The sequence below is a fragment of the Excalfactoria chinensis genome, chromosome 10 (genome assembly GCF_039878825.1).
Source record: "Excalfactoria chinensis isolate bCotChi1 chromosome 10, bCotChi1.hap2, whole genome shotgun sequence".
In the NCBI taxonomy this organism is placed as follows: Eukaryota; Metazoa; Chordata; class Aves; order Galliformes; family Phasianidae; genus Excalfactoria; species Excalfactoria chinensis.
The window spans coordinates 1,680,051-2,610,039 of record NC_092834.1 but is presented as its reverse complement, the minus strand read 5'-3'; the positions used below and the strand labels follow the sequence as shown (position 1 = coordinate 2,610,039).

The 929,989-nt window shown below is 44.8% G+C and overlaps 26 protein-coding genes and 6 non-coding genes across 67 annotated transcripts; 13 read left to right on the top strand and 19 right to left on the bottom strand.

Moving 5' to 3' along the window:
* The first annotated feature begins 3,101 nt into the window (after window positions 1-3,101).
* On the top strand, window positions 3,102-27,487 carry PLEKHO2 (pleckstrin homology domain containing O2). Its single transcript, XM_072345602.1, has 6 exons — window positions 3,102-3,451; window positions 6,824-6,976; window positions 13,603-13,719; window positions 20,716-20,820; window positions 23,074-23,172; window positions 25,646-27,487. Exons 1-6 carry the CDS (start codon window positions 3,443-3,445, stop codon window positions 26,879-26,881), a joined length of 1,719 nt encoding a protein of 572 aa, XP_072201703.1. The 5' UTR covers window positions 3,102-3,442; the 3' UTR covers window positions 26,882-27,487.
* Window positions 27,488-43,872: 16,385 nt separating this feature from the next.
* Window positions 43,873-63,114, top strand: ANKDD1A (ankyrin repeat and death domain containing 1A). 3 transcript variants are annotated; one of them, XM_072345675.1, is made up of 15 exons: window positions 43,873-44,007; window positions 46,071-46,174; window positions 46,574-46,672; window positions 47,227-47,325; window positions 47,709-47,813; window positions 48,434-48,532; window positions 48,947-49,045; window positions 50,024-50,122; window positions 50,675-50,773; window positions 51,020-51,118; window positions 52,073-52,171; window positions 53,502-53,597; window positions 54,916-55,117; window positions 55,803-55,934; window positions 62,779-63,114. In XM_072345675.1, exons 2-15 carry the CDS (start codon window positions 46,127-46,129, stop codon window positions 62,964-62,966), a joined length of 1,563 nt encoding a protein of 520 aa, XP_072201776.1. In that variant the 5' UTR covers window positions 43,873-44,007; window positions 46,071-46,126; the 3' UTR covers window positions 62,967-63,114. The 3 variants fall into 3 exon arrangements, with proteins under 3 accessions (XP_072201776.1, XP_072201775.1, XP_072201777.1); XM_072345674.1 differs by having other exon boundaries at window positions 43,986-44,046; XM_072345676.1 differs by lacking the exon at window positions 62,779-63,114 and adding an exon at window positions 56,253-57,126 and having other exon boundaries at window positions 43,986-44,046.
* On the bottom strand, window positions 57,389-66,206 carry SPG21 (SPG21 abhydrolase domain containing, maspardin). Of its 2 annotated transcripts, XM_072345677.1 has the most exons (10): window positions 66,049-66,180; window positions 65,403-65,546; window positions 63,855-63,944; window positions 60,809-60,970; window positions 60,619-60,699; window positions 60,060-60,205; window positions 59,461-59,569; window positions 58,864-58,971; window positions 58,328-58,468; window positions 57,389-58,023 (listed from the first exon to the last, which is right to left on the bottom strand). In XM_072345677.1, the coding sequence occupies exons 3-10, from the start codon at window positions 63,915-63,917 to the stop codon at window positions 57,901-57,903; spliced, it is 933 nt and encodes a 310-aa protein (XP_072201778.1). In that variant the 5' UTR covers window positions 63,918-63,944; window positions 65,403-65,546; window positions 66,049-66,180; the 3' UTR covers window positions 57,389-57,900. The 2 variants fall into 2 exon arrangements, with proteins under 2 accessions (XP_072201778.1, XP_072201779.1); XM_072345678.1 differs by lacking the exon at window positions 65,403-65,546 and having other exon boundaries at window positions 66,049-66,206.
* A 547-nt stretch (window positions 66,207-66,753) lies between these two features.
* On the top strand, window positions 66,754-83,548 carry CLPX (caseinolytic mitochondrial matrix peptidase chaperone subunit X). Of its 2 annotated transcripts, XM_072345816.1 has the most exons (14): window positions 66,754-66,900; window positions 69,454-69,614; window positions 70,745-70,862; window positions 74,533-74,687; window positions 75,393-75,552; window positions 76,692-76,733; window positions 77,204-77,380; window positions 78,057-78,221; window positions 78,513-78,601; window positions 78,775-78,939; window positions 79,707-80,006; window positions 80,289-80,381; window positions 80,596-80,702; window positions 81,703-83,548. In XM_072345816.1, exons 1-14 carry the CDS (start codon window positions 66,831-66,833, stop codon window positions 81,791-81,793), a joined length of 1,893 nt encoding a protein of 630 aa, XP_072201917.1. In that variant the 5' UTR covers window positions 66,754-66,830; the 3' UTR covers window positions 81,794-83,548. The 2 variants fall into 2 exon arrangements, with proteins under 2 accessions (XP_072201917.1, XP_072201918.1); XM_072345817.1 differs by lacking the exon at window positions 76,692-76,733.
* Window positions 83,549-83,906: 358 nt separating this feature from the next.
* LOC140256984 (programmed cell death protein 7-like) lies at window positions 83,907-99,065 on the top strand. Of its 3 annotated transcripts, XM_072345931.1 has the most exons (7): window positions 86,054-86,104; window positions 86,537-86,624; window positions 90,395-90,550; window positions 91,953-92,672; window positions 92,896-93,093; window positions 95,245-95,346; window positions 96,080-99,065. In XM_072345931.1, the coding sequence occupies exons 3-7, from the start codon at window positions 90,419-90,421 to the stop codon at window positions 96,212-96,214; spliced, it is 1,287 nt and encodes a 428-aa protein (XP_072202032.1). In that variant the 5' UTR covers window positions 86,054-86,104; window positions 86,537-86,624; window positions 90,395-90,418; the 3' UTR covers window positions 96,215-99,065. The 3 variants fall into 3 exon arrangements, with proteins under 3 accessions (XP_072202033.1, XP_072202030.1, XP_072202032.1); XM_072345932.1 differs by lacking the exons at window positions 91,953-92,672; window positions 92,896-93,093; window positions 95,245-95,346; window positions 96,080-99,065 and adding exons at window positions 83,907-84,662; window positions 85,420-85,558 and having other exon boundaries at window positions 85,868-86,104; window positions 90,395-90,533; XM_072345929.1 differs by lacking the exons at window positions 90,395-90,550; window positions 91,953-92,672; window positions 92,896-93,093; window positions 95,245-95,346; window positions 96,080-99,065 and adding exons at window positions 83,907-84,662; window positions 85,420-85,558; window positions 86,882-87,027 and having other exon boundaries at window positions 85,868-86,104.
* A 1,177-nt stretch (window positions 99,066-100,242) lies between these two features.
* KBTBD13 (kelch repeat and BTB domain containing 13) lies at window positions 100,243-101,625 on the bottom strand. The gene has a single exon (XM_072345950.1). It carries the CDS (start codon window positions 101,623-101,625, stop codon window positions 100,243-100,245), a length of 1,383 nt encoding a protein of 460 aa, XP_072202051.1.
* Window positions 101,626-102,062: 437 nt separating this feature from the next.
* On the top strand, window positions 102,063-107,152 carry RASL12 (RAS like family 12). Of its 2 annotated transcripts, XM_072345437.1 has the most exons (7): window positions 102,063-102,619; window positions 102,925-103,146; window positions 103,227-103,343; window positions 104,036-104,092; window positions 105,230-105,303; window positions 105,372-105,562; window positions 105,954-107,151. In XM_072345437.1, the coding sequence occupies exons 3-7, from the start codon at window positions 103,235-103,237 to the stop codon at window positions 106,318-106,320; spliced, it is 798 nt and encodes a 265-aa protein (XP_072201538.1). In that variant the 5' UTR covers window positions 102,063-102,619; window positions 102,925-103,146; window positions 103,227-103,234; the 3' UTR covers window positions 106,321-107,151. The 2 variants fall into 2 exon arrangements, with proteins under 2 accessions (XP_072201538.1, XP_072201539.1); XM_072345438.1 differs by lacking the exon at window positions 102,925-103,146 and having other exon boundaries at window positions 102,601-102,619; window positions 105,954-107,152.
* Window positions 107,153-116,361: 9,209 nt separating this feature from the next.
* Window positions 116,362-121,203, top strand: MTFMT (mitochondrial methionyl-tRNA formyltransferase). Of its 2 annotated transcripts, none has more exons than XM_072345538.1 (9): window positions 116,362-116,553; window positions 116,805-117,017; window positions 117,374-117,496; window positions 118,245-118,347; window positions 118,915-118,990; window positions 119,127-119,218; window positions 119,390-119,471; window positions 120,109-120,191; window positions 120,482-121,203. In XM_072345538.1, exons 1-9 carry the CDS (start codon window positions 116,405-116,407, stop codon window positions 120,680-120,682), a joined length of 1,122 nt encoding a protein of 373 aa, XP_072201639.1. In that variant the 5' UTR covers window positions 116,362-116,404; the 3' UTR covers window positions 120,683-121,203. The 2 variants fall into 2 exon arrangements, with proteins under 2 accessions (XP_072201639.1, XP_072201640.1); XM_072345539.1 differs by having other exon boundaries at window positions 119,402-119,471; window positions 120,482-120,821.
* Window positions 121,204-125,191: 3,988 nt separating this feature from the next.
* CILP (cartilage intermediate layer protein) lies at window positions 125,192-135,290 on the bottom strand. Of its 2 annotated transcripts, XM_072345982.1 has the most exons (9): window positions 135,158-135,290; window positions 133,873-133,994; window positions 133,158-133,241; window positions 132,679-132,732; window positions 131,387-131,572; window positions 130,195-130,509; window positions 130,001-130,109; window positions 128,906-129,063; window positions 125,192-128,311 (listed from the first exon to the last, which is right to left on the bottom strand). In XM_072345982.1, exons 2-9 carry the CDS (start codon window positions 133,934-133,936, stop codon window positions 125,970-125,972), a joined length of 3,312 nt encoding a protein of 1,103 aa, XP_072202083.1. In that variant the 5' UTR covers window positions 133,937-133,994; window positions 135,158-135,290; the 3' UTR covers window positions 125,192-125,969. The 2 variants fall into 2 exon arrangements, with proteins under 2 accessions (XP_072202083.1, XP_072202084.1); XM_072345983.1 differs by lacking the exon at window positions 133,158-133,241.
* Window positions 135,291-135,392: 102 nt separating this feature from the next.
* Window positions 135,393-182,064, top strand: LOC140257011 (gonadotropin-releasing hormone II receptor-like). Of its 5 annotated transcripts, none has more exons than XM_072345987.1 (7): window positions 135,393-135,421; window positions 141,907-142,269; window positions 143,137-143,639; window positions 144,079-144,280; window positions 144,387-145,675; window positions 178,935-179,198; window positions 179,787-182,064. In XM_072345987.1, exons 2-5 carry the CDS (start codon window positions 142,257-142,259, stop codon window positions 144,794-144,796), a joined length of 1,128 nt encoding a protein of 375 aa, XP_072202088.1. In that variant the 5' UTR covers window positions 135,393-135,421; window positions 141,907-142,256; the 3' UTR covers window positions 144,797-145,675; window positions 178,935-179,198; window positions 179,787-182,064. The 5 variants fall into 5 exon arrangements, with proteins under 5 accessions (XP_072202088.1, XP_072202087.1, XP_072202090.1 ...); XM_072345986.1 differs by having other exon boundaries at window positions 178,935-179,497; XM_072345989.1 differs by lacking the exon at window positions 179,787-182,064 and having other exon boundaries at window positions 144,387-144,956; window positions 178,935-179,752.
* On the bottom strand, window positions 145,694-154,311 carry PARP16 (poly(ADP-ribose) polymerase family member 16). Its single transcript, XM_072345990.1, has 6 exons — window positions 153,018-154,311; window positions 152,523-152,660; window positions 152,083-152,289; window positions 150,810-150,981; window positions 149,987-150,128; window positions 145,694-149,851 (listed from the first exon to the last, which is right to left on the bottom strand). The coding sequence occupies exons 1-6, from the start codon at window positions 153,198-153,200 to the stop codon at window positions 149,707-149,709; spliced, it is 987 nt and encodes a 328-aa protein (XP_072202091.1). The 5' UTR covers window positions 153,201-154,311; the 3' UTR covers window positions 145,694-149,706.
* Window positions 171,438-254,934, bottom strand: IGDCC3 (immunoglobulin superfamily DCC subclass member 3). The gene is made up of 14 exons (XM_072345984.1): window positions 254,701-254,934; window positions 246,986-247,291; window positions 209,407-209,551; window positions 206,837-206,967; window positions 202,734-202,871; window positions 196,480-196,638; window positions 190,172-190,337; window positions 182,668-182,915; window positions 182,142-182,306; window positions 177,331-177,519; window positions 176,972-177,076; window positions 172,367-172,505; window positions 171,775-171,982; window positions 171,438-171,610 (listed from the first exon to the last, which is right to left on the bottom strand). The coding sequence occupies exons 1-14, from the start codon at window positions 254,765-254,767 to the stop codon at window positions 171,455-171,457; spliced, it is 2,322 nt and encodes a 773-aa protein (XP_072202085.1). The 5' UTR covers window positions 254,768-254,934; the 3' UTR covers window positions 171,438-171,454.
* A 2,772-nt stretch (window positions 254,935-257,706) lies between these two features.
* Window positions 257,707-331,334, bottom strand: IGDCC4 (immunoglobulin superfamily DCC subclass member 4). The gene is made up of 20 exons (XM_072345799.1): window positions 331,102-331,334; window positions 306,075-306,404; window positions 300,966-301,107; window positions 295,955-296,088; window positions 283,563-283,697; window positions 281,047-281,202; window positions 280,101-280,511; window positions 279,405-279,569; window positions 278,228-278,365; window positions 276,698-276,868; window positions 276,216-276,449; window positions 272,192-272,299; window positions 271,254-271,437; window positions 270,847-270,974; window positions 270,274-270,444; window positions 270,006-270,143; window positions 269,419-269,524; window positions 268,750-268,984; window positions 263,173-263,337; window positions 257,707-261,966 (listed from the first exon to the last, which is right to left on the bottom strand). The coding sequence occupies exons 1-20, from the start codon at window positions 331,196-331,198 to the stop codon at window positions 261,436-261,438; spliced, it is 3,879 nt and encodes a 1,292-aa protein (XP_072201900.1). The 5' UTR covers window positions 331,199-331,334; the 3' UTR covers window positions 257,707-261,435.
* An 11,433-nt stretch (window positions 331,335-342,767) lies between these two features.
* On the bottom strand, window positions 342,768-367,039 carry DPP8 (dipeptidyl peptidase 8). 8 transcript variants are annotated; one of them, XR_011904874.1, is made up of 21 exons: window positions 366,478-366,550; window positions 364,339-364,608; window positions 363,700-363,812; window positions 362,624-362,797; window positions 361,544-361,712; window positions 360,188-360,298; window positions 359,718-359,846; window positions 357,864-357,925; window positions 356,773-356,873; window positions 355,564-355,741; window positions 354,701-354,860; window positions 353,236-353,315; window positions 352,891-353,043; window positions 352,118-352,253; window positions 351,306-351,451; window positions 350,905-351,051; window positions 350,238-350,390; window positions 348,184-348,326; window positions 347,357-347,468; window positions 345,454-346,729; window positions 342,768-344,089 (listed from the first exon to the last, which is right to left on the bottom strand). XR_011904874.1 is itself a non-coding variant. In XM_072345783.1 (20 exons), exons 2-20 carry the CDS (start codon window positions 364,595-364,597, stop codon window positions 346,607-346,609), a joined length of 2,649 nt encoding a protein of 882 aa, XP_072201884.1. In that variant the 5' UTR covers window positions 364,598-364,608; window positions 366,478-366,574; the 3' UTR covers window positions 344,139-346,606. The 8 variants fall into 8 exon arrangements, 6 of the variants coding, with proteins under 6 accessions (XP_072201884.1, XP_072201878.1, XP_072201881.1 ...); XM_072345783.1 differs by lacking the exon at window positions 342,768-344,089 and having other exon boundaries at window positions 344,139-346,729; window positions 366,478-366,574; XM_072345777.1 differs by lacking the exons at window positions 342,768-344,089; window positions 366,478-366,550 and adding an exon at window positions 366,962-367,039 and having other exon boundaries at window positions 344,354-346,729.
* Window positions 367,023-375,948, top strand: HACD3 (3-hydroxyacyl-CoA dehydratase 3). The gene is made up of 11 exons (XM_072345787.1): window positions 367,023-367,199; window positions 367,381-367,423; window positions 368,062-368,135; window positions 369,413-369,577; window positions 370,415-370,466; window positions 370,803-370,913; window positions 371,314-371,441; window positions 371,927-372,039; window positions 372,594-372,700; window positions 373,687-373,818; window positions 373,950-375,948. Exons 1-11 carry the CDS (start codon window positions 367,113-367,115, stop codon window positions 374,024-374,026), a joined length of 1,089 nt encoding a protein of 362 aa, XP_072201888.1. The 5' UTR covers window positions 367,023-367,112; the 3' UTR covers window positions 374,027-375,948.
* On the bottom strand, window positions 375,933-386,627 carry INTS14 (integrator complex subunit 14). Of its 2 annotated transcripts, none has more exons than XM_072345784.1 (12): window positions 386,516-386,627; window positions 385,796-386,062; window positions 384,599-384,706; window positions 382,608-382,763; window positions 381,323-381,441; window positions 381,078-381,220; window positions 380,590-380,682; window positions 378,916-379,060; window positions 378,556-378,689; window positions 378,330-378,448; window positions 377,912-377,977; window positions 375,933-376,941 (listed from the first exon to the last, which is right to left on the bottom strand). In XM_072345784.1, exons 2-12 carry the CDS (start codon window positions 386,015-386,017, stop codon window positions 376,690-376,692), a joined length of 1,557 nt encoding a protein of 518 aa, XP_072201885.1. In that variant the 5' UTR covers window positions 386,018-386,062; window positions 386,516-386,627; the 3' UTR covers window positions 375,933-376,689. The 2 variants fall into 2 exon arrangements, with proteins under 2 accessions (XP_072201885.1, XP_072201886.1); XM_072345785.1 differs by having other exon boundaries at window positions 378,916-379,057.
* Window positions 386,628-389,114: 2,487 nt separating this feature from the next.
* On the top strand, window positions 389,115-402,793 carry SLC24A1 (solute carrier family 24 member 1). Its single transcript, XM_072345765.1, has 9 exons — window positions 389,115-390,035; window positions 391,765-391,824; window positions 392,798-392,906; window positions 398,146-398,232; window positions 399,462-399,568; window positions 400,187-400,387; window positions 400,742-400,831; window positions 401,659-401,825; window positions 402,544-402,793. Exons 1-9 carry the CDS (start codon window positions 389,115-389,117, stop codon window positions 402,791-402,793), a joined length of 1,992 nt encoding a protein of 663 aa, XP_072201866.1.
* Window positions 402,794-404,076: 1,283 nt separating this feature from the next.
* Window positions 404,077-463,072, bottom strand: DENND4A (DENN domain containing 4A). Of its 6 annotated transcripts, none has more exons than XM_072345756.1 (35): window positions 463,008-463,072; window positions 459,883-460,026; window positions 453,107-453,318; window positions 446,680-446,774; window positions 435,171-435,500; window positions 434,298-434,547; window positions 432,842-432,911; window positions 431,916-432,085; window positions 431,055-431,296; window positions 430,109-430,175; window positions 428,126-428,184; window positions 427,357-427,501; window positions 426,615-426,790; window positions 425,193-425,290; window positions 424,564-424,782; window positions 424,203-424,348; window positions 421,067-421,200; window positions 420,083-420,218; window positions 419,287-419,493; window positions 419,055-419,183; window positions 418,652-418,796; window positions 417,813-417,932; window positions 417,142-417,282; window positions 415,119-416,206; window positions 414,145-414,355; window positions 413,033-413,127; window positions 411,963-412,138; window positions 411,698-411,844; window positions 411,162-411,372; window positions 410,689-410,943; window positions 410,009-410,126; window positions 409,794-409,820; window positions 409,146-409,308; window positions 408,047-408,111; window positions 404,077-407,825 (listed from the first exon to the last, which is right to left on the bottom strand). In XM_072345756.1, the coding sequence occupies exons 5-35, from the start codon at window positions 435,476-435,478 to the stop codon at window positions 407,689-407,691; spliced, it is 5,655 nt and encodes a 1,884-aa protein (XP_072201857.1). In that variant the 5' UTR covers window positions 435,479-435,500; window positions 446,680-446,774; window positions 453,107-453,318; window positions 459,883-460,026; window positions 463,008-463,072; the 3' UTR covers window positions 404,077-407,688. The 6 variants fall into 6 exon arrangements, with proteins under 6 accessions (XP_072201857.1, XP_072201859.1, XP_072201860.1 ...); XM_072345758.1 differs by lacking the exons at window positions 446,680-446,774; window positions 453,107-453,318; window positions 459,883-460,026; window positions 463,008-463,072 and adding exons at window positions 436,481-436,629; window positions 439,189-439,248; window positions 439,346-439,422; window positions 446,053-446,279; XM_072345759.1 differs by lacking the exons at window positions 446,680-446,774; window positions 453,107-453,318; window positions 459,883-460,026; window positions 463,008-463,072 and adding exons at window positions 436,481-436,629; window positions 439,346-439,422; window positions 446,053-446,279.
* A 679-nt stretch (window positions 463,073-463,751) lies between these two features.
* On the bottom strand, window positions 463,752-463,823 carry TRNAQ-CUG (transfer RNA glutamine (anticodon CUG)). The gene has a single exon. It is a non-coding gene; the product is annotated as a tRNA-Gln (tRNA).
* A 217-nt stretch (window positions 463,824-464,040) lies between these two features.
* On the top strand, window positions 464,041-479,275 carry RAB11A (RAB11A, member RAS oncogene family). The gene is made up of 5 exons (XM_072345762.1): window positions 464,041-464,200; window positions 470,149-470,344; window positions 471,265-471,458; window positions 472,437-472,517; window positions 477,556-479,275. Exons 1-5 carry the CDS (start codon window positions 464,161-464,163, stop codon window positions 477,693-477,695), a joined length of 651 nt encoding a protein of 216 aa, XP_072201863.1. The 5' UTR covers window positions 464,041-464,160; the 3' UTR covers window positions 477,696-479,275.
* Window positions 479,276-481,436: 2,161 nt separating this feature from the next.
* MEGF11 (multiple EGF like domains 11) lies at window positions 481,437-724,833 on the bottom strand. 5 transcript variants are annotated; one of them, XM_072345518.1, is made up of 26 exons: window positions 724,590-724,833; window positions 667,575-667,689; window positions 663,660-663,783; window positions 661,112-661,213; window positions 659,851-659,951; window positions 643,189-643,281; window positions 568,636-568,882; window positions 567,238-567,358; window positions 562,734-562,870; window positions 557,338-557,550; window positions 550,162-550,336; window positions 531,356-531,476; window positions 529,927-530,090; window positions 529,399-529,501; window positions 516,328-516,474; window positions 513,612-513,746; window positions 510,287-510,415; window positions 507,884-508,012; window positions 507,045-507,173; window positions 504,892-505,020; window positions 504,521-504,754; window positions 498,711-498,829; window positions 493,235-493,301; window positions 488,469-488,525; window positions 483,796-484,002; window positions 481,437-483,704 (listed from the first exon to the last, which is right to left on the bottom strand). In XM_072345518.1, exons 3-26 carry the CDS (start codon window positions 663,770-663,772, stop codon window positions 483,544-483,546), a joined length of 3,333 nt encoding a protein of 1,110 aa, XP_072201619.1. In that variant the 5' UTR covers window positions 663,773-663,783; window positions 667,575-667,689; window positions 724,590-724,833; the 3' UTR covers window positions 481,437-483,543. The 5 variants fall into 5 exon arrangements, 4 of the variants coding, with proteins under 4 accessions (XP_072201619.1, XP_072201620.1, XP_072201622.1 ...); XM_072345520.1 differs by lacking the exon at window positions 481,437-483,704 and adding an exon at window positions 484,877-485,059 and having other exon boundaries at window positions 483,878-484,002; XR_011904850.1 differs by lacking the exons at window positions 493,235-493,301; window positions 498,711-498,829 and adding an exon at window positions 484,877-485,059.
* A 15,349-nt stretch (window positions 724,834-740,182) lies between these two features.
* DIS3L (DIS3 like exosome 3'-5' exoribonuclease) lies at window positions 740,183-752,296 on the top strand. Its single transcript, XM_072345744.1, has 17 exons — window positions 740,183-740,393; window positions 741,894-742,047; window positions 742,763-742,891; window positions 743,285-743,420; window positions 743,894-744,070; window positions 744,924-745,002; window positions 745,589-745,768; window positions 746,544-746,713; window positions 747,584-747,745; window positions 748,422-748,669; window positions 748,846-748,938; window positions 749,817-750,350; window positions 750,505-750,659; window positions 750,764-750,939; window positions 751,172-751,317; window positions 751,568-751,742; window positions 751,818-752,296. Exons 1-17 carry the CDS (start codon window positions 740,264-740,266, stop codon window positions 752,139-752,141), a joined length of 3,168 nt encoding a protein of 1,055 aa, XP_072201845.1. The 5' UTR covers window positions 740,183-740,263; the 3' UTR covers window positions 752,142-752,296.
* Window positions 752,281-760,183, bottom strand: TIPIN (TIMELESS interacting protein). Of its 5 annotated transcripts, none has more exons than XM_072345748.1 (8): window positions 759,421-759,581; window positions 758,247-758,407; window positions 757,174-757,267; window positions 756,507-756,582; window positions 755,728-755,850; window positions 755,154-755,217; window positions 753,816-754,004; window positions 752,281-753,490 (listed from the first exon to the last, which is right to left on the bottom strand). In XM_072345748.1, exons 2-8 carry the CDS (start codon window positions 758,377-758,379, stop codon window positions 753,333-753,335), a joined length of 837 nt encoding a protein of 278 aa, XP_072201849.1. In that variant the 5' UTR covers window positions 758,380-758,407; window positions 759,421-759,581; the 3' UTR covers window positions 752,281-753,332. The 5 variants fall into 5 exon arrangements, with proteins under 5 accessions (XP_072201849.1, XP_072201852.1, XP_072201850.1 ...); XM_072345751.1 differs by lacking the exon at window positions 759,421-759,581 and adding an exon at window positions 759,855-760,183 and having other exon boundaries at window positions 752,881-753,490; XM_072345749.1 differs by lacking the exon at window positions 759,421-759,581 and adding an exon at window positions 759,826-760,181 and having other exon boundaries at window positions 752,881-753,490.
* LOC140257050 (small Cajal body-specific RNA 14) lies at window positions 754,728-754,863 on the bottom strand. Its single transcript, XR_011904938.1, has one exon.
* A 126-nt stretch (window positions 760,184-760,309) lies between the features above and the next one.
* MAP2K1 (mitogen-activated protein kinase kinase 1) lies at window positions 760,310-790,850 on the top strand. Of its 2 annotated transcripts, none has more exons than XM_072345746.1 (11): window positions 760,310-760,642; window positions 773,637-773,847; window positions 775,551-775,697; window positions 778,200-778,277; window positions 778,807-778,858; window positions 784,834-784,958; window positions 786,880-787,087; window positions 787,725-787,789; window positions 788,092-788,153; window positions 788,970-789,015; window positions 789,937-790,850. In XM_072345746.1, exons 1-11 carry the CDS (start codon window positions 760,563-760,565, stop codon window positions 790,048-790,050), a joined length of 1,188 nt encoding a protein of 395 aa, XP_072201847.1. In that variant the 5' UTR covers window positions 760,310-760,562; the 3' UTR covers window positions 790,051-790,850. The 2 variants fall into 2 exon arrangements, with proteins under 2 accessions (XP_072201847.1, XP_072201848.1); XM_072345747.1 differs by lacking the exon at window positions 760,310-760,642 and adding an exon at window positions 769,897-770,070.
* Window positions 790,842-793,864, bottom strand: SNAPC5 (small nuclear RNA activating complex polypeptide 5). Its single transcript, XM_072345753.1, has 3 exons — window positions 793,687-793,864; window positions 793,432-793,512; window positions 790,842-793,095 (listed from the first exon to the last, which is right to left on the bottom strand). Exons 1-3 carry the CDS (start codon window positions 793,774-793,776, stop codon window positions 792,985-792,987), a joined length of 282 nt encoding a protein of 93 aa, XP_072201854.1. The 5' UTR covers window positions 793,777-793,864; the 3' UTR covers window positions 790,842-792,984.
* A 639-nt stretch (window positions 793,865-794,503) lies between these two features.
* On the bottom strand, window positions 794,504-799,814 carry RPL4 (ribosomal protein L4). The gene is made up of 10 exons (XM_072345375.1): window positions 799,671-799,814; window positions 798,468-798,639; window positions 797,686-797,792; window positions 797,118-797,256; window positions 796,504-796,628; window positions 795,987-796,116; window positions 795,508-795,664; window positions 795,251-795,334; window positions 794,924-795,044; window positions 794,504-794,832 (listed from the first exon to the last, which is right to left on the bottom strand). Exons 1-10 carry the CDS (start codon window positions 799,671-799,673, stop codon window positions 794,569-794,571), a joined length of 1,302 nt encoding a protein of 433 aa, XP_072201476.1. The 5' UTR covers window positions 799,674-799,814; the 3' UTR covers window positions 794,504-794,568.
* LOC140257051 (small nucleolar RNA SNORD18) lies at window positions 795,842-795,912 on the bottom strand. The gene has a single exon (XR_011904939.1). It is a non-coding gene; the product is annotated as a small nucleolar RNA SNORD18 (small nucleolar RNA).
* On the bottom strand, window positions 797,321-797,420 carry LOC140257053 (small nucleolar RNA SNORD16). The gene has a single exon (XR_011904941.1). It is a non-coding gene; the product is annotated as a small nucleolar RNA SNORD16 (small nucleolar RNA).
* Window positions 797,874-797,945, bottom strand: LOC140257052 (small nucleolar RNA SNORD18). Its single transcript, XR_011904940.1, has one exon. It is a non-coding gene; the product is annotated as a small nucleolar RNA SNORD18 (small nucleolar RNA).
* LOC140257054 (small nucleolar RNA SNORD16) lies at window positions 798,710-798,811 on the bottom strand. Its single transcript, XR_011904942.1, has one exon. It is a non-coding gene; the product is annotated as a small nucleolar RNA SNORD16 (small nucleolar RNA).
* A 334-nt stretch (window positions 799,815-800,148) lies between the features above and the next one.
* On the top strand, window positions 800,149-808,159 carry ZWILCH (zwilch kinetochore protein). Its single transcript, XM_072345537.1, has 18 exons — window positions 800,149-800,245; window positions 800,411-800,462; window positions 800,720-800,815; window positions 800,938-801,056; window positions 801,489-801,685; window positions 802,017-802,096; window positions 802,361-802,516; window positions 802,750-802,821; window positions 803,149-803,242; window positions 804,116-804,171; window positions 804,299-804,401; window positions 805,304-805,383; window positions 805,594-805,750; window positions 806,488-806,516; window positions 806,855-806,991; window positions 807,175-807,270; window positions 807,369-807,487; window positions 807,778-808,159. The coding sequence occupies exons 1-18, from the start codon at window positions 800,190-800,192 to the stop codon at window positions 807,867-807,869; spliced, it is 1,791 nt and encodes a 596-aa protein (XP_072201638.1). The 5' UTR covers window positions 800,149-800,189; the 3' UTR covers window positions 807,870-808,159.
* The last annotated feature ends 121,830 nt before the right edge of the window (window positions 808,160-929,989 follow it).

Sequence of the window (929,989 nt, the reverse complement as noted above, 5' to 3'; positions counted from 1 at the left end):
TGGCTCAGAGACTCCTGGTCTCACCACCACCAAGAACATCACTTTGGGAACCATCAGCACTACAGCTCCACCCCTGCGCGCGTTCACTGCGCAGCTATGGGCACACACAGTGAACCCTACAGCACTCCACATGAAGTTTAGCTTCTAGCTCTGGGTGTAAATCACTCTCTAATCACTTGATCCCAACCTGCTTCCCCAATTGTCATCATACATTGCCACCATTGCATGCCCAGTGTGTGGCTGCCTCAGGATGGTTCCTGCAGGATGCACATAGAACTGCATTCAGCCACCCTGGCACCGCATTCCCAGATGTCCCTTTCCCATCCCAGTGCACTGACTGCACAGCCCTGGCAGCATCTGCAGAGGATTAAAGCCTCCCTAATTTCCAGTCTCCATTTATTCCTGTCCAGTTCCAATCTCATTTGTTCTGGTGCCAACATTGTCTCCCGGAGCACACAGCTCGTCTCCCTTCCTGGTGCTGCCCCTTGATGTATTAATAGCGGGCAGCTCCCTGCCCAGCCTTTGTTCCCTGCGCACATGGCAGAGGGGGATGTGGCTTTTCAGAAGTTCAGGACAAGAAGGCCCATTCAGCAAATCCTTATGCTCAGCGGCACTGCCATGACAAAATATCCCAAATAAGGGCACCAGGGGCTGCTTCCTATCAGACCCAAGCAGAGGATGAGCTTTGTGCCTCTCCTGCAGACTGCTCTCACTCTTCCCATTAGGATGATATTTTTGCAGGAAACGGGGTTTTGGCACCACCTGAATCATTAAATCATGATTAAATCACTAAATCATGGAATCATTACGATCAGAAAAGACCTCTGAGATCACCAGGTCGAACCATACACCCATTGCCTCCATGCCCACTGTCTATCTGCCCCTGTACCATCTCCTGCAGCCCTTGCTGCTGTCAAACCCAGTGTGGGATCTCCTGCTGCTCGCCATGGCCAGGTGCTCCCAGGCTGCCTGCTCCTCCCAGTCCAATTACAACACCCAGTCTCTGCTCTGAGTCTCCTTAGCCAGATTCTAATGAAGGAGGCTGCTCAGTGCCCTGAAGAAGTGTTATTACCATTGGGTGAAGAGGGAAATCAAAGCATGTGACTTGCCAGGGTGTCCAGGTGCTGTAGGCTGGGGATGGGTGGCAGTGTTGCAGCTCTTCCATTGGCCACAGGGATGGGTCACAGTCCCCAGCGCCAGCAATCAATAGGGCTTAGAGCAAAGGGCTGCCTCAGCACCTGAGGTCCTCATTGCATGCCTCACCAACACCAGCTCACTGATGTCACCCCCAGCAGCATTGCCCCACTTTCACCAGTGACCACGCACCAGAGCAGGCAGCACTTCCCTGCTGCAAACCCAACCATGATGCCTGTCCCCAAGCTGCCAGCAAGCTGCAGCATTTGTGCAACAAGCCACCATGTTCTCACTCTGCAAACACCTTCCCTTAATTACTTTCATTCAACAACAGGTCCTCCCGGAGCTGCTGCTCCCTGCGGATGGGGACTGACCTCGCAGCAGCCGATAAACCCCAATGATACAACCCTGGCGTCATGGCTCCCCAGCAGCCGTGTGTCCTCACACGCACAGTGACTGCATGTTAGAAACATTCTGCACTTTTTCTCCCATTAACATTTTCCAGGCGAGAGTCAGAACCGCAGCCTACACCCTATCAGCTGGGCCAGAGGTTTCCCCTCACCCCCCGCAGCCCTGCCAGGAAAATAAAGAATCCAGAACAGCATTTCTGCTGGTTTGGGTCATTTTGAAAGCCTGGCTTCAGCATCATATTATTTTTAACAATAACTCATTCTGTGCTGCACCCAGAACTTTGGGTCCAGCCTCGCAGGGATGAGACACACGGATGCTCACAGCTGCTCGCCAGGTCCATTCCTGCACCAAATCAGCATTTTCTGTGCCTAGTTTTGCTACCAGTGAGGCTGCAGACGGTGTTTACCCAGCAAAGGGATCTCACTGGTGAGACCGGAGCCTCTGCCAAAGCCACAGCCAAGCTGATATGAAGGAGATGCAATCAGGTGTTTCTTCTCATTACTGCTAATTGCTGTTTGCGTGCTCTCAGGAGCTCTGTCTTAGACTGGACCCTGTGCAAAGTGGAGCAAACAGAGATACCTGTGAAAAAGTGTATTTAACCTGGAGATATCAATGCTTTTTTTCTCCTTCTCTTCTCACCCCGCTGAGAACAATGGAGACAAGGCTTGCAGAGGGAGGTAATATCTTTTTTTAGACCGACTGAAATAATTAGGAAAAAAACAGGCAGGCTGCAGGGTACACGAGCCCTTCAGCAGGCCTGAAATAGAAGCAGAAGTCTGTGGAGCTGAATACCAGCAGAGAACAATAGCTGGAGCGTGACTAGTAGTGTTAACCAGTTCTGCCACCGAGGACCACTTTCCAGCTGTTTCCCCTGGGCATTGCCAAAAGCCATCATCCTGAGGACACTGCGCTGCCAGGAGCCAGCACTCCTCCAAGGAATAGTGCCAGCTCACGGAACCCAGGATGTGCACCAGGACTTTGAGAAGCTCAGTGCCCAGATGGTGCCTGATTGGGCATTGCTCCGCACCCTGCACCCCATCCTGCTGCTCCTGGGGCACTGCTGCCCTAAACTGCACCCTACCTGACCCTCATGAGCCACCACTTCCAAGGGTCCCATCCCACCACGGGGGTCTGGCCTGAATGCTGGAGACCACAGCCTGATCCTGGGGGCTGTGGCTGACCCTCAGGGACCTGTTTGACACCACAGTTCTTTGCCCCAGACCAGGGGCTCCAAGCTCACATCCCACCACTGGGTACTCTGTCTCACCCCTACAGTCCAAGTCCCACCTCCGTGGCACGTTTCCCACCTTGCAGACCTTATCCCACCTCCACAGTCCATGTCCCATCCTCCAGACCCTGTCCTACCCCTATGATGTATGTCCCATTCTGTAGACCCTGTCCCATCCCTCTGGTCCATCTCCCACTCTCTAGACACTCCATCCATATGGTCCATATGACATCCTGCAGACCCTGCCCCATATCATGCACCCTTTCCCTTGAGCCCTGGCACCCTATGTGACCCCAGAACCACATCCCAGCCTCCTCACTGACCCCGGTCCCTCCGTTCCGACGTCTCCCACCCCAAACTCGCCGCGGGCGCGGCCTCACGGAGCTGCGGGTCCGGGGCTGGGCCAGGCGGGGGCCGGGCCAGGCGAGGCGGCGGCGGGGCCGGGGCCGGAGGAGGGGGATCCCCGCCTCCCTGGGGCCGCGCTCGCAGCTCCGGAGCTGCCGGAAACCCGGCGCTGCCGCTCGGTTGCTGCTGCTGCTGCTGTTCGGCGTGAAGTTGGTGCGGAAGCAGAGCACGGCCCGGCCCGGAATGTCCCCCTGCCCAGCTGCGGGACGCCGGCGGCGGCGGAGCCCCTGAGCGGGCGGCGAGGAGCGGCGGCCGGTCCCGACCATGGAGCAAGTGAGTACCGGGACGCGTTAGGAGCTCAGCCCCAGGGAGGGGCGTCGTGGCCGGTCCCATATCGGGGGGTTCCTCTGTTGCTGCCTCAGCATCCCCAGATTGTACAACTTGCTGCTCTGTTGGGGTGCTGCGGGAGGGCGAGCAGAGCGGAGCCGCTCTCGTTGGTACGCCGCTCCGGTCACCCCGCGCTGCGTCCTGCTGCGTGCTGCGCTTCCAACGGGCGCGAGCTGGGTGCTGGCCGGGTGCCTGTCAGCGGCCGTCCTTCTCCTCCTCCTCCTCCTCCTCCTTTGGGGAAGGCTGTCGTGCTTTTGCACGTGGAGCTTTTCACGGCCCCGTGATACCACAGATTTGTTGGCAAGTTGAGCAGGTCCTCTCCTCCACGCGTCTGCTCACCCGGTTATTCCTTCTTCCCTTCCACCCTACGAGGTTTTGCTGCTGATGCACTAGGAAGGTGCGGCAGGGCAGGCTGTGGGCTCCGGGACATGCAGCACTGGTAGCTTGGCTTGCTCTCCCCGTGCTTAACTCCCCAAATGTTGTGGTGAGAATAAGGGCTTCTTCCAAAAGGGCCACAACAGCAGAAAGACCAAAAGGCAGCCCAGTGTGGTGGGGACTGAAAGTTGTCATTATCCTCTGGCATCCATGAAATCCATAGCACAAAAGTGCTTCCAGCTGGCGGCTGCATACAGTGGGCGCTGCTGGGTTGGGGCCTGTGTGCCCTTCGTTAGCCACGAGTCCTCCTGGGAGTGGGCACCGGTGCAGCTTCTCGGGTCTCACTTGCACGTGTACGGTGTCTGATATTGCTCTTGCATTGTGGAGATGTGGGAGTGCCAACAACATGTCAGGAGTGAAAGTGGAGGGGTAAGAAAGGAGCTGAGGTCTGGGAACACAACTGGAGATGCATCTGGAGATGCATCCATACTGCAATGTGGGATGGACCCACTGCACCACTTGCTGAGTAAAACACTCCTGTGCAGTATATGCAACTTGTGAAAGCACCGCCATAGTCCAACTGCTGGTTTCTGCTGTTGTCAGAAGATGCAGAAAGTATGTGGTTTTGTGGGCCCCTATAACGCAGGGGAAGGAAGGCAGAAATAACTGCCTAATTGTTAAATGAAAAGCCATCCCACGTCCCTAATTTGACATCTCTGGCGAGCTGTAAAACATGAAGGTAAAGCAGAGTCCAACTCGTGCTGCACTTTTAATGCCACCATGCTATAAATCACACCAATGACTTGTTCTGGCTGTGGGACCAGCGCTGCTGGCTCAGGCAGTGACAGAATAACTCAGTTCTTCCCTTGGTTATGCTGCTCTCTTGGCTGATGTCAGTGGATTTATTCTCATGGGTTTACACCAGCATCAGGCACAAATCCAGCCCGGGAACATCCCGGAATGGCTATCTTTGCATTTCTTGCCTCCAGCAGAAGGAATACCCGCAGAAAGCTGAATTAACAACAACAAATCATCTCTTTGTGCTGCCCTCCAATTTTAGTCATGGAATCACAGGCAGCAAGCATGGAGCGGACACTGAGTCCTGCTCCCAGTGCTCTGCCCTGGCAAACCTCCCCTCGCTGACAGATCGAGGGGCTGCACAAGCCAGAGGCATGGGATGCCAGCACCATGGGAAGCGCTGTGTGGTTGGGAGAGCATCCCATGCATGCGTTCTGCCCCGTGTGTGGGTTGAGGCATCACTCCTGCTACAAACAGAGGGGGTGAGCAGCCGGGCTTCAGGCACAGACGAGGATAATTTGGCCCAGAAGTGGAAATCCTAATGAGATTGTCCTGAGCTGTCAGCTGGTGAATGCCATGAGTGCAAGCATGAGGATAACCTCCAACCAAAGCGGTGACGAGGGTGGGTTGCTTTTTCAGCAGTAGATGTGAAATGCTGCAACTTTATAGTGAATACTTCTATTGTAAAACCACAGAGGAGAGGGTTTTCACCCTGCAGAGCAAAGAGGCCACAGATAGGCTGATTTGCTGTGTGTTTTCAGGCAGCCATTCTGCTGTCGAGAGAAAAAATAAAAATTGATCTGCACAACAAAAAACCCCGACCCATTTAGGAGTAACAGGGAGATGGGTGAGGAGTCACTGCTGGTGCAGCCATGTCCAAGCAGAACTGCTAGGCGTGTGGTCAAAGCTTGTGCCCAGTTACCCAAGCAGGACATCAAAAGGGATGATGCACCAGCAGGTCTGTATTGGTGCAGCAGTTGATGTTTGCTGAAGGAGCAGATCGTAACTGACTGCAACTTCCTGGCAACCTAAAAAGTCAAGCTTAAAAAAAAAACACAGTCCTCCTCATTTCCCGGAAAAGTTGCTGGTGTGCTGCCATCCTGTTGCGGGGTCTTGTCAAACACAGCACAGCACCATGAAACGGCTTCATTCTGCAAAGCACACCAGGGCTGGTGGCCGTTTCCATGTGCTTTACCTTTACCTGAGGCAATCTGGTTGTGTTTTAGACATCGAGCCTCTTCCTGACCTTGCTGGAGGCTGGAATAAGCGCTTGTGCACAGCGGGTTTAATCTGTTTTGCTTCTCATCATGGGTGTAAGTTCTATCTTTAAGGAACAGCTCACCCAAATACTATCCAAGGGTGTGTTTTCTGGGAGTCTGGTGCATGAAAACAGATCTGTTAGTAAGGCTTTCCTCTGGATTTTTGGAACTTGTCTGTACTCACTTGCCCTATCTCCACTCCCTTCTGGCCATGGGAGTGTCTGGCTCTGACTCCTTGCGATGCACATGGGATTTCCTCATGGTAGGAAACATGATGTTTGAGCTACAGACACTGTTTTGTTTTGATTTTTCTCTATCAGCAGTTAGCCAGAACCATTTGAGGATGCTTGGGGTTCTGCCTTGGTCGTGCATCCTTTGTTTTGTGAAAATACTGCTTAGTGCCATTATAGGCAACAGCAGGTCCTGTGTCCCGGGAGGAAAGCCAAAACTGGGGTAACAGTGTGGTTCTGGGAAGGGCTCTGGAGGATTTGGGGTTGGCCTCCTCTTAAGGGTCACGAGTTCTGTGAGGTGTTTTTTGTAAGGGTATTTGGCTCTGCCTGCTCCTGGGAAAGGCTTAGGGCAGCAGCCGTGCCGGATTCTGCGTGCAGGGCAGCAGCCTCAGGGTCCATGCCCACTCCCCAGCTCTGTTCTAGAGGTCTGTGCTGTGGTGCAGGAGCTGCCTGAGCTCACTTCTCCCTTGCAGAAGTGTTCTCTGGAAGATGCCAATCTAGTCCCAGCCTTTCTCCCTGTGAGCTGCTGGGGAGGAACTGCACATGGTGGGTGCTGCAGTCTTTGCTAGGCAGGCTTTGCCAGGAACTATCATTAGATGGATGGAAGGTGCTCTCAATGTAACTTCTCCCTTCTGCTTTTCTTGGTGGCCCTGCAGGATACAAAGGAGGAGGTCTCGGAGAAACCAAAGCTTGCTCCCAGTGCAGAGAAATTTGGCTGGATAAAGAAAAGCAGTGGAGGACTCCTGGGGCTGTGGAAGGATCGCTACATCCAGCTGCGGAAAACACAGCTCGTGGTCTATGAGGATGAGGTATGGTCACAGCTTAACCCCTTTGGGCAGGATCAAGCCCTTGGTGACACAGTCCTATGTTTTGCACTCTTCTTTCCAGCCCATTCCTTTCAGAAGGACTTCTACAGATACTTTCAGGGAGGCCAAATGAAGAAGAGACAGCTGCTGCATTTTAGAGTATATTATGTACCATAAATATTTCAGCCAGTAAATATTTTGACAGTACCATTGTTTAAAAAAAAAAAAATCAAAGAAAGAAAATGGGGGCAGGACATCCTGTGAGAAGGTGAACAGGGTAAGACTTCGGGCAGAAGCAGGATATGTGCTCACAGTTCTTGGCATCTAAAGGCTAAAATTGCCCTCCTGCTGCTGGAGGGCACGACTGGCAGCCCTGCAGCTGTTGGGCACCTCGCAAGCAGCTGCAACCACTGCCTGCCAGGCTGTGCAGGGTCTTGTTTAGCTACAGTGTGCACAGGATGAGGTTGTGAGTGCTTGATTTATCCTTAAACAAGGACACAGTTTGGGTTTGGCTCATCCCTTCCTGTTGAGCAAGCTAGCACTAAGAGAAGGACCTGTGGGAGCCTTATCCTGAACTTCCCTAGATAAGTTGAATGCCTTAAGTTCATGGCTTCATTTAGAGCTGTTTCTAATCCAATGAGAAATAAGTAAGAGCCAAGCCAAATCTGCCCTGTATCTTCATGTGAGAAGAATGAAAAGTGAAATATCCCTGAGTCTGGTGCTCTGTTCCTGGGCTGAAGGGGCTCTGTAAGAGTGGGGTTGGCCTCAGAGGTCCCCAAAGGAATAAACTGGTGGGCAGATCACATAAGCTTCAGCCCAGAGAGGTCTGAGACAGGGGCAGCTGAGGCTAATCCCTGCTGGTATGTATGCCTGTGTGGCACCTGGCATGAGGGAATGGGGCATTCGTGGGCATCAGGATGCTAGAAGACAAAAGCACATCCAGTTTCTGTGCAACACGTCAAGGGAACAGGAATGGGGAAACATGTCAACAGTTGCACTGCTGTGATGGTTTCAGGAACAACAGGACTGACAAAAGAGTTTGGTTCTCTTTTCTAGAAACACAGTATTGCCTAATATGGAAGATTTGTTATGAGCACTTGGTATTACCTTCTGCTCTCCCCACATCCCAAGGCTTTCAGGAGGCGTTTGTTCTTGGTTTTGAAATGTCACAAAGAGTGCAAGAATACTGAAATGAGAAGTCAGCGTCAGGTAATGAGGAGCTTGGAAGACAGGCAGAGTGGTGGGGCTGTGCAGACCTGCAGCTCTTCTGCAGAGATGCAGACTGTCCTGCAAACTGCTGGCTGTCTGCAGATCGCAGCCAAGTGCCCCAGACACCTGTTGACTCCAGCTGAAGCTACAGGAACAAGCAGATTTAAATCTATAAACACGACATGGTTGTTTTTCTTTTTGTTGTTGATTTTTTTTTAAAAGGACTTGCCTTTAAAAACAAGATACACAGAGGTTCTTATTACCGCAAGGGAAAAGGAAGCTTTTAAAGTAAGATTAATTTTCACAGACATTCAGAAGAGGGAAAAATCCTGATCATTTGAAGGGTTATTTTACTATCTCAACAAGGAAAATGGAATTTGTAACAACCAGACATAATGTTTTCTGGTAGCCTGTGGATTGTGGTAACATCCTGTAATAAATTGTATCTGTAAGCTACAGTAGCTACAAGGCCCCATTATTGTAAATAAGGGATCATGTTAATATCTATAGGCTATTAAACTAGCTTACAGTGAAGTCAAATATCTCAGGAGAGGAAATTGCTACAAAATTATCTGGTAGCACAATAGGATAGCATGTGATTGTGCAGACTTACAACAAGGAAACCAAAGGAAATGGCAATTTTCTGTACTCAGGAGGGGTCCTGTTACCGCAGAATTGTAGTTCATGTTTATTACTGTATTTATCTTCCAGTAGTGTGAGTTAAGGCAGTGTTGCTGTCTCTGTCTCACAAGTGGGGAAGTTTCTGAGATGAGAAGTGCCTTGCCCAATGTCAAAGGAGAGTCTGTGGTGCAGTGTGCTCTGGTGGCTTCTATTTCCTGATCGCAATCTGCATTTTTTGGCTCTTAAGAAAAGAGATTTTTAAATGGGATTATTCAGTGCTCGCTGAACTGGAGGTTAACAGCCCTCAAAAAGCAAGGAGATAAAACATTGGCTAACAGAAATATAAGCTAAGTTAGACCAAAGTAGTTACGTGGGAGGGAGGCCAGCTTCCATGTCTGAGGGCAAGTTGAGAGTCTGCTTATTGAAACCCATCCGATTTCCATGAAACGAGCTGGCAACTTGGACATGCTGTCCTTTTATCAGTCCCTGGTGTGTTGGAGCCCTTCCTGAAGAGGTGTTAACATTGCCTTCAGCAGTTGTTCCATATGCAGGCACACTTGTTTATGCAATTGCACAGGGCTGGCAGCTGCACTTGTCTCCATAGTTTGTATGTGCAGAATAACAGGAGAGAAGGCCACAAAAGACGCTGGCAATAACATTTGAAGTACAGCCCAAGCGTAACACAAACACTGTGTTTTAGCATCATCAATAGAAATCTCCTGGAATGTGCCTCTGACCTACCTTGGAAGCAGGTTCCCCATATTGCATCTGTTCATCTGTTTTAAAGCATAGCTACCTCCTGAAGGCAAATTGCAAATGGCTATTGTATTACTTGCAGCAGATGGTGGGTGAAAGCCGTGCATCTCTGTGCTGCAGGTTTCATCCAGCCGATGCAATGTACTCCTTGTTATCTCCTGAGGCTCCATCTACAGCACCCTACAGCTGCATCATGATGTAAACCTAAGACTCAGTTCAGAAAGATATATGTACGAGGTACATATTACATACCCAAATGTCAGGAGAGAAGAACCTATGCAAATACATGCAGCTCAGTGGCGTTCAGATCCCAGGGAAATTACTGATGCATCTCAGTGACAGGCATGTTGCATACAAGCTCACAAAGAACCAAACAGGCAGGTCATTTTATAGGGATGTTTCCTGTCTTCTTGTCTCTGCATATTCTTGCTGGGATAAAAACTAAGCCCGCAGAACTACAGAGGGCATCTGCAGAAGCAGCAGTCCTGTGCAGAGAGGCCAAAAAATCCATGCCATCACTCCACGGATTAGAAGGAGTCAGTCTTTTTGATTTTAACTATTTTAACTTTTTTTTCCCCTGTTTTTGATTCTTCTTCCTTTTTTTTTCTTTTTTTCCCAATGTGTGCCATATGACCAAGCAAGATGTCTGCTAGGAAGTAAAGGTTCCACGAGGCCTTTGGCTTTCTGTGTGATCTCAGCAGTGCAGCTGACGTCTGCATTTCTGCACTGGTAAAGTGGTAGCAATGTATACACAAATGTGATTTGTCAGTATGCTTTGAGATCCTCAGGTGGGGAAGAGGATCATTATTTCAAGCATTCCAGGCATTGTGCAGAGAATGGAGGCTCACGGGCCATTAGTATGTATTGGTGATGCAGACTTTGCTGGAAATTTTATTTTCAGATAAGGAAAAATTTTACCAGTTGTCTTTTCCCTTTTTATCAACATGTCATTCAGGAAATTCCAGCGTTGCCAAGTCTGATTCCTTGGTTAAGCATATGCATTAATATGTATAGGTATTTAGTAATGTTCTCCTTCAGGGCCTGGCATTGAAATGCTTACAAACACATACATGTTTAAGTAGCGGTGTGTGCTCCATGAGTAGCTAATGGTATTGTTTTTCTGCATTAAATTATGAGTGTAGGATTTTCTGTACCAGGATGTTAAGTGTCTTATTGATTGTCCCTTACAGCAAATACAAAAGCAATTTAAAAAACAAGCACCAAAAACTATACAGGGAAGAAGACCTGAAAGGAATTCCCTGTTCCCTGGGCATGTCTGTAGCCATGGGATAGGCGTGGGGATGGGCAGCAGATGCAGCTCCATGGGACACCCTGCAGGCCATGCTTTGCTGGGAGGAGAGACTGCTGAGTGGGGATTCAGGCAGCTCAATTCAGCCTTTGTTTCTTAGTGCAATAGAAAAGAATTGTTTTCACTTCCTTGGGATACTAGAGGCAAAATGCAGCAGATGCTTGTGTCTAAGACCAGTTTGTAGGGGCAGGGCTCTGAAAGCAACCTTGTCTCTGCCTGATGCTGAGCATCCTCCAGGTTGGGTCCCAGGAGGTTGGAGGGACCTGGAGACCTGTGGCAGGGTCAGGCCCTTTGGTTTTTATCCGAGTCACGCAGAACAGACATAAAAGATCTCTTTGTGACCAGGTAGGAACACAGAGGGGCTGGCCACTTGCCAAGGGTAAAACAGAGACAAAAGTCCCATTTTGTCACTGCCTGAACTTCAGTCTTTTCCCTTACCTCATACATGGGGTTTTCTTTTTTTCTCTGGCTGCTCTCTTCCCTGCCTTCCTTGAAGAGGATAACTTGAAAAGTTCCAGTCTCTGAGATGAAGAAGCAAAGTCAAGTCACTGCCCTTGGGAGTCAGGGCCCTGCACGTCCCCATTCTTGCAGCCTTTATTCCCTGAGCAGCCCATAATCCCAAAGCCTCCTGTGGGAAGAGGGGCAGCTGAAGGTCAAAAGACAGCGAAGTGAAGCTGCTCAACCTGCAGAGTCCTCTTTGTCCTCCAGCTTTATCACAGCCCATGGCAGTTCTTAGGATAAGGAGGATGGCTTGCACAGGCTCCGAGGGGAGTTTCCTGTCCGAGAGGCAGGAAGAAAGGCATGGACAAGGGGGGTGGCACAGAGCCACTACGCTCAGCTAGGGGCAGAGTTGCTCTCCAAGGATGCATAGGGGACTCTGTGCAGATCTCTCATCAGTATCCAGCCAAGCCACCTACACTTTCACCCTGAGCTCAGCAAACTTTCCCATAGGAGGCAGTGATCACAGCAGTCGTGTGGCAGCACTGAGATGTGGGTGGTCACCTACCCAAGGCCAGGATGAGATCACTGTCCCCTAGGCATGTATCACTGACCTCACCCTTCTCTCTGATTTGTTGGCTGCTGAAGGGTTATTATTTCCACTCCTCTCCTTTTGCAGTGACATTGCAAAACCAGGCAGCAGGAGCCTTTAAAGGGCTCAGTAATGTCAGCAGGATTTTATCTGTGAGGTTTTAGGTTTGGGCAGATTAATCTCCTCATCCTAATATACCTCTTCCCGGTTCTCTGGTCACATTCACCTACTCAGTGTTAAATGAAATAAACAGTAATGCCATAGCAATAATAAACCTAAATTAGATCCAGACAGCCCTCTGTGGCTCAGAACTTGCTCTGCATCTTCAGATTCGCTCTGCTGTGCCCCCACCTCCAGATCAGTGGGTTAAAAAAACTGAATGCAGCCTGGGTTCTGCACAGTGACTTAAATGTCAAGTGGTAAGCGAAGGAAATTCCCTGCAGCCCACTTCCCTCTGAACTCTCCATTCCCTGCCTCCAGCCACGCAGTAACTTCCTGGCTACGACACATTTCCTCACCCCACACCCCCTTGCTGCTACAGGAATTGCTAAATACAAACTCACACGACTACAAATATGAGCAGAGTCAGGCCTGGGGACGGTCGTGGCTGGAGGTTTTAATTTAGGATGGTAACAGGGAGGTTTGTGAGGCACGCTGACTGAAGCACTTTACTGGCAAGAACTGCTTGGCAATTCTCACTGCTTATTTATGTAATATGTTGCAAAAGGGAATTTTGGTCTGTTCTGAGACATGAATAATATTATCTGCCTGGCGCTACACTGCAATTCCTATTAGGGATGGTGCTCTGCAGCTGAACTGAGCCATGTACCATGTGTGGAATTTTAGTTATGTTATTGGGAGAAATGAGCCAAGTTCAGGGCCGGCAGTCATCGGTGCAGATACACCAGAGATAAATATTCCCCAATGAGACGCTGGCCCTGACAGTTGTGCTGGCTGTACGGGGCTGTGTTTCCAGTCCTAAGCATTCTGACAGCTCAGAGCATGGCTGTGAGAGAAGTGTGTCCCAGTCACGCGTGGCTGCCACCAACCTTGCTCACAGGAGGGCCGGGTTGCCTGGCTCAGCGTGCCAGCAGGGCTCGGCTCAGCGTGCCAGCAGGGCTCAGCTCAGCCCACATCCATCATGGGTTCCTGCAGGGCTGGGGCAGCTGTGATGCCGGCTCTGTCTTCTTCCTTGTGAAAAAGCAGAATAACATTGGCTTCATACATTTGCAGAAAGGTGATTTTGTCTGGTTAAGTGGGAACTTGGGAGGGCTTTGAGATCATGTCAGGAAACCTTATGAAAATGTGGTGTGTTACTTGTTGGACAGATCAGCAAAATCCCCTGCAGCAGGACTGGCAGCCCAGTCCCTTTCTGTAGCTGGGCAAAGTCCTTCTTACCTTGCAGCGGGCTGTGGATCCTTGGAAGGAGCCACCAGACACAGCAGAGGCTGATGTTCTTGTCCACACTGTGTTATTTGCTCAGCCACTGTGGACCACAAATCAGCCCATAGCTTAGAGACCTGCATGCTTTTTTGAGTGTGGGATACCAATGTGATCTGTGGGGGCTTGCTGTCTGCATGCAGATTTATTTTTAAGGCAGAAGAGCTTTTAGACAGAAGCAAAGGGAACACATGAAGAGGTTGATGGTATATGATTGATTTCGGTGCCTCCTATTCATAATAATGTTTCATTCCCTCTCTGCAGGATGAGCAGAAATGCATAGAAACAGTGGAACTGGAGAGTTATGACAAGTGCCAGGAACTGCGTGCACTACTAAAAAAGAAAAACCGTTTCATTTTAATCCGCTCCCCGGGTAAGAAGGTAGGATTGCTTTCTCTTCACCCTCAGTTCTGCTAACTTCAAAACGAGTCCCCAGGCAGCAGACAAAAGGCTGTGAAAGTCACTTGTTTGGCAGTTAGGAGAAATTGCCTGTGTTTGTGAATGGCCTAGGATGGGCACTACTGTCCTGTAGACTTTATTCTTGTGTTGGGGATAGGATCTACCTTTTACTCAATTTACAAGAACACTTTCCTGTTAATATTTTCCTGCTTTATCATTTTATTTCTCCCATTAATCCTTGAGCAGTGGTGTGAGACCATACCCTGCTATCCCCCCATGTGCTCTGGGCGAAGAAGTGTCCCTGCCCCAGCTGTGTGTGCTGTAGCTTTGCTGAAGTTCCAGTGTAGTCAATGATCCCAATCCATGCACTGGGACAGTTCCTGTACTTGGACATACTCATATGAGAATCTCCAAGCAACTGCAAAGTTTCTTGCAGCCAAACAGTTCCTAGAAGAAAATTAATTTTGCAGATTTAATGAAACTTTGCAACCTTAGGTGCCTGTGCAGCACCTAGTTGTACCCAGAACCTAATAACCAGGCTGATGTTGCAAAGGAATTCTATATCCACCTGAGCACAACTGTATGCAAGGAAGCACTTTTTCTTATATATAGGCCAATATATGTTCATAATCACTACACATACTTGAGAGATTTTCTTCATTCCTGCTGACAGTGTATCAGCATCTTTCTGGGCTAGGATGTTTCTGTTGTTGCTCTTAAATAACTCAGTTTGACTTACTTTCTAATTTCAATGTGATTTTATTGGCTTAAAAGATCTTATTAAATTTTTCCATGCAGATCCGAGAGGTTGTTAGGGGACAGAAAACATATTAATTTCCATAAGAATATGAACAGCCAAAAATATCAGCTTGCATGCATTTCCTCATCTCCATTTTGTTTGAATAAATGGAGACTGTTTAGTCCTTGCTGTCATTGCTGCTTATTCTTTCACTTCATTCACTTAGTGTTTATTTGTGTAATGGTGCCTGAAGACCCCAGCTGAGTTCAGAGCATCTTTGTGCTAAACTTCATTCACAACAACAAAACAAGGACAGTCCTCCTGCCCCAAAACATTCACTTGGACTGGGATTGGAGTGGAGAGAGAAGGGGAATGTTTGTTTTGCAAGTAGGCCCGGTCTGCGTCAGGGAGAAAAGTGATATTAAGCACAACACACCAAGGTTATGGTAGACTGGAATTTGAGCCCTCTGCTAGAGAGCTCCTGCTCAGCACTGGATACAGAGCAGTGAGTTTCTCCAGTTTGGCTGGAGGTTTAATGTTTGTTTTGTAACTTCGTTAATCACAAATCATGTCAATTTTAGATCAAAAATGCCTAACCTTGGCAGGCTTGGTGCGTTTTCTAGAGGGAAACGGAACCACAACTGCCCCTGCTGAATGCTTCTGGATACCATGTGTGTGCACACCTACTCCCAGGGAGGCAAATAATAGCATGTGTGAGCAGAGATGGAAGCATAGTAGGAATTATTATTATTATTTGCAAGTATAATACTTAGGCAAAGTGTATAATAGCTGTATGTTTCTGCATGAATCAACAAAGAGTGTGGGATCTGTTTCTAAACCTTTTGTTTCTTATTAGGAGAAAGATATGCCCAAATTCTGCAATTGAAAGGGAAACTTCATCCTTTTGGCATCCTGGCAAGTTTACAGCTCCACTGGTTTTCATGCCAATGACCAAATGGAAACCTAGATAGTGGCCACTTTTTATAAGGCTCTTTTGGTAAAAGGGAAGGCTTTTATAAATGAAAAGTCCCCTGTTTGTAGCTCCCCTCCCACCCTCCTTTTGGCTGGGAATCTGCTGAGGGTGTTGACACACAACATACTTCTGCAGATGTTAGAGCAAACTTCAATTAGGAGGCCAACGTACACAACTGTCCTTCTTCTGTTTTGGAATTGCAGCTGTGGCAATAGATATCTGTTCAACATTTTCCTTTTGGGTGAGTTGCTGCCATCTGCAATGTGCACTGCAGCTTAAAGTCACCCTGTGAAGTGCCTTGCCAGGCCTGTCCATGTTTTACTAGTTTTCTTTGTCCCTTATCCTGAGCACAGCGCTGGGGAATGCAGAAAGCAAGCGAGTAAGCCAGGAAAGGCCATTTCTATTCCGGTGTGCAAATAGAAATGTCACTGTAGAAAGCAGGGACACCAGTTTAACTTTAGGAGAATCCTGGTATTTAAACCTTAAACCAAATACTTGATGGGATGTTTCTGAAGAGCAGAGGACACTTGGAAAGTGCAAACAATAGGGCAGAAACTGTTCAGACCCTTCCCAGAGCCTGAAGGAATTGTGAGCTCAGTGTAGCTCTGCTCGCAGTGCATCAACCAGTTAAAACAACTCTGTAGCTACAGTTGCACCCAACTAAGTTGCCTTGCTAAACACTGCTCTTTGATGGCAGTACCCCGGATTTTGCTTGCCCAAGTCACAAGGATAATATTTTTGTTAAGCCACAACAATATGAACGTGTCACGTGCCTCCACCGGACAGCTTCCTTGTGTGGAACTGAAACAAAGCACTGTTCCCCACACTTTGGTTTGAAGAACCAAAGGAAGTTGGAAGTGTGCAGAAGACCCATTCTGCTTAGAAATCTCAAATGCTTCACTCCAGTCACACCAATTAAATGAAAACTGATGAACACAGAGAGCTGAGCAGAGAATTTGTAAGAAGGGGCAGCAGCCTCGGCTTGGAGACCTTAAATGTACTCATGATGCAAACCGCAGCATAAACCATGTCTCATGTAAGCTGCCTAGAGACTCCAGAGATCGACACAAGTCTGGTATTCAGCAGGTCTGAAAGCCTTCAGCTACCAGGATGAAGAATGGGAAGAAAGAGGGTGGCAGTATGGGAAAGAGTCCACCAGCAAGTGCTGCAGCTTCCCACACGTCCTGCCCTAACACTGCCAGGCACAAACTCAGCACTTGTGGAAATTTCCACTACTTTCTTTCTTTTTCCCCTCAGTCAACTTTGGAGGTACCTGTGGCTCCCTTCAGCAGGGGCCCAGATTGGGAGCTGACTGAGATTGCAGTGAAGCACATTTGCTGGTGCTCTGAGGAGTCTGCTCCAGGGGTCTGCATAGGCTGGAAGTGGCAGAGATGCTGCATTAGTCCCAGGGATGAGGCAGCTCTTGGTTCAGCTGCAGAAAAAAACCCAACGAGAATCCCCTAATTGGTAGTCCCCTCGCTTCCACTTTTCCCTCTGTGATCCAACCTGACAAGGACCCAGATTCAGGAGATGACCTCACATCTAGCAGATAGCCTCTGCTGTACCCTGGGTAGTTACTGACCCAGCTGTGCTCTGGCATCTGCTGGAGGTGACCACCCGGTGACAAAAGCCAGCAGAGAGGATCATGTTCCCACACCGCAGCCAGCAGAACACAAGCAGTTCACAGTCCAGCTTAGCCTACCCTTGCTGGCAGCTGAAGCTTTGCACTGAAATGGCTGACAATATGCAGGTTTCTGTCACTCACCTCTTGACAGACTGCTAGTATCAAGCAGAAAAGCTCAGCAAAGAGCTCGTATTGGTTAATGTCTTAAACTGCAGCTTTTTGGTTCTCCAGGCTTGTCAGATAAATCACTTAGGGCTGGCCCTGGATAATGGGATCAGCATAGCCACGAGGCTGTCCCTGCTTGCAGAAGACTGATGTCTGAGAAGACACAGGGCAGTCAGAGAGATGTGCTCACTGTCGTCACGGGCAGTGACCAGAGTGTGAGCCGCTTTTGTTGCATGACATGCAGCCAGTGATTCAGCAGGAACTGACTGGCTGCACTGTGCTCTGAACTCACTTACAGTAAATTGCGTACACTGTATTCATGGCTCACAATGGTCACTATCACATTAGGTTCAGTCATGACAGCTTTTCCTGGCACACAGGCAGTTGTTTATGTCATGAGTCAGTCTCAGCTGGCTTAGCAGGTAGGAGGGCAGATGGGCTGCCCTGCTTCCTGCCCCCTGGTTTTTGGCTTGGTGTCACTGACTCTACCTAAAATTGCTGCTGGAGATCAGGCCCTGCCTAAAGCTATGTGTCCTCTGATATCTGAATACTCAGATGAATAAAAATAAAGACAAAGTAAATTAATTTGTTCCTTGTCTCACACTAGTCTACAGAACAACGGTGGCAAGCAGAACTGAGAACAGCAACTCTGGCTTGTTCCTCTATTTCCTCAGCTTTATAGTGAGCTTCCATCCCACCATGGGCAAACCTCCTCACCCCAGCGCCTGTGATGGAGGACAAGTGAGGGAGGCAGACAAGCAGTGGACTGCAAGGAAACAATGAGGCTCTGTGTGGCAGCATCCCAAGTGTCAGCCTCAGTGCCCCAGCAGCCTGATTCTTCCTTAGTATCTGTGGATATTATGCTAAAAAGGAAAAAAAAAAAAGTGCTTGTAGAAAGGAAACTGGGTGCACTGTCTCTGTGCTGCTGCCTGTGGAGCATCTCCCCATGCTTTCCCCCCCCCCCGCTGTCTACTGGGTCTGTGATTGGTGGCCACAGTGGTTGGTCAGCATTAAATAGAGCATGCCAGAGGGGCATCTCAGCTTCTCGGTAATGACCAGCAATTCCCCAGGGCCCTCACTCTGCTCTGCTGCGCAGTCGCAAGCTGACACCAGCACTTTGTCACAGTCCCAGCTTTCGGAGGTCAGTGGTTTTTATCCTGAGCCGAGAATAAGGCACAGAAAGTGGCATTAGAAGAGGAAGCTTGAAATGAGGCAGGAATCCTTCCCTTGAACACCATTTACAAAGCTTTCTAAACCCTGGTGCAGAATACCAGGTCTTTGCCAGGCAGTGCCATAGCACAGCTGCTCACAAGTAGAACTTTCTCAGACGCTTTTGTAATCACAACGCTTTGGGGTGAAATCGTTTCCAAACAAAAAAGTTTCTAAGCACACACAAAACCAGGCCTGCTTGGGCTAAAACAAAACCTGGCTGTCACCGTGTTTTGGAGCCTTGCCTTCCTTAGATTCCCTGGTTAACGTGATCCTTCTCCATCCCAGACAAAGAACCCTTTTTCCAGAGTGCTATGGTTCAGGCCCTAACCTTTCTCTGGGCTCTTTGGAAGACATTTGGCCCATCACCTTATGTGCAAACTAACTGAACAAATACACTCTCCCAAAAATGCTTCTTAACTCCCTGCTGGCCATGCTGGTTGCAGAGGTCTTGCACTCTGTTACTGTGTGCAGGTATAAAACCATGGCATTGCAGTGAGCAGTAAATGTGGAGAGGAAGGGCAGTAGGTTCTGGCTAAATAGCCAGAGTGAGTTAAGGAGATAAGGCTTTAGCTTTACAGAATTTGTAATGGTGCCGTATGGGTCAGGAGAGCATCTTTACTGGGAGGCCTAGAGCGTAGGCATGTAAGATTTCAGAAGTTGCTGAAACCCCAAACAGTTGCTGCCTCATTGTACCATAAACAAAAGAGGAAGCTGCTAAGAGCACTATCTTTGTCACTCTCATTTCGTATAGTCTGGATGTTTTGACCCTGTTGTGATTTCAGAAGGTGGGGCCTGATTTACAAAAAGGCTGAGACTACAGCTGGTCTTGAAGGCTGTACAAAGCTGTTGGATGACTGTAGGATGTTAAATACCTGGAAAAAATAATTTAACTGACACCCTACTAGTATTTGGTTTAGGTAAGCTTCTGTGTAACTCAACCCCCCATCTGTAAAACATGGATAATTGTTCTGAAAAGTAATTTGCGAAGCCCTCAGATATTGTAGTAATAAGCAGCAAAGAAGAATCAGCAGAATTGGTAATTCTTTCTTCAGGGCAGGGCTGCAGCACAGCACCGTCAGTATTGACCTGTAAAACACACTATGGGATTGCTCAGTAGGAAGCTCCACCCCTGTCATTAGGGATAGACATGAGGAAATTGTGTAGTGGCTGGGTTAAGATTGCCTAGGCAACTTTGGGATTGTCTGATTTTTTTGAGTGCTTGATTTTGCAGCTTTCATGATCTTTAGCACAAGAGAAATTCTCTGTGCCTATACAGCGCAGATTGCAGCTATTTGGATTCAGTGGAGCTGTCTGGATCCAAGCCAGTCTGCCATAGAGTAACCTGTAATATGAAAATGGTATTTTTCTCACCTGAAGTGTATTTTGGGACAAAACTACACAATACCACACAGCAGAAAAATAAACAGCATCTTATTTATTGTTCCTGCTGGGGTCAGAGATTAAAAATGTTGTGCATAGCCCTGGGATGACCCTGGAGGAAGGCAGAGCTGGTTGAATGGGGGATGGCCATATGATCCATTGCTCCCGTCCTCATTTTTGTGCTATGCTTTTTTACCGTCTGCCTCTTCTATGGCCTAATTGTTCAGTATTCTTAGGAAAGCTGTTCAGACCCCAGAAAATGTATGTCTGTAGTGTCTGCTTTTATTTTTTTCATTTGCAAGCAGAAAAAGATATTGTTACTTTTTTCACTTACACCACTTTTAGCTGCATCCTGTCTATGTGCAGCTGAAGCAGGGTTGCTGCAGCCAAGGTCAGAGCCCTGAATTCCTGTATTGGCTCTGTTCTGTGGAGCCACAGGAACAGGGAAGAAGGCAGAACCTATGGCATGTGGGTTTCCTACTTGCAGCCTGTGGGGAAGTTGGAGATAAAGTAGCTGATAGCATCTGAATTGCCACAAAACAACTTGGACTCTCTGATTTGCTGTGCACAGTTTGACCACTCAATGTACAAACAACTTTCTGCTGCTGTAAGAGCTATTCCATAGATTTCACAGAAGTAAGAAACTCTAAACTTACTACTTTAATTGCAAAAATAGAATGACAGCAGCAAACAGCACAGCATAACAAAACTGTTCACAGGAGCTATGAAGGGGAGTACTTGCCAAAGTGCAGAGGAATCTGTACTTTAAACACAGACTGGAACTGGATGTTATATAAAAACTGAAGGGATACACAGAATGCAGAACGCTGCCTCTCTGTTCTTGACAAGTAATGCTTAGGCAAAATTCTCTCTCCACTCTTGCAGGTTCATGATATCAAATTTCAAGCTCCAACTTTGGAAGAAAAGGAATCATGGATAAAAGCCCTGAATGAGGGCATCAATAGAGGCAAAAACAAAATATTTGATGAGGTAAGTGATGCTGTTTTCAAACTCATGTACTTCTGTGTCATTTCTCATTCACTGCTTATTTAGCTAGCAACAGAACTTGTCTGAGATCCCAGGTTCCCTGTCCTTCCTGAATGCCAGGCACTGCCAAAGGAAAGAAAGCCCATTCACAGCTGGAAGCAAGGCAGGCCAAGCTGCATCCTCACAGGCTAGGAGTTTTTAGTCCCTCCAGTTCCCAGATCAAGAGGCTAGATCATGTAGAGAGGTGTTTGCATCCTTTCTAGTAGGGTTAGAGGTAGGCACAGTAGGATGAGTAGATGGTACAGAGGCATCATCAGTGCTGCAAGATCTAACATCTCACTGAGAGACCCATGGGACACCAGAGCTCACCACAGTCAATGGGAGATGGTCTGATGGCATCACTGGGTTTTGGCAATGGTGTTCTCCCATCCATCCCAGAGGATGCAACTGGCTGCAACTGGAAGGACTTGTCTTCCCCACACTGTCATGATGCCCAGCAACAAGCAGCCTGGAAATTGAGGTATTTGGTTAGGACAGTCTTCAAGACTGGAAAAATCTGCAGTGACTCAGTCCACCAGCTATTCTTGCTGCAGGCTGGAGAGAAGTCCAGTGGAAAGTTACTCCAAGGTTTCTCAACCAATGCATTCTCCCCGCCTTCCTCTCCACTGTCCAGCACCCCCCGGTTCCCCACTCATTCTGGTGTGCAAAGGCAGGGATGAAAACTGCACATCCTCAAGCCTGACTAACTTTTCCCTGCTTCTGGTTACCTTGTAATCAGCTCCTAACTAAAGTGAAGGAGCAGTATGTATTCTTTAGTTGTTTTTGTAGCTAAAAGGAAGTGCACAAAACCACCACTACGGGAATGACATGAAGAATTAGGCAGACTAGGAGACTAAGAAATCAGCAAGATCTGTTTAGCGAAGGAAACCAAAGCTGTGAGTAAAAGTTTTGAGAAAAGAGCTGAGTTCTTTTGGTGGTGCTCAAGAATGCAAACTCTGAGATCTTGGGCTTCGCTTTTATTCAGGACAAGGCAAAAGCTGGAGGAGAGGCTGGAACATGCTCCTCTTTCACCTAGGCAAATCACATCCCACATCAGGTTTTTGATGGTACCTGGAGAGCTTGGACCAAGCAGGGAGCAGCATGTGTAATTACAGGGATCAGCTGTGCGCAGCCTGAGAAGCCATTACAAACCAGAGCAGCAAAGAGCCGAGCAGCCAGGTCTGCTCTCATGTTACAGCGGGTAGGAGATGCGATGTCCTCTAACACAATGCTGCTCAGCCCTTGCTGGAGCCACTGACACAGGCTGAGGGCTGCTTGTAGCAGCAAGGCAGTGGGCAGCAAAGCCCACAGCCCCCTCCCCAGCATGGTGTGGTGAGGTCTGGGGTCACCTCCCTTCCCTTTCACCTGGAGACAATTCTCCTGATGAGGATTGAGGTTCTCAGACAGAGCCAGACTTTAATTCTTGTTCATTCTGCTAAAGATCAGACTCCAGATTTAAAACGTTTCTGCACAGGCTAGGCACAAACTAATGGGTCAGGCCTTCTACTGGCTTGGATTAGCTGTTCTTCAGCCTATTAGACTGCCCAGAGAAGTTGAGGAGTCTTCCTCCTCGGAAGTCTCCTTGCAGATCTTCAGAAGACCCTCTGGGTGGCCCTGCTTGATGGGCAGAGTTTAGAGCAGGTGACCTCCAGAGGTCCGTTCCAACCGTTCTGTGATTCCTCACTGCTCACATGTGGGAGGCAGTGGATTTCTCCTCTGATTCCAGGAAATAAATTTGTTAATTCAGCTACTGTTGCAATTAATCCAGGTCACTGCTCACACCTCCTATTTAGCTTCCTGCAGTCATTAGAGCTGTACAAGGGAAGGTCTATTACAAAGAACTGCTGATACAGTTCACCATCAGGTCACAGTTATTAATGGGCTTTTACCTCTAAGATGGCAACAGCAGTTTTGGAGTTAGTTCAGGCTGCAGTGGGGATAACAAAGCCCTCCTGTGTCCTTCTCTACCTACCTACCTCTACCTACCTACCCTTTTGGTAGAGGGGAGGCTAGTGATTGCAGATCTCTGGGGGCTGGGTGCTTTGATGTAGAGTGCCTTTTAGATAAACACCCACTTTTAGAGAAACATGCACTAAAGATACCTTAAATGTCCATCACACATGCTGTATCCCTTCCTGCGTGACAGTGAGAATTTTATAGATGGATTGTGAGAAATTAATGACCTTCTTCCTTTTTTTGTTTCCCTTCCTTTTAAAGGTGAAAGTAGATGAGAGCCTTTCCTTGGACCATGTAACTCGGGACAGAGTGAAAGTGGCCCATGGTCGCAGGCCGCCCACAAGAAGCCACCTCAAGGAGGTAAGTACGTCCTATGGGGACAGATCCACCTCCCCAGCTGGGACCAGCTGTACCCAAGCACACTGCTTCCTTCCAGCTATAGGCAAACCCTCAGGAAAACCCAGGTGCAGACAGCCCAGAGAAAGCTCATGAGGGAAATGGCTTCCCCTGGGAAACACAGCACCCACACCTCTTTAACTAATCTCCAAGTTAACCCATAGATCTGTAGCTGCTGCGACGTGTTACAATATATTTAGCTTTCCATAACTCATGAGCTGCTTCGCTGTCTGGTAAGAGCCTTTATGGTTTCATTTTAATCAGAAGAGACCGAAGCTGCTATATTTATATGCAAAGAAGTGATGATTTTGTAGCCACAAGTGGTGTAAAGATACAAGAACTGCACAGTCTGTGGGGAGAAGCTTTATTTCTTATTAAACTAACTGGAACAAACAGACAAGCTTTCAGGTTTACAAACCCTTCCTCAGCTCTGAAACAGAATACATTATTCTCCCAGGCAGTTTTATAGACTAGCCTGTCTACCCTTAACTGATTTTCTGGATCTGTCACTTAAAAAAAAAAGGGAAAGAAATAACACTGCAAAATAAACCTGCAGCTCATTTCTGTGGGAGAGGTTCTTATGAATGCTTGATTCCTGTGATTTATGAAAAAGCTTCCACAGACAGATTGATATTTTAGCAGAACATTAATCTAAACCAACGAAGGTTTCTAAATCAAACCTTCTTTCTTCAGACTTCCCAGACTCCGACTTATATGTCTGCACAGCACTCAGATGGCCCTAGTGCAGGAAATGAGATGCCCCAAGATTTTTCACTTTGCATAGAAATGGAGGTAGAGTGTGTCTTCTAGAAGTGTGCAAAGGAATGAATCACAGGTTCCTATCCATCCCTTCAGAAAACAACAGAGCAAAACAAGACAGAAGTTGCATAAGCAATGAAGTGTGGATTCTCTGATGCATAGAATGGATTCAGTAAAGCAGGATGTCCTTCCCTAGGCACTGATAAGCCCTCTCAGCCCCACTCAGCTCCCTATTTTCGTGAGATACCTCAGACATAAATATCTGTAAGTGCTTTCACTTTCAGCCAGATTCAAGAAAAACTGCCTTCCAAATTCAAAAGCAGTAACAAGGAGAGAGAATGGAGCCTGCAAAAAGATGAGTGTGAGAGTTGCTGGCTTGCAGCACTGTGAAAGAAATGAGATGAATGAATATTTTCAGTGCCAAAGCAGGCCAGGTAAGGACAGGTCAGGACGGAACAGCCAGGATGCAGCATGCCTGCCTCTCTCTCTGTTAAGGGCTGGAAAGGCAGAGAAACTTTACCTAAACTCTGCACTGCTGGACTCTGGCTCTAGTTGCACTTTTGTGCAGCATTGGGTTCCCTCACACAGGAACTGTCACTGCATCTCTCCATCCAGTGCACTAAGCTCACATCCTGCAGTGTGTTTACCACATCCACCCTTTTTAGTATATCCCCCTGCTAGAGAAGTTTGCAGGCAGCCTGTGGTTTGCAGGAGGTGTAACCAGCTAGTTTTAGCCCCAGCGTGGCAGCAATGACATCAGCAATGAGAAGGCAATGGTGTTACAATAGAACCTCTGGCCAAGTGATCTCAGTGTATGCCAACAACTTGTTTTGTATGGTCACATGGAAGTGTGACAGTCCCAGAAGCAGAAAGCAGCAGTACTTTGGGTAAGCACACAGTAAATGAGGAGGGTAGAGGGATCCAGCTACTACAGGATAAAGAGCTCAAATCAGACAGAGCTGACTGCCTTGCATTGACAGGAAAAGAGAGAAATAGGAGTGTGGAGCGAGCTTTGAGATGCTCTGCTCAGAGAAAGTATTAAAATAAATTCTATGCTTTGGTCCTAATTTTTGACTGCTTGTGGCTCTTGGGTTTGTTATTCTTGTGCAAGCTGCTGCACCATCAGGCAGGAAATAATTCAGCAGCAAAACCACCCATAGCCTTCACAGAGCATGTTGGGCTGTAGAAAAAGTGGACTAGGCAGAGGGATAGGAGATCTTCATTTGATGCATTCAACATTTGCTGTAGGGTACTTGACTTGACCCTACTTTATTCTTTGTCAGGCAAAATATTTTGGTTTATCACAGCTTATTAAATTTGGGTATTGCAGATTTCTTTGAGTTTCACTTACTAGATAAATGCTGCTGCTGTGAGAGATTATTACAGGGTGATGCGGCATAGAAGCAGCACCAGCTCTATGGATTGCTCTTGTGCTGCAGAAGCAGCTGCTCTTAAGAGCGCTGTTTTTGTTATCAGTCAGATTCTCCTGGCAGTTTCGACAGATGTAAGTATAAATAGGGGGTGGATATGTGAAACAGTAATCCCTCACCTTCCTCTTACAGCTGAAGTTTTATGCTGCAAGTGTTTGTGCCACTGTATCCATAGCAATTCCTTGAAGTTAAAGAATTGAGCAGGGGATCGGTGGAATAGAATTTGATAAAGTTCTCTCATGTTTCAGGCTGCCAAGTCTACATCAGATGGTATACTGCGACTAGATCTGGATATGGTAGACAATGGACCACCAAACTTTGACTCCACTGTCAGCGAAAATGACAATCTGCCACCTCAGAAAGAAACTCCAAAGCCACCCATGCCACCTACAAAACCTTCTGGCACAAAAGAAAACCATGATGCAGAGAGCAGTGTTTCTGATCAGGAACATAAAATGTCCCCTCCATTGCCTCCCGATAAGAAGCTTAAGGAAGGCTTAGCATCAAAGGACAATGCAAATGCTAGCGAAGAGGACTGTGTAAGCAGAGAGGAGAATGTGAAAGAATCCAGTGCAGCAGGTGAGGAGAACAGAGATCAGCTTGTTGAAATCAGCAACAAGGGCACAGCAAAAGCTCCAATTCCTCTTCCTAAGAGCGTGACAGACAAGCTAAAAGTTGCTTGGGACCAACCGGTCCTTGAGCCTAAAAATGGAAAAGACTTGGAATTATCGGGAGATAGTAGCAAAGGCAGCCTTGCTGCAATTGCTACCTCAGATGTTGCAAAACCTCCTGTTCCTCCTCCTAAGGTTCTATCAGAAAAAATGATAGCCACTATGAACTCCGGCCACAGTGACCTGGAAGCTGGGGGCTTGGAAGAACTGAGATCTGGCAGTTCCAAGTCCCCGGTGAATGGCACTGAAGCTGGTGAAGCAGCAGAGTCAGCATCCCAAACAGCTGAAACTGAAGAAGGAAATGGGAGAACCTCAACTGAGAGGGAACAGCAAACTTCAGCAGAACAGAGAGAGAGTTCCTTAGCTACAGAATCAGGCCATGAGAGCGTAAAAGGAACTAGTGAGAAGAAAATATCTGTAGAAACCCCTTCAGCTCTGAAACTTCGCAGTTCTTCTCTGGGAGACTTGTTGTCTGATTCCAAAAGTAAACAGAGAGCACTTCCACGCCAGGGTCTCGCTGAGGATTCCCATTACTGCTTAGCTGAAATGGAGGAGAAAGTTGCTAATGAACGGGAGAAGGCAGAAAAACTTCTGCAGAAGGTTTTACGGGAAGGGTTGGAGCAGGCCCAGGAGGGCAATGGACCCCCAGTGGTGGCAGAGACATTACTCAATGAGGCTGTAGAACAACTTCGACAAGCTACACAAGTCTTGCAAGAAATTAAAAGTCTTGGAGAACTGAAAAAAGAAGCAGCACAGAAACAGAAAGAAAAGCAAAAGGATCTAGTGACTCTTTATAGGAGAAGTGCTCCCTGATGCACTCTACAAAGAGACTTTCAGAATTCAAAGCTAAACTTTTGCCATTAATGATTTGTACTATTGCTAGGCCAGTGTTCAAAAGGCGGTGTTTTGCTGTGCATGCACCATGTTTATGGAACAGAATTGAGCTTTCAGTTATAGCCTCTCTCTCTTTCTTCACGCTGTACATACATACTAGTCCAGCTCTGATCCCTTTAGCACAGCAGAAGGTTACAAGACATTGAACAGTTTGAAAACATGAACACTCCTTATGGACTTGATCCAAAGTCCTTTCCAGTGAATGGATCAGGCCTTAACAATTTCTGATAGTCAAACCAAGTTCAATTTTTGAAAGAAGCAGAATTGTTATTCTAGCAAAAGCCCCTGTCTATCTGAATTTACAAGCAGATACCAGATTATACTGACATGCATCTGGTCTTCCCATTTAATTCATTTAAGGATAAATGTAGTCAGAGAAAACTTTACTTTGTTTATACATTTTCTGGCAAGGTTTCCTGGAGCACCTGGCCCAGTGACATTTGGAATGTAAGGACAAATGGCTTCAGCTTCTCTGAAGACACTCATAAAACTACATTCTCAATTAAAAAGTGACCTCACACAGAGAAAAACAAAGCTGGCCAGCTTCTGACTACAAGAAGTGTGCTCAAATCTAGCACATCTGCATGAAGTCAGTCTTCTGAGTCCAGCTAGGCAGAGCTATAGGTGTACTAAACGCTGTGTAAATGAATGCAAGTCTCAATGCATCACTGCCAGGCAAGTGTTATTTGTTCCTGTTCCATTAATATAGAAACTGAGGCAATGATGCAAAGCAGATTACCCTTGGCCTTTGAAGAAGTGTGTTGTAGCATCACAACACATTTCTTTGTAAGGACCATGCTCATCCGATAACTCTGAATGCCATCAGTGTTGGGAACAATTAGCCAGATGTTGGAGAGTTTGTGTCTAGGAAATGCCTGTCCATAAGAAGCTCGTTTTCTAAGGACATGTGTTCCCTTAGCTTTTGGCTCTGTGCTGTGGGATGTTAACTGACAGGAACATGCACATCAGGCAGCCCGTCTGAATGGGATCCCCCTTCCTATTCAACATGTTTCTACCTGCTGTGTTCTGGCCAGCCTGAGAGCCATGGTTTGGCACAAACATCTGTAATTGGAGTACGGAGGGAAAGGAATTTTGTGTGCACAACTTTGGGCTGGTCCCTGTGGCGTAAGTATATTAAAATAAAAATACACTGCAGCAGAAGGGTCTGAAGAAGGCAGTGCAAGAAGGCTCTGGCGCAACTCCCACAGCTTCCCCACCTGCCGAAAGCAGCCCCAGTTCCCATGGTCTCTAGTGATTAACGTTGTGATAAAATCATGTCTGCGCTGCTGCTGCATAGCACTGTACCTGAGCTGGGTCCTCTCACCTATTCTCTATGGTATTTGCTCTCAGGGGAATCACATGACTCCAAGAAGGGCTTCTCCTTTGCTTAAGGCATGCTGTGGAAGCACAGAAAACGACAATCTTCCCTGACTGGTTTTAGGGAGTGACATGCTACCTTAGCTCTTTCCTCTCATTTGTCAGCACTGCACTCTGCTCTCCCATTTCCATTTCTTCCATTTTCTTTGTATAATTTCCCAGGTTCCACGAGGCTGCAGTGGGCTGCAAACTCCTCCCTTTGCAGCAGCCCAGTAAAGCTTTGCATCTCTTCTTAGCCTCACCAATAAGCTCATGTCTCTGAGCACAGAAATATCATCTTTGGGCTTCCAAATGTCTGATTTTTCACCACCCAGAGCATCTTTTAATTAAAGCAGCCATGGTCATCTGTCCCCCTCTCTTGAGCTGTAGACATCGCATGGGAAAATCACTTGTCATTCTCTCACATGGGAGGTTCTACGTGGCCAAATACTCAGGACTCAGGTGCCACAAAAGCTTTGCTGTGAGACAAAGAGATTCCTGTGTCCTAAGCCCACTGCCAGGCATGCAGCCCAGAGCAAACTCTGGGTCTGTGTAATTTGCTGCTGTAGACTGAATGTGAACTGTGGGTTTCGCTTTCAAATATTCTTAGGACAAGGGCTAATCATACAGAAAATATTCAGTGCCTATCTGCTATCTAAATGTATTTTTCTGCATGTGCACTTTTGTTTACCGAACACTGTGTGGTATGAATGTGAGCTGTCAGAACCCGGTGCGCACTGGAAGTTGAGGGACATCAGCTTCAGAGAGCAGGCAGGCATTTAAAGGATGCAGGTTTGTAACAAGTGATAAACTAGATGCGGAAAAGAAGTTCACACTACCAGGAAGACACACAAACCACGGCACTCTCTTGGTACAGGCTCAAATCCCAAAGTGGAATTCACTCCTAAACTCCAGGATGGGCAAATCAAAGCCTGGAACTAAAAGCCCGTGAGAATGGAAATAGCTTATGGAACAGCTACACCCCCCAAGATATATACAACTGCTTTTGCTCTCACAGGTGTTTCTTGTGGCAGTGTGTTCTGTGGATACCCATCTGGCAAAGTACTGATGAAGATACTGAGACATCCTTAACTGTTACAGCCAAACCTACAGGATGTGCTTATATTTACTGTATATTTTTATATAATACTGAATATTCTAATGAATAAATGTCTGACATTTTACTGAGTACTTGTCACTAGAAATCTTAACAGAACAAACCTCTATTTGTAAGGAAATGAGAATGTTAAATCATTTCACAGGCTACAGCTAATTACTGTTTTTACTGTACTAACAGAACTTACTAGATGGAATCTCCATAGCACCCAGTAACTCTACTGCTGAAAACATTATGTTACAGACTTCTTGTTTTTAACTACTTTTGCTTTGCTCATAGATATTTGCTAAAATACCTAGCTTGTCCATAAGCCTGATTCACACAGGCTTTACAAGAAACAATATCATGTTGCTTCTGCAGTTTTCCCACTTGTTCTCCTCATTCTAGTTCTAAGCTGGGCTTTCCCTAAAGCAGGAGGGTGAGTTACCCTGTAGCTGCCTTCTAGAGTGCTCCTTGCTCCTCTGCAAATGGCAGTGCTGGTCACAGTCAGAGACTGGATCCTGCTCCATTCAGCCTTTGCTCTGAACTCCTGCATCAACTCCTTTTGTCAGTGTACATCATGCACTTTTTTTCCCTCCCCTTAGACTTACACTTCTAATTTCTGACTACGCTAAGATTTCTTTCTAGTGCCTAAAAGCTCTGTGGGCATGAAGTGCTGGGGTGCAATTCTGTGTTTCAGGCTGTGCCACGAGGTTACATTTATGACAGGAAGGAAGTGAGCTTGCAAGCAAGCAAATGTGGATGGCTATCTCAAAAGCAGCCGCTGCATCCAGAAGAAAGGCAGCACTTTGTCTCCTCCTTGCAAAGAGCTTTGAGATTTGGCAATAAACCCCCTTTTAAATATCTGCTGTTTAAGAGCCATTTGTCCTAAGCAGGAGCAAGGAAGAGTCACAGGGTTTGATGCAAAGGAGGGTGTGTTGCACAGGCTATAGTCAGGCTGGGGCCAGATTGCTGCCATGCTAACCACAAGCTGGGAGGAAGGAGAAGCACCAGGGCTGCTGCACCCAATCAATTTCAGTCTCCAGCAAATGTTACACTTGCTCAGAAGTCATCCTCTTGGTGGCAAGCAGCACTGAAGCCTCATTCCTCTTCAAGATTCCAGGAAGACGGGAAGTTGTATTGTAGTGAGTGTTTCTCTTCTGTGAAACTGGGTAGAAACTGGCCAGTGGGTTCAGAAGTTAGAAGGAAGCAGAGAAAAGAGTTAAAGAGTGCTTGCCATTCTATTGCACAGTGTTCTTGGTAAGCTCTGTAAGCCATTGCTGGGAAGGGAGTAGCTCCTTAAAGGAATTTCCAAGACCCTGATTAGTTTATACAGATGTGCTACAGAAAAAGGCAATGTTTTTTTAAGAAAACAGACAATGCATCACATTTAGGTCTTAAACTGTTGTTGGTAAGGAAGGGAAGTGCCTCACAATATGTAAAGTCTATGAAGCATGATTTAAAAAGCCATACAAATGAAAACATACATTGTATAAGCGTATGAAACATCCGCATGGCTGCTTTTCATTCAAGAGAGAGTCATATCTACTGATTAAAGCAGATTGTGTTATTATGTAATCTGAAATAGCGAATGGGGGTCCCATGTTTCACCCAGTGATCCTGCAGAACTTAATAATTTGCATCTAAGAGCAGAAAGAACTCTTCCAGTCCCAGAATGCCAAAGGATTTACTACAGCATTGGCTAGTCTACTGCAATGACTTACTATTCTTGCTATTAAAAAATGCGTTTTATCTTTAAGATGAATCATCAACAGTAAAGCTTTCCAAGATTTCGCCTTCCAGTTTAAGAGTTAGAAAGTTTGCCGGCACGGAGCATACCCACTGTCTTCAAAGAATGGAGATCCCTGTTTTGTTATGCTATGTGGACTCACGTATTTCAGAAAGTCAGTGCTTAATTTGTTCCAGGAAATTTTTGCTCCTCTAGTGCCTTACCTCCTGGCTCTACAACCCATAATATCCCTGTGAAAACTGCTGACGTGATGTTACAAAGCATTAACAATTTCATTCTCAGCAGCAATCCGCTCTCTGAGGGCAATGTGAGGGAATTCAAGTAATGTGTTTTCCATCTCTTCCTCTTCTCAGTGTCAGTGACCCAGTCTGACAAATATCCCTCACAGAGTAGAGGGCAGCTGGCACCTCCTGCTGCTCAGTCTTGGTCCCCTCTCCCTGAGCTACCCATGAGGGCCAGTTCATAGTTTGCAAAACTGAGGCTAAGGAAACAGTGAAGCAATCCTAAATTTGTGCATCTTTACTAGAGATCATCTACAAAGCACTGGTGCTCAATCCTGTAGGTGAAAAGACAATTTCTGTGGAATATTACAGAATCTCATTTGTAGTAGGTTATTATGGGATAGTTGTATATTGCTTACCATATTCATTGTGTAAAGAAAAATCAAGTTGGCTTAATTTGCAGCAATGAGTACTGAACACTTTAGAAAAGTCTTCCAGGCTCAGAGGGGAGGTATTCTGGAATGGGACCTGCAGGAGGACATCCATCACTGGGATCTCTTAAAAGCAGATATGCAAGAAGGGTGGTCCTTTCCTCTTCTTCCTGGAAAGGCAGATTAAACCTTGGCCTGAGGTCCTTTACAGACATATGGTGTCTGCAGAAGGCAGAAGCCAAAGCAGCCAGACTCGGTGGCTAATCAACCCCAGAGGCCATTCACTTCTTTAACCTTGTTTGCTCTCTCACTAGGGATTGTGAGTGACACTTGGAGCTGCAGGATGACAAACAACACAGTGCTTGAGCAATCCCCTGCTGGCCCTGCTCACACCTCCCTCAGCCTGCCCTTCTCTCTCCAGCTTTCTCCTCTTCTGCTCCAGGCTTCAGACCTAATCCCTTAGTTTCTAATCTCATGCCCCCCTTCTCTGCCAGAACAACTCTTTCTTTGAAAGGTTGGTGCTGTGGTGATAGAAGCTCTCCTTAAGTTGCACTGCTGCCTAGAAAACCTCTTTACTCCTCACCTCTGTTGGATCCATGTGACACTTTCCACATCCCCATAGAAGATAAGTTTATGCTTTGTAATATGGGCATTTTTCAAAGTTAGGAAACGACTCAAAATAAGTAATGAAATTAAAATGCTGGGAATCAAAGAACTAGCTGGGTTTTTTATTTTTTATTACTTATTCATTTATTGTAAACTAACACCATTATTAGCAGCTCTTCTAAAGCATCTTCCACTATGAGGACTTTATGGTGTTTTCTGGTGAGACAGTGGAGTTTTCTCAACCAGCAGAATGAGGGGAAAGGCACACAGTTCTGAAGGGCTGGACTCCAAACCCATTTTCCTGCAGCAAATTCTGTTCTTTTATAATTGGTGCAGTAGTGACATTTTGCAGCAAAATTTAGACGACCTGAACAGTGTGACCAGCCAGTGTACTCTTAGAAAGAACAACAAAGCCAACAAAAGCCAATGCTGAGAATTTGTCTTTTGATGATTTTTTGATGAACACTTTGAAGGAACAGGAATGGGACACTAAATCCTGCTTCTTTGCTTAAAGAGCTATTATTCCTAGTCCATACACTGATATGACGTAACTGTGTAAGTACTACAGATAGCTATTAAATCTACCATACTGTTCACTTGATTGAGGAATAAGAACCTGAATTATTTTTGGAGATATTCTGGTAGAAAAGAGAAAGCCATTAGAGAACATAAGTAGAGTTCTCAAGAAGGGGTCAAAAGCAGGAAGGCAGCAGGCTGTGGGAGGGCATACCAAGTAATAGCTCCTGTTCATGGGCAAGGATGTGGCAGACATGCAAAACAAACAGATCCAGACCTTCCTTCCCTTTAAAACGACACATCAAGGCCATACTCAGAAATGAGGATATTTGGAAACTGGTTACTGGCTTCCCCTTATCCCCTCCTGAAGTATCTACTTTCCTCTTGATCTCTAAATGGTTTACAGATGCTTGGTAAAATGTTTAACAATATTAATATTTTCCCCTTTAACTCAAAGAAACTCAAGTCGTTTGGGAGGAAAATTGTTACTCCTTCTCAAAGAAACCTATCTCGCACAGAAAGAAATGCTTCTTAAAGGAGAAATGCCAATCAGTTTTAAGTGGAAGTTGTCACTGTGCAGGAATATCTGTCACTGAAATTGATAAAACACAAGAGGATCTCTGAAAGTCCAGCAGACGTGCAAGCCAGTATGTATGACTCAGGGTCTCGGGTGATGAACTGTACAAACAAAACAGCAAGTTCCTCTGCTATTTCATTCGCAACAAGAATTTCAGTTTTGAAATACTGGCAAAGTGCTCTGCATTTGTTTAGACCACATCACCATAACAGCACGATGCTGCTCAGCATATTGCTCGTATTTGCAAGAAACAGTGGTGAAGGGAAAATGAAGCTCAAAGGAAAAACATGGCTAGATGTCAGAAGGGAGATCACAGTAGATACAGATCTGAACCTATGTTTTCCAGCATCAGTCCCATGCATGTGATCGGTCTTCTTGTCTGAGCCACCAGACCTATGCTCAGCTATCTCTGAACCAATGCTGAATTTTCAGCAGTAGAGGTTGAATTTTCTTGAGCCAGGCAAATGAATTCCATTTGTTTTCAACTGCCAAGAACTAATGAACTTCTGAAAGGTTGTCAGTTCAAACAACAGTCATGTATTTGAATGACAGCACTGCCCTCAGCTTAGCCACACTCCTGCTTCTCTGTCCGAGTTCAAAACCACCCACCTCCAACTGTGAAATCAGGGCCCCGCTGGATTTGCTTACGAGAAATTTCCTGGCAAAACATTTTCAGGGTAAAACAGGGACCCAAACCTGTTAACAGAGAAATGTGTATTTAAAAAAGTGTCCCAGATTTAAAAATGTACCAAAAAAAAAAAAAAAAAAAAAAAAAAAAAAAAAAAAAAAAAAAAAAAAAAGAGAGAGAGAGAGAAAAAAAGGCAAGGCAAGGCAAGGCAAAAGCTTTGCAAAGTTGTGTTTCTAAAGTGGACAGTTTTGGAAACAGTTTCAACCCAGAATCACAGAATAGCCCACGCTGGAAGGGACCCACGGGGACCATCCAGTCCAACGCCCTGCTTAATTTACTTTTTTACTTTTCCCTGAGAATTTTCAAATGTTTGAAACAGATAATTTGACGGATCTCCTGTAACTACTTCATGTCTTCTTATGGAGGTATATAAGTTTTCAAAAAGTTTTATTTTTTGCCTTAATCAAAATGGGGAAAGAGAATTCAAACACCTGGGAAAACTCAGAAGATGGCAAAGCTCTTCCAGTCTTGCTCTGGCCAGACAGAACAGGATTCCTTTGCATTTCAGTCCTCAAAATGGGACACAGGGACCCAGCCTGACTCCTCTGTAACCATGTCCTCCAAGGACCATCACTTCATTCTCAGACAGTCCTCTCACACTATGGACTGCGGTCCATTAGCTTTGGCTCAAGAAAACCTTAGCTGTGTAGGTATGGGATTGGTTTTAAAAGCGTGTCTGCTACTGCTCTGGGAGTGTATCTCACACAATCACAGTACATTTATAGATGTCAAAAGAAGCAGTCCCTAGAACTTCCTGAGAAGTCTGGTCTCATTCCTGGGACGTTTGCATTCAGGAGTGTCATGTTTTTCTGGCAAACAGCTCATTTGGAATTAAACTATTTTCAGTGCTGAACACAAAGATGTAAATTCGGAGGCCTGCAGCCAAAGCCACCATCCCTATAGAACAGACAGAGCACAGACTGTTCTCTACAGCACTGCATGTTCCCACTATGTTTTTTGCAACAGAGTGGAGGGCAAGCTCTGCAGCAGCCCCGTCCCGGTTAGACATCTCCCCTGTGGACTATGAGACATGGCAGTAGAATAGAAGGAATTTTTAGGCCTTCAAATCAGGACCCTTGGAGGACCCCTCCCATTCACCACTGTGAATAAGAGCAAATTAGAATGCAGCCACTGCCTACCCCAGTTTCCTGGCATTTAGCAGACACTTGTGGTGGCTAATTATCACCAGTCTTGTACTACCCAGGGCTCCCTAATCTTCTGACAAACTTCTTAATGGAAGAATACTGTATCTGGGTAGGACTCCACTACCAACACAGTTAAGGCATCTGGGTTTGAAGATGCAGTATCCATAGACTGTTTCTGCACTGATGAGAGAACCAGACCTTCAGTTTTTCCCCACAGTTTCCAGATTCAGCAATCACGAGCAAACAACAGAAGCCAGCAGAGTTTAATTGTATTTTTTTCCAAAACAGTGAGGTGCTCAGCTGCAGAGCACCGTGGATGTAACTCAGCCACATTACGAGATGTCTCTAGCAAGAAGGCACTGGAGCAGGAGGTAATTGAGAGCTGGCTCCCGGAGGGAATTTTCCCTTAAAAGGACAACTACATTGTCATGATGAAACCAGCTTGCTTCCACTGCCTGCAGAGCTTTTTGCAAACACGCCTGCCAGAGCTGGGGGCGGTGGCAATTATTCCAGCAGGCAGCTGGAGCAGCAGGGAAGTGGCTACTGCTCCAAATATTATGGGATCTCTGGCCTGGCTCAGCCATCCTATCCCATGAAGGGCAACCCCAAAGGGTCACTTCAGTGCTACGTAATAAGAGGCCAGCTCCTACCATCTGCTGAGGGAAAAGGGATACTTCAGCTAGGATTGCAACCAAAGCAACCAGCCTCACAAGAAGTGCTTGCACTCAAAATCAGTAATATTTTCAGAGAGGGGCAGGCAGGATGCCAGCTGAAAGCATACCAGAGCTACGCTGGAATTTTTCCGATGAAATATTATTTTCCCCCACCTGAAAATAACAGAAACCCCAGCTTTAAATCTGAAAGTCCATGGAACAATTCTGATCAAAGCTCTTTGGATGGGATCATGGCAAATTAGGAGAGCAGAACTCTGGTGTGGCCCCTCACACAGCAGCAGGCTGCTGATACAGGAAAGCCAGGTCTGGGACCAAGAAGCCCCCTCAGTGACAGGTCTAGATCAGTGCCTCAAACCTCAGTGTCCTACAAAGGCAATAAATTGCCATAACTCCAACACAGCCACTGCTCCAGGCCTGAGCTCCCTCCTTGCCCTCTGCAAAGCCCACCCACCTGGATTCTGCTCTGCGTTCTCCTGTGCAGTGCAGGAAGGGCTGTGCTGTGGTTTTTAGATGGAATGAGGCTGGAATGGGAAAGACTGGTTTAGGCTGAGCTATAGAAGCAGTCATGGGTTCCTACCTCACAACTAAAGCCTCCCTGTGTAGATCTTGGGTGAGATTTTCAAATGTGATTAATGCTCATGCAGTCCCTCTAACATGGAATAACCCACCCTTTATGCAATGAAAGAATGGACAAGGGATCAGAGTTTCCCTGAGTTCTGATCAGCAGACAAAATGCATGCAAGTGAGCAACAAGCAAGTCACACGTGTGCAAACGTACTGTCGTATCACAGGAGGGAGTCAAGGGATGGGACAGAAGCCCAAAGCGGTGACAAGACACATGTGGTTCCAGGCAAACCACTGCCACTGGAAATGCTGAGCACCTTACAAGGCAGACCACCAGCAGCTCACCACAGGCCACAGAAGTCAGTTCAGGGGCTGCAGTAATTCTTCAGCCATTCTGAGATCTGTCTGGTGTTTACTCCACTTGGCAACAGCTCACTGCTACTGCTGTCAAATGTCAGCTTGAAATAGTTCCATTTCAGGAACTCTGTGAGCAGCCATGGAGGACGAGCACTCTTCTTCTTAGCTTTGGGGTAGAAAACTTCACTTCTTAATTAGTCCTTCTCTGCAAAGAGAAGTTTCAACAGAATAAATGTACTGGTGCTGATAAACAGAAACTCGTCCAGAGATACACAGCAGAAAGCTGGAGAATTACAGGTGTCTGCAGGCACAGACCCGTTGCCATTTGGCTTTCCCTTTCTATGAGTAATACCATGAAGATTAAACAAGCTCTACAGCTGAGTCACAGCAAGTGAATGTAAAGTTCATCTCCAGACTGGAAGGACCTGGGCAGGTGGACGAAGAGCCCTGTATATTCTTATGTCCTCGATAAACACAGCGTGGCGAGTCCACAGAACAGTTCAATTACTGCTCCAAGGTCTGAGATGTGCAAGCCTGTCCCAAAGGAAGACTCGGTGGTGGAAACATATGATAAACATATGACAACATCTCCCTTCTGTTTCCTGTACTCTGTACAGATTACTGCTCTCCACAGATAACTCTGTCCCTTCTCTAAGAGAAAGCTGGGGTTTGGGCATTTTTAAAGGTCTGCTGAGATCAGCTACAATGTGAGCCAGCTCATTCTGTATCTGTTCTCATATCACGTGCACCCACTAGACACTCAAGCAATGTGATCTCACATCAGGGTTATTTGTTCTCTCAGTCCTCCTTCTACAAGCGCTCTGCACTGAAACCAGAGACAGGACATTCAGAGTGCTCTCTGCAATCAGGAGTACTCTCTCCATGAACAGAGCAGAGTTAACGCCCAGCTGAGCTCCCCCACCTCTTCTCCACTGATGTCATTATTTTCCATGTTGTTTGTTGTGCCTAGTAGCAAGGATGCTTGTGGAACACAGCAGTCTATGTCAGAGCTTTCTGCACTGATCATCAGCAATTCTAGCAGCAGACTTTAAAGGGAAGCCTGGTGGGCTGCAATAAAATAAAAGCAATCGGGTTGCGATTTGACCTCCACAGATCTCCTGGTAAAGTACACAACTCCAGCTGCTGTCCCAGCCCCCTCTCACTGCCTTTCATTCCAAGACCATGAAATTACTCATTAGTTTTGGAGTGAACTTCCAGTGCACTTGCATGTGGTTGGGGACAGAGACAGATGTTGCGGGTTTTGGAAGAAGATTGCTGAGAGACAGAAATGAAACACTTCCAAAGCTGCACTGTTGCCTCCCAACAGTGTGTTCGCTGACTTCTGCTGCACTCCTTGGCTTAACATGGAGCTAGAAACAAAGGCAATGGTGGCTTCACAGCTCTACGGACTCTTCACTTCCACTTTGATTTTATTATATGCTCAAACATAATACTTTCTGTTTTGCTTAAAATTTCACATTAAGCCTTACTGGATGACATTAGAGAAGCTCAGGGCTGTGCCATTGGCAGTAGGTTCCAGCAATTGAGGTTTATGGTTACAAAGTCCTGTGTTTCAACTGCAATTTTTTTCTGCTAAAAGCAAGGGAGAGATTGCCTTTAAGAGCCAGACAGAGGCCCAGGAACCAGAGGATCCTCTCTTTTACACACGCAGAAAGTGAGAATCAAAGCATGGCCTGCAGGCATATCAGAGAGGGGATTATGATGCAGCATCCAATTATGGTTGAGTTTACAGTACGCAGCCCTCCCCACCTCCCATAACCGAGGGCTCACTATATTTAAACCAGGTAGAGACAGGACAGCAGCTCCATCACACAGCTTCTGTGCTTGTGTTCAGAAAATAGTATTTTCAGCCCTTCTGATCCTTCCCTGCAGTTTTTGCTTTCCTTCACATGCTAAACATTTTAAGAGAACACCAGTCTTACATTCCTGGTCTTGAAAGATCAGGCTGACCTCTGCCTGCAAGGAGTACAGTTCAAAGCAAGGACAGGACTGCTGTGACCTGTGTGAGATTGTCACACCAGTGATCTCCCAGCCTTCTCCCAGGTTGGCCCTGCCTTCCCACCAGGTGCTCAATCACTGGTTCAGGCCGTGACTTAGCATTCTCACTACAACTCTAAGAAGAATAAACTGAGTTGGAAGACACAGTGAAATCATGCCAGTAAACTGTGTGAAAGGCAGAGATCAACAGGAGTGCCTTGGACATCAGGAACAACCCTGCTGACTGTGTTAATTGACTGTAAGCTTCACTTTCAAAGCTACACAGAAGCTTAAGCCCATTTATCTTTTCAAGGGATTTAAAGGCCTATGAGCTTTGGAAAGTGGCACTGACAGGACAGGAAAGTTCAAATCACCAATTGCAACTTCCAGTAGCAGTTAACATGGATTGAACTATCTGTGTCAAGCCCATATGGCATCTTGCCAGGCAAGACTTGCTTAACTGCTCTCTCTGACACTTCCTGGCAGCTTTGAGTCTTTTACTTAAAAACAAACAAACAAACAGCAATTTTTCTAACATGTGATTTCATCCCAAATCCATAATATTGTATCCTTCCTAAGCCCAAAGACAATCATTTTATGGTACAGACTGCTTTCTGAGCTAGGAGAAGCAGCTCTACTGAAACACCTCATTCTGTGTTGTCTGAAAGGCTGCACAGGATAAGCAGAGGCTGGGAAGACGGGAAAAACTGAATTATAGGCTTGTAAGATGGACACTGACAGAAAAAATGAAGCGACAAGCTTGCTCAGATGCCAACTGTGCTTAATCCAGTCATCACACAGCCTGTTTAACTAAATATTTGACTTCAGAACTGGGCCTGAATTATTACTGGCAAAGTTTTCAAGCTCCACAGGTCCATCTAACAAGCTGCTCCTCTGTGGAAGCTTTGCAAGCAGATGAATACAGCCTTTGAGAAAAGAGATGGATCTCTTCTCAAGCTTCCAGCGTGGATTTGTGGAGTCTCCTCAGGTTTCCAGGATTTCTGAAAGCTTTATATGTCTGACTGTGAGAAGCTACAGAAGTGATGTTTGTGAGCATTGCTGGGATGTTCCCAGATTTTTGGCTCTGCATCAGGTCCCAGCAACAGCTAACAAAGAAAGTGGCAAAAATAACCTCGTCTATAGGACTGCTAAAAGCTTAGCCCAGACAGATAACAAATAAGATAAAGCCACACATGAAGACATGTAGACAGAGCGTATTCTGTTCTAATGGGAAATACCTGAAAAGTGCAGTTTGCAAACCTAGACACAAAGGCTGTACAGTTATTCCCTTCCATACCCACAGCAGGGACATAAAGCAGCACAAACATACAATTTCCCACAGCATCACTGGTGGCTTCACAGCACAGTGCCAAGGGAACTCATTAAGGTGCTGCTATGTAGAACCTACAGTGGCCATCTCAGCATATTCTGCCATTTGACACCCAGTCATATAAAGACAGACCATCAACACAGAAGGATGATGGTGGTCGTCTCTTTTCCCACGCAATATTCAATTTCCTGACTGTAGCAGCATATGCCAGAGAAGACAACCCTGCAGGGCTGGAGGTTGTTGTCTGAGCTCCCTGACTGAGAGCAGCTCTAGGGTAGCAGTGGCTTGGTATCTTGGGCTGCAATCAGCTGCAGGCAGGAGGAGTCACCTTCCAGTTTTGCTTCCAAAGGAAGATTATAAATTAAAGTCCAATTTGCTAAACCTTTTGGTAAGCAACTGTTTCTGTGTAAACACATACCGGTTTGTGGGCTGTATTACATGGTTAGCTGCAAATCTTGCTGACTTTAAAATCACTGTGTATACAACTAAACTAGAGGGCAAACAGAGGCACATTTTAACATGGCATGGATTTAAACAACCTGACTCAATTTTTGAAAGCTGGAGGTTGAAAATAATGATTATCCTAAACTAACACATAAAAATTGGGCACAAAACACTATGTCAGGGAGCTTCCATTTTAAGAAAGAAAGAGCGCATAGCCAGCTTAACTAAAATTTTTCTTCAAATGAAATAAAGTCAGAGACTTTAACGCCTTTCTGAAGACAGGGTCAATATCAAGAATATATTGCAAGAAGAATTCAGTATGACATTCAGTATGGTACAACATTAGTGGAAAAATCCAAAAGCTCTTATAGTTCTGTTAGCTAATAAATGGATCGCTAGGCAAGTGTTCAGCATGTTAATAAATCCTTGCAACACTCTGTATTTAGTATCAGCAGAAAGTCTTTACCCCTTCCACACCTGAACACGCACCTATTTTATAAGGAGAGAAGGAACTGCCTACGTTGCTTTCTTTCTGCCCTCTGGAAGCACCCAAACCCGCAGATGCAAACTTGCAGTGCATCTGTGCTACTTCTTTCTGAGGTCAGCATTAAGCAGCAGAAAAGCCACAGATCAATCCTAGCTGATTCAGGTTCTGGGAGAGGTGCAGACAGGGATGGTAGCAGTGACAAGTTAGGTCCAAGCAGCTTTCCATCTCTGAATCTCTTCTAGCCTAGTGAAAGAGTAGCAGGAGCCAGAGGTGCCACCTAGGGCTGGGAGGTTGCTGAGCTGGGCACAGTAGGTACACACAAGCAGGGATTATTCTCTGCCTTATTCAATGCTGTTTCCCCAGCCCTCGGGCAATAGGGTACCCATTGGGGAAGGCTCAGCCCTTCCTGCTGGCTCTGTTCCAATTTGTCTAAAACACTTAAATATTCATGGTGAGAGAGCAAGTCTCTGTCTAGCCGGGTGCACAGACTCCTCTCCAGGGAGACAGGACACCTGCCTTCTACGCTCACTGCCTCATCAAATCATCAATTATTTAAAACAACAGGAAAAAGCAAGAAAAACTCATGCTTGCAGCCTGCTGCTCACAGTACTCTCTGGGGTCCTGCAGAGACCAGGGTTTGCAACTCCCCTCCGGCAGAGGAGAGGATCAAACCTAGCTGTTCACTTTCCTAGGGGAGGATGCTTTACCCACTGAGCTATTGTACAGAAAGGCTTTTCCTTTATCCAGGCAGCCCTTATGTTTGCTTTTCCTGTCACTGAGAGTTTTTGAGTTTTTTGGTTTTGTTTTAATTCAATTGAATAAAAGGAAAGCAAAACCCAAATCCTAAGCTCTGAGACCAGTAGCTAACCATAGACCCTACACAATCTTGTGTTCGCTTTGTGGATTAGGCTCTACCAAGACAATAAACATTCTTCTCCATTTCACAGCTGCAACTGCTGCCAATGGTCCCACAAGACAGCTGCACCAGTGCAGCACTTGGCTGCACAGTCCTCATCAAGGCACCTTTGGCAAGACTGAAACCAATGGATCAGCCCAGCACTTTAGTTACTCTGGTGTGCCTGCATGGGGTGTAGTTGTGCCCACAGACGTTTCTCCTTTAGTAAAGGGTCACTATATCTCCACATCCCTTGGGCCTGCTTCACTGCATCTCAGCACACGTAGGAGCAGCTAAGACCTGCACAAGGATCTCCAGGACAATGGTGTCCCCTGAGCCTGGTCTGAGCCTGAGGATAGCCCCGGCTGCAGCCCTGAGTTCATTGAATAGCACAGCGAATCCTGGCAGGTAAACAGCACTGGCACCCTCGTGTGGTCGCCTCGATGATCTTTGCGTGCTTACAGCCAAAACCGGTCGTCCAGCACATCTAGATGATTCCTCTAGGGATTCCTTCTAAAGAGGAGAGGGGCCCGGGAAAAGCATGAAGTCTGACGAAGCCAGTTGGCATGGTGCAGGCAGGGAATGCAGATCTGATGCTGCAGAGAAAGCAGATCATCAGGGCTAGAAAGAGCCTCACAAGGTCACTTCTATCCCAAAATGGGCCCCTCTGTGATCAGCAACAAGGAAATCCCTGTTATGCAGTCTGCACCCCTTTGCTGTCTTGACCACCAGAAAGCTACATGCAGAAGAAACTGAAGTCCTGCCTACTGAGATTTAAACTCATGCTTCCCAGTCCTGCCCATTCCAGGTTTGCAGAACAGGTTATTCCTTTCTCTCCACAGCATCCTCCTTGAAGATCAACAAAAAACAGCATTTGCTCAAACAAGGCAATATGTCACTCAAGATGTCACCCCGTATTAGAAGCATGACAGAGGGCAAGCAAACACAAGAAAGCATGGAAAGTGTAAGGAGATGTCAGGTAAAACAAAAGCATGTGTTGAGAGCACTTTACAGCATCTGCCCAGGCTCCCGATGCTTTAGAGCAGGGCCAGCAGGCTGGGCTAGGAGCCAAGCAGGCAGCTTTGTCATTCCTGTGTCCTCACACACTCCCTGCTGCTTTGGACCCTGTTTTATCCTGCTTGCCTCAGACCTCCCCAAGATGGATTTGATCCTTCCCCTACCCTGCGTTCAGCCACTATCTGGTTCCTTCCTCCTCCTAGAATTATCAGAAGAATTATCAGAAAGTGAAAGACAAAACTAGATCCTGGTGCTGAAACAGGAGAATTAACTCAAATCACAGGTAAAGAACAGTTTTAACCCCATTCTGCACCTTCTTCTGTGCCTTGGCCACAATGGTGAGGAAATGCCAAACCCTGGACCTTACATTCAGGAGAAAAAAACAACAACAACACAGAAACAACACAACAACCCACTCTGTATTTCCCACAGGAAACCCTCTCCCCTCAAATTGGTGCGGAAACAGAATTAAACCACCCGTAGCACCCTATTAGTGAGGGCACTGAAGCGGAACACCCTGAGGTGAGGGCAGCACCGAGCTGTGGAGCATTGGCACAGAGCCCTGACTGAAACGCCTGGGGTTTGCCCCTTGAAGCCATTCCACAGCGGCCTATTTTAACAAACAAACAAGAGCAAAATTAAAAGAAAACAAACAAACAAACATGGATTGCTGACCCAAGGCCACCTTCCTCTCCCTTTTTACGAGGAAGCGAACTACATAAGAACCACTGGCGAGCCCCTACAGCCGCTTTGCTTTTCAAACGGCGGCCCGGGTGCGGAAACACCGGCGATATTCTATTGATCTTACTTTAAAACAGCAGCGAAAGAGGCGCTCTGCGGCGGTGCGGCCCGCCCATGAGGCGGTGGAGGCTGTGCCCGCCCTCATGAAGGAGGTGAGATGGGGGACGAGCTGGCGGCCGAGGACGAGACGCGTGAGTGGGAGCACGGCGGGACAGCCGTGAGGAGGGGGCTTGGGCGGGAAAGCTGTGAGGAGGGGTCTGGGCGGGAACGGCGCTGTGGAGGCAGTGCAGGCAGTGTCCCTCTCCTCACTATGGCTTTAAGAGCAGTAAGGATCCCCCCTCCTTTATTTACCCCAAATTCTGCATTTCAGCCTCCAGACACCCTGAGTGGTCTCTCAGTGTATTTCAGTGCCTGCATTTCTGCTTCTTTTTTTAATGAAGCCCCTCTTGCATAATAAGCCACCTGCTCGTTGGTGCAATGAGTCGCCTGTGCTGTGTGTGTTCACAGAGGGCATTTCTGCCTCAGAAATTAAGGCATTCGCTTAACTAAGGCTGAAAGTCTCTTGTTGTATGGGACAATGAAACGTTCTGATGCCTCTCTATGGCTTGTGGTTTGTCTCTAGTTGATAGTATCTTCTCAGTAGTAATGAAGTGTCAGGCCTATATGTTTGCAGCCGCATAGAATTAATGGAAGGTGCTCAAAACTACTTGATTTATGTTAGATAATGATAAGGCAGAGGCTTATCCACATCTAGGTCAGCAGTCAAGTGAATAGAATTACGCTTAATTACAGCTGAGGGCCTACCTGACATCATTTGCTTTCCAATGTTCTCAGAGTTAATCAATACAAATGAAATACCCTAACCTGCGCAAAACCATTCCTACATAGTCCAGCATTTCCTTCTTGTCTGTTGGGTCTTTTAGGGGTTGATTTTTGGCTAATGCAGGCAGCCTTGCTGCAGTCTTTAGGCTATGGGAACCAGTGGAGAGTGAAGCTGCTTGGGAGCTGTTTTGCCAGAGCATAAGCAGAACCACTTTGCTGATGCTTGGTGTTTGCAGGGTGGATTTAGATCTGCTATCTAGTATAGCACTTGAAGCTGTGCCTTGTGAGGACCTTTTCTTAGACCGGGGCACCTTTAGTGGCACAGAGCAAAACAGAGAAGATGGTTGTGCTCCCAGAGAGTGACGGGCCTGTTTGATCCTGACATGCTTATAAATAGTAGGTCTGAAAACCAGAATAGGGCAGCAGCAAAAGTGTGTGACTGAAGAATACTACCTGGATTTACATTTGGGTTAAAATACAAGCAGGTTTAGTTGACACAAGCATGTATTCTTGAGCAGGATCCCCATCTATCCTTAAACTGCAGCCTGAGAGATACAGGAAAAAAAGAACAAACAGAAGAGAACAGAGCATCTGTGCCAGCTCTCCAGCAGGATGTGACAGGCTGAGGGTCTGACTCAGTCACTTCTCTAAAGAAGTCTCTAAAACCATTAGGGCAGAGACTGAATCTGACAAAGGCTGGCAGCAGCCTTGCCAAAAGCCTTGAGAGCCTCCCTGTCAGGCTGCAGCAGGCCCAGAGTCACATTGCTCTCATTTCTTGGCAGGAGGGTTTGTTCGATTAAGGAGAAGATTGTTGAGGCAAGGCCCAGCACAGAGAGTAAACAGCTTTAAATTATGCCTCGCTGTGCAGGACAAATGCTGCCATTTGTGTAAATTAATGTGCAGAACTGCCAATGTCTATTAGGAGATACAGTACTGATCGCAGATGGACAGTGGTTGTGTGCTGCCTGGCTGGTTCACAGTGCAGGACAGGAGAACCATGTGTAAGGGCATCCTTGTAGAGCAGCAGGTAGTAAGTGGAATGACAGAAGGAAGAGTTTGTGTCTTCTGCTTGAGTCTTCACATCAGTTCTGGGCTTGGAGGGTACAAGATGTAATGGACCAGAAGGATTTGGGGCTAGAACAAATCCCTACAGACAGCAGATACTGAATTAGGACCTGAAGAGCTCAGAGAAGGGGAGATAGCAGGTAAAGATGAATCCAGCAAACATGCCAGCATCTGTATGGCTGGTATTCTTGCTGAAGGAATCTTTCTGCTGTCTTCGTTCCCTGAGGTCATGAGGGCTGGTGAGCTAATGGGGAAGTTTGTTTGGGCACGCTGCTCTGTTCTCCATGCCAGCACTGTGTCAGTACCAGCTCTTCTGTCTCTGCTGCAGTGCTTCATTCAGAGAAGGAGTTCCATGATGCAGCGAAGCGTAATGACACGGCCAGGATGGAGGAGCTCATCAAGAGAGGGGTCAATATCAAAGCCAAAAACAATGTAAGTCCCAGGTTTTCCTGCCTCCAAGCTGCCGGAAGTGCTGAGTGTGTTTGAGAACTACAGCTCCGTTACGCTGCTCTCCTCATTAGCTGCTCAATTGGCCAAAGCTTTAAAGTACACTGCCCAGTGCCAAATAGAACCTGTGGCAACTGGGCAGTTTCACAGCACACTTGAAAGCCACAGAAATGGCGTGCTGGGCAAACTGTAAAGTTCAAGCACCGACATAGGGTAGTAATTTATGGTTCTGTTTGGAGCCAGTGAGGTCACTGTCTGCAGAGCAAGGAGAGCAAGGCTGCGGCCAAAGAAAACTCTACACAGATTTGGGTCTTCAAGGAGGGTGATAAAAATGCACACATTCTGCATACACCAGCTTTGGCTCTCTCCTTCATTCTCTTCCAGACAGACCGAACCGCCTTGCACTGGGCTGCAGGAGCTGGGAGTGTGGATGCTGTGCGACTGCTCCTGGACCATGATGTGCCGGTGGATGATGAAGACAGTGTATGAAGGCAAAAATCCCTTGCTCATCCTGCAAATGTGTGCACTGCTGGGGGGTGCTGGGCTGGCAAAGGCTGCACCTTAGGTTTGAGTGGATGGCACAAGGCGCTTTGGTACCCAAGAAGCTGTGGCTTCTCTGCAAAGGTGTAGTGGCTTTTTGGAGCTAGCCACATTTTAGGGTGCCTCTGTGCTCTGTCTTCTGGCCTTTTTTTCTGCAAGCAGAGTGACCAGGAAAATGTCTGGGAGGATGCAAGATTTTCTGTATAGCACAGGAATGCTTACATTTTAATTAGCTTCTTGTCATCGTGTTGGTGAGGCTTGTGGAATTGCTGTGACAGCCGTCAAGTTCTCTCTTCCTCATCACAACCAGGCTAATAGACACCACTGACTAGGAGGTGGCAGTTAAGAGACACGTCTCTGCTCAGCTGTTGAGACTGTTGGTGGCAGGAATAATAGTAATTGGGCTAAATGGGAGCTTCATGGACAACTTAGCATTAGAATGGGGGTGGTAGTGGTCTGCAGTTTAGCTGTATGTATTTTTCTTTTCCTCTGCCCAGTTTGGAATGAATGCACTTCTCCTGTCTGCTTGGTTCGGCCACCTCCATGTCCTGCATATCCTCGTCAATGCTGGGGCGAAGATAAACTGTGTTAATAAGGTGAGTCTGATGGGGTGACCTTAGGTGAAGCCATCTTCACTTCCAAGCCTAGATTTATTCCTGAAACAGACATAATCATTGTAGCTATAGGGATGTATAAGGCTTTCTCAACTCAAGTTTCTGCAGCGCTGACATGGAAAGTGTTACAGAACTGGGAAATGGGTTTAGTAAATCAGCAGCCCATGCTTTTTAAAACAACCCTTGGATGGGGAAAGGAGCATGAATATTTTGGTCATAACTTGCCTGTCTGCAGTACATACTAGTACAGCTCTGGAGATACAGGGAGACTTCAGATGAGTCATTGCTAGTGGGAAAAAGTTGTTAAAAGAGACTTCCTCAGTCTTTCAACTTTCTAAACCAACTATTTTTGATCTCCTCTCCAGAATGGCAGAAACCTGCTTCATTGTGCAGCACAGAGAGGACACATCCGGGTGATGGAATTCATCATGGAGGACCTGGAAGATGTGTGTGTGGATCAGACGGACAAGGTGAGAATTCTTTTCACTCATTTATTTCACTAGGAGTGATATTGCTCATTTGAGTTTAGCAAGAATGTTGCCATTTGTTACGACAAAACGAGACTCTATCACTGCATGTTCCAGCAGCGGCTGATCTGTTCCTGAAGACAGAAATGCACTGGAACTGGCACAGATTTTTTTCTGCTCCTTGGCACTCGTGGTTTCTAGAATTATCCCCATTCTAGTCCTTGGAGGCTAAATGAAGCAACATGAGATCTACTTTTCCCCAGAAGAGATTCTGACTTGCTTGATAACTGATGTCTCAGATGTTATTTCTCTATTTTGTGTTATCCTTGGTTGCTATTAGTAGGCTTTTTATTCTCTGTTTTATGAATGTCTCCAGTGTTTTGTGAGACAGTTGTGAACATTGGTCCTGTAATTCTGTTCAGCTTGTGTTGTTAGCTTAACCCAGAGTACAGCAGAATACAAGTTAACAGCAGAATAAAAGAGTACTGTTTTTGAAGTGTGACACTTTTTGCCTGCATGGACACTAACTTTGCTGAGAACGGGGTGCTTGCAGCAGATGATGTGATCTTCTGCTTTCTGAGCCTTGTTGGGCTGTATTTTTTTTTTTCTGCTTTCTTTCAAAGATGGACAGGACAGCATTTCACCTGGCTGCAGAGCATGGCCAGCTGGAGGTGGTGGAGTTCCTAATCCGGCAAGGTTGCTCTCACAGTGCTAAAGACAAGGTATGGACATAAAACCACTCACAAGGGAATGAGGAGTCAGACATGGGATACCAAATAAGGTCAGTGCAGGCAAGTTGTCAGCATTTCTTACTGTGGTTGTGATATGTCAGGACTTTTCTTCCCTGTCCACCTGCAAGCCATTTGCTCCTCAGTCCATTCTGGATTTCTTTCCAGAATTTTGCAGGTAGATACACCAGCAAGCCTGGTGGACTGTACTCCACTTTAAGATGGCTGGGTTTCTTGACTTCATGCTTCTCTTAATACAAGACTGTTTCAGACTGATGCTACTGGTTATTGACTCTTATTCAGTCACTGTAGGGTACACTGCAAAATTATGTTGTATAAGCACTCAGTGTTATGATATATTTATAAGCATATATTTATGTGTGTGTATGAAATGACATTTACTTTCAGGAAAAGGATACAGCATTGCATTTAGCTGCTAAAAATGGACATCTTTCTGTGCTTCAGAAGATTGTAGATGTTGGAGTGGACCTTGATGAAAGGAACTTAGTAAGTATGTTTAATGAAACGAAAATTACATGAGTTTTGCTCTTTCTGTTTCTTGAAGTACTCTCCTGCCCCAGTTGTCAGGCTGAATGATCACTATTGAGAAGATAACTGATTTTTATCTGAAATGTGCATGTTTAAAAGGAGGTCACGCTTGCAGAGTATCAGTGAAAAGCAACATCCTTCTTGGACCAATATCCAATTTTAAAGCATCTCATTTTCTTTCTGTTGTACCTTCTGACCTACCTTATCACTCTGTTATCTCCCTTTTTCTCTCTGACCCTTGTACATTCAAGTGCCTAAATAGTTATTGAATGTGTTTTAAATTCAACTTCAGTGTGCTTTATGGTATTGACTTAGCCACTGAACATATGGCCCTTCTGTTTGAGATCTCTCTTTGATAGACCTGCTTCAGTAAATTCTGTGGTTAGAACACAGTTAATGACTTAGATAGCAAATATTGGCTCAGTTAAGCTAGTATTTATTCCACGGCACACTTCCAATTAAGTTTATCAGCTATTTTTTTTAGTCTTACTTGGTTACAGTCCCTCCAAAGTACATTTGATTGTCACTAAGATCTGAAAGAAAAAGGAAACCAGCAATTTTAATAACTGGTAGCATTTGTCACCCCCAGAATAGCTGTCCTCTCTGCAAGAGCAATAATAAAACCAGATGAATTCTGCTGCTTTCTTGCAAAGGAATGAGCTGCAGCCCTCGGAACAGTGAGAAGCAGTGTGGCCCGTGGGCCAGCTGTTTCCCATGGCATAAGGGCAGCGCAGTACTCTGTTAGTGACGGATAATTGTCTTTGTTATTTTCCTAACAATCACTTGGATGTCTCTGGCCCTCAGAGTTGTTGTTTTAACATGCCATGGATTCGGAAGATATGGTTGAGATCTGCTTATTCTACTAGTTTGTCTTGTCCTTGCTTACAGAAGAGCAATATGTTTCTTTTTTTGCTTCTCTCATCCTGTTTGTTCCAGGAAGGACTTACGTGTTTACACCTGGCTGCTGAGGGAGGTCACAGTGACTGTGTGAAGCTGCTCTTGGAAGCAGGTGCTGATGTTAATGCCCAAACTCAGGTGAGCTCTGTGGAGGTGACTCCTTTTTCAGAAGCTTTCTCTAGTGTGGCCACTGCACCTGCACAGCTTGTGCAACCTTGTTAGTACAGCCAGCAGCTCGTGCAGGGTTAGTTTCAAACTTTTTTGGGGGGAATGGCTATGTGATGTAGTGTAAGCATGGAGAAACACTTTGTGCAATCATTTAAGTCTCTAGAGAGAGCCTCTTGATCTCAGAAACTAGTCCTGCTCTGTAGATTCCTTTGTACTCCTGTTGCTATCATAACAGGATACCTGTAGAAAGGTCTTGGGTTCAGGCCTGCCTTAGGAAAATTGGAGTTGGCAGAAGTAGAGCAGAGAGTGCAGGTGAAAGCCCATGTGGCTTTGTATGAAGAGTTATGTGAAGCTGCTCTGGGATCAGGGAGCTGTGGAAATGGTCTGTGTGGATTTACTAGTTCTGGGGCATGGAGTTCTTGTGGGAAGGAAGCAGGGAGATCTCTGTGAGTAGTCTGTAACAAATGCAGCTTCTGAGATGAGGTGCTGACTAATACCTGTATTTTCTGACGTGCCTCTCAGAAGAAAATGAACTGTCTTCATTATGCAGCGCTGCATGGCTATGAGGAGATAGCCAGGATCCTTGTGGATGCAGGAATCCACACAGACGCTGTTAATCATGTAAGTTCCACTCATTGCTTTCATTCCATACTAGTAGGCAAAGACAACTGGTGAAGCTGTTCAAGAGCACAAAGCAACTTTGTAAAGACCAGTGCTGCTGTAGAGCCTGTGTGTATGGGGTAGTATCCCCAGTACCCCCCCAGTTCCGGTTGCCAGTTGTCTTATTTTGGACATTGTAGGCACAGTGAAGTCTTTTTGATGCCTTGGAGGTGAGTGCTTTCTAAGCACAGGTTCTTTTTTGTACAGCAAAATGCATCAGCGACACACATTGCGGTGCTGCAGAACTTCCCAGCATTGGTGAAGCTCCTCATTGATGCGGAGTGTGACCTTGACATTCCAGATAATGTAAGTCTGCAACTCTTTTTTTTTTTGTTTGTTTGTTTTTACTTGAAATGTGAACCCATTTTGTGGAAGATTTGATCACTTTGGGGACAGGGCTAAAGCGGAGAGCTTTAAAATGGGGAATAGCTGGAAGCATAATTTTGGAAATGTGAAGCCTGTGAAATGAATACTGAGTGCTGCAGTGAGGTGATCTCTTGATAGTACTCACTCACTGTGTGGGCTGTGCTATGTCTATGAGACCTGTGTAGAGAGACATGGTGTAGACTCTCCCCTCTTTGCTGGAATCAGGTGGCTGAAATTTCAGGCCAGAAGGTATTCCCCAAAACGGCTGGGGAAGTTAGCCTGAAGGTAGCTGGTTGTCTTGACTGATTATAATTTTGTGAATGAGGGGCTCTATTAACAAATTTGTAGCTTGTTTGCAGTGTTTTGGTTGATATTCATTCCTGTGGTGATGTTCTCTCCATACAACCGTACAATTGCCATGTTTTGTGTTTGATCTTTAATTTTTTTTCCATTAAATAATTCCAAGGTGCATACAGATCGAAGTGCATACACATTAAACAGACCCTTTGTCCTCAGAACAAAGAATTGGCACAGGTTCCTTCCTTCCTTGCCAAACTATTTGCCTATAGAAAATGTTTAAACAACACAAAATAAGACATGCCTACAAGTGAGCCCCAGGAGATGTATGAAGCTGAAGATGTTCTTTCTTCAGAATTAAATGTCATCAGGGTGGCATCCCAGTGCTAGGACAGGGACAGACCTTGGCTCAGCTTGAGGAACCCAGTGCCAGTTCAAGGTAGGAAAGTGTTTGTGTCTCAGTTGAAAAAGGGTTGGAGAGAAAAAGAAGGCAGAGCTAACACTGTTCTTCCAGTGCTCCTGTCTGGTATTGTTCTATCTTCACAGCCTCATGCTTGTGCCTCTTTGAAATTTATTGCTTTCACCCTTCTTATGCAGAGGCAGCAGACCTCACTTCACATCGCGGCAGAGCATGGCAGACAGGACATCGCTGAGATGATTCTCATTGCTGGAGTGAATCTGAAACTAACAGACAAGGTAAACGTCTCCATGGGTTGAATAAATCTTTGTCATTTTATATTTGTCCTAATTTTCAAGTGCTAGGAATAAAATTAAAATCTGGATGCTTCCAGGCATAAGGACTGGAAACATAACTGAGTAGGTTGTTTTGATGCCTTTTCCAGTAAAGAAGTGACTGGTTCTTAGGAAGATAGAAAACAGTTCACACAATGAGCAAAATTTCCTCTAAAATCTGCTCCAGTTCATGTTACTTCTGCTTGAGATACTGTGTACATTAATATCAAAGGTATAATGGAGGAATGATAAAACAATTCAGGGATCACAGTGTACATTTTAACAGGTTTAAAGTATCTGGCTTGTATAAATTTGGTACCAGTGTCCTGGGTTTTAGCCCCAAAATTTAAAAAGAAAAGGGAATTGTAGAGGAGTCACGTGTGTTGTGTGCAGCCCAAAAGCATTTTAATGTGCCTAGAAAATGCTGAAGAGGTCTTGGGCAGAGGTTAATGTAGTGTCTTTCATTAATATATGGGTTAAAGTGCACAAAAGCAGATCCAAAGCCACCTGGTTGAAACAGCCTTCAGCTGCAATAAACATTTGTCATCTTCCAGCAGTCTGTGGAACCACAGCAAGGCTCGGTGCAGAGAACACTGTCACGCTTTTCTGTGTGAAACTGGGTTTCTGCTCACATCTGAGACTAGAATCCTTCACGTGCCTGATGGCTGGGCTGGCTCACCTTCCTTGGTGCAACTTTCTAATCTTGTGTGTGCTCTCGCATACATATACAACACTCTCCCCACTGCCCAATTGCTTTATCCAAAATTATCTTCATGTAAGGAGTGTAGTTACATTTTCATAGCCCCATCCACTTGTGCTTTTCCCAGGAGTTCATTTTTAATCACACACTGTGAATCCAATAAAGTTAATGAGATTGCGCAAACCACTTTAGCTCTGTGCATCAACAAACCTGCTATGAAAAAGGCTGTAAAATGCCTTGGATTGTAGAGCTGAGCTAATCTGTTGAAGATAGCACCATATTGCATCCTGCACTGAAAGCATCCTGCAATCCACTGTGATTTACAGGATACATTCCCAGATGCTGCTGCCAAACTGACAGTTCTCCCATGGCAGTAGAAAAAATGCTGAAGGTCTTGGAAAATGACTCCACAAGCCTTGCGTGCAATAAGCTGAAGGTAACTCACATCTGAGACATAGTTTACAGGTGGAGAATAATGATCCTTCGTCACAGCTAGGTACATTTCTCAATAGGATCAGCTGCCTGCTGTTAATGACTGCCAGGTGAGCACAGCTAGGTCTTTTCCAGCTCATTTTTTTCCCCTTCTGATTTCAGCAAGGAAAAACATCTCTGGATGTTGCTGCCCGAGGCAATCACATCAACTTGGCAGACATGATTATCAAGGCTGATCGGTTTTACAAATGGGAAAAGGTGAGCAGCTTATACCACCATGCCCTGTGTTTTACAGGGTAGATGTAGTTTTATCGTTTCCACTGAGACTCCACATTACCAACTGTCAAAAGAAAAAGGAATGCAGGACATTCTGTGACAGCCTGACCTCAGCTTCCATTTAAAAGAAAACAAAAGCTCTCAGCATGTCAACCACATCTACTTAAGGCTTTTTATTTTTTGAAAAGCCTCTGTTGTTAGAAACTTCAGGCTGTGGTGAAGTGAACAGGGGTTTTTATTTCTTCTTCCCAGAAGGAGAAACTGAAGCACTGAATAGGTAAATGCTTGGCTTGAGGTCAACATCTGTGACCTTGGGAGTTACAGCAGTTACTCACCTCTTACAAATATCATTTCTTGCAATCTTGAGTGATTGTTTCTTGTTGGAATAACCAAATTCCCTCTCAAACTTCCCCACAGCTGGGGCTGTTCCCTCTGTGTTTCCTAGAGTGGGACTTCAGTGTCTCCTGTGTGCAGGGTACAGCTGCTCAACCTCAGCCCCTGCCTCCAAGTCCCAGATCTGTGCCCAACGCAGTCTGAGCAGAGGGCTTGTTATAAGCACAGCTGAACACCACATTCCTTGCACCTTTGTGGACTTAGTGTATTCTCCACCACCAGGAAAGGCAATACTCTAGAAGGGAAGGAAAAGGAAGCAGAGGCACAGAAGTAATGCTGTGTCAGGCCCTTGCATGGGCTTCCCACATAGCCCTAGGCAAAGTCATTTATCTGGCTAGCAGTCTGACAGGCAAAGGAGTTGAGCACGTGCCTGTGTTCCAGGGGCGCAAGGAAATCTGATTAAATGATTCTTCATACATGTTCCAGTTAAAAGGTACTATGGAAATGCCAATCTATGATTTGCATGGGCTTCCACAGCAAAGTTGCTATTAACTGTATTTGTTAACATGCACGATTAAAGTAGAGTGAAACAAGAATAAAAGAAATGTGCTGCACCAGAATGAGCTCATAGCAACCTGCAGAGATGAGTATGTGGGAGGCAGCAGAATGACAGCTATGTAAAAAGCTTCAGTGATAGCAGGAGGGCATGTGCAGGTTTTGGCTCAGGGAGCACGATGGGGCTGATGTCAGTAATACCAACACAATAGATCATTAATGTCCCAGCTTCACTGAGGTTGTCAGCCTCCACAAGACAGACCTACTGCAGATTGACATGAAAACAAGATACAGTTTCACACTTCAATGCCAGCAGGAAAGCAGCAGGACTCACCAAATTGCATCTTATCCCACAAAAGACTGATAGCAGTCTGCAATATCCCACACTGAAACTCCTGTTCTGGCTTTGCAGGACAACCTGAACAGTGACTCCAACTCCTGGGTGGCAAAGCACTTGACCTTTAAGCAAGATCACAGGGTGGAAACACAGCACATTCGCTCAGTAATGTGGAGGTTAGCTACTAAATACCTCAAACCTGGTGAATGGAAGAAGCTGGCACATTACTGGAAATTCACTGATGCGCACATTAGAGCCATTGAGCAACAATGGACAGGTATAAAGCATTGCCCAACTGTTTTCTGTACTTCATTTGGACTGCATTTCCAGGATAAAGGTCTGCAGTACTACTGAAGCATGAAGAAAGCCACCTGGCTTACTTGAAGCAACCAAGATGTATTTAATGAGTAGGGAGATATCAGTATACTTTTTCCGGGAGTTAGAATCACACAAGCATGGGTGTCAGTTGTCCATTGCTTTGTGTCTGTGAGGTGCTGCCAGATCTGTGAGGCCTTGCTACAGAAATTTGAAAATTCTTTTTCTTTAGGACAGAAAAAGACTTGTTTATCATTATCCTCTCTAGGAAGCTGAATGAAGGCAACAGCAGAGTCCCATTTGGAATTTAACAGATGCCTTAGTAGCACCACGTTCTGGAAACAGATCATTGCCAGTTTGGTGGCCACCCTTGGGAGCCCCTGTACGCTAAGCAAGGAACTAAGCTGTGCTCCTAAGGCTGAAATTCTGTACTGATGTAAAAGGTTGCCTCACAATCCCAAGCTCATCCATTGCTTCCTCCATTACCTTTAATATTAATCTAGCAATCTGACCAAACAGGAGTTAAGCTAAATTGTACTTTACAGCATCAAATCCAAAGAGGAGGGGTGTTCAAACTCAGGAGATCAGAAATCAGCTTCAGTCAGGGTTATGGACTGCAAAGTGCAGTTTCAGTTTCATTTCACCAGGTACTGCAAGCTACAGGGAGCACGGCCACAGGATGTTGCTCATCTGGCTACACGGTGTGATCATGGCAGGAGAAAATCCAGTCAAGGGATTGTATGAAGGTCTTGTGGGCATTGGAAGAAGAGATTTAGCAGGTAACACTTTTGTTTTCCTTCAAATAGTACACACTAAGCACTAGTTGAATTATGTTGCTAATACAGCGTATACAGAGAAAAACATAAGTGAAACCAAGTCACAGGGGCTGGAAGGTACAGTGCCCTGTCCCACCTCACGCCACCATTCAATGTGTCATTTCTCTTCTTGTTATTTGATAAATTAATGCATCCTGCCACAGCTTTATGCCTGCAGCACGAGGACAACCATTAAACATAGATCAAAACATCCTTTAGTAAACATACTGCGTTATCAATACCCGCCCAGACCCTTAATGTTAAGAAAATTCTCTTTTACAGAAAGCATTCGGAAAAAAGCAAATGCAGACCCTGCTTCTCCAAGGAAGTGCACAGTAATGTGATACCCAAAGGGAGAAGAATCACTTGCTATGCTACTTACCAGAAGGCAGCTATAACTTCAGGGTTTGTCATAAAAGTTGGCATCACTGCTGCTACCTTCTTGGTCTGGAACTACAAGGATATCAGCAAATAGTAGCAGTCTAAATGCCTGCTTTATAAAGAATTGGGATTTTATTGGCTATTCCCTATGTTCCAAATACTGTAATAAGATGTAAGTCACAGTATGACAAGTGACACTATTGGGAAATACTGCAGTATTTTACTGTAACTTGCTTGCATCACGATTTTGTATGTAAGTTTTTAGTTGTCAGTTTTATAAATTGGGGAGAATGCCTTTGAGAAACGTTCTTTACGTATCTGTTTTGTGTTTGTTTCTGGTCTAATGCTTTTGTCTTAGATTTGTTCTCAACTTCCCTCTTAGCACGGGAGTTTGTTCAGAAAAGTTGAGGTGACTACATGGTCTGTGTAAGGAAAGGATCATTAACATTCATCGGTGTAACACGTATAATTCAGCTGGGTCACTTCTTTAATCTCTGGGTTGTCACTTGAAAAGCTCAGATGAGCATGGAGTTATCTGCGTTCTAAGAGACAAAGAGTGAAGTTGTTAAGGTAACCTGAAGGTTCATCCAGAGCATTGCTGCATGGATTTTACTGTTTTAACCCAAAGATGTTAGCATTGATTATTTTACACAGTCTCTCCTAAGGACAGTTTTCATAAACCCAGATTTGACCCATCAGCTTTTGTATTTTTAGAGTGTTTCAAGTAGAAAAAATGGCTGTATTTCAATGAATCAGAATGTTACTGTTAAATTTGCGCACTTTGTCTTAGTCAGCCTTTTCTTAAAAAAAAGAATTAAAAAATACACAAAGAAACAAATCCAACAACAAAACAAACCTGCACAATTCTTACTCATTGCTAACCCAGCACAACCCTGTAATTACAACTGTTCAATACAAGAGGCAAATTCAAGCCGAAGGTCCAGCTTTTCTTAACTTCTAAAAGGTACCCATAGAGGTAAACCTAGACTACAGAAAGCAACACTGCTGTTCTCTTGCAATCAGTAGAAGAGGCAATTGCTGAAATTGGAGTTTTATTGAAAACCGTTTTTTAACAGCTAGCAAGAAAGTTAAAAATTTCAAATGGAAACTAACTTGCAACACAACATACGGAGCAAATAAGTGATGGCATCATTGGCACTTAAACAACTTTTAAATCAAATATTCAACAAAAATATATGTCAGCTTATAAGTACACAACCTGCATGTGGCAATATATACAGCTGAATGAAAATATAAAAAGAAATACCGTTCTGTTGAAGAACAGGATAGTGAAGACTTTGGTAGCAAAAAAATGTCTTTGTTTTTAAAACTGTCGTCTTCAAAGATGCTTTCTTGAATTCAAAGACTAAAAATTAAACAGATGCCCTGTTACATTGTTGAGTGCTTATTGTCCGCGAGTAGCTCACTGACTTGATCCTGCTGGAATCACACAGTGATAATCGGCTAACACAAGGAGAAAGGCAGAGTAGGAGCAGGTGATTGTATGCAGGAGGCCCACCAAACTGATTCCTCGTTTTCAATGGCAGTTTCACTGCTCTTCTGGCTCACTGCTGGTATGAAGACTGATCTTTTGGACTTCCAGTTCTTCTGCGCTGACCATAGAGGGATCAATGGCTGCATACCGGGTACCATGGAACTGCAGTAAATGAATCTGTTGGATATAGAAAATAGCAGTGAAACTGGTGTAGATTAAGAGACATTCCTTATGGGTAATTTTTCTGTGAGGATGAAGTTGTTGGCCCGGAATACAAGAGTATAGACAAAGGACTGAGGGAACAGGTAGAAACCAAGCCTCCAAAACCAACCCTCGATAAACCTGCAGCACAGTTCTTTATCAGCAATATGGGAGCGTGAGTAAACAGATCAGGCAGTAAAAGAAAAAAAGCTAGCTCAGAAAAAGTTTCCTGTTGTTTCAGCAACACATCTGTAGATTAGGTTTGAATGCAGACACTCACTTGAATGTATAAATTGACCTCAGCACTCCTGCAGAGATAAGGGAAATTGCCTCCTGTTTTGAGATGAGCTCTTCTGGCATTAGGATAAAGTTTATACATCTCTTCTTTCGCTTCAGTTGAGAGCGCGCTCTGGTCAAACACCTGTGCAACAAGTTACAACAGTTAATTCTGAGTCGAGTCAGATTTTGCTTATTAAATCAAGTTGACAAACCCTGTTTCTAGAAGCAGTTGCCAGCTTGTCCGTGGAACAGTTTTAATGAAACAGAAAACGAGCAAACAAGTTAAGCATCAGTGACTAGAAAGCTAACACTGATAGGTAAACATTTGGGTATTCTGTGCAGTAACAGCCATTAATTCAACACAGAAGAGCCGCTGTCTTATCCAGTCAGTAGAAGAACTATTTAAATACAGAATTAGATGGTGCAAATATTTATTAAGTTGCAAACACAATATCCAGGCCCTGCTTTCCAAGAGGAGAAAATGATGTTTGGAAGAAAAAAAAAAGTATTTAAAAAATTAAGCTGAAATAAACTTACATCCATAATAGTTACAGGGATGTCTCGGATTTTATGAGGTTCCACATAGGAGTTCTGGCAATTGAGGGTAAGTCTCGAGGCAAGCTCACTCTGGCCCAGACTCTCCAGCTTTCAGTAGAGACAAATAGTGATTAATAACATACTTCACTGCAGGAAGTTAATGTAATAGTAACAGCAGAGCCAAAGAGAAGACAGCTCCTTAGTTTTAAAGGGAAACATGACTGCACTTCAGATGAAGATCACAGTTCCAACTTAATATTTCGCTGCATGAGACAAATACTTAAAACGTTTAATTAATTGTTCCTGCCTCTAGAGCATAGCCTGCAGATGGATCTCAGCACTTATTCCCATTTCCATCTCTCTCTTAGCCACCTCTCTTCCAATATACTTAGATAAATGGAACAGTAAGGTAGACAAATCTCAGCACCAGTTAAATTGCAAGGGCTGTTGCATCCAGCACCTGCTGAGAATCCATCCACCGTTCACTTGTGGGTAAGTAAATGAAGAAAGCAGCAGAAATGTCTACAACCTCCCGTCTATTAAGTGAATATCTCACAAAGATTGACATTACAGCCATTGGAGTTCACAGCCACCTACCCTGTCCACCATGAAATCAATCCCATCGGCCATTTCAGGGTCTACAGGACCAGATGCAAAATTCCCAAGGACAATTTTTTTCAGCATAAAAGCAGGCATCAACCAAAAGCTAAAACAGAAACAAGATGTAACAATCAGAATTAAGATGCTTCCTTTCGAGCCCTCCCTTTTCTTGACTTTTGTGCAAGAATTTCAAATGAAATCATGAAGATGCTTCAAGAGCAGAGATGGAAAACCTTGCAGATAGGTGACTGGAATGCTCTGGAAAGCTGCTGCATTGCAAGGGTGTATTTTAAACACGGTGAATAACACTTTCCTCACTCTAACTGGAAATCAAGTAGAATTCTTAAGTTTGACCACATCCTTAAATGATCACAGGAAATAAATACAAGAGGAGCCTGTCCAATTCCACACTCCCAATTGTGGTAACTTCTGTTTCCTTTATAGGATGGTTTTAAAAGTCGCATGTATTCCAGCCCTCACCATTAGGAACGCAGGCTGAAAACAAGTTAGACACACGTCGAACCAGATCAGCGTGGAATTTCATCAGAAAATACATAAATGCCACCAATCTCATTGCTTGTCTCAGTCTTCCTTACCTGTTTGCTGTCCATGTCTGATTGAAGATGGAGGTGTCGCTAAAGGCATTACATAGAATCAGAGACTGAACTCGGGGAGATTTGTGTGTGTATTCAGCAAATTTTTGAGCCAGGAAACCTCCTAGAGAAGCTCCAAAAAGATGAACCTAATTGAAAAAGGAAAACCAAACCAAACAGATCACGTTACATTTGAGAACTAAGTGACCCTTAAGGGCCAGGTTACAAAAGGTTCTTCAAGTTTTACCTTGTCCTTATAGCTCATTTTTAAAGGGGAAAAAAAAAAACAACAGATCAAAAAGACCTTCAATGTAGGTTCTTTGATTTACAGGAAGAGATAAACACCGAAAAAAGGAAGCGTTTCCTGATCACAATTCTAATTTCTGTGTGCTCATCGTGCTTAAGTAAAATGTGAACATTTCACTTTATATTCAATGGTTTTTCCAATCCGAGGTACTTTATGGTGGTATTCTGTACAGCGTGAGTTATGAGGGATAACTTCAGCAGGACCTTCAAGCATTAAGTTTTTATGGCAACTATATATCCATCTCTGGGCACTCACTTTATCCAGCTGAAGGTGGTCTAACAGTTTTCTGAATCCATCACAGAACTCAAGGTGATCCCAGTACACCGGGTACTGCAACTGAAACAACAGACAAGACACAAAAAGCCAGTCTCTAATCATCAGATGTCAACCTCCTGCTACAAAGTTACACCCATTCTCACGTTCAAGGTTTCTAGCTGGTACTCACAGCAATAACTCTGTAACCCCATCCGGTCAGTGCCAAAATTTGCTGGAAAAACACATCTGCAGTTCCACTTACAGGAGGAAGAAATATGAGTGGGCACCGAATGCTCCTAGGTCCTGCATCGTACAGCGACCAGACTTTACTGTCATCATCATCTACTATTATCTGGAAGAAGAGGAGCAGAGAGGGGGTGAGAAACACAGGACTGAAATGAGCTTCTTCAAGCATGTTCCAGCATTGCTACTACAAAATATTTGTCATTCAGTAAATATTACGGTATCCAAGACTCTATCAAATAAGACCAGCTTTTATTTCTCACAACAACTTTCTTCTCTAAGGCTGTTTACTAAGCAATGACAACGCTTCCAAGGATGGAGCTGGAGACAGAACTACGACCAGGCACTGTCAGACCCATTTATACAGTTCCACATGAGGAGAAATATGCTTGGAGCCACTGTGCCACAGCCCAAAAGAGAACCACAGGGCCAGCTCACAGTACCCAGAACAGCAGCCTTAGGCTGGAAGAGCCTGCGCTGCCCCCAGGGTCACATTTTTAACTAGTCACTGACACTCCTATTTACTGGACAAAAGATGTTACAGGTCTGGATGTGTGCGAGTCTACTGAATTAAGCAGCTAACCACAGATTATTGATTTAAAGCAGTTACACCCGATTGCTAGGGATGTACTCAACTCCCAGAGCAGCACTGCACAGCTGACCTGGAAAGAAATAAGCACATGTCAGGAGAGCCCGGAGTCCCTAAGACACAGCTGGCTGAAGCAGATTATCCACCACAAGCTGCTCACAGAGGGCACATAACATGCCAGAAGCAAGAAGTCACAGCAGAAATAGTATCTTCAGAAGTATAGGAATTAGGTAACGATTGTCTGCTCCAGCCTTGCTGAAGCCTGGCTCGCTTTTACAGGGCCTGACCTACCAACAAGCAGTTTTGTGTGTATTTAGCACGCTGGTTTCAACCCTCCTCACCCCAGCAAAAAGCATGCAGCTCATTCCAGATCAGCAGTCACAAATCTAAGGAAAGCCTGCATCGCACAGCAGGAGTTCATCCACGTGTCGAGATTCTGTAATTTTTTGAATAGCACCACAGAAGCATAATTCACTTTCCCATCACAGCAATTAAGCTTCTCAGGGAGTTAGGGAACAGTGTATCACTTTTGCTTGATTAACAAATCTGCTTGTAATAAAGCCGGTATTTCAAGCTCTGGGAACATGTGAGGAATCACATGATACTGCTGTTTTGTGAGATCTCCAAGAGAAACAAAGAAAGATAGATTGCATAGCAGGGCTTCCCAGACCACTGAAGCCATTAAGAAAACACACACACACACACACACACAAAAACCCCCCACCACCCTGCACAAAAGCCCTCCTAAAGCCTCCCAAAATCAACCCTTCACATAACCTCCAGAAATTACAGCTCAGCTGTTATTCTACAGTAACTCTGGAGACATTCAAGGTAGCTGTCAATGGCTACAGCAGAATCTTGAGGAGGACTTCCAGAGGAGGAGCAACACCTTACTTAAGAAAGGAACTGAGGCTCAGAGGTAAAGTTTCTTTCCTCAAACTCAACGGGTTTAAGCTGTTGTATTTGATTTCCAGCCACATCCCAGATACTACTACAGCTCAAGAACAATGCTAAGTGATGTTGGATGGTTAACTGCTGGCTTGGTAGGGCATTAACTTTTTTCAGGTCCGTTGCTGAAGAGCATTTACAGTCAAAAGTCAAAACAGCTGACAGTTAAGGTAAAAAGGGCAAAATCTGTACTTCACTGAAACAAGCGGCAGAACTTCCCTTGAGTTTAGCAGAACCAGAGTGTCCTCTGCTGATGATTTTAAAGAAGGACTGATCTAAAACAGAAAGTGGTGTATATTGAGGAGGAGACCCCCTATACAGTGGTACAGCGTCTGGTCTGATTCAGCCCTAATTTGTACTCCCTTCTTCCTTCATTTTAGGCTTAAGAAGCTGCAGTACCCCCACCAACAGTACAGCAGCCATGACAAGGACCAGTGTGGCTGCAGCTCCCCGTGGACAACCAGACTGTTTATCTGAGCTGAAAAATCAGGTCAGGGCCACTCACCTTGTGGCACTTGTTGACTTTAGGGGCCACAAATCCAAATGCAGGTTCAGAGGAAGAGCTTAAGACTTTGCCTAAGAACATTATTTTCTGCACTGTACTTCCTGTTTCTGACAAGAGCAGAAGGGCAATGGAGCTGTGCATTTCCTGCTGCGTTTGAGAGGAGCATCTTAACATGTTTTCAAACAGTGTTGGCTCTGCTTCTTTAGGGTAACCTGACAGCAGTAACAGGCACTGATCAGGAGTAACAGTGATTGGCCATTCCTTCCTCCACAGTGCACATGCTTTCCTTAAGCCTTTGGGAAGATAATGTAAGCATAAGTACTTCCCACGCCCGCCAGAAACGAGGACTATTTTACTTCTACCTTCTTCATACCCCATATTCATCACTGTAGCATCACTTTACTTTGGAGATGGCTGAATCACTCAAGGGGGAAAGGCAGTCTGAAGGTCACCAGAAACCCTGTTAACAGCAGCTTTGGCTTACACGTGTTCTTATTTCTGAAATCCTGAGCAGCCAGCAGCAGCTGAAGGCAGAACCACGTCATGAGGTTAACGTCTTAGAGAAAGCCAGGCACACTTAAGCATTGTTCCTTAGGTTTGGGGACACAGTCCCTTTACAGTGGCCCAAACGGAACCAACTAGTTGAAAGAAGTAGTGCTGTTCTTGCCTCTTCTGCCAGCACTGCCCTGCAGCCCAAAGAGCTGCCCACATTAAAGAACGGAACCAGCTGGAAGGCAGCAACTGCGAGCTGCTGCGGAAGTGCTTGCCCAGAAGCATGTGAAAAGTAAGAGTGTGCTTTCAGGCACTCCTAAGACATGTGGGGAAACAGTTTGGCTGGATGAGCACAGCCACAACTGTTCTGCATTATCCCAGAGCCAAACTGCTTGAATTCCTGTGCCACAGATTTACAAGGAGAGATGCAGCATGCAAGCTGAGGACTGTGCTACATACCTTTTTAAGAGGAACTGTGCTTCTGAACCAGTTGTAGTCAGGAGAGACTTTAATCTCTCCCATGATGTTTAGGAAAAAACTCGGGTCAGACTGAAACAAAGAAAAACAATGTTTGAAATCAAGAACATGGGTTTCCTTATGCAGCAGGCAAGAGCCGTGCCATGCACACAAGGCATCTGCAGGGAGCCGCTCACAGCAGCATTGCACTGCATCTGACTCGCGCCGTTTCCTCATCCTCACTTGTCATCACAAACCACACAACTGTGCTCCCACGAGGCAGTCACCCAACTGCCTTACTGCACTGCTCCAATTAGGAAATGACAACGCTCTTGTAATGGCACAGTCCCGGTAACAGCTGTAGAGAAAGACAACTGTTGCAGGCTGTAAGGGCCTCATAGAGCTAACAGCACATATTCACTTTGTTTTTAAATGCTCTGAAGAGTCCTGAGGCTTTAAATCTGTCCTTGCAGCAGCTGACTTGTCAGGAGTTACACACAAATATATCCTTAACTAATACAAACTGATTTCAGAATCAGACCCATGGAAAAGTCCACTGATTTACTCTGAAATACGTATTCAATACAACACAAACATGATGGAGTTTCTTACAGTAGATAACTTCTAGATTTATCTTTTTAAACCTGAGACCATTAGCTTCCATTTATACAACTGATGGCATCAGACGGTCCTGAAGCTCATAGACTTCATAGCTTTGCCCTCTTTGAAAGCCAGCTGCCCCAGGAGATGATTTCCATGCAGTCATACACAGCACAACAAAACAAAGCGACTTTGATGGTCATTACCTAACAGCCACCGAATACAAATCAATAGCTTTGGTTTCTTAATTCCCAATAAAATGAGAGCCCGGTATGTTGTGCAAGCCATTCCAATCCATTTCACCTTGCAGAAAAGCTGCCAGTGTGTAGCATTAACGAGCTTTGTGCTACAGCTGGATTAGCAGTTATCTACAATTTCCTCATCTCTCACTCTTCGTTTGCTAGTTCCCATGGACAGAAAGCATGCATTTTCAAAGGGGAAGCACTTTCCGTACCACAAGACCAGACCCATCTCCCCCATCTCGCTGTGTGGTGCACCTCACACACCTAACGGAGGGTTTCAGAGCTACACGGTTTCATTTTGGGGCCCGCATCAACCATTCTGCTACTTGTCAGAGTCTGGCAGCACATCAAACTGCAGTGAAGGTAAGAACAGCTTTTCCAGCAGCCTGCAGAGCAGCACGCTCACATCTTAAGGGGATGCTGGTCATTACTGAAAGGAAACAGCACTTCAACGACTAATTGGCTTGCAGAGCTTGCAGTAATTAGTTTTCCAAAAGCCATTCAGCAAAACACGACGTAGTGGTGGTCAGAGCCTCACAGCTCTGTGCACAGACACAAAGACAACAACTTCCCACAAACAAACGTGCTCACTGCAAACAGCCCCTGCACTCCCACTGCCATCCTTCCTCTGCACCCTTAAGCTGACCTGTGGGCTGTCAGTGGGCAGGATAAAGGAGCAGGCTTGACACAGGCGAGCTCTGCCCTTTACCTTGGCCAGCACAAGCGGTCCAGAGTCCACCTGGATCTCAGCACCGAGGTTTGCAAGGACCTGTCACCGCATGTGGAAGGGAACCGCCGGCCCTGGGCTGCTCTCAGCTCCTTCCTCGCACAGTGCCTCAGTGAGTGCAGTGCCCTGCCAGAAGCGTTTGCTGAAGTCAGTGACCTCGTATCGAAGCAGCCTGTTTTGTTTCCTTTTTTCCCCTTTGACACAGAAATGCATGCAGATGTGTGCCAACGAGGGCTACGTGCAGGCAGAGCTGAGCCGAAGGGCAGGAAACAGCAGCGATTTGGGGCACAAATCTGCAACCTGATGCTGATCGCAACCGATCCCATAGAAACCGGAGCTCCATCTCCAGTAAGAACAGCACCCCGAGGACCGCCAGCCTCAGGAGGGCTCCTCCAAGCACCGCACCAGCAGCCCCGTGTCCGCCTCTTCCCCACGACGAGACCCACGCCATCAGGGCCGCCCTCCCCTCGCCCACCCTCACAGCAGCCGCCCCTCGGCCTCAGCCCCGGGCGAGCTCTCCTCGCACAGCCCCTCAGGCCGCCCCCAACCCACCGGAGCCTAAGAGACCCCGCAGCCCCCCTGAGGAGGGGTCCCCGCCGGTCTCCATGGCGACGCCCCCCACACACACCTGGGCGCAGCGCTGGCGGCTCGGCCCTGCCCGGCTCAGCGGGGCGCGGTGCCGCCTGCACCGCTCTCCTCCGCCGCCGGCCGCTACTTCCGGGTGCTGCCCCGCGCCGACCACGTGACCGCAGAACGGGACGCCATCACTACCGAGGCGGAAGAACAGAAGCGGAGAGGCGGATCACGTGGCCACGCCTCCGGGTCGTGATTGGTCGGCGGGGCTGCGAGGGCTCTTTCGTGGTCGCGCTGCGGGCCTTCAGCGTTTCTCCTTTGTGTCCGTGTCTCAAACAGAGAGAACGCCGTGACAGCGCTGCTGGCTCCACTCCAGCTTTATGGAGTTATTTGCCCTGGATTTAAGACTAAGAAGCAAAAACCCGACGTGGTGCCGTCAGGGCTGCTGGGCACAGAGGGGGTGAATCGCTGCCAGTAGCGAGGAGTCACCGAGTATCCACGTGCGGACGGGAACACGGACCGCCCGCCATCGCCGTGCGGCTGCGGGAGGCCGCACTGCGCAGCCGCACCGTCCGCACTACGCCCGCTCCCTCGCCTCCCACGAGGACTACGCCTCCCAGAAGGCCTTGCGATGAGGCCGCCTCCTGGGCTTAGGCTCCGCTCTCCGCGCGCTACCTGCTGGGAACGGTAGTCCGATAGGGGGGAGGTGTGCGCGGTGACGTCACTAGGCGGCGCCGAGCGGGGGGGGGAGGGGGTGTTTACGCCGCGGGCGGGGCGCGCAGCTCCGCCGCCAGCGAAGGCCTCGTCGGGGGGAGCGGGCCGGGCCGCGGCCGCGCCATGTCCGCCTGCCACAGCTGCGCCGCGGCCGCGCGCCTCTTGGGCTCTACGCTGCCCTCTGCGCGGAGAGGTAACCACCCCAACCGCCCCAAACCACCCCAATTTACCCCAATCCCGCTCCCCTCAGCCCTTCCTTCGCGCTGCCCCGCGGGGCCGGGCCCTTCTCTCCGCGCCGCTGTGGCTCCTGTCAGCGCCTGAGCTCTGTGCTAAGGGAGCCCGGAGCCTGTTTCCCTCGAGGCCCGGAGGTTGCGGGAGTCGGGCTCTCGTTGGCGTAATTCCGTGCTCGGTTGGCAGAAAGCGTGTCCGCTCGTGAGGCCCTTTGCCAGCTCTCTGAGGGGGCCTGCAGCCTTCCTCCGTCCGGGTTGCGTCCTGTGGGGGCTAATAAGGCAGAGGGGTGAGCTCAGTGCTGCACCTACCAACCTTTGTGTGGGACATCTGCCCAACCCACCCAAAACCAGGGGAACAAGGATTCTGAAAACTCTACATTTAACTCAGAGCTGCTGCTTTTCTCTGCGCCTTTCTAAGGAACAAACACTACTTGGGCTTTTTCCCCCCTCAGAACTAAGAATTCAGAGGGTTGTGTACAAGAACAAATAAGACCAGTATGTGTTTGTGGATCAATATTGCACGTCGGCTTACTTGGAGCTTATGAAAGTCTTAACTTGGCACCTGGTGGTGGTTGTGACAGATCACTTTGTGGGGCATCGCTGATGGGTGTGGTGGCAGTGGGTATTAACTTGAGGTTGTTGGGCAGCTCTGGTGGCCTCACCTCCTGTTAGTGTCCCTGTGACAGCTTTGGGTAAAAGGCTCTTACAGGATACTTGAGCCCTAAAAGGTGGTGTTTTGTTCCTCACCTCTCAATTACTGGTTAATAAGTCGTAAAGGAGCCTTCTGTTTTGTCACAGCCTGCTAAACTAGGCAGGTTATGGAGAGGTGCTATTGCTGCTGCTGCAGCTCTTATGTTTGATATGTATTCTGATAACCACAAAATCACCCTGTGCTGCTGCAGGGTGGATGGCTGCCTGGATGCGTTGCGTGCAGCCCAGCGGACTCTGGGTGCAGTCACACAGCTGTGGTGGTGCTGATCCATAGGGCAGAAGCCTGGTGCTTATCAGCTCACTCACTTCTCATGTCACTTCTTAGCCCATCCAGTGTGGACTTTCAGGGCATTTTCTGTGTTATCCAATTCAAATTGGCCACCTTCAGCTCCTGCGTAGTGCTCAGCAGTAGTAAAGTGCTTGGGTCTCCTTATTAGGACTTTGCTCTCTGTAGGCCATCTCTCTCCTTAGAGCAGGAGGTTGTCTGTCCGTATCTTTTCAGCAGGGTACAGCTGCTTGTGAAAGTGAACCAGCATTTGAAGCTTGTTTCTGGTGTGGAACAATCTGTGTGTTCTCATTGCTTGTGCCGTGCTGTAAGTTAAGGTGTTTGTGTTGTGGTGGTTCTCAGCAGGGGAGCTGGAATTGTGTTGGTTCTTTTTATGTTTGCACGTGTACTTATATATGTTTTAAAACAATAAATAAATCCAGAAACGTTCACTTCTTCCAGAGCAAACGAATTGTGCGTCTCTTGCCAGTTTTTCTGGGCAACTTTTTGGGGTTTACATATAAGGAAGGCGGAAGATGAGGGTTGCAGGCTCCTTGTTTGTGCCGAGGTGTTGCAATCGCAGGGATGACATGTGTGGATTCACATCATACCTAGGCATGGAGTGTAACCTTACACGCTGCCTGGTTTCTCAATAGGTTTTTTTTCCCCTTGTTGGCTGTAAGCCACGTCCACAGCGTTAGCATTATGTTTAATATTCACTGTGCCTCTCTGTAAAGGGTCAGCGCGTGCCAGCTGTGACGCTGCCCTTTCAGTTTCCCCTGGAACAGCTCTTTCTGTGTGTCAGACGTTATCTCTGATTCCTGGAAATGACTTCTTAGTGGAGCTGACAGCGAGATCCAAATCCAGACACAAGGCTGGGCCTCTGACACTCCTCTTTGGTAACTGCTGCATAATAAGGGGGGGGTGTTTCAATAGTCTCTTTCTTACTCGGATGGTTTCACAAGAGCTGGATGCTGGTTGTTCCAAGGATCGCATCACACAGGGGATGTTCCCAGTCCTACGGCACAATGGGGCTCTCAGCCCTCTGACATCACAGCACACGGGATTACTTTCAGGTCTTCTTTGGATGATCTGGCAACTTCTTGTGGAGTAAGCTCTAAGGTGGTGAAATGAATTCATTTTGCATAACTGAAACGTGGCTGCTCAGAGTTCTGCTGTTGGTGGCTTCGAGTTCTGTTTAACATAAGTCAGCTTTGGGATTTGGTGACGTCAGGGTTAGAACTGGGGTAATTGAGGTCCAAAATTGAGGTACTTAACGTGTCGGTAAAAGACTGCATTTTGAACAGAGTGTGCCTGTGGAAAACACTGATTTGGTTTGATTTTAATGATTTTCCCTAAAGGGTTGGACAGGAGGATAAAGCAGCGCATTGCAGCAATGCACTTTCAGTGGATATGGGCACAGCCTGCTTTTTAGTCAGACGCTAACAAGGCAGTTCTGTTGTCTTACTGCGATTCTGGCAAGGTTTTCATCACAGTGTAAAATTAACTGCTTTTCTTCTGTGCTTTCATGTGCTGTTAGGTATTACCTGTGGCCGTACACGCATCCCCGTGCTGGGCAAACTTGGGACTTTTGAAACTTGTTCTCTCAGGCGGATTCCTCTAAGAAACTTCTCCGAAACACCTGCATATTTTGCTTCAAAGGATGGCACGGGCAAGGATGGCTCTGGAGAAGGAAGCAAGGTAATGTCAGTACGCAGTGATCACAGCTGTTCTTCCAAAGCCTGCTGCTGCCAAGTGGGCTTTTACAAGTACAGCTTTCAGTGTTCCTTCTCAGCATTGCTTTGGTAGTTGTGTTTAAGTTAACACAAGACAACTTTGTGAAGAGACCTGCTTTATTCTTGTTAATAAATTTCAATCTGTTTTCATCCTGGTCTTTCTCTATAATTATAGTTAATCAACAGCTTCTTCAGATAAATGATTACCTGAGAATAAAATTACTCTTTAGTCAGCAAATAAGATGTTGAGAGATTGAGCGATAACTTTTGCCTTAGCACGGTGTGAAGTCATCTGAGTGACTGTCCAAATGACACAGGTTTGTTCTGAAGGTTCGGATTAAACTTAGTTGAGCAACAAAAAAGGAAATCTGAATTTCTTTCTTAATTTTTTCTTCTTATTTTATGCTTGAGAAAGATTCTGAGAAGTGGACAAGTAAGGCTTCCAAAAGTACAGGAATACCTTAGAAGAGGGGAGAGAGATCTTTGGTGTTTCCTAATATTAATGACTATCAGTTAACATGAAACACCACTGAAAGCATAACAGGGAGGAAGAGCAGCAGGGCTCTGCCTTAGGGGTCAGAAGAGGATTTTTCCAAACAGTTTTTGAGATGCTTGTTTTATAGGCATATCTGCCCTACGGCCATCTGCCAGCATAGGGACGTCTGCCAAGGACACGAGAAGAGATGTGGCATCCGGAACCCTTAGAATAAACACAGTTGTGATAATGAAATGACGCTCTATAAGAATGAGCTGTTTTCTTCTCTGTGGTTAGTATAAACTGTGCTGGAATGTGTTGTTAAAACACAGCGTAGCTTGCTATTATTGTAGTGCCAATCAAGCAGTTCTAATGTAGATCTGGGATGTTTCTGTGGGCGTCCAAAATTGGTGCAACTGGGAAATGCAGATGCTCAAACTCTTCAGGTTGTTTTTGTTGTGTTGCTGAGTTATCAAAACCTTTTAAAAAGCCCTGACAGCAGTTATTTCATTATACAGGAGTTACATTATTCACGTGGCTGGATTCCATAAACACGCTGCCAAGTGCCCGGTGTCACAGCTCTGTTCTTTGGCACTAATTGTCTGCTTATCTCTTTTCAGAAGTCTGTCGGTGAGGGGGGTGGTAAGAAGTCGAGCTCTGGAAGTTCTGGAAAAGGAGGGAACCAGCTGCGCTGCCCCAAGTGTGGAGACCTGTGCACACATGTGGAGACCTTCGTCTGTAAGTGCTGAGGGATAACTTCTGTTAGAAATAGCTGGGGATGAGATTGTGTTCGTGATCCAATGCAGTCCTGATCGTTAAGCTTTACTCTATGTAGAATGTCAATTAATTACACAGTGTGTGTGTGGGGGGGAAAGTTTAGTTTGCCCACGTTGGAGTAAGCGTGTACTGTGATGCATTTGTGTAATTGCCCACGATGTGGAGCAGAATATGATAGTGGAATTTGGACTGCAATTCTGAATATGCTCATTTCTAATAGCTTGTCTACATTTTATGCAGTCAGAGATGCTGTGTAAACAGTACCGCTTTAACTACTAATACTTTTTTTCTGTCCATTTATAGATGTAAATGTTAGTCATGTCTGTCCTTTGCTTACTGAATAATAGGACTAATCCTGAAAGAGCTGAAACCAGAGTGGTTATCTAGCAGAGGGATCAGCATGTGACAGATGGCTTACTAGATTGGGTTTTGTGGCAAAATCCAACTCATCATACATTCTAAATAGGAATCAGGAAAGTCCAAACAGAATCCAAAGTGTATGGGATGCCTGATGTCCAGCAGGAATAACAGCAGCCTTTTCAAGTACAATTCAGATTAAAGTCAGTTATACTGCAGGTTCTGTTGCACTCGAAGATGTTTCTTAGCACTAAGGAGACCGGTCTGGAAAGTAGATGTCAGAAAGCAAATACTTACTGTCACTTGGTGGGGCTCAAGGAGGAAGTATCAAATCACAGTCAGACTTGTGCAGTAAGAAGCTTTCGGACAAGGACAACATAAACTCATTAAACCATTGTTAATGTCATAATGATAATGAGCAGATGTGCTTTTATTCACTGCTGCTCGTGTAAAGCGTGCTGTTTAATTAAGACGATCAGGCAGCATGAATCACAAGCTAGTTCTGTAGTAACAGTGTACTTAAATAAAAGGATCCATCATTGGTAGCCACGTTTTCTTTTCTTTTTAGAAATAATGGGTATCTTTATTTGAATCTGCAGGCAACGAGCCATTGTGAAAGAACCAACACAACTGATGTAACGAGAAATAGAATCCATTGGATATTGTCCTTTAATTTGGAAGTGCTGTTCAGGTGTTAACATGGAGCAGAACAATAGCTGTGTCTCTATGCAGCTGAAATGTAATTTGGTTTATTTTCATTAGCACCAGGAATATCTAAACATGTTTGAAAGCTTTCTTACAAAGAGGATTAATTTCTACTCGAATTATGGGAGAAAATAGGAGCAAGTCTGGTTGTGGGTAGCGGATTGTATCTGCGTCTTACATCCCTGGTGTTCTACTCCGAGACTTCAGGATTGTACAGCCTGTCAAGAAAATCTTGTTAGGAGTTTGAACGGAGCACCGTGATGCCTGATAGGGGACTAGAATGGACTTCCTCCTTCTGAGAGCAGCAGTCTTCAGTTTTCTATTAGTTGTTAACATAAAATCGTCGTCTTCAGTTTTATTTCGTAATTGCTCTCAAGTTTTCTCTGGGTGTGTCTTTTTCTGGCTTAGTCTGTTAATTTGATCACATTGCTTCCAGCCAAACCATAGAATGTGAAGTAGCTGGAAAACCAAAGGGCTAAGTTCTAATTCTTGTAAAAACATTAAAAACGAAGAGGGGAAAAAAATGGTCCAAAATGAACAGTTTTCAAGTTACAATGTAACTTTAAGTTTTCAGACGAACCTTTGATACAGCTTAGCAAAAATGAATTCACCCAATTCTGGTTTGAATTACAGGCTCAGGCCTTATGTACTGAAAGCCAAAAGGAAAACAAGGAATTGCTTTTTCCCAATAACAAACTATTAAGAATGAGACAAGCTGAGAGATGTGCATTCGACTTATTTTCTCAGCAGTTCCTGGACTGCTTTCATTTGCCAAGCTATGCAAAAAGTTCCATGATCAGCGAAACAAGATGTGAGCCCCAGAGGTGGAGTGAAATCCAATAGCTTTAAAGCTGATTGGCCTAAGAAGCCTTAACCAGGCACTGCTTTTGCTGCCTTCAGCTGGTGCCATTATCTCTCATCCTCAAAAGCAAGACTTTCCTGCAACGTACCTCACAGGGTAGAAGCTCCCTGACATCCTTTTAGCTTAGCAGTTTGGTGCCCCTTTGTCTCAGCCCCACAAATGTTTTCAAGATTAACTCTTTTGCTTTGACTTGCTGCACGTATTGTAGAAACCTGGTGATTCTCCTTATGTGGGCTTTGGAAATCTCTGTACAGACGCAGCTTCTGGCACGCTGTGACAGTGTTGCCTGGATCAAAACCAACACTCAACTTGTTGCTGTTTTTATTACCTAACAAGTATTTGCAAATATCTTCATGACAGTGAGATAATTTGACCTGAAAGCTCTTCCTTGTGCTCTTGTGTATTTGCTAACTCACCACATAAAAACATGCCGTATGAAAACAACCAGCAGCATACAAAAGCAACTGTATTTACCAACAGAAAAGTTGCTTGAAGTTTTGTGCTCACTTTTAGGAGACCAGCAGTGCTGGAATGTGGTTTCCCTAGAAAACTACTCAGTTCTGCCACCCAGTAGAACTTCAGTTAGTGCTCACACCAATGCTTGTTTCCCAGTGCTGTGCAGACAATAGGAACTGCCCTCTGCTGCTGTGTTTTGCCAGCTGAGGGCGGCTGCCAAATTAATCTGGGGCCCCCAACACATCAAAGCTGCTCTGTACCTATTGACCCTGTTGGTTCCACCTCAAATAGGAAAGGTCTCTAACCTTCCTATCTGCTGCTTGGAGTAAATGAGGCAAGTGTACTCTGCACAATGAATTTTGCTTTTTTTTCAGTGCATGATGTTTTAAGAGAACATAGAGTTCTTAATGCTTGCTGTTTAGCTTCTTTTTTTTCCCCACCATTCCCATGATCTATAAAGGAGACAAATATTGTTGTGGTTACTGCTTCCTAACCAGGCTGTTAGCATTGCAGAAGGAAGGACAGCAGCCTCGTGGCTCTGCAGACATAAAGGAGAGCAGGGGTATTCTGAGTGAGCATTGGGAGAGAGTATTTTCATGTGGTGCTGTGACTCAATAAGAGTTAATACACATGAACGCATGCGAGTGATTGCGTTCATATCAGGTAGATAACAGGCAGCTGAAATGTTGCCAGCAGAACTTGTCAGCTGTTTTACAGGTTTTCTCTGTGGTATTTATTAACTATTCCACCTGTGATGACGTCTGTATGACGTGCTGGTTTATTAAATGGCCTGTTGGTCTTTTTTACTCAGCTATAAGGTGCATTTAATATTAAAATCAAATGCTGATGCCAGCTCCGTGGAAGGCAAAACCAAGCTATAAATAAGCAGCCAGTGTATTGCTGGAGGCTGCTAGTAAAATCAGCTGTGCCAGACTGTACAAGCCATTTTCTGAAAGCTTTTTATGAGTTCAGAAGTTCAGCCACAAAAGATTTTCCTGTGGTTGTCTTGCTGCATTCACTTTGCTTTTATTTAAATAAATTCACTAGTATCTTTAGCTTAAACCAGCCTTATCATTTTTAATAGAACACGGCAGTATTGTTAAACCTATTTCAGGTTATAAGCTTGTTTTTCTCTATTGCCTGTTTTAGGTTATTTCAAGTCAGTTGTCAGACGCCTGTTGCGTCCCCAGCCTGTCTCTTGTTGGGATGAGAGTAATTTTTCTTACCATTTTGATTCTCTTTTTTCCGCAGCTTCCACCCGTTTTGTGAAGTGTGAGAAGTGTCACCATTTTTTTGTGGTACTGTCAGAGGCAGACACTAAAAAGAGCATCATTAAGGAGCCCGAGTCAGCAGCAGAAGCTGTGAAATTGGCATTCCAGCAGAAGCCGCCTCCTCCACCGAAAAAGGTACGGTTCTTATTGTCACCCCGCTGGTCCTTCGTACTACAGCATGCTGGAATATTTCACTTCTTCATCTGCATTGTGTGTAATGATCTGCTGTGACAGAGCTGCGAAGAATAAAGATGATTCGTTCAAGATTAAACCTCTGAGAGCTTTGTGACCTGGCGGAGCACTGATAAAGAAACAGTAGATCCCATAAGAGGAGTTGAGCTTGGTTGCCTCTGGCTTTGTCTCATGACTGAGATGCAGTACCTTAATTTTCTCCATGTGACCCTGAGATAACCTCAACCCTCTACATACAACCATGGCATCTTTAATTTCCTGCCACGGCCTCGTATTCCACACTCTAATACTGTTAGTTTCTTTCTGTAGCCATGAAACCTTCTGTCTGGCTTCTTGACTGAGAACTATGGCAAGTTCTTGTGTGGCTGCAACCTGTCTACTGCAGCTCCCATGTTATGTCATTTGATTTCCTTGGATAGTGAGGGAGCTCTTACTGCATCTCACACTTCTTAGTGGACTGCAGTGGTTTGCTTAATTATGAAGATTTCAGAGTGTATATCAAAGTCTTACTGCACACACAAAAAAAGCCCTAAAACAACACTCAAGTCTTGAGCATCTTGTAAAGGCTGCCTTTGACACAATGTACTGTTTTTGTTTTCTGTAGTTATTTAGAAATGTTATTAATACTGAGTCATTTTTTCTTTCCAGATTTATAACTACCTCGACAAATACGTTGTTGGTCAGTGTTTTGCCAAGAAGGTGCTTTCGGTTGCTGTGTATAATCATTACAAGAGGATCTACAATAATATCCCAGCCAACCTGAGACAGCAAGCTGAAGTTGAAAAGCAGACTTCTCTAACACCAAGAGGTTTGTGTGATGTTTGGTGTTCTTCTGTTCAAATAAAATTCACCATTTCAGAACCCTGCCTCATATTTTTGACCTTCTAATGGTGGTAGTTGAGCTGCAATCTGTACATATTTGTACATGTGTTTCCCAGAGGAAGGGAAATGTCGAGGCTTCCCAAGATGACCGTTGATAGGCAGTTTCTTATAAAGTAAGCTTACTGAAATTTTCTTCCTAATCACTTTTACTGCTTAATGGCAAATCTGCTGCTTAATCCGCAGGCAGCAATGCAGATCACACAGGCAATATTTTGCATAGTGCATTTGATGAATAGTTGCCTTCCTAAACTTGATTGCTGCTGTTGGCAGCACCTGTTGGCCACCATAGTATTGTTCCATATCTAGCAGGTGGAGTCTGAGCTCCTCTTGGCAGAACTTCTGCTGCCGAGTAAATATGGAGCTGTGTTGATCTAAATTATTTTTAGCAGTAGGATTAAGTGGCTGCCTCTGATTCAAAGTGTACCTTGATTTTTTTTCTTAAGGTGTTTTGTTCTGTATTGCAATGTATGCTAAGAAATCAAATCTTCTTTGTTTCTTGAATTTACTTTAAAAAAAAAGAACAAAAAAAACCCCAACAAACACAGCAATAAACCTTGAACATGCAGGAGAGAACCTTAAAAGCACTGTTTTGTACCTGGCATGTGGAAGTTCCTGATCCTCTGCAGGCAGATTGTTGTGTGCTCCCAGAGAAACTGTCAGAGGTTGATTGTAATTCATGAATGTGCAGCTCATAATACTTTGATTTAATCTTCCATTCTGTCACTCAGATACAAATGTGTGAGTTTAAGAAAGTCTCTTCCAAGCAGAATTGGAATATGGTGCATGTATATGTATTTATATATATATATTCTGCAAGTGCTTCTTAAACAAGAATCCATATAGAGGTCTTAGTGTTAATGTTTTACATAACAAATAGCTTACTACCATTTTAAAAGCATGCAAATTGGGCCTGGGACTAAACTGGATGGTAATAAAAACTAACCTGTGGGGATTTCTTGTTAGAAGTCCTTCATACACCAGTGATAAGTATTCAGAAGAGGGCAAGAGGTAGAGAAGCTATAAGATTTTATAAGTTTTCATTACTGTTTTCATCCTCTCTCTTAGAATTAGAAATCAGAAGACGGGAGGATGAGTACAGATTTACAAGTAAGTGATCTCTCTCCTCATGTCCTCCTCTGCAATATTTACCCTTTGATATTTGTGTAGAATAGTATTTAGTGACCACTGGTTAGAAGTGCTGGGTGAAAATTCTGCTTGCTTTTCCCTACCGTTATTAAATTTAGTTGATTTCATTGAGCATTGTTTGGGGGGAGAAGAGGTGTTTAGGATCTGTCTCTTTGTTTAACTTCATATGGAAAGCAGCAGAGTGCAAGGAGGAATGTTTCTATGTAATATACTGAGCCATTAGAGATTCTCTCCATATATGCACTTAAGCAAAAATATAACTGAAACTCGTGTTTTTGTAGTAATTGCTTCAAGCTTGCTGTGGTCCTGTCTATATTTCTGTACAAACAGATATAACTGTAGATCCACAGATCAAACCAGAAGGCTCTTGTTATGTATTGAAGGTACTGATAGACCCTGCAGTGCTCAAACAGTGCTATTATTCTCTTCAGAACTGCTGCAGATTGCTGGGATTAGTCCACACGGTAATGCTTTAGGAGCATCTATGCAGCAACAAATGAACCAGCAGATACCTCAGGAAAAACGGGGAGGTGAAGTACTGGATTCGCCCAATGATGACATAAAACTTGAAAAAAGTAATATTTTGCTGCTTGGACCAACTGGATCAGGTATACAGCTGCGTGGCTTTATGCGCGTCTTAATCCTTGTTTGCTTTCTTTTATTTTAATGCCTTTTTTTTTATGCTGACTGATTAAAAGATGCAACTTTTGCTACACTGAAACAAAATGCCTCTAAAGTCTGTCTGCTTTTTAGGAGGCAAGTTGAGATGCAGTTAAAGTGATGTTTCACCTCTGGGGGCAGATCAGTTACAGGTGTTAGAATGAAATGGTGTCTGTGTGTTCGTAGGAACTGGGCTGGTACGATAATGTTCTGCAGATTATTTGAGAGAGTGCTCACTAAATAATATGTTAATTCTGTTTCTCTCCAAAGAAGGAGCAGTGGAACTTTGCACTGCACTTTGGGTGTCTGCAAAGGACTACTGATTGATTTAATCTGTAGTCTATTCAAGTACGTGGATTTTGTTTTATGTATTGTGTGATACTTTGTTTGTGGTACAGTATGCATTTCAAGCTGCCTCGATACAGAACTGCTCCTATTCAAGAATACAGCTTGCTTGTGAGCACTGTCTGACATGGGATTTTTTTCTTCTATGAGCATATATGAATATGCTGGTCGCATTTTAAATGTCTAATCATAGTAATGACAATCCTCTGTATAATAGTTGAGTTTGTGTGCTCTGAAGAACTACCTGACAGTTACAAAGTACCGTTTTTATTTCACCAGGTAAAACCTTGCTGGCCCAGACTCTAGCTAAATGCCTGGATGTACCATTTGCTATCTGTGACTGTACTACCTTGACTCAAGCTGGCTATGTCGGTGAAGACATTGAATCTGTCATTGCAAAACTGCTGCAAGATGCCAACTACAATGTGGAAAAAGCTCAGCAAGGTAATGTTCTGTGCTAACCTTACTTAGGTGCTGTGAACTTGCAGATCATCAGCATTTCTGCAAACTGTATTTCTGTGTCATGTACATGGATTTTTCTACTTTCCAATCAGAAATAATAAATATAAAGATCTGCTGATTCTTGTTTTAGCTTTGTTTATGTATTCTGCTCATAGCTTTTTGCAATCTGAAATACAGAAGTAGAACGGATTCTTTAGTTGCTTTCTTCACAGCGTGTAAGTTTTTTGTCTGAAGAAGTAGAATCTTCCTTAAGTCCATTTCCTATCTCTGCAGGAATTGTTTTTCTGGATGAAGTGGATAAGATTGGCAGCGTTCCTGGTATTCATCAGTTACGGGATGTCGGAGGAGAAGGTGTTCAACAAGTACGTGCTTGCATGCAGTGGCTTTACGTTATAAGCAAACTGTTCATCAAGTCTGCTGTGTCAAATAGCATAGATCAGTTCTTTGTTATTAACCCCTTGAAGCTCTCACTTCTTGCCTTCTTGTGTGATGCTGCATGGTGAGTTTTCTTTATTGCTTGTTCTTTCCTCCCCAGGGCCTGTTAAAATTGCTGGAAGGCACAATAGTAAACGTCCCAGAGAAGAATTCTCGTAAACTACGTGGAGAAACAGTGCAGGTTGACACAACAAACATCCTCTTTGTAGCTTCTGGTGCTTTTAATGGCCTGGACAGAATTATCAGCAGGAGGAAAAATGAAAAAGTGAGTGCATCAGGCTGTATTTGAACTGAAAAGTTATTACCTTGATTACTGCTCACAGTGCTGGCTGCCGAAGGTCTTGCTATATTTGTAAATCTTCTAACTTTGTGCGTAGAGCAGCGGTTTTCCATCTGTTACCTGAGGTCAAGGAGGCTTAAGAAAGGTAGCAAAGAGCAAACCTATTGTTAGTAGGCTTAAGGAGCTTGCAGTAGTCTCTGTTTCTACAGGGAGTTTTTTAGCACATGCAGTGAGAAAGGGGTTGAAAACTGTTGATGGAATACCTGCTGGTACAGTTCTTAATCTGTTCTAATACCTTGTGTTTGTTAAAGAACAGAATGAGACGCACATTGCTCTAGCAGAGATAACAGGATTTCATTCAGTGGGAGTGTGATGGGGATGAACCTGAGAAAACCTTTGTGTATCAGTAGAGGTTTGTCTTAAGATCTCTTGAGGTGTCACTTCTTTTTATTAAGAAAAACTTACTCTTATTCAGCCGAGCATCTTAATACCTTACAGTGGCAATCAAGTGTTATAAGGAGTTGATTACGTGCAAGGAGTTGAATTTTAGTAATACTTAGTACTTAATACTTTAGTAATTCTTAATTAAAAAAATACTTAATACTTTAGTAATTCATTCAGCTTAAAGTAACGTGTAATAATTTAATTACTCCTTATCTTTATGGAGCTGGAATGTGATTTAGTTACATGAAGAAAACTATAACAGGCTGATAAGCACATCAAGATTTTATTTTATTTCATTTTATTTGCAGTATTTAGGATTTGGTACACCATCTAATATGGGAAAAGGCAGAAGGGCTGCAGCAGCAGCTGATCTCGCTAATATAAGCGGAGAGTCCAACACGCATGAGGATATTGAAGAAAAGGATCGCTTGCTGCGTCACGTGGAGGCCAGAGATCTCATCGAGTTTGGCATGATTCCTGAGTTTGTGGGACGCTTGCCTGTTGTGGTTCCTCTGCATAGCCTAGATGAGAAAACCCTTGTACGGATTCTTACTGAGCCACGAAACGCTGTGGTTCCCCAGTACCAGGCATTATTCAGCATGGATAAGGTTGGAAAAAAAGCTCATACTGAAGGTTGAATTTAGTAGTTGTCTGCAATTGCTATTCTTGTCTTCTTGTCCCTTCAGCGTTTGTAGCAGCTGTATATAAAGGGACAGTCAGTACTGGTGACTTCCAGGTGAAACATAAGTGTAGTGGAAGTTTTATGTAGCTTAAACATTAACTGTTCTGGGCTGTGACAAGTAAAAGACAAATACTTGCACTGTTTTGCTTAATGTGCTGTTGAATTATAAACAAAATGTTGACTGAAATTGCTCTCTTTCTGTGTGTAGTGCGAACTGAACGTAACTGAGGATGCATTGAAGGCTATAGCCAGACTGGCCCTGGAGAGGAAAACTGGTGCAAGAGGTCTGCGATCTATAATGGTAAGTAAATTAAGTCTCATCTTGTGTAAATGAACCTACCCATACTGGTGTCTGTGGCCCTTATCATGGCAGTTTGCGGTAAATGCCTTGCTTAGAAATGTGTCCATTCAGATTTCTTCCAAGGCCTCTAGCTCTGATCATCACTTACTATGTATACGTAATTTTCTGTAGAGGACACCACACTTAAGTATTTGTTTTCTATGTGTTCTTGTAGGAAAAGCTGTTGCTGGAGCCCATGTTCGAAGTGCCCAATTCTGACATTGTATGCGTGGAAGTGGACAAAGATGTTGTAGAAGGCAAAAAGGAGCCAGGATACATTAGGTAAAGCCATAATGAAGTAACAGGCTAATGGTCTGATGTTTGTCATAGGAACAAGTGCATAAACACAGAGCCATGCACACAACCACAAAGGATCCAATATCTGTATCCTCTACACGGTTGTCTTAGTGCCTATTCTGTCCTAGAAACTTTGGGTTTGTATTGTTTTAGTTTTTAAAAAGAAGCTAAAAAATAAACTTATACATGGAGTTATTTTAAATCTCGTTGTGTGCGTGTGTGTGCCTGGAGAAATAAAGTAACTCATCTGCATCATAAGGTAGCAGTAAAAAACACGAGCTTCTAAATGTGTTTTCTAAATGCAGGGTAGGTTCTGAAGCAGAATTTTTCCTCCTTGTAACCTCTACCACTCCGAGGTACTTCTAATGCAAGCTATGGGCTGCAGCAAGTTTACTCCTCTAAGGGCAACAGAGGAGAAGAGGGTGAAAAAGGTGCATCTGTTGATTGGTTGAGTTCTCATTAAGATAATGAGAGTCATAAAGATGATATTGTGGTAGAGCACTGAAAGCACCGGACAAATCTAGGTTTAAAAAGTAGTAGTTTTAATGAAGAAGTGATGGAATTGAGAGGAGATGGATCAGGTTAAAATAAACAGAGGAATGATAGTCAGGAACTTGAGCTTGTTCCACTGTGATGTGTGCTGTGCTTTTGTCTGTATGCACATCATTTCTCAAAGGAAAGGTTACCGCAACTTGTTTTGCTGGGCACCAGCGCTCATGTTTGCTGAAGATTCAGCATTTACCAATGAAATCAAATAACTGAACTGAACTTATTAGCCTTTTGATTGATGTTCAGTACTGAGCTTGCTTAGTTTAGATCTGCATAGCACCATTTTCAGATCAGAAGGTCTTTAAGCAGATGGAGATCTGAACATCTTTCATCAGGACACTTTGCAGGTGGCAGATTGGCCGCATGGTATGGAAGCTGTCTCCATCTTTTTTCCCCTCCATTTATATAGTGTCTGATCCGTTCATTTCAATTATAGGGCTCCCACTAAAGATTCATCGGAGGAAGAATATGACTCTGGAGTAGAGGAAGACGGCTGGCCTCGACAAGCAGATGCTGCACACCATTAAACTCTGTCAGAATGCTCTCCTGCAAAAAGCGCACTTGGTTATTTCCTTAGGATTTGCCTCTGGCTTCACAAGCTGATACTAACAGCATTGGATCTATCTCGGATACGATACGTGATGAGGAACCTTATTAGATAAATCAGATCATGTCTTTTACTGTAACATCACATTGATTTATTCGATGGACATTGTGTGGACTTGAATGGCATAATGTTCGACTATAAATTGTATACTACATTTGTTCAATTAAAATATATAGCAGATACAGCAACACCTGGATTGCTTTCTCTAAAAACTAAACAGCAATGCAGGTGCTGCCGATAGGGAGATTTTACAGCAATGCTACTCTACAAATGGGAAAACAAGTTTAATAATGAGTTTAATAATGAGTTTAATAACGATCAGCTCCTCATACAACTCACATGGGGGAACGCTTGGGTCAGTGTTAGGTTTCTGCTGGCGTTGGGAGCCAGCAGTGCCGGAGTGACTTGTTACATGGGCTGGGAGGGGAAGCCCTTGCACCAGGACTCTGAAAAGCTTGGGGACAACTGCAGGCAGCGCTGGGAGATGGTGCTAACCATGTACCACTGGTCTGTTAGTTAAATTGGATACTGAATACATCCTGCTGGTCACCTCCCCATTGGGAGAAAGTTTCGGTCACCTTAAGTGCTGCGGATGAAGGTGAAGACAATAATGAGTTCACTTTGCCAGAAGGGTAAATGAAATGAGGAGGGGGGTGGTCAGAGTTTCGGATGCCAAGCTGGCTTAAATTTTTAAATATTAATGTTCTAATATAGTACGTTTTGTTTAACATATTGGAACGATCATGCATCAATTTTTTGGTGCCAGGTATTTGCCCAACCTATCTTATAATGTTAAGAGACGAAAAGTAAGTGTATCATATCTTTGATGTAACGGGGTAGTGAGTGTTCACACGGCAGTGCTTCTTAAGTTATATGCTCGATTGCTGTAGTATTGCATCTTGTGCTTTTGTCTTTGGTTTGTAGGCTCACAGCAAAGCAGGCCTCCTGTTCCACACCCAAACGAATTCAGTCCCTTAGGAAAGTGTTTGTAAAAGCCCAGACGGACCTGTGATGTTTGCAGTTTGTTTCAGGAATTAAAGTTGTCACTTACAACTCGGTTTCGTCCTTCAGATGGATTTAGGTTTTACTGAGCCCTTCTCCTAAAGAGTTTAACTCCTCTCCTTCTTTTCTATGCATCCTGTAGGTGTTTTAGGTAGGGGAGGGTTCTGCACATGCTTGGCCCTTGTTTTCTGTTCGTTTCTGTCATGTAAATTTGAAGTGATAGTTGTGTAATCCTTGCCTTCTTCCATAGGTAGCCGTGTTAGCCAGATGCATCAGGTACAGCGTTAGGATTCCACCTTCTGTCACCATCCACGGCTCGGACAAAGCTGCTTTTAGAGCTGAGGGTGTTTCTAGGAGAGAAGCTCCATCGCCTCTTAGATGGGAATCTGTGGTGAGCTGTAACGTGTCCTCATTTTCCTCTTTGTAGAGTGAGAAATAGAACCGCTTTTAATTCGAGAGTTCTTTAATTCAGATTGGTTTTGTGTTTTGTTTTTTAATGGATTTGAAAAAGCACCATTTGAGGCAGTTCAAACAACTCAGTTTTGGAAGTTGTTTGGGATTATTTGCAATTATTAGAATCAAGAACTGTTTTTAAGGAAACAAATGCTGTTGTAACCGCAGTTTGTACCTCGCTGCTGGCGTTTGAATAAAACCAATGAATCCCGGGAGCTGGAGCCGTGCCGTGTCATCGTCATCCCTGCGGCTATGGATGGACGGGAAAGAAGGGGGATGCCGTCCAGTTGTGCTGGGGGAGGTTCGGGTTGGATGAGCAGGTGAGACACGGGCACAGCCCGCCTCGGTGGGGGTAATTAATTAATTAACTGCTCCTGCGGGTGTGAAGAACAGCGGGCATATGTGGCACGGAGGGATGTGGGCACGGTGTGTGGGTGTTGATGGCTGGACCGGGGGCTGTGGGGCCATGGGAGGCCCTTTTCCCCCCCACCCGCCGCACGGCTGCGAGCGGACGGCGCTGGCCCCGCCCCCACGGCTGGCTCCGCCCCCAGCCCGGTTCCTCCCTGCCGCCAGGTGGCGCTGCCGCAGTCGCCGCCCGCTGTGAGTCCGAGATGGCGCAGCCGCCGCCGCCGTTCTCAGGCCGCTTTGCGCCGCCGCCGCCGTTCGGCGCCTTCCCCCCTCAGGTCCCCGCGCCGTTCCCGCCGCCTCCCGCTCCCTTCCCCGCATCCCGCCCGGCTCTCCCTCCCTTCCTCCTCCCTCCTCCTTCCGAACCCGCTCCGTTCTTCCGCAGTCCCGCCGTCCCGCCGCTCTTCCCCCCGTGGCCTCCGGCCGAGCGGCCGCCGCCCCCGCGGGACCCGGAGGCCGCTGACGACGATGCGGAGCGGCGGAGCGACGAGCGATGGTTGGAGCAGTTCCTGGCCCGGCGCGACCCTCCGGCGCTGCCCCCGCTGCCTCCCGGCGGCGCCAGCCCCGAGCTCGGGCGGCAGCTGGCGGTGCGGGCGCTGCGGGCCGTGAGCCGCCTGGCGGAGCTGTGCCGGGCCCTGCGGAGCCGCGAGGCCGAGGGCCGGGAGCGGGGCTGGGAGCGGGAGCGGGCGGAGGCCGAGGCGCTGCTGGAGGGACTGCGGGACACCGTGCGGCCTCTGAGAGAGCCCGGCTACGTGCGGGAGCTGGGCAGGAAGGCCGAGAAGGCGAGGAAGAGGAGGGAGCGGTTGCAGAGGAGGAAGCGGGAGGCCCGAGCGGCCAAGGAGGAGGAGGCGGCCCGAGCTGCGGAGCGGGAGGCCGAGATCGACCGATGGAGGGCCAAGTGCATCCAGGAGGTGGAGGAGAAGAACCGGGTACGGAAGAGCCGCCTCGGCCCGGTGCTCCGCGGCTCTGCTCAGAGGCTCCAATGGAGCAGCCCACGGCCGTGCCAGCGGCAGAGGATGGATTCCACAGCTGCGTGCTGCGTTAGGGCCCTCATAATAAGGAGGATATAGGGGCAGGTCTGGAATGTTGCCCCACGAGCAGTAGCTGAGTGGTGTAGGTCCATCAGAGAAGAGCTCAGGGGGCACCTCGTTGTTCTCTGTAACTCCTGAGAGGAGGTTGTGCCGAGGTGGGGTCAGCCTCTGCTCCCATTAACAGCGATATCATGAGAGGTGATGGCCTTCAGTTGGGCCAGGGAGGATCCGGTTGGATATTAGGAGACATTTCTATTCAGAAAGAGCAGTGCTGCACCAGCACAAAGTGCCCAGCTGGTGGGGATGCCATCCCTGAAGGAGTTGTGGCACGGAGGGACATGGGCACATGTTCCAAAGCAATAAAATAACAACAGAAACCCACCCAAATTAAGCTCAATGGGAAGTGGTGTTGGCACTGCCATTGGTTGCCAGAGATTCATCTCTGTTGGTCTGCTGGGCCCATTGCTGGGGTGGCAGAGAGCAGCTGATATGCAAAGTGTTGTATGCAGACTGGCGTGCTAATGGGCCGTAACTGCACAGCTGTGAAGTCAGCACTGTTTATGTTTATGTTGTTAGGGGGACTCTGTTTCTGACGGTACCTTTTCGTTCTGGTCTGTGTGGGATAATTCATGCATCCTTTTGCTTTCCTTTGCAGGAGCGGGAGCTTAAGGCTGCTGCAGACAGCGTCTTATCTGAAGTAAGGAAGAAGCAGGCAGACACCAAGAGGATGGTGGACATCCTGGGCTCCTTAGAAAAGCTTCGGAAACTGAGGAAAGAAGCTGCTGCCAAGAAAGGTTACTTAGAATTCTTCTAATGGCGCGCACAGGAAATAACGGGGTGTGGAAGGTGCACTTTGGAGAAGCTGTTTCTTTATTAGTTATTGCCATTATGTTGTTCTGCAAGGATAGCTGTAAGATGCAGAACAGCAGATTGGATGCAGTGACTGTTCCTATGCTTCCAAGCTCTTTCTTACCAGAAGAAAAAACTCCTGTTGAGATAATCGTTAGCTTGTGCCTGTCAGAGATTTTGCCAGCTCTGCTTTTAAGTCTCATAACAGCTCCTTGTGAATCTGAAAGCATGATGTTCGTTCTCCTTCTCTTTAGGCGTTTGTCCACCTCCCTCAGCAGACGAAGCCTTTGAAAATCAGGTGGAAAGTCTCAGAGCGTTGCTCAAAAATCGCACAGAGCTGTATGAAGCTGAGGAAAGAGCGCTGAGGGTGATGTTGGAAGGAGAACAGGAGGAAGAAAGGAAGAGAGAAATGGAAAAGAAAGAGAAGAAGGAAAGGGAAAAGCTCCTACAGCAGAAGCGTGACATTGATTCCAAGCTGTTTGGGGATCCAGGTAAATCCTGCTTGTCAGACTTCACCGTGTTTATTGCTTTCAACTCTTAGGTGTTGGGTTTAAACTACAGGCACAAAAGAGATTGTAGGTTACGCTGAAGTGGGAATAAACAGAATAGATTGAAGACTTCCAGCGTGCAGCAGGTGCTTCGTTCTGATGTTTTGGTTAGTGCAGTCTGTGTGATCTGTAACAATTCAGTGTCCATACATTCCCGTGGTGTAGAGGACGGAGGCAGGGAAAAGTTTTGCTGGTCTGAGCTTCGCTCTGACAGCTTTGGGAAGGGCGAGAATGTGCATAACGTGAAAATAAAAGGTAAGGATTTCAAGTTAAGGCCGGGGAGCAGCAAACTAGTCAGCAAACATGGAACTTCTCAGACAGTGGGATCAAAGGACTCTGGTGTATTAAACAATTTCTATGTCTGTGTTTTAACAGATGAATTTCCTCTCGCCCATCTGCTGCAACCTTTCAGGGAATATTACTTACAAGCTGAGCTTTCTGCAGCAGCTCTAATCCAGATCAGGTAAAAGCACACACAGTCTTTGTTTTGGTGTCTCAAGTGACGAGTATTGTTTGTTAAGTTGCAGTATTACGGTTTGTTAACTTCCATTTTGGCCGTGTGATGAACTATTCCAGTTCCTTCTTTGTCACTTAAATACGGAGCACGGTTTATAGTCTTGTGTCTTGGTTGGTATGAAGAAACATGTTTGTGTGCATGTGATGTTACTGCTGAAGATCTCTTGTGCTGGTTGCACTCTCAGACACCTTTCTGTATTGAAGGCACGAATGGGATCAGTACTTGGTGCCCGCTGATCACCCCGAAGGAAGCTGCATCCCTCCTGGCTGGGTTCTTCCGACTCTCCCCACGAATGACACTTGGGCCACTGCTGTCAGATAACTCCGAAATAAATTGTTTTTGCACTGGAGGAGAGTTTTGTTGTCATTGGTGGTGTCAGTGTGAGAGGATCTAGTGAGGAGGTGGTACCTGGGTCCTGGTTGTGCTCAGGAGTCCCATAGCCAGGGTCTGGAATGCCTTGAAAAGAACTGTGAGGGATGGTTTTGCTTTCTAGCCCTGCAAGGAGATACCTGAGTGACTCCGAGGCTGTTGGCCCTCTCATGGCACAGAGTTACGGTGCTGCTGTGTGTTTTCATTAACAAATCACTGTCTCAATAAAGTAACGTTGCTGACAAGGTGAGCTGTGCCAGGATCCGTGTGCTATTCTTAGTGACTTTATAAGCTGAAATCAAGATGTTGAAATCTCCAGAATTTTGTTGGTGTTTTTTTTGTTTGAAGAGCTCATTAGTAGACGTGTTTTTCTTCTCAAATGAAGCATGTCAAGCATTGCTTTCAAAATAGCTTCGTTGCTTTTTGTGCATGGAAACGAGCTCTTACGAGTTTAAACAGATTCTGAAGTACAAACAAGACATCGATTTGTGAGCTTGATTAAAGCAGCTGCTGACATTTTGACTCCAACGGGGACCACAGCATGGAAAAAATTCCCTCTTGTGTGGAAATAGGTTGGCCGGCCTCGTGAAGAGATAGAAATCTAATAAACCTGCTGGGGAAAAAGGTAATAAAACCTGAAGTCTAAGCTATGGCTCTTGGTTCTGCCTTCAAAGCTGTTTCTCTGTAGGAAGAGATGGTTTGTGTAGCATTTGGTTCAAGTGCAGCTCTGGTAAGTTGGTTTCTGCACAGAACGAGCAGAGAAAATTGGGTTATTTTTGAGACGTTTTTGCTCCAACGGAGGGACTTGTTCTTGTGCTTGGTTCAGATGTGACCCGAGCTACTGGGAGAGCTGTCAGCAAGAGGTTTGTGTGCAGGAAGTGCTCCCTCCTACAAGGTGACAGAGGCTCATGGCTTCAAATCCTTCTGTGTTCAGGACTATTTGTTGGCCCCATCTGGTTTTGGGGCTTTGCTTGTCTACGCAGGTTGCCTTGGCTTCTTTCCAGAGCCGCAGTCATGTTCTCACTTAGCCCTAATGTGTGGGAATAGATGTGATCTTTTCCATTCCTTATCTCTTAGCATCACCGTTGTGTAATTCCTGGAGGAGGCAGCACATGATTGCCTACTCGCAGCTGATAAACTGAGCCCTTAACTCTGGGTTTATGTCAGTAGTTCCTCAGCTGAAGGTTTCTGTTGATTTCTGTTCGAGCATCCAAAGCAGTAATTTGTGATAGAGATGGAGTTTGGCTGCAGAAGTTTGCATTTCTTGCTCCAACCCATCGCACCACAAAATACAGCTCACTATGAAGCCATCTAAAGACAAAGAGTTCTGATGTGCGTGTCCATACGTCCCCCCCTTCCCTGCCATGTCTTTTAGCTTCATGTCAGTCCAAGTCTTTGTAGGTAGATCAGATCCTGGGAGTTTCAGCTGGCAAAATAACATGAGAGCTGTTTCAAAATCAGCACTTTCCATTTAATAAGATAAATGGCCAGGGGATGCTCTGCTTCAGTAGTTAGGCTCTTTATCCCATCAGCGTGTCTGCTGAGACAGACTAACCACTTAAGCTACTATAATCTTGATATTGTCAAAGTCAGACGCTCGTCAGATGCATGGATTTAAAGATTTAAGCAGTGGATAAGAAGGTGGTATAAAAGCAACTGTCCTCCCTGCCATGTGAGAGGAGCTACTTGACTTCATCTAACGGTAAGGATAACTTGATACCATCGGTAAGAATCAATGTGCGCTTTTCTAGTGATGCCTGCCTGAAAATGTTTTATGTTTTGAGTGAGAAAGGATGAAGTCACGGTTGAAGGAAGAGGAATGTTTGGAATCTCAGACACAAAATGAGCGCGTTTGAATACTGACTCTTAAAAACAAAAGCCACGTGTATTCGGATCCAGCCCTAGGATTCAGAGTTGAGCATAACGAGGTATTCCTTGCTGCTCTCCAGATGGATGCGATGAGAAACAACGAAAGCTTTGCTGAAATCTGAAATGATGACATCAACGGGTGTCTCCTGGTCAGCCAGGTGGGGAACCTTGTGGTGGAAGGAGATGGAGTTGGTTATAAGGGGTCATTCCCTGGGCTGTGTTGTGCAGGGCACCCAGAGATGGACAACTCCATGCCAATACAAGGCAGTAGGACCTCAGTATGGCCTTGGTAGTGGACCTGAAGGTATCCCAGCTTTTTGCAAACAAGCCTGGGTCTTTTGGAAACTGCTACAGGTGCTGGACAGCAAAATACGCCCTGCTTTGTGACTGCAGCTGGCACCGATGGGTGCGCACAGCTGCTGGGAGGTGAATTGCTGCAGGAAGGGGCTGTTTATTGCAGGCAGGGGCTGTGAGGTGATGTTAACGGGATGGAGAAAATGGGGACAAGGCAGCTCTGCTGACGTTGCCGTGCGTTTTCTTTGTTGGCACTGACGTGGATGGTAAGCCGGGCAGCAGATGGCCCATGGCACGTTGCACAGTGTGTGTCAGCAGCCGTACATGTGTGGGGCAAAGCTGGTCCAGGGCTGCAGCATGGATTAAGGGATCCTGGTGTCAGCTCAGGGTGGGCGCTGCTGAGCCCTGCTGCGTGTCACCCTTAATTTGCAGGCTAGAGGCGGTTTGTTGCATTCCTTTCCTAAGGTGAGGAGCTGCCTTTCTCAACTTTTCCCATTGTAGACCTTTATTTTCATGCTACACTAATAGGTCGCATACATTCTGCTGCTTATTTTTGCTTTGCGGAGTGTTTATCTATTGCCATAGAGTCCGTGCTTTTCTCAGAGGGGGAAAAAAAAAAAGGTAAAAGCACTTTTGTGTATACAGATGTCCCATAAACTACATATTGCATAGTGAGCATGGCTGGCGGGCACTGCTGTGGGACAAGCAGGCACCAGCTGCAGATTCCAGGAGTCGGAGGAAGACTTGCCATCAGACTTTGCCAGTCAACAAAGGAAACTGTTCTGCACGTTGTCATCGCTGGGACTCGGGACTTAATGCAGCAAGTTGGGGCTTATTTTTCACTGAACTGAGTCATTAAGGCAGATCTCAATGCTACGCGATGGCAGTAATATTTTCCGTTCTGTTCGTTTGAATTCCTTCTCTCCCTGCTATTCCTAATCTAAAAAAACATCACTGCGTTTGAAATGAGATGCTTCTTAAAAGCTCATCTCTCTCAAATGGTTCTTTCAGCATCCCTCGAACACCGCGCTGTGCACCACTGTGATTCTCAGCAATCCCTCCAAAAGATGGCATAAAACAGCTCATTTTTCTCTCCCCCTGCCTGACTTTGCTGCAGTTACTGTGTCACTCCTGTGCAGTTTCCAGTCTTCCCTATTACATTTTTGTTTTCAACCCTCCTTTAGGCAGTGAGCAATCAGGCAGGGACAATGAGCTACCTGGATGGAGTGCCCTTCCGGACGGCCATGAGCCTCGAGGGAGACTCTGTGGGAGAAAACACCTTAATTGAAGCACCAGCCATAGACCTTCCTGACTGCACCGACATCCTCATGAGCACCATGGTGGGTTGGTCTCTTCCAAGTCTGTTTCTGGTAGGATGCTCAAAGGGATGCACTTCTTGGGGAAGGAGAGGGAAGGAAAATCTCTCCTCCACATCGGTGTCCTGTCTGTTGGTTGTTTCCAGTAGGAACGTGAGGCTGTTGTGAGGGTGGGTGAGAGGAAGGTCTTTGGTTGTGGTTGTGTTTTGTTAAACCTGTCCAAGCTTGAGGATGGGATGGAAGGAGGGTTGCAAGATGGTCTTTCTTAGATGGAATGTTTGATTTGTCCTTGGAAAGTGCAAGTTTCAGGCCCTGCTACAGAAAATGGAGCTGCTTGCTTTCTCACCATGACCTGCTGTTCTGCTGAGCAGACTGCAACAGTCTCACCCATAGATGGGGTCAGTGCACTGTGCAGGGAAAATCCCCTTGAGCACGGCCAGGCGTTCCTCTTCCTGTGGCTGGTGGTGCCCCATCACTAAAACATGCTCCATTTTGGAGATGTTTATTTGGGATTCCTCAAAGAAAATGTTTGTGGGTGGGATTCCATGCAGGTGATGGTTTGCAAGTGGAGGTGACACTGAGCTGGGTCTGTCCCTGCTGTCCCACCCCAGGGACTCCGGCTCACTCTGGATGGGGACACATCCATGCATGGTGCTGGAAGCACGCGGTGGTGTCCTCCTTGGGGAGCTTGGTTTGGGTCAGGCACACACAGTAACAGCAGCATTCCCGTGCTGTGAATGTGCCTGCCTGCCAGGAGACCTTGTTTGGAGAGCTCTGGGACACGCATGGCTTGTTTGTTCCCAGAAAGCACTCAGATGTGAGTCAAAAACATGTTCTAAGGATTGTAAGGCAGGCAGTGTGTGACCCCTGTGCTACTTGGGCTGTTCCTCCTCTGCAATCTGCTCTTTCCTCTCAGCAGCAGCCAAACTGACTCAGAACCCTTCCGTGCCTAAAGCACCTCTCAACAGGATTCCAAATACAACCGAAATCAGTAATAATGCTGCAAACGGGTGTTTCCAAGTGAAATCCCATAAGGATAAGGCTGGGACTGTCCAACCCTGCAGCTCTAGTGCCCAATGGCAAAGAGACGTTAGTGATGTAGTATTGTAGGGTCAGAGAACTGGAAAATAATCAGAGTGGGAAGAGACCCACAAGGATGGTTGAGCCCAGCCCCTGTCTCCACGCAACCACTCAAAACCCAAACCCAGTGTCTTGAGAGCGATGTCTCAGTGCTTCGTGAGCTCTGTCAGCTGAGGGCTGTGCCTCCATGAGTCCTCCCCTCAGCCTCCTTTGGGCTGAACAAACCCAGGGCCCTCAGCTGCTCCTCACCTATTTTGCCCCCTGGCCCCTTCCCCATGTTTGTATCTCCCCTTCCACAAGGATGTCAATGCTGATGTTCTCACTTGCTCTTACTGCTCTCCTGCAGCATGACTTCTCACTGGAGCGAAAGGTGCAGTACTGGCTGGAAGCTGCCTCTCAGCACCAAACCTCCCGGCAGCAGCTCCACACCGACGCCATCCCCACGGCCCCACCATGCTGGCTGCTGCTGGTGGACCCCTCCGAGGGCAAGGAGACAGCAGGGAGCAGAGTGAAGGAGGGCGCAGTGCAGCGCAGCATCAGCCTCAACGCTGAGCAGGGCCGGGGAAGAGACTCTGACTCAGAGAGTGAGACTGGGTGCTCAGAGGACGATGAGTGCTGGGAGGACGATGAGTATTCCTCCACCTCCTGGGAAGAAAATGACAGGGAGGAGAACATTCTCCGGAGGAGAAACCAGCATGGCTTGCAGCAGATCCGACCAAAGACGTCACCTGGCTTGTTGGAGCCTCCTTCAGAGAATGGCTACAAGGCCGTGAGCCCAGATCCGGGCAAGCAGAGGAGGTCCATGGTTTTGTTCAACAACATGAAGAACGAGCTGGAAGCAGCCAGAAGGAAGCTGGCTGCGTTGGTGCATCCTTTAAACAGAGCCACAGCTGAAAGCAAAGGGGCTCCCATACCACCAGTGCTCCGCCAGCACTGCCGAAACAACAGGAGCCTCAAGTTCGGGCCAGCAGCAGAGGTGTCTCACACGGGCAGCCTGGTGCCGGCTCCCCCTGCAGCACCCAACGCCTCCATGCCGCCCATCCGCAAGCACAAGCCTACAGTCCCGGTGAGCTGCCTTGTGGTGGGGGAGAGGGCAAAGCACCCGGTCCTGGGCTCCAGCCAGCAGAGCAGAGCCAAAACTGGGCAACGATGCTCAATAAGTGCCAGGGCAATGCTCTCCAATGCCTGCATCACCTGTTGGTTTGGGGACTGACCATTGCACCTGGGCACCGTGGTGGTGGTTCCATCCATCCCCACTGGCCAACACGAGTTTCTGTCTTGTCTTGCAGTCCCTCAGCCCCTACTCGTGCCTGCCCCCGGCACGGCCGCTGGCGTCCCGCAAAGCCAAGCCAGATTCAGCAGCCGACCTGCTGTCAGCTCTGAGCCAGGAGGAGCGTGACCTCATCGAGCCCGTCATCGCCTTGGGCTACCCGGCCCGCAAAGCCATCCTCACCCTTCAGAAGACCGGGAGGCAGAGCCTGGGGCAGGTTGGTGGAGCTGGCACAGCCAAAATGGTGTGGGATGCTTTGGGGGAAGCGTTTTGGTAACAAAATGCATATTTTTACAGTGATGTGAGTGACTCCCTTTTGCTCGTGGTGATCTCCCTTCTTCTGCACTGGGGAAAATGAAGCTATTTTTCTTGCTTTGGTATCAGAGCGGGGTGTTGTGTTGGATCAAATGGCAGCAGTTTTGCTGTAATGCCATCTCAGTGAGTCGCGCTCAGCTTGTCACTGAGCAGTAACAGGCGGGTTCTGCTATCTTCCCCATCTGTTGCATGGAGCACAATGTCCTGCTAGTGCAAATCTTGCCCCCGTATATGGAAATTTTCTGCGCATCATTTTTTCTCGGCTGTTGGGCTCCTGTGACCATTTTCATGGCTCATTCTGTCAGCACAGGACTGTAGGAATATCCCAAGGATGGATTTATCTGGTGTTATTAACAGGCATTATTTTTGGGTCACCGAATGCAACCATAGCAAGGGCTCCCATTCTCCCAATGGGATGATTAATGTGCCGAAATACAGGGTCTGCCTCATATGCCAAAATACAGGGTCTTCTCCACCAGACATTCCCATCTTTCCATTTTATGCCCCATGCTTCCAAGATGAAATGTACGCGCTGCTAGGCCTTACAACTGCTACAAGCATAAAACTACCATATTAGGCTAAGACCTTCCTGGAAAATATGTTTCAAGTTAAAAACGAAGCTGTGGATGCTCTTCATTGCTTGCCAGTGTCACGTAAACTTTCTGCATGTGTCAATGGCAGCTTCAAACATGAAGATTGATTGTGGCACCAGATGGTAGCCAAAAATGGTTCCATTTCTTTATGGTATCAAATAAAGCTGGCAGAGCCCACCTTGGGGAGACAGCAAGCCTTGTAAGCACCCACCTCCCCAAACAGCCAGCACAAGGGGCTGAGAGTGGGGACATCTGCTGCAGGGTAGCAATGTTTTGGGTGTGTAGAAGCTCGCTGCAGCCCTTCATGCCTATTGGATGTTTCCATTGCATTTTTGTGCTGGAAAACCAAGCATTGAGCTTGCTGGCCCTTGACCACGCTCCTTGTAGGGTGAGCAGAATCACCTCCTCCTCCTTCTGCAGTGAACAGTCAGCCCTGTGCTGAACCCGGGAGGTAAGCAGGTCGAAGTACATAAAAACTGGCTTTGTTTAGTCTTGAGGATAGTTTTGGGTTTTTTTTAATGATAAAAATCATGTAGCTGACAGCAGCACGGATTTCGTGCGTGGCTTGAACAGCGTGTCAGATTGCCAAGACTGGCTGTGTTCTGCCTGGAACATGGGGAGTGACTCCTTGTAGCAAAAAATACAGCTATGATCTCGGGTTTTAGTTAGAAAGATAATGAGGAAAATCAAGCCAGGTTCTGAATGCCAACAACCAGAGCATAACTCATGCTTGTGCTAATGAGCCTCTCCTTAGGGCCGACATTTTGTACAGTCCTTGCTCTGCTACAGGAGAGCTGACATTTGAGGGACTGCTTTTGCCCTTGTCGTGTGTTTTATGGTCTTTGCATCCCCTTCCCTGGCTACAGCAGAGCTGAGGAGGGCGGAGGTCTGAGTGCTGGTGGAGCTGGGAGATATGAGTCAGCTTCTCCTCGGATGGGGCAGGCACAGCTTTGCAGAGACCCCCGGGCTGCTCACCATTTCTCCAGGTGGCCATTTTCATATCTCCTTTTTTTTTTTCCACTATGGTATAGCCCATTTATTATGGTCTGTCACGTGTGTTTTTTGGACAGTGAATGATTCTCGTGGTATTCCAAAGAGACCGCTGGGAATTGTGCTGTCAGCACTCCAAGAACAATGAAGAAAGCCAAAAATAACTGTTTACTTTTAGTATTGAGAGCACATAGGCCTCCCCTGGGGATGTGGGGAGTTCGCACGGGTCCTGCGGGGGCCTGGGGCTGGGAACTTCAAAGGGATGTTGGTCTGGATGGGGTTAGAGATCAGCACGCACCTGGCATTTCACCCAGATGGGCTCTGCCAAGTGAGAAAACAACTTGTAGATCCTTGCTTTGTATTCAGACAGTTCAGGTGTTGCTCTGCTCCCATCCTCCCTTCCCGTTATTCCCATTCATCCCATCCATTTGGGATCAGGATGCATTAATCCTCACTGTCCTCTCTTCCAGTTCCTGGGCTACCTCCGTGCCTGTGACCGGCTGCTGAAGCAGGGCTATGAGGAGGGGCAGGTGGAGGAGGCCATGGAAATGTTCCAGTACTCGGAGAAGAAGGTCAGCAGCACAGTGCAGCCTTTTGTGTTTTGTCCATTTCCATCCCCTGCCTCCCAGTGCCTCAACCCACCAGGTCAGACCCATCACTCTGCAAGAAGTGAACCCACACAGGCTGCAAACCGGGCTCAAAGCCTCAGGAGAGCAATGTGTGGCCATAAGGACTTGCAGAGGTCCGACTCACCCCATGCTGTGTGAGCATGACTCTCTGGTGTGGGAATCCCATCCCCAGGCATGCTTCCTGTCTCCCATCCCATAGCAGGACTGTGGTGCTGTCCCATGCTCTGGTCCCCATCAGCAGTCCCACAGTTTGGGCTGGTGTAGGATCCTGCTTGCCCCCAGTACAAGGCTCAGCACTGGGATGGTGCTGCCTTGGTGCAGGATGTGTGAGCTGTGGTGGTGAGACTCACCCTGAGCAATGGGAGAAAGAGGAGCAATGAGTGTCAGGAATTCCCCAATCTGGTGTGACAGTTCCACGGCGCAAACACATGAGTGCATTAAATTTCATGAAGAATAAGTGAAGTTAGAGGCTGACTTTATTAACTAGAGAAAGACAGTGCATAAAGACTGTTATAAGCCAGCACTTGTCCTGGCAGCAGGATCCACGGTGCCCTTCAGCAGTAATACAACCCTATGGGATTATCTGGCCCTGCTGCACAGAGCCTGCTGAAATGCCACGGTGAATGCGTCCTTACAGCCCGGTGGTAACATCGCTCCTTTCTCTCCCTCCTTCCAGGCAGCTGAATTCCTGCACTTGTTAGCTCAGTTCAATGACATGGGCTTCCAGCAAAATGAAATCAAAGAAGTCCTCCTGCTCTGTGGGAACCAGAGGGACAAGGCGCTGGAAGAGCTCATGATGAAGAGGCAGTGAGTGTGGCTGGCACCAAAGGGGAATCTGCACCTCCAGAGCAGGACGCATCCTGCTGCCCATCCCTTCGTGGGCCACGTTTACAAATACAGCCACATGCGGATTCTTACACCATGATATAGATCATCTGACCTGATAGTTTTTACAGAAGCCGAGTGCTTTTTGCAGGCACATTGGTTCTTCCTTTCTCGGGAAGATTCACAGCAGACTTTATGACATTTGAATGTTGTGATGGGAAATGTAGATGTCAGCAGCTCCTCGTGAACTAGAAACTTGAGAAAAATGCACAGCTCAATGAAGGGTACAGAGAGAACATGGGCTGCAGTTGCTCTAAATAGCTGATGTGTGATTTTGACCCAGGACAGTGCAGAATGTCTTACGCAAGGCTCAGGAAACCTGAACAGAGAGCTGGAGGACTGGCTCACCTCTGCCTTGTATTAAGCAAATTCAAAGGGTGCTTCTCTAAATGGTGAAGGCAGTGGCTCGAAACCAGGTGTAGCACAAACACTGAGATCAGGAGAATGTGGGTGCCTGGGGGAGTTCCTGTGCACGGCTAAGTATGGACAGCAGGAGATTCGGATCGCCTTAGGAGACGTTGCTCTTGTTTTGGCAGCAGAGCGATGGATGATGTTCTCACATCGAAGTACATTCTTTCCCTGTCAATTAGCTACAGATGTAATTTATCCGAGTAAAAATGCTTGGAGGGGTTCTTATAAAAACTATTAATGTCTTTTCCTATGAAAATGCCAACTGGCGCGACCTAGCAGAGACAGCTCCTAATTAGTCTGAAAGTATTACCCTTTTCCACGGTGTCCTTCCAAGCCATCTCCTTGCCCAGTGCAGTTCAGCTGAGTTGATGCAGCGTGTTCCTGCTCCACGTCTCTCTGGTCAGCTCCCAAACACTGGCACACAGGTGCAGTTCTCCATGGCTGCCTCCGTCCTTGCCAAGTGCCAGAGTGGCAATGACAATCTGCATCCAGATTTTGGCATGGAATTGACCTTTCCATACCCAAGAGCGAGTGTTTTATACCGGTATTGTGATCGACATCTACCTTGGATGGCCAAGGGAGATATTCTGCTAGGAAAAGGACAGGGAAACTGCGGTCAATGGGGCATGGGGTGGCAGAGTGGATCCAGATCCATCCATTCATGCTGTGCTGTTGTGGGGAGTGGCTTTCTCCTGACTTCCTTGCACCAAATCTGCCAACGTGGGGCAGTCATCCTTCTCCAAAGCACAGTGCTTTCTGAGCCTGCCCGCACAGTGAGCTCCCAGGCTCTTATGGGAGCACCCATCTCTACTTTTCCTGCAGAGTTCTTGCTTCGTTATACAAGCTCTTATTTTTGATATGGCCCTTATAAGGCAAGTCCGTTCTACACGCAGCTTTTTGTTACATTCAGCCTTGCCAAGATGATGTCAACTTCAACAGAAACTTGCAAGAGGCTGAGCCATGATTAGATAGACTGCACCAGCTCTAACTGTGATCTTTGGCAGAGTAGACGCCATTAAGATTGGAAGGGGCAGATAATGGTGTTGTACTCGTGCCAGCAGTGTATAACACTGAGTGCTAAGTCCTGGTGCAGCAGATTTGCAGCACCGTGCCCACTCACTGTGCAAAGGCTGAACAGCTTCTCACTCTGGCTCATGTTATTTTCCCCCGCTTGCAGAGGCATGAACAGCCTCTTTCTGCTTCCCTTTGTGTTACAGTCTGTACCACAGTCTGATGACACAGATGCAGCCACGTTACTCCTCTTTTGGAACATCCATGCCACACTCAACAGCACTTGCCAAGACTGCCAAGTAGAAGTCAAATCTATTTGCTTTGCTGCTGGGCTACGTCATCTCCTTTCAAGCTGGATAATAGGAAAAATTTCTTCTCCAAAAGAGTGGTCAGGTGCTGAAATGGGCTGCCCAGGGAGGTGGTGGAGTCACACCTGGAGGTGTTCAACTTCAATTAGATGTTGTACTGAGCAGCGTGGGTTAGTGGGGAAATATTGATGGTAGGGGGACGGTTGGACTGGATGATCTTGGAGGTCACTTCCAAGCTTAGTGATTGACTCTGTGATTCTAAGACTGGATTTTTCAGTGGTTCTACAGTAAAAATCTGTTCTTGGTGTCATGATCTTTGCCAGCTTGTGAACTGTTGAAAAAACGATATCCAAAGGCAGGGTAGAAGTTGTGCTGCTTGGTGGTTTTGGAGCTGGAAGGAATGGGGGAGGCTGCCAAATCAAATGGCCTTGGGTTAGTTACAGCAGCTCGCCGTAAATACTTGAGTAACAGAATTATTTGAACTTTATATTGATGGAGTCCTTAAGCTGGTTGTTCAACTTAGCATGGTTTGAAACAAGAGTTCTGCTTCCAATTAGGAGAAGACAGCATAAAATGTTAATGGACTTCGTCTGAGAAGGGAGCATGGATTGGACTTGATGGGATTTATGCTCGCAGTGTGCCTGGCGAGTGCTGCCAGCTCCTCTGAATTCCTCTCCGGGTAAGGCATGAGGTTACAACAGCACTAATGGAGGCGGGTGGAAAACAGCCCTGTTGGATGGAGCCAGTGTGGGGCTGCTCCTGAGCATCGCTGCAGGCTGGGGTTGGTGCTGAGGCTGTGGTTGCTACATCCCTGTCCCAAGCACGGGTTGGAGGGCAAATGGGGACAGACACATACAATGTTTTAAATAAGGACATGGACGCAAGCTTGGTTTTCTTGTCTGTTTTGGTTGTTTTTTCCCTTTTCTAATGCACTCTGTTTTGAAAACACTGAGAACTTGGCGAGGGTCAGCAGTGTAAGTATTTCAGGCATCCAGCTGGTATTCCCTTCCCTCCTCATATGAGGAGCACAGCGAGCCTGGTGCATGGGAGCCCAGCCGGGCATTATTTGGGGTCTGATGGGTGCATGGCTGCCGGGTTGAGTCCTCGTCCCCATCTCCCTTGAGGCACAAGCAGCATGAAGCATTTAGGGACACGGTTAGTGGGCATGGTGGGGATGGGCTGATGGTTGGACTTGATGATTTTAGGGGTCTTTTCCAACAGTAATGACTGTGTGGTTTCACAAGGGGAATGAGAGCAGCCATTCTCCAATCACCCCCTGGGCAAAGCCTGGTGCTGGTGCTGAGGACAACCTTCAGCATCATGAGTCCCAGCAGGGCAGCTCATCTGGCTGCAGAGCTCCGTTGACCAAGGAGACCTGGCAGCCTGGCATCTGCACAGTCTGAGTGCAGCCCTTCTGATGCTCTCTCCTTTTATTTTTGCAACTTTGCCATGTCCTAAAAATACCCTCTGGCTCAAATGAGAGCATTTGGGTCTGTTGGGAGCTGGCAGGCAAGCTTAGAGGAGATGGTGGCTGGCTATTGCACTCATGGGCATGATGGATGGTTCCCCGAGAGGCACCTGCTCACTCTGGACCACAGCTCTCTCCTGTGCGGGTTTTTGGAGAGAAACTCCCCGTGGTCTCTGCCCTCCACCCCCTCCTGTGTCCCTTTGTCCCCTCATCCCAGGCGGTGCCTCCCTGGGGAGCTCGGGACTGCCTGGGAACTGCATGAGCAGCTCTGAGCACTGCTGCAGCTGAAAACACTCAGCAGGCAGGAACGGGTCTTGATGTGGGTCCTCCATTAGGGAGATATTTTCATTCAGGAGCAGAAAAGAACACAAGAGAAGAGTAATGAAAAACACGGGGCTTTCTACAGCTTTCCTTTTAATTCCAGGATATAAATTACCATCAGAGCAGAGAGCAGGTTTTATGCTGCACGCCTTCAGAGTGCAGTCCAAATAAATACATCTGCATCTCTCCAGAGCCTATTCTCTGCAGAAGCCACAAAGCCCTGTGTGCCGTGGGCTCGCCCGCAGTGGCACTTTGCACGAGGCTGCTGTGACAGCAGCTCCTGCCTCCCCTTCCCCTATGGCAGGGTGCCGTGTCACCTCTGGGTCCAACGTGGAGTCTCCTTGGCAAGAGGAGGAGAGGCGAGGAGCCCAGGGGAGCCGTGCACAGAGCTGAGGCCACGTGCAAGGAGAGCACCCCGAGGTGGGCTGGGCACAGCTACGTGGCAATGTCATGATTGCGCCGGGGCAGCCGCAGCAGGAAAGTCTGCAGGGAGCCGCTGCGCGGGAAGCCCGCCCGCTCCTTCTTGACCCTCCAGGCCTCCTCCTCCACCGAGTAGAGCTGTGTCAGCATCTTGTTGACAGTGTACACCGTGTCACCCTTGATGGTGGCAGTGAAGAGAGCTCCTTTGCTGTTCATGAACTGCCCGGGCAGAGCTGTCCACTGCCGTGACCTCAGGTTGAAGCAGTCGATGACGCAACGCAAGAAGTCGTCTCCGGGGCCGTTGCGCATGACGTAGAGGTTATCACGGTGGGCCACCATGCAGTGCCCGTAGCTCTGGTGCCTCTTGAGCTCGGTGACGGGAAGCCACGCGTCCTGCCGGCTCTCATACGCATAGATGATGGTGGTGTCCAATGGCTTCCACAAGCAGACAAAGATCTGCCCCATGGCCTGGGCGCAGGGTGCAGCTGAGCTCGGCTGCGGCAGATCAGAGACAAACGTCCAAGTGTTGGATGCCACGTCGTACCTCTCCACAGACTTGAGCGAGATCTTCTCGTACTCCCCACCAATAGCATAAAGGCAGCCCTCATGGCCCACCAGCCGGACATCGTAGCGCAGCTGGTGCGGGCTGGGGAACTCACTCCAGGCATCGGTGTCGGCGTCGTAGCAGAAGCTGCTCTCCACCACCTGCTTGCTGGCCCCGTAGACACCACCCACAATGTAAATCTTGTTGTCCATGGTCGCCATGCCGGCTAGGAACGTGCTGGCGCTCAGCGGCAGGCAGGAGAGCGTCCTCCACGCGTTGCTCTCCTCGTCCAGGTAGCAGATGGTCCTGGACAGGTCCTCCAGGAACTCGAAGGTGGGCGTGTGGGCTCCCACCGCCACGAAGGTGCTGGGCAGCAGGGCCTGCACGTAGCCCAGCAGGTCGGCGGGCAGGCAGCCCAGGTGCTCCTCCAGCTCGGCGTAGCTGTCACGGATGTAGAGCGCGGCGCAATGGAAGAGGTCCAGGAGGCCGAACACGGCGGCGGCGTCGTACAGCAGGAGGCAGTTGTCGGAGTCAATGGAGTGGATGAGGTACTTGGCCAAGGGCTTCACCTGCAGGAAGGCCGCACACTCCACCGCCTGGAAGGTCTCCTCGCCGCCCAGCGCGGGCCGCTCTCCTGCCAGCACGCGCAGCATGGCCAGGAAGCCGGCAGCGCTCAGCCCACCCAGCACAATCTCCTCCTGCGTGCTCTCCCTCATGCCCGAGCGGAACAGGGCACGGAAATACTCGCTGCTCTCCACCAGCAACGCCTTCTCCACTGAGAAGCACTGCTCCTCCACGCGGATCCGCACCCTTCCTGAGAGCCCTACCCGAGCACCTTCGTCCTCCGGGCTCATCCTGCCCAGCTCTGGGGCAGCCCCTTCTTGCCGTGCCCACCCTCGGGTGTCTGCCCTGCGTCCCGGCGGCCGCTCACTTGTAACCTAAATCCCTTCAGCTAAAGATAGCCCGGCTCGTGACCGGCCCCGCGGGCAGCGTGCCCCTTCCACAGGCTCTGTCCCAAAGCACAGCGAGGTTCCCTGGTGGCTGTGGGGCTGTCGGTACCTTGGGGCATCCTCCTTCCCATTTCCTTCCACAGGCCGTGGGCATTGCAGGGTGGGCTGCACGTGGACACCCTCCCTCTTGGGAAGAGTGCAGGGCTGCGTTATTTTTTCTCTATTTTTTCCCTTAGTTTTATGGCTGCGGGGGGGGGAACAAACGCAGATGTCAGCAAATCTCCGTTCCTTCAGCTCAGCCATTGGAAAGGGGTAGAATCCATCCCTGCTATACAGTCAGTAACACGGTGGGTGCTCTGCAGGGACGGTGCTGATGCAGTGCAGCAGTGGGACCCCGATGGTGGCAGCTCCCCAACAGGTCCCTGTGCAGGAGGAGGGCGAAGCTTTGCTGCACCCTGTGCTGGTAAGGAGAGCTTGCCCAGCTCTGTAATGGCTTCAGGAAAGAAGAAAGATTTCTTTTGGATAGCTTTGGAGCACTCTCCACCTGTATCCAAAGGGGGGCTGTAGGGCAGGGGTCTGTTGCCGTCCCCCAAAACTCAGTCCCCAAATGGCCGTCCTTCCTTCCCACGGGGGTTGATCCCGTCCCCATTGGGACAGTTTGCCGGGACAGTCACAGACTATTTTGGGAGGGTTTAAAAATATCCTCCACACTCTCCCGGGCGCTGATACCGCCCGCACCCCGGATTGGGGCCACGCACGGACCGCGGGGGCCGCGTCCAGCCCCATCTGGGTGCCCCATCCCAGCGGCTGCCATCTCCATGACAACGCTGCCTCCAGCTCCCACCTCCTCCCCGGCTTTGGATCCCATCGTGCTGATGGCTCGGGGCGGTCGGCAGCGGTGAGTACTGCCCGTGCTCTGCTCTCCCCATGCGTTTTGGGTGGGAAAAGGGTGGTTTTGTGCTTGCTTGTTTATTTTCTCCCCACTAACCCTGCCGGCAGCAGACGTTATCTGTGCTGAAGTGCATCTTGTATTGAAGGAGCAAGGAAGGCACAGGGAGAGATAGAAGTGCACTGTGCCGGCAGGAGATGCACTGAGCACGCCGTCCTCAGCTGGGGGGGGGGGGGTCCGTGCCCATTCGGGGTTCCCAGCAAGGCACACCGGGATCATCGCAGAAGGCAATGCCAACCGTTGTCCCTCTGCAGATCTGCTGCAGGGGCAGTGCAGGCAAAGGGACGGCTGTAGGGTGGCCGGGGACGCGTGTCCAGTCCGGCCCCGCGCGGCAGCTTGCCTTACAAGGAGTTTGGCTGCGACCCGAGCGGTGAGAGCAGCACTCGCCTCCTCCTGCCTCATTCATTGGGAGCGGCATTGGGGCCGCTGCTCCCCGGCACCGCCGTGACCTCCGCGTGCCCAACAACATCCCAGCGGTAGGTGGGATGCTGCTTTCTCTCTTTCTGCGGTTGGGGGTGGAAATGGGATCCCCCATCGTTGCTTTGCTCTCTCGCAGGACCGAGGATGGCTTCGATGTTTGGCAAACCGCGGGTCAGCACCGAGAAGCCACCGCAGAGTCCCATGGCAGAGTGCAACGTGGCCATCCTGGGGTGCCGGGGGGCTGGAAAGTCAGGTGGGAGCAGCGCTGAGCTGCAGCTGCTGTATGGCTTCTTGGGAGCCGCGGGTGCCTGCACTGCTCCTGCTTCCAGCATTGGCCCCACCGCAGCATCCCTGCCCCGGTGCCGGGCAGCATCCCTGTGACAATGGAGTTTTGTGTGTTAAGGAGAGGAAAAAGTTTCCCTGCGATTATTCCAGAGTCCCCTGAGTCATGTGCACGGCTGTGGCTGCTTTTGCTTGTTTTGCATGAGATTCCCATGGATGTATATTTATACTAATGGCTATTTGTGGACCTTTTGGGTAGCAGCAATGTTTCCGCCTGCGCAGTTTGGGGCTGGGTTCTGTGTGAGTCCTGCGGGGAAGCACACAGGTCCCCAGAAGCGGGTGCCCAAAGGCCATCTCTGTGTCCCATTGGGGAGGGGAAAGCCTCTAAAAATCATCAAATCGTAGATGTTTGACTCAGAATGGCTTTCTTTTTAGTGCACAGAAAACAACATAGCTCTCTAAAAGGCAATCTTGGGAAAAGCCATAGGACAAGTGGACAGGATTTGGGGAAGAAAAGGTGCTTTTGGGTTGGGAAAAGGGGTAGAAGGCAGATGGGAGAGGGGTGAACGGCCCCACTGCTGCCTGCGGGTGGGGTGTGGGGTGATGGGGGGGAAGCAGTGACAGCACGCTGCTCAGTGGGGTGACCATGCCATCCTCCTGCAGCGCTGACTGTGAAGTTTCTCACCAAGAGGTTCATCAGCGAGTATGACCCCAACCTGGGTAAGGTGCTTCTCCCCCCGGTTATTGTACCCCAGCTTTCCCTGCACGTCCCCAATATGCTCCTCTTCCCATCTCCCACACTTCCCATGAGTATGGCATCTAAAGGGAGGGGGGGAACAACACAACAAGACCAAAAAGCAAAGCAATTAAACAAAACCCACCGAATAAACAAACAAACCCAAAAGACACGAGAAACATCAGAAGGGCTGAATTCGACCCAAAACAGCGGTGAGAACAGGCACGTCCCACAGGAAGCAGTGACTCCTCGCATCACCCTGACAGATGTCACCCCCTCTAAGTTGTGCCCCCCCCCCATCCCTCTTTGGGGTGCAGGGCAGGGATGGGGGGTGCTGCACTGTGGGTGTCCCTGGGGACCGTGTGGTGCCGTGGAGTGGCTCTGGGCAGTTTCTTTTCCGCTCTGTTTAAGTAATTAATAACTATTTTCCTGGGCTTGTCTCCAGTCTGCAGTGAAGAGCTGTAAATGATTTATCGGGGACATTCGGGAGATATGGAGCCCGTCCAGGAAGCGGCTCCAGCCCCAAATCGCTTGTAGGAAAGAAGGAAAAATCCTCTCTTCGGTTTCACTCTGCTATCTTCCCATGGCAAAACCTCCCCAAAACGCACCCACCATGAGCAGCCAAGGGAAGGCATCCCCACATGGAGGAGCCCTTGGCTGGCCATGTCTCACTGGGTCGTGGCACTGAGATAAGGGCTGAGCCAGGGGGTGAGGGCCATGCTGGAGCCCATGGTGGGGTTGGAGAGCAATCAGCCTCCACTTACAAAAATGCAGCCGATTCTGGGGATGAATCTCAAGGAGATGAACCCTGTTGGGTTAGGGAGGCTGTGGTTAGGGTGGTTCAGAGCAGGTGGGGGCTCGATTTCTTGCCAAATGGTGACAGGAGGTGGGGAGAACAAATATACCACCCTGCTTTCTGCATGCAGTGGGAGAAAGCAGCTCCCAGCCAGGCCTATCCCCACTGCATCCATCCCAGTCAACGCTGTTGGAAGGAGCACAGTGTGTCCCCCAGCAGATGATACTCTTAACCAGAAGCTGAGCTATTTCCATGGCACCCCAACCGGGCTTTGCCTGGCAATGGGGACACACAACCCATCCTCACAGCCTCCCTTGCCTTGCAGAGGACACCTACACCTCAGAGGAGCTGGTGGACCAGCAGCCCGTGCTGCTGAAGGTGATGGACACGGCTGACCAGGTGAGGGCCGGGCAGCGCCGGTGCCCCATTGGCACAGTATGGTGCTCACCTGCTCCTCTCACCCCCAGGACGGCCCCATCAACTGCGAGCGCTACCTGCACTGGGCCAACGCCTTCCTCGTTGTCTACAGCATTGACGACAGGAGGAGCTTCGAGGGCTGCAGCCGCTACCTGGATGTCCTCGCCCGGCACGCACGGGGCTGCCAGCGCCAGAGCCCTGTGCTGCTGCTGGGCAACAAGCTGGACATGGAGCAGTACAGGTACCCACCGCCCTTCTTTTCACACTGGGAAATGGCCCCCTGCTGATGGGGCGCTGTGCTGGCTTGGAGCCCATTGCTGCTTTTGGTGGGATACCTTGAGGCAGTTATGGGGCCTTGACAGGCTGAGCTTCATCCCACTGGTCTTCAAACTGAATGTGCTGCTGAGACCCCCCCAATGCTCCCAGCATGGATTCAGCCCAGGGCTTTCCCCTCCCTGGCAGAGAATCACAGAATCACTAAGAAAAGAGCTCTCAGATCCCCAACCTACCCCACCAAGCCTACAGCCCATGTCCCCTCTTTGCCAAAACAAGAGGACAGGACCCCTCACCCCTTTCCAATGGGCCAAGTGCACCAAGTGAGATCATGCCGTTTCCCCTTCTGCTCTCCCCAGGCAGGTGACCAAAGCCGAAGGGACGTCCCTGGCCACCAAGTTTGGGTGCCTGTTCTACGAGGTGTCGGCATGCCAGGACTTCGCGGCGGTGCAGCACGTCTTCCACCAGGCCGTGCGGGAGCTGCGGCGCGAGGCAGAGCACAGCCCAGCCCTGCGGCCCCTCTTCATCGCCGAGGAGCAGCCCTGCCTGGCCATGGCCACCCGGCACGGCCTGGCCAGCTGCACCATCAACACTCTGTCTACTGTCAACCTCAAGGAGATCCCATCGGTGGCCCAGGCCAAGCTGGTCACTGTCAAGTCATCGCGGGCTCAGAGCAAGAGAAAAGCACCCACGCTCACCTTGCTAAAAGGCTTCAAGATATTTTGAGGTGCATCCCTCCCCCGTTCTGCAAAGGGCTGGTAGCACCAGGAATGGGGACCTCATCCCACCGACCCCTGCACAGCCCTGCCTGCGTGATGTGTCTGTGGACGTGGGCTCCTCCTGGAGCCAAGAAGCATTGCTGGAGGGCCGCGCTGCGCACGGCTGCTCGGGCATCCATGTGTGAATGGGACCACGCACCAGCAGGCAGATGGGAGCCTGGGGAGCGTGAACCACTCCTTCATCAAACACAGACACAGCTGTGTCTCATGGCTCCCCTCACCAAGCAATAACCAGGAAGGATTTATCCTTTTCCTCCAGATGAGGAAGATGTGGGTAACACCACAGCTGACTACAGGCCGCAGGTGCCCTAAAACTGATCCCAGTGCACTGAAGCGAGTCACACCAACACAACTGGTTTTCTAACCACCTTTTTACAGGACGATGCTCCTTTTGGAGGGTTTTGCAAGCAGAGATGCATCACCGACCAGAATACATTCTTAGAAGCTTTTCCTCAAAGAAACCCTGTTGTCTTTTCCAAACGTCTTAAGTTATTTCACAGCCTCCACATGTGCCCCATGAGGGCTGTGAAGCAGATCCTATTGCGGAGTGCTGTGTGCCATCAGCGGGCTCTGCCCATGCCAGGGTCTCGTGTTCCTTGGGGTGAACGTTCTGCTTCTCCCCCACTGCCGCAGCCATCCGCAGAGTAAGACATCCATGTGCATATTTGTACCTTTATTCATACAGATACGACTAGAGTGAGACACAGAGATTCAATACGGGGTTTTGATCCGAGCACTTTGGAGAATATTTTAATAAAGGTAACTTTTGAAAAGAACAGATGCTTCCCCGCTTTGGTGCCAACGTTTCCATGTCTGGAGGTGAGGGCACACACCCTGGCTGGCTGTGAGCCCCCTCCTCTCCTCCCACCCCAGCAGGCGGCAGCTGAGTGAGGGGGGTAAAGATCAGCCAAACAGGGCTGCAGTGGGGAGGCACAGCTTTGCTCCTGAGGCCAGAGCCACTAATGCTCACACAGCTCTGCTGCTTTCTTTGCTTTTTTTTCTCCTCCAGGTTAAAATGCATTTTTCAACTTTTCAATCTTCGGTTGCTGTGAATTGAGACATTCTGATGGGCTCCTATCTGCCCTAAGGTGGTTTGACACCAGCTGCTACATGGCATCCTCTGCTGTCTCTTTGTACAGAGTGGTGACGGTCCCATCCTTCCACTGAACCAGCACCTCTCCTGATCTCTCATCCTGTGGCAGCGGCTCTGGCTTCTGCTGGCTTCCTGGGCTGCATTCTGGCACTTTTAGCAGGGCTTTCTTGCTTTCCAGCTCAGAATTCTGGGCAGCTTGTGCTGCTTCTTTATACATGTGGATCTTCCTTTTCCTGCAGGGAAGGCATAGAAAGGAACTAAGGAGTGAGCCAGACCCACGTTTGGGGTGTGTGCCTACCCAAGGGGACTGCACACTCCATCTCTCTGCATGCTCAACACTGGGAATGCTTCAGCTGCTTACAGGAAGCCCTGCCAGCTGCACTGTGTCATGTAAGTGGTCTCAAGTGTTTGAGTACACGCAGCCACAGTGTTTACATTTGAAGAACACACAGCGCACCACATCGCTTAAAGCAAGGCAGTGACACCCAGCAAGCCACCATTAAAACGAGAGGATGGCAGGGCAGACCTGCAGCATCTCTATTGCTCTTATTTCAAGATGAAAGCTCTGACGCAGGTGTAAGTTTTCTCACCCTAGAAGGCAGTGAGTTATCCCTCAGCTGCAGGACTGCTGTGCAGTGGGACAGCACAGGGGAATGTAGATGGCTGGGAAGTCCTGCTTGAGTCCCTGAGTGCTCCTGTACTTACAGGAGAGCACCTCACATACACACATTTAATAGCATTTTCCTCCTAACACAGCTCTTGGGCTGCCCAATGCTTTGACAGATGCTTTACTAAGGATTCACAGAGAAGTAAAGTGGCTCGTTCTGAGAGACACATGAGGAGATCAAGGAGCCGTGCAAGGCTTTACAATGACCTGTCCATCCGTTTGAGGTTCCTACTGCACCACCACACCTCCAATGACCCCCAAGTTTTCCTGACTTACCTGTTTCGCGAAATGTTGATGGCCAGAAGGACAAAACCCAAAACTGTGATCACAAGGGAAAGCGCCAGGATGGAGTAATTCCATGCTGATGCTGGGGGAAAACATAAACAGGCAGTGTTGGTGTGCGCGGAGCAGGGTGGCCTGCAGAGCCCAGCCACGTTTCCTCAAGAATCCCATCACCCTGACTGCTACATCTCAGCTGCGGGCTGAGGGCAGAGGTGTTCAGCATCCAGAGCAGAGCCCCCAGCTCTCATTTTTGGGGATAACCTCAGCCAACCCTCCCTCACTGGGCTGGAGGTTTGCAGAATTGGTTCCTGCCTGTCACAGCTCCCCAAACCGTATCACAGCAAAGCCTCGTGCCTTGGCATCAGGCACGTCCCACTTCTTTTGGAGCTGAATGCTGAGGGTTTGTATTTCTGGGATAAACAATCCCCCTCAAATAAATCTCTCAGGCACCTCAATGAGGCAGGAGGGATCACATCCAAGGGCTGTACATTTCTATGTCAACTCTCAACCCCAAAACATCGATAGGACTTACGGTCTTCTCTGCGGAAGAACCACAGCAGCTCCTCCAGCTTTTCTGGCTCCATACCCAGCACAAGGATAGCATCGGTGTGGTCATACATGTCTGTGCTGGTAAGGGCTGCAGGTAAGTAGCTGTACTGTGCTGTTGCGGAGGAAAAGAACAGAAAGCTATGAAGGTCTTTCACTGCAGGCAAAAAACAGCTTTCCCCATGGCTGCCAGGGTTGTTCATGACATCTCTTCTAGCAAACACAATGAAGCTCTGATGCACAACCTCATTTCATATACTCAGAAACTGGGGAGCATCTTTGGCCGGTGCATTTCAGCAGGTCTCAACTGGGGCATCCAGGGCTGGAAAGAGCCCAGGATGCTCACTGCCCTCCCCCATTCCCCACAATGCGTGTGCTCATGGGCAGCACTGACCTGCTTTCTCCTTGCACACACTCCTCTCTGCAGCACTTTGCCACTGAGCCTTGAGACCTCTCACATTATCGAGTGCGACTCCTTTCTTGCTTGCCACCAGGTAGCCCTGGCTGCTGCCCAGAGGAGAGAGCAGTGAATTGGAGCAGTCCCAGCCCGTGAAGCCCACACTATCACAGGGACTTGTCTGCACTCTGTTCTCTTCCACCACAGAGAGACAGCTCTGCGTGCCGTGATTCCTCAAAGAATTTCCTTGCCAAAACCAGTCCTGGAAAACTGATGCTGAATTACAGTCCGACAGCAATAAATCCCCATCCGTTGGGCTGGCTTGTAAACACTGCTTGATTTTAGCATTCTGCAGCAGGAAAGCGTCCGTGTCTGCAAAGAAATCAGAATATAAGTGTGGACACCCACCTGCAATTCGAGTGCATCACCCTCGTGACAGTCAGGTGTCTTCCTTGGTGCAAACGAGGCTGCAATACTGCTGTGAGCAAAGGCCTACGGTGCAACCTTGCCCATGGCTAAGCCTGGCTGCTCATGGCGTATTGTGATGAAAAGATGCCCATGTCCTGGAGATGGGAAGGACTTATTTCCAGACGGTTGAGGTCCCTGCATGTGTGCCTCTGCCATGATACGACACGTGCACACTCAAAGAGGTGCTTGTCCTCAGCCAGCGAGGTGTTTGTATGGCCATGCAACAATGCTGGAAACACTTGTACACATGCCTCCAGCTCCCGTGAGCCTGCCCTGCACACAATGTCATGCTGTATCCCCTGCTGAGCCTGCAGTGGGTGAGTCTGTAACAAGGCACAGCCCTAGCAAATGTAGTCTACTTCACCCACACCGCTGCCCTCTAAGCCAAGACTCTACCTTGCAGCAGGAAAAATGAGATTATCCAGAGTAATTTCATATTTGTCTGCACAGCTGGGTTGGATCACGACTTGGCCAATGTTTCTTCAGTGTGCAGATGCCTGTGAAAGAGAGAAAGGCAAGTGATGAGGGTTCTGACACCAAGAGCCCTGGAAGTTACATGAGTCATTGCGCATAGGGAGTGCAGACAGCGGGCCATCGTGTTTCTCTTCTGGTGTCTACAGAGGATGAGACAAAAGGACAAGTAGAAATGATGATCTTTTAAACAAATCTGTGCTCATAAGGTTATGGAGATGAGGGAGCAGAAGGTTCAGCCTCAAGAGGAATAATAACCTGCTTGCCATTGAGGCAAAGGTATCTCCCATTCATCGGGAAACAGAAAGCTATTCCTTGACCTTTAGTCGCTCATTTGTCAGTGGCATTAATCCAGGTTTTATAGCTGCTTGTCCAATTCAGTTCTTCAGCCTCCCTTAGAGGGCCCTAATCTGAGCAAAAGCCTTTCAGTCTCCCTGGCCCCATCCCTCCCAACCTGACTTTGCCACCTCCCAGTCCATGAGGCAGCCAGGAGCTTGTGCAGTTTTGTCCACACAGCCCATAGAAGCACAGCTTGTGTTCAGCCAGCACTATCACAGAGATGGCCTGGAGACTATTGGCTGCCAAGGGAAGGAATGGAGTCGGAGGCAAGGAAAACTGTCCATTGTAAGTTCTCTTGAGACCAGAAATGTTGAAACTGCTCAGCCCACTGCTCGGCCGCAAGGCAGCGGAGATGCTGTCACTGCTCACTGGCTTTATCCGAATCGTCATCCACTCACAGGTGAATGACACACCGGCCCCATGGGTGATTAATTATTATATGAAGGCTGGACTTAGTGGTTGTCTGATACTCACAACTTCTAATTGCATTTGTAGCATAGCCAGGAGCTGTCTGAAGCTGTTCCCTGGAAGTCACTCAGAAGCACGTTCTACAGCGCCAGTCATGTCAGCAACGCTCCTGCTGACTCCTTGGGCAAGCATTTGTCCTGTCGGTTATAGACCTAATGATTGCTCCTATTTCCACCCCCCAGTCTCAATGTCTTCACAATTCAAAGTCCACAGTTTATAGCCAATCACGCATGCAGGCTTGCTCCTTGCTGCCAGAAAACCTCCTGCTGGCGATGCTTTTAGGACAGGACTATGAAATGTGTCACGTGGGCTTTGATCTGACATTTCAGAATATACAAATAAAACTGCCTGCAGCAGTTGGGATGGCCAATAACTTCGTGGTCCAGGTAAGCTCTAGCTGTTCGCATAGCTCACTCCCCAGAAAGGAGGAAAAGGAGTGCTGGTGTCAATGAACCCAACCTATAAGTCTGCTACACCCTTATAAGAAATGCCACCCGAATGTGTTAAATCTTGCTGTGCAAGGCTTCTGTCTAATCATTTGCTTGAGCAGGAATATTTGACATACTTGTTGCTGATCCTCTCCTGAGGTGTTCCCCAGCTTGAGAGACCCCTCTGAGCAGCTGCACAGCAGGGACACTCCAGAAGACTGCTAAAAGTTGCCTCTTGGGAAGATGGATATTTCCCTTGCATTGGCAGGACAAGCAGGAAAAAGCCTTTAAAGGAAACTCCTGTTATTGTAAGGACCTTTTACATCCACACTGACCAAACTAGTTCGGAAGTTTCATTCACCAGAGCTACAAAACAAAGTGCTCTCAGCTCTGTATCCACGCCAGGGGAGACCTCCCTCAAGACTGTCAATCCTCCACGTGTGGCTGACCAGTGGGATCCAGAACACTGCCTGCACCACCAGTTTACCCAGTAAGAACCAGTGGGCCCCACATCAGGGCTGAACACACTCTGAAGTGTTTGGATCTCCTCCAAAGTCATCTCCTCCACCTTTCCCCTGAGGAGCTGCTTTGCTCCGCTCTCCATGTCCCAGTTTGGATGAGCACTACATCACCAAACAAGGTGATGTCCAAATCCTCAAAACTAGGATTTCTGGAATCCGGTAGCATTTTATGAAAGAAAACAGATCTTGTTCTACATACGCTGCAGAACCACCACGTGCTTTCTATGTTGGTCCTTATCACACCTAACACTTCAGTTGCTTATCAAGCCAGGTACGGCTTTCGCCATGCAAATGACAAGTCCTCAGAGGCTCACTGTAGTGATCTAAGATGGAAACAAAAAACATCTGGAAAGACCATCCCGTTCATCTCCCTGCTCAGTACTCACTGGTCACATCCCAGACTCTGCAGAACAGTCTCCTCTTGTCATCCATCTGCTGGTTGTCTTAACTGATCATGTTAAGCTGTGTTGGTTATTCCAAATATATTACCTAAGCGGGCTGCCCTGTCTTTGGGATTCATGCAGGATATACAGTGTCACACCATGAAGAAACAAACAGATGAGTTTGTATATACAAAGGTACACTGAGAGCTGGGTTCACATAAAGAACACAAGAAAAATGTTTAGTATTTAAAACATCGAGACAAGAAGGCAGACTGTACTATTTTTCAAGCTTTGAAAAGTCAAAAGGTAAAGAGCAAATCTGAGTTACAGTAGATATTTCCCTTTAAGTGCTTTCAGGGCTGTTTATACGCAGGAGTTATCCCAGCCCACCTCTCCCTTGCCATTCAGTCTCTCTTTAAATGAGACACACAGTCTTATCTTAAAATAGAGAATCTTAGCTTTCTAACCAGAATAAATAAACGAACTTTCAAGGAACAAGAGCTGTAAATGAACCCATAGGTGAGAGCACCAGCAATGGCAGTTAACCCCAGCTCACTCACCATGCCTTCAAGCCCCACTGTGTGAAGACCCCCCTGAGCACCGTCAGCTCCTTCCTACAGCGACCAGGTCCTGTCCTCTTGGAGTGCTATGCGCTGTGATTCATTCTGCTTCTGAGTCACCTGTGAAGGGAGTCCAACAGATGAGGTTCGCCCCTGAAAAAACACACCTCTTTAGTGGGGCCGTGCACAGCACAGGGTGAACGACCTTTCCCCAAAGAATGAGCCGTCAGGAACTTGCAGTTTATTTGCTCAGGCTATTGGCATAATCAGTATTAAAAGAGCACGCCGAGTAAATGACGCTGCAATCAGTTACCCTGGGGTTAAAACAAGTGATACTGTTCGTCCTGCCTGGCTCAGCCCTGATTGCATAGAGGAAATGTGTCCTGATAAATCAGATATTAGGCTTTTTTTTGTTGTTTTTTCCCCTCCTTTTTTCTTTTAACCAAATGGTCATTCTGAGGCTCTCAGAGCATCTTACATACCAACTGGTTTTGCAGACAAAGAGATCGTGCCACCCTTGTTTTACAGGTACTGGCGAGTTAGCAAAGTCAGCAGGCTGCTAAGAGGCTGTGCAGCCGGGCAAGGCTGATGTGTAGCATTTCTGTGCCAGCCACATCTGGGGAGGAGGATTCCTTTTCAACACAGCCTCACTGCACTGTGTGACCTATACCCATATGGCACACCAAGCTTTGTGCACACAGCTAGCACTGCTTAGCTAAAGCTTAATGGGCGATGGGCACAGTCTTCATATGCTTGTCCTGTCCTGGGTGTTTTCCAGCCTGGAACAAAGCATCTTTGGCACTGCAGCCCTGTTCCAGAGTGATTAATCTTTTGAATCCCACTCCACATCCGACTGAAAGTTTCCTCTGGCTGCCCCTGTGAAACTTCATCCCTCAGACATGCATCCTCCCCAGAGGGAGATGTTCTGCTGTTCAGTGTCAGCCTGGCAGAGCTCGGGTCAGAGCTCTCACTCAGAACCGTGTTCTCTGGGAAATGAGATCTCCCTGCTGCAGGGGGAGACAGGTCAGGGCAGGATGTCACTCCATGCTGTAAATCATCCTCCTGTTCAAGGTGGATTGTTTAAAAAACGCCATCACACTAGCAGAGTTGTTTCCGCAGCATCCCTGTGAGTCTTTCTGTATGCCATGCAAGGAAAGAGGTGCCCAGCAGCTTCTCTTGCACAGGAGGATGCCCTGCTGTACCGCTTCCAAACCTAACAGCCACAGTAGGGTGGTGTGAGACAGTGAAACCTATCAGCATACCAGGAAAGCTGCTCCTGTTTCAACCCTTGTCCCCCACAAAAAGAGGCAGAATGCAGGCTCATAGCCAAGGTGCCTTTAGGACTTAGCACACCGCACGTGGAAATAAAACCAGTTCCCCTATAGTTACAGCAGGCTCTTGTTCCCAGTAATCCTCCGGGGAGGCACTCAGAAGCAATCTCTTCAGCAGTGAGTGTTTTATTTCATGCTTCCCTTGACAACACTGGCACTCTAATGGGAGATATCTATTTACTTCTTGGAGACTCTTTCAGTGTCTTTGGCAAGGAAGCAAAGTGTAGATAGGACGTTGATTTGTGTTCTGCTTCCTCATTGGATTTGTCTTCACTCCTCTTAAGAAGAGCTCCTCTGACCTTGGTGTTTTAATTTTGCTTATCTTTTTTGAACCCTTCTGTGTCTTTGACCTGAAGTGCCTGGTTACAGAATAACTCAGTGTTCAGGGCTATTATTGTTTTTTTTTTCCATGTAAAAAAAGCAGAGTTCAGAGCAGTGAGAAGGCAAGATTTGCAAGCTGTTCTTTGTGAGCTTTTCTTTTTCTCAAAGCAATCAGGTTGTTGCCTTCATTCTGCTATAAAAACTCAGTTCACATTCATGTACACCATGGGCAAGGCATAAAGTGGACCGTTTGAATTACACGGTTGTGTTAGAGCTGAGGACGGATTACTTGGGAGTAGATATATTGCAGTTAATCTAAGTCCACTTCATGTATTTCAAATGAAACATTAATTATTTCATGAGTACGTCTGGCAAAATCTCAGCGTGGACTTGCAGTATGTCCAGGAGCTTTAACTACTGTGAAAACTGTGAGTAATTCTCCAGGCTTTAAGGCTCTTGATGGGCAGATGCTGAAGCTCTTTACACACTGCAGATGTGCCATTGGCACTGTCAGTGCCAACTGTGCTGGGATCCAACAGCAAGAAACTCACACTGGGTTTGAACTGCCAGCTTCTTGGGCCATTCAGATGTGTGCAGTAAGTTCCTGGCCGTCCTAGAGGCCACAAAGAGGCGGTGATAAATACAGGGATGACCCAGGGAGCTGGCAATCCCCTGCACGACACAGAACGTTGTATTCAGCTTGGTCCATGCAAGAGCAGAACGCTGGTGAGGAGAGCAAGCTTTAGGGGTAAGCTGGCACCGCATCACCAGTCCGTGAGCCTTCCTTCTGTGAGCTGCTCACTCTGCTTCTGGAGACCTTGAATATTCTCAGAATCGGAGATAATTTACATGGTCTGATTACAGACTGCTTCCTCTCCTGTGGAGCCTGATACCAATAAGGGCCTGATAGTATTTTTTGTAATCTCACAGTTATTGTGCAACAACTCGTTGTTCCTTGTTTACCAGCCTCACAGTATTTACGGTCAGATTGCTAGACTGCCTCTTTCCTACATGCTTTCCAAGCAGAAATACTCTGGTTGCTTTAATCTCTTCTTGAACAGGTGCCATTCCTTCATCCTCATTACCCTCTTGTTTATCTTTGTCATGGTTTTTCACTTTGTTCTTTCACCCATTTGTGCTGAGGAGCTGGCTGGAATTGCAGAGAGGCCTAAATATGACCCAGCATGAAAGACAACACTGGGATCTATCGTGATTGAGAGGTATTTTGGATGCAATATGCATTAAATGAAGCTCTGCATGAGTAAACCACCATCCCAAGCGGGGAAAGAATGTTCTCAGCAGAATGATAAAATATTTTTGTTCTTATGTTATGGGAGAAGGCAGTTCTTTAAGTGATTATCCTGACCTCGTGCTTTACAGGAAAACATTCCTTAAACCATCATCACTGCTAGAACAAAGCAGTGCACAGCAGGACACAGCCATCAGCTTCTTGATCACTGCATTGGAGCCAGGGCAAAACAGTGGCTGCGGGGTCAGCACCCCTTCCTACCCCTCACATTATCTTTGCACTGGGTTCGAGCAGCCAATGCAGAGTCAGCAGCTCCAGGGGGGCACACAAACTGACATACAGGCTCCTTTCCCCCCGCCCCCAAAATGGCGGCTCCACCCCAAATGGCGGCTCCGCCCTAAAATGGCGGCCCTGCCCCCAAAATGGCGGCCCTGCCCCGCCTCGCCCCCTTAGGGTGGGGGTGCTGCCCACTCTCTGACGTAATCTCTTTGCGCCGGAAGTGCCGCCATGCGGGGGCGGCTGCTCCGAGCTTGGCGGGAGGGACTGAAGGCGGCGGGCAGCGGAGCGGGGCCTCGGCGGGAGCCGCCATGGCGGGTGTTGTTCTTTGGCACCGACCGCTTCGCTGTTACAACTTTACGCGCCCTGCAGGCCGCCAGGTATTGCTCGGAAGGCCAGACAGCGAGTATTGGGAGGTTGGGCCGGTGTCGGAGTGGGTTTGGGGGACTTCTGGGGGAGGGAAGGGCTCAGGGGTGAGTGTGGGGTTGGGCTGAGAGCCTGGGAGCCGTCTGGAGGACGGGGTGTGGGGAGGAAGGCGGTATAGGAGGGAGCACAATGAGGGTGGGGGGTCAGCAGCCTTTGACTCTACTTCGCTCTGCCTGCAAGAGTTCTCCGTTGTTTCCCACCCCAGGGAGCCCAGCGGGGGCCCGCTTGTGTCCAGGCTGGAGGTGGTGACGCTGCCCTCCCGCCTGCCCATAGAGCTGCCTGTGAAGCGCTGTGCCCGTGAGCTCCAGCTGCCTGTGCATGAATGGCCGCAGACGGGGCCTGCGGGACAGTTTGATGTTGGTGTGGTGGCATCGTTTGGGCGTCTCCTGAGCGAGGACCTTATTCTGCAGTTCCCATAGTAAGTGAATTAACATCTGCTGATGCTTTCTCAGCTAATTGGGCTCTGTTTTGGACTGCCATTGCAGTCAAGGCCTGTAACTTGTAGCTAATTATCTGTTTATCTGAGCCCTTCTCTCATTATAAGGCTCTTTATCACATTGATAGAGATCTATGCGAACATCTGGCATATCCTGTTCCTTTCCTTCCACTTTTGTGTTTGCTGGGAAGTCGAAGATCACATAATGTAATTTTCCTTTAAGTGTGAATTTAAATTCAGAGGTTCTGAGCAGGAAATTCCTGAAGTAGTTCCAGCGTACTGTTGCACACACATTAATGGAAATTTAAGTTACTGTTCCTACTCAAACTTCATTTCAGTGGCATGCTGAATGTCCATCCCAGCTGCCTCCCGCGATGGCGTGGTCCTGCACCAATAGTCCACGCAGTACTTCATGGTGACAAAGTGACCGGGGTAACAGTTATGGAAATAAGGCCAAAGAGGTGTGTTCCCAAAGCAATTCGCTGCTGCTCTGTGTAATCATTAGTTGCTGCTGCTATTGTTGTTTTAATGCTTGTTTAATATTAAAATCTGAAGCACTTAGAATATGAGACTTGCCACAAATTTAATGTGTGTAATTTATACTCTAGGCTGCTGTGATGATGATTTAGTTTTTTTTAATGTTTTAAAAACTAGTCTTTAGTGGTGGAATTATTCTCTAGTCGTGACAGTCAGAATGTTGTATTTTTTTGTATTAATTGCTCCTCAGTAATCTTTAAGCATGTGCTTAACACTGAAATCATTACGTACTACTAAAGAATTGCAGTAATGATCCCAACTGTGTTCTTTAATTTTTAGTTCTATTACAGAGAGCAGACAGATCAAATGGTCAGTGCAGATGGATTGATAGGTTTGGTATGACAGTGCAGAAAAGAACAGGCTTTCAGTCTTCAGAGCTGTTTACAGCCTGCTGTAAGAGAGAGCAAGAAGCTGCTTGACTTGAGAAAAGAGGGATAATCTATTTTAGTTTCAGCAAAAGTTCTGGCTTGGATGGCTTGTGAAGACGCATCATAGCTTGGTCTCTTCTTTGTTAGATGTTTGTCTTGATAACAGAACTCAAGAAAGTACGGAAAATATCCTTCTGAATATTTCAGGTTGTTTCTTCTGAAGTCTTATATTTCTGAACTGTAAATCGTGTTTGTCAAACCAAGGTTTTTTCTCCCATAAGCCTGTATGTTTTCTGCTTTGTAGGTTCGATGTAGGTCCAATTATAAAGCAAGAAGAGTGTCCCATTCCTCCTCGATGTACAACAAAGGAGTTGGAAGTGATATTAGCAGAGATGGGTGCAAACATGGTAAAGTCACGCAAGCTAGTATCACTTCTGATCAGTATCTTGCTTTCAACGTGAGCTATTCTTTGTAATCTTGTTCTGAGTTGGCTACAATTGTTAGGAGGAGAATGATCTGAAATTTAGTGTTGGTGAGCGTTATCTCTTGCTGAGAGGAAAACTTAAGTGGTGTGTGATAAGCTGCTGGTGTTGGTCCCTGTGCGTTGCTATTCTGTTTGTAATCAGTGAAGAACTCACTTGCTTTGTGTGGAAACAGTGCAGCTGCTTCTTTTGTTGAAGAGAATGTTTGCTTGTTGATCTTAAAAATCAGCTTTCAGCCTGTTCTAGGGTTAATATCGTATTGTAGATCATCCAGAAAAGAGTACTTGGTTTTTTTAACTGCGAGAAATGCCTGTGCTGTGTCTGTGTATACGACATGCTCAGAAGGTTTATAGTGACCACGTTCTCTAAACCCTGTGAGAAAGGTTGACTGATGAAAAATGAAGCGCTGCATTTATACGTCTTGGATTTAATCTTCCTTTCAGTAAACGTACTCAGATTTCCCAATGTTCTTTGCTAACATTTATTTTGCAGCTGCTGTCAGTTTTGAGAAACCTGCCTGAAAGCTTGGAGAATAAAAAAGAGCAACCAAAAGAAGGAGGAACATTTGGTAGGTGCCGTTTTTTTTAATAATGCCACTTCATTTTTTCTCTTATCATTTAGGTACCTTTTTCAGTGTGCTCTCCCTGCTTCTGCCTTTGGCTTAAAATCAGCTATTAGTTATTTTCTCTTTTTTTTCCTCCTAGCTCCTAAAATATCTGTAGCTAAGAGTTGCATAAATTGGGAAGAACAAACAGCTGCACAGATAATTCAGCTGCATCGTGCCATAGGAAGCATGGTAAGAGTACATTTTCTAACTCTTTTCTGTCCTCTAGCAGGGGATATCTAGCATAAGGGGAGGGAAAAGGAAAAAACCAAGCAAACAGAAAGCAAACCACAACAACAAATCTAGACAGATGCCTAGAAATCATGAGAATTGTCCCAATGTCTTGTCTGCTTCTGTTTCCAGTTTCCTTTGCAGACGCTTTGGAAGGGCAGTACTGTTAAACTTCTGGATTTTGTGGAAGTGGATAATATCCTTGGTTCTGCTGGTATGTGCTCTTCAGTTCATCTGCTAAGTAAAGTTCTTGTGTGTTTGTAAGCATTGACTTGAAGATTGTACACAGTTGTGCTAAACAGGTACTGCTTTCTGAAACTCTGGTTTAACTAAAGTAGTCTGATGTGCTCAAGTGTGTATTGAATTTCTGTGACCAAAGGTGAGCATGATATGGATTGTAAGGTTGTTCCTGCTTAGTGATGACATTGAGAAAACATCAGGCATAGTTCTGTAAATTCTGATATTTGATGATTTTAATTCTGTAATGAGTTGAGAGATCTCTTTGTAATGCTGTTGCGTCGTGATTTCCCAAGAGCAAAGCTGGATCTGTGTATTATCATTTAAACAATTTTCTGTAGTCGCCTGTGAATCTGAGAGCTTTGCATGCTCTGAGTGCTGTACTGAAGTGTGCAGGGCTTGATGGCTGCTTGTGGGTGAGGTAGGGAGCAGTGTTAGAGAGTGAGTGTTCTGATTCTTTCTTGCTTATTTGAGTAGAATTGAAACATAGAATATGATAAAATATTATTGAGCAAAATAGTAAAACCAAGTAATTATATTTCAGAGACAAAAGCGTTTTAAACTACTTTTGCTAGTTTGCATAAAAATGCAAAACAATCTTGTTTTGCTTCTAGATCAAGTATTAAGTGATCATGGAGCTGTTCCTGGCTCAGTACTCTACCATAAAATGTCCGAAACGCTGATAGCTCGTTGCAAGGTAGGCTTCTGTTTTTGTATTCATTATCCTGAAGATGAGGTTTTCAGTATCTGTGTTACTTAACATCTATCTCAACTGTCCACTGTTATTCACTGACCTAGTTTAGATCAGCATCAGTCTTTTTACTTGATACCTCAAAGAACTTTTTATTTCCAGTAACAGACTTTTCACTTTCAATTGGGAATTCTGACTCATAGCATATTCTTGGTGATACAGAACACGTTTAGTAGCTCAACCTAATATTTAAAACATGGAAGAAGCTTATTGCCATTCTTTGTTTTTTTTCCTAGGAGGGCTGGGTTGGAATCAAAACGGTGGTGTTAAAGAAGAAGCTTACAGCAGTTGACTTCTACAATGGGTATATGCACTCTTGGTTCCAGCAGGACTCGAGAACAGTTCATCAGGAATGCAGGTTTCAAACACTCAAACTTAACACAGTGAAAAAGACTCTGAAAGAGAGGGAAGTATTGTTGCAGGATGTAAAGCGATAGATCTTTTTTTCCACGTGTTAAAATACATCTGTAAGTTAATATAAAATATTTCAATGCCAAACAGTAACACTGAACTTGGTTAAGAGTTTTTCTTCCCAGAATGCATGACGTTGTTGTCAAGCATTCTGTTCTAGTCTTGAATTTCTGATGATGATAATTTCTTTTACCCCATTAAGGAAGAGAATCTCTGCGTACTACACCAAGGGCACTGAATAAATCTGTTTCTGCTGTTGGGTAATAAATCTATTTTAATAGAAAGTTTTCAATTTTTTTTTCTTGGGCTTTCAGTGTAACGTCCTCCAAGCTTAAGCTGTGCTCAGTTGCTTCAAGCTAGAAACATTCCCTTGCTTCTCTGTCATTCATATGTAGTTTCAGTAAAGCAAGACAGAAGCCTGTAATACTTTAGGGAGAGCAACAAAATAAAGACCAGACAGGTGGTAGGAGCTGCTGTAGGATTATTTACTCAATATATTCCTTCTTTTATTCTGGGTGCTGTTGCAATAAAAGCAGTCACTAAAGCTGTTCGGGCCTAGTGAGGCACCGTTCTGTTAGCTTCATACTTACAGCATTTGCACAGAAATTTTGCAAGCTTTAAAGAAAACAGAATTGCAAGCCACATCCTCTTCCACCTGTCCCTTTGGCTCCCCAGGGTTTTCTGACCATTGATGCCTTTTCAAGCAGTTGTGGCAGAATGTTAAAGCTTAAAGTTGTGTGTTGAATGCATGATGCTTACGTCAAGGTGACAGGAACAGGACATGCTTGAGCGTGACTCACTGAATGAGAGCAAAATCTAAAAAAAATGTGTTATATAATGTGGATTCAGACAGTTCTGAAGAAGCATCTGTTAAAGTGGGTGCTGCAGTATTTTTCTTCCACTTCCATTGGTCCAACAATGAATCTGTCTCTGACAGGTTGTCTAGAACATATGATCCTTCAAGAAATCCATGCCTGTGAATGCAAGGCAAAAGCTGCAAGCGACAGTAAGGTAGAAATTGGGCTTCTGTGGAGAATTCCTTTGTCTCTTCTTGCAGCCTCCAGCGTGTAGTTTGTGCTGCAGACTCAGGCTCCTTTGCTTTTCTTGAACCTGTTGTGGCATTGTAGTAGCAAAAAGCTGTGTAGGGATCCCAGAGAAAATCCTCTCAGATTACTTTAGAATTTACCAAAGATGCCATTCTATTCTTCTGCTCTGTTTACGTTATTCAGAGACCAAACCCTTTTGGTTTGAGCATAGCATTCCTAACTGATGTGAGCAAAGCAGTGTTCCTGCTGCGTGGCATTATCACTGATAGCTGGAAGATTGACTTCCAACCAGCAGCGTCTGCATTAAATTTCAGCATCAACGAGAATCCATGAGGCAATTTGCACATCTCCTTCTAACAGCCTTGTGTGAGATCTATTGCTGTTAGTCACTGGAGGTGGTGATTTTGGTTCTGAACATAAGGTAGCAGTTTCCTTGTCTTACAGGAGCTCGAAGAGGCATGCACTCAAACAACCAGTAGGTGGTGCTCGCTGCATCGCTTTTAGGGGAAGAACAAGGTCAGCAGGCAGATCTCGAAACGTCTGGTTCAGGATGTCTTCAGTTATTTCTAATACCAACTAATGTCTGAACTGTGCAGTGGCCAGAGTTCCTAAATCTTTTTTCATGTTAATCTCAAAATCTCTTACAAGAGCTTATAAAAAATCAGACAGTCTGCTGTAGTTTAGCTGTTGGTTGTCCTAGCTTTGAATATGCCCAACTTTCCCCAATTGTTTTATGGAGGAATTATGCTTAATTCATTCTTTTTATGGAGTAAGTCTTTGACGTGCTATTTTTGATGTGGCAGAGAAGCTTTAAAGGGAATTGGAGTTTCCCCAGGCAGCTCTCAGCCAAAATGTTCCTTTGGAAAATTTTCCTTCACCTGACTGTATGGGGATCTAACCCAGAAGGTAATGAAAATCTGATTATTTTTGCAGATCTGGTGAAACAAAAATGGGGCATTCACTGATGAGGTGTGGAATAGCATGTCAGGTTTGACTCTGGAACATAGACCTGGTGATTCAATCCCCAGGACTACTGTTTTGCTCAATCACAGCCACCCTAGCAATTGGAAAGTGATACTAGCAAAATAAAACAGCTGTCCTCTTGGAGAGAGGAAGCACAGCAGAGGTATTCATAGACCCAGCATCCGCTAGGGCTCAGTTCAAGATCACTGAAGCCAAATTACTGGTAGAACTGCAGAGCCTTTGGATACCAGAAGGGCTCTGGTGTTCAACAGGGATGATTTCATCCTGTATTTCAAGTAAATGTTACAGGGAGTGATATTTTCTAGTATGCTGATGACTAGCAGTTGGTTGCATCTGTTCTATGATCAAACCTTACCAGTCCCCCAGCTTCCTAGGAAACCTCATTATTCCTGTTTTCTACTGAATACAAATAAGTAGTGTAGGTGATTAATCACACAAGTACTTTAGGCTTTTAGAGTAGTTGTTTGGGGAAATGAGTGAATAATACAAAGGTTGAGTTTAGATGAGAATATCTCTACTTGTTTTTATCCTCACTGCTGACACTGCTCCCAGCTTCTGGGAGGCACTATGGTTCCTTTCTTAAAAACAAGAGGAGAGATAGGTCATGGGGGTTGGAAACCAGGTGACCTTAATGGAAGCTTCTTTGCCATTAGCCCCAAACCTACGGATGTTTGGGAGCGAGACCTCTTGCTTCAGCCTTCTTCTCAAGGTTGGTGGTCTGAAAGCTAATGCAGAGGGAGGAGCTGAGTCACAGCCTTCCTGCATTCCTGGAGTTGATGTTCTCCTTTGATATGTGGGAGTGTGCTTTAGGTTTCAGGTTGCAGAAGGGATGCTGCAGTACACTGACCATTAACATAGGCGCTCAGGAGCTGGAAAAGAGCATTAATACTGAACTGTAGCATAAAACCACTGTGAAGGGTGAACTTAAGGACCCGCTTTAATTTTTTTCCTACATAAACTTTCTTGATTTATTTGACATGGTGACTTTATCGGTGGTGAAGAAGTGTTAGCTCTGAGTGGTAGTTTTTGGCTTCTTTTCTGTTAATAGTACTTCAGTGCCCATGTTTGAAACCTCTCTGTTCTGCTTTATATGCAGTGTACTCTGTCAGCAGTCTCTTCTCGTGGCTCAAGGACTTAGTGAGTGCAGAGATAAGCTTGTTTCTCCAAGCTGGAGTTAAGCTGCAGTGGGGGACAGTTTGGGGAAACTTGGAGACCTTCGTGCTGTTTCATGGATAGGCAGAATTTCAGGGCTGTCACCACTTCACTGGGTAGGAAATTCTGTTTAGCAGCAAAGTAAGAGCCCTAAGCTCTGCCCTTTGGCTCTGGCAAGCCCCTTAGTAGCACAGGGATGAGATTCTGAGCCCGCTTTCCTCCCTGTAACTCCTGGATTGATCTGGAGAAGTCATTTGTGTTACTTCACTCAAAAGTGATGAAATCAGGGCCAGGATTTGGCTGTCTGTCTGCACAGAGAAGAGACGTTTCTCTGTAAGTCTGCAGTGCAAGCCAAGAGCTCTGTGGGAAGGTCCAAGCTAATGCTCCCTACTGGCTGCCTTGGCCCCAGCTCGTGCCAAGCCCTTGCAGCAGACTAGACACAAAAGAAAACACGCAGTCTAAATTCATTGGTATGAAGAGGTTGTGCCAGAGTATTCCACAGTTCATCTTTTCATGTTTCTCTTTGTTAATTGTCAATTTGCATGATAACAAAGACTATAAAGTTTTGTGTTGTTTTGTTGGTTTTTTTTTTTTAATTATTATTTTTAGAGTAGTTCAGGCTACATTGGCATTTAGTTGTGCACAGCTCTGTGTTTAATGCCAAAGATGCTCTGTGGCAGACCTGAGAACCTGTTCCAGATGTTGCTAAAGGCTGCTGAAAGATTCCCCATACCCTTCATGAGCTCTAGGTAAGACAAAGACCTGTATCAGGACTGTATTCATATCTGTAGGAGAGAGGGAAATGCACAGTGGAGCATGTGTTTCAAGTCAGTTTTCATTGAGGAGTCCTTTTCTTGTGATCTCTGTCAGCAAAGATTTGAGTGCTAGAGACCCGTTGGTTTACCTGCTCCAAAAAAGTTTGTTGTTGGTTATGTTTGGGTGTAAACAAGGGATGTGCTCTGTGCTGGTGAAGGCTCAGATTCTTCTCTATAAGTAGTGGTGCAGGAGCTGTGAGGTTTTGTAGGGTAATGTGTTTGTTGGAGTTGGGTTGCACTCTGACCCCTTCTGTGGCCATCTGTGTTTATGTGTTGCCTAGTTTTTCTGTCATCTCTGAAACACTTGTTCCCAGCCCTTTTCCTCCCCAATCCTCTCACACTCTAGGAACCCTGCTGCTCTCTTCTAGATATCCCTTGCCCTGACCTGCTGTCTGCATCTCCCAACACTTGCTGCCCTCTGTATCTCGTGGATGTGGTTTTGCTTGCAAACTGGAGATTGATTCCCTGATGTCAGCATTCTGTGGCAAAGCCTTGGACTCAAGAGCAGCAGCTACCCCCACCAGATCGCTTTCCCATACCCAGCATCAGTCTCACATTGAAAAGAGAGATTTTGTAGGTTGTTCTTTGGTCAGCTCTACGCATGGTTTATTTATTTGGGCATGTCAATCACAAACGTAATACAGCATTGCCAAAATTACAAAAGGACTTTTTTTTTTTTCCATTTACCCTATTGTAGAGCATTACTTGAGAAGAAAAACCACACAAGAAGCAAGAGAAAGCTTTAAATTTATCCGTGTGGAGCCTACAAATCCACATGGCTTCTCTGTGCCGTCAAGCATGTGAGTTCTTAGAAACGCAGCTGATGGTAGTTTAGCTCGAATACAATCACTCTAAAACAAGCTAGAAATAAATAAAATACTTACATTTCAAGTACAAAACCTTGCAGTTGAATTCAGTATGGGGAAATCAGTTTATTCCTTTGTGTGTTACCAACTACTGTACAGGTACTTGGGCTGGCAAAGTCTGCAGATGCAGAACAGAAAAATATCTTATGTACATGACTTAACTGAACTGTGTGTTTAGTTTTCCCTTTAGGTTGGTTATCGGGCAAAGTTGTTTTATGTCAGATTTTTTTTGACATTTTTAGTAAGGCAGGAGCCCGCTACAAGTCCTGCCTCTCAATTTTTGGCCTTGTATCTTTCCTTTGTGGTGCAATGCAAAAATAAAAGGTGGGGAGGAAGGGAGTATCATGTCTCAAAAATACTGACAAGTACCTGCTTTGAATTAGGCTATTTGCAGGTAGATACTTATTTTTAATCAAATGTGAGTGACTTTACCAAGGCTCCTATGTAGCTCTAGTATGAGGAAGGACGTTGACCTCTCATTTGGATTCTGCTTTGGGTGATCTGACGGCTTCCCACTGGCCTTTGGTACGCAGGGCTCTCCCTTTGTGGTACCCGTATGGACTGCTGGCCTAAGTTCCTCTGGGACTCAAATAAGCTTTGCTCTGCTGCACTCCTCTCCGAACAGGTGAAAGTCAGCGCAACACCGATATCGCTCTTCATGATTCTGGAGGTGCCATCTGATGTGCCATCAAAACACCTACCCAAAGCGATTTCCTTGGCGATCCTTGGGTCCTGGTCAGTGACGGTATAGATGCCATAGTTATGCCCCAGTGGATCAAGGGGTGCCAGCATTGTGTATTCACTGGAATCATTGTTGGTAGCCATGGGGAGGTGGTTCACCAGGTACTCATGGAGCATGCTGTTAACGCTCTCCCGGCGACAGCTGCCTTGTGGGATGACTTTCACAAGCGTGCGGTCCACGCGGTCTTGGTCAAAGAGCATGCCACTACACTTGAACTCTAGGCAGGCTGCTGACACATCCTGCTGCTCAGGATTCCGAATGCTGCGGACATCCCTGATGCCATAGAGCTTGCCAATGGTGCGTGGATGCGTCCCACCCATGTTGCGAGACCTTATGTTCACTTCCTGGGGTCCATTAATTTTGACTTTAATGTAGCAGGCCCTAAATTCCATGGGCTTGGGCCACCATGCCAGGTAGTCATCAGTCCAGCTCATGAGGTCATCTTCACTGAAGGGAACAGTATTGTAGTCGTATCGATCTCCCTCTATCCTGTAAAACCTGAAGTGAGCAGCGCTGTATGGAGCTTCTTCACATTCTCTCAGGTTTTCATAGGCATAAATAGGGCCGTTGTTCTCATCCGCAGAATTTGGACTTGGCTTGGCCATATTGATTCTGAATGCGGTTTTCTTAGTGTTGGGGTCCTCGTGGTCTGTTCTCCTGTAGTTGAGCTTGTTGAGATATGGCTGTGGGACCCCGATAGTGTTAGGATTGAGTTTGGGAGCAGAGGGCACAGCTTCAAGTTCTTCACCCCCCAAGCTCGCCAAAATGTAAGCTGCATAGGCTTCTGGGTTCTGCTCATCGCAGAAGGCTGGCACACAAGCACCATTGGGACCAGTGACCACGCTGTCAAAACGGCCCCATGCTCTGGGGTTGGAGGAGAACCCTGGTTCTGGCTCCGTGTTGATAACAGAAATCACCACCCCCTGGATCTGCTCACTTGGCAGAAATCTCTCACTTCGGTATGCTCGGACTTTGACGTAGCACCGTCTGCTCTCTGGGACATCCAGGTTAAAAAGCCGCCTTTCCTTGATTTCCATGTTCCCAACCAAAAAAGTTCTCTCTTCTCTTCTGCGCCGTCTGCTTTTCTCCAGGTTGAAGTCTCCTTCTTCCTCCCATAAGCCTGTCTCAGGGTTCAGTGACCAAAGCTTCATTTCTTGTAGGTGCTCCGGCATCCTGACCTGAGCTGTGTCCAAGTGGACCTTCACATCCTCTGCATTAAGAGTCTCAGTGCCCTGTTCATCGGTGAAGTCCAGGGAAAACATGCCATATGTGCGGAGCGGGAACACGTCTCCTTCATCATCTACAAAGTTCAGGTCACTTTGTGTCACAGGTGCTGTTGTAAGTTCTCTCGGGTCCAGAAACGTCACGCTGGCTTTCACTTTTCCTCTGTAAGGTTCTCCATTCTTCCTGTAAAACGAATCAGGAGGGATTTCTAATTCAGCGATTGGATCGTCATCTTCCTTTTCTCCCAAAGGAATTACGCTGGTTTCAGTGGATTCCAGTGTAACAGGGGCTTTCTTTCGTAGCAACTTAATGTCATGAAACACAGCACCTCCGTTTTCCTTGAACGGCAAAACTTTTGTTGTGTTCACAAACTTCTGCAGCCGATCAACAAAGGTTAGAACCAGTCTCTCAGTGTCTGGTGGGACGTGGACAGAGAAGGTTCCCTTGTAGCCGGTCATACTCACTCTCTTGTTCCCCATGTAGATGTGGCCAAACCTCAGCGGCTCACCATTATCCACTGCTGTAGCTCTGCCCCGAACTGTTATTTTTGTCTCAGTGCATTTTTTGCAGCCACATTCTACAGCGACTTTAGTGGGGAGCGTGTACCCATCACATGAGATCTCTCTCACTTCCATCTTGGACACCCCGCAGCAGTAGGAGATGTTGTCCTTACAGCGGAGTCCCTTATCCAGCTTCCCAACGCAGGTCTTTGCTGGGCATTTGCCCACGTCGTAGTAGAATGAGTCAGTTGCTTTTTGGAAACAGTCGTGCGGAAGACGAATGAGGTGGCTTTGGGGCTGGGAGCTGCAGGCTGCCTCTTGTTTTCCTGTTGAATAGCATTTCTTAATGAGCAGTGTGAAATAATTGTACAGTCATCTGTATGTGGCCTGAAACCCTCTGAGCTAAACATTGCTCCCAATCAGGGGGAGGCTTTTGCAGCAATAAAACAGATGGTTTGCAGAATTTTGGTTAGCTGGGTTCATCTGGCCTTTGTTACACTGCAGCAGGTGCTCAGCTTTAATTTAAGGCACCCGATTAAGAGCAGTGCTGTTTGCAGGAGTGTCCCAGCTCCTGCTTACCAGCTACATGCTCTGCAGCTGCCTGGCTTCTTGGCTATGAACAGACCTAAACGGGTCCCAGGATTTAAAAAAGAAACAGAAATATTCACACGCTGGGCAGTGATTACAGTGAGAAATGACTGCCCAGCAGATTAAGTTTGGCAGGTCATCTGAAATCCAGAGCTCTAGTTTGTAGCTAGTATCTGGCTGATAACCAGCACACTCAGGCTTATCTGTTAATGGGTGCATAAAATAGCACCCAGATATTTTTCCTGCACCCTTCCTTTCATGCATGTGTTGTAATTTCTGAGCACTTTCTGTACCCCTGCTGTTTGGAGCACATCACACACGTTTTCTCTTACCTATTACAGAAAGCGTGGCAGGCTGGGACTTTGCTGAACCCCCATCACTCACTGCCTTGCAGTAGTACTCTCCTGCCTGCTCTCTGTTCAGGTTCTTCAGAATCAGGTTGTTTTTGTATCTATACATGGAAGGATCCAGCAGGGAGCCATTGTGGTACCTGCCAGGAACAGGCAGATGGTTAATGGGACAGAGACCTGATGGCATGGCTTGGGCAGAGCAGCGCCCAGATGCTGGCTGTGTGGATTTTGCCACACCTCCTGCCTCAGTTACACCACTGATATCATGGAGCAGCCACGTCCCAGGAGCTGCCCTTTCAGAGTTGCGGTCATGCTTAAAAGCATCTCCCCACTGCATTGCATGGGGTGCTAGTCAGGCTGCAAATTCTTGCAGGGGCTTCCCCTAAAACCTATTCCAGACACAGCTGTCAGTCTTGCCTGCCAAGGCTTTTCAGACTCCTATCTGGGTGTTTTTTCCATTAAGTCCCTCTGCAGATTGTATTACTGCACCTGCGAGAAATGCCAGCTCTGCAAACGTGCAGGAAACGATCATTTGTAGCACTGGGTTCTCAGTGTATTTCAGCTTAAAAAAACAACAACCCTGCTTTATGATGATGGAAAGGAGGTACAAATCATGTGTTCAACAAAATCTGTAGAATCACTGGAGTTGGAATGGACCCTTAGAGACCATCTAGTTCAACTCCTTTGCAATGAACATGGACACCTACAGCTCCATTGGGTGCTCAGAGCCCATCCAGCATGACCTTGGGTGTCCCAAGGGATGGGGTACCCACCACCTCTCTGGGCAGCCTGTGCCAGCGTCTTACAGCTGTTACTGTAAACAACTTTTTCCTTATATCCAGTGTAATCCTCCCCTGTTTTAGTTTGAAAGCATTTCCCCTTGTCCTCTCACATCAGACCCTGATGAAGTCTGTCCCCTTCTTCTTATAGCCAGCTTGTACTGATAGCAGCTGTTGCTGCGACCCAGTGCAACACCTTGCCCTTGGCTTTGTTGAGCTTCATGAAGTTCCCCTGGGCCCACTGCTCCAGCTTTCTGCCCTGCTTCCAGGTGGTGTGGGATCAAAGGGAGTTCCTTACCAGAGATAACGATCTGGGGCCGGAGTCCCCACAGCATTGCAGCAGAGTGATACACTCTGCCCCACTCTCCTCGCCTTGTCATCAGGGCTCTTGAAAACGTAGGGTTTGCCTACAGGAGAAAAGATCGCCTCATTACTCTTATTTTTGTTAATTGCTCTTAGAGGTGCTGGGTTTCCCCATCTCTCTAATTCTACCTGATCTTTTCAGCTGCACTTGGAGCGCCAGGTTCTTCCTGTTGGTCTCCGGCACGGTGATGGCTGCGGTTGTGTATTTGGCTTTCTTTACTTTGAGGGTGTTTCTGCCATCGGGACAGACCCCAGGAATCCTAAACGTGCCCTTATTGTCAGCTGTCGTCAACAGCTTGAGATTGTTGGCTTGCAGGTAGACCCGGGCGTTGTCTGCAGGTGAACCATCCTCCAAGGAGACCTTTCCATGCAGGGTCACATCCTCGCACATGCACGCATCGCAGTCGGCATTCACGCGGCCCATGGGGCAGGTGATGTTGCAGCCTGGGGTGAGGCAGGTAGGTCAAAAAGCAGCCTGATGCCCTGCCATGCTCCTAGCACGGCCTCACGCCTGCTTTCCATTTAGATGCAATAAGGCAGATAGTGCATAAGGAATAGATTGTATCCAAAATGTATTTCCAGAGATTATCAGCAGCTGTGTATTAGAAACATGGGGCTGCTGAAGTGCTGAGCCTGGTAATTAGTAGAAAGCAGCCACATGGATGTAATTACAGCTAGCAACTTTTCATTACCGTCCCCAAAGGGCTGAATTTCAGGGAAGCTTGAATCCCGATGTACATGTGAGCTGAACCCTGGTAAAATCACAAATCCAAATGCCTTCAGCTTTGTAGATTCCTGTTACCAAACTATGCCCAAACACCATGGCATTGGTTTGTCTTAAAAGCCGCCTCTCTTATTCAACAGCATCCTAGCTTGTGTAGGACATAGGCTAGGTCCTAATAGCCCAACTGTTGAACAAGCATTATCTGGTGAGTCCAACAAATGGTCTCCCAAAGATTGATTCTGTGACATTTTCTTACCTGTAGCAGTTAATCCTACACATCCCCGTTTCTTTCCATCTACAATCACAAAGCCTCCCCCTACAGCAGCCGTGTGATAATCTATTTATTTGCAGCAATAAATAGAAGAAATCAGAGAAAGCCCTACAACAATTTTCCTGGAGAAAACAGCCTTCAGAATGATTTGTTTAAAAGGGGACTGTAAGAATGATACAGTTAATTACAAGCTGCTGTAACTTCTTTCTGGGGCTGGTTGCAGCTCTCCAAACTCTGGCAAGAAGAAATGTGGTAACAAGGCTGCGAGGGGAGTAAAAAACCTGCGTGGGGGTGAGATCAGGACAGAACCGAGGTTATGTGAGCACCTGAGCAGACGTGTCCGATGCAGAGCCGCCCTTCCTCCATGACTTCGTTACAGTGCACGCCCCAGAGGCGATCCGACAGGCAGGATCGGGTCCGCTTCTGCACACCGGTTTGGCCGCACTTTGCTGAGCACTCGCTCCATTTCGACCACGGAGACAAAAACTTCCTGGGATCTTGCACCACAACAGCTTGAATGACATCACTGGGGTGTCAGTAAGACACACACTCAACGCAGGGCTGCCCCAAAGCAAGCACTTGCTATACAGCTTCTACGTGGCTCGGACTATGAGTTTGTTTTTGGATATTATGCATCACAAACCCAAAGCGCATTGAGGGAGCTGGGAAACAAAGCATGTGAAGGTGCCTGAATGCTTTGGACATCATTCCCTGATTTCAGGACCATTAAGGTAAGCCTGAGGGGCAGAGCGCAGCAGCTCTGCTGCTGATTTGTCAAACAAAGAGGTTTATTGGGAGCTTGGCATGCGGTTGGATGTTCCAAGGAATTCCTTTAAAAGTTACTGGACGTAATTAATTTAAGCTGTTTGAATGGGTGAGATCCACCCCCAGCCTGTGGTTTGGTTTATTTTTAAATGACGACGTTCTAATAATATTTACAAAGATGTGCTGGTGACTACATGCTCTAAAAATGAGATCTCCTGGAAACATGCTTATGCACCACGCCATCTCCCACACCTGTACTTTCACAAGGCTTGCTGTATGCCAGGGCAAGTAATATCTGCCGAGAGGCAGGCAAGGTTATGGCTGAACTGTTGGAATAGCATGTTTTGAAAATGAACCCCTGGCTTCCACAAACGGGTATTAAAAGGGGATTTTGTGGCTGCAATAGACAACTTAAATACAGCAACAGTGCCATGTCAGGTTTGGAGCAAGTGCTTGGCTTAGCTGGGTAGGTTCTTAATCTGTTGGCACATTGACTTCTCCAGTTCAGCATCTCCATTGGTACATAGACTTTATTTAATAATTTGGGGCGACAATGAGGGGATGGAGGAGGAGGTACACTTGGAGACAGTCTCTTTCTAGGAGCACACTCAGAAATGCTGTCTTTGCCCCAAGCATGCGTTCAGTGCGCAACAGATTAAAGTGGGGTGGCCCTTGACAGCCCTGCCTATCAGTGCCTATCAGCTGCTTGAATCTGCAGGGCTGATGATGGTAAGAAAGGCAGAGGGGAGGCCTATGGCTCCAGATAACACCTTGACTGTGGGAAAAGCAGAAAGCGGAGGGTGGGGAGAAGCCAAGGGGTGTGCTGGGGGTGAGGTAGGGATGCAGGACATACTGCGTCTGGCGTTGGTGAAGATCGGATCCAACCGACGGGAGCTGCTCCTTGTACCTGTAGGCAGAGGATGTGTGGTGTGACCCTCCATGAGCTGAGCATGCAGTAGAGGTCTTCTAGACTCACTCCCAGAGGTAAAGACTGAGTTTGTGGCTCATCACAGTGAAAGGCAGACGTCCTGCTTTCTAATGGCCCAAACCTCAGTGTTTTGCAGGGTGTAACCCACAGCACCGCCATCCTCACCCCATGGCCCCAAGGACAAGCTGTGGTCACGCAGCTGACCTTCAGCTTTCCAGGACTGGAGCCAGTGGTGTGTGTCAGCGAGAGCTCCAACCCCATCAGAGGGTGCGAGTTCAGTGCCATTTGTTCCATTGTCTCAATGTCCCATCTACTCCAGTGAACTGATTCAGTTTGAAATTAAGACTGCACAGAATAAAAGATGTCCCAGTGAGGGGAAGCCATCAGGGTGGCACATAACTCACCCTCTAGGCTGAGCATCACTATCGGTCTGAAGGTTTTCTGTCCTATCTGGATCCTGCCAAGGCCTTGTCTCACAAGCCTTTGACCTAGGGGTTCAAGAAATTGGAGATTAAAATAGATTATTATTAATAATATAATTGGATGTGAGTGGTCAGGCATGGTTTGGCTGTGTTCCACGTCCCTCCTGCTGGGATTTCCCCTGGCCCCACTGTGTTTTGGGCTTGCTGCCCTCTGTGCTGGAGCAGCTGTGACCAAAACATCTTTTTATATCTGGAGGTATAAGATGCATCCCCCCCTCTCCCTGCGTGGGGAAGGAACAAATCTGATGTGGGAATGAGCTTAGGTTAACCCATGGAGCTGAGCCCCAGGCTGCTCGATGCAGGGCAGGGGTCTGGAACTTCCCCACCAAGTTCTGACCATTCTGTGCTTATCCCCAGGCTTGTTGCCAGAGCCTTTCGGAGCGAAATTCCTCTATAGCCTCAGAAACAAGTCCAAACAGCCTGCAGGCACCCTGCTCTGCAAAACCCATCCAAGCAAATTGGGCCCTGCTCATCCTGGAGATGGGCACTCTGCCCTCGCCGTGTCCCCTGATTTTATAGAATCATCGAGGTTGGAAATGATCTCCGAGATCATTGAGTCCAACCATCAACCTGTCACCACCATGCCCACTAAGCCATGTCAAAGCTGTGTTAGGGAACACCAGTGTTGGACCTTCACCTGAACTGGCTGTGGCTCCCAGCAGCAGCAGCAGCACCCATCCTCTTGCGGTGACCAGCATCATGTCCAGAGGTAACTGGGAGCTTCCTCAAGGACCTGCAGCTGTCCCACGTCCCCCGGACCTATGGGGACAAACCCAGCTGTGTCAAATCCTGCCTACATGGGATGCTGCTCCCATTGGGCGCCCAACCTGGTTGGTCACCCAACATCACCCCATTCCCATTGCGGAAATCTCCCTCAGGTTCATCCTATTGTGGCAGCTTCTACCCGTATGTCCCCCCCACGGTGGAGGGGCCATATCCTGCTGTTCTTTGCAGTGGCATCCCATCCCAGCTCCAAATCTATTCTGCAGAGGAGCGCTTTGTAATGACATCTCCTTACCGAGCCCTTGTCAGGATAAGTGTTTCTGCAGAGCTTCAGCCCCCGTCCCGGGCTCAGAGCCCCTGGGAAGGGGAAGGCTCACAGGCAAAGCTGGGAGCGTAAAACCCCGCACAGAAGCCAAGCTCTTGCTGTGATTGTCAGTGAGCAGCCAGAAATTGACCTTTTTTTTCCATCATGTAGCCCTGGGGCTTTGAGCATCGGGGTACCCAGTGTCGTGTTGTGCACCACAACACATGAATCTGGGGGATAATTGGGGTATTCAGTGATTCCATGTTGCTGTAGCTGCTCAGTGCCTCAGTTTACCCCAACCCGAGGCTGCAAGCAACAAAACCGCTGCTGCTCGTAACTAACGAACCTCCCCAAGAACGGGTGCTATGGGAATAGGAAATACTTTGATTACAGCCCAGCGAATCCCAGTCAAGCACAAATAACGAGCAACACATGAGCGGGATTTTGTGGGCTTATGGCAGGGTCACGAACTCACAACCAGACAATAACCAGGAGAAATGCATGCAGGCGGAAAGCCCCGTTCACATTCGGGCTATTTTGGGATCCGGCTGCGACTCATCCGGGGTTTCATACGGATGCTGGGACGTGTCCCCCCTCCCCAGGGCTCAGACCCAAAGCGCTGCAGGACGGAGTGCAGGGACAGAGAAGCGTTCCCCCCAAACCCCGCTCTGACCCCGTGCGAAACCCATTTGGTGACGTTGCAGTGGGATGGCTGGGGACACCGAGCAGCCCCGCAGCCTCCCGCACCGCAGCAACAATTCCCACTTCACCCTCAATCACAGCCACTCGTAATTACACCGCCTTAATTACTCAGCGAAGTTATATAACGCGTGCTGCGGAGGAAGGAAAAACTTAGCGTGTTTCTTTAGTATCACGGTTTTTTTTTCCCTCTTACCTACGAAAACCATACAACCCCCAGCGAAGGAGAGTCCCGTCCTCTTGTTCCAGGGAACGCGGGCCGGGAGCAGCCGAAGGGATTTGCGGAGCCGTGCTTTCCCCGGCTCTCAGCGCTGCCTGCGGAGTGCGCGGTTCCCGCAGCCCGAGCGGAGAGCGCTTATATAGCGCGGCGTGAGGCTCCGGGATGGCACCGCGCCATGGGCTGCAGCGGGTCGGGCGGGCGAGGAAAGCGCCGGCGGAATAATCTGTCGGCGAGGAGATGGTAAACACGGGGCTGGGCTGCGGGAGTGGGGCTTTGGGAATGGGGTTGTGGCCAAGTCGGGGGCAATGAGCTGTCGGTGCCATCGGGCTGTGCTGTCGGGGATGCTCTGGGTTCAGTGCCCAAATGAATGGCAGTGGCAGTTCCTATGCGATATCGTACAGGTGCCGCAGCGAGGATGCTCTGGGGTTCTCACCTGGTTGGGATAAGGTGGTGCCCCAAGGGTTCTCCACGTTTGGGGTACACGGAGCTGTCCTGAGGACATGGGACCTGGCTAGATGCTTGGACCCCATGGGGTATCAGGAGAAAGTTCTGCCTCAGAACACAGTGGGCATAGCCCTGAACTGCCAGAGTTCAGGCAGCTCTGTAACACCTCCCAGGAGTAGGGTTTGGAAAGAGCAGTGCTGCACTGATACAGGCTGCCCAAGGAGTGGTGGGGTCACCATCCCCAGAGGTGCTCCAGAACCATGGAGGTTGGTGCTGAGGGATGCAGACAGTGGGCATGGTGGGGGTCTCTTTCAACCTTAGTGATTCTTTGGTTTTTGGGTGGTTCTGTGCGGGTACAGGAGTTGGACTCAATGGTCCCAGTGGGTTATTTCCAACTCGGGATATTCTCTGATCCTATGGAGCAGCACAGAGCTGTAGGGGTAGGATGCTGTCCTCGCTGGGACCCTCCTTGCAAGTCAGTGCACCCACATCTGTTTGAGCCATTGGGACAACCAGCAAAGCCCCCGGTGGGAGACCCCCATAGAACTCTACAAAAGGAGGTTTGGAGCCATGTGCAAGCATGTACACCTGCAAGGCCGTACCTGCTGCAGCATGGCACAACATGGAGTGTGCATTCAGCTATGGACGGGGACAGGACAGGACAGAATAGGACAGGCTGCCCTCTTAGTAATCCCTCCTGGCCCTGCTGCCAGAGGGAGCGGTGCAGGAGGACATTGATCAGTGTCACATAAAAATTAATTGGTGGTGGCCAGTGCTGACTCCCATTTCTGTTTACGAGGGAAAAGAAGAAAACAAGCTGGGATTTGCCAAGAAGTGGTAGAATGTTTATCCAGTAGGCAAGGAGCAGCCAGGTCAGGAGTTGCCTTGGTGTGAGCTTGGGCTGAATGCTCAGGGGGAGGTAGGATGCTGCCTGTGGCCCTGGGGAAGGATGCAGCTCACATGCGTAGATGTGGTGCTTAGGGACATGGTTTAGCAGGTAATATTGGTGGTATGTGGACGTTTGGACAGAGTGATCTTAGAGGTCTTTTCCAACCTTAACGATTCTATGGTTATTTTATCTGCTTATCCATCACTGGCATTTCCCCACACAAAGACAAGGGCTGGAGAGGTTGCATTCCCCTCCCGCCCCACACCATGATGAGCCCTGGGAGGCTCAGCCTGCTCTTACAGACTTTTTCCATGATTTGCTCACCGATGTGTAATTAGAAAACAATAGTGTATTGATGGGAACGCTGCCATGCTGAATGCTTTCCCCCAGCGCAGTGCCAACATGCAGTAGAGTAAGAGGACCATGATACAGGCAGCGGGACCCCACTTCCCTCTCCATGTTCCTTCATAGGACATCACTCTTCTCTTGTGCAAACAAGGGGGAAACATGGCCATGGTGATCACCCAGCTGTCTGTGCTTTCCTGGTCCAATACACCACAGGCACAGTGACTGTCACTGAAATCACAGCACTGCACTGGGGGTCAGTGGGGTTTGCACCCTATGAGGTCCACAAGAGACCAGCGGGGCCGCATTCTGCTCCTCTCTGCCCATGGCACCAGAAGGAGCTGATGCTTTTTTTCCCCTGCTCTGAGTCTCTGGGCTTGCTCCTGTTTACGGAGATTGGAGTGAAAATAACTGATTGATGACTTTGTTCCATCCCGAGCACTTTGGGGAAGGCTGTGTGTTCTCGGAGCTGGGAGCTGGGATTTCACTAAGCGCTTGGCTCCCAGCGGTGCTCCAGTGGTGGCTGTTGCAGAGCTGGAGCTGTTGTTTTTAAATCCTGTTTTGACATCCCAGGACTTGGACCAGCCCTGTTTATGGGCTGGATGAAATTTTGGAGGTGTTGTGGGTCCCTGGACTTAGCACTGAGGTTTGAACCACCACCAGCAAACCTCTCAGCTGCCGCAATATTGTTTCGCTTAAGCCCTCCTCCACCGCTTCATCAGCACAAAAGCAAACTCCAGCTGCCTAAAAGCTTTGGGAAAGAGCCCGAAGAAGGAACTACTGGAGTTTGTTTTTATTGCACGGATGAGGATTTATGGGCTGTGGCTAGGCAAGAAGGAGCAATCTGGTGTTTCCCCCTGGAAGGATTCACTTAGGGGCTGAACCCGTGGTGCAAGCTCCACCTGCAGCATTGATAGAATACAGTCATAGAATTGTTTGTGTTGGAAGGGACCTTTAAAAGTCATCTGGTCTAACTTCTTTTGCAATGACAGGGACATCTTCAGGTCCAGGGGAGGGCCACTAAGATGATCAAAGGGCTGAAGAACCTCTCAAATGAAGAAACTTGGGAGCTGGGCTTATTTAGTTTGGAAAGGAGAAGGCTCAGTGAGGGCAGACCTCATTGTGGCCTTACAGTGCTTGGAAGGAGCTTATAAGAAGGAGGAGGACAATTTTTTTTACGTGGTCTGAAAGTGACAGAATAAGGGGGAATGGCTTTAAACTACTAGAGGGGAGATTTAGGTTAGATGTTAGGAAGAGATTCTTTACTCAGAGGCCAGTGAGGCCTTGGCACTGCTGCCCAGAGAAATGGTGGATGCTCCATCTCTGGAGGTGCTCAAGGCCAGGTTGGATGGGTCCTGGGCATCCTCAGCTGGTGGGGGCACCCAGCCCATGGCAGGGGTTGGGGCAGGGTGAGTTTTGGGGTTCCTTCCCAAATACGATCTATAGCTTGATCGGGTTGCTTGGAGCCCTGAACAGCCTGACCTTGAATGTCTCCAGGGGTGGGACATCCACCCACATCTGGGAAACAGGAGCAGAAAGCACTGCAGAATGGCCACAACACAGTGGTCTTGGGGTCAACAGGGATCCCTAGTATGTCTCTCCTGATGTCATGGCCATCACTGGGCTCACTCTTTCCCCATCATACCTCCAAAGAGGCTAGATAGAGGTTGCTCGAAGAGCACCAGAAAGTCTCAATAGCAAATCCCTTTATAATTGCATTGCTGAGCATGACTCATCTCAACACCACAAGACATGGCCACTGTTTCATAGAGTCATAGGGTCATTAAGGCTGGAAAAGATCACCATGTCCAACCATTGACCCATCACCACCATGCCCACTGAACCACGGCCCTTTCAAGCCCTCTGAGTACTGCATGTCCCAGCCAGCACCTTCCTGTCCCACACCTGTAGTGCAAGTGGTGCCGGATTGGTGCGATCCAGAGGTCAATGCCAGGCAGGGTGCAATGGGACCACACTTGGATGGCTCTGAATGGGGACATTTAACATGCAATGGAAGGGCAGCAGCAGAGCTCCAACCCGCAGCCCTCTGGGTGTTTGGTTTTGCTGCTTGGTGTACAAAGATCATCCAGTGTTGGCTTGAGCGATTAATTAGCCCCGAAGAAATCCGTAATTTATTGCTCTTATTTACAGGCAATTGCTTCAGGCTCGGATGCACTCAGAGCTGGAGGAAGGTGATGGGGTGGTGGCCTTTGTTTCACTCATAATTTTTCCTGCTCCATTTTTCCCATTTTTGATCAGGTCAAGGCAGGGAGGGTGGCAGCTGATTGATGCTGGCAAAGCACTGTCAGGATTTCATGAACTGGAGCATCGAGCCAAGAGCTGCTCTTTGGCAACATCTGGATAACCCTCAGTGCCTTCTGGGAATGGATTTGCAGATGGCAACCCCCGAAAAAGCAGCACCACGTCCTCCCCAGAGGGACAGAGGATGCCATGGTGAGCTCTATGGCTTGGCTCCATCCCGTGGATACAGCTTTTCCTGTAAGAAATGTCAGATTTGGGTCCAAACACCCTGGGGAGCATGAGAGAAAGGAGGGTGTTTGATGCACATGGCCAGCGGGAAGAGGTCAAGAGATGACGAAAGCAGAGAGTAAAAATAGGATGGATGAAAGAGGGCGCGGAAGGCAAGGACAAGGAGAGCCACCAAAACCCATCCAAAACCAAGAGCAAAATTGTTCGCTTCCGTAGGTTAGTCACAATGAAAACATTTGGATTTCATCACTTTTTCCAGCTCAAGAAAAATACCCACGTTGGGCAGCGAGGTCACTGGGCAGGTCACCAAACCCATGTGCTGATGGACTACACCTCCAGGTTTGTTCTAGGGAGACCAATTCACCCCTCTCATCCATGGGGAAGGGTAGGTGTGAGGGGAGAGCATCCTCCTTGTCAGCTTGCGCACCTTCCTCCCATCCTTCCCAGCTCTCTATGGACATCACTAGGAACGACTGACCATATATTGAGCTCAGCAGCACCAGGCTACCAAAATGCAGCCACTGCAATGGGACTGAGCATTGAGAATATGTTTTATCTCAATACTTACAGGCACAACACACTTGAAGAAGGGTCTGAGTGCTGCAGCACCTCAAGCTGAATCCAGAAACAGGGCATTATTGCACAAAGAAACACCCCAAAGAATTCGTAAAGATATCTGGGAACAGCTGCGTACATCCCATTGGGTACAGCCCTCTTGCTCTATGGTTTTGCTGCAGTCATACCTAACGTATATATTGAACCACCCCTTGCAGTGGGTCTCACAGGTGTCCTGCACCCCCCTTGCTGCTTTCTGCTCTGAATATTTCGGCGAACTGAGTGTGATGCACAGCCCCAGTGCTGTTTTTAGCGAGCAGGAGGAGAGCAGGGAGCCACGCACTGTCTGCTATGGGCTTTGGGGAAGAACAGAAGCCATTCCAGGGCTGAGCTCATCTCTAACCCCGGGAAATGACTTCATGGACACTGGTATTTACTCACAAAAACACTGCATGTCAGATGTCCCTGACTAGACTTTCTGTTTCGAGTCCAGTATGAGACAAGAATTTCCTTGGACGAGCAGCTCCGGAGACAATTCAGGGCTTGGAGGAGGAAAAGAAGAACCAGAAGAAAAATGTCTGCATTTGAGAGTCCGAAGGGTGAGGCTTTCTGAGCAAACAGGGATTCATGGGATGTGCAGTGCAAAATGTGCTCCAGCTGCACTTCTGCTGCAGGTGACCCCGTGCTCCTGGTGATCCCAGGACAGCATCCCAGCACAGTGGGAGCTGTATGGGAACTGCCCAGCAGTGCTGCTTGCCGGTCCTGCTGCCCAACTATGTGATGGTTAAACCAGCGCTCAGCAGGCAGCTGACCTTTAGGGAGAGGAGCAGCAGCAGCAACAACAAAAAGAAAACACGGGATATTTATTTTGAAAGGAAAAAAAAAAAAAAAAATGGGGAAAAATAGTCATTTTCACAAGGGACCACACCCTTAATATAAGTCTTATTAGTAATGCATGCCCAGGACATGGCTGCGTGATGGCATGCTGCAAAAATCCTCTCTGAACATGGACCAAACCTTTGTTGTGGCATGAGCGAGGCGGATGGTTCCCAGGAAAAATCCTGTCCCTCTCTGGGGTTGGGAGGACATTTCCAGACAAGGGGCAGCTGGCCAGGAGGGAGGACAAACAGGGAATGCATTCCTGACCCACTATTTAATTGCCTTAGTGCAGGTGCAAAGAGCTAAGTGAAAGGAAAAATCAAGATGTGGGGCTGCATTCCTCTCTGCTTTATCCAGAGGAGAAGGGCTGCTGCCATGAGTGGGCTCCCACCCAGCTTCTGGGTGCTTTCAGTGCTTTTTTATGCCCCAGGAGCAATCTCTCCCCATGGCTATCCATGGGAGTCAGTGCCTTTGGGTGCCTGGGGACAAGCTTCCTCTATCCCAATGGGCTGGCATTTTGGGGGTAGCTTTGCTTTTGTCTTTCCCTTTGGATGCAGAAGTGATGCAGGGTGTAGGATGCTGGATGTGGTCCCATGAAGGCTGTGCGTGCCCTGGATCTCAGAGCTCTGCCACATTCTGCCTTTACCCAAAGCCCCGGATGACTCTGAAACCACAGAGAGGTGAAACAAACACCAACCTTATGGATTTTAAGCCCCCACAAGCTATTTGTCCACTCTGGGACTTTGCGTGATCATAGAATTGTGATAGAATCATTAAGGTTGGAAAGGACTTCTAATATCTTCTAGTCTGCCTGCCACTAAAATGCTGAAATAAACACAAAAAATAATGAGATGGGAATTGGGAAAGCAGAGAGTTATGAGGTTATTTATTAAAGCGACAACGTGACCAGAGTTCCTCTCTGGGTTTAATCCTTCCTTATGGCATTTCCTGGCCGGCACACACCTGAGCTGAACTCACCTTTGGGTTCACACAGACCCAGCCGGTGGTGGAGCATCGCTGGGTGCGCATATGGCCATGTAGGCTGCGAGCTCCCGGTTGTCTGAGCAACAGGATGCTCATCACCAACCCCGGTGGTAATTAACTCATTTCCCTGTATTTATAGAAAACCGATGTGGTGCTGGCACTAGTCCTGGATGGGGCCACGTTTGGCCACAACGCCACAGACAACATCCTGAGCGCTGGCCACTTCTTGCTCTCCATCAGCTCCACTCCCACGGCCGGCTCATTAGGACTAAAAGCAGATCGCTTGCTAAGCCAGGAGGGCAGGGGTGCCCACCTCCAGGTTTGCTGCAGGGGATGTTTGCGTCGGCGTTGCCTTCTCCAGATGCCAGGGGCTGCATACGTCTCTGCTAATAGCAGTGGAGCTGCTGGCGTTGCAGACACACGGATGCTCAGTGCTGGAGCTGTCTGACTTGCTGCAGGGACGGGCAGCATTTCTCCTCGCTTCAGGGCATGTGTGTGTCAGGTAGGTCCCCACCTGCTGGGATAAACCCACACGGACAGCAATGGCTTGGGACTTTGTACTGCTGTTTCTTTTCTCCGCTTGCTTTTTGGGTGCTGGGGAGGGAAGGGATGGATGCAGTGAAAGGACTGAAGGAGGGCATCTGTGTCTGCATTGCTTTGGCGCATTGGGTGGGATGGACAGGTTACCCAGGGGAACAGGTTTGGGTCTCTGCAGCTCTTTTCAAGGTGGGGAACGCGTTAATTGGGTATTGGCGACCAGAGGGCTCTCAGGATGCTCAGAGACCTCCTGGCAGTGGGGAGCGTTAATGCTTGTGTGCATGAGAGTTTGGAGCATTTGTCCTTGAAATGCAAGCCGTCCCCAAGCTGGTTGCATTCGGGAATAAAGGGGCAATTAGATCAATCCAGCTCATCAGCTGGACACGGGAGAACCCAGCACTGTGGATGGAGGCAGACCATTAATCGTTAACTTGCTAATGGGAAGCACTGTGGGGTTTTTTAAAAGGTTGAAATCTACTTGTGAAGGAAGGATGTGCCGTCCCATGGCTGCAGCCGCCGCTCCCCAGCTGCTCCACTGCCTTGCAAAGAGCTAAAAATACATCTGGGCAAGCGATTGCTATAGCTACAGGGGGCTGGGCAAGAGCTGGGGAGAGCACATGGGCAGCCCAAATGAGCATCACATGGATGGGTAGTGGAGAGCTAGGGCTGACTGCTGCCAGACTGCACACCCCACCTTCTCCTGATCTAAGGGTAGATGTTGCACTGAGTGATGTGGTCCAGAGCACTCACAGGCATGGGTTGATGGTTGGACTGGATGATCGTACTGGTCTTTTCGACCTTACTAGTTCTATGATCTCTCTCTAATTACCAGGTGCTTTAATTGAAGCTGGACCGCCCCACCACCCCACCACGGAGGGGGACACCAACACCTCGGCTTCTCGCTGCCCAGAGCACTGGGTCGAGCCCCAGTTCACAAAGGCAGCAAAGGTGCGTGTGGCCATCACGGCCGTCTTCTTCTTGCTGGCAGTGTGCAGCAATACAGCAGTGCTGGGCAGCCTGCTGAGGAAGAGAAGGAAGTGCCACGTGCGGCCACTGATCCTCAGCCTGGTGCTGGCCGACCTGCTGGTGACGGTGGCAGTGATGCCCTTGGATGCAGCATGGAATGTGACAGTGCAGTGGTATGGCGGAGACCTTTCCTGCAAGCTTCTCAACTTCCTCAAGCTCTTTGCCATGTACGCTGCTGCTCTGGTGCTGGTGGTCATCAGCCTGGACCGGCATGCTGCCATCCTCCAGCCCTTTGCCCGTGCTCGACGCCGCAATGGGCTGCTGCTGCGTGCTGCATGGATGGGCAGTGTGCTGCTAGCATTGCCCCAGGTAGGGCTGGGTGACTTCCTTATGGGGTTACCGGGCTGGTTGGGTTAGAGAAGGGCTTTAGCAACAAATCCATCCCAATCCATGACTTCACCATGGCCAGATTGGCTTTGCAACTAGTCCATCCCAGTTCATGGGTTCCACCGTGGCCAGATTGGATTTGCTGTGTTTGGTGCACTGAAGAGTGATTGAGATCCCTTGGTTTGTTCATCCCAGAGACAAGGAGGCTGAGGGGAGGCCTTATGGTGGCCTAGAGCCCCCTCATAGCATCCTCCAGCTTCCTCCCAAGGGGAATGGAGGGGCAGGCAGTGATCTCTCTCTTGTGACAGTGACGTGATCCAAGAGAACAGCATGGAGCTGCATGCATTGGCCCCAAGCACTGCCTGGATGCAGTGTCCTTCCCCAGAGCTTCTCTGAGTTGTGATTTGGTTCTTGATTTCAGCTCTTTCTCTTCCACCTGCACACGGTCCCAGGAGGGAACTTCACACAGTGCGTTACTCACGGCAGCTTCCGAGCACAGTGGGAAGAAACTGTCTACAACATGTTCACCTTCACCACCCTCTATATCACCCCCCTGAGCATCATGATTGTTTGCTACGCCCGAATCATTTGGGAGATCAGTAAGCAACTAAAGATCAACAAAAGTAAGCAGGTCCTTAGGGTTCAGCAGGACTCTGGGATTCCTGCTGGTCGTTACATTCTCCTTGTTCTCTCACACCTCCTGCTGTCCTTTTGACTCTTCCCCAACAGGTCTGGTAAGAAGTCAACGTGACCACATCTCCAAGGCACGCATGAAGACTCTCAAGATGACCATTGTGATTGTTGCCACCTTCATCGTCTGCTGGACTCCGTACTACCTCCTGGGCTTGTGGTACTGGTTCCAGCCAGCCATGATTCAGAGGATGCCCGAGTACATCAACCACAGCTTCTTTCTCTTTGGCTTGCTGCACACATGCACCGACCCCATCATTTACGGACTGTACACCCCCTCGTTTCGGGAGGACGTGCAACTGTGTCTCAGGGGCATTGAAGCAGCCATTACCAGGCATGAGAAACACAAACCCATCTTAGTCTCAGAGAAGACCACCAAGGATGGGGCTGTCAATGGCCGGGTGGCATCGGGTGGCTCCAATGGGACAACCATTAACACAGTCTGTTGAAGAGATGTGCCCAAAAGGAGGCCAGAAGCACGGAGTCAGGGGCTGCTTTGTCTGGGAGGATGATTTTGAAGACAAGTTCACTGACTGACTGTGGTGGTTGTGGGTCTATAGCCAGAAACCATGGGCATTTCTCCTGTCTGTACTCAGAGTGAATCCTCAGGTAGGAGACACACTCCCACCCAGCACAAAGAAGATGCAGTAGAGGGGCTGAGCCTCATTCATTAGAGCCTGACAAGCCTGAGGTCTTGTCCACTCTTCTCCTCGTTATGGCATCCAAAGCAGTTTTGGGGATCATTGCCTGACACCCTTCTCCCTTCAGGTTGCCTCCATAGGGAGGGAGGAGATGCTGTGGGGACGGAAAGGGTCAAGACTGATACAAAGAGCTGCAGTGGGCTGAGATAGGATTGGAAGGGACATAGTGGTGTCTCTTCTCATGAAGGGATGGTATGGATACGACCTTATGTAGCAACAATCTGTGACAGTTAACTAGGAGTATTTGGGGTAACCAAAGGATGAGAACAAGACCTGCTGCTGCTGCCTTTCCCCTCCTGGCACAGGGCTGCAACTGCTGTCTTGCACGTGCTAAGAGAACAAAACCCACTTTTCCTCCTCCCTGCTTCCCCCTTTATCACTTGCTCGTTTGCTTTGTCCTAACACCCACACCTTACTTCTGCCCCCAATCAGAGTGCATGCAGCCAGGTGCAGCTGATGGCCCTGTGCCTCCTAAGGAGGACTGTGATGGGAAACACCTGTGAGTGGAGGGCTCATCAGCTGCTGTGGGTGCCAGCTGGGTGCTGATGGCTTTTAAATGCACAGCACAGAGAGGAGAAGCTGCTAGAAGGGTCAGGGTGGAAGAAGGAAGGAGCTCACTGAGCTTTGGTGAGTAAAGTGGTTTATTTTATTGTATTTTATTTTTACCAATGTGCCAGAAGTTTGTGGAGTTGAAGGTCTTTGTCTTTAGGTGTGTGCTGAAGGTATGAGTTTATTCAGCTCTGTTGTTATCTTCCGTGCAGTTAGGGATGGTTGATTACTTCTTTGCAATGTGCTTATTGTTGTTAAGTGGTGTTCTGTTTTTGAAGGCAGCTCCAGTTGGAGCTAAGTGGAGTTCTTTGCGGTTGCTGGTTGTCTGTTTTTCTGTCGTGTGAAATCCTTGGGCAGCTGAGGTGCTCTGGGTTTGTCAGGAGGCAATTCTCTGAGAGCTTTTGTGACCACTGTAGCTTTGAGTGTGCACGTGGGCTTTGTCAGTATGAATTTATTAATAAGACTCTTGACTTGTTGTGTCTGTGAATGCATGTGGGGAAGCTGAGATCCCCAGAAAAGCAAATACCCTTTGGGAAGCCTGGAGTGATGAGTCCCTGTTGGCAGGAAGGACCTGGACTGGTCTCCCAGTGCCCAGTCCACTAAAACCTAGTGGGGTTTAAACTAAAGGAGTGGTAAGTAGTGTTTGCTGGGCAGCTGCAGTGCATAGGGACAGGTGTTGAGTATTTGCCTTTCCCTATACTAAGTGTTGTCTCTGTTAGCTGTCCAAGGCAGGGAATAAAAAACCAATTGGAGCTGCAGGAGCCATGTCTGGCTAACTGGGACTAATCTAAGCCCTTCAGAAAGCATCCAAACTCCAATGAGATGTGTAATTGCCATTTGGCTTTCCTGGGCTCACTCCACTCAAGGTTAATTACGCAGTGCTAGCAGGGCAGGGATTGCTGGTGCCAGGCTGCCTTGGTTTGACTGGTGCCAGCAGGAGTTTCTTCACAGGTGTTGGAAATAGATTCAGGTGGGGAAGGCAACTTGTTAATCAGACCCTCCTTTAGCAACCCTGTTTGCAGCAGGGGCTTGGAGCTAGATGAACTTCAAGGTCTATTCCAACTTCTGCCATGCTATTATTCTTATTGGTCCTTCTATATGGCTGCAGATCCCTACAGGAAGGAAAACGTGTTGGTTGTTTGGTGAGCCATGAATTAGTGGCCAAGTACCTTTAATCTCTTAAAGACATTCTTCAGTGAATTTCTGCTGAGTGGGAGAAAATGTATCTGGATTTATTCATATTTAAGGCTGCTTGTCCACACTTGTATGGTGTTAGGAGAGCTCAGAGACCTCTAAGAAGTTTTTTCCCTTTTGGGAGGGTTTTGTCACCTTTATGCCCTATAGGTACAGTGGGAGAGCAGGAAGCGTTTTGGCTTTAGGATATGTGTAAGGAATTCTTTCCTATGAGGGTGGTGAGATGTTGGGAGAGGATGTATAGAGAAGCTGTGGCAGCCCCATCCCTGGTAGTGCTCAAGGCCAGGCTGGGTGAGGCTTTCAGCAGCTGGGTCTGTTGGAAACTGTGCCTGCTCATACTGGGGGGGTTAAACTAGATGATCTGAAAGCTCCATTTCAACCCAAACCACTTGGTAATTCTATGAACCGTGGCACAACAGGAAAATTCTTCTCCTTGGGATGCTGGAGAGGACACATACCTCAGTCCTTGGGACGTGGTCCCAGAGATGCTTGTGAGCACTTCATGCATGCTGTGTGTTATTCCCTCTTGCTTCCTTCCCTCCCTTCTCTGGTGCTCAGGGCTGACATTTCGGCAAGCCCAGAGCGTGGGCAAGATGCCCAAAGTGACAGCTTTCATGATAGATGGGAAATGTCACTGGGAGAGTGAGCTGCCAAGCAGTGTCCTGCTCCTCCTCGCCCTGCGTGCTTCTGCTTTCTGTCCTGGTTGCCTGCCTGCATAGAGCTTCAGCTGTGGCATTGAGGGCTATGGCCCAATGGCTGTGCTGGGGAAGGGTTGATGGTTGGACTTGGTGATTCTAACCTACTGCTTCAGACAGTGGTTTTTTTTTTGTTCAGGAAGAAGCTCTGATTTGTTCCCCGTTAGCATTTTTATAGCACTGTGGGTGATCAAAGAGCCACGCAGGTGGCTTAAGAGCTTAACGTGAACCTCAGGTTAGTTCAGAATATTGGTGGTTACTCAGCACAACACTCGCATTAATTCAGCTGACTGCATCTCACCACGTTGGGAAGCACATGCTGAAATCAGCAGGGAGTAGAGAAAACAAGCACGAGAGTTGAGTATTAAGTATTTGCTGGCCCACTAAGGTAGAATGCATTTATTTTCCCATTGCCTTTGAGATCAACAGTCCCAGATGGGGCTCTAGAGTTCTAGAGAACCACCAGGACACCAGCCTGGGAGTCCCTGCCTGCAGCCTGACTCCCCTCTGGGTCTGCTCAAACCTGGGGGTGGAAAAAAGCCACTCTTTGGTACTGCTGGTTTAAAGCCTAATAAAAGCCCAGCCAGACAGTGGTCACTCAGCACTAATTCCTTCTGCTTATCCTTGAGAAATTTCCCTATGCAAAGGGAGTCTTCAAACCATGCTGTTTCTTCCCATCTGTTCCTTCTGCCTGGCTGGTGGGCTCCCAGGTCTGTGCCTTTCCCTGCAGCAAAGCAACCATCCATCAAATAACTGCTGTTTCACCTCCTCCTTTTCCAAAGGGTCTCAGATATCCCATCTGTTCCCAAAGATGCTTCGTTTGCAGGCACACACCGAGGCTCTTACCAACACAGTACACTCCAGACAGTACCAAAGAGCTTTAGGATTTCTGCCTGGCATCCTACCTACCCTAAACCCCATGGCACGTTAAAGATCATGCATTGAGATAGACCAGAAACAAGCAAAAAAAAAACCTCAAACACAATACATGCTTCAAACCTCAAGTTCCTGGACTGAAATATCCAGCTATTGTAGTTGAATCTGTTGTGCAATAAATTGTTGGTTTATGTATGTTTTTAATTGCAAATCAGCGCTATAATTAGCACGTATGTTTCATGGGCTGTGGCAATGCAATGTGCTGTACCAGTGAGCATTATTAATGGACTGTAAAAGGCAATGGGGAATTGGACTATAGCATTCTTGTTTTGCAAGTTATATGGTGAATAAGTAAATTGGTCCTGGCAGTAAAATTAACTGGAATAAACTCCTCCAGCTCCATCCACCAAGGAGAGGGGCTGCTGTAAATGTCCTCAAAATTGAGTTAGGAAACCTGATTGCCAGGCTGTTATTTCTGGCAATTAAGTAACAGAACCACGTTAGAGATCTTTGGGATATTTTGTGAGTAGGGTTGGTAATCATGGACTCCTTTGCTATGGGTAGGTGATGAGGTCTTGTTTTGGTTAGCCCCAACCCTAAAAAGGCTGCCAGGTGGCGGTGCATGAAACACTTCACCCTCTTCCTTCCTGCTGTGGGAAAACAGAAGTGGGAAGCAGCCTGCACAATGCAAAATGCACGTTCAGTATTGATGCTGAAGTGCCCAAGTCTGTCTAGTCTTATGTGCTAACCAAGGCAAGTCGTGGCTGAGAGCACTGATCCCATGTGTGTTTTATGGGGGGGATGTAGTGGCGGCAGCACTTCAGTAGAAGTCATTTAGTTTCTTCCATTTCAGTTGCTGTTTTATTTTATGGGTATTTTTTCTTACAATCATTATGCTTAAATATGAGAATCAATGGTCAAAATCAAAGCCTGCTTTAAATGCGATCCCACCTGCACTGATACATACTAAAACATCACTACAAACAGCTTCTGAGAACAGAGACCCTGTCTGACATACAGGGACAATTCTCCTTTCTCCCTTGTTCAAACATTGCCAGCTCAGCCTGACAGAAAATAATGACAGCAGACTATTTCCATGCTTTGCTTTCATTAATCTTAAGTAACATTCTCCATGGACCCTTAACAATCAGTTCATGCTAAGCTGCACCGTTGTGATCCTTTTCAGCTGTACTGTCTTCGTGAATCACAGAGTATTTCTGCATAGAAATAATAGCTGGAAAGCACCAAGCATCTCTTATTTCCAGAGCTCTGGAACAGACGTAGTGTGTTGGTTGTTTTTAAGGCACGTTGTGAAAATAGCAGTTTATTATCTCAGAGGGCAGTTCATCCCTCCGAGTGAAACATTCTGTGCCAGTAGTAGAGGAAGGCTGGTGACTTGCTGGCCCCAATCACCATTAGCAGCAGCAGGTACAGCATCATTGCTATGGCAAAACGGTGGGTGGAAAACCAGGAGGACTGACCTGAAGGCCTGAAAAGGGAGAAGTGCATGGGTTACATGAGAGATGCAGGTCTCTGCAGCTTGTCTCTGTTGCTCCTTCACAAACAGGGTATGTTTATCTGTCTGTTTCACCACGCTCATCACTCTAGGTGGCTGAGCTCTTACCTCCTGTGCTGCTTCTGTGAATATACCAGCAAGTATTTAACTCGTAGGAGCTGATTGTTTGTGACAACAAAGTATTTCTGTGGCACGTCACCCCCTTCGCTGTTCTTCACTCTTGCTCTTTTTCTGTCTATTTCTTCTGAATCTGCACGGGAAGGAGGAATAAGAGCTCTTCAGGGAACAGAAAAGCCAAACTTCCAAGTGACTATAAACCAAACAAACAACCCTCCCATGCGTGTACACCCACAGGAGTGGGAATGAGATAATCAAAGATCTCAGCATTCCCCAGAATCCTTTAGCATCCAGGAATAGACTGAAAAGTTTGCTTGAGGCTATACCACTCCTAGTCATCCCTGGTATGGGTGGTATTCCAGCACAGACCAGAGTGAGATGGAGGCGGGTCACACACAGTACTGGGGAGCTGCTCATGTTAACAGGGAGAGAAAAACAACACGGAAGGACTGAGCCCTGCAAGCAGAAAGGAGATGGACAACCTGAGCAGAGGCTTCTTTAGATATCTAAGGCAGTTCCTTATTGCTACGTTCTGATGCTCCTATCCCGGCATCAGGGAAGATAAGTTTATTGTAAGAGAATAAATGATGCAGCCAAATTAGTGTCCATCCTTCAAATGTGCATCTAAAGAGAGAACTGCAGTGCTGCTGTGTGTTTGCTGGGGGGGGTCAATCAGAAAAGGAAGCTGCTGAAGAGAACCTATGGGCCCCATATCCTGCATTGTCTATAAGACCTTGTACGTGCCCAGGGCTGAAATGCAAATGGTACTGAATGAGGGCTGAACTGTTTGCAGCTATCACTGCTACAGGCTCACCTTTCTTCTTCACCTGGCACTTGACATCAGGGTGGTCGATGATCTCGCAGACAGCAACACAGCTCAGGATAGAGCCCAACGTGCTTCGCTGCCAACCAAGGCCATGTGGGCTGTAGAGCAGAGCCAGGCTGAGGTCGCTGGTGAGATAGGTGCCTTCACCAAACAGTGATGTCTGAAACAGAACAGAGATGTATCCTAACATCCTGCAGGGCGAGCTATAAACAGCACGCAAGTGTTCTTTACTGTCAGTCTGGCTGCTGTGTTTCTCAGGATGAATTAATGAAGGTTTTTCTACCCACGTTTTGGCCTGGTTCTCTGCACTGGTTTTGGCCTGGTACAACTTCCTGCCCTCTCCCATCCCTTAGATTAGCTGTCTGGCACAGCCCTCGGTGTGGACAGATTCATGCCTTCCCGGATTTGGATTGAGCTCGCCAGTGTAAGCATTTTATATCAACATGACTGCGCTGCTGTCAGGGGCACCGCACTGATTTATTGAGGCTGCCGTCATTCAAATAATCCAGCCTTCACGTACGGACAAGGCTTTAACTCACATTTAAATCCCTGCTTTATAGGACAAGAGGGGAGTGTGTTTCGCTTGTGAATTCCTCTCGAAAAGAACTGTTTCAATAACTCGGAATCAGAGGATTTTCCACGCTGACTGCAGTTATTAAGCCAGTAGATCCGGCATAGCTGAGGAGCCTTGTTCACAAAGGGCATCTGGGGGGGGCGTAAATGTGGTCCAGGTTGATGGGAAGGATACGCAGCTGTTGTGTCAGAGCTGCTTTACAGAGTCCCAGCTCCTTTTCCTGTTCAAATCAGAAGGGCTGCAAAGCCTGTGGGATATTGCCCTTAGCTGGGCCACTTAGAGAGAGATCTATCTGCAAGTGGCACCTGCAGCTACTTGACCTGACCCTGCAGCTGGGGAGGGGGGGGAGAATTCCCTGTGTCCTCTGGGTTGCTGTTTTGTTCTATGCACAGGCATGTTCCAGCTGCAGGCTGCCAGAAAGGCTGCTATTTCCAGAGGCGTTACACCTCCTTACAAAGGAGCAAAGGATAGACACAATTCGTCACGCTGGAGGAAACTATTTCATGCTGCTACCAGTTTTTACCCTTAGGCTGGAGCAGAAGACCAAATGCAACTGTAGGCCAAGGCCTGCACTGAAGTGAAAGCAGGACTAACTTGTCAGCACGCTTTGTGCCCTTAAAGGGCTCTGCATCCAGTGTTACTGGCTGCAGGTGACCAACAAGAGATGGTGCCCATCAGGAGCCTCACCCTGTTCAGATGGCAGTGCAGGCCGTTGTGCAGGATGGAATGGAAGTTCTCCAGGCGGCTGCCGTGGAAGGCGTAGATGAGGTCCTGCTCACCCCTGGTCTCAGCAAACTTGGCATTCATTTGATCACAGTATGTGACCTCAAAGAGGAAATCCGGAGCAGGAACTGCAGCTCCAGACATCCCAGTGAGCTCCTGGATCTTCTCGTACTTGAAAACAGGAACAGGAGTGTCAGTTCAGGGGTTGGGCCATTCACTGCAAATGTTAATGCCTTGTTAATGGCAGCACCCAGCACTGCCAACCATCAGCTACCAGCAGCAGTAACTATTCCTTCCACTCACAAGCAAAGCAATCCTCTGCCTACAGAAGCAACGTGTCAACTGTCAAGCAAAGCTGCCTTAAAAGACAAATTCAAACGGGCTGCTTTGAGTTCAGGCCTCACCTCCTGCTTCCTAATGCTTTGTATCGTGAAGGTCTTAGCTGACAAAATCCAGCTGAACAAATCCCAGGTCCTTTTCTCCGCGCTCGGGACAGCTCTCAGGACTTCCTCCAGGCTGGGCAGCGCCTCGGTATCTGCAAGCTGACAAGGGAGCTCAGCCTCACCGTGATTCAACAGAGCCCTCTAGTGAAAACAACCGAGTATTTCAGCCCAGCGGGCTGCGAGCCGAGAACGGCCGGTGTTTATCGGCAGCGTTTGCGCTGCACACGCAGGGGCAGGCGGAAGGGAAGCGGTCTGCGTGCTGGGCCGCGCTGGGGCAAACACAACGGGCTGGGAGAGCCCAGCGGTCCCAACGTCGTTTCCACGGCAGCATGGAGCAGCTGCATCCCGCTCCGGAGCACCGCGCGCTGTTGTACCACCCTCCCCGCCGCCCGTCCCACGGATGGGACCGTCCCCGCCGCGTGTCGGGGGGCAGCGCGGTGTGTGCGTGCCGCTCACCAACGCCTCGAAGTCCTTGCAGGCGGAGTCGGCGCCGCCGTAGCGGCTCGGGAAGGGCCGGAGCGCCGAGTCCCGCCGGTAGCTCCGCAGCGCGGCGGCGAACAGGCTGCAGCGCAGCTCGGCGCCCAGCGGGTCCCTCCGCACCGCCTCCCGCACCGCCGTTACGGGACACGGCGGCCGCATCGCTCCGACGGAGGGGGAGGGGAGGGGAGGGCAGAACCGCGGCCCTTCCGCCTCGGGGCTGCTGCTCCGCCCTGCGCCGCTTCCCGGCTCCTCCCGCCCCGCGGCGCGTTGCTCACCTGCTGCGGGGCGGCTGTCGGAGCGAACGGAACGGGAGCTGTTGGTTCTAAGGAAGCACAAATTGCTGCTCGGGGCTGCTCCGATGGCTGCATGGGTTTGGGGTCAGCGACCCTTAGGATCTCATCCAGCTTGGGATGTGCTGTGACTGTGAGCGTGGAGACACGCCAGTTCTAAAAGCCGCTTTGGTTTACATCACTCGAGTTGCTGGATGCTTCCATGCTTTTGTCTCTAAATCCAGCCTGTGAGCTCAGTGCTGGCTTTCCCTTCTTACCACACTGGATGTGATTATTGTGTGGGTTTGGGGTGAAATCTGGACTCCCAGACACAGCAGAGCCACACAAACTGTGCACTGATGGAGGTTTGTCTGTGTCACAACTGGTGCACGTAGGGTCACCCAAATGGCTTGAAATTGACCCCAGATAGAGCTAAAGTATTACTGGCATCATAAGGGTTAATGGCAATTCTGAGAGCATTGATCCCAAACCGCTCCCTACCTCTGGGATTTCAAATGGACGGAGCTTCCATTACGGCGAGCTGGGCCGTATTGGGCAATGGGAGCTATTGATGAGATAACAAGTTTGCTGTGTTGAAGCCAGCAGAGAGAGCTATCGGCTCACGTTCATCCGCCATTGGATGAAAGCCTGTCTTACAGAGCAGCCGCTGTGCTGGAGATGAAGTATGGAAAGCTTTTGGTGCTGCTTTTAAGGGAGATGCATCCATGTGTGTCCTATTGCTGCAGGGCTGGTCGGGGTGCTGGCAAGCAGCTGTCTTTCTCTTTGCTTTCTAAGACAAGTGCCCTTCACACCTATTTACCTTTCCCCGTGTTGTTTTTGCTAGCTAGGAAAGCTGCCCTCGGTGCTTTGCTGTGGCTTGGTGCAAAGATGGCTTTGTAAGAGGGTCGCTGCCAGCACAGCGGATTGAATGGCACCGCTGTTCTGCTCCTCGTGAAACCAAAGATCTGATTATTTAACGTAGGCCGTAATAAAAATAGTTTCTGGTGTCGGCGGATGCATTTCAGCATAGAAACGGGGCTTAAATGTCTTCATTTAATTCCAGTGTGTTTAAAATTGATCTCACGGACCGGAAAAGAGATTTTTTTTTTCCCCCCTCCTTAACTAGGGCCTGTGAAGGAAATTAATAGAGGGAAGGGAAAATAGAAATACAATACTACACTCAGTAAAACAAATGCTTATGGCTGAGGGGTTCGTTACCGGCTGGTAAGGCTGGAAAAGCCAGCTGTATGAGGTATGTTTTATGATAGAATTAACCTTGACCCAGGGTTCAAAGAGAAAGGTTAGCTGGAAATAAATCAGTGGTGCGCTCAGGTCACTTCAAAGAGCCTAAAGCTGAGCCTGAAGATTACACGCTGTTTGTGTGTGCGCCGTTGGAAGGGAACATATGGCAAAGATAATGGAAGTCAACTATTTATCTCTCTCTTCCTCCCTCTCGTAGGGTTTAACACCTTTCTGTCCTTTGCCTAGAAGTGCTGCAGGGGATGGTTTGGCTCTTTATTCAGCCTGTGCTGGCTTGGCTCCCTTTTCCCCAGTGCAGTACATGCAGTGTGCAGACAGTGACGTGGTTTAAGATTTACAATGGCCTGGTTTGTTTTTCGCATTGAAGGGGAAATCTGATAATTATCCATTTTAAAGCAATCGCTGGGCAATAGGAAGGAGTCCACTTGCTAAGAGTAAACACAAGCTGCGTCTATCTGAGGGCACCGTGCCTTTGGTAGATCTGCTCCTCATGCTGCTCTTTGATCTGCTGGGCTGGGAAATGAAATCAGTGGGAGGCTGCAGAGCAGCTCACCTCTGGGTCGTGGGCTCCGATGCAAGGCAGGTGAGGAGCCAGCCTGCAGGGCAGCATGGCAGGCAGCAATGGCTGTTCTGGGATGGTGCTGTTAGGGCTGCTCTGCTGGCAAAACACAGCAGCTCCATCAGTCTCTCTTTAGTCCTGCATTGCCAAGCTGCAGTGTGGGGTGATGGTGTTTGTTGCGGGACAGAATCCCTTGTCTGATCACAAGTGTTTGCAGTACAGCAGCACAGCGCTCTTTTGAAGCTTGCCCAGTTTGCCCCTCCAGGCTGCACTTGGCAATGTGGGTTGGCCACCAATGCTCCTCCATGGCTGCTGCTCCTACAGCCAGGGCAAGGAGATGCGGTGGGGGCTCAAGGAGGACCAAAGGCATTGGATGCTGCTGGGGTTTATGCATGGGACCCACGTATCCGTCCTCAGGTGGGATGCTGCCCAGTGGGTTGTTAGAGTTTGGGTAGTGTTACAATCAGAAAGATTAACGCTGTGGAAAGGCAATACAGGAGTAAAACAGCAGAAGGGACTTAACACAGATGGGATGGTGTTACAAAGGGAAAGTGGCCGCCTGTCTCTGAAGAGCTAAGCTCACAAAGAAGCTCCACAAGGAAGGGATCTCCAACCCCAAATCCTTCCCCGCTGGCAGTCAGCCCTTAAATGAGGGCTAGGAGAGGTGCAGCCAGCTTCCACCCCTTCCTGTCCCACAGCCAAATTGCCTTCACCCGTGCCCCCAGGGCTGTCTGGGCCCTTTCCCCAGGGGCTCAGTCAGTGGTTCAGGCTGCAACTCAGCAGTTCCCATACAGGTAGTACGGTTGGGTTGTGGCTGGACTTGATGACCTTGAAGGTCTTTTCCAACCTGTGAACCCCAGGGTGATTTCCTTCATGTACTGCTTTCCAGTAGCCCTGCCCCCAAACCCAAATCTGAGCTGAGAAGGAACGTGGGAGAGAAACAGAAATCAAATGGGAGAAGTGAAAAGCTCAGGGACTCTCAGTGCTGGGGAAAGCCTTTGTGTTCTGTCTTATGGTTCTAAAAATGGGGATTTTGCTGCGCCTCGGCTGTGTTGGATCTGAGAGCTGGTTCTGCTTTCCCTCACATCTGAAGCAACTGCCAAGGTTTATCTTTGTGGGTTTTTGTTGCAGAAAGGGAAACAGGAGTGTGAAAGGTTTGGAAGCCTCACGTAGCTCTGGCCAAAACTATGTTGTCTGCAATAGTGGGTTAGCTGGGCCAAGGCCAAACCTCACTCTGCACCTCTCTCAACACCAGGCTGAAGCAGTGGGGATAGAGCCAAGCCCTTAGAGCCGACCCAGGCTGTCAGATCGGGGACTGTACAGCTGAGAAATGGGTTTCTGTCCCCAGAGGAGCAGGCTGGAGAGGCTCCATTGGAAGCTGAAGTTCTCAGTGCAGGCAGCAGCAGCTTCTTGCAGCACCCTGTCTGGTTCTGTGCTTATTTGTGGCCCTAAAGGACACTTTCCTTGCCCCAAGCAGGATCGTGCCCCTGTGCTGGTTCTGCTTGCCGGATGATGGCAGCAATGCATCTAACCTGGAGGCAGCTGCTCTGCCTGCTCAGAGCATCCCTTACCTTAGCTGCTTCCCACAAGCTTGTGTGAGACAGCCAATGTGCTGCACTGTCATGTATATAACATCATGGGCTGTATTTAGCAGCTGGGCAAAGACATCATCAGGTAGGAGCTGTCTCTTTCTCTTGCCTGGGTTCATCCCGGATTTGGGAACCTCAGCACAGCACTGAGCAGCAGCGTGCTGCAAAGTCTTGATGCTCATACAGGTCCCATCACACCATTCATATCCTTGCAAAGTTCAGGATGAGTTTTTAAAGCATTTTGATGACGTTGCTATTTGGAACAGGACCCCTTTGGTGTGGGGTTGAATCGCTCATAGCTGTGCTGCTGTGAAAGGGCAGGGAAAAAATGGGCCAAGAGGGAAAGAAATGCATGCCCTGTTCTGAAAAGACACCTTTACACCCCCCTGAACCACTAAAGGGAAGAGTGACTGCAAGCCTAAAAGGTGCGTGTGTCCTTCCTTGCCTCTGCCAGATCACTCCATTCCTCCACCAGCTTGAGGAAAACAAGGGAGAAAATCTCATTTTTCAGGAAAAGAAATGAGTTTTTTTTGTGGGTGCTGCATCCATGGGGCACATACGCACCCAAGATCATTCCAACCACCAGCCATCAGCTATTTATTTAAAGAGGTAAATCCTCATCTCGTGTTTTAGCCATCAATCCCCATTAGTTTCCCTCCATGGTTGATTGAATAGTCCATCGGCTGTACTAATAAGCACCCATTAGCTGTCCCACGGAGCTTTCGTTTTATTAGAAACAATTCACGTCAGCCTCAGCCAGATGGAATGCTTTTAGCCCAGTTGTTTTGATTGCATTATTTGGAAGGTGCAATCTGAGCGCCTCGAAGGCCACGGAGGGGCAGGAGCTGTGGGGCCATGGAGGAGCTGTGGGGCCATGAAGGAGCTGCGGGGCCACAGGGAGCTGTAGGGCCATGATGCTTTCCCTCATTTCTTCTTCTTTGGACCAAACAAACTGAGGGACCTCAGCTGCTTCTCCCACCTTTTGCCTTCCGGACCCTTTCCCCCATCTTTGTAGCCCTCTTTTGGATGCCCTCTGATAGTTTTATGTCCTCGTGTTGAGGTGCTTGAGGCAATGCCTTGTTGTGAAGGGATAAGTTTCCTCCAGGGATTTGCAGCAGTTGTTCCCACCACCTCCCCTCTGTCTTCGGGCTTTGGAAAGCCCACATCTCTGGACTCACTGTCAGTGCTTCTCATCCCATTTTGTCCTTCATTCCTCAGAGCACAAGTGCAGAAATCCCCCCTTTTGCAGCGTTTCAGGTCGGGGTAAGCTGATCCCAAGCAGTTTGGTTTGCTGCTCCGCAAGGATTGCTGCAAATCACTGCTCAGCTGCTCTTCATCATGCAGGCCTGGCTTCCATCTACCCGACAGTCCCGCTAAAAGGATAATAATGCTTTAAAAATTAAAGTCAGCCAAACAACTACTTCATAAATTCATGGCCTTGCCCTGATCCTTTCCAGAAGTTTTTCTTTCGGATGGAGCCCATATCAGACCTTGGATTCCTTTCCTTTGGAAATGCTGCTGCTTTTCTCCTTTTAGAGCGTGCTGGGTCACCCGGCTATGCAGAGGGGGTTACCAATTATCTGTCATTATCTCAACACAAACAAGCCTCACTTCAGAATAATCTTGTGATCTCTCCTTCGGAGAACACAGGATAATCTCTCTGTGATATTGTCTCATTGTGGGATTTTTGTCCTTGATGGATAAACCAGTCCTGAAATCCTATTAAGAGCTATTCTGCATCCCTTGAAAACAGACAGACTTGTTGGAGAGGTGAATCCCGAAGAGGCTCTTAGCTTCACCTACCCAATGGGAAGCAGCTCTTTTTTACAGCAGCTGTTTCTATCTGAAGTGCTTCTGGAAGCAATATAGGTATGAACGCAGCTCTGGCTCTGCCATGGGGCTGATGGTCCTCAGCTCTTCAGCTGGTAACCAATGCAGATGAGCTAAGGGCTTGCTCCAGGGCCAGTGGAAGGCAGCACTGGGCAGTAAGGCTGATCTAATGGGTGATACAGCATCTTCTCCATCAGTGGCAGGTCCCCAGGTACTAAGGCCTTGGAACCCTCTGCAGGGTGCGTGGCTCAGAGCTGTGGGTTTCATCCCAGGCTCCTGCCATGCTTTGGTCTTTAATGATAGGAAAGGGCTTTCTTTCTTTTAACCATTGAGGGCTGCCCTTAGACCCAAGGAGATCCTCGGGTGGGCTCTGATTGAACACAACATGCGATTTGCTGCTGGGTCGGGTGCCTGTTGCATCTAAAAGAACTAAAGAATTTCTTTTGGAGTAGTGAATCTGAAACAGCCTTGGCTGGATTCCCACAGCAGGTCCATGGCTTCCCATTGGCGCATAGACATCAACATATAATAATAAATACAGAAGGTGTATTTTTGTCAATCCCTGCTTACTCTTAGAATTTGGGGTCTTTATATCGTGGGGAGATTTATGGCAGTGAAAGAAGAACAAATCCATCGACCACGGGGGGGGGGGGGAAATCTGGAAATTAAAAACAAAAATAAAACCACGTCGATTTGATGGGAAATATTGAGCAAAGTGTAGAAGGGAAAAATCTCATCTTGTAGAAATCTGACAACTCCAGTCAAGTCAAATTGCTTCTCAAGGGATGTCAGTGGGAGGATGGAGCCTACTAAGGGCTGAAATTCATTAAAAAGCAAAAAAAAAAGGGGGAAAGAAAACTGTCTATTTTGCCTTAGATATTCTGTTTTCCTGTGCTGAGGTCCCACCAGTCCTACGCTGCCCACTGGTGCCACCAGCTGCTTCTTGTTGGTGCAAAGAATGGGTTTGATTTTTACCTGTGGGTTTTCCAAAGGGTTTAACCATGGCGTCGTGCTTGTCCTATGGGTGCCAGGGGATGGGGCGGTATCCTGGGCATCACCTTGCCTGGGGATGGGCCAGTCTTCAGAAATAAATCCATCACGGGGGCAGAGAGTAGATGGGGATGCTGAAGGTATAAAGGACAAATTATAAAGGCTGGGTTAAAATATGCTCGTAGGGAATGGCAGCTTATGAGGGCCCTGTTATCTAATTGCATTTGTCAGTCAGAGAATTCTGGACAGCAATTATTTTTAACCAGAGCTTTCCTGCTTCTCAGCACTTCTTAAGGGCAAAGTGTGGGGCTCTGCAGGACAAACCTCTGTCTCAAAGGGTTCATTTTTCAGTTCTCCAGTGTCTGAAGTTGGGGTTGCTTCTTTCTTTTTTCTGGTGTGGGATCAAACAGGGCACAACTGCACCCCAAAGAGCAACCAGGCATTTGAGCTAATGGTCCACACAACCATACAAGACCAGCTGGACGTCCAGCGCCTGCATGACATCAGATCTTCCATCATGCTGAGAAGAAGCTTCCTAACCAAATTAATTCCTCTGCACTGTACAGAGAGATCCTGGGACAACGTATTGTCTCACAGAGCACTTCAGTCCCAGCTCTTTGACCTGTTCTTGGGGAGCTGCCCCCGTTTTCTCAATGTCTTTTGAATATCAGTGGGGACGTTCATCATCCCCGGGTGTGCAGGAAGGTATTGATCACAGATGATGAATTGGTTTGTGTGTCGTGCAGGAGGAGTGATTAGTTAATGGACGCACAATGGCAAAACTCGTGCTTTCATCCCTAATGGCTGCTTGTTCCCCTTCCTGAGGAACTTTGGGTTTTGGGGAGAGGGAAATAGTGCTGAGAAGCCAAGAGGACCGAATCCAACAGATAACACAAGGAGCCACTCTGCTCTTGGTGAAATCAACTTTTCTTCCAGCTTCCCACCGGTGCAATGGAGCCTTCCAAAGACCGGCGCTGATTCCTCCCTCTAACCCCTCATTTATTATTCCCCCTATACGAACGTTTTGGAAGCAAAGCACATTATTCCAAATGCGATTAGGTCGTTGGGAAGAGGATTATGGTGTTTGGGGAATAGCACCCTCTTATTCCTGAATGAGATCGGTCACACAGGGAGTTAATCGGGGGCTCTGCTAAGCCTGCAGCTCCACATCAATCCCAGCCTTGGCAACATAGGAAGCAGCAGCAGCCACGCACCCATGGCTTGCATCATCCCCCAACGTGATTTGGTTTGTTTTTTTTCCCTTTCATCCTTTGATGTGTATTTATTATTGAAAATTAATGGGTTTCCTAAATTTTGATTTCCAGGCTGGGACCAAACACTGCTTCGGCAGTTAGCGATGCATATTTATTTCCATCTCGAGCAGGAAAAATATAACTTCTTTCCTCGTGTTTCTGTCATTTCTTTTCTGCCCATATGCAAATTGCTGGTTTATTTGTGCGAGATTTATGCAGCTAAATGATGGGGAATTATAAAGGCAATTCAGCACTTAGAAAGGAGAGAGACAATTGCTGCAATTTGCTTGCGCCGTGCACTAATTCCTGCAGAAAATGCTTTTGCTCATTTATTTGCACCAATTTCTGCATCCCTAAGCAAGCTTGGGAAATTTTCTCCAGGGTCAGTGTGCAGCAAATGGTGTATATTTCTTTCTGCCCATGCCATCGCCTCCCTGTAATCCTTTATAGCAATTAGTAACAATAATGAAATATAGCTGCGATTTCTTGGTGCTGGCTGAAGAAACACAGCCCGTGCTGTGAATCAAGCACATTTTCTGGTCAAATTGGCCATGCGAGCTTGCTGCTCAGGAAGCTTTAAATCCTCCTCTAAGCTCAGCGGGGGGAAAAACAGTGTTAGGAGCAGAACTGTGCCCCGTTCCTACACAGGACTTCATCCTTGCCACAAACACTCCACCACACGATGCTCCCTTCTGGGACAACGTGGGATCATAGAATCACTGAGGTTGGAAGAGAACGCCAAGTCCAACCCAACCCATCCCACCTTGGCCATGGGATGGAGATGGGACATGAGGCAGAGGAGCAAGGCTGGAGGTCCCGCAGGAGGACTTGCTGTGTTCGGACATCACCAGGCAGCTGGTGCCCAACTATGGGGGAAAGGGAAGTGATTTAGGTTTGGCCATTACCAGAAAAACATGTGTGGAGGACGGGGCAAAGGGAAGAGCAGCCGTTTCCTATTAGGATAAGAGTAGGTCAGGTGTAGTTAAAACTGAGTAAATGGAGCAGGAAATGTGGCCGTATATTACTCACCCAAGATATATTGCACACATTAGCTCTGTTTGATCGGACTGTGCTGAGGTGCGGGGCTGTGGGGTGGCCAAAGCCCAGCTTTGTGCTCTATTAAAATAAATATATGGCTGGTGTTTAATAACGCTGCTACGTTTGGATGTAATCGAAAGTCTGAGCGGGCTCTTCTGGAAGGCTGTGCCCGTAATGAATCCATGCCTTTTGAAGGCAGAAGGTGTGATATTAATACCGTTTACATAGCAAAATAATTTATGGATATTCACTTAACAACGTTACCAACTTCTAACGCACGTCTGCTCCCAGGAGCAGTTGGGGTGTTTCTGGGAGTTGCAGCTGGGCTGGGATGAAGCTCCGCTGCCTTTATTTTTGCCAGGAATTAAGAAAACAATGCACTTTTTTTGGTTAAAAAGCCACGTATCAGGTGGGAGGCATCATGGGTGAGAAAATACACTGAGATTCTGGCGCTTGGAGCTCGGGCATTGAGTCTTAATGGAGAGCTGTGCTGCTTCTCAACACAGAGCAGTGGGGCTGTGCAGGACAGCCACTGTGGATGGCATGGATCCATTTGCAAAAATAATTGAAAAATAATAATAAGGAAAAAAAAATCCCAGCGTGGGCAGAAGGTGCGATAGGTTCGGGGGAAGGACGCTGTCGCCCCAGGGAGATGCCGCCGTGTCCTGTGTGCATTAATGAAACACTTTCTTTCCGGTTAGGACTTGAGTGATGCTCATTGAAAATCAGGCTGCCATGGAAACCAGAGGTGTTTGGTCTTTTGGGAACGCTGTCGGACGGAGGTGCGGGGAGGGGGAGGAGGAGGCTCTGCCAAATCCCCCTCTTGCTGTTCCTGGGTCCCCATGGCCGTGGCTGGGGTGGACAGCCTCGCCATTTTCCTTTCTCTTTGCGCTTCTGTTTCTATCTCTGGGATTTTACGATCACCCTTTGGAAGCATTTGGTGGTGGGGTGGGCTGAAAGGTGGCAGTTCTGTTTCCTGATGTCCAGAGCCGGTCTGTGTGCTGCACTGGAAGGAGTCCCAAACCTCCCAGTGCCTGCGGCTGTTCTCCCAAGGAGGGGATTTGCTTCTGAGGTTCCCCCAAACAGTGAACATCATTAGAAAAACCCTGGGAGAAAACAGAAGCTGTAAACCCAATCTGGTGACACTACTCAGCCCCTCAACTGCAGGGATTTTTTCTCTTTCTTTTTTTCTTCCTCCTCTTTTGAATCCTATAGAACCAAACCCAAAGCCCCAGCCTGAAATCACCGCATGTTCAGAAAGTCTGCCCCTAAACCCATGTGTGAGGGCTGTGTGTGCTTCCACCCTGGAGGCTTACGTTCCCTTTAGGTAGCACTGGGCTCTGTGCATCAGAAGTCGAACTCGATGACTCTTATGGGTCCCTTCCTCCTCGGGATGTTTTGTGACTCCGTGCATCCGGAGCCACACACATAGGGATCTGTGGGCACACGTGTCCTTGTAGCTGTTCAGGGTTGGTCTGCGTGTTGTGTGTGATTCCGAGCAGTTGTACCATAGCAAAAACAGAAATAACATGAGGGTTAGGATAAAAAAAGAACTCTGGAGGATGGCATTGTTCGAGCCGGCTAAAATCCTGTGAACAAAGCAGGCAGCGCTATTTCACTTGCAAATTGAGCAGCAAAGCAAAATACCATTTATGAAACTGTAATTTATTCTTGGAAAATCAAGCACTTACAGTGTCTGCTCATCGCAGGTTAAGTTACAGAATGGGAAAAAATAGATTAATGATGAACGTGACAACATTTCAGGATCGATCATCACAGCAAAACCCTGCACAGGTTGGGTTTCTCTGGCAGCATTAAGGTAGATATTGCTTTTGGGTTGGAGATGTTGGACATTGGGAGCTGAGGACATCACTGGATAACCATTGGGCACCAAAGCCCATCACTGGGGGCACTGCAGGAGATGCCCCATGATTCACTGAAGGTCTCCCAGAGTCTCTTTTTGGTGCTGGGCTTTGCCACCCCTTTTATAACTCTCCTTCCTTGTGGTGTGAAACATCTCTTTGGCCAGTTAATTCAGCTGTCCTCATCCTGTTCCTTCCCAACTCTTTGGGCCATTGGCTGAGTTAATGGCCTTGGCTCCTTACAACACTGCTTAGCAGCATCTATAAACATAGATGTGTTATCAACATTGTTCTCCTAGACCCCAAACACAACATCATACCAGGTGCTCTGATGAAAACAATCCCATTTCAGCCAGAACAAAGACAGTGCCCCATCCCTGGAGGTGCCCCTTCCCATGGATGGCACCCTGGGCTGAGCAGGTGGGGCAACCAGACCCCAGTAGGAGATGGGGATGGGTGGGCTATGAGGTCCCTCCCACCCCAACCGTTCTGATTCTTACTGCAGGTGGTGGCCACATACCCTATGCTCAGCCCTGGTGCCAGCAATGCACTCTCCTGGTACTGCAGGCAGTGACCGGTGCTCCGTGTATCCCTGCTGCCTGTGATGACCATTGAATGTCCTGAGGGCTGACCGGTGGGAGGCTCTGTGTGCAGGAACAGGGCTGGGTTTTGGCTCTGTCCCTGGAGCAGCCAGCTCAGTACACTCTGTAGGGTCCCACATCAGGCTCCAATGGAAGGGAGTTCGCGACCCGTGGAGCTGTTGCTGGTGTAATAGTGTGTCACGTATTAAGGGAGCGTGTTTGAAACCACATTATATTATTAAAATTCATAGGAGTGATTTATAGGGGGTTTTAAAAACAGCAGCTTGCCAATATAAATTGGCTTAGAAAAGTCAACTGTAATCCACACAGGTCCAAATAATGACATTTCCTCCAATACATCGAAAAAGCTGAAAAGCAGAAAATAATATCGAGGCTCCAGAGATAAGGCGAGTGCCCAAGGGAGAGAGGACTCTGAAATATTCATGTGGTTGTAGATTGGATGTCGGAAACGGCCGTTCCCAGTGGCTATGTTTAGGGACTGATGAATTTAGTTACTGTACCTTTATATTTATCGCTCAATAAACAAGACAAGCTCCTTTACAACTCGGAGCAAGACTAATTTAGCCGTTTTAGCGCTAAGGAAACGGCTTTCTGGACCACGATGGGGTTTGCTAAGGAGTGAATTTCATAGGAAATTAGGAGAACTTTAATTCAGCCTGATGGGAGGCTGAGCGCTGGGGTGGAGCTGTGCGTAATGGGGTGGAAAACCCCAATCTGAGGACTCTGATGGTTAAAAGCCAAAGAGTTGGGAGCCAGGCCCCCCATGCCACACGTGTTGCAGTCAGGGTCCCTGGACCCCGATTTTGTTTCCTGGGGAGCCCCGTGAGCTCAGGACCAGCCCTGCCAGACAATGCTGATGAAGATGTTTCATTCCGTGGCTTTTAAAGGTTATTTTTTGAGGCAGAGAACAGCGCTGTAAAGGTTTTACAGCAGCTGTGCTGGAATTAAGCGCCGATTCGTAAAAGTGTCACAAATGAAACCGTAATGGCTGAGCTGTATTAGCGCTAAAATGACCTTTTGGATAGAGAGGGTTTATGGGATATTATAAATCCCCAACGTGCTGCAGGGTTACACCCCAGACAGCGGCAGAAACGGAACCCGAGGCAGGAAGATGGAGGTTGGTGCCTTTGGCCACACCAGTGTGGCCATGGGAGCATCTTCCTGCAGCGGAGAGCTGGGGACATTTGGGGACCTTTTTGGATAACTTCTTCTTGAGACTGCTAATCATCCCAACAGCCCCAAATCAAAGAGATTTAGAACTATTGCTCGGCTTCTTTTTATTTCTCTAGTTTCTAGGGCATGTAGATTAATATCATCGAGCTTTTTGTTATTGCTCTGAAGGCAGGGGAAGTCCTTTTTTAATGAAAGCTGAGAGCTCTGTGTAATACCCCGACTCCAAAGCCGCTATTTGAAGCCCCGTATTGCACAGAACTCAACAAGAAAATCCCCAGAGTTAACCAGCTCTGATCTTTCTTCACCTCTTGTGTTGCCACTGGGAAATAAGATCAGTTTTTATGCCTGCGTTTATTAGGAAGTGTGTGTTCAGACGGCGCGTGGCAGGGCAGCGGCTTTGGGGAGCTGTGTGTGATGCAGCACGTTGCACTCACTGCTTATTGACGGGCTCTTTCCAGGAGTGTTTGGGTGAGTGGCGGGGTTGTGTTCCTGTCTGCATTGGGATCCACTGAGCCCCCAGATAATCAATGTTCAGCCCCATCTCCAGGCATTTCCCAGGTAGAAGAAAGCAAAAGGCCCAGCACGGTGTCTCTGTTGCAGCTCGTACTGCTCAGCCCTTTCCAATGGGTCTGCAACCCGTCTGCGGTCAACAAAGCACTTTGCTTAATTGCTGAGACTTCATTAGCTGTTCTTAACCCAGTTAAAAATCATCTGCCTAACCAGACGTGCTCTGCTCGCTGCTGGCCCCCTCCCTCCCTCCTTCTCCCCTGGGATGTTTTAAGGCTGAAAATACCATTTTTCAGCAGGTAGAAGAAGGAGCTCAAAGCCTCCTCCATTGGTCACGGGGCCGCCAATGGCTTTTGTGCTTCCCACCCGGCTTCCAGCCCCAACCCTCAGCCCTTACTGACGCCCTTTAGGAAGCCATTCTCTGTCCAGAGGAGCCGACCCGGCAGCCTTCACCGCTGCCATCCCGGCACACCGCACGGTTCCCACGCTGCGGCCATTCATGTGCTGCGGCAGGAACAAAGCACGGCTCAGGCTGAATAGCTCTAGCTCATTTATTCTAGCTTTATTTTCCTTGTACAAGTAGCCACGGGCTAAAATCTAAACAGAGCAAACTACAAAAAAAAAAAAAAAAAAAAAAAAAAAAAAAAAAAAAAAAGATTTTTTTTCCCTTTTTTTTTTTTTTCCTTTTCTCTTTTTTTTTTTATTACAGAGCTAACAATTGTAGCATCAATGGGATTTCAAATACCAAGACAGTTCAAAGTAAGAAAAGTAGAAAACCAACAGTAGAAAAAAAAAAAGTGCTTTGCTATTTGGGTTCTTAACATTACTCCTTAACGGTTGATTTCCAAACAGGACTGGGACAAAGGCTGAGCATCATGTTTTATCACTTTCTGACACGCTCAAAGACATCGCAAGTTCCGATGACGCAACGATGACCAAAGCAAAACCCCTCTTAGCCCTGTAGGACTGTGACCAGAGCCCGATAAAATCCCTTCTTTTCCCCTATCTCTGGGCTCTGTCCTGGCCCACCACCTTTCTTGTACAAAACGGGGTGACCAAACACCACTTGGGGAGTAACCCTGGAGCCAGGTCGCACCGCTGCATGGATGCAATGCGTGTTGGCAGCCCACATAACCATTGCCAGAGGTGCTTCCCTTCCACTTCCCTTAGTTTTTATTTTTATTTTGCCAAGGAAGGAAAATAAATCAGGCAGTGTTGGGTTGCTAGATAGGATCTTTAATCTGCCTCGAATGGCCCAGCGCCGGGAGGGATCCGTTTCCAAATCCTGTTTGCACAGATGAGGGGAGTCAGTTGCTCCCGCTGTGCTGCTTGTTTTCATAGAGTTTTCATTTCCTTTTCCCCACCTTCCTGGTCAGCTCGGCGAGGATCCCAACACCTAATGGGTTCGAGGCCATTGCCGTGAGCAAGGGCAGGGATGGAGGAAAATGCTGTGGGCGTGGAGATGGGCCAAGCATGGCCACACTGCCGGCCTGTTGGTTTGAGTGGTGGTGGAAGTGACTTTTCAGCAATTCCCTAATTAGCAGTGTGTTTGTACATGCTTACATAGAATAAACCCATCGGTGCAATTATGGTCTGATTTTGGGGTGGTCCCACGTGGAGATGGACTCAGTGATCCTTATGGGTCCCTTCCAACTCAGGATATTTTATGACTCTATGAAATGTATTAAGTTCAGCTCTGCTTTTGCAGGCCTGCACTCATCTCTCCTATGCACACACCATGCAGCTGCCACCCAATTGACACCAAGATGTCTCAAAGGGGACTCCGGCACAGCATCCCTCATCGTTTATTGCCAACCAAAAACCTACAGTCCCTCATTACAATCTGGGGTGGATTCTTCAAAATTCCCAAACTGGTCCAGCACTTAAAGACTTGAGCGTCTTTCCAATACAAGGAAGAAGAAAGGTACGTCAGACAAATAAATACCTGAATCCAACAGTGTGAAAATACCCTGTCACAGCATCAAATTAGTCCCTGTCCAACTAAACACGATGTGGATACTATCCCTGAGGTAGCAGCCATCTCTGGTAGACTTGAGAGCTCCGAGAATAGGTTGTGCCCATTATGGGTTACAAAAAACAAACATAAGAAATAAAAATCAGCTTTTGGATACCTTAATTCCTTGCTGCAATTTCATCTCACCACAGCCAGCAAAGAGAGGGGGGTTTCTGGATGTGCCCTGAAAAGGCAGTGGGGTTGGATTAGCAGAATTACTTTATTGGGAAAATGCTACAGGACGTGACTCCTATCCCAAAAATGGGTGGTTGCCAGCAGCCGGCTTGGGACCCAGCGCCTGCACTTACCCACTGCTTCTGCCTTTGGATAAAACATTCTGAGCCAAGAAGAAAAAGGAAACAAAAGGGAATCTAAAAGCTGGCAAGCTTTGGGTTGAACGTTTGGGACGTGGCAGAGCACAGGAGTGGGGCTCATCTACTTCTGGTGACCCAACTCCCAATGGAGAAACAAAGCCCTGGTGACACAGTGCAGGGAAGGGCTCACCTGGGATGAGCATTCTGACACCTGTCAGCCTCCCCCGGAGCCACACGAGGACCTGCTGTCCTACTTGTCCTCCCAACAGCAGCACAGAGATCCCATGGTTTCCAGCAAAAACAGGGCAACAGTTGGGATGAACCGAGGGCAGGCCTGACCCTCTGGCCCCAAATGAAACCAAGCACAAGCTCTTGTTTTGCCCTCCTTCCTGCTTTACAGATTAAAGTCATGCCAGACAACGCTTCCCCCGCTTTTTCTGGCACAGCTTTGCCTCCATGATGGCCCCATGGAGTGGCTCTTGCCACCATTTGAAGGCTTTTTTGGCCCAGTTTGGCAGACTCAGGAGGCTCTGATGAGGTGGGGAAGGCTGCATCCTTCTGTCCACCTTCTGCCCTCTGCAGGGCCGCCCCACCATCGGCACAAGAGCGTCAAAGAAACCCCAACAAGAGGAAGAGCTACATATCTAAGAATAGCCTTTAAAGATTCACATCCATCTTCAGGTGTCTCAAACCAACCCAGAATCTGCACTGGTTTAAGCCATTACATTTCTGCATAATCGTTTAAAAAGAAAAAGAAATCTACTCTCGACATACTATCAAATTCCAACTAGTCGAATGGCACAGCATTTCCCTTTAATAAAAGGAAGTAATGACAAATACTATTACAATATCACAATAATATGATATTAAATTAATAGCATATTCGCAGCTCCGGGGGATCCTGAGCTGAAAGCTACTCTAAGTCATGTGTTCACTTTGGCAACAGTACTTCAACGTGAGCTTCGGCGTTCCACACAAAGACAAGGAAACGAGAAGCAGGGCCGGGAGCAGGATGGGAAGAGGTTTGGGTTCCTGGTCATGGCTCAGCACCAGCCCTGCTTCGGTGATGGATGGATGGATGGTGATGTCCCCACGGCACACAGGAGCAGGAATAGGGCTGGTGGGGTGAGAGAGACTGCTTGAGTCTAGTCTGGAAGCACAGGGACCTGCTCACACCTTGCCCACCCCAGGATCCAGCACATGGGACGGGACTTTCCTTACCATCCCATATATTGTATTATTTACACAATTACCAGCAGCATCCCGTTGCCAAATATAAAGGTGGTGGGGGATGCTTCTGACATAAGAGACTCTGCCATTGGTACCATTTAAAAAAATACAATCATTATTTCTCTTAAACTCATTTCTTTTCCTGATTCCTTTCGCTTTCCTTTGCAAACATGGTGACGTTGGATTTGCCACCACCTCTACAGAGAGTTCAAACCTTCATGCATGTCTGGTTTTAATAACCATACGGCAGGGGACCTGACGGGCGACATCAGTCACACACCAACCTGTGAGGCCAAGGACAACCCAGAACAGGCTGCCCACAGAGCTATGGGTGCCCACAGTCAGGATGGATGGGGGCCCGGGCAGCCTGAGCTGCTGTGGGGCAGCTCTGTCACCAGCAGGGGGGTTGGACCAAGATGATCCTGAATGTCCCTTCCAACCCAACCGTTCTGTGATTCTAGGGCTCTACGAATCCCCAAATGGTGGCAGGTTGGTGGATGTCACAAGACCTCTCTTTGGTGTTAGGAGCCCTGCTGCATCGCAGTCGGAGCTCCCACACCTCGTCCTGACAGGAGCAACAAGACCTTGTAGACCATGCATGGGCCACGGTGGCCACTTCAAGACAAGACCCTGCTCTCAGGAAACCCACTCAGGAGCATCTTGACGGGTTCTGGAAGTGCTGAGCTGCAGTTTCCATGAGCTCCTGGCCACAGAGTGCCTTGGCCTTAGCACAGGGACCAGAGCACCCATCCCACATACAGCCAGGATGGATCAAGGCAGCCATTTGGGACCACCAATTGAGCTCCATGAGAGCAACGGTGCTGGCGAGCTGCAGGGCATCAACCATCACATGGGCCACATCCGTGACAGTCCCCAGAGTCTTTAAAGTTAAAAAAAAAAACAACAAACCACGACACAAATCTCCACCAGGCGAAATCCCACCGTGCCTAAAATAAAGCTCATTAACACCAGCTGCCTGCACGAGAGGCAGGAGGAGGGGGTGAGGACGCACACACACGAATTTCTCGCACACTTGAGGTAGAACATTGCTTTCAAGGTTTGGAAGTGCTTTACACAGGAAGGACGACAACAAAAAACGACGACGATGCGGCAGGTACAGAGCGGGACGGCTGAGGTAGGACCAAGCTTGTACTGACCAAGTGCTACGCTACTTGTATTTGAACACGAAGGAAGACGCAGGCATTTCTGCTTCCCAGAAGACATTCATTCCGGTTGAGGTAGGTTCTGATTTCACTCGGGTTGTTTGTCCAAGTCTTTCAGGCTTCCTCTGACACTCTTTTTTTTTTTCCTTTTTCTTTTTTTTTCTTTTTTTTTTTCTTTTTTTTCTTCATATTGTATCATCAATCAGCAAAAAAAAGTATCCTGAGAAATAGTGAAAGTGTACAAAATCATCCAATCCATGGAGAAATGGCCTTCCCGGGCCTCAAGTTTTGGAGTCAAATTAGAAGGACTGCTCCGAATCCAGTCTTCTCAAAATAAAAAATAGATCCCAAAAGTAATCCTAAAGCTGCTGGTCAGGAAGTGTGATGCCAAGAGACCAAGGCACCCCTGGGCCGCTGGGGCAGGAGTTTGCCAGGCTCTGCAAGGAGCCTTTTACACTTAGCAGCTATGGGAAAACCAATCATGACCAGTCTTGGTAAAGCCATCGTTGAAAGAAACGCACCAAGAGGCCTGAGACAGGTCAGAAAGATGAGCTTCACAGAGTTTCAAAGAGGCTGTATACACACACACACACACACATATATATATACTTATATATATATAAAAATAAAGCAAAAACAAAAAAATAACAGACTGTAGAAATCTTCAATTGACCTGAGATTGACGCATCATTGTAAAGACATCACCAGCTGCGGTTTTGGTTTCTGGTAACTCCTACAAGAGGGTTCGAGTCTTGGCAGTTTATCCTTCATTGGCAGGGCCGTGGCGAGGAGCGGGGCTGCCATCGTGAGGGCTTTCGGGGGGAGAGTCTGGCTGCTCCTCGACGATGCTGAACTTGTCCATTGGCAGTGTGGATATCTGCGTGTCGTCGTGGGCTGCAGGCGGGCTGTGAGCAGGCTGCAAGGAAAGAAAGGGCAGTGATGGCGGCAGGCGGCCGATGGTCTTAAGCATTTCATAGAATCATAACATCATTAAGGTTGGAAAAGACCACTGAGATCAGCCAGACCATCCAGCAACCCATCCCCACTAGGTGTGCACCCTCCTCGTGCTGCTGGACTCACCGTTACTCCCTTGTCCTGCTGCTCTGGACATGGTGATGCTGGGAACAACCTCTCCAGCTCGTTCATGTCCAACTGCTTTCCATTCAGGTCCCGCTCGTCCCTGTCCCTGCGGGCAGCCCCGTTCAGAAGGATCCCTGCAGCGCTCCTCTGGCTCCTCGGGATCTGCGGAGTCGACAGCTGCTCCTGCACGTTTTTACACATCAGCAGCCTGAAAAACAACGAGGCAATGCCTGAGGGTGAGCAGAGCCAGTGGCTCTCCTTCCTATCTTCCCCCAAGCTTCAATCTGCCTTATTTATTTGCAATTTTCCTTCACTCCTTAAATCCCTCCTACAAAGTTACATCTCTTCCACTACCTTTAAAAAAGGCTTTTGGTTTACAGGGGGGAGCAGGGCTTGCCAGAGCAGAAATACCAATGCTCCCAGGAAGTAGCACGTTGTTTGGTGGGGACTGGAGCTGGCTGGGTCTCTGAAGTGTGTATTTTGAGTCTGTGTGCTGGGGGGAAGGCAGGGACCACAGTACCAGCATCACCTGTGTGGCATTCCCAGGGCTGTGCAATGACACTGTAGGATGCCCCTTATGAGCAGCTCTTACCTTCCTCTGTACCCAAACATGAGGAAGAGGACACAGAATATGATGCACGTGACGCCGATGTGGATCCCAATGATGATACCAGTCGCAGAGGTTTTGTTGTTCTGCTCATCCTTCATGCAGTCACACGGGGGGTTCAGCACTGCCAGAGGAAAGAGGGGGAGGAGGGGGTTAGCAGTGAAAGTTTCCTTTTTCATGGCCCTACCTATGCATCTCTCCTGCTCCTGGTACCCCATAGAGGCTGTAGGGAGCCATCCCCATCATGCAGGCTGCTGCTATCAGAATTTCCCTGAGTGAGCACAGCACCTGGCAGAAGGCAGAGAGCTGGCAGCTGCCAATGGGATGAGTATTTACTCCAGCACAGACAGAGAAGTAATAACTCTCTCTTGGAGATATTCCCACTGGAAGGCTTAAAAGGACTATAAGAGCAGCAGGATGTTTTTTACACATAGATGAAAATGAAAGGTGTGAGCAGTTAGAGATTCCCTCTAGAGGTTTCCTCTTATGCCTCACCATGTAATGCTCATGCACTGCAGCCTTTCTTCTCAAAGCCATGCGGCCTCCTTTCTCACCACCAATAAAGCTCAAATGTCCATGGGAGCTGAGCAAAGATGCTCAGTGCACCATGTCTCACCTGAGGACAGCAGTTTTTATGTAATGCTTTGAGGTGTTGGCTTGCTAAACATAATGAAGGGCAGCTGGGATGGGATCATGGCAAGGGAGCCAGTGCTACCAGCACATCACTGTCCCAGCCCCACACAGTCTCATCATTTGTGAGGCTGAAAGTAACAGTGACTGAAAGCGGTGCTGTCTGCTGGATGTGTTGCCACTTGCCTCCTTTTGATCGCCGTGGTTCGCTGCTTCGGAGCTGCCCCTGGCAGAGCTGAGGCTGTTTATCGCGGGGTGTCCAGGGGGTTCGCTCGGCTTTTCCCTCATCCAGGGATCTTCCGAGGTAGGAGCAGCCCGGCAGCTCGAGAGAGAGCGGCTACACGTGGAGGGGGCGTTCCCAGGCTACACGAGGAGGGGGCATTGCCAAGGCAAGGGCTCTCCACCCTCGTCTCTTCTTCTTTAAAAGGCCTTGAGGAGGGCAGGGGTGAAGCCCACACGGAAGAAGAGGAACAGCCTAGTCTCTGTGAAGTCACTGCCCACCAGAGACGGTCAGGAGGAGGCAGGGCTCGTGCACCTCTTGACTTCCTGTTTCAGCTGTGGTAAGTATTCTGCTTCGACATGGGTGCTCCCCGGCGAAAGGCTGCTGCCAGAAATACTGAGGAGGCCCAGACAAGGGTCCTGATCTCTCAGAAACGGGAGGCAGCAACCAAGAAGACTGCAGAGACCCAGACTGAGGTCCTGCACATGCCTTATAGGAAGGTTGCTGCCAAAATGTCTGAGGAAACTCAGACTGAGCCCCCAACCCGAGATGCTGGTGTGCAGGTCTCTGGCTGTACTGAGTGCCAGAGCTTGGCCCTTGCAGTGCTGGGTGAGGGAGGCAGTGATTGTGTTCACTGCGACCAGGTGAACTACTTGCTCAGCCTCGTAGTTGACCTGAAGGAGGAAGTGGAGAGGCTGAGGACTATAAAAGAGTGTGAGAGGGAGATCGACTGGTGGTGTCAGTCCCTCTCAGCCTCAAGTTCTCAACACACAGCCGAAGCTCCTAATGGAGCATGTCAGTCCCTGCCACCTCATACACAGGTGGTAAAGGGGAACCAGCCAGCTGGCAGCACTGCAGCGAGCCCCCTGTCCTCTCTTCCCCCCAGCAGTAATTTGAGAAGGGAGGAGGAGTGGAAACGGGTACCTGCTCGGAGGAAGGGGCATCCCCCATCCCGACCGTCCCCGGCTCCCCAGGTGCCTCTGCAAAACCAGTTTGAGGCCCTGGAACTTGAGGGGGGGACTAGTGAGAGTGGGGAGGCAGGTGCACCCCTGAAGTTGCCTCAGGTGAAGCGGTCACCCCGAAGCCTCAAGACTGCTTCTACACGTAAGGACAGAAGGGTGGTTGTTGTAGGTGACTCCCTTCTGCAAGGAACAGAAGGCCCTATATGCCGGCCCGACCCTACCCGCAGAGAAGTGTGCTGCCTTCCTGGGGCACGGGTCAGGGACATTTCAAAGACAATTTCTAGGTTGATTCAGCCTTCAGATTACTATCCACTTTTAATAATTCAGGCTGGCAGTGAGGAAGTTGGCAAGGAAAGCCTGAGGTCCATCAAGAAAGACTTCAGGGGAATGGGGCGAATACTTGAAGGAGCCGGGGTGCAGGTGATCTTTTCTTCTACGCCCGTGGTGTCAGGAAAAGGTACAGGGAGGATCCAAAAAACCCAACTCTTAAATAGATGGCTTAAGAGCTGGTGCAGACACAAGAATTTTGGCTTTTTTGACCATGGGGCAATCTACACTGCACCTGGCATGATGGCTGCTGATGCACGCAGCCTGTCCCTGAGGGGTAAGGGGGTATTAGCTGAAGAATTAGCGGGACTCATTGACAGGTCTTTAAACTAGGAATGAAGGGGGATGGGGGCAAAATAAGGGCTATTGGGGTTGAATGGTTCATTCGAGGGATTGTACCGAACTCCGTGGGCAATGATTGCAAAGTGCAAAAGGAGGGAGTAGGGCAGGGGGATGCTGGGGATGCTGCTGTTCTAGCAGATCCTGGATCGCTTATGAAGGTGGTGAGACGGACAGCCCGGCTGAAGTGCCTTTATACTAATGCACGGAGCCTGAGTAACAAGCAGGAGGAACTGGAAACTGTGATGCACTCTGAAAGTTATGACATTGTTGCTATCACAGAAACATGGTGGGATGACTCCCACAATTGGGATACTGCCATCGATGGCTATAGACTCTTTAGGAGAGACAGGCGAGGTAGGAAGGGTGGGGGAGTCGCTCTCTATGTCAGAGATTGGATAAACTGTGAGGAGCTCCCCATGAAAAACAGTCAAGAACAGGTTGAGAGCCTGTGGGTTAGGATTAGAGATGGGACTAATAAAGGTCAGCTGGTATTAGGGGTATACTACAGGCCACCTGATCAAGGGGAGGCTGCTGATGAGGCTTTCTTGCTCCAGATGCGTGAGGCGTCTGGCTCACGGGCTCTTGTCCTGGTGGGGGACTTCAACCATCCGGACATTTGTTGGAAAAACCACACGGCGAGCTGCAAGAGCTCCAGAAGGCTCTTGGAATCCATTGATGATAGCTTTCTGGTTCAGGTATTGGACAGACCGACCAGAGGTTAAACGTTGCACTAATCTTGTGGCCTTCTATGATGGAGTGACGGCGTTGGTGGACGAAGGGAAGGCGACCGATGTCATTTACCTGGACCTGAGCAAGGCCTTTGACATGGTCCCCCATCACATCCTCATCTCCAAATTGGAGGGAAGTGGATTTGATGGGTGGACAACTCGATGGATAAGCAATTGGTTGAAAGGCCGCAGACAGAGGGTGGTGGTCAATGGCTCTATGTCCAGGTGGAGGCCGGTAACGAGCGGTGTCCCTCAAGGGTCTGTCTTGGGACCGGTGCTCTTTAACATCTTTATTAATGCCATCGATGAGGGAATGGAGTGCACCCTCAGCAAGTTTGCTGATGACACCAAGCTGAGTGGTACAGTCGATACGGTGGAGGGAACGGATGCCATTCAGAGGGACCTTGACAGGCTGGAAAGCTCGGCTCAGGTGAACCTAATGAGGTTCAACACAGCAAAGTGCAAGGTTTTGCACTTGGGCCGGAAGAACCCCAGGCACTTGTACAGACTGGGAGGAGTTGTCCTTGAGAGCAGCTCGGCAGAGAAAGACCTAGGGGTTCTAATAGATGAGAAACTTAACATGAGCCAGCAGTGTGCTCTGGCAGCCCGGAAGGCAAATGGGATCCTGGGCTCCATCAGGAGAGGGGTGGTCAGCAGGGATAGGGAGGTGATTGTCCCTCTCTACTCTGCTCTTGTGAGGCCCCATCTGGAGTACTGTGTCCAGGTGTGGAGCCCTCAGTACAAAAAAGATATGGAGATTTTGGAAAGGGTCCAGAGGAGGGCCACGAAGATGATCAGGGGGCTGGAGCACCTCCCCTATGAGGACAGGCTGAGGGAGTTGGGTTTGTTCAGCCTGGAGAAGAGAAGGTTGTGGGGTGACCTCATTGCAGCCTTTCAATACCTGAAGGGAACTTACTCCCAGGAGGGGAGCAAACTCTTCGAAAGGGCTGATAATAGCAGGACTAGGGGAAATGGTTTTAAGTTAAAAGAGGGAAGATTTAGGTTGGATGTTAGGGGGAAGTTCTTTACTAGGAGAGTGGTTAGGTCCTGGAACAGGCTGCCCAGGGAGGTTGTGGATGCCCCGTCCTTGGAGGTGTTCAAGACCAGGTTGGACAGGGCTCTGGGCAACCTGATCTAGTAAAGGCGTATGTTTGGTGGCCCTGCTAGGCAGGGGGGTTGGAACTACATGATCCTTGAGGTCCCTTCCAACCCGGGTCATTCTGTGATTCTGTGATTGCCTCCAATGGTCTGATTTTTGAGTGGTCCTTTTGAGACAGGAATTGGACTTAATGATCCTTAATGGGTCCCTTCCAACTTGGGATATTCTATGATTCTATAAACCAGTTTTCATTAACTACCACTGAGAACAGCCCCATCTTACCTGTCCTCTCCACGGTTTCCCTCAAGGAGACAAAGCGAACAGTTGAGTTTCCATCCCCATGCTGGTTATAGGCAAGGAGTTTGACCTCATACACCATTGACGCATCTGTTTGGAGAAACAAGAAGGGTATTTCGGGTTCAATCATCAGCGTTATCTCCCCAGCAAAGCAGTTATTTAGGAAACACACGTCGCCCAACACACGGGATGCTGCAAACATGTCACAAGACAAACTGCACCACCTGCAAAGTGCCCATAAACATGGGGCAGAGCTGCAGCACCCCCAGCTTAATGGCTGAGCAACGCATCTGAGCCATCCTGGGGTCAGGAGGTGGTGCAGCTGGAGCAGTCAGTGCACTCACCCAGGTGGGTAATGTTGTACGCTGTGACGTTGCTGGCCAGCAGCACCGGGCCTGTGTACTGGGAGAGGTGGACTTTGCGGTAGTAGAGCTTGAAGCCTTCGTGCTGGCCCAGTTTGATGGAGGGCTCCCACGTAGCCTGCACCGCCGTGCTGTTGATGACTTTAATAAAGAGGGATGGCATGGCTGGGACTGAAAGAGAGAGAGAGAGAGACAGTGGGTCGTGTGAGCTCTGTAGTCTGTACAATGAGAAACTCCCCACCAGCATTTCCCTGCAGCCACTGCGACGAAGAATGTGCTAGATGAGACTGAGAAAATCAAATTAGACCAGGGCCTGGTTTAACAGCCTGGACTCTCTTCAGGGAGCTGTGTGAGCTTCCAGGGACTCCCTATGCTCAGCTCAGCCAGCACAGAGGCTACTCTGACAAGCAGCTGCAATCTGATGCTCAGCCCGGGTCAGGGCAGGAATGCAGCCACTTTGGAAACACATTCTCAGCTTCCACTTTTCTGCCCTCGCCCCGAGGGCAGTGAGGACCTTTCAGAGTGATTAATCCCCATGGGAGGAAGGAACCAGAAAGGATGGAGCTGGAGACATCCGTCTTAAAGCAGAATGTGAGGTCTGTATGCTGCTGCCTGGCTGAGCGCACTCGGTACCTGCAAGGGCTTGCAGGGTGTGCTGGGCTGCTCTCCCTGCTGGCCTTCAGAGGGACATGTGGTTCTGTGCTGGGGGAATGAGGAGGAAATGGAGGCATCTTCGGTGAGAGCCTGACCTCCCTTAGCAGCCTGAGCTCCACGCACAGCTGTGGCTGGCACTTAAGTGGATTTAAGGGAGCAGGGGGATTTAGTGGGGAAGATGGCCCTGCTGCTGCCCACTGCCAGCAAGCCCTGATTCAGAGCCCGCCTGGAAGCCTTCTGCTACCATCAGTGGCACTCTGCTCAGCAAACCCAAAATCCCGTCCTGGTTTTTGGGGTTACAAACAGCAAAGTGTCATCGCCACTTTGTCCCCAGGTCCCCAAAAGCTGCCCAATTCCATCCTGCTCCATCAGCTTGGGCTGACAGGCCAAGGTTTGCAAACCACAGTCAATTTCTTTGCATCAAATAAATCAGTTTTCCAAAGCTGGTTCTGCACAAAACCCCGTGCAGAGCAGCAGCTCACAGCCCCACGTGCCCCCGAGCATCCTCCTTCCCATCTCCCTCCCTCTCTCGCACACTGAGCACATCAGTGCAGAGATGTGTCTCAGCAGGACCTTTCACTGATGATTTTTTCACTTCATTTCCACACAGCTCCCCCAGGCCAGATGCTCCCATCAGCTCCTGAGCCTTTTTCAGAAGGTGGATGGATGGCAGCAGGCGCTGCAGGCTCTGCCTTGCCCACAGGCTCTGCTCCCGCATGGATTTTTTTGGGCAGGGAGCTCAGCGAAACCCAGCACAAAACTCACCGAGCAGAACAACAGCCCTGCTTGTCTGGCAGCCTTTAGCCAAGAGAAGGCCTTGGGGCAGAGCTATTTTCCAGTTCTGAGTGACTATAAGCTCAAAATACCCCTAACGTGGGAGCTGGTGGACGTGCATTGCACTGACGCTGCTTTTTATCTGCTTTTCCCCACAGGTCTCTAAATGACAAGCAGTGAAACCCAGCCCTGACACCGTCCTTTGGCACAGAGTTCAGCACAGCCATTTAGCGAGCGCTGCTGAAAAGCAGATGAAATGTGGCCACGTCAGCCTGAGACTGACAAGAGCTAAAAAAAGGCACCGCTTCGATTTAACAGGAAAGTCAGAAGAACACAGCACAACAGCTGGCCTCTTCCCAGGCACTGAGAGCCCAGGTGATCCCAACAAGGACCTTTAGGGGAAGGCAAAGAGATTTCTCCTGGTGAGTATCCCCAAAAGATGCCCTCCTTCTCTGAGCCAATGGAATAACACATACATGTTCAATTACTCCCAGTTCCCATTAGGGCAAAAATAAGAACTCAGATCTCCCCTCCGAGAAGCTGAACCCTTCCTCAGAGCATCATTTCCTGAATCATCAGTGAAAACATCACAGAAAGGGAAACTGCATTGTGGAGAAAGAAACACTAGCGTGGCCCATCCTGATTTGTGAAGAGTTGGCTTTATTTTATGGTAGCAGAGCCTTACATTTAATAAAAACCACAAGAATCTCTCTCCTTCAAGGTATGAAATATATAGTATTTATTCAAACTCTGAGTATATATATAAATATTGATTATATGGATGTACTTGTAGGATGCGCGTGCTGATTATAATGTCATTACACAAATAAGTGTATACAGGTGGAGTATATCTGTGTGTGCAGCAATATATGTACACACACGAGCGTATATGTGCTTCACAGAAGTATATATAAAACATAATATGACTCTAATGTAAGTAAGGCATCTCCCTCATGCTAAGGGCTGTGATATTCGTTTTCCTCTTCTGTGCTGTTTGGAATTTTCCCCAGGTCATTTCAACTTTCTTCTTGAAGGCGTCTTTAGCCGAAGGTGACTAAAGGAACGGTCTTCATCCTAGAGAAATGTCAAAAAGTCCTGGAGAAAACCCTCAAAAGCATTAGAAGACAAGAACAGGACTGCATGCTGCTTAATGAAGCGCACAGAGTCTGAGATTTTAAATACCTTGGCATAAAAAAGCCCTGAGCTGGGCACAAAAGCTCCCAGGAAAGCATTGGGGTTGCCAAATTGAGGAAGTCAAGGGGTTATCTATGGGGAGTGCTCCCTGCCTACCCAGATCCCAGCACCAGCGCAGGATGGGTGCCAGACAGAAGGGCCACCAGTGCTGGGGGGACAGAGAATAGCAAGGAGGCGAGGAGACCTTTCTAGCAAGGAGAACAAGGTCGTCACTGTGTTTCTCTGCAGCACCTTGCTGCTTTGCTCTCATCCAAAATGATCACTGGCCACAAAGGAAGGGGCACTGTGCTTACAGAAAGCATTGGGATCTTCAGCCACGTGCACCCTCTCAGCATATTACTATCCTGAAAAGCAGCCTTGCTCTGAGAACCACACCAGCATAACGCGGCCAGTGCAAGGTAGGTCTGAGCAGCTCCAGCTGCCCACACCTTTGCCAGCAGCTCCAACAAGCTCCTATATAGTTGAGCTACACCCTACAGCCAAAAGAAGCCCTCAGCTTCTTTCCAGCAGGACAGGACAACTCTGCTCCTTTCCGAGGCTGTTTGACTGCATGGCTTCACAGCTCCCCAGATACAAAGGGTTGCTGCTCTTTGGTGTAACCTGGGAAGGCGCAGTGTGACATGGCTTGGCTGTGCATACAAACCTGAATTTGGCGGCCAGAGCTGCTGGATCCTGGCTCCCTGCCCCTCTCTCAGCTCTCCGAGCAATAGTGAAGCAAAGCAAAAGCCCAAATTCAGAGGGCACCAGCATTGTCACCTGCACCCTGCCTGCTTACGGATCAAGCCAGAACTGGGCTTGTAAATCTCCTTTTATCATCCTGGGAGGCAACCCCAGGTTGAGTGATCTTAACCAGGCCAGCTTGTCCATCCTGAACACGTAGCTAATTGCTGCAGGTTCATTAACACAGAATAAGACTTTTTAAAGGGGAGTAGAGCAGGACAACGATGCTCTGCAATTTCAGAGAGCCTGGAAATTTATGATCCCATTACCAGATACTTAACTATTCCTGCTGTGATTGAAGGTAATAATGACAAAACGCCCTGTCTTGCTTGACCCAAACTTCAGCAGAAGCACCAGACTCTGTGAAGCGTGGCTGGCTTTTAGTTGCAGTAGCTGAACTCAGAGCATCGGGTCAAGGAATTTCAAGTTGCAGCTTGGTCAGTTCCTCTGTCTCTAAATTGGAAGGGAAAACAAACTCAAAGGGTGACTGATTCCCTGTGGAGCACCAATGAAGTAAACTTGCGAGGCAAGGACCTAGCGGTGGTGCTGCTTAAATGCTGTAGTTAATGGCTGCAACAGCTGAAGATGGAGGGAGGGCTGGATTCCCCACCTGTAAGTAAGTCAGCGCACTCTTTCATTTAATCCTACATTGTACCCTCATGCTCTCACTGCTGCATATTTGTGAATACTGAGTGTTCAGGAGAATGGCAGACTCCTAGGAAATGACTCTCAGTGAGACACGCCGGGATTCAGAGGTGCTGGAGAAGCACATGAGACGATAAGAAAACGTTCCTCAAGTGCCAGCATTTGATGGATGATGTTTGCAGATCACGCTGAGACTGTGGGTTGTGGCTGGTGTCCATATGCAAGTGCTCTGCTTCAGAGTCACCACTTTCACTGGGGAAGGAAACTGGTGGCCACATCTGAGGGGTCAAGGCAGGGAAAAGACCTGGAGATCTGCCTAACTTCCCACTGAATCAGAGTGCTGCTCCAGGGGAGGGACTCGTGGACCAGGACAACCCAGCTCAGTGTGCTTTCTTGAAGGCAGAGCAGAACGAAGTTTACATTCAGAAAAGCATGGCACCTATCAGGTAAGAGCTGTGGGTACCAGAGCTGCAGAAGAACTTCTCCAAGAGGAAATGTGCATTTAGCAAACAGTTTAGGAAAAGCCCACAGCTGCTGCCAGACGAATGAGAGGTCTGACCTGCACTCACACTCTGCTACAGCGTGAGTGGAACGCAACATTGAAGGCGACCGGTTGATCCCCATGTAACAACAATAATAGAGAGCTTCAAACAGTACCACAGAGTGTGAGGAGAACAGAAATCAGGTGCAACAACAACACAGGCTGCGTGCCAAGGCGCTGGGGAATGGGTATCAGGGTGAGTGGTGCTGCTGCTACGCACAGCAGGCTTCATCATCTGATGGCCCAAGCGCAAAGCGATCCTTACCTTCTCCCAGCGTGCTCACCACTGTGACTTCTGAGGCTTTGCTGGCACCCCGGGAGGTGTAAGCCTTTATATAGAAGCTATAGCTGGTCGAGGGCTCTAAATCAGTCACTAGCTGCTGGAAGGTGCTCTTGCTAACAGCCTCCTGATACTCCATCTCCATGGGATCTGAAGTGGAAAGAAAGAACAGAGGCACATTAGACTTTGCAAGAGGTAAAGGCGTGAAAGAGACTTTGTGAGCAGTAAGTCTGGTCCCTAATAAAGAAGGTCCCTATACCCTTCTTTTGGGTGCCTTTTTTCCTTACATTTCTGTGTGCTTTGCCAGAGGGTGGTGCGATTTAATCATTCAGCTTCACTCTCCCCACCCTTTTGCTACTGATAGCACCCCTTACTGCCCGACCTGTCCTTCAGAAACATGGAGGAGGTGGAGTTGATGGTGGCACTGCAGTGCAGATCTGGTGCATCTACTGGACCGCGCTGCTAACTCTTGTGGATGCTGAGGAAGCTCTGGGCAGTGGGCAGACCATACCTGCAGCTTTCCGGATGTGTAACACGTAGCCAATGATCTCCTTGGTGTTCTGCAGAGGCTCCTCCCAGGACACCTGGATGGTGGTGGCAGACACCGTCTCGGCCCTCACGCTCTGCGGGGGTCCAGGCAGCCCTTCTGCCCACAGGACCGTCAGGCGGGCGCTGGCCTGCGTTGAGCCGGCGCTGTTCTCAGCAATGCATTGGTAGATGGCTTCATCTGCCTGGTTGATCCCATAGATGGAGAGAGTGCTGCGTGGGGACATGAGAGGGCTGAGCATAGAATCATAAAGGTTGGAAAAGACCTTAGATTGTCGGGTCCAAGCATCAACCCATCACCACAACGGGGATTACGTGAGTTCCCAAGGATGCTCCCACCCAAATCCATGCTTAGGAGTTAAAGGCAAATCCAAGTAACTCCAGATGGCCACATATAACCCAGCCAAGCAGCATCACAAACAGCCACCAGCAGTGATGCTGTTCAGGCACTGCACACGGGGGCTAAGCCAAGCCTGACTGAGTGCAGCCAGAATGCCCCTTGGTGATGCTCTAATTGTATTACAGCACATTAAAGCAGTCTTAGGGTGACAGGAGGATTAGCTGACTTATTCAGCAGGGTTACGTGCTCAGCTCCTAGTTCTGTATTCTCAAAAACACAGTCACCGTGAGGGCAACTGAACTGATCTATTTCAGAGGCAAAGCTCCTGCTTGAACCCCCGGTCCAGTTCATTTGAACTATGGCAGAATGTCTGAGTGACCTCAATGCCTCTGAGTTTCAGCATCACCTCTTTGTCTTGTGCCAAAGCTTGCATGAGTTTTTTGTTTGCTGTTTTTCTGCAAGAAATGGGTCAAACCAAACCAAATCCACACCTGCTGCTTCTAGGGAGGATGAGACCAGTTTGTTCTCCTGGGGTGAATTCCAGGTGGACTTTGGAGCTGAACGCACACAAGTAAACCACGAGCACCTCTGCTGATGTGAGGGGCACTATGTGGTTTTTGAGGGGTCGTAATCAAAGCTGCCCTTTATGCAAATAAGAGATGGTACATGGGAGCTGGCAACGATAGATAACCTGCCTGGATGACAGAATGAATGCTTCTAAATGCAGAAAAATATTGGTCTGCCAGTGTTGCAATTTATTATCGCTGTTGATTTAACATTCGTATTTCTGCCTTGCAAATTATCCGGACCATGGTGAGTGAGCAAATGTTTAACAGCCATCTATTTATGCCCCGTGCCTTTGTTTCCTTGGAAACATTGTAAATGGAATATCAAATGTGATGGTTTCAGCTGATACGGTGATTTTAGAGAACCAGCCCTAAGCCCCTCTCATCGCCACAGGCTCAGTCGATCTGATTAAATGGAAGGGGAGCCCCGGCGTGTGGCTCAACTCAACGGCCCGACTCCTGCGAGGACAGATGGCAGGAGGCAGGATTGTGCAGTGCAAGAGCTGCACTTGCAGCTCTGCATAAAGCAGATGTGTGCGGGGAGCAGCGGTGTTTCCTCTTGCCCAGTCAATGTGGGGATTATTTCTGCACGGCTGCCGTGCATCTGGGCACTGGGAGCAGGCAGCCAGGGCTGGCATGCACAGCGAGTGCAGTGTTAAGCACAAAGCCAGCCAGGAACAAGAAGGAGCATTTATCTGCTGCCTCCAAGTGTACTTACTTATCTGCTTTGCATTTAAAAGACAGAGAGAGGAGGAAAGAGGGGAAGATGCTTGAGATGCATTGACAGAGCCCCGGCCATCCTCTGCAGGGTGCTAGAGGGTGCCAAGCCAGAAGGAAGAGAAAAGGCAAATTCCCCCAAAGCGGTCATGAAGATAGCTACAAACGTGCCACAGGCTTTGAAAAGTCCATCTTCATTGTGATTTACAAGGCTGGGTTTGGCTGTACCACGCGTCACCTGGATGGATGCACAAGCAACAGGGTCAGTAAAGCTGCCGGCTTTGCAGCTCTACCTACAAACCTGGGGGAGGAACAGAAATCAAGCGAGCAGGATGCCCTGCATCTAAACACCAGCTCTGTGAAAGCAAGTTTCTCTCCCTGCACGTCCCTGTAACCCACTGACAGAGCCCTACAGGGGCTGCCGAGCTGCAATACGAGGAGCTGGCAGAGGGTTATAGGAATCCCAGAGCCACCCCCATTGCCGTGCATCCCCCTGCATCTGAACTACCGACATGTTCTGCCTACCCCACACTGCACCCCTGGGATGCAGAAGATGCTTTTTGAGTTGTTTTTGTAAGGAAGCTCCAACAAAAGGAAAAGACGCGGCTGTCGCACAAGGGGGTTCGGATCAACCATCTGAGACGTGAGGTGTCCTGTTCTTCCTTCCCAACACTGGGAAAAATCTGTCACTTTGGGGACATCTGCTGCTGGAAAACTTTCCTGTGAGCGGCAGGCCGGCAGCGCCGCCAGCACGGCGAGATGCCAGAGGGCTTTGTGCTGCTCACCAGAGCCGTGCGGGCTGCATCACATCTCAGCACAAAGCCCTGCCGGGTGTTGATGGAGGTGGGGAGAGGAAAGGCTGCGGGTTCACACTCTGTTGAGCTGGAGTGAGGAGGGGAGTGGGAGGGCCCCGAGCTGCTATTCCCAAGCTGTCTCGCGGCTTGCAGGCAATCAGGATGACTGATCTCGTCGGGGTCAGGGGTCCGGGCCGTTGACCAGAGATCAGCTTTCCAAAGGCTCCTCTGCAAAAGTCTGAGAACTGAAGGAAGGCTCTTCATCGATTCAGTGGCACAAAGGAGGAGAGGGGCCCAGCTGGAAGCAGATCAGCATGCGCGCGCACGGACAAAGCGGGGAGTGTGATGAAATTAATGCAGCTTTGCAGAAAAGCCCCTGGTATGGAGGCTGCCTTTAGTGTAGGCTGAGAATAAGGTGCAAAACACAAAGGGTGACACTCGTTGGCCCAGAAGGACACTATAGATCATCCCCAGCCTTCTGCACACATTCTAATGCCCCTAGGAATTAAATGGCCTGCAGCCTTCTTAGATGGAACTGAATCTCCTGGGTCGTGCTATGCAGGACAGGAGGATGATCCCTTTCTTTGCAGCCTGCTTGGTGTCTAGAAGACACTGGCTAGGATCCTACCCAGCTCTCTTGTTACAGACTCACCCCAGTGCAGTTCCTGCAGGGATGCTGCTGGTCCCAAATAGGATGCATGGTGCCAGTGGGAGCCACCTCACCCACTCACCTGCAGGACAAAAGGGTCAGCCAATGCTCAGCCCTGCAAAGCTGTCAGACAGAGATGCTGCTCTTTCTTGCAGCCCTGGGAGAGGACAGCTTTCAGCAGGACAGGGATGTGGCTATAGGATGGTTCTTCTGCAGAAGAGGATGCTGTAAAGAGGCACAAAAGCAAGACCACTTCATCCTGAAATGCTCATCCTTTCTTGCTGGCTTCAGGACTCCTGGGTTTGCAATGTCACACAGCACTGAGGACACGCAGGGAAAGAGCTGCTGCCACTTGGTCTGTTTGAAACTACAGATTTAACAGAATCCTGACCCAGGCAGGGAGCAGAGAAGCTTCTACAGCTACAGAAACACAAAGCACAGAACATCTCAGAAGAAGCTCCTAGAAGGGAGGGTGGATGCCTGCGTTGGTAGCAGTAATACAGACAGCTCAGAGAGCTGCTGCTCAATAGAAAGCCCCCCACAGGTGTATTTTGTCCCAAGAAACACTGAAGCTCCTGAACTGCACTTCCTGAGCAGAGCAGTAGCAACACAACGGCAGCCACATGAGGACAGACTGACACCCACCACCACCACCCTCCCTGGGGCTGCAGTGTGACCCTGGCACAGGACTGGTGCCAATGGAAGAGGCTGCCCCATGCAGCACCGTGCTGTGTGTGCCCATGAGCAGACCCACCCCCCCACAAAGGCCATGAGGAGCCTGCACAGCCTCCCCACGTGTCTTCCAAACAAAGTCAAACCCATAAATTATTCTTAAATCATGAGCAGCTGGTTCGCATCCCGGTCCCCCACGTGCTTATTTGTCATGCTTCTGGGAACTGAAATATGATTTTCAACATGGTACCCTACTCATAATCACCAAAGGTTTCAAGTTCATTGTGTGCACAACCCGCAGGCTCGCCTGTCCTCCTGCAAGGTATCCAAATCCCTATAAATTCAGGAGCTTGAAGGGATGCACAAATCACTTCGTACCCCTCTGCACCCAGCCAACATGGATTCCGCAGCCAAATGCCTCCTTGCCAGCAGCAGGCTGTGGTTGCCATGGCTTTGGTACCCAAAAGGCTGTCCTGCCCCAAGCACATGTGGGTATCTCCTTGGAGCCCATTCTCCACATCTGCAATAGGATTAAGCAACACAACCTGTCAAGAAAAGCAAAGCTGTTCCTCAAATCTAGCTACAGAGGAGTATTTTCTCTGATAAGCCCAGAGCTTGTACAGCCCTTCAAGTGAGTCATTCCCGAAGCACTAAAACAAGGGCAACCGGTGACAAAGAATTTAAGTAGGAGACAGTTCATAAGCAAAGGTCACAAGGAGAGCAAACACCACCTGAGCCTGTGTTCTAACGAAGCCTTCCTCCCGTGGAACAAATTAAGGCCCTTAATTATCATTTTGTAAATAAAATCGTCTTGGAAAATCAATATTTAGAGCCTGCCTTCTCTGAAGATGTTAGCCTTTGTTCCTTGCTATTATGGCAATATAACCCCCTACTTCTGGGCTGAAAATTATCCCCCTGAACCTGACTGGGTTAGAGGAAGAAAAGCAGTAAACCTCTCAGAACAGTAATTTGGGTACTATTTCAAGCTTCCTTGCCAATTTTGAAGTAATAACCTAAAAAGCATGATTTCACACAAGCTCCCGACTAATACATCCAGTAACCAGCCCTTCCTGCTGCAGCAATCCACATGCTTAAGGGTTGTGTTGGTGGTACCAGGTGGGAATGGAGCTGAAAATGCCAATTTCTCTCTCTCTTAGGCCAGAGCACCGGGATCACAATTGATCCAAATTACCCCATCAAGAATAAGGGCAGCGTGGCAGCTCTGAACCAAGGGCAGAGCAGAGCACAGCATCCCTCTGCTATTTCTCAACCCCCATCCCAACCTGGAGATCACATGGCAGGACCTCCTCCCCCCCATCATCAGCCCCTCCAGTGATTCTTATTCACAGCTTTTAATGGCACACCCCACAGTTCCCCACACCTGAGCCTTCATGCATTTTTCATCAACAATTACCCGCTATCCCAGAACTGCTTTTGATTTTTGCTAATCATCGATTGGGTATTTTGTTCCCACGCAGCTGGCATTTTCCAAACATAACAACCACCTCTGGAGAGGGCACAGCAGAAGGCTGATCTTTAACGCTAACGTGTCAAGAAACCATCAGCACACCAGGCAGTGAGGATTCGCATCACAAGGACCACAAGGGAAGAGGAATGTATTGGACACAGCCGGAGGATCCATGCCTCAAGCAGGGGCTGTGCTCGCAGAGCTCTGCCTTGAATACTGCAGGTCTGGACTGCAATCCTAGTTGGGTTCCTTTCCAAGACCAAGGCTGCTCTGAGTGCTACCCTTTGCAATCCATTTGCATGTGGTACCATTTGGGATGTTGTACTCTATTCTTTTTTCTTTTTTTTTCCCTAAAAATCCCTTTGGGGGCATTGAGACCTTTATTGCCATATTAAGCAGAGTTTTAATCCAAATGAATTTTCGAGGAAACCATGTAATCTAATTAAATGGCTCACGGTGCAGTTTAGTAGCTTCATTACTAGTAGATTTGTGATCCATCTTTACATGAACAAATATTTTCCTCGTTCAACAGACTGATAAATCCAAGGTGTAAACCCGGAACTCGGTGGGCTCAGTCATGGCCATGAATAAGAAACAAAGCACAACTTGAAAAGGCTCAGGAACAAACAGTGGTCGATCTCTTCCCCCAGTTCATGGAGCATCCAACCACACCACTGGACAAGCAAGAGCATTTTTCAGACTGACAGCTTTGGAAACTGCCATGCACAGACGTTTTGCTGAAGCTGAGGGTTGGAGGAGAGCAAAAGTAGAGGAGAAGAAGCCAAAAGTTCAGCACTGTCAACTGCGATGGCCCCAGGGCTCTGCTTTACAACTGCACTACTAGAGCTGCAGAAGACACCACGTGTCAGCTGAGCCCAGGAGCTGGCTGTGCTCCGCCAGCCTGTGACAGATGCAGTGTAATCTGATCGGTTTGCATGCAATGGAAAAGGCTGAAGCTAAATTGCATTAAATGATCACCATAAGAAAATGATTACAGACATGTTCACCGAGTGGCAGTTAACAGGCACGTGGAGCGCAGCTCTGGGCAACGGAACCTGGCTGGGAGTCATGGCCGTGATTGAAGACCCTACTTTTGCCTTCCTTTAACAAGGAGAAGGAATGATTTCAAGGCAAGGCACCAAGGGAAGACCCCAATCTGGACTCTGTGTGAGTTTTTTCATGCATTTTGAAGTCTTTGGTCTCTTGTGACTCTCCGGACAATACAGGGGGACCCTGATTTCCTTTCTCCTGTTTCTGGTCTGATCATATTCTAAGGGCAGACATGCCTCAGAAACCCAAGCATTGAGCTATTACACCACGAGGATGGAATGAGTGGCATCTCTAAGTGTTCTGTGCATCACAAAACTCACTGACGTTTTCTGAAACCTCCCGGTATGAAAAACCCTCCACTGATCAAGAAGATGTTATTACATCTCACACCTTATCCTTCTTGCAATTCACATCCTTCCATCCTTCACGTAACAAACAAAACACGCCTCAACCCTGAAAACAAAAAGCTGCATCACAGAGAACCTTACAGAAATAAAACCCCTATTCCTCCTAAGGAACATGTCCTGGTACCTACCCAATATGAACTGAAGGTCCTGACTTTCCATCGAGGTGGACTTGTATTTGTGAGTCACATTTATCAATACAGAGAGCAGCTACACGACCCTACAGAGTGCAAATCTCTACAATAATTCAGGTTTACAACACAGGTATCTCTCAGCATATTGTTCAATGCTGTTTCCATAGGAAATACGTCGTCAACTTGCAATTTTCACACTAAGTGCATCCCACCGTATCATTTGCGCAGTACAAACATCCCCATCCCCTCACATGGAAATGCAGTTATTTAGTACTCAGGGAAAACACTCTTCCCTGGTGAGATAAAAGGCTGTGGCTCAATGACAGCCAGCTTCCACAGAAATATCTCTAACAGGGGGAAATGCATTTGCACACCCAGACAGATCAATGTATGGGCTCCTCCAGCATGGAGTGAGCGTGGTGTCCCAGCCAGCAGCAGGGACAACACTTGGCCCTCCCAGAAATACCCAGAAGAGGATCAGGATGGTTGCCGGATTCCACTGGCTGAAGCCTGTGTGAGCTAACATGCTCTTTACTCACTTTGATTCCATGTTTGTAGCTAAATAATGTGAAACAGACCTGCAGTGACAGCTATTTCTGGGCCATCAGGTAGGTGATATCAATCCTTCGTGCATGGCAGCTCCGGGCTGACACTGCCCTTCACCCTGGCACTTACCTGTTGTTATTCTTCAGCTTGATGTGGTCGCTCGTCTCCAGGATCTGCCCATTCCTCAGCCAAGTGATTTGTGGGGGGGGCTCCCCTTGGGCCACACATGTGAAGATGGCTGTGGTCCCCACGGGCCTGGAGATGGACTGAGGATGCTGCACAAACTCTGCAGGGGCTGCAAGGAGGGAGGAGAGAAGTCAGGATGATTTCACTTTATTCTGGCACGAAAAGCAACCTTGTAGCTTGGTTTGCATCTCCTTGGGTACATGGGGAAAGAAAGTCCTATTATTGTCAGATCCAGGGACATTTGGCCAAGCCACAGTATAAGCAGCAAATAACACATAAAGTGGCATTAGCAAACTGCTTGCAAATGGACAGTAACGTACAGACATGCTCATGGCAATCTGGCAGGTCCTTCTGTCCCCAGCAGATATGAGATTTGCTGCACACCCTCCTGATGGCAATAGCTTGGGAGCCCTTTTTAGCCCAGATCTGCAGCCTGGGACCCTTCTGGAGCTGCTGAGCCTCGTAGGAGATTGCATAGCCTGTAACTGCTGTAACCTCATAAGCAAACGTTTTTACCTTCAGATTTGTAAACAGAAAGTGATTTCTCCCCCTCCCAGCAGCTCGGAATAGATTTAAAACCATTTATCAGAATAAAACAGCACAGCAGCCTACAGAAAGCGGGGCCTGAAAGGCGCTGCCAAATCGGTGAGTTTATTCAAGCAGTTACGCTTCAAAGGGCAAAGTGATAAATATACTCCACGCTGCTGCTGAGACCTAAAATCAGGTGGAACCAGCAGCAGCCGCAATGAAGACAAACAGATGAGAGGCATGAGCCCGTAATGAATTTACCAACCGGCGCTGCGCAGCGGATGGCTGCCGTTCAATTCTTCTGACAAAAGCAAGATCACCCAGGGAGAAACACTCAGTGCCACTCGCGGGATTCTCCAGGCGTGAAGCTGGTGTGAGATGTGGGGATGGAAGGAAGGAGCAGAGAGGTCCAGCAAAACGTGCTGGTTGAGTGCAAGCTGCACACAGGAGCAGCTATGCGAGAGCAAAGCCTCGTGGTTCATGGCCAAAAAAACCCCAAAACAAAAGCCGTGGGGTTTAGCTGTGACAGCACAGCATGATTAAGCTCTTCCCCAGCTGCACGCATGCAAGGAAATAGCATCATTAACACTGCAGCAAGGCCAAAGAGCACCAAAAGGTGCCTGTGTCTCAGAGCAAAGTCACCGGTTACAAGTCCTGCAAGAAGAAAGACTCAGAACCTCACTGAAGAGCTTGTCTACCTTAAAGGAACTCCTTATTTCAGCTTTAATAACCAAAGGGAAGCGGAGCATGGCAGCCCTGACTTATGTTAGCAGTCAGGGGTGTCGCCCAGCAGAGTTTATTGTCAGGCACTCAGGTCTACTAATGAACCTGAGCTCGGCAACCTAATGGACACATATTTTCAGAACCTCCTGCTAAACTTCACGAGGTGCCGATCGATGCATTGTCCTTCTTTTTTCCTTTCCACGTTTTTTTCCCCCCTAGGTTTATAAATTAGAATAAAATTCAGGACGGGTCCAATAAAGCTGGGAGCACAGACAAATGGGGAGGAAATCTCCCTTCCCTGCAGTGAACGGTTCCCTTTGTGGCATACACTGAGAGCACAGCACGTTAGGGACTTGATTTTCAAGGCTTCCTTAACCTCCTGCCGCCCGTTCAGTGCTGGCAAGGTTTTGCAGGAGTGATTATTCTGGTGGCTGTGCACCTCCTGGCTTTCATCCGGGCTCAGGAGTCACACCTGCAAAGCCCACAGGTGCAAAATGCAGTGCTAAGGAAGGGCACGGCCATCTTCGGACAGCTTCATTATGGACCCCTCTGCTGGCTCACCCCATACCAAGGGGTTGGAAAAGACCTCTAAGGCCACCAAATCCAACTCCAACCCATCCCCACGGACCACTTGCCTCAGTGCCACATCTCCATGGATCCAGCCTATCCAGAAGCCTCTGTAGGGCCTTCCTACCCCAGGCAGATCAGCAGTTCCTTCCAACTTGGTGTCATCTGCAAACCTACTGAGGTTGCACTCAATCCCCTCATTGGCAAGAAAGGAGCAGCAGCACAGCCCTGCCTTACGTTCATAATGAACAGAGCATCTCATCACTCAATGCTCAGCACACTGAGGCACAGCGGCCTCAAAAGCTCACCTCCTTCCACCCTGCAGCCATAAGGCCACTGCAGGTGGTGAGGAGAAGCATCTCTCAGCCCTCCCAAGAAAATCTTCATGTAGACCTTAATGAAGATCACTCTTCAGAACAGAGGATTCCATCCTGGCAAGGAGGAGCAGGCAGGCTCCAGCTCTTGCTTCTGTGGGATGAGGAAACCAGAATGTTGATTCTTCAGGACTTAATGGGAAAGAAGAGATCATTTGTAATGAATTCTTAATGAATATTTAAAGGGCATGACATCGGTATCAAAAAGCAATAATGCTTAATGCCACCTTCAGAATCGTTAACGAAGTGCTGCAATCGGTTTTCCTGTGCACAACAAACTGTGACAGCACAAAGATGCACTGTAACAGTGGGCTGCAATGGGAGAGCTGGGCTGGGAGCCTCTCCACGCAGCCCCAGCTGCAGCACTGGATTGGGGTTCAGTCTTTATCGCAGTGAAATTCGAGGTGCCAGTGCCCCTTGCACCCAAACACTAAGCAGTCATTAATTCTCAATTAGCTACAGTCATAGGTTAAGGGAGGGAGGCTGGGGTGAGGAGAAGGAAGAATGATCTAGAAACAACAAAACCTCATAAATTAGGCTTTCAGAATGCACAAGAAGGGCATAAAGGAGAAGACGGGTCAGCGGGGAAGTCAGTCAAGCACAGCATCAGATGACAGAAGATAAAGAACTGCCCCTCACTTCGCCTCTTTCCACTGCCTACAGAGGACGCACAGATGCTTCTGCGAGTAACTGTGTGAGCTGCAGAGCTGGTGGGACTGCTGGGGCCAAAGATAGAACCGTGGCCATGTCTGCTGGGAAGCAGGCAAAGGCCAACCAGGGAGGTGCTGTGAAGCTGCTCAGCAAGTGGGAAATGTCTCTGTGTCACCTACCTGGCTGAGGGTGACACACTGGGGGCTTCAGCACCACAGCTCACTACATCATCCTAAGGGATGAGATCCGAGTTTTCTGCTCAGCTGCTTTCCTTGGGAAGACAAACAAGCAGGAGGACGGGCTGACCCACGCAGCGGGTCACGGGGCTGGTTCTGAAGCATGAATTTCAGTCAGGGCTAAAGTGCAAACCACGTGCCACAGTGCAGAGCCTTAACCACAGCAAGTGCAGCACATCTGCTGGCAAACTCAGCCCTGCAGCAGCACCAGCACGGCACAGAGATGGAGGAAACACCAGGAAGTGCAGATCTGTTGGACCGAGGAGTGATGCCCTGTTCTGCCAGCAGAAAACAACACGAACAAGGCAACCTTTGTCGGCAGAGCTTCAAAACCACGTCCTTAAGATGGGCACCCATTTATGAGATGGGCTCTCATTTTTCTGCATAGCTTTCAGGAGGAAATGAAGCGTGGAGTGGAGAACACTGGTGACCATCTGGCCATTCACAGCCCATCAGTTTGTTATGACACCAAACACATAATAAAGCACAAAAGATTGCACAGGAGGTAGGGAGAAAGCGCTTTGATATGTTTTTCTCCCCTTGCCACTGAAGCCTGCTCTTCCCTTGCACTGCACACACGCATGCCCTGCGCTTGGCCATGTTGTGTTCGGCCCTTCCACAGCTCCCCTGGGAGACGTCCATTGGCAGCCCGGCACAAAGCAATATTCAAATGGCTGCACTGGGATCTGAAGAGAAAATGGAAACTTTCTTGTGTGAGAACCTTACAAAAGAGATCAAAGGAGCCTAAATGGCCAGGGGAGGGCAAGCAGGGAGGGAGGGAGCGGGGGATTGAGGCCTTATCCTCTAAAGGGAGGAGGAATTCCCAGGAAGATAATAAGATGATCTAAGGGAGAGCCTGCAATGCGTAAAGCTGGAGGAAAAGCAGAGCCCTGTGACAAGACACCTCTGTGGCTGCTGGGATGGGGACTCCGGCATCCCACAGTGGGGTGGAGGTGGCAGCAGGAGGGCGGATGGGGTTTCAGTCCCTGCCTCCTGCCAGCTCCTCACCTTACAACAGGAAACATCGCTCTTTCTGCCTGTGTTTCCCACCTATAAAACCCGCCTCCTTCAAAAGGCACAGGGCGAGTTAATTTGTGCCTGCAGGCACTTCAAGGGCTCTGCATAAAGGCAGCAAATACCTGGCCTGGTGCAATGAGGACGCTGGCATTGTCCCAGCCCTGTACTAACTTCCTCTCCAACCAGGCTTTTGATAGCCTGTTCTTGGCTTTTATTCTCTTTATGGATGTAATCTGCATCGCTGACATCTCAACAAAGATAAAATCAGTCTCCCACATCAGTCATTACCGGTGTTTTCTTCCCAGGCAAACCTAATGGCAATCATTTGTACCTCTCAGCTGGAAAATTCAGGCAAAATGAGATTCAGATGGAGAAGTTGCTTCCAGAAGGAGGGTGAGCAAGGCCTCAACATCGGGCACTTTATGGATGGCAACACAGCTTTGACTCTTGTACAAAGCAGCTCATGTCCATAAGTGCTGCACGAAGGATATTCCACACCACTGCCCACTTCTCTGCTCATCTCCAGCACAGCAGCAACTTCCTTCTATAGCGAGGCTGGATTCTGGTGGCCATTTTAGAGACAAATTCTCATCTTGGTTTCCCAGGTGAAAATCCACTGTAATCCTGCACCAGACAAACTGCTGCTGCTCGGGGGCTGATGTTCAGCTCCCCAAAGAGACTGCTTTGCAGCACTGAGAAACTGCTACCCTTTCCCTTCTCCTCCAATTGCTAACTGGAACCATCAAGTGTATCTAATAGCTGCATTTTTACAACATCAGAGAGTTTTCAACTAATTTCTTCTGGCTCTGCCTGTCTGCTACCTAGAAATCAGCTTTTGTGCTTGGGCTGCACATGCAGCATGTGCACAGCCATCTTGCAGCAGCTCAAAATTGTTTGTGTCAGAACACTGAGGTTTTCTCAATGCTTGGGTTGTTCTCAATGCCTGGGCTGTGCTGCTTCAAAAGAGGACTCCCAGGCCAGCTGGCAGTGCTCGCTGCAGTGTTCACTTAGAAATGAAACAGCAAAAGAAATGGCAAGTTCTCACCTCCTGCCAGCACCTGGGACCCAGGAGGATCACTCAGCCCTGTACAAGCTCCCTTCCTGCTCTGCTCCCTGCTGCTCCCAAGGTGAAAGGGAGCAGGGATGCCAGCACATGGGGACCGCAGGTGCTGTTGGATCACCACAGTCACTATCAAGACCTGTCAGGTGAGCATCAGGGCTGGAGCAGGGCACTTTCCCCATCACCAGCATGAAAGGTTCAATTAGCTCATTCCAGCAGGAGGTGTATAATTTCAGATTCAGGATATCATCAGTCAATAGTTAATGAGTGAACTGATGAGAGCACGCACGATGCTTTAAGTGGACTAGCCTGAAGAGGAGGTGAGTGCCTGTAATCAGGGGTGGATTACTGCCATTCAGAGCACACTGCCAGCTGGGTTTGCCTTCTGAAATGCTTGCCTGGCTCCCCTCACCATGGAGACTGGTTGCACAGAGTATGTGCAGCGGATTTGTTTGGTTTCTTCAGTGAACTCTGGGCTGAATCAGCCTCTCCCAGTGACATTTCAGGACAGATGCTGTTGGGAAAGGGAGCAGCCTGAATTCTCTGAGCATGAATCCAAATGGGGTTTTACTCACACTGGAGCAAGAGGCTCAGATGCAGTGTTGACTGCTAAAGCAAACAGCCTCACTGACTTTCTGCAAATGGCTTTAGCTTTAATGGTGCCATATCCACTGCTGGATATCAGCACATGAGTGATGCAGATTTGTCCAATGAGAGAATGGTGCCCACATCCCTGCATCACTAAGACAGCGCAGAGGGTAAGAGACAAATCTGGCTAACCAACCCATCCTGTGCTCTCTGCTGAGATGTACAGGTAACAACAGAAGTCTGCTCAGCCATCTACTTCCAATGAGGTGCTAAGACACTGCAACTTAAAGCTGAGGCCTCAGTTCAAGGATGCCAAGTTACCCCTCACCTCTGTGGGATACAGAGACTTTCACCTACCTGGAGAACCACGTCTTAAAAAGAAATGCTTTGTTTGACACCATCAGAGAAGCCCGAACCAACCCATCATGTCACCCAGGGACACACAGTTGCTGTGCAAAGCCTATGGGTACCATCACTCTGCAACCGTGTCACCCCTGCTGTGCTCACCTTGTACAACCAGCCTGCCCTGAGCAGTCCTTCGCACCCGAGTGCCAGGTTTGTTCGCAGCACACACGTAGATGCCAGAATGCTGCACGCTGAGGTCTGAGATCATGAGATTTCCTGTCCCCAGCACCTGGATGCCCTCCACGCCAATTGGGCGGCCGTCTGTAAGAAAGGAAAAAATACAAGGGTTGCACACTGGGCCTTTGTCTGTAATTCTCCAGGCCACAGTCTTTGTTGAGGTCCAATCTAAGTTCTTGTGGAGTGGTACCATGCACTCATACTGGGATCTGCCAAGTAAAGTCAATGGGTTATAGCTGATGCTCTTAGCATGGACTATAGTCATGGAGAAGAACTGCATTCTCAGTTAAGTGTTTCCCCAAAGCCACACTTTGTGCTGCTTGGAAAACCAAGGTACCATCACAGCAAACGTGGAAGCTTTCAACACCATGTTTAGGTTAAGATGAAGCTCCCAGAATGCTCTTCAATACAGCAATAAAACCAAATGAAACCGCACCAACTTCTATGAGCCATTGTCCAAGTTCTTACACTGCACCGACCAAGGATCCAACAGAGATGATGCAGAAAGCAGGCAAACACCCTGGTGTGCCTCCCCAGCCACCAGCAATTAATGACTTGTGGATTTCCTGAGCTAGGAGTGATGCTTTTGTGTCTGCTAACCCTTGGTGGATCTGTTTGCTGCTTCTGCAAGCTGTATGAACATTGAATTTTCGATTCCTGAACTCCTGAGTACACAGAATAGCCAGGAGCCAAATTCTGAGCTGGATAGTTTGCTCATCTGCATTGGGTTGGAAGCAATGGGAAGGGCTGCCTTCATCCTGAGTGCTGGGTCTGAAGGAGGATGGCTGGAGAGCAGCAACGTTTTCAAAACGGAAGCGCTTAACATAAAATAGTTCAGCATCAGAGAACTCTCCTTTTTTCAACAAAGCCTGTTTTCACTGGAAACTCCCATCCAGCTCTAATTACAATGTGTTTCATTAGTATCAGGCTATTGCTTTTTATTGTTTCATTGGTTTGTGTTTTAAGACGCTGTCTGACAAAGGCAGCTCTAAATCACTCCTAGCACGTGTCAGGGTGTCTGAGCAGAGGAGCAAGGCAGGGGATTCACCTTACTGCAGCAGCAGTTAAAGAAAGCACGCTTTCCTCAGATGGGAACTGGGAATCCAGCTCCACTCCCACCTTTGCTCATGGAGATGTTTAAGGAGCTTACAGAAAAGAAGTGAGAACATCCTTAAGGATCGCCCCATCCAAAGACCCCATGAGCCCTCCTGATGCGTGTGTTCCCCAGCAGCAGAGTCTGTGCCTTGCACCTCAAAGCTGTGGTTAGGAAAGGGAAACATTCATCCAAACACATTCCTCCCAGGAGCTCTGCTGGTCTGTGCTGTAGTCTCACCCACCTGTTGACCACCATTGTTGCTGGGGTCCATCAGCACCAGAGAACCACAAGAAAGTTACCTTGCAATAGTATGCCTTAGAGCTCATCTTAGCTTTGCATAATAAAGAATATTATGAGGATTGGATCCATCGGATAACTAACAGGCTCTGGAATAGACTGGGAAATCAGAAAGGCAAAGCAGCACTCAGAAAGAAGGGCAAATTAACTATCAAGACATACGGATCCACCTGGCAAGGCAAGGATGGGATGGGGAGCTCATGCCTCTGACAGCAGCATTGGAGGGATCCCATTTCAGACTGGCAGCATCAGGCTACCAGCAAAACACGGTCCTAAAGCTACTGAGCACTTGATAAACATTCCTCCTGTCATGCTCTTTGTATTGTTTTTCAGGAAATTTTGAAGCTTCAAGGTTTCCTTGCTTCATTAGGCAGGCAATGCTAGATCACTTCATTATTTGTACTGCAAAGAAAAATGCCTGGGTCTTCTAGACAGAGAAAAACAATGTCATTAAATGATTAAATGATCACATAGCTGGCCAAGCCACTGCAGCAATAAATGGCTCAGTCATAAAAGGGACAATAAAACATGACCTGTCCCACAGTTAATGAGCAATAAGAAGGAACCATTTCCTTCAAACATCATTTGAACTGAAGTGTAAAGAGGTCTGAATTAAATTCAAATTGAACTTGATTTCATCTTTTAAATTAGACCTTTTGGAAGCCCGTATTTACAATGGGTGTAAAAATCAAATCTCCCTCTTGAGGGAGGGATGGGATCAGCGAAAATGCAAAGCGGCCGTACTTGGATGCTTCACCCCATCCCTGCATTAAGAGACACCACAGAAATGTGACTTGAGTGTCAGTAGATTTACTCTATTATTTATCACGTGCTACATAATTTAAGCACGACAGTCCCAGCCTGCAGCAGATACCCCACACCATGCGAATACCTGCATCGATACTTCCTCAGCCATTTCTCAGGCTCCAAGTATTAATTAGAGGTGTGATGCTCTGAAGAAACGTCTCCTGTCAACCCAGCATCTTTCATCTCCCTGAGGAACAAAGCCCTCCGAGCCCAGAAGCCCCGAAAGAGCTGCTGTTTGATTCCAAGAGCACAGCCGCCTCTAGCAGCCATGCAGGATCCCTGTGCTGGATCAGCCTGTATGTCACTTGCTCACTTGCTGTTTTCCAAGAAGTCCTGCAAGCTCCTAGCATAACTTCGACACTTCTTCTGTCCTCCTTGTTCTACTTGCTTTGAGGGTAAAGAGCTAGATCCAACACTCCTGAACTCCAATGGGAGGGTTGGGACACAAGGAAGGGCCATGCAGCACCACACAGCTGTGATGGGTTTGGAGAATGTATGGAAAGGGCTCTGGAACCCAAACCAGCTCAACCTGAGCCATCCTGAGATCACTTAGAAGGTTTTCAGCTAATATCAGGTCGAACTTCGTAACACTGACCACATATATAAATAATATAAAGCATTTACACGAGACATCCTTTGTACCCAGGAAGCTCAGCAGGTTGCAGAAGTGCTGTGCATTGGACCAATGTCTCACACCCACTTTGCAAAGACTGACATCTATTTTAACCTTGTTTTTTCTTGCAGGGAAACTTGAAGAGGCTTGGATCAAGGAATTAAGACCCTGAAAACCCACCTTCCTGGCACTGCTTCCCATCAACAAGTCACCTCTCCAGGCTTCAAACTGTTGATCATTTACCATGACCCTCCACTTATGAAGCCAAAGCAGAACATTTGAGGGCTGAAAACAAGCCAGACTAGGGGAAATGTCTGCCAGATTATCTTCGTCAATCCTTAACTGAAGACAGATGAAAGACGTGAACCTGACAACTGATGAATAAACTGGAGTGTCCTCCAAGTGGGAGATGCTCCCAGAGAATGCCTGGCTGTGGAGCACTAGAGGCTCCATGTTCCCTGTTGGAGCAAAGGCTGGATGCAAGACGCCTGGGGTTTGGGAGCTGCGTTATTTATTTTTCCAAGGTGTACACGATGCCTCCTGGAGTCCTTTCTCTGCCTACTAAGAAGTGATTGGCACACTGGTACCAATTACCGGGACCTGTTAAAACGTGCCAGGCGATATGAATATGCAACAACACCAACGCCTTTCTTTTATAAGTAGCAAAGTAGAAAGACAGTAACAACTTTCTAATGTTGATCATTTAGGTCTTTTGTGAATTCTTTGTATTGTGCCATAGTAGCCTTCCACTTCTTAGGCACATGGGTCTCCTGCTCCAGCGGACACCGGGCACAGTGGATTAGCATATTTAGAGTACATTGCAACAGTTGACTATTCAGTATGTGAAGTGGTGAAATTTACTCTATTATTTCTAAACACTTACAGGAACGGTGCTCCTGTCAACCAGTCAGCCATCTATTGCAAGCTTCTGTGTCCAATAAGTTACCAATTAATTGGCTCCTACAATTGTTGTATAGTTTACTTCTTGAATGGCTCCCTCTTCAGTAATTTCCTTCCCATTGTGTGACCCTTTCTGACAACTCCCGTATAACGCTATCAGATAATCACTGTCTTTTCTTTCTCGCCTCACTTTTCTGTATCTCTCTAAATAGTGTATTATTCTGCCTTGGTACCTTTTATGGAGGCCAGCTCAGTGGCCTGTCAGTTAAAGGGTAAGGATACATTAAAATCGTCACTCATTCAAAAGGCTTTGCAGTAAGTGCCCAGGATATTCATTTGTGCACACATACAGGTCCAAGCCTGAAGTGCGTAGCCCTGAAAGGAAAAGCCCTATCTTCCCCGAACAAACTCTTAATGATGTTCCATTTCTCTCAGAGCCTGCTCTCTAATGAATGTTGACATTTCACGCACTGCGACACACAGGAATTCTGTTTGTGGTCAGCAGCTACAACGTATTCCCAAGGAAATTAAATTCAAAATTGATGGTGCCACAGTCAAAAACTGGCCCAGAATTTGAATGATTTCCTTCAAGCAAAATACAGCTGCCTTTCCTACTGAAAACCAGAATGGTTTTAGCAAAGGCAAAGCAGGACGTGCAAACGTTTTTATGGCTTGCTTCCCCTTGCAACATGTATCTGTAAGAGCAAAATTGTTCTGCTCCTTTCTGACAGAAGAAATGCCACAACAACAAAAACTGTGAGCAAATGGCTTGAAACAGGCCCTCCAAAATGGCAACACCCCCTGTGCAAAGAACAGCAATGCTGCGACTCCCTCCACCAAGCAGGAGGGATCAGCACATACCATTGACTGCCTTGTTGAAATTAAGTCGGGCCGACTGCCAAATCAGCTGCACCTCTTTAAGACTTCACGGCCACGGGTTTTATCATTTCTGGGAGGGGATGAAGGCAGGAAAGTGCTTCTGAAATCACTGCAAAGAAATGACAGGCCTACAGAGCCATCAGAGCGCCTGTAAGCCACATCGCTGTTGGGACTGGTGAAATGCTATTGAAGATATCGTTGTCCTTTGGACACAGAACATTCACACTGAAGGGGAGGGAAAGCAATGAGCTCTCCTTTCCGTTCAGTAGCTCTAAATCTGCTGCTTTGCCACAAGGGGTGTTTATTTTTGGTGGAAGGCAACGCTGAGCTCACACCATCCAGACAAACCTAGCATGAAGCTATTACATCTTCATTATTGCACTGCTCTATAGAGACAAGTGTTTTGAAGTAGGTAATAAGCACTTATAATTAAGGCAATTATAACGTAGTTTATTATAGTTTAGAGCTAACGTAGAGCTGCTTTGTGTCCAGGAGAACCAGAACAGTGCTAGAGCTTATCTGGGGAATTCTTAAACCAGCATCAATCTGATGGTTATGGCTCTGGGGGAAAAAACAGCAGCAGACAAGTTGATTTTATAATCCACCAAAGGAAGGGAGCAGGCAAGTGTGGAGAAACTGCACCGTTACTGCTGGGTACGCGTCCTTGTGCCCTCACAGATGGCCCTGCAGTGGGACATCACTCCTCCCACGAGCCTGACTTGACCCCAGCATCATGGACCTGAAGCCCCACATCCAGCACAGCAGCACGGGACAAGATTATCCCTGTTTGTTCTTCAGAGCCACTTGGGGTGACTCGGAGAGATTAGCTTCTAAAAACCACACGACCTCGCAGACTGGGAGGCCTTGGGAAACGCTAACTGAACCCAACCCCACAGCACGCTCACAGAGAGTGACAAGCTCCAGAAGACAAATCAAAAGCCATCAGCTCTTTGCTCAGCACAGACGTCTGTTGGGCATCAGAAGCGTAGCTCTGCTCAAAGTATTTCCTGAGCTAGTATCTCAGTTAGAGCCTAAAATAACCCTTGCTTTCAGACTAAGGAAAACATTACATCTTGCTTGTATGATCCCATCAGACACTGGCCCTGGTTTCCATACCGATTAAAGAATACCACTGACCTCAGCAGCAAGCATCTGTTTTTTTCAGAGCTTCAGACATGCTACCTTAAGCTCCCTCTGCTTTTATACAACTCTCTGAACAGGCAGCAAGTTTCTTTCAAGTCTGTTTTACATGGAAGTCATGTTTGTGTATGATTTTGTCTCTCTGGGGCCAACAGTGGTGATGTTTTTGATGCAGCTGAAGGAGATGCTGTCACTCAAGGAAAGATAAAATTACCACCTTTCACGATACATCTACAGGTTGAACCAGCCCACTCCTTAACAGCCGAAAACAGCATCTTGGCAGAGGGAAAAAGCAGAGTGTAGACAAGAAGATAAAAAGCACTTCAAGCCTACAATTAATCACTGGAGGAATGGAAAGAGCGAATCACTTGTTGCTGAGATAGCCAGCGGCACTCCTTCTTTCCCATGCAATGCAGTGGGGAGGCATCCCATCACCCCAGGGCTTACCCAGGCGGCTCCAGGAGACGATGGGCCGGGGGTTGCCTGTTGCGATGCATTCCAGCACTGCAGTCTGATGCACCGTCAGTGTGAGGTTCTCCGGTCCAACGAGAATCATGGGGTCCTTGTAAACGGTGGAGTGGGAACCTGCAAGGACAGAAGCATCATTAGAAGGCATCCGCGTGGCCTTGCAGCATCTGATTCTCTCTTGTTTGATGGAAACACAGAGGGCTCTCTTAATCCTCTACAAATGACACGGCTGGTGCCACCCTCAATGTATTTGGGAAATACATGAAACAAAAGGACTGCAATACCTGTGAGGCAGCTGCACTGTGAGGCAGCTGCATTGTCTGAATGGGTTTTAAGAGGGCACTGATATTTCTGGGGAAAAGTCAGCCATCTGACCCAGCCACAAGCAGCCCTGTTGATCCTTGCGTATGTATGGTAGAGAGTAGGGAACTGCTTTGCTAACTGCAGACCGTAGGGCAGCCATTCCTTGCCTTTTGCAGCACGCCAGTGCTGGTTCAGTTTGGTGTAGCAGGGTGCAGGATGGGCTGCATCACATTGCCCTGAGACAGTCGTGGTACAATCATTGCTCACGGTGCGATCACAAATACCCTGTTGCAAGACAGCAGCACCAATGGGCAGCAGCCCAGGACAAAACCCATCACCCAAGAAGATCAGAGATTCATAGAAACTCCTGTCACAGAAGAGTCCCCATAAAGACCAATGAGTCCATCTCCTGAATCTATATTAAAAGCTGTGGTGCAAGGACCAGCAGCAGCAAAGTGACAAAAATCACACTTCACCAGGCAGGTGAGGAGGCTGGGGACAAAACCATCACCCTGTGTCACAGCTGAACCTCCTGTGAACCCCAGAAAGTGCCTTATTCCTAGGCCGAAGCTCCCATCAACCTTCAGTCCCATTTCATTGGAAGGAAGCAAGAGAGGAATTAAAGGAGGTAACTCTCAGTTCTCCATCAGCAAACAAGAACACTGACAGCCTCCTCATTAGTCTTCATGCTCCCCATTTCCAACCAAAGCTGGGTTGCACTCCAGAAATGCTGAGGTCAAGCGATGCTTGAGGAATTTAAACAATCTGACAGCTGCTGCTGGCAAAAACGCTCCATGAAAAACACCTGCAGAGAAGAATACATGGGCTGACCAACCCCAAGCAGGACAGGGCACTGGGAAGCGGGAGCAGAGGTCTGCCATGGGCAGGGATGCAGTGCAGGGACTGTCCCCCACCATAGAGAAAGCCCATCTGCAAGAGTTTGCCTCTGAGATTTCCTTTCTTCCTGCATTTTGTAGGGTTACCCTGTCAGGGCAGGGGCATTTCACAGCGGTCCAAAGGGCCAGCGTGGATCAGAGCGGCTCGTGTGTTCATCTTCCCTGCAGGAAAAAAGCTCCGAGCTTGTGTCTAAATGGGCAAAATGCAAGAAAAATCACCGTGTCGGTGTGACTTAAGAGCTGACTCTCTCATTGAATGCATTTCACTGCAAGCCATAAAATGTAGATTTTTTTGATGAGAACCAGAATGCACAATAAATTCATATGACCGGTTGGCTAACCCCAAGAGATGTGAAAAACAATACCTTCCCCCTCAGTATCTCAGAGTGCCTTTAAAACCCATGTAAATTCATTGTTCTAAATCACAATAGTAAATGTTCACGCTTAGAATAATACGATATTATCATTGTATTATATACAGATTTCGCTATTTCAAAACACTGAAAAATGAAGCGAATTGTCCAAGGTCACCCGAGAATATCAGCAAATGGGAGCTGAGACTTATAAAATGCTCCATTTTGCCAACAACAACAAAGGAATCACACTCTTTGATTTATATCCCCAGTCCTACACACGCAGTCAGGCTTCAAGGCATGGGATCAGCTCCACAAGTTTGGTCAGACTATGACCATCTCCAGGATTGATGCTTCCACCACTGCCAGCTCCCATAGGTCCCCAGAGGGGAAAGTTGCCCAGCAGGGACACGGCCAAACCCTGGCCATCAGGGAGGAGGCCTCCTCCTCCAACCAAGATGCAGTGTTGAGGTGAAAGGAGTGACACAACGAATGATTCTCATCCTCCATGTTCCATGCTATGTGAGGGGGGTTTCTTCTGGAAGGGAAAAAGCCTCCGCTGATGCTCACGGTGTGCAGGGACTCCGCCAGCAGCAATTGCAGAGGATGGGGAGGTCCCCAGCTCTGTTGGAGTGACAGGCACTTCAGCAGTGATGGCACAGGGCCCTTAGATCTCTATCAAAAGGACGGCAGCAGAGAGAGATGCAGCTCATGCTGAAAAGGTGTCAGCGCCAAGAGGCAGGCAGCCCCCGGGGAGCAGCGCCGCTAAGCAGGCACTTGAAAATAATCAATCAGCAGGGCTGCAAGGCAGGGCTACCGGCAAGAGGAAGGGATGAGCTGTGAGCAGGCTGCTTTCTCCCCTGCAGCAGCCATCCTCCTCTTTGCAAACACCCAGTGCACAAACCTGTTTCACTGAGATTTAACCCACTGCAGTGCGTTTTCAGCAGGCTCAGAGCATGTAAAGGTGCAATTACTGCTGTGCTGCTCACGTGTAGGAACTGAAGCACAGCCCAGGCCCTTCAGCAGACATTTAAATGCTGAGCCTGTATTCATCATCTGAGTGCTTGAAGGAAGAGAAAAACCACAAACATCGCATAGGCAGGAAACCTGGAAAACATCCATTTGCAATGAGGGATGGTAAGATGACAACAGCTAACACTTTCTGTCCTATGAGAAACAATAACTCAGACCAGAAAATTGACACAAAGAACTTCAATGCGCTGCTAATTTACTGTACTTCTCCCTCTCCGTGCAGCCACCATTCACATAGATCAAGAGAACAGGTAGGTAACAGGCATCAAAAGCTCCCGGGTCTTTCAGAACCAGTTAACCTGCTTTCTTTCCCCACCAGAGCTGACAAACACAGCATCACTCACTCCTCAGCTTCTCCCCATTCTGCATGCGCTGCTTTTTTACAGACTGCAGGGGCTCATCTGACACTCGGTGCAGGTATAAGCCTCCTGATGCAGGACCAGCGACCAGGCAGCTGGCTGGGAGGGTGAAGGCAGGCTGTTTGACTTCTAAGATGAGAGACAATAGTGTCATTCACCACTGAGGCTGGGCTGCATAATTTGACTTCATACTTTCCACTTCCTCATGCCACTGAAACATCAACAGAGACTTCTGAATCTAAAAGTGTTTCGAATTAGGACTGACCAGCAACGAAATTCCTTTAGCAGAAGGAGGCAATCTAAAAATCAAGTCTAGAAATTGCTCCACAGGGCTCTAAGAGGTCAGCTTGAGTCCCACATGGATGGCTAATGGAAGACGGGCAATTGGCAGGGCAGTGGAGCGTGACACAGCTATGGAAACACGGTAGCGTATTTGCAACCTCCTCCTTCCTGAACTGCACTCAAGCTCATCACTTCCAGGGGACAGTTTGCATAGTCTCATAAACAGACTGGACTTCTGCACATGCAAAGTGTCAGCAGCACACAGAAGAGCAGCCAGTACATGACTCGGGTCCCTTCCCTGTAGAGGGACCATAAGGCACTGTCAGTTCTTCAGCTTTCAGAGGTGAAAAACCAGTTTTCTGCCAATTGCTTCAGATCTGGATGGAGAACTAAGCCAAAACTCAGACTGAGGTGCTCAGGGTTTTTCCTTTTCATCTTCCAAATGAAAGGTTAGCTCACTCTGGTTGCAGTGTGTAACACTAACAGCCTACAGAACATAATTCCCCTATTAGATAAATAATTGATCACCGTGTGTGCTGCAATTACTTCCAGGGTGGGCATGTCTCATAAGGAAATGATGAGTCTTCCACATTTCCAAAAGCATGTATTTAATGTAAAGCCGCTGTAACTCTTGTTCGCACTGTCCTCCCCCTCTCCAGAAACTGGCACTAATTTGAAGGCTAGGAGACAGATTTACCTGCTAACAAGTGGACTAATCCAGAACAAGGACTTTTGCCTGACAGAGGAACGTTTCTGAGTGCTGTCAGCCTGATGCTCCCTTAAACGGTCCCAGTCTAGATCAGCAACAGGCAGAAAAAGAAGGAAAGGCAGCCAGGATAGCGTGTGCTGGTACTGACCTGACACAGTGAGCCTGGCCTCCCGGCTGAACTTCACATTAGCAATATTGGTGGCAACGCAGTGAAAAATCCCACTGTCTTCTGCTCTCAGTCCCGTAATCTGCAGGACCCCCTTGGGAAGCAGCGTGTATCTGCAGCAGGAGGAAAAGCAGGATCAGAACCTTGCAAGGCAGGACACGACATGAAAGCAGGACATCACATCACGCAGGGAAGGAAGGTTGGATCCCTTCTTTCATCTTCTGATGCATCCTTGGGAAAGGATGGCGTCTGATGGACGGCTACAAAGTAGGTGGTTCCTACTTACCCCATGGAAAGCTTTGGAAGTGTGTTCCTATGTGAACACAGCTGCTGTGTGTTACCTCCCATCAGCTGAGCACAGCAACTGAGAGCAAGCAGAAGTGTGTGTTCCACACTCCAAATGCAACCTTAAAACCTCAAAAACATTAGCTGCGTCTTTAAAATAGATACCATGTGGGCACAGATATAACTGTAAATGTTTCGTATATAGAAAACAGGTTCATTTAGAGCATGCATGCATATACACACACATACGTGTACATACATCATAGGTTGCTTGGCAACTGTGTGTTTAAATTGGCTGTAGTATGTCATTACACCATGATGAGTTAATAATCCATTTCCGCCTGGAAGATGAAGAATATCTTCTTCTCCAGCAGCATATGGTTAAGTGCCTATAACCTGCTCCCTGTGCCACCTTCCACATGCGTGGCTCGGTGTCAGTGGCAGCGTGACAGCAATCAGTGCTACACGTCCCAAAGTTGATTGCAGTCTCTCTGGGACTTTAAAATGCCCATTGTTTTGGATGAATTATACCACAAGAAACCTTCATTTTTGTTAACAATCTGCCCACAGCATTAGAAGATTCAATTCCAAAGCTATTATTCTGCCTTCAAAGCCTCCAAGTGCAAGACTCAGCATACAAATTTATGTACGCTTTATACGCAGAAGTGCGCCAAGCGTGATTAATGCAGAAATCCAATTCAGTTAGTGAGACAACCCTCATCACCCACGACCGTTGGTGTCACAGATTAATCTACTGAGCTAACAATCAAAATCTTCCCTATAACTGTACTCCTATTAAAAGCCTGTTCAAAATCAGGACACCAAACATGAAACCTGCACCTAGGCCACGTCCTGGGTAAGCTCCCTGCCCCACAGGAGAAGCAGTGGGATAAATGCAGTTTGTGATGGTCTGCCTCTTCCTCCCCAGATTTGGGAGTCTCTGTCACACCTGGATCGTGCCACAAGTCTGGCTGTTCTCACACCAGTGACCTGAGGGGCAATGAGGGACATCACCTATCCTGCAACATCTCATCAGGGTGTACATGAGGTGTCAGGCCCAATTCTTCACCCTTCACTCCTGCTGATGCTGCCTCGGACCAGACGCTCTACTCTGCCACATCGTTAGTTCAGCACTTGTATGAGTGAGGAGCCTTCGGAGGAGATTAAATTTAACAAACCAACCATGTACCGGGCTAAAAAAAGCTCAGATGAAAAACGCCAAGAAAAACACAACCTGACAGTTGCAGTTTTCCACTGCAGGGTTGGGCCTCTTGGGTCCTTCTACTATAAGTTCACCGTACCACTGAAAAGGTCAGGTATTGTTCCACTCCTCATGTTTTCTCCTGCCTCCAAAGAACCCAACCACGCGCTGCAGCAGGACTGACATTTCAAGAATAGAGGCTTTCAGGAAAAATATTTACAGCTTCCTGGTTTCTCCTATTCCCAACGCACGGCCATCGGCTGGCCATGGAGGTGTGCTGTGACCCATTGTCTCCCACCGCCAGCCGTGCAGATCCCAAGCTGCAGCTGGGAACGTTGATGTGGAGCACGCGCTTCCTGCCACCTGTTGGGATTAGGGATGTTTCTGACACGAAGGGAGAAGCCTGGCAAACACAGGAAGGGAGGACGTGCCGTCCCCAGGTCTAGCATGGGGGAAGGGGAGAGGTTGGGGTTTCTCTGTAGGAAGATTGCAGGGGAAACAGCAGCACCGTGGGATGCTCTGGTGGCTGTGGTGTAACTCAGTGCTTGCAGAGGTTCAGGAGACACTTGTAAGACCAGAAATCATGACTCTAGCCTGGAAAGAGTTGCACAAAATGGGGCTGCGGAATGATGAGGGATGCCAGAGTTCCCATGAGCTCTGCCAGGACTGCTGGTGGGCTCACCATGCTGGAATGTCAGTCTGGAGAAGGGCTGCCTTCACTCAGGAGATTGCAATGTAAGACTGTGACATGGAAACATCAGCTAAAAGAGCTTAACTACTTCTCCTGTAACACAGGATCACAGAATCATTTGAGATGGAAGGGGCCTTTAAAGGTCCTCTAGCCCAACTCCCCTGCAACGAACTTGGACACCTGCAGCATGCACTATTTCTGGACAGTCTTTAGCCAGAAGGTGCCCAGATAATTCAAAGTATCAACTGAAAGAGCCTTCCCTGGCAGAAAAGGTAGATAAGAGTCTCAGCCCACATCAGTCATGCTGTAGTACAACTTTGTCACCTGTTTCCACCTGTGGACAGAACAGCCTTATGTGGCTCAGACATGCCCTACCTTTCATTGTCCGTGTTGACCGGCATGCGGTTCTTCTGCCAGAGGATGACGGGCTCAGGGAGACCATGGATCTGGCACTGGAACCTTGCAACACCCCCTTCCTCCACCACTGCGTTCTGAGGGTGGATGTGGAAGTCAGACATGGCTGGAAGACACAAAGAGAGACAAAAATCAGAGAAACGTGGAATGATTTGGGTTAGAATGGACCTTAAAGATCATCTAGTTCCAATCCCTGGGGACTGGTTCCCCACACCAGACCAGGCTGCCCAATGGCCCATCCAACCTGATCTTGTGCATCTCTAGGGATGTTGTACCCACAGCTTCAATGGGCAGCAGTGCCAGGGCCTCAAAAACGTTCACGCGTGAAAAGAGATCCATGACCAACTGCTGCACATGACCCTCAAATGCCTCAATTTCCTATAGCTGGCAAACAGCATCATCCTGCATCCACCATGGCAGAAGAGCAGGCTGTTTGAAGCCTATTCTCCTGCCTTGTGGCCAGCGCTTGCTGTACACCTGCACACCGAGCCAACTGACTCATTGTACCTTCTACCTTCCAGCATTCCCTGGCTGCGGAGCAACAGGTTTCAGGCAGCAGAGAGCAGGCTGCCAGGAGCTCAGTAGCTCCGCTCCCCAGTGTTGCTATTGCCAGACCACCCCACAATGAATGACAGACCTCAGTGTGCCCACACAGGCTGCATGCAGACCTACCCACTGCAGCACAGCCACAGCTGTAACCATTGTGCAGAAAGACGCTGGCATGCTGTTAGAGCTACATCAATAATACAGTAATTATTACTATTAATTAATTGGAAGGTGCTGCCTGTTGACTCCGCAATAAACATATTCGAGGCTAATAAACATCCCAGTGGTTATTTAGACTGTGATTCATTGATAGTGCTGCATCTGCAGGAAGATTGCTCACATTATCATATAAAATAAACTCAGAGAGAGTCCCTGCTCCACCACACCAGCCAGAAAGCCCCATCCCCATTACATGTGCTGGGTGTAATGAATGTACCTCTGCTAAGGAACAAGCTGCCCATGTGTCAGGGCAGCTTAATCATTCATCTGCAAACTCCAGTTGGGCTCGGGCAGATGGGAGGTGGCCATTAGCAATCATACATTAAATATGTGTTGCATTAACCCGCCCTGCTCCCCGACCCACGGCTCGCAGCAGATTTGTTAAGAGGACTGCAATGATGCACAGCAAAACCTCGACCTGGTTGTGGGGTTGAGAGGGGTTTTCAGCTACACAGGGGTGGGTTGAGGCCCCCAGCCCCACGTCAGGCTCCACACATTAGCACAAGGCAAAAGATCAGGCACTGATTATTTCCCTTCCCCAAGATGAAAGCTAATGTAAATAGCCCCTCTGGTACGGGGCAGAGCCCAATGCTCCAATGGTAATTTACTCAGTTCCTACAGGTTCAGCCTGGAAATGAGGCTGTTCACATCCCAGAGCACCCAGCCATGTGGGAAGGAGTCCGAAGGCAGCTGGGGTGTCTTGCACAGCAACCCCCAACCCAGGCAACCCCTTTCCAAAGTGGTAAATGGGGGTACTCAAAGCAGGAGGAGCTCAGGCTGGGGCAAGCATCTCGCAATTGAATCCAATGAACCCTTCACTGAGAAATGAACCAAGAATTAAAGAGAATGACACAAGGCTTGTCAATAATGAAAAAAAAAGCAGGGATTCAGATGCCTGCCAGAAAATTGCTTACAAATGTACAGATGCTCAGCACTGAGGTTTTTCAATGGCTGACAGGGTTGATAAGAAGAAGGAAGTGTGAATGAGAACAGTCCCAATGCAGACATTGCTCTGCTGGCTGTAGAATTCACTGCCGTTCCTTTATTTCAATAATATCACCTCTTCCAGGTAAAACTGCAGCAATAACCTCCGCTCTTAAAGACACTAGTATTAATATTTATCATGAATAAAACATGGCAAGCGATAAATAATTCAGTTATGAGGATGTTAAGTAAAATATTACTTTTCAACGACCCTATAATGTGGCTTTGAAGCACGGTTTTATGTTAAATGCCTAGGAAACACTGTGACCCTTGCCAAGACCAGCTGGTTTGCAGAAGATGCATTAAAAATTCATTCACTGAGCTGCAAAATGCTATTTTTAACACAGGTTTACGAGTTTATTTACAGTTGAAGAGACAAAGGCTTTTGTAGCATCTCCTGTGAAACAGCAACCAAACTTCAATGTGAGTGGTTGCCTGGATGCTGCTTTCAGCCAGAAATAAATCTCAGGGTGTGTGGAGAGGAGCAGAACGGGAGCACGGCTGCTTTGCTGGGCATTGCTCACAGGGCCTCCATCTCTGCTAAGCCACCAAGAGTTTTACATCCATCCCAGGTGACTGTAAACAAACCTCTGCAGCAAAGCACTTGCTCATGGTTGTCACCCGTCCTTCAGCAGACTCCTGCTACCAGCCAACACGGAGAGGAGCTGCATGGCAGCCCAGTGGGGCTGGCCAGCAGTCAGGGAGCTGCATCTCATTTCTATGCTAATGCCCATAATCATTGATAAAATAAATACACACGATCACAATACTCCCTCGCACCCGTGAGCTCCTAAGCAGGGAGATACCTGGAATCCAGCAGCCTGCATCACCCATCGCTCTGTCTCAGCCTCTGCCACCCATGTGCCAACAGAGGAAGTGGTGCTGCCCCAGGTCCCTCTGTAGTGTCATCAGGCATCCCATTCATCTGCCCTCTTCCACCTCCATGTGGAGCACGGTTCCATTCACAATGGTGAGCACGGGGTACTCAGAAAACCATAAAGCCGGACCCAAATCCCACAGACACCCCCTGCTCCACACTGATGCTGCAAGCCATGGTGCCTCAGTGCTTCTGCTTGCATCACTCTGGGACTTCAGTCATGGTACACAGAGACTGACACAAAGCAGAGGGATAAAAAACCAAAATGCCACAGAATAAAGCTTGCAGAAGATGGGGAAACATAAAACCATAGAATAGAATCATAGAACCACTAAGACCACAAAGACCACCAAACCACGTCCCTCAGTGCCAATGGTTTTAACAGCCCTTCCATGCCTCTCACATGGGTGCACTTTCCCACCTGGGATGGATACCAGCTGGAAAGTCTAGGACTTGAGGCAAAGGAATTACTCTTCCTCTCTTTTAATCTTGTAGGACCTCAGTTAAAATGGGGTTGGATCATGGGCAAGGCTCCTCCCTAAAGAGAAGCCCTCATCCCAATGCACATCCTGCAGACATGGCTCCAAAGCTGCAGCATCAGGCAGGTGAGCAGCAGCTCTCATCCTCATCCATATTCACAGGGGATTTGCTCTGGCAAACAAGCATGCTGGGGCTCCTCTAATCAAAGAGCAAACACTCTCCCAACCTATCAGCTCCTGTGGAAAGGCCAATGGAATAAAACTGAAAATAGGCATCAAATGAAATTTCCTTGACTCCATGAAAAACTAAATTGAAACCATTAGTGGCCAATCCTTTTTTGCTCGGCACAGCATTAGTGCTAAGCCAGAGATTGACCTAGATTTGATATAGAAAAAGAAAACATTAACTTGGTATGTCAAAGTAAATCCCAGGCTTGCTAGAATCATTAAAACGCAAACATTATTATCAGCTGCAGACACAAAGGTAGGAAGAAAACTTACAAGGTTCAGTGCTAAGCACAGAGTTAGGAGAATACTGGGAAGCCGACCTAGATGAACTGGTCTCAGATTGGGCTCACAGCTGCAGCAGAGCCAACCCTCAGTACCTCCTGAAGCTCATTAAATACCCATCCTGATTGGCACCACAACAAGGCACCTGCCTCAGATCACAGACTGGTTAAGACTGGAAAAGACCTCTCTCAGATCCCCAAGCCCAGCCCACCCCCCACCATGCCCACTGACCAACCACCACATCTTCATGGTTCTTGGACACCTCCCATTCAAATGTGAGCAGAGAGAGGAGCTTCTTCTGCTGTCTCCCAGCCTAAGTCACCTTACCACCACCACGCTGCTTCACCCAACCTTTAAGACAAGATGCTGCATCTTCTTTCCCTGTGCTTTTTTTTTTTGTAATAAAAAGATGCATTTATGTCCTAAAAAACCCAACTCCACCTCAGCCCGGTGGCTGCTCCAGCTGCAGAGCTGCCCTGCGTGTCTAATGATGCCATTGTGCGAGGCTGAAGCTGCCCAGTGCTGAGCGTGAGCCGCTTTGTGCAAAGCAGAGCGTGAATGGCAGCACCGCCCATTTGTCTGTTTAATTCTCCAGGAGGAGCAGCCGCCTTCCAGGCAAGAAAAATCGCCTTTCTCTCTGCTTTGGAAAGGGAAAGAAATCTTAAAGAGCAGCCGTGCTGCTCCCAGCACCAGGAAAATCCCCTCTGCCCCTCATCAGAGGGCTGAAATCCCCAATCTCTATTGTCCGTGCTGGGCCTCAGATCCCAAAAGAAAACAGGCTGCAAGGCTTGGGAGTCAAGGAAGACACTGTGGTGGAGTTTAGCTCATGGAAGAGAGCCCAGAATGCCTGGGGATAGGAAAGAAGGGGAAGCCCATTCCGCTCTCCGAGCCATGCAGATGGAAGGAGGGTCACACTGTTTGCTCACAGCCTCTGCACCAAACACTCCTCTCTGCTTGTTGCTGCCCTTTCCTCCCAGAGCTGGCCCAGGCCCTGCCTGCATTTTGTGTGCTTCTGCTTGCTGTTGTCACACACTGTCAGCCTCAAGCAGACCTGAGCACAGTAACTTAAACGAGGTTGTGTGGATGCTCCCATTGGTCACACTCCTCTGGCTGAGGGACAAAGTTCCCACCTGGCTTTTCTTCCCTGCCTTAAGCCCCTGGGATGGGGATGTAAGGGAGAACACTGAGTTAATGCCTAGCAGCAGCTGCCCACAGGAGGCAACATGCAACAGATATTTTGCAAGAGGGATAAAATCCTACCTGTCACTTTGCACAACTCCAGTCCACCAGGAGGCAAGTTGCTGTAGCTGCAACTCAATCCAGATGCATCTCAATTGCACTGAGATGGTAAATCTCTGATGAGCACTGAGTGCAGGAGTGAGGTTCTGCAAGCTCAGTGACACCCTTTGGATTGCACATGGAGCATCCTCGATGCCCAGTGCCCAGGGTGCCATTGCAAAGCTCTCTCTGAAGCCCAACAAGCAGCCAAGGCTCTGTGCATCCTCTAACCTCTCCTACAACCCACCTACCATGTTATTGAGGAGATGGGCACAAAGCGACACCCACAAACACAGCCCAAACCTGAGGTCCATCCCTATCATGAAGCAGCATTATAAATCACTCCAAAAGACACATCTGGGCAATCCGAGGGACTGAGTTCCTCCCTCCCTTCCCAGCAGTCCCACTGCATGCACCCCACCGTGGCCACGTGCCTTCCTGCACCCTGTCGTTGTGCAGGGGAATCAAGTAATAACCAGCGCCTTCAGCACTCTAAAATTGGTTTCAGGGAGAGGAGTTTCTGGAGGAGAGAGGGAGACTGGGAGAGACCTTTATCGTGCAGTGCTATTGCAGTAATTTTTCAAGACGAAATTGCTCTCTGGCTCGTGACAGCATTTAGTGTATCCTGAGGCGACCATTTGTGAAGCCAAACCTGTGGTCCCGCTGCCCTGCTGCTGGAGGGAGGGGAGAGTATTAAATGTCATAAACAACTCTTAATTTGCTCGGGCGCACTGCATATGGGGCCGGCGATTCTGCGGTTCAGGCGGAGGTTATCTGTCAGCATCACAGCATGCCGGCACCAAGGGTGGTGGCGGTGATGAACCACAAAGGGCTCCTGTGTTTCTATAAGGGGATTTCTCGAGTACAGCAAACCCCAGCACTGCACGAGGCTCCTGGACCCCAGGTAGATCCAGCATTGCAGGATGCCCCCTGTTGCACCCACAGCTCACCGTGCTCTGGGCTACTGCAACATCTCACCACCTCCAAGGCTTTCTCCAAAGCAGATGTTTGCTCTTTGCAAAATACCTATGTGTTATCCCACATAGCATATCCATACTGAAGAGATGGAGGGCACGCTGCCCCACAGCCTGCAGGAGGCTGCAGGAGGTATCATTGCCCAGCACTGCCAGCAGGCAGCAGCCCTGCCAGCTTCCATCGTGGTTTTCCCACTCTGACGCGGACAATTAAGGCGAATTACATGGTTACCATTGTGATTTGTTGCACAATCATGTTTTCCAGCCCACTTCCAAATGTTGATGGTACAAGAGGAAGCTCCCGCACAGCTGTTTTTGGCCGTGGAGCACTTTGTTTGCAGCCAAGCACTCCTGATAGCAAGCACAGACCAACACTCCCACTTGTAGCAGCCCACAGAGGCTGCAAGCCATCCCAGCCCCGCTCAGAAGAGCAGAGCAGTGCCAGGCACTCTCCTGCCCCATTGCAACACCTCTGTAGGAGCATCCCCACGTAGGCAGGTCCCCACTCAGAGCTCCTGGCTGGGCTGCACACACGGCACTGCAAACCCTACAGCCGTGCCCATCTTTTTGGGCGTGCAATGAGCGCACGCTTCATCTCAGCAGCTCAGAGGAGCTCTGCAGCAGCAGAGGATACGGTGGAATTCAGAAAGGTAAAGGACAGGAAGCCCCCCATGGCTGCTGCCCACGGAAATACCACTGGCCCCACTCACAGAATGGGAGCCGGCCTGATTTACAGGCTAATGAATTTGAAATGAGATGCATTTTTTAATGCTTTGCTGCCAGCCCCCATTTTTCTGCTAGCCATCGTTCCAAGAACAGCTTGAATTTTTCAGCATCTGTTTTTACCAGCTCTCCTGTAATTAGTTTACTAATGTATTTCAGCGCGCCTTTGTTATTTTCAGAGAATTGCCTCATTCCCAGTTATCAGAGATAGTGCACTTCAGTCTATAAGGAGTTTGGCCTTTGTTCCCTCCTGGTTATTCACAGGGGGGAAGATGGCTCGGTGAATGACGAGCCTTTCTATCACCGCACATTCTCCATTTAATGTCTTTATACCGGCTCATTAATTACCACAGAAAACTCCTTTCCGAGTGGAACCTGTGATTTATAGGAGACTTGGGCAAGGTGCCATTTTTATCAGGCCGACAGCAGCCAGCCCCGGCGCCGTTAATTCGCTCTGCATTTCCCTTCCTGCTGCAGGGTCGGAGGGACTTCTCCACAACATGGGCTGCTCTCGGCTGTGTTGGACCCCCCACACGTGCCAGGCTTGCAAACCTCAGGATCAGACCAAGGAGAAGAGCTGCACAAAGACATGGAGCAAAGCTTCTGCAGAGCTAACCCAGGTTGAGAGCAGATCCCTTCCTTCCAAAGGGAGCGACCTGAACAGCGGTCCCTCTGTCCATGAAAAATTAGTTGTAAATCCCTCCATACACTGCTTCTTTCACCACTCCCATGCGCTGTGTTGAGCAGAACAAACGTCCTCTTTTTTTTATTCCCCAATAAGTAATGAAGTGGAGGGAGGAACGGTGCACATGTTGACTAAAGAAGCGATTCAAGGTGGAAAATTAATCGCCTCGGTTGTATTTCCATGGCTGGATGTGGAGGAGCCACTTCACAGAACTGCATGGGAGTATTCAGCATCCTCTGTGCAGAGGAAGGACTGGGGGGGCTAAGGACCCCAAAAGGCACAGAGTTAGCATCACAAAGCTCTGCCCTAACACACCTTTTCCACTCATTTTAACACCCAATTTCTCTCAGGGTACAATTTTCCTAAGCGTTCTGCTCCCATCCCTGGTGGCAAGCAATGCAATTGTGTTACAGCACTACCTGATCCAGACCGAAGGTGATAACGATGAAGATTTAGGAAGGATTGAGCCGCTGTGATGTCGAGAAAAATACAACTTCCTCCAGGCTTTGCTTTCCCTCCGAGCAGCTTCGCCGTCAGCTGTCATCTCTTCCCTGTGGCTGCCTCACTTATATAAATTCCTGTTCGCTCCTCGGCAATAGCAACAGCTTCCCATTTTTCTGGCAGCCATCCAGGGGAAATTCAAGCTGAATTACGGCCATTCTTCAGAAAATAGGCCAAATCCACGAAAGCGGGACACATGACTGCGTGTGTAGAGCTTGTCCTTCTTTTTTTTCCCCCCCCCCTTCCTATTTATTCGCAGCGAGGAGCCCCGGCGGCTGAAAATAGCTTATCTCTGGAAGTTCCCTTTTCCGTTCGCGGCTGCCGCTCCTGGCTGCTAGCCAGACCATTACCACCTCAAAGAGAAAGTTCATAGCCGAGGCACGTTGGCCGCGCCGTGCGCTGGGTGTGTTTTGATGTTGGCCGTGATTTCTCTCGGTGAGATGGGGATTGTGTTTCTGCACAAGTGCCAATGCCTGTTAGCTCCTTTCTGCTCCTCTGCTGGGATGGCTGCGCTCCACGGGGCTGAACTCGTTGCAAAACAGGGCTTGTTGTACATATATGCGTGTGTGTGTCACAGCTCTGGTGACAACAGGGGCTGGGCTCTGAGACCGAGGTCCCTCCAGTGACAGTAACGGGATCCCTTCTGACACCCCAGGGTGTCTGAGAGCTGTGGCTTACCTGTGTGGGGTCCATAAGGAGCAACCGCTCCATCCCAAAGCAGTTCTGTGCCTACAATGAGTCCCTGTCTCCTCCACCTGCATCACACAAGGTCCTAAATATGGTTGGGAAATGTGTCCCTGTCTAGAAGCACAGAGAAATACAAGTGAGCAATGGGACAGTAATGCAGAGAACGAAACTGATGGCAGCTCTCAAGGAGGAGTCAGGACCTGCAGATCCCACCTTTGTCCTCCTTGCTATCATTGGACCATCACCATGGACACATTCCAGAAAACACAGTTCTCCAAGGACAGCTGGCACCTGGGTGGTAGGAAGCAGGGAGGCTTAGTTCCCAAACTCTTCACACAAGCTCTATTGACCAAATTAAACTCATCGGATGTATCAAATCAAACTTGTTACCTTTGAGGACACCCCAGAAAGAGATGGATCAAGGAGGCAGTGATCCCTCTGTTTTGTTGTGCTGCTCCTGGCTCTCATTGCCTCCAAAATCGTCACCAACATCACAACGTCCCAATATCACATCAAGGCAAGACCACGGCAAAGGTCAGAAATAGGGGATGCACAAATCCACTGTGAGTGCTGAGGTCTCCATAGACACTCACACCACAGAATGTTGTGTCCATCTCATAGCACAGAACTGCAGGAAGGGAGGGCCACAGCTGGCAGGGCTGCATGGAGGGGCTCTATCAATTTGCTGGGGGAGGAGAAAAGATGGGAAGAACATATGATAGTTCCTATTGTGGAACTTGCAAATATTTTACCCAAATCTGTTTGGGGAAGCAGAAACACATGAAGAAGCATGAGCATCCCTCCAGAAATAAACCACCACTTGCTAGCCTTGTGTCTCAACATCTCCTTGGCAGCAAAATTTAGTGTCATGAGCAACAGACAAGAGGAGATGCTCAGTGCTCAGCCCAGAGGAAGATTCAGTTCCTGCCAAAGGAAAGGCAGCAGGTACAGAGGAAAGGCTGGACATGATGATCTTAGTTGGATTGCATGATCCTAGCTGTCTTTTCCAACCTCAATTATTCTATGATGCTATGAAAGCAGCCAGGAGATCCCAGTCTGTATACCAAAGAAATGACATTCAAGCACCTAAGCTTCCTGTCCTCATGGGATTCCGTTTTAGTTAAGGTGTGTTCAAGGTTTGGGATGTGGATGTGGGATGCTAAATAACAACACTGACAAAGCAACGTGGGTTTTGGAGAGCAGGCAGAGGTCAAACGCTGCGCCTGGCCAGTGGGGCTGCAGTGGGGTTTATTACTGACTGTGAGCTCTGAGCTGAGCCTTAAGCTTTGGAGCACAGGGGGGAAATCAGAGCCAAAGCCCAATCAGTTCCCTCCTGTGGGAGCTGAGTGCTCCCCACGCCTGGCAATCAGTCTTGTCCCTCCTGAAATCTGCATCTTCGTTGGAAAAAATGCTCGCACCTCAACTTCTGCTGTTACCCAGAGAAGGAGAGTCAGTAACAGATGTGTGATTGTGGCACAGGCTGCCAGAGTGCTGAAAAACTGCTGGGACACCCAAAAGAAACAGGATGGTGATTAAGTGCATCTTAACAAAACCTCGTGGCACATAATGGCTCCCTGGGAGACTGATGGTGACATCCGAACAACTTGTTTATGTGACCAGATTGTCCAATAAGGGGTTTTGTGCATGCACAAGGCAGCACATCCCGCATGCACATTCAGGTGGGAAATAAAAGATGGGAAGCAGGAAAATCGGTAAGGTGCTGGCATGGGATGAAGCATGGGAATCTACATGGAAAATATCAGTAGCAACTTCACAGCCCTCCCAGACACGAAATGAAACAAATAAATAGAGAGCTCCAGCAACTAGCTGCGATGGTGACAGCGCTGAAAGAAAATGAAAGCAGAAGGGGGAAAAAATAAATAAATCCAGCCAGGCTGGCTTTTGTGTCACCGCACAATAGGGCACGTCAGCCCCAGAGCCTCCGCAAGCCATCACCCGCCATCTGGCACTGGGTTGGGCTGCTAATGGGGGGCCCCGGCCCCCAGCTGACTCACAGAGCCACGGGGGAAATCAAGCTGACGAGCTACCCGCATTAAGCCATCTAAATGAAGGCAGATGCGCGGCCGCTCGCGAGAAATTTGGCTGGTGAGCTGCTTGGATGGTGTGAGATCGCTGCAGCATGGCCTGGAGCATGCAAAGCACCGGGGCTGCAGCCGGGTCAGGGTGCGTGCAAGTCATCCCTGCCTGTTTGTAAGATGAGCTGTGTGCAAAGGGATCCCTTCTTACCGCTCCCAGCTTGGTGCAGAGATGCATGATGGTCTCCACGTGCAGATGTTGGGATGCAGCAGCCCAGCTGAGCACTGTCTGTTCGATGCACTGTTCTCAAAAGCAGCCTCCAACTGATGTTCTTTATTAGAGCAGATCTGCTAGGAGATTGCTGTGCAACGGATGCATGCAGAGAAGGGGATGAAGGTACTGATATCAGCACTCAGTGCCAGGCCAACCCACCGATTTTGGCAGAGTTATCACCACAGAGGAACACTCATCTCATTTCCCCAAGTGCTGTGGTACTGAATAAGGGTGCCAGAGCCTGGCACTGGATCACAAGAAGAAATTCAGCAAAGGGTTGAGGCAAAGGGTTGGCTGAATGCCTTGTGGTCCACACAAAGTCCGGCTCCAGTCCTCTCCCTGCCAGCTGCTGCACAAGATGAGAACAAGCCACTGGGGATTAAAGATGCACAGCACTTCCTACACAGGGAAATACAAACTGGAGAGCACATCTTCATCCCATGGAGCACGCACTGCTCCGAACACAGCTTAGAGGCCAGCATTTCAGCATTGCTATGTGCACCCAAGGAACTTCTCAAGGGGCAGCAGCACCTCACAACAAGCAGGTATCTGAGATCTATCACAGCTGCAGACAGCTGAGCTCCTGATTACAGCACCGAGGCTAAACCCAGAGCCTTTCTGATGACTTTGGGTTTTCCCATTCCCACAGATGGAAAATTTGATTCCCAAATGCACGTAGATCCACCAGGCAGCAGCACGAGTGATGACAGTCCTGCTCTGCAGAGCTGCTATCAATCGCAGGGAGGCAGGAACACCCATATTTTACCTAATGAGGAGGGGATAGCATATGGTAAGCGTGGGTTACACTTGGCCCCAGGAGCATTGCTGCAGCTCCTTCACAGCTCACACTATCCCCAAATCACATTCCAGGTCTGTAATGTTCCACCAGAAGAGAAGCACAGTTTTTGCTGGGGTGGGAGAATGGGAGAAAACCTCTCCATGCAATTAATTTGCCTCCAAATGGAAGGTCGTTGAAATAATCTGTTGGTAAACACAAAACACTGCTGGGATAACAGCTGAGCAGAGGCTCATATTAAACAAGCACCTCCAGATGAAAATATCGCTCATCTAAAAGGCATCACCATTCATTCATGCTCAATAAAACACAAAATGGTTACAGATAGAACTGATGGAAAATGAGAGCGAGAAATGGAAGTAAAGGTAAACCTGTCAGGCAGAAAACAGCGTAGGAAAGGAAAAGCAGAACTGTGAAGGGGCTGACTCAGCATCCTGCTTTAGGTGAATATTCAAAAGCAGCTTTTAGTACCTGACGCAACTTTCCTGCTGGCTGATGGAATCACAGGAAGGGACTAACAGCCCCAGCATACCCCACAAAAATACATTCTAAGCAGCCCTGCTGCTTTTAAGGACACCTACAATTCATGGCCATCCCTCGGTGCCTTGCACCTACCCCGAGCATCTCCTCTACCTGCCAGGCAGCGGCTTCATCCAGGGTTGAGATTCTCCAGCTCACATTGGCACAGCTGTGACCACCCTGCAAGGGGCCAAGCTTGAATGATGACAGGAGCCAGCAACGGACTGCCCAGGCCAGGACTGTCCCCCCTGAGCTTTTCCAGCCAGCACTGCTCCCTCTCAGCTGCTTGGCTCCCTTCTGTAGCTGATTTCCCCATCTAATAAAGAAGCAAACCATTATCTGCCATTTCTTCTCTTATTTCCCAAGGAACAATAAGGCTGAAAACATCTTTTTGTCTTGCTAATAAAACCTTTACAACCTTCCTCCCTGACAGCCCCTGAGCAACAGCACTTTCTTAGACAAGAAACATGGGATCAGTGGGGAAGGAAGAAGTGCACCTTGTGTTCAGGGACCAGCCCAGCTCGGGTGGTAGTGTGAAATGTCTCACCAGCATTGCAGAGAGCAAAGCTCTTCTCCCCACATCTCAGCATTTCCAGCATTGACAAGTTGGTGTAGGTATTAGAGCCAAAGCCATTCAAAACACACAGCAGGCTGTAGCTGTCCCGAGGTAGAAGATGATAGTAATTTCTCTAAAAAGCATGTGGTCATCAACAAATAAACCCAATGCGTATCAGTAATTCCCACTCTGTGTTTCCAGGAAGGAGACACAGAACATAAAGGGCTGTCAGAAGCTCTGGGTCGATGTCAACGGAGAAAGGAAGGGGTTGGCCATGGCAGATAATTACCGAGAAGCCCTAATTAGAAGGATGAATGGGCAACCAGGAGAAAAAAAAAAACACCCAAGGCAAGATGGCTTAATCACACAGGAGGAGCCCCAATTCCGGTCCGTCCACACATGGATGTCTTTGAAGGCATTTAAATCCAGGAAACTGCTCCTGGCCACAAGCACAGGTCAGAAACAACAGCAAATCCTCAAACCAGGGGGCAGAAAGCTGCAGAGGAGGAGGAGAGCAGGAAACTTTGTTTTTTGTAATCACACAAATCAAAGGAGAGAGAAGACTTCGTGCCACAGAAACCCCAAGCTGAGCTACTCAATCACAAAGCCCAGGAAGGAGAGAGCTTTCCTTCCTTTCCGACAAATGAGCTTTTTTTTGGCACAACTGGTTTCCATTAGCAGCCTGCCTCGCTGATGAAGCTGAGCATCCCAGCAGGACCCATCCCTGCTCCCAGTGGCAGCTCGTGCCCCTGGACCCAAACCTGAGAGCAGCAGGGAAGCAGAGCATGGGGTTGGTGTCAGGACAGTCAGGCTTCCAAGGGCTCTCCCCCCTTCTCAGCAGCCCTATGCTCCCCAGCAAGCTCCAGGTACAGCTCTGAGCTCCCTCTCCTCTTCACTTCTGACCAGCTTCCACAGATCAACAAGGATACAGCTAACAGACGTCATACCCAGCACTGCTCCTGCTTCAGCACTCCCTGGACATTGCCAAGAGCTTCACTATTAATGCCCTCCACCTGCCAAAATGTCCACACCATTTCCTTGGATGCTGCTCAGGTTTAGGGACATGGTTTAGTATGCAAGGTAGCGATGGGTCAGCAGCTGGATGAGATCACCTTAGTGATCTTTCCTGACCTTAATGACTCCACGATTCTATGGCTCTTGCTCTTGCCCTGGACCACAAATTGCTCAGATCCTAGCTTGGTATGCAGCAAACAGCCAGTAAAAAGCTCCTGTTGGAGATAACATTATCCTTTCCCTGCAGTCCTTCAGTCTACCTGATAATAAGAACTATTGGTTTCTTAAACCACAACCTTGTTTAGAAGAGCACACATCACTTCCCTCTACATTAAAATAGCAACCTGACCTCAATAAAGTATAGAACAATTAACTTACTAATTAGTCAACAAATAACTGTTTCACCCAAGTAGATACTAAGTTGTTAGGAAATCTATTAGCATTTCCACTGTAATTTCATGCTTTGCTGATGATGAATAAAACAAGGTTGAAAGGGACCTATTCACAACCTGAGCACAACGCCTGTTAGCTGTAAGGATCCTAGTGGGAAACTGCCTCCACAGCGCCACGTGGAGGGACCTGAACCCAACAGATGGCATCACCAACACCACAGCAGTCCCAAAAGCCAGTCAAAGGTGTGTGTAGCCAAAAGGAAGAGCAAGGGCTGTGAGGGAGCAAGCTCTCCCTGTGCTCCCCATGGAACGTGTAGGGCAAGGTCATGCACACAAGTGGATTGGGCCAACACGATCCTATTTAAATGAACTGTTTTCATTACCCCAGCCAGCCCCATCATAGGCACCAGAGATCTTACCAAAAGAAGTTGGCTTTTTGACCACCCTCCTCTTTGATAAGATCAGTGTTCCATTCACAAAGCACGGTGACTACTGCACTCACCTCAGGGTCACGATGCTGGGACCATATGCAGCTCTGCCATCCAATAGCCCACCCCGCTCAGCAACATACAACCCCAGAACACAGTCCCTGCTTTCCCTTTATCCCAATGTACGCCAGCACGGGAAGAATTTGCATGTTAGAACAATTAGATGTGAAACATTACATGCCTTATCTCAGTGATATTACATAATTGGATTTGCAGCGCATAGAGATAATGAGAGCCAGAGCTTCCAGCAGCCAAAAATATAAATCATACGCTGCATTTTCTGCAGCTCAAGTTTGGAATATTTAAAGAGGCCCCACCAAAGATACTGTTTACATTAAGAAATCGAATCATGTTATTAGGCCCTTCATTCATCCAGTAAAATCTTTAAAAAGCTCATAAACTCGTTACTTTATTAGTCCAGACTTATTATATGTATTTGAAGCGATACTCGGAGGTATTGTTAAGCTACTGCAGGCAAGGGTTATAGGTCTTATGAATTTTCCTTTTGGTAGGACCAGATGTGAAAGGGTCGGTTTGGAAGCTTTGCTCAGAGTAAACCCAAGCAATCCTCTGTGTGTTCCTGCTCAGTGGGGACCTCCAGCAAGCTCAGCTCAGGTTTTGGGATAACTGTTCCCCTGCCTGCCCTCCCCCAGAAGGAAAGCCCACCTGCCCATGCAAGCCCAGCTGCAAACCTGCTGCTGAGGTGCTGGTGCCTGGATTCTCTGTGTTAATTAACCCAAATGTATTCTTGCTCTGTGTCACCAGAGCACCCAGTGTGTGTAGGATCCCAGTGTGACAGAGAACCATTGACACAGCGATCCATCTCCATCACCCTCTTGGACGCAGAGGTCTTATGCAAACAGATTAGTGTGTTCATTTGCATGTTTGATGAATATGCATTGTCACGCCCATAGAAGTGACAGCAAACATCCTAATTACCAGCTCATGAAGCAGAGTGTTGCCAGGACTGTGTCAGTAACACCATCGCTGCTTGCAGCTCTGGTAGGGGCAGGGCAAAGAGCTCTGATCCTCCGGCCTCCTGCTACCTCCCAAACGTGTACTTTGATTTCCAGCACTGCATGGGATTCTCCTGGCTGCCTTCTCACAGAGATCTGCAGGAGGATGATGGCTGAGATGGGGGGAAATAAAACCCAACCTCGCCAGGGGAACCCAGAGCATCCTCAACACCCAGAGTGCAAAGCCACAGATCCCCGGAATGGGGGGGGTGTTTTCTGTTGGCAGTCTTGTTATTTTAACCAACTTCTCTGATTTTGGGGGCTTGGACCTGATTCAGAAGAATGGCTTAGAGCCATCCACAAGCAGGATACACGATCATAAGGGCAGTGAGCCCAGCCTCCAAAGGGAGAACCCCTGTGAGCCAAAACCATGCTCCCAAGTCTCCCAGACGTGCAGAACTGTGTTAAATTGCTTTGGGCAGCACTACTCTGATGGAGCTATGCTTTTTCTGCCCTACCTCTACGTCTGTGATACTGTGGTCTCAGCCCCGCCACCCCAAAGCTGGCCCCACAGTATCCCTCAGGCTCAGTCCCCCATCCCCCCAGGGTCCCCCCCATCCCACAGCAGCTGGGCACCAGGTGAGCAAGGAGCTGCTCAAGGGGCTCACGGTCCCCACGACCCCGCTGCTCCTCTCCCCCTTCCCCTCCACCCGCCTGCCTTTGAAGCTCGCCTAATGACAAAATGACATCCTGCCCCTTCCACCCCCCTGCCCAGCCATGGGGCCCCTCTCCTGACCTTAAGGTGTGACAGCTCATCAGGTTCAAAGCCCGGGGAGGATGCTCAGAGCCGTGGCCATTTTGCAGCCCCAGAGGCGACAGCGCTAATGGACGGAGCAAACCACCATGCTTTGCCTTTCCCCGCAGCCCCCAAGCACTCAGGAAAACAGTTTTCCCTTTCTTTTTGTTTTTTTCCCCTTGCCAGCTGAGATTCAAACACAACACTGGGAGTTTGTCCCTGGAAATCAAGTCTTTCCCACAGAGCTCCCCGCACCACCAGAGCCTCAATACTTTATAAGGTCTAATTATCGACTCACACCGACGGGGCACTGATCGCCGCTAAGAGAGGGATCGGATGAAAGCAGCTCTGTTTGATTTAATACGCCATTACATCAGGCTCCCCTTACCTGCTTCTCAGCTCTGACACTGGTGAGAAAAGCCAAGGCTTTATCTCTTCAAGCGTCTCCTATCTCCTCTTTAAAAAACAATAATTAAAACACTTGAACAAAGCCCTCCCAAGGTTGCTGAGCAGACAGGGAAAACACTTTTAATCTCCCTCTCTGCAGTTTAATATTGGCAATCAGTTATCGTGGGCTCAGATTTATTTAATGGGACATACAGCATGAACAAGCAACCGTCTCCTATTAGAAGCTGGGGATGCAAAACTCCATCACTGGCGGCTGCAAGCGTCATAAAGGCCATTAAGGGAGCCAGTCTGCCTAAACGCACATAATCAGCAAATTTATGGCCTGTTCCTTCTGTGCAGTGAGGAATTGGTGGAGGCGACAAAGCTGAGTGATGCTCAGGAACGTCGGCTCCCTGAAACCTGCAACAGTTTGGTGCAGGAACGCACCATGTGTGCACACCGAGCGGCCCGCGTTGATTTAATGGATTCCCCCAAGGGCTTTGGGATGGGTTTTATAGCGCATAACTAATACTGATAAGCAGGCGTGATAAGGTAGTGTTATTACCCAACTAATGGGTCACTTCATCCACAAATACTTTCTAATTTAATTGAAAACAGCAACGTGAGCTGCCAGCAGCCAAACCTCTGCTACCATCGGCACCAGCATTCCTGGCCATGTTCTGCTTTCCCCTTCCCACCTTCAGTAGCTCCTGAACCATGGCAGATGCCTCCAGAATATGTTTTGTGGCTACAGATCCACAGCTGAAGACCTCTGGATCCAATTCAGCCGTGGAGCGAGGAAGTGCAGCTCCCAGGGACTTCAAAGGGAACTGCATCCATCACTTTCAGTGGGGCTGAATTGCCCTTTGCTTGTACCTACCTCCTTAGGTCTGCCCTGAAAAGGAAATTCCTTGAATAACTTTCATGTGCTTAACCCCTCGGAAATGGTAGGCATTAATAAAGCCCCCCACCCCAGCATCCGCTCGCCCAACAGAGGTTGGAGGCCATCACAGCGGTGATGCTGGCTGGTCATTAGCAGAACAACACACCTCCGTGTTTCCATTCCGCTGGAGAGCAGCGTATTGCTCGCCTCTCCCGAGGACATTCCTGAAGAGCACAGCTCCCATTAAGCAGATTGCTCTAACGAGAGCCTGGCCTCCTTCAATAACAGCCACGAGAGCAGAAGGAGATATCAGATGAACTTCTCAGTTACCGGGTGCCTGGGGAAAACACCACAGCTTCTAATCCACAGAGAAGAAAACATTTTCTCCCTTTTCTCCCTTTCCAGTTGGCCCGGAGCTAACCCTGCTCCTCGGGGGTACTTCAGCCCTTTCTCACTGACCCTCTGCTTGGCTCCACGAGGTGCAGCACATGGCAGCGCTGTAGCTCGGCTCACACTCAGAAAGCAGACCAGTGTCTATTGCTGGGAATGAGAATGACTGAGGTATCACAAGTCACCTCTCCAATTTGTGCCTACAAACTTGAGGCGGTGAGTCCCCGTCCTGTTTAAAATCAGAAGTTTTCTTGAATTAAACAATGGGAAAGGCAGACCCAGGGCTTCACACCTCACCCACCAGAAAGCACTGAGGGTTACAAAGCAGCAGCATGTCTAAAGGAAAATAAAACGTTTCCCAGTTAGTCCGTGTGTGCATTTCCCTTCATTAGCACTAAGATCAACAATTTAACAGGAGGCAGCTAGGGGACAGCAAGACCAATCCAAACAGTTTTACTTAAATTCCAGCTAAATGAACCCAGTTTTCTGGGCTTTTAGCAACCGAGGGATAATGTATGGCTATTAAAGAGCATGTCAAAGCCCCAGTCACACAGTCTGGGCATTCAGTTAAAGCGAAGGTCACAGATCTGTGCCCTGGGGCCAGGAGAAAAGGGCTCAGAGGAAGAGGAGTGGCCATCTGGTCCCCCACTTATGCAGAGGTCACCGCTCTCTGTCACCCCCCCTCCCTGTGGCCTCTGACTTCCAGGACTCAAAGAGGAAAAAAAAAAAGCCAGGCATGATGAAAGCGGAGCCCTGATGTGCCGAGACAACTTGCTAAAAGAGCTCTAACTAAAACCAGCCCCATGCTCCGTGCGGATAAAGGGACAGCTCTTGCCTCTTACCCGCTGAGGCTTCTGCATGGAAAATGCCTGGCACAAAACCTGAAGCGTGGCAGAAACCTGCAGCCCTCCAACAGCTGCAATGGGGCAGCAAGGACCTGGTGAGATGCGCACCAATACAGCAGCAAGAGGTCAGGCTGGAAAGCAGGGGCAGGACAGAAGCAAAGCCTGTTTGCAAAGGTCTCTGAAGTGCCAGATCCTTGCACATGCCTGAGAGCAAGATTGATGTTATTCATGCCCAGCGTGCTCGCTTCCTGCTCAGCAATGGCATGTGCACTGAATCGAATCCACTAATTGTTCCGTCCGCAACGCCATTTGCAAACTGGATGGCTGAGGAGCCAAGAGAAAATAAATGAGGTGTTTATGAGGAGGAAGGCTGGTTTCATACCCTTTATAAAAGCTGAACAGCGCTGATTCTCTGTGCCCCAGCCCGGCCTTCTGGGTGAGATGTGACTTTGAGCTGCGAGGGGCTTTTATCCCTCCGGAGATACCCATTCAGCATTCAGAGCAGAAGGGCATTATAGCAACTCTGCCATTTATTTTCAGAGTAAACAGGTTTCTTGTTCATTAATTACATGGGTCTTCAGATAACACGCACCATTTCCCATTACCTGGGCTCCGTGCAGTTTGTTCCCTGCATGCCTGAACACTGCAGACATTTTATCAAGCAATCCCGCTTCATTTTAATCTGTGATTTATCTGAGGGCCCAGCATTGCTGCCTGAAGGGTATTGTTTAAGTAACAATACTGATGTACACATTCCCACATCAAATGTCAAGGGAGAAGAGGGCCGCTCCGAAGGATGCACGGACTCAAAGGAAATCATTAAAAGCCACTGGCCTGCGGAAACCAAATTGGATTCCAAAAGAAAAACTAACAGCAGGCAGGAAGCCGCTGGCAATCAGGCACAGCTTAGGGGGGAACAGCTCGCTTTCCCCTTACAAACTCTCATCACAGCGCAGGTTTAGTTTTTAGGCAGTGACAGTCCCATATTTCAATTCCTGGTTGTGTGTATCAGTATCATTTCGATTCTTATCTCTCAATGTAACAAAAAGTCTCTCCATGGGACTGGGATCCCTCATCTCCTCACACCCCAACAGCTTTGCAGCCACTGGAAATCAGCGCAGTCCCATCAGAGGCAACAACTCCAATTAAAAGCTCTTGAGAACCTTTCCCACTTTGCATCCCTAACGCACTCCTGTTACAGCACAGCCCAAAGAGAGCACAAATCAACCTCAGAGAACACGGTTCTGTGACAGTCAGAAAGGAGTCACCTCGTGTTTGCTGCCTTCTCCCCTGTTTGCTCAGGAGAAGCGCTCACTTCTAGGATGCTCCCTGCACTGCAGCTGACTTAGGAGCTACTTTTAAATGAAGGAGCAGGCACAGAGCTATGCAAAAGCTTAATCAGTGCAGGTTGAACTGGAGCCTCTGAAGGGTAGCAGGGAGAAGAGCTGCTGGCTTTAGCTCTTAAGTAATTGTGTTATTCATGTATTGATACTGCGGAGGATTTGGGCCATGCTGTGAGCAGGGGTGTCATCAGCTCTTTCCCTCCCTGAAGGCCAGCAGTGGTGGTGGTCTGCAGGAGCACAGGGCACACAGCTACAGCCAAACTCTACAGCGGCTTCCAAGACAAAATGGCTACAAAAGTGCTCCTTCCTTTGGAAACCACTACAAAACAGAGGAAGAATGGGAGGATGCTCTAAGAATAGTGAAGCCTGCCAAGAACTGAGCTGGGCTGTGAGGTCCAAGGGATAAGCATTGCTTTCTGAGTACTGTGGGACGTGGTGATACCAGGTCCAAAAGCAACAGCATTGCCAGAAATGCCACTTACTGCTCAATAATCAATAGACATCGTTGTATGCAGCACGGTTGCACTCTGAATTCAAACAGCAGCTCCTAGATAAGCTGGAAATGTAATGGATCTCCTCTCAAAGCAGTACAAAATACCAGTGCCTTTAGGGAAAAAAGCATTTCCAATAGACTTCACAATAAGGAAGGGATAGAGGAATTAGATGCTAATTCATCTGCAAATATAATTAAAATCTGCAACACTAAGACTTTCATTCTTAATCTACTTGCATGTCCATGTCATATGTGCAACAAATCAGAAACAGGCCTATTAATTTACAACTTTACATATAATACATCCAGAACGGAGCATAAAATGGCAGGAATACAGGCAGTTCCATCTAAAACTCTGCAGTTGGTAAATTAAATCTATTTGCAGCAAAGTAAATTGAAATACATACTGAACTTATTACTGTGTCTAGTTTAATATCTACAAATGGGCTGGATTTCTCCAGGTGAATGTTAGCCATATGCAGTGGAAGAAATTTGGCTCTTTCCATCCCTGCTCATATTGCTCCCATCCTAGAGGTGCTCCCGAGCTCTGATGCTACTGGGGTTTTGGGGTGGGTGGTGGGGGGAGATGCCAGCATGCAGAATTGCCAACCTTTCACAGTCTTCCAAATGTTAATAGGAATACGTAACGCCTTTACAAAGCACGGGTGTGTTTTGTAGTGTCAGAGCGGAAAAATAGCCAAATCACAGAGTGGTTGGAGTTGGAAGGAGCCTTCGAGATCACCTGGTGCCAACCCCACACGATAGGCAGAGCAGGGCAATGGGAAAGAGCCTTCAGAGTGACAGAGAACAGCAACGCCAGAAAATAAAACGTATATTGCTGCGGTACTTAAGGGAATAAAAGACGACACAAGATGCAGCAGTGAGGAACAGAGCTGTTTTGGAACTCTCCCGTGGAAAACACAGTTTGGAAACTGCCCTGACAGAAAATGTCATGCTTTTAATTACGCAAACGAATCTAGATAGAGGCAACACTCATTAACAACCAACAGCCCCTTCTCTGGCCCTGCCTGGAATCACACCCTAATGCAAAGCTGTTGTTACTCTCAAAAAGGAGAAGAGTTTCACTGCTGCACCCACGAAGCTCAACTCCAGTTGAGCACCAATGCACAAAGCGCTCCTTCACCCGTCCTCCTCCAGCATAGAAAGTAATGGGGAAAAAAAGAAAATCACAGGCAGCTCCATGACGGATATAAAGGTGTTTTAGTCCTCCACAGAAATATTTAGATGCCTTCATACCCTGGTGACCGGACACTGAGCATCTGAGCAATGCAGCCAGCCGGAGCTGGGCTACGCTCTGCTAACTTCAAGCAAAGAAAATCAGGAGCAGCGGATGAGCCTACACTCAAATTTAATTTTCAGAAAAAAAACTGCCCTCGTTCCACCCCCACCAGCCCGCTCCTGCCTAATGGGCTTTATTTAAACACAGCACACAGCAGCCCTCCCCCCACCCCCCAAATACTTTCAATCCATAATGCCTGAAAGGCTCTTTTCCCTGGACCTTGCACGGTTTATAGGGTTAATTGAATGCACACTGATCTACTAAGTGTCCAGAAGAAGAAGAGCCATTCTTTAAGATGTCATTTGTCCCCCAGACCCCCTCCCTGGCCCCCCAGACAATGCTGTGGGGCTGTGCCTGGCCAGCCCTGGCCCCAGCGAGGTTATTGTTCCAGGGCTGGGGGGGCCCTTCGGAAACAAAGCAAAACAAAAGAATCCCTGACATGCCTAAAAAGGAGACTTCATGCCAGAGCTAACCTTTGAAGATTTATTCCCCGCTGCCCTTGTGACCCAATTCAACCTCCATTACTCAGGAATTCCCCAGACAAGCCCCAAAAGGCAGGGATGGAATTTCGGACTTTCTAACTCATTTGTTTGTGCAGGACAGGGTGGTCTGGCAACCCTGACCAGAAAGGGAACTTGTGTGCAGGAGAGGGGTGAGGTTTGCATAGATGGACATCTGTATTTACAGGTAGTGTAGGTATTACATGTAATTATCGTGACGATTCCCTTGCCCTCTGTTTAAAATTGCAAATCCCCACCTTGCACAATGTGACACCATTGTAATGGGCTTTTGTGCTGTTGCTTCCCTCAAGCCTTAGAAGCTGCCCACTTTTAGGGCTGGAAACTGGACAAGGCAGGGGAGAGAAAGGCTCATCTACATTATAAAACTGAAGTGTGTTTCTCTTGAGAATATCTCTGGTGGGGTGAGAACTTGGGAAATGCTCATGTGAGTCATCTGCTGCGAAAAACACCTCTTGTAACAAAGGCTGGGGAGAGCTGCAGGCAGCACTTAGAGCAGGGTCACGGGAAATGCCTGGACAGATGTGTCTGTGCCTGGCAAAAAGTCAGACAAACCCTACAGGAGAGATGCGAGAGCCATGAAGTCAGACAGACCCACCCTGCTCGTGTTATCTCCGCATCGCTCTTCGTCTGCAGATGGCTCCAACAGCACCGCTGGGGGCAGTGGGAAGAATCCAATTTAAGCAATGAAAACTTGGAGGAAATAGCTTGGGAAGGAGTCATAAAAATGCCACACACTCCTGGTCTCATTAGTCCGACAATGGGACGTGTCCCATCCGCCATGCTGGATGCAAACTGAGCCAGAGCACGAGATCATCCTGGTAGGATGAATGGTGCAAGGTCCTTGCAGCCCCTGGGGTCTGGGTAGTGCTGTGTGAGGTCTGTGGCACAGCACAGCACCGCCTGCTAAACTGGGCTGGGAATAACAGGGAAGCTGTGCTTGCGCTCTGGCCGGACTAATGCTGCCAGCTGCCTGAGAAACGCTGCGCTCCCTTCAAACCATTGCTGTAAAGTAATGCAAGCAAGATTTTTAGCCAGTGTTTTGCTCTGGGCTTGCTAATCAGCCGTGGCCTCCCTCGGACCCTTGCTCCAGGATGGCAAGGGGGATTTTGCATGCCTCAGGTGCTGGGAACAATGAGGTCTCGCTCTCTGGAGGAAGGGGAGAATTCTGTCCCTGTAGGTTAGAAAAAAAGCCTGGATGGAAAATAACTGCTTGCATCCCCAGCTGCTCACTGGCCCTGTGCTGTGTTCATGGCTTGGGAAGAACTCAGGCCAAGGTGTACCTTTGTCCCAAGATACCATCCCCATACAGAGATCCACTCCAGGGAGCAGCCCTTATTCCAGCCCCACTACGCTGTGCTCAGTGGAGAAGAAGTGACATATTTGCTAAGAAATAACACTATACCAAGCACCAGTCAGCTCCTCAGTAGAGCTCTGGACTATCTCGGCACTTTCCTACCCCTCCTGCTCCTTCAAGTCCCCTCTGAAAAACGACAGCGATAGCATTCACCTGCTTTGCTGGCCCTGCAAGCATTCCCTCACTAATCTTGGCACCGTCCTTTGTAGTTGGAGAGCTGTTCTCAGCTTGAACTTTGCTGATACACACCAGCTGGAGATCTGTCCCATTAAAGAGTAGGTGTTACTCAAGTCTATGCTCAATACCTAGGAAACAGGCTCGGCAAATGAGGCTATGCACACAGCATGGTGCTGCACGTGAGCTAGTAAAAAGAGCTTTCCTTCTGCCTTGCTGACGCTGCCCTGAGTGACTGGCTGATTACTGCACCTATATACAGTAAGGTTACACTGTAAATATGTCAGCATGGTGTCAAACAAACCTCAGAAGTGGTAAGTACAAGGTGAGAGTCTGGAATGCAGAAACAATCCTACTTTTTTGCTGGTATTTGCAAAGTGCATTGGCTGAATGTCTGAGCTGCTGCAGGAAGGAGCTTCGAAGTCACTCAGCACAGCACGTACCACAGGGATGGACACAACACAGCCCGCCGTGCTCACAAAGCAGGGACAAGTCTCATGGGGTTATCTCAGCCATTCACAAAGTTACAGCAGACTTACTAAAAGTCTCCTGGGTTGCTTCTGAAACTTCCCTCCCTAAGGAAGTTCTTCGAGGACGTCAGCATTAAATCCCACGTAGCCACAAGCCCCCACCCAACTAAAAGCCCCACACCCAAAATGCAGATGTGTCCTCCAGCGCACACAGGGCAGGCTGCAACACCCTCACTAAGTAAAACTCAATTAATCTCCTGACCCTTCTCATTAAGATAAATGAGGTCTGACTGTCACTTTACCTTGCCACCCTTTCACTTAAAACTGAGAAGGAAGCAGATTCTTAATTAGCATCCATTACGGGTATTCACAGGTCTCAGTGTAAGGAGGAAGCAATCTGCTATGGCTTAGCAGCCCTGGGTGACATCCTCCATCCCCCGGGGGATGCCTGCCTTGTGCTGCAGGGGACAGAGCCCCAGCTGTGGCATCAGGGCAGTGCTACATCTCACCTCCAGCACACAAGGCAGCCAGGTGCCCACACCAAACACCTACAAGGTCAGTGTGATCTCTGCATCTCTTCACTGCGGTTTTCTAGCTCTTAGCCAAGATAACTCATCCACTTCAGTTAGAGCCAAACATCACATTCGCTGTCAGATGTGCACAAGCCCTCATTAGCAGTGGAGAGCTGGACGGTGAATGAGCAGCCCTGGCTGCCTAACAGAGAGCTTCTTTTGTTCATGCTGGAGACCTTCCTGCCACAGACTGCAAAGAGCACAGAACAGTTTCAGGACGGATTAAAGAAAGCAGGTGGAACAGATCCGGGCTTTCTACACAGCCAGGGTTTAAGAAACTCATTCAGGAGCTGCAGCTACGAGGCCACTCTGACACAAAGTGCAGGGCCCAAACAAGATCATGTGTACCCTCATATATCCCAGCTCTTTTCAGCACTGGCCGCCTCTGATCTGCTCATGATGCCTTCTCCTGAAGCACAGCTGTAACGATCCCAGGGCACAAATGCATCTCAGGGCTACAAGGAACATTAATGAGGAATAAGAAATCCCCGGGCTGCTGAGGTTGTCTCAATGCATCACGCAGCGAGGTGTGACCCAGGCACTCCTGTTCCACCTGATGGGACAATCAGCTCCTGGCTCCAATGAAAGCAGTGCAGTCTCTGAATGAAGAAGAGCAACAGATCTGATCCCATAGGAAGAAAGACAAAATGCCCTGCTGGCTGTTTTAAGAATTCCTGTCTGGAGGAGGATGGGGCTGCGGTTCAATTTTATCAGCTGCTCAATAGGTGCATTTAATGAACTTCATCGCTGCCCGGCTCTCAGCTCGGATGGGGATTAGCATTAAGCTGGGAGAAAACAATCAGTCTGATGGAAAAACACAACTGAGGGTGGGATCCACAATGCTACAGGGCCAAGCCCACAAAGAAAAAGCCCCAAATATCCCGACATTATAAAGAAAAATAATAAATCCCTCACAATTCACCTTTCAGCAATCCTCCATTTATTCCCCATTAAAATCTCCTGCTCGTGCAAATTGGATTCAAATGAACGTATTTACATTTGCGGGAGGAACCCGACGTCAAGCTGTCAAAATGTCACCCTGTCACTCATGTTTTCATTGCTCCCTGTCACAACACCGAGACGTTCCCTTCCCCGACGGCCTCCTTGGACACAAGGGAATGAGTGGCAGGGGGGATGGCTGCTGGCGGGGTGTCTCGTGGGGATGCCATGGTGCACAAGTGTTGTTTGCCCGTGAATCCCGACCCACCGGGCCCTTATTGGCATTGGCCGTCAGCCAAGCGCCGCCGGCACACAAAAAGTCAATTTATGTGGGGATTCTCATTGACTGGCCGCCCCTTCGTTCTTCATGTTTTTAGGGCGACTTATTACTAGAGCTGGCAACAGCCATACGCGGAGCTCTCATGTAATGGTTTGACTCCGTTAGCAGCACCCAGGGTGGAGACAGAATTACAGCCGGGGTTGTGTTCGGTGTGGAAAATATGTGCTATTAATCTAGGATAATCTACTGTATGGCAGGGACTGTGCTGCTCCTCTTGCTTTCCTTAAAACCAAGCCCATGGGGAAAGTCTTTAGGGACAGATCAGACCCATAAAATTTCTCTGTTCTATGGGAAGCTTCTGAAAGCTGGAAAAATCTCCAGAACAGAAGTAAATCCCAAGTAGGGCCAAGATTTACCACTTGAGGCTACAAGGGGAATGGGAAGCAGCAGTAACATGGCACGTGGGGTGGTTACAGGGCACAGGAAATGACCAGGGACACAACCCCAAATCCAGGAAGCAATACAAAATAGGTAGAGATCTTTACGCTCAGATCCCAGCTTTTATACACAGTGCAGAGTTGGGAGGTTACCCATGTACAAGAACACCCCACATCTTATCCATCGTACTGACCGCACCAACCAGAGCCCCAAACAACCCCCTCAGCTCTGCTCTCTGAGACGCTGCCTTCAAGCTCATGACCCCAAGCCTACATGGCATTGACTTAAATGCCATCACTCTGCAAACCAGCAGGAAAAGGAAAAAACACAAAATGAGGTTCACAGTGCTCCAATGAGGTAAGAAACTTCCAGTCCTGAAGCAATTGTCAGTGCCTCATCCTGCTATGCTGCTCCCGTAACACACAGCAGCGATCAGCATTAGGCCTTCCTAATGTGTCTCTGAAACAATAGCAATTACAGAGTCGCCCATTCACATCTAAAGGCTTAGCAGACTACAACTTCCCTCAGGAGGCTAAAGACATTTCATCGAAGCAATTATATTTACGTTGCATTAAAGTACTTTCCTTAGAGCCCCACAGTCACCTATCTACATAAGAAGCAGAGCGGTAACAAGGGGCCCTCTCAACCCATCCAAACTGCCAAGCAGATATTTTAGCCTGTTTAAAGACTGCTAAAACACACACATGTCAGGGTTTCTTGCTGCCTTCTTTTTAATGTTATTGCACTCGCTCACCCTCGGGATGTGACATGCAGATTGGAGCCTATTTACATGACAAGGAGCCAAAATGGAAGACACTCATCAGTTGATTCTGCTCTCCCAGCTCTTGGAGTCTCATCAAGGAGCCTGTGATGTCAGGCAGTGTGGTGGGACCCCAGCTCGCAGTGTTCTGCACCCCCATCAACCTTAGCTCTCATCACAGTGAGATGCTTTCAAGCTTTTTTTCTCTCCACGAATCAGGTATGATAGAAACAGGACTTCAGTATAGGAGCACAGCTGTAGGTCAACAGATATGTGAACGGAACTTACAATCTGGTAGGTTTAAATACCAAGAATTCAGAACCAGTGTTGTTAATTTTGGGAGGGGAGAGATAGCCTGACTCAGAGCTTCTGAACACCACAAGCTGTCAATACTGCACCGTACTCCTGCAGGAAGCAAAGCAGCTCTCTAGACATACTCCTCCTATGTACTTCAGAGCATGCAGCCAACAGTCATGATGTCCCAAAGCCCTGCGATCCAGCAGCCAAAAACCTCTCCCCTCCTTCCCAGCACCCCTGGGGCTCCTGGTCCATGCCAGCAGCACACTGGGCAGCCAGCATCCTGAGCTGAAAAGGCATCTCTTGCAAAGCATACACTCTGGGGGAGATTTTAGTGCTACAGCTCAGGGCACAAAGGAAGGAACGGCTTCCTTGTGTTCAGACTCAAATCTGGGCTCCCCTCCCAAGCTCTCCGCATTGCAGGGCAAGAACAACCGCAGATCTGCACGCTGGTGCTGCCCAGCTCAGAGACCCAAAGGCATTTCCCAGAGGCTGGAAACCAGCAGCCTGACTTCTGCAGCTAGCAGAGCAGCTTGCAGGCGTGAAACTCATCCCTGCTGCCTTGCTGGACATTGTTGGGAATGCCATGGGCTGGGCTGGCCCCTGGTTGCATTGTCATGTCACATCCAAACTGTCCTGGCCTAGGGATGAACTTGTTGCCATGGCAGGAGTCAAGGCATGTGTCGCACTGCCGGCACAGCTTTTTGTTGCTTCGTTCCCATCCTCTTGCAGCGCTGGGGCAGCCTGGCAAAAGCCAGCTGAGCGGAAAGCCCGAGGGCTCAGCACTGCATTTCCCTGCTGCACACACTGCCTTTCCCCTGGGCTGCCTCCAGCTGGCAGGACACCACAACAGGGGATAGATGCCAAAGCTTTGAGGCAGGAGCTGTGAGCTCTGCAGAGGGCTTTAAGTGACAGGAGGAAGCTCGCTCAACAAGGAGGTTGTCTCCTGCAATCTCACCCTGGGCACAGCCGATGTGTTACCGCTGCGGGGATGTTTGTCACAGCTGCAGCATCTTTTAAAACTCCTCTCAGCTTTGATTAGCCTCGGTAAAACTAAGGGTCTCTCTCATTCATACATTAATGAGTAGCTGAGGCGGGTATCCCTCGTTGCTACAGGCTTTAACAAGGAGAAATGCAAAGGTGGACTTAAAATTGAAAGCACCGCTCCTTCCTGAGCAGCGGTTTCAGTGCCTCTGAGATTACAAGGCAGCGCTGCTCTGCGTGTCAGCAAGCCTTGCCAAAATAATGAGCTTGCTTCCGTCCCAAACAGCTCCTGTTGCACTGGAGAAATGAGCAGAAAGGTATTATGGGCTCACACTCACCAGATGGATGTCCTGCTTTGTTCTCCGCTTACAGAAAACCCCTACACATACAGTTTGGATTATCTTCATTGTAATTCTAATCACTGCCTCTCTGCAAGGGAGGGAGGGAAGGAGGGATCCTTGCCTCGGTCAGGAGAGCTAATTAAAAGTTGTGAGCCATCCAGGCTCCTTCGCACACTGGAAGCACTCTTTGGAAGAGCAGGTAATCTCTCATTCTTGGGGGAACCGAGTTAGTGGAAGAAAAATTAAGCAGGCTTCTTTTGGGCAGGGCGCTGTGCAAGAACAAACCCTGCTTCTCCTGCAGGAGAACCACAGAGGTGCTTCACAGGGATGCAGATGATACAGAAAGGTTTGTATGTGGTCCATGGAAACTTATCCCTGGGTACACATCTGAATGTGTATCTAATGCTACTTTTTCTAAGTAGCCTCCTAGGAGCTGTAGTGAGGTTGCACAGCTCCAAGCTGACACGGCCCCAGCCCAAACCCAACCAGCACATGGCTTTGGCCAAAGCAGTCATACCTGAATCCTTACAGCCAGCTCCCAGGAGCCGTGCTTAGGATGCAGACAAGTCCCTGTCACTTTGATAGGGGATGAGAACCCTGCAGCTCTGGGCTCCTGGGGCAAAGCCTACAGAACCCAAGGTGTGACCTGGAGCATCTCCTCCGCACCCCCAAATACACATTAACTCTCGCATTTTCTTTCACGTGAAGACTTCAGAGTGACCAAAGAAACACAAGAAAGATCTTTCTCCTGATGCTGGCCAAAACCATTTTGCTGTGATCCACAATGACTTGATGTGGCAGGATTGCTGCCCCTGCCCTTCCTGGGCACAGCAGGCAGGAAAACACTTGGTTTTCCCTCAATGAATAAGCACAGAAGTATTGATCAAATGCAGCAGAGCGCAGTGCTGCAGCTGAAGTATGCACACACAGTCTTTTCTGCTACGGCAACACTGCCGCTCATTTACAAACCAGCAGCCTAAAACTCTCTCTTTTGTACATCCAAATTGATCCTCACTCTTAATTAGCGCTCTCAGTTGCAGCTAAATTCCATTTGTTTCTTCCAAATGTGGCCTGATCCATTGTCCCTCTCCTGTGACCTGTGAAAATTAGTCACTGAGCTCAGTGACAGTGGTAAGTGCAAAACTCAGCATCAAAGGGACATAATGGGGGCCTCAGGACTGACAAAAAAACCATTAATCAAGGCATGCTCAAGAGGTGCCAACTTACAGAGGCGTGTGAGCGATGCTGGTCCCAGGGAGGAGGGACAGAAGAGGATTCTCCATGGCTGCCAGTATACAGGGAACATCTCTGCTCCCAAACATCCCAAGGGTTTGCCTGCCTGCTTTCTCAGGGATCTCCTTGGTGCAAGGAGTGGGGATGGAGCTTGTCTCATGGTATCACTGCTCTGCTCCAGATGCAACCTGACCCCTACTGCTGTCAGGAGTGATGTGCGGGACACCCCATGGGATCAGGAGGGGAATGTCAGCACTTCCTGCTGTGCTTCTAGAGCTGACAAAAGTGCCCGCAGGCTCCCAGAGCTGAACAGGGCATCATTCAGACAGCAGAGCCCAGCGCTGAGCCCTCGTGTCATCCCAGGGCTGAGCCAAGGGGACGGCACAGGCAGCACCTGAGAGGCAAAACATGGGATGCAGTCATCTCACGGAGCAGAGCCCTGCAATAGGACTGCAATTGAGAGGTAAAGGGTCCAACTTTAGCTGGTAGGGGGACAGAGAGACTTTCAATATCAGAAATCCAAAGCTAAGAGGAAAATCTCCGCAAAATTCCAACCTCCGTAGCCAAGTGGCGTGCTGAAACCCTTCCCTGCAAATCCACGTCATTAAACAGAATAACTTGGACTCGGCAAATCCAAATGACTCTCACTTTCAAGGTCCTGCATTCAGAAGCCCACAATGGAGAACAATGAGGTAGAGAAAAAAATGAGGATCTTGACGCGGTATTCAGAAGGCCATCTGGTCCAGCCGGCGCAGCCAGCGCTGGGAACGGGCAGCATCGTGTGTTGAGATTTAATCTGAGCCACTTATTGAGTGACCTCAGGCGAATCGTTTGACCTCCTTTTGCCTCAGTCAACCCAACTGTAAAATTGGGTTTAAAGCAAGAACCCCTCTGAAAACCATATGCTGTGCCAAGGAGGAGTGGGAGCAGATCCCCTTCCCAGCAACAGGGCTGTGATGGTAGGCGAAGCCAAAAGGGGAGCAGAAAAGACACAATCCAGCATCCCAACTACTGACCACTCACTGGGTTTGTCCCTCCCAGCTTCACACTGCGCTGGGGAACCACACAGCTCCCCATGCATGGACACGTGTGTGAGAGGGGTCAGGGGGGGACTGCCTCTGCCCATCTCACTTCTGCACCCCATGACCTCAAACATCCCAAATCAGAGTCCTCAAATCCCAATCTCACGGCAGGATCAGGGTGAACTATGCAGCCCCAAGATATCCTTATCTACAGCTTCCTACGTCTCTTTATTTGTTTATATTTCTGCCATTTTCAGTAACTGTGAGTCACAAGTATGACCAGAGCTTCAAGGCAAAAGCAGCAGCGCTTTCCTTTAACTTGCAGATACTCGCTGTTACCCACCAGATCAAGAGCATTGATTGCCATGGTCAAACACCCTGGAAAGTCGATTCCTTCTCACAGCCTTGCCAATGAAGGGCAGCAGGAACACAGCCCCCTTTCACCTGAGCACCAGCACTGCGTTGGCCTCTTGGCAGGCTTGCAGTGAAGCAAAGATGCAGATGAAACAAGTCCCTGGCTACCATGGGTCCCCAGCTTGTCCCCAGGATCTCACAGGGCTCTGCAATGGCACTGACAGGCACAGGGGTTTGCAAAGAGCAAATCAACCCATGTTCAGAGAAACCGAGGCAGAGCTGGTTGGGGGGTTCAGGCTTTGTAGGATATGAGAACGAAAGCCATACCTGTGGCACCATGCTAATATCCCAAGCAGAGCACTGGGCAGCATCCCCACACTGCAGAGATGGTAGAATTTCGTCTGCTGTGCTCCAAGAGTTAATTGAGACAAATAACTCAACTGTGCTACCATTAATGAAATTCTGCTGATATATTTCCCCTGAGCTTTCTATAAATGACTAAGTGACACTACTGCCTGCAGTGCAAACCCCCTATATGAGAGATAACATTGCCGGAGCGAAGGTTGGCGCATCCACGTTAGAAGCCTTGCGGAGAAGTGCGAGATGATATTTAAATAACTATCACACTGCTACGAAGTGAGCAGCTGAGAGAAATATGGCCTTATAATGTGCTCGAGTCTCAGGATGAATTCTGGCTCTTAGATGCAGGCATTGAAATGCGGCGGGTGGTTAAGTGACAAACTCTTTTAATCCCCCCAAATCGACGAGAATTGCCAGCCAAATCTCCCCGCTCCCCCCGGCGGCTCCTAAATCTGTATGTTTGCTTTGCAGCACATACATGGTGTAGATCTGAGAGGCAGCATCGTGTGAGCCAGCGTGCCCTGGAGAGAGCAGGAAGAGCTGATGGAGGGAAATAACCCACTCACCATCATCTCCCTCCCCTGGAAGCCCCTCAGGCTTTTTGCTTCACTCCATCTTATTTTTCCCTTTTCTTTTCCTGTAGTTTCTCTTGCTTATTTCCCCCTCTCCCTCCAACAACCACTGCTACACACCCAGAGTTTGTTCTGGGTTCACCAAGAGCTGTGAGCACGCAGGGCACAGACAGCAGGAGGATGGAGGAAGCTTTAAGAGGAAGTTTTTCACCCAGAGGGTGGTGACACACGGGAACAGGTTGCCCAAGGAGGCTGTGGATGCCCCATCCCTGCAGGCATTCAAGGCCAGGCTGGATGTGGCTCTGGGCAGCCTGGGCTGTTGGTCGGCAATCCTGCACATAGCAGGGGGTTGGAATGGGATGAGCACTGTGGGCCTTTTCAACCCAGGCCATTCTATGATTCTATGACCAGTCAGAGAAACACCACAGTTACCAACACGAAACCCTTCTGCTCAGACTCAATACTCAGCACCGGAGAAGAAAGAGCATTAATATCAAGTGGTCACAAACAACAACTGTGTTTGTGAGTACAGGAAACCAGGTATGCAGCACTGGGTGATAAACTCTGATAAACTGCAAGTGAACAGCAGCCAGAAGTTGCTGGGAGGAGCACAACCGTATCTGCAGAGCAGCAATGCAACACCAGGACACGTTCTTTCCCACCAGCATGTCTCACACCCCAAAACACACCACCACAAATGCATCCCATCCCAGCAGCAGGAACAGCCTCGCTCGGTGCAAGCACAAGTGACAGGCAGAGCTCTGCTCACACTGAAGGCACAGAAAATCCCATAGCAAACCCATGTGTCTCAGGTCTGACTTCTCAGACTCAGCCTGCATCCCAATAGCGGCACTGCCCAGGAAATACCTTGGTGACAAATTTGGTGCCACCTTATATAAACCTTAATTTAAAATGCTAACTTTATAATGAGTGGAACAAAACTGTGTAAAAACATTTCCCACTCTAAGCCTGGTTTGATCCCCCCAGTATGGCCTTCTTTTGTAATTACATCCCTTTGTGATCTCGCTCTAATGCCTTGTATTGTGACCCATAAAATAATCAGCCCCCTTTGTCTCTCCCTAATCCTTTTAGACTTCCTTCTTGTCTCTACACTCTTATAAATGCTGCCATTATTTGGGCTCAGCAGCTCTTCCCACCACCCCAGAGCCTGCAAAAGGGGCTGCAGGTTAAACCCTGAATGTATTCCGTGCAGATGAGCTGAACCGATGGGAAGATGTGGGCTGCTCAGAAAACCCCACAGCTCCCAACCTCCTCCCCTCAGCAGCAGCTTAGCAGGGAAAACAACTCGTGAACATGCATATTCAGCAGACCTCCCTCTTTATATTTTGTAAATGGCCTCCAGACCCTCAGCCTGAGGGTCTGTGGGGAAGGCAGACTGACCCCAAGCTGGGCTGAGGATGGCCAGTGGGATGGCAGAATGGGATTCAGAGCTAGATGAAGAAGGGAAGGAGTAAGGGAGCCCTCTGAGCATAGGGGATGCATGGTGCTAAGATGGGTGATGAGCGGTCCCCTATGGCAAGGCAAAGGAGGAGAGTGGCACTGCCAGCCCGGATCTGCCCTGAGCTGCTCTCACACCCAAGCACTGGGCAGGCCCGTTTCAAAGAGCTTCAAGAACTGTCTCTGGATCCAAGTTGCAGGACTGACTTACTTTCTCTTTTCTAATCTTTTTTTAATAGCACCGGATCAAACAGTGAAAATTGCTACTCTCAGGCTGGATGCGTGCAGAGCCTCAACCAATACCCAGTTAGATGGTGATTTCCAATTAGTGGTAACTGCTTGTTATTGAGTGATATAATCAATGGGTCTTACTCCACTGGCCGGGCTGTGATTTATGATGATGCAGAGCCAGCTCCATCAAATTACAACATTGGCAAAAGGGCTGGAAATGCCACGAGACAACACGAGGAAGGCTGAGCTGAGCAAAGGGAGGCACTGAAAAGTGGAATCAATACCCAGAGCTATGAGAGCCACAGGTAGCTGCAGGTCAGGGAGCTTCCAAAGGAGTGGGCTCCAGAGCTCAGGGGGCATCTTCACCCACAGACAGCAAAAGCAGTGAGTGCAGATGGGCTCTGCTTTGTGGGTCGGAGGCACAGCCACAGCCAGGCTCTCCTGGCCACCGCTGCCTCTGGAGAAAACCAAACTGATTTTAATTGAAACAGCACCGAGTCGTGTGAAATTATGAAGCTGTCATTAGGAAAACAAGATCTGTATTCAATAAACTGATCAGATCGTAAAAACGTGCTGCGTTCCACCTTTCCAACCTACACACCAGGCTCTGAGCAGGCGCAGAGACAGCCACCGAGACAGCAGCTCCAAGCAGCGTGCAAAGCAGAGGGTGGGAATGCCGAGGGCCCCTGCCTGGCTCAGCCATGCGTGCACTGCTTGCACACTTGTTCAAAAGGATGCCACAAGCTGCTGTTTCCCACTTCCACACACACCCATCACCGTGGCAGTTACAAACTGCAGCACCTTGGTGGTTCCCAGCCTATGCTAAAGCTGTGGCCTCTTTGCCAGGCGGGGATATCTGCCCTCCCAGTGCCAGAGCTGCACGCGCCGCGGCTGCGAGCCCCATACTCTTCCACTTAAACTTCACTTCATGCCAAGTGTCAGAGCACATTTGAAACATAAAAATATGATATCCAGCCCACATTTCCTGAATGCAAATATGTACATTCCTCCGAGCCAAGAAGATTATATTCCAAGCAATAATACAAAGCCGGGGCCTGTAATGGTGATATGAGACTAACAGCGTGCCTTTGAAGACAGCACAAAGTGCAGCAGAACTCTCGAGGGGCTCTGCTCCGTCAGATCCCTTTTATTCCTCAGTAGCGCGGCCTTGATCAACTTTCAAGATTTTTGTTTGCAAAAGGTTTCTGTTTCTCCTTTGCTTTTGTGCTCAGATGTCAGGCTCAGGGGGAAGAAGAGATGAGTGCTGGGTTGAGGTTTTACCCACCGGCAGTGTTTACTTTGCTCTGCACAGGTCTGCTCAGCACGTGGTGTTTTTTCTTCCAGGCAGCACCCATGGCTTCAATGCAGTGCTCCCCTAAGATGGGGCTGACAACCCTTTGATTTGATTATCTGGAGCATGGAAGATCTCTGTTACCTGCACGGAACCACCCTGATACAGAAGCTCAAGGGTGCAGCTGGGGGCTGTTCTCAGTAGGTAGAAGCCAGCCCTGTGCTCCCACCCATCGCGCTGGGTGCTGATTAGGACAGCAGGTTACACATGCCCAGTCTTCCCCAGTACACTCCAGTTATCAGCAGAAGCTGTGGCATCGAGGCCAGGTGCCCTACGCTCTGCAATGGCCTCACCCAGACATTTTCTCAGGGCCCGAAGCCAGAATGGATCTCCTGAGCATCTTCAGTGTGATCCCTTTTGTGTTTTGATTCGCACGTAGACGACTACAAAAGGAAATGCTATTCGGGGACACACGGCACATCACATACATATTGATGCCAGAGCCGAGATAGCAGTGTTTATTGACAACCTGCTATCCCAAAGGTAATTCCTCTGGCTCTCATGTCTCCTGTTTACAGGTCTGAGAAGTCTGACACCGTGCTTGCACGTCAGCCAGCTCCCAGCTCATAAATGCCAGAGCCATTCACAAAAGCGCTCCGAGGTTTAGCACCGCAAGACTGACAAGTTTGAGATCCAGCTGCTAATCTGGCATGGACCCAAAGCCCTTGGCTCCTGGACAATGTCATTTCTTACACTACTGAAAAGCTAGGTTTGCAGATGGCCACTTCATGCACTCGGGAATTGTTATACACAAGGGCTGAAGTGTTCCCTTGGTGGGCTGCCAGCGGACCCCAGCGCAGTGGGGAGTGGGACGCAGCACTTCAAAGGGCCCCCCAGGCTGGGAGCTGCCACCAGGGGATCCTGGGTCTGGCCCCATACTTTGCCATAGACGTTTCTGCTTTGCACCAGGATAGCATGGGATAACTTGCATATACAATGGAAGAGGTAATAAGGGGATTACATGCTAAGAATAGTGGCAGCCACCTTCCAAACAAGTTGGAAGACAATTCAATAAAACCAAATTTAACAAATCAGCATTTGACCAAATCTCAGGATCTTATCAGACACCCTTGTGCCCAGCTTTACAGAAATTACACTCAGCAGCAACTTCTCATTGCAAGCAAATGGACGAGCAGCATTCTGAGAGCAAAGCCAGCCATCCACACAAGGACAGAAGCCACAGTGAACAGTTCCTGAGCTCTGCTTTCACTCTCAGGACAAACCCACAACTAGAGCTGGTAAGGGGGAATCCACCAGCAGACACCCCAAGCGGACCACAGCCACCGCAGCATTTCCGGATGCAAGGGGCTGGATTTGCAGCCAGCCCTGTAACTCTTCCTCCCCCACCTTTAAATTTCATTCCCTTGCTGACATTTTCATCTCCCTCCTCCTCCAGGTTCACCCACCAGACTATCTGTCTGGTGTTGTTAGCCTTGCCCCCAAAGGCACTGCCACGCTTGGTAGTAAATAAGACCTCGCTGCCTCCACACTGCCTGTCTTAAATAACAAAATGAGAGAAACCATGACCTTCTGAAGGTCTTCGCCTCTGCTTTGGGAAGCACTGCCTGCCAAGCACAGCCCAACCACGCTGCAAAGCTGACCCTGGTTTCAAGCTCCCTGCTGTGGGCTGGCTGCCCCCCACCAGCTCAGGGCCCCATTCATCCCTGCCTTGAGCACCTGTAGTGATGGGGCACACACAGCTCTCAGGGCAGCAGTGCCAGGACCTCACCACCCTCTGAGTAAAGAACTTCCACCTGACATCTATCCTAAGTCTCCATTCTTTCAGTTTAAAACCATTCCTCCTTGTCCTATCACCATCAGACGACGCTTCCCAGCAAAGCCAGAGCCCACAACAGAACTACACCGCGAGGCATAGATAGGACAAAGCCCGCACTTACTTGCTGCCTGGATCTTCGCCTTCCGGCTCACCACCAGCCCATAATGGTTCTGTGCCATGCAGTCGTACTCGCCCTCATCCGAGGAGCCGTCCCCCCGGATCCTCTGGAAGCGGGAGACGTACAGTGAGCCGTTGGCCAACATGAAGGCGTTCTCGCTGTCCACGATCATGGCGCCGTTCTTTCTCCACGTGATGGTGATGGGCTGGATGCCTTCCACCTGGCAGTAGAGGATCAAGGGCTGCTCCTGCACCGCTATGTCATCGCTGGGCTCCACAACGAACGCCAGCTCAGAGGAGTGACCAAAATCTGAAAAGCAAGGAGAGAGAAGAGCGACGTGTCAGCAACGTGTCCACAACACAAAGCACTGCCCAAGCGCTAAGGCAGCCAACAGGCCACAGTGAAAACACAAGAACAAGAAACCTTTGCCACAGTGAAAACACAAGAACAAGAAACCTTTGGGCATGCTCAGCATCCAAAGACTTTGCCCTCAAAATCCCAGGGCTCGCTTTCCAAAGGCACATCCACAGACACAGCCCCCCAGGGCTGAGATAAGTTACTGCACAATTTGTCCCGACAACAGGCAAACCCTCACTTCCCATTGTACGGATACCCACTCGTTTACATCCTTTGCCAACAGAACACTGTTTAAACACTGTGCTTTTGGCCTGCTATGCTTCATTTGGTCCAGCACACCTTTTTAGGGTATAATTTGCCATACACTCATGATTAGGCACTATGGAAGACGACAGAAATAGAGCCGTTGTTTAAAGGTTAGCGCAAAATACACACTGACATGAAAGACCAAGAAACAGGTGTTGTATAAATATTTGAAGGGTGTAAACATGGCGACGGAGGCAATTTTTTTACATTTTTTATTTTAAGGGAAGAGCAATGAAGAAATGCCAGGACAGCAAGAAAACTGCCATTTCTGAGCACGAGGAAAACCATTCTGGCCCTTCTCTTGTGCAGCTCCCACAGCTCTGCCCTGACATCCAGCTTCCCCCCCTTCTCCTGGGCTCCAGGGGCCCAATGCCACGGTGTCCTGCAGAACCGGGATGCACGTGGGCAACATCTCCCAGCAAACAGCAGCCACAAAATGGTCTCTGTGATGCCGGCCCCTGCACAGCCAGGATCCCACCACGCTAAGGTCAGGTTGGGTGGAGAGCAGATCGTTAATGCATGGGAGGAGGATGGGAGATTTATCCTCAAAAAAGAAAGAAAAAATGCCTGCCTTCCTGCCTTTCTTTTTTGCTTTTTTTTGCTCTGCAAACCCAGTGAGATTTTTTCTTTCTTTCTGCAAATCCCCATTGCTTTCTACGGCAACTTAAATTGGATTATGGGGGATAAACATTGAGTGCAACCTGAGCCAAGGCAGATGGACGGAGCAGACAAAGAAGGCCGGGGTAGTGTAGGCAGGTCAAAGGTACTGCTGTCAAGGTATGAGTGTGTGCAAGGAATGGACCAACTCTACTTAGTGACAGACACCTAAAGCACACACTTTATTAACCCATTAAGTCTTAAAATGTCAGGCTAGCCCCAGCCATCTCAGTGATCTATCGCTCGCTGTGACTTCTCTCTTTATGAGATAGCCTTGGGGTCCTCCCTGCAAGTTACGCTGCAGCCAGCACAAAGCCATCAATTACTTTATGAAAATGAAGGAATTGAGATGAATGCTCCGCATTTTTCTGCAAAGCGGACACGGCCTCACCAGCACCCACCAGAATGAGCACCCAGCCCACGTTATGCAGGACAAGGACCCCCCTCCTGCCTCCCCACTGAGCTTCTGGCTCCCTGCAGACTGACCGGGAATTCAGGATTTAACCTAAAAGGCAACAAAACAAAAACAAACCCCCACAACAACACAAACCCTAATGAATTAAACGCCGCATCTTCCCCCCAGCTCCCCCGTACTCTCAGATAAAACAGCTTATTATTGTACGTACAATAAAGGAAGAAAGGAAGAATCAACATAATTACATGCCTTTCCCACAATAGCTGTCATTATAATAACCATCATTAAGGCGTGTGATTGGAGATAATCGTGTTTACCTCCATAAACATTCGGTCTGCATCCAAACCACGGGCTGCTCAAGCAGCACTGAGGGCACTCACTATAAGGACTGGTGCCCTCCGACACAAACTGGGGCAGGGATGGCTGCTGGCTGCTCCTGGGGTCCCCGTGGGACTGTGCCTCCAGGTGTGACACTGTGCATTGACTGCTTTGTATCCTACAGGCCCCTTGCGGCACCAGAAGCACCCCAAATTCCTGCCCCTGGGATGCCTGAGCTTCAGGGCAAGGCAACCAGCTGATGGGCTGAACGAGGAGAGGGAAGCCCAGCCCCTCCATACATCAGACAGATTACAAGTGCTAATATGGGATTAAGGGAGAAGCCAAGCTCTGTTCTTCACCCCAGCGCCCCATACACGCTCTGGGATGCTGCACCATCCAGTGCTGCACACCATAAGGAACAAGCATGAGAAACCCATCCACAAAGTACCCCTTCTCTCCTGCAGAAGGACGGAGGGAGGAAGCGTTATCAGCTCTGACATAAAGGCCACGAGAAAATTACTGGATCCCTCATCCTCCAAGTCTCCTTTTGAGCAGCATTTACCATCTCCCTGAGCTACACAATACGAGACGATACGCACAAATATTTAACCAAAACTACTTCCCCTATTGATCAAGCAGACAGGCGTACTCAGAGAAACCAATTAGCACTGGCGCTTTTGAACCGAGAGATTTATTTAGTGCTGAGAGAAAGAACTTGGAATTAATGGGAAGCTTAAAAGACACTTTGAAGTATATTTAAAGAAAAAAAAAAAAAAGTTTAATTATTTTTCACTTGACACTGTGATTCATGCTCAGAGCTTCAATAGGACTTGCTCATATCCAGCCGCTGTCCTCTTCCATTTGGGAAACATGGTGCTGGCTTTCTGTCCTGTTCTTTGGAAAGGTACAGCAGCCCAGCCCACCAAGAAAACCAACCCCATCAGGAACACCAATCCCAAAGGCTCAGCTCCCAACATCCTGCCCCATCCCTGCACTGCCCATGGCCACGGATGGGGTCTGGGCAACCCGACCTGACGAGGGCAATCAGCCCATTGCAGTGGGACTGGGCGATCTGTAAGGTCCCTCCCAACACAACCACACCACGATCCTACAATTCACCCTCGTGGGCCTGTCCTCAGCCAACACACCCAGCCCTGAACCAGCAGCACGTCCTTGCGTGAGTAGAAAGCTCTCATCTACCCTCCCCTGATTTACTGTGTTTGTTCCCAACGTAACGCAGCATCAATCAGCAGCGACCCACCAGCAGCCATCACCAAGGTTATGCTCTGGTCCTGCTTCAATACAGCCAAAAGAAAGCAACCCCTATTGCAAGCAAAGATCTGGGGTTTTACCAGCAGGCTGTGGGTTGGTGTTAGGACAAAGAACATGGGGGCAGGTTGGGATGGTCCAACAAAATACAGCCGCTTGCTGCGTGTGCTTTTATTTCTAAGCACTCCTGCAAATGCAAAGAGATGGAGGGAGCAGCTCCGCGCAGCTGAAAGGCGTTCTCCTGCAGATTAAAACAGGTTTCAGCTGATGAAATTGGCAACCTAAAAACCCAGCTGGTGCCCCTTAAATCTCCTCCAGGCTGACCCAGACACTAACGAGAAAAGCACTACACTGCAGTAAAGTGCAAATTGGCTCTTTAGGGCATCCAGAAAAAAACATTTACATGCAAAGAAGAGGAGAATAGGCTGCAGCATGCCCCACATCTTGCTGGCAGTAAAGTTTACTAGCTCAGACTTCTTTTTTACTCCCTTTCCTTTCCGACAGAGGCTACACAAAGTGATTTCTCCATCAGCTGCCCACTTGCTATGGGACTGCAGGAGGCTCTGCGGGGATAACAGCAGATCTCAGCCACCTGACCCCGAGTTCAGACACACAACCAGCGTCTCCGCACTGGGTTTTAGCCGAGGAAGGCAAACCCTGCACAGAGAGGCACAGAAATGGCCCCAAATAATTTTCAGATGTTTGAGAGCAGATCGGGCCAATCCCAGGAGGCTGCTCGTTAAGCACAGCGTGGAAGCAGGAAGCATTCCCAGCACAAAGGGCCCTTCCAGGACATGCTCCATGAGCCCTAAAGAAAGGGCACAGCCTGGCAATGGAACTGCAAAGGGCAAAGACTTTTTCCACGCTAACAGCTCTACCCACAGGAAGGCACCCAGAGCACACAGCGGTCTCACACTGTTATCAGTTCAACTTGTGGTCAGCAGCCCTGACCAGATCACACCTCTCATACAAACACAGAGTGGCCAAGGAGAGAAGAGTGCAGAGCTGGGCTCAGCATGGCCACGGGCACCCCGGCATCACCACGTCCCATCACATCACCCTGAACTTTGCATGGTGCGCTGGTGGGCAGGAACACACAGTGCACAGGGAGAGGCAAAGTCCTTCTGGAGGCACAGAGCCTTCTGCATGTGTTTAATACTTTGAGTCTCCACCACACTGTGTTCTAAGGAAGCACCCCACACCCTCCTCTCTCCCTTCGCTTCCCTCCCCATCTGCCCCATCACCTCCCACCCCACAGCTGTGAAATCTGGGATGGAGGAAAGCACCACCTCAGTCATCTCAATGCACAGCTGAGCACTGCAGTGCTCCCTTGGCTCCAAAAGCAGAGCAAAATCCAGCCGCTTCTCTCCTGTTCTGTGCACTCTCAGGTTCCAGCAGCAAAGCTCCTCATACAGAAGCATCCCCACAGCGACCACATCCTCCTGCTCCAAGCTCCACCAACACAACCCCACGTGCAAAAAGCCAGAAAGGCAGCAAATCCTCCGTTCTAGCTTGAAGTTACTGACACAGGAGCACGTTGGCTGCTAAGTGAGCAGAGGTACAACAGCACGTGACGCAGAAACAAGGCAGAGCAGCACTGCGCACTTTGCCAACGTGCCTCCCTCCTCTCTTAAAGTGCGATTATTGACATGTTTGCCTCCTTAAGCAGCGGTTTTATGTGCTTGCCAATGGCTCCTGAACATGTGTAAACAATTAGCTTTATTTTCTTGCAAAACCCAAACGTTGCATATTCTTTTGGATAAACCAAGCTCGGGTGGCTTTTCATGAGCCCCGCTCCATAATTTATTAGTTTCTAAACTCTGTAAAACTAAAAGCTCCAGTAAAGTTCAAATAAGTTTGTGATTTCAAAGTAATTTTGAGCAGACCGTTCGTGTTCCTGCCCAGCGCTATTCAACTCATTTCAATGGGAATTCTTCATCTGCTGAGGGGGGCTCCGGCATTGTTCTGTTACATCAAATAAAAGGACAATATCCGGGGTCAGAAGCCCGGGAGCGCAAAGCACGAGGAAATTACGGTGGGGGAAGGGGGCAGGGAGGGAGGCATCTTCTGCCCCAGATCCGTTGCTGGCTCTGGAATGAAAGCGCTGGGGCATTGAGCGGCTTCAGAGCCACACCAACACCGGCTCTGTGCGACAGCCACTGCCCCACGCCGCAGCCCGTCCTGCTGCCACCTGAACCAGCACAAGGTCCCCGCGGGGCTTTGCTGCCCCGGCATAGCGCACAAAAGTTCCTGTGGGGAAGCGGGATGGGAGGTGAAGGGGCTGCGGGGGTCAGTGCTCAGCACTGCGCTGTGAAACGGGGCTCTGCAGGAGCAAGAGATCACGGGGAGGAAAGTTCAGGCAGAGGGAAGGGAAGGCAGGAGGATTTCTTACGTGCACACGTGTGGGGGGAGAGGTTTTGCAGCTCTCTGCTGCCTGCACAGGGATGCTTCAGCCAAAACTGGGATCGAGCAAAGAGAGGCGGGGACCCGGGCTGCAATCTTGGATCCTCTGCCACCATCCGCCCCTCATGAGTGGAGGAGCTCACAATGTGCACAACGAGTAACAAGGCAAAGAGCAATGTGATCGGTGCAGCATTTCCAGCTCCCTGTGCTGGGGGTGGCAGGGTGAAGTGGGGGGGGACCAACCTGCCCTGCAGCCCCATCCCTTGGCTGGCCCTCAGATCCCCCAAAGAACTCAGCACCGGTGGCACCAACAGACACAAACCTGGTCCCAAACACAGCACCGGTCCCACCGACACACACGGACCCCCGGACCTCCCCATTCTGGTGAAGGTAGCAGCCCCGCACCCAGAGCTTCTCCCGTTGGACCCCCCAAGAGAAACAAAGCTCAAATGCAGGCTCGAATTTTACCCCCCCGTCTTTGAGCGGTACTGGGGAAACATACCAGATCCCCTCTTACATATACTGAGAAAAAAGACAGGGCTGCTACACCAGAATAGGAGAAGGAAGTCCTTCATTGCATCCAAAACCAAAGCCACAAAGCCACGCGCAGCAGGAATTAGTGAAAGCTCACGGCTTCAATAATTCAGAAGTGAAGCCTACTTAAATATAAATGACGATGCTTAATTCCGAGGCTGTTACTGAGCACGGCCCTGCTATCCTATGCCTGCCTCAGCAAGAACGGCCAACAGCTTCCCACCGAGCAAAACAAAGAGCTCGGGAAATTCAGCGGGAGAAAAGAAAAGCAGCAAATAGCGTCCCGCTGCTGAGCGCACCCAACGTGCCGACCGCAGCTTCGGCGTCGCTTTGGGACGTTTGAGAGCCTCGCGGAGCCGAGCGGGTGGGAAGGGCGAAGCATCCCGGGCAGCACCGACTCTCGGTGCAGCACCTGCGCCGCTCATCGTCCCCATCCGTCCCTTCTGCCCCGGCCGCAGCGGTACCTCACTGCTAAACGCTGCGAGGATGGGAACAAACCTCAGAGCTGGAAAACTTCTCGTGCACAGCCGAAAGCCCGTGTTGGTCCTTTACAGCCGTAAAGGGGCCGCCCTACCGAACCGCAGCAGAACGCAACACACGGGGTAACGAGACAGCGGCAGGCAATAAAGCGGGCAAGCTCAGTAAGGTTTTGTTTTCAATGATCCTCTCCTTTTCTCCCCTCCAAAAGAGGTACAGCTGCAGCTAACCCCGCGCACTGCCGCACTCCAGGCAGAGCGGCGGGTCCCATCCCTTCGCATCCCCCCGCAGGTCGCTCCCGTTTCGAACCACGTGGCGAGGTGTGCGCTGGGAACAGCCCGCAGCCCATCGCAGAACGCCCCGCATCACAGCCGCTCTCCCGCACGCTCCCCTCCCTCTGCCCGCACCGGGCCGTTACAAGCAGTTCTCACTTCGCTTTACGCGACTGCCGAGCACAAGGAAGGCACGAGAGGCGCCGCGCGTCCCGCTGCACGGCAGCACGAGCCTCGCGTTGCGTCCGCGGGGAACGCATCCCATCCCGGCCGGTGTGTGCCGGCAGCTCTGCGGCGTACGGGCTGCACACCCGGCCGGGGAAGCGCAGCACGGCGCTGCGGGGTTCGGCCCGTACAGCCGCCAAAGCACCGCTCGGTCCCACTCCGACAGCCGCGGCCGGGCTCCCACCAGCCAAAGGGCCGCGGGGTGTCCCCTGCAGCAGCCCCAGATCTCAGCCCCACGGCCCCGTCCGTCCATCCCACACACGGGCGATATCCCAACGGGCGCCCGACGGAGCGGTGGCCGCAGATGGGGAAGGGACAGGGAGAGGAGCGGGGTCCCGAAGCGGAGCGTGGAGCTCAGGCTGAGCCCCGCTCACCGAGATGGGGGGGAGGGATGAGGAACCGACCGCAGACGGACAGAACGCGGCGGTGCGGGCTGCAGGTACTGGAGGTACCGCGCGTCCCCCCGCCCCAACGCCCCGACTTACCTCCGCAGCAGCCGAGCAGCAGCAGCCCCAGCAGGCGGGCGGGCAGCGCGGAGCCCCGCGGGGCCATGGCATCCCGGGAGGGCGGCTCGGCTCCCTGCGCCCCACCGGGAGGGAGAGAAGGAGAGAAGCGAGCAGAGAGCCGACCTCCAGCGGAGGGAGGGAAGGAAGGAAAACTAAAACCAACAACAAAACAAACAGCGACCGCAAACGGGAGCGGAGGAAGCGAAAAGCGGATCGCAGCGCAGCTCCCCTCCGAGCGAACACGCCGCCGCGCCGGGCGGGCGGGGGGCGGTGCTGAGGGAGCGGGGCTGGAGGGGGCGGGCAGCGCCTTGCGCCATCTTGCGTGTCCGCCCGCAGCAACGCGCTGCTCCCGATGGGCTGAGAGCGCCGGCAGCGCGTGGACCCGCAGGGCTGATCCTTGGGGGGGTCCCCGCAGCACAGCCGCCTCGCGGGCCGCCCGCTGCCCTCCTGCTCGGGGCTTCCTCCTGGATCCCCGCCGAGGCAGCTCTGCCCTCACCATTCTCCCCTCAATACGGTTCGCTCGCAGGTCTCCGCCACAGCTTCTGTCTGGGTTTCATTCCCAGGCTGTTTTGGAGGCCCAGACTGCACGCTGGGTTGGTGCTGGTCCTGCACAACGCGCTGTGCAAACACAGCTTCCTCTCAACATCATCATCATCGTTAGGAAAGCCATCTCTTCAGTGACCTCTCAGAGTGTGTTTGTCTGAATGGGGGGAAGCCAATGGGGAAAGAAAACCCAGAAACAACAGAATTAGGTCTTAGCTCGGTTCTCTTTGCACAACAACAGAACAGGTGACTTAGTCCTGCCTTGCCCTGGATGAAAACACCTTGTAAAGGCAGGCAATGGATAGAGACAGTTCCCTGGATGGAGCATCCTGAGCGTGGAGCCAGTTAGCATGGAAAGAAGACGTCACTGCATCTGCTCCACATTAAAGGTTTGCTCATTTAGAGCAGAACTGAGCTGTAAGAGGTTGCTTTCAGTGAGCAGGAATTTGCTCTGGGCTGAACTGGCTCCGTTGGCCTCTCAGGAACATCTGAATTCCTGCACTGTCACTGACCTTTTGCACAAACTCTGCTCCCCAGCTGTGGAAGGACACAGGGCTGGGGGTCTGCAGCCACCCCTTCAAGGGCATGACTCAGTTCAGGCCACGTCCTGCAGCTGACATTGGTGACAGCACTGGTGTCACATTCAGAAATCCCAAGTGTGCCCAACAATGGGACCCATATTTGAGCTCCATGAGAACTCAAAGGGCTCTGCTCAGCCCTTGCTCAGTGAGTTTCCATCGGCGCCAGCACTGCTCCTGATTCACACCAAGTAATTGCAGGCTGAGGTCCCCAAGCCACCATTAGGAATTGCAGGGGATGAAGCAGGAGATGAACCTGTCTGAATTAACTCCGTTTATTATTCTGTGTGTAATTGTGGTTTCCCTTCCTGATAACGGTCTGGGAGCTCTTCACTGCCATAAATATACATGGGGTTTTTTGCATCTGTTTTGTGGTCTGTGTCATAGGAGAGCCAAAATCAGGGCACCTGCCTGGGGGTACTGAGCTCTGCCACCCCTGGGAGCTGCTCCTGGAAGCTGCTTTTCAGCATGAGAACTGTGCTATCCGTGCTCAGGGCTGCGGCTGGGACCAGCCCGTGCTGTGTGACAGAGGGGTGATGACGTGGTGTTGCTGTATGTCCTTGGTCAGACCTCTCACCCTCGGGCACGGCTGTAAAATCCTGCACGGAGGCATGCTGCTGTTTGGAAAGCCTGGGAGAGGCTTTATAACTGCTGGGTTACACATTGCTCGCAGTGCAGCGTGTAGTATGGGGTGCGTATGGAGCATCATCCCAAGTCACCTCCCTGCATCACAGCCCTTTGCTGCACTTCGTGCCACTTCCCACCAAGCTGTGCTGGGCGGCGTTCCATACAGGCTGCTTACTGACTGACCTGAGCAGAGCCTCGAGCTCAGTGCAGCAATATTGCACAGGATACAGGGGTGACAAATGCCAGCAAAAGAACGAAATGCAGACAGACACCTTGCTCTTACCTTCACTGCTGTGTAATCCCAGCTCCCCTGTCACTGCTGGGAATCCCTCTGCTGTAAACTCAGTTGCCGTCTCGTTTCCAGCTGTCCCACTCGGCAGCATCACACTGAGAAGTGGGACAAGCAGTCAACCCCCCACAAAGGTCCTTCCTCGCTCATTACCTGTCATTAAGAGAAAGACTCATCGGAGTTACAGTTTGACAGAGTTCCCTTCAACCACCGTCAGAGCACACTATGCTAAGTGCAGATTTATTACCTCTATAATGCAGATAAAATGAGATTTTATGGCCCCGTAGTCCTGGAAGCATAAAGCAATAATGGAAGCTATCTACTCAAGTAGGGAATGCATCCTAGGAAGAGAGGGAGATGCATGGGAGGTTAATAGTGTTCCTCAGGCACTGCCAGACATCTCCTCACCAATCTGGCTGGACACAAGGCACTAAGCGTTTAGTTCAGCGCATCATCTACGAGAAGTCTCACCACCTGTTTGCTTATTTTCCAAATAAAATTCCTCAACAATGAATGAGGATGAAACTGGACATTTTTCTTTCTTTCTTTTTTAAATAGGAATCAGCTCAATAGCTGAGAAATGAGCAGGGCAACAAGAAAGACCTCAGTCAGCTCACACGGATGAACAAGTCGTGCATCAGTCGGGTCTGGGCTGCAGAGAGGTGGTGAAACCTACTCCATCTTCTCGCTGTAACACAGTGCAACACCAGCAGCACTCTGCCACGTAGCCTCAGGATCCATCCGGATGTGAGTCCCTCAGGTAAGCACGAGGAGATGTGCAAACACTTGCAGTCCCCCTCACACCACAGGGCACAGCTCTGCTCAGAGATGCATCTCAAGCACTGTGATGGGATCAGCCTTTCACAGCAAGGCTTTCTCCCAGAGCGAGAGCTGGAACAGATGGACTCACGAGACAAATTCCACTGGTTTCTTGTTGTGTGTGTTTTTGTGAGTAGGTTTTTTTTTTAAAGATTTTATTAATAACCCATTAGTTAAGGAATATAAGGACAATGTTTTCTTACACTTCAGCACTAAAGAGTATTTGTGGAGTAAGAACAGTCTCTGAAGAAAGAAAGTTATCATTCAGTACAGCGTGGAACCAAATACAGACACAGTCTTCAAACAAGATCAAGTGCTGGTTACACATCCTTATGCACTGCGTAGAAAGTTCAACAGAATTCAATTCTAAAATATTAGCATGGGAACATGAGAACAGAACTCGGGGGTCGATTTCTGCTGGACTAAACGCCTCTTTTCTAACAAGGGCATCGATCAGAAAAGACACAGAGATCCCTTCGAAACGTCTATTTCTAACGAGATCAAAGACATACACGGCGATCCACTACAATGGCTGTTTGCTTATATGGCCGATCTCTGGGTTCTTAGCTACCACCATAACAAAGTCTCAGAGCCTAGGTTCTAAGTGAGCTCATTTGAACCACTTAAAGCAGAACCTTACTGTGTGTTAAGTCAGAAATCAAACCAAAGAGTCGAGATATTCAGCTCGGTCGTGTATTTCATCTAACAAGGATCTAAAAGAAGGAGTAAGAGTTGTGACTCTCACAGCAGCACGGGAAATATACAGTTGTGTAGCCCAACGGTAACATTAACACGACGAAGTTATGCCAGCTGACATTTTAACAAAGTAAAACAACACACACTGGCAAAAAGGAGAATAGCAACAATCCTTAGTGTTACTGAAAGGAAGAAAAGGGGGGAAGGGAGCCTGATGATTAGGAACACGTGTTAAGTATGACGGGTAGTTAAAGGTATCAACAGTTTGAGCGTCTGTGAGAAATTCGCAAGAAAGCTACTTATTTCATGGTAAAAAAATATATGCACTGGTTGTTTCAAGCTTTACACAAAACGTGTAGGATCTGTCTTCTTCCTTTCACTTCTAATCCAGTCCCACATGTGCATAACCAGGATAGGTGGGGCCTGGGGCACAGCTGTACCAAACGAGGGCAGAGATCAGCTTTGCTGCTGCCAATCAGCAACTATCTCTTGTTTCTGAGGGACCCGCTCTGATTTCTGCAGCTGAGGTTTTGCTGCTTCAGTCCTGCAATCCAGGTGCACAGCACCTGGACATCCAACACTGCTACTTTGTGCTTCAGAAGCCTCAACAGGAGGGGACAAAGTATTCTGTGGTGCTCAAGGAGAGCAGTCTGCTCTCAGAGTATGCAACTAACCCAGTGGTTCTGTGACCGACCCAGTTTGATCTGGGTGAGCAGTGCCACACCGTGCCTGCTTGTGTGGGCTTTGGTGACTGGCAGGGATGAATACTGGGCTGATCAGCATTGCTCAGCTCATGCTTATGTGATTCCTAAAGTAGGTACAGACAAAGCAGAGGGCGGATGTACCAAGGAGCATCCCTATGGCACAGCCCTTCATCAGCCATGGGACTAAGCCTCCATCCACACAAGTCCTCTGTATGGAAAGATCAGGGCTGACACGGGACCTGCCCTGGGTACAGCACGACCACAGGAAGCCAGCAGAGCTCCAGCACCCGTCATGCCTCCTACTGGCCCAACTCCTCCTGGCACTGCCCTCCAGCAGTGAGATCTCAGTGGAAGGGATCCTTTGGCATGCCTTCGTGCTTGCAGATGGCAACTTGGCTTTGGAGATAAAAGAAGACACCAGAGGTTCTTCTGCAGTGAGCTGTTTTGGAGCATGGTCTTCATCCCCTTTTGCACACCCAAGTTAGCACTGTGGCTCATCCAGGGCAAGGACTCCTCTATGAAATTACCTACCAGCTCAGGACCAGCTACAGAAATCTGCCCCCACCCTCCACAGCTGGTGCCTGATAGTCCCCAGCTGGAGGGTTTACACTCCTGCAATTGCATCCGCTCTCATATAACTGTGAATTACCCTTATTGCCTGCAATAGCACTTCACTGCCTTATGGGTAACCCCGCTAAGTTGTTAGTCTCAAAGTCTTGTAGCAGTGAGTTCTTGGAGGTTAATTATGCCCTTCCCCTGCCCAGTTATCATAGCTTTCTAGCTTCACGCACTAACTCCTGCCTAGCACTGATCTCCCATCTCTGCTTTTCAGCCATGGTGCTTCAGAGCCCAGAACAGCATTTCTGAGACGCCTCAAGATACTAAACACCAGCTGGAGCAGCTGTGCCAATGGCAACACGTACAGACGTGTACCAAAACAGGGTGCCGTGCTGCAGGGAGAAACTATAGGATGGGGAAAGGTGGACCCTTCAACAACAGCTTCCCAACAGTGTGCGTGGAGGCCCAGAGGTTCCTGAACAGCAGTCTGACAGCGTATCGCAAGGACAAAGGCTGGTCCAGCTCAGCTCAGGGCACACTGAGAGGGTTCTTAGAAAGGATGAGAGCTTATCTCCTGTTGGTCCAAATCCTTCAGCAGGACGACTGCTTACGGGAGGCTGAGAGCCGCTCTCTGGAACTTGGCCATCTGAGCGGTCTCCGTTTGAACACAAAAGATGCCCCCAAAGTCACAAGTTCATTTTGTAACTCTTGGTTCTTTTTTGCTATCATAAATTTCTTAAAGCAAAACTGACCAGCATCCTGCCAGCTGAAGCAGCCTCCTTTGGCCAGCTCCTGGTAAACGTGGTCCTACAAAGACACACAACCCTCTCCAGCTTTGGGAACGTGTCCTACAGCAATCCTTAGGAACAAAGCGAAACAGACATCAGCTCTGCGGCACTATTAACAAAAATAGCCAACAGCCAGTGCAAACGTATTCTTTAGAAAAAGGCAGTATAAGAATAAGTTAAAACCTATCATGGACTATAACAAAAGAGTAGATCTACTGCTTTTTTTTTTTTCTCCAACAGACATGAGGTAGTTGTGTTGTTAGGGAGGAAAAAAAAAAACCAAAGGAAAGAGAGAAGTAGTAAAAATGCTACTCTATACCACACGCTACTCCACTTCATCCAATTAAATAATATAAAGATGCTCCGAGGAAATAAAAATACATGGCGTACATTAAAGGGACAGATGTGTACCTAAAATATTAGGTACAAGAACCTTCATCAAACAAAGCCCAGGGTGGTGAAATGACCCAGACACCAAAGAAGGTTCAATACAGTACAAGTTGTTAGAGGCACTCGTAGAGTGTGTAATAAAAGGCCACTACATCAGCCTGCTAGCAATGGTTACTGTGGCAGCGTACAAAGAGAGCCTTATAATCCTTTTAACCACGGGAGGGCAGAAAAGGCTGGTGGTTACAGCTCTGTTTGTTGTGTTGGTTCCACCCCCTTGTGGGACTCTGACAAAGTCCATCCCAACACCACAAGGCAGCAGGTAGTGCCCGGGGCCCTCTGGACCAGCAGTTGTGGAGGCTGGCTCAGCACACCTTGCCTCTTGCCAGTCGTACAGGGGCCTACAGTGAGGTGACAGCACCAGCCCAATGCAGAAGGCTCTGCTCTAGCTGTGGTTTCATGTCAGTCTTTGGCAGACAGCTCAGTTCTGCTCCCGTGAACACCAGGTTACTCATTAGCTTCAGCAGAAAGATGGGCTCTTATCAGTCTACCTACTGATTTCTTGAAGGCGATATGTACAGCTGACAGGTCCTAATCCTGTTCTGGTGAGATGCTGCACCTTCTCAGCTCGATCCAGTGAACTGCGGGCACGCAGTACCTCAAAGGAGCAGGCCCTTAGCGGTGCTTCTAGCTCTCCCATGATCAAAATCAGATTAGTTTACTCTTCAATGATTGTGGACACATGCTGTGTCCTCAGATGCTGAGGATGAACTGGTTAAACCAGAGTTACTACACAGGGGAGCCTCCTCTGGGGCCACAGACAGTGCCTGGCACTTGACTGGCTGCACATCCGCACTGCCTTCTGCGATGGAGTCTGGATCTCCACTCTCCACTGAATCCAGGCTTTCCCCATTCCTGTGGAAGCCATTGGTGAGCCCAGGGATGCAAACGGCCTCTGTTCTGTTAGTCTCCCTGGTGGCAGACAACAGCTCATCCTGGGTCTGAACCTCCACATTGCCCGAGCGGTCCATCAACACTTGGCAAGTGTCCTGCTGGGTGCTGGGAGAGCTGGGGAGAGCCAGGTCACCAGAGGAAAACTCTTCAGGCTCCTGTTCCTTGGTTTCTGTCTCTTGACCATCCAGGGTGTGCAGCTGGGAGTCATAGTCTCTGTCAGAGGCTGAAAAATCAGAATGAACGATGACCTCTGCTTCCACTTGGTGGAGGCTGGCTGGTGGGTGACTCTTCTTTGCTTCATTCTGTTATCAAAAATGGGAGAAAAATAAAGAAATAAAAAGTCATGTAAATTAATTGAGGCTGTGACCTAATCAAGCACTGAAATGTGTGGGGTATTTTAATTCCACAGAGTGCAATGGGATGTATTCCCGCTGCTATTAAGCATTATCTTGATACGCTTCTCAGAGCTGAAGCCTTAAGAAGCAACTCAGACTCTGCGCTGTGTGATTGAAGAGTAAGAAGACGATTCAAAGGATGGAAGTGAGATATCTCGCGTGTAATTTGTGCCTTTTGTTGAAGCCAAGTTTTTGCATCATTTACATATTTTAACAGTTTTCCCCTTTTGTTGACAAAGTCTGATGGATAAGCTGTGCTGTAAACGGTGCCCTGTAATTGGGTTGTAAAACATCGTCTTAACTCTATCCACAATGTTAATTACATCCTGTGTATAATTGATTTTCACACTACTATCTAGGAAGAAAACATAGGTGGGTTACTTAGAAGTATTTGTTGGGGGTGAGCTTTTTGAAGCAGTAATTAGATCCGCCTTCTGGTACAGAGCCAACCCGAACAGGTACTGGCTTGCTTTGCTGAGATGGTACAGATGTTACGTGGCATCGATGTTAAGATTCTTGCATAAACTCAAACACAAGTGGGAGTATTTATTCCAGTGAAACAATACCAGAAATAGGATTTTCTCCCGATCTATACACACACACACAAAGATGGCAAGTGGAAATTGCTCTACCCTATCCGGAGTTTCGGGAGCTTAAATTGACCCTCAACCTTTGACTCCTACTGTAGGCCAAGATGCAATTCCTTCTCCAAGGGAGCACACCAAAGATGTTAGTGATGCTGTGCTGAGCACTGCAGCTCCTAACCTATGGCCACAGGGAAGGCCCAAAGGAACCAGGGCTACTGCAGCCCTCCTGCCAGCTGAGCCACCCAGGACCTGTGGACATCACCAAGAGGACAAAGACCTGTTCAGCTTTTGTTTTTCTTCCAGCCCTTTTCAGCACAGGCCCCCTGAAGTCAAGGCAACGAGGGGAATGCACAGATTTTACTCAAATCCCATCAGTGGCACAAGCACACACTCCTATACCTAGGAAAAAATAAAGCCCGTGATCACCTATTTCTTCCAATGCTGCAAAAAGGAGAAAGAGAGATGAGGGAACATAAATGGGAAAAACGCATCGGAACGCACAGGGCAATAAACCAAAGACACCCACCATCACAGCGTCATAAACCAGAGCCTGTAACAAAAGCTTCTGTCCTGCACTCGAAGGGAGCTTCAGTGATCCGTTCACAGCAGGGAGAGGCTCTTTTGTGATACTGTCCCCATATCTGGCTATGCTGTTTGTCCAGGGCTGGTTGGCTGATTTATTCCATGAAGACTGCAAAAAAAAAAAAGCAGGAGAGAGAAGAGATCCAATTACCACAGATAGAGATTCTTATCCTCTTAAACCCGAAATGAGAAGCAGCTTGAGAAAGGAAAGTGCAAGTTGGGAAACATACCGTGGTGTCAGAAGACTGAGTTAAATGCAGGGAACATTTCTAACGGCATCGAAATAGAAATGCTCGTTACGATGGGCTGGTGCAGTCACCACATTACAACAGGGTTACAAGGTCTGATTGCAGAGCAAGGGGATAAAAGTTGCCAGATGGCTCACAAGCGGACTCAGAAGGGGCTTTCCACTGCACCCACATATTGAGGCTAACTGCATGACAGCACAAGACCCGGCACTGCAGGGCCCGCTGACACCAGCTCCCTGCAAAGCTGCAGACGGTGCAGAGCTGTGCCAGCCTGCTGAAAAACACTGCAAAACTGAGCAGGGACGGCAGAAGTCTGGAGCTGAGCGCTTCCGGTGTTTGCTTTGGCAAAGCAATGCTCTGCAGCACGGAGAAGGGCTGTCACCTGTGAGTACTGGCATGTGGGCTCCAGCACCAGCTGGGGACGACTGCTCTCTCTTTCCTGCTCCAAGCTAGGGCCTGGGTAAACACTCTGCTATTGCCCATCCATAAAGAGGCACAAAATTTGGGGCCTTATTTTATTGATTTATTGTAACAGACCACCAAGCAATTCTTACTTCAGCTTAAATCCCCTGGGCAACCAGTGTTACCTTGTTTGTAGATCTAATTAAATTATATGGGCTGAATGCAATTTGTTCTGGGCTCTCTCAGCTTCCCCTTCCAATAAACTGTTGAATGCACACCTCTGTGTATGGGAAATGTGTACCTTTAAGAGCTGAAGTTATTTAACAGCTCAGACTATTAGTTCACAGGCAGAAAAGTATTTTCTTTCCAGGGTCTGATTTTACTGGGCCGCCCTGAGTGTACCCGAGTTCAGCCTTGCTGCTCACACACACACACACACACACACACACACACCAAGAGGAGGATGCGAGCCAGCCATCTCTGGGCATGTTCCACAGATGTTACGTGTCTCCTGGATAGAAGGGAAAGAACAATGTAAGGCTGAAGCCAAGAGAAAGTGAAGAGGAAATCTGGACCTGACACAACTGTGAGCATGCATGTCTGTGTGTGCATACAGAGCGTCAGTGCTGTCTGCATAATGGCACATCTATCCAAACCCACCACACGCCCGTTGCTTACTGTCAGGCAGGGGAAACACAGGTTTCTGCTCTGCATATGTGGCCACCACTTACACAAGCCTGCTCAATTCCAGCAACAGAGAGCACAGAATGACCCAGCTGAGACGGCAAGGAGATTTCTGACATCAGCCTGACCTTGTGTGAGTCATTTGACCTCCCTGTGCCTCGGTCCATCTGGCTGGAAATTAGGTAGAAATACATGATCGGATGCTGTACGTGAGCCAGGCGTTCCTAAGCCAGCTATTTAGCAAGAAGCAAATGCTGCCTCATGCTGTCGGTGCTGGCAGAAGGCACAGCTAAGCAGTCACACAGAGCTGAGCGCTGCATCCTGACTACAACAGCCAGTGGCAGGCAGGGCAGCATTACATCCCAGTGCCAACCCCAAGTCACAGCAGCCCTGCCATCGCCTCGGGATCCAGCCCCAAGAAAACAGTGAGCAAAGGGCCTTGGTTATGTGGCAGCACCCTGCAGAACAGCAACTTCTGAGCCGCAGCTGTGGATGTCAGGCAGTCACTCATTTAGGCACGGATGCTGGAGGTGGCATCTTTGCCATTCCTGTCTCCACAGTCCTCAACAAGGATTGCCAAGAGCATTCCCTAATTGCTCCCCTTCTAAGTGGACGATCATTAAACCCTAACAAGAAGAAATCAACCAAACAATGGCACGTGGCTCACACTAAAGAGCATCACTAAATATGAGTTTGGTATGCATTCAATTTGCTTCTCCTGCCATCTGAAAGGCTTTCTGCAGCTACAGCAATGACTGATGGGCTTCTGTGCCTTTTCCAAGGAACATACGTTACTGAGCAAATTCTGCCTGGAAATTTCAGCGTTCAACCTACACAAATATGCACACACACAAATGTGTGCGTCCTATTATAGATGCTTGCATGCATATTTGCCATCAGAGAGATCTGAGCATCGCAAGCATACACATACACAGACCAAACTTGAAAACCTTCTTGCAGGCATCTTGTGAATACCAAAAAACGTGGAAAGAAACAGGCAGCTCTACTGCAATCCCCAAAGGACCATCTGTTAGCGGAAATGTCAATCTGCCATGTTTACATAGGTTTTGATGACTCTGGGAACAGCCTGTTCGGCTCTGGCTGAAATTGGCTGCAATGAAGAACAAACTTGTTTTGTACCACTTTGCAACTTTCAACAAACAGAAGAAACCATCAGCCACACAACATGGCCTATATCCCACATGGTGTTCGTGCACGTTGTGTTTGAGGGGGGAAAAATAATCAACCTCTCTAAGAGCTTAGTGTGTAAAGCTGGGTAGCTGCAGTTAACTCCAGTCTGCTTTCACCACCCTAAGTGCCCAAACACTTCTGCTTTTTCAGTTTTTGGCATAAAAAAAATGATACTCCTTGTTTCTACACAAGCAGAGCGAGGAATGGTTGAAGGAAGACAAGGAAATGGTCTCTTGGTTTTTACAGCCAAAGAATGAAAGCAAGGACTGTCAGCCTGATACCATTTTGAAGGGGGAAAAATCCCCTTTTCAGTTCACTGCAAAGGCAAGAATGGAAACTAATAAAAACATCTTCCAATAAGAGGTGTTTCCATTACAGCTAAATCCTTATCAAAGCAAACAAGCCTCTTCATTTTAGCCTTTTTATAGAAACCCCAACCAGTAAAAATGTGCTGAGATCATATTACCTTTGTGGCAACAAGGAATGATTTCATGCAAATGTATGAGCTGAGAATGAACATGTAGGAAATGTTGATATTGAAACCCTCCCTGTTTCACGTGGACAGTTATTCAAGCTAACTTGAAATTCTGCACAGAACAAGGCTGGGGGTGTTTGAGATGTGCCCAGCATTTAAAGGTGTCATGGAGGAGAGAAGGGATTTGTCCCTGACCAGCAGGAGCCTGCAGGAGTGGGGAACCCCCATGCCATGCAAACATGTGGCATCCCTGCCCATAGCTGTGTGTGCCCCAAAGCATGTTGTTGCAATGCAACAGACCTCTCCATTGCACAAGGGGGAAATCTCTGTTAGCTGTCAGCAGGAGCACAGCTCTCATGGAAGACTTTTCAGAAAACATCGGGACTTTTCTTCTACAAAGAAGATCACCAGTGTGAAGATGAAAAACAACCCATGTTGCTCCAAGTTCCTGATGCATTGCAGCTTTTGCTCTCTGAGTCCCAGGGATGCTCCATGGAAGCACAGTCCCGTGGGCAGGAGGCCCCTAGGGAGACAGTGGGGCTGCAAGCAAGCAAGGCTCCATCCAGCCCGCAAGCAGCACAACAGCAAACTTTCCCAAGCCAAAATGCTTGAGTTTGGCTCCGTTCAACAAAAAGCTCAAGTCTTCCATGGAAAGCAGATGCTTCCCCCACCCCCAAATCACTTGGCCCACAAGTAGCAGTGACAGGGATGTCTGGAGCAGAGCCATTTTATCATCCTCAGTCCATCTGTCAGGGAAGCAGAGCTGCAGCACCACAGCCTGCATGCTACAGTGCCATTTATAAGGCGGGCTACTGGGGGCAGCAGGCTGGGCTCACTGCAAAGGGGAAGACATTCAAAGAGGAAAGTCACACAAGAACTTGCATACACACCGACAAGTGTGACCACTGAGAAATGCACAGAGAGGAAGGAATAGGGCCTGCTCAATGGCTGAGTGCAGCCCTGGACAGCTGCAGCCAACAGCTTGGTCACAGCAGAAGTGTGGGGACTTTCCTTCCTACAGCTCTACCACATCCCTTGCCTTCAGTTTTCAGAACCCCAACCGCACACGGCGCAAGAGCTCAAAAGAGATGACAACCAAAGCATGAAAGGTGGCTTTAGCCTCAGACTTCTCAGCTTTGAATATACACACGTTAGTAGGTTGGGAGCAGGGGGCACCTCCTGCAGGAAGGGGCAGCGGGGCCTGCTGTGCGGGAGCACATCTCCCTCCAGTGCCCACTGCCAGCAACAGCAGCCTGTTGCTCCCGGCTGCCACCCAGCTCTGTCACCTGCCAGGTCATCCTCACTGGGCAGCACGGGTGACAGCACTGCTCTTCGGGTGGCTGCTCCTCGGTGATCCCTGCTCCTCTGCCCACATCCATCAACAGCCAGGCCCTCTGTTCTGCTAGCAAATCTTGGCAAATTTAACTCCTACTTTCCCCATCCAATTAGGAAGGCAGAGAAACTACAGCCAGAATCGCCCCCTCCCTGAAGCGCTCATCTCTGAACATCACCCGACTGCCACCCACTTCCAGCCTCTGTGACAGAACCCAGGGCCCTGAGCTCACAGTCTAAGCCCTGAGCGGCAGGACCTTGGCACTGCCCTTTCCAGCCTCTGCTTTGCAGGCTCAAAAACCCTTCAGCAAAGTTTTGTAGATAGGATTCCTTCTGCAAGAGAGACCTGGATATGCTGCCCCTAAAAAGGCCCCTCAGAGGAGGGGATTTCCCTCCGCTAGACCTGTTCTCAGGGTAAGTCACCATCACTGAAAACATTTGCTCCTTATTTAACCGAAAGATCTGTAGGAAATTCCTCACACGCTTCGGCTTGGGTCCAGAAAGGGAGCCACATTCCACTGACATCCATGGATGCAGCTTGGCTGCAAACTGTTTCCTTCAGCTGAGTGCTGATCCAACACAACACCCAGGGATGGCTGTAAGCATGGTTTCAGTGCACAGGACTATCAAAAGCAGCTAGAAATCTCTCATTTCCAAAAGGCCAGAGCTGCATCACTGCTAGCAGTGAACACAGGCTCGCCAGGTATCCTCCTGTGACATGCAAGCCTATCGGTGCAAGCAAGAAATCCCATGTGTTCACAATGCATTTGTTTTACTGAACTTCCTAATTACCTTACATGCTCTCCCTGGGTTACAAAGAGAGACATAAACAGATTAACTAAATTAGGCCAATTAAAGGTTCCCTAATGGAATGAAATGTTTCAGACAAGCTTGAGAGAGGAAATGGGCAGAGAGGAGTGAAAGACAACACAATGTCAGGCAAACCAAGCGTGGCAGGAATAGACTTCTTCAAAATAAAATGTTCACAAAAATAAACGGGTTTTACTTCTTGTACTTCTTCAAGTAAACACAGGGCATGTGGTCAAAGCAGCTCTCACCCTAATTACAACAGTATCTACCAGCACTTTGCAGAGCTAAGACAGAATCAGATCTGGATTTCCCAGCAGCAGAACACCACACGGAGGCTCCTGCTTGGGGTGGGAGCCATCACACACATACAAGTTGTTACCTTCCGCTTCCCATGGACAGCGTCTTCAGGGAGGCTCGTGTGGATGAGGCTGTGCACTTCTGTCAGTTCTGTGATGTCTCCGAGGGGCACAGGTGCATCCTCTGGCAGTGGGGACATGAGGGACTCCAGCTCATGTGTGTCTGAGGTGGCACAGGGAGCTGCCACCCCTTGCCTGCCCCGGTGGTAGTAAGTGTGGTTGCCAGTTGCTTGGGAATCCAGGCCTGGCAGAGCCTCCCTGCGGAGAAACAAGCAGGAGCTGACATCTCCAACCACCCTCACGTTCCTCTGCCCCAAACATCAAATATTTCAACATCTTCCCAAGAGAAAGCTAACAAATCCTTTCCAAACATCCTTAGAGTTGCCCAGCCTCAAAGCAAAGCAAAACCTGACCAAGCACACAGGCGGTAAATAGTGCTTTTTCCCTTTTCCTGATTTTTTTTTCACTGCAAAATATCTATTAGTCTAACAATAGAAAATACTGAGAAAATAAATCAGTGAGATGATACTAAGTATGCTACTTAGCTAGTTAGCCCCGTGACTCAGTCTTTACATTAACTGATGTCACTCATTGCATCCCAAACAGCTCACCTGAACAGAGGGAAGCTCACAGTACATTTTGTCTCCTTCCACATCAGCCTCCTTTATCCCCCGGAGGTGAGTGACACCTACCTCTGCTTGCTGTTGCGGAAGCTGGCACACATGCAGAAGAGTATGCAGAGCAGCCCCAGGCAGACTCCCACAATGATTCCCGTGACAGAGTGGATATCCAGAACATCTAGCAGGGAAGGACAGATGATGCATCATTTCAGCTGTTAGCAGAAAGAAGGCACAAAGTGTCCTATGTTCAGAGAAGCATCAGCTTCACTAAAACCAATGGGTGACGCTTCTATATACACAAAGAAAAAGAGACTTGGCAGTGACAGTTTAGAACACTTAGAAACAAACCAGCATCTATGCACATTCATTCATTTCATGCTACACAGGCCTAATAAAGGCAGTGAGATGCAGGTGGCATGTGATTTTCCACAGGGCTGAGACAGAGGAAAGAGATCAAATTCTATTGTTGGATGGGTTCTGCAGCCACATGGGGCCTACAGAGATGGGACATGGGGACTACTGTGATCCTCTTCACTGGTCTGTCCACAGTCACATCCTACGTTCTACAGAGTGACATTAGGCAATTCGCTGGCAAAAAGAACCGTGGTTTGCAGCAGTGCAACTTGCATCCTGAGCTGGGACAAAGGGGAAATTTGTACCAGAGAGCTTCTCCCGGAGGGTGTGCACATCCTTCACGTTTGAGTAGGGACCAGATCCCACGACCGTCTTTGCTCCCATCTTGAAGAAGTATCTTGTATCACTTTCCAGGCCATGCACCTCAGTGCTGAAGATATTTCCTGATCAAAAACCAAGCCAAAATAGGTTCAAAATGTGCAGTTTCAATCATATTCATATGGCTAGAGCAAAGCAGCAGCAGAACTCTGTATTAAGTGTTTGCCTGTGTGCCAGTACCTCAGGAAGGCTCACCTTCTCGTGTCAGCAAGGTCCACATGTCATCAGGCTGCGTGTTGTTGGCATTGTACAGGATGAGGTACTCCACAATGATGCCGTTGGGCTCAGCAGGGGGACACCAGTGCACCTGGACTGCATAGGGGTTGAGGGGGTGCAGCCGCAGGTCAGATGGAGGGGTCGAGGGACCTGGTAGATGCAAGCAGAGACCCAGTGTGAACAGCAGAAGTGAGAAGCAGAGCATTTGAATGTTCTGTGCCTTCTATGAATCCCTTTTAGTAGTGTCATAGTCATCTTTGTTTGCATAAAACAAGGTGTGAGCCAGGTGACTAGGCCTCTCAGCCCAACAAGCTATGTAGAGTGCGGAGGGAAGACTCCTGAGCCCAGCACAGGGCAGGACCTGTGGCCAAACAGCCAAGGGAAACACAACAGCGCTGATACTGCTCAGTTTGAGGTTGTGCAGTGCTGAGTACCTCTGAAAAAATGAGCACACACACCCTCCTTTCTTTGATCCCCATCTCCCCCTAAAGCTCTACTTGTACTTCAACAGAAATCCAGGAAGGAAGGAATTTGATTTCCATAAATACTCACGGTCAGGAAGGGTGAATCGCTCCACCACGCTGCCAAAGGGCCCGTCAATACCAACACCATTGGACTGCACAGCAAACTCGTATCTGGTGTAGGGCTTCAACCCGCTAATGAGAATGTCTTCATCCGAGCTGCCAAAATAGGAGGCATTCATGAGACCATGAATATTAGATGGTACGAAGGGCCATCCCAGTACCTTTACCAAATGAATGGATAAATTCTCACTGTGGAAGTCCCAGAGCCACATTTCAGCAGCTCTGAATGTGTCTGTGACCAAAGCAGACATTTCCAGCATCTCAAACACCTAGAATTTTGCTCAGCATTGTGACTTCCCTACAGATTCCTCCCTCCTTGTATTTATTCCAGATATGAGTAATATATGGCAGATGAATCCTCAATATACCCCTTACCTTGTGTAGTATGTAACAAGAGAGGCGTTTTTCAGGCCCCAAGGGCTGAAGCGCACGGTGTAGTTGACAATCTTGACTGTGGTGAAATCAGGTTTTTTCCATCTGAGCCATATAGAAGTCGAGCTGTTGGACTCTGCATAGACTTGGACTGGAGGCAGCGGAGGACCCTTCTGCACAGGGGGATCTATGGTGGTGCAAGATGTAAAGAGAAAAGATACGTGGGAACATAAATGACAGCGAGGTAAGGGACATGGACAGAAAACAGGGAAAAAAATATGCCAAGGTTGTGAAGCCTGCGCAAAGATGCCTCCGGCATAATCATGCTTAACCTGTGTATACAGCCCATCCATGCTTTTCTTTATGGGTGGAAAAAGTCCCAGTGAGGATCCACACACCCTGCCTGTGCTGTACTACTGTGGTGCACAGGAGGTCAGCCCCAAGGGCACCCACTCAACAGGCCCACATCAGATAAGGAGAAGCCAAGGCTCTTCAACACCCCACAACAGACTGGCAGAGCTACAAATGGAGTCTGGGTCCTCAGAGCTTTTAATTCCAATGTAATGCTGTGAGAAAAGTGGTATCCTACTCACTCATGTTCTTTAATCTTTACCGTGTAAGAGATGACATCCAGGCATACCTGACATTTCCACAACCATCCCTCAGCTAATAATGGGGCCAGAGAGAAGACCACAAAGGCTATTTAACAATACAGGAACACAGGAACAACCCCAATGAGAAAGGGGATAATTTGATCCTTTATCTCCTTCTCCGGATAATTCCTCCAATCCAACTGCAATGACTGCCCAAGGGAGCTCCTTTATGAGAGTCTTCTCTTGTTCTGCTAATGTCCCTCTTGAAGTTATTCTGTAACTTTACCTTTCTTTTGAAGCCACGTTCCAAACAGAAGAGATAGACAACAAACAGAGGGCATTCCTTACCTACTGCTGTTGCAGGAGCCTTTTCTGTTTTGCCCTTCCAAACTGCTGCATAACCATCTTCATGCTTATTGAACGCCACCAGCTTCACCTCATAGAGCTTCCCAGGAGCTAGAAAAAGAATCAGTCAGGGTTTGACTGGGGTTATGTTTGTCAGCAGCTCTCCTCGTTTAGACATGTTCTCTTAAACCTGACTCAAGAAAGCAGCTCTGACAGAGCTGAATTAGCTAAAACAGATCAGGACACACTTCCCCTTGCAGGCTTTTCACACTCAAATACTGTTTCACAATTGGAGCATGCATTATCACAGCCACTCCTGAGCTCCCTAATCCCTTTCTACAGAAGTGACCAGCAGCAAATTGACTTTCTGCAGCCATCGAGGGGGCTAACCAGCGTCACAGCCTGTAGCACATCATCTCAGGGTCTCATCTTTCTCCCCTTCAAGCTAACAGATCCCCTGTGGAAGTGGATGTGTTGTATTGTTTATTCTTGGAGCAAGAACATCACTTCCTCTCTTCAAAACACACTTCTTGTTTCTACGGTCCCAATTTACTCACTGCTGGGAGGAACTTGCTCTCTGGAAGTCCTTAAGCTGACCATCACTGAAGTCACTTTGCCGTGCTAAGCAACATCCAAGGGCTTTTTTTCATGGAGACATTCAATTGAGAAAACAGATTGGGACCTCCAGAATTGTCAAATGATACTCGGCAGCTCCTCCCTTCAGCCCATCAAGGAGCACAGAAAGAGCACTCTGGACTATCTTTAGCTGAAGCATGTTAATGAAGTTTGTTAATTTGGGATGTGCCTGTTCGTTCCCTGCCCTGATGGATCACTGCTCCCTTTGCCAGACAACATACGCAGAACAAACCCCTTCTTATTGATGCCAATTTTATTATCACTGCACTCATTATGCTCCCAGAGGCTAATGGTACCAATTACCAAAGGCTCTCACTGCTCCACAACACATGTTCACGCTCAGAATATAAAAACAGTTCAGCCACATTTTTCTCCCTGAAAGAATCTCAAAGGCAAACAGAGTTCTGTCTGCCTCCAAAGCAATCTGATCTGCATTTCACACTCATAGGAAAACACTTCAAACCCACACGAGGAGGAAAAGCCAAAAGGGAGTTGACTTTTTAACAGTTGGGAGCATAGACTTGATGGAACCAAGAACCCACAGCCCATCTCCTGCCAGCTTGAGCATCTGGCTGGGCTTCAGTGGGACATCAGCTCATCACAGATGATGAGATCCAAAATGAAGAGGAAGAGCATGCAGATGTGATGCAGCTGTGGGCAGCTCCTGTCAGGGAGTGAAGTGAAGGAGAAGTCCTGTCTCCATCCTTGGGTAGGATCAATACAGCAGACACACACGAAGCCAGAGCAACTCTGCTACATGATCAAGCAGTTCATATTCTGCAAAGAGGGGTATTTTGGGTTTCTCAGTCAGAGGTTTGGCTTCAATTTTTATACACAGGCCCCCAGATGTTCAAGCTCTTAGAACTGGCAGATGCAAAGCTCTATCAAGCTGTCAAGAAGCTAGTAGGCAGCATGAAAACAGATGTATTTCACTACATTCCATCATACATTAAATATAAGCAGAATAATCTAATCCAGATCATTTCAAATCACTAATCTGGATGACTGTGTAATATATTCAGCATGCTAAATATGCTGTTTCATTTGATTTTTCAAGGTGTTCATGTAGGCCAGATGCCATACCTTCCCCTGAGTGGGAAAACACCCTGATCTCCTGGGAGCCACTGGCAGAGGAATGCACTCTTCCTTCACAGGAATGTGGAAGACAGGATCAGATGCTTACTGTTTATTTTTCACGTCAGTGACGGCCCTGGTCGTAACACACCATTACAAAGACTGACTGCAGAACACAGATAGAAGTTGGTGAGAACCTCTCAGTGATGTTACCCTACTGATCCAGCACAGCTTCCTCTGGGTCTCAGGGAATCATGAAATTGCTTCTTCTGTTCTTCTGAACAGCTGCCCACCTCTCTGACAGGATCTCAGCATATCTCTCCAGAGAAGATACAATGAGAGGCCTTAGTGATATCACTCCAAGGAGATATGATTTCCTCCAGGGTTTAACAACAGCATAAGAGAAAATATCTTGTTTCAGACAGCTCAAATAGAGAGAGAGAGCTGGGACATAACCAAAATCAAGAAGCCAAATGCTGGGGGGGGGAGAAAGGATGAGGAAGAGGAAGCCTGCAAGACAGAGAAGAGGTGGTGGAGACAAGTGGCACCAATTTATTAGCAAGAGCAGCCAGCCAGAGAATGAAACAAGCTCTTGTTTCAAACTGCAGTTTCAGCCACCACACTTCTTCAGCAGCCCATCCCCACAGGGCCAGACTGGGCAAATCTCCCCTCCACCAGACAGCACCGTCAGCAACCTGCCCTGATATCAAGAGAGATTCCCAGGACACAACGTTACTTCTTAACACTCTCCCTCACCCCCCACCTTTTTAACTTTTACTCTGAGGGATTTTAGGGGAAGTTTCCATTGCTGTGATTCCCACGTGGACATCCATGTGCTGGGAAGCCCCCTTGGCTGATTCCCATCAGCCACATACAACAGTGTAAACTGTGTCAAGTCTGCCAGTCTGTCCTGAGACCGTACCTGCTCTGCCTGCAGGATCCCCAAAGCAGATATAACTACCTGCCATTGGGAGCTCTGTGCCTAAATCCTTCCAAATCCCAACCACTACTCCTCCCTACTCCATGCCCAGACCCTGTCTTTCACAGCACAGACTCTGACCCCTTTCTGTACTGTACACATGCATGAGGGCATCATTCAGCAGCTCAGGGGGAGAAAATAGAACATCCATGCTGGAAGAAACCCAAGACTTTCTTCCTGATACAATGCTGATACACAACAGCCAAATCATAAGGAAACCATTAGGTCTTGACGGATGCCCAAATTTAAGGAAGTAATTACAGAAGAACAAGCAGCCTTCTCAGCATCGCCATGCCAGAGCATTTGGAACCAATTCAGCCCACTCCCAAGTCCCTCTGCTCACTGATTTGCCAGTGGTTAGAGCAGCACGTGAGGATGTTCGCATGTGGTTTCCTCAGTGCAATAATTACAGACCTAAATTCTTCAGAGAAACTCGTAACTGTTAACACTCTCTCTGTGGCAGGATGGCTGCTACATGACTGGAGTGCTGGAAACCTGCTCAGTGATGACACAAGCTGTTCTTCCAGGTGCTGCAGGCTGACCTTTGTGCCATGCATCATACATATGCTAGACACTCGCCCCCTAGTTTCAGCAACAGGCACAGATGAAGCATGAAGTGGGCGATGGAAGAACTCTTAAGAAGCAGAACATTGCTTTAAAGATGCATCTGGTGTGATTCTTTTTCACTCTGCATCCTGTATCAATCAGCAAGTCAATTAATTAGGACAGTGCGATGTTAAAATGGAACATCTTATGGGGAAAAAAAAAAACAAAGGCAGTCAGCCCAGCAGGTAAACCTGACTGCTATGCTGACTTGTTCTCCAGCCACAGACATTTTCCTGTCTCTTTTCCTTTAGGAGAGGTGGAGGACAATACTGACCCAAAATTAGTATGCTGTGAATTAACCCTTATCTGCATTTTAGCATAGAGACATTTCAAAAAGCACGCAATTGTGAAGCTTCTTAGAAGTATATAGCCAAAGAGATCACTGCCCTGATTGGAGATTTTAATCTAAGCGTTCTCATATTGACATGATCAACTATCATTGATTCATATCCCTTCATTAGTACACATTATGTATACTGGTATACTCTCTAGTTAAAAATACCATCTGGTTTCATCAGTTTCTTTTATTCTCTGCTTAGAATATGTCCCACAAATTTGTCCCACAACTTATTTTGGGTGCTCTTAGAAACAAATTCAGGAAGGGTGCTCAGCTCATACGGTCAGTCATGGACCTACACACCTGTAGGCAAGGAGAGAATCCTGGGGCTGCTATCAAGTGTGAAAGTCAGACCCTTGGTTTCCACACCTACTGCTAAGGTGTAACCAGCTCACCTAGTCGAGTCAGTTCATACTGCTTCACTTTCTTCTTCAGCTTTATGGGTCCTACGTCCCAGCTCTCATCTTCAGCACCATCCAGAGGGCTTTCATCACTGGACTCCTCCTGGCCCACCTCCCGGTAGTAGAGTTTGTAGCCTGATATCTGGGCATGGTTGGCTGGGGGTTGCCATGTAATCAGGAGAGATTCCATCTTCGCTCGGACTTTTAATTCTGTTGGTGCAAATGGAACTAGAAGAACAAGAGAAAAAACATTCAGTTATCTCCATTACCAACTGCATATGGAAGGAGGAGAGACCCACTACCCAAGACATGCAGGGGCTGCTCAACAGAAAGTCAAAGGCAGGTGCTCTGTTCTAATCAAAACCAATAGTTAGAATTCCCTAATGAACGCAAACATTTCTAGTTATGCCTCAAGTTCCCCATCTGAGAAATAACACCCTGAACTCCCCAGCTCCAAGCAACAGCCAGTCTCCTACCATGTGTCTGGTTGTCCCTGTCAGGAGTGCGATGCTGGGTCCACTCCGACGGGGCCCCATAGCCCACGCTGGTGCTGGCTGCAATGCGCACTTTGTACACTTTGTTGGGATGCAGCGAGTACAGAGTGATCTGCGTCTCGTTTCCACCCACTTCAATGGAGTTAACCTGATCTGCTGGAACAAAGGTAATGCCAATGAAAAAGGGTTTATCCAGTCAACGTGCAGAAACAAACCCAGCAACAATCACATGGTCTACATGCCCATTTGCCACCAGGAAAACCGAGATCTGAAGGCTGGGCAGAGCTGATATCTGGACTGACAACCCCTTTGTCACATTCAGAACTGCAGGGTGCCTTCAGCACCACTGAGCCTGCCTGAAGGCAGCTGTCAGAAACCTTGCTGCTGCTGACACAAGAGCAGAACGTGAGCACAAGCTGATGGGAGCTGATGGCACTCACTGCTGTACTTAAATCGTCACCTTAATTTGAAGAGGAACCATCCAGCAGCCTTCCTTCTGCAAAATTCACAACTTTGCCAATGCTACACTGAGGTTTGATTGCTCCATTTTCAGCTTACCCAAATTCATAAGGGAGATAACGGGAAATTTAAACTGAGAGTGACCTGGGATTTTAGCTGTTAACAACTAATTGGTCCTGCTAGGATTCATCTTGACTGTTGGTGAATGCACAGGTCCTGCTTTGCAGCTGCACTTGACCTAAACTCAGCTGAGAGCGCTGTCCTGCTATGTAGCAGCGTATTGCTGGGCTTGAACCCTGGGCTGCAAACGTCCAAGGTTTCATGATCCCACAGAGGTGCATGCAGGCTCAAGGCAAAAAATAAAAGCAAAACAAAAGCACGAGAGCCAGGAGTCACACTGCAGACTAATTCAGATCAAACACACAGGAACATGTCCAGCACTTCATCACGTTTCTCATCATTCTCTTAGGAAGAAACATGACCTCGGGAAGTGGAAGCTGCAGAGTTTTGATGATTTTAAAAGTGAATACCCAGAAGGATTTGCAAAGCAAGCACACATGGAATCAGAACAACTGCATTCAGCACATGGAAATGTTACCATCCCTGCTGAAGGCTTCTTAGAGTGGCTGACTATATAACTAAAGCCAGAAAAACTCAGCATCAGAGCAACACAACCTTGCCAGGATACCTACATGCAGACCACTGAGTAGACTTGGTTTTAAAGGAACCAAATGCATTCACCCTTCTTTACCAACCAGCATAAAGCTCTTCTTCCAAACTACAAAGCACACCAAAGGGTTGTTTATGCAAGCATTCATGGGGCAGCACAAACACACACCATCCCCTGGGCGCACTGATTCCTCCACAACCACAGAAAAAAGCACCTCAGAGCTCGCAGACTAGCAGAGCCCAGATAAGGGAGGGCTGTTCTGCTCCTGGCAAAAATGGGTCCCTCCGTTTTCAGTCCTGTACCTCTTCCTCTCAGCAAGCCATGTTGTTGAAGCTGCTGGAGCAAAAGATAACCTTCCTCCCTTCAAACACCATTTTCCTCACCTTCCTTGATAGTACAGTAGTCAATCTTGTACTTGGTTATCTTGCCGTTACTCAGCTCCGGAGGAAGAGGCAACCACGTCACACGGATGTCACCAGGAGTCATGCTTGACAAGGACAGCTGAGGAGCAGCACTAGGAACTGCGAAAATGCAAAAGAAAGTCAGCAAAGGCAGTGGCAAGACCTTGACACATCTCAGTTGGCTGGAGGCCACTGCCTGGCACTGCTGCTGGTGACAAGCTGTCATGGGGGCTACCCAACATCCTACAGTTCTCCAATAGCTCAGAGAACCAGAAGGAGCTTTCTGAGGAGGAAGGAAGGTGGGCTGCTCAGAGCCTGCTGACCAAACCCACTGTGCTGCCACATCTAAGTGACCCTGTGTTCACTACAAACCAGGCTGGCTAACAGACTGGTTAATCTGCCTATACAGTACCACGGAGCATCAAAGAGACACTAATGGACACTAAAGACACCAGGCTTCAGCTTGGTGATCCCATCTCCCTGAAAATCACAGCTCTGTGCTGCAGGCAGCTTTCATGCTTTCAACTCAGCTTCTCAAGCTTCAGACACATACATGTTAGACCACGCAGTGCCCTACATCAGGAGCATCAAAGCACACAATGCACCCCGCAGCATAGCAGGGGCTTGCGCGAGGGCTGCCAAAAACACTGCTTCTGTCTCTGTCCTGCAGTCTGTTGTGAGCTGCACATGCCCTCCTCTGTTGGGCAGCAGTCCTTCTGGCACTCTGCCTTCACTGCTCAAAAAAAATGCTATGTGATAAGTGGCAAAGTCAACACAAACTACAGATTCTTAAGGGATTCAACTTCAGTGCCGCTCTCAGCTCTACAAACTGCAATGGACATCTTTCTTTAGAGCTGAAATCATGTCTGGCCTAGCAGCAAGTTTGGAGCAATACCACATCAGGTCAGTGAAAGTCCAGAGGATCTGACTGCAATGAGTCCCATTGTCAACAAGGTCACTTGCATGCTCAGCATCACTCAAGCCAATGATCAGATCAGGGCAGGTTTGTTTATTTCTACAAAGGATTTATAACAAAAAGTATAGAAGCATAGGTGTAGGCTTCCAGAAGCTGATACTATTCTCTACACCATCTTCAATACTCACCATGAAACAGGAAAGAATATCTTTTAGACACTAGTACCCATCTAATTCAACGCACCGTCCTCCAAGGTCTGAACTATTATGGAAGAGGATGTCCGGCTGGCTCCAAGCTGAGAATATGCGACCACATAGAAGACATAGTTGGTGTTGGGTTCCAGGTCCTTGACTTGCAGCTCAGTGGTATCATTATTGACGGCAAACTGGTACTCCACGTTATCTGTTCCTGGAGTCAAGGAAACACCGATCAGCAGGTCAGTGAACTGCCAGGACACTGCAAGGTGCCAGGAGCTGGAAGCAGAGGCCTTCTAGCTTTAATTAGTTCCCTTAGTTACAGAACCAAGTTTTCAGAAAAAAAGCCTAGCTGCCACTGCAACTGCTTCCAGAAAGGGGAGAAAAGGAGATAGTTTGGGTAGTTTCCAAAGCATCTGGATGCACTAAAGCTCTTCCAGCCCTGTTGGAAGAGAAATGGGAGTACGGGAGTGGTTGAAGAGGTGTTGCAATCACTGGGCTACAGCAGCCTGAACTATCCAAACTAACACATCCAGTTCTTTGCCTTAAGCACAGTCCTGCTGAGAGAGTGATAAGAACAACCCAGGGGAACTCCTGCCATTATGAAATGCCCAATACTAAGTGCAAGGTGGGTCTCCTGTTGATTTTGGAAGGATCTTCTGTTCCCAGAACGGGGACAGACCTTCATCCTTTATCACCACATCCTAGCAGCCACTGACCGGTTGCACAGACAGGTAACACCTACCCACAGCCCGCTGGTAATGTAACGAGAAGCCAATGATCTGCTCGCTGTTGTACTCTGGCCGCTCCCAGGACACTAAGACTGTGGTGCTGGAGAGGGACACAGCTGAGACCTTCTTGGGAGCGCTGGGCAAACCCTCCCGCACAATCACGGAGAGCTTGGCAGTGGCGCACGCCATGCCCAGGCTGTTCTCAGCCACGCACTGGTAGTAGCCAGCATCCTCCAACCCGATCTGATTGATCACCAAGCTGCCGCTGCTCTGCACCTTCACCCGTCCATTGGAGAGGATGGGCTCACCGTTCTTCAGCCAGTGAATGGTAGGGGCTGGCTCACCCTCTGCCTTGCAGACGAATCGAGCTGTGCTGGCTCGGGTGCGTGAGATGGTTTCAGGAGCCTGGGAGATGCTGGGCGTAGCTGGGAGGAGAGAGGACAAATTAATGCAGTAAGGAGGAGGGAAAGATAGCAGAGAAAATCCCTTCTCCTCCCCCCTCACTGCTATGTTTTATTCAGTAGCAGCTTTGCTTACAAGATAGGATTTGCCAGGCAGACTCTAGAGGCTTAATTTAGATTCTATCCAAAAGGAAAAATAAATTCCGTATCAATCATGCGCTGCATTCCCTGATCCTAGGCTGTTCTCCCTCCTGGATTCCACAATACTGAAAGTTAATTGCTGATACAGATTTCCACAGGGAAACCCTGGAGAACAGGAATGAGGCATAAAATAGTTCAGTAAATACAAGGAACTAAACCCCGAATTAAAAAGGTTACATTCCCACTGAGAGCTCTCCCAGCACAGGGCCTTCTGACTCTAACCTGGCTCCCTTCTTCACTTTTTCCCCAGCAGGGATCACAAACACAACCTCATGGAAGGCTCCGGATGCCAGACCAGGTAATCCACAGCTACCCGGCAGCATTTCTCTCTGCAGCAATTACTCTGCTCTCCACTCACCCAGAACCCGGAGCTCAGCCGCGGCTGTAACAAACTGCCTGGTCTGGGGTTTGTTAGCGCGGCAAACGTAGACTCCAGAGTGATGGGGCTGGCTGGAAGGAATGAGGAGGTTTGTCCGACCCAGCACAATCACATCTGTGGAAACGGGCTTTCCATCTGCAGGAAGAAACAAGCACAAATATGGGAGGAAGCTCTAAACAGAGACCCCAAATCCCAGACCCAGCCCAGAGGAACATTACTGTTGGGCTGCTCCTCAGCACATGGTTGAGCATCAGTCAGCCCCAGTCAAAACTGCCTCAAGGTTTAGTTTAGCAATAATCAAAAAGTCTCGTTTCAAATCAAAATAGTCTGTAGTGTGAAGAGTGAACCTGGAATGAGATTCCCTAGGAACAGCACATTTGAGGGAATGCTAAGCCAGCACACCCTTTGGAAAAATTGCTGGATCTCCTTGCTGACCCACATACAGAAATGTACATCTCTCCTCACACGTTAATGCAAATGTCAGAGAATACTGAACTGCAAATGACTTGGGGATCTTCCATCTTCTGGGTCCTGGAAGTGAACCCAAATTTAGGCAGGACAGCTTGTGGGGAAGAAGGAAACGTCTTGAGGGTCCATCCAGGGGCTCGAATTTGGACAAACACAGCATGGTCAAGGAGAGGCACAGCTGGGCAACTGGGAACCCACCGCCAGCTCTGGCAGGAGGTACTGGGTTGAGAGAGCTAGATAGTTTGTATCTGCAAACATTACGTCTCATCCCTCTCCAGCTGCAGATAAATGTGCACCTCAAGCAGCAAAACCTACATCATTCCTCTGCCCTCACAGACTCAGCTGAACCGGAGCAGCTGTGCCTGCTTAGCACCATCAGCAGGGAACACAGCTGAGATCAGATTCTCTGCCCCCTCCATTTATTTCAGGGAGCTTCAGGTGGCCTCACAGTTCAGTGGCTGCGTACTCACAGGAGGAGAGAATCAGCACACCCCACTCGCACAGGAATGGCTGAAAATCCGACTCCAGATGGTAGCAATTAGCTGACCCCACCAGGGCTGGCAAGAGCCAAACTGACAACTTGGAGATACAATCCTGTGTTACCCACATGACTAATCCTCCAGCAACCCAACCTGTTCCTTACTGCTGTGTGCTCTGCGTAACACAGAACTGCTATTACAATTAACCTATCCTTTCCAACCTGAAGAGTCTGTGCTGGAAAGCAGAGGGGAGCAAGCAAACACTTGAAAATAGCGAGGAAGCACCTGAATGCATGCATGGAACTGCTTCACCAACCGATTCATAGAATCAGAATCCTTAGAGTTGGAAGGGACCTTTAAAGTTCATCTAGTCCAGCTTCACTGCAATGAACAGGGACGTGCACAGCTAAATCAGGTTGCCCAGGGCTCGATCCCTTCCCCTTTCTTCTCAATTAAAAAAAATAAATCATAGCAATAATTAGCTCTGATAATATCTGCTCTGAGCATCAGCACTATTCAGTATAGCAACAAGTGGTGCAGCATGGGAAAAACGGTTATTTCTAATTGTGAAGTGCACAGGATGAAACAGAAACGTTGCTGCCAGAACACGTCATCCTCGCTGATTTGATTTCCCAAGTTGTGTCCCGTGAGGCTGATTTTGCTCCTTTTTTGAAGGGAAGAGGAAATATTTGTGTACACTAAAAATCACTGCCTGTGGACAAGTCTGGGCTGAAGACCAACCACAATGAATGGTTACAGGGGAAAGGAGTCTTAAATCACAAGTCAGATCTGTGAAAATGACTGAGAGCCTTTTCTGGGAGAGAATCAATCCCTGAGCTGCAAATGGCCTCGGTCAGAGCCTCTGAAGCGTCGGACGATGTGACACTGCTGAAGTGACACTCGTGACTCAGGCTGTCAGCCCTGGGTAACGTATGCCAGTCTGGCTCATTTGTACACCTCTAATGAGATCTGAGCATCTTCTCGGTCCTCCCATTATGCCGGGGAAAACAAAACCAGAAAAAAACAAAAGCCAGTAATGTGAACACTGTAGGATTTTAGAACAAAACCTTCCCAGCAACACTCCCAGCTCCCAGCAACTCCAATGATTAACAGCTCTTACCCTGTTTTATAATCCTGCAAGATAATACAAGTTCTTTCTCCAAGGCAATGGCAGATTCCAGAGTCCCCACTAAACTGAGTCACTGGAGGAGTGGCAGAGACCCGACCCCATCTCATGACCTTTACTACTGCTCAAGCTCCTACAATGAGTATGACCAGTTTAGATCCAAAGGCATCCAGAAAACAAAACTTCATATATTTCACAGGTCAAACAGATAGGAGGTAAACTGCATGCCTTGTAACCTTCTAGATTTAATCAGTAATTTCAGTTATTGTGGACATCCTACAGGACAACACCTGCATCATCAGGCAGCAATGTGAAAGACCCTCATCTTTTCCCACTGACTTGTCTGCCTTCCAGTAAGTTCTGAAAACGAGTGCCCAGGTTCCTCCTGCAGACAGAGGCTGCATTCCATCCCTTGCACTCACCCTGCCGTATCCAGGAGACAAACGGGGTGGGATCAGCAGCTGCCATGCACTCCATCACCACGCTCTCGCCTGCCACCACCGTGGTGTTCTCCGGAGCAGCAATGATGGCGACATCTCCTCCTGCTGGCTGGGAACCTAATGCCAAAAACAAAAAGAAAAGGCTGTTCTTCCCAATGGAGAAGTGTCTAGAGAAGCACAGAACACCAGACCCAGCCGTGCTCCCCTGCTGTCTCACGTGTGTTGTCTCATGCCCAGCTGGAGGAGAAAAACAAGTCTTGTTTTTACATGACAGCACTGTTTTTCCTTAGGAAATGAACACAGAGGTGCCCTGAAGATTTATTCTCATCATATCAACCCCAATAGAAGTTAGTATCAGGATTTTCAACACAGAACATAAAAAGAGTTTCAGCCCAGAACCTTCATCAACTCTTGCTAATTTGTTTGTTAATCAGATGGCGCTCAGGGACACGGTTTAGCAGGGATAGTGCTGATGGGTTGATGGTTAAACTTCACCATCTTCAAGGTCTTTTCCAACCTCTGATTCCAAGACACTGCTATCCTCGAGCACAGCTACAGCTCAGGACACAGCGTATCTTCTGCCAAGGCACTTTGACAGTTCAGAAAGAATCTAACATCCTGGCTAAAGAAATTCTGATGCCCAGACATGTTGTGAACTGAAACAAAAAGAGGTCAAGACTCAGTGCCCAGGCCTTCACCTCAGGCACAGAGACTGACTCACTCACTCCGCATCTGGAGGAGAGCACGCTATTTAGCTGATAGGTGCAAAGACAAGTGGCCAACACGTACAATCAAGCAACGTTTACATGAAGATTTATAGGCTTCATTGCACAATTTCTTGAGAAAGGGATGGGGATTTTTTGCTTGAAATGAACCTTCTGTGTCTACCACTACTGAGAGGTTAAGGGAAGGTTAAGGAAATGCCTTTGCAACGACCAGATTTCTGTTGTCAGATGAAAACAATTGGAGCATGCTTGAGAAGACCAGACTGTTCATGACCTTCGACAGCAACAAGGTTCTTTTCCCAGCTCTCCCAGAAACATTCAGCTCTGAGGGACACTGTGGTTGTTGTCCTCAGGAAGGGAGAAATAACTGCAGAGGAGTCACGTAGCATGAGGAGCTCCTGGTCTTGCTCCAGGTGCTCCCAGGATGGAGCAGAGAAAGCTGTGGGCAGCAGGTCCAACACAGATATAGCAGCTTTTTGCACAGCCTGCAGTTAAGCTCACTCAGGATGCTGCAGGGTTTTAAACAATGAGGTTCAGGTATACCAGGATGGTTAAACCCAAAACACTCACTGCAGTCCCCAGCCCAGGATGTCCTACATCTCCAACTGCCAGACACTGAGGGAGATATCCAAGGAAAGCACCGTGCCCTCCTTGCCCTGTTTCTAATGAACTTTCCTTCTGTGGCTGCTGTGACCGCACACTGCAGCACCCAACATGTTGTGCTCAGCACATCTCCAGCCTTGCTGCCATCCGCTCAGTGCACAAGTCTTACTAGAGAGAGCTGGTATCACTGTGATTTTCTTTCAGCCCATACAGACGTGAAATGAACTTCCATCTGTAGTACGATGAGTATTAAATGCAGCGAGTAGAATCGCCAAGGGAGAGCAGGAGCCTGTGCTTGACCAGCAGATGGAAGCAGAGACCGAGGAGTGTCTGTGGCCCCCCCAGCTGGGGCAATGGCTGGACACACAGAGCTGCACTCCAGCCCTGCACAAACACCAGCAAAAAGAGCTGACTGCACCGGTCAGGGCTTTGCTCTGCTCTATTGCACTTGCTATGCACATCACTCATACCTGCAGATGCTTTCAGCCTAACAGCCATCACATCCAGCTGCAGCAGGACAACTATGGGCAGGACAGGGACAAGAAGGAGTTACTTCAAACTGTGGAAGGTTCAGGGACCTCATTGCCACGCAGGTCAGAGCCCCGACCTCCTGCAGCACCAGACCTGGGTTTGGTTTGGTTTGAAGAGATCCCAAGAACAGTACTCAGCTAACCAGGAAAACCTCTGCTCAGTGCCGTCTGACAAACATCAGAGAGCAAAACCAACCTGAGTTTTTGTCTCCATTGCCACTGAAATAATTTCAGGTCAAGAGGGAACATCGTTAGAACCAAAGGAAAAGGGAGCTGCAGTTTCAAGACATCTTTCACTGCCTGAACAAAACAGGTCACTGAACACATCTGCACCATGCAGTCTGTTTCGGAGTACTAAAAGCTTCCGCAGTGCTGCTATTTAAAACTTGGGGTTTGAGATTTCTGTCCCAGCCCCCAGCTTTGTTTTGTCTCTCCAAGCAGCAGGGCTGCTCTAGGCAAAAGCTCTGCACAGCCCAAGGCACAAGCCGTGAATTCCTAGAAAAGCTCACCATCACCTCTGCCTTCACAAACTTGTCCTTCTGAATCAGTTTAGCTGAATGAGCAGTGCTCTGGGCACTGGGAAACGCTGAGATGAAGGCTCTATTCCTGTACATTTTGCCACCCTGTGCCCATGTTTGTGTCTGCACAGGGAGACACAAGGATGCCATCTCAGCATAAGGGACAAGGCTTACTGCAGACAACTGCAGAAATACTCCCAAGTGTCTCCTAGGTTTTCCTGCTCACAAGTGACTCAACGCAGCTCATTTCTCAGCATTTATGCATTTTTCTACCTTCCCATCACAAGTCAGCACAGTCAGGCTGAATTCAGGTGCTCCACTCCTTCACACCATCACTCACACAACACGGAGCGTGGCATCGGGTGCAGTGCAGAAATCAAACGGATGCAGTGAGGAGAGCACATGAGGCTCTGTGCAAGCCGCCCAGTATAAGAAACGGTTCTGTAGAGTCTCAAAGAGAAGGGAAAGTGAGCAGGGATGTGAAGGGAGGCACCACGGGGAGCTGCTCGGGACAAAGCACAAAATGTTTATTTGAAGTTTGAGCTGGAGTTGTAACATACAGCAGCGATCTGAAACTCACAGAGCCTACAACCCGGCTCTGCTTCCAGCGCATCCATAATTCATCAGCTCTCTTCTCCCACCTCCCTGCCCTTCTTAGTGCAGAGCATCTGCTAAGAATTCAGGCAGAGCAACAGGAGGAAAAATGGTTTCTGTGCAGCCAATTTGCGACAGTTGTTTGCAGTGACAAGAAGACGATTCTGGCTGGGAAGTAACACGTCTTCTGCTTCCATAAACACCCTGCCTCGGCAAAACTGCTGCAGGTGAAATATGACTTGAGTGGCGACACATTCAGCTCTCAGCTGTCAGCAGTTCAAGACTTGGAGACACCCAACGATCAAGCAACAATCTGATGCTCAGAGAACTTTCTCACCCTCTCCAGAGGAGGAGCACGAAACCTTATTCACTCTCGCAAGTCTCCTCCGGGAATAGCACTGAGCAGCTGTTCATTAGGGAAAGTCAACGCTGTCACTGCTGTTATTCTGCAGACAATAAAGGAGCAAATTACCCATTGCAAAGCACACACCTTTGAAAATGCAGGCGCACTGTTTGTTGAGCATCACCTAATCCCAGCTCTCAGCTCACAGACCTCCTGGATCATGCAGGGAGAGTGCTGACAGCAGCTACAGAAGAGAAAAACATCCTCCACACCCATATTCCTTCTCTGTTCACATTGTCCTGGGAAGTTATCTGTGATTTATTTCTACTTCAGGTCTATACCCAGAGCAGGGGGTTACCAGCATGCAAAATCTCTAGACAGGATGCATGCCAGGCCATGCACTGACATGCTGACGTACCTGCTTTGGGGGCAATACTGGTGACATCAGGTCTCAAAGTTGATAATGCAAGCAAAAATTTCTTCTTGCGCAGCTGCCCTCACCTGAGCTCAGCAATGCACCACTTCACAGCAAGGAGCCAAGAGAGGACCAACCCCACTGGCTTCCAAAACTGCCCCAGTACTGCTCCTCACACACCCAGACTTCCCCAGTATGTCATGAGCCAAGTGCTACCTCCTCTCCACAAAAGCAGCTCTTGCAAACACACGTCCTTTCTGAGCCTCCTCCCGCCCCTTTGCTATGCCAGTCCCTGTGATTCTTTGAATCCGAGCTCCAATTTCCTTCATTAGTGCTCTTGGAGATGAGGAACTTTTGCTTTCAATATGACAGGCTCAGGAGCTTTTAGATGTGCATCTCAGAGGCTCAAAGGAACAACAAACTCCAGCACTAACCACACTTGAGTACTGAGTCTTCCCACTGTGATCTAGCAGCACCAATGCCCATAGCTTCCATCATTAGAAATGCTCATTTCTTCCCTTTTCAGGGGCTGCAGAGACACGAATTCACTCTGGAAAAGCAGTTGAAAAGGAACCCATTTCTTATGGCAGAAGTGACACTGCAACAGTGGCCTAACTGCTTTTCTCCTGCCCAATAACATAAAGGAGCTCAGTAAATGGGGTCTGCATTGTCAAATCACCTCACATCCTCAAAACACTTTGTAAACAGTTACGCATTTGTCAGTGCAAAAACGCAATGGGAAAACTGACACAGAAGAATTTCTCTCTGCCTTTTGAACAGGGATGGAATCTGTCTTCCTCTTCAGCAAGTCAGTGCTGCAGCACACATCTCCTGCCACCTTTAAACATCATACAAAGAAACACATGTAAATGATTAAAACACAGCAATCCAATCACTTTCAGAGCTATTTAGAGACCTCTACACACAGCCCTCATGTCTTCAGCTATCACAAAATCCCCAGCCAAGTAGCTAACAGCTCCCGAACACACGGTGCAGCCCACCTTCCAACGGCAGGCACAAAACCTGCTGCCCTAACGTCTGCATAAGTGAAGTGGAGAGTTTAATTACAAGATTACACTTATTTGACTTAACTAACGTATATACTAACGAGTTTGGGCAGGGAGTGTTCATTTACTCCCTTGACACGGTCCTCAGACACCAGACCAGCATGTGCCATGGCTCCATGCAGGGCATCAGGAGCTGGAAAAAGCCTTTCCCAGGCTGTTTCTCACAAGCCAAGCAAAAAGCAGTTCCTCAAGCAGCTCCTGCTGCTGTACTCAGCTCTGTGGAGATACCCTGGTGACAGCCCAGACAGCAGAGGGGCCAACAGGCACTTCTCTTTCATTTCCCTCAACTTAATACAACTGAGAGATTTCAGCCCAGAAATTGCTTGTAACCAGATGCCCAGGAGAAGATGAGCAGTGGCAGGTTTCCAGGATCTGCCCAGCGCTTTTAGGGGGCTCTCCCCCACCCAAACCACAGAGCGTTCAGAGTACAGGACTTTATGCATCCAGCAGACGTTCAGCTCTGCTGCAAAGCAGCCGGAGCGTGCTTTGCCCACCACTCCTCCTCCTGTAAAGCTGTCAACATTGGCTCTCTGTTTGCGTACACGCAGTTGGAACTGCTCTTCATTACGCCAAGAGGGACTGGAGCCAGCCAGACTGCACGAGGAATTCCAGCTCGCTTCCCCAGCTTGGAAGCGCCCACGTTTCGCTGCTCCGTGCAGGAGCCAGGCAAAATAAACAGGAGCTGAGAGCCCCACGGCATGGAGCGGCTGCTGCCGACCAGCACTGGGGGTCTGCTTTCCTGCTGGAGGCCCCAGTTAGCTGAGGGGCTGGGGCCATGTGTCTGCATTTGCAGAAGCCTGAAGATATGCTGCATAGAGCTTTGAGAGTCAGAAGACAACGACCGCAAGTGTTCAAGTGTCACTGATTAGCACTGCAGATAAAAACGATCATTTAATAAGCTTTTCACCAGTCCCGGCACCTTTTCATAGATCTTCATGCAAAACTCCTTGTCAGAAAGTCCCTCAGTACACAGCAGGATTTAACCCCTAGGTCAGACAAGAGGACTGCAGAAGAAAGGAAAACGGTAGTGGTGCCTCAGGGTACCTGAAGCCCTTTGCAGAAGGCAGAGCAGTCCCCAGCCCAGCTCCCAGCCCTAACCCACCCCACAACCCAGACAGCTTAACCCAAACAGCCCTGGGGCCCCAAGCTTGCCAGCCTCTGGGATTCAGCGGGAACATTCCCACATTTCTTTTACCATCATAACTGATTATACCAGCTCTGTGTGTAATTAAAGTGTGACAGAGGGGCTTCAGAGCAGAGCAGAGGACACAAAGGCTGTCCTGTAGCTGCTTTCACCACCTAACAGAGATGCTCACAAGTATGGTTAGTTAGCTGACGACTGCTCCACGCTAGGAAAGCGGCCTGTCTCCACATTTTGGCTCTGCCTTCAGGCTAGTGTGCAGGCAAAAAACTTGCTTGTCTGCACCTGCCTGGCCAGAGCCGCAGGCAACATCGCTCCTGGATGTGAGGGGTCACCCCTGCACTGAGCAGAAGGGAGAACATCTGTGGCAGAGCACAGGGTGGACCCGTCACACACCCTGACACCAACCAGCCCTTTCCCAGAGGGATTCTCCAAGACAACATATCCAATTTCCAGGATGCTGCAGGAGAAACTTCCCAGAAAAACAAACTGTAAGATATTACAAAGATATTCTGCTACCTTTCCAGCAGAAAAGAGATAGAGACACGGTCAACAGAAGGCCTTTCTGGCTCATTCACACATTCTTGAGCCCCAAAACACCTCCTTTCTCAGTCAGCCCAGCTTGTGTCAGCGCCCGGAGCCATTTCACTCCGCTAACTTCCTGCCTGTGCTCAGGGACTGACATCTCACAGGGACTGACACCTATTTCATCAGATCTATTTGCAATTCAGATCTACTTGCAACATTGGATCTATCTGCAATTCATGTAATCTGTAACTCTAGCGACAGCAGAGAGGGAACAGGCTGGAGGCCCCGGGCTGTGCAGAAGGACACAGCCTGCTTTCTTTGTCACCAAGGCTCATGCTTTGTCCCACTCCTGCTGCCAGCCACGGGCACTCATGTTACCATCGTGCATGGCTTTGAAAAGAGAAATTACCTCGTGGTGTGGTCTCCTGATGCCAGGTATGCAGAAGGCTTCCTACAAGCTATGCTTCAAACACACAACACACTGGGATCCTACAATAACACAGTCTGGCAGCAAACGATGACTGCCAACTTGGAAGGAAGAGCTAAAAGCAGATGGATGCATCTGCATTAACTCAGGACAATGCAAATCTGTTTTTCTAGGAGAAGTCTGGAAGGAAAGCTGGCTTTCTACGGTGAAAAATCATTAGTGATATCCATATTTTGTGTCAAACGGCTTCAGTTGGACACTTGCTGGAGTGCTGCAGCGATTCCCAATCTGTGTCAGGCAGTGCCCGAAGATACAGCGCTCAGTAACACCACCTGCTCCGATCCCACCATTCTCTTCTGCTTTTCACCCTCATCCACAGGTCATGCAGCATTGCTCCTCAGCTGCACTGGACACAGAGTTGGGCAAGAGCATCTCTTGCTGATGGGACTCAGGACAAGGCCTTAGGTCTGCCCCACACCTAAAGAAATGGGACCACAAGCTTTGCTGCATCTCTGGACACTCACAGCATTCTCACTCAAGCTGTTAGGATACCATAAGCGCTGCAGGGCATCACTAACGGCCAAGGCTCTGCAGTAACACAGGCAATTAATAATTAACAAGTGCCATCAGGAACCCAACCACATCCACCTTGCTGTCCCGAAGCCCTTTGCAAGCTGCTGACCTAATTATTATCTCTATTCTTAGCTGCCTCCCAGGCTCAGCAGGCAGGTACAGCTGTTTCACACAGCCCGGGAGAGGCCAGGTGCAGTCCTGCAGTGCCACTGTGATGTGCCACAGGGATCCACCAGCAGTAAAAGACTCCCAGAGGAGAGCTGGCTGCAGCCTGCAGCTTGAACACTGCTTCAGCCAGAGCCTTACCAAACACCAGCTCTTATTTCAAAAAGCCTCAGAAGTGCAGTACACGTGGATTATTAAGAGCTGCAGGTGGAGAACAAGGACGACTGCAAACCACTCCCAGATCCAGCCGGTTGCGATCTCTGGAGGCAGAGCTGCCTGTAACACAGGGGCCGAACCAACCCCAAAAACTGCTGTGTGTGGGGGAGACCAGTTTGCCCCCAGGACCTGGAAACAGCTCACCTATTCCCCGCCTCACATCTCCCGTTCTGCTCGATTATCCTTGACACCTCTGTTGCCACTCACTTTGGTGCCAACCCCGGGTTTAGCTGTTCTGCTTAATAGGAGGTGAGGGCTCTGAGTTTTCTATCAAACCCTCTGTCACCGCGGGCTGCTGGAGCTGTCAGGAGCACAGCATATCATAGCCCTGCAGAACTTCACAGACAGCTGATCTGAAATTCCCCCTCCGGCTCCCGGGAACAGGCTGCTGATGCTCGAGCTACGGGAAGTTCTCCCTTGGAGATCTGCATGGTGTGATGTGTGCTGGCCCCAAACTGACCCCAGCCAAGGAAAGAGCTGGGTGTTTGGGTGGCTGTCTGCTAAGTGTCTGCACTGACTCTTCACAACTTTCACCAAAAATCTGTGGTCTCTCAGTCCTGCTCCATGTCTGCTTGAAGTCATCGGCATTGCGAGGCTCAGTAAAAGGGAGACAGAATGAAAGCCTGCGGTTCATTTTAGGCAGAAGGTCGCTTTGAGTTTATAGATTCATTTATTAAGCTAGAAGTGCTGTACATCTCCTCCTTCATCTTGCCATCCTCTGAATTCGCACTTACTACTATGGTTGGCTTAGCATCTTCTACCACAAAGGAAGAATCAGGGGCATTTTTCATAATCCAGCAGATCCAATACGTGAACAGCTTCAGCTACCTGCAGAAACCTCAGTTGGGAAACGCGTGCAAACAGAGTCCTCATGGGTGAGAATTTGGGATGTCAAGTGCAGAGCAATTCCCTGCTTAAGAGCCAGAGGTAGAAAAAAACCAGGATGCTACATGAGAACAGAGGCAGAGGACAATGCTCAGTGGAAGAGACAAGGAACACGGACACAGCAGTTGCAGGCCGGAGCTGGGATCCCCCCCCACCTTCAGAGAAGAATCTCATCATTTGTTGGTTGAATCAACAACTCACAGCAAAGTGTTTGGTCTCCCCACACCCCCCTCGCCCCGTGTTGCACGGCACCCGCATCCCAAGCTGCGAGGGGAGCACAGCGTGTCGGCGGGGCTCAGGCTGAGAGCCAACCCAGCATCCCGCTTGTCATTCACACATGCAGGGACTGAAAACCCACTTGTGGTAACAGCACGTCTGTTTCTGCGAGGTGGTGGCCAACTGCGAGTGCTGCTCACTTCATCACCACCTTCCCAGTGAGCCCCAAAGCTGGTCCCGTCCTCTAGCCGTGTTCTCCTACAGCCTTGGGGGCAGAAGCCACCCAGGTCCCAGCACCCAGAGCCTGGCTCTCCCTTAACACCCACAAATAAGCCACCGCAATAGGAACACCAAAAGAACACAAAATGCAAAGGTGTTTCACAGCTGCCTCCGAGCTCTGTCCCTGTTATCGTATTTCATACAAATACTTGACTGAAAAATACATTTCCTGGGACACTGCTGCAGCAAGCTGCTACAACTGTCAGCGTAAATGATGTTCTGCCAACGGCAATCTTGTGGTGTCATCTCTAATAACACAGTACTAAATCCCAGCTCAGGGAGGACGTGCTCATCTGTTGGAAGGCTCCTTGGGGGCCTGCACACTGCAGCCCCCAGCCCTGCTGCACCTACACTGCAGATCTGTACTCCCCATTCCTGTGTTTATCCCAGTGCAGGCACAGGATCACGTGAGGCATGGCTGTGAGACCACTGTGGCAACACTGCTGCACTGATGGCTTGTCAGTGTCCCAGGAAGGCTGCCTGGGCATTCTGAGTGTAGCCAGCCTGGTCTGGGACAAAGATTTTTACCAAGTAAAAATCCCTTTGGAGTTGTGGGGTAAGGATAGTTTTGTTTCAAGCTCCTGTACTTTTCGCAGCCCAGAGCTTTGTTATGATCTGAAGCTGCTTGGATATTTACCTTTCTGCAGGCATGCAGGCCACACTACAATAGATGTGGGGTCAAGAAACAGCACAAGGAGCCAGCACTGTGAGAGGCACAGCAGGGAGAAATGGAGCAACTGGCAAAGCAATATGCTGAGACCACACATCATGATGATCAAACCTTTCTGCTATCCTTCCTTGAGACAGGAGCACCTGAGGGGTGGAGGGATGGCACTGCCAGATGAGGTCAATGCTTCATCTGCTGGGAGCAGTGGTGATCCAAAGGGAAAAATCCAAGTTATCCCTCTGCTCCTATTCCTACAGCAGGCTCTGTTTCAGGACTGAATGGCAGAGTCCTGCTCTCCGGCTGCTCACAACAACAATTCCCCAGGGAACGTCTGGAAATTTACACCATGAAGTCTGCACAGCCCAAACATCTGCAGGACTCGCAGCCCGCCGTGCTCTGCTCTGCCTCTGCATGGCCACAGACACACAGTGCAGCCCTCAGCATGTGTTGGGGAAGGCACATGATCAAGGGAAATCACACTTTGGGGAGGGTTTTGTGGGGTTTTAGTATGATAGAAAGGGGTTGTGCTAATTGCTGTCTCTCCTGTGAAAAGGCCTTCAATAAAGGAGACGGAACAACTCCCATCCATCACTCAGCAACGGGGATGACAAAAAGAACAACTGGGCAGAAGATCTATAGGGAAACAGATTCTTCTGCTACATACAGCCAGCTCAGCCCCGCAATGCCTGGCAGAAGTAGAGGCATGAGAAGGAGTTCCTAGGCCTGAGGGTCTGCCTGCCCAATGCCAGTAGAAGTGCTTGCTTTACAAGCAGCGCAGCCCTGAAGCCCACCCGGAGCACTCACATGCACTCACACCCAGCCATCACCACACGACACTGTTTCGTTGTTCCTGCCAGCACACATGGAATAGTTTGGCCTCTGAAATGCCTGAACAAGGAACTCAAGCAATACTAAGTAGCTGTACCTTGAGCTTTTCTTATCTTCTTTTCATTCTCTCGCATCCCTTCTTCAACCAAAGGATTTCTGCCCTACAGTTCACTCCAACTACTATCAGCTACTTCTGAACAGGGAGTAAACAAGTCCTAAAGCCAGGTCAGGCATCCAAAAATGTGCCTCTGATGGGGACATGCTGAAACTCAAAAGGATCAATACCACGCCAGTCACTGCTGCAGGAGCGTGTGGCCTGCACAGGTCACTACAGTTTCCCATCTGTCTCGGAGATACTTTTCCCCAATTATAAAAATCCCCAGAGATTTAACAGGCATGTTTTTCATCACTATCAGCTCAATCTGGTGAAAAACTCAACCTCGCATATTTGTTTTTGCAGCCAGCGGGTGGTGCAGTGCTGCAGAAGCGAGATTTGGGCGAGAACTCCAGGCAGAAATCTGCTCGGCCGGCTGCTGCTCCAGAAGGAACGCTTCCCATTTAACCTCTTCCCTTGCCTCCATTTGCAAAGCAGATTAAACATTGCACAGTACAAGATGCAATTATGCTGAACAAGTTATGATGCCAAGGACAGCATATTCACCTTTGTAGCTTGATCAATATTACTTATCAATATCAAACCAGACCCAATGGCAGAGCCATCTCTGGAATGTGGAACTGCCCATAGCAAGCGCCCTCCTTGCCTCTGAGCTTCATTAAACACACAGAGGATCTGGCAGGGGCTGACAATTAGATACAGAGCATTCAGCTGCTCATGAATTCTCTGCAGATTCCACACAGATTACCTCCATGACACAATCCATTGATCAGAGGTGTATTCTCAGGCTCCACAGTTAATTACACTCCCTGCTGATGGATGAACAGCAAAGCCATCTCTGTGAAAATACACTGGTAGCAGAATACCAAGCAAAAAAAAATCCCTAAACAAAGACAAAAGGAGCTGGGAAGCATTTCAGAGCTTTCAAGGTGAAATCTGCCAAATAAACACACAGGGTTCAGAGCGAGCAGCAGACTGACACCATTCTGAGAGCAGGGACAGCTCAGCCAGACCTCGTGATCTCATCCACTTGCAGAATGGGGATTATACAACACTGGGAAGGATGCTGGATCTGGAGACCCCCTGCATGAAGGCTCTCCGCTCCCTTCCCCTGCCCAGACTTGCCCACCACGCTCTTGGTTTACAGAGAAAAATGCTCACAGAGGCTGAGGCCCAGACAGGGAGGCAAAGGACAGCTCACGTGCAAAGCCCTGCTCAGTCTGCAACATCTGCAGAAATCCCAGATGAGGGTGTTCCCAAATGGCACAGATATCTCTGGAGCCTCCCCACAGCTGACAGAGTGCTAGTAGGGTGTCAGTGTGCTGCTCCTCGGGAGATAGACACAGCCCTGCTAACTATTCCATCCCCGGCTGCTTCTTTTGCTAGACTGTGCATCTTCCTTTACACATGTCATCTTTGGCTAGTCTTCCACCTTGCCATCATGCACGACTTCCCAGCATGCACACAGAATCATCACAGAATGACTTGGGTTGGAAGGGATCTTAAAGATCACACGTCCTGTCCCTGCCAGCTCCTTACCTTTCAGGACACTGAGAACTGCAGTGTTGCTGTAGCGCTTCCGAGCGGCATTGCTGGCCACGCATTGGTACACCCCAGCATCACTCTCCTGCACGTCAACAATCTGGAGGACACCATTTGGAAGAGTTATAAACCTGAGTGAACAAAAGGAAGAGCGTTAGACAGGATACGCCTTGCCTGAGCTATTCATCAGCTCAAAGCCCTTTTATCTCTGCCTTTTCTCCTTCAGAGGTATCACTTGCAGGTCCTGGTAACACAGCAGAGTGGGACTGAGGTAACCCATTGGCTGAAAGAACGGGTGGTTCTTAAAAGGCAGCAGCTACAGACCCATTCATGGTGCTGGGGCCTTCACAACACAGGATCAGCTTTTGGCAGACCAGGGCTTTGCTGACATAAACCAAATGCACAGCAGAAAACAATGTACACACACTTTCCTGCCTACAGACTTGTAGACATCTAAGTGCACAAGTGCCTTTGCACAGAGTCTGCTGTGAGCAGCATCACCACTCACTTTTCACAAAAGGTTGGTAGCCAGAGGAAAGAAACACTGCACAGAATCTTCTTCCTGCTGCACCTCATGTACACAAATGGACCCAACTGACAGATGGACGCACCTTCACAGGCCAAAGCAGCCAGAACAATGTTCCTTCAGGGAGCAGCTGCCTGAAACTGTGCCACTCCTGGGTTGTGCTGATTACTTTTGTTCTCACAAGAGCTCCTGGCTTTCGTGAGCTGGCAAACCTACACCCAGGCATTCAGCATCCCTTATTTGCCCATGGGGTGCTACTGGGGAACACCTCCAAGGAGCGCAGTGGCTACATGGCTCACAACATGAACACAATCCTTGCTGCATTATACTGAACAAAGCAGATGATTAGCAATTAGCATAAAACTAGGAGCTGGTTGTCAGCATCTCCATTTTCTGCCTGGATTCCTAGATGGCAGCCTCTTTATTCTTGAATGCAAGGCGCAAAGCCTACGTGATCCTTTTTAATTATATATGAGATCCATTTTTAATTGCAAACCTCTATAAACAGAGCTGCCGAGCTTTGACAGGCAGCTCTAGGTTATCAGTCTTCATTATGAAGAGGACACATTCAAAGGCAATTGCTAAGGGGAGAGACAGCAGCTATTCCACAGCAACAGCACAAAGACAAGTTACAGCCATGAATGCCAGCCCTTCTGATATTAGTAAATGTGGTTCTCCAGGTGCTGAGCCCAGCTGGAAGGCCAGGAGCATGAAATCAAAAGGACCTTAGGAGATGATCCACCCTAAATTCGAGTCACCAAGAGCAGCTCACCCAATCCTGCAAGGCCTTAAACCTCCAGCAATGGAAATGCTATCCCTGCCCTTAGCAATCTGTTCCAGAGATGAATATTCCCACTGCAAGTCTAGTGCCCAGCCTGGACCTCAGCTGCCACAGTCTGAGCTCTTCACTTCTTTGTCTTCTGCACAACAGACACAGAAGACCTAACAGAGCTCCTCCCGTGACCACGCTGTCACTACATGCACCATCCTGCAGCCTGATTTAAGAATACAGCCTCACTGAAGCTTCCCATATGAGCAAGGGCAACTGCCCCAGACCCCTGAAGCCTCAAGCCATGCTTGCACTGTTTCCAAGATACTTTTCTCAGGATCATGCTCCACAGCCCCTAGGAGGAGTCATGGTACCCTGAAATCCCTTATAAGGATGCCTCATTAAGACACAAAAGGAAGAAGACAAATATTTGCATCCTCTCAGCACTGGAGGGAAAGCTTCCCACTGCGATAGTATTTATTTTTGTCGTGCATCTGCTCTTTGAGTCCATAATTAATATCAACATATTTCAAAGCACTACGCAAAGCGACTCACAGCCACACGAAAGAGACTCCAATTCTGTATGACAGAATCACGGAGTCTGGGAGGACCTCTGGAAAACCATCAACAGCCTTCACATCTACAGCCTTCTTCCCCTGCAGTAAGGCTTAGCTAGGCCAGGATGCTCAGGGCCACATCTCGGAGGATGGAGACTCCACAGCCCATGTTTGACCACCCTTGCAGAGAAGAATTTTTTTCTTACATTTAAATAGAATTTCCCGAATTTCAGCTTATGGCCTCTTGCCTTTTCCACTGGCTCCTCACGTAAGGTACTTACACACACGGATGAGATCTCTGCCAGCCACTCATTCCTCAGCCTGTCCTTCCTGGTGCACTGTATTGAAGCCTCTTAGGTTCCTGATAACCCATTCCTCCAGCCTGCCTCAGTCCCTCTGTATGGCAGCCCTACAAGTATCAGCCATTTCCACCTGGTTTCTATCACCTGGAACTTGCTGACATTTGGCTCTGCCCCACCATCCAGGTAATTAATGAAAATGTGGAACATAAAATGTCCAGGAGTGCCTTCAAACTACAAGTTCACAAAGCTTCTTCAAGCTCTTTGTGATCCCACAGCTGTACTGTGCACATAGCAGAGAATATTCTAGCATTAACAGCCTGCTTTTCTTTCTTCCCTTCTCCCCACTACGCTGCTGCCAGACACTGACTGCAGATCACGAAATCTGAGGTACACGTTTATGTTCACGTCCCTAAAGATCTCCATTTTTTAGCAAGTATTCATTTTGGCTCTACAGAAAACAATCAGCAATTTGGATGCCGGTGTGAAACTCAACCAGACGTACAACAGAGATGAGACGATGCCAAAGGCTGTAGCTACATCCCAAAGCAACTGCAGTCCAGCAAAATCCTGCAAGCCACCCCTCAGCAGCTGCTGCAGATAAAAGACTTTTCTTTTTTAAAGAGTACTTCAGAGCCAGGATTGCAAAATAATTCTGCCTTCCTCCTATGCAGAAACAGGATTCTGTTCTGAACTTCAGCAGGCTGGGAAAGGTGTTTTGAAAACATCCCTAAACAACCCAAAAAAGCAAGGAAGTGCTTAAGCTTTTTTTAAGCTCAGCCTTCAGCACGTTCAGGTGCCACCACGCTGCGTGCAAGACTGACAGGAGAGGAAACCAAAAAGAAAGGTTCAAAAAGAAAAACAGCTATGATCAGTTTTATCAGTTTACTGTGATTGTTCCATCTGTTGTAAAAGAAACCGTGAGCACCGGTGTAAGAGCATTATCTGAAAGGCTGCATCTACAGCCCCAGAGCTGCTGTGTATGTACATCTGACGGCGCTGTTTCAGAATACAAAGTCATCTCCCTGCATACCCAAAGGACTGCACTTTCATGGGCTCACCGGAGGTGTGCACAGGAGGGAGTCCCCAGGAAGCAGAGGCTGTCCCCAGGCCTGGTCCTTCAGCACGGTGGGGTGAGGATAACAAGGATAACAGAGGTCTGGTTGGTAGCCAGCATTTCCTGGAATTCACTTAATTCCTTTAGAAGCCGGTTATATTAAATCCAGCAACAACGAGACAACAAGAAAGCAAATCCTTCTCAAAAAGCGTATTAGCTAAAACATGATTTAAAAAGCAAGATCTGCAGCCAGAGATTACGCTCTGGTTTTTACAAGGAAAACAATTTTCAGGCTGCCTGTGTTGAAAGCAATCTCCGAGCAAGTAATTTCACAACATCCATCCAGCTGTCTCATTAAAAAGCCATTGCCCTATCTACGGCACACTTTCCTCTGCCATCCCTTCTTTTGTTTTGCTTTGCTTTTTTTCCCCTTGCTTTTTTATTAATTCATTTTTATCTCCTTACAAAGCGATAGCTTTGTGTGAACCCTAGAACCCTCAGATGCTGCTCTTCAGACTCAAGGATGTAACAGAAACCATTTTTTGTTGAAATACTATTCCTAGATCTTACATCCCCGTCTCCTTCCCATCCTCTCTCTCACTCCTGGCTTAACCTTCTTGGGAAAAACAGCTCCATCTCCAGAACAGAAATGAGTTTTTAGAAACAAAAGGACAACGCGGTCACTGATCCCACACAGAGTTGATGTCTACAGATCACCTATTATCCAGCCTATGATTTATTCCCTTCCCTTGCCTGTAACTGACTCTGATTACTAAAAGCAACTTTTGTGCTGCAGGACTCTTTTACCTTTTCCCCTCAAAACAAAATTTGGGGTCTTTTACTAGATGACCCTCCTATGTAGGAATAAAACTAATGGAAAGATTGCCCAGGTTACTGAGCACACACAGAGCTCCAGAGGAATCACCAACATCGAGATGAATCTGGGAGGGAGAACAGTGAAGAAAATGACTGGCTCTAAAATCGCTACTGAAACTAAAGCAAAATGACATCAGTGTTCTGTCAAGTACATCCAGCCCCTTGCACCAGACCCCACAGCCAGTTGGGGAGACATTCCTCAAGCAGGATCCAATGCCCCAAAAGGTTTCCACCTACTGAGCTTTGCACAAGACTGCCCAGGCAGCCCCTACTGCAGTGCTCTGCTCTACACACACGTGGGCTTTTACAGGGTGCACAATCTGTGCTGTAAGAACTGGGACGATCTCGAGTTTCTCCATTCACATTCAGACTCTTCAGTATGTGCGTCTACTTCCCTCGAACTCTCTGGATGAGGAGTAAGTGGCTGATAAAAATCATGCTGAAATTGTGCATCCTTGCGTGCAGACCTTCCAGACCACCAGAGAATTGAGCTGCAGGTCTCATTTAATTACTGCACTCATTAGCCAATTTCTACCCAATTTCATTTCTACAAAACTATTAGAGACTGAGCACTTGGTCCGTCTGGCAAAAGCTCTGGAAGAAGAGATAAGTAACAAAAAAAGGGAACGGTTTTGTTCTTATGGCCATTTTGGGCTGTTTGGTTGGGGTTTTTTTCAGTTAGTCGGATGATGTTTGGGGGAAGCCTGACTTTGTTTTTGTGTTTTATCAGCTCATTTGCACGAGTCCTTCCAGCAAGCGCTGCTCTTACAGCACTTAGTTTTCAGGTTGAAAACTGATTCATACCATTTCTCTCCTCATTCTACCTTTTCTATGAAAGACTTTCACATCCTAAATGGTCAGGTTTGGGATTATTTTTTTTTGTCTTTTTTCTTCAAATAAATGGGACAACAATCAGGGCATCACCTGGGTTCTTCTGGAACAGCCACGTGATCCTTCTCCCACGTGATGACAGGGGAAGGCAAGCCATCGATCCGGCACTCAAACCGAGCCATGCCATTTTCTTCCACTGTCTGCGACTCCGGCTGTTGGAAAAAGCGTGCCAAGGCTGGGAAAAGAAGAAAGCAAGGCAAGTTAGGAACTCCAGTTCCTGCTGAGAAATGCAAACCTGGTATGGAGCACAAGTTAAGGGAAGGCTATAAGTGAACCTGAACTGCAATTCCTCCCTTTCTCATCCCCTACAAGCCCCCAGCAGTCCAAGAACAGTAACTGAAACATTTCAATCTGCAAATTTGCTTCTCACCTCATTTCATCCTTGAAGGAAACAGTGTCAGAGAAGACAAGACAACTAGCTGGTTTTGCCAGTTGCTCTTCTAAATCACCTCCTTGGTCTGTGCATTTACTCCATTGCAAAACAACACACAGAATGAGAAACAGAAGAGGGGGAAGCACGGGTTCCCCTTTACATTATTATGGCACGCTCATAGCCCATGTCAAGAATGGGCAAGAGGAAGAACAAAGCCAGAAGTCAACTTTCTTGATCAAAACTCTGGCCACAGCTTGGCAACATACTTGCCCATACTTTATTGTGGTGTTAGCCTGAGGAAGCACGTATCAAATATACTCTGCAGAGCACCTGAATGCAGAGTAATTTCCAAGAACTGCATGATCTTTTAAGCTCTCGTTAATATATTTTGCTGAACCCAAGAGTTTAGAAGAAAATCCATCAAATGCAAGTGCACTTTCAGGTTGGCACCATCAAAACAATCTCCTCTTTGTATGCATAGTGCTTTTTCCTGTTGTACTCTTTTTATCCTATGAGTGTAAACAAGAGCACTTTGTCAGTCTCCAAAGGCTCAACAAGCCTGGAAATGGCACGAAGGGACGCAGGTACCCCTCTAAAAAGATGAAATCTGTCAGCATCTCTGTTTCCTTTGCTTCAAGTTTACCTGAGCTCCTTAAGGTCACTCGGTAAAAATGATGGACTGCAGCTGAGGAAGTGGAGGAGCACTACAGTGCCCTGCCCCCAGCAACGTGCCAAAGCACCACACTGTGCCTTTGGGAGTGGATCACACCACTCCCTTCCCACTCACATGCTCAGCCCAGCTGGAGCCAAGCTGTGTGCCAAGGCTCCCAGCCCAGGGGTGCCAGCAGCACAGGGAACGCTGCGGCCTCCCCATCTCCCAGCGGCACAGGAGGCCCCGTGCTTGGAAGGGCTGCCAGGCAGCAACACTACACCCAAGGCAGAAAATGCAGCCTATGCGAGGAATTCAGCCTTATGAAGTGGGCTCACTGCTCGCTCACACAGTGCTTTGCCCCCCCAAGTCTCCAAATGCACATCCCTGTCTGTCTTTTGTAATTATCCCAAGGTGCTTTTAAGATGGAAGGGGGGAGGCAGGGTGTGACTAAAGCCCCGACTGAGATCATATATGCTGCCCAGACAAACTGCTCTGAACTGCTAAATGGGACGGGGAGGCAGCAGGGATACTGCAGGATTTGCTGTGATTGGTGTGATTTGCCACGGTTCCACAGCGTGGAGGAGGCAGAGCCAGAGCTGGGTCTGCAGGGCCAGTTGGCAATGTAGAACCCGTGTTGCCCAGCTTACCCTTGCAGGGCTCACTCCTACCACTGCAGATCCACCAGTTCCCTATCCACTCCCAACAGCATCCAAAAGCATCCATCCAGAGCCTGTGCATTGATCTGCTGGAAGTTTTCTGGCCTGACTGGTGGGAAGAAGAGAGACCTGGTGATGCACCCGGTGCACAGAATAAATAGTATCAAATCCATAAAGTAAATCCTTAAAAATACAACTAAATCTCTGTCCTTCAGAGACGCAGCGTGGCACAGAGAGCTCTCTCTGGGGAGAGGAGCCCATGCACACACGTGCACCTCTCCCTGCTGCAGCCTGCGCCGCCAGCTGCAGCACCAGCCCTCTGCAGAGCTGCCAGCAGCCGCACGGCGCGGGCTCATTCCCTCCAGGCACAGCAAACGTTTTCATCTGACAGCTACAATTACTGTAATTTTCTAGAACCTCCCTCACACAAAATGTTTAGGCTAAATTAACAGCTTTAACAAATCTTCACCAATGTAGTTATTAACAGGTAGAAAGCTACACCTTCCCACGACGACAATAACACCCCTGGTATTCCTACAGGGGAGTACGCAGGGCTCATAGAAACAAATGCAAATCTAATCCAGCAGCCCAAACTGGCACGCTTGCACCAAGAGCAATGGGGTACAGATGGTGAATGGTGACATGGGTCTCAAGCAGCAGCACATGGGGACAAGCCTCCATCACTCTAGCCCTCAGCAGAGACACATGTGTCTGCCCCCATCAGCCTCTCTGAGTCTCCCAGCTCACCTGGCAAACACATTCCCTTCGCAGCCAGAGAGCCAGCACAGCAACACCCTCAGCTTTTGGGACTACTGGGAAGGTGTATCTAACTGTGCAGAAGCACTGAGAAAAGCAAGAGAGAAGCAAAATGTGTGCCTGAGTGCACTGATGCTGTTAGGCAGCCAGTCTGGCAGGGCTTCTCCCAGTCCCCCCACAACTGCCTTGGCACCAAGTTCAGCAGATGCTGGAACAACCCACAGCTCCAGTCCCACAGCTTCTTCGTGGTACTCTGCCTATATGGGGCAAGCCAGTGGTGAATGAACAAAGAAACAAGTATGAAAAACCAGAGGAGATGACTTGATGTTATGAATACTAAATGTGCTTGTCATCACAGTGCTGTGTGGTGCACAGAGTCCTAAAGCCCATCACAGGATCTCCCCCACGCCACGTCTCAGGAGCACAGGCTGAGGGTAGGGCTGATACATCCTACCTGCTAAACAAGTTTTCTTCTGCCTGCTATTGATCAGCAGTGCCCAGGGCAGTCAGCACAAAGAATAACTCCATCTACACGTAAACAACTTCAGACAGACTGCTGTATTCAACCGGCAGGAAAAAAAAAAGAGCCTGTATGATCCTCATTTGCACCAGCTGAATGCTAATGCAGCAAGCGCCTCTGCCCACCCCACAGAACAAAACACAGCCAGAGATGCATTTCATTAATAATTCCCTCTCTGCTCTCCATTCAGAAATGAATGTTACGTCAGGTGCGTTCATTTGCCATAGCAGCACCTTCCCTGCGTAGCTGGCTGTTAAGGAGGCCCATGAGTCCATGTCAGGAGTTCACCTGGAATTCCTTGGTTCTGGGAGGAACCCACACAACACTCCTCTGGAAATATCCACAGGGAGGAAAAGGCAATCCACACCCGTCTCCCATTTTTTGAGACATTTTCACTATTCTCACTCCTGAAACACAAAACAATACACCCAAATCCGTAACAGGAGCACAAAGAGACCAGCTGGAAAGGGAATCAATCCCAGTTCGGGGTGACTGGGACCAGGGGAGGAGCTGAATAAACCACTAGGACTCACGATGCTTTTCCACTCCGAGTCTCCCCGACAATATCTGTATGCAGAATCCTTGATTCCAGTTTGCAAGAACCCTCGTGAGATCCTCAGTGGTCTGTGTAGCACGAGTGGTACAGCATCATCTGCACGTTCACCTACCACAGCTCTGTGCAAGTTCAAAAGCATCTCAGCCCTAATTTCCCAAGACTGGGAACGTGTTTCAGGCTTGTATCTCACGGCGTGCTGTCTGGCTGCATTTGTCAACATTTACATAGGCCTGCACTAGAGAGAAGTGCTACAGTGTTTGTATTATTCTCTAACCTCTCTTGTTTGGTAGGTCAAGGAATCATTTATTGGCACTCTCATACTTAAAATAGCTTCAGTAGCCGTTTCTGAATACAAAAGAATTTTATTCTTGAACAAGAGATTCAGTGGCTCAGATCTTAGAGTCTTGTTCTGAGACTGAAATGAAAAGCAGCCTCAAGAGCCCTCTTTCATCCCTTCCATTATAAAGAGACATTTGCCTCACAATCAGTCCCGACACTGAGTGGAGCAACACTGACACACAGACAGACATCTGTCCCAGCCTCAGTGAGCACTGCCCTTCAGTGTCTGGTGCTGCCCCTGGAGCTCTGAGATCCACACCGTGCTGAGATGGGGTAAATGCTGCCTGTGGGAACACCCCGCACAGATAGGGATGATGGCAGAAGGCTGCCTGGGAACACAAGTCCAAAGCCCAATCTCTGTGGGAAGAAAGGTTCCCATTATGGGCATTTCAGGCCATGCTGATACACAAAGATGCCCTTATCTGGGAAGCCACAAGCAGACTGTTCTCTTCTGGTGCATAATGCAGTCAGAAAACAGGGGCTGGACACATACCTCCAAACTGGGATGTGATCAATGACATCCAAGCAGGTCCCATCCAGGACCTGGTACCTTCCTTGGCCCCATCAAGCACATGGGGAGCCATGGCACCCCCTGCTCGCTGCGGCCACCAGCCTGGGCTATCAGCAGATAAGTTGCATTGCCAAAGATTAAGCACCTGCTTTTCCAACACTTGCAGTGCTAAAGTCAGAGCTAAGACTTCACAAAGGCCATCTGAAGAGGAGACATTCAACATCCTCTCTGTCAGAACCCCACAGCGTAGATGAAAGACCCAAAGGCCTCCCTTGGTTCATCAGGTCTTAACTGTGCTCACAGTCTATCACTTTCACAAGGCCATATTCAGACACACTAAAGCCATCAGCATCACCAGACATCACTCTAAGATCTAAGCTAGTGATGGAGAGAGAGCAGGGACAGAGAGGAACTGGGACTCGAGGCTGCGCTCAGGTTCAGAGCAACACTTCTGAACTACATCCACCACAGCCTTTGCTGGGGTTGCCAGAGCTCCATAGCCAGCCCTTCCACCCACATTCCCACAAAGAAGGTGCTGATGCACAGCTCTCAGGTGTTGATTTCCCCACAAAAGCAAACATTAGGTTTTGGAGAGCAAGTAGGATCTTGGTTTTAATTTGTAGCTTATGGCACTTACCTGGGAGTGTTGCATGTAAGAATACCATTGGGTCAAGAGAGACACCACAGCTTATTTGTGAGTTGTCCCACATCCCACATACACATCATTAAAAGAATTTCAATTCATAGACATTAGAAAGGAAAAAACAAGACCCACTTACTTGAAAATCTGACTGCAGCTGTTTGACTGGTGACAGCCCCTAGGGAGCTGTGGGACACACAGGAGTAATTACCCTCAGCATCAGCTCTCTCAGAGTATTTACTGTCCTTTGCCACGGCCGGTGACGAGATGAAAAGCGATCCATTTGGAAGCACGTGCAGATGTTCCTGCTCCACTAGCGGAAACCCATTCTTCTTCCATGTGATATTGATCACCTGCTCAGCAGGGGCCAGGTTACAGTCCAAAACCACAACTTGGTTTGGCTCCAATATCACCTTTGCAGGACCAGCACTACAGCTCAGCTCCACAGAATCCCCTTCCAACAGCCTCCCTGCAAAGAGAAGACAGTATTTCTTCAGGGGTTGCTATGCTTGGTTAATAACATCCCAGTTGTACACGTGTGTGGTTAGGGATAAGACATGACACTGAGCCCTGTAGTACAGCCAGAACTTCCCATGACACCTGTGCACTACTTTCTCCATCATACATCTTTTGGGCTGCAAGCACAGCCTGCACCACCCTGCTGCTCCACGCCATGCCCAGCAGCATCCTTTTATCCACGCTTGCTTTTTCCATCCTGGGTTCAAGCACAGAACAACTGCAAGTCAGAGACGATGAAGCACAGGCCCCAACCCCACCTTCACCTGCCAGAACTGCCCATAAGTAACAAAGATTCCCTCCTCCCTGCCTCCTTGGAAGGATATTCCTATTGCAAACCAACAGCCTGAGGGGCAGCCCCACGTTCTCAAACCCTCTGTGTGCTGCATCCTCAGGCAGAGCACTGAGCGACCGCTGGCTGAGCTGCACTGAGCTGAGCACGGCCGAGGCTGGCCCACTTCCAAACCCCTGTACTCATAGGAGAGCTCCACCTCTGAAACAAGGCTCAGCATTTCCTAAAAGAATATTGCCATTAATAAAATGCATTTGCCGTTAGAGTTCTCCAGAGACACTAAGTCAATGTTAGCTGGCAGCGCTGCTTCCACACACCAGCAATTTCAATCTCTGCTGCACTCAAACCATCACCATCCACTCTTTTTATGGCTCCGCTCCAAATTATTTTGTCACTGCTCCAATCAGAAATGTTTCCTGCCTCTATAACAAGTTTATCAACACTGGATATGAACCACATGGCTCCCTGCCCGTCTCCTATCGCAGAAGGCTACAGATTAATTTTATAGGAATTCAAACACTCTATTAAACCTGCTACTACCTACTGCTGATAAAAGGGCTGCCTTTTAAAAGCGCGTGCGTTAAGCAAGCAATTAGGGGCAATGACACGCAAAATTACACGTGCAGGGAGATGGAAACTCCGGGTGTCCCGTAAGGAAGGGCCTTGCCCTGCCCACACTTGAGGCTCATTTGGTGCCCATCCAAGCACACAGGGACAGGTACTCATTAGGAGGCTCCAGCTTTCTCCATGCTTTGCCCCTTACGTCCTCCTTTGAACCACCGCAGCCAGCGGCATCACATCAACACATCTTGAGCATCAGGTGGATCTTGATTCTTGCCAGGCTCTCCTGCTCATCACTCTGCAAGACAGCCTGCATCTCTGTCCTATTTTCTACTTTCCTCAGGCTGCAGTTTTAATGGTATTTTGCTGAAAATACTCCTCCTCGCAGCAAGGCGCAGTGTGAGGGGACAGCTGGCAGCTCCAGCAGCCAGGAATAGAGCAGAGCTCTGTGGAGCTGCCTCCTACGCCAGCACAGGTTGGCAAGAAGCAATTATCAGCCTCTCAGGCTTCTGTCTTCTGAAAACCAACCTGCTTGCAGTCCGAGCAGACAGCACCACAGCAGAAGAAGTAAGTGGTGTTCTTTTATTAATATGTAATGGCGCTTCTATACCTCTGAATATTGCCCAGATTTTTTCTCAAAGTCAAAACCCAGTAGGATCCAAGTAGGATCCAAGCTGCCAGGTGAAAAAAGAAGCACTTCCACAACTCAGTGCCAGGATGCAGACCAAGAAGTCAAGTAAAAGCCCCAGTGTGCTCACAACCCATGACACCAGGCTGCTCTGACAGGTGAGCACAGATTGCCCTCAGCCATCCCACCTCTTTGGCCCCCAGTACTGCAGGCTTTTGGGGACAGGCCCTTGGCACACACAGGGGTTGGGGCAGCAAGTGCCCAGGACTCAGATGTGGCATTGCAAAAGCTCCAACTACGCTTCTGATGCTCGAAGAACTGTGTAAGCACTCCCTGATTAAACAAAACATACCTTCCAGGCTCTGAAAATGTAGGAGATATGGTTCATAACATCGCCCTAAATTAGCAAGCCTGACAATGAGATAAAAATGCTTTCAAGGAAAAGGATCAGAAGAGAGTAAAAGTGAGATCAAAGATGAATGAAATCAGGAATGTTGAGTGCTTACAGAAGCTGCTGACTCTTTCCAACCTCCATTCTTCATCATACAGTGACAGAAATAGATACAACCCTGATTAAACACAGCCTGCTCCTCACCTTCGCCTTTTACCTGCTGGAGGTAATGGATGAGTGAATGCAGGGAAGCCACCCCACACAGCCACCTGCTTCATGCAGCAAGCACAGCGACTGCAAGGGAGAGCTGCAGCAGAACAGAGGCGGGCTGCTGAGCCAAAAAGACTTCTCATGTCTCAGCTCAGGGCAGGTGGTTCAGCTGCAAACCTGTGCTGGGGAGCTGGAGAGCTTGTTGCCTTTGGCTTCACCAGAATGCAGCTTCAAGCATCAAAGCCTGACAGAATTGCAAGTTTACAGCTCATGGATCTCCAAATTGAGGCCATGGAACCCTGTACAGCATTCCCCTATGGAGGGCAACACAGCTTCTAAGTGGTTTGCTCCCAAGAAAACCACATTCTGTTCTGGTTGCAGGTGTTTTATTCTCTCCCATGTTGCCAACACCAAGGCTACACTACGCATAAAAACAGCTCAAAAGATAAACAGTCCTTTTCTCCCCAGCTATTTCATCACTTCCTCGCTCCCACTACCCATCCATCCACTACCCATCCATCCGCCACCTCTGCTGCCCATGCCTAGTGAAAAAAAGACAGTGTCTCCCTTTGAGCAGCAAAAAACAGCCAAAAAAGCCCCACCCACAAAGCAAGGCCTTGCAAACAAACACAGGCTGTAGAATCTTTACAGCACAGCCCCTGCCAGCAGCAGCCTCCACTCCAGACCCAGCACAGGCAGCTACAAACCACGTTAAAGCAGCCAGCGTCTCCTTCCCAAAGCACGCATCTCAACGCACAGCCAACAACAGCTCGTGTACCTCTTTTCCTTCACACCAAATGGAGGCAGAAGTTGCCTGACTTACTATTGAGGAAAGGGGAAAGAATCAATTCTCCTTCTTTCATGATTACAAAACTGTAAATAACCAGGTGAAGTGTGAGCTAGCTACACAGCGAGGTTTGACAGATCCCTGACGTGCAATTACTCGGTCAGAGGCAGGGCCCTCGGAGCAGTGTTTTCACATCAAGAGATGCAGTACTCCAAGCCCATAAATCTGGTGGGAGCTCGCACTCTGTGTCTGAGTCCGGCATGACACATCACTGGCCTGTGTATGCAGTTATTTCCCTGCCGCAGGGTTAACCACGCAGAGCAAGGAGGAAAATCTACACAAGCGGGATGCTTGTGCTGGTGAAATTCTGGCTATCAGCAGTGAGCGTGTCCTTGAGCTCTGTTACGTGGCACAAGCAAATAAAAGGTTACTGTTCAACAGGAGACTGGTGGCTTCGTTTGGAGATGTCCCAGCTTCAAACGTGGCTCTGCCATTAACTCACTAGACAAACCCATCCCAGCTGGGCAGCACAGCTTTTCTCTAGCTGGTCACAGCACCTCCTCACCACAGCCACAACCTCATTTCCACCCAGCAGCCCCTCACCACAGCGCCAGCCCTGTCCCCACCCCAACAGGCATCCCAAAGACAGACAGAAAGGCCATGTCTGGGGGAGATATACCACCTTGTTGGACAAACCAGCCCAGCAAGAGGAAGCCAAGAAGGTTTAAGCACCTGCAAGGTCATCTTCAGGACTGAGCCGGGCACAGTAGACACCAAGCCAAGACTGAGGCACTGTCAGGCTGCACCCCACCATATTCACTTAAATCAACATCCAAGCAGGCAGCGTCACACACCCCAACTCCTGCCCACTGAACCTACTATGTCAGCCGACTCAGTAGAAGAGAGAACCTCTCCTATTCTTGGAGCACCAAGACCAAACACTGCAACTCACGGCACAGCCATCTCACATCCTGCAGTAGAACCCAGACCCCCACCTACTGCCACAAGAGCCCCAAATCCAGGTGGGACCCCACCAGTCACAGGGTCCCAAGGCACTGTTGGCTCTGTAACCTACCCCAGACCATTCCTACACATGTGGGCTGGCAACTGCAAGGTTTAGACCTTCGCTTCAAGTGCAGGGCGAGCATCTTTGGCAGAGCTAAGACTTAAGGCCAAAGCCGTTTAAGCAGAGCTGCTGACAGCCTCCAGCACCTCTAAACAAAACCCTCAGTGCCTCTAACCCAAAACAAATAGAGTTGCACCGAGCCAGACAGGACCCGTTACAGCACAGGCTGTACAGGGAGATTAATACTTCACAGGGAGCAAAGTACAAGGGTTTCGAATCTGACACACTTCCAGAGCTGACATCACTTCTGGCTCTTGGCAGACGGAGACTTTCCTGGGGAGCCGCTGTGCTGCAGGTCCCACGGCCTGGAGCCCGGCCAGCGCGTTTCCTATTCCACACACATCTGGCACTTTGGAACCCTTGTGCACCTTGCAGAGCTGCAGCCAAAGAAAACCTTCCCAGGAGCGAGGAAAGCAGCTCAGGCAGCGCGGGCAGAGCGCTGGTCACCGTGTGTGTTCTGTGGGATACGGGGCTGCAGAAGGGCTGCTCCCCATGCCCCACATCCTGCAGGAGGTGGCAGGCATTCAAGAGGCAGTTTAAGCCTCTGTGCTGTCACCCCTCTTAATTTATGGATTTATTTTGGATGCTGAACTTGTGGAGCTCAACAGCACAATTAATCTCATTTAAGTGGGAGCGAACAGCACCAAAGGAAAAATGCAGTTATTACTTAACAAAGGGCTTTCCTACCTATCAGTGAGCCAACTATGGTGCTATTATTCTGCTGCAGCTTCACCTTTTGCTGATGCTCTTCAGACACTCTTAGAGCCACAGAGTGTCTTTAATTTCACATTGTCTAACTCAGAGAGCAACTGTACTTCAGTGCATTTCCCGTTAAAGCAACACAAAGGCTTCTTTCTTTCTGAAATTATGCACTGACAATTAAAAGTCAACAGCTTGCTGTCAGCTCATCTGGGGGGTAACTTCACCTGGCAATGAGTAGACCAGAAAGAAATCTGCATGGAGATCTCAGCCTGAGCACTCAGCACCTCCACACTGACTGCAGGGCCCAGGGAGCACCAGGTTGGAGCTCCAGTCCTCCAAAGCATTTAGGCACCACGTCCATGATTCCACCAGCCTCTGAAAGCAGCTGTGCACCTGAACCTCAGGATTCTTCCCAGGAAACATTCTTCCATCCAGCTGTAAGCAGGCCTGTGAGACAGAGAAGTTGAGACCTTCCTGGTCCCTTCCCAACGCTGCCACCAGATGTTACTGGAACTTTCCAGCTTGCAATGCAATGCGAGCAGGCTAAAAGTAAGAAAGCAACACCTTAAGGTTGTATTCAGCCGTTATGGAACAGAAGGCTCCTAAAACCACCTTCTGGACTGCTGGAAAGCTCATTTGATTAACACCACCTGATAACTGTGTGCAGCAGAGCTATCCCAGCACTGAGCAGTCCATGCCAGTGGGAAGCACGCCCTCCCCTTTGCTGTACATGCAGAGCCTGATGGCTTATTTAACAATGTACCACCTCCCACCGTGGAGGGGACACCCACCCAGGCAGCACAAGGGGCTCTCAGACCATCTCCAGTCTCTGAGGGCACCGCAGCCTTTCCCAGCAGCCCAGCAGTGTGAGCAGCCTACATGCAGCAGCACAGGAGCAGGACTACAGCAACATCCCCTTCCTACAGCTCCACTTCCCTTAATTATAGACATCTTTGCATCTAACAGTTCTTTACGAGGCTTGGTGGCTTTGGGACATCGATCCTAAGCCATCCACTTCATAGTGGTCCATTATTATATTTTCACATGTATACAAAGCCCTTCCATTTAAAAGTTAAATTAATCATAATTCATCGATTTGTTGTAGCATGCTCTAAATGCAGTTCTCCCTAAGAACCGTGCTGGGCAAGAGCCCCTTGGCTTTGTTCTGTTCAAATTCCTGCTTAAGAACAAGAGAGCAGAAGGGATGGCATGAAAAAAAACCCCAACACTATCTAAAACAAATGCGATGTCACATTGCTGTTTATAGGCTGTATCTGAAAAGCCTGATTTTATCTAAAGCTGTAATTAAGGTAAATAGGTTAATTCCTAGACTCACTTAGATAAAAGCAAAGGCTGCTGAAGCCCCTGGTAAATGAGTATCTTTGTGTATATACATCACATATCAGGCATCAAAGAAATAAAGCAGATGAAAAGGTTTCTATCTAAGTGTTTTTAAGGATGCTTCTGATGCTCCCATTGCTGAAGCCAGCTGCAGCTGCTCCTTTCAGCCACCCGAAACAACAGCCACCGACCTGCAGCGTATGTCGCCCTGCTGACTCTAAGGTGGCCTTAGAGTCCAACTACCAAAGGGCAGAACCAGTTCCTAGGAAGGACTAAATGCTCTCACGCTTCTGTGCAAGCATCAGGTTGGCCAAAGCATCTACAGATCACAACGACCAGTAGAGACTGAACACAAATCCAGCTCTCAGCTGAGCCTGGGTTCATCAAGATGCGTGTTATTCCAATGCATCTCCTGCAAGCAGATAGTTCCGAAAGATTAAGCAAATCAATAGCACTACTAATTTATTCATTGTGTTGAACTGTCAATAGCAATCATAAAGCTAAAGTGCCCAACTCTTACACGAAGGTGAAGCCTTTCCATTTCCTTCCCTCTGACCCCAGAAAGGCTCTTGAAACAGCAGCTCAAGTCCAGAGCAGGCCCTGCAGAAGCTTCCACCTCCGAGCTGTCATCCTTCTCTTTTCACAAGCCAATGAGGCAGAGCTGAGATGACCTCTGCAGAAGCTGCTGCAAGCGTGGGATGCACAGTGAACCCAGGACAGAGCCTTGGGCTCGCATTCATACATTTACAGTGTAGAGGCATATTAAAATTACAACCTTGAACAAACACACTGGAACAATAACACATCAGAGTCCTGTAATTGGGCCCTGAAATATACTTAGCGAAAAATACAGACCAGCTGCAATGTTGGAAATGCTCCTAATGCAATCCAAGGTAATTATTGGTAACAGACCATCAAACAAGTGCATTAATATGCTCTGATCAGAGAGAGAATCAGATGGGCAGTCTGGCACAGCAGCCTGTACCTGCAAATTATGTAAATGATTGGAAAGAGCAAAGCCCCAAAGCCCTAGAAACACTAACTGTAATGAAAGTTATTAAATGCTATTTTTGTTATCCGCTGGTGTTAACATTATAGGGCCCATTTGCCGAGGTAACTGTAATTTTGCTGCTGAGCAGCAGGCCGAGCTGAATAAGCCTGAGATTTGCCATTTTAAAGGGCTCCATCAAGCTAAAATGACTGCCTGGGATTTGCATGATTTCCTGGACAACATTTAAACACTTGCGGCATTTTCTCACCGACGTTGGAAAGGAAATCCACTCACGTTGCTTTTGTTCGAGGCAGAAGTTCCTGTTTTTATTTCATGCACCATGTACACGTTTGATCTGCAAACATCATAGGGAAGTCTGAAAGGATCTCCTGTTACGACGTTATCTATTTCTGCACTTGAACTATTTAAGTCAAGCATGTTTTTGGGACATACTTTCATCTTTCAACGCTTGAGAAAGCCATAAACATGCAGCACGATACAATCTGCAGTAATGCCTCTTGAAAACAGTCAACTGGAAAGTAATATTATCAAACAGAGGACACAAAGCTCTTTCACCTATGGGCTACAATTACAACTTGAGTTGGTTTTGTGCTGTTTTCCACAGTTAGCGATTTTACACAATCCACAATATAAATAAAAACACACTGAATGGAACAGTGACCAGAGAACGCATCAGCACTCAGCTCTTCGCCGCCCTACAGAGCAGCACTGTGCTCAGTTTCAGACCTTGGGTGAAGAAACGAAGGCACAAAGGAGTAACACAACACAGGGATGTGCTGCAATCAGTGCAAACAGCCCCAAGAAGCAGGAGGACACTCAGCTCAGCAGCGATACCCACACACAGAGGATGCTGCAGCCCAGAGCACAACCAGCTCCCCGGAGCATTTCCACTATTTGCACCGAGCTCAGAAAATTACAATGATATTTTATGGTTAACGGTTGGAACAGGACCTGCGAAGTCCTTCTCACAGCCCCATTTACAACACAAACACCAATGACAGAACAGCAGATGGCCAGAAACACTCCCCCAGAATATTCAGGCGATTCTACTTGAATCCATGCCCAAATCATTTAACCTTAATGGATTCTTTCATTAACAACCAAAGAAAGGGAATCTGGTTGCCAGGACATTAAAATCACTTTTTCAATTATACCGTTATAAAAATCGAACAAATTAGCTGTAATTCTTAGCTGAAGCCTAAATGAAAGCACGACTTTATGAAAGAAATGAAAATTGATTTGGATTAGTGGGCATCGAGGGCTTTTTAAAAATTAACAAGATTCTTATGACTTCATAGCGGGGATGGATTAGCTGGAGGGTTTGCTGCCCTGTGTTTGGTACCTGCCAAGGCACCGCAGCTGGCCCCGCTGCATTTATTACAGCGGGTTCTAATTGGACTAAGGGCAGAGGATGCAGAGATTGGAGCTGGAACCCAACGTGTGGAGAAGCTGGGTGGTGCCCAAATTCACCTGTTGGGCCCAAGCTGGGTCTTGGCAAAAAGTAGGGAAATCAGAACTTCTCAGCTGTAGCAGGACATGGGCTACCTACCGGCTGCGTTACTTTGTTTGGGGTGGTCTCACTCCAGGATTAAGGCAAAAATGCATTGGATGCTTCACAAAAAAAATGAAGACCAATCCCAAGATACTTGCTGCAAACAGCACACAACCTTAATGCAGACTATTTAGAACCACCACCCCCCAGAACAAAAATCCCACAACAAAAGCAGGTAAGGATAACCATGGAAGCACCAGAAAGTCTTTCAAAATGGAAACAGGAATTATAACACTGGGCACCAGATAGAAGGAGAGTAAAACACAGAGCAACGAGATCACACTACGAAGGAAGAAAGTTGATCTTTGTACTGTATATTGCAACCTTAATGACAGACATTTGCTGATCCAACAAACCCAGGAATACTAAGGGACGTTCTAGAGAGCCAGCTCTGTAATGCAGCCCATAGGGCTCCACGTGCTTGTTTACAGCTCTTGTATTTAAGAAAACATAAGAACACATTTTAATACAGAACCTATCAAGCTCCACGTGTCTGAGAAATCTCTAGCGATCTGAAAAACAGAGGACCCCATGGTTTTCTGGTACAACAAACAGCAGGATTTGGCATAGCAGAGTAGCAACTACAGAGCCAAAGACACTGCCTGCAAGCAAGAGTTCATCTTGTGCCTGGGTTTGCTATTTGAAAAGCCTCAGGGCAGAGCAGTGTAAGAAAGGACAGCCTGCATGAGACTATCACTGCCACTGACCTCCCTGCTAGGCAAAGCAGAATGGCTTCTCCAAACCGACGCTTTAGGCTGAAGGTGACTTAAGCAACATTGCTTTACTTTTACACCGCTGCAATGGAACAGGAGAGTGCACTCATCAAATTACTGTGCTTCTGCTGAAAGGCAGCAAATGCCAGGGTAGGGAACAGTAATTTCCAGCTAAAAGCATTGGACCTTCCTGACCCAGTCAGCCAGCACAGATGAGAACACTCGACCACACCTGGGAAACATACCCTCCCAGGCTCACTGCTCACTGGCAGAAGCTGGCACTTCTCACCGCACTGCACACACACCAGCACCTCTCCGTCCATCAGCTGGGATTTAAGAGTGCCTATGGGGCCTCCTGCACATCCATTGATTGTCTAGGAGAAGCAGCTTATTATTATAATTATTAGTAACAATTATACAACTATTATATATGTTAATATATGTCAACAGAATAAGAATATTAACATATTCTCTACAGGGTATTCCACAGAATTAATGAGATCTAGTAATGAGACTAACCTCCCTGACATCTCGCTGATGCTTATTTCTAAGCAAGCAACTGAATTCAGCACGCATCTGCTCAGGGAGAGCACCGGGCTGCAGCTAACTGAGTACCTGGAGGTCAAAAGGACACGAATGCTGATGAACACAGGTTCATGTCTCGCTTGGAGCAGCGATGGAAATGGCAGACATGCACTTGCTTCTGCTGCCCATGCTATCAAGCTAGTACCTTCTTCCACAGGAACTGGCAGACAGCTCTGAGCAACCATGTCTCAAACCACACCAGCTGTCTGCTGCAGTGAATGCCAATCAGCCCTTGAGAGCTCGCTGTCTTTGCCATATTAATTCAAGCGCTTCACAAGGCCGTCCCTATTTGCAGACCCACCTCTGGTCCAAGACCTTCAAGTTTGGCATGCTGCAAGCTGAACGAGAAGTCTCCAGTGCTGTTACCAGGACACAGCTGTGTGAGCACTTTTAACAGGGCCTCCCATCCTCTGACACCTTCTCATCACTGTCCGGAGCCAAGGAAAGAGAAACAAGCTCTCCATAAAGCACTGAGATCGAGGCAGCCCTAAGTCTAGGGAATTGCACTTGCAACAACCCTAGGAGCACACAAACAGGGCAACTGCAGCGCTGTTTTGCTGCCTGCCTCCTCTGCAAGCTGGGCAGCTCTGGCACAGCAGACAGCTCACATCATTTCAGCAGCAGACCCTAAAAAGCTCCTACTCTGGTGTAGTGAAACCAGCAGCAAAATTCCTCCAGGCTGAGGATGGAGGACTCAGCCCTAGAGAAGTTCAGAGCAGAAGCAGCATCTGTGCGTCACCCATGAGACACACAGCACACAATGCTGCCTCCCAGAAAACGATTTCAAAGCCACTCTCCTCGCAGCCCCCACCTCTGGGCAGGCTTTCGCTTGCTTCTGTTCTAGGCTGGGTATTTGCATGGATAGAAAGAGCCCCATCTCTCTGCCTGCTGTCTACCCTTCCCCAGCAGAGGACAGACTACTCAGCGGGCCTGTTTGCATGCAGACAGCCTTCAAGGAGCCCTGCAGAGGAACAGAGCATGTGGGCATCTCACACTGGGAATCATTCACTGGGAGAGTGGGGCATCTTCAGAGAAGGTCAGTGTCTGAGGTCATGCTGAGAATACAGCCAGGAAAAGCCCCATAAGCCCCGGTACCCTCAAACACATGGAAGTGGGCAAAGAGTGGTCAGCAAGAGACTCAGCCTCTCCCCAAAAGCACAGTGGGTACAGCAGGTTAAGCAGCTCTCCAAGGCTCTCGGCCCTCAATCTTCCTGTGATTTTTTTGGCCCTTTTATAAGCACATGTCCTGGCAGGTCGGTTCTGTGGACGTCCAGCCAACAGGGAGGCTGCCAGCACCCTGCTCTGGGTACCCCTCGGAGCGTGAGCCAGACAGCCCTGTCAAAGGGCAAAGAATACACTCTGCAAACAAAGCCTCTTTGTTCCTCTAATTTTGTTCCAGTTAAGTCAGTTCAGCTGTTCCATATAACCAGTCAAAAACATTCAGCATTTCCCAAAGTATTTTAAGACTTCAAAGTTGTAAGTTTTGTTTTGACACTTTTAAACTGCAAGAGCTCTTTTTTTTTTCCTTTACAGATTTATTTTTTTTTTGTATTAAAAAACAAAAGCTGTTTAATAAATGAAGCTTTAAAACAACCATCACTGCTCTGCTTTTATCATGGCTTCAATTAAAATATTGTTTCTTGAAGGCGACTAATGACTTCTGAAGGAAAAAAAACCACAGTGCTACACTGAGACTGCTGTCAATGGATTCCATTTGTTAAAACTCACAATTAAAACCAAACTCCAAGTGGGACAGGCTCAAAACCAGGGCACTGTAAGTTGGCCCACATCACTCATCTAAACTCAGCACCTTAAATAAACGTATTCACCCCCCCCCCAAATAAACTCTCAACCATATCCACTGCTGTGATCCTCGCAACAGCGAACAGCCACCCTCTGAAAGAGCCGCATCTGCCCTTGAGGTGGCTGTGACCCCAAGGGAGGTGAGGAATGGCTGCTGGGGGACACACAGGTAACCCTGTGGGTTTGATGGGAGGAGATGCTCACAGCTATCGAGGTTCAGCAGAAGCACAAGGAGCCAACAGCTCTCGAGCATTCACCCGAGAAGAAAATGCAGGAGAAACAGTGCTGAGATGAGTGCCCAGCAGCTCAGCAGACAGGAGCTGATCGGGATCAGGGTGTTCCAGAACAAACCTTTCTGCATAACCCCAGCAACAGACCTGACCTTTTCATCTACAAAAAGCAGTCAACCACTGCTGAGCTCGTGAACGTGGGAGATCTGCCCTGCAACTTGTTTTGTTAGCAGCGCTGGGGCCAAGGCAGAACTGACAGTGATTGCCTCCTGTCAGGAAAGAGCCCAACAGCTCAGGGACCAGACCTGGGCTGAAAGCAAAGCTGCCCCAATTCTCCCTGCATAACGTGAGGGCTGGCACTGACTCCACACCAAACCAGAACTCGCGTCTTCAAAAGCAAACAAAAGAGTGTTATAAAAAGTTCATTAGATGCTTGTGCTTACAACAGTGCTCTTCTGCAAAGCTGTAAGCATAGTGGGCACTGGGAAGCAAGCACACCTCTGAGCGCCTCTTACAGACAGCGCTGGGATGGACTGGGCCGGGCCAGCTTTACAGTGCCAGCAACACAGGCATTAATCCCTTCGTTCTGAGGCCAAAGCTCCGCTCACACAGTTCACAGTGCAGCCCACAGCCAGCTGTGTCAGCACAACCCAGAGAGCAGGATCAAGCAGCCGTGGGGAGGGAGCTTTTAAGCCCACGATGCTGCCAAATGCTTCATATCACAGCCCTGCCTATTTGCATTTCTGCCTTGGGCCCCATCTGTAGCTTCCCATCCATGTAAAAGCTGTCCGCAGGGAGAAGGGAGGCCACTGTCCATTTGTTCGATGTGTCTCAGGCGCATCCAGTTTCAAATGCACTAGGTGGTGAAACTCCTATTGCTAACCTCTGCAATGCAATTCTGAAGCTCTTGTCACCTGGGGGCAGAGAAAAATCAAATTGCAAAGCCTGGTCCAGCGGCTGTGCTCAGGCAGTGCCAGCAGTGCCTCCCAGCCCTCTGGCAAGCAGCAGCTCTGTCCCTTACCACCTCCAACACAAGCACTCCACTCTTCTCTACTTATTGGGAAATGCTGATTTACACTTCAGTTGAGGTGATCTTGTAAGGTAGGTCTCCAAATGCAGCCCCACCTAAAATCAATTAGCAATAAATACATAAGAAATAAAATACCTTCAAAACATGGTTACATCCCACAGCAGAAGCCTTAATGGGCTGTATTTTTAGCTCTGGAACAACCTGAAAGCCAGCGCTGACATACTGAAACTATGTCACTGTAAAGCTATTTCATTACAAGCCACAGCTCTCCTTGCGCAGACAATTTCTTCCATGAGCCCAATTGAGTTGGTGCAAAGTTTTCCAGCAGGCACACGCGTACAGCAGCCAGAAATGAGCCCAGAACGCCATTTAAAATTGAGAATTGGGAAAAGGAATCCAAGAAATGCAGGCGACGGGTCCCTTTCAACACACATCTCAGCAGAGGTCACTGCAGTGACTTGGAGCTGGAGAAGGGCCAAGGCACCATGCAGGCGCCTGTCTGAGGTGGCACCCAGGCTCCACACTGGCTGCAAAGGCAGAGGAACTCAGGCTGAGACCACACGTCCTCCTGGGCCTCGTGGTGCTGCAGCAATGAACTGCCCCACACAGAGTGCCACTGAGCTCCGCAACAGCCTTGTGCTGCACCTGAAGTCCTTCTCCCTGCTCCTTAAGGAAATGGCAATGGCCTTTCTGATTTAGTATGACGGTGCAGCTATGACAGGCTGCAGGCTGGGTGGGAGCAGCTGAACATCTTCCTGTTCCAAAGAACTGTAGACCAAAACCCCGAGCTTGATGAGAAGCTCGTGGTTCAGACAGCACACAGGAAGCAAGGGGTGATGTTGGTCGTGCATGGTTTGCACCGGCTGTAGTGTGGATGGCCTGCAAGCCTGGATCTCCAAAGACTTCAGTGGCTCTCAGCCTGAAGAGATAAACTGTACTGTGCTCTTCTGGAAGCTGCTCACCCCTGCACAGTCATGGAAGAGTTGGAGTGAGAGCACCCACGCAGTCCTTATCTCCTTCATTAGGAGGGAAAGAAGTTGCTCAAGGATCTAAAACTTGCTGCTGCTCCGAGTGAGTTGCAAAATCACCTCAGGAAAGGTATTGCCCCAGCAGCCCAACCACTCCTACCCGCAGGATAATAAAGCCATTAGTACAAGCAATGAGACTGTTACATTGTTGTTTTATGTGGCTATAATTTAACAGTCCCTCACTGTTTACTTTAGGAAATCTACTCTTGAAAGGTCTGTAAAATTACACACCCCTGATACAGTCTGAAAACGTTGGCACATGCAGGAATTTCTGCTCTTTAATAAATCCCATTCCCAAACTAGTGAACACCAGCTTATAGGAAACATCTTTTGTTTATTGAAACTAAATTGCATGCGGACGTTTTAAACAAAAAGAAGGTGGGAAGCTGAAGGGAACTGACAGATTATGTTTTCCACTTTCATTTCGCCTTGTGTCTAAACAAACAGTTCCTAACAGCTTTGTTTTCCAAACCAACTTTCTCCCAGCTGCTGCCTGGAGCCTCAGACAAGGAAAGCGATGCTCAAACCCTGCAAGAATTATTTGACTTTGCACACTCACTTCACTCAGCCCTCAGTGCGTGGATACCCAAAACACAGGGAGCGTTACCAGGAGGCAGCAAGAGGCTGGATGACTTCAGCTACAAAGCTACACCAACAGGGCTCAGTCAGACATACAGACAGACATACAGGGGCCACAGGAGCAGCCTGCCCTTTGCTGAGCTGTTGTGCCAGCTTGCTTGCCACAGAACCAACCTACTGCCTCCCACCCGGCCATGATGTACACTAGCTTGGAAGGAGACTCTGAGCCCATACAGCAACATAATTAAGGGCAGCACAGAGACACTGACCCAAAGAAGATCCAAGAAACTGTGTTAGGGTTGAGCACATCCAACGTTTCTGTGTTTTTCTTTATCTGAAAGATCAAAGATCTTAATCATCAAACATCTCTCTCATCCCTCTGCCTTCAGCTGCTGATCAAGGATTACATTCCTGCACTCCTCTCCCTTCTTGCTACACCGTTTAGTGTTATTTAGACTGTATCTATCTCAGAGCTCCTTGCCATCCAAGAGATGTGGCAACGCTGCTAAGGCTTTAGGATAGGAATAGCTGTTGTTTTAATAGAACTTTGACCCCCATTTCATTCAAATAGCAGAAAATTCCTCAGATTTGACCATAAATGGAGATGTGTCTCCATCAGAACCCCAGAGATGCTGTGCAAACACATGGCTCTCACAGCCCTCGCATGCACATCACTGAAACTTGCCGCATCCAAGCTCCCACCACAGGTTACAGGCTTGTTCTGCATATCTCAGCATACTTCTAATGAGAAAGAAGGGAAAATGCCAAAGCCCTCCATGCCTGGGCTGCCAGAGTTATGCACTGAGAGCTTCTTGCCTGGACAGCTATCAGCTTTATGGCCACAGATGGGGGCTCAGCCCATGTGCTCCTGCAGGGAACGCCACAGCACCCACAGAACACCACTCATGCACCAGCCCTTCTGCATGGCCCTTGCTCCCACCCCAGCACAGCAGCTAACCCTCCCTGACAGCTCGCAGATTTCACTGCTACTCACAGCACAAATAAGGTAATTAGGCTGAAATCTTCAAAGCCCTGCCATTGCTGTGGGTAATGAGATTCTGCATTCACCTGAAAATAAAGCAGGGATATGAAGAATGGGCTTCACCTGCTCTGCCAACAGCCTGAGCTTTGGCTGCAGTCATGAGCCAAACAGCCTGGTCCGGCTTCAAGGCCACTCACAGTAGCTGAGAAGTCTACATGCAAACACAAACCTTAGAAAGAAGAGTATTCATACACAGAAACTGATGGCATGACACGCTTGACAGTAAAATCTAAGCTACAGGGAGAGAAACCCTGATGTTTCAATCAATGACAGCCCTTTTATCTTGCTGTGTTCCCTGCAGATCACACCTCTACTCTTACCTGAAAAGCCACCTGCCAAAAGAGAGGGCAAAGAACCCTTCTGCTGGGGTGATGCTGCTCTGACACAAATCCCAAGGCATCATTCCTCAAACTGAGCTTAAAACTTTCTCAGCAAACAAAATCCCTCAGGATGTACTTAGAACTATTAACTGTATGTTTTTGTTTGGGCTTTTTTGTGCATTTTTAAGTCAAGTAAAAAGTCTCTCATTTGCTCACTGTATCTTGACAGGCTGGGATTCAATCTGGAGTCTCTGTTCTGGACAGGGTGTGCAGGGCTGTAACACAGGGCACATACAACGCCCCTATCACAAACGGCTCCAGTCTCAGCTCTAGCAGGTACTGAGAAATGAGCACATTCAGCCCCATTCTCTGCTCTCCCCACATAGCCCACCTGTCCCAGAGTCCCAAGAGTTGCCATCTCAAAGAGCTGCAGCTCTCATGTGCTGCAGTTGGAAAGTCACCTACCCCGAAAAGAGGAGTCAGGCTCCTCAAACTCCTGCCAGCTCTCCTGCGTTTCCCAGGTAATTGCTCAAATTGGGAATTAACGAGAAATAATGAGCCAGGACACAGGGGAAGAGAAGACGATTCAGAACAGCAACAAAGAAAACTAATGGGAAGTGTGCTTTAATAGCTCACTGTGGCTTCCAGCCTTTATCACCCCTAGAGAAGTTTCACCTCTTCAGGAAGATGCAGGGGCCTCTGCATGTGCACCAGCCACACTGCACGGGAACACAAAAGAACATGGCAAGTCTCTCCTTCCTTCCGTTGAGCAGGATTGAGCCCGCTGCTTGCTCTGCCTGCAGCTCCATCACCACCCGTGCACGGCCTCTGGGAACTCACAGTCAGTTTGTGCTTCCTAGCCTGACTGTGGCTGCACTGACACAGTCCCCCTTCCCATGTGCAGACCAAGCCTGGCCTTATCTAGCCGCACTCCCCTCCTACTTATCACTTAACCCACAATGGCATGTTATCTGTACAGCTAGTCAACCAACCCTATGTGGACAATAGCAGATAAGAGGGAAGGCTTGAGAAGGAGACATAAATTATATAACGTGAGGTGCTGCACTGTTAAGTCGTTGGAATGTCCCCAAAAGGACAACGCCATAACCTTCCCAGGGACATGATCATCGCAGGACTTGGCATCCCCTTAGCACAGCCTCTCACATAGATCAGCTCTAAAAGATAATCTCCAACTGTGACTTGGAAAGTCAGTTATGACTGAGAACAACACAAGCCTGCTGAGCTCAGGGACCACACTAGGAGGGACAGACAGACTGCCCATGCCCACAGCTACTGGGGTGCACCTGGAGAGGCAGTGCGGAGCACCTCCTGAGGACTGTCAGAACCAAGAGTTAGACTGGGGGGAGACACCCCCTCCTGTTCCAAATTTAAACTTCTATCTTAACAAGAGGAGGAAATCAAATTTCACAGCCTGTTCCAAAACCCCTCACACTTACTCTGCTATTTACCTCTCCAACATCGACAACGCATTTACCCGCTGTCAGCACGAGCTTCTTTTCAGAGCATGTAAATCTCCATTTTTTCCAAAGCTGCCACCAGTTGAAGCCTGACAGTTTGAGGACAAAGCACTGAAGGAACTGGCTCCATTTGCAAGCACACAAGACACTCTTTCAGCTCCAGGTAGCGCATGGCACAACGCCTGGGGACTGCCACACCACTCTGGAGTTCCCCCACATCCACAGCATCCATCCGAGGTGACACTTCTCCCTCTGTCCCTGCACCTGTGCTTATTTCCTTTACCAAAACCAAGACGCATCTTTAGGCAGAGTCCAAATTATCCATTTTTCCCCACGGTGACGAGGTTCTGCACCAACACCCCAAGCTGCTGGATAAGCACTATGGATGGAGGTTGCTGTGGACCAAGGAACACAACCTCATTTGCTAGTAAAAACGGATTTATTTCCATTAATCTAGACTAATTGCTGCTGTTTCTCTCCTAATGAGGTCCTGTGTGCCTCAGTACATAGCATCAGCAGAGGAGAAATCCTCTTCTTTAGAAGCAGACAACTTTGGGGCACTTTGAATGGCACCTTCTCCTTCCTAAGGAAGATAAGGATGAGGATGGCGCCTCTCCAAAGAGCCTCTCACGTTCAGGCCACTAACAGCCACATAAAATCTCTTTGATTTTATCCAACTTTCACTACTGCTGAGCAGGGATTAACATTAATTGCACCCATCCCATATTAGCCAAGGATTATTTGTGAGGCACCAGCCTATAATCACTTGTGTTTTCCAGCAGAGACCTTACGCACATCGCTGGGATAGCGAGTGGGATAATCCCAGTCACATTTCTAATGAAATCAACATTAAAACTGCACATCCACACCCTTGTCTTCCCCTTTCCAAAATACCTAATTAGTTCAGCTTAGAGAATGCCATAAAAATTAATACTGTGAAATTTCCAGTCTAACAAGTTTCTGGTGAGAAAAAAATATTCCCTACAAGGGCAACATTTTTTTTGTCTTTTTAAGCCACAAACCTTAAAATATGCAAGTAAGTAATTAGTCCTGAGGAATTTGAATTTATAGGCCTGCAGATACCATGCACACACCGTTGGGTCCGGCTCCTGACTCCATGCAGGAGCCACACTGAAGTTTGGCACGCAGCAGGGAACCAACGCCTGCTTCCCAAAGGCAGCAAGGTCTCACCAGTGCCTTCCTGCTTATGATGCACCATGGCTGCTTCAGACAGACTGCTAGGCTGCAGCAGGAGACTCTGACACCAGAAAGCAGCCACTGCAATGTGCAGGTGATGTGGCCAAGGGAAAATGTGAAGCTCCCCACGCTCCACCTGCACCAAAGCACTGGCGGAGGACACGGCAGAGATGTTATTTGGTGAAAGCCGCTGCAGGACTGAGTGTTTCTCTATGCCGGCGTAACTGGAGTGACAAACTATGAGCTGTGATCCCAGCAGTGACAGCAGCATTTCTGTTTGGAACGTATATGGAACCTGCATGATGCATCCTGCCTCCAAGTCTCCTGTAAGCAAAATTCTCCTGCAAAACCATGAGTGTGCCTCAGCGACAGGCTGCCTGTGCACCAAAGCGGCTCTTGGAGCTGAGAGTCCCTGCACCTCTCCCTCAGCACAGCCCCAACTCAGCTGTGTGGTCGAGCTGAGGCAGCAGGTGCCCTCAGGACTTAGTGGGGCAGAATCACAAAGCCAGACTCTGAATTGAAGAGGCGCAACCATCCACTCTGCTCAGCAAACACCAAGCTGCTGGGAAAAGCCAGGCTGCTCCTTGCACTGCCATCAGCTGCAGGATGGCACGCAGGTGAGACCCAATGACCCAAGCGTGGGTTAACAGGAAACTCAATCAGAGCACACACACAGGCAGGCTTGCACACCAGCACACACCTTCATGATAAAGCACAGCTAGCTGCATGCAGCCTGCATGCAAGTGCACACTGCTGAATGAGGACACCAAGTAGCTTACCAAGGGCTGCAACGGGCAAGCAGACGCTTCTAACAAAACAAAACACAAAGTCAGAAGAGTGCTGCTCTTAAGGAGATGCTCTTGCTCGAGTACCAGCAACACACCCTGACTCCCACTGCTTGCAGAGGAGCAAGGCAGCCGGACCTCACTAGCCTTAAAGCTACAGACACGTCCCAGGAGGTATTAAAAACAAAGCGCAGACTGATGTGACTGAGCCTCCTGCCCTTGTGCTCAAGTGTTGCTGAAGCCTTTCACCCCGCACTTAACTCCCTCTGCTGCTAAACAGCAAATCCTGGCAGCTGCCACGGGCAGTAAGGAAATGGGAAGCGATTCTCTGGCAGCAGCTGGGAGAAACTTCCTCCTCTCCGTGCTTTGCACGTAAAGAAAAGCCCACAATAGCACTTGAGGTACTGCTGCCCTCCAGATTTCCAGCAGCACGCTCTCGAAGAAAGCCTGCAGACAGGGAATCTGCTTCTGAAGGCGCTCTTCAAACAGATGACATTTGACTTGGGGAACTCGTCTCCAGGAAAGGCTCTTTGTTTTCAGCGTGGAGGAGAAGTACAATGGAAAAGAAAGGAAAGTTGTCTTCGCTGTGACCCAGGAAAAACTGAGCTCAAGGGTTCTGACCAATATTTTGCTTTCTCTGTCAAAAGCTGCAATCAGCACTGACACAAACAGCTGGCAGAGAACATGGGGGGGGGGGGGGGGGAGGCAGGACGGGTCAGTTGCACCCCAGCTCCCAAACACTTCTCTTTCCATCACATCAATTGCCATTAATGGCAGTAATTTACATGGCTAATAGGCAGCACTATGTTTACAAAATCATTATTGAGAAGAAGGACCTAAACAATTCTCACCAAGCCAGCAAAGGCGCTGCTGTTGGATCAGACACTGCGTTTCTTTTTTCCCCTTTTCTCTTCTGCACACGTTCTGCCAACATGCTCTGCCACACAGCAGCACAGCACAGCACTCAGCACACACAGAGCTGTGCATCCTCCAGCTCCAGGGGCAGGCTCAGCCCAACAACAGCACTGCTGCCCCAACCCAGCAGGAAGTGATGGAGCAGCAAGCCTGTGTGCCCAGATCCCCCAGCCCACCACTGTCACAGCCCCAGGCAAGCGGCGGCATCTCACCCATGAGCCTTATCTCCACGCAGCAACAGGTTCCGTCACATCCCAACCTGCTGCACATCGCCCTGAACATCTGCTGACCCCCTGCCCTTTCGCCCTCGCAGAGAGCTGCACGTCTCCCGAGGAGCTCGCTCAGTGCTTTGCCCAGAGCCAGGCACACCAGTGGGACGAGCAGGGCACGGACACAGCGCGGTGCCTCAGGTCAGTCTGATAAACAGGAGGGCTACGTGACACATCCTGGTAAAGCAGCACCGGTATTTCCAGAAAGGTGAGAGCATGTCGTGTCACGGGACATCTCCGGGCAGGTAACAGCACTACGGGGCACATGTTTCCCACTAAACTCCATCCTCTATTGACAGCCATTGAGGAACTCCCAAGCACGGCTAGTAAAGCAAAGCAGGGCCCGCTCTGCCTCATTGTGCCAACCCGCCTCCCTCCTCAGGAGCAGCCCTTCCTGCTCCATTCCCCCAAACCTTACACTGAACAAGGTGGGAAGGATCCCAACCCCAAAGGGAACGTGGGTCCAAGGTCTAAGTAAGAGAAAAGAGCAGGGAAGTAAAGCAGAGCAAGGGAGCAATGCAGACCCAACATCGGTGCAATACCTTCACATGATAGACCTCAATTCTCCCATCAATTTGGACTAAGAATAGCCTCTCAGGATGCTCACATTTCATTAATACACCTTTAATATTAACAGCTTGTCCTCAAGAAACCCACACAATGAGACAGCTCGGGAAAAAAAGAAAAACCCAAACAAAGGAAACACAGAATAGACCACGTTGTTCAATAGCTGCGTTCCATGTAACAGGGCAGTACCAGGCAATTCTATTCACAACTCAGACGCAGATTTCTAAATAATTTCAGAAGATTCAGAAGACGGTATTAATGTTCCAGCAGAGTACAGTAATTGCTTATCGTAGCAGCCACAGAGCATGTTTATTATCCGCTGACATAATAAACTGCATCGCATTACTCTCTGCTGGACTCCTCACAGAAAGCAGATCCCTATCACAGCAGCAGGATCCTGAGGATTAAGGGCAGAACGGGATCTGCCACACAGACGCCAAAGGCACCGGTGCCACCAGCAGAGCCCAACACCGGGGCTGTGCCTGACCTGCAGGTCCTAGCGCTGTTTGGCAGAGGGAATGCAGACGGACAGGCAGATGGGCAGACACACAGCATGGCCACATCAGTCTCCTTCATACAAAACCAGCAGACAAACCCTGCAGACAACAGGCCCAGTTCTGCTCCAGAAAACAACAAAATTGCACCAGAGTTGATTTTGGCCCAACATGTACTTGGTAAATACTGATAAGAAGGATTTACCATATCCCTTCCACTATTACAGCTGAATGTAATGCAAACATTTGCTTCCTACAGATAACAAAATGACTACAATTGCCCTGGGTCTATAAGGTTAGGGTTTCTTCCTACACCCGGTCCTCAGTGTCCCAAGAAAATCCCCTCTGTGAAACATCAGCCTCAGTCCTCCTGCAGGTACGCACTCACCTCACACAGAGATACAGGCAGGGATGGGCTCGGGATGGATTCCAACAACAAATTACAATCAGATTAAATATTAATTCCCATCTTAATTATATAACCATGACAAGGCTTAATGGCTGGGCAGTCATTTAAACAGGAGAGAAGCGTGTAAAGAGTGCAAGCAGCATCTCTTGCTCTGCAAATGCCTGAACTACTCCTGGGATTCTTCCCCAGGAGATCAGCCAGCCTTTGGGAAAGCAGCTGAGGGAGAAGAGTTCCAGCTTCCCAGTGAATGATACAGCACCAGAAGTCAGCTCGAACCATGACCCCGACAATGCAGTGCCTTGCCTTCAGGCCACTTACATGCTGATGATTAGACAAGTACTGAACACTCACTGATAGATTTTATCCTTTCAACACCTTGGACACTTAAGAGAGAAGTGTGCAGCACTGTCGGCTGTGCCTAAGGATGAGCCTTGAGGATACCAGAGCAGATGAAGCAGTTGGTCTAAGACAACAGTGGGCACGTTAGTACAATATCCCACGACACCACAGTTTCCATCACGGTTCCCAATTACAGATGACCCCAGTGCACCAGGCTGCCAGCACACAGGGACAACCTCCTCCCTTCCTCCTCAGGAAAACGCAGATTGCTAAACTTTTCCTTGTTGAATTATTGCTTACGCCACTTTGAAGCTGCTCGTGCACCATCCGCGATGTGCTCACCCTGCACCGGGCCCCCTGCGGGAGATCAAACTTTGTGCAGCTGTCAGTGGAAAGCGTGCTGCAGAAAGTGGAAGAAACATCAGAAAACAAGCTGGTTCTGCTTCACTTTAGACTTCGAGGCAGCGAAAGGAGAGGGCGTTAAAAAGAGAACAGAAAGAACTGCCTCTCCATACGGAGCAGTAGGGAAAACAAGAGCACAACCAAACCCGAGCTGCCTCCTCACATCCCACCCTGCAGCGTCCACACGCAGAACAAACCAGAGCTCCAAGTTAGGTGATGTGAAAACAGAAGATCTGCTCTGCGGCAGCAGACGGGCTCAAGCACAAACACAGGCGACACAGCACAGATGGATTGCAGCGGATCGTTCTGATGGAAAGCTCAGCCCGCTTCCTACTGCCACATCCCCTGCAGACAGACTCCTGCCAGAGTGCACTGAAAAGGGTTTTCTTCCCCTTAAACTCAATCCCACAGGGAAAGCCATCTCTGGGCACAAGCAGAGTGCTTTCAGAGCCTGGCTTGCACTCCCAGCTCGTGCAAGCTGGCACAGCTGCCACCACATCCACACAGCAGGGACGGCTCTCCAGCCTGCTTCTCTCCAAAGCACTCCATACCCAGCGAGCCTTGAACTTCGGATCAAACCACGTGGGCTTTGGGATCAGACCCGCGCTCTCCCAAAAGCGTTTCAACCCTCTGCCAAATTAATTTCAGACTGAAACGAGCGCGTGTTTTTCTTGGGGAATCAAAGCCACCTGTTGGGAAGCACACCCACCACCCGCATGTCCGCAGGCTGCGTGGACAGGAGCACGGCCCATCGTCGGACAACAAACACAAACAACATTCACCGGCTGCCAAAGTGCTGGTGGAAAAGCAGAGAAGGCAGGGCTGCAAATCAACACAAAGCTTTTGAAGTTTGCTTGTTTAAATGGGTTTGGAAACAACGTTCCCCTTCTAACCTTCTCTGCTTGGAATCGCTGTGCTCCACCAGCAGCCCCAGGATGTGCTTTGGTGGCACAGGGGATGGCTCCCAGCTGCCCCTTAACCCACAGGGAAGCTCAGAGCTGAGGGACACACGCACTGCTGACAAAGGGATGCTTCCGTGGACTGTTATTTGCTGCCACCAAAACGCTGCACCCTCACCAGGAGCTGCCCTAACCCACACAGCAGGAAACCGTGCAACGCTCCAAAAAATAACAATAATAAAGCAACACAAACACCTTCCACCACATCGCTTTACTCCCCAGACCCCGTTGTGGTCTTTGAAACCACAAAGCCTTGACTCGGTTAAGACATTTCGTTGAATCTGAAGGCATTAAAAGAAAAAAGGGAAAGAAAAACCATCCGATGCCACAGGGCTGAGCTCCCACTGCCACCTCCACTGAGGGGGCGGCCAACGCGCAGCCCGTGCCCGCACACAGCGCCCTTCACCAACCACCGCAACGGGGCCGAGACCCGGAGCCCTCCGAGAGCCGGGCAGGCAGCAGCCCGGCCGATGCTCCGCAGCGGGTGCAGGAGCTGCCGCCAGCGCCCGGCCTGACGCAGCCAAAACCCCCCAACCCCAACCCGCATCGCCTGGCAACGGCCCCGGAGCTCCGAAAGGGTCTCACCTCAAAAGGTGACCCCAAAACGGGGCCCCGCAAAGAGACGAGCCTCAATGGGCGGGAGGGGGGACAGGGGAGGGCTGGGAGCCGCAGGGCTGAGAAGGCGGCTGAGCGAGAGGAGCGGGCAATGGGGGGAGCGGGGGGAACGCGGAGGGGACACTGAGGGGACGCTGAGGGGAAGCTGAGGGGACACTGAGGGGACGCTCTCCCGCCCCGCGGCTGCAGGCTGTGGGCAGGTGGCAGCGCGGCCCCACGCGTGACCGCCGCCTCCCGCGGGCGCGACCCCTCTCTGCTCCGCTCTCCTTCCTCCCTCCTCCTCACCCACCTTGCACGGCCAGCACGGCGAAGCAGACACAAAGCAGATCCTCCAGCGCCATGTAAGCCCCACCGGGCGCCGGGAGCTGGGGCCGCCGCGACCGCATTTACGAGGGGAGCGCGCTCTCCCGCCGCCCCACCGCCATCTTGTGCGAGCGCCCCGGCCCCGCGCTGCCCGCCGGGCCCGCCGCCGCCGGCGGGGGGAGGAGAAGAAGGAGGAGGAGGAGGGGGCGGCCAGGCTGTGCTGTGCTGTGCTGTGCTGTGTAGCGTAGTGCTGTGCTGCTCGCCGCTCCGCCTTTGTCAGCGAGCTACCGCCGAGCCGAGCCCCGCCGTTTTCTCCTCCTCCTCCTCCCGCCCAACAGGTTGCTGGCAGCCCGGGCCGGCCCGCTGCTGAGGGCAGGCGGCAGGTGCGGGGCTGAGGGGAACGAGGCTCGGAACCGTTCGCTGAGCTTTTTGCTATTGGTATTACGGGTCCTTCTGGTTGGAGATGTTTAGTCACTTATCGGTGCGTGTCCGGAGAAGGGAGGCGGTGCCGTGAAGGAGAGCGGTCCCACGGGAGCGGCGGCCGGGCCGGTCCCAAGCAGAGCCGGGCCGGGAGAAGCAGGAGGCGGCCGCGTGCTGAGCTGCGCTCCGGGCTCGGGCCAATGGAACCAACGCAGAGTTCAAATGGAACCAACGCAGAGCTCAGATGGAACCAACGCAGAGCTCAGGGTCTGACAGAGGAGGAGGCGCACAGCACCGCTCAGCTCCCCCCCGCAGCTCTCACGTGCAGAGCTAAAGATTAACAACCCTCCTTTCTCTCCGCGTCTTTCCCTCCTGTGAGGCAGTTTTAAAGGTGCTGTCAGGTGGCTTTAATGAGGCTAGAGGAATGTCTCCTCGTTGTGCCTGCTCCGGTTTGCTTGCAGACACACCCCTGCTGTTTTTTCCTCCCATCCTGGACATTTCTCCCTCCCTTTAAGCAAGGAAATCTTTACCTAAATTCCAAGTGCATCCATCACGATATGAGTCATGAGAACTGCTCTCTGGCAGCCTCCTGTGCGTTGGGGTTCAGAGCCTGGAGGTGCGTCCCAGAGTCAGAGAACTTAAAGCAAATGAAAGAGACAGAAGTTACAAGTTCAGGGAGATACGGCTTTAAAGCAGGATAACTACTTTAACAATCACCAGTGTGTGTTCTTATTCTGGGCTGAGGTTGCTTTATATTCCCTTAGTTTAACACCTGCGCGCTGAAGAGGACAGTTTCCATTAGGAACATGCACCTGCTTTCCAGACTTCATGTGCCCTGCAGACCCCTGACCAGAAGCAGCTCCAACCCAAAACCCTGTGCTGACACCTCCTTCCCCTGCCCCAGGAGCTTAGTGCCCTCCAGTTCCAGATAAACCCTTCTGCCCCCAGCCATCGCACAGGGATCAGCGCTGGAGATGCTGGGAGATGATCAGGTTGCTGCTCTTCCAAGCAGGACTGAGCAGCTCATTCTTACACACCCCTGGTTGCCACCTGCCTTTGGCTGCAGTCAGGTCTCCAACACTCTTGTTACTGGAAGAGTAACTCTGAGCCAGCATTAGCGCTTGAATGAGCCTGGAGGTGGACAGGGGAAGGGATGGAGCTGAAAACTTGACTGGCAACAGCAATAACAGCAAAATCAACCCTCTGCTCCAGCTGCTTGTGCAGTCATCCACGAGCTGGTGCCAGCGCAAGGAAAGCAATGGGAATAAGTAGGCAGAGGCACGAAGAAGCTTTCAACGGCAACACAGATCAGCTCAAACTCATTGCAAAGCTGCAACCTCACTCATCCCAGAGCAGGAATCTCTCAGGGACCTTTTCTACCAGGATCACTTCTTTGCCAGTCTTTTGGTCTGGCAGCAACTCCTGCACAAGGGAGCGTTGACTTCCAGACGAGAGAAGCAATGGTAGCCTCCTGCTCTGTATGTGCAAGCAATGCCAAACAGGAGCAGCTGGTTGCACATAATAACATGCATTGTGTAAGTGAGCAACACAATAAGCAATTTGCTCGACAACCCGGGGACATCAGGACAGTTCTGTCTAACAGAGAATAAAGAAAAGAGGAAAAAAACATGTGATGACCAAACCCTAAGGGAGCCTCCATCTAATACACATTCATTTCATTACGCTTGCTCTTATAAATATTTATTACACCGGCTATCTCATCATTCTTCCAGGAATGGGCACTGTGTTACTGCTGTGTCTAGGGAGGACTTTCCCTCTTCCCTGGTTCTGCTGCAGGCAGTTGGTGCTTGTCAAAGATAGACAGGGAGCAGGAGTGTGACATAACAACAGAAAATGCCACTTACGGTGGGGCTCTGGGGCAGATATTGGCAGGTGCATCGTTAGGAGAGAAACAAATAAAAGATGAAAAGCCAGCAGGTAATGAGATTAGGAAACCTGTATTTAAAACACACTGCAAACAAGGAGCTGGTCCTACAGCCAGAACCACGAGTGCAGAAACTTGTGTGTACCCAGGATGGGGGAGGCTGGATTCAGATGAGTGCTGGGCTGTGAAGTGGCTCACAGCGAGACCAAGGCTTGTTCTGAGCAGCAGCATCACTTGTCTGCACGTAGGAACCATCACATTAAAGCAACCTGCATACTTAAAACCTGTCTCTTCAGCTCATATCACTGCCTGGACATCCCGCATGCCCTGCTCCCAGCTGCTCACTGGGACTTGTCACCCAAGTGAGGATTTGAATGATCAGATGCTAACCTGCCTTGCACAGAGCCCCACCACTGGTTTGATATTTGAGACAGCATCTGGGTTGGGTTACTGAAAGCCTGCTTCAGGAGGACACACTGAGACACCCAGATTGGGCAGATCTCAGATGAAACAAATGTTTTGTTCAAGTTAGTCTCCCTCGTTTCCAGCCAAGAGTCTTTCTTACGCCTGAGCACTGGTTAACCAGTTTGTTCACTGCCAGGTACAGCCAAACAACACTCCAGCAGAAACAGCCCCGTGTGTTACAAGTAGTTGCACAGAACGTCACTGTCCTACAAACACACATCGGTGACAAAATATATTTGCTCATAAACAACATCTGTGTCAGTAGAAGGTGTGATCCCTAAATAGACTAAATTCTATCCGTTGCTGCACTACCTACTAACCAAGGTTGGTTTTAGGCATAAAGAACACACGTAACATCAAGAACTGCTGCACATAAGGGCTGCTGATGGAAACACCCATCAGGCTCCCTTGTAGCGGGAAACGTGTCCCTGTGCCAAATAGAAAGCTCTGCTCTGAAGTTTTATTAGATCTCCAGCGCCGCTATAAAATGCCACGCTCCGAGCAAGCAGCAGCAGCAGGCAGGCTGCGTGCTGAGCATCGCCATGCCACCCTCTGGTGGCTGAGCCGTGAAAACGGAGCAGCGAGCATCCAAGGGTACAGAATACCTGCCTGCCTCAGGGCGTTTTTGGCACCCACGGATGCACCAGGTGGTTTTGTAGCACTGGGCTGTACCACCTTTCAGCCAGCGTCGCTCAGATCTGGCTTCCAAGCTAAGGGAAAGGCTTGAATGAAAACATACCTGCACTTGGGAGATGTTGGGACCTGGATCTGAGCTGAGGATTTCATTCCAGCCCGACACGCTGAAGCTCTGCAGATGTTCATGGTGGACAGATGTTAGACTTCTATGTCTCTCTTTGGCTATTCTCTGCTCAGAAACTGCAGCCATACACCTTCCTCTTAAGACAGCTTTAGCTACAAAGCCCTGTATAATACATCACACAGAGGCACAGAACCTGACAGCTTTACGCATTTCTCCCCTGCACCAAGAACCTCTGCTGCCCTCCAGCTCCACAGCTGGGCACCAACAAGACTCACACCTCCCTCCAGGTGAAGACTTAACGCCATTACTCAGAAGTGGCCAACTGGCAGCAGAAGCAGGTGCTGGCTCCCACAGCATCCCCCATGCCCTCGTTGTATAACATAGGCAATTCACATCCATCCGACAGTCCAGATGATGTATTTACTTATGGATTACTGACCGCAAGAAAGAGAAGCTTTGCACCATTGTCAACCTTACAGCGTTCGGTCTGCTATAAATAATGCATCATTGTTCAGTGTTGGTTTATGGTTTAAGTTCCAGTGAGCAGCACGGAGCAGCAGAGTCAGCAAAGATGAAGGCAGCGTGGGGGGAAGAGAGCATTACAAAAGCAAAACCTCAATGTAACACTCTAAGAGTTATTTTAGCATCGAGTCCTGCTTTACCTCTAAGTGAGAATCACACAAATCTGTGATTATCCTCTGATTTTCACTCTGCTTTCTCCCAGTCGTGAGCTAATTCGATTTCAGATAAGCACTAATTAACACGAGAGGTCACCGCGGTGGCCAGCAGGCACCGATGCAGCGTGGTGTTCAAACACTCGGAGATCAAAAGAGCCTCCGACGCTTCCTTTGAACTTCCCAATTAAATTCTGCACAAATAAAGCTATTGTTTTACATCTGCTTCATCCACAGGGGAGAGAGGGCACACAGCTACAAGACTGCTGCCTCTAATTGGGCTGTTTTCCCTCTTTTCTGACAGGTTCCCTCCATGCGATTTTTTTTTCCTGCAGACCGGGTGGAGGGAAGCTCGGCCACACTGTTTGCAGGGCAGCTTTTGTGCTGCGAGGCTGCAAGCAAAGCTGTGGGGAATCTGATTTCCTTCCCGTGAGCAAATAGCTTTCCTAGAAAGTCTGACTGAGAGCCCTTAAGCAGGACTCGTAAAACGCGTCTCTCTCTGGCTATTTAGGCAATTCTCTTTTGTTGATGAAGGAGAATATTAGATTAATCCAACTGCTGTTATAGCATTATCTCCTGCTTTTAAAGAAAACATATTTCATGTCATACATGCCCCGATGGAAACAAGCTGTGGCTGTGCAGGGCCAGGCTGGTGCTGTGCCACTGGATGCACCACGTCCTCAGTGAGCTTCAGAGGGGATTTGTGATGTGTGGATTTCATTGTTGTGCCACCACAGGGAAAGCAAGAAGAGGGAGAACAACAGGAGCTGAGCCCCACTCTTATCCACGGGGAGCTCATTTCCTAAACTCAGGATCTGCTCAGAGAGTGGTGAGTCATGGCGCTGCTGCCCACTGAAGCTGTGTGTGCTCCATCCCTGGGGGTGTCCCAGAGCAGCCCGAGCTGGTAGGGACGAACAGCCCACAGCAGGGCTGGGGCTCACCAGCTTTAAGCTCTCCTAGTTCTCACCGTCTGCCTCTTCTGCAGCTCTGCTATTGTGCTTCAGTTCAGCAGCCAAGACACCTGGCCCTCCACAGAGGAAGATGCGTTACTCTAAAACACTCATCTTCCCCATTACTGTGCTCCTGGATGCTGCAAATAGTGCTTTTCTGGGCCCAGGATTTAATCAGATTAATTAAACTGCACTTGTATTAATTTAAATTACAAGTATCTGAGGGCTCAGCCAAATCAAGTGATTTATGGGCCATATCAATCTAATTAATGCTACCAACTCTTAAAATAAAAACCTAATAAATGAGTTTATTATACAGATGTAGGATCGACTTATTAGTTTTGGGTCTCTAGTGACACAGCCAATTTGAAGGAAGTTTTATACCCTCGCTGGGAAAAGGTCTTCTTTTCTCCCCTTCCTAATTGCTGTATTTAACAAGTACATCCTATGGGTAAGGGAGAAATGAAGCAAGCTCAGTTATCAGACCTGCAGCCAAGCTGAGAGGTCCCCTAAGGCACTGCTGTACACAAATGGCACGGGGTGGATAGCTGTAAGCACTAACAGAACAGTGTTAGGACCCCCAGGACAGTAGAATCACAGAGTCATAGAATGGTTTGGGTTGGAAGGGACCTCAAATATCATCCAGTCCCAATCCCTTGTCCTAAGGACCCTATGGGAATTAATTCCTTCCAGAAACGTTTGCTCATGGGAAGGTTTTCCCCATGGGTTGAATACCACCAGCTTACACTGTTAAAGAAGTGGAAGGAATGTTTATTTCAGCTACAATGGAAGAACCCACACTTTCAGCCTTCTCATGGCTGTTGCATGCAGCAAGACCTAAAGTGGTCGTAATTTGTAATAACACAGCAGCATTACTTGCTCTATTTAAAAATGCATGAGCTGGAAGAGGATTTGAGTTGAGAATTTGAGGCACAAATAGATTTTATTAGAAATAATTAAATCCAGGAAGAGCCAGCAGAGGTTTTATCACTGCGGCGCTGCTGCGTGTGGGCAGGGGCACGGTGACAGCTCTGCTGAATGCCAGGTATCAGCGAGACATTTTCAAATGAAAGCCAGAGCTCATCCAGGAACACCGTTAAAAGGTGTAAAATGGCCGGATGGCTCGGAAATGTTTAAATCTGGCCTTTGCTAAATGTTAATGGAGAAACTCTACATCATACTTCCAGCCTCCCACAGCAAAATCAGCTCTGGGTGGGAGGGGGAGGAGAGGTGGAGAACAGTTTTATATGAAGATAAAAAATGGCTCTTACTTTGATGCGACTCCGAGCTGAGTTGGAAATAGTTGTGTTTCCTTCTTAGGCAACCTATGTAAAATTATGACAGAAATGCGTATTTAGTACAAGCCTGGCAGCAAAGAAAACCAAACCTTGGTGCAAGTAAGTGCACTGCAAGTACGTGCACTGCTCTTGCAGCGATGCAGTACGGCTTTCAGCCACAAGCAGCATGTTTTACAGCAGGGCTTGGGGGTTCCTGGCCATCTTGGGTGTGTTTGCATGTTTATATGAAGCTGGCCCAACCACAAGGAGACAACCCAAGCTGGAAAGGCCACAGGGTGCCCTCCCAGGCTGCCTGCTGGGCTCCAGGATGGGATCACTGGCCACGATGCGGTGGCCAGCAGCAGCTGTGCCACAGGAATGGGAATTCTTCCTGAACCAGAGTGAGCACAGCAGGGAAGAGCATAATCTGCTTGATTTACAGGCTGCGGCTCTAGTTTAAAATACATTAGGCTCCAACTATTTAATTACTGGGCACTACCAAATCACGGAGACAGAGGAGTCGGTCACGTCTGCTAATGCCAACATTTATCATCCTATTTATCTGCTCCAGCTTCTGAGAGCCATATCGAATCACTTCCCTCTATTAGCTAATAACACGCGAGGTTATTCCTCGTACCTCTGGGCGGCCTTCGATGGATATTACAGCCCTGCTGGCAGCACACATCTACCTGGGGATAGATAAACCAGTTTAGAGCATATAAAGAACTGTAATCACCGTCCAGAACTGCATAGCAACCCAAGCCCGTTTCCCTGCCGCTCTCTGCCCCAGGACGTCGATTCCCACCAGGCAGCGACCAGAGCTCGGGGTCAATGCCTACAAATGCAGAAGCCCTGCATGGCAACACTAAGAAAACACAGGAGAGCAGCAGTGCTGCAATGAGTACCGCGTTTCAGAGGAGTCACCTCTACCTCCTCACAAAGTCCCCGGGAAGAATTCAGACACGATGCTGTCTTAATTGATAGCCTGGCCACTTGGGGAAGCAGTATCCATAGAAACTAAGGGGCCTTCACAAGACAACAAACAACGCTGCCAGAGCCCAATAACAGCAGAAATAATGAGGTGCGGCCAGAAAAAATAAAACAGATAAATCCAAGCAGGCATCTCACAGGATCAAATGGGTGGGTCCAGCTTAATGAAAGCCTCACGGGTAGCAGCGGGAGCAGAGCATGACCAAAGGATGGATGAGAAGAGCCCTTGTGTTAGGAACAACCCCCAGCAGCACCTCGAGGGCACGGCAAAGGAGCTTGGAGCTGTTTCAGCATCACCCCCATTGCCTTGGGGACAGCGCTTTGGCCAATGGGGCCATTGGGCAGTGGGGACTCGTGTCCCAATGCTGTTCTCAATGCCACGTTCCCACGCGCCGCAGCCGAGCGTCTCCCACCCGCACAGCAATGTACGGCACTGGGAGGGAGCCCTGACCTCTTTCTTAATTAGCTTAAAACCGCACAATTAAAGAAAAAGGGAAAAAATAGGAAAAAAAAACCATAAAAAAAAAACAACCACCCTCGGTAAAAGCCAGTCGCAAATCAAAAGAGGCAACAGGGAGAGCAAGCAATGTGTCACCACAAGTGTCCGAGTCAATGGAAACCTTGTTAGGTGGGGAACAAGGGTCTCCACTAACAAGCTCTTATCTGTGTTTTTGTTTTCTATTGAAGGTGCACGTCATTAGGAGAAGTGTTAACAAGAGCTCTCAATAGCTTCATATGGCCAATGGCCTCTGAATATTCATGAAGGTGTGAACAGAATGTGGGAAAGCCGGGGAAGAAAAGGCAAGAAAAGCAGCAAGAGGGTTCATTGTGCCCCAAAGAAAGGGCCCATTGCTCGGTGGGAAAAGGGCTCCCGAATCACTGGGACAACAGCTATTCCCGGGCCAAACCTGACCTCCAAGCTGCCAATGGGGGCTGGTTTTGAGTGGCACTGGCAGGAAACCCACATCAGTCACTTCAGGTGTTCAGACAACGGCTGCTGAGATTCTGTAGAGGTGAAGGCACACATCCAGCTGCTCCTCCAGCACTGCGCGGTGTGAAGGGGAATGGCAGCTGGGGAGAAGACCGCATTGTGAGAACATACAAACACAATGCGAAGGAAAAAGGATCTGTGCTCCATGCCAGCACCAGGCCCGGCTGCTGCCTGTGCCAGGAACGTTCCAACAATACGGCCACAGTCAGCACAAAGCGGGGTCGAGTCAAACAACGCCGGGTCTGCTTAGGCAGGGATGTGCCTGGAAGACAACGGGAGAGTTTCCAGAAGGTCCCATCCACCCAGTTCCAACATTGTGGCTTCCCATTTCCAACAGGTTTAAACTTTCCAACTATAACGCTATCAAACACAAACGCGAAAGGCTTAATTCAAAGCGAAAACGCTCAGATTTTGCCTCTCCAGAATTTCTCTCGGCAGAACAAACCTGCTGTTTGCTTTCGATCCGTTTCAGAGCAGGGAAAAAACGACACCAAAACTGCAAATCCACTGCCAAGTGCACAGCCTGGCTGCCGGCCAGCGCGTGGGAGGAGCGCGAGCCCCCATCTCCCAGGGACCAACTGAGCTCCGTGCTGCTCCGTCTGTTGGCTCAGCACGAAAAAAGCCTTCGGGGAGGGAGACGCAGCCATTTGCTCCCCTGTACCATTTGCAGATCTGTTTTTTTTTTCTCTTGCAAGGTGTGCCGAGGGTTTATTCTATGCATTAGTTCTTCTGGGAAAGATATTTCCATTTCGTTGCCCCAGACCGGAACTTTGAACTCCAAACATTAAAAACGGGTTGTAACAGAGGACAGAACTGCTGGTGTAGGATGGGCAGGACCAGCACAGGGCAGTGCTGAAAACTCAAGGGGGAACAGCTCTTACAAAGCAGCTCTCATCATCACAAACCCCACAGCAGGACCCTTCGTGCTCTCACACAGCAGGATTCCCCTTCTTGCAGCCGGGATACCAAGGACAAATGTGGAGCATTGGTCCACATGCGGGACTTGCCAGCAGCACAGCTGTAGGGGATTTGTTGGGTGCGTGGAGCTCAGCAGCAGTGTGGATGAAGCGGTGCTCTGCTGGCATGGAGGGCATTTTTGAGCTCCTGCCAGCAACAAGCAGCAGGAAGCACACCTGTGCCCACCAGTTTGCCCCACTGCAAATGAAACCCCCTTCTAAACTTGTGCAGGAAAACACGTTTTGCTGCAGCCTGAAAAGGCTGTGAAGTGCCGCAGCGATGCCATGCCGGGGAAGCAATGAGTCTCCATGGGAACCATGGTATCATTCCTCCCCAACAGCCAGGGGACCGGACTCATAGAGTGGGCTGGAGATGGGAGAAATGGGGTCCCAAAAGCCCAACAGGTTTGCAGCCTCTGTTAATGCCAGTCAATGGAGGTGCACAGGGAAGGGCAGGAGTCTGCAGCCCCACAGTCTCCAACCTGGCCTGGAAATAAGCACCACTGAAGCTGGGATGCTCAGCAGCAGCAGTCTGTCTGCCCAGCAGGGCAGGCACTCATCTGACAGCATGACGTGGAAACACAGGAGCCACTAATCCATCACTCCCTGAGAATCACACCTCTGCCCGCTCTGTTGCCTCGGAGATCAGATCCCGGCACAGAGCCGCAAACACCACAGCAGCTCCTCTTACATTTACAACTGCACCAAAACTCAAAGGCACAGGTCCTGCCCAGCCCAGCTCTATGCAGATTCACAATTCAATGAGCAGGAAGCCAAGGGCAGTGCCAGTGAGCTCAGCTTGCTTTCAGTCACACAGCCAGCCCGCAGCACTGCCCGACTCCTCCAGCTTCACTCTTTTCCCCAGTAGCATCCCTTCCCTCCTTGGAACACAACAGTAGTGGCTGCTTTCCAACAGCCCTACCCAGGGCACAGCTCCTGCAACACATCGGCTACGGGCTTTGCTCAATTCAGAGACAAATCCAATGCACAAATGCAGATAAATGTGCTCTCATGTCTGCAAAGCACTGAGCAAAAGCCCAGGCAGCCTCCAGCATGCAGCACTCACACCACAGCCAGCACAGTGACTCCTGAAAAACCTCACAGTGTCCCATCTGGGATGAGAAGTTCATTCTGCCCTGCAAACTCTTCATCTCAAGGAGCACGGTACAGCCTTGCCCAGCTCAAATATCTGCAGAAAGTCTATTTTAAAGAGAAATATTTGCTTCCACTGCATACCCAGAGGTACAGTCAGCCCAAGTGGTAGCAATTAGTTAAGGAAGCAACTTCATAATTTATTCATCATACAGATGAAAATCACCACCACCCAGAAGGTTTGCAGCAGTTCATTCTCCAGGCACACAGCACTTGCTGCGTGGGGAAACCTTCCCCTCTGCTACCTGGTAAAGGTGAGGATGCCTGCACATCCAGCTCAGGGGCAGCAGCCAGAGCCCTAGAATTGGCCCTGGGCTGGCAGGATGCTCACGGCCCAGCTTGTGCTGTATGAGGGCTCCCAAACACTACAGGGAAAGCTTTGCCATGTTACGGTAGGGTCTACACAAGCCCCAGAGGAAGATGCAAAGCACCATCACACTGCTGGTTACCAGCTCCCTTCTCAGAGCCATCAGAATGGGGGACCTGGGAAACCTGATCATGTGGATGGCAACCCTACACATGACCAGGGGTTGGGACCAGGTCTAAGGTCCATCCCAAGCCAAGGCATGCCAAGAACAGCTGGTCCTGCTCTAAGAGTGAAAAATCAGCAATAAATGAGCAAAACCAAGACACAACTTGTTGAACGTGACCACCCTACGGCCTCCACCATCCGTTCTGGGTCAGCACTAAGCAGAATTGGGGCACCCACAAATTCCAATCACAAGACCCGTGAGGCCGTGCAGGAGGTGGCAAACATCCCTTCCTGCCCCCCACCTCACCGCACAGGGCACCAGGCCCACGTCCTGCACTGTGCTGTGCCCACCCTGGGCAGCAAGGAAGGAATGGGCCCAGATCCACAGCTGCAGCTGCCAGGGGCTGCTCCCAGCACTTGGGAATGGGAAGGAGCAGGAGTGCGGTTATACCAAGCGAGTGTCCCGAACTTCCTGTTTATATCAATTAATCACAAGAGATGGGAAAAAATCAGGAGCTTTCAGCAAACACCCAACAAGTGCATAGAACACACATAGCGCATTTTCATCACTGCTGCCCTCCGCAGCACAATGCAAGGAGATCTAATTACCCACAAACTCTACTAAATCAAGAAGAGAGACAGTTGAAAATGGGGAGGGGTGTGTGTGTGGGGGAAACCATTTAATTCAATTTATTTAGCAGCATCTTTATTGCCACAAAGGTTTTGTAATAAAAAGCAGCAAAACAAATGTCTCCACTTTACACGATTAAAAGCTAAGTCGCTAGAAAGGTGGGGGAGGGAGACCATAAACCCACTGGGGTGAGACATGCAGTTCTGTTAATGCAAACAGCAGGCACTTCTTCTAGAATTAAAAACCTGAACTTTGTCTGTGCAGAACATCTACATAAAAACCACACCGAGGGCTCTCTTCAAAAGGACTGTCCCAAAGACCCGCGAGGGGGGCACAGAAGTCTTTGCAAGGTTCTGCTACTCAAGTAAACAGGCAATTGAAGGCAGTATCCTAATCTGGGCCATTATTTCATTCACTTGTACTCTATTATTGCCACACTGGAAGCCAAACGTCATGCCAGCAGCAGAACAGCCTTGTGCATGGACACAGCAGAAGCACAACCTGGTGCTCCTCCCACGGAAGAGGTGTTGGGACCCCACAGTCAGAGCTGGGCAAGCTCTGCAGCGTGTGGCACGTGCTGTGCTCAGGAGGAAGCAGAACCCCATCTCTGCTCCAAGTATTTCCCTCTCTTCCCCCTAACAGCACTAATAACCAGAGAATACATTTTCCATTGTGATATAATGAAGCGAATTGATTTTCAAAGCTCCACACGAGGTTTGAATTCATTATTTCATTAACGAACATTTTGAAGTTAAGAGAGCTTAAAAAAATTAAGCAGCTCTGATTAATTACCAATTATATTCTGTTCTGAATAAAAGACCATTGGAAACAAAGGGACGGGGTAAGGAGTGCAATTCCTGCGTGGAGGGTGAAACCCCATTTGGAAAAAGACCCTGAAAGCGGCCGCATGAAGGGACAAAGAACGTGGTCCCACAGAAACAACCTCAACAAATCCCAGCCACCACCACTGCTGGCATCGCCATCCAACTTCAGCATCACTGCTCAAATCCCCAGGTTTCATGTATTCTTCTAAGTATAAGAAATTTAAACATTCATCTCAAAAGACATCAGTGCAACTGCTGGGAAGAAACCACCATCCACCGGGCAGTGAAGGCTGCATCCTGCTTGGTGCAGGTGCCTGCTGGGCACAGAGCACACTGCTGTATCCGACCCCCAGGCACCCATCTGTGCTCTGAGAGCCCTCAGCAGCTCCCTACCTCAGTCTCAAAGCTCACACGGGGCATCTCTGAGCAGAACTGCAAAGCCGTGCTGATAAATCCTCCCAGCACTTCAGCAGGATAAGAGAGCACGGGGTCGGAAAGTGCTTGACTGCTGTAAAAAGGGAAAACTCCTGTAGGAAAGAAAGAATATGTAATTTATGTTGCAAAATAAGAGTCCTTACGGTGCTTTGCACTTTAATAGCTCTCCAATAGATAGACTTAAAGTGAAGAAAAGATGCGTTATTTTTAAGTTATACGTCAGCACTTACAATCCCGTGCTAAATCAAAATCCAGCCTGGTTTACCTGTATAACATTTAGCTCTTCAGTTGCTAAAGAAGCTCTGCCTCATGAAGCCTTTTTTTCTTTTTTTTTTTTTTTGTTTTTCTTCTTTTTTACACAAAAGGATCCATTTTGTCTTAAAAATCATAAACATTTACATTCAAGGGTACTCACCTCTAGAAAAAGAGCAGAAACGCCCCCAAAAGCAAGTTAAATATTGAACAAAATATAAACAACCTTGGAAAAGGTGATGCTATCCACGTGTAATTTTATACATATATGTATATATGAACAGATATAGATATATGTATATATCATACAGCATAAACACATAAGGAACAGAAAACTCCATCGTGACAGCTTTTACTTTTCTATATTCCCTGCCACGCTGCTCTAGACCAAAAGCTTCAGCACAATCACTCATCTCTCAGCACTGACCACAGCAGACAGCTCAGGTTCAGCCACAGTTCATTACTCAAGAAGGAAACGTTAGAAGGAGCCCTTTGCATGCCGTGCCCTTTCCCCCATCCCAGCAGTAAGGCTCTTACTGACCCGCTAAGGGGATTCCAGCTCATCCACTAAAAAGCCACTGAGATGTGAAAAACAGAACCCTCCTCCAGCCAAACACTCCTGTGTCAGGGAAACGTACACCTACTGCAGAGCCCTTTGCTTTGGCTATCGTTTGTATAATCCCCAAACCAGATCCGGTCCTCACATGCAGACTCTACACCCATGTAACTGCAGTGGCTCTGACAGCGTCAATGCATCTGCTCAGCAGCCTGACTGTAAAACGATGCAGTGTGATACAATACAAACAGAACGTGTTAAATCCCAGAGTCTCGTGGCCAAGGTGAACAGTTCCACACTGAGGAAATGACAAGGGCACATGTGGAGCGCTAAGAGTGTCAATACTGAGAGTGATTCCACGTTTTGAAAAGATGAAAAGAAAAACCACACTCAGCTTCTCTCTAGCACCAAAAAGGAAAGGAAAGGAAGTTCTTAGGTTTCTAAGAAAACCATTAAAACTTACGAGAGCCTCCGAGGCAGGTCCCAAGGGGAGAATTTCCTGCATTAAAAAGAATCATTTTGCCATGGATTTCTATCTTGAACAACTTGTTGCAAGTTCAAAGTGACTTTTTAGCCAAGCCTGCTGCTTAGTTAAAACCTCATTAACAAAAACTGGGCTTTCATATCCTTTAGGCTTACAGGGGTTACCTTAAGCTATGCTGGAAGGGGTTCTCAAACACAGCATCGCAGTCATGCTATGCAGCAGTGCTGGAAATGACCCAGGAACGGAGGACTGAGCAGAGCCTGGGAAACAGTGCCTTGAATAAAGCAGGAAATTCAATGAAGCAGCTCACGTTGCCCGACGTGTAGTGTTTGTAGGGTCTCTCCTCACCAAATCCTCTGCAGACCTTTGAATCAGAGCGTTGAATCTTAAAACTGTAACAGGATGCATTATATCTACATCATGCTGATGTGACAGTAAGAAAACAGTACTGCAAAAACAGCTCCAGAAAGAACATCAGGGAAAAACGTCAGCGAGGAACGGGATGCACTTTTAAGCTTCTTTTAAAATGTACAAAGTTTCAGCAATTTGCCTTAAATTAGTTTGCATCCCAGAATAAAAGATTGTTATGCTGACATCACAGTAAAACATCACCTCGCTTCCCCAGGTGAAATCAAGTACAGGCAGGACAGGTTATCAATCTGCTGGAAGGAAAAATGGTACGACTTATCCTGGGAAGTAATTATTGAAAAGAACCCGGCATCAGCTGAACCGAACCCAGAACTGAAAATCTTCTCAGGGCAGCTTAAAAGTGTTTCTCCGTATAAAACAATCAGTAGATTGACAGGGGACGTGTCTAACACGTGGCCAGCTTTTCTGGAGTGAGACACGTCCCGTTTATAAAGCATAACAGCAATACGATGACATTCAAAATGTAATGTACACATTGTGACCATCCAGGTAAATTCCTGCAGTGTAGGGAGTAGATTTTCTAGTGTTATGGTACCAAGGAACACACTGTAAAAACACACTGATCAGATCAGAGTCTTTCTAAAACAACAGGATCTGGTGCTGTGGAAATATGTTATTTTCAGTTGCAGCTCCTCCCCCAAGAGAACACCCGTGGTACTGCATCACACCACAGACTGGATTTTATTTACACCTTAAGCTTTAAAGTCATTACGTCATCGCCCTTTAGTTCCCTACATGGCACCAAATTTACTTTAAAAAAGTGTCTCTGTGTGGATGTGTGTGTGTACATGAGGCAGGCACCAAAATGCAAAGTTCCATTCTCTTTTCTCTAATTTCTTATCTCCTCGTGGTACAGCAGCCAGCTGAGCAGAGTTCTGCAGAGGTCAGCTACATTGCCTTCAGGGCAGCAATGCGAGAGCCCAGATTCTCTTGCAGGTAATACAGTAGATGGAGTTCATAGTGCTCTCCCGACTCAGGGACCCTTATACTGTGTCTCTCCTGAGGGTAGATCTAAAATATAAAATAAAGTCATGAATACCCACAAAAGTTTTGGGTGCCAACATTCAAACTGGTTCCAGAGTTCAAAACATGCATGTCATCCCTGTGCACCAGCTCTGTTGGCACTTCAGCATCCCCTCCTCTACTGCCCAAGCCTGGAGACAACATGCACTGCATCCTCTGATCCAGCTTGTGCTTAGCTGGATGCAACTCCTCGCTGAACAGAGGCAGATCCTACTCGGAGCCATCACGTACATCAGCGTGCTTCCAGTTCTGCAGCACAATGCAGAGTACCTGGGCTACATCTGCACAGAACCAGCAGGGTTTCATTAATCACATCAGCCTGCTCTTAGTACTACATTAATTACACGGCCTGCTCAGTACTACAGACACTGTAGTACTGCTTCCAAACTGTAGATCTCCTTGGGAGCAGCCTTAACTGCTCATTTACCTAAAAGCTGTTTGGTTTACTCATAAAACTTCCTTCAAAGAAAAACAAAATCAACCCCAAAAAGCCAGTAGACTCAGCTACAAATATTTTACTCCGGAATCCCAAGCTGCCCAGCACAGACACAAGACAAGTTTCAATTTGTACTCCTCAAAGACAACACTATTTTCACATCCTGGTTCTAGCCTTACCTGCAAGTCGTATGGCTTCCCAGCTCGCACTAAAAAGCTGAGCAAAATACTAGTGTGTGCAAAGTGAACGTTCTCATCCAAGAACCCATGTAGCAGCAGCAAACGGTTTGGTCTGAGAAAAGCAAGAGACAAACATTTCTAGATAGCATCCCAGAAGCCGCCAGTCACTTCACAGCCCACAAACACTCCTCCCAAAAGAGCAAACAGTAAAAACTGCTGCACTGAAGAGAGTAACTTCCCTATCGTGAATTGCCCTGGATGGAGCTGCAGCTTGTCACAAACCCACCCTCTCCTCCTCTACAAGCTCTTCCTGTATATGCACATTACGGTCAGACCTTTTATCTGCACACTGTCGTTATTTTCAGAAGCAATTCCTACCTCGGATAACTCAATGGCTTAGCACTTGCTCAGAATCACTGCTGGTTTTCATCTCTCTGGCAAGAAAGCCTGTGGCCTCAGCCTGATCTGCAGAAAACCCTGTGCTGACAGACTGAGAGCCCACAGAAAGCATGCTGATAGACTAACTTTTGTCTAGCTTACCGCGACTCCAAACTGCTAATCATAGAACTGGAGATGTGTTTGTCATTTCTTTAGACATAAAAATAGTCTTAATTACAGCTAGGATAAAAAGGATTACTTGGAATGGTCTGTAATTATGCAAATGTTCATTCGAGTCTATTAAGTTCATTAGTGCTGCTTTTGTTTTAATACCAGCACTTGTGATTCCAAGGTTTAATTGCCAAGAACGGGGAAATAAATATTTGTCTGTGGGGCTTAACCATTCCTGACACAAATGGCAGAAGGAAAGTTTGCAAAACCGAACTTACTCAGAAGGAAACTTCTCAGCTTGCATGGCCACTGACCCCAGGTAGTAGCCCTGCTCGTTGTGCTCCGGGTGACCCATGTAGCGCTCTGTGTAACCCGTGTCATAGAAAATCCACAGCGTGACGGGCGCTCCGGCGATGGCTACCTGCAGGTTCAACATGGCTCTCAGCACGAGGAAGGGAATGACAACCCTGACACCTTCACCTGGGGATGTCCCTCCCTCCCTTACAGTCCACAGTTTGCAGTCCTCCCACAGCTCACATGCATCTGCAGGCTTCAGTTATAGCCTGTGTCCAGGCAGCTGCCAAAAACCAGGAAGATCCTATGGACAAATGAGAAGCAACACTGAGTGCATCACCTGCAGGTCCTGCTGGAGGGAAGTGGATTTTGTTCAACACACACGGGGTTCTCTGTTGGAGTCACAGAACCTTTCATTTGGACATCTAACAGAAACTGGCCGTGAAAGCTCCCCAGCACTCAGCAGTCCCCTCTGCATAGTTACCAACAGCATGCAGAGAGGCTTGTGAAAAAAGACCAGTGAAAAACTAAACAAAATAAAACTCTTTTCCAGTCAAGTATTTTTAAAAGTAAAAATATAATAACCCTTAAGGACGCGTGAAAAGTCATGGTTCTAACTCCCAAGAGTACCGAGGTTAGATTTAGGCAAAGCAAGAAGAGTCACAAAGAGCAAAGCGTGCTGAGAGCAATATTCAGCTCTCACCACATCTCTGCCTCTGATATTTGCCCAACAACAGTTTCATCATTTACTTCAGTGTTCTGAAGTCATGTAACCAAAAGCACCCCATTCCAGCACCTCTCCCCATGGCCAGGTTGCCCCCCAGCTGTTACAGAACACACTGCTACAAACCGGTCAGGGAATAGATCAAGACTGCAAAGCAGCCATTCTCTTAGGACAGAAGGAGAGGAAAGAGGGGAGGAGGAAGAGATGGTGGTGCTGTTTCTCAGCAGGGTAATTTCCCTTGGTTGATTCACAGCACAAAGAGTTAAGCTGGCACAAAATAGGCAACAGCTGAGACTATATAAGGGACCTTCAGCAAATGTGACCTCAGACTGGTAAAGTTACAGCAGCACTGTTACATTACTGCAAGCTCAGAAGCCAACCAGCTTAAAGCTGTTCTACACAGCTCCACAGAGGCAACACCTTCTGTGCTCAGCTGAATGGAGCGAACAGTTGATCCTCCTCACCTCAGCTCACAAGAACAGACTCTCCGTTGTTTCAAGAAAACTGGCCTACCTGAACTGCCCCACACTCCTCTCATGTTACATTTCTTGGATACCCAAAAGCACCCTGCCCACATCAATGCAGGAAGCCTCAAAGGCAGCACAGCACCTTCACAGCAGGTCAGGATTATGTCCAGCTCATGTGGAGCTTGAGGAAGCAAGCACAGTGATGGTGCAGTCATGCCACACTGCCCTGAGGATGATGGTTGCAAACTTGCATGGGGAGGTGGGAAAGGGCAGCACTTAATCTTACAAACGCAATTCAATGTTACGAGACATCTCTATTAGTATTAATTATTGGGGCTGTGCACGTCTCTGTTTGGAAAAGCCGAATCACCTACCTATTCCAGTATAGACTCTGTGAATCCCAGAACCCAACAGTGATAACAGGCTAACAGAGGAAGAGCACCTCATCCCCATGCTACAGCTGGAAACACAAGTGCAGAGAACTGAAGGTCACAGAGAACTAGTGACTGCTCTTGTAGTAAGCACCAAATGCTGGTGTAAAACTGCACAGTGACTTGTTTGAAAGCACCAGCTTTAAAGTGTGAATAAATGTTAAGGTCTATTTTCTGGGAAGCATCAGAAGGTTAACCAACGTCTGGAAGCCCAATTAGAAATACAGTAGAAGGAAGGTATTCTAAAAAAACAGTTTTCTTCTGAACTCGCCCAACTAGGAAAACCGTGAAGGAAACAGGCAGAGCACCGTGTCCTCACTTGTCTTTGTGCTGTGAATACCAGAGGGAGGTTTTATGTGATTAAGGGAAAAATTCTGTCTGCACCACCAGAATAAGTACTCGATGTACGAACATACCCTGAAGATATCTGACCTCTGCATTAAAGCCATAAGAGAGAGGTAGCCTCCATAGGACCAGCCATGAATGCCAACACGATCCAAATCAATGAAGTCATACTGGGACGCTAAGTAGTGCAGCCCTTCCACTTGGTCGTCAATTTCTATTTGTCCCTGGGAAGAGAGAGAAAAGCTAAATTGTCAGCCCCAGACAAAAGACACATTCTCATGACTTCTGAAAATAATCTGCATTCATTTGCTGCTTCTGTTTGTGCAGCATGCATCCACACAGCAGCACTGCACTGTGCTGGGCATGTTACAGAAATTCCTTCTCCTTTCCTTCTTAAGACAATAAACACATGCTAAGCCACCAGACAAAAACTGTATGTCTGGTGAGAGTCAGAGATCCTAGAATAGCTTGAGTTGGATTGGACCTTTATGATCTAGTTCCCCTTACAGGTGACAAGATTGCAAACTCAAATACTGCTGTTGTATCCATCCCACACTGAGGATCTTTCCTCTCTCATACTCATACTGCTCAACTACACAGTTTCCCACCCCAAACTAAGCAGCATTGCACAAACTATGCTGGATTTCTATGCCAGACTGGGACTTCAGGTCCGGTAACACCAGGACTCCAACCTGGCCCTGGCCAAAAATAAAGAACCAGACCCAGAGCTGCACTTACCATTTTGTATTTAAAAGCTCCTTCAAACTTCAGCCCTCGGTGGCAGGACCCCCGGTTGTCAATAACAACAACAACGTAGCCTAAAGATGCCAAGGTGTTCAATCGGAAGTATTTGAGTCCTTTAAATCGATTGTTTACCAGCTGCACCTGGAGCAGAAGAACAATGGCACAGTCACCTGTTTACCCCATTTCAGACTGTTTTTATTTATTTCCCTCTCAATGTTTTATACAGCTTTACAATGTGGATTTTTCAAAATCCCTCCTCCCTTCTGTAGGATTCCCTCTCCCTGCTTGTTGCCTGCTGTGAATTAAGCTCTTTTCCCTCAGTAAGAAGTCATTCTGTGTCATGGAAATGAAGGTTCCAAAGGGTCCACCCCACCACTCAGACACACTGCACTCACCTGAGGGCCTCCATAGATGAAGATCACAGTAGGGTACTTCTTTCCAGGTTGCAGATTGTGAGGTTTGTACATCATCCCATAGAGTGTAAACCCTGTGGAGCTCTCAAAGGAGAACACTTCTGGGGGAATGTAGTCAGGAAGAGGGCCTGGGAAGGCACAAAGAGCCTGGATTAACAGGGAATGGATGAATACTGCAGCCCTGATCCAGCTCCGTTCCATCACCACTGTTGCTGCATCCCCAACAACGCAGCTTTCACACTCTTCCAGTGGATGTGGCCAGGACCAGGCAGAAGCTGGGAATGCCCCAGAAGACATTTGGGAGCTTTCCCTGTCCTGTCACACACCCATTCCTCTTCTCCACTGAACAGCAGCAACAAGATGAAACGTAACAGAACTGCAATGGAAAAATTAAAGCCTAAGAGCTGTCTCACAAAGACACAAGCAGACAGCAACACAGAGCTGCTTAAGAAGTGTGTGGCCCTCCACAGAGGCCCAGAAGCAAGCTCCTTAACAGGCATTTAGCTAAAAAGTAAACAAGCTCACTTAACTCCCCTCTACTGATGGTAAAACATGCTTTCTATTGGCTCTGGCAGTAGAAACTTAGCAATTTCCACTCTAAATTCCTTCACCGCCAGTTTATCCTCATTTCTCATCGAACTGAAAATGTCACTCCTCTACTTCCAACAATTTTTCATACAAGCATTTTCACAGAGAAGCCTAATTACCCACAGCAGCAACTGTCAGATTAGATACTGGGAAGTCTCGCACGCCTTCCTGATTGTCCTCCTGCAGTTTCTTAACAATTCTGTTACCTGCTGAATCTAAAATCGTAGCCCAGAATTCCTTTGTCCTTTGAGCTGCATCATCTTCATGTCCTGTCAGCCGGTAAAGGGACACACAGTGTGGGTTCTTCTGATTGCTGTACTTGCTGATGAACATGTCACAATCCTAGAGAGGAAAACAATGTTATCTTGAACTCCTCAGTACAGTGATACAGGCAAAAGGATCCTTTTCTTTTTTTTCCTGTATTCATTTCTTTTGGAAGATGTTTAGGAACCAGACAAAACCAGGAAGTCTCTTTTGCAATAAGAGTGACAGACTCTGAGAAGCCACGGGCCTCAGCAAGGTTCAGGCACTAACATTTGAATACTAAAAATACACGTGCAAAACCAGCAGTGGCACAAGGACTTTGTCATACGCTGTTCTCCAGGCAGAGCAGTTACAGCAGAACAGATTGCTGCCCCAAATGCCTGGAACCCCTCAGCACTGCCACAGGCTCAACCTGCTGGGAGGTGACTGCTGCACAGCCCACTTCAGGCAAAAAGAGCCAGGCTCAGTTTCAAACAATTCAACCTCCCCGAGCTCCTGTTTGAGCTGAGGAGCAACCTGAACTAGGAGGTCAAATCTGGTTTCCAGAGGTGGCTGCACACTCACTGTACAATATGAAACACACAGCACAGCCTAACATCTACTTTTGTTATATTGAAATACTACCTTGTCTGTTGATCAGTGAAGGACACGTTTGACAATAAAACACAACACACCCAGCCAGCCCTGCCTACCCAGGCCTCATGCAGATGGATACCTGGCTGACACAGCAGGCATGGGAGTAACCACGTTCCGTCAGTCGCTTTACTTCTCCAGGATTCTTGTAGTTAACAACATACAAGTGATGTTCTAAAGGAGAGTCTTTCGTGCCTTGAAAATACACCAGTTTTTTGGCTTCGTCTACATAGATCTGTCACAAACAAAAACAACACATCCTCAATACCCAGTTCTTGCTGAAACAAAGCCCAGGCCCTCTTTCCCCACCAAGTCTTCCCCCTCCTGCTTCTCTAATTCAGAGTCTGCAAGGAATAAGCCAAATGCCAGCTGTCCTCCAGCACTCCTGTGTTGCTTGTGAGATACCCATGCATCAAGAGAGACTTACGTTGGATCCATGTCTGCCAAGCACTTCCCATTCCCCACTGGTAATGGCAATCTCCTCTTTGATGGGGCACTTGAAGTCACCTGCAAATACAGAGGTTTTACACGTGCATGTTTTACAGAACACGGTCACAATGATACTTTCTCTTTCCAAGCTTTTCTGCTAGACTCAAGCCCAGAGCAGCGTGGCTCTGCAGAGGACCCACCCCTCTGCCACCTCTGCAGACAAACGTCAGAGCTGGTACTAAACATTCTGCAAGCTCTGCACGGAAGGATTCACAGATGCTCTCAAATTGATGCCTGGATAGCTCCGCTTCTTGCTTTTTTTAATATTGTAAAGGTTGCAAAGGGAATCTCCGGTGTCAAAAATGGGGAATTCTTGGGCTGGGAAGCAGCTCTGCTTTTATATAATGGCTTCATTTGTCTTGAAAAGAGAGAGATACAGCAAGGAAAAGTAATTGGATCCATGCGTAGAAATCTAATGAACCCAATATAATGCTGCTTGGAAAAAAACCCACACCAACAATTGCACAAAACGAGGACCTACAGTAAAAGGAGGTGTACTTTTTTGCATGCAGAGCTCAGCAAGTGCCTTCAACACAAAACAAGTAAATTAAGTATCACAGCGTGAAACGGTAACTGAAAGAACACATACTGTGGAAAAAAACACTCCAGGAGCTTTGTGCACAGCTCCACCATGCAAACCCCGACTGCAACTTGGAAGCACATTGTCTTTCTGGTCCTTGCATTGAATTTTGTTGGTTTCTTTGGCTTGGAATTACTCTTCCTGCACTTCCACTTGCAACAGCTGTCAGTAATTTTCTCCTACTAACATCTCTGTCTATACAGCAATACCATGACTGTTTTTAAGAGCAGATTGGAATTCTCTGAATAGTTGCCATATCGTAGGTCTTGTTGCCAAGCACATGTGCTCATTTTGAAGGGACTAACAAGTGGGCCCCCTCAGACAGGAAGGCTCTCTGTAGACCTTACAGTGCACTCAAACTGTGCTCATCAGCCTCTCTGCTACGATCTGCTTGCAAAGACTGACAGGAATTATGTTGGTTTCACTTCCAAAACCAAGTCTTGAACCAATGCATATCTATTAGATGCATTGGACCCTCACATCACAGATAACCACGTGATTGCTATAATGATTAACCCACTGCAGTCAGGAAGTAAACAATCCCATCACTGTCAATTAAGTGCATTTCACAGTACCGCAGGGAAGTCCATCTGGCATCTGACTTTTTTGCAACTTTTACCTCCGGTCAGCACGGAAGAAGCAGGGTTAAAACTAAGGCACGTTGCATTCTGAATAACCCCCGTGCAATTTCAAGAGGAAAGACCGCACAGTGAAGTGCTTTTCAGACAACAACAGGAGTTTCTAGCAATTCCTGCCACCTGGAAAGACATTCATCTCCTCACCAGTAAGTGCCCAATTAAAGCAAGAGAATAAATTCACTTACTTGGAGCAGGGAGTCCTCCGGATGACCGTTTATATTTGCTCTCCTTCAAAACAGAGACAATTTTGTATAGGTGTCTGAATCCTGTTTTACACTCAGAGGCAAAAATGAACTCTATCTCATCTTCATGGGTTTGAGGGAAAACATAGAAGATATCGTGGATCTGTGGAGTCAGAACAGCACGTTGGTGTTATCAGCAGGACTTTGGCACTGAAGTCACACAAGTACCTCTATAACTGCCCAGCATAAGTTACACCAGCAGGCTGCAGCACAGTGCCCCTTACTGGCAGAACAAATAATGCATAAGAACCAGGAGGTGTCTGCAAACAGCAGCCACATGCTGCACAGCTCCAGGTTTGATAACCTATATCCTGGTCACAGAATGAATTAAGTTTTTTTGCACCTGCCTTTCCAGCTTGTATACAGAGGTGGGTTCAGCTCACCAGAATATATGTGGTTAAGGAGAATTTTACTGACTGTTAGCAGATCCCTGAGACATGTTTTCCCACTATGGCTGAACAATACTTCACCTGCTGGGACTGCTTCTGGTGAATAACTGCACAAAGAAGCTGGAGAACAGTGGGTAACACTGCGGGAATGGAGCTAGCCTGAAACACCAGTGTCATGGGCTCTGTTCCTAGCTCTCTGATCACTAAGTGGCCTCAAGCAAACCAGCTTTGCTTCTACATCACACATCGTTTTGTCTTCTGCGTGTTATGAGCCTTTTACAGCAGCTCTTTGCCAAAAGCAGAGAACTTGGACAACAGGAATACTCTCCTAGGCAGCACAGTACAACACAGCCCAAGTGTGACACATAGGGTCTCGACCAACAAACTGTCAGACAAGGCTGAAAGTCAAATTCTTACATTTATCCATATGTCTGTTGTTTCCTCATAAATAATTAAAGGTGTAACAGAATCTGGCACAGCGTCGATAAGTTTCTGTCTTTCCATTGCATCATCTTCTACTGGGATGAATAATGCAGGGGGAATCAAGACTATCTGCAGTCGAGTCTGGGAACGATCCAGTAAGATGGACCAGACGCTGTTGAGAAGACAGATATTAGAGAAAATAACATACAACAATGAACACGAGAGGCCTGAAACACCTCAAAAGAAGCACATAAGCATTAGGCATTTTGGGGGAGTCGCAAATGTTCAACTTCAGATGAAGTAAAAAAGCCACATGTAAAATCTCACCCACAAAAACAAACCTCTTCCATAACTATTTCTCTTCATTACAATATTGCATAAGCACCAATGGTTGAAAAGTTTAATTAATTCCCCCAGATTTGGATTGTGCTTTAAAGGAGAAAGAGAAGAGAAAAATCAGAGGGAATAACGAAGAACTGATGTCTCAGGATACGTGTCAATATATATATGTTTTAAATCTGTACCTGGCAGAGAGTAATACTGGCACCTAAATGAACTGGCAGCAGACCCTGCCATAATTCTGATGACTTTACATGCAGCTCTAATAAAAATCCAGAAAAAAAGCAAGACAATGGAACAAATGTGTCCCTGCGTTCCTTCCATGTTTGAAAAAAAAAACATAAAGGCAAAAAGTGAAATCTTTAGATTCAAGAGCTGGAGAAGTGCAATTCTGGAGAAGCTTCTGGTGAGTCAGAAACACCGCACTACATCGTCTACAGGGTTAAAAATGACATGCAAATGTAAGTAGCAGGTTTTCTGATCAGTAAGTCCGGTCAGCAAGGGTGGTCCAGTGGTCAGGGCTCTAGCCTAGGGGACCTGGGCTCATTTCTGCCCTCGGCCATAGACTTCCTGTGTGATCGTGGCAAGTCACTTAGCCTCTCTGGGCGATAACAGCACTGCACTCCCTTCTCACAGGGATGCTGAGAGGACACACACATCAAGGGCTGCGAGTGCCCGTTCCCAAAGCAGTAGGGCCAGGTGTCAGAGGAGATAAGGACTGGAGGAATCGCCTTCTTTACACAAATGTTGCAGCGATGGAAAAATGAAAGAAGGCTTAAGCTGGAGGAAGACAAAGACCACTGCATTCTGCTTCTAACTGCATTGCCCAAACCCTCTAAGCAGAGACAGGATTAACATACGCACTATTTTCCTTCTGGCGTCCACCCAGCTCTAGCAATGTACTCTACTCCTTCAAAGAGGATCTCGAACGGCTGAACTAGCTCTTTATCCACAACATCTGCAATCTGTTGACAAAGGAGTAATTCAGTGACACTGAGATGAACCCACACAATCAGTTTTCATGCACAACGAGAGTCTGCACACAGAAGACTTCTCCTGTGCAGCTTATGCAATTTAGATTGTTCAGTCCTTTCAATACAGGGCATTCACCCCACCTGCAGCCAGACACCAGAACAGTAGTATAGCTATTCATTACCAGCACAGCAAGGGCTGGGACTTGAAGAATAGAGATTCTGCTTGCAAATCCATCACACGTCTTGAATAAGTCACTTGAATGACCAGTTTCCCCATGTAAAATACAAAGGGAAGGTGATTTGTAGCAAGCTGTTTTGTAAAGTGTTTTTGTCGCTGTACACTGAATATCCTGCACGGCATCCAGTTATCAATATAGTTCCAATTGATACACAGCTCTGCAGCTTGTCCCTGCTGGGATAAATCACAGTGGTACCCAAGGATCCTGACAGCCTTCCCTGACTGCTGGTTAACATCAGCATTGCTGTCCCAGCAGGTGAGTGTCGATGAGCTGAAGCAGCTCAGGAGCAGAGAGGATCCCAACAATGTATGGAGGTTGCTGTAATCTTGTCCAAAGACCCTGGATTGGCCTATGGAAATTTCTGCATTTGTTCAAAATTCCTGGAGTGAAAGCAAAGCTCATCTTTCCCCATATGTTCATGCTTTTACAAGGTGATATATTCTCTTTGCAATCAATTTTTTCCATTGTCTGCATCCAACCAATCAAGACATCTATCACATAACAAAGACTAACCATTCACATCTAAAATACTCCACAGCTGCATCAAACAGTCCTTGAGAAATACTGCTGAACACACAGACATCAAGTATCTGCAAGGAACGAGCCAAGAGCATTGCCTCCAGGTGAGCCATTAAGCTAACACAACAAAGAAAGATCATTTATATTGAAAAGGAAAGTGATTTTCACCACAGAGTCACAGAAATCAAATTGATTTGGGACACAAGAGGAACACGGAACTTACTCTTCCTTCTTCATTGATCACCACCTCAGAAATCTTGAAAGTGACCTTTGGATTTGCTGTACCTATAAAAACAGATGTTAGCGGTCAGGCACCAACTGTTTGCTTCCAAGAGGGTAGGCTTGAACTGTGGATTACTGGGCTGTTATTTATACAGAACTGGAACAGGCAAAGAGCAGAATGCTCTTTGATCAAGTATCCTACTTGCACACATGAGAGAATCAAACAGGGAAAAAAAAGAGACTACAGACACAAAGCAGAATTGGTGGATGTAAGCCCACAAACAGCTCTGATCAAGAGCCATACTACTGTCAGTCAGTTTTCTCTCCCACAGACAAAGCATGCAAGTACTACCTGGAAGGGCATGCTCAGGAGTGATTAGGACAGCAAAGCAAGCTTTGGCTTACAGTTCAGCTCATATTGTTGAATAAAAAGCGGAGCAATACTTTACTGCATTGGATACTGAGAATCCACCTAACTATACAAAGCCTCAACAACACAGACGTACAGCACCTTCAGTGCTAAGTGCCATGGCCTGCTGCACAGCAGAGGTGAAGTATAAAGAATCAAGTTGTTGCGTCGATCTAAGAAGCCCCATTTGGCAGCTTCCACATACTTTTAACATTCTCAATGCTGTTTTTACTTCATCAGCTCACAAAAACTCACACACTGAGGTGAAATTACTTGCTTTAAGCCACAGTCCTGGCCTAGTGAAGTACTCGTCTTCTCCCCGGTAACAAACCACCTCAAAGTCTGCCCTTATAACAACCCCAAAAAAGCTACTGCCTACGTGGTTCTGACTGGAAACTGATGCCAGAGATTAAAACACGGTTCTGTTTTCAAAGGCATTTAGGCTTTGGCTGCCTGATTTTCCTACACTGCTTAGTTTCAGCACTTAATAAAAGTAAAATAAAACACCCTCACAAAATGTAAGTGTACACTAGCATCGGAAAACATGAAGTCACCTCTTGTTTTGCAGGCTAACGTGGCCTTTCCTGCTGCTTAAAAGGAGCAGTAAATCAGAAACATAAGCAGAAAACGTTTCCCAAAGGATTAGGGAATTTACAAGATCTGATAATAAAAAAAACAACAGATTTCAGGAGTAAAAAAAAATAAAATAAAAATGAACTACTTTCGTAATGTGATCAACATGTCCTGCAAAAACAGCAGCAAAATCTCAGAAGAGTAAAGGTCAGCTTGCTCAGACTTGTCCTGTACACCTGGCACACCACAGTGAACTGCTCAGCAGGTCTGCTTAAGTCTCATTTGCCCTCTTCCAGAAGCACTTGATATGCTTTGAGTCTGCCCTCGCTCCTTTACTGTTGAAGCCTTCACATCTTTCACAGTTTGAAAATGACAGCAGAGGCTCTCCCTCATAGTCTGCACGCAAGCACAATTTTCCAAGTCTAAGTGCATTCACGGAGATCAGAGTCCTTTAGAACCACCAGGGCACTGCCAGCAGTTGGCAGGATCCCTCACTCTGAGCAAACCAAAATGCTTTCATTCTGCAGCTATTCCCCCAGAGACGCCGGGCTGTAACAGGAACCAGCTTCTCTGTGCCAGGACCTGAGACAGCAGCTCCAAAATAGTGACGATCAGGTAGGGTTTCTGCCAACTTCTGAGGGACTCAGACTGAGCTCTTAGTAACCTCATGGCTGGAAAAATCAACACAGGAACCAGTGACTAATCAAACCTCCAGGGCAGAAGTTTTTCCACATACATTCCCACTACCTGAACTCTAATTCAAGGACTAGATGTCATGCCTACAACACCCCCCTGCTCTACCACCAGCATAAGGTACGTGGAATACAATAAGCATCTCCCAGAAACAGAGACGGAAGGTCATCTGGGTCTCACCAGTTTTGGGGTACCGGAAGGAATCTGTTCTTCTTGTTTCCAACATGGGTGACGTGACATGGATGATTTCCACCTCTGACTCATCGTTTTCTTCATAAAGAATTCGAAGAACTTTCCCCCCATTCAGTGCTGTAAAGGAATCAACATTTCCTGATCAGAGCAACTCTCAAAATTGGTTACTGCACACAACGGTGCTCTCCCAGGAGAACGTGCAGGTTGAAGAATGAAGGAATGTCTGTGTGTAACAAGTCTCATGCAATTCCTATCACTATTGTGAGAAGGAAAGACTCTTCACCCAGTAACCTGGACTAATGAGGGTACCTTAATTTGTCCACCATTGCAGACACTTGTAGCTCTTCTTGAACTATAAGGTTCCTATCTTGGGTAAAGACAAGAATAACTTTCCCTGGACACACAGTATGGGGGCCACTATTTGTGCCTGTCAGACACACCGTGTCCAATACACTTACTTGGCTCTGCCTTTGGACTCCACCAATAGCCAGTGTATCTGTCAAACTCTTCCTGCAGCACAAAAGTAGCCACGCCAGCAGACTTTGGATCTTCCTCAACATTGGCAAGTTCTCAAGAAAAAAATAATAATAATAAAAAAAAAAAGACACAAAAGAATTAGTTCATGAGGTACTGCAGAATTCAATCAGTTCTGTGTTATCCCAAACACAGCCCATGTTCAGTCTCTGCAGAACAATGACGTGATCGTAAATCTGGCTTCTCAGCAGAACTGCTTTCACCCCACTCTGTTGATTTATCTGGGAAGACCTAATCCTCTCTGACACAGCAGCCTCTTTTAGGAAAGGAAAGCCTCATCCTCCTTTCTTACTCCTACCCAATTAGTCTCTCAATTTTCCATGCACTCATCCAAGAAAGAAAATGTTCTCTCTACCTGAGCTCAGCAAATGAGAACCACAAGCTTTAAGGAAATCAAAGCAAAAAAATTCAGAGAGCTGACACCAAAAGCACCAACAGTGCTTTTTATCAGCATTTCATTCACTGTACAGACCGAAAGTGACAGACTTACATAACATCTCAACCCTCCCCATAGGGCTTCAATATTGTCCCTGTTACCCTGGAGGTAACTTAGCAGCGCTCCATAAATAATTACCATCTGAGAAGGAGTCATTGCTACAGTTTATTTTTAATGTACTTACATAATATTTTAATAACTAACTTTTAAGTAAGCTCAAGCATTATTGTAAAGCCTCAAAAACATCAATTTGGTTACAAAGTAAATGATACCGTTTCAATACAAGAAGCATGCCTCAATTGCAAAATGCACTGGATTTTAAGGAGTGGTTTACCCGCATCTGTCCATTGTCCTTCCTCTAGGATACATGTCTAAAGCAGATTTGGAGAGGGTAAGAAGCACAAACCTCAGTGACTGAGCATGAGGGCACCAGCAGAAGCCACAGTGCTATTCAGAAACTGTCTATATTGTCTCTAAAAAGCCCTGCAGCCTGACTCGGCTGGCAGAAACTTTCCTCCTGCTCTATTCCACCCACAGCTCCTCCACACAAAAATGACTGTTCTAAGACATAAAAAAATATATGATTCAGGAGTGGTCTTTCTGTATCTATTCAACAAATACCTCATTTTGCCTGATTCTGGTTTTCCCAGTGGTACTGGGAAGAGAATTATCCTGCAGCATTAGCACTGGAGGATACATACAGAACGTGACAATCAAATCCCAGATGAAATAAACAGTTGCCATCCCCTCAGATTTCAGAAGAAAACCTGGTGCCATTACTTAATTCAGTATAGCGAGAACAAGTGCAGAGGAGGTGCAGAGCTTTTAATTCAGGATGAATTACCATTGTGCACAAATGTTAGCCTCCTTTCTTCTCTGGTTTCTATATTAGATATCCAGATGTCATTGCTATGGATAAAGGCAATCCAATTTGGATCAGCTGGACAAAGCTTAGGATCCATCCGGATATTCGGACAACTGGTCTCCACCAGAATGGGTCTCAAAGGCTGTTGCTGATTGAAAGAAGGAAAAAAAAAAGAATAGTGAGTAATGAAACAGTCACTAAACTGGATTACTAGAAGGTCTCTACAATGACAGCAATGCACTTGCTGACTTCAAACACACAGGTTTACATGAGAGCAATCCATACAACTGCAGAACAGAAAAATACCAGCAGACACTTTTATAGGGAAAGTGGTGCTTCCACCATCTTGAACAGTTCATCCAGGCCCTTTTTCAGCAGTGCTGAGGATTAACTACAAATCAGAAGGCAGCTTGCCTACAGAAGCCTGGCACACCCTAAAAACGGACAGGCAGAACAGACAGTAATCTTGTTCTCCAAAACCAACTCGATATACAGTAAGTTCCACCAGGCCGTTGGGTTAGACAAACATCAAGCATCTGTTGCATCAACAAAAAATGGCTTCAGCTTTGAAATCCAGTCTCAGCACAAGCAAAGAGTAAAGGCTGCTTGTTCACAAAGTTCTACAGCCAAATCCTGTAACACATAAAGCACTGACTGCTGTACAGTGGTCTCTAAACCACAGCTTGGGAACAAAAGCTGCCTCTGACTTCTGAGTACATGGAAGAGCAGAGAGCATCACAGGCTTCACGCTCTTTTTTATTGATTAAAAAGAAAATAAATGAAAATCAGAAGATCTCGTGACTTGCCTCACCACCTCAGATCCTACCATTTCTTCTTCGTTCTCCATCCAAATTTCTGTAATTATGGCAATGCATCCCTACAGAGGACTTCTCCACGTTTCAGGGTTGGTTAAGGCCATTTGCCCCTCCAGTGCAGCAATAACTTACCACGTCAGAACAGCAACAACAGAACTTCACATTCTGCTTTCACTATGAAACAAATGAGCTTCCAGCCAGGGGCAGGAAGTACTGCATAAGACAGAGAGATGAACAAACTCACAGTGAATCCATTAGGACCTCCATCTTTTACATGATAAATTCCACTCCCAGCCTGAAACAGAAAGGTGCCACTTTCTCGGTGGTAATCATAGGAGGCAATCCCAACAGTGCCAATTCGCTTCCTCTCCCGTAGCAACTCTTCTTCCCGAGAGTACATACCATAGTCCAAGACGGCCTGAATATGGGCAGAGAAGCACAATCAACACCTCTGCTCTGCATTTGTTACAATCCTGTCAGAGCATCTCTGCACGCCAAGCTTCCAAGACCAGATGGCTGCACAGACACCCTCCTCCTCCAGAATCCTGCTGACAGCCAGGAGCCCACTCCTGCTTGTGCTTCTGCTATGAGAACTTTTAAGTGCAGTCCTTGACCATATCCTACAGAACGGCGAACCTGGGAGCCACTTCTCCCTTAGTAAGGCTGGCATTATTTCCAATGTACGATGGTAAGAGAAAGATCAGACAGAATGTCTATTATTTGTAGAATGAGTAGGACAGCCTTCACTAACTTCTGCAAAGATACACAGTGGGAGGAAAGCACAGCATGAATTTTACGTCTGGCTGACAACCTCAGGAAATAACATGGGGAAACAACACACCTAATTCCACACAGGAAATGTCCTGCCTCCTCCAACCTGCTATGGCGCATGGGGGATGCGTGCAGCTCGCTTTGCACAGAGGTGAGAAGGGGACACACATCCTGGAGTGGAAAAGAGATGTCTTGCTTCAGCATGAGTCACAGAGCCGCTGACAGGCCATCAGGGGGACTCATTGCTTCCCCCTGCAAGACAGTGATTATCGGAGACCGCAGGCTCCTTCAGCAATGCCCAGGATCTCACAGCAGAGAACATGATGCAAATCAGCACTTGCAATCTCTGCTGTCAAAGGAGAAACACAGCTTTCATGACGCACTCAGGCCACAGCTCCAGAAACTGAAGAGAAAATTGCGCTTGTTTTCAAGATGGTCTCAGAGTTAACCAAATACACACATATGGTTTAAGACCACAGTAATGACTTGTAGGTGCAACCTCAGAGCCCTGCTGTTTTGCTAAGATGTAAAAAAGAAATCTGGACCCACCGGAAAAAGATCCAAGAGAGGCTTCCAGGAAAGCAACAGGACAGCAGCTTTGTTCACGGTTTTTGGAATTTCAGAGTAGAAGAGCGTGTTCTCCCTATTCTCCCCAGACATTGCTGTTGTCAAAAAGGAAAGAAACAAAGTACATTAGCTTTCTATTAATAATCCCAGCACTCTCTGAAGATGTTGAGAAACAGCTTCACAGGCATTCCTACCAGAGGAAGTACAGACAGTCTCTACAATGCAGCCTTGAACTGAGAAGTCCCCGCTTCTCAGAAATGCAAGTCACAGAGAAGGCGGAGAACAAAGAACTACAGTCAGGCTCACCACATGCTGCCTGAGGAATAGCCTTGTCTTCTTGATGGTCGGGGATCTTTTTAGTTTATATGCTTTTAAATTCAAAAAGGTCTGTTCTGTTATTTCCCCTGGTTGGAAAACATCACAGTGCAGCCTATGTTTCAAAGATGATGCACCTTTATGAAGGCCTGAATGCCCCCTTTCTGCTCATCTCTCTCTATGCTACTCAGATTTCTGACTGCTCTTACCAATCAGGTGCGCACTGAGAAACAGTCAAATAGTCAAATCCAAACATCCTCTGCAGTGACTGTCTAGTCAAGGCACAGGCTGCAACAGCAAACTTACCCAGATAGTAAATCCTATCAGAATGAGGTCCTTCAGGATCATTTTTCTTAACGAACGTGAAGTCATGTGGGGCTTTTGCCATCATATATCCATGATACTTTCGTGTATCTGTGAGCAGTTTCCGAAGCTGGCTCCATGAATGTCTCTCTACATAGAAAGGTTCTGGTTTTGGCTGCTCCTCTCTCTGCACCTGCTCCTCACAGCCCGCAGTTTCAAAGACTTCGAGGCCTGGCTGTTCAGTTTCCATGGCTGCTGCCATGTTGCATGTTTCTGGAAAAGAAAAAATAGCGGAGGGTCAGCACCCTTCTCCAGCCAAAATTCACGTCAGACTCCCAAAACACAACACAGTAAAAGCGCTATGAGAAACCCGCTAGTTCACATGGAAAATCTAGCAGGAAAAGGAGACAGATTTCTGCTATGGAAAACAGGCTGTCATCGTTCAGCCTTTCGGAACAAGGCTAATAATTTCATAGATCCACACAGGCTTATTGGCGTTTGCCTCTTTATTTTAACACCCCTCAACTGCTCAGTTCATGAAGGGGACAAACCCTTCCCTGTTAAGCTCATACTTCATTCTTCCACCCTGTGAAAAGCAAAGTTACCTTGATACACTGATATCAGAATAAAGACTGTACCAGGAGCTGGGACAGCCAACTCCTTAGCAGATACAGTATTCAAAGTTAATTCTGAACCAACTGGCCATAGACAACAGGCCTGGGCAACCATCATTCACCTGTAATTTCTCCTTTCAAACAAAGCCGTGAAGGGTCTAGCAATACCATCACCGTTATATCATCTACAAGCACACAATTACCAATTCCAAATAGATTCTTCCAAAAGGAAGGGAAACAGTGAAATGAGCATTTCCCAAATTGATTGACCTGCAGCATCTCATCCTCCCGAACAGGTTGTCCAATTAGAAGATATTTCTTCCTGAAGTTGGCCGTGCTTTACAAAGCATATCTAAGCTAGACAAAACAGCCCAGAGATTTGGCAGTAGGAAACCATAAACCCAAGATCTGAGTGCAGCTCCAAAAGGATCCCAGCTATAAACTCCTACGCATAATTCATTAACAAAGACAGCAAGGCGTGACGATTGTCAACCCTCAAAAGCAGTTTGTTTTTTCTATATATAAAATGGAAAGGCTGCACCACTGTTTGACATGCTGCAATAGAACAGGCAGAGCCTGCTGGTCCGAGCTTGCCAGAGATGCCAATAAAAAACAAACTGAGCACCTGCACTCAGTAAACAGGCACTAAAGGACCAAAGAATTTCAAGGCATGGGCTTGGCCAGCACAGCCACCTGAGATAAAGCTCCCTGATGGACCGGCTTCTCCTGCCGCTCTTCACTGATGAGACAGAGATTACAGGCAGCTTGAATCAAGTCCATTTTAATACAAAACAATAAAGCAGAGCAGGGCGAGTCTCAATCAGAAGCGTGTTTTCGATTTTGCAAATCCAAACACAAGAACGGGAGGCACTTCTTCTGTCTTAAGACATTTACAACACAAAAACAGACCAAAATTTAAACCCTGTAACACTGAAAGGCAAGCCGGGTCCCACACAGCGCAGTGCTCTGCTCAGACTGAGCTAAAGACGGAGCGTTGGACTTCACTTCTGAACCAAAAGAACTTTCAGCTACTTCACAGAATTCCAACAAAGAAAAATCTCCTTTTCCCACCTACGTGCAGATGCCGGTTTGCTCCAACCCGACCTACTTCTCACACAGCCCTAAGGAAAGAGACAAGAAACGAAGAGCAGCGGCCTTAAGAAGCAACCTGCCACGAACAACAAGGGGACGCCAGCCCGGGGATCTGCCCGAGATCGCTGCCGCCTCGTTCAGCCACGGGAAGCTCCGTCCCTCCGGGCGGGCTGCAGCACTACCGCAGGGCTGTGCCCGAGGAGCCGACGGGGCCCGAGCGGAGCGAATGGCCGCGAGTCTGACAGAGCGGCCAGAGGAAGCGGGCAGAGCCCGGGAGGAGCCTTCCAGCACCGGGTGTAGCGGACAGGCCCGGGCCGAGGACAGCCCGGGGACGAACCCCCCACCTTCTCCAGGCCCGGCCCCCCTCCGGCGCTCCGGGCAGCTCCCCGCGGGGCGTCCCCGAGGACACCGACTCCCGTCCGGCCCCGCTACTCACGGCGCTCCGCGGCGGCGATGCAGCCCAAACGCCCCGCCGGGCGCTTCCGCTTCCGCCAGATGGGCCGCCGGGCTGCCCGGCCCCGCCGCGCGCCCCCTGCCGGCGCGGAGGAAACGATCCCGGCCCGGCAGCGCCTCGTACGGCGGAGCGCTGAGCCGGCAGGGCGCCGCCTGCTGGCCGGGAGGACTTCGGGCGCGGAGGTCGGAAAGGGCGAGCGGCGCGGCGCGCACAGCCCTCTCGCTCAGCGCAGCCTGACGCAGCTGAGAGCGGCGCGGACACCCGGCAGCCCTCGGCCTTCTCAACGGGACCGCCATCACCGCCACCACCTCAGGGCCCGGGCTGGAGCTCAGAGCTGAGCACGGCCCATTCAGAGCCAGGCAGGGGACAACACGTCTCGCCTCAGGGCCGGCTGAGAGCTCAGAGAAGGACGGACGCGCGGCCACACACACGGCTCCAACCCCGCAGAGCCCGGCACGGCGCCCACCTCGCTGCCCACCATCGCACCTCCCTCAGCTCAGCGCCTCGGAGGTGACGCGCACCGCGCAGGCGCACCCAGGACCCCGCCCCTCCCGCTCGCCTCCCCGCGCACTGCGCAGGCGCAGCGGCAGCCCCCGCCGCCTCGGGAGGGGAGCGCGATGGCGGGCTGCAGCCTGCGGCCGCACGTGCACTGGGCGCAGCGGCACCGCGAGCTGTACCTGCGTGTGGAGCTGAGCGACGTGAAGGTACCGCTGTCGGGACGGGACGGGAGCGGGGGGCGGCCGTGGGGCGGTCAGAGCGCTTCGCTGTCGGGGTTCGGTAGCGGGATGAGGGCAGCGCTGCGTTAAGGGCCCGCCGAGGGCTGCCGCGGAACAGCTGGTAGCGCGGTGTCTAACACGGTGTCTAACACGGCTCGTCCCTTTGCAGAACCCGGACATCAGCATCGCCGACAACGTGCTGCGGTTCCGAGGTAGGGCTGCGGCCCGGCTCTTATCTCGTAGGCAAAGCGTTGCGCCCCGTATTTACATGCGGGGGACGTTTCCTTGTCCCTCTGTGCGTCCGCGTCGAGCCCACAAAGCCCCGTTTGTGCGCGTTATCGCAGCCCCATTTGGAAGGTAAAGCAGCTCCTTCAGTAAAAGGCCCTTCTGGCCCGGCCCGTCGGAGCGCTGCCCTCACTGCGGATTGGCCGTTTCTTCGGTCGTTTTCCCTCCGTCCCGTTGAATGCCGCCTCCTTGGCGAGCCACCAGCGGGCACCCGATATGGCACGGCCGCACGTGTCCGCCGCGCGATCAGCTTGCGGTGCGCACGGCTGGAAACTCGGCGCTCCCCCCGCGCCGCTCCCGGCGGTGGTTTCGCAGCCGGGTTCCGTCGGGCGGAGCAGCCGGTGAGGACCCCCAGCAGCGCCCTGCGGAGCGGGGGCTCCGTTGGTTCCTGCAGCTCCACGCCGCGGGGGTTTCATCTCCGGGGTCATCCCTTCCAGCGCGGGATACTCCGCGATTCCATCATCTTCCCTCCCAGCGAGGCAGGAGAAGGCACTAAAACCAACTCCGAGTACTTTGAAGGTGCGTGGGACTCGTTAGGTGCTGATCGTCTGCTCTCGTTTCTTAGCTCAGGGTCATGGTGCCAAAGGAGACAACATCTACGAGTTTCAGATTGAATTCCTAGAACCGGTCGAGCCTAAAGTAGGTATTGGTTTTTCTTCTAACTTTTGCAGAGAAAAAGACTTTGGGTTTTTTTGTTTGCTTGTTTGTTTGAGAAGCATGAAAAGAGAATGGCTGTGCACGATGTCTGCTGTGTGATGTCAGGTTTTCCTGGTGACTGACAGCTGAGTGCCACCCGTAGCAGTGCTGGGTTGCTGTGCTCAGCCACCATCCTGCCTTATTAATGGACATCATCTCCCCGGGTCTGACATTTACCGTAGCTGTTACACACTAGTTACAGTTTTTTTTAGGGATTTAAAGTAGCAAGATATTGGGATGCTTGCAATGGTTTATCTGATGCGGCTGTGCCTTGGAGAGGAAGGAGAACACCACGGTACAAAGTGTCAGTGTGGCTGCCCTTACAGCTCAGCACAATAAATTCATGAGAACGGGTGTTTCTGGCTTGTTCAAATTCCTTGGGTTGCCAGCACGGACACATTGCAGGTCCTGTTGCAAAACACTCTTTTAATTGCTGGTGTCCAATAGGAGAGAGCTCAGCAGGACGAGCAAACTCCTGTAGGCGGCTGTGAAGTTTGGCTTTGTTTCTCAGAACCCTTTGGGGCATGGAAGAACTCCAGGCTCTGCTCCCAGCAGAGGATTTGTGCTGCTTCCTCCTGCAGTCACAACCAGGAGGAGCCACAGTTTGGCTCTACTGCTTTAGCAAGGAGGAAGCCAGAGGGTGGCCATCAGTGGGGGACAGAGCCCGTGCCAGTAGCAGCTGTAAATTACAGCTGCAGCCTTCAGATGCCCTATGAGCACAGAGCCAGCCTTGACGGAGTGCTGGGGGAACATGCAGTTACAAACGCAGGTCATGGCTGTTCCTCTCACCAGAGCAGGTTTCGTGTGGGATTCCCTGTTGTGGAGATGTACCTGTGACTGACGCTAGCATTATTTTTACTGCTGGCTCGAGGAAGTGGGTGGCTCTTAGTATGAAACACAAGAATGCCTAAAGCCGTGGTCTGTAGGTTTTGTGTGGGATTGCTAGCACCAGGGGCTGTGCTGACTGGTAGCAATAGTGCTGTGCAGTGCAGGCAGGCTTTCCAACTGGTCATCAGATCACAAGTCCCATAGCCATCTTTGTTGCCATCTTCACCTTGCCCTTGGTTTCCATGGCATGTTATGGGCAACAGGGAGACGTCTGTGCTGCAGCAATCCATGTCACCTCTGCTTTGTTGGTGGGGAAGGTTCAGGTATCAGCTCAGTCTCGGAGCTTGTTTCTTAGGGCTCTTGTTGACGTGTACTCTTGTGTCTGCCCCCAGCCCGTGTGCAGGGTGACTCAAAGGCAGCTCAACATCACTGTGCAGAAAAAGGAGAGTAGCTGGTGGGAGAGACTCACCAAGCAGGAGAAACGCCCGCTCTTCCTCGCTCCGGACTTTGATCGCTGGTTAGATGAATCGGATGCTGAAATGGAACTGAAGGAGAAGGTCAGTCCTGTGGGCTCAGAGGGTTTGTGCTGCCAGTTACAAAGCAAGGATTGCTGTGTATTAGCTCAGTGCTGGCTGATGCCTGCAGCTGAAGGCTTGCATTTCTTGCCCTACACCCTAGCAGTCCTGTGTGCTGATCCACAAGGGTCAGATTAATGTCAGACGCCAGTCCTGGGCATTGCTTGTTTAGAAAGCAGGGACTTGTTTCCATGTGTACTGACATAGTACTGTTTCCTGAGCTGCAGGGCTGGCTCTGACTGTGCATTCCCACCATATGGTAAGTTCAAGCAGCTTAATACAGCAGGGGGGTGAAAGCCCATCTTGGAAAGCACTTTAACAGAACAGGCTACATTTCTGCTTAACTGGTTTAAAACAAGTGCTGCCCTGTTCTCCTCCAAGCCACTGAGGTTAGTGAAGAGGCAAAAGAGCTGCTCCAACAACAGAAGCAGCTGTGAAGGGCAGGAGGAGCCTGGACTGGATGTATTCAGTTCTCATCAGGTCCCTTGTGGGCTGTGAAACGTTTTAGGGAACAGTTCTAAGAAACAGTAATAATTGCAAGCACAGAAATCAGCGGGCTTTTTTCAGCAAAAGCATCTAACTAACTGTTAGAGCACCACATACAGTGAAGGCTGTATAGCCAGTTAACACCCTCTACCTTTTACATTACCATTAACTGTGGGTGAGAAATGTGCTCCGTTTTATGCAGGTGAACATTTAAGCCCTCTAGCAATTGGCTGCTTAACTGAGTTTTAAACCTACTAGCTTTGCAGTAGGGTAGTTAACAAATCAGTTGCTAATTACAGTAACGCTCACTAAAACCTTATCCTTCATCTTAAGGAAGAAGAAAAGATTAACAAAATGAAAATAGAATCCAGAGTCCCAAAAGACCGTAAGTAACTGTGCCTTCCTAGCGTGGGAGATGGGGGTTCAGAAAGCTTCTGTTGCTCACATTTGTGATCTCATGGAGCAGCTTTGAGTGGCTCGGTGCGTGCTGGAGGATCCCTGCATTACGAGCAATTGAGATAATAAAATCTGCCTGCAGATTCCAAGGAGTTGAAAAATCAGACTAACAAGGATGATAAAAGCAGGCAGAACTCACAAAGCACACAGCTACTCCTTTTGCCACAATCAATAGTTTCCCTTTTTGTAAGCTGTATTCTCACAGAAAGCTTGGAGCGTTTACTATTACCGTCTGCTCATCTGATGCATTTCTGATTGATTTCAGCTTTCAAACACCTGAAGAAAGGATACTTAATAATGTATAATCTCGTACAGTTTTTGGGATTCTCATGGATTTTTGTCAACATGACAGTCCGACTGTTCATCTTAGGAAAAGGCAAGTAATAAGCACTACTTCATCACATTCCAGGGTGTTGTTTTCAATACTTCCTAAATATCAAAGTCTAAAGGAGGACATATCTAGGAAATAAAGTAATAAATCCATCACCAAAGTGCACAACGAAAACCATCACATATTCAAGGATAGGAAAATACTCTCCACTTGAAATGACAGATGTGTATTCTAACAAACGATGCTTGTACTCCACCAAGATTACATGTAGAGAAATCAGATGGAAGAAAACTCCCTTACTGCAATATTGGTCTTTTTGAAAATAAGCTGGGCAGAACCTTTTGGTTTTGAAGTGAAAATCCTTCATTCTGCTGAGGTATCAAAAGCTGTGCTTCCTGCATACAAAAAGCTGTTTGTCCTTAAAACAGTTTCCTGTGTCTTACAGATTCTTTCTATGATACATTTCACACTATTGCTGACATGATGTACTTCTGTCAGACCTTGGCGTTAATGGAAATCCTGAATTCACTAATAGGACTAGTCAGATCACCACTGATTCCTGCTGTAATACAGGTAGTATTTTAAGGTTTTTCTTGCTCATCCTGTGTTTGAAGTAAACATGTATTTTACTTCTAAGTGATATAATCTTACTGTCACTGAACTAGAGAATCTGTCAAGAGGGAGATATCCAGGCTTCCCATTCTCTGCTGTGGGAGGCTGTCTTCTTCTGTCAGCTAAGTAAGATAATTTGGAACAACAAAAGAAAGAATCAGCTGACAAAAAGTAAACGATTTTGATTTGATTCCTCCTTTGTATCCCAGTTGTGGTTGTTGTGCATAAAAGTGACATTAAATGATTTAAGATGAGGTTCCTTGCTTTGGATCTAAAAGAAAAAGGAGTGATTAAAAATTAGAGGTGACTGCTCAGCTGCATAATTGAACACTGAGTACAGAACTGTTTTGGACTGGAAAAGCAGATAATCCACATGGTTTTGAAAGCAAGGATTTGATCTTTTGTTGAAGAGTGTGAGCGTCCCATAACTTGTTTTCCTTAAACAGGTATTTGGAAGAAACTTCATTTTGTTTGTTGTCCTCGGAAGCTTAGAGGAAATGCAGAGCAAAGCTGTGGTGTTCTTCTTGTTTTATTTCTGGAGCATCATTGAGCTGTTCAGGTCTGTGGGATTTTTCCTTAAGTGGGTGTGTGCACAACAGTGGGGTTGTTTCCATGAACCTTTAATGAAGATTTTGATCTTTGTACCTTCTGAAAGACTGGCACAGAGATTGGCCCCAGCGAGTAAAATCCCCTTTAGACACTGGCTGTCACAGCCAACAGCTGGGACAATATGGGAGTCTAAAAGGTAATACTGCCTTGAAAAAGCACGTTGCTTCCTGCTGGAAAATGTGGCCCTCTAGTTGAAGTATGCTTAGACTATGATTAAGTGAGCTGCATTGTGCTCTATTTCTCTTTCCAAAGAAAATATTTTGAAAAGTCTATTCACGACAAGTCAGGCAGTCGAATTCATCCAAACGATCACAATAATAGCATTAATTATTTGGCAGATTACATAAGGGTGAGTCCATCAACAGCCACAGAAACACTTTTTGATTATTCTTGTGTCACCTGGGAGTTATGTTGACTATTCTATACTGCAGATATATGCAAACTTCTGGTAGCAGCTTCTATTTTAAACAGTATCTGTTTCTTCTCACGCTTAATTGGCTTCAGGTATCCCTATTACATGCTTTCATGCATGGGTATAGAATGGAAACCTCTAACTTGGCTCCGTTACACCAGCTGGATCCCTCTCTACCCTTTAGGCGGCTTGGCAGAAGGTATGCCCAAAAATGTTTAATACATGAAGTTAATTCTGGGCAAATATCTCCATTATTTGTTTGGCTGCTGGACTAAAGACTAATAGAACAGCACAGCAGATAAGTAGATGTGTGCTTTGAGCTGAACCAGATATAAGTATTTCTATCTTCCTTACTGAAGCAAACACTTCTTGAATTTGACATGAATAAAACTCATCATTTTGGGCACTGGAGAGGAAAGTAAAGGCAACAAAAGGCTAGTGGAACAAAGTGACCAAGTGTGCACTGCAGACCATGCAGGCGTTACAGGAAGGCAACACTCACTTCCCTTCGCTGATCTAAAGCACTGTTTTTGCTTTTGTCTGCTACATCTGCTCCGTCAGTTGTGCTGGAGTTTGTACCAGCTCAAGAGACCTTGCACTTACCTTGTAAATCACTAGCACAGAACAGGCAGGTGCCAGTTCTTCCTATAAAGCATCCTAGCCTGTTCTGAAATGAGCACAGTGCTTTCCCAACGGGGCTGTGCTCCCCTTCAGCTTTGAAGCCCAGGGAGAGGGCTTTATAGTGATCTCTTCTGTCTCAACGTCGGAATTTTTTAAATGCCTGTCGCTGCTCAGCATCTAGATACAAGAAATGTGTTGCAATCATGTAATCATACCTGTCAGAGCTTGCTTCTGTGAGCCAGGAGTAGGCTGTGCATTGCTTAATTCCTAGTACAGGAGAAACTATACCCCTTTCCTTTCTGGGAGTGTTTCAACATGGTAACCACTGCTGGCACAGGCCCTGCAGGCTACATGGCTGTATACAAGAACAGTGTCTTGCCAGGCAAGTTTACCATGCTTAGACTTCTGTAACTGAACTGTTCTACTGCCTGATGTAGCTGCTTACAATTATACTATTCTGCTTACCATTATACTATGTGCCTTAAATAGCTTTGATTCAAACGTTAACAAGTAAAATAGTGAGCATTTTACCTGTGTTTGGTAACCACGGTTTTCTGCTTTCAGCTGTCTGTCTCATTCAGTCCATTCCCATCTTCAGTGAAACAGGAAAGTTTAGTCTGGGACTGCCAAATCCACTGAACGTCACAATCCAGTTTTCATTCTTGCTTCAGATGTATCTTATAGCCTTGTTTTTAGGTAAGATATTTAGCTGTATTTCTCACTGTAGAAAACGAAAGGGCAGCTTTCTCTGATTTTTTCTTTGGTTTGATACAGCCATCTAGCTTTAGAGTGATGCAGACATGTCCTGTCTAAACATTATTTTTCAGGGTTATTTGTAAACTTCCGATATCTCTACAAGCAAAGGAAACAGCACCTTGGACCAAAGAAGAGAAAGATGAAGTAAAGGAGGACTTCAGTGCTTTCATATTTAACTTATCTCAATGACAAGATAAGCCTCTAATTCTTATGGTTTTATCCACTGTAAAGAATTTTGTAAAATTACATGATCATACTAGATTCATGATTTCATAGCGAATTCAGGTAACATTCCCATATGCTGTATTTTGTTCCCTTTCAATCAAATGCATGAATGACATTTATCATTGAACAGCTGCATTTAAACTTGTATCCTATTGACTACTGTATTAGGGAGAAATCCTGTTATCTGCATATAATATGCTTATAAATGGTGGAGCAGCACTAAATAGAAATAGCGTTTATATTTTAATTGGATATTTGCTCTTTCAGTATTGCATGCAGATAGGGCTTCTGATGTTGGGACATACCATTAGCTGGCCCATGCTGTTCCTGGGGTGCATCCTGATGGTAAGAGGAGCACAGCCTGATGTCACTGTGTTTGGGTGTTATTAACGGTTGGGGTGAACTTGCTCAGCACCCACACCCTATTTTCTTAGGCAGCATAATGACGTTGCAGAATTAAAACTGTAAGTAGCTGGCATCAAATGAAGTACTACCATACCAGTTTAATCTGGTTCTTGGTTAGTCTTAACAGAATAGAAGCTTTTTGTGGACCGTACCAACACTCATATACCTATAGCATCAGTAGGGAAAGGAAGCTGCCGCCGTGCCCCTGGTCAGAAATGCTTTCCTGATTGATAATGTCAGCACTGAAACATAAGGAGACAAGGAAATACAGGTACCAGCTTTCTCCTGTGAACCCCAGAAGAACTCCATCCCATTCATACAGAGTAAAAATCTGGAGCTGCCCTGGGAGACTGAACTCTTCTAATAGTTCCTACCAGGGCTGTAGCTCCCTTATAGCCTTGAAAAAGCAACCAAGAATGTCCTTCTACTTCATTTTATCAGCTGCACATTTAAATCATGTATACGCTCTTCTTGGCTGTTCCCTGATGGGATGGAGTGGTGGGTCAAACAAATAATCTATTATTTTAATGCCGTGTATCTCAGTAAGGGAGATCCCTCCTAGGGTTTGAAGGGCCCCTCTCCTCTGTGTCTGCCATAAACACAAGCTGTTCCCTTCACATCCCAGGTCATGTATTCTCTCACCTGGAAGCTTTTGTTTCAGTTGACTTCATTTCCACGTGCCCTTCCTCACACCTAGTGTCCTGTAGTTGAGTCCAGACTCCTCTGGTCCCTTTAATCCAGGTTAGAAAAATTATGGTTATAAACAAGCTGCTTCACAGCTGCTGCTGTCCCCAGGATACTGCAAGCAATGCCAGCAATCCAAATCAGGCACTAAAGCTGAGATTAGCTGAAGTGTCATCTCACTACTTGTGTTATCTTTTTGTACTGTGAAATGATACAAATCCTCCCAGAAGTTATTTTCTATACTTAAAGATAACAAACAGCTTACTATTTATGACATGGACCCAGTGGTTATTACTGTAAAAAAGGGAAATAGTGTTATAAAGAGACTGTAACAAAGAACTGATACAAGCTCCACACTGCATTTCACAATCGTGTTTTGTCAACAAGAGGCATGATGCAACTTCTCTTTAGAGATACTTGAGGCTCACTTGCAGAGAAGAGTGCAGGTAACTTTCTCAAGAGCTGAGCATTATTTACACACTACTATTTCACTACAGTACACACTGTATGTATGTTTGAAGTACAACGATGGACTGAGTTAGCTGGCTTGGAACAGCAGGGATCCCTTTCACACTTTTAATTCCTTTACTGGGCATTTAAACTTCTGTTATAAAATCTGTATGTACTCATCCATGATGTTTCTCAGTGAAATTGTGGTACCTCGTACAAGTTGTAATGGATCTTAAATGACTGAGTTTTAGTCCTTCAGAAAGAATGTGTTTCTATTAATAAAGATTTACAACCAAATTTTGCATCAGCTCACTTGTTTGCTCTTTCCCTCAATGCAGAAAGCTGTATAATTTACTACTTAACTCTCATGATAAGCAATGAAGTCAAAACACCACATCGATGTTTTAGGCATGTACGTGCCTACGGCTGCACACAGCAAAGCTGCTCCAAGAATGGAACAAAACAAACTTTTCCTGAAGAATTCCTTTTTATTAAAATGACACAAATAAAAAAATCTGTCTCGGAAGATTAAGTTACCTTCACATGCATTAGCACTGCACTGCCAGTGGTGTTCATTACTGCCACACGGACTAGCAGTTAGTGATAACACCTTGAAATTAACTGCATCTGATCTTGTACAGTGATTCGCACGCATTTCCCTTGGACTACTCAAATCCATCTGTAAAATACCAGTAGCTGCCTTTTTAATATGCTTTTACCACTGATTTCATTTATCTTTCAACCACATTTGGGGAAGGCTAAAAGCCACAGGAAGTTTGAAGCCTGTGATGCCACGTTCTCTGTCTTCTTACATGTAACTTCCACCCATCATCCAACACAGCCATCACTATAGAACACCTTCTAGGGTTGCCAGGCCTGACTGAAGCTACCATAGACTAGCTACATGTATTTGAGAGCACTAATGCAAGTAAAGGACCCTGTTATAATAGGAAGTTCCAGTAATTAAAGAAGCTCTAGAAAGTAAACAGGACAAGAAAAATAGAGTGACTCGAGTCTTAGTCTGGAGAAGTTCCCAAATTGGAGACTTTACATTCTTTCAGTGCTGGTAGTGGGAAAGTCTGTCTGCAGTGGAGCAATGTTATGATCATAGGCAGTGTATTCTGATGCCCCAGTACTTGCCACTTTCAGCTGCTGAGCAGCATGTGTGAGCTGAAACGCCGCATCGGGATGAGCCGTGTCAGGCAGCAGGGTGCACTCCCGCTCCAGCATGTCGGCCACACCTTTCAAGAGGTCCAAAAAGCCAAAGGCCAGAGCTGCCTTCCTTAGACGGTTCAGTTCCTGCAAAGAACAAAAACTCCTTTACAGAAAGGCTCACGGTGGCTTTAAAAAGATATACATTTCTTTTTCTTTTTTTAAATGCAAGCTGATTCACTTAAAGGAAAATAACCTGTGTTCAGTAGAGCTGCTGCAAGATGCCTAACTTCTCATGACAAGAAAACACTTCAGGACTGAGGATTATAGTGGCACAGGCAAACAGCTACCTTTCCCTTCATCCCTTCTTAGAAATCCCTCACTTCTTTCTGTGCATTCAGCTATTGTGCATGCTTGTTTTGTTTGCGTCCCTGCTGGGAGTGGCATCCAACTTGGGTCTCACTGACTGCTGCCTCTAACCACAGTACCCAGAAAAACATAATATGTACTTTTCTTCATTGTAAACTATGATGGGTGCTTGTGCGCATTTAGGCAGTGTATTCATTCTTCGGGTCTCTGGAGACTACAATAATAAACTGCTTCAGTACTTCACTTACAAGAGAAACAACAATTACACCTCTGCCTACAGCCTACATTATGGATTTTTATATGGCCGAAGTGCCTGGAATTTTCTTTCTCTGCTTCTTTAGTAAAAGCAAAAAAAACCACAGCATATACTTTATGGTCCAGATTGACACTTATGTTCTTATTCCTCTATTGATCCCTCAGTTTATTTCTGCCTGGACAAAAGCATAAAATCTGCACTGAAGTTCACCATCAAAGTGGCAGGGATCACGAGGGTCACCTGTAAGAGTGACATGTCTGTCACCGTAGCAAAAAATGTGATGGCAGGAAACCAGACTTCCCTGTCTCACTTTAACTAGTCCATAAAAAGGATCCAAGGCGTCTCTTTACAGAACAATGCGTGCTTCTGCAGAGCTCTCCAAGTGCTGCACAGAATGAACACTGCACAGACACGGACAGTACGTACTCCTTGCTCAGATGCACCACTATCACAATGGATCAAAACTTCAGGCTGGCCTGTAACACGACTCACTTTATAGAAAGTCTGAGTTTTTTCAGGGAGTTTCCGTGCGTTTCTCAAGATCTTCTGCACGTCGGTCTGCAGAAAAGAAAGAAAAGAGCTTGTCAACCGCCGGGTAAGGTGCAGAAAAATGTCCACAACTACTTATTGATAAACAATCCTGACCACTGACAAGACTGCAGCTCACAAAGACTGAAACAAGCAGTAATTATATTAAATCCAATAAACGAAGCCAGATGCAGCTTTCATTAAAGATGCTATGCTTTCTGATTGCATTTTAATCATCGCATTTTACAGAGGCAGTTGTTATAAAAATGAAAGGAAAGCAATAAAGCAATTACATCAAGTGGAGGAAACACACACAGACTCCATTTTGCTGCTGAGAAAGCCAGTGCTGATTAGAGTAAAGCATGAAGTCCAAAATCTGTACCTGAAGGCCACTTGGTTTAATCCACACAGTAACATTCTGTGCGTAACTACGCTTGTTCTTGGGCTGCAAGGGGAAAGGACTCTTATTGTCATCATCTCCATAAGGATTTTCTTTCGCATCTGGTGGAAAAAAGGAAATAAAAAGACTTGATGAGTAAGATCTGGCAAGGCCATTCATGCAAGAAAATGCTGAATTCCAAAGTCACCCCAATGAATGTGACCAGTACCTGAAATAGGTCCAAGCTGTGCCATTTTCCCTAGCCATGGAAGGGGCTCTGGACCAGGTTCAAAGAGTGACATCATGAGGTTTGATTTCTTCTTGCTATCAGCTTGTGAATAGAGCATCCCATACCATTCTGGCCTATTGAAAAGAGCAAATCCCAAAGTCTGAACACTTTCCAATTGTCTTAACACAGAATTTGCCTTTCTTCCACTGTGTGGAGAGTCATTATTTGTAATTAACACTGGCAGATACATGTCTACAGTTAAAAATCCATGGCTTTGCCTAGTGCTGCAAGTTCTGTAGAGAGCGAAGCATAAATGAGCAAAGTAAGAGAGATCTTTCAGGCAGACATCCAGCTCCATACCCCAACTGGACGACAGCCACCATGCCTTCCACTTTCAGGCTCCCATGTAACAAAACACAGAAGTTGGGAATTTTCCCAGCAATTTGATTAGCTGAATTCTCATCTTCGGTGTCATCTGTGATCCCAGGTCCCACCTCATCACCTTCTGGGGAAGGAAAGCAAACAAAGGGACAACATAAATTCAAACACGCTACTTCTGTACCCACGACACTACCATCCCGTATCCTCTGCCATGAAGAACCTTCAACTCAAAGCACCATTCTGCAAAAGTACTTTTAAAGTGTCTTTCTTTCTTATGAAAGGCTGCTGTTTCCAAGCTCAAGCTACTGTGAGAACTGATGGTACTGTAACATCAGACTTTCTGAACGCAACCACCAGTGCTTATTGCAGCAGTGGCTGAAGAGACTACCAGCACTTCCTAACCTTCCAGCCACCTGGCTGCAGCTGCCCTCTGATCCACTCACAGAGCGCTTTATACAGTCACTCCACAGCTTGTGTCAGTCAAAATACACTGTGTTAATCAAGATCCATGCTTTTATTTGTTTGGTTATTTAAATTACCCAACCCATTTCATGAGAGGGCAGGTAATCCCAGACAAGGGAGCAAAAAAGAGCAGCCAGAAGTGGCAGTGACTGGCAAACCCTTCTGCTTCAGCTGGACGAGACTGAATAAAAACAGCTCTATTCAACAACAAAACCTTCAATAAACACTTTTGTAGAACAAATGGCTGTTAACTGTTGGGACAAAGTGACATTATAATGCTACATGATTATTCTACTGCACTCTGATCACAAAACTTCACACATTTAACAAATAACTCTGCAAACAAACCTTTGAGGAAACTAGAAGTGAAATGCAAAGGCACCAAGAGTGGCAATTAACAACAAAGCTGCTTCTGAACCAAAGCATCCTAAATTTCAAGTCCACCTCTCCTATGCAATTTGTGGTCATTACAAGAAATTTACTGTGTTTTAGCAATTGAAATACAGATTTGACAGAACTGTTAATATCTTTTAAAATGAAAGGCCTAGCAGGATAAGATCGTTAATGCAGAGATGGAAGCACATCTGGTGCTTTCACTGTTCTTTACCAAAAGAAATCTCAGTTTCTTTTAACTCCATTCCAAGACCTTGACAAAAGGACTCGGAAAGCCCTTCTTAGCAGACAAGTAGCTGCAAGCCACAAACATGCCCAATTGTTCTTGAAGCCTACACAACTTGCTTGTAGGGATTCATACGTACTTAGACTCAGTGAGCAGCAATTAATGCTGAAGAACAACTGAGCAACCTAGATGTTACTCAGATCAGATTTTTCACAGCAAGAAATCATTCCCAGAACCATTTAGAAGCCGGTATTAATTATTCATCTCACACCACATACTTCATGGCCCATAAAGTATTTGTAGCTTTACGTTTAATATTCTCTACTAAGAACAATGGCATAATGACACTGTTCTCTCTACTAATTCACTGCCTTGTGTACAAACGATTTTCCCAAAGAACACACTATTCAGAAAAGGAAAGATCTTGTGTACAAGGTTTTGATCTTAATACAAACATGTAAACGTGTCCTTAGAGACATTGGGCATAAAGCGTAACATTTCCTTCTCAATAAAACCACCACAGCCATTACAGGGGAAGCTTAAAGCAGTGATCAGTACAAGAATTTGCTTACCTCTGTTAAGTGCAATAGGCAGTACCAAGTGTCTGGATAAGACGGGAGGGCTAGAAATGTCAGCTATATCTACAAAACCAACGATTTCTAGATCTGTGGAGAGACAACAGGTTGAAGTCCGCTGATTGTATTCAGAGCCAATTCAACACCACTGCTTTTTACACTGCTACTTTTCTGAAGCAGTGACTAAGGCAGCACAGCAGAACCCTGACCTTCACTAGGATAGTAAAACATAAGTATTCATATATATAATGTCATGACATACATCATTTCCAACACAAACACACTGTTATTCACAAACCACATTGCCAGGCAAACACAGAACTGTGTGGTGTCACACAGACCAAGAAACTACATCATCAGTGATTGATATTTGCAGAAAGAAAGCAGGTGAAACAATTACTACACAGGATAAGATATAATAGTGAAAAGGTTGAAATCAAATGTATTTAACTAAGAAGCAAAAAAATAAAAATAAAAATGGTTACCTGTATTAATTGCTTTAGGAATTGGATCTATTTCCTCATCTATAATGAAAGGCTCTGGTCTGGGAAATACTTGCACATCAGACGTTAAGTGGCCACACTTAAGAACAGCGTGGAATGGCGTATAAGCCAGGTCTATTAGCTTTCTAGAACAAGGAAAGAAATGGAATCATCAGGTATCATCCATTCTTTTTATGTTACATCTGTTTTCTATACTGGAAATCTCACAAGGGACACCGTCTACTAACCCAAACATCGACTGTACATTCTTCAGGCAAAGGGGGCCATCGATGGTAAAAATTTGCCCTTCCCCGTTGTTTAAGTCTATAAGGCGTTCCAAGCAGTCCAAGGAATCCGTGCTCTGAAGCTGTACAAACAAAGCAAAATGTTTTGGTTAAACTTTATTTTCATTTATTTTACTCTGACCTTTCTTAACCAGCACGTTTTCAGAGAATATAAACTACAAAGCAAAATGTTGTTACCTTACTCCTTTCTGCATAAACCAATATTCTTTGCCTGCTAGGAAATATAATGATGCATTTACATGCAGATGCAGCATTTGGACCAGAAACATAAAATACATCGCTTTATCTCACGAAGTTCTGCTTCAAAAGTGAGGTTCAAGTAACCAACAATCACAAAAACTCTCAGTCTTCAAGAGCACAGGAATGCCCTACAATTACCAATAAAGTGATGTGGGTTTTAAGTCCCCAGCTCCTTCAGGACAATGTAGTTTATGAGAGGAAAGATAAATCGTTTGCTTTGAGTTTCTAGAGGATGCTTGTGAAAGCACCTCAAGTTCTCAGTAACAGATTTACTTTAAACATTGTACCAAGAAGTGATGTGTAAACAACACTTCAACCCATTGCTTAATAGAGAGGATCAATCTTGATAGAGACCCTGAAGATGAAATATCTATTGAATCCCTAAGTAGAAAATCCATCTATATCCATGACAGCATAGCTGTCAAGATAAAAACAAAGCTATTAATAAAACCCAAGTTAAGAAACTCTAATCTATATGAGTTTACTTTGAAATGTTTGTATTTAATGGAATTCTAACTATTGCAGATTTTCAGAGCTGGTACAGAGATTCACAAAGACATATATTCACTCAAAATGAACAGCAGTTGGCTTGAGCACTCTCTCTTGCAGACTCAGAGCTCTGCTTATTCAAATTTCCAAACAATTCTACTGTTTTCAGTGTTGAGCATCTCTGCAGCCTAAGTCATTTATTCAGGAATTTAATAGGAAATTGAGTATAGAAAATATATAAATAAATAGAAACTACATAATATTCTCCAGGCAGACACTGATATGATTAATAAAGACAGGCAACTTTGCAAGTGCAAAACTAATCTTCAAAAAAGATACTACGATTAAATTTTACCAAATAACAATGTTAAATACTGAACATCAAATAAGCTTTAAGCACAAGAATATCAATGCATACTTCATGCCAATCTGATTATTAGATCAGATAAGAACAATAATTAACCAGCATAACAAAGAAGGTAAATGCTAAAGACGTCACCTCTTCGAGGTTTGCCATGCACATGACATACAGCTTGGAAGGGAAAGGGAAAGGCAGCGGAAATCGATTGCTTTCACTTCGCTGGTTGTGAGTAGCTAATGAGTGCCGCAGGGAGCCTCTGCCGATCCCCAGGCAGCCATCAGTGACAAGGACAACCTTGAAAGAGAGAGGCCAGATAAGCATTTTCAGGCAGGGACGTGTTTCTATCTGTAGAGGGCAACTACACACCGACAGGTTTCAGCAGCCTTCCTAGCAATACGCACTTCTCTACTGCAAGTCCCTACTTACCGTGCAGATCCTCTGCTAAAGAACTGAGAGTAAACTTTCCAGGCACATGAATGAGAAATAATAGATGTAACCACTGCAATTGAATTACACACATTATAAACATACATCTCACTGCATTAAGGCTTAAATTGTACTAAAGTTCAAAATCCAAAGCTAGAAACACACCGTGGTCTGCATGAGCATTGCCATTTTTAAGTGTAAGCTAAAAGCACAGTAATCATGCAGCCAAAAAGGTGCTGCTGGTGGACTCAGGAGCTTCAGGTTTACCATCAGACAGAAGGTAAAGCCAACCACAACCATTTGCAGAAGCTGGAAGACAGTCCAAGTTCCACTACAGGCCATAGTAACCGTTCAAAACATAATATGTATTACTTTAGTTCTTTGCCAACAAATACAGATGCTCATGTTTTGTAGCAGAAGTAGAAAATGCACCTTCTTTCATTTTACAGCTAGTCTACAGTTACTCCTTGTAGAAATCTGCCCTAGCAGGTCATACACACTTTATAGATGGCCATATAAAGCCATATATACTCAGCTGAGACCCAGTCGTTTCCAGAGGAGTAAGCAGCTCCTCCTTCAAAACAGCACAGCAACAGCAGGCATTATATTTTTGGCTGAGAAGTAAGAAAATTAAATCCAACTGAAGCAATTGTGTATCTGTTACAACCAGGTTTTTACTCTCTCTTAATCTCCCCACTAACCATCTGATGTGCTGCTCAGCAGCAATGCTTTTTACTGTTACAGAATTCTGCACAGTACATTCTCCCCTGCCTTTCCTCACAATAACCTGGAGTTCCAGTACAATGAACAACGACACAAATAGGAGATGAGATTGCTGGGAACTAATCCATGCTTGGCTTTTACATCGTTCCAGTTCTTTGTGTTGAATGTCTGCTTGTCCAAGGTGCCTTTTTTCCTGGTTATATTACAAAGTACTGCCCAGACAATAAACTTCCACCTCTATTTCCTAAAGGACTATTGCTTGAGAGATGTTCCCAGCCTACTGAGCTGCAAAATTACTGAATTAAATCCTGACCCAAAGAGCAACAGGTTTTTACTGCCTCAGAAAACTGAGGGCTAACACTAGATTCTACTACGAGAGATGGCAAATTCAGAAAATCAAGGGCTAAAAGCAGAGGCAGCCAATTCAGAATGCTGGGAGCTGCTAAAGCTGGATGGAGTGCGCAAGCAGATGCACACCAAAATCAGGGAGAGAAAACAGATCAAAACACAGTCAGCAGTGCTCCATGCTTTTGCCTGAGATCTGGAACTGTTACAAGCCCTAGAAATCACCAGGACAAAATTTATTGCATTTATGACTGTACTCCTTCCAAAACGACCAGGACTCCTGGGACAGAAGACTGCATCAAAAGCCAAGCCTCCTAAAGAGGACTCTGGGCCAGATTTTACAACATACAGAGAACACCATTGATACCCAGTGTCCCCAGACTCATCTCTCTCTCTGCTACAACACATTTCTACATAGAACTATCTGGATTTTGCTGCTTAACATTATAATAAACACCACTTTCTGTTAATATCCCAGATATATCCAGAACAAAAATTCTTTGTCTTTCTGTGGTACCAGTGGCTGAGTGGTGTGAGTATCCCAAGTTATCAAATTGCATTCACTTTCCTTTCTTCAGCTTCCAGGGAACACTAAGAATATGCCAGATATTAAGAACAGTGAATATCGGTCATACCTGGCAAGGAATTGCTGCACCCCATTCCTGCTGGACAATATTGCAAACCCCAAGTAGTGCCGACTCTAAACAGGTTTTGTCATAATCGTCCATGTTACTTAGGGCTTCCTATAAAGACAAACACATGATTGATCATTGCTGAGTAAAATATCTCTAACAGGAAACCTAAAAAAGTTATCCCCACTTCTCTGGTAAGTCAGTACTTTTCTTATACATGACTTATACAAAGAAACAGTGAGCAATGCCTTGAGAGAAATATAACAGCTGATTTTGAAGGAACTAATTGTTGTGAACACAGCTCTTAGGGAGAAAATAAAAAGCCTCAAAGATACAGGATAGCTGGAAACTGAAGCAATGCCTAACAAAGTATTTATTTGCAATTCCATTCCAACATATGAGGAACAATAACTGCATTCTGGAAGAACGCTACAATGAAAAAGCACCAAACACAATGCAAACCACCACCTTATCTCACAAAACGAGCTTTATCTCTTTTCTGCACAAGGCCTCACTAACGAGACCACGAAGACAAGACACTTCAGAGCACAAGGTGTACTGACCTCACCATACAGCCCCACAACTGACAAACCTAATCCATGCTGTCCTGTGACACTGAAGTACCACTTCCTGTTAATAGTATACACAGTAATCAGGTACGTTATGTATTATTCTGAGAGGACTCAGACTTCTGGTGCCTTACAGCATTCATACAAAACTTCTCTCTCAGACTCTTTCCTTTTCATGGTCTCCCTACTGTCCGTCATACCCGCCAGGTCTAAAATCACTTTCTCCTCTTTTTCACCCATTTCACCTTCTACATACAGTTAAAAGCCTGTACTCAAAAACATTTCAGATGTTCCTGTCTGCTGCCTTCTATATGGAGAGTTACTCAGCAGAAAGACATGAACACTGCAGAACCACTGATTTATATACAAGTTTCTTCAGGCAGCCCTCTCCTCCTGGTTTTCTCCATTCCCACTTTTAACTTACGTAACCACACTTGAGAAGTCACCTGTAAAGGTATAACTTGTAAAGTAGCCTAGTATTTTATCTTTATTTTAAGGATAGGTGAAAGCAAATAAGGATAAAATACTCGACTTAAGACACTGTGTATAGGATTGTATGAAATCTCATCATTTCACTGTGATTCTGAAACAACACTGACAACTTATTGCCCTCAGGTTTCACGAACCCTACCTGCAGCGTGTTGTAATCTCTGGTGAAGGGCACCATCAGCTCCCAGAGCGATGAGAACACCATCAGAGCCGTGAACTCCAGCTTGTAGTTGGTGGCCATGTGCTCAAACAGCATGGTCAGGCCGTGTACTGCCAGGTGCTTCCGCTGGTACTCCTCAGAGCCCTCCACCGACACCGGCCGTGTCATGGAGAGTGACACGTCCATCACCACCACCGTCGGCATGATGAGCTGCTCTTCTCAGCTACCACAGCACAAAACAGCAATTCACTGAGAGAAGGGAGAAAAAGACCACAAGCAGTTACAGGAACACAGCTGCAATGACACATCATGCCCTGGCCCTTTCAGGGTAACTCCATATCTACCCTATCCTCTAAAGAAAGGAAAGCTACAGCTGTTTTACCCCCAGAATGCAGGTTTAGGACAAATTAAACCAGAAGATGAACGGGAAGCGCATGGTGCGGGTGGCTGCGAGGGCCTGCAACCGGTGTGCGGCCTGGGCTAAGCCTGAGGGGCCCCGGGGTAGAAGGGGGAGGGCAGCAGGGGCACGGCGCGGACAACCCCAGGCCCCCAGCAGGCCGTCTCCCTAGCGAGTCCTTATCAGAGCCCACCCCGCTCCCAACCCGGGGCTATTTCGCGGGGCTGAGAGGGCAACGCGGTCGCCAGCCCAGCAGCAGCGGGAGGTGCCCGCGGAAAAAAGAACGGAGGCACCGCGGCGCTCACCGCATCCCACCGGGCCGCCATGGGTCCGCCGCGATAAGCGTCCCCCGGAACGGCGGACCGCGGCGAGAAGGGGCCGGGCCGCGGCTGCACCGCCGCTCCTCACGGCTCCCAGCTGGCTCCTCGCACACCTTAAGCGAGAAAGTTACGACATTATGCACAGTTGGAATAATATTATTTTCATCAGTAAATCAGGAATAATCTATAATTTGATGCCAGTACCGTGGAATAGTACTGCAACAATTCAAAAAGATAGCTGGATTTAGAGAATAGGTTATGAAAAGGCATCCCTTAGGCTCAGGGAACTCCTTCTGCTCCAGTAAACACGGAGTAAGGATGAGGGGTACCAGTGACCTCTGTTGCAAAGCCGGAGTGTACTGCTGCCAGTGTACAGAAAACAGTTGGCTTCTCTGCTTTGTCCATTTCTCCTGTAATAAACGTGCTGATTGGGACTTTATGACCATGAACGCTTTGGCAAGGAGCACAATTGTGCCAGCAAAAGTGGCCTCAGCAGAACTGCTTGTCTCAAAGCAAAGCTGTGTGCAAGTTGTCTTCAAGCAACCACTGCAGCACACGAAGGAACATGAGTTACCCAAGCAGTGGCCTGCTCTTGTCCGTAGTTGATGGTACATACCTCAGAGCTGATGCTTTTATATTGTAGTTTGTAATGGAAATAAGCACCTGCCCTCAAACTGAGAATAATCTGCAGTAGCAGATGAAGATATTGGCTTCAGATATAGATCCAAATCTATACAATACTCCTTAATCTTCTTAGAGACTGCAGGTATTAAACCTGCACTAATATGTCCTTCACACCTGACCCCCTCACCACTCTGCTAGCAGAGACAGTGAAAATGGGATCATTTTCATCTGCCTCCCTCTGCACCAACATCTCCCAATGTTAAGTGACAATAAAGCTTCCAGAACCCCACTCGGCTGCTGGTATTCCTCATCTTCTTGGGCAGCATCTCTGGAAGGTAAGTCCTGGAGGTCTGTAGGATTGCTTGAGATCTTGTGACTGAGACAGTCCAACCAGTGAGAAAGGAGCTGACTGGGAGCTGACCCGTAGGAGACAATATGCTTTGAAAACAATGTGCTTAAACCACAAGACTGATGGTCAGATATTGCTGAAAGGCTGGAGAGCTCTTAACAGTTCATCCTACCTTTGGTTATAGTCTTTGAAGAAGGTTTAAATAGGGGGATGCATTCACAAGTCTTCTGTTCTCTTGGTGTCTTTCTTTTCATATTGATTATGGAAGGTTATTCTGTATCAATGCACAATTTGTGGTGAATACTGTATTATGCAACTCTGCAATATGCATGTTAATGTAATTTTGCATATCAAAAGCAAAGCTTATGTGATCTATTTATCTAGATACTCCCATGGCCCTCAATTACTATTGCCTTAGTGATCCTCCCAACTATTTAAAAGATAACAGTGCCTGTCTTGCAAGAAATTTAGGCTGATTACTTCACTGGGTGTTATGCAAGAGGGTAAGTGAGAACTGATTTGCATGAAAAGCTTTTCTGAGAATGGCTTACAAAACCGTGATTCACATCCAGCTGAAGAATAACAACATTATGGCTCTAGGGAAAAACAAAATCCATGAAGAGTGATACTCCAAGGTAAAAGAAATCCAAGCAGTGCTGAAGGGTAAATTCTGTCCAGCCCTTAGTCACTGTCTCTGTACTATCACAAATCTAGGCTCTGTCACTTTAGCAGTTATGATTTGTCTCTTTCAAAATGGTGTTCAAATAATTATGCAAGATATGCTAATTATCCCCAAATAAAAGGTATGATTATAATTCCACTTTGCCGGTTCTGCTTCTACAGAAGGGCTCGGAAAGATGTAGCCATAGAAACAAAATGAATGCACAGCACCCTGAGTATTCCTAGATCCAAGCCTTCCTCCTGCTCTCTTCCAACTGGGAGAGGAAAGCTCACCATTTGCTTGGTTTGTACTCCGTGGGAGTGCAAGTCTGGAGAGCCAGAGAGCAGCATAACTGGGAACTAGCAAACAGTTTCTATCCACCTGTTGAGGTTACTTAGGTGAATAACTGGTCTGTTTGGAAGGAGGTTTTACAGCATAGGCTCATCTCCAGAGCTTCTTCATTTCTGGCAATTTAGAGTACAAGCAGGCTCCTTAGCAGGAGCCTTATCATCCCTCCTGCAGAAAGTTCATCCTATTATCAGCATTACAGAATTACTAGTGATTGCACTGAAAACACATTCAGAATTCAGCTCAGATTGGACCAACCGTTATTAAGCTAACCCTATGTTTATTAATCAACACAGCCTTCCATCATAAGGCAAATGAAAAGACAGAAGCCTGAATTTAGAGTTGAGATTACTTGAATTGAGGCCGATTTCCATTTACTGAAAAAGAGAAAATCACTCTGTGAGGTAATGATGGGAAGTTGCAGTACTTTTTTTTAATGCTAGATCTTCCTTTACAGGATTCTACACTTCATATCATGCAGTTTCACTCCTGACGCTTAAGATCAGTTAGAAGCTCCAATGGTGGATATAAGGGCAAGCTGGTGATCAAGAGAAGTCTTCAGTGGCTTCTGGACACGGACCTGATTTTTGAGCCTTTAGGAAATGCATTTACCACGGAGAAGACGGCTACAACGGAACCGAATCTTTTTCTTCCTTGCCATAGTGTCACTCCTCTCTGTCTATCAGCTCCAATTCAACCCCTCTGCCATTCCAGCACTTCTCACTGCACGCCAACATGAGGACCCTATGAAAGTGACCTCCAGGGAACCTTCCCGCAACAAGACTTCCAAAACAGGCAATGTCACAGCAGCACCCAAAATAAGGCACTGTGTGTATATTGATCCTGAGCCAACTGTGCCCATCACTGCATCAGAGGATACAACACAGCGAGAAAATGTCAATGAAAGCTACCCAGGTGAAAAGCCGGTGTATGAATCCAAAGGAGAATATCCCGAGGACCTATTCAGTGTGGAAGAACGGAGGCGAGGGTGGGTTGTACTACACATCTTTGGCATGATGTATGTATTTGTGGCCTTGGCCATAGTGTGTGATGAGTATTTTGTCCCTGCTCTGGGAGTGATCACAGAGAAGTTGCAGATCTCTGAAGACGTGGCTGGAGCCACTTTCATGGCAGCAGGTGGATCCGCACCAGAACTCTTCACCTCCCTCATAGGTGTCTTCATCTCACACAGCAATGTGGGCATCGGTACCATTGTGGGCTCAGCAGTGTTTAATATCCTCTTTGTCATTGGCACCTGTGCCCTCTTCTCAAGGGAGATACTACACCTAACATGGTGGCCTTTATTTAGAGACATCTCATTCTACATTCTAGACTTACTGATGCTCATCCTGTTTTTCCTAGACAGTGTCATTGATTGGTGGGAAAGCCTCCTTTTACTGACTGCCTATGCCACATATGTGCTCACTATGAAACACAACGTGTCCCTAGAACAATGGGTCAAGGAGGAGCTGAGCAAGAAGCTAAGTGCTGTGCAGGCAGCATCAGCAGAGCATATGCGAAAGGTTGGTGTCCTTATTGTTCAAAAGGCAAGATGGAAATAATTAATCCTATCATAAACCACCAAAAAAAGCCCCAAAAGACTGCATCTTCTTGACAAAGTGCATACTGAAACAAGACCTCAGGATGTAGGCACTGGTTAATAGTTATGATTATAAAATGAAGGAAATGCAATCTAGACAGCAGAGATTCTAAGAAACTAGAGAGAACACTACTAAATACCCAATGAATTATTAAACGTGTGTTGAGATCACTCAGCATCTTTCAAAGACAGGAATGAGATTTTGCTCACTTAGTGGTTGTGAAGGAGTTAAAAAAGACACACACTTTCAGGAACAGATTAGTCTGGAAACAAGACTGGACAATACTCTGTTAAACAGGAAAAAACAAAGGCTTCTGTAATGGCCAACCTCCAAGCTCCTACAGATGAGGGATGTTGAAAGAAACTCTCTTTTCCCATTTCAAGTTTGGGTGTGTCACAGTGATGCTGGTGGCATCACCTGTTACCAGTCTGCAGCACAGAAGGGGATCTGGCAGCCTTCCACAACCATTGCCGCTGCTCCTGGTCAGCATTTTGTCACAAGATCAAAATGCCCAAATCCTGTTTCTATGTATTAACCGCAGCTGTGTCAGAGACACAATTCTTTATGCTACTGGTGCACAGACAAAAAGGTCTGTGGCTGTAATTATGTTCTCAAAGTTTGAGACCAGGACCTTTCTTTTGAAGGAAGACATGACTGCCTACAAAAAGACAGCATCTGAAGGCTGTTGCCAGAGCCAGTTACCCTTTCAATCTGTCAGATCCGGCCAGGACATGCACTCCAGAACACTTGAGATCGGAGTCTGCCTGTTCAATTCCTCCCCCTCAGTCATTCCCCCCCCTGCTCCTTCTGCTACCTCTTAGTTCTCTTGGCCTGTGCTACTGCCAGATGTGGAGCAGACTGTTAGAGTTCAAGCTGTCCTCTGGCACTGGCACGCTTTACCATTCAGATGTGTCTCACTGGCATTCAAACATGTTTTGTCCCTTCTGGTCTCGGCACCCTCTTCATGTAATTTAAGGAAAGGAAGGAAAACGGGTAAAGATAGTTGAAGACACACAAAACTGACAAAGTGTCCTTTCCTCCTTGTAGTCTGCCTTCTGGCTAGGGTTCATGGCTGCGAGTCCTGAGAGCCCACAGCCAGTGCTGCATCACTGTCTATCACCAGTCATAAAGAACTAAGCCCATCCCTTTAGACTCAAAGGAAAAAAGTTCTTGCCTTTTAAGTTCAGAAAGAATTCACAGTAGCATATCATGGCATGACACAGAGCTGCTAGAGTTAATGCTTGGGAAAAATAAAGTACTTTTATGGAAAGTAAAGCTAATCACTGGAAGAAGATGCATTTTTGTGTTCTCACTCTGCCTTTGAAAGAAGATATGTCAGAATACAGATGTTTGGGGATGAAATGTAGGGCTGTGTACATCTATAATGAACAGGAGGTAGTGGACACGTGGGTCTGTTTCTTGATACCTACATCCTCACTGAGTTGCTGCAGGCAGAATCCCACTTCACTCAGAGGCTGCATTGGTTTAGGGAAAGCACATGGTTTGGCACTTCCAGTAGTGTTCATACACAGTAATTTCTTTTGATTGCCCCACCCTCACAGACATTAGTCTGAAGAGCCACCTATCGATCCCACAAAAGCAGGTGAAGTGGTAATGGCATTCAAACGTTTTCATTCTTTTTTGTACACAGAAAAGCAGTGTGGCAGTTGCAGAGGACGGAACAAAGCCAGCAGATGGGAAGAGGCTGCAGGTAGGTCTAAGCAACTTAGCCAGGATAAGAAGCCATATTTTGAACCCCTCCCTCTGTCGAGCTCTGTAAAACAGCGTTGTCTTCTGTGTCAAGAAAGCTGGATTAAATCCTACTTCATGCAAAGAGCCAGCAGTTCTTGGCACAGTAGTCACAGCTTAATTAAGAGGACACCTGGCTGAGTTGGGTCCTCAAAGGAATTTTTAAAAAACTAAGAGACAGACTGTCCAAGCGGCAATTGACTAGCAGAGTGCTGTTAGTACCTCACTTTAAACTGCGTGAAACAGACAAGAGAATTCAGATCATAGCTTTTCTTACCTGCTTTCATGGCTGATTTTCCTCCCAGGGCAGAGGTAGTGTCTGTTCTTCCCCATAGCAAGTGAGCCAAGTGCTCTGCTCCTGATTGAACTCCTGCCACTTTTTCCTTCCTTAGCTGGCCAGTCACTGTGTGCAGAGGCCACTGGCTGCACATGTACATAACAAAACAGGTGTTAGCTTCCTCAAAGGGATGCTATTTTTTCCTCTATGCATTTAACCTACCTGTACTAATTAACGTTCAGTCAAAAGCTCATTAGGACTGTAGTATCGACAGTAAGAACAGAGCTTGAGAGCCTTCAGTTTAAGTTAGGCCATTTGAAACCACTGTAGTGCTACCTTGGAGCGGCATACAAATTTACTGTTATCAATTATTGTTATTAATTATGACAAAAATCACTGCATACTTTATTACAATAATAACATTGTACTGATGTTGAGTCAGTGAAAACTTATTATATCTAAGGACAGACTGACCTGTAGTTTCAGGAGCATGCATCTTGCTATGAGTAGCTGGTACTGACAGCTATCCTGTGAACCTGCATGCAGAGGGTGTCTGAAATCCATGCTGGGTTGGGGAGATCAGCCTCTGTATGAACCAACAGTGAAGATGCTTTGAGGAGGAAACTGCTACTGATTGTTGCATTGTACCTTTCCATAGCCGACAACAGTCTTACAACGAGGCAGCAGTTCAGCCTCCCTGCACAACTCTCAAATGCGCAGCACCATCTTCCAACTCATGATCCACACTCTGGACCCCCTAGCAGGAGGTGAGTGAATTTTCCACATGCAAGGGGCTTCATCTTGCAGTCTTTATCACAGAGCAGCTGAATGGAGGCATGTCTTTTGGTGGTGGAAGGCAGCATCACTGAACATAGAGCAGTGGAATCAGCTGAAGGCTTTCTATCTGATGGCCATTTAGGAAAGGGTTGGCTCAACATATCAGCCTCATTTGCAATAGGGAAATTCACATGGGAGGAGCCCATTACCTGTGCATTTCCTCAGCTGTACACACAGTCCCTCATGAGGCATAAACCTGAAGAAGAGGAAAAGTTAAAACCTTGAAAAATTATCTTTCTGATGGTGGTTAAAAATCCCAGCTGAGATTTAAAACACACAGCAGGTTCCAATTATGATGGCTAAAGTAACTTGTATGTGACTTGGACCACTACTGAGGACTTCTAAATGCCCACCTTGCAACACCACATTGCACCATCGCTGCCAGAGCACACGGCACCATTTCAGAATGTGACTAAGTAGAATGGAATAGGGTAGTTTAGTTGGAAGGAACCTTTAAAGATCATTTGGTCCAACTGGATGATTTCTTTAGGGCTAACCAGAAGTCAAAGCAAATCAATGACGCACTGAGCAAACATCTCTTGAACGCTGCCAGGCACAGGGCATCACCCATCTCTGTAAGAAATTTACTAATATTCTGCCTTGTCCAAGAAATGCTAAGAAAGTTTTTAAAAAAGATATTTTTTAGATTTTCCTTCCCAGCTCAGCACATGCCTTGCCCCTCCACTGCCCTACTTGTTCTAAAGAGATTATCCTTTGTCCATTCAAAGGGAGATTGAAGCTAAGCAGATAAACACCTCTCGTGTCTATCAGTGAGGTTACAAAAAGGACTCTCCAGATCACAATCCCAGCAGCACGAACTGACTGAGGGAACTAAAGAGGCTTTATAAGGACAAGGCAGATAAGTGTTCCCTTTGACAAATTTTTAGTAAAAGCACCCATCAAATTACTAACCCTAACAAGAGCCAAATTCATCAGGGTTTGCTGTAGTGCATCCTGTTCCATGCAGAATATTGTACCAAAAGCACATGGATAAAACCAGAATCTAATGAGATGTGCCATTTGATTTAGCATCAGGAAATGCCAGACCTGAAGGACTGCTGCCACTGAGTGAACTTCTGACTCCTTCTCATCCTTCTTGCACCTCTATATGCCTTTGTACAGACTGGTGCTCAGTTTGGTGAGACCCTCAACAGGAGTTTTGGGGGCCCAGGCCAAGGAGAGCATGGCAGCGCTGCCCCAGCCAGCTCAGCGCAGAGCACATGGTGAGGGCTTTTCAGTGCAGCTGTAGACCACTGGCCTTGTTCAGTTACCACTGGTGGCATTACACGGGTTCTGGAGAATGGATAACTGCGACTAAGGGGCAGCTGGGATCTTGTCTCTGAAGGAGAGCTTCCTCTTATCCATGCAGACTTTGAGTCCCTGTCTCTGTGTGCTGCAGCCACTAGATGGGAGTGTGACCTTACACACTTAAGTCTAACGGCAACAGTGAGGATGGGTTTTGGTCTCTCCAAAAGGTTGTAACTCCTTTGACTGCTATAATGACGACACACAGTTAACCTCTGCCCCGGGTACATGCCTGTTTTACTCAGCACTGCTGGAGCTCCTTGGAAAAGATAATCGTGAAGGAAATTACAACATATTTTGATATTACAACAGCACAGCACTTGAAATCAAAGACCCAGAGTTCCAGGTACTTTGTATTGTGCAGGAGACGCTCCTTGCCCTGGTAGACTCATAACTAAAGAAAAGGTAGCCTGGAGAAAAAGAATCAGTTCTGACTAAACTGAGCCACTGAAGTGCTTTGAGGATCCCTGCCAAAAAGATGAAGAGATTTCCCCAGGATAACTCTGAATAGGATGTGACCCCGCCAAGGCATTTCACAGCTGCAAGCCCAACCTCAGATTTAATATCACTGCTGCCCTTTGGTACCCTCAGGACAACTGGTTCCCACCCATAACGTCCATCTTTTTGCAGCACATACAGCACTATCTGTAATTAGGTGGCACATAAAAACAATCCCAAAGTAACCTGTATCCTCAAGGGTCCTCGCTGCTTATTGCCAAAGCGTGTAGCATCAGCACTTGGAGGCTATGCTAAAGAATACTACAAAAGAAAAAGGTTGCCAACTCTCTCTCAGCAGTTCCTGACTTAACCTACTGCAGGCAGGATCTCTGGGGGGTTTCCTTCCTGATGCTGCAGTTGCCTTGTATTGAGCCGCACAGAAGCTGTTTCAAGGCAGCCAGAGCCCAGAAGTTTGTGTTAGACTGACAGCACTGGGACTGCCAAAACAACTTACACAGTCAAAGCTCTTAGAAATGAAGGCTGAAATACAAACTTCGTTTCACCGTTCCTCCCCTGGTTCAGCTCCCCTTGTGAAACAAAGTTTCTCATTTGAGCAATGGATTAAGTTCACAGTGTTTGACATTTTCTGTTGGTATTAAGAAAGGATCGTAATTTAAGTCCTTTTCTGTGTCTGGAGGAGATGAGGTGTTCTAACTGATGAGCTGCTTCAGGAGTTTTAACATTTACTCTGCATTCTGAAGTACATTTTGGCAGAAGCCTGTCATTTCAGAGAACCTTTTCTAAATGAGGAGTTTCTAGCAACGCTGGACTTTCCCTCATGTTCTTGGACAATAAGTCTAGAAGCACAGTGTCTTCCAGATAGACACTGGAGGGAACTGCTGAGGAGATAAAGGCAGCAAGGATTTGGGGAAGACTGAGGAATCCTCTCATTTCTGAACCTCACGTTTTACCATGGGGTTATTCCTTACACTCTAGTTATACAAAGGGCAGAAATCTGATCTTACTTTTATATGATGGCAAAGGATCCAGCAGCAAGGTTGTCACAGCTGCCTACCCTCATTATGTCCCAGTTAAAGAGCTATTAATTTTGGACGTTAGACCAGAATAAATCAACAAGCAGCACTGCAGGCCAGAGCTCAGCTCCAGTCACATCTCTAGCAATCACTTGCTTTAAGAGGGAGAAAAGTGCAAAAAATAATCACAAGATCGATTTTACTCGCACTTTTAGGACAGCAGAACCCTCATGTCCCTCAGGTTTGTGCCATATTTTAAAAAATCCTCCCCATTCCTCATAGTATAAGTTAGACCTGGTGGATTAAACACCAGAACCAAAGAATGAGCTAAATACAAGAGCTGTACCCAAGGCAGAAGGTTACCTGCAATCCCAAACACAGTCTGGATGCTGTTGCTTCTCGGGGTGGGAACTTGCCTGAGGACCATCTCTGGATGTAGCCATGCCCTGTGCAAGGCGCTCTCAGACCAGCTGACAGAGTTTCCAGCAACAAAAAGGCAGCAACAAAAATGACAGCTGAGGAGCCACTGGTGGAGCAGCGGAGTAGACTTGGAAACACACAGTGCAGACCTCATGGAAATCAGAGACATCCCTCTGTGCAAGTTGCTGGAAGCTGACAACACTCAGTATTGAAGTCAGGCCAAGTGACTGCACTGGCACACACACACACCTCACAGGACCACAGACACAGGCAGCACCCTCAAAAACAAGTGCTTGGCCATGACAGGACCCATGGCTGTTACAATAGCATGCTGCCCTGCTCAGCTGAGCTAATCCCCAGCACAGGCAGGGGCTGAGCTGACAGCTATCCCTCCTGCCATGCTGACCTACAGATCTGTCAGCTTACAGCCATCTCTTCCTCCAGTCTCAATACATCCTGCACAGAATGTGTGTCAGAGGCATTAACACCTTTTTAAATGAAGCTGATCTGATGAGAACTGGATAGTGCCCTGGGCCTAAGCTGTTTATCCCTAACATGGAGGGTCACAGGCTCTGCTTGGGTTGGTGCTCACAGCCCGTGCCCAGGTGAAGGCAGGAACCAGCAGCTGGGGTTTGTGTAAATCAGGCTGGGCCTGATCACCCTGACCCTGCTGACAGGAGCGTTAGTGGCAGCTCCTGGGAAAAGATGAATAGAGAAGGAGTGCTGGCCAGTGGTTTGAGGAATCTGGGAGCAGAAAGTCACCTCACTGCCTTGTATAGGTGACAGTGCTTGTGCTTGGCAGCAGCAGGGGGAGAACAAAGCCTCACATTCCCTCTATAGGCTTCAAGAGTGGCAAGTAGAAGGGAGAGCTGGGCTCCTTGGTCCCAGCAGCTTTTCATAGGAGAACTCATCACTTCCTCTCTCCAGCCACATCACCTGCTGAAAAATGCTTCCCAGATGATAACAGGAACCACAGCAGACTAGGACTCATCTCCAGAGACCTTACTGTCAGAGCCAGGGACAGTTATTGGACACGTGTCTGAAATGCACTGTTTTTCACAAAGTTCAGCTTAGAACTCAACCCGCCTGCATGGCTCAGAGCCTTGAAGCTGCTATTTCTATGAGCTCAGTCTCTTGGTGATGAATAAAGTGACAAAGCCATGCCCTTGAGGCAAGCGACAACAGCACATTCTGGTTGCCCAGTCAACAGTACAGGAGATTAAGTCAGCGCGATAAAACTTCCAAAGGAAATTAATTTACAGCCCCACGCACAAGCGAGGCAGAACACAGCCAATTTCTGGTGGCCACATCCACGCACAAACCCTGTGAGGCTTTTCTCTGAGCTGGTGACTTGCTCGCTTTCAACAAGAGTAGGAGTTAAGACATCTGAGTGCAACATCAAACTATAGAGAACTGCTGGGGTTGGAAGGAACCTCTAGCAATCATCGAGTCCAACCCCCCTGTAAAGCAGACTCCCCACAGCAGGCTGCACTGATAAACACAGAGACACAGAGTTACTTGTAAAACTATAACAAAGCAGCTCAGCTGAGCACAGCATTGGTTACAGCAGGAAAAGTCCTCATCAGTGCCAGAAATGCAGGGTGGGACACTGCACTGGTGAAGACGACCTTTCGGGTGAACCTTTGCAGGACAGCCTAGACCATCTTAAAACTGGATACCGTAAGCTTAGATTAAGTTTCAGAGCGTCTCACTGGCAGGGAAGACATTCCATATACTCTGAAATATCATGTACAAAGAAGAAGGTTTTCCATTTTCCTCACAATCAGGTAACAGGCAGCAGCACAGTAAAGCCTCTCAAAGTGGCACAAGGAAGGTGTCCATTTTTAGTTTGCACATAATCTGGCATGAACAAAACCAGCAGTCCTTTGGGAACAAAATGATATTGCATCAAATCTGCTTCTGTTCTCCCACTACTGACAGCTGCTGACAAATGCATCTTTCTCATTCACAGCAAAATTTAAAGACAGGCTTGATATGCTCAGCAATATAGCCAAGGTCAAGGCTGACTCTCCGACTGGGCAAGGAACAAAACCAGAAGGTGAGTGCAAGAAAAGTCAATACCATTTGCTTGTTTTGTACTGTAATCCCACACATTCCCAGCACTCAGCAGCCAGGGGCTGCCAAAGAAACACTAGAGTATGACACAGATTTTTCTGTTACTGCTGGTCACAGGTGGCTGCTGTAATAATGCAGCAGAAATCAATCAATATACAATAACAGTGGGCAATAAAAGCCATCGCTACAGAATCATAGAACAGCCTGGGTTGGAAGGGACCTCAAGGATTATGAATCTCAAACCCCCCCGCCACAGGCAGGGCCGCCAACCTCCACATTTAATAGCAGACCAAACTGCAGGAAAATATTAAGAAGCAAATTCTCAGTGCAGACTATCAACACATTGAGTTCATCAGACTGTGAGCTCCCATTCTTTGACATGTTCCACAAAATTATCTGGTGCATGGAAAGGGCCGTGCATTACCAGTATGTGCTGCCATGTTGGCTGAAGAGCATCCTATGTCCACTCTTGTAAGGCCTTGCTCCAGAAATCCCAAACAGCTTTGGAAACACACATTTCTGAAAATCTCTAAACTCGGTCCTTACTGCAGTTGTGAGAGATGCTGAATCAGCTCACCCAGCTCAGCATAAGATATGCTATAATTCCCCAACCAGGTACAATTCTTAGGATAATGTGATTAACGCAGGTTAACACAACAGCACAGAGAACATTGCAGTTTTTCCCCCCCCGTATGTGTCAGCACTTCTCTATTTGCATTCGAGTATGTATCAGATGACTGGGGATTAACGTCTGGTAGCACACAGCTGTCATTTCTCAGAAGCCTCAAAGTGTACCCATTCCCTGGAGAGCACTGTGCTCTACTAGAAACAAAGGGGAGTAAAGCTTTATATTCCTTCTGGCTTTAGAGGATGGCTCTAGTAAAGGCTTCAGAATCCAGACTGAAACCAATAATCATCAGGCAGAGATCAGATAATTAGCATTTCCCTGTTTTTGTGTATGTGCCTCTTAGAGCAGTTTCAGACCAATACTTGGATGCTCCTAAGATCACCTGCACCAGGTGGACCGGCTTCTACCTCCTTTTAAGAACAGTGATTCACAGCAGGCACAACGACAAACAGGAAGCATGAGCCATTGGCCTAGGTTTAACATGAAATAATCTGTTTTTGGAGCAAACTAACTCACCTGCAGATAAAGGAGAAGGGGACCAGCCTAACATGACTAAAACCACTGTTTCTTCTTACCGCTTTTAGCAGAAGAGGAGAAGCAGGCATCACAAAAGACCGTCCAGGTCACTCCTGCCAGTGACTCTGAACCAAGCAAAGACAAACAGAAGGAAAACACACCACAAGATGGGCAGGTATTAAATAAAGGATCATAGGCAATAAGAGCCTGGGGCTTCCGGGGTAAAACCAAGCACGTTTCTCATAATTGCTAACTATAAGTAGACTATGTGTGCAGTGATGAGGTAACACAAGTTATTTTAGAAATCTAGGCTTATGACCGAGGACAACCTTGGTCTAAAACATGATACCAGCTGTTCCTGCATAGTATTTTCTCCTCAGTTGACTCCTATGAGGTCAGAGGGCAACTCCAGGACAAGGAAAAGTAAAGTTAGTCTGTACATTAGCATGTTCTTGTGCCTTGTTTTCCTCCATCCCTCCTTCCAATTATGTAATGTGATTGTTTTGATGAGGAAAGGTTGTCAAAGATGGCCAATCTTCTACTTGTGTTAAAACTCTATCTTCAAGTTCATTCTAGTTTACTTATACATAATAGTTAACATAATCACAAGACAGGCATCTGCACCAAAATAGGGTGGACCTGGATTTTGTCCCAGAGTAACAAGATGCAGGCTCTGGCTGTCCTCAACCACTTCACATATCTGACCTCCACCACGGCATGGTTGCGGAGAATAAATGCTGCACAGCTCCTTGTTAGATGAAGCATTTGGGTTATTCTTTTTCCTGACCTACAGCCTCCTTCAGACAGTGGTAACTCAGAAGACAGCAGCTCTGACAGTGAGGATGACAGTGATGATGACAGCACAGATGATGAAGAAAACGATGAGCCATTATCTCTTGAATGGCCAGAAACCAGGAAAAAACAAGCAATTTACCTCTTCCTCTTTCCCATCGTCTTCCCTCTGTGGAGCACTATACCTGATGTGAGAAACCCAGTAAGAATCCATTTTTCTTCTGCTACCATTGCTGTTAAACGAGCTAGACTTCTTAACAAGAATCCCCCATTCTACTTTTCCACATCAAGAGTCCTATACATGAATCACTGTTAATGCTGCAGAGAATAGGAAAGAAGCCCCAGCTGTAGGACAGCTTAGTTCCAGAGACTTAATTAAATTAATTAACAACTAGCAACAATTGGTCATCTAATGAAGTTGTCAAATTACCAACAAAGACCAAGGTCTCTTTCAAACAGTTGATGGCAGTGAAGTGCTCCATGTGAATAGTTCTCCCCGAGGATTGTTAACCTTCCTGAAACTTCATGTTTTTATTTTCAAACTTGGTTTTAACAGGATTCAAAAAAATTCTTCGTCATCACATTTTTCGGCTCCATCATCTGGATTGCGGTGTTCTCTTACCTCATGGTGTGGTGGGCTCATCAGGTGAGGGATTCATTGTCTGTCTGCAAACAAGATCATTTATGATCACGTAGATGTTAGGGAACAGATTGTCACTGTGGCATTTTATCTGATGAATTGCAGCTGCAGTCATCCATCAGAGCAGCAGAAACTTTGCTTTGTCAGAATCCAAAAGGGAATTCTCAGTTTCATTCTTTTTGATTTGACAAAAGGTTCTCTTTGAAGAGCTTCTAAGGGAATTTGTGCGTCAGCGAAAAGAAAAGTGCCATCAAGATTTACCTTAATACTTTTCAATTGATGAATGCATCTGTGTGGAAGAAAATTATCCCTTATCTAATTACAGTTCTAGGATAACACAGGTCCTGGAAGCTGTTAAGTGATCTCAACTCTGTCTGCCTTAACATGCACTTGAAGCCCTGGGCAACAGAAATTTGTGCCTTGTAGATTCAGACCCATGCTGCATATCAAGTGGCTCACTGCACATTCACAGCATAGTTAATCAAGCCATAAATGCTAAAATTTCTCATAAAGAGCTGATGTTAAACTTGCAAAATGAAAAATGAAATACATCCATAAGCAGCAAATGTAGGACAGAAGAATGTGTTGGGCTGTAACTGACTTCACCTTGTTTGGTCTTGGCAACACTGCAACCAGATGATCACTGTGATGTATAGTATAGAACAAATCCGAGGTTAACAAACACCGTTAAATTTAACTTTTCATCCCGTACAACAGAAAAATACTACCACGGTTAAGGGAATGAAATATAGCACAAAACCTAGAAGGCAGTGAGACTACATTCTGTGTTCCAAAACAAACAGCCTCAATTTACTTTGTTGCTGTTCTATTAGGTTGGTGAAACAATTGGGATATCAGAGGAAATTATGGGGCTAACCATACTGGCAGCAGGAACATCGATCCCTGACCTCATCACCAGCGTCATTGTTGCACGGAAAGGCTTAGGTGACATGGCTGTCTCCAGTTCTGTAGGCAGCAATATCTTCGATATCACTGTTGGGTGAGTATGAGTTCAATGCTGAAAGATGCAGCTCTTCCAAAATACAAAATACGGTTTTTAAACTAAGAAATGTCTCAGTTAACGTCATTTCATCTGCACCAAACTGAAGGACAGTCGGACCACCAGCTACACATTTGTTTTTAGAAAACTTAACCAAGCCAGGAAAGATATTTTGGCAACCCAATGCAGAATGAATATTAAGTTGCACATCATTCAGGGCACTGTTCTACAGCTTAAAAGAACAGTGTGTAGCATGAAATGGCACTATCATCTTACCTAAACTGAGTCAACAGGATACTGATTTTCTAGGACAAAATGCAACTCATCTTAGGCCAACATTGAAGACTTACAGGCAGAACACTCATCCAGTCACTCAGAGGCATTCAGATTCACTGCAACCAAGGCTCTGTATCTGCGCTGGTGTCTTTCATTGATAAAACATCAGAACCCAGTCCTTTATGAGAGTGTGCCGACACACTGAATTCACAGTTATTATATTGAAAACCCTTTCAGACTCTTGGATTGCATTATGATAGTACAAGCATTATCCAAATGCAATTTTTCCACATCAACAACATCAATGTTAGATTTACGCTGAGTTCTGCTGAATGCAGCTATGCATTTCTTCCTGTAAGAATTCAGAAAAATTGCTTATTTATAATGCAGAAAATGAACTGCCTTCAAGCATTTATTTCAATTACTTTTCCTTTTCTTGCAGTTTGCCAGTTCCTTGGTTTCTTTATTCAGTCTTCAACGGATTCAGTCCTGTTGCAGTCAGTAGTAATGGTTTGTTTTGTGCAATTGTTCTGCTTTTTCTCATGCTTCTATTTGTTATCATCTCAATTGCTTTATGTAAATGGAAAATGAACAAAATCCTAGGGCTCACTATGTTCGCTCTCTACTTTGTATTTTTGATCATCAGTGTGATGTTAGAAGACAGGATAATATCCTGCCCAGTATCTGTGTGACATCTGTGCACTCCAAAGTATGTGAAGGTGTACATCTAAAAATCCAAAGCAGTTCAAGGTAGCTGTTGTTCTGATCAATCAAAGCAATCCGAGTTATATCCAACTTCCTGAGGTTAAAGTATCTTTAACATACTTTAAAAAAATAAAATAATCTCAAGTGGTTTGTCTGCTTCTACTGTTGCTGTTTTCCCTTAAGAAAAGAAAAAGACCAGGCAATAAATTGACCAGTACCAAATACTGTGCCCCTTTAGGCATTCCTGCAATGGTACAATACAAATACATTAGGTGTTCAGTGTGGCTGACCCTAAGGTAATGAAACTGATCTTAAGCGTAGAACATTTATACACATTTTAGTGTGTATAATTTACTTTCATGACCACACAGATTTATGAAATTGACTGCTCAAACTCACTGAAATCAATGATCTTTACTTGGTGGGAACAGAATCACACCTTCATGGCTTGCCCTTGCAGAACTGCTCTGCTCCAAAGCTCTGCGTGGTCACAATCTCCATCTCAGAAGTGAATTCTCTCAAACTGTATAAAAGCAGTAAGTGCTCCAAAGCACAGCAGTTCCTGAGGTTTGATCTGTAGCTACTTTGTCATTACTTCCTTCTGCAGAGGCCATTTTCATCCTTTGATTGAAAGCCACTATAAAGCTTTGATAGAACAACTGACACTTTACACATACACCCAAGAAAGTGAATACAAAACATGTAATGCACACCTGAAGCGGCCCTTCTTGATGGTCCTCTTAAGACTACTGGAGACGTAACACTGAGCCTTTCAAGGAACAAGCAAGCAGTAAAAGCTATTTCAGCATGCAGATGACAACAGGATTTGAGAATTGCACAGCAGTCCTAAAAGAAGTCATACAGACAGCGTTCAAATTGTGATCTCATGCAATATGATCAGTAAGCACTACTAATGCAAGCATGACATTACATGGATTGAGATCTAACTGTAAAAAGAATGAGTGGATCTCGGTTAGAATAGTGCCACTTGGAAAAGCTAAACCAGAAACCAGACATGCTACAAGAAGGCGGCAAATAAGAGTTGACTCATCTCTGAAGTTTACACATCTTTCTTTCCAGCACTAACTCTTGCTGTTAGCACTGTCTTTATATAGCCAGGAGGAAAAACGCCACTGATGTCAACAATCAACAAACCCAAAAGGTTTATTGTTAAAAATGCCTCCTGTGAGCAAACAATGTAGCTGAGCTGCAGGCACTTCTGCCATTCTAATCCAGCTAATAAAACATTAATGAAAATAACCAGAAAGATTTTAAGATTTTTATTGACTCACTGTAAAACTCTTTTGGATGAGACAAAAAAAAATTTTAACATTGTGAACACCAACTTGCATATTTTAAAGGAACTACAAACCAAAGCAAACATACAACATACTGTATTTTTGGTAAATAAAAATTAAACATTACATATTTACAAATCTACAACCACTCTTTTAAAAGTGCTGCTTGCAGACTAACAAAGTACCATTTTCAAACTGCGGTGAGATACTACCCAGAAATACCCTTCTCTATTATTACTACTTGCATCTCCCATTTTGCATATGAAGATCTCATATGTGGGAATTGCCTTTTCCTTGGGGTACAAGTTGCTGAACTGGTCAGCAGAAGTCTAATCCATCAGACTGTAAGTGTGCCAACAGCAAACTGCCTCAGAATGGGAACTAGCAGTGTCAGAGGAACAGCACCATTTCTCTTCACATTTCACTGTGTCATCTCCAATACTTATTCCAGTGGAACCATAAGTAAAGCAAAATATATATTGCACTGCAAATGTAAAACCTTTGTTTAAGGTTCTGACAGAGGCGTTATTTTGTACACAAAAGGAGAAAATTCAGTTCATACAAAATTTTAAATTGAAAATATGTCTCAAATATTTATCCATCTTTGCTGTATTGGAAAATATACTCAAATTGCTTTTCTAATAAAGGACAGTGAGATCTGTAAACTGTTTCAACGTTGAACTGGATGAGGCCTAAAAATTATCCACCCATGGCCTACACTTTGAACATTATTGTGATATGAATAACTTCCCACTTAAAGTATAATACTATTCCAACTACATCTTCTTATAATGTTTCTACAGCTGACTGACTTGCAACAGACTTTATAAAGCAATTCATCCTGTGTAATGGTTTCACTTAATGGAATACTATGTGATACACTAATTTAAAAGCACACCCAAATAAAGCAATGCTTTGGGAGCGCCACTGAGGATGTGAGACTGTTTTAACAACGCATATACAACTCCTTTTCATGATACAGTATATACTCTTCTGATAATACTGACAGGACTGCTGATATCTGAAGTGGCAAACTGGTTGGCTTTATTAATGTTAAAGACTGTTGGAAATACTTACAACTAAGCTGGGACTAGAATGAAGGATGAGGGCCAAGTGACAAGTGTTGCATCTATCCCTGCGCAGGCGCACGCAGTTGCAGCGTAATGTCCTGTTACATGAGGGGCTGTTAGAGACAAGGCTCAGCTGCTCCTGCCAGACTGAAATAGAAAGCATGAAGCTTGCTTCATAGCTCAGTACCTCTAACACAACACAGTAGCTCTGGAAAAGCTCTTGCCTTCCTTCATGGCTTGAAGGTCCACAGTGGCTGCTCCAAGTGGTGAATGATGCGGGAAGCAGAGCTGCAAAAAGCTTGGAGCACTACACTGTAAACATCACAAATATGTATGAATCTATATACACTACTTTTACTTGGTAAATACGGTGTAGATACTGTACAGAGCAGAGCATACATGCACACTAACAGGTACTTATGATGAATATGTTATAAAATAATCTGGTATTTTTCACAATAGTTAAGAATGAAGCGGATACACGTTCACCCTACAATGACAGAGTTTACAATGTACCTGGGTGAAAAAGTAGCAACAGCTTGTGCATGAGGAATATTTTACAAGTGTGACAGTATGAATGAGAGCTTCACAAGCTGTTAAAATAAATTAAACATGAAAAACGTTGGTAAGTGTAACATTGCTAGCTCCACATCAGGGTGGGGGAAACTTCAAAACCCAAAAACCTCAGCTGCATAATTAGCAGCAGAATAGAGAAGAGGAATTACCCAGTGACAGCTGTATCCAGAAAGACTTCATTTACATCAAAATGCATCTTGCAATTAGCATCAGCATATACCCGCAGCTCTAAAAAGTTTAAATCCTTTATCCTTAGGACAGCATCATATTACTGTTTTACAGTGGACTGGGAAGAGGTTACGCACAGCAGTACAGTAGCACTACTCATTTAAGCCTCTAAGAGGCTCACTATCTCATTTAATAGAGTAAATGTGAGCTTTAAAGTTCATCTCCCTCCTATCTAGCTAAATGTGGCTGTTTTACTACGCTTGCAAACTAAAGAAATTTTTTAAAAATTCCTGCTGGTAAGCAGACAGATAAAACATATAATCGAATGGAACGAGTGAGTATTAAGAAACATTACAAAAGGAACAACAAATTAGAATCAGGGGACTGCGAAGACTAAAGAAAACAAAGTATTTGTTAAAGCTTTGCTTGATTTGTTTAGGGCATTTTATACAATTCAATGGCTCTTTTCCCACCTCCATATAAGACTTCTGATGTTTTCACTGTAGCCTGCTTTCCAGTGTGGAGCTGCTATGTGACTAAGAGTACAGTGTTTTTTGAACATTCTCAAACAAGAAGCTAATTCAAAAGCCATGAATCCCCCACAAGGACTGACACAGTGTTCTTCATAGAGAAAAGAAAAAGTTGTTTCGCTATGAAACAAAGACCAGACATTCAAATTACATTTTACTATTCACAATATGCCTCAATAAGTTACACTCCCTACATATTCCCTGCAGCAAGGTTGCTTTACCTACTGTGGAAAAGTTAAAAGCTTTGGATTAGCATTATGTGCTCACCACATTTAGTGTGTTTTAAACACATCCAACCAAGATACTGGATCACTGCATTTTTATGAAGAACTTGAATGCTGTCACTTGTTTTGTATAACATCTGTAATGAGGTCACGTTAGCAAACGTCAACTGTTGAGATGCACTGACGACATAAAAATCATCTGTAGGACTCTTCAATATGCTACAAACTCTCTCTAAGGAGCAGGGAGTGAGGGAAATGGGAGGGGAAGATGTTCCTACAGAGCACTGTACAGAGATATATCAGTGTTAGTAGAGCTTTCACCATACCTTCCTGCTGATTGCTGTGGTTATACGCTTTCCATGTATGCATGAGAGAAATCCTGCATCTAGCGCACTGTCTAGGTGAAGGTTTACATTTTCTACTCTGCTTTAAAAACAAATCACTCTTCAAAAGTAACTGGACAAGTTACTATAAACAGCAATGTCCTGCAAAACAAATAAGCAGTGTATTGCTTATGCAGCAAGTCCATTTAAAATTCACTCCAGTAATTTAAAAAAAATAAAAAAATATCAACTTACTATAAACAATTCAAAATATGTATAATACAACTTTGTATGCTCTTCATAACATCATGAATATTCTATGTAAACAATAGATTCTGAAGAATTTACTTCGCTCACATTAGTTTCAGTGCATTGTTTCTGTCCACCTGTCATATATATATATATTTTAATAAGGGAAATGTAGTATGTTGTCCTAAGTTAGAAAATTGATTTTGTTTAGAATCTTCCTTTCTACACGCTGATTTGCATAAAGGGCTAGGGACAAGGAAAGAACATTTGGCCCGTTTCTCACTCTGTCCATTGCCACAACAGGAGATAGGCCCCATTTTTCCAAGGCCTTCTGCCATGGTACATTCGTACATACATTCTCAAACACTGAAGACTGAGATGTTCCTTTTGACTGAAGTGGTTATTTTACACAGGTACACATCATAGCTTTTCACCTAAGTATATTTATAGATATGGTTCTCCAAAGATCTTTCTGCATTCCATCACTCCAGTACTTGGTGGTCTATCACAATTATGAGTATTCTTCACTTGATTAGCAGTCAGACGATCATAGGCCATTTTATACTCTCTGTCAAAAGCATCTGCAGAAACAGAAGAACAATCCCTGCATATCTAGTTTGAAACCACAACGTAAACATAATGACAATTAACAGGCTTATCAGAAGTAAATAACAATAAAAAGGACTTAGTATTTACCATAAAATGACATACATCTAAAACAATGGTTTCTGAAGTTGAGAAGTGCATACACACATTGGATCATACATTATCTGTGCTTATATCAGTAATTAATAAAACTTACCTATATCAATGTTATCTCTTCCCAAGGCAACAAGAGAAAGAAACAGTATTTCTCTATACAGGCTCCTGAAATTGTGAAAAAGTTTATTTATATGCTAGTTACTATAAAAAAAATTAACTATACTAAGAATAGATAGAATTATTTAAAGATATCTTAAGCACCTTGAACAACACTCTCTACTATCACCTCCAAAACGTCAGCATTGACCTTTGGAGGGTGCTCTGGACTCCCCAGATTTGGACATTGCTTGGGTAGAACCTTGATACAACTTGCACCAGAGGAGGGGATGTTGTAACAGGCCTCAGAATTACACGCTTAGGCACTCAATGTACCAGTGATCCAACCAAAAGAGAGGAAGACAGCACTGCAATGTTATCATAAGCTTTTACTTTACTTTTTTTATCCTATTCATGAAGGAATGAAGCTATGTGATTACATCACACACTCCTCTCCCCATGGCCCACAGCTTTTATCCTTGGCCAAATTCCACAAAATGTCACAGACAGGTATGGAGTTTGGTTTGTCATGATAACATAGAAATGCAGAAAAGCATACAACCAAGTAAACACCTTGAAAAGACTGCAATATCTTACTATAAATAAAAACCAGTAAATCCAGGCAAGAAATACAAATTTATACAGAAATAATTTTCACTAATTCCATCACTAACAGAGAAAAGCTTCCTAAATAATGCAAGACTTAACCTACCCTCACAGTTCCCCTTCTTTTTGCAATGGAGAATTAAACACCCTCCACCTCCACTAAATGCATCCTTGGAGTAAGTGGAGATGGGTATTGGCTGTTTCTTTTTTTAAAGTATAACCAATACGGTCAGTAAGTATACAATGTCTAGTTGCAAAATACACAGACACACACTTCCAATTTCATCTACCATCATTCAGATGTAAGAGAAGTGCCTGCAGAGTGGAGAAGAAAAACTGACAAGTATTTACCAGACTGAGTGATAAACTCAAGAATACTATTGGATCACTGATTTTTTCTTTAAAAAAAAAAAATAGAATACTGAAAATACCATTCACACTGCATTAGCCTCACAGCTGTCCCAGCTTGCTCCAGAATGGCACGTTTGAACCCTTACCTCTGCCTTTTAATATGTGGCCATTTGTTCAGTCTTTCCAATATTTGGCTCATTGGTCCGTACACATCATTCATCTTAATACTCTTCACCATACTTCTCAAAAGTTCTTGATTAAAAGAGTCATCGTCTTTTTGCAACAAATGGACCATGGGATACTTCTGGGCTGAAAAACATTAGAAACACTGTAAGAACAAACATATGATTTGCGTAGCAAGCAGAAAGGTGCTTAAAAAATGGTGGGATGCTACAAAACTGTGAAAACATTGGCATATATGTACTGAAGAACAACAAATGTTCAAACAAAACAGCAACATAAAAAAAAAGCATATGGAAGAAAACTCAATAGCTATAATGGGTCACGAGGCATATTTCCAGGCATGTGATCTAACAGTGGCAACAAAATTCTTTGTAAGCAAAAATAATAATAATAGAAAGATGAACTGTCAATGTAAGTTCAGTGCATCACTGAAATACATTCCCTTTTTTTTCCCCCTCCCAGTGAAGAATAAGTCACTTGGGATAATGGTCAATGAAACAGATATGCTGCAGAACTGAACTTGTTTGAGCAGTTTACTGCTAAATATACAGCCAGCTTCCCCCCAAAACATGTCACAAACTCAAAATAGTAGCACCGAACTTAACACTCACTCTCAAACAAAAGAGTGCGATTTTGACCTGCAAGACAAAAAGTAGCATCATCAAAAAGTCAGTCACGTATCTCACATGAACTATACAGAGATTTTTTTTCAAGACACTCTTTAGTTGTGCAAAATGAAAATTGATCTAAAAGGACAATTAATCAACAAAAAATACACACTAAAGAAAAGCAAACAAGAAAGACCCCCACAAGAAACAAAGCTTACTCTGAGCATTCCACAGAATATACAGAGGCTGCCTTGGATCCTGATGCAATTTCATGTTATCCCACAGCATCTGAATAAGAACATATTTACTGTCCTCTGACATACAGCTTCGGGGAATCTGAGCAGGAAAATATATACATAAAGATATTTTATTAGGAAAAAATGACAGAACTTTCATATTTAAGATATTTTCAAATCAACAAGCTTCATTTTATTATCATTTTTTTTAAATTAAAACTGCAGTAAACTAAGTTTTTTCACAGGAAAAGCCAGAACCGAACAGAATGTCAGTGACATACAGCAAGTATTTTGTGCATCCTCCTACACTCCTCAAATCATAACCTCCTTCTCCTCCTACTGCTTGATTTGCCACAAAGCTGCCATAAAACCCATCAGAAATGTATCTGTTTTGTAACCAAAGAACACAAACTGCAGCATGATTGCTAAGACCTGAACACTTAACCCCACATAAGTACTGATGAGTGCAGGTTCTGTAGCTATGCCTATTTTCCCTCAGCTGACACAGTCTTTACCAATATAGTATTGGGCAGTGTACACTGTAAGGCACATTCCTGCTACTTCGTATTCCTTCATATTGAAATACGAATACAAAGTATTTCAATAGCTAATGATTTCCTAGGTGGGAAAACAAACATTCCTTGCAAGTCTACATTCCATACCTTTGAATTTTTATTACAGTGCTCAGAAGACAATATTAATCCTGGTAAGTTGCTAGGCAAGTCCAAGCGCCTGAAGTACCATACCAAATTCCAGAAGACAATAGGATGATGATCTACAAAGTCTGCCACTGTTATTGCATGATCTCCTTCATTTTCAAGTAAGCTCTCAAGTTCTTTCCATACTACTAGTGGACTGAGGTAAGGAACCGTTATAGGATCAGGACTTGGTAAGCGCCAGTCTAGGCCCAAGGGATCCTAAGATAAGAAAGGAAAAATGCCATTAATTGGAACATAACTATCTTTTCAGTATCTTAAAAATGCTTCTGTTTTCTAAGAGTTACAAATCTTAGCTTAAGATAATAAAACCTACTATTTCTGGTAAAATAGGATTGTTTTCTTAATTAATACTTTTACATTTTTGGAATCTATTGCACACTTGAAACAACAATATTTAAGGTAGAAAAACTACACACTGTTGGTCCTTGCAAAGTAGCAGGCAGGCTACCAGTAGGAATGATATGGTTGATCTTCTGGTTTTCTTCCTCATCTTCTTCCAATGGACCAAAAGTACTGATACTCCTTGCTACAGGGTGACTTGTACATTCTGACCCAGAAGTATTTTGTCTTCTTCCTGAGGGGATCTGGATACTTCTGGCACAAGCATTGTCACTTTGCTTAGAATTGCTAGGGAAAAAAGAAAAGAATTTTTATGTTTTCCTCTGAGTGCTTAAACAGGTACTGAAACAAGCAGAAAATCTAGAAAGCTCATACAACAGAGCTGAGTACATAATAAATCTCACACTGCAAATTCTACCTTGTCAGCCACTGTACTCACCCATGCTACAGAGAAAGTTCTACTCCCTTTTGTACTGCTAATAGATACAAATACCCTAAAGGAGTTCATAAAACCTACAGAATTACAGATGTCTAAATGAAACTGAAAACCACGCTGAACCAAAAAGAACCCAAGTAATTTCTATGTAAATACACAAAGAATGCATGGCTTTACCTATCTGAATGTATATCCTCTTGAACAGACATTAAAGATGTAGTAAGACCAGCAGTAGCTGCAGCATTACAGGACTTTCCACTTGAATTTGAATGAAGTGATGGTAACTGCATGTTTTCTGTAGATGGACTGGACTTCAGAAAATAGCTGCAGGGAGAGAAAAAGCATTATCTAAAAAAGCCAAAAAACAAACAAAAACCCCAAAAACAGAAATGCTGACTTCAAAACCAATCATTTAAAACCGAGAAAATTCAAACATTATTACCGTCCGGGTCGTCGGAGATCTCTAATTTCTATGCTTAAAAAAGGCAGAAATAAATTGCCACAGAAAGGACACGTGGTATTGAGATTTGAATCATCTGCTGTCCAACCCGCCATGATTTCCTCATCATGAACCAAACAGTCACAAGTTCGGCATCGTGAACAGCTTGAGATAAGGACCTGCATACAGCGGATAAAGTAAGTTTGGAGAATGCAGAATTCTGTTTCAAAGCACTAGAACTATTTCCCAAATCCTCACCCTTGGATAAATACCGCTCATTACTTGCACACAAGCCGCAGATGCCCTTGCTTTAGGTTGGAACCATTGGGTTTAAATGCATGTATTTCAGAACAAATATTAACTAAAATCCAAGCTTTAACAGCTGGAAGTTGACATGGAAAAAATGACTGGAATTAAAGCTAAAATAAATTTGGACGGATTAGTTCAACTGAAACAAACAGACTGGGATTTGGAACTATATTCATTAAATAAATATACTTTGCTAGGTGGGTCAGTTGACTCTTTTATGGCTTCCCAGAATAATTCAGACCGGGTAACTAATTTAGTTAATATTTTTATTAACAATAACGCATTATTTGTAATCTGTTTGCAAACATAATGTTACAGCAATATTTATGCAGCTACACAAAGTATTCATATAATACACTTCCCTGTAGTGACTGCCAATATAATAGAAAAAAGTGAAAGTGATTGGTCACTAACACATTCACTGAAATGAAAAGCAAACAAGTTTGCAATAGTAATAAATGAAACTATCTTCCTCAAATCTCCAGTGGGAAATAGCTCGTTATCTACTCTGTATTTCAAAATGCACAGAGCTATTTAAGGCTTGTTATCTTCCACTTTTTACATATAGCTGTGCAATGGGATTTACATGCCTAGGTCCCAACAGTACGCAGTTCTCAAACTCTTGAGAATTGAAATCTGCTTTGTTACAGAAACACTTATCTTTCAGTGAGGGTTAGTTTTAAGATTTGAACTTTTATGGAGACATAGATAGTACTTATATTTAAAGACATATGCCTTTATGGTACTAATAAATCTTCCCGTACCTCCATGGCGTAGTTCTGAAACACACTGGTACTACTGGTACTACAAGAAGATATCAACTCAGATTTGTCAGGTAAAGGAAACTTGGAAAGAGAACCTAGGAAAAATAAAAAATAAAAACACACTCCAAGTATTAATTACCCAGAATATGCAATTTCAGTGAACTGCTTTTCTGGTCAAGCAATACTGCAGTTGTAAAACATGTGATGGAAGAAGCAGTAAATCAGATACGCTCAGAGAGAGAAATGCAAAGCTGGAGCATAAGGCTACCATCTGCCCAGCACCAACACCAGTGAAAATGCGAACTACCAACACAGGATTTCCACACACTCAGTTTTCTTCTTTCACAGTTGGTAGCTTGGCAACAAGGTTTACAGATTTAGTAATTCATATCCACCCTTTCTGTTTGGAAAGAGAAATAAAGAAGGGCAACAGGTGCTGCTTGTGGTTGCACATCTCCCCAAGCCTCCTCTTAACCTCACTAAATGAGCCAGGCTCCCCTCTGCCTCAGGATGTTACTAATCTTGTCTATCATGACAACCTCTGCTGCTCCTCTCCAGTTTCCTCACATGACACAGAGTAGGGAGCTAAATCTGGACATGCCTTTCTAGGAGATAAGTAGAGGAATTTAAGCAGGCAGGGCTGCTTTTCATTTTGATGATTATGTTTAAAACAACTTTATAGAGAGATCACTAAAGAAATGGATGTAAGTCTACCTGTACTACATTGCAAATTAAAAGAAAACAAAACAATTACATTTGAAGTCTCTCTGATGATCAGCCTTGATGACTTCCAAAAAAATGTGATGATTACAAGAACAGGGAAGAGCCTGAAAGATCTAATTTGCACATCTGCAGCAGCAAGGAACTTGTTCAGGGTTAGGATGTTACTCTGCAAGTTATTCCATAGGAAATGCCACAGATAAGGTTCCACAATAAAAATGGCTACATGTATGCATGCCCATAGCTGAGTAAGAGTTCCCAAATTGAAAAAGTGCACTTTTACTACATAAACAATTAAGATGAACCCTAACTAAAAATTATGAAATTATGAAAAATTCTAAAACTGGAATATGTTCAGATCAATAAATGCAATGCAAAGAGCTGTCTCTTACCGCACTGATCAAATTGCTTTGATGAGCCATCGTGGGAAACTGAGCTTTCCAGGCTTGTCCTGCTGAGGCCAATTCCCTTAATTTCTGATGTAGTATTGTCCTGAGGAGAAGCGCTCTCAAAGTCATTGCAGACATCCTCATCAGTTAACGAAGTAGATTCTGAGTCCAGAGCTCCAAGTGATGAAACACTTGCACGGTCTGAATTTTGGTCCTTAGACAAGAAAACAAATTCCACTGAGAAAAGGAAAGGAAAACGAAAGTATTTCTAAAAATAAGAGTCAGCTTTAATTGTGTCAGAGTTCAAGGTGTGAATTTATCTCCTCAGAAAGTCATTCAGTTCAGACCTGCGTTCAGAACCAACATGAAACAAGGTGCTACGTGAGAAGTCTTCTGTTAAGATTCTTCTGACAACAAGACCTAATTGACAACTTAAACATTTTAATCCTACAATGTTTTCTTGTTCTTGTTATAAAAGTTACTAGCAGTTGCAGGAACATGAATACACAAGACACCATAGACAATTTAATTATTCCCAGATACGTTTTAACCACATCAAAAAACCACAGTAGTAACACCAAGAGCGAACTGCATCTGTTCTCATTCCCAAAATTCAGGGATGAAGTGACTTCTGGTTTGAGTTGGTAGCAGCAAACATTACTCTAACCAAATGACATCAGTGCAAAATTAGCCTTCAACCGCTTCAGTAATTACTTAAGAAATAAAAAAGAATTAAAATCCATTGATGCTTTCTATAGAATAAACTGTTTGATTCAGGACAATAAAATTAGGGCACCGGCAATTTAAACATGATTAAAACAACCTAATGCATTTACCAGGGTGTATGTCATTCGAACTGTAGATTCACCACATAGGATTCTGGGATTAAAGATTTACAATTTTTTTCATTTATTTAAACAAATTTCATTTTCTATTCTCCACAAAACCTAAAACAAAGAGTAATGATGAAAATTTACCTTTGAGGATGCAGCATACATTGCAAATTTTGAGTACCACTTGCTAGCTTTCTCTGCAACCCCTTTTCCGGCAGAAAACATGCTACTTTTTAGAACATCAAACTTTGGTGTTAACAGTGTATCCAAGTTGAAGGACGGGGAAGACACCAGTGGCAGTGCACCAGCTGCCTCCTGCTCCTTTGCTGGACTGTGCGGGGAGTAGGCTGGCGATGACCAAAGCCTGTCTCTTGATCTCTCTTCTGCTTTTGAGTGATAACTCCTGGATTTGATAAGACTGGACGGCCTTGGGGAGTTTGGGGGAAGGCTCGACCTCCTACAAGCTTGGATTATTGTTGGGCTCTTTTTACTAGCATTTCTGTCATCAAAAGGTTTTTGCAACTCAATGCTTGGGGCACGACTTGACAAAGGGCTGCTCATGTTGTTCATATACATGACTATTTCTTCAGCTAAATCTCGGCGTGCAGATGGAGTTGAAGCACTTCTATCATCATCCTCTTCTTCATCTTCTTTCTGCTGTTCTGTCTCAGCAACCAGTAGGGAGAGTGGATCAAATCCTGTTTCAACATCCGTCTTTTCCACTGGCTTTACTGGAAAGCTGCTCCTTCTTTGCAGTCTTCTAGGTTTTTCACTGGAAGTCTTCACTGTTGTAGACGTTTCAGGCTCAGCATCCAAGTCTTCCAGATCAAAGATAACTGGAGACTCTGTTTTATCTGTAAAACTGCAGTCAAAAGCTGCATCTTCATCACTTGATTCTTTCTCCAGACTTTCTCTCTTAGATCCCAAAGAAGACGTTCTGATATTAAGAGTTTTTGGCCTCATGCTCTTCTGCAATGCACTGGATAGGATTTTGGCATCAGCTCCTAGCTTTTCAACCATTTCTCCAGGGTTTGCTTCCTGATTTATTCTATTGATCATGAGTCCCACTAAGCCATCTCCGCTCAGGTTACGGTTCCTGCTCTCCCATGGAATCTCCCTTACATCAGGTTCTGCTGCACTTTTATGTCTCTTTCTTAGTGATTTACTTTTTATAACTTCTACTTCATTGGCATCTTCAAAAGTTGACGTAAATAGCAATCCTACAGAGCTCTCTGGGAAACAAGATGAACAAAGTACTTTATTTCCTCCTGTACAAGAAAACTAAACATTACCGAAGAATGCAAGTTTGCTTCATTTTTTCAAACAGGTTACAATACTAAGAGATGGAATTTACTGTGTATCATGGCAGTGATTGAAAAGCAGAGCTCAGCAGAGTTATGACTTCTAAAATACATTAAGTTAAAAATAAATAAATAAATAAATAAATCTCAGTATTGCTTTTCCATCAAAGGGAAAGGCGACTAAACACATTTAAAGGGAGACAAATAACGTAGTTGAAGCCTCTCTAAGCGAGAGGCACCATCAAGAAAAGTCTCAGAGATATTTAAGCTCATTTTCTGGAGAAGCACACTGATACTAAGAGGTCCAAAAGCTACTAGCAGCAAAGGTAAATGTCAAAAATGAAACACTTTCTAACCTGATGTATTAAAGATAGAGCCAGCAACAGGACTTACTGTCAGAGAAATCTGTTGTTTTGCCAGAACAAAAAGATGACTACGGTATTTCAAGTCCAAATGACAGTATTACAATAATCATATTTGACATTACTAGAGACCTGAAAAGTTTCTTTCAACTATAGTGCACAGAAACATCTTCCACATTCTGAAGTAATTTAATAGTTGCTAGAGGTTGCAAGAAAAAAAGAAGAAAACAAACAGCAGACTCCTGTTTTGTAAGCAGATGTTAACCAAAGCAAAAAGGGCAAACAAGAAATAGAAACCTGGAAGTGCAGACTACTCAGACATCTCCTTGAAAAAGCACATGCAGACTCTAACTTAAACACTCTCCCATGAACTGTACCAGCCACTGCCATTACACCAATAAAGAACTGGAAAAAAAAACCTCAGAGATGCTATAATCAAGTCCTATTAAAAATGAACACACAGAAACAAACCTATAGACAAATCAAAATTTCTTTTCCACTTACCAGTGCTAGCTTCTGCTGCTGTGTTGTCAATGGTACCATTGAGCCGCACTATGCTAGAAGTGGCTTTGTCATTATTAGAGTTATGATAATTGAGTTTAGGTAGGCAGTCACCACTCCCTTTTGCACTTTCCACTTCAGACACTGTGAAAAGAACAGAGATCTTTCAAATCAAAGCAACTTAGTTTAAAACTCAAGTTTCCAGTACATACTAGATACTTTATGGAAGATTAAATGGCAGCTTGTTGTATATAACCCATAATACACACACTGTTATCAACTTGGGCAGAGACAAATAATTCAGACATGATCTCACAGATCTTCCATTCACTTCTTAAGCGATTTGGAAAGAAAACAGACTGGTAAGAGAGGCTTTCCTGTACATTGTGCCTGTAAAGCAATTGTAATTTTTTGAAACAAAAACATTATGCTGTTGTTATCATTAGGCAATTCTATTACCATTATCACTTACTGAAACTGAGAAAATACTAACTTTAGAAGTAAAACCATCAGACATACAGAAAATTACATTTAGATAAAAGAATTTTAGGCATAGGCATAAATCACCATTTTCAAATGCATTCAGTGTAAAACAATCAACTGCTCCAATTAGCTTGGCTGAAATCCCCATTTATCCAATATGAACTAAATATCTGTATTCATAAGATACATACAAGAACTGGAATCACTCTCTCTCTTGTCCTCTTTTTGTTCTTGTATGTCTTGAAGACAAGTTTTCCCTTGCCTGATTTCATCTTTGAATGACGTGTTGCTGCCCAAGTCTGAAAGTCCTCCTGTCATAACAAGACAATGCCAGAATAAAGATAATTATGCTGTTAAAAAGCTTGACGTTGTTAAATAGAATAAACTGAATATCCAAAGTAATTCAAAGGCCTTTTATCAAGTACATTCCAATTAACAGTGAATATTTTACCACCAAAAATTGATTGAATTACTTTTACTGTATAAACATCAAACTGATGTTCAATACAATGAAATTAAAGGGGTAATTTGCAACATTTCTTTGAAGTTCTGTACTAAAGCACTGCTCATCATTCATTCTATTGCCTTATTTCTTTGCTCAAAACATCACATCCTTTCAAAAACAGAGAAATCTAAACGGGGTTTCATTTTAGAGTGCAATGTTTTTTCAAAATTCACGCAAGTAGTTCTCCTAGTTTTATTCTAACAAAGAAAAATAAAGATTGCAGAAGCAACCACAACTATATGCACAAAATAAGGTCAAAAAAAAATAACCAACACCACCCAAAAAACCCCCTGCAAAAATTCAAGCGATTAACTGGTAGTTCTAGACAACGCTGACCAAGCATTACTAATAACGTGACTGAACATCTTCAAGACTGAAATGTATTTCACACTAACATGGCGATTCCCATTCCAGGTTGTCCTAAAACGTGAGCACCAAAATATAGCAAATGAACAAAGACGGGAAGAATGTTTCTGAAATATGACTTTCTACTAGTGAGGATATATAAGTATGAGAATACTGTACCAGGAAGAGCTGTATGTGATGAACTTGCCGGCAGTTTTTTCAATGCTCTTTTGAACTGTGCTACTCCTAAAATAACATTTCTGATCTTCATCCATAGGAAATAGCCACCTCGATTGCTTGAAGGCCACGTACTTTCTAATACAGCCTATTTTGGAAATATCCAAGACAAATAAAGTCATCTTATGGAACTGTCAATTGTGAATCACTTACTTCATTTCAAACTAGGTTACACAAGCAGTTATGAAGCAAACTTCTAAACCCACCCAGGCAAAATTAACAATTATTCGTTCTTTAATTTCTTCTTGTCATAAAAAATAAATCTCAACTGAAGTTTATTTTGTTTGCTTTTATTTGCCTGGATAAAAAAAAAACATTCCTCCGTTTCTCCTTCAAAAAAGCTTACCTTATTGTAGTAGCCATAAGTAATGGCATTAGGGTCAACACCAGCTTTCTGCATTTCAAAAAGCACTCTTACTGCTAGCACTGGCTGACCATACTGTCCACACAGCTGCATGAGAACTCGGTAGCAAACCTGAAAATACACATGTTTAGTATTATACTTCTATAGTCAAAACCATACTCTGTTTGTTAAAACTGAGGGTTATTTCTGAAATTGTGAGGTTGGCTTGTTTTACCTCATCAGGTGGATCTATTTTCTTCGTATGCATTTTTTGCAGAACATCATATGCAGTTCTCAGGGCCCTGACTTTTGAATGGCACACTTTGACATACGCGGGAAGGCAGATAAACCAAAGACCATAGCAGTGACGTAACAAACACCTGGACCACATCTGTGGTATGGATGAATACTTCTTGGCAATTTTATGTGCAGATTTAATTTCCTGTAAAGAATTGAAACAATTGTTTTTGTAATTACAGACATTATACAAATCTCCATGTAAAAACCAAACACTAGTCACTACAATGCTAGCATGAACAACATCTTCAATTAAGCAGCAAAGAAAACAAGAGTACGCTGAGGGACACCAAAAGCTCTTGCTGTGCAATATTCCCCTCCTAAGTTGCAAGGTTCCAGGAGCCCTATACAATATGGTGTACACCAGAACAATAAGCACAAGTAAAAATATCCAGAAAGTCCCTGCTAGTATAGCTACCCTATTAGTGTAGAATTATAGAATCATTAAGGTTGGAAAGACCACTAAGATCATCTAGCCCAACAATCAACCCATGCCTGTGACCACTGCAGACTATGGCCCTCAGTGCCACATCTATCCTTTTCCTAAACACCTCCAGGGATGGTGACTTCACCACCTCCTAGGCAGTCTGTGCCAATACTCCTCTACTCTTTCTGAATAACCCGTTAGGCTGCAGATTCTTCCAGTCAGTCTTTGCAGCCAAGTAAAAAAAGAATGAGAGCTGCCACCTGATACTTTCCAAAGCAGCTCACACTGTACAAATACCTGCAAGTACCTGTTTAGTTCTTCTGAACATTGGCGATGGGCTGTTGGGACTACTGGCTTTTGAGGACAATTTGTTGTTTGGAATTGTGAGAAGTCCTTCCGGTCGTTCAAATAAATCTAATTTCAATACTGGAAACCCATTATAGCTGTAAAAGAAACATTTAACTCATGCAAGCCAGTTCCAAAGTAAGCACACTATTTGACAGCAAAAGAAATGAATTATGTGGTTGCACTAGAAGCTACACGTGAAATAGTAAATACAGAAGTAAAATTTCAAAAGACGCTCCTGACAAAGTAGTTTACTAAACCATCAGCATGATTTCATGAGTGTAAGCACAGAAAAAAAAAACAGTTATACATGTTATATCAGTGTAAGCAACTAAAACTGTGAACTATATTTGCTTTAATACCATTTTCTTTAATTAATGCCAAATGTATTTGTATGGATTCCAGTTAATCAAAAAATCTGTGGCTTTGTCCCTAATGAGCATCATGTGACAGAGATTGATATTGTTTCTATTGATTTTTATAAAACTATCTGAGAGATTAAATTAGATTCAAAATGTTCCTCTGAATAACTGAATTAACCAATACACAAACTCATTTGAAGCAATTACTAAATTACTAACACCAATTTTCAGTGATTCTCTGAGATGTACTCTTCCAAAACAGTATCTGTAGACTGTAATGTTAGCAGCAGTAGCAGTAGGTGGGCAGACTGAGTCCATTAATTACCATTCTAATTTTCACAGTTGTCAATAGCTAGGACAACATAATATGAACATACAGCCACCTTCATCAGGCATTGCTGCTTCTGTGCATCAAGCATGAACACACAGTCACTGAAACTTCAACAGAGCTGGCACATAAGGCATTTCACATACATGTTTTTACTCAAGCAAACTAAGAAGGAACGAGCAAAATATAGAAGCTAACAATAAAAAGGAAGTTATGAGACGTTATAAGGTAGTATCCCATTGTGTGCTTAAGTCACCTGTATTGCAGAGGGTGCTCTTCGCCATTCGGCAGATGAGGGATCTCTGGTGGTGTTATGAAGACTGTATGTTCACTCTTGTATGACTCATCCAGCTCTATTAGCCTTGTTTCCCCAGTTTTGTCCGTATCTACCTGAAAAAGTTGTATTAAAAGGAGGATTTATTAGTATTAAGGTATCTTCTGCCATTATAGCTGCACAATGCAAAGTTGGTATCAGCATCAAAGGACTGCACTCAAGAAGTAAGGATGCCTTCTGAAATTATACTAAGAATAGTAAGTATTACATCTGTCAACTCCAATATCTCCTAAGTGCTGCTTCTGCTAGTGGGATGAGACATACCCCCCCACCAAAGAGTTGACACTATCAAAAACTATTTACTTCCTAGTGTACATAACGTGTTTTTTATTCCAATACTGACAGTCCAGTGTTCACCCCAAATATCATCCCAATTTATGTTTACAGTTATTATTTAAGAGGCTAAATGAAAGTCAAATTACAACTAAATGGTATTTAAAGGAAATGAATAAGCAGCCAGTGGAACCCAAAGATGAATGTTCTTCATCCCTTAGCAACTTAGGAACAGAAGATTCATGGTTTAAAAAAAAAGAAATCTATAGTTCTTTCCCCACCTTCTTTGGAGAGGTGAAAATAGAGCAAACAGTTTCAGTACCATTTTAAATATTGAAATTTTGATAAACATACAAAGAGGTGCTTCTTAATTACACATTTTACTGCATGAGACAGATGGAAAGTATTAGCAAATCTAATCAACCAAGTAACAAGAACATATGGCTCATGAAAAGTAGGAATAAGTGAAATCTCACTTGGCAATCCTTCTAAAGATGTAAAAACCGTAAGTTTCAGCAGTGAAGTACAATAAAGTCAGTAGCTTAAATATATACTAAATTGAAATTGTTTGAGTTCATGGAAAAATGAAAACCTGTGAGACAATTAAGTCTACACCTCTCAGCAGACACAATGAGTAATTAAGACTCTCCCCTGCTGCTGACTACAGGATAAAATAACATGCATAACAGATGACTCTTCAGCTTACAATATTCTTGCAAGTGAATTTACACAAGGCTTTGATAGTATTTTAAAGGTAACTAATTTCATGGTACATAAGATTTGTCTCAACTCAGTGGTTTATAACTACCCATGAAGAAGTATCCTATCATAATTCAATCCATGACATGACTCTCGAGAATAACTTTTCACATAAAGGCTCACACAGAGAAAGGCATTACTATGTAAGTAAATATTCACTTGAGGGTGGTCATTCAATTTTAGTATCTGACCACCAAGGTGGAACATCGTGGCTGTCTAACTCTTAAGGACTTTTTCTCTACTGTAAGCACAGTAGCAGAAATGAGATACATAAAAGAATCAGGAAAGAAGATGAAGCAAATGTATTATTGTTCAACCAACACAGCACAGGAACCCTTTCCTCATGTTAATGAAGAGCTAGTTTCACAAGCAAATTCTAAAACCATGGCAAATCCTACCTACAGTATTTCCACTTCATCACACAGCACTGGCATAGAACTAGGTGTCCCCTTAATAAATCAGAGAACTCCTCACTGACAGAAATAGAAATTGGAGAAGTGTGTTATGTAAGATTTATTCTCACAGCACTGCCCTGAGCATTTCTCATACTGGAAAGAAGCTGTCCACAGCATCAACTAGCAAAACGACTGGCATTAGAACAGATGAGTCTCTGCTTCAGCTGTGCAAACACCTACTTAACCTTCTCCTAAAAGGGTGAAAGCTCCAACATATTAGCTGCAAGCTTCACAGTGCCATCATTAACCTAAGCACTGCTCTTTCAGATGACCTATTTGAATTTGAAGGCAAGATAACTTTGGCTAATATTGACACCAATGACAATGTCCTCACAAACTACTCCACAAAATGAAACAACAGTCTGACACTTTATTCATTTTGAATAGAAGTCCTATGTAACATCAGTGAGAGACAACCTGTAACACAGTGAAAACTAAGAGAAGACATAGCAAGCATAAAAAACTGAGAGGTTTCTAACTGAACTTCAGGTTAATCAGAGTGAATATTATGTAAAAGTTATAATTTCAATTTACAACCTCATGCTTTAGAGCTGAAGCACACTTTCGAGAGCTACTACTAATAAAGTATTGAAACTATAGTATATGAAGAGCACCAGATAGTATTACACCATTATTTTATATTCAGCTCAAACTTAAATTTAACCATATTCAGATTTGTTTATCAAACATGAACTCATTTTAGCCCTTTTGCACTTTATTTCCTGAGGGATAACCACCTTTAGTATTAATTCCATGGAACAAACAGCAGGTGACCTACTTTGCAGGAAATCCTAGACAACATTTGCATTACCTAAACATCAGTGTCCCAGAACAGAACACTACCTACACACAGCCAGTAAGGAAACAATTAGGTGTGGAATTTCTTATTGTAGTCATAATGATTTATTTCATGTTACAAGAGAAACAAACAGAAATGAAATCATAGGTTTCAGTTCTTCTGAAAACGGATGTTGTTGTTTTTGAGAATATTTAAGTGGAATCAAAACAGTTTTGCAGATTCTCTTTGGAAACACGGTGAATTTTTAAAAATTAGTATACTTTGTAGAACATTTTTTCCTCATGGTACTCACCACTGCACTATCGTAGACCTTCCTCATAAACACCTCAATTCATAATAATTACAATGTAAGGCTGTCTGGTATCAGCTACTGTCTGGTATCAGCTACTGTCCTATTCATTAACACCAGACCTGAAGTGCTGCTTGAAACACTATGTATTCTAAGAAAAATAGATGCTCATAGTTTTATCTACACAGCAGTCAGAATACTGCCCTCCTTAGGATGGGTCTGTACTTCAAAGCTAACAAATGCGAAATTTAGCAGCGCTGATTTGTTCTCACAATATCACATTTAGACTTCAGAGAATTTTAAACAAAGCTCAACAAAAGGAAAATGGAAGGCTCCGGTAACTAGGCTAAAAATGAAAGTAATAAGAAAAAGGCAGAAATCAGTTTGTATTTCAGACACCTTCTGCCATGAAGTATGTCAAATAACATAAACAATAGCAGAACTCAAAAATCCCACACTACAGGCACATGAAGACATGCTTACTTTATCTACGCAGTCATCAAAAAATGCAAGGCTTGCGTCCTTATCGCTGACAAAAGAACACTCTTCAATGAAACGAATAAACATTTGAGTTTTGGTCATCAACGTATAGAACTTCTGATGCGAGCGATCTCTACTTTTGAGGAAACCTGCAGAACAAAATCTGAAGATGTAAGAATGCCTAAAACAAACCAGTATACATTCTACAAGGGTGCAATAGCCTTGTAATCCCTGCCACTACCATGCAGTTTCTTCTGCACTTAGAATTTCTACCACCATTCAAAATACTAACACTGAAACTTGTTATTCTTTGAGTAAGACAGAATCTAAGTAATATACATAAAACAGGCCTGTGATTCTTTACCTTGTAGTTCAAAGAGAGAACTTGCATCTGTGGCTGTTTCAGAGGGTGCCTCTGTTATTGGCCTCAGATAAGACCTATAACCTTTCAGTATTGAGGCCATGAAGCAAAGAAACGCTTCTTGGATCTCCAAATCTAACAGATGTAATTTCTTCCCAGAATTAAAATCATAGTCATTCATCGCTAACTCCATTAAAGCATCTTCTCTTGGTCTTTGTTGCACTGTGAACAACAGAAACGGTTATAACATTTTGTATCAATTTTTTGCGTGTTGACAAAAAATAAACCTGTTTTTACTAGATTTCCTTCTTACTGAGCTATTAAAGTCAATATGCAGCAATGGGTTCAGCTTGACCCTATGCAAACTAAGGATCTCCGGATAATACTGAAAGGAAGATAAATTTACTTTTTCAGTACATTAGTTACTACAGCAACAGAGGAAACCAGTATGGACAGAGATTAAAAAAAGCCTCAAATCTGCTCATACAAAAATATAAAAAAAACTAGGCAAGAGCTGTCTAATTAAGTTGAATAATTTTTTTTTCTTCAACTTTAGAACACATTTAACCAGCTCTTTATCTGTTGATGGGGCCCATTTCATCCAATATTGATCTTATTCTGTACTTCCCTACCTGCCAGTTGCTGATATAAGTTATTTAAAGTGTTCATCAGATTTTTGCAAGGTTTCTTCGGCAAGATCTTCCATGCAATAGCTTTCTTATCTCCAGTTCTAGAAAAATAAAAGGAGGATGTATGAGTATACCTCGCAAGCATGTACGTACATAGGCCTATATCCAGTACCCCATTAAAATGCTGTGAGAGCATATACAATTTGCTCAATTAAAATAGTACTGAGGAGGGCCAAAAATGAACAAATAAAGTCCAACATGATTTACAATTACAAGAATCCAACCAATGTCCCATATTTGAGCACCACCACTATCTATGGAGCCACACTGACCAGCATTGAAATCATCCCATTTGGAGCTCATGAAAGATGGATTTATTGAATCAAGCACCTACGTTCACACAAGCTACCACTACACATTCTATGTTCTAAGTTGTAGCTACTTTGACTAGGATAGAGATAATGTCTGGAATGCTGATAGAATACTGAAATTAATTTGATATAATCACAATGCACATAGTGCATAGAAATCAAGACATAACTATACCATTATCACTATGAAAAACATAACATTTCCTTGTCTACAGAGGGCACCAGAAGCCTCCAGACCCTCTCAGTCAAAGCTGAAAAAAGTGTCAGCAAGTTTGACTTTTTCCTGTAAAACAAGTTAATTCTGTTGTATACAGAACTCAAGAAAAAACAGCTAAAAGAAAACAGAAAAATAGAAAAACTTGTAATAACATTTTTTTTCCCATTAATTAATATGTAACTAAATGGAAAAATAACACAAAAATGTTCTTTCTATCCAAAAACTAATAAAACAAAAAATGAAGTTACTGTAGTAACAAACTTTGAATTTGTTCCCAAAAGCTACAGTGTATAACTGCTTTACACTGTTCTGAAGGAGAAACATAACTCAGTTATTTTCATTTGTTAATGGTGCAATGACTTTCAAGTCTCAAGATCCTCTCATTCATGTAATTTTACATTTCTAACTCTCAGTATAAAGTTTCATGCTAATATGGAGCATAATTCCACTGTTATTATCTTCAAGTAGATGCCAATACAAGGTGTTAGAATTGAACACTAAGAAAATTGCGCAGGAAAAACTAAGGTGATTATTATCCTCAGGGAACCAATAAAACAAAGCACAATATGGTTAATTTAGGAGATGTGATAACATGCACTAACATTTTAATTTAATCAAGTAAGAGGCAATAACACTGTCTGAGGATTTTACCTCCACGCTGAACACAGAACAGCTATCATTTCTAGCACTCTCACTCTAAGATGATATATTAGAAAGTTCATAGGTTTAAAGCAAAGAACAACACAAGTTTTGTAAAAAGGAAAAAAAGCCAGTTTTGCCTTTGAAATGGAGTAGAAGAAAGGCAAAGTAAAAGAAATGTTATTAATAAATACTTACTGAGAAATGGTATTGGTATCTAGGTCAACACAGCTAACATCTGGTGGAGGGTCATAGAGATCAAAGTATCTGGAATCAATTCCCACTATGAATGGGCATGGTGCACTTAATACATCTGCCAGTGCCAACGGACAGAGAGGAATATATGGGCAAGGCCAGTGGAAAGGAAATATCATCTTTGAAAAGATGCAAAGAAGAATGTAGGTTAAACACGTGTAATAGTCTATGCAAGTATGAAACACACTCAACTGATTCCCACTTCAACATTTGATGTAGAAGATAAGAGAGCATTACTACTGTAATTATAGAAGCGCTTTATTAGAGAATGTTCATCTCTCTTAAGATTCAGTTTGTTTAATCAGTAGAAACAAACTCTTCAGTGTAACACCAGACTGGATCCAGTCGAGGCGTTAAAACAACGCTAATTGAGAAAGGAAAATGATGTGCACTGAATGTTTTTCTACAGGACAGGATACAGATCTGTGTGGGGAAAGGCAGGAAAGTGCTGAACTTTGTGATGATCATACACATTCACCCACAATACACATAAACACCACAGCAGTTATCTTTTGTCTACTGTCTTCGAGAAATATAATTAGAGAGAAAAATTTGTGTTGCTAAAGATCTCAAATATGATTCTAATTTTTATGCAAGTCTAGCAGCTTTACTGTAGTTTTAGCTTTTATCTTACAAATATTCTTCTTCCCACTTACAGGTGCCTAATTAAAACCGTGTTACTTACAGAGACCAGTGCCTCTGTCACGCTGGTAAGGACAGAAGGTCGCAACGAATGGATGAGAATTTTATGTTCCGTCACAGCAAATACAAGCAAAGTCACTGCGTTCTCAGGGCCCAGATTCTGAAGTAGTGTAGAAAATTTGCCTCCGCTGTTAGAGAACATAAACACACTTAGTTAAAAGGGACCAAGAAAAAAAAAAACTAAAAATAATAAAATAGAGAAGACATTAGAATATGATTTTATAAACTTAAATCTGCAAATCTTTACTTGAAATACAACCTCAAAGCAGACTACTTGGTACATTTCATTGCTCAGTGTAGAGTAGTTTCTTTCCAACAGTAACAACCACAATTCCCCACAACTCTTCAGTCAGCTTAGAATGTTCAGGATGTGCATTTATTCGTGACATGCATAATTTTCATGACATGGAAGTTAAGAGTTGCAGAACTCCTCTAATCACATTACAATACAAAGGATGTACAGTCTTGGGAGCTCAGGTTCCTATTCCTAGCGATCAGATTTAGCTAGCTATCTTCTGCATCAATAACCACTAAAATTATCTCAAAATAAAACAAACCAAAACAAGCACAGATATTGTTGATGAAACACATCTCCTTGTCAAGGCACAGATCTAATCCCCAAAAATTTTTTAAGGCACACTAATTACAAAAGGCACCAGTCAAGAACACTTAATTTGCACAAGTGCAACAGAAAGCATGGAAACTTGAGTCAAAACATATCTCACAATTAAAGAGAAGATGCTGATACTTACCTCAGTGGAAGGGGTGATGATACAGGTTGGCTAAGAATTAGGTTGTCATATGGAGACAGCTGGAAAAGGATTATAAAATACATTCTTGTTATTCTGAACTTATTCATTAGGAGCTACACAACAACAGCAGAGAACACAGAAAATGTGAACTACACCAAACTTTACAAAGCCCACTTGTACAGTACTATGAAAAGCACAGCTGAAGATACGCATCAGCACCTTTTGAGCAGGCAAAGTCTGCCTTCCTCTCTCAGTCAGAACTGAGTACATTGCATATTCATTTAAAAAAAAAAAAAAGGAATCTAACCTAGCTAATGCAATAAAAAAGTAAATATATTAACTACTGAAAATGAAGCCTTGTAAATCTTCAAGGACCCATAGTTCTTACCATGCTTTCAGAAAGGATTCTTTTTGGATTTAGGGGGAAGGAGACAGACAAAATGCATTAAGGAGACAGATGGCAGACTATCATGAACTTTCCTTCAGAAGATATGAGAATTAAGCTGTTAGCTGGAATAAACTGCTCAGCTTTGATAGAGACAGAAATTCGTACTGGTTGAAGATTCGAGATGAAGATATCACCAATTATCGTTTCTTTCTTACAGTGACACATCAAGAAGAACCATTTATACACTCAGCATGAACAGAAAGACCCCAAAGAGAGCAAGAGTATGGACATGCAATCAACTTATCACAACTCAACTGACACGTTTTCAGCCATCCTAAATCCAACTTAACAAGATAGCAGCTAGCTTAATCGTCTCTGCAAACTAAGTGGCCACACACTGTCCACCTACTGTGTAAAAGCACAGTAACTGGTACAATTAAGCTGTAAGATTAGACATCTTTTAGTAGCATTTCATATCTGAGTATGTTTCAGCTCAGACTCCACTGCAGGTGACTGGAGAATAGAAATTAGAAACATCAAAGGAATCTGTAGTACAAACACGGAAGCTCACAGTTATCTAACAGTGCCTGGATAGCCACACAGAACATGCAACACTAAAAGAAGTCTGTGATACTGCATATTGTCATACTTCATATAATAGAACTTTTACAGGCTAAGGCTACATTTAGCTTCAACAACAGATCAGGATGACCACACCACTTTCTGTGCTAGATCTGTCACCATGTAAGTCATATTGTGACAATTACCATCATAACCTCGCTCACTGAAAGAATTCAAAGAACTCATTTCTTCAGCCTGAGATAACCTATGTAAACTGCTCCCAGTAAGGAAGGCCAGCCTGATGCCCTATGGCTTTTGTGCTTCCACACTAGCAGATAAGCGTTTCCCTCAGGCAGAAGAGATACTTTCTATCCCCATTCTTCAGAGGGACAAAAGCATTACTCCATGCACTCCAAGTCCCCAGGCTGTGAGTAGTCATTAGAAGGAAGTACAGATCCCATCAACCACAGCTAATTTTTAAAAGCTATGTATACTACATCCATACTATCAGCTACTGAAGATGTCCTAACTTAATATATTGAGGGTTTGAAAATAGCACATTGTCAGACAATCTCACATTGCTCACACAAGTCCTCCAGCTTGTTGCAGGATATACACCCAGGCAGGTTTTGACACAGTTCCCTAAACTTCACTCTAAAAAAAAAAATAGTCAAATGTTTTCCTCTAAGCTCACTCACAGTTCTGAGAATGTGTGTTTAGTGTTCCCTATCATAAATATTTTACTGAAGGTGTATATACAGCAAACCAGGATGTAAACACTGGGCTTTCAATTTAACTACTAAAAGTGACACAACGTCAGATGCAGGTTCAGTGCAATTGTTCTCAAACCCCCTTTTCCATAACAGTAACAGACAACAGTTCTATGACAGGTCTATGAATTTAGGAAATAATGTCCTGAGCATTTAAAAAAAAAAACGTATGAACATACAAATCACATTTTCCATTCACTATAATCTGTTCAACAGCTATTCTGCCTTTGCTCATACACAGCTATTAAGAAGCTTCACACTTACCTGCACCAGAATTCTTGGCCTCTGAGGGGATGGAAAAGGAACTTTATGCATGAAATGAGAAATATGTCTAGAAGAAAAAAAAAAAAGAATCCGACTTAGAAGAAATAAGCTTAAACCATTTTACCTCAAGACAAAAATTATTATTAATAACATGAAAATGGTCCATGCTAGTTCACAAGACCAAAAGCAAAGGGCCTCCAAACCCACAGAGCTAATGATGTGACCTTCAGAACTTATTTGTCCAGTAGCGACAACCAAAATGGCAGGCTGGATTATGATTCTGACTGGAAACTTGTTTAGTGGCTGAAATGTGACACAGAGCCATTTTTATAATATATTGTAAAGTAGAAATATTGAGGTTTGAGTATCAAATTCCACTTTACAATCGTGTTTGAGACAGGTTTGGAGTAGCACTGTAACTCAGTGACAAGAACTGCAGTTGTTTGGAAAAAAGCTGAGTAACAGGGAGAATCATTAACTTCATTTATTTTCTTCGGTCTGCACTTGTAAGCATGGACATGTGAATTTTGTGATTTAAAGAGCATTTAACTTTTTTCCGTGTCTTACAAAGAAGTGCTTTAAAAAGTTGAATAAGTTCTGTTTTATAAATTGACTAAAGCTTACAAAAAAAAAGCTCCAAAAGCACAGGAGGAGTTCTATGTAACACATGCTTTCAGATTAAAGGAAACTATATGCAGTCAGGAGAAACTCAGATGAAAATGTCTCAGATACACATTTGCAGGCATTTCAATCAGAAATAAAAATCTACAGCTTTTCATGATGTAAAATCTGAGGCATTTCATCAGCAAAGAAAAGGACTTGCTCTACTGCAATCATTACAATTAATGTTTGATGACTAAGATCAAAAGGATATTACAGGAAAGTTTTAAGCAACAGAAGCGCACTCATCAGCAGAAATGACTTGCTGGTTTTTGAAGTTACTTACTTCTCAATAGGTAGGACATGTGGACCAGAAATGGAGTAACGATACAGAAAGGTAAGAAACTTCTTGAAAGCATCAAAGAAAGGCCAGTGAGAGAGCAGACAAATACACTTGTTTGTTTGGACTGTTCTGCATGAGTCCGACTTTCCCTCGACAGCAGCTGCTAATCCCAACTGAGACTTTTGTTTCTCTGTAAGATTCTCTTCAGGATACGGTTCATAGAACTGAATAGCAGCACCATATACCTGTAAGCAACATAGTTGATTTGAACTCAGTGCATTTCCTTAAGTCTTCAAAGCAAACATACAAGGGAGTCAAGTTTATATTACTGTTTCAGAAGTTACATTAATGCACCATCTTTTAAAGCATTTTATTCTGAAGTTTTCTTACGGCTGTGAAAATCCAGACTGTCTAATATTTATTTAAACTCAATGACATATGAGAAAGATTAATTTAAGAAATGATTTAAGTGAAGAGAAACAAATAATGTTTATCCACAGGAAAACTGCCCCTACAATTGCATTTTAAGCTATTCTAGCACACCTTTATAAGCAGCTCAAAGCTGTATTCCTCTGACATTCTGTTTACTTTATAGGACAAGTTCATACATTTAAGGTTGTTTACATATTTGCAATAAAAAAGCATGGTATATTTGCATGTCTGGGCAGTCAGGATTTTTATAGATGTTGGTTCAAAGGCTAGTCAGATAGAAAGCCAAAGGATGGGCTTTTACAGTCAACAGTCCAGCAGAGAAACAAATGCAACATTTGCTTTTAGGTCCAAAAGAATAGGTTCAAATTTGATAATGGATATTCTTGTAGATAATCCGAACAGATACATAACCAAATTCTTAACACAAGTTACCTTCTCCGCAGAAGCTCCAGTTAGTACAAATGTAGAAAAAACTGGGAGAGGGTATTTACTGTTAGATGGCCAACATTCAATTGTTGCACCCATAGGTAGGCAGAAAAGAGGCACAGATTCTGGTAATGGGAATGATTCATAATCCTCTTCAGGATACCTGCATATTAAACCTTTAGAGACAATTGGTAAAAAGACAGTCATGTAAGTAAAGGTGGGAAAAAACATACAGCTCATTCCATAAAAACATGCCCACAAGCATTGTATATATTTATAAATTTATGATGCATCTTTTTGTAATATCAAAAATGCCACTGATAACAGAGAGCATCACCTCACAGGGATATGTGTGCATTAAAGCTCAAGTGTGTGAATCATGCTTGTGTCACACTCAGAAGTATCTGAGGATTTAAAAAAACACAATAAATTTCACCAGAGCCAAAGCAAAACTAGTTCTGTCACATAAATAAGGTGATACACAATCCAAAAATACTTTAACAAGCACAAGCCACTGGTGTTTAAGGCAGATTGGAAGCCTATAATATTCTATAGAATGTTTTTAAAAAGCGTAATCATGAAAATACTTTTTTTGGTGGTACTTTCTTACATAAATATATACACATTTATTCTTGAAAGGCATTTATCAGCAATAAAAATAGACGTAGGAAATGAAAAATTTGTAGAAAACTACAAAAAACACAGCAGAACTTCCAATTAAAAGCACATTTCAACAAGGAGAGTAATGAGACAATTCTAAAGCTTGATCAAGAACCCCGTTTTAAGAACTCTTCAGGGAAAGTCTCATTTTTGGATAACATCGGGACAGTGTCTATATGGAATAATTCCTAGACAAAAAAGTGTATTACATTATACATAAGCCTGTACATCTTGAACCGAGGATTAAAAAATGCTAAACAGTAGCCACGTACCAGCTTTGTATGATATGGTGTTGGTTTTTGCCACGGACTTTTTGTAACACAGGTACACAGCTGAGCCCCACTATAAAATGAAAGAAGTTACTGGGTTACAGAGTAAAATAAAGAGTCATAACATATCAAAGAAAAGGATGCAGCAAATAATGGGAGTCCTTTTCCTTGTTTTAAAAGAAATTATTATCTGAACATAAATGTAGAACGTTAAGATACAGAAATTTGTGGCCTGTTACATTATCCTCTCCAACAACAGCCAAAAAAAGGTAATGGAAAGTACTGTGCAAGCCTTGAAATAAACGGTCCATCGCAGGGCTCAGTTTGAGCTCTGAAACAAAACCAGTTCACAGATTGAAACATGAAAACTATCAACTCCTCTCCAAACATTCATTAACGCAACTACAGACCTGCAAGTACAGTTTTCATGTTTATAAATATTTATGCCTGCATTTTAATCAAATCAATCTTCAAGACATTCCTCGTGCTATCTGTGATTTAAGACTCTAATGTCATAGGTTTTATTCAACGCACAGTGATTTCCTTTTTGGCTGTGATAATGTTTTAAAATATTTTTAATGCTCTCAGTTTTTGAACATGAGAATAAAGTAAGAACAAAGGCCACAGATCAGGAAAAGTAGGCATCCATATGTGCACACACAGCTTTTCAATACAGCAGAAAGATACAGCAATGGACATAAACACAGCACTCCCATAACCCAGTCAATACAGGAGCCAGTAGAACTGAAAAAATCCATTTGTTAATGCCCACAGGCATTTATTCAAAAGCAAGTACAGATTGCTTCCATGATCCTTTTTGCATAACACTGCTCACATATGCGGTCAGCGTTCTCAACAGCATGATGAATTATGAGGACCATATGAAAACAGTGCTGCAGATTCAACTAGAAGACACTTAAACATTAAGTTCTGCAAACAGAGCGCTGTGATATCTGTGTGTTTCAGAAACTCCATCTTAGGAACCATTACAGTGGTCTTAAACAAGCTTACAGCCAGCAGTATACAACGTTTATAAGAAACTTCCTTCTTAGACAGTGCTTGTGAAATGACAAGAGAATGACACAAAACAGTGCTGCAGGTAATGGGAGAGCATGAAAACAAAAGACAATATAGCTCTTAGTTACAGAATTCCCATCACAACAGTAAATCAGGCTGCACACTTTCCAGTTACATATACGGCAATGCCACAGGTTCTAAGGACTAATCCCATGACAGTATTTGGATGTCAGCACTAATAAAAAGACCAATTACCCTAGGAATTCTACACAACTTTGTTTCAAGAAGGAACGGGGCAATATAATCCTTGGATTCTTCCAAGATACAACTTATCTTTGGAGAGTGCTTATAAAAGCCAGGTACTCTGGAAACCACTACAAATACTCCACACCAGTCACATTGTTGAATATCAAGTGTTCAAAATTCAAGTTTTATCTCTTACCATACTGTTATTAAGATTCTTGTCAACCTTGCAGAACGTATGTGGAGGGGTTTCTCCCTTACTTGGTATGATGATACATATATCTGTAACAGCCAACGTGTTTTGTGTCATGTTTTCAGATGCTCTTCGGAAGGTGACAAACACCCGCTGTGACGAGGCATTGCCACTAATATTAGCAGGCCGGCCATAGGGAGTAGCTTGAATTATTTCACAACCTTGCTTTACTCTTTCTTTCCCATCATATAAAACCCTAATTAAAACAGAGTGAACAAGAGTCAGAATGCACATAATCATTTCCCTTCTCCACCAGTGTTTCAAATACTACATATAATAATTCTAACTGAATAGCACAAGTTTAGCAGCAGCTCATCTCACCTGATCAAAATATTTTGAGCGAAGCATATTTTAGCTCTCAGCCACCATTATAACAAACTGCATTTTAACAGAAAAAACTGTGATTAATCTAGATTAGTTCTTCACCACTATAACTGCTTTGTAAAGTACCAGTGTTTACTGTACAAGTGTTATTTTCAGGCCTTTGAAAAGCTTTGTTGCCCAACCCTATGAATGCCATATGACTCTTCCTGCATTTATGAAACAGCTTAATCATTTTGTTCCACCAAAAATGTACACACTAGAAATTGTAACTTGCTTTGGAAACTCCAAAATGCAGAAGATTACAGGTATCACTAAAATCCACTCAGCGTGCATCATTCCTACAGTAGCAGGTTACAGCACCCTCAAGTCAATGAGTATCTTTCAGTTGAGAGTTTCACCTCCAAAAAGTTGAGATATTTCAATAAACCTGCTTTATTTGCTCATTAGTCACATAAAATTGCCAAACTTGCCTGCTGTAAGAGAATCATCACTCACCCCAAATCAGTAAGTGGGGGCTTATCCCTCCCCCGGCGGTAACAAAGGTATATCTGTGGTCCTACAAGGCTGCCATTATTGAGATCTGCAGACAGTCCTGAGGGAGTAACATCTATGCATTTATATCCTTGAGGAACTTCCTCTCCTAGGGATTTAATAATCACTGTTACATCTGTAATAGGTTCTTTTGGTTTTGCAATTTTATGGCAAGCATCGTTGAAGTGGATTTCTTCCTCTAGTGGCTTAGAAATATCTGTTAATCCTGCGACAACAAAGTAGTCAGCAACACGAGCCCCTTTGTCTTCCATCTTCCATTACAAGGTGTTGAAGCTGGTGGGAAAGAAATAAAATAATTATTTTTAAAGGAAATTTTAAGATATCAGAATTATTCTTAATTTAAAAAAGAAATTTCTCAATAACAAATTAAAACACAATAGGAGAATACAAAAGAGTTAGACATCCATCATAAGGTCATGTAAGAGTTTCCATTTGCCATCACCATCTTTCAACAATTTGGAACTAAGTCCCCAATACAAGCACTGAACATCAACCTCAGAATGGAGAACCCAGCGGTTTCCTTTTGTTAACACAGAGGTACCAAAGAGTACCTGAGCCAACAAACAGCAAAACACGGTGCAAAGCCTCACCAACAGCTCACTGCTTAAAGCTCACGGTCATGCCAAAAAGTATTTTGCATGTTGTCTGCATACAAGGGCAGTGGACCTTCAGAGGTAAGACCTACAACTGGTTTGCTTTCTGAATACTAAACATACATGCAAAGACTGTCTTCATTATTCTAAATATTCTGAAATACCTGAAAGCATTTCAGACACAGGATTTTATATGAAATACCAAGGGCAGATTTTCTTAGAATATTTTTGCATGTTAAAAATCAATATCAGCTTATTTCATAAAATTTCAGACCTCAGATCCTCAACACGCAACACATCCACAGGCAGCAATACACCAAATATTTACATAAAGCATTTAAACTCAGTCAACTTCAATGCGATACAGATCACTGTGAAACAATAATATTCCAGACCACATGAAGCTTTTCATAATGACAAGAAATACATTCCTGCTGTTCTAGCCAAATTGTAATGTGAAATTACATTCTTCCTTCCTGGAACATACTGATAAAAACAGTTCTTTACATATGAATTCTTCTCGTATAGCTTTCTATTTTTTTTGGCAGCATTTTCTACAACGCCTGTAAATTACTTTCAGCACAGGACAAAGTAATATTTACATGGTGAAAAGATGCCTTGCAGAAAACACAGCATACGATGTATTGAGAGACTTGTTACCTCTTTGCCAGGCACTCCTGAATATCTCTGCAAATCACTTAAATCCACGTCCTATTTATTAGCATGATTTTGCAAATAAAGGAAATACTTCCCACTGACGCAGAGGCAAAAAATCTTCATCTAAATCAGTTAGAAGTGTTAAAGCCCTGCTAAAGTAACAAAACCACAAAGTATGAGTGTTAAAGTTGCAAGTAAGCCATACAACTTCAGTGCATCAACACCTCAATTTCTTAGATTCAAAAGCTAAGACAGCATCACGAGTGAACAGAACACAGTCTATATTTTAAAACTCAAGAGTAATACCTATCTCAAAATTAAAGCCTCATCATCAATTATTTCACATTAAGTTTATAGCAAATGCCTCAGATTCAAACATTAATTCCCAAAAGCACACAAGAAAAACTGGGACAAGCTCTCCTCATTTATAACCAGTTAAAATTAGAATCTCCTACATACAAACACCTGCTATCACACACATTTGCTTCCTAAGGTTATATAGCAAGTAACGCCCAAGTCAGCAAGTCTTCCACAATTTAATGCAACTCCTAAGAAATGGAAGAAAAATGCCTGGCTAGTGATGCTACGTCCCTTTAGATCTCTGCTTTCTGATACAAAGCCTCACAGCAAGAGATGGGATGAAACGCAGAAGAGATCAAACAACTCAGTGGTACTTCATTGAAAGCCAACTTTGACTCTACTGGAACTGCTGTCATCCCTGAATTTTTAACAGCTGTTTACTGTATGCAGAGATTTACGCACTCTCTATGTTAACAGGCCACAGAAAGAGAGTATATGAGCTAATTCAGGGACCAATTATGTGACAAGCAATCTCACATGAATCGCTAAATCTGAATAAAAAACTCACTGTAAAAGTATTCCAAAACAGGTCGTAACTATACAGCGATAGTAGTGCAAGTCAACCTTCAAGAAAAAGAACATGAAATGAAAAACCATCTGCAGGCACAGCCACACTGCACGAGTGTGCTTCTCAGAGCAGCAGTTCCTAGGTGAAATGCAACAGCAGTAATGGTGACACAACGAGAAGCAGCAACTAGAGATTCTCTGCGCTGCATCAGCAGGGACAGCCAGTGGCAGAGGGGAGCAGGACAGCAGCAGAAAAGGCTGCCTTAAAAAGTGTATGCAAACAAGGGGTCATGAACAGCCTCTTAGAAAAGTCCCTCCCATGTGCAGATCCCCAGCAATATGGTCTTTGAACCATTTTGCGATGACCATATTTAATACAGTGCATATAATATATACCACTGTAACTTAAACATCACGAGCATCAGTAAAGAAAGTATCTTCACAAATAGCAAACTGAACTGTAAGAATACATCAGAAAATGCACAAACATTGCAGGTTGTGACTAAGTCAGTGAGGGAGGAAAAAAGGACTTTCTGCTGTTTCTAAAGAGATGGAAATGGGAAAAGCAGCCAGATAATTTTGCCACAGATCCACCAAACGAGCCTGCTTACCTTGCTGAAAGGCAAAGGGTAAACTCCGTTTCATTGCGCATTCAATTTAATTCATAATACCCTATTTCCTATAAACACTCAGGAAATACTTATTAATAAATTCTGTTGCTTAACTACAGCTCTTTTAATTCCAAGCTTCTGGCATTATGGCAGCTGCATGGAAGGATTCATCTGAAAAGTTCACTTTGTGGTCTAACGCCACTGCTGAAGAGAACAAGGCCGCTGCAAAGTGCAGAACAGCCCACCAGCACAAGGGATGATCAGGAAGTTTAGAGGAGGCTGACCCCTTAATGCAAATAAAACATCTCTGAGACTTCAATCTCACCACCAAACTTTGAAGGAAAAGCACACACAATAAATCACTTCATTTTCAGGAAAGCTCCTCTGTTTGCTATAAGCTATTTGCAAATCTCATTCAGAAAACAAGCGCAAATTCAGAGGCGTGATTTTATACCAGGTTACCCTTTCAGATTTAGCAATAAATCAGTGTCCAAAGCAGATCTGTTGTCTGTTCCACCTGCTCAGCAACACGCATAATACTTCACGAAGCACAATGTTTATTATATATACACTACACTATTTACAAGACGGACAAAAAATACAGACAAATCATACAGCCTGCTCCTAGCTGTAGAATTCTACAGGGATGGGTTGCAAATGGGCTGCAGGTACCAAGAAGCTCTCTGGCTGTTCCTTCTCTCCAGGAGCCAGCTTTCCCAGAGAGCAGGAGCTCACTGTATACGTGCTCTGTGTGCAAGAGGAACACAGCCCTGTAAAAGACAGCAGTAAGGACTGCACAATTCCCTAGAAGCTCCATCTGCCCACCTCTGCCAGACATAAACACAACAACTGCCTTGTAATCTTCCAATCTATTCTTTAAAGCATTCATCATATACTCACATTCCAAGACCTTCCTTACTTTGAAAGCACGCGAACATTAGACAGACAGGCAATTGCCAACACAAGAGCTAACAGCTCTTCACATTACAGACTCATGAATGCACTGTAGCATTACACTGAAGAACGCTACCAACCCACAGAAACGGGGGCATTAATCACACAAGAGCAAAATGAAGTCATCTGGATCAGTCAGTCCCACTAAGGTTGTTCCAAACCATTTCTCAGCCACAACACTGCAAAATCACATTAGAGTTCAACTGCAGAAAATCTGCTAATAACATGCAATTACCCAGGGAAAAACCCTTCAGCCCTTCCCTGTGTCTCTGGAATCACCTGGCAGAAGTGAGACAAGCCCTCTATCACCGGTATTTTCCTTGTAGCAAGCACACAATCCTGTGAGCAAACAGAACAGAAGCAGCTCAAATATCACAGGAACTCTGCCAAACCAGAACAGAAGCCTGTTAAAAATAACTTTCAGTGTCTTCCCTACCTTGTCATCAAGGCATTTCTTCTACACCTTGCTGTTAGCCAGGCTTTAACACAGACTTCTTGTTAAAGTTTCATTCCCTATAGAAACAGTAAAAACAAAAATTAAACAATGTGCGCATTTGTTTAAACTTAAACTTACTGCACACTCCCCTGCACCAGCCACACTGAACTGCTGCAGAACTCAACTGCTAAGACAAGGTTACATGTTCCCAGATACTAAAAAACATATATGAAGCCTGGTTTTAACAAATACTAAGTACTGCAATGATATTTTAAGAACGTAAACAACATTTAATGTTTAGAGGAAATGCACAAAATAAGCTGAAGACTGGTTGAGGTAACTACTATGGATGATTACAGCTCTTCTGCTCCTTTCCGATAAACAGCATCCATGCCTACTCAGAGAATCAGCCACCTAGGAAACGCTCCTTTAGCTCGATCTTTCCAAGTCTACTTTAAAACATCATTCCTATCTGCTGATACTTCGCAGATCCTTCTCACTCCACAATCAGCAACATGGTGGAACTCCCCCATCCAACAGCCTTACTGTACAGTCCCCCACTCACATCTACAGCTAGTCTCCTTGTCATTTACTGTTACAATCCATCATCCATTTTTGAATGTTGTACACTTTAAGCACTAGGAAAACCACTTTTAAATTATGACCATAGATAACTTGAGCCTGTGTTTCATGCTAAGAAATATAAAAGTTGCTAGCTTGCACTACACTGGGGTGTTTTGGAGTGACTGCTTTCTACCATGGGACAGAGAGAGAGTACCTCTCTGGGGGGGCTTTCAGACTTCAGCCTCCTAGAACTACTCATCAGCATCAGCAAGGCTATAGTCAAAAACAAATGCTGTCTGAAAATATTTCAAACTACAGAGAATCAATCAACACTTTTAGGTCATTAATCCTAGGGCAAGGAGCAGAGGTGGCAGCCTAGAGAACGAATCCAGCCCCTACAACAAGTCTTGCTAACCCACACTGCACCTGCACTCCACTGATCCCTATGATTTATGTAACAAAGTTCTGGGAGTATCATGAAATAAAGCAACATTAGGCATCACCTGCAGGTCTCCAACACAGCTGCAAAACGCCTAAGAAAGAGCAGCATCAACACAAGTAATTTCCCCATGGACACTTTCCTAGTCAGCTATCCGGAAAAACCAAGGAGGAGATTTGGAAACAAATCTCTTCCCCTCGCTCCCCCGCCCCATTTCTTCCTACCACAGTTAAACAAATAACAGCAACAGATAAAATCACTAACAAATATGGCTGATGCAATCACCCAACCTACTCTGTAAGACACTCTGGCATACATCTACACTCAACAGCATTAAACGCCACAGTAATTAACACGAGCCCCCAGATGCCATAGAAGCACTAGAGTTAAGAGAAATATTGGCATACAGGGAAAAAATAAACAAATAATCCATAAAGTTGTTCTGCCTTCACATCACTTGACCAGAATCACTATCAATCTTCTTGCAGGTCCTTCCCCAGTCATCCATACAAAATCAGCATACTCTGATCCAAACAACACTAGAGATAATCAAGAGTGCTGCTGAAAATCTGTTAACAACACCTCTCTAAGAGGTGCCTGGGAGACAGAAAAGCACTGGATAAGAGTGCAGGGACAGAGCACGAGACATGCTTTTAGGAGCAGAATGTTGCAATGCAGACCAGAAACTGAGACAGATGTGTTCAGCAGTGCTTAGGGAAAAAGATAAATCAGTGTTAAATTAAGAGGCTAATCTAGATTCAGTGGGATTGCTGCAGTCTGCCAGCAAGAACTAGCCATGTAGGGTACCAGAGCTTAAGGAGGAAGCACAGCAACTGGCAGAGAAAAGGCAAGAAGGAACAGACTTCACGCTGAGGCATTTTCTGTATCTTCTGTACTCCCTGCTGCCACTCACCAAGTCTTCCACTTGTTTGTTCTTCACTGCTGCTTTTACTCTCAGCTAAAACAGAGGGATAGCTAAGAAACCACAGCCTGCTTAGGTGCTTATTACAGCTGTACCACAGCAAAATGCCATGGCATCCAACCAAGGCTACAAAAAACACCAGTAAAGGGATGTCCAGGCATTCCATGAGATTCATGACAGAGATGGCTCTTAACAGGGCTGGTTTCAAAACTTCCATTTCTCTTTCTAAATTACAGTATTTATGGCCAAAAAGCACAAACAAAGAATGGAAACAATTTCTGCAGTAAAATGTGTTTGAAAGGAGAGATGCAGACAACAATCTACAGTAAATGAAGAAGTGGAGCCAAGGTAAGCAATATGAATCACAAATATCACTTCATCCAACACAGTTCAGGAGGACAACCAGTATTCACACTACAACAGTGGAAGAGCAGTTATATGCTAAGTAACTGCTGCATTAGGATTCCAAAGCTAGCTCAAAGCACGTTCTGAACATAGAACAGATTTATCTTAAAACCCCTTGCCCACCTTTTGGGACAGAACTATTACATAAAGCTTTTAAAAGAAAGGCTTAAGTGTATCGGGTCAGAGAGAGTCGCCCATGTGCTAAATAGTGTGAGAAAATTACTCACAGAAGGGTTTGCCCCTTGGTGCTCTACATAATGAGTTCTTCAATGTCCTGAATAGGAGTTCAGCATACAAGGTAACTGTAAAGTTGTACACGCTGTTAGATGAGTGCTGCTGTACTGGGACTTAACTGACAGCACTGGTTACTTCTGCACATGCAGGTCCTGAAAAGCATTAGCTCTTCCACTGTAATTGTATAGTCAAAATACTACACAAGCAAACATGCTGACATATAGGAGCCCCTGGAGCTGACCAAGATCCTCATCTTGGTTGTACAACTGAGAATACATATTTAAGCTCACAAGTTTCTTCTGAAGCTCAAGATGAAACCAAACCCAGAGTCCTGCCCACGACCCGCTTCTGTTTGTTTGTGTAAAGCCTGCATACACACACACAGTTCTCTGGGGACTTTCCCATTTGTGTATATGGACATAAGATGTACAAGACATGTGCTGCTTGTCTACTTTAATTTCAGATGGTTAAATATAATACCTTAATCCATAAGGGTCATTTTTCCCTCTCACCTAAAGAAAAAGGCAAAATTTCAAGTACAGATTAAACAGGGAAAATACGATCGGCTAATTTACTTCCTACACTTATATCATACTTCTCATCCCCCTCCCCATACTCCTGTCTGCTACATCACTTCAGCCTCTGCAGTAACCCTGTATCTAAGGCTTGAATTAATACTGCATAAAGAGAAAAAAACATCTGCCATTTAAAAGAGTAAGACCAACACTACAGTTTCCACTTCACCTCCACAATCTCCTCCTGGTTCTGTATTTGAGCTCTTTAGGGAACCACCAATTCTGCACCACAGACTGAAATGACTGCTATAGATCAAACAGCCTGCTCTGTGCATTTTAATTATGGCTGTACAGCCTGTGGTGGCACTTTATACACATACATATATAAGCAGAGCATTTCCAGATCAGTCATAGTCCAGATCTCCAGATCCAGCACAGAGTAAGCCTGAACTGAAACGTAACACCTAAAGGTAATCACACAGTGTAGCAAAGAGCCTCATACCTTTCAAGAAAATACTGATTCTAAGTAGCTCAACAGTGGTGATGCATTCTCTGTTTATACGTATCCACCTCATACCTCTTAGCTATCTTCAAATAAAGCAAGGCACAACTTGCTTAAGCTTGCAGAGGATTTGCTGCACTCAGTATGCCATAAAATTTGTCTCATGATTTGTGCTCACAGCAGCAAATGCTGTTTGTACACAGAATCGATATATAAGGGAATAGATGGAGGGGCTTTTCTTTCTCATGACCATCCTGTGAGACTGCAGCAAAAGCATGAGGAACAAATGCACCTCAGCCCTCTAAACCACACCTCCCCCCTTACGACTTCAGCAAGCACAATCTCCTTTTCTTCAAAGGTGCAAAATCTTAAACATGATGCAATTTAAGATACTTGGGGGAAAAACAAATACAACAACCCAACACACAACCCAACAGACACCAGAATTGTTTTCATTCCTTTTTTCTCCCTATTTATTAAGGACTAGAGTTCTTTCCAAGAAGCTTCAGAACAAATGCTCCCAACTCACAGCCAGAGCTGAGACCTGAGCTACTGGAACTCTGTCAGACAGCCAAATACTTGGAAACCACCAGTGCCTAAACCATTACATCTGAACAAGGTTACATCAAGGTTTTCCTTTTAATTCCAATACAAGTCGTGCAACATTTCAGCCTCCAACTCTTTGGTCACGCCAACAACAGATTTTAAAATTAAAGTCAATTCTGTGGAAAGGACAACGCATTAAAAGACTTCCTGCAAGTTTTCATTTCAACACCTACTTAAGATTCAGGGAGGTTCTGACTAAGTGACTACTGTACTCTTCACTTTCCACAACCTGCTGATGTTACTTTGACCATAACTGCAAATGTTCCTCCACTCACTCTTGTAAAAAGCATTTCAATCTACTATGACTTGCAAAGCTACCTCCAATTCAGTTGTTAGGAAGTACAATGGAAACTGAAAAGGGATGCCGAATATTTTAGTGACACAGCAAATTTCTTTCTCCAATTTTAAAACCTCAATATTAACAAATCCCATTATCATAATTCAACTCAATCTAGACTGTCTTCCTCTAGCAAAGAGTCCTGAGACCCTCTTCTCCTGCTATCACACACTCCAGCAGGAATCTACCTACAGATTAATAAATTCTTCAGTGCAATATCCTGTAGATTAAACATCAGACTCAGTTCTGAGCTGCAGCATTCCCAAGTGTTTCCTCAAGGCCATAAAGGAGGTGGTATTAAACACCTTTCTCATTCAGCTCCATTCTCCTCAGTTAAACCAGGCAGCAACTTGGCCCGACTTTCTTTCTTGCTACTTTCTCTCCTAAATGGGATCTATCTATTTACATTGTAACCAATGCTTACACAGAGATCAGCTGCACTCACGTGAGTCCTACAGAATAAACCAGGCTCTGTCAATATTTATGCTTTTGCTAACTAATAATTAACTCTGGCTATGTAAATACAAAATAGTTGGTATTGCCATTAACACATATAGAGATTCCATTAAGCTCCATATGGGCACGACGGTGCATAGAGAACAAGCTGCTCACAAGAAATGTGGGCCTGCAACCACGCTGCTACAAGAAGTACCGAAACTCGAGCATATGAATGCTCTTCATATGGGAAAAATTTCTAAGTAAGCCTGTATTTTAAAATATGGTCGTAGCGCCTTTTGGCACAGCGTTCATAGAATGAGATCTTATCTTTTTCGTGCTAGTTTTTGCTAAGAGCACAATTTAGAAGAGCCCACTGGGTAAAGCGTGTTCAAAAGCAGCAGGAACTGTTTATAAACTTCAGCAAAGTTCTTCATCCAGCTGGACCTTAATGTTTCTAGGATAAAATATGCACATTATTCAAGCCCTTAAGGCTGTAGAGAAGCTCAGTTTTTTTTACCCCTTATTTCATCTATAAAGCACCACGCAGTTTTCTCCTTCCCCTAAAGTTAACCACAAAACCAAATGCCACGTTCCTGATAATTGAACCATTTCAATGCCAGCTCACAACGACCCCAGAAACACTCCCATGTTTCCCAGCAATTAAAATGAAAAGCGAAACAGGAGACTCTCACAAAGTGAGATGATCTGAATGACACACAAACCAGAAACAACCCCTTCACTCTACACTAACTCAATTCACTACACTAACTCAATTCCTTTTCCTAAATCATCACGGATCAATATGAAATACTTGTGTTTAATCACTCAGAAAGTGAAATGATTACATACCGAAACGTTACGTTCTTTACAGAAACCTCCAGTTGAGCAACAGTTCCAGAGAAAAATTGTGAAATGGAGTGAAAAGCCATCCAGAACGCTCAGTTAATTCAGAAAACCCCAACCTCAGAATGGGGTGCCAGGACCTCATTGCTAGAAATCCCCATTCTCAGGGCAGCCCACGTTAAAATCCTGTTTGAAATGACTCCAGAATAACAATCGCTGCTGAGGAGTTATTAAATACTACCGCTCCTCGGCCAACGCTCCCCGCTGCGTGCAGACATCATGACGGGACCGAACTGAAATGTCAGGGCTGATGTCCAGCGTGCCACGTTAATCCAGCTGGAAGTCAGCCGCGTTCTGCGAGCCGAGGGTAAAGTTACAACAAAAATACGACCGAGCAGCACCTGCCCGAGCCAGGCGGCGTGTCCTACCTGGGAGCCACGCATCGAAGGACGAGGCGGTCCCCGCTCCTGCCCCGCTCCGTAACATGGCAGCGCGAGGGGATCCCGCCTCACGACGGCCGAGCGGCGCGGCCCGAGGCCCGCAGGCCGGGCTGGGGGCTCCGCTCCGCGGGCTCCGCTGGGCCCCGGATCGCCTCAGGGGTCGGGAGAGAGAGGAGAAAGTTTCCCCCCCCCCTTCACCGCAACCCAACGGAAAGTTACCGAGGCGCAGAGGGGGGGGGTGTGCAAAGGGCCGCCCGCCCCTCAGCTCCCCCCACAGCCTCCCGCCGCAGCCCCGCGCGAGGGGCGGCCCCGAGCTCGCGTTACTCGGCGCGGCCCACGCCGGGCCCCTCACCCCGCCGAACGCCGCACAACTCCTTCCCGCCGCCTCCGGCCCCCGCCCCAAATATCTGCTCGGAGAACCCCCCACCGCGCCCGCAGCCCGGCGCTCCCCCCGGCCCTCACCTCACTCGGGGCCGCGCTCCCCGGGGCAGGGGAACGGCCGCCGGCTCTTCCTGCCCCCGGCGCGAAGCTGCGGGCGGCGAAGGGGCGCGGGGAAGGGGAAACACGCTCGGTCCCCGCGCCCTTATCTCATCCTAGCGGAGCCCGGCTCGCCTCCACCGCCTCCCGCCGTGTGGGCGGCTCAGGCGGGATCCCCCCTCCCCTCCGCGCCGCCTCCTGGCGCCGCCATCTTGGCTGTCACGGGGGCGGGGGGAGGCGGGCGCCGGCTCGTGATCGCGGGAGGAGGACGGTTCCCCCCCACACAGCGCCGCCCGCCGCCCCTCTGTCGGTCCGGTGATGGCACGGAGCGGGACGGCCCGGTTCGCCTCAGGATCGCCGAGAAGGGCGGCTCGCTGTGACAGGGCAGGCCCGCAGCCGGGCGGTCCGCGCTTCCCTCCTTTCTCCCCCTGCTCAGGGCCGGCTCCTTCCCTGAGCTATGGGGCTCCATGGGACCCCGCGGGTCAGCACAGCCCGAAATACAACGCACCCCCAGAGCTCTCCTTGCCCCTCAGTCCCACAGCTCCTCCCTCTCTGGCACCTTTAAATTAACCAAAAACGTATCTCTGGCCCAAAGATCCCAGCCTCGCTCACCTGTGGTGCCCGTCGGTGGGGTACCTGGAAAACAACGGGTCCTGTGGATTTCCAGCAGGCCTGATGTAACCCACACCAGGTTGTTGCATCAAAGACTGTGAAAGAAACAGAGACAAAAATAATCTTTGAAGAGCGCACAGCTAAGATTAGTGCAGCGCGTCAAGATGTTGCTGAGCACAACAAAAAGCCCACTGCCTGCACTGGAACACGGCAGCACTGCTTTCCTGGCACCCGACGGGCTGCACTCCTGTTTCCAAACGTTGTACTGATGTGCTATTTTTGCAGTGATGTTTAGGGATAGGCTCCAACCATGCAATTTTGGCTTTGAGTTCAAGCTTCCCTCAGTTGCAGATATTTGGCTCAGAGGGTTTTGATGTGGCTTGTTACAAAGGGTAAAGTCAGATAACAATTCTGCATTTTGGGCTGTAAGTGCTTAAGTGTGTTCAGACTTAACCGTATAGATTTAACTCATCCCTCTTGAAAATCTGGCTGAAAAGGAGACAATTAGAAAGTGCAAAACAATACTTCTTCCCCTGCTTTTTAATTAATATGACCTTTTACAGCAGCAATGCTGCTCTTCCTACACGCTGGGGAGGAAACAGAGTAGCTAACACGACCCAGGCAGAGGCACCTGTGTGTGCGAGCCTGCACACGCAGACACAGCTTTGTGCTGCCAGGTTTGATTTTTGTGTGCTGAGTCTGACTCCTGTTTGATCAACAGCGCATTGCCTGAGGATTGTGGCAACCTCTCTCCCGGGCTGGGACTGTAAGAACGTTGCCCATTTCTTGTACTGCTGCATAATATGCATTTATTGCCACACTCATAAGCATATTTTATCTCTCAATGAGATTTGGCGGAGTAAATAATGAAAATAAGAAGCCAGTACCTCAGTATTTGCAGCAAGCTGAGTTGTATTCTGTAAAGAGACCTTAAATTATGCAGTGCTCTGTTAGAAAAATGTCTACATCCTATGATCATCTGGGATGGATTCTAATCCTGGAAGTGTTTTCAAATAATAGGCAATAATAAACTCCATCCTTTAGCTCGTAACTTTGCTATTCAGCATATTTTGTGCTCTTTTCCCTCGTCCATTTTTCATGCCGGTGTAACATTTAGATCTTTGGTGTTTACCTCTAAGGATGGGTTTTATCTTCCATTCCAAGGTAGGCACAGACCCATCAGAGCATTGTTTCAGCTGTCCGTAAACTGACACGAAGGCACTGCACTGACCGTGAATAGTTCAAATAGTTTTTGGAGTTTGGGCTCCATGGGAATACTCCCATCAGCTAAAAAATGGAAACTTTAATTTTACAGAAACACCATTCTTAAACTTTCCATGGCAGTTCTTATGCTTTTCGGATCACATGATAGGTATCTTTTATGTACATATCTTTGATTTCCAGTTAATTTATAGCCCGACCTGTTTATTTCCCTCCACCAATTCTGCACTTTAGTGACTTATCTATATTTAATTATATTTTGTGTCAACGTCAGCAAATTGGAGCCAGAGATGCAGACCTTACCTTGCAACTTTTGATACACACACCAAACAAAATAGTTTCTCCTGATCCCACCATCACAGCTACCCACACTGCTTATCTCCATCCTGTCCTTCTTGTTCTTCCATCTCCTCCTCCTTCTCCCCCGGTTCCACCAACCCTCTTTTGCTTTCTCCCTGTGAGTGTGCTGCTCTGTCTCCCTGTTGGCTGTGCCACACTTTCATCCCCAGGTCTCCACTACCACATGTGATTGTAATGCTCCATTTCATTACTGGCTTGTCAACACCTCCATCAAACCACGTCTCCTATCTTATATCTAACTGCCAAGCTTTCCTCCATAGCTTGTCATCAAATTTCCACATCAAGACTCAACTAATGCCATGTGTGAAAGGGTCTATGAGCAATAATGACTATAGTGCTGTATTTGCTTCTGAATAAAGAGCAACATCAATGAATAGTCTTACTGTACAGGCAGAGACATTCACTGCATGCACAGCTCCTGCAGGCTCGCAGCACAGAAATGGGTCTATGTGTCAGTCAAACAAAGCCTTTCCCTACAACTGTGTTCATGGGAACACTGGGGATCTCAAGGCAGAGATCTCTGTACACGCATGGAGACTGACCCAGAGATCATTAAGTCAATAGAAGCGTTCCTATTAATCCCAGTCAGTGCTGAATCAGAATCTTAGTGTGCATTGAAAGTCAATTAAACAAGTCAACTACCATGAGTACTGCAGGTGGGCAGCAACAGGATGCTCAGCGTGGTGTTCTCTCAAGTATGGGGTGGAGAGCTGTCAGTTGGATTTAGCTTCCCAAGGGAGACTCGCAGGGTTTCTGTGGACTGGCAACCACAGAACCATTTTTTCCCATGTTGCAACCCCCAGATTTCTAGCTTGTGGTACTGAAGTCATTTTCAAAGCATGGTTTTGTTTATTTTAAGTGCTTCTTACACATGGGTAAACTGAAGCAAGGCAGAGGACAAGCGACAGATGGTCAGGGACAGTGCCAGGAATGGAATGGAGAATTTCTCTGTCCTAGGACATGGTTTTAACAGACTGTCTCAGGACTGTGAGATCTGACTGCTTATAATTCATGAGGCTTCAAGAATGCTCAGTAAAAATAATAACAAAAAGCTATTATTATTATTCCACTATTTCCTGGCAGAAACCAGCTTCCATAGGCAAAACTATTTCACTTACTTCAGTAAGCAATCTAGGGCTTCATCTCCATTTTCTTATCAATTTTATTCATTTTGAACTTATTTGTCTGTGCTGCGTGCTCTGCTCATTCACGTCTCTATGGAGAAAGAATGGGGCTCCAAAAGAACCCAAGAGAATGTCTTCCAAAAAGACATGGCACACCTGTAACACTGGTAAAAATAACTACAAAGATAAGGATAATGGATAAGTATAAACCGTGTAACTGGCAAAGCCACAGTCTGCATTTCAGAGGTTGGATTGCATTACCCTGCCCAGTAACCCACTTTATGATACAGTGATGGATCTACATCCAGAGGCTTATGCAATGAATTGGAGCCTTTGGCAAGCTGGAATCACACTGGAAGCAGCATTATTTATTTATTTATTTATTTTAAATATATGCTTATTTGAAAATCTGGATTCTATCCCTTCTGACATAGAGAGACTGTCCCTGCCTGTAACGATTAAACTCTAGGACAGATTATGAAATAATAATGTATTTAAATGTTATGATGCAGCACTACAATGATGCAGTTATCCTTCCTTTTACTGCTTCAAGCGTAGTCCTTCTGAAAAGCTTTTGCACTCCAGGGAAACTTCTGGTTATAAATTATAAAAGAGGCAATAGAATATCACGCATGTATGCAAAAAAGAAGACTCAGACTCTTCTCTAGATAAAGTACTTACTGAAGCAGATAGAAATATGGGGAAATGAAGCAAACTCAGGGCCTGATCCAAAGGCCTCAGAGCTCAGCAGAAGCACTGCAGGGGGGTTTCCTTAGGCATCAGAGTCATGTGTGCCGTGAACAGCAATTCACAAAACGCAGACAGAGAAATTTGTTGCATATGAGCAAGGATAAAGTCTAACTGGAGTGTGTAGGCATTCCGCTTGGAGAAAATGAGCAGATTTTCCTCCAGCAGGTAGAATTTCTCAGCAAGGGTTCATTGCCAGTGTTTGTGTGAGAGTTTGCATTCCCAAAAGCTCAGAAGTGCTGGGAAGCAAAAAGGAAAGAAAACTTTCCCAAAGAAGAGACCGAAATGTTTCTGAGTTGTTTTCTATAAATAAAACAAAAATGATGCCAACTCATCATCGTTTCACTTCTCAGTGGTGCTTTTCTTCCTCAGAATATCAGAGTGTGCATCTGATTTAGGATTTAGGACTTTGCATCACAAAGCTTTCCCCAGCAAACACTAACACATCTACATCTACACACAACATGTTGTAGCAACCCTCAGATCTCAAATGATGGACAGCCATTGGTGTTCATTGGTGAGAAAGCAGTTAACATCACGCTTTCCTGTATTGCTGCATGTTGGGGTATCAAGCAAGTGATGCCACACCTCTTCTCCTGTCATTAGTAGGCAAATAAATACGTACAGCTGGAGTGTATTTTTGGAGTGGCTCTTCCTGTAGACAACAGAAGCTCTCAAACAAATATTTGCAGCAGGTTCTTAAAGAATGGGACAGCAGAAATGTTACTTGAGGATGGTCCAAGTCCTAACACACGTCCCAACAACAACAACCTGCTGTCCAGTGCAGCACTAAGTAATGTTCTCATCACTAAAGCACGGTTACAAAAGCTGCTCTTTGTGGAGTAATTGCAGGAAGGAAGTTATGCGTGCAGATTTGCCAGCAAAAATAACAGTCTCAGGCTGTAAACATATGTACTGATATTGCTGTTTTGTTGCTATTTTCAGCAGCTCCTGTACCTCAGGAGTGAGAGTTAAGACTTAATTGTTATCACTGGTGTTCATGCATCAGCTTTAGAGGTTTCCTTTGGACTCACGCTCCTTGGCCCAGCTGGAGGCAATTTCTACACATATTAGTCTTTTCCCTGAATCAGTCTGATTCCTCACCCAGAGTCGCTCCATGTGATGCTGTGGTGCTGTGGGTACCTCCTCTTACACCAGATTTAAAACCACTTTTGGTCACTTCCCATCTCAGCTCCTTATTTTTTTGCACTTAGGTTTACCTTCAAGTTTTGTCTAGAGCAAGTAATTGCATTCCGTGTACCTAAAGAGGCCCCACTGCCTACTTCAGGCCCTCGTGCAGCCCTGCTGTTTACATTTTTGGTATTTTGTTCTAAGGATCACTCATATCATGATGGGTTAAATGAAGCATATCTGCCAGTTAGCCACTTCTCAGGGGTACGATTAGCCTTAATTAATATTTGTAGAACACTATTGAGATTCTTGAGAGAAACAGCTACAGAAGTGCAAAGTATTATAATTAATTTAAAACGGTCTCATCTTTGAGTGAGGGACTAACAACATGTAAGATGAGAATCTGCAAGAAAAACTGATTTATTTGCTTCACAGACAAATGTTCTGAAATCTCAGCTGCCATTTAGTACTTCCTCTGCACGATGTGTTTTGAATTTTATTACTCTTTCCTATCCTTTGATACACTGAAGCACATAGCTCCCTTTGGTTGAGGAAACACTGTCTGACATACAGAAATCACAGTAAAAAATAAAGCAAACCACCAAAATTATGAAGTTAATAAACTCAAAAATAATCCACATCACCATTTGCCTTTAATTTGTTACCGTAGAACCTGTAATGAATGTTATGAAATCATTTCCATATTCATTTATAAGGCACCTCGGTTACATAAATACTCGTTATTTGGAAATTAATCCAGATCATTCAAATTCAGAATACTGACAAGTCAGATTGACATCTGTCAAGATGCACTGAAGAGATATTTTATACTCTCTGTCTGACACTGTTCCACAAGAAAAGCTTTGTAAAACCCTTTGGATAAAAAGGGCAGCGCTTCATTCAAACAACATCAGCAAACAGAGCGGTTCTTTTGTACAGAGAGCAAACACCAGGTCACTCTTCTCACTAACTGCCATGCAGAGTTTCCAGGAAAATGCATCAGATGCATCTGCACTGAAAATCTGACCCACATTAAAGCTGATGTTCTTGTAGCACAGCTCTACTGCTTTTCTGAAACTCGACAGCCCATCAGAATGCTTCTTTCTATCAAAATACTTTAAATCCTTTCACTACTTCCGATACTTTCAAAATGGTGCACCTACTTCAGCATTTTACGTGCAAGCTAGAGCCATCGTTGCTGGATTATTAGCCAGAGAGTCAGGGGTATTTAAAAATTTGTCCTGATTGGCTGAAAGAACGCAGCTCAGGCCGTGCTGTCAGTGAATTTGTCATACGAGACAGAGAGCTTTCATTATTAGATCTTTATCTAGGTAGAAATAAAACCAATTTTTAAAAAGCTACAGCTAGTTCAGAACATATTAAATAATATTGCAACTGCACTATTAATTCAGACCTGTCTCTTTTTCAGCAGAAGATGCCCTGAAGGGTAAGTGCAAGCCCACCAGACTAAGGAGATACGCCGCAATCTGCCCTACCTGGATGACTGTATGTCAAATTCCCAAAGAGTGGAAGCTGGCTCAAATACTGACTCACGAGGGCTTCATTTCAATACAAATATTTTTAGTATCTGTTATTTCTCCTTGGGTACTTTTAAAATCCATATCACTGTCCAAAGCCTCTCCTAATTATCTGAAATTCTTTTCTTCTGTAACTGCTTTGGAATGTTCCCATATATTAGTACAACTACTGACCCTGTTCTGTTGGACTCTAATTATACTCATCAACCCGTTCAACTAGGTAAGCATGTACTTGCTCAAAATGTGAGCAACTGCTCAGAAACAGAGGTAAACAGAGAACAACAGTGAATCTTAGTGGTGACTCACCGAGGATATAGGTCACATTGTGCTTCTGCCCTTTTCTGAGCTCGCCCAGGGTTTGGTCCAGCATACCCAAAGGAACGCTCAGCAGATCCCTCGTACATGCAGAACACTTGAGTCCTCCTGTTTGTATCCATCTGCCATAATAGCTCTGCCACCTTCAGCCTGAACATTTAGAGGAGATAACGCTTTCTCAGCAACTGGTCCACAGCCTGGAGCTGACAAAAGAGATAAGAGTGATCATGAGTGAAAGTACCTCGAGAAAAAAAATGCAGAACGTATTTGCTTAATCCACACAATTCCAACTCATCTGCTTCCATCTCCAAATCAATCTGCTAACAGCAGAAGAGTGAGAGTGACACATCTGATCCATACCCTTCGTACTGCGGGGAGCTCTGCATGACAGCGCCAGTAGAGGGAATTGAGTGTTCATTAGTGACTGCTTGATCACCTCCTCCAAACAGTATGGCCAAATGTTGATGCAATGCAAATAATTCACTTAATAAAGTTTGAATTTGACTCATAGTGGCAGCATTAAGCCATCTTGATATATGGCAAATTCTTTAAGTCATCGTCTGTTTTGTAATATAAAAAAAGAATACGTCTGGTATAAATAATGGGGTTGGAGGAAATGTCCTTGGCAAGTCAATTTGTTCCATGCTGCTGATGGTTCCTGTTAGTGACAAGGATTATTTCAAGAAGGAGACAATGGAAAACAGATGCAAAAGCGTTTACCAGAAGGACAGGGAATGGCAGCTCTTCCAAAATGTCAAGCGCACAGACTAGAGTCAATTTAAAAGAGAATTAATTATTTAAACTGAATTAATTTGACCATAATGAAGCCCTGTAAAGCTATCTCATCTATCCACCTTCCCACAGTCATCCCTTACAGTCTAATTCTGAATGCTGCTCCTTATTTTTGAATGCTTCCCCTGAAAATTCACCTACCCAGTCACAGAAGCGATACCTTGCTTTCTGAGTACATTTAGTGCATCCCTTCCCAGAAGGAGGGATCACCCAAAGAACAGTGCTCACCTCCAAGCGACACAGTCAGGATATGCTGCTTTCCATTTCTTGTGTATTGGGAACGACAGGCAAAACATGAATATGCTGAGGCCAACTAACATCTTCACTCTGCTATTATACAAGGCACGTGAGCTGAGGGTGGTGAAGAATTTCACCACAGAAATGTACCCCGGCAGATACTAGGTGACCTAGTTTGAAGGTTCCTTCCAACTCTAAGAATTCCTAGATTCTGTGATACTAATTTACTTTCGTTTTAAAGTAAATACTACAAACACCATCAAGCATGGCACGCAGTTATAGTTCAGCTGGTGTAACCTTCCCAGCTGGAAGGGCAGGTCTGAACTGAAAGGACCCTGAGGAAGGTCCGAGGAGCAGCAATTCAGTAATCATATTTAATTACTCTTTACAGAGTCACAATAACGTACTATTTCTTAAATTACTTTGTGCACTGCTGCTTTCTTGTAAGAGGGCTATGACTATTGTGTGCGCAGAAAACTCTGAGGGAGTTCTTAGAAACCATAATTTTTTGCTTGATCATTCATAACCGAATACGTAAAGAGCCATTCACGGTATCACTCTTGCGCAGCTTGTATTAGATCTCCATAGTTACACTTGGCATAACAAGCACAAAGAAGAAGTGTCTTTGCAGGGCTGATAAGCAGACAGGAAATAAGGGAACATCTGCTACAGCTTTAGATGGTTTTGCCTTTAGCTACTGCTGAAAAACTTCAGGCTCTGCATTCCACGTTCCTTCTCCCTTGGCCTTTGACACCAGCAGCTGCTGAACAGAAGATGTAAATTGCAATACCTACAGAACAGGAAGGACGTTCTTCTCCAAAGGGATATTGGGATACTTAATGGACGTTTCTCTTCCCATGTTCTGGCCACAAGGAACACTGGATAGCAGACGCTGCAGATGGAATTATCTCCTCAAGGTCAACCACTTCTAATTTACAATTTATCCTAATGCTGTGTTTTCCTTTGCAAAACTGCTTTGTTTTGTTTTGCTGTGTTTTAAACACCAAAAACAATTGCACCGTATACTGAATAGTAATTATAATCAGCAGCAGCATTGTATGATTGTAAGGAAACCATGTGCTTCCCTGAATCAGAAGTGGGGCTCCCAGCCCAGGCAATGTCCTCTTGTGGATGAACAGCATTTCTACAGCACGGGCAGATCAGGAGCAGAGTTGCACAGAAATAAACGTCAAACAACTGACAGCCAGCGATTCCTTTGTTTAAAGAAAGAGCTGCTGAACGCTATCTTCTAAAAACGGGCTCAGCCACACAGTGCGGATTCTCCACTTGTGCTCCAGATAGTTCAGCGGTTCCACCTACATCAGATCTTGGTTTGCATGGAAAACTACAAACAGAATTAGCAGCGTTACACTTCTTTGAGCACTGAGGCCCATCTACTGTAAAGGCATCTTTGGTACTTCCTCAGAAACTGTACGTTTCCCTAGGAAATTACAACAGTTGTGATGAAATCACAGTCACCCGTATATGGCAGAAGCTTTCGGTCTGACCCGAGGAAATGAGAATGGGTTTCAGAGTGACAACCAGGAAGATGAAGACACTACTCCAGAGTTCCATAAGTGTAACCAGGAGGAGAATTTTGCCCAGAAACTCTACACTCTGCTTCGGATTTATACGCAGGTTTAACATGTTCTATTCTTAAACTGCAGATGGATGCTGCTTTGCCAGAAAATAAATGAAATACCGGGATGACTTCAAACAGTTTCAGGAGCCACGCTGACACTCAAAATAAAGAAACATCAAGTAACTTTCCTAGTGAGATCATAAAAGCAGCGACGCTGATCAAAGCACCAAAATGCAAGGCGGTTACTTCATCCCTAACACAAGATGCTGCCTCACATCCAGGACCAGGAGCTCGCTTGGCAGAGATATTCAGACATTCTGCAAGTAGAGCATATCACGGAGTATATTTAAATAGTTAAACGTGGAAAAATCCACAGAGAGTCAATTTAAACCCTTGAGACTGGTTAATGACTGTCTTGGGTTATTACTGCTTAACAGTAATACTAGTAGCTTGTTTTGGTACAGCCCTACCATAATCCTGTGCAGCTTCAATTTCTTCTGAAAAGTGTACCTGCAAATTAGTAGGGAAAAACAAAATGAAAACTACACAATTAATTGGTACTAGTGGCAAATATCTTCATAACTGTGATTTTGGAGGGGTTGGTTATATTAAAACAACAACAAAAAATGTAGCTGGATATGGAATAAACCTATATAAGACAGGAATGGCTGTACTATTTGCCTGATCATAATGCTACAGTTTTCTGGATTTCACAGTTTTTTTCAACTGTGTTCCTATTAGAATAATGAAATATCTGTCTTGAGCTGTGCGCACATTGCAGCTAACCAGCTCAGAGACATGCCAAACTGTGGAGTAATCTTTAGACGAATTGCAGAATCAATACTTCAATTCCCATTAATTCAGTGTCAGAGGAAACAAATGTGTACCTCTCTGAAGCGTGTGCGTTCCCTGCAGAGGCTTACTAAAATAGGCATCTTCTGTCTGCCTGCCTTCCCTGTGCCCTCCAAACATCAGAAAGCAGAGTCACAAGGGGGGAAAACTGGTCTGCCTCCAAAATCCAATTAAGGCAGTTTTAGTAACCCTGTCTCCTGGCCAAGTCGTGCACAAACTCTTGCCCAAATCCAAGCTGTCCCACACTACTCCTCCACTGCTCTGGGTTCCTTGTTGCTCCCCAGGGCTGAGAACATCTAGGCCAGCTGTGAAGGACTTCCTTTCAATCTGTCAAAGCCTTGAGGCATAATTCTGCACAGTGATGAGAATAATCATATTAATGAATAATCATAATTGATAGCGCATTTGAAATCAGTTCCATAAAATGTGCTGCGCTCCAAACAAACATTTTGCACAGTTTGCTTTCGGCACAGCTGGCTGGTGAGAAAAATCTTGTCCCAGAAGGTTTGCTCAAGTACATGAAACACACTGTCAGGATCCCAAAGGTGCACGTACTCACAGAGCTCAGAGTGCAGCCTGTCTGACAGCAGCTCTCCAAAGCACAGAGCAAGAAAGAGGCAATGGGTGATGAGATCAGCCCCTGCGGAAGGAGACTCCTGCTTGGAATATCAACACATCTTTTCAGTCTCTCTCATTATGACTATTTGTGCTTTTATCGAATTTTCAGTTTGCTTCTTAAGCTACGGGACCAGATGGCTCCCATGCATAATGCACTGAATCATGGCAAGGCTCGAGGTATTTGTTATGTATAACAGCAAACACACGCGCTGGGCCAGGTTACTCTCTTTTTCACAGTCAGCATATGGTGCAGGCTGCCTATGGATGCCTACTGCAGCAGGCAGCTATATATGCAGGCAGTCAGAAGACTGGAGAATCTTTTCTTCTTGCAGGTTGTCAGGAAAATGACTGTCATACCTTCAAAACAAATAGCAAGAAATTGAGGTGGTAATGCAGCACATGGCACAGGACAGATGCTCAGCACTTCCCGTGATGCATAATGCCTGATGGCAAGGAATCCTGATGGGCCAAGGACGCGAGGCTGTCCTTCCCCTCTGATTTCCCCCTTGCAGCCTGTGATTAAGCTGCTGCTGACACTTGTCTGGTGCCTATTTGCAAAGCCAATCGCTGTGGGCAGTGTTTCTGTAAAGGAGATTAAATTCATTGTTTGAGAACATCTTTGTCTCTGGCATTTTTTGAATGGAAAACAAACCAGATTTTCTCTTCACATACCTTATGTAGATTTGAAGTAAACTGGAGATGTGGCACCACTCTGAACCTGGAATGAACGAGAGGGGAATTTGCAAATATGGCAAGCAATGGTTGGCAGAGAACGAGCCTATGGGATTTACATAACCAGTGTGTGATCTGTGCTTCAGCGACAAGTCCGAGAAAATCAGCTTGTAGTCATCCCCCACCGATACATTACAAATCCACATTTCTGAGGACTGAAAGAGGTGCAATGAATGATGCTTTCTATACAGCTACAGAGATGACCACTTCAGAGAAGTTGAGATTGCTGTTCTGAGGCTCAGTGTGAGCACCGGATCGTGGGGTGGCTGAGGGAGGTCCCAAACAGCACCACTTGGTACACCACATGTGCTGCAGGTTGCACAGAGACACAGCTTTACTATGCACTCCACCCAAGTGGAACAAGTATTTTGTATTTTTGGGATGAGAAAACTATCCTTTGGCTGCCTTACAGCTTGCTTTTCTTGGTATATATTTGCCATGCCCTCCGTGTTGGAAGTGCCAGGACACCTCGTGAGCGGGTGCTGTGCTGGCCTTTGCAGCCAGGCACAAGTGCTGGCAGGCAACAGGACTCATCAGGGACTGGAACGGTGACCAGGAATGTCAAAATTGCAGCCTGTGCGGAGCAGCTCTGATTAAGGACACATTTTGCCATCACCTTTAAGGTCAGCGTTGGGCTCACTTTAGCAATCCTATAAATAGCAGCCCAAGGTTGATCTAGGAGAGGCTCAGATGAATCTTGGTTAGCATTCCCAGGAGAGGAAGGCAGATTCTTTTCCTATTTCTTTGCAGCCTATAACCTTGAGCTGGTCTCTGTGGGAAACATCAGCGGCGTTTGCCAAGAGAGCTACTGCTGGGTGCCAGATGTCCTGCTGTCACAAGATCCACACGTGTGTTACTTCAACATGCAAACACGGACCTAATTCCACTAAAGACTCAATTTATCACTGGCAAAATCGGGACAAAAATAAATAAATAAATAAATAGGCAGATAAATAAATAACTAGAAGTTGAGCGTAATTACTTGTCAGCAGTAGGACACCTAGTGGATTTGTAGGGAATATCTTCGGGATTCTGCACAACGTTTTGTCATTTTCTTGGCAAAATCAGCTATGAACGTATTTATGGAGGAATCACTGAAATATTCAGACTTCTATTAAATAAATTAATTTATCTAGCTGTTATGGTCTTCAGTTTGCCCACAGAAGTTATTGCACCTTATGAAAAAACAATGAATGTTGTGTGAATGGCATGAAAAAAAAATTTATGGGGAACTGGATGGTTCCCAAGGTAGGGGAGCAAGAGGAAGAGTGTTCTGCCAGATCAAAGCCATCCCAGTTGTTCCATCTGACTGCTCTCTGATGATCTCAATGAGCAAAGTTTCAGAGCCACAGCCTGGCTCCTTGGGTAATTGCAGAGCTTCACAACCAACATTGCCATGCTGAGCACAGCCAGCCTGCTCTGCTGGTTGTTTCAGCAGCGAATGGACCAGCCACAGAATTCCAGCTGCCTCCTTCCTTCTTCTCCAGGGCTGACTGTTTGAATCAGAAAATGAGCAATGTGACGATGACATCAAGTTTATCTGGTAGTGATGCTCCTGTTAAATTTATCATCAGCAAGTAGATTTTGGCCTTTGATAAGAAATAAAATCCTGTGCAGATCTAGTAAGATCTTGAGAATGTCTCAGAAATTATATCTTGGCCAGCAGTTATCCTGGGGCTGCCAGTAATATCTTGCTAATTTGTCTCTGGAGACAACAGACACAGACTAGGAGATGCGTTCTGAGTCCAAAATGGATGCAGAAAACCAATGATTCCACTTTCACAGTCATCATAAGAAACATCAAATCACTGAGTCTGTTGCATTTGATCCATCTTCCCAGAGGCTGCAGGAGATATTCCTTCCCTTCTGCTTGCTGCAGCATTGGCCTAGCAAAAAACGCCCTCAGAAGACATTTAATTGTTCTAGAACTGCTCCATTCCCATTTTTTTTTTACCTCAGTGCCGTGCAGATCTCTGAAACCAGGACAAGGTTTGACACCGAACATGTCCATGTTTAGCTCAAGATCCTTTGTTATCCCATCTCCAGGGTGATACAGAGGAAGTATTTGTGCCCATTTCTTCTTATTCAAGCTGTAGAACTAGAAAAAGAATAGAGTATATGCTAGAATTCAAGTGAATAACCATCAGAAAATTCAGCTCCGTGCATTTTTACTTCTACTTCATCTGTCACAGAATCACCTGAGAAATGGATCTCCTTGCACATCATAAACCCTTTAATTTGATTGAAGGTTTTAGAAAGAGGGTTTTTTATGTCATTATTTCTGTTGATCTGTTTTACACTTAAAGCTTTTTCCTTCTGACTGTCATGTCAAGCTAAGGGTAGCGAGTGCTAAGAGTTTGCTCTCCTCTAATTTAGCAGCTGGATTGGAAAGCTTGAATCATCTTTGCATAATTGCAATGATTTGTGGTTTGTTAGAAAATGGCAAAGTATTGATTGGATTTTCCCCTCAGGAAATATTTCTCTGCTGATAGAACAAAGTAGGCTGTGTGGGTTCGCTTTTGTCCTTCCTGCATTCTGCCCAGGGAAACCGGTGGCTCCTTCCATTTGGAAAATGGGAATTTGGGTCAACAGCCATTCAAGGACAAGCTTGAGTTAATGCTACTTCCACCTCCAGATCTTTCACTGCACTTTACAAAGTGATGGACTTGCAAACTGCACACGGGAAAGAATGAGGCAGAAGAGCCACAACCACATTACGCCCATCCTTTTTTTCCTTTCTCCTTTCATGTCAAAACCAACTACAGGAGGACCTCGACTTTGTTGGAATGCTGCAAGCAGTGAATGCAGTGCTAAAATTTCTCTTGATTTTTTACGTCGAGGATTTCTCTTGGGGTCTGAGGAGCCAGTGACAGGCAAGAAGGAGGATGAAGTGTGAAGAAAGAATCAGATCCACAGTGCCCGGAGCTGAGCCACTCTGAGCTGAGAGTCCAATGCACATCGGTACTGCCGAGGCAAGAGCTGGAGCCTTTCTGGCAGCTGCTCCATGATTTCCAGAACAGAACCATAAATATGCAGTTCTAAGTATGACCTCTGCTTCTTTTCCTCATTAAATTGAACACCCAAGGGCCAGCTGAGTATCATTCCCTGTCTCTGCTCCAGTCACTTGGGATGTGCTGCCTCTGCAAATGGTTGCATCCAAGCACAAACTGTAGAATTATGAGAGAGCATTAATTCAAGGTTTGCAGTGAATTTAGTGTTCCCGCAAGGATGACACTAATGGCAATTAACGCAGCAGAAATGTCAGTGCTGAATGACTTTTCTCACATTAAAAGCTGTCAGTCCCAGAGCATACAGTCCTCTGTTATTTCAGGCCTGACCTCTGCCTTTTGGCCATGTTTCAGTAGTGTGGGGGGTATCCCAGGCCATCCCATAGCTGCAGCAGCATGCTCTGGGAGGGGGCACAAGGAAGGAGTGGAGCAGCCAAGACCATCTTCACTGTCAGTGACATTTCCTGAGGGTTTGTAGAGTCTCATCCTCAGCTTACCTAAACAGGAACAAAATTAACCCAGGACTGAACAGAATATAAGATTTAAATCCTCATCCACTGCTGCCAGCTGGCTCCTCTTTAGATCCTTAGCTCCTTTCTGCTGTTTCAGTTTTGCCTCTCAGCACCATGGAAAATGCATTTAATCAAAATGATCAAATGCATTTAAACTGGCTTAGCTGGAAATAACCCCCGCTGCTGCTCACATACGTGGCAATCTGTGGGAATTTGCGTTATGTGATGGGGAAAAAACAAAATGACTTTGCTCCTTAATGTCCCCTTGAAGTCCAACAAGTGATAACAGTGCAGCAGTGTATGGATAGTGACTTTTGGCTCAGCCTCAAGAGGTGTTTTCCTTGCCTTGTCCCCCATTGTCTTACACTGGGTGAGCTGGACCCAGCAGAGGAGCATCTGCAGTTTGGTGCAAGAGGAAGTAATGTATAAAAAACATAAGTAAAGGTTGTTCCCAGGCTGCAAGCTGATAAACAAAACCCAAAACACAGAAACGAGAACAGCTCCTACAGAGGGATAACTAAAAATACTTAATCCGTGTTATTTTTAATTTTTTGAAACCAGTAGCATTTCTGGGCTGTGAAACTAGGCCTGAGGAACATCGTGTCAAAATTAACATTTTTTTTCTAATGGCAAGGTTCAAAGGAGGACTGCAAATAGGATGCGAGATGGAAGCCTTAACAATGCAGCTATAAATACACCCCAGCCCCCACATGTAGAGTATTCATTATTAATTGTAATGCACTACTCAGCGCAGTAGATCAGCTTCTGAAAGGGGCTGAAGAGAGAACAGCAGTTACAGACTCCCCATCTTGGGTGTTTTGAGCTCACCTGCAGACAAAAAGGGTCAGTCCAGAGGTGCAGGCTGAGCCTGGCCCCTGATGCTCCAAGCCTACCTCATCAATTGTGCTGGGGGGAATTTGGTTCTGCCCCACATCCCTTCGTTATTAGCATTTTGTTTTCTTCTCTTGGAAGCTCTGAGGCAGCAGGAAGCATTTGTAAGCAGAAAGGATCAGGTTATGGCTCATTTTCCTCCCAGCAGACAATCAGTGATGCTGAGGGTGCCTGGGGGTTTCTCTCCTCACACAGAAATCATCACATCGCTGCTGAGCGCTGAGATGGCCAACATACTGAGAGCAGAGCGAGGCTTAAGGGCCTTGGTTTGAGCATCTGGGCACCAGGGCTACTTTCATGCTTTTCAAGTTAGGTCTCCAGCCCTGATGCAGGAGAAAGGAATGGTCCTGGTGCCTGAGGGTGGCAGCAGAGCTGTGGTGAGTGAGGCCTTTGGAGCCCTGCTGCTGTCCTGGTACAAACCCTGAGGGCACAAACTCTCACCCACTTCACAGCTTCAAGTTCCCTTTTGGCAGATCTCATTTCCCTCAGGTAAATGCAAATATGCACACATACATATTTTTAGCTGCTTCTATAGCCCTCATTCTGAGAGTAGCTTCACTTTCTCCACACTCTACTGCACAGTTGAAATAATACAAGTATAAAGTACAGTTGCAATAATAAAAATACAGTTGGAAATAGCCAGAGGGTATCTAAGGATAAGAACTCACCAACTCTGAGGCCTTCAGTCAAGGCAGGTGCTCAGCAATGCAGAGGCTCACCACAAGAACTCCACACAGGAGCAATCTCCAGAAAGAGATGCTGCCTTAGTGGTGGTCAACCCTTAAATGGGATCTAGGAGAGGTGAAGTCAAGGTCCACCCCTTCTGGGAGCACAGCTAAATTACCTTCACCTGTGCTCCCACAGCTGACTCGTCACTTGCCTCAGATGGTCAATCAGAGGCTCAGGCTGTGATCAACAGTTTCCCTTACACTCTATTTTGTCCCTACTACAGGCAAATATTCCAATCTTTTCTCTTCCCCTCAGCACCTGGTCACTATTTCAGCTTTGCACCTGACATTCCTAGTCACTATTTTGTGCCTCATGAACTCAAATATCTTGCTGCTATCTCCTGCAAGAGCAGCGCCACCAGGTTGACCACCATTACAGAGTCTCACAGAATCATAGGCTTGAACACTGCTCACATCCTGGGCTGCAGGCAGACCTGGTGGGCTTCTCCATAACCCACCCCAAACTGAGCAGGGTCACAGTGATGAGAAAACAATCCCCTGTTTTACACCATGGTGAGGATGCCCATACCTCACATGGGATAAAGTGCAGACAAAGGAATACAAGAGGTGTTACCCTGTGTGTATGAAGGACCCTCAGAGGGGAAGGGAGACAGGAGTACTATGGGCCATAGTTAGAACATAGAGGAACAAAAAAATACACGTAAAGTATAAAGAAAAAAGCTCAGGTTCCACCGAGATTTGAACTCGGATCGCTGGATTCAGAGTCCAGAGTGCTAACCATTACACCATGGAACCGTGGTGACAGCAACCTTACCCGGCCGCCCCTAGTCCTTACTCCGCAGCATTTCGCGCTCCCACCGCAGCTCGTCCCGGGCCTGTGACACCTCGTTGTGACCAGCGGTGCCCGGCAGAACTCGGCTGTACCGGGCCGAGCTCGCAGCCTGTCCCACCGGCGGCACCGTCCCTTTAAGGCCGGGCGGGGCGGGAGGACGGAAGCAGCTCCGCGGCGCTGCCCCGGAAGGACCCGGCCGTGGGCGGGCAGAGTGCGGAAGCGCTGAGGCGGCTGCAGGGAGGGGTTCGGCACCCGCTCCCGTCCCCGGCCCTGTCCTCGGCCTCCGCCACACCTCGCACCATGGGCAACCGCGACGACGAGTACGATTATCTCTTCAAAGGTAACGCCCGCATCGCCGTGCCACCCGGGGGGTCACCTTCGCGGGTCCGGCCCTGAGGGCCTCCTCACGGCGGGCGGGGAGCGCAGCGAGAGCTGACGGCCGCGGGCGTCGCCGTGCCCCGCCGGGTGGTGGTGGAGCCCGGGGCTGAGCTGTCTGGCTGTCTCACGTCGGGGAATGATGCAGCTAAATTAGCGCAGCGCCGCGGGTTGCCTCTCGCTGCCTTTTGAGCCGTTCTCGAGGGCTGGTGCCGGCCGTGCGGCACGCCTCGTTCACAGCCCCGAGCTGCCGAGCCGCAGCGCTGAAGCTGCAGGCAGCGCCCGGGTGCCTTCTGGGAGCGCTGCGAGGCTGTTCTGCTGCCGTTTCGATGCTGCTTTTATAGCGAGGATCAGAAATTGGGTCTTTGAGGAATTGTGGAAATAGTTGCTTATTGCAGGATTGCGTTGGGAAGAAATGTCGGAGTTAGAGTTCGAGGAATTACAGTTTCCTTGTCTGTTTTGTCCAGATACCGTGTAGAAAACCTTGAGCTGTAAGTCAGTCGCTTGCACTGTTTAAGGTGAAACCAGGAAGCATTAAGAAGTGCCTGTTTTCCCAGCTGGCAGCAGAGGCCTTGCTGACCGCCAGCGTCATCGCGTCAGCAATTTGTTTTGGAGCGCGAGGTGTGCAGGTTATCGAAGGCGTTTTGTTACCTATACTGACAGAACTGTGTAAATAAACTTATAATTAACGCTTTGACAGTGATGGGAGTATCGGCGCAGAGCTTCTTGGGAGAGGTGTTGCCTTTCCTTAAGCCCATTTCTTGATAAAACTGCAAAATAATGCAGTTGGGGTTCATTTTCATAGGGGGGGAAAAATCAAAGCTAAGTTAATTGATTGTCATTCCTAAAGCTTTTCCTGTTGGAGTAACATATGGGAACTGCTGCAGTGCGGGGAGTGCTAGCAAAACGGTCTTGTGGCGATGAGTGATTCAAGTCCTCCAGAGTTAAAGCAGGAACTCCATGCAGTGTTGCATAGCTGGGATTAATGTGGCAGTTGAAACAACATATCCAGAAATGCAGCATAACAAAAAATTGTGGAAACAGTTATGAGGACCCAGAGGAGGTGGAGCTGCCAAGCAGTCACCGCTCTGGAATGATCATGGAATTACTGAGTAGTTGTCCCAAATCGCTGTCTTGTTACCAGGCACTGCCCCAAAAAGCAAACAGTAGAAGTCCTTGGAAGAGGAAATGAGATCGTAGGGATCATTCCGCCAGTGTGTGAGCCTGAGACAGGCGTTCCCTGGGGACTGCAGGGACGTGTGGGCAGCGCAGGTGTACCAGTTTCGAAGGGAATATTGTGGGACTAAAAAGATGCAGGAGGACATCAAAATAATCAGTGGGTTGACCCATATTGAAGTGATGCTTTATCAAAACTAAAACGTTGGCAAGTAGGGAAAGAATATAAAGTCTCTCAGTCTGTATGTGGGCTTTGGAGTGGTTCGTTGCTGTAGACAAAAAGCGTGCATGGATTTGAAAGACTGCAGAAACTCACAGAGGAAGAAAGTTGTTGGGCATCTGGGTGTGCTGCTTACAGCGTTGCGTCTGGGGGCACTGCTGCTTGAAGATGGGAGGGCTTGCTATGCAGAGGCTGGCCTGTTTGTTCTGTTTGTTGCTGTCAGACTGGTCTATCAGGATGCTCAGTCCAGGCAGGCAGTTCATTGGGGTTCATGGACTTGATGGGATGTTGTTGCTGGGACTGACTTCAGGTTTTGATGTGCTGTGAAAGAATCCAGACATATTCTCTAGTCTGGCTGTCTCTTACTGCTCTTGAATTAAACTGCTGTTAGCGTGTTTGTGTGAGGTCTCTCTTCTTGTCCTGTTAGCCCCTGACAGCAGCTCCATGACAAAATCTGGCTGCTGGTGATGTTAATAGGAGCCCACTTTGTGCTGCTGCAGTTTAATTGCAGTAGCTGTTGTGCTGCCCCTTGTCTTGCTCCATTGCAACAGCACTTCAGTATATGCTCAAACCTAATAGGCCAGGCTTAAAACAAATCAGTTTCTGGTAACTTCTTCATGTCCAGCTATGTGTGTATGTGTGTCATTCCATGCTAAACCAGTTGGTTTCATTGAGAGAACAGTGCCAGTGTCCCCCAGCAGCATGCTTCAGGAAACCCAAGGTCTGTGAAGCCCGCTCCATAGAATTCTTGCTCCAATTTTAACAGGAAGAAAATATAAGTGTTGACATGAGGCTTAAATTATTGAGTAATATCCTTACTGAAGTGCAGCAACTTTTAACTCTTTGATTAATGTATTTACGGTTAATGAGTAGGAGCCCAAACAGCCCTCACTTCTGGAATATGTCTTCTGTGTTTTTCACAGACAAAGCTCAGGAGGATTAGGTTTGTACCCTGACCATCTGGAACTTTGGATTTGAGGTCAGCTTTCTTGTTTCCGAATGCAGACCTGGCTTGTAGTGGCATTCAGCTGATTGGTGGAAAAACTCCTGTTTCAGCATCTGCTTCCTTGTTTGCGTCATGTTTATTACTCCAGCTTTTTCCTTTGCTGAAGGAAACTGAATCTGAACAGAGCTGCTGTTTTGGACTTCAGACAATGCATTTTTTTTCTTGTGTTTTTGTTACAGAAGTCTGTAGGGAAACACAGTTGAATGGCAGGTAGGGATTCTTACAGTGGTAGCAATCCGTGCTCTTAGATGAGGAGGCACTTTTGGGCTGAACAGACCTTCTTGCTTTGCTGTTACACTGCGCTCATGTTTTGGGTGGTGTGTAGTATGTGGGGTAACAGATGAGCCCTACCCTAATGTGCCTTTGGAGCATATGACAGTTCTCTTTGAGACAGGAAATGGATGAATATAGGTGAGGGGGAGACTGATGTAAGACACGATCACATTAGGTTTGTCACCAGCTGGCTAGGAGATGTAGAATCAGGTCGTCTAATTCTCATTCCCTTTAAATCCCAATTTAAGTATGCTGGAAGAGGTGTTCAGCAGGGTCTTGTGGGAGTCATAACGTGTTCAGGCTCTTTGTTTATCTGCCTCTTAGTAGCAGAGCTCAGTGCAGACAGGAGTGCTCTCAGACACTGTAAACCCTGACGTGTTTTAAATGGTGTAATAACCTTACTGCAGCCAGAAGAAGCTAGCAGTGCTGGGCTTTCTATTTTCAACCTGATTAGGTTATCAATAGTGTATTTTATGAGCTAGCTGAAATTCTTAGGAAATACTTCAATTAGAGGTTTAACAGAAATAAAACTTGAGTGAGAGTTGGAATGTTGGTGAAAGATTAATACATCTCTAAATGGCTTTTCAAGCAAGGAAATTGAATTCTTATTTTGGTCTTCTACAGAAATAAAACTGGGATTGCAGAATGAAATTCATACGGTCTCATGGATTGCCTTATTCTTTTTGTCCACCAAATACTTTGTCGTAAACTGTTGCAGTGCAAAGTGCTGTGGGCAGTAAATGCATCATTTCAAAAAGCTCGTGGTCGCACACAGTGAGCTGCCACATCACTGGAGCAGCAACAGGGAGCTGCCTGGCAGTAGTCAGCTGGGATGGGGGATCCCTTCTGCTGCCTCTTGGGTTATGCTCAGGCTGTGCCAATACTGGTGCAAAGAAGGTTATGATGAAGGTTATTATGGAATGCAGGGCTTGGGTGCTTGCAGGAAGTCAGTGAAGTAAAAGCTGATGCACAGAAAGTTCGGGCAGCTCGGTCTGACCCCAGGCACACAGAGCAGAGCCACCACGGTGGTGTGGTCAGAAACAGACCATTCCAGCCCAGGGCATTTCTAGTAGAGATAGCAAGGTTTAAATCCCTGCGTACGTCACCACTGAGGTCTCACCCAGAATGATGCATGTGGTTGTTCTTGCTGCTTGGAAGAGAAATGAAGGACTTGTAGGGAAGATGCTTGGGGAAACGCACCGTCTGTTTATAAGGATGTATTTGAGAAGTTGGCTTATTTAGGTGGTAGAATGAAGCTGAGAAGATGCGGCTGCTTTCTGTAAATACATGAAACAGCATAAACACCGCTGGGAGAAGAAACTAATAAGCTAATGGGCAGTGCTGGCACACAAACACTGCTACCAGCTGACCGCTAATTTCTTCTGAAAATTAGAAGGCAATTTCTAACCATTAAGAGTGAGTTTCTGGAAGAGAAGCCCAGTAAAAGCTTGTGTGCAGGAACAATTAGCTTTGATGTGGAGTTAGATACCATCATTTCCCTCTCGAACTGTTTGCCTGTGATAGAGTTGGGCTCAGGCATTCAGGGTCATTCCTGCTGCATTTCTCTGCTGAGAATGCAATATATGGGAACGCTGTGTAGTGTGAAATATCAAACTGAGGCAGTTTGATAAGGAAAGCAAAACGACAATTAATGAAATAATCCGAGCGATGGTTAATGCTGCTTCAGTTCATCATTGCATTCAAAGAACGATAGCTCAGACTGGTGCAAATGCAGAAAGTGTGAGGAACCTCAAGTACCCGCTGACACTGCAAGCTGTTGCCGTGGCCGTGCTCAATGCAAGCTGCAGTGGCCCAATTAAGTAGAGGAAATAGCTGGCTTCAAGGAGGAGAGTAAAATATTTCCCCTTTTAATTGAGACACGTTAATCTGGCACTGGAGAGCACTCAGACATAAGCGGTGTGGCACTTAGACGAGGTGAGGAAAAAACCTGGTGGGGGAACTGCCTGAACTGTCCTTGGAAATGTGCACTGAACAGCAGAAATACTTGGGAGGGTGGTAGGTAACAGGGATGGGATATGGCCTCTGGGGAACACAAACTGATGCTGTGGACAGCTTTCCTCATCTAGAGAAGTTTTCAGCCCGGTTATCCCAATGAATACAAGCATGATGTCATCTAAAACTGCAGCCTAAACCTGCTCAAAGAGTATTGAAGATCTTATTTGCCAATGGAAGAGGAAACCTATGGCAATTTGCCTCGTGGTGATGATGTAATTAGGTGCCCTGACCTCTGCACTATCTTTATCACCCTTTGGCATCCTGTGTGCCAGGGAAGCTGCTCTGCTGTGTCAGGGCAGCTGACACCGAACCCTGCTGAACTGTCATGTGGCAAAACAGATCCTGTTTGCATTCAGTATACATGCATGCCGCTCTCTTGCACTGTGGGTCCTCCTAAGAGAAGTGTTAAAGCTGTTCTTTGCTTTCTGCAGCCTCAGAAGCTTGGCAGGCTGCTTGCTGAGTCAGCTGCCAGAGGGGGCTGCAGTGTGTCGGTGAAGTATTCTCTGTAAGGCTGCGTGAAGCTAGTGTTTGCTGCAATTTCATCCTGTGGAAAGAATTTAGTAGATGCTTCTCGGCTCTTACAGTCAGGGAAAACCCCGTTTGTCACAGTTGTGCATTATGTAAATAGGGAACGGTGTCCAGAACTCTGCTGTGTGATGCAGCAAACGGTGGGAGGTTTTATGCTGCTAGCCTGTCTCGCTCCTGAGCTCAGTGGACTCATTCCTCTGTTGTACCACACAGCATATTTAACGCTGCGTTGCAACACCTTAAAGCTGAAATGATGTTTATTACTGTACAAACACTTGATTATTTTTTTCCAAAACAAGTAGAGCTGTGCTGTTTTGTCACCCATGGCTCTCCTGCTTGTATGTGCTTTGATGCACAGCCATTGTCACGAGGATGTGAAATCCAAACTGCCTCTGACTTCTGTACTTTGCCATGTATGTTTTTCCTGGAGGAGGAACGTGATTCAGTACAAAACAAAGGAGACTGAAATGTAACTGCTAAAAACCACGTCTGAAGCCTGTCTGAGATGCTGGTGTGACAGCACTGGTCCTCTGGAAATATCAAGACTTAGACAACAGATCCCTGACAAGAGGGGTGGTTTTGCTATTCTTGTCCTTTGCGTTTTATTCTGGAAAACAAATGTATTCATTGCAGGCGATTGTCAGTAGATATTCTACATCTGGGATGTGATTCCAATGTCATTTCTGTCTTCTAGTTGTCCTTATTGGAGACTCTGGAGTAGGCAAGAGTAACCTCCTGTCTCGATTCACTCGCAATGAGTTTAACTTGGAAAGCAAAAGCACCATTGGAGTAGAATTTGCAACAAGAAGCATTCAAGTCGATGGGAAGACAATAAAGGCTCAGATATGGGACACAGCAGGGCAGGAGCGATACCGAGCTATAACATCAGCGTAAGTGGCAGCCTGTATGGCTGGAGAGAAGCTTTTGCTGAGGAGGGTGAACCTGGGGCCTTTCTGATTCCTCAAACTGCAGAATGGGATGGTTTTATTTTCTCTTATAATATCCACATATAATATAGGGGAAGGAAGCTTGAATGTTATTCTGTCCTGAAGCTTGACACAGTATGAACAGATATACTTCTCACTGCTCTCATGATATGTAACTGGAGGCGTTTCTGAGCTGTGAGAGACTTATTTAAATGCAAGCCACTGATGAAATAATAGCTGTGATGATGGAGGTTTTATCAGTGGTAACCTATGACCAGAACACCTCCTGTATCAGTAGGGAGGCACTGCTCACTTTGTGTGTTTAATTGAAAAAACAGCACAGCAAAAGCTAGATTTGAGTAAAGCTGGAGGTAATTGTGGGGTGGGAAAGCACAACCTCTTTCTTTCTGAATGTAACTGTGCCTTTCCCTGGTCTGAGAGGAAACCAAATGGGGCATTTCATAAAGAGAATACATCAAGTTGATGCTTTTTTTTTTTATGATCCAGTGAGTCATGGTAAAGTCTTCCTGCTGCTCTGGGCTGTGCCTGTGCTGCACCCACAATGGTGGGTGGGGAGCCTTTCAGGAGCAGGTCAGAGGCTGAAGGTGACAGTAGCTCCCCACAGACTACAGTGCTTCATTTTTGAGGTGCAGGGTAACCCACCAGCCCCTGAGCTGCCCTGGCTGCTGTTGTGGTGGTCACACAGATTAACCCTGGTCTGGATGCTATATTTCAGCTGCTTCAAGTTCCATGTATCATGCTTTGTATTATTATTATTTTTAATATAACTGTCTTTGCAGTAGTGGGAAACAGCTATTACTCAGTAGCTTGTCACTTTCAATCGTGTTTCTTGCTGGTTCTGTAACACATCTCTTCACCCACAGGTACTATCGAGGTGCTGTAGGGGCATTACTGGTGTATGACATCGCTAAGCACCTTACTTACGAGAATGTCGAGAGATGGTTGAAAGAGCTGAGAGACCACGCAGACAGCAATATTGTAATCATGCTTGTGGGAAACAAGAGTGACTTGCGCCACCTGAGAGCAGTCCCTACAGATGAGGCCAGAGCTTTTGCAGGTTGGTGAACTCAAAAGAATTTCCTAATGCAAACTGTCCAGACTCTGCCTACCTGATGTGAAATACATGAGTGTGCAGGTAGGAGGGAAAAGACTCAGTGCCAAGTACTGCTGTATGTCTTTTTTCATTCAGTTAAAATTGAAGTCCTATAGAGCCTGCATGCTGATAGACTCTCAAGAATCTGCCAGAGGCACTTGAAAACAGTTTTAAAACAGACTTAATTCCATGCCTATGCATTGCTTTTCTTGTAGAAGCTATGCTGGTGGGTTTAGGTTTGCATTTTGTGCATGGTAGCAGCTTTGTGTCTATGTACGTGATCTATATCAGCTGACCCGAGCACTGAACAAATGCTGGTACCTGAACAGATGTACATTAAGCCACCTTTCTGGCTCTAACTACATAATTAAGATATGTGAAAAATAATTCAAGAAATTATTCTGGTTTGTGTATATCTTGCCTTGTTTTAGGACAGATTTCTTTAATTGTGGAGGGAAGCTGGGTTTTGTTCTTTAAAGTTTGCTGTAGCTGCCTACGTGGAGTTTCTGGCCAGTGAGGATACATGCCTGTAGGTAAAGGACTACTGTTCCCTGATAAGGCTTGCCCTGTGAGGTAAGCTGCTGTGACCTATTGGGAGGTGGAAAAACTTGACAAGGTTAAAAGAATGTCCAGGAAGTTTAGTTGCACATTTCTTGAGAGTGCACCAAATTCTCACTTTAAGTGATGCTTAGTGTGCCTCCAGGTAACACAGCACTGGCTTGATCCCTGTGCTTGATGATGACTGTAAATTATGTTGCTGCTGTTAGCTGGCCTTGCTTTCAGATCATAAAGAGGAAAACCCTATGACTTTTAATGCTTTTTTTTTTAGCACTAATGCAGCTATCTCATCAGCAACACCATGTACATTGTCTGGTACAAAAGTTCTTTTGGATGGGAGATAAATGTTATACACCTTTAATTATAGTATTTCTGTCCACACAGAGAAGAATGGTTTGTCATTTATCGAGACATCTGCTTTAGACTCTACAAATGTGGAAGCAGCTTTCCAGACTATTCTGACAGGTGAGTCATCTAATACTTTGTGTTTGGAGGAGGAAGGGCAGAATGCTGCTCTGATACGCAGCAAATAGGCATTTATTTGCCTATAAAGTGTGTAAAATTTAGCAATTCAATCATTCCTCACAGCTGTAATATTCAGGCGCTGCTTTTGAAGTGTCACAGTTGATAGACCAGCACAGGACTCAGGAATGAGTCTTACTCACTTTGCTCTGCGCCGCGTTTCCAGTCAGCCTGGTTTATGTGCTTCACTTTCCCATTTGTGGAACAGGGAGTGCCTGTGTGAGAGAATTGTCTGATGCCCACCTCCAGACAAAATGGCTATTGTCAGAGGAGAATGCAATCTACCTTGTTTCCATCAGCAATGGTGAGCGTAACAGTTGCCAAGAATTGAGCAGTACTGCTAGTCTGGGCTGCAGTGACTCCTGAGTGGAGGGTGGTTGCTGTCAGTGCATATAATAGACCTGGCTGGACTTCTGGCCTTTGTAGCACGTGATAGCAGTGACTGGTGCAGTTTTCATGCTCAGTGGATGAGGTGCTTCCTTTTTGTTTAACCCCTTTGTCTGATAGGTGTAACTTCTCACTTCTGTGAGGTTGGCAACTAGTTAGATTTTTTTTTTTTCCTCTCTCTCTTCTTGGCAAGTAATAGATACTTTCTTACACAAACACATCATAAAGGACTTGTTAGCCATATTGGAACATGCAGTGGGGGAGGTAGCTAGAAATTTACTATAATAAATTCTGAAGCATTTTCTTGGGTTGTTTGAAATATATTATGAGTACCCTTGCAGTGAGGGTGGTGGTGAGAGAGAGATCTAACTGCCCTCAGCCCCTTCTTGGACCACTCTTTGCCATTGCAGTAGATGGCTGGTGTGCCGTGTGCCCTGGGCTGCTGCCTGTCTGTGTGATGTTCAGATGCAGTATACTGCTGTTGCTATGGAGAAGCAGTTTACCTGTTGGGTACACACTAGGCTGTTTTTTTCCTCTCTCCTGGTATGCTTCCAACAGCACTTTTTATTCCAGAAGTTATTTTGGATTCTAATTAGTGGAGGTTTGGTATATATATACTTTTTTTCCCCTGGTTTTATTTCTCTGTGGAGGAGAGCAGTCTGTAATGGGAGAGCAAGTGATTAAGATTAGCCCTCAGTGGACTCTGACAGAGTGTTGGGGCTGTTGCTTTCTGAGAAACATCAGGGCTCCCTGTCTTGTTGTGACAGTGTTTTGAGTAAAGAACCCTTGGGCATGCAGACAGAATCGTTGCTGAGGAAGGGCTGGTTCAGCTGTGCTGGAAGAAACACTTCTGTTGATTAGTGGGCACATGGTTTGCTCCAGACATCAACTCCTGTTTCAAGGAGATAAAGATGAAGTAAATAATACATTAGCAGAGGCTTGCCTCCATCTCTGCTGTAACTGGCATGCAAAGGATGAATGTTCTGCCAATAAACTTCTTGATAACATTTCACAGCTGGCTATTTGTGTTAATGATTTGTTTTGAAGGAAAGGGGTGAGCAGTCATCTGAGGAATGTGGTTTTCAGAGTGACCCTGTGGAATCATGGATAGTCTGTATGTATGTGGCTGGGTTGCCTCCAAATGTAACACTAGAGGAATACTTGCTGTCATTTGAAGAAGAAAGTTGATAAAGCCAACAGGCTTTACCACAGGCTGCATGTGGAGGAGGCTGACAGAAGGGGCAGGGCATGCTGCTGTACCAGCTCAGCTAGTATCTCCCATGCTGGGAAGAGTCCTGCAAAGACATCTCAGGCTGCTGTCAGTGCCTCTCAGCTGCTTAGACCTTTCCTGGACAGGGATGTCTTGACTGAGATCTGGAGCAAAACTCCTTCCTCTCTTTGCCCTACTGAAGGTGATCTGGTTGGGACAGTGGTGGAAACTCCAAAAAGTACTTTCAGTTGGAGTCATACCAGGTTGATATTAAGCATATTCACACCTACATTCTCAGATGAAGCCGCCTTGAGTCGATGGCTTTGGGTGTAGGAAACACAAATCTATTATAGTTAGCACAGTCTTGAGTGACTGTGTGGTCTGCTGTTGTTACAGATGGTAGAAGAAAACTTTCCTTCTGTTTTGCTGTATTATTGATTTGCTGGAGAAGGGCAGTGGGGGCAAGGAATTAAATCTAGTACACTTCCTCTCCTGTTGTCTGTACTAGATGAGTTCTGGGGACCTTTTCCTTCTATGGCTTAGAATAATGGTCCCTATCCAAGCTCCTCTGTTGTAAGATGTCTAGACTTCAAGGGCTAATTCTTGTGCACACAAAGCTGCTTTGTATTATTTGGCAAATATGAGAGACTGGTGTTTTAATCTTATCCCCTGTGAGCATTCACAGCAGGATAAAGCATCCTTAAAGTAAACTGGAGTCAGCCTCCGCTCCCTGCCTCAGTCAGTGCTGCCTCTGTTCCTGTACCACATTCTTCTGTGGTTTCATCTCTAAGGAATCCCATCTCCAAGGAAACAACATCACAGAGTACTGACATTAAGAACGTTTCATAAGACCTTAAGAAGAGGGATTTCCTCTTTTTGTTAGATCTACACACCTGAAAATGAATGAAACACTAGCCCTGGTTGAGCAGACAAGGACTGGGCAAACAGACAGCAGTTGTTTTTGTTGTTTTTTTCCCCAGCTCTTACAGCACAAGGCCTGTCTCACATGGTTACCAATTACGCAGAGAAGCATTCTGCTGACTGTGCTCTTAGTAAGGTCTCTTTCAGTTACTGAGCAGAGCATAAAGTGTAGTGTCTTCATTAAAAAGTATGCATCTTCTTTAGCTTGTCATTCCTCAATACAGATCAGTTCCAGTGTAGACTTTGCCTCTGGGCATTTTGCTGCAGGAAAAGCAGGTTTAAGCTGTTCCTACCTCCTCCATCACACCAACACAACTATGTGTATGGCAACTGTCATGTAGAGCAAAGTAGTTTTTAACCATTCAGGCTTTGATCTTGAGCAGTATCCTGTGTTTGCACAGCAGAGGAGCAAGAGGTGGCAGTGAGCAGAAGTGGAGCTGCTGCAAGTTGACTCAGGCAGCACTGCTGGTAGATGTTCTAGCAGGGCAGAGAGTGAGGATCAGATAGAAATGCACTAACCACGGCCAGAGATCTCCTCTATCAGCAAAAAAGCACTGTTATTTTTAAGACTTTGTTACATGCTTTGAGATGAGGGTGTTATGCAGAGGAGGACATTGCTTATAGGGTAGGGGTGGAGGAATTGTATGACAGCTCATGTTGGAGAATGATAAACTTATTCAGGAAGCTCCAGGTATATGGAACAGAGAACTTGTCCTGAAGAATGCAGCGCAGATCTCTTCCAACTGTGCTCCCTCTACCTCTGCACATGTGCCCTTTGCCTGCCGTGGGGCAAAGCTGATTTTTATTTACAGATTCTCCCATGGGCTTGCAGGTGGCTTTAAAGATCTGTTGTTGTACGCTTTCCTCAGACTTGCTAAGTTGTACGACATGGAAAGAACAGGGAACTTCACAGCTGGTGAAATAAGAAAATCCTGCTTTGTGTCTATGGTTTGTTTGGTTGCATCAGTGACCTGATCTTAACTGAATGCACTCAGAAGATTCAGCTTTCTGAGCAGTCTATCGCTATCTGAGTTTGAGCCCTCACTTTAAAGGCCGGACAAACAGATTCTTTACAGTGCAGCTTGCAAAGGGCAAAGTTCCTTCTACAGACAATAGATACAGCACGGTACCTGTGAGAAATTATCACTTGGTCAGCACTTACATGGATGTGTGCAGCCCTGCTCTTACTCTTCCTGGGGAGCACCCAGCCTGTGTTTGTGTTGGCAGCTTAAATCAATGCAAGCTTGTTGCACCAAGAGCAAGGTTTGCAGGCCTTGTTTATCAGGAACCTTTTTTAGCTCCTCAGTGCCATCAGTTCTCATCACAAAAGCAGGCACATAGCTGTGTGACCAGCCCTTGGCAGCAAACAGGACTTCTCTACACGAGGTTACTTGGTTTCCAGTACTGAAATGATGTCAGGATGTGCACTAAGCAGCAGCTCGTTAAAATTCTGAACAAAGGCTACTCAGTAATGACAAATCTCTGGTGGGGAAGAGGCATCTTGGTCTGGGGTCAGACAAGGTGCTTGGCCCATCATTGTCCACAGACTTTAGACCTACTAAAGAATTTGAACCTTTGTGTTTCACGGAGGTTATTTGCTAGCAGTGTTCTGCTCTGCAGACGCCCTCTTCTTGTGTGACCTGAGCTTATCTGGAGTGCCCCAACAGGCAAATGGTGCGGGCAGTGCTGTGTGCTTGGTGCCAGCACGCTGCTCTGTTGTGTAAAGCAGATGTGGTGATGTCATCTCAGGGTAGACTTTTTGCTGAAGCTGGAACACTTTTAATTGTTTTGTTAATGAGGCTTAGCAGGTATTTGTGTATTTTGTGAACTTCAGTGGTTTAAAACTTGAATTTGCAAGTGAGTTCCCAGCATTCTATTTTTGGTGCCCTTTATTTCCTTCCTGGGTGAAGTGCTACACGTCACACTTCTCTATGCATGCTGAAGGGAGTGGCTTTGTACCTGCTCTCAGTGTATGTACAGCACATACTGTAGGTCACAGACAAACCCCAGGGACCTGGCAAAGCTTTCAGTGCAGGCGTGCACCTGGAGGCAATAGGAAAGGCAGGGCAGTTTAACCTTCACTTTCTGCTGGGATTTCTTTGTCTGTAGTCAGTCTTCTCCGCAGTCCTGAAGCTGATCTGCACTACCACCCTGTTCTGAGAGCCACGAGATCAGCTGGAAGGAACTGATGGTATAACATGGTGGATTCTCCACCTTTATTGAGAATCAGGATCTGTTTTTTTATTGCTTTTGGTAAAGCGGTTGTGAAAGAAACGTGTTTTGCCAAGATGGTTTATATTTTAATTTATAAATACAGAAGGCGTCTCATTTGAACTTCTTGTGAAAGCTGCTGTGCTTATCATTGCAGAAGTATGGGAAGCCAAGAATTGCAGAAAGCAAAGATGTTTGCTTTCTGATGTTGCTCTGCATGCACGTAACGATGGGCTCTTTCTCATCTTCCAGAGATCTATCGTATTGTTTCCCAGAAGCAAATGTCCGACAGACGTGAGAATGATATGTCTCCAAGCAACAACGTGGTTCCCATTCATGTCCCTCCAACCACTGAAAACAAACCAAAGATGCAGTGCTGTCAGAATATATAAGAATTGTTCACTCTTTCCTAAAAGGCTGTGTATATTCCCCAGGTCCAAGATTTAAATATATTTGTAATTCTTGTGGTTACTTTCTTGTGTTCTGTTACTGCTTATTCCTTTTGAATTTCTCCATGTCTTAAACACTTTGATTTCTGTGTTTTATAATCTATTGCTTCTATGTGGCTGCAGTATTTTCCCAACGCTGACTTGTTGATTTTGGTTCAGTAAATAGTTTGGAGCTGAACTGATCTCTTTGCAGCGTGATGCCCGCTAGTCAGAACAGACACATTTAGTGAGCACTCGAAGATGTAATTCTGCTCCTTGCAAAACAATTATTGTCGGGTTAACTAGGAGAATATCTCTGGGCAGGATAATCTGTCTTTGTCTTAAAGTGTTGTATACTGCATCTAAAGCTCGATGGAACGCCTGTTGCTCTGAAGTGCAATTTTAATGTAAAGTTAAATGTCTTTGGCTACATCTTCAGACTGTCAAGAGGAGATCTTGCTATAGAATAGCCTGGGGGAGGGAGGGGGGGGGAAGTGAGCAAGAATTTCTCTCACACAAGCAGCAGGGTTCTTGCTCCCAGTGAATGAGCTTTTGTGGTTTGGCACCTGCTGCAGGGGGCTGCAGTGCAGGCAGGGCTGCTGCGGGCGCTGGTGGGACTCACGTGAGCTGCCTTTGTGAAGGAGGGAGAAGCTGTGTGTGTCACCGAGGGTCACGGGAACATGCAGTGTGTGTTTGTGCTGCCTGAGGCTCAGCCTGCACAGTGCCAGTGCTGTCAGGGCTTGAGGATGCCTTTTTTCTTTCACGATACACAGACTTGAAGGACATTGTCACATATTGCCTATCTCATATCAGTACGTGCCACACACATTAAGGTATTCAGATGCTCAAATTGATCAGTCAGTAACTGCTACAACCTGGTCTTAGTTTTCAGTTCTCTTTCACCCAGTATTTTTAAATGATTCCAGTGGTCTGGTACATGTTCTGTAACAAAAAAACACCTGGAGTATATTGGATGCATTCATTCGGTGATTATCGCTCAGCCCAACTCATCTGTTCACTTAGTTCAGGGATACATGAACTGTGCCTTCTGTCGCTGCACTCTGAAACCACTGCGTATCACACACTACGTGCTATTCCCAGCGCCATTAACGCCGAGACGTGGGGGCTGTCAGCACTGCGGTTCCACTGGATTTAAAAGAACTGTCTGTATAAACGCTGGCCGTTATCTGTACAATTAGAGGAAGTAATTGGCTGTAGGGGACATTTCTCAAACTCTGATATGACCCACTTAGAACATCCGGATTTGGGTAGGCACTACCAGCTGCATTTCTTACCCAACCTTTCTGTCTTGCGGTGCTCATGATGTGTAAGGCACACGGAAGGCATTGCTGTAGTCGGTCACTTTTTTTTGTTTTTAAATCCATTTCTCCTCCTAATATTAGTTCTGAAGATGCTACTTTTGATCTGTTTGTAAATTACTTTGTATTTTATGCATGTACTGTAACTTGATTCATTATTTTTTTTAGATTGATTTAAAATATATTCATCCATGATTCTAATAAAGAATTACAGGGGACAACTCAGCACGGTGTTGGGTGCGCTTTTTGGGAGAAGTGGGACTTGACTTTAAAGTTTTTACTTGCGAGCAACTAGTAAATTTCTTGGAACCGGGAGGAGACACCAAAGTGGAAGTACTCCCAGAAGGGGAACTGGAGGGGCCACATACTGGGACCAGGCCTGCAGCTTTTAGCATGACAATTTGGCAGCTTTGGGCTGCCTTTATGGTGTGAAGAATGAGGAACTCTCTCTTATCAAATCCCTGAATAGCTTTAACAAACCTCATTTTTCCACATTACCACCAGTAAAACAAAATCCTACGGAATGACAGACTGCTGCCTTCTACAACAGATTACTTCAGCTGTTTGATCCTACCTTGTCGCCTTCTGCTGAAGGAGTGGTGCCATAGGAGCCAGCCTGCTGATCACTGTGAGTTTTGGAAGCCACCTCAAGAGCACGTGGCAGCACTGAATCCTTCTGCCTGAACCAGCCTTTAGGGCCTCAGTATTGCCAGAGTCAAGAGAAGGTATAAAATGGGGACCATCCTCACTGTTCTGTTCTCAGAGCACTTTAGCCAGGCAGCAGTGGATTTCACAATTAAATTCATTACTGTGGCAGCCAAGCCATAAATCTGCCAACTGGAAATGCAAGGGTGAGTTTCACTTTGCTTCCTTTTCTGATTCATTTAGCCAGCAGCCTGACTCAGCTGTCATGTCAGGCTTGGATTTCTTATAGCTTTATGCAACAAGCTTCCTTCTGCAGTAAATCTGAATGCAGCAGAGCCTGCTGGAATGCAAGCCCAGCTCAGCCCCACTCAGTGTCAGTGTGGGCAAGTGCTTCCTCCTCCACTGTGTGATGAGAAGCATTACATTGTGGTCCTGGGCAGCTGTGCAATGGCTGAGTGTGCTCTTAGGCAATATAAGACGTCTTAATTATTTTCACCAGAACTTTACAAGCACTAATCACAAAACAGGCCTTAGACAGGAATGCCTTGCTAAAACTGATTTTGTAATTATGAACTGCTGCAACAGGGGATCCAGAATTTTCATGCAATAGTTTGTAATGCCTTCGCAAGCTATGCTGCCTTCTACAGCAAAATCACATGGTATGTGTACAGGGCTGTAACTTCCTAGGTGTTAAAGCCTTTTCCTGCTGTTCTATGTTTTGGTAACACCTCCTAAAGGCTGCAGGGCTGTGGCTGGTCCTGAGCTGTGAGACATGGCTGGGCTCAGGAGGAACCTCGCAGGGAACTTTTGGAGAGGCAGCACAAGGCGCTGGTCTGGATGCTGACCTAATGGTATTGTTCCCACTCAGCTGCTGGTTAATCATCTCTGCTGTAACTGGCGTTCATTCTGTGCTGAAGCGTCTCTTCTCTGCTAATAGGAGGTGACTGATTATAACAGATACAGCTTTTGAGCCCTGAAATGAGCTGTCTGAGTTTATGGGATCTCCTGCATAATGCTGCAAAATTGGATTTTCTCACCAAGAGCTCTTGTTCTCATTTACATATCTGAAAGTCCCGACCTTAACAATTCCGAAGCTGTTTGGTGGGTATCTGCGGTTCCTGTGTGATGGCAGTCGAAGTTCTGACACTGAAGCAGAAAGTGCGTGGCATTGTTCTGATGTAAAGACATTTTTATTAAGCTGGAATTACTTACTCCATCAGTTCAAACCTGATGAGTTTCCAGACTTAAATAGCTTATTGAGTGTGGCTTGTCAAATAAGAGGATTACATGCTGGGCTTTAGTTAACAAGATCTTTAGAAATATGAAGCGCAAATATTGAAAAAGCTTCAGTATGTAGCTGTCTGCTGCATTGGCCCAGTGTCATCAATTCCAAAGATGTTTCTGCTGCAAATTCATGCTTGTGATTTATTGATTGGGAACAGTCAGATGCTGAGATGGCTGCTGTCTGCCTGGTCCTGGGGTCACTGCTGGCCTGCGTCCTTCTGTGCCTAGCAAAAGCACCGCAACCCACTGGCGTCACTGCATGCCGTTGGGACAGGCTGAGAGGCACTGCTTAAGCAGCACAGAGACGTGGAGCTGTCATCACCTTGTGTCTGCCTCAACGAGGTCTCGCTCAGACCTGCTAAGGTTCAGCTGCTGCAGACAGGAGCTGCCGGAAGAGTTGGACAAAAGCTGCGTATTGTGCCAGCTGCCGTTTGCTTTAAAGTTTGAGAAAGACACGCAGAGAGAAATCTGATTTATTTTGTACAAGGTAGGATACCTGTGCACAGTGAACAAATATATTACAAATCTGTCTTGCCTTAAAAAAGTATTGCCATTTTGGTGCCTATTTTCTAAGCTAATGCTAATAATATACAAGAAGGTACTTCCTTCGTTTCCTTTTTTTTCCTGTTAAGCTCTATGCACATTGTTGCATTTGGTTTGAAAATCCAGCTTTGAAAAAAAAACAAAACAAAAACTGAGCCTCATCTCTGCTCTCTCATCTCAATGGTGACAGCAACACACACAGACAGCGGTCAGGCTGGCAGCTGAGACTGCTTGTGCTAGATGGCAAGGTAAGTCTCTAACCGGAGCATTCCTCATCAAGCTGCATTTCTCTTGGTATTTTTGAGGTAAGACTTTCCATTCATGTATGCAAAATAGACCCCTCCTGGCCCTGCAAAATAAGTGCCTACTTACATCTCACATAAGGCTTCCCTGGAAAATAAAACTACTATTGCTGATCAGTCATCGCCCCCATGCACACATGCAGCATTCATGTAAATACTTTGGAGCTGTCTTGAAACATGAAAATCTGCTTCTCTGCAAGCCTCGGGGGGAATCTCTGGGCTCAGCTCTGCTGTCTGGATCTCTTGGATTGCATGTAGGGGTTCAGAGCTGGCACCGCCATCCCAGCTGCTGCAGGGGTGCAGTGGGGCACGGTGCTGCCCTACCCGCGGTGCTCTGATGCCTGCTGTCACATGGAGCTGGCTCTGAGCCGCTGTCCCTATGGCAGCAGGTCCTCGTACCAGTCCCCTAGGCCAGCAGCTTCCATTGGCGGTCCATGTGTTGAGCAAACAGCTTGGTGGTGGCTTGGTTTTCTGCTTCCATCAGACTGGCGAATGTGCAACAGAATGTTTTTACCCTTTAGGAGGCAATCAACTCGCTACTTTGCGTTTGCCTAATAAAATTACATACTTAGAATCAATACTACTTCATGCTCAAAATCTACAAGGATCTGCTTAACGGCAAGTATTCTACTTCCTAGGTCAATAAAGATTACCAAAAAAAAAACAAACTCATGGTGGCTTATTCCAAAGCTTTCCCCCAGGTCAGCCCCTTGATAACTGTTTCACAAACAGCCTCTGAAAAAGAAAACCCACTTTCAGCTCAATGTAACAACATGTCAGGTAGAACTGTCAACAGATGAAGTTGCACTACATGGTAATGCACATCAAATTAAAGGGTGTCATGAAGGGCACGCTGCCAGGTGCATCGTGGTGACGTGGTTTGCCAGTGATGAAGCCAATGCAACCTAGTTAGAAAACTGGACCAGGGTTGGTCTGTGCAAACCTGCAGTGTCCCTGGATGCAGGTGAAGGTGTTTGCACCACCCAAAAAAAGCTGTGCATTTATCTAATGAAAAAGAAGCTGTATGAGAAAAATTAAAGCACAGCTGTACCAAAATAGTTCTGGCTTGTTCAAAGTGCGGTAAGCTGGGCATGAGACTCATTGCTTAAACTCGAATCGTTGACAAAGATCACTGGACATTTGCCAAGGTGTTACATTTTAAGACTGTAATAGAAGATGTCTGCGTTGATACTCCTGTACTCCAATACCCTGGTACTGAATATAAAGATGAACAGAGCACTAATTACCGAGCACAGTCTGCACAGGATGCCCACGGTGATGGCAGTGAATGAAGTTTCCAGGCAGTGAAACAAGCAGCTTTCCTATTTTCACTCAGAAAAATGTCCCATTTCCATGACAGAGATGTGAACTGTATCCCAGCGTCTGTCTGTCTCTAGGTCCTCCTACTGAGCGTGTTGTGTTTTACTGTACAGCAAAGCCAGCGTTAGAATACACATGGTAGAGAGCTTTTGCCTGGAGCGTGTGGACACCTCCCAGGGGTGATGCACTCCAGTGACACCTGGAAAAGGTTCTCATTAGTTCTTGTGACCCATATAAAAAAAAAAGTCTTTTTAAATAACATCATGCAGCAGCAGCTGGCCCAAGCTGATGTTTAGTTACGTTAGGTCCTTGCAGCCTAAAGTCAAGTCAGCATCCTGCAGTGCAGAAAAGGATTGTCTTCTCTTTGCTTGTGTTTGCAGCACAGTGAAGTCCATCCCTTTAAGACTGCTTGTCCCAAGATGGCCCATGTGTTGGGCTGTGCCTTACAGGGAGGAGGTCGTAGTGACTAGGAATGTGACTGTTCCTAGGCAGGTCGTATGGACTTTGGAGGTAACTGGCACTCCGGGCACGGGCATCTTGGACCACGCTGATGGTGGGCTCTGGGAAAGCAAGGGAGAGCGGTTGCCGTACCCAGCAGCACTAAAGTAAACCCCAGCTGTTAACAGCTGTGAGGCAGAGCTTCCCACTTACCAACTTCGTAGATGTTTTTGTTGGCTGTTGATGAAGTGGGCATTTCTGAATATGGGGAGTCCCTGTGACCAGGAGATTTCATTTCCACGTAGCTGCTCTCGGAGTGTTTGCATGTTAAGATGGGGGGATCTTTAATGGTGGCGTATGGGTTTTCACTGCTGTTCAGAGAACAAGTGCTGGAGCTGCACACAGATTCCTTCATATAATCTGCAAAACAAAATGGGGGTGAGACTGTTAGCTTCCTTAGGCGAGCTGCAGCTCAACCTCTGCAGGAGGGGCAGGGTGGGAGGAAGGGGGCAGAGGGAAGGAAGATCCTTGAAGCATCCAGCACAGACACCCGACGCTTGTGCTCTGGGTGCATCCAAAGCATTGCATCCACAATTCTCTTAGCAGGAAAGAAATAAAAACCTGCTCGAAGCCAAAGGTTTTGCTGTGAAAGGTTCTAGTGGTCATTTACTGCAGTAGTTAATTTTTGGTGGCAATCTTTTTCCCTCCCTCTCCCCTTCCTAAGGAGCTCTGCTGTAACCTGCAGCCCATGCATGTGGCCGTGGGTCAGATCCACCAGCGGCTGCATCCCGGGGCTTTGGGTACATCAAATGTTGTCTGTTTGAAAGTAAGACACTTCCAGCAGGCGTAGAACTGCATCAGCGCAGCATGTGCACCGTGTCCCCGGGGTTCTGTTCCTGGGGCATTCCAGCACTAGGAGAATCTGGTTTGTTTGTATTCCCTTCTGCTGTTAAGACTGGGAGGAGGCGGCTCCCGCTAGTGGGGAACACTTGGCTTTCCACAGGGGGGCAAGCCTCTGTCTGAATCTCACTTTCACTTTTCTTCCCCCTTGATCTACTGCTCTTCTCCCTGGGCTGGAAGAAGGAGATGGGGATGGAGGAGCAGGGAGAGCAAGGTTGGCGCGCAGTGGCACCACCGGTGTCCCCTGTTGGTGACCCTGGCTGGGTGTGCCAGCCTGCTGCAGGTACAGCACCGGTCTTGCTTGACATAATAATAATTAAAAATAAAAAAAACAAACAACAACAAAAAAAAAAAGAGAATAAATAGGTCTTAACATTGACATTTAAGAACGTGCCATTGCTGCTGTGTGCATCCTGCTGGGCAGTGCCATTAATTTAGAATTAGAGCGATGCAATGAAAGATGAGGCATTTTCTTGTGCTGGGTTACAGTACAAAGGCAGATCCTGGTATATATGAAATACTCCCGGTGAAATAGCGGGACTTGCAAAATAGCTGCAATCCCAGCTGCCCCCGCTGTCTAATATGGGAGACAAAAAGAGAAATTCAGGTTAAGAAATAGACAGACAACAAGATATCGCTTCTCCTATAAAAACCTCATCTCTGCGCTTCTCCTCCCCGTCCTGCTCACTCACATGCCAGTCTGCATCACCAGTGTGACCTGGGGCTGTGTCTGCGTGTGTCCCTCAGTCCCCATGGGGGCTGGCACGGAGCAGGTGCCCCAAGAAAGGGCTCAGGTTATGCCCTGCAGTGAGCTACCACATTTCTCTCCTCCAGCTTCAGCAATACAAACCAATCTCTGGGCTCCTCAGCTCTCGGTGTCAGGGAAGCAGAGGGCTGGCAGAGGCCCTGGCACCAGTGCAGTATTTATAGAGTAATTAAAATTTAGAAGCTTGTTGTCTGACGTCAGCCTGGGTGAGATCTAACAATGCCTTCACTTCACGGTGAAGCAAGCCTGGTGCATCCCAGCAACATGCAGCTGCTGGCACAGGGCTTGGCCAGCAATGCGATCCCAGTAAAGGCAGTTTGGTGAAAGCCTGTCCTCTCCTCTTAGCAATGAAGCAACCCTGCAAGACCAAAGGCTTTTGCGCATGAATGATCTCAGAGTTACTAGCTTTTGATACGTATATGACTTAAACCAAGGTGCCATGCAGTCTAGGACCCACTAGTGTTCAAAAGCGAGGAGACGGCAAAGACTAACAAATCCTATAATGAAATGAAAATCTTTAGGCTAAAAATACCTGTACTATATGCACTGGTCCCCAGTCTCCAGTCCCTGCTGGGAAAGCTGTGCATGGAAGAACCACACGCTTCCCACAGCAAGCAGCCATGAGCTCCCCGAGGCATTGGTGCAGGCACCACCAGGACTCAGCCCAGGTATGCCATCTGGTTCCACCCAGCTCAGCTACTTTCATCTTCCTGAGCCAGAAGTGACCCTGCAGTACTGATACCACTGCTACGTCCCATGCAGACGGGACCAGCAAAACAGCACGGGCTCACTGCAGTCACTTGGGCAATCCCAAGATCTGCCTTTTCCCATAGGCAGTGCTGCCATGAACCAATGCCTGCTGACGTAAGTGGGAGCTTTGTGTCCATCCAGGGATTAGGCCCTCTGCTCAGATACGATATAATTTACAGAGCACCAGAGCACATTGGGTAACATGCTATACACCAGGGAGCCATTAGCCCACAGGACATTGTGCACAAGATTGCGAGGGATTGAACTCTAAAGGATGTGGCAGCCTCTGACTTACTTGGCTATTGAGGTAATCTGGGGATAATTAAAAAGTCTGGCATCACTTGTCAGATCTCATTTCATGAATTAATTTAACTCATCTCAAACGTACTGAGCCATCCCCAGTCCAGCTGCCCCAGGGCCACGTGTAGTGCTGGGCTCTGCTGTGCCCACACCATCCCTGGCTCAGCACCCTGCCTGCTGCAGGGGGAGGGGGCTCCTTTGGTTCTCAGGTCCCATCTTTGGTTATGCAGGCAACCCATCACACACCTTTCAAGGAGGTTTTATTTTCATCACTGGGGATTCAGCATCTACTTGTCCCTCCCATAGACCGGTTTACTCTGTTCTGCTCTGAACATCCTCTGGCATAATAATGACAAGCCTCGTACCTACTTTCATGTTCAAAGTGCTAAGAACACATGATGCACACAGGTAAAACACGCTCTCCTACAATTTAATCACATTCACGGCTGCTTCCATTTCCCTGGCTAACCTCACTGCTGCCAGGACAGCAATGCAGAGAAAGCTCTGCTCTGCTTTGGGCGAGCATGACACAGCTGCATTCCCATACAAGCAAACGACCCACACTAAGTGATACCCTGAGCCTCTCTGTGCATCAGTGATCCTAACTGCTGGGGTGTCACTGGGAATCACACAAAGGGAACTTACTCCCTTCAGATGCCAGTGCCTGAGGTCACATTAGCCCACCAGTGCATCAGCATTTGTGATAAAATAAATGACTGAAAAGGGCTCAGCTGTAAAGAACAGCTGGAAATGGTAACACCGGGCCCACAGCACACACAGCAAAGAGACTGCTCTCAAAACGCAGTGACAGCCCAGCTGCTGTCACACCATGGCACCAGGCACGGGGTGGGCACGGTGACTGCCGGCCCTTTGCTGCCCTCAGAGCCCATCGGCCTTTCTGACACAGCTTCTGGTCCCGAGTTCTGAGTTCATTAAGGAGACAGACATGGAAATAAAACGGCTCAGATCCTGGATAATAAACACAGTTGTCACAGTAGAAACTGCATTTCTGTCCCATGGATACATCCCCTCTGCGTCACTGTGCCCTGGGTGGGAAGTCTGACTGTCTTTCGAGCAGCTTTCTAACCTCCTAAATACAGTCATTTAGTTCAAACTAAGCTTGAAATCAATAGTCCCATGTAAAAAGAAAACTAACTATGCCATCAACATTTTCTTGGAAGTAGCTGAAATGAGTGGACTGAGCTGGATATACACGTATAACCCTCTTAATATTTTCAATTTAGCTTTATCAAGAAAGACGTGACCACAGAGCAATTCAGTGTATTGTAAGGCCCCATTCTACCAAATATTACATCACCTTATTTTGTAGAGAGCATCCCCAAGGTGCTCGGTGCTCCCAGGCTGGGCTGTCAGCGTCCATCACTGCCTGCACCAGCCTTGTATTCAGCAGCACCGCTGTCAATGCAGACACAGGCTTTGCCCTTTGGCAGCTCAGCCCCTTGGAGCAGCGAGCTGGGCCTGGCTGAGCCCAGCTGACAGCACTGGAATCAGACAACCGGGGCAGGACCCAACCTGAGGCACAGGGCAGGAGTCGAGGTGCTGGCAGCCCATGCTGTGCCAGGCACAGTTCATGCACAGCTGAATATTTTGAATGTAAATCTGAAGGACAACTGCAATCTAAAGTCGCTGGGCCTTTCTACATGACTCACCCGTGATCCCTTTTTAGAACAGCCCTGGAGTCAGAGCCCATTAATTGCTTCGTGCCAGTGTGACTGGTTAATGCACTGAGTGAGGTCTTTTCTCAGGCTCTGCTATAAATCTCTGCGAAGGCCACGTAGCGGGGTCAGCTGTTTTTCTAGACGGCTGAGAGCCTTTTGGAGCAGACCAACACCGCAGTCTGTCAGCAGCAACTGCCAGCAGGAAGCCCCGTAGGAAGGCTGCTGGGTCCTAGAAGAGCTTCCCCTCCACCTGCACATCCTGTCCCCGCAGCAAACCCGCCTTGTTTCCTATGCTGCTTTGCCAGGGCAGGAGCCCCCATCCTGGCAAAGACTCACATCCATAACTCAGATCCCAGGCAGCCACACGTGAGCAATTGCTCGGTCCCTCTCTGCCTCTGCACGGCCGCTCGCCCAGGTCTCCTATCTCACCTCTTCTACGACACCCTTCTCAAACTCTTTGCCAGGGTGGCTGCAGGCACTGGATACCATACCTTTGAAGCCTTTTTCCATTATGTATGTGTTCTGACGTCTATCCATCCCACAAGCACCTGCATAAAAATGATATATAATGGAAAAGAAATAAATATTTATGTAAATCGGATTGCTTTGACTGCTGAGCAGCATATAGTCTTTCTTCTAAATTGTACATCAAGGCCCTCGTTTAGGGAGGCTCTTAAGCACATCCTCAGCACTAAGCACCCACTCAGCTTCAGCGGGGATTCTCTGCATGCCTAAAATTATGCATATGCTTAAGAGCTTCTCTGGAGACAGGGCCTTCCTGAAACAGGGCACTGCTCATTACCAAGAACTGCTATCCAGCAGGAGCACAGGAAAAAAAAAAACCCATATATTCATTACTGAAACACTACGTTAGATGGATAAAGGGAGCCTAAAAGGAAGCCTTTCAAACCTGAGCCTGCAAGTCACGTTGCATTACTCTGCGCCTAATTTTTGGCTTATTTTACTTGTATAATACGTTATTTAATTCACAGTCTGAGACTCTGTGTCCCGTCTTTCTAAATAATTCTTTTATATGACTTTGGTTATAAATCTGTATGGTTTAACATCAGCTGTGGCAACACTCCTGAAGTGACAACAGCAGCTTGAAAATGCAGAACCAAATGGAGAGCTGAAAGCAAAGACTTCTGCCTTACGTGATTCCACAAGAACTTGTTGCTGCTTGAAGAGGTAGAAGGGGATGGGAACCTTCTCTGTTTTCACTACTAACATTTATCCTCAGCAGCCATCAGTTCAAAGGAAAAGCTAATGGAAGCCCTTTAATTCTTTTTAGCCAGAGTCTGGTATTCCTTCTCACTGACTAGCAAAACCAACACAGATTTGGTTGCCTTTGTGGCTGATAGAATCCCAGTCAAGCAATGCAGTTACGCTGGTAAAAGAGCCCTCCAAGCTGCGTGTCCCAGAGGTCTCCTGTTAGCTGTTCTTGGTGGATTAATGGGAAGATACCCATGGTTAGAGCAAGGACCGTGCAGGCTGTGACTTATCCACTCCATGTACAAGAACCACCCGATCTGAGCATCCTTATGAGATCTTTATGGACACTTTTTCTTTGTGACCACCCAGACATTGACAGACGGAGCCTCAGGGCTGCGCTGCGGAAGCAGTAGTACGGTGAGCACCTGGTGGATGAGAGGGGAAGAACTCCACTTTCAACACATATTTCACCAACTCTGCTCCACGCTGAGTCGTGCTGGAAATGGCAGGCACTGGCCAGAGGTCACTGTGCTGCACACACAGACTGCTGTGAGACCCCAGGAGAGGGAAGGCTGCTGCAGTAACACCAGGCTGATCTGAGCAAAGCCGGCTTCTGATTCAGAGCTGGGAACAGCAGTACTTGTCTGCAGTGAGCAGCACAATGGCACACTGCCACACTTCTGCTCGGCTCTCATTTGCTCCGGTGCGGCTGTAGAAAAATAAGCACACGTGTGCTGGGAAAGGTGCAGAGTTGGTGCTGCACTGGGATGGCTGCAGGACCCTGCCAACCCTTCTTGGCTTCTTCCCTCTACATCAGCCTGTAATCATCGCTCATACTTGGTGTTACCCATCTTTGTGCACTCCCTGCATTCTGCAAGTGAACGATGAATACATCTTGTTAACCACAGAGGTAATGAATGTGGAAAAGACCTAAACGAACAAGGAATCTGCAATGTAGGAAGGCTTAGGATTAAGTCTGAAGCTAAACTGTCTGCTGGGCTGAAATCGGAGTCCTGTCTGGAAATGTTTTTCCACACCTCTCAGCTTAGAGAAAATGCAAAGTCAGCCCTGAATCAGATGTTGTGGCTTTGGTCCTTGGATACATGCAGCTTCAGTCACTTCAGACACAAATCACACAAATCACACGTTCAGTGTCTGCGCTGAGGGTTACTGTTAAAAAACAACACAAAAATCATTTCTGTCCGCAGCCCATTGCGTCCAACACATGAGCTAATGAGCAAAACAACCTTTCCTAAGCCCAGGAGGCGTTTTAAGACTTTTGACTTGGCTTGGAATTGGAGCTGGAAGCTGGACTCCTCAATTGCTTAATGCAGACTGGACTCTGGCAAGAGGAGATTAACTGTGGGGCAAATAATTCCAGTTCTGCAACAAGAGACAGCAAAGAGAAAATGCAGACAAGCCGCTCCTTGAAACTTGTAGGACTGGACTGCATTCAACAGCAGCAACACAAAGCAGAGGTGACAGAGCTGCCTCTCCTTGGCACCACTGAGTCTCCCAGCACTGAGCTCTGAGCACACATCCATGAGAGCTGCGGGCACACAGCGAGTTAGGTCAGAAATGTGCTCATCACAAGACTCCGGCTCCACTTAACTGATAAAATTATCTCTCTGAAATAGCCTGACAAGCTGATATTTGAAGCTCATTAGCAAATGTGCCAGCAGTAAAAACACAGACTTTGGTCTGCTCCTCACATCTCCTGGCTGTAGAGGATGCAAGCCTGGCCAGTGAAGCTCTGCACAACTGAGACAGAACTCCTGCAGACTGATGAGATCCACTGATAGGGATGTGCAGTGGATATATCTGTACAAATGTATACTTATGTATGGCATATATGCATAGACTTGCATACGCATACGAAGCCTCCTGTTTCTCTACATAGTTGGTTGCCTGTTGTGCTCCGTTGCTATCACAGGGGACACAGGATGACTTAGGAGCAGCACTGGGTCCTCAGTTGCTCCTCTGGCCCCAAGCCCACTCACGCCTCTCTCTCTTTTCCTCTGCAATTAAAATCTCAGGGGATGATCCCTGGCTCAGCAAAGGCTGAGCTGCACAATCAGAAGGTATTTTCCAAAGCTGTAAAACTGAAGCCTATGAGATGGAAGAGAGCAAAGAGGGGTTAATTAAAGCACCCCCATCCTCTTCACCTGTGTGACTGCCCTACACAGGCAAACAAAAAGCACACAGCACTTCCAGAGAGCATTCCTTTGGTCCTCTTACACACAGATACAGAAGCATTGCTTGGAAATGAGGCATTACATTGCACAGCACGCAGAAAAGAGCACAACAGCACCTCTCAGCTGCTGCTGCACCAACCCGGTTCCTGGCTTCTCCTGAACAAGGCAGTGATTCCTCCTTGGGAGCAGCAGCTTCTCCAGCTCTCCCTGAGATGCGAGATCAAAGCGAAGCCCAAGGCTGAATCCAGCGTGATATTGAGAAGCAAAGTTTTCCCCATCAGTGCAGTCCCTGCATCCTTACATGAAGCACGAGCACAGCCACGTCCTTTGGAAAGTGATCATACAAGGGAGTCCAAAATACAGAAGCTGTCATCCTGGGCTGCTCGGGGCTGCACCCAGCTCTGAGCACAGTGCTTGATCAGAAATGTATTTCAGAGGTAAAAACACCTTTTTAACCAATTTCAGCAATGCAAAACCCCTGCCTACTATTCCAACATGCGGTCTGGAGCATCTGAGCAGTAAAAGCTGAAGGAGGGATGAGTTTTTGGTACATCCACACACGATGTGGCTTAAAGCTGCCAAGATCTCCTATTTGACTTCATGAGGCTTCTCTTATATTAGGAACTATAGACACAGGATATAAGTTTTTCCACTCTCACCTGAAAATTGCACACATTTCTATTGCACAGAAGCAACAGCACGAGATGAAAATGCATTATTTTACAGTTTCATGCCAAACTGGTTTTGTTGTGAACAAGAACTCAATGCTATGAAATGTAGCATAAGCAAACTTCAATTGTCAATTAATGGAAAACAGACTTTTTGTGTCAAGAAAAAAATAAAATGGAAGAAAGTACCTCAAAATAACGTATCTGGGTAGCAAAATGCCATTTTGCTGGCGATCACTTAACTATTTATCACCTCTATGCTGTTCTTACTGCAGGAGCATTTAGCATCGCATCTGCTAGTGGAAAAGCACAGGGATGTAGGCCAAACGTAGCACTCAGTGCAGGAACAGCAAGATAAATAAAGCCAGAGAGGAAAGCAGGAAGATGGCAAAAGGAAAACCGACTGGAGGAGCACGTGGAAGTCCTCGTCACCCCCAGCTCTCCGTGCTACAAACCGATAAACACAGCAGCGGTTCTGCAGACTATTAGAAAGAAGAAAACATTCACGGCTGATAGTGATGGAAAAGGCTTTGCACTGGAGCTCGACAGCTTTGTGATTTTCCCAATGCAGGGAGGAGCTGCTCTTTGGGCAGAGCACTGACATGATGTGATGAACTGATGTGAATGCCTCTGCCTCGTGAGCTGAGATAGCTGGCCTTAAAAACCTCGTAATACCATTTAAACCTGCATTTTCCCCTCATACTGTGCATTCTCAGTAAGATATTAGAAATCAGTAGAGGAGAGGGCAAGTAGTTTTTGCTTAAGACAAACTAAACTTCAGGGGTTCAGACAGGAAAAGAAACAGCATCCAAGGCACTGCCTTTAGATAGGTTTTGGGGTAAGAGCTGCTGAAATCTCTGTTTGAAAGGGAGGGTCGGGAGAGCAAACTCAGACAGGGCAATTGGACTTCACTCCTTAAAAATACATTTATAGAGTAGATAGGCAGCAATTCAACCTGGGAAGGGAGATGAGAGCGAATATCGACTCTGCTTTCCCAATCCATAGTTTGTGGTAAAGAGAACAACATTCAAATCTCAGTTTTTCAGTACTGGCAATTCCGGTATTGAAATAAAGACAACACCAGTATTTCTCATTATTGTCAATGTCCTCACGAACGGCCGGTTGGGTTTGGTGTTGCTCTGAAGCCAACTACAATGATTAAATGGTTTAAAAATTACTGACCTAGTTCATTCAGATAGCTGTACGGTCTCCAGTCTGCAGTTTCTCTGTCAAGGATTTTGTTACTCAGCTGTTCAAAAAGTATGATAATGAGTTAATGCTGAAATCAACACACAGTTCCCACCCAAGACTTCAGTGCACTGATGTCACGAATCTAAATGGGAGATGGATGTTGCCCTGACCTCACCGTTTCAGATCCTTATCTGTATGAAGTTCAACAGTTGCTCACTAGCATTAGGGAAAATCACAAAGGAAAGTCACTTCAGCAGGCAGTGAACACAGCATGCTGGAAAACACGGGGCTTCCTCCAGGAGCCACAAATCACACAGCTACCTGCACAAACGGAGTGACATGCGGGTGGCCCCAGAACAACAGATGGAGATGGATGCACCAAACCACCAACACGAGCATGCAGACAGGCGCTGGGACCGCAATACGTCTGTGTACTCAGTTACAAGAGAAAACAGCTAGCAGATTCCTCTCAATTCAAGGAAAATAACAGTGGCACAACGTGTGCCCAGCTGGCTGCCAGGCAGGATGGGCACAGCGAGGCGGTGCTGGCTGCAGGAGCTGCTGCAGGGCTCAGGATGTGTCAGCACAGCCTCAACTTTCCTGCAGGAGTCTCACTTGAGGTCATGCTTAAACACAGTGCTGAGGGCTGTGGGGTGCATGAGGGATGGGGATTCTGTGCAGCCATGAAGGCAGAAAGTGCTCCTGTGGGACCTCTGCAAGTGCACAGCGCTTCGGGTCGTGTAATCCCAGCAATGAGGGGCTGTGAACCCCCTGCAGCTGCTGAAGCTGCCATGCTTCACCTCAAAACCTTTCCCTTGAAAGCCACCCCTGTGAAACTGCAGCTCAGGAAGTGTCAATTCAAGGGCAGATCCCAGCCCTCTTCTGAAGAGCTGAAGTCACAAAGCCCTCATTGCTCTCCACAGCACTTCATTTTCCATGATCTCTCAGGAATTTCTGCTTAGCTTTCATACTGGGCTTTAAGACCTGGGACAAAAAAAAGACCACTGACGTGTTGATATCTATGGTGAGATGCAATCCCAGCCTGCAACCAGCACACACAGCTACCCCCAGAGCAAGCATCACCCACCTGCACAGCCCTGTCTGCAGCCACCCCAGTGCAGGGTGTTGTGCTTTATGTGATTTACCCTGCTGTCAGCCCTGGGATTTAGGCAGTGATACGCTGAGGACCTCCCAATAAGCTCCTCTATCAGTGCTAAGGGGCACTGGGACCAGCAGGCCCTGCTCAACCACACATCTGTCTGCGAGGTTTTGCTCAGGATGAGCCTGCAGAGCTCTGCAGCCCCTCCTTTATCACCAGGGAAAAAACATCTGCAAATGCCCTGCTCACACCATGTATAATATGCACCAAGTTGTGTGGGCACGGCAGAAACCACTACAGGGACACAGGAGACAGCATGGGCAGATGGCATGAATGCACACAGAGTGTGCTGGGTCTCTCTATGAGCAATGCAGAGTGCTGGGAGCTACGTGAAACCTTTGCAGAAATCAGTTTCATTGTTTGGAAAGCACGTAACTGTGCTGCAGGTGGGCTGCCCTGCAGCCAGGACAAACGTTCAGGACACACAATGGGGTGAAGACACCAACCACACACACAAAGGCAGATTCCCCCCAGCCCACAGGTCACAGCAGAACCCTCTGACCTCACATCCAACAGCCCAGTACAGTAACCTGCAGCACTGCTGGTTCAATCACTGCCTGCAAGCAGCAGCAGCCCAACCCCACTCCTGGTGCCTCCCCAGTGAGGGCAAAAGAACGCAGCCAGGAAGGCACAGACAGCAGCGGAGCACAGGGCAGGAAGCAGCACTGCCAGCCCTGTGTTTGGATGCTGTGAAGCCCTCAGCCACAGAGCCCACAGCTTTTCCTCTTCGTTTGGAAACTTGCAGCAATCGCATCAATGCCGACTTTCATTCCAGCTGCACCACTTAGATCGCATTTATTAAAGTCTTCCAGTTGCTATTAAAAGCCTTGTTTGCACAGGGCTTATAAATCAGCTCACAAACCCAGAATTTGGCATGAAGAGCTATGGGCTAGAATTGATTTTTTTTAATGAAATGATCTGGGGACACTTCTAAGTTTTTCAGAATGCGGTAATTATGAAGAAATGTGATTATAGCTGCCTCTTTGTGCTCCTATCAGTTCTTAGCACACTATAATTTGCTAACATTTTTTCCCAAGATGGAAGAGACTTCAATTTGGGAACCAAAATTACTTTCCTAGAGAAAAAAAAAAAAAAGACAAAACCATTTCATAGTAAATTTGCCCACTAAAACCCCAAGCATATAACTTGAGCAACTTGGTTAAAACTACCTCATACCTTGCAAATCTTCCTTTAGATCAATGAGATACTCACAGGAGCAAAGCAGAGCTGCTATCTGTGCCTCAGAGCTGGCTGGGTCACAGGGAGGAGCTCAGCACTGTTTGTCCACACTCAGGTTTTCTAAGGAATCTGCAGCAATTAAGCAACTAAGTGCTGGCACTGACTCCATGGAACCCTCCCAGGAAGCAGCTGGTGAGTGCTTCCCATCAGCTGCAGCTGCCCCAATGCAGGTGTCTGCATTTCTCAGCTTCAGATGGTCCTTTCCAGCACTGTCCTTGCAGTCTTCTTTCCCTGGGTGGGTTTCAGTCAGAGCTGCTTTGCAATGCTTTTGGTGGCTGCGTTCATTACCACTTGGGTGATAACCTAAGTCCATTTCCAGAGACCTCTGTTTTGCTGTTTCTAATTTTATGGGAAGTCTTTGGTAGAGTGTAGAACTTCCTTTAATAGATCCGAATCTGCTGGCTACAAGCATTCTGCTCGGGACACCTAAATGCAATGCAATTGGTTTTTATGACGTCTGTAGAAACCAGCAGCACCTGGGCTCTGTTTGCAATGTTATTCTCAGTGGGTAGGGTGCAAGGGTGGAATTAAGGGCTCTGTGAAGCACTGAGGTAAGCACACCCCATCTGCTCTTGGCACAGCTGTGCAGCAGCATCATGCTTCATAGGGAGGAGTTGTTTTTGTCCCACGCACTTTTGCAGCATTTTGCAGAAGTGAACTTCCCCTGGTGCAACTTGAGGCCCTTTTACCTCTAGTCCTGTCTGCACTGGGATGCAGGAACATCTCCTCCTCTTCAGGCCTTAACACAGCCCAGACCCTGACCATGTGTTAGGGAAGAGCTTTTGATCACTGGGCACCTGAGTCTGGCTGCCTTTCACTGCCGACATCCTGGCACATAATTACTTAGATAACACATCAAGCTCCATTTTAACAGGTTTCTTTGTCCTCTTAGCTTTACTGGGAAGCTGTTCCAAAATCTCACTGATCTGATGTAAGAAATCTCACTCCCAGCCTCGATGCATTCATGGACAGTTGATCCGCATTTGTTCTTGTGCCAGCTCTGCTATCTAACTTAAATAGCGCTTCTCCCTCCTACTGTTTACCCCGTTGTATTTATAGATGGCAATCACACTCCCTCTCAGCATTCATTTTGCTAGATAAAAGAAGTCTCTCCTCATACACTCCCCCTTATCCTCCCACCCACTTTTGCCTGCATGTGTTCCAGCACCAGCACTCCCCTGCATGCACCAGGAGGACTCCAACACCTCCGCTCCTACTCGTCTCAGCAGCTTTAAGTTTTACTGTAAGGACATGGGCAGCATCCCAAGCAGTGGCCAACTGCCTGCCTGGCAGAGGAGAAACAGAGGTGAGACCCTCCCAGCCTAGAGGGGCTGTGCAGGGTGCCCTCCTGCCCTGCTGAGCTGGGGAGGGCAGCAGGATGGAAAGCAGAAAGGTGCTCCTGTGAGCACAGCCAGGACTCTGCCTCAGCACTTCAGGGATTCCTCTGCCATTTTTTTTTGTCGTTTTACATCTGTGCTGGTTCCCACGTGACCCCAACTGGCACAGGAAAGAAATGAATCCTCCAAGTACAACTTGTGCGCATTTCCCTGCAGAAAGTGGAAATGGCACCAGACAAACTGATTAGGAAATGAAACTCGTTACTGCAGCCATTAGGGGCTTTATATTCTCTTTTGTCTTACTTGGCTGGAGAACAGCAAGACAGGAGCTGCATATTTTTGGCCATCCTCAGCTACTCAGCACTGCAAAGCTTTCTCATGAATAAGTTAGATGCTGGGGGACATAAAGGAAAAGTCAGGGCATACATTTCGATAAGTGCCCTAAAAATACCAGACCCATTTTTATTTTTTTTCCTTCTTTTTCAATGCCAGGACAACCTGCTGATCGACTACAAGAGGCAGCACTGCTGCAAGGCAGGCAGCTTTCACACTTGTCCAGATGCACCACTGGATTTCATACCTCTTTGGCAGCTAAACATTTGAAGTTGCTGTGTGATCAGATAGCGCTGCAGGCTGGGAAATCGAGGTAGGTGTTTGCTTTGACCTTCTCCAACCTCACTGAAATGAGTGCAGTAGGATTGGTGGTCCAACTCCACACTCAGTGGTGTTCATCCTGAGTCTGACATCATGAGCATTTGCACTTCCAACTTGGGGAGCAAAACTGCATGATGTGAGGGGACCATCCACCTCAGAAAACATGTTTACACATCTGTCCAGCCTTTCCTCTGCAAAATCTCTAGAGCCAACTTTGTTATTACAGTTCCATGAGACTGTTTTGTTAGAACCAAGAAACGTCCAGCAGGAGCACAAGTGGAATTTGCATGCCCTGTTTCATTACATGGTGTCTTTGTGGCACCAGTTTTGTTCTTGTGGCTTCCCAGTGACCAGTGCTACGTTTGGATGAAGCCAATGCAGCCAGCAAGCACCATCATTTGTAAAGCTGGCAGCCCTAATGAAACCAATTGCATTTCTTCTTTCTTCTGCTCCCTGTCCTTTGCCCCACCTTGGTTTATTAGGTCTCCAATGGAAGAGCTGCCTTACTATTTACCACATCTCAGTCTAATGCTGAAGGGGTGAATTGAGTGTAGTCCAGAGGAGGTCCCAGGGAATCAATAGCAACACGCAGTGATCTCCTCCTGGATGTCTGAGATTTCCAATCTGAGGTGCTCTGCTGAGAGCAGGAAGGGCCGGCACAGCTCTGAGCACCCTGGATGAAAGCTGTGCTCACCCCCAGCACCTTCCGGCATCTCTCTTTGTGCCAACAGCAAATCTGTGTGTCTGCTGATTTGGGAAACAACGATTTATCCAAGTTAGACTCCTGACTTAATGCTTCATTGATTTACTTTCATTATATTAATGAAGAATCACAATCATCTGCTTCTTTATCTTTTCTGAGATGCAAACATGGCCTATAGTTGCTTAGGCAGCAAGGCTTATTGACCATGGGCTGACGCTCCTGTCACAGGGCACAGAGATTACACAGACACACACAGGGCTGGCAGACCCTGCTGTGTCCATCGGAGCCACCGTGTCAGAATCCAGCAGGCATTGCTTGGCCTTATTTCCTTGAACTGATAAGAACAGTGCTGCAGAGGGGTGGGATCATATCTACCTTACTGGAGCTGCTCCCGTCCAGATTACGGGGAAAGAAGCGTGAAGTCACACCGCACGAGAGAGTGTGGTAGCTTGGGTTGGAAAAGCAATGCACACTGCTGCTACCTTGAGATACATCTGGGAAGAAAACAATCATCACAAATGCTTTGGAAGCTGTAACGACCCTTCAGAAAGTGAAAACACACGAGAGACAATGGAGTCGAGAAACCCGATGAGCACGGTGTGCTATATGGCATCTCCGGCTGAGACGTATCTGCAGACCGCGGGGTGAAGCGTTGGAGGGGTTAGCATCAAACATAACACAAAAAAGCAACGTCCCCGTCTGGCACAGCGCTGTCCTTCTGAAGAACTGAATGAAAGAAACAAGAATTCCTGACAATCCACCTGTGCTGTGGGCAAGGGAAGAAATGCAAAGCTCAGCAAACGGATGGCTTGCAGCAGTTTCTTCCCTGGTTTAAGCATATGTAGGAGCCACTGGTGGTAATAACCCTTCTAGTTATGAAACGGACCTTTTTGTTTGGTGTTAAAATCAAGGTGCTGTAGCGGTACCTCCATGGGAGGCTCTAAGGAAAGCATCACTGCAAGGCTGGCTTCAGCGTGACAACGAATGGACACACATAGCAAAGCTGGGCCAGAAGGAGGAGTGAAAAACCCAAACAACTCAAAACCGTGTCATCAGCACGCCCTGTAAGAAGGAAACACGTGGGTTAGTTGTAACGAGCAGGGGTCGGATGGCAGGAGGGAGGTCAGCCCCAGAAAGGCGTGCAGACGCACAGGGCAGCTGCCCATGGAGCGGGTGGGGAAGGACGCCGCCTGCAGGAGCCGCCTCCTCCTCTCATTCCGATTCTGCATTCCTGCGGCCGTGCACTTCGCTCTGCTGACATCTGGTGGAGATCTCGGCTTAGCTTAATGTACTGCAAAACATCCCGTTTCAAATAAGAGAGTTTAGCCGCAGGGTGTCTATTACGTAAGTGCAGCGGCACAAAGCCAGAGGAGGAACCTGCACGTGTGTGTGCAAACCTGACCCAGCATCTTCTTTCTGCTGGAACATGCAGCGTGATTTCTGAAGTCACTGCGAACCTTTTGGTCCCAGTTGTGTTCTGAGGACGCTGCCAGCAAAGGCTCTCAGATCAGCACGTGCTTCCAGGACTCGAGCATTTTCATGTAGCTTCTTTCAGCTTGCCACCGATTACCTCCTGCCCAGTGCAGCAGCTGGGGAGATGAGGCAGCCTGCCAGGGCTCCACCACCTCCCTCATCTATAACTGTGACATTTGCAATAGAGTTACACACAAACAGCTGCTGCTGGGGGTCTGCAAATGAGGGCTGGGTCTGGGAGCCAAACACAGCTGCTCCCACAGCCTTCATCCTGCCCATGAGGCGCTGAATGCTCACTGGGGAGCACAGCTCCAACCCACCTTTTTCTGCTCTGCAGGTGAGTGTTCGTGCCCGAGCTCTCAGTGCTTCCTTCCCCTTCCCTTATCTGCTGTGCCCTCTCTCAGCTGCAAGGATCAGCCTGAAGAGAAGGTCCGGCTGACTGCTCTGCTGCCAGATAAGAGGTGCACGCTGACACTGCCGAGGCAGCTGACGCCTTACAAGTTCACACCCAGCTTATCTGGCCATAGAGCTTGTGCACCCGAAATGAGCTGAAGGAAAAGTCCCAGACTGCCCCGCTACTCAGCACTGTGCTGAATTAATGAATCTGGGCTCGTACACAAGTCTGCATCACCAGAAATCTTGTCTTCCTTCATTGGATGCAGCCCCATATACTCAGAATTACTCCTTCTACACAGTTCCATTTGGCTGATACTTAAGTACCCACACAGGTTGATTTACCTTGATAGCACAGTCCATTTTCTACACATTTATTCATGAAGCTGTTACGACCGCTGCCTGAAAATACATCAAATTCAAATCTAATGCTATCCCAGTAAAGAAAAAAAAAAAAAAAGAAAGAAAAAACCTCCTCCCAAAGATGAGAATTTCTTTCTGCTCTGAACAGCACATAGACTTCAATGGCTAGAAAGAACAAAAAAGCCAACAATTAAAACAAAGCAAAAAGAGCCCCAAAAGGTTATGTCAATGTTAGCAGGGAGAGATCTGTCCTGTGCAGGGCCCCATGAAGGCAAAAAACCTGCTGTGGGCCCCGGCTGTGCAGTGCTGGAAGGCACAGATCTGGATGGGAGCCAGAATGCTCCATCCCTTGAAGGACTTCGAGCCACGGCTGTGCGGGGACACAAAGAGCAACGATCCACATCCTGCAGCGGGAGGACAGGGGGGCAGGGAAACGGGGAGTGAGCGCTCAGCAGTAGATACAACATCAGAGAGCTCAAGCTGCAAAATGGCACTGCTTTCTTCTTCCTCCCAGTTGGTTTGTTTGCATGGATCTTCTCCACTCACAGGGAGTGTCAGTGGGGCGGCAGAAGGCTCAGGATGCTGTATTTGTATTAAGCTTTGCTTAGTTTTTGGCTCTCAGCATTGGATTCTCCCCTATCATAAAGCCTGCTATGACTCAGAACATCTCCAGCGTCCCTTCAGCCCATAGCCAAGCCTCTGAGCAAGTCCTGATAAGAAATCTCTGCTGCTCTCCAGCACTGCTGCATCATTTTCCCTTCTGTCCCTGTGTCCTTGAGTTAACGATCCATGCTTTAAAATCCTCTCTTGGACGCAATATATTGTTCCCACGCTGGGAGCACTGTTTTGCTTTCAGGCTTATGGGGGACAGCCTGCTCTTTGATCCACGTGCTGTGGGTCAGCTTCCCAATGGGGGCGCTTCTCCTTCCCACCAAGCTGCTGTTAAGTGAGTTCTGCTGCTACACCCTTCATCCCTAAATACCAGTCGGTCAGAGGGCTGCACAGGGGTTCTCCTTTCCTATAATCTCCCTCAAATAGACCCCAAGCATCCTGCAGACAGAAGTTACTGATTACAGCCCCCAGGAGCTGCTGATCTGTACATATGATTCTCTACGACGATGACACCACCACCCACACAGCAGCAATAGTGGGCCAGGTTAACCACAGACCCCTGCAGGGCTGGATTCTGCAGTCACTGCTCAGGAAGAATTTGGGCCAAAGTCCATAGATTTGCAAAAGATTATATTCACTGCATGAGTGTGTCTGCAGAGTATTCATTCTGTCCTTAATGCACACACAAGACCCCAGGCAAAAACCTCAGATATGTCCATGCAATGCTGCTGCTCTCCTTCAGCGTCCTCTGCAATGCACACATGCACGTGCACGCTCACACACACATTGCTCGTGCCACCCAGCCACGCTATGAGTCTCTATTTCTTATCTGTGATCTTGTCTCAGTTTTCATCTGATTTTCTGCTCTATGGAAGTGGAAGGCTGAAAACAGCACCAGCAAGGCCAAAGCTGGGAAGGTGCCTGATGGGTAGCAAGTTTTTGTAGAGCCACCGGAGCAGTGTCAGGATTGGGCAAGGAGTTTGTGCAGAATTGGTAAATCTCCCCCGAAAGATGAAAACTTGAAACAATGCTGACACCTGTAGACATGTTACAATGAGATGAAGATGCAGAATGATTTCTAACTTCTTGGTCTTCCTCTGCATGAAACACAGCAGTTTGTCATCAATTCCTGCCTCCCCCATGGCTGACTCCACTCAGCTGCAGCGTTCTGAGAGACAAAGTTTCTATTGCATGCAGCAACAGACTGCATAAAGACAAATGGAAAGGCCCAGCCTCAGCACACCCATCAGTGAATGCAATGAACACGAAGGAAACAGTACCAGTTTCCTTCTAGAGAACCTGACACTTCAGCTCTTTTACAAACTGAGCTGATACAGAGCAGCAAAGCCACAAGAGCAAGAATTAAATGCACTGCTGTACCCGGAGACCAGAAGAGATCCCAGGTTTGGCGGAGCTGTAGGATGGAATCCTGCAGACATTTGTGATGCATCCAGGAACTCATCCATCCCCAAAGTGTTCTCTGCTTAAGCGTCGTGTGATAGCAGGAACACCTGAAGGGAACATGAAGGACATCATATAGGAGGTGCAGGGCCTACAGAGGCATAACCAGCAAGGACTGTACTGGGCTACCAGCAGCTTCAAAGCTAAAGACTTTGTAGCTGAAGAGGAAAGCTGTCTGTCTACCTTCACTCTGAAAGGTGCAAACATCCTTTCACAGCATTGCCTTCCTTCAGACTTCTTGCAGAGCGTGGCACTGGGATGTCATCAGATTGATTGGGAAATCTCCATTCATGGTAAAATATGGTGAAAAAACAACACTGTCTGGAAGGAGAAGCTCAATTTCTGCAGTCAGGAACTCCCAACCTCAGCAATACGCCTTATTTGCAAACTTTTAAGTTGTGCCTCTTCAACTTGCTGGGTTACACATCCATGGACCAGGAGAGCTCACAAATAAATTCTGTGGAACAGGCTTTGTAAATAAATGGATGAAGTGTCAAAGTGAACGAAATGGATGGCTGAAAAGTTCAGAACAATTTTCTGTGCCAGCAGCTGTGATCTGCTCTCTTGGAACTTGGAGCCCTGCTGTTGCTGAGATGTGCCACAGTTCTCTTTTGTACGTTCGTGGTCTGGCTCTTCAAATGATGTAGAAAGGACAAATTTCAGGCCAAATCATGCTGGCAACCAGCTAAGGATCAGATGAGCCCACTCTGGCACCGTTTTCATAAATTTCTTACCCAAACGGGCAGCTGAGGCACCAGCCTGCATAGCTAACATTCAAAAACAAGGCAACGAGAGGCTGATTTTTCCTCTCCCATCTTGTAGCTATGAGAAGAAGGAATGTTCCAGTATAAGCCCGAGTGATCTAAAAATGAGTTTCGGCAGCAGCATTCAGCAGACAGTAGCATCTGCTTGGTGGGAGAGCTTCCTTTCAGGTGCACCCAGGGAGGTGCAGGATGCAGCCATGCCACTCCAGAGCAGCACAGAGGGCAAACCAGAGGCAAGAGGCTGGGTCTTGTGCATCCCTGCTGGAAAGCAGGAAGAAAAAGGCAATGCAGGGCTGAGAAAGCAAAGGCGTTGGGTCGACCTCTGCCTGCTTCAGAAGTTGGTATTTACACTTACAGTTCCAGCCTTGCAGCCATTCAAAGGGAGTGCAGCAAAGAGCAGACAGAGAACAGCAAACCCTGAGCAGATCCTCACTGGGGACAGGTTGGAGGAAACAGGAAGGAAGCAAAACCACCTCCTACCCAGCTTCCTACCTGAGACTGGCCATTGAGGAATGAAGAATGACAGCAATGAAGAGGAGATCACATCCTCCAAAGTTCAGCCAATCTGTTAGGATAAACTGATCTCCAGACCAGCAACAGAAGATGGAAAAAAGCCAGAAAGAAATCAGTACCACTTTCTTTCTTCTTTCCAGACTTAAAGAGCCTCCCCCTCCCTCACTCCTGCTTTTATCAGCTCCTGGGAAGAAAACTGACACCAGCTGACTGGACAACAGGGGCTGGTCTGCACCCAGAAGGGACAACAGATAGGAGGGCTCAAATGAGAAACAGCAACACAGACAAAAGCAAAACCTTAATATTAACCCAGTCAACTCCTTTCCTCACCAAAAAGTCATCTTAAGGTTTCACAGAGGAAAAACAGGACTTTATATATTCCATGCAGCATAGTCTTGCAAGTAATCTTTCATACATAAAACAGCTTCGCTCAATTTTGAGTTGTATTTGCTTTCCTGTCTCTGCTAAGTGATCACGGTATTCAGGGCAAGAACAGAAGCACCATTAATTTTGATACTCAGTAGCATGTTATACGTCACAGAAGCTTAATTTCCCCAACATACAGGAATACGAGGCAGTATTTGATTAACATAAAAAGACCCTTACCAGAAAGTGAGTAATCTGTATTAGTCATCCTCATGGCTGGAGTGTAAGATACACTTGGCATGTCATGGCCCTTCTCCTTCTGTTTCCGTCGATACCACACAAACAGTGCCAGCAAGACCATAATAATTAGAAGGAGAATAATAATTCCAATGATTGCTCCCACTGAGTGCCTCTCTGATCCAAGAGCAGGACTAATTTTAGTATAGGGGTTTAATTCTTCCATCATAAGAGCCGCTGTTGAAAGTAATTCATAACACACTGTAAATTGAATGGCGCAATTCATTTTTGAGATTTTTAAGTAAGAACATCATTGTTAACAAAAACAAAACAAGGAGGGACAGAGAGATTTTACAGATAGAATTTCACTGTACCTTGATCACATCTGATTCCTTTGAAGCCCGGACTGCAGTAGCAAGTACCTGTGACATGGTCACATGTAGCATTATTCATGCACTCACAGAGTTGTTTGCAACCATAACCAAATGTTCCTGGTGAGCACTCTGGGAAGCCAAAGAAAAGATTGGAAAGAATCCTGACTTTCTGGAGGAAGAAGGTGAGATCCTCGCCATGGAAATTCAGCACAGAAGTCACCCTTATTTCCCTGGGATGCCTCCCCAGGGTTACACTGCTACTTTAAGCAGGAGACAGATGTATTAGTGAACAATTTGTGGTATAATGCATTAAGCTGTGACTTTCCTTCTGGAAAAGCCATACAAGACTTCTCAAGGATGAAACCAACAATACATGCACACTTGAAAAGCCCTGATATATATGACAGGTGTATGGAATTTAACAGGGCATGATCTCAGAAGCTGCAGAAGACATCTTGGAAGAGCATAGCATGCGCACATTCCTTTCCTGGGGAGACTGCAAACAGAAGTTTTAATGTACCTTCATATGAACACAGCAGACTTTTACCAAACAAATCCTGCATGCTTTCATATTGACCCCCAGTAGTGATAGGAGACTAATATCACTTTGGAGATGGACTTACAGAACCGAGCATCTGAGCCATTCGATTTGCTCTGTTTCTGCACTAGGATTCCTAACACAGAAGGAATTTCTATCCAAGACAAAATGAGTGAATGTCCAACTGGGAAATGTATTCATACAATTACTATTACAATACATTACAATAACTTTGGCATTTCATCCGTAGTGTGGTGCAACTGCCCATCCAGTGGGACTCTGAGAAGGAAGGAGTCTTAGTACAGAGATATTATACTCAACACTTACTACTTTTAAACAGTAGAAAAGCAAAAAAGTGAACGCATTTGTAGTTTGGATAGAAAATAAAACCTCAGGCCTGGTAGAGTGGTCAAATTAGAAATGCTGTTTCTTGCATAAAACCTTCTGCTGTGATTCAGTTCTACTCCTAAACTTCATACTTTCCTATTTATTCATGGTTAAAGGTGCACACGCATTCAGTCAGCTGGCTGCTCACAGAATTACAGCGGTGCCGTCCGTAATCCCAACAAGCATGCAGATTTGATCCTGAGACACACACTTGGATGAATGTTAAGTACGTGCAAATGGAAAAGATGTTCATGAATTGAGTTATACGTCCTAATGCGCTCATAAAGATCTGTGTAGTAAGCTGCAGGGAAGCTCTGAGGTAGGCCTTTGACTTGCAAAGCTAGCAGGAATGTTTAATTGCATTACCTACTGCCAAGAAAAAAAAAAAAAAAGAAGAAAAAAATATATCTGTGGAATTAATGCCATGGTAAGGTGAGATAGATTTCACCCTGTATTTAGAATCCAAGTAAGTGCGTGAGAATTTTCTTTTGATTTACTATACTGGACAAACAAGTAATTTTTCAACTGCAGTATATACAGTTTCCACGGCCCTAAATCTCTGTCCTTAAAAGAAGCCATTTGGCACAGTGTGCTAAATATGCCAGCAAGACGCTGACAACAATTACAGTAAGATATGCGAGTACCCTTGCAAGGTAATTGAAGTTCATTGTTAAACACTTGCTCAATATTCAAGCTAACTGCAATCCTTCCAAAAATGACAAGCAGCTTTTGTTTCCTTGATCTGTTTTCAATGCACAGATGAATCTTTATTTGACCCACATCTATAGTGTAACAACTTTGTCAGGAAACCTCAACATTCCTTGGAAGTCAGAGAGTGTAATGGCTCTTTTTGAACTCTTCCTTCATGCCTGGGGAAACCCGATGCTGTTGCTCTCAGTGTTAGTAAGGCATGATGCAGTTTGGGGTTCCTATCGATAAGGCACAAGTGAAGTGGATTGGGAAGGCTGCCTCCACTCACTGCTGGCTGTGAGACAGGCTTTGATCTCACCTAACTTCATGCTGGGAAAGGAAAGGCCCAGTCTGCAGTGGATTCGCCATACTTTACTGCCCTAAAAGACCAGCTGGCTTTCCAGAGATGCCTTCTTTTCCCTGCAGATGACGCATGGTGCCAGGGGCTGGAGGCTGACAGACCCACAGCCCATTTTTGCAAAGGATTCTGATCTCCCCCCCACAAGAAATGGGAAAATGAAGTCATGCTGCTACTTACTTTGCTCACACTGTTTGCCTGTGAATCCCGTCCTGCATGTGCACTGCCCAGTGACGTGGTCACAGTCTGCTCCGTTCTGACACTGACAGACGTTGGCACAGTTTTTTCCATAGAAAGCAGCTGGGCAACCTTTCAGGAAGAAGAGTAAGGAAAGATGAAGAAATGAGCTGAAACACAAACTGGAATGTGTTAACAGCACGAAATAAATGAGCCTATAAATCTATGGATTTTCAGCCTCTGTATATCTAATAACGTGTATTTGATGATCTAAATGCAGAGCTACCATGGCAGCCAATTTTCTTGCAGTAGCATTTCCCCTACAGAACTGCCTTTTAAGCACTTAAGAAGAATAAAAACTTCATGCATCCAAACACACTACATTTTCAGGGAGTGAAATAAGAGAACTGGACAGAAACTCTCTAAGAGGCCAGAGATCAGCTGGTTACTTGCAAATGGAAGAGCCCTCTCAGAAGATTCACCAGAATGTGATCTCCACTTTCGTGCAGAGCTGATAGTTTTGTGCTGGTGAGATGAGAAATCTCAGACATTTTCCTAAAGCAGACAATGCATTCCTGGGCTTCACGAAACAGGGAAAAGGACCGTACAGATTCTGACAACAAATCGATAACCTAAATGGTAGGACTCTCATATTTTTAGCATGCCAAGGGCATAAAAAGCCTCGAGAAGCTTCAGGACATTTTCCTTGGAGTGACAGGAAGTCATCCACAAACATGAAGCAGGTGGTACAGCAGCAAGAGTGCAATACTTGGAAGAGACACGAGGTAGCAGCACACACTTTGACAGACTCCTTGACAAAATAGCACATCTGAAAGGCTTACGCTGTGTGCAGTAGAGCCCAGTCCAACCATGAGTACATCTGCATTCTCCATCGTAAGGGCTGCACATTGCTCCGTTGTGGCAGTTGCATGAATGAAAGCAATCCGTGCCCCAAAAACCTGGGGGGCAAGCTAAGAAAATAAGAAACATTTATCAGCAGTGATATGGCTTTAGTGCTGCAGGGGAACAACGGTACGGAGAGCCTGCAGGACAGCAGCAAAGGCAGAACGTCGCATCGTGGTACTTGGCACTGCTGCAGCTATTCCCTCACCACGACCGGTTCTCCCATGCCAACGACTGCTCTGCAAACCCAGATTGCAAAGCTACAATCTCACCCATGCTGCCAAACTCCACATTTCTTCTCTGTGTAGGTCTGCTCTGTGAGCACCGAGCGCCCCCGCAATGGGGCTGAGTGCTCCAGCAGCGCTCCCTGCCTCACTGGCGCTATTTCTGCAGACAGTTCAGGCAGGGTTTTAAGATATGGAGGTAATTTAATTTTCTTTTTGATATTCAGAAATTCTTGCATAATAAAGCGCAGCCATTCGTGGTTTACTTCTGCTATGCAATCAACTGCTAAAATTACCACATTCATTTGAAGCGCGGAGCACTGCTCGAATTATGTAAAAATGTAAGGAAAACTTCTTTCAGTACAAATTCCCATCCGCAAAATCAGATTGCTTTTGTTGATGGGGCCAATATTAAATTAAAACCTCCAGGTCTGTTATATATTTCTACAAGTACAATATTAATACATTTTCAAAAGTTATTGTAAAGCCTCCCTCCAAAACTGAATGCAGTAAGTTACAGTCATTAGTGCCAGACTGAAAGACCCAAAATGATGATAACCCTTCAATATAACAACTCTATTTTTGCTTTAAAAAGCACTTTCCATTGCTTCCTATTAAAGGCATGAATTAATAAGGCATGGTTCCCAGGAAACCTGAAAGTAGAGAAACGGTGCCTATTTCCACGCATGCCATTGGCTGCCATTCTATCGATAAATGCAAGTTTCTGGCATATGACACACACAACCAAAGCCAGAATGAATAGCAAAAAAAAAAAAACCTGCCGTGACGTAAATCAAACAAAAGGTCGCTGAACTCACACAATGTACAGCTGAACGGGATTTGGCCTGAAGTGTTCGTGCTATAAGCAACCAGAAATACTTTTGAAAAGGCTTTGTAAGTTAGAGCCGTGGGGTCTGTGTGTGTCTCCAGAACCGGCTCCGGAGCCAGAGCTAAAATTGTCCCTTTTGTGGCTCCATCTCTTGGTCATCCCAGGTTAGCTGCTGCGAGGGAGGATCACTGACAGCTCAGCGCCAGGCTCCGGAGCTGCGGGCCAGGACCCCAGGAACCGGGTGTGAGGCCAGCTCTGCGTCAGGAGGTTTACCCTTTCTTTGCAGGAAGGTAACTGAGAAAGGAGCCAGGCTCCTGCTCTGCCAGCCCAGAACACCAAGCAGCCATCCCCACGTCCTCCTGTCTCTAAACAGGCAGTTGTTGCTACTCAACTGGCCTGCCTCCCTCAGGGAGAAACTCATCCTTTCTCAAGGTTAACAGAAACTAACAGTCATTTCCCAATTACATGGCTAAACATAATGAGGAATCTGTGCAGCTGTCTTCTTTTTTCACCCCCCCCCCCCCTTTTTTTTCTTTTTCTCTTGAGTGACAGCAATATTCTGCTTGTGGGAGACACACAATAAAAGTAAAATTACAGCCGTCTGTTTTTATCCAGTTCCTACTTTATCACTTGAAGTTTAATATATTTTATTCTGGAATGCTGTCTAATATGCTGGTTGTATCCTGAATATGAAGTAACATTTCTGAATGATAAGATATTGCTTCCCTCTGTGATCTATCTTCAATTAAGGGATGCTCTCCGGAAACGACACTTTGGGATCAACAAATGCCAATCTTCCACCTGGGCAACTTTTGAGAAGAAAACCCTCCATCCCACCAAGCCCACATTGACTTCTACAATTAAGCCACATTTAATGGTAACATTTCAGCTGCCTGATTTCTCAGTTCTGTGGGCTTGATACATGAAAACATCTACCAGTTAATAATTCCTAATCTAATTAATAACTGAAAGAAAATGATATCAAAAAAATAAATAAAAGGGAATCCAGCTAAAAATTAAAAGGGAGCTTTCTTTTCTGATAAGAGCTTGTGACCTCTCTTTCCTGTAACAGAAGCCAGTTACTGCCTCTGCAAATTCCAACTGCATAAACTAATTCAAGCCAAAGCTAACTTAGATTAATTAAAAGAAATAAGCTATAAAGAGAGTAAGGCACTGGCTGCTGTAGTACTTCAGGGATTTCCCTAGAAACTGCCTTTAACTTTCTGAAAACACTAAACAGGAAAACATGTTATTTCAGAGCAGAGATGGAGAATTAACACTTTGCTTACACTGAGAGCAGTCCTTCCCTATCCAGCCTGGAAAACACTGGCACGATCCATCGATGGGATTGCACGTCCCGTTCTCGGTGCACTGGCAGAGCTCAGCACAGTTCTTCCCATATTTTCCACTGGGACACACTGGAAATACAGAACAGTTTAATGAAGGCTTCATAATGAATATTAGGAAGTCACAGGATTTAACAGTTAGCAATTAGAGAGAAAAGTAATTATGACATTTTTATTTCCTGAAGACAAGAGGGCAAATCTTTTTATGGATATAAGGAAAAGGCAGAAAAGAGCATTCACAACCACCGCGTTTGCTTATTGCCCAGGCACAAAAGCAATGTGATAAAGTCATCCTGCAATCCATTTGCCTGCTGGAAAATGAATCTAATGCAGTTAGAAGATTATCGTTATTGAAGGACATTGAAAGGAGCAGGTACTGGGAGAGGAGGAGGAGAAGAAAGCTGTCGGTCCCTGTAGCTAATTGCTGAAGTTGGAAGAAAAGAAACTCTGCTTTTCTTGCACAAACATCATGTAGCAGCCCACGCATGGGGACATAAAACTCACAGGCAGGTGTATCTTCAGCCGCCCACCAAATCATTGGAAATCTTTACCATTAAAGCTGATGGAAAGCCCTGCTCAGTAATGAATGAAATGTTTAATTTCAGCACTCTTATTGGCTGCGTTCCCTGACAAAAACTGGCGCATTTTCAAAGCAAGATAAAATGCACGGCCCACCTCTGCAAAGAGTGTAGCAAATGGAACTGGACTTCCATCCCTACAAGCAGCAGCGATGTCAAAAAAGTGATTAAGGCACTCCCTGAATTATGCAACCAGCTTACCACTGCAGCCCCTCTCTCTTGCTCATATGCAGTCTCTGCAGGTGACCTCAATCTACCCTGATTGCAAATCAGCTGCAGATTGAAATCCTGAGCTGTGATTCATTTGTTTTTATACAACAGGCCATCATCTTCTACTCTTACTATGGCAGCAACCTAGGAGTGGTGCAGAAAACAACAGTGCATGGTCTAGCTGCAGACCTATCTGTAGGAATGGATAAAGCTGGCTTTTGAATGATGTGCTAAACAGAATAGTTCTCTGCCTGAAAAGAGATAAAACTAAACACAATACAAAGACACAATGAAAAGAACAATACACGGACACAAAGAGAAAGAAAGAAAGAAAAGGCCTCATATCACAGAAAGAGCAGAGACTAAAAAGATCTGTCAGGTTTTCATATGTGCTACACAATTATTCACTTGCAGTGCTCTACACAGAGCAGTTCAATACAATATTTTTATTGCATCTTTAAGATGGAGATAGATAACATCACTTATAGGAAGCCTGGATTTTTTTATACGTATGAAAAATAGCTCTCAAAAGACTTACTTAAAATAGGAGCTGATTTACACTGCAGTGCAGAATGCTAATGAATCAGGGAGAGATTTGTGATCCAAACACTGATGCTGACAAAGGCAACAGGTCACACTTGATAAAGAAATGCTTCAGACTGGCACAGCGAGAGCCAGCAGAGGGGTTCCTACCACGTGAGCACCTCTTGTCCTAGCAAAATAGTGTGAAGCCCGCCAGGGTGGCAACACAGAGGGATTACAAAGCCTATCCTGCCCCAGTGGCTGCTCTCATTAGGTTAAGTAACTGGGCTGTGGACTGACACGGTGACTCCCTTGTAAAGTTGTGAGACACAAATACAAGCACTTCTCAAAACGCTTCACACATTTTAGACTAAGCTGCAGAGTAAGGACTAATACTGCCTTCCTCAGGACCAATCTGATTGTACGACACAGTCAGAGATGTTAATTAGCAATAAAAGCTCTGAAGTGGGACTCTGCAATTCCCCGTAGGATGTCAGCTGTGTTCTAGCAGCGATAGCGTCGTTATCAATCCATCTTGCTACATGATTGGGAAATATATTCATAAAACAGCTGCTTAGTTGTGTGCTGCTTTGAATCCATAGTACAACCACGTTACCCCGTGCAATTTCAGAGGTTACAAAGCTCCTTGCATGCACGTGCTGCTGCTGTTGCTGCTGCTGGAGTCACATCCCTGCTGCCAGGAAAGAGACAGCACAAGGGGATGGAAATTCAGAAGTGAAATCTTTGTTTCGCGTTTTTCTAATGGAAAACATTAATTAGCATTTTTCTTTCGACAAAATAAAGTTACATGCTAATTCATTATGACAAACTGCAACACAAATTGATTTTAATTAGGACATGAATATTTTAAAATTAATTTGCCGGGTAGATCAACATTTCAAAGTAAAACCAGAAGTGCTGAACATCTGAGCAAAAATAAAATAGAATTTTCTTAAGAGGATAATTAGCCCTGCTTACGCTTTGAAATCTGGTTAACGTTTCATATAAAATGGACAAATTCACTGAAATATGTTCATTTTAATAAATTAATTGGTATAATGTTTAGTTGACTGCGCGGCACAGGGAAAAGAAAACATGGTTACATTTAATCTGTTTAATGACTTTGCCTAAGTACTGCCTGCAACTTCTAACTTCCTGAAAAGCAGGTCATTAGAAAGTGTCAGTTCAATTTTTACAGGGATGGTGACTTCACAAGGGCTGCGGCCATTAAGAATTATCTCTTTTAAATCTGCAGGCAGAAAATACCCCCAGAGGTATGCAGCAACTCAGGCTCTGCGGAACACTGTAAGGGTTTTGGAAGCGGTTTTAGGATAAGACTGAAAATGGAGCTTTTGGGTAGAAGTGGACCAACTTCTAGAGGTAAAGCAAAGAGTGCAGTGATGGACACAGGGAGAACAGAGGGCTCTTAACCTGGGAACATGAGCTCTTTTCCACTGCCCCTTGATAACATTTCTGTCTCTTTGCTCCCATGTTTGGGTGTGTGTGATTTCAGCTGTTCCCACAGTCATGCTCTGGGTGTTGTTTATAAGACCAGGGCATTAACTCGGTCTTTGGGTTGGTGTACCTGAGTTGGTCAAGGAACAGAGCTCCTGCTGAAAGAGCACGTGAAAGTGTCATCAACATTTAGGATATGACTGGCTTAGCAGAAAGGAAAATGAAACCTCTGGATGGCTGATGTATTTACAGCAGGTGTCTCATTCCATATTCATCTCAACACGGAGCGGCAGACCTGTTTTATTTATGAAAGCAGGATCACATCAGATTTACAAAAGGGTGACTAAGTACCTATTTGCATTTTGCCTCTGAAATAAAGAATTTCTTGTGATCCGAACTGCTGAAACAAGGGAAAAAAGGCAGATGCATTGTGATCAGTCTTGCTGCAAAGTCACAGACACGGAGGCTTGAGAAAGGCGGGTGTGGGGTCCCAGGCTCCATACCTTGGTTGCAGAGCGCACCGAAGAATCCTGGCAGGCAGTCACAGTGCCCGGACACATGGTGACAGGGACCGCTGCTGTGCACGCACTGAGGGCACGGCTGGCTGCAGTGGTGTCCATAGAAGCCAGGGGGGCAAACTGAAGACAAAACAAAACAGGCTGTCTCAGGTTTTCGGAAGGTTTCTCAGTGCTGAGAGCTTTAGCATTCTCTCTGTTTCGATCTCATGTGAATAACATTTCTTCATTTCTAAAAACACAAAGTTCCACGAACAGCATAAATTAGGAAGCCTGTTGGATTATTTCATGTTGAGTCTCCCTGGCCATCTCCAGCTAAAGATGTTCAGAATATGCAGCACTATAAGATGTCTGATGCCCCATATCCCATCGGTAGCCATGGTTAATACCAGAAAACATCTTCCAAAGCTTTAATGATAGGCAGGAAGAGAAACACCGACACATACACAAAGCACAGAAATCCACCTTACCATTTCCTTAGGTAATTACGCTAAGAATCAAAGGAGTATTGGGAAAATCTCAATATTCTTTCTTCTAAGTAACTATGTCAAAAGTTGATTGCTCATTTCTAAACGTATTAGGTGCAAGACCTGTGCTCGTGTAGGACATTCAGTTTATACATGCCATTGCAGGAGCATCTGTCAGTGATGAACAGAATCTAAAATGGTAATTATGGGAACAGCATACAAGAGCACCTAATTTGCATCAGTAATCACACTGGTTAACTGAGCAAACTTGTCATGAGCTATGCTTAGAACTTGGATTGAAGTTATTGTAGAAGCTGTCCGTAAGATACAGCACCAAGACTGGGGCCCAACGTCTCCTACAAGCGCATACTGTTCCATGCAGCACATGCAGACTGAAAAAACCAGCCACTGTCCAAACATTCACTGCTACAGATAAGCACAAAAACCTCCATGAAGTTTCATTAACAGTAAGAATGACTTCTTATATTTTTTACTCCTGTGATTCTCTATCATGTAGTTCTGTCTCAGTGGCTACTGAATCACGTCTGCTCTATTTTTTCAGTGAATGAGAATTCCCCCCTTGGTCTGTATGCTCACAGCGGGTGCCAGGTTCGTACACCGCTGCACATTTCCAGCTGGAGCTCAGCTGACAGGTTTGTTGATGATGAACTTGCTATAAAACAACCTGGATCATTCCTGGAGACGTTTCTGCAGGCCTAAGACCGATAAACCATCCCGGTGTCTCCTGCAATGCTGACTGCACAGACAGAACTACCCAGAGGGGTACTGTGCTTCAGTGCTGCCATGTACTAAATTCTGCTTCTAAATCACTTTCCAAGAGGGAAACAGGAATGATTCTGAAAGCAAACTTAGCAGAGATGCAGGCAGTCTTGGGGTTGAATCCCACAGAAAAGCTGGGGAGCAGGCTGAATTCCCCAGCTGTGTGTCCACAGAGGGGCATTTCAGCTACACGGAGAGCACAAGCATCCAGAGAAGCCCTCTGCATCCAGAGAAGCCCTCTGCTGTCACCCCAGAGGGATGGAGAATTTCTTCCCATTAAGTTTTCAGCAAATGTCTTTAGGGAGCAGCTTGATTATGGGAGTTTCAAGCTGGGGATGTGGTTTGCCTCTTGTAGCCTGTATGCCATGAGCTGATAAAACTAAGCAGGCTTTTTTTCATCTCAGAAAGGCCAGAAACTATTAACTTCTGGACGTTTTGCACTCTTAGGGTTTCAAATTTGTAAAACAATTTCTTCCCCAATTCCCAGAAGCTCTGAGCACCACATTTCAGCCTTAGAGAGAGGTTTTACAGCTATATAGACATGCTGAAGCACCTGGAAATTGGGGTTTATAATGGAAATGCTTATAGGCTATTAACTACAGCAGTGCTAGAGGTCATTGTTATAATGGCTTTAAATAAAAACTGTCAGCTACAAATTATTTTTAGAGATGAGTGTGTGCTAGTGTCAAGTGTAAGCGGTGAAATCAGGAGGGATATGTGAAGTGGGCATGGAGCATATCTTACGGGAAGAACAAGGGCTGATGGAAAAAGGGAGAGAGACCCATTTCTTGTTTACGTAGGAAGAAGGTTGCATCAGTGAACACAGGTCCCTCGGGGGCAAATACAGCTTTCCAGGTAAAGTAAATGAGAGGATTTTTATCTCCTTGACACATTTTAATATGTAGCAGCAGAGCATCAGACGAGAGATATTTCTGGCTGCCGTGATTCTTTTTCTGGCATGCAAGAAAACGTCGCCTTGTTATTTTGATAGCCAACACTCATCTACTTGTCATTATGTGATGGGCTGTAGCTGACTCTGCTTAGCAGGTATCCTACAGCTTCTTGTGACATATCCAGAAGCTTGATTCTACCCACATCTTGCCAAGTTAGTCATGAAAAGTTGTCGCTCCTTTCTGAAGGACGTGGCTTAGTGGGCAAGGTGATGGTGGCGATGGGCTGGACTGGCTGATCTTACTGATATTTTCCAACCTTAATGAGTCTACAATTCTATGGTTCTGTGACTCTTTTAGGTCTCCTGTGTCCTCTAGGTACTGTGGAAGGGCACAAGAAACAGAAGGCAACACTCTACCCAGCAGAGCCTTGTCTTCTTGGCCAAAAAGCCTTTTTGGGGCTAAGTCATCAGCTCACGCCACTCAGAAACTCACGGCTTTCTCTCATGCTATAGATAACATTTCTACCTGCTTTGCTTCTGCCAACACATCCATGGGAAATCTTACTTCTTTGGCACAGGGGTCCTCTGTAGCCAGGCGCACAGTCACAGGTGCCATCCTCTGGAGAGCAGGATCCCCCATTCTCACAGCTGCAGGAGATGGAGCAGTTCGGTCCCCAGCGGCCCTGGGTGCACATATTGTCACAGTGGATGCCTAGAGAACACAATGGCACTCATCAGGTTTCACACAGCTTGCTCTGCTTAAAGAAACATTTGGGTGTGTTGACACCTCACCGTACATCACAGAGCAAACAAGGGAGCCTGGAAAAGAAACCGCTATTCTTTTATCTGCTACAGAAAGTAAAAAGTAAGAAAATGCCAAAGAGGTGAGTTCTGTAGGTGTCAGTGAGCTCCTGTGCAATCCTTAGCATCGTTTAAGGAAGCTCTGCATGTTGTCTGAGAGATGAAGGTCAGGAACTGCTTTAAAGTCACAAAGAATCTCAAATAATTGGCCTGGAAATATGCAGTTGATTGAAATCTGATTATTTAACTGTTGTGAACTGGAAGACTGGGAAGAAAAATTCAAGGTTCTGGGGAAAAAAAAAGAAAAAAAAGCAAAAAGTCTAGTATTTGGTTTCTTGAACATGTGCAAATTCAGTTCGGTGCTGCACATTGCTCACTTCCTGGCTCACGGCACAGTGCTCAGGGTTATTATGCACTTACTCCACATCCACCCAGAGCTCTCTGAGTTCTGTGTTAATGAACCGAGCTCTGATCTTGCAAGCGGCCATATGTGCCATAGACTGATCATCTGCATGTTAAATGGAGACTGAGACCTGCCAATCTAGCTCCCAGTGACTCCCAGGGTTGTTGTTTGATATTTATCATCATGAAAAGCAAAGCTTGGAAACACTGAAGGAAGCAAACAGCCAGAAAGCTTAACATAAGGCTCTTGGCATCGTTTCAGCTGATTTTGTTTAAACTGGTGACTTTTAAAAACAGCCCTGTGCCATGGCTTGTCACATGGATGTAAGCTCAGGATCTGATCCAGAGCACTGCCACTTGTTCAAGAGACTCTTACTCCTCTGGGATAAGGCATCACCAAAACCTGCAATTAGCAGCGCTATTTGCATGATCAAGGGCCCCTCGGATAGAAAAAAATCTGCAGGATCGTGAGCTAAAAGAGACATTAAGCAGAGCAGCTGCAGGGAGTGGCATTAGCAGCAGCACACCGAGTTACTGATAACGACAGGAAAAATGAATCACAGACTGGCTTGAAAATTTTCCTAACAACATTAGCACACTGGGTGCTTTACAACTGCTCCACCAAGATTTGATGGCACACACATGCCCTGGCTCGACTTGCAACATGAAGATGTTCTTTATCATCCATGCACATGTCCCCGCTGCATAATGGGATAAATGCAGGCAAGGACCCTGAGAGCCCCAGCCAGAGGCTGGATTAGTGCATGGCTAAGGAGAAACACAATCCTAAGTCATTTCCTACACCTCTGATAACTTCATCTGGATGCTACAGGTAATGGACTGCATTTGTGAAGCTGCGATCTGTCCAGTCACCAAACTTTGAGGATTATTAAATCAGCTGAAAGTCATTATAAACACACTTACAGTGCAGTTTCAAGTTGGTTTTATAAATCTCTGAAGTTAACACAGTAAGAAATACCGCAGAGCCAAAATTTCCCCTTTCTGAAGATTAATCACACAATTATAATTGTCCCTTCCTAGAAAATCTAACCAAGTCTGGCAAAAGTACAGCTGGAAATGGGGTTTCTAGTAATACATGGCCAGAGTTTTATTTATAAAGAAGCACGGTCTGTGCTATAAAGCTTAATAAAAACTGCATTAAAAGACAGTAAGAACATAATATGGGCTCAATCACTTAATATTTAAGAAAAGATATCTGAAGACATGGAGAGCAATGCGAGAAAGAACATTTGTATTCGTAAAGCCAAGAAAACCAGCAGCTTTAGTACAGCCCTCCCCATTCCCTAGGAAATCCCTGCATTATGTGAACAGTAACTGCTGTGTGTGCACCTACATAATACATCTGCAGTGCTCTGTAATTAAAAATTAATGCGGTAAATTGTAAATAAATGAATGCATTTCATACTTGTACATCTACGTATGATCATTCATCGCTTCTAAGGGCCGATCGCAAGAGCCCAGAAATGAAATTCAGACACAAAGTGGGAAAATGTGTCTCTTTTCCTCCTGGCTGCAGTATTAAAAATGCAGCTCTCTCACTGTGAACGAGCTATTTATAAACGGAGACAATTAAACAGCATTATTTCCTGTCTCTTTCAGCAAAGTTTGGGGAAGAATGACATTGACTCCTTTCTCTAGTAAGGTAGCTGAATTAGGATGCTGTGGCTGTTCCTTGCAGCAGCGAAGTCCTTCCTTTAGTAATGAATAATGAGGGATGTCTTCCCGCTCCTAACGAAGGCAATGAGTCATTGTGGAGCCGATTGTTGTAATGAAATGTAAAGGGAGGGGAAAGGAAACCTTCTAGAAGATGCTGATACCCATTACAGAACGTATTTGTTTAATAATTTTCAGAAGGCAACCGAGAAGGGGCCACAATCAATTTTATTACTCTATATTACTCCAAGTTAATTGTCATGGAAGACTTCATTTTTGGAGGCTCCTACATGCATTGAATTGCAAATGTAAACGAGAAGTTAAAACTGCATCTGGACATGAGTGTCTTAAGGAACTGTGCTAAAAAAAGAGCCCCTTAATTTTACAATTCCCAAACTTGGCAGCAGATGAAGGAGGAGTTCCTCCCCAACTACTGCACAATCGGAGGCAGCGAAGCAGCAAGCTTTCTGAACATAAAACTTTAACCTTTGCTTGGGAACTCGCTGATGAACATTTCTGATAAGCAATTAGTTTCCGATTTCCAGAAATATAAAAAATGCTGAAGTTGACCCATCTCGTCTTCACCTCACGTTACATCCGCAGGTTCCTAACTTACGAACATACTCCTTGTTTCAAAAGCTTGAAGCATGATGTAGAGATTAGAAGGACAACTACCAGAAGAATAAGCCCCCAAAGCTGCAGGAAGCAGTTCTATACATAAACTCTATTGCCTAGATACCAAGAAATTCCCTCACTGCCTGAGGCTGTGGTTCACAATTGCAGACACTAGCATGAAATTACGTTTCCGAGACCTTCTTAAACAATGTTCTGGGAGTGAAATGTAAGTGAAAATCACATGACTTATGTAAAAATTATACTTATGCACCTTACATGGACAATGGGCACCTTGCAATAAGACAGAGCCAAGCCAAGAGCCGGATCTGCTGTGGCTTTGAATCCAGCCTGGAAACAGCAGCCATGATCCCCCCCATCCCTGCGTGGACTTGGGGTACTGCAGACACTCTCAAGTAGGATTTCCAGGGCTATCCTTTCAACTGCTCTATACACGGAATTTACTCCCACCTCCCCGCACCTTCTTGCTTCGCACACAATGGGCAGGAAAATTGTGCTAAGTGCCTGAATTGCTCTTGTGTATGCTGTGAAAAACACAACCTTCACCCAGCACAGCCATCACAACTGCACTCTTTTAAGGGATAACCACATGGGAGAGCAGTTCCACGCTGTTTGTGCCTAAGGCTATTTCAGGATAATTTATTACCCAGTGGCCAAACCACTGCTGCCTGTGACTGGGAATATCTTTGGTGCAGGGATGGGTACCACAGGTGGCTTGTGCAGTGATCACAGAACCACAGAGGTTGGAAAAGACCTCCGAGATCCCCAAGTCCAACCCCAACCCATCCCCATCATGCCCACCCACCATGTCCCTCCACACCTCCATGGCTCCTGGACACCTCCAGGGTCGGTGATCCACCACTTCCCCCATACCAATGCCTGACCACTCCTTATGAGGATAACTTTTTCCTACTATTCCACATGAAGTGCGAAGAGAAAGATGGCAGCCTCGCTGGTTGTTTGTATTAAAACATACCTGTGAAAGCTTCAGCTGGCATCCACACAACCACCATGAAGAGGGGTGAGAATAAGGGAAAGGAAAAAAAAAAGCCCACAGCCACAGCACGGGGATATACGGCATCTGTTGAAGAGCGACTTAGTATACTGCTTCCATTAATAACCCTCAATGGCTTCAATGAAAGTTTGTCAAAGTAACGCAGATTTAGTACTGCCTGTAACTATATCACACTGAAGGACTCCGGAAGGTGAATTTTTGGAAAGGCAGACATAGCAGAATTCCCTTTCTTCCCCCTCCAGCTTACTCATGCAATTGCTCTCAGGCTTGGGGATTACCTCCCTGACTCTTAATAAAGCTTGCTATTGTTTGTCTGCCTCGTCTCTGGATAGTTGGAAACTAATGCTCCAAACACAATAGACGAACAAAATTGGAAGGAATAAATGAGAACCCGTGCCCCAGGTTTGACCACAGCAATCCCCACGGCAGCAGCCCCCGCAGCAGGACTGCCGCACTGCCCAGCATCACAGTGTTTTTCAGGGATGGAGGAATGTGATAAATCACAGACTGCTGGTCCCATCCCCCCACATACTTTCTATCTACCAGCGTACAACCGTAATTACTTCTCTGAATAAGATCTTCAGCTTTTTTCCTTTTTTTTCTCTCTCTTTTTTTTTTTTTTTCCTCCCCAATAATTGCAATCTAAAGACAGATGCAGCATCAATTAGCAGTGACAGGAACGATCTCAGCACACATCTGAATCCAACACAAACATTGTGCTCTCCTCCACCTGTCTTTCAACATGACACGAAGTCATAATCATCTCTTATCTCTGGTGTTTGAATAGCTCTGGAAAGAGCAGATTTTATACACAAATAGGCACCGGATTTTGGCAGTGCTGTGGAGGCCTGAAGTTTAGTGAGTCACACTGGCTGTGATTGGGAATGCCGAGCTTACTGGTGGTTGACAGGATTTAGGGGAACAACCTCAACTGCAGCAGTGCTGCTTCAATAGCAGAAAATAGCCTGGCAGTTAGAGAGGTGATGATGATGGCAAGGCTATTTTAGCAAGGCTGGAAGCAGGGCAGCAAGCACTTGATGGAAGGGGAATGGGAATGTATCCTGAATGGGATCTCCAGAATGGGCTCCTCCTTCACGCAGTCCCTCCTCTCTCCATCACAAAGGCCTGTCCCTTCTGCAGACATCCTCTGGCGGCTGTGCCACACTGAGGTCCCCTGGAAGTCTTGCTTTGGTCTCCTAATTTGTACATTTATTTCCAATAGTGCCTTCTGTATTTATATGTTCACCTTTTGTTTAACCTTATTCTCTTCTCTTTTCGCAATACTCTCATTGCTGTTACGTTTATGTTTCATCTATAAATTCTATTTAAATCAGCGCTGTGTTTGAGATTAGATCAGCATGCTTTCCTAAGTGAATACTTTGCTGCTTCAGTCTATAAAAGGTAAAAGAAAATTCGATAAGAACATAAGAATAAAGCTGTCTTATTAGCTCTGGATCAGTTGTTAAGAAGGTGTTATGATAGCATCCGAACATGAGTTCATAAAGAACCCTTGATGCTCTTCTATCATCTTTTGCATTATGATGTTTATTCCTACCTGAGGCAAACCTCGCAGCACAATTCTTGATAACTCAGCTTTTAAGGATGACGAAGAACTAGAAAATCAGTTTGGTGAGGGCAGCAGATAGAAGAAAGCATAAAGGGATCTCCCATAAAATTAAATGGAAACATTAAGAATTGATGGCTGCTCATCCAGTCAGCAAATAAGCTATTTTTGTTTTTATATAGCAAAAATATTCTACAGCGGTAGCAGCAGCCGCATTATCAAGGAACTTCTGTGATGTTTCCAAAACGTTCTTCCAACTGTAAAGTTCTTTCAGACCTTTGCTGCAGAGACCTTACAGCCATGCTAAGCACTGCTCACCAGTGGGCTTCAGTGGGGCAGCTCCTGTGTGGGACAGCCATCAGTCTAAATGAAAGCTTGACGATCTGGCCCTAAATAATGAAGAATAAGCCCTTCCCTGCAGCTGGTGAAATATTCAGAATTGTCCCTTTTCTCATCATTGCATAGGCAATTTATGCACCCATTAATGTAAGTGTTTTTCTGAAAGTAATATACTTACAGTCTAATGCACCTCTGTGGAGCACTAATCCTACCCCTGTTTTTAATTATCTAGAGAAAACTCCAAATATGAATCACCCAACTCAGGGAATTTATGCAATAAAAGCTTCTGAGGCAAGAACCTACCTCATAAGAAATGGAGTTAAGTCAAAATGTTTGCTAAAATTAAGGATCATCCGGTTCCCTTTGCTACAAGATACTCTCCTGGGTGCACTGCTGCAGGAAGAAGAGCTGCCAGGAGCAGAACAGAATCTAGGAGGAAAAGCACTGACAGGAGGAAACTCCCACCCCGGCTGCCTTCAACTCTTGCACACGTCCTTCCTGCTTCTTGCTTCTCAAACTCTGGCCGTGATGTCAGGCCAGGGAGGAGCAGGAACCTGGGGAAGACGCAAGCAGGCAATCAGGAGGGAGGAATCTGGAAGTGGGAAGGAAATGTATTTCCTCCCTTGTAAAGGTTCAATCCCCAGGCCATGAAGTAGGAAGGCAGCTGAGGTGTACAACTGGACGTGTGCAAGACTTCTGTGCCTAACACCATTGTGTGAAAGTCGTCTTTTTCTCCCTTGTGTAGAAGGAGAAGGAAGAAATTCACATTTATCACCACAAACCCTTTTCACCAGCAGCAGACGTGTACAGCACTGCAGCTTCTTGGCTGTTTATTGAATGATCTTTCCTTCTTCTTCCTTCGCACACTGCATGCCAGCATCCAGTATTTAGTCTGGTGAAATACTCACAATTTTTTCGCTGCTTCTCGCCCACATTTATTCATAGGTGAATGTATTGTACACACAGCCAAGCTTATATATAGAATGCTTCCATATTAACACGGAAAATAGCCGAATATCTCTAGCATCGAACTTCATTTTTCAGAGCCCGTTAAATTAGTACAACCCAGGATGCCACCCAAGCTCTATCTTTTCATATAAATTTAAAAGCTGTCCCTTCATAAGTGAAAATAAAACCAAAAATAAACACAAAGCTAAATGAACCTGCATCTCTTCTGTATTTCTAAGGCTAATACCACCATCATTTGCATGCGTGCTTATGTTTAGCAGTAGGCCTGCTGCAGGATCTAATTATAGCGTACGGGTCTGATCCAACTCCCACTGAATGAGTGGCAAAAATCCAACTGATTTCATGGAAGGTGAAATATGTACTAAAACTGGCACAGGACAAACACAACCAAACCCCCCTTAGATGAGAATCTGGAGCCTCCTAGATGTCTGCCAAGGAAGGCACTGACATAATTTATGTCAGGGCATCAATGATGTCTTTGATAGAACTTCATAATTCATATTTTTTGAAAATTAGCCCTCTATCAGCAGGAGCCATACTTAAAGGTTCCTGTCAAAGAGAGAATTTTTAAGCACGGCCTGACATTAAAATCTTATCAACTCACTTGAAATTAAGTCAATGAAAAATTAAAGCTAATTTCTAATAAGCTTATGTTACATTCATAGGCTAAAGGACACTTGTCGAACCCAGAGAGTAAGCACACCTTTTCATATGGAAAAGATCTTCACTTTTCAAAGGCTGAGGCCAGAGGAGAGACTAAGCTGCCAGAAGAGAGACTAAACTGCATCATTTTAGACTGACTCTTAACATTTCTAGCTTTTTCTGCCTGTTTAAAGCTAATGTAAGGATACAGAATAATCACAGAAATAAATTATTAATTTAAAAATCTGGGATAAGACTGCCAAAAGTGATAAGTGCAAAATATGGTTTAGATAATGGGATTAGACACCTAGAAAATGCATGCTTAATAGGAAATTACTATTGCTGCGTTCTGATATTTTAGGCTTGGTATTACAAACCAAAGGAGCGCGAGGGAGCACAACTGCAAAACCCCCCCTGAGCCAACCCACAGCACCACGGGCTGGAACACACTGCAGATCTGCTCTGCTGTGAACCTGTAGGTACATAAAAATCAGCCCTCGATTTTCTCTGGCTTTAAAGGCGTGCAGAAAAAGTCAGCTACCAATTATAGGAGTGTGTGCTTGGAGTGGATCTATTAATGGCAATGGAATTATTTTGGCTTCAAACTAGATCAGCTGGGGACAGGATCCGGCTTTAGAACTGTAAGCTAAATAGTGCTGGAAAAGTCATATGAATATAAACAAAATGTATTTTATGGAAAGCTGCATAGAAAGTTGTTTTTTTTTTCTTTATTGTCTTGAAAGATCACCTTCATGCAGGGAACTCAGAAAAAGTGAAGTTAAAAATACCTTCGAGCTCCCCGTCAAAGTGGTCACTGTTTCTTTAAAATTCAAAGAGGCCTTCCCCTGAGTAAAGCCTTATCAGTTTTACTGAATTAATGTGTCCACAGGAGGGAAGAAACATGTTTCTGTGTTTGAGTGACAGCGTAGATGTCACTCGCAGCCTGCAAATGCAGAGGCTCATTCCTCAGAGCTCCCCTTATCTGTGACCAGCTGACGTTCCTGACCCCATAAGCCCCCTCACACAATCGCAGGTGCAAATCCCTACAACCTGAGCCTACCACAGCCACTGTACAGTGCTCCTGGACACGATAACAGACAATTAGGGCTTATGTTGTTGGCAAAGTATGGAGGTTATTGAAGATGTAAAGGACAGCGAAATATATATTCCTCTTTTGTGTATGTTGCAGCTGCTCTTAGGAGACAAGAACGAAGCCTGCAGGGGAAAAAACCAACATGATAACAAGATGGTTCTTCCTCTGCCACCACATTTAATGTTCATACCATCCAGATCAATTAAGGAAAATCGATGAGGAGTTCCTTTATAATCTACTATGGGATGCACACTCCTTTACCTTCTGTCCCCCATCTATAACACCACCACATCTCCCTACGTGGTCTGGGGATGCTGACCCCTCCTGAATAAACTCAGCCATTGGGTGATCAGAAAAGCATCAGCTCAGCAGTTCAGTGGGATAATTGAGATAGCATCAGGACGACAGCTCTCCTCAGAAATCAGACAGCGATACGAAACAGGAAAGACACAACCCAGGCTCAGATAAGACAGCACTGCAGATTAAAGGAATTGAGATAAACAGGATTTTAAGTGACCCCAACATTTATGGGAACAGAACATACCCCCCTGCAGACCGCTTCCAACTTAATCCCACTGTAATATCTCAAAGGTTAACAAAACACACGCTGCCACAATTAACTTGAAACACATCAACTGTTTCAGGGAGAAAATGAGCTTGCTGTGAGCATCAGCCAGGTCTGAGGCTTCCCCTTCTGTAATGTCGGATGGATTCAGTTGTGGGAGGTGGTACTGTGTGAACCAGCACAAGGCTACATGGTGTGAACTGGTTTAGGAACCCATCAGAATGCCATCTGTGGTAAGGACCAGATTAGATGTCAGGGGGCAAATCTTCACTCAGAGGTGGTGAGGTGCTGGCATTGCTGTCCAGAGCTGTGGGTGCCCCATCCCTGTGGTGCCCAATGCCGTAGATGGGCCCCGGGCAGCCCAAGCTGTGGGGTGTGAGGTCTACCTGTTTGCTTCCAAAGGACTCCCAGGAAATGCTCCACCACGCAGCTTTCCTGCACTTCCACTCTCTCTGAGGATTCAGTGTGCGAGATGTCTAATTAACCAAATGCAATTAACACTGAAGCACTCCGTTTTCAAGCATCTTCATTTTAACCTGAATGTACACAAAATAGCACCTCTCTTGCAAATGACTGGTAGCTTTAAGGTATGTGTGTGCACACATACACACAGCCGCAAGCACAAAAGGAGTGTCTATCTAAAATGCACGGCAGATCTGGAATGGAGAGACCCTTATTAATCTTTACAAAGCAATCACTGTCATCAGTCAAGACTTGATCCTGCTGGGGGCTACACTTCTCCTCTTTAACCTAGTGACAGACACGTACAAATCTTCTTTTGATTTCAAGGGAAGTATTTATATTCACTATGGTAAGCATGTGAAAGCTGGAGATCTCCCTCACTGCAAGGCTACAGCCTTATTTTTATCTGCATCTGACATTCCCTTAATGGGCAGTAAAAGTCAGCCCTGCACTGTACCAGCAGCTGCAGATCTGAATTTGGCCAATGCTTGAACAAGTTTCACTTCACTTGCACCACACAAGAGCATCTGCCCGTGTGGTTTTGGTGCTGTAAGTACAGGTGCTATACCTTTCATGCTCTCAGTGTGCCTATGTGCCTGGTTGGGAGCTTTCAGCAATACCGACGGGGTGCAACCAGCTTCAGGTCAGATCCATCTCAGAGTCTAACTTCTGCCTTCGGCTGTGCACATGCAATGAATTCCCCACTGAACTTAATTGCAAATCTACATGCACGTATAAGCAGCTTGCTGCCAGTGCGCTTAGTTTGGCACTGAGCTGATCTGCACAGCTTTGTAACCTCCTGTATGGGACATGGCAATCTCTTCATCATCTCCCACTCTGCCAGGTATTCTCTGCGCCCATAACTAGCTTTTCTGGGCTGTTAAACACAGAAGAGTGGGACTGCAACGCCCGAATAATGGACTCTGGATGAGTGGCACTCATAACAGCAGACAAGGGTGGTAGACTGCTATTAATTTGTATTGTACGTTACTCTTCTTATTCCTTTTTTTCTTCTTTTTCCAGCCTTCCTCCGTGCTCCAACCATCTATCAGTCTCCCAAGGTTTATACCAGTAACATCTTGGAAACTACTTTAAAGAAAATGGGCTCAATCTTCTCCTTGATCTACACGCAGAACACCGACATCAAGGCAAGGAGTCCCACATGTGGGATGAACATACAGAATATGCTGTTTCAGATGAAGTTTTGTGGCTATTAGGATCAGAAAGCCATGTGAATTCTCTGTCTGGTGTGAGTGGGAAGGAAAACCTTCAGATGTTCCATGGTGCTGAACTTTTCTGATCTTTTTCAGGCCATGCCTAATTAGTACCAAACTCAGAAAGCACAAATTTAAGGCTGAATTATTTATCACACCATATTTATAAAATATACTGAAAAACACATCATGGGCCAGTTCACAACAACTAGAAGTTAGATTAATCTTCTACCAATGCCACTCTCCTTAATATGAAAACATAATTATCTAGCTGAAGAGTTTCTGAAATTACATACTTTCAAAGTAGCACGAGCAGAATTTATCCTTGTGTCTCGTGCTAAGCCAAGTGGAAAAAAACACTGAATGCAGAATTGACTAAACACATGTTGGCTCTGTCTGTCTATCAGCACTTTAAGTGCATACCTTACGTGGTCCTGTCAACAGCTCAGCTCCAACCTGGTCTCAAATGCTAATGTAATATTTTCCCCACAGAAACGTGATGCTGAGGAAGGGAGCTCCAGGACTGCAGGGATGTGCTGAAGGTCAAAGTGCTTAATTTGCAGCAAGTGGCCAGCGAGTTAATGCACATTCACCTCACCCAATATAGAAACTGAAAGAGGGACAACATCACAGCGATCATTCTTACCTCTAGTTGGAGTAATTTGTAACTGCACTTGCTGTACAATTACAGATATGCATGTGCTGTGAAAGCATGCAGTGTACATTCCAAATGCCTTTGAGAAGAAGCCACAAGCTCAGTCTGCAAAGTGTATTTCCTGCACTTTCCTCTGAAACGCTACCTACATTAAGATGTGCAATAAAGCCTTACACTAAACAAATATGTATATATATTAATTTTCTGTACTTTTAAAAACCATTTTTCCCCTCTACGAGACCCACAGTGACTACAGGAAAACCTATCAACTGCTTTTCTGATGGTTATAAATAAAGCACGGTACAGTTTTAAAGTCTGACAGATGGATGTGACGGCAAAGAGGCTCAAAGAATGATGAATGGAGCCCATGAGTGAAGAACACAAGCTGGGGTGGGCTGTAGTGAGCTTACAGAATGGATTTTCTAGTGGGCCCAAAGCCCTTACAGGGATGCATGCTCATCATCTTTGAAAAGCAACTCTGCTGTAACAGAAAATCATATTTTTGCATTTTATTTAATTCTAAAAAGATGTTTTTCACTGTAAAGTAAAAGTTTAATTTCATTCCTTTTGCCCCATGCTTCTAAGAGCTGGGCTGTACAGTGAGTGATGCCCTATCCATCAGAAATGTAGGATGTGAGTTAGTCTAAGGCAGAACTGAAGGTGTAAAGTAACAGCAGCCCTGATGCTGGCTGCCTGAGCCTGCCTTGCTCCATACATTCTCCCAACTTGTTTTTGTTTGAAAAACAATTAAATTTTCCAAATGAATGCTGTTAATACCAATGCATTTTGGCTGCCAGTGCAGCTGGTGGCTCTGTAGATATAGGCAAGAATATAAGCTTATTTCCCTCCAGGGACTCTCCGGAGAGCTGGGGGCAGATTAACTCGTATTTTAGGCAGCTAAGTGTGAAATATTAGTTGGATCAATAACTTGTCCCCCACTGCTGTTTATGTTAGCTGTCAAAAGCTAGCAAAGAGACATGTCAGGATGGAGTCAAGTGTAGGGCTGTTTGTACTGAGCTCTGCAGCCTGGACTTTCAGACTTCACTCAAGATTTCTCTCTGCTTCTGTGTAATCAAGAGAATTCTTTATCAAACCAGCATTAATCTCCTCTCCATCTCTACCATTCTGTGCAACAGGAAGCATGGGAAAAGGGCATAAAGACAACAGTTTGTGACAAAACTGGTTTGTATGATGGAGCAGCTGTACTGACTCTCAACATCCAGACGGCACCTACCTGCATCTCGGGTACAACGGCCACAGGATTCATTACGGCACCAAAACCTCTGTGGAGAAGGTCATTCAAGGAGAAAAACACTGCAGGATTTCCATACAATCTGCATTCCTCCCGAGCATTCTTGGTACAGAAGGCTAACATCTGGCCTCAGGTTTGGAGCCATCCTCAACTAATTTGAATACAGATTTAATAAATGCCAATTTTTGTCACCATCGTGAGTGATTTAAATGTGGGTAAATTCAGCTGAGCTTGTCTCAATCTATTACCTACGAGTTTGCAGTCAGAAATTCATCTCTGCAAGTGACGCATTAGCAATAAACAAAGAAACAAACAAACAGAAGTAACCCCAAGTTTTGTAGAGTTGCTCATTTTACCTGTCCAGCCAGCAAGGCAGCAGCAGTAACCGGTGACGGGATCGCACCCATCTGCGTGGTTACAGTCACAGCGTTCACTGCAATTAAGACCATATGTTCCATCCTTCCAAAAATATAAATAAAAAAAAAAGACTCTCAGTAATCACTTTGGTTGTGGGTTGTTTTTTTTTTGCTGTAAAATGTGCAAAATCATCTATCATGTCCCTCTTAATGCTGAGTCGCGTTTTTTAAATTAACATACAGAGAAAACAGAAACAACTCAGTGCCTAAAACTTCTATATAGAACCAAATGAGGAACTGCTCTAAAAAATGATGTTCAAGAAAATGCAGATAATGCTGCAATAGCTCTGATAAAATACAGCGCAGAAGGTAATACATCGACTCGATTGCTCAAACCACAATCTGTCATTTATACATGATTTCCTACAGATATCCACAGACAAAATGAGATACAGAGCCTGTATGATTAGAAGAACTACGTGGACTATGGTTTAAAAGGGGACGTGAGACCATTCTGGTTACACTTACAGGGCACGGCTGGTCACAGTAGTCCCCCTGCCAGCCAGGGGAGCACAGACAGAAGCCATCAGCTGGCCTGCAGGCTGCTCCATTTGTGCAATAACACGTCTGGTTACAGTTAAAACCCCAACTTCCACTCGAACATGGAATAGAGCAATCCACTCCTTGCCACCCTAAAGAAAGTCAGGAGAGAAAAAGATTTCGGCACGTTTTCACATAAAAAAATAATGTTTTGTTTTATTTTTTTTTTACATAACAAGATTTAAAACTCCCTGCAAAGGTGTGGCATGCATGTTTTCCAGGCAGATCTATGCAGATCCTGCATAGCACAGAACAAAGAGACCAGAAAGGCACCTTGCAAACTGTAGCTCTTTGATTCTAGGGCCAGTTTCCTCTTGATCTTGGTGTAAATTAAGACACCAACCACAGGGTCAAGGATTGGCCCTTTGATTATGACCTCCCAGCCTCCTCTGCCAACATCCACAGGTGGAGAAGGGCAGTGTGGGAATCTCTGTGTGGCTGTTTGCCAGGTTATTGTGTCTGATGTCTCTTCAGGAACTGCTCAGGCAGCAAAGAGAACACAGCAGCGTCTGCTGGAGACTTGCTGAATGCAAGACACTTGCCATTTGATGCTGTTTGTTTCTCACCTCGTATTTTTTGGGGAAGGCTCTTTAATATAAAGAGGCTATTACACCAAAAAAAAAAAAAAAGAAAAAAGAAAAAAAAAAAAGAAAAAAAGACCAAGGCCATCATTTCTAACCATTAAGGCTCAAGTCTTAACGACCAGCCCCACAATGGCTTTCATTACGCCGCAGCTGCATGTAATGGAGTTGAGCAGTAACTCATGGTTTATACACCCTCATTAAATGGGGTTCTACAGTGATTCATTAATTCATGTTTGAAATGCCAGATTTTACTGCTGCTTGCCTCACTTCTGTTTTAGGGCTTACTCATGCCATACAGGACGGTTCATGTTGGTGTGCTGGGGGAAGGCACCACCGCACATGGAACATCAGAGATATCACCTTATGGAGCGTGCAAGATCTCCCAAGTCACTACCAAGCACACATAGGAATTATGGATGTATGCATGGTACAAAAATTGGTGATTCTTGCAGAAGAAGTGGGTGAAGAAGCCACCCCAAAGCCCTGTTTGGTGTTTGCTTCACATTTCCTTTAGAAAGGAGCTGTGTCCTTGCAGGCGCACTTCATTCGGGGGTCTGCTCCTGAAGCACCACAGTTAAGCCTGGCTCTTGTTCAGGGCCGAGACAAAACATACAGTCAGGCCCTTGTTGAGTTTTGCTCCTGGGGCAGAGCTCTGAATTACCAACAGGCACAAATAAATAGTGGAGTTACTGACTGCACAGCTGTGCCACTTTAGAAGGGGAGAAGCACTGATGCCAAATTGTAGGCGACTGTTAAATGTGAATTTTGTTTACCTTCTTTGCAAATGCACAGACCATCCACGGGGGAACACGCACCATCATTTTTGCAATTACAAACTGATGAGCAATTGGTGCCATAGGTTCCTGCCATGCAGGTAATGGTGCAGTCATCTCCCTGCAAGCCAGAAAAGAAACAGAGTCAGCTAAAGAGATCTGAATTCAGGAAATTCCCATCTCCGCACAGGGAGGCTTTCTCTTTCGAAACACTGAGCAGAGTGTTATGAGTTGATTGCTGAATCTTCAGCACTTTCAGCAGCCACTGCTGCTTCCCGTGATTATGATGCAATTAGTGCTTTGATTGACTTGGAGGAAAGGGACAAGTTTCTGGCATTCATTCAGCAGGAGGTGTGTAAGTTACAAAAACAAACCTCCTAGAACAGATGTTGGATCATTAAGCAAAACATCACTTATGAAACACTAATCACAAAATATACAGTCTGAAACCGTGCAAAGATTGCTCTGCATTTCCTGGAAAATATATTCCAAGAACATGGTTGTTTAAAAGCTAAAGGATCTCCTGCGTGCTCATCTTCCACTGCCTGGCAGAGAGGAAAACTTACATGGCACATGGATGAGACCTTTGTGGTGCATAGCTGGTACCTGCGTTTGTTTTCAGCTAATTTGCATGAGCTGATGACACTGGGAAGAATGCTGAACACGGAGTGATGCACATGAGAGAGAGAGGAGGCATGCAGAGCAAAACATCAAATCAGTCTCTCTCCCATTTCTGCTTTAGGTGTGAGGCAAAGGAGGAAAAGGAGGATAAAAACTTACATGTTACAGAAATATAGAAAACATGAACAGTGAATGATGGCACACTGTATGTACGGATTGCCTCCTGTGGCCGGAAGCAGAGGTACATTTCTTTACCAATGTCATTCATTTGATGGAACAAGGGAGTTAAAATGTGAGATGACCCCCTCAGTCCTCCATACTGAGTCCCATCGTCCGGCCAACGAATGTCAGCGTATATAAGGTATTTTTACTCCATTTTCTTCAGTTTGTAGTCTTGACTTTCACAGCACAAATGAGCTCCTACATTTATTTCTCCAGTGAGTTAAACTGTAATAATTTAGTCCTATGTCAGAGAGAGCTACCCTGCTCCAAAGTTAAATAGTAACTACACTGCAGAGTGTGACCTATATCATAGCTCAAGGGAAAAAATATTGGTCAAAATGTATTTCTGCAGGTGAGAGGCTTTGCTGTGTGATAGGAGCATCCATTTGTCTGGAGATAAATGCACAAAATGTCAGCTTCCCTATGCCATGGCAAGTATCTCCAGGAGCCCGTACATCACAGCATCCGACACTGAGACGGTAACAGGAAATAGGAGCACATTTCTGAGCACCACGAACCCATGTGTCTGTTGCAGCAGCTGTGCATGGCACCAGTAGGACTCTTCCTATTTTATACTGAAAACTTCAGTTTAGGGGGAAGTAAATGAAATGGTTAAAATATGGACTGCTCAGAAGTAAATCCTCCCAGCCCCTGATTTTTGAGTGAAAGCAGCGTTTGTAAAAGATGCTGTCTTTGACCTTGGTGGAGTAAAACAAGTTCCCCTGGAAAGGACTGGCTGTAAAAGGTGCCGTCTTGACAGCCAGAAAATCTGAAGCACGCTGCCCCTCATTACCCTGCCAGCATGCCTACAGAATGAGCTACAGGAACCCAGCGCGAGCGGGATGGCAGAGGGGCATTCAGCCTCCACGCCTAATCAATCCTAAGCCTTTCTCCTATGTGTGACAATTAGACAGCCAATTAGTGCCACTTAGAAAGCTGTATCTTGTGCGAATGGAACTCCCAACTCATTTCATGTACAGCATAGGACTGCTGGCACTGCTGTAATTTCTATGACAACTGACCTTACCTGGATTTGAACTAGCCATCTAGGAGTAAAGGAAAATGTCTTTGAAAAGGAGAACAGCTCTGAGTGATGCGGAGTGAACACATTCCCTTGGGAGCCAGACTGACTGAGGGAGCAGATCTGGGCCACGGGAGGCACAGAATCAGGGCTTCCAGCTGGCCAGTGGCTTCTGTGGCCGCGGCTGTCCTAATGTGGTGCAGGCAGGTACACCCTGGCCATGGGCACGGCAGATTCCCCTGTTTCTCTATGTTTACTCCGCACAGAGGACACTCAGACACAGGTGAGATAATTCATCCATGCAGAAGAAATGGTTCCATATACAAGGTAAGTGTCGGGATGTTCCTTCCCAACTCAAAACACCTTTGAGTTTTGGCACTTGCTTTAATACACTGTACTTTATGGACTATCTGAGGTTGGTCATTCTGGCTGTCCACCTTATATGCCCTTAGCTTGCAAACAAACCTTCACAGACAATATAACTGGCTTAATGAGATTGCTGTCTCTGGGTTCGACATGTGAGACCCTTCAGAACTGTCTGAGTGACAACTGCCAAACATACTTAACTTCTTAATTACATAAGAGGAAAATGCACTTGAACTATAGCACTGGCTCTAAGATTTTATTAATTATAAATGCACACCCTGCTATTAACATTTTGAACTTGATTTGGGAGAATGACCTATGAAATTAAATGCATTCAGGTACCGTTAAAGATATGTAAATTCCACCTCTCTCTCACCACCTGCCCAAGTGAATAATGCTGCAGTATCTGTCTATCCAGCTGTTAATGAGTTATATATTCCATTAAAGTGATTTTAAACGTTGTGCACTGAATCTTCAATCTTGCAATATGGTACTTTATATTTCTATCCTATTTAGTAAAATTAATCAACAGCTGTGCTTCTTAAGTTGATTATTCTTTTTTTTTTCTACTAAGATTGGGAGGTTAATGAGAGCAGTAGAATGTCTGGATGTGGTATCCATGATAGCAAGGAGAAGCTAATTCAATCAAACATATACCCCTGAAAATGTTAAAGCTATATTAAGAAATCCAGCTATAAATAACTTGATATTTCACATCTCTATTTTCCAAGGCAGAATGATCCATATGGACATCACAGACTTTCAAAAGTGCTTCATTTCCTTCAGCATTTTCCCTTATCATGTCCAGTTTATCAAAATATATCCTCGATATATATATACACACACACACACACAATATATATACATATATATATATACACAATATATTATCTCCTGATTTTGGTGGCCAAATAAGACTCAATTTGAAGAAAAATTCCCCTTTACTGGGTGCTGGATTAGGGCCATTTCTAGGAAATGCCCCCCTTCTTGTATACAGCAGCATGCTCCTGCCCCGTTTGCATCCAAACCCACTGCATAGCATCTCAGCCCAACCAAAGACAGGGTATCCCCTACCTCCACACAATTGCTCAGAAGTTATTAGGAGTGAGCCTTTTCTTGTTGGAAATCCATATCTGATGGGAGTACCCTAACCTGGCAAAGATGCAGGTGGGGATCTGTGGTCCCAGGAACCCTAAAAAGTCAGCATTAAATCAAAATGAACGGCGCCAATAATGTAACTAATGCCGCTTCTGTGACCTTTCATAGCTTTAAGTACTTCAGCAATATTAACACATTGATGCCGAAACTAAATGACAGACTTTTCTGGTATCAGGAGAGGTTTGGGCACACAATTCTTGTTATTGTTAATTCTCCCCTATGCATTGAGGGTTAGGTCCAAGGAACCAAACTCCATTAATAACACAGGCTGCCAGCTCACATCCATCAGCATCAAATATTAATAGACTCATGAGGGCCAGAGCATACATCTTTCCGGATGGCAGTCAATAACATGTCTTGTTTCTGCTCAGGCAGAGGTGAAGATTTTCTTCCTCAGAAATTATTATTGGACAATATTAGTGGAGCTTAAAGACACACTGCTGCCTTAGGTGCTGGCTGTGTTAACAAGCCCTGGCCACTTCAGAAAGTGTTTCCACTGGATTAATGTTGCCCTAACAACATTACTGGTAAGGATCAGATTGTCTGTTTCTGTTAGACACACACTCCTGTTGCAAACAATGGCCAATTATCTTTGAAATTCTTTTCTGTTCCTCAGTAATAAGACTTGTATGTACTCCTGTACATTTTGGATCAGGCCTTTAAACCCTTGAAATGCATTATAAAAGGAAAAGGATGGAATTTCAGACTGTAAGAGGAGTTAATAATCCAGCAGTGGTCTACAGCACCCAGTAAAGCCTGCAGCCATGCTTGGTCCCTCGCAAAGTTTGACTCTTTAAGGACATTAAATTAAGAATTTCAGAAGTAGCTGCAATCTACAGGAATAAATTTGCCTTGCAGGGCTAAAAGCTGGTTCCACTGAAGTCAGAGGCAAAACAGAAAATCAATTTTTCAAGGCCTCTGCAATGCAGAAGACTAACAGGACTGCTATTGAACTTGGCGTCAAGTTTGCATGATAAAGACCTCTGCGACAGGTTGGGCTGAGTGTTCTTAAAGTTTAATCTGCAGAGGTGCTGCCAGCCCTCAGCACCTGCGCTGATTATTAGTGGGGGCTGGCAACAGCAAAGGGCAACACTGGAACTTCTGGTAAACTGGAAAGGGACCCCACCTGATCCGAGGTGTTTAATGTGGTATCTGACCTGCTCTCCCACTCGCCTTGCTCTGTGCCAGGTGAATTAGCACTGACACCTGCGGCAGGGCGAGCTCTGTGCTTGCAGCTCGCAGTGGTGGAATGGAAAGGGCAAGGGGCACAGCGGTATGTGTGCACCCGCAAACAGATCAGAGAGGAAAACGATGCAGGTGCTGTTTGTACCTGATGTCTGTGTGTCCTGATAAGCTGATCGGTATGGACTCAGTACATGAAAGTACACATCTGCATGTACACACGGAACGTGGCACAGCGGTGTGCTGGTACAGTGTCTGTGCACCGGTGCAGGTCACAGATACACTTCTGTATATTTACTTATTTAATTGTGACATTTACCATTAACCCAACATAACTCCACAAACATTCCCTCAAGGTAAACATATGGTATCCAGCAGCACAAACTGGCAGAACAAACTAATTTCCCTAATGGTGTTCCATTGCAAATGAACGTGTTCATCATAAGCATATCAGCAGCAGCGGGAAACTTTGTACCTTTACTGGTCTTCTCCTCTACCCTCAGCTCAAGCAATTTATTCATGACCTTACTACAGAGCATCTTTAGTTTTCCAGACATAATGATGTCCTCTGGCAGAATTCCCTTCCCCTCTGGGTGTTACTAATTACTCCCTGCAGATGCTATTATTGGTGCTAACGATATAATGCAGCAAAAAGTTTGGGGAGGGATCTTGTGCCCTGTACAAGCCAGGCTTTCAGTTTGCAGGTAATCAGCGTTACTGAGAACTGACAAATGTTCCTTTGCCCATTTCGTAACATTATATGATGTAGCGGCACTAGAATCTGATACACATCTAAAATGGCACAATGAAACCACCGATGACCTTATTCAGTCTCCTTTTCCCTTCTCCTCATTTATGGAAGAAGACAGAGTAAAGTAGAAAGGGAAGGAGCTTTTCTTGTGTTCAAAAAGTGACATTTTAAGTCACAAGCTCATGACTCATCCAAAGACCCTCTGCAGTCCTCAATGCTGCAATCCTAAATTAAAGCATTAAATATTTCCAATAGTCAACAGCAAAACTTTTCCAGTCTGCACGATGGTGGCATCCCAGCCCTCTGTGGGTACCATAAAACTTGGGACATGTCAGGAAGGCAAAGCAGAGCCACCTTTGGCTGCGGGAAGAACTTACAGCTTTTCTTCCTAAAATCTTCCAGTGATTTACAAACATTTCTACAAATGGATGTCAGCATTTTATTTCACCTCGGAATTTGTGCTAATATGGTAATGAACGCAGTAAATCTCACAGTAAATGCCAAGTTCAGAATTAGTCATGCTGGTAATAACTCTTAAATTTGGTGTTTGATCAGACGTATCCAGCAAAACACGCACACGAGAAATGCTGGCTACATAGATTAGTAACTAAAAGTATTATGAATGTTTTACTCGACAGTATTAAAAAGAGAAATAAAATAAAATGCATTTTCAATCTTGCTAAAAAACACACAGAGCTGACATGCACAATGCACAAATCCAGCAGGTCTGAATCCAAGGTGCCAACTTCATGTCACTGGATGTGGCCAAAGCCTTTGTTACGCAGCTCGGGCTGTGAGGGGAGCACAGATTACCTCAAAGGCAGCTGTGATTTGTTACTTCCCAACTTTTCTTTGTACAAAATACGGCTGAATTTGGCGGATTCCTATTTTGCAAACCCAAGAGTGTGTGCCATGGGCTCGATTCTACCACAGGCTGCTACATGCTGATCCATCCCCATCGCAACCTTCCAGGCATAAGAGGGCCTTTCCCTGCATGATCTACTTGCAGTAAACCCACGTGGAAAAACAACCAGGCTGTGTGTACTGGGTGGGTCTCATCTTTTGAGGGGGAGGGAGCACAGAACCCCACCGCCCACCTCCTCCAGCATCTCAGCTCCCCATGCTTGTATATGCAAAAGGAACCATGCCCTGCACAGTGAAACCGCTATGACACAGCAGTACTCTGTAAGAACAAAGGCAGCAAATCCCACTTTCATGAGGGTTTGGGGTTTTTTTTTGTTTTGTTTTGTTGTTTATTTTTTTTTTTGGTTCCACGAAATGAAGTAAAAACAAATGCAAATAAAACTTTCATTTAAAAAAATGGATTTTTCCATACTAAACAGCAAGCCTGAGCTGGATTTCTGTCAATGAGCACCGTAATCCCCCTCAGCACAAGGGAACAGTTTTCTAGTTCGCACTATAAATACACCCAATATCAGCCAGTTATCTGCAATTAAAATTATCCATTCCTGCTGTTCGAGCCATCTAAATACGGGCATTAAAATAAGAAAGAGACTTCAATAAAGAGAGCAGGAAGACCCCCACTCTGTAAATCAGTGTAACACTTGCTGGCAAAAAGAAATCGAGACTAACTTTACAGCACTTGAATATCTGCCTGGCTCAGTACTTAGACCTTAACTGCAGAGCACTTCAGTGGCAGCGAGGCAATGAATGCAGCCTCATATAATTAAATGTATTCACAAGGAAAGTAGTGTGGAGAGTAAAAAAGATGATCATCAACCTCTGAACAAGATTTTTTAATACAGTCAGCACTTCTCACCTAATAAAATATCACAAAACACATTTATCCATGAGGGACCTCTCCAAAAATAGAAGATTGGATTTGGACTGGGTGAAACAACTCCTACATCATTTCCTTGGGACATTTCGCTTGGTGAGATGGTGATATACCTGAGAGGACAGCCTCCCCCAGGCAGTCTGTAATGGAGTACAAGCAATAGAGCCACGCAGAGGACAAAAAACACAGTGGAGGCTAAATCAGATGGGTGCACAGAGCTCGGGCAGCCCCAGCAGCTGGCTGTGTGAGGGCAAAGTGCTAAAACAACTCCTAATTCTGTTCAAGAGGAGCTGGGGAGATTGTTTATGGAACAGGTATTTCAGGGAGAAATGAAAGCATCTATAATACATGGGTTTAGATTGAGTTAATGGGAAGATATATTATCAAGGCAGGTCAATCATGTCTGTATTGGGAGGATTACTACTATACATTATGGGGCCAGCTGGATAACCAGGTCCTGTGGTAGTTAAAGCAATTTAAATCTGGAATAGGTCCATTTTGGATTTACTCAGGTGAGGCAGGATATTTTAAACTTAGCTCTGGGGAAGATATATGGAATCAAACATCTGCAGGGCTCATTGCTGCTACCGTAATCAACTTTAATCAGCTGCCATTCTAAAATTGTCCAAAAAACATGGGCATACCATTAAATATCCCAAAAGGTAAAATGACCCGGGGATAATGTGCATTATTTCAAGTTGATGGAAAATATGAGAATGCCTGAGAAACATATACTAGATGTGCTCTTTATGGCGTACTCCACAAACTACTTGTGTCCAAGCTGTGGGACAGAGCCAGCCCTTCAATACTACAGCTAAAGACAGAAAAAAAGCTCAGTTTTCTTCTGCTTTTTCAGACAGAGAAACTTGGAGTCACCACTATGGTAAAGGGACAACCCTGACCTGATGCTGCCACTGCCCGTGCCAGAACCACTCTGAGCTACAGCCATTCTTCACCATATTTGGCTGCATAGTTACAAATTATGTGGGAGCAAGAAAAAGGAAACTGCTCTGTTTCATTTTCTGTCTCTCTACCTGCTCAGGACAGACCCTGCTAGAGGAGAAAACAGCTCACTTGCTCCTGTTCAGCAAAGGAGCCACAACAAGGCAGCTCAGATCCCCTCGTGTCACCAGTTAAGGCCAACCATCTGACAAGATTCTGACACGTGCAGTTCCATCATTTTCTCTCCCAGATGTGGGCAGAATAGATCAGTCTGGAGGCTGATCTGACTGCAGAGTGGGCAGCGAAGCCATTTCAAAATATGGAGAGGCACTTCAGTGCAGTTCGGAGCTGGCTCATTCTGTGCCAGTTGTTCTATGGGAGTACCCTTGTCTGGAAATCAGAGATGGTTCCTGCTCTGTCTGAGTGGCATTGTCCAAGATCTGCCCTGTCGAATGACTGTGGCCTCCTGACATTTTTTGCAATAGTCAGTTTGGCTGTGGCTGACAAGTCTGAACAGCTCTGCAGAAAGGACATTAGCAAAAACAGGGAATAAAAGTTACCATTTATACTTTCAGCTTATATGACATCCTCTGGCAAGAAGATCCACAGTTTAATTATAAATACAAAGGAGAAAAATTATGTTTATTTGTTTGCTTCAAACCACTGCCTGGTTTTAATTGGGAAGCTTCTTATATCATGATAAATGGCAAACAGGCATTCCTTCTTCCTTCTCCCTGTGATGTAAGGGACCTCTCACATATCTACCCTTGGTGACCCCTTTTCTAAGCAAAATCATCCCACTCTCTTATTCTCATTTTATGGGAGCCATTTCACAATTTAATTACACATTCTGTGAAAAGCACTATCTTTGTCTTCAAACCTGCTGTGCAATCATTTAATTGGTTGCCCCTTGTTCCCGTGTTATTAGAAATAGTAAATAATCATTCCTTGCTCGTGTTCTACGCACCATCCACAGTTCCATAGATCTCTATCACATCTGGCCTCAGCCATCTGTTTTCTGAGCCCAGTTCTAGTTTATCGAGTCACTCTTTGTATAGATGCTATTCCATATAAAAGACGATCTTTGTCACCATTTGCTACTTCCATTACATCCTCTATAAGCAGCAATCAGACAAGCTGCATGCAGTAATTTCAGATTTAGATATATTATGGATTTATACAATAGCACAAATAATGCTTTTTCTCTCCTGTTTTGTTCATTCAGACCTATTCTGTCTGGTGCTCCGTGTTGGTTGGTTTGTTGACTGGTGATGAGCACTGATTTGAGTTATCCAGAAAACGATGCACTGTGGTTACCTGATCTTTTTCCCTGAGTGGCAGCAATTAAATCAGATTTTCACTTTTTGTGAATTTACTTAGAATTTCTTCCCCCTTGTCTACTACTTCGTGGTTCTGAACACCAACTTTCCCCTTACCCAGTCGTTCAGTAGCACCAATCTATCCTGCAAATTTGCCATTAGAGTCTGGCTATCCCAACAATTCAGCACTATTTGCAAACTTTCTTTTCAAATTCTTCTATAGCTGTACTGCAACAGCAATGTCCAAGCACAGTCTTACATGTAAACTCCCCTCCCACGCACGCTGCCTGCACCATTCAGTGTGGTCACTGGCTGAGACCTGCATCTTTCTGCAGCAGAAGCTGCCAAAGTTCAGCACATCAGTGCATGCCCGAGCTCCTGTCCACACAGACTGGATGGACCGAATCCAGGAGGAGGTAAATATGCCGTATGCAGCAGCTATCCTCAGCTCTCTGGCTAAGGGCACTGAAGTGACAGAAGCAGTGCTGTGGGTGGTGAACACAGGCTGATGATGTTGACACCTGCAGCTGACATGGGCTCTAAGTTGCATCATCCACATGTGGAAGGACCAAAGCGAAAAAAAGGAAACCATCTACATAGGTGGAAAAGATGCTTTATGGCATGAAATGAATAACACTCCTTGTCAACTTTAAGCTAATTAGGTTTGTGATATAGCTTTTGAAAAGCTGGTAAATAACCTGGCAGTCACAGAGAAGCAGATGAACAGATGTCCTCCTCATATTTTCACACATTTCCTAAAACCAAAAACCAAAAGCAAGAGGCTGATATCTGTCAGAAGTTCAGTTGCTCTTTGGCATAAAAAGCACACCCGGATTTTCCACTTATACATGTCTGATCTTAAAGGATAAAACTTCACTCATCCTTCCGCAGTGTAGTTAGACAGAAAATAAAATGCAAAGCAAACCAGTGACTTAAATCCTATACTTAGGTGGCTTTAATAAAGTTCGTTTGCAATTTGAACTACCAAGAGAATCAGCTACCAGCATTTCTATGCATAGATCCACAAATAGCGTGGATAAGGCGATATACATTTATAAGCTTAATAGATGGAAGGAGACACCTCTATTGGCAAGCAGTTTATTTCTCTGCAAAATTCAGATCAAATGACTCAGTCTGAACAGGGTACTGAGCTCCAGTGACAATGAATGAGGCTGCAGAAACAGAAATGCAATTTGACACAGCCACATTGCCAATTAAGGATAAAATACAGGAAATATGTCAGCTAATAACAAAGAGAGAGACATTCTGGGTTTCTACACGAAGCTGCTTCCTTTGGACCCACTTATGAAAACTTTGGAATTATTCAGGTAAATAAAACTGCAGCAGGGCTCAGAAGTAAAAGTAAATATAAGAAGAAAGTGGAAGAGACCTGGGACTTGTTTACAGTTCTTATCAAATTATACACACTGTGTGTAACTGAATCAGTTCTCATTAGCAGAGGCAGTCACTGAGACAAATTCCACTCTTGTATATCTAGGACAATCCTATTGGAACTAGCAGAGGTGTTCAGGTAAACTTGGGCTGACAAAGGAGAATTCACAGACAATTTCTGGAGCTTACACACTGAAAAGAGAGAGTAAGCAAAACGAAATGGAAGCAGTTCGTAAAAAGATCTCAAAAGAATCCACTGATTTCAAAGAAAGGGATGCAGTTTCCACAACTGAGGGAGACCCACTGTGCCTTGTGCCTCCAGTGACCTCGCTAAATACACCAGTACAATGGTTCAGCATACAACAAATGCCCTGAAGTGCAAGAAGACCCCTCCCTATGGCTCATGCAGCCAGCTGCTCACATGGCTGCTGTTAGGGTTTAGCAAAATGCAGGCTTCTAAACGCTGTGGCTGCCACTGCTCCAGAAGAAATGTCTAATTGGTCAATAGGAGCTCCGGGGGGAGAACACCAGCAAGCCTAATAGACAGCAAGCACCTGGTTCATTGATATAAGAATCAATAGGGGAGCGGCTTACTCTGAAAGCATGGGAATACACAGGAGGTCTCCCCATAATGACCTTCCCTGTTGGGTTCTGAATGTAGGATATCTTCTTGTACAGCAGAGCCAGAAGAATCCATTTGTCAGCCGCTATTGAAATAGTGGGTTTAGCCCACAACCAGTTCCAGCACATTGTGGTGCTGCTCATTGTTTCCCAGCCTACATGCAGCAGGGTCATCTCAGCGGCGGACTGAAGACTTTCCAGAAAGGCACCTGCCATTTCACAGAGACGCAGTACAATCTGGGTTGAATACGGTGCTTATGAAGGGTGCCATTGTGAAATCTCAAAGTACCCGCACTTTGTCCCCTACAAAAAGTCCTACGGGGGATTTTGAAATGGATCACGCAGTCATGCCACCGAGCCTGACCTGAAGCAATGGTTTGTGAAGGTAAATGGTAAAACGGCTCAGGCTGCCAGCAAATTTGCCAGTCACTGCTGATAGAAATGGGGTTTGTGATGTACATACTTATCCACAGGGAGCTGGATTGAGACCAAAGTCATTTCATGCAGGCCGCTGCACAGCCAAGAGAAGATAATTTTCAATCTGTACTGACCTGGCCTGGATCAGACCTCGTACCCTAGGGATGCAAAACTCTATAGCCTGCTTTTATTCCCCGTGGTCTACAAAAATAAAAGTACAGCTATTTTATGGACAGAAATACATACTGCTGTATGCATACAGAAACAGGTGGGACAATTCAGACGTCATCAACAAAAAGGGGTACACAAATTTCAGGTAGGTGCAAGTGATTCCTGACCATCTATATTCATGTGAGGAATGAACCAAAACACGGGGCACGTGATGTTTTGATGTATGCTAATAAACACAGAGCTTCCAGCTGCAGCACAGCTGATAGAGAAACACCTTCCCTACAACTAGATAAATAGTGAGAGGTCTTTCGTTTCAAGAAAAAAAAAATCCAGCTCACCCTTCATTAGGCTGAATGGAGCATAAATGTTTTTTGCTGCCTGCTTTAGATCTGCTACTTGTTCCACAGCCACTTGTGAAGTTTTCTGTAAGCTTCAAAAATTATCAGATGAGTTTTCAGACTTTTCTTCTTCTAGAAAGGCCACCAAGCAGATGCACATTGCAAGGAGAATATATTCCAAAAAGACCAGAACCAAGAAGGATTCCGAGCACTCAGCCATAGTCAGTATAGGGGTTTTTTAACAGCGTTTTTGTCTTTAGCCACATTTCAAGCACCTCAATAAATACCATTTTAACTCGACTCAACATGGATTTCCAGGGCACAGTTCCATCCTCCATTTTTGGAGATGTTATACCAGAATTTGATGTTATACCCTGCCTTAATATTCAGTCTTTGCTCAGGCAAATTCCATTCCTTCTTAGGGAATATGATGCACGTTATCTTTAACTTCATTATGCAGGGAGGGGATTGTCTTAATTTGGTGTCCATAAGCTCACCTGAGCAGCCTTTGTTAGCTGATGTGTCATAGGGGACAGAGACAGGTTACTGTAGCAGGAGAAGAAAAGCCAGAGGACTAAGCACATCAATCTGTGGAAACCAAGGCTTTCTTTTTTAGTTCTGCTTCATATAGGAAAACTTGTGTCATTTTCATTATTAACTACTAATTATCTCACTCCAAATTACAACCCACGCTCAAACCCACCTGCACAGTATGGATGCCTTTTCCCACATCCACTGCCACTACAACTAGCCATTCTCAATGGCTGTGAAACATTGGATTCTGAATAAAATAGGAAACCAGTGAGAAGAAAATGCATCTTCCCGGTGTGAACAGGTAATTCATGAAATGAGACTGGGCAAACTATTTTTGTTGCCTGTGATACTCCAGCTAATTGGCCAACTGCTGTGCCAGAAAACCTTTTCCCCTCGTACAGCAAGTAAAATTTATACTGGTGATTGGTAACAAGAACATCTTGATAAAATGGCTGAATTTATTTTATACCTATAAATGAAAAGAGCTCTTAACAAAGGGGGGTAACTGATATGCTCGGTAAATCAAGGATAAAAGGACACGGGCTCTATTGAAGATTTTTTCCCCTCGTCTTTTTCTTTTTAAACCTTTTTGATGAGGTGCCCTGTCGCTCAGCAATGAGCTTCCACTGAAGTACATTTGGAATTATCTCAAAGGGAAACAGATCATTTAAATGAGTTAAAGCCCCCCAAACAGATTCACTATCTGCAACCTTAGGTTCACTTCTTTATATGAAGAATTTAGTGAAATTCATAATATAACTTTATTATTGAACTGGTGACTTACAAGAGAAAGAAGCCTCGTTCATTTTTCCTGCTTCCTTCTGAAGTGGTGAAGGATGATACATTTAAAATAAAGATGAAAGCAAATATGTAGAAGAGAGGGAATATTCTGATAAAGTTGTTTTTATCACCTTCAGTGTTTAGAAAACACCCACAGCCATTGATTCTTTAAATTCCTTCAGACCTACCTGAGACTTTGGTCCTTCAGGGAAAAATTCAACTGAAGATAAGATAAGGTGCTCCATTCTATTTATTCTTTTTCATTATTATTATTCTTTTAGGCAACAGAGAGAATTTTAAAGGTGTAGGACCAGAGAGCAGGTTACGTATTTTTTAATAGAGGACAGACTGATTCTTCTCTCCTGTGTGCATTCTTCAAGGAACAAGAGATGTCCCAGAAGGAAGCTGGTTATGGCTGGAATACTCAACAGTCTGTACCTTTAAGTTCCCTGTGACCTCCATAGGTGAAAACAAAATTATAATCTTCATGTCTATGGAAAGGCAAATTGGTCAGTTTACTCACTGGTTAGGCATGGGGCAGAATTAGACTGGTCTGAGACTGCACGTACTTGTACTGTCTGAGGGATTATCCCTTAGGAAGTTTGACATACATTTGCCATGCACTTGAATGGATTTATAGCAATGCAATATACACCTATTTTTACTGAGTATTTGAGCAATTGTTCATGGTTAAGTTACAGAGGCTGATCCTCAGTCCAATATGCAGGCGTGCATGTTGGAAGTAATTTGTACTCCTGTGGTAGAGAAAGTATTACGCTGAGGAACTCTGGCACATAGGCAAAATTTGTATTTATAGACACAAATTAAGCCTGTGTTTCAGTCTTTGAGTGTACAGATTCTCACTGAGCTCAGCGAGGATATATATACATAAGCACTTACATAAGGATATATTTGAAAGGCAATTTTGATGCAATGTCAACAAAAGATGCAAATGACAAGAGATGTACAGAATTGGGATTCATCTTGGGAAGTTTTAAGGAATCCAAGTGACATTCCAAAAGATGAAAAATCTGGTAAGTGTTTCTCTTTCCTGTATTTTCCATCCCTTCCTGCACTGTGAGATACAGGAATCAGCTTTCATGGGATCTACCAATATAGTCAAGGAATAGAAAAATGTCAGAATGAATTCTTTCATTTCGGTGATGAAGTGCTAGTAGCTTTGCTTGCCAGCACGCAGGGTTCAATAAAAGCAGACAGGTCTTCAAAAACTAGCAGCATAAATAGATGAACTCTTTAAAGTAATACCAGTTCTGTCATCCAGGTGTGAAATATAGACCTAAGTGCCCGTCAAAGTAAAGCTGACCACACATTCCACAGATAAGTGTTAAAGTTTTCTTAGTGTCCTGGGTTGAGAAATGTTTTAACTACGTATCTCCCTGCCATGACAGAACGAAAGCATTTGAAGCTGAACACATTTTTCAAAGGAAGAAAACAAAGCATCCATAAAGAAACAAAGGCAAATCATAGAAAGAGGTCTCTCGATAGCTCCCGTTTCCAACAAAGTTGCAATTAGCTGTGCAATGGAGAAAGGTGAACCTAGATGTATTTCAATAGCATCTATAATGATTTCAGTAGCTAGAAAGCTGATAGGTATGTGCAGGGGGTTGGCTGTGAGACCGAAGGTCAGGATTCCTGTGGTCTCCTGTCATACTTAATTCATATTTTCTGGCCTTCTTCAACACGTTTATTGAATTACGGGAATAAAATTCAATGGACCAAAAAACAAAAGAAGAGAGGACAGGCCAAATCCTGATTTCTTTTGCATTCTTATAGTACAACAGAATTCAGCGGACTTGTAAAAGAGCATCTGAGATCAGAATGTGGATGGAGGGGGAGGTGCAAGTTGGCATAACCCCTCTAACCGCCCCCATAATTGCATCCCAGGAATTTATTGCAAGGAGTGACTGTTTGTGTGTAGGAGAGAGGATCCAATTTCCACCTGTCCAGAATTTCCCTGTCTGCTTTTTAAGGGTAATCTTTGAGTCGTCCCTGTGTGTGTTTTATCAGATTCCTTTTTGAGATGGCAGCAGAATGGCTTTTCAAAACCACTTTTAAGAAAAGCATTACTGGCAATTCATCACATGAGTACTAAGAGGAAATCCTCAAATGTTTAAAACCTACGAGTTTCAGGGAAGTGCCCTATAGGCCCTATTGGTACTCTCAGCATGATGATTCTCTGCAATCATCTTAACTAAAGAGACAAAACCCTTTAACCTCACAGTACAAGTGAAATGCAGTAAGTACAGCCTTTGCAACAGTGTGGACTGTTCTGTCAGAGCATCTGAGGAGTAGTTCCAGGTGTGCTCTAAGATTTTGGGAAAGATTTTGTTGCATCTCCTTTGCTCTTGTTATCTTAGTCTCATTGTTATGTTTTATACAAGTTTGGATAGTGAGTCTGACCCAATATATTCATCAAGAAAAAAAAAAGAAGACATAAAAGGTTTTGAGATTCTATCCAAAACTGCAAGCTCACCAATATTTAGCTTTGGCATTTGAATTTTTGGAAATGTCAAAGCTAATAAATAATGTATTCTTTTCTGAGCTACAATGTACCTTTTCATTTTAAAACTTGAATCTGCTTAGCTTCCAAAAAATTAGATGCTCTGCACACGTACATTTCAACCTATGGGATGGCTGCTTTTCCACTTATTACATTTAATAAAGGTGACCAGATGCTTTGTGTTTTTCATGGCTTGTTCTGCATCCCAACAAAATGTCCCTGTTTTGGCTGTGATCGCAGATGATTCATTCTGAAACCCAGCCCAGCTGCCCTGACACAACGGAGGCAGGGCACTGTTAAAAGACAAGCCATCTGTGCAAGACAAGTGGGCTGGAGGAGTGCTTTGTCAGGAGGAGACTGTAATTTCTTGGTCACTTTGTTTTCTAGCCATCCAGTATCCCCAAAGTCCTATGGGTCCAATCCCCATGCCTTTGCAATTCTATTTTGCAATTGCATCCTACATTCCATTATGCCCTCTTCCTTCTCCCTTACTAAAAAACACATCACCCTGCTCTGCTATAGAAGCTCCTGTGTTTCTATGAAATGTAAGATGCTGATCTCACTTTATGCTTTCCAAACATATGTCAAGATTTTTGACCCTGTAGCTGCATCGGCCAAGCATCATGCTTTAAAAAGCAAGAGGGATTCATCTGGGGCTTTTCTGAATAATTAGCTCTGCCCAGTTCTGCATTAGCATCACTCTATTGTCGGTGCTGCCAAAAGAGACATCCTGCATTCAAGAACAGACACTGCATTTGCTTGCAGGCTAGCTGAATTCAAGGGCAAAATTCTACCCACAGGCAGAGCTCCCCACTGCCTCAGCAAGAGGCAGGCTTATAGACTTGAAGGCAAAGCCCAGTCTTGAGCATGTCACAGAGATAAAGCACTTCAAGCCTGGAGTGTGTGCTGACCCCACAGCACCTTTCCCACCTTCCCTGCACCGGGCAGCAGTGCTGACGCCTTTCCCTGCCCACGCGACAAGCATTGCAGCGCAGCACGGCCATTCTGGGGCAGGAAGGAAAGGTTCCTGTCAACTCTTCTTTACAGCCTGTGTTCCCTAGCAGCTGAAAGAACTATTGCAACTCAAGTCATCTGGCATGCATACAAATGACAAATATGCTTCAGAGGCAATAAATTAGCAATTTCAAGGCTTTACTTCCCCTCATGGACTAATTGCCAGAGATTATAGTATATTATGTGAGAGCAATGATACTAATGCCTAAATATGCTTCAGTGATTATAGAGCTATCCTCAATAACCAAGCTGTTTAAATGTCAATGCAAGAAAGCTCTTTATTATGAGATTAAATATTATTTTGAAGCAATGCAATAGGAACTTCCTTCCCAGCTTCACGGCTGCAATAACACTGTCTTGGAACTGCATCTACTGGATAAACAGTGTTGTTTTTTCACATGTATCCAGTAAAGGGTCCCAAAATATTCTTGTGCTGCATACTGCATACAGCATTTCTGATAAGAAAGAGGATATTGGTATCATTTTATTTTGCATTTGTTACTTACATGCTGCTGCCTCCATCCATTTCTCTATATTAATACGTGTGTGTACCACTGGTGTATAGACAAGATAAATTCTTGTTTTCTATCAGAGTAAACAAGTGGGGAACCAAACCTCAAAGCTCTTTTATTCCTCTTTTTTCTTTTTTGTTTTTGGTATTTAAATAGTATTGCTGTCTTGCATAGTTTTGACAGTCTTACCCCTTGTGCCTAAATAAGTCCATTTATACCCAACATTGAGAGAACCTCTGGATGGGAACACCAATACTCAGATTCAGATTTTGACAAGGAGCAGAGAATAAAAGCGACTCTAGGCCATAACTCATACAAAAGTAAGGACACAAAATAGAGGAAGACAGCTTCCAGTGAAGTTGTGGCAGAATCCTCTCCTGAAAACAACTTTTTCTTTTAGGAAGCACTGTTTCTTAAAGATAGCCAGCAGATTTGCTCCATGGCGCGTTCCTGAGGTAAAGTCAAAGAAGTGCTTTGTATGTGAATGTAGAGTTGTGTATGCTCTGACCAAGAAATTTACTAGCAAGAATTCCATTAGCCCAGCTACAGCAGGACTGGACACCTGGATGTGGAAACACTTCTGTTGTTTCATCGTGGCTGATTTCTTCAGCCATTTTATATCTCGTCTATAAAATATAATGATTGTTTACCACAGACTGAGGCTCCTTCTGATGCTCAGGTTAAAGACACCTGACACGTATATTCAGAAAAGACATAAATTGCTCTTTCATTCGTAACATTAAAAAAAATCTTCATCTATTAAAATCACAGTGTGACTGACAAGGAACATGCTGAAAGGCCAACAGAATTCTTTTGCTGCTCTTCTAGGCAGACAATAATCTGACATCTTTTTTGGTTACATCTTGACTTGGAATGTAAGATAGGAAACCACGTCTCTGTGCTTACAGGAGTAACGAACTTACAATACTGATGTTAAATAGATACCCAGAAGTTATATCGACAGTGCTCAAAGGAGTGTCATTATGTGGACTTACAACAGAAAGGAGAAAAGTAACCTGTGTTTAGCCACTTTTGGAGTAAATATTATTTGAAATGAGATTAAAATCTTCTTTACTTTTCTGCAGGCGCCTTACACCGTGCCCCGTTACTCCCAGCTCTCACTTACCATGTATCCTGGTGCACACGTACACTTCCCGGTGATGCTGTCGCAATCTGCACCATTCTCACAGGAGCAGGTCAGCTGGCAGCCTTTGCCGTAGTACCCGGGGGGACACGTCTCATTGCAGTACAGTCCAGCCCAGCCAGCTTTGCAGCTACATTCTCCGGACAGTGGATGGCAACTACCAAAGACAGGCAGACATCAGTGAGGTGTGAATGCAGAAGAAAAAAAAGAAACTGTCTATAAACTGTAGGGACATCTCAGTAGAACATTTCAAGTGCAACGACAGCAAGAGTCTCACCAAGAGCAGAGCAAACCTGAGAACTGCTCAAGCAGCTGTACAAATCAGGAAATGCAGCCACAGAATATGGTGCTTGGAAGGGAAACATGACCCTTGGAAAAAATACAGTGAACAGAACTGATCACTACCTGCGCCTGAGCAAGAATTTTTTCAGGGCAGGAGTCAACAGGAGCCCTGAGACCAAACATCAGCTGCGCAGGGAAAAGAGTCAGGTTCCTTTATATGGTGAATAATGAGCACTGCTGCCCACCATGAATCCTCTGGCTTTCACTTCTACTCAGACAATTCCACACTTGTGACAGCTCACAGACAGAGGAATAGAAACAAAATTCACGACCACAGGACCAGGCGATGCTTAGTCCCAGTGAAGACATCTTTGGAGGTGAAATCTTGGAACAATTGTTCCTCCTGCTATGAAACACTACTCTCAGTTTCCTCTTCTGCGAACAGAAAGAGCATCTCCCAGCTTTGCTGAGGGCACCAACTTCTCCCTGCAGCAGGAAGGGGAGGCTGGAGAAGTGCAAAGTGCTGGTGGCTGGAGAAGTGCAAAGTGCTGGTGTGGGGATGTGGCTGTGTCTAAGCTGTGGGAAGGGGGAGCACAGGGTGAAGTCTAGGCTGGGGAGGTGAGGAGGTTGATGAGAAGGTGAGAGAAAAGAGGAGAGGATGGAGAGTGATCTGATATTTGGCAAAGCAACACATATTGTCTGAGGCCAGCTGGGAGTGCAAGGCTTCACTGAGAGCTCAGAATGCCCCAGGGGCTGCTGCTCTATGAGACTGCACTTCAATAGTACTGTCTGGCCCTCGGTGAGAGATGAGAAATAACACTGCCACAAGCCAGGCTTTTTCTATCATTCTCAGAACAAGAAAGAAGAGAGTTCTGCAGAGGGGTACCTCTCTGTGGACCCGCCTCCAGCTTTTTTGCTTCATAGAATCTATTTATTTTCCTTTATGATTATTTATTGCTATAGCTTAGTATTGCGAACACGACTAAACAGGTTTCTTTACACCTATAAAATTAATATCCTATATGTTAATTTTCAAGGCAGCCTCATAAAATGTAATTTTCAAGTATGTTTCTGGCAATTACTGGTACGAGAGGTTAGTCACATACTGTTGCGGCTAAGAATGATCAGATTTTGTGAGTGTCATGTGTTCCATCATAAATGGTGTTTGACTGAGTAATTAAAACAATTCATCAGCTTAACAAACTACTATCCATGAAATTCTTCTGACAAAGCAGTCCCTGAAATTATGGTTGTTCACACAGCACCTCTTAACATTTAGATGAAAATAATAAAAGCTCTTCTTTTCCCCTTAGTGTCTATTAATCATCACCTAGTAGGAGAATAACCTGAACATTAAAGAAACGTTTTGGAGTGGATTTTTTTTTTCTTTGTTTTCACTACTTCTGCATGTATCATATGGTTCCATGAGAACTGCATCTGTTTGCTAAATTAAATCTTTCAAATGTAATATATGACCATGGCAGTTTGAATCAGTCTATAACAATTCAATTGAAAATGCTATGCTCAGTAAGAATTTCTACTCCCAGGCTGCTTCCTTCATCCAAATGGACAGCTTTTTTTTTTTTTTGCATGTGATGCAGGCTATTTATTAAGAACTAACAATCATCCTAACATGCACTAGAATAACCAGCATGAACCAAAGAGAGTTTGCAAAAGAATCTGTGGGAAAAAAAGGGGCATGGACTCCATAACAAGGGCCAGTAAAAGATCGTGTTCTGTCCCTTCCAAGACTCCTTTTACTTCTTCATAAGGCCAAGAGCTAGGAAAACCCCGATGTGTTTGTGGGTTCCTGCACTCATGTAATATTCCCCCTGAAGAAAGAACAGTTTTACCACTTGACAATTAAGGTGCCCAGATGCGGTGCTAACTTGAAGACAGCTGCAATTTAGATGCTCAACCAAAATTCAGAAGACAGCTGTTCTATTCCCAACTCTGCCAGCGAATCTTGGCCACGTAATTCTGTATTTCATCTTTTCCATCTGTAAAATGATGCCTTTCTTCCTTTGGAAACCCTTTTAAGATCTGCAGTTGAAGTCACTAAATAGTAAATTTTTGTTACTGGTTTTAATATGCTGGTTTGTGTGAATTATTCCATTAGTTAAAGTTAGCAGAGTTACGCACTAAATATGATGCAAAATAGTGTGTGAACACACATATGAGTGAGTTAGGAATGTTTCTCTCTCACTGTATGGCTATTCTGTTAACTTTCATTCAGTGTTGTAACTACGTACTTAGACATGTGACCATAAGTAGGAAACTCGTCGGTCATCCATCCAAACACCTATGTATCTCTATCAACATGTATGTATGTATCAACAGCCTATCCATTGAACTAGATGATAGCTGCACTGAAATTACTTTTAATGGTAAAGTTGTTAAAGCAAAGAATAGGACATACAATTAGAAATGTGATTGAATTCCTCCCTTCCTGTTCTGACTGTACCTTTCCAGGTCCACATGACGTTTGGTCAGTACAGAAGGTTGCATACGTAAGGTACTTCTCCATGCCACCAATGAACTGAAATTAAAATACACAAATCGTTCCCCTGGAAAAGCATCTCTATGGGGATGGGCTGAGGCATTTGGAAGGACCCTCAAAGGCAAACACACTAACATCTGCTTTCCAACCACTTGCTGTGAGCAGAAAAGAAACGTTAGTCTTGAAAGCGTCTGGCAGAATCATGCATTAGTATTTTGCACTGACTCTTTAACAATTTTTATTTCTTCAAATCTCTCGGATAACATGAAGGAATAGTGTAGAAAACCTAGAATGAGTGCAAGCAGCCAAGTGTTTCTCTGGCACTAGGCCAAGCAGAGGTGGAAACTGGAAGCTGTCCACAGCACACAACATGAGAAGGAAGTTGTTCCACGGCTCTTACTGCACTTTAGAAGCTAACCATACGCTCCCCGGCTTTTGAGTCACATTTGCAGTAACAAAAGATTCTTCTTTTTTAAATTCACCAGCTGAACTGAAAAACAGAAACTCATTTTTGACCTCTGAATTTTTTTAACCATCTAATTTTGAGGAAACCTGTTTCCTTTCACTCCGGGGAATTTAACTTTCTTAAGGCAAATTGGGAAAAGAAACGCTTTAGACAGCACAGTCTGTTCCAAATTCTGCATTTGCTCTCCACGCGACTCTCAGTCACAACAACTTCTTCCCAGTGAATTTCTCAATTTTTAGTTTACACACCAATGGAAGTCATCTCATCTTGATAAACAGCCCTAATAATCCTTATAAGAGCATTTTCTCTCTTCTGGTGTCTACACTGCATTCCGTCTCCCCTACAAACACCCTCTTGCTTTTAAAGAAGTACCCACAGTGAGTCTGTAGGGCCCCTACTTCAATTCAGCACATTTACAAAGCCAGCCTCATTCCAGTACATTCTTACTTTGGGGACAGAACTTCTTGTTCCTTCCAAATTTTCCAACATGTAGATAATAATTAGAGCCTCTGACAGTTAACACATTTCATCAGACTTGGTCACTGCTGAGCTAAGGGAGGAAAGTGACATGGCTTAAGAGGTCATCATTTCTTGCTTCCCTTTCTGTGTTTCTGTCCTGGGAAAGGCACCTCTAAAGGCTGTGGGTTCACATGGTTATGAAAGCTGAGCAGCTGAGATCACTCAGCTATTCATGCCCTTCTCTGCTTCTCACAAAAGTCCAAGCCTATCTGTCTCTTGCAGACTGTTTCAACATGGGTTTCTTGCATTTTCACAAGTGCATCCTTCCCTGTGGAAGGACAGCCCAAGTCACCAGTGCACCCTAAACTTCCTAATTCTATTGCTGTTCAGAGATCCTGCACAATGTGCCTTTCAGTGTGCTTTGATGCAGAAATAATTGGATGATGTTCTTTGGTCACTGCTAGGCAGAAGATCAGGCTGCACAATCAGGTTGGTCTCTTCGGACATTAAAATAGATCTGTGAAAATAGAAAAGCTGATAGTGTACTTCTTAACGTTCCTCTTCAACTTGCTCCTCAAAAGCCCAAGAACTTAATGTTCCAGCTCTCCAGTAACCACATCAGATGAGTCAAAACCACTGACAGAAGAAAAGCAAGCTTCCCTCACCCTTTAAAGGTTTACAAAATTATCCCGCACTCTTAGATATCTCAACAAGTAGCCAACAGTTTAAATGGATTCTTGGAAAAATAGATGGGTGTCAGGAAATGAATCACTTTGGAAGACTGTGGTTCCCATGACAAGAATTCAGGGGAGGAGGTGGCCGGGAAGAGAAGTGTTCTGTATGGGACAGGTTAAACAATCAGTAAAAGATGTGTTCAGAATATGAAGTGCCTTTAGAGAAGGTCATATTCCATCAACTCTGACACTCCTTGGCTCAGAAATTGATGGTGCTCTGAGGAACTCAATGAAAAGTGGAAAGCTGAAGTACCACAAATGAATGAAGGAACATTTAGAGATCTACAGCTTCCTGATATCTCTTTGTTCCATAGCAGCAGTGATAAGATGCAGGACAAAGGGAGATTTTATCAATGGAGAGAGACTAGACTCACTTATTGAGGGAACAGAGATAAAATATTAGCAGAGCATGCTGCAAGTGAAGCTGATGAACACGTGATGGGACAGAAGGCATAAAAAGTATCCGCCAGACAGCAGCCAGGCATAGGTCAGGCACATGGCATGTAGGAATAACCGTACGTTGAGAAAAGAGCTGGGAAAGGACTCGATGCTGCACCTGCCTGAGCGCTAATATCCTTCAGATCACACCTTCCTTCACTGCCAGATGGTGCCAGACTGCTCCTTCAAGGAGACCTGCTGGCAAATCCCTGGAGCAGCTCCCAGGCAGTCCTCTGGCCAACCCAGGATGAACCTCAATCCCACAGTCTTCCCCACTTAAGAGACTTAACGAATTGAGCAGATAGCCGAGAAACAGAAGCCAAGGTCATCCTTAACCATGGCCTGCAGTCCTTCACTCTGGGAAAACAGGCACACACACAGGCTTCTGTCAGTATGAGAGGAGGGGTGAAGACACACAGTGTCAGCTGTTATCTGGAAGCATATTCTTACCCTACAGCACACAAGAAAGAGCGTTCAGTGAGGAGGGTTTGCAGTATAATTACTGCAGGTCTATGTGGTGCACGCTGGCAGAGCAGTGTGACATACAGGAGTTTAGAACTTAGCTCTGTCTTCTTGAGTCATCTCCTACCCTGAGCACAACATAACACTAACCTTTTGTGTCTAATGCTCAGCTCGTGCCTCAGGGATATTATTTTTTGCAGTGGTATCATGATGCACAGAATGCTCTGATGTGATAGAAGCCTGTTGTCTAGAGCTCCCTTTGAGGTGTCAAACACTTTGCATCCTTGCTGTCAAACCCAATAGAGCTGGCAGCTATCTTTCTGTAGAGGACTTGTATGATCAGAATTACAAGGCTTTTAAATAATCCATCGTGAGCTCCAACGTTCAGTGAAGGAAAGCCTCACTGCTTACAGTTGAAGTTGAATTCACAAGAAAGATCACCTGTTTATTTCTAAGGCAGAGACAGAGTCTATCTCAAGCACACAAACAGATTTACCTGAAGTGTTTGTGTGTGAGTGTGTGTGCATGTGCACACAAATTAGGCAGTTTTTCTTGCATACATAATCAAGGAGGGTGTTTCTGCTTCAGTAAGCTACAAGATTGCAAGGTAGGTCTGTCATCATCAGCAAGACAGTCAGGACTCCAAAGGTTAAAAACTGAAGAATGTCCATACCAAGGGCATATTTGCTTGGACACCACTTTTCCCACCCTGCTCTGAAGCCAACACAATCCTGGATTGGTTGTGAATTCTTAACAGTACTGGAAAGTAACGAGGAAATCAGATGGGAGCTGAGGGGCCCCGAGTCCTGCCGGCATGGGAAGGACAGGTGGGCACTCTGGGCCATCAGAAAAACTCACGGCAGCTTCTGTTTGTGCCCAGGCTCCCTTTGCTGTACGCGAGGAACCTCCAAACAGCAATTCCAGCAGTCAGTAAGCAAGGGGATACAAAAGGTAGCAAACAGGATAACAAAGAAAAGCCTTAAATTCTTCCTTTTTCAAGGTTCAGGAGTTATTGAAGCCTGCAAATGGAACATAAATTCAATCTATCTCATGTTAGGCGCTCGAGTCTCTTTGTGGCTCTTAATAATGAGAACCTCAAGAATCACATCCTATAAAAAAAAAAACAACAACAACTACAAAGGGAGTAAAACACCGAGACTTGACCTTCTAAGTGAGGCTTACTCCATTTTAGGTACACTTCACCAGTATTTTTCTTTCCGAACATTTCACACGTTCACACAGTGAATGAAGAACAAAACCAGGCACCCATGAGGAGAGAGGAGATGTCTATTTTGACAACGTCAGCTTCATTACAGTTCCACAGACTGACCTGGCGATATTGATTTCAGTCTATTTATACATTGTCCTCAAGTGTTTTCAACAAGGTAATTTGCCACAAGACATAAAATGAAGCAAATTAGGCTTCAGTCTGAAAGTCCCCTTGCTGTCTATAGATTTAACAAGAGAAAAGAGATGGATTTGAGTAAATATATTTATATTTTTTGAACTTCAGGGGGACATTATCCATATTATTCTTTATTGCTCCAAAGACTGCAGCTACAGGACAAGACCATACGTCTCACTGTCTCAGATTTTATAAAACCTGTTTAAATAGTTAATGCTCAATAGCTGGCTGAACTGACGCTTACGGTTCCAAACCTGAGGTCATTTAAATCAGAAGCCATAATACAGAGGAATTGTATATGTTCTTAATTAAATCTACAGAGAAAAGGCTGTGGGTAAAGCGAAATGATTTTTTTTCCCTAATGCTTCTATTCGAGCAGTCCCTGCACCAGTCTGTAATACGATGTACTTACCTGAGGGTGTTGGTAATATTGCAAGGGCATCTCTTGTTGCACTTGAGGCCATAAAACCCTTCTGGACACATTCTCTCTTGACAGTGAATCCCTTTAAATCCTGGGTCACACATACATGCTCCATTCACATGGTAACACTTGGCACCATTTTGGCAGTCACATCTTTGTGTGCACTGAAAGCCAAATGTCCCAATCGGACACTCTTCTTGACACCTGCAATGAAACACGTGAGACAGGATGCAAACAAATACTGCAGGCTGCTCTGCTTATAACGTTTACATGGGAATGTTTTTGTTAATGAATTAAATATAAAACCACTGCTCTTTTATTTAAGTAATACACTGAGAACTGGTATCGTTGGGTGATGTGATATCTTGAGCTCGTAAATAGCTGTTAACTGAAAGTGCATTAACCTCTGTCCAATTATATCCTGCAAAAAATGCATTTGTTAATATTACCTGAGTTAATAAATTGCATTCTTGTTTCTTGGACCTCACTTTTTTCCATGCATAAACAATAACACATTCATGCAGACTGAGACACTTTCTGAAAGAAAACATGACTTAATACTTTCTCTTCACCACAGAAGGATTGCATTCCTCCTAGAGTGACAGTGAAGTCCGAAAGGAAATGTGGTCTGTAGAGCAATAGTAATAAAAGGTAGCCCAAGCAAAGGAGAGCTTTACATTCCCTCCATGCTGCCATCGAACCTGCTTTACAGTAACCAGGAGAAAACACACTCCTTCATCTTTTGTCTGTATTCTGAGCAACTCCCAATTTGCTTTTCATCTCCTACTCCAGGGACACTCAGTGCTATAACATCTCCAGACAAATCACTTTCACGCTCCTTAGCATCACAGCTCCTCCAAAACTGCCAGTATTTTAAAAATTTGATAGAGAAGGAGTCTGCAAATACCCAGATTGTTTTAAATTACACCCTCCATGTACCGTTTTCTGCTGTTCCCCAACTGGAGACACTGTGAATTCTGCAAGAAAATCTCTTTCATTCTTCTACAGTTTAAGCGATCATAATATTTCATACTTTAAAAAGCTCCGCTGAAGTCCTAAAGGAAGCTACTGATTCTCTGCCTGACATAACTCAGAGGTCTCAGAAACTTGCAGTGAGTCAGTGCTACCGTTTACATGATCCACCGTGAAATGCAGATACGCCTTTTCAGTTAATAAAAAAAGAAAAAGAAGTCCAGAAAAGCCCAATTCCCTTATCGCACGGATGCCAGGTATTGGAAATTGCCTATCAGCATTAATTTAATCCTAAGCATTGATTAAAGTGTATACGGCAAACTCAGTGGATAGAGGCAATTGTTAAATGCCTTTCTGCAGGTCATTTCACAGCTGGCAGGTGAGAGTTAATATAATGATCAGTAATAAAAGATTAATGCATGATGCAAGCCAGGCAAAACTGCAATAAACACAGTCAGTATATAAGGAGAGAATTACTACAGCAGCCTTAGATTACTACATTTTACTAAAAATAAATGAACAAAGCCAAAGGCTGAGCTGGTGATTTAATTGCAGCAAGCATCAACACAGTTGCTAGTTACACAATCCAGGTTCAGGAGTTCATCTGAGACCCACAGAGAAGAGCCTGTGGCAAACAGGAAGGGAGAGAGCCCAGTGCTGGCTGCTGGCCCTGCTGCTCTCAGGGCAGTTCAGCTGCAAAGGAAACAACCAGCAAAGAATGGGTAACATCAGGACTGGAACACTTACAGCAAGTGAAATGCAATGAAGAACGTATTAAGATGCCTTATGCCTCCACTGCCATACACAGCTCTACCAGTTAGCAGGAGAGCACTGTACTCAACGAGATGAATACGTAGTCAATAGTGCACTATATCATTCTATATTTATAGCAGATGAAGCATTACCTAGCAGGGAGAAAAGCATCTGGAAATGAAATATTGACAACCTAATCCATTTACATAATTAGCCTTTTTCTACTAGCAATTTAACCAACTTATTTATTTGGAGATCAAGCAGCTACCGCTAATGAATTTTATACAAAGAATACTAATAACAACTCCTCTGGAACATAAGAATAATCACAGCAGGAATTAGCTTTCTACTTGAACATCTTTCCTTTGCAACATATCAATCTAATGTGTCCATAGCACCATTAACAACCAGATACATTGTTCAATTAAATTACAAAATGAGCTGCTAAGCCCTAGTTATGTTTCTTGTTTAATTTACATTGGTTTCTGCCTATCTGGGGAGATTCGTATTATAATATCCACTGAACTTTAATACGTACTATAATTATTTGGGTTTGGATAGGATAATATGGCTGTCACCTGTAGAATTAATGGCAGCAATTTTACAAAATATTAAACATAAGACAGCCTGCTAACAGATGAACTTAGTATAGATACCTGCATTTTTTTCTAGATAATTCCCTTTCGTTGAATAATGCTGTTAAGGTTTTAAGGTTCTGTTTGTTTTCATAACAGAGATAGCATTTATGCAGCACAGACAAAGATTAAAAGCCACCCAAAAAACACTAACCTGCAAATCACCGTTCTGTTTATAAAAGACACAGATACAAACAGAACAACAAAAGAATAAGTCTGCTCGTGCTGTTGTAGCAAATGTGGCGTTCACTCTGTTAAGACTCACTCCTTAAGCTTTATGGCAATAAGCAAAACAAAGCTAAAACAGCACGTTCACTTTTCCAGACAGCCACTGAATTCCCCATCCTCAGCTTCTAACTGTGCTGCTGCTATTAGTCCTTTCCAGTTTGCAAAGCACACATTTGCATGACACATCCCGTCATTTCAGCACAGAGCTGCCTGCAGTTATTAATAGTGACGGCAATTTACAAGATATTTAGAGTGTTGCCTCTTCCTGGAAAGCAGGTGGGGAATAAAGTGTTGCAATTACACTTACACAGACCTTTATGACCATTCCAGCACCAACGATATTAATCCAACTATACGTTATTATCCCCTGCACAAGACGACGAACCAGTTCTCACTGACAATTAGAGAGGATAATAGTAGATAGAGTGTTTACTTTTTTATTGTGGTTCTTCACCAAATCTGTTATTACTAAGAAATATTTTTTTTCAGCACCTTGTAGAATTGCAAAGAAAACATTATTTTGTTGCACAGCAGCATTCTCCTGCACCTGCAATTATATTGTAACACTGCAATGGTTACGTGAGACCCAGAAAATAAAACTGACTGTAAACTAAAATGCTGCTGACTAATCCATCCCATTGTCCACGCCGAGCAAGCACACAACTCAGGAAAGCAATCTAGACTTCTTTAAGACTTTGTGCCTGCTCCTGCCTCACTGAAATCAATGGCAGTCTCCCATCTGCAGGCTGCAGCTGCCAGCAAGGCATGTGCAAGCACACCTGCTCACAACAGCCCTTACAGGCAATGCACTGTCCCAACCCAAGTGATTGCAATGGGCCCAATGTTCACTTCCCCAAATAAAGGCTGAGACAAACATGCTTCAAGCTCCCAAGAACCCAATTGGAAGGTATTAATTTCTAAGCTAATATCAGTCTTAGCAAAAAAATCTTTGCTTTACTTTCCTCTGCTCTCATTTGTCTTTCCAGGTGGAAAGATAGCAGCAGAAACGGAGCCTGCATTTCTGCTCTCTGACCTCTCCCTTCACTCTGTCTTTTACTCTCCTGCTCCAGGTGAGGGCAGGTGAGCTACTTCTATGGGTTTTACCTAGGTACAGGTTCTCTGGCACAGCTTCCTGCCTTGGCTTCCAGCTGGTCATGCTTTACTTTCTGCCTCCCTGCCTTGCTCTGTTTTTCCAGGGTACACGTTTCCAGAGTCCTAAAGTCTACCACTTTTCTCCAAGTCCAGATCTGAAGAGCACATATGCCCTTTGCTCAATATGGTTCCTCTAAGTGTCTCTTCTGCTCTTTTTCATGGAGTACATCTAAGTGTTACAGGAAGAATGGCAACTCCATCACTGCTGTTTCCCCATGCCACACTCCTGTAACAGAGCCAGCTCTTCTGCTGCATATCCTCCCTCGTGGTTGGAGGCTATATTGGCAGCTGAGCAAAGAAGCTGGCTCAGCTGCAGGTTGCTGGCTGGAGGCTCCTGACAGCTCTAATGCTGTCGATTCACCTATGGCCAAGAATTGATCTAAGTCTGCAGCAACCAGACGAGGAGACCTCCATCCAGAGAGCCAGGACTGAGGATGGCTTGTGACTGAAGTATGGTGAGCTGTGGAACTGTCCAGGCTGCACAGCTGCTTCTTCAAGTGGAATTATCTCCAAAAGTTGAGAAAGAGAAAGCTTTGGTTAATCACACACAGCGCTCACACAGGATATCCCAGGGATATTGAAATCACCGCCTCCAGATGGAGGATGGGGGAAGAGATACACTGATGCCTTCTCTACTAAATTAATTTGAAATAATATTTCCACCATAATCTCCAAAGCCCCCTGCCAATTACCACCGTCAATAAAATGGAAACAAGGAGCATCCACATTTGCTGGGACAGAATGCGGCCTTCTGAACCACAGAGCATACCGAAGACTCGTCAGTTCGTGTGCTGTAAAGAGCTGCTGATTATGCAGTGAGGCAGGAAATAAGAAATTCCCATGCTTTGCTGCACAGAAGTACAATTTTAGCAGATTTCAGCAGAGCAGTACTAGCTCATTCTAGCTAGTAAAAGAAGGGAAGATAAAGGACAAAAGGCTTTACCATAGGAAACACTAGTGAGCTGTGCTCAGGGTCTCTGGAAACCCCAATGACACAGCTGAATCCCTAGTGAAAGCTGCACATGAAAGCTTGCTCAGTTACAGTTTCCTCACCACCATTAGCCCTACTGGCAGGATTAGCTGGAGGGCTAAACCAATACATGTCACAATCCCACCTCAACTTTGCTGTGTAGTCATTTTGCTAGACCTGTGACACCTCTGTAAAGCAACATCATCATCTTAGATTGATTTGTGGGCGAGGCCATTCATTTATAAATGTTGAGGATTTATCACCCTTTGTTGGTGCCTGAGATGGATCGGTGCTGCAGCAGCATAGAAGGGCTGATGGAAACATTAAACTGCTGCATTGCTTACTCTTGAGGATATTAATTTGTATAAATATAGTTCATTTACATATCTTGTAAACATGTAATGCTCTCTATTAAATTTATCACTGTAAATATCTAAATTAAATTTAATCCATTAAATTTTAAAAGTTATATTAAAAAAACGGTGAATGGAGAGCATTGCCAATAAAAAGTAATAAGATTGCCACATTTATAATACTTGAACTGCTGCAGAAGGATGAACCTAATAGCTGCAACAGAAGCATAACACTGGTTTTTCAAGAGTAACACTGCCCTAGCAGAGATATAAACATTGCCAATTCTTGGTTAAAAGGAAAGGCTTTGAGGGTTTGATTCTTACCTGTCTCCAATATAGCCAGGTGTACAGATGCACTTTCCTGTCACGGGATCACAGTGTCCTCCGTTGTGGCACGGACAGTCCTGGCTGCAATTAACTCCAAATGTCCCAGGAGGACATGGCTGTGCACACACCAGCCCCTGGTAAGTTTGCAGAAAGAGCAATATTTCAGTCAACAGTCATAGCGTAACGAACTCCTTTATGAAGGCTGGATAGTTGTTGTTCCTCTTGCTATAACTACATCCACATGTAGGGGAGATATTTTTTCTGCTTAAGATGGTCTCAGATGGTCTCAGCTGCTGAAGTAAATGTCTGTCTACTTTCAGAGGGATTCTTCTCCCCACTGTACAGTCACTGACAGTTCCCTTCACTGCATCTCCCCTGCACACTGCACCTGGGGCATCAGGATATACCACACCCTTTGAATAAAGACAGGGGGTCTTAGGAAAGGTCAAAGACAACCACAAAGCTGCATATGGGCTGGTGATTTCAAGTAAAATGAAGTCTGAGAAGCTGCTGGACCTATCCCGGATAAGTGTCTCAAAGTGAATGTTTGGGAGGAGGGGGATTGTCGGAGAGACTGCACTGAAAGTAAAGACAAGACAGTCAGTCACTCTTCGTGCTGCTCATCAGGAAAAGCATTCAGGGCAGGCCTTTCTCCAGCTGGTTGTTCCCAACACAAATAATGCCTTCCATGGGTAGTGCCTTTGGAGCACTTATCTGCCAAATTCAGCCGGTTTTCCCCCAGGTATCCTATAACACCCTCTGCCAAGTGTAAAGGCCTCGCAAAGATTTCCCTACAGACTTTCTTAGAAGTTGTATGAATGTTGCTGTGGTTGTTTTTTTTTAATGCGAGTGAACATAAAATCTGAGGCTGGCATCCAGCTGAGGAATTTCAGCCAAAACAATTCTGGCAGTGCAGAAATCTGAGGACAGAGCCTATAATGGAAAACTTTTGGCCACTGTAGCAAATGGAACTGCTGCCAGTGCCATGCACAGTGCAAAGCATCGGACAGAAATGTTTTTTTCTCTCCCTATTATTCTGTTTTAATCTCCCAGAAGTCTTATTTCCCTAACTTAGCCTCAGGGGCTCTGAGTTTTGAAAAGAAACTCGTATTAAACAAAACCCATACAAAACATAATTCAGGAGCATTGATGGCTGCGGTCGACTGACTGCTGACAGGGCTCTCCCTCACCACAGTTTGGAAAGTTTAGCAATATCAACAGTCCCAAAGCAGATAGGCTACTCTTCAATGCAGTCATGAAGAAGTTGCTTCAAGCCTTTTTCAGCCAGTGATAGGTGGCTCCTTGGCTGTAAAACAGACAGGTTGGCCTCAGTTCAAGAGCACTCAGATTACAGTGTTAAAAACTTGGTGTCTCTGGGCTTAAGTAATACACACCACTATATATCTGAAAATGTAAGCATCCATTTATCTTGATAATAAATACTTTCCCTCTTCACATCTCAAACGGAACAGGATTTCTATCAACAAATGATGAGAAAGCAATACTCTTTGATGCATTCCCTTGGAGCCCAGAGAATCTTTAGGCATACTTTTTGCATTAATATGTACTAAGGGAATCCAAAACATCCCTCTCTGGAGGATCAAATGTCAGACCAATATTTCCTGCTGCTTATACATCTAATCCACAAACTTCACCCCATCAGCAGCTTTTTTAAGGCCCTGATCACACCAGCTCCTGCTTTTGACATTGTGTGCTGTATTAGTACAATTTTTGCAGCACAGAGCAGAATTTCTTTTTCACATCTACTGTCTCTTCTTCATCCCTCTGTCCCATATTAAAAACCCACGACAGAAAGGAAACTGGACAAAAATCCAAAGCATGGTCGCTTCATTAAGCGCAGTTGTTTCAGGGAATGAGAAAGAAGTGATTAGCAGAACATGTTATACATGGCAACATGATGCAGAGCCTTGAGAATGGGACCTGGGATCAAAGAGGGTGTGTTGCTAGTGATAAATGTTTTGTCACGCAAGGAAAGATTGCTGCCTTCCTGAGTGTGGAAATCTAGTCCTTCAAAAGTGCTTCTGAGAAGCATTGTAAAAACCTGTATTTTATTTCCCTCCCCACTTCCTGAGAGTGCTTGGAGGATTTAATACTGCAAATGACAAATATGTATAGAATTAAGGTTGTAAATAGTTGACGAGGCCCTAAAGCAGCCACCCACCAACTCCCAGCCCCACAAATATGTGTAAGTGGAAAAAGTCCATCGCTGTAGTGCGCAAGAAGCCACATTTCGTTGACTCATTCACCACCATTCTCTTGGTAAGAAACCCATGGGACAATGAAACCTCGTGGGACACAGTTCACATAACTTGCTGTGCTTCTAGGAGAGTCTGCACTGGGTGGGAGGAAGCTGGAGGAAAGGAATATTACCAGTAATGAAAGAACCAGGCTTTGAAGATGGCAGACCCAAGGAAGATCCTAAGAGCCCCAGAACTTCATCCTGTTCACTGCCTACCCTGCCATATCCCATAGCCAACCTACTCCCTAAGGGAACTGAGCTGCTGTTAATAAATCTACATGAAGAAAAGATAATAGCCACAGCTCTTCCAGCAGCAATAAAATCCAAGTGGATTTGCACTTCTATAAATCCAGAGAGAATTCTCTGCTTCCAATATGATGGTATATTCAATACATACATGCATTCTCAAGCCTGAAAATCAGCAAGTAAAATTCCGGATGTCAAAGACTATCTATGGTGTGAAATACAGTGAATGTTCCCATCTCTCGCTCATTTACAGCCCACTTGTGTCTCACTTCACAAACCATGCCAACCACCAAGAGTTAAAATTATAGCATGAAAAAATGTTTTTCTCTCCCTGTGTACTGAATTACCAACTTTTCATTAAAACCCTGGAGAGATACTTTATACTTAAACTCTCAACATTTACAAGCTGAGTGCTTTTACCTATAATTTCAGTTTCTTCCCCCAAAATACTTGATCTCTCTTTCCAGTTTTCAGTTAGACTTGTTTCAGACATCAATTGTTAACTCAGGGGTTTCTCTGGGGACTGAGCAGCCAACAAAACAGTTTTCAGGAGAGTCTCTCTTGGCCATTAAAAATGCAGAGGAGAAACTCCGAGCTGTAAGGAATGGGGAAGGAGTGGGCCAGAATACATGACCACTTTTGTTGTACAGCCCCAGTGCTGTGGTTCTTCTTTAGGGTCCTTGCTGCATCCTAAGAGACATCTAAAAACTTCCTGCTCTATCTTGATATTCTCTAATCTTTTCAGTGACTTTGTAAATTTGCAAAAACCTAAAAAAAAAAGAGCTCTGATCCTCAGAAATACCGGCATGCAGCAGATAAGGGAGGCAGAAAAATTTACCCTAAAAGTGACATTTTAATGTAAATCACTTTAGTAATTAGTCCCTAGACAAGCAGCTAGAACGGGCTGATTGGTCCCCAATTATTTGATTTGCTTACCTACTGCATTAGCTCCAGTACTCTAGGAAAGAACCTTTTGTTTCCCTCCACCGAATGTCAGTTCAGGGCAAGGTGCCATTGTCTTTATTTAGTTTCTGAAAGTTCCAACTATTTCGTTATTTGAAATGCTTCTCAAGAAGCTAAATGGAGGCACATTTGCTGCACTAATCCAAAGGAACATAAACATCTCATAGTCCACAGACATTTTAATGGGTATAGGACCCATAACAGAAGCTACGGTGATATGATGACATCAGGATCTTCCTTGTATTAAAATAAAAAGCCACAGCACTTGCATGCATTAAAATCCAGCAAGATTGCCAAGAAACTAATTGTCCGGTATGGGAAAAATGCCAGGAGACTTAGCACAGCTAAGTGGTATGTAGGCCTGCGAGACTTGGCAAACCCCGAGAGAGTTAATTATCACATTATTGATAAAGTTAAGGACTTTTAAAATGTTTGGCCTTGCTTTTTTGACATGGAGGATTAAAGGTTAGGGTAATTTGCTCTCTCCAGGGCAACCTCTGATGCAAGCAAATCTACTGCAATCAAAGGAAATTTTGCCTGAGTAAGGACTGGATGCTGAACCGGTCTTTGTCTCCCTGTGTACATTCCTTCTGCTTTAAAGACTCCCTGAGCCACTGCATTCTCCTTGACTTCTCTCCCTCCCTTTCTCCTGAAAGGGAAGCAGTACGGTGCTTTTGACAATGCCGAGATGGGCTTTGAGCTTTCTGTCCCATGTGACCCATGTGAGGGCAGTGTCTAACAGTGAAGAGATATATCAAAGAACTGCAGAGGCCATTTTTCCTCTCCTCTCCTCCCACACAGAAGAGCAATGAGTAGTTCTAATTTGTTTGTTTAACTCTTTGAAGGTTACCCAATAAAGGCTGGTGGCCTAAGTGCTGTGCACGCACAACAAAGGAGGCACCAGTTTCAGAACTATGGGATCCTCATGACAAGAAATAGGATATATATAGCATAAGCACACAGGGCAGGCATCCGCTGAGACAGTAAGCAATTAACTCCCCATTCCAACCTCCAAATGAACCACCGCCATACCGTCCATCCCGCAGGACAGGAGCACTCCCCGGTGATGTGGTGGCAGACCCCTCCGTTCTGACATGGGCAGCGCAATTCACACTGAGCTCCATGGCTGCCGGGGGGGCAGCGCTCCTCACAGCTTTGTGGAGAGAGAGGAGAGAAAAACCAAAGGGATCATGTCAAAGAACTTACAGGTAACAGTAAAAGAGGAAAATCCACAACACAGGTCATAATGAGAGTGAAACCTGAGCAAGCCTCAGCTGGCTCTGCCAATTATCCATCATTTCCCTTGTTTCTGCTGGGGTTATTTATGCGCTGTGGATCCAATGCTGTAAGACCGATGTGTGTGTGCAACTCTTATGCATACACCAAATTCTACCTATTTCATTAAGACAACTCTCATCTATCTGACAGTACTCTACGTTTGTCCAATAGGTGGCTGTTCTCTGACGAGGATGTTCATGCAAGTGCTTACTGCTGAAAACAGACATACTAACGTCAATGGGACCCGTCCTAATGGCATGCGGAACATTTAGCAGTGAGTGCTTCCAGGACTGAGGTCAGAAGGCTATGAGGAAATCAGGTACTAAATAAAATATTCAAAAAGCATATCACTTATTTATGAGGGTTAATATTGCCTTTATTTTTTTACCTTCTTCACGCAGGCCAACAACTATTATTAGACTGCAGAAATATTAAGTCACCTGTAATCGATCTCCAGCCAAATTCAGTGAGTAAATTATCTTTTCCCTTTAAATAGTTCTGAAAAGCATAATTACTTCTGAAACTACTGAAAGATCTCTAATGAGCACTGATGTTACACTGTGGGCAATTTTAAACAAGGAACTATTTCTTGCTGTCCTAAAATTAATATGCAGATTTTGTGAATCCTACTGGTAAACTTTGTGTGGTATTTGGGGATTTAGCTACATGATTCTCGTTAAAGTTAATAGGAATCACACCGCTAAATCCCTCCTCACTACGCTAAAAATTTACCCCCTAGATAGTAAGCTCATATAGTTACCAGTAATGCTTCCTCTGCTGGATAGAAAGCCAAATAATCTGGGGATGGTAAATCCCATTTGATGCTGCACTGGATTGCTAACGAGCAGAGTGCCCATCCGCTTAAGTAAACGGAACTGTAATTTGGATTGCACTCACACACTGAAATCAGGGAAATGTCATGGAGTTTTAAGTTCATTCTAGCAGTAAGTTTTGTTTTGGTATGCAGACAGGTATAATTAGCAGCAAATAACAGAGATTTCCTTTATTTAGCCTCTCTGAAATTCTGTTACCTGATTTCTCCAAAGGAAAGTGCAGCACGTACAGACTGTGCAAATTCTGCTAATTACTCATTGCATTAATAGCAACCAAAGCAAAGCTGTTAAACAATGCAGGGTAAAGTGCTGAACTTACAACACCCCCGTGTATCCAGGAGCGCAGTGACATTCTCCCGTCTCGTGGTCGCAGGTCGCCCCGTTGTGACACTGGCACTGGAACTGGCAGCCCTTGCCGTAGCTCCCCGGCTCACAGAGCTCCTCGCAGCGCCAGCCTTGGTACCCGTCTGCGCAGACACAGGCGCCTGTGATGGGGTTGCAGAGGGCCTCGTTCTGGCATTGGCACCGGTTGCTGCAGTGCGGTCCCCAGTGATCGCTGTCACAACCTGTAAAACATGGAGCAGGACGGGTAGGTGCGTGTGGCACAACCATCCCACTGCAGCCTCTTGCCATTAGCAAGTGGGCAAACTCAAACCTTCTAAATCCAGCCCCTGAGCCAGCAATGTGCTTTAGCATGCAAGGAGTCAGTAGCATCAGTTATACATCTAGATTTGAGGACTTGTTTAACACCTTTATAGGATCAGAACTTAAATCTTTTAATATCCTGTATCTTAGTGCCCTTAGATAGCTGGGAGGAATGAATTTATAGTGGAATTAGATGCAGAGGATCACATCTTGACTACAGTGCACTCAATGGCAGGTAGAACTGCCAAGCAAAACCTTTAGATTTAATAATGTCATCAAATATTGTTTCTTTGCACTGTTCCCTTGAGATAATAAATGTAATCTAAAGAAGGCTATCTCCTTTGATGGAGCTGGCTTTTGTTGTGTTGTTTGTGTCTTTTTTTTCTGGAGTAAAGAGATAGCAGAGCAGAAAACAACACTGGAGTCAGGATTTCTAAGCCCAGACAAAGGGATGAAGGTATAGAGTGTGTACATCAGGTAATTCTGCTGCCATTAGCAGCATGTACTAGCAGTAGAGAAGGGCTCCCAAGGCTAAGGCCATTGACATGGAGGGCAGATTCTCTACAGAGCACATTAAGGCACAGTGAGAACCATTCACATGGCAATCCTGCCTGATCACAACCAGGATGAGAGGGAAATAGGAAGTACAGAAGCAGCTTGATCCTGATTTGCTATAGAAACAGTAATCAGCACCTGCAAAAAACATGTGCAATATTTACGCATACTAACAGGCAGCTCCAAGTGAACAGCCAGGGGTTAAAGCTTCCTCCATAAATGGTCAGAAAGAAAACAAGGATTTCTTTTTGAGTCCTACCCTGCACTTCCCAGTCTGTCAGTACAGCGGTGCCTGCTGCTCACAATGCAGTTCCTGGCAGAATTGCTACTAAAGACACAGTTACAGACCATGCTCCCAGTACAGCTGGGAACCAGAGCTGGCTTCAATTATATTGGCAGAAATTCTTCTGCCAGTGTAAAATCCTCTGCCATGCAGGAAATGAGTGTGTAATCCCATCGACATAGCTGTCTTCACAAACTCTTTTACTTGCAAACATGTAAACTAATCCCCAGGTGACACACAGCTTCTCGGGGCTGGAAGGTCATTTCTAGACTTAGCAATTCAAATATAAACACCACATAAGGCAGAAGCTCCTGTCCGAGAAATTTCAGAGCCCTTTTCTTCCACAGCATGTGCTTATAAACCCACAGTGGACGTCAGTATTTCTTAGCTAATTCTGGCAAGCTTTTTGTCCCTCTTCTTCCGGAGAAGTCAGATACCCACTGGTCAGTCTGAAGATACGCAGCAGCAAAGGAATAGAAAGAGATTCCACTCAACTAGCGCTGCTGATCATCAATTCACAAATCCGTGTTTCCCGAGCAACAACGTCAAAGACCAAAACAAACCCATGAAAAGACAATTCCAGAGCCTCCAGGAGGACCCGCAGGGGTTTATAGGATGCACATGTGGTTTTGTGTCCTGCAGAAAGCAGTGTGCAGCATGTTCCTGTACACAACCCTGCGCCTCATGCAAGGCAGTTTACTCCTTTGCCTCATTTCTTCCACTGCCAGGGATGATAGTTTCTTACTGACACCACTGGGAGCCAAGCAAACAAAATCTTACTCTTTATAAGTCTTAAATTATTACCATGAATCTGTGAAAGAGGCGATCTATCTTTATTTCACACAGACACTTGGAAAGACTCTGTAAGCCCTCTGGGGCAGGAAGCAAATCTGATGGAGCTGATGGGGTTTCCCTGCCATTTCCATTCCAGAAATACAGATCTGTTTTCTGCAGGACTTGAAAATCAAGGGATGCAGCTCTGTGCCTACGCAAAGGGCAAGGACCTGGAGTTACAAGCGTAGGCAGCTTTCTTTCGTGTGGGGAAGTGAAGTGCAGGAATCAAAGCTGACCCTTCCTGATCCAAGAATGAGATGCTTCCCTCACCTCAGCCAGCAATTGAGCCCTGACTGCCAGGGCAGATGCTCTGGGCTGATATAACTCCAAGTGCAAATAATTGGCATAATACAAATAATAACCCTCATTAGAAGATGTGAGCTGTTTCTTTGTCTTCCATATTGCAGACGAAGGCTCCAACGATCAGACTTGTCTGCCTGGTTTGTGTTTTTCACTTTGAAAGGAAGTGAAACATTTTGTAGGATGGGAAAAATATTTCCCAGCATCAGCTCAAGCATCTTGCTCAGCTTTTACAGTGTCTGCCCCGAACAAAACTCCATTATGTAACCCGCTTATTAAAACACTTATTTACTATTTATATTTGGTGACATGCTTGCTTTCTTACTGCACCAAATTTCATTCCATGATCTAAGCAAAAGGAAGAACAAAACGTTCCAGGAAAGAGCAGAAATTCCTCAAACCGATTGCAAAATCTTAAAAACAAAAACAAAACACAATAAAAAACAAAAAACCAAATCTGGATAACAGAAGAAACCTGCAGTGACCAGAAAACCAGCTGACAAACAGAATTTCCAAAGGCTTCTAAGTACAAGGCACCAGCGAGCACACATTGCACCATTCAGTATGTTTAGCCCAAAGTAGCTAGCCAAAATGTTTTAATTATCTGTGAAATAAAACAGCTTGGCATACCAGATAGCTACTAAGAATGTGAATTTCATGGGGATTTATTAGTGAGAGGACATAAAATGAGGATTAAAGTACATCTGAGTGCTCATGGAAGACAGAAAAAAAAACAGAACTAAAAGAAGGGGCTTTTACTGTGTCACATTTACAATGCCTGATACTGCCCTTGCAGTTGCTAGACTCGTTTTTATGTCCCTAAAATTGCAAGCACACGGACTGCAGCTCTCTGAACAGTTAGAGACCCAAGCCATAGCACTGGTGTAGAACTGGGGCTAACATCCCATTTTCTATCTAGTGATGGGATCATACCTACGCAGTGATGGGTTGCCCCTTCTAGATTTAAGCCTTTACCTCAGATGATAAAGATTTTCTGCTTTAGCTGTCAGTTCAAGCCCTGTGCAGGTCACAGTGAGCAGGGCCATTTCATGCAGTATCACTTAATCTACTGCTGATTAATTGCAAAAGGAAATGAGTGAAGTTTGCTGGCACAGGACTAATGTAAAATCTGCCATAACGAAATATCATGTTCACTTGATTTTACACTGCAGTATCCTCACATGAAAATAAGTTGCTCAAAGTTCATCAGTTTTTGGGTTTTTTCTTTTCCTTTTTTTCCCCTCAAGTCTCATTCTGCTGCGATAGAACATGGGGTTGCGAGTAAGTTCTTTACCTACATGATTTCACTGGGGCACTATGTGATATTTACTCTGTGCTAACACGTAGATCTGCACCATGGTAAATAAGCTTTGCACCATTCCAAGGACAGAGCTGATCCAATGCACAGAGCTGATCAGCTCCATCTAAGTACTATAGTACTCAGTAGGACCACAAGACTACTCAAGTGTGTAAACAGCCATGGCACTGAGGTCTAGTAGTTCCAGCCATAAAATTTAAAAACAAAAGGAACCAAAGACTTCAGTACCTGGGACATATTTCTGCAACGTACATCAGTATGGTAAATCCCAGCTGGAGTGGGATGCTGATTCCAGCCCTTGTGATACTGGGCCAAGTAGCCTCAGTGCCATGACAGCCATCACCAGCACCACCTCTCCTGTCTGCATAGGGAGACTGTGTTAAATAGAAACCAAGTCTAGCACAGTGTAATCCTACCCTTGTTGATAGCCTCTCTGTGTTACCATAATAGAGATAAATAATAATAGCAACAACATGTGAACAGAACACTGATTAAAGCTTACACAAGAGCTATGCTGTAAATGCATATGCCATTAAAAACGTCAAAATGATACAGAGACTTTAACTGTACCATCAATAAGAAAAGCAACCTGAGAGTGGCGATGCCAGGAAGGTACAAATGCTCCCTTTAGACTCCATGTGTGTTTGTCAATACCAAGAGAGATGAGTCTGGAATAGCTAGCACTCTCCTGGGAGGTGCTGCATTAAAGGGAGCTGCCATATTTCAGGTCACGTGCTAACAGTGCCTGGCAAACATGCCAACTTGTTCACTTATTCTCCTTCAAAAATATGACTGGAGATTAATTGCCACCAATAAAAATGAAAATAACTCTGTAAAGGATGATGCTCGTTGCCTAAGCGTAATTACTGCTGTCTGCATAAGGCAGTGTGACAGGTGAAAGATTCATCCCTCTGAGGAAAGGTTGCTCAATACAGCACAAAGTGTTTTCCTCCTCTCCACATCTCTGCCTCCACCCCGGAGCTTCAGTGCTTGCTGAAGCGAGGGCTCATTGCAGGTGGTGCTGCATGCATCCTACTATAGTTGTGCATGTTGCCCAGTCACCAGCTTGGTCCTCTAAAATATACAGTGAGGACACACTGGATGTGCTGCATCCCTCCTGAATGACTACAATCCCCTCTGGGAATCATTAGTGAATTGCTGCACTCTGGGTCAATAGAGCTGCCCAGTATTTAGGGCAGCAATGGAAGCTGGCCGTAGATGAAGCAAACACATGAGTTTGAAAACTTAGCAGATAAATAAAATGACTTCCAAGGAAGGTACGCTGAGTATCAAGGGACTGAACCCAATGAGAGAATCAGAAGTGCTCTTCAAACGATTTTCCATCACAGCATCTTGTTTCACAGCAGCGCCAGAATCTGTGGTCTTACAGCCCATCTTCTTACTGGTACAAGCCTGTATGTGTATGTTCTACAGCCAGTGACCAGTCCTGAACTCCTGGTGTGCAAAGACAGTGTTACACTCATCAACACCGTGAGGAATTCATGGCTTAGAACTTCTAGCTATTGCTTTTCTCAGTCTGAGGACTCGGGACCGTATTGCCTGGTGGCCATTTTTGGTGAATCCATCCTTCAAAGGAACTTTCTGCAAATGTGCAATGAATTAAGCCCATATTGTAGCTCACAGTCAACAACCGTTCTGTTCTGTTCTGGAATGTTTCCAAATTAAATTTGAGATGTTTAAATGCTACCTTTTAAAAAAGGCAAACAATAAACAGAATGAGCTTAATAAACCGAGGAAGACATTCTTTAAGATGGATTATGTTAGAATTTCTTTGAAATCAGGGACAGGATTTCCCCTTGGCATAACTGTAATCATCAACAACGATTCTGTGAGTACAAATTAAGGTGAAATGCAGCCCAAACTCTGGTTTTCCACCTCTAATTCAGTTTTGGAATGTTTAAAATGGTTGGCCTAACTAATGCAAACCAGGAGAAGAAACAGCAAAAGCTAAAACATAGGCCTGGACGAAGTGAATAAATAATTAAAACAATCAATTAGCTTTTTATTCCCTGTACTTAGCCCAATAGGAAAATCATAGCCCCTCTATCGAGCTGATATCTATTCATGGTACAAACATGATTCATTCTGGCACAGTTCAACACCTTTGGAAATGGAAGCCAAGGCTGCCATAGGTTTGAAACGAGGCTTGTGAGAAGGGAATCCTCTCGCAGTGACAGATCACGGGGTTTGGCTCTGAGCCGCGCAATGCATCCCTCGTGCTGGCACTGCACAAAATACCCACACACTGCGAAAGGAATCTGCCAGTATATTGTAAAGTTACTCGCTGATCTGCTTGATTCTAAACCAAAAAAATGTTTATCTTGTAAGACTGTTTATCCTCAGAGATTCCAACACATGTTTACGGACCGTGGCTGTCCTCAAAATAACCCAGATTTACAGAAATTCCATTCAAAAGTGTTTCTGCAAATGCTTAAAGACCAACATTCAAATTCTGGGTTTTTGGAAGAAGAAAGCGTTCTCCATACAACAGACACACCAGTGGGTGCAGATGGATTAGGCCACGCTGCTTAAGCTGCAGCTGATTTTCTTACTGCATGAAGATACCAATAACCTACGATGCAGCAAGTTGTCTTCCTCAGGTCTTACAGTTGAGAGAGGTTCCAAAACTGCCACGGTAAAAAAGGTGGATTTCTGTAAGTAAATACTGTATTGGGTGGCAATGAGGTAAGAAAAGTTTTTAATACTTAACCTTGCTGCAAATGCCATTTACATCCTATGTGTGGCTCCCGACAAATTCTCTGTTAAGCAGAATTTACCGTCTCCAGGTTTGGCTGGAGGCGAAAGGGATATGGGTTTAAATCAGTCAACTAACCTAGCAGTTTTTTGCTGGTTACAAATCACCTTTTTATCCTTTTCATCAACAATTTGGGACCCTGTCCATGCACAGAGCAACATGCTGGCACTTGGCAGAGCACCGTCCCACACTCAGGGATGTCCTCAATAAGAATCCACCAGTATCGGACCCAGCTATAAAAAATGCAACTTGCAGATACTCGGCGCCATCTCTAATAATTCGTTAGTTTTAATCCTCAAAGATTTAATCTATATTAAAAGTTATATGTAATTAAAGCTTTTGGGTACTGAGCTGGGCTTCTCTTACCATTGTTCCTAGCAGCAGCCACGGGCCACCAGCTGTTTAATCTCTGTGCTGTAAGCAAAGTAAGGTCCACGGACAGGATGACAGACATCTCCTGCGAGCCCATTACCCACATGTCAGAGGTTTGTTCTGGTCCCTGCTGATGAACCACATGTCTAGCAGCCTCATGACACTCTTGATGGAATTTTTTGCATTTTCCATTTGCTTTCTGGGGAAAGCAAACAAACTATGGAACACCATATATAAATAAAACATTTGACTTATGAAGTTGGTGTCACAAAAAATCAGAAAATGTCAGATTAAAGGTTGGAAGGGCAGCAGTAATTCAGTGTTTGTGTCTATGAATCATGATATTGTCTTTCCCAATGTGAGCACAGGCTATTGCATACAAGCCCTGGCACTTTCTGTTTTCTGAGCTCGTATCTTTGCAGCCCTAAGGTTCCAACGCGTGGCTTTCTGTGTGATGGTGTATGCTCTGAACTCACTGGCATTTTTATCTCCAACGCCAGACTTTCAGTCACAGCATACAGTCCTACAACAAAGGAAATACCGGTCTCGGTGTTTACATCTCTCAGACCTCCCAGAGAATTTATTTTGCATGTGTAAATAGGCATTTGTAAAACTATCAGCCCAAGTGGAAAAACCTGGAGGTGAATCTGAGGCCGGCAGAACTTGCAGACAATCCAGTTTTCCAAGTTTATATATCAGTCTTCATCAGAATGAGAGGAAAAGATGGGAAGGGAACATGAGCCGATTTTCCCCCAAATGGATAGATTATTACTTACAGAAGGAAATTAATCTACTTATATATTTTTTTTTCCTTAGGGACAGGAGGACAGTTTCTCATCCTTCAGGGAAGATTGTACTGATTCTCTATGAAGTTCATTGTCTGAATCAGATAAGAACCATGTGGCTGATTTAGGTTATGATTTAATCTCCGATGATGATCACATTAGTCAGTGACTCTCCAACATGTGGTACCTAATTCAATCACAGCACTTTCAAGACCCCGCAGTTTATTCAGCATCCTCTGAGGGACTGTTTTCATTCCAAAGTGATCCTCCTTCTCAGAACACCCCCATTGCACCCTGCAGAATGGTCAGCACTGGTACCTGGCCATGCATTTTCTCTCTGGACAAATGAAAACCAAATCATTCCAAGTCAAGGAAAAGTAGAATTATCTTGATGTCTGCCTTGTCAAATCCCATAATGAACTCAATATATTTTAGAAGAAACAGCATCTTCTCCTGATAGATAGCAAAGTGTTGTTTTCGTAACTTCCAGCATGAGCTATTTTGACAGAGGCTTCAAAAGAAGTGAAAATTGGAACAAAAAAAAAACCTCTGAGAAGACTTCCTGTTTTCTGCAGAAATTACTGCTCAGCTTAATGAGCCTTTAACTCCACTGACAGTCTCGATGTTACAAGGAATTTAGAATCATGAAACGCTTCATAAGGGAGCGACAACATTCTATACAACATTGGCTGCTTTTCATTATAATTTTTTAGAGAAGATGCTGCATTCTTTAAAACGTATTGGGTTTTTTTAGTGTCATATTAATGGGAGGCAAAGTCTGTTCTTTAATTAGAATTTTACTGTAGTGAATTAAAAAATACATGGGCAGAGTATCAGGAGTCTAATAAAACTAAATGAAGATACTATCTTTCCTCCGTATGAAACCCAGCAGTCTTTGCTCTGGCAAAACTTCCATCAATACTTATTATTGTCTAGGCTGGGCTCGTCATAATAGAATCTGCAAGGAGCTCATTTCCAAATTCTGCTTTCCAACCAGCTAAAACCTCCTCTCTCTCTTTTAATATCCACAATGGATTTGACATTTTCATTGACCATACCATGAAATTTCCCTGTAATGCCTCTGCACAGGAGTACTATCAGCTCAGCCTGCATGAAGGGGTAGACACACATCTGGAAATGCCTAAAGCACTGTAGAACAGGTGCAGGGAAAGAGCTCAGGCATCCTTTAGTAGCCAAGTGTTGCAGGGGCAATCAGAGAGACAGCAAAAGAATTGCTCTGAAGTCATTCAAAGCAAACTGCACAGAAACAGAGGGAGTAAATAAAGATCTGTGTCTTGTATGCAACAGTCAAAAGGCTTATAAAATGCTCCGTGCAAGTATTAAGAAACTTGCCCTCTCTGTACGGTCTTTAGCTGAGTGCTTAGCAAAGCAGAGACAGGTTCAGAAACAAACCCATTCCCTATCTCCACTTATTAGCAGCAGTTGGCTCTGCTAGAGCTTAGCACAGTACTATGGGGCAATGATGGTGGCTGCTGTGCTGGATGCCCACCAAGCTCCCTGTGTGGTACATGGGGACAGCGTTCAGCACCCGAGGAGCCTGCACTGCTCTGACCACTGGCATCCCCTTCCCACATGCTGTGACTGCAACATGGAGTTGGCCACATGCGATCAAGTGGGACCAACTCCATTTAGCAAAACTCTTAGGGAGTTTTTGTTGTTTTTTTTTCACAGCACATAAGCTGAACACCAGAAGGTCACCCTGCTGATGTTTTGCCAGATATGCAATATACCTTTATTCAGTTACAGTAGTGCTTAAAGAAGAATATCTTCTTGCCACTAGATTAGCCGGAGTATGTTCCTTGTCATTCCCATCCCCACACAGGGACGCATGCGGCTCTTTGCCTTTGACTGCACAGGTCAACATGTAAATTGACATGAGCAATAAGGCTTGTCTGATGGGTGGGTAAAATGGTGCTATCAAGATAAGCATAAGGGAGAAACGCAACAGCTACTGACCCAGCTTCAAATCATACCATAAAGATTCACCTTCAAGGGGACATATAAGCACATCTCTCATGCATAGCATAACACAGCACTGCCTCACCAGCCATTTTTAAGGTGGTCAATAAGCATTTTATTTGACTGCATTGATACTGAAACCCAAAGTAAACACTATGGATTGTGATACTTGTTTTTATTTCCAGCAGTGTGGCTGTAGAGGAAAAAACTGCTTCTTTCCCCATCCCAAAACCCCATCCCATCCGTACTGCCTGCACACTGCTTTCCAGACAAATACCATCAGCTTAAAGGCTGTTCTGCCCCAGTAAGTGAACCTACGTAAAATCTTATCTTCCCTAGTAAGAATTCTGTTACCTAAGGACTTCAGGAAAGAATTAAAGCAGCAGAAGGCCTGGTGGCCTTTGAAATGTGGGTGTCTTTTATATCTGAAACAGTTCAAAGGCTCACAAAATGCTATGTGCAGGTATCCAACGCAAGCTGCTCGCTGTTCTCTTTTCTTCTAGGCACACTTGAATCTTCACATGGCTCTTTAATGTTACCTAATGTCTTCAAGATATCTTAAATGCACGGCTGTCTTTCTCTTACAATAAACCATTAATAGTAATGTCCCTTTAAGGCACTTGAAAAGAAGCAGTTTTTTAAAGAAGTGCTGCCCTACGTAACCCAGTAAAAACTAGGATGTTCACTCATCAAAATCACACTGTGAGGACTGGCACAGCCTCTGAAAAATCTGTTTAATATATTTATCAACAGAACATAACAAATCGTAAACTACTGCAAGAAATATTAACGGACTGGTGACTGAAATACTGCAATGTAGCCCCTCTTTTCACTGTCTCAGGGCACCAAGATTTTGGATGCTCTGAAAAGAAAGAGGTACTCAGAAAGGCAGACAAATACTGCTTAGCTTTAATACCAGGAGTCAAAGCACAGATGGCTCTCGGTGGGCATGGATGGCAAACGACACACACCAGAGGCCCAAAGGAGCACTGGAGGTATGTGCAGTAAAATCCCAGTGTCCTACACAGCACTACAGGCTGCACCACTGCTGCACTGCTCGCTCAGGATGCTAAAGCTGAGCACAGAGCAGCCACTGAGCCAGTAGTCTGCACCCACAACAGAGCCAGAATGCAAAAGCCCCAAAGTGCAGAGCAGAAAATAAAGACTCGGTGCTGACTGCCCTCCTGTAGCTTCCCCTCCATACTGTCCTGTGGCAGCACTTTAGTTTCTTTCTGGAAAGCCAAGGAGGAAGATATAGACTTGTCTCATAAATTATTGAGATCCGATATCTAAAGCTTGGTATTTTGTCTTCTGAACATGTTCAAATGCTGTTCAGAGAGGCATAAATTAATGCCAGTTTCCAAACCAGAACTTGCTCTAAACTGGGAAATGAAACTTTTTGTTATGATGTTAAACACAGACAATTCTTAAACTGTTTTACATTTTGAAAAACAGGGTAATCAAAACTGTTCATCCTCACAATCAGCTCCGGGTTTGCTGAACTGAAATGTTTTGACAAAATCACAACCATATGGAAGCCAGTGCTCCAGGAACAGTTTCACCATTGCGGATTAGTGCATTAAGCAATCAAATGTCAGGCAGTCAGAAAACAGTAACTCATCATGCCACATGTGTTTTCCTCATTGTTTACAAACAACGTGCTCATGCCTGGAGCACTATCAGTGGGTCAGCTCCCAAGGAACCTGGAAAACTCCCACAGCAGCTCCAGTTCTGCTTCTGCTGTGCTGAGCTCAGGGCTTCAGACTCGTTTTTAGCAGTCCGAGGAACTGCCCACGTGAAACAGCTTTATCTCTGGATTAATTTAATTTTTCTCTTTCTTAGTGACAACTGTCACTGAAAAGTAAAAAGCAGAACAGACATACGTGCCTTCCTGGCTGGATGGCAGCAGGCAAGCAAACGGGATTTTGCTGGAGGAGAAGACAGCATCTGTGCATTAAGGTTTTTAATTGCCAGATTTCTTACAATGTTCAGCTCTCTCCACTTTCCTACTGGCAGCAGGGCTATATTTTAAAAAGCTAAAAGGGAAAAGAAGGATTTCAGATGAGGCAATCATCAAAATCGCCCACTGAGCATGCTGTACAGTGCCCACCACAAGCACCGCAGGCCCCATCCAGTGCCCTCTGCGGTCAAGGAATTTCCTCCTGTTGCCTGTAATGGACTTTGATTGAGGTTGGCCACAGCAAGGCAAGTTAGTGCCACCTGCAAAATCACACCGATGCCGTAACTGCCCTGTATCCTTAAAGGTTCTCTGCTCACCGATGAATAACTGAGCAAGCAGAGCGAACAGCGCACGCACACGCCAAGTATTAAATAATCAATGAGAAAGACATGACCCCAGAGCAGACCGTTTTGCTTGCTGATAAACAGGAACCACCCAGGGAAATGTTGAACGCTGCCTGGTGCTGTGTGCGTGGTGACTGTGGGGTAGGTGGTGGTTTAGGAATGCTGCTGACATCCACACGCAAATCTGATGACACAGGAAATTAGCATCCGTTCTTCTCCCCTTCGGAAGAATTTACTAAATATAGCTCACCCTTTTAATATTTAAGGATATCTGCAGAATGTTGTTGTGTTTGAAAGGGTTCTTTCCTGCCTGGATTTTCATCATCAGGCTTAGTAATCAAGTTGTTTTATTCAGAATGGATAATTATTAGTTGAATAATTAATTATTCTGAGTACGTTACTAGATAAAATTCAAAGTACGGTGATGTATAATAAAGAATATGCCACAATTTGGGTTTTAAATTGCACAATAAGATCAGAATGTGTGCAGGGCTTTTGGATGCCTAACAGAACCACCTCTATCGACAAAGTCCCATGCAAACACTGGCTAAATCCTCATGGTGCACTTATGAGCTGGAAAGTATATTTTATCACCTAGAATGGTCTTTTATAGAGTCAGTCAAATTACATTAAACTATAAAGCTATCCAGAAAGTAAGTGGCAGCATGGAGGCAGAATAGCTCCAATTTCTGAAGTCTAAATTTATGTCCAGTTTTGAAAGTCTAAATTTATGTTACACTTCATATTTTTTCTCTACATTTATAATTCTACGCTGAATTAAACATATGAAAAACCATTTATTTATTTTTTTTTTTTTATGTATAGAGAGATTAATTTGTAAAGTATTTTTCACCCTCTCATCAATAACACAAGTTAACGAAGTGAACACCGGAGCAGGTAACATCACTGTATGCAGACTGAGGGTGAGGCTGGTGCAGGACTCAGACCTCCTGAGGAAGGAGCACCTGCAGCCTGGCCAGCATCGTTTCATCCAGCCCTAGGAGGTGACAGCAAGTGACATTCAGGAGACACCTACACAGCGCTGTGACTGCGGCACGCACCAGGAGATCCAGCTGGCTGGGGTCCAGCTCAGCACAAACAATGCCAGCCTCTTCTGCTGCCATCACCCTCTGATTGCAACGGTGGATACAACCCTAATAATTGCTTATTCAGTATAATTAGGCTCTAATTAAAGGTGGCTAAAGCAGTAATCACTTGTTCACTTGCTCTAAGTGCCGTTCCCCAAGCTTCCCGAGCGGAGACAAATTGAGGTGGGCGGTACAGAGTGAAGGGACACTGCTGATCTGGGGGACAGCCCCAGCTTGCATTAGGAAACCACACAACAGTAACTGAGGAAAATCTCAAAGTCCTTTATAGGTGCAGCTGATCTACAGTAATTCAGCAAAAACGTTCCAGTTTACACAATTCCCACTCCTAGCATTTCAGTTCCCAGCTCCAGCACACTCCTTAAGGTACCACGGGACACTTGGACCGCATCCTTTTCTCTGTGCTTACCTCCATTGCCACAAACACTTACATGGGGTTTTAAAGACCTGCGCTGATTTCCTCACTCACCTGGGCTCCAGAAAACAAAACCCAGCCTAAGTGACACGGTATTTGCCACAATACTTTCCATGGGCTGCAGTGGCACCCGATGTGTTTTGTTTGCTTGACTCCATGGTCTAGAATTTTCTGCAAATTGAGGGATTCAAAAGGCAGTAAAACTTCACACAGATACTACTGGAGTTCCTGCAAACGTTCACTAATGGAAACTGCTAAGTGTAAAATTAATTAAGTTCATAATGTACCAGAAGGACTCGTCCTTACAGAGACTTTGTAGCTAGAAAAGTTTGAGTGCTTTATTGTTCTGTAACTCGCATGTATGCAGACTCTTCTATTTGGCACATCCTTAATTTCTGTCAAACTACCAGAATTCGAACATTTTCTGTCAGGGAGCTGGTGTAAATCTTGGGGAAAAAAAAAAGAAAAAAAAAAAAGCTTAAAAAACCTCCAGTGTTGACTCATTTCTCTCATTTCCAGCAGATCAGAAATAAGGAAGACTTGAAAGCAACATCATGAGCCCAAGAATTATCCCTGCCTCTTGAAAGGCAGACAGAAAATTAAACTGGGGGATCTGTGTTAAGGTGGTGGAAATTACTAGGTCTGTGCACTTGAAAGATGAAGAAGGTGACTTCCCACTGAGACTCGAGAACACAGGTGCACATCGTTTTCAAAAATATGCATTTTTAACCTTTTAAATTTGCTAGCAAAGCAAGGAAGTTCTTGAGGAACTGCAGTAAACACGGCAATTCAATCAGCTTCTTCCAGACACCATTTCACAACTTCCCAGTTCTTTAACCCAAGAGGTCAGTCGACTGTGGAAGGCTCTTTGGCAGCTAGCAGCAGAGGAGCTGAAAGGAGTTGAAAGCAACACAGAAACTCTTTGTTGGACAATGCATAACCAAATCTCTTAATTCACTGCAGGGATGGCTCTGGCCACTGATGTTCATGGTTGCTGCTGAAAGCAGCATCCTGTCCTTTGCAAGAGGATGTGCATAAATGTGCTAACATCAAATTTTAATAGTAGTGTGAAAAATTATTTCATTTACAAATGTTTGGATAACAGGAAAAGGTTCCGCACCAGAGCTGGTGGGCATGGAACAGGCTGCTGGGGCAGCGCTCACAGCCCCAAGCTGCCTGTGCTCAAGGAGCATCTGGACAACGCTCTCAGTATGATCTCATCTTTGGGTGGTTCCAGGGTGAGCCAGGAGTTGCACTTGGTGATCCTTATAGGTCCCTTCCAGCTCAGGATATTCTGATTCTGTGATTAAAATGCCTGGTATCACTTTTTAATTCAGGGCTCTACAATCCACAGAGAAACAGGAGAGAATGCTGGTTTTTAGAAGTTTCTAAAACGTGTCAACTGAATATAGATTTCAAGGGTTTTGTTTTTTTGCTTTCTCCACTCAAGCAACTTCAGCCTGTTAGACCTGCAGACTCTTAAAAGAATTATAAGCTCATAATGCAAATACTCTGAATTTCACTGAAAATCCAAACACTGTTTGACTGCCAAGCGATAACAAGCACGCTTTATGCATAAATCAACTAATTCTCTTTTCTAAGCCTCTGAAAAAATAGCAATTGTCACTCATCTACACCTCAGAAATAAACTTACAATTGATTTCTACCTGCCCCCCAGTTATGGGTGAACTGCTGCGCCGCCTGTTTGCATCTCACTTATGGAAAGAGGTTCCAGCTGAGGAGCAGGACAGCCATGCTGGTGGTCATTCTTTGCACAGGCCAAATATTACAGCAAGGACTTAAAAAGAAGGGATGCTAATGAAAATTGTGATCCACAGCCCATTGAAACAAAAGCAAAGACACCACTTGCTTTGCAAATGTAGCCCTAGAACTTGTTTTGTTCTCAGATTTGTTCTGGCACCAGAACTTCTAGTTCCCACCCACAAAATACTGCCAGGTTGTATCTTAGTGTAAAAGATTTGAAGCTGTCAATCCAAGTTCTTGTTTTCACAACTCTCAATTACTGTAACATTTTCCTTGTGGGAGATCTTTGATCTGTCCCACCCAGAGCACAGCTCTGCCCATGCAGCTGCCAGCATCCCCGCTTCTGCTCCAGTACCTCCATCTGAGCTCACTAGTTACACCAGCGCTGTGAAATGCTTTATTGATGCCAAGGTTCTACAGCCTAGTTATAAGGCACTCTACAGTTGTGCTTGAGCATATCTGAAAGATCCTCTGTGGTATCCATATGTTCTCAATTGTCAGTGAGGTCAAAGCTGACAGCTTGCTCAGCCCGCCGGAGATAGAACTGTAAGTCTTTGGATTAGGACTTTTAACAACTCTGCTTTTCCTGATGCCTGTGCAAACCACTCAATCTGTCTTGGCATTTAAACCAAAGACATTTTTATTTGCTGTTGCTTTTGACTGTTCTTAGAAATACACTTCAATGAAATACTGTTATTGTAAAAAATCCCTAAAAATCAGCTGAAAGTCTAGAAAAGTGACACGAATTCAATCATACCAACCTTTCTCACTAACACGTTTAGCAACCATACTTTGCTAATTAGCAGTGATCTAAATATTATTGCTGTTAAATCCACAGGCCAGTTAATTTTAACTTCATGGCCCAGGAATGCTGAGCACTGTTTACCCATCAGCATTTCACCACCCCATTAAAGAAGAAAATATTTCCTCCCCGTTTCACTAAGGACGTAGCCAAATCTAATTTATAGCAATCCTAATCAAACAGCTGAGGGCTTTTACTCCCCCTCAATATTTTAAGTTAGAGGTAGTGGAGCAGTTAAGATTTTTACTAGGTTTTGATCTGGTATTTTGTGAAGATGGGAGGAATTATTTCTTACTCTCATGCTTTTCTCAGGTTACCCAGTACTCACTGCACTCTGAAGCAGGGAAAGGTATTCTGGACAATAATAAAGCGATTAAAAATACAGTACGAAACGTGCCAGGGCAGATGGGTCAATGTCTTCTGCAGTTCACAGCAGGCTATTCAAAAGCCCCTGTGCAACATCTGTAAAGTGCATCCTGACATTAGGAACTACCAAAGAGCCTGATGACAGAAGACAGCAGCAGAGCTTTTCTCACACAACCATCTCTTTTAGTAATTAGGTCATACAAGTTTGATATTATCAGGAATCTGGTTTACCACTGATGATTGGCCATTATGATCTCCAGCACCACCACCATGAGCCACCCGTCACCTAAACCAGGTCATCCTTCTGCAAGCAGATCTTTTACAAGTGTGAAATCCCAGTGAGAAAACATGGCTGTTGGTACAGCGAAGCACAGCAATGCGTGGGCCTAAAGTATTCCTGCACTTTCAGTCTTCTCTTATGAATGTGTGCAAACAGAACAGGAGGAAAATGCAAAGGAAGAAGAGTATTAGTTGGAGAAAAGAAAACGCAGAGCAAGGGGAAAGGAAGAGAAAATGCACAGCAGGAAAAGACAAAGAGGGAAATACAGTAAAAGGGATGAAAGAAAAAAACACCCATAAATTCCAGAAATAACAAACAACTGAAAGGAAGGCTTTACATTCCCGCTGTCCTTGCAAAGAGCATCACCAAGGACTCTCTGCATTAGTGCCCCACATAATATGCCCATGAAGATAACAAAGGTCACCAGCTCATGGGGGAAGTAGCCAGCAATGGGCAGCCCATTACAACAACCATAGAAACGATCAATCTGTTTATCCTTGCTAACTGAAAAGAGGAAGCAATGTGATAAGGGGATGGGTCTGCTCATGCTCCCCAAAACCTCCATTCCCAGCCTGCTCTGCTCCTCTTGCCAGGCATGGGCTTCTTGCCTTTCACTCTGTGATAGGCAGGGAACAATGACTGCAATAAAACAAATATCTGCTTCTTGCACACACATCTGATGTCTGACTTCCTGGGAGCTGTATTAGCAGGGTTATACCAGTCAATTTTTAAAACTTAGGACAGCATTAAAAAACTGACAAATGCCACTCGGTCACGTCCACGTTGTCACAGTTATTGAAGCCTCTGGAGAGAGTGTCAAAGAAATAAAGCAAATTTCTTTTTTTGCTTAATTTGTGTCAATTGATTTCCTATTTTTAATTAATAATTCTAATTATGATGCAGCAAAATTACCCAACAGACACAACTAGTTTAATCAGCGTGTATTGATTGTAACAGTAGAATTATCCCAATGTTCCTGACACCATCGATTTTCTGTTGAGCGAGTATAAGAAAACACAGGCTGGACGGACTCTGCTGTCAGCTAATGGTGCTGATGATCCCTGAGCTATGAATTGGTGCTCCTGACCTCACTAATAAAAACACAGACATTATCTACTGCTTCAGCACTTCAGAGAAGCAATCTGGTGATTAAGTTATGATACAAATAAGAGGGTTTTAGCCATAGCGACAGCAGCAAGAAAATCGAGCTAGCACAGACTGACTTAAAGCAAAAAGCAGTCGGTGAGGCAGCTGTCAGGAAAGGGTTTGTAAAACTTAGCTCTCTGACTCATTTGTTTTAAATTCCTAATTTATCTTCATTTTGGACAGCTCCAAAACACCTACTTAACTGCGAGCACATGCTTAAATATGTGTGGTAAGCACTTCCCTGTTCTTTGCAAACAGCTCATCTGGTAAGATGCTCACAGGGGCAGCAGGATGTGCAGGCATTGACACAGTCCCGCATATAGCTAATGTTCACCCTAATGACAATACTCCCATCAGCATCTCACCGGTGCTCCCTCCACAACCAGCGCTCCCAGGGTGAGAAATAATAGAGAGATTACAGAGAAAGAGTGTGATCCAAGCTACTACTTAGCCCTATTTCTAAGTCACTGGGAATTCCAGCAATTCCCTGTTCATCAAGTTCCAACTTCTGCAGAAACGATGGAAAAAAACACCTGGAACAGCACAGAAAAATTTTAGCCACTTTCAATTTGAATGTTACAACTTTGAAAACAGAGAAAATCTTTGCAGCAAATCTGCTCTGTGACGTGCCTTGCACAGCCCTCCAGGGACTGCTGCCTTACTGCAATGGCACAGCACTTCAACTGGCCGCAATGAAATGGGGCCCTTCCTACATGGCTCTCCCCCGTGATTGCCTCAATAACAGTAAAGAAATCGAAAGTGTCTGAATCCCAAAGAAAACAGTAACTTCTCATAGCAATGAGAACATCAGTGTCCATGTGCAATAACAGAGACTGTAACAGAATTGAGTTTGAAGCAAGCCACTGGAACCAAGCTGTTCCCAGCTTTGTAGACAAATGTGCAATGAGAGCTGAGCGCTGGGCCAAATAGGACTACAAAGTGGACAGTAAAGAACACTGCAGATGCTGCTGCATAAAGGCAATGGAGAGACAGAGGTACGTCATACATTTCACAGTAGGAAATACAGGTTAGAGGATATTTCCTTACCTGAAGTGTATGGAGGAACAGCTTGGGACTGGGACCAGTTACTGGAAAGCAGTGCTTTTAATCTGCTTGGCTCACAGCAGAGTTAAGTGCTGTCTGTCAGAAGATAATCTACCAGGTTTTCCCTTATTTGTTGTTTTTATTTTTACGATAGTTGACAACGCAAGCAGATTTAGCAAAAAGACAACTGTGTTAGAAGTGAAATCACTGGTAACGCAGAAAATACCATTATTCCTTTAGCTGTAAATTAATCTTGAACACTTTCTGCTTACTCAAACTATAATGTGTCAGTAACAAACATGATTACACTAGTTAACTTTTTGGCTAAAATATTTGGAGCAGTAAATTTGATAGATAATTACAGTAACAGTTATTTGTTCTTTGCCAAACCTGCAGCAAGGCACGCCTGCCTGCAAAGTTACATCTTTTTAAGCACAAAAAGATAAGCAATGCACATCATACACTTTGAATAATGAGAAAGATTTCCTATGGCCAGCATTTCAGAAGTGGAAACAGACTGTGGTTTGATACAAACCATATCTATTTATGTAAAATGGTATTTTAATTGGAGTTACTTATCCCTGTGATATAAACGAGGCAATGAAAAATGATGGATGCACTCTGGTAATTATTGTTATACCACCTTGCAAGCTACAACAAAAAAATCTTTCATGTACATAATGGTTGTTTAAATTTTAATAAGATACAGAACTGCACTTCAGTGGGCAAAATATTAATGCTACATTTTGGGCAATATTTATATTTAAATATAAACAATATTTAACTGAACAATCAGAATGTATGTGAAATGCTGGGTGGATTTATTTAAATGATAAATCAATCCATTTTGGAAACACACAAAAGAAAGTGAAAAATGCATTAATGAGTTACTTATCACAGCAGGAAAGTAAAGCATGACACAGCATAAGCTCATTGTTTCCCCAAGTATAAAACGTGGTAGTATGTATGATGGCACGGATACAAACAGTCTCATAGCAGTCTCTGCTGTTGCTCCTTCATTTCTGCCGAACAGCAAAGGTTAAGAGTGCAAAAACAGTTTCTGTTCATTATCATACAGAATGAATAGCAATATAAATTCTTAATAATTGTTATACCTATGGGGGAAGCGAAGCAATTCTGCTCATTTAAATGAAATGAAAGCTGGGCACCGAAGCCATCCTTCACTTCTTTTCCAGCTACAGAACAATGCCCCCCAGAATGTACAAAGGCCCCAGTGCTCTCCATCACAGCCATTAAGACTTTCTGGAAAACAGAACAGCCAATAATGCTCACAGAGACTATTAACAGAGCGCAAGTCTTGGACAGCACAGAGATATCAAATGCAATAGTCCTATTATAGATAAATCTTCTAAAGATAGAAGAAGAAAAATGCAGAAGAGTGACTGTCCATACAATCAACCAATGCATCATTTGTCAGAAAATAAATGTCCAGCTTATCTCGAAAAAAAAGCCAAGAAGTTGCTTGTAAGAGAGGAGTGTATTGAATAAAAGACTAAAGCAATCAAGACCTTCTGTGGTTATAATCTCATTTGTGCATTGACAGTATCTCAGTCAATAGACCGTCATACACTAGCTAAGAGTTGTACTGTAAAAAGGTTTGGACCATCATACCCAATTTCATAGCTGAGGCCATACAAGGTCAGAGAGTGGAATCATGATTCTTAATACGGTGATTGATCAAGCCATAAATCCAACAAAATTACATTTTACTTTGGTGTCTCCTATAAAGATTTTTTTTTTTTAATGCAATTCATACATATTATTATTTCTAGCAACCAGATCACAGCAACAGAATAATCAGCAGCCTACTCTGCATATAAAGCATGATCTTGGCTTTATTCAAATGAATTGCAAGCCCTCACTCTGTTAAGGGAAGCAGAGGCAAAGGCAGGGGAGCTGCCAGGTTTCTCTTCCTAGTTCTCTGCAGTTCTGGATGCAGACTAGCACATCCCGAACGTTACTACTGAACAAAGCAAAAGGAGAAAAGGGCCTCTCAGTGAACCTGAAACAAATGTAAGAAACTAAATGAAATTACGTAATTTGCTTTCAATTTGTATTATGAAACAACTGCACTGTGGAACAAAGAAGAGAACAGTGCTGTTGACAGGGGAACAGTAGCAGTTGGTCCTAAGCCACAAGACGAACTTGCTGCACTGCACAGTTCTGCATTGCGTTGCAGACTTTGGGATATAATTGAACTGTTTGGCTTTGGAGTCCCTTTCCATTGTGAATGCAATACCAATGTGCCATACTGAGCTTCCCCAAACAATACCAGGGATAGGAATAAAAAAACCCCAACTGCCTGAATTCTGTGCAAACCTCCCTAACCCAGCTTCATGCAGTCACCTGAAAAGAGGGAACATACTGCAAGCAGAAGGCATCAGCAAACTGTGCAACACAGATGAAGGGCATTCTTCTTAAATCCCTGATCTGATCAGCTCAAGATACACCTCCCATTTATCAGTAATCACCTGGATACAGGGTTTAGCAACTAACTCTCATTATAGAGATGTTAAGCAGTGATTTTTTTTTTAAGTGAGAAGAGCTTTTTGACCAGGAGCCGGTGTGCTCAATCAATTAAATCATCATAACAGAAGAATCAGACCAAGGGGAAAATGCGTATGCAAGGCTGATCATTAGTACAACTGAACTGTCACCTGAGTGTAGGCTGGAATGTGGCCACAGAAGTAGATTGATGGATGAATTTTGCTCAGCAGAGAGCAGCTCACAGTGAATTCCTGATAAGATCTCAAAATAAATCTTACGCTGTTACAACCTAAGGTGCAACTGCAGCCTCTGCAGCCTTGCTGTAGCACACAAGCTATGAAGGCCCTCCCGTGCTTCAGGGGCATGTTCCTGGGAGCTCTTTGCAGAGTGCTGGTGAAAAACTAGGAGCGAAACAAACTTAAGAAGTCCAGAAAGAGTTGGATGAGGTTCTATGACTCAGAGACGCCCACCTCCCTGTATATCTAGATGACAACTTCATGTCTGCCACTTAGAGAGAGACTTAGAACTTCTGCAATCCAAAGCAAAAAGGCAGTGGTAGGATGTAACAAATGTAGGGGATTAAGCTGTTCGGCCAGCTGCTCTCGGTAGGGTGCATACAGACTGCTACCACTGACCTGTAGAGTACCTCCAAGGAGGAGCTGGACGTCAGACAACTTGCTGATAAAGGTTTCTGTAGCATGAGGAGCTCATTACATCCTCAGTACTACGTGACACTTTGGTTTAGGCTCAGTAGAAGGAGAGACAAAGAAACAATTGATCCTCTTGGCAAACAGAGCCAAATCCTGAGTGTAGTGGAACACACTGAATTCAACAGGTGCCCACAAAGGCCTAAGGCAGCAGAGACCTCTGGCTCTCAAGGTACAGTAACGTGACTCTGAAATGAGACCTCAGTGTATAATTCATAGAAGACATGTGAACTCCCACCACTCCTCATTTAGGAAGGAAGTTTGTGCTGTAAGACAGGCTGTGTTCATTCCTGACTGCTACAAAATCATGGAAATAGTCTTATAAGTGAATCTAAAAATCATCATTTAACACCTCTGGGATCTCAAAGACTCACAGATCTGCACTATTCTGAAGGGGTTTGAGCTGTGAGAGTTGAAAGCTGCCTTTTTGTTACTTTACTGCAAATACTGACATTTACTGGAATAAAATGTTCAAACAGAGCTATTTTCCATCTGAATTGTGTCCTAGACAAGATTTATACAGGAGTGATTTCTGTCTGGTGTGGACAAGAGCTCCCATGCTCTCCTTAGTGGTACAGTGCACTCCAAGACCTTGTGTAGTGAGTTGGCTTTTTATAGCATGTAAAATCCATAGCCCAAAGCCATTTATCCAGCTGCTTACTAAACCTTGCAGTCCTTTAAGATGGGGTGAGAGCTAAGAACTTCCTCAAACCATCATAATATTTCTTTTCCAAGAGTTCTAATAATGGTGATGGCCAACCTGAGAACAGGAGGAAGAGTAGATCTTATCCAAGAAGCCTGTGCTTGTAGTAGTAGCAGTAGAAGCATGAGAGCCCTTAAGGGTGACAATGCCCATTCATCAGCATCCTTAAGCTGCAAGGAGAGAGAATGGTTTGTGGTACGGAGATGTTCAAGGCAGCAAAGCCCAGTGTGAATCTCACTGAACAGATAACAATTCAGAGAATTCATGTGCATGAAACTAATGGGAATGAGGCTCCTGTTCTTTTCCTCAGAATCATTCTGAACACCCTTCTGAGGTCTTAGAGCATTTGTGCCTCCCCTCATGCTGCATTCTCATCGCCAAGGGACATCAGCAGCAGACAAGGGATCATATTTGTTCTTCATCACTTCTTCCCTCAGATAGTCTCCCATGCTGCAGCAGATGAGAAAGTTGGCAGCAGGAAGGCAGCAGGTGTGCTGAATGCTGCTCTCATCATCCCTCATGCTGACTACTGCACCTCATTAGTTATAATAACACTGGTAAACCAGCCAGGGTGGGAGCCCTATATCAGCATGTGGCTGCCCAGAACACTCAATTTCTATCAGGACTGTTAAGTCCACGTGAAACTCTTCTTCTTCTTCAAGCAATGCCTGGGTGCCACACAGTGACTAAATTCAGTGGAAGTCTGGGTACAGCTGTTGCATTTGGGAGAATTAGGTTTAAGAGTAGATTTAAGATTAAGAGAATTAGATAAAAGTTTCTGGGACATGACCAATGCTGTGCCATTTAACCTCAAGGTCAGAAAACCATTTGCCCTAATGATGTGCCAATAGTTTCCCCAGATACTTCCATTCACCAGCCCTACCTGTTGTCTCCTGCCTTACCCAGACCTTGCTGAGCCCCAGTTAGCCAAGTGCCTACAAACAGAAGCAGAACCCTCTGCAATAACTACAGTGGTGCATTTCATTATCACTCCAGAAATGTTAAAAAACAATCTGTCAGGTGGTTTAGATCACTCTGTATGAATGCTGCACCCCTAACAATACTTGCCACTGTGCCAGATTTTCTGTTATTTACAGAACTTAACTGCCATTATTTCATATTTACTTGTAGATCATTTGTGTAAATATTGTCAGGAGGGAGCCCAATACCAGAAGCCCACCAAAAATACATTTGATGATTGCTCTGCACTGACAGCTGCTTTTTGAGATGTGTCATTTAGCTCAAGTTCAGTTTCCATACGTGCTGCTGACAGTAGTACAGTGCTAATTTTTAACCAGACTATCTTCAGAACCGAGTCTAACGTTATAAAAATGTACCACACCTGCACAGCTAGTCTAATTAAACCAGGAACCAAACCTGTGATCACATGGAAGAATTAAGTCTGGTTTATGAAAGATAACCAATTTCTTGTGAAAACCTAAACTTCACCTTAATGTATTTTTAATTATTTTTGTGTTTCATCAACTGAGTCCAATTAGCATCATAATTGTGTTGTTTTTCCTCCAGGAGTTAAAAACAGCTTGTCCAAAATCTTATTAAGACTGTGAAAAAATACAAGATTATTATTATTATTATTTTACTTATTGTTATTATTGTAAAGACATTTTCTAAAATTAGAGGATACTGTGGAAGGATGAAGATCGAGAACCTGCAACAGAGGCATCCAGAATAGCAGCTTAGTTGCTGGGCTGGCATATCAAGAGAGCCCAGGGGAAAGAAAGAATATCTGAGTCATCCTCAAAACCTCCCCTTTCCCAGGTCTCAAGCACAAATCAAAGAGCTACAGGGAATTGTTCACATGCTGTTTCTGCACAGGCAGAGATTGATTTCAAGCTGCACAGTGTTACACTTGCAGCATGGCTGGTCGGGAGGGACGGGCAGACCTCTGCACCGAGGGCAAGTCAGAGAATTAATAGCAATGGTTACCGATGCGTGCATTAGCAGCAAAGCAGTGACTGCTTTATTCCCCAGCTTACTTTCACTCCAACTTCTTTTTGCAAAGGAATAAGATTAAGATGTAAGTCATTTAGATTTATTTTTAATATTTCTAGATTAAAAGCAGAAGCTTAAATAGCACATAAGTAGCGACTTTGATGTTAAGCACAGATAAAGAAGAATAAATAGTTCAATTTGCTTCCCATCTTTCTTGGCTTGGGATTTTGAAGCAGATGTTCATGTGCAAACATACAAAAAAAACCATCTTCAGTCCAAGTCTGAGCATATATCACAAGATTTGGAGAGAAGATGTACAGTACCCACTATAGCAGCATGCTTCCTGCCTGTAGCATCACAAGTGTGGCACAATGACCAACACAAACTGCCAATAAAAAGGAAGAAGAAAGCTTTTAAAAAGAAGAAAATACTTAAATATCCTATACTCAAAGAAACATGTAAAAATGGCATTCCAAATACATCTATAGAGCTAAAAAATAAGAAAAATGAAAAAGTCTTCCTTGTACTCCTGTAACAACAGTCAAGAAAGAGACAAGAAAGTAAGAAATGTTTAGATGGGCTGATTTCTGGATCAAGTGAGGAGGCCAAGGAGTAGCACATGCAAAGCTCCTCATTACTTATCAGTAGGGGAAACAGATTCCTCATGCTGCCCAAATTTTGAAGGGCTGAAATGTAAGATTTTCAAGAGAGTTGTGATTCTTTTCAGTCTGCGTTTTCTTCATGTTGAGGAAGGAGAAAGAGCTGAATTGTGGAAACCAAAGTAGCGAGGAATCAAACAGGAGGATGTGTGATGTTTAAACATTCCCTTTAATGTACAACCCGAGAGAAATGGCCCAATGCAGACAACACCAGAAAGCCTTCAGCTCTCCCAGGTAGAGGCAACCACCAGCCAGCAGCACCTCCTGTGCTCCCAAACAGAGCCCAGTGCTGGCAGGGAGCTGTGGTTAAGAAGGAGCAAAGCACCAGCCTCACTGCTGCCCAGGAGCAGAGCTGGCAGGCACACAGGATGAGCACTGAGGTGCTTTCAGGGCATAACTCCTTCTCATCTCATCCGTAATATCCACACAGGAGAACAGTATCACTGATCCTAATATTTCCTACGGGCTCATGATTTTAAAATGCTTTTTATACACTTAGTCTCACCTTCTTTTACAAGAACCACAGGGAGACCAACCCCACCCAAGGAAGGTTTGCTGACTGTTTGTAATGAGGAAGGGGAAGCAGACCTACAGACATTAACAAGTAAAAACATTGCAAGTATGGATATAAGTCTGGGATGCTTGCTGCCAAAGCAAGGCAGGTCCTGAGTTCCCACTATTTAAACACCTGCTTGCTTAAGTATGACTTACACGTACATATACACATCCTAATGGATTCCATGGGGACACTGCCTAACAGTGTCTCTTTCTAGCTCTATTTCTAAATGCCAACAAGTGCTACAGGAACTTTTCTGTCTCACAGACCCTAATTACGCTTCATGCATCCATGTTTTCAGACATAAGAGAGGCCTAGCCACAGCATTTGTCATCATTGCATGTATGTAAGGGGTGGCTAATACAAAGATGATGGTGAATATTCAAAGGTTATATGCAAAGGAAAACTCACCAATGTCAATGCCTTGGCTGGAGAAGCTGGGGCAGTCTCCACTGGGGAACAATCTCCAAGAGATGCTGCCTTGGTGGTGGTCAGCCCTTAAATGAGGTCTTAGAGGAGGTGGAGTTGAGCTCCACTCCTCCTGGGAGCACAGCTAGATTACTCTCACCTGTGCTCCCATAGCTGACTCAGCACTTGCCTCAGCTGATTTATCAGAGGTTCAGGCTGTGATTTCCCATACACATGTTATAGGCTAATTACTTCTTCCATGCTTGTGTCTCAATATGTTCAGATTTAATACAACAATGAAAATATTCTAAAAGCTCTAAGCTTAGAGTTGTATCAGTAAGCCAGCATTTGTCATGCAATAACTGAACAAAAGCTATGTGCAAAATACAGTTGTACAGTTGTATGATTACCCAAGTTGAAATCCAAGCAGGGCTTACTGACACGCCTCAGTGTCCCTCTGGTTTGGGGGATGAGGGATGATGGCTGCCCAGCAGAAACCAGGCACTGGAAAGCCTGTGAGCAGCACCCTCAGATCCCGCTCCAAGGCTCTCTGCATCAGTTATCAGGGGCTTCAAAGCCACCCACTGTTGCAGGTACCCTCCCCAGCAGGCTCTGCCAGCACAGCACTGTGTTCCCCCAGCCCTCTAAAAACGGCCCTTTCTGACACAGATGAGGACAACAAGAAGAGGCAAGAAGGGAAAAAGGGAAGTAGGGAGAGGAGTGAGCATAGGGAACAAAGCACAGCAAAAGAAAGGGAAGAGCAGATCTGCAACCAAACCCCTCCAACCAGTGGGTCACACATACATGGAGCACACCTGGGTGCCTTGCGTTGCTCTCACCTGAGCAGCCATCTCAGACCAAAGCAGAAGGCACTTCAGCAGCTTTTTATGCTGTCCTTCAACGGCATTTATAGGCAGTTGGAAATATCAACAAATCTACTGTACAAAAATTATTTTCCTCTTTCCTTTTCAATTGAAAATGCCAATCTTTACTGCAAGAAAAAACCTGCAGCTTTTGACTGAAGATTTTTATTTCTTTTTTTTTAAACAATGTCAATATTTTTTAACCAAAAGTGTCATTTTTTCCCCCCTGAAAATTCAATTTCCACCCAAAAAGAACATTATGACAGAATTTGTAAATGCCTGCTATTGATACACGTTATGGAAAACAAGAATTGTAACTTGAAAAATGCCACTTTCTGTGCATTTTAAAAAACACCGTATGAGCCCGTTGGAGCTGTCAAGTTAACAACAGGTGAAGGCCTGCACATTTCTCATACAGACCTGTATTTGCTTACAGAGCACACACACCTTTAATACTGCCAGGATGTCCTACTGTTATTAGCAAGACTGTAATTTCACTAATAGTTGCAGAAGCGGTGGAAAACATTGGAAAAAAAATGATTTAGTATTTGTCCAATTCCCAATGCTTAACAGTTCTGGCACAGGCACAGAGCCTCTGTTGTGGAAGGGCCTGATTTTTTTACGCTGTAGAACTCATAAAAACCACAGGACTGGGGAATGGCTGTATTGATCCTGGATAAGATTCACTTCTGAGCAGAAATTCAGCACAAGTCTGTATATCAGATAAATTTTGTCTGAGCCCCATAGTGAGGAATAAAGCGGCCCCCAAATCATGCATTATTGTTATAATAATCCTTTTTCTTAAATATTGCTACCAGCAAGGGCACTTACTCAAGAGATTTGCAAAATAGCACCCATTCTGCAAACAGCGAGACCGAGACAATGAAGGAGATGTGATTTGCCCAAGGTCACCCAGCAGGGAAGCAGAAGAGCTGGGATGCATCCAGATGCCAGAACAGAGATCTATCATCTGTCCATTGCCCTTATATGCAGTACAAACACACAGTCGATGACAGCTTCTGCCCCACAAAATATCTGATCTAACATCTCCCTTGCACAAGCTGCTCCCACTTTGGGAAATTTCATCCTAGCTGATGATAGAATGTATTCGTTAAAGCATGCCTTTTATTTTAATTTCAATGAAACCTGATTTAATTAAGAGCTGTATATGTTCTACACAGATGACTAGCGCTCTTTTTATTATTTGCCTACAGTTACGTATTTTACATGCTCTTTTTTCTTTTGGCAGCAGTTTTTGCTCACCCCAACATGTTCCTGTGAGAGCTGAGGACAAACTTAATTCCACTCCTGCTCTGCGGAGAGAGAACAGCTACTGAACATATCCAGCACCCGTTCCCATCGTGTAAGGAAGCTGGGGTTCAAACTACTGTCACAATGTGAAGTCTGGTAGCATATCTTTGCTGATGGTTTAAAACTCCCACAACAAAGATATCAAGCAAAACTGAATTGGAAATCTCAGAGGCAGATTCCAGCAGACAGCAATGCACACTCAATTCATTAGCTTACTGAGAACACAATGCAAGTGCTACATTTCATAGGTGTCACAAATCCTTAAGTACAAAGAAAGAATTTCTTAACAGTTTTTTGGGGAAAAATAGCTACACCGAGTTGCAGTACGTGCTGCACTTATTTGTCTCAGCAAAAGCTGCCTGCAAAATAACAGAAGTAGTGGATATGTTTTAGGGAACTACAAGTATGCTTTAAGATCAACCCATTCCTGAACATGTACTGATGTTCAAAACAGTAATGGGAAAGCAATCCTGCTAAGGCTTCTTGCAGCAAGGATAAAAATCCGTTATCGCCAGTTAGCTCTCTTGTTTTCTGGGAAAATGAGTATATCACTGCACTGGGGACCCAGCTTTCACAGCACTGTGAGTTGATCTTTGCCATGTTGTGACAGCCAGCTTAACTCGCTGCAGCAGCAGCAGGCTCCTGCTCCATTGTTTTTTATGCAGCTTCTCAGCTGTTACTGAAGAGGAGAACTTGCAACCTAGCTTTGGAATATTGCTACGGTTCTCAGCACAGTTATATTACGAGTGCAGAAGTTGCTAGGAATCTGGATGCTGCTCGATGCATACACTTCTCAGCATCGCATAACGTCTGTTCTTGGAGCATCTTTCTGTCACCGAAGAAAAGTGCTATAATACTTTCTATGACAGGTGCTATGTAAATTTCGTTTGATTATAAATATATATAGAAATGCTCTGGTTTAGCACTCAGGCAGTAATCAGTGTGCTGAGCACAGCTGTGGGCTGTTTTCTGTGTATGTCCAGTCCTTAGTCTTGTAAAGAATGCTGAGAGCAAACTTCTTAGTGACTCTGTAGGTCTTCAAATTGCTTTTTTAAAGTGTAAGTGCTTTCCTCAACTCAGTTCAGTTGCTTCAGTACCCTTCTGGTGCCCTTTATTATGGATCTTGTCTAGGGGTCAAGCAAAGCCAGTTCTTTGGTCTTCCTGACTAACAGTGATTAAGCTTCAAGGTTAAAGCTGTACTTGCTTTGTCTCCTGGATGTTTAGGTCCCTTTTTTCAGAAGTTAGTAGTACAACAAAACACAAACTTCTAAACCAAGATGAATTTGAATGGATTCATTTCACTGCAGCTATGAAAAGTAGAACACGTTTTAAAAAGGAAACCTCAGATCTCTGTTGTTTGTTTTTAAGTGGAGATAAGCTCACCTGTAGACTTGGATGGTTATTTCTTTAATCTGGCCATAGAGTACTCAGGTGGCCATTTAACACATAATTCCCCTCTGAACTGCATAACCAGGGTAATTATTATGCATGTTGTAATTACAAGCACACATCCGTTGTGAACATACAATGCAATGTGCAGTCAATTTTTACCATTCTTAGTGGTCAAAACACAAAAGGTTTGAAAATACACACGAACTGTTGGATTTGATTTCACAAACTATCTGCTCCAAAGCTGAACACTCGTAAAGATGCTCACGCAGGGAAAGGTGCAATTAGCTTGGTGCTGTGAACAGCTAATGCAAGCAAATCCAGACCAAGCATTGCTCTGCGTGTGTACAGAACCCCACTGGATCCCATTGTGTTGTGCTCAAGACAAACGTAACTACAAAGCTTTGAAAGTATTTTGGAATTCAAGTCGACCCAACAGCAGGTAACAGTGAGAAATCCACTTCTCTCAGTCAGATGAAGGGACAGAAATGCAAGGCATACCAAAATGAACCCATTTGTTATGAAAAGTAAAAGAGATCTGAAGCTGACATTTTATTTCCAATGCCCTAAACTGGCAAAGCATTTCAAAAGCTGACATTTATTGATCATGGAGCCTCCAAACAATGCTGGTGAAGTTCCTAAAATTGTTTTTGATAGTAAAAAGATATAATCCATTTACAGACTTGGCTTGTGTACTGTAAGTATATAGCCAATAACAGCGAGAAAGTGGGATTTTGCTACTACATGGCTTTTTCTTACATGTCAGATCACCGCATTGAGATGCAGAGTGAATGCTGTGCCTGTTAAAGTCATGCAATCCTTAATCAAGCAGAAATCCCCGCAGCTTTGCCCACAGAAGAGTTACAGACTCAGAGGTCTTCTGGTGCAGATTTGACCCCTGCTTCCTCCCTGCTGCAGTAAAAATCTTGAGGCCTTTTGGCTCATTACTTCCACAACTTGCCAGAGGGCATGAAAGTGCAGCGTTATGAGGTTGCTTTCTTCTCCAACCAAGAGCTGAGGCATCATCCAATGACTACCCTACCCAACATATAGCAAGAGAAATAATCTAAACCAGTTTCAGGCAAGGATTCCTTGTCCCAGGATGAATTGCTCCCTGACACCTCTGCCCCCATGTGAAACACCAGCTTGTAAGTCCTCGCTCAGCTGTTGTCACCATGTTTTTTTTAAATAACAAAAAAATAGGTTTCCTTAATGGCTTTTATAGATTATTTGGACTTTTTATTCTAAACTCTAAAATATGTATTCAATTCTTAATTTGCTTACATGTCTTTTAATCATATCAACATTGGTGTTCTGTCTTTGTAATGGTAATTGGAAGCACTGATACAAAATCAAGACAAATTAGAAAACATTCAGCAGCGCAGTGACTGGAGATGTTTTTCACAGCATTTATCATCCCAGGGCTTGTTTTTCAGAATTAAATACCCAACACAATTCTCTTTTTAACATACAGTATTAGGTGGAAATATTAAACACGTTCCCTGGCAGATGATGTCTATTTATCAGAGACAACCACAATAAAAGCCACATCCCGCTAAGTCCTCTGTCTGCAATTCACTAAATTGCATTATTCAGCATCAGAAGGGAAGGAACAGACATCTGGGGGATTCTCTGCCAAAAGAATCTCAAAAAACTTTGTCACCACCTAGATGTGAACAGACAGAAGACCAAAGCAAAGCAGAGCAGATCGTGCTGGGGCGGCACACAGCATGGTGGTGGTGTCCCTCCAACCCGGTGGAGCAGCAGGCAGGGCCCAGCGAGTGAGGAGGGGAGGATGTAAACACTTCTGGTCTGAACATGGATACAGTGAGCTATCCAGACAGACAGACGAGCTGAATTTGTTTCTCGCAATGAGATTATGTGTAGGCTGACACATTCATAAATAAGATTATTTGTAGGTGGAAAAGGGAAGGAGACCAAGACTGGTTTTAAGGAGGAGACAGCCATTGCTGTCAAGCACAGGCAATGAGGAGAGTGGGGGCATTCTGGGGGGGTTTCACCAAGAGAGAAGCACTGAGCCAGACTGAAATTGTGCTGGAGAGACAGCATATGTAATTCTGCACTGTGACCAGAAGGCAGCTCTCAGATTCATGTTTGCGAAGCGGCCCAAATGTTAACAGAAATCAGAAACCTCTTCTGGATAGAAGGAAGAGGAACAATCCAGGGAAAGCAGGAATAGCCACTGAATGGCACCGTGGGCTTCTGGTTTAGGAAATGCCTCAAAGGAAAAGGGTGTAAATAAGACAATAATCTCTAGCCATCTCTCTATCTGTACGTATTTTCACAACCACAGGTAACTGAGGATGCACAACCATGAGTACTGTCAACTACACACACAGGCAAATACATACATATACGAATACACACAAATATACACAATATAAAAAACTACATGACACACACATATATATACGCATTTAAAATTAGTAAAGTAGACAAATGAAGTATAAAATGTATGTTCACCGTATTAATACACGGCAAATGTATATGGTCTAGTCTGACCTGAACTGTTCAGATGTACACACATTGTCAGACACGAGATATCTTCTGGATGAAATAAAAAACTTCCTGAAGCCAGTGCAAACATTCCTGCTATGTCAGTGGCTGTTGGATCTGATCCTCTGGGAAATTCAGCAAAGGAGTTCAAAGCACAGTTCCTCCTTTTGATCAGAATTAATGGCCTCCTTTGCATTAAGGAAACTTCAGCAGCACTTAGGTTGAGTTAAAGACGGCCACCTCTGAGTGGGACCTGCTTGTGTACAAAGGCTGTGGGTTAGACTGAATTTAAAATCCCCATGAAATCAACAACATCCTTACAGGTTCTCAGAAAAAGAGGAAGCAAATGTGCAATATTACATCGGGAAACATTCATTACAAGCTAACCTAAATGCAGCTTCATCCCCCAGCCATTTGGCTTCCACCCTGAAAGTAATGGCTGCTGAGATGCGCTCCAAGGCCCAGCCAAAGGCCTCTTCCCAGATGGAGCTTCAGCCTCCCAGCCGCCTGTGGAACCACTGCGTATCAAAGCCAACCCAAAATAACTGATATCATCCTCCACTGACATTAACATTTTGGTAATGACGAACACCACACATTGCTGAGGCTTCTGATTTAAGGTACACTTCATGCTTTACTTATCACAATTTAATAGGCGATAATAATCGGATAATAAATGGGGAAAGATGCTTTTTGTTGTTGTTGTTCAGACTTCTCAGTGTGAGAGAGCAACATGTGTCTAATTTCTGGTATATCCTTGAACAGCCTGGAATGACAGATTGCCCATAATCTGTTATAAAATCTCAGTGCCAGAACATGACAATAGACAGCACCATGGTGTGCCTTGGTTATCTCAAAGGGAATCATCTAATGCTAACCAATAGCAGGAACGTGACCCAGTTCGGGGAGGCCTGGAGAGAGATACATTGCTGGTGGCTCCAGCCATGTGTGGCTTCATGCAGGCACAGTTAAAAGGCAGATTAATAGGCAGTCAGGTGTGAGGAAAAAAGCCAAGGAGTCCTACTGTGGAACACACGGCATTTATCCTATTTTGTAAAGCACTTTACGAATTAACCTAGACTGGTCTTTTTTAAATAGCAAGCTTCCAAAGATTCATACCAGTGTTCCTCCAACCTGATCTGTATTCCAAAACAGTACTGCTCACATAAATCTCAGTGTTGTTTTTTACTAGAGAGTGAAAGGGAAAAAAGGAAAGCAGCCGTTAAATCAATAAGCTGCATTGCACAGTGCAGTATATGAAAGTAATAGTGCTGTGCTTATCATTTGTGCTGCCACCAACTAATTGCTGTAACTTGCCCTTCATTATCCTCTGTAACATGGTTACAGTAATAGAGAATGACAAATAAGAACAGGTATCCTTCAACTGACCAGTACTGGCTAGCAGGACCAGTTCTCATTTATGCAAATATATCTGGGTGAATAAGACTTACCAGATTACACATTGATTTAAAATATTTAATATGAGCAGTGATGGAGTGCTGCCTTAGGAAATATTTTTACAGGCAAGCTTTTGGGATCTAGCACAAAAAAGGCTTTATGCTGCTTTTGTACCCACCATGGCCTCCCATAGCTCTCCCTGCATTTAAGTCATCAATGCTGGCACAAAGAAAACCTGATGCCTATGAAACACTTAACATACCTTATGTCTTCCCTGAATCAGGTCTTCCATGCATTCACACACTGGAGAGGTGGTCTGACTCTTTTTATGATGAATTAGGTATCCTAACTAATAAAACTGCCTACACTGATTATCAAGTTGAAACAGGAAAAGAATATTATGTGTAGGAGAAAGGACTTTGGGCTCTAGTGAGAAAGGATAAAAGTATCTGATTGTTAATGTGTGTCCTATTAAAAAAATATATCTTTTGTGACAGAAAAAAAAAAGAGGAGCTGTAGAAAATGAATCATCCAAGAACCACATTATGGCCACTTGGTGTCTGCTGATGTTGAGGAGAAGAGGAGCCCCTGAGTCCTCATCTGGTGCTTCTAAATTCTCTGAAAGAGATCAGTTTCCCCCACTGAAAGTAAAAGATGTGCATAATATCAGAAGGAAGGGAGCATGGGGAAGCCATAATCGCAAAGTCTCTATTTATGCTAATGATCCTGAAAAGGGTCCCTGTTCCTATGCCACTGCATATGGACTATATGAAACACTGCAATGAAATCTCAGATAACTGCACTTACAAATGACACTTTCAGAATCATGTGGCAGCCTCACATACAGCCGTGTCAGAAGCCAGCATTTATCCCAACATTCACAAACATCACTAATGTCTGCAACAAGACATGCTTGCATGGAGGCATGTATATGCATATTTATAGACATCCGTAGGTGAGGAAGCATATAAAAAGCATGAAAAAGAAGCACTTGTTTTCCAAACCCTTCCAAACCAAATTTGAGCTGTGCAATACAGACCAGCATGACAGCCATTCTGAACTGATGGCTGTGAGGTGTTTCCATTCTTGCCCTATGCTGATCCGTCCTTTAAAATTCATTATTTTTACTCTAGCCCTTTCTGTAGATTTTGTTTCTTCCTTTGCTTGTTTTAGGGATGCAGGATGCTCCTTTTATTTTCTGCTTGGTTACAAACTAAGAGCCTTTCCTGGAAAACTACTACAGAATGGTTGATTTGCAGCAACTCTGATAACTACGGACCACAATAGTACATAAACAAAGGTAAATCCAGCAACGACCACAAATCAATGTCTCATTTGTATGATTTCAAATGCTCTGCTATGTTTTGAATTGTTTTATGATTATTGTAACCTACCTGATAGCTAAATCAATCAAATAATTACTGCTGTAGTTCATCAAATATATACATCTCTAGACAGACTGTACTTCTCTTACCCACTACGAAGGAAAAACATTTACTACATACAAGATTAGTTAGTCTTAATATTCTAGAAACACAGTCAAAAGATGCCTTGGAGGCAACAGATAAATATTTTGCATATACTTGAAGAGTTCCTATTTTTCTTAGAAAGAAAACGACATGAATGATACTGCCCACAGTTACGCAGTCAATGGCACGTATTGACTGCAGTGTGTTACTCCACGTTGCCTCATACCAGGCACTTACATTACTTCTAGAAAGCCATTCAGAACATTTTTTTGTTTACAACTATATTGTATCACACTGAACATGTTTCTACATTTTATTAAGCTCGTCTTTCAGCAGCTTCTTTATGTCATTGTTTGTAATTGTCTAAATATTCACACATTAGCATTGGATACCAGCTTTTTCGCAAGTAGTATTAAAAGTAACAACCTGCTTTAGTTTTGCATTAACATTATCAGATTTGATTGTTTCAAAATACAACTGTAATATTAGCACAGTAGAATGATTTAAATTTGCCTGCTTTTGCCTCAGAAATTGTCCTGATGCTGAATTACTTCTCATAGTATATTAACAATTCCAGTAATTGTCAGGAGCAGCGATACAGATTTTCTTCTTCTAAATGAAGGGGTAACATCACAACTTTGCAGCTCTAAGGATAAAGGCATTTTATTAAATTCATCACTCCCGGCTTTTGGGGAAGACTTATACCTATGTATCAATTACAAGTTTATTGTACTAATAGCTTGTAGGCTTAGAGAATCTGCAAGCTGCAATTTTACGCAGAGCTCACGATCAAGGCTTCCCTTGCAGTGATTCCCATTACTGCATAATAAAGATGAATGCAACCCAGTGTTGCTCAGAAAGACCGTTAACTAAATGAAGAAAGCAGTTCAGTGAATGTGGAATCTGTACAGGAGCCAAACCGAACTCCCTCTTGTAACTCAGAGATGCAACATTTGGGCAGCTGCCCAAGGAAGGAAAACAAGAAAAACCTTCATTTTCCTGTATGCCGTGGCTGTAACATCCAACTAAGCTCTTGATTTCTTTGTGTGCACTGTTCCAGATGTCTTAGCCCACCTACTCTTGGTGACAGGTATGTAACTGATACACAGGACCTGTTAAATTCATTGTGATAACTTCACAGTTATCACATGCTCTTACTAAATTCAAGTATGATGCAGTCCGAAGTGAAAACAAGATAAGAAGAATCCAGAAGAGAACTCATTGGGGTGTCATAATCCTCAGCATGTTTGTAGCTGAGAGGCACAGATCCAAATGACCTGTACAAATCTACCCAAAGCTTTTTTAGAAAACTTCAATTAATTCCTGAAGTAATCAATCCATCAACACATGGGACTGCATCTCCAGCTCTCCCACTCTTCACTTTTGCTTGCAAAAGATGACTTGCATAATAAGTAGAAACTGCACTTGCAATAAACTATTTTTTGAGCCTTTAGGATGAATGCTGTTCAACTTGGCTACCTGGTGGATATATTCAATAATGTATCAAAAACGTATATGCTGTGCCTAAGAGAAACATGGACTGCTCCCCTCTAAACATGAGTTTGTTACACAACCAACAAAAATATACAGGGCAAATGCATCCTCTGCATTGTACAATCAAAGCAGAAAATCTGGCATTTGTGGTTTGTTCCAAATTTGACCCATTTCATCTCTCTAGGGAAGGTTGCCAAAGGATGCTGGCATGGGATAGATAAAATGCCAAATTGGAGAAGAAGTTACATTTGGTAACCAAAAGTGAAACTTGGGTCCATACACCATGACTGCTGAAATTCCTGGCCATACCACATGAGTGCTGCCATGTTCCCACCCCTGAGCCCTCAGTCCCTGCCTGAGCTGTGCTAGAGATGCATCTGTCCCCAAGGCTCTGCCTCTCATAAGCCCTCTTGTCCCCAGGCTATGGACAAATGTCCCAGACTGACCTCAGATACGCTTCGCCACCATGAGTAGGAAGGTCTCCTCAGACAGACTCTCTTGAGGAGCAAAGAAAGAAATGTACAAGAAGATGACAGGCTATTGTATATATATCCATATGAGACTCAAATAGTTTGACTGAGCACCTTCTGTATGTTCAGAAATGAACAAGATGTAAATATTGCTCATCACAGGAATAAAAGAAGTTTTATGTAACAGAGCTTAATAAAGTGTGGTATGGATAAATATTCCAGTGTTTAATGCCAATCAATTTATTACAGAGGACTCTTCTATCAGTAGGGGCAACACCACTCACTGGACTGGAACAAGGACACGTAATTGCAGATTTCTCTGTAAGTCTGCCCAACAGAAGAGAAGGCAGTAAATGCAAACTCATACAATCCTAGGTGTGTTGTAAGCAGCAAATGAGAACAGAAAATCAGAAAGAAAGCTGCCAAGCATTTCTTCAGAACCCAGTTATTAAACTGGAGAGATATTTTATGTCTTAATTTTCCAGTATAATAATTCCATACTTTAATCAGTTGATAATACTTTTCACTTATAACAGGGCTAAACTCGCAACTTTCTGAAATATTTCATTTTAATCACAGGTCTCAAGTTCATAATAATTAGCCTGTGATGTCATTGCTTATTGCTACACTGTGCAATGTAACCCAAGTGCAAAAGAAACAGAAAGTCAGGTTGAAGTCTGTCCTCAGATACGCTAATTCTCTCAAGTGTAATGGTTATCTCAATGCAGCTCTTACAGGCAAATCTTTTCTGTGTCTCAACTGCTGCTTGGCAGTGCAGTTAAGAAAGATGTGGGTGCTCCATTCCTGTAGCTGAGATCACACCCTGCCTGCAAGTGCCTCACCAGATGGTCAGCATATTGCATTTTCCTCTTGGTAACATCCTTTTTTCTCTCTGCATCTGGAACACAAGTAGGAAAATACTTCTGTTGTTTCCTATAGTGCTGAGAAGAGGGAGGTATCCTCATCTATAGCGCAGAGCAGCTAACTGTCAGCATTGTGTCTGAAGCTGAGACATGTCTCTGAATTTCAGATCCTGATGTCAGCCTCTTGCAGTCTGTTGATTCACCAGTCAAGTAACTACTGCCACTTTGATCAAGAATTTCTGCGAAACAATTGCTTATTTGATCTCAGGCGCTCAAAGTGTTGATTATTCTTTTCCAGTGCTGCTTTGAAATGGGCTTTTAACATTCTAATATGTTTCTATTAGTTGATCAAAAGGATATCATGACCCTGTTTAAAGCTTCTGGAGCTGCTCCTGCCTATTGTCCCTTAATTAGAATCACGGTCCCCCTGAAGTCCCAAGCAGAAACTGCTTTCCAGAGAGGCTTGTGTCACAACAGAAACCCTGAGTCATACGTAACTTATTGACGGCTCTACAGCAAGTCTTGTGAAGTACCAGCACTCCACACGAGGTCACAAGTGTGAGCTGATGAGATTGCATTCACTTTATTGTTTCCTTGTTCTGAGAAGCAAAGAATGTAATAGCTTTTAAAAAATCCTGTTTGCATTAACTGACAATATGTTCTGGATGGAATGGCTTTTTGATTGTAAAAATTTAGCAACAGCTTGAGAGCTTCAAAAAAGCATCATTTTGATATGCACCAAGGATGTGATTCTTCTAAACGCTTTTCAAACATATTACAAATGGTCCTTACAGTAATTTAGTCGAGATCTTTTCTAAGTGTTTTCCATTCCTTTAGGAAACAACATCATGGGATCACCTGATGTTCTGGAAAGTACACTACGAGGTGAGTAGTGACTTCAGATGTTAGCAGTTTTTAAGTGGGCCACACCAGTGAAACTGCAGACCCTCCCAATTCACAGAAACAGAAATCTTGATGTGCAGATGACTGTGTTACTGCTTCATCTCCATCACATATATAAATTGCAGAAGAAAATCTTCAAAAGTTCTTACAGTGATATCAGGAACTTCAATCTTATTTCAAGAAGTGATGCTAAGATTAAAAGCTGTAGTATTGCTGGCTTTCAATATGTCAAATGTCTGTGCTGCAACTCATTGGATGTATCTGTGCTGGTTCTGCAGAGGATAGTGGTGGCACTGCAGGTGAGGCACCAGCAAACTCAGCATTGTCTGTCAGAGCACTCAGGGAGCAACCTGCGGAAAGCTGTGTCCTGTTTCACCCATACCACTAACCACGGTGTAGCTAAGCAGCTTAAATGTGCTTTATTTGTGTTGGTTTGTACAGTGATCACATGTAGAGATAGAGATTCATAATGGACTTTGAGACGTTTAGGGTTTTCTCCCCCAGTTATCTTTTGTTCACATCTCTACTTGAGGTCAGATTCCCCCTCCACTTTTACAAATGTGTAATACTTCCTTTTCTCTCCAGACCAATGCTATATTGTCTACAAACCATTAGCTTCAAGGCATTACTCCAGAGTAACACTGAAGTGTGATCAGAATATAAACCAGAGGGAATTGCCTGTGAGCACTGCTCTCATCTGTACCATTCAACCATTCCTTCCTTTCCCCTTTTTTCCTCTCTATCTCGTCTAGTTATCCCTCCCAGACATCTTACAAATCCCTTTACAGGGTTTAGTATTTAACAAAGAAGCAATGAACCCACAGAATTCTCCCTTCATTACAAGAGGAACTTAATAGCATTTTGCTTTGCTCATAAATACGAATTTATCACAGCATCAAAATTGTTCCTGGGGAGGAGCAGAGTGTGTATATTTTATTTATGAGTAACAGAGAATTGTTTGCAATGAATGTAACTCCTGTTTTAAGGATGTTAACACCAGCACCTCTAACTGAGTAACTAGCACACACTTATACTTTGAGAATGGAAAAGAATATAACTCCATGCCATAAAATAAAAATTAGAATAGAAAAACAGTGATGGCCTGTTCAGTGACCTCCCCAGTACTGCCCCAAACCTTGCAGTTGAGAAGTGCTGCCATACCTCAGATCAACCCACAGCACTACCTTTGCCCTCGAAGCAGCCTACAGACATCCCTGCCTTCATCTCTTCAAAACACCTGTGCTGGGAGAACCGGCCTTTGACCAGCAATGTCATTTCCACCTGCACTATGAATTAGAAATGTGAACCTCCTGCACTGTGGAAAGAGAAATTGTTGATTCTCAATGGCCTGAACAACACACTAGCTTGGAGACCAGTAAACTCCTGGCTAAAAGCCCTTACATCCATGATATTTTGCATATTCAAAGCACAACAATACCTGGAGAGCTTGATTTGCTTTGTGGTGTTTAAAACTCCTCTGATCTTTATTCAGAAGGACCCTTAGCACACCTAAATAAAATCTACATTTGCATTTACCAGGATACAGAAAACTGTCTCAAGAACATAAATTTTAGCTCGGCAAATCTTAAGTAAAATATTTCTTTTCTGCAAATCTATCTGAATGAGACAATTTGGTGGTACAAGGTGAAGGGTTTATATTCACGCACTACACATGACCTGCTTAATTCATACCTGGCTTTTCTATACCACTCTTGCTTTCATCTCAGAACCACTTCATATAAAGCCTTCAGATCATCTGCTTTATTTAGCAGGGTAGCTAAAGCCTCTTAAGGAACAATGATAAGGGTGCCATATTCCACTATCGTGCTTCAAATGAATTCCCGCTGAAGTCAATGGGATCACATATAAAAAATCAGTGGTGGATGTGTCCCCAAGCAATGACTTCTCGTCAACCACAGGTTACATTATTGGTGATGGACATGAGTTCTCACTCCTGTTGACAATTTTTACATATGTAATTAATTCCCTGAGCTCCCCATTAAAACCTCATGCGGAGTCTGGCCACAGCCTAGAGGTGGCATTTTTGCTGGAAAAAATTCAACCTATTTGATATGCGTTCTTATCACTTTTCAATAAAATGGGAACTAATCTTGACATCTGAATCAACACACATTTCATCCAAGAAGAACAGGACAGAAATGACAGGTTTTGATGGAATGTACTGTTTTCCTATACAGTACATGGAGTGCTTGCATGCCAAGACAGTGTCACTGTATAAAAGCAAAGCAAAATTCACTTCATGCTAATAAAGCAAGCAGGACTCCTGAGGGCTAAATGGACATGTGAGATACAGTGACATAGTTCCGTGCTACTGATGATGGTTTAGGTTGTGAATAAAACCAGAAAGCCTACTGTCTATGTCACTGGGATCTGCTGCACCCAAAAAGCAGTGCTCTGCTTGGAGATGCTCAGGAACTGTATGCACAACTGAAAGGCTTCTCCAAAGTTGATCATAACGACAGCACTTATTCCAGGCAGACGCTTACCCATATGTTTAGACTTAAACTCGCTTAAAACTATTTCTATTCAGCAGAGCATACGATTAACTTTAAGCATGTGTTTGCAGGCTTTCGTGAACTGGGTTTAAGTTATTAGACACACTGAGCATGGAGAACGGACATAAAAACAACCATGGAGCTGGAGCCAGCCAAAACTAACAGAGTCAGGTCTTCAGGGCTTGGAGGAATGGAATGCCAGCCTAGCGGAGACTGTCCCCACTAACAACACAGGCTCAGTTTTCCACAAATGGCACAACGGCAATGAAATGTTACAATCTGTTAGTTTAATGTTCTGACTTAATATGACCAGCTGCTTTTCAGGCGGCAGTTCCGTACTATAAACAGCATTGCAGGGTCAGGTCCGAAGGAGTAAAAAACATGTTTTAAAGAGGATTCAAAATGTAAGCCTTCCTAGTTGGTGTGAATCATTGCCTAGCCCCTGCCTGTCCCTCATCCCACCTCCATGTGTCTGCTTGCTCGTGAACAGTTCATCTCCGACTTCACAGAAGTAAGTGTCAGCTGAAATGGCTTTAAACACTAATTGAGGGTGTATGTACTCTCCCCATGGATCCAAGGAAGACTGTTTTTAATCCATGCTTGTAATAATCTTTGGCAACATCCCTGCTGGGGAGTCCAGGTGACACAGGGCCGAGTGCTGCTGAGCACTCCATGGTGAACATGTTCAGTGAGTTGTTTTGTCAGCCTGTCCTAGGGATGGAGAGGGGCCAAGGCTCCAGATGCACCAGTACCAAAAGCTGCTGCAGGATGTGAGAGGCTCTGCTCTCTGCGTTCCTTCACAGGGAACAGAAAGAAAGGCATGAAGTCTTTCACTCCATTGCTGGAGTTGTCATTATTGCAAAGATGAAATAGCTGGATACAAGCTGGAGTCTTTAAGCAATTAACTGACATTTTAAAAAGCAATTCTTTTGCAACATTCAGGCAATTCTTTTTATTATCCAACTAATGGTAGCACTTACTGAAACTAATTTTATGTGTAATAAAACTTCTTTACTATCCTCTCCTCTAAAAGAAGGAGTGCAGAGGACAATTACAATAAGAAACACAGTTTCTTACTCTTCATCATCCATTCATGTGTATATGACACACCACAGGTAGTCAAACCATTCTGCTTTCTTTTTCTTCCCTTTCTGGATGATCCTTGCTGCACTCTTTCATGTCAGAGGTTGCCTATCAAACTCTGCTCATTTTTTTTTCCAATCACAAATCGATGATGAGGACAACACAGGGTTCAATCCTTGCTACAAACAGCCCTGATGCTGCTACTTGCTGATTCAAGCTCTGCCAAGTCTCTCTCAGGCAGAGACTCCTGGGCAGCCTGCTCCAAAGCAGCAGAATTGGGGGCTTTGCCGACCCCACGCACTGCAGTTGAACTATTGGCCCTGCTCCTGCCCCTGGGTTCTTGCTGTCTTCTGTCAAGGAGTGGCTGGTTTTTAAGATGCAAGGAAAATGAAGGGAGAAGAGGGAGCACTGTGACAGCTAAAGGTGACAGGATGACATGGCTTTAAACTTTTTCAATCAACTGAGTTTTTCAGCTAGGCCAATTCAATTCAAGTGGGTCTGGTTTTCTATCAGTCATTGTTATTTGCTTGGCAATTGTTACATTCTGAGAGAAATAAGTGGACAGATTGATATTTTATATGGCAATGGATTTAAAAGCATAAAATTGAGATTTTATAAATCACAGATCTGCAGAGTACACCAATTATTTTCTAACAGAAATACCAAAGAGCACAACAAACCTGAGCTGGCACAGTAAAATAACCTTTAAAGAAAGTACAGGGACTTCCCCACTGGAAAAATTCCAGCCTGTATCACATCACTGCACATTTCAGGTGCTTCTCATGGCAGTTCTGCTAGGCTCAGCTCCTAGTAAGCAATGCTGCATTCTACAGGAGAAGAGCTACAGGTGGAGAGCTACAGGTTTATGGTTTAAGAACTTATCCATTGACATCCACTGAGGGTCTGTTTGTATCACTTCTCTGTCGGCTCAAGAAAAGTTGTTGGACTGAGTGGAAATGGCACTTAATAAAACAGCAGCACTTCTATCACTACAAAAGATTATCTGTACAGCGATGGTGAAGAATACTTTGTTCTGTCCTTTTTGTATTTGTTCAAGCAGGACAGGCCAAACTCAGCTGTCACTTGCAATGCTGCAAACAAAACAAGCAGGTGTAAATTGACAAAACTCCACGTGGGGTTGAAAGTGCTAATTTACACCACTTAGGGATCTGAGCCACTGACTAATTTTACCGGTGTTGCTCAGCCACAACCCAAAGCTGGATTTTTCTCTGTATCTTGCATTTCTGTTTAAATTGAAGCAGTTTTATGAATATGTTTATCAATGAGCATCCCAGAGGCAGCTTGGTAAACCCAGTAAGAAAGAGAAGAAAGAATTTATAGATCTATTTTTCAGACATTACAGTGTATGCTCAATACAGTGATCATGTCTTTATGCATACGATATCCTCACAGTGACAGGGGAATAGACACCTACATTACTACACAAGTCAGAGGCTCTGAATGGAGCAGTCACTTAAAAAATCCTGAGGGCTGGGCCCAATTGTTTCCCACTCTTTGTAATTACCTTACCTTTCCACATCAGCTTTTCCTGTGAGCAATTCACTAAGCAAATCAATTTTCTCTTTTCCTAGGAGAGATTCTAAGTTTAACTTCAGAAAAAATCTGGATGTGATGGGATATTTCAGATACGTGTTGTTCACCTCAAAACAATGTATTCACTATTTCAGCTGCACACACAGATTATATTTACTTCCACCTGACTTTACATGGATGTGTATATGCGCTTTACCATACATGTTGTGGTGATATCCTTGAAAACTACAGGATGGAACTGAAGAGTCCCAGCCTTTCATATAATATACAGTACTTCCTCCTATTCACGCAAAGGCTTAAGATAGCAAATCTTACATAGAAAACATTGGAAAGCAACTGCAAACTATTTCAGGCCGGCATTCATTACCACCTCAGAGATCTGCACTGGTGGATTCATGACAACACCATTATCTGTAGTGATTCTACTAAGATGATACTGTGCGTCTCTGGGACATCTATGGGAGACACCTTTTGGAAAACAACATGGAAAACAAAGCCATGGGACAGAATGGGAGCATGGAGGCACTCAGCTGGGGCAGCCACAGGACTGCGGATCATTCCAAGCTCACCCTGTTGAAGTCTTTTAGATCATGTCATAGGACTGGATGTTCCCTCATGCTAATTCAGCACGGCCTTACAGCATTTGCTTTGCTTTAATCATATGCATATGTAAACTTGGCCTAGGATGTGCTAAACAGTCTTCTAAATATGGATGAACTTCTGAGTTGGAGCTTTATCACAGTCATATTCCCACCTCTGTGAAATGCAAGAAGCAGTGGGAGGTGGTTTTTGCTTTGCAGTATCATAAAAATACAATGTTAAAACTGGCTTTGTGCCTATTGTACAGGAAATGATCTGAGAGCCTAGCATTTAAAGAGAAGTGGCTGACCTGCTGTGAAAAGTGAATAATGTCCCACATTTTATGCCCTGGTCTGCCTATCAGAGGCCTGCTCTGCAATCTAAGTATTGTTTTTATATTTCTTCTGTATCTTCAGATGAAAGGTGCTAATGTGCCAAACATCATTACTAACTGGAATTCACTGCATAATTGGAATACCTAAGAGCTATCCGAAACACACTGAGAACTGTATTAGATACGCTTTACAAAGAACCTCAACAGTTATCTAGCTGAAAGGATAATATAAAAAAAAATAGATCTTTAATTTTAAATTAGAGATTTTAATCAAGGTGGTTGACTGTCACAGCTATACCACATCTAAACGTGTGACTCGGATCTTGGTGAGGATGTTCTTCCAACAGCTGAGTGCAGTTTGAGGGGAAAAAAACATCCTTACAAGTATACGTACTTTGTCATAGTCGAAATTAGAAAGGAATCTCTTGGGAATGAGAATTTAAAGTATATACTTTCCAACAAGTGGTTATTTCTTTTCTTTTCTCACTTATTCCTGTTTGTTCTGGACACTTATAATACTTCTTGTGAGCGTGTTTACTCTTTATTCATTGCTCTTTTGGTTTTCTGACTCACAAAGGGGTCATTAAGTATTTTTCCTGTATATTATTTCAGTTTTGCTTCCACCTGTGAAAATAGTGGAAGGTTGGAGGTCTTTTTCACCCTTGGTGATTCCATACAATTTTACATTGCTACAGACTATGCACTGGTTTATAAATTCAGGCCTTAAAACCTCATGGGAAGCCTTGTTTGTGGAAGGGCAAACTCTTGCCATTCTAAGTATCTACAGGCATGTTTAATTCTACAGCTCAGCTTTGTGACAGGTGTAGCAACATAAGCAGCAACATCAGCAGACCAGTGTTGAACCTCGCCAGTTTAGACACAATCCAGTGCTTTCGGAAGTTAACAGAAACCCTGCATAAGTTGATATAAAAAGAGAGACAGAAAAAAAATCCACAGTAAAGAATGAGCTTTTCTATCCCAAAAATGTGGTACACATGGCGTTACCTGCCAGCATATTTTCTATTGGCCAACTGCTACGTACTTGGTGACAGGTAACAGAATTAAGCCTTCCATGAGACACAGAGTCTCCACAACACAAGACATGCAGAGACTGTTTCCAGCACCAGACTGTATTCTTCATCCACCCTCCTGCTTCTTCCCGACTAGCTCATTTTCTTTATTCTTTCCACAGTGTGATCAAACATTTGCTTGCATGCACCAAAAAGAAATTATTGAGCTGCCAGAGCTAAGAAGCATGAACTCTGTTGTACAGTGCATCTTTTTAACCCACACTGATGATTAGTAAGTTAATGCTATGAAGTGCTTGGAACATGAAGGCATATGGTTACACAAATGCAAGTATCCACTGATTGTTATTACACCATGTCAAGCAGAGGGGCAGCTAAGAGAACCAAAGTTGCATTATATGCTCCCAAACATGGAGCAGATTCACCAAATTAAGAACAGAATTTCTACTTAATATCTTCACTAAATCCAGTCAAAATTTATCTATGCTGGGAAGCCATAGAGGACAGTGTCACAACTGGATCACTCTTTAATAGTGTCTTCTAAATGCTGACTTTAAAAATGTCATTTTTCTCTGAGCAAAACTCAGCTGATCCAAATGTTTCAACATTTATGACTGGTAGTAAAATTCATACTGCTAAAACACTGAAGATTTCTATATTATGCTAATGGAGACAAGGTGAGCTGGTAAGAGGCATCTGCTTCTTGATAATAATTATCACAGTAATTAAGTTTTGCCATAGCTGTTAAAATAAGAATCCAGTTTTGACATTTATCAGAGTGGCATTATGAAAAGCTGAACTCGGAGTTATCTCTTTATCACACAACTAAAACAATTACAGATGTTCTATTGATGTATGCTGTGGTCCTCTTCTCAACACAATAATTATCTTTTAATGAGCTCGCATTAATGTAAATTGGATTCATCAGGAAATAAATTTCACAATGAATACGAGGCACTCTACAGGTAACCTTTCATGAAAGCAATGCAAATACTAATCTTGATCATTTGTGGACTAGAGACATCCTTTCAGGCTCGAGACAAGTAAAGTGTCCAGGCGGATCACATTGTTCCTTCACATTCTAGGCAACTCAAAGTTTTCATGTAAAATAACTGAATTGGCAAAGGTTTGCCTTTGGTAAATAGTTTGTTAATAATGCTCATTTCATTTGGTTCACAATTCCATTAGGTCCTTATTCCTCTCACAGAGACATTTGTGGTACAATACAAAGACTCCTATTCTTGAGATGTTCCAAGCACACTGGTTAGGGCATAGCTGCGCCCTGCTCTGCTCCACATCAGTTCGGCCATGTTCTTAATGCTTAGTTCTCTAACAATTAAGCTTCACTGGATAATAAACATCCTGCATATCCACAGAAAAATGGAAAAGAAAGAATAAACCAAAAAAGCATTACCAACAAATGGAAATACAATGTTATGGATATATTACCACAACTAATTCTGGTGCTTGAAGTCATTTGACAATCTTAAGCAAGCCAGGGTGCTAAATCCAACTGCAGGTCCCTGCCTGATGATACTCATCATTAGTATCATTACTCATGGAATGTGATTCTACCCAATCTTCTAAAATTCTTCCCTATTCTTTATAATAAAAAACAAACCAAAACAAAAACAAAGACAAAACAAAACAAACAAACAAACAAACAAAAACAACAAAAAAAACCCCGAATTAAAATGCTCAGTTAAGAGTAATGCTGAGTTTGTAACAGAATATGGAAGGGAAGCAACTCCCTAGAGAGCTCAGGTATGCCTTTGCTCAAATTGTGAAGTGACGAATGTCCTGATCATTGCCACAGCCACTATTAAAGCAAAGGAAAATAAGATGTTGGGCAATTTGAATTGAGGAAATTCATCCTATCATTATTTGTGTTATGGCATTGGGCTGAACATGATGCTCAAAGAGCTAAAATCAGCCTCTGCCACAGAGAGGGGTCTGAGGAGCTGAGGCTGAGATGCAAAGGCGTGAAGGTGACCTGCCCTAATGTACATGAGTTGGTTCCCAAGCTCTAGATGTCAATAATGTTCAGCCTGAGTTCTATGTAGGGTCATGCAGCTTATCCTGAAACCTCTGCATACAAACTAAGAAATGTAAGATGAAAGTACATGTATATGCATACTACATCCGTGCCAACAAGCTACAAATTACTTCAGGTCCGTTCTGAGGACTGACATGACTTCACTGGTATACAGCCTCATGGCCTTCTGCAAAGAATGATTTTCTCCTGCCCTACAATATTCAGAAGAATATTCATTTAACCATGGTGACTACATCAGCGATGTTTCCCCCTGTTTAAAACGGTCCACTGAAATTTGTCAGGATATGTATAAATTGAAATGCATGCAAATTGTGTACATACATATACATTCTCACAGATACGGCTCGAGTCTCCATTAAAAAACATTCATTTCCTTGCTACGGAATTTGTCTGCAGATTCTAAATGTCAATATTATCCCCAGTGAGAAGAGAAGGGAGGTTGAAAGGTTGGTAGTTTTAGGCAGCTAATTGCCATCCGTAAATTGGAGTTATGAACACACATTCTTCTTGCAGCAGCCAGGCACAGGAGCACTGCAATTTTAGGTCTGACTACACGACTCAGAACTTACAGAGCCATGCTTTGTATTACTGTGATCATTACAGGAAATGAATTTCTGTTAATGAGAAGGTGCATCAGTAGATTAAAAGAATATTCTTAACAGTTTATTAATAATAGACCCTTTGAAAGAAAATGAAGAAAAGTCTCCATGTAAAACTGTTACAGATCATTCTGTTTTCATCAAGGATTTGACCAATAATAAATGAGTGCTCAGGACTAAAAGATAAGCTTTAAGAAAAGATGTCACAAAGTAACAGTCTATGTGAAGCAGCAGTGATCACTGACTTGACTCCATATGGCATTTTTGTTGCACATCAGAAATGGATTCATACTAGTCAGAAACTCCCTCCCCCATCTCCAGTGCTAACCACAACTGAACACTGAATTTTCTGGCACTAAGACAATGTAGTGGATGGAGCATTTTAAAGGTTATGTGTGAGATTTTCATTGATCATCAGCTGTGTGTCTGTGGACAAAACAAAGGCACAGAAATACACTAGTTTGTATCCAAAATGTATATGCCATTCCCTTTAAAAACAGCTCTCCATCAAGACAGTTTCTCAGGGACATTAATTTGGAATCAATCTCAGATCTTCAATAATTGTTAATACATTGTTCCAGCTTTTTGAATTTGGCTTTCTGAGAAGACTGCCAACAAATATGTGGTCTTTTCCACCAGCAGGCTACCTGTGGAAGACAGCTTTCCATAAATGAAGGGAGAAAGGATGTGTTGACAGTCACAGACACCAAGACCATATGCAGCCTAATCTTATCTCTAGCACATACTGTGAACCTCGTGAAGTCGACGTAATATTTAAATGCATCTAAACTGAGCTGTTCTAGAGCCATCAGATCTCTAGCTCCACACCTCTGCTCCATGCATACGTTCTCCCTGCTAGGTATTCTGTAATACTAGATCCTGCAGCATAAGCACTTCTTGCTGAGCAATTCCAAGAAGTTCTACCTGGAGTTTGCAGAGCTACTGGGCATTCAGACAGGAACCTTAGCTGAAAAGATGACGAACTATAAACACTATTCATGCAAGATCTCCAGTGTAAAGTATTTCTGTTTTCTTCTTGTAATAAGATCCAGGGGTTCATGCTCACTATGAACCCTTACTAACCCACGGACCAATTTACACAGACTTTGGCAGACTGGTAGAGTATCCAGAACTTCTACAGATTTAAGGCTTTAAGAACAAAAATGAGACAGAAAAAGATGATTTTATTCTTGTCCTGAGGAAAAGGATCTTCTCTTTAAGCATCGAAGGATTCCTATGGGGATAATCAGTTCAAGGAGACATTTCTAAACTTGTCTCCTGATCATGGCCTAATACAATCAGGTGCTGGTTCCTGATGGGCTGAAAAACACAACTCTAAATAGTCGTGTCAGCATCCCCTCATCTACTGGTTAGGAACATCCAGAGGCGTGGTATCATCTAATAAAGCAGCCTTTCTATAATCATAGAGGGATCACTGCTACAAGTGCAGCCCAGGCACCAAATCTGTCGTTTGCCTCTGCGGAGATTAGAGGTGTGACAAGTGTGATTTGGAGAAACACACCATGATGTTACAATTTCATGCTCAGTTTGCCATGCTTACCATCAAGCAACAGGGAAAAAGAAAAAAAAAAGCCCTCAACTGGTAAATGGAGTAAATTTGCTATGGAAATCACTGAGAGAAGATAAATACAGAGTCCCACAATGTCATTTTTACAGTCAATTTTCTTTCTGTAACTGAAGTTTATATCAAAAGAAGGGAAATTACATAAATATTTCATCTGGACTGTAATAGTACTAAATTAGGTGCTCTAGAGATGATTTATGTAACGCAGATGGGCTGTCAGTGGCAAATATAAGAATTACAGTAACACTGAAACAGAATCCTCCCTAATTCATGTACAGTAGTGAGAGCTTGTGCAACATTTAAGTAAACATTTTCTACAGATATTTAAAGTAGTTTCAACCAAGCTGTGTATTGACTCACTGTAGAAACCATCCCCCCCTCACACACTATTTTTAGTGAACTGGGGTTCTTTAACATTAAATCATACACAAAGTTTGTTTAATGCTATCACTCAGGTGAGGACACGTAAGCATTATGTAGGAGACAAACTGTCTATGGTCCTTCCCCAGGTCGCTGGTCCCACCTAGTGATGGGGTGGAGGGAGGCATCTGTCAGACAAGGGTTGGAGTCATTTGCTCCAACCATCAGACTCATTCCCTCTCAAAGCAAGGCACTGTGTTTGATGCCTTAGGATTTATGCCTTGTCCACCAAGCACACAGCAGAGGAAAGATGAGCTGTGCAGTTCATCTGTCACCAAGGAAAAGCCATGTTTGTTTCCCTCTTGGTATTCTAAATCAGAAGCAGATGTAAAAGGTGGAGTTTTCTCTTTGACTTTCTCCCAGATTATACCTCTGCTGACACAATCGGAATGAAAACCTCTTCAAAAATCCTTACTACTTATGTTCTGGTTGGTGAAGTCACCAGCAGATGCAAATCTTTTAAAGCCAACGCCTCCAGTCCCTACAAATGGACATTCGTGGAGCAGCCTATGAAGGGGCAGCAACTAAAGCCCACCTCCAAGTGACCCTCGTGGGAGTTAAACACTTGCTGTGCACTGCGAACCAGGGCTCTACAGCGGCCCACCCATCCAAAGCTTCAGATCAGTCTGGAAGTGGCCTTTTCCCATGGATGCAGTGCCCCACGGGGCCATGCTAATGGGTGCTGTTCTGGGTACTCTTCCTCACAACTGATAACTTCCCTAGAGAAAAAGAAATCAGCTGCTAAGCCGTGTGTTACTTCATCAGCGGACAGGACTGCAGTGTACTCAATCATTATTCAGCAGGAAAAGTAACACGTTCTGTTACCTGCAGCAAGCACACAAATAGAAGCAGAAAAAGCCCTTCCTAGTGCCCATGACTCAGTAAGGCTCTTTTGTGTTCTTACATTCTTAAGTAATGTCTAAAACATCTTTCCCCTATTAGCTGATATAGCAGTAGTGGCAGATGCACAATAAATAATACATTATACAACAGTACTTCAAAGGCCTGAATAGTGCAAGTGCAGTATCTTTCTTAGATTCAGTTTATTTAATGTTTGCCATCAAAAGGGTGCGTGCTACTTATTTATTTATTTTTCAGCTGGGTGCTCTGACTGCACATTGTTCTCGCTTTCATTCTATTGCTTGGTGACCTGGCTGCTCCAGTGAGTGCAAAGGCCATTTGAAAAATAAAATGGATAGAAATACAGTTATTAATCAGCACAGCTTACTGAAAATGAGCATGCTGCACAGGGCCAAGCCCCAAGGAAAGGAAAAAAGTCATGACATTTCCAGGAATGCCACCGGGAGCTTTGTGGCAAACCCTTGAATAATGAGATAAGAAGGAAAAATGAATGTGGCTTGAGTGGCCTGAGGGGTTAAAAAAATGCAGTGCCCTGTCTGCATGGAAAACTTCCAGAGTAACTTAACTGCGCAGCCGTGTCTTAACAGAGCTCCCAAAAAACTCCATTGGTTCCGTTTGGATTCGTCTTCTACTCAGATCTTTGCCAGAGTAACACTCCAGGACTGTGCAAGAGCCAAGAAGGCAAAACCACACAGCCTCATAAAGGAGCTGCAGGGAGGAGGCACTGACTAACAGTGAACTGAGAAACAGGGACCTACCAGGGCTGTCAGGTCACTACCAGTGAGAGGCAGGTGACGAATGACACTTCCCAGAGCAATGGGATGGCTCACATCCCTCTGCAGGCTATAAATGAGCCCATGAAGCAAAATCATCCAGTGACAGGACGTTCAACTCATAAGCACAAAACGTGGGCTGTGACCATCTGATGCATGCCTCCAGTTTTAGAACCATGGCATGCCCTGAGTGAGACATGCAATTGCTATTGCCATCAGGTGCACATCAGTGCAGTAATTGTTTCTTCAACATCAGTCCCAAGGTGCAGTATGCAACTGATGTTGGAATGCGGCCCTTGTGTTGCCTGCTGTGAGAGTACATTTCTAAACAACCGGCTGCAATTATACATGAATAACAATTTCAAATTAACAGCCAACTGACTTCACAAATCTCACCTCTACAAGACCATCACGTTCTCTAAAGCTCTCAGAGGTTTATATATATACACACATGCATGCAAAAATTGATCCCAGAGCTTTAAAAGGATAATCGGTTCACAACTTCAATGCACAGTAAATTTTTTTTTTACTGTATCAACCACATATTGCACTGCAGATTAAAATAAGCATGTTGTAGCATAGCTTACACCACAAGTTATAATAGATTTCTAAGTACTATATGGATATATTTGTCTTTTCTTTTATTTCCTCGTAAGTGATGCCATTATGGCTGCCATAATTCATGTTTACTCAACTTCTAGGCTGCTGGCAATAGCTCAAAAATAGATTTTGAGAATTTATATCATACACGCATCATGAGAAAGCAACAAAAGAGCACAGGTAAGATTTATTTACATTTAGAGGCACCATTCATCACATTCATTTCCATGCTAACCCTGTCTGCCCATGCAGAAAAGTCAGTCACTGGCCTTGCAAACAAGCTGAGAACCTGCTGTTCCCATCAAGCCTAACAGGAACTGCTCTGTGACTGTCTGTATAACTTCGGACTTGGTTTTCACAAATAAATTCCCCCAGGAACACTGTTGTACTCCCAGGATATTCACTCCTGAAGCTGAAGGACTCGTTTCTAATTCAAAATGCACCACATCTGGCAGAAGATCTCCTTTCTGCTTCATTTACTGGAAGTTCCTCTAACAGCACCTAGAGAAACCAACACTGCTTCCGCATGGAAATCAGTGGAGACACCACTGAAGTCCTTGGAAGTGCGTCAGCGGATCTGGACACCAGAACTGAAACAGCAATATTCCAAGTATTTCACAAAAATAACATCACAAGATACTGGCATTCTACTTGTGAAAGTATCCTGTAAGAGTACAACTGAATTGTTACCCTTTTTGGACAGTGCATGCCTTCAAAGGCAAGGCCTGTTCTCATACTTGGCAGCTGAAAAATGTGCTCTCAAAGCAAGCTAGTGAGTACTGCAGGTAGAATGCATGAGCAGTGAGTGGAGGCCCTACCAGCACAGAGGTCTGCAGAACTACAGTCAGCTGTACAAGGTACAGACAGGGTGCAAAACCTGAACCTGCTACTCCTTTTGTGTGCCACCTTTGTTTGTTAAGTGACAAAGCAGAAGATATTCATTACCTTTGCGTTCCAGGGTGTTTGCCTTAAGACGACTTTCCTTCCACCTATTACAAATGTTCATAAATCCAGAGTGAAACATTCAATAAAAAAGGGAAGATTTGCAGTTATAGAGAGAGCTCAAATAAAGTTCATGGCTTCTAAGTAATGCAGCTTTCAATTACCATACCCTTTTTAAACTGTGAAAGATGTAATGTTAATCAAACATGTAATTTGCAAGTGTTTTTCTTTAGTAAATGTCATGTACAAGTAGATATTTAGGATGTAATGCACAAAGTAATTGCAGATAACTTTCCATGGTAATATTTATTTACATTAGAGCAGACATGAATATTCCTGAAACGGAAAATGAATATTCTACACAAAATCCTAGCCCCAGTGAAGTCAATTCCAAAGCTCCCGGTTCCTTCCAGGACTAGGATTCCACCCTTTATCTAAGTCAGTTTATTCACTAGTACATCTCCTTATTAAATAAGAGTTAAAAATCGAATTAGCATCATGGAGTTCTATTCAAACTGCTTTATCTCACATGCAGACATCAACAGGAGAGTATTTTAAGCTGAAGTGCTGACTGACAGCAGTGCCTACCAAGAGAACTGCGGAACTATCAAAAAGATGAGGAACTGGATGCACCCAATGCAAAAACAGTCTTTATATTCATGGGAAGAAGCTTCATAGTGGGACATCCTGCACTGTGAACTGCAGACTTCCAGACTGCCTGCAGGGGTCAGCTCCTGGGCTGAGTTCATAGTTCAAAAGTGAGTGAAGTTCTAAATAGGAGCTTTCATCAGAACAAATATTCTTTCAGAAAGTTTTTTGCCAATGGCACATTTAAAATGTCTACAACATCCTCTTAGGAAGACTGAAGAGTCTGTTGTGCTTTCTGCAGTTACACACACATACTCCTCAGCATCACCACTTTGCCTTTCCCATCTGTTTTCCTAGAAGGCACCTGCAGTTCATTAGCAGAATTTATACACCAGAATATCCAAGATGGAAAACTGAACACTGAAAGTGGGTGCTGTGGCTCATTTGAGTGCCAGTCCCACTCCAAAATCACAGCTCCTCTTCTGCCATACAGTGCCCAATGCAGAGCAATGGCAACGCCACGTCTGACCTCACACCTCAAGTTGTGTTCAGCAAGCAGGAGGCAACACAGACACTGTGCACATCATGTGGCTGAATTCCCAGTGCATCTTACATGGCTCACACTGATATCTTCAGCAAAATAAGCAGAACATCCCTTTTTTCTTATTGCAAGCTACAGAATTCATGGCAAGGCGAGATTTATAGTGAACTCTCAGAGAGGCTTTTCATTCTCTTATTTCTTTCAAAACATATTCTATGATGTTTATATTATTTAGAGTAGGAAAAGAGGCCTCTAGACATGCCTGCTATTTTCCACTACGCTTGCTTTTCTTCCAGTACACAATGCTGTTGCCAGGGAATGACCACCTACAATGGAAGGTGAACACTGTGTCCTTGGAGCTGAGGGAAGACTGAGTGACCACAGCATTCACAAAGGAGGCTGAACCCCTCCCAACAAAATTCATGTTGGTATTGTGATTCAAGTGTACAGAGCAATTGTTACATACTGCCAGGTGTAATTAATACAGCAAAATACGTCACTCTCTTAAATTAAAATGCCATGTAACTTGAAATAACTTCAAGGAAGTGAACTCCATAGAAGGCATTAAGCCCTCCACGTGTGGAGTTTCTGCAAGAACCTGGCCTACATATTCTGGACTCTGACAAGTCCCCCTTTCACCTTGGCAAGATTTATGAACAAATCTTCACTATCAGGCTGAGTTTCATATGCTTATGTCTTAGAACACTGCTGGCAGATTATCTGATTTCTCTTACTTGAGCATACTAATGTCTTCAAATGTTGCTCAAGCCTCACTTGTGGTTATTTCTATTACTCGTCCACGCTTCGACCCCTCATTCATCACTCCCACAGAAAACTGGAATAATGACCTGTCTAGTTTTGGTGACATCGGTGTCTTACTCCATTGCCACCAAAGCGTGACTCACCCATCTTTCTCTCCTTCTAACTACACAGCTGAAGAACCTTTTACTATTTGTTTAAATAGTCTCTGCCAGACATAACTCAGCTTGACTTTTGGAAAATCTCACTTTATCCCTAACATATCCTGATTTTTAAGACAGTTTTGTCTGTTGTGGTTCCTTTTTGCATTCCTTACAGGCCTCTTATTTGTACCACCTTCTCCTTTGATAACTAATATGAACTTGATTCTCAACTTTCTAGCTATGGATTTCCGGCATTGCTGATTCCTGATGGTTTTTGTAGAGCCTGGGCTTTGGGGCATCTATCACATTACATTTCTTCAGGGTTCCAGGCCAACGTAATTTCCAAATGCATTTCCTCAGTTTTGAAGGTTAGTTTTATAGATACATGATCTTTTGCTTTTTACCTCCCTTAGGTTTAAATGAACCAAATGGTTATTATTTAAACTGAAGTTATTTGCTGTGACTTGGGCATTTATTCTATCTTCATTATCTATCAGCGCTACATCTGAAATACTATTTTCCTGGCTCAGTAATCTGATGGCAGGAATATTTACTGTTTCACTAACATGTGTTATCCAAAATATATCAGAGAAATTAAAGCTTGGAAATGCCACAAGTCCTAGAAATATTTCTCTCTGTAGTAACATCTGACAGGCCTCTACATGCAGCCAAGTGAAGTGCTAAACCTGCAAAGCAGACTCCTAGCACAGCACCACCAGAAACTTTTTAGCAGCCTTTCCCACAGTGATTTTGACCTAACCAGATGTTGATGGATCTTTATTATCTTTTATTTCTCTTAAGTCGGTCATAACCCTGCAGCATAATGCTACCCTGTCAGCTTAACTGTCTTTTATATACAAACTACAGCAGAGTGGCTCTATGTATTTTATAATCATATAATTACAGAAGTTTGCACAAGAGCTTCTGCTGTCACAGACGGTGCTTCTTTGCACTCAGCATGTGATGAAACCTTCCAAATCATCAAGCAAGAAAGAACTGAAGTAGTCTTGCCTTTCTGAGAGTGACTGGAACCTCAAACAATGTCTCTGTGGAGAATCACAACCTGAGCCAACAGGTCGGGTTCTTGGGTGCAGCTAAACCACCCTGACTTTTCAGGCTGGGAAATTCAACTTCAGTTTTCCCACTGCAGCCCCATCCATATGGGGAGGGGCCCTCTGGTTCACCCCCCATACAGGCACGTGCTCATACCTTGCCCTGCAGAGGAGCAGCTGGCTGCAGATCCCACCAAGCCAGAGCTCTCACCTTGCACTGACTGAATGTAGCACATCCCAAAGGGGTTCTAACATTGATCCCTCAAGGACAAGATCCACAAGTATATTTTTACCAAATTGTACGATAATTTTATGACTGCATTGCACAGCAGTTTACAGACACAGCAGGAAGGAATATTCAGTTTTTGTGAATGTAAGTAAAGCATTTCCACTATGACTCTGGGAGAGCTGTGTGCACGTGAAATACAAGATCAATCTACCAGAGAGTTTTGACATACAAGGACTTTATGTTTACACTTTGGCTGATGTTTAGCATGCTGCAGTGCAGCAAATAGAAAAGTGTAGTTGAGCTGTCATGTAAGATAATTGATTTTGACAAGACTACAAGTTAATTCATCACTATTTTGTGACTTATTTGGAAATTCTTTGCATCAGTGTCCCAGAGGACAGCATGTAATCGCTTGTAAGCTGAAATTAGGTCCAGAGTTAAATATCATTAAATCTCAGGTACAGCCAGAGCTCAGCATGTGACTACTAATGCGCTACCTTCCCTATTACATCAAGGACACAACTGTAGCAAAGGTTATGAAGATTATTGCTCAAGTTGCAAATTGCTTATAACTAGAGAATTAAGTTGAGACGCATTTCCAGGCTGCCTACAAATGGGTACAAGAGAAATTCCACTGAATGGATGCCTTAAAATCATTAACATCCTCATGTACTCACATTTTCTTGTATTTCTCTTGCACATACTCACAAAAAAAGAAAAGCAACTCCTCCTCCCCTCCCCCCCCCCCCAAATAAAATAAGGGAAATTATTAAATCCAATCTTTTTTACTAATATGATCAAATTAAACCACCAATCACATTAGCCACTCTAACACTCCATTATAATAGAGTATGAAGGATTGGTAGATGTCTTAATACTGCATTGCAAAGAACATACTGTTTGACAGTTTTATTTGAGACCATTAAATATTAATTGCTGAACAAAAGGACGCATAAAAAATTACACTGTATACAAATAATTCAAATCCCTGCAACTAGAAAGAATATTTGCATATTCACCTTCTTTCAAGCCACAGCTAATAAGAGCATTTTGGCTAGGTTTTGGGTATCTAGCTACTCATTTCTACCAGAATGGATGCACAATGGCAGCTAGCCATGTCTGTTCTGATCTCTGACATGCAATGTAAACCGCTTTACCAGGAGCTAAATTGAAACTTTTCACCAAAATCCATCTGTTTTTTGCTAGTACACTACAGTAAGAAGACCTAATGTTACTAATTAGTTTTTAATGATCACAAGCAAACAAAAGACACTAATAGGAAGGTGCCATGTGCCAAGAGACTCAGTGCAGTACGTGGTCAGTCAGCAACTTAATCATCCTCACCTGTTCTATAAACCTGCCAGCACTGGAGATTGGTTTGAGCTTAATTTCTAAAGAAATGGAGACTCTGTTCATTTTAATTATGCTTTTGGAGCAGGGACATCTGTACAGATAAGCTATTGGAAAGTAGGCTCAGATGGTGGCTATGATGCTTCCAAACAACAACTACAGATTTTGCAGGAACAGACCTCTGGCCATTAATAGAATTAAAGTGAATACAACTTCTCTCATGTTTCATAGGCTCTTACTCACTACATTTTAGTAAATGCCTTATGAGTCATAACACGTCTCTCTCTCTATTCCCCCTTCTCCTTCCTCCCCTCTGCTAAAGTTCAAACATAGAAATACATTACTCAAGTCTCCTGGGGTGTGAACTTGGCATCCTTTGCAAACACCGAATTCTCATAAATGACATTAAATAAGTGCTCCTGATTGCCCATCTCTGTTTTCCTTCATATGATATGCAGATCCACAATTATATGGAAGGGACACCACAACGTGACACTGGTGGCACACTTGGCAGTTTCTACTTCAACAGCGACTCAGCTAAGAAAGTCAAGTACGCCGAATAGTTGGTATGTGTGCGCATCCTGAAAAAGCAGGATATCACTTTGAAATGCATTATATTAATCCTTCAGTGATATCAACACTGCTGTGGACTCTGGGCTAGGCTACCTAAGCAGCACCAGAGCACTCTAGAGAACACCAGGCATTAAAACCCTGAATTGCTCTGCTTGAGAAACATTTACTTGCTTTTTTCAACTAGGTAAAACAGTAGGCAGCAACTTGAAACTCATTTCACCTCCTGCCCAGTGGATAATGCAATCAGCTCACTGTGTGGAACTGGGAGCTCAGGAGGCCTTTCAGCCTCTGGCTTCTTGAGTGGAAGACTTGGGGCATGAGCAAGGGTATCTCACTCCTTTCTCCACCCAAGAATTAGGTGGTGGTAAGGGCAGTTATTCAGGGAAGTAAAGAAAAATGGGATGGAAGGGAAAAGATAAAGAGACAGAAAGAACCACGGGAACGAAAGGCACTGGAGTCTTTTGGTAGTGACATGGCCTGACCGGGGCAATAGTCACCATGCTGGACTCTAAAACCCAGTTTCCTTTCCAGTGAGTTACTCAGGAAAAATCTTAGCCTGTTCTCTGGTCTGCATTTAATTGAGAGATTAAAAAGTTTTAGAAATGTGACATTGTTCATTGTGACTTAGTTTCTGTAATGACATACAGGGCTGCACTCAACAGCTAAAACAAAGGGACTGATTCATGTTTAATGTGTCCAGAGAATCATCATGTTGAAAGACTGACATAAAAGGGCGGATGAGTCAGGAGAAACCAGGAAGCCTCATTTAACGTGCCATTCTATACTTATGTTAGCTATCAGATGTCCCTTTGTTAACAACAGGGGGCTGAGTAGAAAGTATTCTGGTATAAGATTTTGGGACTCAAAAAGTCTGGCAGCACCATCACCCAGGTGCTACACAAGTTGTCTCATATATAACAAGAACCAATCCCAAATATGCTGAAGATCAGATTTTGGGATTGTATAGGTGATGCCAGCACTGCAAGCAGACAGAGGACACAGAGGAGACCTTTACTTGGTGGATTGAAATGGAATCCCATTACCACGTTAGGCCAGTGCTTGACACCATTTTATCAAGCAGTTATGCACTGATGTTTACATCTCTAGACAAAAGTGGAACAACCAAATCCAGCAACCCCAGCATGACTTTCTTTGTACAGTTAATTTGTTTCTGGAGTTTAAAAGCTTTCACACACTTACAGAATTCTCTGAGCCTTACAAGGCTGGCCTGGTGGCCAGGTTTTTGTTCTTCAGATCTTACCAAAATAGTCAATATCTGCAATTCATTTCAAAAGAACAGTGTTCTGCATTAGGAAGTTAACATACTGATTAGTTTACCTAATTACAGTAAACCAAACAATCCTGCAAGTGAGGCCAGTCTGTTCACTTACTTAAAAAGTAATTACACGCAGCCCCGTAACAGAATCAGCTGCTAGATATCTGAGGGCTGGGTCAGGGTGGAATTTTAAACATTTCTTCTGGTCATGTTTCTGTTTTTCAAGTCTGTCTCTTTTGAAAACCTGGAGACTACTTTGACATTTAATTTCCATGTCTGTACTGAACCCAGGAAAATGCATGGCTCTAGAGGAAGATACTGAGAGTGAAGTAAACATGAGCTAATCAGTCATAGAGCCGCTGGATGGAAATGAAAATGCTTTCTATGTGCAGAATACAGAGCAAGTAAAGTTCCGTCTGCACAAGAGCTCACACCACATCAATTAACATCTGAAATCTCACATGGGAGCTGGACCTGAGTCCTATTTTGAGATCTGCAATGAAAAGTAAGTGCTAAAGGGACAGAGCCCTCATAATTCTCACAACATTCTGGGTTTCACTGGAGGTGTTCAGTGTACAAACTTACATTAGCAAAGAACGTTTGTCACAAAGGTGCTGTCTCCCAGATGGAGTACTCAGAACGCGTCCCTCCCAAATCCCCTTTTATTTTAATGGAAGCATAGAAAGAAATCCTCAAAGAAGGAAAATAGAATTTTGAACCTAATTCACCGTAATCCTATGCTGACTTTCCTTGATGTTACAAAACTCCCAGTCTACTATGGAACTGTATGACTCACATACCTGTGCTGACCAGTGCGTATTTTATTAAAGAAATGATTCAGTTTCAGGACAGAAATGTGGAAATTCTGTGTTGTGCAGCAAATGCAGGAAGCATCTTATCAGGATTGGTACCCAGCTCTAGCACAGAGCTTTATAATTTATATTTAACATTTTATTCTGCTATCGCTATTATTGGATGTGTGAAAGAGTTGCAGAAAAGATAGAATTTGGACTTCTATCTTTATCAAAGCATTGAGTGGCAACATTTAACTGCAAACTATGAGTGAAGCCATCCTGTAGTTTAATTTGAAGACCTGTCTGGTTAAATGACAACTGGAAGGAGTGCCTACTCAAAAAACAATCATGTTGGGTTAGAAATAATTCATTTTTATGACTTTTGAAAGAAACAGTAACGAGCAGCAAACATCAAAAATTTGTCTTCTCTAATCTTCAGCTTGAGAAAAACATCTGAAGATTAGAAGCATTTTGGTTCACTCAAAATTCTCATTTCCACTCAGAGCCCCGTTTACACTTGGATTAAAATGGCATAAGTTGGATATGAATAGAAGCATGCAGGATAACAAATTGCTGATAGTACTGCCTGAACATCAGGCTGGTTTGTGCACCAAGTGAGAATCAATTATCTTTGTGTCACTCTGAGTAACATAATAAGACAATTAAAGAGTTGTCTTCTGACAAACTCAGAAAGTATGAAAACCTATTCCAGGCACCAATAAGAAGAAGAGAAGACATCACTTTCCATACTGGTCTCTCTCAGGGCACAGAACGATGTAAAACAGATTTTTAGTTCCTATTGAAAACATAGATGGAACTAAAATGTTATTTCAAGAATCAATTAAATTAAAGAAAGAATTAGTACTTAATTATGAAAGTTGCTCTCAGAAATTACAAAGACAAAGGCAAAAATGACACAACAACAGAATAACAGTTGCACATCCAAAGCACACATGAAAAATCAGAGCATTTAAATATTAATAAAGTATTTATTGAAATTATGAGAGGCAGGAAATGATCGCATTTTTAAAAGTGCAAATCTCTATAATTTGACCTGATGATTCTTATCTTGACTTTTCCTGCTTATTTTCTCCAAACTGAGCAAGAGCAAAACCACACAGACACATTACTGGGGTTTAGACTGAGAAAGGCTGAGTTTCTATTGTAATCTGTAGGCATGTAACACATAAGTCCAGAATAATTGTAGTTGTGTAGTTCTGCATTCATAAAAAAGTGAGCTAAATGTGATCCAATGCTCTCCCAAGAAGCAACATGTCCCTTACAACAAAAGAGCAAATGAAGCAAAAGTGAATGAAAAGTGAAAAAAAACAACTATTGATCATGCAGATACAAAACAAAGTTGAGATAAATATTAGTGTTGATTATTTCCTTTCCATTATCCACAATGTGTTTTTCCTCGCAACAAAGAAGAAGTGGTTTAATATCATCTATCACTCATATAATGGATGAAGCGTGAAAGATGCCTTCAAGCAAGTTAGCAGCTTGGCTAATTTGTCATAGTCGTACACAAAGAAAAAATGCACCTCCTAATCCATCTGAACATACTGCATCCTGGAAGAACAGCCCAACATCTGGACATCTATAATACAGTCTGCAACAACATGACTGTATGTCAAAGTAATTAATTAACATCATTTCTTTCTGCCAGTTAGAAAACATACATTTACTGTAGAACACACACAACATTTGATCTTATTAGTTAAATGGGAGCATCTACTTCTTCTTTAGAAGTTTTCATGTAGAAATCTCAATACACCACACAAAGGAGGTCAGGATCACCATTTTGTAAAATAATGAAAGAAACGCAAAGAGAGAAAGGGGGCTCAGAAACAAAGGTGGCAACAGAGCGTATTTTCTTGAATATCAATAAGAAACTCTCGTATTGAATTCAGTGGTACCCAAAATCCATCCCTCAAGAGAATTTCCATGGCATTTCAGGATTTCAGAATAAGAATAACCACATAATTCTTTGGATAGTGTCACCATTAATAAAGTTCAACTCCCATACACAGAGGATTCCCATTGGCCTTGGGGTACTTTGACCTGCTGCTTATGTATTCTATATGTTCTATTGTAACTAGCAATTCAATAAGCCCTCTGCTCTAATTCAGAGATTGCTAAAGTTATGGGAATAAAATAATTCATGGAATCCTAGAATTGTAGAATAGTTGAGGAGGAAAGGCCCCCTGGAGATCACCCAGTCCAAACCCTCTGCTCAAAGCAGGGTAAGCTGGAGCAGCTTGCCAAACTGTCTCCAGCTGAATTTTGAGCATCTCCAAGGACAGACTCTGTAATCTTTCCAAGCAACTTGTTCCAGCATTTGATCACCCTTACAGTAAAAAATGGCTTTTTAATGCTTAAATGGAACTTCCTGTATTTCAGTGATCTCAGTAAGCTCTGAATCTGGGCACTCTGAAGAGGACTGGGACCCAGCTGCTGAGGACAAAAGCTAATAAGACTGTCTCACTGATCCGACAGAATGGTGGTCCCTAAGAAACCAGAACTGGGCTGTAGCGATCAGATGCTATGAATAGCCCAAATACTAGGAACTTTTTCCCAATATGCTCCTGAGTTAGTTGTGACTAAAGCAGTTCTTCACCTGAGGATGAAATCAAATCCACTGAGCTCTGTCTTGAGACTGATAATCTAAATGCAATATAATCCCACCAGTTCTGGAAGAAAGAGATACCACCTTCCACCGGTATCCCTGAAGTAGAATCTGGGAGCCATCTTTCAGTAGCTGGAATTTGTCCTAGAGGACAGACTTAAGATTCCTAGAAATGTATGCATTTTTTAATGGCTGTCCCAATTAAACTATTAATCTATGTGATTATGGAGCAGTAGTAGGCTAAGGTAGACGATGAAGCAAAACCATGTCTCCATAACTGTGAACCTGGAAATCCCTATGTAAAATATGGACCTTCCCTGTATATCTTTGTGTTTTTCTGCAAACCTGCAATCTGGGTTTCTAGGCCTTGATTTTTATTTAGGAAATTATCACTGCAACCTAAGTAAGACATGATTCCAGATTTTGGCCCTTGATTAAAAACTCGACTGCAATCTATTTTCATCATTTACTGATACGGTTGCATAGTTAGATCACTGCAGCTCGGTACAAAGGGTTCATAAAGGTGAGGTTTAAGCAGACAGTAGGGAAGGCAAGAAATCCTGTTCCTATTACAAACGTCCATTGCTTCATGTTTTAGCTGATTCTGTTAAAACTTGCATTTTGCAGGGTAATTTCAACCAATCTATCCTGCATTTGACATACGTATTCTTAAGCATTCCGGACAGAGTTATATCCCTAGCCATCTCTGGCTTTTATATAAATAGGCTTTTTATGATAGGCAGGAAAGCTACTGAAAATGATGAACTGCAGAGACTTTTCTGTTGACTGACCACCCTCCAGGATCAAAGAAGAGTGTTTTATCTCTGTTCTTTCTGGATGGTGTCCACAGAAATCTTCCTGATATAAAATAGTCTGAGTAATAATACACACATCATTCCTATCTGACATTTACTGTTGTTTCAAATGGGGCCTAGATTCATCTTGCATAACACACATCAAAGGTAGGAAAGTGGCTGAAACTTAGTTTTACACAGTAGATACGGATAGGAACTTGTCCCATATGTTTTCCTTTTTTTTGCCTTTCTTTGGTCTCTTTAAGCATGTCTCTGTGTAGCAGTTGCTCTCATTTTATTTTACTCCACAACCCAGAAACTCAACATGTATTGCTATTACCTGATTTTACTCATCTTTTAGCTCATCGTTTGTATTTCTAGAGGTCTTGTCGTTACAAAGAGAGTGACACCCAAGTCTGTGACACTTGGGTCTCTTCCCAGCTTTCCCGACAAATGGCATTCACTGTGTTTTCTTGAACAAGATTCAGGTATTTTGATGCCTCATTTTAAATCCAGAACTTTCAGGCATTCTGCTGGGTTAACACCAGCAGGTTTATAAACAAAATCCTGCAGTTTTTCTGGACTAATGCAAGTCTTTTGGGGCTGTAAAGGAATAACTGGAGGATGTGCTTATTATGGACTACACATTCAAGGCATTTAAATGGTATAAAGAAAGGTTAAGACTGGAGATGTACGATGTTTCCTTGAGTGCAGCAGTACAAGTGAACTTTTGACTGCAGAAATTTTCCTTCATGTGCAAAATTTCTGATATTTTGTCTAACGTTTTTGTCAGTAAAAAAAAATAAAAACTGGTGGTTAAAACTGCACTTTTCTTGCTTGCACTACTTTTCCAGGCCAAGAAAAGGCAGTTTTGGCAGTTGAATGCTCCATAAGTTCCAGCATCCCACTGCAATATATCTTGTTTAAACATTAAACACTGTTTATTGAAGCTATAGTGCCTATGACTACCATAGAATAGATGTTTACATCCCTGCATAAACACTTTAATGGGTTTCTTTGCCGGTACCAAAAAGACAAATGCCACTTTAGACAGAACACTTCATCGCTAAATCTTTCTTCTGCCTGATTATTACCGCTCGTTTGCAAGCATCACATTCTTTCTCACTTCACTAATTTTTTTTTTGCATGATAAAAAACATTCCTTCAACACCTCAGTTTTTCCTGTTTGAGGCAATATCTGGCACATCGGGGTTTGCCTCCCCTTCATCTTTGCCATTTCTTTTGTTCTCTCAAATTAACAGCAATTTTCACCGTTATTGGCCTGGCTGTAGCATCTTCTCTTCCACCACCATTCTATTTCCTCCTTCTACTTTAACTTCAACAAAATTTGTACTTTCTTCTTGGTAGAACGAGGCATTCACTGCTCACAGGTCTGAAATGGTTAGTGCCTCACACACAACACAGTGTTCACTTTGTACAACCACTGCATTTCACCTTCCATTTTCTCACTTCCAGTTATCTGCACCTTTCCTGTCCCCAGCTGCTTCTGCCTGTTGTCTCACCTGTTACCTCACCTGTTTCCACTATTCCCCCTTCATGCTGTGTCTGTTCCATGCTCCCATGTGTACCTTGCTCTTCCTGGGTTTGGTGTCAGTTCATAACAGTGTGTTTCTAAGCGGTGGTTGTGCTACAACAATCCCCTCGCAGTGGCAGGTATGGTGCTAGCACACCATCTGCTCATTTTTTCCTGTGGCCACAACACATTTCCTTATTTTGCATGCTTTTCTGCACAGATAACTAAGAGCCCTCTGCATTGCTTGCCAAAGCGAGATTAGCAGCAAGAGTAAAATGCTCACCTGCAAGCAGTGGTGTGAAGCCCTGCTCCCAGCCCTGCATTTACAGTCAGATAGGCTGTAGTTCAGCCCTTGCTATTTCATTATTTCTCTCCACACCACTGAGGCAGACAAGGTATTTCAACAAACATTCATTTCACTGAGGACACAAGATATCTTCTCCCGTGGCAAACTCTTTTTCCATGTTTTATAAGGATTCCAGACAAGTATCAGGGTATCTATTTGAGGGGCTTTCCACAAGTGTAATTTAGCAGAACAAGATTACTCAGAGAAACACATTAGGAAAACATTTCACTTCAGAAAAATGTTATCATATCATACAATAACACCAATGATGAATGAAAGAAAGAAAATCCCTTCTGACTTCGATGCTTAATCACTGCCTTTAAAATAGCGCTGCAACTTGGAAGAAGAGCATCTTTGGAAACATCCCAAGAACACAAAGAGGTGAAGGGGCAGTAGTGTCTTTCCCACTTGTATCATCATCTCTGGAGACAGCTACTCAGAACCCAGCAGAAGTCAGAGCCAGCCTCAGGCTCCTCTGCTGCTGATACCTCAGGGCCAGCTGTGAGCAGAGCTCTGCCCTCTCCAAGCATTCTTTGAAACACATCACTCTAGCAAGCACTGAAATAATCAGCTTAGAATCATTACATTTGTTTTTCTTTTAGCAAGCAAAAACCCTGGGAATACTTTTGAATGGGTGTCCCAAGACTTTTGCCTGCACTATAGCAGAAAGAATTCTGCTCCTCTCCAAGTGACAGCACTTTAGCATCCAGGCCATGAAATGATAGCAGCGGTACTTTGAAATTGATCTAAAGTCTGCTCATTTGTGTAGTGCACATTTAAGGCCACATTACCGCAAGATGCTTCAGCAATGAAATTCAACATTAGTAATTCAGTTCATTAAAAAAGATATTTTAGAAGACTTCTACTTTTATAGCTATTACCCTGTCCAAAGTGAAGAAAACCTCAGTCAAATTAATAAAACTAACAACTCATAACGCATATACTGCTTTTCTATAAAGTCTTCTCAGTTCTCAACAATTAGGCAGACAAAAAAAGGTGTGTGTCAGCCAAATTCCTCCTTGTATAACCTCAGGAAGACCTGCACCAGAATGCATTTAGCCCATTCTGCACTAGCAATCATGGTTTCCTTTACTGAAAATTCCCTTGAAGTGTAAACCTGTACTCCCATTTACAGACAACTCATCAACACAACTGCCTTGGTCATGAATGAAACCTTCAACACAGAACCCTGCTTGCTCCTAACATTCCTACACACACACATCCCTTTCTCTTCTCTGAAATCTGAACATCTGTGCATGCCCCCCTCCAAAGCTCTCAGTCACTAATGATGGGCAGTAAGCAAAGTTTTACACCAAAAATTTGCACATAGCCTCTCTTGTCTTTGGATTACAGCATGAGTTCAGAGCTGGATTCACAAAGCCAGTAGACTGACTTTCTAGAAGCATGAGGCATAATCCAGTCGTCTAACAGTTCAGCTACACTGACTGCAGAATCTCCATACTGATCACATTCAGCTCATCAGAGGCACAAGACCATGTAAACACAAGGTGCTATGCCCAGATAGCCATCAGCCCCTGCCTCCTGTTTCCCCACTGTATGCCTTTAATCAATGTGTATGTATATCAATATTACAACTATAGATCTAGGTACAAATGAGAAGCCTGGTTTTAACAGATCATCTGAGTTCTATACGAATGTTCATTCTAGCACATAACTCATCATGGTTCATCTCTTTAACCATAGCAGACAAACACAGAAAGAACTGGATGATTTAACAGAGGAGGTGGCTGTGGTAATATTGCAATAATTACATAATTGTGCAGAATTATTCTAATAACATTTTACATTGAAATAATATTTTACAGCTGGAGGCTTGTCACACTACATACCTGTATTATTTCCCTACCACTTCTCTGCCCTCTCACACTCGCCTATGCAGTAGGTCAAAACATCACTTCTGTATAGAGCTGACAAACATGTTCAGATCAGTGACCCATAGATTGTTCTTCTCCAGGGGATGCCCAGCACTGAGTTTAGGGTTCTCTTTCTTTTGGTGAAGCTGAGTTTGGTTTTAACACCTTGAAAGAAGTAACTGTCATTGATAAGCCTGGATGATACTTAGTAACTATCTTGGTCCCTAAATGAGATCCTCATCAACCTGATTTCCCCCCTCATCTCTTATGTTCCCATTCAGATAATGACTTCAGCATTTATCTTACATAAAAAAACATCAGTTGTTCATCAATGACTTTAGAAGTACTACTCATACACATGAAGTACATTGCTAGATCACATCTGAAGAGCAACGCTGAGCAAGACAGAACTCCAGGGATCGAAGCAGAGTGAGGACAGCTCAATCAAATCTTCAAAATCATTCAAAAAAGGCACTCTCAAAGGAGAGCTGGAACTGATGGAGAAAATGATCTGTCACTACGTGGGCCCCAGACAAGAGCAGCCGATTCAAGGAAGTCCTTTCCCACCCTGTGACAGTGAAGATGAAGATAAAAAGTAAAAGGACACAGGGTGTGAATTTCTATTTTTCACTCTCTTTAGTACAACTCTTGGGACAACTGGCAACTGATCTGTTCATCTTCAATGAATCACACAGCAGAGGCGCAAAAAGCAATTTCTCTCCAAAGTAAATCTTGAATCTACCTTTCCTTTTCCAGGATCAACTGTTGGCTTCTGCTCAGTCCAGTTACTCTGGGAAAAGCCAAGGCAAATATAACTCTCACACCTTTCCAACTCTCACAGCACCTCCAAAGCAGTTAACTCTTAGAAGCTATGAGTGCACTGTCATGTCTGTTACAGAGCAAGAAGAAAATACCACAGCCATGTGAGTAGCAATATTAACATCTTCGGTGAGAGAAGAAATGTTCCCACAGAATGGAAAATGATGGATCAGTCCAGTTTAATGCAGCCAAATTATCTGTGTAAAAATACATGCGGGACATGCTGCTGTGCTAACTGCACTGAACAGCAGCTTGTGTTTATGCTCAGCTCCCTGGTTACAGGCTGTCCTGTGTAGGCTGTCCCAGGAAGTGCAGCTGCTACAGAGATGGTCTCACACAGGCAACCTGACGCGTGAGCCCAAGAGCGTGGGTTCCACAGCCTGCAGAGGCAGAAATGAAACAGCAGCTGCTTACCTGACTGCAATAGCTCAGAGGTTGAAGGGACTGAAGCAGTCCTTGTGATACAAACTTGTTGCACAGACAAACTCCTACGCAGGAAACATGGACAGTTGTCCTTCAAGGACAGGCCCTTAATCAAAGTAGCTCAAGGACTGGACCTGCTGAGGACCCACACATCTGCACCTCTTCTCAGGATGCCTTCCTAGTCCATCTTTCTGTCCTCAAAATCCAAGGACAAAAATTCATCTCATGATTCCATGAGACACATCCCTGATATTAAGCTGAATTTCATTTAACGCTTTGTACACAAGTCATGCATGTCACAGCATTCCTTTGAACTTTATGCCTTCTTCAGAAATAGTTCAAAGCATTCTGAGAACATGGAAGCCAAAAGCAGACCTGCAGAATGCCATGGACCCATTTAAAATACTCAGTTTTTCTCCTGAGATTTCCACTGCTGCTTTCATAGCTTGTCAAGCAACATCCCCCTTTCAGATTTAGCACAGTGTCTGCAGTTCTCATTCATCACAAGTTTCAGAACTAAGCAATCCAGCTGCTCTAGGGCGATACCCTTAAATGTGATCTTGCTGTTAGGTTATACTTGCCTGTCATTATGACCTTGGCTATTTTTTGACAAGAGGATAAAGATGAAATCATTTCTTACTCTTGATGATCATTTCTACGGAACATGCTTTCCAAAGAGAGCTATGTTATACATATGTGTACAGTACTGAGCTGCCCAGGCCAGAGAGCAATAGCACAGCCCCCCCCCCCTCCTCACACGAAGGATGGTTTGGCGTTATTACGCCAACATCCATTTAACTACACTTTGGACAAGTACTATATTTTCTGCTGAAACTACCAGCAAAGCAAACATGCTGAAAACCACTTTAGTTTGTTGTTACAACCTCCCTGTTTACTTTGAAATTTCCCAAACTGGCACACACGATTTTGGAAGGTTCTTGCTTATAATTCAGGGCACTTGCCATGAACTTTCCTTTTGTCCACTGTTGTGAATCCCCTTCTTACAGGAAGATATTTGTGATCTTCCTCGCAATGAAAATGCTTGTTAGAGTGAAAATAAGTCTTCAGTAATGCCGTCTGATGAGCTTTGGCATTCTAGAAGAGAGACAACCTTATTCTCTATAGGCCTGATGTCAGAATGAGAATCTTCTCTTAGATTTCACTGAGATATTTTTAGTTGCTCCTTCAAAATTGACTCAGCAACATCCTCAAACACCTGCTTAATTTAAAGTAGATGAAAAGTTCTGCTCGTGTGTCAACTTAAGGACATGCTTAAGTGCTTTCCTGGATTGGGGCCTAAATACTTACAAATACAGATGGTTATTAGCAAGACCCAGAAAAGGCCAGGTAACCACCAACAGTCAATTATATTCCTACCAGAACTTCACGCCAGTATATCATACTGTTTGAAGTTAATTGCTTTGAAATAATTGGACAGGTGAGCAGGTAAGTTCACACAGAGCATTTGCCATTTTCCTTTGTATTAAAGAAAAACAACAAAACACTGCAGGTTGCATGGACATAATGGGCATGATTTTAAACAAATCAAAACCAAGTTAAAAGAGAAGGGAAAAGGTATGTGTTTTTTTAAAGACTTTTCGTTTTTAACATCATTAAAACCTTGAAAAACTTCTTATTCAAGAGCTTCTTTAGTTAATACCTCATTACTTCTCTTTTTATTGTTATGGTAATCAAGCCTTAATATATTGCAGCTTTATAGCATGAAATCAAGGCTAGGCCTGCGGGCATCAACAGATGTACAACAGCATGCAGTAAAACACAGGTATAGAGGCATGCAGAGCTGAATATGGCACTTTTTATTTTTTTTATAATTGTTTAGCAATTCATCTGAACTTATTTTAACCTTGACAGCAGATGAACTCTAACACATACCATGATCAGTCACTGGAAGCTGCACAAAACAGTGAGATTTCTGACCGCTGTCTTACAGGCTGAGCTTTATGAAAGCACGAAATGAAGTCTGAAGAGGATTTTAAATTGTTTGGATGACTACAGGCTGTTGCTGTAGCTATTCAAACCATTTAACTGTATGTGTTCTAGTCAAGGGAGAATAATAACACTAAGAAACTGGATTTTACATCAAAACCGTGCTTCTCTGTAGGAAATCTATGCTCAGTGTCAGAATCCATGTGCTTCCCCAGCACAGGCACTCTTTGTAGCACACCAGAAAAAGAAAAAAAACCCAAACATTTGGACCTGGTGTTTGGTTTGGAAATGACACTTGGACCTTGTGCTGGAGGCTCTGCTTACATTTGGATTTGACTCATCATCAAGCAAGGTTATACATAAATTCTAGAAAACCACAGTAGTCTGGTTTGCAGTGCTGAGACACCTCCTCAAGGTGGGTGAGTGTCCCCAGACCCTTTTCCAGGTACACAACAATGCTGCCCAGTGTCAATCAGGCTCCCTTTCTTACTGATATTTTCAGGAAACAATTACTTCTCCTGTGTGATTTTTTAAATTTAAAGAGAGCGTTTTGCCAAGCAATCGTTTTCCCAGTAAAACAGTTTCAAATTGCCAACAGTAAAAGCAATATGCCTATGACTTTATGAAATCACTCACACTGAGGTCCACATAGCAAAGCTCAAGGGCCACACACAGAACAGGTGGCTGGGATATAACCAACAGCTTCAGTTTATCTGGAGCACAGCTTTACCAGCCATTCAGAAAACAGCTAACAAATCATATTTACTTGTCACTGCAGGCATGTACCCTTCATGTAGCTATTCAATATTAATGAAGTAATAAGAAGAAAGCAGAGACAGGTAGTAGATTAGTCCAGTAAAAATGAACATAGTTTTCCAAATTATTGATGGATAAATGTTAAGTCCCAATGTGTGAATCACCATTGTATCTGAAGATCCTGGTCAGCATCAGCCAGGAAAGGGCTCTCAGCTTCTCTCATGGAAATACTCAGAACAATGATAGTAATGTATTCAGCTGATAACTGTTCTATTCCTTTTCATTCAAAGTTTCCTAACATTAAGGAGGCCAGTCATCCAAACTTTTAGTATCAGGCATAAAAGTGAGTAACTCTCATGGCTGCAGTAAAAGCTAACTTCAGTGAGGCCATTCACACTCATAAGCACTACATTTGACAGTGGTAAGTGCTTGTCAGATCAGACCTTAGGACAGGAATGCATGTTGCCCAGCATGTAACAAGTGGAATGAAAGACAATGGGCACAATAGTCCAGTGAACACACTAATTATATTAATAAAATGAAAGCTTAAATTTTGAAGCTAATCCTGGGCTATCATTTATAAAAGTTAACAGGGCATATTTAATTTAGGAATTGGCTACTGCTTCTCTTTCCACTGCTGAAACCTCATAAATGAAATATACTGGATTGCTGCCCAGTGCGGAAATAAAAGTTATGAATAATGTTTCTATCTCAATCTTTGTCAGTGCTTTAATATTCCTAATTACTTTAAAAAGCTAAATATTCAATATAGGAAAAACCTTTTTTTTTTCTTTTTATCTTCACTTGCTAGATTAGTGTAATTTAATATGAGTCACTGGCCAGTTTTAGTTCACAAGGCCCATCCGTGCTTTGGAATGCTTGTTACTCTTAGTGTGTATGTATGCGTGTGTAAACAAACATGTGATGTATGCCCACGTTATCACAAGGTTTTTACTATTTTCTCATTTTTGAAATTCTCTAAGTACATATGCAGGGTATATGAACCCACTGGCTGTTAGGTTGATCGTCATCTATTGCCAAAAAGAACCAAAGGATAAAATGATTGTCTGAGACACTGAATTATTTTACAATTAAAAGAACAATTTTTCTCAAGATAGCAGCATTGTTCTAGACAGGTCTTCAGTAAGTCATGCTTTCCAAGTTTTTCCCTTTTCTATATGTCAGGTCATCTCAAAAGGTTACATGGCTTTTCTTTCTGTTCTCCTTCCTCTCACAGTTGCCTTTCCTGCTGTAAGTGGGGAGACAGCAGCAAAACTGCAGACAGAAAACAGGTAACCAGACAAAAGTCTGTCCCACTGACTGAGGCTCTGTAGGTGTTCCCCCAGTCAAACTGAACTCCTGTTCTCTTCTAATGCTGATCCTTTACCTATTCTCTTTTTGCCTGGTAATGATTTCTCTTTCTTAGGATCCCAGTCAACATGCAAGAAAGGGAGGGACTAAATAAAATGTCTGTTCAGTAAGTGACTATCAAGATCTTTGTATATGCAGCTTTACTTACTGGCCTAATACACAAATAGAGCTCAATTAACAAGCTTATTTCCTTTGTGTCAGTACTCAGTTGGACCTATTTTACATCCATCACTGATGTTTATACCAGAAAGAATGCTTGTTATCTCACTCTAGCGTGAACTAGTCATGTAGACTTAAACTTACCTTTATCAATTAAGAAATTTTGACATAAACATCTTTATCCAGCTGAAAAACCTAAGAGCCTCAAGTGGGAATTAATTTTCTAGTAAACAGTATAAAACTCCCACCTCTACTGTTTTCCCACCTTGTGCAGTACGGATAATTCAGGGTGGGGATTTCAAGTCAGAAGAAAGAACCTGAACTGCATGAAGAGCCAATGGTAAAACTCCCACTGACTTCAATCGCACAAGTATTCTGTCTAGAAACTACCCTGACTACTACACAAAATACTTAATGAAGAATGTGAAGTAGTAAAGATTGAAGAGAGAAAAAAACTGATAATGGAGGTATAATATCTACATTGGTATTCCACTAACAGGATAGAAAGCATTAAGAGCGTCCTTCACTGCATTTAACATTTATTTATAAGAACAAGTGAAAAACCGAAAGTCAGTTCTGTAGGAAGGGGTAATATCACACATTAATCACTGCAAAATAACCAACTGACAAGCCTCAACTTCCATGTAAAGCATCCAATTTCTAAGGCCAATGCATTGTTTCCTACACTTTTTTAAATAGCAGTATACATCTTTATTACATTTTTGTAATCTTTACTCACCACTGGAGCAATCAGTACCTCCCCATCCTGGTTCACAATGACAAGTGTCAGGAGAAACACATCTGCCGTGCACACACTCCTCTGTGCAGAGTGCTGTTAAGAAGGAATAACACACAATTTTGTAAATATGTTAAGCTGCTGGTAAACATACACTAAACTGTGCCTTAGAGAGCAATATTTTGTTTAAAAATATTAAATAAAGAAAACAAACAAAAAACAATTACTTGTGAGATTTAATTAATACTAAGTGACCAAAATAAAATATAGGTCTCTAAACAGCAATAAGCTCACTTGTCAGTTCAGCTCTTTGTAATGAAAAACTCTAACACCAGAAATTACTTTGGTTAGCAGTTTTGCTTCATAATAAAATTTTTAACAAACTGACACTTATGATTATTATAATTACAGAATACCAGCTTCTTTTACTGCATTCAAGTTGTTCCTGTTCATGAAAGAAAATGGAACTCCAAGGACCCAAAAACAGATTTGTACAAAATAGCTTGAGAAAAAGAAATCATTTTACTACATGAAGTACGTAAGCACAGTCTCGTCTCCTCAAGGTCACCAAGTTTTCCACAACAGAAGTATTTTCTATCATATTTGTCCACTTTTGGGTTACTGAAAGATCAAGTTCCTGAAACTACAAAAACCCGGCTGGTGCCTCACTTGTCATTCAACCTAGAGACACATATGGGAGAATCTCTTTTTCTTTTTCCCTTGTATTCCTACCAGGAGTTCCTGGTTTTAAGACATTTCTGCTCCTGCACTGCTGGGGTGTATAATTTACTTTCCAGTGTACACTTATTACAGACAAACTTGGACAACACTGAATACCTGCTTATTCCAAGACAAATATTAATTCAGTTCTGTCTAAAACAAAGCTAGCTAAGCTGATCTGGGAGGTATTTTCTTTTGTTGCAATAATGAAAACCAGGTTGAATTACCTGGTTTATTTTAAATCAGCCAGTGAACCTTCATGAAGTTCCACATCACAAAGAACCTTTCATTTTCCAGGTACCCCATTTTTAACCAACGTCTTGAAAAATTAAGCAGTTTCTGCTGTGCTTGACATCCTATTTGGACTATAAGGTTGGAGCACATCTTGAATCTACACTCAGCCTGGCATCAGAGCCAACAGAAACATTTCGCTGCCTATTCTGTTTTGGTCCTTGGAGACCAAACCCAACAATGTATTCCCAATATATTTAAGTCCAACTTTAAATGATGTGTGATCCTTCAACAATCCCATTGGACAGATCTTCCTGCTCTTTATCCATCAAACCACATGTGACCAGTGATGAGGATACTGCCTTGTTGCAACTGAAAGATCCGCCTAGCTTAGTCATTTCTTTTTTAGGTTCACTACATGTCAGAACTGAAATTTATTCTTATTTCATATCTTGTGTTTAGTCAGTATTGCAGAGAGCATGAAATATTGATAGCTAATTCTCTAGCCACTAATTGTCCTAATCTTTTGTGCATTTATTTCACTCGAGTTCGAGTTTCTGAAGACAGTGAGGCATCCTAGTCTACAGACATAAGATGAAATTCAAGACAGAGCATTAGAAAAGCAGCATTTTTTCCATAAAGGAATACATGCCTTCATGCAGTCACTGAAAAATGACTGGTTACCTATGGCAAGGAGCAGTCCACACAAGTGACAGCCACAAATGTATATGTTGCTATTAAAAGCATATAGTGCAGAAAGGTACATGATATGCTGGGATATGGCTACTTAGAAAACTGTGCTCCTCATAGCTTCACTTCAGAATACATTTTGCCCTGGTGTAACTCTTAACACATAAGTTTTACTAGAGTTCAGGAAATCGAAACTGAGATTTTTTTCTGTTCCCCGTATAGGCATTTACATTAACAAATCATTCTTCCATGTAAAAGGTGCAACAGGTCAGCTCTCACGAGCACGAAAGCTGATGGTGGACTATTATTTTTCCAAATGACAAAACACCTACTAATCACTGGTGTAAATTTAGTTGATTTAGCCACACAAACGTATCACACCTTAACTTGTTAAAATAAATACGAAATAATAATAGCTAATCGAGGTAATAAACTTCACACAAAAGTGCTGACTTCTTTAATAATGCTGCATTCTCTTGGGGAGCGTGTAATGCAAGACTTGTAAGCAGGCCTGAAGATGCAGCTCCTCTTCTAAAGCAGTTCATGATGCATGAAATATACAATTTTTTTGCATTTTAAGAGCAATTAGAGAGTTAAGAAAGGTAAAGACAATCCTTGGAACTCATCTTTGCTCTGTAACTTGCTAAGCAAGCAACCACAAACTTACTAGAACACATTCATTTAAAACTGTGAAATTACACAGGACTAATCCTGTAAATGGGGTCACAGAAATCCCCCTTTTAAAAAAAGTGAAGCTTTTATATGTTATTTATGTGAGGAGACAAATAACCAGGCTCACGCATTGCCTGCCTCAAATCAGGCCTATAAAGGTGCACATAAAGGTCACATTTGGGTATCACTCTATATTTTACCATGGCAAATAAAATTTGAAATCTCCCTTATAAAAAGGGAGTCTTGTCTTGCTCTAATCTTTAGAGTTTAAATTAATTTTTCATTCTATTAACATTCAGCATAATAGGATACAATGGTCCCCGAGGCATTCTTCATAATACACTTTGTACAGTGGCTTGCAAATGATCTTACTAGTTAATGGAACTATAAAAATTACTTGCACATAAAGGTCAAGAAAAATAAAGATAAGTATATATACTTTTTGGTACTGCCCTACTCAACATACAGCTAAAGGCCCCTGGAGTAAAGAAAACTTCTACTAATGCAAGGAATACAATTCCTCCCAGTATGAAAGCCCAAGCAGCTCATCTTTTGGAATTCCAGACTTTTTATGTCTGCATTTTCCCTTGGCCAATTCTCTTGAACAAACCAGCACCTCATTGATCAATTTATTATTAGCATTCTTGGCATGAGTTTAAGATCAGTTTGTAGTTTGATTCAGCCTGGTAATAAAATGACCTACATCAAAGCCCTGCCAAAATGCCATCTTTGCAGCAATGCGTTTAGCATGAGTTATTTGACCATATTCAAGGTCACACAGCAACTGCTCCTTATCTTGGAAAAAAGTCGACAAAAGGCCTCTATAACAATTCATTTGATGCTTATCACCTCCTGTATAATTATAAACAGTGTTGTTGTTGTTTTTCATACATAAGGTCAATACTCAGAGAAATAGACCTAAAGATTAAACTCCTTTCAAACCTGAAATGACTACACAGATTTCTCTAACACTAGCACTTACTTTTTAATTGTTTTCCTGAATTTGGACTCTGTATATTAAATGCCTATGTCCCCAATCTGTGAAAGTACGCAGTAAGGAGGATGCTATTACTGAGTAGTACACTGCTAAGTGGGGCAGCCTCTTCTGCCTAAAGAAAGCTTTCATTGCAGCGCTACTTGAAGTGGCACCACAGGGAGTTTCTCTCAGACAAAAGCAGCCATAGCCCAGGGATCCAGAGCTATTCTGCCCTCTTCTGTGCTGTGTGGACTCCTTTGTGTGGACTCAACCTATGACTGAAGGGTTTAATTCTCTTGCTTAACCCTGCCTTACACACCCTGTTATACCCTGCTCATCACTACTTCACCAACATGCTGACTTCTCATACTCAAGTAACACAGCTAACACCTGCTACAATTGTTGTCTTAGGCTCTTGTCAGGAGTGGCAGTGCAGTTAGATTAAGAGTTTCATTCCAGTGGATGAAGTATTGAGTGCTTTAGCTTGGGTAAGTTTTTGTTTAGCTTGTCCAAAAATATAACTTCTGTATTTTTTGCATGTTGAAAATGGATCCTGTGCTTGTGATGGAAGTGCTACACTTGCAGTGGCCATCAACCAGTCTGATGGTAGTTGGACACCACAAAGCAGACATTTAATGGAAGAAGTGATGTTTTCCTTCACAATTTAATATGTGTCCCAGGAACAGTTTGGGCCATTGTAGCACATTCTTCTAGTCTCTAGTGCCATTTTTAGGGGAAAGACCAATTTTGTCAGGTGAAATAGCAGTTACCTCATGGCCAGCAGTTTCAGATAATACAGAGAGGTCAAAAAGAGATGAAAAAGGATGTTTGCCCCTTATCCATTATGAATCTGTTCACTCAGGGCCACTCTGGTGCTTCCATTTTAATGCACTGGCCTGAATCCAGGTTGTGTGGAGTTGAAGATATTAGCTTCATTAGATAAGCCTGTAGTCAGCTTTTGGCTGGATTCTCATAGGATGTGCTTAGAAAAGTAAGGTTTGATAGCAGAAGAAGGATGACTACAGCTAATGCATCTAGGTAGGTTTCCCTTATTTTTAGATTACTGCTTATTTGTGGAACGGAAGATTCTCTCTTCAAATCTCTGACTTTCTATCAGGAATCACGCTGATTAGATTGCTTCCTGGATAATTTTTTTTAACAAAGTGGGATAATTGTTGTCTGTATTGCTTCATGTTTATTTCTGTGGTTACCACTCAGGATTCAATTATTATTTTATCACCTTGGATAGCAATTTAAGTCAAGATTAGCAACCCCAATAGACGAAGACATAAAAAGATGTCAAAACCTGCTCAGCTTTGAGGAATTTATTATTTCAGTGTATAGTAACCCTTATTTTTCATCTCCTTGGTACCCAATGACAGCACCAATAAAAAAAATACAAAAACAAGGAGACCAATGCAAGCAAAGGAAAGATGAAATTGACGTAGATCATATAACGGCAATAGGTCATAAGATCAACTCCTTTTCCAGTAGCTGTAATGCTATTACATTTTTTGGCAGATTTGGAGTTAGAGACTACATATTTATGCAATCCAAATAGAATCTATGGTCTTTCTTGTTCAGGAGATGGGGAGGCTCTGAGCATTGCTGTAGTGAGATATCGATCTGTTCAAGAGAGCAGCTATGTTGTGTTATCCTCAGTCTGGACACTCTGCCAAAGCTTATGGAGTACTCTGTGCCAGAGATGACTTGTGAATGGCTAAAGTAAAAGAACTGAGGACATACATTTTGTGGATTTTGTCTTCTCTCATGGGCAGAAACTGACATATGTCACTGTCATCGTTGACAAAATACCAGTAAATCTCCCTACATGAATCTGCTGGGAGGTGAAGATTTGTTAATAATCACAAAACTTACATCAGTTTCAGCCTATATTTTCTATTACTAGACAAATGGAAATCTGTGGCTCTAATGAGAAGGTTAAAAGAGGGACGCTGGTACTCTTGTCATGGTTGAGTGTTTCAGGCAGATGACACAAGCAAGTTTATAGCTCCTGAAATAATTTCAGCCAGATTGCATATTTCAGACTCTCTGCTACTCCACAGAAGGACTATTCACATTTTACTGATTACTGGATGACCTGGCACTGAGGAGAATTCACTTTAGTCCATGAGTCCATGCTGCAACTATTGCCTGCAGTAGGCCTTTCTCTAGGGAGTAGCTAGGGAAGTATACTGTGAGGGGGGAAGGTCAGAGTAGAAAAAAAGACTGCCTCTACTTCCATGTGCCCCGAGAAAACCAAGACTAGTGGAGCACTTTTAGAATTGCAGTCTGTTTAGGCCCAAAAAACAGTGGAGCTGGAACAGAACATCCCTGAGAAAGGAATGGCATAACATCGGTGACCATAAAATAGCACCAGTGACAGTAATAGAGAAAGTTAGAGCTCTGCAAAGGGAGAGGTCAACGGGAGCCACACATTTAACAGACTCTTTGTGTCATCTGGATGCCCCATAGGTTTCACTTGCTCTGATACAGAAAGGGAATGGGAGACAGTACTTACCATTTAATAATGTCTGAATGAGAACTGAAAAGTAGCCTGCTAATAGCAGCAAATGTCAGAAGAGAAGAACTGGGGTCAGTAAGCTGAACTACTTTGTATCTTTGGCCCTGCGAACAACAGAAGAGCTCTGCAACACTTGCAAGCATAAAAAGGGAGTTGTGGGAAAGCACTGCAGGACTCTAAGCTTTGAAGTGCATCTGCCCTGCAAAAGGGACAGCTTGCAAGAATGGGTAAAAGCAACACTAATCCATAGGTCTGCAGACAAAATAACAATGAAATTCTGGAAAGAGGAATGTGGGCAAAGACACTAAGAAGTGAAGTTTAAGAACCTAACCAAATTTTGCAATGAAGGCAAAATGTCCTTGGACTACGTGATCTCTAGAGGTCCCTTCCAGCCCCTATAATTCTGTGATTCTGATGCCTCATTTCAGCAGATACATGGCTAGGGTCTAAGACAAAGGCAAGACCTCACATCAAAATCAGATATGACAGCCCACACAGAGATGTCTGCTGCTCCCCTCCTTGAGCTTCATGGGGATCAGGAGATACAAGCAACTAGGCTGGAATGGTAGGGTGAAGAAAGAAATCCTACCTTTAAGTTAACTCTTGACTGCATTAAGGTAAGTCATGCTCTCAAACTACCCACCATGTTTAGGGCTCAGTCTTCCTCACTGCCACAACAGAAATTGGATCTCAGCACACCTAGGAGATCAATTAACTATTGATATTTGTTGATTATTTCAGGCCTGAGACTGATTTTATGCATTTTCTGCCACTGCTTCAACTAGAAACAATCATTGCTTTCTACCACGTTGGGGGAAAAGACTTATGCTGAGATCAATTCTTCTAATCAATATTTTAATACAATATTATTCTGTGGGATAATTTTCAGCATTTAACTTCTTTTAGTAAATGATTTCCCATTGCCTCATTGCAGGCAAAACAATCATTAGCACTGGTTCAAACTGTTAATGAGGTTAAGAGAGATACTGAATCAGCAGAGCAGGATCTATGACCCAGGAAAGCCTTTCCCTTCCTGCATCCCCTGTCCACTACTTCCATTTTTTAGGTAAATTGACCAATTCTTCCCAGCAATTTGTAGAAAACACATTTTCACGAGTTAATTTTCTACTGGAACTTGATTCATCCAACCAGCAAACTTCATGCAAATTTGTGCTTTTTATTGCTCAAATTGTGCTTTATATTGCACCCTCAGTAACATAACAGCACTTCAGTCTTTCTCCAAGTAACGTAGAAATATTAACATCCACTCCTAGGCAATGTCTTTCATTTTCTCTCCATGATCTGGTAGACCTCACTTTACCAAAACTGAATGCAATCAAAAAGCATTTGTCCATCGTTCTCCGATAACTGACTTGCCCTGAAACGTGGGCCTTACGCCAAGAAAATTTCATTTTCTGACAGCAAATGACACAACTTCACTGCTGATTGATTTCCAGAGATGAGAATATGTGCTGTGTGTAAGACTGAGGATGGGTGCATCAGAAACATTTTTCCTAATGGATCAAAAATAGATCAAGATGTCTGGACCGTGTGATACTTCATCTAGTAGTGATACTACTAGATGAATTTTAGTCTATAGCACATTGAATAAACCATTGTTTTTTTTCCACACAAATTCTTTCTTCATTCTTACTCCAAATTTCATCGAGCAATCCCACAAAAAATCCTTTTCTTTCTTTCTCACAAAAATAGGATGAATATGGACAAATTTCTAAAGGCAAAACTGTCATTGAGACCAGGCAGTTTTATGGCACGGGCCCTAGAGGGCCAATGCATTTCAGATTTCATTTCATATCAAGCTACACTCTGAAAATGAAGGTCACCCTGATGAAATCAAGAATAGAAGTATATTCTGTTTGAAGATCATGTTAATGTATGAGCAACGCTAACATTACTGGGGATAGAATATTTAAATGCAAACACTTTTCACTTTTTTCACATTTCAAAAGGAACCACAGTAACGTGTTTCACAGCAACTTACTGAAAGAACTGCAAAAAAAGACCCCAGGAACAAATTACTGCATAACTATGGGGACTGATTCTTCTCTGAAGCCACTAGTTCAAACTTTCCGTAAACAACCCTGGGTTGCAGGAAGTCAACTGAGTTAGACCTCAGTCCAACTTCTTAGTAATGTCTAACTGTCTAGAGAAATCTTCTACTAATGGGGTATGGCAAAATACACTCTCCCATTCTTGTGATTCATCCTGCTGCCTGAGAATAGAAGACAGGCAAAGAAAATAAAAAATTCTTACCTACACAGCCAGAAGCTCTTCCAAGCTGCCCACTCTTTACTATAAGGACACTTTACTAGAAGGAGATTTAATTGCATTTATATCAAATTACTCTACAATATTTGGGGAAGAATAAACATTATGAAAACTTTCAATAAAGTTTTTAAGAAGGAATTCTGTTTAAACTGTCAATTTCCGAAAGAGTGATGTGTGAAAGTAAACAGGGGGATCTCAAATTCTGAGGTGCAAGTCCATGACTTTTACTTCAGTAGAGCTTGCATATGCACAGTGCTGCTGTAATTGAAAGTGCACTTGTGTTACTTGTTGTACTGAATATCTGGTTTAGTTTCTTTAAAAGTATGCTTACAATGTGCTTCATACACACTTTGTTATTTCTTAACCAGAAAAGGTCTATATATTTGATTCAATTTACATACTTCAGCTGCAAGCTTTTTCAAGGAAGACTATCTTTTAGTGATTTTGCACACATTTCTAAGCATTACAGCAATACAAGTAAATCATAGTATTCAGAAAAGAAAAATCCTGACAAAAAAAAGGAAGGCTTTGGGATTAAATAGATTGAAGATGTCTCTCGACTTACTGCACCAGAGAGCAAGTTTTGCAGAAGCAAATACTTACATTACAAATACTGAAGATAAATTATTTAAAAATGCTTCACGATCATATCTGCAATGGTCTGGAGTTTCATGAAAAAATTCCCTGAGGAGCCTTAAACACATTTATTGAAGTGAAAAGCATGTGCAACAATATACAAATATAAAGTGGGATGCTATAATCCTGTAACAGAAAGAAAAATAGATGTCTACATAAAAAGTCAAAGAGTATCTGGGCTTCAGAGGAAGCAGCTGTGGCTGGATCTTGGTTAGAAGAGCTCTCTCTCTCTGATAAGCCATTTTGATGTTTGATTAATAATCTTACCCTGAACTGGATTTTGAAGGGTTATCAGATCCACCATCCAACATCATCATCTTATTTTGGTGAGAACCAGAACCAAACACTGACTTGCCAAGTGACTCTCTTGCAAACTGAAAACTACCACCTAACGTGTGCTTTGAGCACCCTGGGTTCACCACCAGCCCTTTCACTTTAACACTTTTTTTTATTATTATTTCCCCATGAAGGATTCATGCTGTTTTGCTTCATTGTTCACCCACTTCACTGAAATTCCTCATGCAAAGGTCTCAGGAAGTTGCTTTGCTATACAAAGTTAAAGAAAGAATTAGCACATCCATGTGCATCCATACAAAAGCACAACTCAGCCTGCAGATAAGCTGTTAATTCAACAGTGACAGCTGACATTTATTGTTGTTGAGGTGTTAACACTACTCAGGAATGGTGCATACCCACTCTTCTCAGCTCTAAGTTGATGGAAACCGCATCATTCATTGCCACTGAAAGGCAGGCTCCTCACAGAAAAATACTGTTTCAGTGGGAAGAAGTTACCTCTAAAGTCCCACATGTGCATAATTTGACATCTTAATATTTTTAAAACACTGGCTCTGGATGATAAATGTTGCGGTTGCAAGTTTTTTGTTTTTTTTTTAATTTATTTTACCATATATGATTACTTCCTACAACTTGTGAAGACTTGCTTCGTAACAGTACCATCAACTTGCACTAAGCTACATAGTTGCTCACCTATTTTTATAGGCTATCAGATACTCATCAGAAATGGATGCAGCTGCACAAGTGCCGGGAAGTCCATGGAATATTGTATGGTTATCCTACCATGAGACACAGAACACCTGCCACACATGACAAAGCTGACTGGGAACCAGGAGAACTGCAACTGCCTAATCACCCACCTTTCAAATGGTAGCACATATAGAATTCCTAAAGTGAACATCACTTGTATTTTTAGAAGGGGCTGCTAAGAAGAAACAACAGCTACAGATACCTTTCAAAACTTCACAAGAGAGAGATGTACACGTTATGCACAGGAAGATGCTGAAAGCAGAACACCTAGGCCTGAGGGACAGTTCTTGGTCCAAATTCCATCAGTGAAGTGCTTCCTGCCATCCTCATTCCTGTTGTAGAGGAGACGGGAAACAGCTGAACTACAGTAACTGCACCAGGGCTGCACTGGGCAGGATTTTGTTTTTGCAAACCTATACAAGAGAATGGACAACCCCCAAAGGAAGGTTTGAGCTCCTGTAGATTAGAAGCAGTGCCCTCCACACCGTTCTAGGTGAGTGTAAACTAACATTAGCAACACTGAAGTGCATTAAAGCAGGAGGAGGAGGAAGGGGTTTTGAAAGGGAATAGAGACAGTGAAGTAGCTGAGGATGTCTGCTTCCACACAATGGATCTGTGCTGAATTTACAGCAGCTGGAGCCCAACCTGTCTTTGCTAAAAGTGGGCAAATGGAAGTACAAAACTTTATGCTGCATGGCTTTTTGAATTCAACAATGAATTCATACCTGTGATTCTTGTGTCCTTTTTTCCAATCCAGTTGAAGCTTCCAGGCATCTAAGCCATTAGCATGAATACTACTGAGTACCCCAGATCCAGAGCCTCCTCCTGTATATTTCCTGCACCCTTTTATATCAGTCAAACTGAGATTGCCCATAGCAGCCAGAAAACCTTTTCTACTGCTACTCTAGCAACAGTCTGGATCTTTTTCTAAGTATAATGCCTGCATAACTTTTCCTCTCATATTTATTAAGCCCCTGGAGACATTATATAGCTTCAGCACACTTTCCTTTCTAACTTTATGCTGTTCTCATTTCCCTGCATGAACATTTTGTTTCTCCTACCTCTACTGCATTCCTTCCAGAAGTCCTGCCCTTATTTCATTACTACGCTCCACCAGCATCTTTGCAAATCCATCAGAAGCTGACTGCAAATACAAAATGATGGATGGGAGATGAGAATTGATTTTTTCACCTTCCCATCAAAGAGGTCTTCCTGTTTTCTTTAGGCTGGATAGTAACCCAGGTGTCTCTATGCCACAAGATGAACAGATCTACTAACACGGTGAGTCTCCCTCTTCCTCTTCGCATATACCAGCCTCCCAGGATGTTCAGAATGAATAAGCAAAGGCCTCTAATGTTTGCAGAGCCATGGTATATAGCCCCTGGGTCTGCAGTATGGCAGCACATGCTGAGTGCGGACAGTTCTGCTGTATGCTCCTTCTGTTGCTTTCTAATCAACCCACCTGCTCCTTCAACAGAAAACAGGGATTCCTCCCAGCCACCACACAGTGGTAAGGCTGGTGATCCTGCTGCTACCACTACCATGACCTGAAGCTGAATCTAGTAATTCCTGTTCAAATTTCCCCCCAGACAAGAACACAAGATCCAAATTATTTTCCCAATATTCTTCTCTGAAAAAAAAAAACAAAAAACACCACACATACAGAATCAGCTCAAATGTATATAAAAGGGGGGATTTCAGAGTGCCTCCTGCTGTCATTTCAATTTTATAATTAATAACACTATGCAGAATGGTCTTCCACACCATTTTCCCGCATTCATACATCTCAAATCAGAAAGAAGAAGAGAGAATGTCCCCTGATACAAAGTATCTATGTACTTCCATATCATTTGCCCTTAATTTATGTTGCATTATTGATGTACAGAATGCTGTACTTGAATAATGTAACAGTAAGGCTTTTACAGAAAGCACAAGCACCAGCTTTAATGCATCTCCATAAAGATAAGAAAAATATATTTCCTAAGTCCAGCTGATTTCCAATAATAAATTTTCAAGTACAGGAATGCTGGCCAAAAGGAATTCAAAGGTGAGGTGAGAAGGAGAGGAGTGGGGGTGGACATTTCTTCTAAAACGTTAATGAGTCACTGCCTCATAAAGTGATAATAACCAACAAACCTCACATGCACACAAACATTATGAATATTCAGGAAGCTTAAGATGCTGATTCGACATTTCCTACGACTGTACAACTTTCGCACTGATCAAATAAGCTATTATTTTTCTTTTCATCTTAAGTACACTTGACTGCATTGTCGGTGTGTTGTTGCAGCATATGCATTGAATTGCAAGCATTGTAATTCATCCAGATGGCAGGAAGCTTTGGAATTGTTACTTCTATGGTACAGATGTTTAACAGCGCAGCCATATGGCTCCAACAAGGCAGCCTTTTCAGAGATCACAAAAACTACACTAGACATGCAACCTTGTAAATATGATTTGAGTCCTGAGTGAATGCGAATGTTCACATTGCTACAATATAAAGCATACGCTGTACACTGCAGAAAGAAACTACGAAACATCATCTGAAAGGGATCAGGTCCCATATTTGCATAATCTCACTAACCAGACATTAAAACAACACTCTTCATTTTGAAATTTATGAAAGGCGTCAGACACGAGTTAGCTGGAAAGATGGCCTAATAACCACAAGCAAATTTAACAACGTCCTTAAGCCCCTGGTCTGGGTGAACTACAACAGTAGGTGAGAAATTGAGATTCAATCACTGAGACCGAGAATTCCTCTACACAAAGATTTGTCGAAGTCAAAGAGTCCTTAATGATGGTTGTGGCAATTGTAAGGTGGAAAACTGAATGTTGAGAAACAATCTGAGATCAATAACACCTTGGTCAAGAAAGGAAAGGACCATGAAATGGTCAATTTATAACTCTACTGAGTACTGTCAGCTTTGAATGACAGGTAAATGACAGCAAATGAGATTGTTAAATCACTAATCTTGTATTTATTAAATCCTGCCACATCGCGTAGATTTATATACTAGAAGGAAAGAGGAAGGTCTGAAAATGACAAATAAAACTCTTAAAAATGAAAATGTATCAATCTAAAAAAAAAAAAAAAAAAAAAAGATGAATTCTCAACTTTCCACTTGGCAGGCGCCTTTTTCTTCCCTGTCAAAAAAATCAGAGATTAGCAGATGCTCTTTTTTTCCTTCTTCCCGATCCTTGGGTCTCTGACCTTTTGTTACCTAGTATAAACTTCTCTTTTATATAATCTGCAGAGCAAGAATAAGATTAAACCGGGTAGACTGAAAAAAGCACTGGACTCTCAGACAAAAAGCGATCCATTTAGTACAGAGGGGTTCTTTCCACATGACATATTCTTAAAGGGAAGTAGTCAGTTATGATCTACTCAAAGAGCAAAATCATGAAGGAGCCATGTGATATTCCTGCGGTGCTTCCTTGTGGGTTTTGTTTTCATTCTCTGAGCAGGAAAGCACTTAGAGATGTTACATCACCAATACTAATTGAGACAACATAATCCTAAAATATCTGTACAAAATCCTTGAAGGGTAGTTGGACTCTGAGGTTGTTTTAAAAAAAGATTTTCTGCAGTTTATGCATTTGCTCTGCCAAAAGCTTACCTTAGCAAACAAAGTGCAGTAAATCACGGTTACTCTGATTTACTGCCCTCTGTGTGCCGTTTGTTTTCAGGGACAGTTCAGTGGAAAGCTGCGTCATGTACAAGCACACCCATAGATATGGAATTGTTCTGCAAAACCACTGGAATGGTGGCAAGCATTCCTATGATACCAATGGGAAAATGCAGACGGATGTTTTTAGTATTCGTCAGGTGACACTTTTTGAATACCATCACAACACAAAAACATTCCAAGCCTTTCGTAGGCACACAGAAGACAATTTCATACTGCAAAGCTTTTCACCCTAAGTAGTTCAGGCTAGATGTGTAGCATATCAGTCAAAAACTTTAATGATTTCATCTTTTGCCCAAATTCCACATTTTTGAAGGCAGTAGCATATGAAGATACAAAAAAAGGCAATCATAGAGTCACAGAAAGGCCTGGGTTGGAAGAGGCCTTTAGGGATCAGCTAGTCCAGCCCTCCTGCCATGGGCAGGCACAGCTCTCGCTACATCCCATCCGGCTGCCCAAGGCCACATCCAACCTGGTCCTGAATGCTTCCAGGGATGAAGCATTCACACCTTCTCTGGGCATCCTGCACCAGTGCCTCACTACTCCCGGAGTGAATAATTCCTTCTTTGTCTCTGATCTGAATTATATTAGACCTAATCCATTAAAAAAGTCCCAACAGGAGGACAAAGAAAAAAAAAAAAAAAGAAAAAAAGAAAGAAAAAAAAGTATCACTGACATTCCTTTAAAAAACAGTAAATGAGAAAGGAAAAGATCAAAACTGTAGCTGAAAGCCCGCTTTAAAATCCAAGAAGGAGTCATTAATAGAGATTTAAACCCAGCCTTCAATAGTCTAAACATGTCATTGTTAATTACAAAGCTATTTAACTTCTGCAAGAAATAAGGGCTGATATTAATGAAAGAAGAACCAATTAGCCTTTAATCTACACACTGTTTTTTAATCAAAACTTTCTTTTGATCATCAGACTCACTGCGGGATGTACTCTCTTCCTCATGTTGTAGTGGCTTCCATGATTGCTAATGGAATAGATTTTAAAGGACTGACTGAGCAAGGAGAACTTTCCCTGCAGGGCTGAAGGTTCTTTTAGCTTAAGTCACTGGGGCTTACTGGAAGTACTCTCAACTCCAAACCACGTTGCCCCATAACTGCACAGCCAAGTGGGAAGAGTCTGATAATGAATCCTGACATCTCTCTTGCACAGCTGCCATCAAGAGAGCAAGCACTGACCATGTCTAGAGGAATGCAGGACAAGGGTACTAGATTACCTTATCAAGAAAGAGCAAAAAATACCAGTTTAAAGAAAGAAAAGGGAAAGGGAAGTTAAGGAAAGAGGCAAAAGCAGAGAGGTGCCACAAGGAATGAAAATGAAATTCACTGCTGGCTGGAAAGAATGATGAATGGGAGAATTTGCTTATTGGGGCAGGAATGCAACATGAAAAAACATACAAAACTAATGGGACAAACTTATGATGTGCTTGAAACAAAGGGATGAGATGGGAAAAGGATCACTTTAGCTAAACACTATTGTGCTTTCAAACTCCTGGCTGCAGGGCCAGAAAGTCTTGAGGGTTTTTTTGTTACTGTTGCTTCTTGTGGTATTAAAAACAAGACCAAGTATCTACTACCAATCATGATGGAGAACTTCTTTAATTTCCCTCTCAGCTGCACATGCTGATCAGATCTTCCAGGAAGGAGAATAAATAGAGAACATCCCTGACATGAACTCTGTCTATAAACACGAAGATAATGAAATTTAAGAATCTGATTTTTGTGCATGTGAATAACAGAGAGGATGTAGGTGTTGTCTGTACTCTAATACAAAATACCTGGTCTGATCAGAAAACTACTGACTGTTCTGCATTAGCAAACCCTTGGTGTACCATATATGCGAGGCAACAGCAGTAAAGGAACTCTTTCAGTATTATTCCTGAGGAAAAAAAAAAAGCTTTTAAAATGATTTTTAATATCCTGTGAGCCGTCTCAGAAAGTCTGTAGAGTTTTACCCTTGTTGGGTAGGCAATTAAAAAAAATAAATAAAAATCAATCAATAGATTGCAGAGAGAAAAGTAAAAATAAATATGATCTGTGCAGGATGGGGTTTTGAGATACAAGGTTCAAGTTGGTAATAATAGTATGTGCAATAGCTGCTGAAATGATACAGACACTTGGGAAATTTAAAGGTAAGTGCATATTTAGCAGAAGGGGGATTTCAGCAAAGGCCTTGGGCTCCTTTAAGTGTTTTATAGCAGTTGAGTCACAGTACTCTGCATTTTGAAAGATCAAATTATTCCTCTGTCTGCAAAATAACAGTAATACCAGTGCCTTATGAATTACCACGAACTGGTAATTTTGCACAATTCAAAGCCCCTTTTCATTAATTGATTGCCATAATGGTAATTCAAAATGACATTAGGGCCTGTTCACGTTTTTGAGGTGCTTAATACTACCATGCGAGTACAATATAAGTATCTGCTGTAGTTTCCATGGGAATAAATAGGAGGCATTACTTTTGCAGCAATCTGTTTCAATCCATCTATAAAACTTGCATTCCGATACTTATCAGAAACTTTCATTTTTCTTGTGTCATAATCCCACTCTAACAAGATGAAGAGACCCCCTCCAAATCCACCCTTAATGGACACAACATTTTTAATTAACAAAGATCCATTTTTTCTTTTGTCACTCTCAGACTGACCTAACAGACTCCAAGGTTTTTATTTACTTAGGCAGTGGAATCAGAACAATGCTTTTCTGATGTTTATGAAGCTTTGTACGGAGTAGAATTATCCTTAGGAACCATAAGAAGTACCACGAGTTTTAACTGCTCTTAGCTAAAGTAAGAACTTTGAGAGTTAAGAAGTGCTAACTTTATGCCTCTTAAACCATGCAATAGTTCATCCCTCAGAGTGTTCTCGGTTCTGCTAATCCTTTAACATTAGTGCATACTTAGATAAATTACTCCCCAAAGTAAGGTCTGAATCAGGAAAGCACTTAGGAACTTGATTAACTGCATCCCCAATGATTTCAGCAAAAACTTTACTGAGGTGCCTGAAATGCACACAGCGGAAATGCCCTCTACCTGCAGTTCTGACTGAAACCAGTGAGACCTGAAGGTTCTGAGCAGCTCTCAAAATCAGCCCCCAGCATAACTACAGCAATACATCTGTAAGTTGTCTACACTGCCTCCAAAACACTACTTCTAATTGACACATCTCAGTCAAATCTATGTACATACGTATGCAGTAGTCTCCACTTTCATAATATCCGGGACAGCATTGAGATCTGCGCCGATACATCGTTCTTAGTCCTCTTCGATACGCCGTTTTATAACTTATTCTGAATTGCAAGACAGAAAGCCATTTGACAATATTGAAAATCAATGCTCACTGTTGGAATTATATTTGTGTTAAATTATACTAAGGATAGCATTCAATAATTATTTTAAAATGCATGAGAGCTTTCAATATTAAAAGCCACAATAAAAAAAGAGATCAATACTTGTTTTGAAACTTGAAATATAAGTTGTATTATAAACACAGTACTCACGACAGTCAATCACTGCAGCCTTTCCTAGGACTGCTAAGTTAAAACACTGTGCCAGTACCAAATAATGGGCAAGGAGTTTCTTCAACAATAAACAATTCATTTCTGTGTATGAGCAAGGTCAGCTATCATCACAGAATCATAGAACTGCCCAGATTGGAATAAACAGAATTTTCTATGGAGACCACCATGTCAGCATGCTAGACAAGAAATAATGGCAATGAAAACTGCTCTTGATAATATAAAGTACGAATTTAACCCCAAAATGATTTTTTTTTTCCACTTTCTAATCCTTCCAAGGATTTGGTGCCCTGAAAAAAGAAACTGTAATCCCAATTCAGTATTTAAAGCATGTTTTCCCTACCAGAATCTCCAATGTGCAGATACTGAAAGGAGTGAAACTTTCTGTAGCTTTTCTAGAGCTACTCATAGCATTAGCAATGAAGCCTGAGAACAACACGGACTGTTGTGCTAGTTTGTCTCCTAACACACTTCTTCCAATGTGAAGCCCAGTTCTGACCTCATGGACCACACGGTGTGCTCAGTCATACACCACATGTTCGAAATGCAGATGTGCTATCATGACACCGAAATCACACTGAGCAGTGTAAAAGAGTCTGCCTAATTTTTCAAGATTTAAGAGCTGTGCTTATTTCCTACCACACATCTAAACCTGCAGTGATCACTTGGAAAGGACAGTTATAGTTGGGTTTGTAATAGCTTTTTCCAATCATATGGTGGGGTGAGTGGCCCCACACAAGACCTCTGATCTCCATCTCATGCAAAAATCTCTCTACCTCAAAGTACGTTGTGGAATGCCAAAAAGCCTGGTTGTTGCACCAAAATACATCTTTCAGTACACAGCTGTACTAGAATACCATAAAAGCTTGAGAAAATAAGGTCTATGAAAAGATGAAAAGCCAGAATTAAAATATCTGGGGATTAGCTCTTACCTGTGTCTAGTGCACTTGAACCAGTTCAGTATGTCAGTACATCTTGTATAATAGATCTGATCAAAAGGATGAGCATAGGATTCTTGCACTGTCACAGCATAGCTAGAAGCAAAGAAAGAAAGTGAAAGACTATTCATTGCAACATGAAAAGCTTCAGTTCCCTGAATATGTTACTCATCTAATTCCAGTATGAGAAATAATTAAATCAATGGTCTCAGAAATTTCAGGCCTTATCCAGAACTGGAAAACGGTTTCCTTAAACCAAAGCTCTCACTTAAAGCTTTGGAAATGCTCCTAACTTGGGCTCTATAACTGAACTAGGCATGGAGATTTCAGTCTGAGTAATAAACCACTCTCTTCTAGAAAAGAAACAAATGTTATTAAAGTCCACATTTGTTTTAAAAGATGAAAGGGGCATCTGGTTAACTAGATAGTGCATATTTTAAAAGAGAAAAGCATCGTGCTTTTAAACTGTCTCAGTTGCACTCCAGTCTAGGATTGTTAATTTTTGCTTGTATTAAACAATGATAATAAGAGCTCATATTAACAACACACTGCTGTGTTTTACCAGCATGATGGGACCCTTACACTTCATTTTTTTTGATGAAGGAGACTCATTACTTCAAATGCTGGTTGCACCAGTCAAATTGGATGATTTGTAAGAGGCTCAAGAGCCTTTGAAATGCACAAATTTAATCCTTTTAATCTGTAACAGAAGTTCAGAACTAACTGAAGACTGTATGATCATGAGTTAACTGGTATCTAGATTTGAACTCTTTGAGATATGTGATTATCCATGATTGTACAAATGAACAGACATTAGCAAAAACTGGGCAAAGCAAAAAGGAATCCCAGAGCTCCAACAGTACTAAGAATTCAGCAGTCTCCTTCCTCAAATGTAGCCAATTTATGCATCAGGTACTTTCTCAGTTACTATGAAATTACTTATTTCTGGGGTTGGCACATGACTTGGGAACGCAAATCTGAACAACGTGCTCATCTCACTCATTTCAGGATATTGTACTGCTCTGCAGTATGTGTGTACACTGCTTAAGAGACTCGAAATCTCAGGTTCCTATCTGAAAACAAGCTCTGCTTTATCAGATCTTTAGAGAATCACACCAAAATCTTTCTAGGCAGGGTCAAGACCCAAGAATCAGACCCCTCCAAGTCATTCATTGTATCGATCGTCTTAATCATCCAAGCGATTTCCTTCCATCAATGGGACTGCTGATGTAATTAAGCCCTGTGAGGCTGTACCCTAAAGGGAACACCGAATATTTGCTTAGAGGGTCTGACTAGTTTTAAATCAGCGACTGGGCTATTACTGCCCTTCTTGTCATGCCCTTTCTAGACAAGCCAAGATTCAACTAGATGTTGGTTTTGTCCTCCATCACGCTATGATGGCTTTGACACTACAGCTTTATACGAATGCTAATGCCAAAATGTGAAATATTTATATTGTTTGTTATTAATGTAAAACACACTCAAAAATCTTGATCATTATTTTATGATCCTTTCTTTGTTATCCCACTATTGCTCTAACAATCTTTTCCCTTTGATTTATTAACATCTAAGTAACAAAGTCATCTTGGTCAGTACAACCAATCAATTTTGGTATTTAATTTTTGTTTCTCCTTGATTGGGTCTCCAGGTTGCTGACTTTCTTCAGACAGAATCAATATTTTATTCCTGTGCTCTGAATACACTTCACCTCACAATACAGACTGCAAAATCCTATTCCTCAACATGCATGGTCTTTACTTTGCAGCTCCATTACCGACAAACAGTTAATTCTCTAGTTAAAGCTTCTAAAATTGAAACATAAAGGCATTAAAGTATGCTTCCATTTTTGCTCATGAAGGGGTTTATTTTGACAAAGTGTACAGTAATTCACATCCACGTGGAACTAAACCACAGAACAGAATAGAAAATAAAGCAAATCGAACTTAAGAGCACAGCAACTTCAGCCTCTTCAAACAGACCCTGCATGAACATGAACCCTATCAAAGCTAGCAGGTTTCAGAGCACTCGTAAGAACTGTCTTGCACAGATCCACTTTTAGGATAAGGACACTAACAATAGAGAGAACAGAATTACCAGAGCATTTAATTCTTGGTGCTTTCATGAAGGTGCTCTTTGATACTGGCATGAATTTGGCAGATAAAGTCACAAAGTTCAGGACATGCTGTATAAGCCTGCATGTTGCAACAGGAAGGGCTTAAAACTTAGACAAAATCCATAACAGTTTTGCTCAGCAACAGCCAGAAAAGAAGCAGTACAGAACAAGGTCATCATTTCACTAGGTCTCTTCTAGACACATGAAAAAAAGGTTAGTGCAGTCCTGTAGCTGAAGCTATAGAAGAACAGAGTACAGTAAAGCAGATAGGCAATACAAGGTTTTACCCTAGGTATGGAACCAATTGCTGTTTCTGTCTCACAGACCCACTTTCTATGAGGCAGGGAAGTATTTAGCTCTTATTTTGACTTTTAAATGTACACATCTGAAATGCCTATTCAAACAAAACACTGCCATGTTTTAGATTACCTTTCCCAATGACTACAAACATTCGGATCATCTGGGTTTAGAGACACAGCAGTTTTGTGCAGAAAAGACAGAATAAACCCTTTTAGAATCCACCAGAAAAGCAATTGAGCCATCACTGCTGTACCTAGACAAAGAAAAGAAAGTATGGTCATTAGAGAGAATGTTGAGAAAACTTCTTTCTAGGCTATTTTGTTCTTGCTTTTGTGCAAATCCAAATACTATGTAATTTGATGATTAAGCTACCCAAGTTACTGATAGCATCCACAACTCTTCCAAAGAATATCTGATACTGATATTTTTTATAGCTGTCTATCAGTACTGACAAAATAAACATCGAAGGTATTAGAACAATCTATCCTCCCATCAACCTACATGCAAATGGAAGAATATCCAAATGCTCCTTTGATTTATTTAAACAAGGTTTAACATGAGCCAATATAGTGAACTAGATCTGAGACATATGCTTATTACATGACTGAAGGAGAAATCAATTCACTTTTCAGCTTTTAGATGGAAGATTATTTAGAATGACAGAGGCCAAAGTACTGGGTCACATTATACAAAACATTAAACACAAAATAATAATATTTATGTTGAAGCTGGAAATAGATTGCATAAAATTCATTAAGTGCCATCTCTTCATCATGTTTCAGTTCATCTATTAAATGTAGACAAATAAACCTTCATATTCTCATCTGGGCCTTTGAAACCAAAGCAGTAGTGTACGCCCAGAGGTCCCCAGTGACATCAGTCGAAAACAAAACAAACGGGAAATAAGAAGCTGCTTTTAACTGCAACTGCATTTAGTAGATTAACCAATGTTAATCTGTTAAATCAGTAACAAATATTTTTGATTATCCATTACAGGCATTTACATTGTCACATAATCTACCATACAAAGCAAAAGTCCCATAAATTAGTGTTATTTCTGGCAACAAAACTGACCTAAAAATAGATTGAATCTTCATACGATCATCTAAAAACACACGGCTCATTGCTTCTTGGTCCAGAACAGCAAAAGGAATGTTAAGAGGTTTGCTCTGCATGGCACTGATATACAACCCAGCATAAAGAAGTCGTCACAAAGCAGAATGAACTGCAGAAAGATAGCCAGGAAACCTCATATGAAATCACCTTCTGACTCAAATCCTTCTTAGCTAGTTCAAGGACACCCACTGCCTTTAGTGATTTGAAGTCAAGTTCCCAGTGGGAGTAATAGCTCATCTTTTAAATTATTCCTAGAGCTCTGTTAAACCCAAAGATAGTCTTAAGCCATGTAAGTCATATTAATGTTAATTAACATGATTTAATGTTAAAGTTCCTCATGAATTATATTTAAGCCTGTGAGTGACCATTCTCTTCGTGCAAGCTGTTTCAAAGCCTCACAACAGCAATGCAAAACCTTACTCTGGAAATTATGAGGGCTGACAAGAAAAGAACATGATATATATATATATACATACTTCTGTCCATCAGAAAGACATTCACTACACTTGTCCCAGACTCTAATTCTCCATGGAGAAGTGTCTTGAACAGCTTACCTGCAGGTGCTCATGGGACAAAAGTCTAATAAATCCTATGTTTAAAACCTGAGAGTTTAGAACTTGTTTGAAAGTATGATTGAACTTTCTTTTAAATTTACATGTACTAATATATGTGAACTATCAAGTATCAGGCTCAAGAAAATGACAGTGCCTTAACAAAATTATCTTAAAAAGACATAATGTATTAGGTACCATTTGAATGATATCAAATTACAGAGGACAAGCTCTACTGAGTATTGTATTTATAGGCTGCAATTTACCCCCTTTGTTCATTCTTTACACTTTTGATACACGGCAACACTGAACAAATAAGGCTAATAGAAAGAATGCTTCCAATCAGCAGTAGTGGTCAAAGAAGGAGCCAAGGGTACATGCTTAAGGAAATGCAGTCCTTAAAAGAGGCTTTTTCTCAATCACAAGCAAGTCCTGTGCTCATTTTGTTAACTGCTTAAGAACATCAAGGGCCCCAGTTTGACCCTCACCTAAAGGCAGAGGGACAGCTTGCCTTCTACCAAAGAAGAGGGAGCTTTTTCTCATTTAACTAAAGCAGCCTTGCATTTCAATTTTATAATTGACAGAGATCTTAATTTTTTCTTAAGTAAATAATGCATCAGTTAAGCTTTTAAATCAAACATCCCAAGAGTGATTACTAACACTCAGGATGTGTTTAGAATGTATTTGAAAGACTTTCAGAATTGTTTTCCAAACTTTTAATGATGATGCTATTTTATTATCTGTTTATAGACAAACTGCTTTATACAATTTATTTCCTAACCCTGTAAGTCAGATCATATATCAGAAACATCCAGCTCTCCAAACGCAGCAGAACCTCATTTATCTCAAGTGTCTCTTTTTTCTAACTCAGATGAAATATTTCACTTCGATCACTTTTAATAGAAAAGACCTTATGCCAAAATGGAATGGTTGCTATTACAAATTCCCAAATAAAACTCCAAAAATAGGAACACGCATTTTAAAAACTAACATCAAAAAAGAATCCAGTAATGACACATAATCTGATTTTGTTTCAGCTTTTATTGCTCCGTGTAATATACGCTACATTCCTGCACTGCATTTAAAGTTTGGAATGCATTCCCCAAGGAGGCAGCATCAGCATTCCAGAGGGACAATGCTGTAACTTCATTAAAGTTATTGCCAAATTATATGAACATTTCCAGACTCCACTACTGCCACTCTCTTGAGGACAGGCAGCCTCCTGAGTTGAACAAGAAAATAAATGACACGTAGGTCCTCTGTGCAGTCCTGAAACAGACTCTAACTTTTTGTCTCTCCAGGTCTGCGTATTATTTTCAGCAGTCAAGTAAGTCAAGGAGGTACAATTTGGCAAGAAAAGATGTCTTTACATCCAAAATATAATCTGGTGATTTTTCATGAGTGTCTCGGTCTCTGTTAATTATAACTGATTAGATTAGGTATCTGTTACTCATTAAGCCATTTTCACACGCCTTGTTTCTTTGGGAATGAATTTCAGTACTTTGGATACAATATTGATACAAGCCACTGGTTCCATCACCAAAGAAAAGAAACTCACTCTCCCTTCTAACCCACTAATCTTAGCTATAGAATAAAACAGTAGGTTGCAAGCCTGTGATTTATTTGTCTCTAGATTTGTTTTACAAAGACCTGCACTGGAGTTTGCAAAGAGACCAGAAGATACGGATGCTCATTTAATTTCTAATTTGGGCAAAAACAGGTTGTTATACTCTTTCTCTGCTTATGTAACACAAGAGAAGGATGATGGCACCTCACTCAACTGTGACCTAAATGCAAAGGATATAATATCAGAAGGAACCTTTGCTGGGTGAAACAAACATTCCTTAAAACTCCACCTTGGTGATGAGGGTTTGGCTTTGATAACGCTCTTGTGAAAGGGGACTGGTTTATTTTAAGTGGCTGAGTGAAAAAATAAATAAATAAAAGTAAAAAGAATACAGATTAAATTTCTCCTTTGCTTTTCTGGCTGAGATGAGAAAATTTAACTAAAAATGGCAATTATAGTATTTCCTGTTCAGGGGAAATAGTAATGAAACATTTCATTTTGACATTTCTGTCATAAAATATTTCATAACACGACTTGGACTTGAAATTGAAACAGAATTTCCATTCCACGATTAAGTTCTAAACTTTTGTCTTAGTTTGGGACAAAAGAAGTTCTGAACAAGCTAAACAAAGACTTTGGTGTCCAGCTGTAATTGGAGAAAATATTTACAGAAGTGCCTTTCAGTAGTACACAATATTCTTAGATCTCTTTATACTTGTGAAGATCATCCTTTACATGTCAAAATGTTTATACAGTCAGTTAACATGATAATACAAGGCATTAACAAACAGCCACGTTAAGAAGTCTTACCTCAAAGAGCCAAAAAATTCCTAATGGCTCCTATTTTTGCAGACTAATAGTGCACAAAATGACACATTGCATAACAGGACAGCAGGTGAAAGCTCTTCAGAAGTTGAGTGGCTCTCTGAGGAATCAATGAGAAAAAAAAAAGAAAACAGGGTCAAAGAAAGTGAGTTTGGAGGACTGAAAACGAATTATGACAAAATGAGATAAAGCACTATAAATATTTCCATATCATAAAATAACTGTGCTGCATCACACAGACCACTACCCTGCTTTCATCCAATAGCAAGTGTCCAGGAAAGAGTAAAGAAAATGGAAAACAGACAGAAATATTTCCCTCCTACACTGCTCTGGTCTCCTGCAATTTGCAGCTTTGTTGGCTTCCTCAGCCTCAAGTGGTATCTTTATGTTTAACGACCTCTGATGGATTCTCATCCAATCATTTGTCTAATCATTTTGATCTGCTAAAATGGAAGTTTCAACACACTTATTTTCAATGTTAGTGTCAACAATGTTCTGTGACATCTCTGATCACAGCCGTGTTCTATGTGAAACTCATCCTTGCTTTTCTGCCCACCACCTCAATTTCATTTGACAGCTCCTTCTATGTTACAAATGATTGACTTCCAGAACTGGCTTCCAATCATTTCCAACCATAAAAACAAACTTTTATTTACATATAGACTTTTCCTTTTCCAGATACCAACAGAGAAATTCCACTTCTTCGAAAAGTTTTGAGGACAAACTTTGCAGAGCCTGTCTGGACGTTCCTGATGCATATTTATTTACTTCAAAGAGCTTTAACAATTTAAGAAGCCTGTATAAAGGCACATTGACTGTTCATATTTATCAAGAGCTCCACTAATTCTCTTCCCAATTATAACTTCTGCCAAACAGAAAACCTAGGTGTATCAAAATTGAAATGTATGCTAGTATTTTTATACGAGCTATTAAAGAAAATGCAAGAGAAGAGTGGAGGCAAACAACAAGAAGTTGGATTTCACTGAAGAAGCATTAAAGTGACTGAGAGTTTGCTGATTACACTATTTTTGTCTGTAACTAGTAGCAAGCTTCCAACAAGCTGCCCTCTGCGGCATTCCTCCTTCTCATCCCATCTGAAATTTTCATGATAGTTTAGGCAAGGGATCATTTAAACACACACTTCATTTGGCTCTACATCAAATTTTGTTAGAAACAAGCTGTTATGAAAGCTAAATGGGGCCGTGAGTTTCAAAACTGATCAGGAATTTTTGGATGTCTACACTTATGATTAATAACTTAAGATAACATGTAAGGGATGAATAATATGAAGTGTTCAGCATGTATGCTAGGAAACAGGCTGTTACGGCATTTAGTCAAGAACTAAGCCACTCAAACCCACTAATCACCTAAAAATCATCGCCATAACCAACAGAAATATTGTTGTAAGACAGGGTGATGTCTTGTTTTGTTTTTAACTACAAACTGAAGTTGTCTTAAGAAGATAAACACTTCCAGGAAGGATCAGGTACTCAATATGAAAAGACCAGCAATGTGATCCTTCTCATCATCCAAGCACAGAGGAATTCAAGTGGTTGAGCTGGCAGAAATATCAGCCTGGGTTTGCTGGGTTCCCTTTAATGACATCTTACATGATTAAATCAGAAGACAGCAGATGAGAATCTGCCTGTGTTAACAACAGATGACATTTCAGTTAGCAGGTCAGTCTAAGCCTCTAGGAATCACTGTACTGAGAACTAGGTATTATCTCTCACATGCAGTGCAAAACCATGGGCCTATATTTGTGTTACAAAAACCTCGTTGTCAGCCATACACCTGGCTTTCCCATGCCTTCCTTACACACCATCCTCTTAAAGGTTGGGGTGCATCTCTGCCTGTAATGTCAAGAAGGCAGTTCAACAGCTGGAAATACCTACGGTAGATACAGCAGTCACTACCATTCAGAAACATCTTTGATACCATTTGCAGACAAAAGTCTCCTGTCAGCTGGAGGTGACACTGACATGGGAAGAAACACAACTGACTAGGACAACACAGCTGCTGTTCTTCCAATGGGCTCCTTTCGCAGCCTCCTGTGCCCAGCAATGGTACAAGCTAGAAATAGACAAGATGTAAAAAAACAGGATCTTTCTTACCTTGCACTTAAGATCATGCAGTGAATACAGGCTTGTCACATGTTGTGACAACAAACGTAAGTAGGAACCTTAACATTTCAGCATATCACTATTCTACCCTCTCTATGAAGGTTAAACTGGAGCTGAATGAAAATTCCATGTGATGGAAACAAACTGAACAACTAAATGGTATTTTCTTTAATTAGTATGAATAAAAGCAAACTTAGAGGTTTCAGCTCTTTCTAGTAAAGATACTAAGGGAAAGTTATAAAAGCTGTATCCTGAGTCCTGCTTGCTCAGCCTCAGTAACACCCACTCTGTGCAGTGAAGAAGGGGCTATTCAGGACAAATAAGGGAACCACTTCAATATCCAAAGACGGGCTCTAATTTTAGAGCCTTTCTTTCAAGGACTGGATAAACACACCAGGCTCCTTAATTGATAAAGTGCCCTGATGAGTCTCTCCCTTCTATGCTTTGAATCACAACATCTCAGTTTTCCAAAACTGGGTAGGGGGTTGATTTTAACAGCAACTGAGTATAAAGGTTTCTTAATTTGCTTTAAATTTCAGAACCTCAAGGTATATCAGCATGAGTTTTAACTGCTACAGTAAACATTACTACAGTTACATGCACATCTTACAAAGTCTGAAAGTCTGCTTCATGGCTAAGCTCTCACAAGCTCACCTCCTCTTGAGTCACCAGGAGCTTGGCTAGAGAGCAAAACAGGAATGAATAAGGAAGTAAGCACTTCTTCATCTACCAAACTTTATTTATGGAAGCTCAGGAGTGTTTCTGCAGTGCTCTCGGAGGAAAAGCAGGTCAAAGTACCAAGCTACCCAGGTCTAGTTTAGTTATGGCTGATGAAATATGTTTATAAAGGAAAGGCTGGGGCATGCATTTAGGATATGGAAGACTCATGTTCAGATCATACTGCTAAAGACTCAGGGTGAGCAAAGTAGGCTAGACTGGGGTGGCTCAAAATTCACCCAAGTTCTGCATTCAGCATCCAGTAAGCTCCAAGCCTTCAGAGGCACTACAGCTCTGAATGAAATACTCAGAGACCTGAGGTGAAATGTGGGGCATATGAGTTCCCAAGGAAGACAGAAGAGAACTGCCCAGCCTTCCAGGTGCTTGAAGAAAAAGCATGCTGCAAGCTGAAAACTGATTACATACTAAAGCGATGAGGTATGTTCCTACACAGCTGACAATGCCCGTCTGCTGGATCACATCAACATCAATACACAAATACAGACATTCTATTCCATCAGGATCTACACAAATTCAATATACATGCACAGTTGTGCAAAGCCCAAGCACCAAAAGCTACTGCTCATTAAAATACTAAATTTCTTTCTCTTACATAATTGATAATCAATAGTCCAGCAGAAATACAATGAAAATATTATATTAACAACACCTAAAAACAGTGCTGAAATAGCGCGCACATCCAGATAATTGCTGGCTCCTTTTCAGAGAGGTCAGCTAGGAAAAATATTGTCTGTGATTTTCTGCCCATAATTTTGTACTTGTCCTCAACAACCAGTGTAAAATTGGAAGCCGGTCCTTTGAACATTTGTCCCTTTTAGTTGCAATGCCAGACTCAAGACCACTGAAATGTCAGCGTCCCTTCTAGAGCTTAAGCCCTGTCCAAACACTGCCAGTCAGACAGGACTGGGAAATGGCTGATACTCTACCAGCACTTTCTGCCAAAAGGAAACTGGCAGGCTTCAAAAGCAAATTTCAGGTATCCTGCAGTATTTCAACAGGAAAATTCCTCCTGCATGCTAAGAAATCCTGGGGCAGTCATCCCTGGGCCTCCTTAGTTAAAACAATGGTAAGCAGAAAAAGCCACTTCACATATTTCTCTTGTTATCCCTCCTACCCTGATCTCAACGTGTGGTTGTTTCCTAAGAACAGGGCAGGGGAAGTCACTCCATGCTGCAGTGTTTTCCCATGCAGATCCTCATCTTTTTGCACAGTGGAATTTTAAAGCTGCTGAAATTGTATGGGGAGTGACATTCTCTAGTGATTTAACAGTGTATTTATATTCACTATGACATGCATATTTCGGGTATTCCTTAACATACATTACTTCTGAAGAGAAAGAGGAAAGTAAGCAGACACATCTAACAGCTGCTCTCCTGAGAACTCAGGTTGGCTTGCTTACATTTAGCCACCCACCTCAACCCTGTTCAGCATGCCGAATACTGCAGCATATGCTTCCTTAGACAATTAGAGCAACAAAGGCCTCGTGCCCCAGGAACACTCAGGATAAATGAAGCAATCTGTTACTTGCATGCCCAGATGAATAATATTCTAACAGTATTTTACTAAAAAAAAAAACCAAAACATTTCTTCCAACAGAATTTTCTTCTAACGTTTAAAGAATGCATGTGAAGTTGAAAAGAGTAACAAAAAATGAAACATAAGGATGTTCAACATATATGTGGGGAAATAAATTAAGTATGATTCTGGAAAAGTGCAGTGAAAGTAAAAAAAATAAGAAGTGGTTTGAAAATGTAGAATATCCTCTGTGGTTATATTTTAAGGAATTATTTCTATTTGTCAAGAGCAATTGGTCCCTTCTTTTTGTCTTCATTTATCTCTGCAGAAAATAAAATGAAACAAACAGCAAAAAAAGTCCCAAGAACAGTGAACAGCTGAGCCAGGCATGAATTAAGGAACGCTGATTGATGGCTGGTGATGTACAGCACTGCTATTACATCCCAATGCTACATCTCGTATTTCATTTAAAGGCCCATCTCTTCTTTTCCAGAAACAGTGCAGTATTTATGAGAGAAGGTTGATTTGCAAGCCTTGGAGCTGCGCTGAGAATCCAGATTCAGTTTTTCCAATCTGGCTTTAAAGTTGGTGAATACCTTGAACTTTGAAGGTAGCAATCCAAATAAAATGAAACCAAACACTGGAATAAAATGAGCATTGAAACTAAACATGTATTTTCAAGACATGCTGCAGGCAGGGCAAAGCTTTTTATCTTCAGTTTCTTCATAAGACAGTAAGAAAGTAACGCTTGTCTCCTCTTCATTTATACCTTTACTAACCCCACTGGTCCAACAGCATATATCTTCATCTGCTCTCCTCTGGGTTTTTCCAGTCCTTTAATCTCTGTGGCATTTTCTGTTACAACAGCACTCAGATGTTCTCTTCCTTCATTCAATTTTCCTCTGAGCCTCTCGAAATCTTAATCTAAAAGTTTTTTTTAGCTTCATAGCTATTAAAAATATTGACTGGCCCACGGAGAATATAACTTTTTCTATCAAAGTCCACTAAATATAAGATGAACATTAAATCAATTTTTAGATTTCTAATGGCATAAAAATTAGAGTGGCTACTTAAAACTTGCCAGTTTTTCTTGAAATAAGAGAGGTTTCCTCAGAAGCTGAAATAATCTTTTGTACTTCTCTCTGCTTCTTACAGGGCACAGGGAACACCATCAATACTGAAGGAATGGTATTTGGTTCAATCATGTTGAAGCTTCAAGTTAGGAGCCCACATAATTTATCTGATTTGCAGAGCTCATGCATATCTGCTTATCTGCGAACCAGTTGATTACTTAGGTGCTTAGAAATAGCTATAAACATTTAGGTTTAGGCATCCAACAGGCAGAACAGGTCTGCCCTTCTGTAGGACACAATGATGATGTAGTGGAAGAGGTCACAGTTTGAGAACAAGGGCCTTGCAATTACTACTGGTTGTTGCTACAAGGAGGCATGCTACAGTTATTGCTTCATAACCACCCTATGGCTGGTCACACGTTAGCAAGGCACCTGCTCCAAGTTCTGCTCTGCCAGTATGCCTGGAATGTAAGCCCAAGAGGCACATTAAAATGTAAGGTCAGGTTTAAGGCCTAGCAAAGTCCTGACTCCATGCCAGACACACACCAAGCCCCTTCCCACGCCATCTGACTAAGGTCTCAGATCACGCAGTCCACAAAGCAGAATATCTCTGCAGTCTGCACTTCAACATGCAGCTGCTGACCTCCCACCAATGACTACAGATCTTCAAGATGGTCACTGTCTTGATTCAGCTACACAGCAATTGCTAATTGCACCTTCCTAAGACAAGTCTCACAGGCTAAGACAGGGAACAGCAGCATCTGCAAATGCTCTCTTTCACAATATCCAAGTCTTTTCTTGGCCTGTATAGACCAACCCCCCCCAGCAGATGCAAAATAACCCTACCTTTCCAGGAACCATCACAAAACTTTTAAGAGACGCTCAAATACTCTGACTGCTGGAGTAATAACTGGAGAGATAAATGAGAACATGACCTCAGTCTTATTTAATTTTACATCACCATGCTACGCTCTTGACTCTGCTGCCTCCATGACCTACTTTATCTATTGTTTATTTCTTTTTTCTTTCTTTTTTTTTTTTTTTTTTTTTTTTTTTCCAGGAAATGTTCATTAAGGATAAGAGCACCTGGCTTACAGTAACAGGAGCACTGTGCAAAATATCTATCATAAAACTGAAAGAGGTACATTGATTAATCCACCAGGCAAAGCAAACCCATAAAGAACTGAGGGGCCGCAGAGGACTGTCTTAGGCAAAGCAAATGTAAGTACAGAAGTCTCTACTGGTGTAAATGGCTGAAATCCACTGAGTTCACTGTGCCAAGATGTACCTGGAGAGAACGTGGATCTAGCAGCGCAGTCATCAAATGCAGATGGTGCTGCAGTTACTCAGGTTAGAAACAGTATTTTCCTTCTGGCAGAAAAAATAAAAAGCTAGAAAAAATCACTGTGGACCAAAACAGATCTGAATAACTGCTGCATGGAACCAGTTCTGCTGCCTCTTTCCCCTCTGCATAAATTTGGCACTGAAAACTTATTTAACTGCTTTGAGGGGGGAAAAAAAAAAAAAAAAAAAAAATATATATATATATATATATATAGGAGTGAAAATTTATGGGCTTATTTTAGGGCTTAACTTCTATCATTTTACAGCCATACCAATTAAGTTGTTGTTTTTTTTTTTCCATGAGTTAAGATGAGTACAGTTTTCTGTCTGTGCTCTTGCCTCATCAACATCATACATGTACCATCTGCTATGTCCTCTTACTGAGCCCCCTCTATGGCTTGCTCTCAGATGCACAGCACTCAAGTGGTTAAGGAGAACACTCTTCTGTGAGCGCTATATTAACCCTTGTAAAACGGCACAAAAATAGGATGTTAAGAATTGCTTACACAACATAATGCAAGCGTAATGTAGCCTAAGCCCTGTGCTGAGATTATGTGAATGAGTATTGCTTACATGAATCCTGCTACACAAAACCAAACAGTTCTCCACTCTTAAAAACATGCATGCAACCTAATAGTTGGCAGGAAACTGAAGTGAGTTCCCCATCTTCATCTCCTCTCTTGGAAACAACCTTGGTGACTGAACCTTCTTGCCACTCGTTATAATGTTATTCAGCTGCCCATTACTCTTCCATTCTAACCACCTTTTCCACTCCCTCCTGTCTTTCATTCACAACATTGCTTCCATTCTGTGGTATTGCTGATATGGCATTGTTCCTCCTTTCAAATATGGGAAAGTTAAACCAAAGCTTAACTTTTTCTCAACTAAAGCTTCACATCATTTAATATCGCTATATCTGTGACATACAAAGTGTTTACGTAAACTCCCGGGGACATAATAATCATTGTCCAATTAAACAACAACCAGCCACAGGATGAATAAAGCACCAAAATATCTCAATAAATCATTAACTGCTGTTTTACACCCTGGACTGTTCAAATAAATCATGAGTTGCTCCTTTCATTGATTCTTCAGGACTGCGTTGATAATACACTCTGCAATATCCTTTCAATTTTCTACCACATGCACTAACGGATGGGAAGATAGGCTGTGTTCTATTCCACATCAAGATGGAATGCACAGAGCTTGAATTTCCCTAAAACACTTTTGCTTTCAAGCTTGTTCTTGCTGCCTGGTTCTGTACCCCTCGAGGAGAGCGAGTTGCAAGACAAAAAATCCTGTCTGCCTGGACTTTTGGCCTTCTGTTCTCTGCCCTGAAATTTACAGCATTTTTGCTTGAGTACACATTTCAAAACGAGTCGCTCTGAAGTAAAAGGAGAAATGCAGTCTTTCAACCCAAGCATGAGAGCAAGAATCAAGAGATTAGCTCTTAGATATTAGAGGGACAAAAGAAAGCAGCAGAACAGAGCAAGGCAGCAGTGCGTACCAAGTGCACTTGTAAACTGCAGGCCACGCATACCTTTCAACCTGTCCTTGCCTCTTTTCTCCACCCCCTCGCTCCCCCCAGTAAACCACTCATTACTAAGCGTCATTCAGAAAAGATCACACACATGCAAAACATAATGATTAACAGAATTTTAGTTATCATCAGTGACTTGAACTGTCCAGTCTGACCTACTGAGAAATAAAAACTTCTCATCCTATGCCAAGCTGGATAACAGATGCCAGTGAGACATGGGCACGTGATAGGTTTTGCTTAGTTGTTTGTTTGTCTCAACTTGAATCCCACCCACCAGGCCAATTATTCATTTTTCAGACTGTTTCTTTTGATTTGCGAGTCGACAAGTCTAACATCAGGTGGGAGTAGGGATGAGTAGGAGGGAACCAGAGCAGTTAGAATTCTTCTAATGATATTAAAGTTGAAAATTGGACATTGGTTTGAAAATTGGATGTTGATTTTAAAAAATGATAGTAAACAATTCCCTTCCTTTTCCCCCAGACGCTTAAAAACCAAACAACCCAAACTGGCAGGGTATTGGATCTGTCTTTATGCTCCTCATCAGGGTTTGGTGACAATGCCCTCTTAATTGCATTCCAGTGAAAACAAGAACAAAAAGGCCATCTGGAAATACAGAGATCACTTTAGTTCTAAAGGATGTTCACACTTTACAATTTGTACAAAATATTTACTGGTAACATATCACCTGATTAGCATGAATTAAGGATGAATTGAAATTTCATGCAACTGAATGGGCTAATTACATACACAGACACATACTTTAAAAAACCAGGCTTTTCACGTTCTTAAGTGTAAGCAATTATGAGTAAGAGTAACATTTCAAAATTATGCTACTGATCTAAATTCCTTTTCAGGTTGTGATGCTCTGCTTACATCTGAGCTTGTTCCTGTTTCTCAAACCAGCAGTTGTTGTAACCAAATATTCACCTGCTGGCTGAAAAATAAACAAAACTGCCCTCGTAAGAAATTCAAATTTGGAAGATCTGACTGTGATTAACTCTAAAGAAGGTCAGAAAAAATCTTTAAAATAATAATAAAAAAAGAAGTTATTGGGTGCTATGGGAAACTTGGTATTAGGCTGCTGTCCTGACTAAAATCTACTGTACCACATTATTTCCACTGTTCAAATGTATCCGCCTACAGATCTAAAATCTTTTCAAAATGATTAAAATCAGGACTAAAAAACACCACACACAATCTTCTTTGCTCTTTCATCTGGAGCCACACAGAATGTGTTTTTTCAGATTTCAAGTCCATTAAAGTATCACCTTTGGAAGCAGAATCACAAACAGGCCCAAAAATGATCTTTGCAGGCGAGATGCTCAGAAATGCCAAGGACTCCTTGTGTTCAAAATCCCCCCAAGCAAGCTCAGCTACGTCCGGTCTGTATCACACATAATTAGGATTTTTCAGACCATAAAATCAATAATATAATTAGTAAATGGCATGTTATTTCACAGAATCTTGCTACAACTTATCTGTCTTTGATCAAGCAGAGCTGACTGCTAATGACATTTAATGTTAATTAAGGAAAAGACGTGATAAAAAGTTCTTTGGAGAATTATCAAATTATGCACCATAAAAACTGAGGTATGCAATATCTGTTATATATGTTTACAACACTGACTATATTGTTTAGGAAACTCTAAGAAGACATCAAGATTACAAGTCAGCTCTGGAGATACATTGTCCCACATTGCAGAAATACTTCCTTAGCTGGTATGTGCACAACAGCCAATGCAGTTTATTAATGAGTTATGTGCCATTTCTAATGACTACCCAAGCACAGGTAAATCCTTCCTCAGCTGTGGGACAGCACCAACAGAATATTGTATGAAATTCGCTTTTCTTTTGACAATGAATGATGGACAGCCAACCATCAGGTAACAAAGTCAATAATGGAACCTGCAGAGATTAAGCAGGGATTTCAAAGGAATTACTACAACCCTCAGAGAAAAACAGTTACAGAAGGCAAAAATATTTTATAACCTCATAGGAGTGCGACTTTTTGCTACTAATCACTTCGACTGTCTGAACCCCAAGTATTAAGGAACATCCGTATTTAAAATATTACAATTTGATGTAAGACATCCAAGTAATTTTTCATGATTGTCAGGCACATGGAGAAGCATGAAGGGTAATTTTTCACTATTGTGAGATACACAAAAAACACTGTTTGATATGTCTTTCCCTAAAGTAGGAAGGAAGGGTAGAATAAACACATTAGTATTAACAGCATAGGCCAGCTACTATAGTTAATGTCACGTCAGTTAGCTCTCATTTCCCAGTACGTTTTGGATTCGATAGTAATGCTCTTGCTTAATATTAGCTATGTATAGTAAATGAACTCCCTAAGTCCTGTGAGACTCTTCTAATGCCTGAAGTTACAGAGAGAAAGAGAATAAATGTTTCCAGAATCTGAGTATACATCTCAACTGCAACAACTTTGTCATTTTTGACAGACGTGTAAAAAATAAACACTCCTCACATTGTTTTACTTTTCTCTCTAAGAAGCATACCAAATAGCATCATAATACCCTGAAACCTGAAATACTCTTAGAGCAGCTCCATTAGTTCCACCTTGAACATGCCCTGTTGCTTAGTGGCATACCCTTGTCAGCTCAAGCAGGGAACACTGGACATGCAGGCACGTGGAGGGACTCACCCACCTCAATCCCTGGGCTGGACTAAGGGACACAGAAGGAAAAATGCTGCTGCATCTCTACGCAGTTTAGTTTAAAACATGAAGGGCAAAAGTGCTGAGGGCAGGATGCTGGCAAAATAGGTGCCACTTGTACTTGCCCCAGATGTGATGGAGCTGGCATGCTGTTCAATACGAAGTGATTAATGATTGCTTGCAATCAGCCCTAGAAATCAATGGGCATTGAGTGACATAATGATTCTGTGACATCACATAACCTCCCATCTGATGCTTGTTCTTGGACACATTTCTCCTCACGTTGCCATTTTTGGCACTGAGTGGGCTCAGAGATGATGGGGTTTATGATGTTCGCGAATAAACAACTTTTCACATGAGAGAGGTTTCTATTTTTTTCTGCCAGATTTTATTTTTTCAGTTCACTCGTGACCCCTCCCATCACTCTCTGGCACATCAAACTCAACTACAGGAGCACTGCACAGGAAAAGTCATGTATATGGGACTGGTTCTTTACTTCAACTAGTAATTATGATAATTACAGAAAAATCATATAAATGAGGAAGAGGAAAGGAGGATCTACTGCTGCACTGGAAACTGATACATTTACCACACGTGCTTTGAGCCACACAAATATCTTTCTCTTAATTTCAGCTGTTCCAGTGTTGCATGATCAAGCCATTACTTCATTACTATTTTCAGTATTAGCAATAACAAGTTTTTCTAGAGGGACTGCAGTAAAATAATTAATATTTCAAAATGACCCACAATGCCCATTTTCAAATGTGGTTAAGCTGCTGTCCAAATACAAAATAAAATAAAATAAAAAAGTGGCCACAGGAATCAAGGCATAAAGGGCAGATTCTTTAATCTCTCTTTGCACGTGATAGGTTTCTCCTTGCCTTAATTACCTTAGTGGCCTTCCCTGCATTTGTTCAAGTTTAATTTAATTTCATTTTGAATAAAGGTGACAGAAACAATATATAATACTCTAAATGAACTCTCAGCACAAAGTACAGGCATCTTTGTATCTGCACTGAAGAAGCCCTAGAATAGTACTGCACTTCATATTGGCAGCTCACAGACATCCAGCAACCAATAAATATAACCAGATCCCTCTTTCCTTTGTCAAATCCAAACAACGAAGCTCTAGCTTCTAACAGAGATCCATATTGTTAGTCCCTGACTGCATACCTTTGCATTGTTTTATGACATTTCATGCTGCTGCTCCAACCCACACAATCATACACTTTTTGTGGTATTACAACCCCATCCGTCTTGGTACTGAGAAGCTCATTAGCCTCCTAGATCGCAATAACAGGTAGCATTGTAACCAAGAAAGAACAGCCAAGAACTTTGATGCCTTGTAGCTTTCCTATATGTAAATTGCCTAATAAGGAAGCCAAACCACACTGCAGTTTTTGGGAGTCCAATTCAGTCATCCAGAGGATAACTTAGAACAGACCAAATCTGAAACATGGATTCTAGATTCAAGTATTCAAGTTACCAGATTATTCTTAATCAGAGTAATTAGCCTTTTATCACCAAATCTTTATAACTAGAAAACAGAATCTCTGGGTTCTACACTGGTAATAATTACAGGCAAAAGAGTGTGTGCTTCTTCACAAGTAATCAGATGCTCATAATTGAGTGAGTTGTGAAAGCAAGACTGATAAATCTGCTCCCTTATTATTATCTGCTTCTAATTTAGTAAAACTTAGTATTATTTGCAGTTTGCTTCAGTATAAGGTGCATCAGTAAAAGCAACAGAAAATAATTTGTGCACGAGAAACGGTGTAAATTTTCACAATTATTTGCTCTATCTGTAATGCGCTGTTTTAGCATGTGTATGCACAGCACTGAATGTCAGTGACCACAACACAGGCATCACCCTATAAGCTGGCATGTTCTGGGAAACAAGGCACCAGCTGACTCTTTTGAAGTAAGCAATAGCTTAAGTCTTACTACAAGACAGAGCAACATCAAAACTGTCAGAGCAATTTTCCACATCAGTAGTTTAACACCTGAACTATTGCTTATTTTTTTTGCAACCGAGCTATTCCCAATTTCTATCTGTTCTACCCTGAATCAACACCAGTTCTGAGATATGTCATAAACAATGTTTGTCTAAAAGAGTCAAACATACCATCGAGGCAGAGACTTAATGAGGAAACAGCAGTTTCTTCACAAGAAAAGGTTTATTTTCTGTAAACATCTGGGTTGTGAATAACTGCAGGCTTTACAGACAGCATAATGTTAGACTGCATCTGACTTAATGTCATAAAGATTGAGTTATGTCAGCTGTGGGTGGACTGGGTGATCTTGGAGGCCTTTTCCAACCCTGCTGTTTCTATGATTCTGTGACTCTGTGATTCTAAGAAGGCTCTTCCAGAATCTAAGTGATCTGCTGTTGTAGGAAAGGCAAAGTTGACTATAATTTTCTGGAAAGTAGTCTTTAAACACTTCCTAATTCTTAGTCACGCTTTTCTACTTTAAGTCTTTCTTCAGGCTATTTTGGTTCTTAACTGTGTTTTCATGAAACTGTCCTTAAAGAACCAAGTGAAACCATCCTTAATGCTACCAACTCTTCAGTGCCCGGTTACAAGCAGACAAGAAAGGAGAAAAGCAGGCAGTGAGCAGCGGACATCTCACTACAAAGCCATAGTGTGCAGTGGAGACCACTTTCCATGTCCCATAAGGAAGAAGACAGCTCTCCACAGCCCAAAAGGAGCGCACACAAAAGAATGAAACCCCAGCTCCAGCAAAAATACTTGCATACTTCCAACCACAAAGCTACTTTTATTAAGGCAAAGAATGCAACTGCCAATCCAACGTCTAATAAAAAGTATTCTTACAGAGAGCCAAAGCTTTCTCATTACTGATATGGAAATCAACCTTACACTGTAACCTTGCAGCAAGTGGGCTCTGACAATGAATCCTAAGGATGCTGCGTGTCTCGATTTGTTTGCAAAATATTACACAGACGAAGCACTGCTACAATAGTGACAACATTACTGTTTTCTTTTATCTTACTAATAAGGAATCCTGTAGAGTACTGTAGATAGCAAGCCCACATATATGAACTGCTTCTCTTTCAGATGTGGGTGGTAAGCCAAAAAGTTATTAGGCAGTAGGCCAGCAGGAAGAAACAGGGAAAGATAATGAATGAGAGTGGAGGTAATTGTAGCACTTATTTGGATTAGATGCAGATCACCAATGAACTGTTTTGCCACTTGTTTTCTCCTAAGGGAAATCTGACTTTCCTAGCTTTAATTTAATCATGGGAAAAATATGTCAAGTATTGATTATAACTGGAAACTAAAGTCTTCTACAAGCATGTACACATTAACACTATCACTCAGACATGACCTGGAAGAAAACCTCTATTTGCCTTCCTTCAGCCTGATTCCCACTTCTTCCAACAGACTGTCTTTATACAGAACAACATGTTCAAACTTGTAAACATCAGATTTGGTGATGAAAATGCCCACAAGGGAATTTGTTAAAACCATTAAATTTATGTTGCTTGTGACACTGAGCATAACTAAAAGCCATGTCTTCCAACGGTGAAAGCAGAACACAATAACGTCTCTGAGGAAGTACTGTATATCAGCACTGATTTCAATTTATTGCAGGTTGAAATAATATTCCAGTCAAGACTAAAAGTAGAACTTGGCAGATGCGCTTATGAAAATCCTGAAATGGTGCTGTTTGTTCATGGCCTTTGAGAAGTAAAAGGAAAGAAACAAGTGTTACAACTCAAATGTATCAGATTCAAAGTATGAAAATTAAATTAATGGATCGTTAAATTCTAAAAACGTCCTTCTGGCACTTTCTCCATCCCTGCTTCGCCTTGGCCATCCTCTGCCCTTTAGTCTGTTCCAGATCCCATCAATATCGCATATTCTGAAACTCATCTGTATTATGGAAATGCAGGGCATAGTTTCAATTCTCAGAGACAGTTCTTTCTCAAGATTTCAAAAATGTTTCATTTTCTACTGAAATAAATTACTACTTTTTAGAGGAGAAATAATAGCAGATGTTTTGCCACGTACCTGTTTTATAGTATTGTATAGTGTATAACAGTCCCTATAGTAAGGGGAGAAGATCAAAACCCTGATCTAAATCAAGAAAAGAAACTCGAAACAGAGTCAGTTCTCTTCCACATACTGTGAGTTTGTAATGAACAGTCACTTTCTCCTTCTGACCAGAAATTCGCCCTTTCCAAAAACAGGTGACATGCTCTGGAGGCAGATTTACATATTGGCATCTTCTGATTAAGAAAACATTATCAATGATTCGTATTCATTTGTCATTATTATCATCAGCCATCTTTCATCTCTCTGATCACATCCCTACTCTGACTTCTGCTGTTTTCAGTGTGATACATCCATTCACAGAACAGACTTCGATCTACGTAAGTTGCCTGGTAGCTCCTTAACAAAATAACTAATCCACTGTCTTGTTTACTTTCTACATGCTTTTCAGCGGCATGGCCTTCCAATGCATAAACCTCATACAAATTATGGGTTCTTTCTTGCAAAACCATTATTTCTACAACGATCATTTTTAAGTACAGAGACACTGCCATTTTGCAGATCACATCCTATATGGGTTCTTTGGTTGTTGTTTTGTTTTTTTTGCTTTATCTATATCCCTGCGTATTTTTATGTCATGAAAGACTCCAGTACCAAACTTAAAGGGAATTATTTTCACAGTTCCAATTCCAGAATTGTATTCAATGGAAGAGAATGCAAACACGTGAGACCTCCTTGCTTCACTGCAGGTATTCAACACCCTACCAATTCTATTTAGACTCGGTCCATTTTCCGCACACAGGTTCTCCCTAATCTATGGGGAAAAAGAACAGAAATACTGAAAATATAAACCCAAATACAAACAGCCTGAAGAGTTTAGGAACTCGGGCTGCAAGTGCAGGCACTCTTCCTGCTGATTTCAGCTCCTACAAGATGCACGATCTGCAGACTCCCATTTTGACCATGCTGCAATCAAGAGACAGTGCTAGCACTGCCCAGAAGCACATCCCAGTCTCAGCTCACTGTCAAGAAAAGTGGTCTAGAATCTCTCCAGCTACTCATTCCTCAGTTTCTTTATTGAGACTGAAATTCAGACACTGCACCTGGATTGGTGGTCTGCATTAACACAAATTTTATTATGCAGTTCATAAATCTAAGAAGTCTCTGTATCTTTCTGCCTTCCGGACAAAAAGCACTGCTGCCAACACCCTGCCCAATCTGCTGCCACATTTCCTCCTCTGCTGCACAGAATTTACCTTTCTGGTTGGTCTTGGAAGGCCCAGCAATACTGGCTCTTCCCAAAGCTATTCTGATCTTCTCATTGTGAACTCTACTCTTTTTTGAATCAAAATGTAATCTACATAGTCCTAAGAGCCTCTTTATTACCCAAGGTTGTTCTATTTTCTTATCGAGCATACTGGTTATCAAAAACAGTCCCAAAATGCTGCCCCAAGGAGACAGAATGACAAACAGCCAGAGTCGTATATTCTACTTTTCCACAGGCATACACTTGCTGGAGCCTCCTGGAATAACAAACATTCTTCTATGTTTTGTTTTTTTTTCCCTTGACCACCACTCCAGTCACTTACATAAGGAAAAACTACTGAAAGTTCCTGAATATTCTGCCCATGTTTTCAGTGTAAGTTACTAAGTAATGACATTGTTAGAGCGCTTAATGCTACTGCTTCACTGCTCCTCTAGCACCTGTCCAGCTAATGCCTGACAGGAGAAGATAAATACATCTATAATACACAGCAAAGTGAATAACAAAGAGTTTATACAGTTGTCTCTGACACAGCTGACAAGTCATAGCTGGCAGCTTTAATCAGCTCCCAGCTGAGCCTGGGAAATTGGAGGGAACAGAGCGCTGACCTTTCTGATGAATTTCTGAAGGGAAGGTTAAAGTTTTGTTTACTTCTTTAATACAAAGAGGTATCAAGTTCAAAGGCCTCTGGGTAAAAGCAGGATTCTTGTGCAAGAGAACTGCATATCACATTTAGCAAAGTAATTATTGGTTCATCTAAAACTGATGCTTCAAATAAAGAGATATGATGCAAAGTTACATAGGTGAAAATGCATAACACAGCACATCACTGAAAATGCTGAAATTGCACCAGATATGATTTTCATGTCTCCAGTGAGAAAAATGCAAAAAAAGTACAAGTTAATTTTACTGGTCACTTGTTCTTAATATTCCTTCCTCCCTCCCCGCCTTATTGCAGCAGATATTCAACATGCATTTGTTTTGTATTAGAGCAGTCTGGTTTTCATGTTTGTTTGTTCAACTGGTACCAGATAAACAAATGCAACTAATGGCTAATGCTAATGATACGAACAGATATTTCAATGTAAATAATGTATAAAACATCATTTGGTTTAGGAACTACTGAACATCTTCTACCCTCTTAAAATGATTCAAGAGAGATCCAGAAGCACTTCTTTTATATGCTTCACTGTAAGATCTATGTGCCCTGCAGCCAGTACCCAAACCAGTGCCATGGGGAACTCTGGTCTTCTAAAAAGCCAAAGCTGTTTTCTGGTGGATGGCATCACGTCACAGCCATATTGTGCTCACACTGCTAGGTCAAATGTCTACTCCGTATGAATGGCTGATACAGACCTTGCAAGTATCTAGGAAGATTGATGACTTTTAAATAAAGACCAAGGCAAGTTGTGCAGTAAACAAACTGCAAACCTTCTGCTTTTTATAACCCAATTTACCCATCACTCTCTGTCCACTAACTTCTAAAAAATGAACCCATAGCTTTAAATCACCACCATCCATATACTCACACAGCTCCAAAGCTGTTTGCTGAACTGGTTGCTATACAAGTCATGGTGAAAATGTTCAAAATGCACTGAATGAACTTTAGTATTGATTATTGCCAGAAAACCATAGGACACACCTGAATGCTCATCAAGACACCTGCCCAAGTAAACTAGTTTCATATTCTAGTTTGTTTTTTACCTACCTACTATTTAACTTCTTCTACTTGATTCCAGTGGCAGATATTTAAATTTGATTACTGGTCTGGGCTGTCCTATTTACACTCATGGTTCATATAGTGTTGTATGAACAACAGATACACCTGTACATGAGTATTACACATACCTAAATATAAGCACGATATAACAGGTTCTTGCCAGTTCACATCAGTGGAATTGTTCAATTGGGCCATTTGTTTATGTGGGAAGATGACAAATAAACTCATTGACATGGGATTGTTTCCTCAAAATGGAAAGGTACTCGCCTCTACAACTGCATCTTTTCTGTTCTGTGACCTATTCAGTTGAGAAATGTTTCAAAGACACGCATTAATGTAAGGAAACAAATAGTTCATGCTTCCCTTGGTGATAAGGCTGTGCTGTAAACTTACACTGATGGGACAAGAGGACAAGGAGGTAACAGCACACACTAAAGTGAAATCCCAGCTGCTCTCAGAGAAAGACCCGTTTTCTCAGCAGAAAACAGCACGAGTGAAATATGTCCCTATTGCAGGCATGAGACAACCCACAGACAACTAAATAGTTTTATAAATTGTGATGGATGATAATTCTGTAGGTGCTTCCTTCCACTCCTGCACACTAGAACAAGGATCAGCTCAAGAAATTAAAGGTGAATATAAAAGTTGCATTAGCAAAAACATAGACGTTTCTACTACTGCTGAATTGCTGTTTTGCCATTTCAGATCCATATCTTCATTTAGATGAAGTTATGTTCATGGAAATATACAAACAATACTATTCATTTTACTGTGGGATATCAATCAGTCATTTCCATCACTTAAATCATAATAAAAATCAACAGGTTGATTTTGCACCAATAAATGATGTGGCTGCTATAGACACAATATTTGAGAGTTTTCCTTGAAAAAAATCTATTTCTAAAATAAACGTTGAAAATCCACTGAAATGCAAAGAACTATGCGATGCTAATTGGACCTGAAAGGTGTTAGATCCTCTCCTAACTCAGAACGTCACACCACATCCTCCTTGCTTGTCTAGGAATGTTAGGAGATTTCTTGGATTGTTTTAAAGCTTTGGCATAATGACATGGATTCAATGAATCCAAGGGACTACACTGTGAGAACTGCACTTGAAAAACCTCTGCTGCTGCACTTGCAGAGCGGTCTCATGGTCCAATACATTATTTTCACCAGATTCAGACTGGAATAACCTCACTGACTGAAGAGAGCTTTTCTTTTCTAGTGAAATCAGAATCAGCCTCCTGAATCTGAATGTATGATGTATAGGTCACCTCATTTTTCGCATGGAGTGTGTATTATATATTTCACTCTAGTGGCAGACTCAGGGAACAAAAGCAGTAAAATATTTCCTCGGGGTAACATATAGCTCCCAGGAGTCATAAAGCCTGAAGCAAAAGGTTATTTTACCCAAGACATACATTGTGTATTTTATTATTCTTGGGGGGAACACGGCAGTGTTGATCTAATATGCTGATATTCCAGTACCCAGGGCTTCACACCACCTGCCCTTGCAGACCTTGGATGCAAAACGTCCTTAATGACACCAATAGAAAGAAAGGGAAGTGAAACAGAAAAGTCAGGATGCCAGTGCAGAACCATTTCTTGTCTAGTGAAGCACAGTAAGGAATGATGGATCTAGATAATTACCTGCAATTTGTATCTGAGGCAATCTTTCAGACAAAACACTGCATAATGTTTCATGAAGTCCAAGGTGAGATTCCTGGTGATAGTAATTAATAGTAGGCAAAGCAGTTGGCAGCCTCGCCTTTTTGGGAATGGAAGAGACAAATGCTGATCAGCATTTCAGGGATATCTGTGTCACCATAAAAGGTGGATGACCCGTCCCTTAGCATGGCCTTCAGCCTTCCTCAAGGCAGCAACCCAAGGGCTCTTTCTGCTTGAAGAGCACAAACGGCAAGATAAGACACTAACTGAGAAGAAATTTATAAAAAGATTGAGAGAATAACAACATGGAACATTAGTGGGTATACCTGGACAAGAAAATCTAAAAAGTGGATGCCAACTGTCTATAAAAACACAGCACTGTTATCAAGACTAAGCACTAGAAAACTCAGCAGAGGCACACACTGTCCATATAAATTCCAATAACATAATGATTTCCTATTACCTAAAATGTGTATTTAGAAGTACAGTAAGTGTCCCAGCTGTGATGATTATCTGCAGCACCAGGTACTGTATGGGTATGCACAAACAGAGGCTAACATCTATTAATTTTCCCATTAAAATAACTTGCAATATTGACACGTCCTCTTGTAACGTCTAAACATAACAAATTCTGACATTTGCATCTGCTCCCATTCTTTGGATACTGTGCATAGGGAACAACAGTAAACGTTTTTGAAGGGAAGCCTGAGGACTGGAGCTGAGCAGCTTGGCGAACCTGACTCATTACAGCTGGGGGACCCAATCAGGAGCACACAATTTACAGCACTGCTGACAGAGAGCATTCTAACATTCCCATTGATTCCAAACATCAGGAGACGAAGAGGAAAACATTTACACGCACAATTCAGTGCTCATGCTCATATAATCATCATGCGCTATAGCTTAACAGATCTCAAGGGATGCCATGACGCTTTTGTCTCATCAAAAGTAAAGAGGAAGAATCTAAGTGCTGTAACAACTTCATCCCATTGGGGATACTTTTTTTACACAAAAATCTTTCAGGCTGGAGGAAAAAATGAAGGCTCAGATTCATCCTCAAAAGTGTCCCATTAACGTATTTCCAACCTCCCCCTGTACTGAATGACCTGCATACAAATCTAACAGAACTGAGCACTCCCCCACCCCCCCAGAACGACCAGTGTTCATATCTTCTTGTCTTACACAGCAATATTCCTCATTTTTGGGGTGCTGGATATGACAGCAGATACCCATAACTATTATTGATATGATGTAGTGCACAACGCTACACAGGGATGGAGAACTCTTGCATCGTGCAGTACACGCAAATGCACTCACAGAGAAAATTCCTGTGTCAGATCAACATGCCTTACTCGAAATGACTAATTCTATTTACTCCTACTTAGCAGAGATAAAAGTCTATCTGCATTGGTGATTCTAACAGGATCACACTGTCCTTCTTTGCCTAGACCCAAGGAATGTAATTTTCAATCAGAGGGTAAAATAATTTAGAATTAAAAAAGAAAGGCAGGATGCTTCCTCAACTTGTTGCATCTGCTTTCAATAGCCAAGAGCAAGTGAGGGCAGCTCAGTGCTACAGAAACAAGAACACTGATCTCTTCTGTGTGTTATTGTGAATACGAAGCACTGAAAGCAAGGACATCTTCAGCTCTCAGCGAGAGCACTTTTTTTGTTGAAATATCATTCCTCACTGTTTGGAATGAAACCCATTATTACCAATTAACCTGCTGTGAACCCATATCACTGGCTGAATTGAGCATAATTATTCATCCATAGTAATAGCTAAAGTAAATTCTGGCAATCTCGGCTAACATTGACTTCTCCTTTGGGAGAAATTTTAAAGATGCCATGTCCTTGGTTATGTTTTTAAAACCATTCTTTTTCTGTTAAGCTGCAAGTGAAAATGTATCATTATGACTCATTTCTCCTTGTTTTGTAATGTTGCTTTCTATTTTCTTGCACAAACATCTATTACTAATTCTGTCACCAACGGAAAACTTACCTCTGCATGTTCAGGAAGCTGATTTTTGGTGAAGAAAGTTTGAGCATTGGTAGCCCATGTTGGTTGTCTAAAAATAATTTTTTTAATTAGTTATCACTTTTCATGGCTTTTTAACCACGCAGCCTGATGAACCACAGACCTGTGAGCAAATGCAGGCATAAATTTTGGTTTGAATTTATTTCAGGTTGTCAAATGTAATTTACTAAGAGAACTTCTGCCAAAAAAGAATCCAGAGGCAAACCTAAGTTGTCATCTTAAATTAAGTGTGGTTCCTTTTTGTTAATCTTTCTACATAAAAGGTTGTAATGTAGTGCATTAAAGATGCAGCAGTTTTCTTTCCTAATAAAAAGACAGAGGTGGAAAAGCTGAATAAAGACAGAATGTTTCTCTAGGTGAAGGAACATGTGCTCAAGACAATTAAGGAAATGTCCCCATCTCTCTGAAAACTACAGTTTTCTGTTTAATCTTAGGCCACATACAACGTGGGAAATGAACAACCTGAATGCAGAGGATGAAGAACAGTAAAGTGTCTGCATTAGCTTAATGTTAGGGTTTGTTTTTTTTTCCCTGCAAAAGAGTTACTTAGAACAAGTATTACCGACTGTGATAGCCCAAATGGCTGCTGAATACATCACATCCTCTCTAGACTGAACTGGTACTGTGAAGCTCATTTCTTTAATGACAGATTGGATTTTGGCTCTTAGTCAATAATTGTTTTACTTTCACAGTCATGAAACTGAAGCATTACACCACCTCAAACACTTCTGGTTCTTCATATTGGTATCCTTCTCTCCAAAGTAAGTCTGCTCTTGGCTTCGAGTCCTAAGACTTTTCTTCCTGTGGGTTACTATCCTCTCCACATCAGCTATACTCCAATCAGCCGCCTCATCTATTGTCACCTCTTCGTGTTTTCTACAGAACTTACCCCTGCATAAAACTGCCAGAACCAACCCACAAGGCTAATACGTTTCAGATCTTTCAGACCTGTTTACAATTTAACACCAAGGCGACGTGTAATAGCAAGGAAAAACTTCTAGCATAAACTCAGAGCAGGAAGCAGCACAGCAATTACACACAAACAAGCCAACTGATATTTGAAGTGTGAGAAACAAGCAGTGCGTGCATGGAAATGCAAGCGTTGCAGTCACAGGTTTATTTGTCACATATGGCAGAGCTAAGGCATTCCTCAGAGGTTGGGTCAGGTATCAGTGGATTTTTAAAACAGCACCACCACGATTTCCACCAAATGATCTGCTAATGTGGCCAAAGCCAGGACATTTCTGTGAAGTAAGGCAGTGCTTGGGAACAGATTGCTCACACAAACATACCCTAAAACTTTAGGTGAGATAAATATCGCCTCTGCTTTATTTTCTGTTTCCCAACACCCAGCTTTCTCTTGCATTTTTACAATAGTGAGCATTCAACATGGCAATATCAACAGACATATTAACACATAAAAAACAAAAAGCCACAAATCAGTTTGACAGTCCTCCGGTAATACATTACCATGCCCCACTGCATTCAGATGATGCAAACTTAAAGAGAAATAATTACATTCTGAAGAAAGTGACTGAATATTATTTAGCGTAATTTTCCTCTAATAACACCACTTTCACAGAGATGAGGATATATGACTTTTTGTTAGCCCAGCAATTAAACATATTGCCTCTCACAAAATAACTGGAAGAAAATGAGCCATACTGGTTTAACGTGGATCACATTTCCCTTTAGGCCTTTATCCTGCACCTTAGTACATTTGATTATCTTCTGTGAAGGTGAGACCTCCATTTAAGCACAACCCCAAAACCACTACTACAGCCTCCCCCAGAAAGCTCCCGGCCCCCTAAACTAACCCAGAAAGCCCATTTTCAAATGTAGAACTTAGGGACTGTGTTCCAAAAGGGAGCATGGATAGCCTGCAGCAATGCTGCAATTTGCCATGCAAATTGGGTATGTGCATATTGTACATGACTAGTTAAAACCTAATTAATCTGCGAGCACGTGTACCTCACTTGTGCATACCACTGAGGTGAATTGGTATGCAGTTAGGCTGGATACTCCCTTATCCCCCTGTAGAGCCATTCACTGTGCTCTGTTCTCAGGTTTGGAACTGGTCTCAGAATTCCTGAGGGCTAAAGACACTCCAGACAGGCCTGTGAAGGGTAATGAAGAAACACCACATGGCCCATCATTTGGCTTATATTCACCTACATCCATACCTAAACCTGAAACAGTCCATAAGTAACAAAACAAGCCCTTGTTATGCAGTTTGTAAAGGCTTCTACCTACAAAACCCAACTTTTCAACTGGAATTCACATAATTTGTATTTTAAGGTCAGCAGGTTGTTGGGTTTTTTTGGTTTTTTTTTTAGGTTTTTTGTTTTTGTTTTTTTATTTAGTATGGCTGCAATGTCTCCTTTCCTATTCAGGCACCTCTGTTCTGTGTAGGAGCCAGGGTTTCTGCTCATCCATACAGGATCTATTTTCATCTTTACTGCAGGCACAATTTTCACCAATATCACCAGTGTGTGTGGAACGTGAAGGCAAGACTCTTCTCTCTCCAGCAGCCTGAAGGCTGAAGCCAAACAAGACAGAGACACAGGCACTCTGGTTTTAGTCAGATTTATAAGCACCTCTCCTATACCCTTGGCACTTTGCATAGATTAAAAGACAATATTCTACACAACCAATTAAGATCTTATCATATTAATTGAACTGCCATTATAACATTACCACAAGCCATCTAAGTAATCACTATATGATAACTCTTTATAACCCGGTTCATTGACCTACCAGATGCCCGCAGAAAAGGTAGGTTTGGCACCATGCCTTGAGAGCTCAGACTCTGACAAATAACTCCTAAAACGAGAGCCTTTTTCCACCTAAGTTGGGTGCCTCCTATTTATCTGTATCTATGTTATACTAGGAGGAATCAGATAGGCTTCTTGTTTTTGATAACACTTTGTTTAAGTAATATCCAGAAAATGAAATGAATTACAAGCTATCAGAAAGAACAAAAAGGTAAAGATAGGGCTGCTACACTTGGTACGTATGTAATTATCCATCATCTGAGATGAAGACCGCCTTAAAGCCCAGAGATCCAGGCTTACATTTAGGAAAGGAAAAAGCCAAGTACAGGACACTGATCTGAATCAGGGCCTCCACTTTCAATCCATCCCACTCAAGTCAAGCACTTCAGTCACAAGTTGGTCTTCAGTATTTTTTTCTCATGTTAGAATCTTACATTCTAGGAATGTTGGCTCCTCACTATTACAATATTCATAAAATGACCACTAGCTGAATCCTTATTTATGCAGTACAAAATCTTAGGCGCTAGTCAAAAGCTGTTCCATTTACAATCTTAAGTCCAGTCCATTGATTTTAGGTCAAGTGCTCTTGCTGAATAAGCCACTCTTTTACAGAAGTGACACACAGGAGACTTCACCAATAGCAGATGGATCTATAAAGTCACTGTGACAATGCTACACTGTGATGTAAGTATCTGGTTTTCTCCAATACAGCGAAGATCAAACTGCTCAGATAATCTGCTTCTTCCTACCCATTCCTAATTGTAACAGCTCCCCTTTTTTATCCCATTTCCCCTTTTCCTAGATCTGGCACCACTTGCACAATCAGCCTGTTCAGCTTATTAACCTCACAGAAAACTACACACTGGAACATACTGTTTTCTCTGTGCTCTGTCATACATATCACCTGCCTGCACATCAGTCTTGCAATGTGCAGAGACTTTGTGTTCACCTCCATACAGAAAAGCTTCCCTCCTGGCAAAGCAGTGGAAAACTCAACAGTGAGGCAGCACTTCTGGATTGTTTACTACTAAGCACAATGTTGACACAAAGTATTAGCAAATAACTAAAATAAACATTTTCCAAAGACTATAAATTCCAGAGAACTGAACTAAAGATTAGATATTTCCTTATCTTAATAAAATCAATTCCTTTTTCTGAATACCTTGTGGTTAAAATCCACCTATAGCTAACAATGTGCCAACTGCCCTGCCTACAAAGAGATGTGTACATCTGTGAACCTCCTCAATACAGACTTGTGAAAGAAGTTCTACTAATAAACTTTAAAATATTTATTATTATTTTAAAAGATTTGCTCAATAATTTGCTGTCAACCAAAACACTTGATTGTGAAGTCCTAACCTTGTTCTGGGTAGTGGAAGGAGGTGGGAAGCCAAGTAAATGTGTTCTCTACCGAAGAAACCAGGCAATAAGTAGGTCCACAGAGAGAGCATAAGCTCAGTCCAGTCCAAGAGCAGAAATGCTATGTAAATTCTGAGGGTTGCGGCCAATCCTGTGATACAGTGCATTTACTGCTTTGCTTTCACAGCTGATATTTTGGCTTATTTTTCTTAAAATAAAAGTTACGGTGCTGCAGACTTAAAGGGGTATTTTATTTCAAAAGCCAAAATGCCACCCGATACAATGTGGATTTTTCAGTTTGAATAATCTCTCCTTCAGGAGGAAAAGATTTGACATAACAACAGCATCCAACTCTTCCATCTGAACATAGTAGATATTAGTAAACGTTATTGCATCAGTAAGCTAATACTTGTGAAGATAATGCGTAAAATGTTTCAAAGCTTCACCTCAAGACTGTAGGAAGAAGGAGATAACTGCAGCACAGAAAAAGCAGCCTACTGAGCTTGATACTTTTCCTACTAAGAAAAGCCGCAATGGAATTTTACCCTTCCCCTTCTTAATTTTTTTTTACTCTCATAAATCAAAAGTCTTACATTAAAAAATTTGGCAAGTAATCAGTCAGAGCAGACTAATTGCTTTTGCTATTTAAAAAGAACCTAATTTTAAATGGCTAAAGTGTTGTGGTTTAAAGTAGCTATTGTACATGTGCATTAATTAATTTCATAAGGATTTTTATTACATCTCCATGACACAGTCTAATTATCTGATAATGCTTTCTACCATGTATATATGAATGACATTGCTACAGCGTGTACTTTGATAGCACCCAAAGAGCCTGCAAAGAGTGAAACTAAAGGCTTCAAATCTGTCTGCTCTGCTATACAATATACTGGGAAGCCCAACCGCAAAATCTTTTCATTCCAAAGAGACACAACAGTTAATCATCCATCAGTCATCAATGTCCAACTGCATTTTTCATGCAGAAAAAGTGACCCTAAATAGGCAACAGAAGTTTCCTCTCTGCTGTTATTGCACAATGAAATAAAATAATGGTTGGAAATAGCACTGTGAGGACCCACATTAGGGTTGCAGTGGGTCTCTCCTTCCTTACGACACACTAACACGAGTCTGTTCTCCATGCTACAACAGAGATAGCCCCAATGTTGAACAAACAGAAAAGCATATAGAAATTCACCACCCCAGATTTGACTTTGTTAACATGGAAGGAGAAGTCAACATCTTATCAATATAAAAAATGTATATATAAATATCAGATTGGAAATAAGGAATAGATAAAAGCCCAGAAATCTGCTCACTGAGTAAGTCATTACAGCTGGCAGGTGAAAGACCTTGGATCTAATCACAGCAAAGGCAACAGGGAAAACAGCAAAATGAATGATAAATACAGACCTCAGGAAAAATGAGCTTCTGTATGTTTTTCTTCATTTTCATTCTGTTTAGGAAAAACTCTTGTGAATTCAAATCTTGGCAATGACTTCGACTAACTTCAAATTAATTTAGACTAAATATACTAGATAGAGAAAGCAGAAGACTTCCCTTCTAAAGTAACAGTAATTGCTATAGCGATAAGTATGCATCTAGGTTTCAGTGGACAGTTGCTATCAATTAATAGCATCCAGTCTCATCTCGAACTTCATTTAGTTTGCCTCCTGTTAAATCATCAGCACCCTACGTATGCGGTGAGACACAACACTGAAAGTACAATCTACTTGCTCCTAAGTATTACAGAGACTGCTTCAGTGAGTTTGTGAAGGTCCAAATCAAACACAGTACTGTACAGCATATGGAAGATAACCTGAGGGAGGGAAAGCTGGAGAGACAGTAACCTAATTTGTGAAGACTAATCTGTGTTTGATTCATGCAAGTATCTCCCCATTAACGTGAAACTGAGTAATAAAAGCGGGTAGCTGCTGCCCACTACATACCGCTCCTCTGCAGCAGCACAACCTTCTGCTGCTACTTCTGCTGAATTTCACTTATGCCAAAGACTGGCTTCAGGGTGCACTTGGCAACATTACTAGGTGAGAAATACAAACAACTATTTAGGAGCATCTTGGTCCTATTTTTCAGCTTAGAGAAGCTCTGAATCCAGCAAAAACGTCAACAAACCTTGTTCCAAGCTCAGCAATAAAGGGCCATTTCTCCCGCCCTTCAGATCTTTGCCTGCCTTCTCCCAGCAGCCCATGCAGGGAGATGTCTGACACTGCCTTGTTCTCTGTGACTGGAAGCATGCAGCAGTGAAGCTGCAGTCACACGCTGCGCGCACCTGGATGGTTGCATAACCTCTTGAGGAAGATGTGTACATGTCAATACACATTCAAACCCACTTCTCTAATTCAATAATGCTGGTTAAACAATACTTGCAGTTAAAACACAAACCTTTCAGACACTGAGCACCCTTAGACAAACTCTTACTCACTGGAGAGATGAAGAACTTCAGAACTACACATCCAGAGCGGGACATAAAATACAGGAAAAGGAAGAAGAAGGAATAAGAAATGACCATCATCTGTATATATCATCTTTCTGTTTCCTTGTACTGTGTGTGCTTGGCATGGACTTGTACCCTTTCTGGCAGGGAAAAGGCTATAGACTGAAAATGTGAGAGCAATAAAACACTGCAGCACTTTAGGGGGAACTGCAAGCAATTTCCATTCTATTGATCTTCTCTGGACATCAATGACACACTGAGCTTATTTGAAAACGAAATTCTAGAGCATGTTGCATGAAGATACTCGATTTAAGCTTGTTTGACTGACTGACTAAGCTATAATTACATTTATTATTGCACTCTAAAATGCAGGAAGAAAACACACATTCAGCACTAAATAAGCATTTAAATTGCAACATAGAAGCACACAGATCAAAAACTTCCTCAGAAGAACCTTCTGCATTCGTTTTCAGTGGTCACAACATTAAACATTTGTGACATTTGTGTGTAATTAATAAAATTACAGCATCACAACATTAATTTTTAGCAAAGTGAGAATTCCCCTAAATAGAAAAGATACAGAATTTGAGCACTTAACAACTCACGTGCTATCTTCACATGGCACGTAACTTCTTTTAAAATTCCCCCAAAGAACAAATGGCTATTAAAAAAAAAAATAACATTAATTAAGTGGAAATAGATTTTTAAACTACTGACAATAGCAGAATTCTGATATCAAATTGCTTCTTTTTCATAGCGTGCGGTGCTGCTTAAGTAATTTTTGCTGTAAACAAAGGTGCCAAGGAACTTTCATGCAAGTTATTTTGAATGAAGACAATACTTATCTAGTTCCTCCGCTTGCTTATAAATAAGGCAGCATTGGCAGACATACTGGGTGCGTCAGCAATATTTGACAGAATTGCCTGGACTCCCTTGAGCGGAGAAATGTCGTTATAGGACAGGAGAAAATCATTATCTGATCCATAAATGATTATCCAGTGGTGGGATTTTGTCACTCTGTTCATCACTGTTAGCAAAATCTGTTTTAAAATATTCCCGGAGAAAGCCACCCTGACCTTCAAAGGATGAACCAGGTACCCGAATCAACCTTTCTTCCACGTACACATCTTTGTTACATACCTTCCAAGTGTCAAGACTTACACGGCATCAAGTATTACAACACAGGTCCCTCACTCATACAAAACTTGTTACCCAAAGCACTGTGCCAGCTGTCAGTAAGCACGGACTCATTAACTTTTGTTCTAACACATTGTTCCTGCCCTGCTGTAGATGGTTATCTGACAGTCTAGTTCTCAATCATACATTTTTAATAGTTCCTTAAGAGAATTTTCCTCCTCTGAAATCTGCTCAAAATATTTCAGTCTTCAGACTTCCTCTGAACACTGAAATTAATTCCTTTACTTTCCGTGAGTTTCTCGGTTACTCTTTTGGTATTCTTGGTGAAGAACTAGCATATGTCTTAAACTAACTGTCTCATAATAAAAAAATGCCTAATTCAGCGACATAACCATATCATAACTGAACTTATAGGGCAATTAACTTGTCCAACCATTAGTGCAGTGTAGAAAGGCTCCTCAGTGTTTCTACAGTGGAAACAATGCACTCTGGAAGAACATACACTGAAGAGGCAGAGTTACACTTAGAACTGTGGATTTTGCAAATTCTCTGACTGCCTGTCATAGAATTGCTGGAATACAGGCAGACAAATGGAATTAGTGTTTCCATCCACTTGACTAAAAAAGTGAACCCACCTAAAGCTGGCTAAACTTAAATGTAGAGTTAATAATAACATACAGATTATTAAACTATCTTGTTCGGCCCAGTGAAAACAGTCCCCTGGAGTTAAGGGAAGTAATGGAGCAAAGTTCTTTAACTAGACCCAGGAAAAAAGCCTGACCAGGACCTGAAATAAGAGGAGAACATCAGTCAGCTGATAAAAGCTGCACTGAGAACCTTGTTCTTAAACAGTTCATCCAAACTGAGCCTCAACAAATGCCAGATTCCATTATATTATGGAACGTACATAAAGACCTCCACACAGAGCAGACAGAGTCATTCACAGTGAGTTTCATACACAAAGTGAAAAAAAAAGCATAATCTCCCAATATATCACATAACACGTTTCAATTACAACCGAGGGAAAGAGAACAAAACTGCAGTCATTAACTCTTTACTAAGAGGTATTCAGCAAAAGGGAGGATGGTATTTTTCTCTGTTGATAAAGTCTTTCTGTCCCTTCAGTGCTTCAAAGCATTCATCCAGCCATTAAAAGAGGGGAAATGACAACTCCAGCAACATAAATCTGGGGCTAAAATGAACTTGGCATTAAGTATGTATTCTAACTTCCTCTAGTAGGATAAAATAAATGATTTAAAGCTCCGGGCTTTAAATTTTTTTTTCCTCCCATGAAAAAATAAATTTTACTTCCCACTAAAACATCACAGTCTGAAATGAATCCTCCTGTACTTCCTTCCATTCTCTCATCTGAGGTCTCTATCAAGGCATCAGCATGCTTGAATGGCCCACACAGCATGAGCTCCACTGACAGTTTATTAGTAGAATTAGGTCTCTGCTTGTACACTACTCAATAATCCAGAGCATGGGAAGCATGTGCCTTTGTTCAGGAAATGTATTCTTTCGATTGTGTTGTCTGCTTTTTATTGCCTTTACTAATCAGCAATATGAGCTATCATATTTTAAACCCAAATAACCCAAAATCTAGCTGTATCAGAACTTGTTAATCTTTTAACTGAAAATATTACATAGATACCCAAGCAAAGACCATTGAGTGGCCTTCCGTATGGAATTTGTAACAATAATTCTTACCATAATGTCAGAGTTCACCATTCTTATTTCATTACTTTCATTCTTTTCCTCAGTTTCCCTTATGGCTTCTTTCACTTCTTTTAAGGAAAACTCCAGCCAGCAGCTCAGTAAACACAAGACCTGCAGCACCTGGTTTAGCTCAATGTAGTAGGTTAAAACAACAACTCCAACCCAGAGCCCAGCATTTCACACGTTTTCAGACCACCTACTTGTGTCAGCAGAATTCACTGCCAACTAACTTACAACATGTAACTTTCTTAGCAAGTTTGGCTAACTGCCATGAGACGTGGTCACACGGACATAGGAACTAACAGTAAAACGCAGAGCAGACAGTTCAGGATTAATGATTGAAAAGACATTAGCCTAATAATGTCCATTTAAAAATTTCATCGAAGCATGACTTGTTTTTTAATGTACTGTTGGTCCCCCTCACAACAAAATCATACGTTTCCAATACTTACAAAGTAGGGAGACAAAAAAAAAAGGACACCACACTATCCTCTGTAATGGGGAGGGTATGTGGGTCTCTGTTAAAATAGAGCAAAGTGCCACGTTGATAAGAAACTTAATAGCGAGCTCTTTGTTAGGATTAATGCAGATACCCATTTGTTGCTTGCAATTATTTCTTGTTTTCCAAGACCTGTTCTGACAGATCAGAAAACTCTTTCCTACACCACAGACATGCACAAAGTGCTCATTACTTGTGCATGTATGACATCCTCCTCGGGATGTAACTATCATTCAAGCTTGAAATACCCTGGGGTGGTGATTTATTATTATGAAGGTGAACTGTGTGACTACCTGTACATGAGGGCTGATCCTCTTAAGACGCAGAGTGCACGTGCATGTCTTTCTGCCTGCCTAAGACATACCAGATGACAATAGGGAAGCTGTTCTCACCATGGTCAATGCTGAAACAGAATTCACATTCCCTCCATGTACGGGAAAAGGTCAAAGAATCACAGAGGAAATAAGGCCCACTGATTGATTCATTTTGCAGGACAAGATGCAGACAGCAGCTGCAGTAAATCTGCATTTCAGCCACTGCAGAGATGTGCTTCAGGTAATCCTTCATGCAGTCAGAGCCCAATGTTAGGTCACAAATACGCAGTCCCTGCTCCACGAGTTCTGTGCAAAAGCTTACCCACTAATTCTTTCACAAGCTTAAAACCAAAGCACATGCAGAACAAAGATTTGCTCCAGCCTCTATGCCTGGCAATTTAGTTCGTCATGCTGTGCTCGTAGACACAGGCGTTGTTTCTGTTGGTGCCAAAACTTTTTCTTGGACCTGTAGCAGTGTGCATGTATTGCTAATAAAGTACTGGACACGCTACTTCAAACAAGATTATGGTCGTATTAGAAGAGTTTCAAGAAGCAATGAAGGTAAAATTTTTTCTTAAGGAGGAAGAAAATGAAGTTTGTGTCTTCTGCACTTAGGCAGTGCTCTCTGCTGTTACACCCACTATATTGAGAGCGGTGTATTTAGAACCCCAAAAGGACTGAAGAAAGCTTCCCCCATGCAGAAGTAAATCGCAGAGATAATCTTTTTGCTACTCAGAAAAATCTATTTTAAGACACTGGCATTTAATTTAAAGAAAAACAAAAAACTGTGAAAACAAAAGCTGCATGGGGTTCATTGTTCTGTCTGAACATGATAATGACATCAAAATTGACTGGTTTAAAAATATCTACTTTAACTTATCATAATACTTATAGAACAGCTTCAGACAAGGTCTAACACATCACAGACTAAATGTCAACACTTAGAAGGCCAGGAGAATGGACACAGCCATTCACAGAGAACAAATTCACTTTCCTTCCAGCCTCTGCTATTCAGTGTGGAATCAGTTCATGAAGGAAACTTCCCATCAGACACTGATGCAGTTTCACATGCTTTGTGTGCTCAGCTGTTGAGCCTGGGTAGACAAGACTGAAGATTTCATCAACATGTACAAATGCCTGGGAAGGGGAGATGTAAGGAAGATTGAGACAGACTGCTCTGTGCCCAGCGAAAGGACAAGAGGCAACAGACATAAGCTGAAATATGAGAAATTTCATTTAAAACTAAAAAAGAAAAAAAAAAGAAAAAAAAAAAAAAAAAGAAAAACCATTGTTCATTGTTATTTATAAGGGTGATAGAAAGCTTGAGCATATTGCCCAGAAAGACTGTGGTGTCTCTGCCCTTGGGTGTATTCAGCACCTGGTCAGACAAGGTCCTGAAGGAGCTGCTGTGAGTGACCCCAATTTATGCATGGGGTCTGGAAAAGGCGATCTCATGAGGGCGCTTCCAATTTCGACTGTTACAAAATACTGTAACGTCTATCAGGAACAGTTCATTTGCATCCAGCTAAGCGTACCGTGGGCAGAAAGACTGATGAGATGACCTTCTGATGTCCTTTCCACCCTACTAGCTACAGCATTGTCTGTATACAAAGCAGCATCCACAAAGAATATCATGACGTTTTTCCCCATCCTTTCCTTTTCGCCTAGATGAGAACCCAAGATACGTCCCAGCTATTACAAAGTGAAGAGAAACAACCCTAGCTACTACCCTGGACATACAGTTAAGTTTGCCCTAAAATTAAGCAGCTTCTAAACTCTTCACAGAGGTCCTTCAGTTTTATCTTGTCATTATCCTCTGTTAGCCAGGCTGATTTGAGGAATTACATGGGTAGAGCATTTTCCAGGTTTATGTCACTTTATTTCCAGGTCTCTGCAAAGTTCTCTCCAATCCTGTGGGCACGAATTAGAACCAGATAGCTATTATAGCAGATCATGGCCTTCACTTAAAGACTGCTGATGTTTGTATTTTTCAAATCACTCCAGAATGGAATTTTAAGTGAAATTTGCTGGCTGAGGATAGTGAAGTGAGAAATAATTTACAGTTAGATGTTTAACATTTAGAAAGTGCTAAGCACTTGAAAATTACAGCAATTTTCCATTGCAAGCCATGTTAAAAAGTAAGTTGTCAAGCAAAAGATCCTGGGAATCCTTAGGTCTCTCATGACTTAGGCCAGGTTGAAAGAGGAGGTTCCCAAAAGCAAAGCTGTTTCAAAGATCTACATATTAAAATCAATCAGATCAGTAGCATGAAAAGTCAGTGTGTAAAAAAGCATAAACTGGTTGAACTCTTACTTCCAAGCCTGTACGTTCTTCAATCTCAATATTATATGGAAATATTTTACATTTAATTTTCTCCTTTATTTTATTTTATTTTTTTTAAAATAAGGAATAGGGGCAAAGATGAGAGATGTCTCAAATCTCAGCTCATACCCTTCTCTTCTTTTTTACTCTGCCTGATGAGAAAATCTGGCTGGGGATTTTACCACTTATCCAGATTGTGGGAATGACAGCTCTTCTCCTAAGAGGTGGGAGTTTAGACACATGCATTAACTAGAGGGATAGAAAGACAGCAAATAATCAAAGCATGTTGATTTCTTAATTTTCAGATTACTCTGCCAAATAATTTAGGCCAGAATAATAAATTGTACTTTTCACATTAGAATGGATGCACTCCAGCTGTGACTTGATCGCACTGAGTTATGTTCTTTATAAACAAACACTTAACTTCAGATTGAGTCATCTGGCCACCCATCTCAATGGTTCATATTGTAAGGTCTCCTTAACAGAGGAGAAATATGCCATTCTACTCAAATATCTTGGCTGAAAAATATCAGGCAAGTGCTTTAACTATAGAAACCAGAAATATACATACATACATATAAAAATCTGAAGAGTATTTGATAATTTTTCAGATTCTTAAAAGAACATTTAGCAAACCCTGCTCAGTTTGAAAAGCTTTACTGCACAATCCAGTGCGAGGGCACGAGGGGGTTTGTGTTTGTTTTTATTTTTTTTAAGATACAGTCAGTTCACTTTTCATCAACTGAACTCAAGTTTTATTTCTTGTTTTGTTTAAAAGCAGGAAAGCATAATGCCACAAAGACCAAAAGGCCTCTGTTGGTATATAAAAACTGCTGTGCTATTGAGTAAAAGCTTGGCCTGAACGGGAGCCCATTAATAGCTATCTGTACTAGAAAGGCATTCATGTATTTTTGTTTGTTTCTGTTCTCCAGTTCCTACCCTACTAAAGAGAGCCAAAGGCTAAACATTGCTGCTTCTAGTAAAGATTAAATAGCAAGCAATTCAACTTCTGGCACTATGCTTTCATGTACGAAAGGGGTTATGTCATGCAAAAAGAAAAGGGTTTTCCTTGGAATTGCACGTTCCTCTTTTATGGCATGATGATGAAAGGAAGGGTTGCATTTTATAGCTTTTCAACATCATTAAAAACTTAGCTATAGTCCCATTATTTCAGTGATGTCCATTACATCACCAAAGTTATGCAGATACTTAAAATGACAATGAAAAAATAAGCATAAGTTGCTTGTGTTATCCAGTATATTACAACCTGGCGTAAAAACAAGTGCTCTGATCTGCCCTGTTATTTTCTGCTATTGGAAAATAAGTCATCTTCACTCACTGGTTGTTTACTACAATGATTTACTCAAGTAAAGTAACTAAATAAGTATTAGGAAGAATCTGAGGCACAGCAGCATGGCAAATCAGCACGTGAAATGCAACAGGCAGGTTTTTCAGTTGGATTGTGGTAGATCTAAAGTCTAACGAAGTTAATTGTGTTGCTTCAGACTGATCCTCCATTAAGCAGGGCAGGAGAACTGTGGCAGTAATTAAGCAAACTAAAAAGATACATGAAGATATTTTCACAGATACGACAACCCACAACTTAAGTCTTTCATTAATAGTTTCTAGCCTAGGTATTCAATCAGCATTATGATGAAACTAAGCAAGACACACAGTGCAACAATCTAAATTGACACTGCAGACTGAACAGTTACATCTTTGACAGCTACGTGACTGCTTGCAGCTTTAATAGCTACAATCTAGCAATTAAAATTCTCTCATTAATCACTACTAATTAACTTTATTGATCCTTGACACTAGGATTTCCACATTAAAGCAAAAGCATCCTGTTTTTTTATAATATAATATTCAGAGGAAATGGAATAAGAGAAGCTTTGTGTCAGGGAGGAGAAACATCATTTAGGCCAGGATGTCAAGTGACATCTGCTCTTAGTTTTGTTGTGTTCTTTTAAGTAAGCCTACACTTAAAAAGGAAAAAAGAAAACAGTAACTACAACATGAGTATGACAAAACCAAAGTTTAACAAAATCCCTGCAAAGTTGCTATTCCAATGCACTATTCTTTCACTTCACATATGCAGCCTGAAATCCCCACACGTAACCTGCCCTCATTATTATTGCTAACTATTACCATTGGAAATCACACTGGGCATGGCTCAGTGCATCACTGTGTGAGACACAATAACAAGAAGCAACAACACAACACCACTGCTCTGAGAGCCACAGTGCTGGCTGTACAGCAACAAAGGAAGCGTTGACTGCTAATTCCATGAAACCACTCCTGCACAGCTGGCTGCCAGCCTAAGTGGTGCCATGCAGCAGTTTGTTGGAAGGACTAGAGTAGAGGTAAATAAGGCTTTTAAGTAAGGATTTAAAAAACTGTTAAGACTCTGGATCTCTCAAATCTTCGTGGGATAGTGAGAGGGAAAGATTTTGAGCAGTTTCTCTAACAGCCATCAGAAATCTAAATCATAAAATGCTTAGGAGGAAATAATGTAAGAATTATAATACTAATCAGGCACAAAGAATAATTCTTGGAAGATAATATAGCCAGTCAAAAAAGTGCAAGCAACCAAAAGGAATTAAAGTTGTACTGCACTATTAAACCAGCCTATGCAGTTAGATCAAGATTGTACTGACAACATACTCCTATGCCTGGAACGTATGTTAAAAACACACGCTTCCATGGTAGCTCAATGACCTCAGTAAAATATAAGACACCACAGTATAAAGAACTGAAGGAAACAACTAAATCAAAAATACTTACATGAAAGCCAATATACAAAGATTTTCAAGATGAAAAGCTGATCATTTGAGAAGTAAATGCCCAGTACTGTCTCCCAACTTCCTGCCGTGTGCCTCTGGATGACACAATCAACAAGGCTTCCTTTGTATTTTAAGTTCTGCTTGATTGTACATTAATGCACTAGATAGTACTGAATCATCTGTTCTTGTCTGCAAGCAGCGCTGAGGATTTTTAGCTGTACAGCAGGAAGTTACAACTGCTATGTATAGGCAAAGTTAAGAAGAAAGACAAGGTCAACCCCAAACAGCAGTCCTGAAAAAGCAAAGTAGTAATATTTTAAAGAGAATCAATTACAGGTAAGATATTAATAAACATCTAACAGAGTTGCCACTATATTTTGACCATTAAAACTGTTATCAGCCATGGAACAGGTCTGATATCACTGAGCGCTTGGGCACTGAAGAAATCAACAGTGAAATTACACACCAGACATAGAGCTACCTCAGTCATAACTTGCCTCCTTCCTCAACAGAGGCTCCAGCATTTACTACCAAAAAAAGCCTGGAGAGCCTGTTGTACCTTGTGGCCAGGGGTGTGGAGCAATGCAGTGGATTTCCCCTGGTTCCTTCCAATGAACCAGACACAAAAATGTGGAAAATGTTACAATAAGAGGAACAGAGAGATTCTGCAGAAAGGTGTTTTGTATCACACCACATTCGTGCAAGCCAAGGGTAGGTCAGATTCTAAGTACCTGCTTTTTTTTTTAAACGTTGCATGTGAAACAAAAGATAAACCGATTCTGGCTAGCAGCATAGGGATGATGTTGCCATCAACCTGTGAAAGGTTCTGTGAAGTATTCAGATACTGTGATTTTTAAGCCATGCCTTCTTCTCTCTGTATTTCTTCTCTATGGTCTCGGGGCTTCTATATGCATATTAGATGGCTCAACTTGTAAAATTAGATACTGTATGTATCACGGTTCTGATCAAGAGTCCACTTAAATTACAACATGCTTCCCATCAAAATTAATTGTGCTAATGGTTCTAATTAGAAATAAACTCATATTTAAGTGTTTTGCTGTAGACCCACAAATTATGAAGAATTACCAGAAATCCATCCCCTTGTTTAGAACTGACAACTCCTGTTTTAGTGACTCAGAGTGGAGCCCTGGCAGAACCCAGACTAATCTTGGAGTGACTTCAGAAACTGCACTCCTAAGGCTGAGAACATCTGCTGAAAAACACAACAAAAATCCCTAACTTACGTTTTTAGTACTGCTCTTCCCTGAGATGTCACCTCAGTGTAAGTTTTCCCACAATGTAAACGAGGACCCACTAAATCCATTTCCTCTATCCTTGCTTCAGAAACTGAAAAAAACCTCATGGGATGTGCAATATGAAGTCTTGGCCCAGTCCCAGAGATTCACATAGCAGACTTAATCTCCTCCTAATACTATACCCACCTTGCTTTGGCTATTCCTTTGTTCTTATCAAAGGCATTTGTAGGTGGCATGCGGTGTAAAAAGAATTAGAACAATGATATATCTTTGACAGACTGGAAACCAGCAGAGGGTAGCAAGAGAGGCGGCTAAACAGGAGCTAGCTCTACAGAACACAATACATTTGCCCAAGGAAAAAAAGATGCTTAAAAACAGCACAGTGCAATCTCTGTTGTGCAATGAACTGAATAAAGATCTTATATTGAATGACATTCCATCAAGAGCTGGAAAAGTAAAGGACTGACTCAGCCAGGTCACGACCACCTGGCCTTCTTAGTAGGTACCAAACGTATTACAATGATTACTGTCAGAGGAGGCATCTTTAATTCAAAATCATATAAGGCCATCAGCTGAAAATAACAGGATAGGGTTATTCTGACCTAATCCCATACAACAATAGGTGTTATATTCTTCATATACCTTTACCTGTAATAGTTAGAAAGCACTTTGATGCCCTCTTCAAAAACACCGAGTGTGCTGTTCACACACAGTGATAAAGACACTGACAAAGAATGCTATAAATATTAACCTAATGCAATTAGCAACTTCAAAGTAGCAGCTTTCAGTAACATAGAGCAAAATCAACAGTTTCAAGATCACAGCGCAGCTCTGTGATATACATTTGAGAAATATTCACACTTTGATCTATTTAACAAGGTCATCATGGACAAATTTACATTTGTAACAGTATTCCACTGCTTAAGAAAAGCATGCATCAAAGGTCATCAGTTCCTAACTACAAAGGGGACAAAGATGTTAGAAACGTATCCAAAACCTAGCATGCTCCTGCTGCACCCCAACAGCAAGACTGGTTTTGCACCAGATTTGACAGGGCTCACGGTCCAAGTCTGTATTTGATATGTATTTGCTCTTAACTTACTGCATGAACTAACCATGAACTAACAGATTATTATTTCCATTTACAAAAAAAAGTAGCCAGAAACAAACGCTTAAAAACATCAACAGCAACCATCAAAACTTTTGCTGAAACTCCGTCTCCTCCAGTATGCTTAGATAGCCTTTTAACCACCTCTCAAAGGAAACAACTTCACATACATCACCCATCTTGTTTGCAACAAGAATTCAAAATGATATTAAGAACGCTTAGATAGTGCCTAACAATACATGTGCACTAGTTTCATGCTTCATCAAATAAATTTACCTTACACTGATGCTACACAACACAGGAAGAGCATGGAAAAATGAAGAGAGAGGCACAACACAGTCAGGAATTTCATGCCACATTTGCATCTATTCTAATTCCTGTTGGGTCAAAAAGTTTATGTTCTAATTACAAAACTTGTCAGTGAAAGATTCATTACAAAATTTTACACTAGTAATATTACATGTAAATTATATGTATACAATTATAGTTAATAGCTGACTTTATGATAATCATATTAAAAATATTATTTTAATTTCCATTGGTGAAATTAAAAAGACTAAAAAACAAACATGTACATCTGCTACAATAATTATTATTTTATTTTTTTAATATTCAAGATCATGCTTTGAGAGTTCCAAGGGGTATATTTTCTCCTTGATGTACTGATGCATTAAAAGGAATTATGCATATAAACTTGGCCACAGTAAGAAGAGACCTTCAGTCTTATGCTGGATTAATACGATCATTCAGATAAAGTTTGTAAAAAATGCGCCATGGTGAAAAAAATAAATCCAAAGAAGTGCAAGATTTTCAGTAATGAAAAGCTTCCACCTGAAATCTTATGCCAAAAGCAATCTGAATGGTCAATAAACTGCGGCTCCAGCTAGTTCATAAATAGATGCATTAATGCCTGCCTTTGTTTCTTTCACCCTAGCACTAGTTTACAGGCATCTCACTCAAACGAAAGAACAAGGGTACTAGCACTGGGGGGGGGGACTCTGATTCATCTGATCACTTAAGCTGCTGCACAGCAAATGGACACATTCACATGTTACAAAACAAATTAAGACATTGGTCCTGCAACACTACTGAAATGCTACTGAGAGTATTCAAACAGCAAGAAGAATTTTGGGAAGAAAGATATGCAAGCTGAGTAAGGAACAGAGAAGGAAGAGCACAAAAAGACTGACAGAAGAAAAGTAAGAGAACAATGTACATGTAATTACATGTACTACTACACAGTTACAAGACCAGCTGTCAGATACGCAGAGCAAGCCTTTCTAAAGCTGGAGATAAATTATTAGAAAATGACTAGGAAGTAAGCTTCTGGCTTCTCAAAATGTAAGACACATTTATCATGTCTTAATTTTGCTGAAGCCTTCCTTACCTTTTGCCCTGAGTGCTCCCTTCCAGCATGTCACTGAGTAAGCCAGCGGAGCAGTAAAATCAGCAGAGCAGACCCGGACAGTATCTCCTTTGCAAAGAACCCCATGATATCTGGGCAAGGGGGTGCACATATGGGACACGAGCTGCCATAGCCCTACCAGGGAGCATGTGGAGAAAGAAGCACTGCAGGAATACATATATTTGTGGAAAATACATAAATTTTTGGAAAAATCTCCAATTGCAGGCTGGGAATTCATATCAAGTGCAGACTGCAATACAAGCCAAGAAATAGAAACACTCAGAAGGCTTTCCAAGCTTCTGCGTGGAAGTAAATAAGAAAGGTTCCCTCTGAGTCTCAGATGAAAATTAGTGCATGTTCTGATACAAAGTCACAGTACATTATTTTAGCAGTGGCACAAAACACGACCATTGTACAAAGCAGAAAATTTCCTCCTAGTGCAGTGCATTTGAAGGGGGCTATTTCTGGCTATTTCTAAGGTAGAAATTATTCAGTTGAACAAAGATTTTGCATTTAACTTGAACTTGATTGGAAAATGTTATTGAGTTATCTCCAACCCAGATTGAGAATACAGCAGCAAAATCAAATAATGGGATGAGTTTCATGCTCTCTTACTGTAGCAGTTTGAATTTGTTAAAGTTGACGGTATTTTTGTTGAATTACATCAGCTTTCTAGCTGTAAAAGAAGACACCAGTATTAACTAAAACATTATCAGTATATTATCAGTAGTCTGCTTTTCAGTGCCCGCAAGACTAGAAAGGAAGACTGTTGTTTTGGACAGTCCAGTATAAACCAAGCAGATTGATGCAACTAAGATGAAAATGGAGAAGGTTCTACTGTCTACATCAACAGGCACACTATTATAAAGGTTATTTAAATATGAAGTATGACACGATTCATTTTCAGTTCAGCCTTCACCAGCTTTCCTATGGTCTTGTTGATCTCTAGCCTCCAAAGTGCTGCAACACTCCAATCTGACCTCCTGAACATGAAATGCCATTGAATTCCATCAAGCAACCACTGTACCCAATCTAAAGATTCCCTGACGTATCACTGTATGGCCTCCCACAGATAGAGATTCCTTTTCTCATCTACCAGTTCTCTGCCAATACTTAAACTTCCATGCAAGTACCTGCAAACCAACAAAGTACCGCGGCAGAGAACACCTCACAGCCCCTCACCTATTCTCACTCATTTGATCCCAGCAAAACCAATGAGTTTCCTCAAACTTACACAGCGCAGAATTTGGCCCAACCATTTTCTTTCCTATTGTGCATGTTTTGTTACAACCAGTCACAACAAATCAGCACAGTGCGGTGTAAACTAGCTGCTCTTAATCAGAAATGCACTAAATACCCATTTGACATCTGCATACGTTGTTAGGTTCCTTCCTGCTCTGCATGCACAATTTAATTAGATGAGTAATAAATGTGTCAAATTCGTCAGTGGTGTAAAACCTTTGACTGTAGTGAACTCACATCCTTGATTTGTACTGTTCGCAGATGGCTTATTGTGGCTAACAGTGTTTACTTATTTATCCTAAATAATAATAATAATCTTCTTTCATTTACATTGATTTGTCCAATTTTCCAGAGAGGAAACACAATTAACCACAGATAAGAGGAAAAAATTCAAAGTTGACTGATGAGATGCTGTTTTAAGACACTCAGTTCAATTACTCTAAAAGCATCCTCTCTTTGTTGCAACAGCAGTTCCAAAATAAAGCCTGAATTGCAACAGAAGTAATTTGAAAAACTAAAGCAAAACTCTCAGTAAGGATTCCCATATACCTTCTTCTGTTGGGTAGTTAAAAGTATTATATACAGCCAGTAGAAACTATTTGTTAGAATAGCTTCCTTGGTACAATAATGGAAAATATTAATAAACAATTACTAAGTACATTTTCTTAAAACTAGTATTATTTTTCTTTATAAAGGGAAAAACCTAAGGTCTTGGATATTGAAATGATTGTAGAAGCCATGCTAGCAAAAAGGGAATTCACAGCAGCAGTTTTTGCTTAAGTTACAGCTTGCTGGCAAGCAGGATTCCTTCCAATAGCAAAGCAAGCTTTCTGTTCTGACCAGCCACTGGAGCAGCCTTTCTGCCCCTTTGTTGACTGCAGAAAGAGACCAAGAAAACAAAGGAGGTTATACAGAGAAATGCTGCTGTCTGCTTGTAACCATGTGCTACAGCTGAAGACCAAATACTGGACTAAATTGATCTAAGGCAACAATGCCATTGTTATGTTGTTTCATTTTTGTATAACGTTCCTTAGAGGGAGAATTACCTCTTCCCTATTTCCCCCGGTATCAAGTTATATACTAATATATTTGAAAATCTGTGCTTAGGTCCTAAAACATTAATCCAAAATGCACTAACTGAACAATTCTTCTGAATTGAATTGGTTTGGAATTAGGCCCAATAAACTGCTCTACTCTCAAAATCATAATAGAGAAGAGAATTGACTAGCACCAAAGTTTATTACACAGCCAATGGACACAAATGCATTCAGTATAATCAAGTTGCTACTTCTCATATTTTAATTATAGGAGAAGCATTGTAAAAGTCAGAATTCCATTAAAAACATGCAGTTTAACAAGACCTAATAATAAAATTTTTATCAATAGGAATATTCAGAATTAACACACTGTGTACAAATTAGATTTTAAATAGCAGGTTCATTTCTCTGGTGATCTAATTTAGCTTTTGGTATAAAACAAATGTTTCAAACACATAAAAAACTTCACATGGTAAATTTTTACCCCTAACGTTTTCCAGCTGGTCTCTAATAACTATTCCTAATTGTACTTGTTCAAAAGTCGATTTATGAATCTCAATTATACTTGTTTTACTTATCCTACAGCAATTTTCAGCACCAACCAAATCCATTTCAAGACAGAAAAAGATTTTATGTAGGTGACTGAATAATTATGAAAATAAAGAAGAAAATGCCTTTTATGCAACTTAATTTTTGTAATTTCACTCCAATAATCCAAAACAGAAAATGCAGCATGTAATAACCATTCAGGGAACTTTGCTCATTCCACGAGTTACAAGGTACTTTTATTACTAGGATATTCAACTTCACTCGAGTGTCCTACTGTGAACATTAAGATTTACATCATTCTCAGTGAATCTATTTTAATTTTCTTTCCAATCTTAATACCCTGATTCAGCAAAGCGTTGAGAAACAAGCTTAATTCTAAGCACATGCTGAAAACTTGAGTCAATGTAGATTTTCCTGCATTCATGCAGGACAGCTTCAGAGAAGCTGCTGTGTGCATGCTTATCTTCAGCATCACTAAACCCTCAGCATGCACCACGCTAGCCATTTACCTCACTGTTTTGTTTATCAAGGTCCTGTGTTGGGAAGGATATGTTAAAATACATACGGTGTGTCCCTCCATGACTCCCATATGGTCCAAAGACCAGTTCTCACTTGACCTCATTATAAACAAATGTAGGCCATGCAAAACTTGGTCACACTACAGGAAGACTATTCTGAAATGGACCCTTCCCATCACTTCATTTGCAAGACCCATGGGAGGGCTTTGCAGTTAGGATACAGATATTGAATGGTATCAGCCACACCTTTGCACAAATCTCATCCATAATTCACACAAACTTTATGAAGAGTTAGTAACCATGACTATGGGTCTGCTATGCTGCATTTATGGAAAATAAAAGTTTAATAGAAGAAACAAAACTACAGATTAAACACTATTTTAGACTTAAATATATGAATTCCCATATACATGAAAAAACGTCTACAAACACTTTTTTTTCCCCCATTACGGAGCTTTCCCATCTGGTCAGGTAGTGTCCACTCCTCAGGGGAGGTCATCATATGAACTACAATCAGAAAGTCCTGTCTCTGACTGACATTCAGATCTCTGACAAGTGTCTGTAAAACCAGAGCCGGAGACTAAAACCCTTATGCATCAAGGCAGGATAAAAGCATCTTGTCTGGCAAATTCTGAAAGTCACAGTCATTGTATCTCATGTAATCACTACGAACATTCTCCTTGTACGCCACTTCTAGCCCAAACAATGAACCAGCTGACTTATTTTTGCAAGTTTCTGTTCATACAAGCAGCATTCAGACAAAAATGCTATTTTTACAACATTACATTACAACATTGCCTTCTTGTTCCAGTCAAACAGTTTGGCTTGACAAATTGGCTTTGGATATGTGTTAAGTAATGCACAATAAATTCTTATCCAAAGGAAAAAAAAGTGTTTAATTGCATGCTCTGCTCTGGATCCAAAATAGTGAACACAAACCTGCTGTCCACTCGACATTTTCCTTAAAAGCTGCTGTGAAAAAAAAATAAATCAAACTTCTCCCCAGAAGTATTATGACTGAAAGTAGCAACTTGAAAACAGTCATGTTTTTATGGGCTCCCGTGAAGAGGATTCTCCAGTGCTCAGTAGGGTGAACCCAACCTTCTGAAGAATACTGATGCCATTATTCAGTTTTGGTAATTAAAATGTTTTCTAAATGATTGTTTCTCAGTAGGAAGAGATTGATTAATTTTAATGCATTATTGTACTTTAGCATGGAACAACTGTTTCTTTTTTCTCCCCGCCTCTTATTCCTACCATTTCCAGATGAATTATTTAGACTTGAAGATTTGTCTGCTGTATTTGACATGATGTTTTAGGGACTGAGTAGGAAACCCCAAAGAGTGACTCATCATTTGCAAGTTCAATTTCTTTCTATCTGTATATCAATTTGCTGGGCATATATCTTTAAGCAGTAGGTTGGCTCAGCAAAAACTGATCTAAAAAATATGATTTTAACAGAATTTACTCATTTAGAAATGCATTTAAGGTTTTCACTACCTCTTTTCTAATAAAAAAAAAAATAAAAAATTTAAAAAGTGGCTTTCTCAATGAGGCCAGAGAATCTGATTTAAGTATCTTTGAATCTGACACTATGAGCACCATTTATAAACGTAGTGCCTCTTCAAAAAACACAGACCCTAATTCAGGCTCAACTTCCAAGTCCCTTAAATCACACTCAACAACTCAGCTGACTTTGAGTTATTTAGCTATTAGCTGCTCAAACAAGTACGCTAAAAGCTGCAGACATCTGGATAGCTAACCTCAAACACTGGTTATCAAAACCAGATCCCGTCCATCATTTTAAAGAAAGGGTTGCACGCACCTTACAATTCTATCACAGCCATCTTTTAAATAATGAAAAGTATTTTGCGCTTGCATCCATCCTTCACAGTGATTTTAATTTGTGCAGAATCAATGTTGATACAGATGACCCAACACTAAACTGTTTCTTCAAATGTTGTTCATATTGCCTCCAACGTATATTTCCCCCCCCCCCCCCCCTTTTTTTTTTTAAATGAGGACTTCTACTTGATTACAGTTTAGGGGAAGGACAATACAAACTGATTTCTACAAACAATAAGTTTACTTATGCATCCAGTTCTGTTTTCAAACAAACTACAGATAGCTGAGAAAGCTGACAACCAGACCTTCTCTGAGGAAACTATTACCATCCAATTGCACAAAATACATCAACAAACTGGAACAGAACCAATTGGCTTCGGACTTACTAGAAACCAACAGCAGTCACCTCCACAAAATTAAAAGAGAAACACAGCCTGATCCATATCTAACACAAGACTAATTTGTCTAGGGATGCATTTAGTATTAATAGGGACTTTACACAGGATCTCGCAGTGCTCCACAAATACGCTCAGACTAAAAAACATCACAAGTATCGGTACTCTCAGAAAATATAACACATGGATATTAGAGCGAATCTTTGACAAAGCCAAGAACAAGTTTCACCTTCCCTGTAACACATTTTTCTGGCACTAGGCTTATCCAATAAACAACAGTAATCACTACAGTTATTATTTAATATCAAATTCACAAAAGCATTTGAAGGGCCCAAACAGAATGAAGGTCTATATATCGTGTAAAGACATCCAAAGAAACTGTCCTAAAAACCTTACTGTCCTACATATCCCAGTGAAAGCCTCATCTTCAAAAGAACAGCAAGACTTCAGTGCAGCTGAATATCCCAACTACTGACACTTTCCATCAATGTGGACTTAGCTTCTGTTCAGATCTGAAACTCAATTCTGATAGAAGTAGCAAACAATAAAAGGTGGTGTCCTTCATACAGAAAAGCTACAAATGTACGTTACAACACACTAGTGAGCAACACAGGTGCTGCATTATATTTTCAGCAAATTTTGTACAGATTTAAGCTTCGTTTACAATTAAAATAACAGTGTTATTATACGAACACAGTGGTATGAAGATCTAATCCTATTTCCAAGTACTCTAGTATCTGATGCTATTGAATAATTACCTTCAACTACACAAGTAGAATCCTTTGTCTGTGATGAAATCCTACATAATGAATAACAAGCCATAATACTAACACATGAAAATACTTCCAAAAGAACGTCTCGTTTATATTGTTATGATAGGTTGGTCATCAGAAGTAGTGAAACAGCTTCCAATAAGCAATTTGTAAACCAAGCAAAATGCCATTAGGAATATCAATAATCATATATAGAAAAAAAAAGAAATTGACTCACCAGACTAGCAATGGGGTCTCCGATTACAGAACACTCCTTCTCAGGAACTGGCCTTAAATGGGCACACCCAGAACCCACCTGTTCCCATCAGGCGGAGTGCACAAGTGAATTGCTTGCACATGTGCTTCCCGGGCCAGCCACCCCCTTCACCAGGTGCTCAATCATCAGGTCAGGCCCTGACATTACAGACTGGTAACACTGAACAAATTTACTTACCACATACAGAGATATTCAAGAAATTAGCTGGTAAGAAAAGTCTGACTAGCAGCTGGGGTTCTGGTAGGAAATGCAATCTGCAATCAGTGCTTCCTCTCTGAGTTGATCCAAGTCTAAACTGGGATCAGACCTGATTGTAAGACCTTTCTCACTGTGCCTTAAGAATTTACCCAAAGTGGCATAACATTATAAGACTGCATTCTTCACACAGTTAACCAGATCAACTCATAAGAGCAGATCCACCAACTCTCTCATGGAAAGTCAGCTTACAATGTACAATACAGCCTCTTAACTGTCTTTTTTTTCATACTAATTTACAGAGTTTCTTCCCCAGAACATGCAAGAATTAAAAAGTTTCTATTAGTTTTTATTTTTCCCACATAATGCAATAAACAAGTGGTATTCAAGCACCCCAGAATATGCAAAAGAAACCTTTTTAAATGTAAAAATTAACCTTTTTGTAAAGAGAGTCAATGTTCCTAAATGGGTTCACTGAAGTAAATCCAGTGCTAACAAATCTATAATGCTTTCTCTTAGCAATAGAAAACCAAAATAAAACATAAGTGATAAAAAGAACTTCTGCGATGTCTTCCAGTGGATCCATTGTCCATCAAAGAATATTGGGCAGGTGCATTCACTTATTGGATGACAACAGCTAAGTACCTACCTCACTGCAGTTAGCTTTTGAAAGATTACATCCTTAAGCACTTACATGTTTCAGAAAGCCAGGGTTCATGTGCATACCCAAATACTGTCCTTGCAGAAGACTTTGATCCTCATTTTGTACTACCCTAACTCTGATTTTCACCTTTGACTACAAGATTCTCAAGAAAAACAGCTGGAAAGCTGCCTTGCAAAGGCAGGGCCAGACACTGCAAATTTGGTGTGCCAGCTTGGTGGCAACCATTCAGAGTAGAGGGGAGGCACACAGCTCACAGTTTGTTAAGCCTAGAAGAATGACCACACTGAGGCCACAGCGCATGAGGAAGTAGAAAAGTAGCACTGAGTCACCAGTCCTTCCACTTTTTGGGTGCTGCTTCAAGCACAGTTCAGAGGACAGAACACTCAGGACCAAACAGCTAGTATGCGTTACTTCAAGTGAGTACAGGGTGCTACATTACTACAATTTACACTACAGCAGCACTTTTCCAAGCTCAGAATACATATTTGCCTTCTCCTTAAGTATATTCTGCACATTAGTGGGCTGTGTATGAAAGTCAGAGTCTATTTCATCCTAGACTACCTGTGCAAACACATCTTTTACAACGGTCTACAGAACTACAGGTCTATATTCTGCTTCCAGTGCACATTATTTTAACGAGAGCCAAGAATAAACCAAACAAGATGCAGAATATGTTCAGAAAGTAATAGCCTGAAGAAAATAGACTATTCTTTCCTTCCTTTTTTTCCTTGATATATTCCATAGTCCACACAGTTATAGCTGCAAAAATCCGTCAGAATCATTTGTCTGGACTTCTGAGAGCTTAGAATGGAGCAAAAGTACTGGGACTGTGGGCCTTCTGTTTTTTTTAAATACATACATACAGAACAATGTAAACTTCGTTCTCTACTACACAGAGAACATGTTCTGTCCTCTGCTGAATGTTGTGTCAAGCTGCCCTTCCAATGGAGAGCTTCATCCTTAAACAAGGCCTAAAAGAATGCTAGGGAGGATAATATAAAAGAAAGACCTTCAGAGAAATAAAAGAGCAGGGAAAAAAAAACAGCTGATTAAAAAAAAAAAAGTGAGGAGGATGCCTGGATTATCTAGAAACCATCAGCTTTAAATGCCGGACATTAATCAGTACAGAAGCATCCTGCTAACCATTTCTACTTTCCTCTCCTACTGCCAAGCAAAAGAATTGTGCACGTCATGCACAGAACTGATTCCTCACTTCCCCATTCTCATTTAATTCATATTTTCCTGAGTCTCTTGTTGTTAAATTCTATTTAGCTGTCTCGTTCCCCCTCTTGTTTGTTTTCCTAATTATGGCTCTTTTTCTTGCTCTTTTCTATATATAAAAGTGACTTTCTGCATCATTTCTACCCACACAACTCTGCCTGCCAAGCTATTTTCTATTGCCTTTCTTTAACATTGCCCCTTATTCAGAGTTCCCACATATTTTTTATTTTACAGATCAGAGCAAGTGTAAAAGCTTTGTTTCCAGGCTGCACTCAGTTCATCCACAAAGAATCCCATGAAACGTATTTGACAAACAAATTTCTCCTACAAGTTTATCAGCCAAAATGACAAAATATAAGTGAGAAAGAGGGGCGAAGAAAAATAAAACAACAACAACAAAAAAAAAGGCCCGTAGATTGGAATGGACATAATACATGCCTCGACTTTTAAAAGCACCCACTGCATTCATCCCATTTGCCAACAGATACTTTGCTATCTTCTGACCACAGACAGCAGATGGCATTTTGTCATTTGACAGATTCCAGTTTACATCAGGCACAATTCTTGCCCTAGAGAGACCGTAATCCAGCGTGAGGTTACAAGTGGCTGGACCCTCTCCTGCAATTGATATTACCATGAAAAGAGTCTCCTCTCATCAGTAGTTTACAAATCTTTTGGTACATTTTACTACCATTATTAAAAATAAGCGTTTAGTAAATATAATTCAGCACTTTTGTAATTCCTGTGACTTATTCCCAGTAGCCTTCACTGCAGAAACTGCACCAAATCAATCCTCAATTGCTATGCAAATATATCCTATAGGCTACTGATGTCTTTCCTTTCAAACACTTAATACATAATTAATGACAGCTATAACAGCACCAAAGACTCTAAAAGAAAAGAACTTCTTTCTATAATTTATACTTGCCACCACTAAAAAACACTGATTTGTTGGAGCACTTTTCAAGATTTTTGCAGTCTCCTGGAAAAGTGATTATTAATTCTAGTCAGTGTCTGCTATGACTGTTCCTTTCTCTACCTAAGTATAATGGTTATTTCCTAACATTACCTGGAAATACCTCGGATTATAGCCAAAAGTCCTCATTCTGGAAAAGCTCACAGAAACTTGAAGTTCCTAGGAAAACCATCACTCTATATTGTACATGAGATACAAATGTAAATGCAAAGTTTTGTCCTTGACCAAAGTTTGGAATTCCAAACGGCAACCTTCAAAATTGCTCATTCATTCATTTCCAATAACTCTTTTAGTCTTCCTACCTTTCTATACAAATAAAATGAAAGAAAGGCTTTATGATGAAAGCGCTCAGTCAGACTCACTGGATTCAACTAATTGAAAAGTTAGGTAATCTGGCCTAGTCTGGTCTGTTAGTCCACTTGGAGGGAAGAGTGGCCCAGACATCATATCCAGAAGGCAACTCATCCTAAAGATACCTACTACCTGCAAAAATAAGTCTTCAAATGTCTACTAAACTCTTTGCAAAGAAATATTGGTATAAAACTCGTCTTTCTCTAGAGTTTTAGTGCATGATTACTCACATGACCTTTTGTAGAACGTAATGCATAATAACCATGAGAAGTAAATTTTCTGATACTTGAATTGAATCTATAAAATAACTGATTGGACCTGTTTGGTTGATAAAATGCCTACCTGAAATATGCAGAAAAAAGAAAATTAGAAGAGGAAAAGAGATGAAGAACATTGCTGCACTGGACATTTTTACTAAGTTTGAGAAATGGTAGGTGTTGTAACTTTAATGGTTTTGATTTGCCTTATCCATTTCAACACACGCAAGTTAATACAATTCCAAATTAATCAGCCAGCAATCCTTTAAAGTGATATTTACAGCTTTTACATTTAAATGAAGGCAAACAAAAGTATAATTTATGCTATAATAATGCCATATACTGTATCATTGTTTTAATTCGTTAATAGAATTAAGCTAGCTGTAGCAAGTAGATAAAAACCCTTTGAACAGTGAAACATTGCCACAGTTTGTCTTGTCAAGGCTTCTGCTTCCAAGAATATTTATGATTTTACTGTTCCTTGAGAACTATAAATGACACAGCATGTCAATGAGACAGCTTCAATCTTAGTTCTGGATGTAAATATCTATTCTGGATTATAATTCAGTCTCCATCCCCAGATAACCCCAGCAAACAGTGTTTTTAATACTGAACTTCCTCCCAAGGAACAAACTCTTTGCCTTGTACTAAACCCCACGAGTTCGCCAAGATTGCAAGAAACAAAAATGAATGCAGCATTTCATTGTGAATTAAGAAAGCGCAAATCAGACCCCAACATACAAAGTGCAATGGCAGTTTTCTGGAACGTCTGCCTGTCAGGTAGGTACTAGACTAGGGCGCACAACTCATTTGACAAAGAGTGTCAGCGAAGTCACCTACCAATGTCCTATACTGCTACCAAAAGTGTGTTGGCTGCTAAATGACTTTACATTCTTTTTTCTTTTTTCTACTAAGCTTATTTTAGAAAGGTTGTATATCAATCTGGAAAGTGCTGTGAACACGATGTTATCATAATGGTACCATATGCCAGTCGACTACTTACAAATCATCCATGCTTCTCTCACTTGGTAGATGTTAAAAAAATGATAAAGACCTTGATTCTCCACATGCTTACGCTGACTTTGTATCAGTGTACTTCCATACATTACGCTTCTTTAAAAAATACAAACTTGTACCAAAGCCTCTGCTTTCAAAGGCTCTTAAAATGCAAGCCTCTGTCAGATGACTGCTTTTGCTATTTCAATAATCGCCTCAAAAACAGACATGGGTATTAAAGATTCAAACTATGGAAAAGTAGAAAATGTTCCATAGTTATCTTACCTAGCAATAAGTTGCATCTTCTAAGCACCGGAGTTTTTGATTTGCTTTCTTGTTCTGACAACTTAAAGAGGCAAGTATGAATTCTGATACTGCATCTCAGCTTCTCTGTAGTTTGTTGGCAAATTTCACACGTGACTAAATTTTAAGCAATCATATTCCAGCAGTTCTCTGGTGCCTTTTTAACTCTTCAAATTACTTTTCAGAGTGACTATTATTACTCATAAAATGCGTTGAAATGAAAACCCTAGAAAATGAAGTATATGAAGCCACAGCACAGAACTATTTTTACTTAGGCTCTGCCTGGAAGAGGAGTAAGATGCAGTAGCTGCCTCTAACAGCAAATCAGACTTTAGCCTCTTGCCCATTCATTCATTATCCTCCACAAAGTCAGGCTGTTACTAGGAGAAATTCTCCGTGCCATTTTTTATTGCAAAGGAAAAAGTTAGGCTTACCAGCACTGATCTTATTTGCAATCTGGTTCAAGTTGGATGCGCTCTTCTTTCCTGCTGTGTTTCTGCAGGCTGGCTAAGTGGTGACCTTCATCCTGCATCTCTCTCAGAAAGAAGCTTTCATACAAATTTCAGCACTTTCCCTTCTGAGCAGCAGCCAGACAGGAGAAACTGCCTGGAGGGCTTAGCACTACCATTCATATACAAGTGTTTGTAAACACACACATCTGAGAGAATTCTGGCTTAGTCTTTGAACATCCTGACTAAATACCTCAGATTCTCTGGGCTGCAGCCCACCTTTCTGCAGCTACTGACTCTCATCTTCACAGCAGCATGGAATATTGTCTCTTTGTGAACCTGGTAAATAATCATTAATTCCTAAAATAAGAATCCAGTCTCATAAACTCTTGAACAAAATTTCTCCTCTCTGTACGCATGCCCCAGTTGTACATCACTCACAGGAATCGCACAGAAGTATCATGTCAGGATTCATCTGACAGTCCTTAAAACTGATTCTATTTGGGATTTGTCTCCTTTGAGAGTAGCTCTTTTAATTTTCTACACGCTTTTTCATTTCTCTCACCTTAACACACAGAACTTCCTCGCAGAGTTTTCAGTTAGTTTTGCGCAAAGAAAATTACCAATTGCTACTGCAGTACAGTCAACCAGAACAGTACAGAACCATGAGGTTAAGGGTTGTTTTTTTTTTTTGTCTTTCCCATTAACATCTAAACAACCCTGGGAGTTTATTAACAATAACACATTTATTAACAGTGATAACTGCATCTATTTTCTCAGTCAGAGGTTTTTTATATGTGGGCTTTAGTAATATCTGAGAAAACCAGGGAAGGATTCAGTTGCCCAAAGATGGATGCCAACTGCTGTTTAAGATGCCCTAGGAAAACCAAGATAGCTGCATAGCATACCTGATATGACAGATGCCTCATAGGACAACTGAATGCTGATGAAGCAGCAACTACAGTACCACAAAGGGTATGCTAGAAAAGGCAAGATGACAGAAGCCTGAATCCTACTGGGAACTACAACGTGGTCCAGTGTTCATCACCATCATGGAGAAACTCTCAGTGACTTTGGTGTTCCATTGGAGCTAGTCTCTGACTTTTGCACTGTCTGCATGGATATGCAAGGGAAGGAGGGGCTGCATAAGTAACCTTACATCTCCCAGCACTCCTCTTCAGGACACAGCTGGAACTGATATATTTGCATTCAACAGTAATAATAAAGAAGTGTGTACATAGGTAATTCAAAACCAAGGTGGTAAAGATGGACCACATACACTCTCTGCACCTGAAAGTACACAAAAGCCAACAGCTGACACTCATGTTGTAGCTCTTACTATGGAAAAACTAGTGCCCTGTAATTCCATGGTCCCCCAAGCCTCCAGCCTCCATATCTGTTTGTGTTTTCGGTTTTGTTTTTGTTTAAAAAAGCTTATGGCTTTTACATAAAGTACCTGGGAAGTGTATAAAGTCTCTGTTTAAATTCCTGCCCCAGAGATTTGCACAGCAGTGTCACTAAAAGTAGTAATTATATAGAAGCTTTTTAGTATGCAGTGGTATGCAGCACTTCTCTCTTTAAGCTTTACAGCCATAGTAGCATTATAAATATTATATTTAAATAGTAGCTCAAACCACATGGCTTTGAAAACAATAATGAAGTACCCACTTTGTCAGTGTAGAATTAGAAATGACTTCATAGACAAGGATAAAAGGCTTTCAAGAACTGTGACCACACTATAGAGAAATAGTTTACACGGGCTTTACTTGAAGGTACGTTCCCAGTTCCAGCATAATTAACTGTTTTCAGAGGTTTATAGTTTTGCTGCATGCATTTGCTTAAATATTAAATCTGCCTAACATTTACAGCACGAGGGATGATTCCAAGTGAAGATGGCTGCGTGCCCCATTCATAGTAATACACTCACAGACATGCAACTTCTTAGAGGAGAGCTCCGTCTTCTATTTGATACTTTGACTGTTAACGTATTTAATTGTGAAAACAAGAGATCAGATTAGTCCTTTTTCAACAACTAAGCAATAGGGACAACACAATTTATCCTGACATTTTGTATTCTACCTCAGACATCTTTTTGTGAGTTTTCTGGGCTTTTCTAAACTGAAATTACAAAATTTTATCAAGTATATGACGGGTTGATTAGAAAAACAACACTGACCACTTTCGGTGCTTCATATGTTGAAACACTTTCACCATGCACCACAGAACTTCCACAGTTCCATTAGAGATTTACTTGGTTATTAACAAGAAGCAAAAATAAAACAAAGTTCAACAGACCGAACACTGAAGAAGTCTCCAGGGGTTGTTGCTGACATGTAAGAACTCACGCACTTGCACTTAAATTGATTTTGCAAACACTTATTATTATCCTTAAGCACAGCTGCTTATGAGTACTTACTATCCTAATGCAAAACCAATTCAGGTGCCTCATACTAACAGAAACTTACTCTTAAGCTTTTGCAAGACCAGATTCTCAGTCTGTAAATCATCACATAAAATCAAATCCTACAATAAAACTGATTATTTATTTGCTTTTAGTTAGCCATACTATTGGCCAAGTAAGAATCCATCCACCAGACTTTACTATGAGAAGAAAAACATGTGGAACTTAACAACGAAGTGGACATGTAAAGAAGGTCCAAACAGAGGGGCAGAATATCTTTGCAGAACTCTAAACAGAACTGGAAAGGTTCAGACTTAAGACTTGGATACACCAGAAGAAACCTCCACAGAATCAATCAGTGGTGATGTGAAATTTAAAAACATAACATCTATTCACAAGACAGATTTCTATTACTCAAATACCAGACTGAGTGTGACAGGAGGGATCTCTCCCATTTGACACGATATGGAAGGTAGATAGGCTGCTACATTCTAGTTAATTCATAATTAATGTTACATATTTATGTTCTAAACCAGGAAATCATAAAGATATAAACTGTAGGCTTCCTTGTAGTTAACTTTTGAGTTCCCTCTTGCTAGGGGGTGAACTACAGCCTTCACAGTATTTAGTGGTCACAGGGTTTATTTAAATAGAATCATTAAGGTTGGTACGACTACCAAGATCATCTTCTCCATCACCATTCCCACTAACCATGTCCCTCAGTGCCACATCTACCCGTTCTTTGGACACAAATCTTCAATCCCCGTGATATGACAAGAGATTGGCTGCCCTGCTTTCACATTATATTCACCCTCTCCCACCTCTCAGGGCCACGCAGATGCCCAGTGCTTCTAAATGAGTATTAAGAAACATAAGAACTCTATGCTGTCACCTGAGGATCTCAGCTAAACACTGGAGGATGCGGATGTCCTCACACTCCCCAACTCCTCCCTCTATGTTTGCAACCATCTGGCAGAGTGGCAAAAGTCCCTCCTATGCAAAATAAGGGAACGTTTGGTAGCACTGAGTAGCACCAGCGAAGAGTATGATTACACCAGCTCCCATCCTCAAGAAACTGAAGCTGTCACTTACACGCTGCATCCTACAACTTCTCCCTCGTGCCTTTTCCCTACTCCAAAGACTCCCTTTATCACGAGCCCTGTTAAGTACATGCACGGGTAGCAACACGACCGCAAGCATCAAGGCATCCTCCCGAGTCCTGCCGCCAGCGCAGAGCAGCATCCCGAGGACCGGGACACGCGGGGACAAGCGTCCCTCCGGCAACCAGAAGAAAGTTGGTGCTTACACGACACCCCAGTAAACCATACCGTGTGTGTATGTGTGGCGGGGGACAGCTTCCGAGAGAAGCGCTGATGGGGATAGTCCTAATAAATCCATAAGGGCTCCCCTAGGCACGTATCTCTTAGATCAGCACTTCCAAAACCATCAGGAACCGAGAGAAGGCTCGGGGAAAGGGACAGAAGCCGATGACTGGAGAGAGATCGCCCCCTACCCTGCCCCTAACTTATCCGGGGTGCCCGGGAAGCTCCAGGAGGAGCAGGGAAAGGGACTTCTTCCCTTGCAGCCAGACGGTGCGAAGGGAGCTTCCTGCCCCACAGCAGCATCGCTGGGAACAAACGGGGCGTGGGGGCCGCAGCTGCGGGCAGGGGGGCACCGGCACCGCTTTCCCCGCAGCGTCCTGCACCTGTCCCGCCCCGCACCTACCTCGGCGGGACGCGGGGCTGGATCGCCGCCGTCGGGGCCGGATTCCGCGGGTGCTGCGGCGGCGGCGGCTGCGCGGCGTTGCGAGAGGCGGCGGCGGGAGGCGGCGAGCGGCAGCCCGGGCTGCAACGGCCGAGCCGGGGCCGCTCGCACGGGGGCACCGCGCTGCTACCGCTGACCAGGACGGCGAGGCGATGCTACTGCGGGGGACTCCGAGCGCCTCTTTGGCTCTGTTAGGAAAGTTACCGCTGCCACACGACCCACCTTAAACCCGCCTCCCCGCAGGACCTGGGGGAGGGAAAAGGAGGAGGAAAGAGGGAGGAGACAGGGGTGGGGGCTCGCTCGATCAGTCCCCAGCGCAGCACCAAGTCACAACAGCATCTCTCGGGCTGTCGCTGCGGGGCTCGGAGCACCAGCGTGTCTCTGGCTCACCGCAGGCGCCGGGCTCCGCTGCCCTTGGATGCTCGCCTGTACACGCGGCACATGGGACCAGCTTCGGAGCGCAGAAACTTTCCCCTTTCCAGTAGCGCTGATACTAATTTTTGACTCGTTCGTTTGCTCGTGGTTGGTTTGTAGTCTGGTTATTGATTTAACCAATTACCATTTGGGGGTAGTTATTCAGTGCAGAAACCTTAAGTTTTATGCGTAGGTTTTTTTACTGCTCAATTCAATTAAAATACTGTAAATAGACTCAAAGGACAAAGAATCAGATTGGCACCCTGGCATCTCAGGGTTGCAACTCCACCAGCGTAGGTGGGAACGAGGAAGGCAGCCTCTACAGCTGAGGCAGAAACACTCAGCAGAGGGAAGATCTGGAGGAAAAACAAGGATCTCGCAGCTGAAAGAATAGGATCTCGAGAGCAGACCTATCAAACTCCACGGATGTGCTCAGCAGGAGATCACACAAACTTCTGGAACCATTTCAAGATGCCTCAGTTTGTAACCACACACATGCATGCAGTTGCAGGGACATGCAGCCATAGGCAAACACATACAGTTCTCTGCCTAAAGCAGCCTTTGGATAGAGAGAAGCTGGCTAGTGCTGATGCCAGGCAAGACTGAGCAGATGCTAACAGAGTAAAGCACGATGGAAAATTTACTTCTTCTCTAGCATCCTCTACTGTCCAGATTATCTGCCCTCTTACTGTCAAATCAGCTGCACCACTGCTGCGTTTTAGGGTGGCTCAATGCAACTGGATGATGCCCAGAGATATCAGGCAGGGAATGAATTATACCCCATGGTTGTAATTTCCTTCCAGAAGTTACAAACATATGATAAAAATCTTTAGATTAAAATGCTTATGAGGTGACTTTAACAGCTGCACTAACTTAGCTCACAGCCAACAATCGTATGATCGTACAGTCTTTTTAAGATGAAATGCTATTTGTGTTGTGCAGCATTACTGATTATTTTCTAATTAGAATAACATTTGCCAAGATAAGGCTTTTTTAACATCTCAGTATGTAAGGCGCATAAGATCAAGTCCCTGTTTGATCATACAGCAAAAAGACTAATGAACATTTTGTCATTGTAGCCACGTGACGACTCCCACATCATACTGTATTTTACATACAGGTGAAGCTGCTAAAATCCTTTGACCTGCACTGTGCATTTCATGATAACAAGCCAGTACGAGACCGCAGGTAGATGGCAGACTTTCAAAATGGACAGTGCGGGTCAGTGTTGGTGTCCTGTTTCCATGAGGGGTCACAACAATCTCCCAGTCTCTTTAAAAACCTCTCCGCTCCCACCACTGCTTTTGTACCTCCAGGTCCCTAAACCATCCCCCACGTGTCATCCTGCAGTGCTCCCAACAACTTGAGCCAGCCACCTAAACTAGGAGAAAGGGACAGTGGAGAGTAGATGCTGGCAAGGACTGCTGGTTTACCCACTTTTTTGCAAACCCAGCTCCACACTTTCTTGCTAGCCCCAGAAGGCTATTTTTCTTCATTAACTATGGTTAAGGAAACCTGATCAGGATCTGCAGCAATACAAGTGCATGAGATGAATTTATCCCCATTTATCCCTTCCTGTTTTTAATTATTTTTAACAAACATACTAATAATGAATATCAATAATAAATTAGCAATCGCATTTATTTATTAAATTATTTTCAATATTTAATAAAACAGAATAGATCAAATTTGAACTAGACTTATTGAATAAAGGTAATTAGTTTTATTGTTTGTATAGGAATATTGCACACACCAGTTGCTCCATACTGATGGCATTGTTTATGACTTAGCACTGGCACCAGATTCCAGTTGGGGAATTTATTCAGCCTCCCTGATCTTTCTTTTTAGAAAAGAAACATCTGAAATGCATGAAGACAGAACCAGTCTACTTAAAATAAAGCAGGCCAGCTAGCTGCTCTAAGCTTTTTGTACCTTTTCTTTTTGTCTTTTAAAGCTCTCTTTAGAACTTCCCAGAGAAGCCTTCTGTCAAACGACAACCACCCTGAACATCAAAGACCAAGACAATACATTATTGCATGTATGTTTACAGATGTTCAACACAAAGTATTCATTCCTGCTGTTCCTTTTGGTGTAAATTCCCATACGGCTCAATTGTTTCATTTGGAAACAAAAGTACAGTCTTGATATTCTCTGAAATACAGTTATCTATTTAAAGGGTAGTAGACTTCAGAAACGTCAATGCATTTGGCTAGGAATGCGTTTTACACCTGAGGTTGACTAATAATAAATGGGTACTGTAGTCATCTGCAACTGCCCTCTAAACACACAGGCAATAAAAATAAACACCATTAGATTGCATCACGGGGACTCCAGTTGTTTTCTTTTAAAAACGCACAGCTTACAAATAAGATATTTTTGCCTTTTTCTTCTTATTAACTCAGTGATTCTAGCTTAGAACTGTAACTGTATAGACAAGCTGAATCTTCAGGCTTAGCAAGATTCTTTCATAAATCAGAAAGGCTTGCTGAAATTCTGAAGGACAAAACCATGACACCTGTTACTGGTGCACAACCTCAGTTTGGTGAGACGATCTCTTTGGTTATTCCCATGAAACTAAGAATAAATTGGGAAAAAAAAAAACAACCTGACACAGGAAAGACCACCAAGAGTGCACTACAGGAGTGACTCTGCAACAGAAAACTGCTTAATAATTCTGCTGATAAAGTGTGAACCAGAAAAGAATTCATTTTTCTCTCCCAGAGCTCAGCTGGGGTGACAGGACTTTAAAGTGCAGCTCTTTCACAAAGCGAAGCAGGTATGTCCTTCAGTACAGACAGACAATGGAAGTTTGAAAACCAGGAACTCACTGGGACTTCGGCCATTGACTTTTTTGGGGAAGCAGAATTTTACCCTGGGAGATGAGTAAGAAACTGCCACTTGTACATGATTTCTCTTCAAAGTCAAATCACCTTTCAAGAACACTTTTTACTGCTTTTACTTGCTTGCTCTGCACGCCCAGTTCAAAACCAGTTCCTACCCACCCTCACATTTTCCATAAGTTCTTTTTACCCAAAGAGGGAAATGGGGCCTCAGAAAATAAGACTAGAAGGAGTCAGGTGATGGTTTGTAAAAGCCAGTTTTCAACAATCTAAAATGATTGCACATTTAATATTAAAGCTCAAGAAATTAAATATGCATAAATTGTGTCTGAAAGTACGATTTAGTACTGAAAATAATGCTCAAAAAAGAAAAACAAAGCTTTTCAGATGTAACGTGAATCTTAAATTGTTTTTTATAAAGCCATTCAGGGTTTTAGTTTATGAATCATCCTGTTCCCTGCAATAATATGCTGTCTGTGCAATCAGTGATGATAAATGGTACATAATTGTAAACTTGATATTGGTTTTCAATATTGAATTCATCATTCTGTCCTCTTAACACATATTAAATACCTTAAAGAATTTATATATTTGTTTGATTTATCTGTGATTTTTTCCAATATGTAAAATTTATTAGTTTGCTAGTTTTTGAGAATCTAAAGGTAGACAACATCATTAATAATACTGAATAATACTGTTGGCCTTATTTATGCATGGCTCCCTTCTACCAATACAAAGCGCCCAAATCAGATACAAACATATTAGTTGTAGGCAGTATAGAAAATACAGCCTTCGCTGGAGCCAATTCTCCACATTTTGTTTGACTTCCTTGATCTACCCAAATAATAATTGCAAGAATTTATTCTCATTTAGAAAGGTAATTCTGCATTCCTACAGCTCACACTTCACTTAATGCAGTGACAGAACGATTGAGTAAGCTACCAAATTTGGAGAAATACAATAAATACTTCAGTCTAAAGAGTAAAAAAAGCCTCGATACCCCTCACAGCTTCAGTCCTTCCAGAGACCTTTCTAATACATACCATGGGCCTATTGCCTTAAAGATGAAGGTGCATTTAAATTGTCCCAATACTCCTAAAAATGTGTAAGAAAAAAATAAATAAATACAGAAAGCATTAACCCTGGGTATCACTAGCAGAAGTACACAGATTAGTTCCAGCAATTATTCATTTAATTCAAATAGATATTTAGCATTTGTGGCCTGATTCAATCACATCAATTGTTTTTTCCATAAGCAAAGACAACTTTTGAATCTGTTTCCCAAGTGAATTGCAAAGGGCACTGAAAATGAGTTAAGAACTGGCCAATGGTTTGGGATTTGGTGCAAGTTTTATCTTGTATGATGTCAAACTCTGCTCTTAATCTCTCTCTGCTGTGTACGACCATCATTTTTAACCACTGCTATTTCTCTTAATGCATCTGCACTAGAGCAGGGTAGGAAATTATTTCTCATTTAGTACAATGTGGACCTAAAAAATAATTTTAAAATATTTATTAAAGCTGAAGAAAATAATCATGCAATTATGCAAATCGAAGAAATAGCATTCATTCAACTGAACTGTAGCTGATTACTTTAGGGAGAAGTTTGATCTACTAACAAAAATCACAAATGTAAGTCACAGTTATTATCCCTTTTCTTATAAAAGAAAGTGGATAAAAGACAAGTCTTCCACAACATTTCCAAGTGGAATTCCCTGCTGCAGGATTACTGTGACAAACATCTTTGGTGTATGAAAAGATCAACTGTTTTGATGAACCAGAATAGCATAAACAGCTGAAATAGATACGGTGTGCAATGGTCTCCAAATTTTCCAACATAAATGGTGCAGTACCTGGAGCACAGGAAAAGACTGTAGTGCTATGACTTGTAGGAAAACACATCAGGTTGTCCACGTACAGACTGGCAACAAGAACAACATTCTACCTTCAATTGAAGTATGGTAGAACTTACTTGGAGAAGGATATCCAAACACACTGACAATCACTATAGAATACCTAACTTATTAATACTAAAGAAAGTCATCTTTCATCTTATCACATTACAGTGAAAAAGACAGCCTTTAAACTGATTGTAATGACTATCAAACTGCACCAGGGATTACTTTGTGTTTTGTTTTCCTATCCTCTAACATGGAAGTAGCATTCTATGTGCTGATTAAGATTACTCCCAGCAGAGATTTATATATATATATATATGTATAAACCTGGTTGCAAAAATTACCTTTTGTTTTGTTTTTTTCCATCCAGCTCAAAATGCATTGGGACACTTTAAAAGTCAGAAGTTTATTCACAAAACAACAGCATGCCTCAAAGCATTTTTTTCTCTTCTTTGCCACTTTTCAGTGGGAAAAAAATATATATGCATTTCTAAGATATGTTTGGTAAGATATGGCTAAGTAACAAAATTAAATCTAGGAAATTAATAACCACATGGCATTTCAATCCCATCAACTCTAATCAAAATAAGTTTCTTCTAATTAGAACCTGCAAATCCTAAGGACACCAAACAGCCGCAACAGTCACATTCTATGCAAATGGAAAATACAAAGATCTCTGGATGAAATGAAAATGAAGCAGTACTAAAATAACTCCAATATTTTAAAAAAAATAAAAAACAACTAAACTTCCTCCCAGTTGTCTCCGATTGTCCAAAACAAATAAATTTTGTCCTTCCAAATTTAAAAAGCACTTAAAAAGATAAAGGGAGGATCTGAAGGAAGTGTGTAACTTTACAGACTGAAAGAGGTTACTAAGTTTATCACAATCGATGCAAAGCATGCTCTCATTGTCGTGATGAATAACAAACATCAATTAAAATAAGAATAATAGAAAAAGTAATTGCACCAAAACTTTTGTTTCAAAGTCAGAACATCTTAAAACTTGTCTCAGTCTTTAGGACTTGATCAAAAGTCCACAAACACAAATCTTTGCACTGACTCCCTTGATCCTTGCCTGTGCCCTTTAAACGGAAGCAGAAAGTTACTGTCAGCTAACAATCCTGCTGCACATCTTAATTCGGAAAGCTCCTCATCTGTGCTGTTTTCTATTTAATCTTGCTATTATTATTGGCACCAGCCTATAAGTATATAACTTCAGATGTAAAACACTCCTGGTTCTGGTAAATTTTTCCATGTTGTAGTTGAATCAATTGTACTATTCTACTGCTGCATGGTCAGGTAAGGAAAGGGATCAGAAGGTATGTATCTAAAGTACACGTCTATCTTATCTGTACATATCTAGAGTAGCTAATACCGATACTCTGGGATTTAAGGAAGAGCTCACCTTAATCCAGCTCTAAATTAGCTTATTAAAAAAGGGTTCCTTTTGTCTATTGGTGGTTTTTATCCACAACCACCACAGATTAAACAAACGTATTTGCTTGGCACACAGTGGTTGTTACCTTGCCAATTAGCTCAACAGGAAGCAAACAACCTGCTGACCTTCCTGGGCAAGCAAACTCTCTGAGGCAAGCAAATGTAGTAAGAGCCATAGTTCAGACAGTTGTTACTAACATACATCGTCACAAACTTATTCTACTATTGCCCCGGAATGATGTCAAACAGTGCGGAATCACAGAAGTATAAGAAGGCTAAAGAGAAATAAAGACATCATCACTATGCTGTAATCAATAAAATCATAGCAAACATTGGCCTTTCCTTATGCTTTCAGTATTCATTGATCCTAAGGAGGCCTAGTGGTCTGTAGGAGAGTCCTGACAGATGACAATTGCTGATAGTCTAGTAAGCCTGCCAATCACTGATGAAATTACTGCATCAAGGAGCAAGTTACATCTGAAACACCCTCAGCAGACAGTAGCTTGTTCTTCCAAACTACCAGAGCATGAGGTTTCACATCTCTACGCAGAATTCAATACAATGTTATCATTTAGGAATATCTAATGTTAGTTGTAGTTTCATTTTCAAAACCCCAAATTGTCTCTTTTTTTTCCCCCCCTTTCAATTAAGTTGAAATTCAGGAACAGAAAGAAAAATGGAACATCCCATACTGAAATGTTTAGACAGCATCATATTCTGAAAAGCAAGAAAATAAAATTGATAGTTCTTCTCTATGCTCGCTTATTGTGATGTTTGCTGGCGATTGTTTAGCAAAATAACTACTCCATGTTTTCAGCATGCAACAATAGTTACGGTTTGCCTTTGCTTTTAGATGGCATGCTCTGGAAGCAAGATCTGGAGCAGCAAGAGAACTTTGATGAATAATAAGAAAGGCAGTTTTAGTAAGATTCCTCAGCTATGAGCATACATATTCCTCAGTCGAAACTTTCATCTGAGTCTCCCCTGCATGTCTTCACGTCGGATCAAATAAACACAGAAGCTGAAAAGTAGACTGAGATAAAAATGTGATGGGACATAGAAAGATGCTTTAATAGATAAAAAGCTACAGTCACTTTCAGAAAGGATTTTTCCACTTTGTACTCCTATTGTCTGAAATCAAGCCTGAGCAGAAGAATCCAGCTTGATAAAATATAGGGGGGAAAAATCATAAAAGAAAATAATGAAAATGCTGTTACAGACTTTTGTGAGTATAAATAGTTTCAGAAATGAAACTGTCAAGCCCAGCATCAGAAATGCTGTGGAAATATAGTCATTGTAATGGTCAGCCTGCTGCAATCACATAAACATTCTCCAGTTCCTTTCACAGCCTTGCGTCCTGTAGTTGGTTGGTTTTTTGTTTGTTTGTTTTTAAATTTGACATATGGAGAGACATTGGTTGGAGTTTCAAGGGGACAGAATCTAACAGAGAAGCAGAAATAGATCAGGAGAAGATAAGGAGCAGAAATCACAGAGGGGAGATATTAAATTCCAAAAAGGAACTGAAGAGACAGAAGGGGGAAAAAAAATAAAGAGATAGTGAGATAGCTTAGAAATAGCATGCTGAACTCCATTTTAAGCAAAAAGTAATAGATCAAAATAACCCAGCACTGTCCAACCACCTTCTCACATGTTTCTAAAGGTGTAAGTTGTTGTACCTGTGAGAATGCTCATGTCACCTGGTTCTAAGCACAGAAACAGAACCATTCTGCCACAGAATTGCACTTGCTCCTTTATCTTTCATTTACTTCATCAGAAAAATTTTTTCTTACCTATAGCTGCGCTTGAGTTCAACAGGTGGGGACATCTCTTCTCAGCAGCACACATGACATACATGTGGAATCAGGACTAGAAAAAGAGGAAAAAAATATTATGGGACTGAATGCTACCTGCCTAAGATCTTCAAAAACCAGAACAAAGTCCACTATTTACAGCCAAAGGTGATGAAGGAAGAGAATGAATCTTTGGCTCAAATCCTAGCTGAGCTACTCAGTTGGCGTATGTCCCCTGGAAAACCATTTGACCTTCTTTGCCTCAGTTGAAGCAGTTATAAATTTGGCTAAGCAGCAAGATTTCTCTGAAAAGCGCTGGCCTTTGACCTTAAGTTGCATGAGGAAATGCATCTCAAAAACCTTGAGCTGAATGATACTGTAAATTATTTTTCAGTTATCTACCTCTAGAAACCACACAGTTGCTCACACAACAATCCAACATGGAATAATGGGAATGATGACGCAGCTTTAACACTTATCCTACTCCTATAAACGACTGCCACATAGCAGGCAGGAGCTCAGTGTAAGTAGAAAATAATCAACATGTTCAGAAAATAATCACGCTCTCACAGTTGATCCAGGCTCTTCCCATCACTAGCTAAGTATTATGTATTTCTACAACACTAGTTTCAAGAAGGATAATTGCAGTGTTTGAGGATATGAGGAAGGACACCTTTTAGCAAAGGATGATGATCTGAGGATCTGAGTTTCTTCAACTCCTTCACACTACATCGAAACTCAGTAGTCAGTATCACAACAAGTATGTCTTTTCAATGGATTTGAAAAAAAGAGAAGCCACACAGCAAACACTCTCACATAGCATCGCTCTAACAGAACCATTTTAGCAATCACAAGAATGAATTTTGCCTAACTGCAATATGAAGTCATAACAGAACTAGCCACCATTTGTGATGAAAGCCTTAAGGACAATGACAAAGGCATCTGCTAATAAGACATTCACAAGCAGTGTATACCCAGTAGAGCTAGGCAAATACTGCAGTCCATTTCCCTTGGATATTCATTTGAATTTTTAAATGGATTTCTTTTGACTATTCACATCCCTTTTGTGCTCACTTTCCATGAATAGCAAATGAGCTTTAATAAGGTAATAATCATGAAAAACACATTTTAAGTTTGAACATTTGCCAAATGAAAACCTCAAATGGTAAGCAAGATGCATGTCATCTTCTGAATTTCACACCAAATTCAAGATCTTCGTTGTTGGTCAGTTTTCACACTCTCATTTAGGAAACAATATTACATGCAAAACTAGGCAGCACAATTTAAAGTATTGTGATACACTACAAGGTACACCTGAGTTCTTTTCTAAGAATTAGACCCTGACAGTAATTATGACAAAACCATGCATTTGGGAATCTTCCTTTTTTCTTTGAAATGAATAATATATTTTTTAAAAGTTTAGACTGTCATCTGCCCTGTCTTTCCAACAAACTGAGTAGTCGTGGCTATTAAAAGAAACCAGAAACCCGTATACTTTTGGTGAATAAAATATAAAGCACCTTACGTGTGCAGCTGAACACCAAAAATGCAATATGATATATTCTCCTTTAGTTTCAACACGTGCCTCTGAGATCTCAAGGAAAAGCTTTTTATCTCATTTGTACAGCAAATTTTAACAGCAGACTTCCCCACAGGTCAAGTGAAAGCCTGTTTAATTTCTCACAATAGGAATCTATGAAGAAATTAATCACCCAGAAATGTTCTTGATTTTGAAAGTCAGGGCAGAAGAAAAAAAAATAGTCACCCTTACAACCCAGTTTTCTGTTTGCTACGGCAGAGTAAATAAACCCCAGAGCATTCTATTCTGCAGCACTGACCCAGGCTTGAGCTGGATACTAGAAGGAAAAATTCCAGTTTGATAGCGGGTGCACAAAGGTGACCTGGTAGGTCTTCCCACCCCTGGGAAGTTACAGCTGGAGTTACAGCAGAGGCTGAGACACCACACACTGTTTCAAGGTAAAGCTTCCAATCAACTCAAATGCATTTTGATGCCAAGATTGATGTGGTGAACTCCTCCTTTGATCGAACTTATCTCAGTAACTTGTAACACAACAAACATAAACATACTTTATGGAAACAGAAAGATTAGAATCCACCAAACGTTGATCATAATCTACAAATAAATGAAAGCTCCTTAATCAGCTGCAGTTTAACATTCAAACAGTGCTTAGTAAAGGCTGTTTGCCTTTAATATTTGAAATCTCGCATCAGCGAATATGTGGAACGAACAAACTAAAGGTACAGAAAGTAAAACGAAACAACATCCAGCTTCGCAGTGCAGTGATGTAATAAATTTTTGAACTGCATCCAAAGAGTAAAAGGTTGGTGGGAGGAAAATCAAACGCGTACCATCATAAAAATGAGGAATTCTGACAGATCGTTTTTATGCTTCCAGTAGCTGTAAACACCCACCGTGCAGTTCCACACTCCTGCCGCAGCTGAGGAGATGCGCAGGACAAGTTGGCTGCTGGTGGCTTTTTGTTGCTGTTGTTTTTTTAATTCATTTCAGAACAGCATCAGTTTCCAGTCTATTTTGGAGAAGAAATCTGTCTAGTTATGTTACAAGCAACTCAAAGCAGCTTGTTCACAGTAGCAGAAAGGTTGATTTTAGACTATTAGACTTGGTAATGGAAGTGAACTGCAGTTCAACCGCAAATCAGTTTAATAGTGTCTCCCAGTGGTGATAACCGGTATTGAAAAGTTAAATGTAAGGTGAATCATAACAGAAATCCATGGAGAAAATTTGAATCCTAACAGTTGATGCACGAGAAAAGCAAATCACAAGAGAGGAGAAGGAGAAAGAGAGAGGAAGAAAATTAGCATATTCTTATGCTCTTTGTAATGACACGTAAAATAACTGTGGAGGATAAATGAAATAATCCAGGTAATTATGGGCTTGTCAGTCAAAGAGAAATCCCAGGCAACAGAAGATAAAGTCCAACTGATATGAGATTCAACAAAAATAATTAAAGGAGGGTGATTTAATTAATGATAGTTGACACAGAAAATAGAGCTTGTTTAACTGTCCTGATATCTCTCTTCAATGAAACTGTGGGATTTGGGGGTAAAAGCAATATTGCACTTTAGCAAGAATATCCAATATCCATATCCAATTCTAGTATACAGAATATGATGGGGACTTTGAGCAACAGCAATAAATCTCAACAGAATTAAATAAAAACAGCTTGAAGAACTGTAAAACGTGAAAAACAAAGAGTTTGACTTTCTTAACTTATGAAAGAAAAAGCCAAAATTGGTCATCAGGTGACAGCATAACACCATTAGAGAAGAGACACTTGACAGGAGAATGCTTCCTGGTTTTACAGATATCTCAAGAAGAAAATCAGTAAATTCAGACTACAGGCAGGTTTTTTTTTCCTGTTGTTTCTTTCCAACAACAAATATAATTAAACTCAGTACAGCCCCTGTAAGCAGAAAGACATTTGCAGTGCTGTACGTTGCTGACCAACAAGATAATATAAGAATTAGTGCTACATCCATTAAGCTGAGATTCACTGTCAAGCAGAACCATTCTGACTGAATGCAGTAACATTCCTGGGCCTTCAGCTATGACATTCATGCACATTATATCACTTCTGCTAACAAATGGAGAGAGTTTCTATATGCTTTCTAACAAACGAAGGCAAAGAATTTTTCCTCAGAAGTACAACCATTTATTTAAGAGCCTTGGATACTGATCTTGATTTTCCATGGTCTTTCATTCAAATAAATAACATCGAGGTCGCTAATCAGCACTCCTCTGCAGCTGAGTATGAAGGAGACTAACCTTTAACAAGGCAATCAGTGGTGGCACCCAGCACACAGGTGGGTGGGGATTGTAATTTACAAGCACAAGGATCAGCACATTCACCCAAGACCTTTCCAGATCTGGGTACTATTTTTACATTATTTGGCTTTTCCTGAACCACAATCCAGGAAAAGGAATCTCTAAGAGAAAAGACAGTCATTTATTCAGCTTCATATGAATCAGAAACAGATACTGAGCTGTCCATTGCCTCAAAATTGCTTTAAGAATAGGAGAATCAGCTTCAAAGATACGCTGTAAGGCAATCAAACCTTTCATCCTCAACCCCAGTGATGGAATTCTTGGACAAGAAAACAACGTATCAAAATATCCTTATGAAAATATAAGAGTTCTGTTGATTCCAGAACTGTGTGAATCCTGGACTGTGTCCTCAGTTTTATTGGTTTACCATTTCTTTAGGCTGCCTACTCCGAGTACAGTCAGAGTAGCTGACCACAGGATGAATTGCTGTATGTGTTTTTACACATTGTTCTGTCACCAACACAAATGTAAATATAGCCCTGGCTGATGTAGCCCAACTTACCTGGCAGCCCAGCTCATAACACAGAAAAGCGAGGGAAGCAGTATTATATTGCAACAGGTCTCAAACAGCTGAGGAACGAGACCCAGTGCAAGAAAACCCAGCAATTGCTTTGTCAGAGCAAAAGTAAAGTATATGAAAAGGTTTATCTGTGTGACACCAACTGACAAATACTGGTAAGCAGCCAAAATGACATTAACACTGTCAACAACACATCACACCTGTACTTGAATACTTGTTCTTGCCTGGGGCATGCTCCATTTCCACATACAGGTGAGTAATAACCTGTATAATGAACTACTTTATTTCTGTGTTTAAAATGAGTTTCTGAGGTCATATTGTTGTCAGCTATTTGTCAGATGAGTCATACTTCAATCTTGGGAAACCTGAGCCCAAATCCGGTATTTTCCACTGATCTGAAATAACTGCTTTGCTGAAAACAGAGCAACTTCTAACTAAAGGGACCGCATTGAAATTCTGCACTGCATCTCCTGATATATTTTCCTAAGCAGAGGGAACCTCCTCAGAGGCTCACGCTTCCCAACACAGGTGAGAACAAACATGTAATTGAACTTTAAAGAGACTTATCTCACTCATAAAACAAAAGCTTTCCCAGGACCTACTGGCGTTGTCCAAAGGAGCGCTGTATGAAGTAAGGGATCCTCTATGAAAAGAAAGAAATATTTATACCAGTTTCTTTCAGTCGGTTCAGCCAGGTCATGTTTTTCAAACACTGGAAGGAAAATTATATGAAGAGACCTATATTTCAAAGGTACGCAGTTGTGCCGCATTCCACCTTTATTCTTCCCCATTTGTTGAGATCTAATTCAGATCCTTAGATCACATCAGCAACTTTTATTTCAAAACAATTAAGGATGTTCCCGTTATACAGCTGGTCTCAAACCTTTTGCCATGGCAATTACTACATGAACAAAAAGTTTGTCTCTGATCTCACTAGGACAAACCCAGCTGCTAGATGGAATGCAAACAGGTGTACACCTTCAGTGAGGCAACCTTAGGCAGACTTGGATGTCTAAGAGGTTGCTCAGCAAGACAGGAAGGGCAACTCAGAATCTAAAGATCTAACTAGGATGTTGGAAATAAGCATGCAGCTCCTCAGCAGTACCCGCAGCACATGAACTTACTCTAAAGGTCTTACATTTTAGTCTGTAAAACAGTGAACAAATTAGAGCAGCGATCTCCGTCACTTTCGATTAATTAACCTTCCTTTTATCGCAGGCACGGAATGACACAACGTAGGCACACTGATCTGTGCTCTGCACTGTGTCACAGCAGGGAGCAGCCGCTGCATTTCAAACTGAATTCTATATATTTTCCCCCAAATGTTCTTTCTCATCCTGTCACCAATGGTTACTCTATATTTGTTCCTACTGAACAAGAGCTCCATCACTTCGGTCTCCATTTCTCCTTCCCTCTCACATCTCACTTACATAATACATCTAAAATCATCTAGACTATCAACCAAGACCACACTTCAGTCGTCTCTCACCAACTTTTAACACCTCCTCCTCCTCATATGCTAAGAACTTGGCTTCCACAAACCAGTTCCTTACAGATGGTACTTACATTTACTGGCACCAATTGGTTACTCAGAAATATTAGTCACTGGAGACACACATTTTACAGAATATGTGAAATAGAAGCAAGTAGAATAAACAGGAACATACAGTGACACGCTGCCTTGGCTTTGTCCCAGTCTTTTTTCCTCGTAAGGGCAACTACTGGAGAGTTTGCACCATGTATTAGGTTCAAGCGCTATTATGATGTAGGCATCCCTAAGAAACTATTAACGCCTTTTTAATCGTAAAAATCACCCCCCAGCGTCATACGAGCAGCATTACAGCCTTATTTACGGCACACCGGCTGGGGCCCACAAACACCGCGTTGGGTGCCACAGCCTTCCCCTGCTTTTGTTTGATCTCGAGAAAAATTAACGTTTCGCTGCCTTCACCTCCCCTCCGGACACACGAGCAGCAGCAGCACCGGTGCCGTGCGGCTCTGCCCACAGCGGGCGCCGGGAGGGGGCGGCACAGAAGCGAGGAGCGGAGCTGAGGCGGCTCGCGGCGCGGCCGTGCAGATGGGCGCGTGCCTTGCTGCAGGGCCATGAGCCGGGCACGGCGGGACAGCTGCTGCTTCTGAACCTTGTTCAGCCTTCCAGTGCCCCGATACAAAACAAGCACGCTCCTGCCCTTTGCATTGCCTGCAAACAAGCGATAGAACCCCGAATCTATCTTCGCTACGACCACCTCTCCGCCTCATCCCACGCACTGCATTCTCACGGAGAGCCGACCCTCCTTTCTCACCTTCCACGGACACTCCAGACACTTCTCCAGCATTTTCTGCACCGCCCTCCTAACCGCTTCCCACCACTCCACAGGGAACCCGTCAGCTCTGTCACTGAGCGGCAACAAACCTGGGCTCTCCTTCGGCTCAGCGCAGGGCTGTAGAAACCCTCGTCCTCAGCTCCCACTCGGCACCAGCCCCTCAAGAACTTGCCCTCGGCTTCGGCCCTGCTTCTTTCAGCTCGACAACTTCTCACCAGCTCCTTCCCACCTTCCCCTTAACTCGCTCCTGGGTCTCTCACAGCTGCCCCAGCCGCGCTCCCTCAGCCCGTTCCCGCCTTTCCCCCAGCTCGCGCCCTTCCCTCACAGCCGCTCAGCTCGCGCTTTTGCACCAGCTCGTGCCTTTGCCCATCGCAACCCGCGCCCGCCTTTCCCTTGCACGGCTCCCGCCCGCCCCCATCATCCTCCCCGCCCCTCGGTTCAGGCCCTGCCCCGTTCGGTTGCACCGCCCCTCGCGCCGCGCGCAGCGGCCCGGGCTCACCCGGCCTGGCCGTGCGGCTTCGAGCCGCTTGTCGCCGCCGTCCGAATGCTCCGCACGGAGAAAGTGCTGCAGCTGCGGAGCCAGCAGGGCCGCTCGGTGCGCGTGGTGCGGGAGCACTACCTCCGTCCCGACGTGCCGTGCCGCAGCGCGCTGTGCCGGGCCGGCTGTCCGCGCGGTGAGCGGCTGAGGGGAAGGGCCGGGCGAGGCGGGCTGCTCGGTGAGGGGGGAGCTGGGGCGGTGTGCTCCATGGCAGGCCGAAATCAGGGGCGATCCTTCGGCTGAGGGGAGCCTGGAGGGTGGGGAGGCCTGAAAGAAACGGGCGGGAGCAGAGCGGGGGGGGATGGGCGCTCCGGGCACCACCGTACGGAACTGACGAGCTACTGAGGACAAAATGGAAAAGGAACCGAGCGGAGGTGTCGGTTGATGAAGGATTTAGTTGTAAACAGCTCGGGGTAGTTCTGAAAGGCCGAAGTGCGGCGGGAAAGGCGCATTTCAGGCCTTATTTCCTGAAAAGGTTGTCTAAAAGCGTGTTAATTTCTGCTTGGTGGCGATTATAGCGTGAAAGAAATCCGGCGCGTGTCTGTTCCGAGAGCTCGTGTTCTGCCTCCCATTCCACGCACGGGACGGCTTTGCCTTCTGTGCCAGCTGGGGCCGTTATGTGCTCAGGCGCTGTTAAGTACGTTGGAGACCAGCTTAAAGTAAAAAGCGCTGAATTTCAGTTCTTCCTTCTGAGCTGCAGCGGACTCAGTGTTGTCACTTCAGTTCTCTGTGCCCGTTGCAGGTGAGGGCAGAAGGTAGCACAGCATCTTACTGCCAGGTAGGGTGTCAGGCTGAGTTCACCACTGCTCCCTTGTGGATCTGGGTGCCACACTTAAAGCTTTTGGCTATAAGTTACAGACACATACCAAGATCTCACCCCTCTGCCCATGACCAACTTCTCCTCTTCTTGAATGTAAATAGTGCTGTAGATGAGTGGCAGAACGTGTCCCTTTGTAGTTATTCCAGGTAACTCAGAGGTAAGGTGAACATTTGTTTTCATTCCTGACTGCTTGCTGTGCTCAGCAAACTTTCCTCCTCTGCATAAATCACACCTAGAGATACTTCTGATAGCACACTGTGCCTACCTGGAAGTTATTCTGCTCTAACTGTATGCAACTGCCCTGCCCTATGGTAACTACAAAAGTACCATTTTTATTATATCATAGTGGATAAATCAGCAAATGCAGCAGAGTTAATGGCTACCCATCAAATCTTTAGCAATTACTACAATTTGAGGTGACGCTTTAAGGCTTAATCAGTGGTGGGTTGGCTGTGACAATTTGATCACTCACAAGGGATGGAGTTTCTCTGGGATGATAGTCTAGATTTGAACCTTTTGTCTTTAAGGACGTCATCTTTTACCTGTGTCCTTTTATGTAAAGATGTAGGAGAAGAGCCTGCTCTAAATGGATAGTATTGAATAGAGCGATTTGGGGAAGCACTACATCTATTGAATGGCTCCGTGAAAAGATCTTGTGGTCTCTCCATGTGAAAGTTGAGGGGGAAAAAAAGGAATGTTACATGCACATACATGATGTTAGATTTCTTCGCTCTGATTTCCTGGCACGTAAAGGTATTTGAGGAAGCAGTATCACATCTAAAAGTTTCAATCTTTAAACTCTGCATTATATTTTAGATGGCAAATTGTTATCAGACGACGTGACTCACTATGTTGTCCCAGACTGGAAGGTTGTTCAGGACTACCTTGAGATCCTTGAGTTTCCAGAGCTGAAAGGTATTATATTCATGCAAACAGCATGTCAAGCTGTGCAACATCAAAAAGGTCGCAGGTAATTATCCTATAACAACTTATTTTTTTACTACAGATTGAAGTAACTTACTGACTGTACAATACGTATTTAAGCAGTTACCCTGAATCAGAAAAATCCCATGCTTAAGTTGTTTCTAGGTTTTTCAAAAGTATTAATTCTATACGAGGGAAAGAAATGTGATCCTTGGTGATCCATAGGCATCAGTGCATGTAATAGTTTCTGCTTGATAATGGCATCATTGAACCTGTAACATCACTAATTAATTGGATGGCTTGTGACAGCAATAAAGGACATTTAGCAGTAACAATGTGCTGTATGCCACAACTAGATTTTGTGCACCTTTTTGTTCCTGCTGTTTTGCAGATGGAGAGCTCATCTTTGAGGATCAGTCAGTGCTATTACACAGCACTTACCTGAGCAGACATTAACCTATACATTGCCAAAGCATCTTGTCTCTGAAACGATAGTACAATTTCCCGGACACTTATAATGCTTGAGGGGGGCTTATCAGAAAACAAATGTGTTTAAGAATCAGAATATTTGTAATGCAACTAGAAAAGTTTGCTTAGAAATGATTTTTTACATTTTCTCATCAATGGTGAAATTTAATAAATGCATTTCTCTGTGTGAGGCCATCGTGCTCCTTGAGTTTTTCAGCTGTATTGCCAGATGAAAACAAACAGGCATTATCAAAAGAAAGCACAAGTTGATATTTACCTTTTCTGTTTTCCAGGCAGTACAACAAGTTGCGAAATCTAATAAAGGACACTCGTCATGACTGTACAGTGTTTGCCAATGAGTTCCACCAGAATTCTTACCAGCCAAGAGAGAAGGGAGAATCCATGGAGAAGTGGCAGAGCAGGTTTGTGTTGCTTCAGCACAATAAAGAGATTGAGCATACTTCAGGTCCTGTTAGATGTAACATATCATAGCCTGTTTAAACCACAGAACTAGACATCTGGCACTTCTAACTAAACTTTTACAAGCTTTTGCTTGGGAGTAAAATGTTATGTTACAGCTGGGACACATGCAGATGTGCTGAGAAAGAAATGCGGTCTTTTTCTGTGTCTTCTCAGTGCTCATACATGGCACATAATTTCTTTTTCAGATGTAAAGATTATGTAGCTTGGAGTATCTATCTCAAAAGCGTGTGTGTAAAACCAAAGTCTCATTTATATGAAGTCTGCAAATGTCTTGCAAGGAGTAAATGAGATATTCCAGAAATCTTATTTCAGACTTTATTATTTTTTTTTAGGAGCATTTACAATGCAGCAGTTTGGTATTATAATCATTGCTTGGGTCAGATGCCTGTTGTTATGGTGACAGAAGATGAAGATGCTATCAGGCAGTACGGAAATGAAACAGAAGGAGTGTTTGTGATATCCTTTAAGGTAACGTGCCTTTGAAGGCTGCCTTTGTGATTCATCAGAATGACCAAACAAGTACTTTACAGCTCAGTGTGTAGTGCAAATCTTCTCAGAGTTCATGCGTACAAGTATTACAGTGCCATCTCGTGAATGTGCTTATGAAAGAAAACAAAGATGTCATGGGAATGTCATCAAAAATAGTGAGTGAGCAAAATGGAGAAGTGAGAAGAAAAAACAGCAGCTCTTTCTATTGTTTTACTCTTTTTTTTTTGGTAAGAATTTGGCACTGATAGCCAATATTTGGTTATCTCAACCAGCTGTCTGAGTGTGTGTGTACACACAATGGTGGTGTAGAGCAGACACAGTTACCACTTGGAAATGCAGTTTGAGTATAGCATGAGACAGCCCTTGTTCATTATATGTGTTCTAAGTGAAGCATTATTAAAAGAGCAATGACCTCTGAATCCTTTCATTTTTGTTCATATATGTCCATACAGAACTACTTGGATAACTTTTGGCCTGATTTAAAGGCTGCCCATGAACTCTTTGACTCGATACTTCAAGCTCGACGTGAACGGGAGATTGAAAGTCAAGAAAACAACGGAAAAGAATATCCTGAGCATTTACCCATGGAAGTATTGGAGGCTGGGATCAAATCTGGGAGGTACATACAGGTAAATTGCTATTTAGAGATCATACATAGAACAATGCAGTCCTGTGCTTTGTTCTTTTAGTTGCCTGAATTAGACTGATTAGACATGGATGTAGTGGGAAGAGGGAAATAAAGTTACTCTGAAAAGGCAAGAGTGGGGGGATGGAAGGGATTTGGATTCTCATAGTATTTCCCGTACTTCATCTTGTGAACAGATGGAGAAGCAAAAAGGAAAATTTGTTATTGGGGATCTTCCTCTAGGTTGATTTTTGATATTCTTGTAAGTGGAGAAACTAGGTATGATGTGAAGCAACTGTATCTAATTCTGAAATATAAATAGTGCTGTATGCAGGCAGCATTTCTTAATGAGGAAATCCTCACAGCCTGTATCTCAGTCCGTGGAATGAATATACAGTTTTATGGTTGCTCAGGGCTTTTATTTGGATTGTTAGTGGCTCAGTGTCCTTCTCTTAAAAAATGATCTAAAGAATTAGATGCAGTAACTTGTTCTTTGCTTGACAGTTTTGTGAGCAAGTGAAAATAGAATATGACAAAATAGAGTTTTCTTTCTTTCTTAATGTTTAATCTCCAGTATTAGAGCAGGCAGTAAAAGTAATCTTACACCACCTGTGCTCTGAGTAAAAGGTCCTTCACCAGCTTTAAAATGAGGTTTTTTTAAAGAATTTGTGCTTCTTTCAAAGCAGTGAGTACTTAAAGGTCTGGGCTGTACATTCTTTCTCTGTAGAGAAAGCAGTTATGTCCAAAATGATCTAAATAGCAACCAAAACTACAAGTAACCACATTTTTGTTTTATTTCAGGTTGGCTACTTAGAGGTGTGACTCTTTCATTCTTTTTATTCATGTATTACTTTTAGGGTGCGCTGAATGTCAATAAGCACAGAGCACAACTGGAAGCTTTTGTTCGACTTCAGGGATTTGGCAGCAAAGAAACAGGTGAAAAGACAAAGAAAGCATTCAGTGACTTCTTGACACTGCATGCACTTTTCACATGAATCCATGTAGCCATATTTATATTTATACAGCTGTTCAGTTATTAAACAAGATGAAAGGTAAGATACTGTAATGCTTGTGTTTTCATGGGCCAGAAAGGAGGATGGAAAATAATCCAGAGACTGAGTCTCCTGAGGACACAATATGCTGTATATCCCCTATTCTTAATACCTTCTTGTCCTGCTAGCAGGTCTTCTCTAGCTTTTCTGAAGTTGAATACTATTCATCTTCACAGTTGAACACAGAATAACTGTTCTGTGTGGTTTAAACCTGCTGCCTAAGAACAATAAAATCATCTTGGCCTCTGCTGTTGTTGTATCTAAGAGGTTACATTGAGAATTACTTAATATCTCTTCTAAGAAATGAGAGAAAAGTTTTAATTTTCTTGCAGTATTAATTACTTTCCAGTACTGTCTTTGGGAAGGATTCATACTGCAAATATACTTTTCTGTGCACTATGATTTCAGCAGAATGCTGCCAAGGGAAGTGGAGGAATTAGTAGATCAATTTATTTTAATTTTCAATGTAGAACTTCAAAGTGACATCCTTATTTACGGGGCCAGAGCTCGAAATCGTGCAATCCATGGTGATGTGGTAGCAGTGGAGTTACTCCCTTCCCATGAATGGAAAGGAAGGACTGTTGCCCTTTGTGAGAATGAGACTGAGGATAAAGTACCTGCAGACACCACTGGTGATCCCATGCCCACAGGTAACGTAGATCAAACTATACGATGTTTTATTAAGAGTACCTCACTTCCTTGGTCCAATGTGTGCTGTAGTCTTCATTATATAGTTCTTTTGCTTGGATTTCTTTCACTGACACATTTATCATACCATACTGAGTTCCAAGTGCTTATGCCAAATAAAAGCATTCTAACATAGTCCTGAAATAAAGCCAATGGATTTTCTACTATGTGTGAAATTCCATTCTTTAGTTTCATTTTCAGGAATAGTTTGTTTATTCTAAATAAATCCCTAAAGTATTCAATTTTACATTTATTGAGTTTAAACATTTAATTTGATAAGGTTACAGCTGACTGAAAACAGGAATACTACGATGCAAAGATGTTTGCAAAGGCTGACAGTAGATGGTAACACATCTGAACTCCAGCATTGCTATAGAAGACATTTGGGCTGCAGATCTCTTGAATGAGAGGGCTGACTCTAGTTGGGAAAGCTGCCAGCTAAGATGATCTTGGCCCAGAGAATTAAATGTCAAATACTTTGCTACACAAACACACACTGTCATTTTTCACAGCTCTACAAGATATTAACTGGTATTAGGATACAGCCCAATTTACAAAGTGTGCGTTCGTGTCCTGTGCTTTCACTGTTGATAATATAAAATATAACATCTTTTTGATTCCTTGATTTTAAATAACAATTAAGATTTTTTAATAAGTAAGTGGAGAAGTATCCAGCTCCCATTACAGCCCAACATTCGGTACCATGGAAACTTATTTGAAAATGTTCCTCATTAAAAGGTAAAGTTGTTGGAATCATTCAAAAGAACTGGCGGGATTATGTGGTCACTTTCCCCTCTAGAGAAGAGAGCCAGTCCCAAGGCAGAAATGCTCAGAAAATCCTTGTAACACCTTGGGACTACAGAATTCCCAAAATCCGGATCAGTACCCAGCAAGCAGAAGCACTGCAGGTAATTGAAAGAAGCATTTCCATATTGCATATTTGTACAAAATGGGGGAGGGAGGAAAGGTATCCATGTGTTCTGATGATGTTTTCCAAGGCAAAAAGACAGGTGAAGAACTATTAGTTATTAAGTTATTAGTTATTAGTTATTAAGTTTGTAAAAGCAGTTCAAGTTCAACATAAGGAAGCTGTTCAGTTCCTGACAGAACTGTGTCCCCTTCAAAGTAACAAAGTAACAAAGTATCAGAACTGTGTCCCCTTCAGGTAACAAAGTATCAGAACTGTGTCCCCTTCAGGTAACAAAGTATATTTGAGTTCTGAATCTGTGCCATAGTGCAGGTACTCTCCGGGTTGTTGGGTTTTGTTTTCTGATAATCTGAGGTGATACTCAGAGCCCCTGTGGCTTTCTTGGATCACTGACTGTAACTTTAGTACAGAGAAGGGCTTTTCAGTGAGTTGGTAATGAACTGCAGTGATTGACCTACCGCCAATGGAGAAAGAAGAGAGAAGGTTGCTTTTTGTTCATTCCTAGCTGCCTTTACTTTGTAATGCAAAGTACTTCACAGCCAAAAGCTAACAAGTAAATTCTGATTGTGAAGAATATTTATTTATGTCTTGGTTTTGCCTTTTTTTTTGTTTTCCCAAATATACCTCAAGAAGAGATTCTCGTACATTGACCCAAATTAATCACAGTCAGTAAAGAAATGTAGTTCTAAATATCTGCGTGCTTCTCATTGTGGGTTTATTTTTCCTGTCTGTTCAGACGTTTAGAACTGTCAGTCTCTTTGGATTGCACTGTTTGCCTCTGAAAAGTGTTTATGTTGATTGCTTGTCAGGAGCAGATGGCTGTTTTAACAGAAGAATTGTATCGTTGCAGGATTACAGAGTTATTGTGCGCATTGATTCCTGGGAATCAACTTCCGTATATCCAAATGGACACTTTGTGAGAGTTTTAGGAAGGATTGGAGATCTCGAAGGGGAAATAGCAGCTATTCTGGTGGAGAACAGCATTTCTGTTGCTCCCTTCTCAGAAATTCAGGTTAGTCTTTATGATGAGGTCCATTGTTTCCTGTTCCCCTCCAGGCTCTCACTGCTCCATGAGGCGACTCTCTGGAGCTGAGTGCACTAATTGCACAAAGGTTTTTGAAAAATAAAACTGTTTATGGAGTATTTTTCTGGAGTTACATTTGGATGGCATTGGCTTTAGGGATGCTATAAATTCTCACATCAAGACGGATTTTAAGATAACCTGTTCATAAACAGGAGAGAACTACAGATTTTTAATTCTAATTTGATGTAAATTTTTCAGATATCGTTGTCTTTCAATGTGTTTCTACTACTGACTGTTAAGGCCGAGACTTGTTGAAATTGTTGTCTTAAACCTTTTTGTTTTCAACCAGAGCAGGAGCCAGCTCTCACAGAAGTGTTTCAGTTGTGCCTAATTGAAGAATAAAAGAGCATAGGAAACAGTGCATAGTGTTTGTTTGCCACAGCTACAGTATCACTACGAGAGTATCAGTTGTAGCACACTTGCACATTTTGTTTCCCAGTCTGACTTGGAAAATGTGAAGAAAAAGGAATTTGCTAGGGATTAAAAGTTTCCCAACACAAAACTATTAACAGATTAGAAAAGGAAAAGGAAATTCAATCTAATCTGTTGGCTTCTTTGTTTAGGGAAGATATAACTGTATGTCCACCAATAATATTTTGTACAGATGAATGAAATGCCCGTGAGTTCTTCAAAGAGTCCATGGAAAGTGAATCCAGAGGAGGAAAAGAAACGTCTCAACTTGAGAGATACACATTTAATATTCAGCATTGACCCAAAAGGTTGTGAAGATGTGGATGATGCACTGTCTGTTAGAACGCTGCCTAATGGGAATCTAGAGCTAGGTGTCCACATTGCAGATGTAACCCATTTTGTGGCAGCAAATTCTTACACCGATGTTGAAGCAAGAGCAAGGTAATGTATTTCCTAAAAGTACAAAATGCAGAGCTTGGAAGTTTGTGAGACATTAAGAATAACAAACCACACTACGTGCCCTGTTTGCTGATACTGTAGTTGCATTGCAAACTGCCTGGGAGATAAACACCGGTGAGTCAGTGTGAGAAGAACAGTAAATGTGTTTTATTCTTCAGGGCCACAACTTACTATTTAGCAGATCGCCGTTACGACATGCTGCCCGCTGTCCTGAGTGCTGACGTATGCTCTCTTCTCAGTGGAGTTGATAGGTAAGACTTTTCAACATAACTGAGGAAAGAAATTTTTGGAAGTACTTTAGTTACTACTACCAGTATCTGTTTAATAACTATATGCATGTTTTGCATTACTAAATCTTTGACTGAAAGAATAACGTATGCTTAAAAATGGCTTCCAATGCTACATTACTTAGATGAGGTGAGCGCTTTGTAATCCTGTAGCTTGCCAAAATGCAATTTGTTTGATTATGACAATGCAGCTGATTTTTTTGATGAAATTAACTACTGACAGAATAAATCTGATGCAAAAACAGGGTTTCCTACCTGTTAGCCCTGTTGAGATCTTCAGACAGCTGCAGTTATGGGGAATGCTGATACATGTTGATGACTTTCTCAGTGAGAGTTAACAGTAAATGTTAAGTATCCAGCTGTCATTCCTCGTTCAGTTTTACTGGGCTTAACTCAGTAGTGCTGCTAAGAACAAAGGGGACATTTTATTCTTCTGCATCTCTGCCATCACTCTTTGATTATTAGTGCAGCTTTTGGGCTGGCCCTACCAGTTCTGTCACCATACAAGAAACTGACTTCTCTAAAAAAAAAAAAAAAAAAGGTTATTAATTTTGTTCCATAGTTGGACTATGCCTGCTTTGTGCATGCACAGAAATAAAAACATTTCATCAGGTGGTACAGAGTAACTGTGTATGCATGGGCTCAGAATTGTTACTATTTGTAACCTAAGTAGTAGGAGGTCATAAAAAGCTGAAATCAACTATTGCAGTGTAACGGTGCTTTAAAACAATGTGGAAAGAAAATCAGCACAGAATGAAATCTGTAAGTTTGCAACAGTTGGATGTGCTCGAAATGTTGAGGCAAGCAGAACTGCTTAAAGAATTGTGGGTTTTATTTTTAAGGTACGCTGTCAGTGTCTTGTGGGAACTAGAAAGAGAGTCATACAAGATACTAAAAGTCTGCTACGACAAAAGCATCATTCGGTCTGCATACAAGCTAGTCTACGAAGTAGCACAGGGGTTATTAGATGGGGACACAAGTGTTGTTGATGATATCCTGGAGCTGAAAGACTTGGATGAAAGAACAAGAGAGAAGAAATTGTCTGAGCTGGTTTGGGCGATATCAAAACTCACCGATATAGCACGACACATTCGAGCTGAGCGGGACAGCTGCGGTGCTCTGGAACTAGAAGGGGTCGAAGTCCGAGTGCAACTGGATGATAAAAAAAACATTCATGATCTCATCCCCAAGCAGCCCCTGGAAGTACACGAGACTGTAGCAGAATGTATGATTCTTGCAAACCACTGGGTGGCAAAAAAGATTTCAGAAAGCTTTCCTCATCAAGCTTTGTTACGTCAACACCCTCCACCACGACAGGAATTTTTTACTGACCTTCAAGAATGTGCCAGCGCCAAAGGTTTCTCAATAGACACACGGTATCTTTTACTGCTTTTGTCTTAAGCACTTTAACCAGTTAAGCAATTAACTACTTATGTTATTACTACAAACCATTCCTGTTCTGAATATCAACATTAATAGAGACTGCATTAGCAATTCTTATTTTTTGTTAACCACAACCTTTTTTGACAGGTCTAACAAAGCATTGGCTGAGTCCCTGGATAAAGCAGAAGATCCATTGGATCCAATTGTAAATAAACTGTTGCGATCTATGGCCACTCAAGCAATGTCCAATGCATTGTACTTCTCAACTGGTTCTTGTTCTGAGGAAGAGTTTCATCATTATGGTACCCTGACACTTCATTTGTTACAAAATTCCCATTATTCCTGAACTGCTGGGGGGCAATTGATTGCTTTGATTGCTTTTCATCACTTCCTTTTTTATTTGTAGGACTTGCTTTAGATAAGTACACTCATTTTACTTCTCCTATCAGAAGATACGCTGATATAGTTGTCCACAGACTCTTGATGGCTGCAACTCTGAAGGAAACTAAGGATGTTAAGGAGAAATTATTCAGTAACAAGGATCTTGAGGAATTGTGCAAACACATTAACAACAGGAACAGGGTAAGGTGGTCACTGTGTATGTCTGTGTTTGCATGCTATCCAGGGAAAGAAGATACTGCTCTGCTATGACTTTTGGGTACTATGACATCACAACACTCATTTTAGATACAATTTGTTTTCAGCGGGTTGGGGAATAAGTAATGGAAAAAAATATATAAAATCAAAGCCATACAGGCTTTGGAGAATATTTACCCGTCCTTTTGTCTTCTCTTTTTGTGGGGGGTGCCTGCAGGCAGCCCAGCACGCTCAAAAACAGTCTACTGAACTCTTCCAATGTATGTACTTCAAAGATAAAAGCCCAGAAACAGATGAGCGCTGCGTAGCAGATGGAGTTATCTACTCGATCCGAACAAACGGTGTGCTTGTTTTTGTGCCAAGGTAAGTTGATAGGAGATGAGACTAAAAATCAGACATTTGCTTCTGGAATGCTGCGAGGTCACCTCTGGTCCTTGAGAAAGGAAGCATTGACTGATGACTGCATTTTAAATTTTCTGTAAATCATAAACAGTGTTTTTTCCATGTTTTAATTTTGAAAAGGAGGTGCTATGGAGAAAGGATTGCTCAGGTTAGCATGGTAACCAAGAAGGTTGCTGAAGAATTTCTACACTCACACCTGCTTTTTTTGTAGATACGGAATCAAAGGTGCTGCTTACATGAAAAACAAGGAAGGCTTAGTCCTGTCTTGTCAAGGTGAGAGAAGCTGTGAGTGGAAGCCTGGATCACTTCAGCGGTTTCAGAACAGAATTACTTCCACTACAACCACTGGAGAATCGGTTACGTTAAGCCTCTTTGATCACATCACAGTGAGTACTTAATTTGAAGAAAGTAAAAGGAAATAGCATGGTCAGCAATAAGGTGATCTTTAAATTGCTTTTAAGGTGAAGATACTTGTGCAGACTTCCCGCTGCCACGCTGACACAATCAAGCTTGAAATAATCAAGAACGCCCCATACCAGACTTCAGCCACAGAAGTTTCCAAGAAGAATTTTGGTGTGGTGAAATCTGAGTTAGTCAGAGCAGTCAGTCAGTCTGTGGAAGCGCTGAGCGCCCAGGAAAAAGCAAGAAGTGCAGTAATTGAAGAACAATGTCTGGAGTACCAGGAGTACTGCCAGACAAAGGGAGCAAGCTTGTACCAGCTGCTGGAGGAGATCAGGGACTGGGCTCTATTAGATGTCTCAGCTGATGCATGTAGTAGTTGTTGATGCTCCGCTTACAGTTACTTTGTACAATTTGTATATTTTTAAAAATGAAGTCATTTTAATGAGATAAATTGTCTGTTTTAAATACGAACTCTTTGCAGCTGATTATGAGCATGTGCAACAAAGATTTTTTATGTGATAAATGTTACCTTCCAGACTAAATCCCGTGTAGTGAATCCTTTTGACTGTCGTTCAATGAAAAAAAGCCTCGTTCTCCATACATTACATTCTTACACCTAAAAATTTAAAGATCCTACTTAGTACAACTGGTGGTTCTTTTCCACTCTATTAATAGAGTTTTAACTCATACCTACGTTCATACAAAATGAATTCAGTCACACTAACTCAGAACCACCCTTATGCACAATTCCCCAGCTGCACAACTGGCATCATATACAACCCGCTGACATGAACTTGTTTCACCTGCCTTATGTGCGACGTTGGGCCTCAGGTAGGGCTGAGCAAGTCTGCTCTATGCTGCTGGGTAAGGCATTCTCAGGGCTCTGGCACAGCTGTCATCCTTGAGACTACATTCATTCTACAGATCAGAAGAGCACACTGGGCTGCTGCAGCTATCGCATAAGAGAGGAAGAAAACAGTACTGTGACAGTACAGAGCTTTAAGCCAGGAAACAGGATCAGATAAAGTGAGACTTATTCAGTCAAAGCTAAAACACAATGTGTGGTGACTTGCACAAATTGGGAAGTTGAGTTTAAACAGCCTCATGCAAGAATTTCTGTTTGACTTTTGAAATTTAATAACTTCCATTTCATAAGAAACACACACAGCTACTTGGTGAGTTAAAAAATATCCAGGATTCCTGTTCAAGCATAACACTATTCTCTATCATGTATCCTCTATCAAAGATGTGCACACAAACTTAACATCTCAGTTAAATTCAGTTTGACATCCACTGAAAGATGGCTTTTCTGGCCTACTCTGACATTTCCTAAACAATGTCAATAAGAGAACAAAACAGTCTCATCTGCAGCTGAAGAACAATGTTCTGCTTTCCAACACAGGGAGCGATTCATCTGCAGCTTCATGAAAACAGCTGTGACCAGCTACCCAGATATAATAGTTAAGGCTTTCCTGAAATCCCTGGAGTCAGACTGGAAAGAGCCAGCAATGTTTCAGTACAAGCAGTAGGAGTTGGGGTCCTATTAAGAAAGTCCTTCAAAGCATGAGGAATGGTCACTGCTTTTCACTGGCACATTGCAATTCTTTTTCTCTGTCTTCAGTCTCTGTAACAGCAACGCTGGCCGCAGTAACTTGAGTGTCTTCTAAAGCACCAGTCAGATCCTGAGCAACAGGGATGTTTAACTCCTCTTCTGGGTAACTAGGAGAGAGCTCTGATAAAGGAAAAACAAAATGCCTTCTGTGAGAAAAAGCTGCTGCTGTGTGCCTGATGGCTGCAGTTTTTGTTGCCTGAATCACAACCTTCAGGAAAGCCAACACCAGAAGCAACTAGCAAGTCAGCCTCATTTCACCAGAGACAAGCTATCACAGTTCAGCATGACAGTTGGGGAGAGTGGATCTCTGAGCTCTACAGGGATCTACCTATGGGAATGTAGTTTAAGTTCAGGAGTTACAGTTCTCTACCAAGGACCTTTTCCTCAGCAGCTCAGCTGTCAGAACCTCTCAGGCTGAGCTTACACTGACACTAGAACTGCTTACCATCATGCTGGGACTGGCTGTTACACTGCATCTTCGCTTGCCGACGTTCCAAGGCCAGCTGCCTGTTCCTCTCAATTCGCTGCTGCTGCTCTTCAGTGAGAGTTGTAACCGGGAGAGAATCAAGTTCTCCAGAGAAGGAATGTACGTCTTCGGTGGGTGCATCCAGCCCATTGCTTCCACCTCCACCACCTGGACAAAAAGGAATGGAGGGAGAGAGCCAGGGGGAGCAGGAAGCATCACACTGAACACAGACCTTCCACTAAATATCTATCAGAAAAGCATTTTAAGCAACTCCTGATAATATTCTACATTTTAAAGTTGTGTTTTGAGAGCCAAAGATCATGCTGCAATTTTGTTCTAACTCGCAGTCTTCTATCTAGGTGCGTACACTCAATGTTCAAACTGTAAAACAAATCAGAAGCCAAATGCACAAAGTTCACATTCATAAGCTGTACCTGAAGGTTGAACAGACAGTAAAGACAGGTAGTTCTTCCTGAAAGGCCAGACACTTTTCGTACCACTGCCTCAGGAAGCGGAAGGACTCGTTACAGGAATCAGACAGATTGAACATAGTTTTAACTTCACTGTGCATTATTACAGAGATTTACTCATGTGCTAGAATGAACACATGCAAAAACAAAGGCAGTATAATTCTGTTAGACAAACTTCACCCACCAATAAAAGCAGGGCACTCTTGAAAGAGCACCGAAGGCCCATTACGTTTGCGCCTCTGCAGAACTTTGAGCCCGTGAACAGAGAAGTTGGCTGACAAAAGGCTGGGTTCTTATTAGAACACTCTGAGCTTTTATTTCTAAGCTGTAGGACAGCCACGCACACTTTCCAGCTGGTGACTTATCAGTCGTACGGTTGCCAATGCGGTTCAAGAACACACCAGCACTGTGCTGCAATACAGATGTATGGAACCATCGCACAGAACATCCGATACCTCTACAGACACTGTCGGCAGGAACCATTTACCTCACTATCTGTGGCTGCTCAGGGCTGCATTCCATTTCTAGCAAATGCAGCCAACAGCAAAGACAGCCACATGTCATCAACAGCCCAAAGGCAAGGCCCACAGGCAGGGCAAGGCTTTACCATCACACAGCTTGTTCATCAGAACAATGAAACTGACCTATAAAAAAGTGCAGATAATTGCTTCAAGAGAGACCCACAGGGAGAGTATAAATATTTGCCATGGACGTTAGGAAAGACTACAAAGTTCTTATTCCTACTAAAAGTTCCTTTCAAGCTACTGGGTGAACTCCACTCCTCCTCTCTTGTTAGTAAGAGGGGCATACAGTTTTAAGTACTGAACTGAGAGTGCAACAAACATACCTTCATGAACTGCAAAGTCTTCATGTAAAATAGGAAGATCAAGTCTAATTCGTTTTAGGCAGGTCTGCAAACAAGGAAAAATTAAACTAGGGGTGTTTCATCTATGAAAAAATCTTGTCTTACACTGATATATTTTAAACAGTATTCCCAGTTTTTCTTTATGCTGTACTGTTCTGAAATAATATTTCTTTCATGCATCTGTTCGACCCAGAACTTCAATACCACAATCATTTTTCTAGTTCTTATTCTATCATCAGTCACACAAAGCAACATTCTTTATAAGCCTTCGAGTCCAAATTCAAGCATAAGCAGTTCATGCTCTCTAATGCTGATTGCTTCTGTAAGGATGCCCTGTTAAAGGGGATCCTACAAAGTAAGAAAATAATTTTCAGATATACTCTTAAATACTTGGAATAACTTTTCAAATGAGAGGATGAGATAAATTTATTTGAATACATTATACACCTTAGCAATATGTATAACTTAGATCTTCTGCTGTGTGCTGGTTCTCCTAAGCCAACTCCTTACACTGCTGATTACTGCATGAAAGCAAAACAACAGGAGCAATACATACCTGAACCTCCTTTTTGCTTCCCAAAGACTCTACTCTGTCAATAAAATCATCAAACTGCAACTTTGGAAATAATCTATGAGCCCAGTGTTCCATGTGTCGTAGAAGCGTCTTCAGATCCTCTGCCTTGAGCATGAAACAAGAAATCCAGCTGTTAGAAGCTGATTAAATCGGCAGACTGCAGAGGGAAACATGAGAGCAATGTTTCTGGAAACACAAAGCACCCACAGTTGGAAAATCTCTTGAAAATCAAAGTAATATGAATGCTTGGGTAACCTTCTATCCTGCTATCAAGTTTGTAAGTGCAATTTAAAGCTGGGAGAAAACGAGCAATAAGAGCTCAGGAAAAGCATTTGCGTGCACTGTGAAACACTTGATAGGTTTCTGAGATGTCTTTAAGCAACGTAAGTGCAATTCCCAACTAAAATTTCACGGGGCACAGCTGGTATTTATTTTGATGTACTTTTTTGTGTGTTCTACATTCCAGATTACTTAGGAGGTCCTATAAAGCTATTCCAATTCCCAAAACCTCTTTTTGTGGGTAAAACAGGAGCAGTAACCAGCATGGTTTAAGATCAAAATGTTCATTTCACAAAGCAGCCGTGTAGATTATTATTTTTCAATCTTACAACTACAAACCACAGCAGGATGTGCCCAAATACTGTCAGAAAGCTGCTGTCTAACCACAGTTCGGTATCAATCCTTCCCACACCAGACAGGCAGCAATCCGTTGATCTCAGCTAATCTTCCAGGAAACACCCCAGAAGTTCACCATGTCTTACCTCGTGCCCTTTACCCTTGAACTTCACACTGTCAAACATGTGTCTTAAGGCAGGAAGTCCTCTTTCTGAAACTAACCTGTAAATGTGCAATGGTAAAATTACCTGAAATCCAGCTTCCTCCTAATGAAAACAAGGAAACAAGCACACATTCCCCCTTATCACCCAAAGCTACAGAACTCTATCCGGGACAGATGGAGAATCAGAAAACACAGGAAATAAGACTGCTGTAAGACTTGAGAGTTTCTGAAAATACGCAACACATACAACCCCAGTCCAAGCAGTTTTTTGATTTGGATTACACGGAAAGAAAATGGAACAGTCACTTCTAGTACCTACGTTGGCCATGTAAAACTTGATAGATACACAACCCAAGCCTTCAACAGTATTAAAACAAAATGTATCTGAAGCTTAGATACTTTCTAATGCTCGTGAGGAACTTACACCAGTTTTGGTGGTAAGAGCAAGGAAAATACTAAAGTCCTTTACAGGCAGTTTATCTACTTCAGATGCAAGTCAGGTGTCAGCATTAATTACATAACACACCTTGCAGACATCACTGTACTGAGGATTGATTCTGAAGTACACTTGAAATCACAGTAACCTTAATTACCACATCACAGCCACGCACCAAGTTTATGAAGGAAAGAATCACTAAGTCCAAAAATACCTGTGAGCATCTAGTTTAGGTATCGATCTTTTAACTGCTTTCCGTGCAGCTGCAGAAGAATCCTTTGTTTCTGACTGCTGGTTTCCATCCAGATCTAACAAATAAAATCACATACTGTAAGCATGCAGCACAAATGGCACCCACTGGAATTCTCTTACACAACCCAGGCTCCTGCCCTATCAAAAGGATCACTGTCACAAGCACTCTGCTGCAACACTGCTCCAAACAAATGCCTGCATCTTGCATCTAACTTCTCCCATGAGACTGACAAAGAAATCAAGTCTCTGAAGTACATCAAAGAATCACATTTCCTAGCAGAGGGAAAATTTCTACTGTAAGGAACTCAGTCTTAGAACTTTTATATTGTATTCCTGACAAAAATATATTGAGAAGGAGCTGCCAGTCTTAAGAGTTGAAAAACTCAGTAGTCATAGATTGTTGTTTCCCAAAGTCTCCACTGAAACCTGAGAACCAAAACCCCAGCATCCACCTCAGTAACAGAGAAAGAGCTCATCTGTGAACACAATCAATGCGCCTTTGAAGAATCAACTTTCACTCACTTTTTGATTGAGGCTAACACGCATGCATTTGACTGCAATGGATAAGGCACCACGATCCATCCCAGCAGTAATTACTATCACACCGATTCCTTGTTTAAGACTTCGCAAGACATCAGACATCCAGGAGTCAGAACTCTAATTTTCTTACATCAAGAATTACATACTTCCTGCTCTCCTGTTCCGCACACAAAACTTTCCATATACAATTAACATAAAGTAACTTGAACTTTATTTTTTGCTTTTTGTCTTTGTCTGAGAAAAGAAAACCAACAACCAAACTCCTCCCATCTCCCTGGAATGCTGGCATTCGTGTGCATGCATGCAAACATTTCCATGGAATCTACAAAACTTCTTGCCCAAGTATGGATTAAGAACAATTTAACTGCTTTTTTTTTTACTCTCGGATTATTTTTACGGAGTAAGCACAACACACTGAAATAGAACTCCAACAAAGCTGATCTCTCAGCACTTCATTCTATACTGAAAAATCTCCAGGGTTCACAGGGTTCTCACCTCCATTAGCTTGAGCCCACTCAACATCAGCTCTTCCTGGAGACGCAGGAGGTGGGAGGGGTGGAAATGTTTCATCTTCTGTATTCTCATAATCGGGGAGATCAAACAAGTTGTTCTCCAGAGGATCTATCATGGCCACGGATTAACTTTCCTTCCTCCTCCTGTGGGAAATGAAGAGCGGCTGAGGGAACTGGGATGGGTCAGTATGGGAGGAGAGGAGGCCCAGGGGAGACCTCATCGCTCTCTTCAACTCCTACCAGGAGGCTGTGGTGAAGTGGGGGTCAGATCCCAGTCCTGAGTAACAGCAATGGGATGAGGGATGCAGATCTTAAATTGTACCAGGGAAGGGTCAGGTTGGATAGAGGGAAATGTTTCTTTTACAAAAGAGTGGTGAGGAAATGGCACCGACTGCTCAGGGAGCGCTGGGGTCACTGTGCCCGGAGTTCCAAAATTCCACAGCAGTGGAGATGTGGTCGGGGGACATGGTGGGGGTGAGCTGGGAAGGGATTTGGGCGTCTTGGAAGTCTTTTCTAACCTTAATGTGCCTATAAAATATCAGAAGCATTTAAAAAGAATGTGAAAACAAGCAAACAAAACTGCCACAGAAACAGACAAACATCAGCTACGTGAGACCCAGCCCTTCCAGAGGAAGGTCTGCCAACCAGGCAGCACGTTACACGAATTAAGTAGCAGATTCGATGCAGAAGGATGACACAATCCAGTACTGCTGAGCCAAGTAAATGAGCTTCTCACACTTCGTTACCTGGGAGTGGTGCCTGTGGGTCACTGTAAGAACACACGCGCACAACAAAAGCATTTCAGACTAAGTGCTTTTCAAGGCAGCTGTTGTCCACTCGCACACTAACAACCGAAGTCTGCTGAGGTGCGTGTTCCCCGACTTACAGCTTATCCCTTCAACCCGCAGGACAGGGCCGAGGTCTCTCAGGCTCAGGAGGCCCCGGGCTCCTCGCACTGAGGGCAAAGCTGCTGTGGAAGCTCCCCACAGGCGGGGCTCACAGACAGCGCGCCCGGCAGCTCCGTCCGCACCGGCCTCCGAGAGGAGCCCCGCGCCAAGGGGAGCCCGGCACGGACAGACCCCCAGAGCCGCGCCCTGCGGCCACCTGAGGCCCCGCTCCCCTCACACCTCCAGCCCCGACGGCCTTCCCCTTCCTACCGGGTTAAGGAGCTTCTCGCCTGCCTTCAGAGCGCGGAGAGCTCCGCACACAGCCGGACGAAGACACCAAACACCGCACGGCACCGCACAGCGCCACACAACACCGCACTCACGCTCCCGCCTCAAGCCCCACCTGGCGAGCACGGCGCAGCGCGCAACTCTCGCGAGATCTCGCACAGCTGAGCTGAGAGGATCCGCCGGCCGGCTGGGCTAAGGCGCATGCGCGGTTGCTGTGCTACGCTGCTGTTGGCGCCAAATCCAGAGGGCGGGCCGCGCGCTGAGGCGCTGTGGGGCCGCGTGGCGTTTGGCGCCGGTAACGACGGAGGTGATTTATTCCCTCCCATAGAACCAAATCAACTTCAAATGCTTCATAACTGCATTTCCCTTCAGCCCGAGTGACTTTACCTGCGTTTAAAACGTGCATGCCCAAATACCTGCTTCTGCTCGAGCTGCTGCTGAGGAATTGCTCGTTTCTGAGCGCAGCACGTTACTGCCGTGGGAAGCTGCAGGAATCGAGCTGCTCGTTTTGCTGTGTTCCCTGTTCCGCTTCAAGTACGGCAGAGAAAATCCGCCAAGCGGGTGGCTGGACGTTCCTACAGCTGAAGGGCTGTCCTGTTTGCGTTCCCCGTGCACTCAGCGGTGCCCAGGCTGGCTGTGTTGGTGCCACACAGTCGGGATGCGCTCAGCGGGTCCCACAAGTCAGCACGCAAAGCGGGCAGTGAGTGCGGGCACTGCGGTGCTTCGGCTTCACCTCCCTCAGTGCGCCCGCGCCCGCTGGCCGCGCCTGCGCGCCGTTGCGGCCGCTCTGTGTGAGCAGGCGCAGTTCCGGGGAAGGGCGCGTTCGGAGCCCGGGCAGTTTTGTTCCGCCGCGTTCAGTCGGTGCGGCGCTCCGCCCAGCCGAGTGGTTCCGCCCAACCCGGCCGTGTGGTTCCGCCCAGCCGTGTGGGTCCTCCGGACAGGCCGGCCGGCACCGGGTGGGTTGACGGGCGGTCTCACTTTCTTCCCGAGGAGGCGGCGTCGCGCTCCTTCAGCGCTGAGGGGCGGCCCCGAAGTTCGCTTCGCCTCGGGAAGTCCGTCGGACCTGGCCGAAGTGCGGCCGCGGCCGCTCCGCCCGTCACGCTCTGCGCCGGCCGGGGGGGAACATGCCGAAGAAGAAGCCGGGGCCGATCCAGCTCAACCCCGCTCCGGATGGCTCCGCCGTCAACGGGACCAGCTCTGCCGAGTGAGTGCAGCCCGGGGGTGGCGGGGTGCTCGCTGAGGGGCCGGGTGCGGCCGCCCCTCCCGGGGCTCGAACCCGCGGCTGCTGAGAGGCTGCGGGGCCGCTCCTTCCTGCAGCTCCCCCGCCCGGATCGGCCCGGCCCGGCTCCAGCTGCGGGCCGGTGGCTGCGGGCCGGGCCGCCTCGGGCTGAGCTGCCGCGGGGTTCCTCGGCGGGTAGCGGGCGGCGTCGGGGCGGTGAGCAGCGCCGGGCGGGTGCGTGAGGTGAGCGGGAGGGGAGAACTCTGTGCCTGTGTCGGTAATGGGATCTGTTACGTTCTTAGGTTATATAATTACACAACGAGGGCCACATTCTGCGCCTCCAACAGTGTGTTTCTGAGATGCGTACGGGAGAAATGTCATCAGGAGTCGCAGATCTGTAGGGAAAGTGTGGGCTTCTTTCTCCTTCTTTGGCTTTAAGCTAAACCAGCACTAATCTGAGTAAATCTTTCAGTAATTAGCACGTAAAGCTGGCTATGCCAGGGGGTGTGTTGGAAGAAAACGTCTTTGAGCTTTCCTGGATGTAGCGTAGGTCAGCGTTGTGTGCTGTCAGAAAGGATGTGGGGTCTGAGGGAACCGCCGGCGTGTTTTGTGCAGGGGAAGGGGGGCAGCCAATGCCGAGTTGTTCCATCTGCTCACAGGGCTGGTGGGTCTGGGTTACCGTGGGGCTTTGGTTTTGCAGTCGGTGTCAGCACCACACGGTATTCGTTACAGAAGGAGTTTCCATGAGGTTGGTAGATCTGTGTTCACCACTTAGTTTTAAAGCAGAGCTGATGGACTTCCTGGTGGCAGAGGTGTGAGCTGTGGGTGCGTGTGGAAGGATGGATTCCTTCCCCTGTATGGTTAGCTCCTTGGATACCCACGCTGCGCTCTGATGTGCTTATGTTCTGCTGTCAGGGAACACAGTGCAGAATTGCAGCGAGATGTGCACATCTCAGGCTGAAAGTGTTCCACGTGTGCTGCTGTTGTTGCCATGTTTTCAAGCAGGCTCAGATCTCACTCAACCACCTGATCGTCACAGAGTGCACTCAGTATCTTGCAGCTCCAGCTGTGGCACTTCTAGCAAAGTCTTTTGATGGTGAGCTGAAGGATGAGCTCTTCAAAACCTCTCGTGTGGCAGGGATTCACAATTGTATCCAAGAAATAAAGCTGAAATATTACTCAGGTTTTCTTCTGCATCAACGGGCAAAAAGTTCTTATTTTCATATTTATCTGTGTAGCACCTTGTAGGTGACTTTCTTAAGGCAGTTGTGGATAAGTCCATTTCATTTTCAGGGATCTCTTGCGTGTTGGTTTTTGATGCAGTAAATATGATACGCCTACCACTTTATTGTTTTACTACCAAAAGTTAATCAGAAGCCATACAGTAATAAATACTGTGGTTCTTAAGTATTTCTTCATACAGTAAGTGTTATCGTGTTTAATTATTTTTACTGTCTGATATTGTTGGGTACTTAGGGAGACTCATGGGAGTACTGGGCTGTGTTTACACTGATGGGCTGTCTTGCTGCACTTTCTGTTTGGTGCTTTAATTCATTAGGTATGTGCATCTCCTGAGCTTCTGCTCTTTGTTATGCATTAGACCTGTACCTGGCTTTTGCCGAGTTTAGAGTTGTATCAAGTATTTTTAGAAGACAGCTCAGTGGAGAAGCAGCCCCAGTAACCTGTCGTCCCGTACACAGCCAGAATTAGTTTATTTCATCCTGCAGATACTACATCCTCATTGTGAAAGACTTTAAATTACTCAGAATAATTGCTTCAGAACTTGGAAATGGCTTTGGAATAAAGCTGAAAAGGTTTTGTTTTTAATTCTTTTAAATCTGTAAGATGATTGATTATCTGCTCAGTAATTTTTCCTCTTGCTCAGCAGCTGAAATAAACAGTAGAGGTGTTTGAGTACCACACGGATGCTTTGTGAAGCTTTGTTCCTGACTTAATGGAACTTTGGCCCCAAGTCTCCAGCCGCTTCCAGAATACACAAACCTGTCGCTTTGGCACGAGTGATCCTGGCTGCTTGTCTGTTCTTCTCCAAATGGATATAGATTGGCCATCAGTAATCTTATGTTACACATCAGAAACCCTCAGCCTGGAGGTTCTGCAGTGTATTCTGAAGAGATTATTGAGGGGGGGGACATCCTTGTACCCTTGTTGGCTTTAAAATACTGAAGTTTGGTATTTCTGGAATTGGGTGCTTCTGGTACTTCTGCTTCCTGGCAGAAAGGAAGTGGAAAAGGCAGAAATAAGAGGAGGAGATGGTGACTCAGGGTGCCCTGCTTCCCCTGCCTCCTGTCTGTGTCCTCATCCTTGTTTGGCATTAGGAATTCATTGACTGGAGTGAGAAAAAGCTTGCGGTGTGAGGTGTGTTTGAAGTATATGCTGTGGCTTGATTCTAACTCACATGAATGTGTTTTGGATTGGGAGGTATAACTAACAAGTTGGGCTGCATAATGAGTTTGTCTTCCACTGGTCTCAGGGTTTTGCATTAAAATTCCTATGTTCAGAAGTGTTTATGTATTTATACAAAAACCGATTAAATCCATACCTTGAGATGTAAGTTGTGTTTAATGATGGATCGTGTGTATAGAATGTTTTGGCATAAATCTTAGACTAACATCAAATGTTCATTTGAAAAAAGTGAAAGATGCTCCATACATTTTTGTCACTGAACAGGAAAATCCAACAAGCCACAAAATGCGATGAAGCCTTATAGTTTCATTCGACTTCCTTTTTATGTTGTGGAAGAGATGAATGCCGCGGTTAAGATGCGTTTGTCACTGCTTACAGTCTTTAATTTCAGAAGAGGCACTTTGTGATTGCTTTGCCTGCCCATCGCTTACATTTAGGCCTGCCTGCCTATTGCCATAGCTACTCTGAAGCTGTGCTGTTTCCCTTTGCTGAGTAAATAAAGATGACTCCTGTCTCTGGTAATATAATTGGAACTTTCCAGAAATGCCTGGAACTTGGATTTAATAGACAAAAAGAATTGTTTTGAATTAAGCGTCACTGCCTTTCCGTTGTATAAGCATTTATATTAAGAAAGTAATTGCAATTGAAATACCATTTCCCCTTTCCCTCTCTTTCCCTCGCCTCCCCCCCCCAGATCTGTTTAAAGAATTCCAAATACACAACTCATGTATCCTTCTGTCAACTGATTTCTCCCCTGTCCAGGCTAAGCTTTGATTCCTGCTGTAGAGGAACAGCATGATGCTCATCTCAGGTGTGACGTGGTGAGTTATCTTATGAGGTAGAGCAGCAGAGTAAGATATTCCTGTTGAGCTGAAAAAGCAGCATGAAAGAACGCTTCAATTTTAGCTATATATATATATGGAAGGAAAAGTAGAATGTGGAGTTCACATCTTTCTTTAAGGCACTGTAAGGAGGCAACTCTTTGAGAAGAGTGCAAGCAAATGCTGTCTGCAGGTTTGTATCACCTTAGGAACTGCGCTTTTTCACAGGATGAGACTTGAGATCAAATCCAAAGATGTTGCAGAGTAACCTCTTGGAAATCAGTGCCCAGCAAAATCCAGTTGTAAGGGGGCACTTAAATTCTTAACACGTTAGCTTTTTCTTGTTGCTTGTTCTCTTTCAGTTCATTAAGGAAGGCTCTGACGTAGCTGGCATGACCTAGGATTACAGCTGCCTCTATTTGATAGTCAAAGAATAATTTGGGAATTATGCAGAAGTGGTTTGACCTTCAATTTGTATTGAAATTTTCTGAAGTTGTTTACTGTGCATCTTGCAACATTCATGTTTGTCAGTATCCTTCTCAAGGGAACTTCAGTTTAGGCTTTGAATAAGTTGGTTGAGGTGGGAAGTTGGTTTTTACTTTCTTTGGTCTTCAGGCTTGCACTGAAACCTGGAGGGATGTGAGGTTAGCAGCAGTCAGAGGCTGTGGGGAGCAGGCCTTGTCCTGCAAGTTTCTCCTGCACACAGTAAAGCTTTTTGCTCACTTTCCTTGGATATCAGTTTAGAGGAAGGGAACGGAAGTTTTTTCATTGCTTTGCCAGTTTGTTCATTGTAACGTTTGCTGTGTCGCTTCTGCTTGTTGGCTTTGTATTTATTTCTGTATGGATTACGATTATTTTAAAAACAGCCTCTGCTGAAAGGCAGCCCCTGTTCCTTTGACTTCAGGGCATTTTCACATGTGTGCTGGGAGGTGAGATCTGAATGAGCTGGCAGGATTGCAGTTATGTTAACTGTGTATGCAGAATTACTGCAGAGCTGTAAACACTTGAGGGGGGGAAAAAAAAAGTCTTCCTTACTTCCTACTGCCTGCTAATGAAGAATTAGCCAAGCTTACAAATGTGTGTGGTATGAGAATGCATTTTAGGCGTAATGTCATAAATGCTTCGAAGAAAACAGTGTTTTGTTGTTTGCTGAACTCTCCACATTTAGGTTAAAACATGTAATGACTTTCTTAATCTGCTTCAGTCTGACATTGTCCTTCATTGTATTAGAAATAATGTTTTAATAATTAAGAAGCTAATAGAGCACATGATGCGTCATAAGACAGAGTAAAAGCTTGTTTGACTGTCTTACCTCTTTACGTTATTTGTGGATGCACGTGCTGAGAAAACATCTCAGTAAGCACACATAGCTAATGCACAAGTTATAACTTCCACAAGTGGCAGATCGACCTGTGCTGTTCTTAATTGTGAACCAGAAGCTGTCTGTCAGGTGTGGATGTAGGAAATATTTCTAGGACAGTTAGCACTGATGTAAGAGTGCGGAGTTGTGTTGTGCACTTAGACTTGGGTGTTATTACCCTAATGGAAACTTACTGTCATTCCTCATGACGTTGTTGTTGTTCACAGAGCCTCAATCAGTTCAGAAGCACCAAATAAACTGTGCAGTAAAAATTAGCATTGCTGTATTTTGCTGAGATCTGAGGTAAGGAATGTGCCAGCTGCTGGTTTGGATCCCAACTGTTTTTTTCTGCCCACACCAGTTCTGCAGATAGAATTACAAAGGTGGGATTTCACAATGGGACTCTTGCAAGATCCTGCTGCTCCAGAGCATCTGTCCTCCTTTTGCTCTGCCTGTGTGTTCCTGGTGCTTTCCTTGTCCCATCTCTTCCAGTGAACCATTGATCTGTATTGAACCGGGAGTTTTCCCTGCTGCAGAATCTCAGGTGGGTTTGGCAGCTGAAAATAGGTGATGTTTTGCAGTTAAGTTTTAAGTGCCCGTGTTCTGGGTGGTTCAGGAATGAATGGCTGGGGCAGCATGGGGCAGAGCAGTCTCCTTTGGCAGGAGCCCCAGATATTGTAGGGTTACGTGGCAGTGCCTGCGAGGGACACAACTACACTGCAATCCAGCGGTTACAATGATTTCTGATCAATACATCTTTTAATTGAATAGTCCTAGATCTTCCTCTCAAGAAGACCAGATTAGTTCTGAGACCTTCCAGTGTTACGTAGTAGTTGAAAATGATCCTTTTTTATTTAAAAAGAAAAAAAATAAAGCTGGAGAGGAACTAGGCAAACCTCCTGTGCACTCAAATGCTTTGTTTGGCATGACAGCAGGGCTGCTGTCGTTAGTCTGGGCAAAGGATGCTTGGTGAAGCATGGTCTGGAGGAACTAAAAAGCCTTGAATTGTAGGGAATTTTCTTGAAGCAGGAAGTTCATCAGGCAGCTGTTTGAGTGAGTATTGTAATGTACATGGGAGGGATGTTCAGAAATGGACAGAGGAAGGAATTGTCTGTTGGATGCTCTTCACATTCCATTCTCATACAAAAGCTCTCCCCATTCTCTTCCCCATGTTACCCTCTGTACAGCTCCTGTCCAAGGAAGCAGTGTTAGCTGGCAGTGTCAGTTTTTAGCTTGCTGAATGTTGGGAGAGGCTGTTCATTCTTCCCAAGAGTTTTCTTTGGAAGGAAGCAGTGGAACTTTTGTTCTGAAGGCTTACTGATACTTCATTAGAAATGAGCAATCGGGTGATTTCTGGTTGATACATGCTCTGTATTATTTGCTCAGGCAGTTTCTTTTATGCTTAGGAAAGCTGCCTGCCAGTCAGCACTGCAGGAATTGAGCAACTGGGAGAGACAGACTCACTGCTAGGAATCCCTTTGCAAACATCGGTTGAGAAGCCATCCTTAACCTGACTCAGTCCGAGCAACAGGAGAGTGAACTGCAGCAAGGCTTTTTCTGCTGACTGCTGAGGACGTGGGTTCCTGCTGGCACACAGCAGGAGGAAGTGAATGAGGCATCTGTTGCGGTGTGTTACACACAAGGGCACGAGCAGGCTGCTCCACACTGCTCCCTGTGTGTGAGCCCTTGCACAGATGAGAGCCTTCCTAAATGTCTACCTGAAGGCTTTTAAAACAAAGCTTCCTGGCAGCTTGTCTCTTTTTCTTCTCTTTGTTTTTATGACTCTTTGCTGTTCTAGAACTTTTCCTGGTGTGCTGGGAAGATGAGTCAATGGCTCCAGTACAGGAATCTGATGCACAGGATGCATATTCTAGGAGGAAAATAACTGTTTTTTATTATATATACAGATATTCTGCCTTTATTTAGGGGTGTGTGTATGTGGATATTTCTGTGCATATTGTTACAGTTTGTACGTGTAAAATCAGGATGATTATTTTCTGTAGTAAATGGTAATATTGGTAGTACACTGTACTCTACTCCCAGCTATAGTTTTTCTTATGTTTCTATCTACATGTTCAGGCACTTTTCCCCATCCCTGATGCTTTTAGCAGCATTCCTACTCCCCTGCTCTGCCCCTGAGGCTCGGAGTTGTGATCTTGGCACTGGGGGGTTGTAGGCAGATACTGTAACTTCATCTCTTTGTTACTGTAGTGTCTCTCTAAAGCTTTGTCCTTACCTATAGTGGAGTTGTGAGGATACTGTAGCTGTTGCTATTGCCCTACCTTGCCCTTGGTTTTATTAACTACTACTACTACTACGATTCCTACTTGAGGGTTTGGAAACTTACTTAAAATATTTGGAAATGAGGACTTATCAACGCACACATGTAGTCTGGCTGATTAGAACTTTATATGATCTGTTTATCCTTTGTGTTGTTTTGAATCTCCAGCAAATCTGTGTCCATAAGGAAGCACGGATAGCTCTGTGGCTGTGCCAGTCAGTGGTGGCTGGGAATAGCAGCGATGGGTGCACAGCTGTGTGTGGCAGGAAGGTGCAGAACTTGGTGATGCAGTTCTTGGGTTTTTTTTTAAATCAAGATTGCAGAGTTAATTTGCTGTGTACTTCAGTTGCAACGCTACAGCAAGTCTGGAGAAAACTATTGACTGAGCAGGATACTGGTGGTAAAGCTTAGCCACAGCATCGAATATGGGAAGGAGGCTGGAGCCCTGCTGACAGCAGCTGCCCAGGTCAGAGGTCTGTAACCCAAGCAGTGCCCGTGAGCAGCTGCCAAAGGCTCTGTGAGCGAAGGGAAGCTGATGTCTGTCCCATTGTGCTGCTTCTCACATCTGTGGCTTTATCTTTTGGGTGAGCTTTGCCTTTGGATCAGATGCGTTATCTGACACTTCTGCTTGTTTGGAAAAATGAAGTTCTGTGACATACTGGTTGGGCTTGAACAAAACAGGAATGTCTGCCTCGTGGCTCAGCCTGTGGGGACTCTCAAGTTGTGCCAGTTGTTGGACACCTGAAGTCACATCACCTTTTCTTTAGAACACACACCTTTTGCCCTCAGAGAAATGAGACAATTTAAGTAAAATTAGGCTGGCAGGAAGCTTTTCAGGCAGGAAAATTGGTTAGTTTCACATACCTTTTACCAAGAAATAGATGTGATTTGGAACGATCTGCTTCTTCTCAAAATGTGCTGTACCATCTCTGCATCCTGACAACTGAATGGTGTGTTGAGGTTGTTAATTTTAATGCTAGTAAAGAGCACTTGGGCAATCATATGTCCCACCTAAAGGTAATGATTATTTATATAGGATGTTACATGCAATGTTGAAAATGAGTGGGAGTTGGAAAATGGTGTATTTATTCCATGTTGCTCTCGCAGGGTGAGCTCAGATCTTTGTGGTGCTTTATGTGCACATCTTCTGAGGCTGCCCTGGAGTCAGCCCAGAGGCAGAGGCACCTGTCCTGTAAGCTGTGGGCTGCTCAGATCACATTTTCCATCCTGTTCTCTGAACTGTTCTTTGTTAAAGGTGAAATTAAATTGGGTTTGCTTGTTTGTTTTTTCCCGAAAAGCCTTATTGCCCAGGTTGGGCAGCATCATGCAAAGCAGTCTGTCTTCTCAGTGCCTCCATCTTCTTCCTATTTTGTTTCAGTTCCCTGGTTGAGGTGGTTCATGGAAATAACAGCGTGAACTGCCTACTTTCTCCTTTAGATTGACAGCTGAGTAGGCTTGGGGAAAGTGTTACTGTCACTGTTCTAGAAAACAGCCCCTAAGCTTGTGTCCTCATCTGACAGCAGAGCTGCAAGTGAATGTACTTCTTTATACTTTCTCTCTTGCTAATTGTTCAGCTTGCAAAACCAATAGTGATGGCTTTGAACAGCTATCTGACAAATTACTGTTAAATATGGCATTGGATTTCTACTTCCTCTTCCAGCTTTCTTCTTTTCTGAAGAAAACTTTGGGCTTGAGTGTAGTGTTAATGCAGACTTCAGTGTTAATTTAGGCTTTGCTAAAGTGAGTTTAAAGAAATTCTCAAGGATGTGGAGTGTTGTTAGTGTGAACTAAGAGCAAGGAGCTCTCTTCTCTTATTGCAGCGTTACATAACAGAAGACTATGGCAATGTTTCTCTTCCCTTTCTCAGTTCAGAGAGCAGCTGTGCTCTCAGATGTCTAATGCAGCACTTCTGATGGAGATTTCTTCAGTACTGAGGCGGCTGCCCCAAAGAGTGAGACCTGAAGGCTCCTCTTGCCTCTTGGTGCACAGGGGGAGCACACTTTGCAGAATCTATTGCTCCTCTTCACCCAATATGAATGTGAAAACTTCTATTGAATGTGAAGTTGAAGTTTTGGTTGCTTTTGATTTATTTCCTTCATTCGGATGAGAAGCCTTGCAATAATTGCCCCTGACGTTCATTAGTTAAGACAGTGCTTTGTAAAGTGGTGTTGTCAGCTCGCTGTACAGCATCTTCACCCATTCCTCCCCATTGATTAAGGAGGCATTTACTGGTCACATCCTGTAGAATTGCACTGTGTCTTTAACCAACAGGGAGAGCAGCACTGACCTCCCCGCTGCTTCATTCAGATGGTCACATTACAAAAGCTGGATTCTTTCCCTGGTGCACTGTGTTAGTGTGTGCTTGGCTTTGGACTGATGGCAATAAATTGGATGATAGCCTGTTGCTTCAGAGTAGTACTTGGAACAGGGAAGTGCTGAGGTGGTTTTGATGATTTCCTGCTTTGATGGAACCCTGGCAAAGACATTGCTTTGTGACAGTGAAAAAACAGCTCCAAGACTGCAGAAGGTAATGGTGATGAATTTTAATGGGAATCTGTCTTTTTAGTAAGTTCTATGTAAGATTGAGTACATCCTAGTGCTGCTTCGGGAGGCGGCTGTTGGCACACCTGCGTTCTGCTGCTTTTAGAACATCCATAGCATCTTTGTGGGGTCCTTCTGTAGCATGGAACCGTGTATTTCCATCTGCTGTATTTGCTGTTTTGGTTTAATTTGTCAAACTTGGAGTGCAGTGATGTACCTGTTACCGACACATCTGTTCCTGTATGTTCTTTGTACTTCGGTGCTGTTCTGCCTTCATGCTGTGATGGTACAGATAATGGTCACAGCTACTGGTTGGGAGCAGGATTGCTGCAGAAGCTGGGGTTCAATCTGCAGCTTCCTAACTCTCATTGCCCTTGAATACTGGAGCTGGATTTATACCAGCTGTTTTAATGCTACAAATACTCTTATTTAATCATTTCAGATGCCTCAAGCAAGTGACCAGAATGAGAGGGTTAAAAAAAAGAAAGTAACAAAGGGCAGGACAGAAGGTCCATAAGGGTAACTGAGATGTTATGGTTGGTTACAGTCTGGGCATTAATTTGGACCATGTCTTTCTTGGGTGAATTTCTTTGAAAGTTTTCAGATTCCAGCTATGTTACAGTTAAAGAATTGGTTCTGAAAAATACGAGTGAGACCTGAGAACTTAACTGCTGTTACCGCACATCACGGCAGGTAATGGAGACTCTGCCATTACAGCTTGGAGCATGCGGCTGATTCAGGTCCTGGTTTGCTCTGTGATACTGACAGGAGTTCTGAGGCTTTGCTTTTCCCCTCTAGAGAAGTGGGTCTGCCCTCAGGAGCTGAGATCTGTTTTGCCTTCATACTTTCTTTTTTGCTACTGTGTCCATGTTCTAGGTAAGCTGTATGGGAAATTGGTAATCACAGCCTGAACCTCTGATTAATCAGCTGAGGCAAATGTCGGGTCAGCTGTGGGAGTGCAGGAGAGAGTAATTTAGCTGTGCTCCTGGAAGAGGTAGAGCTTGACTCTACCACCTCTAGACCTCATTTAAGGGCTGATCACCACTAAGGCAGCATCTCTCTTGGAGATTGCTCCCTGGTGGAGATTGCCTCAGCATTTCCTAGTGAAGGCATCCATACCAGTGAGTTTTTCCATATAAATAACTATTTGAATATCTGTTATCATCTTTGTATCATTCCACCTTACAGTAAGCGGAGAAACCTGATGTGTTTGTTTGAACAAGAGCACCAGCTATGACTATACAGTCAGGCAAGGAAATGCCTCTAAGTGCAGAATTTGAGATTGAAACAAGCAATGTTTAAAAAAAAATAAAAGTAATAATAAAAATTCTAGTGTAACGCATACCTGTATAAAACAAACACAGATGACATGAATGCAGTCTTAGCCAGTTGTTGTCTTTCATGCAAAAGCATCGGCCTGACTGCGTGTTTGTTCCCTCACACTGGCACGTTGTCTGCTCCAGGCCACGTGCACAGGCATCTTGGTGTTGTCTCCAGGCACTGAAAGGCTCTTCTGCTTCAGAGCAAAAACTCAATAGCTGTTTTCTCCCATCAGAGCGAGAAAAGCTATGTCGAGTTCTGTTCCCGTAGCTCTGGTTCCTCTATTGTTCCAAGTGAGCAGCCCTGCCATAAGCAGTCTGTAAAAAGACAGATTTCAGCTTTCCTTCTCAGAATTTGTGCATGAGTGCAGGGATGGCTTCTTGCCAGGGCAGGTTGGAGGAGGTCTTTTTTTTCAAAGGAAACTGAAATTCCCTGATAAGGTCAATTGGAGGCTGTGGTGTGTTGGTCTCAGTGGGTGACCTGGAAATAAAACACCCAGTGAAATATTTGCTTCATTTTACATGTTAGTAATCAGGGTTCAAAAATGCTTCTTAATGGGTCATCATTCAAGTCAATCTGATGTACTGACTTGTAACGTTCTTATGAGCTGTACTTATTATCTGCAGAGGGGAGCTCCTTGGGATGCTCTAGGATACTTATGTGTTTGCCTTCCAGTTTGATGATGCTGGTATGAAGCACTGGATGAGGCCAGAAATGAGGCCCTTTTTGTAGGATAGCTCAGAAGTGGAGCACATGCGTACATGCATCACAGAGCTACTTTTATTTCTGTGATATAATTTCAGTAGAAGTAGTTTATTGGTTTACTGTATAAAACCATTCTGGTTTTGAGCAGGATTCCCTAAGTACATTCACCCAGGGCAAGTATTTTTGTGGAACTTGTTCTTTATCTTCTCTTCTTGGCATGCAAATAGGTATTACTTTCTCATCACTGTTTGTTAATCCTATGCCTGAGCTGACTAAATACAAAAACAAGTGACTGAACCCAGCTCACCTTTCTATCAGAGGTCTCATTCTGTCTCCTACTTAGTTCAGCTCTTCTAAGTATTATCACTTCCTGTGTTAGTCTTGATTGCATCCTGTCTAACGTGGTTAAGCTGATAAACCAAGTGAGAGTGGGGCATCACTTAAACTTTGAATGTTTGTTTGGCAGGGAAGAGCTGTGAATGCTTGTGGGCTTTCTATGATTTACATTGCCTGTACCTGGGGGTGCACTCACATCAAGGTTGTTATCCTGTCTGGAGGTGCAGGACTCCTAATTAAGAAGTTGAGGTTTCACCCTGGGACTCTGTTGTCCCGTGGAGTCTGAGTGCTTTTTGTCCTTGTGTCTTGGGAAATCAGCCTCGTCCTCATAGCACCATCCTGGCTGCTCAGGGAATGTGCCTCTCTGCTGTGTGTTTTATCAAGTGATGAATAGAAATGGTTCTCTTGGTTACTGCTGGATCTTCATTGCATTTTTTAGTTATTTTTATTTTTAATGGAGGGTGGTGTAGACCATAGAAGCAGATTCTCTTCCAGTCTTTCATCTTGCATTCTCTGTGGACACTGCCTTGAATTTGGCTGAATGTCAGATATTTGCTGTTAGTATTTATTCCTGTGGAAACTTATTGTTTCAGGTGGAAACAGGGAATTTTAAATGGACATTTAAATTTTCAGATAGCTGTAAAAGCTGGGAGTGCTTTTACAGGATCTGAAGTTAAATTATTTAAAAAATTAACTATTGACATCTAGTTGAGAAGCTTCTACATGAATTAATTGTGTAATTGCATGAGAAATCAATGGATTTAAACACATAGGCTCTGTAGGAAATGACAGTGTAACCCTTGAAAATGTGGAACTAAAAACAGCTTGGAGAGATGCACAGTGATTCATGAGATCTGTGATCAGGATTGCTGCTGAGTCACTAAACCTGCTCCTGTAGATAGCAGAACTTAACACATGTGAATATGGCCAGTACCTCAATGGCACATTGCATGCTTGTGTTTGGCACTGCTTGATCTGGAATAAAATGCTGCTTTCTTAAAACAGAGATCCAATGCTATGTATCTCATGGGGACGACTGTACAAGTCTGTTCCTTCTAGATAATGCACGTATAGGCGCAAAAATATAGCGCGTTCAGTCTGTGAACTCGGTGATCTATTGCTCTTCCTCTTTTGGTGCTGCTGAGTAAGCTCAGCCTGCCTAACAGCCAGCTTGTTCTTTCTGTTGTGCAGAACAAACTTGGAAGCGCTTCAGAAGAAGCTGGAAGAGCTCGAGTTGGATGAACAGCAACGGAAGCGCCTTGAAGCTTTCCTTACCCAGAAACAAAAAGTTGGGGAGCTGAAGGATGATGACTTTGAGAAGATCAGTGAGCTGGGAGCCGGGAATGGTGGGGTGGTGTTCAAAGTATCTCACAAGCCTTCTGGCCTCATCATGGCAAGAAAGGTGAGTACCTTGAAACGAGGACATTTAGAACTATATTAAGCAGGCTTTCAAATATAATTCAGAGAAATAAGTGATGCTGATGCACAAAAAACTGCTTAGTGCCAACTTGCTGAAAAGTAGAAGTTAACCTTGCTTATCCTGTGCTCTGATTCCTCAGAATGAGTGTTCTGCGTTAGTGATGAGAGGTTAAGAATTACTTCTTCTCCCTTCCCTTTGCTTTGACAAATGGGATCTTTTCACCTGTGTGTGTCTTTCAGAGAAAACGCAGTAGCCTCACTAGTCAGTAGGAGGCCTACAAAGTTACCAGAAGCTGCAAGCTGGGGAAAGTAGCGATATCTTGTACTCTGGGTCAAAAGTTTAGAGGAATGGAAAAAACATACGCTGTGTAATAGCTTCCTTTACAGCTGCAGACCAGGAAAGGGCCTCTGGAGGATACTGGGAAAAATAAATGAAAACTCAGAAAACTGAAGATGAGGGAATGTGCTGGAATACAGCAGTGTTTCCTGCTTTACAGTTGCCTTTTGGGTGGAGGTGGGTTCTGTGCAAAAAGACACTCAACCTTCTGGGGATAGTGCATATCAATGATTCAGCTTTATGCTGCAAAACCAATAGCAGTTGTGACCTAGCTTATAAGAGAACTGAGAATTTGTTCCTTAAATAGCCTGATAATTTAGACCTCGTAGATGAGAGGAGCTTTTACTTTCTCTCAAAATCCCTGGGAACCAAATACAGTTAAGGAGATGCGGCTGTGACTCTATAGGATTATTTCTGTTCTGGTACCTCATGCCTCTTCCTTCTGTGAGCAATGTTCCTTGCACAGGTGGCACTTCTGAAGGATCAGCAGGCCTGGACATTCTTCAATGTACCGCAGTGGGTCAGGAAGCTGGCAGGCTCACCTGCTTCATGGGGAAACAAAGCAGCCTTCCAGCATGATAAAACAGGGCATGTTCAAATGGCAGATGCCGCTGTTACATTACACTGAAAATTGTCATTTTGTGGCTTGTGGATTGGAAACATCTATCCCCTTTAAAAACTGATGTATGAAAATAGCATCCTGTTGATAAACTCATCTTACCCTCAGATCTTGCATGTGACATTCCACAGTCCTACCAGATGCTGTTGCTGATTTATCAGACCCTAACTTTTTTCAGTGTAACGGTGTTATTTACAGTGTCAGCAGTTTTAATAGACTTTCCTGTAATAGTTTTTACTCCTTAAAACTTTTAACCAAAGCAGGATTTTTTTTTTTGGCCTTTTTTAATGAGAAATTCCTAAAAGATTTGGAAGTTGTCTTGCTCAGAGATGGCATGGAGACAGAATACTTGAGTAACTTGGAGAACATCTGTTGGTTTATATAATACAGTCTATTTTAGGGATAGCTTCTTCATGTTTATGCTCTAAATCTAGTATTTCTCATGAGCAATAATACTTCGACTTCCTCATGCTGTATTGTAGTGTTTTGTCTTTCCCTTCGCAACCATGAAAATAAGAATTACTTTACAGTTGAGCCATAGGGATAGCTATGATGGGAAGGGGCCTTGGGAGGCTGTGAGGTTTGACCTGCTCTATGCAGAGTGGGCTGGGTTACAAATCTGAGCTTTGGAAACCTCTGAGGCTTGCAGCCTGCACACCCTCTGAACAAACTCTTCTTTCTGGAAGGCTGCTTGCCACTGAGAAAATAATAAGAATGGATTATTTTGCAGTTGATTCATCTAGAGATCAAGCCAGCTATTCGAAACCAGATCATTCGTGAGCTGCAGGTTCTACATGAGTGCAATTCACCATACATAGTGGGCTTTTATGGAGCTTTCTACAGCGATGGGGAAATCAGCATTTGCATGGAACACATGGTAAGTGCATAGTAATGAGTTGTAACTTGAAGGTATTAGCAGGTTGTACATTGAAAATGTGGGTGTCAGGAGTTAACAATGTGGATTTTCTGGTGTGAGTAAAGAATCTGAAACCATTTCTGGTTTCTTCTCCTGTATCCATGGTACTTTATATAAAATTTCTCAGAATTTAAAAATATTGACCTGATCTTGCTCTTCAAATGCTTGTGCTGGATTAGGTTTGATCTTGTGCAGTATTAAGAGCACGTGGACCAGATGATACTGATCGGTTTGACACCTGTGGGGTCTTTAGAAGCTCTGATAACAAGGAAGTGATTTCTTGTGGTTCAGTTGGATCCATGTTTTGTCTCTTTCAAATTTTACAGGAAATGCAGGCAAAGATTAGTGCACAAGAAGGGAACAAACCCAGAAGGAATTTAGACAGTGTTTTCAAGACCAAAATATTTTAGTTTCATTTTAATAGAAAAGTACTAATTTTTCTAGGCACCGTGCGGCTCTGTGTGGTTATAGAAAGGCAATTTTCTGTAGGTAGAGGTTTATGAATATTTTCCTTGCTTATTTGAGGAATTTTTTTTAACAACACGCAATGCAGTAGGTCTGAAGACTTTTTTCCCTGAAAAAACTGTTTCTTTGCATAGAAAGCTTACTTTCTCTGGAAAGTACGTGTGATTGTTTGAGTGCTGCTTTGGTCTTCTCTTACTGAAATTTTTAGAAGAAATTGATGGTTGCTTAGGAACAAGTGATCACGATCCATTTTTTTTAAAGCATGTTCTAGCTGAATAGAAAGCGTGCATGCTCCTAAAATACAAGTGACTATTGGGAAGTATAAAGAACTTAGCTTCTCAGAATTGAAAATGGTAATGAGAAAGAAGAAAAATGTTAAAATATCTTGGCATTGCTTACACAGAATGATTAAATGCCACAGAAGTTCACATCTGCAAAGAATAAGATAACCAGAGCAATTGGGATTTGGAAGTTCCTAAGCAGGAAATATCTCTGGTGGATATCTTTTCATTGTAAGACAAGGCAGTATGAAATCCACTGTTTTAGTGCTGGATTTAAATGGACTAGATCCAGGATTGTATGGAAAGGAAAGTTGATTAAGGAGATACGAAGCAGTGAAGGTGGGTTATTTGTAGTCTTAATTAAGTGATTATGTTGTTGACGTAATACAGATCACTGGGTGGAAAGTGCATTCCTTTTGGGAAAGAGATTAGATGAATCTCCTTTCATTCAATTAGCATCAGTCAGAATTCATACTTAGCAAAACATGTTCAAACAAATGACAGGTGGCAAAGGCTTGGAAACTGACAATGTTAGGGTTTGGTATTTTAGGTAAACTCAAAATGAATGCTTAGTCTTGCTTAACAGCAGGTACGTAACATACAAAATGGTTGGAGTCTGTTCCTGAGAGATGCTGCTGTTTGCAGCCAGGGCTTCCAGGCAGCTGAGTTGTATTGAGCCTCTTCCAGTATTAGAGCTGTTCCTCAGGGGGGTAAGGAGAGGTTCTTTCTCTTCTGTAAGAGATTTGCTAATACAACAGAGCCTTGGCAGACGTAGCTGTCAAGAAGTGCAGTCTGCTTATACAACACTTCATCTACTTGTATTGATGCATATTTATACATATCTGCTAATGCTTTTTTCTTTTTTTTTTTAATCAAGCGAAGGACTTTATTACCTTTTCTTTCTCATAGGGCTTTTGGGTGTTAGTCTTCAAATTCTAAAGCTTTGTGTTATAGCTTTTCTCCTTTCATCACCATTCGCATATGCAAACTGCCAAAGGATGGGTTAAGGCAGAAGGAAATTATTCCTCATGTTGGATTTCTGTCTCCATTACTGGGAGATACAATCTGGTTTTGGACCAGTCTTCCTATTTAGAAGCCCTTAGCAACAGTGCAGTGTATTTTACATTGCTTGGGTTGTCTGTGCATGCATTTGGTTTAACCTCTTAAGATTATTAAGGCTCTTATTTATGGTGGAACTTTAAACAATATTTTGTCATGGTTTTATGGTTTCTCATCGATATTCCACATCATTAACTCTTTATTGCTCGGTGCTCTGTGTGATGTTATGATGTGGAATACTGATGGAAAACCCATAAAACTATGAGGCACTTTTTTGTGTTTTGGTGCTTTGAGAGCTTCCTTTGGAAGCTGACAATTACTCCAGATGCACAGAGCTAATAAAAGTCAATTTCCTTTCCATAGGATCTACTCTGGGGGCAAGGGGAACAGATCTAATTACAATCACAGTGCCATTAACACCTGTATATCTGAGAAGCAGTTCTGTATTTTCCAGCATTTGCACCCTGTTGATGAATAGCAAAACATGGAGCAATTCCCATTAAGGAATGATATTTTTTTAGTTATGCGTCACAACTGTGTTAAAATGTGAAAAGTAACATTTCCCACTTAATTCAATCTTCAGACTATAGTCTTTTATTTTAACAAATATTATAGAGTAATTTATGTAAAGTTTGACTACTGAAACATGTATTCCCAGGATGGCGGCTCGTTGGATCAAGTGCTGAAAAAGGCTGGAAGAATTCCAGAGCAGATACTGGGCAAAGTCAGCATTGCAGTAAGTGTGCTCGTGGCTCCCAAAGGCTGTGGGTGTGGGTGTGTGTGCATCTCAGCTTGGTAATGCAGGAAGCAGCTGCTCCAGGACTGAGAGTTGTGGCAGAGAGAAGCGTTCCTGAGTTTTAAAGTGTGTTTTCTTTTAAAAGTAGGTGATCTCTGTATGTGTCACTATTTGGTAGCCCAGAACATGTCACACACTTCAGTGCATCTCTTTTCATTTTCTTTTGTATCAGTGGGTGCTTCTGGATAAGAACAGAAGTAACGTTTCATTAATTGTTTTTTCAATATCGTCCTTCTGGTATTTATTGTGCAACAAGCTGTGTGCGTGCAGAGCGTACACTGAGGATCCTCTCGAGTCTGGTTTTTAGAATGAGCTGGAGGGGTAACTTTAAACAGAATATTCACTTGCAATGTTAATGTAACAGAAGCTCCACAATGTAATTAGTGTTCAGTTAGAATCCTTGTAGAAGAAAAACATGCAATTATCTTTTGTTTCATAAATGTAAAATTCTTATTTTACTTGTTTTCAGGTAATAAAGGGACTCACGTATCTGAGAGAAAAGCATAAAATAATGCACAGAGGTGAGATACAGTTTTATATTGCAAGTCTCCTTCAGTGTAATTTTTTATCCAAGTTGAAAATAGTTCCATGATAAATTCCTTGTGGTTGGTTATGATTTTGATTCAGAGGGTTTTTTGGGTTGGTTTTTCAGCACTGTGAAGCAAACTTAACATTTCTTACTACAGCCGTCATCTGCCTTCAGCTTCTACTATCCAGACTTTCTCTGAATTTATGTATGCTTATATCATAGCACGCTCAGAATTTGTCTCTGGTTGAACCTGCTTGCTGCCAGGGTTGCTTGCGTAGCTGGGAGTTGTTTTAGAGCTGGGAATCTAACTTGATACAGGGATGCTTGCTTTGCAAGCGAGATAGGAATATATTAAAGGACCTGAGTTGTACAACTGTATTTTATGTACTGACTTGTAAAAGTTGGTGTTTCTACCAGCTGTCCTGCATGCCACCTGTAAACATTTGTCTTGCAGGATAATAACTTCCATATTTCCAGCCTTTCAAAACCATTTTCTTTCTGTAGTTACATCAAATTGTTATTTCTGTACTGCCAGGGTTACCTTACCGTAAATAAATGCCCTACCTTATTTTCAGCTTATAATCACCCTTTTTAAAACCCAGCTCTTCCATTAACATGACATGTTCCATGAAAGAAAAATCTCACTTGACATGAGAAGGTAATAAATTCCATGATTCCTGACATGTGTAAACTGGAGATGGAGCGTTTCATATCTTGGTTTGAATGGCACCACTCATACAGTGATTGTGCAGAGTGTGCAGCATGCCAGCTGTTCGCTGAGTCTCGTACCATATGAGATCAATCTTGAGATTGTAAAAATATCTTGATCAGACATTAATGTGTCTGAGTATATTTGCTAATTGCTGGCCAAGTCTGATTTATGCAATCTGTTGTACAATCACCTTCTACATGAAGTAGATTGTGTTTATTATACATCACTGTTATTTTTTTTTATGCAATCAAATATAGCTTTCTGCTGGAGAAAGGAGACTGGAGACTCCTAGAGCCTTCTGATGGTACTTGCAAAGCCACTTGTCTCTTACAAGTTCTTATATCTTCATTTTACATTCTTAGGCTTTTTTATGACTTTATTCTTGAAGAACTCTTAGAATCGCACAGCCTTGGGTTAAGGGGGTTATCTTGCAAAGCCAAATGGAGGTCAGGTCTGCAGCATAGCAATAGCAGTATGTTGACCTGGGAAAACCCTTCTAGTGCAGGTGAAGCTCCTTCTGATAGTTATGTTTTTCCAGACTGCTTCTTTCTTGAGTCCCAGCTGAAATAAAAAGGATTACTAAACGCACACTTCTCTTGGTGTAACTGAGTCAGCATTATTTTGGAGACATAGTTGTAATCATTGGAGACCTGTTCTACTTTCTCTGCCTTCTGTAGTGTGCACTCTGTGATTATTGGTCCTGCACTGATATGGTGTGACCAACACTTAATGTGAATGGCTTGTTCCAGGGTTGGGTTTGGTTTAACAAGGATTTTGCTTTTGTGTTGTGATGAGCGTAGGAGACTTATAAATAGATGACCTCACTAACACTAGCGTGCAAAAGAAGAGCACGAAAAACCCTTCTTAAATCTGGGGAGAGCACGGTCTGTGGTAATTCATTTCCAGGGAGTGATTCTGTCCATCAGTGCATCTGGCATCATGCTATCAGCAACAGTTTGCAATGACCTGGTGAGAGAGCGTACTGGGAGGAGCAGAGGTAGATGATGCTATAGAGTGTCTCTTACTGGTAAGTTGTAAAATATAAACATGCAAAAAAGGTGGTGTTAGGGAGAGCTGTTCCAAACCAAAACGGCTGTTTCATAACCAGCAGATCAGTGTGTGGTTTTCAGTGTCTGGTTTTGGTAATGTGTAAGACTGGAAAATAAGGTTTGGAGGAGTCTTTGTGCATCCTTGGAACCTCATATGCATCCTGCTTGTTTTCTGGTTTCTTGGCTGGTCTCACCCATGGATGTTTTACAAATCAAGTGTTCATTGTCTGGGGAAGGAAAATGAGTCTAAATGAGATTGCCAGCAGCCTCAAATAATGTTTCGTGTTCCTTCTACCATTGAAGTGGACTGTTCAATGGATTTAGTGCATAAAGAACAGTTTAAGGAGAACCTGTTTTTCTTGGGCTCTGTAACACCATCAAAGCACTATTTTACTTTAAGATAATGGGTACTTTTGAGTAGAGAGTAAAGGTCTGTTTTGGTGTGGTTGATGACAATAGGGGTTAGTTAGGGCAACTGAGATTTTGGCATTAGCCAAAAAACAAAGGACTGCTATGATGTTGTCATGGACAGGAGTTCACTTCAGGGTAAGGGTCTGGTAGCAAGATGTTAACAGCTTCTCTGTGATCATCGGCAGGAAATAGCATCCTGCATTCTGAATGTGAGAGGATGCTTTTAGACAAATAATGCTGAAAGGAAGGAATGCAATAAAAAAATCTGCAGAACTTGTCAATGATGCATTTTCTTGGATTGATCAAGTTGCTGTGACAATCATAAAGGTCCTGCCAGAAATGGGATGTGGCTCATCACGAGGCTCAGTTTAGCATGTTCACATGCAGAAATGTGGCCTGAACTAGCTGTGACTTCTGAGGCAAAGCATTCATGTGTCATTACAGCTCAAGGAAGAAGTCATTAGGGGTTTATTAAGAAGGGAATGGAAAATAGTCTTTTTATAGACTGCTGGCTCATCAGGAATACCGTGCTTTGTTTGGGTTCTCTGAAAAGACAAGGTAGAAATTGCCAAACTCCCAAAAGACAGACAGTGGGATACAAAGCAGGCACAGAAAAGGAAGGGGCAAGGAGCATGACTACAATAGGTTATCTCACAGCAGCTCCTATTCTGTTCAATAAACATAACTGTAACAGTGACTTGAATAGATGTGCTACTTCTGTGCTCTGGTTTACTTCTGTGGTTAACACTGGAAGGCAGCAAATGAGAAGGAAAAATACGTGTCCTGTCTCTAGTTGCAAAGTGTTTTGGCAAGTTTTTAATACATACAAACTTCTTGCTATTTTGTTTTTTTTTTTTTTTGTCCCTGAATAAATAGAAATACTATAAACTAATCAAAATTCTTTTTAAGCACAATGTGAGTTATAATATTTGGAAAATCTCTTCTTGCACAGTGAGGTTTCTGAGCTCTGATTGCAGTCTACAGCTCCAGAGCAGGAGGTACAACACAGAGGGGTTGCTGTTAACAGTCTGTTGTGGTATACTAGTTCCAAGGTCATTCTCACAGGATCCTGCCCTGAGAAATCACTTAAAACAGGAATCCTTGTGTGGGAAAGCTCTCAGAAGGCTCCTGGTTATACGTGTATGATAGATGATGACTTCAGCTGCTACATCCCTTTTCATTTTCAATTGTGATGTGTGTGATGTCCTTCCTGTCTTGGAGGTCTGGGCTGTGCCTCTGAGTGTTCAGAGGATAGTTGTACAGCTGAGAACCCGTGGCAACAAGTATGTACTGTCTTGTAAATGTTTATGGGCATCTTACATTCACCAAATGTGCTCCAAGACATTCTTGAGTGCCTGGCCACTTGCCTTCCCTTCAAAAAAAATCATTACAGTAATGTCCAGAGCCTCTTTCATCCTGAACTAGCTTCTGCCCCTGTGAGGCCGAGCAGGGCCCAGACAGAGCAGGCACACCTCATCGAGGTTCCATGACAGCCTGTACATCCCAGAAATTCTCTTTTGAAGAGGGAGCTAGTTAATACAAAGTGTCCCATACCCACCTGTCTGAACTGACTTAAGAGCATCTCCAGAACTGCACAGCTCTGCTGCTGAATAACCCACAGTGATGCACGAGAGGCCCTTTCATGTTCTTTGAAAGCTACGTACTTTGTTTCTGTAGCACACCTGCTCTTCCTTTCTACATTTTTCCTTTTCTTGCATGATAGAGCGCACATTTTGAAGGATACCTTGGCATTCCTGTTTTGTTTGGCATTACAGATCTTTTCGGTTTCCAGAGAAACTGCTTAAGTGCTCGTGCTCTGGAGTTAAAATAGCATTGCAGGCTGCATTTAGAGGGCTGGAAAGACAGCAGCATTCTTAACATCGCTTTCTGATCACACTGGAGGCCTTGAGAGAAATGAAATGCTTGGGGAAGGGCAGATTTTGTATACAATGCCAGGGAGGAGTCATGACATGCTGTGCTATTGTGAGGAAGTTGTGGTGTGTAACGAAATAGAAGCTAGCAAAATGCTACAGGTAAAAAAAAGTCTTCAAAAGACCAGATGGTTTCTGGAATGTGATTTTTATTTTTTTTCCTTATAAGGTGAACGTCAATCTGGTTCATTTGCAGTGAAATGCTAATGTTATTTTTTGCCCTTTAATTATGAGCATGAAGTATTCATGATCTGCAGAGGTAGTTGGGAATTTGTACAGAATCGAAGTGATAGAAGTGCATGGATGTGTTGCCCCACAACAAATAGGGCCTCTGGGATTTGTCCAGGTTCTGCAGTGCTTCCAGTTTATTTTGCAGACACCGCTTTCTACTTTGCTTTTACACAGAACATCAGCTGAAGTCTCCCATGTAGCTGGGAGCTGCTATCTATATTGCCTGTTTTCCTGCACTAGCAAATATCTGCTTGTGTTTGGTTTCTAGTTGGTTTTTTCTGCTCCCTGCTGGGTTTTTAAACAAGCAGGACAAGTTCCTAGACTGAATTCTTCCTTTTCACAGTGAAGTGTGCTAGTGGGGAGGTCTCTACGAGTAGTTAAAGCTCGTATAAAGAAGGCAGAGCTGGCAGGAGGTCCAGCTGTCCGTCTGTGAGCCTTCTGGAGCTTTGCCCTCTGTGAGGACTCCCTGCTCTGTGTCAGTAGTGTAGGACATTCTGGTTTCTGCCTGCTAAACAGCTCCACTAAGTGCTCAGGACCTCTTCCTCTCACTAGAGGAAAATGTATTGAACAGTGTGTATGAGCTACTTACTTTCCTGGAGATGTGGAATTAAAGAATAATGCACACAAAGCACAGCCTATTGTGTTCCCCATAAGGGGGGAATACCTGGCAAAAGCAGCTGGGATTTTCTTTCCTTACCGGAGGAGAAAGGTGTGCACAGATGTGATTCCCTTTGTGTTAAGGCCGAGGAGTAGTTTATCAGTGATATCACTGGGGATTTTCTATGGGCTGATGCTCAACTTCTTGATGATTGACTTGTAGCATTACATGTTAGCTACTGGTTATGCATTGGTAAAAACCAGTTTTAGGGGGCAGAAAAAAACCAACAAAAACAGACAATTTTACACCTATTAAAGAAATCCTAAACTGTTCTCAGTACCTTTGCATTCACAAAAGCTGTTATTGGTTGCTTAGTTACCACTGACCCTCATTAAGCTTCCATTTAGATGGTGATGAATTTAAAGCCATAAAGGAGTTCTGTCACAGGTGAACAGTCTCAAAGTATTTTAAATGCAGCACTCCAACAATAGGATGATTTTTCTTTCAGAATAGGTTAAAAAAAAAAAATTAAAAAAAGGGTTTGCTATAGGATAGCTTAAGCTTTTGTGTGCACACAGAGGTTAGGTTGGGGGTGGTGGTGTGGCTGCCAGAGTTCACTGTGAGATTAATGTATAGGGCTTCTTGATATTTGTGCACTAAAGAACAACGCCAAAGAATGGTTAAGCTGGTATGGCAGCATGCTTCAAATGTCTGTCACTGCAAGGAGTGATGCACAAACTTAATATTTGAAAGCTGTGAAAGTGGGTGAAATCCAAAGCTAAAACTAACAGCCTTTTTGCACTTGCATTTTAAGAAGTTTAATTTCGTTTACATGTATCTAAAGAGAGCCCGTGAGCTGGGCTTGGGTAGGGAACCTGCTCTCTTCTCTGGGAATACTGAAGAAGGGGTGGGAATCACGGTGTAGTTAGATGCATGGTATTTCTCACCTCTCATGTGACTTTCATTGTCAAATTCCACATTTTATCTGTTATAGATATAAAATCATCCATCCATTTTTATATTTTTTTTTTCCAGATGTTAAACCATCTAACATCTTGGTAAACTCTAGAGGTGAGATCAAGCTTTGTGATTTTGGTGTCAGTGGACAACTGATAGATTCTATGGCAAACTCGTTTGTGGGCACGCGCTCCTACATGTCTGTAAGTACAGATTTGATAGCTTTGAGCTCACTGTGCATTAACTGGAGTGGAGTTATCCCGACTAATCAAACACAAAACCAGCTGTTGTGGCTATTTCTACTGCTTTCATAGTTTGTTTCACTTCCTGCATTCCAGGAATATTCCAGGATGATATTACACTGGAGCTGGGGGGGGAGAACTGTGGCAAGAAAAGCCAAGCATGTGGGATATTTTCATAATACTACAGGAGATGCAATTACATCTGCATTGCAGAATCCAGTTGGTTAATGCATTTGCAGTTACTGTTTCTGAAAAGCAGTATTTATGTCTTGTTCTCCTCATTTAATTCTAGTGCTTTCCACTCCAGCTTTCTACTGCAGTCGCTAGGGAGGCATGCTGCTCCCTCATTAGTGGGTCTGTTGTGTCTGTTCCTGCGAACTCGGTGTGGCTCTAGTAGCAAGGAAAAGCATGGGAGTGGATACTGTGGGCAAGGCCATGGCAGCTGCTTTGGGACTTCTTGCAGCACACTCTTCATTCCTGTTCACAAGGAGTACCTTTGAAGCTTGCTCTTCAGGGGAGCTGAGCATTATGTGAAGGTCATCACTAATGGAAATAAAAGATCTCTTATTCTAATGTACTTACCTGTTCAGCATGCAACCAATTACCTCTTAAAATCAGAGCATTCAGAGTTCCTGCTGTAGAACTGAAACTCTGTGGGCTTGAACTTAGAGGACAAAAAGCATAATAATGCTGCTTCTGCTCAGCATGGGACCTGCATTTCTACATCAAAGCCAGTCTACTCTTTTTTGCTGTTTAATATGGGTAACATACTTGAAATAACTGTGGCTTATGTTCCCACACACACTTAGAGGCTGTTGCTAACAGCATTAATAAAAAAGTCTCTTTGAGGCCTTTGGCATGCTACTGACTTTCCCTTTTTCTTCTGGCAAAAGGAATAAGAGCAGAGTGCTGCCTACCTTCAGGTTTTTTCAATTTGCTGTGTCTAAGAGACTGAGATTCAGCTTTGCTTTGTGTCTCAGTCCAAGCCGTGACTGTGATTTTTATTCTTGTAATACTGTGTGAAGTCCCTTCTCCTGCAGTATCTCCCTTAGCATACTACTTACAACGACAGCTGGAGAGTTGTTATATGCAAAAGAACAAGGTGTGTGCAATCAATAGTGCACTCACTTGAATACATCTGCCAGATTGTAAAGAAACCTGCACAACATAAATATTTAAACTTACATTCAGTGAACGTTTGTGTATTTTCCTTTTGGGGCATCTTTAACCACAGCTCAGGAATCATGTGGTTTATCCAAATGGTTTCCAACCGGCTGATGTTTCTGTTATACTTCTCTACCACATCAGTGGATTGCAGAGCTAGCAGTTCTAGAATATGGATCTAGAACTGAAGTATGCCTGTACATTTAATAGCCCTTGCATTAATACATTTCTTCTATAGGGACCTATGTGAATGGTATCAGCCGACAAGAATGACAGACCACAGGGTTACTGCTAGAGCACCACATCACTTTTGGACTCGTACATAAATGTACCTTCCCTCTCTTTCCCAAAACATGAAACTGGCTCAGAGAGGCCAGGTGAATGCTTATTTGCCCCTACTCGTTTTGTTTCCTTGTTCTTATCCCATCACTATGAATAGTTACAGCATTTAGATATCATGTTAAAGATGCAAAACAGCAATGTGGTGGCATCACTTGTAAGTCTCCTCTGTTTGGAGGGTAATACAAAGTTCATAGAAATTCTGGAACTGTGGATGAGATTTCTGAAATAGGAAGTCATGTCGCTCATTGAAGTGTGTCCCACCCATGTATGGGGGTTTCATCACCTGTTTTATTCAGGCTATTATACAACACAACTCTAAGTTTCTTTGTTACAGTACTTTAAAGCGTCTCCATTTTCTTTCTTTTCTTTCTGGTAGCCGGAAAGACTGCAGGGAACTCATTATTCAGTGCAGTCGGATATATGGAGTATGGGGCTGTCTCTGGTAGAAATGGCCATTGGCAGATACCCCATTCCTCCTCCTGACTCTAAGGAGCTCGAGTTGATGTTTGGCTGCCCAGTAGAGGGAGATTCTCCAGTCACAGAGACCTCACCCAGGCAAAGGACACCTGGTCGACCAATGAGCTGTAAGTTCCAATGGCAGAGGCAAATAAAACAATTAACAGTGAAACAAGCCAGTGTGAGCCATACCAAGTAGATGGTCGTCTGTACCACCAAGGCATCTCTGCAGTCCAAAAGACACACAAAACTAATGCTAAGATATAAAGTCAGATTCTTTTCTGATAGCTTTTGCTGTAAGCTTAAGTTCTTGCTTATTTAGTATTGATCTGCACAGTGTGACCTTATACTTAAAGTAATTAAAGATTGAACAGACAAGGTTGGATAGGGCACCTGCTTCAGTCTCACTATTAAGAGGTACTGGAGCTTGAAAATCATGGGCTGGATGTCCTTGTGCTAATAGCCATCCTATTTCTGAATGCCATTAAGGTGCATTCTGTTGATATGGTTCATCTCCAAAGATGCAGCGATATCCAAGTACAATAGGAAGATTCTCAGTGAAGTTAATGATTTGGATCAGACTTGACAATAATGATCACTCCTGGAATGAAATTCTTACTCTGCTGTTCCACTTTCCCCCTGTGGATTTACTGGGTGTCCTGAAACTGCCGTGCAGGAATCAAGCATGTGCCTGTTAGCTTCTGGAAACAGCCCTACCACTTAAGAATGACACTGTGTTTTCCCACTTACCTTATTTCTTCTTAGCCTATGGACCAGACAGCCGACCCCCAATGGCGATCTTTGAACTTCTGGATTACATCGTCAATGAGGTAATCAACTATCTGCACTAATTGAATTGTAAATTTGATGGAATACAGGGGTAATGTTATGCTAAGTCAGGTTATCTGATCTTTATTACTTGCAGCAGGAGTCCTTGTTTGGGCTGTTAGCCTGGAAACCCAAGTCTGTGAGTCTGCCTGATACTTGCTTCAGAGCTCAGCTCTGGAAAGATGGCATAGATAGGTTGCATTAGGGCAGCTTTACTCAGATGCTGGACTTAGCTGAGACTCTGGGTAGGTTGTACATCATCATTTGTTCTGCTTTAACTGATGGACTTCTTTTTTGTTTTCAGCCACCTCCAAAACTGCCCAATGGTGTTTTTGGTTCCGAATTTCAAGATTTTGTTAACAAATGGTAAGTATTTTTTCTGCTAATGTGCCTAAGGCTCATTTAATAGGCAGCAGCTTGACAAACATATGCCCTCAAAGAGAACCCCAGAGCCAGGAGGTGTTAAATAAACATAAGTTTCAGACATGATCTCTGCTTCTGTGGCAACTCTATATAAGTACTTTCTCAGCATTGAAAACACGTCAGTACTTATAAGGACAGATCATGCAAAACTCTTCTACAAGAGGATCCATACTTTTATGAGTAGTGTGCAGAGCATTCTGCAGTGAGCATTGTATGCAATGCAGAAGTCTTGCATGCTCCAGATGCTTTTTTCCCTCCCTAATGATTCACTGAACCATTATCACTCTAGCTGTTTTCTCACCTCTTTTCCAAGTACTGGACCACTGCAATCAGTTTTAAGGAAAGTGGTTCATTCAAGATGGGTTTTTTCTTGATATGTACATATAAAATAAAAAGCTGGTTTTGTAATTAGCTGCTTCTACCAGAAGGAACAGTGACACTAAGGAGCAACTACTAGATACCGAGCTGGGAAAGACTTGGGTAAAAGAGACCTGGAGAATAAAAGTGTGTGATACTGTTGAATTTAAATGCAGATTTGATCTCTACAGCTTGGTCCTGTACTCTCACTTCTGCCCCCACTGAGCAGTGTTGTGTGGCTCAGGATTTCGTACCTAAAATTCCTGTGAAATCTACCAGTTGCTTACATGACCTCATGCTTTTATCTAGAGTGGTGTCTCCCCAGGACAAAAATGGCACACCGACACAATCTAACCTGATCTTTGTTTTGAGTGTAACTTGTGTAATGCTTTGTTTTTGTAGTTTAATTAAGAATCCTGCTGAGAGAGCTGACTTGAAGCAGCTGATGGTAAGTGAAAGTTGTTAACTTGAAATGGAACGCTATTCCATACAGGTTGGGTTCCTCAATTGAGCTGAGAGTAGGATCAGAGCGTACAGCCTAGAATGTCTCTTGTGCCTCCTGATGTAGCTCTAACAGTTTTGGGGGAGAGAATGCTTCTCTTACCCAGAGATCTAGAGGCCTCAGGCTTTTACACACTCTTAGAACAGGGACTGTTGAGGAGCCCCATGCTGGTGTTGCAGTCTGCTGTTTGTTTGATTAGCAAAATAGCTTTTACTTTAGCTAAAGTATATGAGAACAACCGAACCATGTTCCACTACTAACCTTATGGACTGCTTAAATGAAGTTTCAGCAGTTTCTGGGAAAGAAGCTTGCTTCTCTTCTTTCATCAGTTTGGTGTTGCAAAATCTGTAACACTACCAGACAGAAACACACCTTGCTTTTATTTCTACATGAAATGACTTTCACTGGATCTTCTCATGGCCTCAAGTTTAATGCTACAGTTTTAAGTTCTACTGCGGAAAATACATTTTTCTGTACCCTGATGCTGCTGTATAGCAAGTAAGGCTGCAAAATACAATGGAATTCTTTCTGTTACAAAAAGCCCTTGTGTCTGAAAGCAGACATTTTCCACAGCGTGTTATCTCAAGTGGCTGAGTCACATTCTTATCGCATACTGTGCTGTAAGTACCTTTCAATAGGCACTGTGTAGGCAGTATTATTCTGGAATACTTTGCAGTATGGGTGCTTCATATGCTGATTATTTCAGTAATCCTGCAGAAGAGCTCTGTTGGTCACCTTAAGCTTGCTACACAATTTGGCAAGCCACAGGAACACAGAAAGTAAATCAGACTTACTATAGCTCATTCAAAATGATTCTTTACCTCCTCGTGTTGCCTTGCTGAGTAACTCCTATTTCCCTCTGTTAAGATTCATGCTTTCATTAAGAGATCTGAAGCAGAGGAGGTGGATTTTGCAGGATGGCTTTGCTCGACCATAGGCCTTAACCAGCCGAGTACACCCACGCATGCTGCTGGAGTCTGAAGGTGGAAGAGCAAATCCTGTCCCATGCACCTGTTAACAGCGCTACTTTGGTCCTGTTTCCTAAGCTTGTACCCGTTCAAACATGTATTTCACCTCTTAAGGAAGAATGTCTCTATAGCATGTGCCAAATTGTTTTCAATTCTGTCATCAACTAATTGGTATATTGTATTGGGTTACATTTGTTTGCTGACCAAAATGTGAGATGTTGAAGTTACAGTGCTTGCTGATTTTAAGTGAGTATGGATATTCTTTCTTAATGAAAATATCACGGGGGTGGGAATTTACCCCTGGATTGTTTGAACTTTATCGAGACTCTTTGTAAACTGTTGGTACTTCAGTCATGCTTACCTAATCTCCTGTGCAAAAAAAAAAGGGTTAGGGATGCTCCAAAACTGTATCTGTTGAGCATGCTTTTGCTGCTGCCAAACTGTATCTTGGAAGTTAGGCCTAACGGTTCCAATTTTGCTGTTGTTTAGAGATCACTCTTTCCAGGTGAAGAAGGCAAGAGCTCTGCGCTCCTTGGGATGGAGTTCTACCAGGGCAATGTTCTACCTGTAGACTTGTTCATATTTCTCTATTTATTTTTAAAACGTATCACCATTCTTGGATTTAGTGATGTCTTTCCCATTGATTTTTAAAGGTTAGCAGAATCATGACAAAGATCTGGGCAGTTTGCTTTCTTTTAACCTTCAGATTCATGACGGCTGTGTTTGGTGTCTAAAATGTATGAAGATCCTCTATTGTTTTATTCTCTCGGATGTTTAGCAATGGATTCTCTTAATAAATATATTATCAAGTAATTTGAACTTTCTCTTTTAAACTCAAAAGGAAAACTTCACCAAGACCTTGGTCTTAACCAGTGCCACGTTACGTGCACTTCATCCCCTGTCTTTTCATACATGAGATAGGCACACTTATTACACACTGAAGAACTACAACAGTACTTCTTACTACGTGTTAGAGGAAAGATGCAGTATGTGGATAACTTTTTATTTTACTTCTTTGTGCCGCTTACAGCAGTCATTTGAACTCTGTAGGTACGGTTACGTGTAGTTGGACAGCAGCAACAGTACTTTATTGCAACACGGAGAGCAGTTTGCTGGACTTTATTTCGAAGGACCTGGTTCAGAAGAGGCAGCAGGGAGAAAGATGACACAGTACAGACATGAGAACTATTTGGGAACGTGCTGGGGCCACACAGCACTTCTTCAAGGGTCAGAGTTTGTCTCTGGGGGCAGAACCACAGCTCCAAGGGGCTCTGCAGAGGCACAGCAGGAAGCAGGTGTTCCTGTGCTGTGATGGGGCTGAGCCCGGTGCCATTGAAATGCAATGTGCAAGGAGAGGGCTGGTGGTGGGTTGGCTACTGAGATGCTTACAAACCAACTCTCTCTTTGCTTCCAAAGATCCATTTGACACTCCGAACCAGAACATTTCTTGCTCAGGCTTTTTATTTTTCTCCTGTGAGCCTCAGGAAGGCTTTGCCAAGCATTTTGAACTCACATTCTAAGCTCTTTCATTAAGACATGCAGGCTTGTCAAAAAAACAAGTAGTCTTTAGTACAGGATGAAGCTGGAATTACATTCTGAAGTTCTGTTCCTACAGCTACTATCAAATAAGAGCCAAATAACCTCTCTTCAGACAGAGTGGAGGTTGATTCAAGCATGCTGGTGGCACTCAGGATACCAGATCCTTTCCTAAGTTCTCTTCCTGCTCTTAAAGGCAAACTCCAGATAATGGTTGAATTTATCTTCTCTGAGCTGTTAATGCCAGAGACAGCAATAGCACCTTTAGCTGGCTGTGCAGCGAACAACCTGGATTGCTGTGGCTACATTTTTAGTAAGACAGTTTGATAAAGTGGCAGAGGATGTTATTTTTACTTGCCTGCTTTTCATCAGCTCAACAGAGCTTGATTTTGCTTCAAAGCAAGTCTTTATGAACTGATCACATAACCAGCTGCTCCATGTGGCAGCCGCATTCCACAAGAAGGAAGAGCACACCGTGTACCTACAGGAGCAGTATGAGCTTCTCGCCGTGCCATTACAGACACCACAGAAGGGACTTGGCATCACTTTCTAAGTAAGTTTTAATTTCTCATACTGCTTGTACATATCTTGAATGTGGAAGGCAGACTGGCACTGAACTACGGATGCACTGTAAGGGAAAAAGAAGAAACTAATGTAGATATATTAGTTCCTTATTACAACTAATATGGACTAATTCTTACCGTACACCTCGTGGAACAATAAAAGGCCAAATTGGCTGCTATGCTGAAAGAGCAAGTAAGAAACACGTGGCTGTTACACCAGCCTGACAGTACTTAAGAACAGCACCTGTAGGGACAAGAGAGCTCCCAGCTGCTGCACTCAGTCTCAGGGTGGCAGTGCAGCGTCTGCCTCTCCTGCTGAGAACAACTTCTATGGGTTATGCTTACAGGACCTGGATGCTGACTTGTCTGTGGAGCTCTGAGTGCCGCAGCAGAAAGCCTGGAGACAACGCAGGACACATCTTGTCTCACTGCCTGTCCTTAAACTCCCAGCTTAAGCAAGTGAGGTTGTGATTAAATCCTCAGTTCACAACCAGCCTCTGAGGCCTGGTTTTGTTTTCCAGCAACAGCAAACAAGAACAGACAAATTATTGCTTTCACTGTTTGAAATTAGTCTGACTTCATTAACGACTCTTACCTTGTATAAGGATGTAATAAGCTACACATTAGGTTTGCAAAACGGATGATGCTACATACTGGTGCAGCGAGTTCTCATTCTTTTAACATCTAATTCAAAATCTGCCCAGCCTGGGCCCTCTGTGTCCTCCTGTGACTCCAGGAGCCTGGCGTGTCACACAGCCCACACAGCACAGCACGAATATCTGCCAGCAAGAACCAAGAAGAAATTCCTGAGTCTGTATTAAAATCCATCTTCGACTCTTCTCTCTCTCTCAAGAATCCGATTCCTCCTCCTCCTCTTCCGCCTCCTCTTCATAGTCGCGAATACTCAGCTGTAATTCGGTTTGATTGATAGCAGCCTCGTTGTCCATCTGCCCGAGAATCTGTCACGGTAAGAGAGTGTAACTCGCTGCTGTCAGCCCAGGAGCGGCTCTGAGCGCTGTGAGATCAGAGCCGTTACTGCCCGTTACTGCCCGTTAGCAGCGCTGCAACCGCCGGCCTCAAGAGCCCATCGAAGCGAGGAGCATCAGCGCTCCACGAAGGGCTTCAGCAGCTCAGCTGCAGGTTCAGGCTGAGTCCACATCCCCCCCCACCGCCCGGATCCATGTAAGAGCATCAGACGCAAAGCTGCACGAGTCCCACGCACCGCACACCGGGGCCGTGCCGACACGCAGCCGCCATCCCCAAACCCAAAGGGCCGATCCCGCCCCACGCCTCACCTGCTGCGGGTCCTCCGGAACCGGGGCGGGCACGTCCTGCTCGCGGGAGCGGATCATGGACTGCAGCGCCAGCTCCTCCACCTGCCGGGAGGGAACGGGAAGGACCCGCGGTCATTGCGGGGCGCTCATTGAGGGGGGGGTCATTGCGGGGCGCTCATTGCGGGGCGCTCGCGCAGAAACGCGCCGCTTCCGTCGTTCTCTCGTGACGCCGCGGCAGAAGCGCAGCCGTCCGCGGCACAGCCCGGAAACACCGACCTTGAGCCGGGTGAGCTGCTCGTGCAGCGCCGCCTTCACCCGCAGCAGCGTCTCCTCCTCCTTGCGCAGCTCCTGCAGCCGGCTCAGCATCCTGCCCGCCGCCCCGGCCCGGCCCGGCCCACCGCTGGGCGGCCCCTCCTCTCCGCTCCGCTACCGACCAGCGCGGCGGCCGCGCCCACGTGACCCCGAGGGGCGGGAAGCGGAGAGCGGCACGAGAGCGCCGCGTGACGTCACGGCGCCGCCATTTGCAGCGCTGCGCCGCACCGCGAGGCGGCACAACCCGCACCGAGGGAGGGAGCGCGATGGGAGCGACGGTGCGACGGGATCCGCTTAAAGGAAAAGCGCCCTGAGGGAGGACCGGACCAACAGGGCACCAACACGGCACCAACACGGCACCTGGAGCTACACAGCACAGCGCTAATGGCGCTGAGAGCCCCGCACCGCCCCCTCTCCTACGGTTCCATTTCGAAAGGGCCCCGCAGGGAACAGCCGAGTGAACCATGATCAACAACGATCCCCAGCCCCAAACTGAGACCTGGGCTCGCAAGAGGAATTCAGAACCTTTAACAATTTACATACAGCTCCCCCCAGAGCCCGCAGAACACAACGCATCCAAACACAGCCCACAGAACACAACGCATTCCGCATGTGATTCCAGGTGAAGGCTCGTGGCTGCTGCTGGATCCCACCTCCAACACACGCTTCTCTTCTCTCACCCTCGTGCCCTCACAGTGCCCTCAGAGCCCCACCAGCCATTAACCCTGAGCCACTCCGTACCCCCACCCCGCACCACCGTGTCAGAGAACTACAAAGCCCCTCAGTCTCCCAATAGGATTTATTTGCTGTAGATCCGTGGTACAGCTTTGAGTTGTGCTGCCCTGCTCACGCCTCAGCCTTGCCCTTTGCTGGGGCCTTGGCTGGGGATTTTGCTGGAGCCTTCGCTGCAGGTTTTGCTGGTGCTTTGGCCGGGCCCTTGGCTGCGGCCTTTCCTGCAGCCTTTCCTGCAGCTTTTCCTGCAGCCTTCCCTGCAGTTTTGTCTTCAGCCTTGCCTGCAGTCTTGGCCTTGGTCTGCGCCTTAGCTGACAGCTTGGCCTTGGCTGTGACATTGGCCTTGGCTTTGGCTTTCTTCTCCTCCTTGAGTTTGTGCTGCAACAGCAAGAAAAAAAAACAACCATTAGCACCTATAGGATGGGTTTCAATGCCTCAGACCGTATGAGGTCAGGTGTTCCATGCTCACGTTCTTGGCGTGGCGCAGGATGGTGTTGCGTCGCATTGTTTTGGCGTATGGGTTCAGCTTGATCATGATCCTCAGATTCTTCAGCGGGTTCTTCTTCAGGACTCTGCGGTGAATCTTCTTCCTGGAAAGCAGGGAGGTGTATTGTACCGCGATTCCCTTCCACAGCTCTAAAACCTTCCTAAAGCCTCATCTAAGGGAACCACAATTCCTGGTATTTAGGGCCAGGAACCAAAGAGATGCCAGCACTATCTGACATCTGGAGGCACAGGGATTTCTGCTCTCAATGCAAAGTGCTGCACGTGGCAATTATTAGTTAAAAATGATTACTTTGGAGCACGCAGCGCCTTCTGGATCTCCTGGCTTCTCAGGATCCTTCCAAGGTCTGTATTGGTCATCTTGTGCATCGGCAGGCTGGGAAGCAAACGTTCAGAGTTTAAGTTGGAAAATAAAATACGGCTCATCCAATGAAAATAAGCATTCAGTACAAATTACCCACTTTGCACACCCAGCCCGGACAACCTGCGGCTCTGCTGGGTTATTCTGCTACCCCCACACGCAGCTGGGACACGTGCTCCTATGCTTACTTGTAGTTGCTCTTCAGGGTGGCGGGTTTGCGCCAGGTGCCATAGAGATCATCCAGCTTGCGGAAGGCACTCTCAGTCCAAATGCAGAAACGCCCAACGTGGCCACCAGGAGCCAGTCTCAGCAGGTTCAGCTTGTTCACATCAAGGAGAGTAATTCCTACAGAAGCACAGACACACCTCCCCCGTTGTAATGAAAAGGAAGCAACATGGAACTGAGAGAAACAGACCATACATTATTGCAGTCTGAAAGGCAGTCTGGATGGTAACAGACACGCAAACATCCTCAACGGCACCAAACCAAACTTGGGAATAAAATTACAGCCACTTTAAGCTACAAATCAGAACTTCCACAAAATCATGTGTTTCAGAAACACGGACCAATGAAGTGGAATCTCATCATTCTGGGCTGTCTTTAAAAAAAAATAAATAAATAGAGAAAAAAGAAATAAAAGAGTAAATAAGATCCAAGCTGGAATTACCCGGGATATTGCGGAAGGCTCTGATGATGCCGTTGTCCTCATTGTAGATGATGCAAGGCCCCCTGCGCTGGATGCGGCGACGATTCCTCATCTTCCCCTTCCCGGCCCTCATGCGCTGAGAGGCATAAACCTATAGAAAGAGGAAAAACCTGTGAATATTTGAAAAAGTCCAAATTAGAGCAGTAAGATAAAGGCGCTTCAGTCAGAACTTCACGATCGTCACTGATAATCTGAAACACGGACCAGTGAGAAGTTCATCATCCGGAAGACTCAGAAGGGACACAGGCTGAGCTGTTGGCATTGCTGCTCAGCACTGAAATGAAGAGAACCGAGTACAAAGAGTAAAACAACATAGGAAAAAACTGACTTTGACTGCTTAAACTTTTTTCCCCCCTACAACTGTTACCATAAGATTGTTCACGGCATCAAACCAATACAGAACAAACTGCAATTCTTAATTTATTGATGGCAGAACCTAACGATGAGTGCCCTCAGGAACATACCTGTAGCAACTCACCTTCTTTATGTCATTCCAAGCTTTAAGCTTCTTAAGAAGGAGAACAGCTTCCTTTGTTTTCTTGTAACTCTCAACTTTGTCCTCAACAACCAGAGGAAGTTCTGGGATCTCCTCAATGCAGTGGCCTAACAGGGGTTTCACATGACATTAAGTTACCCACTGACCCTGGTTTATATGCATGCGTTTCAAGGTAAGGCCTTATGTGTTCAGAAGCAATACAAAATAAAATCAGGAATCTAACATGCTGTCCTAAAAACAGCAGACAAGTTTTAGTGCAGCCTTATTGGCCTGCCTCAAATAATACTCAAGTAAATTAAGCATCATCTGCGGCTTCTGTGAACAGAAATCAAACCAAATTGCCATTTAATTCAAAGTTCAACTTCATTTCCCATAAGCTGTTAGCACAAGATTGATGTCAGCACTGCCTAACTTTTAACACGGCGAAACCCCCGAATTACCACTCCCAGCTGTACATAAAAATACTCAACGTACTGAAGGAGGGGACTGCACCCTTAATATGAAAGGGAGTTTATTATCCACAAGAGACATTTCAAGTAATCTCAAAGTAGTTGCTACTGCTCAGGCCACACAAACATTCCCAGCAGAATTCCCACCTTTAGACATGACCAGTGCTGGAAGAGCCGATGCTGCCAAGGCAGAACAGATGGCGTAACGTTTCTGAGTTACGTTCACTCTGCGGTGCCAGCGTCGCCAAGTCTTGGTTGGGGCAAACATGCGGCCTCCGCGACACATCTAAGTATCTACAGTTAAGAACAACCCTTCAGAACTACGTTCTCTGATGTGCCTCTTTAGCACTTGCTCAGCATTAACTGCTCGTCAACCACCTGTGCCAGTTCACTGACAGCAGGCAACTGTCACTGAGCACAGAGTAGGACGCAAATTACGACATCATGGCAAGGCAGCGTGCCTCACGAGCCTCAACATACCCACGGCTTCTGCAGGGAAAACAGACAGAAGAAATCATCCTGATCATTAAGGCAAGTCCGAATTTGCACAGAGAAGGTGCTAATCACAGTTTTCACAGTGATCCGGATCACAGATCTTAAGGACGGGCATTACTCAAGAAGTAGGATTCCATTTCATATTAAGATAATTAAAAATGATTTGCCTTGGATGAGTTGAGATTTACACCTGACATGAGCAGCAGATATGAAAGGATACATTTCCAAAGGCACCTTGGCCAGAGCGGTGTGTTCCACCACCTCGTACTCGAGGAATACGAGCAACAGCTCTCCCAGTGCCCCAAGACTCGGCGCTGGTCTGATGACCTGCCACAGAAAAGAGATCAATGCAGAAAGTGACAACAGTGCTATTTCCCCAAAGCCACAGACATGTTGAACTTGGGACCAAGCATCAGAACTTCCACTGTTATCATATAGGTCAGAAACACGGACCATTGAAGTGGAATCTCATCATTTCAGCACAACAAATCCTGATCAGTTAAAAAAAGCTCTTAGGGTATTAAGGATCTGGTTAGGTCAGAATCAAGTATGACACCACAACTTTCACATGGAGGTCTGCATTGGCTGTTCTCAGCAGGTTAAGATGTTTGTGAATTGCCACCAGAATTGAATTTGAAAGCAAATGCATGAATTCCTTTGCAAGCAGTAGATATTTGCATCCACTAGCTTCTGAGGCAACTCTAACAGCCATTTGCACAGGTTTATTTTAAATGCCATGTATGAAAGTCTCCTGTAGTCAACGTGGAGCAAGGGACTAAAAAACACAGCATTTCACTGAAGTTTTTTGCCTGATAAGGTTACGTTCCATGCAATTTAAAATCAGATCATTAACGATCAGAATAGTTTCCCTGTGTTCTCATCAAAATCTAATCGAATGGTGCTTCTCTTATTTCAACTCTCAGCTTGTTTCCCTTCCAGCCCAGCTGCATTAAAACCAACAGCTACCACAGCACTCCCCTCCGTTCTGGGGACAAACCATACCTGCGAGCTCGCTGACAGCATAGGGCTGCCTGTTGTTCTTGCGCAGGTTGGTGTGAACGAAGTTCACCACGTCAGGGCGAATGGGCGCCTTGAACACGGCCGGCAGGATGACATTCTTACCAGATGCCTCCCCCTTCTCAGAGTAGACAGATATCAATGGTCGGGCGCAAGCCTGAAAAAGGAAAGGAAAAGCTCTTAAGCACAAGTCAGTTAAATTGCTATCATTCAAACCCCTCCGCTATTGCTCAGAATTAAATGTGTCTGCAGCTCAACAGTGTCAGCACGGTAACAGCAGGCAACTGTCACTGAACACTGGGTAAGACGCAAATTACATCATCACAGCAATACCACCACTGACAATAGAGCTCCCTGCACGTTCCTCCTGCTGAGCACTGAACACTACAGCTGAGGTTTGAGTCCAGGAGACATCAGAGACACAGGGACTATGTTAGCCTAGAGATGCAGCTCCAGACCTTCTGAACAGCTTTCCCATCTATTGTGAAAACCAGCTACATCCACAGACCCACCCATTATTGGTTTCTCAATGCCTTGAGACTGGGGTTATGAACTAAAGCTGGACCACCACAACCGACTGCTTTAATACTTGAAACTACAGCCAAGTTAACTCCACATTAGAGCACCCTGTTAAGGGTGCACACCGAACAGCTCCGTGTGCCTCAGAACCCCGCGCTGCAGCTGCCCGCTCCCACAGGCCTGCACAAGTTCAGCTCAGATTTTGAAGCCCCAAGGCAAACGCGCGCCTCATAATCGATGGAAGGAATGAGATCGTGAGCTGGAGCGCATCAGACTGAAACCTTTTCCAGTTGATTTCAAGATAAGAAAAGGTACGTCAAAATAGAATAAAAAAAAAACAACAGCCCCCCCGAGCAATCAGGGCCCTGTGTTACAGAAATCATCCTTTCAACTCGGTGCGGCTCCTGTCGCTCGGCTGAAAGGGGGTGTTCGAAAACACCGGACAACGGCCCAGCCGGGATCCCCTAAGGCCGCTCCCCTCAGCCCGGCCCGGCTCCACGCGGCCCCAAGATGGCGGCCGCTCCCCCCCCGTCCGCTGCCCTCAGGCCGCACGAGGCGCTGCTCCGCTCTCCGGTCCCGACTCCCCCCGTGCTCTGATCCCCTCCGCGCCCCGCTCCGCGCTCACACCGCCCGGAGCCCCCACAGCACCATGAGCGGGCCCCGCCTCACCATGACGGCAGCGCAGACCCCGCGTGCTGCCGCCTGCCTCCGCCGCTGCCCAACCGGAAAAGGAAGTCAACGTCTCAGCCCCGCCGCTACCAGCGCCGCGGTGTCCCTCCGCGCTCCGCCCCCCTCCCGCCCCGCCGCCCTTCCGAGCCTCCTCGGCGCCCCCCACCGCCCACAGCCGGGCTGCTCGGCTCCGCGCTCCCCCCTCTCCACAGCCCTCCCCACCGCGTGGCGCCGCCGCCGCCCCCCGCGCGGAGGGACTCTTTTCCTGGCGGAGGGATTCGCGGCGTGACGTTTCGTCACCAAAAAGCAAGTTTGTAAGGGAGTTTTAATTTATTTTTTTATTATTATTATTTTTTTACGGGGTTGTGCGCGGAGGGAAAAAAAGCGAATAAAAGCGAATAAAACCCAGTGCGAGGCGCAGGGAAAATAAATAAATATATAAATGAAATAGCAGAGAAAAAGAAGCAAGTTCCGCCCCCTGTGTGGATGTAGGCCCGGCGGCGGTTGAGGCGCGCGGCGATGAGCGCGGAGCGGCGGCGCGAGGCGGCGGCAGCGCTGCACCAACGGCTGCTGGGGTGCGGGGCGCTGCGGGGTCGGGTCTGATCGCTGATAGCCGATAGCCGATAGCGGGGGCCGAGGGGCTGCGTTTGGGGGGTTACACGGCTAAACGGAGCGCTCGGCGAGGAGAAAAACGCAGCTAAAACGCAGCTGTTACACCTTAACGTTCGTTGTTCTTGCAGAATATACGAAGAGGGGAAGAAAAGCCTCCCTGAGCGCCCGTGTCTCTTTGAGGTAAAGCCGTGGGCTGCAATAACGCCCGAGGGCCGCGCTGTGTGCTCAGAGAGACGCTCAAGGGGGGGCGGCCGGTAATGGCGGCTGGGCGGGAAAATGCCCAACCGCCCCTCAGGGAACGCCCCTCAGGGCGGGCGAGTGTGAGGAAAGATGAAGGGACTGAAGGGACTCGGGGCTGTGTGGTGGCTGCAGCCGAGCGTTGTATACACGTAGGGTGTTAGTAGCTTTATTTTATTAGTGTTTTGTTTTTCCTCCAGAATGACGTAGAGATCTGTTTCATTGGTGGTAGTCGCAAAAGTCCCGTTGAAACGTTTTGGAATGGCAGCAGCACGCTGTATGTGCTGCAGCAGGCGGTAAGCACAACTCTTAGACTTCTTTCGTGCCTCTTAGACTTCTTTCAGACTTCTAAACGCTAGATGAACTGTTAGGTTTCTTCCCATCAAACATGCCCACACACTGTGCATTTCTGTTGCAGGGCCGCAGTGAGGACAGTGACTCAACAGGAGAACCGGGAGCTGACGATGCCCTTCACAGCTCTCAGCTCACACCCATGGAGAGCACCAGCCCGGCTGCGCTGCCTGTCCAGAGAGCCAAGTGAGCGCTCACACGTCTGCCTCCCTCCGCTCATTTCAATGCCCTTTTCCTTCCTCTCTTTTGTCTCTCTTACTGATATTCAGCACCTGATCTATTTTTGATCCCTCAGAGTTAAATACTCAACAGTTTAATGATGATCTGAGCGTTGTTCTTTATGCAGAATGGCACCCTTGGTAGAAGTATTTCCAGCAAAGTGTAGCTGAAGTCTTGGTGCTGGAAAAGCATTTGTGAGCTGTCCCATTGTGCTAAGGGGGCTGCCTTGCTGCAGGTGTGCACAGAAAGCCTAGCAGGACTGAAGTGCCTGTCTGAGGGCTTCAGTTGGTGAGGCAGGGCAGACAGGAGTTGTTACTGTGCTGTTATTCAATGTTTTATATAACAGATGGATTTTGTTATACTTGCTGGTATCCACTTCTTTCCTGTTCCCATCCCCAGGCAGCTTATTTCCTTGTACACGATGGCACAAAATCCAAACATGACTCATTTGAAGATCAGCAAACTGGTTGTGCTTCCACCCCTCTGGATACGGTGTGATGGCTCCGACCCTGAGCATACATACTGGCTTGGAGCTGAGCCTCTCAAAGCTGGAAACAAAATCACGGGGATCAGTTTTCATATGGTTACGTGTGATGGTAAGGTTATAACATTACATACAAAATTGAATGCTTAAAAATGAGGAAAAACTAACATGGGGCTTGTGTGATGTTGGCTTGAACTGCTTCTATTCCGTGTCTTTTTGAAAAGGTGTTTGTCCTCAACACAGTGGTGTCTGTGTAGGCCTACCTTTGCTCAGGTGCAATGACTTCATAAACATTTAAATGCGATCCTACTAAAATTAAAAGCTTAAATGCAAGAAACAGGACTCCTATCTAGAGGACAACGTGAAGCTGAATGCAATAGTGAAGAATTACTTCTATATGCTAAATATAACTTGCATTTTTTTAAACTCTTTTTTTTTTGCAGGTCCCACAGCTGATAAAACCTGTTTTGTGAGCCTAGAAGAACTCAAAACAGAGCATAAAGTCAAACACCATTCGTCTATTGTAGGTCTTTTTCGTCTGGCATTGCTTCTAATTCATTTTCTATCTCCGGTGCTGATGTAGGGATGCTGTGTCTGTACTATTTAGAGTCAGCACGATGCTACTGTATTCTAGTCTCTTTGAAGTAACCTTTGTGCCTTCTGACTTGTATTTGTCTCTCCTTAGCCATTATTTTCTTTGTGTGAAGTGCTTTCAAAAATGTTTTGCGGGAGTACAAAACAGTGCTGTGTTGTTTTACAAAGACTTAACAAATTCTCTTCGTTCCAGGTGACAACAAAAGGATTTGCTCGGTATGAACTTATCAGTGCTGCTGCAATGGATGACACAACTCTAGGGTGTGAAAGCAGTATATCTATTGATATTACATGGCACACTGTGGATAAGATTCTGCAGGCACCACCGCTTTGTTCCACTGCTACACTGGTCAGTAAGGAGCCCAGGCTCTTTCCTCTGCTTATGTCATAAATAGCGTAGGAGATAGAAAATATGTTTGGGTCTTGCCATTTGTGTTTGTTGTTTATGTAAGAAGTGCTGTACATAAGCAGCATAGTCCATTTGTAAGAAAATCTATTAATTACTCTGTATTTCCTTAGTGAAAATCTTAGGATACCTGATTCCTAAAGTTTGAATCTGACATAATTTTTCTGACCTTTCAGAATATTAAGTTGGAGTCCGGGGACCCCAGGAGTCCTGTGTATCCCCTCTATAGAGAGCTGCAGTTTCTCCTTGTAAGTAAAACAGAGAAATTCCAGTTTCAGATGTGTGTGGAATGGTGATGTGTCTGTGTGAATAATTTACTGTATTTAAGACTCCATATGGATTCTCAAAGATATCCAAAAGCGTTGAGAATAAGTTCTGAGTTTGGTTTCATGAATCTTAAAGACTCGCAGGACAAAGCAGGAATGCCAAAGCCAAGAAATGGGAGGGGCTCCAAAATTCTTGGCTCTGTGGAGCTGTGTGGTGCCTGGGGAAGTACATACATTTTGAAGAGTGACATAAGAAGAACCTCAAATAGTAACTGTTGGGTGTTATTTTGGTTTTGATGTTGCTTTTAGGCTTTGGCTGAAGGCTTGAAGACAGGTGTGATGGAGTGGCCTGAGCCCTTAGAGACCCAACCAGCTTTTGAACTGGTCCAGGAATTTCTGATGGGTAACTGTTGCGTGTTATATGGGAAGAGAGGGATGTCACCTTTCATAGAACCAAAAGAAATTCAGCATAAAACTTCCAAAGTATTAGAATTAGAGATTGTAATTTCTGTGCTGTGCTAACTCGCATAAAGTGGTTGGATAACTAGTCCCAGTATCTCATACAAAAGGTAGTCTCTGTTCCTTACAAAATAAGATAATTAGGTTTAGAAGGCAGTTGGATGAGTTCTGTTTGCATCTTCCAAGTTGCTTGGTGTGCACACGAACATCTCCAAGTGCAGAGTGTCCCAGGGAGCGGTGGTGGGCAGCAGTTCTTTGACATATTGAAGTGAAGCACCCCCAGCTGCTGGCAGCTTCTGAAAGCAGCTCAAACTGAGCAATAGCAGTCTTAGCAAAAGCTTAAAGTATTTCTAAATGTACATAGAAAGAGTATCAGATAGGCAAATACACCACAAGGTTTGCAGATGCAACCATATGCTTTTCACAAATGAATATGGAGGTAGAACATGGGGAAACTGACAAAAATTATCTTTGACAAATAAACATGGAAGAAAACCAGGAACACTGATTAGTTCGCTAGTCACCTCTCACTGCTTCAGCCCTGGAGCATAAGGAGTTAATGCTTAGCTACAGGAAACCAGTAAAGGTGGAGAGGGAAAATGTGTATGTCGTAATAAAGCATACTAAGAAAGCGATAGGTATTTTTTTCAACCCATATGCTTTTGCAGTGAAAAAAACTTAGCAATCAGTATGTTTTGTGTGTTAGTCATTCAGCAGTCCATGTCAGTTCTGGTGTGTGCCCAGGGGTTTATATTCAGCCTCAGGGGTGGCTGGACTGTTTTGGCATGATGGTGACATTTATTTTCTCCTTTCCTAGATTTGAAGAAGAAACAGGATGGGTGCTGCGTATCAGGAAGCAAGAATGAAACAGAGGTATATCCATTCAATTGGCAATTGTGGAGATACTGAGACTGTTTTGGTATGCTTCTTTCCCTTCCTTTCTGTCTTTGGTTGAAGGTCTTTGAATCTTAGGCATCCTTTTTCACTTTAACTCTTTCAGAGTATCAAAAGTGACACTGCTGCAGTGGACAGTTCTATAAAATCAATCTTCAGTGAACGAGGAGATCTGGATTTTGCTGAACAGTTATGGTGCAAAATGAGAAGTAAGTGTAGTGTTTTGTGGTGGCTTTTAGTTATTGTTGTAGGTTGTTCTTTTTTATCCATCCATTGTCCTTCAGTTCTTCTCTGTACCTACAATACTGTATTGCTTTCTTGAGGAAATGAAAGTAAGCTTGTCTGGCCTTTATGTACTGTTCAGCTCTTCAGAAAATTGTTACCTTTTTCTGAAGGAGCTAATTTTAGTTGTATAAGACCACACACTTTATTACAACACACAAAGGCATTGCAGCATCTAGCAGGAGACACTGTATTTCTTTTGGATTATAACGGTGCTGAACAGGAGTGTGCAACCTGCTCTGTAGCTGAAAGCCAGTGATCTATTGAACTGTTTTTCTAGATCTGAAAGTCTTAAAGGTGATAAAGCTGCATGCTTTACCGTTCTTGTAGGACTTACTTACTCCTCTATTAGTTTTTTAGATTACTAATCAACTGTTTCCATTGCTGTCAAGCACATGTGATGCTCTGCTCTTTAAATCATATACAGTTCTGTGATCTGATTGTTATTTCCTTAGAGTGACCATTTCCAAAGTCGCAATGTGACAAACTTCACAAAAAGCAGTGCCATCTGTCATGGAATCCTTAGAGTTGGAAGGGACCTTTAAAGGCCATCCAGTCCAGCTCCCCTGCAACAAACAGGGACATTTTGGCAATCTGTTTTTTTAATGAGCAGTTCAGTTTCTGCAAGTACATGTGCTCAGAGATAAGATTTAGCAGGGGGTTGTTAGAGTTAGGGTACAGTGGTTAGGCTGAGGTTGGACTTGGTGATCTTTGAGGTCTTTTCCAGCCTGAGTAATTCTATGATTCTGTGTTGGGCTGTTGTTACTCACTGAGCAGCTGAAGGGAAAGCCTGGATAGATAAATAAAATGTCGCATCATTTTTCTGAAGGTGTCTGTTCCTATCAGGAGTTGGTAGAGTGTCTCACGCTGGTCATAAAATTCATGGAGCGCGGTGAAATACAGCCATGGGTATGTAACTGCATTTCACAATAATTTTATCCTTTTCAGTTGCTTGAAGCAGAGTCCAGTTCTTGTTTACTTAGCCCCTATTTCCACATTGTTTTGTTGGTGTTGTTTTTGCTTGTCACAGTTTGCATGTTTCCACGGTGTTGTGTTTCTAAATAATACTGTGGTGTTTTGTACATAGTTACCCCACAGGAAAACTTGTTTAATTTTCAGATCCATCAAGGGAGCAGCGGTTTGCTCAGTAAACTGATTCAGCAGTCTTACCATGGCAAGGTGGAGGCCGTGTCCCTCAGTGGCATCACTCCAATTCAGATGCTCTTGGAGGTTGGTTTGGATAAGATGAAGAAGGATTATGTCAGCTTTTTCATAGGTAAGCCGAGAATCTGTTGTCATTAGAGATCCATGGGAAAAGCCTGCTTTGTGCAGGAAGTAATGGCAGGATCTGGTTGCTGTGATCTCACTTCTGCCTGTCAGCTGCTGCAGTGCTGTTACTGTAAACCCAGCCTCTTCATTTGTGCTCTCTTGCTGTGTATGTCTTCGCAAAATTAAGAAATGAATTTGTTTCCAAATAACTGCCCTTAGAACTGTGCATTTCTTTTTCTATCTGAAAAATATCTCCTGGGTGAACCTACGGTAGCATAATGTCAATGTACGTAACGGGTCTGTTCTGTTTACTTATCTGTCTGCAGTAGGTGATAAAATAAGACCTTGCTCTTTCTGTCTTTTCTTCTGTGGTCTACATGGGTTAAAGGAAATCAAGCAAGGGTTTTTATATCTAATAGCTGTGTTTATACAGTTTGTAGTATATAGATCCAAGGAAGGAGGTTGTTTCAAAGCATGAGATGGGTTTCTATGTGGTGCTTCCATGGTTGAGCAGCTCCAACAGTATGTAAGATACTGCCCCTACCCTGCCACTTCAGTGGGTTTGTTCCTTGTTTTGAGTTATTGACCGTACTGATAAATAACATCTTCCATCTTAGTGGCTGCACTTTTTTTTTTTTTTTTTTTTTTTTTTCCCAAAGTGGAATTAGCTGGTAGGTTACCTGGCTTTTCCTGTATTTCACCTGACAGTATCTGGTAATTGTTTTTTTCTTGTTTATTTTACAGGCCGGGAACTTACAACGTTAACCTATTTGGTGAGATTCTTCATTTTTAACTCTTAAACCCACTCAGTTGGTGGGGGGGAGGGGGGTTATCTTTCCTGTAAGCTGAGTAACTGAATTGCAAATAAGGAGAATGGGACAGTATAGGCAGAAATGTCATTATTGTTTCCTTATTCATATATCATTTCTCATTTGTCTGGTATTAGCATTGTCAGGCACCAGAGTTCTGACTTTTTCTGATGCTGCTGGACCATTCTTTATATCTTTACTTTTCCAAAGAACAAGAAAATGAATATAGTAAGCAGAGAGCAGCCTGTGTGTCTGTAGAAACTGAGTGTCCAGTTAAGAGCAGAAGCTGTTTGCTTTTCCAGGATTACTTCATTTCCACATCAGTAGATCTACAGGAGCAAGTCCATCGTGTTCAAAAGCTTCATCATATGTTGGAGATAATGGTCAGCTGTACAGTCTTACTCCAGTTTGAACATGAGAACCTCTTCCCTTTGACACAGTAATTATTTCATTTTTACTTTACAAATAGCAGTATCAGACTCTCTTTGATAGTAGCAAGTAAAACTTAAGGAACAACAAAAAAAAAGCAATCTGAGGATCTCTTTAATTTTGTGTTAGGTTTATGCAGTGTTGCACCAGCATTTTTCCAAGGAATGTAACTTTTTGATTCATATTACTCTAGAACTTGCCTGAAATATTATAAAGAAAACCCTCTAAATGAGAAGCAAGTGTTTCAGCTGCCGATCAGACCAGCCCTTGTCAAGAAGTTCTATCAGAAGTAAGATAATCTTCCATGTTTGTAGTGCTCAGTTCAGGCTGTGAATTCAGATCTGAGCACCTGACTGAATTTGGGCATTTTTTTGATTATTCTGTCAGTGATCACCCAGAAATGTGGAAGGTGGACATCACCAGTGGGCACGGCCAAAAGGAGGTCAAAACAACGTGGCAAGTTAGTGCTAATCCTCCTGTTGAACATATGACATCAAACAATATAGGTGAGGAATATTTATGGTGAAATGAAATAACAAAAGTACACATTTAAAAAAGTTTTTATACTGGGTTTATTGAGTATGTATATTTTCTGCTATAGAAGTGTCTGGGGTGGGAGTGAAGGGGAGGTTTGTCACAGGGCAATGCTTCTAAAGTTTTCCCATCTTTCTCAACTTTGTCATGAAGTGCCTCTGTCACTAAAACTTTAATTCCAGGAACGAGTCTCAAAATTCCTACATTATCTACGTTTGCTCCTTCCAAAAACACTGGCTAATCAAATCTTTTGTCTATGCAGGTCTCTTTTGTGATTCTACGGTTAATGGAAGCAGTGAAGAAAGAATGTATTTTATTGCAATGGTTAAGTGCAGTCAGGTGCATTTCACATAAACACATGTTGCTGTGCAGGCAGGAACTTGAAAGGTACAGTAAAGGGGGAAGTACAGCATTATCTGTATCAACAGTGTGCTAGAAAGATTCTGGCATTTGGAGAGCAATTCGTCTGAGTGCTTTGCTTTGGTATGCTCATACATTCATTTGTATATGCCCTAATTCATTTGTACCTATCCTGTTCATAAATGTGCAATTACAAATGTACACAATAATTATATTGATAGTATAGTAGATATTTTGATACATAAATTTCCAAACGTTCAATAAAGTTCTGCACTTTGGGGTTTAACATTTTATATTTACTCATTAAGAATGCACACAGACACTGTTCAAAGTTAAGTGTTTTAAGCCAACAAAGCAAGCAATATTGTCATGGGTGTTCTTTGTATCAAGAGATACTTCGTCCTTCAAAAATACTTGGAAAGCCATTCATTCGGGGCATTGTGAACATCTACAGTTTGGTTTTCTTCACACCTGAATTTACACTTTGGAGTCTTCCTGGCTGTTCTCATTTCTCTGAAGTGCAGGATCAGTGCTTTCATTCCCAGGGCTCATGCTGAAGATGGTGTGATGTATGTGTTCTGCTAGAGTTCAAGCTTTATGTTTCAGCTATTTCCCTGGAATGGTGAGGAAAAACCTTTGGTAGCTTTTGTTTGTGTGAGCACACAGGTTTATCTAGAACATTGTAAACACCGCAATTAACTGAATCGTACCAGTTGGAAAAGTGCTGTAATAGAAGGAGCTGGGATTGTTCTTTGTCCACTGGAAATGCTCAGCTGTGTTTGGGTGTAGCACCAGCACAGGCATATACCAGACTTTCAAAATGGAAGTTTTCATCACTTTCAGTTTTGTCACTGCATGGTATTTTTGCCAAGTTCCTACCTGACAAAATAGAGCAGCGTTGTTGAGTATTGTCCCTCTGCAAAGTAGGCCTAGGACCATCAAAAGGAAGAAGCTTATTTGTGATGCTGAGTGTCTGATTTTCACTCTAAAGTAGTGTTTGGGATGGGTGGGAGACGAGGAGACCCATGAGCTTCTGTCAGGGCGATGAGAAAGAGAGAAAAAACAGTACAAAATTATCACTATTGCAGGAGCTGCCTGCGTATTTTCCACATTGTTTTTGTTTTCTTTTTTTCTGGCTTTACACAAGGATATCTGATTGATATTGTGTGTAAATCAAACTCAATATGAAGAACAGCTGCGTTGAAATCAGGGTCGCTTTTCACTCTTTTCCCCGTCAACTGCATTAAAAATAGCTTCAGCACTTCACGAATGGCTCATGCACACTACCTGCACAATGCATTCCATACAAGAAGCACATTTTAATCAAACTTAGTTTTGCAGTAGCCAGTGCTGAAGAAAATAGCTTTAGTTCATGCACAGCTCACTGTGGGATGTTCTGTCGATAATTTTCATATGATTACATGCTTTCTGGAACTCCTTTGCTCCATTTTTCTGGTGCACACCTTCAAAAATACAGTAGAAGAAACAGCTATTTGAATAGTAAAAAGAAGATAAATTTAGACTGTAAGGCTGTTAAAATAAATCACCCCATCGACCCTCTTGTTCTGCAGGTGCTACATTATCTTCTACTCTGGCAGATACTTTCCCCACATCTCGGGCTTACCTGATGTTTTCAATGGCTGTGTCCCATCTGAGCGGTTACCAGGGCGTTTAGAGTACGTTTACTTTCCTAGAATAACTGCACAGAATTAATCCAGCTTCCACAAAAAGCTCAGGAGAAGCATCTGGTTGAAAGCAGCATTTAATTGACTTGCAGCCAAAACAAAGCAGAACAATCCTTTTGTATTCATAGTCGGTGCTGCAGGAAAAGGTTTAGCTTAACCACACTAATCTTTTAGCATTGAGATCTTTTCCATTGTGGGCAGCTTTCTGGATGATCTATACATTCATACCTAATGGGACTTGCTCTTACGCAAGGCATTTTGTAGATGTTTTTCTCTTGGTGTAGTTGTCTATATCCAGATGATACTTGGTGGGGAGAGCTGAATAGATAAAAGAGTTTTATTTTTACATGGAATAACTGCCGACCCCGGGGCTTTCTGTGTGTGGGTGCCTCCTGACGGTGGAACCTGCTTCTCGGGGCCTTCGAAGCTACACAGGCTGAGCGAATTCCTATTCATTCATTCACTTGGGTTTATGCTTTTTAAGCAGTACTGGTGCCCTCTCGTGGTCAGTCTCGCGAATGAGAATTAACTTTGAAAGCATTTTCTGGTAGCCTAGAATAAGTAATACCATTGCAGTTGTTACACTGCCTCCGACGGCAGAAGTGAGAAGCACATTTGAACCGCAGAAAGCATTTTGTCAGGAGCGCCTTGTTCATCCATGCTATGCTTCTTTCCGGTCAGGATGGACCGTGCTCAAGGTGTTGGTGCTCTGGGAGTGACGATGCTCATAAAGACCAGTACTGTGTACATAAATCAGCCTGCTGCTGAAGAGCTTGGTGCTTAAGGCACCTTCAGTACTTACCATGCATTTGTTGTGTGTTCTGTCCTGCAGAAGGTGGGCAGGGCAGTGTGTACAAGTCACTGCAGGGTTGCGTGATGCTGGAGTTACTAGGCTTATTAATGCTGTGCATTATCCCATTTCTCGTTATATCACATTTACACATAAAACCATGCCAAAAATTAAGGCTCTGGCATGCCAGGAGACAGATAGTTACTGACAGAGACAGATACACTCCTCTTAGCAGGTGATGAGCTGAGGCATCTACCAGAACTAGAAGTGCTAGCAGAGCTGAGCCCAGTCTGCTGCCTCCCTGCACAACCCAGTGCATACAAGCCAGTTTGCTTCCTTAGGGGTGTGCTCACGTGTCACTGAAGTCTCCTGGCAAATTGTCACTGCCTTCAGTGGTCAGAAGAGCAAGCCTTTAATGTACGTGAAACTGATTCTTTCTAACTACATCTCCTAGCGGCTGCTAGAAGCACAGTCCTGTTCTGCTTTGTAAGCTGGGCTTACATGAGTTTTCTTCTCTTACCACAATCGTATTCTGTGATGCTCTCTCCCACTTTCCTGATTTAAAGCCCAACTTTACAAAAAAGAAAAGAAAAAAAAAAGTCATGAGATATTTACATTGCTACAGCTTGGTCATTTTTTCCTCGTTTCATCTTGGAAAACTTTTATTAGCAGCAGTTTTAAAATGTGCCAGAAACACATCAAGGCTATAAAACGTTTTATTTTGTTTTATTGGTGAGTAAAAAGAATGTTAAAAAAAATGTACTCAGTGGAGTCTGTCCAAAATTGCCCTATGACTGCAGTAAAGTAACCTGGAAAGTAGGTTATGCAATTGGCTTTACTGCAGGGTGTTGTGAAGCCAGCACAAAGTCACAGCTGACGCTCAGTTCAGGCTTATCTGCAGTTTATTGCCTGCAGCCTGGAGCGGGGCCTCGCCTGTAATGATGCAGGTATTTATATATTGTCTGGCTGCAGACTTAGTGTGTATCAGATCACACCAACCTTTGCAAAAGCCCCTGTCTGAAACCAACTGATCCTTGCTCTCTCAGTTGATTTTCTATCCGTGCTAGACTTCATGTTGCAAAACCTCTCAACACCCAGAGACAGAGTCACCTGAAACAGTGGGTACCACTAAACTGCTCTTTGATTTTGCTTTTAGCCCTAAGGTCTTTGCGTCCTGATCGTAAAGTAGAAGCTGTTCATAATTCCCTGACAGCTGTTCAGACAACCGGACCAAATTATCCTTGTGCAACTGTAACTGTAACCCTCTCTCCTGATCTTTCATTCTTGCAATTGCGCTCCCTCTCCAACCTTGAAAAGGCCTTTTCTGCCTCTCAGAGAAAAATGCTTTTTATTACAGAGTGACCAGAAAAACATGTCATTTTCCAGTGTGTGGTCTACTGCAGCTACTCTGGAATACTGGAGATTTTTCAAAATCAAAACAAAACCCACTTACAATTGTTCTTGGAACAGGAATACTTGTATAACTGTACTCGTATTTTTTCTGTGTTACAAAACGACTTTCGTTACATTATATTAGCTGGGTTTGGAAAATTTTTGTCCATCACTCAACTGTACAAGTGGCCTGGACTTGCTTTTCAGAGAAAAAATAGAAAATTGGAAGTAATTTAAATGAGAATGTCTTGTTTTACAGTCAATCACATAGCTTTGATTTGAAGCAGTTGGAGGAATATAGCTGCTAGTAGAGATGTCCAGAACTGTTTCTTAGGGCCAAATGTATTCAAAAGACAGAAAGGAGTGTTTGGAAGTGTGGGAAATGCATTTTGTTGTCTCTATGAAATGATTAAGAGCACGATGACCAGGCTTTTCACTAAATGCCTGGTTCTGAACTCATATCTGTACATACAGATACATACACATACATGCCAGGCTTCCCCATTAACATTAGAATAACGATCGCCAACTTTTCCATATCTAGAACAATTTTCCTTTCCATGTAAAAACTGTTAGCCAGAATGATACACTCAATATTTGCTCTGCCCTTTACCCAGTAAGGCTTGGTGGACCTCACATTGCCGTGTGCTTCTTCTCCAGCTTCTCGTACTGCCTGCTGACCTGATCTGCTGGCAAGCCTGCATCCCCTTGGAGTGCCAGGAGACTCACCACCACTCCACCACTTCCAGGACGCCTGGGATGCAGTGTGATGGTAGCACTGGCTGGAACCATCACCAACTGCAGAGAGACACCATCTTTTTTTTTGGAAGATCTTGGGTCTGAAACGCAATCCCTGAAATGAGACCACGCTAGGTAACTCTTAAACTTACACCATATTTATCTAGCAGTTCCTACACTAGCATGAAAACTAACACTATTGTATTTTATGCCCATTGGTGACTCTGAATAGCTGTTATGACTAAGCACTGGTTTTAGTGGGATAATTTCTGGAAAACTTAATATATATGAGAAACTACCATCTCTGTTATGCAGAAAAATTGCAAGGATTAGGCAGGATGGTGTAAATCTGCAGAATCTACTGCGGTTGTACAGAACCCTCAAATTTTAAAGGCCTTCTTCCAGTTTAAAACCATTTCTCCTTGTCCTGTTGCCTTGTTCCACCCCAGATTTCCTGTAAGTCCCCTTCAGGCATTGGAGGGCCAATATAAGGTGCCTCTGGGGCCTTCTCTTCTCCAGTCTGAAGAGCCCCAGCTCTCTTGGTCTGTCGTAAGCCCCCATATATTATATTCTTAATAATATTTCTTGATGGATGTAGAGAGGTGCACAAACTTCTCCTTTTTGTGAAATGCTGTTCTCCACCATGGGAAGAACTCATTAGATTTTGCACTGGTATATTCAAAGGTGCATACTGAATTTTGAGTGCCCAGGCTCAGTGGTGGTTGAAAATCCCAGCCTTGGTAGATAATAAATGACAGATGTTACAGATATTCCTGGGTGCAATGAGGGTTAGTGAATTTGCTTCTAAAAATCAATTTTAATTTATCTTTTCCTGCTGACAGCTTCATACTAAGAGTTGGCCTCTTTTTTATGTGAACACTGAGATGCTGCTGCAGACCACTACTGATTGGAATTTACTTGTTTTAGTTTAATTGCATGCTCTACCATCATCTGTTTGCAATCACAAAGAGGAAGCTTCTGAAGCTTGGGAATGAGAGAAAATGAAGTGTCTTGACAACTACAAAACACTGTGAATGCTCTTGGAGTTTTTCCCATTACTGTGATTATGAACAAAAAGTCACAGCTAAATCTTTTTTTTCAAGTCCATCTTTACACTGCACATATAACGTAAACAGAGAAAACAACTTGGAGTAGTGATAATTAATGAAGGTCTCCAAGCGCTGAATATCTGATAATTAGTAAGAGTTCATGAATTGTTTTGTAAGAAATTGAATTAGTTCATCATTCAATTAGTTGAGTTAGCTCATTAGCAAAACCATGCAATTGTTCTCGGTGGATATTCAACTTGGCTTATGAAACATTCAGGTTCTGTGCTTCTGGCTGTCCAGCTACCAGCAGCTTTTACCTTCGGTGATACTCTGGAGATTATGACATTAATACTTTTCGCATGCAGCAGGCAGACAGAAATTGCAAGGAAGTGGCACCTGAATAGCTAAAGGCAGGTTAGTTCTGCTTCTGTTCAAGTTTGGAGAGAAAAGCTGACAGCCTTGCCAAGCCTGTAGCTGAGCTCCACCGAGAGGCAGCATTGCACAGCATGGATGGTGCTGGGAGGGCCAGGGCAGTGCCAGGCACCGGTCCTCACACACCCTTCAGAGCACTGCCAGGCATATGAGAACATACTAAATTCCTCTCCCTTAAAGGGATTAATAAGAGATGGTAATGGAGCTTTAATATATGGTTAAAGTGGAATATCTATCCCAGTGCTTTGCTGTCCCACAGCCTCTCTTGTTTTGGGGACTGATCCAAAGCTAAGTCAATGGAAAGTCTCCAGTGAATTACGGCATCACTTGGATGAGGTTCTGAAAGCTTGTGTTGCTTTGTCATGTAAAGGGTTAAAACATAAGGAGCTTTTATTTTTTTCTTTGTTCCAGGCAGTGAAAGGGGCAATAATGGAAATAATTAATTGAAACATTGCTATGAATCAGGAAAAAAAAAAAGCAAAAAAAAAAAAAAGCTGAGATTAATAAAGTTCAGAAAAGCATGAGGAGATGTAATTAGAAACTTTACAAGATTCCGGTTTTAAACTTGACCAGATGTTAGCAGCAAGATGATTATACTCTGTAATTTGTGCATCATATAGTAGCCATAGCAAATGTTACTTCACCTGAGGCATATGGACCTTGACTTCTGTTTCCCAGTGTATCAGCAAGTATCTGTGCATCCCTTTGGGTGAGCAAATCGTTGGGCTCAGCTGAGAGCATCAGGTGGCTCGTGGGTAGAAATGATTTCCAGGCTCAGTCAGGCTGAGGAAACGTGTGCTTCTAAACAGAGCTAAATGCTGGTATCAGACCTATGATTTTCTGTGGTAGTGTGTTAGTTTTAGTAATAATTTCTGCAAAAATGGAACCTCAGCAAGCTTTCAGCTCAGTGTTCAGAGTGTGTCTGCTTTCAGAGAGAAAGCATCATTTGTTGTGTTGTGCTGCTATACTCAATCCTCCTTGAATTCCCCATCTATAAAATAAGCCTGAAAATACAGCCTTCCTTCCAGAGAGACCCAACTGCAAAACACCCTGCAATTCTACTGCCAGAACAGCAAAATAGTTGCATCAATCTCTTGGAGGATGCGGTAATTTAAACCTGGCAGCGTTTTTACAACACTTAGCGTTAGCAAGGTCTGTGTTTGCAGTTGAAGCTCCCTGATGCTGTTATAGTGTTGGAGGTGTAGAACTAGCACTGCTGAAGAGCAGTTGTGGGTGAGGGGATGCACTGACAATCGAGGCTGTAGCATCAACTTCTGCCTTTATAAATCAGAGGCCCCTCACTAAACTGCTGGGATGTTACAGGCAGATAAATTACGTATTGAATTTATGACATTCTTCTAAAAACAGCAACAGGGCAGTAATAGCTCTGGTTAGAGATTGTTATTATTTCTTTAAAAAAACTTTTTTGACTTTAAAATAGTTTTTCATCAAAGGAAACTTTAATTAAACAAGTCTGTCTTGACCGACCTCAGGTTGTAGGAGGGCCAGTTTTTCAGGTTGCTGCATCCTAAGATAATAATGGGGGTGTTTTGAAAGTTGTTGCTAAGTGATACCTGAAGTCATGTTTGTTAGCTTTCTTTTTACTACATAAAATCAAAAAAGGATGTTACTTGTAGTCATCGCTGAAATACTTGAAGTAATCCAAGCTAACTTAACACATTAAAAAAAAAAAAAAAAAAAAAAAGTAAAAAAAAGCTACATTCTTTACAACAAATCTTCTGGTTATGCCAAAAATACAAATTCCAGAATATATTTGTAATAATAATAATGCTAAAGCCTCCAGGCATGCCAAATTTCCAGACTTGTGGATATAAACTGTAAGCTTTGTGCATTTTTCTTTCAGCCGTCAGATCCTCTTCTCTGAACAGAGTATCACTGAGGAGCAGCTTGAGATAAGCACTGCAAACAAAAGAGAGATCCCGACGGCTGTCAGATCAGTAAGTTGGTGGGTTTTTTTCCTTAAATATTTCTAACATCTGCTGTTTTCTTTAGGAGCGTAATGTAAAACAAGCAGTATGACATAGGGAATCGTAAATCGATTTATCTGAATGAGAGGTGGTGCAGGTGGGATTGCAGGCTTGCATGAACTTGAAATTTGTATTTCTCAAAAGCTTTTCATACTGGTGGAACTTGAAGTGACTTTTTTTTCCTGTAGGGATAACTTCTTAATAAGAGTTACTTGATTTGTAGCTTAGATCCAAATCAAAAGGTTGGATGTAAATTGTCTTGTCTGCAAGAAGAGTGATTATATAATCTCTGAATTATTTATTTAAAACTTTGCCGATGGATGATTAACTGCTGGGAAAAAAGGGAAAAAAAAAAAACAACTCAAAGCATTAGTGCTGTTTTGTTCAAACAACCCTACAAACAAAGTTGTTCTGGTATTTTTGGTAGCAGACGTGATTGCTTTTTGGTTTTAGGTGTATATACATCATCACATGCACCTACAATTACACTTCTAAATAAGAGGGTGTGTAAATAAAAGTAAGGATTGATTTTATTTTATTTTTCTTTAAATTACAAATTTAAAAGTGAATCTTCCAAATTCACATAAACTACGAATGATAATATTCTAGCCCTACAGTACTACATTGCTTAGCCCCACACTAGGCCTCGCTTTTCATTTGACAAGAGGTCTTAGAAGGAAGTGCTGTAAACCACAGAAAAATGAGGTTTGGAAATGCTGTGGATGACCCTGACAGGAAACACGCGGTTTCTCAGACACAAAACTGGTGGCAGTGGAAGTTTTGGAGCTCTCTCTCAGAAAATGGGGTTTTGTTTCCATTGGTTTGCTAAAAGCAAGAATATATTATACACTGTATTGCGATCAGATGATCTCATACTAATCAAAACAATCTTGTGGGTTCTCTGATTCTGATTAAGCACTTATGCTAAGGGACCCATGCTACCATCCTGCCTGCTTGGCAGAGGTTTTGTCATGAGACATTTGTTAATGTTTTTGTAGCAAGTACTTCTCGATAAGTGTTATATTAAAACCCACAAGGATATGAATAATCCTGTATTCAGCGAAGAGTTTAAACTGCGTGCTATAAATAAAACCAAGGCCACACATTGATTCCAAAAGGTAAAAAAAGAATTCCTGAATAGCTCTGTTCATCCTGCCCACTGGAGGGGTGAGGCCATGGGGGAAAATACATTTTAATTGTATCTCGCAGGAGAAGTGAATTAGGACTGGGCAAGGCAACCTTAATTCTGGAGTTTCCAGCATGCAAATACTTGACCTTTCAACCTTAACGTAGGTGGGTGGAGAAGCTGTTGTTATTTTTGTTTTATTTGTCATTCTGCAGCTAATTTGCATTTGAAAGTACTCGGTGTTTTAAAATATATTCTGCTGATACATTCCATCTACTCAGTTTCAACTGCTAGTTCTTAAACTGAGCTAGAAATGAGAAATTCTCCCTTAAAAGGATTATTTCTCTCGTTGTGAAGTGAAGCTCTTAGCTGCCATCTTCATTTCTTTCTGGTCATAAAACTCCAGCCATCAGACAAAGATCAGTGAGTCTCTAAAAATGAATAGGCGCCCCAAGGAAAACTGAATAGCCTCCAAAGTAATTGTATCGAAGTGACATCACCGCTCGGATATTTTCTTCTTGGCTATTCCAACAACTTTCAGTCAATAACAGGCAGTAGAGCCAGTACACGCTGACTCTCTTTATTGCACCCCCACTGGGAACATGTCTCTTTGTAAGAGATCTGCTGAAAGTGGTAGATCCAAAAACTAAACAACTTTGTCCTGTATTGTAGGACTTGCCTTCAAAGTATGTGGGACGTTGTGTTGTCCTTCAGCCAGGTCTTGCTTAGCAATGCCATGCTGAAATGCAGCCTTGTAATCCAGCAAGCTGTTGCTTCTTGTTAGCCTGTAGTCAGATTTTATCAGCTTGGATGCCACCTTCAATGGTTCTGGGAGCTTAAGATACCTTTTAAGGGTTGTATGGCCAACCTGAGAATCACTCCTGACTTTGCTACTGGCACGTTTGGTGAATCTACAGAAGTTATTACATCTGTTGTGTTCAGTATGGGGTAATCATGATCTCCACTTTATAGCGTTGTAAGACTTTGAGATGAAAAATGACCTTTAGATTTTAAGTATTTTAGCACTACGTATTACTGGTAACTCTCTAAACTCATTCATTCCTTTGGCACCACTTAAAGGAATTCTGGCACTATGATTCCTGCTTTACAAATAGGGAGTGGATGCACTGGGCAGGGTAAGAGCTTGCTTAATGTGTTCTTAATGTATGAGAGTGGGAAAGGAACTGAGGTGCACAGTGGTGATGTTGAGCTGGGATGTTTTAGCTATGCTTTTGCTCTCCTGAATTGTGCCTTCTGGGGAGAAAGTAATTTTCCCCAGCCTTCCCCCATCTCCTTACTAACGTCTTTCGGTGTAGAAATAATATTTGGAATCTGACATCGTGCCTTCTGAAGTGGTTTCCATCTTGCTGTCCTCCTAAGAGAACTTTAACCTTTTTTGAATGATCATGTTCAGCTACATAAAATCTCAAATCCATAAAAAAACAAGTCCCCTTGTATTTATATACACCACAGCAAAATGTACCATTAAGGAGAAAACATTGCTTCACTGTGACTCTCGGAATTTATTGGCTATTAGAAGCCTTATAGTATGTGGCTCGCAGTTTAGAACTCTGATTTCAAGCTTAATGTGGTCAGGAAATATAAAAATACATTTATTTATGTCATCTCCTAAAAATCTCAACCTGTGTTACTGCTAGTCTAACCAAATCTATGTTTATCTTGGAGATGAAAGATGGGTTTGTAGCTGCCTGTGTTTGTAGCCAGGCTGAATGGAATGATTCTGCAGCAGAACTGTGAGTTTTAGTTTTTTCACATTTATTTTCCTTTTTTTTTTTTTTCTTTTTTTCCTTTTGCATTTAATTTACTTCATTTACCAGCTACTTCCTTCCTCCCAGAGCCCACTGCCCAATTACTGCTGTCTGACTCCTATCAAGGTGTGTATGTAGAGTGATGTGATTTATTGAGTTGTTCAAGGGCATCAAAATTCAGGCAGATATTTCTTTCCTAATGATACCTGTTTGCCATTGCAAGCTTGGATTTGATCCGCTCTTCCACATCTTCACATCAGCAGCTACTTTGGCTGATGTTTGCATAAGCTTGGTTTGTTACTAATACTTAAGAAAATAGCTTTGAGTATAATTTCTGCTTGGGCATCTGACAACCACAAGTTCACACAGGGCGTGAGATCCTGTTCTATCCCTCCTGCAATAGCTGGTAAAGGAAAAGCTGCCAGGAGAGCTGCCAGAGGAGAAAGATGATCAGGGGTGAGGCATCTTCCAGGAAGACACAGGCTTTTTGGTGTATGATGTGCTGTTGTCCTGAACTGCCTCAAAACGTCAGTGAAATGATGCACCATAAGGTGCTTTCCACTTTGAAATCTAATCTCAGTCTTTAATCAGATGTAATGCCTAATATTAGATAAATTGTTATAGGAAGAAACCTTGTACAAACCTCATCTTGTAAAAAAACACCCAAATAAGTGCCTCGTGGTCTTTTTCAAACTGTAAGTGCCTACAATTTTCCAGTGAAGCAGGTTATGTCTCTACAGTAAATGGCGTGCTTCTGACACTAAGCCTTTTCTGCCCCTTGTCAACACTGACCCCAAACCCAGCTGGTTCTGTGACCCCCAGGCTGGACAGAGCTGTCCTGCACCATGAACACCACGTGCCTTCCTGTAACACGCACAAAGAGTTGTTGTATCACTTTTCCAGTCCAGGGTCCGCTGGTAAACAATTTCCTGGAGGACATCTCCCTGTTGATCTGAAGTGACATACTTGAATATGCCACATCAGGAAACCTGCAGCAGCTTCCCTTCTGCTACCTTCTTTCATTGAGCTTTATTTTTGTTCTTGGTGCACTGGGACTCTTCTTGGGATGAAATAATACACACAGTGATCTCAGTTGACCTTTTATGTACCACTAGAAACAGGTCCGACTCCCCTGAGCCATGTGTGCAGGGGTTTTTGATGTCATTTCCTGGAACAGGTACAGCTGAGACACTTATATTGCTGTGACTGAGTGAGCAACGGGTAAACCTTTTTGGCACCGACACACTTAACCTTTTTGTTCAGTAAATTTCCCATCCTGTGTAGGTGGACAATGAATACTAATATGATGCAAATTATTTCCTTTCTAAATGTGAAGGCTCCCTGATTAAAAACATACTGCCCAGGAACTCTGGGTTTGTTGTATTCCCACTGAACACAACGCCCTTGTTGTCTTTGACTTTAGTGACTGCAGGATCAAACTGTTAGTTCCAAATAGGCTGCAATTTATATATATATATATATGTATGTATGTATGTGTGTATATATGTGTATATATATATATATATATAGTATGAAATTGTAGTTAATTTACAAATTTAGTATAGGAAGTGTACGGAATGCTGATGAAGAAAAAAACAAAACAGGAGGATCTGGGGACAAAGCACAGAGAATGGAAAACAGTGTTAAATGTCTTGCTTAAGAGAATCCAGAACTATGCTGGAAAATTGGACACTGAGGTCAGTAGAAGGGTATCATGGGACTTCTTTTGATGGATGCAGGAGTAGCACTGATGAAAAGCTAAAATACTGTGCCTAGGAGAATGCTGAAACTTCCATTGCTTCTTTCCTTCATATTCTCTAAAATGCATTGTGGACCATGCAGCTACTTTCTTTGTGACTGGGGAAGCTGCATCTTGGGATTCTTCATCCACTGAGGAAAAGATGCTTTAAGTGTCTTTCTTTGCCCTTCCTGTATGTATTGCTCTTCCCTTCATATACAGAGAATCTTAAAACAACACTGATCTGTGTTACCCAGTGGAAAATAATGAGTGGTCAGAGTTGGGCAGTTATTTTGCCAGCTGGTTTTTAATTCAGGTTAGCATGAGATTAGATAAAAAAGCGTCATACTGATTTCAGATATTAGAGCACTCATTACTGAAATTTGGGTGTACTCTTCTCCTCATTTGTATTTATTAAAAGGTATTATAGGAGAGCGCTGGTCATTCTAATAAATGTATTTGATAAATATTTCCTGATCAATATATTTTTGTAAGTGCCATTGTCCAGCAATCACATTAGACTAGTGGAGCCATAAGCATGTACAAAGCTCCCACCAGTGCAATCCTGGTGACAGATTTGGAGTCTGGGTGGCTTAAAGGAACTGCTTTGTTTGCTGCAGGAATGCAGCCATCTTTGGGGTGGAACTTGCAGTTGTTTTAACAGCCCATTCATGTATATTTGCAGCTCCTCGGGCCATCCTCTGAATGCATATTGTGTATAAAAAAAAACCCCAAACCTCAAAACAACCGAAGAGCCAACATAAAATCAATAATTTGAATAGGATGAGGCCTTGTTTATGAGTGTGCATGAAAGCAAACAAGCAAGCAGTAATGCCCACCAAGCAATCCCATTTAGAAAACTGTGGGAGTGCTGTAATACAAGGCCATGATACCAGCAGAAGCAGAGGGTGTGTTGTTCTGAACGTGCTTTCTCTGGAGTATCCACTTTATGGAAGTTCTTTGACTTCTCTAGTGGCTGCTGTGAAGGTTAACTGCGAAGCAATTGAGGTCTCCTGAGCTCCTTTGCCTTGTCCTGCCACAGAAATCTCATCTGAGCAGCACTGGTTTGGGAAAGGAGCCATAAAAGAAAAAAAGAACAGGCTCCTTTTGTAGCTAATAACTTCCTTTAATTGGTAATTAAGCTGCCTGCTACTTATAAATGTCAATAAAGGTCAAAATATTTAGAAGCAGAATCATTTTAGTGGCTTCCCATTTCTCATTGCACAAGCTGCCTGCTCAGACCACACACACGCACATTTGAAGACGGTTAAGGTTTCAGAGCCCTCATCTTCCCACCAGCTTCTTATATAAAGCAGCCCAGAAGGGGACAGAGCAGCTTTAGTCAATAGGAGGGAGGATGTGAATGGAGTCTACTGGGTGAGCATTCCTCACATTTTGGAATACCACCGCAGGCGCTGGGGCTGAATCAGATGAGGAGTGGCCAGATGGTGCTCTCATTTACTCTTTAATTCAGGGAATGGGGGTTGCATCTGATCCATGTGCAAAATAATTTCAGAAGAAGCTGCCTGGTAACAGATTAAATACCAATTGCAGTTTGAAAATGAGAATTGGTATAAATCCCAGCTGTTCAATCAAGCAGAGGAAAACAGAGGGGTCTTGATTTTGCTTTGTCCTGAGTTAACATGTACGAGTGCTTATTTTCACTGCATAATTTTGCTGATTTTGTGAACAGATTCATCCCAGTGAAGTTAATCAGTTTACAAGGGGGCAGGAGAGGGGATATATGGCTTTGAAGAGGGCTGAGAATAAACCCCAAAAGGATCTTTGATCTTTTAAGGGTGTTTTGTTTTTTAAAGTGCGTGTGTCTTTCAGGGCTTGATATTTTGGAAATTAGGGGCAACACAGCCTAGACTTCTATGTTGTATTTCTAGGATATCACCTCCTTTTATGGCTTTCCTGAAACAGTTTCAGGCTCCTCAGAGTCTAACTTAATATTTCCATGAACTTGCCATGTAGGTAATAGTGCACTTCTGTATGTGCAATTACGTACATATGTATATAGGAAAACAAGCCTTGCACTGACATCAGGGCACACCTAACTCCTGCCTCTCACTGCACTGCATCTAGCATCCAGTGCATCCCCAGCTCTCCATGACCCCACACTCCTCAGCAGCTGCCAAGTTTTGTTGTCTCACTCATAGCAGGTATCTCAATATGGCCCCCTGCTCTCTCCTATGATGCCATGTGCCTAATGTGTTGCACGTGATGGGACTGTCCCCAGAGGGAAAGGAGCAGCATGGGTAGCTTGGTGGCAAAGTGGTGGTTCTGTTCTTTAGGAAGATACCGTCTTATTACAGATCTCTGATCCTTAGAAGAAAACAGAAAATCTAATGTCTTCCATATTTCAATCCTTCATGACTGAGGTCTCCATAAGGATTTTCCCCATTGTATCTCTCTGGGGGCCATGCAGTGCTGCTTTGTTGAATCTGCAGGTGGAGACCAACTGAACACCTTGTTCATCAGGCAGGGTTAGGACAGAGCAGATCCTGTGCTCTTTCCTTCCTTCCAGATGAAATGATGATATTGATTAGGGTACAGACTGTGCCACTCACCTCAGTTCATTTCTGGGAGCTGGGGGAATGACCTGAACATTGTCTGAGCGTTGGCGCATTCATCCTGCCTGGGAAGTTCCCATTTGACCCACTCGCCTTGGCCAGGCACAGCTATAATTAGAAGTAAAGATTCTGTGCAGTCTTGCCTGTAAATGATAATGTCAGCCAGGCCCAATCTCCCTTACATTATGTATTTTCTTGGGATAGAACTATTTACTAGCTGCAGTGTTATGCGTGCTGTTGATTATCTAATAAAGCATTGCCGGCTTTACATATAAATGTGTTTATGCCATAAAACCAACAGAACAGGGAAGCACAAGGCATTCATGCTGTACATGAGTCTGCTCGCTTGTTTGCTCTCTGTCATGCGTCTTCTGCAAAGATTTTAAGGAAATAATTGTGGAGAGTTATATTGCAAATCCAACTGCTAGCTTTCAAAAAGCAAAAATGCCATCCAAGTCATGAGATTGTCTTTAAGGCCATAACCTCAGAATAGAGCAGTATACTTTCAAGACTTGTTGTTTGCTTTGTACGCTGAGCCACTGGACGGGTCTTACCTAATTTCCTTCAAACATTTCTCCTGCAATTGTGACAGTGAGGAATGCATTATAAAACAGAAAGCCTGAAAACAGAGCGCTCTGAAAATCAATTTTGTGACTTCAGAAGCTTCTAATATGCTAGTAAAGCATACAATAAACCTAGAAGAGCAACACGTTTGACTATCTTATTAGAAAAATAATATACATTTTGCTATTGAAGGCACAAACATGAATTAAATAGTATTTTGAGAGTTGTATTCAACTGATACTTCAGGTATCATCTGTATACCTTTACTACAGCAGATCTGCATCCCAAGATCTCATGGTGCAGTGTAGAGAGTCGTCGAAAACTACTTTTTCCCAAGAGGTCTGATTACAGCGTGGTTGTTGTGTTGGCACGAAGGCACTGAGCTTCAGCAGTGGGTGAGCAGTGCTTCCATCACTGCAGAATGCCTTCAGTCACAGCACTGAGGGCCGCAGAGCTCTCAGCTGACTGTCTTCAGTTTGTATTGCTTTCTCCATCATTAATTTTCCCATAGTTTGTCTGGGGGTGGTACTGTGTGTGTGTGCATCTTGTTAACAGCCAAATATATACAAATGAAGATAAACACTGAAGTAATTTAAACTTTCATTTTCATCTTAACAATTTCTGTAACGCAATTAGGGTTTGTACTGATGATGCTGATAAAGCTCCTCCCCAGGAAGATGCAGCTTTGTACCAAGCAGCCGGCAAGTGCCAGGCTACCAGACGCTACCGGGCAGTCTGTCTGTCTGCGCCTCTCCGTCTGCCCCCATCCATCCCAGTGTCCCACATCATTTCAGCTAATAGAATTTGCAGATGCTTGGAGGAGGAATAGAGGAATGGAAAGGGCGAGTTATTTCTTACATCATGATCCTGTGTTTATCTTCAGTGGGACTGGAGGGAGAAGCAAAAAGAGGGAAAGAAAGAGAAGGCAGGAAGATTAAAACACAGAGCAAAGGAAGAAATATCAGGAGGAGGGGAAAAAAAAGTTCCAAAGTTTAATCTGAGTACAGTTATGATTACTCAAAAATTCTGTATATTTCTGTGTATATGTGTGAGAAGCAGTGAGTGAGAAAGAATGTATGTACAAAACTTCCATCTCTACCACATTTGTTTCTTCTTTAGCTGGGACGTCCCAGGTGGAAATGTTGCATTGGCACAGAGCATGCAGCCCGTCTCCCTAGCTGGTCAGATAGGTTTGATTTGCAGCAGATACATTCATGTACTCCCCTACCCTGATCTGTGTGTGTTAGTGGGGCATCGTGTGGTGTGGCTGCTGGGAACCGTGCTACTGGATGTTTGCAGGCCCCTGGCATGTGGCTGCAGCTTACATGTTCCATCCAGGCAAACCCTGGATGGTGTGGATACACCACACACCTGTCAAAGACAAGCTGAGATTGCTGCCTACTGACATGCCGAATGCAGCACATGCTGTAGTGTCTGTAAATGTGCATTCAAAGAGTTCTGGTTTCTGCCCAGTTCATCTCTTCAGTGTCTGTGAATCTTTGACTTGTGCCAGGCAATGGAGGACAACAAAAAGAAGTTAGAAGGCACAAAGGAGGGAGCTCTCTGTGTCAAGGACTTAGAGGTACATCACCAAGGATGCAGCAGGCTGCTTGCCTGCCTGGGAACACCTATGTGGACCGAGCGCATTCCCTGCTTTGTCTGCCCAAAGCCATCTCCCGGCTGTGCTGTAAGGTTCTGTTTAGCCCTGGCTGTGGCAGGCCCTGTGGAAACACTTGTGATCACTCGTTAGAAATTCTTTCCACAGTTTCTTTCTCTTCTAATTCACATAAATAGTAAATCACTGCTGTCAATTATGTAACCCTGCGCATCGGCAGCGTGCTCAGCTCTCACATAACACTGAGCAGTGACAGCTACAGTCAACCAAGAAATGGTGCTGCACATTTTCCTGTACGGTTTCCCAGCACTGAGTGTATGATTTAGATTCCTTTGCCTCTGAAGTACTCCTCTGGGTGTCCTTTAGTATTGCATTATATTACTCACGATGCATAGCCGATTCCATTGCTTCCATTTACTTTAGCAATGATAAATGTCAGAAACTGTATGAGAAGTTTATAAATTTGAAGTGCTTTGCAGGCAAATGTTACCCAGAGAAATTTGCAAACTGTTTGTTACTGGCGAAGTTTAAGGTCGTGGAAAAAAATCACTTCCAGAAGCCTGGTTAGTATGTTCCAGAATTGGGTAAAATGTGTGAATTCTTTATGGATAAGAAGGATATTGCTGTCAGGATTTTCCCTTCTTCAGTAAGCAATTACGCGCAGTTAATGTTTAAAACCAGCCTCAAGAATTTAGCAAGACAAGAAACCGAGAATCTTCCAACTCAGCTTTTTTCAGTGCATTGCGCTCACGGTGAAGCGTGAAGTTCCCCAAAGCTCCCTGTTCAGTGGCAGGAGCTAGCAGTGCTGCACTGGGGGGCTTTGAGCATCCCAGCACAGATGATGTGTGCTTATCAATACGAATTATTTAAACAGTTGGATTGAAGCCATGCTTTGGTCAGGCTGGTGTTAATGCACGGCTGTGTCATCCCTTCCTTGTTTTCCTAGCGTGGCAGTGCAGAGTGAGCTGCAGGCTGTGCGTTGTGGTCTGGCAGAACTTCCTTCACCAGGAGTGATTTGGGCAGTTTGCTCTCTCCCACTCCCTCTGGTTGTTCATTGGCTGCGGATGAGCCACACTGTAGGATGGAAAGAGGTCTTCTGGCCTGCTGACTCCACTGCTGCAAGTGGTAAACAACAGGAGGGAAGTGGGAGGACAAAGGAAAGTGGGCAAGTAGAGAAAGCTGCGCAGAACAATCCTGCTCTCTCCATTTCCCACAAGCAGTAAAGTGTTCAGTGAGAGGAATATGAGATGCTGGCTTTACTACACAGAAATATCCATCCCCGTCTGGGGATGGAACACTCTCTGCCCAGGGGTGTGCATTTCTGTTTCATCGTTGCTGAGGAAGGCTAACTCCTGTCCTGCCATCCTCCCAGAGCACACAGTGTGTGAAATCACTGCTGAGGCAGCAGGGCTTGCCCAGCCAGCAGCACTTGTTTGGGGGGATTCAACATCGGCACTCACGTGTGAACCGGGCACCTGTGCTCACCTTTCACAGTGCCTTTTCTTTGCCTTTGAGAAAACTGCTGGTGTGGGGTTAACACCTCACCACTTGTTCTGAAGTGCCAGGCTAACAATTCCAGCTTCGCTGGAAGTGATGGGCAGCCATTGCATGGCGCTTTCTAGAGCCAGATCCCTGCAGAGGTGACTTGAGCTGGCTGTGCTCCTCGTGAGGTGGGCTCCTCCTGGCCTGAATGGCAGCAGGCATACAGCAAAGTACTGCTGCACAGCACAGGCACACTGAATTAGTGACCAACGAGCGCTGCAAGAAGTTCTCCTGGCCTGACCCCTTCTGCTCTGATGAGCCACTTGCTTTATGGTGATGGGACCGCTGTAAAGGAACTCCCAAGGCCAAGGGACATGCAGCATGTATGTGTGGTGGCACCACACATGGCTGCATCCAAGCAAAGACAGCTTTAGCCCTGGGTTCTGCTGCAAGCGTGTTATTTTTATGAGGCTTTGACATTTTACTTGCCTCCACTTGGTGGTGGTGGGGAGAGGTGGGAGCTCCAGCAGTGAAATGAGGGCAAACAGAACAATGTGCAGAGGCTCACTAACAGCAAGATGCATCTGTTAGGTGTCCACGCAAAGGCTGCAAGTGCCTCAAAAGTGAATCGACGATGAGATCACAGGCTGAAATTGTCCCAGCCCTCAAAGCAGCGTCTGAAAGCATGTGAATGAAAGGCAGCATGAAGATCTTTGAAAATCTGTAGCAAAAAATCAAGCGTAGCTGCTCCTATCAGCTCCATATGGCATCTGGGAGAGCCGTGCAAAAATATTCATCCAAACTTTCTGTTCCTCAGAAATTATGCTTAGATTATATACATTGTCCCTATTGTGCACTGTAGGGGATGGTTTCTTTCATGTGCCAGCATCTTATGGCTTTCATTTGTTCACGGACCTCCCACTAAGTGACTGCTGATTGAAAACTTTTTTACTTTCTTGCCAGGTTTAGCAAAAAGGGCTTGGTGTGCTCAGTGCCTTTGATCTATCTAGGATGAACATTTTCATTGAAAGAGGTGGATGAGTCATTCTATATTTGTCATGGAGCTATCTTGGAATACCTCCGGGTTTGCTTTTTCAAGCTCTTTATATTTTTCTGCATGTGGCTATAAATATTTTGCTCTGCGAGAAGCACGAAGCTCTTTTTTGGAAATGAAAGAGCCCTATTCCAAATAGGAAAAACACACTTAGCTAAGGTTTGTGCAGCGCATATTTAGTGGTGGAAGGTGCTGTGTTGGCCCTGCCTTGCTTTTCAATACAATATCCTGCAGTGTGAAATGAATGGCCATATTTAGAGGTATCTGGAAGTGATGACTGATGTTTGGAGAAGTTACAAGGCTTTTCCTTTTCCACATGAACTCTCCAACCTGGCATTTCCACAGCAGTGAAATGCTTCTGGGGCTGAGATCATCTGATTATTATTTCCTGTGTCATGTGCTGAATTTATTATTTTGTTGAATATTACAAATGTATTCGTAAGTTGCCTGAGTTTTGGATTCTTCAGCAAGGTTCACTGGCATAATAGAGGTATTGGACTGGCAAAAATAACTGTGTTTTGTTTTGTTTTTTTTCCTTGGGGATTATTTAGTTGTGATTTGTGAATGAAAGCCCCAAAGAGGGGGGAGATCCTAAAATGTAGAAGCTCCTCATATCTGCATCTTTGTCCCTGTTGACACTAAAATTGTATAAGCACTTCCTGCAAGATCAGTAACTATGAAATAAGAATGTAAGTGATAGTGAGAGACTTCACATTCCTGGGTAACATCATTTTAAGCTGGATACGAAAGTCTGCAGAAGTGATTCAGATGCCACACGGGTCCCTCAAGCAGCTTATGCTGCTTATCCTGCTCAGAGTGAGGCTTGTTCTGATCAGAGCTCTTCTTGACTTCATTTAAAAACAAAGAACAGTAAAACAATACAAAAATCTTTGACACCTGGACCCTCATGATTTCTCTCTTTGTAACACTGACTGTATTTCTTCCACGCTTGTCTGGGAATATTGCATGGTATTCAGGTCTTCATTAAGGGAGATTTTGTCCTTTGGCTTCTCCTACACAATTATACAGTAGCCATCCATTTCCAACATCTGTGTTTATTAAAACCTTTCCAATAATTCAATGCAGAAAGGGACCATCCGCATTTCCTCCAAGTTCTGCTGAAGATGCTGTTTTTCTTTGTGATGATTTGGTTAAAGATGGTACAGCTGAGAGGTTTGCTGTTAGCTACATCTCTAAAATTACTGCTCGTGGAAATGGAGGTGGGGTGGGCAGGCAGTGCCTCTGCAGGGCACTGAGTGCACCACTCACCTCACAAGGTCAGCTTCTGGTCAGTCAGATAGCGCTGCCTTGAACTCCTGTGGTGCTGCTGCAGTATGGTCTGTTGTGCATTTCTTACAGGCTGAATTCCCAGCTGGGTTTGCATTGCACATCCAGAGAATTGTGCAGCTTCTATGGAAGACCTGTGGGAACAGCTTGTTGTCCTTCAGACATCCAGCTTCAGGATTTATCTACCACTTTTCCTCAGTGCTTTGCTTTTATTTATTATTTAATTCTGTCGGCATTGGGAGTGGGCTGGTGTGACACCATGGGGTGTCAGAGGTGCTTTCCTTCTGCTCTCTGGACCTGCACAGTAAGTATCTTGGGCAGACGCAAGGATGTGGCTCTCAGTACTGGGGAACTGGAACTGGTTTTGGAGATGGCAATTATTTGACCCCAAAATTGCACAAAGACTTATGATTCAGGAGCTGGTCACCATGCAGTCCTGCTTAGGTCAGCTGGCGTCAGATCCCAGCTTGTGATTCTTCTCAGGGCGGAAAGCTCTGCACCTCCAGTTCTTCTAGCTCACACTCAACAACAAAGGAAAGAAACAAACTTAACTACAGACCCAAGCATGTCCATGTGAGTTGAGCATGCGTCTGTTACCTGGTATCAAGATGCCACAGGTCTGCCCCTGTGTAGTCTTGAAAAATATTATCGTTTGTATTCAGAAAAACAGCAGCAGCCACTTAAATGTAGCAGTTAACTTCCAGTGAGCGCTGTCAAGACTGTCATTTGTGAGAGCAGTGTGCAGCCAAGCACTGCAACTGTAGGTGTGTTAGCAACTCCTGCTTGCTCAGCCACTACAGGCCAGGTACCAGTACAGCTCGTGACCTGGAATTCAAGCATTGAAATTGCAGAAGGTTTGAGGGCAAAAAGCTGGGATCAGCAGAGAATAGATTTTGATATGTGAGTGAGTGAAAGAATGGTCTTGGAGTCGGGGCATTGAGCTGTATATCGAGGGATCCAGATTCACTTTCTGGCTTGTGGGCAAAGGATTTCTTCTTTCTGACAGTTATTTCCTCATCGGTGAGACTGCATTTTGTTACCGAGGTCAGAGGGGTTTCATAAAAATGAGGAAATCTTTTGTTTTTCCCCATGCAGACTATTGAGGGCAGTATATCTTAATCTTCAGCTTTCTGAAGCTCCCATTTTCCTGAAATGAGTTGTCCTGAATGTGAAGTTTCCTGGGTACCAACAAAAACATTGTGCTCAGTTTCTCCTCTGAAGTAGAAAGAAATCAGCAGGAAAAAAGGCTCAGGCCCTGTCTGGGGGGGTAGCTTAGAGATGTTATCTATCAACTCGCTTTAAGCTCAGTTGCTGAGATTTTTATAACATTGTTTTTCCTTTCTTCTCGTTTGTGTTTTACATACAAGTCCTGGTATTTTGGTTTAGCCCACTAAATGAGGCTGCTTTGAATGCCTTAATTTTTCCTGCCTGCCACAAACCAGGCTTTTCCCCAGCATCAATTATCCTGCAGGGAACTGCGTATGTAAAACCACACCAAAAAGTCTGAAGTCCATAGAAATGCATTTTCCTTTCCTATAAAAGACTGCATTCTTCTGTGAGTGTTGTGTTGGGGTCACCTTGTTTTTCACAGTCGCTGGTGACTAAGTGGGGCAGAGGGACTCTCCTTTGTATCATATTCTGCCTCATGGTAGTCATGTTGGCAGCAGTAGAAACTTTAGTGGTTGCCACTGAGAAGAGATGCCTAGAGCTTGCATGGAGCTTCTTGTTTTTATTCATGGCATGGAAACCCAATCTGGAGTTAGAGCTATGACAAATTAAGTGTGCAGCCCTCTCTTCCAATAGGCATTGCACTAACAGATTCTAGAGAGAAAATTTCTCCAAGAACACACTTTTGGCACTCCAAAGAAAGCCTGATGGACATTTCTGAGCAGGTTCAGCTGGGTTGGTGGAGGGCTCACCAGTTCCTGCTGCCAGCAGTGGGTACAGCTGAGGAAGGCACAGCTCCTCCTTACTGTCCTCTGTGCAGCTCTGGGCTGCACACTGGTGGGTGTGCGATGAGCTCAGCCCCTCAGCCTGCCCTGCCCACTGCCAGCCACATAGCTGGAGTTCCTCAGGTGATGACATCTGCCAGCCAGCACTGAAGGATGTGCTTTCCCATGCTTGCCAAAGCTCCCTCTGAATGGGGCACCCATGACGGAGCATGGCAGCATCGGCCTCAGGGCCCCAGCTGCTCATACACCAAGGGTTTTAACTTCTCTCTCTAATGGACCCTTGTAATCGCATTAGTTTTTCTCTTATCCTTTGTCTTTTATTAAGCTGTTGATAGGAACCTTTGTGAGCAGGAAGCAGGGAAAATGCAGTCAGGAGGAAGTTCAGTCCACACATACTCTGATGTTTGCATTTTTCCCCTCTAAGTGTTTGCTACTGGGAGTCACTGGAGACAGGATGCTGTTCTGTGTGGACTGCTGATCTGATGCAGGCTGACTGTTCTGGTTTTAAATACTGTAGTCCTGGGTTTGGGCCAGATCTCCTAGGGGCTATATGAAGATAACAAATCATAATGTCTTCCCCAAGGACCAAACAATTTAAGCGCAAGACAAGGAAGCAAGAAGAACAGAGACAGACTAGGGATTATTAAGAACAAGTTTAGAATGTCCAGCTATTAATGAGGAAAGGTTTTCATTTTTCATCCAGCTCTGGGGAGGACATCTGAAGAGCTTGGATTTCAGTTTCGTGGCCCGGGAAGCCATGCTGGCAGGGTTATTGTTTACCTCTCCTGAGAAACAGCGTGTTTCGAGTTGATTCTCTATCGAATAAAGGCTTTTTAAAAAAATATTTTGTTTGCTGCTTTCTCAGCTGTGCACAGTGTTTGTCTGCGTTCTTTGCTGGTATAATACTATAACAGTTTCATGGAAGTGCCGGGCCTTTACTGCTGACAGCTGCTGAGAAATGATGCTGTCATGAATCATGCTTGCAAACACAGTTCTGTGATGTGACCAGTTCTCAGCCCCCATAATTAACAGCCAATTACTTCCTCTCAGAGAAGCCAAAACTCAAACAGATGAAAGAAATACTGTTGTGGCAGCAGTGGGAGCAGATGTGTTGTATTGGTTCCTCTGTTCTTTGCAAACATACACAATGCTGTGGACCAAAGCGAGTGCTCATTTACATTAATGTGTAGCTTAAAAGAGTGGAAGTTCCTAATACCGTGCCTGTGTTTGGCCATCTGTGCTCAAAGTGCATGAGGAATGCGAAAGGGAAGGAGGGGGAAGGGGTAGGCTCACTTCAGTTTCAACACGATATGGTTACAATCATAGCAGGTCACTGCTTCGGAGCCTTTTGGCTATTCCCTCAAGGTAGCAGTCTGTATTTATTAGTGGGTGTGTGTGCACATGTGTAAGCACACATATGAGAAAGCTGTGTACTACAGATGCCAAAAAACCAAACCAAACCAGAATGTTTATAGTGTCTGGCTGCAGCCCTGCCTGCTCTTTTGTTTAACCGGGGGACCCAAAGTGGAGCCTTTTTCATCTGAAGTTGAGTGGCAGAAACCAACGTGGTTTAGAAGACAAAGCGGGGGACTGAGGGCCAGTTCCTCAGCAGGCCTTGCAGACATTTACTCATTATTATTTTTTCTCCCTTTGATAGATTTTTTTTAAACAGCATTTCATTTATGTTGGTTCACTCACACACTGTCAGGAATCGCTTCCTGCGAAGAGCTCACAGTCCATAAGATGTTGTCACATTTTTTGTTTCCTGTTTCTTTTGTCATTTGGTATTTGCAGTACTTGATGGGGTAGATTAGCTGCATGATGGTGATCCTGCCTTCTGAATGGCTGACTGGCACTTTGTGAGTGGGAAAGAGTTAAATCTGGCTCTGTTTCAGAAGGACTCTTTGGATGTTTTAGAACGGATCCGCCACGCTGTTCCTGGTGCTGTCAACTTAAATCAATTTATTAATACCATGAGGTGCACACAGAAATAACGAGCATCTAAAAATAACGGAAGGGTTCTCTTTATTAGGTGATGGTGCCGGTCTCTTTTCCAAAAATATATTGTAGAAGTTTAAGTCTGAGAAATAAATAAATCCCCAAACCATAAGAATAAAAGTAGAGGTTTGATTCTAAGAACCGAAGCTTTAAAAGCGTGCATATCTTGTGAAACATGCATTATATGATAAGGCTGTCAGAGATGCAAAACCATGAATGCCTGAGACTTCTGCTTCTCTCTGGTTGAAATCCTGACTTGGATGGAAAGCTGCTGACACAGGTCACAAAGGGTGGTGGATGTTGTTGGGTACATCTGTGTGTGCCATGAAATAAGTGTTCTTAAGCTTCTGCAATATTTTTGAGCTCTGGATCTTTTCAAATCTGCTACTGACTGTCTGGCTTTGGAGCAAGCTCCTTTTCTGCCTCTGCTTATTCTATAAAACGTGTTCAGGACATTTACGGAGAGGCTGCAGGAATTTGTATTGCTGGAAATCTCCAACCATTGGAAAATGTAAACTATTGGCAGCTGTAGTGCCACATGTAACTGCACAGTGATTTTTTTCCTTGTATACTGAATTTCTGAACAGTAACTCTGAGCTGCTTGCTTCTCAGCTGTGAGACATTTAAAAGTCTGCTTTGGGGAATGAGTCATACAGGCTGCATGACCCAGTCCCAGTTTTACCACTTCCCTCCTTGTTTTGTTGTTGTTTTCAGATCAATAGTGTTGCAAAGGGAGAGCCTGCTCCAGTCCTTATGCCAGCAAGCACCCTGCATGCTGCCGGTTCTGTGGTTCATGCTCTGGGATCAGCAGCACTTCAAAGCGGATCACAGAACAGGATCTCTTGCTTTTCAGTCTTTTGTAATTTTGTACTGATGTTTTCCTTTGCAGTTATTAAATACCCATCTGTATCTGAAAGCGACCACCTGCTCACCCTGTCAGTCTGACCAAAACTGAATTCTAGTTATACTTTGTATTATTTTCCCCACTACTTTCCAAAGGCTCATTCATTTCCTCCTCCCTTTCCTACCTCCCCTCCTCCACAGCATTCTGAAAGTTTTATGGCATTTCACATGGCCTCTCACCCTTTGTAGTTGCACAATGCTAATGAAATAACTAACAGATCATCAAAATTATCAAAGTGTGTTTATGGAGCATATGGCATTCAAACTCAGTCTTTCTGGTTAGTGGAAAGCCCCCCTTGTCTGATGCAGAAATAGTGGTTTTCTAAGAGAGAAATGCTCTGGATGAATGCAAGAGCTTGAGGAAAAGCTGAAAAATTCACTTCTCCCAGTTAATGTTCCTGCAAGGAGATAAATGCTGTAATGTCCTTCCTCTGAAGGGCTTTAGAGAAACCTGCCCTCGTCAGGCATCTGCTCTTGGGACACTTTCAAATACCATCCCAAAGCACAACCTCTCTGTTAATATTTTCCTACTGTGCTTCCTTCTCATTTGTCTTTCTCTTTCCTACCACTAGCAATCCAGAAGAACATCTTAGCACTTAACTGCACATGTAATTCCCTAATTTACTGTCAACATTTTATTTCTGTTATGCTATTGTGCTGGTGGGCAAAGGAAGAGCAAGCCTGCATGGACACCTCTTGGAATGGAGAACGCTCTGTGATGGACATGTTGTGACTGTCAGGGTCTGCAGCACCTCGAGGAGGTGGGAGCTCGCAGCACCAAGATCAACCAGCGGGTGATCTTAGCAGCTGTGCCTGGAGCCTGGGCACTGCATTTCTGTGCTTCGCTCTGTCTGGGATATCGTGATCTTTGGCTGTTTCTTGCCATGCCCAGCATGTCTGTCGCAGGGCACAAGAAATGTTATCAGCCCTTTGTGTTAGTGTAAGTATCCCACCTTGTGAGGCTGCCTACATGCCTTCTTCTTTCACAGAAGGACTAGCCTGGAAGGGCACTTCTGATTTTGAAGATGGCGTTGGCTTTGTGTTGGTCCTTAGTTTGCACAAACTGTTTCATCAGTCTTCAGTGAAAAGCAGCTCTTTGAAGCCTGTTTGTGGGAAGCTTGTACCTGCACAAGTGCCAGTGATAGCCCTAGGGCCTCCTCTCACAGCATGTCCGTAAAGCAGAACTGCTGCTTGAAACCTATGTCCCTGATCTTTTAAAAATGGTTGTAATCAATCTATTTTAGGACAAGCTCTCCAATGACATCCTGGCCATTGAACAACAACAACAACAAAAAACAACAGGAAATTCTGAATGTGAGTCATGCCCTTGTCTTAGTGACTGTCAAGGATTTTTGGAACTGATTAAAAAAAAAAAAAGCAAAAGCACAAATCCTTGATGTTGACAGAAACCATCACAGAAAGTCCATGTATTGAGAAGTCACTCAACAGAAATGCTTCTGAGCTCCATGTATTTACTCCACATAAAGTCTTTCTAATTAACCCACAGCAATCCCAAAAACTCAGAAGGGAGACTGAGAGGCATAAGGTGGCCCAGCTACTTCTCCTTTACCCAAGAGAGCTGAGTTTTATTGTCTGGTGGTAGAAGAGTTCCGTGTTGCAGGACACTGAGAAAATCCCAGATGTTCTGAGTACCAGCTGCCTTAGGAACCATGTGCACAGATTAATCCCATGCTCTCTTGTGGGGTTTACGGGCTCCTGATGAATACATGAACAGTAGCTGCCAGCTAGCTGCATTCCGAGGCAGAAATAATCTGCTGTAGAGTAGTATGGAAAACCAGAAGCACAGTGAGGGGAACTGGGACTCTGTGAGCACTGCAGCATTCAAGGAAATCCCCATCATCTGCGTTCACAAGGTTTTCAGCATTAATTTGTGATCACATGTTTTTATCTTAATGACTTAGGACAGGGAGTCGTTCTGAGGCACACAAGAAAAACATCTGGCCTTTAACAAAAAAGTTGTATCGAAATCACATTTAAAATGTTTTAGTAAATTTCATCCTTTTCACATCCTCCCCAGGACTGTCATCACAAAGCCACAGAAAGTGTGTGCTGGGATGGAGATTCCCCATCCAGCCTGTAAGTTTATTGGTTCTTTGAAGGAAAAATAACCTTGTTTCTCGCATCAGAGCCTTGCATCCTAGCTACATTTGTACATTTTTCTTTGTAACTTGGAAAAGCAGAATGGGTTGGTGGCTGTTTTTGTGCTGAGGTTCTTGTGAAACTGAAGACAATATGAGACACGAGAAGGCTTGCAGCGTGTGAGTGCAGGCAACAGTACAAAAGTGTGCTGCCTGTTACAAGTCCTGTGTTGGACACATGGCAAGGTAATTCCCCTCCAGCCTCAAATGCTGAGCCAGGAATCCTTAGAAGCATGAGCTAATGCACGGTCTTGCCAGAGATGAGGAAAGGGTTAACTCCTGCTGGCTCTCCCTCCCTTTGCCTGGGTGCCTGAAGCAGACTGAGATGAAGGAAGGAAATAGGTTGTGATTGCAGAGGCAAAACTGTGCAGTGTTACAGGCACTTGTGTTATTGGGCTGATGTGGGGGCATGTGTGAGCACAGACCGCAGGCTGCTGGGACTGCGGGGAGGGGGGAGGTGCCAGGAGCCCGTGTAGGGCTGGGATGTGCTTGTGCGACCCAGCAAAGGTCAAGGGGCTGAGCTGGCGTGATCTGCATCCACAGAGCAGGGCACAGTGTGTGCTGGGCAGCTTTCCCCTGAGCTCTGGGAGCTGTGTGACCAGGATTACTGCAGTGATGGGGGGATGGAGGGATGGGTGAGGTGGGTCTGCTACCACACTGTGAACGAAGGCACAAAGAATGGGGACAACTGGTGGATTCAGTTCACAAAATCACTTTCAGTCCAAATTACATCGGTATTGGTATACCTGGAGGGGTCTTGCATACAGATGTTCTCCCTGTGTAAAGGACGTGGTTTCATCACCAGAGGAGGGTCAGGTTGGCTATTAGGAAAAAGTCCTTCTCCAAAGGTGTAGTTCTGCACGGGCACAGGGCTGCCTGGGGAGCGCTGAGGTCCCTGGGCATGTTCCAGAACCGCGGGGATGTGGCACTTGGGGACATGGTTACTGGGCATGGTGGGCTGGGGAGGGATGGGGATCCCAGAGGCCTTTTCCAGCCGGAATGATTCTGTGATTCTATGAAGCAGAGCAGCATCTGGAGGAGCAGGTCCTCGTGTGCTCCCACGGAGCTGGCTGAAGGGGCTGTGTCGGTGGCCGTGGTGCCAGCAGATGGTGCTCAAGAACACGGAATGTTCTCTAAGACCCGAGGGCTGCTGAGCTCCGCGCTCCGAACGGCCCCGAGGTGCAGCGCTGTCCCTCCCGGCCGAGGCGGGGAGGTGCACGACTTGGCCGCTCATTCTCCATCAATTTGCATGAGGATTTCGGAATGACCGTGTGGGTCAGCAGTCTACAAATGATGCTTAGACAGGAGAATGTGAGATGCAGACTCTTTGGGATCATTTATTCTTCTGATTGCCACCAAAAGTGGCCACACACACACACAGAGCAGTGGGGAATGAATGCAGCAGGGCTTTGTTTTGTGCTACCAACACATTTCTACCAAAACATGCAGACTGCAATAGCTTTTGTGTTGTTCCCGTTGCCTTATGTATGGTACAAATCCCTATGGAACCTGTTCAAGGTAACAGTGGGAAAATATGTTGGACTAGGTCTTGTTGCTTCACAAACGGGAGTGTTTTTCTTTTAAGCCCTTACCATGGTGGTGAAAAAGGAACCCTATGCCCCAAGTCAAGTGAATTAGTGTTTTGTAAAGGGAGGGTGTAATCATTTATTAGCATTGTGCTGGACAAAGTTCTTTGTCTTTGCAGATTTGGCCAAGTGCCCAGACTCAGGCAGCCTCTGACTTTTGCTTTAGTCTCTGAGATAAACGCTCAATGAAACGAGGCTGGAGTTGCACCAGCTGACATGGATCCAGGGAGCAAACCCTGTCAGGAGGAACAGCCTGGAGCTGTGCCAAACCCGTAGGAGTGGCAACACTTTTTATAGATGTTTGGGTATTTATGGGACCAGGGGAAGAAGGGCTCTGTTTGCGACACAAATCCAGGTTCTGCTCTTTTACTTAACTGGAGGTGATTTGCTCATCTCTAGGAGCAGATCTTATTAAAAGAAAGGTCACTTTCTCTCATCTGTCATTTTTTTTTTTTTTCTTCTGTGCCGTATTGAATTTACTACTGCCTACATTTCAAAACATCCCTGGCTGGCTTTCAGCATTTGGTTCCGTATTCTGTTTCCTATGGACATGTACTCTACGACCGACTTAAGCTTTGTTTGAAAAATGTCTCTAACTTCAAGGGTAAACCCTTTCCAGCATGAATGCAGTTAATTTAGTATGAATATCACTTTGAGCGTTTTCTCAACGTAATCTCCTTAAAGGTTAATCATAAAGTGAAAGAATGTGCTCTGGATTCTGACACAATGCCTGACAAATATTTTCAGCAAGCTACTGTTAAAGAAACCCAGGTGTGGTCTTACTCTTAATGTCTCTGAAATAGCGTTGTATCTTTGGAGCAACAAAGATAAATTGAGAGCTTAACCCATTGGCTTCTTGGCATTTAAAAAAAAATTATTTAGCTTCCACTTGTTCTGTTTTTGCTCATCCATAATTCCCTGGGGGAGATCACGTTTCAGAGAGATGAAACACTCTCCACGTCTTTGTGAAAAATGCAAGCAATGTGTTACCTTTAATGATGCCTCAGACTTTCTGTCCTGTTGAATTCAGCACGGTGCTCAGAAGCCCAGCATTGACAGCGTAAGCTTGAGAATGCTCTGGGCTTGAAAACGAATAATGTCAGGAGTCTAAATGTTATTGAGATATGATAATAATTGCTAGGATTAATCCCGATGGTTTTGTTTAGACATCAGAAATCTACAGTTCAGTGCTTTTGCTAGAAAGTGAGCTGAATCAAAAGGAGTGGTTCTCCACTTGTTTCCGTTTTGCTGCAGCACGTGAGTATCTGCTTCTAGAGATTGGTGGCGTCTTGTTTTCTTCTTTCTGAAAGTGTTCCCCTATTTTTCCTAATGTAACTTGCCCTTTCCTTCTCCAGAATAAGAACGTACAATTAATAGATTTTGTTTTGTTTTGTTTGTTTCCTGTGATAGGATTGTATGGAGGGAAATGGGATGTTTTAAGTAAACGTAGGAAATCTGTCCAGCTCCTGTCCTGGTTGTGGACACAGCTTCTACCAAATTACATAGTGTTAGTGCCTGCTTCAGGAATATCTGTTTCATTCTTAGAGTTACGGCATTTCAGGAGTTGGTGTTCTCATGTGCAAAACCTGGCAGCATAAGAGCTCTGCATAGCTCTGATGCAGCTTCTTGCACGAGTCATCACAGAGATGAAAGAGCTCGTGGTTGTCAGTGCAAGGTGTAAGTAGGCCATTCAGACAGCAGCTGGTTTATTTGTACAAACACTTTATGGCTTATCTTTTTAATGATTACTTCAGGATTTCTCACCCCAGGTATGCTCCTACCCTTTCCCTCACCCTTCTGGCCAGGAGAGGAACAGGGACAGAAGGGACCAGGAGGGCTTCTCCCTTCCTTCCCCCAGCACTCTGCCTCCTCTGAAGAGCTGAATGCTGAGCAGGCTGTATGTGTGGCTGTGAGGGAGAAGGTCTGATGGGAGGTTAAGTGATAACTCTTTGTTTCTCTTTTTTCCTCCAAAGAAGATACTGGTTGTCTCTATTAAGGAGATTTCTAGTTAGGAGGGCTCAGCATTTTGAAATTTGGTCTGTCTGCTGCAGCTGTGAAAGGAAGTATGTTAAGCGAGTCTGTCTGCAGGAGGTTAGGGTCTTTGGTCAGCCTCTTTTCCATTGGAAGCCTAATTTTCTGAAGGCCTTCATGTCCCTGTGAGGTGAGCCTGGTGCACAGGTATGAAAGCAAGCCATGAAAAGATGGAGACTTGCACTGTTGCTCATAGAAAGTCCATGGCAAGGATTTCGTCATGCTCTGCAATCTCAGGTTGCAGCACAGACCTCCAGCCCTCCTTTTCCCCAGCTGCACTGGGAGATCTCTGGCTAACCAAACATGCACACAAAAACCTGTGCAGGAATGCAGGTTTGAATGCAGTTGTTTAGTCCATTGACTTTCACTGAGGAATTCCTTCCGTGAGACACACAGTCTAGGCCTGACATGAAAAACTGGTTAAAGTATCTGAAAATATAGAACTGTACTTTCCAGTTTCTTCAAATATCATTTCCATTTTCTGCTATTTAAAATCTGGTCAAACTAGAATTGAGCCTTTTGGAAGTCTGACAGGAAAAAAAAATCCCCCTACTGATAGATATTCATTCAAGTCGTGCTGTAAACTGGCCATTATGATATTTCATTTGTCAGCATGTACTACAATCACTTGTTCGGGATCCCTTGGGCAGGCTGCCTTTCAAATCAATATTAATTATGTACCACTAGACAGTAGCTAATCTGAAAGAAAGAGCAGGTTTCATTTAACGGATGACTGATGGTTGCTGGCCTCCCCATGAGTGTGGGTTTTGGTTTTTGTTCTGGTTTCTGTGTTTTCTTTTGAGGCATCTCCAGCCACAGTATTGGAGAGCTGGTTGTGTTACTTTGTTTTGCTTAAATCTGACACTGAATTCAGAACTATCAGCATCCACATGGCTAAGGTTCCGTAGGATCCATCAGCACTGACCTTCAACTCCAGCACCTGGTGCCTTAGAGAGCTCACCCTGGGTAACATCTTTATTCTTTTTGGCAACTGTTCAGCGCCCCACAGAGGAACCTGCCAGAAACAGCTTTGAAATGTGTGTTTATTGCATTGTCATTGTGCCAGCAGTAGCCGTCCATCTGAAATCAGTCAAAAATACTCCTCGTAATCATCTGAGCTTCTGAGGAGTGATCTGCAATAACCACGGGCAAGGGGCTCTGCTGGGATGGATGGCTGTGGATGACAGGTGTGTCTGCTGTCTGTTGACACTGGGAGTGTAAACTGAAAGATACCTGCTCTGCTGCTAATGTAATATCAAGGAAATTGGTGAAAATCACGGACTAATAGAATGGATCCAGTTGGAAGGGACCTTAATGATCTCCTAGGAGGGTGCTGGATATATCTTGGTTGTAAAATGGCCTAGATAGATAGGAGAAAGAATCAAAGCACTGCAGAATTTTTCAAAAGATAGTTGTTCCAGGACTTGGAATGAACAAAGTGTTACTTGATCTGGGGCGAGTGCCACTGGTGTGTGCCTTGCTGGATCTCCTGCTTTCCCCGACGGCTGGAACGGATGAGAGTTTTGGCTCTCCTTTTTGTAGATTGCAATATCTATTAATCAACATTCTTGGGTCTTCCTTCATCGCTGTAACTCACTTGAACCCCTTAGCTAGAAGAAAACCCTGTCAACTCTCTGTGTAAACTGAGACTTCGCTGCTGTGAATAGTGCTGGAATTTTATTTATTAAGTAAAGACTCTTGGATTTCTAGCTTTTGCTTTGGAGTGGCAGCCGCGAAATGCTACCTCCCCTGCCTGTCCCCAGAGGAAGGAAGCCATAGCACAGCAGGCCGTGTGGGGCCAGGGGTCAATCTCATGACAGAGGTGGCCCGACCACAGCTGCATCTCAGAGGCATACTTGGAAGGAAGGAGTATCTGCACGGGGCTTGGCATGCACTGAGGGCATCACAGGGAGCACAGAGCCCCTGTTGCACTCCTCTTGCGATAGCTGTACAGTGTACCCTTATCTTCATTCCACTCTTGTATCTTGGCATATGCTTCATTTGAGTCTTAAAAAAGAATCTTAACTAATATCAGTAGTAGCTGAAGGTATGGCACAAAATCACTTTAATTTTTAGGACATAAATAATATTTGGAAACAAATAATGCTTGTGACTGCAACCTGACCAAGTTTTGGAGCACTGTGCTGAGGTCCTTTTCCCGTGCTTGTTTTGCCATCTGTGTCGGTGGGAACAAGGCTGACTGGGGGAGCGGCAGGCAGCTTTATTACTGTATATATTTCTCTGAAAATTGGGGGAAGAGAAAACAATGCAGCAAACAGTGAGTGTACCGTCACAGAGCGCTTCTCTTGTAGTTCTCAGCGCGTTATGAAATACCCTGGGGAGGCTGTGGGAGGGAGGCCTTAAAGCCTCCAGACTGTGTGGTTAGGGAATCTGAGAATTTAGGGAAGTCTGAAATTTAAAGGAAAAAAAAATCATCTGTTCCTTGTAAGTAGGCAAATCAAAACATGGCTGCAAATTACTCACTCATGTACATTAAAAAAAGCGCTTTTCAATTAATCTTTGTTATCATTTTGTGGTCTGCTTTCTCATATCTTACAGACCTCTGTTGAAAAACGCACACAATTACGAGCACAATTGACTTCCTTTTTTGAAAGGGCTGTTGTAAAAATAAAGAAGTTATGTTTTTCCACTCATACAAGCACAGAAATAAATACAATTCAAAAACACAGGCAAGAAACAAACATTCACAGTTTGGGCTTTTTTAATTTTATTTATTTATTTATTTTATTAGAAAAAGCATAAAACAAACCAGGCAATACTCCAGGAAATGATTCCCAATGTTTTAGATATATTGTTTTCAGTTTAGGCGATCCTTCAGTTTATTAAGAAGGCGGGGAATGAGGAAACGTTGCAGGTTACCTGTTTATAAACGCTGCCCACTGTTATTCCAGAAATAACTGAACTGCACAATTCACATCAGCACTATCAGAAAAGAGATCGTCTAAATCAAAGCTTAAACCTGAAATTCTTGTTTACTGTTTTAACTTAAATCCATTTACTGCGTTTCTATTCAGATGATGTAAATAAGTAAGAAAAAAAGAAATTGTTGTGGGCCCTTTTCCAACACAATGCTTCATGTCCCAGCTCTGACCCTCGCTGGCGCCAATGGCTGCCTGCCCTTGTGTGCACCATCACTGAACCTCCCTCGACGTTTCATGTCTGCTTCTTCCCAGTGCCTGAGCACCTCACCTCACCACTTCTAAATGCTTCAGAAATCCCACTGACTTCACTGGGATTCCTTCAGGTGTTCCTTCAATATATACTTGAAATTTCAGCCTTTGATTGTTAACTAGTTTAGGTTATAATTACTAATTTTATTTTCTTTTAGAAAGAAATATTTTTTATTATTATTATTATTTTGATAGTAGCAAAAGATTTTAACTAAATGAATAAAATGTCACCTTCAGTCCCAAGACAAATCTTCTGAGCTCGTGTAAGAATATATTTTAGGTGAAGAGTGAAAAATACTTTGGTGAGCAGTGGTCTCCTGGGACAAATTGGCTTCAGCTTCTTGGAACAGGCTTCTGCTTCACCTACAGGTTTAATATCTTGTCATGGCATGGTATGTTGCCTGTGTGGCAGATTTTCATTGTAAGGTCTTTGCTGCACAAAGCAGCATCCTACCAGTAAGGCTTATGTGCCAGTTTCTTAAACACTTAATTTAACACAGCGAAGAACCCAAGCTCTGAAAGAAGCACACAGATGGTGTGTCTAATATCAGCTGAGAGCTCAGTGAAGTAACTCTTCCCAGACACTGTTAGCTCTTTTTTTCATAGACATATGCTGCTGGAAACCTTCAACTTATTCCAGAAAATGCAAATTAAATGAAATTCTTCATCAGCCACTGAATGCTGCTGGAGCTTTGGTTTTACAAACTAGTTTCTAACAGTTCCAAACTGCCATACTGAGCCTACAGGATTGAGATAGTTGATGAAGCCTGCTGTGAAAGAGGAGTCAACTTGTTAATTTCCAGTCTACCTTCAGGTAGCTTTTCCTTTATGGGTCACCACCATCCAAGCATGTGAGTTAAAAATAGGTGCTGCAGAGTGTGTTCCAGCCAAGAAAGCCTTCTGCCGTGAGTATCTGACTGGCATGGGAACCTGAAAGACATTGATGTATGGTTTTCCTAAAGCTGCCCAGTGGAGCTGAAAAGCTTGGTACAGGACCCTTTGGCAGCTGTTTAGGTGGGAGCATGATTTACCCCCTTGCAGAGATACTAAAGCTGTAACCTATATCTACAAACTAAAGTCAAGGATTTATGAACCTTGGAATATTTTACCCATGCCTCTAAACTGCCAAGTGTAACTATTCTGGGCTGCAACCCAAAACATAGTTTACTGAAATTCCACTGCTTTAATGATGACTTTTTTTTTCCTATAGAAAACAATATGAAACATTCTGCCATCCAAACAAAATTGCTTTCTGCATCTGGAATTTGTTGATGTTTCCTTTTGCTGCTTGTATACATTTAATTCAATGAAACGTTTAGTAAATGCCATTGTATCCTCAATCTTGGTTACTGTTGGTTGTTACATCTTTTGCATAACAAAACAGAACTATAGCGTAGAAGAGTGTCCTGTCCTTTCTCTTAAGAAGATTTGAAGGAGTTGGTCACTCGAGGTGAAATACGTCTTGGGAAGAAAGATGAAACCATGCAAGTGACATTGCTCAGGATTGTATTCATCTTGTATATGCAGGCAGTGAGCTTCCTTCTGCTCTCAGCCTACAGGGGTGCCAGAATCAGAATGGAAAAGTGTGATCTCTTAAAACAGTTGGTGCTGTTGTAGATACTGGCACAGCAGAGAGAGGAAGAAGATGCTGCTGTCCCTTCCTTGCCTGTGCCTTCTCTGTTCCTCTGTATGAAAATGGCCTTTGTTTCAAGGCTAAGAAAGAGCTTGTTCTGCATGAGAATTAGTGTTCAATCTACAGAGGTGAGCTGCTGCTTGTTCTTTGTTTCCAGGGTTAAACATATGGTACTGTGTATCATAAGTTCTTTCATCCCCAGATGATCTATGGCAAGTGGGGAGGGTAAAAAGAGGCATGGCTGTCAGGGACAGAGGTACCAAAGCCTTCAACACGTCAGGAGATGTGTTGTGAAAAGCTCTCAGGAGGCAATGGCAGGCTTTCAGGTAACCACAAAATGAGCTCTGAAGCCAGGCTTTAGATGAGGGCAGAGGTAATCCACAATCGTGGCCCTGGTGGAGTACACAGGCAATCTGATTTACTCTGGTTCCTGCTATGGTGGGCAGAGCAAGTGGATGTTTTCCAGATGTTTGGAGAGATGTATTTCTGAAACCATGTTGTAGGAAAACAAACTACCACATGAAAAGACATGAGTGCCAGGAAAGTGAAGGAGAATGGCATGCATTAACAGCATTTAATTCTCTCCTTTTTCTGTTCTTGTACTTGGTCAAAAAAGCTTCTCTATACTAAGCATTCAGTGTCTCCTAAATCGCTGTGCCTTCATGTGTCATATTCTGGAGAAATTCCATCTGATGAATTTAAAAGATTGTACACTGCACTCTTAAAACATCGTCTCCACTGCTGGGGATGCCACAGGAACACAGCTGAATTGGGAATCTGTCTGTATTTTGGTTTTGTTGCTGTTGCTGTTGGCCTCATCCCCAAAGCAGGCCCAGAAGAAGTCTCCCATGATGGGGATAGTACTGAAGCAGTGCAGGAAGTGAAAGATCATCAGACAGCCCCAATTCCAACAGTCTCATAGCTGAATCTTTGAGCAACTGTTGTGTGTTTAAACAGGAGGGGAGAAAAAGGAGCAAAAGTGATTTGATGCAATTCCATGGAAGATCCCCTTTCATTGCTTGCATCAGTTTTGGTAGATCTAAGTTTGCTCCAGCTCTAAAGGATTGCAAAGTCCACATAGCTACAGTGGAAATCCAGGTCTTTCAGATGGATTGTGTGTGGATCCTGTGTGAAATGCGTTGCTCTGGAATGCATTAAACCAATGTGGTCATCAGCTGAAAATGAGCAGCTCTGTGTGAGTCAGAAAAAGGGACGGCTGCTTCCTGTCTTTTGCCTTTGCAATTCAGTGGGTTTTGGGGTTTCTGTGAATGTGTCTTTCAGCATTTTACAATGAAGATCCCTTTCAATCAGGGCTTTTCTGAAAGCAATTTGGCAAAGTTTAGCTACGTGCTTCTTGCCTGAGAGCTCAGGTTCTGAATGTGCATGCTTAGCTCTGTCTGTCATCAGCAACCACTTTAACCTGGGATGAGGACGCAGGCACTGAAATCCCCCCAGGTTATATTTGTTAAAGCAAGATGGTGAAAGGTGAGGAAGGCAGATTACAATGTGTGGAATGAAACCCAAAGGAATACGTGCGCCTCAAACTTCCACTGTGTTTTTACAAAACCTGGAGAGTCAACTTCATCATTACCTGCTCAGCAAGGCGTGCTGATCTGCTGGCCTTTACATCCAGTGAGTGGAAGCTTAGGCAGAGCTACCTGTCCAGGAGCAATCTCTTTAAGGAATCACAATAACAATATGCTGCATAGAAGCAATTGCAGAAAACAGCCTATTTTGGTAGGGTAGCATATGTTAGTTGTTACTGCTCTGCTCTTCCAGTAAACTGCTCTTACATTGGCTTCCCTTTACTGGGTGAGGTTTATCATACCTTTTTTCTCTCAGCTGTCGTGCTTTACTGGATGACCACATGCCACCAATGCCCAGTGTCGGGGCATCTGTAGACCCACCCCAGCTCAGCTCAGGGGAAACTGCTGAGTTTGGGGCACCTCTTAGCCTCCATCACTGTGTTTGGTAATGAGGACAGCATCACATGTACAGCTCTGCTTGTAAGCCTAGATGGTAACATCTGGAGTATGGGCAAAGAACTGATCAGCTCATTAGGCACAGGAACATGCTCACCAGCATTAGCAACGTCCTCAATAAGTGACCAGCCCCATGGGTACAACTGTCGTGCAATCATATCTTGCTTTCTAAGAAAACTGCATCATCTATTTAGTGCTACTTTTGCAGCTCAAATGAGCTGTTTGGAAGGGAAGGGTGCTTGAGGGACCCGGAAGCACAGTTCAGTGAAAGAGCTGAGAAAGTCCAGGCCCTGCTATCACAGGTCACTACGTCCTCTCTTCTCCTCTGTGAATTTATAAACATCCATTCTAAAACACAGTCACATTTTTGCATGGTTTGAGTTTCTCCCTTCCTGCTGGAAGGCTGTGCCAGAATCTTTCTGCACCCTTTTCTAATTTCTAGGATAAATTTATTAATAGTTGGCTTATATTCACCTCTTGTTGTACAAATGTTTCTCTTCAGATTAAATGTCCCTTCTTTCTGCTCTTTGCCCCTTCTGATTTTTTGCAGAGAACACCTCTCCCAACTCACTCTGTAGCATCTTAAGGTGTATTGCTGAAGTACCTGTGGGAACAGCATGGAGACCTCTGAGCTCATGGTTGCAGGTGATGTGGAGCAGTGCTGTGTCCGAGCAGCTGCCCACACTGCTGTGCTTTGTAGCTTGGGCTCAGCCCTGTGCACCCAGAGAACTGCAGGGGAATTCCCACCCATCACAGACACAGCCAGCAGGAGTGAATGGGAGATGAAAATGTTGAGGCTATATCCTAAATCTCCTTCCACCATCTTATCTCAGCCATCTTATCTCGGCACTCTGAAGGAAATGGTCCCCTAGCCCTGCTCACTTCCCTGACTGCAGGCTGCTGGGTGACGTGGAGCAATCGTATGTTGACATATTGAGACTATTCATGGAGCTCTCAGACTTCAACAAACCAGCAACTACTTGGTGTGATGTAAAACATGGAAGTTATTAAAATGAAGCAACATATCTTCCCACTCTAAAATTTACTAACTGTATGGGACGTTTCCAGGGATAGCTCATACATATTGTAGTGTTTGCCAGTAGGGTTGTTTCAGAAGTTGGTAGGATAGTACAGCAGTCACCCTATCCTGTTTCGCGTGGAAGGCTCTTCCTTGTGTTCTTTACAAGCACTTGACACTGAGAACAGTGTGCTCACAGCAACGATTACATGTTAATATAGGTTAATAGAAGTTCATGTGGCTGAGTCTTGAAATGCTTAGCTCTCCTCTCTGTGCTGCCTGACAGCTTTATTACTGCACAGGCAGGGGAAACCCGCTCAATATGCTAAGCGCTATCAAAAGATTTTTCTTTATGGTCTTAGGAGGGCTTATCTGTAATTCCTGGCTGCACAACCTTTGAAAACTATAATGTTACAGACAGTGATTTTTTTACACATGGTTTATTTTTAAATAAAAGCACTCTGAGGCAGAGTGGGGTCACGTTAACTGGTTTTTTTCCCCTGAGCTCTTTTGGTGCAGACCTATACACAGTTGCTCTGTTTAATCAATCTGTGGTATCATTCAGTTGGAAAAGTGGAAATATTTCATTGTGAAATTTCCAAACCAAAGCTGCAGGTTGCAGTGGCAATTTTTGCACTTTTGGATCATTTTGATACCAAACGAAATGCTTCAGATCACTCCAAAACAAATACAGTGTAACAAAGTCCATTTTTTTCCTTCAAGTCTTATTTTGCCATTATTTGGAGATTATTATTTTATCTGGAGCTGAAGATATAACAACTTGCATGTGTGCAAGCTTTTTAATGGATGAGGTGTATCTTCCCATGCTGCTGTAGAGGGGAAATCCATTCCCATTTTGCTCCTGCAGCTCCATCCACATTGCAATATAAATATTTTGTGTATGTTACCAATTATCTGCAGCACCGTTCTGCTCTTGAGCTGCATCATGAATCTCAGTACTGCCTTTTTATGCTTTTACAGCTCGACTCAGGTTTCATCCCTTGAAGAACAAAGAGCGTATGTTCTGTGTGACCACGAAAACATCCGAGTAGAACAGGAAGGCCGTTAACTGAATAATGAGACTGTATGAAGAAGCTACAGCTATAAGTGTGTGTCTGGGTGACCAAGTTTCTAACAAACCCTGGACATTTTTGGAGATTGCCGTGGGCAGCTTGGCTCTGTGTTGTCTGGAGAAGGTAGCTGCAAAGTTCTGTGTTCTCACCTCCTTAAAACATGGGGATTCTTTCAGACCCCCAAGCTCAGCACCTGGCAAGGGAGCATTTAAAACCAAGCGGTCTCTGTAATACTGTAGGGTGTGGTTTTACAAGATGATCGCCCTGATGTAAGCAAGAGCTGCTCCTGAAGGGCATGGGAGAAACAGGAGGAATGTAGGGCTGGAAAACGGGTGGTATGTTTTTATACTAATCCACTTTCAAGAAACATTACAGATTATTATGCTGTCAATGGTGAAAAATGCATTTCTGCTTCACACAGTGTATGAGGAATCCAGCCCATAGGCAGAGGAGGAGGAATGACACGAGCCAAGAACACATAGGAACTTGTTCTGAACTTCTGCTTGCATGGAGTTAAGAGGCACAGTGTGGCAGTGGGAGCTCCACACCACATGGAGGGGGCACTGGGAGGAAGGCGGGGAGAACAGGCTGTTCTGCTTGTTCTTTGTTTCTGTAGACCAAAGGAGTGCAACATGACCCAAAGCGTATGAACTGGGCAGTTTCTACATCTTTTACAAATTACAGAACTGAAAGTATTGAATCCTTTGTGTATTCCTCTCTTTTTAGATCTGATGAACTGAGGAGCTCTTTACAGAGAGGTGCTGAGTGCATCATCTCCTTCCAAGTGCAGGGTCTGCTTAGGTCTCAGCTCTGTTCCAAATTCATCATGGCCTTGGAATACATCGAAATCTTTTAAAAATAGGCCTCTGGACTTCTTGTTTTCCTTCTCTCCCAACAGCACAGGCAGCGGTTCTTGGTGAGATCTGTGCTGTAGCCAAGTAAATAGGGTCTTTCTACAGCATCAAGTCATGCTTTTGAGATATAGCATTCCCAGAAATGGTAGCAGTGTTTGCAGAACTCAAAACCTCTAGTTATTTTCTTTATATTTATACTCCCATGTTAACAAATGCCTTGTTTGATTACTTTTAAACGTGTTTCTGGAATGAAAATAGAATGCTGGCTTTTGACTCTGGCTTCTAATTCAGTTTCCCTCATTATTTGAGCTTACGAGAAAGCTGTTGTTTTTTTTTTTCTTTTCTTTTTTTTAAAAAAAGGATGGTTTGTTTTCAACCCATTGTAAAGCCAAATGTTTAAATACTGATCACTTTAACTTCCAGTGCTCCTCAGTAGTTGGTAGAACCTTTCAGTCTTTTTCTATGACTTCCTAAAAGACCTCAGTTTGTATCACAGTCTGGCTAACTGTTAGAATGTTATACAATGGTACAGTTTCTTCTGCTGGTGGAAATATCTTCATTTGGGGATTTCTCTGATATGCAGTGTTGCTTTTTAGCCAGACTGGCTTTTCCAATGATGAAAGGCAAAAGAAAGATATAGACAATTTACTTAACATGAAGTTGTGCAGAAATAGGATTTAGGACTTGGGTCTTTTTTGCTTAATACCCACTTTGTCTCACTAATACAAAGGACGTGGGGAGGGGAAATAGATATCAAGCATTTGTATGAAGTGGTCTGAAAAGTGCTTTGGATTTGGGTGTTTCTGTGACTTCTTGGGAAATTTTGTGGCTTTCCTTTAAATACTGTTGGTTCTGTCCACACTTCCCATATGAGGAACTGTAATGTTTGGTGAATCTGAGTGGATCCCAATCTGGCACCTGAATTCACTCACTTTCTCTTGTACAGAAGAAAATTGCTCGGAGCTCTTCTGGAGCCACCTGGAAGGAGTGACAAGGGCAGCTCTGGCTGCTCTGAGATTTACCTTCTGAGAACTGCACTAAGGAGTAAATGGAGCTTTTTCAATAGAATGAAGTCTAGGCATTAGTGTGTCCTATTGCACAATCAGTTGTGAGAAAAATAAATGCTTTTGTGAGCATTTTTACAGCTGTTTGAAAAGCTCAAAACAAGAACAGAATGGTGAATATATGTCAGAGGGGATAGAACTTCGTTTTTCCTGTGTGCCAAAAAGAATTGTCCAAAGTTTTTAATTGGTAACTAAAATGTTTATTGTAAATTTACTGATAATTAGTATCTAAGTGTGTCAGTGCCCATTGCAGAGCTGCTGCTTCTCAGATCTGAAGCGCGTTCTGTTCTCTGTCCAGTTGGTTTCCTGCAAAGTGCTGAATTATTCTAGCTTTTGTGGGTCATTGTTAGCCATGGCAGGAAGGGTCATTGTTAAAAATGTTTTCAGTACTTTGATAACCAGTTTATCAACTGATTCACATGTTTAATCAGTTAATAGGTTTTCCTTTTCAGTGCATGGGAATTTCTTTGTTTATCTTAACTGAGTAACTGTTTCTACAGTGGAAAGAACTGTAGTTGACTGATAATCTTTTCAAATATGTGGAGTTTGCTCTTGTGATGCAAGTTGCATGGCCAGACCCTGCACTCTGGAGCCATCCACCAGAATATGAGGCAGGTTTTGCACGTGAGTGAAACCTCAGAATGGTCCAACGTGTTGGGAATTCTGAGCCTGGAGCTGCAGGGCTTTGGTAGCTTGTGATAAGGCTTTTAAAGGCACTTTGGTATTTAAAAAAAGGTATGGAGCAGCTTTAGTGAATTTTGCTGGATTATTATGTGCCAAATGTCTGCAGTTCCTCCAAGATCTGGTCAAAAATTGCTCTACAGAATAATTTCTCACCAAAAATACTGCTCTGTCTCAAGATGCTCATTTAGCATGAAACATCCCCAAGAGCTGAGATCCCTGGCTCTGTGACCTGTTCCAGAGCTGCACCACCCTTCTGAAAAGGATTTCCCTAATACTTGATCTGAACTTGTAGAGATGCATTTTGTGATATGGCCCCTCATTCTGGCAGCCATCTCAAACAAGCAGTCAGGTAGTGTCACTAAACTTCCCATTCAAGCAGAGGAATTTGCTGTAGTCTGTTAGACAGCCTATTGCTAGATCCCCATTTCTTCCTCAGGGCAGAGCTGCCCAGGGCCCCACTCCTCCTGATGAAGCCCATTGTGCCCTTTCCCTTATTTGCTGAGAGTGCACTGTTGGCTCCTATTCAGCTTGCAGACAGTTTTGCGGTTTTTTTCTGCTTTTCCCATTGTATTAAGGCCCGTCAGCTCCTGTGTTTATAAACAAACTTTAGGCCAAGTAGAGCTATAAACTTTATTTTGCTTTTTGGAAATAAATTCGGTGATGGTATTTGCTTTCTATGTAAAGAGCATCTTGGCATGAAATACCATACAATAATAAAGTTGCAAAATTTATGTTTACATAACATTTATCTCCCTTGAAACTGCAGATACTTAGAGAGCCCTGCTAGTCTCGCTTGGGCTCATAACAGCATCTTCTGGGAATTGGCATCGTATTTGCACATGTGAGAAAGAGTTAGCAGCTTGTTTTATGTGATCTGGTTTCTTTCTAGATATGCTCATTCCAGTTGCTGTATAAAGGAAATGTGTTTAGATGAACACAAGTCCAAAGCAAAATCCTAAGCTGCGCGACAAAGCTGGACATGGGAGATTTGTTGATATGCATTGGATTGAGGAAGAACAAACGTATCAGTAGAAAGTCAATGCTGTTTGACAGGCCTAGCTTCACATACTGAGGCTCAGATCTAAATCATAAAGGTGTTTCTAAGTTCCTTTTCTGAGTGGCATGAGGGATAAAGGATGTATTCTGTTCTGTTGAGAGACCACTGGGGACCACTGATAGAGAGGGTTGGCTGGAAAGTACAGCTAAGTGTGATTATGTACCATGAAAATGTGTGTCTGGAGCCTGGAGTTTTGGGGTTGTATTAAAGCAGTGCAGCTCTGTGGTACCATCAGAAAAGATCCAGAGCTTTTTCAGATGATGTGATGGAGAATGGACGGGGAGGAGGTGAGGGCTTATTCTTTCTTGTGGCCACCCAAAAGCAGGAGGTAATAGGAAGCAATGGGATCTCATGGGTGTGGGTGAGAAGAAAGCAGAAGATTGGCCTAAGCCATCTGTAAAACTGCATTGAGTGAGCCTCTGATGAACATCACACTGATTCAACGTTCTGCTTGATAAAGCAAAACTTCCTGAGAGTGGAGCAAATACAGGCCTTAAAAGACACAGCTCTGTATCTGACCCTGAAACCTGGTTTGAATGGATTTCTTCATTCTCCCTCCTGACACACAGCTGCAAAACCTGAGAAGTGTTTCCCTCACCTCCAGAAGATGCCCCTGTCCTCTCTCCCAGCCTGGTGCTCTGTGAAACCAGAGGTGGAAAACAGCTCTCATATCTGTCTGTGATGAAAAGCAATGGGTACTGGAGTATTCTTGGGTCCAACAAATTATTCATTAAAACCCAATGGTTCTTATTTTACAAATACTGTTGTGCAGTACAGTGAGGATGAATGTAGTGTGGTGTTTGAAGGCTGTTTGTTGTCACTGTTGTCAGCTTTCTGTTCCATCCTACTAAAACTTTCCTCTTTGTTGGGAGTCAGAGGCAAATGAGATCTTACTGAAGCTTTTTGAGATCTAAAACAATTCATTAGGTACAATGCAAGTGTGGAGCACAGGCAATTATTAGGATTTCAACAGCAAATATTGCAGCCCATGAAACATTAGAATGATTTCCTTCTTGTTTTAAAACGTTGCAACGCGTTTCTCCCCGGCTGAATGTGCTCTTGAGCTTTTGTGTCAAAGTGAATCATGAGCTAATGCTCACCAGATTACATCTAAATGTTGCAGTTTTTCCCTTCTAATTCTGGCTCTTCCTACTATGATAATATTATTTGTCTAGTCAGTTATGTGCAAGTGTGAATGAGGAGATGCGATTCCTACATGTATGCGGATGCACGTGGGAGCATCGCCTGAGGACATTGCGCTCGGGTTGTGCGCAGCAGCTTGTGTTTAAAAAAAGAAACGAGTTGGTAATTAGGCAAAGAGCATAATAAGATCCATGTCTACAAGGCCAGTGTGGCTCAGAAGGCTTTTATTTGTGTGAATTTCTGTACAAATGTGAAATACTCTGGTACTTAATTGGTCGCTGCCCGCACACTGTGCATGTTGGGGTGAATAGCTGCAGTCTGAGCCATTCCCCTGGGGAGGCACGGAGCTGCAGGGCGGTGAGTGCACACTGTGTTGGAGCACACAGGCCCAATGAGCAGCACGGGAGCCTCTCTGCAGCCAGCCATCACTAACACTCCTGATAAAACCTGACATCTTTTCCATCCCCTCGTCCCCTCCTTGGAACTCTAATTAATTTAAATGGTTTACCGAGGGACTGTGGCACTGCTGAAAAGGCAGAGGGCTTTGCTTGGGTAATCAGCTTAAATACCCGTCTACTTCCTGCCCTCGCTGCTCTGAACTTCCCATTTGGGAGACATAAATACTGCTTTTATTTTTAAATCTTTTTTTCTTTCACTTCAATTTCCTCCAGTTTTCCTACCGTGCCTCATATGAGATTCCATTTCAAAGGGCAGGACGGTGAAGCCTGTAAACTGGATGCAGACAGGAACTTTTTGGTTCGATGTTGATTGCATTTATTGGAGGAAGGGATAATGAGGGGTTTGGCGTGGAAAATGTACATCTCTGGCAGTCAGGAGCTGGTGATAATTAGGAAGAAATTCACAGTTTCATTTATTTTTATGCTTCTTAGACGCTACTACTTCCATGAGCATTTTGCAACTCCTGCTGCACCAGCACGGCAGTTAGTTCTGAGGTAAAAAAAGGAACAGTTTGCTGAATACATTTTTATAAGTATGTTCATCTGAAGGCATGCCAAAGGTCTCTGTCAGCTGTAAGACAAGCTTTGAAATGCCGCTCCTACAAGGCCATGCGTGGACAGATACTATTACAGAAGCCTCTGTGAATGAAGCAGGAATATATAGCACAGCTTCTGCCACAACTGAATTGTTTTTGGTTGTTACTCAAGAGAATTACCATCAAGTGGAAGAGTGCTTCACAAGGTCGGGGCTTTAGGAGGTGGAAGGCTCGAGTGTGTTTAATTTGGGGGGTGTGAATAATCCGTGGAAACATTTCTCTCCTTCAAATTGCGCACACTTTGTTTTCATAGATTCCTGGACAGTTTTTTGTCCATCATAACCCCCATCTCTAAATTCTGGCAAAATTCTGTTTTCTAGAAAGTGAGTTTGGGATCAAAGTTGCATCTTGCTTTTAACAGCAGCTTTCTATTTTATTTATTTATTATGATTAATTTTTTATTTTTATGATCAGTATTTGTCTGACTTAACCTTCTCACTTTTTCTTAAGGAGTAGCAGTTGGCCAAGAAGACAAATTGCCTTCTGGCTACAGACACTTGCCATAGCTGTTGTGGTGTGCCTTGGAACGTGATGTCCTCCACAGGTGGCAGCCTGCAGAAAAAGCCTGATTGGACCTGCAGAGATGCGGCCCAATGACAGTGAGTTTATCACCCTCTTTCCAGTTGACAATTTCTCAGAATTTCCCTCCCAGACATTTTAGGAATCTGTCTAAAAGTGTCGTGTGTTCTTATCCTAGGGCTGTAAGTGACACTATGCAGGATACAGAAAATTGTTCTTGGACACTGTGCAGATCTCTACAGGCAGGTATCTGTCACTGATAGGAGAAGTTCAGCCTCGCTTTAGAGACAAAGGAACTATCTGGCTGCTTTGGGATTTGCATGCCTACATGTGGGGTTTGTATATGTTTGGCAATCTGTGTTCAGCATCCAACAGAAACTCCTAACAAGTGTTCAGAAGCTACTTGGATGTTAAGAAGTTGCTCTATAGGAGGACCAAACGTTTTAGCTCACCATTATAGAAGGCCAATCTTTGTTTTAAAAGGAAGGGGCTGGGTGGGGTTGCAATTAATCATGTTAGTTGACTGGAAACAGGATTGAGCTCCAAAAAGAGGGTTTTCTGAGGTGTTTTGAAATGACAATGTCTGGACTCAGCTCAGCTCCTATGAAGGCATCAAAATAAGCTGACAGACATTTGCAAGAATATTTCCTTCCAATCATTAAATGAATCATTAAATGGCAATCAAATGTTCTTAAACATCAATTTGTGATGGTAATTGTTAAAGCGTCATTTTCTCTGAGGAAAAGATATTATGTTCTTTACCTCATGGCAGCAGTAAAAGCCAGTACTCCTTTCCATCCATCCCACCTGGGAGTGGATAATACCCTTTCCTAGCTGTGTTTAGCAGGAAAGACATACGCTGTTTACGGGTGTTTGGTAGTTAACAATCGCTTCTTTATATTTTATTCATGCTAGTTTACACATTTGAAAAAGAAATGCAAGCAAATGTCATCCTACTGTGCTGCTGTTTCTCCAGTGCTGTTTTTTTAGTGTTGTTTAATGGTGAATCATGAATGTCAACTCCATATGTATGTAATGCTTTCTATATATACATACATATTTATATAAAAATCTGGGTGGTGGCAGGGGTAAAGTTATTCTGTCTGCCTCATCTTTTGTTTTGATCTAGTTGCTATAGAAATACTAAGATCAATTTTGACAGGATAAAATACTACAAATTACATTGTTGGATTACCTCATTACAGACGGCTGGCACTTTGGATTGCAACATTACCGAAACGAAAAGCGTGAACACTACAGGAATTTCTGCTCTATGGAAAAATGTTATTTTTGGATTCTTCAGGAAGGCGTGCACATAAAACCACCGGTTCCCTGGTGAGTGAGCAGTCCTTGAGACCAGCAGAACTTTCGTCTTCATTTTCAGTTGTGGTAGGTGATGTCATAGTTGGACGTACATTGACATTAAGCTGCAACCTGCATCTTTGTGACACAAGCCTTCATGGTTTTCTGTTAAACACTTATGACAACCGATTTCTTGCTGCAAGACTGGTGGAATTAGTCTTTTTATCCCTTTTTTTGTGTGTCATCTGCTACCTGTGTGTTCCTTGCATCAGTATTAACATTGTTTCGGTAATCTGCCCTGCCTGATTGAACATGCCTGACAGTCTCAAAACTGGCAAATGTTAGAAAGGACTGCCCTTTTCGTTCATTAGCAATGAAGGGCAGGCTTTCAGAGCAAGCAGATTTGGGAAGTGATCTTGCTTCCAGTGGGAGGTGTCAGTATCTTGTCTGTAGTGTGTGGAGATTCCCATGAAATCTCAAGTTTCTGTGGTTTTCCTTTTCATGCTGATGGAACTTGCACATGTTTGTGTGTGGACAAGGGAGTTGTTTGAAGATGTTTTTCAGTTTGAATCAGAAAAGGTCTTGTCCTCTAACTGCTGGTAGAGCTGTACTGCTGTGCTAGTAAAAAACACCTTCATCGCTAGGTTTTATTTAGGAAAACATTTATCCATCAATGTTATTTGTATACAGGGAGGCGATCTGTGTGATTTGGCAAGTGGCTTAACATTCTGTTTTTCTTCTAGTCAAGAATATTACTCTTGCTATATCTAATCTAGAGTTGTAAATTGCAGTAGAGGTACAAATCCAAAACAAACATTTTGAAGAATTTGAATGGAGTAGAGCCCCAATTTCCATTTCAGCACTCTCTCTGTTGTCCGATTTGTTAAACTCAAGTGGTCCCATGTGCGAGTAGCATGATTGCCAGAAGTGCTCTGCAGCCATCTGCTTTTTTGGTAAGTCTTTGATTATTCTTTGTCTATATTTCTGTCCGAAATTAGAACTGGCAACTCAATTGGTTGGTTACTATTGGGTTTTTTATAATTTAACATTTCCAACTTATGGCTAGGAAATAGCAGCAAGGTAATAAAAAGCACAAGAAATAAACTTTCCTATCGAAGTCCTGGTGGAGCATTTGTACTGTATTGTTTCAGCAACTGAGCAGAGAAAGTTTTACTCCTTGTAGGTAATACCAAGCTGAAAGGAGCAGACTTAGCAGGATGCACTGGTTTGTTGAACTGTCCAGAAAAGGTGGAGAACTGCCAGGCTCTGGTAAAGGCACTTGAAATAGAGGTGAACTTGGAAGTCAGCGCTGCTTTTAGATCAGAACCAAACCACACCGTAGAAGAAGAAAGTTAAAAGCAGGGGGGACTTCTTCTGAACTAGAGGTCTCATATGATAGCTAGAAACTTGTTGCCTGCATAGGTCTGCTGTGAAGGCTGTGTGTGCTGGCTCTACAGTTTCAAAGCCTGGGAGAGGCTCTGACTGATATCCTGCAACTGGGTGGTGTGTGCTGCCAGGTTTTCTCAATGGAAGCTTCACGAGAGGTCCTGGATTTCTTCACTGAGGACTTCAGTGTGGAATCCAGGTCCTGTATCTCCTGTATCTGAAGAGAGGACTGGAAGTCAGGGCTAGGGCAGACTCAGTGATCACTGTCTCTGTCCTTCCACATGGAATCCGTAGAGGATACCAACACACATGCCCTGTAATGCTGACTTTGTGGGACATGTACAGAATAATTTATTATTGAGTGCTGTATTTGCTTGTTTTTGGTTTTTTTTTTCTGTGTTTTGTTTTTGTTTTTTTTCCTTTTTAAATGACACACATTAGAACTTCAGTCCAATCAGCAGAGTGTTGTGAAAGTGCAACAGCTCTGCAGGGTGATGATGGAAACTCATCTGCCACATACAGAGACTTGGTATTTCCAGTAGCTACTATGGCCTGCACTGCTGGTAGGCATGAGAAGGAAGGTGGCTTTCCTTAGTGCAAGATCACATTGTAAAATGTGCCATGTTCTGAGCATGCTGTTGGTCCCCTACCACAGCCTCTCAATCCATTGCGCATCCTCGTCATTTCTCTTACTGTGGCAAGGGGAAAATATTTCTTTCCGATCAGAAGAGGCTCTGAAGAATGAATTCCTTTTGCTCTTTGAGAATTCCCCCTGATTCTGTGGGAGACAGTGGATTTCATGGCAGTGTTACACAGAAAACCAGAAGTTCCCAGGGCTGTGGTGGCATGGGCAATGCCGCCAAGGTGGGCTGCTCTGCCTCTCTTGATTTGCAGGCTGCTAAGGGCTAGCAGTGCTCAGAGCTGTCAGACGGAGAAAAGGCAGGCACTGCTTCCAAATATACAAATGCTCAGAACATAAAAAATATTTTTGTTTTAAATTTTAATAAAGCAGAGGGAGGGAGAGGAAAGGGAAATAAAATAGCAAGTAGGGATGTGGTGGGAGCCAGCCAGGCTGGGGCTTGCTAATATCTGAACTGGGCTGTTGAAAAATGTTATAAGTCTGCCGGAAGGTCCCGAAAGCGCAGCTCTGCCCGAATTGAGTCAGTGGTGACAGGATTGGGCCCTCTGTTACTTGGTGTTATAAATTACTTTCCCACATTTCCAAAGACATTAACGAATCTTTTCAAGGCATGCTGTGAAAGTCATTGCATGTGTTGCTTGAACTACTTATCCATATGTAGGTTTGTACACTATAGGAGCTTTTCCTCTTTGTTTTGCCCTTCTAGAGCACTGGCAAACTACAAATCTTTCCTCCTCTTCCCACTTTGATTTTTTCCAGGTAAAATGATGGCAGATGTACTCAGCTCAGTTTCATATAACATATTGCTTACTGGAAGGACAAATTTAGCTCCCTGCCCTTTTACTGTAAACTTGGTTTTGTTTTTTATGTATTTGTAATTTCCTTTCAACCATTTATAAACAGGTTAGAAATACCATTTTAAGCCGTCTGACTCTATTAATAATCAGAGTTCTTTATATGGGTTCTTTAGGATCTGTGGAGTAGGAACAAACTGTATGGTAAACAAACATCTCCAAACTCTTCCTGCTGCAAAAATATTTGCTGCATTGTTTTGCTGTTCCTTGGAGTATTCTGCCTTTACTTAGAGCGCTATAGTCAGGGATTTAGCTGCTAATTGTGTTTTCCAGGAAGAGCGTTTCATTTTATTCCTTTAGGGTACAAAAAGGAATAATTTTTGCAACAGCATTCGTATCCCATTAAAAAAAATTAAAACTGTCATTGGAAAACTGCGAGAATTGAGTTTCTGATGACAGAGCCAGAAGGCTGCTGGCTGCTTTCCCTGCTTGCCTCAATGCTATGGCTGAGCCAAGGCAGTGATTCACTCTCACTGGACTGGGTGACCTCCAGAGGTCCCTTTACACCTCAGTTATTCTGTGGCACCGTGAAACTGGAGGGTTCCCTTTCCACCCCGTGTCTGGTTGCACAACCTTCCACTTCCCTTGTGCTGTTCTGGTGAGCAGGTACAAACAAGGCAGTGCACCTGCACAAAGCCAAGGTGGGAGGGGGAAATGGAGCATGGATTTCCTTGCAGTAAGGAGTTGGAGTGTGCTGAGCAAAGGGCTGGTGGGCGCTGGAACCTGCGTAACAGAGGGGGCAGGCTGTGCAAAGGGGAGTGGAGGTGGAGAGGGCTGCGTGACAGAGCTTGGGCTGCCTCCAAATGGGTAATAGCAGGGACAATTCACATCCCTAGTGTTCCAGTGCAAGGATATATGTGGACAGTCTTTTTGCAGGTTGTGTTCTCCATCTTGATTTCATTTACTGATTTTAACGTGATGTGAATGTACCCATATGTGATCTTGCTATCATGACAAAAGAATGTGTGGCTTCACCTGGTACAAGGAGGCAGGCAGCTGTGCAGGGTGAGCTCTGCAGTCTCAGAGGGGAAGATGGATTAAGAGTTCTGTGACCACTCATTTCTATCCTGAGGAATGCTGCAATTTGCTGCTCGCTCAGTCTGCAGCTTGTCCCCTCCCTCTCTTCATCACTTGTGCTCATATTACTCTGGGAGCTGATTAGCTCCTTCCCCCTTGTTAGTGTTCAACCCACTTGGTGAGCTGAGTCAGTTCATTGCAGGGTCAGACAAGCACTGGGGCCCTCAGTGCTGGAGCGAAGGATGGGACCAGGGCTGGGGCACACCTGGCTGCGGTTCGGGTGTTCTGCTGCCATCCCTTGTGAGACTGTGAGGTACATCACTGTGTTATACCTGTTGAAAGTTACCCCATCTCCTTGGGTTAGTGGTTTTAAAGTGGATCTTGTTTTTACGGTATGGATGATAAAACACAGTGATTCCCAACAGAGGGCTGGGAAGTCCTGAAAGCGGCGTGATTTAGGGCTGTATGAGCTGTGCTGCCTCGGCATTTGTTGGAGACAATATGGATTCTTTTGAGACTTTGAGAGTACAAGATAGGACTTTTCTAAAGTATTGTCTGCCTGCTTGGCCATCCTCCTGAGGGTAAAAATGAAAAATCTCACGTGTAGTCAACAAGATGGGAATTTGGTCACTGTGTTGGTCATAGCAGAAAAGAGCCCTGCAGACCCTGGGAGGATTTCTGCATGCAGGCTATAGACCTTTAGCCCAGGTTGTGAATTATTCCTCCTTTTGTAGAGCAGTTGCTCAGGAATACTGTCAGTAATTCCAGCAAGAAATCATTGATAAACTTATTTCTGTGAACACTAACAAACTTTGTCATTCAGTTCGCAAGATAAATACATTGGGTTAAAGGTTTCAGATGTGCAGTTAATAGCTGACTGAGAGCAGTGGAAGATGGTGGTATTTGAGACCTTAACGTTTTTATTATCTGTTTGCTGTGCATCCCAAAGCAATGGATCACTTAAACATATGGTGTCACCAAAGCATTGAGCTCCTCTAAGTACCGGGGCCAGAAGCATGGCAATGAACTTGCTTTCAGTGCTTTGTCTTCTTTAAATGTAAACTTGGGCACCTACTTTTCCACCCACTGGTGATAACCTTTCTGTGAACTGTCTGAGGCTTTATGCTTTCACCTGTTAAAATAAATGACATTTATTAGAAAAAAAACAATAACACCAAAACCACATTGTTTTAGGGCATAAATCTACCACTTCAATTGCATGAGCCTGTCAGTGAATTTCTGACACCGAGTTATGTTATTTAATGAGTGCTATTAGCTAGTTCTGTCACTTAATAGGATTGAGGGTTGGAAATGCCATGTAATATCACTTCACTGGAGAAAAAATCAACAAACAGCCCTCACTAAAAACCTCGCGTCGCCTTTGATGTCAGTGGGACCTGCTGTCACTTCAGAGGGGAGCCCGCCGCGCTGTTTGCACAGGGCTCCAGCTGCCATTTTCGGAGGAGAGGCCGCCGTTATTCTTGGCAATGTGACACGAGGGGCACCCAACAAAACAATTCTCCCACCGTCTGACCAGGAGTGAAGAAACATGGAATAGCTAACGGCAAAAGTTATGTCCATCAAACATCCTCTAGTTCAAGGAAAAAAACCTGTGGGCTGTACATTGTCACATGTTTTCACTTATACTGGGTTAATGCCTGAAATCTCTGCTTTGGTTCAGGGCTGTCCTATGTGTTGAGATTCACATTTTGTGCTGAAGAGTTTCTGATGGTCATGCCATGCCCAGCATCCCCAGGTGAACCTCTGCTTGTCCTCTGTGATGAGTGAACTCCTGGGTCATTCAGAGTAAGGGCAGCAATAACAGTATGTTCCAACCAGTTGTACTGATTTGTTTCTGCTGATTCTTCTAGAGTTGAGGAAAAAACATAAAACCTACTGGGTAAGTGGTAGAAAAATGTATAATCAAATGCCAATTAAGGACAACAAAACCTTTACAAACATTGCTATTGCCAGCTTGGTAGGTAGGTTGTGTGTGAACATACTGTAAGTGCTATACATGTGTATTAAAGAAAAGGTAAATTCCAGACGTGAAATCCATCTCCCTGAGGTCCCTGTCAGAAGTCTCTCTCACTTCAGAGCAGTCAGGACTTCATCGCAAATCCTACTGAGCCCATTTCAGGCTGGATAAGCTGTATCCAGCAGGACTGAATAAGTCATGTGCATTGTACTCCATTTTTATCAAGGGATCTGGAGACTTGGTAGTAGGTGTTCTTCAATCCTAAGGCATACTTTTGAGGTTAAGATACAATGTTTTCCTGTAACAAATCAGGTTTGTCATTACTTGAATACGTGCTGATGAAGGCCTGGGAAGAAGTTAAATCCTACACATAACTTCATGAAATAATAGCAATGAAAATGCTTTAAAAGTGAACTAGACTGCAGTATCCTCAGTTCTTCAGTTGTGACAAATGATTTCCAAAGTCGGTGGCAGATCTTGGAAATAAAACTGGATCTAAGGATTAAGGGTCCTTCCAAAACTGGACTTCTTGCATTTCATCTTAGATGTGTCAGATTTGCAGAACTTCAGGTGTGTTTTTTATTGAAATCCTTGTCTGGCTGTTAATTAGCGTGTAACTCACAGTGCTTCCAAGTGGGATTTGTGACTTGAAAAGAAAGTGGGTTGTGCAAAAAATGGCTTTGGCTTTGTCAGTGGACTGAAAAGTGTGTGCTCCATTGCAGCTGAAGACATTCAAGCTGCGTGACAAATGTCCTTTGGGTCAAAATGATATATGCACTTAGAGAAGGAAAGGGAAGTCCCAGGGTTTGAGTCCTTGGTGAAAGAAAGGTTTATTAAGTGCAGATCTTTTTATGGACCTTGACAGCGGGATCAGAACAGGATGTGCCCCCCTAAGCTTTATGAAGCCCTGCTGGGATAGGTCATTTTGGGACTTAGTCAAATATGATGTGAGCCAACTTCTTATTCTGTTTGGAAAACTGTATAGGTCCCTGGTTTGAAACAGGCCACTTCATCCATCCTTACCCCTGACGGAGATGGCTGCCCCCCAGCTCAGGCTGCCCAGGGCCCATCCACAGCCTTGGGCACCACAGGGAAGGGGCACCCACAGCTCTGGGCAGCAGTGGCAGCACCTCACCACCTCTGAGTGAAGAGTTTCCTCCTGCAACTTTGGGATATGTTTCTCAGATGCAGTGCCACTAGGACAGCTTCACTAGCAGTAGAGTAGATGCAGATGGTGGTGGTGTGTTGACAAGGAATTTGCAAAAGCACGTGATGAAGTTGTGGTACAGTCCCTTCATCCCAGAGTTAGTGTCTGCCCTCAGCAAAGGGGAAATCCAGTCCAGCATGCTTCTTGCTCCAATGTTATTCTTCTTCATGGCAATGACCTGGATCAGAAAACACATCTAGGCTAAAAAGAAAGAACAAAAGAAGAGAAAAAATCACAAACTTGGAGCAAGGCCAGGTGTTCTGCAGCTCAAAGCTTGTAGGAGTAAAAGGCAGCACAGGGCAGACACAATTTGCCCACGAAGACCTAGGAGGGAATCAAGTGAACAAATGGATCTTCAAAAGCCAACTTCTCTCCCCAAAGGAGTCAACTCCCTGCACCAGTGATTTTGTGGGAGCTTCCCTGCTTCAGTGCATTAGCATTATTTTCCATGGGCATAGGCTGAGAGAGACAGGTTTCTTCACTTTCTACTGTATCTGCATGAGAACAGCCTTCAGGAGGAGTGCTGAGACACCACAGACTTCGCATGTAACAGCTCTGGTGTGGGAACTGCGATCACCGCTCCGTAAGGCTTTGGCTGCCTTCCCAGCTCACGGGTGTTGAAGTTCTCGGGATGTCCTTGCACAGGAGTTGGAGGCGATTTATAGCTCGTGTGTTGGGAAACAGCGTTCGTGCAAATCATTTTTCTTAGATAAGTGGGAAATCTGGAGTCTTCTGGGACTTTTGGGTAGAAAGGCTTTAGCTTTTATTTTCTTTAGAAGAAACAACACAGTGCTCCCACTCCTCGTATTCAAAGTAGGAAGCGTTTATGTTTTGGAAGACTTTTATCTCTGACAAACTGATTAAGAGAAACAAAAGAATTAGCCTGAGCTGCCGCCTCCTCCCAGACACCCCGACCAGGTCTATTAATGGATGATTTTTGCTTTTACAAGATAACACAACCTATCTTTTTAGTTGTTCTGCAAGGTTGAGGCCCTGGCTCTTCAAACTGCAGCAGTGCTTCCAGCGGCTGAAGCACAGCACTGGCGGGCAGCAGGGAGAGATCTGCATGGAGAATTTCCGTCAGGCTGTGGCCATCAGTGTGAGGCTGCTGGGCCAGCTCCAGCCAGCCTGCGTGATATTTCCTCTGGAGCTTCAGTCGGATTAGATATTCATCTTTTCTTCCTGTTCCAAACCGTTGTTTAGTGTTGATGTGTCCTCTCGTGCTGTTGCCAAGTTCCACGCAGTGGTGGTGAAGGCAGTCCTACATCTATGCTGAGATTTTTAAACTCTTGGGGAAGTTTAACCCTTTCTCTCTATTGAAGTTAGTGGGACTTTTATACCTAAATCTCTTCAACTGCTTTGCAGATTCTGGTACCACAACAAACTAAAGCCCAGGCTCAGCAGCAGCAGATCCAGCCCTGCTTCCCAGGCTGGGGATGCTCACCAGAATGGTTTCCCTTCTGGTAATGGGGCTCACCATGCCTGGCTGCCTGCAACTCACTTCCCTGCAGAGTGACTTCAGCCTGCACGCAGCACATTGCACGTGGTCCTTGGATGTGGAGCTCTGCCTTCCAGACCGCACTGTGCCCTTTGGTACTGTGGAGCTGTTGGCTGGCCTGTACATCAGGAGAGCTGTTACAGCTCCTCTCATGCCCTGCTTCAAACAGGTGCGAGGCAAAATGGCTGTCTAACTAGTATACTAATGAAGGGTGCTGCAGGGAAATCTTAATGCCATGATATTTGAACAGTTTTAATCGATGATGCTTATGAGTCCCAACTCTGAATATTCTATGCTTTGTGATCAAGTGAGCAAAACGAATGCGAACAGCTGTCCTGGGTCTGAGCAGGCCAAGGTCTGCCCAGCCCTGCAGTCTGTGTCCAAAAGGAACTAAAGGCACCTGCAGACTTCTTGCTTTTGCATTGTACTTATATTCTCAGTTTTCAGAGATGGCAAAATCTGGATATAGCAAATCAGTACCTTCATTTAAAGCCTGTATGCATATTTCCCCAAGCTTTCCAGTGATTCTTGAGAAGGTTCATTTATCACAAGACCATGCCTCCACAAGCCAAATATCCTACATATGGCCCATGTGGGATAGATGTTAATATTCTCCTGAAATGCAAGTAGCCAAAGTTTTCCTCGATGGCTACAGTTTCCTAAAGGAGGAGGGTTTCTTTTGGTGTTTTGTGTTTGGATTTGCTGTTGTTTTGTTGCCTTTCTTTTTCTCTTTCAAATCCTTGGTGATAGAATATCTGCAGGCAAATACGTGCATGCAGAAGGTTCTTACATGGTACCTGTGCCATAGAAGAGGGGACAGCAGCCACATAATGAGGAGACTAATCCATTTCTGAAATCCAGTCACAGGACTGGTGGCTCGATGACTTAGAAAGACTTTCAAAACTCACTGTCTGGGAGTACAAGGATGAATAACTGTAATAAGCTTTGAAATGTATTTCCTTGAGAACAATGTGTTCTATTCCTTTAAGTCGAGGCCTTTGATTCATTGAAAGGGCTCTACAGAGTGCTAAGGAGGGGAGGTAGGAGTCGGGCTGGAATTAAAGCTTTGACCTTGGTCGAGGACCTGTATCTACAAAAGCTTGTTGCAATCAAAACCCCAAGCAATCTCACAAAGCCCCTCCTCCAGATCTGCAACCTTGTCCACAGAAAAGATGTCAGCTTTTGCTGTAGCTGTTGTGGCATTTTAATTCCAGATGGGACTGCAGACCCCTGTTACTATTGGTTGGGAAGCAATAATATGGATAAATTCTGTAGGAAAAATACAAAAGTCAGGAAAAAATCTGTGCCGGTGTACCTCCAGTGTCAGTGTGTAAAGTGCCAGCGTAGATAATGCTGCTTTTCTCCCTTATTTTTTCAGCCTCAGAAACACTGTGCTCTTCTACTTCTGTCTGCATGACTCTGTAAAGAAATGATCGTGGAGAAGTGTTTCTGGGTGATGAATTTCACACAGAAAACAGACCCAAGGTCGTCTTCTTCTCTGGCAGGTCTGTGATTTGGAATCAGCCTTGAGGAAATTCTGTCCCCTGCACGTGAGCACAAGTCAAGTGGTTCAGCAGGAGTCAGGATCACTTCCACTGCAGTAAATTAAAGCGTAAATTAAAGCAGCATCAAGGAGCAGCCTTGGCCTTAGCACCACCTCTGAAAAGCTCAGTGCTTGCAGACTCATAGAAAACATGGGTTTGGGATGATCTGTAAGCATCCAGCTGAACCAGCTGCTCAGAGCTAACTTCCAGGCTAGATGGGAGCCATACAAGGTATTACCGGCTGGGTTTGCAAAACCAAATGCTGTAGAGAAGGGAGTCCTTCTGTCTCAGGAGTGCTGTCACTTGCAGATGAGCTGAGCTTAGCTTGGGGATCTGTTGTTAATTCAGCTCCTGCCTCAAACGCCTTCAATCACTCAGGCAAATTAAAGAAGAGATTGGTCACTCCCTCTCTCCTCTTCTCCCTTGAGCCTATGCTAATCACTTAAATAATTCTTCTTATCTCTAACCATCCTGTTTTGATTCTCTTCAAAGCATCCTTTGGGAAATGTACCTCTAAGACAGAGCTGAGAATCTGGCAGCAAATGAACTGAGTTTCAGTTCCATCCCTTTTTCCTCTGTAGATCAGGTAGCCCCAGGGAGATGGGAGTACCTGAGCAATGTGGGGACCTGATGGTGGGTGCCTCAGCTCAGAGCCCCTTGCCCTGGCTGCGGCTCTGGTGTGGTGAAGAAGATTTGGCTATAACATAGTGCACACTCTGTTCTGCAGCTCAGTCTGCTGCTCACTGCTAAATTTACAGGGAAGAAAGCTGCTGCATGCCAAAATTACATAAATTCTGCTGGTTTCCTATGGCCTAAGCCTCACATTCACTAGGTATGATTACCTCATGCTCACCTCTGCACCTGGGGAGTACACAAGGCCAACAAACAAGCCGAGCCAGAAAAAAGCTTCCTGGTTCCTGACATCACTTTGCTTATTCGGTGAAACGTGGTGCGTGAGGTCGGGGCGGGGACACGCGGGGCTGCCGGGCACAGTACTTGTTTGATGGGCTCAGCCTGGCCCTGGTGGGCTCAGCCAGGCGAGCAGGAGGGCAAACAGGAGCACGAGCTGTTCCCTGCTCACATGGGGAATGCTGCTCAGGTGGGTGAGACGTCAGCTTCACTGGAGGGCGGCAGGTGATGGTTATGAACAATGAACAAGCCTCAGATACAGAAGTGCCTTTTCAGCCCAAACAAGGGGTTTCATAGACAATTTTTATTTCCTTTAGAATTTTTGTGTCCCCATGAAAACTTGATAGATTTTCCTTTCTAAATGAAAATACCTTTTCATTTAGCTTCCTCTGCATAAAGCTTGCTGTCTTCCGCAGCTGTCCCATGAGCTTGTAGGTAGCAGTTGCCACACATTATTTGGAACAGAAAGATGACGTACAGTAAGGACCGCTGTGTTTTCATTTGTGTGCACATCATTCTTACGTGATGTTTTGAGCTAAGTGAGGCTGGAGGCAGAAGGAACGTAGGTCAGGCTCAAGGCTTGCTGTCTTGAACTGCAGGTTTCACAATACAAAGGAGCCACACCAATGATGGAGGCACCACCGATGCCAGGGCTCTGCTATGCTCTCACTTTGCCAGACACCCAGAGCCTTTGTGTAAGTGAGGCACTGTAGTTTCTCAACCACAGGCTGTGTCATAAAGCAAAATCCATCCGCATTTCCTCAGTTCCAGCCTTTGGGAACTGCTGCCTTTCCCTTCACCCGTCTGTCTGCCTTCCCGGTTATTGCTCCAAAGCACTCTGCCACTCCCTCCTGCTCTATGCCCTCATCTAAGTCGTTAATTAAATCACCCAGTGAGAGCATCAAGATAGTCACGGGATGGAATGAGTGATCCCATTGCTGCCACCGTTGTCCTCCTGCTCTCTCCCCACCCACCTCTTCCATTTCGCTCCTGTTGTATCATGTCTCTGTGGAACATTACCATTTCAAGGCAGAGACTGTGCCATTGTTTTCTGAGAACCACCCAGGATAGTGAAGGGAGCTCAGTAATAATAACTATTATTAACACTGTGGTAGAGGGCGGAATTTGGCTGCCGTATCCTTTTTGTGTGCAGGGATTTACGCTGAGATACTGCTCCGTTTCAGTGTGTTTGTGCCCTTGGAAAAAATAGAGCATATGGACTTTTCTTCGGTTCCTAACATTCCTGAAAATACTTTTGAGTCACCGTATCTTGAAAATGTTCTTTGCAGTGAGCTCCTCCTGTCCTCGTGCTGTGCTTGTCCCCAGCTGGAGGAGCGGTGCTGCAGGCCACGAGGTGCCTGTGATAACAGCTGTGAACAGGCAGCTGTGCTGCTGTGAGTTGAAGGGATGGCAGGCAATGAGCAGCTCAGGAACTGTAGCTGCAGAGATGGGTCTGTGTGTAGCTCCCACTGTTCCTCAGCTTCAAGTCTTGCCTATTTTTTTAAAGTAATTGGCTTAATTAGCTCCATTGGATGGGGATTGTACAAGAAATCTGCATGCTTCTTCTGGAGTGGTGCTGTACACAGCTACTGGGGTAGCAGTGTTTCTTTAGCCCCCACCAAACTCTTGATTTGTATGGTGACTTGTGAAAGAAATGATGTCAGTAATACAACGGCCACTTATTTCTGTGTTTATCAGTGGGTCTTTTCAGGATCATTTCAGTGACTGCCCTCCAGCTCAGTATTTATTTCAAACATCAGTTTCATATCTACTAATAACCATTTACTTCTTTCTGACTGTTCTGGCACCTGGTAAAGGTAGCAAAAGGGCAGAACCGTTCAGAAGCAGCTAGCACATCCAAGTACCTCCATTACTGCATTACCTCTGATCAGGTTCTTGGAGCTTTGGTCACTGGTTTTTGTTTTAATTTTTTTTCTGAGTTACTGAGGTTTGGAATACAAAGTGTTCTTTGATTCTTGGTACTGTTTTTTAATACCCAAACTATTTGATGCTTCCTACAGCAAAGTGACCTCTTGCAGTTGGATCCATTACAAAATGAGGTCTGCAGGATCCTCTGAGGTAAAACCAAATTGGTACTTCTGAGGGGAGAACTTCCTATCGGCTGGGACTAGAACTCATTCTTTGGATCTTTTTTCTTCACCATGTTTTAGGTCACTGTCTGACTCTTGTCATTTAATTAACTTTGTAGCACTTGACGGCAAAACAAGGAGGATTTTGTGTTCACTCAGGAGTGTTAAGAAGCTTAATTAGGCTGTGCTTTTAAAGCAGTTGTCTTAATTCACTGCAGAAGATTGGTTTATTCATGTATATCATATGCACTGCACCAAGAGCATTATCTGAGTGTGTGCTTTGGAAGAACCTCGTGTGCATCTCTGCTCATGGTACTATTTCTTGTCGACTCACTTCTTTGAGTCAGAAATGTAAATGTGGTAATCAATATCTCTGTGAGCCTGGAAGGCAAAGCCCCACAACTAACAATAATGTGCAGGTGATAATTAAGCTTGTTTTCCACATCCCAGTTCTGGAGGCTGATAACACAGACAGTCTGAGCTGCCTGGTCATAGCTGATGTTTGGGGACGGGCAGCAAGAAAGCTAAGATATTTTCTAAAAAGATGATGTGGTCATGCAGGAATGCAGTCATCTGAAAAGTACCTATGATAGATGGGGAAAAAATGCTTCATTCTTCCCTAACTGGGTCTCTCCATTACTTCCCTGTGATCAACATAACACATGTCAGAAACTGAGTTTACGTGGACCAAGACTTGGCAGGTTGTACCAGCAAGGCATTGGCTCTTGGTGATGTGAGGTGCTGGCAAGGTGCTTGGGCCAGCAAGCAGCCCACACTAGGTGATAATTTATGGCTACCTGTAATCTCCTCTAAATAGAAACCATTCATATTCTTGCTAGGGAAGCGAGAAATGACCAGACAATGAGAGTTCAGCCAAACCAAACCTTCCTATAACTCTGCGAAAGGCAAATGCTCTCTGGTACTGACATTAGCGATGGTGTGGGCTCTTAGAAACCGTACAATTTCAGTTTTATTTATTTTAATACTGTTTGCTTGTGTAATTTCAGAACCTGGCAGTTTATAAGAGCAGAAGCTGAGATTTTACTCTTGGATTTTGGTTCAGTTTCTTTAAAGCACAAAGAAGACTGAGCAGCAGCCCAGTGCTGTGCAGCATTTGTGCCCTCCCAGTGGGTGCCGTATTGATAACCTAGAGGCATGATACAACAGCTGTTATTCAGTGATGCTGTCGAGCACTGCAGCGGTGGAGCAGATGCTCTCCTCTCCCCACCCTGTGGTTTGGCATCACTCTGCCCTCCCTGCAAACTCCCGTCTATATGCTGGGAGGTAAGGAGGGACCTGGGGGTTGGCAGGGGCACATGCACCAGGCCATGGCCAGTGGGAGCTGTGCTGGAGGCAGTGGGTTTGGGGAAGGTGTTGGGCTTTGAAAAGCCCTGAAGGGCAGCAGGGGTTGCATTCAGTCCTCCTGGTTCTTGGAATGTGCTGCTGTGCTTGGGTGAAGGCTTCCAAGAATGGGCCTGAGGCCTCCTGTGGGATCAGATCACATCAGGTCTTTGGGGGATGCACTTTGGTAAAACAGAAAGTGAGCTCTCCACTCACAGGCCCTCTTCTCTCTCAAAGACTTAGTATGCCCACAGTGGCATCCAAATGCTACAGTATGAGTATAGGGATTCACTGAACTAACAGACCCAGATTGAGAATGTCAGTTTGGATCTACCTGTTCCTTGAGCCTGGCTTATTTAGAAGCTGAGATCAAGAATTCCACATGAAATTTCCCTAATGGGTGCTTTGCTTGTTTCTGGTAGGAGCTATTCTCTGCCCTGTCTGTCTGTATGTGCTGCTTATCTTTGTACATGTGCCTAGCTTCATGTTATTATTTATGACAGTTCCTCATCATCCTCCCAAAGAGATCCCAACACTGCAAAGGGGCAGGGACTCTTTGTTTCTTATACACAGTAACCCAGTACAGCCTTTAGGTATCACTGAAACTCAAAGCATTCATGCCTTTGAGTTTAACCAGTAAGAAGCTCATTGCCTGTCTCGCACTTCTTGGAGTTATACTGATTTCCCTTTTGTGGAGCAACGACTTCACCACAATTCTTCCCTTCTCTCTCTTTTAAAGTTCTCTTTTTCTTTCTTTCTTTCTATTTTTTTTTTTTCTTGGTAACTGTTAAGCAATTCCACCTGGAGATGTGAGAACTTCACAGGCTGTAAAGCTTACATCCTGCAAATCTCCTTATCCAGAATTAAAAACATCTAAAGGAGTGGGAGCACTGCTGAAATATACAGTGTTATGCTTAGGAATGGACACAGGGATGAGGTTTGCTCAACAAAATAATCTTTATGGTTTTAGGAATGGCAGAGTGAATTAATGTGAATCCTATAGATTTACAGAAATTACCTTCTACAGAAACAACTTCAAAATGGTAAAGTTAAAGTCATGAAAAACATCATAAAAGCAGTTACTGTGGAAGTCCTTCTCTCCCCACAGTGACGTTTGCAAAGGGGAGACATTTACATTTCTCATGTAAATTAATACTTGATATACACAATAGAAATATGTATCAAAAATAGGATAATGGCAAAGACTGGCAGGATTGGTTTATGCACCCATCGTGGGGACAAGACGGCACTTGCAAATTGCATAGAAGCACGTTGATCTTACATTGAAATACACTGTGTAAGAAGCATGGGATTGTTTGTGCCTGTGTGTTTGTACAAGCGTTTGTGTCTATGTCCTTAGTCATTGTTTCTAATGTTATGGTTTTGGAAATACTAGTCTGTGCAATACTAGTCCCATCCTCATATTTACGTGAAACGTTTGGCGTTTTTAAGTGGCTTCAGTTCTTGTTAAGTTATAGAAAAAACATTCTAGCTATACTTCCATGCTCCACTGTACCCTGCCATTACCACAGCCATACAGTGCGGTGATGGGCTTCTGTTTGAGACAAAGATGGAATGCAAAGCCAAGGAACTGCATGAAGTAAATCTGCAGAGTATCGCAGTCCATCACAGGCTTATATCTCCTCTTGATGAGTACTGAAAACCAAAGTCTGATGTCATGTGTGCGTTCTCAAAGGAACGAAGAGGAGCATGTGAGTGTGTAGTTGTGTTATTGAAACATCACCGTGTCTGTGCTGAACTGGAGGCAGCAGCATACAGAGCTTTGTGGTTCTTTCTGCCTTAAAGGAAAACCTTATAACATGTTTTCCTTCATGTTGCCATAACACTTTGTATCTTAGCAATAAATACTGGGTAGATTTAGTGTTATCGCAAGAAATTTGTGCTCCGGAGATTTACTGTTCCACTCCCACAGCACCTTTAAACCCCACATCAGTGGTAGGACAGCAATTCCTGGCCGCCGTTAGGACCAATTTACCTCATTTCCTCTGTTTCAGCAAAGTGAGATCGAAGAGGTTAGAAAAATAACAAACATAAAAACAGGAGGAAAGCTATTGCTGACCTCTGCGTATAACAGAGTCACACTTCGGAACAAGCCCGAAGGGTTCTGCTTGGCGGAGGCGAGGGGAAATCTTTGTAGTGCTGGGCTCACACTGCTGCTTGTCGCTGTTGTCATGTCTCATCTGGGTGTCTTTAACATGAAATAAAATATGACCATGCTAAAGACCAAAAAAGTGAGAAATGCACTCATCTGTGTCCCTGCCTTGTGCCAAAGAATTTTTCATTCCTACCTCAGCTCTAATGTGAAATGTGTTAAATGAAAATCTCCAGGAGAGTATCCAGAATAGATAGGCATGTTTAGGTCAGCATACCATTTGGCATTGCCATGGACCTCGTCTCTAATTACTAGAGAAATAGTGAGTTAGTGAGTTAAAGTCCACAGTGACTGTGACCTAAATCATTTCCACTCTGGATAGTGGCCTGAAATAAAGAGGGCTTTTCATTAGCGTGGCACAGATTTAGTGTCGTGGGACATGGAGTTTGTGCTTCAGAGGAAGTGCGGTCAATGGGCCATTAAGTTTTGAAACAAGAGGCAGGCATCTTCTAATCTCAGTGCTGTTGACAATAAATATTGGGGAATAGCTTAATATAGATGCATGATAGCCATGCCAGAGCCATTCAAGTAAGCTCAGGCTTGCAGTACTATGAATGTGCATGCACTGCATTCACATAATGGAGGGATCGCTTGTAGGTCCCAAAGGAAGTCTTTCCTTTCAGCCCTGGAAGATGAGAAACCGACTGGGAAATCTAACCCGGTGTATGGATGGAGTAGCAATTACTGGTATTGTGGGGATTTGCTTTCCCCCTGTTGGAAATAAAATGTTAAAATTAGAAAACAGTTCCTGAATTTTGGCAGTTTCCCATTCAAAAACAAGTAAACAAACAAACCTCCAAACCAAGATTTACACCTCCCAAGGCCCTTCAGGATACATGTGCATAGGCAAGCCAAGGCGATGCACACCCAGCTCACTGCAGCAGGGCTGGTGCTACTGGAGGTAGAGGGGTGCAGCGGGGTCTGTAATTGTGGGCATGCTGAAAGGTTGCCACTGATTGGACTGTTGTTTTCAGTGATTCAGCCTGAAACAGGCAGACATTGTGTTTTTTTGAATTTGTGACATTAGGCACTTTAATACAGAGTTTACCTCTATGGCTTGTGTTAGGTCAGCCATCTGTTTGAGGCTGAGGCCAGCCTACATCTTCATGAAATGCGCCGCTTTGTTCACTTCAACAGAAGGGTTCTCTGGACAAGGATTTGCCTCACCACCCCCTGGAGTCACACCATCCTATGAGCAGGTCCTGTGAAAAAATAGCACGCAATCCTGTAATTAGACTGTGTCATAATGTACACACTCAAAGAGGTCACACAGAGGTTGAGCGGGCAACCTTATTTGTGTCATTTCTTTGCTTTTCACCCTGCAGCCAATAATAAATACTCTTTTCACAGTTTCTATATGCATCTGTGTTGATCAGGTTCCTCCTTTTCTGTGCTGCCCATGCACGAGCTCTGGTGCCAGCAAGGATGCAGCGTGCCCTGCTCAGCTCAGTGATCTCTGCCTGAGGCAGGTCTGGCACGGAGGAGCCGTGTGAGTGTGCCGCTGTGTGGGAGCTGCTGGGAAACAGCACGGTTTGGGAGAAAGGAGGCTGTGGAGATTTTATCTATTAAAATGCCACTGTCTCTGCACTGCTGATACAGGCTCTTTGCTGCCTACATTTGGGCAGGCTTATTTAAGGCCAGGGAGAAGTGTGCCCCCGCCATGAAAACGTGCGTGTGTCATCCCCAGGCAAATTTCAGTTTCCTGTTGTGAAGCACAGGGATCCTAAAGCTTCCTAAAGGAAGTGCTGTGACTATTTTGACACAAAATCAAAAAGAAACTTTTCCCTATACTCCTTTTCACAGATAATTTAGGTTTAATTACTATAAACAATTCAACCAGAAGCAGATACTTGGAAATGCTTGCAACCCAAATGCTGAAAGTAACTAAGTAATAATTAGCTGGAAATAGTACCTTGCAAATCAAGCAACACTAGCGTGGGCTCCAGGGAGAGCTGTGTCGAGAGCTACTCTGAACTGAAAATCACTATAAGAATTAGGCTGTTTTAAAGTGTGTGTGTGTACTTTGGAACAATGTGGTCTAGTAGTTGCATGAAAATGCTGAATGGAATTGAAAAGGGCTCTTGTCCTTTGCTGATTGAGAGCTTTGTGACTGCACGGTATTTGCCAATAGAGCAGGTAAGGACAATAAACAGCAACTATTGTGGGTAATGCTTGGAAGTCAGTGCTAAAATATCTCTAAAAAGGAACTCAAGATGCAGTATTGTGGGTTCTCCGTCCAACCTCTGCCTTGCAGGAAGCACAGCATGCCTAAGAAGTAGGATCCTCGTGGGATGCCCCATGCATGTCCTGCTTTCTGCTGCTCCTGTAGCTCTAATGATATGTAAGAGCAGCAGGAAGCTTTATATACGCTTACATATACACAAATGGATGTATATGGAGATAAATATGGGTATCAAAAGGAAAAAGAAAGCTGCAGCTTGATCAATTTATGGTTATTTCCTCTGGTTATTTAACTCCCAGAGAATGCAAAACTGCTACTCTGTTAAATTACACTAAAGTCTGGTTTTCTTCAGAGCTGGTTTTGCCTGGCAGCCTTCCCTCACAGAGGTAGGCCCTGTGGGAGGAATGTGCTCATTGCGTGTTGGAGAAGCAGCCTGTCCCACTGCTCAAGTGTGGAGACTTTTCTGTTTCTTTTATTTTAGCATCTCTTCAGTGGGTGAGATTTTTTGATGAACCAAATGAGGAAAGAGAGCTGCATGGAGGTTGAGCTTACCTGTGACCCAGGTAATAGCTCATAGCTCAGGGAGGAGCCTGGGGTGCAGCTGTGTGGGTCAGTGAGCATGAGTGCATCCCTCCAGCTGCACTTTGCTCAGGAGCCTGAACACCATGAGTTCATCCATCCAACAACTCAAGCCTAAATGCCGTTAATTCATCCAGCCAGCCACTGGAGCCTAGAAGTGGTGAGTTCCTCCATCCAGACGTTCAAGAAGCTTCTGGCTGACAGCATGGTAACAAACAAAGGCAGCAAATAGCTTTTATCTGGACCTGATTCATGTGCTATGCTCAGAAATGTCATGTCCTGGGATGGCACCTGATGTGGAGGTGTTTACTGCTTTGGCCCATGCCTGGCACGCTTGTGGCTGCTCTGGGGTGTGTGTGATGGGGTTGCTCTCTGCTGCCAGCTCAGTGCAGTGATTTGAGGACACAATGTTTCCCAGGTGCTGGATGAACAGAAGTTACCATAAAAAAGAAGTTCTGTGATGTTGGAGGAATTACTTTATTGGGACTGGAGAAATACCACAGCTACCTCCACAAGAGATTTTACTTGTAGGCACCAAGTAAACCTGACGGCAGAGGGTGCAAGCAGAGTACCCCTCTGGGAGCAGCACTGCTGTCAGGCTCCTGAGTGAGGAGTGGGCTCCAAACTGTTGAGGCGTGTGCCCAGGCAGCATGACAGAATAGCATCTGGGTAATGGCCCGCTCCTCATGGTGCCCTGTCCTTGCTCTCTTGGTGACAGCCAGTCTGGCTTCAATAGCAGTTCTAGTTTCTTTGCTGTGCGCCCTAGCTGCCATCTTCATGTTGCAAAATATGTCAAGGTTATTTTTATGCATGTGAACGCCTCGCTTTGTGCCACACTGTTGCAAAGAATTTTGAAAACAGAGCTGTAAGGCATTAGCTGTGCAGCTGCTTTAACAAAATTTCCTGGACTTTGCCCATTTCACAAAATTTTTTGCTCAGGAAAACATTGATACTAATGGGAATTAAAAAGCTGAAGTCAGGAGAGTTTGTCTAAGTGAGGGCTCAATTGGCGAGAAAAGCCATAATTTGCAAGCAAAAATTTTGCTTGGCCACAACAGCTTGGAACGATAACACATGGGGATGTGGCACCTGGAGTCCTGTCCTTGGAGAAGGGCGCAGCAACAGCGGTCCCAGCCAGGCCTGCAGGATGACTCTGATGCTGGAATGGCATCACACAGCACATGGAGCGTGTGAGAGCGGCCGGTTCCAGCCCTGGGCTTTGGAAGTGGATTCACCGTGGCAATGTTTCCATGCTCAGGAGAGCTGGTCACAGGATTTTGGTTTGGTATGGATGAAAAGATGAGGTAAATGTTTTTGAGATGCATCTTCGGCCTTCCAGGCTGTCCTGGACTGTGACCCGGGAAAGGAGAAACTCAGGGAGTATCTTCCGCAGTGCTGCCCAGGGAAGAAACCTTGAGTGCCCGGCTGGAAGCTGCTGGGGCTGCCTGCTGCTCATCTGTGTCATGGAGCCACAAATTCACCTTCAACATCTGAAACAGAGAATATGCTCCGACCTGAAGTGTTCCAGCGCTCCTGTGGAAAATACTTTTGTGTGTACTGTATTGATCTGTCAGGGGCTCTGTGCAAAGAGTTAAGTTATTGTATATTTTAGTTTTTTAATTGACTCCATATCTGCTGGCAGCAGAAAAGACATTGATCTGTTTTTTTCCTTTGCTTTATTTAGGAAAATACAGCACATAGTGTTTACTCTGCCTCCATACAGCATTACTTTGTAGGGTGAAAGTGAGGGCGAGACCACAGTGAAGAATTCCCTCATTGTCAATTTTAAAGGCTTCATAATAAATGGTAGGCTTTTTTGGATGGGAATCAGAAATGTTTTCATGACAGTGTTTTGCTTAACTTTTTGTATTCCGTTGGGATTTTATAAACTCTTAAATTTGCTGTTTTGGTCATTTACGTCTCTTTCTGGGCACCAACTACTGGAGTACCACTGAACCTGATGTCTTTTAGGAAAGGATTTGAAAGATCAAGTTGGTGCATGCAGACTAAACTGTATCTTTAGTGGTAAGAGGCATCATGCTGCCCAGCGACAGCACCCAGATTCCATCCCAGAGGTGGGACTGGAACCATAGTTCTGCATGGTGAGAGGCAGAACTCTCTGCTCCACAGTGGTTTGACTACAGCATTAAGTCCAGCCTCAGGAGGAGATGAAAATGCATGATACCAGGATCGGTCTATTCCATGTACACCAGCAGAGGTGTCTGCTGATGGTGATTTGCATTGGGTCAGGCCCAAACCCTCCATGCATGGCACTCAGTCCCTTTTCAATTCCATCTCTGTGCCAGTGAAGCTGGGTTCCTCCAGGGTCCTTCCAAGAGTGCATTGCTTTCAGCAAGGGAGGAAAGTTTTGAGTTGCATGTGGTGCTAGCACAATGGTGCCATACTGATTAATTAGTTCCCATATTCCCCTTGGTCTCAGACAACACTGGTTTCCCAATCTCCTCACAGCTCCACGTTTGGCAGCGCACATGCAGTCCCATTAAGGGTTACTCTTGTCTTCCTCTGAAAACTGTCCAGGCCCTTTGTTTGTTTTTCCTCTTGCTGTTTTTCTTTTTCATAGCGCTTTGTTCTTGGAGGTCTCTGTGCCTCTTGCAGCCTTTCCTGGGAAAAGGCCTCCTTGTGTGCTGTATTCCAGCAGCTCCTGCAGCACCGCCTGTCAGCATGCATTGGCTCGGGTCTGCCTGCTCCGCACAGTACCAGCACCTGGGACCTGCCTGCTGAGGAATGTCCTGTGCAGGAAAAGCTTGGAGCAGAGGAGCCCCTTTGGAAGGCATTTGTATTTTCCTTGACTGTAGCAGCACAAAGCAAGAGGGTTTGATCTCTGTGATTGATGAGCAGCTGAGGTATTGATGCCTTTTTCCGTGAAGTCAGTCCTGAGTTCATGCATCTCCTAGAATGACCACTTGTTCTAATGCATATTTCTTTCACTTCTTTTCAAATGGCAAAACTTCCTTTGAAAAAGAAACCTTGTTACCCTTAATGCTATGCAAACCACCCACAGAGCCTCGTGGTACAATCTGAGCATCGCTGAGGCCGTGTGTTTATTTTCACCAGGATCACCAACAGTTGCGGCACTATTTTGCTTGCGCCGCTGAAAGATGTCCTGGAGATCTGTTTTATCATCCCAGCACCATAAACTGCTTTCATTCTTTCAGAACATCACGAGTGACAGGACGTGCCCTGCACAGGGGAATTTTTATTAGGCAGAACTTCACCCGGGAGGTTTATTGTGCTCCCAGCGTTACTGAACAAGAAATACTGTCACGCTCCTAATTCTCTGGCAGATTGAGCTCATCTCCCATTTATTGCATTTAATTATTAGCCTGGGTTATGTTTGTGAAGATCATTGTTGCAGTTTCTCCCCGTGTGCCCGGAAAGTCAGAGATTCTGCTTCACTGTTGTGTTTTCAGTTCCAGCTGAGTGGATTGGTGGGGGCAAATGCCTGGTTGTCACACAGCTCACCATGGCTGGGGTTGTCTTTCCTTAACAAGTGTTAGGGAAGAGGATGCCTAGTGGGAAGTTAGGGCACCACGGTATTTTATGTTTTTGCTGTTTAGCCGTTTATGCCATTAGATAGGATTCTTTGTTTTGTGACTTTTCCTCATCCCATGAGCAATGTTTTTCTCTTCTCAGTGAATGGCTGTTTTCCTCTCCCTGGCATAGAAATAATATACTCAAACATACTTCAGTACAGGAAATCCTATATCCAGTGCAGGGAGGAAAGGCCTTAATCAGTAAAAATTCCATTGTGTTTATATCAATCCTGACCCTCGGCGTAGCTCGGACAAAGCTTTTCAGCCTGGGCCCCAGGCACTGGTTGGTGCTGCCGGTTCATAGCGGTGTCACTGCGAGTCCACAAGACCCATATATGCCAAATTTCTGCTCTGTTAGTTTTCCTTTATGGAGACTGACTGGCCTTCCTATGGGAGGGGCTGAGATAAGGGGCAAGTATGCAGCCAGCTCCTCTTAATTGCAGGCTTTTCCCTGCTTTGCAGAATAGGTTAATCCCCCAGTATTTCCTGAGTATGAAGGGCTTTCAGAACAGAAAAGAGGAGAATTTAGGGGAATTTGTGATCTATTTCACAATCCTTATCCCTGTCTTGTAGCCCATGCTGCAGGCTGGATGCATCTTAATCCTTCAACCCACTCCACACGTGATGGTCTGGTCTGGAGGAAAGCAGCCTGGTGGATCCTGGTCCTCCCTCAAAGTGGCAAAATATTTCTGTTTTGTGCCCAAAACTCTGTGCTGAGACTCTTTACACCAGGAGGGATATTTCCAACCTGCCTGACCCACTGGTGAGAGTTTTAAATAGAGGAATGACTCTCTTTAAGAAGGAGTCTTGCACAAACAAACATTCCAGCAGCACCCTTCCTTCTGCTTTCAATGTGTTTTTTATCAGGCTTTGAATTAAACTACTATCCAATTATTTGAAGGCATGACCTTCAGGAGTCATCCAAAATATAATTAATGGCAATTCCACTCACTCTCTGGAAGTGGAAACTAAGAGTCTTGCTGCTATATCTTAAAGAGCCATCCCTGCAGAACATGCTTGGGTAGCACAAGTGCACTGAGGTGCTGCGGAGCATCCCTATGGGCTACATCTGTACTCTGAGGTGAGCCAGGGACAAGACCAAGGCACAGAATGAGTCCTGGTCACTTGCTGCCTGCCATGGGGTTGTCTCATTGCTCACCCCTTCATGGGCAGACTCTGGGAGGCAGCTGTGCCTGTCCCGTGCTCCGCTGTGGTTGAGATGTTCCCACTCATCGCATCCATCTGAGAACCTTCTTCCTTTGTGCAATGTTTTCATCTCATAGGTAACAAATGGAAATAAATCACCTCACCAGCACTTTTCTGAATGCTTAATTAAAGCTGTGCATCTATGGCAGGAAATGAGAGCCAATGTTTGAACCTCTGAAATGTTTATGCGTTTGATAGATAGCTTCTTCTTACCTCATCTCGTGTTTGTGTATAAGATACTGTGTCAGTACATTCCCAACGCGATGTAGTTCTTAGTTGTGTGACAGATATTTAAAATAACAAACTGTTTTTTTAATAGTCAGGGGTATCTGCTGTAATTCTTGGACCGGGAAATGGGCTGGTCGGAATCTTTTAGATGCCGATGGCAGTAGTTCAGGTACTATTATTATTGTTATTTTTTTGCCAAATAACCAAATTAACATTGAGTAGTTTGGCTTGATGTTGAAAAATTCACTTTTGGAAGTGAATTAGGTATGGGTGTTTTTTTTCCCAAGTCCTGGCACTACTTGCAAGGGCCTCAACGCTGGAAGAAATAGATTTGGATGATCTTCAAAGAACGCTGCTGTGGTTCTGCCGTTTTTAACTTTTTACCTTGCTGTTCTTTCTCCCCACCTCTTCCCTGGGGAACTGAAGGTAAATGATTGATACTCCGTCTCTCCTGCTCACTTTCTTTTTTTAAATCTTTTTTTGGCTAGACTTCTCCAATGTAGAAATATTTACCAAAAGGAAAATCGCAAGGGTGGGGGATTGGGGAGAAAAAGGGAATTGAGAAATAAAACATAAACATTCAGCAGTCCAGGATGGTGACTTTGTTGGGGAAAGAGGCGGAATTGTTTGTAAAACCTAATGAGATTTAGGATTAGATTTCCTGTATCAGTGGGCAGCCGCTCGGGAAAAGTAAATTCACTGCACTTAATGTACTTGGCAAGAGAGGCATTTATCTTGTGTTGTTTGCATATGGCTATACCTAAGGGGTCCCAACCTTAGTAGGTGCCTGCCCCCAAAGAAATTCCAGTCTGAAAGACAAAGGAAAAGGACTGGTGGAGGCAACTGAAGTGGGGAGAAATGCTGCCCGTGAGGCAGTGGGACGCGGAGCAGCCATGTGAGCACTCAGCACGCGACTTCTGTGCAGAAGGCAAAGGATCTGGTGACCAGGCTCCCGAGGCAGCACGATGTACAATGCAGCTAAATGTCTCTGCTGGAAAACCCTTGTAGATGGGGTGAAATTTCTATCTTTTCTATCTTTTCCATCAGTCCAAAGGCCAAATATTTAGTCTGGCTTATAGTTGTATGGGTCCAGTTTTATGTGCCAAAAGACTGAATGCAGAATTTCAGTGCCTGGAAGATGATGCTGCAGGTACACCACTAAACTTTGCATTTTTTGGTACTTGACATTGGTCAGCCCAGACGAAGTATCCAGATTCCCACAGCTTTTTTGAAAGGACCAAAGCATTCAGGCCCAGGTGGCAGGAAATCTCACCTTGTTCATTTTTCACTTGAACTTGTCTTGTACCACATCCAGACTGCAGGTACACTCAGTGCCCAAGAAGTATTTTTTTCCCATCCAAACATCTTCAATGTTTCTGTTTTGTGTGAGCTTTGGGTGAAAATTTTCAGCATTGTTTCCCATTTTTGTGGTTTGTATCAATTGTCAGGTCAGATAATCTTTCAGACAGTAATTTATAGGCTCTTAGCCGTGTCTGCCACAGGAGAACATGCATCCCACAGTGTGGGTATGGCACTCTTCATCCTTCTGAGGCTCTGGAGGCTTGTGACCCCTAGTCTAGCCTCATCTCCCTCTGCAGTCCATCTGGGATGCCTCTGCCCGATGCCAGCAATGGGACTCTGCCTTGAAATTTTAATTCTTCAAAACTATGTGGATGTTTTTTCCATCCACGATGCTGGGTTTCAAGGCTTATTTGAGGCAGCCAGAGCACTTCTGTGCAAACCAGGTAGCTCTGAATTCCAGTTCTGTCACCTGTTGTGTCACCTGTGTTGTAGCTAATCACCTGAGTCATTCTGACTTGTTTCTTTATACTTACACAAATACAAGTATTTTTTCCCCTTCCTCCTTCTAAGCCACATATCGCACTCCTGCTTCCTGGCATCAGGGAAGGTTCTGTTTTTCACATCAGCATATGAAAAAATTCTTGCAGATCAACTCTGGCAGCTGTCAGCAGCCAAAGGTGCAGGAAATTCTTCCTTTTGGGAGACCTGGCTTGATGAAATGTCATCTCTGACATTAAGGTAGATATTCAGAAGATTCGGTATAAAGAGTGGAACTTGCATGACTGTACTCATTCTGCACTGCCAGCTGAGGGTATGACCTCCTGCTCAGTGCATAGTCGGATGGTTCAGACCTCTGGCTGAGGAGGGAGGGCAGGGAGGAAGCAGCAGCTCTGAGGCCAGAGGGTGCATCTGAGGCACAGCTTCTGGGCTAACAGAGCGGTACCCCACGCTTAACCCTGGCTAAGGACATGCATGCATTTTGATTCTCAGCTAAGTTGTACTGAGCCATTGCCATTCCACTGTACTAAAAATGTCCTCTGTGTCGTTTCTTGTTTTTAAGCTAGCCTCTGTTTCCCTTTGTGATACTGATCCCTTTTCAAGCAATTCTCCCCCCCCCACCCTCCCCACCAAAATTCTCTCTCAGACTTAATAACATTTTTAATACATACGCATGAAACATGTTTCCTTCCCCAACCATTTGTGTGGTTTTTCAGATCATTAAGGGAGTTTCCTCATTCTGTGATGTCAAGAGTCACCCAGATCAAAGTCTTTGCTGATATTACAATTAAGCACTCTGTGCCATTAAATTCACTTTCCACACTGTAATTTTTATAATAGGTTGGGAAGGAGCTTCATGGTTTGATTTCATTCCAGTCACGGCGCCAGATTCTGATTTCTCATTAGCTCTTACACCACGGTTTGTGAAATACTCCAGTTAACAAGGAGTCTGCATTAATACTGGACTGGCACCTGTCCAGCTGAACTGTGTTGAGTGGACGTGCAAGCATATGAGATGACAGTGAAATGATATGTTATGGTCAGAAGTAACAGCTTTGAGATAAGAACGAGGTAATCCTTCCTGCTTCCCCCAAAATGCATTCCTGGGTGAACTGAGCTGATGCATGCCACGTTCAGGCAGTTCCTTGTCTTTGTAGTTAAGGCAGAGGAACACAGATTTTAAGAGAAAGGCAAAACAGAAATGGACCTTGCAGCAAAAAGAGGAAAAGGTGGACTGATTAAGTAGTGATTTGCATGGGGTCCTTTCCCCTTGCCTTTCTTGAAGATGTCTGGAGGAGAGCTGAGCGCTCTCCAAATCTCACTGAGCAGCGTCAGAAAATATGAACATTGTAGGTGCTTGCTTTCCTTTGTGGAGAGGAGTGAGAGGGAAAAAGCACGCGTGCTCACATGTGCTTACCCATTGCTGTTAATGGGGGCTGCATGAGGGCAAGCATCTGGATTGTGTGTTCACTGATGCTGTGGAGCACAAGGAGTGGAGCTGTGCTGACAGTTGGTACCAGCCTGGCTGGGAATTGGCGAGGGCAGAGCGTATTGCTGGAGAGACCGTCAGCTGGAATGCTCGCCTGCATGACTTTCTGTGCATAGCACAATAACTAACACTGGGTGGGTGTTTCTTGAAAACTATTCAAGCAAATGTCAGAAAAGCTGATCCAAAGAGAGTGTTTTCAGGCAAATATTTGGAGATACATAAGCTACACTTTTGCCTCGAGCCATAGAGACGGAGCGCTGCCTCCTGCCAGCGCTGAGGCACTGGGGTGGGAGTCATGCTGCGTAATTTGTAACAGATGACGTTTATTACCTGAGTTTTTTTGGGGAGTCAGGCTTGGGGGGGGAATATCTGACCAAGTTGGGAGTCAGTGATAAATTTATCCAAACCTGCAGCACATGCCATCACCTAATCCAGTGCATTCTGCTGAGCTAGGACAAGGACTTAGTTCTGTACCAATAAGATTTACTGTCTGTGCATTCTGGGCTGTAGCTGCAGGCTTTGCACAGAGCTATGGATCCTGCATGCATTTAAAAAATCAAAGGAAAAAAAAGTTGTCTAATGTGTTTTTCCTGGAAAATCCCTCCAAGAGCATCCCCATCCAGATACAAGCTCAGGCTGCCACCAAGAGTGGTCACTGCAGAGCCTGAGGGATGGCTGGGGCAGTGTCACTTGTACCTGTCACCACTCTGCCCGCTGACCAGGTCTGAACACATCTGCACATCCATCTCCACCACATTGAAACACATCTATTTCAGCATGGGAAATGTGGTCTTCTTCATGATATTCTTCATGATATTGCAAATAAGACCAGGTTTTTTATCCCTCCCGAGTTCATAAACCAGCAAAGGAGACCCAGCCATGCTTCAAATGAGTTCCCTTTGGCAAACGTAATTTTCCCTCCAGAGTCTGAATTTCTGCTTAGCCAGAGGCCCCAACCCAAAGTGTGTCATTGCCAGCGTTGCTCTTCAATGACAGCAAACTTTCCATAAATGCTACTGAAAAGTGTCAGCAGGTTCCCTGGAAGATAGTCTTCTTGGGCAGTGGTTCTTTCAGAAGCAGCTTTTGTTACAGTGTATCTGTGTCACACTTCTCTGCTGCCTTATCCTTTCTTCTCAGGGATCACCTGGCATCTGGCTCCCATTAGAGGAGTCTCGGTTGTGTGGCTTAGCAGAGCCAGCACAGCCCGGCGATGCAGATGATGTGAGCACGTGTGTCCTCTTTCCCTTTGCTTAGCTTCAAGCTCAGGGCTGAAGTTTGGGATGGGGGTGTTGAGCCTCAGCAATGGGCACGAGGAGCTGAAAGGTGGTTCGGCTGTGACCCTTACAGGGCCTATCAGTGACTGTTCTGCACTGCAGGCTCGATAGCAACACACTAACGCTTTCAAACAAAAAAGCCTTTTTTTTCTCGTCCTTTAACAGAAGTCCCCTAGAAACTGCAGAACAGCCTTCTATCTTTTCTTTCCCCCTGCACATTCCTGCAAAAAGTAGGATGAAACTCCCTCTGTTTTAGGCAAAATATTTTGCAATTTTCCAATGACCTTGCCAATAAGAAAATTATTACCCGTATATCATGGGAAATGCCTGCTTTCTCACAAGGCTGTAATGTTAAACTATCACCAGTAAAAGGCTGTGCTGGCTGCAAGTTTGGCAGGAACACGGAGATCTTCTGGTATGGTACATTACATGAACTATTGACTTGAGGATGCCAAAAACTTCACCCCATTTTAAATGAGCTCCATTTTTTTAAAAATAAATCAGCATATGAATTGGATGTGTTTATTCCAGCAAATAAGAGTATCGGCCTCTGTACCGAGTTTACATCATTGCCATTTTTATAAGGGGATTCAGTCTCGAGTTAACGGTTGAATTACTTCATCATCTCACACAACAGTTTTGTTGAATTCTAAGGTCCAAAGGAGGGTACAGTGACCATTTTGCAGCGAAGTGTTAAAATTGTCTTGACTAAAAGTGTCCCTTTCCCTGGCTGGTTAATGGCGTGTGCGTGCCAGGAGCTATTCATTATGGATGAAGAATGGGTTTGTGGTTAAAGCACTGGACTGTGTTGTGGGAGATCTGAGTTCAGTCCCAGATTCTTCTTCAATTTCCCTGTGTGACTATGAGCAAGTCATTTAATCTTTCAGTGCTTCAATTCTCTTTAGCTAAAGTGGGAATAATCCTATTTCCCTTCTTCCAGCCTTTGCTTTTACAGTATTTGTTTTCACTCTTGCCTGTTCACTGCTTCCACAGGATGCGGAAAACAAGCCAGCAACAGGAGCGTGAAAAGGCAATAAAAACGGGAATAATAATTGTGTTTCACTTAATTCTTCATATTTCTATTCAAAATTGAGGAAAATAGCAAAAGCTGGATGTCAGTGCTGTCTGTTTACATGCAGTGACCCAGTCGGCCCAGAAAGCAGCATGGCCAAGAAATAGAAACAAGATCTTCTGAAGTGCCATTGCAAATAAATCTGCTCGACTTCCCTTCTGTCAAGGCATCCCATGCTAGGGAAGGCCACTGGGAGCCATTAATTGTATAATGGATGTACTTGATTCTTTCAAAGGGCCGGTTTCCCAAAGATTAAAGCAATTACCAGCAAAGTGGTTTGAAAAGAAAAAATAATAAATAAAAAAGGAAACAACACAGAACCAATCAGCCAAAAGAGGACTTTGTCAGCGTAAGCCAACCCCCCCTCCAGTGTGAAAGGGAAACAAAAGCTTCCATGAAAATATACATAGGCAAATATCCACTTGCACTTATAGGTAAAATACTGAGCAGATAGTGGGGCTAGAAACTGTGCAAGGAGGACTGCTGCTGGAGGAAGCTTGTTAAAAGTTGATGGAAATGATAGAACAGCCACAGCAACGTGGAAAAGAGTAGAAATCCCCTGTTAGCTCTTCTGGTATTAAAAGAGAACGTGCATGATATTTTTAGAAGTTGCAGAAGCACTGAAAGGATTTATGTTCCTACACCCAAGATGTTGAGCAGCAGCTGCTTCAGCTCCAGCACAGCCAAAGCAGTTTGCTGGAGGAGTGCTGGGTCAGCGCTCCCAGTGGCCATCTTCCAGTGCCCGGTGGTCCCAGCGCCCTGCAAGGCAGCGCTGCGGGTCAGCACCCCTGCAGGGGAGCAGGGGAAGGGCTGCAGCAGTGACTGAGTTGGATGGAGCCTCAGTACAAAGTCAGGGTGACTTTTTAACTCAGATGTGTTAAATAATGTAGGTTACGTGTTGTGGGCTTTCATTTAGGTAGAAAGACCCTATTGGCTAACCAACTTTGTCAGTAATTACTGTCTCTGACAAGGCTGAGGCTGTTTTATTTCTCAGAGAGATTGTGTAAGTGGAGCCTGCTTTGGATGTCAGGCACATCGCTTCCTAGGAAGGAGGTCTAGAAACTGGAAACTACATTCTAAGGTGCAGTGCTTTTTATTTTATTAATCAGTGAAGGCAGTCACCACTGTAATGTCTTACATAGGTGGGTGGTTGGTCCCCTGCTGTTGATGTGCGCTGCTCAAAGTTCAACTTCTTGCATGACGGAACTTCTCATGCAGTTATGGAGCTAGAAGTTACCTCAGCAATTGCTTAAGGAAGTTCTCATTTTTGCATATGTGGGAGATCAGAATGAATCTCACAGTGATTCCTTTCACCTTAAAATCTACCAGTCTGTGTGTGCTGTGACAAGGGGCCTTGTAAGCATTTGTAAGCACCAAATGCTGTGCAAGAACCACAAAAATCCCCTGTGGACTTCCTTTGTGAGCACTGGTCCCAGTTCCTCCCTGAGCTCAACGCCAGGAGTTCCCTTAGCAAGGGTTCCCATGCAGCTCAGGTCAGGTGCTGTGGCCAAAGCAAGAGGGCACTGTGCTGAGCACACATTCTCTTGATTTCACCAAAATTAGGAGGTGACAGCATTAACACCACCAGCTGGTTATACAGCACAGCACGCCGCCCTGCCCTGTACTGGCAGCTAGTGCTGACTGCTACACAGGTGCTATCAAGTAGAAAGATTACTTTGCAACAGCAACCCCAAGTGAGGGGTGACAGAGGTAAGCGACTTTCAAGATATGTATTTCAGGATAGATGCTGCACTTTAAGCAGTATTCCTCGCCCCACCCAGGCCCCAGAAATATCAGAGTGAGGGAATGGCAGCTAGAGAGCTTGGGTAGTCTCCTTGCAAGGGCACTTGGGGCTTCGGTGGGTCTGCAGACACCTGATAGATGCTGTTAACCAATCTGAAATTGCAACTTGCCAAACAGCACAAAAAGTAAGAGCTGAACTTCATACTAAGGCACATCTAATGCTTGTCTGGAAAATGAATTTAAATCAAAACAACATCAACATCTCATTTCAGTGATAAAACAATTAGCTGGAAGGAGCAGTAACAAAGTTCTCTGTGCTTTCATGTGCTCACCCAGACATCAGTTCAGTTTGATTGTTTGGTTTGCAAAACCAATTTCTTAATGTTCATTCTTCCAACTTTACTTATTGAAGGATGTGACTTTGGAATCTCATACCTATGGATGGCAGGGCCCGCGCTCCTGCCTTTCATCCCCACCATACACTCCCCAAGAAGTATAACTGCTTGAAATGCATTTTCTTGAAGGCAGCTCCAGCCCCCTGGTACTGTAGGGATAGAACTGCTTCTTAATCTGAAGAACCCGCATCCTGCACATGATTGTGTTCTTTGAAAGACAGCAGAGAAGCTGTAATTAGGCTTTTAAAAAGTGTTTGAAACGAGAAGTCTTTCATCCCATCTGGGTGCCTTCAAAGGCACAGGAGTGAAACTGCTCATGTGATGGACCTGCAAGGCAAATCCAAGTGTAGATTTATAAAGGAACTCATTACAGCAGCTTCGAGTGATTGAACAACTCTTAAATTGTATTTATATGGTTACTTTAATCTGGCATATGCCTGCTGTATTGCTGAAAAGTGTGGTTCTGTCCTCCCAGCCCCTGCTGTTCAGTCCCGTTCCCCTCTCTTGTGCTGACATTACCATTTTATCGGTTCAGTTCTCTTTCAGCTGGATCAGTTCCCTGATCTGGAGCACAGCTCGGCCGCAGCACCGCAGTGCTGGCACAGGGCAGAGAGCAGAGCAAGTTGGGGAGGAGGACGTGGTGCCAGCAGAGATTTATGCCAGATTTAATGACCCTGTAATTGTTTCGCTACAGCTTTTCCCCACCCCTTTGTAAAAGTTGAACGTGGGATGCAAGGCAGAAATTAGAGAGCAGAAAGGTTCTCTGCAGAGTTTAGTTTGGGTTCTGTATTTGAAACACTAAGTGATAAATAATGTTTGGTGCATAGAGATAAGTGTTACACTACGGCCAGATTAAGGTTCCAGCAGTCCAAATCGTTCAAGACTTTTGCTCTTTTTTTTGTACTTCTGTACTGTTGAATTTGTAAAAGCAAAATAGCTGAGAGGAATTTTTTTATCTTGAAATGTTTCCCCACCCCTCCAGACCCCAATTGCTGCCCACTTCAGAGGTGTCAGGCTGCTATGCCTGGCTCCTGGGGCTCCTCTGCCATCTGAGGACAGTGATTCTTCCCTCCTTTATTCAGAGACCATCAAAAAAGGAAAGGAGTATCAAGTGATAGCTGGCTTCAACATGTGAAGAGCCCATGGCTCACAGAGCTCTGTGTTTGTATGTCTGAACTTTGGTGGACTTGATTTGCTCTTACATCAGTTACAGCTGGTTCTGAACGTGCGCCAGCCAGCACCCGTGCTTGTGTTTTGTCACATGCAAACATGAGCTACCTTAGCAGGAGGTGGTTTTTTCCCTGAAGTCATGTACTGGGATGCTCAGAAACGACCCAGTTACCCCCAGCTGACCCCTGAGCACATGCATTGTGTTCTCTGCCTTCAGTGACAGGCTGTTAGATTTTTGAGTCTTTTTTTTTTTTTCCCCCAACCCTTTTCCTCTGAAGTTGCTGAACCTTTTGGTTGGGGAAAGAAAATAACAACAGTACAAATGGAAGGCTTCAGCAGAAGTGGCTGAATTTGTCAGGGTTATGGGCAGCGGTAGGAAGGGATTCTTATGGGGGAACTCGAGTAATCTTGATAAAGAGAAGGGCTGCAACCTGTGTGACAGCTAATGGCTCCCACACAACTGTTCATACCCAAATAAGAGCATGTTTGAGAGCGCTGTTTATTCAGTAAATAGGATACATTTGATTAACCGTAGAAACAATTTGGCAGTGCTGTGATTAATGTAAGAAGTTACTGAAAGTAGAACTAGATTTAAATTAAAAAGAACACATCATCACCAGGTTGAATATTTTTCTGCAGCCCAGTTTTGAAAACCATTAGTAGTAATAAACTTTCCTCCCATAAAAGTTCTACCATTTTAATTTCCAATTAGAACTTGCAAAAGATATATACGTGGCAGTAAAAGTAAAGAAATTAAGTCTCCGGCCGTGCTGCAGCCTGACACAGTGATGCCCCGATGCTCGTAAATCAGTTTCTGTTTGTTGGGAACCTCTTAAATCCACACTGGTAAGAGGTGTAGAGGTATTTGTCTCCCGTGAAAACATTCTCCCACACCCTTTGTAATTAAAAGTAATCTTAAATTTCATCTAGTTCCATGAGAAAGAGCTTTCATACAGTAATTTGAGTTGGACTCCAGAACGAAGGAATGCGAGTTGAAAGCTTAATGAATTTACTCTATAAATCTTTTTCTCTGTTTTTCTTGTCAGTTGTATCAGGGCATTACACATACTTTTCCTTACATTGCTAGCTGGGGAATTTTTTAAGAGAGCCTCAGTGCATGTTTTTGCTGTAGAACTGTGTCTGCTGAAGCCCATTTTATTAATCCTGTAGCATGATTACTGCTCTTTGGGATCAGAGTTGAACGCCGTTCTTCTAATGAAACAAGACTGGGAAAGCTCCTCTTGGTTAAGTGATTTCATGAGTGTTGTTTCAGTTTATTGGCTCAGCAGCACGATAGCACAGCTGAGCCTCAGGTATGCTTTAGCAGCACTATTTATGCAGTGGGATCTACTGAACGCAGGCCTTGAGCTTTGCTTCTCTAGCTTCTAGCCTAAGAACAGCAACCTGCTAAGAAGGAGCTGCTGTGTATGCTTATTTTTTGGTGCCACTGCTCCAGGAAGTTGTGACCTGTTGTGCTAATAGCTGAGAAGTGCCTTCTGTTCAGGACAAAACACTCACCGAGCTGCAAGCAGCACTTCCTCATCGCTCAGCCTTGCCACGAGCTCTGCTGTCAGGTCTTTGGTATTGCTCTTTCATGTTACAGTCACGCGTGCTTCCTCCCAGGTACACTGAAATGAATAGGAAAATATAAGAAGGAGCAGCAGGGATGATGGCAGGACGGGATGCAGGAGGGAGCAGGGGGGTGAGGGCAGGGGGAAGGTGGGAATGTTTGCTGAGGAGTTGGGCAATTTGGGCTGTGGGGTGACCTCACCATTCCTCCCACACAGAATAATTTTCTGAAACTAGACAGATTTATAAGGATTATGGGAAAGTTTATTTTGTGCTACCTACTGCATCTTGTTACATGGATATACATAAACAGCACTGAGGTTTCTTCGAGCTTTTTTACAACACCTGGTTCAGTGGTGTCCAGAAAGATGAAAAACAGCGCAGTAGAAGTTGTGTGAACAGGGAGAAGTTGCCAGAAGGGCAGCTGAGCAGCTAAAGCTGGGATAGGACTTGGAGGAGGGAGCTTTCCTCCCTTTCCTTCAGCAGTGTTACAGCGCATAGATGTGAGATCAGATCCTGATGTTAAGCTAAAGAGAGAAGCTGGGATTGAGCTCTCTGTGACCTCTGATGCTTCTTGCTTTTCTTAGGATCAAAATATGGCACATTAACTAATAATACATTGAGATCCTGGAGGCTGCTGGCTAAAGCTCCTTGCTTCTTTTATGTTGATAGCTTACAGAGCTAACTATGAGCTTTGCATTTTTTAACAATAAAAAATGACTGTAAATGTTCAAAAAGAAACATGCAATCACAGAGCCATGAAGGGCAATCCAGACAGACAGCCTTGCTGTTCTGCCTTGGCCTCCTGTGCCGGTGCTCTTGTTCCTTCTGCTTCATTTCTCTAAAGGAGATGCAATGGTGATTGCACCATCCCAGCACGAGTGACTGCCACAAACACTCCACTGCTTCTCCCAAGCATTTTGCCCTGTCAAGATAACTTCTCATCTGTTTTTCTCAGAGCAGGGTGGCAAATTGCCCTGAACTGCTGAGATCGGCTGCTTGCTCCATTTGGCACATGGCAGTGATGTCCGCTCCGATGGCAGCGTTTGGTCTGTGGGGCTGCCCATAAATTACTTCATCAGTGCTGAGCCCAAACTCAGAACCAAGGTTTCTTTGCGGGTAAAAAAAGCAAATTGTGATGATTAATGCAGACGTCACATGGAAAGCAATGGGTATAAAGGCCTCTTCATTTTTGACAGGTGCATTGTGCGAGCTGGGCTCTCAGCCAAAGCACATTGTCATCAAATGTTAATAAAATCTGCAAATAATATACAAAGTATTAAATTGTGCTTATTCTTAGAGTAATTTGAGACACAAATTTATCAAACCGTGCTATATGTTAAGGTTCTTTGAAAGGAGGAAAATCAGAATGATGGAGCAGATAAAAGATAGGAGCTGGGGACTACAGGGGGCACTTAGTGAGCTACCACCCTGACAACGAAACGTTTAAACCTCTCAGTGTTTTCCTTCAGAATTGTTCAATGCAAACAATTAAATGCATGAGCAGAGAGGAGCAGGCAGGAATAAGAACCTAAGAAATCACACCCCCCCCAGCTACACAGTTAAGAAAGTGGCAGCTCTGGTGCAGTGCTGTGATATCCTCCTCAGATCCACAGTGTTGTGAATGTTTGTGCCTGAGCATGGGAACTGTGACAGCCTCTGAATCTTTGGACTTGTGGTGTTTTCACAAGTACTAATTATTCTTTCAATTGAATGTCTTTAAGAAGTGTCAAGTACACTTAGGAAGTATGCAGAATTACACGTAATAGAAAAATGCACTAATGAGTATTAAGATGCAATACAGTTCTTTGTGAAAGCCCACCCAGGAATGATCTTGCTTGAAATACTTCTCTGGAATATGCTTCTTTCCTGTTCATGCCAGTGGGATGGATGAATGGATGGATGGATGGATACTACAGCATAACTGTATGTAAACGTAACTGAGAACAAAACTCTCACCCTGAAGTGCTGCACCAAGGCTAGCAGCTCCCTAAACAGCAGTGTTGTAATCCTGATTTTACCGAGGGGCAGAGAGCTGCACCCAGCTCCTGCCTCTGCTGAGCTGCAGCTCATGCCCACCCCTGCACCTTTCCTGCCCTGCCAGCGCCTGCTGCCACATGAAGCACAGGGCAGCTCTCTCCCAGCCTGGCCTGTGCTTCTCAAAAATGTAATTGCTTTACTCTCCATCTCCTTAGCAAAGCAGGGCTACAGCCACCAAAACTTTTCCTCCTCAAGAATGTGCCTTGCCAATGGCCTTTGTCAGGGCCAGGTTGTTATCAGTATAATGCCTGATGTTTACGTTTCAGTGCCAGTAAATAAATCTCAGTCCTGCTTGACCCTTCGCTCTTCAGCCTCCCCCAAGTTGAAAAGAAAAATGCTGTTCTGGATACAATCAACCAGTTTGGTTCAAGTCCTGCTTTTCAGGATCTGAGTCTGAAACTGGTGGTCTCTGAGTCTCTTAATGCCATTAAAGCTCAGATTTCAAAGATGTGTGCCTTGGAGCTTTTGGGTTTGATTTAAAGATAAGCCACTCAAGCTATGTTGATCAAGGGAGTGTCTTTATGTGAATTTTCCTTTTCAAATAAATCCAGGCCAAGATTTATCGGATCCTTCTAAAGGCATGTGTTACTGGAAGACATTCCTGCCTGCTTCCAGCTCTTCTTTTTTCTGCCTGTAAGGAAGGATCCTGAGGAGGCCCTTTCCCTTCCCACAGTATCAGAAGCTCTAAACTAGACTGCAGTCAGTTTGTAAAGTGATGGTATGCCCGTATGAGCTGGGGGCTTTGCCTGGTTTGTGAAGTCTCTGTCACTGTTCCTCACTTTCTTGCTTCTTTTTTCTTCATTAAAATTTATGACAGTCTTTCTCTTTCCAGTAAAGCAATGAAAATAGCTGGGGAAGTGAGCAGTGGTGGTGGCAATTAAGCACTTCTCACCTACTGCCCATAATGGGAATCTGTGGGGCTGGCACAGCAAAATGCCACCAGCGTCTCTGCTTCTCTGCTACAGCTCTAACAATTGTGAGCACCTCCCAACCATCTCAGTTTTGCAGGAATGATCTGTGTTAGATGTTCCAGACATCCATGCTCAGCTTTTTCTTGGTGATACGCACCATGCTGATCTATCAGCTATTTTAACTCGTCTTCACAGATTCCTACAAAATCAAATTCAGGCATTGCAGAACAGGAGCAGACTGTTATTTTAATAGAAATGGTGCATGAATGGCAATGTTTTGGAGACTGTCTTTGTATGTTTGCAAAAGAAACTGCGGGTAAAGATGTTAACAAGGGGTGGTGGAAAGTGCTCAGCAATGATGCTGCGCTGTTATGGACAGGGCTGAATCTATCATGCCAGCTCTGTCATGTAGCTCTGTTTCCTTTTCTCATAATTCACCCTACACTTTTGTTCTTCTTTTTCCTTGTTGGTTTTTTCTTTTGTGCTCGGTTGGTTTTATGCTGCTGTTGTGCATTCTTTCACATTGAAAACACTTCATAAATCCATGTAAGGGCAATTTCCCTCCCGGAGAAATTCAAGTGTTTTATATATTTTCTATATGTTTAGTAGTTACAAATTGGAAAAACAAAGCAACACCCTGTATGTTCCCCCTGACTTTGCATACTGCTGCCAGGAGCAGTCTGAGCCCACCACAGCTTAGCTCTGCCCTTACACAAGTCCTGCCTCCAGGGATCCCTCTCAAAGTCATCCCTTTGCTTGGCTGTAGCTGGTCAAACGAAATGAACAAAACAAAACACAACACAATGAAACCAATCTGAGTTAACATTTTAAATATGAGAAAGATACGCAGAGTCCTAAAGGCCTTCTGGAGGTACAGGGAGGGAGAAGCAAGGGGCCGGGAGCAGGGCAGTGTGTATGTGTAAGTGTAGGCAGCCTGGAGCTGTGTAACCCAACACTGCTGCTGATGTGGTGTAATGGGGCGTAATGGGGCAGTTCTTGTCTGCAGCCATGGCCATGAGTCCACAAATGGCACAGCTTGTTCTGCCGTGGAGAGCGGATTCCCTGCTATGTAATAGGACAGCTCAGGGTCCTGGGGCTCTTTCAAGAACAACATGTTTCTGATAAGCAGATTTACTCCCTCCTTCCTGGCACTAGCACAGGTAAATGGATGATTTGGGAATTGGTTCATTAGTGCCGTTGCTATGCCATGCAGACACTTGTGATGTGTTCTGCCCTGCCTCCAGCAGACTCTTTGGGTTCAGATGTTTAATGCCAACCTGCATAGCACCTGTCTCCATGTCTGACATTTGCATACAGGGAGGATAGATAGAGTAAGGTGAATGCTTTACAGTGCCACTGTCTGTCATTCCTGATGCCTCCAGCAATCACCTGGGGAGGAGCTCTGTGGTTGCTTGAATGTGGCACAGCTCTTCCACCACGCAGTGGTCCCTGTGGACTATTTACCAACAAGTGCTTCTGCACCCCAAGAAGTCAACAAAGGGGTGTTGTCTTCTCCAAGCATTGCTGCTGGCCCTTAGCCAGCACACTGGGACATTGCCAGCCCTGAAGCCCATATAATCACCCAGCTCCATCTCCATCCCCTTCGATCCACCTCCAGCCCCTGTAACCTTCACCCAGACCCTGAATTAGAAACTGGATTTGACAAAGCTATCTGATTTCAGCATAGATTTCTGAGCAACATGCCTCATGAGAAATTGTTCCGGTATGTCATTACCCTCACAGCTAGAAGATTACATCTTAATTTAAGGTCGAATATGTCTAAGTTGCAAGTTCCAGTCATTAGATCTTATTAAGCAAGGTTGAAAAGTCCCCCACTATCAGATCCCTTTTTGAAGTTCGTCTATGTAGTAATAAAATTCTCTCTTAATTTTTGGGAGACGGTCTTTGGAGAGAGGCCTAAACATAGCAATGAGGATAACAAAACGAGGTTTAAATTGGCAGAGAAACAAAACAAAGCAAAACAAACAAAAAAAAACCACACACACAAAAAAACCCAACCCCAAAGCCCATCCCTTCCCTTCCCCCCAAGAACTTTAAGGAACTGAATTGAAAATGAAAGCTGGGAAATTTCAGGTTTGTGGTTGCATCCACCCACCTCCGTCTGCTCTGCAGCTGCAGGAGATAGCAGAGTTCGCCCAAGAGGTGGTTTTGAAATAAAAAGTGCAGTGTTCTTATCTCACACGTAGACCTACGGTGGGGAGAGCAGCGCTGGAGCTTTTCCTTGGTTTTGTGGGTTTCAGCTAGATCGCTAACGTTAATTTAAAATAGATCTTTGTGGTTGAATAGCTCGCCATTTGTGGTATGGTTATCTGAGAAACACACTGTGCCTCTTTAGGAAGATGGAGAATGGGAAAATGAAGCTGTCCTGAATGGGATGCTGCCTCTCCTCGGGCTGCAGACCCAATGTGGCTTGGGATACCCCGTGGTTCTGTGGTGCATTGGGTGCAGCACTCCCACAGGGCTCTGTGCCCCGACCCGGGTTGGAAGCAGCTCAATCACTCCCCACTGCCCACTGAAGTTTCTTCCTGCAGTTTCAACTGAATGTTATTTTTTGCTTCCGCCTTTGAAAAGAAGCCTATAGTTAGCATAATTGGCACAGAGGTGGTAGGGAAAGCGATCTGTGTAGCTACCAGAAGGTGTTATTTAATCTAATTAAGTGGAGTGTGGACCCGCTGCCTCCCTCCGTGGGTCCAGCTGCCAGCTCAGACCCAGGCTCTGTGCTGCTCGTTCCAAAGCTGGTTCTGCAGGTGCTGTGGCAGTTGGAGACAGCACAGGTCTGGTCCTGCAATCTGCTGAGCAGCCTCAACTCCCGTTGAGCAGAATGACGTGCTGGGAAGGTTCAGCATCTCCAGGAAGCAGGGATTTGAATGTGAAAGGAATTGAGAATATGGCTTTGGGATCAGCATTTGGTTTGTGTCTCTGGGGTTAAGGGCTTAAGATAATTCTGCTCTGAACAGGCTTAGAGTATGAGCTACCTTTGAGCTACATACCTGAAGCCATGCCTTACAGCAGGCGTGCCAATCATCTCCACAAGTGGAAGTTCTCTGAAATAACCATGACATCAGTTCAAGGCCAGTCCTTCCCAATGTGGGCAGTGACCCTGGGACACACCGTGCTGGGCTGGCAGTGGCAGGTCTGGTCCCACAAGGTCCCACGTGCTCACTCAGCCCATTTAGTTCTCATTTTTCTTTCCCTAGTATTCCTGTGGCTGTCGTTCACCTGCAGTTAGCAGCAGTGACCAGAGCCCTGCTGGGATTTATACACATGATCTTCTTGGTGTTAAACCTTCAGAAAATTTAAGTTTCCATCATTTCCTCTAAATAACTTTGACTGCCTAAATTGATTTAATCGGTGTATCAGTGGGTGTTTCTAAATTGATTTGTCTGTATGGAGCAAAACTGTACTGTAACGTTAGTGCTAATCCATTGGAGTGCTACTCCTAATGACCACACTCACCTAAGAGGCAGTGAGAGCGACACGAGTGATTGTGTTCATACTGTGACCTGGGCAGCAAACTGAAGGCACACAGGCCAGCACCGACGTCGTTCCAAGCAGGAGAGCGATCCTTGGGAGATGCCACCCACAGATCTGTGCAGGGTGCGCAGAGCCGGAGGGCGAGGAGGTGCTGTTGTGATATCCATCCAAGGGCTGCTCCAGAAACAAAGCTAATAACAGTCTGCTGGGGATGGGCTTTTACTTGTGATGTCTTTGGTTCTACCTGGCATTTCACGCAGAACCAGGAAATGGAGAGAGGTGCACCAAACATCAAACAGCTTTCAACTAAGCGTTTTTGCCTAATATCCTAAGGAAATGAGTCTTGTATGATCACACCGCCTCTGGGGGTGTATGCGTGTGTCTAATAGCTTTTGAATTCACTAGCCAATTTCAACCAAATTTAGCAAAAGGGTGAAGATCTCAAATAGGGATGTGTTCCTACAAGTGCGGGGAAAACAGGTGGCAGGGGAATGAATGGGAGAGCCCCTGCTATACCGTGCTAAAGGAGGAGGCTCGCCTTTATTTGAACATCAGAGATTCACATGGGGAAAAAGGGGGTGGAGAAGATTGAGCCAGATGAGTGGAGAATTTGTTAGTTCTGCCTGCTGGAGATGTCTTTGCCGTAATGCCAGAACCACGGAATTGCTCACATGTGTTGTAGCGTGCACTTCTCGTGTGATGGGAGCTGTGTGCAGCTGGGCCACCAAATGTCCCTTGGGCCAGCACCTCCATGGGAAGAGGTTTGCTGCAGGCTTCCTGGCTGTAGGATGTGCCATCACCAGCGTCAACATCCCAAACTGAGAACTTTCTTTTTCTTGCTGTGTGCTGCTGAAGAACTGCTGCTCACCTGGAGATCTGACGGCTGGTTGGTGGTGTCTGGTTCCTTAGAGCTTCATAGCATAGTGGTGAGAATTCAATAACTATTGAAAATGCACTACTCTATCAACCTGTGCTATTACTGTTATTGGTCCAAGCAGTCTCTGTCATCCACATGCTGTGCGAGAATGAATTTCATATAAAATTCCCCGAATAATCATCTGGGACAGCAAAGTCAGTTGGCAGAAGCTTTAAGGATAAGGTCAATTTTTAGTTCTTGCTATGCTGCCTCCATGGAGGTGCAGCCCTGTGATGGTAGGATGGCATCTGGGAATTTTCGAGGGCTCAAGGGCTTTCTGAATGTTTTTTATAGAGACTGAACTCTTTGAGCACAAATATTTGATTCTAACGATCTGTCTGGCTGTATTGCTAATAAGGCTTTATGCTCAGAATTTAGCAGGGGCACTTAAGCTAACATTTTTCCTGCAGGGAAAATCCAGTGGAACATTTACGGACCCTGACGAGTTTGCTTAGTCTCTCAGCTTCAGTAAAACTGGACTAAAACTGTGGGTACTCACTGCTGGGATTTACCATCTGGCAGAAGGTAGCCATGGAAAATCTTTACTGCTGTCTGGGCAACTGCCTGCTAGGTCCAGAGAGCAATTAATTCCATGGATTATCTTCGGGTTTTTTCAAGGTTGGGTCAGTCAATTGGTTGGTTTTGTGCATCCAGATTGTTTTGCGGTGCAAAGGCTGCAAGAGCAGCTGCAGCACCCCATGCTTCCACTGAATCACAGAATCATTAATCACTCACCATGCCCCCCCACCACGTCCCTCAGTACCACATCTACACGGTTCTTGGGCACCTCCAGGGACAGTGACTCCACCACTTCTCTGGGCAGTTGTGCTGGTGGCAGAGAATGAGAATGGGAGTGCTGGAAAGAACTATGGTGAGCAGAGAGAGCGGCTGGGCTAGCTCAGCAATGGCACCATGCAGCTGAGCACTCAGTGGGCCACCTGGGCTGGGAATGTATTTGAAGTGATGAGGAATGGAGAGGAAATCCTCCTTTTAGCCATACCTATTCTTGGAAGTGCTCAGGTATTTCCTGGTTGGCTCTGCATACTCTTAGAGTCTTTCAAACAGGCTCAGCATGAAATAAAATCATGTAATTATAGTATATACCTGTTCCCAGTCTACTTGGGAAGAGCAGTTTCAGTCAATGGCATAGCAGCACAGTGCTTTGTTGGAAGGGCTTTGGCCACCACAGCGTAAATCCCTTGGTAATAATATCATAGTTTTGGCAAAGTTACTCAGTTTGCATTTACTGGCTTGACTAATCCTGAGAACTGCTTTAATGAGCTTCCGTGACATTGCTGCAATGGGCAGGTTTCAGAACCCGCCGTTTCCCCAGAGGGAAAGTATTTGTTGCAGAATGTGAGGCTGGCCCATTTCTGCTAAGTCCTGTCCCGGGCTGTGCTGGAATCACACTTCAGCCGTGCAGCTCCTTTCTAGAAGCTCTTTGTGTACTGGTCTGTTCTTTGCATCTCTGTTCAGTTCTATGGCTCCTATTTATTTATTTTTTAATTAAGAAGATGAATACTGAAGATGATGACTGTGACATAGTGGGTGGGATTCCCTCAGTGTAAGCATAGAAGGCAGGATGGATTTCTCCTCAGAGTCCCAGCAGATATGGCATTCACTCTTGGTAGAGTTTGAAAACGAGGAATGAATATGAACAGGACTGAAGAACGCCGTGCTGGTGCTGTTGGGTACATGCAGAGAAGGGGTTCGGGTGGTTCAGAGCCTCCAAGCCTTCCAGCTGCAGAGCAGTTTGGCCTTGATATGCAAAGCACTTATGTCCATAATTAATGCTAATTACCTTGCGCATTCACATTTATATCAATGGAACTGCTTGCTGGCTTAAAGTTAAGTATGTACTGAAATACTTCTCCCGGTTAAGCCAGATGGCCCTGAAGTGTGCATGACCCTGCACCGGGGTCCACCTTCAGCAGCTCGTGGTGTCACAGTGGGCACGTTTGCAATCCCTGAGCCAGAGCAGTGACAGTTCACACCGGTGGGTGAAGCCCTCGTTCCCCTCAGGTCCAATGCCAGGATTTTACTTTGCTCTAAAACAAGGTAACCAGGGAAATAGGAGTTGACAGGGTATACATTTCTCATTTCAAACCTGAAGTGAGCTGAGAAATAAAATAGCGAACCTCAAGGGAGTAAAAATGCAAAGTTGTCTCTGTTCTGCTTTGCACATTTGTCAGAAGTTTTCACATCTGTTTTCTGCTGGAAGTTGTGAACAATTACGGAGAAGACCTGTGAGCAGTTCCCATCTATTGGCCTTTCCTTTCTGTTTTCAACAATCAAATAATTGCAATAAGGAGACTAGTGGGAAAAGAACAACCAAACAACACAAAGACAGAGTAGAAAAATAGTCACAGGAAGTGGTGAAGTTGGCAGTTAAATACAATAGGAACAATGTCGCTTATTTTTATTAAGTGCCTTTTCAAGGGGAAAACTCTTTTTGGGGAGTGCTTGAGCTGTTTGAAATAGGCCATAGTAATCCCTCCCCATACAGAGTCATGTGAAAAACATCCCTACCTCTGTATTAAACAGTTTATTCCCTCTCATCCAGGAAACAAGGGTGGAGTATAAAGAAAAAGAACGTCTATAAATCACGTCTTTGATGCCGGATTAATGAGATTTGAGCTATGAATCATGGAGTACGATGAGAAGGCTCTGACTTTCATTATCACAACTGACCAGTATCTTTGTTTTTGTTAACAATTCTCATTCCATTAACACATTTTGAATTTGAAAAAGAAAGCGGAACATCTGAAAGTATCATTCTCTGAGCTTTCCTTGAAGTACCTGTTCCAACAGGCATCAGGGGAACGAAAGGCTGAGCTGTGTGCTTCTTTGCATTAAGGGGGTGATGTTAGGAGCCTGCTGGGGTCCCAGGCCGTTCTTGGTGGAGAACAGAATGGCTGAAGGAAAGGTAAAGTAAGTAAATATTTCATCTCTTTCATTTTTCATACAGGCATGCTTGGAATCCTTCCTCATCAATAGAGGTTTTGCTGGATGTTGGCAGTGTCCCTCAGGCAATACACAAGATTAATACTACTCCCTATCTAATTACAGGTTTACTGACGGATATTACTAAGGCCCCAGCAATGTGAGTTCCTTACATTGCACTTTTCCCCCTGTCTAGAGCTTACAGAAAGAAAAGGGGGGGAAGGAAGCAGAGTGAGGTATGAAGCTGAGGCTCGAATTCTCTTTCTGCAGTGACACATAGGAGCTGATATTTTGCTCCTAAAGCAGGATGAGCTCAGGGGTGGCTTATTTTAAAAATGAACTGTTAGGGATTGTGTGAGAGCGCCCTGCTTTGTAGTCTGGAGGTAACATCAGCACATAACAAATGGAGTTTTCTCTGGCAGTTTGTGCTCGGTGGCAAATAGCTTTGATCAGATAACGGCTGGTCAGGAATGCTCACAGGCAATATTTTAGCCCATGCTCTACCTGAAGCTTTTCTTATTGTGCTTCGGAGCCAGGTAAAGAGTTCAGGAGATAAACCTGACCATCAGTAAAACCAGGTATCAAAATGAGGGGTAGGAAAACACTGTAACTTAAACCTTCATTTGTGTTCAGATTTGCAGTCATGGCAGAACTTACAGCATCAGGTTTAATGCAGTTGTGAGACCACCTGAATGCAAAGGGTGTTGGCCCACAATGAATAATGATGGGAAAAACGATGGAGGGTGTATTATGATTTGACATTTCATCCCCACCCGCCATGATCACAGTGCCTTTCTGATGCACCGTCTCTGTTATCTGTGTCTGTGAGCATTGTGTGCAGCAGCACTAACACTGTGTCATGGTGGCAGCTGCGGAGCACTTCCCTTCCAGGTGCTGTTGGTTGGACATCTACGTTCTGTTACTTGGATAGCAGCCTCCGTAGGTGCCTTTCTTTCTAGGAAACAGCTTTTTCTGACAACGTGACACAAAACAGTGACTCAAAGTTCCTTCCCTTAAAAGGGTCCTAGAGGAATTTGTAATTGTTGTGGAAATGCTGACTTAAGGTTCCAGGATGATTTCCATGGATGTGTTTCATGGAATTAACTTTTGTTTCAAATATGTTCTTACATAATTAATTAGACTGCTGTCGGGCTGCTTTCAGTGCCTGCTGCTTCTGCTCCCCATCCTCCTTGTGCCCTGTGGGGTGGGCAGGGCTGCAGCAGGAGCCCTGCTCCCTCACTGGCACTGCAGAAGTCTGTGGATGCAGCAGAGCTTCACTGCACCGGACTTCTCACTTCTTTTTCCTCCCCTTTATGTGTGTTGTCTTCTAATAATACCTTCTCTATGAATTCATCGCCTACAGCACAGACATTAGATAAATAAAGTGAGCGTGGGCCCAGAGCCAACCTGGATTGCATAAATATACTGAAATCTTGAGTAGTTAGGCTTTGCTTGCTGGGACAGAGTAAGCAGTGCTTGTTCCTGGTGCAAGGCTTCCAGACAACTGGAGCAGGAGGGTGGCGAGGCGAGGCCGTATGGTTGGTGTACATTGCTCAGGTGCTCCTGCCCAACTCCCTGTTGGGTTTTCAGCAGCTGAGTGTTGTGTTTCCTTCTCCTGAGTTATATTTGTGCTCTCCTGTGAAGTGACAGACAGATTTTGGCTTCCAAAGGAGAAGAGAGGGCAGTAATCTGCAGGCAGAAAGCTGTGCAGTCTCCTTTCCATGGGCACTCATGCCATGGCTTCTAGAGGCGTGTCAACTGAAAGGCTGCTCCAGGATTTAGAGCAGAGCAGAGAGTCACAGCCTGCAACAGCAGCCCATAGTTGTCTGAGCTGTAGATGTGGAAAGACACCCTGTTGTCCTGATCTGTCAGTCTGCTCTCATGGAACTTGAAAAATCTAATATTACTGAGGCTGCTGTTAGTGTGATCGAGGCTGACCATGCAGCGTGTGATCCTGGGAAGGCAACCAGGAGACCCCGGAGCTGTGGGTAGAGGGATGGAAGCAGTTTCTGATACATCCACCAAGGATGAAATGTGGCAGGGGGTTGGAACCTGATGATCTAAAGATCTCTTCCAACTCAAGCCAATCAGTGACTCTGTGATTCCGCCTTTGACATCACTGTTTTCATCTGTTCCAAGTCATACTGCTGCTGCATTTGAATCAACAAGCTTATTAAATTAAACATTCGTTGGCTTTAGAGCAGGCAAACACAGACATCCAGGGGAGATGTACCAAAAAGTGCCCCGGTGGTGTGGGATTTTGCATGCAGCATCCGAGAGCATCCATGGTAGGATGGTGGCTCTGAGCTTCGTACACGAGCAGGCTTTGTTAGCAGCCCTGCTAATTGCTTTGGTTTGTAAAGTAAAGCTCAGTAAAACACTTAGCAGGAGAAGAAACGCAGATGAAAAACAGACCTTGATGAAGTGTCTCATTAACTAAAAAGGCAATGATTTCTGGCATTAACCCACCCCACACACATATAGAAGGCTGGTTATAATGTCTTGGCAAATATGCAATAAACAGACGATCAGAATGCACCTTGGAGCGGGTTCAGGTTTGTGCTACTCGTGCTTTACAGGGGTGTGATTCCCCTGACATCAAACTGGGGCAGCACAGCCCAGGGCTGGGGATCTGTCTCATCCCTCTGCACACTGGGCCTTTTTCTAACCATGTGCTGAGCTTACAGGGAAGCAAACAGAAATAGGGTCATCTTGAACCAGTGTGAAAAAGTAGCCCTTTCCAAGCTCATGGAGGGAGGATTGATCATCATGCAGGCATGGAGCGTGACCGCATAAATCATTGCTTCCAACCTAACTCCAGTCATTTGGTAGAACATATTCAGCCTGATTAACACTGACACGTTCAGATTCCCAGTGGTGAGGGTGGATGGAGCTGACACCTAATGAAGGACACCGGGATCCTCTTTGTTTTTGCTAACAGAAGGGAAAACAGAACAGCTACATATCATCCATCTGAAAAGGATTATAACTACCGCTCCCCAGAATTATTTCTTCTTTAATGAAGTGTCTCTTTAGGCTGAACAAAGGAATTTTTAGAGTGGAGAGCATTGGAGGGTGGGATGGGGAACGCAGGCAGGAACACTGTTCAATTACAGGGAGAAAAATCCTCCCAACGTTATGACGCAGTTTGTGGGAGATCTCATTAGAAACTTGGCCAGGCCAGAGCAATGCGTACTTTTTTTATACAGAGATTCTGTATCTATTTATACTGACCCTGCCCACTGTGAACCACTATCTATAGTTCTCTGAGAGGCACGACATACAGCTCATTCCTGCCTGCAAGATTCGAAAGGGAGCTGCTTCCTTTTCTACCAGCAAAATGCAGATGAATTCTTGCAGCGAGGATGCTGCCAAGCCTGGGAACACCCTGCTGCAACACGAGGGAAAATACAAGTGGATGGGTTGCTCTGGCCTTAGGGAGCAGTCGGCCCTCCGGCACTCAGTTAGGACAGGGATGCTGCTAGCCAAAAGAGCTGCCCTGGGTCAGGGAGGAGGGCACAAAGACCAGATCCTGGTGACAGCACAACAGTCCTGGCATCGTGTGGCTCTACCAGCTTGATGGCACACTCCTGGCAGCCAAACAGGACAGGGACTACCAATCCCTCTGCAAGGCAGACTAAAGCCAAATCCTTTCCTTTCTCACTGCTGCCTGACATGGATGTGATGGGATGAATTCCTTGAAAGACAGAAACCTTTAATTGTAGCACTGAGCTTGGATTTATGGAGATAGTTTTAGTGGATGAGCAAAGAGTAAATCTTGGTCAATATGATCCCATGACAGATCTACAAAACTTTTGCCAACAGTCATGCTCTGCTGATATTCCTAATACCATGTACAGTGTTTTAATGGATGTTGTTTCATGGTTGCCCTAATGGCCATTGAGTCTTCTCAAGGATTAGAATCTGTTGCCTGACCCTCCAAGAGCAGGTGTGCTGTGGTGTATTCTGTGGTGCACTGGGGATCAGTGCTAATACTGAAAGGCAGGCTGTGCAGAGACACCGTGCCAAGCACTGGCAGAGCCCTGTAGGGCTGTCCAGGCAGCAGCACTGGGCCTATTTCATCAAAGTTCATCAGCACAGTCAGGAAAACAGGCAGCCTTTGGGGTACCAGATCCCTAATGAGGTTCAGGAGAGTGCAATGAATAGGTAAAGCTGTGAATGCTGAACTGCCACTACCCTCAGGCCAAACTGAGAAACTGTCTGCTCCCAGGACAGTTACATGCTGTCCATCACCCTAACATAATCAAGTAGTTAATTCTATCATGTTTTGATAAGTTCCAACCTTCACCCGCTAGCTTAGCGCCGGTCTGTGTGCTGCCTGATGTTTGTGGTATACAGGGATTTGTCTCTGCCATTCATTAATTCTTTCAAATTAAATGCACTTGGGAAGGGAAAATATTGATGGTCAAATAAATAGCAGCTTTCTCACAGAGGGCTGCAGAGCGTTTTGCCTTGAGTCTTGATTCACACTAAGCCAAGTTTTTCTAGTCCTGTGAAGTCATAGGTTTTCCTGCTGCAAATTGATAAAACATACCTGTTTGCCTTTTAAACTGGCACCCCGGTGCAGCATGCTGCTGTGAAAAAGGCACAACATGACCTCAGCAGGACTGAGCTTCATTTTGGATGATGTCTTTCTGACATTTGTTAGCCAAAGCAAATGCAAATGACATGCTGGAATGATTAAAGTGTTCACTCTTTGCCTTAGCTGATGTTTTGACTCTGCAAAATAGATATAACATGCACTTGGTTCTCAGTCAAAACAGTTCCTAGCAACAATTCTGGCTAGAAGATTATCCAAACTGAGTGGGAAGTGAATGTTGCTTGGGCTGCAAAGTCAATGGACCCAGTCCTTGGGGTAAAGCCCCAAAGATGACCAAGGGGGATATTTACTCAAGTGTAATTAACTTAATCAGCCACTGGGTATCAGTATTGTCTCACATCAATACGCAAATAAGATTATTTGTATGGAGCTGAACAACTTGACCATGAAAGAGGGATTGCTGGGGGCCGAAGCCAAGCCTTGCTGATGGCTGTGTGAGCATGAGGTGCAGGGGATGATGGCTTCAGCTCCTGGGTAGCTCAGACAGAGCTTGTCCAGCTGCAGACCCTGCCAAGCTGGCCTCACTGGGCCAGGTTCACCTCTCAGGAAAGGAGCTGTGAAGTGTTTCTGTCCATGAGCTCTGTAACTGGGATCGAATGGGATCTGGGGATGTTAAGCCAAGTGTGGCCTCACTTGGACCATAAGGGATGTGCCCGTTAGTGTCAGTGCTGTGTGACGTTGACTTCTGTCCTGCTGGGGCTGTCCCCAGTTGTGCTCTGTCCCTGGGGGCAGGATTCCTCACAGGCCAAGGATGGGGTCTGGTGGGTTTTCTGCCTGACTTTCAGTTTGGTTCTGGCTCCAGGTAACAATTGCTTCCCTTTCTGCTGCCTTACAGGCTTGTTTCCCTTGCCAAAATGCTAATTTAGCTCTTCAGCTATGTTTAAAAATAAAATAAAATAAATCCTCCACTTCTCAGGGTAATAAAAGGCCAAAAGGAATATAAAAAGTTCACCAGACTGGTCAGTTCACTCCCCGCTGTGCCTTCCCGGGGCGTTGCAGCAAAACACAGGCACAAAATCCAAAGCAAACAGTGTCCTCCTGGCTGCCCGAGCCCAGCCCTGCTGCCCTGCGCCCACAGCCCCGCTACTCCTAGGGCTGCAGGAGCATCGAGAGCTGCACTCCCTATGCCTGCATTATCCCCATGCACCGTTTCCCCACTGTTTGGGCACGGAGTCCAGCAGAGAGCCCCAGCATTGAGGGTTTCTCCCCTTTGGTCCCTTCTGAAGGGAGATATCCACCTTCTCCCTGCTGTCTTCCTCCCATTCCCCGGTGTCTCACAAACAGACCTGGCTGAAGAGTGAGGCTGAAGTCTTCTGCTTGGCTTCCATCTGTTTTGGTGCCAGCTGCAGCCTGCTGGATGCCACAGAGGGATATCTTTTAAAGTACAAGCCAGATTGTTGGATTTGTAGAAACTGTGAGGTTGGCATAACCTGTAGGATGCTGGGAGGTATTTTCATTCCTACTTAGTTCAGGTCTTACACTGTCAGACAGGAAGCTCAGCTAACTGGAGTGGTTATTTTTATGGCCAAACATTGCAGTGTTTATCGATCTGCAGTAAAGTTAAAACTAGTTCCAAGTCCATCTAAGCAAAATACGAAGTGCTCACCACAGAACTTCCCTGCAGTGATTCATTTTGTTCTGTTGGGACCAGCTCACAGGGGATGCACATCTCCCCTCCACATCTCACTCTTTCTTGTTGTTGTGCCTTTTGAGACTAGGGAAAAACCCCTGTTTACATATTAGAAATGGAGGAACATCCCAAGTGATCATCCCACAGCCTGAGAAGCATCCCAGGAACGCATCACCAAAGGCTCTCAAACAGTAACTGGTAGCAGGTGAATTTGTGCAACCAGCCCTGCACTCACTGAGCTGTGAAAAGTGTGAGTGCTGAGAACAGCCCATCCCTGCTCGTATGGGAACAGCTCTGGGTGTGCAAGGCAATTTGCTTTATTCAGAACAGGGTCTCAATTCTCAGAGCTGGTTGATCAAAGAGAGAAGCACTTACACATTGCTCTTGCTTCTATACAAGGCTGAGGCTGGGGGGCAGTGGCAGTACCCCACCACAGGCCCAGTCATGGCCTTTGCCCAGGGCTCAGTTCTAAGCACCTGCTGCAGTTCGTGCCCTCAGCCCATTGTTTGTGAAGGAATTTAGCAAAAGTCATTTGGCTGAATCAGGAGCTGAGAGGATCAAAAGCAGAGCACTGCACAGACATCAGGGAGTGTGCCAGCCGTGCCCAGAGCTTGGGCACCATGGAGTCAACAACCGGAGGGGGAACTGAAGAGCAGGAGGGATGCTGAAGTGAGAAAAGGGAAACCTGGCTCTTACACCTGAGCAAAAAGTGTGCGACTCTAAAGCAAAGAAACCCCTGATGTGACATGCACAGCCCCCAGCATAAGCCTTGTCTCCCTTAATGCTTATCCCGTTCTCATCAGTTTTGCTTTATTTTTCACCCAGTATCTTTTTATCCTGAACAAGAAAGACCCTAATCATTTCAGGGCGCTTGCCACCTACTATCAGTGGTTATTTTGGGGCTAGCTCGGCAAAGCTTTACAATGTCTGAAGTGCATTAAAATGAGTTGTTGGCATTCCAGCCCAAACCTCAGGAGGCAGGAATACACCGTGAGACATGGAGGGAAGCGCTGCTATAATAAAGCATGCATGTAATGAGGTTTGATGTGCCTGAAATTCAAAGTCTGGTCCACATTATGAAACATTCTCTGGTTTAACTAAATCAGTTTCAAATTGATCTAATTAAACTCCTAGACAGCCTCAGTGTAGACATCTTCATATTGGTTTTATCCTTTTCTAACCCAGTATAGCTAAAACACATTAGGAAAACCTGGCCAGGAAATCCTTGCAGGGGGTTGCCATTTGCCGATCTGAGCAAGGCTGCTATTGAGGTCTGTCCTCAGAGATCTTGCTTCCTTGCCTTCTTGCAGCTCTTGTTTGCTCCTCCTTAGCCCCGATGCTGGACACCATTGAGCAGCCCCAACTCCTGGATGAAAAGTGGGATAACCATCCTGCACTGTATGGTAACCAACAAACCAGGAGCACAAATGGCATGCTGCAAAACCCCTGTAGATTTTGATCCCTTCGAACAAATGCAGGGCTGGAAATTGCCCTCAAGGCTGGACAGTCAGTGTCTGAATTCCTGCACGTGGCTCTGCTGAGGCTTCCAGGCTGGGATCCACAACAGACAGAAGAGCCACAACACATGAAGAGCCACAGATCCATGAGCAGCACTTGCAGAATGTTCATACAGAAGCAGTTCTTCTGTACTGCTCTGCAAAGGCTGTTGATACTGTCCTGGTCCGTGTCGGGCACAGTGCATTCCTTGGGGTGAAGTGCAGCCGTTCATGTCCTCAAACTGCTGGTGGCCTTCAGAGGCAGCCCTCCCACTTGGCATAATGCTGGGCAGCCTTACACTGCCACTGTGTTGTGGGGCTGTACCAAGGGATGCAACTGAAAGAATCCCTTCTAGTGAGAAAGAGAGGCTCAGTGTTGTGCTCGTTCGATTTTTCTTTGCAGGAGAAGGAGTGATGATGCCAATTCTGAACTCAAGCATGGACACTGCCGAGGTTAATGTACCCCTGGAGATTGTGGCACAGAACTGTTTGTCAGACAAAACTGTTTTTGGGGACAGGGAGGTGGAGGACATAAGAGTTCATTATATTCTGTTGACCATTAATTGTATAAATAAAACTCCACTAAGAATGTTTTGATATGCCACTCTGTTTTCTCATAAAATACAGGGATTCCTGAAGCTGTGTAGAAATTCCATAGTAAACAAAAAATCTGGCAAATTCTATCCATCCCGTGGAACATGGACAGATATTCACAATTCTAAACGGAGTAACGGGATTGAGTGAGCAGGGCGGGCTGCAGGGACAGAACAGTCAATGGGAAACTGCAGCTCATCAGCTGTGTGCCCATCCTGGGAAAAGGAGCTTCCATCTCCTAGGGCTGGAGACCCCTCCTGCCTTTGTGAGACAGCACAGGTGGCATTTTGTGAAGGCCATAGGTTTGTTCTGGTCTTTAAATCTCTCTAGAATTGTTGTAGTTGTTCTTGTGTATTTGGGATGGGGAAATCGGTGCTTTGTTCACGGTCATGCTCTCCAGTATTGCCTGCTGCCCAGCAACTAGGAGGCATCAATATGTTTTTTGGAAAACTTTTAAAGGCACATCTGAGTGATTCTGACAGCGGCTGCATGCCTGTGGCTAATGAAAGGTTTTCACATTCTTTTCCATATGCTTCAAAATGCCAAAGGAAATGTCCCAGTGACTCAAATTATAGGTGTTGCTCAGGAGAAATGGCTGCATTGTTGTTGAACACTTGGAATTGGCAGCGGGCTGGAAGAAGAAGGAGCTGGGCACCCGTTGCTGCCTTAACCACCTCCAGCAGCAGGTCAGTGGGCAGCTCTGAGCTCTGCGAGCCACAGCCAAACAGGACTGGCCCTGTCCCACTGCCACACTCTGATCTGTCTCTCAAATCTGCCTGTTCCCTGAGAAAACAAAAGTGAGTTTTGTTTCAGTCTCAAAGCATTCATCCCATGAAATTAAGCCAGGGATGGATTTGCAGAGGTATCTTTGCTGATATTACTGGACATTCACAAGAGGATAAAGTGTATCTGCATCCCACAGCTGGAGATGTTCTGCAGTCCCTCTGCTATTTATTTTATTTCTTTAACATCTTGACAGTAAAACTGTTGGAACCAGGTTTGCCAAAGATATTTCTTTTTCTTCCAACTTATCATCTCCTCTCAACCTGTCTAAGGAAAGCATTCTTGGCATGGCAGAGGGAGCCCTTTATCCCACTGCTTTGCCTTTGAAGTTGAGTTCTGCAACACGATTGGGATGTGGCCAGGAGAGAAAAAACGAAGCATGGTGCTGCCAGTTGGCTGCATGTTCATTGCGCAAAGGTGGTATTGGAGGAAAAACTTCCATCTCACAGAAGAAGCAGTGGGAGGATGGTATTGTTGGTTCTGTTTATATTACTTGATGCAACACGGAAGCTACATTCGAGATTGAGGCCCAGGTGTGCTCTATACAAACTCAGGTTGGCAGCCAGCTCCTGCACTGATGTATTTCATACAAGCAACAAGTCCACAGCACAGGCAGCATTCCGGGCTCTGCACTGCAAGGTGAGATCTGCTGTGAGCGTGTTGGCTTCCTTAGCTGCATCCCATAGCAACTCCCTGCTCCTTGTTTCATCTTAACATGCTGAACGCATCTTTTAACAATGATATCATACTTTGTTCATGTAATCTTGCAGAGTACATGGGGTTTGGACCAACTTGCTAATATGCATAAACCTATAGAAAGCCTTATCTAAACTGGTTTACTGTGGGTAAATGAATCTGGTACAAACAGTGATTGTAGTGAGCAGCTCTGTGCTGAGCTCTGCTGAGAACTGGTCTAGGGAGAAAAGGCTTCGTCCACATCCAATGTTATTAATGTGCTGAAGGCTACACAATGAAGGTTTGCAGGCACAGCAGTGCTGTGGGCCTTAAAAACCTGCCTGGGATAAACTCTGCATTGGATCTGTTGAGAATTCAGACTTCCAGCCCCAAATGAAAAATAAGGCCTTGGGGAGATGGATCTGGGTGACATTTTGGATGATGCTTGTGAGCTAGCAGGGGCTGAATATCTGTTAAAGACCAAGAAGTTTTAATAGCCTGGATGATGATTTACTACTGTTTTATTCAGTGATTTATAGCCTGTTCCTTATCATGGAGGCAGGATCCAAATGCAGGATTTAATAAAAGCACACATTTCTTGTTTCTTTCTCAGCAGCTGATAGACAGAAAGGACATTCCGCTGCGAAGAGCAGTCTCTTCCTAGCATCTAACCACCCCCTGACACCAAAACTGGACCCAGCAGCACTGCCAGCACTGCCTGGACATCTCTGCCCATGTAATTTCCATAGCACAGCCATTCCCCCCGCCTGCATTGTGGCATCCCTAAATACACAGCTCGAATTCCAAACTCCCATCCCCCTGTCTGCCACGGGTACCCCAAAATAACACAGCCACATCTCTCACAAGTCCCAGAGGGAAGAGCCCAGGGGTTCCTGCCTGCAGCGGGTGCTGAGGAGCTGCAGTCAGCCCAAGGAGATGACTCTCCTGTCCCAAACATCACTGCTGCTACCTATTTCCCAAGTGCTCTCGTCTTTCCAGCTAGACTGTGATTCTTTGATTTCTCCTCCTGTCCTCGGTAATTGTTTTTCACAAGAACAAATAGCCTGAGGCGGAACTGGAAAGCAAACAGGGGATAAATCCATCCTCACAGCGCTTTTTTTGTGTATGCCTTTGTATCAGTGAGGTTCAAAGGAGGTATCTCCTTACTCCGCCTGCGCTGTTTAGCATTTTTTATTAACAAAGTCCTCTTTTAGGCTGCAGCCCATTGAGGTTCATTAATCAACAATTGCCGTGAAGTGAAAAATTCTCAAACTTCCAAAAATCTTTTTCTTGGAGTGAGTTAATACTAACAATGAAGTTTTCCTTGGCTTACCGTGTCGTGCTTTGATGTGTCTGGGTGAGAAACTGAAAGCCACAAAGGTGTTATAAACCGGGCACTGGTCACAGCCTGAGACGGGCTGGTATGTGCTCTTGCCCAGTAAATATATATAGGATAGCGAGGATTAGTGTTTGTTTTATGTGAGAAAGAATTTTTGGCATCTCAGTGATTTTCTTATCAGTTTTTTCATGACTTGAACTTTATATATATACTTTTAAAGAACAGCAAGTTCCTCTCCATGTCCTGAAAATGGCACTGAAAATGGTCACCCAAAACCCATTCCTGGAGTAACGCTGGGTTACGTTATTTCTGGCACAGGGGGTAATACAGCTCTTCTCAACTCTGGGGGCGGGCTGCTATGGCAGCGTGTTCCTCTGCAGCTCTGAGAGCCTCCGAGCACCACGGGCACCGCCTGGCACTCGCACTGCCCCGATGGAAGAGCGCACTGCTGCCCCGTGCCATGCGTGGCGTTGTGCAGCAGTGCTGCTTGCGGGAATCTTTTTTAATATGAAAACATAAGCAGAGAAAAACGTCGTGGATTAGGTTTGAGTTTTGAGAGTGTGATGTCTCTCAAGTTGCGCCCCTGGGGCAAAACAGATAGGAATTCTCCCAGGGCTTTGTAGGGCAGCGGATAGGGCTGAAGGACAGACAGCTCTGTGCTGCTCCTGCAGTTCCCGGCCAGCTCTGTGCTCCGGGGGTCACCGGGAGGCAGAGCATTCCACAAAACCAAGATTGCAGAAGCCGGAGCGCTGCCCCTCCAACGCCTACAAACCACAGACTCCAACAGTCCTCTGCCCTCCGCGCCGAGGGAAGTTCTGTCGCTCACCGACGCGGCTTCGCCGTGACTGCTGCCATTGTTCTGATGGATGAGGCCATTGCTTGGGTCTCTGTCTGCAGCGGTATTGTTATTTTTTAACCTGCTATAAAAAGTGAGCAGCAAGGAGAGGCATTGCTCTGTCCTGCATGAATACGGCGTGTTTGCCATTGATAACAGGGACCGGGGTGCTCCTTCATCTAGCGAGCCTGAGGCGGACGGAGTCACCCGTCATTGTTTCTGTTTTTGTGCACGCCTATTTCTGTTGCTTGCATTTCAAATGACTGTATTTTTCTAACGGTTAAAGAGTGCGTTTTGCACGCTTAGCACATTCTGCAAAACCCTCAGAAAAAAAAATTGGCAGTGTGAATTCTCTCTCCGGTGGGGTTGGAAGGATTTTAAAGTCTCATGGAGGGGAGGCAATGCCAGCTTTCTGCACACAAATCCTGAAGTGAGCAGCGGTGACCAAACAGCTCGTGTGCAAGCTTGGTGCACACACACAGCCAGCAGCAGCCATTGGAGGAAAGCTTGCAAACAAGAGCTCATTTCTTATCTCACATCAGCTCATGTGCAAACAAATGAGAAATTTCACTTCAGTCACTGTGGTCTAAAACCTGTAGGGCTACAGGAGCAAGGCCTGAGGGCTCAGTCTAAGGGACAGGAACAGGGCTTCTCTCCCAAGTCTGCTTCTTTATGGCAGAGGTCTTTGGTCATCCACAGGAATCTGCTGGGGAGACATAAGGCGCTTGTTCCTGTTACTGACGTGTGCTTTGGTAGGGCCAGTCTGGGAAAAACCAAGTGAAAATGGATGGGAGTGCCACTCAGGGGCATCCCACTGCGTACGGACTTAGTGTGGAGGTCCATGCAGCTGTCAGTTAGAATTGATTCAGTAGCATTTAAAACAAACCTAAGAGAAAATAGATGGAAATTCTTCCATAATTGGCAGGATAGCTCCAGCATTGTCCTTATTTTTATATCATTTTAATGAGGTTGTTTTTCCTCCCCGTTTCCACTCTCTTGGTTTGCTTTCCCCGAAGACGGTAAACAGCTCCACACAGGAAAGTGCTCCAATTTCCACTGTTAATAATTTGGGCCTTGGGTAAGTGAGAAGTGCTGTTTAAAGAGAAAAAAAATAAATAGATAAATATAAAAATCAGAAGCTCTGTTTGGCTTTGCAAACAAAAGTAACCCAAAAATAAACAGGCCTGCCCAGCGAGAAGAGGAGCTGGGGAGGTGGGTGCCAGCCAAAGGGGCAGATGTAAGGAGCATTTCCTATTTGGTTGAGCAACTGCAGACTTTTGTCTCCAGTCTGCATGCATTTCCTCCAATGATTCACCATAAATGTGCATTTATAAATAAACTCCACCTTGGCCTGGCACATTGATTGCGGGCTGGTTGCTTACTTAAAAAAAAAAGCTATACCCCCCATTTCTGAATGATACCTGTGTGGCAATATGTTTTTAGAGAACCGTTTTCAGGCTGTTTGTTTTATTGGTGTTGAGGGGATGTGAATGTGAGAGATGGGACCTGTGGGTTTCTCATTGCATCTGAGTAACGATTCATTAGGAACTTATTTAGGGCAGGGTGATGTTACGGTGTCCATGCTGCACATGACTGGGGCTTGGGGAGCTACTTGTGGGGCTTTGGCTGGAGGCTGCGAGGCTGGTGCTGAGCTGGGGCTGCTTGATGGCATCCCACCCCAGTGGGTTTCTGTGCATTTGTTACATGTGTTTAAAACATTCCCAGAGTGATATTCAAGAGAGAGTCCAAGCAAGGCAGCTTGTAGCACAGCCAAGCGGCATGTTATTTCTCACTCTCCAAACTCCAGCCTTGAGCCTGGCCTTGCAGCCTCGCAGCTATGGGAAGCTGATCAAAATACCATGTTTCTGAAAAAGCCATAGCAAGAAGGTGGTACGTGCTGGGCTCATTGGTACCCAGGTCCTGGGTTGGACTGATGTCGTGCATCAGTGTAGCTGGAATGTTGGGTGGCTTGGGCTGATCTAAACCCAGATGGTCAACTCTTCATGTGCACAAATCTGCCTTGTTCTGACCTCATGGCATTGGAGCTGGGTGTAAGTTTGCCTAAAGACTTGTTGGCCTTTGAAGTCTTCTTCGAGCTTCCAATTCAATGAATGTGCCATTCCTTACTCCAGGTGCTGCTCCGAGTGCTTCTAGATGGCAGTGTATTGCAGCAGGGTGTGAGAATCCAAGATTCCTAATGTTCTTCTAGTATTATTACAAACGCGGGCATCACTCACACAAAAGCTACAGCTGTTCTGCTATTCAAATCTCTCTGTCAGAAGGGAGGTGGAGGAGCACTTAAAGACATTTAAATGTATTTCAGAACAAGAGCCAGTCAACAGTAAATATTTGGAGCTTTTTTCAGTGGTCTGATCCTGAAGGTGCTCCAAACTCTCTGGAGCTCTCCCTGACTCCTGGAGCCACAGCAAAATGCACAAAGCTGAGGGCTGCAGTCTGCAGAGGGCGAAAGGTGCAGCACAGGGAAAACAAAGGCAGGGCCGTCCCGGGTTGCAAAGCACACGGCTCCCTCATGAAAGTGTTTGGCCTCCTCTCAGGAATAACATGGCCGTGCTTGTAGCTCCAAAAGAAGCCCTGAATGATATTAATACATTCATTAGAACAAGTTCAAAGAAAATCATCTTAATTAGCTTGCCTGGCTGAAACTGAGGTTCATTAATCTAAAGTAGATTAACCTGATGGTAATGCCATTAAAACTGGCTGGGATATTAATGAAATATATGCAGTTGCAGAGCCCCATGTCCTCCTGCCAGTCACGTACTGATAGAGCTGCCTCTGCTCTCTGCTTGCTATGCTGTGGTTGCTTTCTCCTTTTTTACCTGTTTCACAGCCACTGCCAGAGCTCTGCAATGCAGCCACGGGGCTGCTTTGGGGACGTGCTACAGGGACAGCATCCCACGGAGAGCACAGGGAAAGCAGCTCACTTTGTGTGAACAGCTTGCTGGAGCAGAGCGTGCACGTGCATGTTTGCAGCAGGCACAGATTTGCCCATGCAGGGAGCACGCAGGCATTTTATAGGGCAAACTGTGGTGCAGTGCCTCGAAAAGGCGACCTGCTTTTTGAGTAGCTGTTGGTGCACAGTGTGCAGCAAGGATCTAAAAGCTTCCAGAAACTCAGCAAAGACCCAGAGGGCTTAAAATGGCCTTCACCTTCTCCCCAGGCTCCAGTATTCTTAATCTCAACTCTTTTTAGTCTTTGACACATCATTAAAGTGACAGTTCAAGACCAGCTCTGAGATCAAAGCCCTGCAGAGCTTCTATCGTGTTGCAGCGCTTGCAGCAGCCCTTTCCCCAGCTCTCCCCTCCTGCCTTGCCTCTGTCCCAGGATCTTCCCCTCTTCTGGGTCACCCTGGGTCCCACGGGGCCAGGCTCAGCCCAGACACCCCAATGAGAAGTTCATGGATTGAGGGATGTGCTGCCCAACAGTGCTGGGTTCAGGCACAGTGCTATGCAAATACATACAAATGCAGGATGCAAATAGGGAGAGTTTGCAAAATCAGCTCTGATCCCAAGTGCCAGGACATGGGATGGAACACGGGGTGGGCCAGGTGGATTCCTCCCAGCCCCTTCTGGAGAGTGCTGCTGCAGGGAGCCCTGCCTGACTCTGGAGGTCTCAGGTTTTGCCATGTGGGCCTTCAGCTGGCACTGAGCAAAGGAAGCCCAGACATCCCTGGTTGCCCATTTCCATACGCCCTCTGCCTAGCTAAGTGCTGAGCATGTATTACATCTTTATTTGTAGAAATGGATTAATATATATCTGTATTTGACACATTGACACAGAAATGGAAGGAAATCCGTAGGCACATGGCATGGCTCCTGGGACCTTCCTTCCCCTGCAGAGGCTGTGCCATGGCTCTGGTGGGAGATGTGCCCGGCAGCGGCTCCACTCCAGCCCAGTGCTGCCTCTCTCAGCGCTGGCTGCCGGCTGACTCAGTGTCTTTCTCTCATTGCACTGTAAATCCTGGGTTGGCGCACGGCGTATTTACAAGGTAATACGGCGTGATGCATCATAAAGACACTTTTGAAGAATTTCTGTTATTAAAAACTGCCCATGGAAAGAATTAGGTCAGGTGTTTACAAGTCAAAGCTTTGGGGATAATTAGGTGGAAGGCTGCAGCCCCAGAGAAGAGGGCTATTTTCCAGCCCTCCAGAAGCCTGCAGCGATGCCTGTGGTGCTCACCTACCTTCTGCAGGGTCTGCTCCAGCCGCTGCCTGGGGATGGGGGCAGAAAGCAGAGCTTAGAAGAAGCTCCAAAAAATTCAGAACCCCTGAGCAAACCTGTTGGTGTCTGGGCTTCCTATGAACGGTGTCACAGTGCTCTTAAGGGGGCTTGGTGCAAACACAGCTTCCAGCTTGCTGCTGCCACACACCAGTGTGAATTCTATCCTACCTTTGAGGAAAGAAAGTTGGTTTTTTTGTTTTTTTGGTTTTTTTTTTAATATGTATTAAAAAAAAAAAAAAGGCCACTTGTTCCTTGTGCTGGAGAGGAGGGCTGGGACAGGGCGCTGGCTGTTTGTGCACTTCAAGCAGAGCGACCTCCTTGAACCCACCGCGCACAATGATGCTTTCCATGGAAAGTCTGGCTCTATTACCTTTGGCAAGGGCTGAGGGAATATTTTTGGAAGCTTTAAAATCCTCTGTGGAACACGCTTCATTTTTGTTCATGTACAGTATCTCTATATTTATTCAATAAGAAAGGGTTCTGTGTTGCTGCGAGCGTCTCCTGACCTGCCAGCTCCTCTCCAGCAGTGCCCGCGGAGTCGGAAGGCGGCTGCAGGGCAAGGCTGAGCCCCAGGACATGCCGAGATCAGCCCGAGGAGACAGCCCTGGCCACATTGTGCTGGTTAAGGCTCCCTTGTTTCAAGTGGGAAGGATATAACCTGTTCACAGTGAGAGCTGGTTCCCATTTGCATGTAAGCTGTGCTAGAGGAGGGTAAAGGGGCCCTCTGCCCTAAATAGGAATCAGACCCCACATCTGTGCTTTCCAAAGTGTCCTTCCTTTCTGCCAGCAAAGCCAGGAAATGTCTCCTGATTCAGAAAAGGACATTTAAAATAATAATAATAATAATAATAATAATAATAATAATAATAATAATAATAATAATAATAATAATAATAATAATACATATCGAGGTGCAAGAACTGGTGAGTGAGGGATGCTTTGCCCAGCTCTCGCTGCAGGCAACACTCATACCTACGGGATGTGCTGGGGAAGGGCAGCAGGCCGGGCGGCGTGGGCAGCAGGTCCCACCCAGCTGGGCTTGTGCCTTCCCGGCTGGGGCTGCTGCTCTGTCTAGACTGGGTGAGAACTTGGCCTCGTGCGGAGTCTGCCGCCTGGGCGATGGGCGAGTCGGGGCTGGGCTGCGGCTTGCAGCCCTGCGGGCAGGAGGCTGCGTCTCTCCTGCAGAGGTCTGGGACCTCAGCGAGCTCTAATTGCTGCGAGCAGATGGCAGCGTTGCGTGGTGGTGAGAAATGCCATCCTGCCGTTGATGTGGCCCTGGTGCCATCCTTGGGACAGCATCCCGGGGAAGAGGGGCTGAGTGGTGTCCTCACTGCACAGCATTCCCACAGCAGGGCAGTGTGGATCCTGGCACGTGTCCCTGCGTCCTTGTGGAGATCCTGCTGTGGAGATCCTACCTGGCCCTTGTCATTATTTTAAACGTCCTAATGTCTATCGTGAGTCATCTTTGCTGGAGTTTTCCTTGTCCTTTCTATCCCAGAGGTGGAGGAGGGAGCACCCAAGCACAATGCATGCTAGCACCTACTTGCTGCTATGTCACTTTTGGCTGCCAGACTAAAATCAGCAGAGTAGCATCTTCTAAAAATGACCTAGAATGACAGAGATCTCCTGTGCTTCCCTGAATTTCAGTCCCAAAAGGATGTGTGAGGACGAGTAAAGCCCCAGAGAATTGGGATCTCTAGGAAAAACAAACACAAGCAGCCTCTTAGCTATTGCAGCTCCACTATCAAAACCCCCTTTCAGAAAATGTTTAGTTAAAGATTTTGTTTGGAACAAACATTGTTAAAGCATGACCATTGGGCTGCTTATTGGAGCCAGATGTTCGTTACAAAGACATTTGGGCCCATTCAGTGATTCTGCATGCCCTGATAGGCTGGGGTGAGCAGGAGGATTTGGAAAGCAGTGACTCAGATCCTCAACTTGCCCAAAAATGCAGAACCCCACTGAAAGTGCCTCACCCTGTGCCATGACGGAGAGATATTCCGTAATGGGCAACATCGTTTTTGTCTTCGTCTCTCTTATTTTTCTATTATTTTTTTCATTCTTTCTGGAATGGTTGACTTCTCTTGAGTTGTCCCTTTCTATTTTTCTATTAATCCTGCATACTTGTGGAATGCTCTTTTAGGAATACTTGTCCCCAAGGGCCGACTTTCTTAACAATTACAAAACGAGTATCTGTTGACCTAATCCTGCAAGCTGCCGGGGTGTGACCATCCCATGTTAGCGGGTGGAATTGTGCCCTTGAAAGACGTGCAGAAATCCGACCCCTGTTTCCACCCTAAAGGCCACAGAGATGGAAAAAAGAAACCAAGAGCAGCCCTGCAAAGCTGATTCGGGTATTTCTTTTTAGAATTGTCTGGTTGATTTTTTTTCTGCCTGACTGTTGATTGCTGCTCCAGCACAGGGCAGCGATGCGGCAGCCCTTCTTTCTTGCGGAAGGGATTTTGATGCACAAGACCATGTATTTTTTCCACCCTGATCAAAAGGGGGAAATGGAGAAGGGACACGGAGAATAGCAAGGTGGATCCTCACAGCCTCTCCTGCCCTGGCGGTACATCATGTTTCAAGGAACACGGAGATGTGGCTCTGAGGGATGTGGTTAGTGGGCACAGTGGGGATGTGTGGGGTTGGAGTAGATGATCTTGGAGGTCTTCTCCAGCCTAAATGATTCCACAGTTTTATGAGTGGGTGTGGAGGGGTAGATGGGTTGATGGTTGGCCATGCTGATCTCAGAGGTCTTTTCCAGCAGTACCGGTTCTATGATTCTATGGGAAAACTAAGATGAAGGGTGAACTCTTGAAGCAATGTGAAAAGGAAGTCTGCACCGTCACAGCAACTTGAGTTTCCTTCTAGCAGCGCGTTGGCTATTGAAATATTTCTTTCACCCTGCAGCAGAAGTGTTTCAGATGGTTGAGGGGCTGACGTTGGCAGCTGGCACCTCTGGTTCCTCAGAGGTCCATCAGTGGCAGCACAGCAAACTTTGCTCAGTGGGACAACTGTCTGGGTCTTGTAAGACTTTCCTCCACCCCGATTCTCAGTGACGTGACTCAGAGCTGTAAACATTGGCACCAGCTGCTCTTCTCACTGAAAGCATAATCCCATTGAGGGAAATTTGTTTTCTAACAATAATCTGATCAATGAAAGGGCTCTCTCAGACCCCCTCCGCGCCTCCCTTGTAACAACTTCCTCAGCAGCACACTGGGTTGCAGGAGGGATGCCTCTCACCAGGACCCCACTGACCGCTCTCGGTCCTTATTTAAAGACAGTGAAATTGCAATATAAGGCCATATGAAAAGATATTTAGAGCTCTGGGTTGATAGAGAGGTCTGGAAGCACAATAATTGCATGTTGAGGTGAGCACGGCCTTGGTTCATATGGAGGCTCCTGGGTGCAGAAGAAGATTTATATTTTCAGTGTGTTATTCATAAGAGTGCTGCCTGCAGGTGCCCAGCACTGTGAGCTGGTGACACCAGGCTGGGGGCTCTCAGGTGCTCCCAGCCCGGCTCCCTGCCTGCTCTCTGGCTGTCAGGAAGGGTCAGGCAGAGGCGGATTCTTTGGCTGATGCTGTGGAATGCCAAATATTACTGTCTGCATGCTAGTAATTTTGGAAAGTCAGCAACAGTCAATCTATAATTTGCTCTTTGCTTAATAATACTCCCTGCGACTCACGTTGTATTGCAAAAGGTGTTGTTCAGATCCTGCTGTGATTAGGCCGTGCGAGAAGCTACTAGAGCAAAACCGATGCTGAGCTGTGCACCAGAGTGTGTGGCACTGGTGGAAGCACAGTGTGATGCCAGTCTCAGGTGCCCCCGCCAGGATCCATGCAGCCATGTGTTGCTGGCTGCAAAGCAGTGCTGTGCCACCATTGTGTTCTCCACTGTTGATTGCAATCCCACGAATGTACCTTGGTGCTGTTTTGTTACTGCTGCAGCTGACCGTGTTCCTTGCAGACAGCAGATGTGACCTGTTCAGTCTGGCTGTAAAATGGGCATTCTGAAACACCGAAGAACAAAGCTGCCTGCTGGAAGGAGAGCTGCCAACAACACAGTTGTGCCTGCAGTAGAAAGAAACTTGAGATGAGCTCCTGGTGCCATGGGCTGATCATTTCATGGGGAGGTTTGCAGGGCTTCCTTCAGGTTGGCATTTATGAATCATCCCTGGACAGATCTCCTCGCCTTGGTCTGACCACATTGCCCTGTACTTTGCCACCTGAGACACTGAAAATGTATTGTTTTAACCGACCTGCTCATTTTAGCCTACAGTTGGCCTATATCACTGCTACACAAAGGGTGCCCTGTACCGTGCCTCACAGATAAGGGATTGATGCTTTGGGAAGGGGAACGGTATCTGCAGCCAAGCAGGAAGGAAGAAAAGAGGGAATATGGAAAGAATAGGCAAGTTTCCAAGAGGGAGATGGGAAAGGAAGGGATGTCTGCAGGGAGAGGAGGAGCAGGAGATAGGAGCAGCCCCAGGGCAGTAGAGATAACCCAGCATGAAGGGGTGATGCAGCAGGGAACCCTTTGCTGTCCCCAGGCCCATCTGCTGTGGACACAGGGCATGTCCTGCAAGGCAGATGGCCAGCGGTGTGGGTGCAGTCCCATCACACAAAGGGATCGTTTCCATCCAAGTGCGACCATTGCCGTGGCACCGGCAATGTCCTGCTCCCAAGTCTCGCCAGAGATAATTAGTTTATTTTAAATGAGGGCTGAGATTCTTGCAGAATCAAAGCAAAGGGTTCTTAAGATAAAGTTAAAAAAAGGAAAAAAAGAAAAAAAAAGAAGTTCCTAACTTAAGAAATGAGTGATCGGTGGAGACCTCTGGAAAGCTGACATAAACGCATGCTGGGGGGGTTAAAAGCAGAAGGGAAACAAAAAAGAACTCAATTATTTTTAGCTTTTTAAGCTGCTGCCGCTGTTCTGCATCGCGAGTCGCGGTCGGAGCTCTGCAGCTCTCGCTGTCTGAGCACACGGCGCAGCTCCCAGCCCGCCCCGCTGCCCCCGGCTGATGCCGCCGCCGATTTGGGCCGCGCTCCGCAGCGAGCAGCCTCAGCCCTTTCTTCTCTAAACATGTGTGCTTTGAAAGGGAAAAGGTTGCAGCCAGCATGTCTGACTCCTTCGTCCTGACAACATCCGACCATCCACGTTATCAGCCCTTACTGGGACCTATCAAGAGACACAGTTAAACAAGCTCGTGTTTATCTGCGGGAAGCTGTATTAATTGCGCAGTGGGATAAAGAACTGGCCGGCACCAGGCAAATCTCACTGGCATGGGAAAGGGACTGAAGCCTCGGCTTAACAATGGGCTGCAGCAAAAGAAAGTCGCTCAGTGCTGGAGGCTTTTTTTTCCCTTTTTTTTTTTTTTTTTTTTTTTTTTTTTTTTTTTTTTTTTGCTTGCAGACTGCAGCATTTTGTTTAATGGCTCTTACTCCCATGTTTTGTTTGCACATTTTTTAAGTAAGAAAGCTGATAGCTGTGCTGTGTGTGCTTGGGGCTCACTCTGTGCTGAGGGCTCAGGGACAGGGCTGGGTTCGGTTTCCCATGGGGATGCCGAGGATGGGCTGCAGAGCAGTGGTGCCTTGTGCTGGGCTCAGTGCTGCAGGGACCTGCAGCTCGGGGAGATGCTGGGCTTCAAAAGGGAGCAGAACCTGTTGTCACCCATGTCTTGGAGCAAGTAGAAAAGGAGAGGTTTTGGCAAAAACCCATCAACTAATCAGAGATGTCCTGCATGGTTTGTGGGCTACTGGTTATGGGTAGTTGTTCATCGGCTACCAAGAAAATCAAGGTGGAAATGGCACTATAATGCCCTGCAAACAGCCAGGAGGCACGGGAAGGAACTGCCTAAGAGAGAACTTCTGATGGCCAAAACCCATTCAGTTTGGGCACCATTTGCTTATCAGAGGGATGAAACAAAGTGCAGGCTGCCTGTTGAGAGGAAAAGGAAGCCCTGGTGATGCTGGCACAGGGACCAGGACGGGTCCAAGGATTGCATCCCTGTGAAGAACAGGGCTGTGGTGATGGGCAGTTTGGGGCTGCTGGTGATGGGCAGTGTTGGGTTGATGATGCTTTGCTCATAGGAAAAGGGAAACTACCGAATGAATCACATCCCTTCTCTAATCTCATTTTCTTTTGGGGGTGGATTTGGGCATCCTCCAAAACCGCAGCCTAATTTAAATCAGGAGAAAAGGGACCATAAAGAAAACTGGGAAAAATGGAGAGAAATGTTTGTCCTCCCATGAATGAATGTCTGTCCTGATGATGGGAAGAAGCCACATCTGGTGATGGAAAGCAGAGGTTTTGTTGAGACGTCGATCGCTCGCGTTTTGCCTGGGACGCGTGAGCCATCCTGAAGGCCGGGCTGTGATGGTGAGTGGGGGCTCCGAGGGGGCAGCTCCCCACTCCCTGTGTCTGCTGCCCTTCCTTGGGGATGCTGACAAACATCTTGGGGAGATAGCGAGCAGCTTGCAGGAAGGAGCCTCTTCAAAGCCTTCCCTCCCTTATCTCCCCGCTGGAGTTGTTTTGACAGCGGCTAGTTAGAGACAGGAGCCCTTGCTGGGATGAAGTCAAGATCGCAAGAAAAAAAACAAACCCAAGAGACTGCATCAGCAGCACACGCCATAACTCTGGCTTGGAGTGGGCAGATGGAGCCTGCGCGATTGCTGCCGGGCCAGGGAGGCTCAGCCAGTCTAAATAGTGCTGGAGGTAACGCGGAAGGTCACCGCTGTAATCAGTTCTGTGCTGCAGAAGCTCAGATCCACAGTTCTGCTCTAAAAGCCTCCGGGCTTTGTGGTGATTTCTGTCACACAGATGGCAGCAGCTCTGTGTCCTTCCTTTGGTTTCCCTGCATCATGGTGCCCAAAGGGGACGGCAAAAAGAATTCCAATGGGCAGGAACAAGGTTTGTGCTTGTCTGGCTGCAACCAGTGGGGCCCTGCCCGGACACCCATCTGTGCAAGCACTTCTATCTATCGATGCAGTTAAAATAATAACAAATCTGCACTTCTCTTTTTAAAGCTTTTGGCAATATTTTTAGACCCTCCAGCTATGTAATCACAGCTACATGACATAGAGAGATAAGCTAAGTATTTAGGAACGCAGACGGATCTGGGACAGGGCCCAGCCAACCCCATACCCTCTCTCTGACAGTAGCCAGCAGGAAATGAATCAGAAATTTTTGCAAAAAGGGCTGTGAGGATGATAAGGTCACACAGCTCCATGTCCTACATCCAAGCGCATCCCACTGCTGCTCCCACTTCTGGGCAGGGCAGTGCTCCTGGCCACACGGAGCCTTGAACCTATGCAAGAAATCTTGTGTTGTGATATTGGGTGCCTTATGGCGTTGGATGCCTTGTGGCATTGCATGCTGCAGACCTTTGGAGACAGCCAGCCTAACCAGGAGAGGTGCATGCCCCCCAGACTGTGCCTTGGAGCCACCGTAGCTGCTTCCACAGAGGCTTTCACTGCAAAAGGGTCAGTGGAAGTAATTATCTTGTGCAAAGGCCATCAAGAAACCCGTGAAATGGTTGGAAAAGTTCTGTTTCCAAGATCAGAGAACTGTTTCAGTTGGAAGGGACCCTGAAAGGCCATCTGGTCCAACTCCCCTGTGATGAACAGAGACACCCACAGCAGAGCAGGTGCTCAGAGCCTATCCAGCCTTGGATGTCTCCAGGGATGGAGCATCCACCACCTCTCTGGGCTTCCTGTCAAGATTTCTGTAAAGATCCCTGTGGCCTTTGCATGGTCCCAACATGTTGTCTGATGCCAATGGAGCAGTTTTTCCTGCTGGATTATTTCATGTGTTTGTATTACATTCAGAAAGACCTGATAGGCAAAGCTCTCACTCACGTCTCCTTTGGCTCAAGCCAAATTCTGCTCAAGAAATTCCCCAAATTATTTAATTTCTATGTTCTTCAGTGGGAGTTACGCCCTGCTTGTAGCACCCTCACACAGAAAGCAGAGTGTGCAAACACAAGCTTTGCACGCAGAAAGGAAAACACTGTTCAATTTTTGGCTATTTTCAAGTAGCATTGGAGCATCCTCGACATGTCTATAAATAAGGAATTATTATCTCAGGGAACCTTTGCATTAGTGGTTACTATGGCAATGAATCATTCGGTCTCTGCTGGTGCCAGATTGAGCATGAGTGCGCAGCGTTCATCCAAACAAGGCTCAGCCGTGGTGCAGTTAGTTAAAGACTCAGCAGATGTTCTAAAGTAAATTCTGTTCAGAGCTGTGCGCCCTGGCGAGGTGCCATTTTCCAATATCTATGGTGATATGTAAGGACTACCGAATTTCTCCATTTAGAAAAGACTTTCGTTAATTGTCTGTACCAAGCCTGTCTAATTAATTGCACGTGGATCCGCCCCGATGTGCGGGGAGAAATGGAAGTGAATCCATTCTGCCACTATTTCCAAAAGTATAAATGACTGCATGTAAAAGCTGTAATCACTGCCTGTAATGGCTTCCTAGTCGCAGGCTGTTTCATAGACTATGAAAATATGCTGTGTGGAAATAAACAGTTGTGCATTGGACAGAATTAAAACAAATGCTTGAACTTCTAATTAAAATTTTTCTTCAAGTTGCGGAAAGGAAAGGCTTAATTACACCAAAACGCTCTCCTTTTCTTTCTTTTTCTTTCTTTCTTTCTTTCTTTCTTTCTTTCTTCTTTCTTCTTTCTTTCTTTCTTTCTTTCTTTCTTTCTTTCTTTTCTTTCTTTCTTTCTTTCTTTCTTTCTTTCTTTCTTTCTTTCTTTCTTTCTTTCTTTCTTTCTTTCTTTCTTTCTTTCTTTCTTTCTTTCTTTCTTTCTTTCTTTCTTTCTTCTTTCTTTCTTTCTTTCTTTCTTTCTTCTTTCTTTCTTCTTTCTTTCTTTCTTTCTTTCTTTCTTTCTTTCTTTCTTTCTTTCTTTCTTTCTTTCTTTCTTTCTTTCTTTCTTTCTTTCTTTCATCTTTCTTCCCTTCTTATGCTGTTCAGCACGTAGCTGTGCCCATAGTGTTTTGCACAGCCCGTGTCACTGCCCCCAAACCCAGGCTGGCTCTTCAGTACCTGCCCATGTGGTCCTCATTCGCTCCGAGTTTACTGCAAACACATGGAGCGCTGCCCGCACGTTCCAGATGCTAAGCAAGCTTCAGGAGAATGAAAACGGGATGGAGAAGAAGTGTGTATGTGGGGGATAAAGAGAGTTAACAGAGATCCCATTCCTGTGGAGCCCCTCATAGCTTTGCATCCTGCAGGAACGGCAGCGCTGGGCTCGGGCGGTTCTGTTCTTTCTCCCCATCTTTGCACGCTGTATAACAGAGGACTTTTTTTGAACTTTAACATTTGGACTTCTTTGCAGGCTGCTCTTTAGTGTGGTTTGGGAAGGACAAAAGAAGACTTTTGTTGATTTGGCATAAATTATACAGTGGGTATTTTTGGCATCAATGTTGGAGCTTGATGCTTTTTTGTTGGTTTGGCAAAATATACCTTGAAATCACAAAAATATGCTTCTAATTACAGAATGTATGTTGCAGTGATGTGGGACGGCGAAGTAAGGAACCTTTCAGTATTTATATTAACCGAATCAAAAAATTAACCTCTTCCTGTTGAATGTTTACAGCTGGAACATGGTCAAAGAATCTGAGGCTGGAGCTAGCAGTGTCTGATACATTCCTGCCTCAGCAGCAAAGATAAGTAATGCATTATTCGGATGCTGAGCCTTCAGTGGGCCGGTCCTTGCTGTTGGGGCTGGATTTTTGGAGGGGCAGGTAGCGTGGAACCCAGATTAAACTGTTTTCCTGGACTTACAGCATGATTGAGTTGGAAGGGACTTTGCAGCCCACCCAGCCCCACTCCCTGCCATAGGTTGGGTGCCCCCCACCAGATGAGGCTGCCCAGGGCCCGTCTGACCTGCCTTAGGCACCTCCAGGGCTGGGGTTTTATGAAACCCTACATGAACAGAAGTCTGGCAGGGACATAAAAAGGTAAAATGCAGTGAGAAAGGGTTCTTGTTCGAGCTGAGCCCCCTCCTGCCATGTTTGTCACTCGAGCATTTCAGCAGCTTGCTGGAGCATGACAGCAGAAAGCAAAGCTGTTCTCACTGCCCAGGTAGGGCAAAGGGCAAACAAGCAGCTCCCACAGCCCGGGCAAAGCCTGCCTCTGTCAGAGCTCTGCTGCCCGTGGCCCTCCAGCAAGAAAAAACTGAAGAAGTGCTCCATGGACTCAAAGGGGACCCAGCTCTGCAGGAGCAGTGCTGCTGCTTCTGCAGTAAGGATCATCCTGCAGGAGTCAATGACCCTAATTAACAGCGTATGTAATGTTTTGCCTGAAGAGCTTCCTGCGAGTGGCTCTCCCAACGTGCCTGTCTTGTTTGGAGATGCCTGCTCTGGAATTACCATTAAATCCTGGCACTGTGGAATTGCACCGAATGTCTGCAAATGGCATTTAACTCTTTGTGCTGGTGCGAGAGCCACAGAACTTATTGAGGTGTTGGATTTGTGTGTTCTCATATGGCAAGAGAGGGTTTTCTATGTTACTAAGCCTGGCTCAAAGTACTGCACAGAAATGCAAGAACAGCCAATTTAGTGCACAACTGGGTGAGATCACAGTGGTTTGCTTGAGAAAGCAAGCAGCCAAGACTTGGGGATGGGACAGGGAAATCACTGTGCACCCCTGTGTCAGGCCCCTCAAACAGCAGCAGTAGGAGCCCACCTTGCCCTGCAGTGTACGGGCAGCACAATGCAGGAGCAGTAAGCGTGGAACCCGCTGAGGTTGTGTCTGTGCAGCCTCGACCTCAGCAAATCCTATCGGCTCTCACGTCATAAAATATAGAAAGGAATAAATGCTTTCCCCTTCCCGTTTCTGTAGGAATAGTTATACAATTCCTGTGGTAAAATCTGCTCTGCTGTGCTGGTTGCTAAGATAATCTGATCGTGTTTTGAACATGGGGGAAGCAGTCTTTTTATTACTGTATATAATGGCTTTTCCTGTTTCTTGTTCATTATATTTTAGGTCTCTATTCTTATTCTTTTCTGTTTTTTTCCCCATGTTTCTCAGTCCTTCTGAGACATCAGAGAATGGCCAAACTGCCTAAGGTGCTAAGAACGAGAGGACACTCAGGGGACACACACAGATAGGTTGTGGCCAAAATTGTCCCCCCAGAAGACCCAAGAAGGTTGTGGGAATGGCAGTTTTTCTGTTACTGGTGTCTTTTTCCTACAAGGGAGGGATGCCATCTGCAGCCACCACACCTGGCCCCCAGTGCTGGTGTTTGCCATGGTGTTTGCTGTTGGACGACTGGTTGGGTTCTCCCAAAAACATTGCTTCCCCATTCTCCCCATGTCTGTGTGACGGTGGGCAGGGGATGGCCGCCCTCTGGGGTGGATCTTGTGCCCAGCTGGGTGGGTGAGGTGTTCTTGTTGAAATACCAGCCTTTGGCGTGCCACCCTTGCCATCAGCATGGGCAACGGATGGTGACACTGTGGAGGGACCTCAACTCTCCGCTGCTTTCTCCACTTGGGATGATTTCTCACGGAGATAGGAAGAGAAAAAAGAGATGCGTTTTCCATTCTTTGAAGAGAGAACTTTAACTTCCGCGGATAAAATAACGTGTAAAACAATGTTTGGGAAAACTTCCAGGGGGCTCGTTTGGGTTCTGCAAAGGAACCCTCTGCGTTTGAATCCCGATGGGAAGATAAGATAATTCCCCGGCACTGTTTAGTTATCATGTGTGGTATAAACAGCACTCCCCTCTTCATCTCCTGAGAATGCGACGTATCTGGGAAATGCTGTGACCATCAGTCGGGGCAACTGCAATGGGCTGCGTGTCCACACGGGAGCGGGGACTGTCCCCATCTCTGCCAATGGCTGTTGGTGTTTGGGGGCAGCCTTAAGGGGAAGACTTTGCTCTGCGCAGCACTGGGCCCTGCCTCCTACCGCAGCTCCTTACTAATAAGTTTTAAACTACTTTGCAGAGAGGTCAGAGGTATTATCCTCATCTAACGAGAGGGGAACTATGACTCATTTCGCTCTTGACATTTCTCTCCCGTTGCCCTTTTGTTACAGAGCCACCTCTCCGCAGAGAGGTCCCTTCCCCTCCAGCATATCTGCAGGCGGGTGCAGCAGCAGCAGCAGCACCGCAGTGCGGGCTGGGGACCCGCGAGTGCAGCAGAGCAGTGGTTAAGGCAGAGCCAGAGGAATGTTTTGCCAGTTTGCCTCTGTTAT

Coding starts and splice junctions, on each gene's coding strand:
- IGDCC4 (XM_072345799.1), bottom strand. CDS start 331,198: ATGCGGTCGCGGCGGCCCCAGCTCCCGGCGCCCGGTGGGGCTTACATG. Junction 296,089..300,965: donor GCTGTTCCAGAAGAACCCAG/GTGATGCCCTGA, acceptor TTGTTCACTCAG/GTTTATAACTCTTCCAAATG. Junction 281,203..283,562: donor TGTCTCCTGGATACGGCAGG/GTGAGTGCAAGG, acceptor TTCTTCCTGCAG/ATGGAAAGCCCGTTTCCACA.
- CLPX (XM_072345816.1), top strand. CDS start 66,831: ATGTCCGCCTGCCACAGCTGCGCCGCGGCCGCGCGCCTCTTGGGCTCT. Junction 66,901..69,453: donor GCTGCCCTCTGCGCGGAGAG/GTAACCACCCCA, acceptor ATGTGCTGTTAG/GTATTACCTGTGGCCGTACA. Junction 70,863..74,532: donor ACATGTGGAGACCTTCGTCT/GTAAGTGCTGAG, acceptor TTTTTTCCGCAG/CTTCCACCCGTTTTGTGAAG.
- HACD3 (XM_072345787.1), top strand. CDS start 367,113: ATGGCGGGCTGCAGCCTGCGGCCGCACGTGCACTGGGCGCAGCGGCAC. Junction 367,424..368,061: donor CAACGTGCTGCGGTTCCGAG/GTAGGGCTGCGG, acceptor CTCGTTTCTTAG/CTCAGGGTCATGGTGCCAAA. Junction 369,578..370,414: donor AAATGGAACTGAAGGAGAAG/GTCAGTCCTGTG, acceptor CTTCATCTTAAG/GAAGAAGAAAAGATTAACAA.
- DENND4A (XM_072345756.1), bottom strand. CDS start 435,478: ATGGAAGACAAAGGGGCTCGTGTTGCTGACTACTTTGTTGTCGCAGGA. Junction 430,176..431,054: donor CATGTCCTACCTATTGAGAA/GTAAGTAACTTC, acceptor TTTTTCTTCTAG/ACATATTTCTCATTTCATGC. Junction 413,128..414,144: donor AAAGCAATTTGATCAGTGCG/GTAAGAGACAGC, acceptor TATTTTTCCTAG/GTTCTCTTTCCAAGTTTCCT.
- LOC140257011 (XM_072345987.1), top strand. Junction 143,640..144,078: donor TGCTGCTAGCATTGCCCCAG/GTAGGGCTGGGT, acceptor TCTTGATTTCAG/CTCTTTCTCTTCCACCTGCA. Junction 144,281..144,386: donor GCAACTAAAGATCAACAAAA/GTAAGCAGGTCC, acceptor CTTCCCCAACAG/GTCTGGTAAGAAGTCAACGT.
- SLC24A1 (XM_072345765.1), top strand. CDS start 389,115: ATGCATTTACCACGGAGAAGACGGCTACAACGGAACCGAATCTTTTTC. Junction 392,907..398,145: donor TCTGGACCCCCTAGCAGGAG/GTGAGTGAATTT, acceptor TCTCATTCACAG/CAAAATTTAAAGACAGGCTT. Junction 398,233..399,461: donor GCAAGGAACAAAACCAGAAG/GTGAGTGCAAGA, acceptor TACCGCTTTTAG/CAGAAGAGGAGAAGCAGGCA.
- DPP8 (XM_072345777.1), bottom strand. CDS start 364,597: ATGGCAGCAGCCATGGAAACTGAACAGCCAGGCCTCGAAGTCTTTGAA. Junction 363,813..364,338: donor TGATAGGATTTACTATCTGG/GTAAGTTTGCTG, acceptor TTTTGACAACAG/CAATGTCTGGGGAGAATAGG. Junction 361,713..362,623: donor GAGGTCCTAATGGATTCACT/GTGAGTTTGTTC, acceptor TCTTTCAATCAG/CAACAGCCTTTGAGACCCAT.
- RPL4 (XM_072345375.1), bottom strand. Junction 796,629..797,117: donor AGCACTGGTCATGTCTAAAG/GTGGGAATTCTG, acceptor AACCCCTGTTAG/GCCACTGCATTGAGGAGATC. Junction 795,045..795,250: donor AAGGCGCTGCGTGCTCCAAA/GTAATCATTTTT, acceptor CCTGCTTTCCAG/GAAGAAGATTCACCGCAGAG.
- TIPIN (XM_072345751.1), bottom strand. CDS start 758,379: ATGATAGATCCTCTGGAGAACAACTTGTTTGATCTCCCCGATTATGAG. Junction 757,268..758,246: donor GTGGGCTCAAGCTAATGGAG/GTGAGAACCCTG, acceptor TTTATTTGTTAG/ATCTGGATGGAAACCAGCAG. Junction 755,218..755,727: donor GAAGCAAAAAGGAGGTTCAG/GTATGTATTGCT, acceptor CCTTGTTTGCAG/ACCTGCCTAAAACGAATTAG.
- RASL12 (XM_072345438.1), top strand. CDS start 103,235: ATGGCTTCGATGTTTGGCAAACCGCGGGTCAGCACCGAGAAGCCACCG. Junction 103,344..104,035: donor CCGGGGGGCTGGAAAGTCAG/GTGGGAGCAGCG, acceptor ATCCTCCTGCAG/CGCTGACTGTGAAGTTTCTC. Junction 104,093..105,229: donor CGAGTATGACCCCAACCTGG/GTAAGGTGCTTC, acceptor CTTGCCTTGCAG/AGGACACCTACACCTCAGAG.
- MTFMT (XM_072345538.1), top strand. CDS start 116,405: ATGCGGGGGCGGCTGCTCCGAGCTTGGCGGGAGGGACTGAAGGCGGCG. Junction 117,497..118,244: donor ATGGAAATAAGGCCAAAGAG/GTGTGTTCCCAA, acceptor TCTGCTTTGTAG/GTTCGATGTAGGTCCAATTA. Junction 119,219..119,389: donor ATCGTGCCATAGGAAGCATG/GTAAGAGTACAT, acceptor TTCTGTTTCCAG/TTTCCTTTGCAGACGCTTTG.
- PLEKHO2 (XM_072345602.1), top strand. Junction 13,720..20,715: donor TCCGCTCCCCGGGTAAGAAG/GTAGGATTGCTT, acceptor CCACTCTTGCAG/GTTCATGATATCAAATTTCA. Junction 23,173..25,645: donor CAAGAAGCCACCTCAAGGAG/GTAAGTACGTCC, acceptor CTCATGTTTCAG/GCTGCCAAGTCTACATCAGA.
- SNAPC5 (XM_072345753.1), bottom strand. CDS start 793,776: ATGCTGAGCCGGCTGCAGGAGCTGCGCAAGGAGGAGGAGACGCTGCTG. Junction 793,513..793,686: donor AGCAGCTCACCCGGCTCAAG/GTCGGTGTTTCC, acceptor CCCTCCCGGCAG/GTGGAGGAGCTGGCGCTGCA. Junction 793,096..793,431: donor TTCCGGAGGACCCGCAGCAG/GTGAGGCGTGGG, acceptor TTACCGTGACAG/ATTCTCGGGCAGATGGACAA.
- RAB11A (XM_072345762.1), top strand. CDS start 464,161: ATGGGCAACCGCGACGACGAGTACGATTATCTCTTCAAAG. Junction 464,201..470,148: donor GTACGATTATCTCTTCAAAG/GTAACGCCCGCA, acceptor TCTGTCTTCTAG/TTGTCCTTATTGGAGACTCT. Junction 472,518..477,555: donor TTTCCAGACTATTCTGACAG/GTGAGTCATCTA, acceptor CTCATCTTCCAG/AGATCTATCGTATTGTTTCC.
- LOC140256984 (XM_072345929.1), top strand. CDS start 83,940: ATGGCGCAGCCGCCGCCGCCGTTCTCAGGCCGCTTTGCGCCGCCGCCG. Junction 86,105..86,536: donor CAAGCTGTTTGGGGATCCAG/GTAAATCCTGCT, acceptor GTGTTTTAACAG/ATGAATTTCCTCTCGCCCAT. Junction 86,625..86,881: donor GCAGCTCTAATCCAGATCAG/GTAAAAGCACAC, acceptor TCTGTATTGAAG/GCACGAATGGGATCAGTACT.
- KBTBD13 (XM_072345950.1), bottom strand. CDS start 101,625: ATGAGCCCGGAGGACGAAGGTGCTCGGGTAGGGCTCTCAGGAAGGGTG.
- INTS14 (XM_072345784.1), bottom strand. CDS start 386,017: ATGCCGACGGTGGTGGTGATGGACGTGTCACTCTCCATGACACGGCCG. Junction 382,764..384,598: donor GTGCAGCAATTCCTTGCCAG/GTATGACCGATA, acceptor CTCTCTTTCAAG/GTTGTCCTTGTCACTGATGG. Junction 378,690..378,915: donor GTGGCTGTCGTCCAGTTGGG/GTATGGAGCTGG, acceptor TCTTTTCAATAG/GCCAGAATGGTATGGGATGC.
- MAP2K1 (XM_072345746.1), top strand. CDS start 760,563: ATGCCGAAGAAGAAGCCGGGGCCGATCCAGCTCAACCCCGCTCCGGAT. Junction 784,959..786,879: donor GCACGCGCTCCTACATGTCT/GTAAGTACAGAT, acceptor TCTTTCTGGTAG/CCGGAAAGACTGCAGGGAAC. Junction 789,016..789,936: donor CTGACTTGAAGCAGCTGATG/GTAAGTGAAAGT, acceptor CCCTCTGTTAAG/ATTCATGCTTTCATTAAGAG.
- ANKDD1A (XM_072345674.1), top strand. CDS start 44,013: ATGGGGGACGAGCTGGCGGCCGAGGACGAGACGC. Junction 46,175..46,573: donor ATATCAAAGCCAAAAACAAT/GTAAGTCCCAGG, acceptor ATTCTCTTCCAG/ACAGACCGAACCGCCTTGCA. Junction 47,326..47,708: donor AGATAAACTGTGTTAATAAG/GTGAGTCTGATG, acceptor TCTCCTCTCCAG/AATGGCAGAAACCTGCTTCA.
- PARP16 (XM_072345990.1), bottom strand. CDS start 153,200: ATGCGGCCGCCGTGTCCCGTAACGGCGGTGCGGGAGGCGGTGCGGAGG. Junction 152,290..152,522: donor AAAGCATTAGGAAGCAGGAG/GTGAGGCCTGAA, acceptor CCTGTTTTCAAG/TACGAGAAGATCCAGGAGCT. Junction 150,129..150,809: donor GTGCCAGGTGAAGAAGAAAG/GTGAGCCTGTAG, acceptor CTTCCCGTGCAG/ATTCAGAAGAAATAGACAGA.
- MEGF11 (XM_072345518.1), bottom strand. CDS start 663,772: ATGGCTCAATTGCTTTTCTGGTGGATTCTAAAAGGGTTTATTCTGTCT. Junction 550,337..557,337: donor AATATTACCAACACCCTCAG/GTAAGTACATCG, acceptor TGTCTTTGGTAG/TTGCCATCCACTGTCCGGAG. Junction 488,526..493,234: donor CAGCTATCTGAATGAACTAG/GTCAGTAATTTT, acceptor ATTTTTATGCAG/GTGCTTGTGGGATGGATAGA.
- DIS3L (XM_072345744.1), top strand. CDS start 740,264: ATGCTCCGCACGGAGAAAGTGCTGCAGCTGCGGAGCCAGCAGGGCCGC. Junction 740,394..741,893: donor CCGGGCCGGCTGTCCGCGCG/GTGAGCGGCTGA, acceptor ATTATATTTTAG/ATGGCAAATTGTTATCAGAC. Junction 750,940..751,171: donor ACATTAACAACAGGAACAGG/GTAAGGTGGTCA, acceptor GGGTGCCTGCAG/GCAGCCCAGCACGCTCAAAA.
- IGDCC3 (XM_072345984.1), bottom strand. CDS start 254,767: ATGGCCCCGCGGGGCTCCGCGCTGCCCGCCCGCCTGCTGGGGCTGCTG. Junction 247,292..254,700: donor GCTGCTCGGCTGCTGCGGAG/GTAAGTCGGGGC, acceptor CTTGCTTTTCAG/ATTTTGGTCACTCCTCTGAG. Junction 171,983..172,366: donor ATGTTTGGGTACAGAGGAAG/GTAAGAGCTGCT, acceptor GTTGTTTTTCAG/GCTGCTGATGTGTAAAAACG.
- SPG21 (XM_072345678.1), bottom strand. CDS start 63,917: ATGGGAGAGATTAAAGTCTCTCCTGACTACAACTGGTTCAGAAGCACA. Junction 60,971..63,854: donor GCACAGTTCCTCTTAAAAAG/GTATGTAGCACA, acceptor CTCTTCTTCCAG/ATAATAGTAGATGATGATGA. Junction 59,570..60,059: donor CAGACATGGACAGCAAACAG/GTAAGGAAGACT, acceptor TTTCTGTTTTAG/CTTTTGGTTGATGCCTGCTT.
- ZWILCH (XM_072345537.1), top strand. CDS start 800,190: ATGAGCGCGGAGCGGCGGCGCGAGGCGGCGGCAGCGCTGCACCAACGG. Junction 802,097..802,360: donor TCAAACACCATTCGTCTATT/GTAGGTCTTTTT, acceptor TCTTCGTTCCAG/GTGACAACAAAAGGATTTGC. Junction 807,488..807,777: donor TATGACATCAAACAATATAG/GTGAGGAATATT, acceptor TTGTCTATGCAG/GTCTCTTTTGTGATTCTACG.
- CILP (XM_072345982.1), bottom strand. CDS start 133,936: ATGATGCTGGTCACCGCAAGAGGATGGGTGCTGCTGCTGCTGCTGGGA. Junction 132,733..133,157: donor AGTGATGCTCAGCCTAGAGG/GTGAGTTATGTG, acceptor CTCTGCCTACAG/GTACAAGGAGCAGCTCCCGT. Junction 131,573..132,678: donor CTTCACCAACGCCAGACGCA/GTATGTCCTGCA, acceptor ATGTCATTCAAG/CTGTTGTGGTGCAAGATCCC.